The sequence below is a fragment of the Pleurodeles waltl genome, chromosome 10 (genome assembly GCF_031143425.1).
Source record: "Pleurodeles waltl isolate 20211129_DDA chromosome 10, aPleWal1.hap1.20221129, whole genome shotgun sequence".
Taxonomy (NCBI): Eukaryota; Metazoa; Chordata; class Amphibia; order Caudata; family Salamandridae; genus Pleurodeles; species Pleurodeles waltl.
Genome location: NC_090449.1, coordinates 110561725 through 111428195, shown reverse-complemented (window position 1 = coordinate 111428195; position 866471 = coordinate 110561725). Strand labels below are relative to the sequence as shown.

At 45.1% G+C, this 866471-nt stretch overlaps 1 protein-coding gene and 1 pseudogene across 1 annotated transcript; one reads left to right on the top strand and one right to left on the bottom strand.

The window, feature by feature from the left end:
• Positions 1-3068: 3068 nt before the first annotated feature.
• INTS1 (integrator complex subunit 1) lies at positions 3069-497805 on the top strand. The gene is made up of 48 exons (XM_069209905.1): positions 3069-3174; positions 6977-7083; positions 10259-10549; positions 16187-16383; positions 41594-41731; positions 42218-42377; positions 49102-49207; positions 60514-60700; positions 62558-62703; positions 64088-64229; positions 65251-65427; positions 90051-90159; positions 102948-103068; positions 104659-104736; positions 106947-107104; positions 107319-107415; positions 131680-131771; positions 132905-132965; positions 139481-139678; positions 151165-151294; positions 154216-154395; positions 154635-154784; positions 154942-155112; positions 185532-185636; positions 186225-186392; positions 198562-198673; positions 222859-223017; positions 225951-226097; positions 238778-238876; positions 262515-262639; positions 267310-267564; positions 281671-281830; positions 282623-282763; positions 313428-313608; positions 313835-313958; positions 366873-366979; positions 374557-374644; positions 378832-379058; positions 400782-400905; positions 401740-401873; positions 402242-402434; positions 426311-426438; positions 440102-440214; positions 440737-440850; positions 454704-454774; positions 481977-482068; positions 485129-485238; positions 497160-497805. The coding sequence occupies exons 2-48, from the start codon at positions 7026-7028 to the stop codon at positions 497273-497275; spliced, it is 6540 nt and encodes a 2179-aa protein (XP_069066006.1). The 5' UTR covers positions 3069-3174; positions 6977-7025; the 3' UTR covers positions 497276-497805.
• Positions 497806-564062: 66257 nt separating this feature from the next.
• On the bottom strand, positions 564063-564625 carry LOC138260718 (NADH dehydrogenase [ubiquinone] 1 beta subcomplex subunit 9-like; annotated as a pseudogene).
• Positions 564626-866471: the final 301846 nt, after the last annotated feature.

Sequence of the window (866471 nt, the reverse complement as noted above, 5' to 3'; positions counted from 1 at the left end):
ATTCTATTGTGTAACATGTCCTATACACTGATCTACACACTTGTATGATTCACTGTCTCTGTATAAAGTGTGTAAAGAGCTCTGACTTCCAACTTTGGTACGAATGGCGCTGTAAAAGAAATTAAACACGTGAGTGAGGCTACGGGATGATAAGGGGGACCATTAGAGGGTGGCAGTGAGAGAATCTGTGGAGGAGGTAGTTTTGCGCGCCAGTCCTGGTTGAGTCACCTTAAAAAAAAAATTAGGGCCCTGGGAAATACACATGTGGGGACCGGACCCCCTGTTTGGAACAACATTACATTTATTACTCATTCTTAGATACATCAAGCCCTGGTGAGTGTGGAGGTCAAGACAGAGGGTGGGAGAGAGGCAGAGGGAATGATCAGTATTTACTGATTTTAAGAAATAGGGAGAGCTGAGGAAGAACGAGAGGGACGGAAGACAGCAGGGGGAAGTTACAGGGAGGGGGGGAGTGAGGACAAAGAAGTAGAGAGAGGTAAAGATATGCAATGTAGAGGGAGAGAGATGAAAGAAAAAGAGACAAGTGAGGTACAGAAAGCAGAGAGTGATGAGCTAGGATAGACAGAGAGGCAGAGAAATGCAGTAGAAAGGGAGGAAGAGTGGGGGTTGAGAGTACCCCGCTCATTTCACTATGGGCCTTCCTGGATGGTGCGGACCATGGGCAATTACTTACCTTGCCCATGCCTTAAAATGTCTCTGGGTGAGTTGAGAGCTACGCCAGTGCGTCAGACTACACCACAACGGACCCACACACTACTCCACTGAAACAATATATATTGTGGGGTAGAGAACCCCTCTGAACCCTCCTTGGGACACGTGTGTTCATTCGCTGCCTACTGGGCCCATTCCCTGCATGCCTATTTGCACATGTCTTTGCCCACATTTAACAATTTCCACCACATTCACGTAGAATGTTAGAATGGTGAGAACATGTTACTCTCAGACCATGCGTGGCTCGGCCCATAGGGCTCCTTCTAGCGCCAGAATACCCTCTGGGGTGAGTGGTGCACTATACAAATATAATAAATATGTTACAATTTCATATGAGTCAACTTGTGAGGAAAAACTCATTGTATTTGAGTTTTTTTTGTTTTTATGCTTCCACTCAAAATATGCCTTGTACATGAGTGAGTCAAAGGAATGGAATCCCCATCCATCATCTGCACGGCATGTTGTGTACTCAAGGCACTTAAAGCGTAAAATGTGTCTATTTACAAGCAATCTGATGAATATTTCTTATATATTCGCAACAGGATGTGCTCAAACACTCAAGACTACAACATATTTATTACATGCATGGAATGAGGTGAGGTGTCCTGATTTGTACTAGTACTATCGCAATACAAGATGTACCGAAAGTTAAAATTTGAATCAACCAATCTTTTAAAATAAGTATGCTCGTTAGTTTTCAGTCGATCATGCAGACCCTTGTTTGCCCCTGCTACCAGTGAGTGCTTATCAAACTGGAGCTTCGAGTTTAGATGAATCATTTTAAATAACCTATAATCACTTATATTTTGGGTCACAGCTTGTGCGATGTCACTGGAGTCAAAGGCTGTGTCATATAAGTGCAAAACGCAACAATACAGTACTGATCCCACTGCGACAGACCGGGGATCAAAGATACTGGCTGCTCTCTAGGCAGACCACAGGATCAGTGAGGTGACCTCAGGTGAACATTACACAGATGGTTTGTCAGAGTGAAAATCGGCGTCTTAAAAGATACAGACAGCACCCAGTGCGTGAAATGAGCCCTGAAGGAAGAAACATGGATAAAAAGAAATTTAGATAGAAGGTAAATCTTACTCAATTGATAAAGATAGCCCAGGACAATCAGAAACTTGTTTTGTGACCTGCTGCAGAAACACCTCAACTTGTAACCTGCCCAGTAGTTAGTGAAAACAAGTAGAATTCGCATTTTCCATTATTAACTCTTAAAGGTCTTTGATGTGTTTTAAAGTGCGTCTCCTGTCACAAAAGAAAAAGTTTTAGTGCACCTATGTTATCCCTAGCCTTAGTCTGTACAGCATGACACCTTTCACTGAGATGTCAATGCACACTGTTTAGACAATGAATATCACACATACTCGTTGTTTCAAAATACACTTTCTGGGGATTAGGGTTTATTTTGAACTTGGTGCCTCACTCTCCTAAACACCTCATCCTGCTCTGACAACTTGAGCCAGAGAAGTCTTAGGCCACAATGCTACACAAGGATCTGTGGTGCATTTCATGCTCCATAGACTGACATGCCTTGCAATGTGGAAATAACCCTCACAGTATAATTACATTTTTTAATAGAATGATTTGTGCTGCATGCAGGCCTTCCATTTTATAAGCGTTATAGGTTTATTCTCAAACTGATAGCCCTAGCCCACACCTCACTTTTTCTCATTGTAAATTATGTTCCCATTGTTCGTATGGTCACCGTGCAACAAACGTCTTCAGTACAATGTTGTTAGAAAAGAGATGTAGGTTGGATAACATGACCTCTTCAAGAGCCTGTGAAATGAAGCTATAGTTACATGGACATGGCTGATTTACTTACCTTGCGATAAAACGTCACTCGGTGTCACACCCAAGACACTGAAAAGCCACACAAAATCACCCTGAAAACATAGAAATGTCACACTTAATTAGAACGAAAACATTGCAGGTGTGCGTCAATGACGTGTCAACCTAGACTACTGAGAGCGATCAGCAGTGCAGTCGTTGCAATGAAGCAGGTCCTCCGTTAGACTCTGGTTCGAACTATAAAAGTGGAAGTTGTAGTATGCCGGTTGTAGCGGCACAGGACGACGCCTAGGCTCAAACATACGGTCAGGCCGGTGGAAAGCCGGGGCTTCGCACTCGCAGCCAAAACAGGCAGCCTCGTATGTAACGTAGTTGGGTCACGCGGGGGCATGGCAGTGCTCGTCATAACCCTCTGGCTTCAAGAAACGAGACCGGGGCGTGTCTTAAAGGGAGGTGCTTCCTGGACGTCACCGAGAACAGCAAATCGTCTTTCTTCTTTTTGCCTACCTCCCTTTCGTCACTTTCTAATGAAATCAGTAGTCAATTGGCAAGAATGTGTAGTAATGGAGTTTCCGCTTCCGGGTTATGATGTGCAGACATGGAGTGAATGGGAATGTTATAATAAGTTGTTTTGAAGTGGTGAGTACGTATATTTGCGGATATTTCTTGGTGCCGTGGTCTTCAGCGGCAGGAAGGCTCGGAGGGCAGCGTGCTTTGTATGGGGTTCCACAGACGACTCATACAAAAGTAAAACATTGAATATGGGATGTCATGCTTATCTTTGTATTTTAATGTACCACAGGCGTGCGTGCAGTTTGCCAGCGCTAGTGTGGATATTGGTCTGAGTTTCCCATGCAGACAATCTATTTATATGACATATTATAACTTACAGCTCTCTCATTGAATATGCGACATTGGGAACTACATGGATCTTAAAATACGTCTCTGTTTGAGCATGTTGGGCTGATCTTAGCACGCAGCTCTCCCTTTAGGTGTGGCATAGGCGTTATTCATTAATATATGGGAGAAATCCCAACACGCAGCCCCCCCCCCTTCAGGAGTAAGTCTGAAGTGTCCATGCAATAATTGCGTGGGGCAGATATATCTATGCATATGTGTGATGATACCCTTGCCACCTTTGTGTGTAGTGAGCAATCCTTCAGCATATAGCCTTCCACATGCCCTCCGTTCCGTGAGAGTGGCTTAATGAGTTGTCAAACTGTTGTGTGCTGGAGGTCATGTGTTCCAGGTATGGTAAGGGCGACTTAATTCTTCCATAGGTAAAATTAGTACCATTGTCTAATAAGTAACGATAAGATGTGTTAATTACAGCGCTTAGCAATGGCAGAAGTGCCATTTGTAGCACTATTTAAAAAAGGGACTTCATCCTAGTCTTTTTTATTTGTATTGTAGTGCAGCATTTATATACCAATCTGTACTTATTTGTGGGCACTGAAGCGCTGCCCTACGTCAGCAGCAAACAAAGCTGTTTAGGGTGTATGGCTGGAAGGTAGTCGTCTTTGTTTTTTGATCCTTGGTGGGAAGTGTTGCCATGTCGTACTTGATGACCATTGTGGTGCGGTTATCGTGTTACGGGACACACGACTTAGCAGTGTGGTGGATGAGGAGATATGGCAGACAGATAAACAATTTGTGCCTTTTAGTAAGCTGACGGCTTTGAGCAGCTCTGCGCGCCCCTTTATAGTGTTTCTTATGAATTGGTTACTCCACTTGGTTGTCCGACCTGATATTTGCTTAAGGTTTTTTGCTCCTAAGTAGGCGTGGATAGAGAGAAGTGGTAGGTGGAGGAAATATACTGGAGTAGGCTTTGTAACCATCATCCCATATCTGAAAGTAAAGAGCGGTCATAGCGTCCAGACACAGTGGTAGACTAGATGAGTCCTCAGATTGACCAGCTGTATGCAATTAATCTCTTTAGTTATTCCATGCCTGATCAATCGGTGATGAGTGGTTTATTGACTGCTACAGTACTGTTGATAGGCAAGAACCCGTAGGAAATATGTTTTATGTCAGTGTAAGAGGATTAAGCTACAGTTGGCTGCTGATCTCCGGGTATCAGTGTAGGCCAGAACGATTATTTATAAATTGACATTGCAGTAAAATATAGGTAAGGCCTTGATAGATTACCTAGATATACAAAATAGTGTGCTGTCGGGTTTGGTCCATATGTGTGCTGAAAATTGTAGATTGTACTCAGAGGCGCGATTTTCTTTCAAAGTTCTATCCCAGGGTTGTAGGATGATGTAGTTATCTTGGAAATTGCCAAGTTTCGAACTGTGTTCTCAACTGTACAGTGTCCTGAATGGTTCAAATCTTGGCTCAAAACGAGTTCCAGATTTTAGCAGCTTGTACTGGAAAAAGCAATGCCTTCTATGGATCTCTTTTGGTAAAGTGGTGTGATAATCCATGATGCAAACTAGGAGCAAAGTTTCCTGTTTTATTTGTATTGCCTGAATTTACCTTGTTGGTCCTTTTCCATGGGAGGCTTTATGGACAAAGCAGTGTACCTTGAACATTGCCCTTCTAGCTGTAGGTAGCCAGTGGTGTGACTGTAGTGCTGGAGTCATGCGTTATCTTGGGTAAAGGAGGGAAATGAGTCTTGCTGTAGCTCTTTGGATTAGTTGTATTACACGTATGATGGATTTGGGTGCACCAAGATATAGGCTGTTGGCATAGTCAAGCTTGGAGATTATGAGCAGGCCCACTTGAATCTTGCGATGAAGTTGCAGCAGCGTTTTTCGCATAACTATAGAATTGCTGCATTTCCACATACTCCATCATCTGCATATTTTTTCAAAAAAAGTTTCTAGTTCAAAGGGTTCAAAAGTTACTAAATCACAGCGACACTTGTTGGCTCATAGTGGAAGGCCCTTTGCAAAGGTTGACTGGTCACTTTTCTCTTGCTTTTTTCTAAATGTGTGTGTTAAACTGCTACTAATGAGAGGGAGCCTATGTCCAGACAGTGTTAACAAGTGTAAACATGACAAAATAGTGAAGCAATTCACAAAACTTGCCACATTATGCCACATAATTTGCCTTTTCGGGCCGCATTATTTGGTCAACCTTGCTGCATAATTTGGCCCTCTCCTGCTGCATAATTCCAGTGGACCTGATTATGAGTACAAGGATAGGTTGTAGTTTTTGTTGTTATCCAATGCATGAGAAGATACAATGCAGGGTTTTGGTTGTGTTAAAGACACTGTTTGTGAGGTTGTCGCCATGTGGTATCAAGGGTGGGTCTGAATCCATGGTTACCCCTATGTTTCTGACTTCTCTTGATGTTGTTGGAGGGGCCTTGAGGTCCCTTGGACAGTGTGGAGGTAGGGTGGTATTATTTCCATTTTCTGCAGAAAATGATACATGTCTTTGTGAAGTTGAGCTTTAGATGGTTATTCTTCATCTATGTGTTTATGCCACAGAGGCAGTCCTCAAGCCTAGAGTTGATGAAATCTTACGGGCTATCCATTTTTAGACTGATTTATGTGTTATCTTCTTATTTGTAACAGGTGGGGTGTACTGATTTAATCAGGTTTGGTGGTGGGGGCAGAAGGGGTTGGGTAGATGTTGAATAATAGATGGGATATGATGGACCACTGATGGATCTCTTCTGTAGGGTCTTGTAGTGGAATAATGTGACTTTGTCTTTTTCATCTCTTGATAGTCTCCACTTGTGTAGTAGTATGTTGAGTTGTGTTCTTATTCCTTTGATGTCATTGATGTCAACGTCGTAACAAGGATTTTAAAATTCGACACAGCTCAACAGATTGTATTTGCAGTCTCCAGTTATTTAGTTTATAAGTGGGATACAGACAAAAGAGGGCTGCTCTGCTGTCGCCCTACTAGGCCATGGGATACAAATGCATTATACGTTTGTCTCCAGCAATCAGACCTGATTTTATGAATTCCCTGTTGCCTTTTGATTATGGTTGGGGGGTTATTAGCTCTTGTTCAAAAAGTAAGATTTTTTATCATTTTGGATGACACTTTCCTTCTTGCTGCTATTCTTATGTTCTTTTACTTGCTTTTTATAGTGTTCGTTTTAACAGTGTTTAACTGTTATTGTATTGATGTACTATATTTAATGTGCTTTTATTGCAATGGCTGTAATAAAGTCTGATGATGATGTTGTCCATGATTTTACTTTGGAACCCAGTTATTAGGGCATGTCAGTGAGCTCATTCCATACCGTGGCATTGGGTTGACACTTTAGTAATCTGCTATAATGAAGATTTCATTTTCTATGGCACAATTTGTAAAGTACTTTGTATTGGTATTTTGGGTCTCAACTTTTCAACTCATACTTGTCCTCTTCACCTCAAGCCACCCTACGACAAGCCATGCGCTAATTCCCCATCACACTTGAACTCTGTATCAATGTGTTTTATGCTGATTATTGGTTTCATTTATTTCTGTTCTTTAGACAACCATCTAGCAATTAACACACTGAATGTCAGAAGAGTTTCATCAAAATGAATCGTCCTAAACCTACCACGGTGCGAAGACCAAGTGCTGCTGCCAAACCTTCTGGTAAGTGGGATGTATTGCTTCCAGTTAAATAAATTTGTCTTTGGCTGAAAATGAGTCCTTTGCACCCTGTTTTTTTTTAAATATAAATGCATGCTGGTGTGTTGTGTTGACATGTTTGATAGTTTATTAATAACTGAATGATATATAGATTTATGGGTCTGTTTTGGCCCCAGGTAGAATTGTGCAGGTTGGTGCTTTTTGTGAGATAGTGTCTTATCCTTCATACAAAACTAGGTACAAAAAATGAATTGGCAAAACCATGCTATTTTTTTCTCCCGAAAAGATTGGGGAGAGAGTATTTCAAGGAGTGAGAGTGCCCGGAAAAAATACAAAATGTTATCGAATGCAAAAGTGTTTGTTAGAATTGTAAAATATTCAACCTTTCACACATTGAGAAGACACATTTTTGGAGCAAACTGTGTAAAGGTATTGTATGTCTGTGTACTATGATTTCCTGCTGGTTCTTTCAAGATTAATAGTATTTCGAAAGTCAATGGAAACATCTTGCCCTTTTTGACTTGTCACCCACGCTTTTTGCCTGTTGATTGATGCAGTTTTGACTGAAAGTGCACTGGATTTCTGCTAACCAGGTCTCCAGTACCAGATCTCTTTCTCTAAAACTGTGCAATTGTTCCTCAATTGGCAATCCATTTGCCCCGTAAGTCCCTAGCAAATGGTACCCCTAGGATCTAGTGTAAGGGCACCAGAGAGGGTCCCTAAGTGCTGCAGCATGTAATGTTCTACCCTCAGGGACCCCTCATCGAGAACTTGCCGACTGCCATTGCAGGCTGTATGTCTTGGTACAGCTAAAAGTGAAAACAAGACATGGCACACAGCCCGTGTGGTATGTCCCCTAACACTGTGTGCAACATATGGAAGTCACCCCTACAGCAGGCCTCACAGATCTAAGGCAGGGTGCAATATATTACATGTAAGGACATATCTGCTCGAGCAGATATGCTCCTGCCATGGCTTTGTCGATTCTTAGACATAGTGAGTGCACAGGGAAGTCATTTTAAATACATGTGATGGACACTGGCGGGAGGCTGATATTATTTCCATTGCATTCCAATATGAGTTCCCCAGCTACATGATGGCTTCACTGAAAAAATGGATGTTTGGTATCAAATATCTCATATTAGTAAACCCTCACTGATGCCAGTGATGTATTTATTAATACATGCACCCAGAGGGCACCTTAGAGGTGCCCCCTGAAAACCTGCCAACTACTAGTGTGCGGACTGACTAGTTTTAGCCAGTCTGCTACCACCAGACATGAGAGCCTTTGTCCACTGGCAGTCAGAAAAAAAACCTGTTGTGGGAGAGGTGTTTACACACCCCATCCACAGGATGACCTGTGAATCTGCATTCCAAGGCAGGGGGTTTCAGAGAAATACACCACCCTTGTTATGCAGATTTGGCTTCATTCAAAGGAGAGATGCCAACACCCCTGCTCAGGGCCCATTTGGCTCCTGGACAGGTGGGAAATTTAGTATGAAGAAGGGTGTATCCACCCTTCAGCTCAGGACCCACCCCTAAGGTGAGCTGCTTGATGTGGGCACAGCATTTTGAGTCATGGCATCTTGGTTTTGGCAGAATTAGGAACTCTGGGACAGTGTTATGCACACTTCCCACAGGAAGTGGTCATATAAGGGGTGTAGTGACCCAGGGCTAAGTAGCCCATTGGCTACTACCATACACTCCCCTAAATGCCTCTAAATTCAGTATTTAGGGGTGCCCCTGGCACCAGGAAAACAGATTCCTGCTGACCAATAAAGGAGGACACTCAGAAGCAGCGAAAGCAAAGACTGAGAAAGAAGCACCTGACTTGGCTTCAGACCTGCCGGCCTGATTGCTGTTCCTGCCAATTTATGCCAAAGCTGACTCGTCCTGCAAGCTGTTGTGCCTCCAAAAGCCTGGAAGGACCGCCTTCCTTCAAGAAAGACACTGGAACTCCTGTGGAGCTGCTTCCCTGCATCTTGCAGGCACCCCAAGAAAACTGTGAGGATATCACTGAAAATCTGACACCTGAAAGCACCACTGCACCCCTGCCGTCTAACCCGAGTTGAAGTTGTCCAACGCTACCAACCTGGTCTCCCAGCTCTCCAGAGACATTGCTCGCCTTGGAGTTGACCACTGTGGACTCGCCAACGTCGCCTGCAACTCCTGCCTGCAGGCCCCCTCAACAGCGAGTGTTCCCGATAGAGAAAGCCAGATGCACCATGACACCTCTGCACCCATCACCCCTGGCTCAAAGAGAGGAGGACCTAAAGTGACCCCACATCCCTGAACATCGCAAGATTGGAACCCACTTGTTGGTTCACCCCCAGTGGACTCCCTGTCCAAACCAGCAGCTTCTTTTCAATCTGTGCTGCAGGCCCACAAGTAGCATTTGGTTTACAGGCCGTGGGCACAGAGGGTGCACTATACTAGGGACTTAATAGTAAATCAAATATGCCAATTATGGATAAACCAATCAGCAATCCAATTTAGACAGGGAGCACTTGCAGTTTAGCACTTTAGCACTGGTCAGCAGTGGTAAATTGGCCAGAGTCCTAAAGCCAGCAAATATGAAATTCAGCACAGGATCAAAAACAGGAGGTCAGAAGCAAAAAGACGGGGGAAAACATGCCAAGAGCTGACAGGTCTAACACAAGCGTACCTGGTCATGGTTTGCATGCAAAACACCTACATGTTATCTGTTTATTTTATATTTTTTTAGTATTTTCTGAAGATTTGCATTCCAATATCCAGAGCACATTACCACATTCTTGCCACCTCGAGATGACTGTTCAATAGTTGTGTTAATTGACAATATCTTTGTGATGTTTTCTCAGATGAGGTATTTTGAATCTTTGTGTGAACATACTGCTCCACCCTCATGGATGCCGAAAACACGGCTTAGTGTGTTACTGACAGCTGCGTGTTGCTTCTTGTTGTGTGCAAATGTGTGTTTACATACCTGGTGTTTCTGCATTTGCTTCATGCAGATATTGAAAATGTGTATTCTGTCTACTCTTGTTTTAATATGCTTTGTCCATTTTTTCACGGTGAATGACTTATCTTTTAACAAGATTAATTAGTAGTGCCTTGTTATTACTTAGTGCACTTTGTAAGCAGCATAATAGGCTGCCTCCACTGTCTCAGTCTTTGATTGTTCATTCCTTTTTCATAGGCCACCCCCCACCTGGGGACTTTATTGCTTTGGGCTCCAAGGGCCAGACCAATGAGCCTAAAGCTCCTGCAGCTATTCTGAAACCCACTCCGACAGGTTTATCATCAGAGCGTAAACGTGAAGCTACTACGGCTCTAGCAAGTACCTCTGCACTGACTGGACTCACCAAGCGACCCAAGCTTTCATCTACACCTCCATTAAGTGCTCTCGGGCGACTAGCGGAAGCTGCTGTTGCAGAGAAACGGGCCATTTCTCCCTCTATAAAAGAACCATCTGTGATCCCGATTGAAGGTAAGGAGTCCCCTCAGATTCTGCGAAAGAAAAACCTTATGATAGCGATGGTACTCCTGGATGGTCTAACATACTTGTTATTTACAGGCTTGCTCATTTCATAGCTTGTTCCTTTCTTTGTTCTTTTATTTATTTAATGTTCCAGTTTTTAAGAGTAGTAAATTGAAGATTTGAGATATTGAATTTGTTGAATTTAAATAGTCTTTCCCAGGAAAAATCATAGCCAGAAATTGACAAGTTTCATCATAGACTACAGCCAAATACATCACTTATTTGCATAACACATATTATAAACCATGTTTGAAATAATAAGGAAACTGCTATTTTGACTCATTTGTAAATTGAAAGAAAATTTAACTTAATTCTAGCTTTTTGGACCCAATCATACTTTCTATGAACATTTCATGAGAGAAAACCATTTTCTCCTTGAGATCCAGAATCAAAATGGTGAAATGTTTTTGCACATAGTCACGTTTCCTAAATTTAGAGTAATATTACTGTTAAAGTATTTTGTTTGTGGGTTGGAGTTTTTATGAGCTTTTTCTTCATTTAAAAAATTTTTTTTTTGGGTTGTTGCGAGTCTCAGAAATTGTCACTTGTCCCAGTGTGTTTCAGAAGAAAGTTCTTGTTGCACTCACTTATATTAAGTACGTCAAATAGGATAAAAAAAGGGCTTGTCTCTTCATCAGAACGGAGCAGCACAATAACTACTCTTTTAGCTTTTCACTTAAAACAGTAATGTGAAAAAACATATTGTCTCACAAAAATTATGTATTATACCAAAAATTTCAAGGAGAGCCTGTTTATAGTGGCAGTATTACAGAGGTGAGAGAGATTCCAACTATTATTAAAAATAAGATGTACTTAGGACCTTGATACTTTGAGGAATCTCACCAAGAGAGGAAATCTCTTAGGGCAACAGAACACAATTTATATGTTTATTCGTCTGGCAAGCACATTATCAGGAGGTTATGCTGTACCTAAGAAGGGTGGAACTGCCCTTACTGGGGCCTATTAGAAGAGCCAGGTTTTTTTAGTTTCTTGCAGAATTCTGTGATGGAGCTGGTGGCTCTGATGTAGAATGAAAGGTTGTTTCAGGCTTTGGGATCAGGTAGGAAAAGCCACAGCCCCTGGCTCTGGCTCAGGTCCAGTGACTGCAGCGGAGGTGAGCAAGGAGGAGGTTAGCAGACCAGAGGATGCTGGTTGGTGTGTTGAGCTGGATACAGCAGCTGAGGTTTCTGGGCCTTGCTTGTGTAGTACCTTGTAGGTGGGTGGGAGGAGCTTGAAGAGGGCACATTTATGGATCGGAAACCAGTGGAGGTCCTTGAGGTGTCTGGAAATTTGAAAACGAAGGGGAAGTTTGAGAGCGAGTTTGGCTGCTGTATTCTGTATGACTTGTAAGTCTGTTGGTGAGTGATGATGCTGACGAAAAGGGCATTTCTGTAGTCGAGTATTCTGGTGATCGAGACTTGTGTGACGGAGTTTTCGGTTTCCAGCCTTGGCCATCTGTGGACTTTTTTGACGAGCTTTAGGGTGTGGAAGCAGCTGAAAGCAACTGTACCAATCTGGTTGGGTATTGAGATTAAACTGTTGACCACAATTCCTATGTTCTTGGCTGAGTTGAACAGGGTTGACCCTGGTCCAAGATCTGAGGGCCACTAGGTGGAGGACCAGATAGAGATGTTTTTTCCTAATAGATCCACTCCCGTATTGTTTGTGTTGAGATTCAGGCAATTGGGTTTCATCCAGTTTGTGACTTTGAACATGCAGATGCTAAAGTTTGCCTGTGTGTTCAACGTGTTTTCTTAGAGGGAAAGGATGTGCTGGGTGTGGTCACCGTAAAAGATGATGCTGAACCTGTGAGTGCAGATGATGAGAAGGGTCATGCAGATGGTAAATAGCATAGGGCTGATTGAGGAGCATTGTGGGACGCTGGAGATCTGGTTATAGGGAATGGAGAAGTATGCTGTTAAGATGACCATTTTGGTCCATCCTGAGAGAAAGGAGCTGATCAATCGGAGTGGTAATCTGAGGATTCCGGTTTCATGGAGACATTGGGCATGTATGGGGAGGGAGAAAATCTTCAAATTATTGCACAGGCCTCAAGGCGATTTTCGAGACTAATCTAATAAATACCTTTGCCAACTTAAAGCCTAACCATTTCTCAGGCCTAATCTAAGACACCAGATCCATTTTGTTCCTTATTGCAGTAACCTATGAAAGCTCTCAGGAACTCAAGTCCGTAGCTAGCCCCATATTTGGACAGAACACCTGAAAAGACTTGTACCTGACCCTGCAAATACTTAAAGGTGTCTCCGGACATCCAAAACTGCTGTGCAGGGATGTTTGGGGCAAGCATTTTACCACATATCTGGTCCAGGCCATTGGAGTGTCCTTGTCTTCCTGTGTCCTGATAAGGCTGTTACTGGTACAGGCCAAAACGTGTCGACACCCCCAGAAGGAGTCCAACAAAAGTGAATTTATTTAGAATACTTTTAGCCAGGAAAATAGTAGGCCTTTTGGCCTAGGCTCATTTGCTTAGGATGGACTACCTTTAGGTGGACTTTACAACCATAGGACTGATCACAAAAACCTCAATAATAACTTTGGAAGTCGCAAAGAACTTCGCGCATTGCGGATTGTATTTGGATGTTAGGTGTTTCTTTGTTCATGAACCTTATATGTCATGAGCTTTGGTGGTGGTGTTTTAGCATACCTATGAATTCAAAAATTATTGTGCTGAATCAATGCATGTCCAGTGACAAGTAAGGGTGTCATTGTTGAAAAGTAATTACTGAATCTATCCCCCTTTTGTCCACATTTTGAGCTCATGTCTCTCAGACTTAAGCAGGATATACTTCAATTTTTACCATAGAGGCTCATTCCTGGCTGGACAAAGCGGTGATAGAGTCCCTGAGATGGAAAGAGAGAGAGTGGTACTTCTCATATTACTCGGTGCCCAAAAAGGACTATGAGCTTAGACCGATTTTGGACCTTTGTTTCTTTTGACACCTTTCTTCAGAGAGCTAAATTTAGGATGCTGACTGTGGCCCATGTCCTTTCAGTCTTGGATCCTGGGGATTCATGGTGTCCTTGGACCTTTAAGATGCACACTTTTGTGTACTCATGCTCTAGCCCCGTATGTAGTTTCTGTATTTCCTAGTCAGAAAGGTCAGTATTCATTTCACCTTCAGCTTCACCGCAGCCCCTAGGATGATTACGAAAGTTATGGCGGTGTTTGTGGACAATATACACTGATTGGGAGTGCATATATTCCAATACCTCGACAACTGGCTGCTGGAGGTGAGTCTGTCATGGACCACCTGCAAACAACCATCTTGCTGCTTTTGTCCTGGGTTTTAGTGAGCTGAAATCCCTGTTGAGACTTGTGCAGATGATTCCCTTTATAGTGCAGTTCTGGGCACAGTGGCATTCAAAGTCTTTCCACTCCTGCAGCCGGTCTGGGACATTCCCAATATAATCCAGATTTTTCCAGGCTCAATCTTGGGTTGCAGTCTGGATGGTTCTGAGGCATCTTCATCTCCTGGCCTCATTTATCCTTCTGGCGCCTCATGACCACTGACACATGGGTTCTACAGTGGAACCTCTGCCTTCAGTGGGCTCGACACTGATGGTGCCTCTCGGATAACATATGTATGTCTGACATGGAGGTCAACTGGTTTGAGGTGGAGATCAGAGGCTTCAAGTTCGTAGCTGCGTGCCATATGGCTGGCTCCTAAGGCTTTTTTTTTTTACTTCACCCAGAAATGCCCTGTGCTTTCTGATGGACAACATGGCTACCCACCATGACAACGTGACCACCATGTGATACTTCTATAAACTGTGAGGTGTGGGTTAGGAGTGCTGCGCCAGGAAGCACTCAAAATGTGTTTCCTTGGGGGCTCTTGCTGACTTCAGCCATCTAGAAGATTCCTTGAAATCAGTGGTGGAGGTAGTGAGAAGACACACCCTAGCCAACCACAAGTTGTGGCTGCACCTGGAGGGTGGTTCAAGGCGTCTTCGTCTAGTGGGACTTACTTTGGGTGCATCTTTCTGCTATCACCGAGATCACTCAACTGTAAGGTCTTTTGGGCTTTAGAGTTTCCACCTCAAAACTCCCTGGGATCCTCAGGCACTATCTCAAAGGAAGCCTTGAGGACTCCCTGAGGATTCCTTTCTCATTTATGTGTTCCTACCTGTGCCTCTTCTTCCAAGAGTTCTGAAGAAGATGAGGAGAGACTGGGCTAAGATCATTCTGATTACGGGGCACAGAGAGTATGGTACCCTGAGGAGCTGACCCTGAGCATTTGCCCGCCTCTCTTCCTACCCCTGGGGGAGGACTAACTGTCCCAGCATTAGAATCAAGGGTCTTCATTCTAATATCTACAATCTACACCTCCATGCATGGAGACTGAATAAAACCAGCTGAGTGATATTTGACCTACCCATGTACGTGGTGGACATAATTTGGAGATAAGCAGCCTGAAGATTAAGTCATTCTTCTCTGGTCATTGGGCAAGGTTGTGGCCTGGTGCAAGGACAGTCTGGTCGCTCTGTTGCAGCCTAAACTTTCATATACAGTTCTATTTTGTCCTGACTTTGGGCAGCAAGGCTTTTCTGTCGATACTATAAAAGGTTATTAGACAGCCCTCTCAGCCTTTCCATCCCTCAACCGAAGTTATGAGTTGTGATAACGTTTTTGAAAGAGCTTAAATATTTTTAGTGCTGCACTATTTATGCCAAGGTGGGCTTTAACATGATTCTCAGGTTCTGACTCTCTTAATGTGCATGCCTTTCCAGCAAATGCACACCTGTTCATTGAGGATCCCGGCTCTTCCTCATTGTGGTTACTTCTTTGAAAAAAAAGCAAAAACTAGGATGAAAAAGTGAAATGATATATTCAAAAAGCTATGGGAGAGGGATAGATATTAAAAAGTAACTAGCATGGTTTTTAAGAGACAAAAAAGTTAGCACTGAGATAGAGGTGCAAACTTGAATTCAGGATCAATGGAGTATGATCATACAATTGTATGATAATATGGTTGCCGTAAGTTCCAGCTCGTGAGGAACTTCAGTGCTACTTAGAGTGCAGAATAAGGCACTCTGCCACCCTTCAAAAAAGGATAATACTGGAGACCACGGTAGAGCTGAATAGAACAAGAGCAAGTAAGGAGCCCTGTAATGAAAATAAGTCTGATGAACCAACCCTCCAGGTCTGTACAGTTCGAAACAGAAGTTCATCGAAATCGTGTGATGTGTATCCTCATTTATCAATATACCTCCTCCTTAGAGTTGATCCTTGCTTTGTACTAACTTGGAGGAAAAATCTGTTCATGTGTAACAATAGAACTCAAATGTAGTTGCCTTCTGTTGATTTGTATGTGACGTGGGATACATTTGTTTAAAGACATTGGCAAAAACGTACCATAACACTTCTCAGCCAACATAAGAGTATGTCAAATATATTCATTTGTAGTTCATGGCCATTTGAGGGACTTTGATTACAGATAGATTATTGTTTCTTTCACATCTTCATCAGTGACATGAAAGGCTGTTTGGAAGGGCATTGATGATAAGCATACACCCTTCTTTTAGCTGTATGCTTACAGACACTTCATACCCTTTACCCTTCTCCAGTTAACCCTGCTACTCTTCTGGAAGAGATTGAAGCTGCTGAGGCAGAAGGAAATGATGATCGAATCGAGGGAGTGCTGTGTGGTGCTGTGAAGCAGCTGAAGCTGAACCGAGCCAAACCAGACCCCATCTGTTACCTGAGTCTAATGTTTCTGGCAAAAATCAAACCAAACATATTTGCAACAGAAGGAGTCATAGAGGTCAGTAATCCTCAATTTTCCAAAAACCATGCAGATGCTTGTGCTTATTTACTATCACGATTGTTTCTCAAATAACTACACAAATGCTATTCCACTTCTTTTTGAAACAGAATTATACACAATGTCACACTTATTAAAAACAAGTTATGCATAACCGTCTGCTTTGATACTTTAGAACCACTGCAACATCTAGAGAAATGCTCAGCATTACAATTAACTGTACAAGTGCTGACCATATTTCCAATTTACTTCAATATTTATATCTAATCTGATTGCACTTATTTGCTATTGATCACTGTGTTTTCCTGTCAGAAGTAACTTAATTGTGGAGCAAAGACACAAACATACCACTTTTGTGTGGCTCTTTGTGCTCACACAGTAAATAGGTTATGTTAAACTAGGAAAAATCTGTGCAATATATTTCAGTTTATTATCTCTTTATTGCTGTTGTATATTGATGATGTAACTGTTCTATGGGAAATGGGACAAGAGGGAAAGTTAGTGAGGGGGAATTATTGTGGTCTTGAAGATCTTTATTTCCTCTGAAAACAGTAAATATGAAATTAACATGGCCATTGATCTTAAATACAATCTTTCAGATTTATTCCTCTTGAATAATGGCTGCACAGTGTCAAAAATGTTGCTTGCAGTTCTGGAACACTCATATCAATCATAAGATTTGGTAGTGCAGGCTCAGATAGTGAGTACAAAGTACAGGTTAAACAAACAGCTCCTCTGGGGCAAAAAAAACACTACTTTTGGAGCGGGATCTTTTTAACGTAGAGAGGGAATATTCAAAGAATAACATTTCCCATTTGAAAAGACTATTTAAAAATCTTTGAGTAAATAGACTGATGCTTTCAGATTATTCTTGCAGAGGTTTTGAGGTCCTGTGTCAATGTCCCGGGGAGTCGCTGTCTTTTGCCAGTGGTCTCCAAGGGCCTTAGGCACTACTGAATTCCACTTTAGAGACTAAGGGCCTGATTTAGATCCTGGCAGAGGGAATACTCAATCACAAAAGTGATGGATATCTCGTCTGCCTAAATCTAAATACCATAGAAAACAATGGTATTTAGATTTCAGTGGATGGAATATCCGTCACTGTTGTAACGGAGTAACCCCTCCCCTGAGATCTAATTTAGCCATTGATGGGCCAACTGCAATATTTAGAGATCCCCGCTTGCCTGGTGGGAATCATACTTCTGTGAAGGGAGCCACCACCATCACACTTTCTTTCACAGCAGTGAGTTTTGTCACCCGCCCACCATCTTTAAAGTGCCTGTAGGGCAAACAGTTTTTGTTTCAAGAAACACGTTCCTTAAGTGGGGAAAGACAAACACCAGTGACCCCAATACTCAGGTAGCTTGTCTCCTGAATTGTGGGACCAAGAATAACTTTCCATGCATTGCATGGTTAACATGGGCATTGAAAACGATTGTCCAAATAGGGTAGGAGAATAGTCACTTTGACTCAGCAGTCCTTTGTCGGACAACCCACTGGGTCAAGGCTTCCCACCAGCGAGGACCTGACGGCAGGTAACCAGCATTTTTTCCAAATAGATTATTTCACTCATGGGATGAAACCATTTTACGTCATTCCTTCTGCTCCTCCAAACCGTTAATAGTATTTGATCTAATAATCCCAAACAAACTTGATGTACTGCAGTAGTTCTTTGTTGCAGGTAATTGAAGTAAGCAACTAAAATAGTAGCAGGCATCATACCGTTTTTAATACGCTTACACAGTAGTACACTATAATATATAGTACATGGGTGACCTATGGAAAGTGGTATTCTATATAATGCAGATTGCAAGTTCTCTGCAATCCCCAGTCCAACGTGAGTCTGTACTAGTTACTTTGGTGTTTGCTATTCTTATACAGTGAAACCAAAAGTGCCAGAAAGAATGTGCCAAATCTATGAAGTAGTCTACAAAGTGTTTTCCATATTTCCTAGTTTTTCACTTTATCTAACTGCAAGCACAGAAAACTAACTGGGAACGGCCTACGGTTGCTGAGAATCTGGCAAACATTGTGAAAATCCAAACCATGTTATTTAGCCATCTGTTAACCTACCTCTCATAAGTATACTCGGATTCCATACTGACTGAAAAATAATAATTTCTGTATAGCCAAAGAACTGGTTCTGGAATCTGTGGTTCTACTGCCCAGTTATAAAGGCTGCATGGAATCCGCTTGTTGGTAAGGAGGGCATGGGGTACAGTCTAGAGGTAGAAAAACGACAACTCCAAATGGTTTCCATGGTCATTGTTGAAGCCTGGTGTCTGTTGGTGCCTCAGATGAAAATAGCAGCCACATTATATCCTCCAAGGTATGTCTTATTTTACAGACACATTTCTCAGATACTAGTGAGCACAGTTGAAATTTTCAAGTAGGAATGTGTCCTTAAAGTCCTTGCCCATTTTGCACGCCTGGTTTCTTTGGTTTGGTTCTGGTCAGATGAACTTCAGGGTTTTTGTGGCTCCCATTTTTCTCACTTCTGTGAGAAGGCATCGATCCATATTTCTTTTCATTGAAGCTTGCTTTTGTGTGCCTTTTCAGGGACCAACTTTTGACTACGCACCGGACAGTACAATGTCTTCTTCCTACAGGCATGGCCCCATCAGCAGGACTGCTTCTAGAGTCCAAATACTTTGCTATACCCTTGAGTAGGCACCCACCAATTTCTTTTTTCGGTTAGACATCTTTCTTAGCTGATGTAGACAAGCATCTTTAGACACAAGATGAATGTCTTGAAGCATCACTTTACATCCAGTTCAAGGGAGCATGGGCCGGAAAGCAGAGCAAATCAAAAGTTTTTTTGCTAAGTGAAAACCCATACCTCTAGTTAATCCTAGCAGGACAGATATTCTGATGTTGTTTCCAAGAAACAGGGGCTGGCGAAATGTGGACAAAGTATTGCGTACTTGCATAGATTCAGTGTAAACCTCTGAATATTGTCCCTGTCCCTAGAAAGCAACAGGATGTTTATTAGAAAGAGCTTCCAAATGTGCAAAGCCTGGTTTGTATGGCTGATTGGTCCTCAAGCAGAGTATCAGCTTGGTAGTGTATAAATATGATTTAATTCAGCCTTATCAGGCATGCTGCAGAGGGAAATCTGTATCTAAGATGTCACAAAAACAAGACCTCCTTGATAGAAATCTCCATCTTGCGCTGCAATTATTCTCTTAACAAATGGTGTCCTAAAGATGTAATACACAACATAAAGTGTCTACGCTCTACCACATACATGCTAGTTCAAGTGAAGGAACCCAGATATATGGTGCAGAGCAGTTTATTACAAAGAGAGTAGGTAGAATTCTCTTTTGGGGGTTTTGGTACAAAAGCATGCCTGTTCTCAACATTCTCCCCATAGCCTGGTGGGCATAGGTTAGAGAAGGCTGGTCTTGAAACAGTCTTAATTTTTACTTTGATCCTATAATTATTGCAGTGATATAGAATATTTAAGTAAGGATATCAGGCTTACGTAGCTTGCCAACAAAATAAGGAACAAAAAAAAGGGCTCCTCTAAGTCGGTTTTTAAAATGGAACACATTTGCTGCAAAGTTTGGACCTGTATACAATACTTATTGTATAAGCTAATGGCTAAACCATTGTTTCCTGTTAACAAATTCACAGTGCATGAAGAATTGCACAGAGTTAAATGTCCAGACATCAGGACTGAATAACAAGACACTGTCAACACCACTTTGCACACAGAGGACACCAACAATACAGCTTACTTCATTACAGAGGTTTCCATACAAGGAGCCCTCAGGATAATCTCTTCTTTAGTCACTTCCTTCAATTCAGAAAGAAATACACTGGAGTACTACTTTACAAATTCTTATATCCTCATCCACAAACCTAAAGAAGAAAGGTTATCACAGATGCGACTCAAAATGATGAGAAAAAGAGCATTATTGGAGAGAAAACTGAGGGCTGCCACTTAACCCAAAGTTTGCATTTCCACTTTCATACATAGCACTAAAGATTTCAAGAACATTCTTAACAAAAGTTGGTGTATGCTGCATACTCTGTATTGCCCATTAGAAGAAAAAAAACATTCTGCTGGGTGAAAACAGAAGCTTTCATGATAAATTAATAAGAGCACACCTCTTGAGCAACAAAGATGACTCTAAAGATATTTCATGTATCTGGAACCACAAGAGCCCTCAGACACTTCACATGTGGCAATGTCATCTGCTGTGATCAATGAGTTACAGGTGAAAAATTTACCTGGCAACATACTATGATCAGGCATCACAGTTTTTAGAATTGAAACACCAGAAATATTTTCTGTGACCGTATTTACCGTTGTCAAAAATTATTCCAGGGAAGTGAATCAAGAGATCAAGGAAAAAGAATTGGGTAGCACAAGTAGAGAAATGAATATACATCTTTAAGGGCACTAAAACTAATAGAAACATATTTGGTATACATAAGTTGTCATGGCAACTCCTGTGAAGTCACGTTGCCTTAGAGCCTGAGAGGGAAGAAAGGCCAGTGAAAATCACTGAGCTGTAAGAATCCATCAAGTAACCAGCTAGTTAAGACGGCGCAACTGTCTGATGCCTAAGGAATTCATCGCAGGTATGACCTTCTGAAAATGATCAAGAGTGAAAAACTGTTCGTTTTTTTTACTATGAAACGAAGAGTGCATATCCCTCTTCGTTTCCCCCCCCCCCCCCCCAAACAAAACTCTTAGGCTTCTACAGAAGACTTAGATCTTCTAAATTACTTAATTGAGCTGCTGAGATCACCATTCATAAACAATCTCCAGACATCCCATGAAGGTCAGTACTCAGAAATACATCTCGTCTTCGTAGTTATTTTAAATGTGTTCCCTTTGGTGACAGATATTTTAATTTCCTTGTTTCAAAAATGATGCAAATCAAAAGCAACCCCCCCCCTCTCCTTGAACAACAAATGTGAGCCTACACAACCAAAAGCGGTTTTGACTATCTCACACACACACACACTTATTTCCTTACTGTTAGAAATGGGGTCTCTTGTTTACAGTCAGTTTGCACCTTGTCCAAGTAGGAACCCTCACTCTAGTCAGGGTAAAGGAGTCGCACTTTTAAGATAACCCCTGCTCATCTCCTTGGCAGCTTGGCACGAGCAGTCAGGCTTATCTTGGGGGCAATGCGTTAAGTATTAGTATCCAGCACAGTAACATAGTGAAAACACTACAAATGGACATTGCACCAGTTTAGAAAAATAGCCAATATTTATCCAAGTAAAACAAGACCAAACAACAAAAATCCAACATAATCAAGCAAAGATATGAATTTTCAAAGATTAAATCCGAATGAAAGCACTTAGAAACACAGTAGCTCCAACTGGTGATATCATGGCATTGTGACTGAGTTGTTCCCAAAAGTCTGACGCCACTCGCGAGGGAGTGCAGCACAGGAGGTGAGGCAGCTGTTCCTTACTGCTACGCAGGGGGAGGTGAGGCGTCAGTTCCTTATGGAGCAACAGAGATGAGGCAGCGTTGGCGGAGAGGTGTCTGTTTCCTGCAATTCGGCAGGGTCGATGAATCCAGCGGTTCAAGACATAATGAGGCAAAATTGCGGTGTCGTGGTCATACCATGGGACCACATGCTCTGCGGCAGAGTCGGGTATCCCTGTTGTTGGTGACTTGGCACTCAGGCCTCATGATGATGGAATTCCAGAGGCGCTGGGTTGGCATCTGGGCTGCGTTGTCAGTCACAGTTGTCGCACTTCAGCGGGGACCATGGCTTTGGGTGCGGGCAGCGGTGCGGAGTCGTGCAACAGCTCCAGTTCTGGAGTGTTCCGGAGTTGGTGTGCTTGGATCATCTTGTTTTCATGCCAGACTTCACTCCCAAGGGCCCAGGAACAGGTGTGGGTACCTCTTAGTAAGCCAAGGCCCTCAGCCAGAGAAGCCAGGGGCTGGCAGGTGAAGTCTTTGATGTCCTTTCTTAACAGGAGGCCTTCTCAGTCCAAGCCCTTGGAGAAACTTCACAATCAGGATACACAGCAAAGTCCAGTCTTTGTCCTCTCCAAAGCAGAGGCAGCAACTGCATACCAACACAGCAAAGCACACAAGCAAAAAGGGGCAGTGCTCCTCCTCAGCTGTTCTCCTTAGCCAAGTTTCCTATAGATCCAGAAGTGTTCTAAAACAGTGGTTCCCAACCTTTTGACTCCTGAGGACCTCCATTGAATCACCTCTGGAAGCCTGGGACCCCCAAACAATGTGTACAATTTAAATTTCAAACATTAAAACAGTAATTCACAAAAAATACACAAACAAGTACACACCAAACAAATACTCGAATTACTAATGATCTACTTATTTTATGTTGAAAACTTATGCAGAAATCAAAACAATTTAATGAGAATTTTGCTGCTGCATCTTGGTGACTGACTTTTCATTATTTGGTTTTATTTAGGAAAGCTGACTCCTCAGGTCAGATTCTACATTTCCCAAGCGATTTCTGTTTTTATGTTTTTTAGGTATATAAGATCTGAGAAAGCTTTTTCACATAAATATGTAGTGGGGAAAGGAAGTAAAACCATAAGGACCTCTCAAGTTTCCATAGCCTATCTGTCTCATGTAATTCATTTGTTTCATAGCACCTCGCATACCAGTGTAGGGTTTTGGAGCACTTTTCCAGTGACTACAAGGTGTAGAATTCACATGTCATTCACAATGGTAGGCCTTTTCTAAGAGTGCTTGGTCTGGAGAAGCACAAACTCAGGATTCCGAACATAACACAGTGGTTAGCGTTGACTTTAATAAGAATGTATTTGTACGCAAGCAAACTTTTTTGTTTTTTAGCAGCATAAGGATAATGAAAGGCAGAAAAAAAAAAAAACTTTCTAATTTGTGCCATGCAGTTTGCACACAACTCTTTGATGACAATTCATAGCTCACTGTGCTAGAATACAATTGTAACTTATGAACTGCACAATAACAAAATAATCTCTGTGACAGATGCAGTAACCCACTGTGCTATGCACATAAAATAATTTTCTTTGCATGAGACACATTCTCTGCATCAGGAACATTAACCATCTGCCTACCTTAGAAACTGTCACTCGACAAAACTCCCATCTCTCTCCAGCAGGTACATTAATCACCAAAGCTATCTTGAAGCTTTTATTTTCACCCGAAAGTTGCTTGTTGTACAAGGAACTTTGAAGTGCTTTTACAACTGCTGCACAGATAAAAACACGCACGTGTTTCTGTCAGGCCCCAGCTGAAGAAGTATCTTTCTGTCATCCCAGGCCTGCGGACCCCCTGGGAATGTGTCACGGACCCATGGGGGTCCGAGGACCACAGTTTGTGAAACACTGTTCAAAAAGTCTGGAGTTTTGGGTCCAATACCTTTACTTATTTTGTCTCATTTCTGCCTTTGATGTAGGCAAGCTTCAAAGTCTTTGTAGTGCACAAAACCCTGCATTTCCAGCCTTGGTCCCAGACCTATTTAGATGCAAGTGTCAGCCCCTCCCATCACCTAGCCTAGAAAGGCCCATCAGCATATGAAGGGCACTCCTCAGCTTCCTTTGTTTGACTGCCTAGAGTGAATTTACAACCAGCCCAACCCAGACGTGTATTACACAACCGGGCAGAGGCACAGAATGGTTAAGCAAGAAAATGCCCACTTTCTAAAAGTGCCATTTTCAAACAAGCAATTTAAAAACAACCCTCCTTAAAAGATGTATTTTTAAATTGTCAGATCAGAGACCCCAAACCTCCATGTCTATATCTGCTTCCAATGGGAAATTACACTTAAAAGATATTTCAAGGCAATCTGCATGTTAACCAATGGGAGAGATAGGCCTTGCAATAGTGAAAAACACATTTTTGGCAGTATTTCACTATTGGGACATATAAAACTCACTAGTACATGTCCTACCTTTTAAATACACTGCACCCTGCCCACGAGGCTACCCTGGGCCTACTTTAGGGGTGCCTTACCTGTACTAAAATGGAAGGTTTAGGCCTGGCAAGTGGGTGGACTTGCCAGGTCGTCATGGCAGTTTAAAACTGCACACACAGACACTACAATCAGGTCTGAGACATGTTTACAAAGCTACACATGTGGGTGGCACAATCAGTGCTGCAGGCTCACGAGTAGCACTTGATTTATAGTCCCTGTGCACGTATGGTGCATATACTAGGAACGTACTCATAAATCACATATGCCAATCATGAATAACCAATCATAATCACAATTTATGCAAGGATCACTTGCACTTTAGCACTGATCAGCAGTGGTGAAGTGTCCAGAGTACCAAAACCAGCAAAACGTAATCCAGCACACAGTCAAAAATACAGGAAGCAGAGGCAAAAAGACATGATGAAACCCTGCAAAAAGGGCCATTTCAAACACTTACCTAATAAGTGTGTTTTTATATATTTATGTTTCCTTATTTGGGCGCCATCAACCCTTCAACCCCCAACTGTTTCTTGTGTGCCTAGATTCTTTAAACAATCCCACAGGGTCAAAAGGTGTCAAAACTTCAAGTTGAGGGTCTCTCATCTAAGGAACATTAGCCATGTCCAATTCGGGAAGGATAAGTACAAATAAGAAAAGCCACCCTACCTACCTTATTCTTTTCCTCTCATTTCCCAGAAGGCACAGAGGATAACAATGAAATAGGGAATTTGGTTTCCCTCCTACTTTTATCAAAAATGAACTGACAGCCAAAACCCTTAGTTACAATTAAACCGATGTGTATCGTTGCTGTAGTATTTTATTAACCTTGATTTTTTTTCTCCAATGTATAAACCATTTAAGTTTTCACAAATGCTACCCACAGTGATGGATAAAATAATACTTTTATAAAAATGTAAATTTGTTTATGCCATCCACTGAAATCTTTCACCTTAATGTTACAGGTTGATGTAAATCACAGATAATACACAGTTGAATGCTTTAATTTGCGTGAACAGAACTGAGCGGTTAGGTTGTTTTGTGACAGATTTCTCTATCAAAATTAGACCATATAAAGGGCTTTCTGTTTTTTAGCTGCCTGTTGTCGAAGACCTATTGTCTCTTTTACTATAAAATATCTACATATTGTGATCTTTGGATCAAACCCTTGGTCTTTCTTGGGTGCCTTTCTTGTCTGTCTCATTTTACTGCCTGTTTGTTTTCCTCCCTTTTCTTTATTTGTTCCACCACAAGAATGTTATTTCTTTACTGTGTTCTGATTGAATGACTTTTGTCTGTTCATTGCTTGCATCCAGAGACGTACTTTTTTAGGTCGAGTGTAAGCGTACAGTCTCTGGTATACTTTTAGTATGCATACTTCTGTGTGTGTAAAGCCTCTTTGTGGCTTGTTTTGTGCTATGAAAGTTTAGGTAAACACACTGGAAAGGATTGCATCTCTAGGGTATCACAGCCAATCTGTAGGAATGAGGCAAAAACACTCCCAAGATTATAGCCTTGTTGGGTCCTCTCCCCTGCAGTGACAGTCCTGAGAGGGTTGCTGTGGCACCTGGCATACATCCGGTACACTCCAAACCAAAACATATAGGTAAAAGACCCTGCCATTTACAGCACCAGTAGCTGTAACTCTCACAAATGCAAGACTTATTGCTTTGCAAATGCTTGCTTTCTTTTTCTTCTAACACTTCATGGGAGGGAAGGTGTTTTCTTACTCTCTCCCTCATGTGTGCGCCCTTTCCAGCTCACTCTGTCAGTTTTGCTCCTGTTCCTACCCACAGCTATTCCATTGCCTCCCCTTTTAATTTCTAAGAACCCCTGTTCCTCTATTGGATCCCATCTCCAGCTGCGGCCATTTCTTGGCAGAATTGACTTCCTTCCCCTAGCCACTCCTCCCCGGAAATTCTCTGATAAGGCCCCAACTACTTTAAAAACCATGACTGAGTCAGCAGTTTCATCCCAGGAGCTTAAAATGGACCCTTAACAAAACCTTAACTTGGCCCAACTTAAGGCCTTCTGCCAAGCACAGGAAAGTGTAGGGATAGACTCCTGACACTGACTGGAACAGATGCTGAGTCCTATGACCGCATGAAGGATACCCTGATTGAGAGCTTTGTACTCACCACTGAGGAGTACAGGATCAGGTTCAGGGAGACTAGAAAAACTTCTAGTCAATTCTGGTTAGATTTTGTTGACCTCTCAGTCAAAACACTAAGTGGCTGGTTGAAAGGGAATCGGGTGGAAGACTATGAAGGGCTTTATGATCTTAATCAAGGATCATTCATCTCACCTTTGCTTTTCAACATCTACCTGATATGATTACCAGAACCGATCAATGATTTTCAACTCACATGCTACAACTATGCAGATGACACACAAATACTACTTAAATTGGAATGCCACAAATACATTGAAAACTCCCAAATCTTCAGTTGCATCAGAGCCGTTGATCAGTGAATGACTTGGAGCCATCTTAAACTAAATGCCTCCAAAACGGAAATACTCATATGTGGTGACTGGAAAAATTATGACCCACTGTGCGCCTGGCCTGACAATCTCGGACCACCTCCTCAATTATCCAAGGAAGTTTAAAACCTTGGAATTACCATGGACTCCAAGTTAACAATGAATGCCCAAGTGGACATATTAGCACACACAAGCTTCATCACCTTAAAGACTCTGTGATACATCTTCCCCCACCTCAGATTTCCACACAAGGTGCAGGCTACTACTACTATCTCTCTCCAAACTGGATTATGCCAATGGCCTCTACCATGGATCATCTCTATCTATTATGAAAAAACGACAACGTATTCAGAACTCTGCTGCCAGGCAACTATTACATGTAAAGCCACAAGCCCACATCTCCCCTTCCTTGAGAGCACTACACTGATTACCCATTTCCAGAAGATCCACCTTCAAGCTGCTTTGTATCTCCCACAAAGCTGCACATGGAACAGGGCTGCTTTTTATCAGAAACAAAATAACCAAATACATTCAACAAAGAAACTGCCGCTCAAGTTTGGCACCCCACCTCAGTACACCACCATACAAGAAAAAGACTATAGGTGGTACATCCTTCTACGTTCAAGCAGCCAAACTATGGAATTCATTACCCCCTAATTTAAGATCCTTGGATAACTATTTGTCTTCAGAAGATTACTCAAGAGTTGGCTCTTTCCTTCATAACCACCATATTCAAACAGCAGTGGACTGCATATGCCTGTGTTGATAAACATTTTTAATCTCATTGTGTATATTCTAGCTATGTATAGTTCTTTAGGAAATATGGAAATATGTATTGCTACGATGTCATAACAATAAATTACACACATGCTCTTTAAACCTGTAACAAATGTATATTTACTCTCAATTAAATATGCGTGTGTGTATGTATGTGTATATACATATATGTATGTGTGTATATATATATATATATATAAATATGTATATGCGTGTTGCATGCATTTGTGTGTGTATATGCATATATATGTGTGTCATTCTATGCTTAACATGTTCATAGGTCATTTCATAGCTCCTAGAAACGTTTTTATATTAGATACTTATGAATCCCTGCTCTTGTTTCTATTTCACACTGATCAAATGTTTTATTATCATAAGCATTTCCCTATTCAAAAATTGAGGAAATAAATGTTAGAAAAGTACACTCATTAATTAACTTCAAATATTACAAATCTTGAAAGTCTGTGTTTATACAACACTACCTTTCTTCTCATATTGGTATACCCATTAATATATTCCTTGAACATATATTCCTTTACTATGTATTTACATATATATATATTTATTTATTACTCTAGTCCTACTGTATTAGAGAAACAATAAAAATAAATAACATAAAATCTATAAATACAATTCAAATTATAAATAGGTAAATTAAATTAAAAAATATAATAATGAACAAGTAAATTAAATACAAATAATGATTAAAAAGTGTGTGTGTGTATATATATATATATCTATCTAAAATTATAAAAATGTACTCTCTTGTAAACTTTACTTTGTCTACCTATCACCATATGTCATATCTCTATCAATCTATCCTCCATCCCCACTCTGACTCATCCCAGACCCATTCTACTACATTCATCTCCAAAATAATCCTGCCTAAACTCTAACCTCCTCTTCCACATCTAGCTCACCCAAACATCGGTTTACTACCATGACCTCCCAAACAACCCTACTAAATTCTCCCCCATTTAACTCACCTTTGATTCATCCAAAACCCCTTCTGCTACTGTGCTCTCCCTAACCCTTTCCACAGACTCTTCCCTTCTCTATCTCTCCGTTAGTCATCCCAAGCTTCATCCTATTACTATAAACTCCCTGTTAACTCTTCTGGATTCTTCACTCCTCTATCCCTCCATTACTCTAGACAATCCAACTAACAAACTCACATATCCTCTGCTCAAATTAATTCATAATAACCCTAAAACTGTACTCCAATTTCCCTATACTAATCCACCACTAATTCCTCTTGGGTTCTGGAGTAGCGCGCTACTCGCCGAAAAACACTTCGCCTCATCAGGGGTAGTAAGTGCTATATAAATACTATTACAATACAATATTACAATTATGAAGAGCATCTTTTAAGTAAATGTGTTTCTGAAATTTGTTATCAGTACCTGGTAGACCTAGATCAGTTTCTACCCAAGGATTGGGAAAGAAGGCAGACCACAAGGTCAAGACTAGGGTACCCAAAACAACTCATGGGGGGTGGCCAAAAGAAAGGGATTGCTAAGCTTCCCCCAAAGGAAAGATGGTGACCAGTCTAAAGAGAAAATCAAAGATTCTTCCAAAGGCTCCCAAAAACCTGTTTAGGAGGGTGGGCCCGAGACAAAACACAGACAAAGAGTGGGTATCAGGGTAAAATTTTAGATGCCAAGAGGGCTTGGTCCTTCCATTGCAAGTCCGATTGTCACTGAACTGCAGACCCTGTCTGCCCCAAAAAGAATCCCCCTAGTGCACCTGCAGCTCCTGCTGTAGTGGTAAGTCTCCATATAGGTTCCCAGGTGGACCCTGACCATATTAGAGAGCTCACAGAAGCAACATTGGTCTCCTGAGGGTGGGGTGGATGTAGCAGCCCTCTCTGCCTGGCCCAGTGATCTAGACAAGTACAGACAACAGCCTCATAGTAATGGTATCAGAGTTGAAGCACTGAGGTATCCGGTGCAAGCGTCATCATGGTGACTGAAAAACTGATATCCCCAGAACAGTATCTGACTGGTGACTCTTTCAAAAGTCATCACTGCTGACAACCAAGCTAAGGTCCATCCCATGACAATGGTGTCCTTAGAATGGGGAGGGGTCTGGCCAGAAGAAGGTGGTGGTATCCTCTGCAATTCCCTTAGCCTGCCTGCTAGGAAATTATCTGAATTCCTCAGCATGGACTGAGGTCGAAAGAAATACCCATGTAGCTATCCTGTGTGCAAAGCCCATGGTGAAAAGGAGTGCTGGGGCCTGAAATAATGGCTCGGCTTTCCAAGAGAAAAGGCAGGAAGCCTGGTAAGCTAGCTTCTGAGCAGCCCCAAACTCAGGTCCCTTCTCCTTAGGGAGAAGACCTCTCAGCCCCTGAGAGAACTGAGCCCCTTGAACTTGGGCTTTACAAGGGAGAGATCCCCGGCCCAGGGGGACCCAGTAGGGAAGAGCTGTGCCAGGGACCGAAGACCTGTTCCACCCTTGAGGGCCTGAGACAGCAAGCTGCTGACCAGGAAAAGGGAGATGTCAGTGGCTCCCACAGAACCTATTCAGGAGGAGGAACTTCTATATACTGAAGCCGGAGACATCATACCTGGTGGCATTAGGAGAGTGGTGGTGCATCAGATGTATAGAGAGTTCCTATTCACTTGGCTCATGACACACCCTTAGCTGGGCATCGTGGCCAGACCAAAACTTGGAGTAGGTCGGTACCTCACTTCTGGTGGCTAGATATGTCCCAGAAGGTGGAGTTTTGTAGCTCCTGTGTCACCTTTCGAGCCAGTGGCAAGACAGGTGGCCACCCAAAGGCCCCCTTAATTCGACTTCCAGTGGTTGCAGTTCTTTGTAGTTCCATTTGAGAGGGTTGGGGTTGACATTGTTGCTCCCCTCTGACCCTCCAACAGCACCAGGGAACAGATTTATACTGGTGGTAGTGGATCATGCCATCAGGTACCCTGAAGCTATACCCCGTGGGACTACCACTGCTCCTGCAGTTGCTTGGGCCCTACTCAGTAGTTTTTCTAGAGTGGGCTTTCCTAAATAGATGGTATCAGAAAGAGGTAGTAACTACATTTCTGCACACCCAAAGGCAATATAAAACGAATGTGGAGTGACATAAGTTCACTATCCCCTGTCACCCACTTTGAAATGGTTTAGTCGGGAGATTCAACAAAACCATGAAAGGCATGTTTGCAGGTCTAACTGAAAAACTCAAAATGGGATTGAATATCCTGTTACCATGCTTGCTTTTTGCCTACAGAGAAGTGCCAGAGAAGGAAGTAGGTTTTTCTCCCTTTGGTCATCCTGTAAGGGGACCACTGTGTCTAGTTTGGGAAGGCCAGGAGAGACCTCTCAAAGAGCCCTAAGAAGACATTGTGGACTATGTGCATTGCCTGCGTTTTAGAATGGCTGAGTACATGGAAAAAGCATCCAAAACCAATAAGGCAGGCCAAGAGCTCCAGAAGCTCTGGTTTGACCAAAAGGCTGCCATGGTAGAGTTCCAACCAGGGTAGAAGATGTTAGCACTTGAGCCTGTGGTTTCCAGGGCACTCCAGGACAAATGGAGTGGCCCTTACCCTATCCTTGAAAATAAGCGTGAGGTAACCTATCTGGTTGGCCCAGGTACTCATCAGGAACCCTCTTAGGGTTATCCATGTGAACCTCCTTAAGCTCTTCAATAACAGGGCTGATGTGGCCATCCTAACAATCACTGCTGAGTATCAGGAAGAAGAGAGTGACCCTCTCCCTGACCTCCTCTTCCACAGCCCTAAAGATGGGTCACCTGAAGGAGTGGCCTTTGCAGACACCCTCACTGCTCAGCAGCAAGCTGACTGCAGGCAAGTGCGTAGCAGTATGCTGGGCTCTTTTCACTCACTGCTAGTCAGACTAGCTGGTGTGTCCGTGATGTGGACACTGGTGACCACATGCCTGTGAAAAGCAAAATATACTGACAGTCTGACCAAGTGAAGGATAGCATCAGAGCTGAAGTAAGGAAGATGCTGAATTTAAAGGTAATTGAGCCCTCTGACATTTCCTTGGCCAGCCCAGTGGTCTTGGCCTCCAAACCTTATTCCAAGGGAGGTAAACGAGAGCTGAAGTTTTCTGTGCACTACAGAGGTCTCAATGCTGTCACTAAGACAGATGTACACCCTATTCCAAGAGCAGACAAACTGATTGACAGGGTAGGGGCAGCCAACTTTCTCATTACGTTTGATTTGACATCAGGGTACGAACAGATTGGTCTGACCCCTGGAGCAAAAGAAAGATCTGCATTCTCGACTGCAGATGAACTTTAGCAGTTAACTGTTATGCCATTTCGTTTAAAGAATGCCCCTGCCACCTTCCAAAGGTTGGTGAACAAAGTCCTTGCTCGGTTGGAGGCTTTTAGTGCAGCATATGTTGATGATATTGCTGTCTTTAGTTCCACTTGGCAAGATCAGCTTATCCGCCTTGGCAAGGTTCTTAAAGTTCTTCGAACTGCAGGCATCACTGCAAAAGTTAGCAAGTTCCAGATGGGGAAGGGCAAGATTGTATACGTGGGTCACCTGGTAGGAGGAGGCCAAGTTTAACCACTACAACCCAAGATTCAAGACCATTCTGGACTGAGAAGCTCCAACCACCAGACCCAAGTCAGGGCATTCCTTGGATTGACTGGGTACTGCAGGAGGTTCGTGAAGGGGCATGGTAACATTGTGGCAACTTTCACAGAATTGACTTCCAAAAAGATGCCAAAGAAAGTAAACTGGACAGTGAGCTGTCAAAAGGCTTTTTACACTGAAAGAAGCAGTGTGCTCCGCACCAATTCTTAAAGCTTCTGATTATTCTAAGCAGTTCATAGTGCAGACAAATGCATCAGAACTTGAGATAGGAGCGATCCTATTCCAGACCAATGAAGATGGCCATGACCAACCTGATGCTTTCATTAGCATGAGGTTACTCCTCGGAGAGCAGCTTTGGAGTGCCATTGAGAGAGAAGCCTTTGGTGTTGTTTGGTCCCTGAAGAAGTTGAGACCATACCTGTTTGGTTCTCACTTTCTTGTTCAAACTGGCCACAGGCCTCTCGGATGGCTGATGCACCTGAAAGGTGAAACCCTCAAACTGTTGAAATGGTCATCTCCCTACAGGGAATGGACTTTATAGTGGAACACAAACCTTGGACTGACCACACCAATGAAGATGGCCTTTCCCAAGAGAGCATTCAGTGTCTAAGTGGAAAAATCTGGAAAGGTTAACCTCATTCTCTTTTATTTGAGGGTATAGGAAAGTGCCCTTTTGACATTGTCACACCACCTTTAACCTGGTAATTGATGCAGTTTTGACTGAAAGTGCACGGCGGTCCTGCTAAACAGGTGGACAGTGCCAAATCTCTTTTTCCTGAAACTGTGCACTTGTTCCTGAATTGGCAATTCTTTTGGCCCACCCTTTAAGTCCCCAATAAATGGTACCATCGTTACCTAGGGCATGGGTACCAAAAAGGGTCCCCAAGGGCTGCAGCATGTATTGTGCCACCCTCGGGCCCCTCATCTAGCACATGCAGACCGCCATTGCAGGCTGCGTGTCTTGCTCCAGCTAAAAATGAAAACACAACATGGCACACAGCCTGTGTGCCATGACCCCTAACACTGTGTGCAATATATGTAAGTCACCCCTACAGCATGCCTTACAGCCCTAAGGCAGGGTGCATTCTATTACATGTGAGGGTATATCTACAAGAGCAGATATGCCCCTGCTATGACCTTGTCAATACTTAGACATAATGACTGAATAGGGAAGCTAATTTAACTAAATGTGCTGGACACTGGTCAATATGAGTTCCCCAGTTACTTGATGGTTTCATTGAAAATAGGGATGTTTGGTATCAAACATCTCATGTTAATAAACCCTCACTGATGCCAGTGATGGATTCATTAATACATGCCCCTTAGAGGTTCCCTTTGAAAACCTACCTACTACCAGTATGCGGACTGACTAGTTTTAGCCAGCCTCCCACCACCACCAGACATGATTCTGACCCCCTAGGTTTAGAACATTTGCTCTTGGGCAGTCAGAAACGAAGCCTGCTCTTGGTGAGATGTATGCACACTCCACCCAACATGATGACCTGTGAATCTGCATTCCAAGGCAGGGGGCTTCAAAGTAGCCCACCGCCCTTGGTATTCAGGTCTAGCTTCACTCACAGGAAAGAAGCTGACCCCCACCTCCGCCACAGTGCCATTTGGCACTGGGACAGGTGGGAACTTTCATATTCAGAGATTTGTGTCCACCCCTCAGGTCAGTCCCACCCCTAAAGTGAGCTGTCTGATGTAGACACCACATTATGAAATCTTCTGTCTTGGTATTGGCACAAGTAGAAACTCTGGGACAGGGTTATGCCCACTTCCCACAGGAAGTGGTCATGTACGCGTCATAGTGACGCCAGGGGTAAGTAGTCCATTGGCTACTACCCTACATTGCCCTAAACGCCCCTAAATTCAGTATTTAGGTGGGCCCCTGGCACAAGGATATCAGCTTCCTGCTGAGTACGAAGAAGGACACTCAAGAGCTGCAAAAGCAAAGCCTGAGGAAAAAGCACCTGACTTGGCCCCGCTTTGCCGGTCTGTCTGTCTGTTCCTGACGATTTACCCCAAATTCGACTCGTCCTGCAAGCTGCTGTGCCTCCAAAAGCCTGGCTAGACTGCCTGCCTTCAACCAAAGATCCAGCCTCCCTGCATCTTGCAGGAACCCCAAGAGAATTATAAAGACTTTCGGCAACTGAGAACCCCACACCTGAAAGCTCCACTTCACCCATGCCGCCTAATATGAGATGAAGTGGGCCAACGATGCCAACACGGCCCCAGGCCCTCCACAGACGTAGCCCACCTTGGATTTGCCCACTATGGACTCACCACCTGCAGCCTCTGCCCACAGGCCTCCACAACCACGAGTGCTCCCGGTGGAGAAAACCCGACACCTCAGGACACCTCTGCATTGTTGCCCCAGGTTCATGGAGTAGAGGATCGAAGGTGTCCCTCCGCCCTCGAGCATCTTAAGACTTGAACCCACCTGTTAGTTCTCCTAGACTGGACCTCCTGTCCAAGCTTGCAGGCTCTTTCAAACTGAACAGATTCCCATTGACTAACATTGGGCACCCAACGCCGTACTACACCTCTGCACCCGCCTGCAGCCTCTGCCCACAGGCCTCCTCAACCACGAGTGCTCCTGGTGGAGAAAACCCAATGCCTCAGGACACCTCTGCATTGTTGCCCCAGGTACATGGAGTAGAGGATCGAAGGTGTCCCTCCGCCCTCGAGCATCTTAAGACTTGAACCCACCTGTTAGTTCTCCTAGACTGGACCCCCCGTCCAAACCTGCAGGCTCTTTCCAGCTGAACAGATTCCCATTGACTAACATTTGGCACCCAACGCCGCACTACACCTCTGCACCCGATCGCTCCTGTGCCACCTGTTGAGATTTGTTGGTGTGGTCCAATACTTACCCAATACTTACTTTAAGTCCAGGAGATTGGTGTCCCGTAAGTCTCTTTACCTGTTTGCCGTATTTGTTTTACCTCCATAGGATAGCATTGCAACTTCCAAAAATTGCACTGTCAACTTTTCACAACTGTAAAGATTTTTCTTGCAAAACGTACATACCTGATCGTATTGATTCAAGTGCCTAAACATATATAAAGATACTTGTTATGTTTGTAAATTGGTGTGCACCTTGATTCGTGTGTCTCATTTATTCCATGTGTGTGTATTTGCAGATGTCTAACACTCCTCTATGATAAACCTAAGGCTGCTCAACCACACTTCCCCCTAAAAGAGCACCTTGGGATTTCTAGAGCAAGCCCCTGCCCATTATTAAGGAAACCCATGGACTCCTTGCGTGATGCATCTAATTTTGATATCATCTAAAGAAGTAGCTTCCTACACCAGGGATACAAAAAGCTGCTAGAGGCTTTTCTTGCAACTGCGCTGCTGACCATTGGCAGCTTGCCCCTGCTGTCGGCCTCTTGCTTACACCCTTAATGTGCCTCTGCTGATGTCCTGGGGTGCACTAGAAGTGCCCTGGGACTTGAAGAACATAGTACCGGATTTACATTTTGGCAAAGTATTCTCTATCGGCCTGGCGGAGGACTTGATGTTGTCAAGGCCAAGGCTATTCTGTGTGACAAATTTATAAATGACCTCCAAATTAGCAGTTATTTCTAAAGCTTAAGCAGGAGCTGTAGTCACATTGGTTCTTATAAATGCTTATTTAAGTTTGGCTCACAGCTTCATCCGACAAACTTAATTTTGTTCTATTTTCAAGAAGAAAATCCTGAAAGGGAATTTTATTTTTTAAAACCAATTAAAATTGCTTCCCTAACCATTGGAGTTCTCTCCCATGGGAAGCTGGGTATCTATGTATTGTACCAAATTAGGGGTAGACAATGCAGATATTCCAGACAAACCTTATTGGCTTACGGGGCTTACATTATTAATCTCAAATGCTCTTTTTGTGGTAGTGTGGGTGAGACATTTAGGCTTATCAAGTGGGTAATGTTAAGCATTTGTTGAACACACAGTCAATAAATGACACACATTCAAGAAGAAACTTGAGACCAATTTCGAAAAATAACATCGATTTTTATATTAATATAGACAACAAGATCTTCAAGATCAGGTAAGTACTTTTTGAGTTATCAATATTCAAGAATACAGAAAATACAGCTGTCAGATTTGAGGCATGAGCCACGAATGTGGCAATGGTATTCTGTAGGGGAAACATACACTGCATAGGGTCACTTGCAAAAGACTTAGAGGATTGATCTTCAGGACTTAAGACAAGAAGGGGCCAAGGTTCCTAGAACCACCAGGCGTTTAGGTTACCTACCCTGGTGTGTCCGAGTGCAGAGTTGCTGGTCGCAAGGGTAGCCTCAGGGGAGAAAACCGTAATAGAAAAAGACTGCAAGTCGGAGCTGGGGAGGGTCTCTGGCTCAAGGGCACTCTGTCTGTAGGCTTGGACTCTGGGTGTGGGCCTCGAGTGCAGAGGTGTTTTGTCCGGCAGCCTGCTTAAGTTATAGGCTCTCTTGTTAGGTCAACTTACATATGGGGACAAAACAGGAAAACAACGCAACTCTTGGCGGTGTTGGTGTCCAGTCTGGACAAAAACAAGCCATGGCGCTTGCAACTGGTGGCAGTACCCGAGTATTGGTGCAGTGTGGCTCTGGGTTGGCTAACCGTCTCAAAGACTGGCCATCAGGATCCTCTTTCTGGCGAGTTGCTCCCCTTAGTGGACCCCATGGCCCGCAAAATGGGGGACTGGAGCGGTCCTGGTTGTTGCCTGCTGGTGCAGGGAAGTAGCTCCTCCACTCCAAGGGAGTCGCTGGTGGGGTGGCAAAGTGCTGGTAGACCTCCAAGGCTTTGGGAGGATTTACAGCTGCAGGACGAGTTTGGTCAATTTTTGGGACAAGAGCAGGATTTGGCTGCAAAATCCACAGTAGTCCACAGTTCTTGTGCTGGTCGGCTTTTCTTTGTTGTTGTTCTTCTTGTAGTCCGACAAATGTAAGTTCTTGGTGTCAGGAAGCCATGGTAAAACTGAATTGAAGAGTATTAAGGGGAGTGTAGGATAATAGCCTATGGGCTACTACCCTTGGGGTGCCTACACCCTCTAGATGACCATTTTCTAGGGAGAGTGGGTATTTTCCTGACCCAGAGTTTCTAGTTGCATCAAAATCAAGATGGTGAAACCCTTCTTTCGCGGAGCACATCAGGTAGCCCACCTTAGGGTGTGACTAGCCTGGATGGGCAACACGCTTACTGAATAACTAAAGTCCTGTCTGTCCTGGTGCCAAATAGGCCTCGGGGCAGGAGGTGGCATTCTACACGAGGAAGCCGGGGTTGCATGTCAAAGGTGGCAGGGGCTTTGAAGCCCCTGGTCTTGATATGCAGATTCACTAGCCATCCTGCTGGTGGAACTGATAACACCTTCTCTGGAGCACACTTTGTTCCCTTCACCCTGGGAGCATTGGCTCTCAGTTGCAGGGTGTCAGAAACTTGTCTGTGATGGCAGGTTGGTCGAGAGCAGTCAGCCAGCACATTAAAACACTAGTAGGTTTCATGGGGCACCTCTAAAATGCTATTTGAGTGCATGTCATAATAAATCCAATACTGGCATCAGTATGGATTTATTAAGATGAGGTGCCCAGTACATATAGCTAAGGTGGCTTCTCTTTTCACTTGTACCAGCTAGTAATTGAACTAAACAGTACAGGGGCATATCTGCTCATGCCTTCACATATAACATAATGCACCCTGTCTTAGGATATAAGGCCTGTTATAGGGGTGACTTGCATATATTATGTGTAGTGACTTGGTCATGGCACACAGTGAGTGTGCCATGTTGTATTTTCACACATGGTTTGCACCGTCACGCAACCTACGATGGGAGTCTACATGCAGTTTGTATGGGGTGGTCCCTTAGGGTGAAATAATACATGCTGCATCCCTTAGGGACCTTCTTTAGTACCCATGTCCTAGGTACCAGGGGAACCATTTACTAGGGACTTATTGTGGTGCTAAAGTGTGTGCCAGTTGTACACAATTAGACAATTTTATCTTGTTTTTAGGGAACGAGCAGTGGGGCTGGGACCTGATTAGCAGGTATCCAGTGCACATTAGTCGTAAAACACTAATGGCAAAATGTGGTGGTGACCATGACAAAAAGGGGCAGTTTCCTATTGCAGTATTGAGTACTTTCCACTGACCCTTACATGTAGGGTTTTTTCTACTTTTTCCTGGTGGTGATGGGCAGTGAAACTGACCTGGATGTCCACCCATCTAAATTAGATGGGCAGACATAAACGCCAGCCTCGGATGTCCCTTACTCCTTCGGGCTGTTGGAGGGGTGTAATCATGGGGGAAATAGAGTAATCTCCGCCTCGTTACACCAGTGGGCCGCCTGCATATAATTCTGGCAGGTGGACGATTATCTTGGCAGTAAGGATACTCCATCGCCGCTGCGATGAGTATCCTTACCACCAAGATTTAAATTTGGATGTAAGTCAGAAGGTAAAATCTTTGACCAGGGTGAACTTGGTTGGTGTATATGATTCTCGCTCCTTTGCAGCCAGCCTCAAAATGCCCCTAGTTCCCAGTTTATCTTGACCATTGACTATCATTGCCACTTTATGCTTTTTGATGCTATTGCTACTCACAATTTTAAAATTCATGATCTGGTTCCCCTTATTGGAGTTTTGTCACTATAGTGTCATTTTTTTAATTGAATTTTATTTTATTTTTCAAACTCGATTTGGGATTTTTATTGCTTTGCATTACACTTTTGTTATTGTTCTGGCCGCGCATAAAAGTTACACATTGCCAATAAGTTAAGCCTGTGTTCTCTATGCCATTGCTGCTAGGATTTTGCGCTCAGGTGTAGTTAATTACCTTTGTGGTTCACCCTGACAAGGGTAGTGATTATTCCTGTAGGTGTATTCCTCACCAATTCAGTCTCCCAGTGCATCTCATATGTCCATCCACGCTCTAGATTTATTGAGTGTCTTATAAATTAATGAAACAAAACGATTCATTCCCACACAGTGTTGGAAGCTGGTTCTTTATATAGTATATCAAAATGAGATATACTGTGAAAAGAGTCCAGAGGTTCCCTTGCTAGTGGACAGGGGCTTGCACTAGCAATCCCAAGGTGCTGGGGGGATCACGCTGGCACTGTTGGCCCACTTCAGCTCTGGCTAGGAGGCATGGGTGCAGTAGTGCTGTCCAGCATCAGGTTTTGGCTTTACGGGGCCCTCTGTGTATCTTGGGGTGCCTGAAAATGCAGGGAAGTAGCTTTGCTGCTCCATGGGAGTTCCTGGTTCTTGGCTGAAGGCTGGCAGTACTCCCAGGCTTTTGGAAGCACAAGCCGCTGCAGGACGAGGCATTTTTTACAAGATGGTCGAAGTCAACAGGCAGGCTGGAAGGGTTGGTGCAGAACCCGTCACTGGCCTTTAGTTCTTACTTTTGCGCCTCTTTGCTTCTTCAGTTATGCAGGATTTGATTTTCTAGCGCCAGATGCTCCCCTAAATACAGAATTTATGGGTGTTTTGGGGAGTGTAGGTGAGTAACCATTGAGCTACTTACCCCTGGGGTCACTACACCCCCTATATGACCACTTCCTTTGGGAAGTGTACATAACCCTGCCCCAGAGTTCGTAGTTCTGCCATCTCTTACATGGCAGACTTTGAAATTTCGTGTCCACATCAGGCAGCTCACCTTAGGGGTGGAAGTGACTGAGGGGTGAACACTCTTCTCTGGCTACTAATTTTCCCACCTGTCCAGGTGCCAAATGGGCACTTGGAAAGGGGGGAGTCGGCATCCCTTCTGAGGGAAGACACATCTGCTTAACAAGGGTGTGGGCTCTTCGAAGCCTCCCGCCTTGGAATGCAGATTTGCAGGTCTTCCTGTTGCAAGGGGTTTGTTAACACCACTGCCAAATCAAGCTTAGTTTCTGACCGCCCGAGAGCGGAGGCTCTCACCCTTCGGGGTCAGAAACATTTCTGTTGGTGGCAGGCTAGTTTAGACTAGTCGGACAGCATACCAGCAGTAGGTAGATTTTTCAGAGGGCACCTCTAAGGTACTATTGGGGTGCAGGTATTAATCCTTCACTGAAATCAGTGAGTGTTTATTAATTCAAGATGTTTGATACCAAACATCCCTAGTTTCAGTGAAGCCCTCATGTAGCTAGGGAACTTGCATTGACCAGTGTCCAGCACATATACTTGAAATGGCTTCATTCATCACATACTTTGTCTAAGAATTGACAAAGACATAGCAGGGGCATATCTGCTGTTGCAGATGTGACCACACGTAATATGATGCACCATTCCTCAGGACTGGAACATCTGCTGTAGGGGTAACATACAGATATTGCATGCAGTGTTAGTGGGAATGGCAGATAGGTTGTGTGACATGTTGTGTGATCAGTTTTATCTGCACCAAGACACACAGCCTGCCATAGCAGTCTCCAAGAGATAGGTGAGGTGTCCCTGAAGGTTGCACAATACATACTGCAGTCCTTGGGTACCCTCATTGTACCCCTGCTTTAAGTACCTGGGGTACCATTTACTAGGGACTTACAGGGGTACCAGAAATATTGCCAATTGTGGAACAATTATACAGTTTTAGGGAAAGAGATAGGCCACTCGGGACTTGGATAGCAGGAACCCAGTGCACTTTTAGTCAAAATTGCATCATGTGGCAGGCAAAATGTGGGGGTGGCCAAGTCAAAAAGGGGCACTTTCCTACACACAGGTGTATTTCAAACTTGTCTAGAGAATATCTTTTTTATTGCCATTTGTTTCTTAGGTAATCACCTATCTCTAGGTCCTATTTGACTGTAACCCCAACTTATCTGTCTTTTGTGAGGCGAAATGCCTCATACACTGTCAAACTTTAATCTTTAATACCAAAATTCAGCCCTCCAATTAGTGAAAATTTCTTCCTGTTGTCCTGGAATGACACGGGGGTAGTGCACATGGGTGAGGTGAAATGGGTAGACCATTGGCTTGTTTTTAGGGCCATATCATCCAGAGTTTTCAGAACTGTTTTCATGATTTCATTTTTTACAAAGATTACTGGGTCTGTTTGACTTGTTCAGTTACATAAAGTCTTCTTGGTTCAGTGAACTACTTGCTCATTGCAGGAAGGCTTGAGATTAAAGGAGGCAGGCCATGTTTGATGAAGTAGGAAAATGGGACAGTTTGCTTGGTCAAGCCCTAAGATCTCTTTCCCTTTATGCAAACACCTGATATACAACTAACCACTATCCTTCTATTTGTTGTTCTTACCTCTTTTCATTAAAAGCCACAGTTGTTGTAAAACTGTGAGATTTTAATAAAGATGTTTGTTCATCTAATGTTTGTCAGGTTATTAGATCAAAGTACCCTTAAATGCAAAAGATTGAAAATGGAGTCAAAATATATTTTGATCTGTTAAACCCTAAAAAGAATACCAGATGAGGGCATGCAGGACTTCCATTTATTCTCTTGTTATTGCTAAGTCTCGATGCTGAGAGTGCTGTGAACAATATCCACTTTTTTTTTGCAGGCACTTTGCAGCCTCCTTCGTAGAGATGCGTCCATTAATTTCAAGGCAAAGGGGAACAGTCTTGTGTCAGTGCTGGCTTGCAATCTATTGATGGCTGCGTATGAAGAGGATGAGAACTGGCCTGAGATTTTTGTGAAGGTAAACGTGAACACTCAAAATGCAGGAACAGTCTGTCAGTGTGAGAGTATAAAGAGCAAATGGCAGAACAGTTAATTTGATAACAATGAATGTATATTTTTTCTTTACTTTCTTTTTGTATTTCCCGTTTTGGTCCTTGAAAATTTGCAATGCTTTTCTTGCTTTTTCTTTTCATATGTTTTCTGACTACCCTTTTGGTAAATTGCCTTTTCTTTTCATCTCCCATTTACAAAATGTATTTCTTCTGCTCTATGGTTCTTGCATCTTTTAATTTTTCACATACTTTACTGCACCTGTATATGTTGTCTGTTTTTTCATTTCCTTCTTCTGTTCTTCATTCCTCACCTTTGCAGCTTTCACTGTATTTCCACGTCTTTAGTATTTCTACTTGAGTTGTATTTCTCTTTTACTCTTTCGCTGCGATTATTGTTTCCATTATTCAATTGGGTTTGGTCATTTGTGACTGATATCTTCTTTGCTTTGTAGGTGTACATAGAAGATTCACTAGGGGAGCGGATTTGGGTGGATAGTCCGCAGTGTAAAACATTTGTGGACAATATCCAGACAGCATTTGGCACAAAGATGCCTCCTAAAACTATGCTTTTACCAGGAGATACTGGACGCATTGGAGGCGATCTCAGTGCAGGTACCACTGCTCATTGTATGTGTTCTTGTGTGCTTTTTCTTTTTATGGTCTTCAGGTGTGTTCATAATGCAGACATTTGGAGAGTAAAATAGAAGAAATGCGGACAACAGAGGAGAAATACATCACCCCATCTGAGATTAAGCTATTCCACTACAACAGAAATAGTCAGTGATTGCAAGATCTTACAGCAGCGGAAGACTAATGTTCTAACATTATACCCAGAGGTCATCAACACAATTAGCAAAAATGTCAGACACATTTGTTTTCGGGCAGGGGGAAGAAACTGGTAGCAACACTAGTGACCTAGTTAATGGGAATGCTAGCTCATGCTAATGCAAGTTTCTGTGTTTCATTCCTTGTAGACTTTTTACCCATGATATTCAATCTACGATGGGGGTCAGACTTCTTAGTGCATCCTTTCACGCATGTCATCCAGCGGACTTTCATAAGTCATGTGAAGAAGTTCCTTGGACAACATCTGTTTTTTATTTTAAGTACACAGCTTTTATATGAAGAAAATTACTTTGACACATAAAGAATTACTTGGTTGTTAAGCAGGGATGTTTGCAACTCTTTGCAATTCCATAGCTTTGCTCAATAGAAGAGAACAACCTCCTTATTGACAACCTGCACATGAACGACTGATTTAGACTTTGCTGTGGCTAGTATGGATATGATGTATTTAAAGTATTTTGCACTGTTGTAGTGGCATGTTTCCGAGATAAATTTGAGAAGAAATCTGTGACAGAAATTTCACCATTTCCAGGCACATAGAGGCATTTCAGTTATGATATTTGGGCTTTGGGGCTATGCCCCTAAAAATGAGGTTACCTTGTCAGTACCTGCATATTTCTGCTTAACGTGCTGTCATGCATGTTATGGTGACGTGACATTGGTGAAAGACCACCCTGCTTTCTTTGATGGTCTTTCAAAGTGCAAACATCACCAGATTTGGTGATGGACCCTTGATGATGATCTGCTACCTGTACTCACAGCTTTAACACTCTAGAAGGATCTGGTCAATAATGGTTTTGTAACTTTGCAGAGGAAAGCTTGTTTTGTTTTTATTGTAGGACACTATATTTACACAATGCAGACAGTTTACATTTAGTGTGTATAGGACGATGGCTTTTCTACATAGTGTGCCAAAACAAAACATTTGTGGTAGTGTGGTCTAGCAGCCCTAAGCTTATTAGAGGGGATTGTTGGGCTTTTGTTGTACACAGACAATAATTAAGACAAACTCAATAAGGAAATCCATACCAGTTTGTAAAAATAGCACCGATTTTTACATTAATTTAGACACCAAAATCTTCGGGATCGGGTAAGTGCTTGGGTAAGGTAGAGATTTTCAGAAACATAGAAAATTCAACTGTCAGATTTGAGGCATGAGCCTTTAACGCGGTAATGTTATCCTATAGGAGAAACATACACTGCATTGACCCACTTGCAAAAGACTTAGAGGACTGTTATTCTGGACTTAAGGTAAGTAGGGGCCAAGGTCCAAGAAATCACCAACAGTTCACGTTTACCTGCCCTAGTGTGCCTGGGTGCAGAGGTGATTTCAGCCGTGGTAGCCTTCAATGCTACACGCTAAAGCCAATGGGGAAAAGTAACTGTAAGGAAAGGCTGCAAATGGGAACTGAGGGACTAGTCCAGCAGAACCCAAAAGGGGTCTTGGCTCTTGAGGGTCTCATGACCATGGAGAGGGACTCGGGCTGGGGGGGCTTGGGTGCATAGGTGTTTTGTCCGGCGGGTCGGTGAGTCTGAGGCTTTCATTGTTCTCGGTGCACCTGCAAAGGAAACACAGCAAGACGACTTCTTATGGGGAGCTTGCCTCTTTCGAAGTCCCTCAACGTGCAGTTAAGTTTTGGCAGCTGTAGTGTTCGGACTGAAAACAAACGCGCCTTGGTGCTTTCAACAGGCTCTGGTACCCCGGGTTTTGGTGCAGAGGGCCTCCGAGGTGGATCAGCTTCTCGAAGACTGGATGGATCAATGGGGCTGACCACCTGGACACTCATGGACCTCCTGCTGGGCTGTGTCGGTGAACCAGGTGGTCAGCAGATCGTTGGACCGGGCTGTGCAGTCGGTGCCGGCAGGCTAAAGGGAAGTGGCTCCTCCAGTTCACGGGAGATGCTGGCTGGTTGGTGAAGTGCTGGCTGTCCTCCAAGGCTCTGGGAGGATGCACAGCTGCAGGACGAGTCGGGTCTTTGCCATTGTCAAGACCAAAGCAGGTAGGCAGGGGTTGGCGCCAAGTCCAGAGCTAGTTCATAGTTCTTGCGTTTTCGGCTCTTCTTTGTCCTTCTTTTCCTTGTAGTCTGGTGAATTTGAGTTCCTGTGTGTTGGGGGGGGGGGGGGGGGGGGGGAAGGGGTCACTGACATACTACATTTAGGGTTGTTAAGGGCAGTGAAGAGTAGTAGCCAATAGACTGCTTACTTCTGGGTTCACTACACCCCCTATACCACCACTTCCTGTGGAGATTGGGCATAACCCTGTCCCAGAGTTTCTTATGGAAGATGGTGGAACCCATCTTTCGTGGAACACATCTGGCAGCCCACTTAAGGGGTGTGACTAGCCTGGAGGTGCAACACGCCTACTGCATAGCTAATTTCCCAACTGTCCTGGTGCGAAATGGGCATCAGCGCACGGAGTGGCATTCTTCAGGTGTGGAAGATGCCTGGGTCACATCAAAGACGGCAGCGACTTAGAAGGCTCTGACCTTGATATGAAGATTCACTAGCCATCCTGCTGGAGGAGGTGATAACACCTTCGCAGCAGGCATTGTTTTCTGAGCTCCGAGAGCGCTGACTCTCACCTGCAGGGGGTCAAAAACATGTCTGTTGTGGCAAGCTGGTAGATAAGTCAGCCAGCACACTAAAAGACTAGTTGGTTTCAGGGGGCACCTCTAAGGTGCCCTCTGGGTACATTTCATAATAAATCTAGTACTGGCATCACTATGGATTTATTAAGAGGAGGTGTTTGATACCAAACACCATAGGTTTCAGTGAAGCCAATATGTAGCTGGGTGTAACTCGTAATGACCAGTGCCCAGTATATATCTTAAGATGGTCTCCCTGCTCACTTTCAGTATCTAGTATTGAAACTAGACATCTCCAAGACATACCTGCTCATGCAGAGATGTCCTCACATAAAATATAATGCACCCGCCCTTAGGGTTCTAAGGCCTGCAATAGGGATGACTTACATATATTCTGTGCAGTGATTGTGGCATGGCACACAGTGAATGTGCCAAGTCCTGTTTTCACACATGGTTTTCACCATCTCACAAGGGTGCTAAAGTGTTCCAAATTATAACACAATTAGACCATTTGACCTTCTTTTGAGGGAAAGAGCGCTGGCACTGGGGCTAGGTTAGCAGGGTCCCACCGCACATCAGTCGAAAAACTTCAGTACCAGTGGCAAAAAGTGGGGCTGACCATGTGAAAAAGGGGACTTTCCTACTTTGTTCTTGAGCGATGTAAAGGTCTTTAGTGAAACTATACAGTAAACGTTGTTTATACAGAGAAGCAGTGTAGGAAGCTGGCTTTCTAAATGGCACACCAAAATGGAGTATATTGTGCAAAGAGTCACAGGGTTCCCTTACCAGTAGAGAGGGGCTTGCTCTAGCAATCCCAAAGTGCTCTTTTAGGGGGTAGTGTGGTTGAGCAGCCTTAGGTTTCTTAGAGAGGAGTGTTAGTCATCTGCAAATACACACACAGTCAGTAAATGAGACACACAACTCAATAAGGAGATCCACACCAATTTAGAAAAATAACAAGTATGTTGGGTGGGCTGTGTACGGGGCAAGGTCCAAGCCCACACCAACAGGTCACACCGGGTGGCACTGTGGCGGCAGGGTGCAGAGGTGCAGTACAGCGTCAGGTGCCCAATGTTAGTCAGTGGAGATTGGTCCAGTTAAAAAGAAGCTGCAGATTTGGACATGGCGTTCAGTCGAAGAGAATCAGCAGGTGGATTCAAGTCTTGAGATGCTTAGAGATGTGGGGACACTTTAGGGCCGCTTCTTCACCGGTCAGGGCAACGGGTGCAGAGGTGTCCTGAGGCATCAGCTTTTCTCCACAGTGAGCTCTCTCGTTTGAGGTTGCCTTCGGGCAGAGACTACAGGTGCCGTCAGGAAGTCCACAGTGGGCAAGTCCAAGGTGGGCTCTGTCTCTGGAGGCCTGAGGAACCATGATGGCACCGTTCTCCCACTTCAACTCAGGCTAGGTGGAACGGGTGCAGTGGTGTTTTCTGGGGTCTGTTTTTTGCAGTCTGGAGTCCTCTTAAGTCTTTTGGGGTGCCTGCTGCTACACGGGAGTCCCTGGCTCTTCTTTAAAGGCAGGCAGTCCTCCCAGGCTTTTGGAGGCACAGCAGCTTGCAGGACGAGTCGACTTTGGCGCAAAAAGGCAGGAACAGCAGACAGCCCTGCAGGGCTGGGGCCAAGTCAGATGCTTCTTCCTTAGTCTTTGCTTTTGCGTCTCTTGGGTGTCCTTCTTCTTTGTAGGTCAGCAGGAAGCTGATTTGCTGATGACAGGGGCTCCCCTAAATACAGAATTTATGTTCATTTAGGAGAGTGTAGGGTAGTAGCCAGTGGGCTACCTACCCCTGGGGTCACTACACCCCCTATATGAGCTCTTCCTGTGGGAAGTGGGCATAACTCTGTCCCAGAGTTCCTTAGTCTGCCAACACCAAGATGACAGATTTCTAAATGTTTTGTCCACATGAGGCAGTTTCACATTAGGGGTGGGACTGACTTGAGGGATGGACACACCTCTCTGAATCCTAAATTTCCTGTCTGTCCCGGTGCCAAATGGGCCCTGGGGCAGGAGGGGGTCTGCATCTCTCCTTTGAGGGAAGGCAGATCTGCATACCAAAGGCGGTGGACTTCTTTCAAGCCCCCTGCCTTGGATTGCAGATTTGCAGGTCATCCTGTTGGCTGGGGTGTGTAAATACCTCTCCCAGAGCAGGCTTTGTCTCTGACCGCCTGAGAGCAAAGGCTCTCACCCTTTGGGGTCAGAAGCATGTCTGGAGGTGGCAGGTTGGCTAAAACTATTCAGTCCTCACACGGTTAGTGGGCAGGTTTTCAGGGAGCACCTCTAAGGTGCCCTCTAGGTTCATGTATCAATAAATCCATCACTGGAATTAGTGAGGGTTTAGTAATATGAGATGTTTGATACCAAACATCAATTTTTTCAGTGAAGCCATAGAACTCAAATTGACCAGTGTCTAGCACACGTACTTAAAATGGCTTCCCTGTTCACTCACTATGTATAAGAATCGACGACGACATAGCAGGGGCATATCAGCTTTTGCAGTAATGCCCTCACATGTAAGGTAATGCACCTTGCCTTTAGGGCTGAAAGGCCTGCTCTTGTGGTGGCTTACATAGATTGCATGCAGTGTTAACGGACAGGGCACACTGTGTGCTGTGTCGTGTTTTAATTTTTAGCTGCACCAAGACAGGCAGCCTGAAGTGACAGTCTACATGTACTAGGTAAGGGGTCCTTTAGTGTGGCAAAATACATGCTGCAGCCCTTGGGGACCCTCTTTGGTACCCATGCCCTAGGTACCAGGGATACCGTTTACTAGGGAATTAGAGGGAGGACAAAGGTATTACCAACTGGGGAAGAATTGCACAGTTTTAGGGAAAGAGATTTGGCACTGGGTACCTTGGTTCCAGGAACCCAGTGCACCTTCAGTCAAAATTGCATCCGATACCAGGCAGAAAGTGGGGGTGACCATGTCAAAAAGCGACACTTTCCTAAAAGCAGCCAGTTGAATGGTCTATCACATCCAGTTTGCTGTTTTATGGGATTTCATGAATTGTTTGATTTTATTAGTTGGTAATTCCAACTTTTGAACGGAAATCACCCAGAGACATTATCTAGAAATATTTATTTTTGCCTGAGGCACATTAGTTTAGCCATGGGTTAGGTAAAATAGTTTATGGTTTGAGGTGCTTCACAAAAATCCTTAGGAGTTGACATGAAAATCTTTGGAAACCGTTGATATGTATGCGTTCTCCAATTGTTACGTCTGAGGATAGTCCTCAGGCAAACAAACTGCAGAAGCACATGAAAATATTTTCTGGCGGTGTGGCATCCTATTTGTCTTGGTATACAAATCCTTCCCCTCGACCCATATATATTATTTGCCTACTCACTCCATGCCCAAGCTGTATGTACAAAACGTTGGCATGAAAAACCATTACGAAGTTTTTGTGACTAACCATAATCAGAACTTTTTGATGGATCCTCTCACCTCCCTGTTGCTCATCCAGTGAGAAAACCCATATTTCCAATTTAACTGAAAAATTATCGTGGGCTGTGAAAAATCCACCATACTTGCTGATTTTCCATAGTCATTAGATGCATTTGTAAACATTGATGTATGTAGATCCAGATTCTGTAAATCGGGATCTACCATTTGCATTCTCAAAAAACACTAATCACGCACCAAGGCTCAACATGGGTTTGCAAAAAGCTTGTGTATTGGTCACAAACAGAAGTTACTGCACAGACTCTGGAACATTTGTAATGTGACCATAGGGTACTGCTGAAGATTAGAGTTAAAACTGAACTTTGAAGGGATTGCCTGATGGTTCACTGTTTGCACCCACTCTTTTTATACAAGGGAAACATGATTACTGATAGGAATCAACTTTCAGCCCAAGACCTTGCTTTGCAACCCTTGGACTTGTAATGTGCTCTTCTGGTTTCATTACAGGGAACAGCCCACACCCCTCGATGGCTGAAGACGAAGATTGCCAAACAGAGCTTCTAATAGCAGAGGAGAAAATGAGTCCAGATCAAGAAGGCCAGCTCATGCCACGGTATATTCTTGTATTTAATCTGACACACTGAAACGCCAAGGTAGCACACATACTCTGTTGATATAGAGTGTCTGATTATGAATTCCACATTGTTAATGACTGAATATGAATCTGCCTTCGGTTGCCACTTGGTGCTTTGGGTAGTACAAATTAAAACATATGATAGAATAAGAAGATGGCCCACTGTTCCAACAATGTAATGTCTTTAAATCGTCTGCAGTGGCTAGATCCAAAGACCTGTGCAATGGGAAATAGATGATACATTTCACTGGAAAACTATGGCTTTAATGAATGAAAGATTCTGCAAAAGAATGTTTGTGATTAACATTTCATTTCTATTCATTGTTGATTTCCAAAATGTTTTAGTGACCACTGTACCAAAAAGTAAAAAGTCGTTCCCCTTAAACTAACACTTTGGTTTCCTTTTCAGTACAAAGACTCTGGTTTGTAAAAATCATGTGAACTTCTTTGATATTCATCTATACGTGCAATATCTCTGCCTGTGCTGGAATCTGGGAATGGCTTAGCCCCATCCTTGAGCCCACAGTGCACTGTATTGTCCGCTATCTCTAGTTCATTTTTGTTCTATGGACCAACTGCCTCTCTAAATCCCATCTAAACCCTTCCCTCCACTTTCTGCTCTCCACACTTGCTCCTCACAAGCATCTATTGCCACTACCAACATCCTACAGTTGAATAAAACATAATTCACAACATAACAAATATAATTTAACCCAATGGGAATGCCCTTTTCCCCACTAACACTACCAACTAAAAACCTAATTGATCAAGCATACCCTTGTGTTTCATTCATTGGCAGGCCAAAACGTATCACGCTTGAGCAGGTAGCCATCATCCTTACTCACATTCTTATTTTAACAAGAGTATCGACAACTCAGTCCCAATGTAGCATACAAAAGTGTGTATATATAAGAAACTGATGAACAGGGGAGCACATTAGAAACCGCCACTCAACGTGGTTGGTCTTGAGTGTGTCCTCTTCATCGGTTTCCTTTACAGAGCTGTGCCATTTTTTGGGGGATGGCATGCTTCAGGGGAATGATTGTTGGGAGGATTTATTTCTCACTACCACTGAAGCATAAGTCTACTCCCAGTGAGGCATCGGTTGTGTCTAGGCTGATTTCCAATCACATGCTCTGTCATACTCCTCATCTTGTCTTGCATCTTTTTGAAGCTTGGAAAGGTGGGCGACTCAACACTGATAAGGTTTTCACACTACAAGCAACATTTGTAACATAAAGTGACAGTTTTGATGGCCACTTCATCAAAGTGCTGGACCAGTGAAGGTCAGGCTGTATATTCAAACAAGTGCTACTCATTTTCTGACATAATAATGTCCCTTTTCGAACACAACAAAAAAGGGCAATGTTGGGGTCATTAAGGCGTGATAGCGAATTAGATGAAATATGACTAATAGGATAGGCACTCTTCTAACTGTAAAGATTACTAAATGCATTTTTGTTCACTCTTGAAAGTTTTAACTGAAATGGTCCTGCAATTGTGCTTCCAATATTATTATATACACCACTTGTAAAAAACCTGCTATCTATGCGGTTTACAAGTGTAGGGGTACACTATGCAGATAGTACATCGACCCTTACTGGTTTACAGAGGTTAAGGTAATAACCCTAGATGCTCTCTTTTGTGGTAGTGTTGGTGATAGTTTAGGCTTATTAGAGGGTAGTGCTAAGCATTTGTTGAACACACAGATTCAATAAATGACACACACACTCAAGAAGAAACTCTAGACCAATTTGAGAAAAACAGTACAAATGTTTATATTCATTTAGGCACCAAGATCTACAAGATCAGGTGAGTACTTTTCAAGTTAGCAATTTTAATAAATGCAGAATATACAACTGTCCGATCCGAGGCATAAACCTTGAATGCAGTAATGTTATCCTATGGGGAAAACATACACTGCATAGGATCACTTGCAATTGACTTACAGGACTATTCTTCTTGACTTAAGGTAAGTAGGGCCAAGGTCTCTAGAACCACCAGTAGTTTTGGGGTACATGCCCTGGTGGGTCCGGGTGCAGCAGAGCTCCTAGCAATGGTAGCATTGGACGCTATTTGTTGAAGGCAATAGGAGAAGTACCCGGAAGAAAAGAGCTGCAAGTGAGAACTGGGTGACCAGTCTGCCTGAACCCAAAGGAGGGGATCCCAATCCTTTAGGATCTCACCTCCGCAGAGACACCGGCGGTTTCAGTGGCCCCAGGCTGGGGGTCTCAGATGCATAGGTGTTTTATATAGCAGGTTGGCGAGTTTGAGACTCTCACTGTGCTTGGGGGACCTGCAGAAGATGGGAACGAAACACACCGGAACGACATCTGGTCTGGAGCTGGCCTCTGTTGAAGTTCCTCGCGTGCAGGTAAGTTTTTACAGCAGTGGTGTTCTGGCTGAACACAAACATGCTTGGTACTTGTGACTGGTGGTGGTACTCTGGGTATTGGGGCAGAAAGGGTCCAGGCAGCCTCAGCTTCTTGAAGACTGGATGGATTGACAGGGTTGCACCCTTGGACACTCGGATCCTCCTTCTGGCGAGATGCTTCCTTGGTGGACCTGATGGTTGGTACAATGGAGAACCGGACAGTTGTGGTTGGTGCCTGCTACTGCAGGGAAGTGGCTCCTCCAATCCATGGGAGATGGTGGCTGGTTGGCGAAGTGCTGGCATGCCTCTGAGGCTTGGAGGATACACAGCTCTTTACAGTTGTTGCGACTGGAGCAGGTAGGCGCGGTGTAGCACCAAAATCCATACCAAGTCCTTTTTTCTTTCATTGGTCGGCTCTTCTTTGTCCTTTTTAGTCAGTCAAATCTGAGTTGCTAGTGCCAGGGGGCTAGCTTAATACTCATTCCGGAGGGGGGGGGGGGTATGCATTGTTCCTGCCCTCCTGAGTGCATGGGCGTCAGAAATGCATCTGTGGTGGCAGGCTGGACGAAACCAGTTAGCCAGCACACTAGAGAATTAGGAAGGTTTCAGGGGGCATCTCTAATGTGCCCTCTGCATGCATGCCATAATAAATCCAGTACTGGCATCAATACAGATTTATTCAGAAAAGAGTTTGATACTAAACACCATAGGTTCTGTGAAGCAATTATGTAGCTGGTTAACTGTTTTTGACCAGTATCCGGTACATACCTTAAGATGGATACCTTCTCAAATGTAATATCTAGCAATAGTACTAGACATTACAGGAGCAAATCTGCTCATACAGTTATGAAGCTATAATGCACCCTTCCTTAAAGCTTCAAGGCCTGCTGTAGGAGTGACTTGCATATAGCCAATGCAGCTTCTTTAGCATGGCATTCGCGAGTGTGCCATGACTTATTTTAAAACATGGTTTGCACCATGTCATGCAGCCTGCAGTGTCAATCTGTGTTTAATATGTGTGTTTGTCTCTTAGGGTGCAATAAGGTATACCTCTCTAATGTCCATGGCAATTGGGTTACAATTACACAATACTTAGTGTTAGGGGAAGAGCACTGGCACTGAGATCTGGTTAGCAGGAAAAACAAGCTTCTAACAACTAAAAAGGGGGCAAAAAGTGCGGGAGGGCATCTGCAAAAAGAAGGCCAGTTTCCTACTTAGACAAAAAATTGCCTGCTCTTAATCTTTGTAAGAAACAATTGGGAGGAGATCTAAGATTCTGAATCTTTTACAGTCTGTAGGACACTAGTAGAAATGTAATGGTCTTAATGATATGGTAATTTGAAGTCTGCTGTAAGCATTTTTGACTGACTTAGAGTGAAAAGTTTGGTTCTAATTGTTGCAGCATTGGGTGGATCAACAGAATATTTGATAAGCATCAGCTATTGAGAGAAAAAAAGACTTGGAGAGGGTTGTTAGTTACGTTGCGTGAACAGAAAGTGGGTTGATGTCTATTTTGTCCCAGCGTGTTTCTTAAGTGTTGGAGGAGCTGACGCAAAGAGGTGGGGTAATGTATTTGGTATGGTGTTGAAATTTAGAAACGGGTTGGATGATGAAAAGACATCGGGCAGAATAGCTTCTCATGTCCATCATAGGCATCATAGGAAGAATGCGTAAAAAGTGATGTCATGCTGATATTTGACTCCAGGTAATCTCTGCTTGCTGGATCCTGGCATGATTGAACAGTGCGGTAGACTTTGTGGGCAGGAAGAGATGATCTTACTGATATTATGGTGATACCAGAAGTTAAGGAACTCTTTGAAGGCAGTCCTTGTGAGTACAGGAGAAAAGATAGCGGAGTCTATTCCTGGTGACCACTTTTTTCTATGTGTTTTTAAAAAAAAACTTTTCTCAAGGTTCCACTTTCATAGCAGACATTATACATTTCTTTATGGTCAACACTCAAAGTGCATCTGCGAGCTGGCAGCCAAACTCTATATCAACAAGCACAAGAAACTTGGTTGGTCCCACTCTTAAGTTGTGAGTGTGCTCCCTGTCCCGTTCACATCATTCAGTTGAATCCAAATCAGATGTAAGGGATAAACCAAAGAAAAAGAACAAACATAGGAAAAAAAGCTCTTTGAAGTCCAGAGGCTCCTGCTCCAGGGTCACATAGTCTGCATTCAAGGAACCCGGCTTTGGACCTCAAGTCAAATCCAATACACCCTAAGTTGCTCCAGCCATCAAAAATCCACAGGAAATTGCAGAATTTAAAGACACCGTGCTGCAGCTGTTTGATGATTCTGGGCCTTCTGAAGTGCCTTTGGGCTCCATGGATGGCCTTGAGTTGGACACTGATGGGCTTCTCTGTTTAGTTCTCTATCTATGCTGGCTCCTGCCTCAGCAGCCCCTGTGACTGACCCAGCTCCAGTGATGATTCCATGGCCAGCTTTCCCTGTTTAGCATTATACTATCATCAGCGGCTAACCTCAGGTTGCCGAAAACTTTGTGCCATTCCCTCGCCTCTAAAGCAATACTTCTGAGGGTGCAGACTCAGTTCAGGCCACAATGCTGGACAAGACCTTGAGCAAGTTTAACTAGTAGTAATGATGATGATAAAGAGGCAGGTCTCTTTCTTCTCATTAGTCAGATTCTGTCTTATTTATTGTCTGACATAATGCTAGTCACTTTACATTTCAGGCTCCAGAAGAAGAAAGTGCTTCATTTCCAGTGGTGGTTCTTAGGGCTGCAGAAGTCCTGGAATTACCTCTCCCTCCAGGCAAAACAGGGCCTAGCGTGATAATGGAGGTTTTGTTGCCTGAGCCTTTGACTTATTAACTCTTGCTGCCCATTACCAAGACCCTGACTGATCCAATTACAGTGCTGTGGGCAGAAACCATTCGACCTTGCCTGTGAGTCCGTGTAATGTGCGAAAAGCCCACCCTGCGTCAGGTGACCCAAAATTCTTGACCCACATCCAACCTCTGAGAGCCTCATAGTTTAGGCTTCCATTAGCAAAGTTGATCTGAGGTCCTTCTCTATTTCCCCATCTTTCACAGAACAAAAAAATAGATGTTCTGACCAAGAACTTTTCTCATCAACCAGCCTGGCATTATGCTTCCTGAATGTGGTTTTCTTCCTGGTTCGTTGCACCTTTGTCCTTTGGGACATTGCATATTAAGGTTTTACCTGCATTGCATGAGTATTACATCTACCTTTACAATACAAGGTGGTCAAGATACTACAAAGTGCATATTAATGGCTGGTCTTGAGTCAGCCTGGATGCACTCCACTAGATTTTCAGGAGACATTCAAGTCTCCCTTACGGGCATGCCATTTGATGCCTCAGTCTTTGGTGAGAAAGCAAATGCTGCTCTTGAGCATTTTAAATGCAGCAGAGCTAATGCTCACTAGCTTGGGAATGCTCTCCCCTGCTTGTCAGGTTCACAAGCAGTTCACGGAGTTCAGAGGTTATTCAAGAGGTCACTCGCATTGTCAGACACTTTTTGCAGCCTGTCCAGAAGCCAGTGCAAACATTTTCTAGGGGCAGGGGCTGTAGCAGGGGCCTGGTCATTAGCAGTAGTCCTCCTCTTCCTCTAGCCCCACACATCGTCACCAACTCCAGAACTTTTTAACTTCCTCTCCAAAGACAATTTGGGACCAGTGGAAAGTCGATCCAGCATAACCTTCCTTTCCAACAGTAGATTACACTGGACAGGGAATCATTCAGATTGTTTAACTTGGTTATGCCCTTTCCATTTTGGACAGTCCCCGTAAGTTCCCCCCAGCATTCACTCAGAGGTCAGTAGTTCTTGCTGCTATCCTCTCCAGGGAGGTGCTGTTCTTTCTCACTAATGGTGCAATCAAAGTTGTCCCCAAGATGTTGGATTTGGTTGAAGAAGGATGGGAGCCTTAGATTGATCTTTGAGCTCAGGATGCTTACATCATTCCTCAAAAAGGAAAAGTTGAAAATCATGACTCTCAAGCAGGTTCAGCTGAACAAGGACTCCTACTTTCACATTCTAATCCTGATAGTCCCACATAAACTATTTCTGCTTTTCAGTTTGCCGGCCAGCCTTTATGACTGATAGCCCCTCAAATTTTCCGATGGTTATGTTGATGACTATTCCCTGTCTTCTCAGATTGGGAGATGCATGTATATCTCCATACATCAATAACTTAGTGTTGAAGGCAGGTTCACCTTATCCTGTCTCGGACCACATTCAGACAAAGGTGTTGTTTCTGTCTAATCTGGGGTTTTCCATCAATCCTAGTTTAAACCTTTCAGTTCCCTTAATTGTCCCATTCTGGATACTGTTGCTCTGAAGGCTTTTACTTTTCCTCAGTCGTTCTGGGACATTTATGGTATCATCTCCGTATTTCTTCTGAGAGTTACTGTCCCAGCCTTGAAAGTTCTGAAACTGTTTGGTCTTCTAACATCCTTCTGGTGTCCCATGCTCGTTGGCACATGCAGGACTTTATTTAAATCTGTGGCTGTGGTAGGCCCAGCATTGGGATCATCAGTCTATCAAAATCTGCATCTCCTCGGCGATGAAGTGGCATAAGACTGCAGTGGTGGATGATGGATGCTAGCCTGATTAATGTACATTTTTTCTCACCATGTCATCTGGACGTCACAGTGGTAACTGATGCACCTATATAAGTGGGAAGGTCACCTCTTCTAATGGAACATCATCATCACAGAACTCATTTGAAGCTGACAGACAACATGACCACTGTGTGATACAGCAAAAAGAAGGGCTGAGTGGGGTCTCGTGCCCTATGTATGGCTATGGTGATGGCTGGCTCTTCACTGGATCACCCTGATAGTCCTTCATCTGAGGAGATGAGCAGCAGGTTTCTTTGTACTGATCACAAGTGTCTGCACCCAGTGAGGCGCACCCTTGGTAGACTTATTCACTATTAATGAAACCACTCAATGTCTGGCCTTCAGTGCTTAAGGAGGTATTCCTAGTTGTATGCTCTGATTTGCGCTCTCAGGGCAGCAATTTGTGCCTTTCAAAATTGCTACTTTTCAACTAGTCCTAAAAATACTTGGGGAATTTATAACTGTACCCAAATATTCCAGGACGGGAGTTGGAATACTAAATAAGCCTCCTGGACTATATAGGGAAAAGTTGCTTTTTCCCCAAATATTCTAGGTCTGCAGTTCAAATAGTAATTTTGAACTTCCAGGTTGCCATGCCCATAGTTCAAGACAAGAAACACAAACAAGTCCCTTGCTTGTCTCTAGATGACTCATTCTGCCTTCGGTGGCACTCCGGCTTAAATGTATTCTCATCTCTTCTGCTGATCTCAGTTGAGGGGCGGGGAACAGGGTGGAGTGGGAAATGAAAGTAAGGCAGGGCAGAATGTAGCCGGTTCAAATAGTCCTGAATTAGGTCAGAATGGCCTTGTACCTTGAACTGCTGATCATGGGCATCTGCCTTCCATTTAATCTTCCTCTTCAAGAGGATCTATTGTCCCAACAGCAGGCCATGGTGCGCCACCCAAACTTCCACAATCCACATCTGCGTGCGTGTAAATAAAGAGGAAACAATTGAAAGAGTATGACTTGTTTCCATCGGAAGTAGTGGATATTGTGGCATCCACCTCCCTTATACCAGCTTAGTTTATTCAGATTGTTAGGCCAGATATATCACCTGGTGTGAGTAGAAACAAGTTGATTCACTCCAGCTTTAACTCCTAGGGGTTCAAGGCTTTCCTTTAATTACAATTAAAGGCTACTTATAGAACCTTTCAGCCTTCCTTTGTTTACGTCATCAACTTTCGTTGTTCAGGTCACCCATTGTTATGCTTTTTTGTAATAAGACTCTTTCCTCCAGCTCTCTTTATCAAGCTGCAGTGGGGCATTTATTGTTTCTGATGTTATTATTGTGTATTTCCTTTCAGCCTCTTCAAGCCTGTATTCTATGTTTGGTGACTTTGGAGGCTATGTTCTAATAGCACTCACTTTGGCATGTCACGTCATCTAATTGCAAGCATTGTGAATTCAGCCATTGTATATTGGTTTCTTTCTTTACAAGCTGGTTCTTAGCACACACGCATGAATGATGTCAACCATTCATTTGGTGCAGTTGATGACGTTACACATATTCGTCTCTCTGCCACTTCCCCTCCAAGGAGAAGGAAGGGCTACACCTGTTGAGTCCTTGATGGCCTCTTAGATTCTGCATTGATAGGACTAAAAATAGGACCCATGCCTAAAGACCATGCCTGCAATTTTGGCATCACCCTCAACAGCAAACTCTCCATGAAACATCAGGTCAACGTCGTCTCCTCAGCATGCTTCCACGCTCTCCGCATGCTCCGCAAGATGTTCAAGTGGCTCCCCATCAACACCAGGAAGACAGTGATGCAGGCCCTCATCACCAGCCGACTGGACTGCGGTAATACGCTGTATGCAGACATCACCACCGAACTCATGCAAGGACTCCAGACAATCCAGAATGCGGCCGCCAGACTGATCCTCAACCTGCCCAAGAGAACCCACATCTCCCAGCATCTGAAGGACCTCCACTGGCTCCCGATCCAGAAGAGATGCCAATTCAAACTCCTGACCCATGCCTACAAGGCCCTACACCACCAGGGACCTGCCTACTTGAACCACAGCCTGCTTTTTCCACCGACCGCCAAGGAACCTCCGCTCCTCACACCACACTCTCACACAGATACCTTGCATACGCCGAAGCTGCTCTGGAGAACGCGCCTTCTCCCATCTCGCCACCAAAGCCTGGAACTCCCTCCCCTTCCACCTTCGAACCGTACCCTCACTGACCCATTTCAGGAAGGGGCTCAAGACCCCTTCGATTAATACCTGCTGCAAGAACATAAATACCCCTCTCGGGTTACAAGCCGCGCTGTACCAGTACGACCTGATTGATTGAAGGAGTGTTCAGGTCAGACTTTAGGACCAAAATCATCTACATGAGGATTAAATAAAATTGAATTTTCAAGTATGCCCTTTGAGGCCCCATTGGACCAATCATCGTTCTCCTTCATAAACTCGCTCAGAAGAGGAATACCTTCTATTTTGAAATGATAGAGGATACATCCATTGGATTCTTGAATGTTCATCACCAGTCTGAAATCATGACCTTTCTTTTGAATGATATTGAAGCAAAACCCTCTGAGGTGTGGAGTAGAACAGATAGTTCCTTGGAACTGTGACGATTGCATTGATAAAGTCTTTCTCTTATAGGGAACAATTCAGAGGCTGGGTGGAGATTTTTGTGTTAGAATTTTGTAAAACTCAAAAGTGGAATTGTTTCCAGAACTCTAGCATCTTCTGTCAGTATGTGACAAACCATCAAACTCCGTCCCTCGGTATTATATGTGAAAGGGAATGATATTTACCTTAGAAGGCCGGGGTTGAATTGAAGTTTGCAGGACCTCCGCCACATGGGATCAGTTCTTAACAGGAGGGATTGGCGACTGTCTGCGGAAATGGTGCATATACCATTGCCAAGTAGCCTATGGCTGTTTGAGCCCAAATAGCTAGATAATTATGATCGATACTCAAGCCATCATCTTTTGCTTGGTAAGTCAAGTCTAGGATTTTTGCCAGAGGTTCTGACAGGTCTAATAACTTGTCTTTACAGTTCCTCCATGACTTGTCATTTCCCTTTTTGTGGTCCTTTGTAAATTTTTTCTTGAAGGTGAGCCTGTTCTGATCTATGCTTAGGGTGTCCGCCACTTTACCTTTTAACAATGTTCTTGGACATTCAGACCTAAGCCTACTGAATCCTTCCTTGTCAAAAGTCTTCCTGGGGTGGGGTTGGGAACAGAACCCATTCCACTGACTTTGGGTTCACATTGTCTTATGGACTAAATGATGATATGTGAGCTTAATCTTCGAGGAGCTGTGTGAGCTGATTATTTCTATCCATCCAAGGTGCTCGCTTGCCTTTGCTGCTTCGGCTGTCAGTTTTCTGGACTTTTTGGAGTCCGATAGCTGTGAATTTTCTGAATTGGTGTCAGAGTCAGCTTTGCCCAATGAACTGTGCGACCCGGTGCAAGAGTCATTTTTGCCTCCTGAATTATTGTGAACTCGGTGTTTCTAGTTACTGAGCTCCAAGAAGTAAAGTCAGTGGTACTCCAGAAATTGGCTTTTAGTTTGTGAACGGCATCAGAATGTGCCCATCACCTTTTTGCACCTTTGCCCTGAGGCTCCTTCAGAAAGGAGGGGTCACTCAGGTTTTCATCACCTACATTGGGGGGTAGGGTGGGAGCACATATTTGTTCACCTGCCAAGTGAAAGTCTGAAAGGTGCAAAGGGTGGAAGATAAAGGTAGTTGTGCCAGTAATGTGAACGATTGAAACAGAAGGCCCGCAGCACTATTGTGATTTTCAGAGGCCAAGTCTTGAGGGCACAATATGAGTTTACAGAAATAATGCCATCAAACAATATAAGATAATATGCAATATACCCTTAAAGTAGAGCAAGTAAAGAAGATATTTATCTTGGCTGTGGATCAGTAAAGGAAGAGGCTGTCAGTATGGGTTTGAGCCTATTGGAACTCAGCAGGTTTGTGATTGGTGGATGGTTTATACTTCTTTTTCCTCATGATTAATGGAATTTGTAGTTAATCAATATTGTTTTTTTAGCTTCTGTGGACTTTTCTTTAAAGAAAGAGAACATAACCTTAGCATCCTACTCTGACATAGAATCTATGGTTGATTAGGGTATCCACCAGAAAGTTTTTCAATAGGTAAGTAGCTTATTCATTTGTAGTCTTCTCGGCTCTGAAAACTTTTAATTTATGTATCACTGGAGAAGGTTAAATCAGATTGATTTTAAACAATCCATTTGTTTTACATAAAGACATAATGTCTGCACAGTTTAGAATGATGGATTCCCACATTTGTGAATACGGTCTGGTTGACTTTTTAGATATGAGGATCTGGCAGAGAGTGTGGAGGAGTATGTGGTAGACATGCTGCGAGATCAACTCAACCGCCGACAGCCCATGGATAATGTGTCCCGGAATCTCCTTCGTCTTCTAACTGCAGCCTGTGGGTACAAAGAAGGGAGGATGATGGCTGTTCAGCGACTTGAGATGTGGCTTCAAAACCCAAAGGTCAGAGACATAACAGAATTCTTATATCAAACAAATTACCTTTTTTTGATTCAATGCAAATGGTCAACAAGATGTCTCTTGCTCCAGTCAGGGACTGCCTTTCTTTTTGAATTGATCTATCTCTGTTGGCTTTTTTTTTTTTTTCTAACTTATTGTGGTCATTTCACTACAACATTTTCCGCACTGTTATTTCCTCTTAGTATGGCTGAATAATATTGTTCCCTTTATCAAATATGGTGACAGAATAATAAATGGTCAGTGGGAGAACTTGAAGTTCCAGAAGCACTTGATACATTTTTTGGTGTAAAAATAAGCAGATGTGTCCTAGTTTACCTGGTTGAAATGCTTGTACTACTGATGTAGTTGTTTGGTATGCACTAGGTACTGTAATTACATTATTGTAATGTGCACAATAGTTAAATGCTTCTGCTTGGCTCTAGGTACAGGACAAGCTAATGAGTTCAGCTCGTGCCCCCATCATGTTTTGTTTTACGTGGGAAGGGATTTACTTCTGGGTCGAGTCATATAGGCTTCCTCTTTCCACAAGGCAGTTTTGTTTGTGTTGTGTGGCGGTCTGCTGGCCTTCTTACATAGAGTGTTGAACAACAAGAACTGTATTTCTCCAAGAACATGCCTGCCTATAGTAAAGCATTAAATAATTTACTTGATCAGTGTGGCACAAAATTTCAGTGGTTCTTCACTTTAACGTAATTTGCTTACTTCCTGCAAGGGAGTCTTCAGAAAAACATGACTACTCTTTATTCTTTTAATGTGTATGATGATGCAATTTCCATTTTTGTTTTCTGCCATTTATAATTAAATGTGTTTTTATATGGTGGTTGATACTTTTACCTCAAACGGATTTATTGACCTTTGCCAGGATTTGAATTTCTGAACTGACAGTCACTCGCAAATATCAGCAAAGAGTGTGTAACTCACGTAACTGTGGGGCTGGGTTAGCAACAATCTATAATGAGTAATGTATGTAAAAGTGCTTGACAGTTCTTTAACTGCACTGGTTTTTATAGATTGGCTCACTTTGACCTTCACCTATCATGCAGTCAGTGGACGAAGCCAGGTGTAGTTTTAAAATGACTGCAGTTTTGTTCATGCTGTAGAATTATCCTCCACAGAGCCTCAGTTAAATACTTGCTGAGGTGAGAGCAGATACTCCTCTGTTTAAGTTGTCTGTGAGCACCACCAATGTCAGAATCTTGCCTGACCCTTCCACTGTTGATATGAAATAAAAAAAACACTTACACAATTGATCCTGTCGGAACTATCACTACAGATTAATTTCCCAAAACCCATTTCAACACACAGATTGGATATCTCCATGTAGTCATGCTTGATTTGCCTGTGTGCTTTGGGAGTATTTGAATGATCATAACCTACTTTAACCAAGACTATTTTACAAGAAATGGGAAGGCTCAAATATTTTACTGGTGGGCCTATAGTGTAGTAGGCTCCTGGTAATTTTCATGGCAGTGTAACTGGGGTGCTTGCACCAGAATCCTGATATTAGATTCCTCCAGGTTCCCAGATCACTCACACATTTAATACTATGTAGGCAGTGTTTGAACTGTTTGTGTAATGTTTTACTTAACGTATGAAAAGTGAGAAAAATAATCCTGGTCTTCAGCCTAGTACGTTTAATGTACATCTGAGTTTCACAAAGGACTTTGCTTCACCTTTCTATCTTAAATGTGTACCGAGAAAAATGTAAGGGGTTATCCATTGAACCTTTGTTTTCAAAGGATGTCGTTGTTCTCCTCAAGGTCTGCAACCTTGTCCGATTTATCAACCACAGACCTTGTCTATACCATGGCTTAATTCTGTGTCAATATTTTACTGCAGCTTACAAGGCCTGCCCAGGACCTGCTAATGTCTGTCTGCATGAACTGCAACACACATGGCTCAGAAGACATTGAAGTTATTTCCAACTTGATCAAAATTCGATTGAAGCCAAAAGTGCTCCTCAACCATTATATGCTTTGTGTCAGGTAAGCGCCTGAAGAACTGGATACAATCAGTTTGTGAAAAGATGCCCAGAAGATGGGGCTTTATGCTAGTGATTTACATAAAATGGGGAAGTGTGTGTAACAGGCAGTCTGTGCATGCTGCGGCACATTTGCATCCACATTGTTGGGCTTAACAAATTTTTTGACTTTTTGAAAATGTGAAAATAATAAATTAACAAACATGAAGAGACTTAATACTAAAAAAAAGTTGTGTGAGAGATGTACCTGATTATATTGCATATTGAAGTATGCACATACTGTGAAGCAGTACAATATCACAAAAGTACTTGCATATATCACTGTATCACCTGTCCATTGAGAGAAGCAAGACCGCTTTTGTGGTACATGCTTGGATGGAGGGAATTGGGGACGAAAGATTAAATAAATAGGAGCAGTTGTCTGCCTAACATAAATTAACATATCTGTGCCCATACCTGGCTTGGCAGATGTAACAGTGGCTATTAACAATGCCGTATACCTTTAGGCCACTTCTAAGAGTACTTTAAACACCATTCACTAATATGTATTCATGTTTTGTCTTTTTCTGACCAGAAAACACATTTAAATATTGCTTCCTTGACCATTGTATGTAAAGTCTAAAGAACGATCACCCACTATGCTGTCCCTTTGATTGAGACAAGGGAGATTTATATTTACTGCTTTTGCAGATTCTCCTGTAAGATACTCCATCTTGGCATTTAGTGGATCCTATTGTTAATGTGGCAAAGTTTTTGAGAAACCTGTAATCCTTTTTTTCTAATCTTGCTTTGTATCCTGATTCTGTCTCAAGCATGGATATGTATGATCTGCTGTAACCTATATCACTCCCTTATTCTCCTGTAGAGTTCTGTAATATGCTGTGATACCTTTAAGAGGGTTTTTGTAGTGTAGGCTGAATTTGGCAACCAGTTGGCCACTCACTTTGTCCTATTTTTCTGTGCATTTTTTAAGATTGCTCCAAGTAATTCTGTTTCACCTTGTCGATTTAGGTGACCCTACCCTGGTTTATGAAATAAGGCCTTAATCCCTTTAATGGTTTTGCCTGATAGATATATGTGAACACACCTATTTCTCATGTACTTTTTCGATGTACCATTTTTGGTTTACATCAAAAAGATATGACTTTGGTAGTCCTTATGCTGACAAAAATAAGTCATTTATAATTTTTGCCTTTAGCGGATCCTACTGCACTTTGACTAGTCTGATGCCAATGTGTTTATACTTTTCGTGATGAACAGTTTAAATGTTCTGTGAGTGAAATGGATATGCCTTGTGAGGACTGATGCCTGGGTAAGATTAGATTAGTAAGTTGCAATGAACTCCACCATGTTGTTCCTATTGTTTAAATGATGGTCTTTATTTTTAGGGAATTGCTGAATGCGCATCGTGATAACCTCGGTACAATGGTGAAATTTGTGATTTTCAATGAACTTTCTAATGCCAGGAATCCCAACAATATGCAGATTCTGTATACCGTGTTACAACACAGCTCGGAGCTGGCACCAAAGGTACCATAAATCTCAGACTTCTTAAACATGTGATGAACTTTTTGCATCTTCAGCGCTACTACTCTTCAACAGTGTAACACCCAATGAACTAGAAATTCGAAGTAAAGAAACAAAAAGAAAATAGCTACCTGCGTTGTTTTAGGGGAGCCAATCCTACAATAATTTTATGCTGTAAATCTAAAGTCACCTTTTTGATCAGCACAGTATACCTATGTACATTAGGACATTAAATATTTAACTGTCCCTCAGTCAGATAAGAGGCCTCTATAACGGTGCTCAGTTTGAAGTACACAGTCTCAAGATGAGCATTTTTATAAACTATGCAGATTTATAACAATGGGGTTTAAAAACACCTCAGTGACATTCATATGAAGATTAGTAAGCATATCTTTTACTTTGGAAAGTAGATCCTGTGACCAGGAGCCATGAAGTGGTGCTAAGATTAGATGAACATCCATGACTTACCTAAAGTGTCCTGTTAGTTTGTTTACCCTTTATTTTTCAAGTTCCCTTTTGAGGGTCTCTCCGTCGGAGCAGGTGCTCAAGCAGATATGAATACATTTTCCCTTGTGCCTGGTTATCTCCGTTCCCTAATTACCATCTTTTGATAATTGTTTTTCACAATACAGAAACTCTTCATTGTGTGTTTTTTTTTTTTTTTTTTTTTTTTTTTTAATTGTTATTTAATTAAGGTTTTTTCCTCCAAAAAGTACAACGGACCTCAAACATATTGACCTATTGCTCATCCACTACAAATATTACCAGTCAGTTATCTGTTTGACTAACTGTGGTGATGTGATGCAAAGATTGTGCACATGTTGCCAAACCTTTTAGTTGTCTCCTTGATTGATTGGCCTATTCTCTGACTTGACAGTTATTTGTTTAAGTAACGTGCCATCTGGCATATCTTTGCTTCTGAATACTCTTCAATGAGGCCTCCATTCCCTTCTTAGAATCAAATATCAAATTCTGCCTGATAATCACTTTGGTCATGTTTTTAAATCATTGTTCTTCTTTTCAGTTCCTGGCGATGGTGTTTCAAGATTTGCTGACAAATAAGGAGGATTACCTGAGGGCATCCCGAGCATTGCTTCGTGAGATAATCAAACAGACCAAACATGAAATCAACTTCCAGGCTTTCTGTCTTGGGCTCATGCAGGAGAGGAAAGAGTCACCGTTCACAGACATGGAATTCAAGGTAAGAGCGTTGAAGGGCTGATGCGTGTTCCTTCCTATCTCTGCTTCTTTAACATGCATGGAGTCGTGCCACCTTTCACTACAAAGGGTTGACTCCTCTTGTATGTTTTTTTTACCCTTACCTTGTTCTAGTCAGTATTGTGTTTTTTAAAATCATGCTCCACACTTCAGGGTCTTTAGTATCCTTAAAGATAATCGTCTTACACTTCCAGAGTTTAAGCTTTGGGCTAATTTTATGCTTGTTAAAAAACATGAAGGCTCAAGTTATAAAGACCACAAGGGCAACTAAGAAGAGAACAGCTAGAAGAATGATTGATAAAATCATTGAATAAAGCTTAGTCTCTGACTGTAAGTTATTCAGATCTTCTCCATGCACATGACAAAATATAAGTCTAAAGATGATGGTAGATCGCTAAACGTTAAGAAACCCCATCTCTGGGGTGCACTGAATACCAACCTGAGGCAGTCAACTGTTCCATTTGAGTATGTATACAACATCTAAGGTAAGTTAGATGGGAGTTCAGCTTAAATTATCAATGCCCTCCCCTTCCCTCAAGAGGCAGGGATGCAAAACACTAAATTGAGACAGATTATTATGTAAAATTGAGAACTGAGATATCAGTGGGGGGGATAGCTGCCACACACATGTAACCAAGCCACATGGGCAAACAGAAATGATGGAGATTAATATATTCCCAGGAAACCCATGAGTGAGAGTATGTCACTTTGAAGGATGTGCATTCAACTCACAGTATAGTTAATGTGATTTGAACTCAGGATCACTGCATATTGGATCTAGGTTATTGTTAAAATAAAAACATGCTTAATGTTTTTTTTTAATTCTTGGATCAAAATGTGTGGTTGAGGTGAAGGTTGATTCTGACAATTAGGATTTCTCCACCCATCTTTAATTTATTTTTTGTATGGATGTTCTCCCCACCATGTAAACGGTGTATGTGTTTTTTATTTCGAATGAATCATATATCTCACTTTCCCAGCTACTTTCCAACATGAATTTTTGGAATTTACAGTCAGTTTTTATGGATGTTGAAAGAAGTGCAGTTGCCAGCAATTTTGGGTGTGAACCTGTTCTAGAATCAATTGATGTGGATTGTTTTGCTCCAAGTGGCTGGGTCCAGAAACAATTAAAAATCAGCAAAGTATTTTGTTTTGGCGTTTACAATCAGCTGAGTCAGTATGATGTTGAGCCTAAGCCCACAGTTCCCCAGATCACAGACACCATCTACAAATCTTTTCTCCCTATATAATAGTTGTGCGGTGGTATTAATAGCCTTTTGACTTTTTGGGGTGTTTAATATTTTTGTTTTTATTTTGCTGCACTTAATCTCTTTCTTTACCGATGAGGTAGAAGGATCATGTGTAAATGTAGAAACTTTCAAGCTGTAAAAGTTTGAAGCTGCAAACTATTATTACAGGTAAGTAATTTATTTTGCTGTATGAACCTGTTCCTAATTCATACGCAGGGTATAGATTATTTAAGTGTATTAGCTTTTTGTGGGGAAGAGAGAGAAATATTGATGGTAGCAAACAAATTATTTTTTACTGACTCCCTTGAGTTCCTCTTTTTAATTGTATGTCCGCACGATATCATTCGGCGACTGTGCGTACTGATGACCATTTTTGTACAAGTCATTAATTGAAAGGAACATCACTATTACATTCTTCCTGTTTGTTGTATATATTATCTGGCTGCTGTCTCTTTCTATGGAATCCTGTCTGATGAGTAGAAACCAGGACGGGCACGTCCTTGTTTAACTTCATGTCCAGGAGTTTTGTGAAAATGTTCATATTTGTGATCAGCAGGCTTGTTGGTCTGTGCGGACCACCCTCCATTGTATTGTTAACAAGATTTAGTAAATTTGAAATAGTAGCTTCCACATGTCTGATGCAATTTTGACCGAAGTGCTTTGGGTTCTTGTTATCTAGGTCCCCAGTGCCAGATCTCTTTCCCTAAAACTGTGCAATTATTCCCCAAATGACAATACCTTTAGCACCCCTGTAAACCCCTAGTCAGTGCTACTCCTGGTACCTGGGGCTTGGGGTACTAAAGAAGTTTCCTACGGGCTGCAGCATGTATTGTACCATCCTAAGGGACGCCCCAGCACTCTCATGCCAACTGCCATTGCAGGCTGTGTGACATGCTGCAGAGAAAAGTTAAAACACAACATGGCACACCTCCTGTGTACCATGCTTACAGACACTGCATGCAGTATAGGTAAGTCACCTCTACCGCAAGCCTTATAGCCCTAAGGCAGGGTGCCCTATGCAACATCTGTGGACATAACAGAGCAGATATGCCCTGTGATGTCTAAATCGATTTTTAGAAATTGCAAATAAACCGGGGAAGCCCTTTTAAGTACATGTGATGGACACTGGTCATTACAAGTTCCCCAACTTTATGACGGCTTCACTGGAACCAGAGATGATTCATATCAAACATCCCATATTCTTAAGCCCACACTGATTCCAGTGATGGATTCATTAATACATGCACCCAAAGGGCACCATAGAGGTGCCCCCTGAAAGCCTACCAAATACTAGTGTGCTGGCTGTCCTGTGCTTACCAGCCTGCCACCACAGATGAATTTCTGACCCCCTGAAGGTGAGAAAATATGCTCTCTGAGGTCAGAAACAAGCCTGCTCTGGGTAGAGGTGTTACCACCTCCTCCAAGCAGAATGACTAGTTATCAGCATGTCAAGGCAGGAAACTTCAAAGGCCTCTGCTGCCTTTGTTATAAGTCTCTGGCTTCCCCAGTCAGTGGAGACGACACTCCTCTGCCCCGGGCCTATTTTGGAACCTGGAGAGGTGGAAAAATAGAATAAGCTAGTCAGGAGGGTTATTTCTTATCAGACTAGTTACACCCCTAAGGAGGGGTATCTGACACAAAACTTTGAATTCCACCATCTTGTTTTTTTTGGTGGAATTGGACTTACTGGGTCAGGATTATGCCCACTCCCCACAGGCAGTGTTCATATAGGGGGTGCACTCACCTAAAATTAGACATCCCATTGGCTACGACCTGTCACTCCCCTTAATGCCCCTAAGTTGAATATTTAGGTGGCACATCTGAAGTCAGGAACTCAGATTTCACGGATCCAGAAGAAGAGGACAAAGAAGAGCCATGAGATGGTGAGAACAGAAGACTTGCTGTGGGCTTTTGGCACCAAATCCTACCTGCCCCAGTCTCGACAAAGTGACTAGTCCTGCAGCTGAGCACCTGCCAAGAACACCGGTATGATGCCAGCCCTTTGCAAATTGCTAGCAATCTCCCTTGGACTAGAGGTGCTACTCCCCTACAGTCCGCAGGCACAGAAGAAGCAGAGGCCGGCCTAATGCCGCAGTCACCTAGGAAGAGGTAACTGTGCCCCAGAAGGTGGGACTTGTCGACCCATTTAGTGTGAAGACACCAGGACCAACTAGAGCTGCACAGCACCAGTACTCCGGGTACCGGACCCCCTGCACCAGTCCATGTGAGTCCAGGTGTACTCCCACTGCACCAAGCATCCGTTGAGGGACATCAGCACCCGAGAGAACCACTTCCAGAGTGGCCCAGCTGTCCTGCTTTTGCATCCTGAACTGGTGAGATCAAGAACCTTTAATGCATCCAGCCCAGCCGACCCATTTACGCTGCACTCAAGCACCCCAGCCAGAGCACCAGAGAACTGACTGCTTTCGTGCTCCCAGGACCCTTGCAACCCGAGCCTCCCACTGGGAGCTCCTGGACTTGTCCCCAAGCCCCCCTCTGCAGCCTGTTTCCAAGTGGTTCCCCCTTCTTTCCAACTACGTAGATTGCAAAGGTACCTACCTGACCACCACCTCTGCACCTGGAAGCCCCAGGGCAAGCAATGTGTAACTGCAGGTGGTACTTTGGAACTTGGCCCCATATGACCCTAAGTCCAACAGGAGACCCCCAGAAACCATTAGTAAATAACAATATGCTTTTGCTCCCTTTGGAAAGCACTTCTGTGTAAAGACGCATCTAAGTGAACATTTTACTTACCTCTAAAAATCAATATTTTAAAAAGTACTTACTTGATAACAAAGTTCTTGGTATCACAATTTGTTAGAACGTAGCCTCTTTCTAGCATGGTTACCCCCATTTTTGGCCTGTGTGTCGGTGTTTGTCAGTGTGTTTTTACTGTCTCACTGGGATCCTTCTAGTCAGGACCCCAGTGCTCATAGTTTGTGGCCTACATGTCAGTATGTTTTACTGTTGTGCCAGTATGCTTGCCTGTGTCCTGCTAATCAGAACTCCAGTGCTTATGCTCCCTCTGATTCCAAATTTGTACTTCCATACTGGTAACTCAGTATTCCACTCCAAATTTGCATACTGGACCCCCTTATAAGTCCCTAGTATAAGGTACCTAGGTACCAAGGGCATTGGGGTTCCAGGAGATCCTTATGGGCTGCAGCATTTCTTTTGCCACCCATAAGGAGCTCATACAAACACTTCTGTATCATGTACCATTGCAGCCTGAGTGAAATAGTGCATGCACTATTTCACAGCCATTTTCACTGCACCAAGTAACTTATAAATCACGTATATGCTTAACCGCTAGTTCCTGAAGACTAGGTGCAAAGTTACTGTGTGTAAGGGCACCCCTGCACTAGTTAAGGTGCCCCCACGCTGTCCAGGACCAATTTCCCAGACTTGGTGAGTGTGGGGAACACCATTATAAGCGTGCACTACATATATGTCAATACATATATGTAGCTTCACAATGGTAACCCCGAATATGGCCATGTGAGGTCTCTAGAATTGAGAAATTGTACCCCCAATCCGATTCTGGCATTGGGGGACCAGTTCCATTGACCCTGGGGCTTCAGCATGGACCCCCATAACTGCCAAACCAGCTCTCTGAAATTTCCACTGCAGCCCCAGCTGCTGCCACCTCACAGACAGGCTTCTGCCCTCCTGGGGCTTGAGCAGTTCAATCCCAGGAAGGCAGAAAAATGCATTTTCTTTAGACGAGAGGAGTTGGGCCCTCTCCCTTTGGAAATAGGTGTTACAGGCATGGGAGGAGTATCCTCCCAGAGCCTCTGCAAATGCTTTGAAGGGCACAGATGGTGTCCTCCTTGCACAAGCCAGTCTCCACAGGTTCAGGGACCCCCAGTCTCTGCTCTGGTGCGAAACTGGACAAAGGAAAGGGGAGTGACCACTCCCCAGTCAATCACCAACCCAGTGGTGGTGCCCAGAGCTCCTCCAGAGTGTCCCTGATGTTAGCCATCTTGGATTCCAAGGTGTTGGTACTGGCCAGTGCCAGCAGGTGATGTCAGAGACCCCTCCTGATAGGTGCTTACCTGGTTAGGTGATCAGTCCCCCTCTCAGGGCTATTTAGGGTGAATATGTGACAGAACAACTAGGTGCTAACCAACTATAGCCTAAACCACTACTGCTAAACAACTAAAAAGTCTCTACAACTAAGTACTGAACAACTACTGTCTAAACAACAATTGTTCCTGAAAAACAATTGCCTGAACAACTAATAAATATATATGTTCGATGGCATGTGTAGCTGCAGATGCACATGCTTTGCACTGTTCCTGCCATCTAGTGTTGGGCTCGGAGTGTTACAAGTTGTTTTTCTTCGAAGAAGTCTTTTCAAGTCATGGGACCGAGTGACTCCTCCCTTTCGGCTCCATTGCGCTTGGGCGTCGACTCCGTCTTAGATTGTTTTCTTTCCGCCATCGGGTTCGAACGTGTTCCTCTTCGCTCCGTATTTCGAATCGGGAAACTTAGAAAATAATCGAAAATTCGTCTGTATTGTTTACGTTCGGTACTGGTTTAGTTTTATCGTATCGGCACCAAGATCAAGACTGCTTCGGTGGCCCTTCGGGGCTTCCGATCTTCACCAAGGCCTGGTCGGCCCGACCACACCCGTCGTCGAACACTAATGGACCAGACCCCCTTCCGTTTCTGTCCTAAGTGTCACGCCAAGTATCCTTATACAGACCAGCACAGGGTCTGTAACCTGTGTTTGTCGCCCGAACGCAGAGAGGATACTTGTGAAGCTTGCCGAGCGTTTCGATCCAGGAAGACCTTAAGAGATCGACGCGCAAGACGACTACAGATGGCGTCGAAGCCGAAACAACATCTCGACGCAGAGGAAGAAGAGATGAGAATTTTCATCCAAGAATCGGACTCAGACGAATCCGACGGTGATCGACCTTCGACGGCGCGGCAAACAGTGAGTACACCTGCCCCGTCCAACACCCAGGGTCACACCAAAAAACTAAAGGCCACGGGGACCCCACTGCCAGAATGCCATGGCTCAACCCACAGAAAAGAAGGTGACCAAGTAACATCGGCACCGAAAAAGGCCAAAGATTTGCCGAAGACTTCCGACTCCGGTCGAGAATCCTGCACCGAAAAAAGTCAGCATCGAGTAATCGAGTCGGACAAGCCTCAAAAGAGCTTATCGGAACCGAAAAATACAATTTCGATGGGAATTTCGGTACCGAAAAAAACGGCTTCGGAGCCGAATCGTTCTTCCTACACTGAAGAGCAAGGGCTTTCTCTGCAGCTCAAAGAAAGGCACAGATTTGAGCAGGAACTGGATTTAGAAGAACATGACCAAACACAGCAAAGATTACAAATCCAGAAGGACACAAGGAAGATACAAACCATCCCTCCACTCAAGTCAAAAAGAAAACTGGCTTTTCAAGAGACTGAGATGCAACCAAAAGCCAAAGTGGTTAGAGACAAGTCACCACCACCACATTTCTCACCACAAACATCCCCACTGCAATCACCACAATTATCCCCAGTGGGTACACCGATGCCGCAGTCACCCACACACATCAAGATGATGCGGATCCCTGGGATCTATACGACCCACCTATGTCGGACAACAGCCCAGAGTGTTATCCAACCAAGCCTTCACCACCAGAGGATAGTACAGCATACACGCAGGTACTGGCCAGAGGAGCTACGTTCCACAACGTAACAATGCACTCGGAACCGGTGGAGGATGACTTCCTGTTCAACACTCTGGCATCCACGCATGCATCCTACCAGAGTTTACCAATGTTACCATGCATGCTTAAACACGACAACAGGTCTTCCAAGAACCTGTAAAAGGGAGAGCCATCACGCCAAGGGTCAAAAAGAAATATAAACAGCCCCTGTCAGACCCAGTTTTTATTACTCAACAGCTCCCTCCGGACTCAGTGGTTGTGGGGGCTGCAAGAAAAAGGGCAAATTCATAATAATCAGGGGATGCGCCACCCCTGATAAGGAGAGTCGAAAATTTGACGCAGCAGGGAAAAGAGTGGCATCGCAAGCAGCCAATCAGTGGCAAATTGACAACTTCCAGGCCCTACTTGCCCGCTACGACAGGACGCACTGGGACGAAATGCAAGACATCATCCAGCATTTGCCCAAAGAACACCAAAAACGTGCCCAACAAGTGGTCGAAGAAGGACAGGCCATATCAAATAACCAAATCCGGTCTGCCTTAGACTCTGCTGATACAGCAGCACGGACTGTCAACACAGCAGTAACTATCCGAAGGCATGCATGGCTGCGAAGTTCTGGATTTAAGCCAGAAATACAACAGGCGGTATTTAATATGCAGTTTAATCAACATCAGCTATTTGGGCCGGAAGTGGATACTGCAATCGAGAAAATGAAAAAAGACACGGACACGGCCAAAGCCATGGGAGCGCTCTACTCCTCACAATACAGAGGAACATTTAGGAAACCACAGTTTCAGGGGTGGGGGGGTTTATACAACAGCCATCAAACCATCCACCTCCAAAACAAAACCCACCTACCAATCTCAGTACCAGAGAGGGGGGTTTTGTGGTTCCTACAGATGACCATTCCCAAGAGGAAGCGGGAAATTCCAGCCCTCCAAGCCAAGCCCTAGCAAACAGTGACTTCAATATCACACTTCCCCAACACTTATCACCGGTGGGGGGAGGCTAACCAAATACAAACACAATTGGACACACATTACCACAGACACGTGGGTCCTATCAATTATCCCACATGGTTATTGCATAGAATTCACAACATTCCCTCCAGATGTTCCACCAAAACCGCACAAATTGTCTCCACAACACTTAGACCTATTACAAATAGAGGTCCAAGCACTGCTACAAAAACAAGCCATAGAGCTAGTACCCTATCACCAGAAAGGGACAGGCGTTTACTCCCTGTATTTCCTTATCCCAAAAAAAGACAAAACGTTAAGGCCTATCTTAGACCTCAGAACACTGAATCTCTTCATCAAATCAGATCATTTCCACATGGTAACACTTCAGGACGTAGTTCCCTTACTAAAACAAGGGGAATACATGACAACACTGGATACATCTCAAGGATGCATATTTTCACATACCCATCCATCCATCTCACAGGAAATACCTCAGGTTTGTAATACAAGGCAAACATTACCAATTCAAAGTGTTGCCGTTCGGAATAACAACAGCCCCCAGGGTATTTACAAAATGCTTAGGCTGTAGTAGCAGCTCATATAAGAAGACATCACATGCACGTATTCCCATATCTGGACGATTGGCTAATAAAAGCCAACACTCACCAACAATGTCACGTTCACACGCAATACGTAATAGATACTCTACACAAACTAGGGTTTTCTGTCAATTACCAAAAATCTTGTTTACAACCATCCCAAATACAACAATATTTGGGAGCAGCACTCAACACACAAAAAGCAACTGCCACTCCAAGTCCACAAAGGGTGAAGTTGTTTCAAAATATAAAATCAAGCATGCAACCAAACCAACAATACACGGTCAGGTTTGTGATGAAACTATTAGGCATGATGTCCTCATGCATAGCTATTGTCCCAAACGCAAGGCTACACATGCGGCCCTTACAACAGTGCCTAGCAAAACAATGGACGCAAGCACAGGGCCAACTCCAAGATCTAGTGTTGATAGACCGCCAAACACACTCTTCGCTTCAGTGGTGGAACCAGGAAAATGTAAACAAAGGGCGGCCTTTCCAAGACCCAGTGCCTCACACCATTCTCACAACAGACGCATCCATGATTGGGTGGGGAGCACACACCAACAATCACAACATACAAGGTCAGTGGGACAATCAGCAAAAACAACTTCACATAAATCACTTAGAACTGTTAGCAGTCTTTCTAGCAATAAAGGCCTTTCAACCCCTTCTAGCCCACAAACACATTCTTGTCAAAATAGACAATATGACAACAATGTATTATCTAAACAAACAGGGGGACACACACTCGTCACAGCTGTGTCTCTTAGCACAAAAAATTGGCATTGGGCAATTCACAACAACATTCGCCTGATAGCACAATATATACCAGGCATTCACAATCAGTTAGCCGACAATCTCAGTCGAGATCACCAACAAACTCACAAGTGGGAAATACATCCCCAGATCCTACAATATCACTTCCACCACTGGGGGACACCAAACATAGATCTGTTTGCAACAAAAGAAAACACAAAATGCCAAAACTTCGCGTCCAGATACCCACACCCTCAGTCCAAGGGCAATGCTCTATGGATCAGTTGGTCAGGGATATTTGCTTACGCTTTTCCCCCTCTTCGCTCATTCCTTATCTGGTCAACAAACTGAGTCAACACAAACTCAAATTAATACTTCTAGCACCAACTTGGGCACGCCAACCCTGGTACACAACACTGTTGGACCTATCTGTGGTACCCCACATCAAACTACCAAACAGACCAGATCTGTTAACTCAACACAACCAACATATCAGACACCCGAATCCAGCATCGCTCAACCTAGCAATCTGGCTCCTGAAGTCTTAGAATTTGGATACCTAAACCTTTCCAAAGAGTGTATGGAGGTCATTAAACAAGCAAGAAAACCCACAACAAGACATTGTTACGCTAACAAATGGAAAAGGTTAGTCTGCTATTGCCAGGCAAATTAAATTATGACATTAAATGCCTCCACACAAAACATTGTAAGTTATTTACTACACTTACAAAAGTCGAATCTGGCCTTCTCGTCCATTAAAATACATCTCACTTCAGTACCTGCTTATCTGCAGATTAAACATTCATAATCACTTTTTAGAATCCCAGTTATTAAAGCCTTTATGGAAGGACTAAAAAGAATCATACCCCCAAGGACACCACCAGTACCTTCGTGAAATCTTAATATTGTATTAACACGACTCATGGGCCCACCATTTGAACCCATGCATTCTTGTCAAATACAATTTTTAACTTGGAAAGTAGCTTTTCTAATAGCTATCACTTCACTTCGAAGAGTTATCGAAATACAGGTCAAGAACAATTTATACAAATACATAAACATCAAGTGGTTCTCAGGACAAATCCACAATTCTTACCAAAAGTCATATCACCGTTTCATCTAAACCAAACGGTGGAACTCCCAGTCTTTTTTCCACAGCCAGACTCAGTAGCAGAAAGGGCATTGCATACATTAGACATAAAAAGAGCACTAATGTATTACATTGACAGAACAAAACAATTTCGTAAAACAAAACAATTGTTTGTAGCTTTCCAAAAACCACATGCAGGTAACCCTATATCCAAACAAGGCACTGCCAGATGAATAGTTAAATGCATTCAGACTTGCTACCTTAAAGCTAAAAGAGATTTACCCGTTACTCCAAGGGCACACTCCACTAGAAAGAAAGGCGCCACAATGGCTTTTCTTGGTAATATACCAATGACAGAAATTTGTAAAGCAGCCACCTAGTCTACGCCCCATACATTTACTAAGCATTACTGTGTAGATGTGTTAGCGACAAAACAAGCCACAGTAGGACAGGCTGTACTAAGAACATTATTTCAGACAACTTCAGCTCCTACAGGCTAACCACCACTTTTGGGGAGATCACTGCTTTGTAGTCTATGCACAGCATGTGTATCTGCAGCTACACATGCCATTGAACGGAAAATGTCACTTACCCAGTGTACATCTGTTCGTGGCATGTTGCGCTGCAGATTGACATGCGCCCTCCCACCTCCCCGAGAGCCTGTAACAGTTTTAGTTGCATAAAAATTGTAAATATGTAAATAATTTTGACTTTACTAAATACTATGTACATACACATCTACGCCATTGCATGGGCACCTCTAGTATCCTTACTTTAACAACTCCTACCTCACCCTCTGCGGGGAAAACAATCTAAGATTGAGTCGACGCCCATGCGCAATGGAGCCGAAAGGGAGGAGTCACTCGGTCCCGTGACTCGAAAAGACTTCTTCAAAGAAAAACAACTTGTAACACTCCGAGCCCAACACTAGATGGCAGGAACAGTGCACAGCATGTGAATCTGCAGCGCAACATACCACGGACAGATGTACACTGGGTAAGTGACATTTTCTATATATTCTAAACAACTAATAAACCATAAAAACAAAAAGAAAACCTTACCTTGAAATTAGTTGTTCAGGCAATTGTTATTCAGGCACAATTGTTGTTTAGACAGTAGTTGTTCAGTACTTAGTTGTAAAGACTTTTTATTTGTTTAGCAGTAGTGGTTCAGGAAAGTAGTGGTTCAGGCAAGTAGTGGTTTAGACCTAGTTGTTCAGGATGTTTCCCCTTTAGGGTCTCTCCTGTGGGTGTTTCCTCAGATTTCGTTTTGCAAGATTCCAGCAGGACTCCTCTGCAACCTCTTCTTCAACTTCTGCCATCCGATCAACTGCAGAACTGCTCCAGGAACTCTACAACTGCAACAAAGTATTCAAGTAGGCTACTGCAACTCAGTAACTCCAGCTCCTGCCAGCAATTGCAACAGTTTCCAGGTTGTGCACACTCTGAGGACTGCCTGTCTTCATCCTGCACTAGAAGGACCAAAGGGATCTCCCGTGGAGTGACGAAGTCACATCCTTGCTTCAGCAGGCACCTCTCTGCAGCGACAACCAGTACTCTGGGACTCCTCTCCTGTCAACGAGCATGATCCCTGGAACACAGGTGGTGGACCGAATTGATCCTGACTGTCCAAAGATCCAGCTGTCCAAGTGTGGTGGAGGTAAGGGCTTGCCTTCCTTAGCCAGACAGTACTCCTGTGCACTGCATTTTTTGCAGCTCCTAACGCTTCTGTGCGCTTCTCCAAGAAATGCTTCGTGCACAGCGTAGCCCAGGTCCCCAGGACTCTATCCTGCAACGCTCAGCTTCCTGAGTTGTTCTCCGGCAGCATGGGATCCCTTTGTGTAGTGCTGCGATGATCACGGTTTGCAGCTCCTTTGTCCCTGTGTCGTGGGACTCCTGTGGGTGTTGCCTGGTCATTTGAGGACTCTCTGAAGTGCTGAGAGCCCCCCGTCTCCTCAGTCCGAGTTGAGACCCTCCAGGTCTCTCCCGGGTTCAGGTAGCACCTTTTCCCGCCAACCGCGACATTTGCGTGAACCAAGGCTTGTTGGCGGAATCCAACAACGAAAAACAGCCTGCATTCTTCTACTCGACGTGGGACATCTCTTGCACCAAACAGGAACCCGCAGCTGTCTTCTTTGGTGCATCTCTGACTTTTTCTTCCAACTGGAGAATCCACTTTTGCACCTTCATCCAGGTTAGCAGGGGCTCCTGTTCTTCCTGGACTATGCAGCTGTTCGAGGACTTGGTCTCCTCTCTCCACATGTCTTCAGGTCCAGGAATCCATCGTTGGTGTCTTGCAGTCTTGCTTGGTTTTTGCATAATTCTTTATCATGACTTCTAGTGTGTTCTGAGGAAACTTGCTGCACTTTACTCCTGTTTTCCTGAGCTCTAGGGTGGGGTACTTTACTTACCTTTGGTGTTTTCTTCTACTCCCAGTGCCCCTCTACACACTTCATCTGCCTAGGTGGGGAACAGACTTTCGCATTCCACTATTTTAGTATATGGTTTGTGTTGCCCCTAAGCCTATTCTAGCCTATGGTGATTTTCACTATTTGCACACTTTTATGACTGTGTACTTACCTGATTTTGGTTACTAGTGTATATTGTATGTGTATTACTTACCTCCTAAGGGAGCATAGCCTCTAAGATATTTTTGGCATTGTGTCACTAAAATAAAGTACCTTTATTTTTGGTAACACTGAGCATTGTCTTTTCCTGTTAAGTACTGTGTGACTACAGTGGTATTGCAAGAGCTTAGTATGTCTCCAGGTTCAGCCTTGGCTGCTCTGCCTACAGCTACCTCTAGACTGCCTGGCTTCTAGACACTGACTGCATTACACTAATAAGGGATAACTGGACCTGGTATAAAGTGTAAGTACCATAGATCCCCAGTACAAACCAGGCCAGCCTCCTACACAATTTACATATTATTATTAATGTTATTTTTCTAAATTGGTGTCTGATTTATTCTTTGAGTGTGTGTCTGATGTATTGCCTGCATACGTACAACAAATGCTTTGCACTACCCTTTGATAAGTCTGAACTACTTTCCAACGTTACCACAAAAGAGAGCATTTAGTGTCATCATTTGTGCCTCTGTAAACCAATGAGGGGTGGCCTGGACTCTTTACACAGTGTACCTCGTTTTGGTCCACTATATCAAGAGCCAGCATCCTAAAATAAAGACCACTCTCATCTAGCGGAGTTGTAGCCACTGAGTTGTAGCCAAAGATTTCTCATCTTTTGAATATTCCCCAGGTGTCAATCAATCAATCAATCAATCAATCAATCATTTCATTTGTAAAGCGCACTATGTACCCGTCAGGGTTTCGAGGCGCTGGGGGGGGGGGGGAGGGGGGTGAGCTGTTAGTGGTCGAAGAGCCAGGTCTTGAGGAGTCTCCTGAAGGTGAGGAGGTCCTGGGTCTGGCGTAGTGAGGTGGGGAGAGAGTTCCAGGTCTTGGCGGCGAGGAAGGAGAAGGATCTGCCGCCGGAGGTCTTGCGCTGGATCCTGGGGACGATGGCGAGGGCGAGATTGGCTGTCAGGTGTCAGGCTGGATGCAAAATATTTAACAATACCTCTGCCTGCTGGTGGGTGACTCCATGTGGCTCAGCACTGATCCCGCTCAACTACAGAAATGGCATAATTTTTTTTATTTAAACACAACTTTATTGCTTTATTTTGGTATAAAAGACAATGAAAGTTACTAACACTGTCCCCCACGTAGGAGAGATTCACATATCCACTCAAGTCACTGGTTCAATAATTATAACACGATTTACATGTAACAGACATTCCTGTATAGGGAGTTGGCAATATAAGAACGAACCACTGCTTTGTCAGTGGTGTGTGTAATATTCATTTATCATAAACCACAATCCAAAGATCGAAACCTTCCCTCCCCATTTTAAACTTGACATCACCCCTTTATCATATATCCTGTTTCATCATACATATCATTACTCATAGTATTATGCAGTATTATTCTCAGAGCCCAGAGGTGTGTTAACGTAAAGGCAAAGATAATATTAAATCAGGTAGCCTCTATCACACCTCTTAGCTTTCATTTCCAGCCATGTTGTGAGGTGTAACGAAACCAGCATTATAAATGAGAAAGAAAATTACAATAGTGTGGTGCATTCCGGGGCGCTGCTCGGTTAATTAATCAGTTACCACTAGTTTCTTGGGCCTTAAAGGATTCCATTAATGCATTCCATTCCATTGCTATTGGTTTGTTCCATAACCCTCTGTATTTCTCTTGAGGTAAAGCTTTGCTTTCTGCCAGACCCCCATCTATCCACCTCCTCCCTCAATTGGGATACAGAAGGTGCTAATTAGGATTTCCATCGCCTAGTCTGGAACCATTTAGCCAGTAAAAGTGCAAAATCTGTAAATCTCGCAATCACTTTAGTTCCTTTGGGTCGGGGATATAGTCCCAGAATGCAATTTTCAAACAGCTGCAATGTGTCCCTCTCAGTTAGGTCTGTCAGTGTAGTATGAATCTGCGCCTATTAGGGAGATAACACAGGGCAGGCCCACAACATATGAAACAAATTAGCATCCTGGGCATGACATCGGGGACATGTGAGTGAAGCAGCAGGGAACATTGCATGGAGCCGATGTGGTGTGAGTTAAGCTCAGTGGAATGTAGAGAACTGTATAACTTTTGGCTGCATGTAAGTCCAGCTGCAAGACATATGCTCTACTGTTGCTTTCTCTAAGAGACCCATGTTACTTCATGTGGGTTAGCTCCGGGAAGACTGTTTGTTGAGCACCCACAGTCGTTCCTATAGAAGTCCCTCGTGCAACTACCTTGAATGCCTCCCACTCAGCTAACAGTGAGGAGACTGTGTTAGTGTTTTCGGCAAAGTAAATATCTATTGTTTTAGCCAGGGTGTCACAAAATGCTCCATCTTCTAACAGCCGTGGGTGTAGACGCCATGTGGGTATGGAGGATGGCACACGGCTCACTATAGCGTTATCTCCGAAATATTATGATCAGATAAGGTTTTTCTAAGGTATGTTGCATGGGTAATAATGTGTTTGAAGTGAGGTGGTGCAGAGGAATTGATCTAGTTGTACATGTAGGGCATGTGGGTGGGAGAAGAATGAGTATTCACCCATGCTCTCATTGCGGCTGTGCCAGACATCCAAAAGTGTCCATCCCTGCATCCAGCACTGCAGGGCCTTGGCTTGTCGGATTGGGTCTGTGCTCAGTAAAGGGGGGGTATGAACTGTCTTACTCCGCATTGAGTATTGCATTAAAATCCCCACTCAGGTTCCAGGGATAGTGCGTCCAGTCTTCTGAGACCATGGACAGGTGTGCTAGAAATACATCCTGCTCCATTTTCGTGGTGTATGTCCTCCCCAGTACCACAGGTATGCCATCTAGTGTGCCTTGTAGTCTTGTATATCAGCCTCCATTTCTTGCGTAATTTGAGGGCCTATGAGGTAGTAATATGTGCTTGTTGGCGGTGGAATTGAGCAAGTACCCTGTGGTGTTCATGTATGGATCCCATACCCCGGACGTTCCAGGTGATTATATTATAATGGCATGCATCAGACATAATCGCCTAAAATGTGTAAGCATGAGAAACAACCTATGTGGTTTCAAGTAGCAGCATTATAAGCATATACCATACGGGTCGATTACAGGCCATTACAGGCAGACAGTTCCCATGCTTAGAGTACTTACAGCATCTTCATCCTAGCAGGTCATTGGCTGTGGGGTTATGGGTACAGTGCCATTCTACCCTCTGATTCAGAGTGGAAAGTGCTGTGCAAAGTGGAGCCTGCACTGGAAGGTGGTTGGTTTATCTCCTAATAGAGGTTGCCAAAAGAAGTGCCGCTTTTTGACTCTCTAAAGCTTGCTTCGGCGTTAGGATCACATTGCACCGCTCTGCATTGTCCTCATTGTCGCTTCCGTGGTGGTTATTGTGTCTTAGGTGGGAGGGACAACAAGGGTCCAAGTCTACAAGTGTTTCGGAAGCTGTGCTCCACCAGTTCCACGCGGCCTGAGGAGAGTTGAAGAAATTGCCTCTCTGTGCTTGAAACATCAGTGCGTAGGATAGGCCCACTGAGGGCAACTGTCTTTACACCGTCTGGAAGGAGATATCTGGCGTTGGACAAAGATTGTTTAATCTGGTAACAGTGATATGTGAGCATTGTCTAACAGGGTGGGTGCCTTTTCTCTGGCATTGTGAAGGAGAGTATCACAATCGTTTTAGTTCAGAATCAGGACTGCCACCTGTCGTGCCGGCGTTTCAGTAGGTGATCTTTTTGCAGGGACCCAGTGTGCCCTCTCCACCGCAGACGGGTCAGAAAGACCGGTCAGTGCCACTGTGTTCCGCAGCCAGTCTTCCACATATTGAGAATCATTAGGGCCTTCATTTCCTTCCGGCATTCCGATTACCCTAACATTGTTTTGGCATGCTCACCCCTCCTCCTCATCATCTTCTACATAGTCCTGTAAGATGTTGACTTGGCGCAGAAGTTGTGCGACTCTGGTGGTGCATTCTGATTGCTGGGCATGAGAGGAGCGAGGGTGGCCTCATTGCTTTCGACTATCCGCCTACTTTTTGTGGTCATCTCTGAGGAGGCTAAGGTCAGTAGTAATGGTCCACAGGTGTTGTTCAATAGCCACTCTGGACTCGCGTATTTCCTTCAAGATAGCATTCAGTTTATCCTGTGGGGAACCAGCAATCGTAGGAGATATGCACCCCTCCATCTCAAGTATGGAGGAGCCATCTGAATGTATCGATTGGGATCCATCATGTTCATGAGTTTTGACGGTTTTGCCCCTTGTGCCGTGAGGATATAATGTTCTCAGTTATAAGTTGCTGTAAAATGTGAATGGCAGTCATCGACTGGTATGACCCCTACAGTTTGATTAATTGCAGCAGAGGCGCCGGCATGTGGTGGCACTCAGCATAGAGTAGAGAATGCAAGCTTTTCCATTCACCTATGTACCAGGGGAGGGGATGCAAGAGTGTTTTCAAGACGTCTCTGATTAGGTCCATCCATTATTATTATAATCATAATCAGTATTTCACCACATAAGGGGAGCTCCAGTAGTCAGGTCACCTCCCACAGTGGGTAAGTATCCTGGTGGGGATATTCCTCAATTATATACTTACAGGAGCAAGATGTGAATCAGTCTTCCCAGGGGTGGCATAGGAGGAGTTGGCCTGTGAGTGAAGAAGCATCAGAGCCTAAGGACTACAGTCCCTTCAAGTGGAAACATCATCTAGTCTATTGCCAAGCGTTCAGAGGGTGGGTGGGGGGGGCCCAGATTCACCTCACAGCCTCAGCAGGGGTCAACTCGCAACCTGCGCTGCAGCGAGGCTCTCAAGGCAGGCTCAAACAGGATCGCTGTGCTGCCTGAGGCACTCCCAAGTCATGCCTGTGGCGTGCAGGCCTATTGTAGGTTCCGCTCACCCGAAGGCCAGCTTGTAGGTATGCAAACGTTGTCGACACACTCACCTCAGATCTACATCCAGCCACGTCGAGTTTTTTGGCCTGGCTGCCCTCGGGGAGCTACACCAGGCCCTGCAACAGGTTCTATCAGGCTCCGGAGTGCCTCACTCTGCCTCATCATCTCAACTCATGGGATCTCTCCTGCAGACCCTCTGTGGACACTTTCGGCTGGACTGCCCAGGATCACCGCGGCCTCTTTGGTGGGACGCTTACGAAGGAAGCGTAAGACTTCACACTCTGCACCCGATGCCCTCGGCTCGAGTTCAGGAGAACCAACACCGCAGAGAGGACTCCCAGGCAACTACGACGGTGTGGGTACCCTGAGTCGACCTCCCTGCACCCCCACAGCGACACCTGCAGAGAGGATCCAGAGGCTCCCCCTGACCGCGACTGCCTGGTAACAAAGGATCCGACGCCTGGACCAAGCACTGCACCTGCAGCCCCCAGGACCGAGAGGAGCACCTACCAGTGCAGGAGTGACCAGCAGGTGGCCATCATCCTAGCCCAGTCGGTGGCTGGCACGAGAAGCCCCCCTGTGCCCTGCCTGCATCGTCTAAGTGACCCCCGGGTCCCACCATTGCTTTCAATAGCAAACCAGATGCCTACTTTGCCCACTGCACCCGACCGCCCCTGTGCCGCTGAAGGTGTGTTTTGTGGGCTTGTGTGTCCCCCCCCCCCCCAGTGCTCTACAAAACCCCCCTGGTCTGCTCCCCGAGGACACAGGTACTTACCTGCTAGCAGACTGGAACCGGAGCACCCCTGTTCTCCGTAGGCGCCTATGTTTTTTGGGCCCTCCTATGACCTATGCACCTGACCGGCCCTGTGTTGCTAGTGCTGTGGCTTTGGGGTAGCCTTGAACCCTAACGGTGGGCTGCCTGTGCCCAGGAGACTGACTGTGTAAGTGCTTACCTGAGAAAACTAACCAAACTTACCTCTCCCAGGAACTGTTGATTTTTACAGTGTCCACTTTCAAAATAGCTTATTGCCATTTTAACCAAAACTGTGTGTATTACTTTTTAAAATCAAAGTTCTATACTTACCTGTGTGAAGTACCTTGCATTTTATGTACTTACCTCAAATTTGGAATCTTGTGGTTCTAAAATAAATTAAGAAAATATATTTTTCTATATAAAACCTATTGGCCTGGAGTTAAGTCTTTGAGTGTGTGTTCTTCATTTACTGCCTGTGTGTGTACAACAAATGCATAACACTACCCTCTGATAAGCCTACAACTCGACCACACTACCACAAAATAGAGCATTAACATTATCTAATTTTGCCACTGTCAACCTCTAAGGGGAACCCTTGGACTCTGTGCACACTATCTCTCACTTTGAGGTAGTATTTACAGAGCCAACTTCCTACAGAATCCTACACCAATTTATAAAAATAGGTTGTGTTTTCATGACTTTATAGATACCAAAATGAAAAAGATCCACCAGTGGGTTCTGGAGATATAGATTCTGCAAAGAACAATAAATCAGGGCTTTTCAAACAACCGTGATCAATCACTGGCAAATTCAACAAATTTGACGCTTAGAAAGCTTTTCAACAAAAAGTTACTTCAAGGATGGAAGCAGCTGTTTAGAAATACATTGGGTGACCAGTTCTGGTGGGCAACCAGTAAGTGGACAAACAAGGCGCAAAGGAACGGTTACCATTGCAAGAAAAGCAGTCTGCAGTGCATTTCCAGGGTTAGTGGCCAGTTGTGACAATTATGGAGTGGTCCTGACGCTAGAGATACAGGATGCTGAAGATGCACAAGGATGATGAAGATGCTGTGCAGTTTACGGGGTCTTCCTGGGGCTACTCCGTGGTCCGTTTTCTTAGTGAGGCAACTTTGAAAACAGGAGTCCCATCGGGTTCGACAAAAGTCCATTTGCCACTGGACTACTGGTTGCCTGGCACAATCAAATCAGTGATATCCTTCCTTTGACTATAACACTACTATTATCATTTGTGCCTCTGGAAATTCAAGCAGCTGCTCCCATCTATATGGAGTCTTGTTAGCTCACAGGAATTCAGCGATTCGGTGTAAGGCCTGTCTCTTCTGAGATACAGCTGGTAGATCTTGGTAACGCAAGATTCTGTGACTTCTCAAAAAGTAATGCCTTCTCTCTATCACCATATATGTCTGAGTGCTGCTTTGTAGGTTCTGCCCAGTTCTGAGACCTACACTCCCAGAAGAACTGAAAATGCTTCTGAATTTAGTCTCTAATATCTTCTTCAATCCATTCTGATGCCACACAATGCATTGTGTCTCTTCTTGAGCAATTGTCCAGGCCTCAATACTTCTCATGTACAATAATGTTTTTCTTTTACCTTTGAGGAATATCCCCTTAATTTGTAGAAGTTCCTGCTCTTTTGGCATGTTGTCAATTGACCTTTCAGCAAGTAATTTCAGGCACCTGGTCCCCACCTCCTTCCTTCCCACCATCAATTCTCTCTTAAGGTTGGCACATGGTGAAGAGAATTTGTCTTTCACGTCCTGGAAGAGAGCATCCATAAAGTTTTTTGTGACTTAACTCCCCTCCGATTTCATGCTTTATGAAGATAGCCTTTTCACCTCTCCACAAATTTCCCACCTCTCTGCCTTATTTATGGATTCTCCTTTGGATTATCTAGGTCGGATTACCATATCTTTGACAGAGTTCTTGACTGATTGTCTGGCTGGTCATGCTTCATGGGCATTCCCCTTCATCTACAAGTTACAAGGATTTTTTTTTTTTTTACAGCTTCCATCACTCTTTTGTTGAGAGGTTTTGTCCACATAGTAGCTCCTAAAACCCCCTCTTTTTGCACCAAAGGCAAACTCTCTCTCTCCTTAGCACTCTTGCCTATTTTTCAGCGGGCATCAAACACTTCTGAAGGTGTTTCAGGCCCTCCCAGTCCAGGGTAAACCATGCTGGGTATTTCACTGGACCAACTCGCCCCCCCCCCCCCCCCCCCACCTGATGTTTGGCTAGTCCCCGTAAGTAACTACTACCTGAGCATTTTGCATCTGAACGTCCTACCACCTCTTACTGGTGCCTTGCAAGCCCCTTCTTTGCTGGGAATTCAGTACAGCTCACCTCTTTGGGCCCTGCTTTCGCTCTTTTCTCCCATTTCAGCCAGCAGGTTTTAGCAATATGGTAGTTGCTGTGAGAAAGTGCCTCTTTTGACATGGTTAGCCCTGTAATTTTTGCCTGGAAAATGATGTGGTTTTGATTGTAGTGCACAGGGTCCCTGCCAACCAGGTCCCCTGTGCCAGTGCTTCTTCCCTAAAACTGTACCACCATTGGCACAACCTCAGACCCCTTTGTAAGTCCCTAGTAAATGGTACCTTTGGTACCTTGGGCATGGGGAATGAAGAAGGCCCCCTATCGACCACTCATCAAGGCAATGCCACCGCAGCTGGCATCCATTGGTGCAGGGACAAACAACCAAATGACCAAGTCGACATGACACACTGCCTGTGTGCCATGTCCAGCAGCACTGCCTAAAGAACTCGCGTTCCCCAGCACTATGATGGCTTCACTGAACCCAGGAGGGTTTGGCACCAAACAATTCTTCTCAATAAACCCACACTGATGGCGTTTTGGATTTATTACAATATGCCCTCAGAGGGCACCTTAGAGGTGTCCCCTGAAAAACCTTCCAACCCTGGTGTGGACTAGCCTGCCACAACAAGACATGTTTCTGGACCCATGGAGTGAGAGCCTTTGCACTCTGAGGCCAGAAACAAGCCCCCCCCAGAAAGGCACAGTGCTCTAGGGGGCCCTTCAAAGGTCTGCAATGCAACCCCAGCCTCTTCTGCTAGCAGCAGATGGCCGCCCCAGGTTCAAACCTCCACTTTTGGCGGGAGAACTGGCAGGAATACCAAGTGAGAATAAGAGGTGTGCCCACCTTTGCCTATGCCACCCCTCACGTGCTGGAGGCATAGTGAAGCACATTTTTGTGTCCCACCATCTTGAACAAGGTAGGGCTTACCCAATCAGGGCTAGGACTATGCCCCTTACCCACATGAGGGTGGCGTAATACTGGGTGTAGATACTTCAGGTAAGGTACCTATTGGTGCCTATCTGTTACTTCCCTATAACACCCCTAAATCTAGTATTTAGGTGGCTACCCCAGACCCTGAAACTAGATTCCTGACAACCTAAGAAGAACCAGACACTACAGAATTGCCCCAGCTGAGAAGACTGTAGATACCAACTGACTTGGCCCCAGCTCTACCGGCCTGTCTGCAGCCCTTGACGAAAATGCTTCCAAAAAAACGACCTGTCCTGCAGCCCAGCGTCCTCCAAAGCTTTGGGATGACTGCCTGCCTTTGGTAAAGACAAAGATCTCCCGTGAACAGTGCACCTGTCCAAAAAAGAAAAACTTTAAAGAATAAGGACTCTGCCCTGAGGAACCACGAGTCCCTTCCGAGTCCACGTTTGCACCCGACGCTCACAGCCTGAGTCCAGGTGACCCCACTGGTCCTGTTAAGGTTCCCCAGTGATTCTGAGTGAGAGTCTGCCATAGGCTGACCCCTGCCGTCCTTGACGCCAAAGGACAACCCTGCACCTGGAGCCCCTGGGCCTTGGGAAGATGGACTGACATTGTCCCTACATCCGCCAGCATCAGAATTTACCTGGGCAGCTGTGGGTTTTCTTCACTGAATCTCCTGGCACCAGCCTACAGCCTTTTTCCAAAGTGGATCTCCTCCTTTGAGTTGTATTGGGCACCCAACGCTGTGTTGGCACTCTGCACCCGGCCGCCCCTGTGCCGCTTAGGGTGTAAGTTTTGTGCTGCCTTGTGCCCCCCGTGCTCATCATAACCCCAGGAGATCGAGCTTTGATGCCTTACTACTTACCTGTGAGCAGTGCAACTTCGTTCACCCAAGTCTCCATTGGGCACCCGACTCCGAGTTTGACCACTGCACCTGGCCGCCCCTGTGCCGCTGAGGGTGCACTCTTCGTACTAATTTGAATCTTGCCTGGTGTTGGCCTAAACCCCAACGACTGGGTTTGTAAGTTGTGTACTTACCTGTAAAAACTACATTCTTGCTTTCCTTCCATAGTTTAACATTGCTGAACTGAAAATTGTACTCTGATTGATTTTTGAAACTGAATAGCATTTCTCGGAATGTTTTTTATCTTCAAATGTTTACGAGTTTCTGTGTCTTAAAATAAATCTCAAGAGAAGCTTATTTTCATAAAATTGGTGTGGATCTCCTTTTTGAGTTCTGAGTCATTTAATAATCACTGTGTGTGTGTAACTACTGTCTTGCTCTCCTATTGATTAGGCCTAAGGCTGCTCAACCACACTACCACAAATAGAGAACTTGGGTTTACATTGAGCCCTGTACACTTCTGGGGGAATCTCTGGACTCTTTGTACTATACGACCACTTAGTGGTATATCATATAAGGAGCCAGCATCCTACAGTTGCCAAGGATTGCAGCATGTTACCCTGATGCAGTCTAGTGTTTGTGGTTAAAAGTCACCTGAAACTAATGCTTGTAAGTTCAAAATTGCGAAGTCTAGTAAGGAAGATACAACTCACACCATCTTTTTCCTGACCACCTGCAGTGCCAGCTGATGTTTATTAGGCCATATATTGTAATTTCCTTGTCTTTATTCAGTATATACATGTAATTGGGCAATTGAAGATTATCTCTATGGATGTATTCATCCAAAAACATCCTTACATAGGGATACACTTGAAAGTAAAACTCCTGTGTGGTCCCTGGGACGAGAATTAAACTGTCAAATCTTAACAAATTAATTAAATCTTTTGTGTTAATTTCCCGTTTAAAGTTGCACATATATTTCTTGTTAGTTTATCTGAAATTTGTTCTGAATCTTGTTTTAACAATATAGTAATTGATCTTTTGTTAGCTTTTGTCTTTCAAGACGTAACAACTAATTGAAAAATTAATTGAATGTCTCTTTCAACGACTGGTGGTACTCCGTCTGTTATAATTATAGACTAGACACAGCATGTTTTACCTCAGTATCACTAAACAAAAGAAAGTTAAAGGGATAGACTGTTACCACATTTCTTAACGTTTCTAGCATATACTCAAACAGATGTTTGAAATTTGACTATAAACTTCTGTAGATGAAATTATTGTTGTTTTCTTATGTTTTTCATAACAGTTTTGTACGGCATTTTCATTGCCAAAATTAGGTGGTCTACTGTACTTTTATTTTGTATATTGTAGAAACCAATACAGTTCCCCTCACTCCCCGTCTTTCTCTTCTGCATTTCTTCTCCTAACTTTTAGTATTACTGAGCTTATACCCAAATAACCTTCTGTTTCAAATGCTATTTCACTTTTTTTAAAGTCAAGTGTGCCCAGCGTAATTTCATTTCATCTCTTATTTTGCTTATTTTATTATCTTAATTTAATTATCACTTATTTTTCTTTTAAATCTCAATTTTGTTCAATAAGAGATTACAAACTTAAACGCCGACAAACCTTGTGTCCTTGCTCTGTAATACAATAGAATATTTGCTCCATTTCCTATTCCTTTGCCCTCTCTATAAATCAATTAACTTCACATGGCTTAAACCTATATTGAAGAATTGTAATATTATAATTTTGTGATGCAATGACAATCTGCTGGGGTACCAGAATAAAGAGTAATTATTGAAAAGGTCTACAGAGCTCATCTCATTAGAAATAATGCCTTTAATGTACTGTGCACTTGAAATCATTGTTCAGTATTAGTATTCTAATATTTTCAGATCCAGTTTTTAGTTTTCTTTGAAAGTGTAATTGAATTCACGGCTGGACCTGGGACTACATCACTAACCAACTAGCTTTAATTCTAGGAACGCTTTGTAGTCCACATAACAGACCTGCTTGCGGTTTCAATGATGCTGGGGATCACTGCACAGGTGAAGGAGGCTGGTGTTGCATGGGATAAAGGAGAGAAAAAAAGTAAGTTTGTTTTATGTACTTGAAGCACAAAGACAGTTCTGCTTGGGAGATAGGTAGGTTATAAGAGGAATTCAGTTTCATGAGGCACTGAGTAGGTAGAGCAGTTTATTCTATAAAAATTCAATTGCGGATCGTAATCAGAAGTAAACAAACTTTCAAATTGATTCAACTCGCAAGTATCTTTTCTAAATGCAGATGTGAGTTTTTAGCAGGAGTACTGCTAATTTTGAGGCGTACAACAGCTCTTTTTTTGATGTGACCAAAATATAAAGCAGTCATCATGCAATCTTGTTATTAAAGGTTTAGGCCGGTATGTTTCATTGATGAAGATATATATATATATAGATATATATATATATATATTTTTTTTTTTGCAACAGCCATTTGGTTAACATATGATGTATGTATTCAGAGGTTAGTTTTGATGAAGGTTTAAAGTTTGTGAGAAAGTCGAAGACACCCAGTTCACTGTTTTCTCTGACAGATTGTGCCCAGGATCCATTGTTTAAGCAAGTTTAAAATGGAAGTGTCTTAAAAAGTATAAGAAAGCAGTTGAGAGGGTAATGATTAAACTAATGTTTTTTTTTTTCCATTGTGTCTTGTTTTTCACTGTATATAATATCCAGTAATTGTAGGAAGCCGGCTCTCTAAATTGTGCACTAAAATGAAGTACACTGTGCAGGGAGTCCAGTGCATTTCCAAAGGCTTGCAGAGGCAAAAATAGATAGGTCTACTGCTCTATTTGTGTTAGTGTGGGCGAGCAGTTAGGCTTATCAGGGAGTCGTGTTAGCATTTGTTGTACTCACAGAGGCAATAAATGAGAGACACACTCAAAGAATAAATCTTAGAACAATTTACAAAAATAACAGTTGCTTTTATATATGCTTTGAACCATAGAACTTTGTTACAAGGTAAGCAGTTTTTAAATTAAAAATACTTTTCAGTTTAAAAATAAAATCGAAAGTGCAATTATCAGAATCTTCAATGTTAACCTATGGGAGGAAAACAAGAATGCAGTTTTGCAGGTAAGTACTTGACTTTCAAATCCATTCTTCAGGGTTTTAGGTCAACACCAGGCAAGGGTCAAATCGGTATCAGGAGTGCACCCACAGGGGCGGCCGGGGGCAGAGGTCAAATTCAGAGTCGGTTGCCCAGTGTTAACCAATGGAGACTGGGGGTGACTGATCATGCACTGCTCACAAGTAAGTAAAAGCGGTGTTGGAGGTTGGTCTCCTGGGGTTGAGGTAAGCACTGGGTGGGGTGCCACAAGGCAGCACCAAATTTATACTCCCAGCGGTACAGGGGCGGCCAGGTGCAGAGTGCCAACACAGCTTTGGGCGCCCAGTGTTAACTAATGCAGATGGGGGTAACCAATGACGCGCTGTTCACAGGTGAGTAAAGCGGGGTTAGTGGTCGATCTCCTGGAGTTGAGGCAAGTTAAAGGATGGGCCATAAGGAAGCACCAAACTTACACCCTTAGCAGCACAGGGGTGGCCAGGTTCAGAGGAGGAGATCAGTTTCAGGAAACAGGCTACAGACTCTGGCCAGGTGAGGAAAGCCCACAGCTGCCCAGATAAGTAGAGATGCCAGGGGTCGTAGGGACACTGACAGTCCAGCTCCCCAAGGTCCAGGGGCTCCGGGTGCACAGGTTTCTTTTGGCATTGGAAACAGCTTACTGGGCAGGTCACAGGCAGGGGGAGTCCCCGGATTGAGGCTGCAGGCATCCCTTGGGAGTCCGGCAGGGGTCAGCCCACGGTGGACTCTTGACTAGAAGCTCTGGGGAACCTTCACAGGACCAGTGGGCGACTTGGACGCTGGCCGTGGGCCTCGAGTGCAGAGGTGGATCCAGAGGCGGTTTCGCAGTTCCTCAGGCAGACTTTTCCTTTAACGTTGGTTTTTTTGGACTGGTCCACTGACCACAGGAGTTTTTGGTCTTTATCGAAGGCGGGCAGTCCTCCCAAGACTTTGGAGTTCACTGGGCTGCTGGACAAGTCATTCCTTTGGTGCACGTTCTTTGAGGGCTGCAGACAGGCCAGTAGGGCTGGAGCCAAGTCAGTTGGTGTGACTTCTGTGGTGTTCAGCTCTTCTTAGATCAACAGGAGTTCTAGGGTTCAGGGGTGCCAGCTAAATACTGAATTTAGAGGTGTTACAGGGATGCCAGATGGTAGTCAATGGGGCTACTCACCTTTAGGGTGACTACACACTTCTTATGACCACTTCCTTTGAAACGTGGGCATAACCCTAACTCTTTAGGCCCAATTCCTTCCAAACAAGATTGAGGAATTTAAAAAGTAGTGTCCACTTGAGCTTGTCCACCTTAGGAATGGGACTGGCATGTTATGGGCACTCCTAATTTAACAATTTGTCTGCCAGTCCTGCCACCAAAGGTTGGGTTAGGAACTGAGGGGTCAGCCTTCTCTATCATTTGGAGAGGCCTCTACCATTTGGAGAGGCCTGAGACGCATTTCAAAGTCTGTAAGGCCTTTGAAGCCCCCCCGACTGGAATGCCCATCCTGCCTGAGAGAGGAGTTCCCAACTCTGCCAAGAGCAGGCCTTTGTTCTGAGCCCTCAAGTGCATTGGCTCTCACCTCAGAGGGCCAAAACTCTGTCTAAGGTGACAGCTCTGTTTTTGATCCGTCAATGCCCACGCTAGGAGTTGCTAGGTTTTCAGTGGGCACCTCTAAGACCACCTCTGAGTGCATGTATTAATAAATCCATCATTGGATTCAATGAGGGTTTATTAAAATGAGATGTTTGATACCAACCACCCCTATTTTCAGTGAAGCCATCATGTAGCAGGGGATCTTGTAATGACCAGTGTCCAGCACATGTACTTAGAATGGCTTCCAAGTTCACTTACTATGTATGAGAATCGACAAAAATATAGCAGGGGCATATCTGCTCATTTAGGTATGCCCTCAAGTAATATAATGCACCCTGCCTTTACGGCTGGAAGGCCTGCTAGAGGGGTGACTTGCATATATTGCATGTAGTGTAAAGGGGACAGGGCACACAGGCTGTGTGCCATTTTGTGCTTTAATTTTAGTTCTGCACCAAGACACACAGCCTGCAAAAGCAGCACTGTGTGCACTTAGTTAGAGGGTCTCTGAGGGTGGCACAATTTGAGCTGTAGCCCTCTTGGGCGGGGCCTTCCTTTAGTACCTCATGCCCCAGATAACAGGGGTACCCTTTACAAAGGACATACCATGGTAGCTAAAGGACCATGTCAGAAGAGGCATTTGTTTTGTGTTGTGGATATCAGAAACTAATTTTGAATCAAAATCATTACTTTCTGTGATACTAGCTCTATTCAGCGCATCAATACTTTTGTTGTTAGGTTTTTGTCTTGCCATATTTAGTTTGTTGCACACTATTGCCATAGATCTGTAACGGAGCTAAAACCCACTCTCTGTTTAATGTATAGCAAAGAAAATTGCTGAGAAGGAGAAATATTTTTTAAGTTAATGTGGACATTTAAGCAGTTAGAATGTGCGAGTTAAAAGGTAATTAGAAAGAACAAATTTACTAATGATACATAAATATTAGCCATCCTATTCAATAGCAGGTAGGTTCATAGTAAGCATGCACAAATGAGCTGTGTGCCAGAAGAATCAAAAGGTTAAATCTGAGAAGGCATGCCGGAAGTTGACAGCCATGTTTTCTTACGTAAAGGCTGTTGTTGCTTTATTCTGTTTGGCAAGCATCTTCTGTGAATTTGTCAGAAATTGAGAAATGTCTGCACCAAGACAAGGGGCTGGTGCATGGTGATACCAAGATTTAGTATTTACTGATGTCAAGGTTTAACAAAGTCCCATCCTTGTACATAGGGGTTTTGTATGTATGTTAAATTTTTCTAGATTTTAGGGGATCTTTGAGGTGAACATAATGAAATAGGCCTGTCGCAGGAGATCAGCAGAGAAAGGTTTCAGTTCGCTTTTTTGTGGGTGGGATATAACTGCACATGTAAGGATTCAGTCTGTGATTTTGAATATTATGTACACCAGAGGTAGGGACAGGTGAGGTTTGACTAGTAGCACATTTTGCAAGCAGGCAGTATCTGATAGAGACTTATATCTGCAGATTCCTTATCTTTGAATTCCCTAGGCGTCAGACTGGATCCAGAAACTTTTGCATGAGCAGTACCCCCTGTTCGCCTGCGGGTGGCTTCATTCAGTTCCATGCACCATCGTTGGTGCCGGTAGTGATGTCGTGGTCACCTGTATAGGTGCCACTCAGGTGCACAGACGTCTGTTCTTTTCTTTCCGTGCCGGTTAGCGCTGATCTGGTGAAGAGCTACCCCCCTGTCTCCTTTTGACAGGATTTATTTTTGGTATTCTGTCAAATATTTTTGGAGAAGTGTGTCGACATGTCCTCCAGGAAGTCAAATTACAAGCCATGTAGCAACCTGTCACCGCACCATGTGGGTAACAGACCTGCACTTGGTGTGTTTGTGGTTTCTCAAGCATGACCACAATTCAAAGTCTTGCTTGGACTGCTAGGCCATGGTCCCTAATGGTCCCTAATGCTGTTTGCGGCCCAGCACTCGACGCCAGCTAGTGAGACTCCTATAAGGTCTTGTTCCCGATCAAAAAGAAAGTCACTGGACTGCTGCAGGAGCCCCAAGTTCTCTTTGTCCCACTCGAGGTCCTCGGGTCACTCTGGGAAGAGGCACAAGAAGAAAAAGAGGTCTGAACTGACTTCTGCTTTGCCTGGTCTGTGGGCCACGTGATGAGTGAGTAACATTCACGTTCCAGGCACAGCTGCGGAGCCCTTGCCAGGTCTGACTCAGAGCCTCCCCCTGTTTACGGGAGCCGGAGCGACCCCTGCTCAGTTGAAAGATGTCTGCGAGGCCATGTGCCTCGTATTTGAGCTGATCGATGCCTCCTGAACGCTGACAGACCCGCGGGGTCGGAGAAGGTCCCATCAGGTTCTGCGCCAATGGCTCCGGACTGGACACCTCACCAGATTCCTTACAGCCACCCATGCTTCCCCGTTCTGCGGACAGATTTTGAGTTGTAAGTTTAATCCCTTTCAGGGCCCTAGTTTGGACACATATTTGTCAGTTCACTTCATAGCTTTGCGCTCCTGGCGTGGACAGTCGTGAAAAATAACAGACATCCGTGCTCATAGTTGGCACCTTTATAGGTGGCCGCGATGTCACTTCTGGTGCAGACATGTGAAACCGAGTGAGGCCATCTTACAGTGTGCAGGGGTTCTGCTCACACAAAAGTTTCCGGATTCAGTCTGATGCCTGGTATGTTCAAAAGTAAGGAATCTGCAGCTAGATATAGTATCTACCAAACAATGTGTTATTATTGTAAGTAACTTGTTCTTTAGGACTGGTAATGCTTGACCATCCATTCCTTCTTCTGAGTCTAAGGAACAAGTGACATTCTTCATTACCAACTAGCCCTTTGCTTGATTGTCTAAATCATGTTCACTGCACATCAGTGCACAGCAGGAGGGGGAGTTGTTGGGTGGATGCAGCACATGTGAACACACATCTTGCATGCACCAAGGCACCCTGAGAGTGCACAGGGAAAGGAATTGGTAAGAGTGGCCTAAGCGAGGTGCCCAGTTATAGGGTATTCTGGGCTGTTAAAAGATGAATGATGGCTTCTCAGGCAAGAGAAAGTACAATGGGAGACCCCAGTGCTTTAGTAAACCATTGCCTGCTACTGTTTGAATGTTTTAGGTGCACTGTATTTTAGGATCACTATTGAGAAGAGAAGGGATTACAGGGAAGCACAGTGATTTGTGTTTGGGAGTGGGCAGAGGAATCATGAGCATGGTGCTCAAAATTGAAAGGGAGGGTGGATCAATTGCTGGGTGAGCAAGCTAGGGAGTCTTGTGGTTATGAGAAAGGCCCTACTCTACATAATGGAATGGTGCAAGTGTCTTCAAAGGAATCATATCTTATCCAATTCGACTAAGTCGTACTGGTTGGCCTGCATCTGATTGTTCTAGGCATTGTTGGTAGGGAGGGATTTGGAAACTGGCACTGATGAAAAAAGTAAGGTTACCCCCCCATGCAAGAAGGTATTCTGAAATGGGGTTTCCCAAGTGCCATGATAACACTGCTGGAAAGAATGGTACTCCAAATACTGAAAGACTAGTAATTAGCAATCTCACATCACCAGGTGGATAATGTAGAACGATTGACAATGGCTAGTTGTTAGCAAATTTGGCAGACACAAAACAAGCAGTTCTGTAGACATGTCTATAGCAATCAGGTTCTCTTAGGTACCCACTGCCCCAAGTCTTCCTGTACACAGACATTTCCAACTGGGCAGGATCTCTTGATTTTGTTTTGGTTGATAAGTATTATTATTGTTATTAGTATTATTATCCATTTAATTATGATGATTATTATTACCCTCATTCTTCAGTTGTGTCCGGTTGGAATCTAACAGCTGGCAATTGTATTGAATGTGAGTGACTGTTTCCAATGTACATTCACAGTGTTGCATCACCATCATCAGACCCATTCAAGTCAATTATATTATTACAGGCAACTGGAAGTGTACAGTATAGTAGTGAGGCAATAGCCAGAGCTGTCATTTAGCACTGGATGTTGCAGTTACTGGCAGATCATATCTCTTTTGAGAACTAAATAGAGCCGGAATGGACTCCATGTAGCTCTGGGCCTGAAAGGGGTGGAAGCCAGTTCGCAGCAAGCAGAAGTTTGTGGACTTATGCAGTTAAACGTGATTCCCATTAGCCTGCCAAATAGGATCAATTCTCAGATTTGTGGTGTGACATTCACTTCAGAGTTGCGGATGTAAAGGGTGATGTAGCCCACTTACAGTGATTTGGGCAGTGGTCTGGCTGTATAAATAAGTCCTCTTTTAGTATGGTGTTGTCGAAATCTCGCAGCAGTGGGTTCCATTGTATTGGCAAATAAAAGTGGAGATGGTGCTGTCATTTTTCCTTACCAGCTGAAAAGGAGGAGGGGATGTCACTTTTTAATTGGACCCTGTTGATCGGTTGGTGTACAACACTGTTATCCACTGTCCAACACCATAACTGAACCCAAGATGTGTAAGAATAAGGAGATTTCAACTCTAAAGAACTGAAAATGGTCCCTATAAGGGTTTCCTGGTGCAAAGGGTGTGCCCCTGTCTTTTTCGTCTCCTCGTACATGTCCAGTAGCTGTGGGTCTAATGTATATGTGTGTGCATATTCTTTACATAGCTGCACTGTTAGCCCATCGCTGGCAAGGGCTCTGTCGCTGGGTAAGCAATGGATGACCTGTATCACCTTTTCAAAAGAAGTCCAATTTAATCATGAAATTCAAGTATATCCTCAGGTGAAGCTGTAAAGGTCAGTGTAGTAACTAGTGACGTATATGTTATAATATGCTATATCATTGTCTCCCATAAGTTCAGTGTTGCAGGTATTGGCCCAGTGTTTCCGCAACTTCCTCACTAGCATCCCAGCTTCCATAGTCCCTTCTGTGTATATCTGGTCCATAGTTTCCATACTTAGTGTGTCTCGTTGTATTCTGCAAGTTTTTTTTTTTTTTTTACTAATCTCAGCAGTAATTGGGAGACCCTATTAGTATCTGGTCAAAAGAGTGCAGATGTGTGTCATAAGGTCATTTAGTTATTTACTTACCATTTTAAGTATAGATTGTTTTGAAATGCAAGCCTCCCCATATCACAACTTTTACGGCTTCCCAGAGCAACCTAGTCGAAGACACAGAGTCAGAATTATGGAGGAAATATTCCTGGAATTCAAGATCAAATCTCTTCCCTGAGCACCTGGGTCTCATGAGCATGGCGTGTGGTAGGTGCCAAGAGAAGGTGCACCTATGCAGTCCCGGAAAGCAAGCTCGAGGAGCATCGGAGCATGGTCCCAGAGGTTTCTCGGAATGTGTTCAGTCTGTGTTGTCCAGACACTCATATCTCTTGTGACCAGACAGTAGTCTATCCCGGACCTAGTGTTGTTACAGGAGGTATTGCTCTTTGAGGTGGTTGTGAGCTGAGTACTCCAAACATCTATCAAGTAACTGCCTTTCATTATTGTGTGCTATTGTCTGGCTGCTAATTAATGGGAACAGCTACTGAGGTTTGGTTGGTTGACTCTCGGTGAGACATCTAGAGTATTTTATTATTATTATATATATATATATATATATATTTTAAAGTTTCAGCAACAGACAAAACATACATGATACAGAACAAAAGACACTCTCCAAAAAGTCAACAATGTACTTACAGTTGGGAACATCACAAGAGCATTTCAGCTTGCAACAACGTTTAAATACATACTTCTGTTCCTTGTCACTTTATCATTCAGTTTCAGTGTCTGACACAAGGCAGAGGTACAGTATACCTAAAAAGGGGAAATCACATTTGGTGGGTGGGAGAAAAAGCAAGAAAGAACAAGGGCACCCACATTAACAAACATGTGAAGCAAAAGCAATGTTGATCTATTTATGTCACATGTATGTAACTACGGTAGTGTCGCTTACATCTGCAGTGGATTTTGTTGTGTGTACTGACCCTTGCACAAGTGTAGCAGTTTTGTGCATTTGTAAGTAGCTGAGCAGGGGAGCCCAGATATTTGGGGTCTGTGACTTCAGTGGCATCATATCCCAGTACAATTGAAGCTGTTCCTGGTAATGTGCTTTGTCTTTCAGCCAATCAGATTTGCAAGGGAGTACCCTATGACCCCATCTCATGGCTATCCTATGCTTGGCCACTAGGAGCATTATGTTAACAGGTTTTCGGACCCTCCGTCAGGACATTCTTCATAAACCCCAAAAGGGCGATCAAAGGCATGCATGGAATCGCAGCACCAGTGACCGCATCCATTCCCATGCCGATGCAAAAAGTCAGCGTTTTCGTCGGAGCTTTGCAGACAGCAGGAATCATGACGGATTCCCATGCGGTACAGCTGAACCAGTGTGTAATAAACCTGGTGTAAAAACTTGAAATCAATCAGTCGAAGTCAGAAGTTCGCACTGCAGTAGTTCCAGCTATCATCCAATAAAGTGCACCCAGATCACATTCCCACAGCAACCGTGAGCCAGGGCGAGTTGCAGAAACTGTGGACTGCGTAATCTTGTATAGTCTAATGCCCCGTCGGTGTGATGTCTAGGAGGTGTAAAGCTTTTCCAAAGCCTGAAACACTGGCAGCGCTGTCAGGAAATCAACGTGCTGGGTTCGGAGCGCAGCCCGAATGTGAAAATAAGTGAGCTTACAAAGCGGGGTATTTAAAGTTCCCTGTAACACTGGGTCGGGAGTAACAAATTGGATATCCGGGTACAGGGCTCCCATAGTGGTTAGCTGTATTTCCTGTAGTCATAAACGAGTGCCAGCCTCGATAGTTATGGGGATCATGGACTGATCCAGAAGTGGCATGGAAGTTACATAGAGAATAGCCACTCCTGTTCTGAGACATAGGTCGTGCCGTGCCGTGCCAGTATAGTGCATGCAACCATATCTAGTCTAGCCTGTGGCCTCCGTGGAGGTAAATAGAGGGCTTTCGACAGTTGGCAGGGCCATAGCAAGTCATGCTCCGGGGGCGGTGTAAGGTAAGAACCGTATTAGGTGTATCCTGGAGTGTGCAAACTGCGCCTGGGTACAGTCGTCGTACGTGTATGGGACCACGAGCCCACACTGCTCGAAGGGTAATGTGAGTAATTCCCCTGACCCTCGCTGCTCTCTGCCTGCCCACACGCGGGAGATCAATATTGAGCGTAATCTCCTCCTAAAGCACCTAGTAAGTGGTATCGGGAGATTAGTAAATAAATGAAGACATTTTGGGAGGACCACCATCTTAGTGATGGCGAGGCAGCTAGTGATCGATAGTGGCAGAGAACTCCAGCAGTTCACTTTGTCCTCCAACCACGAAATCGCCCATCCGTAATTGGATCCCCACAGGTCGTCTGACCCTCTACATAGCCAGATCTTTAAGTAGGGCATCTGGAGTTAAGTTAAAATCACCACTGCAAATAATCATCTTTGGATCTAGCACTATGGCTTTCGTTCACGGAAGAAGTCTGGAGTGTCAGTGTTGGTCACATACACACAAATAATGGGTCTAGTATTACCTTTGCATAATGACTTAGTGCCCTTCCAGTTCGGTTTCCCTGCAAGGTAGGCCAGTGGGTGCCTATTTGAATTACTGGAGCAACACCCCTAGATACAGGAGAGTAAAGTTCCACATTGGCCTCTGCTATCCAAAGCACATGCACTCTGAACTGTGAAGTCAGTGAGGTGAATCTTCTGGAGGAGACTTTTCAATTTGGTGATGTTTTAAATATGCAATACGTGGCGAGTTCTTTCCCCCAAGTATTCCAAGAAATGAATCTTAAGAGATGACTTCTATCTGGATGCAGCTGATTAGCCTTGCATCGGTTTTCAAGGGTGTAGTTGTGATCTCCCACAGTTTGCTTATGTGGCTTGGGAGGTACATTTAATTGCCCAATGGTTTAATTTACATAAGAAGATGATTGATCTGGAGTGCTGGTCAATGACAGTGAGGCAGTTTGGACTGTCAATTCAAATTATGGGACCTTAAGAAGTGGTGAGCCCCCAATACAAGATTTCTCATCTGTCAGTGTCACTGAGGTGGCCAGAGGGCACCCAGCTCAAGCGGGCCCCTCACTCATGCAGCAGGCAGGTAGAGGACACTGCAGCTAGACTTATCCGAGCCAAGCCCAAAAGCCATCGACCTGCACTCTTAGATGAGCCAGTCGTTCAGGCAGTCCATTTTATCAAGCGACACAGCACAGCCCACAGAGTGCAGAAAGAGAGTCTTCACAGCTCTCCCCGCCAGAGATCCAATGCCCACAGCAGAGCCCAAGAGCAGCAAAACATTTCCTTGCTTCCTCCCAGTGATGGGCCCATGCCATGGGTGAAGGCTAGAGTCTTCACTTGACTTCCAGGCCAATATCCCTCAGGTGCTTGCTTCTGGGCACACCAACCTGCAGCTTCAATGCACATATGTCTGCTGCTTCAGGCACAAGTTGTCGGCATCAACCGCAGGCCACATTCTCTAGCAGTGCCAGGTGTATCGCAGTCCCGTTATGCAGAGAGCTTCAAACTCTTAATATGGAAGTGAAGAGGGGGAGAGACATCTCTCTCCTCTTCCGGGGACAGTAAGAGGCCAACACATCACTTTTAAGGCGCCAGTTGGCTTGTAGGGAGCAGGATTGGTGCAGAAATGTGTTTCCTGCGGGCAAAGCCTCAATTAGTGGTATCCATGTTGCAGTACGGCTCTCTGGCGCCCCTTCTGGTGGACATTTCACTCTTTTTCCTACTTCATAATCGACATGCTGGTTAGAATGTGCTTTTAATAAGTACATCTTGTTTGTTTTTTGTCATTCTATGAAGTTATGTTCCTCCCACTGGGGCAGCTCTAATGGATTAGTGCAACTAATTCAGTGAAGTCTCTAAAACCTGATGGTGAAAACATCCAGTGCAACTCTAGATCACGTTTGAAGAATAGCTATATATTTATTTTACTTCTCTCTTTTGGTATATTTGGTTGAATGTTGAGCAATAGCCCACCATATAGGGCCAGATGTAGCAACTTTGCAAATTGCGACTTGCAATTTGCGAGTCCGAGCGACTCGCAAATTGCAGCTCACAATTTGCAATGCAGAACGGTGTCTCAGACACCGTCTGCGAGTCGCTATGGGGTCGCAAAGACCCACCTCATTAATATTAATGAGGTGGGTCGCAAATTGCGGCCCCATAGTGACTATGGGCACTCACGGATATGGAGGCCTGCTGTAGTCAGCAGACCTCCATGTTCGTGACTGCTTTTAAATAAAGCAGTTTTTTTTTTTCAAGTGTAGCCCGTTTTCCTTAAAGGAAAACGAGCTGCACTTAAAAAAAAAAACGAAACCTTTTGTTTCGGAATTTTTTCAGTGCAGGTAGTGGTCCCTTGGACCACTACCTGCCCTGAAAAAATAATTTGGGGTCTAGTCACAAAGGGGGAAGGGGTCCCATGGGGACCCCTTCCCGTTTGCGAGTGGGTTACCATCCACTTCAAGTGGATGGTAACTGCGTGGTCGCAAATGGAGTTGCATACCACTCCGACTCGCAAATAGGAAGGGAACACCCCTTCCTATTTGCGACTCTGAAATGCATTTTGCAAGTCGGTCCCGACTCGCAAAATGCATTTCTGCATAGCAAACTCAGGTTTGCGACTCACAAACGGCGATTTTCGCCGTTTGCGACTCGCTAACCGTTTGCTACATCTGGCCCTTAAAGTGGTGGCTTCTGGCAGTAAGGAAACATGTCTCACCACTCCCTTGCTTGTGTTTTGTTATTGCTTCAAGAGTAAGAAGCACACTGGAGCTTCCTTCAGAGAGGGTCGACGGTTGTGGCCAGCAAGGATTCTGCTGCAGCGGGTGTGGCATCGTCAATACTTATATTGCTGCTTCAGTTGGGGAATGATGTGCAAATGGCCTTGATTTGTAAATGGAAAGGAATCCTACAAAATGAAAGGGCTGGTACCCAGGGAATTGATAGTGTGGGATGCCTGACAGTTGGTCATTCTGAGGTGAGAGAGATCACCTTAAATTGGCAGCAACAGAAACTGGCTGGTGATGGCCTGAAGCAGCAGCATTTATACCACCGTTATCATGAGCTTGGTGCTATAAGCCTGGTGAGACATATTGTGGAAACCACCCTAAGAATCCATAAATTGAGGTGAGTAAATTATTAGAAAAGCACCATCGATAGTCACAGAGCAGTGTACTCTGACTACCCTCCATCCAGTGAAAACTATTGTAAAATGTTAAGCAAATCTGTTTTTCTTAATTTCAGATTTGGAGGTTTTGCGCTCGTTCCAGAACCAGATAGCTGCAATTCAGCGAGATGCTGTGTGGTGGCTGCACACCGTTGTGCCATCCATCAGCAAACTGCCCCCTAAGGAGTTTGTGCACTGGTAAGGCTCTCGCCTCATTGAAGAGACAATCCTCTTTTAATAACTAGCTAATTGCCTATGGATGTTTAGAGTATTACAGGTATCTTCTTCCTCTTGCCCAAGTGTAATTGCTAGTGGTTAAGACTTACTGATAATGTCTTTAATACTGGTGATGTGAAAAGCAAAGCAATGAATTTCTTCATGCAATCCGTGATAACTTAGAAATATTTTGCTCCTCCTTTTCTGTTACCTTTTCTGTCCCCTTTTCTGTACAATGTGTTCTTTGTACTCCCCCTTCTACCAGCCTTGCAATGTTCCCTCGTTCCTACACTTGCTTTGTGTCTTCCAGTAGTGCTCCTTTTTCTAGTTGCTTGATTTCACTTTATTTGATCTCTGCTTCATCCTTGATGGTTGCTTACATGGCAGCTCAGCCTTGATGCCTGCGTACTTACCTTATTTACTCACTAGAGCTCTGCTCCACGTTGTCCGTGCTGTGATCCAACTTTCTAATTATTGGTTCTGTTTTAGCTTTACCAGTCACATGTTGCCTTCTCTCTATTTCAGAAATGTACTAAGTATTGTTATGTTATCTTAGTTTGCATTTTTAAAGTACCACTTGCATCACTGAGTCACTTCAAAGATCTAGGGCCAGTGTGAAGTATTCATATTTATTGGGCAGACAAGTCACAGTAGCGTACAAAGCAAATGGAATGTGAATGGTGCATGTTTTATTTTGTTCATGTAGGTGGATCTAACACAGACAAACAAAATATAAACACTGAGGGAGTGAAGCTGCCTGCCTGTTCTCCCTATGCATTCTGATAAATGTAGACCACAATAGTTGTTCTTAAATTGAGCAAATGTTTGCCTCCCACCGTTGGCAGAAAAAGCCCTGGATGTTCTTGGACACACATTTTATTTTAAATATCCAGTCCTCAGATAGGGCCAATTTGTTAGTTTGGGGCAGTTGCCAAGTTCCTTTCAGTAACTCTATTTCTGTATCACTTAAAGATCTCAGATGCAAACCCAGGGTTCATCAACCTAACATCCTTTAGGAAATGTAAATAGTAGCAGAGGGGAACACAATAGCCTACCTGTACCAGTCCTTCTAATGTATTCTGGTAGAGTGAGTCCTTAATTTTTTCCATACTTCCAATTAATCACATTTTTGCCACAGATTGTGGACACTGCAAGTGCTGGATGTCTTTGCTAGTTGTCACTCAGCGACAAAGAGCATTTTGCTTTGTGTTGATGCTAGAGTATATTTTTCTGGTATACTGCCACTTATATCTTTTTAAGTGCGTCATTTGGGTCATGGTGAAGAAGAGGTTGGTGATCTCTAGAGATATTGCAAATGGTGCCTGACTTGATTCATTGTGCTTTAATGGTACTAATTACTACATTGTGAAATGCTATGGTAGATAGGGTTTTCAAATCTGTTTTACTTCTGGGTTAGCAAATGCACCATATAGGTGTACCAGATTCATTTTCTCATGTGTCCTCTTTTATTTTGTTACATTTGTCATTGAAATAACTTTTTCCATGGAGGAGTTCTGATGTGCATTAGTTAGTCTGGTCTTTCATAACAATGTTCTACATTTTTCTCCACAGCCTTCACAAAGTATTGTTTACAGAACAACCAGAAACATACTACAAATGGGACAACTGGCCTCCTGAGAGTGACCGCAAGTAAGAACACTGTGCCTTGTTTGAAATTTTTTGTGACTAACCATTGCACTTAAATTAATTTGTCAACTGGGAGTCATTGGACATTGATCACTTCAAGGGTAGATTATTACACTCTTTTTGCTATGAAGACATTAGCAAGTTCTCTCATCTTCTGTTTCTGAACATTATTTGTGTGTGTATTTCTACTTTAGCCCAGGCCTCTTTCTATATACTTTGGCTTCTTGTTTTTGTTTTCCAGACAGATGAACAGTATTAAGGTTGAATATTTCTTGGTTTGATTTAAAATCCCATCTCATATGTAGACTTAAAACTGGATATAGACCTTACTGCTTTGCTGATAACAGAGAAAAACAGTTAGACACATTGCACAAAAGTGCTTCAAGTACTTCAGCTTAGATTTAGTGGGGGGAACATTTTTCATGATGGAGAACTGGATAGCTAATGATGTTTCAGTGCTCTACTAAGTATTTGCTTACAGGGATTTGACTAGTAAACAACTCTCCCAAAAAAGAGGTAAACACCCAATATATGCTGTTTGTTCTATTTCTGGAATTAATAGCTTTTCAAAAATGGTTGTTTTAGTGGGTTTTCTAGCCAGGTTTGGTGCGAGTGGTTGCAGCACAGAAATGAGTGCATTGTCTTCACCAAGCCACAGGTGAGCTTTCCATCCTTCAGGAATTCAATGTAATTTAAATATTGCTTGTATTGAGGTTTGAACTGCACAAGTTCAAATCTACATCTGCACTAGACAGTTTAATTAAGCTCTTCATAAGATGGTGCAGAAGTATTTATGTTTAAAGAGTGTTGGTGTTTTCTGGTCCACATGTGAATTTGTTATTCTCTGTCACCACATTCACGTCATGTACCACAATACATTATACCCAAAGTACTCAGTCAGTCTTGCGTTTGAGCAAAATTGTGGTGTGCCAATTGACAACATTCAATACCCCCCCACCATACTCCCAGGCTGTGACCACAATTAAGTATTTGTTTATTCTCCAGTCTTTCAGGTGCCCTTACGAGTGAAGTTTGGGAAGGACAACCTATCCTTTTATGTTCTAGTGTCATTAGTAGTTGGAATGAGACTAGAAATTCGAAAAAAAGAATGTCTGCCCACTGGTGTTGTGTTTAGGACCTCTGCCTCTGAGAACCGTGGTAAAGCAACCCACCATGTGCAACACAGAGAACCCTGAGATGATTCCTGCTGACCATGTGCATCTGCTCCTCAAATCCAGCTGTATATGTCGAGAGTGTACACACTACCTGAAACTCACATTCTTGTACACAGACTTGTAAGTAAAACAAGGCTGTGCCCTCATGTATGCTGGTGCAGTTTTAAACTAAAACATAGCCCATGTGCCCTGTGCACAGTTGCACACCCTCTCAGTGAAAAACAAATCTATGCAGTAACAGAGCAAAAATTGTGAAACACGAGAACCATATCACATGCCTCAAAGAACAAACCTGGCCCAAGCTGAACAGACTGGGTACTGGCTTAACAGTAACACAGTACTTTTTCTTCAATCCTGACACCAGGCAGCCTCATCTATAGAGCAGCTTAGGACATTCATGCCTCTTGACAAGCACCAAAATGCAGAGCCTTCTCAGCAAAACTCAGGGTAGAGACAACTTATTCTCAAATTGTAGTGGGCATAATTTTTTCCCTTCCTGTGTAGGGCACCTCTCTTCAGAATCATGTAGTGGCAACATCAACGTTTATCATTGTAATGAAACACCTTTCTATAACACTGCCGCTGCCGCTGCTGCTGCTGCTGCTAAGAGGTCTGAATGTGTAATGCAGCCATAGCAGCGTCTTCTGTTCATGCCTTCATATAGTTCATATATTTTGGGACACCTCGTTTTTCTCTGCTCATCTCCAGTTTCATAGGTTGCAGCTGATGACCATAGCACAAAGCACATAAAACTGCATATCCTTATTAAGTAAGCCTGACAGGGCAGTAACTATGCTTCTATGCTGCTGGTATTTGCCCAACCCCCCACAAGGAACTCAAATATTCTTAGCTCAGTCCCAAGTTGTCTTCCTATCCTACTGAACACTGTATAAAAAACCTTTCATGTGCATTGATTCTTATTTTTTATGTGAAATTGACATGTGAGTGTAATATGTTGTATTAAAGCCATCCTGTTTTACAGGTTTGAAAGCAAATATCTTTGTTACACACTAATCTCTGGTAATTGTACATTTCCAGCTTCTTTCTTCGCCTTTGTTCAGAAGTGCCTCTCCTTGAAGACACACTCATGCGTATACTTGTGATTGGTCTCTCACGGGACCTTCCTCTTGGTCCTGCTGATGCCATGGAGCTGGCAGACCACCTGGTGAAACGAGCAGCAGCCGTACAGTCTGATGGTAACCTACTCATATCCAAAGGAAAGCCACACGTGTGATAGTCATCTTACACTTTTCACAGTCATATTTCCAACATTGAACAGACTGTAACTTTGACACACACTATTAGCATTTTCTGAAGGGTGTAGTTGTCAAAATTGTATGCTGCGAGATTGCCTTGCATGATGGATATTTGTAACCTCCTTTTTGTTGTTTTTATTATTTCTTTTTTTAGATCTGCGTGTCTTGAAGGTGGAGAGGATTCAACTGCTAGATGCAGTTTTAAATCTTTGCACCTACCACCATCCGGAAAACATACAGTTGCCTCCAGGGTAAGTCACAAAGTGAAATCAGCAAGTCTACTTGACTTTGGGAGCCATTGGGTTACAGAAACATAGAAAAGACCACACATACGGAAGTCACTGCCTCAGTTTTTAGTATATTTGACTTTAAATGAAAACTAGGTGTTTGGAATTTCTAATCTTGATTATCACATTGATCAAGATAAGATGGTAGCAAAATGTTCCAGCGGACAGGAGCTAGCATATCTGTCCATTTTTACATTCATAACTTCTGCAGTCTCCTCACCTAGTCATATGTCCTTGTGTTTTTCTCAGGATTTGAATTTGTCTCAAATTCCTGCCAGTTTCCTGACATTAGACTCTGGTTAGAGTGACCATTTAAATACCTGGAGACTTCAAAATTCATGGTTGAAATTTTAATGTCTGTCTTGATATACACATTCCTCAATTAGTTTCATGGGACTGTTAAATATCCCAGATCAAGTGTTGTTGGCAGGTGTCAAATAAATATAGCTCTTTCAATCCTACTAATTGTTAGTGGTAAAGGTCAGTAGAGCTCTGACAAGGATGAAGTAGAGTCCAGAAAGAATACATAACTGGTGAGGTTGCTGTGAAGTGACTGTCGTACTCCCAAGTGCAGTGCAATGGTCTGTCTGTTCTTCCTGCTTGATTTGATAATGATTTCAAAGTAGATTTTGATTGAGACCACTGGATGAAGATGGAAGAATTTCATATTATTTCACTTCATCACTGAACATGTATGTTTGTATTGGTTTCCTGGACAACACACATTTAGAATGTGTGATATTAAAAGGTTTGTAAAACTAGACCACTAAAGATGACTTCATCTGTACATTGCCTAGAGGAAAGGCACCAAGGAACTCATGTAACTTCAGTGAGTAGTCTGGCAACATGACATGTTATGTTACAAGTACAAGTGGAGTACTTTTCTTTACAGTGTTTCTTTACTAAAGCAAATGCCCCAAAATTAAAATAGGCATCCTTGCATGCACTGGTTGCTAATAGTTTGATGTCATTGTTTGATTGTACTGATGTGACTTTGGGTTGATGTTTAGAACTCTGTACAGCACATAAAATGTAGTTTAAAAAAATAATATATATATATATATATATATATATATATGTTCGATGGCATGTGTAGCTGCAGATACACATGCTATGCACAGTCCGCCGTCTGGTGTTGGGCTCGGAGTGTTACAAGTTGTTTTTCTTCGAAGAAGTCTTTTCGAGTCACGAGACCGAGGGACTCCTCCCCATTCGATTCCATTGCGCATGGGCGTCGACTCCATCTTAGATTGTTTTTTTTCCGCCATCGGGTTCGGACGTGTTCCTTTTCGCTCCGTGTTTCCGGTCGGAAAGTTAGTTAGAATCTCGGAAAAAAACGTCGGTATTGTTGCGTTCGGTATCGGGTTAGTTAGAACAAATCGACACCGAATTTTGAAGAGCTCCGGTGGCCCTTCTGGGTAATTTCGATCCCCCGTCGGGGCCTGGTCGGCCCGACCGCGTGCGACTTCAAGACTGATGGAACGGACCCCGTTCCGCTTCTGTCCAAAATGCCATAACAGATATCCGTATACGGATCAGCATCTGGTCTGTAACTTGTGCTTGTCCCCCGAGCACAAGGAGGGTACGTGTGAAGCCTGTCGAGCGTTTCGGTCGAGGAAGACGCTGAGAGACCGAAGAGCCAGGAGATTACAAATGGCATCCACGCCGACGGGTCAACAACGGTTCGAGGAGGAAGAAGAAACTTTCTCCATCCACGAGTCGGATTCGGAAGAACTCGACGCCGAAGAAACAACAACCGTGAGTAAGACGTCGAAAATAAGGACTCACGAAAAGTCCACAAAAGCCCAGGGGACGCCACCGCCAACAGGCCATGGCTCAACCCAAAGACTAGGTGACCGATCCAAGGCACCAAAAAAGGGCATGCTGGTGTCGAAGTCATCCGACTCCGGTCGTGATACCGCCACTCAGCAACCTCGGAGCCGAGAAAGCGGCTCCGAGAAAATTCGGCACAGAGACAGCGGCACCGAAGAGATTCGGCACCGAGACACCGCTCCGAAACATCCAACCTCGGAGCCGAAAACCAGTTCCTATACAGAGGAACAAGGGTTAACCACCCAATTACACAGATTTGGAGAACAGCTTCAAGCTGGAGAGCCTGACTACACTCAAAGAAGGCTTCATATTCATGAGGATACAGGGAAGATAACCACTCTTCCCCCAATCAAGGTTAAAAGGAAGCTTGCTTTTCAACAAGGGGACAAGCAACCACAGGCAAAGGTGGCAAAGAAAACAACCCCGCCACCTTCTCCACCACCATCACCACATGCATCACCAGAGGCAACTCCACCACTAATGCACTCACCAGCTCATACCACAATAAGTCAGGATGATCCCGATGCATGGGACCTCTACGATGCTCCAGTGTCTGACAATAGCCCAGACTCTTATCCTACAAAACCGTCACCACCTGAGGACAGTACATCCTATACACAGGTGGTCGCAAGGGCAGCCGAGTTTCACAATGTCTCCTTACATTCGGAACCCATTGAGGATGACTTTCTCTTTAACACCCTATCCTCCACCCATAGCCAGTATCAAAGCCTTCCTATGCTCCCAGGAATGCTAAAACATTCAAAGCAAATATTTCAGGATCCAGTTAAAGGCAGAGCCATAACTCCAAGGGTGGAGAAAAAATATAAGCCACCGCCCACGGATCCAATATATATTACAACACAACTAACACCAGACTCGGTAGTTGTGGGGGCAGCTCGTAAGAGAGCCAACTCTCATACCTCAGACGACGCACCTCCTCCAGACAAGGAGAGCCGCAAATTTGATGCTGCGGGAAAAAGGGTTGCAGCACAAGCAGCAAATCAGTGGCGTATTGCCAATTCACAAGCACTTTTGGCAAGATACGACAGGGCTCATTGGGATGAAATGCAACATTTCATCGAACATTTACCCAAGGAGTTCCAAAAAAGAGCGCAACAGGTGGTGGAAGAGGGACAAAGTATCTCAAATAATCCGATACGGTCTTCCATGGATGCAGCAGATACAGCTGCAAGGACAATAAACACTGCAGTCACAATACGAAGACACGCATGGCTGCGCACTTCGGGGTTCAAACCGGAAATCCAGCAGGCTGTGCTCAATATGCCGTTTAATGAACAGCAATTGTTTGGGCCGGAGGTAGACACTGCCATCGAAAAACTCAAGAAGGACACCGATACAGCCAAAGCCATGGGCGCACTCTACTCCCCACAGAGCAGAGGCACATTTCGGAAAACACCTTTTAGGAGAGGGTTTCGAGGTCAACCCACAGAAACCACAACCTCACAAACAAGGCCTACCTACCAGGGTCAATATCAGAGGGGAGGTTTTCGGGGGCAATTTAGAGGGGGCCAATTCCCAAAAAATTGAGGGAAATTCCAAGGCCCCAAAACCCCTCAAAATAAGCAGTGACTCACAAGTCACACACCCCCTTCACATAACACCTGTGGGGGGAAGACTAAGCCAATTTTACAAACTTTGGGAGGAAATAACAACAGACACTTGGGTCTTAGCAATTATCCAGCATGGTTATTGCATAGAATTTCGCCAATTCCCTCCAAACATCCCACCGAAAACACACACTATGTCAAAACAACATATAGATCTTCTAGGACTAGAAGTTCAAGCATTGTTACAAAAGGACGCAATAGAATTAGTACCAATTCAACAAAAAAACACAGGAGTTTACTCACTGTACTTTCTAATACCCAAAAAGGACAAAACTCTGAGACCAATACTAGATCTCAGAACACTAAATACCTACATAAAATCAGACCACTTTCACATGGTCACGTTACAAGACGTAATCCCACTGCTCAAACAGCAAGACTACATGACAACATTAGATCTAAAAGATGCGTACTTCCATATACCAATACATCCTTCACACAGGAAATACCTAAGGTTCGTATTCCAAGGAATACATTACCAATTCAAAGTGTTGCCATTCGGAATAACAACTGCGCCAAGAGTTTTTACAAAATGCCTGGCAGTAGTAGCTGCACATATCAGAAGGCAGCAAATACATGTGTTCCCGTACTTAGACGACTGGTTAATCAAAACCAACACGCTAAAACAGTGTTCACAGCACACAAAATATGTCATACAAACCCTTCACAGGCTAGGTTTCTCCATCAACTACGCGAAGTCACACCTTTTGACGTGTCAAACGCAGCAATACTTAGGAGCGACAATCAACACAGCAAAAGGGATTGCCACTCCAAGTCCACAACGGGTTCAAACATTTCACAAACTAATACAGACCATGTATCCAACACAAAAGATACAAGTCAGAATGGTAATGAAACTACTAGGCATGATGTCTTCATGCATAGCCATTGTCCCAAACGCAAGATTGCACATGCGGCCCTTACAACAGTGCCTAGCATCACAATGGTCACAAGCACAGGGTCAACTTCTAGATCTGGTGTTGATAGACCGCCAAACCTACATCTCGCTTCTATGGTGGAACAGTACAAACTTAAACCGAGGGCGGCCTTTCCAAGACCCAGTGCCACAATACGTCATAACAACAGATGCTTCCATGACAGGGTGGGGAGCACACCTCAATCAACACAGCATCCAAGGACAATGGGACATACATCAGAGACAGTTTCACATAAATCACTTGGAAATGTTAGCAGTATTTCTAGCGCTAAAAGCATTTCAACCCATAATAACCCCAAAATACATTCTTGTCAAAACAGACAACATGACAACAATGTATTATCTAAACAAACAAGGAGGGACACACTCGACACAGTTGTGCCTCCTCACACAAAAAATATGGCATTGGGCGATTCACAACCACATTCGCCTAATAGCACAATTTATTCCAGGGATTCAGAACCAGTTGGCAGACAATCTCTCTCGAGATCACCAACAAACCCACGAATGGGAAATTCACCCCCAAATACTAAACAATTACTTTCAGATTTGGGGGACACCTCAAATAGATCTATTTGCAACAAAGGAAAACTCAAAATGCCAAAACTTCGCATCCAGGTACCCACAAGATCAATCCCAAGGCAATGCTCTATGGATGAACTGGTCAGGGATCTTTGCATACGCTTTTCCCCCTCTCCCTCTCCTTCCATATGTAGTGTAAGGAAATGCCTCCTTGGCATGGTTACCCCCTGACTTTTTGCCTTTGCTGATGCTATGTTTTGAATTGAAAGTGTGCTGAGGCCTGCTAACCAGGCCCCAGCACCAGTGTTCTTTCCCTAACCTGTACTTTTGTATCCACAATTGGCACACCCTGGCATCCAGGTAAGTCCCTTGTAACTGGTACCTCTGGTACCAAGAGCCCTGATGCCAGGGAAGGCCTCTAAGGGCTGCAGCATGTCTTATGCCACCCTGGAGACCCCTCACTCAGCACAGACACACTGCTTACCAGCTTGTGTGTGCTAGTGAGAACAAAATGAGTAAGTCGACATGGCACTCCCCTCAGGGTGCCATGCCAGCCTCTCACTGCCTATGCAGTATAGGTAAGACACCCCTCTAGCAGGCCTTACAGCCCTAAGGCAGGGTGCACTATACCATAGGTGAGGGCACCAGTGCATGAGCACTGTGCCCCTACAGTGTCTAAGCCAAACCTTAGACATTGTAAGTGCAGGGTAGCCATAAGAGTATATGGTCTGGGAGTCTGTCAAACACGAACTCCACAGCACCATAATGGCTACACTGAAAACTGGGAAGTTTGGTATCAAACTTCTCAGCACAATAAATGCACACTGATGCCAGTGTACATTTTATTGTAAAATACACCCCAGAGGGCACCTTAGAGGTGCCCCCTGAAACCTTAACCGACTATCTGTGTAGGCTGACTGGTTCCAGCAGCCTGCCACAACCGAGACATGTTGCTGGCCCCATGGGGAGAGTGCCTTTGTCACTCTGAGGCCAGTAACAAAGCCTGCACTGGGTGGAGATGCTAACACCTCCCCCAGGCAGGAGCTGTCACACCTGGCGGTGAGCCTCAAAGGCTCACCCCTTTGTGCCAGCACCGCAGGACACTCCAGCTAGTGGAGTTGCCCGCCCCCTCCGGCCACGGCCACCACTTTTGGCGGCAAGGCCGGAGAAAATAATGAGAAAAACAAGGAGGAGTCACTGACCAGTCAGGACAGCCCCTAAGGTGTCCTCAGCTGAAGTGACTCTAACTTTTAGAAATCCTCCATCTTGCAGATGGAGGATTCCCCCAATAGGATTAGGGATGTGACCCCCTCCCCTTGGGAGGAGGCACAAAGAGGGTGTACTCACCCTCAGGGCTAGTAGCCATTGGCTACTAAACCCCCAGACCTAAACGCGCCCTTAAATTTAGTATTTAAGGGCTTCCCTGAACCTAAGAATTCAGATTCCTGAAACTACAAGAAGAAGAGGACTGCTGAGCTGAAAAACCCCTGCAGAGGAAGAACAGAAGACACCAACTGCTTTGGCCCCAGACTCACCGGCCTGTCTCCTGCCTTCCAAAGAAACCTGCTCCAGCGACGCTTTCCAAGGGACCAGCGACCTCTGAATCCTCTGAGGACTGCCCTGCTTCACGAAAGACAAGAAACTCCAGAGGACAGCGGCACTGCTCCAAAAGAACTGCAACTTTGTTTCAAGGAGCAGATTTAAAGACCCCTGCAACTCCCCGCAAGAAGCGTGAGACTTGCAACACTGCACCCGGCGACCCCGACTCGACTGGTGGAGAACCAACACCTCAGGGAGGACCCTCCGGCGACTCCGAGACCGTGAGTAACCAAAGTTGTCCCCCCTGAGCCCCCACAGCGACGCCTGCAGAGGGAATCCCGAGGCTCCCCCTGACCGCGACTGCCTGAACTCCATTTCCCGACGGCTGGAAAAGACCCTGCACCCGCAGCCTCCAGCACCTAAAGGAACGGAACTCCTGTGCAGGAGTGACCCCAGGAGGCCCTCTCCCTTGCCCAGGTGGTGGCTACCCCGAGGAGCCCCCCCCTTGCCTGCCTGCAACGCTGAAGAGATCCCTTGATCTCTCATTGAAAACCATTGTAAACCCGACGCATGTTTGCACACTGCACCCGGCCGCCCCCGTGCTGCTGAGGGTGTACATTTTGTGCTGACTTGTGTCCCCCCCCGGTGCCCTACAAAACCCCCCTGGTCTGCCCTCCGAAGACGCGGGTACTTACCTGCTGGCAGGCTGGAACCAGGGCACCCCCTTCTCTCCATTGAAGCCTATGTGTTTTGGGCACCTCTTTGACCTCTGCACCTGACCGGCCCTGAGCTGCTGGTGTGATAACTTTGGGGTTGCTCTAAACCCCCAACGGTGGGCTACCTTGGACCAAAAACTGAAACCTGTAAGTGACTTACTTACCTGTGCAACCTAACAATACTTTACCTCACCCTGGAACTGTGAAAATTGCACTGTGTCCACTTTTAAAACAGCTTTTGTGTTTTATGTAAAAAGTATATATGCTACTGTAATTATTCAAAGTTCCTAAAGTACTTACCTGCAATACCTTTCAAATGAGATATTACATGTAGAATTTGAACCTGTGGTTCTTAAAATAAACTAAGAAAATATATTTTTCTATAACAAAACCTATTGGCTGGATTTGTCTCTGAGTGTGTGTTCCTCATTTATTGCCTGTGTGTATGTACAACAAATGCTTAACACTACTCCTTGGATAAGCCTACTGCTCGACCACACTACCACAAAATAGAGCATTAGTATTATCTCTTTTTGCCACTATCTTACCTCTAAGGGGAACCCTTGGACTCTGTGCATGCTATTCCTTACTTTGAAATAGCACATACAGAGCCAACTTCCTACATTGGTGGATCAGCGGTGGGGTACAAGACTTTGCATTTGCTGGACTACTCAGCCAATACCTGATCACACGACAAATTCCAAAAATTGTCATTAGAAATAGATTTTTTGCAATTTGAATTTTTTTTCTAAATTCTTTAAAGTCCTGCTAGGGCCTTGTGTTAGTCCCTGTTAGCATTTCTTTTAGAGTTTAAAAGTTTGGTAAAAGTTTGAATTAGATTCTAGAACTAGTTTTAGTTTCTTAAAAAGTATTCCAACTTTTAGAAGCATAATGTCTAGTACAGATGTGAATGTGGTGGAACTCGACACCACACCTTACCTCCATCTCCAGATGAGAGAACTAAGGTCACTCTGTAAACTAAAGAAAATAACAATGGGCTCCAGACCTTCCAAACTACAGCTCCAGGAGCTGTTGGCAGAGTTTGAAAGAGCCAACCCCTCTGTGGATGGCAACACAGAGGATGAGGATAGTGACTTGGAGGATGATTCCCCCCTACCAGTCCTATCTAGGGAGGACAGGGCCTCTCAAGCCCTGACTCCACAAATAATAGTCAGAGATGCTGGTTCCCTCACAGGAGGGACCAACCTCTCTGAAATCACTGAGGATAACTCCAGTGAAGAGGACATCCAGTTAGCCAGGATGGCCAAAAGATTGGCTTTGGAAAGACAGATCCTAGCCATAGAAAGGGAAAGACAAGAGATGGGCCTAGGACCCATCAATGGTGGCAGCAACATAAATAGGGTCAGAGATTCTCCTGACATGTTGAAAATCCCTAAAGGGATTGTAACTAAATATGAAGATAGTGATGACATCACCAAATGGTTCACAGCTTTTGAGAGGGCTTGTGTAACCAGAAAAGTGAACAAATCTCACTGGGGTGCTCTCCTTTGGGAAATGTTCACAGGAAAGTGTAGGGATAGACTCCTCACACTCTCTGGAAAAGATGCAGAATCTTATGACCTCATGAAGGGTACCCTGATTGAGGGCTTTGGATTCTCCACTGAGGAGTATAGGATTAGATTCAGGGGGGCTCAAAAATCCTCGAGCCAGACCTGGGTTGACTTTGTAGACTACTCAGTAAAAACACTAGATGGTTGGATTCAAGGCAGTGGTGTAAGTAATTATGATGGGCTGTACAATTTATTTGTGAAAGAACACCTATTAAGTAATTGTTTCAATGATAAACTGCATTAGCATCTGGTAGACCTAGGACCAATTTCTCCCCAAGAATTGGGAAAGAAGGCGGACCATTGGGTCAAGACTAGGGTGTCCAAAACTTCCACAGGGGGTGACCAAAAGAAAGGGGTCACAAAACCTCCCCAGGGGAAGGGTGGTGAGACAGCCAAAAACAAAAATAGTAAAGAGTCTTCTACAGGCCCCCAAAAACCTGCACAGGAGGGTGGGCCCAGAGCCTCTTCACAAAACAATTCTGGGTACAAGGGTAAAAACTTTGATCCCAAAAAGGCCTGGTGTCGTAGCTGTAGTCAGTCTGGACACCAAACTGGAGACAAGGCCTGTCCCAAGAAAAATACCACTTCAAACTCCACTCCAGCTAACACTGGAATGGCTAGTCTCCAAGTGGGATCAACAGTGTGCCCAGAGCAAATCAGGTGTCACACTGAAGCTACATTAGTCTCTGAGGGTGGGGTGGATTTAGCCACACTGGCTGCCTGGCCCCCTAACATGCAAAAATACAGGCAGCAACTCTTAATTAATGGGACAAGTGTAGAGGGCCTGAGGGATACAGGTGCCAGTGTCACTATGGTGACAGAGAAGCTGGTTTCCCCTGGCCAATACCTGACTGGACAAACCTATCCAGTCACCAACGCTGACAATCAGACTAAAGTACATCCCATGGCTATGGTAACTTTAGAGTGGGGAGGGGTCAATGGCCTGAAACAGGTGGTGGTCTCCTCAAATATCCCAGTAGACTGTTTGCTTGGAAATGACCTGGAGTCCTCAGCATGGGCTGAGGTAGAACTGAAAACCCATGCAGCCATGCTGGGTATCCCTGAACTGGTGTGTGTCAAGACAAGGGCACAGTGCAAGGCACGGGGTGAAAAAGTAGAGCTGGAGTCTGGAAGAAAGGTCCAGCCTACCAAGAGAAAAGGAAAGTCAGCTGGGAAACCAGCTGCAACACAACAAGAAAAAGAGAACCTCTCTTCTCAGGAAGAAGTTCTGCCCTCTGAGGGAACTGAGCCTATGGAGCTGGAACCTTATCAGGTTGAGCTCTTGGGCCCAGGGGGACCCTCAAGGGAAGAGTTGTGTAAGGGACAAGAAACCTGTCCCTCTCTTGAAGGCCTTAGGCAGCAAGCTGCTGAAGAGTCCAAAGGCAAGAAAAATGGAACACATAGGGTCTATTGGGAAGATGGACTCCTGTACACTGAGGCAAGAGATCCCAAACCTGGTGCCACTAGGAGAGTGGTAGTGCCTCAGGGTTTCAGAGAGTTTATTCTGACCTTAGCCCATGATATTCCCCTTGCTGGGCATTTGGGACAAACCAAGACGTGGGAGAGGTTAGTCAACCACTTCTACTGGCCCAATATGTCCCAGAAGGTTAAGGAGTTTTGCCTCTCCTGCCCCACCTGTCAAGCCAGTGGTAAGACAGGTGGGCATCCAAAGGCCCCCCTCATTCCACTTCCAGTGGTGGGGGTCCCCTTTGAAAGAGTGGGTGTGGACATAGTGGGTCCACTGGAACCTCCCACAGCCTCAGGAAACATGTACATCCTAGTAGTAGTGGATCATGCTACTAGGTATCCTGAAGCTGTTCCCCTTAGGTCGACTACTGCCCCTGCAGTAGCCAAGGCCCTCATTGGTATCTTTACCAGAGTGGGTTTCCCTAAGGAGGTGGTGTCTGACAGAGGTACCAACTTCATGTCAGCATACCTAAAACACATGTGGAATGAGTGTGGAGTGACTTATAAGTTCACTACACCATATCATCCACAAACTAATGGCCTTTTTGAGAGATTCAACAATACATTAAAGGGCATGATCATGGGGCTCCCAGAAAAACTCAAAAGGAGATGGGATGTCCTCTTGCCATGTCTGCTTTTCGCTTACAGAGAGGTGCCTCAGAAGGGAGTAGGGTTCTCACCCTTTGAACTTCTGTTTGGCCACCCTGTAAGGGGACCACTTGCTCTTCTTAAAGAAGGCCGGGAGAGACCTCTTCATGAGCCTAAACAAGACATAGTGGACTATGTACTTGGCCTTCGCTCAAGAATGGCAGAGTACATGGAAAAGGCAAGTAAAAACCTTGAGGCCAGCCAACAGCTCCAGAAGTTTTGGTATGACCAAAAGGCTGCAATGGTTGAATTCCAACCAGGGCAGAAAGTTTGGGTTTTGGAGCCTGTGGCTCCCAGGGCACTTCAGGACAGATGGAGTGGCCCTTACCCAATCCTGGAAAAGAAGAGTCAGGTCACCTACCTGGTGGACCTAGGCACAAGCAGGAGCCCCAAGAGGGTGATCCATGTAAACCGCCTAAAACTCTTCCATGATAGGGCTGATGTAAATCTGTTGATGGTAACAGATGAGGACCAGGAAGCTGAGAGTGAGCCTCTCCCTGATCTCCTCTCATCAGACCCTAAAGATGGCTCAGTGGATGGAGTGATCTATTCAGACACCCTCTCTGGCCAACAGCAGTCTGACTGTAGGAAGGTCCTGCAACAGTTTGCTGAGCTCTTTTCCCTAACCCCTGGTCAGACACACCTGTGTACCCATGATGTGGACACAGGAGACAGCATGCCTGTCAAAAACAAAATATTCAGACAGTCTGATCAAGTTAAGGAAAGCATCAAGGTGGAAGTCCACAAGATGCTGGAATTGGGAGTAATTGAGCACTCTGACAGCCCCTGGGCTAGCCCAGTGGTCTTAGTCCCCAAACCTCACACCAAAGATGGAAAGAGAGAAATGAGGTTTTGTGTGGACTACAGAGGTCTTAATTCTGTCACCAAGACAGATGCCCATCCCATTCCTAGAGCTGATGAGCTGATAGACAAATTAGGGGCTGCCAAATTCTTAAGTACCTTTGACTTAACAGCAGGGTACTGGCAAATCAAGATGGCCCCTGGAGCAAAAGAAAAGACAGCATTCTCCACACCTGATGGGCATTATCAGTTCACTGTTATGCCCTTTGGTTTAAAGAATGCCCCTGCCACCTTCCAAAGGTTGGTGAATCAAGTCCTTGCTGGGTTGGAATCCTTTAGTGCAGCTTATCTTGATATTGCTGTCTTCAGCTCCACCTGGCAGGATCACCTGGTCCACCTGAAGAAGGTTTTGAAGGCTCTGCAATCTGCTGGCCTCTCTATCAAGGCATCCAAATGCCAGATAGGGCAGGGAACTGTGGTTTACTTGGGACACCTTGTAGGTGGAGGCCAAGTTCAGCCACTCCAACCCAAGATCCAGACTATTCTGGACTGGGTAGCTCCAAAAACCCAGACTCAAGTCAGGGCATTCCTTGGCTTGACTGGGTACTATAGGAGGTTTGTGAAGGGATATGGATCCATTGTGACAGCCCTCACAGAACTCACCTCCAAGAAAATGCCCAAGAAAGTAAACTGGACTGTAGAATGCCAACAGGCCTTTGACACCCTGAAACAAGCTATGTGCACAGCACCAGTTCTAAAAGCTCCAGATTACTCCAAGCAATTCATTGTGCAAACAGATGCCTCTGAACATGGGATAGGGGCAGTTTTGTCCCAAACAAATGATGATGGCCTTGACCAGCCTGTTGCTTTCATTAGCAGGAGGTTACTCCCCAGGGAGCAGCGTTGGAGTGCCATTGAGAGGGAGGCCTTTGCTGTGGTTTGGTCCCTGAAAAAGCTGAGACCATACCTCTTTGGTACTCACTTTGTAGTTCAAACCGACCACAGACCTCTCAGATGGCTGATGCAAATGAAAGGTGAAAATCCAAAACTGTTGAGGTGGTCCATCTCCCTACAGGGAATGGACTTTATAGTGGAACACAGACCTGGGACTGCCCATGCCAATGCAGATGGCCTTTCCAGGTTCTTTCACTTAGAAAATGAAGACTCTCTTGGGAAAGGTTAGTCTCATCCTCTTTCGTTTGGGGGGGGGGGTTGTGTAAGGAAATGCCTCCTTGACATGGTTACCCCCTGACTTTTTGCCTTTGCTGATGCTATGTTTTGAATTGAAAGTGTGCTGAGGCCTGCTAACCAGGCGCCAGCACCAGTGTTCTTTCCCTAACCTGTACTTTTGTATCCACAATTGGCACACCCTGGCATCCAGGTAAGTCCCTTGTAACTGGTACCTCTGGTACCAAGGGCCCTGATGCCAGGGAAGGTCTCTAAGGGCTGCAGCATGTCTTATGCCACCCTGGAGACCCCTCACTCAGCACAGACACACTGCTTACCAGCTTGTGTGTGCTAGTGAGAACAAAATGAGTAAGTCGACATGGCACTCCCCTCAGGGTGCCATGCCAGCCTCTCACTGCCTATGCAGTATAGGTAAGACACCCCTCTAGCAGGCCTTACAGCCCTAAGGCAGGGTGCACTATACCATAGGTGAGAGCACCAGTGCATGAGCACTGTGCCCCTACAGTGTCTAAGCCAAACCTTAGACATTGTAAGTGCAGGGTAGCCATAAGAGTATATGGTCTGGGAGTCTGTCAAACACGAACTCCACAGCACCATAATGGCTACACTGAAAACTGGGAAGTTTGGTATCAAACTTCTCAGCACAATAAATGCACACTGATGCCAGTGTACATTTTATTGTAAAATACACCCCAGAGGGCACCTTAGAGGTGCCCCCTGAAACCTTAACCGACTATCTGTGTAGGCTGACTGGTTCCAGCAGCCTGCCACAACCGAGACATGTTGCTGGCCCCATGGGGAGAGTGCCTTTGTCACTCTGAGGCCAGTAACAAAGCCTGCACTGGGTGGAGATGCTAACACCTCCCCCAGGCAGGAGCTGTCACACCTGGCGGTGAGCCTCAAAGGCTCACCCCTTTGTGCCAGCACCGCAGGACACTCCAGCTAGTGGAGTTGCCCGCCCCCTCCGGCCACGGCCCCCACTTTTGGCGGCAAGGCCGGAGAAAATAATGAGAAAAACAAGGAGGAGTCACTGACCAGTCAGGACAGCCCCTAAGGTGTCCTGAGCTGAAGTGACTCTAACTTTTAGAAATCCTCCATCTTGCAGATGGAGGATTCCCCCAATAGGATTAGGGATGTGACCCCCTCCCCTTGGGAGGAGGCACAAAGAGGGTGTACTCACCCTCAGGGCTAGTAGCCATTGGCTACTAACCCCCCAGACCTAAACACGCCCTTAAATTTAGTATTTAAGGGCTTCCCTGAACCTAAGAATTCAGATTCCTGAAACTACAAGAAGAAGAGGACTGCTGAGCTGAAAAACGCCCTGCAGAGGAAGAACAGAAGACACCAACTGCTTTGGCCCCAGACTCACCGGCCTGTCTCCTGCCTTCCAAAGAAACCTGCTCCAGCGACGCTTTCCAAGGGACCAGCGACCTCTGAATCCTCTGAGGACTGCCCTGCTTCACGAAAGACAAGAAACTCCCGAGGACAGCGGCACTGCTCCAAAAGAACTGCAACTTTGGTTCAAGGAGCAGATTTAAAGACCCCTGCAACTCCCCGCAAGAAGCATGAGACTTGCAACACTGCACCAGGCGACCCCGACTCGACTGGTGGAGAACCAACACCTCAGGGAGGACCCTCCGGCGACTCCGAGACCGTGAGTAACCAAAGTTGTCCCCCCTGAGCACCCACAGCGACGCCTGCAGAGGGAATCCCGAGGCTCCCCCTGACCGCGACTGCCTGAACTCCATTTCCCGACGGCTGGAAAAGACCCTGCACCCGCAGCCCCCAGCACCTAAAGGAACGGAACTCCAGTGCAGGAGTGACCCCCAGGAGGCCCTCTCCCTTGCCCAGGTGGTGGCTACCCCGAGGAGCCCCCCCCCCTTGCCTGCCTGCAACGCTGAAGAGATCCCTTGATCTCTCATTGAAAACCATTGTAAACCTGACGCGTGTTTGCACACTGCACCCGGCCGCCCCCGCGCTGCTGAGGGTGTACTTTTTGTGCTGACTTGTGTCCCCCTTGGTGCCCTACAAAACCCCCCTGGTCTGCCCTCCGAAGACGCGGGTACTTACCTGCTGGCAGACTGGAACCAGGGCACCCCCTTCTCTCCATTGAAGCCTATGTGTTTTGGGCACCTCTTTGACCTCTGCACCTGACTGGCCCTGAGCTGCTGGTGTGGTGACTTTGGGGTTGCTCTGAACCCCCAACGGTGGGCTACCTTGGACTCCAATTTGAACCCAGTAGGTGGTTTACTTACCTGCAAGAACTATCAATAACTTACCTCCCCTAGGAACTATGAAAATTGCACAGTGTCCACTTTTAAAATAGCTATATGTGTTTTATGTAAAAAGTATATATGCTATTGTGATTATTCAAAGTTCCTAAAGTACTTACCTGCAATACCTTTCAAATGAGATATTACATGTAGAATTTGAACCTGTGGTTCTTAAAATAAACTAAGAAAATATATTTTTCTATACAAAAACCTATTGGCCTGGAATTGTCTCTGAGTGTGTGTTCCTCATTTATTGCCTGTGTGTATGTACAACAAATGCTTAACACTACTCCTTTGATAAGCCTACTGCTCGACCACACTACATACTATTCCTTACTTTGAAATAGTGCCTACAGAGCCAACTTCCTATATATATATATATATATATATATATGTTCGGTGGCATGTGTAGCTGCAGATACACATGCTGTGCACATCCCGCCATCTGGTGTTGGGCTCGGAGTGTTACAAGTTGTTTTTCTTCGAAGAAGTCTTTTTGAGTCACGAGATCGAGGGACTCCTCCCATTTCGGCTCCATTGCGCATGGGCTTCGACTCCATCTTAGATTGTTTTTTTTCCGCCATCGGGTTCGGACGTGTTCCTTTTCGCTCCATGTTTCGGGTCGGAAAGTTAGTTAGAATCTCTGAAAAATCGTCTGTATTGTTTGCGTTCGGTATCGGGTTAGTCATAACAGATCGACATCGACTTTTGAAGAGCTCCGGTGACCCTTCGGGGTTTTTTCGATCCTCCCGTCGGGGCCTGGTCGGCCCGGCCACGTGTCTCTTCAAGGCTGATGGAACGGACCCCATTCCGCTTCTGCCCAAAATGCCATAACAAGTATCCATATACAGATCAGCATCTGGTCTGTAACTTGTGTCTGTCAACAGAGCACAAGGAGGATACCTGTGAAGCCTGTCGAGAGTTTCGGTCGAGGAAGACATTAAGAGACTGAAGAGCAAGAAGACTGCAGATGGCGTTGGCGCCGACAGGACAAGGGCGTTTCCAGGAGGAAGAAGAAAGCTTTTCCATCCATGAATCGGACTCGGACGAGCTCGATCCCGAAGAAACGCCGAAAACCGTGAGTAAGACGTCGAAACATAAAACTCACGAGAAGACAACAAAAGCCCAGGGGACGCCACCGCCAACATGCCATGGCTTAACCCGAAAAATAGGTGACTGATCATCGGCACCGAAAAAGGGCACGCTGGTGGCGAAGTCATCCGACTCCGGTCGAGATACCGCCACACAGCAATCTCGGGCTCGAGATAGTGGCTCCGAGCAGGTTCGGCACCGAGACAGCGGCACCGAAATAAGTCGGCACCGAGAGACCACGACGCCGAAAACAAAAAAGGTTTCGTCGGAACCGAAAAAAGTAGCCGAAAAGGTTTCGATACAGAAACATCCGGCTTCGGAACCGAAATCAAGTTCCTACACAGAGGAACAAGGACTGTCCTCACAAATGAAAAAACATACATTTGGACAGGAATTAGAGGCAATGGAGCCGGACTACACCCAAAGACGGCTCCACATCAAAAAAGAAACGGGAAAGATCAGCACTCTCCCTCCTATTAGGATGAAACGCAAACTTGCCTTCCAGGAGAAAGACAAGCAGCCACAGGCAAAGGTGGCTAAACAAGTAACCCCGCCACCATCTCCACAATGCTCTCCGCAACCATCACCGGTAGCCACTCCATCTATGATGCAATCCCCGACCCACACAGGGATGAGTCAAGATGACCCTGACGCATGGGACCTTTATGATGCACCAGTGTCAGATAATAGTCCTGACTGTTATCCAGCTAGACCGTCGCCACCAGAAGATAGTACAGCCTACGCACAAGTGGTGTTGAGGGCAGCGGCATTTCATAATGTCAGCCTACATACAGAGCCCATTGAAGACGACTTCCTATTTAATACATTGTCGTCCACACACAGCCAGTACCAGAGTCTTCCCATGCTACCTGGGATGCTCAAACACTCCTAACAAGTGTTTCAGGAGCCTGTAAAAGGAAGGACCATTACTCCAAGAGTGGAGAAAAAATATAAACCGCCACCAACAGACCCCGTGTACATCACACAACAGCTAACACCGGACTCAGTTGTGGTAGGGGCAGCTCGCAAAAGAGCAAACTCACATACTTCAGGAGATGCACCACCTCCAGATAAGGAAAGTCGCAAATTTGACGCAGCAGGCAAAAGGGTGGCGGCACAGGCAGAAAACCAGTGGCGTATTGCAAATTCACAGGCTTTGTTGGCCAGATATGATAGGGCTCATTGGGACGAAATGCAAGTTCCACAAAAGAGCACAGCAAGTAGTTGAAGAAGGACAGAGTATCTCCAACAATCAGATACGGTCAACTATGGATGCTGCAGGCACAGCTGCTAGAACTGTCAACACAGCAGTGACAATAAGGAGACATGCATGGCTGCGTACATCAGGATTTAAACCAGAAATACAGCAAGCTGTGCTCAATATGTCATTTAACGGACAGCAGTTGTTTGGGCCGGAGGTGGACACTGCTATCGAAAAACTTAAGAAGGACACTGACACGGCCAAAGCCATGGGCGCACTCTACTCCCCACAGAGCAGAGGAACATTTAGAAAAACACAGTTTCGAGGGCAAAGCACAGAACCCACAACCTCACAAACAAGGCCCACTTATCAGAGCCAATATCTGCGTGGAAGTTTTCGGGGACAATATAGAGGGGGACAGTTCCAAAAAAATTGAGGAAAGTTCCAAAGTCCCAAAACTCCTCAAAATAAGCAGTGACTTACAAGTCACACATCCCCAACACATAACACCTGTGGGGGGGAGACTAAGCAAGTTTTACAAACATTGAGAGGAAATAACAACAGATACTTGGGTCCTGGCAATTATCCAGCATGGTTATTGCATAGAATTTCTCAAATTCCCTCCAAACGTCCCACCGAAAACACACAATGGGGGTTATTCTAACTTTGGAGGAGGTGTTAATCCGTCCCAAAAGTGACGGAAAAGTGACGGATTTACCACCAGCCGTATTACGAGTCCATTATATCCTATGGAACTCGTAATACGGCTGGTGGTATATCCGTCACTTTACCGTCCCTTTTGGGACGGATTAACACTCCTCCAAAGTTAGAATAACCCCCAATATGTCAAAACAACATATAGATCTTCTAGGACTAGAAATTCAGGCGTTGCTACAAAAAGAAGCTATAGAATTAGTACCAAACCAACAGAAAGGAACAGGAGTTTACTCTCTGTACTTTCTCATACCCAAAAAAGACAAGAGTCTTAGACCTATATTAGATCTCAGAACATTAAATACCTACATCAAATCAGATCACTTTCACATGGTGACATTACAAGACGTAATCCCACTGCTCAAACAACAAGACTACATGACAACACTAGACCTAAAGGATGCATATTTCCATATACCGATACATCCTTCACACAGAAAGTACTTAAGGTTTGTATTCCAGGGGGTACACTACCAATTCAAGGTGTTGCCGTTCGGAATAACAACTGCGCCAAGAGTTTTTACAAAATGCCTAGCAGTCGTAGCTGCACATATCAGAAGGCAGCAAATACATGTGTTCCCGTACCTAGACGATTGGTTAATCAAAACAAACACGCTAGAACGGTGTTCACAACACACAAAGTATGTCATAGAAACCCTCCACAAACTAGGTTTCTCAATCAACTACACAAAGTCACACCTTCTGCCGTGTCAAACACAGCAATACTTAGGGGCGACAATCAACACAGCAAAAGGGATTGCCACGCCAAACCCACAAAGGGTTCAGGCATTTCACAATGTAATACAGGCCATGCATCCAAATCAAAAAATACAAGTCAAAAAAGTAATGAAACTCCTAGGCATGATGTCTTCATGCATAGCCATTGTCCCAAACGCAAGGTTGCACATGCGGCCCTTACAACAGTGCCTAGCATCACAGTGGTCACAGGCACAGGGTCAAATTCTAGATCTGGTGTTGGTAGACCGCCAAACATACACCTCGCTTCAATGGTGGAACAGTATAAATTTAAACCAGGGGCGGCCTTTCCAAAACCCAGTGCCACAATACGTAATAATAACAGATGCCTCCATGATAGGGTGGGGAGCACACCTCAATCAGTACAGCATCCAAGGAGAATGGGACACTCACCAAAAACACTTTCACATAAATAACTTAGAACTATTGGCAGTATTTCTAGCGCTGAAAGCATTTCAACCCATAATAAGCTACAAACACATCCTTGTCAAAACAGACAACATGACAACGATGTATTACCTAAACAAACAGGGAGGCACACACTCAACACAGTTGTGTCTCCTGGCACAGAAAATATGGCATTGGGCGATTCACAACCACATTCGCCTAATAGCACAATTTATTCCAGGAATTCAGAACCAGCTAGCGGACAATCTTTCTCGGGATCACCAACAGATCCACGAATGGGAGATTCACCCCCAAATACTGAATACTTACTTCCAAAGTTGGGGAACGCCACAAATAGATCTATTTGCAACAAAGGAAAACGCAAAATGCCAAAACTTTGCATCCAGGTACCCACAAGATCAGTCTCAGGGCAATGCGTTATGGATGAGTTGGTCAGGGATATTTGCGTACGCTTTTCCCCCTCTCCCACTCCTTCCATATCTAGTAAACAAGCTGAGTCAAAACAAACTCATGCTAATAGCACCAACATGGGCAAGGCAACCTTGGTACACAACACTACTAGACCTCTCAGTAGTGCCTCATGTCAAGCTACCAAACATACCAGATCTGTTAACTCAACACAAACAACAGATCAGGCACCCAAATCCAGCATCGCTGAATCTAGCAATCTGGCTCCTGAAGTCCTAGAGTTCGGACATTTAGATCTTACACAGGAATGTATGGAGGTCATAAAACAAGCTAGGAAACCTACCACTAGACATTGCTATGCAAATAAGTGGAAAAGATTTGTATATTACTGCCACAACAATCAAATTCAACCCTTACACGCATCTGCCAAAGACATCGTAGGATACTTACTACATTTGCAAAAATCAAAGCTAGCTTTCTCTTCCATTAAAATACATCTTACAGCAATTTCAGCTTACCTGCAAATTACGCACTCAACTTCTCTATTTAGAATACCAGTCATAAAAGCATTTATGGAACGTCTAAAGAGAATTATACCACCAAGAACACCACCAGTTCCTTCATGGAACCTTAACATTGTCTTAACACGACTCATGGGTCCACCTTTTGAGCCCATGCACTCTTGTGAAATGCAATACTTAACATGGAAAGTTGCATTTTTAATTGCCATCACATCTTTAAGAAGAGTAAGTGAGATTCAAGCATTTACCATACAAGAACCATTTATTCAGATACACAAGCATAAAGTAGTTCTACGAACAAATCCTAAATTTTTACCAAAAGTCATATCACCGTTCCACTTAAATCAAACTGTAGAATTACCAGTGTTCTTCCCACAGCCAGACTCTGTAGCGGAAAGAGCACTACATACATTGGACATCAAAAGAGCGTTAATGTACTACATTGACAGAGCAAAACTAATTCGCAAAACAATTATTTATTGCTTTCCAAAAACCTCATACAGGAAATCCAATTTCTAAGCAAGGCATTGCTAGATGGATAGTTAAGTGCATTCAAACCTGTTATCTTAAAGCTAAAAGAGAACTGCATATTACACCAAGGGCACACTCAACTAGAAAAAAAGGTGCTACCATGGCCTTTCTAGGAAATATTCCAATGACAGAAATATGTAAGGCAGCTACATGGTCTACGCCGCATACATTTACCAAACACTACTGTGTAGACGTGCTAACAACACAGCAAGCCACAGTAGGCCAAGCAGTACTACGAACATTGTTCCAGACAACTTCAACTCCTACAGGCTGAACCACCGCTTTTGGGGAGATAACTGCTTACTAGTCTATGCACAGCATGTGTATCTGCAGCTACACATGCCACCGAACGGAAAATGTCACTTACCCAGTGTACATCTGTTCGTGGCATTAGTCGCTGCAGATTCACATGCGCCCACCCGCCTCCCCGGGAGCCTGTAGCCGTTTAGAAGTTGATCTCTATACATCTGTATATTTGTTAATATATATATTACTTTAAACTACATTATGTACATACGTATTCACTCCATTGCGTGGGCACTATTACTAGCATATACAACCTCACCCTCTGCGGGGGAAAACAATCTAAGATGGAGTCGACGCCCATGCGCAATGGAGCCGAAATGGGAGGAGACCCTCAATCTCGTGACTCGAAAAGACTTCTTCAAAGAAAAACAACTTGTAACACTCCGAGCCCAACACATATATATATATATATATATATATATATATATATATATATATATATATATATATATATATATATATATATGGTGTAACTTAGTTGGCCACTAATTGTAGGTAACCACAGTTAATATGTAAGGCTACTTTCCAAGTAGACAATCATTCCTGAAATGTACACAGTCTTGAGTTTAGTTATGGCTCTGAATGTATCAGGTTAATTCTTCTAGGAGGCAGACTCAAAGGCATGCCACATTTGAGGCCAGAATTATAGGGATGAAGCTGAAGCAGTCTGTGTGAGGAAATGGGGGTAGATTACATGGTGTGGTTGATCATCCCCACGGTTTAATACACTTACCAACCCCTTTAGGACCCTTAGGTTTTGTCTGTCAAACTCTCAGCCAAATCCTGGGTCGTTGTGGCACTGAGCAGCAAGGCTTACACAGAATGTATTTTTATTCAAATTTAGACACTAGAACAAATAAGATCCACCAGAGGGTTCTGGAGATATAGATTTTATAAACAATATCAAATCAAAAAATTTTACTTAACGGCAGACAAGCCTGGGAAAGTCAGTTATTTGTACATTTGGATACCTTTTGAGAGAAAACATGGATAAATGTGAATGTGGTCAGATCTAAATACACTGGGGGACCAACTCCAGCAGGGAGCTAGTCAGGGAGACCAGCAAGGTCCCACAGAACAGTTACTTTCACAGAAGAAGCAGTCCTCTAGCACTTCAGGCATTTTACCTGCCTTGCAGTGGATTCCTACGGAGTGGTCCTGATGAAAGGGATTAAGGATGCTGAAGATGCTCCCAGGATCCTGTGGATGAAATGTAGTTGACAGAGCTCATCCTGCAGAGATTCCCCAATCCAGAAAGAGGGTGAGGGGGTCTTGGTTGCAGCGTCAACATCCCATGAGGTTCTCTCCAGTCTGGCCTGATTCCAATGGGCTACCAGTTGCCTGATGTTGCGGTCACAGGCCAATCCTTTTGAGTCGATAACATGCCTTCTGAGGGTACCAGAAACTCTCCGACAGCGCTCCAGGGATCAGCGAACTTGGGTGTAAGTGTATACTTCTGGTCTTGGTCCTTGGAGCTGCACGGTGGTGATAGCGACTTGAAGACTTTGGGCTTCTAACCTGACCCAGCAGTCTTCTTCAGCTGTTTTGTCCCTATGCTGCGAATAGGAGGCAAGTCGGCTGGCCCTTGGAATCTCTTGGCTTGACTGGGCTCTTGAGCAAGCTTCTTCCTAAACAGAACACAGCAGGCACAATCCCTCTCTTTGATAGCCAGCAGGTGCAGTCTTCAATGGATCAGTCTCTCTTTGCTGGTCCCTCTGTGCACAGGGTAATAATTCTTCTGTGCCAGGGGTGCCCTTTTTCTCTTTAGACAATATCCTTAGGTTAGGATGCGGTTGGTTGCAAATGGGCTACCAGGTTCCCTCCCTCCTGATGACCACTTCCTGGGAAGTGTGGCATCTGGCTACTCCAGGATGCACCATTCTGCACACTCCCATCAAGGCAAGACCACTCTCTCGACACTCAGAGCGCCTTAGCCCACCCCGTAGGTGTGGCTACGGGCCCCTGGAAAAACTGGTTTGACAACTGGCTTCTCCTGTCCACCTAAACAATAAAGCACCCCTCTTCTAAGTGCTACCCATTTGCCCTTCAAAGGTGGCTTCTCCTTTGAGGTTTGTCTTTTGGACTAACACCCGTGTGGCTTCCTGCAGGTGGGTGGTAACACCTCTCTCCTATGCAGGCCCCCTATTGTGTCCTTTCCTAGGACTCGTTAGCATGTCCCTCCAGGACAGCAGAAAGCTGTATGCAGAACAAGCCCTGTGTACATAGGTAAATAGGCACTGGAAACCTTGGGCAACTAAAGTGGCAACATCTGAAGTTACTTTTCCCACCAGTGACATTAAATTTGATGTAACCATTAAATAGGATTTAATACACCAATTCTTTTGCTACCAAACAGTACCAACCTTTAGGCGTCTCATTCAGAAGTTGGCAGGGCTGGGATGGTAGCCAGTAATTATTTACTTGCGAAAGGGGCTACCAGCCTTTCCACAGCAAAAACGAAAATCTTGTGTTTTTTTTTTCTTCTGCTAGAACATGTAAAAGTGCATGTTCCACTTTTTAACATACAGTGCCCTTCCTTAGGGCTTGTTAGGCCTGCCACAGGAGTGCGTTAAAAAGGGAGGCTTTGCGATTACTGTAAATGGCAAAGTTGAATTATCAGTTTATAACTGCCTTTCCAGAATGCACTGACAGATTGGGAGCCATCAATTACCTTGTCTCACTAAGGGTGGCACATGTGCTGCAGCCCCAGGGGCTTGGCTGCCCCTGATACCATACACTTGGGACTTACAAGGAACTTAGGCTGTGTCAATCGGGGACAAGCCAATTGAACATGCACCAATAAAAGGGTCAGAGCACATGCACTGTATCCTGTTTATCAGGGCTCAGGGTATTTCAGAGCCATTACATTAGTACCTAGTAGTCAAAATGGGGTCAAAAGTAAGGGTTAACCTGCAAAAAGCCTATTTCCTTACAGTGTATCAATCAGTATTATTAGAATGGTGTTGCTGCTGATGGCAGTTTTTTTGTTATTATTTTCTTAGATTGTAAAGTGAGGCAAGGTGGTCTTCCTTAGTAATTGACCGTTATGCATACTAAGCTCTGTGCTATTTGCCTCCACTGACATCACACTTAAGTTTCACAAAAAACATTTATTTTGCATATGGGACGACCCCCATTTTTAAACATGTGCTTTATATTCTTTTTTAGGTACCAGCCTCCTAACCTAGCAATCTCAACTCTTTACTGGAAGGCCTGGCCTTTGCTGTTAGTAGTGGCTGCTTTTAACCCAGAGAACATTGGTAAGTCTGTATGTAGATGCAATATTTTTTGTGTACTTTACATTTGTGAATAATAAGCCTTGCATAAAGTCAAATTTGATATTTCTTATTTATTTAATTGACAACCGTGTTTTATGTTCTTTGTGAAATATTGTCACTTTTGCTAGCTAACGTATTCTCTTTTCTTCAAGGTAAATAAAACGAGGGCTTGTATGATTTGTTTTAACATTTAAAAAAAAAAATTCATTCTGTGTAACAAACGTGTAAATTGCTTTGAATCAAATGCAAGCAGGTAAAATGTTGAAATAATTTCTTACTAGGCAAAGCTTTCAGTCATTAGTACACAACAGTAGCAGTGTATACAAATGAACGCATGAGGCAGAATGCAAACCTTTGCAATGATTCCACTTATGTCTGATTTTCTCAATAATTGTAGCATTGTCTTGGGTTTGCCATACTCTTCCAAATAGCTTAATGTGCTTCTCTGTATCTGTCTATCTATCATGTATATATTCATATATACGTAGCTAGAACTGGCAAAATGTTTTGTCACCTTTTAAAAGACTTGTTCTGTGCCTACTTTGAAAGAAATATAGTGATGACAATGGACTCTTGACAGAATGGTGCATTTTTTACAGTTTACATGTTCATGCCAAAATCAAGATATCTTGGTTGAAACATTTTTTTTTTACAAATGTGAAGGGCAGTTCTCAAACTAAACACCTAACATGTAGAACAAACTTCCTTTAATTCTTTATTCCAATATAACTTATTTAGTTCTGTAAAGATTATCATACCAGTTTGGTTGTAGTGTGGAAGAGTTTCTGGGTTTGTGACTACTGCATCAGAAAGCAGTTGATTCTGTGGACCTTTCTGCTTAAGAGTACTTGCTCATTAAATAATTTCTGGTTAAATTAAATGTGTATAATCTCTTACAAAAGGCTAATTTATATGAGACCGCAGAATCATTATTACTATAATCTAGCCACGACCAACTTTCAATTTTGCATTCATGGAGACTGGAGATGCCTTGACTCTCCATGCCTGCACACTCACAGCTCCAATGGATGTGCGTAATGTGTCACAGAGATAACCTTTTAAAAGTTTACATTCACTTTCGTCTAATTTCTGGCTTTGTAATCTTTCTGTTGCAGGTTTGACTGCATGGGAAGAATACCCAACTCTCAAAATGATCATGGAGATGGTGATGACCAAGTGCGTATTATCATTTTTTTGTTTTTATGTTTTCCTATTGAACTGTTTCTTCTTTTCGTTCTGCGGGGAGAGCATTAATATACAAGTATCCACAACAGCACATCACATTCCCACTACTGGAAAGTATTGTTATAAAAACTGCTTTATCAGTACCCAAGTTAATAGGTTTCAGTTCACTAACCTGTAGTTACTAAATTTATCTGAATTCACAAGCTGAACTTACTGTGTGAAGGCGTTATCAGTTGTGAACGATCAGGGTAATATACACAGCATTATGTGTGAGATTTTCCCACTTACCCTGATGCAATGGGATAGGAAGTTTATTAGCAGGCAGTGGTCCCACAGACTACCGCCTGCTCTTAAAAACTGAAAAGAAAACTTTTCATTTTTCTTTTTGGAAAACGGGCCTCAAAACAAACATTTGCAATGCAATGGGTCTCTCATTGGCTTGAGTTAGCGCTATTAGCATTGTAAATTCCTAAGTTTACTTTTCTTGCCACCTAAATTGAAAATGAAGAGTAAAACAGTTGACATAAGTGAGCCAATTCAAAGCACCATGGCTGCCATCAGCATGAACGCGAAGGAGAGACACAAAAAGAAAAAGATGTTCGATCGCAGTCAAACGTATCGGCAATCGAGCAATTATCCATGTAACAGGGGCAGTCTCCAGGGCGGCAACAAAACCGCCCCAAGGAGGGACAAACATGAAGCATTTACCAATGATAACAAAGGATTTTTGAAAGGCAAGCCCACTAACGAGTGAAAGTGATGACTGTGTGATAGGCGTGGTTAAAAGCCCACAATTCCTACAACAGGTCAAAGCACTTGCACGCTCGACCTAAAAAAGATTGCTTTAGACATGGTGGTCTGTTGACCTGAGCATGCCACCATCCCTGTGATTTCCAAGGGGTCGCTAACCGAGATCTTCCACAATAATATTTATGAGGTACGTCTATTTGCAACCCACTGGGAATCACAAAATTTGTAAAACACACATTTGTACATCAGTGTTTAAGATTACCAAATAGTGAATTGCACAAGTTCACTATTTGGTAATCGCAAACACTTAACTTCGTACATCTTTCCCTTAGTGCATGATCAGAGACTGTTTTCATACCACTTCTTCAGGCTTGTGCATGCCCACTCCCATGTGCTTGTGCATAAGTCATCTGCACAGTTTTGCACCTATGCTAGTTCCCTTTATTCCACCCTGCACTGTGCACTAGAACCTGAATCACTCATGCTAAGTGACTTCCTTCATGCAGCCATGTTCCTGTCATTTACAAGAATTGTTTGCTGTTTGTTTGGCAAACCGTATGCAGCAACTCTTTAACTTTAAGTCACTCTTTTTTGCATCACCAACTGTTTACAGCACCTGATCAGCATTACCTCTGTGATTTTTATGTTATTAATTCAAAGCATAGCTGTCATCTGTGCACTGGTATTAGTGCTAGGGCCTTCAGTAACAGCCTGGCTTGCATGCAGATTAGTGAGCTACCATCATGCTCTAAAAATGAACTTCATCACTTGAATGAAGAGTCAAAGGTGTGTATATTGGCACAGCTGTGGGACCAAGAATGCTCGGCCAGCAAGCTTCTCAACTATACGCACCCTTACATCCCTAAGGGCCAAAACCCTTACTTGCCCAGTTTAAATAGTTCAGGTTGTCAGGGGAAGGTGAAAGTAACATGTGGTACAACCATTTTCTACCCCATCACCTCTCCAGTACCTCGTTTTCTGTTTCAATCAAAATTAGGTTGGCAAGGTCCAGGAAACCATTGCCATATGTTCAGGGTCCTTTTGTGTCCAAACCCTCTTTTACTTGTGGAATTTCTTTGGAATTTTGGTTAGAGTCCCACTGAATTTCTATGTGTATTGATCGCGAAGTTCCTTTTCACTGTGGGATTGAGTCAATCACATTTTGAGTGCTGTGCTATTGACTTTGTGCACGGAGAGGTCAGTTACATCTCTCTGCTTAAATGCCAAGGGCCTCAGTCCATTCTAACTGTTTTGGAGGTGGGGTGTTGCATCTTGTAGTAGAACCTAGTTCCTCATGTAGCCATCTTCTGTCACAGTCTGATATGGCCTCTCTAGTGTCTGCCTTAACATCATCTTCTCTGAACTCTCCTTGTTCCTGTTTGGTGTTGGTGGCAGGGGCTGGTCATAATGGAAATATCAGTCAGTGAGTGAGCCTCTTCATGCGAGGAAGCAGAGAAGTTCTTGCTCCCAAGTGCTCAGACACACTCGCACTCCCCAGTGCACAAGTGGCACAGAAAGAAGAAAATGCACTGAGAGGTGATTGGTGCAGCTGTGTCTGATCTATAGGTCTGCTGCCAGAAGCACACTTGGGAGTTTCTTTTAACATCAGGGCTGCACTGGCAGAGGACTTAGTATCAGAGTCCCCAGCACAATCCCAGACTTTGGTCTTACAGTGTCCGAGTACCAGCAGTCCTTCTCCTTACTACTCCTATGATTACAATGTCCATGTTGGCTAACCTCCCGCCTCCACAAAATGGACTTATACCTCTGAGGTAGCCCTTCTTATCAGGAGCAGCAGAATCTAGAGTTCAAATGTCACGCTTCGATTACCACTGACCCAAGTCAAAGGTTGTTATGGTACTGACGTCTGCCTTTGGTTCAGGCTCATTTTTAGAAATCTTGAGTTCAAAGCGGATACCCACAGAGATTTTAACCATACATCTCACAGTCTCTCTGATCACCAGCGTGCTAGCCCTTCCCAGCAAAATTCACTCATCCTGTTACATATGTTTCAGTGTTATTTCATTGCAGCTTCATGGTGCACTATAATTTACCACAGAATGACAGTTGAGATGTGCAGGACTTCAGTGGAACCAACTTAGAGGCTTCCACTATATAAAAGTACACACAACACTTGGGCCACTGCTAGAGACCTAAAGGACTTGCACCTGGCCAGTTGGTATTACATGGTGCTAGCCACGGCCATCAAGGCTGTGTCCTTAGAGGCATTTGTGCCTGTGTGGAGAAAAAAACTATGTTTGCACTGGTGGCAGCATTGGGGCCTTCATAAAAGCAGCTCTCATCATCAAGTCCTGAGCCATCAAGAAGATTGAGCCAGTCTTAACAAGTCACACACCGGACCAATTAACTCAATTTCTCTATACAGTAAATATTGGTCAGTCATAATCAATCTCTTCTTTGTCCTTAAGAACCCCCTGCTCAGTGTGTTGTGATGATACACCCCACCTGAACATTGGGTTCAATATCTCCAATAGGTTGTGCGCTAAACTCTCTGGAGATGGTGCTTGACTCAGCAATAAACTTCATTGAAAAGCAGGAGGCTCAAATGGGCTGCAGTGTCTTCTCAGAAGTGTGACCGGTAAGGCACAAATAGTTCACTTTAAATCCATATCTCAACAGCACCCAGGCATTCAAACACCTGACAAATTCACCTAAATCACATAGGTCCAGAGTTTTTGGGTCACTGGCACCCGTTTTCCTCTCAGAACAAATTCACAATCCCTTGAGCAAGGAAAATCATATGATGTGAGTAGAGAAAATACTGTAAGTATTTCAAATTTGTGTAGGCTCTCTATGCGTGGAGCTCTCCTCCAACGCCTTGTTAATCTGGTTTTTGGGTTGTAGTGATATAGGAATGGTTCTATGTTGTGTCAGCTGGCTATATTGGACGTTGATATTTATTTATTTATTGGCCTTTCTTATAGTACCGTTTCCTTGTAGGAAACTGGGTTTTGGTTACAGTAGCCCACCTCACTTTTTGCCTGGTTATTAATGCAACTTTGACTAAAGTGCACTGGGTTTCTGCTAACCAGGTCCCCACTGCCAGTTTTTCTTCCCCAAAACAAGACACCTGGTCACTTGATCCCAAGTGGCAAGCCTTTAGCACCTCGTAAGATCTGAGTAAATAGTGACTCTGTTACTTCGAGCAGGGGTACTAAAGAGGGTCCCCAAAGAACGGCAGCACAGCTTGAGCCACTCGAAGGGACCCAGCACCAAATTTACATAGATAGCCACTGTGAACTGCGTGAAAGCCCCAAGAAGTGAAAACACAACATTGTACACACTTGTGTGCCATGTCTCCTAACACTGCCTGTTATATCATGTGTGATAGCATATCTGCATGAGCAAATATGCCCCTACTATGTCTTTGTCGATTCTTAGACATAGTAAGTGAACAGGGAAGCCATTTTAAGTACATGTGCTCGATACTGTCAATACGAGTTCCCAAGCTACATGATGGCTTCACCTTAGAGGTGCCCCCTTAAACTCTGCCAGCTACTAGTGTACTGGCCAACTAGTCATAGCCAGCCTGCCATCAACAGACATGCTTTTGACCCCCAGGGGCGAGAACCTTTGCTCTTGGGTGGTCAGGAACAAAGCCTTCTCTGGCACAGGTGTTACACACCCCTCCCAACAGGATGACCTGCAAATCTGAATTCCAAGGCAGGAGCATACTGCTTTTGGTATGCCTATCTGGCTGTCCTTAGAGGAGATGCCGACCCCCTCTCCCCTGCCCCAGATCCCATTTGGACAAACTTAGCTATGCAGGAGCGGTGTTGCACTTTCAGGCTGGACACACCTCTAGGGTGACCAGCCTGAAATGAACAGTCTTAAGAATTCCACCATCTTATGTGTGGTGGAATTAGGAATACTTGGACAGGGTGATGCCCACTCATTTAGTGGGCGTAGGTACCCCAATGGGTCTGTAGCCCATCGGCTATCACCTTTCACTCCCCTTAATGCCCCCAAAATGTATTATTTAGGGCACCCACTGATTCCAGGACCTCAGATCTTCAGTTGACACAAAGAAGGAGTGGACAAGAATCCTGCTGACCCGAGAACCGAGGAGCACAATGGACTTGGCGCCAACCATGCCAGCTGTACCCGACCCTTATGGAGCAACTGACCTGTCCTGCTGATTCAGCCTCAAAGAAATCGGGCTGCCAGTGCTTCGCAAATTGCCAAGAAGAACTTCCTTGGAGCAGAGGAGCTGCTTCCCTGCATTGGTAAGCAACAAAGAAGAACCCAGGTCTGCCAAAACCTGACACCGGACACCACCACTTCATCCGAGCATCCAAGCCCGAGCTGAAGTGGACCAATGGTGTAAGCATGGTTCCCAGGCCGTCCAGAGATGAAGTCCATCTTGAGTTCGCCCACTGTGGACTTCTCAAAGGCGCTTACAGCTTTTTTCTGGAGGCCTTCCTCAACCGAGTCCGCCTCTTGTGATGTAGACCTGACAGTCCACAGCATCTCTGCACCCAGCCACCCCAGACAGAAACAGAGAATCACTGGTTTCCCTATGTCCCTGAGCCTTGTGAGACCTGCATGCACTTGTTGGTTCAGTCGGACTGGACCCCCAGTTCAAGCCTGTAGCCTGTTTCTTTGGGCCCCATCCACCTCGATCTGTGACAGATACCTCTGCACCTGGCTGCCCCGGATGGAGGAGAAGAGGACCACTGGTGTCCCTACATCCCTGAGCATCGCAAGAACTGAATCCCCTAGGTGGTGGTTTCCTAGAGTGGACTTTCAGTCCCTACCGGCAGTATCTTTTTGACTGGACCAATCCCCCTTGACTTGACTGGGACACCTGATGCCTTAACACAACTCTGCACCTGGACGCCCAAGAGCCTCCCAAGATGACCCCGTTGGTATGGCCTTGGATCTTGCCCCATACTCACCTTAAGTCCTGGAAAACAGTCCTGTAAGTTTCTGTGGAGTACCTGTTTGCCATGCATGTTTTCTCTCCCTTAGGGTAACATGGTATCTACAAAAAAATGCATGTCCAGTTTTGAAAATTGTAAAAATTTATCTTGAATAGTACTCTCCTGATCTTGATGATCTTTGTATCTAAATTTATATAAAAGTATGTGTTATTTTCATAAATTGCTGTTGGATTTCTTTATTGAGTGTGTCTCACTTACTGCTTATGTGTTTGTAGTACATGCTTAGCAATACCCTTGGATATGCCTAACTGCTCCCCCACACCACCACAAAAGAGAGTATTTGGGGTGTTGTTTGTGCCTCTGTAATTCCTTTGGGGTTTGCATGAACAACACAGTGTGCCTCTTTTTGGTCAACTATATAAAGAGCCAGCTTCCTACATGAAGTTGCTTTGTAGTGCCTATAAGAGCAGATTTAGAAAGGAGTAGAGAACAGTTAGTCTTAGAAAAGCCATGTGTATCAACTCTGGAATGAAACAACTTTGTGATGGAATATGGCAGGGACAGGGAAGAATGGGAGCAAATGTTTAATCCGCTATTTTGCTCATTCATGTGTTTTGGTGCTTTTGGCCCCACTTTGTGGTGGATCATGCAGTGTGTTTGCTAATGTTATTGGTCTGGGTTTCTATATTGTGGCTTTTCTTCAAAACATTTCCCTGTACTATTTTCTTTTTTTTGTTTCATCCCTCGCAGAAACTCCTTGACCTGGTTTCATTGACTGTCTTGCATTTGATGTATGGGTTTTCAATATCTCGCTTGGTAATTTGGATTTTTTTTATTTTTCTTCCCATTCAGTAATTTCTCTTATCCTCCCTGCACCGTAACTGATGAAGAGACCAGAACTGAGCTCATTAATCGTGAACTTCAGATCTCCCAACGTGAGAAGCAGGAGATTTTGGCATTTGAGAGTCATTTAGCCGCTGCTTCAACAAAGCAGACAATTACTGAGAGCAACAGTCTGTTACTGTCCCAGCTAACCAGCCTGGACCCACAGTAAGTGCTCCCAATATTACTGCTGCTATCAATGAATGAGAATTGAGCGGAATTTGAGAGAATAAAATGGCCTTTCTCAAGGAGCATACTTTCACTGCTAACTAAATTGTGAAAAGTGCTGACTAGGTTTATCAGTAAAGGTAAAGATGCAGGGTTGACTGCTCAGATCACATCAACTATGATCATTATTCATATCATGTCGAGAGATTCTGCATCGTAACATCCTCACTGAGAATCATAAACACAGAATATTCCCATGCATCTGCCGGGATCCTGGAACACTTTGTCTTCAGATCTTGAGAAAATTACCTTTAGTAGAAGGTAATACCTCATTTGTCAACTTTTAGAGTTACCTCCAAAAAAGAATGACAGCCCTGCTCTTTTGACTAATATTGTATGTCTTCAGAGTCATTTAAACAAAGTAAAAATACCACATTTTTGCAGCACCTGACTACCGACCATGAATTTAAACAGAAACAGAGTTTTAAAGTACCTGAGGAGACAAAATGAAGCAAAAAAGATGCCTGTCAGGTCAAGAGATTCAGTGAGTGTAAGAGAAAAATAACCTGTTACTTAAAGGAGCCAGAAGCTTCCCTTCCCAACATGCACTGTACTGGCAGTGTGCCCCACATCCTCAGTTCTTCATGAATGGCAGTACAATGTGTATAAGAAGGAAACAAATTTATCAAATGCATTGACAACCGAGGAGAAGGGAGGGCTGTTTATGACTTCAGTGAGGATACCTACAGATACAGAAGTAGGAATATAAGTAAGTAACTTTTCCTTCTGCATTGTAGGATCCTCACTGATGTCATAAACACAGAACAGAATAGCAAGCGGGTTGTCAATACAATGTGATATGAAAACTGATATTGATCTTGGGTGTAGAAAAAACGTAGACATGAGGCAATAATGAATCGCACTAATTAAACAGATTTGTCAGAGTGGCCTGGACTAGCAAGGATTCTGCTCTTGAGTCGATTCTAAATCATGGGTCTCTAAACCATAGCCTGCGGGTCACATCTGGCCCTCTACAAGATTTCATCCAGCTCGCTGCAACATTAACATTAAAAGGATATCTATTTAGATATATATTCATCTATTAATAATAGGGATATGCAATTCCTTTGGACGCCTGTAGGTGGCAGCACAGCCTCTTGAATATTATAAATAATATAATAATAATATGTATTTTATATTATTATATCTATTATTTATACATTCATATGTCACTATTATATATTCTATATAATTTATATATTATTTATGATATGCACATTATATTATTATTTATATTGTATTTATTATATATTTATATATCATTATATTTAAAATAATTATCTCTGTTTAAGTAGGCATTGTTTCTTTGTAACTGACATTTCTCTTTTGTTCTACATCATATCCTGTTGATTACAAAAAAGATCCAAGTAAACCTTACTCCTGCATTAAAATTGTATTCATTCATTTATAAAACGGACTTTAAGCATGTGAATATTTGTTAAATATACGATGTGGCCCTCGTACTCAAAAGTTTGGAAACCCGGATCTAAACAGTAGTGTTTAGTAAAATTGCGAAACAATTTGCATATGGCTGCTTTACAAATCCCTCACTTCGAACATTTCTAATCCAGGCGATAGAAGTAGCCTTACTATGTGTAGAATGTGCGCTAGGTTCACCAGGAAGAGGTTTGTTAATTAACTGATAGCAATAGGATAGTCAAGAAACAATCCACCAGGCTATGGTTTGTTTTGATAAAGCCACACCAGTTCTCAGAGGTAAATAATTTATGAACAACTGATTTGTTTTGCAAATTTATTTAGAAATGGCCTGAATTCCTATTGTTTAGATTTCTTGGGTACCTAAAAATATCTTGAATAGGTAGCTTTTCCTCTTTGCTAACAAGGAACAGGTCCTATTTCACATTTTTGAAATAAGGGTTGAACCTCCTTTTTTATTGGCAGTAATTGATGTATGTGTTGATTTTGGTGGCAGTGTATGAGGGGGACGTTTGAACTGAATAGTTTCCATTTGGAATAATTCCTAGTACCCATTTGTCTGTGATTATGAGCTTCCACTCTGATAAATGATGAGACACTCCCTCCTGTCGGAGTACGATACAGAAGAGAGGGAGTATGATCCTCACTGTTTTGAGGTTGGTCTTGTCTTGGTGGAGAACTGCTGGTGGGTTAGATGTTGCTATTGTTGCCCTCAGCCTTGACAAATCCTAGACTGGAATTGGTGCCAACAAACATCAAGTACACAGAATGTGTGGAGAAAAATATTTTGATGCTGAAGAATCCTAGTCCCGCAGTGCCTCATAGGGAAAGCCACTTGCAACTGGCAGGTTTATTAGACTCATTGGAGAGAAGAGTGCCTTCAATGCTAAAAGACAAACCATCTGCAGTTGAAGGACCTAAAATGAACAAGCTAACAGAAGAATTATTAAGTCCCCAAAGTCCCATTGCCAACTATATTGCCCTTATAACGGGTGATACAATATGTTTGGTGTTATGAATGTTCAAGAGACCATGGGTAGGGCCCCAATCCCAGAGAAGATAAAACGAGGGGTATTGGAAGGGGGAAATAATAATTGATTGTATGGTGGAAAATGTCCTTGGTTGGACCTGTATTGTAAGCCATGTTAAGGTTTGAACAGGGAACTAGTCAAAACGAGTTACCCAGCTACATAATGACTTCACTGAATTCTATGGTGTTTGGTATTAAACACCTCATATTCAGAAACCCACACTGATTCCAGTGATGGATTTAATAATGCAGTCACCCAGAGGGTACCTTTGAGGATCACCCTGAAACTTTACTAGTCCTCTATTATGCTGGCTGGTCTCAACTGCCTGCCACCACAAATGCATTTTCGACCCCTTGCAGGTGCGAGCCCACTGTCTCTGGAGGTCAGGATCAATGCCTCCTCTGGCAGGAAGTGTTACGCACCTCCTCTGGCAGGAAGGCTAGTAAATCAGCATATCAAGGCCAGAGGATTCAAAACCTCATCCGTCTTTGATATGCAACCCCGGCTCCCCCCAGACCTGAGGCCCAGTTGGCACCAGGACAGATGGGAAAATAGATATGCTGGGAGGGTTGGTGGACTACAATGGGCTGCCGGATGTGACTCACAAAAGAGAGTTCCACCATCTTGAAACTAAGAAGTGCTCATATAGGGGGCACAGTGACCCCATGGGCAAGCCCATTGGCAACTACCCTTCACGCCCCTAAATGCCACTAAATTCAGTATTTAGATAGCCCCCGGACACCAGGAACTCACATTCCTCTGCCTGAAGGAGAAAGAAGGACAAAGAAGAGCCCATAGTTTGAAAATGGAGCGTTTGAAGGACACAAAGAGGTTATGCTCCAGGGGAGGGACCAACACAAGACAAACAAGGCAAGCCATTGAATAAGATGCCAGCAAATGAGAGTGACACTAAAGACAAACAATGGGTGGGCTTTGAGCTCACTTTAAGTTCTTGCCTAGCTGACAGTATTTTTTTTTTTTTCAACCAGAAAGCTGTGCAGTCTTTTAGGCTCGACCTAATAATATTTTTCATGCATCAGCTGTGCAACCTATCAGAAGCAGGATAGACTAGAAATGGGACAGGACATGGACAATAATAGGGTGAAAAAGCCATCAAATAAGGAGGATGGAACAGAGACATACAGTAAAGTCATTGAATCACGAACAAGGGTGACCCAAACCTACTCTGTCTTCTGTTGTACACAATCTAAAACTTGTAAAGTGAGACCTAAAAAAAAAACCCTGACTAATTAAACAATTAATGAAGCACACACACAAAATGGCCCTTGTTTTGTACGTATTTGAAACCACATAGTCTGAGCAAGAGGAACCCAGGGTTATCGCAACTGAAGAATAATGCTGAAAGAAATTCACTATGATTTGATGAGGCAGAGTTAAAAGCATCGCCAATTCAATGCTCTACTCGACAGGCACACACAACAGCATTGGGAAGAAATAGGGGAGCTAATGAAGCACCTCTCTGAGCGAAACAGAAAGAGAGCGACACAGCTGGTGGACAGTGGCAAGAATATTGCAAATACTTGTCTAAAATTGGCCCTGGGTGTAGCAGATGCATCAAGCCGCCAACTAATGATGGAAATTACCCTAAAACGCCACTTGTAGGTTAGAATTTAAGGTTTGAAACCGGAGGTCAAAGCTAATATCATAAACACCCCGTTCACTGGACAGCAGTTATCTGGTAACTCTCTGGATGAATGTTTGAATCAGTTAAAGAGAGACGATGAAACTGCAAAATCTATGGGAGATTTTCAACTTCCTAGAGGCTCCTTCCCTACAAGAAGACTATTTTCTAGGGGTAGTTTTCAAACCGGGAGTATCCACCACAGTTTTCAAGGGAGCATACAAACAGCATCATCACAACCAAGTTGGCAGTACCACCATCAAGGGAGGCATTCCTTGAAGGGAAGATTTAGAACCAGAGGACAGACAACAAGAGGATAAGCCCTTGCAAGCAAGTGACTGCACTGCAGCACCAAACAAGGCTTTAAAGATTCAAAACTACAAAATGCAAAGTTACGTCCCACTTTACTAGTCAGTGGAAGGTTAAAACTTTTCCTCCAGGAGTGGAGGAAAATCGAACTAATAAAATACTCACCAGCAAAGGGGCCAAAGAAAAAGATAAATTCAAAGCAGGAGACAATTCGACTTTTCAAAGAGATCGAAGAGTTACTAACCAAGCAAGATACAGACCCATTACCAAAGCAAGAAATCAACAGGGGAAATTACTCAACATATTTCCTAATCCCCAAAGTAGATGGGTCAGTAAGACCAGTTTTTGACCTCAAATACTTCAACAAATTCATAAAAACTCAGTAGTTCAAAATGACAACTTTGCAAGAAGTTATTCTTCAACTTCAGGAAGAGCACTACATGGCAGCTATAAACTTAAAGGATGCATACTTGCACATACTAATGAATGCAAAACACAAGCAGTATTTAAGATTTGTAGTAGGGGAAAAACACTACCAATTCAAAGTAGCCTTTGGAATAAGATCAGCACCAAGAATGTTCATAAACTGCCTAGCGGTGGTAGCAGCACACATCAGAAGGGGAGGGATACACATGTATCTGTACTTGGCGAAACGCAATCTTACCAAAAACGTAAGGAGGACATTGTAAGGGTGATAAAAACGCTACATTTTCTAGGTTTTTCATTGAATTTAGAGAACTTATCTCCCGAACTAGAACAGGAGAAGTTGTTCTTAGAAGCAAAATTGAACTCCATTCAAGGGAAAGCATTCCCTAGTGAGAAAAAGACGCAGTCTATTTTGGAGGAAACACTCTGTTATCAGAAGGAGCAGGCTGTGACCGTGAGGATTGTGGAGAAGTTGTTAGGAAAGATGGCATCATGCATTCCTTTAGTCTCATATGTGGGACTACACATGAGACCAATCCAGGAATGGCTTCACAATGAATAGTCTTAAGTGTTGGGGAGTTGGGAGGATCTAGTGGAACTGATGCAGAAGGTTCAGGAGGAAATAGCGTGGTTCAGCAGGGAAAACATTACTCGGGTAAGGCTGTTTCTGCAACCAGCTCCTACAATAATTATAACTAAGGATGCATCACATATGGCATGGGGAGCTCACATGGGCTTGCTAAAAATAAGAGGGATCTGGAACAATTAGGATGCAGTACAACGCCTAAATTGGCTGGAATTAAAGACTGTTTTTCTTGCCATGAAGTATTTCAGAAACATTCATAGAAAGACAATCTTAATTCAAACAGACAACATGATTACAATGTTTTACATCAACAAAAAGGGAGGAACTCAAATCCCTGTCTTTCTCAAACCTAGCTCAATAGCTCTGGAATAGGGCAATTCAAAGAACAGGGATTCAAGCGATTCATCTATCAAGGAAGGAAAATTACGTGGCAGACAAACTAAACAGACAGGCCTCATGCTCACACAAGTGGAAGCTAAACCAAAGACTGGTCCAAGACATTTTCAAAAGATAGAGAACATGCCAAAACTTTAAATCTAGACAACTACACCCTCAATCTCAAGGAAATGCCCTTTCGATAAACTGGTTAGGGACATTTGCATACACCTTTCCATCAGTTCCAGTGTTACACAGAGTGATCAACAAATGCAAATGGAGCCACATGACACTGATTCTAATAGCGTCTCAATGGGCAAAACAGTCATGGTACTCCGAGATAGTACAATTGGCTGAGGGAAATGTTCATCCACTTCCAAGAAGACAGGCTCTGCTGTCAATGGAAAACAGAAAAGTACTACATCCAGAGCCAGAATGTTTCAAATTAACGTCACGGCTCCTGAAGAGTTCAAATTCGGCAGCAGGTGAGGCTGCCAGAAGATACAATGTCCGTATTATGAGAGGCTAGAAAACCAATAACAAGAAATGTTAAAGGGCAAAATGGAAAAGAGTTTCACTTTGGTGTGTGTGACATAAAGTAAACAAAAGGATCACAAGAGAAAAGGCAATTTTGAAATACTTAACTAAGCTCTTACAAGTGGAGCTTACTTATGCTTCTTTGAGAGTTCAGCAGAAGGGTAAAAGTTTTTTTCACAGCACCAGTGGTGAAATGATTTCTAGCAGGAGCAAAAAGCAACTACTTGGAACCTAAATTTAGTACTTACACAACTCAGGAAAAATACATTTGAACCATTACACAAAGCAAGTTTGTAAATGTTAACATTAAAAACTGCTTTTTTAGTAGCTATTACATCCTTACGCATGGTCAGTAAGTTACAGGCATTCACTATTCAAAAACCTTATTCTCAAATTCACAGAGACAGAATTGTCATGAGAACAGATCCACATTTTATACCAGAAGTGATTTCAACGTTTCATATTAACCAATCTATTCAAGTTCTCAGTTTCTTTCAAAATCCAAAAGACAAAGCAGAAAAAAATCTACACACATTAGATGCAAGATGTTGCAACATATGTTACATTGAAGGACAAAACCCTTTAGAAAAACTCAACAATTGTTTGTAGCCTTCGCAAAAAAACTATCTGGGAAAAGCAGTGACGAAGAACACTATTGCAAGATGGATTGCGCAATTGATTCAATTATGCCACTCCAGTGCAGGGGAGGCATTACATTGGGCACCGGGAGCGCACTCAACACGGAAGAAGGACGCTACTATTGCCTTTATGTGAAATACTCCTTTACAAGAAATATATATGGTAGAAACTTGGGCTTCAGTGCACACCTTTACAAAACATTACTACATTGATATACAAATGAACAAGGAAGCTCAGGTGGTACAAAGGGAGTAAAGGCATTTGTTTATAAATCAATACCCAGCTTTATCCCAACCACTACAGTAGTACAAACTGCTTTAAAATCAAGGCATAGCATGTGAAACCAGAAAAGATTCACGTTGCAAAACGCAAAGTTTCTTACCTGTATGTGTAGTTTTGCAACTTGACAATTTTCTGGGTTCACAAGAGACCCACCCACCTCCACCAAAAAGATGTGGGATAGAAATGAAAGAAAAAAAAAAAAAAAGAATCTGAAGATGGTGAATTGGGAAGGAGACATCAACAGGAATCACCAAATGGAGGTTCAATCAACGCCCACCAACAAAGAAAAGTAGAAAAAGATGAACTAAAAAATGTGGGAAAATAGTAGAAAATCCAGACCCTCCCACTAGATGGTGGATTAATGCACAACATGTGAATCCAGAAAATCTTCAAGTTGCAAAACTACACTTTATGTAAGAAACGTTACTTTCTCACAAGGCTACCCTTTCCACTTTGTCTCTTCCTGTGGGTTTGTCCCTCAGTCAACCCCAGGATACCGCTCTCTATCGTATACTAAGATGGGGCAAGCTGCCTTCTCTAGGGAGGATCCCTGGGTACACCCCTGGGATGGACTCTTCATTATGAGACACTCTTCCTGAAAAACCAGTTCTGCTACAGGTTTTCCCCTGTGGAGGAGATGCCAGCTTGTCTGCCTACACAAAGCAGTGGATGTAGGAGGCTGGCCTGGTTTTGTACTGGGTACCAAAGGTACTTACACCTTATACCAGGTCCAATTATCCCTTATTAGTGAAATGTAGGCAGTGTCTAGAAGCCAGGCTGTCTACAGGCAGCTGTAGCTGAGCAGCCAAGGTTTATCTAGGAGACATGCAAAGCTCTTGCAATATCACTGTAGTCACACAGTACTCGCACACATGAAGGAATATACTCAGTGTTACAAAAATAAAGGTACTTTATTTTTAGTGACACAATGCCAAAAATACCTTAGAGACTATACTGCTTTAAGAGGCAAGTAATATACACAGTATATACACTAATATGCAGTAATAGCTGTAAAAACAGTTAGAAAACAGGGCAAATAGTGAAAATCACAATAGGTTGCAATGGGCCTAGGAGGAACACAAACCATATACTAAAATAGTGGAATGCGAAAGTCTGTTTCCCACCTAGGCAAGAGTAGTGTGTAGCGGGGCGCTGTGAGTGTAAGGATATACCAAAGGTAAGTAATAGAGCCCAGGATAACAGGAGAAAATCACAGTAAGTTTCCTAGAACACACAAGAAGTCGTGATAGAAGATTATGCAAGAACCAGAAGAGACTGGAAGACACCAATGATGGATTCCTGGACCTGAAGACCTGTGGAAGAAGGTGACCAAGTCCAAGAAGCACTGAAGAGTTCAGGGAGAACAGGAGCCCCTGCTAACCTGGATGAAGGTGCAAAAGACAAACCACTGGTGAAAAGACAAAGTCAGTTATGCACCCAAGAAGACAGATGCGGGTCTCTGGTTGGTGCAGAGGATGTCCCACACTGGATAGATGATTACAGTCTGGTTTGCGTCACTGGATTCGGCCAACAAGCCTTTGCACACGCAAAGCTCGCTGTTAGCGGAAAATGGTGCTGCCTGGGACCAGGAGGGACCTGGTGGCCTCTACCAAGGAGGGCGAGACAGAGGGGGGCTCACAGCAACTCAGAGAGCCCTCAGAAGACCAGGCAGCGCACACACGAGTCCCACAGCACGGGGAGAAAGAAGGTGCAAATGGAGGCCCGCGCAGTACGACACAAGGGATCCCACACTGCCGGAGAACCACTCAGGAAACTGCGCGTTGCAGGAAGAAGTGCTGGGAGCCAAATCTGTGCTGTGCACGAAGAACTTTGTGGAAGGTCGCACACAGGCCTTGGCAACTGCAAATCACATGGTGCACAGGGGTACTGTCTTGCGTGGGGAGGCAAGCTCTTACCTCCACCAAAGTTGGACAGCGGGACCTTGGGACCGTCGGGACAATTTCAGTCCACCACCCGTGTTGCTGTATCCACGCACTTTGTCAGGAGTGGGGACCCACACCACCGGACGTCATTGCAGAGGGGTGCCTGCTGAAGCAGCGAAGTGACTCCTTCACTTCTAGGGAGACTCCTTCGGTTCTTCTGGTGCAGGCTGAAGACAGGCAGTCCACGGAGGATGCACAACCTGGAAACAGTTGTAGTTGCTGGTAGAAGCTGAAGATACAATGTTGCAGAATTCTTCCTTGCTTCTTTGTTGCAGTTTGTAGAGTTCGTGGAGGGTTCAGCTGAAGTTCCGTTAGTAGAAGATGAAGTAAAGGATGCATAGGATTCCTGTTGGAGTCTTGCAATCTGAATCTGAGGAAACACCCAGAGGAGAGACCCTAAATAGCCTTGAAAGAGGGAGTGGTCAGCTACACAGGTAAGCACAGATCAGGGGAGGGCTCTGACGTCACCTACTGACCCTGGCCACTCAGATGCTCCCAGAGTGTGCCACCACCTTGGAATCCAAGATGGCAAAACCCAGGGACACTCTGGAGGAGATCTGGGCACCACTCCTGGGGGGGGTGATGGACAGGGCGGGAGTGACTCCCCTTTCCTTTGTCCAGTTTTGCACCAGAGTAGGGACTGGGGGTCTCTGAACCGGTGTAGACTGGGTTATGAAAGGAGGGCACCATCTGTGCCCTTCAAAGCATTTCCAGAGGCTCTGGGAGGCTACCCCTCCCATGCCTGTAACACCTATTTCCAAAGGGAGAGGGTGCAACACCCTTCTCCCAAAGGAAATGATTTGTTCTGCCTTCCTGAGCTTGAGCTGCTCAAGAAGCAGGAGGGCAGTAACCTGTCTGTGAGGTGGCAGCAGCTGGGACTGCCTGGAAAACCTCAGAAGGCTGTTATGGCAGTACTGGGGGTCCACTTTGGAGCCTCCAGAGTGCATGGAATTGTAAAACCAATACTAGAATCAGTTTTGGAGTACAATTCCCAGATGTTAGGCATCTTACATGGCCATATTCGGAGTTACCATTGTGAAGCTGGCCATAGTTATTGACCTATGTTGAGTGCACGTGTAAAATAGCATCCCTGCACTCACGAAGTCCAGGAAAATGGTCCTGGACAACGTGGGGACACCTCTGCTAGTGCAGGGGTGCCCACACACAGAGGTACTTTGCACCCAGCCTTCAGGTTTGGAAGGCCTGACCTATAGGTGACTTATAAGTGACCCGTTGTAGGCTGTAATGGCAGCCCTGCAAAAGCATTTGCATGGGCTCCCTATGGGTGGCAAAAGTAATGCTGCAGCCCATAGGGATCCCCTGGAACCCCAATGCCCTGAGTACCTAATTACCGTATACTAGGGACTTATAAGGGGTCACCAGTATGCCAATTTGGGATGAAATACTGGGTTACCAGTATGTAGTGACAGATTTGGGAAAAGAGAGAGCATAAGCACTGGGGTCCTGGTTAGCAGGAACCCAGTGACACAGTCAAACACACTGACAAACAGACCAAAGTGGGGGTAACCATGCTAGAAAGAGGCTACATTCTCACAGTAGAGAGACAAGGGTGTTATCAGCATTTGCTTCACTGAGGTGACGGACTTTTTGAAGTGGGCCATTTGTGGCCTCCACTTAGTAGTCTTCCTGCTGGAGTAGGTCACACGTCCTCACTTTAGCAGTTCTGTTTAACACTTCATATCAGGTGAGGCAGCCTGTTCTTTTGAGTGACATCTGCTGCAGATAAACAGGAAAAGATTCTGAAGACTTGGCCAACAAAGTGGTGACTACCTAAAGTCACTGTCTGTTAAAGGTTAACTTAAATCCGATCCCAGCAATGAATTGGGCATATTAAAACAATTAATTTAATACCTTGGAGTAATTTCTATGGTGGTCCCAAATGGAACTTAGCACTTAACACAGAAGTGCTTTGTTCGCTAAATAAATTCTAGAATGTTCTGTTGTGACAATTTGTAAATAAAATATGATGGTATGTTTGAACCTTAACAAATGTAAATTTGACCGGACACCAAAAAAGTGCAACAAAATTGAAAGGACAGACCTTGTATTTTTTATGCCTTGTACTTCTTTGTTTAGAAGCAAATATTAAGCACCTTGCATCTACTTGCCATGCTTTGATCCTGCTAATAAATTGGGATTTGTTTACATGTCTGGTATTGCTGGTTTGTCTTTGTAACTTTAAATTTTCTGTATTTTAGGGGGCCTCCTCGCAAACCTCCACCTGCAGTGCTAGAGCAGATTAAGACTCTCAATCAGACACTGAAATTAGGGCATCTCCTTTGTCGAAGCCGAAATCCAGACTTCCTGCTTAACATTATCCAGCGGCAGGTGGGTTGCCTTGTGAATGTGGTCCTCTGCCTACTTTCAGGGATTTGTATCCATAAGGAATCCATATCCCTACATCAGTTGAATCCTGTTATCCAAACATGAGACATAATCCATAAAAAGAACAGCGTGTTGCCTAATTTCTCTGTCACAGAATTTGACGTTAAGCCTCTTGAGGTGAGGTCCTACCCTAGGGTTACTTCTGTTTGTCAGGCCAAACGCCGGTCTCAAAGTACAGGACAGTTGCGCATGGAAGAGTGTTTGTAAATGTGCAATGTTGTAAAAGCCTTTCTTACTCACATAAGCTGTGTTGTTATTGTAATGAATCATTGTTAGTAGGGGGCATCAAAGGGGAGTACCCCCTCCTAATTGTGATTTGCAAGGGCATGTGTCAATGGTTTGTAAGCGCAAGCATTGATTAGGGGGAAAAAAAACAGCACCCAAGATGGGGAGTTATCTGATTGGCAATTGGAAACCTGTTACCAAGGAACAGTATCCCCTTAGAGAATCATGTAGAGCTACTACAAAAAAAAAGTTTGCGGTGTGGGAAAGCAGTTGAAGGGGTAACAGTCTGCTGTCTCAGGCCTGCCACCATCTCTGTGTTCATTGCCATTTGCAAAGGATCACACATTGTGATCTGCCTAATTAATATTTATTAGGTAGTTTATTTTGTGACTTGCAACGAATGTGCAATTTGTGAGGTGTCCTATTTATATGTATGTCACATTGCAAATTGCATGCCCATCTGCAAACTCTTTGGGATGCAAACTTCACATCTGTTTTGAAATGATGGCTTACTACATTGGTTCTAAGGATCCAAGAAGCGGATGTATGAAAAATAACTAAGAAAAAAAAAAAACACTTTCACATTTTTAACCTACAAAAGTTTCATACCCCAAAACTTTAGCATTTCTTTTTGATATATGTTTAAAGCACTAACACAGTCTTCTTTTACAGGATTGTTGCCATATTATTCCTGTGTAAATACCTTAAAATATGTATTCACTTGGGTGCTTAACACATAAACAAACTTCCTGGAACTTGAGATAATTGAAGAGGCTTTAACTGTAGCTTAAGAGCGAAAATAATGGTATCCCTACAGTAGCATTACATCTTGACTTACAAAACAGATTTGTACATGCCCCTCTCTTCACCCAAATTAATTACATGCCATTTGCAATGCAAGAAGAAATAAAAAGAAGGGAGAGTTGTTTGCATTAGATCTCTCAAGGGACCGCAAACGAACCAAATCAATCTAAGCTACTGTTTCTTGAACTGTCTTTTCACAAAGCTTTATTTTTGTACATATCTAAATGACGCACATATCCTCAGCACTGGTTTACTCAAATATCTTGCATGTGGGCCTCTGCCAGTTTTATTTAAAATGCTCATGTAAGTCTAAAGTTAGGCATCAAGAACTGTGACGAGTATTCGCATTCAGTCATACAAACCACGTCTGGCACCAGGTTTAGACGTTTTTGCATAGCAAGGATTGTCCTTAATGTACCTGGTTTAATTTGCAGAGTATTTTGAGAAAAATGTCCCACAAAGGTAAAAAGATGTTTTCTCTGGTCATTTTCGGAGTAGTATTTCATTACCTCAATTACTGACTTTCTAAGCCACACCCTGCAGGTTTGCTGTTTGTCCCACAGTGGGTCCTTTAGTCAAAACTTGCTTTCTCATGATACAGTTTTTTACTTTAGTTTGATAGCAGGATGGGCATGTCGTTTTCCTGAAGTGGAGAAGCTGTGGGTTCCTGGCCTTAGGAACTATCTCCTTGGTGTTCTCTGACCCACTCCACAGCCAAGTGTCTTAGGATGCCCACTAGGAGAAACATATCTTATTGGCTCTGGGTTGAAAAGAGCCTGCCTCTGTGGTCGTACTGGATCCTTAACTTGTGATCTTCTGGTATGCGTTTGTCCCTTGATCTTCCAGTATGCGTTTGTCCCTTGATCTTCCTTGGCCTTAATTTGGAAACTGTTAGGTCTCTCGATTAGTGCTAAGTATCCTAACAGCAATACGTTGGCAGCAGGTAATTGCTGAGTATTTGCATTTTATACTAAAACCACTACTCCATGATTTCATCCATCTACACATCTCATTTGATGCTAGTCGGAGTTTATTGTGCCCCTGCTCCCACAAGCAATACTAATGTTCAAAATAACCAGGTTTTTGAGAGGTTATTCTTTGTAATGTGACAATATAGAGAATACTTTTCTGCTGTTCGGAAAATTCCACAAACATTTTTTAAGCTCTTTTGTTTTTTTAGTAGGAAAGTAGTCTTTGAGCTTCGTAAGATTTCCACCCTATAGGCCTTATAATCTCTGTAGAAATGAGTGATTTATATAATGACCTCCTCTGACAGATGTCATTTGGATACTTTATTACAAATGTTGTTGCTGTTTCGATGTCAAAACAACATCTGTGCCAGTTTTTACATCAGCGGGAGGAATCAAGTAGTGGTAACCTGTGCAAAGGCATAGTGACTTCTTCATTCTGAGGTTTTAATTTCTGGTTTATTGTCAAAGTTACAAAACTGCAGAATACAATGAAAGTAGAAATCTACTAATACAATTTTCAAGTAGAAAAATGCTCTTGGGATATAGATGTGTACATGCAAGCAGTTTAGTTTGTGCACAGGCAGTGAGCAAGCAATTAAAATGCATATCCCTGCAGCACATTAAAATCCTTTTAAGGAGGAGACAAAGTAGGTTGCTAGATTCTGGATTTTCACTTCTGCATGTCATACGATTTGCTTTTAAAATGATTAAAAGATGTTAAATTTAGAGATGCAAGATTGGACATGGAAGAATAGTGAAAACATCACAGAACTATGCATAGTGGACATAATTCATAGAACGGATTTTTCTCTTATGAATTACTGTGTGTTTACTGTCTGCAAATGAACTCCTCTTCTCCTTTAGGCCTCGTCCCAGTCTATGCCCTGGCTGGCGGACTTGGTACAGTCTAGTGAGGGGTCCTTGGATGTGCTGCCTGTACAGTGCCTGTGTGAATTTTTGCTGCATGATGCTGCAGATGAATCTGCTTCTGGTGAGGAAGAAGAAGAAGGAGAAAGTAAAGAGCAACGTGCCAGGAAACGACAGGTGAGTAAGGATGGAACTTGCAGTTTCCTTATTAGCTCAAGAATTGTTTGGTCTCTTAGTTGCAAGAAGGCAACGCATAAGTGTCTGGAGAATTGACCATCTTCTTCTTGCAGTTCTCTGCAGTGGATCGGCTCACTGAGGGTAGAAAATTGAAGTGTTTATCCTCCCAGTTATGATAGTGACTCTATAATATCAAATGCACCCAGTTTAATTTGACAGAATTAAATGTTTCCTTTCAGAGACAGCAAAAACAGCGGCAGCTTCTAGGACGCCTTCAGGACCTCCTTCTGGGACCAAAAGCAGATGAGCAAACAACATGTGAGGTGCTGGACTACTTTTTGCGCCGTCTCAGCTCATCACAAGTGTCTGCACGTATTCTTGCTATGAAGGTAATAATGACTCCTGTCTAAGGCATTATCTGTCACATCATAGATTTATGGAATTGTAAACTTTGTTTTTCTTTTAGACTTTCACTTTCTAGGAATACTGTGAGGTTATGGAGTGGTCCTACTTTATTTAAAAGGTGAATTTTTCTTTTTATTGCAGGGTTTGTGCTTAGTCCTTTCAGAAGGCGGTGGGGAGGAGAAGGAACAGCCCATGGAAGAAGACTCTGAAGATGTAGAGCTGCTACAGGCTTACCAGTGGCTGCTAAAAGACTTGCCTAGACTTCCCTTGTTCAACAGTGTCAGAGGAACTACTGCTATGGCTTTGCAGCAGGTAAAAATTCCAAACACCCTTACCCTGAAAGGGGAAGGGGATGTGCATGTGTGTGTGATGGTGTGTGTGATGGTGTGTGTGTATGTTTATGAGACAGAGCCATGAGGTCGTTTAATATTGTTGTATCACCTTTGAAGACTCTAGGTTTATACACTTGAATAACAGCTTCATGTGCACAATGATTGTGATGTCTGAGAATGAGCAGTGCTTTAATGGCTAAAGTGCAATTAAACAGGGGTTCATCCAAACACTGTTTGAATATCGGTTCTGGTAAGCATTTAATCAGTGGGTCACTTGTTGGTGTTTCTAGATTAGTTTTCAGAGGTCACATGACCATGTTCACTACTAATATTGGAAGACTTTACATTTCATTAGTGTCAATTTATACATTTTACAAGGCTCTTTGTACACCAAGGATGTGGATTTGGCAATTTAGAATGTTTAACTTGGGGAAATGGATGGGGTAGAGAGATGACTTGTAAGTGTCGGAGCCAGTCTATAACATACTCTGCCTAGTAATGGATGCTCTGGAGAACAGTTTCCCGTTCCTCATTGTTGTCTCTAATATGAATAGTGCGAGTAAGAGATCTCTATAACCCTGAACTTTTTGCACTGTTACTTACTAGACCACAAGTTATCATCTGCAAACTCAGAGGCAACAGATGTATATAATACTGTGAGTAGGGTCAGATTTCCCTTGTCCTCGATTACAGCAAATCATCCCGCTAACCGATCAGCTCTTAATCATCCCAAACAAGTGGGTCTTAACATTTAACAGGAAGGTAAGATGGGCACAGCATATTAAACAGAAGGAAGAAAACAAGAAGGGTAGTATTGTAAGTATAAACAGCCCTTTACCTGTCATTCAGAAGATGTACTTGGAAAATGCTAACCTGCAAAAGGGCACCAGTCAAAAAAGAAATTAGAGAATTGTCCTACATGTTTGGCAAGCACTTGTTTTGCAACATAAAATCTGTTCTAGTTTCACATGTTTGCACATTTCTGCCATCTAGTGGTTGGACCTGGGCTTGTCTTTGTGTGCCTAAAACAGTTTATTTAGTCTGTGGGTGGGAGAAAACATAGGCTGAGCCCCTGTATGATGTCAGTCGTACACAATGCTGATGCGTGTACCCACCATGTTAGATTATCTTTTTACACTGCTGGATACTGAGAGCCCCAGACTTTTTTTGACAAAGGTCACCAAGAATTCCTCGAACGCCAACAGAAAGTAGTTGAGGGAAGAATTGAGATCGGCACTCAACACATAAGAGAGGTTTTTAGGGATTTATTGGTGGATCAACATTGGAGAATGACAATTAATTAAGGTGGGATCCCTGGGCCTCCTTGTGATCAATTTAGAGTATGAGCAATCTCTTTAAGTTTTGCCTGAACTGCCATCAAACGTTCGCTCTGAATGGCAAACATCCACTCTGTATGCTCTGTCTCCCTCAAGACCACAATGTGTTCTATTCTTTTAGTTTGAGACAAAAACTGTGATTCACAGCGGGAAAGATTCTTCAAGCTCATTTGGTAAATACAGACACAGCGATCTTATCAGAGATGGAAAAGCAGAGGAGTGGTTCTCAGGCGATAGAGGAGATAGATGTGTTCGTCCAACGACAACATACAGATGCAGGAGGCTCATGTTGAACATTAAGATGTTGAGCTTGAAGCATATGAGGTCAAAATATGACACCACAGAGAACCTTAGCCCCATGCCTGTGGAAGCACATGATTTGCCAAAGGAAAAAACATTCAAACATATATGCCCAAGCCACCAATGCACAGGTCTTGGAGCACAGAGTCATGCAAAAGAAACAAGCAGTCGAATGAGCACAAGCATCCTACCGGCAGAGAAAAACTCACCGGTAGGCAAACACCACAAGACGATACCTCAAGTTCTGAGGACGATAGAGCATGGAAAGGGGAGGAGGGACCAGCAGCCTCAAAGGAAAAGTTCCATGAGAAACCTAAGGCATCTCATGCCATGGATGTTGAGAGAAAGAAGAGGGCATTGCAGGCAGAGGTAGAGAATTTAATAAAGAAAAAGCAGGTTTTTAGGAACCTGTGACACCTCTGATGAAAGCAAGACCATTAGGGGGGTTACGAAGCCTACACAGGATCTTGTCTCAACACAACAGGGGGAACGCTTTAGGCAGGTCACAACACGGACATATGGGATGAAGAGTTTATTTTTACCGCGGGCCCAGAGGAATTGGGGCATGGAGAAAGCTGGCTTTCTTAGTGGTGAACTAAAAAGAAGTACACTGTGCAGAGTGTCCAGTGGATCCCTGTAGGAGGCTGGCCTGGCTTGTAGTGGGTACCAGAGGTACTTGCACCTTGTGCCAGGTCCAGTTATCCTGTATTATTGTAGAAGAGGTGTTTCTAGCATCTTAGACTGATAGAAAGTAGCTATGGCAATGCAGCTTAGGCTGAACTAGGAGACATGCAAAGCTCCTACTATACCACTGGTGTCATATGCACAATATCATAAGAAAACACAATACACAGAGTTACTAAAAATAAAGGTACTTTGTTTTTATGACAATATGCCAAAAGTATCTCAGTGAGTACCCTCAGTATGAGGAAAAGTTATATACACAAGATATATGTACACAAACCAAAATTAGGTAAGTAATAGCAAGAAAAGTAATGCAAACAGTGTAGAATCACAATAGGTTGCAATAGGAGCACATAGGTATAGGGGCAACACAAACCTTATACTCCAAAAGTGGAATGCGAACCACGAATGGACCCCAGACCTATGTGAGCTTGTAGAGGGTCGCTGGGACTGTAAGAAAACAGTGAGGGTTAGAAAAATAGCCCACCCCAAGACCCTGAAAAGTAGGTGTAAAGTGCACCTACTACCCCCAGAGAGCACCGAAGTCGTGATAGGGGGATTCTGCAGGAAGAACAAACACCAGCAATGCAACAACACTGGATTTCCGGACCTGAGTACCTGTAAGACAAGGGGACCAAGTCCAATAGTCGTAGCAGTGTTGAGAGTGGGCAGGAGCCCAGGAAATGCCAGCTGAGGGTGCAAGGAAGCTGCCAATGGTTGGAAGAAGCTTGGAGTTCTGCAAGAAAGAAGAGGACTAGGAACTTCTCCTTTGGAAGACGGATGTCCCACGTCACGATGAAGCTTGCAGAGGTGTTCCCACGCAGAAAGACCGCAAAAAAGCCTTGCTAGCTGCAAGGGTCGCGGTAGAGGTTTTTGGGTGCTGCGGTGGCCCAGGAGGGACCAGGATGTCGCCACTTGGAGGAGGAGACAGAGGGGGCGCCCAACAACTCAGGGAGCCCTCACAGAAGCAGGCAGCACCCGCAGAAGTACCCTAACAGGCACTTGGAAGAAGAGTGAACCGGAGTCCACGCGAAGTCACAAAAGGGAGTCCCACGACGCCAGAGGACAACTCAGAAGGTTGTGCACTGCAGGAAGGAGTGCCGGGTACCCAGGCTTGGCTGTGCATGAAGGAAATACTGGAAGAGTGCACAGGAGCCGGAGCAGCTGCAAATCACGCAGTACACAGCAATGCAGTCTAGCGAGGTGAGGCAAGGACTTACCTCCACCAAACCTGGACTGAAGAGTCACTGGACTGTGGGAGTCACTTGGACAGAGTTGCTGAGTTCCAGGGACCACGCTCGTCAGGATGAGAGGGGACCCAGAGGACCAGTGTTGCAGTCTTTTGGTGCCTGCGTTAGCAGGGGGAAGATTCCGTCGACCCACGGGAGATTTCTTTGGAGCTTCTGGTGCAGGGTGAAGGCAGGCAACCCCCAGAGCATGCACCACCTGGAAACAGTCGAGAAAGACGGCAGGATTAGGCGCTACAATGTTGCTAGTAGTCGTCTTGCTACTTTGTTGCGGTTTTGCAGGTGTCCTGATCAGTCAGCGGTCGATCCTTTGGTAGAAGGTGAAGAGGGAGATGCAGAGGAACTCTGATGAGCTCTTGCATTCGTTATCTAAAGAATTCCCCAAAGCAGAGACTCTAAATAGCCAGAAAAGGAGGTTTGGCTACCAAGGAAGGAGGATTGACTACCAAGAGAGGTAAGAGCCTACCAGGAGCCTCTGACGTCATCTGCTGGCACTGGCCACTCAGAGCAGTCCAGTGTGCCCACAACACCTCTGTTTCCAAGATGGCAGAGGTCTGGGAAACACTGGAGGAGCTCTGGGCACCTCCCCTAGGAGGTACTGGTCAGGGGAGTAGTCACTCCCCTTTCCTTTGTCCAGTTTCATGCCAGAGCAGGGCTGGGGGATCCCTGAACCGGTGTAGACTGGCTTATGCAGAGATGGGCACCATCTGTGCCCATCAAAGCATTTCCGGAGGCTGGGGGAGGCTACTCCTCCCCAGCCCTTCACACCTATTTCGAAAGGGAGAAGGTGGAACACCCTCTCTCAGAGGAAATCCTTTGTTCTGCCTTCCTGGGCCAGGGCTGCCTGGACCCCAGGAGGGCAGAAACCTGTCTGAGGGGTTGGCAGCAGCAGCAGTTGCAGTGGAGACCCCGGAAAGGCAGTTTGGCAGTACCTGGGTACTGTGCTAGAGACCCGGGGGATCATGGAGTTGCCCCCCCAACACCAGAATGGTACTGGGGTGACAATTCCATGATCTTAATCATGTTACATGGCCATGTTCAGAGTAACCATTGTGACGCTATACATTGGTAGTGACCTATGTATAGTGCACGCGTGTAATGGTGTCCCCACACTCACAAAGTCCAGGGAATTTGCCCTGAACGATGTTGGGACATCACACACTAAGTAACTTTGCACCCAACCTTCACCAGGTGAAGGTTAGACATATAGGTGACTTATAAGTTACTTAAGTGCATTGGTAAATGGCTGTGAAATAACGTGGACGTTATTTCACTCAGGCTGCACTGGCAGGCCTGTGTAAGAATTGTCAGATCTCCCTATGGGTGGCAAAAGAAATGCTGCAGCCCATAGGGATCTCCTGGGTACCTCAGTACCATATACAAGGGAATTATACGGGTGTACTAGTATGCCAGTGTTATTTGGTAAATTTAGTCACTAGCCTGTTAGTGACAAATTTGGAAAGCAGAGAGAGCATAACCACTGAGGTTCTGGTTAGCAGAGCCTCAGTGAGACAGTTAGGCACCACACAGGGAACACATATAGGCCACAAACCTATGAGCACTGGGGTCCTGGCTAGCAGGATCCCAGTGACACATAACAAACATACTTACAACATAGGGTTTTCATTATGAGCACTGGGCCTTGGCTAGCAGAATCCCAGTGAGACAGTGAAAACATCCTGACATATACTCACAAACAGGCCAAAAGTGGGGGTAATAAGGCTAGAAAGAGGCTACTTTCCTACAATCCCCAATTGGTTTGCAGAGACAAAAGTAGCTAGGACTAATGCTCTGTTTTGTGGTAGTGTTGGGGGAGGGTTAGTTAAACTTATAAGAGGGTAGTGCTAAGCATTTGTTGTATTAACAGGGGCAATTAATGAGACACACACTGAAAGAATAAATCCAAGACCAAATTAGAAAAAGAACACTTCTTTGTATATATGTTTCAAACCCAAGAACTTCGTAATCCAGTAAGCACTTTTTCAAGCATAAATAATGTTCAAATTAAAAAATCAACACAGTGCAAACCTATGGAGGAAAACAATGTTCAGCAAACACAGGGTTAACAACGACTTATGAGGTGAATCTTATAGAGTTAAGGTAAGTAGTGGGTACCGATCAGAACCACACCAGAAGGTCACTCCGGTCAGCACTGGAGCGGCCGGGTGCAGGGGTGCAGTACGCCGTTCAGTGCCCAATGGTTTTCAATGTGAGTTGGACCTTGGGGCAAACAAGCGGGTAGGTTGTAGGCTTGGGGTGCTCCGGGTCATAGGTGCACCTTTGGTCCTTTTCTCTGGGGCTGACAGATCCAGGGGTGTCATTAGGCATTGGGTTTCTCCGTCCGAGAGCTCTCGCGGTCTGGGGGTCCTGTGTTTTGAGGCTGCAGGCGTCCCATGGGAAGACCCAGTTTGGACTCAAGCTCAGGGGAGCTGTGGGACATCGTTGGGACAAGTGACCTACCTCAGATGGGGGTCAGGGGCGAAGGATGCAGTGGTTTCTGGAAGTGTCTGGTTTTCTCTCACTACAAGGCAGTGGGAGAGGGGCCCTACGTGTTGAGGCTGCAGCCAACTTGGGGAAGGTCAACTTGGGTGAAACCTAAGTGGACTCGGACTCTAGACAGCTGGCTCCATTGGTTGGCTTCACCTCGGGTTGCAGATGTCTGGTGCAGAGGTCACTTAGGGTGTTGGGTCTTTGGTGTTCCTGGAGGCTCCAGTGTTCTTTCTTGAGACTTTCTTGCAGAGCATATCCACTGCTCATGAGAGTCTTGAGTCTTTATGGAAGGCAGGCGTTCTTCCTGGGTTTCTTGGAGGCGGAGCTGCAGGATGTCATTTTTTCAGGCAGAGTCCTTTGAGGTCAGCAGGCAGGCCGTTAGCTGCTTCTTCTTTTCCTCTTCTGCAGGTTTGACTCTTGTTTGTCCTTTGCTTTTTAGGTCGTCAGGATCTGAGTTCTAGAGTTCAGGGGTGCCACCTAAATAATACATTTAGGGATGTTACAGGGAGTGTTGGGTGATAGCCAATGGACTAACCACCTTTAGGGTTATTACAGCCTTCTTATGACCACTTACACAGGGAAGTGGGCATAACCCTAAACCTAGTGGCTTAATTCCTTCCAAACAAGATGGAAGAATTTAAAAAGTAGTGCCCACTTCTGCCAGCCCACCTTAGGGGTGGGACTGGCATTAAGCGGGCACAACACCTAATCTGACTAATTTTTCTGCCTGTGCTGCCACCAAAAGAGGGGTCAGAACAGGGGGTCGATCATCTCCACCATCTGGAGAGACCTGGGTTGCATTACAAAGGAGGCTAGGCCTTTGAATCTTCCCACCCTGGAATATTCATCCTGCCTAGATGAGGTGATAACCCTGCCCAGTGCAGGCTTTTGTCATGGCCCTCGAGAACGCTGGCTCTCACCTTGGGGCAGCCCGAAACGTATCTATTGTGGCTGAACTGGCCAGGGCTAGTAGCTAGTAGGTTTTCAAGGGGCACCTGTAAGGTGCCCTCTGGGTGTAGATTTTAATAAATCCCTCACTGGCATCAGTGAGAGTTTATTATTCTGAGATGTTTGATACCAAACCTCCCTATATTAAGAGAAGCCATCATGTAGGTGGGAAACTCTTAGTAAACATTGTCCAGCACATGCATTTAAAATGGCTTCCCTGGTCACTTACTATGTCTGAGAATCGACAAAGACATAGCAAGAGCATATCTAATTGTGCAGATATGCCCTCACATGTAATATAATGCACCCTGCCTTAGGGCTGTCAGGCCTACTATAGAGGTGGCTTACAGTGTTTAGGGGACATGGCTCACAGGCTGTGTGCCGTGTTTTGTTTTCACTTTTGCAATGGCAGCCTGTCGTGCCCTTGGTGAGGGGTTCCTTATGGTGGCACAAATCGTGCTGCTCCCTTAGGGACCCTGCCTAGTACCTCAGGTTCTAGGCACAAAGGATACCATTTACTAGGGATTTACAGTGGGTGCTAATGGTTTTGCCAATTGGGAAAAATGACTGCGCAGTTTTGGGGGAAAGAGACCTGACAGTCGGACCTGGATGGCAGAAACCTAGTGCTCTTTCAGTTGAAATTCCCCAAGTAACCACGCAAAAAGTGGAGGAGTGACCATGTTAAAAGAGGCACTTTCCTATTTTCACAGTTCCTAGGGGAGGTAAGTAATTGTTAGTTCTTGCAGGTAAGTAAACCACCTACGAGGTTCAAGTTTGGGTCCAAGGTAGCCCACCGTTGGGGGTTCAGAGCAAACCCAAAGCTACCACACCAGCAGCTCAGGGCCGGTCAGGTGCAGAGTTCACAGTGGTGCCCAAAACGCATAGGCTTCAATGGAGAAGGGGTGCCCCGGTTCCAGTCTGCCAGCAGGTAAGTACCCGCGCCTTCGGAGGGCAGACCAGGGGGGTTTTGTAGGGCACCGGGGGGGGACACAAGTTAGCACAGAAAGTACACCCTCAGCAGCACGAGGGCGGCCGGGTGCAGTGTGCAAACACACGTCGGGTTTTCAATTGGAATCAATGGGAGACCAAGGGGTCTCTTCAGCGATGCAGGCAGGCAAGGGGGGGGGCTCCTCGGGGTAGCCACCACATGGGCAAGGGAGAGGGCCTCCTGGGGGTGCCTCCTACACTGGAGTTCCGATCTTTCAGGTCCTGGGTGCTGCGGGTGCAGAGTCTTTTCCAGGCGTCGGGATCTGGGAGTCAGGCAGTCGCGGTCAGGGGGAGCCTCAGGATTCCCTCTGCAGGCGTCGCTGTGGGGGTTCAGGGGGGGCAACTCTGGCTACTCACAGTCTCGTAGTCGCCGGGGAGTCCTCCCTGAAGTGTTTGTTCTCCACAAGTCGAGCCGGGGGCGTTGGGTGCAGAGTTGCAAGTCTCACGCTTCTGGCAGGACCCGCAGTTGTCTTTAAGTTGCTTCTTTGGAACAAAGTTGCAGTCTTGGGTGAACAGAGCCGCTGTCCTCGGGAGTTTCTTGGTCCTTCTAGAGCAGGGCAGTCCTCTGAGGATTCAGAGGTCGCTGGTCCTGGGGAAAGCGTCGCTGGAGCAGTTTCTTCAGAAGGGGGGGAGACAGGCCGGTAGAGCTGGGGCCAAAGCAGTTGGTGTCTCCGTCTTCTCTGCAGGTTTTTTCAGCTCAGCAGTCCTCTTCTTCTTAGGTTGCAGGAATCTGAGTTCCTAGGTTCAGGGGAGCCCCTAAATACAGAATTTAGGGGTGTTTAGGTCAGGGAGGGCAGTAGCCAATGGCTACTAGCCCTGAGGGTGGCTACACCCTCTTTGTGCCTCCTCCCAAGGGGAGGGGGTCACATTCCTATCCCTATTGGGGGGGATCCTCCATCAGCAAGATGGTGGATTCCTAAAAGTCAGAGTCACTTCAGCTCAGGTTGCCTTAGGGGCTGTCCTGACTGGCCAGTGACTCCTCCTTGTTTTTCTCATTATCTCCTCCGGCCTTGCCGCCAAAAGTGGGGCAGTGGCCGGAGGGGGTGGGCAACTCCACTAGCTGGAATGCCCTGAGGCGCTGTAACAAAGGGGGTGAGCCTTTGAGGCTCACCGCCAGGTGTTACAGCTCCTGCGAGGGGGAGGTGATAAGCATCTCCACCCAGTGCATGCTTTGTTACTAGCCACAGAGTGACAAAGGCACTCTCCCCATGTGGCCAGCAACATGTCTCGAGTGTGGCAGGCTGCTAAAACCAGTCAGCCTACACAGGTAGTTGGTTAAGGTTTCAGGGGGCACCTCTAAGGTGCCCTCTGGGGTGTATTTTACAATAAAATGTACACTGGCATCAGTGTGCATTTATTGTGCTGAGAAGTTTGATACCAAACTTCCCAGTTTTCAGTGTAGCCATTATGGTGCTGTGGAGTTCGTGTTTCACAGACTCCCAGACCATATACTCTTATGGCTACCCTGCACTTATAATTTCTAAGGTTTGGCTTAGACACTGTAGGGGCACAGTGCTCATGCACTGGTGCCCTCACCTATGGTATAGTGCACCCTGCCTTAGGGCTGTAAGGCCTGCTAGAGGGGTGACTTATCTATACTGCATAGGCAGTGTGAGGTTGGCATGGACCCTGAGGGGAGTGCTGTGTCGACTTACTCGTTTTGTCCTCACCAGCACACACAAGCTGGCAAGCAGTGTGTCAGTGCTGAGTGAGGGGTCCCCAGGGTGGCATAAGATATGCTGCAGCCCTTAGAGACCTTCCCTGGCATCAGGGCCCTTGGTACCAGGGGTACCAGTTACAAGGGACTTACCTGGATGCCAGGGTGTGCCAATTGTGTAAACAAAAGTACAGGTTAGGGAAAGAACACTGGTGCTGGGGCCTGGTTAGCAGGCCTCAGCACACTTTCAAATCAAAACATAGCATCAGCAAAGGCAAAAAGTCAGGGGGTAACCATGCCAAGGAGGCATTTCCTTACAACCCACAAGAAGAAATGTTGTGGGAAGACATTGAGGCAGACTCTCCTCAGGAGAGAGAGATAGAATCTTAACCTTCGAGGTTCTCCCCACAGAAAATATCTCCACTTACCATGCAGTTATGATGAAGGCAGCAGATGCCTTCAGAGTGGAGATGGAAGCGGAGAAAGAAGAAACATGTTTTCTACTGGAAAAAGTAAGTCTGGCATAAAAAATAGAATCAGTACCTCCCCATGCTCCCCAGCATTGTACAGTAAGGTAAGGTGTTTTTGTAAAGCCGTTGACAGTTAAAGCATAGAAAAGACATACAGACCTTCCTTTTAAAACGCTAAATGTATCCAGGGGCATATCGAGCCAGACTTCCTTAATGTATCCACAGCGAGGAAGAGGACTCTGTCCCCAGCATTCCTGGGGCCTCTGACAGATAAGAATGTAAACGATTGGAGGCTGCTGGAAGAAAAAGAGAGAGAGTCTCTTCTACTCAATGATGGAGTGCTAACACAAATATTAAACCAGCTTTCCCACCAATAAGGTGACTACATGGAAGACTGCATCTTGCATCTCCCAAATGAGTACCGCAAAATGGCTAAAAGCATAATTGAGGGAGGAAAGAATATTGCAAACTCCTGCCTGAAGTCAACCTTAGATGCTGAGAACACACAGGACAACTGGCTATGGGACAGTCATAAGAAAGCATGCATTGTTGCGTATGTCCAGTTTTAAACCTGACATGCAGTCCAGTATTACAAGGCGCAAACTCTTTGGGCCAGTGGTGGTTCAGACGCTGGAAGGGATGAAAAAGACAAATGAGACTGCAAAGGCAATGGGAGACCTTCAGATTTACAGTTCTGCATTCAGAAGAGGAAACCAAATCCCCCCCAAGCACCCAGAGAAGAGTGGACAGGGGTATTTGGCACATATGGTCAAAAACAACCAGGCAACTAGTCGATTCCCCGGTCATGCATAGTGGCAGTAGCAACAACCTTAAGACCCTTTTTAAGGCAGAGGTAAATCAAGAGGCAGAAGTTCCAAAGGAGCTACCTACAGTTCCTCCAGGTGGCTAGAACATCTGTTCTCCCACGCACAACACACCAGTATGGGGGGAATAAAAGACTGCCTAAAAGATTGGGAAGCTATTTCCACAGGCAAGTGGATTGTTAATATTATTTGTCACAGTTACTGCAGTTACTGCATAGACTTTTTACAGAAGTTACCAACAAGGCCACCAAAACATAAACATTGCAAGAAGGACCAATTGGATGTCCTGAAAAAAGAAGTCCAAGAACTGTTGCCAAAGAGTGCAATTGAGAAGCTGTGCAAGAGGAAAGAAACACAGGTGTATACTCCTTTTACTTCCTACTGCCGAAACAAGACTTGACCATGCATGCAGTCTGTTCTAGATCTGTGCCCTTTAAACGTACAAAAGACAAAAAAAATTCAGATGACATTGCAAGATAATATTCCTTTACTGTAGGGAACTGGGCTTCTTTGCAACTCCCCACACCCCCTCCCTTTTGGAACTACTAGATGCTAGTATTAAATTCTAATATTCAGACCTCTGTGCTGTGCTCTTTCCTCAAACGCACAGTATGTCTAATTGTTTGCAACTGGCTCTGGACTTTAGCACCCCTGTATGTCCCTAGTAAATGTTACCTTGGTTCCTAGGGCATGGATACTAAAGGCCCCTAAAGCCTGCATCATATTTTATGCCACTGTAAGGGACCCACACACAAATTTCACACAGCCTGCCATTGCAGACTGCGTGTCAGAGTGCAAACTATGAGTGAAAACACGACATGGCTAGCTTATTGTGTGCCAAGCCAAAGTCACTGCAGGCATTTTATGAAAGACACCCCCACAGCAGGCCTTAAGAGCCCTAAGACAGGGTATATTATAATACATGTGATAATACATAACACATGTATAATACATGTGTTAACACATCTACATGAACAGACAAGCCCCTATGATGTCTAGTTCTATTGGAAGACATTGCAAGTGACTGGGCAGCCATCTTAAAGCATGTACTGGACACTGGTCAGCATGAGTGTCCCAGGAACATGATAGTTGCATGGGAAATAATGGTGTTTGTAATCAAAAGCCTTGACCTAATAAATCCATACTGGTGCTAGTATTGGATTTATTATGACATGCACTCAAAATGCCCCTAAAACCTACTAGTCCTCTGGTGTGCTGGCTGACTGGTATTGACCAGCCTGCCACCACAGACAAATATCTGACCCCCTGGAGGTGAGAGCCTCTGCTCTCAAAGGTCAGAAACAATGCCTGATCTGGCACGAGGTGTTATAACCTCTGCTAACAGGATGGCTAGTAAATTTTCATACCAAGGTCAAGTCCCTGCTGCCTTTGGTATTTGACCCCCAACTTCCCCCAGACCTGGGAGAGGCAACACCCTGCCCTGAGGCCCATTTGATCCCCAGACAGGTAGGAAGATTAGCTATACAGAAGGCTTGTTGCGGTGCCAGGCTGGACACACCTCTAGGGTTACCAGCCTGAAGTGAACACGAAGTTAGGAATTCCACCATCTTGTGTGTGGTGGAATTTGGAATTCTGGGATAGGGTGGTGCCCACTCCCCAAAGGAAGTGGTCATCTAGGGGGTATAGTGACCCCAGCTGTAAGTATCCCATTGGGTACTACCCTTCACTCTCTTAATGCCCCTAAATTAAGTATTTAGGAGACGCCCTGATACCAGGACTTCAGATTTTGATGGAGAAAAGAACAAAGAAAAGTGCTGACCTGAGAACAGAGGAGCAGCGACTGAATTGACGCCAACCCTGCCAGCCTGACTGCTTCCCCTGACAATCATGGAAGAAACCCAGAGGGCTGCCACTACTGCTCTGCAGCCGCAGGCACCAAAGAAGCAAGGTCTGGTTCACCATTCTGCCGCCTACCAGGACTACTGAAGCAGCAGCCACCCAGAAAGAGATCACTGTGCTCCTACAGAAACATGTGTCTAGGGATATATAGCACTAGCTGCACCCAGTAAGGTGAAAGACCACAGACTACAAGTGAACTAAGCACGAATTGGTACTGCATTTACCATAAAGCAATGGGGCAAACTGCGTGCTGGAGTGTGAGTCAGTGGGCTCCCAACTGATTGCTGTCTTCTAATAAGGCTAAATCTTCATCCATACTACCACAAAATAGAGCTTTATGTCTATTAGTTTAACCCCTATTAGTCAGAAAGGGATCCCTTGGACTATCTGTATTCTGTTCCCTTACATTGGTACACTACATAGATAGCCAACTTCCTACATTTACTAGAGTAGAGGGGCTTCATAGCAACCATAGATATCAAGAACACTTACTTCAACATCCCCATTCACACCACACACATGCAGTACCTAAAGCCTAAAGTTTATAATTACCAATTCAAAGTCCTACATTTCAGAATAAAGACTGAGCCAAGGGTCTTTAATATCACGCTGGTGTTTGTAGTGGCACACCTCCGAAGACAGGCTGTACAGCTGTACCCCTAACTGAACAATTGGCTAGTGAAAGCAAACACCTGATAACATGACAAAGTAGCATCACTGCTAGACATACTAGGGTTGACAGTAAATTAGGAGTGTAAAGAAATGGCTCCCTGTTGCAGTTACCCCCCACTTTTTCCCTGATACTGATGCTGACTTGACTGAGAAGTGTGCTGGGACCCTGCTAACCAGGCCCCAGCACCAGTGTTCTTTCACCTAAAATGTACTTTTGATTCCACAATTGGCACACCCTGGCACCCAGGTAAGTCCCTTGTAACTGGTACCCCTGGTACCAAGGGCCCTGATGCCAGGGAAGGTCTCTAAGGGCTGCAGCATATCTTATGCCACCCTGGGGACCCCTCACTCAGCACAGACACACTGCTTGCCAGCTTGTGTGTGCTGATGAGAACAAAACGAGTAAGTCGACATGGCACTCCCCTCAGGGTGCCATGCCAACCTCACACTGCCTATGCAGTATAGATAAGTCACCCCTCTAGTAGGCCTTACAGCCCTAAGGCAGGGGGCACTATACCATAGGTGAGGGCACCAGTGCATGAGCACTCTGCCCCTACAGTGTCTAAGCAAAACCTTAGACATTGTAAGTGCAGGGTAGCCATAAGAGTATATGGTCTGGGAGTCTGTCAAAAACGAACTCCACAGCTCCATAATGGCTACACTGAATACTGGGAAGTTTAGTATCAAACTTCTCAGAATAATAAACCCACACTGATGCCAGTGTTGGATTTATTAAAAAATGCACACAGAGAGCATCTTAGAGATGCCCCCTGTATTTTACCCAATTGTTCAGTGCAGGACTGACTGGTCTGTGCCAGCCTGCTGCTGAGAGACGAGTTTCTGACCTCATGCGGTGAGAGCCTTTGTGCCCTCTGAGGACAGAAACAAAGCCTGCTCTGGGTGGAGGTGCTTCACACCTCCCCCCTGCAGGAACTGTAACACCTAGCAGTGAGCTTCAAAGGCTCAAGCTTCGTGTTACAATGCCCCAGGGCACTCCAGCTAGTGGAGATGCCCGCCTCCTGGACCCAGCCCCCACTTTTGGCGGCAAGTCCAGGAGAGATAATGAGAAAAACAAGGAGGAGTCACTGGCCAGTCAGGACAGCCCCTAAGGTGTCCTGAGCTGAGGTGACTCTGACTTTTAGAAATCCTCCATCTTGTAGAAGGAGGATTCCCCCAATAGGGATAGGAATGTGACCCCCTCCCCTTGGGAGGAGGCACAAAGAGGGTGTACCCACCCTCAGGGCTAGTAGCCATTGGCTACTAACCCCCCAGACCTAAACACGCCCTTAAATTTAGTATTTAAGGGCTTCCCTGAACCTAAGAATTTAGATTCCTGAAACTACAAGAAGAAGAAGACGACTGCTGAGCTGAAAAACCCCTGCAGAGGAAGAACAGAAGACACCAACTGCTTTGGCCCCAGTCCTACCGGCCTGTCTCCTGCCTTCCAAAGAAACCTGCTCCAGCGACACATTCCAAAGGACCAGCGACCTCTGAATCCTCAGAGGACTGCCCTGCTTCAAGAAAGACAAGAAACTCCCGAGGACAGCGGCCCTGCTCCAAAAGACTGCAACTTTGTTTCAAAGGAGCAGATTTAAAGACCCCTGCAACTCCCCGCAAGAAGCGTGAGACTTGCAACACTGCACCCGGCGACCCCGACTCGACTGGTGGAGAACCAACACCTCAGGGAGGACCCTCCGGCGACTCCAAGACCGTGAGTAACCAAAGTGTCCCCCCTGAGCCCCCACAGCGACGCCTGCAGAGGGAATCCCGAGGCTCCCCCTGACCGCGACTGCCTGAACTCCATTTCCCGACGGCTGGAAAAGACCCTGCACCCGCAGCCCCCAGCACCTAAAGGAACGGAACTCCTGTGCAGGAGTGACCCCCAGGAGGCCCTCTCCCTTGCCCAGGTGGTGGCTACCCCGAGGAGCCCCCCCCCTTGCCTGCCTGCGACGCTGAAGAGATCCCTTGATCTCTCATTGAAAACCCGACGCGTGTTTGCACACTGCACCCAGCCGCCCCCGCGCTGCTGAGGGTGTACGTTTTGTGCTGACTTGTGTCCCCCCCGGTGCCCTACAAAACCCCCCTGGTCTGCCCTCCGAAGACGCGGGTACTTACCTGCTGGCAGACCGGAACCGGGGCACCCCCTTCTCTCCATTGAAGCCTATGTGTTTTGGGCACCTCTTTGACCTCTGCACCTGACCAGCCCTGAGCTGCTGGTGTGGTAACTTTGGGGTTGCTCTGAACCCCCAACGGTGGGCTACCTTGGACCTAAACCTGAGACTTGTAAGTGATTTACTTACCTGACAAAACTAACAAAAACTTACCTCCCCCAGGAACTGTGAAAATTGCACTGTGTCCACTTTTAAAACAGCTTATTGTGTTTTATGTAAAAAGTATACATGCTAATGTAATGATTCAAAGTTCCTAAAGTACTTATCTGCAATACCTTTCAAATGAGATATTACATGTAGAATTTGAACCTGTGGTTCTTAAAATAAACTAAGAAAATATATTTTTCTATAACAAAACCTATTGGCTGGATTTGTCTCTGAGTGTGTGTTCCTCATTTATTGCCTGGGTGTATGTACAACAAATGCTTAACACTACTCCTTTGATAAGCCTACTGCTCGACCACACTACCACAAAATAGAGCATTAGTATTATCTCTTTTTGCCACTATCTTACCTCTAAGGGGAACCTTTGGACTCTGTGCATACTATTCCTTGCTTTGAAATAGTGCATACAGAGCCAACTTCCTACATTGGTGGATCAGCGGTGGGGTACAAGACTTTGCATTTGCTGGACTTCTCAGCCAATACCTGTTCACACGACAAATTCCAAAAATTGTCATTAGAAATTGATTTTGCAATTTGAACTATTTTTCTAAATTCTTAAAAGTCCTGCTAGGACCTTGTGTTAGTCCCTGTTAGCATTTCCTTTTAGAGTTTAAACGTTTTGTGAAAGTTTGAATTAGAACCTAGAACTAGTTTTAGATTCTTAAAAAGTATTCCAACTTTTAGAAGCATAATGTCTAGTACAGAGATGAATGTGATGGAACTCAATACTACCCCTTACCTCCATCTTAAGATGAGGGAGCTAAGGTCACTCTGTAAAATAAAGAAAATAACAATGGGCCCCAGACCTTCCAAACTACAGCTCCAGGAGCTTTTGGCAGAGTTTGAAAAGGCCAACCCCTCTGAGGATGGCAACACAGAGGATGAAGATAGTGACTTGGAGGAAAATTCCCCCCTACCAGTCCTAACTAGGGAGAACAGGGCCTCTCAAGCCCTGACTCCAAACATAATAGTCAGAAATGCTGTGTCCCTCACAGGAAAGACCAACTTCTCTGAAAACACTGGGGAGAGCCCCAGTGAAGAGGACATCCAATTAGCCAGGATGGCCAAGAGATTGGCTCTGGAAAGACAGATCCTAACCATAGAAAGGGAAAGAAAAGAGATGGGCCTAGGACCCATCAATGGTGGCAGCAATATAACTAGGGTCAGAGATTCTCCTGACATGTTGAAAATCCCAAAAGGGATTGTAACTAAATATGAAGATGGTGATGACATCACCAAATGGTTCACAGCTTTTGAGAGGGCTTGTGTAACCAGAAAAGTTAACAGATCTCACTGGGGTGCTCTCCTTTGGGAAATGTTCACTGGAAAGTGTAGGGATAGACTCCTCACACTCTCTGGAAAAGATGCAGAATCTTATGACCTCATGAAGGGAACCCTGATTGAGGGCTTTGGATTCTCCACTGAGGAGTATAGGATTAGATTCAGGGGGGCTCAAAAATCCTCAAGCCAGACCTGGGTTGATTTTGTAGACTACTCAGTGAAAACACTGGATGGTTGGGTAACTGGAAATGAAGTGCATGACTATGTTGGGCTTTATAATTTGTTTATGAAAGAACACATTTTAAGTAACTGCTTCAATTAAAAGTTGCATCAGTATCTGGTAGACCTAGGACCAATTTCTCCCCAAGAATTGGGAAAGAAGGCGGACCATTGGGTCAAGACTAGGGTAACCAAAACTTCCACTGGGGGTGACCAAAAGAAAGGGGTTACAAAACCTCCTCAGGAGAAAGTGGGTGACACTAGAAACAAAGAAAAAGAGTCCTCTGTAGGCCCCCAAAAACCAGACCAGGTGGGTGGGCCCCGAGACACAACCCAAAACAAAGGTGGGTACCAGGGTAAGAACTGGGATGCCACTAAGGCATGGTGCCATAACTGTAGACAGACAGGGCACCACACCAAGGACACTTCTTGTCCCAAAAACAAACCCCCTAGCAAAATCCCAGGGGTGACCAGGGTAGCCATTGGGGATGACTCCTCAGATGAGGAGGTCTTCATAGCCTTCAACTGGAAAAAGGGCCCAACAGGTGAGTTGGAGATTCCAGAGGGAAGTGGACACTTCCACCACCTACTGGTGAATGGAATCCCAGCCACTGCCCTGAGAGACACTTGTGCCAGTCACACTATTGTGCATGACAGGCTGGTGTTCTCAAACCAGTACATCCCAGGTGAGACTGCCTGAGTAAGAGTTAGCCCAGACAGGGTCACTGATAGGCCTGTGGCTTTTGTGCCCATAGAAGTGGGTGGGACTTTTAGCTGGAGAAGGGTGGTAGTCAGTACAGACCTCCCCCTTGATTGTCTCCTTGGAAATGACTACCCAGAGGTTAGTCAGAGCCCAAGAGAGGAACTGATCCAGTGCCAGTCCTCTCCCAAGGATTCTGGAGTTCCTGCCTCTGCAGTAAATGCAAGTAGGCCCCAGAAGAAAAAGAAAAGGAAACAGAGTAGGAAAGGTGGACAACCTTTAGCCAAGGTTCCAGCAAGCCAAGGAGATTCTGCTCCAGTAGGGGAGAACTCCAAAAGTGGCTCTGATAAAGTCCAACCTGACCCACAAGAAGTCCTGGCTAGTCAGGCAACTGTTAAGTCTGAGTGGGTGGCCCCTCAGCTAACAGAAGAAAGAGTGGAAGAAGGGTGTTTACTACAAGATGTGGTAACCCCCCACTGTAATACAGCAGACAGGCACCCCGAACCCAAAGAAGCCTGTAACTTAGCCCCTTCCCTTGTAGGTGAAGAGCTAAAGGTGTGGTTCTGGGCACTGACAGCTGTCAGTGGCCTCTGCTGGGTGTTAGCCTTTATGGCTGCACTATCCTTGGCATGGTGGTCAGACCCCATGCCAAATAGCAAGTTAGGCCCCCTGACCCTGTTGGTCATGGTGGGGTTACTCCAGCTCTGGGTAACCTCTTTGGGTAAGCTAGGGGTGACCCTGGCTAAGATAAGATTAGCAGAGGTGGATACCTCTAACCCCAAAATAGAGAGAATGGGTGAAGACATTAAAAGCACAGACAAAAGGCAGTTCAGATTAGGTCCTATCACTGTGGAAGTGGGTCAGTTCCCCAGAGAGAATGACCTGGACAGGAGGATGTAAGGCAGAGTAGGCCCTGCAACAAACCAGCCTATTTCCTCTACTCTTCCTCGCCTGACAGACTAGGAAGACTCTCCCAGCTTTGGCTGAGTCTCCTGGCCTGTGGGCTGGGGGGGGCTTGTGTAAAGAAATGGCTCCCTGTTGCAGTTACCCCCCACCTTTTGCCTGATACTGATGCTGACTTGACTGAGAAGTGTGCTGTGACCCTGCTAACCAGGCCCCAGCACCAGTTTTCTTTCACCTAAAATGTACTTTTGATTCCACAATTGGCACACCCTGGCACCCAGGTAAGTCCCTTGTAACTGGTACCCCTGGTACTAAGGGCCCTGATGCCAGGGAAGGTCTCTAAGGGCTGCAGCATACCTTATGCCACCCTGGGGACCCCTCACTCAGCCCCTCACTCAGCACAGACACACTGCTTGCCAGCTTGTGTGTGCTGATGAGAACAAAACAAGTAAGTCGACATGGCACTCCCCTCAGGGTGCCATGCCAACCTCACACTGCCTATGCAGTATAGATAAGTCACCCCTCTAGTAGGCCTTACAGCCCTAAGGCAGGGGGCACTATACCATAGGTGAGGGCACCAGTGCATGAGCACTCTGCCCCTACAGTGTCTAAGCAAAACCTTAGACATTGTAAGTGCAGGGTAGCCATAAGAGTATATGGTCTGGGAGTCTGTCAAAAACGAACTCCACAGCTCCATAATGGCTACACTGAATACTGGGAAGTTTAGTATCAAACTTCTCAGAATAATAAACCCACACTGATGCCAGTGTTGGATTTATTAAAAAATGCACACAGAGAGCATCTTAGAGATGCCCCCTGTATTTTACCCAATTGTTCAGTGCAGGACTGACTGGTCTGTGCCAGCCTGCTGCTGAGAGACGAGTTTCTGACCTCATGCGGTGAGAGCCTTTGTGCCCTCTGAGGACAGAAACAAAGCCTGCTCTGGGTGGAGGTGCTTCACACCTCCCCCCTGCAGGAACTGTAACACCTAGCAGTGAGCTTCAAAGGCTCAAGCTTCGTGTTACAATGCCCCAGGGCACTCCAGCTAGTGGAGATGCCCGCCTCCTGGACCCAGCCCCCACTTTTGGCGGCAAGTCCAGGAGAGATAATGAGAAAAACAAGGAGGAGTCACTGGCCAGTCAGGACAGCCCCTAAGGTGTCCTGAGCTGAGGTGACTCTGACTTTTAGAAATCCTCCATCTTGTAGAAGGAGGATTCCCCCAATAGGGATAGGAATGTGACCCCCTCCCCTTGGGAGGAGGCACAAAGAGGGTGTACCCACCCTCAGGGCTAGTAGCCATTGGCTACTAACCCCCCAGACCTAAACACGCCCTTAAATTTAGTATTTAAGGGCTTCCCTGAACCTAAGAATTTAGATTCCTGAAACTACAAGAAGAAGAAGACTGCTGAGCTGAAAAACCCCTGCAGAGGAAGAACAGAAGACACCAACTGCTTTGGCCCCAGTCCTACCGGCCTGTCTCCTGCCTTCCAAAGAAACCTGCTCCAGCGACGCATTCCAAAGGACCAGCGACCTCTGAATCCTCAGAGGACTGCCCTGCTTCAAGAAAGACAAGAAACTCCCGAGGACAGCGGCCCTGCTCCAAAAGACTGCAACTTTGTTTCAAAGGAGCAGATTTAAAGACCCCTGCAACTCCCCGCAAGAAGCGTGAGACTTGCAACACTGCACCCGGCGACCCCGACTCGACTGGTGGAGAACCAACACCTCAGGGAGGACCCTCCGGCGACTCCAAGACCGTGAGTAACCAAAGTGTCCCCCCCTGAGCCCCCACAGCGACGCCTGCAGAGGGAATCCCGAGGCTCCCCCTGACCGCGACTGCCTGAACTCCATTTCCCGACGGCTGGAAAAGACCCTGCACCCGCAGCCCCCAGCACCTAAAGGAACGGAACTCCTGTGCAGGAGTGACCCCCAGGAGGCCCTCTCCCTTGCCCAGGTGGTGGCTACCCCGAGGAGCCCCCCCCCCCTTGCCTGCCTGCGACGCTGAAGAGATCCCTTGATCTCTCATTGAAAACCATTGAAAACCCGACGCGTGTTTGCACACTGCACCCAGCCGCCCCCGCGCTGCTGAGGGTGTACTTTTTGTGCTGACTTGTGTCCCCCCCGGTGCCCTACAAAACCCCCCTGGTCTGCCCTCCGAAGACGCGGGTACTTACCTGCTGGCAGACCGGAACCGGGGCACCCCCTTCTCTCCATTGAAGCCTATGTGTTTTGGGCACCTCTTTGACCTCTGCACCTGACCAGCCCTGAGCTGCTGGTGTGGTAACTTTGGGGTTGCTCTGAACCCCCAACGGTGGGCTACCTTGGACCTAAACCTGAGACTTGTAAGTGATTTACTTACCTGACAAAACTAACAAAAACTTACCTCCCCCAGGAACTGTGAAAATTGCACTGTCCACTTTTAAAACAGCTTATTGTGTTTTATGTAAAAAGTATACATGCTAATGTAATGATTCAAAGTTCCTAAAGTACTTATCTGCAATACCTTTCAAATGAGATATTACATGTAGAATTTGAACCTGTGGTTCTTAAAATAAACTAAGAAAATATATTTTTCTATAACAAAACCTATTGGCTGGATTTGTCTCTGAGTGTGTGTTCCTCATTTATTGCCTGGGTGTATGTACAACAAATGCTTAACACTACTCCTTTGATAAGCCTACTGCTCGACCACACTACCACAAAATAGAGCATTAGTATTATCTCTTTTTGCCACTATCTTACCTCTAAGGGGAACCCTTGGACTCTGTGCATACTATTCCTTGCTTTGAAATAGTGCATACAGAGCCAACTTCCTACATTGGTGGATCAGCGGTGGGGTACAAGACTTTGCATTTGCTGGACTTCTCAGCCAATACCTGTTCACACGACAAATTCCAAAAATTGTCATTAGAAATTGATTTTGCAATTTGAACTATTTTTCTAAATTCTTAAAAGTCCTGCTAGGACCTTGTGTTAGTCCCTGTTAGCATTTCCTTTTAGAGTTTAAACGTTTTGTGAAAGTTTGAATTAGAACCTAGAACTAGTTTTAGATTCTTAAAAAGTATTCCAACTTTTAGAAGCATAATGTCTAGTACAGAGATGAATGTGATGGAACTCAACACTACCCCTTACCTCCATCTTAAGATGAGGGAGCTAAGGTCACTCTGTAAAATAAAGAAAATAACAATGGGCCCCAGACCTTCCAAACTACAGCTCCAGGAGCTTTTGGCAGAGTTTGAAAAGGCCAACCCCTCTGAGGATGGCAACACAGAGGATGAAGATAGTGACTTGGAGGAAAATTCCCCCCTACCAGTCCTAACTAGGGAGAACAGGGCCTCTCAAGCCCTGACTCCAAACATAATAGTCAGAAATGCTGTGTCCCTCACAGGAAAGACCAACTTCTCTGAAAACACTGGGGAGAGCCCCAGTGAAGAGGACATCCAATTAGCCAGGATGGCCAAGAGATTGGCTCTGGAAAGACAGATCCTAACCATAGAAAGGGAAAGAAAAGAGATGGGCCTAGGACCCATCAATGGTGGCAGCAATATAACTAGGGTCAGAGATTCTCCTGACATGTTGAAAATCCCAAAAGGGATTGTAACTAAATATGAAGATGGTGATGACATCACCAAATGGTTCACAGCTTTTGAGAGGGCTTGTGTAACCAGAAAAGTTAACAGATCTCACTGGGGTGCTCTCCTTTGGGAAATGTTCACTGGAAAGTGTAGGGATAGACTCCTCACACTCTCTGGAAAAGATGCAGAATCTTATGACCTCATGAAGGGAACCCTGATTGAGGGCTTTGGATTCTCCACTGAGGAGTATAGGATTAGATTCAGGGGGGCTAAAAAATCCTCGAGCCAGACCTGGGTTGATTTTGTAGACTACTCAGTGAAAACACTGGATGGTTGGGTAACTGGAAATGAAGTGCATGACTATGTTGGGCTTTATAATTTGTTTATGAAAGAACACATTTTAAGTAACTGCTTCAATTAAAAGTTGCATCAGTATCTGGTAGACCTAGGACCAATTTCTCCCCAAGAATTGGGAAAGAAGGCGGACCATTGGGTCAAGACTAGGGTAACCAAAACTTCCACTGGGGGTGACCAAAAGAAAGGGGTTACAAAACCTCCTCAGGAGAAAGTGGGTGACACTAGAAACAAAGAAAAAGAGTCCTCTGTAGGCCCCCAAAAACCAGACCAGGTGGGTGGGCCCCGAGACACAACCCAAAACAAAGGTGGGTACCAGGGTAAGAACTGGGATGCCACTAAGGCATGGTGCCATAACTGTAGACAGACAGGGCACCACACCAAGGACACTTCTTGTCCCAAAAACAAACCCCCTAGCAAAATCCCAGGGGTGACCAGGGTAGCCATTGGGGATGACTCCTCAGATGAGGAGGTCTTCATAGCCTTCAACTGGAAAAAGGGCCCAACAGGTGAGTTGGAGATTCCAGAGGGAAGTGGACACTTCCACCACCTACTGGTGAATGGAATCCCAGCCACTGCCCTGAGAGACACTTGTGCCAGTCACACTATTGTGCATGACAGGCTGGTGTTCTCAAACCAGTACATCCCAGGTGAGACTGCCTGAGTAAGAGTTAGCCCAGACAGGGTCACTGATAGGCCTGTGGCTTTTGTGCCCATAGAAGTGGGTGGGACTTTTAGCTGGAGAAGGGTGGTAGTCAGTACAGACCTCCCCCTTGATTGTCTCCTTGGAAATGACTACCCAGAGGTTAGTCAGAGCCCAAGAGAGGAACTGATCCAGTGCCAGTCCTCTCCCAAGGATTCTGGAGTTCCTGCCTCTGCAGTAAATGCAAGTAGGCCCCAGAAGAAAAAGAAAAGGAAACAGAGTAGGAAAGGTGGACAACCTTTAGCCAAGGTTCCAGCAAGCCAAGGAGATTCTGCTCCAGTAGGGGAGAACTCCAAAAGTGGCTCTGATAAAGTCCAACCTGACCCACAAGAAGTCCTGGCTAGTCAGGCAACTGTTAAGTCTGAGTGGGTGGCCCCTCAGCTAACAGAAGAAAGAGTGGAAGAAGGGTGTTTACTACAAGATGTGGTAACCCCCCACTGTAATACAGCAGACAGGCACCCCGAACCCAAAGAAGCCTGTAACTTAGCCCCTTCCCTTGTAGGTGAAGAGCTAAAGGTGTGGTTCTGGGCACTGACAGCTGTCAGTGGCCTCTGCTGGGTGTTAGCCTTTATGGCTGCACTATCCTTGGCATGGTGGTCAGACCCCATGCCAAATAGCAAGTTAGGCCCCCTGACCCTGTTGGTCATGGTGGGGTTACTCCAGCTCTGGGTAACCTCTTTGGGTAAGCTAGGGGTGACCCTGGCTAAGATAAGATTAGCAGAGGTGGATACCTCTAACCCCAAAATAGAGAGAATGGGTGAAGACATTAAAAGCACAGACAAAAGGCAGTTCAGATTAGGTCCTATCACTGTGGAAGTGGGTCAGTTCCCCAGAGAGAATGACCTGGACAGGAGGATGTAAGGCAGAGTAGGCCCTGCAACAAACCAGCCTATTTCCTCTACTCTTCCTCGCCTGACAGACTAGGAAGACTCTCCCAGCTTTGGCTGAGTCTCCTGGCCTGTGGGCTGGGGGGGGCTTGTGTAAAGAAATGGCTCCCTGTTGCAGTTACCCCCCACCTTTTGCCTGATACTGATGCTGACTTGACTGAGAAGTGTGCTGTGACCCTGCTAACCAGGCCCCAGCACCAGTTTTCTTTCACCTAAAATGTACTTTTGATTCCACAATTGGCACACCCTGGCACCCAGGTAAGTCCCTTGTAACTGGTACCCCTGGTACTAAGGGCCCTGATGCCAGGGAAGGTCTCTAAGGGCTGCAGCATACCTTATGCCACCCTGGGGACCCCTCACTCAGCCCCTCACTCAGCACAGACACACTGCTTGCCAGCTTGTGTGTGCTGATGAGAACAAAACAAGTAAGTCGACATGGCACTCCCCTCAGGGTGCCATGCCAACCTCACACTGCCTATGCAGTATAGATAAGTCACCCCTCTAGTAGGCCTTACAGCCCTAAGGCAGGGGGCACTATACCATAGGTGAGGGCACCAGTGCATGAGCACTCTGCCCCTACAGTGTCTAAGCAAAACCTTAGACATTGTAAGTGCAGGGTAGCCATAAGAGTATATGGTCTGGGAGTCTGTCAAAAACGAACTCCACAGCTCCATAATGGCTACACTGAATACTGGGAAGTTTAGTATCAAACTTCTCAGAATAATAAACCCACACTGATGCCAGTGTTGGATTTATTAAAAAATGCACACAGAGAGCATCTTAGAGATGCCCCCTGTATTTTACCCAATTGTTCAGTGCAGGACTGACTGGTCTGTGCCAGCCTGCTGCTGAGAGACGAGTTTCTGACCTCATGCGGTGAGAGCCTTTGTGCCCTCTGAGGACAGAAACAAAGCCTGCTCTGGGTGGAGGTGCTTCACACCTCCCCCCTGCAGGAACTGTAACACCTAGCAGTGAGCTTCAAAGGCTCAAGCTTCGTGTTACAATGCCCCAGGGCACTCCAGCTAGTGGAGATGCCCGCCTCCTGGACCCAGCCCCCACTTTTGGCGGCAAGTCCAGGAGAGATAATGAGAAAAACAAGGAGGAGTCACTGGCCAGTCAGGACAGCCCCTAAGGTGTCCTGAGCTGAGGTGACTCTGACTTTTAGAAATCCTCCATCTTGTAGAAGGAGGATTCCCCCAATAGGGATAGGAATGTGACCCCCTCCCCTTGGGAGGAGGCACAAAGAGGGTGTACCCACCCTCAGGGCTAGTAGCCATTGGCTACTAACCCCCCAGACCTAAACACGCCCTTAAATTTAGTATTTAAGGGCTTCCCTGAACCTAAGAATTTAGATTCCTGAAACTACAAGAAGAAGAAGACTGCTGAGCTGAAAAACCCCTGCAGAGGAAGAACAGAAGACACCAACTGCTTTGGCCCCAGTCCTACCGGCCTGTCTCCTGCCTTCCAAAGAAACCTGCTCCAGCGACGCATTCCAAAGGACCAGCGACCTCTGAATCCTCAGAGGACTGCCCTGCTTCAAGAAAGACAAGAAACTCCCGAGGACAGCGGCCCTGCTCCAAAAGACTGCAACTTTGTTTCAAAGGAGCAGATTTAAAGACCCCTGCAACTCCCCGCAAGAAGCGTGAGACTTGCAACACTGCACCCGGCGACCCCGACTCGACTGGTGGAGAACCAACACCTCAGGGAGGACCCTCCGGCGACTCCAAGACCGTGAGTAACCAAAGTGTCCCCCCCTGAGCCCCCACAGCGACGCCTGCAGAGGGAATCCCGAGGCTCCCCCTGACCGCGACTGCCTGAACTCCATTTCCCGACGGCTGGAAAAGACCCTGCACCCGCAGCCCCCAGCACCTAAAGGAACGGAACTCCTGTGCAGGAGTGACCCCCAGGAGGCCCTCTCCCTTGCCCAGGTGGTGGCTACCCCGAGGAGCCCCCCCCTTGCCTGCCTGCGACGCTGAAGAGATCCCTTGATCTCTCATTGAAAACCATTGAAAACCCGACGCGTGTTTGCACACTGCACCCAGCCGCCCCCGCGCTGCTGAGGGTGTACTTTTTGTGCTGACTTGTGTCCCCCCCGGTGCCCTACAAAACCCCCCTGGTCTGCCCTCCGAAGACGCGGGTACTTACCTGCTGGCAGACCGGAACCGGGGCACCCCCTTCTCTCCATTGAAGCCTATGTGTTTTGGGCACCTCTTTGACCTCTGCACCTGACCAGCCCTGAGCTGCTGGTGTGGTAACTTTGGGGTTGCTCTGAACCCCCAACGGTGGGCTACCTTGGACCTAAACCTGAGACTTGTAAGTGATTTACTTACCTGACAAAACTAACAAAAACTTACCTCCCCCAGGAACTGTGAAAATTGCACTGTGTCCACTTTTAAAACAGCTTATTGTGTTTTATGTAAAAAGTATACATGCTAATGTAATGATTCAAAGTTCCTAAAGTACTTATCTGCAATACCTTTCAAATGAGATATTACATGTAGAATTTGAACCTGTGGTTCTTAAAATAAACTAAGAAAATATATTTTTCTATAACAAAACCTATTGGCTGGATTTGTCTCTGAGTGTGTGTTCCTCATTTATTGCCTGGGTGTATGTACAACAAATGCTTAACACTACTCCTTTGATAAGCCTACTGCTCGACCACACTACCACAAAATAGAGCATTAGTATTATCTCTTTTTGCCACTATCTTACCTCTAAGGGGAACCCTTGGACTCTGTGCATACTATTCCTTGCTTTGAAATAGCGCATACAGAGCCAACTTCCTACAAGGAGAAACTATCTTCTGCCCCAGAAACAAGAAAAACATTCCTGGGGAAGAACTTGACACCCACTACACAGAGGGTGCTGGCCATGCTAGCTCGAATTCACCTTTACCAGCAGGGGCGGCCCCTCCATGAGATCGGATGAGCGTTGCCCCAGAGCTGAAAATAAAATGGTAATAAACTTTCTGTATTACCATTTTATTTTTCAGCACCCTGTCCTAAACGGAGTGTCAGGACGGGGCGGGAAAACGTCTTCTGCTGAGTGACAGCAGCAGGGAGCTTTGCACTTCTTTAAAGTGCGCATGTCCCTTTGGCAAGCCGTCTTGTGATGGCCAGCCAGACATGCGCACTTTAAACACCTCTAACCCAGCTGTTTTAAGACAGCCAGGTTAGAGAAGGCACAGGCCTCCAGCACCGCTTGCACCAATCCCAACGCTGCTTTCATGCTGCTTACCAGCACAAAACCAGCGTCAGAATTTGCTAGCATTGCTTCCTGATCCCGGCACCGGAGCCACAACGAGGACGCCGTTACAGACAGGGAGACCTGTTGCATCAGGTGCGGTCTAAAAAATTATTATTTTTTTTTAAATATTATTGTATTCTCCCCCTCCCTCCTGACGTAAATACAAACCAGCCCCCACTATCTACCAGATGTCAGTCTCTGAAGCTGAGGACAGTAATGAAACTCGTAGGAAAGATGGATTCTGCATCCACCTCATTTCCAGTATGAGACTGCCCATGAGACCAGTACAGGAGTGATTAAACAATTAAGAGGCCCGTGGAACAGGCACTTGAGAGGATCATCTAGTGTTTGTAAAAGACAAGGTCAGAAAGGGGCTGATGTGGTGGAACATAGTGAATATGCTCAAAGTGAGACACGCCACAGCACTAGTGTCACAAACCATCAACCCCAAAGGTGCCTCACTTCTTCTAGGTTTAGGGAGGTTGCACTTGGACGTGTTAAAGATAAGGTAGATGTGTTCACAACAAGATATGCCCAGACCCGTCAACTGTCTAGAAGTGAAGACAATTTTCCTAGCATTGAAGGCCTTCCAAGGCCAGCTGTAGGGGAAAACTGTACAAATAACAGCACAACAGCAATGTCTTACATGGGTGGACAGTACCACACCCACTGTCACAGTTGGCCCAAGAAATTTGGAAATGCGCCATTTCAAGAGACATTTAATTAGTAGAAAATCACATCCCAAGAATGGAAAACATACAAGCCAGTGGGCTAAGCAGGCAAATAAGTTAAACACAACTGGGATGACAAGCAGTCTCTAGTAGACACACTATTCCACTTATGGGAAAAAACCAAGATAGATTTCTTCGCAATACCATAAAATGTAAAATAGCAGTACTTTGCATCCAAACACTTAAATCCTCAGTTGCTAGGAAGTGCCCTGTCAATAAGCTGGTTCGGGGTATTTGCTTACACTTCCCCACCTGTACCCCTAATCTCAACTGTTCAAGAAAAATTCTGAATCTCCAATATGACCATGATCTTCATTGATCCAAGGTGTCCTCCGAAGCCATGGTTCTCAACACCAGTATGTAAAAATACCCCTGCACCGGGAGATTGTAACTATGCAACAAGGGGAGGTGGTTCACCCAAATCCTGGGGAAATGCAGTTGGCAGCATGGTTCCTGAAGTCACTGGGTTTGAACACCTAAATCTACATACAGGATATATTACGTATAATCAGATAAGCATAGATACCAACTATTAGCAAATGCTATGCTTTATGTGGGAGAGATGCATAACATGGGGCCAAGCCAAACAAAAAATGCATCATATACTGCATAAGGACACGGTCATAGTCCAACACATAACACATGTCACAGAATGTAGGAAGCAAGATACAAGCACTAGTGGTGCATGAACCTTTCATTCCCATACACCGGGTAAGATATAACGAGGACACAACCAAAATTCTTACCAGAGGCCATCTCCCCTTTTTACATAAGCCAGGCTATCACTGTAGTGGCTTTCTCTCAAAAACCTTTCAAAAAGAGCCCTACATACATTGGATGTCACGAGAACAATCATGTACTACATGCAAACAACACACAGCATCAGGAACACACAACAGTTCTTCAAGGAGTATTCCCCTTATGGTCTATGGGCAGCTGTACCTAAGAAACTATTGCTAGATGGATTGCACAGCATATTGTGCTGCATTAGACACAAACAAACCAAGAGCATTTTCCACTAGGAAAAATGTGGCAACTGTGGTATTTATAGCCAACATCTCTGCAGGAAATATGCAAGGCAACCAACCACATGGGCCTTAGGGCATACTTTCACAGAGTTTACTGTATTGACTTGCAATCACACTAAGAGGTTGAAATTCGACAAGATGTACTTAGAAACATTTTTATTTTTACTCTCTCTTCTACCCACCATACAGGCAGGTAATAAAGCAATTTAATCTTTGCAAAACATGTGAATCTTAAAAAGAGTTAATGCTGCAAAAGATTACAGTTGCTTACCGGTAATTATGATTTTACAAACTGAAACTCTTCTAGGTTCACCATTGACCCTTCCACCTTTCAATTGCAGAAGGTTAGTGGAAGGTTAAACCAAAAAAATGCCAGAATAATCCAATATGGTGGGTATGCGCATTTTGGGATGATGGTCGACTTTTTACATGGGCTCGTCTGTGTCGAGTCTTACCTTCAAGCGAACGGTTTTAAGAAAACAAACACTTCCGGATCCAACCTCTAGATGGTGGAATTGGTCAAAGCATGGGAATCTCGTGTGCAGTTCGAGTAATGGGAATGAGTCAAGCAATGGAGATGAGATACAGGTCTTATTAACTGGTTTGGGGAATCAAGCTGTCAAAGTGATAAATCATATTCAACGATAGCAAGGAGATATGGCATAGCAGCTACAGGTGCCAACATTGGAACTGGGGAACCGGTGTAAAACTCGACCTTGACGCAACATCTTCTGATTCTGAGTAAATCGCTTACTCTCCCCGAGATTACAAAAATGTGAAACTAGTTTGGTTCTTCTGGACAGCAATCGATGCAAAATTTCCACTATATAAATCTAAAAAAAAATCAGGACGGTATTTGAAGCTGATGCTGCTATTTAGTAATAATGCAACTATGTTTGCAACTAATTGTACACCTTTCAATTGTGATAGCTTTTTCATTTGTTTTTTATTTTATTACAGGCCATTCACATGGAGACTGATCCTCAAACCATCAGTGCATATCTGATCTACCTTTCACAGCATGCTCCAGTGGAAGATCAGGGTCAGCATAATGACCTCACCCTGGTGAGCACAATGACTTGAAAACTTGTCCAGCCACCATTTTATTTTCTTGTTAACTACAAAGTATTTTAAGCATTGATTTTCAAAGAGTGCTACAAAAGACGTTACACAGATTAAACACTATGTAGATCCACAGATAGTGCTAAATATTGTTTCTTCCGGGACCATATTCAGTCACTCATTGCAGTTTGCAAAATTGTTACAGTCCCTATTGATTACTGTAATTATTCAGAGCTCATTCTTAGAAATTTCCTTTCGACAATATCAGGAATGATCCAGTCAGTGCTTCGGTAATTGTATTTCGACTGTCCTTGGAAATCCCCATAAAGTTGTTTGATGGTTGAGGATACAGCGCACTCAAAAAAACACATTTTCAATTAGATGAACTTTAAATTGTCCTATTCTCTGTTCATTCCGGTTGTTAAACAAAACCCATTCTTTCCACACACACACATACACTATTAGATACATATCACCCACACACAAGTGTTGTGTTTGTTGAGAGAGTTTTCTTAAAATTAAAGGCACAAAATAAAGGATTGCAGAGCACATCTACCTCATCATGAGCCTGTGTTTATTTCTTTGCTGCAGGATGTGGCCAGATTAATAGTAGAACGATCGACTATCATGAATCACCTCTTCTCCAAGTTATCCTTCTGTCCTGAATCTGATGCTGTGCTAGTTTCCCTGCTGTCCATCTTCTCACGATATGTTAGACGTATGCGCAAGAGTAAGGAAGGTGATGAAGTTTACAGCTGGGTACGTATGACGGCTCTTGCATCCTTGAATCCTGGCATGTTTCCTGTTTTTGTATTTAAAAAAGAAGTCTGTTTTTTCTGAGGGTTCCTTCCCCTGAAATGGGATTGGTACCCTCTAATCCATGCCCAGATACACTAATGATTGTAAAAAGGACATTTATTGACCAGTTTCCAAACTTTTGAAGAGTTTATAACCACAGAACCATCATCACATGCCTAATCTTGTGTACTTCATCATGAAGCAAGATTAACCCTCAGGCTCGATTTGCATACAATATTCTAGAAAGTCAAATGCCCATATTGGAAGACTCCACAAGATAGATATTAAGTTGAGGTTGTTCAGGTTGACCTGAAGAATAATCTGTCTGTCGATGAAGAGAAAGTCAGGCCTGCAGGAAGTCTGATGGGAGGTAGTTGGATTAGATTCCGGTGCCATACTTGTTTTGCCTTCAGGAGAGCTATTAAGGCCATTGTTGTCCCTGAAATTCTGTAGTGTGCAACTGATCTGCGGTATGGGATGTATGGATTACAAGAATGGCTTGCACCAATTTTTCCAAAGTACATAGCCCAGGGAAGTTGAATGTGGGTACCTGGACTTGTGAAGCTGGAGTTGCGTGTCAGTCCTACTATGCAATAGGATTTGCCAACAATTCCCATCAAACTTCAGAAAGCTGGTGAGTGACCTCTGCTGACAGCTCCCACTCGTGATCTCCTGTGAAGTACCTGTTTAAATTTTTGGGTGAAGCGCCCAGTCCAAGTCTTATACCTCCCTCAACAACACCACCAGACATTTTGCCTCCCAGATCGGATCCTGAGCCCTATTCCTATGTGCTTGGTCTCAGGAGGAATGGGACAGGTCCAGCCTTATGACCAAGTGTTGGAAAGTGGACTATTAGTAAAGGCAAGTAGCTACCTACACTCAGTAAAAGGCCACAATCTCATATAAGGTCCAGTCAAGGTCTCAGTAAATGAATCCTTGCTCAACCCAATGGTAGCTATGCCCACGAGCAGTTAGGCTTAACTTAGGAGACAAGTGTGTAAGGTATTTAATGTCACCAAATCAGTAAATAAATAAAACACAATACGCAATTAAAATCCAACCAAAATTTTGAAAAATAGGAAATGTTTTTATCCTTAAAATGACCAAAGCAACAAACATCCATCGTAGGGAACTGGAGATATGATTTTTTTATAGATTAAATGTAAAGATGTGCTTTCTAGTGAGTAAAAGAAAAAAGTGCCAACTGCGGACATCTGGTCGTGCTTGACCGGGGCAAAGTCCAAGATTGAGGCTGTCTGAGATGGAGCCCAAGTCCGATACATTGAGCGGGAGGTCTCTGTCAAAATTTCATCTCCAGGCTTAGTCTTTTGTCTGGAGCTTTTCCTCTCATCATCAAGCGAGGCTCCTCTTCAGGCTGGCTTGTGATGCCGTGTCGTCGACTTGGCTCAGTGAGAGGTCCCAGTCAACTCCTGGAAGTCTCGTAGACGGGGAAAAGCTCTGGAGCTTCAGGCCGTTTCGCGGTTCGACTCTTGTTGATGGGTCAGTCACTTTGTGGCGCTTTTTTTACAAAGTTGGTCCAAACTTCTGGATCTTTTTCCAGAAGTCCTTTTTAGGGTCCTGCAGTGTCCACAAACTTGGTCCAAAGTTTCAGGAGCTCTAAGTTGCTCCTTGGGAGTTGAGACTAAAATGACCAGAATGCATCTAGTCAGAATCCTCCAAAGTCCACTGGACGCTGGTCAGCTGGGCTTTTATTGAAGGACTTGATGCAGATGGCTCTTGGTAGCTCCTTTGTACCTGTTGCTTACAGAGAGTCCACTCCTGGATCTTGAGAGTCCTTTTTGTGGTGAAGCCTAGAATTTGCTGCTTGTGCGGTTCTCCAGGTGCAGGCCAGGGGTTTAACAGAGAAGTCCTTCTTCTAATTTTCTTCCAGCAGGGAATGAAGTTGCTGGGCAGTTCTTCCATATTTATCCATGCTCCTAGGTTGGCAAGCAGGGGGGCTCCTATGGCTAATGGGGTGCGGGTTGACACCCTCTAGGGTGACCACTTCTGTGAAGTTTGGCAAAAATCTATCCCAGAAAACACTGTTCCTTAAAAATCCAAGCTGGCGAAAATCTCTCCTGGGAGGTTAGATGTGGCTGAGCACACCCATTGCAGCCCGTTTCCTAATCTAATTACTGGGGCTCCCCATCTGGTTGCAGGTGCAGGAAATGGGGGAGGTCTGGTTTCTGCCCAAATGGCTTTCCCTCCTTTGAAGACCAGTTTGATCACCCGACCCCCTTCTTGCTCTGCCATCTACTACAGCAGTTGGTCACCCACCAGATTCTTCCATTGTTTCAGCCCAGGTCTCTTTACACCTCAATAAGGTAGTTTGGCTCAGGCTGCCAGAGGCTGACCAATGAGGAAAGGCTACTACAGGGATGATTTAGGTAATTTTTAGAAAGAGTTCTAAAACTCTCTCCCTGTAATATTTATAATTAATGTAGCATTGGCAAGTTGTTGGAATCATTCTAATTGTTAATTTGATATTGCATGGGACCTATTTAGAGCTTTCCTATCAGAAATAAGACTTTATTTTTTTAAAATAAAGCCTTCCAATGTCGGCCTATGGAGCTAATGTACTACAATGGGGAAAAACGAAATTGGCAGTTTTTTCCCTCACCTTGGCTTATAAAACATTTTATGATGTCTCTACTTATATTTATACTGCACCCAACCCTTGGGGCACCTGGGGCAGATCTTAGGGGTGCCTTGTAAGTAAAAGAAAGGCAGTTTAAGACTCTGGTAGTACTTTTAATGCCAAAGTCGAATTTGGGAATCATTTTATTTTACAAGCAACCAGCAAGGCTGGCCTGCCTTTAAAATGACACCAGACACCACAGCAGTGCACCATGGGTGCCTTAACTCCACTGGTGTCCCTAAACCTACATGCCCTACCATATACCAGGGACATATTGGTAGGTTGTCAGAGCCGATTATAATTACGCCTAATTTGGATATACCTTTTAAACAGGCCCTGGGTCTGGTTACCAGAGCCCAGGGTACAGTCAGAGTGAGTAACCACCAGTATCAGTCAAAAAATGGGGGTGATCGTGGCCAAGGGGATGACTTACTCACACCAAGAAATGAACGTGGTGCAACCACTGGCCTAGAAACTTCCCAGATGCTTTCTTCCCCTACCATGGTTACGCAGGAGGGATCGTCTTTCTTAATGGTGGAGCGCAGGGCTGTGGAGGTCTGTGACCTTCAGTCGCCCTCGACGGTGGTCACGTCTAATTTCTCGACAAAGGTGCCTCAAACGGAAGTCTCCCTATCTGAACCACTCCTCCAATTTAATGATGCCCTTCTGGGTACCTGGCCCAATACGGAGGCTCCTGTAAATAGGACCATCACCAGTCTCCACTGCCCCCACCTCAGGGGGACCCGAGTTTCCTCACACAACACCACCACCCCTGAGAGTTTGGTGGTCCAGGCTTCTACCTCCCATGTCACCCATGGGGCGTCCCCTACTGCTCCACCGGATGGGGAATCCAATAGGCCGGAGACACTTGGAAAGAAGATGTTTTCTTTTGCCAGTTTAGCATTGTAGTCTGTGAACACTGTATGCCTGTTGGGCCGCTACTGTCATGCTCTGTGGAATATGGTTGTGCAAGTGCTTCCTACTGTCCCGGAGGAGGCCCAGACTGTACTCTCCCAAGCAGTAGTAGACAGGAGAGATGCTTCAAAGTTCAAAATCATATGTGGACTTGACACAGCTGACTCGCTAGGCAGAGCTGTTTCCTCGACGGTTACCCTTACGCACCATGCCTGGCTATGCACTACTGGCTTTCTGTCTTTTTTGATGGACGTGACCTTTGAAAGCTCCCATCTCTTTGGTGACAAAGCAGACTCAGTGCTTGAAAGGTTTAAGGACAGTCAGACTATGGCATGGTCCTAGGGGTTTTCTTCCACCTCACGCCATCGTCGGTCTGCTTTTCGCCCTTTTGGGGCTACGGGAGGGGCTCTCAACTGTTCCAGCTTCCTCTGAGCCACCGTGCTATGCATGCTTCCCAGCCCCGTACAGCCAAGGCACAGTATCTACAAGCCACATGGATCAGGCAGCTAGAGGTCGAGTCAGTCCACCAGCCCTTCTACAGCTGCAGCCTTCAAACCATCGTAATCTGCCCTTATACCATCACAGACACTCAGTTGGTGGCAGATCAGCCTGTCTTGAGGTGGTGGCACGGAGAAGAGTAGTCAGGATGGGGAGGGAGTAACTCTTTTGCACCAACTGCAAAACCCACCTGTCTGATCTTATGGACTGCTACTGGGCCAAGTGATGATGGATCTGTATGTTAGGGCTGGAGGGCAATAGCCAATGGCAACTGACCCTGTAGGTGGTTTACTTACCTACAAAAACTAACAAATACTTACCTCCCCTAGGAACTGTGAAAATTGCACTGTCTAGTTTTAAAATAGCTATATGTGATTTATTTGAAAAGTATATATGCTATTGTGATTATTCAAAGTTCCTAAAGTACTTACCTGCAATACCTTTCAATTGAAGTATTACATGTAAAATTTGAACCTGTGGTTCTTAAAATAAACTAAGAAAATATATTTTTCTATACAAAAACCTATTGGCCTGGAATTGTCTCTGAGTGTGTGTTCCTCATTTATTGCCTGTGTGTGTACAACAAATGCTTAACACTACTCCTTTGATAAGCCTACTGCTCGACCACACTACCACAAAATAGAGCATTAGTATTATCTCTTTTTGCCACTGTCTTACCTCTAAGGGGAACCCTTGGACTCTGTGCATACTATTCCTTACTTTGAAATAGTGCATACAGAGCCAACTTCCTACAGTTTTTATATAGAAAAATATTATTTTCTTAATTTATTTTAGAACCACAAGATTCAATTTGCAGGTAAGTACATTAAATGTAAGGTACTTTGCATAGGTATAGTTAGAACTTTGAACCAAAACTGTAATGTACACAGTTTTTCATAAAATGGCAATAAGCTATTTTAAAAGTGGGCACTGCAAAATTCAACAGTTCCTTGGGGAGGTAAGTACAGTTTGATTAATACGGTAAGTAAAGCGCTTACAAGTTCAGTCTTCGGGGCATAGGTACCTCACCGTTGGGTGTTCAGGTCAACCCCAAACACCCAGCACCAGCAACACAGGGCTGGTCAGGTGCAGAGGTCAAATAGGAGCCAAAATAACATGGGTGCCTATGGAGACAGGGGGTGTTCCGGTGTCCTGGCAGGTAAGTACTCACGTCCTCGGGGGGGGCAGACCAGGGCAGTTTATTAGAGCACTGGGGGGCCCCAAGTAGGCACACAAAACACACTCTCAGCGGCACAGGGGTGGCCGAGTGCAGTGGGCAAACATGGCGTCTGGTTTGCAATAGGATTCAATGGATGGACCCGGGGGTTTCTCAGGCGTTGCATGCAGGGCACAGGGGGGCTTCTCGGGCCAGCCAGCGACTGGGCAATGGAGAGGGCCACCTGCGGGTCACTGCTGCACCGGTGGTCGGTTTCTCACGGACCAGGGGGCTGCAGGTTTAGTACTTCTCCAGGCATTGGATATCTTCGTCGCGGGCAGTCGCGGTCAGGGGGTCCTCGGGATTCCCACTGCAGGCGTTGTCGTGGGGGTGCAGAGAGGTTAGCCCAGGGTGGACACATCGTCAGAGTTGCCTGGGGATCCTCTGGGTCATTGGTTTCTCTGGACACGGGCCAAGGGCGTCGGGTGCAGAGTGGTGGGGACTCACGCTTCTGGAGTGAGGTGAGAGTCCCTTTAAAGATGGTTTCTTCTTTCTTTGGTTGGACAGGTCCGCTGTCCACTGGATTTCTTGATCCTTTGTAGTTGCAGGGCAGTCCTCTGAGTCGGCATAGGTTGCTAGGCCCACAGGATGCGTCACTGGTGCAGGTTCTCTGAAGTTGGAGACAGGCTGGTAGAACTGGGGCCAAAGCAGTTGTCATCTTCCTCCTTCTCTGCGGGGTTTTTTCAGCTAGGCAGTCCTTCTTTGTAGGTCGTGAGGAATCTGATTTCCTGGGTTTAGGGTCGCCCCTAAATACTTAATTTAGGGGTATGTTAGGGCTGGAGGGCAGTAGCCAATGGCAACTGTCCCTGAGGGTGGCTACACCCTCCTTGTGCCTCGTCCCTTTTTGGGGGGGGGGGGGGGCACATCCCTATTCCTGTTGGGCTAAAGCCTCCAAAACAAGATGGAGGAATTTCAAAGGAGGGGGTCACTTCAGCCCTGGTCACCTTAGGGGTGGACCTGGCAGAGGGGGTGACTCCTCCTTGTTTTCCTCATTATTTCCCCGGACTTGCTGGCAAAAGTGGAGGCTGTGTCCTGGGGGCGGGCACCTCCACTAGCCGGAGTGCCCTGGAGTGCTGTAAGCTCAGGCTTGAGCCTTTGAGGCTCGCTGCCATCTGTTACAGTTCCTGCAGGGGGAGATGTCAAGCACCTCCACCCAGGACAGGCTTTGTTCCTGGTCACAGAGTGCACAAAGGCACTCAATCCCCATGTGGCCAGAAACGTGTCTGGGAGTGGCATGCTGGCAAAGACTGGTCAGCCTAGCACTAACAGTTGGGCTGGCATGCAGGGGCATCTCTAAGATGCCCTCTGTGTGCATTTTTCAATAAATGACACACTGGCATCAGTGTGGGTTTATTGTGCTGAGAAGTTTAATATCAAACTTCTCAGTATTCATTGTAGCCATTATGGAACTGTGGAGTTTGTGTTTGACCAACTCCCAGACCATATACTCATTATGGCTACCCTGCACTTACAATGTCTAGGAATTGACTTAGACACTGTAAGGGGATCGTGCTCATGCAGCTATGCCCTCACCTGTGGTATAGTGCACCCTGCCTTAGGGCTGTAAGGCCTTCTAGAGGGGAGACTTACCAATGCCATAGGCAGTGGATTGTGGGCATGGCACTCTGAGGGGAGTGCCATGTCGACTTAGTCTTTTTCTCCCTATTAGCACACACAAGTTGTGAGACAGTGTGCATGTGCTGAGTGAGGAGTCCCCAGGGTGGCATAATACGTGCTGCAGCCCATAGAAACCTCCATTGGCCACAGGGCCCTTGGTTCCCAGGGTACCTTTTAGAAGGGACTTAACTGTGTGCCAGGGCTGTCCCAATTGTGGAAACAAAGGTACAGTTTTAGGGAAAGAACACTGGTGCTGGGGCCTGGGTAGCAGGATCCCAGCACACTTTCAAGTCAAAGCTAGCATCAACAAAATACAAAAAGTGAGAGGGGTAACCATGTCAACAGTGACATTTTCCTACATCACCTTATAGGTGCCCCCCTGAAAACCTGCTAGCCACCAGTGTGCAGACGGAGTAGCTTTAGCCAGCCTGCCACCACCAGACATGATTCTCAGCTCCAAGAGTTGAGAGCCTTTGCTCTCGGGTGGCCAGAAACAAAGCCTAGTCTAGGAGAGGTGTTTACCCACTCCACCTAACAGGATGACCTGCAAATCTGCTTTCCAAGGCAGGAGGCTTCAAAGAAGCGCACAGCCCTTGGTATGCAGATCTGGCTTCACGCAAAGGAGAGATGCCTTAACCACTTGCTGCAGGTCCCATTTGATACCTGGACAGGTGGGAAATTTAGTATTCAGAAAGGTGTGTCCGCCCCTCAGGTCAATTCCACCCCTGAGATGCACTGCCTGATTGGATGCAACATTTCGAAATCTGCCATCTTGGTGTTGGCAAATTTAGGAACCCTGAGACAGGGTTATGCCCACTTACCACAGGAAGTGGTCATATGGGGGGGGTTATGACCCCAGAGATAAGTAGCCCATTGGCCACATCCCTTCTCTACCCAAATTACCCATACATTCAGTATTTAGGGGAGCCCCTGGCACTAGGAAATCAGATTCCTGCTGACCAACAAAGGACACTCAAGCTGCAAAAGCAAAGCCCGAGGAAGAAGCACCTGACTTGGCCCCAGCTCTGCCGACCTGTCTGCTGTTCCTGCCGATTTGTGCCAAAGTTGACTTGTCCTGCAAGCTGCTGTGCCTCCAAAAGCCTGGGAGGACTGCCTTCCTTAAAAAATGACCCATTATCTCCCATGAAGCAGTGGAGCGGCTTCCTTGTATCTTGCAGGCACCCCAAGAGACCTGAGAGGATCCATGATCACAAAAACCAGACACCGGAAAGCACCACGGCTCCCCTGCCCCCTAGCCGAGCTAAAGTGGGCCAACTGTGCTAAAGTGGGCCTCCAGAGCTAAAGCCCACCTTGGACTTGCCCACTGTGGCCTCAGCGACGCCACCTGCAGCCCCTGCCCGCAGGTCCCGTCAACCATGAGTGCTCCATGTGAAGAAAACCTGACGCCTCAGGAAACCTCTGCACCCATGGCCCCTGGCCCGTGGCGAAAAGGACCGAAGGTGTCCCTCCATGCCCAGTCATCTCAAGACCTGAACCCACCTGTTGATTCTCCTCAACTGGACTCCTCATCCACAGCCTCTTTTCAGCCGGACCAATCCCTATTGACTGTCATTGGGCACCCGTGCCGTACTACACCTCTGCACCCGGCCGCCCTGTGTGACCTGTTTGTTGTGGTCCTGACCCTTGCCCAATACTTTCTTCATGCCCTGTAAATTGGCGCCATAAGTCGCTGTACTATGCCTATTTTACCTATTTGTTTTTCCTCCATAGGATAATATTGCAGGTTCCAAAAATTGCAGTGTCAAATTTTCAAAACTGGAAAGATTTTTTTTGCAAAACGTACTTACTGTTATCGTATTGATTCTGGTGTCTAAATATATATATAAAGATATATTTTTTTTAAAAAAAAATTGTGTGTGTATTTGCCATTGTCTAACATTCCTCTTTGATAAGCCTAAGGCTGCTCAACTACACTACCCCTTAAGAGAGAACATTGGGTTTGCCAGAGCAAGCACCTGTCCACAGGTAAGGGAACCCCTCTACTCTTTGTGTGATATCTCTCCTTTTCATATTTCATATAAAGAGCCAGCTTCCTACACTGGGGTCAAATATAAAAGTGGCTAAGTCACTCCTGACTCCCTCTCAGATGCTCCCTTTCATTGGAGCTGTTCTGGACATGGTACCGTTTCAGGCTTATCCTCCTGAGCGGCGAGTCCAGAATGTTCAGGTAATGGTACCAATATTTCTGCCTCTCTCCTGGATTTCAGGGAGAATGACTCTGAGGCTGCCTAGACTTATGACCTCCTGCATCCTGCTGGTGACATATACGGGCTCTGCAGTGGGATCTGAAGTTCCAACGGGCACAGCATAAAGGAAATCTCTCCTATGTAGTCCAAATCTCAGAGGGAATTGCGAAAGATCTGCAGTGGTGGTTGATGATCCGCAATTGGGTCAGCAGCACACCCCTCCCCCATCTCCAATCAGATCTCACAGTTGTGACAGATGAGTCACTGCTGGGATGGGGTGGCCATCTGGGAGAGGTGGAGATCAGAGGATTCTGGTCCCTGGCGGAATCCGGACTCCACATCGATCTGCTGGACTCATGGGCGATCTGTCTAACATTGAATGCCTTCCTACCTTCTATCAGGGAAAGGCTTGTTTAGGTGTTCGTGGACAACACCACCGCCATGTGATAATGCAACAAACATGGCAGGGTGGTGTTGTGGATCCTTTGTCAAGAGGCCCTGTGTCTCTGGACATGGCTGGAAAATCAGGGCATTTTCCTGGTGGTTCAACTACTGGCGGGTTCTCTGAACATCAGGGCAGATGCATTTAGCAGCAGATGCTTAGTGGATCACAAATGGCTTCTCTTTCTTGAGGTTGCTCAAAGTCTCTTTCAGCCGTGGGGAGAGCTGTGGATAGATCTGTTTGCCTCTACCAAAGAGATGCAATGTCAACGCTTATGGGCACTGGAGTTTCCAAGGCGGCTGTTGCTCGGTGATGCTTTTCATCTAGAGTGGAGCTCAGGCCCACTGTATGTCTTTCAGCCCACACCAGTCCTGCCCAGAATTCTCAATAAGATCAAGAATGTCCAGGCCCAAGTCATCTTTGAGGCTCCTGATTGGGCATGGAGAGTCTGGTGTCCCGAGCTACTGAGCATTGCAATCGATCCTCTAGTCAGGCTGTCGCTTCGGGAGGATCTTCTGTCGCAGCAGCAGGGAAATGTTATCCACCTGAACCTGTCCAGTTTCCGCCTTCTTGCTTGGAGCTTGAGAGGCAACAGTTGACAGCTTTTGACCTTCCTCCCGAAGACTGTGATGTTATCTTGGCAGTCAGACGTTCCTCCACCAAGATGTTATACACCTGCTGTTGGAAGAAATACGTGGCTTTGTATTATGGCAGAAATATTGATCCCCTTTGTACTCCTCTTTCTCAAGTTATTTTATTCATTTTCTCTCCTGCTCAACTGGGCTCTGCTCTGGGTACTCTTAAAGGTTATCTTTCTACTATCTCTGCATTCCTCAGATTATCTGATCAGTCATCTCTTTTCAAATCTTCTATTGTCCATAAATTTGTGAAAGGTTTAGTTCAACTTTTTTCCCCTTCTCCTTTTATCATGCCTCAGTGGGACTCAAATCTAGTGATTACATCCTTAATGTGTGCACCCTTTGAGCGGCTTCACAATTGTCCCTTGTGGTTAGTAACCATCAAAGCAACTTTTCTCGTAGCTATAACATCTGCCCAACAAGTTAGTGAGCTACAGGCCTTATTATCTTAACGTCCCTATTTGTCCATCCATCCTGACAAAGTAGTGCTTTGCACATGGACCTCCTTTCTTCCAAAGGTGGTCACGCCTTTTCGTGTAGGTCAAATCATCACCTTCCCTACTTTATTCACTCCCCCTCGCCCTTCCAAGGATGAGGAGTGCCTTCTTCACCTGGACCCCAAATCAGCGTTGTTGTACTACTGTGACTGCACACAGGAATTTCGGGTAGAAGATCAAGTTGTTGTGGGGTATGTCGGAGCTAAAAAGGGTGAGCTTTCCAAATGGCTCATACTTTGCATTAAAATCTGCTACACATTGGCCAAGAAACAACCCCCTGAGGGCCTGTGCTCTCATTCCACTAGAGCCAAGGCTGCGACCATCGCGTTAGCACACGGAGTTCCTGTTGTGGATATCTGCCAAGCAGCAACTTGGGACTCCCTGCACATGTTTACTAAACAGTAAGGTCCGTCATAATGGACATTTTGCCTGTTCGGTCCTGCAGTACTTTGTTATCAGACCCACCTCCGGGGATAGTATTGCTTGGGTATCTATTCTAAGATATGGACTTTGCAGCTTAATAGTATCTATTAGATGAAGTAGTTACTTACCTTTCGTAACGCCTTACCTAGTAGAGACTATATCTACCTACAGATTCCTTACTGACTCACCAATCCTTCCTGCTGTGTGAATGGATTTCCAGGGGCAGAGCTATTCCCTTTCAGGGTCCTAGTTATCCACGCCAGTGGTCACTGTACTTCATGGCTCTGCGCTTCTGGTGTGGAAAGGCATTAAAAGAAACTGACGTATGTGCGCCTGGGTGGTGCCTTTATAGGAGCTGCAGACGTCACTACCTGTGCCGCTGCTGATGCACGCTGAGCTGAACACCACCACATACCTGCATGCAGGGGTACTGCGCACGAAAAATCATACTGATCCAGTCTGACACCTGGGACAATTGTAACTTAAGGAATCTGCGGCTAGATATTCTCTACAGGATAGCACATTACCAACGGTAAGTAACTTGTTTTTTAATGCAAATAACCACAAATTATCCTTGATGTCAGAGTTTTCCAATTGCCAATAATTTGATTTCTGCTTAAAATGTAAAGAAGCCTCAAATGGCAAATATTTACCAGCTGATGCCTTTGTGGCAGAATAATCCCCCAAAATAGTCTTCCCCGGCATGTTTCTTACATTTTGTTTTTTTATAATGTTGATATATCCTTTTGCCAAGATTTTTGGTAGTCTAATTTGCACCTGTCTTCTAGTAATGTATCCCACTTCTGTCTGGGTTAGTTAAGGCTCAGTTAAATTTTTTTTGAGTCCTACATTTTTCTCTGAGAAGAGGTGGATAGAGTTTCATAATCTATATGTGTGTTTATCTTATTATGGTAATAAATCAATTTTCTGATCTTCATTATGATGTTTGCTAGCATGGAGCACTTTTAGGAAAAACCAACATTTCTGATAGTTATGATATTCTTGTTTCATATCTTATTTGTTATTATCTTGTTTGCAGTCAGAGTCTCAGGATCAGGTGTTCCTTCGCTGGACCACTGGCGAAGCAGCCACCATGCACATCCTGGTGGTACATGCCATGGTCATTCTGCTTACACTTGGACCACCTCAAGGTAAGTGGCACTTTTAGATTGGATATTATGAGGGCATATCTTTCTAAAAAAAAAAAACATTTTCCAAGCCCATTTCAATGTGTGTCCAATGCTGAAAGCAAACGGGCCAATAGCTGTGTGCCCTGCACAAGTATTAGGTCCTCAGTCCCCCCTCACTAGACGCGCAGAAGCGCGCACACACACACACACACGCACGCACACACACACACCGCAGTAATTTACAGATACAATACAATACAAATATAAATAAGGCTGGTGGAACTACCTATAATATTACATTTGACTCCCTAAAGGGTCATGCGTTGCATATGAAACAATTACCCATTTATTTAAGAGGTCTCGAAGGGCTCAAAAAGCCCCATTGATCCTTTTTGATTTCACACTTTTTGTTCATAGTTTGCACACCTATGAAGAAATGTAGTTCTTCTCATGTGGGAATTCCCCCTTATCGGAGAGACAGCCCTTGTATCTCCTCCTCGGCTACTCCCCCGATTGCCAGGTACATTATCTAATCACCTACAGATGCATTGTCCAACCTCGCCCCCCAGTTGTTCCTCCACCTTCCCTTCTACTTCCAGTTTTGGCAACCAGTATACATTTTGCTTTCATACTCAAGTCTCACGTGCGATTATCACAATGACAGTTTCCACCAACAGTTGACGGTGCTAGAACAGGGTGCGCAGCGACTGCTAATGATTAATGTACCAATAATTATATCCTTGTCTCTGTCACGTTCACAGATTGTACTGTGTTCAAATGTAATGCCAATGCAAAATGCAAAACCCAATAAAGAGATTTGGAAAAAAATTAAGAAGTGTAGTTGCCCCCCTTCCTACCTTAAAAGCAGATTAACTAACTGTTGAACACATTGTGTCACAGCTTTACAGATTGAAGAACTGTATAACATTTGTGTGACTACTAAAAAAAGATGTAACAGGAAATCCAAATCTCCTTTAGCTTGGGACTTTGATATCGTAACAAAACATGATTACTACTTTTTCCTCTATTACAAACATAATGCTTTCTGGTGATGAGATCTGGCTTCCATTTACTTGTGCTTATTGTAGGAAGCTGACTGTTTATGTAGTATACCAAAAAGAGGTATGCTGTGTAAAGAGTCAAGTATTCCTTATGAGTATACAGGGCTTGCTTTTACAATCCCAAGGTACTCTTTTTGTTGTAGGATGGTCGAGCAACCTTAGGCTTATCAGAGGGGATGGTTAGACATTTGTTGCATACAAAGTTAATAAATGATACATAACTTCAAGACGGAGATATACACCAAATCTGATAGAGACTTCTAATTGCAGATTCCTTACCTTAGAATTTTCCCCAGGTGTCAGACTGGATCAGGAGATTTTTTCTTCAAGCAGTACTCTTGCGCGTCGGTAGGTGGCGTCCGTCGAGTCCACGGGTGTCATTGGCATCGTAGTCGCAGTGATGACGTCGGGAGTAGTACCTAGACGCCGCCTCAGCGCAGTGACATTGATTCTTTCTGTGCCACACGCTGATCCAGAGAGAGCTACCCTGGTCTGTTTTTGACCAAGTTCAACCAGTTTTTTTTTAGTTTTCCGGTGCGTTGAGACGTCCCTGAAGACGCCGCCATCGGCCCACCCCGAACGACCCTAAATTCCTGTCCCAATACCCCACGCCTGAGAGTCTTGTCATGCAGGCTTCATCTTCCTCAGGTGCATCCCATTCCCTTCCCTTCCACACCCCCTCAGTCTTCTCCTTACTTACTTGTCTTTCTTGTTGCCATCACTTCTGCTCGCAGAGTGAGTGAGCTTCAAGCTCTTTCTTCCAAGCCTCAGTTCTTGTCTGTGCACCCTGACAAAGTGGTGTTGATGAACACTAAGCCTTCCTTCCTTCCCAAGGTTACTTCGCCTTTTCATGTAGGCCAGTCCTTTACCTTACCTACTTTTTACGCTCCTCCACATCCTTCCCATGAGGAGGAGAGACCCCACCGTCTGGACCCAAAAAGGGATTGGCGTTCTATCTAAATCATACTAAAGATTTCCGGGTGGACGATCAACTCTTTGGCGGGTATGTGGGTGCGAAGAAAGGTAAGGCAGTGCAAAAACATACCATCTCTTTGATGGGTACATCTGTGCATCAAGATGTGCTATGCTTTGGCCAAGAAGCAACCACATGTGGGCTTGCAAGCTCATTCCACCTGAGCAACTGCTGCTTCCACTGCGTTAGCATGCGGAGTTCCTGTCCTGGATATCTGCCAGGCAGTTACATGGGCATCCCTGCACACGTTTGCTAAACATTACTGCCCGGACAGTCCGGTCCATCGGGATGGCTACTTTGGTCATTCGGTCCTGCAGGACTTTCTAGTATGATCTTGGTTCGCAGCCCACCTCGGAGGATGGCATTGCTTGGGTATCTATTCTAAAGTAAGGAATATGCAACTAGAAGTCTCTATCAGATGTTCAAGTTACTTACCTTTGGTAACAAAACATCTGGTAGAGACATATTCTCTACCAGATATTTTGTTACCGAAGGTAAGTAATTTGTCTTTAGAAAAATAACACATTTTTATATATTTTCTAACTCCAAGAACTTTATAATGGGTAAATACTTTTAAGGGTTATCACTTTGTTAGTCAAACTAAAATACCCTTAAACTGTGGGCTTCAAGAGGTAATGTTATACTATGGGCAATAAACAAATACTGCATAGGGTCACTTAGCAATGACTTACAGGGCTGTTCTCCTGCAACACAGATTTTCGGAATCAGGTAAGTACTTTTCGAGATATTAATTTTTATAGGTTTCAAAAGTTCATGCAGTGCAGTATTTGGAGCGGTAATGTTATCCTATGGGGGAGAAATATATACTGCATAGGGGTACTTAGTAGCGACATACAGGACCAATCTTTTGGATTTAAGGTGAGTGTGGGGCAAGGCCCAAGGCAGCACCAACAGGTCACCTCAGGTGGCACTGGGGCGTCCAGGTGCAGAAGTGCGTTTCGGCGTCGGGTGCCCTGTTCACTTTACTGGGAAACTCCTGTGGAAAAAAGGCTGCAAGCAGGGACTGGGGGGCCTGTCCGGCTGAACCCAAAGGGGAGCTCAGGTCTTGAATGTCTTGGGCATGCCGGTACACCGTCAGTCCACTCCAACCCGGGCTGGGGGTCTTCTTGTAGGAAGCTGGCTATTTATATAGTGGACCAAAAAGAGGTACACTGTGTACAGAGGCCAGCTAAACCCCAAAGGAATTACAAAGGTACAAATGACACCCCAAATGCTCTCTTTTGTGGTAGTGTGGGCGAACAGTTACACATATCAGCGGCTAGTGCTAAACATGTATTGCACACACTAAGACAGTAAGGCCCTCATTTGGACCTCGCCGGTCTTTTTCCAAGACCACCGAGGTACCGCCGGGCCGAAGTCCGCCAGTGCAGGCTGTCTTCCGCCCAGCGTATTATGACTGCTGGCAGCCCTCTGCCCTTTATCGGACGGAAAGCCGCCAGCAGCCATACTGGCGGTCGGCGGTGAAGTGGAGGCTGCTCCACCGCCATGTCATCAGAACACCGTCCACCAAATCACAACCCAGGATTCGGCATGGTGGTGGGGAGCTGGCAGCAGAGCAGCCCCCATGGATCCCGTTCCCTCCCGGAGGATCACCGGACAAGGTAAGGTGATCGTCCATTAGGGGAGGGGGTGTTGTGTACGTGCATAATGGTGTGCGTGCGTGTCTGTGTGTGTGTAGTGGGGGTGTGTGAGTGCATGTATGCATGGGGGGGGTGTTGTATGTATGGGAAATGTATGCGTATATGTCTGTGTGCATGTGTGCGTGAATGTGTAGTAGTTGTGTGAGCGTTGGTGGGGGGGGTGTGTGAATGTTTTTGTGGGGGGGGCGGGTGGGGAGGGGGTCCTGCTACCTTTGGGAGGTGGTAGGAGGGGTCGTGGGTTTTGAGGGAGGACTCTGGGGAGACCCCTATCAGTGCCAGGGAAAGAATTGGGACTTAAGGTGAGTATGGGGCAAGGTCCAAGGACACACCAGCAGGCCACCTCGGGAGGCTCTGGTGCGTCCTATTCACTTTAATGTGGAACATTCTGGTCAGAAAGTTTGCAAGATGGCACTGGGAAGCCAGTCGGGGGAACCCACGGGGTATGACGCTGAAGATCCTCGGGCACCTATGGGACACCTTTAGTCCACTTCTGCTGGGGCTGTGGGGTTCAGGTGCAGTGTTTTTTTTTGGCGTCGCATTTGGTGCTGTAGTTACTCACATTAGAGGGTGCCTGCAGCAGAAAGAGGCTGCAGGCGGCGACTGGACATCCAGTCTTGGCAAACCCAAAGAGTGGGCTTTGCCTTAGAGGGTCTCGGGGCCTCGTTGGCACAGTCGCCTCCCTTGGACTTGGGCTGTGTGGCGTGGGTGCAAGGGCACATTGAGGTGTTGGGTGGAGGAGGTCTTTGTCTTGGGTTTCTGCTGAAGAGGGGCGATCAGGGCGTTGGGCCACTCACTATGTGGGTCCCATTGTTCCTGAAGTCCCTTGAGGAGCAGGTCAGTTTTCCTTGGTGTTGGTGCCCTGTCTGGACACAGCAAGCCTTGGTCGCTGCAAGGGGTCCAGTACCCCGGGTATTGGTGTTGCTTCTTTTGGTGCCTGTGCCTGTGGCTACAGGGAAGTAGCTCCTCAACTCCAAGGGAGATTCTTTGGCAATTGGAAAGCATTGCCAGCTCTCCTAGTTTCTTGGAGTCTACACAGTTGCTCCTCGAGGCAGTGCACCACACCACCTGCATATCTAATTTCCCACCTGTCCTGGTGCCCTATGGGCCTCAGGGCAGGGGGCTGCCACTCCCAGATCTGGGGGATGCTGGGGTCAAATATCAAAAGCAACAGGGACTGGCCTTGGTATGCAGATTTATTAGCCATCCCTTTGGCGGAGGGGACAACGCCTTCTGGCAGAGCAGGCATTGTTTCTGACCTTCGAGAGCAGAGGCTGTCACATCCAGGGGTTCAGAAACATGTGGTAGTAGGGGTGTGTGGCTGAAACGCCTTTGCAAGCGGCAATGAACTGCTGAGCTCTAACCTGCCTACATTCTTAAGTCAGTGCCGGCTCGGAGGCCCCCAAAACATAGTTCTAATATGCCACAGGCATAGAGAGGCTGCCGGTAGCCTGATTACGCCCAGGGAGGTGGCTAAACGTTTTGTAAAATTCCAGCACAGGCCCAGACCACCATGCACAGCATAGTGCCCAGACTCTCTGCTGATGGGACACAGCCAAACAGCAGCTCTACCAGCACCAGAGATGCACGACTAGGGCAGAACCATCCGGGACCCCCTCGCTCGAGAGCGAAGCCGGAGTCGAGCTCCCATGGGAACCGGAGGACGAGGGAAGCACGAGAACCGCAGAGAACTCTTCCTTAACACCAGCTGATCCGCAGCTTCGCCCTGGAGCAGGGCGACCAGTGAGAGGAGGTCGGAACAGCTTGCACTGTGCAATTGAGCTACACTGAGCTAGTGCTGAAGAATAGCATTGACCCTCTCAGCAAACGGACTGTGTCTGATGAAGCACGGAGCGGTGAGGAGGAAGGTTTGGGGAACAAGGGCGGCCCGACCGTGCGCCTGCATCAGTGGCTGGAAGAAGGGGGGAAGGACCCAGAACTGGAGGTGAGAAGATTGGTCCCCATACTGCCTCTCCTACCTCCTCATGAGGACTGAGAGCACAGCGGGCAGCGAGGACGAGAGGTCGCCGCTGAGTAACCGGGGTTGATCATTACTCCCAAACACCAGTTGAGGAGGGCAGGGGGGGCCCCAGCAACAGAACAGTGATCAAACAGGACTTTCCACTGACCATACGAGGTGGGAAAGAGTCATAAGCAGCTCCCACACTGTACAACAATGGAGCAGCTGCCTTAGCACAATACAATACCCACACCACAATCCCGAGGCACAAATGGTCACTAACTAGGGCAGCTGACTAGAACGCGACAGCTGCCGGCACCATCATACTCAATCCCTAGCTAGTGCAGTCTAGCTGCATTACTCAACATCCAAGAGGAGGTCAGGCGGACACAATGGCGGAGTGGATGACAAACTGTAATATAGCAGATACCGAAGGCTGCCCAAACGGTGAGGATTAACCTGCATGCGGCCTGCTATAGGAGACTGTGAGGAGACTCAAGAGTACCCAACCAAATTAGAGGTGTGCCAGTACCTGTTCTGAATTTACTCCTCAAATTGGACCCAACCAAGTGCGTCTACTAGCAACCTTTCTGGAGCTGTAACATGGACAAACATCGGACGGCCCTCACTCCCCACATTGGGGCCCTGAGTTGCTGACCCAGACCCACACAATGGGTGTGTGCCCCCGGACTCAGACGCTAGCAAATTGCGGAGTAGACTGGGGTGTGGGGCCCCCCCTCACAGCGTTAGAAGGACCCCACACATGACCGCCTTATTGAGGAGGAGGGCAAGACAGGACTGGGGTGCAGAGAGATAAATCCCCACCCAGCTTCATCATTGCTACTGGATAAACCCTGGCAGCTCACGTGAGGTGCAACTGGTGAAACCACGACTAACAGGGGGTAATCAAAGCACAGCTGCAACGGATGCTTGACAGACCGACTGAGGTGCTCTAGAACCCATAATAACACAATGGGAAAGGCAACAACAACAAAAAAGATCTGACCGCTGGCACCATACAGCTGGAGGGGGTGTCATCTGGCAAGCTGGGAGAAGAGAGGGCTCCGCCCATGCAGGGTACATAGGTGAGCCCCACACTAAAAGATAGCTTGCAGGTTAACACCTTCTCCACAGAAGCATTAGAAGCCAAAAATAGATTCCTTAGGAGCGGACTTGAGTCTCCGTAGGGATGATCACCGACACCTCACAGAGAGGGTCACCGCAACAGAACCATTAGTGGATGACATTCCCAATAAAGTATCAGAAATGCAAGCCTGCATCACAGAGGTAAAGGCCAAAGCTCGTACACTGGAAACAAGGGAGGAGGACGGTGAAAATAGGTCATGCTGGAACAATGTACGAATCATAGGAGTGCTGGAAAGGGCAGAGGGAGATGATATGGTGGCTTTTTTGGAATGTTGGATACAAGAAGAGATAGTACCGTCGGGGTTGTCCCCATTTTTCATCTTCGAGCGAGCACACAGAGTACTTGCTTGGTAAACCACCCCCCCCCCCCACCCCCGGCAAATCGTTGCCTCTCTGCTGCACTATAGAGAAAAGTACCATATCCTCGCGCAGGCCAGAGTCAAGAACTCCTTAATGCTTGGGAACAGTACAATTATACTTTTCCCAGATTTCACCAGGTAAGTGCAAAGGCAATGCTTTTCCAGCACGACTGAGAGTTCTTCCACAGCCTAAAAGAAGTCTGGAACTGGCTGGACACTCACCCAGATGCTAATTCTGGCCAGAATCCACTGGGGAGAGAAACACAACGGCGTACATAAAAAAGAGCCTGCCGAGTCTCAGACCTGGGGCCCCCACCGAAGAGGAAATCCAGATAGTACGACGGGAAGCGAGGGAGGAGGTGGCCGCACTGGGCAGGAAAGAGTCACATCCCCCCAATCACCCAGCGTAGAGGCGGCTGTGAACACCAATTCGTCCCTGGAAGATAACAATGGAGACTCGGACTCCCATTTACCACATTACCCCCAGAACAGCTGATGAGTGAATTTGACACAACATGCAGCAGTACACAGGGGCTGCAGATCCAGCCCCCTTCAAGCATGAATAGCGGCACGGAGCAACGGCCTGCTACATGGGGGTCTAAGCCACGAACCGCAGACCAGAGAGCCCATTATACACGCGGAATTAGTAGGCGGGATGGGGCAGCAACAATGTGGAGCTTGACTCTAATAAATAGTTGGGGAGGTAGTTAGTAGGGGCTCCCACGGATGACTGTGGAGTACACACAGGTTTGGATGAAAGGGTTGGACTGCTTGTCCTGGGGCTTGGGAATTGGGTAATTTGTTATCTAGTTGTTGTTAGGGATGGGTTATACTGTGCCTTGGAAGCTTGGAAGACCCTGACTGACCTGGTCGGAGAGGTTCACCAATGAAGGCCTGTGGATTGCTTCCCCGACACAGTACCACAATGTCCATGTGTTCTCCTTTTGAACCTCTACACAATTGTCCTTTCAGGCTTCTAATATTAAAAACAGCCTTCCTCGCTGCCATTACATCTACCTGCAGGTTGCACGAGCTGCAGGCATTGTCATCTATGCCATCCTACCTTTCCATCTATACTGACAAAGTGGTGCTCCGCACATAGGCCTCCTTTGTTTTGAAAGTGGTTACTCCCGTTCATGTAGGCCAATCCATCACCTTGTCTACTTTTTACACATTCCCACATCCTTCTAAGGAAGAGGAGAGACTCTACTGCCTGGACCCAAAAACTGTGTTGGCGTACTACCTTGATCGTACCTAAGAGTTCAGGTTGGATGATCAACTCTTTGTTGAGTATGTGAGTGCAAAGAAAGGTCAAGCAGTGCAGAACAGAATCATCTCTAGAAGGGTCATTCTCTGCATTAAAATGTGCTAAGCATTGGCCAAAAAGCAACCTCCTGAGGGTGTGCACGTTCACTCTACCAGAGCAACAGCTGTAACCACTGCATTAGCACATGGAGTTCCAGTCCTGGACATCTGTCAGGCAACAAGGTGGGCCTTCTTGCACACATTCACTAAACACTACTGCATGGATAGTCAGTTCTGAAGGGATGGGTACTTTGCCCATTCAGTCCTGCAGGTCTTCCTAGTATGATCATGGTTTGCACACCCTCCTCCAGGGATGGTATTGCTTGGGTATCTATTCTAGGGTAAGGAATATGCAACTAGAAGTCTCCATCAGATAAACAAGTTACTTACCTTTGGTAATGCCTTATCTGGTAGACACATATTCTAGTTGCAGATTCTTAACCAGCCCACCCATCGTCCCTGATCTGCGAACTGATTTCTAAGTACAGGGACTTCCCCTTCAAGGCCCTAGTTTTGACGCATCAGTGGTTAGTGTCCTTCATGGATCTACGCTTCTGACATGGAAAATCGTGTAAAGAAACTGATGTCAGCACACCAGGGTGGCACCTGGCTAGGTACTGCAACGTCATAACTGACGCACACGATGCTGGCAACGAACACGGGGCCGACCGATGCCACCTAACAGCTCGCAGCGTTAAAATCTCTGGATCCAGGCTGACGCCTGGGGGAAATTCTAAGGTAAGGAAACTGCAACTAGAATATGTCTTTACCAGATAAGGTGTTACCAAAGGTAAGTAATGTGTTCAACAAGTATATAAAGAAAAAGAGCTTTCCTATGATCATGTTGCAGGAAATGTTGCCATTCTTGAAGAAGGGAGACTTTCTCAGTTCAATAGTCTTGGAGGATGCATATTTCAATATACCAATTAAGAAAAATCACAGGAAGCATCTCTGGTTTATGGTTTCAAACAACATTACCAGTTCAAAGGCCTATCCTTTGGGCTGAGGTCGGCCCTAAAAATCTTCTCAAAATGTATGACTCCGTGGCAGAATTTATAAGAAGGAAAGAGGGCATGATATATCTATATCTGGACGATTGGTTGGTAAAAGCTGCCACACAGAGCAGAAACAATGACATTACAGTTTTAGCTGGAAGATTCTTATGTTTCTGGGACTTACTATTAACATCAAGAAGTCAGAGATGGAACCTAAGCAAGATTTGGTGTATTTAGGAACAAGATTGGAGACAGAAAAGTGTATGTTGTACCTGCCACAGGAAAGAGAAAAGAAATTGGTAAGTCATATGAGAACATTGACAAGGAAAAAGAAAGTGACAGTAAGGCTAATAAAAGCAGTGTTGGGAACAGTGTGATTGTGTATGCTATTGATACCCCAATGCAGACTGAGTGTAAGGAAATGCCTCCTTGGCATGGTTACCCCCTGACTTTTTGCCTTTGCTGATGCTATGTTTTGATTTGAAAGTGTGCTGAGGCCTGCTAACCAGGCCCCAGCACCAGTGTTCTTTCCCTAAACCTGTACTTTTGTTTTACACAATTGGTACACCCTAGCATCCAGGTAAGTCCCTTGTAACTGGTACACTTGGTACCAAGGGCCCTGATGCCAGGGAAGGTCTCTAAGGGCTGCAGCATATCTTATGCCACCCTGGGGACCCCTCACTCAGCACAGACACACTGCTTGCCAGCTTGTGTGTGCTGGTGAGAACAAAACGAGTAAGTCGACATGGCACTCCCCTCAGGGTGCCATGCCAACCTCACACTGCCTATGCAGTATTGATAAGTCACCCCTCTAGCAGGCCTTACAGCCCTAAGGCAGGGTGCACTATACCATAGGTGAGGGCACCAGTACATGAGCACTGTGCCCCTACAGTGTCTAAGCAAAACCTTAGACATTGTAAGTGCAGGGTAGCCATAAGAGTATATGGTCTGGGAGTCTGTCAAACACGAACTCCACAGCACCATAATGGCTACACTGAAAACTGGGAAGTTTGGTATCAAACTTCTCAGCACAATAAATGCACACTGATGCCAGTGTACATTTTATTGTAAAATACACCCCAGAGGGCACCTTAGAGGTGCCCCCTGAAACTTTAACCAACTACCTGTGTAGGCTGACTGGTTCTAGCAGCCAGCCACACTCGAGACATGTTGCTGGCCCCATGGGGAGAGTGCCTTTGTCACTCTGAGGCCAGTAACAAAGCCTGCACTGGGTGGAGATGCTAACACCTCCCCCAGGCAGGAGCTGTAACACCTGGTGGTGAGCCTCAAAGGCTCACCCCCTTTGTTCCAGCACCGCAGGGCACTCCAGCTAGTGGAGTTGCCCGCCCCCTCCGGCCACGGCCCCACTTTTGGCGGCAAGGCCGGAGGAAATAATGAGAAAAACAAGGAGGAGTCACTGGCCAGTCAGGACAGCCCCTAAGGTGTCCTGAGCTGAAGTGACTCTAACTTTTAGAAATCCTCCATCTTGCAGATGGAGGATTCCCCCAATAGGGATAGGAATGTGACCCCTTCCCCTTGGGAGGAGGCACAAAGAGGGTGTACCCACCCTCGGGGCTAGTAGCCATTGGCTACTAACCCCCCAGACCTAAACACGCCCTTAAATTTAGTATTTAAGGGCTTCCCTGAACCTAAGAATTTAGATTCCTGCAACTTACAAGAAGAAGAGGACTGCTGAGCTGAAAACCCCTGCAGAAGAAGAAAGAAGACACCAACTGCTTTGGCCCCAGTCCTACCGGCCTGTCTCCTGCCTTCCAAAGAAACCTGCTCCAGCGACGCTTTCCCCAGGACCAGCGACCTCTGAATCCTCAGAGGACTGCCCTGCTTCAAGAAAGACTAGAAACTCCCGAGGACAGCGGATCTGTTCCAAAAAGACTGCAACTTTGTTACAGAGGAGCAGATTTAAAGACCCCTGCAATCCCCGCAAGAAGCGTGAGACCTGCAACACTGCACCCGGTGACCCCGACTCGACTGGTGGAGAACCAACACCTCAGGGAGGACCCTCCGGCGACTCCAAGACCGTGAGTAACCAAAGTTGTCCCCCCTGAGCCCCCACAGCGACGCCTGCAGAGGGAATCCTGAGGCTCCCCCTGACCGCGACTGCCTGACTCTAACATCCCGACGGCTGGAAAAGACCCTGCACCCGCAGCCCCCAGCACCTGAAGGATCGGAACTCCAGTGCAGGAGTGACCCCCAGGAGGCCCTCTCCCTTGCCCAGGTGGTGGCTACCCCGAGGAGCCCTCCCCTTGCCTGCCTGCACCGCTGAAGAGACCCCTTGGTCTCTCATTGAAAACCATTGAAAACCCGACGCGTGTTTGCACACTGCACCCGGCCGCCCCCGCGCTGCTGAGAGTGTACTTTTTGTGCTGACTTGTGTCCCCCCCTGTGCCCTACAAAACCCCCCTGGTCTGCCCTCCGAAGACGCGGGTACTTACCTGCTGGCAGACTGGAACCGGGGCACCCCCTTCTCTCCATTGAAGCCTATGCGTTTTGGGCACCACTTTGAACTCTGCACCTGACCGGTCCTGAGCTGCTGGTGTGGTGACTTTGGGGTTGCTCTGAACCCCCAGCGGTGGGCTACCTTGGACCCAAATCTGAACCCTGTAGGTGGGTTACTTACCTGCAAAAACTAACAATACTTTACCTCCCCCAGGAACTGTGAAAATTGCAGTGTCCACTTTTAAAACAGCTATTTGTGTTTTATGTGATAAGTATATATGCTACTGTAATTATTCAAAGTTCCTAAAGTACTTACCTGCAATACCTTTCAAATGAGATATTACATGTAGAATTTGAACCTGTGGTTCCTAAAATGAACTAAGAAAATATATTTTTCTATAACAAAAACCTATTGGCCTGGAATTGTTTCTGAGTGTGTGTTCCTCATTTATTGCCTGTGTGTATGTACAACAAATGCTTAACACTACTCCTTTGATAAGCCTACTGCTCGACCACACTACCACAAAATAGAGCATTAGTATTATCTCTTTTTGCCACTATCTTACCTCTAAGGGGAACCCTTGGACTCTGTGCATACTATTCCTTACTTTGAAATAGTGCATACAGAGCCAACTTCCTACATTGGTGGCAGCGGTGGGATACAAGACTTTGCATTTGCTGGACTACTCAGCCAATACCTGATCACACGACAAATTCCAAAAATTGTCATTAGAAATTGATTTTTGCAATTCAAACTATTTATCTAAATTCTTAAAAGTCCTGCTAGGGCCTTGTGTTAGTCCCTGTTTAGCATTTCCTTTTAGAGTTTAAAAGTTTTGTGAAAGTTTGAATTAGAACCTAGAACTAGTTTTAGATTCTTAAAAAGTATTCCAACTTTTAGAAGCATAATATCTAGTACAGAGATGAATGTGGTGGAACTCGACACCACCCCTTACCTCCATCTTAAGATGAGGGAGCTAAGGTCACTCTGTAAAATAAAGAAAATAACAATGGGCCCCAGACCTTCCAAACTACAGCTCCTGGAGCTTTTGGCAGAGTTTGAAAAGGCCAACCCCTCTGAGGATGGCAACACAGAGGATGAAGATAGTGACTTGGAGGAAAATTCCCCCCTACCAGTCCTAACTAGGGAGGACAGGGCTTCTCAAGCCCTGTCTCCAAACATAATAGTCAGAGATGCTGGTTCCCTCACAGGAGGGACCAACCTCTCTGAAATCACTGAGGATAACTCCAGTGAAGAGGACATCCAGCTAGCCAGGATGGCCAAAAGATTGGCTTTGGAAAGACAGATCCTAGCCATAGAAAGGGAAAGACAAGAGATGGGCCTAGGACCCATCAATGGTGGCAGCAACATAACTAGGGTCAGAGATTCCCCTGACATGTTGAAAATCCCTAAAGGGATTGTAACTAAATATGAAGATGGTGATGACATCACCAAATGGTTCACAGCTTTTGAGAGGGCTTGTGTAACCAGAAAAGTGAACAAATCTCACTGGGGTGCTCTCCTTTGGGAAATGTTCACTGGAAAGTGTAGGGATAGACTCCTCACACTCTCTGGAAAAGATGCAGAATCTTATGACCTCATGAAGGGTACCCTGATTGAGGGCTTTGGATTCTCCACTGAGGAGTATAGGATTAGATTCAGGGGGGCTCAAAAATCCTCGAGCCAGACCTGGGTTGACTTTGTAGACTACTCAGTAAAAACACTAGATGGTTGGATTCAAGGCAGTGGTGTAAGTAATTACGATGGGCTGTACAATTTATTTGTGAAAGAACACCTATTAAGTAATTGTTTCAATGATAAACTGCATCAGCATCTGGTAGACCTAGGACCAATTTCTCCCCAAGAATTGGGAAAGAAGGCGGACCATTGGGTCAAGACTAGGGTGTCCAAGACTTCCACAGGGGGTGACCAAAAGAAAGGGGTCACAAAACCTCCCCAGGGGAAGGGTGGTGAGACAACCAAAAACAAAAATAGTAAAGAGTTTTCTACAGGCCCCCAAAAACCTGCACAGGAGGGTGGGCCCAGAGCCTCTTCACAAAACAATTTTGGGTACAAGGGTAAAAACTTTGATCCCAAGAAGGCCTGGTGTTGCAGCTGTAATCAGCCTGGACACCAAACTGGAGACAAGGCCTGTCCCAAGAAAACAACCACTTCTAACTCCACTCCAGCTAACACTGGAATGGCTAGTCTCCAAGTGGGATCAACAGTGTGCCCAGAGCAAATCAGGTGTCACACTGAAGCTACATTAGTCTCTGAGGGTGGGGTGGATTTAGCCACACTGGCTGCCTGGCCTCCTAACATGCAAAAATACAGACAGCAGCTCTTAATTAATTGGACAAGTGTAGAAGGCCTGAGGGATACAGGTGCCAGTGTCACTATCGTGACAGAGAAACTGGTTTCCCCTGGTCAATACCTGGCTGGACAAACTTATCCAGTCACCAACGCTGACAATCAGACTAAAGTACATCCCATGGCTATGGTAACTTTAGAGTGGGGAGAGGTCAATGGCCTGAAACAGGTGGTGGTCTCCTCAAATATCCCAGTAGACTGTTTGCTTGGAAATGACCTGGAGTCCTCAGCATGGGCTGAGGTAGAACTGAAAACCCATGCAGCCATGCTGGGTATCCCTGAACTGGTGTGTGTCAAGACAAGGGCACAGTGCAAGGCTCAGGGTGAAAAAGTAGAGCTGGGGTCTGGAAAAAGGGCCCAGCCTACCAAGAGAAAAGGAAAGCCAGCTGGGAAACCAGCTGCAACACAACAACAAAAAGAGAACCTCTCTTCTCAGGAAGAAGTTCTGCCCTCTGAGGGAACTGAGCCTATGGAGTTAGAACTTTATCAGGTTGAACTCTTAGGCCCAGGGGGACCCTCAAGGGAGCAGTTGTGTAAGGGGCAAGAAACCTGTCCCTCTCTTGAAGGCCTTAGGCAGCAAGCTGCTGAAGAGTCCAATGGCAAGAAAACTGGAACACATAGGGTCTATTGGGAAGATGGACTCCTGTACACTGAGGCAAGAGATCCCAAACCTGGTGCCACTAGGAGAGTGGTAGTGCCTCAGGCGTTCAGAGAGTTCATACTGACCTTAGCCCATGATATTCCCCTTGCTGGGCATTTGGGACAAACCAAGACGTGGGAGAGACTAGTCAACCACTTCTACTGGCCCAACATGTCCCAGAAAGTTAAGGAGTTTTGTGTCTCCTGTACCACCTGTCAAGCCAGTGGTAAGACAGGTGGACATCCAAAGGCCCCCCTCATTCCACTTCCAGTGGTGGGGGCCCCCTTTGAAAGAGTGGGTGTGGACATAGTGGGTTCACTTGAACCTCCCACAGCCTCAGGAAATATGTACATCCTAGTAGTAGTGGATCATGCTACTAGATATCCTGAAGCTATTCCCCTTAGGTCGACTACTGCCCCTGCAGTAGCCAAGGCCCTCATTGGTATCTTTACCAGAGTGGGCTTCCCTAAGGAGGTGGTGTCTGACAGAGGTACCAACTTCATGTCAGCGTACCTGAAACACATGTGGAATGAGTGTGGAGTGACTTATAAATTCACTACACCCTATAATCCACAAACTAATGGCCTTGTTGAGAGATTCAACAAGACATTAAAGGGCATGATCATGGGGCTCCCAGAAAAACTCAAAAGGAGATGGGATGTCCTCCTGCCATGTCTGCTTTTCGCTTACAGAGAGGTGCCTCAGAAGGGAGTAGGGTTCTCACCCTTTGAACTTCTGTTTGGCCACCCTGTAAGGGGACCACTAGCTCTTGTGAAAGAAGGCTGGGAGAGACCTCTTCATGAGCCTAAACAAGACATAGTGGACTATGTACTTGGCCTTCGCTCAAGGATGGCAGAGTACATGGAAAAGGCAAGTAAAAACCTTGAGGCCAGCCAACAGCTCCAGAAGTTTTGGTATGACCAAAAGGCTGCACTGGTTGAATTTCAACCAGGGCAGAAAGTCTGGGTTTTGGAGCCTGTGGCTCCCAGGGCACTCCAGGACAGATGGAGTGGCCCTTACCCAGTGCTAGAGAAGAAGAGTCAGGTCACCTACCTGGTGGACCTGGGCACCAGCAGGAGCCCCAAGAGGGTGATCCATGTGAACCGCCTTAAGCTCTTCCATGACAGGGCTGATGTAAATCTGTTAATGGTAACAGATGAGGATCAGGAAGCTGAGAGTGAGCCTCTCCCTGATCTTCTGTCATCAGACCCTAATGATGGCTCAGTAGATGGAGTGATCTATTCAGACACCCTCTCTGGCCAACAGCAAGCTGACTGTAGGAAGGTCCTGCAACAGTTTGCTGAGCTCTTTTCCCTAACCCCTGGTCAGACACACCTGTGTACCTATGATGTGGACACAGGAGACAGCATGCCTGTCAAAAACAAAATATTCAGACAGTCTGATCAAGTTAAGGAAAGCACCAAGGTGGAAGTCCACAAGATGCTGGAATTGGGAGTAATTGAGCACTCTGACAGCCCCTGGGCTAGCCCAGTGGTCTTAGTCCCCAAACCTCACACTAAAGATGGAAAGAGAGAGATGAGGTTTTGTGTGGACTACAGAGGACTTAATTCTGTCACCAAGACAGATGCCCATCCCATTCCTAGAGCTGATGAACTGATAGACAAATTAGGTGCTGCCAAATTCTTAAGTACCTTTGACTTAACAGCAGGGTACTGGCAAATCAAAATGGCACCTGGAGCAAAAGAAAAGACAGCATTCTCCACACCTGATGGGCATTATCAGTTCACTGTTATGCCCTTTGGTTTAAAGAATGTCCCTGCCACCTTCCAAAGGTTGGTGAATCAAGTCCTTGCTGGCTTGGAGTCCTTTAGTGCAGCTTATCTTGACGATATTGCTGTCTTTAGCTCCAACTGGCAGGATCACCTGGTCCACCTGAAGAAGGTTTTGAAGGCTCTGCAATCTGCAGGCCTCTCTATCAAGGCATCCAAATGCCAGATAGGGCAGGGAACTGTGGTTTACTTGGGAAACCTTGTAGGTGGAGGCCAAGTTCAGCCACTCCAGCCTAAGATCCAGACTATTCTGGACTGGGCAGCTCCAAAAACCCAGACTCAAGTCAGGGCATTCCTTGGCTTGACTGGGTACTATAGGAGGTTTTGAAGGGATATGGATCCATTGTGATAGCCCTCACAGAACTCACCTCCAAGAAAATGCCCAAGAAGGTAAACTGGACTGTAGAATGCCAACAGGCCTTTGACACCCTGAAACAAGCAATGTGCACAGCACCAGTTCTGAAAGCTCCAGATTACTCCAAGCAGTTCATTGTGCAGACAGATGCCTCTGAACATGGGATAGGGGCAGTTTTGTCCCAAACAAATGATGATGGCCTTGACCAGCCTGTTGCTTTCATTAGCAGGAGGTTACTCCCCAGGGAGCAGCGTTGGAGTGCCATTGAGAGGGAGGCCTTTGCTGTGGTTTGGTCCTTGAAGAAGCTGAGACCATACCTCTTTGGTACTCACTTTGTAGTTCAAACCGACCACAGACCTCTCAGATGGCTGATGCAAATGAAAGGTGAAAATCCAAAACTGTTGAGGTGGTCCATCTCCCTACAGGGAATGGACTTTATAGTGGAACACAGACCTGGGACTGCCCATGCCAATGCAGATGGCCTTTCAGGTTCTTCCACTTAGAAAATGAAGACTCTCTTGGGAAAGGTTAGTCTCATCCTCTTTCGTTTGGGGGGAGGTTGTGTAAGGCAATGCCTCCTTGGCATGGTTACCCCCTGACTTTTTGCCTTTGCTGATGCTATGTTTTGATTTGAAAGTGTGCTGAGGCCTGCTAACCAGGCCCCAGCACCAGTGTTCTTTCCCTAAACCTGTACTTTTGTTTTACACAATTGGTACACCCTGGCATCCAGGTAAGTCCCTTGTAACTGGTACCCCTGGTACCAAGGGCCCTGATGCCAGGGAAGGTCTCTAAGGGCTGCAGCATATCTTATGCCACCCTGGGGACCCCTCACTCAGCACAGACACACTGCTTGCCAGCTTGTGTGTGCTGGTGAGAACAAAACGAGTAAGTCGACATGGCACTCCCCTCAGGGTGCCATGCCAACCTCACACAGCCTATGCAGTATAGATAAGTCACCCCTCTAGCAGGCCTTACAGCCCTAAGGCAGGGTGCACTATACCATAGGTGAGGGCACCAGTGCATGAGCACTGTGCCCCTACAGTGTCTAAGCAAAACCTTAGACATTGTAAGTGCAGGGTAGCCATAAGAGTATATGGTCTGGGAGTCTGTCAAACACGAACTCCACAGCACCATAATGGCTACACTGAAAACTGGGAAGTTTGGTATCAAACTTCTCAGCACAATAAATGCACACTGATGCCAGTGTACATTTTATTGTAAAATACACCCCAGAGGGCACCTTAGAGGTGCCCCCTGAAACTTTAACCAACTACCTGTGTAGGCTGACTGGTTCTAGCAGCCAGCCACACTCCAGACATGTTGCTGGCCCCATGGGGAGAGTGCCTTTGTCACTCTGAGGCCAGTAACAAAGCCTGCACTGGGTGGAGATGCTAACACCTCCCCCAGGCAGGAGCTGTAACACCTGGCGGTGAGCCTCAAAGGCTCACCCCCTTTGTTCCAGCACCGCAGGGCACTCCAGCTAGTGGAGTTGCCCGCCCCCTCCGTCCACGGCCCCACTTTTGGCGGCAAGGCCGGAGGAAATAATGAGAAAAACAAGGAGGAGTCACTGGCCAGTCAGGACAGCCCCTAAGGTGTCCTGAGCTGAAGTGACTCTAAATTTTTGAAATCCTCCATCTTGCAGATGGAGGATTCCCCCAATAGGGATAGGAATGTGACCCCCTTGGGAGGAGGCACAAAGAGGGTGTATCCACCCTCAGGGCTAGTAGCCATTGGCTACTAACCCCCCAGACCTAAACACGCCCTTAAATTTAGTATTTAAGGGCTTCCCTGAACCTAAGAATTTAGATTCCTGCAACTTACAAGAAGAAGAGGACTGCTGAGCTGAAAACCCCTGCAGAAGAAGAAAGAAGACACCAACTGCTTTGGCCCCAGTCCTACCGGCCTGTCTCCTGCCTTCCAAAGAAACCTGCTCCAGCGACGCTTTCCCCAGGACCAGCGACCTCTGAATCCTCAGAGGACTGCCCTGCTTCAAGAAAGACTAGAAACTCCAGAGGACAGAGGATCTGTTCCAAAAAGACTGCAACTTTGTTACAGAGGAGCAGATTTAAAGACCCCTGCAATCCCCGCAAGAAGCGTGAGACTTGCAACACTGCACCCGGCGACCCCGACTCGACTGGTGGAGAACCAACACCTCAGGGAGGACCCTCCGGCGACTCCAAGACCGTGAGTAACCAAAGTTGTCCCCCCTGAGCCCCCACAGCGACGCCTGCAGAGGGAATCCAGAGGCTCCCCCTGACCGCGACTGCCTGACTCTAACATCCCGACGGCTGGAAAAGACCCTGCACCCGCAGCCCCCAGCACCTGAAGGATCGGAACTCCAGTGCAGGAGTGACCCCCAGGAGGCCCTCTCCCTTGCCCAGGTGGTGGCTACCCAGAGGAGCCCCCCCCTTGCCTGCCTGCACCGCTGAAGAGACCCCTTGGTCTCTCATTGAAAACCATTGAAAACCCGACGCGTGTTTGCACACTGCACCCGGCCACCCCCGCGCTGCTGAGGGTGTACTTTTTGTGCTGACTTGTGTGTCCCCCGGTGCCCTACAAAACCCCCCTGGTCTGCCCTCCGAAGACGCGGGTACTTACCTGCTGGCAGACTGGAACCGGGGCACCCCCTTCTCTCCATTGAAGCCTATGCGTTTTGGGCACCACTTTGAACTCTGCACCTGACCGGCCCTGAGCTGCTGGTGTGGTGACTTTGGGGTTGCTATGAACCCCCAACGGTGGGCTACCTTGGACCCAAATCTGAACCCTGTAGGTGGGTTACTTACCTGCAAAAACTAACAATACTTTACCTCCCCCAGGAACTGTGAAAATTGCACTGTGTCCACTTTTAAAACAGCTATTTGTGTTTTATGTGAAAAGTATATATGCTACTGTAATTATTCAAAGTTCCTAAAGTACTTACCTGCAATACCTTTCAAATGAGATATTACATGTAGAATTTGAACCTGTGGTTCTTAAAATAAACTAAGAAAATATATTTTTCTATAACAAAAACCTATTGGCCTGGAATTGTTTCTGAGTGTGTGTTCCTCATTTATTGCCTGTGTGTATGTACAACAAATGCTTAACACTACTCCTTTGATAAGCCTACTGCTCGACCACACTACCACAAAATAGAGCATTAGTATTATCTCTTTTTGCCACTATCTTACCTCTAAGGGGAACCCTTGGACTCTGTGCATACTATTCCTTACTTTGAAATAGTGCATACAGAGCCAACTTCCTACACTGAGCATGAAAGTTCTTCTGGAGGAGTTGACCAGAAACTAGCGACAAAAAGGTGGCGATTGGGGCGACATGGTTGCTGTTACCCAAAACATGAAGGAGGCGCTTCAGTGGTGGATGAGGAGCAGCAATATTCTCAAAGGACACACATTACAGAAAATGAGACCACTGAGATTTCTGACTGCGGATACCTCAATGATTGGTTGGGGAGCACATGTAGCAAACAAAGTGGTTCATGGAACATAGTCCAAGGAGGAACGAGGATTACACATCAGCTTGCTGGAGCTTAGAGCTGTGCAATTGGCATAAGCAGCTTTTCAGCAACTAGTGATACAGTCTTGTGATGGTGAGAGCGGACAAAACAATATCAGTGTAATGCATACAAAATCAAGGAGGAATGAAATTGTTGATGCTATCAAAGGAAGCACAGAAGCTGTGGGAATGGGCCATTGCCAACAAAGTGTCACTGATGGCAGAGCATGTGCTTGGGGTAGTCAACAAACAAGCAGATCAACTGTACAGGCGGAACTGTAATGCTCACAAATGAGAGATAGACACAAAATAACTAAGAGAGGTGTTCTAGAGATGGGTAAAACCAGTTTGGGATATGTTCGCAAAGAATCAAAAGAGCAATTACAGGAGGTTTGTGAGCAAGTGGTATGGTCCATGATCTCCGGGCAGTGCATCCACAATCAGTTGGAAAGGGAAAATCATTTATGCATTTCCTCCAATACCATTGATAGCAAGAGTTTTGTGCAAAATCAAAAAGGAAAGTTGCACTGTGGTTCGTGTGGCAGCAGCGTGGCCTCAACATTAGCAGTGTCTCTAAGCAAGCCGGTACGGTTCAGAGTGAATGCCAATATCCTGCCCGAGGACAAGGGATAAGTATTCCATCCCAATCCAGACTCATTACACTTGAAGGGTTGACTCATCAAGACGTAGAATTTGGTCACCTTGATTTGTCGGAAGATTGTAGAAAGATACTGAAAAAAACAAGGGCATGTTCGACAGTGAAAACATATGATTTGAAGTGTTTGTGTATTGTACATGTCCAAGACATTGGAACATGAGTTAGGCCCAAAATGGGTAGGAGCACTTGAATTTTGGCCTTATCTATTGCATTTAGCAAAGTCTGGCTTAAGGTATGGCTCAGTGAAGGTTCATCTGGCACATTATCTCTGACATTTTCTTAGGAGACTGAATACAATTTCATTATATTCTCAGAGGATAATCAAATAATTTATGAGAGGTGTGTTTAGAGAATTTCCTCCAAGTCTAAAATTGGTACCTGAGTGGGAGCTTAATAAAGTATTAGCATGATTGCTGAAAGCACTGTTTGAGCTAGTTCACACAGCATCATTAAAACATTTAACATGGAAAACTGTTTTTCTTTAGGCAGTGACGTCAGCAAGAAAAATAGGGGGAAAAAGGTGTTAAGTTGCAAAGAACCATATCTAAAGTTCACAAAAAATAATGTGATACTTCTGACAAATCCTAAGTTTATACGTAAAGTTGCAACTATTTTTCATTTAAGACACAAGATAATGTTACCAACTTTTTTTGATAAGCATGTATCAGTAGCACTCATTGGATATAAAAAGATGACTGGTATTTTATTTACAAGCTACAATAGACATAAGACAAGATGAACAGTTGTTTGTTGCATACAGTTTAGGAAACAAAGGAAAAGAAGTATCTAAGCAGCCAATAGCAAGGTGGGTTGTGACATGGATAACTGCAACTCATATGTTAATGAACAGACCACTTACAAGGAAAGTTAGGGCACATTGTAGAAGAGCAATGGCAGCATCAACAGCTTTCTTTGCAGGAATATCCCCGGAAGACGTTTGTATAGCGGCAGCTTGGAAAACAACTCTTGCTTGTGCAAGGCATTATTGTGTTGATTTGGAAGCAAACAATGAAGCATCAGTAGGACAAGCAGTCTTACGAAATTTATGTGCGTAAGGTAAGCCTAGGTGAAAGGTAGAACTCGTTTTTTGGGTTATTTATCCATCACACTATGCAAATGGGAAGGTTGTCAATTGTGAACTATGTTAATCTGTCATTCTAGCGTGTGATTCTATGCAAAAATACACTGCTGGAAAAGGAAATAAGTTACTTCCCTGTAACTCCTGTTCTCCAGGATTGGTATATGTCATAGATTCACATGAGACCCTCACTCTTCCCTTTAAACAAGGATATCAAGTGTCACGAAATAAAATGGTAGGAACTGTGGTTCTGAAAATCTGACAGTTGAAAGGTTCAGTAGGAGATCCGCTAGAGGCAGAGCATTATAATTGGCTGACGTTTGGGTCATAAAAAGACGATGATAGGTTACAAAAGATGCCTATAGGTTTAATATGGTATATTGCAGGTTGAGTGTGGACTGCTGTTAAAAAAGACTGGGTTCCAGTCTGAGGGTGGGGAATTATTCTAGCATTTGAATATATGAAAGATACAATGCTGGAGAACCGGGGTTACAGGTAAATAATGTATTTCCCAATTGCTGAAAGATTCATACATGATGAGAATTAGATTTTTTGAGCTGATAAATAGTCAAAGGTTTCTGTAAAATCATATAGTGATATGGAGCATTATGAGCATGGGCTAGATTCTCAAAGTAGATACATTAGTTAACATGGAACCAATTTAAAAAACTCAGAAGAGGTAGAGCCTGCATAGATTAAGGAGCTGTCACTAATTGAGATGTTTGAGTCTGGATCAACTGAATTCTGTGCACCAAAGTAGAGGGAGTTGTTATAGTCAAGTATGGTACAAACAATCTCAGAAATGGTATATCTTTTGCCATCCTCGTTATGAACAGGTGCGATTTTTCCTAAGTAATTTTAAGTAGTAAGAGCAGTTTGACATTAGAATAGATACCCGACTAAACATTTACGAATCTGCAACTATTTTTATTCCTAGATAATTTAAAAAAACTTCCACTGTGAGTGGGAGAGGACCTAATTAAATTTGCCAGTTATTATCAATCTGTATAGGTCTTGTCGCCAAGTAACCAATCAAACTTTGTTCTTCTCTGTGGTAAATTTGTGGCATTTCATGCAGAGCTTAAAATATACCCTGGATGCTAGGACACCACTCAGTCATTCGTAATACATGTTTAAGTAAGCTTCTTTAGAATGGATGAGTTCAGTCAATGGCTGCACATAAAAATGAAACTGATGGAATGATAGTGCTGAGCTCCAAAGAACACCTTTACTCAGTGGGACATTTGAAGGGGTCAATGGAGAAAAAGAACAGCTAGGAAATTCTCCAGAAGAAAAGGCATGAACAAAGACAAGGTTGTATCAGCAGCCTCTTCTGCCTTCAGTCAACCCAGCAGGGTGTCTTGGTTGATGGCATCTGAAACCGCAAGAGGTCTTGTATTATCAATGTGCTAATACTGCTGCCATCCTCCAAGAACGTGAGGTCATCGAGTATAGGCTGCATCACTGGCCAGGGTGAAAACCTGCTTGGATGTTGCTCAGAATGTTAGAAGCTTGCATATGAGCAATTAACTGTTTGGCTGCATGATTTTCCATCCAGCAGTTAGAAGAGGTATAATGAGAGAATTGTTCATAATTAACTCAGCCTTAGGTTTCTTTACAATAGGAATGACTAAAGCCAGTTTAAGTGTGATACTTTACTCAGTGGAGAAATGAATTGCTAATCTTGCTGGATTGAGACTGCAACTGTGAAGCTGTTTTAAAACAGATATTGGACACGGATCTGTGGCATCCCCAGATTTCAAATCAATCAAAACTGTGTGAAAGCCATCTTCTAAAAAGGGATTCAGAAAAAAGATTTTGGGATTATATGGATCATAATATCTGATGTAATTACCTTTAGATCTAGACTGAGAACTGTGTTTTTTTTTTAATGTTTCTCTGCAGATGATACTGATTTCTACGCCCTGTTGGACATCTGGTTCCCCGATAAGAAGCCACTTCCCACTGCTTTCCTGGTTGACACTTCTGAAGAGGCTCTTCTTCTCCCTGATTGGCTGAAGCTGCGCATGATCCGTTCTGAGGTCCCACGTCTAGTGGATGCTGGTATGTGACATTTTGGACTAGCATGTGAAATACAGAACACAGAGAAAAAGTTAAATGAATCATGGGCTAAAACCTGATGATTGTATGAAGAGACATCATAGACTTATTTTTTGGTTAAGTTTCTGATAATGATGGGTTTGCATTTCTTCTGCAAAATATGCCAGGCCTACTTGAATGTTATGCTGTTTTCTGTGGAAGGTTTAACAAGAGGTAGTGCTAGTAATATTTGGGTCTGGTTATGTGTGTATGTAAGAATCTGGCTGTTTGTATAGTATACCAAAAAGAGGTATGCTGTGTGAAGAGTCCTGGTATCCCCTTAGAAGTGGACAGAGCTCTCTTTAAAAATCCCAAGTGCTCTATTTCTGGTAGGGTTGTCAAGCAGCTTAGGCTAATCAAAGGGGAGTGTTAGATATTTGATGTGTTTACACAATCAATAAATGGAACACACACTCAATAAGGAGATCCACACCAATTTAGAAAACTAACACATATTCTTATGTATTTTTTAACACCAAGAACTTCTTTATTGGGTAGGTACTTTTTAAGTTAGTAGTTTTGAAGTATACAGCAAATACACTTGCATTGACTTTAATGTGGTAATGTTATCTTAATGGAAAAGAAGCATATACTGCATGCAGGCAACATCTTACAGGACTGTACTTCTGGAGTTAAGGTAAGTATGGGGCAAGGTCCAAGTCGCCTCCAAACGATCACTTCAGGATGCACTGAGGGCGTCCAGGGTCAGAGATGCTTCACTGCGTCAAGTGTCCCATTGAATTTAATGGGCAACAGTGCTTGGGAAAAGAGTCTAAAGAGGAGGGGAATGGGGGGGGGACTGGGTGACCAGTCTGGCTGAACCCAACTGGCATCTCAAGACTCGAGGGTTTTGGGCACACAGGGCCACCGTCGGTCCACATCAACTTAAGCTGGGTGGGGGGGGAGGGGGTATGTGCAGCAGTGCTTTGTCAGGCTGGGTCACGTCGTGAAGACTCCCCACAGTTATTGGTTCCTGCACAAAAATGGCTGCAGGCACGGCGACTGGGTGGGTGGGGGGATTTGGGGGGGGAACCACTCTAGCCAAACCAAAGGGGAAGTTTAGCTATGGAGGGTCTCAGGACCTCGTTGTCACAGTTGGCCCACTTTGACCTGGGCTGGGAGCTCAGGAACAGTGATCCTTTTTGGTGTTGGGTTTTCCACAGTCTGAGGCTCTCACAGTACTTTGTGGGCGCCTGCAGGTTGCAGGAGACTAGCTATGATACTCCACGGGAGATGCTGCTGGTTCCTTGAAAAGCTGGCAGTCCTCCCAGGCTTTTGGAGGCATAGCAGCTGCAGGTAGAGTTGACATTGGCGCAGTTGTCGAGGATGCAGGTAGGCTGGCAAGGTTTGGGGCCAAGTCAGTTGCTTCTCCTCAGTTCTTGGTTTTCGCAGCTCTTTGGTGTCCTTAAGTCAGTAGAATCTGATTTCCTGGGGTCAGGGGGACACCAGAATACAGAATTTAGGGATTTTAAGGGGAGAGAAGGGTAGTAGCAAATGGGCTCCTTACCCTTGGGGGTCACTACACCCCCTATATGACAACTTCCTGTGTGAAGTATGCATAACCCTGTCCCAGAGTGCCTTATTCCACCACACACAAGATGGTGGGATTCCTTTTTTCATGTTCAATTCAGGTAGCTCACCCTAGGGGTGTGACTAGCCTGGGAGTGTAACACTTCTCCTGACTATAATTTCCCACCTGTCCTGGTGACAAATGGGCCTCAGGGCAGGGGGCGGCATCTTCCAGGACTAGGGGAAGCTGGGGTAGCATATCCAAGGTAGCAGGGACTTTGATGTCCCCGGTCTTGGTATGCTAAATAACTAGCTATCTAGCTGGAGGGGGTGTGAACACTTTCCTCTGGAGCAGGCATTGTTTCTGGTCTCCAAGAGTGTGGTCTCTCACTTGCAGGGGGTCTGTAACCTGTCTGTGGTGGCAGGCTGGAGTACTATTCAGCCAGCACACTAGAGGGACTAGCAGGTTTTAGGGAGTACCTCTAAGTTCCCCTCTAGGTGCATTTATTACAAAATCCATCACTGGAATCAGTATGGGTTTATTGATGCCAGTTGTTTGATACCACACACCTTGGGTTTCAGTGAAGCCATTATGTAGCTGAGAAACTTGTTTTGACAAGTGCCCAGTACATACCTTTAGATGGCTTCCCAGTTCACTTGTAATGTCTAAGAATTGACGTAGACACCACAGGGGCATATCTGCACATGCAGGTATGTCCACACATGTAGCATAATGCACCCTCCCTTAGGGCTCCAAGTCTTGCTGTAGGGGTGACTTACATATAGCCCATGCAGTGTCTTTAGCATGGCAAACTGACGTATACCATGTCATGATTTCAGACATATTTTGCTCCATGTCACACTGCCTGTCATTGTAGTCGGTGTGTAATTTTGTGTGTGGGTTCCTTAGGGTCAGATAAGACATGCTTCAGCTCTTAGGGGACCCTCTTTAGTACCCATGCCATAGGTACCAGGGAATACCATTTACTAGGGACATACAGGGGTGCTAATTTCCGTGCCAGTTGACTGATGTACTTAAGTCACCAGTGTATTAAAAGATTACAGAATGACATCAGAAGGCCTACATAAGTAGGTGACATACAATAATACACATACATGTATTTAGTAAAGGGTGTAACAAGTTGCTGCAGATGTACCTAAACAACAAGCTGAGGATATCCATAATCAACAAAGTGCCCAAGTGTGTGCAATTCAGAAATGATGAGAGTGCAGAAACAAAATTAAGTGCACATTTTGCTGAATAAATTATGCTTTGAGGTGCTGTATTCATCAGGTAGGATGTTCGTGCACATATGAAAAATATGTTTGCAGTGAGCACTGGACTCGGGTGTAGATATTGATGTATGACTGAATTTGCCTTGTTCTAGCATTGCAGGATCTGGAGCCCCAGCAGCTTTTGCTGTTTGTCCAATCGTTTGGGATCCCAGTGTCTAGCATGAGTAAACTGCTGCAGTATCTTGATCAGGCTGTGTCCCACGACCCCCAAACCTTGGAACAGAACATCATGGACAAAAGTAAGAACACTACAAGGGGATGTGCATTCTTTTACCTCTGGTTTGTGAAGCTTACAGGTGTTATACTTATAATTGGATTTGACAGTGGTTAGCAGTCATTTGTTTCTAGTTTCTCTCACTGTCATTCTTTACTCTGAGACAATTTTGCTTTGTTCAGGTGTGCTTGATATAGAGATCCAGTGTATGTTTTTTTAAGTTTAAATCTGTTTTATTAGTTTTAAAGGGGGGGGGGACTACAAAACCACTCATCTACATCCACTGGCCGGTGAAGAACAAATAAAGCATGAAAAGGAAAGGTAAAGGGTATAGGTATGGGAAGTGGGGAGGTGGTGCTAGGAAGAGGCAGAGGTAAGAGGTGGTCAGCCTACTTGTCTAAGCTGGATGTCTCCACTAACGATAAGGAAAGGTACATTTGAGGGCAGAAGGAACAGATGGATGTTTTCACCTTCAAATGCTCAGTCAGTTGGGTGTTCTGCTGTGGTGAGGTGGAGTATGCACAAGTAGACAAGACAGGTTAATTCCCTGAATTTTTCTGAGAGGTATCGAAGACAGGGTTCCCACTTCTTATGAAACTGGGGCAACTTGCATTCGATTGTGTCTGTCAGCTTTTCCATGCCTAAGAGGTCTCAAAGTTTATGAAGTCAATCTAAATGTATAGGTATTTTAGCAGTTCCCCAGCACGCTAGCAAGATCTGTTTGGCTGCACAGAGAGCCAGGGTAATGGCACAGCCATTTGCGGATTTCAAAGGATAAGTGAAGTATTAGGAAGGCCCAGTAAGTTATAACTCGGAAATCTGGGGAGTTCCTTGTTGTATATTTGGTCAGTGGCTGTTAGGTTTTCTGTCCAAAATTGGTGGAGCTTGGGACAGCACCAAAGGAGATGAATTGGGGTTCCTGTTTGTCCACACCACCTCCAACAATGTAAATTCCCATCCCGCTGCCCTAATCACGCTGGAGTGTAGTACCAATTGTGCAGCAACTTGAGAAGTGTTTCCTTGCCAGTGGCGCTACGGGCCAAGGTATGAGCCATCTTCTGGATGTCTGCCTATTCTCTAGGTGTAAAGGGGTGCTTGCATTCTTGTTCCCAACTGAGTTGTGCCTTTGATTCGAAAGGGCTCTTTGCCGTTTAAAAAAAAGTATAGATATCAGAGAGTATGTGTTCATTTGTCTGTCTAGTGATGAGCCATTGTTCAAACTGTAATAGGGGGCGGCTAACATGTAGATGAATGTTAGGCTATGTAAACCAGTGTTGGATTGCAACATATTGCAATTATACTGAAGTGGGTAGGCCATATTCCTATTGTAATTGAGTAAGTGGCATGAGCCCTGTTTGATCAAATAAGTTGCCTTTACGCTTTCGGTTGTCTTGTTGCCATTAAAAATATGTGTTTCCCTGATAAGCCGGGGGAAAATCAGGATTCCCGATGATGGGAGTTTGGGGAGAGATTGAAGTGGAGACCCGCTTTGATGATTGTTCCTTATCCCAGGCACCCATATAGGCTCTAAGAACTGGTGAGATGTATACTCCAGGGGGTCTGTGAGATTTGGGCAATCAGGGCACTTTCCAGATATGGATGCCTGCAGCGGCTTGATCAATAAAACACCAGTGCTTTTCAGACTATGGCCTAGCCCATTCCACCAAGTAGCGCAACTGTGCCGTCTGGTAATATTGGGTAAGATGAGGGATTCCCAGGTCTCCCTTAGCCGAGGAAAGATAAGCCTGCTGTTTGGTTATGCAGGCCTTCTTACCTGCCTAACTGTATTTGTCAAGGAGGCGTTAAGGACTGTGGTGGTGGTGGTGGTGACAGAGTTTGCATAATGTATAGGATTTTAGGGAACAGCGTAATTTTAACCATTGCAAGGTGCCCCAGCCACAAGAGGGTGTAACGCCTCCATGTGAGTAAAGTGGATTGAGTGTTTGTGAGAAGGGTTTTGTAGTTAGGCTCAGCCATCTGTACCAGATTGCAGCAAATTTGGAGGCCTAAATATGTCACCGCCTGTGAGGCCCAAGAGAAGGGGATGAGGTACGTGAGTTGATCAGGTTTGGGACCTGTGAATTAAGTATTTTCGATTTCTGTAAATTAACCTTAGCCTCTAATTCAGTTACTAGTGGAGGCAATGATTGAAGGGATGTGTCAGGGCCACCATTACATCGATTGTGTAGAACACAAGTTTGTGGTCCTTCTTCCCCATTGCAATGCCATTCATCGCAGGGTTTTTGCCGACATGTTCGGCGAAAGGTCCATATATAGGGCAAAGAAAAGTGGTGATAGTGAGCATCCCTTTTGTGTACCCCTGCACCGGGGCATGTGTTGCTGCACTAGATCCATCTTCAAAACCGCTGCCCAAGGCCCACTTTACGAATTACCAGTTGCAAGTATAGCGCGCACCTGGTCAAACACCTTATTGGTGTCAACTGACAGCAAAAGCGCAGGTATTCAGGAGCTTTGAGTTTATCTACTAAGTGACAAATGTGTTTAGTGCTGTCACCGCAACCTCGGTCTGGGATAAAGCCTGTTTGATCTGAGTCCACATATTCTGCATATGCGTTTCTAGTATTGAAGTAAAAATTTTAGCATCCACGTTCAATAATAATATAGGGTGGTATGAGGAGCACTGTTTGGGATCATTGCCCCGTTCAGGTATAACTGTGATGGTGGCTAGTTTCATGGTGTCTGTGAGCAAGCCTGTTACTGAATGAACTGTATAGAGGATTGAGGGTGGGGGCCTACGAGGGTGTAGAAAGCTTGTAAAACTCAAGAGGTGTAGCCATCCTACCCTGGTGCTTTGCCAATATGCAGAGGTGAGGTTGCCGCTATCACCTCCTCTATTTGGATATCACAATCTAGAACAACGGTGTCTTGTTATGTAATTTGGTCCAAGGGAGCTTGATGTAAATAAGAGGAGGCATCGTCCAAAGTGTAGAGCATGATATAGAAGTGCTCAAAGGCATGTGCTATATGGTCTTGGAAAAGGTTGACACCCTGTGATCCCTCAAGTTCAAACACCTGTGTTTGACAGCCTGGGCACTGAGAGGTTGGGCCAGGAAGCATCCTGCTTTATTACTCCCTGTGGGGAAACGTCTGGGACAACGACTCCGGAACAACAGTTACGTTGTTAGCGCAAGCGGAACCACGCTTGCAATAACAACAACGCCCTTTTTCTCTTCCTTAACCATGCATGTGCTGAACAACGCACATGCTAAGGGAGAGTGCATCAGAGGACGCGGTCATGTAAGTGGGGCTGGGGCAGGGTAGGGGGGTTGTTTTTAGAAGGGGTTGGGGCGACCGGAGCAGTTAGTTTTTTAGGGGTGGGGTGGGGAAATCAGAGTAGTTCTGTTTTTAGGGGTGGGGTGGAGGATCGGGGTAGTATTGTTTTGAGTGATAGTGGTTGGGTACTTTTGTTTTTGGGTGTGGGGTAGTTTAGTTTTTGGGGGTGGGAGATCAGGGGGGTCGGGGTAGTTTAGTTTTTGGAGTGGGTGCGGGGAATCTGGGTAGGTTGGTTTTTGTGGGGTGGGGGGGATCGGGGTAGTTTGTTTTTTGCGGGTGGGGGTCGGGGTAGTTTGGTTTTTGTGGTTGGAGTAGTTTGGTTTTTGGGGGTGGGAGGTCAGGGGGGTCAGGGTAGTTTGGTTTTTGGGGGTGGGGGTGAGGAATCAGGGTAGTTTTGTTTTTGAGTGTGGGGGGATTGGGTAGTTTTTGTTTTTGGGGGCAGGGGTGGGGGCATCGGGTGGTTTTGTTTTTGGGGGTGGAGGGATCGGGGTAGTTTTTTTTTTTTTGGGGGTGGAGGGATCGGGGTAGTTTGTTTTTTGGGGGTGGGAGATTAGGGTAGTTTGTTTTTTGGCGGTGGGAGTAGTTTTGTTTTTAGGGGTGTGGTGGGTCGGTTGTTTTTAGGGCTGGTGGAGGAGGCCAGAGAAGGGTTTAGGGCTCAGGGTGGGTGGGAGGTATCTGGGGTAGTTTTGTTTTACGGGTGGGCGGTCGGGTAGTTTTACTGTTAGAGGTGGGGTACTTCTGGGCCTTAGGGCAGGTGGAGGGGTTGCATGCTAGAACCACGCATGCTGTTCCCACACATGCCTTTAGTAGGCATGCTTTTACAATGAAAAATCGTTGTAAAGGCATACGTGGTAACAATGCGATTGATGTTCCGACCGCGTTGTTCAGGCATGCGGGTTCTAGCATTCGTCGTTCCATCATATGTTCCTCCCTGTGTAGTATTTCTGCTTGGTATGGAGAAGGGCAAATTCTGCTCTATCCATATAAAATGCTTTAAGCTGCTTGAACTCAGTCAGTGTTGAGTTGACAACGTACTTTATGGGAGCCCGTCCGTTTGTGGGCCTCCTTCAGTTCCCCACCTGGTCCTCCAACTTACATTGTTTTTCTTGTCTATCTCAATTGCTATAAATCAACCCCAAAGCACAGAGTGTTCCATAGTAGCGCCACAAGCATGCCTGGGCCACCATTGGTTTCTGAAAAATTTGTGATTGCCTTCTTTATTCCAGTGACAGTGGGTTCATGAGCTAGAAGTTTATGGTTGAGACCCCAGGTGCACTGGTGTGGGGTGAAGCTAGGCAGGTGCAATTGAGGAGTGGTCTGATAGGGTGGCTGATTCTATGTCAGCTGCTGTGGTGAACATTAAAAAGCATGGGTCATGAGAAAATAATCATTCCTCGCCTGTGTCTGATGTGCTGTGGAAAAATGACGTAATCTTTCTCTTTGGGGTGGTGGCCATGCCAGGCATCAGTTAGTCCATATTCATTCAATTGTTGATGACCCTGTGCTGTAAGAGCTTCTGCCTGACCCAGCCGGTTGCGGGAATCTGCAGAAATCGATCTAGATTAGTATCGGGGACCAGGTTATAATCCCCCACAATTATAAACTCAGTGTCAATGGCGGCCATTGCTTGTCCCACTGCGTCTCTAATAAAGGATTCCTGGTGTTCATTCGGGGCATAGGGGTTGGCCAGTGTAAATGTGAATGTCTTCACTGCGATTCGAATTGAAAGGAGCCTGCCAGGAATTTCTGATTGGGTCTGAATCCCCCTACCTGGGAAGTGGGTTATAGGATGGCTACCTCCACTTTTCCTCTTGGTGTCGGAGTAGAAGTATTGACGATCATACCATTGGGATCTCAATCTTCTCCAATCCGCTGAAACTTTTTGAAGCAATCACCCCAGTCACAGATCTGTGTTAAATCCATTGTTCTTTTGCTCACCATGCCACCATAGTTTGGTCCCCGCCATATGCAAATCAGTCTCGACCCTGTTCCCCATGGGAACAGTCTAGCCTGAACTGCGAGGCCTGGTCCGCACTGGACTGGAAACAAGCATTCTAGGAACAGTTTCGGGGTATTATCCCTCATCAGCCTTCCAGGCTGGCTTGAATCCAGTGGCACAGTGAGCAAGGAACACATGTCAGGGGATACCCTTGCCACTTAGGGCGAACATAGCCACACAACAAGATGATGGACGGAGTGCTGAAAGTTTTCAAACACTCAACCCTAGTCACAGATCTCGCATTAAGGCCCCTAACATTGTAACTTATTATTTTAACCATCTATAATGTCCTGGAGCTAAAATCACATGGAAGACCCACATATTGTACCATCTATCATCAAGTTATATATAGGGGGTGCTCATGGCTGTAGCGTGGAGGTATACCTGTGAAAGGAGCCTTGATTAGGAAAAGGAGGAAGGAAGGGGGAAGGGACCGGGCTAAGAGGAACATCATTAAAGATAACTTTCACGATTCCATTCTGGGATTGCCAATGATTGAATGAACAGGTTGCTTGCCGTACTTGCCAGGTATAACTCTGCATCATTCTGAGCGGTGGGGGACCTCGCTGCAGCAGATCATCGCTTTTAGGGAACTGGGGTTCATTGAAGTTGCTGTGGTCATCGGAGACATCTAGTCCAATAGTTGCTTTAGGTGAAGCCCATGATTTGTGTGGTGCGTGGACAATGTTTGTTAGTAATTTTTGAGGTCCAAAGGGGCTTCTTGGGTATGGATTGGCGGAGAAAGGCTGTCCTCTCCTTGCGGCTCGCCAGCACAGTAGGTCGGGTTGTACCCTTCGTCTTTGGTCTTGTGGAGCACCTCGGAGCCTGTGATGGGTGAGATGGAGCTTGCAGTGAAGAGGTGTAAGCCTCGGAGTTTGAGGGGTTCCCGGCGTCCAGCAGGTCTGCTGAGTCTTCCGGGGTGCGTATGATCCGAGTTTCATTATTCTAAATGAAGATAAGACGAAAGGGGTGCCCCAACAATATCTGATTCCCTACTCCTGCAGCAATGCTGTTACCTACCTTAGAATAAGTCTATACTGTAGGATGATGGAGGAAATTTCCTGAAACAGCCATACCTTAGTTCCCTCAAATTGAATAGTGTTGTGGTCCCGTACAGCTAGCATAATGGCTTTCTTCTGCTTGTAGTAGTATAAGCAGGACAGGATGTCCTGAGGTAGGCCTGGAGATTTAGCGAGTCGACTAGCTCTGTGAGTGCTGTCAAATATGATGTCTTGGGATCTGAGTCGAGGAAACACGTGGTGAAAAAGCTGGCGAATGTAGTCTTCCAGATTGCCAGTGACTGCATGAAGAGGGACTCCTTTAATTCTGATATTGACCCTTATTGAGTGGTTTTTGAGGTGTTCCAGTTGAAGGCACATTTCAGTGTTCCTAACGTGTAGTTCCTGCAACTCACCCCAATAGGTGTCCAGTTCTTCCTTGTGGGCGTCACCAGTCTGTTTAAGGGCATCCACTGTCTGGCCCAGTTCCCCCCATGTCACGCTTAATGTCTTTGATGTCAGTTGCCATTTCTTGTTTGAGGGCCGCAATGTTAGGACGTATGGTACCAAATAGCGCTTCTAAGAATACATACTTCTCAGTTTCTTGACCCAGACTTCCATTAAACCACAGGGAGAGAGCAGCATTCAGAGGCACAATATTGTAGCCCCAGGTGTGTAGTGCTAGTTTGACAGCATACAGGAGCAGTATTCAGGTCAGCAGAAGCATGTGAGCCGGAGGGCTGAGTAATGCAGTGTTGCTGTAGATGTCGAGGAAGTATCTGCGGCCTACCTGTGGGTGTATTGCTATGTGCGGCTCAGACTGTGCCAGGGAGCAGCAGTAGTAGCTTTTCGCTGCAAGGGATGGCTAAGAAATGTGTCTCTGTGACATTCAAAGTTTTGCAGGCATTGGAGGAGGCACCCCATCACCCCGGTGAATTGCCACCTAGGACGCACCAGTCCTCTGTCATGTGCGCAGGTGGCTTGTCCCAGTCGCGCCACCCGCAAGATATGATTAGGTTTGAGAGCTGCTCCTTAAGGTTAATAAAGCGGCCGCTCTGATCCATCAGTGAGTGGCCACTACTACCTCCCGTTCTCCCACCCTGTCTCACCTCTCCTGGTACCCAGAAAGTGCCCTCTCAATAGCTGTTTTGTGCGACTGGTCCGAGATGTTACGAGTCGCCGCTGCAACAGTGGAGACGTACCGCGCAGTCTAGTGGGTCCTGGACGGGTGCTGTTACTATCTAGATCCCAGCGGACACCATCTTAGGAGGCGAAGTCTGGTGCCGGAGGTAGCCCGTCGTTGATGCTCATCAGTCGGTGGTCAGGGTGAAATTATGAGATCGCCTCTGGTGTTGGCATAAGTTTCACGCTGTTACGGTGAGAGAGCTCTTTTCATCTTAAGTGAGGCACTCTCTGGATAATTTAATATTTTAATAATCATTTTTGATTTCATCAGAGTAAGACGTTTAATGGTGTCACATTCTATAATTTGACATACAGTGACTTGACCCTAAGGAAGAGGTCCATTTTCATGTGTCTTTACTTCACTGTTTCTGTGATTTTGGTAATGTGATGCCAGTGACAAAGGTAACTGGTGAATCTTTCCTTTGATTAAAAACTAGTCAGCTGAAAAGGAGATGTGTAGAATTGCAACACTTGCCAGGCCTTAGGGCCTCGTTTACCCTTTGGAAAGCCAGCTACTGTAAAGCTAGGACAGCTGATGCACCTCTTCCACCATCCCAGTCAAACCCAGCTTGCGAAACACATTTCTTAGTATACAGTGGTTGCCAATTTGGAGAAGGGCTGTGTGGTGACAGGCTCTGCCTCCAATGCTAGCAGGATGAACTTGACATCCTAAATCACTGTGGTTGATTTGGTGAGTCCTGCACAGAACCAATGGTGGTGAGAACTGTGACAGAGGGGTTGCACCAGCAGTCGTATTTAAACTTGCCAAGAGTATTTTGCATGAATTTTTCAGTTGGAAGAGTCACTGGTTGATCCAACGTCTGGAAGATGCATACCACTTGGCTGTAATTAAAGAGGGGGGAGCAAGAGGATGGTGGGTAGAGTGCCCTCTTCGTCTCTCTTGGAATCTGATGTTTTGTGGAACTCATAGACCATGAAATTCTAAATATGGCTTAACCGTTTAGATATGTATCTTAAGCAAGAAATATGTCTACCCAAGAGTGTAGTGCTCATACTTATACAATTGCATCATCCTTCACTATTTAAAGTTGTGGACGAAGTAGTTAATTGAAAATGTATGAAAAACTCAAAATATATGCGTAATCTTTTTAGGAAAAAGGTGGTGATGCTAAGAAAAGACAATAAGCATTAGAACATTGGACTGTTGGGAGCTCCATTCAAGACAATGGAGTGCTCAGGGCTTCTAATGGCTGGTAAAAGCCCGGAACTCCAACATTCCAATGTTAGTCTCACAGCAACAGCTGTGAGCAAAGGCCTCACGGAACTTGAGGGGATCCCAGTCTCGTCGGGCTCCCTGAGGCCTTTGTTTTTATTTTTTCGAGCATTCTGTCCTCTATTGGCAGAATGTTCTTGTAAGGAAATGCCTCCTTGGCATGGTTGCCCCCTGACTTTTTGCCTTTGCTGATGCTATGTTTACAATTGAAAGTGTGCTGAGGCCTGCTAACCAGGCCCCAGCACCAGTGTTCTTTCCCTAACCTGTACTTTTGTATCCACAATTGGCAGACCCTGGCATCCAGATAAGTCCCTTGTAACTGGTACTTCTAGTACCAAGGGCCCTGATGCCAAGGAAGGTCTCTAAGGGCTGCAGCATGTCTTATGCCACCCTGGAGACCTCTCACTCAGCACAGACACCCTGCTTGCCAGCTTGTGTGTGCTAGTGAGGACAAAACGAGTAAGTCGACATGGCACTCCCCTCAGGGTGCCATGCCAGCCTCTCACTGCCTATGCAGTATAGGTAAGACACCCCTCTAGCAGGCCTTACAGCCCTAAGGCAGGGTGCACTATACCATAGGTGAGGGTACCAGTGCATGAGCATGGTACCCCTACAGTGTCTAAACAAAACCTTAGACATTGTAAGTGCAGGGTAGCCATAAGAGTATATGGTCTGGGGGTTTGTCAAACACGAACTCCACAGCACCATAATGGCTACACTGAAAACTGGGAAGTTTGGTATCAAACTTCTCAGCACAATAAATGCACACTGATGCCAGTGTACATTTTATTGTCAAATACACCCCAGAGGGCACCTTAGAGGTGCCCCCTGAAACTTAACCGACTATCTGTGTAGGCTGACTAGTTTTAGCAGCCTGCCACAAACCGAGACATGTTGCTGGCCCCATGGGGAGAGTGCCTTTGTCACTCTGAGGCCAGTAACAAAGCCTGCACTGGGTGGAGATGCTAACACCTCCCCCAGGCAGGAATTGTCACACCTGGCGGTGAGCCTCAAAGGCTCACCTCCTTTGTGCCAACCCAGCAGGACACTCCAGCTAGTGGAGTTGCCCGCCCCCTCCGGCCAGGCCCCACTTTTGGCGGCAAGGCCGGAGAAAATAATGAGAAAAACAAGGAGGAGTCACTGGCCAGTCAGGACAGCCCCTAAGGTGTCCTGAGCTGAAGTGACTCTAACTTTTAGAAATCCTCCATCTTGCAGATGGAGGATTCCCCCAATAGGGTTAGGATTGTGACCCCCTCCCCTTGGGAGGAGGCACAAAGAGGGTGTACCCACCCTCAGGGCTAGTAGCCATTGGCTACTAACCCCCCAGACCTAAACACGCCCTTAAATTTAGTATTTAAGGGCTACCCTGAACCCTAGAAAATTAGATTCCTGCAACTACAAGAAGAAGGACTGCCTAGCTGAAAACCCCTGCAGAGGAAGACCAGAAGACGACAACTGCCTTGGCTCCAGAAACTCACCGGCCTGTCTCCTGCCTTCCAAAGATCCTGCTCCAGCGACGCCTTCCAAAGGGACCAGCGACCTCGACATCCTCTGAGGACTGCCCCTGCTTCGAAAAGACAAGAAACTCCCGAGGACAGCGGACCTGCTCCGAGAAAAGCTGCACTTTGTTTCCAGCAGCTTTAAAGAACCCTGCAAGCTCCCCGCAAGAAGCGTGAGACTTGCAACACTGCACCCGGCGACCCCGACTTGGCTGGTGGCGATCCAACACCTCAGGAGGGACCCCAGGACTACTCTGATACTGTGAGTACCAAAACCTGTCCCCCCTGAGCCCCCACAGCGCCGCCTGCAGAGGGAATCCCGAGGCTTCCCCTGACCGCAACTCTTTGAACCTAAAGTCCCGACGCCTAGGAGAGACCCTGCACCCGCAGCCCCCAGGACCTGAAGGACCGGACTTTCACTGGAGAAGTGACCCCCAGGAGTCCCTCTCCCTTACCCAAGTGGAGGTTTCCCCGAGGAATCCCCCCCTTGCCTGCCTGCAGCGCTGAAGAGATCCCGAGATCTCTCATAGACTAACATTGCGAACCCAACGCCTGTTCCTACACTGCACCCGGCCGCCCCCGCGCTGCTGAGGGTGAAATTTCTGTGTGGACTTGTGTCCCCCCCGGTGCCCTACAAAACCCCCCTGGTCTGCCCTCCGAAGACGCGGGTACTTACCTGCAAGCAGACCGGAACCGGGGCACCCCCTTCTCTCCATTCTAGCCTATGTGTTTTGGGCACCACTTTGAACTCTGCACCTGACCGGCCCTGAGCTGCTGGTGTGGTGACTTTGGGGTTGCTCTGAACCCCCAACGGTGGGCTACCTTGGACCAAGAACTGAACCCTGTAAGTGTCTTACTTACCTGGTAAAACTAACAAAAACTTACCTCCCCCAGGAACTGTGAAAATTGCACTGTGTCCACTTTTAAAACAGCTATTTATCAATAACTTGTAAAGTATACATGCAATTTTTATGATTTGAAGTTCCTGAAGTACTTACCTGCAATACCTTTCGAATGAGATATTACATGTAGAATTTGAACCTGTTGTTCTTAAAATAAACTAAGAAAAGATATTTTTCTATATAAAAACCTATTGGCTGGATTTGTCTCTGAGTGTGTGTACCTCATTTATTGTCTATGTGTATGTACAACAAATGCTTAACACTACTCCTTGGATAAGCCTACTGCTCGACCACACTACCACAAAATAGAGCATTAGTATTATCTCTTTTTGCCACTATCTTACCTCTAAGGGGAACCCTTGGACTCTGTGCATGCTATTCCTTACTTTGAAATAGCACATACAGAGCCAACTTCCTACAGTTCTAATAGCCTTATAGCCCGACGTAACGGGGCTATACCTACCATTAAAGGCCCACTCCCTTGTTAAAGGTCCTCACGTTCGGCTCTGGCCTTTAACCCTGGAGCGCGCTCCTAATGGTCGGTATAGCCCAGCCATGGTGGGCTATAAGGCTATAATGGGCACCTTTCCTTCACCATAGATGATTAAAAGAGACTTAGGGGGTCATTCTAACATTGGCGGGCGGCGGAGGCCGCCCGCCAATGTTCCCCCTCCAAAATACCGCTCCGCGGTTGCAAGACCGCTGAGGGTATTTTGGGATTTGCCCTGGGCTGGCGGGCGGCCGCCAAAAGGCCGCCCGCCAGCCCAGGGCAAATCAACCTTCCCACTAGGACGCCGGCTCAGAATTGAGCCGGCGGAGTGGGAAGGTGCGACGGGTGCTGTTGCACCCGTCGCGTATTTCAGTGTCTGCAAAGCAGACACTGAAATACTAAGTGGGGCCCTCTCACGGGGGCCCCTGCAGTGCCCATGCCCTTGGCATGGGCACTGCAGGGGCCCCCAGGGGCCCCGCGGCACCCCCTACCGCCATCCTGTTCCTGGCGGGTCAGGATGGCGGTAGGGGGTGTCAGAATCCCCATGGCGGCGGAGCGCGCTCCGCCGCCATGGAGGATTCCCCCGAGCAGCGGAAAGTCGGCGGGAGACCGCCGACTTTCCGTTTCTGACCGCGGCTGAACCGCCGCGATCAGAATGCTCGAGGGAGCACCGCCAGCCTGTTGGCGGTGCTCCCGTGGTCGGTGACCCTGGCGGTCACCGGCCGCCAGGGTCAGAATGACCCCCTTAGTGTTTCTCAGGAGTTGTGAATTGTGGTTTTCATTATGTAATAGTGACATGAATTAACTGTAAAGCAGTTTGACTTTCATTTTTACTTCTGTCTGTTCTTTAGTGTGATGGGTAGCATTTAATTAGCAGTATGCTAAATCTTGATTTACCACAAATTCAGATTTTATCTTTCTATTTTTCTATTTCTGTATTATTTTGGTATCCTCATTATTATTGAATTGTGGGTTTTTGTTACCTCTTTTTCAGTATGTGTTGCCGTCCCTTTACCTCTCTGTTTCTTACTTGTCACATGTTGACTATAATGATAATTTTTCAGAGGTTTTCTTTGTCTAATTTTTGGGTTTGCTTCTTTGCAGACTACATGGCCCATCTTGTCGAAGTTCAGCATGAGAGAGGAGCCTCTGGAGGCCAAACCTTCCATACCTTGCTCACCGCAACAATTCAAACAAGAAGAGGTATCTCCCTTAAATGTTTAATAGAAATTCAGACACAGTAGATAACGAACTGTTGAAATAAGATATTTCCCCTTTAGTAGCTTGTTCAGACTTATATTAGGATTACTAGGCATGCTTGCTGTTTTTTGTTTAGGGAGTCTATTCTATTAACAGTGGTCTTCAGTTTCTTCCTCTCTATCCCTGAGTACATCTTGCATTCCTTTCAGTGAGTAAGTGTTTCTGTGTTATTTTTATAAATTGGTGTAAGATTCTGTTCGATGGCATGTGTAGCTGCAGATACACATGCTGTGCACATCCCGCCATCTGGTGTTGGGCTCGGAGTGTTACAAGTTGTTTTTCTTCGAAGAAGTCTTTTCGAGTCACGAGACCGAGGGACTCCTCCCATTTCGACTCCATTGCGCATGGGCGTCGACTCCATCTTAGATTGTTTTTTTTCCGCCATCGGGTTCGGACGTGTTCCTTTTCGCTCCGTGTTTCGGGTCGTAAAGTTAGTTAGAGTCTCGGAAAAATCGTCGGTATTGTTTGCGTTCGGTATCGGGTTAGTTACAACAGATCGACACTGAATTGAGAAGAGCTCCGGTGGCCCGTCGGGGTTTTTCGATTCCCGTCGGGGCCTGGTCGGCCCGGCCACGTGTCTCTTCAAGGCTGATGGAACGGACCCCATTCCGCTTCTGTCCAAAATGCCATAACAAGTATCCATATACAGATCAACACCTGGTCTGTAACTTGTGTTTGTCACCAGAACACAGGGAGGATACTTGTGAGGCCTGTCGAGCGTTTCGGTCGAGGAAGACACTCAGGGACCGAAGAGCAAGAAGACTGCAAATGGCGTCGCGCCGACAGGACAAGGGTGTTTCGAGGAGGAGGAAGAAACATTCTCCATCCAGGATTCGGACTCGGAGGAGGTCGATCCCGAAGAAACGCCGAAAACCGTGAGTAAGACGTCGAAACAAAAAACTCACGAAAAGACTGCCAAAGCCCAGGGGACGCCACCGCCAACAGGCCATGGCTTAACCCGAAAAGTAGGTGACCGTCCATCGGCACCGAAAAAGGGCGAGCTGGTGTCGAAGTCATCCGACTCCGGTCGAGATACAGGCACGCAGCAATCTCGGGCCCGAGAGAGTGGCTCGGAAAAGATTCGCACCGAGACAGCGGCACCGAAATTGGTCGGCACCGAGAGGGCACTACGCCGAAACGCAAAAAGATTTTGTCGGAGCCGAAAAAAGCAGCAGAAAAGGTTTCGGTGCCGAAACATCCGGCATCCGAACCGAAAATTAGTTCCTATTCAGAGGAACAAGGACTGTTCTCTCAAATGAAGACACACAGATTTGAAGAAGAATTACAGACAATAGAGCCAGATCACATGCAAAGGCGGCTCTTTATTCAGAAAGATACAGGGAAGATCAGCACTCTTCCCCCAATCAGAATGAAACGAAAACTTGCCTTCCAAGACAAGGACAAGGCCAAACAGCCACAAGCAAAAGTGGCTAAACAAATAACACCACCACCATCCCCACATCACTCTCCACAACTATCACCGGTAGCCACTCCACCAATGATGCAATCCCCAACACATACGGGGATGAGTCAAGATGACCCTGACGCATGGGACCTTTACGACGCACCAGTGTCAGACAATAGTCCTCAATGCTATCCAGCAAGACCCTCGCCACCTGAGGATAGTACAGGCTACATTCAAGTGGTATCAAGGGCAGCAGCATTTCACAATGTCAGCCTTCACTCAGAACCCATTGAAGATGACTTCCTTTTTAATACACTGTCGTCTACGCACAGTCAATATCAAAGTCTGCCAATGTTGCCCGGAATGCTAAAACACTCCAAACAGGTGTTTGAAGAGCCTGTCAAAGGGAGAGCCATTACTCTAAAAGTAGATAAAAAATATAAACCGCCACCAACAGACCCAGTGTACATCACACAACAGCTATCACCAGACTCTGTTGTAGTTGGAGCAGCGCGCAAAAGAGCCAACTCTCATACTTCAGGAGACGCGCCCCCTCCAGATAAAGAGAGTAGAAAATTCGACGCGGCAGGCAAAAGGGTGGCGGCACAGGCAGCAAACCAGTGGCGTATTGCAAATTCGCAAGCTTTGCTAGCCAGATATGATAGGGCCCATTGGGACGAGATGCAACACCTTATTGAACACTTGCCAAAGGAGTTTCAAAAAAGAGCGCAGCAAGTGGTCGAAGAGGGACAAAATATCTCCAATAATCAAATTCGATCAGCAATGGATGCTGCAGACACAGCTGCTAGAACTGTCAACACAGCAGTAACGATAAGGAGGCATGCATGGCTGCGTACATCAGGATTTAAACCAGAGATACAGCAAGTTGTGCTGAATATGCCATTCAACGGACAGCAGTTGTTTGGGCCGGAGGTGGACACTGCAATTGAAAAACTTAAAAAAGACACTGACACGGCCAAAGCCATGGGCGCGCTCTACTCCCCGCAGAGCAGAGGCACATTTCGAAAAACACAATTTCGAGGGGGGTTTCGAGGGCAAACCACAGAAGCCACAACCTCACAAACAAAGCCCACTTACCAGAGCCAGTATCAGCGGGGAGGTTTTCGGGGACAATATAGAGGAGGACAGTTTCAAAGAAACAGAGGAAAGTTCCAAAGTCCCAAAACTCCTCAAAACAAACAGTGACTTCAAGGTCACAAATCCCCAACACATAACACCTGTGGGGGGGAGACTAAACAAGTTTTACACACATTGGGAGGAAATAACAACAGACACTTGGGTCTTAGCAATTATCCAGCATGGTTATTGCATAGAATTTCTCAAATTCCCTCCAAACGTCCCACCGAAAACACACAATATGTCAAAACAACATATAGATCTTCTAGGACTAGAAGTTCAGGCATTGCTACAGAAAGAAGCAATAGAATTAGTACCAAAAGATCAATTAAACACAGGAGTTTACTCACTGTACTTCCTGATACCCAAAAAGGACAAGAGCCTGAGACCGATACTAGATCTCAGAACATTAAATACCTACATCAAATCAGACCATTTTCACATGGTTACTCTACAAGACTTAATCCCACTGCTCAAACAACAAGACTACATGACAACACTAGACCTAAAGGATGCATATTTCCATATACCAATACATCCTTCACACAGAAAGTACCTAAGGTTTGTATTCCAAGGGATACATTACCAATTCAAAGTGTTGCCATTCGGAATAACAACTGCGCCAAGGGTTTTTACAAAATGCCTGGCAGTAGTAGCTGCACATATCAGAAGGCAGCAAATACATGTGTTCCCATACCTAGACGATTGGTTAATCAAAACCAATACGCTAAAACGGTGTTCACAACACACAAAATATGTCATACAAACCCTACACAAACTAGGTTTCTCAATCAACTACGCAAAGTCACACCTGCAGCCGTGCCAAACACAGCAATACATGGGAGCAACAATCAACACAGCAAATGGGATTGCTACTCCAAGTCCATAAAGAGTACAAACATTTCACAATGTAATACAAGCCTTGTATCCAAAACAAAAAGTACAAGTCAAAATAATACTGAAACTACTAGGCATGATGTCCTCATGCATAGCCATTGTCCCAAATGCAAGGTTACACATGCAGCCCTTACAACAGTGCCTAGCATCACAATGGTCACAAGCACAGGGTCAGCTTTTAGATCTGGTGTTGATAGACCGCCAAACATACATCTCGCTTCAATGGTGGAACAGTATAAATTTAAACCAAGGGCGGCCTTTCCAAGACCCAGTGCCACAATACGTGATAACAACAGATGCTTCCATGACAGGGTGGGGAGCACACCTCAATCATCACAGCATCCAAGGACAATGGAACATACAGCAAAAACAGTTACACATAAATCACCTAGAACTTTTAGCGGTATTTCTAGCGCTGAAAGCATTTCAACCCATGATAATCCACAAATACATTCTTGTCAAAACAGACAACATGACAACAATGTACTACCTAAACAAACAAGGAGGGACAACACAGAAAATATGGCATTGGGCGATTCACAACCACATTCGCCTAATAGCACAATTTATTCCAGGAATTCAGAATCAGTTAGCAGACAATCTCTCACGGGATCACCAACAGATCCACGAATGGGAGATTCACCCCCAAATACTGAACACTTACTTCCAAATTTGGGGAACACCACAAATAGATCTATTTGCAACAAAGGAAAACTCAAAATGCCAAAACTTCGCATCCAGGTACCCACAACATCAGTCTCAGGGCAATGCGCTATGGATGAACTGGTCAGGGATATTTGCTTACGCTTTTCCCCCTCTCCCACTCCTTCCATATCTAGTAAACAAGTTGAGTCAAAACAAACTCAAACTCATACTAATAGCACCAACATGGGCAAGGCAACCTTGGTACACCACACTACTAGACCTGTCAGTAGTACCTCATGTCAAACTACCAAACAGACCAGATCTGTTAACACAACACAAACAACAGATCAGGCATCCAAATCCAGCATCGCTGAATCTAGCAATTTGGCTCCTGAAATCCTAGAATTCGGACACTTACACCTCACACAAGAATGTATGGAGGTCCTAAAACAGGCTAGAAAGCCTACCACTAGACACTGCTATGCAAATAAATGGAAAAGATTTGTCTATTACTGCCATAATAATCAAATTCAACCCTTACACGCATCTACAAAAGATATAGTAGGATACTTACTACATCTGCAAAAAGCAAAACTAGCTTTCTCTTCCATAAAAATACATCTTGCTGCAATTTCAGCTTACCTGCAAATTACGCACTCAACTTCATTATTTAGGATACCAGTCATAAAAGCGTTTATGGAAGGCCTAAAGAGAATTATACCACCAAGAACGCCACCAGTTCCTTCATGGAACCTCAACATTGTCTTAACACGACTCATGGGCCCACCTTTTGAGCCCATGCACTCTTGTGAAATGCAATACTTAACATGGAAAGTTGCATTTTTAATTGCCATCACATCTCTAAGAAGAGTGAGTGAAATTCAAGCGTTTACCATTCAAGAACCATTTATTCAAATACACAAAAATAAAGTTGTTCTACGAACAAATCCCAAATTTTTACCAAAAGTAATCTCACCGTTCCACTTGAATCAAACGGTAGAATTACCAGTGTTCTTCCCACAGCCAGATTCTGTAGCTGAAAGAGCACTACATACATTAGACATCAAAAGAGCACTAAGGTACTACATTGACAGAACAAAACTAATTCGAAAGACAAAACAACTATTTATTGCCTTTCAAAAACCTCATACAGGAAATCCAATTTCAAAACAAGGCATTGCTAGATGGATAGTTAGGTGCATTCAAACCTGCTATCTTAAAGCTAAAAGAGAACTGCCTATTACACCAAAGGCACACTCAACCAGAAAGAAAGGTGCTACCATGGCCTTTCTAGGAAATATTCCAATGAACGAAATATGTAAGGCAGCGACATGGTCTACGCCTCATACATTTACCAAGCACTACTGTGTAGATGTGCTAACTGCACAACAAGCAACAGTAGGTCAAGCTGTACTAAGAACATTATTCCAAACTACTTCAACTCCTACAGGCTGAACCACCGCTTTTGGGGAGATAACTGCTTACTAGTCTATGCACAGCATGTGTATCTGCAGCTACACATGCCATCGAACGGAAAATGTCACTTACCCAGTGTACATCTGTTTGTGGCATTAGTCGCTGCAGATTCACATGCGCCCACCCGCCTCCCCGGGAGCCTGTAGCCGTTTAGAAGTAGATCTTAAACATTTGTACATTTGTAAATAGATTACTTGAAACTTTATTATGTACATACGCATTCACTCCATTACCTGGGCACTATTACTAGCATACACAACTCCTACCTCACCCTCTGCGGGGAAAATAATCTAAGATGGAGTCGACGCCCATGCGCAATGGAGTCGAAATGGGAGGAGTCCCTCGGTCTCGTGACTCGAAAAGACTTCTTCGAAGAAAAACAACTTGTAACACTCCGAGCCCAACACCAGATGGCGGGATGTGCACAGCATGTGAATCTGCAGCGACTAATGCCACGAACAGATGTACACTGGGTAAGTGACATTTTCCTTATTGAATGTGTCTCACTTACTTCCTTTGTGTGTGCAATAGTTGCCTAGCACTACCCTCTGATACCACTAACTGCTCACCCACACTACCACACAAGCGAGCACTTGGGGTGTAATTTGTGCCTCTGTAATTCCTCTGGGATTTGTCTTGACTCTTTGCACAGCGTACCTCTTTTTGGCCTACTATATAAAGAGCCAACTTCCTACAGCAGGGACCTACAGGACTGTTCTTGTGGAGTTAAGGTAAATATGAGGCAAGGTCCAAAACAGCAACAACGGGTCACGTCAGGAAGCACTGAGGCCTCCGGGTGCAGAGGTGATTTTCAGCCTCAGGTGCCCTAATGTTATCCTATAGGAAAGAAACAGACACTGTGTGCGGGTGTAGGAAAGTACCCACGTTTTGTCATATTACCCCCACTTTTTGCCTGCTATCAGTATGCTTTGACTGTTTTCAATGGGATCCTGCTAACCAGGGCCCCAGTGATTGTGTTTTCTCCCTCAAGATGTGGTTGCCTAGGACTTTTCACACCCCACAATTGGCATGCTGGTGCCCCCATATAACTCCCTAGTATATGTTACTTAGGTACCCAGGGCATTGTTGCACCAGGGGTTCTCCATGGGCTGCAGCTTGTATTGTGCCACCCATGGGAGCCCATGCATAATGTGTCTGCAGGGCTACCATTGCAGCCTGAGTGAAAGGGTGCATGCATCCTTTCACCACAGGTCACTGCAAGTCACCCCTATGGTAGGCCCTTATAGCCCAGAAGGAAGGGTGCAGGTCCCTGTGTGTGAGGGCACCCCTGCATGAGCAGAGGGTACCCCCACAAGCTCCAGCTCCATTACACTGGACTTAGTAAGTGCGGGGAAGCCATTGGACACAGGTCACTACTTGTGTCCAGCAACATAATGCAGCATATCCTGAGGGCTGTTGGAGCACCCGTTTTGGGGGGCGCGGTTAGCGGTCTAGTTGCTCTGCCTCTCCTGATTGGGGGGGATAAATGAGGGCAGTAACACGGGCGCGCCGCTGGCGCGCCGAAGGCAAGCCCCTCTGCGGCCGTCTGCGCCAGAACGGGCCGGAGGGCCAGGGACCTAACACCCTGCTCTAGAAGGAACAGGTACACCATCTCTGAACTTAAAAATCTCGCGGGCCCCCGGTGCACGCACACACTTATCCCAGACATCTCCTATGCTTGGAGGTGTGCACAGTGTAACTGGACGGCGCCCACACCACTTATGGTGAAAAAACAGAGCATTCGGGGAGCCCGGGAAGAAGGAGGTAACTACTCAGATTATTCTCCAGGTGGCGGCACAAGGGACTTTAAAGGTGTGGGCTCCTTTGCCCTCATTAATGCCAGATCCCTCCCCAAACACAAATTTGAAATCAATGAACTCATCTCCACCCTCAACATAGACTGTCTTTTCTTAACAGAAACTTGGGCGAGGCCAGATTCGGATCCTGACTTCATTGAGGCAGCTCCCATCAGCTTCTCTTTTCATAGGGTAGACAGGAACACGGGTAGAGGAGGAGGTCTGGCTATTATCTGCAGGTCTGATTTCACCTGCGTTTGGAACAACATGAGCTGTATGTCAGAGATCTGTGAAACCATGGCCTTTAAACTACTCTACGGCAATTCCCTGGTCTCCGAGGGTTTGCTAATTTATCGGCCCCCTCACTAAGTTCCTCTCTACATGGACCTCCCTGTTGAAACCCCTTATTATGGCCCCTAAAGCAATCATGCTAGGAGATTTTAATATTCACTTTGATGATACGAGCGATCCACTGGTTACTGAATTTCTCAACCTTATGGCGGCTTTGGACTGAGTCCTAAAGGACGGGTTGGCCACTCATAGAGCTGGCCATACCCTTGATGGAATCTTCACCGGTCCTGAGGAGGAATTTAATCTCTCAACGACCCCGTTAAAATGGACTGACCACTCGCTCTTGACGTTTAAATTCCTGGTCAGACAGCCACCTCCAACACCTATTCCCCCGGGAAAGCGATTATGACCATGGAAAAGTATCAAAGCAGAACCTTTGGAAACAGCACCAATACAGAGCTGGAACCATCCAAAGGCATCACCTCTGCCATCGCTTGCCAGGTTCAATCAGGGCATCGCGCTGGCAATGGATTCATTAGCGCCGGCGAGGGTCTCTGCTCCACGCACTATGAAAAAACCCAGTCAACCATGGTTTTCTCGGGATCTCAAAATCTTACAGAGACAATACCGTCAGAAGGAGCGTCTCTGGAAACTGAATCCTAGGGAAAATGAGAGAGCCGATCTAAAATCTGCCCTAAACACTTACAAAGAAGCTTGTCAGATTGCCAAATTGGACTATTTTACACTGAAAATCAGGGAGGCAGCGAACTCTTCCAGAGAGCTTTTTAGGACCATTAATGCTCTTACTACTCCCTTAGGCACATCTAAAGTAGAGAACTCCCAAGATTTCTGCAACAAAATAGCCAAATTCTTTGAAAGTAAAATTCTTAACATCTATTCCAGCTTCATCTCAGACAAGGATCAGGTGAACTCTTCTCCCTGGACAGCTTTGCCTTTGCCCCCTCTGATGGCACCCAATGGGGCTCCAGATAAGCCTTATTCACTTTCCAGGTTTAAAATGCCATCTCAAGAGGTCATTTGCAAGCTGCTTCTGGAATGCAAATCAGGTTCTCCACTGGACCCCTGCCCTCCCGTCATCCTTCAGTTAGCACCGAAGTTGGTGGCATCCATGCTGGCCCCCATCTTTCAGGAGGTCCTCATGACTGGTCTGTACCCTAAGGCTTGGAAAGAAACCATTATTATTCCCCTAAAAAAGAAGGCAACGGGTAAACCTGATGATCTGACTAACCTACGCCCAATAGCCCTGCTCCCTTATGCAGCCAAAATCCTGGAAAAATACATTTATAAAGAACTGGTTGATTTCCTGCTAGCATCAGGGGGCCTAGACAGCTCGCAACATGGCTTTCGGAAATCCCATAGCACTGAATCAGCTCTCATTGCATCATCCAATACCATACGCAGGTTGGTTGATGAGGGGCAGGGGTCTTCCTGGTTCTACTGGACCTGTCGGCTGCATTTGATACTATCGCCCCCACACATCCTGTTAGAACGCTTACATCAGGCAGGCATTAAAGATCAAGCTCTCAAGCTGATTGAGTCCTTTCTATCAGACAGATGGGCCACAGTCAGCAGTGGTGATTTTAGATCCGCTGCCTACTTCCTGCTGTGCGGGGTCCCTCAGGGCTCATCTCTCAGCCCAACGCTATTCAATGTGTATGTGGCACCACTGGCAGAGCTTATCCGCTCTTTCAGTTTTATCCCAACTTCCTATGCAGACGACACTCAGATTATCATCCCTATTAACAAAGACATGGAGGAAGTGGCGACCCGCTTTAATGCCTGCATGATAGCTGTGAATAGCTGGATGAAGGCCAATTGGCTAAAACTGAACTGCGAAAAAACAGAGATCCTGTGCTTTGGGGTCAAGAGGGAATACTGGTCTTCCATTTGGTGGCCCAATGAGTGTGGCACTCTCCCCGTGCCAGGGTCTACCTCCAGGAACTTAGGGTTGCTGTTCGATGATCAATTATCCTTTAAACCCCAGGTTAATCAGATAATCAAAACCTGCATGTGGACTCTGAAGAAATTAAAAAAAGTTTTTCCTTTTATTCCACAATCCTGTAAAATTACTGCTACTCTAGCTCTAGTCATTTCCAGATTGGATTACGGGAATGCGCTTCTGCTCAACCTGGATAAAGTATCGCTAAATAGGCTGCAGGTAATGCAGAACACTGCGGCTAGGCTTCTATTGAAACTCCCCCGCGCGGCCTCCGCCAAGAAGTGCCTGAAAAACCTACACTGGCTTCCGGTGGCCCAACGGATCTCATTCAAGGCCCTCTGCATTACTCACAAGGCCGTCCATGGGATTGGGCCTAAGGTACTGACCACTAAGCTGCAATGGTACAGACCTAAAAGGCTGCTACGATCTGTGTGAGAAAGTAGCCTCTTTCTAGCCTTGTTACCCCCACTTTTGGCCTGTTTGTGAGTGTATGTCAGGGTGTTTTCACTGTCTCACTGGTATCCTGCTAACCAGGGCCCAGTGCTCATAGTGAAAACCCTATGTTTTCAGTATGTTTGTTATGTGTCACTGGGACCCTGCTAGTCAGGACCCCAGTGCTCATAAGTTTGTGACCTATAGGTATGTGTTCCCTGTGTTATGACTAACTGTCTCACTGAGGCTCTGCTAATCAGAACCTCAGTGGTTATGCTCTCTCATTTCTTTCAAATTGTCACTAACAGGCTAGTGACCAATTTTACCAATTTACATTGGCATACTGGAACACCCTTATAATTCCCTAGTATATGGTACTGAGGTACCCAGGGTATTGGGGTTCCAGGAGATCCCTATGGGCTGCAGCATTTCTTTTGCCACCCATAGGGAGCTCTGACAATTCTTACACAGGCCTGCCACTGCAGCCTGAGTGAAATAACGTCCACGTTATTTCACAGCCATTTTACACTGCACTTAAGTAACTTATAAGTCACCTATATGTCTAACCTTTACCTGGTAAAGGTTGGGTGCTAAGTTACTTAGTGTGTGGGCACCCTGGCACTAGCCAAGGTGCCCCCACATTGTTCAGGGCCAATTCCCCGGACTTTGTGAGTGCGGGGACACCATTACATGCGTGCACTACATATAGGTCACTACCTATATGTAGCTTCACAATGGTAACTCCGAATATGGCCATGTAACATGTCTAAGATCATGGAATTGCCCCCTCTATGCCATCCTGGCATTGTTGGTGCAATCCCATGATCCCACGGGTCTCTAGCACAGACCCTGGCACTGCCAAACTGCCTTTCCCGGGGTTTCACTGCAGCTGCTGCTGCTGCCAACCCCTCAGATAGGTTTCTGCCCTCCTGGGGTCCAGCCAGGCTTGGCCCAGGATGGCAAAACAAAGGACTTCCTCTGAGAGAGGGTGTTACACCCTCTCCCTTTGGAAAATGGTGTGAAGGCAGGGGAGGAGTAGCCTCCCCCAGCCTCTGGAAATGCTTTCATGGGCACACATGGTGCCCATTTCTGCATAAGCCAGTCTACACCGGTTCAGGGACCCCTCAGCCCTGCTCTGGCGCGAAACTGGACAAAGGAAAGGGGAGTGACCACTCCCCTGACCTGCACCTCCCCTGGGAGGTGCCCAGAGCTCCTCCAGTGTGCTCCAGACCTCTGCCATCTTGGAAACAGAGGTGCTGCTGGCACACTGGACTGCTCTGAGTGGCCAGTGCCAGCAGGTGACATCCGAGACTCCTTCTGATAGGCTCCTTCAGGTGTTGCTAGCCTATCCTCTCTCCTAGGTAGCCAAACCCTCTTTTCTGGCTATTTAGGGTCTCTGTCTTTGGGGATTCCTTAGATAACGAATGCAAGAGCTCATCCGAGTTCCTCTGCATCTCTCTCTTCACCTTCTGCCAAGGAATCGACTGCTGACCGCGCTGGAAGCCTGCAAAACTGCAACAAAGTAGCAAAGACGACTACTGCAACTCTGTAACGCTGATCCTGCCGCCTTCTCGACTGTTTTCCTGGTGGTGCATGCTGTGGGGGTAGTCTGCCTCCTCTCTGCACTAGAAGCTCCGAAGAAATCTCCTGTGGGTCGACGGAATCGTCCCCCTGCAACCGCAGGCACCAAAGAACTGCATCACCGGTACCCTGGGTCTCCTCTCAGCACGACGAGCGAGGTCCCTTGAATCCAGCAACTCTGTCCAAGTGACTCCCACAGTCCAGTGACTCTTCAGTCCAAGTTTGGTGGAGGTAAGTCCTTGCCTCCCCACGCCAGACTGCATTGCTGGGAACCGCGACTTTTGCAGCTACTCCGGCCTCCGTGCACTTCCGGCGGAAATCCTTTGTGCACAGTCCAGCCTGGGTCCACGGCACTCTAACCTGCATTGCACGACCTCCTAAGTTGTCCTCCGGCGGCGTGGGACTCCTTTGTGCAACTTCGGGTGAGCACCGTTTCACTCCACTTCATAGTGCCTGTTCCGGCACTTCTGCGGGTGCTGCCTGCTTCTGAGAGGGCTCCTTGTCTTGCTCGACGCCCCCTCTGTCCCCAGACGCAATTGGCGACATCCTGGTCCCTCCTGGGTCACAGCAGCATCCAAAAACCCTAACCGCACGATTTGCAGCTAGCAAGGCTTGTTGGCGGTCTTTCTTCAGGAAAACACTTCTGCACGACTCTCCACGTCGTGAGGGATCCGTCCTCCAAAGGGGAAGTTCCTAGCCCTTGTCGTTCCTGCAGAACCTTCAGCTTCTACTGTCCAGTAGCAGCTTCTTTGCATCCACAGCTGGCATTTCCTGGGCATCTGCCCATCTCCGACTTGCTTGTGACTTTTGGACTTGGTCCCCTTGTTCCACAGGTACCCTCGACTGGAAATCCATCGTTGTTGCATTGCTGGTTTGTGTCTTTCCTGCAGAATTCCCCTATCAGGACTTCTATGTCCTTTGGAGAACTTTAGTGCACTTTGCACTCACTTTTCAGGGTCTTGGGGTGGGCTATTTTTCTAACCCTTACTATTTTCTAATAGTCCCAGCGACCCTCTACAAGGTCACATAGGTTTGGGGTCCATTCGTGGTTCGCATTCCACTTTTGGAGTATATGGTTTGTGTTGCCCCTATCCCTATGTGTCCCCATTGCATCCTATTGTAACTATACATTGTTTGCACTGTTTTCTAATACTATTACTGCATATTTTGGTATTGTGTACATATATCTTGTGTATATTTGCTATCCTCATACTGAGGGTACTCACTGAGATACTTTTGGCATATTGTCATAAAAATAAAGTACCTTTATTTTTAGTATATCTGTGTATTGTGTTTTCTTATGATATTGTGCATATGACACTAGTGGTACTGTAGGAGCTTCACTCGTCTCCTAGTTCAGCCTAAGCTGCTCTGCTAAGCTACCATTATCTATCAGCCTAAGCTGCTAGACACCCTATACACTAATAAGGGATAACTGGGCCTGGTGCAAGGTGTAAGTACCCCTTGGTATTCACTACAAGCCAGTCCAGCCTCCTACATTGGTTGTGCAGTGGTGGGATAAGTGCTCTGTAACTACTTACCACTTTTGTCATTGTACTTTTCATAAGAGAAAAATATACAAAACAAGTTCAGTGTATGTACACCTAACCAAAAAGTTTTGCATTTCTTTTCTCACTTCTTTTCTAAAGTGCTGAAAAGTACTTCTAAACTTTCAAAAAGTTCTTAAAAAGTTTTTTTTTTCCTGTCTTTCTAAAAGTTCTGACAAACTTTTGTTCCTTTTTCTGTCACTAAAACACTTTCTAAAATGTCTGGCACAGGCCAAACTGTTGATCTGTCCAAACTTGCTTATGATCACCTTAGCTGGAAAGGAGCAAGGAGTCTCTGCATAGAAAGAGGTTTAAGTGTAGGTAAGAATCCCCCCAGAGAACTGTTGGTTAACATGCTTATAGAACAGGATAAGGCCAGAGGTGCCCCATCTGTTGAAAAAGTAGCTAATGGTTCCCAATCTGATCCAGGGACTCCCCTAGAAAAAGATTCAGGAAAGAAACTTCCTAGCCTGCCCATTACAAGACAGCCTAGCATAGTTGGTACTGAGGTAGAGTCACACCATACTGATAGTGTTGTCTCACATCAGGGCAAGAGTGTTGCTTCACATAGTAGAAGTGATGTTTCTGTTAACCAAGCTGTTAGGATGCCCTCTGTAAGGGATGGTTCTCCTTCTGTACATTCTCCAGACCTCTGCCATCTTGGAAACAGAGGTGCTGCAGGCACACTGGACTGCTCTGAGTGGCCAGTGCCAGCAGGTGACGTCAGAGACTCCTTCTGATAGGCTCCTTCAGGTGTTGCTAGCCTATCCTCTCTCCTAGGTAGCCAAACCCTCTTTTCTGGCTATTTAGGGTCTCTGTCTTTGGGGATTCCTTAGATAACGAATGCAAGAGCTCATCCGAGTTCCTCTGCATCTCTCTCTTCACCTTCTGCCAAGGAATCGACTGCTGACCACGCTGGAAGCCTGCAAAACTGCAACAAAGTAGCAAAGACGACTACTGCGACTCTGTAACGCTGATCCTGCCGCCTTCTCGACTGTTTTCCTGGTGGTGCATGCTGTGGGGGTAGTCTGCCTCCTCTCTGCACTAGAAGCTCCGAAGAAATCTCCTGTGGGTAGACGGAATCGTCCCCCTGCAACCGCAGGCACCAAAGAACTGCATCACCGTTACCCTGGGTCTCCTCTCAGCACGACGAGCGAGGTCCCTTGAATCCAGCAACTCTGTCCAAGTGACTCCCACAGTCCAGTGACTCTTCAGTCCAAGATTGGTGGAGGTAAGTCCTTGCCTCCCCACGCCAGACTGCATTGCTGGCAACCGTGACTTTTGCAGCTACTCCGGCCTCCGTGCACCTCCGGCGGAAATCCTTTGTGCACAGTCCAGCCTGGGTCCACGGCCCTCTAACCTGCATTGCACGACCTCCTAAGTTGTCCTCCGGCGGCGTGGGACTCCTTTGTGCAACTTCGGGTGAGCACCGTTTCACTCCACTTCGTAGTGCCTGTTCCGGCACTTCTGCGGGTGCTGCCTGCTTCTGAGAGGGCTCCTTGTCTTGCTCGACGCCCCCTCTGTCCCCAGACGCAATTGGCGACATCCTGGTCCCTCCTGGGCCACAGCAGCATCCAAAAACCCTAACCGCACGATTTGCAGCTAGCAAGGCTTGTTGGCGGTCTTTCTTCAGGAAAACACTTCTGCACGACTCTCCACGGCGTGAGGGATCCGTCCTCCAAAGGGGAAGTTCCTAGCCCTTGTCGTTCCTGCAGAACCTTCAGCTTCTACTGTCCAGCAGCAGCTTCTTTGCATCCACAGCTGGCATTTCCTGGGCATCTGCCCATCTCCGACTTGCTTGTGACTTTTGGACTTGGTCCCCTTATTCCACAGGTACCCTCGACTGGAAATCCATCGTTGTTGCATTGCTGGTTTGTATCTTTCCTGCAGAATTCCCCTATCACGACTTCTATGTCCTTTGGGGAACTTTAGTGCACTTTGTACTCACTTTTCAGGGTCTTGGGGTGGGCTATTTTTCTAACCCTTACTATTTTCTAATAGTCCCAGCGACCCTCTACAAGGTCACATAGGTTTGGGGTCCATTCGTGGTTCGCATTCCACTTTTGGAGTATATGGTTTGTGTTGCCCCTATCCCTATGTGTCCCCATTGCATCCTATTGTAACTATACATTGTTTGCACTGTTTTCTAATACTATTACTGCATATTTTGGTATTGTGTACATATATCTTGTGTATATTTGCTATCCTCATACTGAGGGTACTCACTGAGATACTTTTGGCATATTGTCATAAAAATAAAGTACCTTTATTTTTAGTATATCTGTGTATTGTGTTTTCTTATGATATTGTGCATATGACACTAGTGGTACTGTAGGAGCTTCACTCGTCTCCTAGTTCAGCCTAAGCTGCTCTGCTAAGCTACCATTATCTATCAGCCTAAGCTGCTAGACACCCTATACACTAATAAGGGATAACTGGGCCTGGTGCAAGGTTTAAGTACCCCTTGGTACTCACTACAAGCCAGTCCAGCCTCCTACAATCTGCCACTGCCTATCGAATTCAAATTCCCCATACCAAGAAGGTGAAGTGGGGCGACAGAGCTTTCACTATCGCAGCTGCTAAAGTCTGGAACTCACTTCCACTGGAATTAAGGCAAGAACACAATTATCTGACATTTAAAAGACTGGTCAAGACCTGGCTCTTCACACGATAAGATCCAGAGCCTCCCTTCTAGTGGACATAGCCTCTCTCAGTTAGCGCTTCGATGCCCTTGGGCCGGAACGCGCTTTATAAATACTCAATACATACATACATACATATTGGTAACTCCGAACCTGGGCCTGTTTATTATCAAACATATCGGAATCATACCCCAATACGGTTGTATGATGGAACCATGCATGCTGGAACCAATCATGCCTTAACAACATGGTCGGAGCCACAACTGCGTTGTTTCCACGTATGCCTTTACCACGCATGCATTTACAACAAGTTTTCGTTGTAAAAGCATGCCTAGTAAAGGCATGGGTGGAAACAACATGCAAAACGGCATGCTTGGTTCTATCATACAACCCCCCACCCACCCTGAGGCCCAAAAACTACTCCCACCCCTAATACCTAAACTACCCCGACACCCCATCCGCCCTGAGCCCGAAAAAGAAAAATATCCCCACCCCTACCAATCCCCTCTAAACTAAAGTACCCCACCCGCCCTAAACCTAAAATAACTACCCCCGACACCCCGTCCCAACCTGAGCCCTAAAACAAAAGCAAAAAACTACTCTGACCCCACCCCTAAAAACTAAACTACCCTGACACCCCCACCTGCCCTGAGCCCTAAAACCTTCCCCCTAATAAGTAAACTACCCCAAACCCTCCACCCACCCACCCTAAACACAAAAAAACGATCTCAACCTCCCACCCCCTAAAAACTAAATTACCCTGAATGAGCAGTAAACAAAAAATCACAACCCCTGCCCCTAAAGATTCATATACTCCGCGTCCATAGATCATGGGGTGGAAACTCCTTCACTATCAAGGCTGCCCATCTTTGCAATGCCTAACCTCTTGAGCTTCGCCATGAACCTTCTGAATCTCTTTTTTAGGAAGAGATTGAAAACCATCCTCTTTAGCCACTAGTCTGCCTTTTCATGTTTTTTTTTTTTCTGGATCTTCCTGTACCTTTAGCGATGGGAGGCCCTAGGGTAGCTACGCGCTTTATAAATGCATAAAACTAAACTAAAAGTTAAAGTACCCCGACACGGACCACCCACCCTAAGTCCCAAATCCACTCCATCACTAAAAACTACCCACCAACCCTGCCTTAACCCCACTTACCTCACCACGTCCTCTCCCTCCTCTTCTCTCCTCCCTCCATTCCTTAAGCCTCCCCCACCCCTTTAAAAATAAACTAACCCTAAATAAAAAAAATACCCAAAACCCCCCACTCCCGCCCCTAAAAAACAAATAGCCCGACCCCCCCACCGTAAGCCCTTAAAAAAATAGAAAAAAACCCTACTCCAACCCCTTAAAAAAAAAAAATAGCCCTCTCCCACCCACCCGATCCCTTAATCCACCCCCAGCCCTGCCCCAGCCCCACTTACCTCACCTCGTCCTCTGTGTCCTCTCCCGAACAAAGCATGACTTTTTCTGTGCCTTAACCATGCATATGCAAAGTTCATTGCTTGGTTAAGGCACAGACAAATCGTGCGTTGTTAAGGCAAGCGTGGTTACTTTTGTGTGGGAAATGTCCACATTGTTTACAATGTGCGGTTGAGGATGTTTCCCCCCTAATACTGTTCCAAGTATTGGTTATATGACTCCATGCACTCCTTGGAGGACCTCCAGCCTTTCTTCTGCCAGACAGGTTTCTGCCCTCCTGCTGCTTGGCCAGCTCAGACCGAAAAAGGCAGAATAAAGGATTTCCTGTGGGAGAGGGAGGTAACACCCTCTCCCTTAGAAATAGGTGTGAGAAGGCTTGGGAGGGGTAGACTCCCCAAGCCCACCTGTATACTTTGAAGGGCACATTTGGTGCTCACCTTGCATAAACAGGTTTGCACCAGTCCAGGGACTCTCGGTCTCTACTCTGGTGCAGAACCGGACAAAGGAAAGGGGAGTGACCACTCCCCTGTCCATCACACCCCGGGGTATCCGGGTGCAGAGGTATGTTACAGGGTCAGGTGTCCCATTCACTTCAATGGAGATCAGTCTGGTCAGAAAGAGGCTGCGGAGGGCTTGACCCTCTAGATCCTCGGGCACGTAGGGACACCGTTGATCCACTTTTTCTCGGGTTGTGGGGCTCGAGTTCAGTGGTGTCGGGTTCCAGTGCAAGGGATACTCATGGGTGGAGGGAGCTGGCAGAAAAAGGCTGGAGGTGGCGTTGGAAAGTCCACTGTGGCAAACCCAAGGTGTATTTCGGCTAAGGAGGGCCAGGGGAACACGTTGGCACCGTTGGCTCACTTCAACTCGAGCTGGGGACACAGATGCAGTGGTGCAGTCCAGTATCGGGTTTTGGCAGTTCAGAGTCCTTGCTAGTTGTCTGGTGTCTGCAGGGTGCAGGGAAGCAGCTTCGCTACTCCACTGGAGACCCTGGATACTTCTCAAAGTACTGGCAGTGCTCCCAGGCTTTTGGAAGCAGAACAGCTGCAGGACAAGTCGTCTTTGGCACAATTGTTGAGGTCTCTTCGAGCCCTTCTTCTGTGGTTCAGCGAATCTGTTTTTCTTGTGCCAAGGGCACCCCTAAATTTTTAATTTAAGGGACGTTAAGGGAGTGTAGGGTAGTAGCGAATGGGCTTCTTACCCTTTGGGGTGGCAAATGGGCCCTGGGCCAGCAAGATCAGTATCTCCTCTGAGGGAAGCCAGATCTGCATACCAAGGGTTGTGTGCTATATGAAGCTCTTTACCTTGAAATGTAGATTTGCCAGTCATCCTATTGGGAGGGGTGTGTTCACATCCCTGCCAGAGCAGGCTTTGTTTCTGACCACCAGAGAGTGGAGGCTATCACTGTTGGGGGCCAGAAACATGTCTGTTGCTGTCAAGCTGGATAGAACTAGTCTGCCAGCGCACCAGCAGTTGGATAGGTTTTTCAGGAGGCACCTCTGTGGTCCCCTCCCGCTGCATGTATTAATAAAGTCCATCATTCGAATCAGTGAGAGATTATTAATGTGAGATGTTTTATACCAAATATCCCTCATTTAAGTGAAGCTATCACGTAGCTGGGTAACTCGTATTGGCCAGTGTCCAGCATATGTACTTTAAACGGATTCCCTGTATTTAACAATCGACAAAGACATAGCAGGGGCATCTCTTCTCTTGCAGATATGACCACACATGCAATATGATGCACCCTGCTTTAGGACAGTAAGCCCTGCTGTAGGGGTGTCTGACATACATTGCATGCAGTGTTAGTGGGCATGTGATGGAAGCTAGCTCTTTATAGTATATATCAAAGTGAGATATACCCTGCAAAGAGTCCAGGAGTTCCCTTACTAGTTGATAAGGGCTTGCTCTAGCAGTTCAAGGGTGCTCTTTTAGGGGTAGTGTGTTGAGCAGCCTTAGGGTTATCAGAGAGGACTGTTTGACATCTGCAAATAAACACACCGTCAATAAATGAGACACATGACTCAAGAAGAGGATCCATGCCAATTTACAAAAATAACAAGTATCTTTATATATGTTTAGGCACCAGAATCAATATAATTAGGTAAGTATGTTTTGCAAGAAAAATCTTTACAGTTTTGAGGAGTCTACATAGTACAGTTTTTGGATGCTGCAGTGTTGTCCCCTAAAGAGAAAAACAAGTACTGCATTCAGGTATAGTACAGCGACTTACAGGACCAATCTCCTGGACGTAAGTATTCGGCAAGGGTGAGGACCACACCCACAGGTGACACCAGGCAGCACTGAGGCGGTCAGGTGTAGTACGAAGTCGGGTGCGAAGTGTTAGTCAATAGCCATCGGTCCGGTTGAAAAGAGGCTGCAAACTTAGACAGGGAGTCCAAACCAGCAGGTGGGTTCAAGTCTTGAGATGCTAGGGGACGGGGGCACACCATCAGTCCTCTTCTCCACAGGCAAAGGGCAACAGATGCGGAGGTGTCCTGAGGCATCTGATTTTCTCCACCAGGAGCTCTTGTGGTTGAGGGGGGGCCTGCGGGCTGCAGGTGGCATGGTGAGTCCACAGTTCGCAAGTTCACGGTGGGCTTTGTCTCTAGAATGCTGGGGGACCATGTTGGCAACGTTGATCCACTTAACTCAAGCTAAGGCGGCTTTCAAGTGTCTGGTTTTTGTGGTTCCAAGTCCTCTCATGTCCCTGGGGTGCCTGCAAGATGCAGGGACGTAGTTCCTCTGCTCCACAGGAGTTTCTGGGTCACCCCATGCGCCTGTTCCATTTACATCAACGGATGCTACCAAGGCTGGAGAAGAATTTACAGCCCACTGTGTCATTTGTCTCTCTTTTAGAATCCACCACAGTCTTGACTGAGGTTGCGCCTCTACCGGCCAACAGCCAGTCGCTAAGATTCTGACAGTTTGTCCTTACCATGCACTAGGGCTCACACTTTGTACATCCTTTCAGTACTGACTTGGACAATGACAGTTGTGATAAAGGAGATGATTTTATACCGGTGTGATGAAGGTCACTGGTAAGAAGACCTCTAAGATGACAGTGATCTGGATACTTCTCAAGATACCATTGTTGTATCCCACCCTAGTCCTGCGGTGGAGGAAAATGCTTTATTCGCATTAATTATGCAGAGGGTGGCGAAGGCTTAGACCTAGAGCTCCCCACTGAAGACTAATGTTTTAATTGAGGTACTTCTGCCAGGTTAAGCCCTCACAAAGCATATACTGTCATTCAACAAGACCCTTAGAGGCACCCTTTTCAGCATTTATCCAAAACCATGTTCAGATCCACTGTTTAACAGGCAGTTGCTCATCGCAGTTGTGCTGCACCTAGTGACCCTGCCTTTTCTTAAAACAAACACTGACACTAGAGTTTAGTGGTACAGGTGTCCTCCAGTATATTAAATGCTTTTCCTTCCACTCTGCTTGATCATGAGTCAAAACAGAGACATTTGGCAAAGGAATTGTCTCCGCTATGAGCCTTGTCCTGTGGTCAGTAAAAATCCACCTATCTTCTTTGCCGCTAGTTCAATCACCATTGAGATACAGTTACTCAAGTTTTACCGGCTATTCTGGGCGACCTTTGGGCATCCCTCAATCAAGTTATCCAGAATAATTCTGATGCAGTGAAATTCGTAATACGTTCTGGCTTGGAAACAACTGACTTCTTGGGCTGAGCAATGGGCACCAGTGTGGCACTTCAATGTCATGCCTGGATGAGGTCCTTGGGCTTCTCTTGGGATGTCTAATCATCCTTGATGAACATGCTGTTTGATAGCTCTCAACTGTGGCTAAAAAACAGACTCAGCCTTGAAATGGTTTAAGAAGAGAACAGGCCACCACATGTTTTTTTAATCTTTCTGCCCACACCAGACAGTTGGCTTGTCTATGGCTATCGTCGGGTTTTTCTGTTTTGCCAATGCCAGGCCCTTCCACCAACCAAGCAGGCCATTCAACCTTTTCGTGTCACACTCTGCAGCTTTTAGAGACTGAGCCCAGGGCAGCAAGGATAATGTGCAGTTCAGTCCCCACCCCTCCAGCAAATCTGCTGTTGTGGGTCTTTACCGGCACACAGCCACCCTGATGGAGGCAGGATTCAATATTACCTCCAGGGGTGGTAGTCTGTCACCCCGGGCAGAAGTGGGTCCTCCAAATTGTCCATTGGCGCTGCGACTTCCCATTTCTTTCTACCTCGCTGCACATTTGAAGGCCATCAGGGCAGCTCACTGAGCACCTTCTGTCCAATTTGTTGCAGGAAGTGCAGGCTGTGATGGGGCAGTAGAGACAGTTCTGACCTAGAAAGTAGGAATTGGGTGATACTACCACTACTTCCTTGTACCGAAGAACGTTGAAGGGCTTTGTCCTAATTTAGATTTTTACCCTCAATGCTTTCCAGGAAAATGGCAAATTCTAGGTGCTCTTGCTCGTCCAGGTCTTGTCTGCCTTAATCACTGTTGCCTGGATCGTGCAGTTTGACTTGTAGGACGTTTATTCCCATATCCTTGTCCTGCAAACCCACAGACACCTCCTGCAGTTTGTAGGAAGCTGGCTCTTTATATAGTATACCAAACAGAGGTATGCTGTGTAAAGAGTTTAGGTATCCCCTTAGTGGTTGGGCAGGGCTTTCTTTAAAAATTCCAAATGCTCTATTTGTGGTAGAGTGGTCAAGCAGCTTAGGCTAACCAAAGGGGGGGTTAAACATTTGCTGTGCAGACACAATCAATAAATGAAGCCTATACACCCGATAAGGAGATCTACATCAATTTAGATAAATAACAAATCTTTATACATTTTTAACACCAAGAACTTTGTTATTTGGTAAGTACTTTTTAAGTTAGCAGTTTTGAAGTACACAGCAAATAAACTTGTATTGAGTTTAATGTAATTTTATCCTATGGGAAAAGAAGCATATACTGCATACTGATATTTGGCAACAACTTACAGGACTGTTCTTCTGCAGTTAAAGTAAGTTTGGGGCAAGGTCCAGGGCAGCACCAACAGGTCACCTCGGTCGGCTCTGGGGCATTTGAGTGCAGAGGTGCTTTTCAGCATCCAGTGCTTTAATGTTATCCTATGGGAAAGAAACATATACTGCGTACGGGTACTTGACAATGACTTACAGGACTGTTCTTCTAAAGTTAAGGTAAGCAGGGGACAAGGTCCAAGGCAGTACTAACAGGTGACTTGGGAAGGCACTGAGCCGTTTGGATGCCGGGGTGCTTTACAGCATCGGCTGTCCCTTGCACTTTAATGGGAAATGGTCCTGGGGAGAAGAGGCTGCAATGGGGACTGGTTGACCAGTCCGTCTGAACCGAAATGGGGGGCTCAGGTCTCATTGGTCTTGGGCACACAGGGCTACCATTGGTCCACAGCAGCTTGGGCTAGGGAGTGCGAGAGCAGTGGTGCTTTGTCTTGCAGGGTTGCAACATGAAGATGCCTTGAGGTTCTTGACTCCTGCATAAAAGAGGCTGCAGGCAGCGACTGGAGGGTCTTAGTACCTCGTTGGCCCACTTTGACTCTGACTGGAGGGCTCGAGTGGAGTGGTGCATTTTGGTGTCTGGTTTTCCATGGTCCAGGGCTCTCAGCGTTCTTCTTGGGTACCTGCAGGGGAGTGGCTCCACCTCTCCACAGGAGATGCTAGTGATTCCTTGAAGTTCAGGCACTCCTTCCAAGCTTTTGTAGGCAGAGCAGCTGTAGGACGAGTTGACTTTGGGGCAATTGTCGAACACAGCAGGCAGGCCAGCAGGGTTGGGGCCAAGTCAGTAGCTTCTCCTACGTTTTTGTTTTCAGAGCTCTTCCGTGCCCTTCTACTTCTTAGGTCGGTAGTATCTGAGTTCCTGGTGTCAGGGGGCACATCAGTATTGAATTTAGGGGTGATAAGGGAAGTGAAGCCAATAGGCTACTTACCCTTGGGATTACTACACCCCCCTCTATGATCACTTCCTGTGTGAAGTGGGCTTAATCCAGTCCCGCAGTGCCTAATTTTACCACCCACACGATGATGGAATTCCTACTTTTGTGTCCCAGCCTCATACATGGGGAATATTGACAAGGTGAGGAATCTGCAATTTGATAGAGCATACACCAAAAAGATAGTAGTTACAGAAGGTAAGAAACTTGTTCATCAGATTACACAGTCTTTTGGACTTGTTGGATAATGTCCTTTGATTATTCCTTCTCTTCTGCTCTGTGTCTTACTTCATTTTATCTTTTCAGAAAACAAAACATATGTATTTTATTGCAAAGGTGGTAGATCAGACTAGCTAATTGTTTAGTTAAGGATGTGAACCTATGGAATTGCTAATCACCTAAAGATAATTGCTTATCTTCACAGACAGCATTGATTCTCTGAGGCCAAAAGTAAGCTCGGAAGCCCCTCAAGGTCCAGGGAGGATACGCGCTCTCACTCAAATTCCTGTTCTTGGCCCAGAGGATGACCTGGCTGGGATGCTCCTTCAGGTAAAAAAATGAAATCTGAAACCATGGATTGCATCACATCTTTGGGCAATACGTGCTGTTCTGCTTTATAGAGCAATAATGCAATTTAAAAATACCATATCTCTAGTTCTTCATGTCTGCTTCCTTTCAAATTCCCTGTTTCTAGGGAATTTGCATCCCTGCAGACAACATATTGTGCTTGTGTGTGACATAGTCATGTGTTCTTATAAGTATCTGAGCTTCAACGTGTGAGTATGTGTGTTACTTGTCTTTGACATTCTAGGAGTGTTCAGGGATATGCTTGTGGGAACTGCTTTCTCTTACTGTGAATTTATGCTTGTTTAGGAGCAAGTGTTTTGTGTGTATAGCTTACCACAGAGGACACTGTCAGATCAGTCAAATGGATATAGCTTGATTGCCCGGTTTAAGTCTGATTATAGTATCATAACACTTTTAAACACTGACGAGCCTAGTTCTTTCCCTGGATTTTTACTATTGTTTTCAAGAATGTGTTTCTGATGACTGGCTTATCTTTGGGATTTTGCAAAGTACATTCACAAAGAACCCCTCCACGCAACACTTTATTTATTTGATTGATTGCTAAAGTGCCTGTGTAGTGGTATAAAGTCACTTCATACTACTGCATCTTTCCGAGTCAAAAGTGTTTAAATCTGACATCTCATCCTAGTAATTAGTTGCCATCGATCAAAGAAAGTGGTGGTTAATGAGGTGTATGTTCAATGTCTGCTGCCATGGAGACAAGTAGTCCTTCTTTGGGTCCTGTCCTCTAGACATAGGATTGGTAGTTGTCCCTGAGGCAACGAGCAGTGACAAAAGTTCCAAAGACGTGCACCAAGATATCTGATAGGCCATCCAACATGAGTCTATTTTGCGAAATTGGGCTGAACTATAAGGTTTGCTTTGCTTGTTCTGAGTTTGCAGTTGGACATGTTGGGTGGAGTCAGGTGTTAAACATAGATGAGCCTGTTTTGAAGGTTGTGAAAAGTAGTTTGAACTTGATCCTCCGGACTACCAGTAACCAGCAGAGTTCCATTATGGCTGGGTGATGGGATGAGATCTCTCCAGACCAAGGCAAAGTTTAGCTGCTTGGTTTTACATTATCTGAAGTTTAAAGATGACCTTGCTATACTTACCTCTGTAGACCGTGTTGCAAAAACACAGTTAAGATGAGTCCAGGTCCATAGTGAGTCTGAACCCATTTCTGCAATTCCATGTGATTGAAGGGACACCTGGTCTGTTTTGTCCACAAAAGCAAAAACGTCCGTCAAAATACCACAAAGTATCATGTCTCTGCAAACGTACATGCAGAAAATACATTTTTCCAGGTCGGTGTAATTATCTTATCATGCACAGCATATTTTCCATCTACATTATGAAAATAAGATGTATCAGTACCCTTAAAAAAAAAAAGATAATTGGTGGATGCTGTGTCCAGTTTCCCTCTTGTGGATAAGAGACTGGCATAGATTTAATGCTTCAAAATAATTGTTTCTTTGAAATAGAAGGCTTGTTCAACATGTTGCCAAGTTTGCCTCAATGTCTAAGAGACATAAAGTCTTCTTAACTTTCTGCTCTGATGAACAATGTGGTCTCTGTGGTCCCCAGGAGAATGGCCACTGTCAGAGAGAGCTTCAGGTGTGGCTCCCAGTGCAGTTGATGACATTTCAAATGTAACCTAAGGTCTGCATCGATGCTTAATTCTGCCAACAGACTGGCCCTTTTCACTTAGTAATGATGGAACCATTGTTAGGTTGAGCGCGCAAGTGTTTTTACCTGTTTGAAGTATTGTGGGCTTTTAACCACGCCTATCTAACGTTCATCACTTTAATTTGTTCCTGGGCTTGCTTTTTAAAAATCACTTGATGTCATTGATAAATGCTCTATGTTTGTCACACCTTGCAAACTGTCGCTGTTACATGGATTATTGCACCATTACCCATATACGTCAGCGTGGGCGGACTATTTTTTTCTTTTGTCTCTCCCCTTTGCGCTTCATGCCGGCCATGGCGCTCACAGTGCGAACAGGCACAACAGAGTGAACTCGATCAGCAGTATTGAAGCGCTGGTCACATTGGTCACACTTGCCTAATCAGAGTCAATTCTTTTGGCTCTCCCCTTAAAACTTTTGAAATTTATAAAGGCTTTACGTAAAACAGAAATCCTCAAAGCAAAAGCGGCTCTCCTGGCACAGGGGGAGAGCTGATACTACAATATTCACTGCACTCGGGAAACTCACAGCATAATGCTTTGCAGGGCATTGCATTTACAAAACAGTTTTGCTCATAACTTAGCCCGTGGTGGTCCTACGACAATGGGACCAACACACAAACATCCAGCATGATGCACTTTTTCTGTCTAGGTCACCTCTGTCCCCACATTAGGTTAGTCTGGACTGCAATATAATAACCCCTCCCACCATTCACTGTCTTCTTAAGCGCTTTCATGGCTGGAACCTTTGTTTTACTGCTGGGAATAGCTTGTGTTTTAAGGGCCTTGTTTGTAATATTAATGCTGTAGGCCTGCTACTCCTGAAAATGTATAATGCACTACAACCTCTACAGGCTAAATTGATGATTACACTGCATTACGTTCTGCTGTTTTTGTTTTTGTGTGGTTATGCCCTATAGGGGCTTACTGCATAGGTACATGACAATGTTTCTTACAAATGCTGTTTTCATTGTGGTGTCCTCTGGGGTCTGTTCTAAGCATTACAGCCATATCAACATACTGAAATATTTGTGGCACGAAAACTTGCCCCATAATGCTTTGCAGGGCATCACTTTTACAAAACATTTTTGCTCATAACTCAGCCTGTGCTGGTCCTGGGACAGTGGGACCACCTTCAAAACATTGACAACAATGTGCTTTTTCTGTCTACATCATCTTTGGATCCCTATGCTGTGTTACTGGGGACTCCAAAATAATAACCCCTCCCATCATTCATTATCTTTTTAAGGTTTCTCATTTCTGGAACTTTTGTTTTATGTCTGGGAAAAGTTATGTTTTATGGGTCTTGTTTGTAATATAATTGCAATAGACCTGCTAGCCTTGAAAATGTGTAATGCATTATGCCCTCTATGGGTTACATATATGGTTACACTGCATTACTTTCTCCCATTCTTTTTTCATGTGGTTATGCTCTCCAAGGGCTAACTGCATGGTTACATGGCCATGTTTCTTCTAAGTGCTATTTTTATTGTGGTGTCCATTAGGAGCTGTTTTAAGCATTGAAGTCAACATACCATATTTGTGGCACAAAAACTCGCCCCATAAGGCTTTGCACAGCATTACCTTTACAAAACATTTTTGCTCATAACTCAGTCTGTGGTGGTCCTAGGACAGTGGGACCACCTTCAAAATGCTCTTTGCGTCTACATCATCTCTGGGTCCCCACACTGGGCTCCCACACTGGGCTAGTGGGGACGCCAAAATAATAACCCCTCTCACCATTTACTGTCTTTTAAGCTTTCTCATGGCTAGAACTTTAGTTTTACAGCTGGGAGAAATTTTGTTTTAAATGCCTTGTTTGTAATATCATTGCAATAGGCCTGCTAGCCCTAAAAACGCCCTCTAGGGGTTAGGTATATAGTTACTCTGCATTATATTCTCCTGTTTTGTGCATGGGGTTATGCCCTTTAGGAGTTAACAATATGTTGACATGACCTGTAGCTTACAAGTGATATTTTTATTATGGTGCCCTCGAGTGGCTGTTTTGCACATTTTAGTCTAATGCCGAAAGTGTATTTCTGATAAAGGTTTTTATGATAATTGTATAAGTTTAAATAATCTCTCCTTATTACAATTATGACCATGATCCAGGCCAACTTAACATCTTCATTACACTATGACTGTTTGAATACTCTTTAAATGTTTGGATGACTCTTCTAGTTCATTTCCCCTCTGTGGCTGTCTTGTGTCTTTTTTGTGGGAATTGTGTTAGCCCAGCCAGCAACTCTGATGGTGGGGTGGTGAAAGTGATATCCTATTGGAATTAGCATGGCAGATTTACATTAGGTTGCTAAATGACAGCATTTTCATTTTTTTGCTGCACATAGATGAAGAAGGTTAATGGAAGTGCTTTAGTTATATGCAGGGCCACTGGAATTGTATGGCAGGGTTGACAAATTTATCTGGCAACATAAGTCCAGTTATGAATTTACAAGGCCAATAGCTCTAACACAAGCAAATGTGAGACATATTGCATTGCAAATGCATGTTAGAATGGGTGTATTTAACTCATGGTTCTTAACAGTACATTGAAAACTCAGCATTATTGCTCCTCAAGAACTGTGAGGTTCAGAATGCTGCAGTACTCTAACTTCCCTCTCTTCCCATTACTGCACCTGAATTTACTCAAACAAGGTATTTGTAGTAAGTGTAGTCTGCACAAGGTCCATTTGTTGATCCTCTGAAGTTTCTCAAGTAGTCCTGTTAGCAGTTTGTCTCTGGATGTATGCAGTCATGCTCAGTCCTTTCTTTTCATTGACTAATTGCATGCCATGATTAAAGTATCTGGAGGAATCCACGTAATGCATATTGGCCCACATGACTAAGCATTGGTGAAGGGAATCATGGTCTTGAAGCTGATGGACTTGAAGTCCTTTAAGTAGCAAGAGACAGGCTATGCTGTACAGCAGTTGAGGAACGTTTTTATGTGTTTCTTCTTTTAGCTCTTCACTTTGAAACCAGATCCTCGGTGGCAGAACACAAATCCACGGCCAATTTCCCTGGCAATGCAGCAGGCTCTTGGACAGGAGCTGGCGCGAATCCGGCATGGAAACACACAAGTGACCGGTGTTGCAGTTCGTCTTCTCCAGGCTCTGGCAGCGTTATTGAATTCACAGCACAGCGCAGCATTGGTCTTGTCCATGCATCGTAATCACTTTATATCCTGTCCACTAATGCGACAGCTATACCAGTATCAGGTGAGGAATCTTGCTTGAGGGGAGTATGTGGGTAGAAATACTTCTAACTCTTCCTCAGGCATATTGTTGTCAAAGAAGAACTAAGTTTGAACCACAGTGCCTACTGTATACTATTTGGAATTCAGGAGTCAATGAATTCTTATTTTTGTTTTGGATTTGAAAATAAATAGTTTCACAGATTTTTAGGTGCATATTTGCATTTGTAAGAATATAAAATCTGTTGCTGCTGCTTCAGTGACTAGTACAAGTAGAACCACTACAACAATGGGCAGTGCTACTATAATGCAACTATAGCTACTTAGTCTATTGGCAATAGTTTTACTACAATGAGAATTCATACTGTCTGCTCTGAACAATTCTATCGCTTTTACACCTTCTTTCCTCGAAGGCAAAGTGAGACTTATGTAATATGTGCCCTTCTTTAAATGCATTATTGTTCCTACCTGGGATATGGAGCGTTCTCAATTTTTTTCCTAAACAGTTATTTTTGAACATTGTTTTAGATGATAAGATATTTGATTTCGAAAGTGGGCATTTTTATTCCAACTGCAGGCTTCAGCCTCATACTTGACGGAGACAAATAAATAGAAAATTACCAGTGATATTATTTCCTTCCATACTACAGTTTATTTGTGCTTTGTCTTAGCCAAATGTATAGAAAAGTAAATGATCGTAGCAATAGGTTGTAGGTACACATGCTTTGCATACTTCTACTATCTATTACTGGGTTCAGCCATTACAAGTTCCTTTTCTTCTAAGAAGCTTCATGTCACAAGATGTGGTGTGACTCCACCCTTAGCACTCTATTGTGCATTGGCACTGGCTCCACTCTTAAATTATATTCCGCCATCAGGTTTGGACGTGGTCTGTAGAGGTTCCAAGGTCGACAGGCTTTCAGTGTCTTCCTCAAAACGAATTGGCAGTCTATGACACACGAGGCAGGAGAAAAATCTTTCTGGTCCACTGTAGAAAAATTTCCTCAGGACCGTATTACTCTGTCCAGTTGGTTTTCGGCATTGGTGCCTCAGTCGAGACGTTCTTCTCTTGGACTTAGTGGGGGACTAAGAGTCTGTGGGTAAATTAGGGCTACTGGATTGACCGCCCTTCAACTATTTTCCAAAGTTCATTGCCAAGTATACTTGGACCGACTACAGTGGCCTTTGTCTTGCTATGGGAGCATCCTTCACTTAAATCCTAGTGCATTAATCCACTAGGGAGACAGCAACATCACCACAGAGAACTCTGGCCAAATCCTTGAATAAACCAAGTAACTTAACACTAATTTCTTACAACATAGCAGGGTTTATGAGCAAAATGACACAAGAAGCCTGAGGGGATTATATTGGCATTGAGGGTATTATCATGTCCCAAGAAACATGGGAAATAGAGCCTTCACACAAGCAAGGTTTTAAAACTTTTTTGCTCCGGCTTGCAGGCCTCTGGCTGGTAGGCCATTGAGTGGACTTGCCATATAGTTTAGTATTTCCTTGGGTTGCCTGTGAGACATCTAATGATAGATTCTCCCAATTTACTTGGTATAGAGGTTTTTATACGGGAGAGGGACAAATTGTTTTTGTACAATGTTAATAATAGAAGTAAAACAAGGGCATCTAGGTCCCCACTACTAACATTAATGGGAGACAGTAATATCAGGATTGGTAAAGAGGCCACTTTTATTGTAGGTGGTGTTTTCAGTCTAAGCTTTGAGCCCTCAGTTCTTTTAAGGGACATTGCTAACCAAGACCAATCATGGGGCATTCCATCACCCTAGACCCTTGTATACCATCCCTGACCAAGGTGCCCTTACAAACGATATACCTCTGCTTGTGTTGTCACTTGAGAGCATGTAATGGCTGAACAACCTCTGATTAAGTGAGGTGTCCTACCTTTAGAAGGAAAACCTATCAAATTCATATCGACTTTATACTTCTAGACTTGAACTCTTTGGACAACCTTCTAGACATGGAAGACTTTCAATGGTTTGAGAGTGACCGTTTCCCTTTGCACCTAGCCGGGTCTGGTGGCTTAATGGACTAATGCGTCCACTGTAGGGGCCTATGTTTGACCTCATGGTCACGGGTTCAAATCCTGGCGGGTCCACTCAGCCTTTCATCCAATTTCTGAGGTCGATAAAATGAGTAACATTGAATTGGGTAACAATAAACATCTGTTATTCAGCGCCAAGAGGCCTATAGGTGAACGTGCGCTTTACAAAAAATAATAATAATACAGACCTTACTCTTCAAGGTCATTCAGACTATTGAGGTCCGCACTGGCAACTTCCTTGCAGGGATGTATCCATTACCAACAATCGGAAGAGTGTAAGGTGGAAATATGTTGCAAAAATGTTCTATATTGCCCAATTATATAATTGTTTGGATCCAGCTTTGTGTGTTTTTGCTGACCCTGATTCTACATCTCTGAAAGATATGTACTCCCATACTAAACGTTTTGAGGCTTGGAAAAACTATATAAGGATATCCTGAAATTATGTAGCTTTGTGCACATGATTGGCCATGGTGCAATAAAAAAAAAACATGATGAGCCCTGGAATAATATTCTCCCCCAGGATTGGACCAGCCATTTTCAAGCTCTTTATAGCAACAATACTACTGGCTCCCTTACTGCTACAGTGCTGGTACCTGAAAAGGTTGGTCATAATGCTTTAGTGATATCCTCTCTGTTTGAGCAGTAACTAGACAATGATATAGGTTGTGTTTTCTCCTTGTTGGAAACTAAACTTGCCATTAGTTCACAGAAAGCAGGCAAAGCCCCTGGGGCCGCATAAGATCTCTGTGGATCTTTTCACATCAGAGCCCACTGTTAGGGCTCCCCACCTAAATTGTTTTGCTAAAGCCATTATGGCAGGTGCCCAAATCCCTCCTATCTGGAAAGGAGCAGAGATAGTTTCTATGTGGGAAGCTGGTTATCTATGTGGTGTACCAATGTAAGGCGACACTATGCAGATAGTCCAGCCGACCGTTATTGGTTTACAGGGGATAAAATAATAATCTCAAATGCTTTCTTTTGTGGTTGGTGGGTGAGCAGTTTAGACTTATCAAAAGGAATTTCTAAGCATTTGTTGAAGACACGGAGTCAATAAATGAGACACACTCAAAGTATATTTATTTTTCAAGAATATTTCAACACCAGAAAAAACTTCAAAGTAGGTAAGTACTCTTGCACTGTATCGTTTTTTTTTCAACTAAGTAACAAGTTTACTCAAATGCGCTTTTACGTGTCAAAGGCTTTCATTTGGCAAATTACATTTATTATTTACGGGTCTTTGCAGTCAGATCCCGGAGGGTCCCCTTGAGGTTATAGGGTTCTAGGGGGGCAAGGTCGCTAGTATCACCAGCAATACAGTTTTACCTGCCTTGGGTCATCTGGGTGCAGAGGTGTTGGATGGGACAGGTGGTTTGAGCTGCGCACGGTTGGCAAAGAGGGAGGTCACCTGGAAACAGGCAGCACAGGAGGACTTGGGGACAAGTCTCGGAGCTCCCATCGGGGACTCTGGTGGTGGGGGTCCTGGGAGCAGGGAAACACCATTGATTGTCGTGGACCTGGGACTGGGAGCTCGGGTGCAGGGGGTTTGGCTGTCGGATACTCCTGTGGCAAAGGTGCCCATGGTTCTTGGTTGGATATGAAATGGGTACAAAACCGGGCAGCTGGTCCCCTCTCGGGGATGGCATCTGCGATGCTGATGTCCCTCGACAGCTGGTCTCTAGTTGCAGCGTTGGAGTCTTGAGTAGACTCAAACAAGCGATGGTTGCTACAAGGGGTCCGGTACCCAGGGTATTGGTGCAGAACAGCTCTGCTGGGCCCTAGCATCTTCTCACTTGGTGCGGACATGGGTCTAACCTCCTGGAGCACGGTGACCTCCTCCTGGGTGGCAGCTGCGTCGGTGGACCCGGTGGTCAGCAGCATGGTGAGCTGGACATTGCGATTGTTGTCTGCAGTCTGCAGGAAAGTGGCTCCTGTACTTCAAGGGAGATGCTGAAGGCTTGATGAGGTGCTGGAATCCCTCCGAGGCTTTTGGAGGGTGCACAGCTGCAGGACAGTTCGGGTTGTCGCGATTGTCTGGACAGGAGCAGGTAGGCTGGCAGGGGTTTGGCACCTAAGTCCCACAGCTTTCCACACTTCTGCTACTTCAGCTTTTCTTTGTGCTCTTCTTTTTTCAGTCAGTCAAATCTTTTCCTCTAGTGTCAGGGGGCCACCTGAAAACTTATATTAGGGGTGTTTAGGGTAGTAGCCAATGGGCTACTTACCCCTAGAGTGACTGCACCCCCTATAAGACCACTTGCTGTGGGGAGTGGGCATAACCCTGTCTCAGAATTCCTAGTTCCACCAAAAACAAGATGGTGGAACCATTCTTTCGTGGAGCACATCAGGCTGCCCACCTTAGGGGTGTGACTAGCCCGGTAGTGCAACATGCCCTCCTGCTTAGCTAATTTCCTGCTTGTCCTGGTACCAGATGGGCCTCAGGATAGGGTGTTGCAACTCCCAGGTCTGGGGGAATCCATGGTTGCATATGAAAGACAGCAGGGACTTTGAAGTCCCTGGCCTTGGTATGCAGATTCACTAGCCATCCTGCTAGAGGAGGTGATATCACCTCACTCCTGAGCAGGCATTGTGTCTGGCCTTTGAGACCACAGTTTCTCACTTCTAGGGAATCAGAAACATGTCTGTGGTGGCAGGCTGGTTGATACCAGTCAGCCAGCACACTAGAAGACTAGTAGGTTTCGGGGGCACCTCTAAGGTGCCCTCTGGGTGCATGTCATACTGGCCTCAGTCTGGATTTATTAAGATGAGGTATTTGATACCAAAAGGCATAGGTTTCAGTGAAGCCATTATGAAGCTGGGTAACTTGTAATGATGAGTGTCCAGTACATACCTTAAGATGGCTGCCCTGTTCATTTACAATAGCTAGCAATAGAACAAGACAACACAGGGCCACATCTGCTCATGCAGACGTGCCCTCACATGTATTATAATTAATTCTGACTTATGGCTCTTAAGGCCTCCGGTAGAGGTATCTTACATATAAAGCATGCAGTGACCTTAGCTGGCATGTCTGTGCCATTGTAGGAAACTGGCAATTGTTGCAGTTACCAACCCCCCCGGCCCACACCACACACATACTTTTTGTCTTACATTGATGCTGACTTGACTGAGAGTGTGCTGGGATCCCGCTAACCAGACCCCAGCACCATTGTTCTTTCCCTAAAAATGTACCATTGTTTCCACAATTGGCACACCAGATAAGTCCCTTGTAAAAAGGTACCAGTGGTACCAAGGGCCCTGTGACGAGGGAGGGTCCCTAAAGGCTGCAGCATGTGTTGTGCCACCCTAAGGGACCCCTCACCTAACACATGCACACTGCCATAGCAGATTGTGTGTATTGGTTGTTGGGGAGAAAAATGCAAAATCGATATGGCATTCCCCTCAGGGTGCCATGCCCACAAAACACTGCTTGTGGCATAGGTAAGTCACCCCTCTAACAGGCCTTACAGCCCTAAGGCAGGGTGCACTATACCACAGGTGAGGGCATAGCTGCATGAGCAATATGCCCCTACAGTGTCTAAGTCCATTCTTAGACATTGTAAGTGCAGTGTGGCCTTATTAAGTATATGGTCTGTGAGTTTGTCAAAACGAACTCCACAGTTCCAAAATGACTACACTGAATACTGGGAAGTTTGGTATCAAACTTCTCAGCACAATAAACCCCCACTGATGCCAGTGTGGGATTTATTAAAAAATGCACACAGAGGGCATCTTAGAGATGCCCCCTGTATTTTACCCAATCCTCTACTGTAAGACTGACTGGTCTGTGCCAGCCTGCTATTAGCAGACGAGTTTCTGACCCCTTTGTGCCCTATAAGGCCAGAAACGAAGCCTGCTCTGGATGGAGGTGCTTCACAGCTCACCATCTACAGGAACTGTAACACCTGGAGGTGAGCCTCAAAGGCTCAGGTCTCGGGTTACAGTGGCCCAGGGCACTCCAGCTAGTGGAGATGCCTGCCCCCCAGACAAGCTCCTACTTTGGTCGGCCAGTTCAGCGGGAAACTTAAGAAAAACAAGGCGTAGAGTGACCACTTCAGCTAGGACCACCCCTAAGGTGTCCAGAGCTGAAGTGACCCCCTCCCTGCAGAATCTTCCATCTTGGTTTGGGGACAGGGACCAATAGGGATAGGAATGTGCCCCCCTCCCCAAAGGGAGTGAACACAAGGAGGGTGTAGCCACCATCAGGGACAGTAGCCATTGGCTTCTACCCTCTGACCCCTGTAACGCCGCTAAATCTTGTATTTAATGGCTTCCCTGAACCCAACTCACCATATTCCTGGCGACCTACAAGAAGAAGAAGGACTGCTAAGCTGAAACCCCCAGCAGAAAAGAAGGAAGACAACTGCTTTGGCCCTAGCCCTACCGGCCTGCCTCCTGCTTCAAAGAACCTGCAAAACGACCATTGACGCATCCAGCAGGACCAGCGACCTCTGACAACTCCAGAGGACTGCCCTGCACCAATACGGACCAAGAACACCTGAGAATAGCGGCTCTGTCTAAAGAAAACCTACAACCCAGGAATCTCACCTCTCTCCGGATGCGTGAGTCTTGACCTCTGTGCACCCAACGCCCACGGCCCGTGTCCAGGTGGTCTTTTTGGCAAGAGTGGGTCCCCAGGCGATTGCTAGCAAGTGCCCTCCCTGGGTTGACCCCTCCACGATGACACCTGCAGAGGGAATCCCGAGGACCCCCCTGACCGTGAGCTCCGGACGAAGATACCCGCCGCCTAAAGGACACACTGCACCCGCAGCCCCCAGGCCTTGAAGAAACCGACCACCTGTGCCTCATTGTTATGCAGGCGGCCCTCTTTCTTGTCCGATCGGTGGTGTGCCCGAGACAACCTCCTCGACCCTGACTGCTGCCTCTGAGTGACCCTTTTGGTCTCCCGATCGACCTGCATTGGAAACACGATGTCCTGTTTGCACCCTGAACCCGGCCGCCCCTGTGCCGCTGAGGGTGTGTGTTTGGTGCCTTTTTGTGGCCCCTCTAGTGCTCTTCTAATCCCTCTTGGTCTGCCTTCCGAGTTGTGGGTACTTTACAGGCTGGCTGACCGGATTCCGAGTACCCCTTGTCTCCATAGGAGCCGTCCTTAATATGGTTCCTCTTTGACCTCTGCACCTGACTTGTCCCGTGTTGCTGGTGGTGGGTATTTGGGGTTAACTTGAACCCCCAGCGACGGACTATCTTCACCCTGGAGATAAGAACTTTAAGTTGTGTACTTACCTGCAAAACTGTACTATCTTTTCTTCCCCCAGGAACTGTTGAAAATTGCAGTGCCCACTTTTAAAATAGCTTTTTGCCATTTTAAGAAAAACTGTATACATTGTTGATTCTATTCAAAATCCTCATCATATATATGCAAAGTAACTTTCATTTTATGCACTTACCTGCAAACTGAATCTTGTGGTTCTAGAAATGAATTAACAAAGCATATTTTTCTATATAAAATTCTATTGGTCTGGAGTTAGGTCATTGAATATGTGTTTCTTCTATTGCTTGTGTGTGTACAACAAATACGTAACACTAATCTCTGATAAGCCTAACTGCTTGACCACAAATAGAGCATTAGCATTATCTATTTTAGCCTCTGTCAAGCCTCTGGGGAACCCCTGGACTGATCTCATTTTGATTTAATATATACAGGGCCAGCTTCCTACAGCCATGTTGTGTTTTCACTCATGGCTTGCTCCATGACATGCAGTCGGCAGTGGCAGGTTGTGTGCAATTTGTATGGGGTCCCTTAGGGTGGCAAAAAACATGCTGCTGCCCTTAGTACCCACACTCTAGTTACCAGGGATACTGTTTACTAGGGGCTCATAGAGGTACTAAAAAGTGCACCTATGGTACGCAATTAGACCTTTTACCTTGTTTTAGGGAAAGAGCACTGACACTGGGGACATGGTAAGCAGGAACCCAGGGCACCTTCAGTCGAGAAACCTCAGTACCAGTGGCAAAATATGAAGGTGACATCAAAAAATAAAATAGAATGATGGACGGCATGCTGAAACTTTTCAAACACTCACCCCCAGTCACAGAAATGGGTTTAATCCATTGTTCCTTTGCTCACCATGCCACCCCAGTTTGGACCCAGCCATGGGCAAATCAGTCTTGACCCTGTTCCCAATAGGAACAGCTCAGCCCGAACTGCCAGGCCAGGTCCTCCCTGGACAGGAAACAGTCATCCTGTGACCGGTTTCAGAGTATTGCCTGTCTTCAGCCAGGCTAGCTTGAATCCAGTGTCGTAGCGAGCAAGGGGCCCACTTCTTGGCATAACCTTGCCACTCAGGGCGCATATGGCAATATCACAAAACAAAATAAAATGATGGACGGAGTGTTGAAACTTTTCAAACACTCACCCCAGTCACAGATCTGGGTTTAATCGTTATTTTGCTTGACACGTCACCCCAGTTTGGACCCAGCCATATGAAAATCAGTCTCGACCCTGTTCCCCATGGAAACAGTCGACCCCGAACTGCCAGGCCTGGTCCTCCCATCAACCTTTTGTGTTAAAATAAAAAGTGGAGGTGACCATGTCAAAAGGGGCACTATCCTACAATATATCTAAGAAGATCCTTACGTCCAACTCTACAACCTATTAACCAATAAGCCTAAATGACGCAGCCCAAAAACATTTTTTTAGGCACATTTTAGATTGCCTTTTAGAGTGGATCAAAGGCAAAAAAAAAAATCTCTCCCAGCTTCAAGCAGGGTTGTGCTCTAAGATGAGCATAGTGGACCAAGTCTTTAGAGTTCAGCTTATGAGATGGAAAGTGGTTGACATTAACAGGGGTAGCCTCTACGTGGCAATTAGCGACCTAAAGGAGGCATTTAATATGGTCCCCAGAAGAAAGCTCTGGTGTACCCTAAGCAATTTAGGGCTCCCGGGCCCCCTTCTGCATATCATAGTGCGTCTTCACACTGACAGCTACACCGAAATCATATAGGGAGTTAATGGAGAAACAACTAATTGAATAAAAATTGCCAATGGGATTCGGCAAGGGTGTGCATTGGCCCCAACACGGTTCTTTCTTGTTATAAATTATTGTGTAGACTTTCTACAGGACTGTGAAAATGACTCCCCAGTTTTAGGTGTCATGAAAACGCCAGGCTTAATTTTTGCCAATAAAACCTTGCTAATGTCTAAAACACCAAAAGGAATAGAAATCCTCCTAGCTAGGTTTAAACTTTTTTGCCTAGCTATTAACACCAGCAAAACAAATGTTATGGACATTCATTTCCCTAGGCACTTCATAGGGGTCATAGGATTCGAGGGTGAGGATCTCGAAAGACTTTGACTACCTGGGAATTTGCCTATCTAGTTGTAATTCTTGGGCTAGCCAGATTGTAAAGAGCACGCTTGTATTGAGCCATAGGGCAGCTGCTATCATGAGATGTGCAAGGAATACCGCCTTTTATCCTGTTTCCCCTCTTCTAGAAGTCTGGAGAGCTCAAGAAGTGGTGGCTGTGATATATGGGGCAGAGTTATAGGGCCATAGTAGTATTAATCCACTGGGGGTTGCAGAAAATATGTTTTTTGAGTGTGACACATACATTTCTTCAAAGCACCCCGCTGGTTTATAAGCTAGATTTTGGCATGCAATCCGTGACCTTGAAAGTAAGACTTAAACCAATGTACTGGTTGAGAATATGGTTGACCACTGAGATGAAACCCTACAGGATATGCCTTGATGACATTTTGGACAACCAGAGGGGACCGGAGAGGCTATCATGGCTAAAATATATAAAGCAGGCTTTAGCTTCATTGGCTTATACAGAGTTTTGGAACAATCCAGCCTCCATTGCCTTTTCATCTATAAGAACTGTGAAATCTCCTTTTGGCAGGAAGTGGAGAGGAAATTGATCCATCATACAAACCTTAAGCTCGGTAGCTGATAGATTTCTGGAGATAATGCCAATCTCTTTGTTTGAATCTAATAAGGATGATATTGACCTGTCCATAACAAAAGACCCTTTACATAAGATTTAGGCTAGGTGCCATCCCGGTGGCAACCTTCACTGCCAAGTGGAAAGTCCCAATTTCAGGTAACAAGTTTTGCCTAGTGTGTAGCGAAACTGAAGAACACCTTTTATTCTTCTACCTGAAGTATTCCAGGCAGGGCAAACTTTGGATTGCACCTCCTGGGAATTTGTAAACCGACTGTTGATACGTCCCTCAAAGTTCTCTTGAGCTTGGCACTAGTCCAGTCACCAGTGGGCTGCGAGTAACCCGGTACTGCAATTTCAGCTTTTTTCTTCTTTTGGCAGTAACTTGCCTTTTGGATGACCTAGCTGTTTTCCGATGACTCTCCTGGGCCTAGCAAACCCGCGGTCAACTTTGGAGTATTGGGCCTTGCTCTCTTAGGATGCATGGCAGAGAAGAGTGCCCATTCAGGAACCTGGGCTACCAACTCGCCCCAGCAGACTTCTTCAGCTGTTGTGGCTCTGTGATGCGAACAGGAGGTCAGCAAATTAAACCCTTGGTCTCTTTTGCTTCAGCTGGGCTCAAGAATCGACTTCTACGTGAGCAGAACGAAGCGAGCACTGTCCCTCCTCCTTTGCTAGTGACCAGATTCAGCTGGTGCAGTCCACGTCAGTGCAGCCACTCTTCACCAGGTCCTTCTTTGGTCCTCTATTCCAGTCCAACGAGATCTGAGTTCTGGGTGCCAGGGATGCCTTCTTTATTCCCAGAAAGTGCCCTTAAAGGAGGTAGCAGTCACACCCATAGAAAAAAATTTAGGCACCTGGTTGCCCCTGACTATCCCCGTTGCCAGCTGGGCTTCCTACACATTAGGACAGCCCCTCCCAAGTATGCTTGTTACTTGCCCTCCAAATGCAGCTTCCCCTTTGAATCTCTCCTTTTGGGTCATCATCCTGTATGGCTTTCTGCTTGGAGGAGGTAGTGCCTCCTCCAGTGGCAGGCCTCTACTGTTGACTTTCCAAGGAGTCATTCCCGTCTCCCCAAGTCTGTAGCCAGCCTCAGCAATTATCAACTGGAAAACTAGGTAGCAGAGTTACAACTTTTTAAAAGTTGCATGTAGCAACAAATTACATTATTTTCGACTTGGGCATTAAGGCCCTCATTACAAACTCGGCGGGAAATCCCGCTGAGTTCAGTTCTGGCGGTCGAAACAACAACCACCAGCACGTTGAAGAACCCGGCGAGCAAATAAACAACATTCCGCTGGGCCGGCGGGCTGAAACAGTGTTTCCGCCGGCCGGCCCAGTTGAATAGCCGTCGGCAATGTAGCAGTGTGGCGGGTGCAGCAGCACCCACCGCGCATAACGCAGTGACATGCACGACAGGGCTGTGCACGGGGGCCCCTGCACTGCCCATGCCAAGTGCATGGGCCCCCAGGGGGGACCCGGGGCACCCATTCCACCAGCCTTTCCCTGGCAGCCTAAACTGCCAGGGAAAGGTTGGGGGAAAACAGGTTCATTATCGCTGCCCTGTCGGATAAGGAACTCCGCCATCGTCAGGCTGCCTGGTGGCGAAGTTCCACCTGTGGTGGTCTCGCCATGTACATTAAATGGCGGTTCGGACCGCCATGCCGGTGGCGGTAATTTCCACCACCGCCACCATGGCTGTCTGGACCGCCATGTTCATAATGAGGGCTTAAGTCTGTCTTAATGTTACAATTTGTTTGATAGCTTGAAGTACCACTTTTGTTGTCTTATTTAAAAGTTAGCACAGTTGAATTGTCAACGTATAACTACTTGCAAACAGGGCTATCAATCTTTCCTACAGTGAAATCGACAGTTGAGGGTTTTTACTGCTAGAACATGATAAACACATGTTTTACTCTACTAATATGCTGCACCCTGGTTTAGGACTCAATAGGCCTGTTGTAGGGGTGACTTAAACATGTTAGAAAGGGATTGTGGGCTTTGCCATTGCTTTGAATGGCAATGTTGAGTTAGCAGTATAAACTGCCCTTTTAGTCTACAGTGACATGCTGGAAGCCATGTTTTACCGTATCCCATACAGAGTGGCACACGTAGTGCTGCAATCTCTGAGTGGACACTCTAACAATCAGCCCGTCGGTACCCCCTCTACCATATACTAGGGTCTTAAAAGTAAGTTAGGCTATTCCAATTTGGTATAAGTCAGTTAGCTATGTACCTTTGAAAGGGCCAGAGCACATGCACTGAGTCCTGACTAGCAGGGCTCAGGGCATTTCAGAGCCATTACACTAGTGCCTAGTAATCAAAATAGGGTTAAAAGTGGGGGTGAAACCTGCAAAAAGCTTGTTTCCTCACACTAAACAAGTAGACCTATCTAAAGTTTCTGTTCAGGATATAGTTTAATACCTTTTCCACCTTCACTAGGCAGTTCTAGAATACAACTCTTATTTGCCATCACTTCGCAGCAGTTTCACTCTTCTGCATTTCGGTAGTAAAGGCACTCATGGAGGGCTCAAGAGGTTTATACGTTCAAGCCACCACCTGCACCTACTTGGAACCTTGATGACTTATGTGGCCTCCTTTTCAATCACTTCACTTGTACTTCGCGGTTCAGATCATGGAAAGTTGCTTTCCTGCTAACCCTATCTTCCCTTAGACAAATTGGTGAAATGCAACCTCTTACGATCACAGAGACATTTATAAAAGTTCACAGTGACAGAATGGTTCTTAAGTAAATCCCCCCTGGTTTTTACCTAAAGTGATATCACATTTAATCTCACCAAGAGTATTGCGAGATCCGTTTTCTTTCCACAACCAATTACTTTTACAGAGAGAGCTTTACATACCCTAAATATTAACAGGGCAGTCATGTATTACATTAATAGGACTCAGCCTTTTTGTGCGACCAATCAACTTTTTGAACCTTTACTAAATCTTGTAAAGGACAACCTATCTTTACAACATGTATTGCATAGTGGATTTTGTTGAATGTTTTCAGTGTGTATACAAAGACAAAACATGTACACTCTACACACAAGAAGGGTGTCAGTATGGTTTTCCGAGGTAGCATTCTGCAAGCAGTTATCTGCAAAGCTACTACTTGGGCAACACCACACACATTAACAAAACATTATTGTGTCAATGTCTTAGCTTGTCAACAAGCTAAGGTTGGCCAGGCAATATTAAGGACATTGTTTCAAACATTCACATTATCTGCCTCTTAGCCACTACAAGGAGGAAACTGCTTTACAGTTGATGCAAACAACTCAACTGCATCTACAGCCACACAATCTACAAATGGAAAATGGTACTTAATCTGTAAGCATCTGTTTGTAACTTGTACTGCATTAGAATCACATGCACCTACCCTCCTCCCCGGAAATGGGTAGTCATGGCCGGTTTCTTACAATGCATATATATTTCAGTTTTAATACATACTGCAGGACACATACCTACTACTTTCAGCCATCCACTTTCACCTTTTACCTGCTGAGAGTAGAACTATCTAAGGGTGGAGTTGATGTCTGTTTCTTCGAAGAGAAGCAAGTTGTAATGTCTGAGCCCAACACTAGATGGCAGGGGTATGCAAAACATGTAGATCTACAATACCAACAGTACAAAAGCTACAAATAGATACCTACACAGTAAGTAACATTTTCCTTTTTTGTAATAGCTAGATCTGCAATTAATGGAGAAGCTTGTGGAAAGTGATTTTAGAACATTTAAGTACTTTTTCAGTTGGGAGAGAGGTGTATACTGCTTGGAAGAACATAACATTTATTGATGAGTAAGCGAAGTTGTGCTGTTCGCCACATTTAAAAAAATATCTCTGGAACTGCTGCTTTTGATATTGTGCTCACATGTTTTATCATCACACAACCTTTGTTTTCAGATTAGAATAGGACATGACAGCCACTTGTGTTTTATAAAATCAATACTAAGTAAAACTCTGTACTAAACCATTTGTTCAGCATCGAGTGTTTGCCTTTTGAAAAATACTTACCACCATTTTACTTAAGGCATAACCTTACACCATGCATTTTACTAACCTTTTACCAACCTTTTACCAGATCAAGGGCCGGTTTCTTTTTTCCGGCTGTGTAATTCACAACATGTATGTTTATTTTGACTTCCTTACAGCTTTGCGTACCACAGGATACTGCCTTCTCTTCACTATTCTTCAAGGTTCTCATGCAAATGCTTCACTGGTTGGAAAACCCAGCTGTTGAAGAAGGGCCACTCCGTGGCCAAATTAAGTCCTTTGCTGCGCATTACTCTTCGAAGCACAGGATAACTGATGGTATGGAACTGAAGTGAGGGTGGGCGTGGTTCTAGCCCTAACTATGGATTTGAATCTTAATTTGATGTTTGCTTTCTTATTTGATATTTTTCATTGTTCACGTTGCAGTTTTGTTTGCTTTTACTCAGCACAGTACTTCAAAGTAATTGATTTCCTGTCAACGCCTACCTTTTGAGTCTTTAGTTGAACCTTCTTTAGTGAGAGTTTGAGATTTGGAAAATCCTTTTCCACAAAAAGATCTGTAATTATGAATCCCATGTTTTTGTTATTCAGTGCTTTCTTATTTCACTTTTCACTTTGCTTTAACTAGAAAGTGCTCATTGGTGAAGTACTAGTCAGTACACTGATTTTATAAAATCTTTGTATTGTATATTGATGTCAAACTTTGGAGAATTCAGGGGTAAAACATAAATGATCTTTCTTATGTGCTGCATAATATAAGTTTCCAGTGCTTGAGGTCCATTTCCTGCTACATTTTACATTCGTGTTGCACATTTGAAATCCAGGCCCATCTTCCTCTGTGTGCTTTACATTTTGGAAGGTCTCTAAATTTGTTCTTGGGGGCACTGAGTAGGTGATCATGAGGGATGTCTCTATATTTGTTCGTTTATGTTGTCCCACCTGTTTTACCTTTATTGTGATTTTAACCATTAGCTTCGGACATACTATCAGTACTGTTGTAATACTGAGAATGCCAGCAACAATAAGTATATTTGTGTTCTTGGGTGGGCGTATGGGTCGATAGCTCCTGTTCCTCCTAGTCATTCAAATGATTCTCTTGTTTTTTTGTAGTTCGTGCTGGGTTCATGCACCTGGCAGAGATATTGGCATTTCATCGTGAACCTGAATTGATCAATTCCAATGTGCAAACCCTTGCCACTACACTTAAATCCGGCGAGAAGTGCAACGTAGAACCAGAACTCATTAGCAAAGGTATGTTGTGTGTCCTGGAGACAACTGTTGTTTATAAGTAGCATATATTGGAGTGTTAAGAAGTATTAGAGGCCCTTGTCAGAAGTCAGCATAGAGGAACAGCATACTCCCTATTTGGTTTTGTAGATTTGCACACTGCTTAGCAGAATTAACAATTTCTGATAGTATTATTATTACGTGACTATGAAAGGCATATTAATTTCAACATTTCCTCCTAGTCTGTAAAATCGATGTACTACTATCAATGTAACTAGAAAAAACACATACCCAAATTTTACCTTGTGGGCTTTACCACTTACCCCAGAGGATGTTACTACACAGTAAAGTAACATGCAGGGCCTTTTTTGGTATTTTACCCCACTGTACTTTACCACAATGTAATAGTTTTTTTAAATGACATATCTATAAGGCTGCTAACAAGAAGAAGAAGCTTTATTCGGTATGAAAAGAATTCATCCATTACAACAGATAATCACCAAAACATTGTAAAAATACCAATAAAAACCATGTATAATAAACGTACCCATCGTAAAAACACATGTACATATAAATACATATATATATATATATATATATATATCGAAATAAAAAACAGAAGAAAATTAAAACCTCAATTCATAAAAGCTGAAAGAGATAAATGAAATCATTCTAAAAATTCTAAATTTTTGCGCCAAGTAGTAGCTCCCTTCAGGAATGAGCCCAGGCCCTTCCATACCAGTACATCTGAGGCCATTTGCAGCCACATGAAAGCAGGACGGTATTGCACAAAACCCTTAGGCCTAAGGAGCGGTAGTAAAAATCGGGTTCTAAATGGAGCATAGAAGACACAGAACAGTGTAAAATGGATCAAAGTCTGATGGGATACCCCATCACAGGGGCAGGGTCTAATACACTTCTCCCCATACTGACCTAGGGGGAAGCACAAATTGCTTCTAATGATCCCCAGGCGAAATCGTGTTATGAGAGACCTTTCCCTCACATCCTTGATTTCTAAAAGATATTGCTCAGGACCCACCCACATCTTTAGCATAGTAAATTCCCTGATCGATTTTTTCCTTAGGACCTCCCCCTCCCTCTTGGTCTCCTGGATTCTCTGATAGTTATCCTTAACCCATTTTTTATCATAGCTAGTTAGGTCTTCGGGATAATCAAACAATTCAGGCCGCCCCAGGTCATGAGCCATCTTCCTTATGTGCGACAACCAGGGGATATGTTTTACATGGTCGCAGGCCAAACAATCCCTTAGGATATCCCTATTAAGAGAGGCATGTTCGTTACTCCAAACTGAAATCCATAACAAAAGGGGAGCCAGCTGGGTAGTGTCCTGTACATACTCAAGGTCCAGTTCCAGGTGGAGGCAAAATCCAGGAATATTTTGACCAACACCCAGAAGCCTTCTACAGAAACAATTTTCTTCCACCATAAGGGCTCGGGTATCCCTACACCCCCAAAGTGCTGAACCATACAGAAGGACAGGTAGGCATTTCCGCCTAAAGATTTCAAGCAGGGGTTTGATCGGTTTGCTACCTACCCTAGCCGCGAAGTCAAAGGTTGCACCAACTGTTGCATGAAAAAGCACAATCCTTCTGGCAATACAGGGTTTCCAAGAACCTTTCTCATCAAAGATGACCCCTAAGTATGGGAACTCGTGGACTCTGCTAATAACTTGATCCTCCACCCTTAGCTCCCCAACCCTGCTCATAGGTTTACCACAAACCATAAAGTGCGACTTCTTAAAATTGACCTCCATCCCCAGTGCTGACATAAAGATGACATAAGCTCTAACTAATTCTCGGAGACCATTCATCGTGCGGGCCATAAGGACCGCGTCATCCGCATACGTCAGCACAGGGATATCAATACCCTTCACCTTCGGGACATCCCTACAGTATTCCATCAGAAAATCTGTAAGTCCATTAGTATATAAAAGGAACATGGTAGGGGCCAAGACACACCCCTGGCGCACACCCCTTGAAAGCTTGAATGCCTCCGAACGTTCCCCATTTGGGCCCACCCTCACATTTGCCACTGTCCCTGAATGGAGATACCGGAGAAGCTCTACAATAATAGGGTCCAACCCTAACTGAATTAGCCTCTCCCATAATAAAGACCGGTTCACTTTATCAAAAGCACAGCTGAGATCCATAAAAGCAAGATAAAGGGTACCTTTTCTGGCCTGTGTGTATTTGTTGATTATCATCAGTAAATTGAGACACTGTTCTTGCGTACCAAGACCTTCCCTGAAGCCATACTGTTCCCGACATAAAATATAATTTCCTATCATCCAGGCCTCCAGACGCCCTAGGATGATCTGCCCCAGAATCTTCACAGAGGCATCCAGCAGTGAAATAGGGCGATAGGACTTAGGATCATTGCGATCACCCTTTTTAAACACTGGGACTATGCATGCCAATCTCCAAGAGGCAGGGATGCCCACAGTTACGGCTGCATTGAGAACATTTAGGAGAATGGGTGCCCATAACTGAGGGTTAGCTTTATACAAATCCATCGGGATCGAGTCCGGGCCCGGAGCTTTATTATGCACACAGCTCTGTAACGCATCAATAACCTCCTGTAGTGAGAATCTGATTGCTAGGTTAGGAGCCACATCATACACACTCTCCTGTGTATTACTTAGGGGGGTACCCTCAAATATATTACAGAAATGAGTTACCCAGGCCTCCGGGGCTATATTACATCCAAGGCCCTCGGAGGTTTCTGTTTCAAGGGAACCACTATTCACCACCTTCCAAAACAGGCCGGGGTCTTTCAAAGCTGTAGCGTGCTCTAACTCTTCCCAAACTTTATCTTTATATTTTAGCTTGCTATCCCTCAGGGTCCTTTTATACCTTGTTCTCGCTACTTTTACGAGAACCCAATCTCTAGGGTGGGTCTTGGTAGCCATCTTTAGATTTGCCCTAGCATCATAGCAGGCTTTGTCGTACCAGCCACATTTACGTTTATTAGGGTGGTTACCTATTACAAAAAGACAGTCTCTGACTGCTGCATATACTACTGTTATCGCATCTATAACAGTCATGGGATTTGGCGCTTCTGTCAGGAGTATTTCCATAAATAGATGTAGGTTGTTCCTCACCACCCTTCCCAGAACTTTTTGGTGGTCTACTTGCTTCCACCCAAGCTGCCTACCCTGGTCCTTTGTCACCACCGTTACAGGCCTGCCTCGTCCCAATAGGCGACACACCCCCGGGAGTTTAAAGGACAATATAAGGGGATTATGATCGCTAAAGCATTCGCCTAACACTTTACCTCCCATCACCAAGTTTCTCATAGGAGGGGACACAAAAATATAGTCAATGGTGGATCCAGACCCTCTTCCGACATAGGTTGGAAGTTGGTGAGTGCCTACTGCTTCAATGTCATAGAAATTCAAGAGGCCCATCTCCCCGAGTTCCTTTAATAGGTCTCTGCCTCTGGAGTCCTGCGGACCCAGCGCTGAATAGACCTCGCAGTCACGGATGAAGGGATTAAACACAGTATTGGACCGGCCCAGCTTGGCATTAAAGTCCCCAGAGATGATGGCACGAAATTCCAATCCCACCTTCTCCATTCTAAATTGCATAATCTTAAGACTGGAGAACAGGGCCCCAATTTGGCACCCCATATCCCACACAGCATTATAAAAGTTGACCAATAATACATTAAAATGATTGGAAAAGAGTACCCATACCAGCAATATACCTTGATGGTTACAGTTAATTTGGAAAGCACCCACTATCTTAGAGAGGCGGATTAGAGTAACCAGGCCACCTTTCGAGCGACCACCAAGAGACTGTACGGCTGGAATTGCATTTCTGTCATACCCATCCCACACAGCCAGTCCCGTCGACCAAGTTTCCTGAAGCATGATAACATCATAGTTAGCCACACACCCAACCCATGCTTGATCAGATAGCTTGGTGTCATAGCCAGCAATATTCCATGAGTTAAGATTACACTGTGGGGGTACCTCTTCTTGTATAGCCAGTGCCTTAGCGCATTGTCAATCCACCCCTTCCAGGGATAGGTTGCTGTTGGTTTTTCTACTATGTGCCTGCAGGCTGAATTGACCCAGGGGGGGATTCCTACCAGATCCAGAAGAGACTCCAGTACATGCTCGCATGTGATCATAAAAATAGGCCAAGGGAACCATCCCTATAGCACCTGCACTAGGGGCAGGAGAGCGATGGCTAGAGAGAAGTCTTTTAGTCAAGGCAGGATATCTGATATTTATAATAATACAGTCGCCCTTCCCCGTCTTGTTTTTAGGACCAACCTACCCAATTCTTCTGGCAAACAGGATATCCTTAAAGTCCTTACATGAAAAGTCACAATTTTTACTCAGCCAATGTCCAACCTTATTTATGAGTTGGTTTGTAGACTCAGTTGCCCCATAAACAAGAGCAGGCACATTCGTCAGCACTACCACGTAAGGGGCACATGCAGGGGGGAGATCCAAGCAGGCCGGGGAAGGCCTGGCCGTTGGCTGGTTCAAATTGTCCTTTCCAGACAGCAATTGGCCACCCCAGCTGCCACAGAGTCCGTATCTGGCTGCCTATTACAGCTAGACATATAGACTGGCCTCTCTGGCCTCAATGAAGGTGTTGGTACAGTCAAAGCAGTTTCAGCACAGGCTCCCTGTCCCTCATTATTGACCGGTTTCACCAAAAGGTGCGATGATTTTTCCATGGACCCCAAGAGTCCTGCGGCTACCTCTGGGAAGGGCAACTCCTTACTGGCACAGGAATGCCTCATCAAGGCCCCACTTCTACCAACACCCTGGCTTCCATGACCTCCTCGCGCACAAATCAGGGATACTGTTTTTTCTATGGCAGACAATTTCGCTGCTAACAAAGAAAAAAGGAATTTAAGGGTGTGGGAAAGTAGCCTCTGTCTAGCTTGGTTAACTCCACTTTTTGCCTGTTTGTCAGTGTGTTTGACTGTATTCACTGGGATCTTGCTAACCAGGACTCCAGTGATTATGCTCTGTCATTGTAAACTTGGTTGCTGGAACATTGTTCACCCCACATTGGCATACTCGTGCCCCCATTTAAGTCCCTAGTATATGGTACCTAGGTACCCAGGGCATTGGGGTACCAGGGGATCCCTATGGGCTGAAGAATGTATTATACCACCCATATGGAGCCCATGCTAATTGTGCTGCAGGCCTGCCATTGCAGCTCTTGAGAAAAATGGTGCATGCACCCTTTTTCACTAGAGGTCACTGCACCAGGTCACTGTAAGTCACCCCTATGGCAGGCCCTCCTAGCCCAGAAGGCAACGTGCGCAAGTACCTGTGTGTGAGGGCACCCTGCTCTACCAAAGGTGCCTTCATGAACTCCAGCTCAATTTTCCTGGTCTTCGTGAGTGTAAGATCGCCATTTTATGCTTGTACTGGACTTAGTCACTACCTATGTCCAGCTACATAATAGTAACTCCGTACCTTAGGCATATTTGGTATCAAACATGTAGGAATCATAGCCCAATACTGTTGGAAGTATTAGAAGTATACTTCCATGTACTCTGGGGGCTCCTTAAAGGACCCCCAGTATTGCTACCACCAGTCTTACAAGGCTTTCCAGGCAGCCCAGCTGCTGCCACCCACCAGATGGGTTTCTGCCCTCCTGCTGCTTTATCAGAGAAAGCCCAGGAAGGCAGAACAAAAGATTTCCTTTGGGAGAGGGAGGTAACACCCTCGCCATTTGGAAATAGGTGTGACTGGCTTGTGAGAGATAGCCTCCCCAAGCCACTGGTTTGCTTTGGAGGGCACATTTGGTGCCCTCCATGCATAAACCAGCCCGCAACAGTTCAGGAACCCCCTGTCCCTGCTCTGGCGCGAAACTGGACAATGGAAAGGGGAGTGACTACCCCCCTGTCCATCACCCTCCAGGGGTGGTGCTCAGAGCTCTTCCAGAGGGTCCCTGGGTTCTGCGATCTTGTTTCCAACGTAGGCAGGGACCTCTGAGAGCATCTGAATGCCCATGCCAAGCAGGTGATGTCAGAGCCCCTCCTGATAGGTGCTTACCTGGTTAGGTGACCAGTCCCCCTTTCATGGCTTTTTAGGGTCTCTCTCTTGGGTGGGTCTTCAGATTTGGCTTGCAAGACTACAGCAGAAATCCTATGCAACCTCCACTTTGACTTCTGGCAACTGGAACTGCAACTGGAATGAAGAAGATTCTTTTGCAACTTTGTTTCCACAGCTCCTTCCAGCCTTACAACATTTCCCCCCAGAATAAAGCAATTCTTCAGCCTGCACAAGTAGAAGGAATCTCCCTTGGAGTGAAGGAGTCACTCCCCTGCAACCGCAGGCACCTACAGCAAGCGACGACCGGCTGCGTGGATCTCCCCTTATCTTGAGCTGCGTGGCTTCTGCATCACAGGCGGTGGTCCGGAGTAGTCCTCTTGGTCCTCTCTGCCAGCTGTCTAACTTTATTGGAGGTAAGCCTTTGCCTTCCCACACAGGACAGTACCCCCATACACCGCGTCTCTTGTAGCTGCCAACGCTTATTTGCATCTCCCCCAAGGGATCTTCATACGAAGTATAGCTCCAGCACTCCTTCCTGCAAAGCACAGCCTTCTGCCTGGTTCTCCAGCGGCGTGGGATTCTCTTTTGTAGCGCTTCCTGGGCTTCTTCTGCGACTCCTGTGTCCCCGTCCTGTGGGTCTCCTGTGGGTGCTGCCTCTGCTCCTGATGCTGAGGGTCCCCTATAATTCCCCCTTCTGGGTTGAGTCCTCCTGGGCCTTGCTGGTCCCCGGCAGCACCACTTTTCCACTAACGAGTTTGCCTTTGCCAAGGCTTGTTGGTAGAATTCCTGCACCGACACCCATCTGCAACCTTCCTTCCAGGGTGGGACATCTTCTGCATCCATCAGGAACTCTTCTCCGGCTCAAGGGCTGCAGTGCTGACCTGTTCTTCATCACCGTCGACCAACTAATGCAACCACAGCTGGGTGGGTAGTAGCTCTTTCTCGTCCTGGACTCCACTGTGACTCTTGGACTTGGTCCCCTCCCTCCACAGGTCTTCTTTCTTCAGGAATCCACTGCTTGTTTATCTTGCAGTCTTCTCTGGGTGTCTTCTTTTTCTCCTTTTCCTCCTTTTGGGTGGGTTGGGGAAAATACAGTGATTTACTCCTGTTTTCCTGATTGCTTGGGGGGGGGGTGTTGTGTTACTTACCTCTGTGGTTTTCTAGTACCTCCAGCTCCCCTCTACACTTTCCACTTACCTGGGTGGAAGGTACTAGGTTTGCATTCCATTTTTTGTTTTGTATAAATGGTTTGGGCTCCCCCTAGGGTCACTATTGGTTATTGCAGTTTGCACTGTTTTCCATTCTAACCTTTTCTATGCCTATTTCTGATTGCTAGTGTATATATTTAGTGTATTACTTACCTCCTATTGGAGGGTTGCCCTTCTAATATTTTGTGGTATTGTGTCTAAAAATAAAGTACCTTTATTTTTGTACAACTGAGTGTTTTCCTTCATGTGTGTGAGTGCTGTGTGACTATAGTGGTACTGCATGAGCTTTGCATGACTCCTAGATAAGCCTTGGCTGCTCATCCACAGCTGCCTCTAGAGAGCCTGGCTTCTGGACACTGTCTACACTTCACTAAGAGGGGATACCTGGACCTGGTTTAAGGCGTAAATACCTTAGTTCTCTTCCAGGGGATCCTCATCAATAGTCATAAACATTGAATATTCCCGCCCTTGTGCGGGGACCCCGGAGCATATATAAAATATATACACATTATACATGTGTAACAAACAGTCATGCAGGCTATCATGTTAAAAACAGGCTAAAATGCTTTATTTCTATGAAGTTTTTTTTTTTTTTTAAATACTACAATAGAGCATAAATAAGTACCCAAGCTCCTAAAACTAGGCTTGGGGAAGTAAGCAGTAGCAAACTCTAGTGAAAAAATAGAGAAAACTGCATTGAAAAACAATGAAGCATTCTTAGCCAATAGGCTGCATGTAGGTTAACACAGGAGAACCATAAAAACTTTGGCACTGTGCCTTTAAGACCCTGAGCACCTCCAGTATCCCACCATGCCTCAGGGGTGAAGGAAAGGTGACAGTTGGTTCACAGTTAGGTCAGTTCTTTTTTCCGGCTTCTTCTGAGAGGATCCTGGAGCATTGAGCTCTCAGTTTTTCTGAGTTTTCCTCAGAAAAATTCTTTAAAAAAGCGTTTTTTCACTTTTCACTCGACAAGTAACATCTTTGTCTGAGCTAGGAAGGTTTTTTCTGACAGAAAAATGCCTTCTCTTTTTGTCAAATGCCCTGCTTGTGGGAAGAAGAAGGCCCAGTCAGATCCCCACTCTCTGTGCATAGTGTGCCTGCCTCAGAGTCACTGCCCTGACACTTGTAAGTACTGTAAGAACATGTCTAGGAGGACTCTGAAAGACAGAGAGAAGATCCGACTTCATGGGCTTCAGGAGAGGAAAAGAACATCGTCCTCCTCACTCCCCAGGCATCCAGAAGGCCATTCTCAGGAGAGAATGGCCCGGTCGACGTCGACAGGTAGGAAAATACCTGTTTGTTCACCGTCGACGTCGTCGCTACCACCGTCCCACCGGCATAGATCGCCGTCGACGGCGACGCACCCGACGTCGAAGGGAACGGCGTCGAGGGAACATCAGAGCAGGGGCAGGTCTCCGTCGACGGCAGCCCGCCGATCGACGTCGAGCCACCGCCGGCATGCCCGGTCGCCGCCAAAGGCTGTGCGCCCCCCGACGTCAGGACACACGACGTCGAGATCTCCACGACGGCACGAGAAACATCCGCCGTCAACCTCCCATCGCTCCACGTCGAGGCACACGACGGCGAGCAGGTCGAGGTCCAAGGAACGCCGTTCGACGTCAAGGCACTCAACGTCGAGGCAATCAACGTCGAGGCAGGACCAACCGACTGGGCGTCCTTCGACGTCGAAACAGCCATCGACGTCGACGCAGGTTTTACCTGTCCAACAGGGAGCAGAACATCGCCCCTCGCCAGACAAGGCTCAGTCTCCAGTGGTCTCCATACCGAGCGACTCTTCTCGGTCAAGAGCATCTCCTGGGCATGTCTCGCCCATCAACCTATCTCCGAGATGGCTGGAGAGCCTCAACAGACCAGCGGCCTCCCCAGATTCGCAATATTCGCGAATGTATTCACCCACTGCCTCCCCGCCAAGAACGCCATCGCCGACAGCCGGGGCAGAACGGGCTCGTTCAGCTCCTCGACAGCCGACCGCGAGGCCTAGGCGCTCGGCTACAGCGTCCCGCAGCAGATCTCGCTCTCAACGGAGATCCAGGTTGCGCTCAAGAAGATCACCCTCTTGGTCTTCATCAGGTTCTTCTGTCGGGCGTTACTCACCTACTCTTACAGATTCACCACCTGCTAGAGTCTCACCAGTGGATGACATAACCACTTTCAACGAGGTGTTGCTAAGAGGAGCGCAGAAACTCAATATAGAGGTTCCAGAACCGTCTACCTCCTCATCAATCATCTTTGAGACGCTACAACAGAGATCAGCGTCGAAAAAGTTGCTGCCTCTAGTGCCTGGTTTGTTGCAGCCGACCATGGACACTTTTCTGGCCCCAGCCTCGCTTAAGTCTGCCCCGGCTCGGATTCTTAAAAAGTACAAGGCTCCAGAGCAAGACCCTTTATTCCTTAGGAAGGATCCGCCACCAGACTCAGTGATCATAGCTGCCGCCCGAAAGACCCACTCGGTGGCATCTTCATCCACGGTACCCCCGGATAAAGAGAGCAGGCATTTAGACTCTCTGGGAAGAAAGATGTGCGGGACAGCGGCTTCAGCAATGAAGGTCTCTAGTGCGTCTGCGCTCCTGGGCAGGTACGATCGTTCTCTGTGGGATTCCCTCAGTAGATTTACAGAAAAACTGCCCAGAGAAGACAGGCAAGATTTCCAAGACATTCTACAGGAAGGATGCCTGGTATCTAACCAAGTTATCAGCGCGGCAGCGGATGGGGCGGATTTGGCGGCTCATGGGTACGCACATGGTATCTGTGCGAGGAGATCTTCCTGGCTGAGGCTCACTGGCTTGAAACAGGAGGCATAACAACGTATCCTGAATCTCCCATTTGCCGGGAATTCTCTATTCGGTGCCCATGCAGACGAAGAGATGGCCCGCATGAAGACCGACGTGGATACCATGAAGGCGGTAGGCCTCGAAAGAAGGAAAGATTTCAGGCGGAGGTACAGACCGTACGATAGACGCCCTTTCCAACAGAGGGTTCAAACCCCTCATTGGTCGCAAAGGTCTCAGCAACGACAGGGACGCCCTCTGTTTCAGCGAAGAAACACAAGGGAGCGAGGGTCAAGTAGACCTCAACAGTCCACTCCAAAAGCACCCACTAAGCAATGAAGTCTCGCTTCTCTCGACACTGTACACCACTCCGGTGGGGGGAAGTATTATTGCTCATCTTCACGAGTGGCACTCTATCACAAGAGACAAATGGGTGCTCAATATTGTCGAACATGGCTATTCTCTCCTTTTCAAGCAGCCTCCACCACACTTGCCACCAACCAAACACAATCCGGCTCATCTCACCTTGCTACGCAAGGAGGCTCTCGCCCTCCTAAGAAAGAATGCCATAGAAAGGGTTCCACCTGCCCACAGAGGAAAGGGGGTCTACTCCCGTTACTTTCTAGTAGCAAAGAAGGGTCAAGAGGGCGTTTTCAGGCCAATCCTGGATCTAAGACTGCTGAACAAATACATAAGAAAGCAGAAGTTCAGAATGCTAGCGCTTCACCAAATTTTCCCTCAACTGCATCAGGGAGACTGGATGTGCTCCATCGACCTGCAGGATGCGTATTTCCACATCCCAATAGCTCCAAAGCATCGAAAATTCCTGCGCTTTCGAGTAGCGTTACAGCATTACCAGTTCAGGGTTCTACCCTTTGGCCTGAAATCTGCTCCAAGAGTTTTCTCGAAATGTATGGCAGTGGTGGCGGCGCATCTACGAAGACAAAAGGATATACATATATCCATACCTAGACGACTGGCTACTAAAGGCTTCTTCTCCGGAGCAGGCGAGAAGCCATCGGGACATTGTACTAGGAGTTTGCGAAGCTCTAGGTCTTCAGGTCAATTACCAGAAGTCAACCTTGACTCCAACGCAGAGTCTTCACTACCTAGGAGCTATCATAAACACAGAACTACAAAAAGTGTATCCTTCGGAGGAACGACTGTCCTCAATAAACATGAAGTGCCAGGACCTGTTGAGAGCCAGCGCGCCTACGGCACATCAGGTGACATCACTACTGGGCTCCATGGCATCGTGCATCTTTATTGTCCCAAATGCCAGACTCCACATGAGACCCCTTCAAGAGGCATTGGAGGCCAATTGGAGCCAAAGAACAGGTCGCTGGGAAGACACAATGCGGCTACCGGAGGTAGCACTGCAGTCATTGAGATGGTGGATGCACAGACCTCACCTGTCAGTGGGCGCTCCGTTTCACCAGGTACTTCCATCCGACACTCTGGTAACGGATGCGTCTCTTCAGGGATGGGGGGCTCATCTGGGTCCTTTTCAAGCGCAGGGTCTGTGGTCAGACAAGGAGAAGCAGTACCACATCAATCTGCTAGAACTCAGAGCGGTCCATCTGGCTCTCAAGTCTTTCACACCGCTAATTCAGGGGAAAACTCTATTGATACAGACGGACAATACAACCACGATGTATTACTTGAACAAACAAGGGGGAACGAGATCCCTACCCCTTTCACGAGAGTCCCAAGCGATATGGCATTGGCTCCTGGCCAGAGGAATGTCAATCACAGCAGTTCACCTGCCAGGTCAGCAGAACGTAGAAGCAGACTTTCTAAGCAGACACCTGGAGGACGTTCACGACTGGGTCCTGCACGACGAAGTCGCAGAATACATCTTCGCGCAATGGGGTCGGCCTCAACTGGACCTCTTCGCAGACGATGTAAACAGGAAATGCCCAGACTTCGCATCCAGGTTCTACCGTCCAGGATCTCGAGGGAATGCCCTGTTGATCGACTGGTCAGGGACATTTCTTTACGCTTTTCCTCCGATTCCCCTCATTCCGGCAGTGATCAGCAAACTTTACGGATCCAGGACCAGAATGATTCTTATAGCGCCACAATGGCCTCGACAATTCTGGTACACGGATCTCCTCAACCTGTCGGAAAAACCTCACAGGAGGCTGCCGTGCAGACCGGATCTTCTGAGCAGAATTTAGGGCAGGATTCTGCATCCCAACCTACCCTCTCTGAGCTTAACAGCATGGCTCCTGAATTCCTGCAGTATGGGCACCTAGGACTCTCGCAGGAGTGCATGAACATCTTGAAAGAGTCCAAACGGCCTTCCACGCGGCGTTCCTACGCTTTTAAGTGGAAGAGATTCTACATATGGTGCTGTCAGCAAGGCCATAATCCCATACGGGCGCAGGAGGACGTCATACTGTCCTATTTGCTTCACCTAGCGAAATCCGGTCTGCAGGTATCATCTATTAAGGTACATTTGTCTGCGATTACTGCCTATCGCAAGTCACCTTCTCAGGAATCCTTCTTTACGAAACCTGTAGTCAAGGATTTCTTAGAAGGTTTGAAGAAAGTTTTTCCGCCAATTCGGAGGCCTTCTCCTCCGTGGGAACTGAACATAGTCCTAGCAAAACTTATGGGCCCTCCTTTCGAGCCTATCCATAAGGCCTCCTTACAACACCTTACGTGGAAAACGGCTTTTCTGGTGGCCATTACTTCAGCGAGGAGGGTCAGTGAGATCCAGGCCTTGTCTGCAAAAGAACCGTACACGGTTTTTCATGACAATAGAGTAGTTCTACGAACTCACCCATCTTTCCTTCCGAAGGTGGTGTCAGAATTCCATATTAATCAGACCATAACTTTACCGACGTTCTTTCCCAATCCGGAAACTCCGGCTGAGAAAGCATTGCACTCATTAGACTTGAAAAGAGTGCTGAAATTTTATCTGGACAAGACAAAATCGATTAGACACTCTAACCGCTTGTTTGTGAACTATGGTCATTTAAGGACAGGAGAAGCAGCATCTAAGCGAACAATATCAAGATGGATAGTCTCTTGTATTGTTAATACTTACCAGCTAGCTAATAGACAATTGCTAGCGCGGCCTAGAGCGCATTCCACAAGGGGAAAAGCGGCTACTGCTGCTCTCCTTAACAATGTTCCTATATCTGAGATTTGTAAGGCTGCTACATGGAAGTCTGTCCATACTTTTACAAGACATTATTGTTTAGACTCAGATGCAAGAGCGGATGCCCAAGTGGGGCAGGCCTCTCTAAGGAATTTATTTGCGTAAGACATGTCTATTCCTGCACTTCTATCGGACAGTCCGCTGGGTTTAGGGATGGGCTTGCTAATCTATTCAATGTTTATGACTATTGATGAGGATCCCCTGGAAGAGAAGGATAAGTTACTTACCTGTAAATCCTAGTTCTCTTCCAGGGGTATCCTCATCAAAGTCATAAACAACCCACCCTCCTCCCCGGACACACGTCTACTGGAAGTGCAGGACAGACAGTATTTTGATTCAATTATACAAATTGTCACCGTAAAAAGAACTGACCTAACTGTGAACCAACTGTCACCTTTCCTTCACCCCTGAGGCATGGTGGGATACTGGAGGTGCTCAGGGTCTTAAAGGCACAGTGCCAAAGTTTTTATGGTTCTCCTGTGTTAACCTACATGCAGCCTATTGGCTAAGAATGCTTCATTGTTTTTCAATGCAGTTTTCTCTATTTTTTCACTAGAGTTTGCTACTGCTTACTTCCCCAAGCCTAGTTTTAGGAGCTTGGGTACTTATTTATGCTCTATTGTAGTATTTAAAAAAAAAAAAAAAAAAAAAAAAAAAACTTCATAGAAATAAAGCATTTTAGCCTGTTTTTAACATGATAGCCTGCATGACTGTTCGTTAAACATGTATAATGTGTATATATTTTATATATGCTCCGGGGTCCCCGCACAAGGGCGGGAATATTCAATGTTTATGACTTTGATGAGGATTCCCCTGGAAGAGAACTAGGATTTACAGGTAAGTAACTTATCCGTACCCACCACACACCAGGCCAGCTTCCTACAATGGGTTAAGGGATGGGTAAGATTAATGGAAGGTAGAGGTAAAGACGAGTAACGAGTTAGGGTTCAGGAAAGGGTTTAAGTAAGGTGGAAAAGGGTATTCGAGGCATGTGTGGCTGTAGATACACATGCTTAGCATAATCCTGTAACCTTGTGTTGGACTCAGATGTGTGCAAGTTGTCTTTCATCAAAGAAAGTCTTTCGAGTCACGAGGTAGTGTGACTCCTCTAGCTGGTAATATGCATGGTCATCGACTCCATTGTTAGATTGTTTTTTCCGTCATTGGGTTCATGAGTGTGCTCCTCTGATCCAGTTCTACACCATTGTCTTATACTTTTCTCAGTGATACTTATTCTCTGTCTGTATTGTTTCCATCTTGGTCCTTTCTCTATTTTTTTGTGTTCGTTCAACATTAATATCAATGTGGCAACTTGCGTCAACCACGGCCTTTTCAATTCTATCCTCGGTGTCATACCAAGGGTCTGGCGATGTTTTTGGTCCAAAAAGACTCTTTGTGATCGTCGAGCTCGATGCCTCATAATGTCCTGCAGGAGTGTGGAGGGAACACCATACATCTTCGTACCCAAGGACCTTCAAGAGGAGGCACAGGCGTCAGCAGCAGATAAAAATATCTTCTCCCCAGCCAAAATCTCCAGTTTCAAGTTAGAATTGCAGGATTTCACTCCAAGTCAACAAGCTGTGAGTACTATGCCCCCTCCACCTAGACCCTATCACTTCAGTCCACTTCAAAGGGTTGAGTACCCACACCAGACAGACCTAAAGCCACAGTTGAGCCACCACTGCCTGCGGGCCATGGTCAGCACTTGACCGTCTGTCTTGGGATATGCCCAGTCTCACGTCTGAGGCAAAAAAAACTACCCAGGCCGCTTGCTCCCAAGTCGATCCCTCCTGCCTCAGAGCTGAGCCGACCACCATAGCTGAAACCCTTTCTGTCAGAACACCACTCGATTTTGGTGCCGAAAACAGCTGCTTCGGAACTGGAAATAACTGCACTGAAACCCTTGGCGTCAGAGCTGAAAACATTTCCATCCACCAAAGTAGCCCACCTGTGGAATCTGTTCTTCAGTGCTTATAGGGTGAAATTGACGTAAGGCAAAAGCACATTATAATCCACCCTGATAAAGGACTCATAATTGCTAGACCTCCACATACCGGTGCCCAGCCATCCAAAAGACAGCTGTCTTTCGAAGAAGCTTTGGATGTCCCAGCTCCACCAAAGCACAGAAAAAAAGCAGACAAGGCCACCTACCCGGTGTACATCAGCTCCCCACTAACACTGGCTACACACCACACACACTCATCACCTGCTTCACCTGTTGCCCCTATACCCTGTTCACCAATATTCACTACATCCTTACACAGTGGGTGTGATGACTGGGATTATTTCACTCTCCCACAACATCATGATCCCAGGGACACATGATGCCAAACCATCTACTGATAAAGAACATGATCTGTATCCTGCAAAACCCTTTCCCCGGGATGATACCACAGCCTATCACAACCTAATAGGTAGGGCAGCCACCTTTCATAAGGTGCAATTGCACACAGAGCCCACAGAGGATTTCTTTTTAGCCAAGACCCTGTCCTGTACGCAACGTTTGCATAATACCTACCTATGCTCAAAGGTATGTTATGACACACCACTGACATTTTCAACAACCTTGTTAAGTCTAGAATAATAACACCAGAGGTTGATAAAAATATTAGGCATCACCTAATGGCCCTGTCTACATCAGGTGACAGCATCCACCTGACTCCTTAGTTGTTGCAGTAGCTCGCAAAAGGGCATCTGATGAGGCACCCCCACCAGATAAAGAGAGTAAGAAAATTAATTCAGCTGGAAAGAGGGTGCCTTCCCAATCCGCCACTCACTGACGGATGGGCACTTAAGTCGACCTCTTTTCCAGATATGACATGGCTCACTGGAATGAGATGGAGGACATTTCCAGCATCTCCCAGAGGAACATAAAAACCAGTACGTACCCATTTGCCTCTCAATGTAAACTTACCTCCATCACCACCATCTGCAGCACCCTGGGTGCTGCCAATGCTGCAGCTAGAGGGATAAATTATTGCGTCCTCTTAAGACAGCACGCTTGGCACCAGGTCTCAGCGTTTGAATCCGAAGTCCAGCAGAACCTCTTGGCCCTCCCATTTCATGGAGAACATCTTTTTGGGTCCTCAAGTTGACACCCTCCTTGAGAGGCTCAAAAAGGATAATGAGACAGCTAAGCTATAGGAGCCTTACAAACAAACTCCTTTTGCACCTCCTCTTACTGTGGAGGTTCAAAGACCACCTCCTGTGAGTCTTCCACTTCATACCAACGTCCTCAAGCATAAACCACCTTGCTTAAGGGATACTACAGAGGCTCCTGCAAGGGCAAAAACTGTAACGGCAGAGGCAAAGGCGGATTTACAAAGCCATCCACCACAACCACAAAATCAGGATGTCCAATGGCTGTAGATACACATGCTCTGCACTCTCCTGCCATCTAGTGTTGGGTCCTGAGTTGTACACGTTGTTTTTCTTCAAAGGTCTTTTGAGTCACAAGATCGAGTGACTCCTCTCGGTTATATTTCTCATGGGCATTGACTCCATTGTTAGATTGTTTTCCCTACACTGTGAGGTTCAGACATGTGTGCCTCCTCTCCATGCTTTGACTGTTTGGTACACTTCTTCAGTTCTTATCCTCCTTGATAGTATTGTTTTTGATTGTGCTTTTCCACTTCTACGCTTCTCACAAAAATCATCGGTTCTGTCTTCTTTGACCGACCACCCTTCAGGGCACTGCTCGTTCGGGTCTACCGTTCAGCGTGTCACAAGCCCCAATGAAAAAGCTTTTTTGGTGATGGAATTCACACCCTTCATATTATGCCCATGTTGTCACACGAAATATCAGTACACTGATCAACACCTCATTTGCAATATGTGCCTTTCATCCAACCACAAAGACCCCGACTGTAATGTTTACAAGTCGTTCCAATCAAAGAAGACCCTTTGAGACCACAAGGATTGCCGACTCGAAATGTTGCAGAGTGCCTTGGACAACAATCCCATCTTCTTCGGCTAGGAACTTAGCCTTCTCCATTGAAGATAGTTCTTGCTCTGATGTCAAGGTGAATTTGGTGATGCAGCAAATATCATCCACCCAGTGTAGGAGTTCTTTGGCCCCTGCTCCAATACCCAAGCCCACCTAAAAATCTGTAGCTTCCCCACTCCCACTATCGGAGGCTGCCAGACCATCACTGCCTTCAGGCAATGGTTGATTCTTAGACTGGTTCTGCTGCCCCACCCTCTGGCCTGGTGTTGAAGATCACTACAAAGGCCAAGCCTTCAGCATCGACTCCACCTCCTCGGACTGAGAGCATGTTTTGGCATCAACCAGACTCTCAGTGCCGATCCCGGCAGCTGACTCATTCTTCTTCGGCGCTGATGAAGCCTCACCCTTCCAAACCAAAGCTCTTGGTATCGAAACCTTCAGAGCTGAAAGACTAAAGACCATCTTTGGCTTCTGTTTCCCCTTTTAAGCCCATTCTCCAAAAAGTGGACATTCTCCAGAGGAAGATACAGATTCAAGTGTGGACTGGCTGAATCATTGCTACCCCTTCCTCTTCTCCACCTTTAAAAAGAAAGCTGACCTTTGAGGAGGCACTGGACCTTCCCATTCCTCCCAGGAAGAAAACTATGGGCAGGGCCACCAGCCCTGCCTGCCATCCTCCTCCTACACCACCTCCCCATGCATCGCCACCACCTTCATCCCCCCCTCATTCTCCTCCACCATTCTCACCTTCACATGACCCACTGGATACCTCACCTTAGTGGTTTCCACAGTCAGACACCAAAGGGTGGGGGTGTGGGTTGGGGTGGGCCATCAGGTGGTCCTGACCCTTGGAACATAAATGATATAGATCCCACCAAACGACCCAGATTAATACTCTGCTTGTCCCTTCCCTCCAGGTCATTGCTAAAGCAGCAGCCTTTCATAATGTCAAACTTCACGAAAAATCCCTGCAACATGATTTTCTTTTCGACACAGTAGCCTCTACACACAGGGACACCCAGTTTTTGCTCATGCTACCAGTCGTGATGAGGCATGCTGAGGATATCTTTAAAGATCCCGTCAGCGCTAAGGGCGTCACCCCTAGGGTAGACAAGAAATCTAAAGCAGCATCACAGATCACTTATTCATTCTGAGTCAAGTACCACCTGACTCCATTGTTGGAACCACTGCTCCAAAGAGAGCTAACAGTTAGGCTACTGGTGACACCCCACCTCCTAAAAAGAAAATTAAATAAATACATGCTGCTGGGAAGAGGGTTGCTGCGCAGGCTGCTAAACACTGATGTATCACCAATTCTCAGGCCCTGTTGGTCCATTATGATAGAGCCTATTGGGAGGAGGTGTATGAAATTTTACAGTACCTCCCGAAAAACATAGGAAGAAAGGCCAGTAAATTGATACAAAGGGGCAGGCCATCACCAACAATTCCATTTGTTGTGCCCTCAGATACTGCAGCTAGACAAATCAATACTAGTGTCTGTCTTAGGAGACATGCCTGGTTGAGGTGTTCAGGATTTTAACAGGAGGTCCAGCAGGCAGTTCCAAATATGCACTTTGACAGGTAGATTCTGCCCTACACAAAATGAAGAGGGACGCAGACATGGCCAAAGCAATGGGAGCATCGCAAACTTTGCAAGCATTGCTCCTTTCGTTGCCCAAGCTACAGGGGTACATATAAGTCCACCTCTCAACAAAAATAACCCCAGACCTCTTACACCAAGAGTTATTATAGAGGCTTCTTCAGGGGAAATAACAACAAGGGTAGCGTCTAGGGTGCCTCCACACACGGAGCAACACCCACTGCAAAACAGTGACTACCCAATACCAACCCCCCTCCCTCTAACCACACAACACCTGTCGGGGGCAGACTTCAGTTTTTTCACCCAGCTTAGAATACCATCACCACAGACAAATGCGTTCAAGCCATTAGCTAACATGGCTATCGTCTGGAGCTCATTACCACCCTGCCCAGCATTCCCCATTGCACTCACAGGAAAGTCAGACATTTCTTAAGCAGGAAGTCCAAGCCCTACTTTTCAAATGGCCCATAAAACCCATTTCCCTTCAACATCAAGGCTCGGGGTATACTCCCTACACTTCCTAATCCCCAAATCTCAAGCCTCTAAACAAGTACATCCCATCAGAACACTTCCATATGTTCACCTAACAGGATGTCATTCTGCTTCTTAAACAAGGGGACTTTATGACAACACTACACCTAAAGGACACCTATTTCGACATACCGATACATCCTGCTCACTGCAGATACTTAAGGTTGGTCTTAGCAGGCAAACATTATCCATTCAAAGTTCTTCCATTTGAGGCGACTACTGCACCTCAGGTTATTCACAAAATGCCTGGCAGTGGTTGCAGCACATCTGCAAAGACAAAGTGTTCATGTAGTTCCCTACTTGGACGATTGGCTCATCAAAGCAAGCAGACATCAGCAGTGCCAACAACACACTCAAATGACAGTCGATCTACATCACAGCTTAAGGTTTACTGTCAACATCCCCAAGTCTCACCTCTAACCTCAACCAAGTTCAGCCTTAATTGGGAGCAATCTAAAACACGGTTAGGATTAGCCTACCAATCCTGCTCGAATACAGATGTTTGACAACTTTGCCCCAGTTCCAGACAAACCAGACACAGAGTGATAATGGTTATGCATCTGCAAGGAATGATGGCTTCCTGCTTTGCCATAGTTCCCCTTTCAAGAATACACATGCGTCCTCTGCTGCAGTGTCTAGCTCATCAGTGGTCTCAGTCACAGGGTCAACTGGAAGATCTAGTGTTGCCAGACCGCCACACTCACCATTCTCTGTTTCGGTGGAACACCAATAAAATGCGTTTCACCACAGACTCATCACAGATGGTTTGGGGTGCTCACCTACAAGATTTAACAGTACAAGGTCGTTGGTATGCCAGACAACTATCACTCCTGTCTCAGACCATATTGAAGTGAGCTCTTCACCACAACATTCACCTGTTGGCGTTATACCTTACGGAAACAGACAATGATTTTGCAGACCTGCTCAGCAGGATGCAGCAACAGGTCCACGAATGTGAACTCCACTCATAATTCCTCTTACCACACCTCAAAAAGGAGGGGTTTCCTCAGATCAATCTTTTCGCCTTAGCAGAAAATGCAAAATGCCCAAACTTTGCCTCCAGGTACCCACATTCACTATCCAAGTGCAACACACTATGGATGAGTTGGTCAGGGATGTTTGCCTACGCTTTTACACCTTTCCCTCTCCTACCATTTCTGGATTGGAAGCTCAGGCAAACTTTTCTCAACATGATCCTCGTATCTCCCACTTGGGCATGTCAGTCTTGGTTCACAACACTGCTAGATCTCTCAGTGGTTCCACACCAGAAGCGCCCCATCAGGCCGGATCTTCTCACTCAGAATCAAGGACAAATCAGACACCCAGATCCCAAAACTCTCAACTTGGCAAGTTGGTTTCTGATGTCACAGAGTTTGGATACCTTAACTTACCAACAGAATGTATTGAAATTCTCAAGGAAGGAGGTAAATCACAACTAGAGCCTTTTATGCAGCAAAATGGATGATCCTATCCAAGTCACGGTGCAAGACATTGTCTGCTATTTGCTTCACTTAGAGAAAGCTAATTTAATTTGCATTTTCAAACGATTACACCAGGCTCCTAATGGCTGGCTACCTCTAACATTGACAGCATCTCTCACTATTCAAAATTCCAGTAATCAAAGCATTCATGGAAGAACTCCAATGCATTATTCCCCCTCAGGTTCCTCCAGCTCCCTCCTGGAACCTTCATATTGTTCTCACCAGACTCATGGGTCATCCATTTGAACCCTTACACACATGTCCTCTTCAGTTTCATTGGTGGCAAGTAGCTTTCTTAGTTACCGTGAATTCACTCGGGCGTGTTAGTGAGCTCCAAGCTTTAACCTTAGAAGAACCTTTCTTCCAAATACATAGTAACAAAGTGATTTTTCATACTAATCTTAAATTCCTACCTAATGTAGTTTCACAATTTCACCTCAATCAATCCATTGAGCTCCCAGTTTTCAGTTGCGGAAAGAGCTCTTCATACTCTAAATGTAGAAAGAGGACTCATGTTCTACATAGATAGAACTAAAACTTTCAGAAAAAATAAACAAATTTCTGTAGCCTTTGCTCCACCTCATAAAGACAACCCAATATCCAAATCAGGCATAGCCAGATGGATAGTCAAATGCAAGCAAACTCACTATCTTAAGGACAAAAGAGGTTACTTATTTCTCCCAGAGCACAGTCCACTCATAAATAGGGAGCAACTATGGCTTCTGATGGAATCATCCCCATAGCTGGCATTTGTAAAGCAACTACGTGGTCTACACCACACACCTTCACCAAGCACTACTGTGTAGATGCTTTAGCACGCCAACAAGCCAGTATAGGACAGGCAGTGCTACGTACCCTTTTTCTAGACTACTGTAACTCCAACAGGCTAGCTACCACTTCTAAGGTAGGGACTGCTTTACAATCCGTGCAGACCATGTGTATCTTCAGCCACACATGCCATCAAACTGATTATGTTACTTAGCCTGTAAGCATCTTTTTGTGGCATATATTGCTGTAGATTCACATGCACCCGCCCTCCTCCCTGGACACCTGTGGCTGTTGCAGCTACATTGTACAATTACATTTAACATGGTCATCACATTTCTTACACATACTTTACACTCCTTTCTCACTTGTCTGCAAGAAAACAATCTAATGATGGAGTCAGTGGAGTCAATGCTCATGCACACGGTCAAATGTCTCAATGTAGTAGCTGCCCACCTGCGAAGGCAAAACATACATGTCTTTCCATATCTAGGTGACTGGCTCATCAAAAGCCAAGTCGTCAAAAGTGCGCTTTCAACACACTTTAGTCACTATAAACCTATTTCACCAACTAGACTCTACTATAAGCGCCGTAAAGTCCCACCTCTAACCCCTTTAGATCCTACCTTACCTAGGAGGACTTGTCAACTCAGAACTGAGAATAGTCAACAGTACTTTTGCACGTTGCAGTTTCCAAAGCGGCTCTTGCTTGGAGACTCATTCCCCCTAGAGTTGAACTCTGGACTCCTGTACGCCTTCCTGTCCTGTCTAGAGTTCTGAAGAAAATCAGGACCGACTGGGCCCATTAATCCTATTGGCTCCGGATTGTACACAGAGAGTGCAGTATCCAGAATTTCTGCCTTGAGCATTTGTCCTCAGTTAAGGCTGCCCTTCAGGGAGAAGCTCCTGTTGCAGCAGCAGGGAAGAGTCCAGCACATGCTCCACCTCCATATTTGGAGATTGAGCAGTGGCAATTAATTGACTGACCTTCCCCATGAGGTTGTAGATGTCATTCTGGCAGTCTGGCCTCCTTCAATCAAGTCTATACATGCCTGCCGTTGGGGCAAGTTGGTGGCCTGATACACTACCCAGCAGATATACCCACTGCATGCCGAACTGCTCTTGGTGTTATTGTTCGTGTTGGCCCTAGGCCAGCAAAGTCGTACTGTGGGCAAAGACCCAACACCAGTAGGTTTGAACCAGCTCACAGACCGGCCAGCTAGGAGGTGCTGGTTGGGCTTCTATTCTAAGGTGAGGAATCTGTGGTTAGAACTATCCATCAGAAGAAAAGGTTATGTACCTTCAATTTTGTCTTTTCTGTTGGATTCTCTATCTATCTGGAGATTCCTCCACGCCCAGCCCCTACCTCCCCTTCTGTGATGTGGGCACTTTTATCTAAAAAGATCCCAAACTAGAAATCTGCATACTGGTATGTTGAATCTGCTGATAGACTCTGCGCCTGAGGGCTCAGAAGAGTTCATGGCCGGAGCTTAAATGATGCTGCGCTCTTGTCGGATAACGTTGACATGGAGTTGCACAATGCCACCTGCCATGCGCAGGGGCACTGCCTTGAATATTCTGATCCAATCTGCCACCTGAGGATATTCACAAGGTGAGGAATCTGTGGTTAGGTAGAGTATCCCCCAGAAAGAGCATTACCGAAGGTAAGTAACTTGTACTTTTATACGCAGACTGCAGAAGAGAGACACCCATTATCACTTCTCTCAGTGACACCTATTTGGTTAACCTTCCCTTCTCACTTTTTCATGCATTCTTCTGGATTGCACACATCCCAGTGGAGGGGGGGGATGAGCTTGTTTTATGTTCTATTCACAAATAGCAATGAGGGTACCAAGGTGGCAGGTAAAGTTTACTTATATATTCCATATCCCTTCTTGAGAATAGTCACTGAGGTAACAAAAAATCCTCCAATCTCAATAAAGGACACGTGAATGAAAGGATCTGTACATTATCTGGTAATTCAGAACTAACTGCTTGTTATTACAACAGACTCTAGATAGCATAGGTGGCCCTCTACTCTGTAAAAATACTGCAGAACATCTGGCCTTTGAGGCAGCTATTAATCTTGCACCATTATCTTTATTTTTCATACTGAAACATGTATTAAAATTGAGGTAGCATGCAAGTCTGTTTAGATTATTGGTCACACAGACAACCATTGCCTTGCTCTTCTGCAACCCTACATTTGGGTATGCTGATCCACTCTGTGAACTCTGTGAACGCACCTGTCCGAAAAACAGGTGTAAGAATGTTAAACACCCATGAGAATAATATACCAAGCTGAGATATGGATTTGTCCCCCACAGTTGAACTCAAAGCCAGATATGCACTTATAGAAGTTTTTAATGATTTATGGGACTCTCTTCCCTCATCATAAAAGAAGTAAAATAAAGTTTATCTCTCCGAATAATCATAGAACGGTTCTCCATACATCCAGAACAGAACTCCTTGCAGTTCTACCTATACAGCCATACACAGACGTGATACATTTTCCAAGGCAAGGGATTCCTGCAGTATAATTATAGTTAATTTTGTGTGAGGGTTAACCCAGACAGATGACTGCTAATTTTATATATTATTTTTTTTGTCAAACCTTTTTTTTTTTTTTTTTTTTTTAGTTTTAACAGGCATGTCAAGAAAAATAATAATCAATCATAGAGGTTCCGTAAATACGCTTCTGTGAAAGGCAGTGCTAGTACAGAAAACAGATACTGCAGCTAGATACAGTAACTTAATGCCTGAGAAACAACATTCTGACTCTGAATGCAATGTCGTATAACATCATGCTTAATAACATACCGGATTTCACCCTCCCCCACCACCCTCCCTACTTCCCCCATAAACAACTGACTTTCAACTCTGGGAATGAGTGTACGCTGCAAAAAGCTGACATTGAGGTGTCATGAGAGGTGCAGTGGTGACGAGTTAGCATGAGCTGTATGAGAAGAGGCAGGGGCGAGCATGGGGGTCCCTCCTTAAATCTGAAAGAGGTGAAGAGCTGTTGTGCTCGTTGGGCAGGCTGTAAGAGGGAGACCCACAGAGAGGAACCAGACAAGTAGGCCCCACTTTTATTCAAAGGTCTTGTGTGTGTCTGTCAGTACGTCTGCCAATCTTTCCATTTTCCAGTTGGCGCTAAGGCAGTATTAGCCGCCCCAAGATACAGCCATAAGATGGCGAGGTCACTCGTGGTTTGATGTTTAAGGGTTTCATCCCTTAGGTCCAAAAGGGTGAAGCCCATTGTGGTAGGGATCGGGTATCCCAAAACCGTTTTGATTTGTGCAAGAATTTCGGTCCAGAAGGGTTTGATAGTAGTATGTGTAAAATAAGCCACATCCCCTCCAACACTGGTCTGAAGTATCGGGATATATCAATTTCAATTTCGTAGGGTACAAGTACCAGTCATATAGTAGTTTATAGTGTGCTCCCCTCATTCCACCTGAATGATTATATCTAGTAATAAATCTGGTTGTATTAATATCGTTCTGAGGGTGGGAGGCTAAAGTTTTGTTTGCAGTTTTCAAAGTCCTGACCAGTCCTCCAGAGATCAAAGGCACCTGGCTTAAACACTGGCAGAAAGGCTGGATTCAAGTGGATGGGGGTGTAGGGATAAGGGAAGGTCGTCCAATGTTGGGTTGGAATTATGAGATCCCATACTTAGAGTGGTTCTCTCAAAGGAGTGCTAAGATGTGCATTAAGAGGGCTATCCGTCTTCGGTTTCCACAGTGCATACCATATTTAGCAGCCTGTTACAGCCCTATCCGTATGTAGCCAGTGCATATCAGCAGCTGTTGCTGACCATTATGGGATCACTCGTAGTTGAGCTGCCCTATAATACAATAGAAACCCACCTGCCTGTTTTGGGAGCCTAAGCGTCTTACAGGGAAAGCGCGCTCTACGCCCTTGCCAGATGAAGGATATGAGAAGAGAGCAGAGTGATGAAAAAAAGTCGCGGGGAAGGTTTATAGGAAGTCCCTGAAAAAAGATCTAGAACGCAGGGCAGGATTGTCATCTTAATTGCATTGAGCCTGCCAAGCCAAGAGAGGTAGAGAAATGCCCAGCGTTTAAGATCTATTTCCAATAGTTTGAGAAGAGAAGGGAAGTTGGAGCTATAAAGATCAGTAATCTTAGAGATAATCTTAATTCCCAGGCAGAGTAGGTGTCTTTTAGCCAAAGTGAAAGGAACTGATTCTGTCAATTGACTCATTGCAGATGAGGGACGTGTCCGGTTTAAGAGAAATGATTTATGGAGGTTTACTCGATAGCCAGAGATGGTTTCATATCGAGTTAGCTCACGTTGTAGGACTTCGAGAGAGGAATGGGGAGCAGTGAGTGATAATAAAATATTGTCTGCAAAAAGCGAGATCTTAGAACCTCATTTCCAAAAGGAATCCCCTGGATGTCAGGCGTTGTCCTAATCTTAGTAGCAAATGGATCTATAAGCAGAGCAAATTAAAGCAGGGACAACAGAGAGCCCTGAAGTGTGCCCCTTGCTAACTGAAAGAAAATAGATCCTACTCCATTGACTATTACTCGTGAAAGAGGGGAGGCATTGTTAGCTTGAATCATCTTTATAAATTGTCTGTTGAACACAGCGCTTTGCAAGGTGTGGGAAAGAAAAGACCATTCCATTTGGTCAAAGGCCTTTTCAGCATCTAGCGCCCAGGACGCCGGGATCTTCTTTCTAGTGACCTTCTCAACTAGGTGGATGATTCTGCTCAAGTTATCATGTGTTTGTCACCCTTTTATAAATCCTGGCTGGTCAGGAATGATAAAATTGAGTAAGATAGCTTCCAGTCGAGTTGCTAGTATTTTCTAATACAGTTTCGCATCAAGATTCAGTTACTGAATAGGCCTGTATGAAGCACATCGGTGTGGGTCCTTTCCGTGTGTGGAGATTATCGTGATTAAGGCTTCACTCATAGATGGTGGGATTTTGCAAACAATATTATACAATTAAAGAGCTGTGTTATATGTGGACTTTTGTCAGAGCTGAAGGTCTTGTAAAATTGGTCAGTTAGTCCATCAAGGCTGGGGGATTTATGCATTTTAAGAGCAGGTATTGCTAAACAGACTTCTTCTGTAAAAGGGCTGCTCAAGTCAAAACACCTGAGGTAGCTGCATGTCTTCTAGAGACTTAGTTTGTAGTGAATTATCAGTAGCGACAGATGTATGAAGCTTCATATAAAAGTCGTGAAAGGTTTTAGCTTTATTCTGTTCAGTGGTTATCTGGACTCCCAGGTCATTGATCAAGGAGCCAAAGTACTCTTTGTTGTGTTTGAGACGAAGTAGTCATGCAAAGCGGGTGCTCTCTTTGTTTCCCCGAAAATATATAGTGTATTGCAATAGAAGTAAAGTGTGTTCTGCTCTATTAGTGTAAATAGCATTTAGTTTTCTTCCACCTTAGGGCCATAACCTTTCTCTGAAATGTAAATGTGGGATTGTCCTTATGTTTCTGCCCAGCAGTCTTACGTTCTGTCTCAAGAGTCAGCCGCTCCCGGGTCTTTTGTTTGGAAAGCGCCATTATTCTAGAAACAAATTTTTCTCTGATTACTGCCTTTAAGGCATCCCAATTGCTAGAGGGATCCGTGTCTTGTGGGGCATGGAGTTGGAAGTATTCTTTTATGCTTGCACAAAGCTCATCATGCATGAGATGGTCCCTTGTAAGAGAGTTCAGGAAAAACCATCGCCGAATATTAGGCGTACGGGTAGCCTAATCCAAGACCAGCTCTAAAGGCGCATGATCTGAAATGGACATGGGGTGAATTGTGGTTGATAACTTAAGACTTTCCAAAGTGTGACTTACGAAAATAGGACCAATTCTCAAATAGGAACGATGGGAATGAGAGAAGAAGTCCTGAAGCGTTCTCCACCCATCAATAAGGCCCAGTGAATGGAGTGAATATCTAATGGGTTTGGGAAAGTTATGTCTGGTTCACCAATGTGGCGAGTTGCTGTTTAGACTAAACTAAACCGAAGTCCCCCATAAGAAGAATGTCTCCTTCTGCAAATTCACTCAAGAGGGAAAGAAGGGATCTGGAGGAAGGGGGTCTGCAGTGTACTGGGGGCATATAGCGCCAACGGTGCACATTCCACCAAGCAAGTCCCCTTTAACCAACAGTATCCTGCCCTCCTTATCTGTCTTTTTTCCTTTATATTGAAATTTCAAGGAGGAGTGGAAAAGGAGTGTCACTCCATTGTGCTTCGTCTGAGCTGAGGAGAGGTACACCATGGGAAAGGACTTGTGAGCTAGCCAATGGTCCTCCCTACGTTTAAGATGTGTTTCTTGGATGGCGACTACGTCAAGTCACCTGTCTAAAAGGTATTCCCACAATTTGTGGCAGTTAGCTGGTGAATTGAGACCTTTTATGTTCCAAGTTAATGTTGTTTACACCATATTTAAGGCTGTACAAACTCGGGGAGAGCAAATCAAGACTGCTTCCCCTCTTGACAGCACCCTCGCCCCACAGATCCTCCTCTCACCTCCTCCCCCTCTCACCTACTCTCCCTCTCTCACATAAGACTCCCTCATTCCCAGGATTCCAAGTATTAAGCAACTAACAATGGAAAAAATCAGTGGGGATAAGAACCCCCCAACCATTTGAAAACCATTGGTACCTCTGCGTGTAATCTTGATTGGTTGATTCTGTGTCCACATTTGCATTCATTTTTCAGAAGCTAATGAGTATGTCGATGCATCACTCCCCCACCCTCTCAAGAGTCTCATGCTCCCCAACGGGAGTGCCCACCTGGGCCCAGTTGAGAAGAAGGTCAAAGAAGAAGAAAAGGAGCAAGCACAGACCTCCTCCTGCATTGCCATGTGTGAGAAGGGATCAAGTAAAACCGGACCATGGCAGGAGAGTGGCGCAGGGTCAAGAAACAGGCTTCTCTAATGAACCCTCCTGAGTTCTTCAGCAAGGAGTTCCTTTCTTGCCTGAGCATTTGATTCGTCTTTGTGCCAGCCATTGGCTATTCTTGGCACCAAACACTCCAGGCCATATGCCGTCGTCGAGAGCATCATTGGACTGAGCCAAAGATGGCAGGGAACCTCCAAAACCTCTGCTGCGTCTTCGACTGTAGTAAAGTGAGTGGCATTTCAATAACTGAAGGTCAATCCAAAGGGAGAAGTCCATCTCTAACGAATATGTTCTTTATGTAGCTTCTCAGTCACTGTTGTCTACGCACCAGGGTGGCAGGTGCTATGACCTGATAAAGGGTGCATGTGGCCCCCTGAAAGTTGACCTCCTCCCAACTGCCCTTGATGCCTGGAAAATTGCTTATTTTACTTTGAAAGAGTTAAATTCTGCCAGGACATGTCTTGGGCGTTTCCTCCCACCCGGTGACCTTGAGCTGACCCGATTAAGCTTGACCTCTCCTGCGTCATTGCCCAACAGTTCGGAAAATAGCCTTGCAACAAAAGCTTCTAGGTCAGGCCCTTCCACTTCCTCCTCCAGATTACGGATGTGAATGTTCTTGCTGCGTGATCGATTCTCTAAATCTTCACATTTTAACTTTGTTGCATGGAGGTGATTCTTCGTGGTATTGGCTGCCGTCACTGCTTGGACCATCTGTTGTTCTAGAGCCTGACATTTCGACTTGAGGTCTAGCATGCACGTTCCTACAGAGTCGACATCCTGCTGTAATTGCGATAATTTACTGTTAAGATTGTGCGCAATGTAGCCAGGGAGGCTGCAAAATCCATTTTGAGTTCTTCTTTCAAATCTCTCTTAAAGTCACAAAATGATTCAAGAAGATCTATTTTCGTGAACGCCATGTTGTTATTCGCAGAAAGACTCACTGGCGAGTGCTGGGTTTCCATCGGCTGGAATTAGCTGGATACTCTGTTCAATTGGGCTTTTTTAGGCGGCATAGAGGGGGCCGCAAGAGACTCCCATGGAGATCAATCCTGACCAGGTACGTCAAAGCCAGGCCCCACCAAAGTCTGCCTCACTGCTCACATTTGACTGCCCACAATCTTTAGGAAGGCACTTAAAGGGTCTTGCCGCTGCTAACATACCTCTTGGTATGGCTCCAAGGGTGGGTGTCCCTCGCCGTAGTCCTATGCCACCATCTAAAGTGTCCTAGCATATGCTGGCAGATCTGTGTTAAAGCCTCGTGTCATAGCCCTATTCAAGTTCAAAAGTTTGGTGGCAAATAAGTGTTCATTCAGCCGCTTCATGGGCCCTCTGCTTGCTTGTAAGCTACCACGAGGCTGTTGTTGCGGCAACAAATTAAGTAGGGAAGGTTAATTGGGCCGGCAGCAGCATGCAGACCTGGCCTCACCAGAAAACATCTAGGAGCTCGCCTGGATCCTGCTCGACCACAATCTTGAGGTCAAGCAAAGAAGTCAGGTCGATCGGTGTCGAGGAGGATGAGGGACATTAGACCTTGGGGGCACCCGGGGCACATAGTGCGTTCACTCCTCACCCTTTTATGCCAGTTCAGGGGGTGCAGTGTCCCCACGTGCCGCATCCCCAAAGTCCAATGGAGCGGGAGGGCACCAGGCACTCACAGGCCTCGGCATCAGGCCACACCTGACCAGTGCAGTGGGGGGTGCCCACACGGAGGCCTCCAGGGCGACTCCAGATCAGACTTTCCAAAGTCTCGCCCGATCAACACTCCGTGCCACTCACCGCCTCAGCCCACCTCATTTAGACGTCGCTCTGAGCCACTGCTGCTCCTCTTGACCGCGGCCTTGAAGAGATTGTTAGGACTGTTGGGCGCTATATAACAGAGTTTGGGACAACGGGAGCCCCCGTCTGGTCACTCACATGTCTCTACTGGGTCATCCCTGCGCTCCCCCATCAACCGGGTGTGGAAGGGCAGCTCCCACCATTCTCAAAATAGGGAAATGCTGTGGAGCCCCTCCAGATCACTGCTGGGAGGGCATGAAGGTTGGCTCTGCCCCTACTTTTATATTGTAATGGATTAAAAAAACACAGTATCCTGTCTTTAAATAGACATCTGTTTACTTGATATGATCAGCAGAAATGTGTCCTTTTGAAATAAGTGTTCTGGGATAACACAAATGGGTATCACTCTTCTTTGTGTATGAATTAAGTTATCAGTTCATTTGACTGTGGCACATGCTGAAGATGTGTGTTTTCTTTTTTATTAGTTTGTTTCCTTTAGTTCTACAGGGGTTGATTGAAGCAAAGTCGCCTTACCTGGAGGAGCTGCTGACTGTCCTACTCTCGATCACCATAGAGACTGCTTCTAGGTTCCCTGCTTCTGGCCCGGTTGCAGTAGTTAGTTCTTTACTGCTTCAGGAAAAAGAGGAGTGCAAGGTGAAGAAGGAAAATGATAGTGCTTGGTAAGTCGTGAGAGGTTTGACACAGCTGCGTAAATGCAATGTAGTAGGTGTGTGCTTAAGCACTTAACATAGGATAGTAGGGATCCAATTGAGCACTTGGAAGGGACTGCTAAATGTATTGTCTTTGAGTAGTCTTATAGGGCTATAGGGGTAGTGGGTATTTTAATACAAGACTTCTCTACTTGCTTTTGCCTTTATGAAGTTGACTCTTGCTTTCACTTTCCAGTATTGATGCAACCCTAACAGGCCATTCTTCTGGTCTCCTAATTGACTGGTTGGACTTGCTAGATCCTGAGGTGATCGGAATCTCTCCAGACATTCAACAAAGATTATTATTCTCCTTGAACAAGGTACAGTTTGCTGACCATCTACTACTTTCAGTGGAACCAATGAATGCTTGACCATTTCTGATTTAATGTGAACATCAAGTATTGTGTGGAGGACATTATTTTCTGCACCCTTACAATCTTGTGTGCAAATCCACCCAAATGTTTTCCATATCATTGAGGTGTGCTTAGCTGAGTGAAATGTAACAACTTTCCTTTCCTAAATCTTTGCTGTCTTTTCAGTGAGAAGTGTTCACAGTTGGAAGTACCAGCAGTACTTCTATATAAATCAAAATATATGTGTTACATACATTTTGAAATATACAAGTATTCATATTGTTTTCTGGTCTCCTCCGTAATGGTTCTGTAATTTATTCTCATGCTGAACTGGTCTCTGCCATTAGTCGTGATGTGATAGCTGACTGGGTTTCTTTTCCACATGAACACTGAGGTAGCATACAAACAGTTATCTACATGATCACCTGACCACCACAGATTGTACAGTTGGGCAAAACCAAACACATAAAATACAGGAAAAATGAAGACAATAGCTTGTTGACTTGTGTGCTACTTGTGGAGGGAATCAGAATCGTAGGCACAGTGTGTGGTATTTGATGCCATCTGAATTTCCAAGAGCTGCGCATCTATCAGGAGAAATCACAACCTGTGATGTTTGGTTTCAGTGAAGCTTAAGGCAAGCTGGAGCTTGTGGACTTGCTTCATCTTTTGAATGCTTTTCCTCAACTCTTTTAATTGAACTTATTGTAAAAATATTGACAAATATACTTACAAGTAAAAGTATTCACTTGATTGACTTTGAATGATTTTCTAATATGTTTAATTTAACATCATGCATAAACAGACTCCTAAAAATGTGTGCCTGCCCTGGAACCCAGTTTCCAGGTTGCAGATGTTTTTCTTAGCACCACCAACTTTAATATCAACCCAACAACCTCTCCTGCCTCCACCTCCTGTAGCAACACCAGCTTCTCCAAAGCTTGATGCTCCTGTACTGGAGCATAAAGAAGGCAACAAAGGAGAAATGGAAAAGCTTGATTGTGCACGTCATGTTGAGTGGCAGGAGAATGTGGCCTCTTTTCAAGAGGAAAAGTATACCACCTATACCCAATTCACCTATTTATTTATTTAAGGGTTTTCCTATAATTCAGTCTATTACCCAACAAGGGGTATCAAAACCCCATTGCAAACAAAAATAGATATTACGTAACCGTTCTTATATGAGCCACATAGAGGCATATATTGCAGTACAGTGTATAATATATATTGGCATGTAAGTTAATATTATTCCAGGAGGTCCTTAAGCCACACAGTTTTGGGGACAATGAAGATCTTTTTGTTTCATTGTACATTAGTAGGAAATTGGTGTGCAATCTATTCCAAGTGTATGGGTGGGTTTGGCTGTTATTAGCCTGGGTTATTCTAGTGGGACCCCGAGGTTAGTAAGTCTTAGCCTGTGTTTGTTTCAGATTTAGTGTAACAAATCATCATACCAATGACATTCTGTTGTGTAAGTTGAAACTAAGTTAGTATTGTTAATCTATATTCACTCAGTTGTTGAGTTATACTTAAATATAGGGGTCATCTATTTCGTCTTGGTTTGCGTTTATCGGCTGAGTAAGCTGCTAGGAGAAGGTAGCTGGCTGTTGTGGGGAAATTGTTGGAAGAGTCGCCTTTTCATCTTCTCTTTGAAGGTTTTCAGAGAGGGATTGTTTCTGATAGAAGGGGGAATGTTGTTCCAGAGCCTGGGAACACATCCATAGAGTTTGGGAGTTATTTTTCTTTTGCAGGGAGGTATTCCAAATAGGAAATTGTTGGAGCTCTGCAGCAGGCGTTATTCCGAGATCATCCGTTTCTCAGTCAGTTAGATCAGCGTCTCTTTTATGAAAGGCTTTTTTGAATAATACAAGTCAGTTTCAGGATATGTCTGGCTTCAGTTGATAACCAACTTAGTGAAATTAGGATGGGTCTATTATCGTGAGTGAATTAAGTCTAGTGAAGGGTTCTTTCAGGTGCATAATATGGAATTTAGTGATCCCAATTAGAAGCACATTTCTGGTATCCTAGTCTTGATTGGATGGGATATTGAACTACCTATATGATGTTTTAAGGAGTAAAAGTGTTTTACTTTTCAAAAGTATTTTGATTTGAGCATGTGCTGCTGTGGTGCTGTTGTTTGTGTGTGCTTGGAGGTGGAGGTTTTGGCTTGGTAAAATCCAAATGATTTTGTGCAGTCTGCAATCGATAGTTGTCAGTTTAGAACTTAACTGACTTTTTGAACTGGTGTAGTGCTATTGGGGGGGTGAGATCAGTAAGAATTCTGTCTTTTGTATATTCAAGTTTAGACGATGCCAGAACATCCAAGATTCTCTTTCCACTAGTTTCAGGGTGAAGCACTCTATGTCCATGGGTGAGGATACCTTTTGGTACAGCTGTGTGTAGTCTGCGTAGAAATGGTATGAGAGTTTGGATTTGAAAGGAGAGACAGCCCAGAGGTTCGAGGTAGAAGTTGAAAAGAATGGGAGAGAGGACAAAGCGTTTTGAGAACTCCAAATGGAAGTGGCATGTTTTAGATGTGAAGTTGAGCACCTACCAGAAGACATTGTCTTGTTCCACTTGCTAGTGCAGAGAGCCTCCAAAAGGTTTGGCTTAACCATGGTGACCAAAGAGGGGGGTCCTGTACTATTAGTGGGAGCAGACCCCCCAACCAGCCAAAGCAGTCTCTCTTCTTGAGTATTTATGGGAAGCATGGAATCACCTAATACCTGCCTCACTTGACATCCTGACTCAGTAATTTCAGCTCCTGCCCACCACAGCTCAGACTTTGTAACACAGTGGTTAAGGATTGAGTGCAGAGTTGCACTTCACTAAGAGAGAGAGGATGAAAGTAACAAATTTCTTTTGCAGCACAGGGTGGTACATAGATTTGCATTCTTACATCATAACTGCATTCTTACATCATAACTGCGAGCAACATAAATTGTATAGGCTCCTCTATATGTACATTTATCATTTATTATCCAGTACTCCCAGCCCCTGGCAATCTGAATTCACTTGCACATCTTAATCTGTGAAAGATACCGACTCTGTAAAACAGTTGAGTCATTGTTCTGCCTATAATCAGATAGACACAATAGAGAGTGCATTGTGTTTTCTGCAAATAAATATCACTTCAAAAGAAGGGGGAAGCTGGCAAGGTCCTCAAGCTCCTGTTGAAGCCATTACCTTTTAGTACTAGAAGAAAGTACAAGCAGCATGCTCCTTAGTTTGCCATGTCCTCCCCGTACCTACATCCCAGTGGATTTTTAGTCACTGCTCTCACCTTTACTTCACATAAGATATAAATTATGGGAAGTGAGATTCTGCAGTTCCCCCTACAGTCTCAGGCCTTGGGTTTTATCGGTACTGGCTTCTAGTACTTTTTGTTCTTCACCCGTAGACAGTTTAATAATGCATAATAGGCAGATATTCTGCAAATGTTCTCCCCTCCTTGGTGTTTTTTAAAGCCCTCACCCTTAATGCCAATTACTAATGACTTGGATGTATTTTCATCCATGGTCTCTTGCTACCATGGGACTTGGCATAGTAACATCTTCCATTCTGGCTTCTTCTCACATTGCATTGCCAAGGGTCGACTACCAAGAGGCAGTGGTTTCTGTTTCCAAATGTTCTCCTTGACATGGACCCGGATGGTGATTTAAATACACAACAAGCATCAAATTTAAAAAAAACACTCTCCTTCCTAAAAATGAGGTTACCTAATCTAGTGAACTTGTTCATTTGTCTGTTAAGTCTATTTCTCCACACGAAATCTCATGTAGTGAAATAAGTTCCGAAAGCCCAGTGCTTTGAAATCTGCCCTCCAACTTCATATGGCATGATATAAACATCTCTAATAACTTACTATAGATGAAAGCCAGCTATAAGGCTTTTATGTCCAAGTTTCTCTAAAACTAATACGGGGCAGCCCAGAAAGAGTCCATCTCTTTTCTATGAACCTTGAGTCTTTTGCTAGTGGTGTTCATCAGTGGCACTGCCTTCCTTCATGTGCACAGAAATAAAATAATTGAAGTGGCCTTGCAAGATCTCTCAGTCCAGTTGCCTGTCCTGTGGTAGGCAAATGGTAAGGCTATCAAGGCCAAATTCAGGCTGCACTTGTGGCATGTGCTACATTGCTTCCAAATGATTCCAACAAGGTAATAAATTCATAGTCTTCATCGTCGAGATGTGTGAGCTTAAAAATAATGATGATCAAAGACCTTGCACCCTTAGCATAGGCCCAGCCATAAAGATCCTGACATGAATTAAGTCTTTGGTCGTGAAACAGGAACTTTGGTAATCATAATAAAGTAGTATTTGGATGGTATATTGCTGGTTGACAGCAGAAGTGATTTGTTCCCTACTTTACTAAGAGGATGATTTTATCCTTTTCTAGGCATACAAGACCTTTACCTAGCACCAGATGATGTTTTCAAGTGCTACTTATGTTACGTTATGCATTAGTGTAGTGGATTTCTAATATTTGCAAGGTCTCTAAGCAGTTTCTGAATCTGACTAAGTAGAAGTCGTCTGTTAGTAGAGGCCTTTTTTGCAGATTCACTCCCATTGTTTTTGTCCCTTTTTTTGGCTCTATTTAGTGCTGCTTTAAAAACTCTGAACACTGGGCGCTGAGTCCCAGCTCCCAATGTATCTGTTCTGACTCCTAAAGTATATGTGCAATTGGCTCATACCTGACCAACATATTTAATTTACCTGTAAGTCCCCATAAATGGTACTCTGTGTGCCCATCGTCTCTTAGTTAAATGTCACTAGTGAACTGTAGCACTGAGTGTCCACCACTACAGTGACAAAGTGAAAACATGCTCTGGGCATGCTACTGCAGCCTAGGATGGCAGTTATAAAACTACAAATTCGAGCTGGCAAAATAAACCCTTATCAGGCTGAAACTTGGCTTTTTAGTACTTACAACTTACCCCTTAAGTAAGCCTTGAATGCCCATGGGTAGGGTGCATTGAATTTTAAAATATGGGGCATGTGTATTTACGTTTTGCATGTCCTGACAAGGAAAAATCTCCAAAGTCGTTTTTTACTGTGACAATGCTGACTCTCCCATGGAAAAGCACATATATTTACATGATATCACTTTATAATGTATAATTTCAGTTTGTCAATTACTAAAACCAGTGTTCAACTACTCAAATTAATAATAATTTTAAATCCAAACTGATAGTAATGTCGGCTTTAAAATTACTATTTTGAAAATGCCACTTTTAAAGAGTTGACATTTTCTTCATAATTGTTCTAGTAGCCCTTTCATAGATAATAACCCAACTGCCCCTGGCAGCCTGCCAGGTGGTATGAAATCCTCTCAGGAAAAGAAATAAAAGAACCTTGACTGGAGGAGGTGTGACCTCCTACTGACATATGGGGGAGGTTGTGCCACAGGCAGGTGTAATATATACTTATTCCCAATATTCTTGTAATCTTTTTCCTCTTGTTGGGAATCTTACCTTCACTATGCAATCAGATGAGCAATTGTGTATCTGGATGATAAAGTTACACTCGGTCTTCCAGCATAACAAGATGGCTGCCTAGACGCGTCCCGGGAAGGCTCCCGTCCCGAGCCCGATAATCCGACAATATCCTGCAGGCCTCGGCCCCCGCAAATGACTGAAAGCACATAGAGGGAGCGGAGCCGATACTGCCACCCTCCTGGAACGTAGCAGGGCCCCCGCACTGCACCCGATCCGCTGATTGGGGTCTCCCGGCAGAGGAGGCCGGGGCCTGGTCGAAGACAGAGAGGCAGGGCTGAGGTAGGACAGGCGTGCCCGGCCTGAGCTTACCCCCGGAGGCCGCTCACAGAAGCTGTAGGAGAGGAAAAGGCAGCGAAGAGAGACAGCCCCGTGTAGAAGGTGCAGGGGCATCATCTGAGTCCGGTGCAAGACTGGAGTGGTGAGCTTGGAAGGGCTGGACCGGCCACGCTCTGAGGCCTGGATTTCCCCCGGGGATCAGCAGAGCAAACGCGGAGGGAGGAGACAATGGCACGGCGGGGCAGCCCCCTGACTGAGTAGTGCTGCAATGGGAGCATCCTCTGAATCAGGAGCTGGAGAGGGACGTTGATCCTGGGAGCGCAGGGCCTGCTGCGCTGCAAGACCCGGATGTGATTTACCAGACTTGTGAGTGGTGACAGAAATCACACTAGGCCCCTGCAGGCCTGGTGCAGGATGATGGCTCCTGGCCTGGCTCCCCCTAACTACAGAAGAGGAAGAAGAGGCAACAATGGATGCTCTCCTGTGGCGACAGTAAAACAGCAGGGGCATATTTGGGCCATGGCGTTGTGAAGAGATGGTGAGCTTAGGGGGTGCTGGTGTGGATGCTATCTGAGGCCCTGAGGTCGCCACGGGTGCTGCAGAAGGCTACCAGGAGGATGCACTTAGCGGACCCCCATGTGCCTTCTGAATGAACTGGTAACGGCGACAAGGGCAGACAGCCCCCTGAGTTGGCGGGGTTGCTGGAGGGGTGACCTCCGGCTCGAGACTGTGGTGCACCAGGGAGCCTGGGATGTGAGAGCTGAAGTGAGCCGGACCCGGGGGGTTCCCGCGGGTGACGTGGGGAGGATGGCGGCCAGGGGGGTGTGGCAGACCCCATACGCCACTTGAAACAGAGCCGTCTTGCGCACGGCCGTACCGGGCCATAAAATTGGGATGAACGACGTGAGGAGATCACGCCGTAATAATCTCCGCCTTGAGGGATTTCCGGAGCAGGCAGAGGGGCCCTCCACAGAACTTTTTCTAGAAGAATGGCTGGTTAGTGCCCTCCAGCCCGCGCGCCTTTCAAAGTTCTTCACGATAAAGAGGGCGCATAGAGCCTTGGGACCGATTCCAAAATCTGGCGCACCACCGCAAGCAATTATAGCACACCTGCTCAACTATAGGGACAGAGACTTAATCCTTCAACATGTGCGTGCTGGAAGCCCCCCTAATTATGAGGGTAGGCCCATCCTTTTTTTCCCGGATTACACGAGAAAAGTGCAAGAACTGCGGAGAGACTACCTTGGGGTTGAAAGAAAGCTACGCGACAATAACATCAAGTACAGTCTCCTTTTTCCGGCCAAACTGAGAATACAGTATGGAAAAGCAACACATTTTTTCAAGACTCCACTGGAGGCGTTGGACTGGATGGAAACCTAAGGCTTGTCGCAGGGAGAACACGATCCTAGACCCCGGGGACCTGCAGTCAGCCGACTGCTCGAAAAGGAATTGTCAGATCGGGAACAAGAACTGGAGACGCTGGGATCTGGGCCTCCTGAAGCTCCAGAGCTCAGAATGGAATGGGAGCACTTGCGGGGGAGGCTCTGAATGTTGGCTCCAGCTTGAGAAACATGATAGAATAGCGGCCCGGTGGCGATGGTACCTAGAAGGGGATAAGGCAGGGAAGATGCTAGCTCATCTAATCAAGGCCGAGAAATCACTTGAGCCCATACTATGTATACAAGACCGACTGGGCTAGGAGGTATATACTCAGCAGGCCATAAACAACGTCTTTACGGATCACCTCTGGAGAGTTTGTACCCAACCTCCCACTAACACTGACGAGAGAGATAGACAGACCTACATGTGGTCATTGCCCTTGCATCTCTCACAGACTCGGATCGAGACAGTCTTAGGAGCCCGATTGGCAAACCTGAAATCTTGGAGGCCATAACAGCACTGAAGTCAGCCAAAGCACCTGTGAGTGATGGTATACCATCAGAGTTTTATAAGGCATTCCCGGGGTGTTGGCGGGGAGACTGACAAGTGTATCTCGAAGCATACAAAACGGGACATCTCCCCCTGTCCATGACCAAAGCTCTTATAGCACTCATACCCAAACCAAGCAAGGACCGGTTGGACACAGGTTCCTACCGACCCCTATCAATGCTCAACATAGACAACAATTCCTTCAGTATGCCAAAAGATCCACCACGGCACGCCAACTCTGGCCTATATTCCCAAGTGCTCCGGCCCCAACCTCTACAGTGACCACTCTCCCAGACATGGCAGGGGGGAGACGCTTTATAACCAATATATATATCAGGCACTGCGCGCCGACAGACAACAAAAGCCACTGAGAATTCAACAAGTATGGCAACGTTACAGTCCGGAACAAATTTCTCCCCAAGACTGGAAAAAAAATCACAAGGGTGTTTGTGGGGTGGCCACTTCGGCCAGATTCAAACAAATCCAATATAACTTTATACATATGACATATTTTTCCCCTCAGCACCGTAGCCAAATATACCCCTCTGTAGCAGACTTTGTCCACATGGTCTGGTACTGCAGGAAAATATTGGCGTTCTGGACACAGATCCTTGAACATTTAAAAGCGGTGACGGGTTGGGACGTCTCCATGACTGTCAATGAATGTTTACTGGGGCTCCTACCATTTAATCCCAAAAGAAAAATCTCTAGAAGATACACAATGTTCGATGGCATCTGTCGCTGTAGATACGCATGTTCTGCAATAGCTCGCCATCTGGTGTTGGGCCGGAGTGTTACAAGTTGTTTTTCTTCGAAGAAGTCTTTCGAGTCACGGGACCGAGTGACTCCTCCTTTTGTCTCCATTGCGCATGGGCGTCGACTCCATCTTCGATTGTTTTTTTTCCGCCATCGGGTTCGGACGTGTTCCTGTCGCTCCGAGTTTCGGAACGGAAAAAATTAGTTAATTTCGGAAGATTTTCGTCGGTATTGTTGCGTTCGGGATCGGCGTACTTAGATTCCACACCGCATCGAAGATCGAAGAGCTCCGGTGCCCTTCGGGGTAGTTTTTCGATCCTCCGTCGGGGCCTGGTCGGCCCGACCGCGTGCTGAAGAACGCCGATGGAACGGACCCCGTTCCGTTTCTGCCCCAAATGCCACAATAAATACCCCTACACAGACCAACACTTGGTCTGCAACCTGTGCCTGTCACCTGAGCACAGCGAAGACACCTGCGAGGCCTGTCGTGCGTTCCGGTCCCGAAAAACACTCCGAGACCGTCGAGCCAGAAGACTTCAAATGGCGTCCGCACCGACAGCCCAACGGGAGTTCGAGGAACAAGAAGAGGAAGGTTCCTTCTCGATCCAAGACTCAGACTCCGAAGGATTCGACGATACACAAACCGTGAGTAAGACGTCGAAAACCACACAAAGAAACATTTACAAGGCCCAGGGGACGCCACTGCCACCAGGCCATGGCTCGACCCATAAATTCGGTGACCGACCTTCGGCACCGAAAAAGGCCCAAACAGTGCCGAGATCGTCCGACTCCGGTCGAGACACAGGCACGCAGCCTTCTCGGGACCGAGAAAGTGCTGGAGACAAGCCTCGACACCGAGATGCCGGTGTCGACACGGCTCGACGCCGAGACAGCGGCACCGAAACAGATCGACGCCGAGAGGTTTCGGCCCCGAAAAGGAAAAAAGTCACCTCGGAGCCGAAAAAACACGCAGACAAAGTTTCGATGCCGAAACAAACTGCAAGCGACCCAGCTTCAGGCTCTTATACAGAAGAGCACTCGCTAACCTCCCAAATGCAAAAGCATAGGTTTGAGGAAGAGCTACAAGCAACTGATGTGGACCATACGCAAAAGCGTATCTTCATTCAGCAGGGGACAGGAAAAATAAGCACCCTTCCCCCCATTAGGAGAAAGAGAAGGTTGGAGTTCCAGACGGAACAAGCACCACAACCAAAAGTGGTGAAAAGAGTTACACCACCACCCTCTCCTCCGCCCGTAATTAACGTTTCACCAGCACAAACGCCATCACACTCCCCAGCTCACACCACCATGAGCCAGGGTGACCAAGATCAGGACGCATGGGACCTATACGACGCCCCAGTGTCAGATAACAGCCCGGAGGCATACCCTACAAAACCATCTCCACCAGAAGACAGCACCGCGTACTCTCAGGTGGTGGCTAGAGCAGCACAATTTCACAACGTAAGCCTCCACTCAGAACAGGTCGAGGATGATTTCTTGTTCAACACACTCTCCTCCACCCACAGCTCATACCAAAGCCTGCCTATGCTCCCTGGTATGCTCCGGCACGCAAAAGACATATTTAAGGACCCAGTCAAAAGTAGGGCAATCACACCAAGGGTGGAAAAAAAGTATAAGCCGCCTCCTACGGACCCGGTTTTCATCACAACACAGCTGCCACCAGACTCTGTTGTTGTAGGAGCAGCTAGGAAAAGGGCCAACTCTCACACATCTGGAGATGCACCACCCCCAGATAAAGAAAGCCGCAAGTTCGATGCAGCTGGTAAGAGAGTCGCAGCACAAGCTGCAAACCAGTGGCGCATCGCGAACTCCCAGGCACTACTTGCGCGCTATGACAGAGCCCACTGGGACGAGATGCAACATCTCATCGAACATCTGCCCAAAGACTTCCAAAATAGGGCAAAACAAGTGGTTGAGGAGGGACAGGCCATCTCCAACAACCAGATACGTTCCTCCATGGACGCTGCAGATACAGCTGCACGGACAATTAATACATCTGTAACTATCAGAAGGCATGCATGGCTCCGAACGTCTGGATTTAAACCAGAGATTCAACAAGCAGTTCTCAATATGCCTTTTAATCAAAAAGAACTGTTCGGTCCAGAAGTGGACACAGCGATTGAGAAACTCAAAAAAGATACGGACACTGCCAAAGCCATGGGCGCACTCTACTCCCCGCAGAGCAGAGGGAATTACAGCACATTCCGTAAAACGCCCTTTCGAGGGGGGTTTCGGGGTCAAAGCACACAAGCCAGCACCTCACAAGCGACACCGTCCACTTACCAGGGACAGTATAGAGGAGGTTTTCGGGGACAATATAGAGGAGGGCAATTCCCTAGAAATAGAGGGAGATTTCAAAGCCCCAAAACCCCTACTACTAAACAATGACTCACATGTCACTCACCCCCTCCACACAACACCAGTGGGGGGAAGAATAGGTCATTATTACAAAGCATGGGAGGAAATCACTACAGACACTTGGGTTCTAGCAATTATCCAACATGGTTATTGCATAGAATTTCTACAATTCCCTCCAAACATACCACCAAAAGCACAAAATTTAACAACACACCATTCCAATCTCCTGGAGATAGAAGTGCAGGCACTATTGCAAAAGAATGCAATCGAAATAGTGCCAAACACACAAATAAACACAGGAGTTTACTCACTGTACTTTCTGATACCAAAGAAGGACAAAACGCTGAGACCAATCCTAGACCTCAGAGTAGTGAACACTTTCATCAAATCAGACCACTTCCACATGGTCACACTACAAGAAGTATTGCCATTGCTAAAACTGCACGACTACATGGCAACTTTAGACCTCAAGGATGCTTATTTCCATATACCAATACACCCATCGCACAGGAAATACCTAAGGTTTGTATTCAAAGGAATACATTACCAATTCAAGGTACTGCCTTTCGGATTAACAACCGCACCAAGAGTCTTTACCAAATGTCTAGCAGTAGTCGCAGCACACATAAGAAGGCAGCAAATACATGTGTTCCCATATCTAGACGACTGGCTAATCAAGGCCCATTCGTTCATACAGTGCTCAAATCACACAAATCAGATCATACAAACCCTCTTCAAACTCGGGTTCACCGTCAATTTCACAAAATCCAAAATTCTGCCACGCAAGGTACAACAATACCTGGGAGCCATAATAGACACATCAAAAGGAGTAGCCACTCCAAGTCCACAAAGAATTCAAAATTTCAACACCATCATACAACGCATGTATCCAACACAAAAGATACAGGCAAAGATGGTATTACAACTCCTAGGCATGATGTCATCATGCATAGCCATTGTCCCAAACGCAAGACTGCACATGAGGCCATTACAACAATGCCTAGCATCACAGTGGTCTCAAGCACAGGGTCACCTTCTAGATCTGGTGTTAATAGACCGCCAAACTTACCTCTCGCTTCTGTGGTGGAACAACATAAATTTAAACAAGGGGCGGCCTTTCCAAGACCCAGTGCCACAATACGTAATAACAACAGATGCTTCCATGACAGGGTGGGGAGCACACCTCGATCAACACAGCATACAAGGACAATGGAACGTACATCAAACAAAACTGCATATCAATCACCTAGAACTTCTAGCAGTTTTTCAAGCACTAAAAGCTTTCCAACCAATAATAGTTCACAAATACATTCTCGTCAAAACAGACAACATGACAACAATGTATTATCTAAACAAGCAGGGAGGGACGCACTCCACGCAGTTAAGCCTGCTAGCACAAAAAATTTGGCATTGGGCAATTCACAACCAAATTCGCCTAATTGCACAGTTTATACCAGGGATACAAAATCAACTCGCAGACAATCTCTCTCGAGATCACCAACAAGTCCACGAATGGGAAATTCACCCCCAAATTCTGAACACTTATTTCAAACTCTGGGGAACACCTCAGATAGACTTGTTTGCGACAAGGGAGAACGCAAAATGCCAAAACTTCGCATCCAGGTACCCACACAAACAATCCCAAGGCAATGCCCTATGGATGAACTGGTCAGGGATATTTGCTTACGCTTTTCCTCCTCTCCCTCTCCTTCCTTACCTGGTAAACAAACTCAGTCAAAGCAAACTCAAACTCATATTGATAGCACCAACTTGGGCAAGGCAACCCTGGTACACAACGCTGCTAGACCTATCAGTGGTACCCTGCATCAAATTGCCCAACAGGCCAGATCTGTTGACACAGTACAACCAAAAGATCAGACACCCAGATCCAGCATCGCTGAATCTAGCAATCTGGCTCCTGAAATCCTAGAATTCGGGCACTTACAACTTACCCAAGAATGTATGGAAGTCATAAAACAAGCAAGAAGGCCATCCACCAGGCACTGCTATGCAAGTAAATGGAAGAGGTTTGTTTGCTACTGCCATATTAATCAAATACAACCATTACACACAACTCCAGAACATGTAGTGGGTTACTTGCTTCACTTACAAAAATCTAACCTAGCTTTCTCTTCCATTAAGATTCACCTTGCAGCAATATCTGCATACCTGCAGACTACCTATTCAACTTCCCTATACAGAGTACCAGTCATTAAAGCATTCATGGAGGGCCTTAGGAGAATTATACCACCAAGAACACTACCTGTTCCTTCATGGAACCTAAATGTTGTCCTAACTAGACTTATGGGTCCACCTTTTGAACCCATGCACTCCTGCGACATACAGTTCCTAACCTGGAAGGTGGCATTTCTCATCGCCATTACTTCCCTGAGAAGAGTAAGCGAGATTCAGGCGTTCACTATACAGGAACCTTTTATACAACTACACAAAAATAAAGTCGTCCTAAGGACCAATCCTAAATTTTTGCCAAAGGTTATTTCACCGTTCCATCTAAATCAAACAGTGGAACTTCCAGTGTTCTTTCCACAGCCAGATACCGTAGCTGAAAGGGCACTACATACATTAGATGTCAAAAGAGCATTGATGTATTACATTGACAGAACAAAGAACATCAGAAAGACTAAACAACTCTTTATTGCATTTCAAAAACCTCATGCAGGAAACCCAATTTCAAAACAAGGTATAGCCAGATGGATAGTTAAATGCATCCAAATCTGCTACCTTAAAGCTAAACGACAGCTGCCCATTACACCAAGGGCACACTCAACCAGAAAGAAAGGTGCTACCATGGCCTTTCTAGGAAACATCCCAATGCAAGAAATATGTAAGGCAGCCACATGGTCTACGCCTCACACATTCACCAAGCACTACTGTGTAGACGTGTTATCCGCACAACAAGCCACAGTAGGTCAAGCCGTATTAAGGACATTATTTCAAACTACTTCCACTCCTACAGGCTAATCCACCGCTTTTGGGGAAATAACTGCTTACTAGTCTATGCAGAACATGCGTATCTACAGCGACAGATGCCATCGAACTGAAAATGTCACTTACCCAGTGTACATCTGTTCGTGGCATCAGTCGCAGTAGATTCGCATGTGCCCACCCGCCTCCCCGGGAGCCTGTAGCAGTTTGGAAGTTACCTTCAATTATTTATATATGTATCATCTCAACCTTAAATAGGTGCATACTTAGTCACTCCATTGCATGGGCACTATTACTACAATTCAACTCCTACCTCACCCTCTGCGGGGAAAAACAATCGAAGATGGAGTCGACGCCCATGCGCAATGGAGACAAAAGGAGGAGTCACTCGGTCCCGTGACTCGAAAGACTTCTTCGAAGAAAAACAACTTGTAACACTCCGGCCCAACACCAGATGGCGAGCTATTGCAGAACATGCGAATCTACTGCGACTGATGCCACGAACAGATGTACACTGGGTAAGTGACATTTTCATTTAGGATTAGTGGTGGCTAAGAGCTGAATTGTCATACGATGTATTAGCCCTCACCCCCGACACCACGTGAATGGAGATATGACTTACTGAAATGGGCAGGGGCCGAAGAATCACACATGAAAAAAACCAGGAGGGATGCAAGGGCGGGGGAGGCCCTGATGGCGTGGGAGCCATGACCCAAACATTAATACAAATAGACCCACAGGGGTCTACAAGAGGCCCTGTTTAAAGTTTGGGAGGGTCTTTTCGACCACGAACAGCTCTTATGGTAATGTCTCTTTCACCACAAAAAGTACCATATGTGTATGTGGACCAAGAATTACGTGACTGACATTGTACACAATACCGGTAGAGGTGGATAAAGTCCGGGGATATCGCATGACACTCTGAGCCTGACTAGTACTGGTGGTTCTGAGTTTAATGGTTTGTTTAATGTTGAGGTAATAATAAGCGAGTTTGACCAACATAGACAAATATCACTGAACATAGTGGGAGAGTAACTACAAATGTTATCAATACTCCAACGGTCTCTCTGCTGTATATCTGTCTACTGCTCAGATTATGTTGTAAATGAATACTGGCTTTCTAACAATAAAGAAATACGTAAAAAAAAAAAAAAATTACACTCAGGGGGAATCAGTTACTGCTAGTTTCAGGTTCTCTCTTTTTGCCCACACTTACCCGCCATGAAGATGTCATTTACTGTTTTACTTGGGAACTGGAGAGGTTGCTTAAAAACTAAAGGGCCTGATTTAGAACTCGGCGGATGGGTTACTCCATCACAACGGGGATGGATATCACATTCGCCAAAATCTAAATCCCACTCTATCCTAAATAATTTATATTTCAGCAGACAGCATATTCATTACCATTGTGATGGAGTAACCTGACAGCCGAGTTCTAAATCAGGTCCTTAGTTGATTTTTTTTTTTGGTTCATCTGTTTGTTTTTCAGTTTAAGAGACACAGTTACAACAGTGGTAAGCAAGCAAAATCTGCTGACAAGTTGCTTATTGAAAAGTATTTGGATCATAAGATAGTGCAGAATGATGCACACATGAACAACTACAGTTGTAGAAATGGAATATGGCCTACCCTCAAGCTGATAGTGACAAAAGCAACTTTATCTTACAGAGAGGGGAACACACATTTCCATTGTGATGATAACTTCATTGTTAAGTGGGTCAAAGAACAACACACAACCTGTTAACCCGTCCCCCTTTTCCACTCAACAGCCGATTTCTACTTGGAATGTTAATGCCCCAGAAAAGAGCAGGATATGTTATTAATTCACACGGTAAATAAAAATATGTACTGAGGATAACCACTTGGGTGAGGAACAACAAATTAAAACAACATATTTGCTGCTTTGCAATCTTAAGAGTATATTGCCCTTTACTTTCCCACTCTCCATAACATGGGTGAATCCGGAGTGGGCTGGGATACCTTCTGGAAATCCCCCAGCATGGCATCCCAGTTAGACGCTCTTGGGTATTTACCGAGTCCCAGGGTGTCCTCCCTGTGCAGGGCAACCCTATCCGCCCTGGCCCATCTTCTCAGAGAAGGCGTCCATGCGTAAGGGTTGGAGGCTCATGTGATGTCTATCTCCTGGTGATGAAGCGTTTGGCTGTTAAAAGTCCAAGGTCTAAAAAGCAGGACCTGGATCTGTTTCTTATCCCTACGCTAAAAACCCAGGAGGCACACCTCCATGTGTGAGGTATAGGGTGGTATGTACAGGGAGAGAGGCGAGAAACTACACCCTACCAATATAGATAGAGAGATGGGGAGGCTCATGGCATATGGAGTAGGTTTGCGTCAAAGAACAAGGACAAGCTGCGTTCGTGCAATTAAAATAATGGTTAATTTTGCACCTTGTGAGGTAGCCCTCTGGACAATATAACATTTGATAAGCCAATAAAGTGGGTGTTGTGGTAAATCTGCATCGGACCCTCCAGCAAGGCAACCCCCTCTTTATCTCAGCATAAGCGGGCAAGGTCTTCCTCCTAGTGACGACAAAGGGGAACAAGTGACATTGCAGCATGCTTGCGGAGGGAGCCAGAGTATCAGTGGATCAGACATTTATCTGGTCACATCTTATGGAGGTAGTAGGAAAGTACCCTCTTTCTTGGCATGGTTACCCCTATTTTCTGCCTTTTGTCAGTCTTTTTGACTGTGTTGACGGGGATCCTGCTAACCAGGACCCCAGTGATTATGCTCTCTCCCTTCTAAGTTGGTAACAGTACCTTTTTCTCCCCACATTTGGCATACAGGTGCCCCCATGTAAGTCCCTAGTATATGGTACACAGGTACCCAGGGCATTGGGTATCAGGGGGGCAACATGTATTATGCCACCCATGGGGAGCCCATGCGGAGTGTTCTGCAGGCTTGCTGTTGCAGCCTGCGTGAAAGCCCACCATAGGTCACTGCACCAGGTCACTATAGGTCACCCCAATGGCAGGCCCTCCTAGCGCAGAAGGCAGGGTGCAAGTACCTGTGTGAGGGCACCCCTGCACTAGCAGAGGTGCCCCCACAAACTTCAGTGCCATTTTCATGGACTTTGTGAGGGCGTGGATGCCATTTTATGCGTGTACTGGACATAGTCATTACCTATGTCAAGCTACAAAATGGTAACTCCGCACCCAGGCATGTTTGGTATCAAACGTGTCAGAATCATACCCCAATACCGTTGCCAGTATTGGAAGTATGATTCCATGCACTCTGGAGGCTCCTTAGAGGACCCCCAGCATTGCTACCACCAGCCTTCTAGGGTTTTCCGGGCAGCCCAGGTTGCTGCCACCCCTCAGACAGGTTTCTGCCCTCCAGCTACTTGATATGATCAAGCTCAAGAAGGCAGAACAAATGATTTAATTTGGGAAAGAGAGGTAACACCCTCTCCCTTTGGAAATAGGTGTGATCGGTTTGGGAGGGGTAGCCTCCCCAAGCCACTGGTATCCTTTGAAGGGCACATTTGGTGCCCTCCATGCATAAACCAGTCCACACCGGTCCAGAGACCCCCAGTTCCTGCCCTGGCACGAAACTGGACAATGGAAGGGGGAGTGACCACTCCCCTGTCCATCACCACCCCAGGGGTGGTGCCCAGAGCTCCTCCAGAATGTCCCTGGGTTCTGCCATCTTGAATCAAAGGTTGGCAGGGACCTCTGGGAGCATAAGAGTGGCCATGCCAGGCAGATGACGTCAGAGCCCACTCCTGAAAGGTGGTCACCTGGCTAGGTCACCAGTCCCCCTTTTTAGGGCTATTTAGGGTCTCTCTCTTGCGTGAGTCCTCAGATTTGATGTGCAAGACTCCAGCAGGACTCCTTTGCAACATTTGCTTCGACTTCTGCCCACTGGACTTCACAGGGACCTCCAATCTGCAGGTACAGCGACGATTCTACTCTGCAACATTGTTTCTCTGGCTTCTTCTAGCAACAGCAACATTTCCCCGGCTGTGCATCCTCTGAGGGCGTCAAGTCTTCAGGTTGCACCAAGAAACAAGAAGGAATCTCCCTTGGAGTGAAGGAGTCATTCCCCTGCTTCCGAAGGCACCTACTGCAATGACAACCAGTTGCGTGGACCTCCTCTCAATCTGAGCTGCATGAATCCTGCATCACGGGTGGTGGTCTGGAGTAGTCGTCTTGGTCCTCTCTGCCAGCTGTCGAACTTTGGTGGAGGTAAGCCCTTGCCTTCCCACGTAGGACAGTACGTCTGTGCACTGCGTCTCTTGCAGCTGCCAAGGCTTGTTGCCATCTCCTCCAAGGGATCTTCAGGCTACATGTAGCTCCAGCTGCCAGCACTCCTTCCTGTGACGCATAGCCCTCTGTGTGGTTCTCCTGCGGCGTGGGATCCCTTTCTGCAGTGCCGCGTGGGCTGCTTCTGTGACTTCTGTGTCCCCGTCTTGTGGGACTCCTGTGGGTGCTGCCCCTGCTCCTGTGGGCTCCCTGTATCGCTGAAGGTCTCCTCTGATTCCCCTTCCTGGTTGAGTCCTCCTGGGCCTTGCTGGTCCCCGGCAGCACCCCTTTTCCACTAAGCGCAAATTTGCCTTTACCAAGGCTTGTTGGTGGAATTCCTGCACCGACCCCTCGTCTGCAATCTTCATTCCAGCGTGGGACACCTTCTGCATCCCTCAGGAACTCTTCTCCGGCTCCACGGCTGCAGTGCTGACCTGATCTTCATCACCGTGGACCAACTCCTGCAAGTACAGCTGGGTGGGTAGTAGCTCCTTCTCCTCCTGGACTGCACTGTGACTCTTGAACTTGGTCCCCTCTCCCCACAGGCCTTCCTCTCCAGGAATCCACCACTGGTTTCTTGCAGTCTTGTCTGGGTGTCTTATTTTCTTCCTTTTTTTCCTTTTGGGTGGTTTGGTGAAATTCCAGTGACTTACTCTTGCTTTCATGGTCGCTGGCGGGCAGTGTGTGACTTACCGTTGTGGTTTTCTAGCACTCCCTTCTACACATTCCACTTACCTAGGTGGGAGTCCTGTGTTCGCATTCAGTTTTTTTTAGTATATGGTTTTGGGTACCCCTAGAGCCACTATTGGTTATTTGCATTAGCACTGTTTTCTAACCTGTTCTATGCCTTTTACTGTTCATTAGTATATGTAATTTGTGTATTACTTACCAACTATTGGAGGGTTGCCTTTCTGGTACTTTGTTGTATTGTGTGACCAAAAATAAAGTACCTTTATTTTTCTACAACTGAGTGTTTTCTTTCATTTGTGTAAGTGCTGTGACTACAGTGGTTTTCCATGAGCTTTGCATGTCTCCTAGATAAGCCTTGGCTGCTCACCCACAGCTGCCTCTAGGGAGCCTGGCTTCTAGACACTGCCTACACTTCATTAAGAGGGGAAACCTGGACCTGGTATAAGGTGTAAGTACCTTGGGTACCCACCACACATCAGGCTAGCTTCCTACAGAGATATTGCATGGTGTGATGTGTGTGATGTTCTTGTGTCATGTCAACCCACTTGTTTCGTAGTGCCACAATCAAGGGGTTGTAGAGTAGGAAGTGTCCCGGGGCAAACCGTCTTCTGTGATCAGTGAGTTGAACGAGAGAAGGGTCCTGTCACTCTAAAGGTCTCCTAAAGTCTGTATGCTGGCAGTGCGCCAGTCAGTCGAGTTCCAACTAGGAGGTGTTGCCTCGTCCCTTGGGTGCACCAAGCAGGGCCATTGCTGGGGCGTAAGGAGTTAAGGAGCATGTAAGAAAGAGACTATGACGGAAGCAGCAATTGGCCACCTGTAGGAGAATGGGGTCTAGAATTCGTGGTTTGGAGCAAGGATGGAGCAGATGGAGAGTATTAGTGAGGGTCCTGGCCAACCATTGAAATTGGCGTGCAAGGTAGTAGTATTCAAAATTTGGGACTGCTAGGCCCCCCTGGTCTATTGGCAAAGTTTTGAGAGTGCTGTCCTACAGTGAGATTCATTCCATATGTAGTCTCTGAGTGACCGCTCAAACGAGTGTAGAAAGCAAAGGTTGGTAAAATAATACAGGAGTCAAGGTAGTGACACCATTTTAAGGAGGGCCCGCCACCACCAAAAGTAGTGTACGCCAGAAGGCCAATTGAGACTTAAGAGATGTGATGGTGCAAATGAGGATGCCATCAAAAAGGTCAAGGGACGAATGAAATATCCGTATACCAAATACCCAGATATCAAAACATAGTAGGTTGCCGAGGTATTTGGGTTATGCTGAGGACAAGGTCTGGGTTGGGCATCGTGCAGTGCTCTAAATGAAAATATAAAAGTGCAGGTACTCACTTCGCTAGTGTCTGCTTGCTCCTGAGAAGTGCTGGTACTCTCCCATTAAATCTGTTGCAGCAGTGTTGAAGCGTGCGGGTTCTCACCCCTTCAATCTACAGAAGTGCAGATACTCAGTACCAGATAGTACCTGCCCCTTTAAAGCACTGGCATCATGGATATAAAAGGTAATAGGCATGACTTTGACCAATTGATTCTCAGGCCAGATAAGGTAGAGTAAAGACTAAGGCGGTCATTTTGAACATGGCGGTCCAGACCGACGCCAGCATGGAGGTCCAGACTGCCATATTATGTTTATGACTTGACCGCCATAGGCGTAACTCCGCCACCGCCAGGCAGCCTGGCGTTGGCAGAGTTACAAATCTGACAGGGCAGCAGTGCAAGTAGTGCTGCCCGCCGGATAATGTACCTGTTTCCCCCCAGACTTTCCCTGGCGGTTTACCCTGCCAGGCAGAGGCTGGCGGAATGGATGCCTAGGGACCCCCGTGCACAGCCCCGTCACGCATGTCACTGACCGATTTATGGGCAGTGATATGCACGATGGGTGCTGCTGCATCCGCCACACTGCTACATTGCCACCGGCTCCATGTGGAGCCAGGGTCAATGTACAGGCCCCGCATGCAGCTGTTTCTTTCCCGCCGGCCCAGTGGAATGTTAGTAATGTGGCTGGCGGGGTCTTCATTGCGCTAACGGTCTTTTGTAGACCACCAGGGCCAGTGCCAGAGGCTGTACTGCTAGGGCAAAAAGTAATGGGGAAAGCAGGAATCACTGACCAGTGTCCCTGTGTATCTGTATGGGGTCTAAGATAAAAGGGCCTATTTTGACCCTGGCTACTGGTAAGACATATAATAGCACCAGACAAATAAAATGGTGCCTGTAGGAAGTTGGCTCTTTATTTGTTGTACCAAATGAGGTATACTGTGCAAACAGTCCAAGTGTTTCCTTATGAGTGGACAGGGCCTTGCTCTAGGAATCCCAAGGTGCTCTTTTAAGGGGTAGTGTGGCTGAGCAGCCTTAGGCTTATCAGAGAGAAGTGTTAGACATTTACCATAGGCACATAGTCAATAAATGAGACGTACAACTCAACAAGGAGATCCACACCAATTTGCAAAAATAACCAGTATCTTTATATATGTTTAGGCACCAGAATCATTACCATCAGTTAAGTACATTTTACAATAGAAGTTATCACAGTTTTGAAAAGTCGACACTTAATGCAATTTTCTGAAGCTGCAATATTACCCTATGCGAGGGAAAACATTTACAGCAAACAGGTACTCCACAGTAGTTTACAGAACAAGTCTTCCAGACTTAAGGTTGAGTACAGAGAAGTGTCCTAGGCCGCACCAACAGATCACCTCAGATGGCACTGGGGTGGCCAGATGCAGTGGTTTAGTTCAGCGTCTGGTGCTCTGTTGAAGTCAATCGGGATCGATCTGGAAGAAAGCTGCTGCAGGTAGGGAAGGAGGGGACCAGTCCAGGTTAACCAGCAAGGGGGTTCGGTTCTTGCAATGTTGGAGGACATGGGGACACCTTTAGCCCTCTTCTCCTTGGTCCGGGGTGGCCGGGTGCAGAGGTATCTTGGACCGTCAGGTTTCTGTTCCCGGATGGTGGTCACATTAGAGGCGGCCTGCAGAAAGAGCCTGCAGGCGGGTACTGGTGGTCCAGTCCGACCAAAACCAACAAGTGGGCTCAGTTCTCACCAGGTTCAGGGATATAGGGAGACATTTGGTCCTATTTTCGTCGGTCCCGGCACCCGTGTGTAGAGGTGCAGTGGACCGTTGGGCTTCTGTCACAGTGGGCAGTTGCGGTAGAAGGGGGCCTACAGAAAGATGTTGCAGTAGTTGGTGTGAAGATCACAGTGGGAAGACCCACAATGAGATTTATCTCTGGAAGGTCTGGGAACCACACTGGCACCGCTTGCCACTTAAACTCAGACTAGGGGGCATGGGTACAGAGTGGCTGTCCGGTTTTGGGTTTTGTCAGTCCTGAGTCCTCTCAGAGTTTTTACAGTGGCTTCAAGATGTAGGGAAGCAGCTCCACTACTCCGCAGGAGTGTCAGGCTTCTGGAGTGAAGCCTGCAGACATTCCGAACTTTTGAAGGCACAAGCAGCTGCAGGACGAGGCGTCTTTGTCTCAATGGTCGAAGTCAGTAGGCAGGCTGCCAGGTTTGGAGCTGAGTCTGTCACTTGTCTTCAGTTCTTGCTTTTGCATCCCTGAAGGTGTTAGGGGAGTGTAGGATAGTAGCCAATGGGTTACTTACCCCTGTTTTCACTACACCCACTATATGATGACCTACTGGCAGTGGGCATTACCCTGTCCCAGAGTTCTGCCATCACCAACATCAGGTACCAAGATCAGACAGGTCACCTTAGGGGTGAAACTGACCTGAGCATGGACATGCCCTTCTTACTATTCATTTTCTCACCTCTCCAGATGCCAAATTATCCCTGGATCAGGAGGTTTGACATCTGCTCTTCTGAGAGAAGCCAGATCTGTATATCAAAGGCGGTGATGGGAGGAGTCATCCTGTTGGGAGGGGATGTGTTAGCATCTTTGCCAGTGAAGGCTTTGTTCCTGACCACTCAGAAATGTTTGTTGGCAGCAGGCTTTCTAAAACTAGTTGGCCAGTACACCAGAAGTTGGTAGGTTTTTCAAGGGGCACATCTAAGATGCCCTCTGGGTGCGTGCATTAATAAATCTATCACTGGAATCAGTGAGGGTTTAATAATACGAAATGTTTGATACCAAACATTCCTAGTTCCAGTGGAGCTATTACGTAGCTGGGGGAACTCATATTGACCAATGTCCAGCATATGTACTTAGAATGTCTTTCCTGATCACTTACTATGTTTGAGAATCGACAGACATAACAGGGGCGTGTCTGCTCTGGCAGATATGTCCACATATGCAGTATAATGCACCCTGCCTTAGGGATGGAATGCCTGCTGTAGAGGGTGACATAAATATAATGCATGCAGTGTTAGTAGGCATGGCATACAGGTTGTGTGCCATGTTGAACTTTCACTTCTAGGTGCACCAAGGCACACAGCCAGTCTGCATGAGCTAGATGAGGGGCTCCTGAGGATGCATAATGCATGCTGCAACACTTAGGGACCTTCCTTGGTGCCCATGCCCTAGGTATCTGGTGTACCATTTATTAGGGACTTACAGGGGTGTTGCCAAATGGGAAACAAGTGTACAGTTTTAGGGGAGGAGATCTGTCACTGGGGACCTGGTTAGCAGGAACCCAGGACACTTTGCCGGTCACAATTGCATTGAATACCAGGCAAAAAGGGGGGGGGTGACCATGTCAAAAGGGGCACTTTCCTAAACAGCCCCCCTGTTAGACTTGGCATCCCTAGTGTGGTCTTACCCCAGACATTTTGCCTTTACCCCCTGTTTTGTTGCTGTAACTTTTTCTTGGCCTTGGGACTCTGAGCACTTTACCACTGATAACCAGTGCTAAAGTTTATGTGCTTCTCTCCTAATCATGGTAGCATTGGTGTATCCACAGTTGGCATATTTCATTTGCATGTAAGGCCCTTGTAAAGTGGTATACCATATACCCAGGGTGTGTAAATTAAATACTACTAGTGGGCCTGCAGCACTGATTGTGCACCCGCCTGAGTCGCTCTGTAAACATGTTTCGGGCCTGCCACTGCAGAGCCTGTGTGTGCAGTCTCAATGCCACCTCAACTTGGCATTCCCAACCTCTTGCCAAGCCTTAAACTCCCCTTTTTGTGTATATCAGTCACCCGTAAGGTTAGGCCCTAGGTAGCCAATTGGGCAGGCTGCCATGTAAGTCAAAGGCAAAAACTCCCAAAGTAATTTTTCATTACTGTGAGGCCTGCCCTTCTCATAGGCCAGCATTAGGAATGCCTTAAAATGCTTTCAAGCTGTAATTCTTAATCGGAGAGGAGTAGCTGAAACATGTTTAGTATCATTGTAATGGGAATGATAAATCCTCAGTTCGATGGCGTGTGTGGCGGTAGATACAAATGCTCTGAATGCTCCTGCCATCTATTGTTAGGTCCGGTGTGTTGCAAGTTGTTTTTCTTCGAAAACTCATTTTCGCGTCACAGGATTGGGTGACTCCTCCTTCTCGGTGATACTGCGCATGGGCATCAACTTCTTTGTTAGATTGCTTTCTCTCCGTTGTTGGGTTGGGACATTTCTGTCTTCGCTCCGTCTTTCGAGTCGCTATGGTTCGAAACCTTTCCTTCCGTCTTCTCTTTATTGATGGTATTGTTTCTTGATTGCGTATTCCCATTTTTGCGTTCATCTCCTCTCGGTCCGGGCACCAGCCGCGGACCCTGAGAGGTACCTTACCCATTTCAGGCCTGCCTCACCCCCGCCACTGAAAAGTACGCTGAGCTGAGGGAACGCATGCCGTTTTGCTTCTGTCCTCGGTGCCACTGAAGAGCTCATCAGTTGGAAATGGTGCCCAGGAGTCTAGGCGACATCCCGGACATCTTTGGGAAGGAACATGCCCAGAAGGAGCCCGGAACAAGAGGAGGCCTTCTCCATTTAGAACTCTGACTCTGATGTCCAGTCCGACATCAAAAGCCACAAGGTAACATCTGCATAACCTGTGAATACCGTGGTCCTCCTGGCCACCACAAGCCTTTTAAAAAGCCCCTTCTAGAGATCACTGGTCTGCCACTGCCACCAGGCCATGGTTTGATCTGAAAAACTGTTTCGGCTGCTCCGGCTCCAAAAATAGCCAAGACCAAAACACCATATTCGACCACCGACACCTCAGTCTTAGACACTTTGGTCTGAACTTTGGCTCCGAGTACTTTGAGCGCCACCTCGGTGCTGAGCAAAGTGCACCGACCAAAAACTTTGGTGCCGAATACCACAGAGACCAGATCTTCAGAGCAGAAGGACTCTGGACAGTCTTCAGCTATGCCTTCACCTGTGAAACCCATTTTAGCGACCATGGACACTCAACAGCAGCACCTCCAGTCGCAGGAGGGTGCAGGACGATTCTTGGACGAGTCTCCATGAGTCTTTGGACACTTCTCGCCCCTTCAAAGAAGTTTAACAAGGACAATTGTTCCTCCACACCTACCAAGCCTTCTCCACCTTTTCTTCCTCCACCTTCTTTACCTCCTCAACCCCCTACTTCTCCTCCACCTCCCACCCCTCCTCATTCACCTCCCTCGCCTACTGCAGGAGACTTTACACCTCAGGGATCCCCTGTATACACTGGGGAAGATTTGGGTGGGACACAGCAAGACCCAGATTCATGGGACACGTACAACACTTATTCCATGTTTACCAATGACCCAGATTTGTACCCCGCATGATCCTCCCCATCAGAGGATATCAACAGGTAGTACATTTAGCCACCTTCCATAATGTTGAGCTGCATAGGGACCCAGTTGAACATGACTTCCTGTTTGATACTTTTACACCCACACATGGGGATATACATTATCTGATAGAGACATCTAGCTGCAGATTCCTTAAATTAGATTCTTCCCCAGGCGCCAGCCTGGATTCAGGAACTTTTTTCCCCTTAGTACATCTGGGCGTCTGCAGAGGGCGTTGTGTGACTCCATAATGACGTTGTCCGCCGGATGTGACATGAGCGGAGTCAACATGCTGATACCAGTTCCTTCTTTTCCGCGCTTGCAGCATGGGTCCGGAGACTATTATTCTGGCCATTTCAGCCTCCTTTGAAGTTTTCGGCTTCTTGAGAAACGGAGTGCTATGTCGTCAGGATTTAAACTCTGTGGGTCCTTTGGACGGCAGATGTTGGCTACGGATTACCATTCATTGTGCATGTGGTGCCTGGGTGAGCACCATGACACTGAGGACTCTGCCCCTGTCAGCAACTTCAGTCGAAGGCTGTTTGCAAGCGTAGGATGAAACTTGTGGTGGTGCGGATGGTAGAGTCTAGGTCTTCCTGTCGTAGGAAATCTCCCGCTCATTGAGCCATTCAAGAAGTCATTCTTGTGGACGCCGTTCTCCTTCGATGTCCACTGGTAAGTTCCATAAATGGTCAAGGCCTCTGCATTTACTGTACTCACCGCACTCAACCTCCCGTCATTCCTTGGCTGAGTAGACGCGGTCAGGGTTTGCTCAGCATCTTCCTCCCTAACTGGGAGATGGGGCAACTCTAAACCAGATACATGCATATTATTCTTCCTGCATGCTATCTTTGGTCGGCTGGCTTCCTCTGGAGCACCTGTTGGCCCCCAGGAAGTGCACAGTGCCTTGGCTGTGGCCACGCTGGTGGGTTCGCCCTCTGCTTGAGTTAGGCCTGCAAGGTCCTCTGACGTGCCTACTGCAGGGCCGGTGCACAGTCTTTCGGGGTTCTCACCTTTGGTGCAGACATCCGATCAGCCGACTCCGACTCCGACGACTACGCTGACTGCACCGCTTGAAGTCGATTCCCTCTCTCCATCTTATGTTGATGATGACGTTGCGGTTTCGCCTTCTCGACGCCGGTCGATGTTGGGTATGGTGCCAGTCCTTCCTCTGCAAGACTCCATTCCTGTTGCTCCTGCTACAGAGGGGTGGTGGTGAGGCAGTTTTGAAGATGGGACCTCATAGAGAGGATGGCTGGTTATCTGTTCTGGCTACTGCTAGCGGCTTGGATTGTTCTCCGGCCTTGGGCGTTCTGTCCCCTCTAGGCCTTGCTATGGAAGCAAGTTCCTCCTTTGTGGATATGCTAAAGAGGATTGTGGACGTGTTGGGTCTTACCCTTTTACTTAATGGAGTTGGCTTCAGATCCTTTAATTGATATACTCCACCATAGTCAGACCAGGGTGGAGCCGGTGTTTCCTTATAGCGAGGAATTACATGAAATCTTGTTGAGTGCTGGTTCTAAGCCTGCTTCTGGGCCTCCGGTTAACCAGGATATCTCCCACAAGGACCGTCCTGCCCTGGGTGGTCCGACTTGTTTGATCAGACATCCTACTCCTTCAAGTTTTGTGGCACAGGCCGCTTTACATTTCCCTGATATGGAGTCAATTCCCCATGCTCCTTCTGATAGAGAGTTTAAAGATCTAGATGTCTGTGGCAGGCATATTCTTCCTCCACAAGTTATGCTCTACGTTCTGTGAACACATCTTGTGTTATTGGACATTCCTCTCATTCCACAAGTGACTCTTTAGCGAATAGCTTGCCATTGTTTCCAGACGAGATCAGGTGTATTCTTACTCCTATAATTCAGGACGGACGGAATGCAGCTCACTTGATCATTCGCTGTGGCTCAGATTCCACTGACTCTGTGGGTCAAGCAATGGCTTCCTCAGTTGCTCTCCGTCACTGTGCCTGGTTACGCTCCTCAGGGTTTTCACTGCCAATACAATCTTCATTACTGGACATGCCATTTGATGGTGCTGATTTGTTTGGTGCACAGGCGGACTTTGCCTTGAGACATTTTCGAGATAGTAGGGGTGGAGCTAGGAGTTAACCTAGTTTCTCTCTCCACCCTTTGGCTTTCTAATCATTACTGTGATGTTTTCAATTATACCATTATGCTTCATTGGGATGATGCTGGATGTTCCTCCTTCCCAGGTGCTGAGTTTCCTTAGCTTGTTGATTTCATGCCTGCTGTTAAGGCTTCTTTCTTATCTTTATTACTTGACGTAAAGTAATGATTTCTGCTTTATGCTTAATGTTGCTCAATTAGAGGTTATAATTTCTAACACACCTGACATAAGATGTTATTGGTTGCTTCACTCTGAAGACAAGCTTATACCTTGTATATATCATACTTTAAGTGGAGTATTCACATCCTCTGCTAGTATGCTTAAGAATAGTTCTACCTGTTTTTTTTTCCTTAATGGTTATTTTTCACCCATTTATCCTAGGGCATGCAGTTAGTTTTTCTAACCTTGGCATTTATACCACTTTGATATTAACCCTTATAGGGAACTGGAGACATTACCAGCTCTTGGTTTTCTTTAACACCAGGAGTATTTGTTTGTGCGTCCCCTTGCACTGTCAAATCGGTTAGCTGTGGTGGTACCTTTTGACAAGTACATTTCTCTTTTTCATATGCTATCACTCTTTTTTCAACATTTGCAGACCTTCCTTGTTCTAGTCCTACTGCTTCGGTGTAGACTTTTCTGTAGTGTGGAGGAGTCCCCTGTGGCCTAATAGTTAAGGTCACAGATTCTCACATTGGAAGTTGGGGGCTCTACACCAAGTGTGTCCATAATCATGTCCCATTTTCTGTTCTTTGTACATTTTCATTTCTCCCTTGTCTTCGGTCAGTCCTTCATACGTTTTCATAGAGCTGTATCGCTGAACAATTCTGCTTAGTCTGTTGTATATACTTCTCGTTTTGAGCTCTCTCTGAGTTCTTTTACATTTGTTGCACTGGCATGCAATACTTCCTTCCTTTTGGAAACATTTTGCCCCCTCTCAAGGGTGCTTCTTTTTCTCCATGAGGATGTTATATCTGTCAGAATCAGAAATAAGATCTGTTGTATGATACACTCTTTAAAATTGAACTGGTTCTTTTCAATAATACAAAAACACTTTTTAATCACAGAGAAAGTGAGAGCGAGAGAGGGAATCCATATATATGTGTATGCAAGTTTACATAAATGCATATATACTTTGTATTAAATAGGTGTTGGTTCTTCCTTCCTATGTCAGTATCTTGATGATGCTTTTATTTGCTACATTCCTATATGTTATGTATTTCAATGCCAGTGATTAGTCTTGTTCTCTTCGTTGGGGGACAGCTGTCTGTCTTCTTGCTCGGGCTATTCTATTATCTTTGCCTTTTGATGTACATCTGATTGGGACATACTTTCCATGGTGCAAGGTTCTGCTCCTTCATCCGCTACGCTGTTTTGTGTTCCAACAGCATAGACCTTGACTTACTGTCTACGTTTAGAAATGGATAAATGTATATCCGCTACTTTTTTTCTGCTACTATCATGAGAACTCTGGTAGTCTTTCTTATCCATGTTTTCTTGTCTTTATATTCTTGATGATGTGGTCATTCCACAGTCTTGCTGAATTGTTTGCACATAGGGTTTCATGCCTTTTAAGGTGCGTGTAGCTTATCTTAAGGAATTTCTTTTTGCCTTTACCACTTATTGCTTATGTTTACATGGCTTTTTCATCCCATTTTTTCTTTATGGTTCCTGACTCTTATTTAGTGTTTCCTCTTTGGAGTCCTTGGTTGTGCAATATGTTAAGTCTCACCTATCTTCTTCTGACGGGGTCAGTCTTTTCTCATTTTCTTTGTACCAATTCCTTTCCTAATGAGGATGTTCTTCCTCATAGGATTTTTTTTTGAGTACTTAGCCTTTTACTCCAGTACTAAATCAGCTTTCCTTCTGGATGATACTGTGACCTCCTCCCCCCTCATTTGGTTTTGGATCCTTCTGTACCTAGGAAGTAAGGAAAAAGAGAGTCTGGTAACAAGCTATTATTGTTGATGTCAAAACATAATTTTTACTAAGGCAACAACGTCATAGCTAAACATTATCATAAGGAGAATCAGGTTATGTAAATTACTTGTCCTCATATCAAGCATCCAACTACTGCATGACAAAAGTAGAAGCCAAACAGAAGATTGAAAAAAAACAATAAAGTACTTAGACCTTACAGATAACCTTTTCCTTGAAGAAAAGAAATCTACATTCCAGTAACAGTCTGGTAGGGAAAAATAGTCTTTCTAAAACCTTGGGTGGGAATAATCCTCGCCTCCGTGTCCTTAATAGAATAAAAATGTTCCTTCACGTTTATTAGGAAATTTTACATTCTATGTCAGGACTGGAGGCAAGGATTATGCCTGTTCAAAGCTTATCCACCAGCAAAGACGCCATGTCGAGCACTGATTTGAAATAAAACTGCTTGAACATGGAATCTGAAGACCAATCCACTACATTAATTATGTCCTCTAGCCGAGCTGCCAAATGAAAAGCCTTAGAGGCCATCGCTCCTCTGACTGAGTGAGTGGCAAATAGTGAGATAGCAAGTTCCGCTTCCTGCATTACCCAGCTGATCTATCTGGCAATGTTGGGAGATGAGACTGCCTTATAGGTTTTTCTTAAGGAGATTAATAGTTGCCTTTCTCCCAGAGGGCGGAATTCTTCTGTCATATCCTCGTAGCTTTAATACAACAAACCACACACAGTTTTGGGAATCTGTGAAAAGCATGGTATCAAACCACTTAGGAATTTGTTTTTGTTCACCTAGAAACATGGAATGTCACACCGTCCGGGGTGAACAACCGGCCTGAGAGGTCCAGAGCCCTCACGTCTGACACTCAATGACATGATGCTATGCATAGGAGCATGGCCAATTCCACCGACAGTTCTTTATATGAAAAAAATGTGTTTCGTTGCTAGGCAAGAAAAAGATTGAGGACTAAATTGACATCTCAAAGAGCAGGATATCTAGGCTCTGTAGGCAATGTCAAGCGCATTCTTCTTGTTTGCTTGCACACCCAAGGGATGTTCCCCTACCAGAGAACACCCCAAGGGTAAAAGGACCAGCTGATATAGCAGACCTATAAGAGTTTATGGTCCTGTAAGCCGAACCTTGAGAAGCTAAGGTTGCCACAAATTCAAGATGGGGACCACCTCGCACCCCATGGGATCTTGGTTGTTTTGAACACACTAATGTACCCATTGAAACCACACTGATTTGTAACGTTTATTGGTGCCGTGCCAATATTCTCTCATCTTCTGTCTGTGGGATTCTCCAGTGTTGCCTGAAATCCGCCAGGGCAGGAGTGGCATCCGATCTAGGAGTGCCAGTGGGTGACACTTGCCCAGGGGACCGTGCAGGATTTCAGGAGCGCAGGAGTAAAAGGATTGGAGAATCCCAAGAAAGTTCCAGAGGAACTGGAAACCAAACGTGCAACCTCCAGCAACGTAAGATCAGAACCACCTTGGCTTTCGGTCGACGGACATGCGCAATAGTCTTGTGATCATTGTGAAAGGGGGAAACGCATATCCCTGTTCCTTTGACCAATCCTGTAGAAATGCATTTGTCGCTATTGGCAGAGGGTTGGGCCTCCAGCTGAGGTACCGGGAAGTTGATGGTCCAACCTAGGTGCAAATAGGTCTATTGAGAAGGGGCTCCATAGGGTCTTTAGGCGTCTGAAAATCAACAGGTTCAGATGCCAAAGACTCGTGTCTGATCACTGTCTGGAATACCAATCTGCTACTGAATTGGAAATGCCAGGTAGATATTCCGCTGTAACAGAGATGTTCCTGGCCAGACAGAACTCAGAGAGATCTTTGGCCAAGTCTGCCAATGCTTTCGACTTGGCACCCCCCAATTTGTTGATATATCTGACTGTAGAGCAACTGTCCATCTTCAGTGCAACAGATCCGGTCCTTCGTCCAACACTTTATCGCAGAAGACCCCGCGATGAGCTCTAGGCAGTTGATGTGTATCTATTGCTCCTCTCCAGACCACTTTCTGCTTGACCAGGAGTCTTCACAGTGTGCTCCCCCATCCGGGCTTGCTGGCGTCTGACTCGATCACCAAGTCAGGGTTGGACCCAAAGATGGTTCTGCCATTCCAGGCCTCCATGTGTGTCAACCACCACCTCATCTCATCTACCAGCTCGCCCGAGAGAGGAACCTTTCCGAGTATTGCAAGCCCCTGCACCAATGAGAGGCCTTTAGGCGTTGCAAGGCCCTGCAATGAAGAGGGCCTGGAAAGATCGCCTGAATGTAGGAGGGCAGGGACTCCTGTGATTTGAGATCCTCCAGTATTGGAGAGGGGCGCCAAGTGCGGGACAGGCCTGCTTCGTCTGGCAAATCGCCATCGTTCTGATCCGACAACAGAGGCACTTCTATGGTACCTTGGGGATTGTCCCCGAGGGTTCAGGTCTGATAAAGGCTTTTTTGAGGGATTCAAACACTCTCAGGTCCAAAGGCTTATCACCTTAACACTTTTGCGGCAGACGTTGCAAGGGTGGGTTCTTCTGGTGTGGGGGTAGGTTCCATTATACTGCTTAGGGGTAGAGGGCAAGCACAGGCAAGCTCAATGAGGTGGCGCTCTAAGGGTTCTATTGCCACTGCTACTGCCTGGTGTATGGAGGCGTCAGCCGCCTGGCAAAATTCATCATCAATGGGGAGCACCTATAGGACTCCTCCTTGGAATACTCATCCGCCATTGCAGCTAACAATGGTAAGTATTGGCTTTAACCTGGCTGACTACAGAGAGAAGACAGGCCAGGGGCGCAGAAAAAAACTCTCTGAGGTGCCCAAGGTAGATATGGAGCAAGGCCAAGAAGCAGGTTTATTTAGCGCAAAGCGCTATGTGGGTCTCTGCCCTGGGCCCATACACCCTATTATATCTGAAGGGTATACAAGCGAAGCACCTGGGTTGGGCCCCAAGGCAGCACAGAAGCACGAGGAGTAATTGAAGTACTCATGCGCTCGGCGGGCGTCAAGCTGCCTAATCAAGAAAATGACACTTGGTACCGTTATAATACAGACCCACTAATAGCGGACGTCAGGCTTCCAGGTGGCTCGGGGATTGAAGCTCTTGGCTGCGGGATGATTCTCATCAGTTTCAAAACAGAGAGCACACCCATGCGATCATGCACCCCTAGTGGTAGGACTGCCGTACCATGCTCTCGCTGTCCCAAGTCTTCACTCTGCCATGACAGGAGCCCCGAGCATGATCCTGCAGTCGGAAAAGGGACTGTGCAGAGCCCACTAAAGGGCAGAAAAAACACACCAAATCAACAGCATTGAGAGAGGAGAGAAAAACGTCTACCTAGCTGCTTGGAAGCCGGCAAGAAAGAGGATGTTACGCGGAGAGCAACACGGATTATGATGGACTGTGCTTTGTTGCTTGGATGTTGAAATTGTAGTTCTTTCCCCCAGGCTCCTGGGAAAGGTAGTTTGTTATTGTTAAAGTTGAGGCTGCTGGAATGAAATAAAGGAAGAAAGCAAGGCATAATCCTCGCCACTGGTCCTGACGTAGAATTGGCACAAGGTGTCTTTATATCAACACACTGTTTCCATTGCCAGTTGTATTGTGGCTCCACATTCTGAGCGTGGAAAACGGTTGCTTAAGAAACTGGTACCAGCGCTGGAGTTATAGAGTCTGTTGACGTCACATTCAGCGGAAGAAGTCATCACGGAGTCACATGACACCCTCTGCCGACGCCCAACATATTAAGGGAATTTTTTTTTCCAGATCCAGACTGGCAACCGGGGAAGATTCTAAGTTAAGGAGTCTGTGGCTAGATCCTGTCTCTACCAGATACATTGTTACAGAAGATAAGTAACTTGTTCTTTTCCTCATGCTCCCTCGCATGCTTCATCATGCAGACAACATTTTTAAAGAGCCTATCAGCTCTAGGAATATCACCCCTAGAGTAGATAAGAAATATGTCTGCTCCCACTGACACACTATATATTAGGTCCCTCCAGACCTCATAGTGGCCACCACTGCATGGAAAAGGGTCAATAGTCAGGCCACAGGTGACTCTCCTCCTCTAGATAAAGAGAGTAAAAAGCTGGGTGCTGCCAGCAAAAGGTTGGCTGCCCAGTCAGCTAATCATTGGAGTATAGCCAATTCACAGACCTTGCTAGCAAAATATGACCGGAATCACTGGGATGAGATGGAGCTCCTCCAATTTCTCCCAGATGAGCACTGCAAAAGAGGACAGCAGTTTGTTGCAGTGGTGCAAACAATCACAAATAAATCCATCCACGGTGCCCTAGATGCTGCAGAAACAACTGACTGTGGTATTAACACTAGTGTGTTAATAAGGAGACATGCATGGCTTCAATGCTCTGGGTTCAAACCAGAGGTCCAGCAGTCGGTGCTCAATATGCCCTTCGACAAGGAGCACCTTTTTGGCCCTCAAGTGGACTCCACACATGATAAGCTAAAAAAAGATACAACACTACAAAATCCATGGGTGCTCTTCAGTCCCACTCACAAAGGGGCTATTTTTATTGCCCCACATTTAGAGGTGGATACAAATCTACAACCCGAGAGGCATCTACTTCCCAACCCAGACAGCCTTCAGCCTCATATTCTAAGTATTTCTTCAGGGGACCTGTAGAAGCAGTAACAACTGAGCCAGAGGAAAGAGCACCGCCCCCTCAGGCTCGACCTCCAATGCAAAGCAGTGACTACCTCAGTCTTCCCCCTGCCCACTCCACACCTGTCGGGGGAAAACTTCAACATTTTCATCTAGAATGGGTCAACATCACAATGGGTCCTTTCCGTTATCCAACATGGTTATTATCTGGAGCTCATTACCACTCCTCCAAACATTACCCCTCGCACTCACAGACTATCCCAAGAGTATCTTACACTTCTCGAACAAGAAATTCAGTCTCCTCTTCTTAAAGGAGTCATTGAGCCTGGCCCTGTATAACAACAGGGATCAGGACTATATTCCGTGTACTTTCTCATTCCCAATGAAGGCTTTCTCAGACCTATTCTGGACCTCAGACTAATAAACCACTACATTCTATCACAACACTTTCAGATGGTTACTCTTCAAGAAGTTACTCCACTTCTACATCAAGGCGACTTTATGATGGCCCTAGATCTAAAGGACACCTTTTTCCATATCCCCATCCACCCTGCACACCGAAAATGCTTAATATTTGTGGTTGCAGGCAAACATTACCAGTTCAGAGTCCTGCCTTTCAGAGTCATGACTGTTCCCAGAGTCTTCACAAAGTGCTTAGCAGTAGTCACCACACATCTCTGAAGACAAACATACATGTGTTCCCTTATCGAGATGAATGGCTCATCAAAGCCAGCACACTCCAATAGTGCCAAATATTACACTGGGCTGACAGTGCACCTGCTTCACACACTGGGATTAACAATCAACTTTGTCAAATCCCATCCTCAACCTCTTCAGATATAGCCCTATCTAGGATCTGTTCTCAGTGCAGAGTTGGGACTAGCATACCCCAACCCATCCTGTGTTCAGAGCTTTCAGTCTCTTCTCCCCCCGTTTCAGGAGAATCACACATACACAGTCAGCACTTATGGCGTCCTGCATTGCCATTATTCCCCATGCCAGACTCCACATGCTTTCCCTACAGCATGTCTGTCACACCAGTGGTCTCAGTCACAGGGTCACCAGGAGGATCTAGTGTTGTTAGACCGCATACTCACTGATCTCTACAATGGTGGAATACCACCAACTTGTTTAAAGGCCTGTCTTTTCTGCACTTGTGCCTCAGGTCATTCTGACCACAGACACATCACTGGCGAGTTGGGGCGCTTACCTTCAAGACCTCACAGAACAAGGCTTCTGGGATCACAGTCACTAATCCAATTACCTCAAGCTTCAGGCAGTCTTTCTGGCCCTGAAAGCATTTCTTCATCGTCTGTCTCACAAGGTTTTCTTAGTCTGCACAGACAACATGACAGCCATGTATTATTTACAGAAATGGTGAGACAGAGTTGTCCCAGTTGCCACAGCTCTCTCAGACAATATGGAAGTGGGCTTTCCACCACGACGTTCACTTGGTAGCAGAGTATCTCCCAGGAACGGACAATGACTGTGCAGACCTGCTCAGCAGGATGCAGCAACAAGTCCATAAATGGGAACCCTTACCCGTAAGTCCTTGAAAGATACATCTTAAGGTGTGGAACTCCTCAGATAGACCGTTTTGCCACAGCAGAAAACATAAAGTGCCCAAGCTTCGCCTCTAGGTATCCTCACCCTCTATCCAAGGGCAACACTCAATAGATAAACTGGTCAGGGATATTTGCTTACGCTTTCCCACCTCTCCCTCTCATTCCAATGCTGGCTCGGAAGAGCAGATAGACATCTCTCACCAAGATCCTGGTAGCTCCCACTTGGGCGCGCAGCCATGGTTCACCACATTTCTTGACCTCTCAGTAGTTCCCCACAAGAAGCTCCCCAACTGGCTGGGTCTTCTCACTCAGAATCAAGTAGAGATCCCACATCCAAACAACAAGTCACTTAACCTTGCGATATGACTCTTGAAGTCATAGAGTTTGGTTACTTAGGATTGCCTATAGAATTTATGGACATTGTCAGGGAAGCTCGTAGACCCACCACAGTGCATGTTATGCTTAAAAATGGAGACATTTTGTATGTTACTGCCAACCCAAAAGTATTAATCCCATTAAAGCTACTGTCCAAGACATCATTTGTTATTTGCTACACGTACAGAAAGCAAATTTAGCTTACACTTCCATTTGTTTACATCTCACAGCTAAAGCTGCAAATCTGCAGAACAGACAACATACTTCCTTGTTCAGAATCCCATTCATTAAAGATTTCATGGAAGGCCTTAAAGGGTTAGTCCACCTATAGTGCCTCCTGCATCATCCTGGAACCGCAAGACTGTGCTTACCAGGCTCATGGGCAGTCTTTTTGAGCCACTTCATTCATGTCCTCTTCAGTATCTTTCTCGGAAAGTGGCATTCTTAGTCACCATCTCAGTACTCAGACATGTTCGGAGCTCCAAGGCCCTAACCTTGGAAAAACCATTCCTCCAGATTCATAGAGACAAGATATTCCTTTGCACAAACTCAAAGTTTCTTCCTAAAGTGATTTCCCAATTTGAATATTTACCAATCCATTGAACCACCAGTCTTTTTTCCACAGCCTGATTCATTTGCGGAAAGAGCTTTACAGACTTTAAATGTTAAACTAGCACTTACGTTTTACATTGACAGAACCAAAGATTTTATAAAAACTAAACAGGTCTTTGTAGCTTTTTCACTACCTCATAAAGGCAGTCCAAAATCCAAAAACAGCATAGCTAGATGGATAGTGAAGTGTATACAAATGTGCTATGCTAAAGCAAAAAGACAGTTACCTGTTACTCCTAGAGCACATTCTACTAAGAGAAAAGTAACTACTATGGTTTCGTTAAAAACATAACTATAGCTGGCATTTGTAAGGAAGCTACATAGTCTACATCCCATATATTTACAAAGCGTCATTGTGTGGGCGTACTAGCATGTCGGCAAGCCAGTTTAGGTCAAGCTGTAAGACAAACTTTTCCAGTCTATTGCAACTCCCACAGGCTAGCCACTGGTTTTATGAAGGGATTCCTTTACAGTCTATACAGAGCATGTGTATCTACAGCCACATATGCCATTGAACGAAAAATGTTTCTTAACCAGTAAGCATCTGTTCATGGCATGTAGTGCTGTAGATTCACGTGTGCCCTGCCTCCTCCCTGGACGCCTGTGGCCGTTTCAGTTACTTTATACATGTATATGTTTGTACATATGTAGTTACATTAGCATGGACATCTTTTTCTATACTTCCCCTACACTCCTTTTTCTCACTCACCTACGGAAAAACAACCTAACAAAGGAGTCGAAGCCCATGCGCAGTATCATCAAGAAGGAGGAGTCACTCGATCCCGTGACTCAGAAATGCTTGTTCGAAGAAAAACAACTCACAACACTCCAGACCCAGCACTAGATGGCAGGAGTATGCAGAGCATGTGAATCTACAGCACGACATGCTTCGAACAGATGCTTACTGGGTAGGTAACATTTTCCTTATTGGTAAAGGGGGATTTATCATGACTATTTTAGAAATGTCACTTTTAGAAAGTGGGCATTTCTCTGTTCTCGTGTCCAATACACGTCTGGCCTGGGCTCTGTGACACACTTGTGCATTCCCTTCAGGCACCAATAGCACAGGATACTCAACTGCATCTGTATTCATCTACATACTGAGATGTCTACTGGGATGGAGGTTGGGAACGTCTCCCACTTATATTTCAAAGGGTAGTGGCCAGAGCCCCCACAAAGAGGGCTGATTACCTCCCACTGATAGTCTGGGGCTGAAAGGGGGACCTGTGCGCTTTAGAGAAACCTTTTGAAGTCATCCTGCACATCAAAGGCCCTTTTTGATATAAGTACTGGGTCTCCGACCCCCCTAAATTTAGTACACTCTGGACCTGGAAGAATCTACACTGGAGTAAAGGCTGTTGTGCTGAAGGATTGCCGCATTGCTGTGCCTGACAGTTTCAAGGAAGTGCTGCCCTGCTTTGCTGAGCTGCCCTGCTGACCTCTGCTTTGTTGCCCTCGCCCCTGCAGACCAAAGTACCAAGAACCTCCACTACATTCAGGGTAACACCAAGGGCTTGTTGGCTTGCCCCCTGTTCTGTGCATGGTCGCAGGGACCTCAAAGACCTTGCTTCCTTCATCTTATTTCATCCCGCGAGAGAGCCGTCCTGCAGAGTAAGCACTGTTTGCCCGGAGAATATTGGGCCGTCTTGCACCATCACCGAGTCCACGCAGCAGGCACCCGTAACTCTGCAGACCATCGGAGTCGGGGAAAACTCTCCAGAGTCATTTTCTCTCATCGAAGCATGTGGCGCAGCCACGCGCTTTCATCCAGCCTCTGACAGCAGGCGCCTGTGACTCTACGGCCCGTCAGAGCCAGAGACGACTTTCCCTTGGTTATTTGCTCTTCTTGCCACACTCTTCACCCGGAAAGGAGTCCCAGGTAATGCAAGCACCCTTCCCCGACAACACCGGCATCATAGTAGGTACAGGGAGCCCGGAACCAACTATCTACAGAAAGGAGTCATTGCTAACTTACTGTTGTGCCCTGTGACCCAAGAGGTCTCTGCCGCACTAAGATTCCTCGAAGCTGCAGCACTAAGATTGCCGCACTAAGATTCCTTGAAGCTGCAGTCCCGGCCACTCTCCGGAGAAGAACACAGCTGGAATAACTACCATACTCCCTCTGAAAGAAACACATTCACATCGCTGGATTCTTAACATTGTGCTGAGCCTCCTATTTTGCTCAAAGCACTGCTTTAATGCCTTTAGAAAGTGTATATCTCAGAACTTACTGACTGGATTTTTATTGTTTTGGTCTTGCACAGATAAAGAATCTTTATTTTTCATAGACCTGTGTGGAATATTTTTGTGATTTCATGCCACTGTTGGATTTACCAATACATGCACCCAGAAGGCACTTTAGAGGTGCCCGCTGAAACCCCTACCAGCCTGTGGTGTGCTCGCTGACTAGTTTCTGTAAGCTTGCCACCCAAAACATCATTCTAAAACCCTAGGGTGAGAGCCCTCTGCTCTCAGGAGATCCAGAACAAAAACCTGCCCGGAAAGAGGGTGTTAAACCCCCTTCTACAAGATGACCTGATGATTAGCCTTCCTAAGGCGGCAAGTATTAAAGGGGTGCTGCCTTTGAACTGCGAGTCTGGCTCCCCTCACAGGAGGGAAAGCATCCCCCTAACCCCACTCTTTCATCCCTCCTCCCGTAAAGAGACAATTTGGCATCTGACCATGTGGGAAAATTAGCTAGTCAAGTAGGCATGACACACCCAGGCTAGTACCACCCCTAAGGTGGGCTACTACAAGGGGGACACAATTTTTCAGAAGTAGCCTTGGTGATGGCATGCTTAGGAATTCTGGGACCGTGTTATTCCCACTTCCCCACTTCCCACAGCAAGTGGTCGTATAGTGGGGTGTAGTGACCCCAACCCTACATACTCCTAGTGCACCAGAGAGGCAGATCCCTGCTGACCTGAAGAAGCACAAAAGGCTAAAACTGAAGATCTGTGATGGACTCCGCGCCAACCCTGCCAGCCTGCCTGTGGACTTAGACAATTACGAGAATAACACCTCATTCTCCCGCTGCTGAAACTTCCAAAAGTGCGGGAAGACTGCCAGCCTTCACCCCAGCACAAGGAAGTCCGGCAGAGTTGCGAAGATGTTCCTCTGTATCCTTTGTGGGCACCCAAGAACCGCTGAAGAGGACTCCAAACTGCCAAAATCATGCTGGACAGCACCACTGTACCGAGCCCCCAGCCCGTGGTGAAGTGGGCTAACGGTGCCAACTTGGCCCCCAGCCTCTCCAGAAAACAATTCCTCTGTAGGAAAGCATGGACCCTTTTGGCATTGTTAGCCCCCACTTTTTACCTGGTTTCTGATATGGCTTCCGCTGTTAGTGCACTGGGTCCCTGCTAATCAGGTCCCCAGTGCCAGATTTCTTTTCCCCAAAACTGCACAGTTTTGCACAATTGGCACCAACTTTAGCATTCACTGTAAGTCCCTAGTAAATGGTACCCCTGGTACCTAGGACCTGGGGTGCAAAGGAAGGTCCCTGAGGGCTGCAGCGGCAGTTGTGCCATCCTGGGACTCCTCACCAAACCCACACAGTGCTGCCATTACAGACTGCATCAATTGGTGCAGGCTAAACTGAAAACACGACCTGTCACACTCATGTGTGCCAGGTCTCCTATCACTCCATGTGCCAGGTGTAAGTCACCTAAAGCAGGGTGCACCAGGGCACATGTGAGAGCATATGTGCACAAGCAGATATGCCCCTTCTATGTCTCTGTCCATTCTGAGACATAGTAAGTGAACAAGGATGCTATTATAAATGCATGTACTGTACACTAGTCCTTAGGAGTTCCCCAGCTACATGACGACTTCTCTGAACCCTGGGATGTTTGGTATCATACAGCTCAGAATAATAAACCCTCACTGAATCCAGATACGGATTAATTAATAAATGCACACAAAAGGTACCTTAAAGGTATTCCCTGAAAACCTACTAGTGTGATGACTGACTGGCCCTGACAAGTTCAGCCACCCCAGACGCATTTCTGGCACTCCAAGGTGAGAGACCGCTCTCTCAAGGGCTTGAGACAAAAGCATACACTGGGTGGAGGTGTTACCATCTCACCCAGGCGAGATGGACATTCCCGGGTGAGGAGCTTCAAAGGCCTAAGCACCTTTGTAATGTGACCCAGGTCTCTCCAGATGGTGGAGATGACAGATCCCCCTGTCCTGACGCAACTTTGACTGTAGCACAGATGGGAAAATTAGGCAGATTAGGTGTGTCCCCTTCATGCCAGTCCCACCCATAAGGTGGACAAGCCAAAGTCAACACTACTTTTTAAATTCCTCCATCTTGTTTGGAAGGAATAAGGCCACTAGGATAAGTATTATGCTCACTTCCTAGCGAAAGTGGTCATAAGAAGGGTGTAGTAACCCTAAAGGTGGGCAGCCTATTGTCTGCCTCCTGGCACTCCCTATAATGCCTATAAATTGATTATTTAGGTGGCACGGCTGAGCCCTAGAACTCAGATCCGGACGACCTAAGAAGACGAGCACAAAGAAGAGTTGCACCCACAGAAGAGGAAAAGAGCCAATTTTCCCAATAGCAATGGACCCGCTCTGCAACAAAAACTTCAAGGAAAGGACTTTGCAGCTGCTGGAAACCCAGAGACCAGACACCTGAAGTGACCACTGTACCCAACGTCCACGACCCGAGATGAAGCCAACCAACGGTGTTAACGCGGTTCCCCAGCTGCTCAGAGACTGAGTCCATTGTGGTCTCACCCAGGACAGCAGCAGCCCCTGCTCCCGGCGCGTTGTGATGAGAGAAAACCTGTCACCTCCAGCAACCACTGCATCCGTCACCCCTGACCCCCTCTGAGGTGTCACCCCTGACCCCCTCTGAGGTGGGTCGCTGGTGTCAACTACGTCCCCCAGCTCCAAAGAGCTGGAGTCCCCCCAGGGTCCACCCCTACTGGACTCTCCAACAATGCCTGCAGCCTCAACACACAGGACCCCCTGACCACGAGTGCTCCCGGATGAGAAAACCTGACACCTAAGGACACTCCTGTATCCATCTGGACTCTGGAGAAAAGGACCAAATGTGCACATACATCCTGAGCACCCCAAGGCTACCACCTACCAGCTTGTTGTCCCTGACTGGCTTCCTAGCCAGAGTCTGCAGCCTGTTTGTCACAAGGTCCAATTTCCATGTAGAACCATTAGGCACCTGATGCCTTACTGCACCCCTGCACCCGGCCGCCCTTGTGCTGCCCGGTGTGACCTGTTGGTTTGGTTCTGATCAGTGCACAGTACTTACCATTGCTGCCTACGCTCGACCTCATAAGTCATAGTTAACCCTGTGTTTTCTGAAATTGTTTTCCTCCACATGATCACATTGAGAGAACTCTAGGAGATTTCTGAAACTGCAAAGTATGCTTAAATTATGATTGATTACGAAGTTCTTGGGTTTGCAACATATGAAAAGAATTGTTATTTTTCTCAATTGGTCTCCAATTTGTTCTTTGAGTGTGTCTCATGTATTTCCTCTGAGTACAGCACATGATTAGCCCTACCCTCTCATGAGCCTAACTGCTCGCCCACAGTACAACAAAATAGAGCATTAGTCCTAGCTACTTTGCCTCTGCAAACCATTTCTACATCCACTGGGCTGTCTGCACTGTATACATCTTTTTAGCACACCTTTTTAGCACAACATATGGAGAGCTTCCTACACCTACTGTGACCCTCACACCAACTCCTACAGCCTCTTGGTGCAGGCCCCCCTAAGCTGTAACCACCTCTAGTGACGTCAACCCCAACGGTCCACTGCACCCAGACAGCAGGACCAAGGAGAAGAGGAAAACTGGTGTCTCTACCTCCGCCAGCCTTTTGAGACTTCAGCCCACTTGTTGGTGCACCCGGTCTGATTCCCCAGTCCACGAGTGCAGACAGTTTTGTGGGGCCCCCTCCACTTTGACCACCACCAGTGACAGACACATGACAGTCCAGGAACCCTCTGCACCTGGATGTCCCGGACTGAGGAAAAGAGGCCTACTGGTGTCCCTACATCCTGAGCATCCCAAGATCTGAGCCCACTCGGTGGCTTACCTAGATAGGATGCCCTGACCTAGCCTGCAGCCTTTTCACAGTGACCTATCTCCATAGGAATGCATTAGGCACCTGGTGCTGTTTTGCACCATGCACCCGGCCACCCCTGTGCCGCTGAGGGTGTACTGCGGGTGCGGCCTTGGACTTGCCGACTACTCACTTTGACTCTAGGAGATTGGTCTTGTAAGTCGCTGTACTCTACCGGTTTAAAAAACTTGTTTTCCTCCCTTAGCATAACATTGCAGAACTCAGAAATTGCACTGTATCCACTTTTTAAAGTGAAAACTGCCACAATGGTACCATACCCCTTCATAAACCTCCTGTAGTACCCAGTCATGCCAAAGAATGTCATGACTTGTGTCTGGGTGGTTGGTGCTACCCAGTCCACAATTGTCTGGATCTTGGGATGTTGGGAATGGACTTGGCCTCCACCTACAAGATGGCCCAGTGTTTTGCTTTCACTAATGACCGAGCTGACAGAAATCTCTGGAATGCACCTCTCAGTTCAAAGAAGACATTTATTATTATTTCACCACGAGGTTCCTAAAAAAGGAGTTTAGTAGATTGAAAGCACAGGTTTAAAAATAGTCACAGCAATGAAAGGAAAATATAACAAAATGATTCTCAACTGCAATGTACACAGCAAATATATGTAGTTATGATTATGCAAAGCAAAGAATAAAGTAAAAATTCATCACCGTAGGGCCTGCCAAGCTCTTCAGCTTTCTCATGCCAGCAAGAAGATGACCCCGTTCAACTGCGAGAAAGAGATCTCCACCCTCACAGGACAAATATGTCAGGCATTTGACGTCCAATCCTGACCTAGGTCTTGGAAATTTCACTGCTACTGAGCAGGGCCACCTTTTTATATCTTAAAGAACCCGAGAAGGGGTTTCTGGAAAAACCACTCCCATAAAAAAAGAAATATTTAAACATGCTGGCTAATGTAGGTCAGAGTTGAAAGAAACAGGTTGGACCTGGCCAGTCTTCCAAATTGTCTCTCTCAAGGCCAAACCGTTCCCTGCTTGCACTAAAAAACATCAGTCTGGTACATTCTTATCGTGCTAACTGCCTACCTCCTCCATAATATGTCCTAGCTCTTCGGTGAGAAAGAATACGAAAACAAGCACAGTTTACAATGTGGAATATTACTAGCACGTTTATCATGGCAGTGTCTAACACTATGATGAAGTCATTAGGCAGCTAAACTGAATACAACATGTTGTCTACAATTGATGAACACTGAACAACTAATCCAGGTGCAAAGTTGTGCAACTCAAAGTCAATGGTCAAAAACACATATTTCACTACACCCAGGTATACAGTACAAACTTGCCCTGCCATATCTGGCACTTGCTTTCCAATGTGGATCAGGTGATCCTGCCAAGTGGAGCTAAAGACAGCAATATCATCAAGATATGCTGCACTAAAAGCCTCCAATCCAGCAAGGACTTTGTTCACCGACATTTGGAAGGTGGCAGAGGCATTCTTTAAACCAAAATGGCATAACAGTAAATTGGTAATGTCCATCTGGGGTCGAGAATGCTGATCTTTCTTTTGCTCCAGGGGTCAGACCAATCTGTCAGTACCCTGATGTTATATCAAAAGTACTGAGAAATCTCTGTGCCCATAACCTGTCAAACAGTTCATCTTCCGTTGGGATAGGGTGTGCATTTGTCTTTGTGACAGCATTGAGACCTCTATAGTTCACTCAAAAACTCAGCTCTGGTTTACCTCCCTTGGAATGAGGTTTGGGACTAAGGCCACTGGGCTGGACTAGGGGCTATCAGAGGGCTCCATCACCCCTAACTCCAACATCTAGCTTACTTCAGGTCTGATGCTTTCCTTCACTTGGTCAGACTGTCTCTATATTTTGCTTTTGACAGGCATGTTGTCACCTGTGTCCACATCATGGACATACCAGTTAGTCTGACCAGGGATGAGGGAAAAGAGCTCAGCATACTGCTCCACTAATTGCCTGCAGTCAGCTTGCTGTTAGGCAGAGAGGTTGTCTCAAAAGACCACTCTATCAAGTGACCTATCTTTGGGGATGTGGGAGACAAGGTCAGGGAGAGGCTCGCTCTCTTCAGCATGGCCACATCAACCCTGTCATGGAAAGGTTTTAGGCAGTTCACATGGACTAACCTGTGAGGGTTCCTGGGAGTGCCTAGGTCAACCAGACAGGTGACCTCACCCTTCTTTTCAAGGATAGTGTAAGGGCCACTCCATTTGTCCTGGAGTGCCCTTGGAGCCACAAGTCCAGTACCCACACTTTCTGCCCTGGTTGGTACTCCACCGGTGCAGCCGGTGGTCATACTAGAGCTCCTGCCTGGCCTCAAGGATTTTGGATGCTCTCTCCATGTATTCACCCATCCTTGAACATAGGCCAAGTACGTAGTCCATAATGTCTTGTTTAGGCTCTTTGAGAGCTGTCTTCCGGCCCTTCCTTCACTAGAAACAATGGTCCTCTGACAGAATGACCAAACAGAAGTTCAGTGGTGGAAAAACCTACTCCCTTCTGTGGCACTTCTCTTTAGGTGAAATGCAGGCAAGGCAACAGGAAATCCCATCCTTATGAGTTTTTTAATGAGTCCTGCAATCATGCCTTTCAACGATTTGTTGAATCCCTCAACTAAACCTTTGGTTTGTAAATGATATGGGGTGGTAAGCTATTAGGTCTCCCCACATTCATTCCACATGGCCTTAAGATAACCAGACATGAAGTTACTTCATCTGTCTGACACCACCTCCTCAGGAAAACCCACTGTTGTAAGCACACTCAAGAGGGCCATGGCAACTGCAGGAGTAGTGGCAGTTCTACGGGCAATTGCTTCAGGGTACCTTGTGGCATGATCCACTACCACCAGTATAAATCTGTTCCCTGATGCTATTGGCAGGTCCATGGTGCCAACAGCATCGACACCCCCCTTTGAAAGGGAACCCCAATCACTGGGAGTGGAATGAAGTGGGCCCTTCGTTAGCCACCTGTCTTGCCACTGGCTTGACAGGTAACATAGGAGCTGCAAACCTCCTTCACTTTCTGGGACATACCTGGTCAGTAAAAGTGAGGAACTAGCCTATGCGAGGACGTTTTGATCTGGCCAGGATACCCAGCTACGGGGATGTCGTGCTAGGGTGAGTAGGAACTCTCTTTACTTCTTAGGCACTACATCTCTCCTAGTGGCACCATCCCTTTTCCTGGTCAGCATCTTGCTGTCTCAGCATCTCGAGTGGGACAGATCATCTGTCCCTGGCACAACTCTTCCCTAGAGGGTCCCCCTGGGCTCAGGAGCTCTGCCTTCTAAGGCTGAAGTTCCTGGGGCTCAGTTCCCTCAATGGATAGCAGGTCTTCTCCCTGAAGAGAGGGGACTTGAGCTTGTGACTGATAGAAACTGGCTGATCAGAGTTCTTGCCTTTTCTCTTGGAGGGCTGAGCCATTATTTCAGGCTCCAGCACCTCCTTTTCACCATGGGCTTTGCTATGTGCTCATGTTTTTACACACATCCACTTAGGGTTACCCAGCATTGCTGTATTGGTCTTTCGTTTGACCTCAGCCCAAGCTGAGGACCCCAGATAATTTCCCAGTAGACAGGCCACAGGAATTGCAGAGGATATCACCACTTTCTTTTAGGCCATAACCCCTCACAATTCTAAGGATACCATTGCCATGGGATGTACCTTAGCTTAGTTGTCAGCATTGATGATTGTGAAGGTCTTTCCAGCCAGATACTGTTCTGGGGGTATTAGTTGTTCAGTCAACATAGTGACATTTGCACTTGTATCCCTCAGTGCTTCAACTATGATCCCATTTATATGAGGCTGTTTTCTGTATTTCTCTAGGTTACTGGGCCAGGCATCCATAGCAGCTGCATCCACCACACCATCAGAAACTAAATTTGCTTCTGTGTGCTCTCTGACATGGGCCGGGCACACCTGGGTTTCCATCTGGAGACTTAACATTGCAGCAGAAGCTGCAGGTGCAATGGGGAGATTTTTTGGGGGACATGCAGGGTTTCCTGTTCGGTGCCCATTGGCTTTGCAATTAAAGCATCAAGCCTTCTCAGGATCCCAGTTTTACCCTGGTACCCACCTTTGCTCTGCCTCTTGTCCACCCTCTTGAACAGGCTTTAGAAGACTTTGGGGGTCATTCTGACCCCAGCGGGCGGCGGTCGCCGCCCGCCTGGAGGGAGCCGCCAGAAGACCGTACCGCGGTCGAAAGACCGCGGCGGTCATTCTGGGTTTCCCACTGGGCTGGCGGGCGACCGCCAAAAGGCCGCCCGCCAGCCCAGTGGGAAACAGCCTTCCCACAAGGACGGCGGCTCAGGATTGAGCCGGCGGAGTGGGAAGGTGCGACGGGTACAGTGGCACCCGTCGCGTATTTCAGTGTCTGCAAAGCAGACACTGAAATACAAGATGGGGCCCTCTTACGGGGGCCCCTGCAGTGCCCATGCCATTGGCATGGGCACTGCAGGGGCCCCCAGGAGCCCCACGACACCCCATACCGCCATCCTGTTCCTGGCGGGCGAACCGCCAGGAACAGGATGGCGGTATGGGGTGTCAGAATCCCCATGGGCAGCGGAAAGTCGGCGGTACACCGCCGGCTTTCCGCTTCTGGCCGCGGCTGTACCGCCGCGGTCAGAATGCCCGGCGGAGCACCGCCAGCCTGTTGGCGGTGCTACCGCCAACCTCCGCCATGGCGGTAATTACCGCCAGGGTCAGAATGACCCCCTTTGTTTTTATCTTTATACTGCTCACTGTCCTTCCCTTGGGGGACGAGGTGGGCTTAACAACCCCTTTCTTTTGGTCCTCCCCACCATTAGTTGTCTTTGATAGGCTAGTCTTGACCCAGTAGTCTGCCTTCTTACACAGTTCTTGGGGAGAAATTGGAGCTAGGTCTACCAGGTACTGATGCAGTTTTGCAGGAACACAGTTACTTAGCAGATGCTTTTTCATAATAAGATTATAAATCCCATCGTAGACTTGCTTCTGGGTTCTCTTATAATCAGCCACCCAGTGTTTTGAATGAGTAGTCATCAACATCTACCCAGGACTGATTAGAGGTTTTCCTCATCTCCCTGAATCTGATCCTGCACTCCTCAGTCTTGATTCCAAAGCGCTCAATCAGGGTCTTCTTTATGCGGTCATCAGACTCGGCGTCTGTTCCAGTCAGTGTCAGGAGCCTATCCCTACACTTCCCTGAAACCAGCTCCCAGAGTAAAGAGCCCCAATACCTCAGATTGTGTTTCCTCATGGTGCAGACCCTCGCAAATGCTGTGAACCATTTGGTGATTTCATCACCTTTTGAATAATTGGGGACAATCCCTTTGGGGATCTTAGGGTCAAAAGCTTCTTCTTTGCTGCCACCAGAAATGTGTCATAGGCCCATCTCATCTCTCTCCTTTTCTATTGCTAAAAGTTTAGCCTCTAATTCTATCCTCTTTGCTAGCTACTGAAGATCAGCATCTTCACTATCTACATAATCTGAGGTACTATCAGAAGTGCTCCCATTGGTGTTACTGTCAATAGGACTGTTGATGGAATCATCATCCTCTTCAACATCCTCTTCCCCTTTCTCATCATGGGTTTCTTTCCCTGCCATGGCTTTATCATTTTCTGTAAGCAACTCTTGCAGATTGGCTTTAGTGGGTTTAGGCCCCATGGGAAGATTGCATGCTTGGCAGAGGACTTTTAGTTTGACAAACTTAAGGTTTTTGTTGTGGCCCATGTAGAGCTCCTGGGATTGATTCAGCTGCCTCAGTCATGGTTTTTAAATAAGTTGGGATCTTATTAGAATCTCAAAAGCAATCTAAGTCTACTTCTAACAGGCCTAATTAACTAAAGTATTTTTTATAAATTCTAAACTGGGAGACTTAACACAAGGACCTAACAGTTTATTTTAAACAATTTAGAAAAATCGAAAATTGGACAAAATGTTTCTGACTAAAGACAATTTTGGATTCCTTCATGGAATCACTTATTAACCAAGTGGCACAGCAAATGTCAAGTCTTGTATCCCACCTCTGCACCACAAATGTAGAAAGTTGGCTCTTTATATGGTATTCCAAAATGAGTTATGCCATGCAGAGAGTCCAGGGATTCCCTAGTGAGTGGACAGGGGCTAGCTCTAGCAATCCCAAGGTGCGCTTTTAGGGGGTAGTGTGGTCGAGCAGCCTAAGGCTTATCAAAGAGGAGTGTTAGACATTTAGCATAGCCACACAGTCAATAAATGAGACATAACTCAATACGGAGATCCATATCAATTTACAAAAATAACCAGTATCTTTATATATGCTTGGGCACCAGAATAATTTCGAACAGGTAAATACGTTTATGCAATAGAAATTATCACAGTTTTGAGAATTCTACATAGTGCAACTTTCTATAGTGGCAATGTTACCCTATTGGAGAGAAAACATTTACCGCAAACAGGTACTCCACAGCAACTTACAGGACCAATCTTCCAGACTTAAAGTGGGTACAGGGCAGTGTCCTGGCCACACCAACAGCTCACCTTCGTGCAGCTGGGTGGAGTGGTGAAGTTCAGCGTTGGGTGCTCCGTTGAAGTTAATTGGGATCGGTCTGGTTAGAAAGCTGCTGCAGGTAGGGACTGGGGGACCATTCCGGGTGAACCAGCAATGGGGATCAGTTTTTGCAGTGCTCAAGGACGCTGGATATAAGTGGTCCTCTTCTCCTCGGTCCGGGGCAGTCAGGTGCAGAGTTTGTCTTGGACCATCAGGTTTCTGTCACCGGTGGCAGTCATGGTAGAGGGGGCCTGCAGAAAGAGGTTGCAGCTTGGACTGGAGGTCCAGTCTGACCAAACCAACAAGTGGGCTCAGGTCTTATGAGGCTCGGGACGTACGACACCTTTGGTCATCTCCTCCTCATTCCGGTGCGGCTGGGTGCAGAAGTGCAGTGGACCATCAGGTTTCTGTCACCGGAGGCAGTTGTGGTATAAAGGGGCCTGCAGAAAGATGTTGCAGTAGTTGGTGTAAAGGTCACAGTGGGAAGACCCATGATGGACTTTGCCTCTGGAGGGACCGGAGAGCATGCTGGCACCGTTGGCTTACTTCAGCTTGGGCTAGGGGGCACGGGTGCAATGGTGATGTCTGGCATTGGGTTTGGGCGGTCCAGAGTTGTCTCAGTGTTTCTCGGGGTACCTGCAAGATGCAGGGAAGCAGTTCTGCTACTCCACAGGAGTTCCTGGTCCTGGGATGAAGGCTGGCAGACCTTCTGGGCTCTTGGAGGCAGAAGCAGCTGGAGGATGAGGTGTCTTTGTCACAGTTGTTGAAATCAGCAGGCATGCTGTTAGGGTTGACAGTGAGTTAGTCACTGGTCTTCATTTCTTGCTTTAGTGGTCTGGAGTGACCTCCTCCTTTAGGTCAGCTGGATCGGATTTTCTGGTGCTAAGGGCTCCCCTAAATACTAAATTTAGGGGCCTTAGGTGAGTGTATGGTAGTAGCCAATGAGCTACTTACCCCCTGGGGCACTCCGCCCCCTTCATGACAAATTCTTGTGGGAAGTGGGCATAACCCTGTCCCAGAGTTCCTAGTTCTATCATCACCAAGATGGCAGGCTTTTACATTTCGTGTCCACATCAGACAGCTCACCTTAGGGGTGGAACTGACCTGAGGGGTGGACACACCCTTCTGAATACTAATTTTCCCACCTGTCCAGTTGCAAAATTGGGCTGTGGGTCAGAGGATGTTAGCATCTTCTCCTCTGAAGGAAACCAGATCTGCATACCAAGGGTGGTGAGCTCTTTAAATCCCCCTACCTTGGAATGCAGATTTGCAGGTCATGTTGTTGCTAGGGTTGTGTTAACACCCCTGCCAGAGCAGGCTTTGTTCCAGACTGCCCAAGAGCAGAGGCTCTCAACCTTGGGGGTCAGAAACGTGTTGGCAAAAACTAGTCGGCCAGTACACCAGTGGTCGGTAGGTTTTTCAGGAGGCACCTCTAAGATGCCCTCTGGGTGCATGCATTAATAAATCCATCACTGGATTTATTAATATGAGCTGTTGGATACCAAACATCCCTCATTCCAGTAGAGCCATGTAGCTGGGGAACTCTTATTGATCAGTGTTCAGCACATGTAATTAAAATGGCTCCCCTGATCACTTACTATGTCTGAGAATTGACAAAGATATAGCAGGGGCACATCTGCTCTTTACGGCAGATATGTTTTCACGTGTAATATAATGCACCCTGCCTTAGGGCTGGAAGGCCCACTGTAGGGGTGACTTACATGCTTTGCATGCAGAGTTAGTGGGCATGGTACACAGGCTGTGTGCCATGTTGTGTTTCCACTTTTAGCTGTATCAAGAAATGCAGTTTTGTTAGACGTCCTGGCCGAGTTGTATTAGTGGCTAGGGTCCTGATAGCTTCCTGTATTTCAAGTAGGGTTATGGGTTCATCAAATTCCTCCGTTGATCAGCAGTGATGCTGAGTAAAGAAAGAAAAGAGGTGATTTCATGATGGTGGCGCATGTGGCTGATTGAGACAATGTGGTATATTGGTTGTTTCTGTTCGTCATGAATGTATAGGAAGCTTTTAGCGGTGAATGCAGTGTCATCAAAGGTTGTCAAGGTTATCCTTGTCGTATTAACCATGCCAAAAGGGAGCCAGAGTGGTCTGCTGAGCTATGGGTTCTTGCGGAGTGAGCTGCGTAACTAAGGCTACACAGTCATTTTAGCAATGAAGCATGTTCATGCTGTACTTCTGCCAGGAGACGGACGCATGATGGGCTGTTTACAGCCTGGGTCTCATGTTCTAAAAGTTGGTACTCAATATGTGATAAGTCCTTATCGAGTTGTTTGCACATGCCCCCTCGTGATCACTTTAAAAGTGTCCCAAACCATCATTTTGGTGGTGGCTGTGTCTGTATCAGGCGCAAAATAATCCCCTATGGCAGTGTGAAGGAGGAGCGAAAGGATAGGTCCTTAAGTGCAGCAGTCTGCAGAATGCCAAGTGGGGGGGATGGGGTAGGGGCATGTGTTCCATTCAAGTTGCAAGCATTGAGGATTGTGGGCGGAGTGGGTACCGCCTAAGTAATCAGTGAGAATGACTTATGGTAATAATTTGGACGTGCTGACTAAATGATCAGTCCCGACTTGGAGTGGGTGAAGAGAGGAGAAAAAAAGAATACACCCTAGTGTGTGTGGTGCGTTGACCCCAAATGTCAATTAGTTGCCAATGATACATCCAGTCGCCTAGAGTTTGGGCATTAGCGATGGTGACTGTGCGGCGCAATGGAGGGGAAAAAGCAATCTAGCATTGTGTCCAGGACATAATTGCAATCACCCACAGAAGCCATGGAAGTATGATCCAGCAGGATGAAGTCCCAAATAGACTGTGAAAAAACATAGCTTGGTCTGAGTTAGGAGTGTATATGTTTCCCAGAAGGATATACCCTGAACAAAGATTTGATCACTCTCTTTCTATCCAGCCACTTTCTAGCAGGGTACAGGTTAGCTTGGAACTGGCAAAAATCATGAACTAGGGTTGACACTTACCATAAATGTAATTTCATCCTTCCTAAGGGCAGTCCTTCCTTTCAACCATGTTTATTTTAAGGAAAATGCAATACTGAATCTTGAACTGAACTGAGACGGCGACACCTTTTTATCTTGTGTATTTGCCACAAATATATTCCCAATTCTTTCTTTTTCTGTTGGAATGGTTGTTGTGCCTATGATTTTTAACTAATTCACGAACCATTCACTTGTCATTGTTTAACAACTTTTGAATATTACAGTATTATTTCATTAAGAATATAATTTGCTTGTCTTGCATGTAAAAAATATCTCCTTTTTTAAGTCATTGCACAGAATTAAAATGGAGAATCAAGATGTTATTCAAAACATGCCACTATTTGTGGCAAAGTTAAAAAAAATAATGCAGCATAATCATTAATTTACTGAAGAATACTTCTCATAATTACCATTGAGCTGATTGTACGCAAACTAACCTACATAAATTAAAATGGCTGAAATTAAGGAACACCTACTCTAATACCGTTTGTATACGCCATAGCTTTTATTCTCTATGGTGATTTATTTGTATACCACTGGTCTTAGTTGTGAAATGGTACACTAGAAGAGGAGGTTTTAGTTATTTAGGACTGCGTCTAAAGTTTCCCTTGATAATGTTCTTAATGACGTCTCACACTCTTCTTTTGTTTCAAGGTGCTTTCTTTTCGCCCTTATCTGCTGACGGTCTTGACTCACCAATCCAATTGGACAACGCTGCACCGATGCATCAGTATTTTGCTCAGCAAGCAGAGAGAACTCAGGTACGTACGTTCTTTCAGTTGGCAAGAAAAAGCAGTCTTTTTCTTCTTTTTATTGAACACTGCCAAATAATATTTTCCGTTTGGCATCCATTGTCAATTGAATATTTCTAGGACGCTAGGTTCTGGTTGCAGTACCCATCCACATTTTGCCTTTGTTTTTGATGCAACTTTGACTGAAGTGCACTGGGTTCCTGCTAAACAGGTCCCCGGTGCCAAAATTCCTTCCCCAAAACAAGACACCTGGTCACTTGATCCCAAAGTGACCAAGCCCGTTAGCACTTCTATCAGTCTCTAATAAATGGTACCACTGATACCGAGGGCATGGGTACTGAAGAGGGGGTGCTAAGTGCTGCAGCACAACTTCTGCCACTCTAAGGGAGCCAGCACCAAACTCATGCAGACTGCCATTGAGGCTGCGCAACAAGGTGCTCCGTAAAATTTAAAACACAACATGGCACATACTTGTGTGCCATGTTTCTTAAAACACTGCATGTAATATTTGTAAGTCACCCCTATGCAGGCCTTACAGCCCTAAGGAAGGGTGCATTATACTGCATGTGAGGACATATCTGCACAAGCTGATGTTGCCTTACTATACCTTTGTCGATTCTTAGACATAGTAATTGAACAGAGAAGCTATTTTAAATGCGTGTGCTGGACACTGGTCAATACGAGTTCCCCAGCTACACGAAGGCTCGACTGAAACTAGGGATGTTTGGTGCCAAACATCTCATATTAATAAACCCTCACTGATGTCAGTGATGGATGTATTAATACATGCACCTAGAGGGCACCTTAGAGGTGCTCCCTGAAAAAACGTACCCCTCGCAATAGGATGACCTGCATTCCAAGCAGGGAGCTTCAAAGAAGTCCACTGCCTTTAGTGTGCAGATCTGGCCTTTCTCAGAGAAAGATGCCAACCTCCTGCCCCAGGGATCATCTGGCACCTGGACAAGTGGGGAAATTATCCGTGCAGGAGGTGTCACATTTCCAGACAGGGAACACCCCTAGGGTGACCGGCCTGAAGTGGACACGACTTAGGAAATTCTGCCATCTTGCTGATCTTCGCTGGACACAAAAGGAGTGGACAGCAAGCCTGGTGAAACAGAGGAACGCAACTGACTTGGCGCCAACCCTGTTGGCCTGCCTGCTGCATCCGACCCTCGAGGAGCAACTGATCTGTCCTGCTGCAGCAGCCTAGAAGAATCTGGGAAAGCTGCAGTGCTTTGCAAATCGCCAGGAAGAACTCCCTTGAAGTAGAGGAGCTGCTCCCCTCCTTCTGCATGCACCCAAGCAACACCAGTGAGGACCAGGACCGCCAGAAACCTGACGACAGACAGCATCATTGCACCCGAGTCAGCTAGCCCATGTTGAACTGGGCCAGCAATGTTAGCGAGGTCCCCAGGCCCTCCAGAAACGAAGCCCACCTTGAGTGCACCACAACATTGTCTTCACCCTGTTTCTGCAGACCCCTGCAACCGCAAGTGACCAGGAGACTACGACCTGATGCCTCAGGACACATCTACACCCATCCGCCCCAGCCCGAGAAGAAGGCAGCCAAGGGTGTCCCCACATCTCCCAGTCTCGTGAGACCTGCGCCCACTTGTTCAGTTTGGTCGGACTGGACCCCGAGTCCATGCCTGCAGACTGTTTCTGCAGGACCCCTGCAACCGTGAGGAGCTCCAGCACTGGACCCAATGCCAGAAGACACCACTGCACTAGTGCCCGAGGAGGAGTGGACCGACGGTGTCCCTAGGTAGCAGAGGACCTCAATGATCGAGCCCCTCGTGGGTTTCCCTGGACTGACTTTCCCATCCACACCTGCAGCAACGTTGTGATCGGACGGTTCCCCATTTAAGTGAATGGGACACCCAACGCAGTAGCATACCTCTGCACCCAGAAGCACTGGAGCCTCCAGAGGTGACCTGTTGGTGTGGCCTTGGGCCTTGCCCAATGCTTACCTTAAATACAGGAAATTGATCCTGTAAGTCGCTGTTCTATACCTGTATGCAGTGCTTGTTTTTCCTCCCTAGGATAACATTAGCACATCTGAAAATTGTACTGTCAACTTTTAAAAACTGTAAAAATCTATATCTCAAAAAAGACTCATCTGATTCATATGCTCTTGGTATCAAAGTTTATATAAAAGTATGTGTTATTCTTATAAATTAATGACGGATTTCTTTATTGAGTGTGTGTCTCACTTACTGCATGAATGTGTGCCTTACAAGCTTAGCACTGCCTTATGATATGTCTAACTACTCAACCACACTACCCAATAGGAGAGCTTTGGGATGTCATTTGTGCCTCTGTGATACCTCTGGGGACTGCTTGAACTCTTTGCACAGTGTACCTCCTTTTGGTCCATTATATAAAGAGCCAGCTTCCTACAATATTCATTTAATGGGTATTGGATGCTTCCACCAGCGCAAGCAGGATTAATGCGAAGTTTCTTCCAAAGATCGTGACACCTTTTCTCATCAGACTATCATCCTTCTGGTATTCTTCGATCCACCTCTCCCATCCAATATGGAAGACAGTCACCATTGCTTGGACTCTAAGATAGCCCTGAGCTTATATATTGATTGAATAAAGGAACATCAGGTGATGAGCAACTCTTTGTACGGTTTGCAGGAACACGAGGGTAAGGTGATGCAGAAGAGAATAATTTCAAGATGGATAGACGTTTGCATAAAAATCTGCTGCTCACTGGCTAGGAATTGGCCTCCAGAGAGTTTTAGTGCTCACTCCACCAGAGCCAAGACTGTCGCCCCTTCCCTAGCGCATGGAGTGACTTTCTTGGACATCTCTCAGGCTGCGACATGGGTGTCAATCTAAACGTTAATGAAGCATTACTATCTTGGTAGCCAGATCTGATGAAAGGGGCACTTTGCCCTTTTGGTCCTGCAGGACATTTTTGTCTGAACTTTTCCACAGACCCACCAGCTGGGGAGATACTGCTTTGATATCAGTCCACAAGTTGAAGAATCTACGGTTAGAATCCTGCGACAGAAGAATAAGTTGTATTCCTTTGGTAATGCTCTTTCTGGTCAAACCACGGACTCCTCACTTGCCTTCTCGCTTCCCCATTATCTCTTCTTTCCTTCTAAAAATGTCACATTTAGAGGTCTAGATAAAGAGTTAAAAGAATATTAATATGAATAAGAATAATAAGAATGTAATTTAAATAATAATTTACTTACCTTTGGTAACATTCTTTTTTGTGGATGCTCTGTCTAACTGCAGATTTCTCACTTTCCATGCATCAGACTATATCTGGAGATTTTTCAGCTATTCCATAGCATACCAGTTAGTGGTGTCATGCGGCTCAGAGTTGCGTCGGCCACACCCCAGAAGTGATTTTGAGACAACATGTTAATGCCTCTCCTGCTTGTCAGTGTCAGTTTCTTTTTGACAGCTGTCAATGCCATCGGAAATGGAGCTTATTCTTTATGTACTTAATCTGAATGGAGATGGTGTTATAATATAGGTCTGCTTTAGTTGTCAAACCATTCACTGTCAAGGAGGAAATCTTTGCAACAGTTTAGGAAACGGAAAGTTAAAATGCATAAATCATTCTTTTTTTTTATCTGTAAACTGAAACTCATGGAAATAATGCCACTCTCTGACCCAGTGGAGCTGGACTCCAATCCATTAGTCTTGTTCACCATTGGGATCAGTCCCTTTCCCGGCAGATCTCCAAATAAAAAAGGTAATTCATCCCACTTCATTTTCCATTTCTAAAATTCCTAAATATCGCTCCCATGTTTTGGGGGACCATCGTGCCTAGAGTAGCTGCTGCTGTGCTTACAATCCCTAGAGGGGGACCTTTCTGCTCCCTGGCAATGAAATAATTAAGCCAGTGTCTGGCCAGCGGAACCTATTTCGGCACCTTTGAGGAACTGGTTGACAGCTTTTGTCCGGAACTTTTCGGTTATGGTGCATTCTACGGTGCCAGTCTTTACTTTGCTTAAGGAACTGTTCAGAACAGATACTGTGGCTGTTGCCTTTCCTGATCAGTACAGGATAAGGAGACAAAGACGAGGATGACAAAGCTGCCCAACTCTTGCCTCTAGCTAATTCGGACATGGCAATGGTGAAACCTTTGAATGCTTTTGTAGTTGAAGGATCTCCCATGGGCAACTTTTCAGTCCTGGAAAAATTAGTTATTCCAGCCTTTTTATCCAAGCTGAGAAAAAATGCCTTTCCACAGGTTCCTTCATAGTAGACATTTAGAAGCAAAACGGGTGTAGTACTATTGCGGGAGAGAGGCTGTCAGGATTCCTGTTTAAATTGAGAGAGATTACCTAGGACTAGTTAAGATCATCTGTTTTTGGAAATGACTCCAATTCTTCAGTAGTTTCCACAGATCATGTCTTCCATTACGTAACCTCACACAAACATCTCAAATGGGGATTTGGCCTTCTCAAACAGTTTTACATAGAGCCTGACCCTTGGAAAGAGCAAAATACAGTTACTCCTGCTGCTTCCTGTTGCCAAAGAAAGAGTATGACCTGTGTGTCCAGTCTAGATCTGTGTTTTTGAACTGTTTGCTCAGAAAATAAAATCAGTTACTACACTGGCTTATGTGTTGCAGGGATTGGAGAACCAGGATTTGTTGGTGTTTTTGGAGCACAGGAGCTCTATATCACAATATCACAGAGTATCTGAGATTTGCGATAGCAGGAGGAAAACTTTTCTATCTAAGTTTCTCCAGCTTACCTTTCTCTTAGCATAGTTTGCGCCTGTGGGTGTGTGCAGTGTGTAATCCTGTTTTTTTCATCTGTCTGCCATGTTCATAGCCTCACGCAGGGTACTCCTTCCAACTATCTGTGCTCAGCTTTTGAAAATGTTTCTAAGACAGTGCCTCTTTTCATATGATCACACCCCACAAAGTCTGGGCTCATGCTCCTGGTTTGTAAACTCTGTAGTGCACTGGGCACTGCTGCTTAGGCCCTAGTGCATGTGCTTTGACCCCTCAAAGTATGCTTTTAATTGACTGATACCTAATTGGCATATTTAACTTACCTATACGTCCATAGTATATGGTACAAAAAGCACCTAGGGCGAATAAGTTAAATGTCACTTGTGGACTGCTGCATTGTGCCACCACTACATTGACAAAGTGAAAACATGACACTCGACATGGCAAAATAAACCCTTCTGCCAAGTCGGAACCTTCCCCTTGGGAAGACTTTGGTTGGTAGCCCACCTTGCAGGGAGCTAAATGTTAAAACAAATGGCATGTTCTTTTTGTGGTCGTCATGTCCTCACAGTGAAACATAAGAGCCTTTCACTTTAGTAAGGCTTGTAGACCTATTGGCCAAGGGAGTTTTACTTAGCACTGTTTAACTGATGACTCCCATTTGGGACCACCAAAGATAGTACTTCGAGGTATCAAATTAATTGTTACATTAAACCCATTGGTGAAGTTTGATTTAAGATAACTTTTAATGAGGAGACTTTAAAAAGTCACCATTTTGTTACCCGAAACTCTTGTACCCTTTCCTAAAAATTGGCAGTGGTTGTCCCCTGGGACAACATGCTACCCTCCACGAGGAAGTGTGAAGTGCTCCCAGGAACAGGAAACAAAGATAAATGTTAGTGGAAGGAGGTCTGAGCTTCCACAGCAGGGTGACTACTCGGCAGTGGCCACGAATGGCATGCCTTCAAAGAGGCTAGCGCCTCAGGGAAGCAAATGCTGGTCTCACCTGTGCCTCCCCACCCCTTTTTCTCAGACGATAGGCTCTCACCTCCTCAAGAGGTGGAAAACCTGTTGCAGACCAGTATTTCTAGAGGAGTCGCTCACTATACTGGGTACACCTTAGGGTGTGCCCAGAGCTCCTCCAGGGGAAGAAGTCCGGAGCCATCTTGGATTCAGGCAAAGAAGGGTACTCTTGGATTGTTTGTAGTAAAACCACCATGAAGTGATATAAAGTGTGAAGGGTTGCCCCTCCTCCCACAAACTAGTGAGTCCTCTCCTCCCACAAATACAAAGATGCATAAAAGTAGCATCATAGGCACTCAGTCATCAGATCACTACTGGGTTGGAAAGAAGACAGAGACTGCCCTGCTGTTCTCTGGACCCAGCAAAGAGAGGCTGTGCCAAAGACTGGACTGCACCTGCTGCACCCAAAGGACCCACAAAGAGGATTGTGCCGTCTGTGCCCACTCATGCAACAGAGCTCCGCTTGTGCCAGGATGGAAGAAGTGGCTCCTAGGGTTAGGTGGCTAGACTCATGTTCAGCTTCAGGGCCACCAAAAAGGCAAAGAAACATGCACTCGTCAGGAGCCCAGCTGCCTAGGAACTCCTGCCCACCGCTGAACGACAAAGTGCCCACTGGGAGACCAAGATCCGATCCATCTGGACTGCCCCCAAGCTTGTGGGACTCATAGCCAAAGTGGACTCTGGTCCCTCAAAGAAAAGGATTTACTTATCTGCAAAGCACCACTGCGATCGCTGTTACTGGGAGATAATTAGTGCAATTGTAGCTGGACTTGCGCTGGATATCTCTCATTCATTGTACATGGTTGGTCATAGAGCCCTCAAACACACAAAAAGTGATGGTAGAAATACTTGTAATATGTCTAACTACTGCCAATCGTCAGGGTAGTATTCCTACCCATTGATGGTTTACCCACCATACCACCTAAGTTTGGACCCAATCATATGCAACTCAATCTTGACCCTAACAAAACAGGAACAGTCCAGCCCAAACTGCCTGGCCAGGTCCTTCCTGAACCAGGACACAAGCACCTAAGACCGGTTTCATGCTTCCTAGGGATGTTTATTTGAGGCAGCTCGAGTCATGGGGCTGGTGACAACCAGTGGTTTGTGGACCCCAGGTTGGCCCCAGCAAAACTCACTACATCTCTTCATCATCCTCAGCTTCGTGCATCAGGACCACCTCCTGGCTGTAAAAGTGCACAGAGGACCCCAAGACTACTGACAGATATGGGTATCTGTCCCCGTGGACCTGAGTGGTCACTGTGACTGTTACCCCCTCACATATCCCCCCCCCCCCCATTGCAGCAATTTTGAGAGCAATCTTTGTTGCCTACCTCCTGATTCCCCATCACCCTCAAACCCTCCCCACTTACTGGAAAGTATTGTTTTTTTGTTAATGCTTTTTACAATTGTTAGACGGTTGAATCCACTTTCATTGTGTTGGTTTTTGGAATTCAGAAACATTTAATGAAAGAAACAATGCATGCGCTTATGACACATTTATGGAGCTCCTTCGTGTTTTATTGGGTCACACTTGGCCAGACTTACATTCAGCCCCAAAACAACTCCTCGTACCTCTAAAGGGGTGGAATTGTTGAAAATTGTTGAGATCCATTATGGTACACAAGGCTATTTCTAGACAAGAAATTTGTGATAACATAGTAACAAAGAGTATACGTCATTCTTTTGACAGAATTAGAATTGGGAAAGGTTTCTAAATCGATCCCCAGAAATATGCTTCTTCTGTGCTACAGAAAATGGACTGGAAGTATATCTGTATCTAAAAGTGTGCTTAGATAACTTTGCTCTCCTCTTCATTCATTTGTAATATCCTTTTATTGCTTATCAGGTTTGATCCATCCGCCTCTCTGGATTTCTTGTGGGCCTGTATCCACATTCCTCGCATTTGGCAAGGCAGGGATCAGCGAACACCTCAGGTAAATGAATATATTTATTTGCAGATTTAAAGGAGGAGCAGCTCGGAACTGTCAGTAGTGCGTGCTTGCAGAATGTGCAGTTGTAGGTCACATGCTGTGCACACTCCTGCCATATAGTGTTGTGCACGGATGTTACAAGATGTTACTTTTGACAAAGAGGCCTGAGTTTCGAGGAGACTCATGATTCCTCCCCTGAAAACCATACTATCTCTATAGCATTATCTTGAACTTCCAGGGCAGCACCTGCTCTAGAACCCATTTTTGCAAGGCTGGAGGGCAACTGCATGCACCACAGCTGTTTCATAAGCCGCTGAAGTGGTAGTTTGCAATGTGGAAAAGTTATTACAATTTTTTTTTTTTTTTTTTAAATACAACCAAGACATAGACTCCACCTTGGATTGTGTTTTTTCCTCTATTCGGTTTGGATATCCATTCAAGTGTTCCTGTACCATTGTTCTACAAAACATCAAGGTGCCGAAATGCCAATTTCCAACACACAAGAAATGTGTGAGACTTGAGGACAGAATAATGATGCCAGGAGACATTTCAACACATTTGAATCTGAAGTCTACAAATTATTAGTAACCTCATTTTAATTTGTGGGAGCAGTGTAAGTGCATCAAACAGAATGTAGTACGAAAGATGAGTGGACTCAATTGAATTTAGAAATGTTGTAACATTCTTATTAACATTTTCATTTTTTATATTTATACATGATTTAAATACAATATCATCATTTGTGTATTTGTTTGATTAATGCTTCTTTCTATAGTGTTGTGTATTGTTTTCCGGTTCACATCTTTGAAAATGTCTAGGTCGTAGTCCTTGGTGTCCAGTAATGACTCAGTGGGGGTCACTGGATTCCAACAATGATTTAGTGAAGGTCCCCAGATAGCCCAGATCCCCCTCCAAAATGACCTCTACGATCTGTATCACCCAATTTCTGGAAGCTCAGCCTCAAGTGGCAAACTGAGTGTCCGAGACACTTTGCGCTCCAGAGACCAAACCTCAATGCCAACACACCCATCCTTGAGAGTGTAGGAAAGTACCATCTTGCCTGGCATGTTACCCCCATATTTCACTGTATATATGTTGTTTTAGTCTATGTGTCACTGGGACCCTGCCAGGCAGGGCACCAGTGCTCATAAGTGTGCCCTGTATGTGTTCCCTGTGTGATGACTAACTGTCTCACTGAGGCTCTGCTAACCAGAACCTCAGTGGTTATGCTCTCTCTGCTTTCCAAATTGTCACTAACAGGCTAGTGACCAATTTCACCAATTCACATTGTAATACTGGAACACCCTTATAATTCCCTTGTATATGGTACTGAGGTATCCAGGGTATTGGGGTTCCAGGAGATCTCTATGGGCTGCAGCATTTCTTTTGCCACCCATAGGGAGATCTGACAATTCTTACCCAGGCCTGCCAGTGCAGCCTGAGTGAAATAACGTCCACGTTATTTCACAGCCATTTACCACTGCACTTAAGTAACTTATAAGTCACCTATATGTCTAACCTTTACCTGGTGAAGGTTGGGTGCAAAGTTACTTAGTGTGTGGGCACCCTGGCACTAGCCAAGATGCCCCCACATTGTTCAGGGCAAATTCCCCGGACTTTGTGAGTGCGGGGACACCATTACACGCGTGCACTATACATAGGTCACTACCTATGTATAGCATCACAATGGTAACTCCGAACATGTAACATGTCTAAGATCATGGAATTGTCACCCCAATGCCATTCTGGCATTGGGGAGACAATTCCATGATCCCCCGGGTCTCTAGCACAGAACCCGGGTACTGCCAAACTGCCTTTCCGGGATCTCCACTCAGCTGCTGCTGCTGCTGCCAACCCCTCAGACAGGTATCTGCCCTCCTGGGGTCCGGGCAGCCCTGGCCCAGGAAGGCAGAACAGAGGATTTCCTCTGAGAGAGGGTGTGACACCCTCTCCCTTTGGAAATAGGTGTGATGGCTGAGGAGGAGTAGCCTCCCCCAGCCTCTGGAAATGCTTTGATGGGCACAGATGCTGCCCATCTCTGCATAAGCCAGTCTACACCAGTTTAGGGATCCCCCAGCCCTGCTCTGGCGCAAAACTGGACAAAAGAAAGGGGAGTGACCACTCCCCTGACCTGCACCTCCCCTGGGAGGTGCCCAGAGCTCCTCCAGTGTGCCCCAGACCTCTGCCATCTTGGAAACAGAGGTGTTGCTGACACACTGGACTGCTCTGAGTGGCCAGTGCCATTAGGTGACGTCAGAGACTCCTTCTGATAGGCTCTTACCTTTCTTACTAGCCTATCCTCCTTCCTAGGTAGCCAAACCTCCTTTTCTGGCTATGTAGGGTATCTGCTTTGGGGAATTCTTCAGATACCGAATGCAAGAGCTCACCAGAGTTCCTCTGCATCTCCCTCTTAACCTTCTGCCAAAGGATCGACCGCTGACTGCTCAGGACGCCTGCAAAACCGCGACAAAGTAGCAAAGACGATTACTGCAACCTTGTATCGCTTCATCCTGCCAGCTTTCTCGACTGTTTCCTGGTGGTGCATGCTCTGGGGGTAGCCTGCCTCCTTCTTGCACCAGGAGCTCTGAAGAAATCTCCCGTGGGTCGACGGAATCTTCCCCCTGCAATCGCAGGCAACAAAAGACTGCATCACCGGTCCTCTGGGTCCCCCCTCAGCACGACGAGCGTGGTCCCTGGAACTCAGCAACTCTGTCCAAGTGACTCCCACAGTCTAGTGACTCTTCAGTCCAAGTTTGGTGGAGGTAAGTCCTTGCTTTCCCAAGCTAGACTGCATTGCTGGGTACCGCGTGATTTGCAGCTGCTCCGGCTCCTGTGCACTCTTCCAGGATTTCCTGCGTGCACAGCCAAGCCTGGGTCCCAGTCACTCTAACCTGCAGCGCACAACCTTCTAAGTTGTCCTCCGGCGTCGTGGGACTCCCTTTTCTGACTTTGGGTGGACTCCGGTTCACTCCTCTTCTAAGTGCCTGATCCGGTACTTCTGCGGGTGTTTCCTGCTTCTGTGAGGGCTCCCTGACTTGCTGGGTGCCCCCTCTGTCTCCTCATCCAAGTGGCGACATCCTGGTCCCTCCTGGGCCACAGCAGCATCCAAAAACCCTAACCGCGACCCTTAAAGCTAGCAAGGCTTGTTTGCGGTCTTTCTGCGTGGGAACACCTCTTCAAGCTTCTTCAGAACGTGGGACATCCATCCTCCAAAGGGGAAGTTCCTAGTCCTCTTCGTTCTTGCGTTCTTGAAGCAGACCTCAAAGCCAGCCACATCATCAACTCTGACCGAGCCCTCTCTTCAAGAATACAAAGGCAAGCAATGCTGATGTACATCAGTAGAGAATTAATATAGACCTTATCTTGGGCCACATACTTACATAGCCGCCTCCAACTGGCCAACCACATGCAAAGACATGTGTCTTACTTTTCAAGATGCAAGTTCAGGGGAGTTTCAGGCTTACCCTATCCTGAAGAAAAGAAAAATCCAAGGCTGCCCATACCATCCAGTGACCTCCTCGTATGTGATCTAACAGTTAGATGTTTATTAATCTATGCCTTGCTACATACATTTGTCGTCTCTGCCAGAACACAAACAATGTACTGCTTTACATCTATCCACCTACTTACTCTTATCCATAGGCGATAAACACAATCTAAGGTGGAGTTTGTGTCCTGGAGCATGGTGTGTTTCGGGAAAGGTATCAAATCCCCTCAAAGCCAAAACCTCTTCTTTGTAGAAAAGCAACTTTCAATATTCACATTAAAGGGCAGGAGTGTATGCAGCAATTGAATCTACAGCACTACAGGCTTCAATATGATTGTTACTGATAAGTAACTTTGCAGGTACTGAAAACTTGGAAGTATAGCACACCTGTGAGTGAGTCTAGATGGCAGCCTTTCTGGCATCCTTTGAGTATTCACTCAGAATCTGACCATCATAACTCTTCCACCACCTGAATCTCAATATAACATAATCTCTTTGTAGCACGTTGTGGCATTCCCACCGTCATTCTCTTGTCCCCAAACTGCTAGAAGTGGAGATAAATTAACCCAGTCCAACTAAAAGTATGAAGCGCTTTTTGCAAAGTGGAATAAGGTATCCCATTATGTTTTGTCATGACTAGGAAATTATGATGTAGATCCCTCTGAAATTGTGATTAGTTTGAAATGTGACTATCATTTTGCAGAAACGGCGCGATGAATTTGTGCTGCAACTAAAACCAACAGAATTGGTCTGCCTGGTGGAATTGATCCTGACAGAGTCTGAAATCAGAAGTCAGAGTTCAGAAGAGGATGCAAGTTCTCTTATCCAGTCACGGTTGCCTTTATTGCTCAACTGCTGCCATGGAGAAATTGAAAATATCAAGAAAGTTATGGAGTACCTCATTGGTTGCATTCGAAAGTGGGGAAATAGGTGAGGCTAGAGATGTTATCAACAGTTTGACTGAAACCTGATTCTCTGTAAGCATTTCAGAGTAAAAATGTATTTTTCGATATCAGATCTTTTTGATAATTGTACAGTTGCCACCTTTCTGACATCAGGTCACACAGCCCTTCAACAATTATGGTTTGACATTCTCCTTACTTCATGAAATAGGCTAACAGTGGCCACAGTGTCTGTGCTGCCATTACTTTGGCAGCCTTACATCAGGACTTATTAGTTTGCGGTTATTACATCAGGAGTCATTACATCGGTTTGTGAGTTGTCTGGCCTTTACATCAGCAGTCTTTTACACCTCTGGTAAGTCATTAAATTATTGTTTAAATGTGTATATATATGTTCGATGGCATGTGTAGCTGCAGATACACATGCTGTGCACATCCCGCCATCTAGTGTTGGGCTCGGAGAGTTCTTCGAAGAAGTCTTTTCGAGTCACGAGATCGAGGGACTCCTCCCCTTTCGGCTCCAATGCGCATGGACGTCGACTCCATTTTAGATTGTTTTCTTTCCGCCATCGGGTTCGGACGTGTTCCTCTTCGCTCCGTGTTTCGGTTCGGAAAGTTAGTTAAATCTCGGAAAATTCGACGGTATTGTTTGTGTTCGGTATCTGGTTAGATAACGCAGATCGACACCGAATTTTGTAGAGCTCCGGTGGCCCTTTGGGGTTTCGATTCCCCGGCGGGGCCTGGTCGGCCCGACCACGTGCGTCTTCAAGGCTAATGGAACGGACCCCATTCCGCTTCTGCCCCGAATGCCACAACAAGTATCCTTACACAGATCAGCATTTGGTCTGTAATTTGTGTTTGTCTCCCGAACACAAAGAGGATACCTGCGAGGCCTGTCAGGCGTTTCGGTCGAGGAAGACTCTAAGGGACCGGAGAGGAAGAAGACTTCAAATGGCGTCGGCGCTGTCAGGACACCAAGACTTGGAGGAAGAAGAAACCTTCTCCATTGCTGACTCTGACTCAGATGAGGCGGAAACCGAACAGACGCCGAAAACCGTGAGTAAAACACCCGTGGCCAAGACTCACGGAAAATACATTAAAGCCCAGGGGACGCCACTGCCAACAGGCTTAACCCGAAAATTAGGTGACCGTCCATCGGCACCGAAAAAGGGCACACATGTGTCGAAGTCATCCGACTCCAGTCGAGATACCGGCACAGAACAGACTCGACACCGGGTCAGAGCAATCTCGACATCGAGATACCGAGATATCGGAACACCGAAAGCCAAAAAAGTGTCTTCGGAACCGAAAAAGACGGTTGAAAAGGTTTCGATACCGAAACATCCGGCTTCGGAGCCGAAACCAAGTTCCTACACTGAGGAACAAGGCCTGTCCTCACAAATGCAAGGACACAAATTCGGACAGGAGCTAGAAGCAGGGGAGCCAGATTACACACAGAGAAGGCTCCACATTCAAAAGGAGACAGAGAAAATCAGAACTCTCCCTCCAATCCGAATGAAAAGGAAACTTGCTTTCCAAGAAAAAGACAAGCAACCACAGGCAAAGGTGGCAAAACAAGTAACTCCGCCACCATCACCACATCGCTCACCACAACCATCACCAATGGCTACCCCACCGATGATGCAGTCTCCAACGCACACAGGGATGAGCCAAGATGATCCTGATGCATGGGATCTTTATGATGTGCCTGTCTCAGACAACAGTCCTGACAGTTATCCAGCAAGACCATCACCACCTGAAGACAGTACTGCTTACACACAGGTGGTGTCCAGAGCAGCCGCTTTTCACAGTGTCACCCTGCACTCAGAACCAATTGAAGATGACTTTTTGTTTAATACTCTGTCGTCCCCACATAGTCAGTACCAGAGTCTTCCTATGTTACCAGGAATGTTAAAACACGCAAAGCAAGTATTTCAAGATCCTGTGAAAGGCAGGGCCATCACTCCTAGGGTATAGAAAAAGTACAAACCTCCCCAACAGACCCTGTGTACATCACGCAGCAATTGACACCGGACTCAGTGGTAGTAGGTGCAGCTCGCAAAAGGGCGATCTCACACACCTCAGGAGATGCACCACCACCGACAAGGAAAGTCGCAAGTTCGACGCAGCAGGGAAAAGAGTCGCGGCACAAGCAGCCAACCAATGGCGCATTGCCAATTCACAGGCCTTGCTATCGAGATATGATAGAGCTCATTGGGACGAAATGCAACACTTCATAGAACATCTACCCAAAGAGTTCCAAAAGCGTGCACAACAGGTGGTGAAAGAGGGCCAAAGTATCTCTAATAACCAGATACGTTCGGCAATGGATGCAGCAGACACAGCTGAAAGGACTGTAAATACGGCGGTCACCATACGGAGACACGCATGGCTACGCACCTCAGGATTCAAGCCCGAAATTCAACAGGGGGTGCTTAATATGCCTTTTAACGGACAGCAGTTGTTTAGGCCGGAGGTGGACACTGCTATCGAGAAACTTAAAAAGGACACAGATACGGCCAAGGCCATGGGCGCGCTCTACTCCCCACAGGGCAGAGGCACATTTCGGAAAACACCATTTAGAGGGGGGTTTCGGGGACAAAGCACAGAACCCTCAACCTCACAAACCAGACCCACATACCAGAGCCAGTTTCAGAGAGGAAGTTTTCGGGGACAATACAGAGGTGGACAGTTCCCTAAAACTAGGGGAAAGTTCCAAAGTCCCAAGACCAATCAAAATAAACAGTGGCTTCAGTGTCACAAATCCCCAACACATGACATCAGTGGGGGGGAGACTAACAGAGTTTTACCAACACTGGGAAGAAATAACAACAGACACGTGGGTTCTAGCCATTATCCAACATGCTTATTGCATAGAATTCCTACAATTTCCACCAAATGTGCCACCCAGAACACACAACATGTCCAAACAACACATGGATCTATTACAGCTGGAGGTCCAAGCGTTGTTGCAAAAAGATGCAATAGAACTAGTACCCAATCATCAGAAAGGAACGGGTGTTTACTCCGTGTACTTTCTCATACCCAAAAAAGACAAAACTCTAAGACCCATCTTAGATCTCAGAACACTAAGGCCCTCATTCCAACCCTGGCGGTCTATGACCGCCAGGGTGGAGGGCAACGGAAGTACCGCCAACAGGCTGGCGGTGCTTCCAGGGCCATTTTGACCGCGGCGGTAAAGCCGTGGTCAGAAAAGGGGATCCGGCGGTTTCCTGCCGGATTTCCCCTGGCCCGGAGAATGCCATGGGGATTCCGACCCCCTTCCCGCCAGCCTGTTTCTGGCGGTTTACACCGCCAGAACCAGGATGGCGGGAACGGGTGTCGTGGGGCCCCCTAACAGGGCCCCATTAAGATTTTCACTGTCTGCTTTGCAGACAGTGAAAATTGCGACGGGTGCTACTGCACCCGTCGCACCCCTGCAACTCCGCCGGCTCCATTCGGAGCCGGCTTCATTGCTGCAGGGTCTTTCCCGCTGGGCCGGCGGGCGCCCTTTTGGCGATCGCCCGCCGGCCCAGCGGGAAAGTCGAAATGACCTCCGCGGTCTTTTGACCGCGGTGCGGTCTTTCGACTGGGTTACTTTGGCGGGCGGCCTCTGCCGCCCGCCAAAGTTAGAATGACCCCCTAAATCTTTACATCAAATCAGATCACTTTCACATGGTGACACTTCAAGACGTAATCCCCTTGCTCAAACAACAAGACTACATGACAACATTAGACCTCAAGAATGCCTATTTCCATATACCCATACATCCTTCCCACAGAAAATACTTAAGGTTTGTAATCCAAGGGGTACATTACCAGTTCAAAGTGTTGCCATTTGGGATAACAACAGCGCCACGAGTCTTTACAAAATGCCTGCAGCCCATATCAGAAGACAGCAAATACATGTGTTCCCGTATCTGGACGATTGGTTAATCAAAACCAATGCGCTAGAACGGTGTTCTCAACACACAAAATACGTTATAGAAACCCTTCACAAGCGAGGTTCTCACTCAACTACCAAAAATCACACATACAGCCGTGTCAAATACAACAGTACTAAGGAGCAACAATCAACACAAAAAAAGGGATTGCCACTCCAAGTCCACAAAGAGTACAGGCATTCCAAAACGTAATACAGGCCATGCACCCAAACCAAAGGTTCCAGGTAAAATTAGTGATGAAACTACTAGGCATGATGTCCTCATGCATAGCCATTGTCCCAAACGCAAGACTACACATGAGGCCCTTACAACAGTGCCTAGCATCACAATAGTCACAAGCACAGGGTCAACTAAAAGGTCCAGTGTTGATAGACCGCCAAACATACACCTCGCTTCAATGGTGGAATACTATAAATTTAAACCAAGGGCGGCCTTTCCAAGACCCAGTGCCTCAATACGTGATCACAACAGATGCCTCCATGGTAGGGTGGGGAGCACACCTCAACCAACACAGCATCCAGAGACAATGGGACACTCAACAGAAACAACTTCATATAAATCACTTAGAACTACTAGCAGTATTTCTAGCATTGAAAGCATTTCAACCACTAATAACCCACAGACACATTCTTGTCAAAACAGACAACATGACAACAATGTATTATCTGAACAAACAGGGAGGGACACACTCGACACAATTGTGTCTCTTAGCTCAAAAGATATGGCATTGGGCGATTCACAACCACATTTGCCTAATAGCGCAATTCATACCAGGAATTCAAAACCAGTTAGCCGACAATCTCTCTCGGGATCACCAACAGATCCACGAATGGGAAATTCATCCCCAGATACTACAAACTTACTTCCAAAGATGGGGAACACCGCAAATAGACCTATTCGTAACAAAAGAAAACGCAAAATGCCAAAACTTCGCATCCAGGTACCCACAGCCTCATTCTCAAGGCAATGCGCTATGGATGAGTTGGTCAGGGATATTTGCATACGCTTTTCCCCCTCTCCCACTCCTTCCGTATCTAGTACACAAACTGAGTCAAAACAAACTCAAACTAACACTGATAGCACCAACTTGGGCACGACAACCTTGGTACACAACACTACTAGACCTGTCAGTAGTGCCTCATATCAAACTGCCAAACAGACCAGATCTGTTAACTCAACACAAACAGATCAGACACCCGAATCCAGCATCACTAAATCTAGCGATTTGGCTCCTGAAATCTTAGAATTCGGACATCTAGACCTTACACAAGAATGCATGGAGGTCATAAAACAGGCTAGCAAACCAACCACAAGACATTGCTACGCAAATAATTGGAAAAGGTTTGTTTATTACTGCCATAATAATCAAATCCAACCATTACACGCATCTGCAAAAAACATTGTAAGCTACCTACTACACTTACAAAAGTCCAAGTTAGCTTTTTCATCCATTAAAATACATCTCACAGCAATTTCGGCTTATCTGCAAATAACACATTCAACTTCATTATTCAGAATCCCAGTCATAAAAGCTTTTATGCAGGGTCTGAAAAGGATTATCCCACCAAGAACACTACCAGTTCCTTTGTGGAACCTCAACATCGTATTAACACGACTCATGGGCCACCATTTGAACCCATGCACTCATGTGAGATACAGTACTTAACGTGGAAAGTAGCCTTTCTAATAGCTATCACATCTCTCAGAAGAGTAAGTGAAATACAAGCCTTTACCATACAAGAACCCTTCATACAGATACACAAACATAAAGTAGTTCTACGCACAAATCCTAAATTCTTACCTAAAGTCATATCACCGTTCCACTTAAATCAAACAGTGGAACTCCCAGTGTTCTTCCCAGAACCAGATTCTGTAGCTGAGAGAGCATTACATACATTAGACATCAAAAGGGCACTAATGTACTACATTGATAGAACCAAACAAATTCGCAAAACAATTGTTTGTTGCTTTCCAAAAACCTCATACAGGGAATCCAATATCCAAACAAGTCATTGCCAGATGGATAGTTAAATGTATTCAAACCTGTTATATAAAAGCAAACAGAGAACTGCCTATTACACCAAAGGCACACTCCACTAGAAAGAAGGGTGCCACCATGGCCTTTCTAGGAAACATACCAATGACTGAAATCTGTAAGGCAGCCACAGGGTCTACGCCTCATACATTTACCAAGCATTACTGCGTGGATGTGTTAACAACACAGCAAGCCACAGTAGGACAAGCAGTATTAAGGACATTATTTCAAACAACTTCAACTCCTACAGGCTAAACCACCACTTTTGGGGAGATAACTGCTTACTAGTCTATGCACAGCATGTGTATCTGCAGCTACACATGCCATCGAACGGAAAATGTCACTTACCCAGTGTACATCTGTTCGTGGCATGAGACGGTGCAGATTCACATGCTCCCTTCCACCTCCCCCGGAGCCTGTAGCAGTTTTAAGTTGACAAAAAATTTAACTTGTACATTTGTAAATTTGTAAATATATCACTTTCTGATGGATACAACTACCTGTGGATTCCTCACCTAATGAATACTCCCATGGCGCCAGCATTCGACGGAAATCTTCTTACTAGTCTCTGCACGTCGACGAGGACGTCACTCTAGCCCACGCGACGCCGTCTGACGTCATACAGGCAATAAGAGGTCCTCGCCGACGTGCCGATGACAGTTCCCTTTTTTCCGTGCATTCGAAACGGTTATCTTCGAGGGAGCTACTGTTACCTTCGTGGTTACAGTGTATTGTCTGCTGCGTAGTCTTCTCTGCGGTAATAATGTCTCAGAGGAAGTCGGGTTTCAAGCCCTGTCGAGAGTGTGGGGGCAAGATGTCAGTTACAGATCCTCACTCCGACTGTCTATGTTGTTTGAGCTCCGACCACGACGTCTCGACTTGCGATTCATGTCAACACATGAATCCGAAGGCCCTCAAAGAGCGTGAGGCCAAGTTATTCATGGCAAAGTCAAAGAAGAAGGAGAAACATCATAAGAAGTCTTCTTCGCCAAGGTCTCACCGGCGTCATCGAGACTCCCGGCGCCGTAGAGACTCACGACGTCATTCCAGCAAGGAGTCTCGTTCGAGGTCACCTTCGGCTCGGCGTCGGAGGACTTGGGAGGTCAGCCCCACGGTCACGCCGCATCCATCGACGCCGTTGCCCTCTCCGGCGTCACCGACTTCGCCTGGTCAGGCGTCGGTGATTGAGGTGGTGCAGCCTCTTGTGTTTTCTCCGGCGTCGCAGACGTCGAGGCCGGCGTCGGGGTCGCCCTCGATCCAGGCACCCCAGTATCCGGCTTTTCCCACTCCTGGAGCCGATAGTACCGCATTTCTTAATGCGATGTATACCATCTTTCAGCAGATGGCTCCAGGAGCTGCTCCGGCTGGTCCTTCGGGGCCCTTGGCCTTTTCGTTGGGTGATCCTGCGCCTCTTCGGCCGGCACCCTTTATGCCCTTTCTCCCTTTTGGGAATGTGGGCTCGGCGCCGGTGCCGGCGTCGATGGCCGCTCCGGTGGCTTCGGATGTTTCGGCCCCGGAGGTTGCCCTTCCGTCGAAGTCAGGATTTTGCCCTGTGACTCCGGTTGGTCCATCGGCTCCAAGACCTCGTCCTCCGGCTCCTACCTCGGCGCCGAAGCTGCCTGTTGCGCCGGACGCGGCGTCAGACGCTTCTGGAGATCGGCGCCGTTCTTCGACGTCGGCGGAGGCCATGTCGACTCCGCGTATCGAGGAGAGACTTCATTCGAGGAGGCGTGCTCTCTCTCTTTTAGAAGAGCAGGAGTACCAGCGAGTCTTAGAGGAGGGAGAGATTGAGGACTCTGGAGACGGACTACATGGTCTGGATACAGCCAGTGGGTTGGACACTTCCCCTGAGTGGGACCTTTCGTCTCCAGGGGAATATACGGAGGAGGCTGCTTCCTTTCATGCTGTGGTGAGGAAGGCAGCGAGCTTTTTGGACCTGCCTTTGCCGGTGGCAGAGGCGAAGCAGAATTTGCTGACAGAGGTATTGCATCCGGCCTCTGCTGCAGCTGAGCCTCTCTTGCCATTTAATGAGGCTTTGCTGGATCCGGTGTTGGAGGTGTGGAAGAAGCCGGTGTCTTCCTCGGCCGTTCATAGGGCTGTGGCCAGGAGGTATCGAGCTGCACCATCTGACCCTGGCTTTCTCTCTAGACACCCTACGCCGGAGAGCTTGGTGGTGCAAGCCTCCTGTTCCTCAAAGTCAGCGCCTGGTTCCTTCCCGACGGTGCCTGGAGACAGAGACTCCAAGAAACTGGATGCGCAGTCCAAGAAAATATTTTCGTCATGCAGTTTGGCGTTGAAGGCCACCAACGCAACGTGCATTCTGGGGAGGTACATCCATGCTCTGATGGATGATATTTCGTCTTCATTTACGGAGCTCCCCCAGGGTCTCTTGGATGTGGTCTCGGACGCCCAGGCTGCCGCGACCCAGATTATCCAGTCTGGGCTGGACACGACCGACTCGGTGGCCAGGGCGATGGGCACGGCTGTGGTGGCAAGAAGACAGGCCTGGCTCCGAAACTCAGGGTTTTCTGCGGATGTGCAGTCGACCCTGCTGGACCTCCCGTTTGATGGGGACAGACTGTTTGGAGCCAAGGCAGATTCGGCCTTGGAACGATTTAAGGAGAGCAGAGCCACAGCCAAATCGTTAGGACTGCAAGCTCCTTCTTCCTCTGCCTCTTCTAGATTTTTCAGGAGGTTTCGGGGATTTGGGCGTGGCTATTCTTCCTCTTCCTTTCGGGGGAGGTTCCAGCAACCCGCCTCTTCCCTCCCCTATAGGTCATTTAGAGGGAGGGGGAGGGGTGGGGCCCGTACCAGAGGAGCCTCTCAACAGCACTCTGCCTCTTCCTCGTCCTCTGGAGGGGTGCAGCAGGGGAAGCAGCCTTAGGCTTCCACCGTTTCCCACTCACTCCTCTCCTGTAGGGGGAAGATTACAGCATTTTCTCCACAAGTGGAAGTCTATCACATTGGACACTTGGGTTCTCGGCATTGTGGGGAAAGGCTACGCCCTTCCCTTTCGGGAGTTCCCGCCCCTCATCCCGCCCCGCCCATCTTATTGTTCAGAAGAACACCTCCTGTTGCTAGAACAGGAGGTTCAAGTCCTCCTTTCAAAGGGCGCGGTAGAGTTGGTCCCAGAGCAGGAAAAGGGTCGAGGTTGTTACTCAAGATACTTCCTGATTCCCAAAAAGGATGGTCAGTTGAGACCAATCCTGGATCTGAGGATCTTGAATTGGTTCCTCAAACAGGAAAAGTTCAAGATGCTGACCCTAGCACAGGTGCTTTTGGCGTTGAACAAGGAAGATTGGATGGTGTCTGTCGACTTGCAGGATGCTTACTTTCATATCCTCATACTCAAGTCGCACAGGAAGTATCTCCGGTTTGTGGTAGGGTCGCAGCACTATCAGTTTGCGGTCCTCCCGTTTGGTCTTACTTCAGCACCTCGAGTCTTCACAAAGGTGATGTCAGTGGTTGCGGCGGAGCTCAGAAGGAAGGGGATAGCAGTATTCCCTTACTTGGACGACTGGTTGATCAAAGCCAAGTCCCCGGAGCTTGTGTCGCATCATCTGCAGTCAACAACCCAGTTGTTGTTCGACCTGGGCTTTTCGGTGAAAGTGCCCAAATCTCACCTGGAGCCCTCTCAGCGCCTCCTGTTCATAGGGGCAGTACTGGATACAACATTGAGTCGAGCCTTTCCTCCGCCTCAGCGGATTCAAGATATTCAGGAATTGGTTCCAATGTTTCGAAATGGAGCGGTAGTTCCAGTCCTCAAGGTCCTTCGTCTGCTCGCCTCCTGCATTCTGTTGGTCACGCATGCTCGCTGGCACATGAGGGCTCTTCAGTGGTGCCTCCGAAGGCAGTGGTCTCAACACAAGGGAGATTTAGAAGGTACTGTCAAGATCTCCAGAGATGCTGCTGTGGAATTGAAGTGGTGGATTGCGGGCAACAATCTTTCACAGGGAAAGCCGTTCGCGCAGTCGCCACCAGTGGCCACGGTCATAACGGATGCTTCCACCCTAGGATGGGGAGCTCATCTGGGGGATCTGGAGATCAAAGGGCTTTGGTCTCCAGAGGAACAGGTGTTTTATATCAATCTGTTGGAGTTACGGGCTGTACGTCTGGCTCTCAAGGCCTTCCTCCCATCCCTTCGTGGTCAGTCGGTGCAGGTCCTGACGGACAATACTACCACGATGTGGTACATAAACAAACAGGGAGGAGTAGGGTCGTACCTTCTCTGCAGAGAAGCTCTTCGGCTATGGTCCTGGGCAAAGGACCATCAGATTTGCGTGGTGGCAAATCATCTGGCCGGGGTCTTGAATGTACGTGCGGACAGTCTCAGTCGCCAATTCTCGGCAGACCACGAGTGGCGTCTCCATCCAGATCAGGTCTGTCTAATCTTCCAGATATGGGGGTTTCCTCGGATAGATCTGTTTGCCACTCTAGAGAACGCGCATTGCCCGTTATTCTGCAGCCTCCAGTATCCGATGCAGGGAGCGTTGGGGGACGCGTTTCAGATAACCTGGTGCGACCAGTTGCTTTACGCGTTTCCCCCCATACCCTTGATTCCTCGAGTGTTGAGGAAAATTCGCCAAGACCGGGCCCAAGTCATCTTAATAGCTCCGGATTGGCCAAGGAGGGTATGGTACTCCGACCTTCTCCAACTCTCACTGTGCCCTCCGCTCCGTCTCCCTCTCAGGGCAGACCTCCTCTCGCAGTCGCAGGGGCAGGTTTTACACCTCAACCTCCAGAGTCTGCACCTACATGCTTGGAGATTGAACGGGGCAACCTGAGTTCCTTCTCTCTCCCGCCTGATGTAGTGGATGTTATCTTAGCGGCCAGGCGACACTCCACTAAATCTATCTACGCTAATAGGTGGTCTAAATTTGTTATGTGGTGTGGAGAGAGACAGATTGATCCCTTACATGCTCATCTTTCACATGTTTTGTCTTTTGCACTGTCTCTAGCGCAGAAAGGTTGTGCAGTGGCTACCATTAAGGGTTATTTGTCGGCCTTGTCAGCCTTCATTTGTCTTCCAGACCAACCATCGTTATTTAAATCCCCTATTGTTCTCAGATTCTTGAAAGGTCTTCTGAATCAATATCCTCCAAAACCATTCGTTATGCCTCAATGGGATTTGTCCTTGGTCCTGACTTTCCTTATGGGGTCTCCTTTTGAGCCTATGCATTCTTGCCCCTTAAGGTATTTGGTTATTAAAACAGTATTCCTAGTAGCTATAACATCTGCAAGGAGAGTGAGTGAGTTGCAGGCCTTATCGGTTAAACCCCCTTATATAACGTTTTATGGGGATAAGGTGGTGTTGAGGACCAAGGCTGCTTTCCTTCCGAAGGTTGTTTCACCCTTCCATTTGGCTCAGACAATCACTTTGTCCACGTTTTATCCTCCGCCTCATCCTTCAAAGGAGGAAGAAAGGCTACATCGCCTGGACCCAAAAAGGGCGTTGAGCTTCTATATCGACAGAATGAAGGATATCAGGCTGGAGGATCAGCTGTTTGTCGGATACGTGGGCAAGAGGAGAGGAAAGGCAGTCCACAAGAGAACACTCTCCAGGTGGGTTGTTCTTTGCATTAAAATCTGTTACTCTTTGGCAAAGAAGGATCCGCCTGAGGGCATTAGAGCTCACTCCACCAGAGCTAAGTCGGCCTCTTCGGCCTTGGCCAGGGGTGTTCCTGTGGTCGACATCTGCAAGGCCGCAACTTGGTCGTCCCTTCACACTTTTGTGAAACATTACTGTTTGGACTCTGAGGTCAGAAGGGACGGTCATTTTGCACAGTCAGTGCTGCAGGATTTCTTGGTTTGACCATTTAGGCACCCACCGCCGGGCGTGGTACTGCTTTGGGACTCTATTCATTAGGTGAGGAATCCACAGGTAGTTGTATCCATCAGAAGAACGAGTTACTTACCTTCGGTAACGACTTTTCTGGTGGATACATTAGCTACCTGTGGATTCCTCACGGTCCCACCCGCCTCCCCGTTGCCTTTTTGGTCTCTCCAAGCAATCCTTGAGTGTGCTCCTTTTGGTCTTCAAAGTTGCAATACATTTTGCATATATGATATTTGTATATATGTGTATATTTATATATAAATCTATATATATTGTGTATATACGTGATTCGTATGTATAAATATATTTATTTGTTTTTAAAAAAAACAAAAAAAAAAAGAAGGTTATATTAAATCTACAGCTATTTTATTGCAATGTTGTGTGATTTACAATATTAAGAGATGTTGCTTTGCTCTTTCATTACATTGGGTTATTATTATTATTCTCATACATGTAAAAAATGTTGGTACTGTCATCGGCACGCAGCGAGGACCTCTTATTTGCCTGTATGACGTCAGACGGCGTCGCGTGGGCTAGAGTGACGTCCTCGTCGACGTGCAGAGACTAGTAAGAAGATTTCCGTCTAATGCTGGCGCCATGGGAGTATTCATTAGGTGAGGAATCCACAGGTAGCTAATGTATCCACCAGAAAAGTCGTTACCGAAGGTAAGTAACTCGTTCTTTAGTCACATTATGTACATAAATACTTACTCCATTGCATGGGCACTATTACTATATACACAACTCCTACCTCACCCTCTGCGGGGAAAACAATCTAAAATGGAGTCGACGCCCATGCGCAATGGAGCCGAAAGGGGAGGAGTCCCTCGATCTCGTGACTCGAAAAGACTTCTTTGAAGAAAAACAACTTGTAACACTCCGAGCCCAACACTAGATGGCGGGATGTGCACAACATGTGAATCTGCAGCGTCTCATACCACGAACAGATGTACACTGGGTAAGTGACATTTTCCATATATATGTGTGTGTGTATATATATATATATATATATATATATATGTATATATATTTTTTTGCTATATGTATATATCAGAGATTAATGATTTAAATTAAATTGAATTTTTTTTTTAAGGTTAAACAGAAATTGAACAGTTGAATAGTAAAACGTAATTAAATTAAAATTAATTTTGAAGTTGATTAGAAAATTGATGTTAATAAGAAAAAAATTAAATTAAAGTTATACATTTATTTTAAAAAAATAAAGTTATTAATACATTTTTCATAGAGACTTCTAGCCATAGATTTGTCATCTTTTTGAAACTTTTTTGCACTCCCTTTGGCCGCCATCAGGTAGCGCTGTACAGCTCTCCAGGGATGCCATTCTGCTCTAGAAATGAAATGCATAACCTAGTGTCAGTCCGTTTCTTCCCACCCCACTAGAAACGGAGCCCCCGTCATGCCTCTCAAAGGCATTTACTTTAATATTTTTTCAGTGTTCAAGGGATTGTCTTCTCCAAAAACGACAGCTTTCAACCCCTGTAAGAACTGTTGCAAACAATTATCTGTGACATATCCTCAACAGGTGTGACTGTGATGTCTGGGGTTGGGTCAGAACTCCAAGGCCTGCAATGAATGCATGTTCATGAGCCCGAAGGCCATCAGGGACTGTAAGTCCAAGCCCTACATCACCAAGCACAAAAATACTACTCACCAGGACCGCTCCCAGTGTCCAAAGTTTAGTCCCGCTCCCGGAGTCGATGAATCCACTCCAGAGGCTGGTCTGTCTCTTGGTCTGAATCATCAGGTAAGTCGAAAAAGAAGCATGAGAAACCAAAGCAGGATCCTGTTCCCAAGTGCCACTCACATATTCCTGAACGGGGGCAGCACCACACCTCTCGATCTTGCTACCGAAGTCAGCCGAGTTCAAAGTTGATCCTGCAGCTGGTTCCAGCACAACCTGAGATTTCAGAGCCAACAGCCACAGCAGATTGAAGAGTTCAGTGTGTAAAAAAAATGCCCCTTTTGGCATAGTTACCCCACCCACACATTTTTTGCCTTATATCTGATGCTGACTTGACTGAGTGTGTGCTGCTACCTGCTAACCTAAACTGTACCATTGCTTTCACAGTTGGAACACCCCTGGCACCGCCATGTCCCTTGTAAAAGGTACCAGTGCTACCAAGGGCCCTGTGGCCAGGGAGCATCTCTAAGGGCTGCAGCATGCATTGTGCCACCCTAAGGGACCTTTCACCAAACACATGCACACTGCCATTGCAGATTGTGTGTATTGGTGGGGAGAAAAAGGTAAAGTCGACATGGCATCCCTCTCTGGGTGCCATGCCACAAACCACTACCTGTGGCATAGGTATGCCATCCCTCTAGCAGGCCTTACAGCCCTAGTGCAGGGTGCACTATACCACAGGTGAGGGCATAGCCGCATGAGCAAAATGCCCCTACAGTATCTACGTCCATTCTTAGACATTGTAAGTGCAGTGTGGCATATTGAGTACATAGGCTGGGAGTTGTCATTACAAACTCCCCAGCTCCATGATGGCTTCACTGAAGGTTGGGAAGTTTGGTATCAAACATCTCAGCTCAATAAACCCACACTGATGCCAGTGTTGGATTTACTGAACAATGCACACAGAGATCATCTTAGAGAATGCCCCCTGTATTTCACCCAACCCTCTATTGTGAGGCTGACCGTTCTGTGCCAACCTGCCACAAACAAGACAAGTTTCTGACCCCATGGGGTGAGAACCTTTGTACTCTCTGGGGTCGGAGGCAAAGCCTTCTAGGATGGAGGTGCTTCACCTGACACCCCCCCCCACCTTTTGCAGGAACTGCAACTCTTGGTGGCGAGCCTCATAGGCCCCTGCTTTTTGTTACATTGCCCCCCTCCCCCGGACCAGGCCCCACACAAGGAGGAGTTACCATCTCAGCTGGGACCACCCCTAGGGTGCCCAGAGCTGAGGTGACCCCATCCTTGCATTATCCTCTGTCTTGTTTTGGAGGAGGCTAGCCAGTAGGGTTAGGAATGTGTCCCTCTCCCCAGAGGGATTGGGCACAGGAAGGATGTAGCCACCCTTGAGGACAGTAGCCATTGGCCTCTGCCCTCTGACCCCTGTAACACTCCTAAATCTAGTATTTAGGGGCACACCTGAACCTTGCTCTTGAGATTCCTGGTGACCTGAAAAGAAGAAGAACTGAAGAGTTGCACCAGGAGAGAAGACTGCAGACGAAAATTGACTTGACCCCAGCCCTACCGGCCTGTCTGCAGCTTCAAGACTCCTGCTACAAGACGACAACGACATCCTGCAGGACCAGCGGCCTCTACAGGACCATTGACCTCTTCAAACTCCCATAGGACTGCCTGCCTACCCAAGGACCAAGATCGCCCAAGGACAGTGTCCCTATCCACAAAGAAACCTCCAAAAAGGACTCTTGAGCTGCCCCGTGTCTGCAAGTCTTACCTACTCTGCACCTGACACCCACAGCCGGTGTCCAGGTTGCCCACCACTTAAGAGAAGGTTCCCATGCGATTCCGACTTCAAGTCCACCCTGGGTTGACCCCTCCTGACCAACACAACAATGCCTGCAGCCTAAATCCATAGAAACCCCTTGGCCGCAACCAGCACCAGTAAAGATTTCCCAACGCTTAAAGGAACCCCTGCACCCGCAGCCCCCTGACCTTGGGGAACCAAGCAACATCCAGTGAGTTCTCTACTTACCTGTCCAGCCACTGGTTTTCTTCAGCTTACTCCCTGGAACTAGCCTGCAGCATATGTGTAACCCTCTCATTGAAAAGCATTAGGCTCCCAAAGCTGTTTTTGCACCCTGCACCTGGTTGCCCCGGTGCTGCTGATGGGGTGTGTTTGGTGCTGACCTGTAGCCCCCCGGTGCTAATCTGACCCCCCAAGGTCTGTACCCTGAAGTCGCAGGTACTTACCTGCAAGCTGTTTCTTTCCAATTTCCCCCTAGTCTCAATAGAATTCCATTGTGCGCCCAACATGAACTTTGACCTCTGTACCCAGCTGGCCCTGTGTTGCTGGGGGTGCGCTCTTGATGTCTTCCTAAACTTTACCCTGTGGACACCTACACCCCCAAAGACTGGGATCATAAATCACATACCTACCTACCTACCTACCTTCAAATTGTGTTGTTACTTTTTCTCCCGTAGGAGTGCATTGCTCTCTGTGAGAAATTGCACTGTCTACTTTTGAAATTGAAAAGTATTACTTACCTGTAAACTGTTTTACCTGTGAATTCTAAACAAAGTGCATTTAATACGTGAAACTGATACATTCTTGAAACTATACTTACAACAAAGATCCTTTTGGTTCTAGAAATAAAATAACAAAGTATATTTCTGATACATAAAACATTGGCCTGGAATTAGCCATTGAGTATGTGCCTCATTTCTTGACTGTTTGTGTACAACAAACGCTTAGCACTACCCTCTAATAAGCCTAACTGCTCGCCACACTACCACAAAATAGAGCATTAGCATTATCTACTTTAGCCTCTTTAAAGCCTCTGGGTATCAACTGGACTCTGTGCACACTATACATTACTTTGGTATTGTATATATAGAGCCAAATTCCTACACCGTGCAGCCATGCTCAGGCTCTTCGGATCCTTACCGATTCCATCTGATGTTCCTTGGACCGCCAATAAGCCATCCATCTGCAGTACCACCAAGTGGCTTCGCAGTCCGCACCATTAGGCCCTCCAGGCCCATCTTACCTCTGGCCCCAGATCCTACCCTGTTCCACCACCATGACCTCCGCTGGTCCTGTGCACTTCAACAATGATGCGGACTCCATTGGTGTTGGATGAGGAGGTCCAAGTGTTCTCCGATGCCAAGTCAGTACTTGTCCAACCTTGACAAGACGTTACACTCAATTCCATCTGAAGCACCATTTCCTAGTTTATGAGTTTATTGAGTCCTACCAATATGATAACTGGTACAAGGACCTACAGGAGGCTAGTGGTCTTGATATCTCCCTGAAAACTGGTCTCCTCTTTCCCCCTGGACAAGTCAGAGGAATCCACTTTTGTGCCATTTGGGTAGCTGAAGTCCTTGACCTCCAGTTGCCCACTTTAGAAGTTAAAAGCAATGTCTTTACAGAAGTCCTCCAACTGTGGCAAACATCTTCTGGGCCTCTTTTTCGTTTAAGGAGGACGTGACAGATACCTTATTGAGAGTTTGGACAAAATCTCTTCAGGCCCTTCAGGCAACTGACAAATTGCCAGGCACTATTGCCCAGCTCTATTCGAATCTGCTTTACTTTTGCAGCACTTTTGCTCGAAAGCCTGGTGCTACAAACCTACACGAGCTGCTCTAATCCCAACACATTTCCTACCTCCCCGTAGACAGGGAATCTGTGGGTCGAGACGTTTGACAAACTTGTATTTTTTTTCCACCAGTCTGGCCCTCCAATATGTTAACACCAGCTGTTTGTTTGGCTGTTACACCCACACCATTTGGGATTCAGTGGCACAAGTCCTGCCTGATTTACCCGAAGACCTTTGACATGTCCTCGCTCAGGGGACTCAAGACTGCTGGGATGCGGCCAAGTTTATGTTTCATTGTGCCTTGGACACCACCAGTTCCACAGGGTGGGCCAGAGGCACCAGTGTTGCCATGTGTCACCATGTGTGGCTGCAATTGACTGGGTTCTCAGGCGATGTCCAGTCCTCCCTAATGGACATGCCCTTTGATGGGAACTTTCCTGTTGGAGAACAAGGCTGATTCCATTTCAGACCATTTAAGAAGTGCAGAGCTACCACATGTTCTCTGGGCTTTTCCGCTCCATCTCGCCAACTGCAATAGTTACACCACTCCTTTCGTGACTTTGGCCAAGGTGCCCCCTACTGCCATCCTGCCCACCGTCCACAAAGCACATCAGTTTTGCGATCGAGGCCAAAGTGCCCACTGTGGCCAAGGGCAATGCGCCTCTCAGTTTACTGGTCCGTCCTGCAGACCCATCTTACAAACCTCTATAGCCTGCCCAAACAGGAGCACAGCCACCCTGGGGAAGGCAGAATCAACTGATTCTGCACGAATTGGCAGGCAATAACTTCGGACAAGTAGGTTCTAAAAATTGTATGCTGGGGATATGCCTTACCCTTCCTTTCTTCCCCATTGCACCTTCCACCATCCCCACATCAAGTGAGTGTGTGGCAATCTCTCTCTTTTGTGGCAAGAACTGCAAACCTTTTTGGCCAAAGGGACTAACGAGAGGATGCCTGCACCAGAAGTAGCTCGTTGTTGCTATTCCCTCTACTTTATGGTACCCAAGAAGTATGGAAGCCTCAGGCCTGTTTTAGACCTGCGCCCTCTCAACATCTTTCTCTGGAAAGAGAAATTCAAAATGCTCACAGACAATAGTGCTGCAGTATGGGTTTGTGACTAAAAGGGCAGGTGGGGCCACGGGCCCCTGCACCCAGTGGCCTTTTGTTTGTGGAACTTCCTGAACTGCCAAGGAGTTTTCTTGATGCTAATCCACCCGACAGGATCTTTGTGTGCCAGGGTAGACAAGCTCAGCCATTGGTGCTTACCATATCAAACGTGGTAATTGCATCCAGAGGTGGCACAAGGTCTTGTCTACGAATAGGGAGAAACTTGGTTTGATATGTTTGCCACCGTCGAGAGTGCACAATGTCAGCACTTCTGCAATTTGAAGTTTCAAAGGCGTCTCTCGCTCTGAGATGTGTTCTGACTCGAGTGGAATTCTGTACTCCTGAATGCTTTCCTGCCGAGACCTCTCATGTCCTGAATTTTCATGAAGATCAGGACCGACTGCGCCCAAGTCATCTAGTGGCTCCGGATTGGACACAGAGAGTATGATATTGAGAACTCCTGGGCTTGAGCATATGTCCTCCGATCAAGCTGCCCCTCAGGGAGGACCTACTGTTGCAGCAACAGGGTAGGATTCTGCACCTGGGCCTTCACAATCTCCACCTTCATGCTTAGAGATTGAGCAACAGCTGACAACCTTCGACTTTCCTCCAGAAGTAGTTGAGGTCTTCGTGGCAGCCAGGCATCCCTTGACGAAATGCTATAAGCTTGTCATTGGGCGGATTTGTGGTTTGGTGCAGCACACGCCAGATTGACCTCCCTCGGGCCAAGTTAACTGATGTTTTGTTGTTTGTTTTGTCCCTTGCTGACAAGACTTTCTTTTTTTGTCGGCATGGCTAAATGTTATATTTTAGTCCTTTTGGTCTTTCTGCAGTTGCCAGATTAGCCTCCCTTACTTACGTCCGCTGTTGTGATGAAATTTTCACATGGGCTACAACATATGTTTCTCCCATCTCCTTTTGTGATGAACCAATGGGAACTTTATATGGTCCTCACTTATTTAATATGCACTCAACTTGAGCCACTTCACAGCTTCCCCTTGCGGTTCCTTACTATCAAGACACTGTTTCTCATTGCCATCACCTCGACACGGCAGGTGAGTGAGCTTTAGGCTCTGTGTTAATCTACCATACACCATCACCTCCCCAGACAAACTGGTTCAAAAGACTTTGGTATCTTTTCTGCCAAAAGTTGTGACACCATTCCACGTTTGCCACACCATCACGTTTCTGGCATCCTATGCTCCACCTTTCATCTCTAAGGAGGAATAGAGACTCCATGACTTGGAAAGCCTGTGCTTCTTCATAGATCGTATCGAAACGCCTGGTGGACAATAAGCTCTTTGTGAGATTTGCTGCAGCGAAAGAGGCAAGGCCGTGCAGAAGAGAACCACCTTCTGCTGGAACATTCTCTGCATTACCATATGATACATATTGGCTACAAAATATTTTCCGGGAGGTCTGTGGGCTCATTCTACCTAGGCCAAGGCTGCTAACCCCTACGTTGCATATGGAGTCCCTTTTGTAGACTTTTGGCAGGTGGCTGTGGGTGTCTCTCCATACATTCAGAAAGCATAATTGCCTGGACAGTCAGGTTCGCCATGAAGGGCATTTTGCCCACTTGGTTCTGTATTTTCGGATTTGAGCACATTCAAAGACCTGCCTCCAAATATGTACGGCATCAGTATCTATTCAGAAAGTGGGGAATCTGTGACTAGAAGTCTCTATTATAAGAACAAGTTACTTACCTTCGGTAACGCTTTTTCTGGTAGGGACTCTTTCTGGCCACAGACTCCTCACTGACCCTTCAATCCTCCCCGTTCTATGATTGTGGTTTCTATTAAAAAGATCCCAGGTCTAAGAATCTGCACACTGATCATGACCAATTTGATCTTGGGACTCTGTGTCTGTGCCGCAGACAGCCTCAAACCTGACGTCCGAGCACAGGGTGGCATTGATATTGGATCTGCAAATCATTTCCAGAGAGGATTGACTTTGGTGCGGAACTGCTCGGAGCTACCAGCTGGAGCGCTGAGGTACTGCTGAAATGTTTTCTGGATCCAGTCAGGAACCTAGGTATTAATCTGTTGGTGTGGGAACTGCAGCTTAATAAAGTCTCTACTAGAAAGATCATTACCGAACTTAAAAAAGGTAATTTGTAAAGATAATTAGTTTTAAAATGTATTAAATATTTACACCTTTATATGTTTATTTTTAAGTTGGGATACAAATATATTGTACATATACTTACCTCCTGAAAACCATTGAAAGTAATTATTAAGGGACAAAGGGAGGGTTTACCCTCCCCTATAAACCATAGAGAGAGACCCATAAATATACATAAGTAATGTCAAATTTAAAATTACGCTTTAAGAATTTTTTTTTAAATAATTTAGCTAATAATCTTAAAATAAGCTAATATGGAATTTGTAAATGGATATAAAAGTATATTAAAATAATGTAATTAAAAGGTATAACAACTTTTAACCTTTAAAACTAACTTATACACACATGTGTACTATTATAGTAAACATACTTTTCTCCAATAATGCGAAGTAAAAACACTCCTTAAGTAATTACAGAAATGTAATGGCTCCCTGCATAATGGCTTGCAAAGTAACACCGGAGATTCCAAAGCAAGCACGCTGAAGAAAATCCTTTTGAGGCACATTCAGGCTCACAAGAAGAATCTGAAGTAGTGCAGAAACCTTGCTGATAATTGTCAGGAACAGGATGTTGGGGTCATATCAGAAAATGTGAGCAGTTTAGATGAGCCTGCCATTGTTGAAATACCCAATTAGAACCTTTCAATTGTAGTTCACTAGGCAGCTCATTAACTTGTGCTCAGCATGTGCTGAAAAGGGTATGGTTTGTTAATGTTTTTACCTTCAAAATCAAGACCAACAGAAACCTTGTGGTGATCTGTTTTCTGGGACCTACCCTTTCAGTGCTCAAACTAAATCTTTGAAGACAGAAGCTGAGAATAGCCAGAGAGTGGGCATTATAAGTTTCAAGAACATTAGGCCAAATTATTTCTTAATATTTAGAGTGTCCTTAAGATAAGCTTCATATCCACAGATTCAAACTCCAGCAATTGATAAGAAACTTTGCTTCCTTCAAGGTTTATAAAACAAGTCATCTCAAGCTAGGTGAAATAATTGATCTTAATATCTGATTAACTTCTCTCTCCCAATATGTGAGCTCCGCTTACACAATGTGAACTACAAATGCATGAGGAAGCAGATATATATATTTTTTTATAACTTGTAAACTATTTTTAATAAGTTTACCATTGACATTTTAATTACCACTTATCTCTATTTAAGGACCCTGCACTTAATATTATTTTCTCTGTTTTTGAGGGGTTTTTCTAAGAATGAAAAATTGTTTGATTTTTTTTTTTCTTTTTATTTGGTTGCACCAGTGGTGCTCTTATAGTTGAACGTTTCTTGGACAGAGAAGGCTTAAAGGCCTATAGTAAGATATACATTACATACCTTTCCACTTCTAATACTGATTCTAGTAAAATAACAAGTCACTTCTTGTTTGATAAAGATTATTTTTTAGTATTCACCATGTTTTTTCCTGACACTATGGTTTTCTCCCTTTCAGCTCTATGGGGAAACACTGCCGTAACTTTCTCTTGCAACTTTATCTGCAAGTGCCTGATCTTATTGTACCTGTGCCAGAAATCCTCCTGACCAGTGAGGGTGCCACTGAGAGCAGTACCTGCAAGGTGAGCACTGCTATCTGTTTATGGAAAGGAGTAAAATGCTTTGTAATACTGGAAGGTGCTCATAGCTTTTGATTTACAAAGTAATTTCTTATATTTAGCTCTGATTACTTTCCCATTATCATTTTAAGATTTTTCTTTTTTTCACAAGTTTAAATGTGCCCTACGAGGCCTTTTTAGGCCTATATTAAGGTTTTTCCTTTTTTCACATGTTAAGATGTGCCACAAGAGGTCTTTTTGGTCCTACAAAGGTTTTCCACTTTCCATTATCCATTAACAAGCCTGTACTCTTTTCAAAATTTTCTGGGACTTTTCCCTTTCTCTCGCTTATTACCTGCTTACCGGATTTTTCAACTAATTGCCACAGACTTACCTCTTAGTTGATGTGATGTGTCTCAAACATCAAGGGCAGCAGCGCCTGTTTCTTCTTGTGGTTGGACTTAAAAGGCCTAAGAGTAAGAAACGGTCTGACGCTCCCTGGTCTCCGATAGACTTGAGAGGATAGTCTTATCATGGCAGGTCTTGTGAACAGTCCTTTAGTAGCCCAGCTGCACGTCTTCTATTACCCAAACTCTTTTTTGGCATCTGTGTTGTTACAGCAGTATTTCCTAAAATATCAAGTACAGGAATAACAGATTACCTCTGTAATTGACCACTGCATTTGACTAATGGCCTGATTATTGTTCTGTTCTGTTCAGATTGTTGTGTTTCATAGAGAGTAAGTATAATTATTTATTTTGAAAGAAACTCTGGGGGATGTAAGCAGTCATAAGAGTTATTTTAATTCATTTATTTACTTTCTGCTACTTTGTGTGCTTTCTCTTATTCCGCCTGTAGCTGGATGCTCTTGTTCACAGATTTATCACCCTCCTTGCTGACACCAGTGACTCAAAAGTAACTGAGAATCGTATGTCAGACGCTAACATGGCATGCAGGAAGCTTGCAGTGGCTCACCCCATCCTTCTGCTGAGGTAGGCAGTTTTCCTGCTTATGTATTTCACCCAGAGACATCTAGACCAATCTGCTACCACAATATATCTTTGTTTCTGAGACAGAACTTCTGACTGGAAGATTGGCAAATTAAGTGACATAGTTTCTGTAAAATACAAGTTGCTGTAGCTTCTCATTTGTCCTCTTACTCGAGTTTGCAATCCTTTGTACTGACAATATAGCTACAGTGTATTAGTGGGCCATAGAAGAATATTTTTTATGTGATAACAATTGACATTTTTTCTTGCAGAGTTTTGTACAACATGGTCGCTGTTACTTCGCTTTTCTCTTCCTAAAATAGTTTTGTGCGAAACATGTATCAAAGTGTAAATATGATGTTTCCCTGCAGACACCTACCAATGATCGCTGCCCTTTTACATGGAAGAGTACACCTCAATTTTCCGGATTTCAGACAGCAAAACCATCTAGCCTTCTTTATACATGTTCTGGGTATCCTAGAGCTACTGCAGCCACAGGTATTCAATGCTGAACACCAGCAACCTCTGTGGGATTGTCTTCTCTCCATCATCGGCCTTCTACAGGTAAGGAGCCTTCACATTTGCTGGCTGATGGATATCAAATTTTTGTTTAGGAATGGGTTACTCACCCATTTCTAGTAAACTTTTGCTTGTAACTATTGTGTTATTAGCTTTCTTTGAACATGAATATATTTAAAGGAGCATTGGTCCTCACTCCCCTAGGCCCTGGATGATAGTAGGCCACTAGAGGTCAAGCGCCAGGCTCTCACCTTCAGTAGAACCGGCATCTAGTAGAATGTGCAGCCGACAACTGATTACCTACCAGTACCAGAACCTCATGAGACAGCCTAAGCACTAACAGGACACTTAGCTCCAAGAGACAGTGGTTAGTTTTTGGAGCAATGGGTATGTTTTAGTCTACGTCCCTGTGTTATCTTCCACCACACCTTGGAGCAGTGCATGCACGACCACAACTCCTGTTAAGTGTCGTTCAAATTGCCCCACCTATACTTTAGGGGTGACTGTTCAAAACCGGTGCACACTCAACTGCCGGCTAAATTGGCCTTGAAGGGGCAAGCTGCAATAATGTAAGACTTCAACACAAGGAGTTGGACTGCTTAAACCAGGAGGGACCGCATTCCCTAATCAGTTATCCGCCGAGACATGAAGGATGGCTTATGGCTGGATCCCTAGTAGACAAATACAAGACAGAATGCAAAACTTGGTTCAGCTGTAATCCTTCCCACTCATCTTCACCACAAGAGGAATGGAGAGTGCTTGTTCTGGCCACAGGTAGACCATATGCTAGAAAATTTGAAAAAGGATACAGCCAAGGCCATGGAAGGGTCTCCAGACAACTAGCCAGAGAGGCACCTTTCAATAATGTGCTGGTTCCAGGACAACCTCCCCAAACTCAAGCTTTTACCAGAACCAGCAGCATCAAGGTTACCACCCCAACACTCCTACAGGTTACAGAAGAGGCAGGGGTAAAGGTGGAACAACAATAGAGAGAGATAGGCAAGGGAGGTTCTGGCCAGGGGGCCTATACCCCCAGCACAAAGCACTGACTCCTTATGGCTCTCAACCTACCAAACAATACCTGTTGGGGAAAGATTTCAGGATTTCCTGCTGCACTGGCTTCAGCTTACTTCAGCCATGTATTCTTACCGTGGCCCAACAAATTTACTACCTGCAACGTAATTTGTACCCTTTCAACATACTGCCTCACACCTCACCAGGGATCACATTTTCCTTCTAGAGGAACAGGCCTGAGCCCTCCTGCAGAAAGGAACCATCAAACTTATTCCTGTACAACACTAAGGGCAGTGGAGTTTCTCCCTTTACTTTCTTATCCACAATAAGGATGGGTCGCGTGGACCAATCTTTGTCTCAGGCTTGCCAACCGATATATCTTGTCGGAACATTTTGGACATGGTTAGCCGGCAGGACATCATGCCCATGCTGCAGCAAGATGACTTTATGGCAGAATTGGATCTAAAGGATGCATTTTCCATACCCTCATCCCACTGATACTACCTTTATTTCCTGGTAAGTGGCTGTTATTATAAATTTAAACTCTTTCCTTTCGAAGTAACTGCCACCCCAAGGATCTTAACGAAATGCCTAGCATTGATCGCAGCACATCTAGGATGAGGGGACATTGATGTATTTGCCTTGTAAGATGATTGGCTGATCAACAGCTTGAGCAAGCCTCAGTGCCTTGCCCATGCACAAACTACTATATATCTCCTACACACCTTTGGCTTTACCATCAACATTACCAAGTCGCACCTGGTCCCCCTCCAGTTACAACCCTTTCCAGGGTCAATTCTGAATTTAGAAACGGGCAGGACCAACCTCAGCCAACAAGGAGTCATGTCTTTAGCAGGTTGTCCCTCTTTTTCAGCCAAATCTTCATCTTATAGTCATAGCTGTAATGCACCTTGCCTTACATGAAGGCCACTTTCACGGCCATAGTGGCCCATGCCAAAGTGCACATGTGCCCGCTTCATCAGTGCCTTACAGCCCAATGGTCCCAACTGGAGGGTCACATAGACGATGTAGTGTTCACCGCTATCAGCAGTGGTGGAACATCAACAATCTTTTGCAGTACCGGCCTTTCAAAGACCCTTTACCGCAGGTCACCATCACCACAGATGTATAAGAAGCAGGGTGGAGGACACTTCCCAACCTCACAGCAGAACAAACCCAGTGGTCCCTTCAGGCAGGGTTACTACATCAACGGCATCAAACTCCTAGCAATCCAGCTAGCCCTCAAAGCCTTCCTTCCATAAATAAAGCCAAAGTTATCTTAATCCGAATAAAGAGTATGATAGAAAAGTAGTTATTTGCAAAGGCAAGGTGGCACCCATCGTGTCCGTCTCTCCCTTCTAGCTCAAACAATTTGACTTTGGTCCCTCCGCAGCCCCTTGATAGCAGAGTACCAGCAAGTCACACCAGAAGTCCACAATTTGGGAACAGCTACTTTAGACATTGGGGAACTCCACAGATAGATTTGTTTGCTGAACCAGAAAATGCAAAATGCCCAAGCTTTGCCTCCAGGTTTCCACACTCAGTTCATGGACAACACACTATGGATAAACTGGTCAGGGATACATGCTTCCGCTTTTCCGCCTCTGCCGCTCCTTGCTCTAGCATTGTGCAAGATGTGACAAACACCACAAACGCTCATACTCATAGCCACGACCTGGGGCAGACAGCCCTGGTACTTGGCTATACTTGAAACTTCCATCATCCCCCATCAGAAGCTCTCAACCAGGCCAAACCTTCTCACCTGAAAGCAGGGTAAAATCTAACATTCATACACGACAGCTGAACAATTTGGCACCTAAGATCCTAGAGTTCTGCTACCTATGCCTCCCACAGGAATGCATGGACAGCCTCAAGGATGCACACAGGCCAACTATATGAGTTTCTATGTGGCAAAATGGAACAGGTTTGACCTTAACTGTATCACTCAGTACATAGACCTGTTAAAACATGCAGTCCAGTCCATTACATTACATTTGACCTCCTTGATCTAAAACATTCTGGGTTAGCATACCCTTTCGTTAAACTTCACTTTGCAGTATTAGCTGCTTACATGCAAAATAGAGTACACTCTTCCATGTTCATTGTACCAATCATCAAGGCTTTAGTGGAAGACCTCAATAAAGTCATCCCACCAAGGATGCCTCCAGGCCCTGAGTGGAATCTTACTATAGCCCTCACCAGATTCATGGGTTCCCTTTTTGAGCCAATACATTCCTGCCTCCTCCAGTACCTGTCCTGGAAGGTTGCATTCCTTAGGGCTAAAAGCTCATTAGTGAACTGGAAGCATTTACAATACAGGAAACCTGCATTCAGGTCTTTAGCTAGAGGGGATGACTACAGACCAACCTAAAGCTTTTGCCTATGGTGATTTCCCCTTTTTGTCTCAAAAAGACCGTAGATTTCCTTGTCTGCTTTCCAAAACAAGAATCGGTGCATAGAAAACTCTTCACAATTTAGACACCAAGATATCACTCATGTACTAAATTGATAAGACTAAACACATATGTAAGGTAGATACCCAGAAAGGCCAGCCTATTTCAAAGGCAGGAATTGCCAGAGAGTCAAGTGCAGCCACACTTGATACCTTGAAGCAAAGTGAACTCCCTTTGTACCTCCCAGGGCACACTCTACAAGAAAGAAGGCCACCACAATGGCCTTGCCTTGGGACCACCCTCCTCCCCAGATATGTGTGAACCAGGTTGCAGTTATCTTTTCTTTCTATACCTATTTATTTTATAGAGCACATCTTCATCACTTTCTTCTGCCTCTCCACAGTGCTGTCACCCACTGAGTGAAAAACAGTCTAACATCCAGTTAGTGCCCCAGCACAATACCAGTGTAAGTCACCATATACCTCGTGACTCACAGCCCAGCACTAGATGACATACGAATGCAGAGCATGTGGATCTACAGCATCACACGCTACAAACACATGGTTACATTTTCTTTTACTGCCGCGGCTGGGAAGCACCAATTAAAACAAAATTTCTTCTAATAACATATTTTTTGTCTTTATAAATGGGTTCCTGACTAGTTGAAAGATGCCAGTCAAAAACTCTTTAAAAAATAAATAAATAAATAAAATACACACAACCTCTTGAAGACCTTTGGGTGGAGCTCACTGCACTTGCCAATCATAAGGGTTGTAGTGAGGAGGGGCCCAATGATGCGGCATGCCACCTTGGTAGGGTGAGGCCCTTTGTTGTTTTTAGGAAAAGTCCCTGAACATAACATCCTAGACCTGAGAATTCCTTTAAAACAGAACTTGTTTCAAAATTACATTAATTAAGTGTGGACAGTGGTCAAACAAGGGCCATCACAAGTGGAATGCTTTGTCCATGATTGTCAGACTCAGTGTGCCTCTCTTAGGGGGAAGGAATTTTTATAATCTGTTGATAGTCTTCTGAATGGCTGAAAACTTAGTTGTTGGGCTCAAACTGGATTATAAAAAGTTCTGTAAAGAATTGAATTTATTTAGTCCTTGTATAATGCTTTGTTGTAGCGCTGTAATATTGTGGTTACCAAAAGGGTATAAATATGCTTAAGCTAAGAAATAAATGATTACACAGTGAACTCCCTACAGCTGAGAGGACAGGTGGAATGCCAACTATAAATGAGTGAATTGAATGGATAGATCACTTGTAAAGCTTAGGAATACCAGCACTACAATAAATAGGAGGAGGCACAGTGAGGTTATGTGAGCGTTGATTAAGACGATCTAAACGACAGGTTTTCAATTGTTTTTAAGCAGATTTCTTTGTGAATGCCATGTAAAGTAAAAGGGAGATTATTTAACAGTTTCGCAGCCAAAAGGGCATAAACTGATCCCAGGACTTGATCCCAGGACTTGTTAACTGTCATGCATGTGACGATCCCGAAATCCCAGATAGGATGATAATGTTTTAAAATTCATCCAGATATCTGGAACCAGTACCATTGAAAGCATGGTAAGCGGGGGCATAGTTTGGGGAGGGAAGAGGGTGTTTGGGTTGTGACACCCCCTAATATATTCTTGTAAAAGTAGTTGGATCTGGGTGCCCAGAGTTGGTTCTGCTAGGTATATGTTCATTTTTCTTGTCATCCTGATTTCACTAGGAGATTTTAATTTTTTGGGTTCGGAACTCAAATATATTTAGGCCCAGTTTTACAAAGATTTTGCATTGGGTGTGCATCATTGTTTTTGACACAGCCCTGACATAAAATCCTTTTTTATATTTACACACCTCACAAATGTTGACTACCATGGCTCTGGAAGAAAATGTAACGCAAGGCAATGCATTGCGCTGCCATGCATTACTTTGTGGCAGGTAGGCATTCTTAATTATTCATCCATGAATTTTGATGCAAACCCCATAGTCACAAAGAGTTGCAAACATGGGTTTGCAGCAGAAAAGTGCACCTACCTAAGGCTTGTGTAATGAGGAGAAATATCTTTAGTTCTCTTTGTTTCCTCTTTAAATGTGTGCTGCATTCTGCAGCACACATACAAAGAGAAAAGGCCTCTGCAAGGATCGACCCTAATGCAGACATGCTTGCACTGTGGCTCAAGTGTGTCTGCATTGGGGGTAGGAAGCTCAAAGTGTACCTCATAGAGAGAGCAAAACTACAGCATTTGTTTAAAGATATGGTGCAGTTCCTCTCTCTTCAGATGATGCAGCAACTTTCATTGCTGTACTGCATTGTGCCACTTCTTTCTAAATAGTCCCCCTAGTGACCTGATTGATTATCATACAATTATCAGATCTGCACCAATAGAAGTACAACTTGAATGGATGCACATGTATTACTTTTTGGACTTCACAAACATTGAAAGTAATATTTTTGGAAAGCTTTGTCCATTTCAGGTTTCCAGTCATGCGAATGGCAATCAAATACCCAAAGGGTAATGGGATGAATGCTTGCAAATAGTCTTACCACTGGCAATCCCTCTGAGTAGCATTCTTAACCATTGTTTTTAGTCCACTTTGTCACTCTAGACAGAAGGCCTGATTTAGGATTGAACAGACGGAGTAAAAGCAGACAGAGTGGTGGAGGACTTTACTGCCTTTACTTTGCCTTCCAAATTTAGAGATGTCTACCAACCGGGCTGACATCTCTACTATACTTCAGTAGGAACTGCCAACATGGTGGTTCCTGTCAGTGTAGGAAAAGTATAACAGACGACTCCGTCAAACATGACTGATGGCTGTCAATCTTTTCCAAAGCTATTATTTTTCAAAAACAAAGTCCGTAAGCAGGAGTAGTGCCCCCTTCCCCACCCACCCATTTTCACCCCTGGTGTGGGGTAAATTTTCTTTTTTTATCATCCTTGCCCAACAGGTACACCTGGCAATGAAGGACAGGAAGGGGGTAAAAAGCCATCTGAATGTGTGCTCTAAATCTGGCAGATATACGGATGGCTTCCTTCTGATGTCACCTACTCCGCCGGTCATCGGAGAAAGTCTTATACGAACAGTAAATTGTACTTTATGAGCGTACAACTTGTGGTTTGCCCAACTTAAAATCGGGCAGGTGGTCCTTGATTTTGACGGAAAGGGTACTCCATCCCCTTTGCAACAGAGTACCAGTTCGCAAAGCACTAAATCAGCCTCTAATGCAGTTCAGTACTGACTTTCCTCCTCATGGGAACACTCCAGCTTTCTGAACCTCAGTCATCTCACACATTCACCCTCTGGCCCAATGCTTTTTTAGTTGGGAAATTTGAGGATCACACCCCTGAAACTCAAAGATGAAACCACCCCTCTGTACATAGGGACTAACTTTTTAAATTGAGTGCTCGTAATCTCCGGATGCCATTGTAGAGAACTGAGATGTGCCGTTATATGTTGATGAAGTGCTGTCTTCAAAATCATACTGGCTGCTGTAGGTATGTACATAATGCCTACTCCTGTGCTGCAAGCTAGAACCAACAATGCACATTGAGGCTGTCTCAGACAAGTATTTGCTATCTGTATAGGATCCTCGCTTCTGTACTCTGTATGCCCCATTGTACAGGCACAATAATTCTTCATTCACAAGCAATTATGGCTGTGACAGCAGCTTAGTTAGGAGTGTGCTTTTTCTTCTTTTGTTTCAAAGTCTGCCTCCTATCTCAGCTTATTGGTTTGTCTGTACTGATGCTCAAGGTCACGGTTACAAGATGATGAATATACAATTTGATCAGTGAACATGGCAAGTCTTCTTTAACTCAGACTGAGACTTAATATTTCAGTGGATTGAGTCTGGACGTGGAACTGTGGTGAGCCGCCTTCTGCAACTCAACACTAGGGCACCGAGAGTCTTGTTAATATGTTTCCTGCCTAGAATGTCAATGTCACCGTTGCAAATTCAGAAGCATCTTTAATCTGGGTCAATGGAGTGGCAAAGGTGCACATGAAAGAAACTTGTGCAATTATCTTGTCACTTGGGTCTAGAAAGATTCTTCCAGCGTGTCAAGTTAAGAACGCCACAGTTCGGGCAGATGAAATGGCATTGGCTGATGAAGTAACATGACCTTCTACAGGACGTTCCAGTTCTGCTAGATGCCACCTCAACAACGTCAACAGATTGACAGGAATAAAGATGAATGACTCTTGGTGCATTGAAGATTGATGACATGTGGAATCTAGCAGATGTTTCCCATGGCAGTGCTGTGAATGAATGCAAAGCTTTAAGTAGTCTTCCTACGCAGATGAGAAATAAGTCATCCTCTTTCCTTGGGTTCTTGGTTTATTTCTCTAATAGCACCTGCATGTATCAATAAAGAACACTCATTGCCATGGATTACTTCAGAGTTGGCAAATGGCCATTTTTCCCTAGGGAACAGTCCACTTCAAAAGTGGAGCAGTACAGCTTCAGCTGCTTTTTCACTTCCATTATACTTTCACTTCTGCAAACATTTTCAGCAAACCGTTTCCACTATATTACGATGGAGTTTCTGCTGCAGAGTAACACTTGTGACAGACTTGTTACCCGATCAGTGTTTAGGAATCCTGTTCCCTTCTGGGAGATCATTAAAACTTGCAGAGATTTGCACTTCAGGAAGGCTTTTGTTCTCACAGGGAGTGCTATGCTCTCCATTCTACCTCCGAATCACTAAACTGGAAGACATTTTGTCTCGAGCATAGTTTACAGACATTTGCGAATTTATGCAAGTAAGTTCATCAATTTGGAGACATCCTCCAAAAAGCAGTGTAAATAGTTCATATTTCATTCACTGTGCCCGGTGAATGACCTTGTATCATTTCTTTTGTCTAACAATATTATGTTAGGGAAAACGTATTTTTAATGTCTGTTATATCAGCTCAGGGCTTTACCAACTTGTCGGCTCTTCTGACTTGGAATTCCTGTGCTGGTTTCTCAAATGTTAAAGTGGCTCTCATACCATACCACTCATTTAGGGCAAAGATGGTTTCTGAATTCAGTTAAAATCAAAAATTTTCTCTTTTTCTCTTTCCTAATTCATACAAATTCTGGAGAACTCTTCTGACTTGTGATATTTGCAGAGCACTATAGGTCTAGATGAACACATCTCAGAATGTTTTATCATCCAGAAATGTGTTTGTTTATTGGCAGCCAACCTGTTCTTGTCAAGGATGAGGTTAAAACGTCCCTCTTTGTTCCGGGTTAAAGCACCAGATTAGGTATATCTGTACTTTCTAAGCCACCTGCAAGGCCTGCTGTCCTTTTGAAGTACTATTGATAATTCACCCACAGATGAAACACTAGCGTCTACTTCAAATCTAAAGTTATTGGTTATTTTCTTTGGTCAAATGGAGATATTTTCATCTTCTTCCTTGAACACTCAATTGGATATCATTTACATTTTTGAGTAGAAAGGCAGAGTCAGATCTTATTTCTCTCTCTTGTACTATGAGGGCAGGTGAGTCAATGTATAGCTGTGAAGGAAATTGTTTATAGTTCCAACTTAATGTGTCTTCCACATCTTGTCCTATTTGTATGTAAACTTTGCAGACTTGGGAGGGGCAGAATTGCCTGCAAACAAAATGAAGAAAAAAGCCAGAGTAAGTTGATGTGTCTGCGCAGCCCTGTCTGTGCTGTTGTCTGCCCCAACCTTCTTTTCCCCACTACCTTTTTCAAATTAATGGTGGTTTGGATTAACCTTACCATCCTTCTCTACTGAAATCACAGTACAATTTACATTAGTACAGAGGTTTGCTCCATCCTGATAGCTTCCTCTTCCATGTTTCTGTTCCATTCTTATGTGGCATTGTTCAGTTTTAATGCGCTTCATGCAGTGGCCATTTTACAATATGCATTTATTACTCACTATCTATGGTGTCTCGCTCAACATCATGCGTCACAATCCCTAATACATTCTGTCAGCAACTGTCTGAGGCCGAATGTAGCCTATCCACTTCAACAGTGGTTTACTATCTTTGGGATTTGCTTTTCAACCAGGATCCACACCAATGTAGACCAGAAGCATAAGAGGATTAAGTATTGTTTCTGATTAATACTTTTAACCACAGACTCCTTATTAGCTGAATATCCCTTGGCAGAAGACCAAATCCACATTTGTTCCACTTATTTGTTTCCAGGTTGCAGAATTGGACTCCATAGCAGCTTCCTACTACCTCCAGCAGTGACAATACTGTGCAAAATGTAGGCACCACACCTGCGCGCACCCTTACCAATTCCTTTCTTTCTCTGCACCTCAACGCAGATCTGGGTTTCCACTTCAAATTCTGCCATTTCCTAACCCCCAGAAATTCAACAGAATTTAACATTGTGCCCGGGAAATGGTTCCCTCCAAGACTACAGGCTTTAAGCCATGCTGCAAATGACAGACCAGACTCAGTCCTTGATCTGCACAATCTTTCTACGTTGCGAAAGTGTCTAGGTTCTCATCATGACTTGAAGTTGTGTATCAAAGGCTGTTTCATGCACCCAGAGACAGTTAAGAACAGGTAGCGAAACTCTGTTGAAGAACATAACAAGAATTTGTAACACCAATAGGTTTAGTGTTGGCTGTTAGCCATTTTGGCCATGTCAATTCTTATTATGTTTTTCCACAGTTTTCATAAAACTTAATTGTTGAGGGAGCTGCTGGACCCTAATCAATATGAAAAAAGTGGCCCATAGCAATGTTTTTATTCTCAAAAGGCACACATTGCCAAAGTAGTCCCTGTCAAGTAGGAAGCTACTTTGTGTGTGGATGTGAACCTTGTGAAAGAGTCACTCAGTGACAACAGCCAATGACTGAAGTGGGCTGACTGTCTGCCCCATACTCTATGCTCTAGTGGGCAGAAGGAAAATGTGAATAACAAATCAACATACCAGTGGATGAAGGGGTCTAACTGAATGCCACTCCAAGTGTTTTATATAACATTTTAATAAATTAAAAAGGTTTTGACCAATGCTTGTCCATTTCAGCGGGCCGATTACAATCAAAACAATGTTCCCACTCCAGCAAATAAGCCTGCTCCTGTGCCAAGACCCTATCTCTCAACAAGTCATTTGGTAAGCATACGTCATGGTTGCGCCATAAGTGCAAGCAGGCCAAGCAGTTCTTGCCCCCGCTCCCAACCATACCCATGCTGGAGAAAAGCCTTGCGGTTAACACTCCAAAGGTCTGATGCAGGTGTTATCCAACGTAGAACCCATCCAAGGCTCGCCCCAGCATGTGCCATTTACCACATTGTTTCCCACCCCACATCAGATAAAGACTTTCATACCAGCCAAGCTGTAGATTTTTAAGGTGTTGCCGGCCTTCTTTCAAGGACTTTCGTGCTTCATGTAGTCGTGGGATCCCCAGATGAACTTCCATCATTGTACCTTCCCATGACTAGCCTCACTGACCTTTTTCTTGCCTCCCTGCTGGCTGTGACCCATGCTTTTGCTCTGGAGGACACGTTAACGCCAGCTGCAGCACCACCCACTCTGGATCTGGCCCTGATGCCATTTCTAATTCAGATCAGAATTCGGCCTTCTCTAAACCAGTATTTTGCGTTGTCCAGAGCACAACCTCCTTCCTTGGATGATCCTCAGCTTCTTCCTGAAAGCCAGTTCTTCTGGAGGACCTTTTTGGCTCCGATTCAGATGTTGTTCAAATGTTCCACCTGATGATCATGATGACTACAATGAGGTTGGAGACAACCTGCTCCCCCTGACCACACTGATGCTGGACCATATGTGGATTTATAAAATACCAGTGGCTTTAACACTTCTCCACCAGGATATCCCACTGACGAGTGTGCCTTTATTGTGGTTGCTGACAGCAGAGTGGCAGAAGTATGAGATCTGCACCTTCTGATGGATACTTCTAACAACAGATTCCTCACCGTTGGAATATTATTCTGATGCTAAACTGGCTCCAGAAGTTCCTACAGCAATATGCCTTAGCCTCGTTCCACCCTGTAAGTGACAGAGCAAAGCTCCATACTAGCACCACCCCTGCACCGCAACATCGGTTCTTTTCTTTCTGCACCTCCAAATGTTGTTTTGGGGCTTCACTTCCTTTTTTCTTGGTTTGACGAGTTCTTCAAAATGAATTCCAGTATGCAAAGGAGTGATGTCCCCACCTAAAATAATAAACCGTACCGTGACTGTTGCAAACAGATGTTGGTGACAGATCTGCATGAGTTTCACCTCTGGTGTTTCGGCTTGTCATGACTCCAAGCCATATGAGGAATGTGCTGTCATGCACCTGAAGGTGATTCGGGATGGGATGTGAAGTGAAGCTGTACGTTGCTGAGCATCGAAAGAAACCAAGCAGGTCCTGCTCCAGGTTGAAGGTGCGTACCTGTTCCATGGGACAATGCTGTGACAAGTCCTCTTCGCGGTTGAGATCATCCAGTAAGTTGAAGTTCAAACTGAATTGGAAGCATAAGTAGGCAAAACAGCACTCAACCACATCCAGCCATTCTCCATCTAAGAAGAAGTTGCAAGAGTGTCAAAGTGCCACTCAGTCTCACTCCCAATCAATGAGCCAATCCCACGGTTGATCCTGATGCACACTTGGTTTTCCTAGGCCTTTGATGACTTCGCAGCAGTTCGAGGCTTTTAGGGAGGCCATTCTTTGTACTTATGACCCTCTGGTGCATCTTCAGATCTTAAGAATCTGCATGGGCCTCCAGTCAGTATCCCAACTGAAGGTCATTGGATCCCTCCATGGCACCGTCTGAGCCCCAAGTCTGGTGCTGACTTCCATTCTTGCTCCAAGACTGTGCCCACCCTAATGTTACCCAAGGAGGATCCTCTACCGACTCCGGTGTCCAACCCCGAGCCAAATCTGTCTCTACTCAGACGGAGATTGCCTTTTGACTCCTCTATGATGCACTTTTTTTCTGTATGGTCTGATTCAGACAAAACCCCACTACCACAGAGCCGTCCTTAGTTGTTCCACCAGTCTTTCAGTTCTGACTCTGACAGGAGTAAGCCATCACAAGGAGATGACAGTAATGATGATGGGTACGATATACCCCCACATTATGAAGGTCGACGATCTAAACATGGATTGGCAGGTGGCAGGTAAGCTAGATACTTTCCCCTGATACAGGGTTGATTGTGCAACGGCAACACAAGAGAGTGCTTCCACTGCTGTAGTCATTAGACATGTTACTGAGGCTCTGAATCTGCAACTAACTTCTGTTGAATGTTAAAAACAAATGTAGTTACTGAGGTTCTACAGCCTGGTCCAGCTTCTTCTGAGCCCTTACTGCTCTCATAGGTACTTGGTCTAAACTGCCCTGAGTGATTACCAATGGTTGAGATTAATCCAAGCATCCCATCCATCACTTTTTTGTGTACCTTACTTTCTATTTTGCCTGTCCCGCAATTCCACAGATGTTATCTATAGTGCAAGGTTGGCCTAGAGTTTGCTGTGCCCTCCTTTGGCCTTACAGTGATAACTCTGATGGCCACACTTTTTCAGAGGTTGGGGATGTCCGTTTTTCTCTACCTTGACAACTGGCTGTTGAAGACCAGCTCAAGACAGTCAGCCGTGGACCACTTCCAGATGATGGCGAACCTCCTAACATTGTTGGGAATCTAGATAAGCAAGCCAAAGTCGAACCTCCCTCCCTCACAGAGACATCCTTTTATAGGTGCTGTGCAGGGCCTTTCATCTCCTGCAAGGAGTCTTGGGCATTTAGGCTATGGTCCTGATGTTTCAGCCTCGGTTTTAGATATTGGTGAGAGCAGCTATGTTGCCCTTAGGCTTATCCACTTCACTAAGTTGCATATGCAGCTCTGCAGTAGTGCCTGAAGTCTCAGTAGGCCAAGCGCGAAGGAAACCTGTTGCATGTCTTGCTTGTTTTTGGAAGAGACTACAGAAGATCTGCAGAGGTGGCTGCTCAACAGCAATTTGCTACTCCCTGTCCCCACCTAGATCTGACAGTGGTGATGGATGCATCACTGCTGAGTTGGGGAGGTTATCTGGAAGAGATAGAGATCAGAATACTCTGGTCTCCAGCATAAACACACTCCACATCAATCTGTTGAAACTGTGGGACGTTCGCCTGGCACTACAGACCTTCCTGCTATCCATTAAAAGAAAGGCTAGCACAGTTTCTCATGGACAACACAACTGCCATGTTGTACTGCACTGAGCAGTGCAGAATAAGGCCCTGTGTTGTGTGCTTAGAGCTACTGAATCTCTGGAGTTGAATAGAGTGTCATGGCATCTCCTTGATCCTGAACCACTTGACGACATTTATTGCATCACAAAAGGAGGTTAAACCCCTAGATGATGCAGGGTATCTTCCAAAAGTGGGGAGAACCGTGGCTGGATGTGTTCACCACAATCAAACGCATGTGCATTGTAGTTACCGAGAATGCTTTCCCAGGGAGATATATTTATAATAGAGTGGACTCCTGTGTCCTCCTAATGGCTCTGGGTTGGGCCAGGAGAGTGTGGTACCCAAAATGTCTAGGCTTGAGCATTTGTCCCCATTCAGGGTACTTCTTTGGAGGACCTTCTGTTGTAGCAGCAGGTCAGGGTTCTGCAACCAAACCTGCTCGGCCTACACCTCAATGACTGGAGATTGAGTTGCAGCAGTTAACTGCATTAGATCTGCCACCTAAGATTGTGGATGTCATCCCTACCACCCAGTGTCCCTCTACTATGTCTTTCTTTGCAAGGTGTTGGCATATGTTTATGAACTAGTCTGGCACCGGCTACACACACCACTTACTAGCCAAACTGTTGGATGTTTTATTGTTTGTTTTGTGTTCTTCCCAGCAAGGCTTTACAGTGGGCACTATTAAAGGTTATTTGCCTGCCCTCTCGGCCTTTTTGTGGGTGCCAAACCAACTGCCACAGTGGGATCTCAATTTGGTCTGGGCGTTCCTCATGTGCACTCCTTTCAAACCACTGCAGAAAGGCTTATTTCCTCTTCTGACTCTCAGAACTTCCTCATTGCCATCACCTTAACTCACCGCATGAGTGCATTCCAGTCTTTAACGATGCAGCTGCCCTACACCACCTTTATTCCCCAAACAAACTGGTGTTGAGGTCGAGGTCAGTCTTATTTACAAAGTTGTGACACCTTTTTACATTGGGCACTCCATCACCCTTCCAACATTCTGTGCTCCACGTCACCCCTTGAGAGGGGAGGGAAGACTCAATTGACTGGACCACAATAGAACCTTAAGCTTTTGCCTCAATAGTACTAAAGACCATCTGGTTGACGATTAGCTCTTTGTGAGGTTCTCTTAATGGAAAGAAAGGCAAGGCAGTGCAGAAAATGACTTTGTCAAGGTCTGTAGTCCTGTAGGATGGACAAGACGCTGCAAAATGTTTTGTGGGCCAGCCTTGATACAGCAGACTGTCGGCTATGCTAAGTGCACCTGTGTTGTGTTCAGATATTGTGCCTAAATGTGTTACTTTTATTTTATGGTGACGACCAGTCATCTCTCATGGACATGCCTTTGTTGGTCCCAGGCGTTTTGGGTAAAGGGCTGTCTCTGCTCTAGTGCTTTAAAACAGCTGCATTAAAGCCTGCTCGTTAGGTTTACTTTTCATGTGGCTATTGTGCAGTCCCACAGATGCTACCTCTGTGGGCCATTCGGAATATGGTAGTATTCCCATCCTCAGAGTGAGTCAAGCTCATTAGGGATAGGTTTCTGAGGCTTGTAGGACTTCTGGCCTGTCAGCACATGATGGCTGTAGGAAAATGCCACTGTTGGCATGGTTACTCCCTAACCTTTTACCTTTTGTTGATGCCAGCTTTGATTAAATGTGTCCTGGGACCCTGCTAACCAGGCCCCAGCACCAGTGTTCTTAACCTAAAACTGTACCTTTGTCGCCACAATTGGCACAGCCCTGGCACACAGATCAGTCCCTTGAAAAAGGTACCCCTGGTACCAAGGGTCCTGTGGCCAGGGAAGGTCTATAAGGGCTGCAGCATGTATTATGCCACCCTGGGAGGCCCTCACTCAGCACATGCACAGACTGCCTCACAGCTTGTGTGCCCTGGTGGTGACAAAAAGACTAAGTCGACATGGCACTCCCCTCAGGGTGCCATGCCCACAACCCACTGCCTGTTTCATAGGTAATTCACTATACCACAGGTGAGGGCATAGCTGCATAAGCACTATGCCCCTACAGCGTCTAAGCCAATTCTTAGACATAGTAAGTGCGGGGTAGCCATAAAGTGTATATGGTCTGGGAGTTTGTCAAACACAAACTCCACAGTTCCATAATGGCTACACTAAATACTGGGAAGTTTGGTATCAAACTTCTCAGCACAATAAATTCACACTGATGCCAGTGTGAGATTTATTGAGAAATGTACTCAGAGGGCATCTTAGAGTTGCCCCCTGCATGCCAGCCCAACTGCTAGTGCTAGGCTGACCGGTCGCTGCCAGCCTGCCACTTCCAGACTAGTTTCTGGCCACATGGGGTGAGTGCCTTTGTGCACTCTGTGACCAGGAACAAAGCCTGTCCTGGGTGGAGGTGCTTCACACCTCCCCTTGCAGGAACTGTAACACCTGGCGGTGAGTCTCAAAAGCGCAAGCATGGTGTTACAACGCTCCAGGGCACTCCAGCTAGTGGAGCTGCCCCCCCTCCCCCCCAGACACAGCCCCCAAGTCCAGAGGAGATAATGAGAAAAACAAGGAGGAGTCACCCTCCAGCCAGGACAACTCCTAAGATGTTCAGAGCTGAGGTGACCCCTTCCTTAAAAAATCCTCTAACGTGTCATGGAGGATTTAGCCCAACAGGATTTGGGATGTGCCCCCCCCTCCCCAAAGGGAGGAGGCACAAGCAGGGTGTAGCCATCCTCAGGGACAGTAGCCATTGGCTACTGCCCCCTAGCCCTAAACACCCTTAAAATCTAGTATTTAGGGGTGACCCGGAACCCAGGATATCAGATTCCTAACAACCCAACAAGAAGGACTGCTGACCTGAAAACCCTGCAGAGAAGGAGACGACAACTGCTTTGGCCCCAGCAATACCAGCCTGTCTCCAGATTCAGAGAACCTGCAACAGCGATGCATCCTGCAGGCCAAGCGACCTCTGCCGACTCAGAGGACTGCCCTGCAACTCCAAAGACGAAGAGACTCCCGTGGACAGCGGCTTTGTCCAATGCAAGAAGAAGAAACCATCTTTAAAGGGACTCTCACCTCACTCCTGAAGCGTGAGTCCTCAGCACTCTGCACCCGACGCCCCCGGCCTGTGTCCAGAGAAACCAACACCGCAGAGAGGACCCTCAGGCGACTCCAACGATGTGTCCACTCTTAGCCGACCTTCCTGCACTCCCACGACGACGCCTGCAGAGAGAATCCAGAGGACCCTCCTGACCGTGACTGCCTGGTAACAAAGAACCCGATGCCTGGAAGAAGCACTGCACCCGCAGCCCAAAGGCCAGAGAGGAACCAACTACCGGTGCAGTAGTGACCAGCAGACGGCCCTCACCTTTGCCCAGTTGGTGGCTGGCCCGAGAAGCCCCCCAGTGCCCTGCCTGCATCGTCAGAGTGACCCCCAGGTGCCTCCATTGATTCCAATGCAAAACCAGTCGCCTTGTTTGCACACTGCACCCGGCCCCCCCTGTGCCGCTGAGGGTGTATTTTGTGTGCCTGTTTGGGACCCCCATAGCCTCCCCCACCCCCCCCAGTGCTCTACAAAACCCCCCTGGTCTGCTCCCCGAAAACGCAGGTACTTACCTGCTAGCAGACTGGAACCAGAGCATCTCTAGTATCCATAGGTGCCTATGTTATTTGGGCCCCTCTTTGATCTCTGCACCTGACCGGCCCTGTGCTGCTGGTGCTGGGTGTTTGGGGTTGACTTGAACCCCCCAACGGTGGGCTGCCTATACCCTGGAGACTGAACTTGTAAGTGCTTTACTTACCTCCCCCAGGAACTGTTGAATTTTGCAGTGTCCACTTTTAAAATAGCTTATTGCCATTGTATGCCAAACTGTGTACATTACTGTTTTGATTCAAAGTTCTATCTATACATATGCAAAGTACCTTACATTTAATGTACTTACCTGCAATTTGACTCTTGTGGTTCGAAAATAATATTTTTCTATATAAAAAAAACCCTAGACCTGGACTTAAGTCATTGAGCGTGTGTTCTCATTTATTGCCTGTGTGTGTACAACAAATGCTTAACACTACCCTCTGATAAGCCTAACTGCTCGACCACACTACCACAGATAGAGCATTAGTATTATCTATTGTTGCCTCTGTCAAGCCTCTTGGGGAACCCCTGGACTCTGTGCACACTATCTCTCACTTTGAGATAGTATATGTAGAGCCAGCTTCCTACATGGACCTTGCAGTAAAAGCTCTGTCTTCAGTGGGCACAGTACGGAGGCTGCCTCTTGGACAGAATCTATTACGAAAGAGTCAGCCTATGACCTTCAGTGGTTGCAGGCAGACACCAACCTGTCATTCTACTGAGTGTTCTCCCTTCCCACACTAGAGTTCACAGTAGTGAAAGGTGCCTCTGTCTTCATGATGCCAGTAATCTAAACACTTCGCCAGTTGTTGGTCTGTCTTCACCTAACACTATGACTACTGAGGAGTCTGCCTCCTTTGCGACAGTGATTCAGAGAGTGGCAGAGGTGGTAGACCTTACCTTGCTTAATGCAGAGCTCAAAACCAACATGCTTGAAGAGGACCTCAACTACGCATAATCCAGCCAGAAGCCTCTACTCCACTTCAGTGATGCTCTGGCTGATATTCTGGTGGGTACCTGTGCCAAACCAGGATTTTGCTTATCAGTCAGTAAACAAGTGGTGAGGCAGCACAAGCCTGCTCCTAGAGATCCAGATTTACTTCTGCTCTCACTTCAGAGTTTGTGGTGCTGCAGGTCTCTTCCAGCCACCTGAACCCTAATTCTTTCCCAATCAACCCACCTAAGAGGAAATCTAAAAGGAAGATGACATTCACAAAACAGTTGTTCTCCTCCGCCAGCCTCGCCCTCCACTCGATCAACACAACATATCTTCTTCATATAATTGCAAGTTTTATGAAACAGAGTGGTGGACATCTTCAGAGCTGTCCCAGAGGAACGCCATCCGACTTTTCAGAAGTTTATTTTGGATGGGTATGGCACTGTAAAATACTCAGTTAGACTAGGTCCGAACACTGTTGACTACCTGGTAGAGCAGTTGGCACCAGTGTGATGCTTAGGTGCCACACCTATGTTTGCTTCATGGACTTCTCATCCAATGTCAAGCAATCCCTAATGGACATACCTATCAACAGCTCTAGCCTATTTGGAACAAAGGTGGACTTAGCACCTGAAAGATTCAAGGAGAGTAAGGCCACTGCCCACTCTCTTGGCTTAGATCTGACAGCTCAGCAGTTCCCCCAACAGGAGTGCAACTTTTGAGACTTTAGAAAGGGTTACCAGAGAGAAAGAGACAATATGCGCCACAGCAGCTACAGTCTTCCCACCATTTTCGAGGTTGTGGACTAGGCCACCAGCGTCCAAATTCCCATGGGCAGCAAGCTACCCAAATGAAAAGGGCTCTGATGCTTCCGGGCCTCTTGGCCTTCTCCGTCTTTCTCATGGACTATGGCAGCTGACATTTGCCAGGTCTGCAGTGGGATCTAAAGTCTCAGGTGTCTCAGCACCAAGTGGATCTATCAGAGTATAAATTGGTCCTCTGGACTACATCAATCCTAATTTAGCTTGTATGCGGACCAAATCAGGAATTATCTAAAACATGGCCAACTTTTCACCAGTTTCTCATCTCCAGGTGGTTTGGGGTGCGTAAGGAGATCTACTATGGGCTAATGAGGAAACAGCCCCCAAGAAGCTTGCACGCTCGTTTCACCAGAGTGAAGGCTGCTAGCACTGCCCTGGAATGCACCTTTCCAGTTCAGTACATTTGTCAGGCTGCAACGTGGGCGTTTCTCCATGCATTGATAAAGCTTTACTGCCTGTATATTCAGGTTTCTCAGGACAGGCACGTCCACTGATCTGTCCTGCAAGAATTTCTGGTCTGAGCCATTCCACACACCCACCAACAGGGGCAGTAGACTTCTTTTATATTTAAGATGAGGAATATGCAGTTACAAATCTCTGTCAGAACAACAAGTTAACTGCAGATTACACACCAATCTAGCCTCCTCCGTGTTCTGGGAAGTGGACTGTTATAGTCCATTAATAAAATCCTAATCTGAAATTCTGCTTAATGTTGTATTCTGATTTCAGTGGCTCTTCATAACACTGGCGCAGAACAGAAATAAATTGACGTTAGCATGGAGGTGGTACAGATCTAGTGGCCTCAACGTCAGGAGCCGATGCAGAGGTTCATAATGACACCTGTCAATGTGCGAATTAATTGCTACAAAAGTTTCAGGATACAGTCTGACTCATGGAGAAATTCCCAATGTGAGGAATCTGCCGGTACATAGTCTCTATCAGATAAGGAAGTAACTTATTAGTCCGCCTTTTTGCATTTAACTCAATCAACCTTTGATTTTCAAGTCAGCAGTTTATTAGGTTTCTGAATGGACTGTCGTGCATGTTCCCATAGATGCCTTTTCATTATTCCCGTATGGGACCTTAACTTGGTTCTTTTGTTTCTAATGTACACATGGCTAGATCCTGTGCACAGTAGTTCTGTGTGAATGCTTACACTCAAGATAGTGTTTCATATAAAAATTAAATCTGCACCATAGCATCAGCTAAGTTCAGATGGATCCTCTATACTCTACCTTCTTCCCTGACAAAGAAGTGTTGAGAACTCGTGCTTCAATTATGCTGAAAGCTGTATCCTCCTCCCACCTGAGTAAGGGCCTCATTATGAGTTTCCGCCCATTTCTGCCCACCAAACTCGTTCCTCCATCAGGGCGCCTGTGCGGTCTGGACACCGCTGGCCCCATTAAGAGTTCACCGCAGGGCCGGCGGGTGGAAACAGCGTTTCTGCCCGCCGGCCCTTCTGTGAACAGGGCCTTAACATTGACACCGGCTCCTAATGGCCGTAATTAGGGCAGTGGAATGGGCAGTGCAGGCCCCCCCCACCGATGCCCCCATTCCGCTAGCCTTTCCATGGCGGTGTAACTGCTATGGAAAGGCTGGCAGTATGGGGACTCGTAATTGCCAGGGCAGCACTACTTGCAGCCCTGCCTTGGCGGATTATAACCTCTGGGACCGCCAGGCGGTTCCGCCGTGGTTATAATGTGGCGGTCCGACCGCCACCGTGAGTCTGCCGGTCTGAAGACCGCCAGCCTCATAATGAGGCCCTAAGTCTGGTACCCCTTTTTCTTTCTGCCTCATGCCTCTAAGACAGTAGAGAGGATTCCTCAGTTAGACTTGGAGAGCTCTCAGTTTACACATCAAGTGTACCTGAAAGTACTGGGTTGATCACAATTTTTTTGTGGGGTTTGCCGGTGCTAAGGGAAGCATAGTAGAAAGGAGCCCTGTTCAGGCAGATCATCCTGTGCATAAACAAATGCAGCACCCTAGTCAAGATGGAACCTATGGGCTGCTCTGGGAAAGTCTATGCATATTTTCACAAAGCACTGCTGCCTCAATAGTCCAGTACACAGAAAGAGCTGTTTTACCTATTTGATACTGCAGGACTTGTTGATATGAGACTGCTCCTTAGACCCTACACTTTTTGGAAGGTACTGCATGGGTACCTATTCAAAAGTCGAGGAATCTAGAAAAACAAGTTACTTTCCCTCTCTAATGCTCTTTCTAGTGAATAATAACCGAAGACTCTGCACTACCCTCACTCCTCACTATTATGTGCAGTGAACTATAAAAATATAAATTATCCCAAGTTAGATTTGACACACAGTTATCTCGAGTATGATCTGTTTCTGGGGACGTAGACGAATTCAAGATTAACTAACAGCGCGCATGAGCAGCGCTGTCGTAGTTCGACTCTTGCTTTAGGCAAGACTGCTGATTTAGGGACAACAGTACATTTGTTTGTAGGCGACTAGGCCATATCTACAAGTCACAACTGTCGGCCCAACCCTCCCGGCTCACAAGCAGTACCTCACCAAAAACCCACACAGTAGAAGGTGATTTGTGGCAGCCTTTACACATGGACTCAAGAATGCAACATCTCAGGGGTCGTGCTTAAATGGAGATTACCCTTTTCTCACTCACATGAGCAACATGTCTTGTTCACACACAGGCAATGAAAGAGATGCAGTGAAATTTTACCTAGGTTTTATTAACAAGACTGCAATCTACTGTAAATTGCATGGACTGCAATGATTAGGATAATGAACTATGCAAGAAACAGAATTCTAGAAACAAGAGTCATGAATACAAAGACCTTCACCATCTTGCATTAATATAGTATGTGCAGAAGGTGTGAAATAAACCCTAATACCCTAGCATGATTAACCTGATCTCTAACCTAAAGAGAGCTAGGTGTGTTAAACCTAATCTGCCAGTACCATGTCCATGATAAGAGCCCCCCCAATCCTCATTACTTCGGAACGAGGTCTCAGACTCTGTGGTGACATGAAGGCTGGGTCTGCATCAAGACAATGTGTAGCATAGATAGCGTCATTGGCATCTCGTCGGAATCCCTCTGATAATCGTGTCTGTGTGAGATGTAGTTATACAGATCTTGTTGGCCCCCTGACGCAGGTATGTTCCCAAACAATAGATAAGAAGGCATGCTTGGGGCGGCAATTATATAAACAATTCCCTGAAAATGTAGATTGTTACTGTCACACGAAAGTGGGAAAGAACATGATGTGAATATCTACCTATCTCATTTATCTTTGATGCTGATAGTCACGCCTTTTTAGAGTGGCACTGATAAAGTGAAACTAAAATATCTTCCTAATTCTAAACATAGCAGCAATCTTGAAAGAAATAATTAAATAAATGTGCTGAAACAGAGCTAACTAAGTAGGTTAAAAGTCACTAGGTGACGGGGCACAGGCCTGCAAGCGAGAAGGCTCAGCAATACTCCTGATTCCCATAAAACTAAATAGAATCCACTATAGCACTTTTATGCAGCTCTCCACGGTCACTTTCAGAGGTGTTGCTACGCTGTCATGGAGTCAAGTGATGCCAACTACCAGCATAGGCATGCAATTGCTTGAAGATTTCTGAATCCATCCTTGGGCCTAGGGATAGTCAAAAGGTGAGGAATCTGCAGTTAAATTGAGTAGATACCCGAAAGAGCATTACCAAACTCAAGTAACTTGCTCTGTTGCCTGCCACACACTCACATAATTGGGTTTGAGAATGTGGGGCAGCGTCACTCGAGAAATGGGCTGAAAAGGATCACAGACACAAAATGCCCAACTCTGGATGGGGAATAAATTTGAGGATCTAACAACATTGACAGCCTTTAAGATATGAGAGGCTACAGGCATATCTAAATTGGGGGATGTTTGGGGAAAGAATGGATTCAAAACCTATGAATAGCGAGTGTAAAGTAGAGAAATTCCAAGCTTTCAGATACTTACAGCTTAAACATGTCCTATGCCAATATGTACCAGGCAGTGTAGGTATACCGGAACAAACACCTTTGAAAAGATTATTACTGGAACTTTACATGGCGAAGAAAGCAATCTCCTCAGTTCAGAGAACATTAATAAATAAACACAGCCAGACAGCCTCTTTGAGAGGTTGTTGGTAGACATACCTAGGTAAAACAGAAGACTCTATATCGGATTAAGTGTTCACACACACCTGGGAATTGTCAATGGAATTGGTATTCGGGTTGGCCAAGGGATGGTGTTGTGTAGGATATATTTATGTTTTTTTGTTTTGGAAAAAAAAACATCACCAAAGGGAATATTTGCTTGTCAGCAGAAACAAAAAAAAACAAATCAGGGGCAATGTCATAAACATCCTCCGGTCCCAAGCGTGAGCTTAGAAGGTGTACATTTATTGGATTTGCTATCTTCATTGTCCTGAAAATCTCTGAATTAGTCCATGAGCTGTACACGGTACAGCTTAGAAACATTGAGTGGCAATCGTTTCTGTGTTTCTTACTGTGTGATTTACACAGCTCAATTTTAACAGAAATAGGTTTATGAACCTATTGTGAGTTTGCACACTGATGTATAACATGCTCATGATCCTGTCCCGGATGACCAATTCCTAGTGTCTCCATATCAAAATGAAGTTTGGAACAATGGTGCCGAAACAAGGTTTGATACGTGGGATCGTTACCTGTACAAATCACTGTGAACGCATTTAATGACACATTGAACTGTGCTCCAAATTATTGTAATAAATGAATGTTAACTACGGTACATGATTTGAGGATATACTAAAGGCTACTTGTAGACCCTATAAGTATGGTTGAGTGTGACATCATTGAAATGCGTCATTTGTTTTGTGCTTGATGTATTACTTAAAATAATTTCAATAATATATAATGTACAAATTGTGAGCAGCATATTTGCATCCCCCAATTTTCAGTGATGTATGTCAAATAGGAAGTCGTTGATATCCAACATTATTTTTATATTTTTCTTCTGTGTTCTGCTCCTAGGCACACAAAAAATCATCCCGTTTCCTGGCATTTTTCATCAGCAAGTTTGTGCAATTTATTCACAAGTATATCACATGCGATGCACAAGCAGCTGTAGCTTTCCTGCAAAAGCACTCTGACCCTCTGCAGTAAGTGGCTTTCATCTCAACTTCTTTGAGTTTTTACTACTTGTGCTTCTGATACCTGACTGGGAATTCATTTATGCTTGTACCAGGTTCAATGTGCAGGTAGATTGTAGTTGCATTTGTGGTTCTTGACTGATCCAAGACTTGTACAATTTGCCTCCTATGTAAATAAATGAAGCCTTTTAATCTCAAGTTGAATAACAGTTCTGATAATAAGCTGTCACAGTTTGACAAACGTGGCACTTTTTGAAACCTTTAGCAGCTGGTGAATATCACTGGGCATCTGTTATTTCTCTTTTGCTTATGATTTCTTACCTTTCTTAACCTGAACGTAAAATGTACTTAATAGTAATTCCATGTGCCTACAAGGGAAGTTATAAAGCACTTACTACCAGCCTCAGACGTGCAAGCAATTTTAACCTACTTGTGACAGATGGCTTAATTACACACTACATATCCTGATTACACAGTGTGAGGCGTACAGCGGTATACCTGTATTGACACGTAGTCAGAGGAACAAATGGGTATGTGTTTAACTAGGACACAAACTTAGCCTTCAAACTCAATTGTTTAGAAGGTCACGGACCCTCAGGAAGAAGATGATTGTTGGTAGGTGAAAATGAGAATTTGCAAGGTGTGTGCTGCAATCAGTGGGGTGTGCGTATAAGAGTTTTCAGTCATGAGCAAACAAGTCAACCAGTACCAGCACTCAGATTTTTTACTGACTGAAGTTGTTACCAAGATGGCTCAGGTGGTATGGCATGGGTCCTTAAAGAATGACATTCAGTTGACTGTGGAGCACTCACCCAGTCTGATCTGGAAAGGTGAATGGCACATGTTGGAGAAATGCTAAAATTGTAAATGATGCCACTTCCAAATGCTGTGGTTGCTGATACCAAGGTTCCTTAGACTTGATTCCACTTCATCCAGCTTTGTTCCAGCATCCTACACATAATGGTTCTCCGAGCTTTAAGTGGGATGCAAAAAGTGATGCATGACCTATGTAAGGATGTACCTTAAATATGTAAACTAAATTTCTGAACTTCCCATAGAGTGCCACCAAATCAATTAATGGTTTTCACTCTGAGCTTTCTGTTATTGCCTCCAGATACATAACCCACATACACCTAAAACCAAACAGCACTATTTGCTCTGTCAGTGGTTGTTAGCTGTTTAAGATAAATGGGTTACACCAATTATGTTGTTGTAAATAATTAATACTGACAGTGTTTCAATTCTGAAACTGTGAGACTGTGAATTAAACATTACTAAGACATGTGGATGGGTAGTGGTCTTCACAGTTTATCAAACACTCCTGTTATGTTCACTCCCTTAGGCATGTACACTCTTTTTCTGTCCACATCTAGTCCATCTGCATATCTTATATCTCATTTCTTTCCTCTTTATCACCCTCCTTTTACCTTCTCCTGAATACATTTCCTTGCATCTCCTTCACTTCACCACCTTCAAACTGAACACAGCACTACAAACCCACTCACCTGTAAGCAGCATTTACCATCACCTTGTCAATATTTTGACAACTCTGTACCTCCGTCATACACTTTTGCACAGAATCACAATTGCATCTGAAATATGTGACCATTGGTTTGTGCACTCAGCAAAAAGGACAAGAATTGAGCTCTCAATCGTGACTGTTTGAAAAAGCACACTTAGCGGCAACTAGTTCATAGTATGCACTTTACAAGAGTAATATGCCTCAAAAAACAAAGTCAGAAACACAACATCCTGGAAATACCAACCACGTTTAGGAATGTAAACATTAGTAGGACGTGAAATATTAACAGATACATGCCAAGTGACCAGATTCAGACGGGAGACTCTCAGTTCTAAAAGCCCAAATGGCTTTATTTTAGCTGCCCCGCCTAAATGTAATTTGGTTTTAGTCTTGGTAGAAAAAATAAATTTCCACAGATCGTTTTGACTTTCTCCGTCTTCCTTCGTTTGAAATTTTGACATGTATGTAAACAATTACTAAATCTCTGAAAAGGATTACATAAACACCTTTCACATTATTTGGTCAGAAATTGATCAGTGTTATTTGCCAGTATAGCCAAGGACATGAGTATAGGGCTAGATGGGGACTCATTTCAATGTCCATTTTTTATTACTACTGGGTCTAAGACCTGAGGGTCTCAGCTTACCTAAAGCCCTCCTGGCTCTTTATCTTATTCCTGAGGTTATTTTTCCTGCCTGATTCCCCCCCCCGTCTCTTTTTTCTTTCCTCCTCTCTTTTTTGCCTTTTTTTCTCTTCCAACCATCTACAAATTATGCACCCTTTCAGAGGACCACACATGGGAGATCAACAGAGACGTTTTTGTAAGATTTGTGCAGCATTGCAAAGATTTGTTTTTGCATCTGTAAACAATGTAGGCAGGGTGTTCTCTACCATAGAACCAGAGGCAGTGTTCCTCCTCCTCTTCCTCATCATCATCCTCCTCCTCCATCATCCATCATCATCCTTCTCCTCCATCATCCATCATCATCCATCCATCATCCTCCATCCATCATCCTCCTCCTTCCCCATCCTCCTCCATCATCATCATCATTCTCCTCCTCCATCATCATAATCATCCTCTCATCCATCGTCATCATTATTTATCATCATCCGCATCCGTCATCCTCCTCCTCATCCATCCTCCTCCTCGTCCATCCTCCTCCTCGTCCATCCTCCTCCTCGTCCTCGTCCATCCTCCTCCTCCTCCACTCATCATCTATCATCCTCCTCCTTGTCCATCATCATCATCCTCCTCCTCCTTCTCCTCGTCCATCATCATCATCCTCCTCCTCCACATCCATCCTCCTCCTCCTCCCCATCCATCCTCCTCCTCCTCCCCATCCATCAACCTCCTCCTCCTCATCCATCAACCTCCTCCTCCTCCATCATCCTCCTCCATCATCCATCATCCTCCTCCATCATCCATCATCCTCCTCCATCATCCATCCTCCTCCATCATCCATCCATCCTCCTCCATCATCCATCCATCCTCCTCATCCATCCATCCATCCTCCTCATCCATCCTCCTCCTCCATCATCCATCCTCCTCCTCCATCATCCATCATCCTCCTCCTCCATCATCCATCATCCTCCTCCTCCATCATCCATCCTCCTCATTCATCACCCTCATCCTCCATCACCCTCATCATCATCAGCCTCCTCCTCATCCATCCTCCTCCATTTCCATCATCTTCCTCCTCCTCCATCATAATCCTCCTCCTCCATCATCCATCCTCCTCCTCCATCATCCATCCTACTCTTCATCCATCATCCATCCTCCTCCATCATCCATCCTCCTTCTCCATCATCCATCCTCCTTCTCCATCATCCATCCTCCTTCTCCATCATCCATCCTCATCCTCCATCACCCTCATCATCATCATCCTCATCCACCTCCATCGTCCTCCTCATCCATCATCCTCATCCATCATCCTCTTCCTCCATTGTCGTCCTCCTCATCCATCATCCTCATCCATCCTCCTCATCCATCCTCCTCCTCATCAACCATCATCCTCCATCATTATAGATCATCCTCATTCATCATCCTCCTCATCCATCATCATCATCCTCCTCCGTCATCATCATCATTATCCTCCTCCATCATCCTCCTCTTTCTCATCCATCATCCTCCTCCTGCATCATCCTCCTCCTGCATCATCATCCTCACCCATCATCATCCGCCACCTCCTTCATCCTTCTCCATCCTCCTCCTCACCCATCATCTGCATCCACCATCATTCATCCTCCTCATCATCCTCATCCTCATCCATCATCTTCATCCATCATCATCCATCCTCCTCATCTATTATCATCTTCCTCCATCATACATCATTATCCTCCTCCATCATCCTCCCCCTCACCCTCCATCAATCATCCTCCTCCATCAATCATCCTCCTCCATCAATCATCCTCCTCCATCAATCATCCTCCTCCATCAATCATCCTCCTCCATCAACCATCCTCCTCCATCATTCTCCTCCTCCATCATCCTCCTCCTCCATCATCCTCCTCCATCCTTCTCCTCCTCCTCCTCATACAGTATGATGAACTGGTTCTTCAACATTGTGCACAGTTTCCACTGTAGCAAGAACTATGACTGAACTGAAACTATTTTTTATTGTATACCTTAGAATGACAGATAAGGGTATGAGGTAAAAGGACCTGCCAATTAATGAACCGGTTACGTGTCATAATTGATTGGCTACATAGACTACAAGCATTAGTAAAAATTCAATAGGTCTGGCTTGCATGTTTAGTCTTCACTAAAAAAGAAAAATCATTTTAAAGCCTTTGTAGCGAAAATGTAACTGTTTTCTGTCTACACTGCATTTGTGAGAGGTGATGCAATGTGTGATGATTTGGTGCACTTTTCAGACGTTAAGTAGTCCCTCATACATTGCAATGCAAGCATTCTCTGGGAGGTGGAATGATACACAAAACTGCCACTAACTTTCAATGAGACAGATTTACTCTTCCTGTGGATGTAGGCAGAGCTTCCTCATGCATATTGTAAACAATTGGTAACAATAAATCTTGCTGACTGCTTTGTGACAATCTTAAAATTTTAAGTGCTAATTCGTTAGAGTCCTCTGCCCTCTTCTTAAAACTGATTTTAGTAGCCTTGATCTATTCTATTGGCCTGATTTGCAGAACAGTTTGTATAATTCTGCCATTGATTGGCCTGGTTTGGAACAGTGCCTTTCTTCAGCTGGATGAAAAAAGTGGCAGTTGACCAAAGTAGTGAATTAATTGGGATGTCGAGCCGAAAACCCTTGCCACCATCTTCAAAATGTGTTTTTATGTGCAGTATGGTTTGAATGAATTTATGAGATATGAGGAACACATCTTCAAATGAATATATTTCACCTTAAAGACTACAGGGAGCAGTCTTAAGGACTAAAGTACAGTCCATCTAAAAGGGGTTGAGAACTAAAGAGTACATAGGTCTCCATCCTGGCCCCTTGAGTAAGGAGAGTAAATGTGACAGCACTGAATTTCTAATCAGTTTTCGGGTTGTACACAACATCTCTTAGGGGAAAACTCTATGCTAAAAACTCCAGCCTTTGTCATCGAAAATGTAAATCGAGATTTGGATGTTGTGTAAGGTTAATTTTCAAGGAAATTGTTGAAAGAGCTTCTGTTCTTCAAAATGATCCGAAAGGGATCAAAATGAACGGGAACCAAGGTCCTGACTGGGAACCTAAAGTAGTCCAGTCAAAAAGGCTAAAATTGTAGACTCAGGTTCTGTAACCCAACCTCCAGAGCATTCACCTTCATACTTGAAGTTTGAGAGGGTCAACTTTAGCTCTTTCGTTTTCCCTGTGGAAGTTGCAGACGTCATCTTCTACATCAGTCCATTCCAAGCACCCTGCAACAACCTCTCAAATATCTCAGAACATAAGGTTGTCAAGATCTACAACTTTTTCGACCCACAGCATACCGATAATTACTGCCAGCAGGACACCTCCCCCATCGCTAAACAGCAGCTAAGCAACTGGAAGCCCCTCTCGAATGAAGACACCACCACTCTGATGAATACCAGACCCTCTCCCCCACTTCCTATACAAACTTGGAAGAGCCATCCTCTTTCCCTCGCTCACCGCTGTCAACTCCTTAATAACCAACACTACCTGGCCATCTTGCTGGAAAAATGCATAAGTCAACAGCCGACTCCAACACCCTCAGAAGCTACAGGCCCATCTCGCTCCTGCCTCTTCCAGGTAAAGTCATGGAGAAAGCCATTCATACCCAACTCACAGACCACTTAAAACTCCATCAACTCCTAGACAGCTCTCTATGAGGCTTTTGCACCAGTCGCAGCATAGAAACTGCACTCATTGTGGCCACCAGGGAGATCAGAAGCATCATCGGCCGAGGAGAAACAACTGCACTCATCCTCCTTGACCTCTCCGCAGCTTTCAATACAATCTTCCACAACTCACTCATCAGAAAGAAGGATTCAGCACTTTGATATCTGTAGATTGACCTTGAAGTGGATATTCTCCTTCCTCACAGAGAGAACACAAGTTAGACTTCTCCACTAGACTTCATAACACAAGAAACCTATCTGCAGAGTCGCTCAAGGATCGTTGCACTGCCCAACTCTCTTAAACATCTACATGATGCCCCTCACGTACATTGTCAGAGCCCACAGCATCAACATAGTATCCTACGCCAAAGATACACAGCTCATCATCTCCCTTACTGACCCAACCAGCACTACCAAAATAAAATTTGCTAGCAGCATATGAGCAAGGTCGCTGCTTGGATGAAAAACAACTTTCTCCAGCTCAACACAGACAAAACTCAAGTCCTTATCGTCAGCAACACCCAGTCCCCCTGGGATGCCTCTTGGTGGACCTCTGAACTTGGCCCCCCACCAACCCCTACTGACCATGTCATCCTGGACACCATCCTCTCCATAAGCAGACTAATCAGCTCCATCGCCTGTAGGAAAGTGCCCCTTTTTGACATGGCCACCACCACTTTTTGCCTGGTATTCAATGCAATTTTGACTGAAAGTGCACTGGTTTCCTACTAACCAGGTCCCCAGTGCCAAATCTTTTTCCCTAAAACTGTGTCATTGTTCCCCAATTGGCAATACTTGTGCCCCCGTAAGTCCCTAGTAAATGGTTTCCTGGGCATGGGCACCAAAAAGGGTCCCCAAGGGTTGCAGCACATATTGTCACCCGCAGGGACCCTTCACCTAGCACATGCAGACTGCCATTGAAGGCTGTTTGTCTCGGTGCAGCTAAAAGTGAAAACATGACATGGCATACTGCCTGTGTGCCATGTCGTGCCATGTCCATTAACACTGCATGCAATATATATGCAAGTCACCCTTACAGCCCTAAGGCAGGGTGCATTATACAACATGTAAGGCGACATGTCCACGAGCTATGCCTTTGTCGGATCTTAGATATAGTGAGTGAACAGGGAAGCCATTTTAAGTACTTGTGCTGGACACTGGTCAAGATGAGTTCCCCAGTTACGTGATGGCTTCACTTAAAATAGGGATGTTTGGTATCAAACATCTTGTATTAATAAACCCTCATTGATGCCAGTGATGGATGTTTTAATACATGCACCCATAGGGCACCGTAGAGGTTCTCCCTTAAAAGCCTACCAATTACCAGTGTGCAAACTGACCAGTTTTAGCCAGCCTGCCACTGCCAGACAAGAGTCTGAGCCCTAAAGGTGAGAGCCTTTGCTCTTGGGCGGTCAGAAACAAAGCCTGCTCTGAAGAGGTGTTTACGCACCCTACCCATCCTGTTGGATGTCCTACAAATCTGCATTCAAAGGCAGGGGGCTTTAAAGAAGCCCACCACCCTTGGTATGCAGATCTGGTTGCACTCATCAGAAGGATGCTGACCCTCAGCCCAGGGGCCCATTTGGCACCTAGGCAGGTGGCACATTTAGTATTCAGAGTGGTCTGCCTGATGTGAACACAACATTTAGAAATCTGCCATCTTGGTGTTGGCAGGTTTAGGAACTCTCGGACAGAGTTATGCCCACTTGCCACAGGAAAGTGTAGGACGTGTAGTGACCCCAGGGGTAATTAGCTAATTGGCTGCTAACCTACCCTCCCTCAAACCACCCCTATATTCAGTATTTAGTTGAGCCCCTGGCACCAGGAAACCTGATTCCTGCCGACCTATGAAGAAGGACACTCAGGAGCTGTTAAAGTGAAGCCTGAGGAAGACGCACCTGACCTGACCCCAGACCTGCTGACATGTCCTCTGTTCCCACAGAAAGTTAACTCATTCTGCAAGCTGCTGTGCTTCCAAAAGCCTGGGAGGACTGCCTGCTTTCATCAAACACCCAGGAACTCCCTGGAGCAGCGGAGCTGCTTCCCTGCAACTTTCATGCACCCCAAGAGAGCTGCAAAGACTTTGGACCACAGAAAATCTGACACCTGAAAGCACCACTGCATCTGTGCTGCCTTCCTCGAGTTGAAGAGGACCAACGGTGCTAAAGTGGTCCCTCAGCCCTCCATAGACAAAGCCCACCTTAGTCTTGCCCACTATGGACTTACCAACTCTGCCTGCAGCCTCTCCCTACAGGCCCCCTCAACCACGAGTGCAGCCGGTGGAGAAATCCTGATGCCTCAGTACACCTCTGCACTCGACACCCCTGGCCCATGTAGAAGAGTACCTAAAGTGTCACTACATCCCTGAGCATCTCAAGACTTGAACCCATCTGTTGGTTCTTCCTGACTGGACTCCCTGTCCAGACCTCCAGCCTCTTTTCAACCGAACTGATCACCACCCGACGTCGTACTACACCTCTGCACCCTGCCGCCCCAGTGCCTCCCTTTTTGACCTGTTGGTGTGTTTCTAACTTTTCCCAATACTTATTTTAAGTCTAGGAGATTGGCCCCGTAAGTTGCTGTACTATACCTGAATGCAGTACTTGTTTCTCTCTCCATAGGATAACATTGCAGCTTTTCAGAAATGTCACTGTCGACTTTAAAAACTGTAAAGAATTTTCTTGCAAAACATACATAGCTGATCGTATTGATTATGGTGCCAAAACATATATAAAGATACTTGTTATTTTTGTAAATTGGTGTGGATCTCCTTCTTGAGTCATGTGTCTCATTTATTGAGTGTGAGTGTATTTGCAAATGTCTAACACTCCTCGCTGAGAAGCCTAAGGCTGTCCCCTAAAAAGAGCACCTTGGGATTGCTAGAGCAAGCTCCTGTCCACTAGTAAGGGAACCCCTGTACTCTTTGCACAATGTATATAATTTTGATATATCATATAAAGAGCCAGCTTTCTACATCGCTTTATCATTCCACATTCTGCGAATGCTGCACAAGATTTTCAAGTGGATCCCACTTAACACCAGATGAACAGTCAGTCAAACACTTGTCACAAGTAGACTTGACTATGGAAACTCCCTGTACTTCGAAATCCCAGCCCCTGTTTTACACCAACTCTAAACCACCCAGAACACAGCTGCCAAAGACATCCTGAACAATCCGTGAAATAACGTAATTTCTCCGCACCTCAATAATCTCCACTGGCCACCAGTCCAGGAAAGATGCAAGTTCAAACTACTCACCCCCACCTGCAAAGCACCCCACAACACCGGTTGATGGTACTTTAACCACCGCCTCAACTTCTATCAACCCACCAGACACCTTCGATCTGTGTCCCGGGCAGGAGCACATCTCCCCTGCATTCAGAAGGCTAGAAGTGGAGGATGCTCCTTCTCATACCTCGCAGCCAAGACCTAGAAAGAACTCCTGCAACACCTCAGAACCTCCCCCTACTTTAGGGACTACTGAAGGAACCTCAAGATAAAACAGACATGAACTCCTAAGGCCTGCCCTACTCAGTTCTTGATACCACCACAGGTGATTAGCCACACAGTACAAATCGACATAACATAAGAGGACATCGTCCATCCACCAATTCTATTTTTCTGGGCATTGGTCCCCTTTTGTTATTTTGTGCACAGAGGAGGAAATTGATTTTTTTAAGGCTCATCTTTGAGATGTCTTTCAGATCTCTTGCCCATCTCACTGTCCTTAGCCTGATAATACTTTGCAGTGGATACAGTTACAGGCAACCTTCCAGCCTTCCTTTGTTTACCTGACCTACCATTTTTTATGTCATGTCATTATGAGGTTCCCTTAGCAGATGTACATGTTTCAGCCTTCATCCTTAATAGTACAATAATGGCACTTCAACTTGTTGGTCATCTTTTTGACAATCAAAACCGCTTTTCAGATTGCCAGTATTTCTTTTCAGCGTGTGAGCAAGCAGCAGAGTTTGTGTCCATCCTCCATTTACTACTTGTTTCCATACAAACGTGGTTTATAAACTAAAGCCTCATGTCTCCAAACACTGGTGACCCCGTTCCTCATAGGTCAGGCTATCACCCTCCTTGCATTTTGCCAGCCTCTTCTTCCAACCAAGGAGGAGGAAAGGCTCTTTTTTTTGGATTCTTGCAGTGTTATGAGCTTCTACGTAGACAGGCCCCTGGAAAACGTCATTAATGGTCATTTTTTATTAGTTATGGGGTTGCAAAGAAGGACAGGGCCATTCAGGATAGAACATAATTCAGGTATATTATGCTGTGTGTTAAGATTTCCGATGCTTCTACCAAGAAAGAGCATTCCAAGGGCATCAGGACTCTTTCAAGAGATTGAAAGTTGCCTTGTTATTTCTGTCCAGGGTGCTCCTATTGTGGACTTTTGCTGGGCTTTGTAGGTATGGGCTTGTGAAGGTATAAGCTTCAGTCCACACCTTCACAAGACATTACTGCCATGGTTTTGAAGTCTGCAGGGATGGTCACATTCCCAAATCCAGTCTGCAGAACTTCTTGGTCTAACCATTTCTGCAGGGAGTACTGTTCTGGATGGATTCAAGAGGTAAGTAATCTGCAGGTAAAAGTCCATCAGAAGGACAAGGTAGTTGCATTCAGTTACAGTCTCTTTGGTGGTTATTTTGTCAAGCAACAGATTGTTTACCCATCCCACTGCTATCCTTTCCTAAGGAATAATTTTCAGTCAAATAATAAGATCTCCCATCTAAGTTGGGTGCACAGCATGAGTTGCAAATGTAGTCGACTTCATCGTCGCCTCTGAGTGTTGAGACAGATGAGAAACTTATGTCAGTACGCCAGGGTGGCTTTTTTATGGTTCCGGGAATGTCATGTCTGATCCCAGGTCAAGAGAAGGTTGCACACCACTTACCTGCACTTGACAGTTTTCAGCATTTCGGGATGCAGTCTGGTGCTTGGAAGATATTTAAGAGGGAGAAATCCACCATAAAGATAGTTACTTAAATTAAGTAATTTGTTCTCCAACAGCGTGTACTGAGGAGGCCTTGGTCTGGTCCCCTCCTCTTTAGGTCGAGCGTGCAAACGCTTTTTGACCTGTTGTTATCTATCTGGGCTTTTAACCACTCGTTCTTGGGCTTGCCTTTCAAAAATCCTTTTATGTCATGAGTAAATGTTTTACGTTTGTCCTGCCTTGGGGGGATTTGTTACCGCCTTGCTGATTGACCCTGTTACATCGTTTATTGCACGATTGCCGATATACTTCAGTGTGGGTGAACTATATTTTTCTTTTGTCTCTCCCCTTCGTGCTCCATGACTGCCATGGCGCTCACAGCACAGATCAGCAGGGCAAACTCAATCTGTGGGATTGAAGCGCTGATCACATTGTTCACACTCTTTACCTAATCACAGTCATTTCATTTGGCTCTCCCCTTTGCATGCCACAGCTTTCACAAAAACACTTGTAATTGATTAATGCTGTATGTAAACAACACAGAAATCCTCAAAGCAGCTCTCCCGACACAGCAGTGCGGCGGATACTACAGTATTCACTGCACTTGGGAAATCTCGCCTCATAATGCTTTGCAAGCATTCTTTTACAAAACAGTTTTGCCTACAACTCAGCCCGTGGTGGTTCTAGGACAATGGGACCACCACCAAAACGTTCAGTATGATGCACCCTTCCTATTTTAGGTTATCTCTAGGTCCCCACACTAGGTTAGTGGGGACCCCAAAATAATAACCCCTCACACCATGCAGTCTTTTTAATCACCCTCGTGGCTGGAACCTTTGTTTTACAACTGAGAGTAGTTTGTGGTTTAAGGTCCATGTTTGTAATAATATTGGAGCAGGCCTGCTAGACCTGAAAATGTGTAATGCTCTACGCCCTCTAGGGGCTAAATCTATGGTTGCATTACTTTCTGCCATTCTGTTTTCATGAGGTAATGCTCTCTAGGGGCTAACTATATGGTTACATGACCATGTTTCTTACAAATGCTACTTTTATTGTGATGTCCTCTAGGGGCTGTTCTGAGCATTACAGTTTATTACTGAAAGTTTATTTCTCTTAAAGGTTTTTATTGGGTTAATATGATAATTGTATATGTTTTATTAAACTCTCCTTATTGTAAATACGACCATGATTCAGGCCAACTTAACATCCCTATTGCACTATGACTGTTTAGACACTCATGATATGTTTGGGTGATCGTTGTAGTTTATTTCTCTCTTTACTCCATGGCTGTCTTGTGTCCTTTTTTTGGGAATTGTGTTAGCCAGTCCGCATCTCTGATGGTGGGAATGGTGAAAGTGGTATTCTATTGGAAATAGCATGGCAGATTTAAATTGGGAAGCTAAATCACAACAGTTTCATTTTTGGCTGAAGATAAAGGAAGTAGGTAAATGGAAGTGCTTTAATAATATCCACGCCACTGAAACTATGTGGCAGGAAAAGACCAAATTATGAGAGAGGTTTGACAAATTTATGTGACAAGAAAAGTCTAATTATGAATTTCAACGCCAATACCTCTAACTCAAGCAAATGCGAGACCCATTGCATTGCAACTGCTTGTTTAGATTACAACCACATTAAATCATACAAAATCTGTTGAAAAACAGTGAAGAGCCCATTACAATTAACACCAAGTATTGGAAAATGTTAAGGTGAGAAGGAAAATGCTTCGATTTCCGAGGAAATCATCTGGACATTTAGAAAAGAAAGTAGGATGATTGGTAAGAATATTTTTTTGTCGAACAATCTATTTATTTATATATGTAGGTGTTTTTACAGCAACATGCTGCTTATCATCCACTGTTGAGTGCCTTGCTGGCAGTTAAATAGGGAACAATTCAAATTACTCTATGCAGTGTGTGAGGCTAATATTGGCAATGTCATTATTAGAAGAGCCACTGTGTCAGATTAACCGAGCTGATATCAGAGCAACCACAGACCCTATGTTAGTGTCAACTTTTTCCTATCACCTAATACTGTGGGCTGAAAAGTAGTCTCAGATGCCCAACTTAAATGAGTTTTCCAACATGGAGACAAAGGCAGATCTGAATGCCTCTTAACATGATTTTGTAAATAAACCTCTAACTCCATTTTCTGGTTCCTATAGGCACTACCAGCCGTTAGCTGGGAATTGCATGGTTGTAATGGAATAATTGAACTGTCCAGCTTAGAAACATACCAAAGAAAATCCTTTACCCTGTTGTCTAAGCATTTTAAGAATGATGGCTAATGATGAGCCATTAAATTTACTCATAATAATTCTGGTGCTTTTTAGATGAGCGTCGGAACTTATTTTTTATATATCACTCACTTGCCCTCTACGCCAACTTTCAAATCTACATATTCATTCCTTCCGGATAGACATGAGCACAGTATTCAAAGTTTATTATAAAAAGGTGACTGGTATGCTAAGAGTACTGGAGCTACACCAGATGGGTTAATTTGTAAACTTCAAAGTGTTTGACACTAAATTGCTAGTTTGTAGTCCAGCAGATGTTGACTAGAATATCCAGACCGAGTGTTGCTTTGCAAGAATGATAAACAACTCATTCTTGAATGTTCTCCATATCTGACATTTATTTTGAAGACCTGGTTATCCTGAAGAAATTAGAAGTGGAGAGGAGCTGAAAATATTTACACCATATAGGTGCTTTTTGTACACTGTTCAAAACGCTAAAAGTACCTCATTCATTGTGAACACAAACTTAGTCATTTGTGATATAAACATCGGTTTTGCACTGATCCTACTCCTCGTGCCTAGATATTGGTTCTATTTTCTGAGCTTTCATACGCATGTCCTCTGATAAGCAGATAATATATCCTTTTGTGGTTCCTTTTCTTTTTTCAGTGGTCTTTCTTCAGAGAACAGTGATCTGGTGATGCTGAAGTCCTTATTGGCTGGATTGAGCCTGCCAAGTAAGACTGGCGGTTTGGAAAGGACTTCAGAAGAAGAGAAAGAAGGTGAGCCTATGGGTTGTTAACCCCTTCATAAACAGGTAATTGTGTTCCAGCTAACTTCAAAAGGCTAATTAATGGGTCTTGTGTACACTGGTATGGTAGCCACATCATATCTGCAAAGTAGAAAGTTTTTGAGATTTGCAAATTTGTTCACTGGTATGTAGTGTAAAACATCAAGAGCCTGATGTAGGCAGTTGTGCAGCAGTGTTGCAGTTTTATTATTTTATCCCTAAATACAAACTATTGTGTGGATCTTCAGAGAATTGTCATTTAACCAAGGTGGGTTGGATTTCTTCTTCTTTTTCCATAACCATTTCAGGGCATCCACCAAACGTAGTATCTTTTACCAACCCAAAATTTATTAAAATGATTTTACCTTTAAAATTTGGGTCAGATTTTGATGTAGAAAGTGCCTGAGTGAAACTGAGTAATCACATAGAATCATTTGTCTCTACATAGTTGTCTGCTTGTTGGGTATTTTCAGAAAGTACTTGCATCTGATTATCATTTTTTTGTACTTTACAGATGAGGCTACTCCAGGGTCTTTGCCTCTAGTCAGTCTGTCCGTGTTCACTCCTCTAACAGCTGCAGAAATGGCTCCATATCTAAAGAGGATATCCAGGAGCCAGACTCTAGAAGGTAAATTGTTACCAGAGAATATACTATAGTATGAGAAAGCTGATTGTTGGAGACAAGCTGCAGTGTTTTTTGCGGTTCTGCCTCACAGTTCTGTGGTGTTACTGTCCATAGTAAGATGACTTTATGAATGCTTTAATATTTACCAGCAGTAAAGCAATAATGTATACCATCCACTATTTTTAGGAAACATACGAAGAATAGCACACATTCTTTCATTGTATCTATTTCTGAAACTCATGCAGTTAAGCAGATACTTTACTTTAGGTGGTGACTTTTTTTTAACACTTGTTAAGAAATATTTAGCCTGTTGACCTCATTAGGCAGAGATCACTTTTGTGTCCAACTGACCGTAAGAATCTCTTGTTGCTATGTTTGTAAAATTGATAGCTTGTACTAAAGTTGGGCTGGCAGATCTCATCTAGTATCCCCCTTTACTACAAAAGCCTTGAATCTGACATTTTGGAGTGATTATGGCCTGTAATAATTGCCTTTCCTGCCGAGTGCTTGAACTTTTGTTCATGTAGGCCTCCCTTATGACTGTTTGATACAATAAAAAAGCAAAATAACAGAGGGCAGGCAACTCTCTAAACAACAGCAGTTAATTTGAAAGAGAGCTGAGTGACTGTTTTTTTTTATGTCACTGTTAACTAAGTGTTCCATTTCAATCATAGTATTATCGCTAACCAGTCATCTCAAATTGCTTTGTTCGTCAATGAAGGGAAAGCCTGCTTTTAAACCCAGGCTTTCAGATTTTGAAACTTCTGTTTTCAGACATTTGTTGGTGCTTTCTCTGGCCAGTGCTCTGATTTGGATCAATTCTGCTTATTGATATTTTAGTTTAAAGAGAGAAAAAAGAATACAGCCATGTGCCTACAATCTTACAGGCCCAGCAGCAATAATAGCGCTCATAACACGTGCAGCGTATTTGAAGCCTTCCTCAGAGGGTCGGCATTGTAACCAATGAAACATGAGCATTACATAAGTAGTAACAATCAACATAAAAATGTGGTATAAAATTGGTCCATTCCCCATAATGTCCATGTCAAAGTACTCCTAATAGTCTTCTCCCCTAAATTTGTGAGCCAACTTGCTCGATCCCCTTCCCCCCCTCAGTAGTTGGGCGAGTAGCATTAAGTATACTGTAGTTGAGGAGCTCAATGGTCCCTTAGCAGGCGTAGGATTTTTAAATATGTAGGGCATGTGATTTTGTTGAATTCTGTGGACAAAATTTGTGTAAAGGGTGCCCATAATGTGGAAACTTCTGCTGATTGTTGTTGCACTGCGAGGAATAGTATGTCCATCCCCAGAAGAACCCTTAGTTTATGTAGCCATGAGGTGTAATTTGGGGTTCTGCCTGTGCCCCATTATGCTAACATCGTTTGGTGGGCAGCATTAAGGGCGAGAGCAGTGATCGTAGAGGGATGGCGAGGGGCTTGGATATACCCAGAATGGTATATATTGGCAGTCTAATGATCATTGTGTGGAATGCTCTGCCAGTTTCATCTGGGATGCTACTCCAATATAGTTTCAGTTTGGGACAGTGCCATAGCAGGTGTATTAGGGTGCCAGTACTGCCGCAACCTCTCAAGCAAAGCTCAGGTTTAGTGGGGTTCCATGTATGGATTCTCGTGGGTGTGTAGTACCAATAAGTTATTTTATAGGCTGTTTCAGTACCCGACATACTATGAGCTGTGTGGTAGATCCTGCACTGTATTTCTCCCCGTTCCTCTTCTGTTAGATCTCTCCCCAATTTGGCCTCTGATCTTTTTTGCTCCTTGTTTTGGGGTATTTGTGTGGCGACCATAAGGTGTGTGTAAAGCTCGGAGATCAGCCGTTTATTGTCTCTTTTAAGTGTTAGCCATTTCTCAAATGCTGTGAGCGGTCTCGCTACTAGGGGCTTAACTATCGGTTGGAGCACCCAGTGTCTGCCCTGATAGTATGTCATTCTATCTGCCTCCGTAAACCTATAATCGTCTTTTAGGCGGTCAAAGGGTATAATGCCGTCTGGGTCAAATAGGCTCCCCACCCTCTTGCAACCCCCTGAATACCATCTTTGAAAACGCTCTGTAATCAGGCCAGGGGCATAAACTGGATTGGCACAAATCAGTGTCATAGGGGAGGGGAGGGGAAGGGAAGGATGTCAGGCCATTCTTAACCACCACGAGTCCCAGACCCGGAATGTTGTGCTAGTGACAGGAGGAGTATAATCCTATAGCCCTGTGTCTGCGTGGCAGCCAGGGTTCCTTCCAAATATGTGACCCTGCAACTGCTTGATCCATGAAACACCAGTGTTTCTCAGTGTATGGGCGGCTCCATTCTAGTATAAACTGCGGTTGGGCAGCTTGGTAGCCCCCCTTTGATCTGAGTGAGATACAGGGTTCGGCGAGGTATGCGCGCAGGTTTCTGCTCCCAGATAAATATAAATATCACTGATTGCAATGACGCCAGGGTTTTAGTTGTTGGGGTGAGAGGGATTGTTTGAAATAGATAAAGGATTGTCATTTTTATTGCTGCTATTCTAACTAACCATGAGAGTTTGTGTTTGCTCCAGATTTCCAGGCCCTTCAGTACGGCTTTGGAGAGGGCGGCATAGTTCCTTTTAACCGTTGTAGTCATGTTTGAGAGTTCAATGTTAAGGGAGGACCAAACATAGGAGAGCTTTGAGCAAAGCTCGGCTTCATGTGTGGGGAACTGAAAGGTTCAGAATTTGCGATTTTTGTATGTTCACCTTGAAACCCGAGGCACATCAAAACTCCTGCAGGGCGTCAGTCAAGGCTGGTAGTGAAACCATGGGATCCAACAGTGCTAAGATCACATCATCTGAGTAGAGGCTAATGAGGCGGCAATCGCCCCCAAATTGAATGCTAGTTAAGAGGGGATTTGCCCGTATTCTCTGTGGCAGAGGTTCCATGTAGAGGGCAAAGAGGAGTGGGGACAGTGGGCAGCCTTTTTTCATTCCTAGCTGAATCGGAAAAGGCAGAGACAGCGTACCACTGACCCGGACAGCCGCCTGGGGCTCCTTATACACGCATTTTATCCATTTCAGAAGTGTCGGGCCAAAGTGTTCCAAAACCTTGAATAGGTAGGGCCAGTGCACTCTATTGAAGCCTTCTCCACTTGTATAGTGAGTAGTAGAGCCTCTCTTTGCGATCTGTGCATTTTGTCTGTGAGGTGTAAAAGCCATTTTGTGTTATCACCCCATTGTTGATGTGGTATAAAACCTGCTTGGTCAACTAGCCCAGGCAATATAGGGGTTGAGACGATGCGCCAAGATGCCAGTGAACAGCTTGGCGTCTATGTTTAGGAATGAGATATGGGCAGATAGGAGCCACACTCCTCCGGATTCTTGCCTGTTTTGGGAATTACAGTGATGGTCGCATTCAGCATACTGGCAGTGAGGGAATTGGTCTCCGAGAAGGAATTTAATAGTTTCCTGAGTATCAGGGGCCAGTTCAGAGCAAAACGTTTTGTAAAAAAGAGGGGTGTAGCCATCTGGGCCTGGCGATTTCTCTATCTTGAGGCGGGAGATAGCCGATATCACTTCCTATGTTTGAATTGGTTTGTCAAGGTGAATTTCATCGTTGAATGGTAGAGGGGTAAGTGTACAGTTGTCTAGGTATATAGAGGGATCTGTATTGATGGAGGTGTCTGCTGCGTATAACATCGGTAGAATTCAGAGAACGCCATCGCGATTTGTGGATCTTTGCGTGCTTTTCCCATAGAGGGGGAGTGCACCATCTTAAATAGTGTTAGTCTGGAGTTGCGTTCCGAATTTGTGGGCTTTAGCCCCAGCCCTACCAGCCTGTCTCATGACTCAAAGAAAACTGCAACAGCTACGCATCCGACAGGGACCAGCTACCTTTTCCAATTTCAAGAAGGAAGATTTCTAGAGTCCCCCAATAGGATTAGGGATGTGCCCCCCTCCCCTCAGGGAGGAGGCACAAAGAGGGTGTAGCCACCCTCCAGGCCAGTGGCCATTGGCACATCCCTAATCCTATTGGGGGACTCCTCCAATCTCAAGAAGGAGGATTTCTAAAGGCAGGGGTCACCTCAGCTCAGGACACCTTAGGGGCTGTCCTGACTGGTGGGTGACTCCTCCTTGTTTTTCTCATTATCTCCTCCAGCCTTGCCACCAAAAGTGGGGCAGTGGCCAGAGGGGCGGGCATCTCCACTAGTGGGATGCCCTGGGGTGCTGTAACAAAAGGGGTGAGCCTTTAAGGCTCACCGCCATGTGTTACAGTTCCTGCAGGGGGACGTGAGAAGCACCTCCACCCAGTACAGGCTTTGTTCCTGGCCACAGAGTGACAAAGGCACTCTTCCCCCATGGGGCCAGCAACTCATCTGGTTGTGGCATTCTGGCAGAAACTGGTCAGCCTAGCACTAGGAGTCGGACTGGTATTTAGGGGGCATCTCTAAGATGCCCTCTGGGTGCATTTTACAATAAATTCCACACTGGCATCAGTGTGCATTCATTGTGCTGAGAAGTTTGATACTAAACTTCACAGATTTCAGTGTAGCCATTATGAAACTGTGGGGTTTGTGTTTGACCATATACTCTTTATGTCTACCCTGCACTTACAATGTCTAAGGTTTTGCTTAGGCACTGAAGGGGAATAGTGATCATGCACATATGCCCTCACCTGTGGTATAGTGCACACTGCCTTAGGGCTGTAAGGCCTGCTAGAGGGGTGACTTACCTATGCCACAGGCAGTGTGAGGTTGGCATGGCACTCTGAGGGGAGTGCCATGTCCACTTAGTCATTTTCTCCCCACCAGCACACACAAGCTGTGAGGCAGTGTGCATGTGCTGAGTGAGGGGTCCCCAGGATGGCATAAGACATGCTGCAGCCCTTAGAGACCTTCCCTGGCAAATCAAATCAAATCAAATCATTAACATTTATAAAGCGCGCTACTCACCCGTGCGGGTCTCAAGGCGCTAGGGGGGAAAGGGGGGGTTATCGCTGCTCGAACAGCCAAGTCTTTAGGAGTCTCCGGAAAGCGGAGTGGTCCTGGGTGGTCCTGAGGCTGGTGGGGAGGGAGTTCCAGGTCTTGGCCGCCAGGAAGGAGAAAGATCTCCCACCCGCCGTGGAGCGGCGGGTGCGAGGGACGGCAGCAAGTGCGAGGCCAGCGGAGCGGAGGGGGCGGGTGGGGACGTAGAAGCTGAGGCGTCTGTTGAGGTATTCCGGTCCCTTGTTGTGGAGGGCTTTGTGTGCGTGGGTGAGAAGACGGAAGGTGATCCTTTTGCTGACTGGGAGCCAATGCAGGTGTCTCAGGTGTGCGGAGATGTGGCTGTTGCGGGGTACGTCGAGGATGAGGCGGGCCGAGGCGTTTTGGATGCGTTGCAGGCGGTTTTGGAGTTTGGCGGTGGTCCCGGCGTAGACGGTGTTGCCGTGGTCCAGGCGACTCGTGACAAGGGCGTGGGTCACGGTTTTTCTGGTGTCGGCGGGGATCCAGCGGAAGATCTTGCGGAGCATGCGGAGAGTGAGGAAGCAGGCGGAGGACACGGCGTTGACTTGCTTGGTCATGGTGAGAAGAGGGTCCAAGATGAAGCCGAGGTTGCGGGCGTGGTCTGCGGGGGTCGGTGCGGTGCCGAGGGCCGTGGGCCACCAGGAGTCGTCCCAGGCGGACGGGGTGTTGCCGAGGATGAGGACTTCCGTTTTTTCAGAGTTCAGCTTTAGGCGGCTGAGCCTCATCCAATCTGCGACGTCCTTCATACCCTCTTGTAGGTTGGTCTTGGCGCTGGCGGGGTCCTTGGTAAGGGAGAGTACAAGTTGGGTGTCGTCGGCGTAGGAGGTGATGATGATGTCGTGCTTGCGTACGATGTCGGCGAGGGGGCTCATGTAGACATTGAAGAGTGTCGGGCTGAGCGATGAGCCTTGAGGTACGCCGCAGATGATCTTGGTGGGTTCTGAGCGAAACGGAGGGAGGTAAACTCTTTGGGAGCGGTTAGCGAGGAAGGAGGCGATCCAGTCCAGGGCCTGGCCTTGGATCCCGGTGGAGCGTAGGCGGGTGATTAGGGTGCGGTGACAGACGGTGTCAAAGGCAGCCGAGAGGTCGAGGAGAATGAGGGCGACTGTTTCACCGTTGTCCATCAGGGTTCTGATGTCGTCTGTGACTGAGATGAGGGCGGTTTCCGTGCTGTGGTTGGTTCGGAATCCGGTTTGTGAAGGGTCGAGCAGGTTGTTGTCTTCCAGGAAGGTGGTCAGCTGTTTGTTGACGGTCTTTTCTATTACCTTGGCTGGGAAAGGTAGAAGAGAGATGGGGCGGAAGTTTTTCAGGTCGCTTGGGTCAGCCGTAGGTTTCTTTAGTAGGGCGTTGACTTCAGCGTGCTTCCAGCATTCGGGGAAGGTAGCAGAAGAAAAAGAAGAGTTGATGACGGTCTGGAGGTGCGGGGCGATGATGTCGTCGGCTTTGTTAAAGATGAAGTGCGGGCAGGGGTCCGAAGGGGCGCCGGAGTGGATAGAGTTCATGATGGATTTGGTTTCTTCCGTGTTGATGTGGGTCCAGTTGTTGAGGGTGATGTCCGGGGAAGCGGGTTCAGTGGTGTATGGTTGGGTCTGGTGTCCGAAGCTGTCGTGGAGGTCGCTGATCTTGCGATGGAAGAAAGTGGCGAGGGATTCGCACAAATCCTGTGAGGGCGTGACGGCGTTGGCGCTGGCGCTGGGGTTGGAGAACTCTTTGACGATGCTGAAGAGTTCTCTGCTGTTGTGGCTGTTTTTGTCTAGTCTGTCGGTGAAAAAGTTCCTTTTGGCAGTGCGGATCAGGTGGTGGTGTTCGCGTGTAGCGTTCTTGAGGGCGGTCATGTTGTCAGCGGTGTGGTCCTTGCGCCAGGCCTTCTCAAGGGCACGACAAGTTTTCTTTGATTCTTTGAGGGTGTCAGAGAACCAGAGAGGTTTTTTGGTGTTGGTCTGTCGATGCGTGCGTTTGAGGGGAGCAAGGTTGTCAGCGCAGTTGGAGATCCAGTTTGTGAGGTTGAGAGCTGCGTCGTTGGGGTCGGTGGTGAGGGTGGGTTGGTTGGCGGCGAGAGCGGAGAAGAGTTGCTCTTCAGGGATCTTGTTCCACTGTCGACGAGGGATGGGTTGAGTGCGGAGGTGGGAGGTCTCGCGTCGGAATGTGAAGTGGACGCAGCTGTGGTCGGTCCAGTGTAGGGCAGAGGTGTGGCTGAAGAAGACGTGTTTGCTGGCGGAGAAGATAGAAGATGGCATCAGGGCCCTTGGTACAATGGGTATTTACAAGAGACTTATCTGAGTGCCAGGGCTGTGCCAATTGTGGAAGCAAAGGTACAGTTTAGGGAAAGAACACTGGTGCTGGGGCCTGGTTAGCAGGGTCCCAGCACACTATCAATCATAACTGGCGTCAGAAAAATGCAAAAAGTCAGGGGTTAACCATGCCAAGGAGGCATTTCCTTACACTCCCTACATAATATTTATGTTGGAGCTGTACAATAGCGTATTCATCACGGTCCCAATCCAGTTATCTCAGTTGGAGACGTGTTTTCTTTGGCTCCTTCCAGACCCTTGGAGCTCGCATGTGTTTATGGGTCACTCCAAATCAGCCACCTTCTGCTCAAGCAGCATTCTTCATTCTCTCCAGGCCTTGTTTTCCTTTACTGATAAAGAGATTACCTCCCCCTCACACCACTGCCTTGAGGGCTTCCCATATTGTTGCTATGGAGGTGTGCCTGTCGTCGTTGTGGCTAAGATAGTCTTTAATTGTGTGTCTCAAGGACTCCACAGTGTCTTGTGTCTGTAGTATAGTATCCCGAAATCTCCAGCTGGGGGCTCAAGAGTGGTTCATATCGATTTGGGTTGTTAAAGGGATGGGCACATGATCTGAAAGAGCGCAAGACTCACTGGCAGTCACTTAAATTCCGGCTCGGAAAGCCGAAGAGGCCTGGAAGTAGTCTATGCACGTGTAGGTTTTTGTTGCTGCAGAGTAAAAGGTATAGTCTCAGCAGTTTGAGTTTGCGGTCCTCCATATATCTGCCGGGTCACAGTCCACGAGCCAATGAAGCCCTGCCAAGGAGAAATAGCCTGTCTGCCCTTGCCTGTGTCCTGAGCAATCTAAGCCGTTGTTCATGACTAAGTTAAAGTCATCTCCCACAAGGATTGCAGTGTCAGGGGTGGTCAACGTTGGAGAGAGGGCTTGTGTTATGAATGCCTCTTGGTGTGTGTTAGGAGCGTAGATAGTGGCTATTGTGAAATGGAATGATTCTAGCCGCACTCTGTAGGCTAAGTATATACCTTTTATCTCATGTACCTGGGAATGTTTTAGCAACCAGGATGGGCACCCCCTGTGTTTTGTGGAGGCCGAGGACCAGTATTGTTGAGGGAACCGTTTAGAGCGCATTCGGTAAATATCTTGGGTAGCAGATGTGTTTCTTGTAGTAAGCATAAGTGACTCTCTGATCGCTCGAGGAGAGAGAAGATCGCCAGTCGTTTCTTGGGATTATTGAGGCCTCTAACATTGAGGCTCAGACATTTAAGTGTCAGGTGTGTTGATGGGAAGGGGAGGGTCTTGATATCTGTAAGTCATGAGTGGCAAGAAGCTGGGAGAAGTACTATGTAGGGTGCCTATGTTGGAGTTTTCAGACATTTGCTTCTTATTGCATCGCATGAGATAGGCAAATACCATCATTAGCAGTGTGGCACAACAGGTGCTTAACCTAACAAATAACCAAGTCCTCAATGCAGAATAGACTATAAATGGGGCTTAGAGCAAAGTTCAGAGGCGTTATGTGGGGCATGGGTAAGCCCTCTATGGGTTCCGCCACCCTGGGCCCTGTGTCGTAGCTCATGGGGCCAGAGCCCCGAGGGTGGCTAATTGGTTTTTCTCGCATGTGGTTAGTGACGATCAATGACTATGTTTTGGTGCCAGCGGTGATGCTATCCAGGACAGCCCGTCTCTCATGTGCTCTTTCTGCTGAAGATGGCCTTAGGGGTCTCCATCGTCATTCCTTTCGCTTCCATCCGGTTCAGCCCTCAGGGGGGCCCTCCCCTGAAACTCTCGCCTCCGAGGGGTCTTCTGCCATGTTAAGTATTCGTCGGGCCTCTTTAAGTGTTCTCACATGTCGTGTCTGGTCGGCCCAGTGGAATACGAGTCTGAAGGGGTGTCCCCAACTATATGAGATGGAATGGGACCAGAGGTGATCTGTGATGGGTTTAAACTCCCTGCGTCGTTGCAGTGTAAGCAGGGAAAGATCCTGGTATAATAGCAAAGTGTGACCCCTAAAGTGAATCTGGGGTTGATTTTTCGCTCTTTGGAGGATGTCTTCCTTGGTCATGAAGTTGTGGATACAGGTCAGAATGTCCGGGGGACGAGACACGGTCCCTCCATTGTGGACTGCTCTAAGTACCTGGTCTAGTAAGATCTCCTGTTTATCCACTGGACCCAGAAGTAATCGGAACAAAGCTGTTTTGTAATCTCTGATATCATCTTCAGCCCCATTGGGGCTCCACAAATTTGTATGTTATGGCAGCGGGAGCGGTTTTCCAAGTCCTCAGTCATGATCTGTAGTTGCTCCTGGTGTTCCCGTAAACGAAGGAGCTCTTGTTGGAGTTGTTCGACATCTTCTCCTCTAGTAATCTCATAGCCTTCCAGGCCTGACACCCGGTCCCCAATGAGGTAAGGTCGGTGCAAAGCTTGTGCAGTTCCTGTGACATCCATCTTTAGGGAGTTGAACAAGGAGGTAAGGAGTCCCCACGTGACTGTTGCCATCTCGTTGTCGTCCACACCCCGTTGTCTGCGATCATCTGTGGTTGTGGGGAAGTATCCATGTGTTTGTTCAGTGCTGGTGTGGATCTGGTCAGCATCTCTCGGACTGACTGATATTTTTTAGTCTTTGATGAGGCCATCTTCTCTTGTTGCTACGGGGTAGGCTGTCTGGCTGGCAAGGCCAGATACAGCCCAGGGGGGTTCCCACCTCCTGCTGCTACTCCAAATCAGAGGCCCTGTTCGCCCAGGGGCCCTCATTCAGATGCTCCGGGGTGAGGGGAGGTTGGGGGGGCAAATCTGTAAGTGCTATATTCCTCAGGCTGTGGTCACCTAGGCCTCGCCCAAGTTGATCACCCCCGCGGCCCGGTCTCTGCCGCCGATGCCTTCAGCCCATGCGACTCCCACACCGGGCCTCGGTGCAGCTCACGTCTGTTCTTTCCCCTGGGATATCCTGGCCTCAGCACACTAGTGTGGTTTTTTGGGGGCGCACTCGGGCCTCCAGTCATCTCAGGCCTTCCTGCTTGTGTGGGGCCAGCCGCCCATCTCACGGACACCTCCCGGGACCTATGCCCTGGGTTTCATCTCTTTTTGATGGTCCGGAGGCCCTAGCACCGCAGCTGCTGGACCAGGCTCCTCCACCGGCTCACGTCGTGGCCCGACCAACGCCGCTGATCAAGCGCCCCAGGTCGAGGCACGCGCAGCTCTCACCTCTGGGTCCCAGCGCAGCCACTCCTCTGTCTGGGCACTCAGGAGCCCCTCCGCTCGTCAGCGCTCCTCCGCGGCAAAACCAAGCCTACGCCGTCCTTGAGCCCCTGGGCCCTCTCGTTGGTGCCCGTCAGGTCGATGGCTTCTTCGCGGGCCCGCTCATCAGATTTGTCGCTCCCTGCCTGCCCCCTCTTTTGGGTTAATGGTTCCGACTGTCCGGCGGTGGCTGCAGGGAGTCTCCGGGCTACTATGTATTTTTTCCCAGGCCCGGGCGGCGGAGGTCCCAGCAGCGCATCCCAGTACTCTGATTTGAAAGGATATTTAATTAATTTTAGGTGCTTCTTGTAGTGATAAACATGTTCTCTTCAGACAATTCTAGAGCACTTTGGTACTTTGATTAATTAATTTGTTTTATTTGGTATAGAAATAGCGTCAATATATACACAATTGCATTTAAAATCTAGCATAAATACATCAAGAAGTCAGCAAGCAGATTTAGTTCAGTTGAAGTATATACCTAAATATTAAGAGACCTATTATACCATCATAAAGATCTCAATCATATCGCACAAAAGTGTGCGACATAAATAAACCAAGAATTAAAGATTAAAACAGTACTTGAATTGAAGAAGGTGTTGGATCTCCATATAGATCTTTATCGCATTTCACATTTTAGGAACTTGCTGACTCAAAAATTGCAACTAGAGAAGAGAGCAACTGTAAAATGAAGAAAAAGGCTCTACAGTTGCTAAAATTGAAATCCTTCCACAATTGATTAAGATGCATATAAGTGTGTAACTATCTCATTATTCAGTAGTACATATAGTAACATACAGTGATTTCATATCATCCTAGAGAAGGGTTTGCCTCCGTGAAAGTTAAGCGAGTCTAATTGCAGACCTGCACAAACCATGTAGTGTGAGCGGTGGGTGACAACAATGAGAAATTGCTATATCTTTGGGTATAGTATGGCAGTGTTTTGAGGTATGGCCCTCTCTAGCTTTCTTAGATCATTGTGTTCTTCGTGGTAATCCTTCAGCCATTACCTTCGAGCATTTAGACATTAGGTATATCCTCATGTCTGGATTTGTGGAGCTGAATAAAGAGTTGGGAGGATTTACAGTTTTTTGTTATTGTTGAAACACTACCAGAACACAGTACTGTCCTCCAGATAAGTTAATTTTAACACTGTTCTTTTGGGTACAGTTTCTGAAAGTTGAATTAGCTAGATGTGTGTCTTGGCGGACTTAAACGGCTTGGGAGAGTCTGATGAACTTGCCTGTCTGTGACGAGGACCCTTTTCCACTCATTGCAGTATAAATGTGCAGATAATGCGAGCCCGCTGTGGGTATGAATAAATTCCTCTTGAAGTTTTCCACTGAAGCTACAGTAAAATCACCTAGTTCTACATTTTTATTCAGTTATGGGTGCATCCATTCACATTTTTTTGCTATCTCTCCAGATGCTTTCGTTGCGACTAATCCTTCAATATCCTCCTTAGAAAGGAACAAATAAGAACTTGCACATATTTCTTTCATCATCCATTACTCAGGACTCCAAGATGCAAAACCAGCTCATAAGTGGAGATTTTAGTTCTGTGTCTTGACCCACTTTAGGGGCCAGATTCTCATTGACAGCAGATTGGATGGGGACCCTGGTGTCATTGGTTTGGGTGCAAGGCTTCATCCAGTTTCCCTTCTTCCTTCATTTTGCGTAAAGCCTTGTTCCTAAGAACCAGACACAAGTATGAGAACCAATTTGATAAACCTAAGAGCATATTTAAGCGAGCTCGTGGGCGATCTATGGGGCTTCACTAGAAGTACAAGCGACTCAGTCATTAGTTAAACAGAGCAGAGTGGTCCTTTATGTCCCTGAGTATCTTGTATTGTACATCAGCAACAAGAGCTGAAAATGCCCTAGTTCGTGAATGGTGCTACCGCTCCATTGCCCTTCAGTTTACTTCTTCCATTGTTTATGGTGCATGTGACGTATATAAAGACGTGATGCTTGATATACCTTTCAGTGCAGACAAGATATTTAGCACTAAAGTCGGTGATACACCAAAGAAACTCTAAAAACTAATACAATCCCTAAGTGCTGTGGTTATTCTGCTACATGGAAACAGTTTGTTTTGTTCGTCAGTATAGAATGATGCCTCTCAAATTTTTGCAGGCATGTAATATATGTGGTTGGTGGACAAGTGAAGATAACTTCTCACCATCTGGCAGCTCAGGCATCTACTGCCTGAGTGAGATATATTTGATTCCGAATAAAAGCACAAGTCACAATAGCTGCTGAAATTTGTCCCAGATGGGAAGATGCCAATCCTGGACCCAATTGGTTTTGCTGCTAAGAAAGCGAAAAGCTGCCATTGCAAGAGCTTTCTCCTAGGTTGGTTTGACATAGTGGGTCAGAACTCTCTTATCCATTGCATCTGCAAGCTGTGGGGATTTAGAGGGACACCTCTCTCTCTCTCTCTCTCTCTCTCTTTCACATGTATGTGTGCACACACACATCCTCCCCCCGCCCCCCCAGACCCTCTCTTTATGCGTACCCCAAGTCCATTTTAGGACATAAGAAAGGAAGTACATAACAGGAAAAAGAGTTCAGAGAGAAAGTATTTTGTATTCATTTGAATTTACTTTTATTTGTCTAGTGCAAACAAATTGTTAGGACTTTTCAAGACCAATCTAACAACAACCATAAAGCAAGCAGGCGATAACAGACACAACAGATACATCCAACAACAGCATAAACAACATGAAATATATTTAACAGTTATTTCTTTTAAAGTGTAAGGTAATGTTTTTCATACCCATCTTAAAGCCAGCAAATATAAAATGAGCTCACTGAAAAACTCTAAAGATTTGAAAGCGAGGAGAGAATTGGAGTCATAGGTGAGGCAATTAAAAAATTCATATTTTCAGATTTAATGAAGAGAACTGAGGGTACACAAAGGGCGGGATGGACACGGACTGTTTTTGAGGATTTGTGTAGATGGCAGAAATGTGTGTCAGGTGAAAGATATGAGGGCAGGACATTTATAGATGCCATCTGGAGATTTGAAATGAGTAAGGATGATGGCCAATGAGCACAGATCAGAAAAAAAAAACTCACAGAGAAGTAGCAAATATCAGTGTGCCTGTTGTCTGTTTATCCAGAAGCCAATAGAATAAACACATTCGTAAATGCTTGACCCTTGACCACAACAGAGTATTGAAATGGATGATTATGGGTACCTCTATCTCCTTCATTCATATTCACATTCTACTTGTCCATCTAGCCTCTGAGGTGTTGAGGATGTGTTTGAAGATAAAGGTTTGAGTGAGGCTGGGTAGAATCAAGTTTTGGATTCTGGGAGGTTATTATTTTGAGTTTCTATATTATGTAGCTATTGTGACCTCACCTGCTTAAAGGACTGTTTTTTTTCTCAGACATCTTACAGATTCTTGGTGATATCGATGAAATGTCGAAACGTAGACCCGAGATTCTCAACTTCTTTGCTGTGAGTATGTAACATTCTTGAACAGGTCAAGGGTTTACTGCTGCTTCTGGTTGGGTGTTGGATTTTGTGAAAAGAACAGAAACAGTTCCCTGAAATGTAACTTCCTGTACAGTGAATTGTCCATAGTGCCAATCTTAGCCTTCACCGTTTTGTGTTTACGTGCCTTTAATAAGTTCCTGTAAAATTAAGAATGGATGATGTGTGCCATTTCATGATTTTTTTATCTGCATACTTTCTGTTTCTAGAAGGCCTCTTAAAATCTTGCTCCTAGTGTGGGCAATATGAACAAGGGGATCTGGATTTCGTTTAGACTGTTGGTTCACAGGTTGCTACTGTTCAAAGATATATTGATACCTCTGCTCCAGAGAACTTGTAAAGAAATTCTGAGCCCATAACAGTCAAAGTCTGTAAGTTGTTTAACAAAACAATAAAGTAAGTCAGTGTAATGTGTGGCTGAGCAGCAAGGGGGTTCTCTAGCACCTTGTGAACATGTAAGCTATGTAAACCAGGATAGAAGTCAAATTCAAATATTTTCATGCAGAGGTTTTCAATGAACATTATGTGACAGAAGTCATGGAATAATGTAAAAGCAACCTTCAACTGTTACAAAAACGTTACCGTTCAGCACTAAGCAAGCTATTCAAGAATGTCTCACCTATCCTTTGGACCTCAAGCTAATGAACTGTTATATACTACCTGACCATATCAAGATGATCATCCTCTAGGATTTAATTCTGCTGCTTTGCACAGAAGATCACATGGTGACCATTGATCTCAAAGATGCCTATTTTCACATCCCCATCCATTCGGTGCACCATCTTTGCCTCAGATTCAGGGAAGTGGACAACAGTACTAACTCAAACTGTTGCCCTTCAGAGTTACTACTGCATCATTGGCAAATAATAAGAGCAGCCACAAATACTGCTGAGCACACACTGCACAGTCATGTTGCTTTGCCGCAAGCTAGATTTCACAGTAAAAACATAAAGGTCGCATCTTTACAACCTTTTTTAGGTAGTGGTGTTAAACGTGGCAACAGGCAACCAGGAGAGAGTGATTGCATTTCAGAGCCTTATTTTCTTTAACAGACATGATGTCCTTTAACAGAAAGAACAATTGTTAAATTGTTGGGGGATGAAGGTGTTGTGCCTTGCTAGACTGCTGCAGTCTTGACTGCATGTGTTCATTATAGAAGGTTTTATCTAGGCAGTTGTCACACGTAATGGGTCAGTGGGAAGATCTAATATTGATAGAGCTCAGGGTTCAGCACAATCGCAAATGGTGGAACGGCAAGAATATGTTAAAGGGCAGATTGTATGTCATCCCACAAGTGTATGTCACCATCACCACAAACAACTCACTCATATGATGAGGAGTACTTCTTGGTAAACTTGACTGTTCAGGGCACCTGAATGCAGCAGCAGGAGAAAATGCCTACCAATTTTGTGGTGTTGACAGAAGTACAATTAGGCATTTTACATGCAACAACAGAGCTATGGTGACAATAAGCAACATATCTGTGATGGATATCATCCAAAAACAAGGAGGCACTCATTTGGTTCAGCTGTCAGCATTGTCCCCATCGATAAGGCCAATGGGCATTACACCTTGCTCCTCGCAGAGCATCTGCCAAGGGTGGACTGTGACATTATGGACTTATTAAACAGTGTGCATCAACCAGTGCACAAGTAGGAGATGAACCCCAAGTACTGCATTAGCACTTTCGTAAATGGGGGATGCCCATAATTGATCTCTTCGCTACCAAAGGAAATTCAAAATGCCCCTTTGCATCTCGGTATTCACAATCACGTCCATCAGCAATACACTATGGATGAACTGGTCAGGGATATTTGCCCCTACAGTTCCTTCATTTCCTCTGATCCCTTGTGTAGAGATGAAGTTTAGACAAACGTCTATGACATTCATTTCATTGGTCCGAGGTGTGCATGCAGCTATGGCACTTAGTTCTACTGGAAATGTCTCATCAATCCATGAATGAAGTTGCCCTTGAGTGCAGACCTACTACATCAATGTCAGAATTAGCTGACAGATCCAAATCTCAAGATAATGAATCTTGAGAACGTGAGGTTTTGTTATCTGCAACTTCCAAAGGAATGAATGCTCATTTTGCGTGAAGCTCCCAGGCCTACTGCACTAGTTTGGCGTGCTGTAAAATGGAAATGATTTGTACATTACTGCCTGGGTAAGCATACACAACCACTGCGTGCATTGGTTCAGGAGATTATCTGCTACTTATTACATTTCCAAAAATTAGGATTGCTATACACATCTATTAGGCTTCATTTGGCAGCAATAGCTACTTACATGTAAAAACGACAACTTAGATGTTTAAGATCCTACTGCAGAAGACTTATGAGATCTCATTTAAGCCATGAATCACATGGTAGATGCAATATCTGTCATGGAACGTAGCATTCCTAGGTGCACTCACCTCCTGCAGACTTAGTAAGCTACATGCCTTAATGTGACATGCCTTAATGATGGCGGGGGCTATCATCCATGTTTATAAAGAATAGGTTGTCGCAAGGATGACATTACCTTTCCTGCCAAAGGTAGTCTCTGCCTTCCTTGACAGTCAGACCATTGACTTATTTCCTTTCTGTACTCTCAAACAATGGCGGAAAGAGTATTTCACACACAAGATGTAAAGAGGGGTCTAATATATCATATTGATCCTACCAAATCCATTCTAAAAGCCAAACAACTTTTTGTTGCATTTACCAAACCACACTTAACAAATCGAATCTTCAAGTCAGAGGTGGGGGTCTTTGTCTTGGTGCATTGTGGGTTTCTGGGAAAGATCACAAAGGCACCTTGATACTGAAACTTAATACTTCAAAGCAAAACAACTTGGTGCATCCATCCCAACACTAGATGGCAGGAGTTTGCAGAGCATGTGAATTTACAGAACTACAACCTTCAACCAGATAGTTACAGGCTAAGTAACATTTCCCTTGTTTATTTATGAATCCCTGTATTTTCAATTATACCACACAACTCATTTCACCGCCATTCAACCGGCAACGACTCTGGAACATTTATGTCTTCATTGATACATGCTATTCGGAAAGGGGTGAATAGAGACAGAAGGTTAGTTTTAGTGACTTAGTTCTTCCTTTCAGATACCATATTTTAGAAAAAAACTGATGAAAATAGAATCATGTTATAGCAGCAGGATACTTCCACATGCACTGTAAGTTCTGAGGTCTGGTGGATCCCAGTGCAATCTAGTATGTTCCTCTGCTTATAGGCTTACTTGCCAGTCAATGCACTACAAGTCTTTTACCTTTGTACATACATACATGGTCAACAATAAGAGCAAAAGAAACCTTCTGGCTCTTAGAAGGGAAGTCTCCTTCTCTCCTCCTAGAAAAGTCTTCACTTGACAGTATATGCTTTGTGACTGTAGAAATTAGCCACACTGTCCGTCATGCAAGTGATTTTTAGGGTAACAGAGTATGAAATGTCTAATTGATGGTGACCTTACCCACCAGCCAAGAGAGCATGACAAGCACTATACAGTGTAAGTCATATTGTTGAATATTTTCCAGTGGGGAAACAGTGATTTTTCCCTACCGGGGGGATGAAAATCAGGTCCAAGTGCAGACTGTACACAAACTAAATAATATTGTTGCAGGGCCTATTTGCCCTCCACTTCCCAGAACAAGCATAGCTTCTGAAAATTCAGTTGCCTGTTAAAAGAAAGATAAACGTTTCAAAAGAGAATGTATTGGTCTTCAGTAAAGCAGTAGGCACAGCATGCCACTGGCCAAACAGCTTTATTGTTCATTGGCACTGCTTCAAAGGAGCACATTTAGAACTGTGCTGTAAACATTATTCAGCTCTTCGTGTCACAACATATGCAGTGGCATTTACACATGTGCATGGAGCAGGTTATAGACAACTTTCAGCCGCGCCTTTTCCTCTACACATCTGGCAGAAAATATTCATATCAAAGTTGCTATAACAAAGTAATGTTTTTAACATTAGAAAAAAGTAAATAAAAAAGTGAGAAGTTGAAAGCATTGAGTTTCTCTGAGCATCTACACATAATACTGGTAAGAAAGAAGGACCTATTTGTCTATGATTCTCTTTCCCCCACGTTTTTTGGACTGATGTTGCTGGTTTTGTGACTGTAATACACTGGGCTCTGCTATCCAGAGCTCAGTACATTTGCTGTGACCCCCAAAGTAGGTGTACAATTGACTAACACCTAATTGGCTTTTTTAACCTACCTATAATAGAATATGATAATAGAAGAATATGATACTGGGTTATCCAGTGCTAGTAAGTTAAATGTCACTAGTGGACCGCAACATATACTTGTTCCGCCAGTGCAGTGACCATGAGAAAACATGACTCTGTTCATGCAATTGCAGCCTAATTCAGCAGGGTAAAAACTGGGTTCAAACCTTCATTTTAATATTAATAAGCTATGGCTAGGAAAGGCGTTGGTAGCCCACCAGATAGGGTACTTCATATTAAAAAAGAAGGGCATGTTTCATTTGTATTTAACATTCTCTGACAGTGAAAACATGAAATTATCTTGTATACTGTAGCAAGGCCAATGGTTCCAATGACTAACATGGAGTTTTACTAGCCACCATGCTAATTGCTAACTTCCATTTTGGACTGCCAAAGATATTAAGTCAAGGTATCAAAAAAAGCATGACATTAAACCGACTCATTACAGAGATTGGGTTTAAGGTAACTTTGTGACTTTGGAAAGTCCCCACTTTGTTGCCAAAACATCTGTTAGCCTTTCCTGTCTATCTGCAGCATTTGTCAATATAGAGATCATACCGCCCCCTCCCTTCTTGGAAGTATGAAAAAGGAACAAAGAGAATTGCTTGTGGGAAAAGGTGTGACCTTCTCCAGCTGGATGACTACTGGACAGTGGCAACAGATGGCCAAGTTTCAAAGAGACGACCACCTTAGTGAAGCAGATGGCAATCACACTTTCACCTGCTCACTGTTTAGTGTAGGCAGATAGGCTGGCATCTCCTCAAGAAGAGAAGAAAATGTTGTACAAACAGTTTTTCAGGAGGAACAGCTCACTCGGCTTGGTACATCCCTAGGGTGTGCCTAAAGCTCTCTCCCAGAGAGGAAGGGTCCAGAGACCTTGTATTTGGGTGGAGAAGGGTATGCTGGGATTGTTTGGTGGCTAAAACCCCTGCAAGTCACGTAAAGTGGCAAGGGTTGTCTTGTGGAAACTACTGCCCTATTGGTTATTGAGTCTTCCCCTCCCACAAACAAGATGATGTCATAAACGTGGCACCCCAGACCCACAGTCCTCAAATCACTGCTGGACTAGAAAGAAGACAGAGAGGCGAATGCCCTGCTGCTCTGTGTACCTCACAAAGAGAGGCTGCACTGAAGACTAGACTGCAGCTTTTGGACCCAAGTGACCTGTTGCGAGGACTGTCTGATGTGCTCACCTGTGGGAAAGAGCTCCACTGGTGCCAGGATAGAAGAATTGACTCCAAGGGCTACTGGACTAGCTTACTGATCAGCATCAGGGACACACCTGAGGATCCAGTTGCCCAGAAATACTTGCTTGCTCCTTGACTCCAAAGTGCCTGCTGGGGGACAGAGTTGTGACCTACCCAAGGTGTCCCCAAGATCATTGGGCCCGTGGCCAAAGTCTAGTTGGACTCTCGTCCCCCCTGAAGATAGACACACTTACCTAAAAGCAACCACTAAAGACCTCTGGAACCTGAAGACCAGTTGACCATTGGTAACTAACAGCCACATGTATCAGGTTTTGCAACTTGAATCTTTTCTGGGTTCACATGCTGTGCTTGAATCCGCCATCTAGTGGTTGGTTCCGGAATTTTCCACTATTTCACTATTTTTGGGTCCTTCCTATCGTTCTCTTTTTTGTTTATTGTTGGGTGTCCCTTTGTGAAGTTGTCATGCTTCTTCCGGATGTTCCCACCTTTGGAAGCCATCCTCAGATTATTTTTCTGTCACTGGGTCTGGATGCTTGCAGAGAGGTCTCCAACATGAGGAAATCTTTCTAAAAACTTTCTGAAGATTTAATCGAGAAGATCATTGAAATTTCGAAACACCATTGAGAAGGAGTGACCAAAGGAGAAATCAAGAAAAAAGTTTGAATTTTATTTGACGGATCGCTGAGAATGCCAGTTCAGGGGGGCCCCTGTTGAGAGTAATGAAAATAACATTGTTCCAGTTTTGCAAAAATTGTCACCACAAGTACACCCAGAAGGACAAACACCTGTTTTACAACCTCTGTCTTCCAGTCAGCCACCAAAGTGAGTGCTGCAACGTCTGCTCAGTGCCTGTGCCGAAACCCTTGAGGGTAAGAGCAAAGCATTCTAGGTCCAAAGTCTACACCATCCCTGAGAGATCTTGGTCTTTCGAGTGATGACAAAGAGAATGAGGGGGCAGAAGGAGAAACATCAGAGGGTGACCGGGAGATCATTGATGTCGATGAACAGGCTACAAAGAAGACCTGAAAACCTGAGGTATGAGATACTTCGGCCTCTACAAAAATGCACTAGTCGAAAAAAAAACAGACTCACGGACACACAAGGGGGAGCCTCAGCATCGAAACACTCACCACCTGCAGGCACGCCCCATGGCAAGGAGTCTCACAGATCCTTCGAGGCTGACTCCAGTGGAGATAGAACTCAGAAAAAACCCTGTTCATCGAAGGACGTTTGGGGAAAAAAAGCATCAATGTTGAAATTGCACCAGTCAAGAGCCGAACATTGAAGATCGACAACTGATTTGTCATCAAAAGAAACGTTGACTCCAACCCCAAAGAACAGGATGTAATTTCGAAAGAAAAGGAAGTGACTTGAGGCCTAAATGTATCAAATCAATGACAGACTGATGAGATTTAGGATCCCACAGAACACTTTGATGCCGATAGAGATATCAGAGACCAAAGTCGAAGAAATAAAGCCACCATTCACACCTGAGTCTCAAGAGGAGGAGAAAGGCCTCTTTTATGAAGAGTAAAAAGATCAAACGGGTGCATCAGGCTACAGAGAAAGGTGAATACATCAAAACGCAATTGGAAGGCATAGAAACAAACTCTCATGAAGAGAAAGTAGAATCTTACCTATACAAGCCCTCACCTCCAGATGATATTGGGATGTACAATCGGGTAATAAAAAACACAGCTGACAGATTGAATTTACAGCTCCCGGAGGATAAACCATAGGTTCGATGGCATCTGTCGCTGTAGATACGCATGTTCTGCAATAGCTCGCCATCTGGTGTTGGGCCGGAGTGTTACAAGTTGTTTTTCTTCGAAGAAGTCTTTCGAGTCACGGGACCGAGTGACTCCTCCTTTTGTCTCCATTGCGCATGGGCGTCGACTCTATCCTCGATTGTTTTTTTTCCGCCATCGGGTTCGGACGTGTTCCTGTCGCTCCGAGTTTCGGAACGGAAAATTAGCTAATTTCGGAAGATTTTCGTCGGTATTGTTGCGTTCGGGATCGGCGTACTTACATTCAACACCGCATCGAAGATCGAAGAGCTCCGGTGCCCTTCGGGGTAGTTTTTTCGATCCTCCGTCGGGGCCTGGTCGGCCCGACCGCGTGCTGAAGAACGCCGATGGAACGGACCCCGTTTCGTTTCTGCCCCAAATGCCACAATAAATACCCCTACACAGACCAACACTTGGTCTGCAACCTGTGCCTGTCACCTGAGCACAGCGAAGACACCTGCGAGGCCTGTCGTGCGTTCCGGTCCCGAAAAACACTCCGAGACCGTCGAGCCAGAAGACTTCAGATGGCGTCCGCACCGACAGCCCAACGGGAGTTCGAGAAACAGGAAGAGGAAGGTACCTTCTCGATCCAAGACTCCGACTCCGAAGGATTCGACGATACACAAACCGTGAGTAAGACGTCGAAAACCACACAGAGAAACATTTACAAGGCCCAGGGGACGCCACTGCCACCAGGCCATGGCTCGACCCATAAATTCGGTGACCGACCATCGGCACCGAAAAAGGCCCAAACAGTGCCGAGATCGTCCGACTCCGGTCGAGACACCGGCACGCAGCCTTCTCGGGACCGAGAAAGTGCTGGAGACAAGCCTCGACACCGTGATGCCGGTGTGGACACGGCTCGACGCCGAGACAGCGGCACAGAAACAGATCGACGCCGAGAGGTTTCGGCCCCGAAAAGGAAAAAAGTCACCTCGGAGCCGAAAAAACACGCAGACAAAGTTTCGATGCCGAAACAAACTGCAAGCGACCCAGCTTCAGGCTCTTATACAGAAGAGCACTCGCTAACCTCCCAAATGCAGAAGCATAGGTTTGAGGAAGAGCTACAAGCAACTGATGTGGACCATACGCAAAAGCGTATCTTCATTCAGCAGGGGACAGGAAAAATAAGCACCCTTCCCCCCATTAGGAGAAAGAGGAGGTTGGAGTTCCAGACGGAACAAACACCACAACCAAAAGTGGTGAAAAGAGTTACACCACCACCCTCACCTCCGCCCGTGATTGACGTTTCACCAGCACAAACTCCATCACACTCCCCAGCTCACACCACCATGAGCCAGGGTGACCAAGATCAGGACGCATGGGACCTATACGACGCCCCAGTGTCAGATAACAGTCCGGAGGCATACCCTGCGAAGCCATCTCCACCAGAAGACAGCACCGCGTACTCTCAAGTGGTGGCTAGAGCAGCACAATTTCACCACGTAAGCCTCCACTCAGAACAGGTCGAGGATGATTTCTTATTCAACACACTCTCCTCCACCCACAGCTCATACCAAAGCCTGCCTATGCTCCCTGGTATGCTCCGCCACGCAAAAGACATCTTTAAGGAGCCGGTTAAAAGTAGGGCAATCACACCAAGGGTAGAAAAAAAGTATAAGCCGCCTCCTACGGACCCGGTTTTCATCACTACACAGCTGCCACCAGACTCTGTCGTTGTAGGAGCAGCTAGGAAAAGGGCCAACTCTCACACATCTGGAGATGCACCACCCCCAGATAAAGAAAGCCGCAAGTTTGATGCAGCTGGTAAAAGACTCGCAGCACAAGCTGCAAACCAGTGGCGCATCGCGAACTCCCAGGCACTACTTGCGCGCTATGACAGAGCCCACTGGGACGAGATGCAACATCTCATTGAACATCTGCCCAAGGACTTACAAAATAGGGCAAAACAAGTGGTTGAGGAGGGACAGGCCATCTCCAACAACCAGATCCGCTCCTCCATGGACGCTGCAGATACAGCTGCACGGACAATTAATACATCTGTAACTATCAGAAGGCATGCATGGCTCCGAACGTCTGGATTTAAACCAGAGATTCAACAAGCAGTTCTCAATATGCCTTTTAATGAAAAAGAACTGTTCGGTCCAGAAGTGGACACAGCGATTGAGAAACTCAAAAAAGATACGGACACTGCCAAAGCCATGGGCGCACTCTACTCCCCGCAGAGCAGAGGGAATTACAGCTCATTCCGTAAAACGCCCTTTCGAGGGGGGTTTCGGGGTCAAAGCACACAAGCCAGCACCTCACAAGCCACACCGTCCAGTTACCAAGGACAGTATAGAGGAGGTTTTCGGGGACAATATAGAGGAGGGCAATTCCCTAGAAATAGAGGAAGATTCCAAAGCCCCAAAACCCCTACTACTAAACAGTGACTCACATGTCACTCACCCCCTCCACACAACACCAGTGGGGGGACGAATAGGTCATTATTACAGAGCATGGGAGAAAATCACTACAGACACTTGGGTTCTAGCAATTATCCAACATGGTTATTGCATAGAATTTCTACAGTTCCCTCCAAACATACCACCAAAAGCACAAAATTTAACAACACACCATTCCAATCTCCTGGAGATAGAAGTGCAGGCACTACTGCAAAAGAATGCAATCGAATTAGTGCCAAACACACAAATAAACACAGGAGTTTACTCACTGTACTTTCTGATACCAAAGAAGGACAAAACACTGAGACCAATCCTAGACCTCAGAGTAGTGAACACTTTCATCAAATCAGACCACTTCCACATGGTCACACTACAAGAAGTATTGCCATTGCTAAAGCTGCACGACTACATGGCAACTTTAGACCTCAAGGATGCTTATTTCCATATACCAATACACCCATCGCACAGGAAATACCTAAGGTTTGTATTCAAAGGAATACATTACCAATTCAAGGTACTGCCTTTCGGATTAACAACCGCACCAAGAGTCTTTACCAAATGTCTAGCGGTAGTCGCAGCACACATAAGAAGGCAGCAGATACATGTGTTCCCATATCTAGACGACTGGCTAATCAAGGCCCATTCGCTAATAGAGTGCTCAAATCACACAAATCATATCATACAAACCCTCTTCAAACTAGGGTTCACCGTCAATTTCACAAAATCCAAAATTCTGCCACGCAAGGTACAACAATACCTGGGAGCCATAATAGACACATCAAAAGGAGTAGCCACTCCAAGTCCACAAAGAATTCAAAATTTCAACACCATCATACAACGCATGTATCCAACACAAAAGATACAAGCAAAGATGGTATTACAACTCCTAGGCATGATGTCATCATGCATAGCCATTGTCCCAAACGCAAGACTGCACATGAGGCCCTTACAACAATGCCTAGCATCACAGTGGTCTCAAGCACAGGGTCACCTTCTAGATCTGGTGTTAATAGACCGCCAAACTTACCTCTCGCTTCTGTGGTGGAACAACATAAATTTAAACAAGGGGCGGCCTTTCCAAGACCCAGTGCCACAATACGTAATAACAACAGATGCTTCCATGACAGGGTGGGGAGCACACCTCGATCAACACAGCATACAAGGACAATGGAACGTACATCAAACAAAACTGCATATCAATCACCTAGAACTTCTAGCAGTTTTTCAAGCACTAAAAGCTTTCCAACCAATAATAGTTCACAAATACATTCTCGTCAAAACAGACAACATGACAACAATGTATTATCTAAACAAGCAGGGGGGGACGCACTCCACGCAGTTAAGCCTGCTAGCACAAAAAATTTGGCATTGGGCAATTCACAACCAAATTCGCCTAATTGCACAGTTTATACCAGGGATACAAAATCAACTCGCAGACAATCTCTCTCGAGATCACCAACAGGTCCACGAATGGGAAATTCACCCCCAAATTCTGAACACTTATTTCAAACTCTGGGGAACACCTCAGATAGACTTGTTTGCGACAAGGGAGAACGCAAAATGCCAAAACTTCGCATCCAGATACCCACACAAACAATCCCAAGGCAATGCCCTATGGATGAACTGGTCAGGGATATTTGCTTACGCTTTTCCTCCTCTCCCTCTCCTTCCTTACCTGGTAAACAAACTCAGTCAAAGAAAACTCAAACTCATATTGATAGCACCAACTTGGGCAAGGCAACCCTGGTACACAACGCTGCTAGACCTATCAGTGGTACCCTGCATCAAATTGCCCAACAGGCCAGATCTGTTGACACAGCACAACCAAAAGATCAGACACCCAGATCCAGCATCGCTGAATCTAGCAATCTAGCTCCTGAAATCCTAGAATTCGGGCACTTACAACTTACCCAAGAATGTATGGAAGTCATAAAACAAGCCAGAAGGCCATCCACCAGGCACTGCTATGCAAGTAAATGGAAGAGGTTTGTTTGCTACTGCCATATTAATCAAATACAACCATTACACACAACTCCAGAACAGGTAGTGGGTTACTTGCTTCACTTACAAAAATCTAACCTAGCTTTCTCTTCCATTAAGATTCACCTTGCAGCAATATCTGCATACCTGCAAACTACCTATTCAACTTCCCTATATAGGATACCAGTCATTAAAGCATTCATGGAGGGCCTTAGGAGAATTATACCACCAAGAACACCACCTGTTCCTTCATGGAACCTAAATGTTGTCCTAACTAGACTTATGGGTCCACCTTTTGAACCCATGCACTCCTGCGACATACAGTTCCTAACCTGGAAGGTGGCATTTCTCATCGCCATTACTTCCCTAAGAAGAGTAAGCGAGATTCAGGCGTTTACTATACAGGAACCTTTTATACAACTACACAAAAATAAAGTCGTCCTAAGAACCAATCCTAAATTTTTGCCAAAGGTTATTTCACCGTTCCATCTAAATCAAACAGTGGAACTTCCAGTGTTCTTTCCACAGCCAGATACCGTAGCTGAAAGGGCACTACATACATTAGATGTCAAAAGAGCATTAATGTATTACATTGACAGAACAAAAAACATCAGAAAGACTAAACAACTCTTTATTGCATTTCAAAAACCTCACGCAGGAAACCCAATTTCAAAACAAGGTATAGCCAGATGGATAGTTAAATGCATCCAAATCTGCTACCTTAAAGCTAAACGACAGCTGCCCATTACACCAAGGGCACACTCAACCAGAAAGAAAGGTGCTACCATGGCCTTTCTAGGAAACATCCCAATGCAAGAAATATGTAAGGCAGCCACATGGTCTACGCCTCACACATTCACCAAGCACTACTGTGTAGACGTGTTATCCGCACAACAAGCCACCGTAGGTCAAGCCGTATTAAGGACATTATTTCAGACTACTTCCACTCCTACAGGCTGATCCACCGCTTTTGGGGAAATAACTGCTTACTAGTCTATGCAGAACATGCGTATCTACAGCGACAGATGCCATCGAACTGAAAATGTCACTTACCCAGTGTACATCTGTTCGTGGCGTCAGTCGCAGTAGATTCGCATGTGCCCACCCGCCTCCCCGGGAGCCTGTAGCAGTTTGGAAGTTACCTTCAATTATTTATATATGTATCATCTCAACCTTAAATAGGTGCATACTTAGTCACTCCATTGCATGGGCACTATTACTACAATTCAACTCCTACCTCACCCTCTGCGGGGAAAAACAATCGAGGATAGAGTCGACGCCCATGCGCAATGGAGACAAAAGGAGGAGTCACTCGGTCCCGTGACTCGAAAGACTTCTTCGAAGAAAAACAACTTGTAACACTCCGGCCCAACACCAGATGGCGAGCTATTGCAGAACATGCGAATCTACTGCGACTGACGCCACGAACAGATGTACACTGGGTAAGTGACATTTTCATTATGCTTCCTATTCGAAACACAGCTGCCCAGTCAGGTAAGGAACCTAACTATGCGCTCAAGCATCCTGGTCCCCAGGGTAAGGAAGCTTTTAGAGAGCCAGAACTTTTAGAGCAGTGACTCCAAGGGCTGTATTCCTCCAAGCATCCTGCTTCTATTAAAGGCATTTTCCCAGCAGACTTCATATTCACATCAAAAGCCAGAAAGAGGGGCAACATCCCCTCCATCTTGGGAGGCCCCCTCCTGAAAAGGAAAGTAAGAAAATGAAACTCATGTGATGCAGACCTGAGTGTAGTGCAGCAAACCAGTGGCGTATTGTAAACTCTAATGCACTACTCAATAGACACGCTCATCAAGATTGGGAGGAGATGAGTGGACATATGAAATACCTCCCTGAGCAGTATAAGAAGAGGGCAGCGCATCTTGTGAAAAGTGGCAAAAACATTGCCAACACTTGTTTAAAATCTGCTCTGGTTCGACATATACATCAAGCTGCCAAATGATGATGGGCATCACACTGAGGCTTCACTCATGGTGGTTACGTTTTTACTTGGATACAAAGGCCTGTTGAGACAGGCAGGGTTTCCATCCTGCATTACATTCTGTGTCACTGAAGGAAATGCAACCCTATCTTAAGTGGAACCTAATGCACAGGATTAGACGATTCTGGCTCCCGTTACTGCAGGGGCTGCTATCGCTCAGTGTATTATGAGCAAGATGGTATGGGTCCTTGGCGAGTTGTAATTTTTGTGAGAATGGTATCCAAGATCCGAACCATGTTCTTTTTTTTTTTTTTTGCCTGGCTTTGTTGTTGTATCTTCGGAAATGGTTACGCCCAATCTGCCTCCAACTCTCCCTACCCTCTGTATCAGAAGAATTACAGGCCTTTTGTCCCGCCACACACATTGTTTTGCTACAGACTTTTTATACTGTTTTAAGTGTTTAATTGTATTCATTACATTATTTAACTTAACTGGTTAGAATTGGAGTCGGTGTACTGTTTGGTTGGTTATAGGTCATACATTTTAGGGTTTTCTTTTTGTATTTATATAATGTTTTATGTGAATCTCCATGTGAGTTCTGTATCATAAATAAATGAATTGAATTGGTTGAAAATTTCAGGATTCATGCAGAAAGTCCAAGCTAACATCATAAACACTCCATTATACAGATAACAGTTGTTTGTAAACTCGGTGGACGAAAGTCTCAACCATTTGAAAAAAGACAATGAAACAGCGAAGTCTATGGGCGCTCTGCAGTTTCGGGGCGCAATGCGAAGGGCTATGTTCTCTGCATGAAGCCCAGTCTCCAGAGGAAGCTTCCAGGACGGATGTTTACACCAAGGATCCCAGAGCAGCATCCGAACTGCCACAAAACAGCAAAGCAGCCAGCATCAGCAACAAGTTAGCAATTCCTTTAGAAGAAGAGCCATAGGGAGGGGATAGCCAAGCAGAGGAGGCTCAACCCCCTCAAGTAATTGACTTCACAACAACTATTACTCTTTCACAAACACCGTCAGCGAAAAATAAAAAACAATCGGTCAGATTTCAAACACAGCACACTAGTCAGTGAAAGATTAAAAACAAATTCTCCAGGAGTAGAGGATGATAACTTCAGACAAATATATTTAAATAATTCATTTGAGAAATTGCATAGAACTAATCAAATTCCAGTCGACAAGGGGACAAAAGAAATTGGTCCACTCCAAAGAGGAAACAGCTCAACTCCTCAAAGAGATCAAGGAGTTGCTAGACAAGCAAGCATAGAACAAGTCCCAATCCAAGAAATCAACAAGGGAAATTACTGAACATATTTCCTAATACCAAAGGTAGACGGATCAGTGATTTCAATTCTAGACCTCAGGTTCTTCAACAATTTATAAAAACTCAAATTAAAAATGCCAACTGTACAGGAAGTCATACAACAGTTGCAAAAAGGAGATTACATGGCAACAATAAACTTGAAGGATACCTGTGGAAGCTGGCCCTTTATGTGGTATTTGAATACCATGTAAAGTCCCAGGGGTTCCCACTGAGTGGACATTGCTTCCTATGCAATCCCAAAGTTGTCTATTCATGGGGTAGTGTGGTTGAGCAGCCTTAGGCTTAACACAGAGGAGTGCAAGACATCTACAGATACACACATCAATAAATGAGGCACCTGACTCAAGAAGGAGATCCACATCAATTTATAAAAATAGCCAGTATCTTTATATATGTTTAGATATCAAAGAAAAATAGTTTAGGTAAGTATGTTTTTAAATAAGAATTCTTTTCACCTTAAAAAGTTGACACAGTGCGATTTCTAAGTTCTCCAATGTTATCTTATGGGATGGAAAATAAGTTCTGTAAACAGGTAGAGTACAGCGATTTACAAGACCAATCCCCAGGAGTTAAGATGAGTAGTGGGCAAGGTCCAAGGCAGCACCACCAGTACACTCAGCGGCATGGTATGGCCGGGTGCAGAGTGCAAAACAGTGTTGGATGCCCAATGTGTTACTATGGAGATCAGTCACTGTGAAAAGAAGCTGGAGGCTTTTGCCAGGAGGCCAGTCAAGCTAAACCAACAGCGGGCTTAGGCCTCCGAATGCTCGGGCATAGGTAGACACCTTTGGTCCTTTTCTGCACAGCTATAGGGCAAAGGGGGCAGAGATGTCCTTGGATGTCAGGTTTTCTTTACCAATGTGTTTGTGGGGGGTTTGGGGAAAGGAGGAGAAGGAGATTGCTTGCAGAGGGTGCAGGCATCGTCAGGGAGTCCAGGAGGGGTGAAAACATGATGGACTCAGACTCTGAGGGTTAGGGAACCTTGTTGACACAGCTGCCACTTCAAATCGGGGTGGAGATGGCTAGTACAGTGATGACTTCAGGTGTCAGGTTTTGGTGGTTCTGGATGCTTCAATCTCTTCTCATGGAGTTGGCTGGAAAACAGGTTTGCTGTTCACAGGAGGTCTTGAGTTTTTTTTCGAAGGCAGAGGCAGTCTTCCCAGGGTTCTGGAATCACAGCTGCAGGAGAGTCGACTTTGGTGCAGATTTTCTATGAGGGATCCAGACAGGCCAGCAGGGTTGGTACCAGGTCAGTTGCTTCTTTTCTCCTTTTCTGCTTTTGCAGTTCTTTGGTGTCATTGGTCTTCTTAGGTCGTCAGGATCTGCTTCTCTGGTGCCATGGGCTCCCCTAAATACTGAATTTAGGGATATTAGGAGTGTAACCAATGGGCTACTAACCCTTGGAGTCAATACGCCCACCATATGACCACTTCCTATGGCAAGTGGGTATATCCCTGTCCCAGAATTCCTAGGTATGACATCACAAAGATGGCTACCTCGGAAATTCATGTTCACCTTGCAGTAGCCCACCTTAGAAGAGGTACTAGCCTGAAGGTGGCACGCCTACCTGATTAGCTAATTTTCCCGATTATTTAGGTGCAAAGTGGGCACTGGAAAGGGGGCTGGCTTCCTCTCCTGTGACGGAAGCCAGATTTGCATTTCAAAGGCGGCAGCCCTTTGAGGCTTGCCGCCTTAGGAAGGCTAATCAGCAGGTCATCCTGTGGGAATGGGTTGTTACACCTTCTTCCAAGACAGGCTTTTGATCTGGGCCTCAAGATAGCAGGAGGTCCTCACTCTAGAAGGTCGGAAGAGTGTCTCGGTGGCAGGCTGGCAGAACCCAGTCAAGCACACCAGAGGCTGGTGGGTTTCCAAGGGAAACTTCTAAGGTGCCCTATGGCTGCATGTATTGATAAATCCATAACTGGAATCAGTGTGGGCTTATCAATATGATATGTTTGATACCAAATATCCCTATCTTCAATGAAACCATCATGTAGCTGGGGAACTTGTATTGACCAGTGTCCAGCACAAGCATTTTAAAATGGCTTCCCTGGTCACTTACTATGTCTGAGATTTGACAAAGACAAAGCAGGGGCATATCTGCTCTTGAGTTAAACATTTTAAAACTGTTTTGTCCCTTTGTGATTTCCTTTACTGTTCCCTTCTTTACACACCAAAGTGAAAAAAAACTTCCATTTTGCCATATAACATTTTCTGTTATTGGCTTTCTTGCCTTGCTTAATACTGCCAATGTCTTTTCTGGTAAATTAAATGTCCAAATTCTGTCTTCAGAAGCCATGGCCTTAGATTCAAAGAATCTGGCTCTGGGTGTAATACCCTTCCTTTTTTCATTGGCAACAGATCCTGGTGTTTTGGTAGCTTTTGAAAGTTTCCTTGAGCTGGTTGCATTCTTTCTGAAAAACCGGTATGTCTTGCCCACTGTTGTGCAATTAAATATTAGGGTTATGTGACTTCTCTTGCATTTTGTGATCCCCTTGTGCAACAGTGCAATTGGGGAAAAGTGTATACAAATGTCCCTGGCCAGTTTATCAAACATGCATTCCCCAGGGACAGGTGGTGTGGCTATCTGGATGTGAAGCTTTGGCATTTTGCATTCTGTACTATTGCAAGCAGATCTAATATTGATGTACCTCATTTCTGAAAGGCCCTTTCTACTACTCTGAGTGACATCCTATGGGCATGTCTGCTCAGTATGTCTGCTTTAACATTGTTCTTTCCTGGTAGCTGTATCGCTTGGATCACCAGGTTACTTTGAATTGCTCATTTTCAGAGTTGCCAAGCTAATCCTTTTAGAGGCGGGGATTGAGTCCCTCCCTGTTTGTTGAAGCAAAACATTGTGGTTGTATTGTCTGAATCAATATTATCTTCCCCTAAAGATGTTTTTGGGAAGCTTTCAGGGCTATAAAGACTGTCTTCATATCTAGGATGTTGATAAGTTGTACCACATCCTATTACTTCCAGATTCCTTGTACTTTGAGTGATCCCATGTGTGCTCCCCATTCCATATGAGAAGCGTCTATGGTTATTGTTACTGAAGGAGTTGGCTGTGTAAATGGTCTCCCTTGTGTAATGTGTTCCCTCTTCCACCTTGCAATTTTCTCCTGTATCTTCTGCGTGACAACCGCTAGATCTTCCCAACTCCCTGATGCCTGTGACCATTGAAGCCACTCTTGAATTGGTTTCATGTGGAGTCGCTCATATGGGATTAAAGGAATGCATGATGTCATCTTTCCTAATAGTTTCCCCACTGTCCTTATTGTCAGAGCTTGCCCCTTGCGGAAGTGGAGAGTCTCTCCCATTAGGGTTTGCATGCTCTTCTTGTTGGCGAACGCTTTCCCTTTAATTGAGTTTATCCTTGCTCGAAGAAAATCTTTTCTTGTTCTGGCTCTGGAGAGGACTTTTCTGTGTTCAAAGAGAAACCTACATTGTACAGTATCTTCATTACTATTTGAATGTCCTGTTTCCATTTTTTTGTAGGGGTTTGCTCTTACTAACCAATTGTCAAGGTATGGATACTTATGTATTCCCTTCCTTCTCAAGTGTCCTGCCACTGCTGTCAGACACTTTGTGAACACTCTTGGTACTAATTTTATCCCGAATGCTAGCAAAGTGAATTGATAATGTGTTCTGTTCCCTACAAACATTAGGTATTTATTGTGCCTTGTGTTCATTGGAATGTGCAAGCAGGCATTGTAGGGATCTGTTTTTGTTGCAGTACCCCCCACACTTTTTGCCTGGTTTTTGATGCAGCTTTGAATTAAGTGCATTAGGTCCCTGCCAACCAGGTCCTTAGTGTCAGTGTTTTTTCTCCCTAAATTGTACAACTGTTTCCCTAATTGGCCAATCCTATAGCACCCTCTGTAATTTCCTAGTAAATGGTACGTGTGGTATCTAGGGCCTAAGGTGCTAAATAGGGTCCCTAAGGGCTACAGCACGAGGTTTGTGCCATCTTAAGGGACCCCTCACCAAGCACATGACAGACTACAATTGCAGGCTGTATGTCTTGGTGCAGACAAAAGTGAAAACATGACATGGCACACAGCCTGTGTCTCACATAAGCATCCTTAAAGTTCATCTAGCAGCAGTGGTGGCCAACACAAGAGGACATATGGGAAGAAGTGTTTTGCATGTCGCAGTAGTAAGAAGATTCTTAGAGGAAGCAAAAATAATAGCACCATCAAGAAAGATACCAGTAATCACATGGAACCTGAATATGGTATTCATTCAGCTCATGAAAAACTCTTACAGATGCTAACCTTAAAAAAATGCTTTTTAGTGGCTATTATTTCGCTATACAAAGTGAGTGAGATGCAAGCACTCACTATACCAGAACCTTACTTTCAAATTCACAAGGAAAGAATTGTCTTGAGAACAGATACACAATTCATACCAAAAGTCGTTTCACATCAAAGTATACAAATCCCAAGTTTCTTCCAAAATCTAAAAACACACGCTGAAAGGACTTTGCCTACAATAGACCCAAGGTGTGGCAATATGTACTACATCAAAAAAAACAAAGCCAATCACAAAGACTGAAAAACTACTTGTATCTTTTGCAAATAGTTTCTTAGAAAGACCAGTAACTAAGAACAAAATCACAAGATGGATTGTGCAGTCAATTCAGTGGTGCCGCACTTATGCGGGAGAAGCCTTGACAGTGTTACCTAGACCACATTCCATACGGAAAAAAGGAGCAACCATTGCTTTTTTGGCAAATATACCATTACGTGAAATCTGCAGGGCAGCAACATGGTCATCAGTACACACGTTTACAAAAAATTACTGTATTGTCATACAAATGAACAAAGAAGCTCAAGTAGGGCAAGGGGTCCTACAAAATCAGTGTAAAGCATGTGAATCCAGAGAAGATTCACACTGCAAAATGTAAAGTTTCTTACCTGTAGATGTAGTTTTGCAGCTTGAAGAATTTTTTGGATTCACAGGCGACCACCCACCTAAACCAAGAAGGTGGGAGGAGAAAGCATAAAAAAAAACACAAAAAAGAATCTGAAGATGGCTATCAAAGTTGGGAACATCTGGAGGAAGCAGGACAATGTCACAAAGGGACACCAAATGGATGTTCCCTCGACTCCCACCAACAAACAAAAAAACAGAAAGAGTGGAAGGACTAAGAAGCAGTGGAAAATTCCAGACCCAACCACTAGATGATGGAATAATGCACAGCATGTGAATCCCAAAACTTCTTTAAGCTGCAAAACTGCACCTACAGGTAAGAAACTTTTTGTGTTTTCCCCAGTTGCAAATGTGCAGATTCAGCCAGCTTGCTGCCACAAAAAAGCATTTTGGGATGTATCAAACCCAAACTGCAATTCAGTAGCGTGTTACAAAATCGCAATTTCGGTTTGCGACCAAATACTGATTGATATTTCGAAGTGGCATCCCTTCCAAATACCATACCAAAACGGTATTTACTAATGTATTGCAAACTAATTTCATTTGCAAAACATTAATAATTTGCCAACTACCAAAGTGTAGTGGTAATTGGAATGGGTCCCATTGAGACCTCTTTCCATTTGTGAATGTAAAAATACAATTTAAGGGAAAGCAGCATGGGACCACTGTCTTCTCAATCAAACAAAAGAAAGAAAAAACCTAAATTTTTAAACTCATCCTGTTTTTCTTTAAGGAAAACGGGTGCAATTAAAAAAATAATAACAATAAATAAAAAAGACTGCTATATTGGAAAACAGTTACATACTTTATGGTCTGCTGACCTCAGCAGGCCACCATCCCTGTTATGGTGTTTATACCTAGGGGTCTCAAATTATGACCCACCTCAATAATATTCATGAGGTAGGTCAATTTGCGACCCACTAGGAATTGCTACATGAAACTCTTAGTTTCATACATTAGGAATAGTGAATTCCTATCTCCACCTGTAATCGATTTACTCCCCTTGCCACATTAGATCAGCAGGACTGACTATGTCCGTCGGGAGACCAGACAGCAACTGGGAGTATTCCCTTGTCTCTTGTCGCTGCTGCTGGGTTGAATCTGGTTGCTCTCCCTGCAGGGACATCTTACCCTTCTACAGATGAAAAGAAGAACATTTCTCTTAAATTAATGGCTAGACAAAGGACAGATCTCCATCTACTCTCGTGGAATGTGGCAGGGGTGAAGTCACAGCTGATTGACGAGGATTGGATTTTCCTTATAGGAAAATATGATATTTGCTTGTTCCAAGAAACATGGGCTGTGAGTCAGGTTTTTGTAAGTGGATTTACCACCTATAGTGTAGAGGCCATCCACCTAGGAAACCGAGGTGGGCGATTGGGGGGTGGTCTCATGATTTTGGTTAGCAATAACATTGCTTGCGTGCAGGAACCACTTAAGGTAGACTTGCCCAATTTAATGGCATCAGGCTGATGTTCCCTAGGGGCATGACACTGACCATACTGAATGTATATGCTCGCTCTATGCCAGCGACAAGCGAGTCCCCAGTCCTAGGCATGTTAGATAGCTTAGTGAAGATTTACAAACAGGACTCCAGAATAATAGTGGCTGGAGACGCTAACACCTGGTTGAAACCTTGTAATGCCCTTAAATTGGTGACTAAGGAAGAGGATGAATATTGGGGTGTCCCACAATTGGTATGCAACTCGCAGAGTCATCTTTACTAAGACCGCCTTACAAGTAGTCGCACTAACGGTAGCGCATGGGCTCCGAACCTGCAATGGGAGAACCTGCTCAGACCAGAATAGAGCGTCTACAATTAGAAGAGGATGCCAGAGGAGTGTCAGCGATTATGTGCTGGTGGATGTCTGGTTGCGGCTGGACCTTAGTTATATGGAGGTGCTGAGTACTACAGATAGTGATCATAATCCCCTGGCTACCTCTCTAGAGGGGGATCAACTTTTTAGGGCATCTAGCATGGAACAAGCAGCACTGCCAGAACCTAGTGCAACAAACAATAGTCGCAGAGTAGCGTGGCTTAGAGTTGTGGCCAACCAAGATAAGTACGCAGAGATCTATCGATTATTTGTTCATCATATGTCAGAACTCGAAGGTATGATTGTTGATCCTGGTTTTATCTTAGGATCTCATATTCTGCTTTTTGACAAACATAAATATATTTTTGTTAGGGACTGCTGGGGCAGACGCCCATTTCTTTGAAAAATCCCTAGATGGTTCAGTCAGGACTGCAGGTTGGCCAAATGCTCCCTACTGTCAGCGATATGGAAATGTATTAGGGCAGACATTAAATGTGCCCGTGCTAGACTTCAAAAGGGAACTCAAAGAGGCAAAGAAAAAATGGGGTGAGGACAAATGGCAAGACCTACTCCAGTCCCTGATAGAGAGATATAATTACATCTTTTGACACTAATAGCAGAAGAGACCAGAGAACATGATAAAGGTGCTCTCACTCTCACTGGATAAGTGGGAGGACTATTTTGGTGCCTTATATTCTGTAAGACATAACGATGAGCAGTCCTTGGAAGATGAGGTAGGGGCGAGGCCCATCGGCACACCTAGCTTCGTACCTGAAGCTTGTGCCCTACCGTTTTTCAATATGGAGGAAACTCTGGTAGCAATAGGCAGCTTCAAATGCCTAAAAGCCCCTGGCCCGGACTGTATTCCAGGGGACTTACTCAAGATGGAACCTAGACCCTGGGCCTGGTACATAAATACCCTATTGAATGTAATAGCCAGAGGCGGCAAGATTCCGGACACTTGGAAGGGGGCTGAAATTATCTCAGTATTTAAATAAGGAGACGCAAGTAATCCAGCTTATTATCGTCCCATTGTGTTACTGGATAATCTTTAAAACATTTTTTGGAAGACAAGTGCTTGGCAAACTATTGATGTGGGCAGCTACAAAAGGAGGATTCTCGGCCCTGCAGGCAGGTTTCCAGCCTAAGATCAGCACTATTGACCAGGTATTTAGGTTTTTGGTTCTATATTGGGAACAGGTTCTCCTAAGACAGCAGAAGTTATGTGTGACTTTTGTTGATCTACGAGCTCCCTTTGATTTGATCCCAAGTGCTAATCTCTGGAGAGTCTTGAGGAAGATAGGTATGAGTGATCTCATAGACATTTTGGTCACATTGCACACAGGAAACTACACTCAGGCACGCTGGGGTGGGTGGGGGTGGTGGGCGGGGAGGTGGTGCAGGGGTATGGATAACTGACGTCCAGAATACCTATTTGTAGTGGTGTGTGCCAGGGCTGTGTACTGGCCCCCATGATCTTTTCTTTTCACATGAATGATGTTGGCGAGTACCTAGGGTAATGTGTCAACGACTCCCCTAACATAAATGGAGGGAAAATCCCAATTCGTGGATTACCTGCTGTTAATTTCCAAATCCCCATTGGGGCTCCAAAATTTGTTGACAAGACTTCGGTCATTCTGCGATGAAAGAGGATTGAAGATAAACTGTGCAAATACTAAACTTATGGTCTGGGCAAGTGCCCTGCAAGAGCGAATAGTGTTAATGTGGGCAAGGAAAACCTTGAAAGGGTGTTGTGTTTTGATTATTTAGTCATCACTATGTTAGACAAGTTTAAGTGGGATCCTCAAATTTTAAAGAGCTGTTTGATGTTGTTGCGTAGGTCTAATGCCATATTGCGTTTTTTCAGAGCGACCACTACTTGTTCTGTTTCACCTGCTCTTGAGGCTTACCGCGCTAAGGCCCTTTCTGCCGCTACCAATGGCGCCCAAAATATGGCTTAGACTAAAACACATAGCTTAAAGTTGCTGAAAATATTTTGTTTTAGGGCATTAGTGGCTGTCCCAATAAGTACACCATTCACTCCCTTGTGCTACGATTTGGGTATCAGTGGAGTGTCGACCTCATGCAGCTCAAACCCCTCCACTACTGGGTTTGCATTTGGTCTACCCCTCAATTGGCCACGTACCATGTTTGTTTAGGCAATCTACTAAGACTGGATTCTGACTTAAAAGTTCAAGGGCTGAGTTTTATTTACACCTGGTGTAGGAAGCTGAAGCTTGAGGCTCTTTGGGAGGATTCTGACCAAATTCGCAAATTAGATAAACAGGTCTTAAACAAGGCATTTTGGCACTACATTCGGGAGCATCAACAAATAAGGGCTAATCAGGCCCATCTGACTGAAATATCTTTGGGGGTCAGACCTGTACCGAGGTTTGAAGACTTTTTAGATAATTTAACTCCCCCACAAGCAAAAAGCCTTTACTTGCGCTTTAGATATGGCTGCTTACCGCTGAATGCTTCTTGCGCAAAAGGGGAACTCTTGCCTCTTGTCCTGCTTGCAATTCTGTGCTTGAGACAGTGAATCATATCATTTTTGTTTGCCCAGTGTATCGTGACATAAGGCGTTGCTGGCTCATGCCAATTTGTTTATCTTTGGGGATTAGGGATTATCAGGTGGTGATACACAGTTCATTCAGTAAGCCACTTTCTTCTTAGTGTCTGGTACAAGCGAGCTAAGATACTTAACCAGACAGCACAAGAGTAGTTAACTATAACCAAAAGAGGGGCCTGGTAAGGTAATATTATTAGCTTTATTTTTTAGTAGGAATTTGTGTCCTCTATTAATTGTGTGAATGTATCCTAGTGGCTATCGTGATTAGAGAATGGGGCAGGACAAGAACTAAGAGCCCTTAAAGCTACTATTATCTGGTCGGTACTTAATCTTGACATTTTATATAGATAAGAGTGATTATACTGGCAGTGATGTTGAGAACGAGTGTACTTTGCAGAGTCACTAGACGATTGTCAGTCCCTTCCTTACAAATTGCATTGTAATTAGCAATTATTTATATATGTTCACTGATTATACGGGGAACTATGGAGGAATTGAGTGCTCTCTGTAGGGACCCTAGATTAGAGATTATTCAGATAGGCCCATCACTTTTATTAAATTTTAATGTATTGGAAGTTGTAATAATGTCTTAAATTTGTATGTGCTTTTATGGCCTCACAAGCTGGAATAAAGAACATAGACTTAGATTATTGATCACTTGACTAATACTCACAGTCATAGTGTCACGTGAATTAAACTGTTTGTTGATGGCCCTTACTTAATATTATAATAATATATGCTGCCTGCGTTAATTTATTGTTTCAGTTAAGGCCTGAAAGGTGACGGAGAATCAGATAAACAATGTGTATCACCCCAGATAATTTCGAAAGTTGTGTCTTATTTCTGTTTTGATGTGCAGTATACTTACACCAGACTAATTTCCTTAGAGTGTTATTTGAATTTTACTTGCTTGCTGCTACATGTCACTTTTTCCATTTTCAAGCTGCTTTATGTTGTTTTAACCGATTTACTGAATATAGGGCCAGATGTAGCAAAGATTTTTACCCATTGATTTTATACGCAAGCAACTTGTTTGATCATTTTGCATTATACTTTTTATATGATTAATCTAACAGCCAGCTATGGCTTTTTATGTGCTTTTATGGCCAAGTGCCAAAATAAAGATATTTGGCTGATTTCCGAATTGTGATTTGCAGAAAATCGCAATTAGGTAAAAGTTACTTCTAATATTCTCAAATCTGGCCATAAACCTGCATTGAACACCCAAGCACCGTTGGAGATCTAAACTAGAGGTGACCTGTAATCCTCATGGATACAAGGGTGGCTCCAGGAACACTCATAGCATCTCTCCACCATCACAGTATCCTCGGCTACCTGCATCCCCAGCACCGGGACAACTTCTTAGCTGGACCACATTAAAGAAGAAAAAGACCATGAGGACACTTAGGTCCCAGAAAACCGTTACCTGTCATTTCCAGCAGTTCTGAGTGGTCCCTGTTTTTGGCACCTGAATCGTTGTGGCCTCCCTAAGCAAAGACAAGTAGCCATTCCAGCCAAGTGGCTACTAACTGTTAAACTGCTTAAACCAAATTATTGCACTTTTACAAAAGATTAGAGGAGTGTAAAACCAGCCTGAGATGAGAGTGGGTCAGCTTGGGAGTTTGTTCCTTCCAGCAGGCCACCATCTCCTCTCTTAACCCAGTCAACACTACCCTAAACATTCAGCTGATCAAATTTGTTAGGCTAGCCGCTAGGAGGCTCACCTGCCCAAGAGTTTGGCTGCGGGGGCCTGGCCCTCACTTCTAGCACACCCATAGCTGCTTCTTGCTCTCAAACGAAGCTATTTCCACATGGAGAATTACTGCTGTGTTCACCTCTGACGGGGCTTTTGTTCGCTTACTAACATGTCCCCTTTTTTTGTTATCGAATGCTATGATACTGCTTCTGTCATTTGATGAACTTCTGCCACTACCAGGATCTTGCACTTTGTCAAAGAACTGCTGCTCCCCCTGGGCCGTGTACTAGCCCTTTGCAGCGACCTCAAATAAAATTTTAATCCAAGGCCAATTTTAACTGCTCGCCAAGCAGTATCATTGTCATGTCACTTGTCAATTTAATCTATCTGTATATTTTTTTATTGTTTCTTAGGCTGGTGTATTTATTCTGGCACAGTGGTTCCCTTGCATCAAAGCAAAATCTTTGTGTTCCTGTGTGCAACGGCGTTTTAAACTTTTTGTGTTTCCTTTTAAAGATGTAATGGTTTGAAATAAACCAAACAATGAAGATAATACCCACAAAAGAATTTAATTACCTTTGAAAAAATCATGTCTCCAGTTCCAGTTTCCCCATGATAGATTTTTTTTTTTTTTGTTTTGTTTTTTTTTAAGATAAAAACACGCTCTATGTTTATAAACTGTTGTTGGATTTTTGTGTTGTGTTTCTTACTTACCTGTTCTTTTGGTACTTCTAAATGCTTTACACCTGTTCCTTTGATTAAACCTGACAGCTGTGTGCCACAGCTACCCAAGTCTGACCTAGGTGTTTCATTAAAGAATCCTAGCTGGACCGTATAAGACTGTGTCATTATTACATGATGAGGTCTCCTAACCAGCCACATAAAAATGAATCCCCTTTCCTAAAATACCCCACTCTGTCTTGCTGTCTTTTTGTTTTTGTAACAAGTTACCATTTTAGAATCTATGCACAAACTGCTTAATTCTCAAGGATTTAAAGCAGATTTGGCAAATTTTAGCAAATATCTGCATACCAGTGCTTCTGATTGTGTCTGAATGTACGAAATACCTCAAGAGTTTGAGAATGTCATTCACCAGCCTGACATTATATAACTTTGGAAAATCGCAATGTTCACTCTGCAATGGTTACTCATTTACACTTGCCCAACCTTGCTTCCATGTATGTATTATCAACATTATTTGCCTCTGATTTTTGACATACACTGGCATCTTATAGCGCATCTTTGTATCCAAACAGACTGATCTCCAGAGATTAATGAGTTCTTCAGAGGAGTCCTGTCGGAATTTGGCATTCAGTCTGGCTCTCCGCTCAATACAGAACAATCCCAGGTGAGAAAAAATTGAGTCAGTTGAATAGGGAGGATGTAAGTTGCTTATCTCTCCAAAGTGGTCATTGGACTGACACTATTATTTACTTTTGTACTGTCAGTTTCCCCTGGCTGTCATCTCATTCCATTCCTAATGTTTCTGCTTTTCCCAGTTTGTCTGCCTTATCACTAAGGATAAGTATACACATGCTGCATATGTATGCTCACGCTTCCTCAATTGCTTAATTAATAGACTGAATATATTCCTTTGTTCTGGAAGAGCATACATGAACATTCCAGTTCCCTCTTTCCTTTGGCTTTGGCCTGTAATTTATTTCACTACCGTAGTTCTGTCACAGTGCACCGTTCTTCTGTCCAATGGAACTGGACAGGTTCCCTGATTTTATATCACCCGCCACTGTGGATATGAACTGCATGAATATAATTAAAATTCCAGATCCCTGTTGTCATGAGTGCAAAATACAAACTCTATCCTGTTATTAAGAAGCTGAAAATTAATATTTCTTCCTTTTCTGATGGGAGAAGGTCCTTCATTAGCAATGATTGACATGTAAAGTAGTATTCCGATGGCCCACCATCAACCTTTAACCCTCCACCTACAGTCTACCAGTACAGCCGAGGAGCCTGACAAAGTACTTTGGCAGGAAGGGAGGTAAAGCATGAGTTTGTCTGTGTTTGGGAGCATTCAGGTGTGTGAATGGAAGTGTGTGTACGAAGAACAACCTGGAAGGCACCAGAGGATTAACTCAGAGGACAGGTGTTTAGGCTGTGTCCTGAACTGTTGGAAAAAGGGTAAGACTTATAGTTGTGGAGAGAGTCTTGTCTTCTTGTTCTTTCTGTTGCATACTTCTTACCACAGAGTTGTCACCTTTACAATATTTCTCAGGCGTGAGATAGGCCCTGAAAATGTTTTATAGCAGTGCACTGGTGCCCTGCTAGGGGGCACTGTGTGGTACAATGTAAGCTTCTTTCTTTACCTGTGAGTGACAGAGTGGAGCAGCATACACGCGCCATCCCTGGGCGCCAAGGTCAGTTTCTTTCTGCATCTTCGAACTTGGATCTGGAACTCTACTTCCTCTTTCACCAGTCTTGATATGACTATCAAAATGAATCCAGATATGCAAGGGAATGATGTCCCTACCTAAAATTACAGGCTTCGAAACATGTTGCAACTGCAGAAAGCAGCGGTCAGTAACAGAACTGCATGTGGTATTTCTTTGAAGTTTGGGCTCGGTGCACAAGTCTATACTGTGCAGTGATTACATTCTCATTCAACCAAAGGCGACCCAAGACAGTGAATCGAAACTGCTTGACGCCGAACCCAGAAAGAATTCACAGACCTCCTATATGTCCCGTTCCATGACGAGGATGCTGGCCCACTGCCTATGCCATGTTCACAGTCAAAGTCACAACCAAAGAGAAAACATAACAAGGCAAAGCAGAACTCAACGTTATCTCGCCCCTCTCTATCCATTGAGAAGTTGCAAGGGCATCAAGATGCCCACCAAGTACTACTGATGATAGATTGAGGAACCAGTTTTGCAACTGATTCTCAATGCGATCCGAGTTCCCCAGGCCACTGACGATGCCCCAGCTGCTCAACTCCTTTAAGGAGGCTATGCTGCCTATTTTTGGCACTCTTGTGACTCTCTGGTGTACCTTTGTGTCCCAATGATCTGCCAGGGTCTCCAGTCAGTTTACCGCCATTATTCCATCCTTGGCACCATCTGAGACCACACAGCTTATCTTTGGTTGCGCCCAACTCCAGAGCTGACTTCCACTCCAGCACCTGCCCTGGTCCCACTTTCATTGATGCTGGTAATGACGTTGTCCGATGGGGATCCGGTGCCGACTCTGAACTCTGACCACAAGCAGATTCCATCCAAGCCCAACCAAGGTCGCATTCCAACTCCACTATGTCCTAACTGGTTGCCTTACAACCTGATTATGGCAATATTCCTTCCCTCCCGTGGAGCCTTGTTCAGAGATTTCATCATCTTTTTGGTTCTGCTCCGCTTACCACCTCTCAGAGAAGACTTTGATGATGATGGATGGTGGATTTACAGGAGGCCAGTGAGCTTGATACTTCCCCTTATAAAGGGTTGATTTTCCCTTTTGGCCGCCAGCGGTAGAGAGGGCTTCCTTTGCTGTGGTAATTTGACATGCTACTGAGCTTGTGGACCCACAACTGCGTACTGTTGAAGTTAGACAAACGTCCTCACAGAAGTCCTGCAACTTGAGCTAACTTCCTCAAAACCCATGCTCCATTCAACAAAGTCCACTCTCCCTCTTATGCACACTTGGTCCAAGCCTTGCTCTTGTCCACTGGGGAAGAGGTGGGTGGACATGCACCACAGACCAATGCTCGGCGACACTGACTTTCCTTGCATGCCATCTTACTCTGGAGAGGTTTATGTACCAAGCTCCACAATTCATTCTCCATAACCTCGCTCTCTGCCCCCTGTACAGATAGTTGAAAAGGACTGAATTGTTCAGAAAGTGAATGTTCCTTTTGGCCAGCCTAGCCTTGAGGGTAGGTCAAGACAGTGTTCCTGCTATTAAGAATTTAGGGCCTTATTGCCTCAGACCATTCAAGATGCAGTCAAATTTGTGATTTGTGCTACCATGGATGCAACTGATTGCTAATTAAGAATATATCCAATGTGTAATGTTTACTCCAGTGAGCCAAAGATCAACATAGGCTGACATACAAGATTTTATCTGGTTACACTACTGAGCTGTTAATTCTGGGCCTTTTTCTAACATTAGGTGAACAAAGATTTGATTGAAACCTATGTTAAGGCATTTGCAATACAAAGAGGAAACAATGCTTGCCTATGTTCGAACAAGGAGTAAAGGACAACTGGAGTACTTGTCTGCCTGGTCTCCCTTTGCCAATGTACAATGTAGCAGCATTGCCATATTTTTCTGTAAATCCTTTCACTAACAATTTGTTGCAAACATGATCTTCATTTATTTACACTGAAACATATTTGCTTTAAGCACCATCTGCCCAATGGGTTTATATGTAGCCTCAGTGTTGTTTGTTTTGTTTCTGCAGCATCGCCGCAGACTACCTTCCCACCTATATGTACTGTCTTGGAAGTCGGGATTTCGAAGTAGTACAGACAGCACTGAGGAACCTACCCGAGTACACCCTCCTCTGCCAAGGTAAGAACTATTTTGCATCCTGTTGTGAAATATATTAAGCACTGGCTGGCATGAATTTATCTATAAAAAAGATGAGTTTTGGGGGTGAACCAGGAGATCTTTTTAGACTCTTCCCCAGCCTCTAAGGATGCTGCATGAATTTTTATTAATTTGCTGCATAGTCTGGTCTTAAATTGTTTCCCTAATTTTGCAAGCTGTTAGTTCCATCTGACTGATTTATTATGTAATTTGAGGCTATCTAGTTCTGCCTTCTGTATTGCAGTTTAATATTTTAATACACCTTCAATGTTTCTTAATTACTAATCTCAATCCTTTTCAAATAAGCCTTGACACTTCAGAATTGATTTATTAATTGATTGCTATTTAAAATGCTGTTTTAAAATCTATCCTTGGTTTAGGAACACATTTCCTCATTTGTTCTTCAGGACAACACTGTCCACGATACTGCGTAGAGACTTTATCTCGATCTTGTCTGATTACTTCAGAGAAGAAAAGAAAATACCCCTCCACCCCCCCCCAATGACATACGTAATAAAGGAAGGAAGAAAATTCTGTTAAATCTAAAGTTCAAATCCAAAATATTTGTCAAACTAAATTGTGGTTTCAAAATTGTGGGGTTATATCTTCTATGCAGAAAATTTCTGGGATAATTTCCCTCCTCTTTCTGGATGCCACCTCTTGAGACACGTAAAGTGTTATTTCTTATTCCCCAAAAGTGTGGCTATCTGCAACCTCTCCCAGATTTGAGGATGCCAAACTCTTGTTTGTGACCGGGCATGTTCAAGTTGATGTCCTAGTAATTGACTGTTGATTTTGTCCTTAGGCTAGCAGGACGCCTACTTCAACATTCCAATCCTGCGTTCTCAAAGGAGCTTCCAGTGCTTTGTGGTGGAATAAAGATCTTTCCTTTGAGCTGACATCAGCTTCTGTGTTTTTAACCAAGGTGATGATGGTCATAGCAGCCCACCTCAAGGTCTAGAGTACATATCTTTCTGTACTTCTGTGACTGTTGTTGAAGGACAATTCACTCTACTTGGTCTCCATTCACCTGATGCAGACAGTGGATCTCCTCCACCATCTTGGCCTTTTCATCAGTACCAAGAAATTGCAGCTGCAACCAGCCATATTCCTATAGGGTGGTTGTTGATTTGGACATCAGCAGAATCTTTTCCCTTGCCAGATGTCCCAGGTCATCTTGTGCTATGATTCAGCTATTTCATCCACTGGTAACTTTCTGTGTTGGCAGACCTTTGGCTTCTGCAGCTGGTCATCTCCTGTAGTTTTCTTTTTTTCCTTACGAGATGGAGGATGAGGTTGTTGGCTTGGAGCCTGTGGCACTAATCACTTCAAAAACTAATTGAATTTTTTTAATAGTATGTCTGTTTCTGATGGATACTTCTGACAGCAGAATCCTCACCTTAGAATACTCTCTTGGTGCCTGACTCGATCTGGAAACTGTATCAAGCAATCCTCCTTTGTGCAACAAGGTGGATGCACAAGCCCTTTACTTTCTTCCTTTATTTCTGCCCCTTTCAATTCCGATTAGGATCGCTGCTCCCAATTTTGATGTCTTCTTACGACTTCCAAACATAATGCATTGTGTCCTCTTCTAAAACCAACAAAGGTTTCAAACCTTACAGTCACTGTTGAAAGCAGATGTCTGTTACGGACCCATACAGCAAATGTCTCAGAGTTGTGCGACAAACATGCCCTATGCACCCAAAGGCAATCTGGTACTGAGAAACAAAGCTATATGTCACTGTACATAAGTAGATCTTGCTTCCAAGGCTGTTCCCGCAAGAGGTCTACCTACATTAAGTCCAAATCGAAGATCAAGCTCAAAAAAGAAAAGCAGGACTTAACCACATCCCACCACCCTATATGAAGAAAAGTTGCAAGAGTGTCATGTCATGCGGTCTCCCTCTAGGTCCCTTGTTGTGAATTTGATTCCCCAACTGATTCCGGTGTGGCCTGAGTTTCCTGGGCCATTGGCAATGCCTCAGCAGATTGATGCCTTTGGGGGGGGCCATACTGAAGATTTTGGCTCACTTCTGACACACTCTGTCGTGCTTTTGGGCCCCAAGGAACTCAGGTGGAAACCCAACCCCATATCAGTCTGTTGAAGCTGTGGGCCATTTGTCTGGTGTTCAAGGCCTTCCTGCCATCCTTCAACTGCACCAACCCCTTCAAGAGGGGTTGGTGCAGGTTATCTTGGACAACAGCATTGCTGAGAAAGTTTACTGATCCATCCTTGTGTCTGGGGAGTAAACTTGCGAAAGAATACAAATTTGCTAGCTGTCATGACATGAATTTGGAATGCTATTAAGGACATGAAGGCGAGGATTATGCTTCTTTTTCTTTACTGAGATAAACAGCAGCCATAGATAATTTAATGGAATTACAATAGAGAATTACAACTCCCATTAATCCCTACAGGCACAACATTCCCTTATCCACTTCTAACTGTCCTTATCTGCCCTCAAAACTGAGAGACACCACCTTGCTGCCTCTGTCTTTTTTCAGCTCTGCAGTCAAGAAAAGTGTTCCCAGCTTATTTACTTTCTGATGCGCTGCTTTTCCTTGCCATGTATGCATAGCTTTATATGAATTTTTATAATATATGATTTTGACATTTTGAGATCTATTGTGATTCTAACGGGACTGTTTATGTACGATCTTTTGTGGCTTGTATTTCATCACTCTTCCCTCATTAATAGAGGGGAGTTACCACTCACAGTGACACCACTTCCAAGTGTGACTGCAAGTGGCAACACACCTTGGTTCCCCCTCTATTTGCCAAAACAGTCTCCATTCCCAGACAGAGCAGATACTTACCGTTCTCTTGCTCCTGCTGGGGCTCTAGATAAGTCTGCTCAGCTTGTGATCAACAAACCTTTGGCAGGAGCCCTTAACCCCATCACAAAGTAACCTCAGCAATATGGCAAATGTTGGGAGTATTATCAACCGCCTCGTTCCAACTCTTGGCAAGAACCGGTGATAGATACCAGAAGCAGGAAGACAAATCCAGTTCCTGGCTGAATGCTGAAGGGCTTACAAGACTATCCCAAACTACTGATCATGGCTCCTCTACAGCACCTAATCTACCCAACTAATTCTCAAATCTGTAAGTTCCTACAACAGGGATAGATAAAGACGGTAATAAATCGAACCAGGCCAACCAAGACAAGGCCTCCCGATGCAAAAGGCAAGCAGATCCTGCGAACTTGTGGGAGTGGGTTCTAGCTCCCTCTGTGAGGGAATATCTGCAGGCCAGAGTGTGAAAGAACTTTGACAAGGAGGTGCAAAACAGGTTGCGACCAGAATGCTAGGGCAGAGTTGCTGGCACCCCCGAAATAGGCTCCTGCATGCTCATTTTTTCTTTTTTTAAATACGTGAAAGACCCACAGAAGGGTATAGACCGAGCTTGACGACCTTACCTAGACAAGTTGCTGGATGTGACAGAGTCCTTACCTAAAATTCTGGAGTTGACATTAGAGGCCAAAGAAACAGGGCAGCCAGTTGACCTGAATACACTTGTAGGCATGTCTCAACACGCAGTACATCTGTTAGGTAGCGATAACTGTGCTATCTCAACGAAACAATGCAAATCTTCATGTATGCACATTGACTCTAAATTAGTTGATCTCGCCTCAGCTGAGATAAGGCCCATGTGCTGAAAGCCCTTTATTTCGCGACATTTTTGTCAAAGATATCCCCAAATTTGTTAGAGCCTTTACTGCCTTGATTAAGGCTCAAACAACTTTGAGGAAGTTCATTCACCCCCACCTTTTTGGGAGGGCTGACTACAATTTCAGGGGCCCCCAAAGAGGTTACACCTACTGCAAAGCTTGGCTAGACCATTCCAGGGGCAGAGCCTTCTTCCCATCAAGGTTGTCCTACCAACTGGGAATATTTTCAAGGGGTAGATACACAGGCAACTTCTAGCCCTCAGCCAATTTTAGTTATGAAGGTACAACTTAATCCTTTATCTCAAGTAATCTTGTGGGGCAGAGTTAATTCATTCACAACTGGGGCAAATTCACCCAGGATCCTTTGGTGTTAGAAATATCCAAGGATTCAAGTTGGAATTCTATCAAACTCCATATGAAGGGTGTGTTCTCGCCCATCTGTCTTTTTACATACAAGGTGCAACCTTTATTGACTCAGAAATGCAAGTGTTACTACATAAACAAGCTATAGCACCTGCTATTCCTCATCACAGACATTTTTGCAGTACCATCTTTTTGGTTTAGAAGAAAGGTGGGGTCCACAAATTAGTCTTAATCTGAGGGACTTCAACCGTTGAATTGTTTGCAGAAACTTCAATAGGGTGGGTATCCATCTCTTTTGAGGGACTTACTGCAACAAGGCAAATGGATGGTTCGATTGGATATCAAAGAAGCCTATCTGACAAGCCCCATATAGATGTTTCTTGCAATTCATGAGACCAAAGATATGAATTCTTAGTTCTATGTTTCAGTCTCTTTTCAGTACCTTGGAGTTCCACCAAGGTAATAAATTCACCTAGGTAATTAGGCTGAGATAGAAAGTTATTGCTTCATCATATATCTAGACAATTTATGTTTCTGGCAGGAAGTCCTTCTTCATCACCTGAATTGGGCAATTCAAATGTTACAGGAGCTCGGATTCATAATAAGCAGGAATAAATCTGTTCTTCCTTATCAGGCTCTGGAATTTCTGAACACTCAGCAACAACACAACTGCAATTACCAAGCACACAAATTCAAAACAGGGGCTGAAGGCTGCACTGAAAAATGGTTTCTCTGAGATTGATTGCAGGAATAAGGAAGTCCTGGCCTCTTTAATTCAGGCAACATTACCAGGTCTTCTTCATTTCAGAGCTTTGCTGCAGACGTTCCAGAGATTGCCAAATATTTCTGATGTTTCTTCCTGGAGAACAGGATATCAGTCATTGGAGAGTACATAACGAAACCAATGTTACTGTTTGTCAGTAAAGAAAGAGAAACATGATCGGAAGACACAGACTCAGAAGTTAGAGTACCCACTAGAAAGTGTGTTACCGAAAATTTGCTATGATTTAAGCTGCATTACCAATTCCAATAAAGCTAAGGCACTTGTGTGGCTTTGTCCAGTGGTGTTCCCTCTATATGTTTGCAACCATTACTACCTAGATTCTGGAAAGGGGCAGTGGCCATTTTGCTGAGTCGGTCTTGTGTAGTTTGTTTTGGTATAGGGTAACTGTAAGGAAATGCCTCCTTGGCATGGTTACGCCCTGACTTTTTGCCTTTGCTGATGCTAAGTTTTGATTTGAAAGTGTGCTGAGGCCTGCTAACCAGGCCCAGCACCAGTGTTCTTTCCCTAAACCTGTACTTTTGTTTTCACAATTGGCACACCCTGGCATCCAGGTAAGTCCCTTGTAACTGGTACCCCTGGTACCAAGGGCCCTGCTGCCAGGGAAGGTCTCTAAGGGCTGCAGCATGTCTTATGCCACCCTGGGGACCCCTCACTCAGCACAGACACACTGCTTGCCAGCTTGTGTGTGCTGGTGAGGACAAAACGAGTAAGTCGACATGGCACTCCCCTCAGGGTGCCATGCCAACCTCACACTGCCTATGCAGTATAGATAAGTCACCCCTCTAGCAGGCCTTACAGCCCTAAGGCAGGGTGCACTATACCATAGGCGAGGGCACAAGTGCATGAGCAGTGTGCCCCTACAGTGTCTAAGCAAAACCTTAGACATTGTAAGTGCAGGGTAGCCATAAGTATATGGGCTGGGAGTCTGTCATGCACGAACTCCACAGCACCATAATGGCTACACTTAAAACTGTGAAGTTTGGTATCAAACTTCTCAGCACAATAAATGCACACTGATGCCAGTGTACATTTTATTGTAACATACACCCCAGAGGGCACCTTAGAGGTGCCCCCTGAAACCTTAACCAACTACCCGTGTAGGCTGACTGGTTTTAGCAGCCTGCCACACTCGAGACATGTTGCTGGCCACATGGGGAGAGTGCCTTTGTCACTCTGTGGCTAGTAACAAAGCCTGTACTGGGTGGAGATGCTTATCACCTCCCCCTTGCTGGAACTGTAACACCTGGCGGTGAGCCTCAAAGGCTCACCCCCTTTGTTACAGCACCCCAGGGCATTCCAGCTAGTGGAGTTGCCCGCCCCCTTCGGCCACGGCCCCACTTTTGGCGGCAAGGCCGGAGGGGATAATGAGAAAAACAAGGAGGAGTCACTGGCCAGTCAGGACAGCCCCTAAGGCAACCTGAGCTGAGGTGACTCTGACTTTTAGAAATCCTCCATCTTGCAGATGGAGGATTCCCCCAATAGGGATAGGAATGTGAACCCCTCCCCTTGGGAGGAGGCACAAAGAAGGTGTAGCCACCCTCAGGGCTAGTAGCCATTGGCTACTGCCCTCCCAGACCTAAACACACCCCTAAATTCTGTATTTAGGGGCTCCCCAGAACCTAGGAACTCAGATTCCTGCAACCTAAGAAGAAGAGGACTGCTAAGCTGAAAAACCTGGCAGAGAAGACGGAGACACCAACTGCTTTGGCCCCAGCTCTACCGGCCTGTCTCCCCCCCTTCTGAAGACACTGCTCCAGCGACGCTTTCCCCAGGGACCAGCGACCTCTGAATCCTCAGAGGACTGCCCTGCTCTAAAAGGACCAAGAACTCCTGAGGACAGCGGCTCTGTTCACCCAAGACTGCAACTTTAAAACAACTGCGTTTCCCGCCGGAAGCGTGAGACTCGCTACTCTGCACCCGACGCCCCAGGCTCGACTTGTGGAGAACAAACACTTCAGGGAGGACTCCCCGGCGACTGCGAGACCGTGAGTAGCCGGATGTGCCCCCCCTGAACCCCACAGCGACGCCTGCAGAGGGAATCCCGAGGCTCCCCCTGACCGCGACTGCCTGCTTTCCAGATCCCGACGCCTGGTAAAGACTCTGCACCCGCAGCCCCCAGGACCTGAAAGATCGGAACTCCAGTGCAGGAGTGACCCCCAGGAGGCCCTCTGCCTTGCCCAGGTGGTGGCTACCCCGAGGAGCCCCCCACCCCCCATACCCCCCCTTGCTTGCCTGCATCGCTGAAGAGACCCCTTGGTCTCCCATTGATTCCTATTGGAAACCCGACGCATGTTTACACACTGCACCTGGCCGCCCCCGTGCTGCTGAGGGTGTACTTTCTGTGCTTACTTACACCGCCCCCGGTGCCCTACAAAACCCCCCTGGTCTGCCCTCTGAAGACGCGGGTACTTACCTGCTGGCAGACTGGAACCGTGGCACCCCTTCTCCATTGAAGCCTATGCGTTTTGGGCACCACTTTGACCTCTGCACCTGACCGGCCCTGAGCTGCTGGTGTGGTAACTTTGGGGTTGCTCTGAACCCCCAACGGTGGGCTACCTTGGACCCAAACTTGAACCCCGTAGGTGGTTTACTTACCTGCAAAAACTAACAAACTCTTACTCCCCCCAGGAACTGTTGAAAATTGCACTGTCTAGCTTTAAAATAGCTATATGTGATTTATGTGAAAAGTGTATATGCTATTTTGCTAATTCAAAGTTCCTAAAGTACCTACCTGCAATACCTTTCATTTAAAGTATTACATGTAAATCTTGAACCTGTGGTTCTTAAAATAAACTAAGAAAAGATATTTTTCTATACAAAAACCTATTGGCCTGGAATTGTCTCGGAGTGTGTGTTCCCCATTTATTGCTTGTGTGTGTACAACAAATGCTTAACACTACTCCTTTGATAAGCCTTCTGCTCGACCACACTACCACAAAATAGAGCATTAGTATTATCTCTTTTTGCCACTATCTTACCTCTAAAGGGAACCCTTGGACTCTGTGCATACTATTCCTTACTTTGAAATAGTGCATACAGAGCCAACTTCCTACAGTAACGCTCCTCAGTCTGACCACCTATGTTGGCATTACATGGTGAAGAATCTGCAGAAAGAAGTATCCATCAGAAGAACAAGTTAATTACCTTTTGTAACACTCTTTCTATTAGATACTCTATTTGTTTACAGATTCCTACCTGCCCTTCTCCCCGTGCAGAAGAGTGGCATCACTGTTAGTTTCCTTGGTATTTTGGGTGCACTGGTATTTTGGTAACCTGCTCTTGTTCAATCTTTTAGCTCCTTCTCTTACGTTTGCCACCTGCACCTGAGGGTCCAGAAAGAAATTCACAGAAGTCATGCCAGAGCGCATTGAAGTAACATAACTAGGCCTATATTTTTGTCCAGAAGCAGTGTGAAGTTAAGGCATGAAACTAAATATCAAAATTAGCTAAACCTTCCCACCCCACTTTCTTTGCTACATTCAAACCTTGGTCTCCAGATTATACAGGTGCTCCTTAAAGTCATACACTCAACTCCTATCATTTAAGCAACCAGACTAGGCTGGCAGACAGTCCTCCATAAAGACTACTCCTCCTTGAGCATGACCAAGTACTCCGTGAATCTATATTGACATTTCTACATTTTAATATCCACTGCGATGGTTACTGGTCCAGCTGGACATTGAAGAGTTCTAAGCTACTGCTGCACAACCTCTGTTGAAAATGTAATTTGCTAATTGTACTCTGTACCCTATCCTGTGGTCCTGCCCAGCCTTGCCTGGCTATTTGATGACTGTGTTGTCACAGCTACTTCACTTCTCTTTTACTCCACCCTTTCCCCATTTGGAAATTCTCTGTGATATATCGGACATTCAGGATTTGACAGCACACAAGCACCGCTGGCTGGGAAGTTCCTTGCAGTACCCAAAATCTGCATTCCCTGCCATAGGTGGCAGTCGTCTTCCTTGAAGTGCACTGAGTGGCTCATCAAACTTCGCAGGTTGGCCAGCCATGAGTCTGTAACCTAAAGGTCAAATGACCAACTGGATACTTTCAACAGCATTTGGGGTGATTTTTTTTATTTTTATTATCCGACACCCCGCTGACCCATTTTCACCCCTCCCTTCATTATGTGCTATCCCAACTGTTGCACACCCACGCATCCCGATGGGTGCCCGTACAACTGGTGCCTGGCATGGTGTAATTCCCTCACCCATCATTTGACCTCCTGTATTGGCCGTTCCCTCTCATTGAACCCCCTGATTGACTCCACCCCTTTCTCTTTTCTTAGGGAATACTGTTGGGGGATACTGTTTTTGGGTAGTAATGGCTGATTTGCGATGCTACCCATTGTTCTTTTTCAACACTGTTATCCCCGTTTTTCTTTTCTGTACACTTCTCTTATATTTGAAACTTTAATAATTTTGCAAAATAAATTGAAAAAAGAACGAGCATCACTAGAATTCTGCTGAAACTTTCATCTGGTACAGTGTAGGAGGATGCCCCTTTATGTGGTATGTGAATACCATGGAAAGGGTCCAGTGGTTCCCCCAGCGAGTGGACAAGCTTGCCATGCATTCTCAAAGTGCTCTATTTAGGGGTAATGTGGTTGAGCTGCCTTAGGCTTAGCACAGAGGAGTGCACTACATTTACAAATATACACAATAGTCAATAAATGAGACACAAAGGAGATTCCCACCGATTTATAACAATAGCAAGTATCTTTATATATGTTTAGGCATCAGAGAAAAATCGTTCAAGTAAGTGAGTTTTTAAATCGGAATTCTTTTCACTTTAAAAAGTGGACAGAATGCAATTATGAGTTCTGCAATGTCATCCTATGGGTGGAAAAACAAGTTCTGCAAATAGGTAGAGTTCAGCGACTTACAAGACCAATCTCCAGGAGTTAAGGTGAGTACTGGGCAAAGTCCAAGGCTGTACCAGAAGTACACTTTCAGTGGCACAGGGGCGGTTGAGTGCCGAATGCAGTAAAGAGTCAGGTTCCCATTGCGTTCCAATGGAGATCGGTCACTGGGAAAAGATGCTGCAGGCTCTGGCCAAGAGGCCAGTCCGCCTGAACAAACAGCAGGGCTCAGGCCTCAAGATGCTCTGGCACAGATAGGCACCTTTGGTCCTCTTCCCCATGGCTCAAGAGTGGTCGCGTGAAGGGGGGTTGCTTTCAGAGGCTGCAGGCGTCATGGGGGACTCCATGGAGGGTGAGACCATGATGGACTGGAACTCTGGAGGGCTAAGGAACCTTGTTGACACCGGTGACCCACTTCAACTCAAGTCTGAAACGGCGGGTGCAGTGGTGACTTCAGGTGTCGAGTTTTGGTGGTTCCAGAGATTTTAGAGTCCCTTCTTTTGGAGTTTGCGGTAGAGCAGGTCCGCTGTTCATGAGAGGTCTTGAGTCTTTTTCGAAGGCAGTCAGTCCTCCTGGGTTTCATATTTCGACGAGGGATACAGACAGGCCAGCAGGGTTGGTACCAGGTCAGGTGCTTCTTTTCTTCATTTCTGCTTTTGTGGCTTTTCGGTGTCCTTGGTCTTCTTAGGTCATCAGGATCAGCTTCTCTGGTTCCAGGAGCACCCCTAAATACTAAATTTAGGGATGCATAGGGTAGTAGCCAATGGGCTTCTGACCCTTGGTGTCACTTCCTGTGGGAAGTGGGCATAATCCTGTCCCAGAATTCCTAGTTATGTCAGCACAAAGATGGCTACCTCTGAAATTTCGTGTCTACCTCACAGTGCCCACCTTACGGGTGGTACTAGCCTCGAGGGGGCAAGCCTTCCTGACTAACTAATTTTCCCGCCTTGGGCTCTGGACATGTTTTTGGCTTCCTCTCCTGTGAGGGGAGCCAGATTCGCATTTAAAAGGCGGCAGCCCTTTGAGGATTGCAGTCTTAGGCTAATTGGCAGTTCATCTTGTTGGAGGGGGTGTTTTCACCCTGTTCCTGAATAGGCTTTTGTTCTGGGCCTCCTGAGAGCAGAAGGCTCTCACCCTATGGAACCAGAACCATGTCTTGAATGGCAGGCTGACAGGAACCAGTCAGCAAGCACACCAGAGGCTGGTAGGCTTCAGGGGGTACCTCTAAGGTGCCCTCTGGGTGCATGTATTGGTAGATCCAACACTGGCAACAATGTGGCTTCACCAATACGAGATGTTTGAAACCGAACATCCCTATCTTCAGTGAAGCTAACTTGTAGCTGGGGGAATTTGTATTGACCATTGCCCAGCAAGTGCATTTAAAATGGCTTCTCTGGCCACTTAAAGTAATAATTGACATAGATGAGGCATATCTGCTTTCGCAGGTATGCACTCACATGTAATATAATACACCCTGTCTTAGGGTCGTAAGGCCTGGTGTAGGAGTGACTTGCATATTTTGCATGCAGTGTTAGGGGGCATGGTACACAGGCTGTGTGCCATGTTGTGTTTTCACTTTTGTCTGTACCACCACACACAGCCTCCAATGGCAGCCTGTCTTGTGCTTGGGGAGGGATCACTTAGACTGGCACAATTCATGCTGCAGCCCCTCTTTAATACCTCAGGCCATAGCTACCAGGGGTTCAGAAAGTGTAAGAAGTCGGTACTCACAGACCTTTTATTCAGTAGGTACAGCTGCAACAACCTCTCACGTCACATCAGAGGCTCCTCATCGCTTCTTGAGTTCCCTACAAAAACTGAAGACCTGGCTGTAATACTAAGTTTACTAACAGCATCTCAGAGTTCAGTTCAGAGATTTTCTGAAGTTGGCTGAAAATCTTTTTAGACCAAATTGACCATCAAGTGAGGGGCATTTGCAAAGATTGAGAGACATAATAGGCTCACTTAGGTTGAACCGTGTTTTTAACTTGCCAATAAAATCACATTGAAATAGATTTTGAGCTATGGGTTGGAAGGTGAAGAGGTCTGTTTGTCACTTTGAAGTCTCAACACCATTCTTGATTAACGCAGATGTTCTGTATAGTGCCCTTGTTTCTGCTTAGATGGCATGCTAAGTTTGTAAAACCCTGTTTGCTTTTTATGATAAGAACATAATATATCAAGATCCTGTAAACCACGGCCTTACTGTCTTTTCTCATTACAGAACATGCGGCAGTGTTGCTGCACAGAGCCTTTCTGGTTGGAATGTATGGACAGGTGGATACTAGCTCACAGATTTCCGAAACCCTGAAGGTCCTTCACATGGAAGCCTTGACGTGATCGCAGTAGTGTTAGACGTTCCTGGACTTAATCCTTGCAAATGAGCAGGATTTTATTGTGAACATTTGATTTGCCAGCGGAAAGGATTACATGGACAAGTTGCACCTCGTGTAATATTATGTCAGACGGAATGGAAAGGAAGTAAAATCAACTGTGGCACTTTTAGGACTTGAAGCGGAACTATGAGATATCAGAATCATCCTGGCTTCTGGCAAAGCAGTTGGCAAGTACAGACAACTGCATTTGCATTCTTCATGTCTGTAATCCAGGATACTATTGTGAAAGTTCAGCCTGTAAGTGGAAAGAAAGACGATAGTGAGAACTGGTAGGAGTTTGGTTTCTGTACACATTTACATTCTGTTTGTTATGCTTTGGCTCGGGCCCTGCACACACATCACATCCTTGTCGCCCATTGAATGGAAATACCTGCATGGTAGAGCATGCAGTGGTCCTTCATTAAAGTATTGTACATTTCTCTGTGTTTGGAGGTAGGCCATTTTATGTAAATTAAATATTTCTTTTGCAGATTGCCTTTTTGTTTCATTACATGTTTGTCAGCATTTAATTTATCACAACTTCCACTGCACTACACCAGTTTATTACAACTACCCCAGCACTGCATAAAACATTCCTAACTGCGATGCACTATTCCATTCCAAAATTGAATAGTTGTGAGTGGTGTGGTGTTTTTATTTCTGGAAACTATTTGCTGGAGGGAATTTTCTCAGCAATGTTATATGGCTTCTTAGTTGTCACAGCAGACATCTGCACTTATAGGGGCCTCTCATGCATCATTAACAGCCTCAAAGTAAAGATTAAGAGAGGCGGGATCCAGTAGTTAGCTAATCGCCAAAATGTATGCGTCCTGCCCTCTTTGCTGGACAGCACTCTACAAGCACTTACCAGCCTTCTAGCAGGCACTCTGATCAAATTCATGCCCTTGACGATGTCAGTGCCATCTTTAACAAGAACTGGTATGTATGGAACCCCTGATCTGCTGCTGGATCTGCACGGTTGTCAGCTTGGGCTGATTCTCTGGGCTTAATGATGTAAGTGTGCTAAAACCTTCTACGCCAGTCCCCATGGTTCCTTTTCCTGTCTGGATTGTTTTTCTCCCATTATCAGATGTTTATGAGGTGGTAGGGAGCCACATCTTTTCCTCCGCTTATGTGATCTCTCACTAGTGGAACTGAGGGTTTACTGCCCAGGGTCTAAACTGCACAATATGTGGCACCTCAGTGCCTGGTGGCTCACTGATAAAACCTTTGCACCTTTCCTGTGGAGAGAGATGGAGTTGTACTGAAGATTACATTTAGACTCAGTCTCACTTTAAGTTTTTATGGTAGGCATTTAAGACATTCATTAGAGAAACAGCCATATCTTATGTCAAGCAAGAAAAGGGAAATTGTTGTATTGACTCGCTACTTCGGAGGTGGCTGGAAGACTGGTTCCCACAGTATGCACAGAGAGAGAGTAGCAGGCTGCCAATTCTCTAAGGATCTTAAACAGATTTGTTGATTATTATTGCATGATATACTTGGCGAGCCATCCACTGGAGGTTGAAGCAGCAAACCTTTTAATCCTGGACCTTTCCATCAGGGCCCTTGGTGAGTCAGGCCAGGAAGATCTTCAGCTCCCTCTGTTGCCTGGGGAACTCTCTGAAGCAAAAGATGGGAGGAAGTTAGATAAGACTCAAGGTCCAAACAGGCCCTCACGGGAACTCTTCAAACATTTTCTTCACTTCTGCTCCTCCCCACTGGGTGGCTCTGTTCAAAGGATATCCAGACAGGAGAGTCTCCATGGCGGTACAATACCAGTATTGCTAAAGCCTTGTAGACCTCCACACAGATACTCTTCCTACAGGCTGGTCTTCGTCTTTACACAAAGAAAACATTCTAGCGAAAGTGCTGCAAACTGTCTGATCAAGTCTGGTTTCCCTGTTCCACCTGCATCAAAATGGCTTTATGCCTGGATGTAACACCGTGGCATGATCACACCAGCACAGTTGGCACTGGACTGTGCCTATGAATTTTCGGGTCCATGCACCCTGGGGGATTTTACAATGGCATGATTCCACTAGCTGGAACTCTGTGCAAAGGTCGACACAAGATTAAATGTGGCCCTCATTTTGTTTTTATATATTAGAGCCATCTAAACTGACCCATGGGTTCAAGTGATTAGAGGCATTCGTCCTTGAAAGCAATCCTCGATAGAAATGCATCATCCCTCTGTTTGCATCAGTGATGGAGGCACTGGCCGAGGGGATCTGACAAGACAGCTTATTACAGGGCTTTCACTGGGAGATGGAAATAGGATTGATTGTGTGTCTATGTGGATGATAGGCTTTATTTCCTCCACTATCCCTGTTGAACTGGATATTGTCCATGAAAATGCTGAACCTTTATTAGGATAAATCCATTCTCTATTCAGTGCTGGGCAGGTCTTGGGCCGCAGATCCAGCCAGTTAGTTCCATATACCTTGTTATTCATGTCTCAATGAACCCTCAATGCCACTGGGACCTCAACATGCTCCCATTATTAGACGCACTTAAGTGAGACCTATGGGGTTGTGGCTCTCTCCCTCTATCTTGGGCAGAACAGCTGGGGGGTAGCTTGGCCAATAAGATTGGGGGAGGTGGGGTTGGGCGCTTCAGATTTTCCAACCGTCATCCTGGGATATCCTCTTAAAACACATAATCCGAGAAGGACATAAGTGGGGATTAGGGGCAGTGGAAAGAGAAAGGAGGGTGAATTGTTAGGGGAACTTAAAACAAATTTTTTCAAACTAATCAACATTTTTAAGGACTTCAAAACAGAGACAAGAGAAGGAGAGGGTGTGTGTATTTTTGTCAGTGTGGGCATGTAAAACTCCCAGGTGGAATCCAACAGGCACTTCATCATACCTGCCTGAGAGCCCTTGTACCCAACTACTTACTACAGAATAAATTTTTTAGGGGGGATGTAGCACCCCAAATCCCTCTCGGAAGCTATGCCCCTGCAGAGCAGCACTACAAAATGATTGCATTGCGGAGGAAGCCTTCTACACTCCTAGGCTAGCCATATGAAATCCCAGCTACTTTCTTCCTTGCAGTGCACTCTCTACTTTGCAACTTTCCGTGAACCGGTAAAAAATATATGGTGTCCTTCGCTAAATGTGTGCAGCTGGAGAAGGGCGTACCAGATGTGCAACTTTAATACTTGAAGTAATAACCCAGAATAGAGGCAGGAGCTGGATTAATTGGGAACTGCTGCTGTGTAAGGTCTCCTCTCCACCATGAAAATCACGTTACAAGCTTCACATGAAGTCCCACAACAGGTTGGTTGGTTGGAAGGGCTGGCTAAAGAAACTCCTCTTCAGCAAGGTAATTGTATGGCCAACTCGTCATGAGCTTTAGGACATGTGACTGCATCTGACTTTCCAAATTGGGTTATATCTGGGAGGGAGGTCACATGAAATTGTTCTAGTGCCTGTACGTTTTTCATGGAAGTCAACCTTCCTGGCAGCAGTCACCTCTAATTGTAGAGTTAGTGAGATACACACTGTACAGTCACAAGAACCATGCACAGTGTTTCATAAAAACCGAGTGGTCATGTTGACCCTTTAGGTCTTTAACCAAATGCATTAACTTAAATACCACTATTTGTGAAATAGCTGCACATTTGTACTGGGATTCATTCAGATGGAAGGTATCTTGCATAGCCTTATCTTATCAGAAGGTTAACAGACGCCTCCCTCTGAAACCAAAGGCCAATTTCACAAGAGAAAAGATTGCTACCTCAGCTTTAAAATGAAATGTCCCCATATCTGGCGTATGCCAAGTGGCAACCTGAATGTCTAGTCACATATTTTTTAGACAGCACTATCTGGACTCTGACTCCAAGGCAGACATTGAAGTGGTGCGATCTGTTTGGATACATCATCTGTAAGGGTTACCATCCTGTTAGTCTTTATGCCAGTTTCTGATGGGCTAGTCAGTGTTGACAGATAATGGTTATCCCACAATGGTGGAAGAAACGTTTGTGGTTATGGTTCTCATCTTGAGAATCGTAGTTGAAGTCATACCTATCTCCTGATCCTTCCCAGGACCTGCCATCAGAATAATATGTTATTGAAGATCGAAATTGTGTGATTCCATCAAAGAGAACTAAAGTAACAGCCAATCAAGCACATTGTGTAGTCTTCAGGCTACTGGCTACCTTAAGAGTATAGCATGCCTTTCTTGGGGATTTAAAGGATGCTGCCTTTTTGTTATCTGCATTTCCAATGCTTTCCTTCTTTCACAAGGGTTGATTCAGTGCCCTAATTTCACCCGTGTAGCACTCACAACATTTATGATTTGTACTGGCTTTCTTTAAATAAAAACCCACTAAATAATGGCAGCGTAATCTGTACATAGGCATTTGGTTTTTTTATGTATTTCCAATGGATACAGTTTACCGCAGATTCAGTTTGTAAACCTGTATCCATTTGTCTGAATGTATCCACAAAAATGTCTGGGGGCTCTGTGTCACCAGTATCAGCTGGAATTTCCCCGGTGTACCTAGAGTTTCATTTCTACCTTATCTCAGGTAATCTGTACCTGGAGTCCACTACTGCCTGTCCCGTCCTTTCAGTCCCCGTTCACTCTCTCTGCTACCTGCAGTCCGTGGCCTTAGCACCACACCGTGCTGCCCTACACACTACGCCTCAAAGACATCAGGATCATAACTAGAAATCGGAAATAATGGTCAGAGTAGGCAGGTGTTACCAAAACTTATGAAGTGTTGCTAAGCTTCGAGAGTCAGAATGTAGAAAATATACAAAGAAAGTAAAGAGGAAGTGGTGATGATGGTATAGCATCAAATTGGCAAGACAGCTGAAAGCGCTAGGAGAAGGTATTAACTCTGCCTTGAATGCGCCGTTGGTAGGAAGAGCTCACACCAGGTTTCCAGCATAGAGGAATCACTGGACTTTCAGGAGGCATCCAAGCTTACTGACTAAAACATTCCTCTGGACAGGCCAATACTTTTGGATTAATACAGCAGAACACTTTTTTAAAGATTAAACATAATGGCTACCACAAGAGTACTGAGTCTGATGGGTCCTGTCAAAAAAAATCCATCAACACCTCAGGTAATTTTGAGACAACAAACTCGGCCTCCCTAACAATTGTACTTACCTAGTCCGTATTGACAGAGCTGTCCTGTCTACTTTGCTTAGACTGCTTTTAAAGGCCACGTCTCCAGATAGTATTGTCTGGAGCTTGCCCTTTACAATCACTGTATTGCACAATTTAAGGTTTTCTAATACAAAACATATACCGTCACAAAGACCCCAATTCTGGAAACCTACTCAAAAATATAACATAACCTTGCTTCAAAGGTACTAAGGCATTTCCCACTGGAATATGGTGCTCAGTTTGGATAACATGCAGTTTCTATTAAAACACGTTCATTGTTAAGGGATAGGACAAACAAGAAACCGACCAAAGGGTTAAGTGTCGTACTGCAGTAACAAGAAGCAGGTGAGCTGAGAAATCTAACATGCTCATGTTTGTTATCCTAGTGTGATATTAACTATAGATCTCTAGTCTTGAGAAGTGTATTATACGTATGCACCTCTTGTCTGTTTTGTGATCTTGAGTGGTGATGTAACACCTCTAAACTTTAATCTCTGGGTTCATTCAGTGTGTATACAGACTGATACACATGGGGTACACGAAGGGAGGGGAAAAAGTTTGTGGGAAATGTTAATTTTACACCGAGACATCCAAAAACAAAATTAATGAAGCACTTAGGCATCTAGCATGCTGATACAATCACAGTCATGTTCTACTCCCTAGCATGGAGCAACATGTGACGGTGCTTTATTCAAAGGAAGACCTGGCTTCTTCATGAGAACGTAGGTATTAAGTTGGGTATATATTTATAACCTGATGTAATAGATTGTGTTCTCACTCAGGATGCTTTGAGGATTGTAGGCAACAACCTGTGCGCTAATGTCTGCTCTTTCCTTTTCATGCCACCAGACCTGGACCTGGTGCTCTCCTCGTGTTTCTTGGAGATGTTTTTCCTCTAAATGTTTCTGGTGTGCAGTCGCTATCACCCCTAAACCTACAGGATTCAAGCCCTGCAGGAACTGTTGCAAACAAATGTCGGTGACAAGTCCACGCCTAGAGTGCCTTTAGTTTCTAGGCTTGGGCAACAATTCAAGGAGTGACTCTAGGTTGATTAACTCGAAGGCCATCCGAGAGCCCAAGCCCAAAAAGACTCCTTGTCTGAACTCTTCTAAGCCACAGTCTGCATCTAAAGTTTTGCCTTGGTCCTGTTCTTGCTTCTGGAGCCGTCATAGCCCCTCAAGAGGTCGATCCTCACCACGGTCAAAATCATCACGTAAGTATAAACAGAAGCACCAGAAATCAAAGCCCGGATTCTGCTCCCTTGCGCCATTTGCATTCACCTGAGCAGACTAAGGGTGATGCCACAGATCTCGATCTCGTTCCCAAATTTGTCTAACTTTGGAGCCACTCAGCAGTTTGTTCTGGCACAATCCATTTTTCCAGGGCCTTCAGCCATGCCACAATAGATGGAAGAGATCCTCGCAGCCATACTCCGTCTCTCCGGATCCTTACTGATTCCCTCTGGTGCATCTTTGTGCCTCAAGGAGCAGAGCGGCCTTCTATCTGGAGGGCCAGTTGGACTCTAAGAGCCCATCTTGTCTCAACTGCCACTTCCGACCCTGCCTCCGGTGCCACAACCTATACCAGTCCCGGGCTCTTTGACGCTGATGTTGACTCCATCGACATCAGAGGAGGAAGTCCAAATTGTTCTTTCCGACACTGGTCCAACGTTGATTGACATTATGCCAGCTTCCAACCCGGACCCCTCTACCCCCACTTGATTTGCCACCATCAAAAGGGAAACAATACACTTTACATTCCCTTTGTGGGACAATGACTTTGACCCAGGTGGTGAGTTTACTCAATCCTTCCAGGATGACAATAGGTACGAGGACCTACAGGAAGCCAATACCTTCCCTGAAACATGTCTCCTCTCACCCCCTGGAACTGCCAATGAGGAATCTTCTTCCTCTGCCACGGTGATACATAGGGTGGCTGAAGTCCTTGACTTCCATGTTCCCACCATAGAGGTTAAGGCCGATGTCTAGACATAGGTCCTCCAACCGGGAAGCAAATATCATTTGAGTCTCTTCCTCTGTTTAACGAGGCACTGATGGATACCTTATTGGTGGATTGGGCCAAACCTTGCTCCAGCACCCCCAATCAATCGACAAATAGCAAGGTGCTATTGCCCTATTCCAAGTGACCTTGCTTTTTTTTCGTGACACCCTTTGCCTGACAGCTTGGTTGTTCACGCTTCAACAAGTCACTTGAATCCTAACAACCATCCTACCATTCCCACAGACAGGGAATCTAAGCAGGTGAAATGTTTATCAAACGTGTGTCATCGTCTACCAGTCTGGTCGTCAGGTCTGTTAACTCCACCTGCTTAATAGGCTGTTACTCCCAGGCCCTTAGGGATTCGGTGGAACAAGTCCTCCCTGGAATACCCAAAGACCTCAGGCCTGTTCTTGCTTAGGCCAGTCAAGACGGCCGGGATGCAGCCAACTTCACAATTCATTGTAGCTTGGAGCCCACCTCATACATTGGGCCGGGACATAGGCACCTCTGTTTCCAACCGCCATCATGCGTGTCTGTTATCGACTGTTTTCTAGGAGATGTTCTCCCTGATGAACATGCCCTTCAATGGGACTCACCTGTTCGGGCACAAGTCTGAGTCATTTTTAAAGAATCATAAGGAGAGCAGGGCTGCTGCACGCTCTTTCGGCCTTTCTGTCCCTCAACTGCAACATTTCCACCACACCTTTTGAAGCTTTGGCTGCAGTGCCCCCTACTCCCTCGCTGTCTAACTTTCACAGGTAACCCAGCACATTTGCTGTCAAGGTCATGGAGCAAGGACCAAAGGACAAGGTCAACAAGCCGCTTGATATGCTGCGCCACCGCCACCCCATTTGCAATGCTTCTTTAGATTGGCAATACAGGAGCATAGCCACCTGGTGGAAAGCAGACTCCACCAATTCTACCCGGACTGGCAAGCAGTAACTTCATACTGTTGAGTTCTACAGATTGTATACAAGGGCTATGCCTTACCCTTCCTTTCTTCTCTGCTGCACCTTCCACTGCCCGAACCCCCAGCAACTGACGGACGACCAATTTTTTGCAGCAAGAAGTCAAACTCTTTTGGCCAAAAGTGATCTTGAGACAGAGCCTGTGCCAGAAGTAGGTTGTGGTTGCTATTCCTGCTACTTTCTTGTGCCGATGAAAAATTGAGGCATGTAGCCCATTTTAGACCTGTGCCCTTTGTCTTTCTTTGGAAGGATAAATAAAAATGCTCATGGTGACCTAGATCTTGCTGCCCTCGACCCTGGAGACTGAATGGCAGCATTTGGTTCTGCAGGACGCCGATTCCCATATACCTGTCCTGCTAGCCAACCGGCATTACCGGAGGTTCTTGGTTGGTCTGGAGCATTTTCAGTTTGCTGTGCTCCCCTTTGGTCTCCCAAGTGCCCCTCGGGTATTCATGAAAGCGATGGCAGTGGTAGCAGCATATCTTCGGAGATCGGGGTGCCTGTCTTCCCCTACTTTGATGACTGACTGTTGAAGAAGGGCTTATCCCATGCAGCTGTCAACCTCCACCGGACTACGGCACATCTTCTGTCTTCCATGGGATTAACTATCAACGTGCCAGAAGTCACACCTGACTCCTTCTCAGATGCTCCCCTTCATCAGAGCCATCCGAGCATGGTTGGGTTTTGTGAGTTTTCCCTAGGAAAGGAAGTCCAGGACATGCAGGCTATGATTCCAATCTTTGATCCTCGATCCTGGATTTCAATGAGGTCAACATTTATGGCCATGTTCAGATGTCCGAGGAGACATGCAATGGTAGTTTCTGGACTGCAACTGGGCTTTCAGCAGACCCCTCTGCCTTCCGTACCCACAGCTGACAGTGGTGACCAATGTGTCTCTTCTGAGCTGTGGCAGCCTCCTGGGAGAGCTGGAGAGCAGAGGTTTCTGGTGGAGTCCCAGATCAATATTAAACTTCTGGAACTGAGTGCCATCCACTTAGTACTGGAAGCCTTCCATCCATCCATCAAAGGGAGACTAGTTCAGGTGCTCACGGACCACACCACCAGTACTGGAGCAAACAGGGTGGGTGGGGTTACGGACTGTGTGCCAGTAGGCCTTGCTCCACTGGAAGTGGCGGGACCTCCATGGAATCACCCTGGTGGTGTACCACCTGGCAAGACCGTTGAATGGTAGAGCAAGCAAGCTCAGCCTCCAGAGCCTTCCGGATCACGAGTGGTTGTTAAAGTCAAAGATGGTGAAAGGTCTCTTCCACGAATCAGGAGATCCTTGGCTATATTTGTTCACCACCACCAAGAATGCACAATGTCAGCACTTCTGTGAGTTGGAGTTTCCAAGATACCTTTTGCTTGGAAACCTATTCCTCCTCACACGGAATTTGGTACTCCTGTATGCCTTTCTGCCAATACCACTCCTGCCCTGAGTTCTCAAGAAGATCAGGAATGACCAGGCCCAAGTCATCCTAGTGGCTCTGTATTGGGCATGGAGAGTTTAGTATACAGAGCTCCTGGAATTGAACATCTGTCCTCTGATAAGGCTGTCCCGCTGGGAGGACCTCCTGTTTCAGCAGTAGGGCAGAGCTCCATAACCAAGCTTTTGCAATCTCCACTTTCATGCTCGGAGATTGAGCTGTGACTACTGTACACTTTTGACCTTCCTCCAGAGATGGTGGACATCTTTGCAGCCAGGCACCTCCGATGAAAACAGTATATGCCTGTCTTTGGTGCAGAACACTCCAGATTGATCCTCTTCAGGCCAAATTATCTGTTTTTTTTTGTCTCTAGCCCCACAAGATTTTGCTGTGGGCATGGTTAAAGGCTACCTTTTGGCCTTTTTGCAGTTGCTAGATCAGCCCTCCTCATTTAAGCATCTTTTCTGCCAAACATTGTGATTCCATTCCACATCTATCAAACCATCACACTGCCAGCATTCTTTGTACTTTATCACCCCTTTGTCCTTTAAGGAGGAGGAGAGAGACTATCTTTGGACCCCAAGAGACCACTGAGAGTATACATAGATCGTACCAGTGAACACCAGGTGGACGATCAACTCTTTGTGGGATTCGCTGGTGCAGAAACCGCCCAGCGCCAACAAATGTTGTGCCGATTGTACTACTGAAAAGTTTCTAGTCTGGTGCCTGGGGAATATTCAAAAGGTGATGAATCTGCAGCTAGACAGTGTCTCTACCTGAAAGAGCGTTAGCAAAGGAAAGTAACTTGTTCAATTAGCCCCCCCACACCACATTGTTTAACACTCAAATATCTGCTTTAAATAGCGTTTTGAAACTGAGCTGTTTTCCTCCAAACAGCTTACAAATTCAGAAAATATACAGATTTTCATCTCCAATGCACATTCTCAATTTTGGTATACATATATTCAACCAAGAAAAAGTGTCTAATTTAGTAGAGTGGTCTGCACACAGGAGAGCTACTTACATGAAGCTGTAGAGCAGCGAGTAGCTTAGAACCTATTCGTTGGAGAAGCCTGGTCTTGATGGCCCATAAAGCACTGTAGAAAAAATGCCATGCTAGTACCACCCTATCAGGTGCCAATGTTGTGCCAATGAATTGTTAGCTTGTACCCTAAGGTTTTGTAGAATCCAGATAGGAGGTAGTTTACTCTCAGTTGTTGAAACTGAATGGTGGTTTGCCTTTCAGATAAATAAATATTACTTCAGATTCCTCCTGGGTTCCTTACTGGATCTGGTAACCTAAAATGGCTCTCCTAAACCAGTAGGCTGTGACTCTGTCTCGAATTTGACTCATTTCCAGAAGCTTTGCAAGCACCACCTGGCACATTGACATTTGTTCTTTTTTTTGCACGCCCTTCAAAAGTGATCTGAAATGCTCTCCTTGGATTTACTGCATTTACAGTGGCAGTTATTGATCCTAGGCTCCTGATTGCATCTACAGACGTTTTGCCTGATCACAGTTTGCCTTCCTATTTCTCTGGTGAGTGCCCAGATGTCTTCAATGGACGCAAAGGTCAATGGATAGCTCTGTGGGCGGGGCCTACATCTGTCAGGCACCGCTCACACTTGATGGTCAAGAACCTTTATGGGTGACTCCATTCCAGACTAAGGCCATGGAGTTATTCTCTGACTTGGATTTGCCTAGTTGGGTGAAGGTCCAGTGCTGGAGACCAGCTCAGTTCCTTTTCTGTTCCTGGTGCTGCCCAGCCTCTCAAGCCTTCCAGGCTCCTGGCGCTGGCCCATTCACACAGGGAGTTTCACCTTCCTCCAGTCTCATCTTGTGCACCTCCCAACCCCAAGGTCACTGTGGGTCATTTGACCTCTTTCCCTCTTGTGGTTTCTACCTTGGTGACCATCATACTCATTAGTTTTGTCAAACTCTGTTTAACCTCGACCGTTCTGTTGCCGGAATCCTTGTTGGCTTCCTTGTCCTTAGCGCTGGGGCTGCTGATGGTACAGCCCTCAAAACTACCTCCTGTTTCCCCATTTCTTGGTGCAGGGAGACCTCTCTGACGGGTGCCCACCCTTTGGTAAAGGTGTGTGTAGATAAGTGAGACCCCCCCCACTAGGGTGGACTGCCCGGGTTCCAGGGCTCTGGGTTTTTGTAGGTACTAGGTACAGGCTTCTAGGTATTGCTGATTATGTTGTCGCTTTATGATAAACTGTTGAGGAAGGGTAGGCTGTGTCTGCTTCTTACTCTGGCAGGGGGTTTCAGTGAGAATTTCATCTTTCCAGTGCTGTGATCTGAGTCGAAGTTTGAGGAATTGTGTTTCAACCACCCTGTGGACGATGTCCTATCCTTCCATTCCACCTGGTGTAAGATGGTTTCAATCTTGGAATTACTCCTGCTGTAGTGGAGGTGAAGACCACCTTGTTGACAACGATCCTGCAACCTAGTTGCCCTTTCTTGGGGCACTCATGGATCCTGCTATGGTCGTATAGAGTAGGCCTGCCTCATTTCCTGCTGTTAGTGCTCCTATCGCTCAACGTTATCTACTGACTGAGGATGGGCTGGTCTGTTTGTCCTATGCACCAACATTGCTGATTTTAAGAGGATTTCCTCTCTAGCCCCCGGGCTGAGCGTCCCTCTGACTGAGGAGTGGCTTTGTGTTGATGTGTTGGAGAAGAAAACATTCTTGTTGAGGCCCTTTCCTTCATTCTTGTAATGCTATGTGCTTAATGGATTGTTACTCTCATGCCCTTTAGGAAATAGTGGAGATGGTGGTTCCACTCCATCTAGAACATGTTAATAACCCCTTTGCAGGGGGGGTGCATTAATGTTTCGACATCACCACACAGCTTCTCCGGACTGTTACTGATTTGGAGGACTCTGTCACCAGGTCTGTGGGATCATCTGTATACCTGAGTCACTTTGCTGGTTTATACCACTCCGGCATTCCCGGGAGATGTAGGATGCATTACTGGATTCACGCTTCCATGGTTCTCACCTCTGGTGCACTGGTTTTTCTCAGGAAACTGAGATGGGAGGAAGAGGAACCTCTATTCTCGGGGATGATCCCTGCTAAGTGTCGACTTCCTGAACAGAGGGTTTCTGAAGGTGCTCGAGGGCCAACTATTACAGGGGACACTGGTGTGAGGGGGAAGCTTGGTCCAATTCAAATATTTCATTCCCACGTTAGTATTTCCACCCAGGTTTATTTTTGCATTTCACGTACTGAGTTCCTTTGGTGGTGTGCTGCGTTGCATTTCGGGTTGTCCCTCTGCTGCCTTCCGCGAGCATAACTGTTTGTCCTCAGCTCTTGGCCTCCAGTTGCCGTTAAGGCGTATCATGTCATCGCTCTTTGCATTTCATCCTCGTGCCTCACATTGCTATAATAGTGGAGTGACTAACTTTCCCATCTGTAAAGAAATGGCTCCCTGTTGCAGTTACGCCCCACTTTTTGCCTGATGCTGACTTGACTGAGAAGTGTGCTGGGACCCTGCTAACCAGGCCCCAGCACCAGTGTCCTTTCACCTAAAATGTACCATTGTTTCCACAATTGGCACACCCTGGCATCCAGGTAAGTCCCTTGTAACTGGTACCCCTGGTACCAAGGGCCCTGATGCCAGGGAAGGTCTCTAAGGGCTGCAGCATATCTTATGCCACCCTGGGGACCCCTCACTCAGCACAGACACACTGCTTGCCAGCTTGTGAGTGCTAGTGGGGATAAAATGACTAAGTCAACATGGCACTCCCCTCAGGGTGCCATGCCAACCTCACACTGCCTATGGCATAGGTAAGTCACCCCTCTAGCAGGCCTTACAGCCCTAAGGCAGGGTGCACTATACCACAGGTGAGGGAATAGGTGCATGAGCACTATGCCCCTACACTGTCTAAGCAAAACCTTAGACATTGTAAGTGCAGGGTAGCCATAAGAATATATGGTCTGGGAGTTTGTCAAAAACGAACTCCACAGCTCCATAATGGCTACACTGAATACTGGGAAGTTTGGTATCAAACTTCTCAGAATAATAAACCCACACTGATGCCAGTGTTGGATTTATTAAAAAATGCACACAGAGGGCATCTTAGAGATGCCCCCTGTATTTTACCCAATTGTTCAGTGCAGGACTGACTGGTCTGTGCCAGCCTGCTGCTGAGAGATGAGTTTCTGACCCCATGTGGTGAGGGCCTTTGTGCTCTCTGAGGACAGAGACAAAAGCCTACTCTGGGTGGAGGTGCTTCACACCTCCCCCCTGCAGGAACTGTAACACCTAGCAGTGAGCCTCAAAGGCTCAGGCTTCGTGTTACAATGCCCCAGGGCACTCCAGCTAGTGGAGATGCCCGCCCCCTGGACACAGCCCCCACTTTTGGCGGCAAGTCCAGGAGAGATAATGAGAAAAACAAGGAGTTGTCACTGGCCAGTCAGGTCAGCCCCTAAGGTGTCCTGAGCTGAGGTGACTCTGACTTTTAGAAATCCTCCATCTTGCAAATGGAGGATTCCCCCAATAGGAATAGGGATGTGCCCCCCTCCCCTCAGGGAGGAGGCACAAAGAGGGTGTAGCAACGCTAAAGGACAGTAGCCATAGGCTACTGCCCTCCCAGACCTAAACACACCCCTAAATTCAGTATTAAGGGGCTCCCCAGAACCTAGGTACTCAGATTCCTGCAACCTAAGAAGAAGAGGACTGCTAAGCTGAAAAACCCTGCAGAGAAGATGGAGACACCTACTGCTTTGGCCCCAGCTCTACCGGCCTGTCTCCCCACTTCTAAAGACACTGCTCCAGCGACGCTCTCCCCAGGGACCAGCGACCTCTGAATCCTCAGAGGACTGCCCTGCATCTAAAAGGACCAAGAACTCCCTAGGACAGCTGCTCTGTTCACCCATGACTGCAACTTTGTAACAAAGGAGCAACTTTAAAACAACTTGCGTTTCCCACCGGAAGCGTGAGACTTGACACTCTGCACCCGACGCCCCCGGCTCGACTTGTGGAGAACAATCACTTCAGGGAGGACTCCCCGGCGACTGCGAGACCGTGAGTAGCCAGAGTTGCCCCCCCTGAGACCCCACAGCGACGCCTGCAGAGGGAATCCCAAGGCTCCCCCTGACCGCGACTGCCTGCTTCTTAGAACCCGACGCCTGGTAGGAACACTGCACCCGCAGCCCCCAGGACCTGAAGGATCCGAACTCCAGTGCAGGAGTGACCCCCAGGAGGCCCTCTCCCTTGCCCAGGTGGTGGCTACCCCGAGGACCCTTGCCTGCCTGCATCGCTGAAGAGACCCCTTGGTCTCCCATTGATTTCAATTACAAACCCGACGCTTGTTTGCACACTGCACCCGGCCGCCCCCATGCCGCTGAGGGTGTACTTTCTGTGTGGACTTGTGTCCCCCCCCGGTGCCCTACAAAACCCCCCTGGTCTGCCCTCCTAAGACGCGGGTACTTACCTGCTGGCAGACTGGAACCAGGGCACCCCCTTCTCCATTGAAGCCTATGCGTTTTGGGCACCACTTTGACCTCTGCACCTGACCGGCCCTGAGCTGCTGGTGTGGTAACTTTGGGGTTGCTCTGAACCCCCAACGGTGGGCTACCTTGGACCCAAACTTGAACCCCGTAGGTGGTTTACTTACCTGCAAAAACTAACAAACTCTTACTCCCCCTAGGAACTGTTGAAAATTGCACTGTCTACTTTTAAAATAGCTATATGTGATTTATGTGAAAAGTGTATATGCTATTTTGCTAATTCAAAGTTCCTAAAGTACCTACCTGCAATACCTTTCATTTGAAGTATTACATGTAAATATTGAACCTGTAGTTCTTAAAATAAACTAAGAAAAGATATTTTTCTATACAAAAACCTATTGGCCTGGAATTGTCTTTGAGTGTGTGTTCCTCATTTATTGCTTGTGTATGTACAACAAATGCTTAACACTACTCCTTTGATAAGCCTACTGCTCGACCACACTACCACAAAATAGAGCATTAGTATTATCTCTTTTTGCCACTATCTTACCTCTAAGGGGAACACTTGGACTCTGTGCATACTATTCCTTACTTTGAAATAGTGCATACAGAGCCAACTTCCTACACCATCTGTCACAACAGTCGCCGCATGGTTCTCTGTCTTTATACACTATGCTTTGTTCTGTTTTCCAATGATGTTGGGAACTACATTTTTTGACTCAGTCTTGAGAAAGTCCTGGAGGACAAAACACCTGTCGGCTGCCTTTACTTGCTTTGGATTCTGTCACTCCACCATCTCTGGAATAAATTCATACAGTGATCATATCTGGTCGAATATACCAATTGGGCTGTAATTGTTCATTCTTTCAGTAAGCTCTGGTGTTTAGTATGTATATAGCTGTTTACCCTGTTGGCTTTGTTCATTTCAATCCATGACAGTTGCATTCGCTGTTCTGGATGCATGCAATTGGTCTGTTTTTGGTACCCTATAGGATCTGGTTTTGGGCCGGGTGTGGCAATAGTTGAGATTCATGCCATCTGGGTTTGTTGGTTGCGCACCAGACGGCTGTTTGCCCAGGGTGTACATGGTTCTGGTCCCGTTTGGCGTTGGGCTGGTGGTCGGCGGCCCCTTTTCTTTCAGTGTTCTTTTTTTGGTCCTCCACGTTGTGCTAGCATCTCTTCTAATTTCTTCACCATTTTGAATGTACTGGCTGGAGTTCCCTTGGATGGTACGGCATCCTTGCATTCTTTTTGCTGGGATTGCTGATACCCGCTGCCTCGCTGCTGCGGGGCACTGCATTAAGTTGTGAATGTGTCTTCGCTGTGGCCTCCTTTCTTTCATACCAGGACAACAGTCTGTCTGAGATTCCTAGTTCCTTTCCTTCAAGTATCTGTGTTTTTTTTTCAGTAATGGGGTGTGCTTAGTGCCCCTTTTCCCACTTTTCTCACCCATTCGTTGAACTGAGCTTCCAGTTTATTCATCCTGCACCTTTTTTTGGGAAGGCGATCTGCTGGTGCTGTCTCTTTGTTGGAGTCATTCTTGTAAAATGGGTTCTTGTGGTCGAAATATGTGTCCTGTTGGGGCGCCAGAAGGCAATGTTCCTTGCAGAGTTTATGTTGTCAATCTCTGTTTATGCGGCCTCTGCCAGTGTAGCCCTCGTGTGTTACCAGTGGTAGGTGCTGGACTGTGGATAGTGTGATTCCTCACCACGGGTGTTTCCCATGTAGCAAGTTGTCATTTTACCTGCAAACCATGTTGATGGTTGGGTTCTCCTACCTACCCCCCTGCTTGCTCTTGCAAGGGTGTTTGGTGGGTTCACTCATAGCGGAGTGGACATGCAGGTCGTCCTTGCGATCTATTATTCTGTGTGTGGGTCTTCTGTTCTGTTCTTACTGAACACAGATACTTGGTCATGGCCACTTGGCCATTCTGGCAGGTTTCTGTGTCCTGTGAGGCTGACTGTCCCTTGGTCGTGAACATGTGTCCGACTGCCTGTGAGGTCTACCAGGGCGAGCCTTTCTGTTAGCTTTGTGTTTAGCACTACCCCAGTTTTGCTGTCCTTTAGCTCTGGTGGCATCTAACTCCTGAGTTCAGTCACAGACGGTTTTGTGCCTCTAGCTGGAGATGTAAGAGATGGTATCCTTCCTCTCAGGGCCTTTTGCCTGAATGAGCCCGTTGTGAACCTCTTAGTACCACTGTTTGGGGTTTCTTCTACTGGTGCAGTAGTTTCCTACTGGTATTACGTTCCATTGTCTCTTAACTTCTCCTTGACGGCTAATACCCGGAGTCCACAGTTGTTTCTGCTCTTAGTGTTTCCACCTACCTTTTGGATGCAGTTGCTGGTCTGATGTAGCAGGCCTCTGCTCTAACCTATGCACAGTCTCCCTCCAGAGAGGTTTGGGGTGTGTTTACCATACTCTTTGGCATAATTTGTCTTCACTACTTCTCAGGAAACGAGGACAGGAACTGATGTCAGCCTGACAGGAGGTGACTTGTACGGCTTCATGACATCACTGGGGAGCTGGAGTCGAGACGGAGCCACATTGCCACTGGCTGGTGAAGGAGTGCACTTTCAAGATTCGAGGTCCAGCCTGCCATCTAGGAGGGTTTATTAGGCGAGGAATCTTCAGGTAGACGTAGTATTCACCAGAAAGATGGCAACCGAAAGTTACACTCATGTCATTGTGGTCTGCTTAGATTGTGTTTTTGTATTTCATAAATAAATTCAAGGGGGGGGGAGGGGGAAGCTCTGTCTTTATTTATTTTTTTTTTTTTATACAAAGACAAATGTCCCTAATGTGCGGGGAGATTTATTCCCTGTGTTTTAGGAACATGTTTTTCATTTTCCTGCCTGGTTGTGCTGCCCTTGCATGGTGGACCTGGGCTGTAGAGGAGACCGTCAGGAGTTGTGACCCCCATTGGGCAAGCCTTTAGACATGTACACAACTGCGGTCCTCTTGTGGGCGGGCTGCTGGTCAATGATTTCCAATGATGGAGCCAGATATTAAATAACATGAGGTAACTTCGAATTTGGCGAAGGGGAGCTCTGCGAATTTCCAGGTGCCCTGTTATGTCATCAAACTCCAAATGACCTCCTTAGTAAAGTTTAGCAAGTCTTTAATTGCCGCGCTAATTAGGGAGCATTATGTCTAAACATTCAACTGTAGCAGTTTCCATTGCTGGGAAGGTTAACTGGTTACACCAGACATTGCGCCAGGGTGTTTAAACCCTGTGCCATAACATAACCGCTCCCTCCATCACGATAACCTACATTGAACCACAGACCTTGAGAAATCAAAGAAAGTCCGTCAAAGAGCTGTGGAAGTTGCATCGGGTGGACAAAAACATGGAGCATAACATACATTGTGGAATTTAAAATGTCTTATTATTTAAAACACCTGGCAAAAACCTACCAGTTTTGAGGGCAATAACTGAAAGTTGTTTCTTGTGTTTGCCTCTTTACTGACTAGTCTGTGTGCAGTGGGTTTCCCACGATGCAACCTATCTTACGTAAAATAAACAAGTAAAATATGTCGCCCGCTGATGATGAACAATGACTAGTTTTAGGACTGATAGGCACCTGCGTACTAGCTAGCCCTACCTGTCCGGCCCTGCTGCCCTCGTGGGGAGTCACGTCTTCACTTTCCCTCTAGCACGCATGACGTGCCCTAGACTGGCCCGAAGAGCGTCTCCTGCTCGCTTCGGTTACACACCTTCCTTTGAAGTATGATTTCTTCCACCCCAGACAGTCTCTACCTGTGAGATTCACCTACAAGGTTTTCCACGTCGCCAATGACCTGGAACTAAACTGGATAGCACAGGATTGGAAGATGATATTACATATGGAGGGAGACCATGGAAAGGCCTTGAAGCTCCTCGGTAACTTGAGAAGCTCGGACTGCGAGATCCAGGAACAGTCTCGAAGACACGCTGGTTTTATGTTTGTCAAGCGAAGCCTCGAACTGTTGCTATGCGCTTGTTTCTGTGCATCTTCGTGTCAGTCAGTGGCGCAACATAAAATAAGAAGGGGGCCTACAGAATGTGAAAAAGGGGCCCCGAAGACTTCCATGTCTCACAGATATGAATTTGTCTTGGGCGGCATGGGGCCTCCCTGAAGGTTAAGGGCACCCCTGTGCCGCAGGGGCCTGCGTTACGACCCTGCTTCGTGCACATGGGCTGTCATAAAAGGAAACCTTCAATACGAGATCCAATTCACAAAGATTTTTGTTGATGCGAAAAATCAGGAAAATGAAACATAATTTTCAAAACTTGTTTATACCACCTGAACTGCGGAGACCCTCTCCTTGCCTTACCGGATTACTGCCCTGGCACAAGTCTAGTGGAGGGGTTTCGCTGTGTCCTTTTGTATTCCTATCTCCTCATTCCCCCATTCCTAGTCCAGGGGTTCCTGGCCCCACCGTGTGCCTCGTCTCAAGTAACAGTTTTAGCTGGCTCTCCAGCCTCGTGTTTTCCATCAATGCATAAGTAAACTGTATACACTGATTCCTATAAAGGGGCCCTTGGTCAGCCCTCTTCATCCTTTGGTCTATTCAACTGTCATTCGCATTTTGCTACCAGTGCAGGTTTTATTGCTGGTGGGGCCTGGTACGACAAATCTTTCTACCCAAACGAACCCTTTTTAGCAACATTCAAAACAAAAAAGTAGGGGGAAAAAACCTAACCTATATTATGCAGTTTGCCTACAGCTCTGTGATGACAGTTCATGAGTCACTGTTCAATTATTAGGTCTGTAACTTATGAACTGCAAGTCAATCAATCAAAAAAATGTATAGAGTGCGCTACTCACCCGTGAGGGTCTCAAGGCGCTGGTGGAGGGGGGTGGGAGGGGTGGATTACTGTTCGAACAGCCACGCCTTGAGGTTTTTTCTGAAGAGCAGTAGGTTCTGAGTCTTGCAGAGGTTGGTGGGGAGGGAGTTCCAGGCCTTGGGGGAGAGGTAGGAGAAGGATCTGCCTCCGGTGGTGGCGCGTTGGATGCAGGGGACTGTGGCGAGTGCGAGGTCGGCAAAGCGGAGGTGGCGAGTGGGACTGTGGAAGTTCACTCTCTCGTTGAGGTAGGTGGTCCAGTGTTGTGGAGGGATTTGTGTGCGTGGATGAGGATTTTGAAGATGATCCTCTTGTCGATCGGAAGCCAGTGAAGGGATCTGAGGTGTGAGGAGATGTGTTCATGGCGTGGGAGGTCCAGGATGAGGTGGGCGGCTGCGTTCTGGATCCTCTGGAGTTTGCGTTTGAGCTTGAGTGTGGTGCCGGCATAGAGGGCGTTACTGTAGTCTAGCCTGCTGCTGATGAGTGCATGGGTGACGGTCTTTCTGGTCTCTATGGGAATCCATTTGAAGGTTTTTCGCAATATGCGGAGTGTGTTGAAACAGGAGGAGGTGATGGCGTTGATTTGCTGGGTCATGGAGAGGGAGGGTCCAGGATGAAGCAGAGGTTACATGTGTGGTTTGAGGGTGTTGGAGGGGAGCCTAGGGCAGTGGACCACCAGGAGTCGTCCCATATGGTTTTGTTGGGGCCGAAGATGATGATTTTGGTTTTGTTGGAGTTGAGCTTTAGGTGGTTTGCTGTCATTCATGTGGCGGTGTCAAGGAGTACAGTGTGGAGGTTGGTTTTGGCAGTAGTAGGGTGAGGGAGATGAGCTGGGTATCGTCTGCGTAGGATATGATGGTAATTCTGTGTGGTCAGAGGATGTTGGCGAGCGGGATCATGTAAGTGTTGAAAAGGGTAGGGCTGAGGGAGGACCCTTGGGGGACTCCGCAGATGATTTTGGTGGCTGTGGAATGGAAGGGAGGGAGGCAGACTTTCTGGGTTCTTTCGGTGAGGAAGGAGGTCAGCCAGTCTTGGGCCTTGTGTCGAATACCTGAGTTGTGGAGGCGTGTGCAGAGTGTTTGATGGCAGACCGTGTCGAAGGCAGTGGAGAGATCCAGGAGGATGAGTGCGATGGTCTCGCCCTTGTCGACCCTGGTTCTGATGTCGTCAGTACATGCGATGAGGGCGGTCTCAGTGCTGTGGTTCTTGCGGAACCCAGACTGGGAGGTGTCGAGTGTGTTGCTTTCCTCTAGGAAGTGAGACAGGCGGGTGTTCACTGGTTTCTCAGCAACCTTGGCAGGGAAGGGGAGGAGTGAAATTGGGCGGTAGTTGGTGAGGTCATCAGGGTCTGCTTTGGGCTTTTTCAGGAGTACGGGGACTTCTGCGTGATTCCAGGGGTCTGGGAAGGTGGTGGTGTCGAAGGAGCTGTTGATTATGTTGTGAAGCTTGGGAGCAATGGTTGGGCTGGCTTTTTTGTAAATGCAGTGGGGGTAGGGGTCCGAGGGGGAGCCTGAGTGGATGGAATTCATAGTTTTTTCAGTTTCTTCATCGTTGGTAGGGGCCCAGGTGAGTAGTAGGTTGGGGGGGTGTGTTTGCTGATCGAGTCGGTGTGTGGAGGGTGCATGTGGTGTGAAGCTGTTGTGTATGTCTAATATTTTGCGGTGGAAATGGTTGGAGAGGGAGTCGCAGAGGAGTTGTGTGTGCGTGGGGTCGATGTTGCTGGCTTTGGGTTTGGAGAGCTCTTTGATGATGGTAAAGAGTTCCTTGCTGTTGTATGAGTTACTGTCTATGCATTCCTTGTAGTATGCTCTTTTGGTGGTGCGTATGAGTTGGTGGTGTTTGCGAATGGTGGTTTTGAGGGTGGAGAAGTTGGTGGTTGAGGGTTCCTGTCGCCAAGCTTTCTCTGTTTTGCGGCATTCACGCTTGGAGACTTGGAGTTCAGTGGTAAACCAGGGGGTGTTCTTGATGTCGCGGGTGGTGATGTTTCTTCTGAGAGGGGCGAGTGAGTCTGCGCAGGTTGTGATCCATTGTGTGAGGTTATGGGCAGCAATGTTGGGGTCGTTGGTGTGGAGGGGGCAACAAAGGGACCTCTCTGACAAAAGCAGTAACCCACTGAGCAATCCACATAAAGTACAGTCTGTAATCTCCATGGTACGCGTTCTTTGCAGCAGCTACATTAACCCTCTGGGCTACTTTGTGAGGAGTCAAACTACCACTAATCAAAACTCAGATCCCTCTCCAGCTGCAATAATAATCTCCAAGGTTAACTTGACATTTGTATTGCTGCCTGAAAACTGATGGATACACAATGAACTCTGCAGCAGGTACTATTAAAACCATGTTATTTCTAAACACAGCGCCCCCAGAGGTCAGCACCAGGTGCGGCTGCACCAGTCGCCCCGCACCAGTCGCCCCGCCAAAGCCGGCTAGGGCTGCCATCCATCACAGCTTACAGCATGGGGGAGTAGGCCAGCCTCCTTCATCTACTGGCAGTCTTGAATTTTTTGTGACAGCATTTTTGGATGGTCATAAGTAAACCTGAAGAAATAGGATGTGTATTTCGGTACCAGGAATGGTTTAAATGGGATGCTGGGCCACTCCTTTATTTCTCTATTGTTTCCAATTTGGCAACATGAAAAACTGACATGGTAAAGCTGCTGTGGGTCATTCAGATGACACCAACAACCTAAAGTGGTTCGGGGTAAATTTCAGGCTATAATACTAATAAAGCGGCGAAGGTTAAAGCATTTGATTGAGAGATCTGTAGGCAATCTCAAGTCAAAAACCTGACTCATCAAAAAGTAGCCCATAGAATGAAGCTGTGTGCTACTGACCATCGATAGGTCAGAAATGACTATGTGATCGCTCAGTACGTTAATGTCCTTTTTGCAGAGATCTTGTAGGTTGCAATTTACAATCTTGGTAAAATAGGTCAGTATTTTGTGTGCCCATTCAAAAATTATTGTTGCATATACAACAATATTTATCATGAAAAGACAGTTAAAGGTCTTGCATGGGTCAGTGAACACAAATCAAAAAAAGTTATGGAATTAACTAGTTATAGTGTGCAGTGCACAATTCATACGATAACTCGTGGACCTGCCATGTTCTCCTCTCTGTAGGCAACCATTTGTTTTCACATGCCAGCCGTGGAGGGGTTTACTGAGCATGGCTGGGGGCATGAGTTATGGCTTTGTGCGTTGCACGCTTTGGTCATATCACGTCCCTGCTTAGTTTTCTTCCCTCTCTTCTTGAAGACATCCTGTACTGTCTCTGCTTCACTATGATTTATAAATGTGGCCTATATCCAGCCATACTTTTACTACAAGTGGTAACTGGGCACACAGTTAAAACCACTCGTACGTGTAGGATCTTTGGCATGGCCAACGTGTTTTTTTTTCTGTATCTCTTCATGGCAATTTCATCAGGGCCAGGGGACCAATATATCGCTTATAATGCAGCACAAACCGCCTGTGCACTAGGTGAAAGCCCATGAACGTCAATTCACCGAAAGGCCAGGGGTAGCGGAAGTGACATCAGACGCCATTGTTTTACACTCACACTCTCTTTTTTTTTTTTACTTACCTCAGCGGCCAGAGAGGGTTATATTATAGCTAATTGTACTCTGCTTTTATTACACTAATAGTGAATAATATAATGTCATTTACTATGTGTGTAATAGAAAAAACGTCAAAGAACAAAGAGAATGGATCCCCGACCGATGTCCGTAAGGACCAGGTGCCCCATGTTTCTGGCACTGGTTTTGCCATCTCTGAGGCCTCGGGTCACAAATGCAGCGCTAGGGGTCGCAATGACGGCCCCTGCCGGCCCCTAAACGACGTCCGCAATGCGTTAGCCTATCCCTCTGAGCGATTCAGGTGTGAGATAGCTCTGCTGCTTGTTCAGAACAGATGTAGCTCTAATGTGTATTTCACTAATTTAAAATAAGTCCAAGAAAAATAGAGGATTATTATGAACATATTTATTACATTTAAGAAGAAATTGAGAGCAGTTAGTATATTTCAACTAGGGGTCTGTTGCCACATTTTAAATTCCAGTGTTATTCAGTTTATATAAAATATACCATAAAGGTTTTTAAAAAAAATAGGAAAAGTCACATTGCACTTTCAAACTGCAGGAACAGATATTGGAGAATTCATTGAAATACTGAACGTGGGACAGCCATCCAATTCCTCAGACTGGAATTCGTAATTACTGGTACAACTCTTTCAACATTAGCAGTGCCTTGGCAAATGGAATTAAAGTAACCTGGGGGAATCTATAACTGATGGATGCGTGATTCCCTCTCAATTATGTATTTTCTTAGTGGGAATGGGAATAATCATGTAAATTGGTGTTCCCACTCTGATTCCCCCAGCTTTTCCCCAAACACAGGTTCCTCATCCACATTTGGAAGGTTTTATTTGGTGAAATGCAAAGGTGTGATTGTAGAGCTGTGGGTTTACCTGTGAAACTTGTTATCCCAATTTCGCCACTACCTCCTGTTACCAGGAGAAGCTTTCCTCCCACCTCGGAAAGAGGTCCTTCGAGGGACAAGAAAACTGGCAATTTCAAGCGCTAATATCATTGGTTACCAAGAATGGTAATTACTTTTCACAGTAGCATCCTCGTCCATCCTATGAACCCCAACCCTTTACACTCACAATAAAAGTGACATTTCACCCTCCCCTCCTGTATACCTGCCCTGACAGTCATCATCATCATCGTCATTTTGTTTATGTACACGATGGGGACTGCCAGGACATTTCAGATTCAGCCTGTGCCCCTCTCTGTCCTCCAATAACGCCCCCCCCCCAGCATTTACATGAGTATAAGTGGTTTGAGAAATCGTACTACGTCGTTTACCATACTTTAAAGTAAGTATGTCCAACAGAAAAACAAGGAGAAGTCTGTGGTAGTGACAAACCAACCAAAAATAACATGCATAAGCAGATATAAAAGGTCACCCTTTGCAAGGGTTCAGCTGGTACATCCAGCTGGGCGCTCTCAAAGTTACGTCCCCAGGATTTCTTACCTGTACACATGTATCACCTGTTACGTTGAACTTTTAGGATCTGTTTAAAAATATTTTTTCTTTGTGAAGCGCCACGGACTCATTTTAAAATGCTCGGGAATGCGCTCCAGTGGTTCCCAACCTTTTGACTTCTGTGGACCCCTCCTTTATCATTACTGGAACCCGGGGACCCCCATTGAATCTTTATTGGTATCCGGGGACCCCCCAATTAGTCATTACTGAAAGCCGGGGACCGAATTTGTTAGTATTATATCATTCTCTAAACAGTTGCGGACCCCCTGAGGAGGCTTCGCGGACCCCCAGGGGTCCCCGGACCACAGGTTGGGAACCACTGCGTTATACAATAAATAAACACAAAGAGCCGATGACAGATGGCAGTAACCAACAATAACCACTAGATTAACCACTAACCTTCGGTTCCGGAGTAGCGTACTACACGCTGTAAAGCGCTTCTACGCCTCGTCAAGGGTAGCAAGCCCTACATAATTCCAATTTCTCTCTCATACACAAACATTCTGGTGTATCTCTGAAATCGGCCATAATGAGCCGCTCCTGTGGTTTGTCCGACTCTTACAGCCAAGGCGTCTGACTTTTTGTTTTTTTTGTAATCGGCCAAATCCCAGCAAAGTCGGAAGGCTGATAATATCAGACGCACTAATGGAGGCCGAGAGCGCCATGTGCGGCCTCTACTGGCGGGAAAGCACTCCGTCATTGTCCGCTCGCAGGCACGTGCGCTGTACCTAATGCCGAGCAGATACCTGCGAAGCTTTTAGTGCAGACAATGCAGTATCAGTCGCAGGCTTACCCCACGTCTGTCCCCTCCGGGCTAATGTGGGCGGGATTTGCCCCCTCATTGTGCTGCTAATACCCCCTTTGTGTACAGTGGGAGGTAATTTGTCTGGTGAGTTGCTCCGATTTGTAGCTGCGCCCTTCTGACTGACTGGTGGGAATCATGTTGGATTAGCGATGGCTGGTGCTGAGGTAAACAGAGATGAAAGCCTCTCGTAAAGAGCTTTGGCGGGAACAGAGTGGGTGAGTGTGCCCCTGACAGCGCCAGGGCGCGCGTCGCGTGCCACACACGCGGTTCGACCTCTGCACAACTCCGGCGGGCTTGGTGCCCAAGGATGGGCTCCAGAACCCGCCAGCAAGGAATGTATTTCACGCCGATGGGAACGTAATGCAGTGGATGATATTTTAGTTACCTGCGGATTGCTGCATTTCACTTTCAGTGGTTTCTATATTAAATGGGAGGCTTCCAGAGATTTCTATGTGCTCTATTCTATTTTGTACATCTTATGCTGTCTAGCAATACTTTTTTATTAACTTTACTGATTTATACCGTGTTATCCTGGGCAGTTTACTAATCCTCTAGTCAATAAACAGCAATATTTAAGTAGAATGGTGACCTTTTAAAGCACATCCATTCCATCAGCATTCAGCATTTGAACAGGCAAAATAGATTCGCTCAGGTGGATTTTTGCATTTAACTTGAGATTGTATTGTTTGCAGCACTTATATAGCGCTTACTACCATATGTGGGGCGTTGAAGTCCTTGCTTACATCATTAGCATGCGACACAACGGTAGGGTATGTGTTTGGAAGGATTTTGTTTTTGTTTTAATTCGAAGTGAGCAGTGTTTCCATGTCGCGCGTGATGACCAACGAGGTGTGGTGGTCATGGTATGGGACGCAGCGCGAAGCAGTGTGTTTAGTGGTGTACGGTTTTCAGTGTGCTGTCAGCTTTGAACAGCTCTGCAGGTCCCTTTATGATATTTCATATGATATAGTCTGGTTAGCTGGTTACTGCACTGGGTTGTCCTGTCTGAGATTCTGTGTATAGTTCTGGTCCTGCCCTGGCATGGTGGGAGGGAGAGAGACCAGGAGAGATCTGTAGGGAGGGCTGTTTTTATTATCATCATCCCATATCTGAGTGTCTGTATGGAATGTAAATAAATGGTCTGTGTGTAATGATATTTCGACCTGCAGTGAATGGACTATAATAAAGTCCCCCAAAACAATCCAGTAATGTGTGACAGATCTCTTCAGTTATTCCTTGCCTGTTTGTTTGGTGATGTTTGGATTTTTGGTTGTACAGTGATGGAGATGGACAACCTTCATAGCAGATATGTTTATGTGAATTTAAGAGGTGTAAGTTACAGTTTGTTTCTGACCTCTGGATATTATGATTTTAGTATTGTGGGCCATAGCAGTTACATGTGTAAGTACATAACTATATAATGTTGTGGCGATCTGTAGGTCAGTCTTTTTTTGCTTACCTGCATAATGAAAGCAGTTTGCTGGTTGAGGATGTCACTGGTTTCCGGGCTTTGTTGCCTGTCTGCAGGTGGTGCATTTTTTTAGGACATTGGTTCGCTACCTGTTGTTCGAGGACCCCTGGGGTTCCGCAAAGCCTCTTCAGTGGGTCTGTGACTGCTTAGAAAATTAAACAATATTAACAGATTAGGTCCCCTGCTTTCAATAATGACTCCGTAGGGGGTCCCCAGATTCAAATAATGAATCAGTGGGGGTCCACAGAAGTCAAAAGGTTGAGAGCCGCTGATTCAGGAAATAGCCATGTATTCAACTGTCTTAGAAAGTGTACATTCTCCTGAGTGCTTCTAATGCTGGCTAGTAATGAGTTCCAGAATTTGGCAGCTTGTACTAAGAAAGCAGTGCCTCATATGGATTTCTTATGGTAAGGTAGTACGATGATAAGTGGTGCAAGCCTGCAGCATAGTTATTTGTTTGGATTCTATTGTTTGAATTTATATTGTAGGTATAGCGGTCCTTCAGTCCTTTTTCTTGGGAGGCCCTGTGGACAGTTAGAGATCCTTGAACATTGCCCTTCTAGCTATAGTTAGCCAGTGTAGTGATTGCAGGACTGGGGTCACGAGTTTCCTTGGGTGAAGGTGAAGAAGAAGCCTTGGGGCATCATCTTGGATGGGTTATATTTTACGTGTAATGATTGCGGGTGTGCTAAGGTATAGGCTGTTCTCGTAGTCAAGGTTGGAGATTATGAAGGTGAGAATGGCTTGCAGTTTATGTTATTATGCTAGGTATGGGACGATGCGTTGTGGTGTTTTCACTGAGTAGAAGGAACTCTTTGAGATGTTAGCATGAAGTATCACTGATAAGTTTGAATCCATGGTTACTCATAGGTTTCTAAGTTCTCTTGATGTTTTGGGGAGGTTTCAAGTTCCTTTAGGTGTATGGCAGTAGGCTGGTAGTTTTACCATTGTCCGCTTGTCATAATTGCTGTCTTGTGGTGTTAAGCTTTGAATGCTTCATACTCTGTGTGTATAGGGCTTTAAACAAGTCATCAAGTTTTGAATTGTATAGGTCTTCGGGCTATCCATTTTTTAAAGTGATTTTTGGTCATATGCATAGTTGTAACAGATGAGGTTGTAGGATTTAATTAGATTTGGTGATCGGGGTTAGGTAGATGTTGAACAATAGAGGGATATGATGGGCCCCATATGAACGCCATAGTGTTGTTTGTGAGGAGGTGATGTAAAAGGGGCTAGGTAGACTCCACTTTGTCTGTCTGTGAGATAAGAAGCAATCCATTTTAAAAGCATTTTCACAGATTCTGACATTGTGGAGTCTTTGCAGTAGGGTGTATTGGTGGACAGTGTCATATGTAGCTGATAAATCCGGTAGTAATGCAGCAGCTACTCTATTTTGGTCCACTGTGAGTTTTAGATCATCCCAGATGGATTTAATGGCTAACCATGTGCCTTTGCCTGTTCTGAAACCAGACTGTTAGTCCAGATTAAGCCATAATGTTCAGTAAAATGAGAGAGTTGAGTAAACACTGCTGTCTCTCAAAAACTCCTAAGAATTGTCCATTTGATATGGGGCTGTAATTTGCTAGATTGGATGGGATGAAGTTTTTCCGTTTGAGATGAGGTGTGATGTAGGAAGTTTTGAGCTCAACTTTGAATGAACTTTGTTCCAGGGACTTGTTGAGTAGGTATCTGGCTTTCCTGCACAGGTTGAGCGAAGGATATCTTTAAAGATTCTTGGCGGTCCTTGATCTGATGGCGATCCTGATAGTCTGGCTGTAAAGATAATATTGAGGAAATCTTTTTGTGACAGTGTGTTCAAAGTATGCATTATTGGATGGTTATTACTGTCTATTTCTGTGGTGGTTAGGTCACACATTGTTGTGATATTGTCCTTTGGTCACCTTAAAGTTTTTTTCAATCTTTGTAATTTTTTAGATCAATTCATTGGAGATTGTGTCACAGATGTCTTGTGATTGGGGTGTTTCTGTTTTTAGGCACTCTGGATTGCAGAATTCTGTTAGAATTAGGTCCAAATAATTAGTTCTTTGGAAGGGCAGTTTACTTCAGTTATGTGTGTGGAGTAGTGGTGTCATTTAGTGGTTTTGATAGCTCTGTTTTAGGCTCTGCTATAGTGCTGTAGCCTGCTTTTGCCTGTTTCATCTCTTGATTGTTTCTATTTGTGTTCTAGTATGTTGAGTTGTGTTTCCATTCTTTCTATGTTGTCATTAACCCAGGTTGTTTTCTTTTAGTGTCAACTCTGGATGTGGTTTTTCTTGATATCTTTTTGTTCAGTGCAGTGGAGATTCATTTGTAGAAGATGTGTATGTCTTTCAGCTGCATGTTTATTGGGGTTTACAAGGTGGGTGTTGAGTTGCTGGATGTCTAGTTTTTCCATTGTCTGCATAATCGTTTGTTGTTGGTGTTTTTTTTTGTCTTTGAAGTGTTATGTTTCACAAGCGCTTTTCACTATCATCTATTTCGACGATGGTCTTTGAACCATGCAGGGAATAGAATTGCCAGGCTATGGAGAACACCATCTTGAGGTTAGCTTGCTCAAACAAGTTCACCCACAAGGCTAAACAGGTTTATGAGCCCAATCCTGGCTGCCTTTTGATAGCTTGCCTCAAACTGCAATGCCATCAGTAGCTTATGCAATAACTAGTTAATTCAACAATGAACTGAAGCAATAAAGGTCTTAGAAGAACCAAAGCAAGTTAGTCTTAACTAGGCCTGGGTGGAATTATTAATTCCTCTGGCAGAATTTGAGGAATTACTAATAAATTTCATCACTCTGCAGGTGAAATTAATCGGCAGTGTTTAGTATTTAAGCAGGGCTTAAACAGGGAGCAGTTCCTTCATGTTTAAAAACCACTGCAGGTTTACGTTTAAACTGCAGTGGTTTTTGAACAAAGAGAGGCTGCTCCTTCTTCTGGCACTGTTTAGTAACCACTGAATACACTCAAGGGGTTCCTTGTAAGGGTGCAGAAGGGCATGTACTAAAGTGCATAACCCTGGGTGCCCTTACATACTCTGCAGTGATCACTGCAGACTATGTAAGGGCACCAATGGGTGTGCACTGCAGTGCATTTGGCAGCATTATTTCTTACAGCAAAATGCATCCTCACATCCATTGTAGGACGCACAGGTGCATTTTGTGCTACGAAAATAGAGCTAAATACCCACTCTGTCCCATCGCAGAGTTATGCATAATGTCCTAGAATTTTATTGTAATTCAGCAGAGTTCCTCTGAATCAGTTCCACCAATTCTGCCCACCCCTAGTCTTAACATCAAAAATTGAATATGAAAAATGCTACAAAATTAAGATATTGGATAAAGGTTTCAAAAGTTACTAAGAAAACAAAAAAATAGACCAGATAGGCAGCAGCATCCTCTATTACATAAACTTTACTGTAAATAACAGTATTTTGCTCTTGCACACATGCACATTTGCATAAAAAGTGCCTAGCACTTCAGTGCCAGGGCTGGTAGACAAATCCATGCTTTAATTTCATCTATCATTTCATGCTTTTATTTATTTTTGTGATGTGCCATTTTCTTACTGTTAGAAATGGGGTATTTGGTTGGCAGTCAGATTACCCCACCTGTCCAAGCAAGGACCCTCACTCTAGTCAGGGTAAAAGAGAATCACCCTCGGCTAACCCCTGCTTACCCCCTTGGTAGCTTGGCACGAGCAGTAGGCTTAACTTCAGAGTGCTAGGTGTAAAGTATTTGTGCCAACACACACAGTAACTTAATGAAAACAATACAAAATGACACAACACAGGTTTAAAAAAAATAGGAAATATTTATCTAAACAAAACAAGACCAAAACAACAAAAATCCACAATACACAAGTCAAGTTATCAATTAAAAAGCAAAAAGAGTCTCCACGTAGTTTTAAACACACACTAACACTGTTAGGGTGAAAATGTACCTTGTGTGCATCAAAAATAACCCCGCTCGGGCGAGTGTGCTTCAAAAAGGGCTTGCGATGTGTTGATTTCACTCACGAGCGAGACCATGTGTCGTTTCTTCTTTCGTCAGGTCGCGGGCGTCGTTTCTTCTCTCTGCAGGAGAGCGATGCGTCAATCCGGTCAGCACTCTTGGGTCCGGGCAGGCCTTGCGTTGTTTTTTACACGCCTAGCGGTGTTTGAGTTGGAAATCCAGCCGCCTGATCCGAAAACCATTCAGCGCAGGATGCGATCTCACCAGCCTCCGTCAGCGATGCTGTGCGTCGTTTCTCTGGCCCCAGGTGTCGATCTTCGGGTCACGCTGCAGACGAGCATCGATTTTCAGCCGCGAAGCCGGCGGCGCGTCAATTTTTCAGCCGCAGATCGGAGTCACACCGATCTTTTCTCCGCACTGCATTCTGTGTGTGGATTTCGTCCTCTTAGGCTGCCAGCTTCTCCTTTTAGGGTCCTAGGAACTGGATGGGCACCACTTGGCAGAGTAGGAGTCTCTCCAGAGATTCCAGGTGCTGGCAGAGAGAAGTATTTGCTGTCCCTGAGACTTCAAACAACAGGAGGCAAGCTCTAAATCAAGCCCTTGGAGATCTACACAAGATGGAAGACACACAAAGTCCATTCTTTGCCCTCTTACTCTGGCAGAAGCAGCAACTGCAGGATAGCTCCACAACGCACAGTCACAGGCAGCTCTTCTCTTCTCCCTCAGCTCTTCAGCTCTTCTCCAGGCAGAAGTTCCTCTTGGTTTCCAGGAGTGTTCTAAAGTCTGTGGTTTTGGGTGCCCTTCTTTTACCCAATTTCTCCTTTGAAGTAGGCCTACTTCAAAGCAAAGTCTCTCTTGAATGTGAAATCCTGCCTTGCCCAGGCCAGGCCCCAGACACTCACCAGGGGGTTGGAGACTGCATTGCATCAGGGCTGGCACAGCCCTTTCAGGTGTGAGTGACCACTCCTCCCCTCCCTCCCTCCTAGCACAGATGGCTCATCAGGATATGTAGGCTACACCCCAGCTCTCTTTGTGTCACTGTCTAGTGTGAGGTGCAACCAGCCCAACTGTCAAACTGACCCAGACAGGGAATCCACAAACAGGCAGAGTCACAGAGTTGGTATAAGCAAGAAAATGCTCACTTTCTAAAAGTGCCATTTTCAAACGCACAATCTTAAAATCAACTTTACTAAAAGATGGATTTTTAAATTGTGAGCTCAGAGGCTCCAAACTCCACATGTCCATCCGCTCCCAAAGGGAATCTACACTTTAATCATATTTAAAGGTAGCCCCAGTGTTAATCTATGAGAGCGACAGGCCTTGCAACAGTGAAAAACGAACTTAGCAATATTTCACTGTCAGGACATATAAAACACATTATTGTATGTCCTACCTTAACCATACACTGCACCCTGCCCTTGGGGCTACGTAGGGCATACTTTAGGGGTGCCTTACATGTAAGAAAAGGGAAGGTTTAGGCCTGGCAAGTGGGTACACTTGCCAAGTCGAATTTGCAGTTAAAACTGTACACACAGACACTGCAGTGGCAGGTCTGAGACATGATTACAGAGCTACTTATGACGGTGGCACAACCAGTGCTGCAGGCCTACTAGTAGCATTTGATTTACAGGCCCTACTAGGGACTTACTAATGAATCAAATATGCCAATCATGGATGAACCAATTACAAACACATTTTGTAAAGGAGCACTTGCACTTTAGCAATGGTTAGCAGTGGTAAAGTGCCCAGAGTAACATAAACAGAGTCCTGCACACATCAACAACCTGGGAAACAGAGACAAAAAGTTAAGGGAGACCACGCCAAGGATGAAAAGTTTAACACTTACTGTTTTTGGCAAACATAATCATGCCATTCTTAGACGACATCAACTTGACTTTTTTTTACCTTTGCAATTTTAGTGTCTATTGCGTATGTTACAGGCTACCCAAGGCTAGCCTACGGCTTTGCCAGTGCTTGTTCAGTTTTGTATCAAAGCCATAATGTGCCTTTTGTAGCATCTTCTCCAGGCTGGGTACCCGCCAATCACTGCGCCACACACAGCGCTATAAATCACACGTCTTTATTCCTCTGTGTGTACCTATGAACTCCCAACATTCTAAACCAAGCTTTCATTACCTTCTATTCTAGCAATTATGTCGCAATGCTACGTAGTCCATTCGGAGCCAAAAGGGTTCTGTTACATTACATATCCCCCTCTGTTAAATTAAAAATTACAATTCTTTTACAAAATCAGTAGACATACACATATATATAAAACATGTACAACTATATCTCTTCAATCAATCTTCTTGGTGCTTTGATCGTTTGACCCGATCTGGTTACTGGAATCTGTCATCTTCAGTGTCAGAAGTTGCTAACAATGGTAAAGAAGTAGTAGCAGTAACTACATTTTCAGTGTCAGTCTTCCTTTCACCATTTCGAGTTGAAAACCGATGGCTCACACTCCTAAAGTGAGAAGAGCCTCTGGTAACAGACTTCCCAGGGTGCTGGTCAGTCATCATGTGGCCCGTGGTAGGAACCACTTGGAAAGGTTCAGCATCATAGGGAGCATCACATTTTCTTTTGCGCATCTGTGGGGTGATCACTAAATCTCCACTTCTAAATGAGATGTCTTTTGCATGTCGTTTCTTGCCGGCGTAAACTTTAATTTTCTGCTTGTTAATCAAGTCTCTTGTATGAATCATGTTCTCACTTTTTTCTCACTTGTTGTTCCATTGAGATAACTTAGTTGTTATTGCTCTCCCAAACAAAGTCGTAGGACTTTTGCACGTGGTCAGGTTGGGTGCTGAACAATAATCTCGTAGAGTAGAATTTAGTACTGTTATCAAACAGCTTCTCAAGAGTTGCACGCTGCGCTGCTTTCTTTAGCATACTCATAAAAGGCTCAACAAGTCCATTGGCCTGCAGCCATAAAGGTGTACTCGCTTGACGCTCTATGATCAGATACTCCAGGAACTCTTTGAACTCTTTACTGTTAAAGGGTGTGCCGTTGTCAGACTTCACAATGGCTGGAATGCCCCATGTTGCAAAAATGCCATCAAGCTTTTTAATGACTCGTTCATGATTCGTAGATGAGAGATCTTCAACCAACGGGAAACGTGAGTATTCATCTACAATCACCTTTAGATGATGTCCATTATCAAGTGCACCAAAGAAGTCGATGGCTATTCTCTCTCATGCATTCTTAGGGAGTTTTGACATGTTTAGAGTATGTTGAGTAACAGTGTTAGAAAGACAGTTGCATATATGACAGACCATAAGTTCCTTTTCAACTTGTTAATCTAAGTATAGGAACCAAACCTGGTCTCATGGAGTTCATTTTGTGGTGACGATACCACGTTGTTTTCTTGAGCCACTTCAATTACTTTTTGGCACAGACTCTCTGGAATCAGGATTTTCAATCCTTGCATTATAACTCTTTCCTGAGTAATGGACAACTCATCCTTTACATTTTTGTATTTTTGATATTCACCATCAAGTGTGTCAGTTGTGTGACTGATGTGTAATTATGTCTTTTAACTTCAGAAGGTCACTATCATGGCTCTTTGCAGTTATAATCTGGGCTAATGAGATAGTACCTGGTGTATTTAACTTGACAATAAAATTAATGTAAGCTTCCGCCATCTTGAATGGAGTACTATGACCTTGTAGAGGCACTCTCGAAAAGTAGTCTGCAGGATTCTGATCCTTTCCTGGATAATGCACAATTGTGTAATTGTATTCTTGCAATTGGAGCCCCCATCGTTCAATGTGACGAGGATCTTAGCTTTTGGATGTTTAAAGTTGGTCAGTAATGCTTGATGATCAGTTACCAGCATAAAAGGCTTTCCACACAACAATACATGGCAATGTTCACAAGCCCATACCAGAGACAAACTTTCTTTCTCAGGTTGTGAGTAAGCACATTCTGTTTGGGATTTTAGTTTTATCTTGTTGAACTCGCACATGTCTGCATTCAAAGTCAATCCTGCATCACTGGGTAAATGACATACTTGTGTGAGAGCTCTATCATGCTCTGACAAATTGCTGATGAAGGGAGACTGGAGCAGGACCCAATGGACTTTGTACAATGGCAGGGGCTATGGACGATAGGTAAGTGGCACACACACACTGTCTCATAGCCCTATGTGTACCCCTGCACTACACACTACACAACACACCACATTCACACAATAGCCCATTGCCATTCCAGCACAACACAACCCGTACATGCCAAAAATACACATTGACCTACATACGTTCCACAACATACACACACCAATGACACTGCACCCACACACAACAAAACCACAACATCCAACACAACTTCACACCCACCTACACATACACTCACACACAAGCACAGCTACACACCTCACGACAATGTCCTCCACACAACAACAACACTCATTTGAGTGTGTCACACGGCAACACAACATAGACAACAACATCAGTCTCAAATGCAGGTGACACACATACAGACACAACTGCACTACCCATTCCTCCCTCCACTTCAATCAGCCTATTCACACACACACATATACACATGCAGACTCACATACACATAGCACAAACCTACCCGTACAGGTACCTTGCAGTGCATCCACATTGACAAAGGCCAGTGTAAGTGTACCACCATTGTGAACCCAGCATTCATTTTGCAATGAATGGTGACACCACAATGACAGTTGTGTATGTGTGCAATATACGTGTTGTGGTACTGTGTCCCCAGCCATGTGTGACACCATTGCGTACCCCACATATGCATTTTCAAAGTAATTTAACATAATTGCTGTGACCTGTATATACCTGCAGTGGTCCCGACCTCCATTGCAGTGCTCACCCAACATACCCTGGCAATGCCGCATCCTTACGTTTGAGTCCGGCAATGGAGGGGTTGTGTTTTCTCCGTGGGTCAGTGGCAGCAGTGTCAGCAGGTGTTGTTCAGTTAAAGACTGGAGTGGAATGGGGAAAAAGGTGAGTTTTCACCCCTTCTACCCCCCATCTGCCAACTCCGACATGGAGGTCGGTCCACTACTTTTTTCTTGGCGGTAAGGCACATTGGAATCTGCACAACGAGAAAGGTGGCTGGGGTCCTGCCGGCATCCAATTTTCCCTCTCCTGCTGTTGACACGGGCATTTTTTCTTGGCGGAGACTGCGATTCGAATGCTGGCTTTCATCTATGGGACTGCCAACATCTAAATATGGCGAGCGAATGGGTTTTCAGTCAGAAAGTCGATGCCGGGACCATTACCACCGAGATCTAATCAGGCCCCAAATCTTTTGTATCAAAGCAAACCACCATGTGTAGAAAAAACTGTAATGTACTTGCAACTTCCTTCAAGTTTCAACTTACGATAACCTTTCTTTAAATCAAGGCGAGAAAAGACCTTTGCACCATTCAATTGCATTATCGTGTCAGCAATGTGTGGACCTGGATGTTGTTCTCGTTCAATTGCCTTGTGAGGCATGTCAACACAGAGGCATACAGCTCCTTCACTGTCCTTTTTGGGCACTACTACAATGGGAGAAGCCCATGGTGTTGGACCAGTGGGACACTCAATAATAACATGCTTAAGTATTGATTCATGTTCTTTTTCAACAGCTTCTTGTAAGTGGAAAGCAATCTGTCTGAGCAACATGACGGATATCCTCATTAATGTGCAGTTTTACATTCATAGTCTTAAGCTTTCCTAAACCATGAAACAATGAAGGGAATTGACTTACTATTTTGAGATAATGTTGTAATTCACATATATCAGCAGCCCTGTCAAAACTGAGTAAACAGGCACTTGATGCTATACTTTGAAGCACATGGATCAGTGCTTGTACCTTTGTTTTCTTATGTTTCACTACAGCTAAAAAATGAATCTTGACTCTTTATGGGCATCGATGCAGCCCAAGTATACACTTTGGTTTTTGATGGCGTAAGCCAGAGTAATAGAGATAGATCATTGTATTTCTGTTCAGGCATTATGTTTATCAATGTACTACTGTCAATAATGAAATGTACCACCATTTATTGTCAAAATGTATTCCTTGGTCAGTGTTTGTATGATTTTGCTGCTTTGGCATGTCAACTTTTCTTTGACTGACATTTTTTTTCAAATGCGACCAGTCTAACATGCGCACATTTCTCTGTGGTACGAGGGGAGGAACCAAAATCAAAACCCTAGCCTACTACAGCAATCTTTTGTTAGAAACTTGGTTTCTGGTTGTCAGAGTATGCACCCTGTACAAGCATGAACCGCAACCCTAGTCAGGGTAAGTCAGATACACACTAAATGATTACCTGTGCTCGGCTTCTAGTATCTAATCAGTAACTAATCTAAAGATGCTATGTGTGTAAAGTATTTGTGCAACACAACACACAGTAATACAATGAAAACACCATAAAAAGACTCGACGCCCTGTTAGAAAAATAGACAATAATTCTATCAATAAATAAATCAATTCTATAAATAAATCAAAATCAATCATTATTCTATAAATCAATCAATCTGTAAATAAAGCAAAACTACAAAAATCCAATAAGTAGTAGTCGAGTTATGAATTTTTCAAGAATAAAAAGAGTTCTAGTGCTTAGAAGCAATAAGTGCCAATGAGGGTTATCTGGTCAAGCTGGACCAGGGCAAGTCAACAGTTCAAGTCGACCACGATGGAGCACAGGCTGGGGACAAAAGCCAGGCAAGCCTGGAGAACAGAGTACCTTGATCCTGGTCACAAAAGCCAGATGTGAGGGGCAGAAGAATAATGTGTTGAGTGATGCATTGGTGTCAGGCCCGGAGTTGAGGAAATGTCGATTATTTTCATGCAGTGGTGGTGATGTCTCAGTTTTGAAGATGAATCGTAGAGATGCTTTTGTTCAGAAGTGCAATGTGCTGGGTTTCGCCACGCAGTTGAGGGGATGCATTGATCTCTCCAAGATGCTGCGATGGCGATGCGCGGTTCTGAGCGTTGGGATCTCAAGGCATTGCAGTAGTTCAGAAAGCGATGTGCCGGTTCTACTTCCACAACAGGGTCGATGTGCTGGTTCTGCTTCAAACACACTGGAGATGCATCAGTTTTCCTGGTGCTTGTATCTGGGTCCACTTCAAGCGAACCAGGCACAGAAGCATGGGTAGAAACTTTGATATCCTTGAGTCTCAAGTAACAGGAGGAAAGCCCTTGGAGATCACTTCAGTGGCACGGCAGAGTCCAGCTGTCCCTCAGCAGGGTTAGAGAACAGCAGACAGTAAGGCAGCACAGCAGAAAAGCAGTCCTCCCAGATCAGCAGTCCAGCAGAAAAGCAGTCCTCCCAGATCAGCAGTCCAGCAGAGTAACAGTCCTTAATGCAAAACAGCAGTTCTTCTGACAGAGTCCAGTTGTAGGTCCATAAGCATCTGATTTGATGGGGTAAGACCCCAAGTACTTATACCCAAAAGTGCCTTTGAAGTGCGGGTGACTTCAAAGAAGGGTCTTTGAAGTGTACAAGTATCCTTTTTTTCCCTCAGCCTTGGCTCCAGACTATCTGTGGGGAGTAATCAGCCCATTGTGTAGGGTCAGGTCATTAATTATTCAGATGTGAGTGTCAGCCACTCCCTCCCTTCCTTCCTGCCCAGGAAGAGCCATCAGAATGCAGATGAATGCAGATGGGCACTCAGACATACCCAACCTTCCTGTGTTTGTGGCTGTCTAGAGGGAATGCACAAAGTGTAGCTGTCACCCACCCCAGACATGTATTGGAGACCGGCTGCTGGCACACACAGCTGCAAGAGTAGAGATTTGTCCACTTGCTAAAAGTGGCTTTTTTAAAATAGTAATGTTAAATCCAACTTTACCAGTAAAGGGGATTTATCGTTCCCATTCCAATGATATGATGACATAGCTACTCTTTCTCAATCAGGAATTACCACTTAAAAGTGCAATAAGAAACTCCCCAGGTTAACCAATGAGAGGAGTAGGACTCACAGTAGAGAACAACAAATTTGTGATTTTTTTACAACCAGGATACATAAAACTTAAAAGTACATGTCCTACTTAGTTACATAGCGCCCTGCCCTATGGGCTACCTAGGGCCTACCTTAGGAGTGACTTATATGTAATAAAAGGGAAGTTTAAGGCTTGGTATGAGGCTTTAAATACCAAGTCGAAGTGGCAGTAAAACTGCACACACATGTCCTGCAGTGGCATGTTTAAAGGACTACTTGTTTGGGTGGCACAAGCAGTGCTGCAGGCCCTCTAGCAACATTTAATTACAGGGACTGGGTATAAGGGATACCCCTTTACAAGACACTTCCAAGTAAGTTAAATATGTAATTTGTGTATACACCAATTACCATGTTTAGGGGAGAAGCGCATGCACTTTAGGTCTGGTCAGCAGTGGCAAAGTGCTCAAAGTTCTAAGGCCAACAAAAGAAAGGAACAAAACCTGGAGATAAGCAGGCAAAATGTTTGGGGGAAGACCACCCTAAGGATGACAGATCTAATATCTATCATAATCCATGCAACATCTGTCTACAGCAAAAGTCTTCAAACTTTTCGATGCAAGACCCACCCGTCAAAATGTTTTAGGGCTAAAAGGACCCCTCCTGACAAAACTTTCTAAAACCTGGTACTCCTCATTATTGACAACCATAAACGCACCCACAGCAAATCATTTTTACAGTGGGAAAATAATGTTAAACAGTGTTTAGCAAACCAAATGTTAGTAGGTAACTGTGGTTCGATGTGGTTCGATGTGAGAGGCTTACCACACAGCTCAAACAAGAAGTCTACAAAAAGAATGACCCCAAAATGCACAATGGTACTTTTTTCTCCACAAACAAAACACAACGTGGCAAAACGTATTTAGATGACAACACCATCCTGAACTAATGTGATGAGTGTGCCCGTTTTTCTCCAGAGAGATGGTCAATCTGTGGTTGCATCTCATTAATACCAATTTAACACCAAAATATAGCAATAAGCAACAGAAAGGTGACCAGACCTGCTTTGCGGAGGACCTTCTACTAACTTTGAAACCGTTTGAGCTATGCAATTTTTTTTGTTTTTGTTAAAATCATCAGATAATGCAGCAGATGATGGATTATGTGGCAAATTTGTAATTATGTGAAAATCGCCCACAATCATATAATTCCAGTGACCCTGGGTGTAATGTCTGTAATGCATGGGCTGCAACTTTAGTGCATGGCTTTCAAGAAGAACCATACTATATTTCATGGGATGCTGACGGCTTGGCTTTTACAACTACATGGAACTGGGAGTTGCTGAATATCATTCATCATAATTAAAACATACTATTTACAGTCATTAATGATGAACTGTAAGGTCAAAGTAGAATGCTTTTTTTAATTGTAGGGGAGGAAGTGGTCCCTTAATCTTCTTTCAAGCTTTTTCTAAAAAGGTTTCTATTTTAACCCCTTCTGTGCCGCGGACGTAGTGGTTACATCCTGCGGCACAGTGCTGCTGTGCCGAGGACGTAACCACTACGTCCTCGGCACACAGCCCAGAGGGAGCGCTCTCGCTCCCTCTGTGGGGTTCCCCCCCCACCCCCCCAAGTCAGGGATGGAAGGGGAAGCCCTCCCCCCCCCCCCCCCCCTGTGACGTCAGCGCGCGAGTGCGCGCTGATTAGTCACAGGGTCTCCCCCATCGCGCTGGAAGCAGAGCTTCCAGCGCGATTGAAAAAGAAATGCTTTTGCATTTCTTTTTCAATCCCATGGGGGAGGCCCCGAGAGGCTTCAAAGGGAAGGAAATGTATTTCCTTCCCTTTGAAGTCTCTCACAGGTTTCAAAAGCTGGATTGCTTGCAATCCGGCTTTTGAAACCCCACTAGACACCAGGGATTTTTTTTTCTTTCTTGAAATTGGCAAAAGGGAGCGACCCCTTGGGCAAGGGTCGCTCCCAGGGGGGCATTTTTTTAGGAAGGCCTTTTCTGCCCCCCCTGGGGGCAGATTGGCCTATTATTAGGCCGATCTGCCCCCAGGGGGGGCAGAAACCTCTAGGCACCAGGGACCATTTTTTTTTTTTTTCTTTTTTTTGTGATGAATTCTTTTTTTTTAGGTGGGGAGCGATCCCTTAGGCAAGGGTCGCTCCCCTACGGGGCAATATATATTTAGGCCATTTCTGCCCCCCTTGGGGGCAGATTGGCCTATTTTGATAAGGCCAATCTGCCCCCAAGGGGGGCAGAAACCATTAGACACCAGGGAGTTTGTTTTTGCGCGCAAATGTCACGCAACAAAGCGACCCCTTTGGCAAGGGTCGCTCCCAGGGGGGGCAATTTTTTAGGAAGGCCTTTTCTGCCCCCCCTGGGGGCAGATCGGCCTATTATTAGGCCGATCTGCCCCCAGGGGGGGAAGAAACCTCTAGGCGCCAGGGCAATTTTTTTTTTTGTGTTTTTTTTTTTTTTTCTTTTTTTTTTTTTTAGAGATGGGGAGCGACCCATCAGGCAAGGGTCGCTCCCCTGGGGGGCAAATTGTATTTAGACCATTTCTGCCCCCCTGGGGGCAGATTGGCCGATTTTAGGTCAATCTGCCCCCAAGGGGGCAGAAACCACTAGGCACCGGGGATTTGTTTTTTGGCGCCAATGTCACGCAGGGGGAGCGACCCCGTAGGCAAGGGTCGCTCCCGGGGGGGCGGTGGGGGGGCAAATTTATTTTAGGCCATTTCTGCCCCCCCGGGGGACAGATCGGCCTATTATTAGGCCGAACTGCCCCCGGGGGGGGGCAGAACACTCTAGGCGCCAGGGCAATTTTTTTTTTGTGGTTTTTTTTTTTGTTGTTTCTTTTTTTAGAGATGGGGAGCGACCCATCAGGCAAGGGTCGCTCCCCTGGGGGGGCAAATTGTATTTAGACCATTTCTGCCCCCCTGGGGGCAGATTGGCCAATTTTAGGTCAATCTGCCCCCAAGGGGGCAGAAACCACAAGGCACCGGGGATTTGTTTTTTGGCGCCAATGTCACGCAGGGGGAGCGACCCCGTAGGCAAGGGTCGCTCCGGGGGGGGGGGGGGGTGCCGGTTGGGGGGGCAAATTTATTTTAGGCCATTTCTGCCCCCCCGGGGGACAGATCGGCCTATTTTTAGGCCGAACTGCCCCCGGGGGGGGGCAGAACACTCTAGGCGCCAGGGCAATTTTTTTTTTGTGTTTTTTTTTTTTTGTTGTTTCTTTTTTTAGAGATGGGGAGCGACCCATCAGGCAAGGGTCGCTCCCCTGGGGGGGCAAATTGTATTTAGACCATTTCTGCCCCCCTGGGGGCAGATTGGCCAATTTTAGGTCAATCTGCCCCCTAGGGGGCAGAAACCACTAGGCACCGGGGATTTGTTTTTTGGCGCCAATGTCACGCAGGGGGAGCGACCCCGTAGGCAAGGGTCGCTCCGGGGGGGGGGGGTGTGGGGGTTGGGGGGGCAAATTTATTTTAGGCCATTTCGGCCCCCCCGGGGGACAGATCGGCCTATTATTAGGCCGAACTGCCCCCGGGGGGGGCAGAACACTCTAGGCGCCAGGGCAATTTTTTTTTTTGTGTTTTTTTTTTTTGTTGTTTCTTTTTTTAGAGATGGGGAGCGACCCATCAGGCAAGGGTCGCTCCCCTGGGGGGGCAAATTGTATTTAGACCATTTCTGCCCCCCTGGGGGCAGATTGGCCAATTTTGGGTCAATCTGCCCCCAAGGGGGCAGAAACCACAAGGCACCGGGGATTTGTTTTTTGGCGCCAATGTCACGCAGGGGGAGCGACCCCGTAGGCAAGGGTCGCTCCCGGGGGGGGGGTGTGGGGGTTGGGGGGCAAATTTATTTTAGGCCATTTCTGCCCCCCCGGGGGACAGATCGGCCTATTTTTAGGCCGAACTGCCCCCGGGGGGGGGCAGAACACTCTAGGCGCCAGGGCAATTTTTTTTTTGTGTTTTTTTTTTTTGTTGTTTCTTTTTTTAGAGATGGGGAGCGACCCATCAGGCAAGGGTCGCTCCCCTGGGGGGGCAAATTGTATTTAGACCATTTCTGCCCCCCTGGGGGCAGATTGGCCAATTTTAGGTCAATCTGCCCCCTAGGGGGCAGAAACCACTAGGCACCGGGGATTTGTTTTTTGGCGCCAATGTCACGCAGGGGGAGCGACCCCGTAGGCAAGGGTCGCTCCGGGGGGGGGGGGGTGTGGGGGTTGGGGGGGCAAATTTATTTTAGGCCATTTCGGCCCCCCCGGGGGACAGATCGGCCTATTATTAGGCCGAACTGCCCCCGGGGGGGGCAGAACACTCTAGGCGCCAGGGCAATTTTTTTTTTTGTGTTTTTTTTTTTTGTTGTTTCTTTTTTTAGAGATGGGGAGCGACCCATCAGGCAAGGGTCGCTCCCCTGGGGGGGCAAATTGTATTTAGACCATTTCTGCCCCCCTGGGGGCAGATTGGCCAATTTTGGGTCAATCTGCCCCCAAGGGGGCAGAAACCACAAGGCACCGGGGATTTGTTTTTTGGCGCCAATGTCACGCAGGGGGAGCGACCCCGTAGGCAAGGGTCGCTCCCGGGGGGGGGGGTGTGGGGGTTGGGGGGCAAATTTATTTTAGGCCATTTCTGCCCCCCCGGGGGACAGATCGGCCTATTTTTAGGCCGAACTGCCCCCGGGGGGGGGGCAGAACACTCTAGGCGCCAGGGCAATTTTTTTTTTGTGTTTTTTTTTTTTGTTGTTTCTTTTTTTAGAGATGGGGAGCGACCCATCAGGCAAGGGTCGCTCCCCTGGGGGGGCAAATTGTATTTAGACAATTTCTGCCCCCCTGGGGGCAGATTGGCCAATTTTAGGTCAATCTGCCCCCTAGGGGGCAGAAACCACTAGGCACCGGGGATTTGTTTTTTGGCGCCAATGTCACGCAGGGGGAGCGACCCCGTAGGCAAGGGTCGCTCCCGGGGGGGGGTGGAGGTTGGGGGGGCAAATTTATTTTAGGCCATTTCTGCCCCCCCGGGGGACAGATCGGCCTATTATTAGGCCGAACTGCCCCCGGGGGGGGGGGGGCAGAACACTCTAGGCACCAGGGCAATTTTTTTTTTGTGTGTTTTTTTTTTTGTTGTTTCTTTTTTTAGAGATGGGGAGCGACCCATCAGGCAAGGGTCGCTCCCCTGGGGGGGCAAATTGTATTTAGACCATTTCTGCCCCCCTGGGGGCAGATTGGCCAATTTTAGGTCAATCTGCCCCCAAGGGGGCAGAAACCACTAGGCACCGGGGATTTGTTTTTTGGCGCCAATGTCACGCAGGGGGAGCGACCCCGTAGGCAAGGGTCGCTCCCGGGGGGGGGGATGGGGGTTGGGGGGGCAAATTTATTTTAGGCCATTTCTGCCCCCCGGGGGACAGATCGGCCTATTATTAGGCCGAACTGCCCCTGGGGGGGGGGGGGGGGCAGAACACTGTAGGCACCAGGGCAATTTTTTTTTTGTGTTTTTTTTTTTTTGTTGTTTCTTTTTTTAGAGATGGGGAGCGACCCATCAGGCAAGGGTCGCTCCCCTGGGGGGGCAAATTGTATTTAGACCATTTCTGCCCCCCTGGGGGCAGATTGGCAAATTTTAGGTCAATCTGCCCCCAAGGGGGCAGAAACCACTAGGCACCGGGGATTTGTTTTTTGGCGCCAATGTCACGCAGGGGGAGCGACCCCGTAGGCAAGGGTCGCTCCCGGGGGGGTGGTGGGGGTTGGGGGGGCAAATTTATTTTAGGCCATTTCTGCCCCCCCGGGGGACAGATCGGCCTATTATTAGGGGGGGGGGGGGGGCAGAAACCTCTAGGCGCCAGGGGAATTTTTCTTTTTTTTTTTCTTTGTTTTTTTTTTTTAGAGATGGGGAGCGACCCATCAGGCAAAAGTCGCTCCCCTGGGGGACAAATTGTATTTAGGCCATTTTTGCCCCCCTTGGGGGCAGATTGGCTGAGTTTAGGTCAACCTGCCCCCAAGGGGGCAGAAACCACTAGGCACCGGGGATTTGTTTTTTGGTGCCAATGTCACGCAGGGGGAGCGACCCCGTAGGCAAGGGTCGCTCCCGGCGGGGGAGGGTGGGGGTTGGGGGGGCAAATTTATTTTAGGGCATTTCTGCCCCCCCCCCCCCTGGGGCCGGCTGAGCTACAGGCCAAACACCACAGGTAGGCACCTTGCAAAAAACACCTCTGTTTTCTGTGAAAAAATATGTTGTGTCCACGTTGTGTTTTGGGCCATTTCCTTTTGTGGGCGCTAGGCCTACCCACAGAAGTGATGTACCATTTTTATCGAGAGACTTAGGGGAACGCTGGGTGGAAGGAAATTTGTGGCTCCTCTCAGATTCCAGAACTTTCTGTCACCGAAATGAGAGGAAAAAGTGTTTTTTGGGCCAAATTTTGATGTTTGCAAAGGATTCTGGGTAACATAACCTGGTCAGAGCCCCGCAAGTCACCCCATCTTGGATTCCCCTGGGTTTCTAGTTTTCAAAAATGCACTGGTTTGCTAGGTTTCCTCAGGTGTCGGCGGAGGTACAGGCCAAAATCCACAGGTAGGCACTGCTTTTTATAAAAAAATGTGATGTGTCCACGTTGTGTTTTGGGCCCTTTCCTTTCGTGGGCGCTAGTCCTACCCACACAAGTGAGGTATCATTTTTATCGGGAGACTTGGGGGAACGCTGGGTAGAAGGAAATTTGTGGCTCCTCTCAGATTCCAGAACTTTCTGCCACAGAAATGTGAGTAACGTGTATTTTTAGCCAAATTTTGAGGTTTGCAAAGGATTCTGGGTAACAGAACCTGGTCCGAGCCCCGCAAGTCACCCCTCCTTGGATTCCCCTAGGTCTCTAGTTTTCAGAAATGCACAGGTTTGGTAGGTTTCCCTAGGTGCCGGCTCAGCTAGAGGCCAAAATCTACAGGTAGGCACTTCGCAAAAAACACCTCTGTTTTTTTCCAAAATTTAGGATGTGTCCACGTTGCGCTTTGGGGTGTTTCCTGTCGCCGGCGCTAGGCCTACCCACGCAAGTGAGGTATCATTTTTATCGGGAGACTTGGGGGAACGCTGGGTGGAAGGAAATTTGTAGCTCCTCTCAGATTCCAGAACTTTCTGCCACAGAAATGTGAGGGACATGTGTTTTTTTAGCCAAATTTTGAGGTTTGCAAAGGATTCTGGGTAACAGAACCTGGTCCGAGCCCCGCAAGTCACCCCTCCTTGGATTCCCCTAGGTCTCTAGTTTTCAGAAATGCACAGGTTTGGTAGGTTTCCCTAGGTGCCGGCTGAGCTAGAGGCCAAAATCTACAGGTAGGCACTTCGCAAAAAACACCTTTTTTTTTTTTTCAAAATTTAGGATGTGTCCACGTTGTGTTTTGGGGCATATCCTGTCGCGGGCGCTAGGCCTACCCACGCAAGTGAGGTATCATTTTTATCGGGAGACTTGGGGGAACGCTGGGTAGAAGGAAATTTGTGGCTCCTCTCAGATTCCAGAACTTTCTGCCACAGAAATGTGAGTAACATGTGTATTTTTAGCCAAATTGAGGTTTGCAAAGGATTCTGGGTAACAGAACCTGGTCCGAGCCCCGCAAGTCACCCCTCCTTGGATTCCCCTAGGTCTCTAGTTTTCAGAAATGCACAGGTTTGGTAGGTTTCCCTAGGTGCCGGCTGAGCTAGAGGCCAAAATCTACAGGTAGGCACTTTGCAAAAAACACCTCTGTTTTTTTCCAAAATTTAGGATGTGTCCACGTTGCGCTTTGGGGTGTTTCCTGTCGCGGGCGCTAGGCCTACCCACGCAAGTGAGGTATCATTTTTATCGGGAGACTTGGGGGAACGCTGGGTGGAAGGAAATTTGTAGCTCCTCTCAGATTCCAGAACTTTCTGCCACAGAAATGTGAGGGACATGTGTTTTTTTAGCCAAATTTTGAGGTTTGCAAAGGATTCTGGGTAACAGAACCTGGTCCGAGCCACACAAGTCACCCCTCCTTGGATTCCCCTAGGTCTCTAGTTTTCAGAAATGTACAGGTTTGGTAGGTTTCCCTAGGTTGCGGCTGAGCTAGAGGCCAAAATCTACAGGTAGGCACTTCGCAAAAAACACCTCTGTTTTTTTCCAAAATTTAGGATGTGTCCACGTTGCGCTTTGGGGTGTTTCCTGTCGCCGGCGTTAGGCCTACCCACGCAAGTGAGGTATCATTTTTATCGGGAGACTTGGGGGAACGCTGGGTGGAAGGAAATTTGTAGCTCCTCTCAGATTCCAGAACTTTCTGCCACAGAAATATGAGGGACATGTGTTTTTTTAGCCAAATTTTGAGGTTTGCAAAGGATTCTGGGTAACAGAACCTGGTCCGAGCCCCGCAAGTCACCCCTCCTTGGATTCCCCTAGGTCTCTAGTTTTCAGAAATGTACAGGTTTGGTAGGTTTCCCTAGGTGCCGGCTGAGCTAGAGGCCAAAATCTACAGGTAGGCACTTCGCAAAAAACACCTTTTTTTTTTTTTCAAAATTTAGGATGTGTCCACGTTGCGCTTTGGGGTGTTTCCTGTCGCCGGCGCTAGGCCTACCCACGCAAGTGAGGTATCATTTTTATCGGGAGACTTGGGGGAACGCTGGGTAGAAGGAAATTTGTGGCTCCTCTCAGATTCCAGAACTTTCTGCCACAGAAATGTGAGTAACATGTGTATTTTTAGCCAAATTGAGGTTTGCAAAGGATTCTGGGTAACAGAACCTGGTCCGAGCCCCGCAAGTCACCCCTCCTTGGATTCCCCTAGGTCTCTAGTTTTCAGAAATGCACAGGTTTGGTAGGTTTCCCTAGGTGCCGGCTGAGCTAGAGGCCAAAATCTACAGGTAGGCACTTTGCAAAAAACACCTCTGTTTTTTTCCAAAATTTAGGATGTGTCCACGTTGCGCTTTGGGGTGTTTCCTGTCGCGGGCGCTAGGCCTACCCACGCAAGTGAGGTATCATTTTTATCGGGAGACTTGGGGGAACGCTGAGTGGAAGGAAATTTGTAGCTCCTCTCAGATTCCAGAACTTTCTGCCACAGAAATGTGAGGGACATGTGTTTTTTTAGCCAAATTTTGAGGTTTGTAAAGGATTCTGGGTAACAGAACCTGGTCCGAGCCACACAAGTCACCCCTCCTTGGATTCCCCTAGGTCTCTAGTTTTCAGAAATGTACAGGTTTGGTAGGTTTCCCTAGGTTGCGGCTGAGCTAGAGGCCAAAATCTCCAGGTAGTCACTTTGCTAAAAACAGCTCTGTTTTCTGTGATGTGTCCACGTTGTGTTTTGGGGCATATCCTGTCGCGGGCGCTAGGCCTACCCACACAAGTGAGGTATCATTTTTATCGGGAGACGTGGGGGAACGCTGGGTGGAAGGAAATTTGTGGCTCCTCTCAGATTCCAGAACTTTCTGCCACAGAAATGTGAGGAACATGTGTTTTTTTAGCCAAATTTTGAGATTTGCAAAGGATTCTGGGTAACAGAACCTGGTCCAAGCCCTGCAAGTCACCCCTCCTTGGATTCCCCTAGGTCTCTAGTTTTCAGAAATGCACAGGTTTGGTAGGTTTCCCTAGGTGGCGGCTGAGCTAGAGGCCAAAATCTACAGGTAGTCACTTTGCTAAAAACAGCTCTGTTTTCTGTGATATGTCCACGTTGTGTTTTGGGGCATATCCTGTCGCGGGCGCTAGGCCTACCCACACAAGTGAGGTATCATTTTTATCGGGAGACGTGGGGGAACGCTGGGTGGAAGGAAATTTGTGGCTCCTCTCAGATTCCAGAACTTTCTGCCACAGAAATGTGAGGAACATGTGTTTTTTTAGCCAAATTTTGAGGTTTGCAAAGGATTCTGGGTAACAGAACCTGGTCCGAGCCACACAAGTCACCCCTCCTTGGATTCCCCTAGGTCTCTAGTTTTCAGAAATGTACAGGTTTGGTAGGTTTCCCTAGGTGCCGGCTGAGCTAGAGGCCAAAATCTACAGGTAGTCACTTTGCTAAAAACAGCTCTGTTTTCTGTGATATGTCCACGTTGTGTTTTGGGGCATATCCTGTCGCGGGCGCTAGGCCTACCCACACAAGTGAGGTATCATTTTTATCGGGAGACGTGGGGGAACGCTGGGTGGAAGGAAATTTGTGGCTCCTCTCAGATTCCAGAACTTTCTGCCACAGAAATGTGAGGAACATGTGTTTTTTTAGCCAAATTTTGAGATTTGCAAAGGATTCTGGGTAACAGAACCTGGTCCGAGCCCCGCAAGTCACCCCTCCTTGGATTCCCCTAGGTCCCTAGTTTTCAGAAATGCACAGGTTTGGTAGGTTTCCCTAGGTGGCGGCTGAGCTAGAGGCCAAAATCTACAGGTAGTCACTTTGCTAAAAACAGCTCTGTTTTCTGTGATATGTCCACGTTGTGTTTTGGGGCATATCCTGTCGCGGGCGCTAGGCCTACCCACACAAGTGAGGTATCATTTTTATCGGGAGACATGGGGGAACGCTGGGTGGAAGGAAATTTGTGGCTCCTCTCAGATTCCAGAACTTTCTGCCACAGAAATGTGAGGAACATGTGTTTTTTTAGCCAAATTTTGAGGTTTGCAAAGGATTCTGGGTAACAGAACCTGGTCCGAGCCCCGCAAGTCACCCTTCCTTGGATTCCCCTAGGTCTCTAGTTTTCAGAAATGCACAGGTTTCGTAGGTTTCCCTAGGTGGCGGCTGAGCTAGAGGCCAAAATCTACAGGTAGTCACTTTGCTAAAAACAGCTCTGTTTTCTGTGATATGTCCACGTTATGTTTTGGGGCATATCCTGTCGCGGGCGCTAGGCCTACCCACACAAGTGAGGTATCATTTTTATCGGGAGACGTGGGGGAACGCTGGGTGGAAGGAAATTTGTGGCTCCTCTCAGATTCCAGAACTTTCTGCCACAGAAATGTGAGGAACATGTGTTTTTTTAGCCAAATTTTGAGATTTGCAAAGGATTCTGGGTAACAGAACCTGGTCCGAGCCCCGCAAGTCACCCCTCCTTGGATTCCCCTAGGTCTCTAGTTTTCAGAAATGTACAGGTTTGGTAGGTTTCCCTAGGTGCCGGCTGAGCTAGAGGCCAAAATCTACAGGTAGTCACTTTGCTAAAAACAGCTCTGTTTTCTGTGATATGTCCACGTTGTGTTTTGGGGCATATCCTGTCGCGGGCGCTAGGCCTACCCACACAAGTGAGGTATCATTTTTATCGGGAGACGTGGGGGAACGCTGGGTGGAAGGAAATTTGTGGCTCCTCTCAGATTCCAGAACTTTCTGCCACAGAAATGTGAGGAACATGTGTTTTTTTAGCCAAATTTTGAGGTTTGCAAAGGATTCTGGGTAACAGAACCTGGTCCGAGCCCCGCAAGTCACCCCTCCTTGGATTCCCCTAGGTCTCTAGTTTTCAGAAATGCACAGGTTTGGTAGGTTTCCCTAGGTGGCGGCTGAGCTAGAGGCCAAAATCTACAGGTAGTCACTTTGCTAAAAACAGCTCTGTTTTCTGTGATATGTCCACGTTGTGTTTTGGGGCATATCCTGTCGCGGGCGCTAGGCCTACCCACACAAGTGAGGTATCATTTTTATCGGGAGACATGGGGGAACGCTGGGTGGAAGGAAATTTGTGGCTCCTCTCAGATTCCAGAACTTTCTGCCACAGAAATGTGAGGAACATGTGTTTTTTTAGCCAAATTTTGAGATTTGCAAAGGATTCTGGGTAACAGAACCTGGTCCGAGCCCCGCAAGTCACCCCTCCTTGGATTCCCCTAGGTCTCTAGTTTTCAGAAATGCACAGGTTTGGTAGGTTTCCCTAGGTGGCGGCTGAGCTAGAGGCCAAAATCTACAGGTAGTCACTTTGCTAAAAACAGCTCTGTTTTCTGTGATATGTCCACGTTGTGTTTTGGGGCATATCCTGTCGCGGGCGCTAGGCCTACCCACACAAGTGAGGTATCATTTTTATCGGGAGACATGGGGGAACGCTGGGTGGAAGGAAATTTGTGGCTCCTCTCAGATTCCAGAACTTTCTGCCACAGAAATGTGAGGAACATGTGTTTTTTTAGCCAAATTTTGAGGTTTGCAAAGGATTCTGGGTAACAGAACCTGGTCCGAGCCCCGCAAGTCACCCCTCCTTGGATTCCCCTAGGTCTCTAGTTTTCAGAAATGCACAGGTTTGGTAGGTTTCCCTAGGTGGCGGCTGAGCTAGAGGCCAAAATTTACAGGTAGTCACTTTGCTAAAAACAGCTCTGTTTTCTGTGATATGTCCACGTTGTGTTTTGGGGCATATCCTGTCGCGGGCGCTAGGCCTACCCACACAAGTGAGGTATCATTTTTATCGGGAGACGTGGGGGAACGCTGGGTGGAAGGAAATTTGTGGCTCCTCTCAGATTCCAGAACTTTCTGCCACAGAAATGTGAGGAACATGTGTTTTTTTAGCGAAATTTTGAGGTTTGCAAAGGATTCTGGGTAACAGAACCTGGTCCGAGCCCCGCAAGTCACCCCTCCTTGGATTCCCGTAGGTCTCTAGTTTTCAGAAATGCACAGGTTTGGTAGGTTTCCCTAGGTGGCGGCTGAGCTAGAGGCCAAAATCTACAGGTAGTCACTTTGCTAAAAACAGCTCTGTTTTCTGTGATATGTCCACGTTGTGTTTTGGGGTATATCCTGTCGCGGGCGCTAGGCCTACCCACACAAGTGAGGTATCATTTTTATCGGGAGACGTGGGGGAACGCTGGGTGGAAGGAAATTTGTGGCTCCTCTCAGATTCCAGAACTTTCTGCCACAGAAATGTGAGGAACATGTGTTTTTTTAGCCAAATTTTGAGGTTTGCAAAGGATTCTGGGTAACAGAACCTGGTCCGAGCCACACAAGTCACCCCTCCTTGGATTCCCCTAGGTCTCTAGTTTTCAGAAATGCACAGGTTTGGTAGGTTTCCCTAGGTGGCGGCTGAGCTAGAGGCCAAAATCTACAGGTAGTCACTTTGCTAAAAACAGCTCTGTTTTCTGTGATGTGTCCATGTTGTGTTTTGGGGCATATCCTGTCGCGGGTGCTAGGCCTACCCACACAAGTGAGGTACCATTTTTATCGGGAGACTTGGGGGAACATAGATTAGCAAAACAAGTACTATTGCCCCTTGTCTTTCTCTACATTTTTTCCTTCCAAATATAGGAGTGTGTGTAAAAAAGACATCTATTTGAGAAATTCCCTGTAATTCACGTGCTACTATGGTCACCCCGGAATTCAGAGATGTGCAAATAACCACTGCTCCTCAACACCTTATCTTGTGCCCTTTTTGGAAATGCAAAGGTTTTCTTGATAGCAATTTTTTACTCCTTATATTTCAGCAAATGAATTGCTGTATACCCGGTATAGAATGAAAACGCACTGCAGGGTGCAGCTCATTTATTGGCTCTGGGTTCCTCGGGTTCTTGATGAACCTACAAGCCCTATATATCCCCGCAACCAGAGGAGTCCAGCAGACGTAACGGTATATTGCTTTCGATAATCTGACATTGCAGGGAAAAGTTACAGAGTAAAACGTAGAGAAAAATTGATGGTTTTTTCACCTCAATTTCAATATTTTTCTTTTTCAGCTGTTATTTTCTGTAGGAAACCCTTGTAGGATCTACACAAATGACCCCTTGCTGAATTCAGAATTTTGTCTACTTTTCAGAAATGTTTAGGCTTCTGGGATCCAGCATTGGTTTCATGACCATTCCTGTCACTGACTGGAAGGAGGCTGAAAGCACAAAAAATTGCACAAATGGGGTATGCCCCAGTAAAATGCCAAAATTGTGTTGAAAAATTGGGTTTTCTGATTCAAGTCTGCCTGTTCCTGAAAGCTGGGAAGCTGCTGAGTTTAGCACCGCAAACCCTTTGTTGATGCCATTTTCAGGGGAAAAACCACAAGCCTTCTTCTGCAGCCACTTTTTCCAATTTTTTTGAAAAAAACGAAATTTTCACTGTATTTTGGCCAATTTCTTGGCCTCCTTCAAGGGAACCCACAAAGTCTGGGTACCTCTAGAATCCCTAGGATGTTGGAAAAAAAGGACGCAAATTTGGCTTGGTTAGCTTATGTGGACAAAAAGTTATGAGGGCCTAAGCGCGAACTGCCCCAAATAGGCAAAAAAAGGCCCGGCACAGGAGGGCGAAAAGGCCTGGCAGCGAAGGGGTTAAACTAAATGAAAACAAACTTCTAGTTTAGCAAAAACTGACCCCTGGTTATATTAGTGTGCTGCTGTTGTTGACTTCAGTTTTTAGTTCTTTCACCGCCGGATAGCTACAAATAAAATAATGGGCTACTTAAATGTAAAATGAATAAAAAAGTTGTTACTCTTTGGGAAATGCACTATAGTACATTATGGAGTTAATGCACTGCAGAGGTCTGTGTGTAACCAGAGAGCCACATAATTAAATCTAGGTTAGTGCAGTGGAGAATAGTGACTTGAGTGTTTTTAGTGTTACGAGGCGCAGCCTGTGACAGAATGCTCTGTGACTATGTAAGTCATAATTTTATATTTGCATTACACAGTGTATAAAATATACTACTACAAAATGTGCAAAACGTTTTACCATAAAATGGTGCTTCCAAAAGATAGATTTTAGTAACACTCAGATGGTGCGTAATACAATTTTCTTTTAAATAACTGTCCCTTCAACACCATCTCAGGGGTAGTAAACGCTATGCAAATACAATTACAATTAAAAGCATGCATTTCACAGCTCAATTATTAACTCTTTTTACTACCACTCAAAAAGAATAAATCTTTGTCATCACAAAGCTTCCACTGATTCGATCAATTATAACCAGTATGGCTCCCATGCATCCTTTACATTTGAAGATTAACTTGTAGGGCATATTTGCATTTCTTTCAGGTAAAGCAGGCACTGTACAAAAACGCTTGTTTAGATGTCTGCCCCTCCCTCGGTTTCACTTAACAGGAGACTCACTGAATGACATTTCAGCTGAAGCCACTCTTTTTCCAAAATGAAGGCATTTGGGATTTGAGGCAGAAGTGAGGCTGCGAAATGCCCGCCTCCTTCCGATTACTTGGCCTCCCGGGGGTCATGACCCACAGATTAAAGATCTCTGGTCTACAGGCTTTAATATTGCGTACTAACAATCCACGCTTATAGGCCTATTGGCTTTAACATAACATATGCTTTTCACAATAAATAAGCCACTGCATTTGTCATAATTTATCATAATAAGTGTGTCAGACATATGGCATCTAACACAAAGAACCAATCAGACATATAGCCTTTATTACTAACCAACTCGGGCCTACTATATTCCACATAAGTTTTCCGACAAGGCAACTATCGGTACACAATCACAAAATTACAAATATGTCCAAAATAATGTTTGTCAACGCAATATACAAGCCAACTTCCTTTGTCATGATGTTTCATAATAATAAACAGATCAGGCCAATAGCCTTGAATAACAGCTTATTACCATAGCCAGGTCACTCATGCTGTATTATGCTATGATTTCTCATAAGGCAAAAAGTGCAATACTAGCACTCTTGCTTTATGGAAGCATACAACTTAGGTCCAATCTACAACTGTTCTCAGGAAAATCAACATTTTAACAGAAGCACAGCCCCTCTCTAATTAATGCTTTCTGAAGCTCCTTTTCTGTTGCTCTGATAAGGACTGGCACTATGAAGCCAGACCTATTGACCTAGTGTGAATATAGGAGACCTTTACATGCCGGACTGGTCTGCTTCCGCGTGTGCTATTGGCTGTATAGCTAGATGTCCCATTTTGTCTGCGTTCTGTGATGTCAATAGTGTTAAATGCTGAACATTATTACTTATTGTAATACACTTGGGATAAAGGGTCATGTGATGCCATTTCCTGTGATGTCCTCGGAGAGGGTCAAAGGATATGTGATGTTGCCTCGATTTTAGTGAAACGAAGCTAACGTGGTCCAGACACTTGTTTCCTGCAAAATTTATCGTTACATTTTTCAACTAAGGGAAGAATAGAATCCAATGAAACAACAAGATCTAAATAATTCATCTGAAAAAACATGCTGACCCCTTGTTCTCTCGCTTCTCACTACATTATTTAAAATCCAATATAGATAATTTATAAAAACTACATGGATTTTGCCTACAAAGCAAACAGCCTGTGGCCTGTTTGTGGTGGTAGACATTGCCTGTTTAATTACTGCTAAATCCCAAGCCTTATATCGAAAACGCAGATATCCTATTTTTTATCTAGAGTTAAAGGCCTGCTTCTGTGAGCTGCATAATAGAGTGTTCTATATTCAAAAGAGAAATAGGCCTATATGTTCACAAATAATTTGAAATCGACAATGCCCAAAGCCCAAATGGTGATGTCCCAGGACAAATCACGGACACTATTGACAAAGGGGGTCTTACGTCTGTACCTATAAAAGTACTCCTGGACTTGAGTGATGATTTATGACTTTTCCCTTATCACTACATTTTCAGTAGTACTCCTGGAAAGCTGCACCAGTCACAAGTTTGCATGTGTAGTGCTGGGAATTACATTTTCTCCGAGTTGCTATTTTCCCCAGTGTATAAATGTGTCATGGGCAAATGCCACCTTATACTCAACTAACTAACTTTCAGAGAATAGCTCAGACAAAAGGAGCAAAAACGCTAGCAACCCTTTCATTCGCTAAACAGCTTTTGTAATTCCGTTTATTGACCTACCTTTCACATTGTCTGCTGCTAAGAGGCATTGTGACCTCACAACTCATTGGTAATAACTTACTATAGGAGTATAGTAATGTCACTTTGCCTTTACAGGGGACTAGTGGTTTTACAACTTCACTATAAGAATATAAAAGTAGGGACATGTATTAATACAGCTATTACACACCTATTGTGTATACAGAGAGATGGGTTACTGTAAGTAACAGGGATGTTTTTCCACTGAGGGATTCTGATTAACGTTAAATAGACAACAAGAGAGAAGTTTAAGTCGCCTATGATGTCACTCACAGCCCCACAGTGAAAAACAGGTCTGTTAGTCACTGTTACCCTCTTCAATTATTATTATTGTTTCTATTGCTTATGCAAGTCATCTCACCCTGCTTACAACAGGGGTTGAAAGCAGGGGTAGAAGAGTCAAGGGTGTGGGCACACACAGCAGGGCTTCGTCTGCCTTAGCTCCCTGTCTGCTGTCACACCTGTAATGCCAACCATCACCACCACCCACTATCATCCCTCCAAAAAAGAAAATATCTGCATCCTGCTATCAGCATTAAAAGGCTGCCATTCGCCACCCTCTAGTCAATCCACTCCTCTCCTCCTAAATTTATCATAATGATACCTGGTCTCCTGCCACGCACCCACACCGCCTTCTATGCATTCCCTCCCACTCCCCACATATAGATGTTCTCGCTGCTCTCCGTGAGGGAAGAGAGGCAGTGTTGCACTGACAAGCTCTCAGGGTGGCCTTGAATTCCTTTATGGCGCTGAACTTTTGTTTCCTGCTGTTACTACTGCACAATAATTAATAACTAGATTTAGAATGTGATAGTCATACTCTGGGCCTGCTTTAGGGCGGTGCGATCGGTGCGGCCACACTGGGTGCTGGCCTGCATGGGGTTGGGGGGGGTAGGGGAGGGGGCAGTGGCGCTGACCTCGGTGGGGCGCAGGATTTAGCAATAACTTACGAAACTTGCAATTTAAAAGCTGGTACTGGAAAGTTCCTTGTGCGTCCAGCATTCAGGAAGCAATTAAAATGTAAAGATATCTCTTGTGAATAATGTTCCTGCTAGAGAGAGAGCTGGGAGTTTTGTCTAGTGGCAGGTTTGACTCGCCATAAAGTAGTGCAGAATGTTAATATGCCTGCTGCAAAGAGCAGAACTATATTTTATGTGGATAGCTGAATGGATTTGTAAATCCAGCCTTAACAAGCGCTTTAAAGTAAATGAATGTATGTGAAAGGGGGCTATGATTTGCCGGGTGGTAGTGAGGAAATCCAAGGAGGTGGTCATGGGGTGGGGAGCGTCAAAAAAGAGTGTCGCACAGGGAGCCACCAGTGCTAAAGCCGGCCCAGTTCACACTAGTAACTCTCTCTGAGAGCCATACTTAAAGTGCAGTGACATAGCAAAACTTAAAGGGGCACCCTGCAAAGTACCTATAGGGGACCCCCTTCCCCCTGGACACAGTCAGGGGCCTGCAGCCCGTGCACAGTGTACTGTGCTGAGCACGCCCCGCACCACGGGGTCCTTTGTTATGCCCCTGTTAAAGTGATGCATGCATACCTGCCAACTCGTCAAGTATTGTGGCAATAATCTGTATTCAGACATTGTTTCATAGCCAAGTACACAGTAAGCATACAGGGCATGTATACCAATCATTAAATTGGAACAGTGAATGTGCAAGTCACAACATGCCTGGTGCTGAAGGATAGAAAAAGAGGAATGCTTAAAAGTCATCCTCCTGGTATGTGCCAGTTGACGGCTACGTTGAGGAAACTCTATAGATGTATGTACTTCTCACAGACCCAGTTAAACTATGTCACATATCTATAAGCTTCACTGCTGAGCACAAATGGGATTTCTGGAATTCTGGTGTTTCCAGGTAAGGAGATTGTTTGCTGTAAAGGAGGGAACTGATTTGATGGCTGCACAGGTTGCCATAAACCAGACATGAATGTGCCCATGATGTTATTTTAGGCACAACTCCCTGAAAATGCCTGCACACAGCCAAGTGGCCCGTTACACAAAACGGCACCCATTACACAAATATTATTTGTCCCAGCTTGAACAACAAGGAACCTATCAAACGATGCTTGTGCATGCACATGTGCTTAGAAGGTTTCATTTGTGGGTGATCCGAGCATGAGGCTGTTCTCCCAGTGGGAGAAAAACATAGAAACATATCCCTGTTTAAGGCATAAGGCTATGACGAAATTTTAGCAAACAGAGGGCCTGATTTAGATCTTGGAGGTGTTACTGCCAAGTTGCATCAACGGCGGTCCTGAAAAGACCATCAAGCCAACTGTGTTCCTCCACTGTATTTAGATGTTACAGTTCTGCAAGTGGATTGAATGGCGACGGATTGCTGATGGAGATTGACGACGGCGGAACCCACTTCACTTCGTACAATGGCAGGGGCTATGGAAGAGAGGTAAATGACACACACACACACACACTCTGACCCTTAGCCATATGTATACCCTGAACTACATAACACAGCATATTTACAAAATAACACATTACCATGCCAACATAACACAACCCGTACATGCCGTAAACACACATTGACATACATTCATAACACAACATACACGAACCATTGACACTGCACCCACACACGACAAACACAACTACACACTCACCTTCACAGACACATTTGCACAACTACACACATCACGACAACATCCACCACACAAAATCCACACACACCTGAATCTGTCATACAGCAGACAACATCGGGCTGACATGCAAATGACACACATACAGACATGACCACATCACCCACTCCAGCTCCCTTCATCTCAACCAGCCAATTGCATCGCACACACACACACACACACACTTACTGAATCACACAGACAACTCATAGTACAACATGACAGGTACAGATCCCCTGGTAATGTACACACATGAACACAGTTGACAGGTGTGAATGTACCATCCTTGTGGTGCCAACATTAATTTGCCAATGAATACTAGCTCCATAATGACATTCGTGTATGTGTGCGATATGTGTAGTGTACCAATGTGTCCCCATCCGTGTCAAACCCACTTGTGTCCCCAACATATTCATGTCACAGTGATTAAAAAAATTACTGTGACACGTATATGTCTGCAGTGGCCCAGACCGCCAGTGCAGTGCCCAACCAATGTACCCTGGAAATGTGACGTCCCAGCCTTTGAGTCCAGCGACGGAGGTCGTGTTTTCTTCATGGGTCAGTGGCAGCAGCGATGGCAGGTGTTGCCCAGTCATGTCCAGTTGAAGAGGGGGTTGAAATTGAGAGAAAAGGTAAGTTTTCACCCCCCAATCCACCAACTCAAACACGGAGGACGGACCACTACTTTTTTCATGGTGGTAAGGCACATCCAAATCTGCATGGCGTGAAGAGTGTCTGGGGTTCTGCCATCAGCCACTTTTCCTGACAGGGGTCCAAATGCGGGCTTTCATCTATGGGACCGCTAACCTCTAAATACATCTGGCAGATAATTGCAGTGGTGGACGGTTTCAGTCGAAAAGTCGACAGCAGGACCGTTACGCCAAGATCTTAACCAGATCCAGAATATTTTGTTCCCTATATTCACAAAACAAGTTATAATAAAACTTGTAATAAAGATTAAATGGATGACTGCTATTTGAGTTCATGCAGGAATATACTGGAAAGGTAGATCAAACATAATTTTCACTGTAGATGATAACGACTTACAATGGGTGTGAGTCCAGAATACTGATTAATCATAATATTGTGACCAGATATTGAGGACCAAAATATTGACAGGTAAGCATGTATAGACTTTGCATAACTAACTCCTCCCTCTGTGTGTGTGTGTGTGTGTGTGTGTGTGTATATATATATATATATATATATATATCACTCGTACGGCGTGGTCACTCTGCACCTGAATGCCGGTGTTGCACGATGCTGACGCTCGCCACCGCGTCTATATAACAACACTCTCCTCCTTCTTCAAAGAAGATCTGCACTGCAAGGTGAATAAATGAATAATGTTTATTTGACAATTTCCACAGGAACGCGTTTCGGCATCTCTGCATGATCCTTTGTCAGGATCAGGAGTCATGACTCCATCGGAAAATAAATGTCCAAAGAGCTTGAGCTTTGTTTTGTGAAATTCACACTTTTCAGCACGTAAGGTGAGGCCTGTGTCTGTACGTAATTGACACACTTGTTTGAGGGCTTTATCATGCTCCATCCATGTTGCACCAAATACCAGTATGTCGTCACTGCAATTGAAGGCATGTGTCACAGGCTGAATAATCCTACATAGAACATCATGGAATATTTCTTCAGCAGACGTCACTCCAAAGCTTAATCTTTTGTATCTATCTAAATAGACCAACATGAGTCACAAAAGTGGTAATGTACCTGCAGTTCTCTTCCAGGTCAAGCTGATAGAATCCCTTGTTCAGGTCAAGATGGGAAAACACTTTGGCTCCATTCAACTGCATGACCATATCCACAGTGTGCAGACCAGGATGTCTCTTCACTCGATCGCTTTGTTGGCTTGGCGCATATCCACGCAGATGCGCACTGCACCTCCACTATCCTTTTTTAGCACTACCACGATGAGTGATACCCATAGTGTGAGACCAGTAGAGCGCTCAATATTGTCATATTTCAGCAGAGTTTCTAGCTCCTACTCGACTGCTTCTTGTAGGTCAAATGCTATCCTGTGGTATCACTGTGCAACAGGCCTGATGTTTTCATTAAGTTGCACCTTCATTGTTTTGAGCCTTCCTAGACCATGAAACAGTCAAGGGAACTGACTCACAATTTCAAGTTGTATATTAAGTTGTTATTTATGGGTGTCAACAGCAGTTGTAAAGCTAAGTAGGCATGCACTAGATGGAGTACCTTGAAGAAAAGTGAATTGGGGCCTGCACAGATGTCTTCTTATGTCGGAGGGTTGCTATGTATGATCCTTGACTCCGCATTGGTTTGGAAACAGCTTATGAATACACCTTCAAACTTGATGCCTTGTGTCATAGTACAGGCGCTATACTCTGAAAATGTTCAACTGGCTTGAAGTTGATCGATGCACCACTATCAATTACAAAAGTGACCGAGCAGCCATTGACTTTCAGTTTCATTTTGGGGCTCTGTCTTATGAGTTCTTTTCTCATCACTTGCTTCTTTCAGAGCATCTATGAAATCTTCAAAAGTCTCGATCCTTGTGGTCCATCTGGCACCAAGATTCTGCTTTCTTAAAGATGTCAAATAGTGGCAGAGGTTTAAAAAATGCAGCAGCACCCTACTCCATATCTCTTGCGGCAGCTATGGGGAAGCCTTCTCTATCTTGAAGACTTTTTGAGTTGCATTGAAGGCCACCCGCTACCACCTTCCCTTTGTCTTCGGAGTCTTCTCTGGGGACCAACAACCTGGTGAGCACAACCCCTGTGTTCACCTCCGAGTCACTTCCCTACTCCTCGCCAGTTGTCGTGTCCTTCCCAGCCCGGTAGTATGTGTCAGGGAGGCCAGATCCTCGGGGTCTGCGCACGTTCCCAACATGTCCACCGCAAGACAGCTCCAAACTCAGATAGAAATATCACAGAGCCTAAGAGAGTCCAAGTGGGGAAAAGGGGATTAGGTAGGGAACAGCTGGGAAGGAGACCTGTAGGAAGCAAAAAGGTTAACCAACACAATATCAGAATATAATCACATTGACTTTCACTAAACTATGGTTCTAAGCATTGTCTTACTGTAACCATGGATAAACTAAGAAGTGACTTTAACTAGACCTCAAGAACTCTGGGTACCTGGAACAAATCAAGAATGATTAATGCAGTGTTTCATATGAGCTTTTCATAAAATGTCCCATAATGTCTGGAAATACACAAACCTTCTACAATACTTGTTTTTAGAACAAACACTGCTTTTTTAACATGAGGACAAAACAATCTGAAAACATTCCCTGGAAAAACAATTGGAATTGTACTAGGGACTTAATATGCACAAAGACCGTCACATTTTGAATTTATCATCTTCACAGGAAATCCATAGGCTCAGGATAAATGTGTGTACTTTAACAAACATTAGACATTAAAGTTTTTATTTGCCATGAAATGACCGTGCAAACTGTTGCCAATCTGAACACCAAGTTTTACATGCGGGAAATGAATCGCGCACACTGCCAATTCTAACAAGAATATGTAAATGCCATGAAATGACCGAGTAGGCCTTTGCCGATCTGAACACCGAGTTTTACATGCAGGAAATGAATTGCGCACACTGCCGATTCTAACAAGAATATGTAAATGCCATGAAATGACCGTGTAGGCCTTTGTCGATCTGAACACCAAGCTTTACATGTGGGAAATGAATCGTGCACACTGCCGATTCTAACAAGAATATGTAAATGCCATGAAATGACCGTGCAGGCCTTTGCCGAACAGGCGGTAAATGAATCGCGCACACTGCCGATTCTAACAAGAATATGCAAATGCCAGGAAATGATCGCACAAGCCTTTGCCGATCTGAACGCCAAGATTTACATGCGGTAAATGAATCGCGCTCACTGCCAGTTCTAACAAGAATATGCAAATGCCATGAAATGATCGCGCAAGTCATTGCCGATCTGAACACCAAGATTTACATCAGAGCAATGATTTGTGTACTCCCAAAGTTTCACGAGTAGGCCCAAAAATTCAAGAGACTTTTTAGAACGGGGTCAGGGGCCCAGCCCGACCTCCTTCTTACCACCCTGCTCAAGGATCACCAAGATAATGCGGGGCAGGCCTGGAACGTCAAGGTAGGCCTCCGGAACAGGAGCTCAGGAAATTGCTGCTGCTCTGCACCGGGAGCCTTGAATAGTGAGCACGTGGAGCTGGGCTGACTCCCTTATATAGAGTCTGGCCCATCCCACAAACCACACCCAGTCATGCTGCAGAGAAAGCTTCTAGAAGGTCCTAGAAAGGGACCACACCCTAACACACTCAGTCAGACTGCAGCAATACCTTACAAATGAACAGTTATTGCAAACATCATTAATAGTGTTTTTCAAGGTTAAAGTCTGCAATGCAAAAGGTTAGCAAACTGCATAAAAACACAATGCATGAATTATTCTTTTGCATAAAGGCTGGGTTTTTGCATTTTTGTCGCCCGTAGAGCACGCACTGTCCTGATGTTGCCAGTACTCCCCTCTCCCAAACGCGCTCTAGGGCCTGGTTTGTCTGGGTTGAGCAATGAAAACGTCTCACTAGTCGTGGAGCATGGACATCAGATGCGGAGACCCATGAGTTACTTTCAAGACCGTAACCTTTCCAAGAAATAAGGTACAACAGGTTACGACCTCTAAGTTTCGAATCCAACACCTGTTTAACTTCGTATTCCATTTCCCCCTGTACTAGAACTGGAGCTGGTTGGGAGCGTACCTTCTGGACTGCTTTTTTCAGGAGGGAAGTATGGAACACCGGATGAATACGCAGTGACCGGGGCAACTGCAGTTTATAGGTCACTGGATTAATTTGCTGGAGGACAGTGTAAGGACCTATGAATTTGGGATTAAACATATGCTTTTTCTTGAAGTCTGTATGTCTTGTAGAAAGCCATACTTTATCACCTGGTTGATACTGAGGTCCTTCACAATGTTTCTTGTCATAATGCTTTTTGTATTTTTGATTAGCTTTTTCTAAATGCTGTTGAATCAGTTTCTGGATTTGGTGGAGGTGTTGAATTGTTTCCGACACAGCTGGTGTAAGAGAACTTTCTTGAGGAATCGTGATAGGCAAAGTATCAGGATGATAGCCAAATAAGCCAAAAAAGGGCGTGACACCAGTGGAGGTGTGAAACGAGTTATTGTAGGCTAGTTCAGCTAACCAGAGCATTGATGTACAGGAATGAAGTGCTTTCTAAGCATAAGCACGCAGATATTGCTTCAATGTCTGATTCAGTCTCTCAGTTTGGCCATCTGTTTGAGGATGGCAGCTAGTAGATAGTGTGGATGTGACTTGAAATGTTTTGCACCACGTTTTCCAGACGTTGGAGGCAATTTGCGATCCTTGGTCGGAGAGAATCATTTTTGGCAGCCCGTGATTACGGACCACTCTATTCAGTAGGATGGTTGCCAGTTCACTGGAGGTGAGCAATTTCTTACAGGCAATGAAATGTCCATATTTTGTGAGACTATCTACCACCACAAGGATTACTGAGTGCTGGTGAACCACTGGTAGTCCTGTAATGAAATCTAAAGACGTGTTCCCAAGGTCGATGTGGAGTTGGTAGCGGATGCAACAAACCTTTCGGTTTTGAATGACTTGTCTTGATGCGAGCACAGACTTTGCAGTTATTTACCATTGTTTTGACATCTTTTGTCTTAGTAGGCCACCAAAAGTAGCGTTGGATTAATTCAAGAGTTTTAGGAGTACCTGGGTGACCTGCCGTAGGTATAACATGCAACCAATGAAATGCTAACTTGCGAAGCTTGGTAGTGGGCACAAACAAACAAGCGCCATGGAAAGGTAGTCCTTGCTTAATTGATCTTTTGGGATCTGCTTGAGCCCATGCCTGCCATTTCTCATTGGTGAAGGAATTACAGATGTCTTCAAAGAAGTCTTCAGTTTTTATGATGCATAGGACTTTGTCTGGAGCAATGATAGCTCTGGAAGGTTGGATTGTAGGCAACGTGGTAGAGTCTTGGCGGGACAAGGCGCCTGCTTTGCGATTGTTTTTACCAGGACGAAAAGTTACCACAAAATCGAATTTGGCAAAAAACAGCATCCAGCGTAATTGCCGAGGAGTCAAAAGTCTAGCTGAACTCATGAACTGGAGATTGCGATGATCAGTATATACTGTGATAGTGTACTTGGCACCCAACAAATGATGTCTCCACTCTTTAAAGGCGTCATGGATCGCTAAAAGCTCTTTTTCAGCAATGACATAGTTCTGTTCGGCTTCATTCAGTTTTTGAGACATGTAGGCTACAGGATGAAGTTGGCCAGTGTCTTTACTTTGTTGTGACAAGACTGCACCAATTGCCACATCTGAGGCATCGGCTTCAACTATGAATGGACGTTCCACATCAGGGTGAGTCAAGACTGGGGCAGTGAAAAAAGCTTCTTTCAAAGTTGAAGAGGCTTGGTCAGCTTCTGGAGACCATACAAATTTTTCTTTCTTTCTCAATAACTTGGTGATTGGCGCTACTGTTTGAGAGAAATGTTTTAAAGACCTGCGATAAAAGTTTGCAAACCCCGGGAAACATTGTACATCTCGAACAGTCTTTGGAGTGGGCCAATCAGATACAGCTTGTACTTTCTTTTCTGCCATGACCATACCTTGAGGGGTAAGGATAACCCCTAAAACCTCAACTGTGGTAACATGAAACTCACACTTGGTTAGTTTGCAATATAAATGATGCTTTCGGAGAGCTGTGAGAATTTTCTTGACATGTTGTACATGTTCGGTTTCATTGTCAGAGTAGATCAAAATGTCATCGATATAGACTATTGCAAATATGTTGAGATACTCTCTAAGAACGTCACTCAAGAAAAATTGAAATGCTGCTGGAGCACTGCACAGGCCAAAAGGCATGACGGTGTATTCAAAGAGACCATATCTTGTCTTGAACGCAGTTTTCCATTCGTCGCCTTCTCTCATTCTGACTAAATGGTAGGGACCTCGTAGATCAAGCTTAGTGTAAATTTTTGCTTTTTTTACTTGATCCAACAAGACAGGAATCAGGTGCAAGGGGTATTTGTTCGTGATTGTGACCTTGTTCAAACCCCTATAGTCAATACAAGTTGGAAGGTCCCCATTCGCCTTAGAAACAAAAAACAAAGGAGAGGCTGCAAGAGACTTAGAAGGGCGGATGAAGCCACTCTCTAAGAATTGATCTAGGTACTTTCGTAATTGCTGATTTTCATGTTCTGACAAGGCGTATACCCGACAGCTAGGGAGTATCGCACCTGGAGTTAGATCAATTTGGCAGTCGTAAGGTCTATGAGGAGGCAAGGTTTCTGCTTCTTTTTCATCCAACACATCTTCATTGGACGAATACTGCCTGGGCAACTTTACTTCTTTCTCCGCTGCAGTAGCTATGTAAGAGTTGCAATTTTTGGCGACTTGAGACGTCTGGAGGCATTTTTTATTACATAGGGCGGAAGACAACACGACTTTCCGTTCTGCCCAGTTAATCTCAGGGTAGTGATGAGTTAACCATGGTAAGCCAAGGATAATTCCATACTGAGGAGCATGGATCACATCAAAGATGAGCTTCTCTTCATGTTTGGTTCTTTGATTTCCCCCATCACAGATCACCAACAAGGGGACAGTCTGAAGAGTTACTGGGCCTCCAGTCAAGAGTCTGGAGTCTTCTTCTCGGTGCATGGGATCCCCATAGAAAACAGCAGTCTATTTAAGGGTGGATTGTTATCACTTTGTAAGAAAGCCTGCAGATAAGGGCTTTCTTACATGGTATCTCACACATTCCAGTAGTAGGCAAGGGTTTTGGTCTTGGCTCCCCCCTGTAACAAACCATGGATATTGAAGATTTGCTCTGTGACAATCCTTCTTTTGTTTTCTTAAAAGAAAAAGTACTGTGCTTAGCTAACTGTGATTTGATATATATATAAAATCACAGTTGGCTAAGCATATATATTATATGTATACACACTTACATTTTTATGACTGTGTGCCTAATGTTTGGCTTGTGGGAAAGATTATGCTCAAAACAGTAATCTTTGAGTTATGGTTATGGTGACAAGTTGTAGGCTACATTGGTGCACTGGGAAATGCTATGTCCAATGCTATAAGTCTGATTGGCTTATAATGAAAAGTCATGACAAAGTCTGTAGGCCTAGATTATACATTGTGCAAAGAATTTGGGAAAGACAGTAGGCCTTAAACAGTGGATTTTAATCACATTATGTTACAGGCTATTGTGTTAAGCATAATTTCACAGAGTACCATAGCAAGCAAGGGTTTTGGGATTGGCCACCCATGCTGACAAAACTGTGATGTTGTCACTGTGATTATTCTTTTTTTTTTTTTTGTGGCTGATGTATTTTATTCAAATTTGTATTTATTTAACAATAATGAACAGAGCACCCTCCACAAAAGCGGTGATATTTATACCCCTTTTCAGGACATGTCCTGAGCATCTAGCCTCAAGGTCAGTGCCCCTCCTAACCAGGACGTTCACGAGATCTGGTGACATACTCCCACCAGAAAGGTGGCAGATCACCCTCTTTGCGTGCTGGTGGCAAAGACTCAGTCTCGGGACCAGAGGATGTAGTTTCAGCTTGAATCTGAGCAACCTCCTTAGTCCAGCTCACTGCCCGCAGCTTCTTCCATGCTTCCCTTTTGGCAAAATAGTCAGGATATTGTGCCTTCTCAGAAGGATGCAAGTAATCTAAGGCCCACTCTTGAACCTTGTAGCAGTCGTAGCGTTCATAGGTGGTTCCTCCTGGAGAATCAGGAAAGATATAGGGCCGAGTGTGCTGTTTATCCCAAAATTCAAATTCACCGTCCATTAAAAGCTTAGTAGCTTTCACCATGTCCTTTTCATTCTTGTTCTCCTCAAAGGAGACAGGCTTGAAACCGATACTCATCTCTGAACACGACCCATGACTCCAGGTGGCGGAGAGTTTTCTTGTACAACCGCAGCACCTTCTGCTGGTGCGTGAGGTAGGCGAAGGACATGAGAGCTTCCTAGCTGCAGGCCGCACCCACCGTGATGATTCTTGTTAGACCTCATTGAGAGGGGTTGAATATTGGCTTGCAAATTGTAGTTTTTAAATATTTGCAATTTTATAACTGTATGCATGATGGTTGCCAGTTTGTGCACCTTGTTAGGCCTGTGTTTTTAGGTTGCCGAGACAAAAGTCTAGTGACTCTATTAGTTAATTGGGAAAAGTTATGCCAGATTTTATAGGTTTGATCTGTTTATCGGGAAACAATACACAAAGCCAGTAAACTTGACTTATATAATGTGAAAAGCATGAATTAAAATTAATGGGCATTTAAGGATGAATTGTTATTACACTGTGCTAAAGCCTATAAGCAGGTGTTTTGTTACAAGGAATCTCTCAGATACCGTAGTAGGCAAGAGTCCTCTTGTTGGTGGTCCAACTGAACAAACCAGGGGATAGAAGATTTGGACTAACATAATCCGTAGGAGGCTCTTTCAGGTGGCATTTTATATTGTTTTGACAACTTTAATTATATACATGTTAGTAATTTTACTACGGTTTACCTGATGGTTGTGTTTTGGGAAAGTGTATGACCAGCACAGTAGGTCTCAGTTAGTTCTGGTGAAAAGCCAATGATAAAGGTTTTAGGCCTAGTAGTTTATTATGATAAATTACCATAAAGGCTGTAGTCCTGGCGGATTTATTGTGAAAAACATATGTAAAGTCAGTAGGCATTTAAGGGTGGATTGCTATCACTCTGTATTGAAGCATACAGGTAGGTATTTTGTTATATGGAATCCCACAGAATACCATAATAGGCAATGGTTTTCATGGGGTTACCCCCATCAGACAAACCACGGGTATAGAAGATTTGCACTCTGAGGACCTTAGTTAGATCCTCATAGAAGGAATAGTATTTTGTTTAGCCAACTGTCATTTTGTATATCTTTGTAATGTTTTGACTGTATGCCTGATGGATGCCTTGTGAGATGGCTTAAGCTCAATACTATGTTGACAAGCCAATGATAAAGGCTATAGGCCTGATTGGTTAAGTAGGAAAGGGTGTTTCTGATGCCATGTGTCTGATCTATTTAGTAGGAAAAGTTACAACAAAGATGGTAGGCCTAATTTACAAAGTATGTAATACATACGCTAAAGCCAAGATGCCTTATAGGGTGTATTTTTTTTTTGCATCATGTTAAAACCCGCAGTTAGGTACTTTGCTACATACATTCTCAGATTACCTTTGTAGGGAATGATTTTTATGTTGGTTTCCCCGTTGACAAACTCTAATGGTAGATGATTTGCACTGTAATAATTATTTCCAAAATCTCTCCTGAAGGCCTAAGAGGCTCAGCTGTCTGCCGGGATGTTGTTATGCACGGCAAATCATGAGAAATACATGTCTGAGAATGATTAACACTATGCTTCAATCCTTTCAGCGTACTGCATGAAATAATGGTTCAGTGCACATCAGTCATTGGCTCTCTTGTTGTGTGAATGACAATATTTTTTTAACAAATGCAGCAGCAAGCTTTGGCAAAGCCAAAAACTTGGGTAATACAATTGCAAGGTGAGATTTATTAATTAAATTGGTTTCTAATATAGTTTTGCTTTTTTGTAACACTCCAAATAATAGGTGCGATACACTACAAACAACCTTGGTGATGTTAATTTGCTCCTGGCAGAGCTCTCAAGATCCCAAGGTCTATCTGTAAGTAGCTTGTCAAGTCTAAAGGCCTGATTCAGAAAGGTAAAAATACATGTTTATTTACTCATGCCTATATGTACTTCTATACCTAGATGTAACTCTCCACGTTTTTGCTATTCCCTATTTCTAAGTCAAGGTTTACACCTAGGTGTACACGTATAAGACTTCTCTCCCTCTAATGAGGGGGTGGGTGAGTCTCCTACAATGGTATTCATGGCAATAAAGTTACTAGAAGTAACTTTACAATGGTATTTTATCTCCCACCTAATTGACAGACGTCTGCCATGGGGGTGACAACCTCAGCCAGAGAGCTCTCCCTATGGTAAAATATAAAGAAATGTAAAAAGTTAATTTGTAATTTTGTTTTTTAAATAAATACAAATATGTTCTTATTATTCATATACATATAAAATATTTAAAACTATGTATTATTAGCCTGGGACTCCTCAATTAAAATGTGTATTAAATAACACATATTAATTATAATACTTAAATAGATAAATATTATTGGTGGAATACTACTTTAAAAATATACCCACCTCCACTAACATTTTTTTTTATTTACTATTTTGTAAACTTGTTTATCGGTTATATTATTAATTAGCTTAAAACATATTCATTTTAATGTTTTTTAATTAATAACTGCATCTCATTTTAATTACTTAAGATACCTATGTGTTCATAATTTTAAATCCAAACAATGCCCTTTCAGGCTTAGAGTGCCACGTAAATTATGCAAAAAAGAAGAAGGGAACCCTGGGAACTGCCCAGGGTACTCTTGTTTTTTTATGTGTTGAAATTATTTAATTCATTTAACAGTTTTTATTGGGTGTTATTTTTCTTCCTTGCATCCATTGCTTTATATGGGAGTGTACTGCAGTGCCTGGGGTTCTCCATGTATGTTTCTTCACGAACTTCTTGTCTGGGCTGGAGTACATGCACACCTGTTCTGACACCTCTTGGTTTGTAGTAACTTTAGAAGTGCATTTTGTGTATGGTGATTGTCTTAATTTTCTGTGTGTGTGTGTGTGTTTGTGTGTTTTGTGTATTAGCATGTCCCTCCCAAACCTCTCCTTAAATTTCCCTAAACCCTCCCATTTAGTAACAACTTCTTTGAGAACAGCCTCAATACTAGCATTGATGTGACTATACCATCACACATTTGGGTGAGTCACTTCACTAAGGGTTTGAGAACAATATATCAGTGCCAGAACTTCCATCTTCTGATCTACAAAAATGTGCTCGCCAGGGCTGGGGGCGCCTACATCTTGCCTTCATGGACTTCAGTTCGGCATTCAACAATGTTGACAGAGGCAAGTTATGGAGGAGGATGTTGGTGAAGAGCGCTAATCCTGAGATTGTGCACTTGCTCTTCCAACTCCATTAGGATTTAGAGGGTTGCACCAGATATGGTTCAAAAGGCAAATGCAGCCCCCTCCATTAGGTTCAGTTGGGAAATCAGACAAGGCTGCGTTTTGGCAACTATTTTATTTAGTCTTTATATCAATTACCTTGACTCATATCTGCTAGGAGCAGAGATAGATCCACCAAGGGTGGGAGCTAAGCATCTACCAGCACTTATGTGTGCATGTGACTGCATCATAATGTCCAGAACTGGGTTGGGCCTTCAAAAGTTGCTAGACAGATTCGTCATGTTTATGGATCAATTGGGGCTGTCCACAAACAAAACAAAGGCCCATATTTATACTTTTTTAATGCTGCATTTGCGTAATTTTACTACGCAAAAGCGGCGCAAGCTTCCAAAATACAATTGTATTTTGTAAGTTTGTGCTGCTTTTGCGTCAAAAAACGATGCAAATGCGGCGCTAAAAAAACTATAAATACGGGCCAAAATCTTTTACTATGGTTTGTGGTAGACCGTCAAGCAAGCTGAGTCTGCTCTATACCAGTGACACCAAATTGCAGTGTGTTTCATCCTTAATGCACCTGGGGATCCCATTTGATAAGACCATAACTGGGCTCATCACCCCCTGGAGGTGATAGTTAAAATCTATAAGGCTAGATATATCTCGGTCACTTCTTATGGTGCAGGTATCTGGGGGGGTCTGAGATCCTGCAAAGCTGCAGACCCACAAAAGTCATTTTCTGCGCAGATTGCTTTGACTTCCCAGGAGTGCACCTGCTTCAATATGCCATGATGAATTAAGCTTACAATAGTTAGGGGACTCCATAAAGACAGCACCAGCTCTGCTTGTCGATCTGGTCTAGACCCCAGGCGTCAATCAACCAAACGGCGATTGCCAATTGTTTGAATCCAGCCAAACCCTATAACACTAAGTGGCTGTCCTGTGTAAAGGCCCAATTGTATTCAATTGGACAGCTAGATCTTTTTGATAACCCATAGAACCTTAAGTGGTCAGCAGGAATTTCTGTTAGAATGACTTACTGGCTCTCCAGGCATGGAAAAGAGCAGAAGGAATGTGGAGGCCTACACACCGTTAGTACAACCATTTGTATGAAGCTATATTTACTAATTTTTCCGAGTTATCAGAGGGACTATTTGGTAAGATTTCTCCTCAATATGGCCCACGTACTGATATCCTATCCTTCTGAGGTCTATTGCAACAAAGATCTCATGCCCTGCCCTTGCGACTCAGGATCTACTCAGTCACACTTTTTTTGCGACTTATACAGGCAGTCGTGGCTCGCTGCACGCTGAAGGGGTGGGGCAGTGCACGGGGGGATAAACATTAAATAAAAACAAAATGTAAAAACGTACCTGCCTTGCCGCGACGCCACTGCTCCTTCTTGCTGGTCACTGGAGGCAGGCACAGACGCCAAGCCTGCCCTGCGACCAATCCTGATGCTGCTCAGAGCAGCGCTAGGATAGGCTGGGAGCGCCCACCCAGGGTGCTGCCAGGCAGACTTGGAGCGTGTGCCTGGTCTCTCCAGCCCAGCAACACAGTGCCAGGATTGAGAGAGCCCTGTGCTCATGTCTGTTTGGCTGGTCTGAGACAGCCGGCCAAACTTACATGCGCACTGAGGGGGAGCGATGTGCATTGCCCCTCAGTGCTCGTCGCAGCCCGTGGCCCCGCTGTTTTACAAGAAAACAGTAACAAACACAGTTTATTATCATTTTCCTTTAAAGGTTTTGCAGCTGGTGCTGCTGCTGGCGGGTGGGCGATGCTCCTTCGCCATAGGGGAGGAGACGCCGCTGTATACAGGGCCTCAAGGAAGAGCATCCTAATTCCTCTACTTAGAATTCGTAACATCAGTCCATGCAGACCAGCCTTACATTACCCACAACGGTTCCCATCTGATGCAATATTTATTACGGCTGCAGGAAGGCTGCTCAAACTGTTGGGCAAGTAACCGTAGTCCGATGTAAACAGATTTGCACCCATAGAAGGCATTTTCCCAGCACGGTCTGTGCGTCTGATGTAGAGGCCTTCAGTAGGATCTAATAATTATGTTTGGCTTTTTACATCATCACCTCCTGTACCCTCTTGTTTATCTTAAGCAATCAGAGGGATGCTCCTCTTCCTTGTCCCGAGAGGGCTGCAGGGGAGAGTATTACTGGGGGGCTCACACTACCTACTATGCACAAACCACCTCACAAATTGAAAATATAATAGTCTGACGCTGCCAGCGGCATCCGCTTTTCCACACTTTGCATAGGTTTTATCGCACGTGGCTTATTGGATTCGTCCGCTGTGGGCGGACCTATTGGGAAGTTTATACTGTCCATAAAATATCAGCTATTTTATGAAACATATGACCGTCCGATGCTGCTAGCGGCAACTGCTTTCTGCGTATTTTGCACTAGTCTTATTGCTGCTCGCATTTGCTTTCTGTGTATTTTGCACATGGTTTATTGGTGAATTGTTTTTGATGTGTAGAACTGCTGACCATGATGTTATGACATGGAGACTTTATTATTTGGAGATTGTAGGTAGGGTTTATTAATGAATGTATTTACAGTGAACTGTGTGTATTCTTGGTTCTTAACTGAGTAAAGATTCTTTTGACTCTGACTTGGCAGTAACTATTCCCATTTTCTAGCCACTTCCTTTGTCCCTTCGAAACTTACTTCCAAAACGTAGACCCAATGGTCTGGAGATGTCCACCATTGTGGCAGAGATCTCCATACAGACAAGATAGGAAGCAGGGGTATGGGAACTGGAGCACGTACAAAATACCCACTATAAAATAAAGTTTGTGAATCGGGCCCAAGGCAATGCTTTATTTGTAAAATAAGAAGTGCCGTGCCCAAAGCGTTGCCCACAGCCTGTGGCTGGAGTTATCAAATGTCAGAGCACGAATAGCAAGGGTGCACAGTCCTGCATCCATCTTGGGCCTCTTTAATTCACTTCCAGGCACCCCCTGCCCCGTTATCTCACTCTTACATGTGTCTGCTTTCTCCCTTGATTATGGATTTTGTAGTATTTCTTTTCCTCCGTCTGTTCGTTTTTGTTTGTTTTCCCTCTGTTACCTTCAGGAAAGGTCTGATGGGGAGAAATAAGTGCTGTCCTCAAAATTAAGTGCAGGTGCCCTCCACCGCCAACCACCGTTCAAGTTAAGCACTGACCCTAGGCTAGGTAAATCCTGATTTTATACTGTGACTAAAACGAACTACAAGACCCAGAATGCAAAGTTAAAACCTGGACTGGATGAGCGAAACCTGGACGCTCTCCCGCTTGTCTGTTTTACACCATATTATTACATATTTAGGATGACCAGATTTTGAACAAAAATACGGGATATTTCGCAAAAATAGAAGGACCGCAACTTTATATCGTCCAAAGGGCACAGAATGACAGCGGTCCTTCAACTAGTAACACAGGCAAAGAGTTACTAAGGAAATAAAATGCAGTGCAATTGTTTTAATCACAATATCTTATCTTCTCATTAAATTGGTTTCTGATAACAGTTGCTAACTAGCGTTTGGAACACACAAAAGCTGCCTCTACCTGTTTTTAGTCGACCTTCTCTGAAAACCGAGACCCGAACCAAGTGAGCTGAAATATACCGGGACAATAGTTAAAAAAAAAAATCGGGACACCTCGTCACGCAATACATATTGTAAATACCCCGAAATGTCCCAGCTTCTGTGCTACTGAATCACAGCACAAAAACAAAATATTGCTATATTTTAAGCGCTTTAGTCCTCGCAAGATCTAAGGGGAGCGCTATATAAACACCAGTTCAACACAGTTTTGCTAGAGATGAACTGGGAACAGCCAGAGTTAAAAGTATCCGCTGTCTCCGAAAAGGACTGTGGGCAGAGGCAATATTGAGACAAATGGGGGTGTCTGTTTACAAACTGATTTATCGAAGTGTTATTTAACGCGCTCATCTCCTCTGCATACGGAGGTGGCTCCGTTGGGGAGCGTTGGGGGTCCTCTGGATAGGTGAAGCGTTTGGAAGCGCTTTGTAAATTAACAGCTGTCAAGCGCTGCTGCCTAATTGAGCGCAGACAGTGCAGGGGGGACCTGTTAGCTGCAGCAGGGCCGTCTGTCTCTTCAGTAATCTGCAGTTAATTGGAGAAGGAGTCGCTGTAATAACCTGTCAGACGGGGTGTTTATGGGTGGGTTCTAGCAACAGACAGCTAGGTGATTTGGTTAATGCACGCAGGTGAGTGGAGGTAATTAAATTACCTGCTGCCTGTGAGTGACTTGGCGTCTCACTGTTTACATTCCGTTCCAGAAAGGAGACTCCTTTGCCTTTTGTGAAAGTGATCCTGCTTCCCAAGCCTGGCAGGTGAGTTCCAGTCTACTTACTGCAAGGAACTCACCACAGGGGACTCCATCGAGCCGGGCCGAGTTACCACAGAAACAGCCTTGGAAGGCGAGGAGAACATGGGATAAACTACTCCTGCCATACATTGTGAGGATATTGAACGTCACTGAGGAAATCCTTAACCATATAGTGGGTCAGGCACAAGGCCTAGTTCCTTTATAGGGCCATGGTACTCTGAGGTGACTGGCATTATCCTTTTAACTTGATGAAGAGGGTACTTTATTCCTTATAATACCTAAACCATCACCCTTCCCATAAACTTCTCAAATCCTTGGCTTCTGGATCTTTCATATGAAAGTGATAGCATGGTTGCAGACTTGAAAAACAAAAGCAGAATCTGTTTGAAATTTAACATACCAGAGAGCATTTAGTAATTTGCTGCAATAAAGATATTAGTATCAGTTTACTGTAAGTCAGATAAAAAATTTAGTGGTCAGAATGTGTAAAAACGCGATTCCATCTTCTAATACCTTATGCAAAATTAATCATCACCGCCAGACAATCTTTGTCTTTTTTAGCTAATGGTGCTTTGCTTGCTGGGATTTGTAGGTGTAGACGTGGATTACTGGAGACACCCACATCCTTAGACGGCAATTCTGGGTAGGGGATAGTGTGCAACGTATATTCAGGGCATACAAAACATTCTCAACATTGTCATATCATTTACTTAGTGTCTTGATCAGGTTATATATGGGAATATAACATGAGAAATACCTACTTATCCTCTGAGATTTCCCTACATATCTGAAATTTCTTCACAGTGGTTCCCAACCGGTTATGTTGCACTAACACCCTGGTCTACAGGAACATAGTCTAATGTATAGTCAAGTGCTTTCTCGTATAATGTGCATCCTTCTCTTCATCCTCGCCATAGAGGCTCAGTGTCTATCACAGTGTGATGATCTATCTTAATAATTCCTACTCTTCCTGGTTTTTTGATTGAGGCACCTCGCACCTGCCCAGTAGTAACCCAAAGGTATCTCACACCTGATCCAGGGTTTTCAGATTCTGTCAGAGATGTAGTCTGCAGTTTGGTACAATGAGTTTCCTGGCATAGGAAAAAAGCACAACAGGCTGAAAGGAAACTGCACAGAATCTACTTGTTGGTGTGGGCAAAGTTCTCAGGTTTCCCAGGTCCATCCTGGAGCACCTCATGCAGTCCAGCTGTTTTATTTGCAATTTTGGGATCTGTACTTCTGTTGATCCCATTATTACATTGGGGCTGCGGGTCCCAGATTTCAAATTCAAAGACAATTTTGAAATGTATGAGCTTCACACACATGGACCAGGAAGCTTGAGAACTCCATTCCTCTTCTGTCCCCTAACGGCCCCACTCGTGTCAGGTGGTGCTTTTATCGTATTCCAGGAAAATAGTTGTACCAACTTGCAGACTACATTTCAAACAGAGCCCTAATGTAAGCCTGGAGGTCTGTGGATTGCTTACGCACACTGGTGGGTAGCCCTGTCTCTGGTAACCCCTATTTCATCAATCACTTACTACCTTAAACAATATTATTGGATCTGGGTTATCCAATCCATCACCACCTCCTGCACCTTGTTCTTTGTGAAGAGGGTCTGGGACTGCCATGGCCATGTGGAATCTTGGTACCAGTTGTCTGGACCTAACTTTGAGTTACACTGTCCAGCTCATGGACAGAATACCAATCTCTGATGATTGGAGAACTGGCTACGGTAACTACTAGAGATGTAATTTTCCCTAGTGGCAGAGAAGATGAAGGCCCATCTCAACTATGTGAAATGAGTAGTTGTTTCAGATTATCATTGTTATTTGAAGTGGGAGGAATGAGGTGTTATATGTGTAAATGAGGTTAGGTTGGCAGACTCACCTCTTGAAAGTCTTGCTGTGTGCTGCCATTAATCTAATGTAGGTACTTTTGAGAGCTGTGCATTGGTGGCATAACAAAGTGATTTGGAGGCTGAAAGGTTCAGAGCCAACGGCTGGAAAGATGAAGCTGTACTACTGTTGAGATTGGAACACAATGTGACACATGGATGTGAAACCTGTCCCTGTGTGCTTGAACATGCCATCAAAGGTTTCCAATGATTGAAATAGAGTGTGTAATATTAGGGGGGGGGTGTTATGTGCCCCTAGGAGATTCACCTCAAGTGGAGGATGAAACTCAATTAAATTTAGAAGATTCCACTAGTAATAGTTCTTCTTCTCATGCACTGAGAGAAGAGAGAGGCGGCAATGATGAGGAAGGTAGGACAAGGAAATTGGACAGGTTAGGTAGCAGAATGCCCCCAGATCAAAACTTGCAACGTTTCCTTACAGCTATCTATCTCAGTAGACCATGGAGAGATCTTGCGGTTGGTGTAGAGGCCATTGCTATAACTGACCTAAAGTGCAAGTTGCTGAAGATGTTGGATAAAGGGTCATAAAACATCATGATCGAGAAATATCATAAATATTATAGTTTCTACGTAGCCTTACCATTTCTCCCTCAGGAGTAGATGTTATTTGTGATCTAGGATTTGCACTATTGACATGTAGAATTGAGTTGCGAGTTCTGGGTTTGAGATAGATCTTGAATGCTATTTTCTCATCATTCGCGTATACCGCCTACACTGGATTTTTTGCTGTTGTAGGTGAATCTGACCACCCCTAAGAGAGGTTAGTATACAATGGAGAAACTTTCAAGCCAATTACCATTCCTTTTCCTGGTGACGTTACCCCTTGTGTAAGAATATGTTATTATCCAAAGTCAAGGAAATAATATCCACAAGCATGGTTGTGTGTGCATATGGATTGGCATGCCTATTTGATGGAAAATAGCTAACTGCAGATAGGCCATCAGATTAGGCATATAGATGTATAACGAGCAGGCATCAGGTGTCACAAAACTCAAGTATGGTTACCATTGTATATCGCTAAGTTTATTTAGCAAATATTTAGGGACATATTTACAAGCCCCTAGCTCCACCGGAGCGCCACTTTTAGTGACACTCCAGTGGCACTGTGCGCTGCGCCATATTTACAAAGCCGCGCTAAGCCACTTTTGTGCCTTAACTCCGCCTTGTAAATATGTGCCCCTCTAAAGCAGGTTTTTGAGGCAGAGGGTGGTGCAATGGGTATTGCTGTGGGCGTTCCACTGCAACACCCATTGCTTTTGATGCTGCCCCAGATTTTACAAGGAATCGTAAATCTGAGGCAGCGTCAAAAACCTAATGCCACCCCAGGGGTGGCGTTAGCATGGCACAACAAGGAGAAATACTTTTCTTTCTCCTCGTTTTTGCTAAAGCTTAAGACCAAAGGCCATTAATGACTGTTTATTTGCAGGAAGGTGTTCCTTCCTGCACATAAACAATCATTCAGTAATGAAGATTTGCTACTTCTATGTGTGCTGCATTCTGCAGCACACATAGAAGTGCCAAATCGTCATTGTAGATTGTTTATGTGCAGGAAGGGGCACCTTCCTGCACATGAACAATCATTCCCTTCAACGCAGACACGCTTGCACTATGGTGCAAGGATGTCGGCTTTAGCAGCTAAATTTAAGGCCATCGCTAGGGGAAACACAGGGCTGTGCGGTAGTTTTGTAAATATGCCGCATCCCTGTGTTTCAGAACTGATGCAGCATAGCGATGCCAATTTTGATGCAGCGCCGTGCCAGTTCCATGTAAATATGTCCCTCGGTGTCTTGATCTATGATGTTAAGTTGTGTACCAGTGGATAAGGGAACACATCTATGCATTCAGAAATGTGTTCTGTTGATTAAGTTATATCTTAGATTATTGGTCTACCTGGAGGAAAGCCACCCGGTTTATGCATTTTAGGTAAACTGTATACACATGGTGATGCTGGAAACGGTTTCAAGAGGTGTCTGAATTCTAAATCAAAGATCTTACAAAGTTGCCTTTTGGCACTCTGACCACTTAATGACCAATTAGGACACCACTACATTATGTAACCTACCTCTTAGCTCTCAGAGTCTCAGCACTTTAGACTTGGCCCTGCCAGCCTTATATTTTCCAAAGTCTTCAGGATTCTATACCTGTCTAAAATTGATTTCTTACAAATAATTAAACTGTAATCAGTTTGGCAGACTTTTCATTGCTATACTTTGTTGAATTATAGTCATGATAATGTCCAGTTTGGAGAAACACATGTTGGCTGTTTGTCATTTTCACATGTAACATTGTGTTACCACCTGTACAATTAGTGCAGCATTTGAGGATGATTGAATGTGCTTATAGACTTCATTACAAGCCGTAGACAGACTCTTGACTAACTTATGTCATTACTCTTGAACTTTTTGGAATGTGCTCCAACCTTCCTTATATATTGCACCACTGTGGACCCCCAACTATTGTTGGGTCCATATACAACACCTCAGGTAGCAGGGTGGTTTTTGTGTTGTCAGAGCACCATATATCTATTCAACAAAATAAGTTTCTTTAATATACTTGCTGATTTCTCATACTGTAACATAACTTGGGGATGTGCAACTATACCTACTCACTGATACCATTGTAATACTAAGGAGTTGGAGGTGAAACTGGCGCAAGAGTTATGTTAGCAAAACAACAGGCGATCCTGAAAACATATAGCTATTTTGTCTCAGAAGGTAGGGAAACGGGGGTGATGGTCCCAGGCAGCACTAAGCTAGAACCCTGGCATATCAAACAATTATTTTATGACAGAGGCAATTCAGGCTGTGATTATGAATCCAACACCTTTGCAACCCCCTGTTTACACCGGGTTAGAAATTCTGAGTTATGAGTAAGTAGTTACCAGAAGCAATGGAGTCTGTACCATTTGATCAATTTTGCCAGTTTCATCTTGCTGCATTTCAACAGGAGAAAAGTGGAAGGTATGCTCTGTGACATGTGGAATTTGCAGTGGTAAGCACTAAATGCCTCATGTTATTCCCCCATAAAACGTAACATAGGTGCAATTTATTGCACCCAATAAATTCCACACCCAATGAGTCTGATTTTATTGGGTGCAATAAATAACACTTATCTCTTGGGGCATTCATAACTGGGAAGACGTTGCCTTTTAGTCCATAGATCAAAGCCTATGGAACATAGAAATAGTATGGACAAACAGAGATAAAAGGGAATATCCCCACAGTAACGATCCAGAGAAATTTAGGCAATCTCAAAATATTACTTGTATATTTATCAATAGTGGTGTCAAACCAGGATGATCAGGAAACCTTCACCAGAATGGATTTGCTGAATCTGGGGGGAGGAGGAAAGAGAAGAGTTGTAAATCTCACTCCCTAATGAGGGGGTAATACATGATATTCCCCAGGAGAAAAAAATCAGTAGAGTTGGCATTTCAGACATCTTTTCCCAATAGGAGTATACAGACGGATCTTAAAGCTCAATCCGGCAAACTTCTATAACAATTTCTTTTGTAAGCAAGGTGATCACTACAATAGGGGAGAGACAAAGGCATTGCTGATTCCTAAACAGGAAATGGATACCCAAAGATGCAACTCCCATCATCTCAGTGTCAATATAAAACTAGGTCTTTAACCCTTTTAAAACATACTGGGCAAAGAGCCAATAACTCACTCCTTGATTTAATCATCATTTATGGAAAGAAGGCAAACATTTCTTAATGAACATAGAGTAATGAGTGGGTTCTTGTCAGCCAAGATACAAGGGTCCCCACTGAATTCTTAACACCAATGTGAAGAAGTTGTATGACCTCCTAGAACTGGAATTTCTGCAATGAAGCTTAATTAAATGGGATTCAGCGCTAACCTATGTCCAGAGGATACTGGCCAACTGAACCTCTCAACAGGCTAGGAAAACAATGAACTGGAATAGGACTCTGACCTTTCCGAGAGAATAGAAATAGAGAGGGTGCCCTCACCAGAGGCCCCAGTGATTCTCAGGCTTATTTATGGTTTCTGATTAGCACAAAGGCTGTGTCTCAATTAATTAATTAAGATGGGGAAGCTATCTCATCATGGGAATAAATACGCTGTATTCACAGATGGCAGTGATGATGTGTTTGTGAAAATAGCACCAGAGCAGCTCTTCCAGAGATATTTTAAACATTTAAAGCGTTAAAATCTAATTTTAAAATGAGCCACACTAAATCTAAAGTGCTCCAACGCTCAATATCTCAGAGTTAAAATAATTGACCAGTGGTTAAAAGCTAGCATTAACGAGGAAGCACATTTTTGAATATCTAGGGCAACATTTTTCGAACTGGTCGTCGGGACTCACTATTGGGTCAAAAGTAGATTTTTGGTGGTTCGCAGACTCCTGTTCTATATGTAAGTAATATTTAAAATGATTGGCCCTGTTTGTGCACCCGTGCAAAGGTGCTTAACAATGTCCGTAACTCCACTTTTAAAACAACCCCTTGCATGTATTCCCAATGCTAGGCTCTGGGTGAAGTTTCAAGTATTTCTTGCTGCTGTGTGTGTTTTTTTTAGTTCACAAAGCCATTTCAACTGACTATGTGGGCTCTATACACAGTCATACACAATCCTACCACTTGTGTATGACATTCACTCATAAATTGGAGAATATGACTGTGGACTGATAGCAGGAGCTGCTGACTTTGGATCTGGGGAACCAAGTCCTGGTTTTGGATCAACATTCTTTGATTCTGGGCAAATCATTTATGGCCTGATTTAGAACTCGGAGGATGGGTTACTCCGTCTCAACGGTAACGGTTATCCTGTACACCAAAATCTTAATCCCATCTTAATCGGATGTAGATTTCGGCGGACAAGATATTCGTCACCGTTGTGATGGAGTCACCCGTCCACCAAGGCCTACATCAGGCCCTTAATCTCTTGTGTGTATAATAAAATGAATGTAATCACAATTACTTGCTCATGTAAACTGCTCCAATACCCTGGGCCATGTTTGCGCACTCTCTCTCTCTGTATATATATATATATATGTCACTGAGAAAACAAAGGTTACAGGGATGCTATAGTTAGGCTCCCATTTCACACTTACAAAACCAAAGAAATTCATCAGTTATAGTTGCCTGAGCTAACTATAACTTGCACTCACTTAATGCACTGCTTATGACCTCACATATTATATCACTCATGACATGGTCAGTGATATCACTGTTGACATCACAGATGACATCTCAAATATATGGCCCCGCATTACATTTGCACAATTGCCCCTGGGAGGTGGCGGCCGACGCATAGAAAATCGGAATACCCTCAGAAACCGGCCCACACCAAGGCTTGTAAAAAAAACATGCATGGGAGCCTGCGCTTGGTTTTTAAAAAAAAATGCCCTGAATTGTCACAAATTTGTGGGAATTTTTTTTTTTACTGTATTTTTGCTCTGGGGGGATAACTCTGGGACCCCAGCACCAGAGCTAAGGAGTCAGGGTGACTCTACTCTGGCCACTTGTCTTCCTGGTTTGAAGTGTTGGCAGCCAATTAGAGCTCTGCAGCTTTGTGCTCGAGCTCTAATATTTGTGAAGTCTTTGCAACCACAGATATACAAATTTGGATTTCGTATAATTTCTCCTAAACTATTGGATGGATTTACACCAAATAACCAAAAGTACAATCTGCATACCGAAAGCTAGCTTTCTGCCAAATTTGCTGTAAAGGTGTAATTGTGTCCAGTGGTTCGAGCTGACGGCGTGTTTAAAAATTAGTGGAAATGAAATGGGAAATGCATGTTTTTTTGACTCTGCCTTTTTCTTGACCTATCACCTCGAATCCTTCCTTGCGCAACAAAAATTACTGGGGCACATTATTTGGAACATTTTCTTAAAATTCATCAAACGTTGCGAAAGATATAGGCAAGACAAAAAAACCTTTTTCTGTGGAAACATGGTCCTAACTGTAACTACCTACTGGCAACCGCCAGTAGGATATGTGTATATATATATATATATATATATATTTGTAAAATACCCACTGGTGGTCACTAGTGGGTAGTTATAGTTAGGTCTGCTTTTCCATAGACAGAGTGTTTTTGGTTTGCTAATAACTTTGGTGCCATTTAATGAATCTTTACAAAACTTGCAAAAATAAAAAATGTTCAACCACCTCAGCTCGTTCCTGGACAGTTTTGGGGTGATCCATCAACTGGGGGCAAGAAAAAAGGGAGGGGTACCAAAAGGTACAACCTACATGCATTTTCCATAGACTTGAATTACACCAAATTCATCAGGAAGCTAGATCTTGGTTTAACTCCGTTCAATAGTTTTTGAGAATTTAAGGATCAAAAATAATTGTATAGCTGGACGGTTGGGCTCGTGAGCCTCTAGTGAGAGCGCATATTCAAAAATGAAGTACTCTGATTGGCCAAGAGACCTGTTTTTCCTGTGAACCTTCATGCTTGTGGGAGTGAGAGGCTCCTGTGAGTCTTAAGACAGTGAGCAATCTAATTGGCTAGCTGTTGGAAAGTTAAAAATGAAATGGCAGCCGTTACCGTCTACTGTGAAATATTTGAGGTGTTGTAGAAATGAAGTAAAAAAGCTGTATAAGGGGGCCACAGAAGGGCATGCTGTTCCCCCTAAAAGTGCATGCTGTCCTTCCAGATTTAGAGAGGAGGTGCCTAAGGGACAAATACTGTGAAGATTATAAATGCATATTGTTTTAAAAAATTTGTACAACCCTCTCAGGACTCTTGCAGGATCGTGAATAGTAAAAATGAGTAGATGACTTCACAATAAACTTTAATAGTAAGACGGGTTATTGTGGTGCTTGTTTTTGAGAGATAGTGTGCAAGATATAAGTACTGTAATGAGTAGATGGTTAATTCTTACTTAAAAAAATATTACGACCTCGCGAGCATCTTGCATGGAAAATGACTAGGTCTTCCGTGAGGTGTTTTATGATCCCATGAGAGTCTCACAAGATCGTACGGGGAGAAGAAAAAAAAATGGCCAATGTTCGCCCAGTAATTACCAATGTTATTACATGATTAAAGAAATGCTGTTATGTGACTGGGTGCAGAACCAGAGGTAGCTCAGTTGGTAATTGGTGCTTTGGAAGAGAAGGAAGTCTGTTTGAGGTGTGATTAGCAGAAGTGAATTTATGTGGAGGTGAAAGAGACTGGTGTCTTAATCTGTATTAAAAAAGCACTTCAAGTTCAGGTATTTAATAATATATTTTATAAACTTGTTGTAAAGTGTCAGTAAGTGTAATAATGTTGGTAAAGTTATTCTGCACCATGTTTACAGAGTGAAAAGCATTTTGGGGAGGTGTAGATGTGTTAATATAGCTTTTGAGAGGTACACATGATGTAGAGCGATGTGAACAATGTTTGGAAAGTGTGTTAAAAGATGAAGTGTTTAACTTGTATATACTTGTAAATAAAGGAAGTACTGTTTCTTAAATTACAAAACAAAAAATTTAATACTACAAGCTCCAGTGTTCTTATCATCCTCATTGCATATGTAATTTAGTCCTATGAGATGTATGAGTGGTATTTCACTGTTTCTAGAGTGAAAATCAGTGGTAAGTGTTAGCAAAGGTGTGTTAAGATGATTGTGTTACTTTAGAAACTGTTATGGCATTTATTTATGGCATGCTATAATTTACTTACAAAAATATGGAAATAGACTGGTTGAGGGTATGGTGCACTAGATATAAATATGTGACTGTGGGTGGAAATGTAGTATTCCTTTTATCAAACCTACCTTAAGACACCCCTCACCTTGGTAAGATATGTTAGCGGACAGGTCACTTCCTTTTAAAACATCACTGCATATCAGGTTTGCTCTAAGGCGAGGTCTCAGCACAGAGACCACTGCTTCACTACTCTGTACTGCACATCCTTGTCCTAGAGATTGGTGTTAGTGCAGAAGACAATAATTTACTACATACTACTGTATATGTCTGTCATGCTGGTTATAGCTACGAGTGGACAGGAAAAAACATTCACACACACTAATATATGAGACTATTTCCCTGGGGAGAGGTCTCAGTGGGGAGGCTTGTATTTATTATACCTAACTATAGAATAGTGAGGACTTACATGTAAAGTGAGTACCTTCCCCACCCTACTCTGCATATTACTGAGCCTGGGGAGAGGTGTGAATGAAGAGGCAGTATTTCTTTACACTCTACTCCACACACTGGTCACCTTCATGCAAGACCTCAGTGGAGAGGGCAGTTTCTTCCTATAGTATAGTGTTGGGGATTATACTGGATAAGTATTGTAATGAAGGAAAATGTAAATTCTTCCTGTAAAGTAATTTTATGTGAGAGTCTCGCAGGATTATATAGAAAAAGAGGGTAGCAACAATCTGGTGCATATAAATTATACATATTTCAACAGGATATGTTCGGTTAAAATGCAAATTCCATTATAAAAGTACACTTTCATGAGATTCTCACAAGTGTAAAGCAGAAAATACTGTCCCCCAGCAGAGGACGCAGAGGACTGTGCACCTGGCTTTCGTGCAAGGTTGGTGAGATTCACCCATGCGAACGCATGAGAGCATCATGACTTCAAGAGTTTCTCTCGAAACTCGTCAATTAAAAAAAAAGGGTAACAAAGTACAAACAACATAGATAATGAAAGTATAGGATAGCTTTGAAAAGGGCTTTTTACGTAATATTTTTTAACAACTGCATTTTTTAAACATTTTTTACTTTATTGTGTTTTTGTTTTTAAAGGGAATGCAAAAACAAAAGATGCGAGTAAAAAAAAAATTCTCCTTCAAAACAAAGTGGAGAAAAAAATCAAGGATTTGAAAAAAAAAAACTACTGCTTAGGTGGGCATTTCCTGGGCAGCCCTGCTTGCCTCAAAGATTTGTTTGCATATGTTGCAAAATAGGGCTTTGTTCAAATAAGCATGGTTGTTATCTGCTTGAATATTGAGTACTGGGTAGGCATAGTATCACCAGAATGAAAAGATGTGGACGCCCCAGATCAGTGATGTCATCAACAATGTCATTAGAGATGTCATCAGTGATTTCATAAATGATGTGATAGAACATGTCATTAATTATGTCATATGTGAGGACAGTGCATGGCGGGGGCGCAAGTTATAGTTAGTGCTGCTAAGTATAACTACGTGGCCCCCCCCACAATCGTATTATTTAGCTTTGGGGAGGTGGCAGTCCCCAGGGTGCGCCCCCCTGCATTTTTCATTCTGATCGCCCCAGGGAGGTGGCGGGCCCTGGGGTTAATAGAAGCCATAGGAGGGCGGGCCCCATGTGCCCTCCTTTATTAAAGCTCCCAATACCCCCTACCTGGCCCACACCAGAGCTAATTAAAAGAAAGGGTAGGAAACCACTGTTTTTTTTTTTTAAGATGTCGGAAAAATCCACAGATTTGGATCCATGTATTTTTCAGATGTTTTAAAAAAAAATGGTTCTTAGTCCTGGCAGGGTCCCTCTGGGAGCCTAGAACCAGAGCTAAGGGGTCAGGGTGTCCATACCCTGGCCCCTTTTCTTTCTATTTACTTTATTTTCTGGAACTCGGCTGAAGCCGAGTCCCAATATGGCTGCCAACCCTTCCTGCTGGAAGTGTTGGCAGCCAATCAGATATCAGCATTGGACAGTTGGATCCGGGGAGGATCTGTGTCCTTATATATCTATAACTTTTAAACTCTCATTTCCACAAAACTACTTGAAGGGATTTGCACCAAATCACAAAAAGTGTGCTTTCTGGACAAAGACCTAGCTTTCTGCCAAATTTGGTGTAATTCCGTTCAGCTGTTTGGCTGTAGTCGTGTTAACAATTTTGAAAAATCCCATTGACATTAAATGGGGAAAATGTTTTGGGACCCTCCCCCTTTTTCTCAGCCCCCGCTTGATGTATCACCCCGAAAATTTCCATAATACAGCTGAACTAACCAAAGTGTAACTTTTAAAAATGTTGTGAAGATTTGTCAAGCGGCGCCAAAGTTATTGGCAAAACAAAAAACACTCTATGGGAAAAATAGTCCTAACTATAACTATAACTATCTACTGGTGAGTGCCATATTTTCACTGAAAAAACAAAGGTTACAGGGATGTTAAAGTTAGGAACTAGAATTTAAAAATGTTTTAGAAATTCACAAAAAAAAAACAATGGTTTGAGGAAAGTTATAGTTTGGTTCAGATTTGACACACACAAAACAATATATATATATATATACACATATGTCATTCACACCAAAACATGCTCCTGCTGTGGCGCCTCCGGCCTGTGCGGGGGTGGAGCTTCGGGACGGCAAAGCACACCAGCAGTAAGTGTGGTGCGAAACAAATGAAGAAAGGCACTCATACCAGACACCATTGCTGTGAAAGGTTTACTCCAACATCATGATGCGTTTCTGCTGGCAAGTGGCCTTGCTCACATAACATGATACAGACTTAGCGGTGTGTTTAAAAAGTAATGCATAAGACATCAAAAAAGGATAGGCAATTGCAAAACCCACAGAGAGTGCATGATTAAAGGACGCCATGTTGTCATGGACCATGGACAAGTATTAATACATAGACCTGCTTCTAAACAGTAATCTGAACAATACTTACACAATGTAGATGTAATAATATGATAAATACAGTATAAGATGTCAGCGAGGCCAGAATTCTGTGAATGATAATTACATTACTGGTGAATAATGGAGTCAAAAACAAAAAGTCCCATATACATACATTATCAAAGGAGACAGTATTATGTTTGCTAGACTGTACAGATGTAACATGCAACAAAAATCAGGTACATGCATTTTTGCAGCACACTACCACAGCATTCAATATGCAAACTCCCGCCCCCTGGTCCCATATGTGGAACCCAGTCAGATAAAGGCAACAGAACCGGGCAAATGTAAAAGGATAAATGGTATGTGCACAGCGTGGTGGGGCTTACAGTCAAAAAAGGGCAGAAAAGAAAACCAAAGCAGTCAATTTAACTCTCAACCTCAAGTCAATTAGTAAATAACAAACCCAGATATAGGGTAGTCTCCAAGAATAACCATGGCGGTCAGAAAGATAGCAGGCAAATAGAGCCCAAGTGGGCAACAATCACACAAATAATGATAGCAAACAATGTGTAAATTACATCATGGAGATAAATACAAACAGAAATATGTCAACTGTGACATGGCCATAAAAAGAATGGTTTTCGTATGAAACATTGAAGCCCAAGTGGGTAAAAAATACAAATCCGTAAAATACTGTGATGTGCTCAACATAAGATCCCATCCTAAACCTGGTCCACCGCCAAATGTCTACAACTATACTCCATGATCAGAGATAGCAACATTCAAATATCAAAAAAGTCAAAACCAAACAAAGAAAAATTGTAAAGCTATCTTTGTTGTACTCTGAACACTACCATGGCGAGAAAAAAAAAAGGGTAGGGGAACCAGTTCGGCTGTCTCCTGAGATTATATTTGAGAACCCTTTCCTTTCTTCGTACAATAAAATACGAAACATTACATAATTAATGTAGAAGCATGTTCCCATCAAGGAACAAAATTCACCTAGAAGAAAAGCAGCAACAAAGGCACCTATATTACCATTAGTCCTCATACAAATATGCATTCGTTAATATTGATAAAAACAATGTCAATGTACGCCATGATATGTGTAGGCAGAACAACAAACTCGCATTGCTGTTGTCTCTTTCACCCAATGTGACCTACTCATCAACCCAGAGTCAGAAATATGTGGTCAGGCAAGCCCTGCTACCTAGGCCTGAAGCAACTGATTGACAGATCACAGGGGTGAGGGTGACACAGAGACCGTAGACAAACAGGTGGACAGGAAAAACCCTGATCGATTCCTCAGATAGGCAGTGACACCACCATGGTTTTAGGAGATTGGCCCCCAGAAAAACACATTTGGCTTAAGGGGTACGCGTTTCCAAAACACCATAAATGTTAGATGCCACATGGCGTTAGGAACACAGCCAATCAGAACACAACACGCAGTGATCACACGCTCCCCATGCCGGACTTCTGGACATTTTACCTACTGGCCCGCATTATGACCATGCAAGGTCGAGACCCACCTACGCACTTTATCAGAAGGTCAGATTTATGACTCAATGACCAGGCCCAGCCATTTCACCAAAAAATGCATAGAATTGTTTTATGACACTTCAAGAAATGTATACAATTTCATTCAGAGCCCATGTACTTTGAGACATCATCAGACGCCAACTCTGTACTGCTCTCTCAACCATTACGTTTAATTAAAAGAACTATTCATGTTTTGCCAAGCGCCTCTTGTCTTTCATTTCTTTAAGCTAAATCCACATTCTAGCAAAATTTTGGTGAGCCACCCAGGAGAGATTGTTTCTTTGAACCCTACTGCAGCTGAAAGAAGAGGATCCCGTCCGTACAGATTCATATCTGCACAACAAAAGAGGTGAGCAGATGATGCATTTGATTGAAAGTTCTACTGAATCCGTGGGGCAGAGATCCATCCTGAAGACGCCGTAAGATGCTACACCTGATCCTTAGTCCCATCATTTGGCGGATGGCAAGCTAGGAAGAAGCGTAAAAATGTAACCTGAGCTCCCTGCCACTGACACAAATCTGACATATTACACATTTCTTGTATCCGAACTGAGTAGTCACAAGGCAGCTTCGGGAGCGATCCAGTGGAGGTCACCTTTTTTCAATAGTCGGCACATGGCTAGGAAAAGTCAAAGTGTTGTTTAGACGCTTGGACCACTGGGCGTAACACAGATGGTACACTTGACCCTTGGGTGTGATACAGGGTACCGATTGGACCGCTGGGTGTAACACAGACTGTACGCTTGACCCCTGGGTGTGATACAGGAAACCGCTTGGACCAATGGGCATAACACAGATAGTGCGCTTGACCCCTGAGTGTGATATAGGGGTGAGGCCTCACTGCTTGGACCACTGGGTATGACACAGACAGTACACATAGGCTGTGGGGGTGATACAGGGGCAACACCTCAATCTTATTTTTTAGTGTAAAAGGGATTTCTCAATGCCATTGGTTTCTTAACACAGGTGGAAACTCAAAGAAGTGAGAGGTGTTTTTCGTTTGGACAGCTGGGTGTGACACAGATGGTACGCATGGCCCCTGGGTATGATATAGGGTTTAATTCGGATGTTAGGGAAATATTTGGATTCTTGGAGATTAGGTGTAGATTGTGCTTGGCTGAGGATGGCCTGTAGTTGTCAAGCTGTACCCTCTTTTTCGTGTAAATTGTTGCTGTCTTTGTCCCTGAGGCGATAGTGAGAGACTATTGGGCTCACTTGGTCCAGAGTACTGCGCAGAACCTCCCCTTGCCATCGGGCGGGCTAAGAGGTGTTTTTTTGGACAAAGTCATCATTTGTTTTTCTTTTGTCACTTTTTTCTCTCTTCTCTTTTTTTTCCATTGTGTTTTTTAATTGATGCATTGTTGATGTTGTGGTGCTGATGACCTATTGCAAATATATTTCATGTTGAAATGCTATCTCTCGCTAAGTGATTAAATGTGCGTATGAAGAAGTTGCTATCTTTCTCTCACAAATCGGTATTCCATATCTGCCATTCTGCTGCTAAAAAATGGTTCATAATGTTTTGAATTAACCATTGCACTTTCTTTCAGATTGTGACACTTCCTATGTGCTGTTTTATGTATTGTGTAAAGTTTGTTTGCTGCATCTCTGTGTAAAGTATAGCTCATAGCTAAGTAATTGCCGGCATAATCCTGTGTTCATATTTCCCCACGATCAGAGCAGAATTTAGGAATATTTAAAACTCAAGAAAGTTAGAACTATACTAGTCCCTTAAAAAAAAAAGGTTCACAACCAATCATGGAGTTCACATTAACCCACATGCAAATTAGATTTCCCACGCAGTTTAAAAGGCTAGATAAATTTTGCTGTGAATGTCACACACATACTAAGGCACATGCGTTCCTCTGGCCAACGAGGGGAACATTCGACACCAACATAAGAGAACACATGAGGACAAACATTCAGACCAAATTTGTAGGACGAAAGAAGGCTAAAAGAGAGGCACTGTTAAAACTATGGGCCATCTTCCAGGTGGCCCAACCTGTAACCACTCAGAACCAACAAGCAAGTTTTCCCTTTCCATGCGTAGGTATGGAGGTGCTCTCTCTGGTACCTGCTATCCCAGCTGTTCCTGCACTAGGCTACACCAATCCGCCGGTTATGGGGCCCACAGGGCCCCACAACTAGCCAATGAGCTGCTAGATCTAGATCTAGGGCTGGGGGCTGCAAGACTGGCAGGCCCAGATGATTCCAGCCCCAACCCAGGTCGGCGCTATAGTTCCCCTAAGTTTGACACCCCGTCCATCACGTTCAGTCATTCGAACCCCAGCAGCGCAGGGAGCACACTCTCCAACCCATCCAGTAGAGTGCTCTCAGGTGACTGGGGGGCTCATAGCAGTCCTGGAGAGTGGCACCAGTGGGGCGGAGGAAAAAGTTCACAGCCTTAAAGGGTCCAACGTTGAGGGGTGAGCCACAGGGTACACTCCTCCAAGGTGTGACAATGCAAGTGAGCTTGAGGGTATGTTCCCACCATGGAGAACCACACACAGCACTGACCAAAGGAAGCTGCCCAGGTGGGAGTTAGAAGAAAGGCGCAGGTGGAGGAGAGAGAGAGAGCGGTCACCTGGGAAGCGCAAGGGGAGAACAGAACAGCACACCCTTCCCTGGAGGAGAGCGGAGCTAGGTCCTAGGCTCCATGCAAAGAGGAGTCTTAAGTAAAACTGAAGCGAAACAAGAAGGGAGGCCCGACCCCCACCTGATCATCAGCATAGGAGAGTGGCCGACCAAGAAATAAAAGATCAGAGAAGTCCAGCCCAAACCCAATTAGGGCATAGGAGAAGCACAAATGACTTTATGCATGCACAAGGAGAGCAGCAATGAAGACGTCCACTGCTCCCTCCAAACACACTGGTCAGATAAGCTGACCCCTAGAGAGATAGTGTCTAGAAAAGAAGGCAAGGCCACTGCATGACCATTTTGCCACCTCCCGGCCCGATGGACCACAATGGAGGGTCAATATGATAGACCCTGGCCAGAAGAGGGATCCTTCGAACCAGAGGACATGGCCATCGCGGAAGACTGCATCTGGCAAGGAGGGGAGATCCTAAATGGAACTTCTCCTACATGCAGAACTGCCTGAGAAGATGGGAGCGCTACATTGAGGAAAAACCAGCAAAGCTGCTCTAAGCCAAAATATGCCTGTTGTTACAAAAAGGCACGTCAGGGAGCATCTATGTACCATGGTTGCCGTTGGAAAAAAAAGGGGACCAAACTGCCCTCATTGATGGGGGTGTAGGGGGAGGGGCACGAAAATAGATCTTATGTTTTGAGAAAAACACAGTGGGAATAAACCTAGCAACAGGCGATGTCAAGAGTCTGCTCAGCACCCTCATCGGAGAGCAGGTTAACATGGTGTTTTCCTGAATCCCCATCCCAGCAGTCACGCTGACTAACACAGAGCATGATGGGGTTGCATTCAATTCATTCAATTCATTCAGACATCAGATATGGACTGCCCAGAGGGAAATGTTCCCTGCCTACCCAGACGTAGGAGGATTGATGGTGGAGCCCATGAAGCCTGTGGAAACCATGACTGACTTTCTAGACAAAATGAGGGAACGATGGGGACAAGAGACAGGACAGCCAAAGACCGAAACATGCCCCCAGGTTGCATTCTTTTACAACATCCTCAAAAAGGGGCTGCCCACTAAAATACAGAGTGGACGGGACAGAATAGTAGGATTAGACACCAAACCGTGGTGAGAAATACAGGCCCTCATGTTACAGTATTACAGAAAGAAGCAGGAAAAGGACAGCGAAAAGCAGGAGCAAGACCAAAGAGACACTGCTAAGCTGGTCCAACATATATTAAAACAGACTGCCCTTGAGGGAGCTGCGCTGGCTGCATTTGTGCAAATGGCACCAGTCTTGAAAGGAGCTCCGCCTCAGAACCCCAGAATGTTTCTACCCAGTCCTAATGGTAGAGGAAAGAGTGCTACAATTGCCACAGAATGGGCCACATGGCTGACCGATGCTGTCTAAATACATATCACGAGCCATCCTCAAAACCAAGCCCAGGTCAACCCAAATGCATCCTACATTCAGCTACAGGGAAATAAGGCAGCCACCACACCACTACAACAGGGACCAGATGGTTTGCCAAACACATGGCAACAGCAACAGCAGACAGGGAACCCAGCTCAGCAATAACCAGGGCCACAACCATGGTAAGGAGAGGTCACTGTCTGGGAGGGCAATGCCTTTATACAATCACAAAATCCAAATACGCAGTTAGTCCGAAACCCTCTGTAAGTTTACATTCACATAATAACCCCTTCAAAACTTATTTCAAAAATAAAGACTAGCGACAACATTAGATGGAAACTCATGCCTTTGCATTCAGGAAAAACACAGGGCTTCTGTACGTTTTGTCGAATGGGAATCCGCACTAGAGTCTTCCGTTCAGATGCCTGCAGGTACCTAAGCCCCACTCTGCTGCTGGTCCTCCGGGGTGGGGCTGGTTGCTCATGCCCCAGGGGGAGAGCAGTCTGACAAAGGGGCAGGAGGCCTCCCTACTTAGCTCATAAAAGCAAGCACCCAGGTCCCCTCATCCAAGTCCAATCAGGACGGGCTCCAAATTGAAAGGACCCCATTCTTCAACAACAGACCTCCAGCTAATGGAGGACCCTTTTCAATTCCAAAATGAAGTGATGTTCCAGTGCCAGAAGCCAGGTTTTCCACACACTTGGGATAATGATGTCCCCATAAAATTCCAAAGTCCAGATTACGGAGCAACAACATGGCACCAGGGGCCTGATTTATGAAAAGTTTGCACTGCGTTACCGTCATTTTGTGACGCAAAAGTGACGCAAACTTACAAAATACAATTATAGTTTGTAAATTTGTGCTGCCTTTATTTTAAAAGAATTACGCTAACACGGCGCAAACGTTTCATAAATCAGGCCCCAAGTCAGTAGGGAAATTTACTAGAGAAATCAGCCATCCCAGTTCATCACCCATATCGGACAAATCTCGACAAGACCTTGATGCGCACATGACTCCCATAGTAAGCAAATGCTCTGCTTCCTCCTCTTCCCAAAAAGGCTTCCATATGTTCAAAGACACCAAAACAGCAAGAGTAACATGTCACTGGGTAGAAGTTCCTGGTCCCAGCTGGGGCGGCAGACCCAAACAACCTGGATCCAAGGGAGAGGGGTACCGGAAGGGAAAGAGATCCCGTAAACGACCGTTACAGCCCCATACAAGGTGCATGGATATACTCACTGCCACGTCTCACATAAGGTCTCCCACACACCGTCTGAGGAAGCAATAGGCCTGAACCCAGTCATTGCCACAACAGAATCACATGGGGGCCATGGAGCACCTCTCCGACCCCCTTTGGTATATTACAATTAAAAAATGCATTACATGAAGATCTAGAGAGGTGCCCAACGACCCACAAAAAGAAGCCCAAAAGGTAGCCTAAAATGAAAATTCTAGAAAAAAGGGTGTAGCAAAGATTCCTGACTCCAGTAGGGAGAACCTCATTGCACGCGACGTGCAGAGACTGGAGGGGCATATACGTGTCCTCAGAGCACGTTGCAATCACCAGCAACCACAAAATTGCAACATGCCCCCTTCCTTTCACATCGTTCCATGCATGTGTAGGTTAAAAGGTTCCATCTTATCGGTAAAGGATACACACACACACACACTCACAGGTTAGGGAAAATAGTTGGGAAAAAGGAATAATCCCACAAAGATCACCCCATATAAAAACTTTCCTCTGTCACGGCTAAAGGAGAGGAACAAATGGCCTGCAAAATAAAACTCAGGCGATCCATAACTAAACCAATCACTGGTTCCTTAAAAATAGTTTCCCAAATTGGAACCACCTTCAAAATAAATGTAAAGAATATATGTAAAACAGAAAGGCACAGTAATTTCCCACGACTATACAATGATGTATGTTTTCTAAAGGTATCCTACAACCCACAGCTCTTATCTAGCAGATCTCCGATTGAACTACAAGTGCACTACCTTTGCAGTGGCCCGCCACATCTTCAGCAGCAACTTCCAGAGCCCCAACAAGACCCATGTGTGCAAGACAAAGACCACAGACTGTTTTAGACTGTTTGTTACGGACATTCTTCTTTGAACTTTTTGTCCAAGAGCACAGACCCCCTCCCGGTACCACAGCACTTTTGCAAGAACAGAGACACCCCCGACCACCAGAAGACCACAGATGTTTGCCCAAGAAGCCATCCTGAGACCTGCAAAATTCCAAAAGTTATGTATTTTTGTAACATTGTATACCCTCTGTTTGATGTGGGTGTGGCCACATCCATCCATAGCAAGGAATCTGTCTAGTCACATGGAGCCTACTTCGATATTTCTACAGCGCTTACGTAAGGGCCTTTCCCACATCACTTACAATTACACTGAAACTGAAACTAATGTTAGTATTCCACATGCACTACACAGCGCACTCTTTCACGACACATGGTATCAGCACATGACCACCGTAGGACCCAGACATCAGCCAGACTGTGCTGTGTCTGTTTTCTGATACCGCCTGCTACAGGCATTGGCACAGATAGGATGTATTTATCCCCAGAGATAGCCCCTGAGAAAGCAAAATGTTTCTTCTATCTGTACCTATGTAGGATTAGAGCTAAGTTACAATCTAGTAAAGTGGAACCCCTTAGGGTGGTAGTAAACATCACTCAATATGAGACCAATCCTACTGCCCTGTATCTTTACACCGAGCCTAGCAATATTCAAACCGAGCTAGGGAGGATGTACAGGCGAGGCACTGTAGGGAAACTGGTTGGCCTTAGACTTTCCAGAAAATAGTTTTTGGGAGGTACCAAAACCACCGTACCATTGCACAAACACGTCCGCTCCCACCTCTGTCTGTGGTCCGAGGGAGGCCCTTAGTGTGTCTGGGGCAGTCTTCTTTAGTAACTAATGGACCCCAGACATGAAGTTCCTGTGTAGGGCCATCCACCTCAATGATATACAGGAAAAAGAATGTCATAAGGGGTGATTGACTACTGGCATAGATACCCCTGTCAGGAAATCTGGGGTGCTGAGATAGATAGGTACACATGTTTAGAAGGGAAGGGAAAACCCCTAATTGTACAGAAACTTACACTGTATTCCTTGTGTTTCAGAGGCAAAGGGATGATCCCTATCAGCATGAATGAAAATTGTGAAGTAATACTGCACGTACCAGAAATGCACTGGGGCACCTCTGCAATGATGGACTTCTACTGGCAGTGTGGAGAATTTTCCTGCGCTCAGCTCGTCCCCAGATGGCGTGGCCTCGGCTCCCTCATGACCATACACACCCCAACCTGGTCATCCCTGGAGAAGACCTGTCCGAGTTATTCCACAGAAGAAAACAACTCTGCTGCATCAGGCACGAGGAAAAAGAACTGTCAATTATTTTGGCTGGGCTCAGTACAAGGACATCCCAGATGAATTTAGGCTATTTACTGGCACTCAAGTAAACGCAGAAAGGTCCATACCCTTCTTTACCCTACAGTCAAAAGAAAACGCCTGCTGGTTTCAAATAACATGGGAGATGCCAAAAATGATCAACGATACTGAGCTCGGCCTAAACACTATCAAGGAAGAATTAAGAGCCATCCACCTCACGGTGAAGCAACACCAAAATGTGTTGGATTTGATGACCGCAATGGAGGGTGGGGTGTGTGCCAAGATCGGCACATCCTGTTGTGCATTTATCCCCAGTTATCACCTAAATAATGGGACACTAACTTTGCCATCCAAGCACTGCATTGTCTGCAAGCCAATATGAAGAAAGAGGGGGGTGCCCCTGAGCAGGACTAATTATTTGATTGGTTATCCTTGTGCCCCCCCCATTGCACAAGTTTCTCCTCCATAGTTTTACCACAAATATTGCATTGATATTACCAGTGATGTTATCAAAGAGGTCATGAGTTTTGCAACATGTGGGGTAATTAGCAATGCATGGCAAAGGGCGCAAGTTATAGTTATCTTAGGGCACAAGTAATACTTACTTGAAATAACTCTATAACTGCTGAATTTCTATGGTTTTGTGCTTTTAAAATGTGAGCCTAACTATAATGTCCCTGTAACCTTTATTTTTTTAATTGATTTCCTAGCTACCCTTGTTTTTTTCAGTGAATTTCTATGTTTTTTTTTAACGTAACGTAATTTTAATCCTTTGGACATGCATGGCGAGATTGTCCGCAGGGCTTGGCCTGTGGCCAACCCCCTATAACCACCCAACCCCACGCCACACATGGCCTTCACCCGTGTACGGCGTGGGTTGGCTGCAGGGCCTCCCCTTCGGCCAGGCCCTTCAGCCAACCCCTATAACCACCATACCCTGTGCCACACACAGCCTTTGGTCTTGCGCGGAGGGAGTTGGCCGTAGGGCCTGGCCTGTTGACAGGCCATGCGGCCAACCCCCTATACCCACTAACACTGCATCACGCATGGCTTTCGGCTGTGAATGGTTGGGGTTGGCCACAGGGCCTATGGCCAGGCCCTGCACCCACCCTCCTATATCCACCCAACCCCGCTCCACTTAGGATGAGAAATGTTCTGACAAATTAAACAAAAAATGTACTCGACAAGTACAAAGAGTGTAATCACCTTTCTGTATGCTCCTTAAATATTTGAAATTGAAAATAATTTAAAGCTGAGAAATGACAACTGACACACCTAGACTGAAACCCTCATCCTTCTGTGTGAGGGTTTGAGAGCTTAAACACAGGCCACAGGTGACTCCTTACTATGCTTTGTCCAGACATCTCTATGATGTTCAATCCAAAGATGGTGATGGTAAAAAGACATTAATGTTCCGCCACTAGGAATGTTTAACATTAAAAACACAAGTAAATAAACAGACACACTGCCATGAGATACCTGAATTTGAACACTCAATCTACTGAGTGACAGTCCAAGAGCTTTACCAATAGGCCAGAGGTAACTCTGTTCTGCTGTGCATTAAAACTTAACTATAACATTGCAACCAAACATGTTAATAGAGTGATGCTTTGAAGTCATTGTATGGAGAGACTATTGAAATAACAATCTCTCTCTCTCTCTTCCATCCCATTATCGGATGGAAGAGAGAGATAGAGCGAGGGAAAGTGACAGGACCGCAGAGGAGTCTCAAAGCCTTCATGGTCCCAACTGGTTCTCATCTCCTATGGGAGCCGGCATGCTCCTTAAAGCAGGGAGCTGCTTTAAATAGCAGCCCCCTGCTTGCGGGAGCAATTTTTTTTATCTAGTCCCTTGCATGTCTTTTTGTGTGCAGGGACAGAGATGAAATCTCTGCTTTGAGCAAGCAGGAGCTGTTTGACAGCTCCTGTTGCTGAAAGTGGAGTTAAGTTTGCTTTTGCTTGGCGGGAGCTTCCAACTCCCACCAAGCAAAATAAAACAGCTACCTAACGAAGGGTGAGCACCTCAGGAGGTAGCAGGAGCTGGTCCTATAGGGTGGTGGTCCTCAGTTCCATGTATGGCTCCGTGAGGGGTGCCGCGTGGCCGCCCTCCATTTCAATATTGCCCTAGGGAGGATCCTTGTGCTGATATCCTGTGTGCTTGCTGGGTGCTTGTGTGCAGTGTATGTATAGCACTTATATGGTAGTAAAACTGTGTGTGAGTGGGCATGTATAGCCCACGCTGTGAGAACTGGTTTGGTCATCCATAGTATGGGTAAACACTGTCAGTTGCAGACAAACACTATCCTTGTGAGGACCGGTCCCTGTAGTATTTTTAGGTAGTGTCGAGCGAGTGCATCAGAAAACTAAAAGTGCAGTTATATTTTCCTCGGTCCGCTTTATAACCATTCCCTTTATCAACGCAGGCGTGGAGTTAGAATAGTAAATACACACTTCATTACGGTCAATGGCCAATCCTCAAAATTATAAGTATGTCATGTTGCATGTGTGTGTGTGAGCATCAGTACTTGTGCCAGTGTGATCCAATTTAGAAGCCCTTGGTTTAGTACTGCACAAGATGTAGGATGAGGTTATCTTCCTCAGACACTGGAAGTGTATTACCTGCATTCTAGAGGCTTGTGGGTGGAGATTGAGACAATAACTTGAAGAGGATGGAGACGGCTACCTTTAGAAATTCAATGAGGACCTTGCTAGCAAAGGGCTGCTAATTAGTTTTTCCTGAGCACTGCTATTTAGCAGGGGGCGAGACTGGAGTTCTTGTTGAAGGTGGGGAAGTTTTCAAGGCAAGCCCTGGCCTTTTGTCTGTCTCTGAATACTACTTCGGAAAGACTGATAACAGCCAGGTTCAGAGCTCTCATACTTCATTGGGCCCCCTGTTTTGGATACTCATGCTTGGAGCTAGCACCATTGCTAACCTCTGTGAGACAGCACTTTGCACAAAAGCTGTGTCCGGAGTGCAGCATGAAAATGACATATGAAAGATATCCAGTGCAACCCGTTTCTGAAACCTCAAACTGTGAAGCTGCATCCATAGTCTGGTAAATGTGTATAAACGTGGGATACAAACCATTGCACTTTGTTCCAAAAAAGTGAGTGCTCATCAGAGTACTCTGAGAGCAGCAGTATAATCAGAGCTGGTGTCTGCTTGAGAGCCAGTCTCCCAGAGGCGAGAGGACATCAACTGAAGCCTGCACTTTCTGCTGAAGGAGCTGATGATCTGCATGAAGTGCCTAGAAGCTTACCTGTGGAGACATGAAAGGTTTGTCCCTAGCCCTGTCCAAGAGGAAAACCCCAGCATGTTCCCGGTATGAGAAGGGCACAGAGAAAGCTTTCAGAGAACGAACCCAGGAGTGACCCATGTCAGGAAGGGCCTCCACCCACCAAACTCTCTGTGCAGGTTCCATGTAATGTGCATTGAAGACTGTACTTGGATCAACTACTTATGCCACCCAGAAAAGTGCCGCAGGATGAGAAACTGATGCTGTAGCTGTCAACGAGGTAAGAAAGGAGGTGAACGAGAATCCTAAATTATCCCTAAGACCACAACTACAAGAGAACACATTGCAAGATTGGCTGAGAGGCCACAGTTCCCACGCCAGAATATCACTGGAGCCAGCCAGAAGGACTACCAATGGTAAGACCAGGCATTGCTGCCTAGGTCTATCTCACCGATTCACTTCTGAGACTATTGTCCCAAGCGAGGCTTCCCATGCACACAAGCAGAGTCTCTGCAATGAGGGGGGAAGCCGGCGCACTTCCACTGCACTTTATGAACTGCAGCAGAAGCCAGTAGGTAAAAAAAAAAAGCCTGGCCTGCACAAAGAACCAAAGACTGAAAGTGTGCAGAGAGATCTTCTGCAATTCCTAAGGTTTTTTTGCAAAGAATGAGTAAAGAGACTTTGAATTAAAGTTGCACGATTTACCAGTGAGAGAACTTAAACTAACTCCATCCATGCATAATTGCTGCACAAAAGCATAGTATGTTAGGGACTATAACTCACGCCCCCCCCCCATGCACAGGTATGTGATCAATAATTTTACTGCAGATGGTACAGTGACTTTATCAATGATGTTATCAAAGATGTCATGAGTGCTGTAATTGTGGGGTAATTAGAAGTGCACAGCGAGGGCGCGAGTTGTAATTACCTTAGGGCATGAATTATAGTTACTTGAGGGAACTCTAACTATAAGTGGTGAATTTCTATGGTTTCGTATGTTTAAAATGTGAGCCTAACTATAACAGCCCTGTAACCTTTGGATTTTTAAGTGAATTTCCATTTTTTTTAAATTCCATTTCCTAACTATAACATCCCTGTAACCTTTATTTGTTTCATTGAATTTCTATGTTTTTTTAAATGTATAGTAATTTTAATTATTACACCTTAATCCAACCACTGCCGCACACGGCCTTAGGCCGTTCGCGGCAGCGACCTTGCATAATGCACGGAGGTTTCCTGCAAGACCTGGCCCGGCAGCCAGACCCTGGGGCAAACCCTCCAAACCATGCTGTAAACAGCACTTTGGTCATGCGCAACAGAAGTTGTCTGCAGCCTCTCTGGGTGTCAGAATAGGTGTGAAAGGGTGTATCTGGGTGTGAGAGTGGCTGTGAGAGTAACCGTCTGGGTGCGAGAGTGCATACATCAGTGTTTTATTGGGTGTGTCGGTTGGTGCACGGGTCTCTAAGTGGGTGCATGAGGTTGTGAGTGGGTCTGTGAGTGGGTGTGTAACTGTCTGAGTGGGTCTGTGAGTAGGTACATGAGGGTTTGACTGGGGCTGTGTCTGTGTGCACGAGGGTCTAAGTGGGTGTGTGAGTGTCTGAGTGGGTCCGTCAGTGGATGTGTAAGGGTCTAGGTGCATGTGTGACTGGGAGAAAAAGATTGAAAGAGAGAGCGAGAGAGAGAAAAAGACTGAGAGGGAGAGAGAGAGAATTTATTTTAGGTTTTGATGTATGATCTACTTAGAATTAGATATTTCTATACAATTTAAAATAATAAATGTATCTGTAACTTTTTAAAATTGAAATAATTTGTAATTTAAAAAAAGAAAAAAAGAAATGCGAGTCCACCTGGGATCAAACCCTGATTGCTCCGTATGAAGGTCTACCAACCTTCACACTGAGCTATTGCCTTTTTTTTAGCCCTATATGGGCTTTCTGGGACCGCGAGGGAGCCCTCAAGGGCTCTCCCACAGTCCCTATGAATGTATTTGTTTATTTTTCTTTTATTTTTTTTTCAAATAAATATTTTTTAAATAAGAAGCCCTTACGGGGCTACCTGGCACTGCGGGGGGAAGCCTTAAGGCTTCCCTCGCAATGCCATTGCTTCAGCAAGCACAGAGCTGCTTTGACAGCATCTCTGTGCTTGCTGAAGCATTTCTTCTCTGTCCCCTGCATGAGTGCAGAGGACGGAGATAAAAGCTTTGGATTTTGACAGAGGGACCTGCCTTACAGGTCCCGCTGTCAAAACCCAAAGTGTTTGCTGTGGCTTGGCTACAGCTACAGCCAAGCCACAGCAAACAGCTTTGTCCCGGGGGTGGGCACCCTGGGATATAGCAGGAGCTGGCCCCGGGGGATAGTGGTCCTCAGGGCCATCAGTGGCTCCATGAGGGAGGCTGTGCAGCCCCCCCTCCAACAAGGGCATAGACCCGAGGGGGTGGTGGTCCCTGGGGCTTGAGGGTCCCTAAGGGACTACCTTTTAAAAATAAAAGTATTTGCCCTGGGGGGTGGTGGTCCCCAGGGCAGCGGTGAGGCATGTGGTCACCCGCAAATCAATAACATTTCACCCTGGGGAGGTGGTGGTCCCCAGGGCAGCGGGGGGGGCACACGCCTGCATATAAATTTTAAGCGACGGAGAGGTGGCAGTCCCTGGGACAGCGGGAGGGGGCCAGGAGGCCCCTCCTGCATATTATAATACAGCCCTGGGGAGGTGGTGGTCCTCAGGGCAGCGGGAGGGGGGCCAGGAGGCTCCCTCCACATTTACAAATAGATGCCTCCGGGACTTGGCCCACGCATGGGCTTAGTTAAAACCAAGCGTGGGAGCCCCGCCTTGTTTTTGTTAAAAAAGGTTATCACGGATTTGCCACTACATTGCGAACTCGCTGTAATTTTTTTTTTTTTATGCTTGTTTAGCCATGGAGAGTCCCTTTGGGACACCACCACCATAGCTAAGGGGTCAGGGTGTCCGCACTCTGGCCCCTTTTCTTTATTTTTTACTTTTTTTGAGGACTCTGCTTCAGCCGGGTCCCAAGATGGCTGACAAGACTTCAATGACTTCTGTTGTTGAAGTGTTATCAGTCAATCAGATCTCTGCACGAGATCAGAATGGGTCGAGAATCCTTCGCGTCCCTAGATATACAAATTTGGATTTTTTTAATTTCTCTAAATCTACTGAACGGAATAACACCAAAACAAAAAAAGGTCGCTGTCTGGACCAGGACCTACCTTTCTGCCAGATTTGTTGTAATTCCGTCCAGTAGTTTTTGTGCTATTGCTGTTCAAAATCCCTATAGAAAAAAGAATGGGGAAAATGTGTCTTGGGAACCCCCCCCACACTTTTTCTCGCCCAGCCTGGACCGATCACCCTGAAACTTTTCAGACAGCAGCTGGCGAGACTGGCAACGTTTTTGGAAAAGTTTTATGATGATTTGTCAAGCAGCGCCAAAGATATAGTCAAGTAAAAAAGTGCTTTTTATATAGAAACTAGGTCCTAATTATAACTACCTAGGTAATATATATATAGGCCTGAATTTTGAAAAGACTGAAAGGAATTCGCTGTGAGTTGCTGAATTTCGATTTTCCTAAATTAACCTGGTGGGAGTGCGCTTTCACAGAGAGGACGCTTTTGTTTAAAATAAATCACCGGCTGGTCCAGCCGGGAAAGCAGCACCACTGTGTTCTGAGCAGGTCGGTGTGACTAAAATGGATTGTCACACTTCGAGCAGCAGGTTGGAATATATGCAGCTAATTTGAAAATTCACGTCGAATTCGCCTACTAAGGAATTGTATTCTTTTCATGATTTTGTCTGGCTCCAGCAACCCACTTTGGGTGTAACTACAAATGCGCAGGACTACCGTAACCAGCATGCACTTGGGCTGGTACTTGAATATATTAATCAGGTGCTTGCAATTGAATTTGCTGAACGAGCCAGGTATGTGGTCTTTAAAAGGAATGAGAGTCTGGAACACATCCAGCAATGGCTGCACCTACGAGGGTGATATATTTTTTAGTTTCTCTGCTGATGAGGGGATCAACCCTGAAACACGTGTCCAGAGATGTTTTTTTCGATATAGGCCTGAATTTTGAAAAGACTGAAAGGAATTCGCTGTGAGTTGCTGAATTTCGATTTTCCTAAATTTACCTGGTGGGAGTGCGCTTTCACAGAGAGGACGCTTTTGTTTAAAATATATATATATATATATATAATTTATTTATTTCTTTTTTTTCTTTTTTTTTCAGAGGACGTGGAAGCAAATTGCAGCAGGCTCCTCCACCCTAAGAAACTGTTTTCGCACTATTTCTCTTTCATTTTTTGTATTTATCGATCTATAGCCTTCCCGGGATCGATAAATGAAAAAAATGGCACCTGCATTAGTTTGTGGGCCCACATGTGTAATGATGCATCTGCCCACCTAAACAATTACGCGGCTCCTCTGGCCTCATCATAGTGACTTTTTTTGCTTTTTTAAATTTCAATTTAGCATCTTATCTATGCACTACAGCATTCCATGAGGCACTGGCTAAGACAATAGGTCCCAATACACCTATTGGCTTTGCCAATGTTTGTATGTTCTTTATACCTATATCTTGTGTGTGCTTGGCTGTTGTATGCTCATGTCTTGACCCATAGCCACTCACTGTTTTCTTTAGGATTGCCGTACGTCTGGCAGGTTAAAGGTCTGGCTAAAGGTCTGGTAGGTTGGGCTTTTTGGTTTTATCTCTGTATGGAAATTCTAGTATCTGCGCAGGAATTTTGTGGTGGGTGTTCGACTATGTTCACTCTAGAGAAATTCTTTCTACTCCAAATTTGCACTTCATGGAACTCTGTCAGAGATTATGACTCAGTATACATATGATGTGTTACAAATCACTTGCAGGGGGCTCACTTAAAGTCCTGTAGCTAATCCAGAGGAAATACCACAGTTGAGAGGGCTGATGTTATCTCAAGATATAAGGTTTTCGGCCCATAAACGAGACATAGCCATTATTAGTAATGTTGCAGTATTTTTCCTGTGCTGGTGGCACCACTTTTGCACCTGAGTAATCTAACATTACCAATGTGTGTATTTTCCACAAAGTGGTGACTGTGTGTGTCTGTTCCTACCATGGTGTATATTTCCCTGCCCATGAGTCTCTCAAGGCCAAGACCATCAACTATCGCACATGTGTAACTTACAAATAAGAGAACATGCAAGCATAGCCGAATCACACCATATGCAAGGGCCACCTTTGCATGCAAAACTAACTTTGAGGGTCACCGGGGAGTTTTGCATACAGGTTTTTTTTTTTCGTTCGTCTGATTTACCAAAGAAAAAGTTCTGTGGATCGAGCCCAGAATGTATGCATCTGGATTCGTCTAAGGCTAAGGTTGCAGGCATACATCTGTCTGCAAGAGAGAACTGCATTTATCTGTACACACTGTTCTTATTATCTCTCTTCGGGTGCGGAGTACGGCCCCAGGGGGAACAGATATCCTTTATTCTTCAAACCGATCAACTTCCGAAATGTATAACTCCTAACACAAAAGATTCAAACAGCTTAACCTTAGGGGAGTCGGGGGACTGAAATAAGGTCCGTGCTAACCGCAAAAGATGAGCTATAACGCTGTCAGTTTCATTTTCCTATTACTATCTTTTTCCAAATGTCAGTTTCGCCTTGTTCAGATTATGCTTTGGAAAAATCTTCTTGGGGTGGATTTTAGATTAATTTTCCATTCCTGCTTTCCCGTTTGATTTGTTTACAATTGAAAATTATTATATATTTTCAGTTTTCTTAATTCACAAAGCAAGTGGGTATCTGTCTTTAGACTTAAACCGCACTGAAATATCAGTTGTAATAAACTATGTGTGTGCGCCTGTTATTTGTCAGAAGGCACTGTGTGTTTCTGTAGCCCATGTTTCTGCGCTGGAAGCAGAAATAAAAACGCAGTACTGAAAATAGATAAAGGATGGAGCCAGGGGAAAGGAAGCAATCTATTTGGCTTGCAGCATTTATATGCAGCAAGTGGGGTATTAACCTGTATTAACCTGTTGCCTTCCAGTGTGTAGGCGTACCCTTGTGGATGTTGTCGGGACGAAAACATTTTTTTAAATGACTCTGTACCCACATTCTTAAAAATGTAGGGGCATATTTATACTCTGCTTGCGCCGAATGTGCGTTAAAAATTTTGATGCACATTCGGCGCAAACCCTGCCCCATATGTAAACTATAACGCCCGACCCCGTGGATGTCAAAAAACCTCCGTGTGCGTCATTTTTTGGATGCAGGAAACCGCCTTGCGTTAATGACATGCAAGGTAGGCGTTCCCGTCCAAAAAATGACTTTAAGGCCTGTGCGCCTTATTTATACTCCTGTGTCATTTTGTTGCACAGGAGGGGGCGGGCCTTAAAAAACAGCGCACAGCCTGATGTGCGCTGTTTTTTAACGCCTGGGCGAGGGCAGGCGTTAAGGGACCTGTGGGTTCACTTCCATGGTCTCAGACCATGGAAGCAGTCCAGAGGTGCCCTTCTCTGCCCCCAGGGACACCCCCTGCCACCCTCGTCCACCCTAGGAGGACACCCATAGATGGGGGGACCCATCCCAGGTAAATACAGGTAAGTTGAGGTAAGTATTATTTTTTTCTTTTTTAAAGTGGCATGGGGGGGGCTAATTTGGGCCCCCCTACATGCCACTGTGCCCAATGGCCATTGGGCAAGGGGGCATGACTCCAGTCTTTGATAAGACAGGAGTCATTTCAATGGTGGTTGTGCATCAAAAAATGGCGCAAGTCCGGTTTGAGCCATAATTTTTTACTCTAACCTGACTTGCACCATTTTTTGATGCACAACCCCCATTTTCCCCTACGCTGGCGCTGCCTGGTTTGAGTCTTTTTTTTTTTTACTCTGACCAGCCCGCAGCGCCGGCTAACGTCAATCCTTAAATAAGGCGCCAGCATGGCGCGTAGGAATGGCGTTAGCCGGCGGTAAATGTTTTGATGCTAACTAGCGCCGGCGCTGGTTTGTGTCAAAAAGTATAAATATGGGTCATAGTGTCTAATAATTGTTTCCATGGTGCAATATCAGTTTACGCTTTTGGGTCATTACGGACGTCTCTTAAACGTAGTTCTTCTGCCAGCGTCCATTCCAATATATCTTTTTTCCATAGCATATAGTCAGGACCCATTGCCTGCTTCCAATAAATCACCATCCTTCTGTATGCTAGGGTACTGAATGTGTACTGATTCGTTTCACCTTTGGGATTTCATGTAATCACAATATACATTGATCTTGTCTTTGTCTATCCTGGAACCTCCTACTTCTTGTACATCTTTCCCAAACCACAGTAACTACTGACCATGTCCACGCCATGTGCGTGAAGTCTGCACCTCACACATAATACCTAAGGTAGTTTGGGCCTGCTCCAGTGTACACTTCGCTGATGATCATGGGTGTTGTATAAAATTTGTGGAGATATGAGTGACTGGAAACCTTCTGAGTAGACTCCAATATCCGTTTCCTTTCTGAGTCAGTCAGCATCACTAACTCATTTACTCGTAGTATCTGTTTTGTGCCTTACACACTGTGCTGTTAGTAGTTTCCCCCTATTGTCAATGTTTTCACTGCAAACTATCATTCTTCTTTTGCAAGAAATAAGGTCAGAAATTAAAGATTTGATGCACTCCAAGTGGCAGCAAAACTGTACGACAGCCTCTCGTAGAAATCGGAGGAAAGATTTCTTCATAAATGTTATCAACAAGCTCAGAAGCCTGTTGGAGGAATGTTGCTGCCCATAAGGTAATCACTACATTACAGTTTGCAGATTTGGAAATATTAGTGTTCAGTCAATCCTGTTACAGTTAAAAGGTTCAGAAAAGGTTGTTGCCACTATCTATTCATCAGACAGTAATGATTTCTAAAAATGTGGAAAACTCTATTGAGTCTACTGAAGTGTTGCATATATCGGTGAAGTGGTCGTCAAAGGCATAAGAAATGGGCAACCTATGGCTCTGAGGGGCAATGTGACTAATGCAAGCATCGGATGAAAGTTTTGTGGCGGATCAGAATTAGCTGTAAATGGTGTCAAAATACTTGCAGATGCCAATAATCCAACCTGCTCATGTGGTATCATTGACCATTTGCAAGAGTTTGATGAGACTGGAAGTCAGCGAGAGAGAATGTTCAAGATCAGAGTATAGATGACAAAAAGAGTAACACACATTTCAGGTCCCTCCTTTCTATTGTTTTATTGCTTATGACAAAAAGAAGAAGAATCCCCCTACTTTGATGCCATACTTATATTGGGCTGTCATTGAGGTATTAGAATCCAATGTGGTGGATTTGTCACTATGCTCTATGAAGATTAAAGTTTACACTTCTAAAAAAACAGTCAATTTATTTTGAGAGAGAGGTCATAGATAAATGTGTTTCCTGTTCGCTGGGTTGTAACTGTGTGTGATCAAAAATTGTGATATCTAGAAAATTTTGAGGAGATGATAGGGCTCAAATGTGACCACCACCCTATGGCTTCCAATGAATTGATTTGAGTTTCTGGCTGTGGGGACCCAAAACGTGCACTGGAAGATTAATATTGAATAATTGCTGGGGCATTAAATGGTCCCATTTAAACATTTCAAAATAATGCCTGTCTTAGAAAGTTAAATTCTATAAGGGTATCACAAGTACTGTGACCTGCTGTCCCAACCTCAGTGTACTCTAGGGACATCACAGAAGACAGCCCATGGAGATATGGTGATGTCATTAGAGATTATTAGTGAGCATCGAAATTTGGATTATTTAAAGATGTTCAAATTAATTAATCACTATCGTGTCAGATAGATGCTGTTCGTCTCCAAGAGCAATTGTGATTTGAATTAAAAACGCAAATCTTTGAGGCTTTGTGTTGACCAAATCACATGAAGTCTCAAACCGTGGGATAAAAATAAGAGTAGGATTTTATGTTTGAATGTGGGTCATCGGCCAAAGCTTCAATGTCACAATAAAAGTGGCCAGATAACAATATTTTATCTAGGAAGCAGATAACAATATTTTATCTGACTCACAACAATTGTTTTTTCTTTAGATGGGTACTCAACTTTGAAGGTAGCTACATCTTTTTAAAAGTCTTGACAGAAAGGTTACCCCTGAGATAGTTTTATTTTTCTCACATAGTCACACAAATTCCAGAAACTGTCTTGGTGAAAGTTGGTAAAGTATCACAACTTTGCTTCACTTCACATGAGTGGAAGTGAAACTCATCTGATTCAACTGCAGGCTGGGTTTCCTGATGCTACCTGTCCACGATGGGACATTCAGTAACAAGAAATCTCTGACAGCCCAGCAACAACTCCTGCCCACAAAGATATAGAGGGAGGGAGCAAAGAAAAAGCCAAATCCTGACGTGACCGGCACGGGTTGTTTTTCCAATGCATAAGGCTTATCATGGCCACCACTGATCTCTCCAGTGCTAATTGACTGCAGGTAGAGATCCATGACCACCATCAGTTCGTTTAATGCTTCAACCGTATTTATATGTTCGATGGCATGTGTAGCTGCAGATACACATGCTGTGCACAGTCCGCCGTCTGGTGTTGGGCTCGGAGTGTTACAAGTTGTTTTTCTTCAAAGAAGTCTTTCGAGTCACGAGACCGAGGGACTCCTCCCACTTCGATTCCATTGCGCATGGGTGTCGACTCCATGTTAGATTGTTTTTTTTTCCGCCATCGGGTTCGGACGTGTTCCTTTTCGCTCCGTGTTTCGGGTCGGAAAGTTAGTTAGAATCTCAGAAAAAAACGTCGGTATTGTTTGCGTTTGGTATCGGGTTAGTTAGAACAAATCGACACCGAATTTTGAAGAGCTCCGGTGGCCCTTCGGGGTTTTTTCGATCCCCCGTCGGGGCCTGGTCGGCCCGGCCACATGCGACTTCAAGGCTCATGGAACGGACCCCATTCCGCTTCTGCCCAAAATGCCATCACAAGTATCCGTATACGGATCACCATCTGGTCTGTAACTTGTGCTTGTCCCCCGAGCACAAGGAGGATACTTGTGAAGCCTGTCGAGCGTTTCGGTCGAGGAAGACGCTGAGAGACCGAAGAGCCAGGAGACTACAAATGGCGTCTACGCCGACAGGTCAAGATCGTTTCGAGGAGGAAGAAGAAGCTTTCTCCGTCCACGAGTCGGATTCGGAAGAACTCGACGCCGAAGAAACAACCAAAATCGTGAGTAAGACGTCGAAAATCAAGACTCACGAGAAGTCTACAAAAGCCCAGGGGACGCCACCGCCAACAGGCCATGGCTTAATCCGAAAAATAGGTGACCCATCCAAGGCACCGAAAAAGGGCATGCTGGTGTCGAAGTCATCCGACTCCGGTCGAGATACCGCCACACAGCAACCTCGGAGCCGAGACAGCGGCTCCGAGAAACTTCGGCACAGAGACAGCGGCACCGAAGAATTTCGGCACCGAGACACCACGCCGAAAACAAAGAAGGTTTCTTCGGAGCCTAAAAAGACTTCCGAAAAGGTTTCGGTTCCGAAACAGCCAGCCTCAGAGCCGAAAACTAGTTCCTATACAGAGGAACAAGGATTAACCTCCCAATTACACAGATTTGGAGAGGAGCTTCAAGCTGTAGAGCCTGAATACACGCAAAGAAGGCTTCATATTCATGAGGACACAGGGAAGATAACCACTCTTCCCCCAATCAAAATAAAAAGGAAACTTGCCTTTCAACAAAAGGACAAGCAACCACAAGCAAAGGTGGCAAGGAAAACAACCCCACCACCGTCTCCACCACCATCAATACATGCATCACCAGCAACAACTCCACCACTGATGCACTCACCAGCTCATACCACAATGAGTCAGGATGATCCCGATGCATGGGACCTCTACGATGCTCCAGTGTCTGACAATAGCCCAGACTCTTATCCTACAAAACCGTCACCACCTGAGGACAGTACATCCTATACACAGGTGGTCGCAAGGGCAGCCGAGTTTCACAATGTCTCCTTACATTCGGAACCACTTGAGGATGACTTTCTCTTTAACACCCTATCCTCCACCCATAGCCAGTATCAATGCCTTCCCATGCTCCCAGGAATGCTAAGACATTCAAAACAAATTTTTCAGGATCCAGTTAAAGGCAGAGCCATAACTCCAAGGGTGGAGAAAAAATATAAGCCACCGCCCACAGATCCAATATATATTACAACACAACTAACACCAGACTCAGTAGTTGTGGGGGCAGCTCGTAAGAGAGCCAACTCTCATACCTCAGGCGACGCACCACCTCCAGACAAGGAGAGCCGCAAATTTGATGCTGCGGGAAAAAGGGTTGCAGCACAAGCAGCAAATCAGTGGCGTATTGCCAATTCACAAGCACTTTTGGCAAGATACGACAGGGCTCATTGGGATGAAATGCAACATTTCATCGAACACTTACCCAAGGAGTTCCAAAAAAGAGCGCAACAGGTGGTGGAAGAGGGACAAAGTATCTCAAATAATCAGATACGGTCTTCCATGGATGCGGCAGATACAGCTGCAAGGACAATAAACACTGCAGTCACAATACGAAGGCACGCATGGCTGCGCACTTCTGGGTTCAAACCGGAAATCCAGCAGGCTGTGCTCAATATGCCGTTTAATGAACAGCAATTGTTTGGGCCGGAGGTAGACACTGCCATCGAAAAACTCAAAAAGGACACCGATACAGCCAAAGCCATGGGCGCACTCTACTCCCCGCAGAGCAGAGGCACATTTTGGAAAACACCTTTTAGGGGAGGGTTTCGAGGTCAACCCACAGAAACCACAACCTCACAAACAAGGCCTACCAACCACGGTCAATATCAAAGGGGAGGTTTTCGGGGGCAATTTAGAGGGGGCCAATTCCCAAAAAATAGAGGAAAATTCCAAGGCCCCAAAACCCCTCAAAATAAGCAGTGACTCACAAGTCACACACCCCCATCACATAACATCTGTGGGGGGAAGACTAAGCCAATTTTACAAACTTTAGGAGGAAATAACAACAGACACTTGGGTCTTAGCAATTATCCAGCATGGTTATTGCATAGAATTTCGCCAATTCCCTCCAAACGTCCCACCGAAAACACACAATATGTCAAAACAACATATAGATCTTCTAGGACTAGAAGTTCAAGCATTGCTACAAAAGGACGCAATAGAATTAGTACCAATTCAACAAAAAAACACAGGAGTTTACTCACTGTACTTTCTAATACCCAAAAAGGACAAAACTCTGAGACCAATACTAGATCTCAGAACACTAAATACCTACATAAAATCAGACCACTTTCACATGGTCACGTTACAAGACGTAATCCCACTGCTCAAACAGCAAGACTACATGACAACATTAGATCTAAAAGATGCGTATTTCCATATACCAATACATCCTTCACACAGGAAATACCTAAGGTTCGTATTCCAAGGAATACATTGCCAATTCAAAGTGTTGCCATTCGGAATAACAACTGCGCCAAGAGTTTTTACAAAATGCCTGGCAGTATTAGCTGCACATATCAGAAGGCAGCAAATACATGCGTTCCCGTACTTAGACGACTGGTTAATCAAAACCAACACGCTAAAACAGTGTTCACAGCACACAAAATATGTCATACAAACCTTTCACAGGCTAGGTTTCTCCATCAACTACGCGAAGTCACACCTTTTGCCGTGTCAAACGCAGCAATACTTAGGAGCGACAATCAACACAGCAAAAGGGATTGCCACTCCAAGTCCACAACGGGTTCAAACATTTCACAAAGTAATACAGGCCATGTATCCAACACAAAAGATACAAGTCAGAATGGTAATGAAACTACTAGGCATGATGTCTTCATGCATAGCCATTGTCCCAAACGCAAGATTGCACATGCGGCCTGTAGGAAAGTACCATCTTGCCTGGCATGTTACCCCCATTTTTCACTGTATATATGTTGTTTTAGTTGTATGTGTCACTGGGACCCTGGTAACCCAGGGCCCCAGTGCTCATAAGTGTGCCTGAATGTGTTACCTGTGTAGTGACTAACTGTCTCACTGAGGCTCTGCTAATCAGAACCTCAGTGGTTATGCTCTCTCATTTCTTTCCAAATTGTCACTAACAGGCTAGTGACCATTTTTACCAATTTACATTGGCTTACTGGAACACCCTTATAATTCCCTAGTATATGGTACTGAGGTACCCAGGGTATTGGGGTTCCAGGAGATCCCTATGGGCTGCAGCATTTCTTTTGCCACCCATAGGGAGCTCTGACAAATCTTACACAGGCCTGCCACTGCAGCCTGAGTGAAATAACGTCCACGTTATTTCACAGCCATTTTACACTCCACTTAAGTAACTTATAAGTCACCTATATGTCTAACCTTTACCTGGTAAAGGTTAGGTGCAAAGTTACTTAGTGTGAGGGCACCCTGGCACTAGCCAAGGTGCCCCCACATTGTTCAGAGCCAATTCCCTGAACTTTGTGAGTGCGGGGACACCATTACACGCGTGCACTACATATAGGTCACTACCTATATGTAGCTTCACAATGGTAACTCCGAATATGGCCATGTAACATGTCTATGATCATGGAATTGCCCCCTCTATGCCATCCTGGCATAGTTGGCACAATCCCATGATCCCAGTGGTCTGTACCACAGACCCTGGTACTGCCAAACTGCCCTTCCTGGGGTTTCACTGCTGCTGCTGCCAACCCCTCAGACAGGCAGCTGCCCTCCTGGGGTCCAGCCAGGCCTGGCCCAGGATGGCAGAACAAAGAACTTCCTCTGAGAGAGGGTGTGACACCCTCTCCCTTTGGAAAATGGTGTGAAGGCAGGGGAGGAGTAGCCTCCCCCAGCCTCTGGAAATGCTTTGTTGGGCACAGATGTGCCCAGTTCTGCATAAGCCAGTCTACACCGGTTCAGGGACCCCTTAGCCCCTGCTCTGGCGCGAAACTGGACAAAGGAAAGGGGAGTGACCACTCCCCTGACCTGCACCTCCCCTGGGAGGTGTCCAGAGCTCCTCCAGTGTGCTCCAGACCTCTGCCATCTTGGAAACAGAGGTGCTGCTGGCACACTGGACTGCTCTGAGTGGCCAGTGCCACCAGGTGACGTCAGAGACTCCTTGTGATAGGCTCCTTCAGGTGTTGCTAGCCTATCCTCTCTCCTAGGTAGCCAAACCCTCTTTTCTGGCTATTTAGGGTCTCTGTCTCTGGGGAAACTGCAGATAACGAATGCAAGAGCTCATCCGAGTTCCTCTGCATCTCTCTCTTCACCTTCTGATAAGGAAACGACTGCTGACCGCGCTGGAAGCCTGCAAACCTGCAACATAGTAGCAAAGACGACTACTGCAACTCTGTAACGCTGATCCTGCCGCCTTCTCGACTGTTTTCCTGCTTGTGCATGCTGTGGGGGTAGCCTGCCTCCTCTCTGCACCAGAAGCTCCGAAGAAATCTCCCGTGGGTCGACGGAATCTTCCCCCTGCAACCGCAGGCACCAAAAAGCTGCATTACCGGTCCCTTGGGTCTCCTCTCAGCACGACGAGCGAGGTCCCTCGAATCCAGCAACTCTGTCCAAGTGACCCCCACAGTCCAGTGACTCTTCAGCCCAAGTTTGGTGGAGGTAAGTCCTTGCCTCACCTCGCTGGGCTGCATTGCTGGGAACCGCGACTTTGCAGCTACTCCGGCCCCTGTGCACTTCCGGCGGAAATCCTTTGTGCACAGCCAAGCCTGGGTCCACGGCACTCTAACCTGCATTGCACGACTTTCTAAGTTGGTCTCCGGCGACGTGGGACTCCTTTGTGCAACTTCGGCGAGCACCGTTTCACGCATCCTCGTAGTGCCTGTTTCTGGCACTTCTCCGGGTGCTACCTGCTTCAGTGAGGGCTCTTTGTCTTGCTCGACGTCCCCTCTCGCTTCAGGTCCATTTTGCGACCTCCTGGTCCCTCCTGGGTCCCAGCAGCGTCCAAAAACGCCAAACACACGATTTGCAGCTAGCAAGGCTTGTTGGCGTTCTTTCAGCGGGAAAACACTTCTGCACGACTCTCCACGGCGAGAGGGATCCGTCCACCAAAGGGGAAGTCTCTAGCCCTTTTCGTTCCTGCAGAAACCTCAGCTTCTTCTATCCAGTCGAAGCTTCTTTGCACCCGCAGCTGGCATTTCCTGGGCATCTGCCCATCTCCGACTTGCTTGTGACTTTTGGACTTGGTCCCCTTGTTCCACAGGTACCCTAGATTGGAAATCCACAGTTGTTGCATTGCTGGTTTGTGTCTTTCCTGCATTATTCCTCTAACACGACTACTTTGTCCTTAGGGGAACTTTAGTGCACTTTGCACTCACTTTTCAGGGTCTTGGGGAGGGTTATTTTTCTAACTCTCACTATTTTCTAATAGTCCCAGCGACCCTCTACACGGTCACATAGGTTTGGGGTCCATTCGTGGTTCGCATTCCACTTTTGGAGTATATGGTTTGTGTTGCCCCTATCCCTATGTTTCCCCATTGCATCCTATTGTAACTATACATTGTTTGCACTGTTTTCTAAGACTATACTGCATATTTTTGCTATTGTGTATATATATCTTGTGTATATTTCCTATCCTCTCACTGAGGGTACACTCTAAGATACTTTGGCATATTGTCATAAAAATAAAGTACCTTTATTTTTAGTATAACTGTATATTGTGTTTTCTTATGATATTGTGCATATGACACTAGGTGGTACTGTAGTAGCTTCACACGTCTCCTAGTTCAGCCTAAGCTGCTCTGCTAAGCTACCATTATCTATCAGCCTAAGCTGCTAGACACCCTATACACTAATAAGGGATAACTGGGCCTGGTGCAAGGTGCAAGTACCCCTTGGTACTCACTACAAGCCAGTCCAGCCTCCTACATTGGTTGTGCAGTGGTGGGATAAGTGCTTGAGACTGCTTACCACTCTTGTCATTGTACTTTTCATAAGAGAAAAATATACAAAACAAGGTCAGTGTATATACACATAGCCAAAAAGTTTTGCATTTCCTCTTTTCACTCTTTTCTAAGTGCTGAAAAGTACTTCTAAACTTTCAAAAAGTTCTTAAAAGTTTAAAAAGTTTTTTTCTGTCTTTCCAAAAAGTTCTGAAAAGTTTTTTCTCTTTTTCTATCACTTTAACTCTCTCTAAAAAATGTCTGGCACAGGCCAAAGTGTTGATCTGTCCAAACTTGCATATGACAACCTTAGCTGGAAAAGAGCAAGGAGTCTCTGTATAGAGAGAGGTTTGAGTGTAGGGAAAAATCCTTCCTTGGAACTGTTACTTAACATGCTTAGAGAACAGGATAAGGCCATAGGTGCCCCATCTGTTGAAAAAGTACCTAATAGTTCCCAATCTGATTCAGGGACTCCCCCAGGAAAAGATTCAGGAAAGAAACTTCCTAGCCTGCCCATTACTAGACAATCTAGCATAGATGGTAATGATGATGAGCCACACCAAATAAATAGTGTTGTCTCACATCATAGCAAAAGCATTTATTCTCACCATACTGGTAGTAATGTTTCTGTAAACCAAGCTGTTAGGGTGGCTTCTGTAAGGGACAGGTCTCCTTCTGTTCATTCCCATCATAGCTCTGTTTCTAGAAATGTCCCTCCCACCAACCCTGATGACAGAATGTTAGAGAGGGAACTCAATAAGTTGAGGGTGGAACAAACCAGACTGAAGCTTAAAAAGCAACAGCTGGATTTGGATAGACAGTCTTTTGAATTAGAGAAGGAAAGACAGAAGTTGGGTTTAGATACCCATGGTGGCAGCAGCAGTATTCCCCATAGTCATCCTGCAAAAGAGCATGATTCCAGGAATCTGCACAAGATAGTTCCCCCTTATAAGGAGGGGGATGACATTAACAAGTGGTTTGCTGCACTTGAGAGGGCCTGTGTTGTACAGGATGTCCCTCAAAGGCAGTGGGCTGCTATCCTATGGCTATCATTTAGTGGAAAAGGTAGGGATAGGCTCCTTACTGTGAAAGAAAATGATGCTAATAATTTCCAAGTTCTTAAGAATGCACTCCTGGATGGTTATGGCTTAACCACTGAACAGTACAGGATAAAGTTCAGAGAGACCAAAAAGGAGTCTTCACAAGACTGGGTTGATTTCATTGACCAGGCAGTGAAGGCCTTGGAGGGGTGGTTACATGGCAGTAAAGTTACTGATTATGACAGCCTGTATAACTTGATCCTGAGAGAGCATATTCTTAATAATTGTGTGTCTGATTTGTTGCACCAGTACTTGGTGGACTCTGATCTGACCTCTCCCCAAGAATTGGGAAAGAAGGCAGACAAATGGGTCAGAACAAGAGTGAACAGAAAAGTTCATACAGGGGGTGACAAAGATGGCAACAAAAAGAAGGATGGTAAGTCTTCTGACAAGGGTGGGGACAAATCTAAAAATGAGTCTTCATCAGGCCCACAAAAACACTCTGGTGGGGGTGATGGGTCCAAATCCTCCTTTAATCAGAACAAGGAAAAGAAACCATGGTGCTATTTATGTAAAATAAAAGGCCATTGGACAACAGATCCCAGTTGTCCAAAGAAAGGCACCACTGCTCCTACCACTACAACCCCTACTGCTACACCTAGTGTCCCTACTAATAGCAGTGGTGGTGGGAGCAAACCTACTAATAGCCAATCCAAGGGAGTAGCTGGGCTCACTTTTGGTAACTTAGTTGGGGTTGGTCTGATTAGGGAGACCACAGAGGCTACTTTAGTCTCTGAAGGGGCTATTGATTTAGCCACTTTGGTTGCTTGCCCCCATAACTTGGAGAAGTACAAGCAACTAACCCTAATAAATGGTGTTGAGGTCCAGGCCTACAGGGACACAGGTGCCAGTGTCACAATGGTGATTGAGAAACTGGTGCACCCTGAACAACACATACTTGGACACCAGTACCAAGTAACCGATGCTCACAACATAACACAAAGCCACCCCATGGCTGTTGTAAATCTCAACTGGGGGGGGGTAACTGGTCCAAAGAAAGTTGTGGTAGCTTCAGATTTACCTGTAGACTGTCTATTAGGGAATGATTTGGAGACATCAGCTTGGTCAGATGTGGAGTTGGAGGCCCATGCAGCAATGCTGGGCATCCCAGGGCATATTTTTGCTTTGACAAGGGCTCAGGCCAAAAAGCAAAAAGGACAGGGAAGCTTGGATCCTGGAACAATGGACCAAGTGCTCCCTAAAGCTAGGGCTAGTAGAAGCAAACCACTTCCTACTATCCCTCCCTCTACAGTGGATTCTACTTCTGAGGAAGAAGAATTCCCTCCCTGTGCAGAACCTACACCAGAGGAGCTGGAAGCAGACACTGCTGAGCTTTTGGGTGAAGGGGGGCCTGCCAGAGAGGAGCTGAGTGTGGCACAGCAAACCTGTCCCACATTAGAGGGTCTCAGACAGCAAGCTGTCAAACAGGCTAATGGGGATGTCAGTGACTCTCACAGAGTTTACTGGGAGGACAACCTCTTGTACACTGAGCATAGGGATCCTAAACCTGGAGCTGCCAGGAGATTAGTGATTCCTCAGGAGTACAGAAAGTTCCTCCTAACACTGGCACATGACATTCCCCTAGCTGGGCACCTGGGTCAAATGAAAACTTGGGACAGATTGGTTCCATTGTTTCATTGGCCTAGGATGTCTGAGGACACAAAGGAATTTTGTAAGTCCTGTGAAACCTGTCAAGCCAGTGGCAAGACAGGTGGCACTCCAAAGGCACCCCTTATCCCACTGCCTGTGGTTGGGGTTCCCTTTGAAAGGGTAGGGGTTGACATAGTTGGCCCCCTTGACCCTCCTACTGCTTCAGGCAATAGGTTTATCTTGGTGGTAGTGGACCATGCCACAAGATACCCTAAGGCAATTCCTTTAAGGACCACTACAGCTCCTGCAGTGGCAAAGGCCCTCCTGGGAATATTTTCCAGGGTGGGCTTCCCAAAGGAAGTAGTATCAGACAGAGGAAGCAATTTCATGTCTGCATACTTAAAGGCCATGTGGAAGGAGTGTGGTGTAACGTACAAGTTCACAACACCCTATCATCCACAAACAAATGGACTGGTGGAGAGATTTAATAAAGCTCTCAAAGGCATGATTTTGGTTCAGTACCAACCAGGGCAGAAAGTGTGGGTCTTGGAGCCTGTGGCCCCAAGAGCACTCCAAGATAAATGGAGTGGACCCCACACAATTGTTGAAAAGAAGGGTGAAGTCACCTACTTGGTTGACTTAGGCACTGCCAGGAGTCCCCTTAGGGTGCTCCATGTCAACCGCCTGAAACCCTACTATGACAGGGCTGATCTCACCCTGCTCATGGCAACTGATGAGGGACAGGAAGAAGACAGTGATCCTCTACCTGATCTCTTCTCTTCCACAGAACAAGATGCTCTTGTGGAAGGTGTAGTTTTGGCAGATTGTCTTACTGCTGAGCAGAAAGACCATTGCATAAATCTCCTAGGACAATTTTCAGAACTCTTCTCTACTGTGCCAAGCACCACTTCTTGGTGTGAGCACACTATAGATACTGGAGACAGTTTACCTGTCAAAAGTAAGATCTATAGGCAGCCTGACCATGTCAGGGACTGCATAAAGCAAGAAGTTCAGAAAATGTTGGAACTAGGAGTGGTTGAGCACTCTGACAGTCCATGGGCTTCCCCTGTGATACTGGTACCAAAACCCAATTCTAAAGATGGAAAGAAGGAAATGCGGTTTTGTGTAGACTATAGAGGCCTCAACTTGGTAACCAAAACTGATGCTCACCCTATACCCAGGGCAGATGAGCTTATAGATACACTGGCATCTGCCAAGTATCTAAGCACTTTTGATTTGACTGCAGGGTATTGGCAGATCAAATTATCAGAAGATGCTAAATCTAAGACTGCATTTTCTACCATTGGAGGACATTACCAGTTTACTGTAATGCCTTTTGGTTTGAAAAATGCACCTGCCACTTTTCAGAGGTTGGTGAACACAGTCCTGCAAGGGCTGGAAGCTTTCAGTGCAGCATATTTGGACGATATAGCTGTCTTTAGCTCCAGCTGGGATGATCACCTGGTCCACCTATGGAAAGTTTTGGAGGCCGTGCAAAAGGCAGGCCTCACTATCAAGGCTTCAAAGTGCCAGATAGGGCAGGGTAAGGTGGTTTATCTGGGACACCTTGTTGGTGGGGAACAGATTGCACCACTTCAGGGGAAAATCCAAACAATTATTGATTGGGTTCCCCCTACCACTCAGACTCAGGTGAGAGCCTTCCTAGGCCTCACTGGGTACTACAGGAGGTTCATTAAGAACTATGGCTCCATTGCAGCCCCTCTTAATGACCTCACATCCAAGAAAATGCCTAAAAAGGTATTATGGACAGCAAACTGTCAGAAAGCTTTTGAGGAGCTGAAGCAGGCCATGTGCTCTGCACCTGTCCTGAAAAGCCCTTGTTACTCTAAAAAATTCTATGTCCAAACTGATGCATCTGAATTAGGAGTAGGGGCAGTCCTATCACAACTTAATTCTGAGGGCCAGGATCAACCTGTTGCTTTTATTAGTAGGAGTTTGACCCCTAGAGAAAAGCGTTGGTCTGCCATTGAGAGGGAGGCCTTTGCTGTGGTCTGGGCTCTGAAGAAGTTGAGGCCATACCTGTTTGGCACTCACTTCATTGTTCAGACAGACCACAAACCTCTACTTTGGCTAAAACAAATGAAAGGTGAAAATCCTAAATTGTTGAGGTGGTCCATATCCCTACAGGGAATGGACTATACAGTGGAACATAGACCTGGGAGTAGCCACTCCAATGCAGATGGACTCTCCAGATATTTCCACTTAGACAATGAAGACTCATCAGGTCATGGCTAGTCTTATTGTCCTTCGTTTGGGGGGGGGTTGTGTAGGAAAGTACCATCTTGCCTGGCATGTTACCCCCATTTTTCACTGTATATATGTTGTTTTAGTTGTATGTGTCACTGGGACCCTGGTAACCCAAGGCCCCAGTGCTCATAAGTGTGCCTGAATGTGTTACCTGTGTAGTGACTAACTGTCTCACTGAGGCTCTGCTAATCAGAACCTCAGTGGTTATGCTCTCTCATTTCTTTCCAAATTGTCACTAACAGGCTAGTGACCATTTTTACCAATTTACATTGGCTTACTGGAACACCCTTATAATTCCCTAGTATATGGTACTGAGGTACCCAGGGTATTGGGGTTCCAGGAGATCCCTATGGGCTGCAGCATTTCTTTTGCCACCCATAGGGAGCTCTGACAAATCTTACACAGGCCTGCCACTGCAGCCTGAGTGAAATAACGTCCACGTTATTTCACAGCCATTTTACACTGCACTTAAGTAACTTATAAGTCACCTATATGTCTAACCTTTACCTGGTAAAGGTTAGGTGCAAAGTTACTTAGTGTGAGGGCACCCTGGCACTAGCCAAGGTGCCCCCACATTGTTCAGAGCCAATTCCCTGAACTTTGTGAGTGCGGGGACACCATTACACGCGTGCACTACATATAGGTCACTACCTATATGTAGCTTCACAATGGTAACTCCGAATATGGCCATGTAACATGTCTATGATCATGGAATTGCCCCCTCTATGCCATCCTGGCATAGTTGGCACAATCCCATGATCCCAGTGGTCTGTAGCACAGACCCTGGTACTGCCAAACTGCCCTTCCTGGGGTTTCACTGCAGCTGCTGCTGCTGCCAACCCCTCAGACAGGCAGCTGCCCTCCTGGGGTCCAGCCAGGCCTGGCCCAGGATGGCAGAACAAAGAACTTCCTCTGAGAGAGGGTGTGACACCCTCTCCCTTTGGAAAATGGTGTGAAGGCAGGGGAGGAGTAGCCTCCCCCAGCCTCTGGAAATGCTTTGTTGGGCACAGATGTGCCCAATTCTGCATAAGCCAGTCTACACCGGTTCAGGGACCCCTTAGCCCCTGCTCTGGCGCGAAACTGGACAAAGGAAAGGGGAGTGACCACTCCCCTGACCTGCACCTCCCCTGGGAGGTGTCCAGAGCTCCTCCAGTGTGCTCCAGACCTCTGCCATCTTGGAAACAGAGGTGCTGCTGGCACACTGGACTGCTCTGAGTGGCCAGTGCCACCAGGTGACGTCAGAGACTCCTTGTGATAGGCTCCTTCAGGTGTTGCTAGCCTATCCTCTCTCCTAGGTAGCCAAACCCTCTTTTCTGGCTATTTAGGGTCTCTGTCTCTGGGGAAACTGCAGATAACGAATGCAAGAGCTCATCCGAGTTCCTCTGCATCTCTCTCTTCACCTTCTGATAAGGAAACGACTGCTGACCGCGCTGGAAGCCTGCAAACCTGCAACATAGTAGCAAAGACGACTACTGCAACTCTGTAACGCTGATCCTGCCGCCTTCTTGACTGTTTTCCTGCTTGTGCATGCTGTGGGGGTAGCCTGCCTCCTCTCTGCACCAGAAGCTCCGAAGAAATCTCCCGTGGGTCGACGGAATCTTCCCCCTGCAACCGCAGGCACCAAAAAGCTGCATTACCGGTCCCTTGGGTCTCCTCTCAGCACGACGAGCGAGGTCCCTCGAATCCAGCGACTCTGTCCAAGTGACCCCCACAGTCCAGTGACTCTTCAGCCCAAGTTTGGTGGAGGTAAGTCCTTGCCTCACCTCGCTGGGCTGCATTGCTGGGAACCGCGACTTTGCAGCTACTCCGGCCCCTGTGCACTTCCGGCGGAAATCCTTTGTGCACAGCCAAGCCTGGGTCCACGGCACTCTAACCTGCATTGCACGACTTTCTAAGTTGGTCTCCGGCGACGTGGGACTCCTTTGTGCAACTTCGGCGAGCACCGTTTCACGCATCCTCGTAGTGCCTGTTTCTGGCACTTCTCTGGGTGCTACCTGCTTCAGTGAGGGCTCTTTGTCTTGTTCGACGTCCCCTCTCTCTTCAGGTCCAATTTGCGACCTCCTGGTCCCTCCTGGGCCCCAGCAGCGTCCAAAAACGCACGATTTGCAGCTAGCAAGGCTTGTTGGCGTTCTTTCAGCGGGAAAACACTTCTGCACGACTCTCCACGGCGAGAGGGATCCGTCCACCAAAGGGGAAGTCTCTAGCCCTTTTCGTTCCTGCAAAAACCTCAGCTTCTTCTGTCCAGTCGAAGCTTCTTTGCACCCGCAGCTGGCATTTCCTGGGCATCTGCCCATCTCCGACTTGCTTGTGACTTTTGGACTTGGTCCCCTTGTTCCACAGGTACCCTAGATTGGAAATCCACAGTTGTTGCATTGCTGGTTTGTGTCTTTCCTGCATTATTCCTCTAACACGACTACTTTGTCCTTAGGGGAACTTTAGTGCACTTTGCACTCACTTTTCAGGGTCTTGGGGAGGGTTATTTTTCTAACTCTCACTATTTTCTAATAGTCCCAGCGACCCTCTACAAGGTCACATAGGTTTGGGGTCCATTCGTGGTTCGCATTCCACTTTTGGAGTATATGGTTTGTGTTGCCCCTATCCCTATGTTTCCCCATTGCATCCTATTGTAACTATACATTGTTTGCACTGTTTTCTAAGACTATACTGCATATTTTTGCTATTGTGTATATATATCTTGTGTATATTTCCTATCCTCTCACTGAGGGTACACTCTAAGATACTTTGGCATATTGTCATAAAAATAAAGTACCTTTATTTTTAGTATAACTGTGTATTGTGTTTTCTTATGATATTGTGCATATGACACTAGGTGGTACTGTAGTAGCTTCACACGTCTCCTAGTTCAGCCTAAGCTGCTCTGCTAAGCTACCATTATCTATCAGCCTAAGCTGCTAGACACCCTATACACTAATAAGGGATAACTGGGCCTGGTGCAAGGTGCAAGTACCCCTTGGTACTCACTACAAGCCAGTCCAGCCTCCTACACGGCCCTTACAACAGTGCCTAGCATCACAATGGTCACAAGCACAGGGTCAACTTCTAGATCTGGTGTTGATAGACCGCCAAACATACATCTCGCTTCCATGGTGGAACAGTACAAATTTAAACCGAGGGCGGCCTTTCCAAGACCCAGTGCCACAATACGTCATAACAACAGATGCTTCCATGACAGGGTGGGGAGCACACCTCAATCAACACAGCATCCAAGGACAATGGGACATACATCAGAGATAGTTTCACATAAATCACTTGGAAATGTTAGCAGTATTTCTAGCGCTGAAAGCATTTCAACCCATAATAACCCAAAAATACATTCTTGTCAAAACAGACAACATGACAACAATGTATTATCTAAACAAACAAGGAGGGACACACTCGACACAGTTGTGCCTCCTAACACAGAAAATATGGCATTGGGCGATTCACAACCACATTCGCCTAATAGCACAATTTATTCCAGGGATTCAGAACCAGTTGGCAGACAATCTCTCTCGAGATCACCAACAAACCCACGAATGGGAAATTCACCCCCAAATACTAAACAATTACTTTCAAATTTGGGGAACACCTCAAACAGATCTATTTGCAACAAAGGAAAACTCAAAATGCCAAAACTTCGCATCCAGGTACCCACAAGATCAATCCCAAGGCAATGCTCTATGGATGAACTGGTCAGGGATCTTTGCATACGCTTTTCCCCCTCTCCCTCTCATTCCATATGTAGTAAACAGGTTGAGTCAAAACAAACTCAAACTCATACTAATAGCACCAACATGGGCGAGGCAACCTTGGTACACGACACTACTAGACCTGTCAGTAGTACCTCATGTCAAACTACCCAACAAACCGGATCTGTTAACACAACACAAACAACAGATCAGACATCCAAATCCAGCATCTTTGAATCTAGCAATTTGGCTCCTGAAATCCTAGAATTCGGACACTTGCACCTCACACAAGAATGTATGGAGGTCATAAAACAAGCTAGGAAACCTACCACTAGACACTGCTACGCAAACAAGTGGAAAAGATTTGTGTATTACTGCCATAATAATCAAATTCAGCCATTACACGCATCTCCAAAAGATATAGTAGGATATTTACTACATTTGCAAAAATCAAATCTAGCTTTCTCTTCCATAAAAATACATCTCACCGCAATATCAGCTTACCTACAAATTACTCATTCAACTTCACTATTTAGAATACCAGTCATTAAAGCGTTTATGGAAGGCTTAAAGAGAATCATACCACCAAGAACACCACCTGTTCCTTCATGGAACCTCAACATTGTCTTAACAAGACTCATGGGTCCACCTTTCGAGCCCATGCATTCTTGTGAAATGCAATACTTAACGTGGAAAGTTGCATTTTTGATTGCCATCACATCTCTAAGAAGAGTGAGCGAGATTCAAGCATTTACCATACAAGAACCATTTATTCAGATACATAAAAATAAAGTTGTTCTAAGAACAAATCCTACATTTTTAACAAAGGTTATCTCACCGTTCCACTTAAATCAAACAGTAGAATTACCAGTGTTCTTCCCACAACCAGATTCTGTAGCTGAAAGAGCACTACATACATTAGACATGAAAAGAGCACTAATGTACTACATTGACAGAACGAAACTAATTAGAAAAACAAAACAACTATTTATTGCCTTTCAAAAACCTCATACAGGAAATCCAATTTCAAAACAAGGCATTGCTAGGTGGATAGTTAAGTGTATTCAAACCTGTTATCTTAAAGCAAAGAGAGAGCTGCCTATTACACCAAAGGCACACTCAACCAGAAAGAAAGGGGCTACCATGGCCTTTCTAGGAAATATTCCAATGAACGAAATATGTAAGGCAGCAACATGGTCTACGCCTCATACATTTACCAAGCACTACTGTGTAGATGTGTTAACTGCACAACAAGCCACAGTAGGTCAGGCTGTACTAAGAACATTATTTCAAACTACTTCAACTCCTACAGGCTGAACCACCGCTTTTGGGGAGATAACTGCTTACTAGTCGGTGCACAGCATGTGTATCTGCAACTACACATGCCATCGAACGGAAAATGTCACTTACCCAGTGTACATCTGTTCGTGGCATGAGTCGCTGCAGATTCACATGCGCCCACCCGCCTCCCCGGGAGCCTGTAGCCGTTTAGAAGTAGATCTTGAACATTTGTACATTTGTACATATATTACTTTAACCTTTATTATGTACATACGTATTCATTCCATTGCATGGGCACTATTACTAACATACACAACTCCTACCTCACCCTCTGCGGGGAAAACAATCTAACATGGAGTCGACGCCCATGCGCAATGGAATCGAAGTGGGAGGAGTCCCTCGGTCTCGTGACTCGAAAAGACTTCTTCGAAGAAAAACAACTTGTAACAATCCGAGCCCAACACCAGACGGCGGACTGTGCACAGCATGTGAATCTGCAGCGACTCATGCCACGAACAGATGTACACTGGGTAAGTGACATTTTCCATACATTTCGCACATCCAAAGCCTTGACAAAATCTTGAAGACGAAACACGTGTTGGCTGTTTTGCTGTATGGACTTTTTTGTTACATGTGGTCATCTGATTGTAACTCTGACCATTTATTATCATCTGGCTGTTCTGAATACATGGACTTACTGTACAACATAGTCTTAGTGATTGAGACTCTGACTACCCACTTGCATCTATAATAAATTCCTATACATCATCTTTCCTGACCGGACATCTACTCAATTCCTGAACATTATCTGGATCTACAATACGGGTGTGCCCTGGCCACTCTTCTCTTGATATATAGCTGTGGATTTGTGAAGGTAAGGTACTGCACAACAGTTGAGTGCCGCCAAGAGCAATGGACAGCTCAGGGCAGCTTGAATGTGGGAGGAGTAGCTATGTTGTGCAGCAGCAGATGTGACAAGGTCACTTGCAGAGCAGGTATAGACAGTTCTTGCACAAAACTCCTTAGGTAGCAGAGGCATGTATTCCTGGAACAGGTGGTGGTTCATCTGCTGCCTTGCATGGTCCTTGCTGCAGAAGGAAGAGCTTCTGTTGCAGCAAAGTTGGCAAAGGATTTAAGAAAAATTGAAACGTGACTTGTCTTACTTTGCAACTCCCCACACCCCTAATTTACCCCTCAGTAATTTCTATGTGAACTCAGGGATACGCTTTTGTATTTGGAAGCTCCCAGTGGATCACTGGTACCACCATTTTGTGGAAAATCATCCTGTCCTCCCTAGCCAATCCCTTGGAGTTTGACCCAGCTTAGAAGACCATGAACTGATCCTTAGCAATCTTTTAACATGTAACATTTATATGGCCCTGATCAACCATGAATTGCAGGATGTGTGTCAACTATTCAAAGTCTATTGAAACTTCTAAGCCACCCACAAACAAAATACAACAATCCTTGCCATGACAAAGAAAATTCTTCCTTTTAGCTCCATTCAGATATGCCCAGGCCACTGTGGTGCCTCAGTGCCATCCGGCGGTTCTGCTGTGAGATTTGGAAATGTTCCCTGGAGAACAGCATGCACCTTAGACCCAAGCAGTACCTGGTTGCTGTGATATTGGCAGGTTTCATTGGAATGAAACGCCTTAGCCATCCTGGACAAGGTACCTTTTACTGTAGCATCCCATAGTCTTGTTACACTTACCACCAATAGCTATTCAGAATACGTCCAATGGAAATCTTGCACCAGGTTGCCTCTGATTGTGTGCTTGAAGCCACCACAAAAGAAAAAATGTGGCCAAGAGCGACCACGTCTTTTCTTACTTTCCCAACTTCCCCTGTAAAATGAAATTTAAATTCTATTTACTTTTCACCATTACTGCAGCTCTAAATGTTTAAAACACACTGTTTGTCATTAATTTCCCAAATGGCTTGTAAAGTTATTTTAAATTAGTGGCAAGTTAAATTAAAACTTCACATATGAAGTTGGGCGGAATTAGGAAACACCACACTTTATGAAGCAGATGAGGTTTCCTAACTACACATGAGGTAAGGTTTATCCTTTACGGCCTTCCATGTGTGATGTTTCCTGACGAAAAATGTCCCAGGTAGGGCATCCTCAGGTAAAAAAAGGTTGATTGTCTGGGCTGGACAACCAGCACCTCGGGTAAGAGATGCTTTGACCTGAGGCTTGTTAATTTGTTTAGGAAAATAACTTAACAAGCTTTACATTTCACAAAGCATGAATAGGTTAAAAAATACACAAAGTTGAGAGTCAGCTGACTTTACATCTTTACACCCCTCTACCTTAAATTCCACCTAACTGATAGGAGTTAAAGTTGGATTGTGGAAAGTTATTCCAGTGTGCCTTTGTATGTACCTTAAAAAACTCCACATATTCCTTCAAAATAAAATCACGCAGATAATTTAAAAAAGCACCAAAAAAGCATTGTGCCTTTGAAAACCTTGCATACTGTACCTTTTTCCTTAGAAAATGTTTTAAAATGCACCTATAGTGCACAGTTTTAATGTTGATCATAGCTAAGAGCCATGCCCCCCTAAAAGTATACTTCTGGGAAGGACCTTCTTGTGAAATAGTGAGCACTTTTCGTGTACCTACAGGCAGACAAACTTTCCAAATGTGGAATGCAAATCTAAGCTAAACTCTGTAGGGGATTTACTACTTTCCTGGTTAACTTCAGATATGGCCTCTATAACCTGTGCAACATGAAAACACTTTTTCCAAGGACAGATCTCCAGCAGGACGAATGGCTGCAGGGTGGTAGAGACAGTATAAGGGGGGAAAAAGGCAGTAGGTGGCATGAGACTGATTAGAGATAATCCAAAATTCACAGGCCTGGTGAAGGAAGAGATCACAAATTGTCCGACCAGCACCCTAAGTACCTCTTCCAGCCCTGGATCCTGCTTTTACATTCTGATACTAGCAGTTTACAAATACAAATTGTATAATTCAAATATGAGCATCACAGCTGGATAGCTCAACCGGTTAAGGTACCAATGCAGAGACAGGTTAAAATTAGGGCTTCCGGCTGTATATGATTTTTTTTTTTACATTTCTGCCTGTATTTCTCTGTTATTTTTTGGCAATTTACCCACATTTATTTTGCATTTTGAGATTAAATTAAGTAAAGTGGTATGTTTCCACATTTACTTAACTAATTAACATGCCTGTTGTGTTTTTCAAAATCAAGCAGCCAAATATAACATAACACTACACCCATAGATAAATATTAACACTATACTACAAATATATGTTAACATATGCCTCTATTTAAGGACCTCTAATCCTGTTTTCACCTCTCCATGCTATCTATCTTCTCAGCTGTTGGCCTTCTAGTCAGGAAAGACAGACTTGAGTGTTGCATACAATAAGTCCAATGTTCTGTTTGTTCCCACTTTTAAAAATAAATATAGACAGGAAACACATTTGGCCTCATTACAAGGCTAGCAGTCTTAAGGCCGCCATCCTCGCGATGGCGGTCGGACCGCCACAGACAGGGTGGTGCGACTGCCCCATAATGACCCTGGCGGAGCTGCCATGGTCCAACCGCTGACACCGCCAGGCTGCAGCCAGCTTACAGCCTGGCGGTCCTGGCGGTTGTAATCCGCCGGGCCAGTGCTGTAAACAGCGCTGCCCTGGGAATTACGAATCCCCATCTGCCAGCCTTCTCATGGCGGTTAACACCACCATGGAAAGGCTGGAGGAATGAAGGCATCAGAGGGCCCCAGGGGTCCCCTGCACTGTGCAGGCACTTGGCATGGGCAGTGCAGGGGGCCCCATGCACAGCCCCACCGCGCATTTCACTGCCCGACGCACCAGAACATTGTCACCGGCTCAATTATGAGCAGGAATCAATGTTGTGGTGAGTATTCTGCTGGGCCAGCAGGCAAAAAGCTAGTTTCGCCAGCTGGCCCAGTGGAAAACTCCCAAAAAGGTAGGCAAAAGACCTCCAATACTGGTAGTCTTTTGCCTGTAGTGGCTTCTGTGGTCCTGTAGAAGGACTGCTGAAGTCGTAATGAGGCGCATTGTTTTTTGTCTGTAAAAATCAGCAAAAACAGATAACCAGGAACCCTAGTTCAAATGCAGCTATTGAGCACTCAGACTTTCATCCTCCAGAAGTCGATAAACCAGTACCATTGAGTTGGGCCACATTGACAACTATCTTAAGTACAAAGGAACAATTTTGATATACAATAAAGATTGAAACCTGGGGGCCTCTGTAAACACATGTCTTTCCTATTTAAAGCACTGTGTTTTGCCTGTTAAAAATGCATTTTTTAAAATTTAATTTCACTTCTGGCGTCTTGAAACAGGGTTTTTACAAGACTTCAAGAAAAAAAGACTGTTTCCTGTGAAAAACGTCAGGCACAACCTACTGTTACCTTTGGCTCTGATGTTTACAAAAAAACTGTTAGACTTGTTTGAATTGTCACATAGTTCAGAGCCCAGACATGGGTACCCAAAGGGAAGGCAAATCGAAGTTTGTCTGATGTATGTATTATATATGGCATTTCTACAGTGCGATCCTAGACAAAAGGCAGTGGAGCACTGAACATGGTCAAGACAGGCATAAAATCAAGAAGCGATAAGAGAGGATGCTGGGCTGTATATTGGGTTAATGCATTGTGATGTAGTGTTTTTTTAAGAGGTGAGTCTTCAACTCTCCCCTAAACCAGGCATCGTTGGAGCCGGCACGGACGGTACTGAGATGTTGTTACAGATCCTATGTGCATGGATGGAAAAGGTCTGCTGCAGACCTGCCGACCCACACGATGCCACCGTGTGTCACACGTCTCCCTTCACACGATCACCTGGTGAAGAGCCGAAATCGCGCAGTGGCAGGCAATGCGAGCTGGATACCACTTCACAAGGGGCTTTCCAGCTCATCTTTGCAGGCTGTAATCAGCCGATGTCCATTAAGGGTGTGAAACACCCCAGGACATCGTCGGCACCCTCAGTCATCCTTTTTTTTGGACAGGGTATGGGGAGATTTCTGGAGGACCTGAGTACCTCTTAACGTGCTCTCTACATGGGGTCTCGCCCTCCAAGCCAATGCCCCCTCTTCTTCACATGGCGAAATGTAGTTGTAGGTTGGCAGGTCTGCTGCTGTCGTGTGCTTTGGCACACTTCTCAGTAGCAGTCTAATGGCGTCCTGGTGCATGTGTGCTGAAATCCATGGAGATGGTGAATTTGTCTCCCAGGTAAGTGTGAGTTAAATGTTGCAGGGATTCCAAAATGTCTCTCCACCAGTGCTTAATTTGTGCTTGATGTTTTCGGTGCGGAGAACCAGCACTTATTTTTGAGGGCCTGGCACTTAATCTCTGCCTCTTAATTTCTGCCTCAAGCGTTTACTGTGAACAAAAGACACAAATGAGAAAGACGGAGGAAGAGAAAAACGAAAAAGTGTCACAATAGGGAAAAGCAGAAAGCTGCAAGAGTGAGCGGATGGGCAGGGAGTGGCTGTAATTCGATTGAAGAGGCCTGATAACGTCTTTAGGATTACGGCAGTCCAGTGAGAAAGGCGGAAAAGTGGGTTCTTCAGCGGTCTGCTCACTTCTACATTATGAAGCTTCAAGTCTCCTGCAGTGCTGCAGCTTTTTTAATCCCTCCCAATGTTATGAAAAAATTGTGAGATTTTTTTCTCCAAAAAAGGTCCCTTTTCACGTTTAAAAAGAACATGTTGCACAATGTGTACTGTTTTGGGCTGCTATAGCATGTTTTTTATTGGAATTTTTTTCATTTTTATTTTATTAATTGGTCTGTTTTCATGTTGATGTTCACGCTTTTCCATGTTTGAGTACATTTGGAAAAATCAACCTATGAGAGGGCCTCTTAGCTTTTTTTTTGTTTTTAATTTTCCTGACCTATAGTGGAATAACTGATATATTCATAACTCTTGCACGCCCATTAAACAGCCACATTTTGTACTTTTCTCAAACAAAAATGTCTGGACCAAAATTCACAAAGCATGAAAATGACACAAAAGGGAAATTCCAACGTGCCTTTCAAATTTGGTGCATTCTCCTTCTGTTTTGAGTATTTATTTGAAAGTTTCCCTTTCAGAATTCCCATTCAAAAAAACTTTTGGAACCCTTTTTATAACGAATAACCTTCCCTTAAACTACATCAAATGTAGCATTACCAATGTGTCCTCCCATATTTTAGTAACTAACATTAGACAAAAACAGAAAGACTAGCATGCAAACACAAACATTCTGATTTCCTTAAAAACCTTGAGCAAAATCACTAGAAGAAAAGGAAGCATGCCAAGCGCCCCTAGACACACACACACACACACACTTACCAGCATCACTAATAAAAACATAGAACATTATTAGGTAATTGTTGTACACTTTGCTACAATATATAATAAAAAAGACAAATAGCCATTTTTGAAAATGTATGCTCTTTATAAGACTATCCCGTTTTCTATTTCCTGTACCCCCTTCATTTTCTCAGTTCTGTGTTAGAGAGTGTTTGCTCTGTTTTTGTGACTGTGTGCAAAAAAACAAACCGAAATTAGAGTGCAGTAGAACATTCATATCACCAGAAGGCACCAATTACTCAGATACCATTGTTGCTGTGATGTTTCATATTGTGTTATTGTAGATGATGAATACAGTGCAGTTTCCTTGTCATAAACAGTGAGAGAGTATCATTCAACTCAATTAGTTTTTAAATTAGTATTCCTGATGTCATTGTTCTCAGTTATGTTCCTTTAACCCTGGAGAGAACCCAGCAGTTCAGATTAATTTCCCAATACTGTTTCAATTAATATATTCACCATTTCTTCCGATGAGACTAGCCTTAATTTTGAAAAATGGAATGCTTGCCAGCGAAAGTATATGCAACATATTAAACTGAATATTTCGAACAATAACTTTGAATGCCAGCAAAGCCTTTTGTTAACTATTTAAGGGAATTTCGAGAGTTTATATGAATTTCTGTTTGTCTCAGGGGAGACTAAATCAACACAAAAGACTAACCTATATATACCTAAATCAAAACAAATTATTGCACTAATGTATTTACATTGGATTAGCCATATCCTTCCTCCAATAATGTTTCAGGCATCTGCATTCTTAAAATAATTCCCTATTGTGTAACATATTGCCATGCAATTTATGATAACTCTTAAGCCCAAATTTACTAACATTTTGCTTTGTGGTTGTGCCACATTTTTGGCGTTGCAATGATGCAAAATGTTAGTTGGTATCTAAGCCACACAAGGGGCAACTTTTGTTGCCTTGCGTGGGTTGATAAAGACAATGTAACGGAATGCAGCCCCTTGCTCAGTGTTGCGTTGCGCTGGGAGGCGTTCTATAAGTGGAGCATGGGTACCCTCACGCATCCAACCATGGATTTTTGGCGCATGCACAGGTTTACTAAAGTTTGTAAACCTGGGAATGTGTCAAAATGCTACGCCTTCCCCAGTGAAGCGTATAGAGAAGAAATATCTTTAGTTCTCCTCCTTAATTACTCTTTCTATAAGTGATGCATTCTATATCACGCACAGGGGGGAAATTGCCTTACAAGATTGTTTTTGTACAGGTAGGTATCCCTTCCTGCACAAGAACAATCCTGCCCATAACACAGGCTACCGTAAACACAGTGCAGCAACTTTGCTTGCTGCTCTGCGTTGTGTGAACTTTTGTTAAATATGCCCTATGTGCCTGTCAGAATGCACTAACCTGAATTCCAAATTCAACAGGAGCAATGAACTGTGCTGCACTTTCCGTATCCACGATGAAAAAGGCACAATAAGGTTTGAATGGTTTGGAGTAGACCTGTGGAAAGGGAATAGATTAGGCTGAAGAAACAGAGACAGTAATGGTGTAGCAAAGGCCCCCAAAGGCCCCGCGGTTCAGGGGGCCGCGAGCTCCAAGGGTCCCCCTGAGCATAGTGCCCTCCTCAGCATAGTACCCTGACCTGAGAGCTCCTGAGTGAGTTTGGAGAGGGGCCCTTCATGTACTTTGCAGGGTGGGGGGGGGGGGGTCCTCAAGTTTTGTTAAACCACTGAGACAGTAGATCTCACCACCACTGCAATTTTGCACTCTGCTGGTTATTGTTGTCTGATTAAATCATAGCACATATCTCAAATTAGATTGATATATATCTTGAATGTTTTTTTCTCTGAGTAGGCTTCCCAAAACCTTGCTATAATAAATTTTAATCATCCAGAATATCTCTATGCCTCTAACTCTCTGAGATATTGGTGAGCCACTGACATTCTTAGAACTGAAATATAAATAATATATTGATAACTGATTTCACTTGTTTTTTTGCATAACCTCACTCCCTTTTTGATCAAGGCGACTAACTCCCTTCTGTTTTTGAGTACGTTTTCTAAAACTTACAGGAAGGGAGGGTTTAAGTGCCGAGAAGGAAGGCCAGAATGGAAGTAGATGTAACCATGATGAGTAGCTCAAAATAGGGGATGGAGGGGAGAGTGATACAATTACACATATATAAGAAGGACAACTTAAGGGGATGAGTTTTCGAAGTTAAGCTTTGAGGAAGTCATGCTTTTCTTCCATTGGAGAGTGGTCCACACCAGCGAGGCTTCAAGTTCAAATCTCATACCTCTGTGATGTTGCTTGGGAGATCTGGGAGCAAAGGGCAGTGAGTAGTTTATCAGCCATGGTTGTCTGGACTTGTGTAGCTTCAGATTCATGCTTGAAGTAAGGATAGCCCACTCTTTTGGAGAGCATTGTCCTGAATGGGTAAAGTGTGAGAAATATGATCTCTAAAAACACAGGGGCGTAGCTTGTTCAGTAATATCGGGGGTTGTCGGCTTCAGATTTTCGACAATCAGGCTGGCATATCATGTTTAAAAACATTATACCACAAGCGGGGTGCATGGGAGGGGGCCGAAGGGGCAGTGAAAAGTGAGAGGAATGTGGAGTGGTAGGGGTACTAAGGGAGGGCAAACACAATATTTTGTAAAATTACCAATATTTTTTGCGACTTTAAAAACAGAAGGAGAGTGTGGGAGCGTTTTTGTCTCAATTAGTGTAAAAATTCCTGGTGAAATCCGGCAGACATCTCTCCATACCCGACTGAAGGCGTCTTTACCCAACTATTTATCAGAAAATTCATTTATTAGGGGGGTGTAGCACACCCCCACCCCTGAAGCTACGCCCCTGCTAAAATATTATTGTAGAAATGAAAGATGAGCAACCGAGAGCACTATAGCGATAAGTTCAATTTTATTTACATCTGTAAAAGCCCACACTTCCGTCACCAGCTCCATCTAACCCCCATTTAAAACATTCCATAACTCAACATCCTAATTCCAAGACGGACTAGCACAGACAACTAAGTGTATACAAAACATGACTACTGTACAACAGTTGTTCTTTGAAGAGTGCGAAGACCAGCCTAGAAACGCCAGCACACAGTGCTCGTTGCAGTGTGATGAAGTAGTGCGAACTGTGCTATGGTCAGTGCTCTACCTGGGCCTGAGTAATGGCACTTTTTTTATTTTGAGAGGGAGAGTACATGCACTTGTCAATAAAAACGTAACACTTTTAATTGGAGAGTACCGGCACTTCTCAGAAACAAGCAGGTACTCTGGTACAGAGCACTGGCTAGGGTCATTGACAAACTGGAAGGTTTACTTCAAAGCCCAGCTAGCATCTCTAGCATCACTCCGCATGCATTGGAGGGGAAGGGGACACCTTGTTATTGCTGAATGGCTCCTCACTTTGGCATCTCATATTCATTCACTGTCCGTTGTGTTTTCGGGCTGCCCCAGCCGACGTGAAAGGCTTCGGTAACTTGCAAAATGGCGTCAGTGGACCTAGAGCTGTCTGCCCGTCTGACTGATCTCTGCTCTGCGCCGAGGACTGCGATGTGAAGCCATCGCTCGGGTCGAGACAGCTTTTCCGGGTCAGTGGCACGGATGCATTAGAGTGAATATTTACTCGGAAACTCTACCCCGGCTTCTGCTCACACTTGTCCTTAATTGACTGAAGAGCCCCTTTGAAGTGAAGGAGCGGTGTCTGGCGGCTGACGGCAGGTGATGGGGAGCCGGGCTCAGGCCCGATAGCTGGGAGTCAGTCAGGTATTAGTGGAACAGGACACCTCAGGGCTGTCCCTGCCTCACCTGACGTGTCCCTCCTCGCGCGCGCTGATTTAGTCTCGTGCTTCACCTGCGACCAAGCAACACCGGCCAGCACCGGGCCAGAGAATAAAGCAATGCCTTATTGCGGGTCCAGGCATCCAAGAACCAGCCAATAGGCAGGCGCCCACTGATACAGCTCAGCTGAACTGAAACGGACAGAGAACAGGAGAATTCAGCACTTTGGGGGAGAGGGCCAAAAGGAAGAGGTAAGATTTTAATGACCACAGCATGACATGCAACAAATGTTATATGTTACATTCTGCTGTGTCTCCCCACCTGTTGCAGTGTAGTGTGTTACGATCAGGGCCACTGGAATTATGAGATTTTGCGGCTGCGAAATTTCCGCATAGGTTATTATGGATTTTGTATTTGCCATGTAATCCATCACCGGCTGCATAACCTGCACATTGTAACTAAACAAAAAAGTATTTCTAGCTCAAACAGATAAATAGTTCCTGGAAGTGCTGTGGCTCGTGTTGCAGCGCACTGAAAGGCCTTTGCAAAAGTTGACCAGACCCTTTTTTGTTGCTTGTTGTATATTTTGGTGTTAAACTTGTATTAAGGAGGTGAAGCATTCGCCCAGACAGTGTTAACAATGGGTAATAAAAATGACAAAATAAGGAACTAATTCGCATTGTGCCGTATCTTTTGCCTTTCCTTGCCACATACTTTGGCCCTCCATGATGCATAATTTGGTCTTCTTCTGCCGCATAATTCCAGTGGCCCTAGTTTTTAATGGTTTATTTTATCTATGATATTGTTATGTTACTCCTCCTCTCCTGCACTTCAAAAAGGAACATAAAGAACATCTTGTTCTATTTCCCCATTCTTAATTAACCTGCGGCACCTCATAGATTCTCCAGGCTAACTGGGAGGAAATCCACATCACTATGGACATGACGTTTAATCGTCCACTCTTCTCTATCGTATGTGTGTATACCCTTGCTCTCATAGCTAGCATCACACTAAAGAGGTTCTGATACACAGGAGCCATGCAATGTTATATTCCAATGGTAGGATATAATGTGATGTAAAATTTGCTATGTCGTGAAACTGTCATGTTTTGTTTTTCCGTTATCTTATGTTTTGACGTAATATTTTGAGTTATTTATAGGGTGCTTTTGCTGTCTCATGGCCACCTCAGTTATTTCTAACATCGCATCAAGTATACGAGAGAACATCTGCTTCATTCTTATGTCATGGCATTATGTGTCACTGTTTTATGTGACGATGTATGGTGGAATATTACACATTCTGTTATGATTTTATGTTACAGTGTCAAGTTGTGAAGTTTCCTGTGTTTTGTCAGCATGGTCTTGATCTTATGTGCCATTTTGCTTCTTCAGTTCCCCGGTGGTGTCTTCTCTTTTTGAGGGGACGAGGGAGAAGCAAGCACCGCTGAGTGCGGTTGCATTTGTGTTAATAGTTTGCCTCCGGTGTTGCATTTGCAGCATTCCAGGTTTGATAGTTTGCTGCTGCTGTTTCATTTGCAGTACCCCACAGTTGACAATTTGCAGCCAGTGTTGCTTTTGCAGCCCCGCAGCGTTGATCATTTGCACCCTGTGTTGCATTTTGAGGACTGCAGCATTGAGATTTTGCATCCGGGGTTGCATTTGCAGAACCCCAGCGTTGAAAGTTTGCACCCCGTGTTGCTTTTGCAGCAGTGCAGCATTGATAGTTTGTACCAGTTGTGGCATTTTCAGCACCACAGCGTTGATAGTTTGCACCCTTTGTTCATTTCCAGCACCACAACATTGATAGTTTGCACACAGTGTTGCATTTGCAGTACTGCAGTGTTGATTGTTTGCACCTGTTACTGCATTTCCAGCACCCCAGCATTGATAGTCTGCAGCAGCTGGTGCATTTGAAGCACTGCAGCATCGATAGTTTGCACCCAGTGTTGCATTTGCAGCACCCCACGTTTTATAGTTTGCACCTGGTGTTGCATTTGCAGCACCCCAGCGTTCATAGTTTGCTCCCGGTGTTGCATTTGCAGCAGTCCAGTTTTGATGGTTTGCTCCCGGTCTTGCATTTCCAGCACTGCAGCATTGTTAGTTTGCACCCAGCATTTCATTTGCAGCACTGCAGCGTTGATTGTTTTCATCCAGTGTTGCATTTGCAGCACCACAGAGTAGATAGTTTTCACCCAGTGTTGCATTTCCAGCACAGCAGCATTGATAGTTTGCACCCGGTTTTGCATTTGCAGCACCCCAGCGTTGATAGTTTTCACTCAGTGTTGCCTTTGCAGCACTGCAGCTTTGATAGTTTTCACCTGGTGTTGCATTTGCAGCACCCCAGCACTGGTAGTTTGCACTCAATGTTGCATGTGCAGCACTGCAGAATTAATCGTTTGTACCTGGTGTTGCATTTGCAGCACCCCAGCATAGATAGTTTGCACCCATTGTTCATTTGTAGCACTGCAGCGGTGAAAGTTTTTATCCAGTATTGTATTTGCAGCACCTCAGCATTGACAGTTTTCACAGGTGTTGCATTTGTAGCACTGCAGCATTGATAGTTTGCATCCGGTGTTGCATTAGCAGCACCCCAGTATTGGTAGTTTGCACCCAATGTTGCATGTGCAGCACTGCAGAATTGATAGTTTGTACCTGGCGTTGCATTTGCAGCACCCCAGCATTGATAGTTTGCACCCATTGTTCATTTGCAGTGCCACAATGTTGATAGTTTGCACCCAGTGTTGCATTTGTAGCACTGCAGTATTGAACGTTTTTATCCGGTGTTGCATTTGCAGCTCCCGAGCATTAACAGTTTTCACAGGTGTTGCATTTGCAGCACTGCAGCGTTGATAGTTTTCACCTGATGTTGCATTTGCATCACCCCAGCATTGGTAGTTTGCACCCAATGTTGCATGTGCAGCTCCGCAGCTTTGATAGTCCGCACCCTGTGTTGCATTTGCAGCACCGCAGCATGGATCGTTTTCACCCGCTGTTGCATTTGCAGCACTGCAGCGTTTATGGTTTGTACTCGATTTTGCATTTGCAGCTCCCCAGTTTTGATAGTGTGCACCCAGCGTTGCACATGCAGCACCCCAGTGTTGATAGTCTGCAGCCGGTGTTGTATTTGCAGCATTTCATTGTTGATAGTTTTCACCCCAGTGTTGCATTTGCAGCACTGAAGTGTTGATTGTTTGCACATTGGGATGCATTTACAGCACCAAAGCGTTGATAATTTGCAACTGGTGTTGCATAGATAGTTCGTCGTCGGTACCAAGCAGGGTGCGCAGTTGCTACGGCTGCCTGAGCAGTCAACAAAGGACGTGCTACTTTTACTCTGTTGCAATTAAGAGAACGGGCTTTGTGGAATGATGTGCCTCTCATTTTAAAACGCTAAAGTTCTGCTCTAAGTTTAGCAATTTTTTTGAAGAGACAGATATTGTGTAATTTTTCTGTGAAACACTGAATGTGTTGCACATATTTTTCTAAGAATGTCATGTTTTTTTATCATGTATATCACAGCTAGATGACAGGAGGGTAACACAGGCACCTGCAGCCTCTGACGAGCGGGGAGCAACTCTTCAGGGTGCTCAGTGTTTTAAGGGGGAGCTTTCAACCCAACGCCAGAGAATACATATGATATAGGGGACACTCGGCGGCCCCTCTTCACATTCTGTAGGGGGTCCCATCATTTTGTGTTCCACTACTGCTAGATGCGGGATTATTCTGTACGAGAAACCGTGTGATAAATACCATTATTAGGTTCTTCAGAGCATCTGCCTTGCCATGAATTCACACCAGACACCTCCTGGTTCAGGGACATCTTAAGGATTTTGGGCCCTGGACCAAACGCATTTTGAGGGCCCCTGTGTGCAACAGCTTTGAATTTATGATCCAATTTCATCTCTTTAATATCCTCTTTAGCCAGGTCACTGACAGTGCAAAGGTTCATATTCTAAATATGTTTACATCCAATATTCAGGAGTACTGAGGTGTGTTTTCCATACTAGCATTACTGTAAATAAGCTCTCTGATTCTCTACCATTTCTCATATGTGAGGTCCTGTTTTGATATAAAAGAAACTTTTTTATGGATGTTCCATGAAACATAAACACATCATTTGTCTGCAACATGTTTGTAATAGACTCTCACACGTCACCCACCTTAAGAATACATTTAAGGAAAATGGTATTTAAAACAATCTTTTAAAGAATTATTCATGGTCATTTGGGGCAAGACTCTCTGCGGAGTGAGCAGGCTGTACCAGGGTGCCCACTGAAAGGTTGGGGCCTGGGCTATAGCCCACTTTGCCCATGCCTTAAAACGTCTCTGACCTAGTACATAGATAGAGAGTGCAGCCACCTTGAGATTACTAAAAGGATGAGTTACACTGGACTGATAAACATGTGGGAAAAGTCATGCCAGTGAAAATACCCTTTGTACTGGGCGCTACTGGTGTTCAGCACCCGATTTACAGATCATGCTTAAAATGCAGACTGGTGCATTGAAACGGTAATTGCGCCTCTTTTGAGTGTGCTAATACCGTTAGTGCTGCGGTTTGCCCTTCAAATACCATTATTCAACCTTGTAATAGTTGGTCATGCAAACACAGGAGCAAGCCAAGTTGGCACCCAACTTCTACTACCAGCTAGTATAACACAGCTTGCACTAAATTTTACACTTGTACATAGTTCTCAAGAACTTGATACATTTCCAACGCTTGGAGGTTGGACCACTTGAACCAGCACACCAATACATCGTCAGAATTCTGGTCAGTAAGAAACATAGGGGCATATTTATTAAACAGTCATGCAGTGCAGAAAGTCATCTTGCTGAGTTGTGCCGAGGAATAGTGAAAGAGCAGGAATGCACCGTACTTAACAATGTATGGTGCATTCCTGTCTTTTCCCTGTGCTGGCGCACCATGCGCTGCCTAGCTCCAACGCAGGCACCTGCATTAGAAGCAGATTTTTTTTTTGCAGGAACGGGCACGTTCCTGCACAAAAAGAATCCCGAGAGGCATTTTCCTCTTTCTAGGTGTGCTGCAAGATGTGCCACGCATGGAAAGAGGAACTAACACAGAGAAATTAAGCTATTACTCCTTCTTACACCTCACCTGGGGAGGCGTAGGTTTTTGATGCATTCCCAGGTCTGTCAGTAATGGCAAATCTGTGAATGCGCCAAAATCCATGGGCGGATGAATGGAACACTCTTGCTCCATCCATGGAACTCCTTCCCAGGGCAGAGTAGCGCAAGGCAGTGATTTGCGCTGTGTTACATTACTCTAGATTTATCAAGCCAGGCGAAGGCACACAAGGTGGCCTTGCATATCTTTATAAATCTAACTTAAGAGTTGTGTCGCACTTGTGCCCCATTTTGTGGTGCAAGGGTGACGTAAGTCTTTAATAAATATGCCCCATGCTATCTCCCAGCATTGCTGCACTACTAAAATGTTTGTGTTGTAGGCGGTTAGGAAATGTCTGTCTTCACTCATAGTAGACCTTGTAGTAGGTGATGGTAACTCTTGCTACGCTTAGCGCTATGAAACTGCTGTAATTGGCACTATGTATACAGAAGCAGATATTTACTCAGTAATCCATAAGCGCTTTAGGCCTAGCAAGGTTTATGGAAAACGATATAGAAACAACCATATACTATAATATAAAAACAAGTTATAATTTTATTAGTTTCCGTTGCTAGATATTTTCTCAATCACATCCTATTGCCTCTACCCTTTTCTCTTCTCTCTGTATCTCTGTTTTGTAATTCCTTTCGTTCACCCTGTCTCATACCCTCTTTACAGTTCTAGCTCTCCTTATTCTGCTTCAGGTCTGTACTTGCTCTGTATCGACCTGTTCTATGCTTTGCTGCTCTCCTTAATACTGTCTGAGGCTTTTAATCGTCTTTCCCCTTATTGTCTCTAGTGCTTTCTACCACCCTTCATTGGTATCCATCATTCTCTCCTATGCTAGTCTCGGGTCTTCTGTTATCTAACCTTCCATGCTCTTCTTTCTGTCCCACCCGAAAGTGCTTAACGTCCCCATATTTCATTGTCAGCATTTGATAAGCCCCAGCCAGTCTCTGGTTTTGAAGTCTTTCTCCTCTCCCAGCCTCTAATACACCCCATTTACCTGTCTTATATCTTTAATTATCCTCCCTTTATCAGTTTCAGGCCAGTGGTCACCCTACTTTTCCCTCTGTTTCCTCTACTCGCCCACCAGGTTCAAGTCCCAATCCTTATTTTTATTTCTTTTAAACCTCCTTGTCTCACAAATCTAAGCTTCTGTTCTCTCCCTTTCGTAGGCATTTAATTATCCAATCAAGCACCCAGACGTCTCCTCTCTATCTCTCAACAATAAATACTATATATATATTCCCCTGTCTCAGGAATCAAAACTTTTCCTTTCTCCCAACTTCATATATGTACATTTTTTCCTCTCTTCCTGCCTCTGGTGTCTGAGCTACTAATTTCTTTCTGTCCCTGATATTTAATCTTCGCCGTTCTCCTGCCTCAAGTAGCTCTTCTCCCCTTTTATCAGGTACAGAAGGGTCTCTTTTCCCCGTCTCTGACATATAATCTTCTCTCTTCTCCGAGTTTCATGTACCTAATCTTCTCTTTCTTTCCTGTCTCTGCTACGCAGGCTTCTCTTCTCACCCTGTTTCAACAATCTAATCTCTTCTCTCCAGGACCTTGTATCTAAAGTTATATTTTCTTCCCAGTATCTAACCTTCTCCACTACGTAAGCTTCTCCTTTTGCCTTGTCTGGGGTAGGTAAGCCTCTACCCTCTCTCACCTCCCATGCATCTAAGCTCCTCTTTTTCCTGAGACATGTGTCTCTTCCTGTTTCATATGCCTAAGCTTCTTTTTCCTCCCTGCCTAAGGCATATAGGCTTCTCATTTCTCCATTCTTGTCTCTTCCTGTCACAGGTATCTAAGCTGGTATAGTCACCAAGTCCCAGGTGTCTATTCTTCTCTATTCTCTTTTGTCAGGTCTCGGGTGTATTAGCCTCTCTTCTCTTCCCCTCATGTATCTGAGCTTCTTCTTTTTCCTGTTTCAGGCATCTAAGGTGCTTCTCTCTCCATGGTTCTGGTACCTGCACTTCTAATGTATCTTGGTCTCTTTTATTTATTTTTTGGTCTCCTGTATCTAGTCTTCCCTTTTCTACCTGTCAAAGATATCTCCTCTTTTTATTTCTCCCTGTTCCTGGTATTAATTCCTCAATTTTCTTGTCATGTGTATCTAATAGCCTCTTTTCTTCCTGTCTCTGGCAGGTGCCTAAGCTTTTGTCCCTCTATCAGCTATATAGGATTGCTTTTTGTTTCTCTGTCTCAATGTTTTCCTTTCTCCCTCCCAGCACCATCCACTCCTTTTCGTCCCCTCTCTGGTAGCTGGTATGTGGTGCCCTGCCACCCATAGTTCCACATGATGTCATGTAACACCTATGCACGTGGTGTTTTGTTTGGTCATCTACCATCAGCTGGACCCTTACTGGCGCCTGAATACACCTGCTTTCCCTGCCTGTACATGCTCAGTATCTAATAAGCTCACATCTGACTCTCCCTGGTATCTGCACGTTCTTGCCTCCAAATGACTACAGAACAATGGCGATGCAAAGTTTTTCTGGCTTTCTTTTTTGCTTGAGATTTCATCAGGTCCATCTAACCAACTGACTTGGTTTGGTGTTGCGTATTTATGAGTTCTAGTTTGCATGGTGCTGTTTGTCTGCTTGCCTGGAAGAGAAGTGTAGTTTTGTTTTAACAATGTGTTTAGAATGTTTGCTTCTTTTTTTTTTTCAGGGGTGGTAAGAGATTTTTGTGAACTATGTTGTTCTTGATTTGTCAGGGTATGAGGGATTCAGTTCATAGCTTTCTCATATACATACATACATATTATTATTATTATATATATATAAATATTTATATAATAATAATAATAAATATGTATATATATATATATATATTACATATATATATATATATATAAATGCACAGACACTTGTACATACTTCATATTATTATGAACAACAGTAATGAAGAATTGTATTGGAATATGAATTGGACTGAGATTTTACAATAAAAGAAGATTTTGAAACACAGGACGGATTGGTCTGAAACTCATATGACTTTCTACGGTTCGATTGACCTGAGTGCTTTGGTTGTAATGTTTCAATGCTTCATATTATATACATAGAATTGTACATGCTTCTTCTATATCTACTAATCCCTCATCTCACTACTCTGAGTCTCAGTGTGTACCAAATGACTGCTGCAAAATCTTCATTCTAAGCTTTTAATTTCTTCACTCTTTGAGTGTATAAGCTTCTTTTAAATTCTCCTCTCAGTGTCTCGGATATGCTAGATTCTATTTTCTACCAATCTTAAATATTTAATTTTTTATTTTCTTACTTTTGCAGGTGTCCAATCATATCAGCTCTCTGTGGCTCAGGTATGCAAAATCATCTTTTCATGCAGCTCCGTTATCTCGGATTTTGTTTTCTACTGTTAGCAATGTAAATGTCCCTGCCTGTCTTGGGTATCTAATATTCCCTTTTCATCCAGTCCTAGGTGGCTATGATTTTCTCTTTTCACTATCTCATGTATCTAAGATTTCATTTTCTTCCCAAATCAAGTATGTGAAGCTCTGGTATCAAAGCATCTAGTTTATCCTCGTCATATTTCTGATCCTTCCCTTTTCGCCTGGGTTCATGTAGCTAAGTGCTTCTTCTCTTGCTACATTTCGTATCCTAGCTTCTCTTTCCCCATTTTACCCAAGTTTTAGGCATACATATTCCCTTGCTTCCTGACATAAGTATTTAAGATCTCCATGTTCCTTTTCGTAAGTATTTAAAAAGTTATCTTCTTTCCTTAGGGATCCAAGTTTCTCCTTTCTCTCTTTTTGAGGAATCTTACCTTTTTTAAAGTATCCAAGCATCTCTATTCCTACTTTCACACTGCTTTCTCTCCTTGCTTCGAGTATGTTTGCCTGTGTTTTCTCACTGATGCCTACTTCTAAGCTCATTGTAGGTTTGTAAACATTTTCCCTTGCACTGTATGTCTGCTCTCATTCTTAGGTCTGTAACTCTGTGGTCTCCACCTTTCCTGGGCCTCCCTTGTGTAAACCAGTCTGTCTATTTGAACTCTACAATCTCCCTGCCTGACTTCTCAAACATAAGTCTCCCCCTACCTCATAAGTGTGCTCATCTATATCATCTCTCTTGGAAATTCTTTTCTCTTATTCCCTAGTCACTTCGGAATGGAGGCCCCAGTGTTTTCACATAACTCTCAGGGAGATTCTTTGTTTTCCTGTGCACCACCATCATGGCTTAGATCGCACTATATATACATATATATGTATATACATATATATAGCACGGCAGACTCCATCCAGACAAGGACCATGTTCAACAGAAATTCAATCCTTTATTGAAGTGAATATTGAATTAAAGGACACTCGAATTGCAAAAATTGTTACAAATACACTGGCAACGCGTTTCGGCTTCACACCGTCCACTAGGCCTAAAACCAACATAGCAGTGGTAATATTTATTTGTGATTCCTTTCTCTAATTCGATGGCCCTTGGAGCACTAGAATTGTGACCCAGTATAAAATGCAAATTTTCATATTCTTCATTTTCCTCATTTTGCAACGCTATTTTGTTATTGTTCATTCAAAGCCACTGGATATTTTACAGAACCACCTATTTTAAAGTGCCTAATTTCCAGACATTATCTATTTACAAGAGATCACTTTTCTTTTTCATGACAATTTGTTTTACTACTGAGTTGATGACATAATTAAGAAAAACATCATCCCTCACATTGTCATATGCTCTTCACATATTATACTGGGGCCATATTTAATTTGCAAATGCGTAATCATCAAATACCCACACATGTAGATTTACATAGTATAATCTCCACACGTTGTGGTATTCAACTTACCTTCCAGCATAGTTACCTTTTCATTCTTATCCTTGCATAACCACTCATTGTAATGGAACACTATAATTATATATATTGCACATAATAGGAATTTCTCATTTTTTGGTATACTGAATGGTTAATGCAGATAATGGGAGCCCCCATCCTTAGCATCATTATATAATCTACATACTCTATGTTCAAGCCACATTTAAAGTGCTAATGCAAATACCTGGGTACTCATCAAAATTCAAAGTGTCAATGTGCAATTCTCAAATCTTTCTATATATCTCCAAGAGCCATTCCTTTTCATATTACTTTATTGCATAATGTACATGTATTGCACAACAATCCTAGAAAATTATGTAGATCCCATAAAAATAAATTAGGTGGAATTTCATTCTCTTTAAGGATGTTTAAAGTGCAACAGAGAAAGTGCTAAGTGCTATTATAAATACAATAAATTCCTACTAACACCTTAAAAAACCCTCAATCACAATGTGCCCAAAATCCTACAGTGCATAATAGTACAAAATATGATATACGTTAATCCCATATTCACATAAAGTGCATATCAATAAAGGTGCATATAATTTTAAAAAGAGAAAGAAAGGGGAGGGGATTATATTTTTTTACAGTATTCTAGTCCTCAGTCACAGATGCACATATAGTTTCACATCAGTATTATGGCCCATGGTGATTCAGTGCCCAATGCTATTATTAACTGTGGTTCTTGTTTCCTCAATTCTCTTTCTGGATCACCACCTCTGGGATGGGCCTACACATACTTGATCCCATAAGATCAAAATGTATCCAGGGATCGATCATGATACTTCTCGGATTGGCAAGCCATTGGGTAGTTCTTAACCCCATTTACAATAGCTCTCATATGTTGGAGAATCCTGATATTCAATTTATTTATGGTGCTCCCCCAAATATAACTTGTTACAACCACATTTCAGGACATATGCCACATGATCCGTGTTGCAAGTTATTCTGTCATTGATTGGTATTATTTGCCCCCCAAAAGTCCAATAATCCTTGCTGTCAGTCCATCTGTAGATGTTTTACAAGAACTACATTTTATAAAGCCTTTCATGTTTGTTGATAACCAGTTGTGTTTTCCAGAATTGAAGTGGCTAGTAGTTAAACTGTCCCCCAATGATCTTGCTCTATTTGAAGTTACTTTTGGACCCATGTTCACAATATTTTTAAAATGCTAATCTTTTTTAGGACATGTCAATTCTTTTGTAGGATCCTATTTATGCTGGGATGTGCCGGGTTGAACTCCAAAAACAATCTCTTCACTTCATAACCTACTCTGTTTTCATCCATGGTTTGGGAATATAAAAGTTGTTCTCTAGTTTTTCCAATGGCTCTCCTCTTTTCATCCTCTTGTATATTTTTTGGATTTCTTCTTGCTCTGAATTGCTCAATCATATTACATAGCTTATCTTTGAACAATTCCTCCTTTGAGCATATTTTTCTAGCTCTCAACATTTGTCTCTAAGGGATGCTCCACTTGAGAGCATCCGGATGACCACTATTAGCATGTATTAAGAAGTTAGTGGCTGTGGGTTTTCTATGAATTGTCATGATTAATACATTGCTCACCACATCTAACTCCACATCAAGGCATTCATAATGAGTTCAACTCTCTGTACTTGTCAATTTTAGATTCAGATCTTTGCGATTCAACTTTTTCAGATAATCATCTAGCTCAGTTTCATTCCCTTCCCACAGGATAAACAAATGATCTGTGAACCGAGTTTAAAGGGCAACATTTTGGATGAATTCTTCATTCTCCTCGGCCCAGGCTACCCCTTTCTCCCACCACCCCATGCATACATTAGCGTAGGTGGGGGGCAAAAGATGTACCCATTGTCATGCTCTGTTGTAGTAAATAATATTTACCATCGAAGATGAAAACATTGTGGATAAGGCAATACCTCAGCATTTCCAATAGTATCCATTTGTGGTCTAACCACTCTATTGGGTGTTCTCTTAGGAAATATTTACACACTTTGATCCCTGGTGGTATATAAAGATGTGACATCAAGTGTGACCATTATGTAGTCCTGTTTCAATGGGATATGATTTAATTTCTTTAAAAAAACAGTAGAATCTTTTAAATATGATGACTACATACCTGTAAGAACAGATCCACATAGCATGAGCTAATTTTCCACAGGGGTCCTATAGAACTTACAATTGGTCTTCCCAGGAGATTTTGTGTGTTGTTATGTATTTTGGGGAGGAGATAGAAAGTCGCTATTCTTGCATGTTCCACTTTGAGATATTGGTATTCCTCCCACTCTAAAAGATTAATTTCATGTCGTGATTTCAATTTTAAATGATATTCCTTTTCTAAATCCTTCATAGGATTCCCATGGAGGCAAGCATAGTGAACCGTGTTGTTTAATTGTTTTCTGACCTCAGCTAAATACATCTTCTGGTCCATCAGGACAATGTTACCTCCCTTGTCTGGTGGTTTGATGATCAATGTAGGACTATTTTTAAACTCATAAATGGCCTTCCAGTCTTTCATTGAAAAGTTATTGTTTCTTTTTGAGTTGCTCCTCTATTTCTTACGTAATTCATTTAAATCCCCCACAACCAATTACTGGAAAAGATCTATTCAATTCCCTGGGGAATGGGGGGGATAGCTGAGGGCAGCATCTGTTATTTGGCTTTAGGCCACTCCCTATTTGAGGATCTGTTTCAAGTCCCATATCAATAAAGACATTCTTTTGCGGAGGTGGATTCCAGAGGGTCTTGGTCTCCCACATCTCTGTAAATAACAATTCCCACCTACTTCAATGAGGTTTTCCATACTTGGTGTAGTGCCACCTGTATCTTCTGAAGCCAAATCATAAATAGTGACCAAATCAGGAATATCAGATATTTTAAACGTTGAGGGTTTCAACCTTGTTGACATTTTCATTGTAGTATTCTTCACTTTCATGTGATGGTATTTATGAAGTTTTAATTTCCTGACTGCAATTGTCCATGCTTTACAAGAACTACATTTTATAAAGCCTTTGATGTTCATTGATAACCAGTTGTGCTTTCCAGAATTAAAGTGGCTAGTAGTAAAATGTCCCCCAGTGATCTCGCTCTCTTTGAAGTTACTTTTGGATCCATGTTCATGTATATAGACACACACATATAGGGAAAAAAAATCTTCAGTTAGGCGCACTACAAACAAAGAAGATTGCCCTTCCAGTGCTCCCAAACCAGTAGTCTTGCAGTGGGTGGACCGCCCGCTTAATGTTTCTGATTGCAAAGGCTCTGGGGCTATGATGTCAGAAACCAGGCTGTTACCCAACTCTGTATGACACACAGAAACTGCAGAACAGCCATTTAATTATTTTTGGCAGATGCCCTGACCTCTAAATCCCTAAACGAGACCCTCCATCTTTAATTAATTTCAAGTTGCTAAAATGGGTGCTATTGAGTTGGGCAGTAGTTACATCTGTTTTGATTGTGTTCAGATCCAAAAGTAGAGTTTAAAAATTGTACAGGCACACGGTATCATTAATATTAGCAGTAGTAGTGTTAGTATTGTTTATTATTATTATTATTGGTGGTGTTGTTGTTTTTATTATTATTATTCAAAGTTCTGTTACAATTATCACCTTCCCTCTTTTCTCCCTAGTATTTATCCATTGTACCTTTCTTCTTTTGTCCTTGTGTAAAGATCCAACATTCTCTTTGTTCTCTTGCAGGTGCAGCTCCCTAATGTCCCAGGAGAGGATGTTCACTACAGGACACCTCCTGGCTACTGGCCATCTCTACAGCCCAACAGTCCCCTTCCATTTTGGTCCAAGTCTCTACATGACGGGCCCGCTGTTCCGATATCAGCTCATCCAGTCTTGCGCACCTCCAGAAACCTGCAAGCAGGCTCTGCTGCTGGCCAGTGAAGCCGGGGGCTTAGGAGGGAGCCGAAACGTCATCACAGGTACGTATTGTCAGCCATCATCTCCCTTTCTTCCAGAGCTGAGCAAGCAGGCAGTCTGCTGCACTGGCAGGCAAGAAGGGATTGCAAGTGGGGAAGATAGTAATGAAATATTTACATATGGTAAATCAAAACATCAAGTGGGAGGGATGGTAATGAGATATTTACTATACATGGTAAATAAAAACATCACTAGTGAGATTTTCTATGTATGATAAATCTGTCCTATTTTAGAATTTCACTGGGAAAATGGGGCATAACTTGTGGAGTGCTGCAGTGCTTAACCCAGTGAATTCTCCATGCATTGGCATTTACTAGGAATTTTCTCCACAGTAAATTTTGGCAGGTTTGACCTGGTCTGAGATTCTGTGTCATCTGTGGTGATCAGACCAGTGTTATTTTCAAATATCATTAGCGCCCTATGGATTGATGGGACTTGCTTAACCACACCTCTGCCTTCCTCAGCCACCTTTTTCTCACTCTACGGATTGAGGGCATTGGCTCAGCCAGACCTCAGTCTTACTCAAGCGTCATTAATGCCTGCTATGGAATGATGAGATTGGCTCAGCTAGATTTCTAGGTCTCTAAAACCGTGTTAGCAGATTCTATGGAGCAATTAGATTATCTTAGTTAGATTGCTGTTTTTCTCATGATGAGATTTGCTCAGCTGGCTCTCTGTCTTGTTCACTCATCATCATCAGCCGCCTTTAAGGACTGAAGTCCTTGGGCTTAGAAGAAGAGCATTAACTACTGCTGTCAGGCTTCATTCTAAACCTCCTATAGTGAGTGAAGTAAGTTGCAAGCAATGTAATTGTGTGTGCGTTTACGTGTGCAGGAGAGGTTGTGGGGTGGGTTTTAGTTGGCTTATTAGTAGCTTTAAATAGTCGCTATAAGGGGCACTAACCTTAGCTTCAATGTAGAGAGTTGGGCAACTAATCAGGTTCCTCAGCATGCAGTCCATAACTATTGGAAACAACTGCTTTGCAATGTCTATCAGAATATGCGGAACATGCAGGACACCAAAAGCATAGGTTGTGAGCATAGAAGAATATATTGAGGAAGAAAGACAGAAGAGGATACGGGATTTAGAGAAGTATGTGGGTGACTAGGCTAGCCATATCCCACTAACATTATTGACCTTGAAGCATGTCAGTAAAGCTGGATAGTGCCCCTTATACTTTATGTGTGGCCTCAATGTTGTCGTAGCTCTAGAGAGCAAATCGGGACCACAAATGGATACTACTGAGCAGTTTCATGGCCAATAAGATTACAGTGAAGACTGGTCCAGGGATGTTTCAGAATATATAAGAAATCATTTTTGGATGAGACTGGCTAAAGCTCCACATAACGATTTTCATCCTCTTGTGGAACACCACTAAGAAATCGATCAGATTCTGAGGGTGAAAAATTGTTGAGCTTTGATCACTGTGTGTACTGTGTACGTAATGTAATTAAATGTAATGTGTAATCAAGGAATCATAGCAATTATTTACCTCTCTGGATGCCCATTAATCCATGTCAAAGGTCTGGAAGTTACCTTTTTCCACTTGAGGTGGGCTAAAAATGTTCCATTATTGAATTTCTTTGTTATGTTTTTATATACATTTCCTTCACTTCAGTCTTCAGTTTCCCTGATATTTCTATGCATCTTCTCTGAAATGGCTTGAACAAGCAGCCAGAGGTGTCTGTGTGACTGTTTCTGCACGAACAATCAGTCACATATAAAAGACAAGAGGCCCTTTTATCACATCTAATGAACTGTGCTCACAACATCCCTTGCCTTTCTCGGTATTGGCATATTCACATTCCCGAAAGTGTACTGGATTTTTCCATTACATCTTTGGTTTTGTAAAAGGACACTTATTCTCTAGTGGTGGGAGATTATTATGTGATGTCTAGGACTTAATTCAACTTCGATGAAGTTTTCAGAAAAAAAACTTGTATTTAGGTGGCTTCTGCGACTGATGTCCAATTCATTTTCATCTCTCTCCTACAGACTGATGTTAGCTGTCTGTTGTTGAAGACCTATAGTAGACAATACCAATACATACAGCTGGTTTTTGGTCAGCCCTTTGCTTACCATTGATTGGCTTTTTTGTCACAACCATTTCTTGCTTCTTATGCAATGGCTTTCCTTCCTCTTGTGTTTGACCCTTCTCTGGAGCATAGCTTCTTTACCATCCTTTTGATTGGATGACTTGTATCCTTTCACTGCTCACATTAAGGCAACTACTTTTTTCATTTGCACTTAGCACTCCATAGACGTGCATGACTTTCCTTGCTTTCTTTCTCATATAAGAATACCCACAATGTGCTCCCTTTGTTACTCACCTCTTCACTCCAACTCATCCATACCTTTCTTCATGCCTACCTGTCTGGCTTTTACAATGCATTTTCCAACCCTTACCTCCACCCTAAGCTCCTCTGCAACATCCCAAGCCCCTTCCTGTCCCACTTCGCCTTTCCTTTTTAATGCAGAACAGCAGCAGCAAAAAGCATTGGCAAAGACAACAGGATTGCATTGGCAAAGAGAAAAGACGAGACCTGTTGGCTTTGTCAATGCATGTTTGTTGTTGCATAGAAGTACCTTGATTGAGCCCTATTAGGAAATTGCATAATCTTCCCATCACAAGCCTCTGTGAAAAGAATACCTTTCTGTGCCTGACACTGTAGTGTACATTGGTGTACAGTGATACGTTTTATTCATGTTAATGTTCAGTTGTGTTAGAATGGGAGCCACCTGTTCTTCACAATAGTTTCTTGGATATTCTGCCATTCTAGTCATTTTTTATAGTCAAGATTATTTTATTGATTTTATTACAAGAACCAAACATAACATACAATCCAGGTCATAGAGAGGATTGTAAAGCATTACAGACATTGAGAGAAACCATAAGTCCCACCACCTGCCCTATATCTTCGCAGTTTTTTTAGGACAGCTTGCGCTACATATATAGGTTCTTCCATTTTTCCCACACCAGTCCATGGCTATTTCCCATTCAGCAATAGTCTGTGGGTTCCTTGAGTTCCAGTGTTTTGCTATATCCCGTTTAGCCAGGAGCATGTCTATCCCCACCAATGTCTGTGTACCCCTGGGTCCCCCCAAGTTCTCCAGAAGTCCTAGCAGGGCAGTTTGGGTCATAAAGTCCATAGGGTGCATCAGGACCCTTGATAGCTGGGTGAAAAGCTCTTGCCAATATTTGGGAATGATGGGGCATTTCCAGTCAATTCCCTTCCTCTTCTGAGCACCAGAAACATTCCAGCATGGCTTGTTGACCTGCTCACCACAGTCTTTTAGGTGTAAGGGAAGTAACATGCAAATAGTTATTTGAACGAGGCAAAACCCGGAGGACATGGTCAGCATCTGGAGGGGGCGCACTGGAGCATCCCTCCAGTCTTTCTCCTTCTGAGGCCCCGCCCACATGGCCCGTTGCTCCTTTAAACTTCTAAAGGGGTCAAGGTAGTTCATAAGCTGGGATTTATATATACAGGATATCTCACCTGTTCCTATTGGGCCCATGAGGCTGTTGGCTTCCATGAGGTTGTATTTAGGGACTTCCTCTAGAGAGTCCCCATAAAGCAAGAGGGCTGAAGATATTTAATGAACTGAGTTTTGTGGAGGTCATATTCTTGTGGAAGTCAAAGAAGGACCTAATTTACTAACCTTGGCTTTCATCCCGAAGCCACAAGATACCAATGAGGTCCCATTTACCCATTTGTAGAGCTCGGGAAGCGGGTGCAATGAAGTAGCCATCTGCTGTGTTATATGGATGACTCCAGTCAGCAGAAGCTTTGGAGCACTTATAGGGGATCCTGCAGGCCCATCATTTTATAGAGGGCCACCAAACCCAGTAAATTCAATAGAAGAACGGACCAGCTAGTTAGATCATGCTTCACGTGGAGAGTCAGGGGGCCAAGATTTAGTGCGAAGTGAGATTGGGTTCAAGTGCGACGTGGATCCCTAGTTATTTGAAACCCAGTCCACAGACTAGAAGTTGCATCAGCCACTACGTTTCTCCCATGGCTTATTCAGGGGCAAGAGTAAGGACTTGGACCAGTTCACCTGCAGACTTGCCACATCTCCCTGGAGCTCAAGCATGTGCACTTGGCACACCCACAGTACATGAAGGGCGAGGGAAGAAGAGCATGTCATCAGCATAGAGGGTGATCCCGTCTTCCACTGCAATCCCCCAGTCAAACCTCCACACTTGTGCATCGTATCTGACCCAGATTGCCAGTGGCTCAACGGACAGGGCAAAAAAAGAGGCCTCACTGCCTTGTACCTTGACTTATTGGTTATCGAAGAGAAAAAGTGCTGTTCACTCGCTCTTGGGCCAGTGGGTGGTCATAAAGGATTTGAGCGTACGATGTGAACTCATTTGAATAATAACCCCTGCAGAAAATCCCAATCCAGGGAATAAAATGTTTCTCAAAGTCAATGAGTAGCAATGCTGCTTTATAGCTGAGATGGTGCATGTGTGCTAGGACTACCTGTACTCTGCAGACACAATGTTGTGTACTACAGTGTGGCATAAAGTCGCATTGTTCTGGGTAAACTAATTGGCGAAGTATTCGGAGAAGCCTATTTGCCAGGACCTTGGCATATAGCTGCATCTCCCTGTAGATTAGTGAGATTGGGTGATAGGAGGCTCAACGGTCCGGTGGTTGGCGTGGCTTAAAAAGGGCCACCAATTCTAGGTCACCAGGATGGCAACCCCACTCTATGGCCTTGTAGAGTTCAAGGAGATATCGATCCGGCCTTGTGGCTCTACCAGAGTTAACGTGCTGTCCGGCCTCCTCAACCTCGGCCTGTTTGCGCAGTTGCCATGGATCTGGTCGCTCCACTGGGATCAATGTTTGCAATGGCTGGTCATTGGTAAGTGGGAGGGTATCGGGTGGCTGTTCGCATAGTGCATAATGAGACTGTTACTAGCCCGCGAAGACTGATGTAATTTCCGTCGGCATCAATACCTGATGGCCCCTGTGGGCTGTAACACTAGGTATAAGCCAAGAGGCCTATTCCTTAGTTACTATCCGGTTAAAAGCTACCCAGATTTGTCCCCTCATTTGCATACCTGTCTGAAGGGTGCAGTCCAGCACTGGAATGTCTCCTCAAAGCAGAGTTGTTGGAGGGAGGCCAAGTTAACATCCAGCAGACACTGTAATTGTTCACTGCGGGAAAGGTGGCCCATTTACTCTGAATATAATATTTTAGCCTCCAGTTTCCTGGATTGAGAGTGTTCTCCTCTTCTCCATTATCTTTACACTTCAGATAGGACTGGGCAATGTCCCGCGTTGTGGCCTTCCCGGCAGCCCATACAGCGCTGGAGAATTCCACTGAGTTCGTATTTATGGATAGGTATGCCTTTAGTTCATCCATTATGAATTGGGTATGTTGTATGTCAACCAGATGCTAGGTGATAAGTCGCAAAATCGGGCAGCCACCCTGCTCCTGTGTGCCAAAGCGATCACCACCAGTATGTTATTTTAGATACCCCGCAGTAACATATACGCCACAGATATCTGCAGAATATCAGCTGCAGGGAGCAAAACTAAATCTATGTAGGACATGGGTGTGGAAGCCATGGACAAATGTGTGTATGCGTGGGTCTGGGGGTTTCATGTCCGTAATAGAGAACCAGGCCCTCTGCCATTCCGTTAACCTCTTTCTATCCTTTGTGCCCATCCCCCTGGCGCAGGTGAAGTCATGGTGTCATAGCAAATTGTATCATTAAAGCTTACTCCTAATACTGTCACCCCCTTGGGAGAAGTTACACACTAGTGTCTGCAGGTCTCCAAGTGTGGAGTTGGCTGGCAATGGTGAAATATAGTCAGAGACCAGGTTGAAATGACAGTCCTCTAGGGAACCTTGAATGACCACCCTGCCAAGTTGATCACACTGTGTGCTGGAGACAGACAGAGGGAAATGTCTGTGTAGGAGGATAACCAAACCATGGAGCATGATATACCCTTTTGTACCTGCCCTGTGCAAAGTCCATTAAATGAGTTTCCTCGAGCTTAACAACTGCAGGAGCAGGACGTTTCACGAATCTCACAGCTTCCCCTCGTATAATACTTGAGTTAAGCCCACTGACATTCCATGGCATGGTCGTGAGTTTGTCCATTTTAAATACCAATGTAGATCAGAAAGTGGTGGAATCTCACAGGGCCTGGTGGTAGGTGGCAATGACAGCCGAAGATGAATTGTGTTTGCAAAAGGATCTTGGTTAAGATCCCCAGAAATGTTCTGAATGCACAAAAGCACAATGCACACTATATAAGAGAAACATAAATCAACTAAACATTAACAGTAAACAATTCCCTTCTCAAAAACCCACCCACACTTCCACCCCAAAAGCATCTGTCACCCTACCCTAAACCAGAACTTACGATATAGGCATAAAGTTTTCCCAAACCCTCCTGGTTTGTTTTCATGACCGGACCCCAATATACTCAAATACCTTTTAAAAGGATACATTGTTGATGGCTGGAGATTATTTAAGAGATGTTGTGACCAATCAGACTCCTCGGTCTGTCAGGCTTTTCTCTGTCATCTCAGTATTTTGAGCTAATAGAGATTCCTCCCCCCGTGTCCTGACCCAGGGTCCGTCTGCCTCCTGCATCCCTGGTCTGAACAAGAGAAGTCCAGTATTCCTCTGGGTGAGGCACGCTTCTTATGTAACTCTGTCCATCATCCAGGGTTTAGCCGGGCGACCCTGTCGCCAGTAGTTTCTTCTTGGGTTTGGATATGATTATAGTCTGGGAAGATCATGATGCAAAAAATGTAAATAACAACTCTGCTTTCAGCCGTGCCCCTTTATGGATTGCATCCTTGTCTCCGTTGTTCAGCAGCTTGGCGATCATAAGGAGCGGGAGGGCACCTGGAGGGGGTTTGAAAGCACTGATTGTTTCTCCGTGCTCTGTATTCTGCATCCTCTGCCCTGTTTGCCAGGCCTTTGATGTCACAGGTAGCTGAGGGACCATAGATTGGAATTTCCAGACTGTACCTTCCAGCTTGGATCTTCATCCCTCAGTCTCTGAGATGCAGTCTCTGACATTGAGGATATCTTGGTAGAGTATGGTAACTTTGGTACCTACTTGCCCTATCTCCCATTGGACAGTGTGCATTATCTATTTTGGACTGTGCATTCGATTGGGCCTGTCCTAGCCCCTCCTTTCGATCTCAGAGTAACACCTGTAGGGCAATAGCCCCTTATTGTGGGTGTAGATGGAAGATGATGTACAGTTGTGAGTCGAGCTCATATCTGATGAGAGAGCACCGTGCCCTTCACCCAGCCACTCAAGCCACCAATCATGGGGTTAGTGCATGGCCCACCCAGACCCACCCACACTGCAGCCCTGAGGAGCCGTGAGTAGCTTGTACAATCCAGTTTCGATATGTCAAAGATCGGGAGGTGACCTATTTCCAGTGTCGACTCACAGGTTCGTTCTGGCCCAGACTTGGCACTGGAGTAGAAGCTATGTGGGCTGTGGGAGCCATCAGGGCCTTGCCGACGCACACATTGGGCCCCGCTCGAACAGCCTGGGACCCTACAAGGACTGCAAGTGAGCAGGGTCGGCCCACAAGGGCGCTGAGACAGTCGGGCCCGGTAGGAAGCTATGCATGCCCAGGGAATCAGTGCACTCGTCTTCCTCAGGCTGGGCTGTGTTGGTCGATGATTTCCTTCGAACTGCCATCTGTGAAAGTGGCCGATAATCGGACTCCTCCAGCTAGCGGTTGGGCAAAGGTTCACCAGCCCCCTTGCCTCCGTGTTGTAGACAGAAAGTCCGATTACATGCTGAGATATATTCCTCTTTTATTTAATAATCGGGTAAATACAATATCAACACCGTCCGTCCTGCTCTACCTCCTAGCCTAACTGACCGCCCTTGCATACAATCACGCGTACATTCTAATTCTATCCCTTGACATTCTAAGTTCTACTTACTATCTAATACAACATCTCCTTTTTTTTTTCTACACAAAATTAAATACAAAAAATAAAAAATTCATTATTAATAAATAAAATAAATAACATAATATAAATATACTTTCTTATAAATATACGTTCTTATACATTTCAACATTAAAGATATAATTAACATAAATACTAATAGGAGTACTTATTTGGTATATGCACTTTTCTCCTTGTTCTAATACATTACAAACTCGGATAACTTATTTGGTAACATGCACTTTGCTTCTAGTTCTCACATTTACATCAGTTACATTGGATAATTCTTTAGACAACTCTTCCTGAGTAACTCCTCTCTGACACCTTTCTGAATCTTGCATTTCATTAACACATGCATTGCTGTCATTACTTAAACTACTACTCTCTTCTACAATTGGATTTTCCATTAGTAATGTCTCCAAAGTCGAAATAATCTTGTGCTTCCACATAAAGGTTTTCTGAATTTCCTCCATTTTTCCATAATCTCTCTTGATGTGGTTTTAATAACACCACAGCATTTTTACTCCACCACCCCTTATCTTTCAAGAATACAGAACCATTAGAAACTTTCACAACTTGTACAGGTGACGTATACACTGACTCTCCTTTAAGTACTTTATAAGGTTTTTTAACCAGTACCCAATCACCAACATTGAATACTTTCGATTTTACCCTATTTATCCTATCATACTAATTTTTAGTTTTGACTTGTTTGTCAACAATTTTTTGTTTAACGTGAAGATCATTGTCATCAACAGTCTTGACTGTATTAGAAATACTCACAATCTTGCCAAACTTAGGAGTAAGTAACGTTTTCTCTTTTCTACCTCTCATCAAAAAGAAAGGTGAAAATCCAGTTGTGGAATTTGCAGTACTATTGTACATATGCACCTTATCCTGTAGAAAAGCATACACATCCAATTTTGATGCTGTTGCTAATTGAATACCCACTTTCATGAATCTATTCATACGTTCTACTTGACCATTTGATGAAGGACTGTAAAGAGGAGTTGTTTCTTGTTGTATACCATGATAGTTCAACAACCTACACATTTTCTGTGAGGTCAATTGTGTACCATTGTCAGATACCAAAATTCTGGGTGAACCTTCAATTGCAAATATTTTTTTTTAAAACTCAATAACAGTATCAGTACTGATATACTTTATAAATTCCCAATTAATCCATTTAGAATAATAATTCGTGACTACAATTAAATAACGCATATCAGCACCAAGTAAACTAAATGGGCCTGAAATATCCATAGCTATTTTCTCCCATGGTGCATCAGGTATCGAAACAGACAGATTGCACTTCTTTTTTACTCACTTTCCAATGTTTGTCAGATTTAATACATTCCACACAGTTATCCAAATACATATTAACATCATTGTCAAGTCCAGGCCACCAATAATATGATCTTAAAGCTTTCTTTGTGACAGTAGAACCTGGATGTCCCTTATGAGCTAATTCAATCAATCTTTTCTTTAAAATATGCTGTGGAACGTACAAATCATGTCTCATTAAAATCCCACCTTCAATACTCAGTTCATCAGCTACTTGTGAAAAATTCTTCAAAACATTATCTAAATTTCTGGCCACCCCTCAATAACATATTTAATGACTTGCTGCAATATCAAATCACCTTCACAAGCATTATCCCAGTCCTCAGCAGAAATCACACCATTACAATGTTCCACTGCATCCAAATAAGCCACAACACACTCATCGTCTAAAATCTTACTATCATCATCACTTTCCAAAGGTAACCTGGATAAACAATCTGCACCTTTGTTCAAACCACCGGAAATGTGTTTTATCACAAAATTATATTCTTGCAATTTTGATATCAGTCTGATTAACCTAGAAGATGCCTTTGTATTACTCCTTCCATCCATCTTGTACACCAGTGGCTTATGATTTGTAACTAACTCAAACTCATTACCCCAAAGATATGTTTTCAACTTCTCCACAGCCCATACGCAAGCCAAAGCTTCTCTTTCAATTGTGCTGTAAAAACATTCTGATTTTCGAAGCATTCTAGAAACAAAAGCTACAGTACACTCCTTTTCTGATACTATTTGAGTAAACACAGCACCAATACCGTTAGCACTTGCATCAATAGTAACTCTGTTACGCCCTTAGGTGTCATAGGGCTGCAACTCTGGTGCCTTTAATATGGCATTTTCGTGTTTTCAAATGCAGATTATTGTTCATTTGTCCTTATCAATTTCACCTTCCTTCTCAATAGCTTTCCAAGAGGTTCAACCAAGCTAGCATAATCCACAATAACCCTAGAGTAGTACTCACTCAAACCAAGAAAAGACTTAAGGGTATCTCTATCTTTAGGTTCAGGAACTTCACGAATTGCCCTTAGTAAGTCTTCTTTTGGTTTTATTCCTTCAGCTGATAAATTGTGCCCCAAATATTCTATTTCTGTACACAAGAATTTACATTTTGATTTGCTAACTGTCATCCCTCTTTCTTTTAAAGTGCTCAACACAGTATTTAAGATAACATTGTGTTCAAAGGTTGTTTTCGCATGAACTAAAATATCATCTTGACATTTTTCAACACCTTCCATATCTTTAAATAAATAGAAAATCCATAAGCTTTTAAAATACACTTGCAGCTGATGCAAGGCCAAAGGGTAAGCGTAAGTACTTATACGCTCCAAATGGTGTTACAAACGTAGTATAATCTTTAGATGATTCAGATAACTTGACTTGATGATATGCTGACTTAAGATCAATCAATGAAAAATATCTTGATCCATTAGTGGCTTCTAAAATCTCTTGATTTTGGGTAAAGGATGACAATCCACTACAATATTCTTGTTCAAAGACCTCAAGTCAGCAGACAATCTTATATCACCAGATTTTTTTTTTGTAACTACAATAGCCGATACCCATTCAGAAGAATCTGTGCGTTCAATAACCCCTTCCTCACACAGTTTCTTTAGCAGAACTCTCAACTTACTTCTAACTGAAAGGGGAACAGGTCGAACTTTTTGAATGACAGGAATGGCTGTTACTTTCAACTTAATCTCATGTTCAAAGCCTTTTACACATCCAATGTGATTCACAGACACTTAAGAATTATCAGCAAAAAGCATATCAATATCCTCTACGCTATTCACTTCTGAACACGGTATGTCTCCTAGAATTATTGGATTTGGTGATCCTGGTTATAGAATTATTCCTAGTTTACCTAAATCTTGCCAACAAATAATATTCCTGCCATTCTCAGCGAAAATATGTTTAGTATTTATACTGCCATTTTTAAATTTCAAAGAATCACAAAAAGATCCTACCATGTTTATATCAAACTCTCCAAAAGCCTTTGGATTTACATCACTTTTTTCCAACATCATATTTTCCCAAATATTTTCAAAATCATTCTTATCTAAAATAGTGATAGGAGAACCTGAATCTGCCATGTCTTTCAATTCTTTCCCCCCTATGCTAACTTAACCAAGTGGTGCTTTAAAACTGTTTGATACACTTTTGCAACAATCATCATCAATAGTTAACACTATATTTGCACACATTTCTTCATCAAAGTCATCCACTGTATTAATTCTAATATGGTTACCTTCTTTTATGCTCTTACAAGCAACAGCAAAATTACCAATTTTTTTTTACATTTGGCACATTTTTTCCTCATGGCAGGACATTTGGAATTGTTACTCAGATGTGATCTAGATCCACATCTATAATATTGTACATTTTTCCTTCCACTGTACTTGTTATCCTTTTCCTTGTTCACCAATTTAGACTTGTGATCCTGTACCATATACACATCAGTTTTAGAAAAACTTTCAGATGTCAAAGCCTTGGTGGATATTAATGATCTTTCAATTCCTTTGGCTATGTCAATGACTTCCTGTAACGTTGGAATTCTGCATGCAAGTAATCTTTCTTGAATCTTTTTGTAATAACATTGGAATACAAATTGATCACAAATATAGACGTCTGTCATCTCATTAAATTCACATGTAGACGCTAAAATTCTCAAGGAAGCAATATATTCCTCAATAGTTTCATCCTCCAATTGCTTTCGCTTGAAAAAACTATGCCGCTCGACCTTTACGTTTGGTTCTTCAGTGAATTGTTTATCCATACCTTTAACTGCCTCTTTATACTCATTCAGTAGGATGAATTGGCCAGGAGGTGATTCAAATTCTGGTAGATTATCAAAACTCTCTTGACCAGTATTGCCTAATAGTCCAAACATCAATGCTTTCTTCCGCTCAGGATCAAACTTTTTACCATTGATAGCCACAAAATAATTTTCAAATGCTCTGTGCCAACTCTTCCATTTCATTACAGTCTTGCCGGGATTATTTAAGAACAGTGCCGGTTGATTTATAATGTTACTATGAGTCATGTTATTAATTCTAAGAAATTATATATATATATATATATATATATATATATATATATATATATATATATATATATATATACATATATATATATATATTTTTTTTTAAATTATATTTAACAGCTTCTTAACTTGCACTTCATGTATGTTTTGAAATCCTCCAGCAAAAGTTAATTTCAATAAAAAAAAATAACATGCAGTTAAAATGGTTGTCGTGTCTTTCCTGTAGTGGTGGGAGATTTGTTTTCCAAGATCGACCCGTAAAATGGCCGCCGTTGATATCTGGTTTCACAAGGAAATTGCCCTCACTTTTCCATACATGCCCAATTGAAAATGCCCGCTCCGCGCGTTAAATGTTTCATTAGGAAGTAGAAGTAGCAGCAACCAATAAGTTCTGTATTTAAAGGAGGTTGGGCACAGTGAATAACACACACGCTTAAGGTAGCACTTGGCAACAGTTACTAGGAAACAGAAAAGCTTCCTAGATCAACGGCATGGAGGCTTGAGGAAGTGGACGATAATGTATGATCCGAAGAAAACTGTGCGGTGCACAGAGAAGTACAAAGAACAATCACAGTACCTTCATGAGGACAAATGTGAAAATCAATCGCTGAATTGTCCGGTCCTCCGTCCTTCCATCTTCAAACACGACAGCTTGGTGAAAGGTATCGATGAGCCCCTAGCACGCTCGTCGCCAACTTATTGTAGACAGAAAGTCCGATTACATGCTGAGATATATTCCACTTTTATTTAATAATCAGGTAAATACAATAGGGCTCATCAACACCGTCCGTCTTGCTCTGCCTCCTAGCCTAACTGACCGCCCTCGCAAACAATCACGCGTACATTCTATTTCTATCCCTTGACATTCTAAGTTCTACTTACTATCTAATACAACACTCCGCTATGTCAGGTGTCACTGAAGACCTCCCCGCCGGCTTGGCTTCTGTCTACCAAATTTCAGAGGCCCAGTCTCTGGCCACGAGAATCTACTGGGTGAGGGCAAATGTTTGTCGGGCTAAGCCCTCCATGGCCGGCATCCACCACTCCGAGGGGGGATCACAGCCAGAGCTCCACGTATCATGGGACAAGTATCGCAGCAACCATCTTGCCACTGCCTCACGGGCTTGACATCAGGGGTGCGAGAGGCTTCATCACAGGCTCAGGACTCGCAAACTGCTAGGTCCTGGCCTCCATCATTCCTCCACACAGCTGCCCCAGCCTATTGACCACGGATGTCAACCAGCTACCAGCAATTTTTACATCACAGATAGGTATAGTCTCTGAGGCTTGCAGCAAGCACTGGTGAAGTGTTGGTTGGCTGTCACAATAAATTCCCAGCTGAGCGACTACACTTGATATGGAGCCATCAGGGATGTGGAGGCAGAGAAGCCATCTTTAAGAGTTTGATGTAACAATGTTCCTAGGGGTAATGCTTCACTTAATTCCGAGTGGCCTCTAGTAGATTTGTCCCCCTGCTCTTCTGCACACTGCATTCCTGGCAGTTCCTGTGACTCTCCACTCTAATACAAAGTGCAAACTTGGTGATCCATTTTAATGCCACACTTTCTCTGTCAGGAGCTGTCAGTGCTGATATTTCTGTGACTCAAGAAAAATTACTAGCTGTAGTCCAAATGCTGTCCATAAATTGTCACATGCAACAGCATTTATTTGATGCGTTATTTGTTTTCATTTGGTGAGTGGCCATTGATTGAATCACAATTGACCAAACATATAAACAATGCATGTGGAGCACTGCTTAATTTGAGCCGGTACAGGGCACCAGCACTTATTATCGAGGGCCTGCACTTATTTTTCTGCATCAAGCAATTTACTGCGAGCAAAACACACATATGGAAAAGACGGAAGACGAGAAAAATTAACAAGTGTCACAAAATGAGAAAGCAGAAAGCTGCAAGAGTGAGCTGAATGGGCAGGGAGTGGCTGTAAATGGATTTAAGAGGCCAGAGATGGCTTTAGGTTTAGGGTGTCTCAGTATTCCGTGTTCTCACATTTAATTGCAGCAGCCGCTTGTTTCAGAGGAGAGCTTTGGGCACCGGCACATTTTTATTTACAAATTAAGCACTGATGTGGAGCCTACTAACACTTGTTTCGAACTGTGTCATTGGTGTGTCCGGTAGTATTTGACGGGGAGAATATTAATAATTCGTGCTCTAAGTGATACCCAAGACAAAGACTTGGAATACCCTACCTCATGTGGATGATTACTTTTTATACACCACTGAATGTGACTGTGCATTCTGACCATTATTGCTGGTTCAGCTATCTCTGCAAAATTTACTACGTTAATGGTCTTTTATGCTTCATACTAGCTCCTGTATACTTAGACATAAGTTTTCTATCACACATACTACCCTGGATGCTATGACTATTTTCCTTGATAAAGCCGTAGAAAAAGTTGTAACACGTGTTGGAAAGCTTCATATGCCAGTTTATTTGTTTTGCCAATTGCTATTCAATGGACTTTACATCACGGCATGAAAATATGTTTAAAAACCATTACATTCTATCTACTATGTTTTCTTGAGTGCTGCCCCAGCCTTTACCTTACAAGTGACTTGCTGGTTACTTGGTGCACCGGATAATATTGGCTGCAGTAAAATACCTTATTCTATCATTACTGGTAACAGGGCGATCATTTGGGTTAAGCACCTGTTTTTTCATTTTACTCAGAGTATAGCAATGTTGTTTTTTCTCTCACTTATGTGGCTGTTATAGTAAAAGTAGATGGTGTGGATCAACCTATTATGCAAGGCTAATGACTGTCATAACTGCTGCTGTTGTGTCTTCCATGTCTGGATATGGATATCTGTACCTATAAAAATTAGCACTGCCACTCTAGAAAAGCCCTTGCTGTTCGGGGCCTGCCATCTGTTTGTGGTCCTCATCACCAAGGCTGGACTGGGGAACCAAAAGCGGCCCTGGAAAAAATGCTCCAACCTCCAGCCCGTGCTCCCTTCCTCTCCTCACTCTCTGTTTCTAACAATCCATTCTCTTTCTCCTTCTGGAATCTCTCTTTTCCCTCTTTGATTTTCCTCTCCATTTCCTTCCCTCCAGCTCTCTCTTTCGGAGCTGGAGGAAGTAGCTAAGGCACCAATTGTGGCCCTGGGCTTTCAACACTGGCCTCCAGTGTTTCCAGCCCACCCGGAAATGCCGGAAATGATGGAATAAAAGGCCGGTCCTGGGGCCCAGTCTTAGTCTGAAAATGTGCTGTGTCTCACCAGAAGTGTGAATAACATCCTTTCTGGGCCACCATTGCCTGAGCTGCCTGTCCTTCACATGCGTCAGGGAGGTTTACACCACTACTGTACATATGCCTTTTAAGTGTGTACTGATAGGTGCAGTAGTCCTCACTTTGCGCTACCTGTTATTCATGCACAGCTTGTACAGCTGCTCGCTATGTTGTACTTGTTGTGTGTATTGGAAGCTGTTATTGCTGCTGGCAGTGCTGTATATGTTCTGTGTGCAGGAAGCTTGCAGTACTGACATCTGTACTGTAGGCTGTGGGCCCCAGGCCGTTTGCCTTCAGTATCAAAACCCATCCCCCATACAAGCACCGGGTTCACAGTTGAGGCTTTAGTTTGTAGAATGAGCCATCTCAGTACCATTGTCCGCCCCCTTAACAAAACAGGTAATGTGGCCCTTAAGTAGGCTGACCAGACGTCCCGGATTTCCCCGGACAGTCCCGGTTTTTAGAGGACTGCCCGGTGTCCCAACGCTTCTCTTAATTTTAAAAAAATGTCCCGGTTTTTGGGAAAAGGTAAGATTGTCTAGTAAAGCATAAATTCAAGGTATGCTCTCCTTTAACAGACACCTAGAAAGTATGCAATAATTAAAGTAATTTATCTGTTAGTGTCAGGCAACACAGTTCCCTGTCTGCTCCCAGCAGAGAGAACAGGAGTGGGGGGCAGAGAGAGGTGGGTGGGGGCGGGTTAGGGGTGCAGGTTGGGAGGCCAAGCCATAGCTAATTTATATGTATAGCCTTGTAAATGTGCGTGTGTATATATATATATATTTATATATATATATATATATATATAATAATCCTCAACAGATGGAACAATATCCACCCGGCGGCTGCACCAATCCCTTAATCAAATCCCGATCGTAGGGACGAAGTAAAGTTCAACAGTTCAGAGTAGAGTTGTATCGAATTTATTCCATATAATGGTTTCACAGTTTCCTGCAACGAGTGTCAACGCGTTTGGGCAAACGCCTTCTGCTGGACAAACTCGGCCATAAAACCGGCAACATATATATGAGTTAAACTCCATCATTTGTTTTCATTACATTCTAGTGTGACCTAATGCAGCGGCCATCTTTAAACATGCAAAAGACTTAAGTAGATCAGCACATAAATACACAGTTTTAACTCTACAATATTGGCATGAACTGCTTTCGGTAATCTGGACATTGAACCATCATGTATCCCGCACATGTTTCATTAATTCAAAATAAGTGCCAGTAATGTGATAGAAAATTAACTGATGGTTCTAAGTCTCATTAATATATTTATACCTAATATGCAACAAAGTCCTTGCATGTGAATCTATCATCATTATCTCAATGTCATAAAAATTAACATTTTAAAAAGGCTTATATTATTGCACTTTTTAGACCACTGTCATCAATTTCTCATAATCAACGATTTTCAATCTGATTTACCAAATATTTATAAGAGTTACTCTTCAATATTGTTTTTTGTATATATATTTTAAATAGTTTAAATATTTTAAATACTGTAAAGTGTTATAAATTATTGATAAATACAGTCATAGCAGCAGAATAGTTAAAATCCTATAGTTAAATGCTAAAATGACATCCATTATTGTTGCAATTTTACAATAAATGAAATCATAATCGTTGTTTAATTCATGATCTAAAACCAATCATAAAGTGTCAAGTGCAAAAAATATATACAGATAATCATGATATGTCGCTACACCGTGCTGGGAATTTTTTCTTCAGTATGGCCTTTATTTTTTATAACCTCATGTACTTTGGCCCATATATGTGGTCATTTTGTTCTTTAAATCCTAGATTTACCTTTACCCTTCAAAATGTCTGAAATTACTGACCTAAGAAAGATAAATGTATTTTGTAAGACTGATCTACTCTATTTCGATCTTTATTACAGGATTATAATTATGCACGTATTAAAGATAAGAAGGCCACTGGATAAAGTGCAAAGTGCTAATTGGACAAAACCACTTCTATATTAAATTATGTGTCTATCACAGGTGAAAAACAGTGATGGAAACTTATATCTATGCATCTACTCTCCTATAATTTTAAAGGGAAGAAAAAATCTAAATCAAACAATCAAAAGGTCAAAAGACCGAAAAACCAATCGAGGACAGACATATAGTCTCATAAATTCTTCAAAACCACATAAAACATTAAAATCACCCCTTATAAACGACGATTATGGAAATTATATTGTGTACAGAGTCCAATTCTCAGACCATGCCACCTCTTTCTCCCACCAGCCCATATATAAATTGGCATATGTGGGAGCGAAAGAGGCCCCCATAGCCGTCCCTTGTTTTTGCTAAAAACAGTCATTATCAAATAGGAACAGGTTATGGGTCAAACAAAATTGCAGCTTAGATAAAAGCATGTCTGTGTGTTCAAGGAATTCAATGGGTCGTGTTTGTAAAAAATATCTAAATGCTTGTATCCCATATTGATGTTTAATGGAGGTGTACAGAGAGGCCACATCCATGGTGACCATTAGATAATCTCTGTGCCACGGAATATTGTGTATCTTAGCCAGGAAATCGTTGGTGTCACGTAGATAAGATGGTAGTTCAGTGACAAAGGTGCACAGGAACAGGTCTAAATATCGCGAAGTATTTTCCAGCAAGGACTGGTTCATACTAACTATAGGTCTGCCTGGTGGATGTGATTTATTCTTATGGATTTTGGGCAAAAAGTAAAACATGGAATTTTAGGATAATCAATTTTCAAATATACAAACTCATCATAATCAATAAGTTGTTAGATGTGCCATTCTTTAAGCATCTCATGATAAGTCAATTGATATTGAGTTATAGGATTAATCCGCAACTTGTCATAATGATCTACATTAGTCAATAGTCGATAAGCTTCTTTGGTGTAATCTTGTATGTCCATGATGACGATGTTAACGCCCTTATCAGAGGGCTTGATGATAATAGACGTATTGGTTCTCAGTACATTCAGGTCTTTCCAATCTTGTTGTGTAAAATTAGATCTGTTTGTAGTTTTCGATGGAACTTTCATGCAAAATTTATCAATATCCCCAATTACCAGCTCATGAAATGTATCAATCAAATTTCCGCTAGGTAGTGGAGGATTAAATTTGCTCGACGATTTTAAATGACTGGTGTTATGAAGATTAGTAGTAAACCCCATCTCATTGACCATAGAGGTGTTGATGTTAGTATTATCATTTGCCGAGCATCTAGATCCGTTGCTTTCCTTGGCTAAATCATTAATGGCAATCCATTCTGTACGGAGCCCTGCTGTTCCCAATTTCTACAGAAAGTATTTTATCCTTATTGGAGAAGTGTTTAATTAATCGTAATTTGCGAACAGATTTATAGAGCTCAATCCGTGTACTGACATAGTCCCATTGGACATTAGGACAGAAGCTAAGTCCTAAATCAAGAATGCGTATTTGATTGTCTGTTAGGATGCTATGGGAGATGTTAACAACCGTACTCAAGTGGTTCAAACTATTGGAGGAATAAGAATTCAATCCTATTCCTTGTACTGATTGCTTCTTCCTCTTGCCCCGCCTCGTCTTCCGCCTCCTCAGCCTAGTCTGCGGTTTTGGCCAGGGGGTGGCGTAACCATTTGCATAAGATGCATTTCTCCCTGAAAATCCAATTTGTTACGTGGTGCCTCATCCGCAGAGGAGCCTATCTCAGAACTGTCGTCAGCGGAAGTATGATGTATGGCAACTTCTACTCCACTCTTTGACACATCCTTTGTTCTTAAACTGTCGTATTTACGAGCAAACGTGTAAATTCTTCCATGTTCATAATCCAGTTTGTCTCTATTGAAATAGTGTGCCTTATGTGATTTGATTTCTTCTTCCTTATTCTTAATTTGTTCTTCCATTTTGGCTAACTGATTAGAGACTTCTTGTTGATTAACTGTTTTCTCTAGATCTTTAGTCAATTGTTCAATCTTGATAATTTGTTATCCATTCGTCTTTTCGCCTGGGTGATTAAAGTTCCCATGAGTTTGGTTGAACAATCAGCTGTTTGGGTTCTCCACTCCTCCAGCAAGTCCGGATCCATATCGCCTAAGGTGGGCAATATTAAAATGTGAAGGCCCCTTGGCGCCCTGCCGCTTTCAATGTATTTGGTCAACTATGTCATTTCCCACCATTTTTTAAGTTCCGAAATGCGTCCTTTCTCTAGCTGATTAATAATGCTGGAGGTAGTGTGAACCTGAGCCCCTGGAGGTCCATTACTGGCCCTAGTGTTGTCAAATAATTCTGCTGCTGCTTGTTCCCACAGCCTTCTCCGCTCAGCCATGGTTACGATGAATACAGGAGCAGCCCGGGTTTTACGACCAAAGACAACGTTCTATTTATAGCCGCTGAGTGGTTGAAAAACCAAGAAGAGTAAAAAAGTCTAATGAGCAGGACGCTGTGTGTATAAACACCAATAGTGGACTAGATACTCTCTGTACTTGTTGATCAGTTTTTACAAATGGATTCTGTAATTATAACAATGTAACAAGGGAAAGCCGTACTTCAAACACTGACATTTAGGGGGTGATTCTGAGCTTGGCGGGCGGCGGGAGCCGCCCGCCATGCGGGAACCGCCAGAAGACCGTACCGCGGTCAAAAGACCGCGGCGGTCATTCTGGGTTTCCCACTGGGCTGGCGGGCGACCGCCAAAAGGCCGCCCGCCAGCCCAGCGGGAAACACCCTTCCACGAGGAAGCCGGCTCCGAATGGAGCCGGCGGAGTGGAAGGGGTGCGACGGGTGCAGTAGCACCCGTCGCGAATTTCAGTGTCTGCTAAGCAGACACTGAAATTCTAAGTGGGGCCCTCTTACGGGGGCCCCTGCAGTGCCCATGCGATTAGCATGGGCACTGCAGGGGCCCCACGACACCCCATACCGCCATCCTGTTCCTGGCGGCCGAAACCGCCAGGAACAGGATGGCGGTATGGGGGTCGGAATCCCCATGGCGGCGCAGCAAGCTGCACCGCCATGGAGGATTCCCCTGGGCAGCGGAAAGCCGGCGGGAGACCGCCGACTTTCCGTTTCTGGCCGCGGCTGTACCGCCGCGGTCAGAATGCCCAAAGGAGCACCGCCAGCCTGTTGGCGGTGCTCCCGCGGACCACGGCCCTGGCGATTTTTACCGCCAGGGTCAGAATGACCACCTTCGTCTTTTAGTTATTTCCGGGCCGTGTGCCAATTCTGAATAAGATGTTTAGAAAAAGATATTATGTAGCCGAAATGGGAGGCGCCATGAAGCCTCTAGCCTGCGGGCGTCCTCCAACCCCTCAGAAGAAAGCAACACTCCTACCGTGTCAAAACGGCTAACTCCACATCCAAGTAAAGACGGCACGGTGCTGCATGTAAGCCACGTCTCGAGTCTCTCCAGTTAACAATGCCACGCGCACTCCAAACAGCGTGCCAGCCGTATTGTGTACCGGAGACCACGTACTAAATAATCCTCAACAGATGGAACAATATCCACCCGGCGGCTGCACCAATCCCTTAATCAAATCCCGATCCTAGGGACGAAGTAAAGTTCAACAGTTCAGAGTAGAGTTGTATCGAATTTATTCCATATAATGGTTTCACAGTTTCATGCAACGAGTGTCAATGCGTTTCGGCAACCGCCTTCTGCTGGACAAACTCGGCCATAAAACCGGCAACATATATATGAGTTAAACTCCATCATTTGTTTTTATTACATTCTAGTGTGACCTAATGCAGCGGCCATCTTTAAACATGCAAAAGACTTAAGTAGATCAGCACATAAATACACAGTTTTAACTCTACAATATTGGCATGAACTGCTTTCGGTAATCTGGACATTGAACCATCATGTATCCCGCACATGTTTCATTAATTCAAAATAAGTGCCAGTAATGTGATAGAAAATTAACTGATGGTTCTAAGTCTCATTAATATATTTATACCTAATATGCAACAAAGTCCTTGCATGTGAATCTATCATCATTATCTCAATGTCATATCAAAATTAACATTTTAAAAGGCTTATATTATTGCACTTTTTAGACCACTGTCATCAATTTCTCATAATCAACGATTTTCAATCTGATTTACCAAATATTTATAAGAGTTATTCTTCAATATTGTTTTTTGTATCAATAGTTTAAATATTTTAAATACTGTAAAGTGTTATAAATTATTGATAAATACAATCCTAGCAGCAGAATAGTTCAAATCCTATAGTTAAATGCTAAAATGACATCCATTATTGTTGCAATTTTACAATAAATGAAATCATATTCGTTGTTTAATTCATGATCTAAAACCAATCATAAAGTGTCAAGTGAAAAAAATATATACAGATAATCACGATATGTCGCTACACCGTGCTGGGAATTTTTTCTTCTGTATGGCCTTTATTTTTTATAACCTCATGTACTTTGGCCCATATATGTGGTCATGTTGTTCTTTAAGTCCTAGATTTACCTTTACCCTTCAAAATTTCTGAAATTACTGACCTAAGAAAGATACATTTATTTTGTAAGACTGATCTACTCTATTTCGATCTTTATTACAGGATTATAATTTATGCACGTATTAAAGATCAGAAGGCCACTGGATAAAGTGCTAATTGGACAAAACCACTTCTATATTAAATGATGCGCCTATCACAGGTGAAAAACAGTGATGGAAACTTATATCTATGCATCTACTCTCCTATAAATTTAAAGGGAAGAAAAAATCAAAATAAAAAAATCAAACAATCAAAAGGTCAAAAGACTGAAAGACCAATCGAGGACAGGCATATATTCTCATAAATTCTTCAAAACCACATAAAACATTAAAATCACCCCTTATAAATGGCGATTATGGAAATTATATTGTGTACAGAGTCCAAAAGAGGCAAACTTATATACCACTTTAGACCCAGCTCCTAATATTTCATGAATGGAATATATATCCTATACTTTATCCTAAATGGACATGTAATTCCGCTTCAAGATTGTGCCCCCAGGGAGATTCTGAACCAAGTAGTAAAATCATCTTAGATTCCATTTGTCTGAGCTCGGATGTTCTATCGCCGGCCCTAGGGTTGTTTTTAATGGATTTGATACCATAGAATATTAATGTACTGGAATCCCCTTTATGTATATCCCAAAAATGTTTGGCCAAGGGATATGTTCTGTCTTGATTTTTAATGGCTCTAAAATGTTGTAAGAATCTGACTTTTAGCTTGTGGATGGTACTACCAATGTATTTTTTATGACATGCACATTCAACAACATAAACCACAAATTCAGTATCACACGTGATACGATTCTTGATGTCACAATGGCGACCATCAAAAGTTTTGTATCTGTTAGTGTCAGGCAACACAGTTCCCTGTCTGCTCCCAGCAGAGAGAACAGGAGTGGGGGGCAGAGAGAGGTGGGTGGGGGCGGGTTAGGGGTGCAGGTTGGGAGGCCAAGCCATCGCTAATTTATATGTATAGCCTTGTAAATGTGCGTGTGTTTATATATATATATATATATATATATATATATATATATATATATATATATATATATATATGGATAGGCACACATTCACAAAGTTACGCAAAAAAATGGGACATGCCAGATATAAAAGTGAGAGTAAAGTCTTTAGTCCTTCTTTTATGTCTGAACTGTCCCGGTTTTTGCTTCTCAAAATCTGGTCACCCTTCCCTTAAGGCTCTCGTGCAGCGGCTGCCCCCCTCTTCTGCCTGCTGGAACGGTTGCTGACTCTGGTCATGTGTGTTGTAATTTTGGATAGATGCTGTGGAAGGAGCATGTGTTGAGCGGGGGACATGTATCCGCCTGCTGCCCATGATGTATCTGTGTTAGAGATGCCTGCTCTGTGACTGCCCGGATCTCAACTGGTCCTTGTGTGAGACAAGCATGCCCAGCAACTGCCTATTCTGTACTTGTTTGATGTGTGCTGGAAGCGTGTATTGCTGCTTCCTGTGTTGTTACAGTTGTGTGTGTGCATGGGAAGCTTGTCCTGTTGCTGTCAGTGTTGTACTGCAGTATTCCCTGGTCCCTTTGCTGCCTGCTCCCTAAACTCTCCTCCAAAGATGGAGGCTCAGCAGCTGGGCCTCTCCCTCTCCCACTGCCTTACCTATGTAAGGTGACCTTTGATGTGACGCTGCCTAGCTGCATCCATTTGACGTGCTCTTGAAGCTTGCATTGGCTGTACCTGTGTTTTACCAATGTGCTGTGTGCAGGAGGGAGGCTTGGCTGCAGCTTTCCAGCCTGTGCTTATGCTGTGTGTCAGGGAAGCTGTGCTTGTCCTGCCTTGCTGCATCTGTTCTATGTATTTACACACAGTGATTTGTGCCCGGCTCATGCAATCATTAATGCTCTGCTACATTCACTATCAATCATACAATGGTCCCTGGTCTGGCATATCTGACAAAAAAAGTTAAGCGCTAATAAAAATAAAAAGAAGAACGCCGACTTCGAGAATTAAGGCGTGAACCAGTTGATTAATTTCTGGTTCTGACCTATTTTATCTATATACATTTGGAGTCCATGAAACATAATCCATAAAGACGGTGGATGTTAAGGAAAGTATCTATATATATATCAGTGTGGATGTTGTGTACTGGCTTTCTTGGAGGTCTGAATGAACAAGTTTGGGGAGTATAACATTTAGTCCTGAGGAAGGTGGTGAAAAAGGTCTGGAAGTCCACTGAAACGCGTCGACGCTTTACCTTTACTGGACCTACTGAAGGAGGCTTTTATCGAATAAAGAGTATTGATAATTATTGATAGGCCGATTCCTATCAATATTGGGACAGTTCCATTTTATAGACGATTGTATATGTCTTTTGTTTGTCTCCCTTTTATTGTATTTTACTTGATGTTGATTTTATGTTATTGATGTTTTATACTTATGTGTTGGTTTTACCATTGTATGATCTAGGATCTTGCTTGGAATTTCATTAAATATTTATCTTTGATTTTAAGCTGATCAATAGAGGGATTCATTGTTTGTGTGAGTGAGTTGTGACTGGATTAGTCTTCCTGGTGGGGATCTTTTTATAAATATCTGACATATACTACATTCTATGTTAGGTGATCCATTCCTTGGTCTATGCTACATTCTACATGGAAGGGTATGTGGCCTGCACCGTTTCCTTTTTGCAGCATTTAGTTGTCTGTATTCGTCTACATGCAGCAATCTATGCTCACCTACTTTCTGTATTCTCCATGCATGGTTATGTGTCCTTCCATGTGTGATACTCAATTTTTAGGTCCTGGCTAGAGATAGCTTTAGCTGTCTGTTGGCCAGACCTGGTATTTCCGATACATTACACATACATAGAGTGGGAACTGGGTCAGCATCTTGCTCACGATTGGATGGCTTTCTTGTTGAACTTATATCTCTGTTCTTGATTCGATGTATTTCCTCAATATTCTTATGTTTGTCCAGCCCAGGAGCATTTCGGCATTGCAGTATTCTGACTGGAGGATTTGTGTCCTTCCACTGCTTACATGGGGGGGGGGGTGTCTCTTTTATTGTCGCTTAGCACTAATTCAGGGTGCATGTTTTTTCTTCTGCTCTCCTCCTGTTTTTCTTGACTTTAGAAGTGCTCTGTTTCCCCACCACGATCCCCAAAGCGCCCTACCTCAGTCCCATCTCCTGCCTCACGTTCAATGTAAACTTTTTTTTACATTTTATTTTCAGCACTTTGTCAGAGTGCATGTGTTTCCATGCTTTCTCTGCCTGTTTTCCTTCTCTCCTCTGCAACTCTTTGTCCCATTCTGCTACCAGTCTCCGTCCCATTCCTTGTGTTCACTGTAAATATTTAGTATTAATATTAATGCTATTATTATTAAATTAGTACTATGATTATGACCATTATCCCCATCATCATCATATCCTCTCATCTTCTCATCCTCTCCCATCTCATCATTATCTCATCATCATTACGAGCTCCAGACAGCTGTAAAGTGCTGGCAGGCCACTTACATTTCTTTTTTGCTTCATTCACTATCTCCTTTTTTTTTTTTGCGTTTTATTCCACAATCTCCCTTTTTTTTAACATAAAAATGACTTCCTGCATCACAACACATACGCATGCACACTTTGCAAGACAAGTGTGAAAACACATGTGGTCAGCACCAGCCACCTTGGAATGGATTTTTTTTTATCTTCAGAGGGCCGTTTTTCGACTTCAGTGGGTCCGTTTTTTAACTTTATTTCAAATGTTCTACTTGGGCCGAAAAAACTATTTCTACTCCAAGCCTTGCCTAGGTCGGCCTTTGCTTCTCTTGCATACAGGCTCTCAGGCTTCCAATTGGTGGTGAGCAGCGTGTTACAGAAACCATAATATAAAATAATACGCATGTGAGCAATTGGCAAAATGCATTGTCAAAGCCAATGGCTTGGCTGAGACGAGACCTCATGCATTTGTAAATGCTTACATTTAGAGCTTTATACCAATATTTTAAATGTTTCAGAGAACACCCACTTGTGCCAGGAAAGGAAATGAATGTACTGAGAGGTGAGGTGTTTGCTCAGGATTACATGGTGTGGAGAAGGCAGTAGGCAGAAAATGAAGGTTCCATAGATTTGAAATTTGCTGCGAGTTGGCACTGTCACGAACAGTATGCCCATAAACATCTTAAAGAGAAAATTAGATAAATGTATACAAGTTTACTGAAGTAACATCCTGTTAAACTGTAATATCAATAAATGGCTGATTTGCTAAAGACATACAAAACAGAATAATATAACCTGCCTTGTTCTCTAACATAGCCACTCTTCGCACTTTTTCGCTACCCAGACCACAAGGTCCAATCCCCACTTCCCAATAGGGCATCCTGTACTTTTCCCCTCCACTCCATGCCTTCACGGTGCAACCAAAAAGCTTTCCACCATGCCATAATCCAGACTAATGGTGGTTGTTTGGGTTTATGTAACAGGGCGGTTAAAAACTGTTTTAACCTGTTTAGAATTGGTCTCACATTTATCAGATAAGGGACACAGGACATTGTGATGTCAAGTGATGTGGCCAGGATCATGCAAATTTGTGAAGTGAGTAATCCAGGATTGAAACTTCGATTGACCCAATTCCCATGATCGGATTCAGCCAACAGGCTACGTTTCCTCCCACATGTAAGTTCCTAAGGGAATCTGGCGTTTTGCAATGGCAAAATCAGGGGATTTATTTATTTATTAATTAATGTATTTATTTTATTAAGTACACCACTGCCCACCAAGGATTCTTGACACTAAGAATTCAGAAAAACAATCAATCAGAAAAAATAATATCTTCATTGTGTAAAATTATAGTTTTCTCTTAAACCTCCTGAATCCTAAGAGATTAATAAAGGTCTTTTATTCAACAAAACTGAAATTCCACAAAATGGCTGCTGGCACAACTAAGGCTCTGCCCCCCATTTCTCATCTGGCAACCCTGTGAACCATGAACATGTCCTTGCCCACGATACAGTTGGTACATAATACCCCATGTGTAAACAAGCACTAAAAGCCCAATTATGAGGCTGGCAGCCTTCAGTCCACCAGCCCCGCAGTGCTGGTCAGGACCTCCGCTTTTGGGCAGTCTGACCTCCACATAAAGACCCTGGTAGTCTGACTGCCAGGGTTTTGCCAGCACCGCCAGGATCCATGATCCCGATGGCCTAGAGGATTACAACCTTATTCTCTGCCAGCCTTTTCATGGCGGGAACACCGCCATGAAAAGGCTGAAGGAGAATAGGTGCGGTCCCCCCTGCCCACCACCATCACACTGTTCACTGTGTGCCTCGCAGATAGTGTACATTGCAAGGGTGCTGGTGCACCCTGTGGACTTCAGCATTGCCGCCGGCTCGATTACGGCGGGCAGAAACCGAAGTTTCCGCCTGCCAGCCAAGTGGGAAACTCCTAATAGGTCCGGTAGGGTGGTCGCCATGAAGGCGGCGTGCACCGTGTCGGGAGTTTGGTGGACGGGCTTTCCCATCCACTGAACTCGAAACGAGGCCCTAAATGTCTCTAGATTTACTGGCCTGTCTTGTGGCATTAGAAGGGTTGTTATTCAAGGAGCATTCAGTATTTTCATGCTATAACCTTTATTTCTCTCTCGTTGCAGGGTTGAGCTCCCTGTGCCTAGGAAAACATAGAACAGCAAGTGAACAGAAATAAATGGAAATCTTGTGCGATAAAACCTTTCAATAGGAAATTGCAAAGTGTTCTCCAGTGCATGCATATTATACATGCCCGCATTTACACAGTGCCATAAACGAAGGGGCACATTAATAATAACCAGCAATAAGACAAAAAGTTATTTCCCAGACATGTTTTTTTCACCCCCACCCTTTTGACATTCCAGCAAAACAATTTTCTTTCACTTTAATATAAATCATTTTTCAATTTAGGCTCCAAGGTTTAAACCAGTGCGGCGGCCCCAGCACCGCGCACACAATATTATGTTCATGAAATATTGATACCGTGGACTTTTGAAATTAAAATAAAATGAATGGTACAGTTCCTAAGACATTAACATATGTTTGTTCAAGGCAAAGCTCGCTCCACAAATAATGGGTGTCAGGAGGGCGATGGATTGCTCTGGGAGTGGTGGAAGGGTCGTGAGTGAGCGGCAAGGTGTTGAGTCAGGGAAGGGATTTGTTACTTTAAGTAGGGGCCTGAGTATGTGGGAGGAGTCAGGGAAGGTTAGGGTTCGCGAGCATATTTTCAGGTAATTATAGAAGAGACATACCTTGGAAAGGGGTGAAGTATGTGTCAAATTGCCACATTTTAAAATATAATTGAAGTGATTATCCGACACATTATGAAATAGACAATTAACACCAATTTTAGGCCTGAAGGATTGCTAGCCTCATGTTTTATATATATATATTTAAATGCGCGCGTGCGACGCACACACACAAGCTTTCGGTCAGCCATCTTCATTCATTGGTCTGGTAAACTGCCATTCATTACCATTTTGCTTCGACCCACCACAGCATGGAACAATGGGGCAGCTAACTTCATCTACTGGTTTGCTTGCAGAGTGAGACGTGGCATTTTGCTGGGTCACGTTTGTATAGCCACCTTTAAAGAAGTGCACTTCAGTGCCAAAGCAAATGTGTATGAGCTGCTGGGCCACTCCTTTATTTTTGTAATTTTTTTATTTTTCCAAAATTCTTTTCCTTATTGCGTATTTGCCAAAGAAAAATGCACACTGGCAAACCCAGACCTTTTGGAATTCCCAATTATTTTTGAGAATTGGGTCCAAAAGATCTTAGCAAGGTAATGTATCTACTGCCGTTTTTAAATACACGATAATATCTTTCTTCATTTTCATGTTATTGTGAAATAAATATTAGCAGACCCAGCACCTCCCACATTCACAAACCACATAATGACGTTTTTCACCAGTGTATCAGGTACAAAAATGCCACCATGGAGAATAATTTATAAAGTGTTCCTCGCTGAAACGTTCCGAGAGGAGACATTAATTAACTTTGACTTCTACGACTGTTTACATGCAATCCATTCTCTTGCAGTGGTACAGGCCAGGGTGGGTGACAAGTTGTGATGTGCTGCCAGTTTGGATGGAGGTCAAGTTGGTGGTACCTCGCGCTGATGATGAGTTTTCAGATTCAGGGTCCCAAAACCGTTCTGATATCATTTGTCTTGTGGAGAATTAATTATCCCATCTGATGCTCTGTCTTTTTGCAGAGTTTCATATCCATGCTGAAGCACATTTCCCCGTTGTGCTTGATTTTAGAAGCAGTCGCCATGGATGACACCTGGTTGCACTGCTGACAGCCGATGTGTTATTGTCAATGTAGCTTCATGGGAATTTGGTGCTCATGTATGTGCCTGTGGTTCATATCAGTGTCTTCAGCAGAATGTCATAGGCATGCAGGATTGTTGAAGAATTTGCAAGGGAAGCTTGTTTGCTTGTGAATAATATCAGATAATGGTGTGTGGTTTGTTGTGTTGGGAAAGTGCATCCCAGATGCTAAGTGGTTGAGTTTGCTGTACACCTTGTTTTGTACCTTTGCTTGCCAAGCGGAATCACAGGTGTACGTAGGGACTCATGCAATGAATATATATTTGGGACTTGCATTGGTGGTGTGACAGCTAGATGTGCAGTTCCATGGTGGACCCGCTTGAAGCAGAAGTGTCTGCGATGGGCCAAATTGGAAAGTAGATGGGCTGAGTGAGCATGGTCCTCTTGATGGAGGAGACTGCAGGGCATGGTAATATTTCTGATTGGTTGAAATAAGGTTCCTTATTTGCCTTGTCCTTTCTCCATGCATTATCCAGTGTCACATTCGGGCTGCATAATATGTGTCACTGCAGCTACGGTTAGTGCCACCCAGGTAGTATTTTTGTATGGACTATGACACCTTGTTTGGTGCGAAACATGTTATTTTCTCTGTGCACCATAGTGTTGCACTGCTGAAGGTGAAGCAGTTATACTCAATGTCAAATACTGAAGCATGCTACAGGAGGTCTGTGGGAGTGAGTCCTGAGCGGAGATGCCTTTAGTCCAGGCGACTAATTATATGAGTAGAGAAACCTATTTTATGTGACTGTTAGCTCCTCATGTTGCTTCTTTGAAAGTTCAGCAACATCTGCAGCAGGAGACAGGTTGACAGTTTCTTAGACAGGTTGAGTAGCCGCAGTTCAATCACCGGCAGGGTGGGAGTGGCACACCAAGGCCTTTGTGAGTGGCAGCCCACTGTAGGACAGGGCCTTTGAGGCTGATCTGGGAAAGAGTTCAGTGTGATGTAAGGTTGCAGTGATCCTTTCTGGGTGACTCTAAAGTGGGAGCAAACAGAATCTGCAAAAAAAATAGCATGACAACTGTTGGATATCGTACATGTCTAAGTATATGACTGGCTCGTGCAAGATGGCAGCCTGCGGGTGGGTTATGGTGAAGGTGGGCAGTGCAATGAGTTATGCTAATGCAAGAAGGCCCCCTTGCACTTCCCTGCTAGCCTCTGAGTAAAGTGTGGCCGACTGAGTGGTGGAAAGTGTCTTTATTGCGTAGGTTTGGGGCTAGGGATCAGTGCAGCGTAAGACATAAGCGGACGCTTTGACTCCAGACCACAATAAACAGACTCCTCTTGTTCCTCTTGTTCTTCCCCAGTACATGCTGAGGATCTTGAAATGTGCTGCAAGTGTGGATAACAGCGGTCCGGAGACAATGCCCGCTCAAACTTGAACCATCTTGATAACTATACCAGCTCCTTCAGGAAGTGGTGGATAGGTAGAATGCTAGGTGACAGGGGAAGAAAGTTACAGCTGCACTGATGTTGTGGGTTGGGAACATCCGCAGGGCAAAGAAGTACTCTGTGATGAGATATGGCGCTCTTAGGGAGGGTAGAACTGGGCTGCCTACTTAGCAACTTATTACTAGTGCTACATTCATAAGTAAATCTGTACTTCCCTATATACACTTACCTTTAGATATTTTCTCCCTTGATATTCTTTTATTATATCTATTCTTTTTAATTTGCAGTTGGAAATACATTTCCCACCTGTCTCTCCCACCCCCAAGTGAGAAGTTTGCTCTAACGTGAAGATGTTTAACAGTTCAATACAGTACATGAATCCCGTGGATTTCTAGATACATGTCTATCTCATGTCATCTCCAGCATATGTCCTTCGAGTCATCTTTCTGTCAACCCATCATTTTGTACCTCTGTATCCTCACCCATTTCCTGTTGTAAGCGTACCTCCGCAATGTCCCACACACCATTCTGCCTCCTTGTCCTGACCCAGTGTGAACCAATCTATGTCTCACCCCACTTTCAGCCCACAACGATTTCCCAAATTCCCATAGCCACTGTTTGCATGTAGGCAATCAAGCCATCATCCATCGTACAGCAATGCATTCCTTTGCCACTGCCAATCTCAGTTCCAGTATTTTTTCTGCATGTTTTGTGTGTTTGGCTGGTTTCACCAAACCCAATAGGTAGAGTTGTATTGTTACAACCAGCGTGAGACCTGTAAACTCTGCCAGTGATACTATCACATCTTGCCAATATCCACTCACCCCGGGGCATTCCCACCACATGTGTATGTAGTTTCCTATCGATCGCTTGCATTTTGGACAGTGTTCTCCCTTCGAGTGCTCTATTCCATACATCCAATGTGGTGTGACACAATCTCTGTGCATGCATTTATAATATATGAACTTTAATCTCGCATTGAGTGTCACCCTCCTACACTTACTCAGTATAGACTTCCAGATGTGGTCCGGTATACCATCACCTATGTCATTCTCCCATTGCAACTTCAATGTATCTATACATGATGCTGTCTGTAGTAACAACAATGCCTGTAATTGTGTATCTATAGGCCTTCTCCCCCCCTATCTGGCAAAGCCTGGTTTAGTATGGGAATGTCTGGCTGTTGAGAGAACCCCACCCATACTTTATGAATCGCTGCTACAAAACCTGCATAGGCTAGAAAGCGGCCCCTGCCATTTCCCATCTGTTGCAAAAGGTTGCATACCCTATTAGACGGCCCTCTTCATGGGCATGCCATCAATCTTCCCCACCACTCCAACATATCAGCGGTCTGCTGCTTTTAGACTCAGTGTCTACTCGCAAGGGGACACTAGCGTCCACCCACAATAGTACTCCATGCGCTGAGGAGCTGAAACTGGAATACCACACTCTACCGCCCCATTTTGCATGCAATTTCTCTTGTTCCTGCGGCAGCAAGAGAGTCTCTTGAAGCATCAATATTTTTTCTCGTTATTTGCATATATTGAACCCTATCCGCTGTCGCTTGACGGGATTATGGATCCCTTTTACATTCCAGGACAAAATTGTTACCCCTATGTGCCTGTGTTGTACCTCCATCTGTGCCCGTGTACTGTCTTAGCCAGCAAATCAGCATGTCTACAATTGTGTGCACTCTCTCCTTGAGTTAAAAATGTGAACATCCCTCCGCCCCTCCTGCATAGCCTACCCCAACCTGGCCATCACACATGACACATTTAACTTCTAACCCTCCCGCCGTTAAAAAAAAAAAAAAAACTTGCATTTTGTAGTTTTATAAAACAACTCCATAACGCAAGCATGGACATGGCATATTCATAATATAACTGCTTTTTTTATGCAATCACAAGCGTATCAAACACAATAGTTACTACAGAAGCATGGGCCAGACCAACAAAGCAATCCGCCATCATTTAACAGGTGATCATTCAATATTTACATTTCCCACGGGCATAGGGCCAGGGTAACAGATTGCTAGCATCTGACTCCCGTGTGCCAGAGTCTTATCCATGTTTCGTGTGTACTAAAAGTGTCCATCATCGCCCCCCATGCCAATAAGTCTCCTGCTGCTTATCATTGGTGCGAGAAGGTCGCATGTGCTGTTCCTCAGCCACCCGCCACTCCAAAACATCTTGTATCCACAGGCCTCACTAGGGACCCACGTCCCCATCCATCCCATTGCTACCCTACATTTGGCCAGTAATAACTCCAGTTGCAGGAATTTATATGCGATCCTATGGCCTTTGGGATGCCTAATTCGTACCAGTAAGGATGCAGCTGGACTGTGCGGTATATCAGTTCCAACCGTATCTGCAATGCGGGGTATTCAAAGACTCCTCTACACGACCACGTCAGGTAAACAAATGTGGCTCACTTCACTCCACATCGGGGACACCTCGCCCCCTTGTCGGGGTCAATCCGGTTACGTTTATCCAGTGTTCTATCTGTGTGGTGCAAGAAGTTAAAAATGAAGTAATTTGGACCTGTTATTACAGGAGGCTGATTTTACTAACTCACAGGCGTGTTCCCAGACTGAGTCCGTAAGGGGTATACCAATGTCCGTCTCTCAAGCCGCCCTCGCTCAATATACCTGTTTTATCTGGTCTGCTCCTAGGGCCCTGTAAAACAGGAAGATCAGTTGCCTCCTCTCCCACCACAGCAGACCTCCTAGTGTTTGTGATGATGAAGGAGCCTCAGGGTGTGTGTAACAGAGCTAATTCGCAGTGTTGTCTAATTTTGCATAGTGCAAAAATTGGCCGCAATCTACTCCAAATGTATTCTGTGCATCCGGGAATGTAAGAAAGAGAACTCCCAGGTATAGGTCACCCATGAGAAGGCAGCCTCCCTCCTTCCAACGTTCCATGGACATGTCTGCTCAATAGAGTGAAAGGCCTCCAGCTCCCAGAGGGGCAGTTCCCTGTCAAAGGGGGCTTTATGGATCACTGACTCCCATACCTGTGCAGTGTGTATAATCAAGTATGGTGGTGGGGTGTTCCCTCCTGTATTGATAAATATGGTAGCGTGTCCCCTCCCGTAGATCCCTGTAGAAGCCTTTTTCCCCAATAATCCTTCACTGTGAGCCATCGGGCTGCATTTTGGAAGTGTGCTGCAGATATCAATGCATATCCAGGAGTGCCAAGTCTCTTCCTCCATATCGCTCTTTAGAACCTTGAGTGCAACTCTACTGTTTTCCCCTGCCCAAAGTAAGGTTATTAGCAAACTGTCCAGGTTTTTGAAGAACTGCACTCCTAGCGGAAACAGGGTATTCTGTATAATGTAAAGGCACCTGGGGAGGAAAACCATCTTAGCCACAGCTGCACGACACATAAGCGATCAAATTAGTAAGTCCCCGTATTAACCTGTCAGCATTCATCTGTGGGTGCTCCTCCTGCGTCCTAGTGACCATAAAACCCAGATTGCGGAAATTGTCTTTCTCTCACCAAATCCCCAGTGGTGGTAAGTGTTTCTGGGGTATCCCCGATAGTCGCCCCACAGGCAACTGTAAGGATTTCCGGAGATTAATTTATAGCCCCAATACGTGACCAAAGGCCTCAAGATGCTCCAGTAACACATGGACCGACTCAGTGAGCATATGGAGGTAGGTCAAGGCATCATCTGCGTAGAGTGAGATGAAGTGGGTATTCCCATGCACTGGTATGCTCCAGGCTTCCAGTTCTTTCTGTAGCATTATGGCTGTGGGTTCCATTACCAAAGCAGATAGCAGAGGCGATGGAGGACAGCCCTGATGGGTGCCACGCTCCATCGACCAAGCTGTAGACCTGTCAACCCGCACTCTGTCTTGGGCAGTGGGTCCTGTGTATAAAAGGCAGGCCCATTTTTGAAAGGCCGGTCGAATCTCCATCTCTCGAAGGACCTTCTTGAGGTCGCCCCACTGTACCGTATCAAATGCTTTCTTGATGTCTATGGGCATCAGCACTAGATCTTGATCCGAATGTTCCGTCTCATGGACAACATGGGTGAGGCACCCTAGACTGAATGTAGTACCACAGGAGGGCATCACCCCACACTGATCCTCTGGACCAAGTGGTGGATTACATCTTGCAGGCACACTGCCAATATTTTACATAGGATTTTAACCTCAGTATTAATAATGGTGATGGGTCTATAAGAGGAGGGATCTTCCGGATCCCCTCCTAGTTTTGGCAGAAGATTAATAATACCATCACACATAGCTGGAGGCAGGACACCAAGTTTGTTCGCTTCCATGACGACCTGTACTAGTTTCTCACCCAGGATCGTCGATGACATTTGATAAAATTAGCCAGATGCCTTTGCCTTCATAAGGTCACGGTTTGCCACCTTCCGCTCTTCCAACATAAGAGCCATGTCAAGAGCCTGAGCATCATCATATGAGAGATGCAGCAGAGTCGCATTCATAAAGAACCTTTTCAGCCAAGTCCGTCACCCCATCCTTCTTATATACTGTGTGGAAGTGAGATTCCCGAGTTTTTAATATGGCCGTATTTTGTGTCAGGATAGTACCATGCACGTCAAACATCCACACAATAGGTGGGATATCTTGCTCTCGCCTCAGAACCCATGCCAGCCGCCTGCGGGACTTGTCCCCTTCCCTCTCCAGTCTCTGTCAATAGGAGGTGAGGGTATATTTTTTCAACAAAGCCCATAGACCCTGCAAAGCCTTTTGGGTTTGTAATACTACCGTCCTAGTAGTAGCCAGCATTGCCTCATCTCTACGTAGGGTAGCCAGTCTCAATTCCTGTCTACTGATGTCCATAAGTTGTCTTTTTACACCACATGTCCTCCTGATACAGGCACCACATATAACCGCCTAAAGTGCTTCCCATTCAGTTATCCTGGAGCTAGGTGATCGCCAGTTACCATCTATATACTCTTGGAGGGTTTCCTGGCAAGAAGTGTCTGTTAACATATCCAGTGGTGTACACCACTTTCTACTGGCTGTCGCATCTGTCCCCCAGTTCAAGCAAAGCAATACTGGGTTATGGCCCAACATATATCTGCCCAGGTGTTCATATTCCTGTATAACCCCAACATCGGGACCTGTAAAAAGGATCCGATCTAGACAGCTGTAGGTATGGTGTGTCAGTGAATGACATGTGTATTCCCGTGCCCGGGAGTGCAACATCCTCCAACCATCTAACAACCCCAGGTTTCCCATGACTAGCGTCAATGTCTCAGCCATTCCAGGCTTAGTGCCCTGCGTTGGCGGGAGTCTATCCCACTGCCATCCAACACACAATTGAAATCACCAGCCCAGACAATAGGGCACCCTAGGCTACCCTCCAATAGTCCCTGCATAGTGGGGTAAAATTGTTTACAGTCAACATCAGGGGTTTACCATTGAGCATGCCCTGTAGAAGGAATATATCAGCCTTCGATATCTGCCTCACTGTAGGTCTGACAGAAGGGGACCCGTGGGGCTATTCATATCGCCACCCCCTTGGCATACGAGGAATAGGTTCACAGAATACAAATGCCTACACCATTTTTTAGCCAATGTTTGCATTTCCGTGCCCACCTGGTTGGGGTCCTGGAGGCAAACTATTTGAATTTTATGGCGTCGGAGGTATGGTGGATATAATAGCGTTTCGTATAATAATCACACAGACCCCGGACATTACAAGTGAGTAGATGTATCTCTTCAAACATGGCTACGTTTCACCCCCAACTAAGCAGTGGTCTGAATCCCCATTGATGGATTGTGAAAAGAGTGCGATTGCTCCATTGAAGAAGTGGTTGAGATGTGTACCATGCAATGCAATAACAATTATTAGCAGAAATAAAAAATATAAGAAGCAATAATATCCAACACCCCCCCACCCCGAATAAACAGTAAAAGACAAAATGACAACAGTACTTCCCATCCATTGCTCTCAAAGCTGCCAGGACTTGCAGCCTAAACCAACCCCTCCCCAACTTTTCCTACCACTAATATGGAAACAGCTCCTGCTACCCCATCAATTCTCATATTTTCAGTTTGGCAACAGCGGCAACATTCTCGAAAGGTTGTTAAACTCCAACCCATTGGTGCTTGATATTTGTTTCTTCCCCAACTAAAAAGGATGTAGGAAAAAAAAAACAGATGTGGCACTAGTAAGGGCAGCCCGAAGGGCTTACACCCCCAGATCAAGGATACTCCCTAACCCCCTCACATTAATAAGTAGTAGCGTCAATTGTTGGCGGTATCATGGAGATGTGCTCTATATTGTCCTGTTATGGCAAGAATTCCAGGGAGGTTCGCACCAGGGTGCTGTCATCCTGCACCAAAATAAGCCCACTGTCCTGGTCATCCAGCTCCTCAGCATTACTTTCTTGTGACCCCACATGAACCCACCAGTTCTAGGTATTTGCTCTCCTGCCAGGGTCGAGTTGTAGTCTTCTGTGACTTTTATCTTGTCTCTGAGGATTTTGTCCCATACTTCTAGCCATTACTTGACCTCTTCTGGCGAGTCAAAAAAAGTGAGATTTACCCCCCCAAAAGCATGCAGTGGTAGGCTGGATAGAGCAGCATATATTTAAGGCCCATTGAGCTCAATTTGTGTTTGACTTCCAAGAATCCCTTTCGAGTATCCTGTACTTTACGTGTATAGTCTGGGTAGATTGAAATTTTGTGATTTTCAAAGCACGGGGTTTCTGCCTCCTGTGCAGCATGCAGTATACTGTCCCTATCCTTATAGTTGAGAACACAGGCTATAATGGCCCTGGGGGGGACCCCCGATATGGGAGGTGCCACCAATGCCCGATGCGCTCCTTCAGTAGCAAGGAATCACGAAAGGTCTATGGGACGTTGAATTTCCTGGATCCATCGCTCCACAAACTGTTCTATGTGTGTCCCCGCACGCGCTCCGGGAATCCCAGTAGGCGAAGATTGTTCCTCCAAGATCTTCCTTATATGTCTTTTGCATGGGACTCCAGGGTTTTGGTGGTTGTTACAACTATGGCTAATTGTTGTGTTAAGGCCGTCACCTCTGACTGCAGGTTGAAGAGGATTCTCTGTGCCATCTGGACTCTATATCTACGAAAACAGTTCTCGGTTACTGGGAACGCCGTGAGATGATTTGACCACGGTTTCTTTATTCCCGTATATTATACTGGCACTTTTGAATAAAGACTACGTATAAGGAATCCTGCACTATTAGCTTTAATCTGAGAAACAAATCTGTTCATCAAACGAGCCCTGATGAAGTCCGTGAGAGTGATCTCTCATTGGACGAAACACGTGTTGGCTGTGGTGGCTAATTGTATATGAATTTCAAGGACATTTTTCAATTATTATAATGAACTATTTGCTTCAAGAAATAAATTTATCCTGAACCATTGTTGGCGTGATTGCCTTTCCATACTGAAGATCTGATACATCACCAACTTCGAAATCTATTTTCGTGAGTGCCCTGACAGCTGCCTGTTGTCTTTTGCATGGGACTCCAGGGTTTTGGTGGTTGTTACAACTATGGCTAATTGTTGCGTTAAGGCCGTCACCTCTGACTGCAGGTTGAAGAGGATTCTCTGTGCCATCTGGACTCTATAAGACACCTTCCTAAGGTCATTACAGGGAAGACCCACCTCCAGGGCCACAGTTTCGATCTCCCCCCCCCCCATGGCAACTTTGGAGACCTGTATTGGCACCATAAGTTCTGCTTGTGAGGGTTCACCGACATGGGGGGTCAAATCTCCTCTGGGACCAATCTAATGTCCAGGTCGTTGGCTCGTGATGGACTGTGTAGCATACTGGTCCATAGTGTTCCCCTGGGGGGCTTCGGTGAGCCTGGACTTACCCAAGAGAGGGGCCGGGAGGGGGTCACCCCCTAGATCACCAATGGGGGACACCTGTGTACTACACAGCCGCGGGGAAGTGACTGCTCCTCCCCTGCAACAGCTGTACCTCCTAGGCAGCCAATCCCCAGGGACCTCCACTAGAAATTCACCACCACTCTAAGATCCAGGAGACGGGGCTAAGTCCAGAGGGCAGGCACTCAACAACCCCTGACCCCCCAAGCATCCAAGTACTTGTATGATCCATGATGCCTTGAGGGACTTCAGACTTTAGGGATAGCTGAGCTTCCATTGGCCCCCAATGAGTCGTTCCCCCCACAACCAGAAGTGTCTCCCTCGACCACAAAGAGCAATCTCACCTTCCATTAGGGCAGCTGGAATGGGTCAACTGGAAAAGTCCATGCGGGAGGGCACCATGACACTCACTCAGTATCTATGATGGCGGAGGGGATGTAGTATCTTGTTGTTCAAAACAGTCAGCTAGGGTACAACACTTTTCAACAGGAGGTTGGGTGTTCCTCGGGAATGGGTGGCCCTTTCCACACCTCGAGCCTCCTCATCCCTAGTTCAGACGCTGATGGCAGCTCCCCAGGGCCCAGCATACACCCGACTCCTCTCAGTAACCATGGGAGCCTCGCAACCCCCGCAGAGCATCACAAACAGAGGAGCTTGTGCACCATGGTCATGATCTGACTCCCTCATAGATAGTAATAACTGTGCATCCACCGCTAGCTCTCCAGCCTCCTCTGCCCCCAGTGGCACGCAGCTTTCTGTGCAGAGACACAGGATTTTAGGCCCTGGTTGTCCACTCCACCCAGGCCGTGGCCGTTGCCTCTTTATGGGCTGAGGCTCACAGGAACCGGAAGGCAGGAGGAGGAGATGCACCTGGGCCGTCAACCCGACCTCCTCTCAGGTAGCAGCCCCCTCAGGTTCAGGAACCTCACCTGGCGGGGTCCACAGCTGCACACGGCCCATCTCCAGCCATCCTGATTTGTCACACCGCTTTTGAAAGCAGCTCTCCTGAATCCGGTGCTGTCCCTGTCATGCCAGGGCCAGACCGCAGGTCAACCCCACAGTCTGTGGCCATCACAGGGCCCACATGGCTCGTGTCGGATGGTACTCCAATGGCCCTCCGCCATCGGCCAGGAGTCAGGCCCAGGAGAAGCCACGTGGGCACCCGGAGCCATCTCCCTTCTCCGCTCTAGACAGCCCCCAGCTCCCAAAAAGGGTCTCCGTAGGGTGCAGCTGAAGAAGGACGATAGTCCCCTGCAGTTAGGGTAACTCGGCGGGGCACGTAGCAGCAGGATAAAGTGGGATGAGTTAGGGAGGAACCAGATCTGTCTAGGAACATGTCCTGGCAGCCATGTTGCTTGGCCATGCTCCCTGACCCTCCCTCCTTAACATCAAGAAACATTGTCCTCGTTATAGCACGTCCCCTAGGTTCCTGGGGAAGAGGCAACCCAGGGACAGCATAGCCGCTGGAACACGCACATAGTAAGGAGCATTACTTAAATGCTAAAGTTTCACTCCCCGGACGATAGTATGCTCAGTCAACTGTGATGTACCCCCCTTGGTTGCAACAATACTTCTGTCTTTGGCTTCCTCCACCCATCACCAGAACTGCATAATTCAGCATAAAGCAAATTTCCCATGACACAACTAGTAGCTCTCATTGAATCATATATCACATTTCCCAATCAGCCTATTTATGACTTTCCAGAAACTGCATGGCTTCTTTAGCTTGTTTGAAAAAGTGACCTTTCTCCTGTAAGTCTACTCTGAACTGTGCTGGTGGTAGTAGGGCGTAAGCCCAACCTTTTTCTCTTAGTTTCCTCTTCACTTCCGCAAATGTTCTGCATCTTTTTTGGACTCGATAGTCCGGATAGAAGGAAGAACGGTTCCCATTGATTTCAGTCTTTCCCTGTTGTCATGCTGCTGCCAATATACTCACCTTTTCCTTGTATCATCGTTTAGAGGTACCCTATTAGTGGGTGGTTCAAACCATGTTGTACGGCTGTCTGCAGCTGTTGCTGTAGGTATGAGCAATGGTGTCCGGTACCTTGACGAATCTTTGAGTACAGGATGGCACCCCGCCAGACATACATGATTCCTGAACCACCCAATAATAGGGTACTTCCAAACAAGAAGTCATTTCTAGTTCAGGTGAAAGCAGTAGGTGCACAGCTGTGCATGGAGCATAGTTGTAGACAAGCAGGGACCTTTTGACAGCCCTGATGAAGGCCAAAGACCGGTATGGGCTCTTGGCGAGGGCCGAGACATGTTGGCATACTGAAAGATTTCATGGGACACTAATTCTCTAAAAAAAAAAATACCTTCTGTCTTTACTTGTACCCTTGGTACCCTAGAATAAAAGGAAACTCATTTGGGTATACTGGGAGTTATTTTTAACAGTCTCTTCTCTTTCTGGACCCCTGCTTCTATCCAGTAACATACTTTATTTAAGAACTCCCAATTCTGGTTTAGTCCACCCTGGTGGTATCATCCTACCAGGGTGTGGATAAGCGCCGACGATGAAGTATGCCACTGTTAGTGGGTGATGCATCTATTCCAATTCTCTTTAAATACCTGAGGTAGACTTTAATAGTGGTTTCTATCTTTTGTTCCCTTTCTTTCCAAACCTAGCTACCATTTTGTGTTTATTAATTTTGTGTGGGAGAATGCAACTATTTCTCTGTGTGAAAGAGTGTCCGTTTCCTGCCAGTGTAAGGATGCTGCTACTTCTGACATGGGGAACGCTGATGCTCAGATAAGGTTCTTCTCTGACTTCAGGTAACAAGAGGACCCAACGTTCTTGTTCAAGTACCAGGAGTTATTGCCATCACTACCTCTGGTCCTTGTGAATAGGCAAGGTAATGGTTCCATTATATAATTGAATGAAGCAGAGCTTGTATGGCCTTTGCAATCTGGCTATGCCAAGTCAACTTGCCATTTTGCTGCAACAGTTGGGCAACTACAACTGGTACCACTCCAGAACACCCAAATAGAAAGTTCTCTTCTAATCAGCCAATTACTGTAGCAATCAGATCCCAGTCCATCAAAAACCCAACTCAACCACAAGTGCATTGCCATCAGTCAATTTTCCACCTTAAACAGTGAAAAGATCAGGGACCACACTAACAGCACCAATAAAGCATGCATTGTTCCTCTCACTCTCCGTGCAACACAGGACAGTGACTCTCCCTCTTCTGCAACTAGCACATTGGACGTGGCAGGAAGGTCCAACTTGGCATCTTTTCTAGTTAGTTTCTACAGCCCCCAGCTAAAACTTCCCATACAGTTGCACAGATTACAAAGAGCTCAGGCTTATTCAGCCATCATTTTCTACAAGAACACTGCACTGGCTCCTACGAAATATGTTGTTTTATAGAGCATATTATTCTACCACAAACTCATCAACTCATTTTCATCTGCCCCTTCTGATTTAATAAACACATTACCCTTTGGAGGCCTGTTATCCGGTATCTGAGTCATAAAGTCTCATTTTATTTTTTTAAAGGAACATCATCAACAATGAGTAGCATTTTATGCAGTATGAAGAGCAATAGGGAATGTTTTCACACATTTCTATATCAGTACTGCTGACTCAGCCCATCTTCTACCCCCCCCCATTACATCGGCCACCTCTTGGATACAAGATCATCTGTTGTGACAGGCCCCACAAACTTGGAGGAGGCCTCCCAATCATCCACAAGTGCATCATCTCCTGCACCACCTATACTGATGATCCTACTGTGCTCACTGAACATCCCCACTTCCAACTACAGATAAGCCACTCCATGACCATCACAGGCAAGGAGCCTCCTTACTGACTTCATCACCCCCATAGCCAGCAGATCCAAAGACATTCTCCTACTCGGCGACCTCAATATTCACCTCAACAACCCCAGGGACTGAAACACCACTGATCTCCTAGAAAACCTAAACAGCATTGGCCTCATGCAGCTTGTACAGGACCAGATCCATAGTGCCAGACACACACTTGACCCTATCTTCAAGTCCAACAACAAGATCAAACTCAGCCACCTCTCCTCACTCACATGGATAGACCACTCTATCATTCACTTCTACATCAGCACCCCCATCCTAATGTACCCAAGTCGACCATGAAACTCAGCTGCAACTGGAGCAACATAACGGAATCAGACTGGACACAAACCCTCAGATCAAACCATCCAACCCTCACTGGCAACCTTTTGAAAGACCTACACACATTTGACAACTGGATCACAGACTAGGCCAATAACCTGCCCCGTGAAAAAATTCAGACACTCAATAACTTGCGCTTAATCATGCTAGTACACCGAGGACCTCACAGACTCTAAACACCACTGGAAGCTGCTGGAAAGAAGAAGGAGGACCAGCCGAGATAACACTTCCAGACACCTACAAGTCTGCCCCCAGAAGATACCACGCACAGATCAAAGAAGCACGAAAAGTGTCCCTTCTGATCAGACTTGAATCCTGTTGGAACAGAGACAGAGAACTCTTCAACATCATCAAAGAATTCACCAACCAAATGGCTGTCACAAACACCATCACCCCCTCACAAATCATTCGTGACAACCTCTCAGACATCTTCCACAACAAAATCCTCAAGATCTACTTCAACTTTGCACCCTAGCCCACCATTGGTGAGCTCACCAAGCAACCTCTCTCCTCTACCTGGAGCATACACCTCGTAACAAGCTGGAGTCCACTCACCAGAGGGGACACCACCTTAATCATGCAGTCCATTCACTCAAGATTCCCCTCAGACTCCTGCCCACACCACAGTACAACCTGGGAAACATAATGAATCATTACCAACCTCACTACCATCTTCAACTCCTCCATCCTCAGCAGACACTTCCCATACAGATGGAAACACACTGAGGTCACTGCTCTGCTCAAGAAACCCTCTGCCAATCCCAAGGATTTCAGCAATTACAGACCCATCTCGGTCAATCCCTTCCCAGCTTAAGTCCTGGTGACAGAGATCAACAAGCAGCTCTCTGCCCATCTTTAAGGGCACCACCTCCTGGACTGCACCAGTCAGTTTAGCACCACAACCACTTCACAAAGACCTCCCTCCTAGCAGCAATAGACGACATTCACCTAATCATGGATAGAGGAGAAACTGCTGCACTTATCATGCTCAACCTCTCAGCAGTGTTTGACGCCACTTTCTACAGATCCCTCATTGCCAGACTTCAGGAATTAGGAGCCCAAGGTCTCACACTCAGTTGGATCTCCTCTGCAACACAACACAATGGTACAGATGCTCCACTTTTACCTCTGATTCCAAGAAGCTCATATTTAGTGTCTCCCTGGCTACTCCCTTAGCCCAACACTGTTCAACGTTTACATGGCACCTCTTGCCCGCATCATAAGAACCCACAACATCAACATCAACATCGCCTCCTACGGTGATAGCACTCAGCTCATCCTCTCCCTCGCCCACAAGAACAAGACCAGGAACAATTCCACCGCCTGCATGACCGACAGCACAAACTGAATGTGAGAGAACTACCTCAACCTCAACATGGATAAAACAGAGGACCTAATCCCCGGAAATAAGAACTTCCCCTTGGACTCCGGCTGGTGGCCATCCAACTTGGGTCCTACCCCAAACCCCACAGACCATGCCAGGAACCGCAGCATCTTCATAGATGACAAGATCTCAATGAGAAAACAAGTCAATGCCATGATATCATCTTCAGAAGGCTTTGCAAAATCTTCAAATGACTCCCTATGCACACCAGATGCACCGTCATCCAAGACTTTATCAGCAGCAGTCTCAACCAAGCCAATACACTAGGTGTTGGCATCTCCAGCTACGTCACTGAAAGACATCCCCAGAAAAGCACAAATTCAACCTCCTCATCCATGCCTACAAAGCCCTCCACAACACAGGACCAGCCTACCTCCATGACCATTTCCAACTCTACCAACCTTCCAGACACCTACGCCCCACTTCTCTCTGCCTCACAAGAATCCCTTGCATTCGCAGCAGCAAGACTTCAATGCAGCCAAAAGCTGGAACAAACTCCTTTCATATATCCAGACCACCACTCCTCTCCTCAACTTCCACAAGAAGCTGAAGGCCTGGATGTTCTAGGAGCGCCTCCAGACCTACTCTTCAGCTCTGGCACCTGGATACACTGACTGTGATAAGCTGCACCCTACAAATTCCCATAACATAACATAACATAACATACTGGTGATGCCACTACTGTTTGTGGTGTTACACACTTTAGTATTACTATTAGTACGCCCATATGTACTGCAGCTTTAAGTACCAGTACTAATAAGAGAATTAGTGGTTCTACTACTATGACATGCTACTATTACATGCAGTTACATTATATAGCAACAGTGCCATTATTACAGTGCTGTGTTTTCCCAGTCAGGGTGCCATTTGCTGCACATTTCGGGCACCATCAGTTGATTACGTCGGCTGTCTCTTAGTATGTGATTTTGTAAGGTTTGTTCACAGATTACTGATGGTTAGTTTAGAAGTGACTTGTGTTGGTTAATGTGAAAGTAACATGAGTTTCATCTTGAAAGAGCTTGGTAGTGGCTCTAGGTCAGTGGTTCCTAACCTTTTGATTTCTGTGGACCCCCACTTAATCATTACTCGAAAACGAGGGCCCCCACTGAATCATTTTTCAAATCCAGTGCCCCCCAGCCCCGAAGTCTTTTCTGGAAGCAGATGACCATGGCCTAAGCATTTCAGATGATTTGAACGGCAAAACAATACATCAGGACTAGCCATCGTCCATACTATTTTCTGTTTGAAGCACTTGCATTCCTGGATACTAACTTAATTTTTAGACTCCAATTTCAAATTCCTTCACATTTACAGAACGTTTTTAACATTTTCAATTGTACATTTCTTCTTTATTTCTATACAATCTATAAATTTGTTAAAAATATTTAATTTTCTAAGCAGTTATGGACCCCAGGGATCTCCATACCACAGGGTAAGAACCACTGCTCTAGGTGAATGGGTGTGCCAAAGTTCTCTCCATTTTACCCTTGGATTTGGCAGTCTGTTTTCCATGTGCTTTCTATATGTGCGTCATGTCCAGACAAGCATTAATGATGCAATGTTGTGCTCCTTAATGTGTGGCAGATACTAGTTTTATTTGAGTGTTTCTCAACAGTATCCTGTTGTGGTTTAAAACCAGCAGCAGCCGCTGCAAATCTCAAGGGGAGGGGTGGGGAATGGACAGGAGATAGGGGGATAAATAAAAAAAAAAAAGAAAATACAAATGTACCTTTTTACCGTCATCGCCACCTCCTGCTGCGTTGCTCTTCTGGTCTTCATGTGGTGTTCTACCAAATGCTGGGACAGCAGCATAGGCTCCCCAGCAATCCCGGCGCTGCTTACATGCTAAACATAGCATTTAAGCAGCGTCAGGATTGGTCTGAGTGGCTTGGACTGCCGCTCAGACACAAGCCTGGGGTCTGTGCTGTTTCTCCATCCCGGCTGTGTATACACTGCAGGGCTGTAGAAACCTAAGTGCGCATGTCTGTTTGGACGGCCTCAGACAGCGGGTGAAACACGCATGCGCACTATCCCCTCTCCCCCCACCTCCCACAGCCCAGTCCCACCCCACACTAAACACACTGGGACTGAGCCAGCAGATGAAAGATAAAACAATAATTAAATATCGTTTTATCTTTCAACTCCTGGCTTAGCCAGGGGGGTGATGCCCCTTCGCCATTGCGAATGAGCCACCCCTGTTTAAAGCAGTGCTGTTAGTTTGGCAACAGCTTGGCAACTTCATGACTTTTGGTGATGTTTTGTGCTCCTGGAGGTGCAAGTGTACTATCTACTCTGTGCTTTCTGAGGAGCATAGAATACTACTGCTAGTATTGCTTCTACTACGACTAATTCTAATGTTATTACTACTGTGGGTGCCACTGCAACCCTGCTGCTCCTACAACTAGCGATTCTACTACTAAATGTACTGCTGCAAGTACTATGTGCTATCTGAGGAGCATAGGATACTACTGCTAGTAATACTTCTTGAACTGCTACCATAACTAACTATAGTGGGTGCTGTAGTTGCTGATAGTGTTACTACTGTGCAAACTCTCCATTCATGACGGAAGTCTAGAACTGACTTCCTTGAGTACTGTCGGACCGAGGGCTGTCTATCTTTCCATGACTGATTTCTAGAGCCGATCTCTCCAATGTCGCCTTACCTCGCTTTCTATGTTTTATTTCATGAGCTGATGCTCTTCAGCACTGTCTTTCTTGAGTTTGTCTGTCTTTCCATCTCTGACCTCTAGAGCTGATTCTCTTCAGCACTTTCTTACCTGTTGTTTCTTTTTTTCTTAACTGATTAGTACAGATAATTCAATTAAGCAATATCTAGTACCTTTAGTAACTTCTCTTTCGAGGACTGATTTCTAGAGCTGATGCTCTGCTGCACTCTTACTTCTGATCGCCTCTCCTTCTTTCCCATGACTGATTTCTTGCACTGATTCTCTCCAACACTTTTATCTGTGACACCTCTCTTTTGACCACTGGTTTCTGAGCTTGTTCCCTCAACACTCAATTGGATTACAGCATTTCTGGAGCACTTTCCTACCTCAGGTCTCTTCTCTTTCGATGACTGATTCCTAGAGCTCAGTCGTGTCAGAGCTGTCCTCCCAGTGGCCGCCTTTCTTTCTATGGCTTATTTGCAGAACTGTTTCTCCCTAGATGAAGGCCGCCCATTGAAGCAGCGCAGAGCCCGGGCTAACTACAGCAGCTGGCAGCTCGAGGAGCTGGAGAAGGTGTTTGAGACCACCCACTATCCTGACATCTTTATGAGGGAGGCACTGGCCCTCCGCCTCGATCTCATTGAAGCAAGAGTCCAGGTAAAGAAAGTAAAGTTGTAAAGTAGGATATGTGCAACTTCTGCTTAGACTTCTCTGTAATTTACAAGTATTTGAATTTGCACAGATATTTCATTCAAACCTGTGCTTAAATTATATATGTTGTAGCACCCGTGCTTAACTGCACGGAGATAAGCAGTTTCTGACTATTTTCTTAAACCTACACATGAATTTTGTAGTAACCACGGAACTCTGTATGACTTGCTGTGTCCTTTATTTTTAAGAACTCGTCTTCCACAACAGTACTAACTCCCAACTTCCAGCTCCTCTAACAGTTTTCTCTAGGATTACACCATCCCCACATTCTCAGGTACATCATCAAGAATGCTCATACAATTATTTTCCTGCAAGCACATCTCTACACATCTTCCGCCTAACATATCTTAATAATTTTACCAAACTTATAAACTCAGAAAGATATACATATTTTTTTTTTAGAAAATATGGTAGTAAAACTGGACTATAAAAATACTGAATCATATATATACAATACAATATTCACTACTCATTCTCTGCCATTTTAACTTTGAACAGATTTCATATACTCCACTCCTTACCGTATCCAATTTAACAACAGAATTTGTTACCTTGGTTATCCTCTGTGGTTGAAGAAACTTGCTCTCACCTTTCTTCACATGACCAAATCTTCTTACTGCCACCCAGTCTCCACTTTTCATGTACATGTTCTTCACTCCCTTTCTACTATTGTAACTCATATTGTTCTGTTTCTGTAAATTTGTCACCCTCGCTTTCATGCCTTCATGATCGACCCATACTTGTTTCTTCTCATGCAACCACAAAGGAGATTCCTTTGTTGCCGGCTCTCTCCCTTTAAGGGCAATAAAAGAAAACACCCCTGTCATCTAATGAGGTGTTATTCAATGTGCCCATATCATCTTGTTCAACTCCTCTCTCAACATCAGCCGGTTTGTCAAAGAAATGTGAATGTTCTTCATAATTATTCGATTTACTCTCTCTACCAAACCATTTGCTTGTGGCCGAAATATTGCCACTCTGTCATGTCTGATCCTTAAACTAGTAAGAAAATCTGTCATAGCTGCAGAAACTAACTGCACTCCATTATCCGTAACTAGGACTTTTGTTATTCCTTCTTCCAAAAATACTTCCCTTAAGAACTCTATAACATTGCTAGTTGTTATTTGTCCCACAGTCCTGACTACAAACCACTTACTATGACAATCGACCAGAACCATGGGAAAACAATTTATTCTACCTAGTCTATCCATGGGACCCAGAAAATCCAAAGCCAACTTTTCCCATGGTCCTGCAGGAAATTGCATGCACCCCAAAGGCAGTTGTCTGACAACTTTGACTTTATCACTAGTGCCACACGCTTGACAAATTATTGACTATTGTTTCTACATCCTGGTCCATTCCAGGCCACCAATAGAATTGTTGCAACCTCCTCTTCATCAAACTCCTTCCTAGATGTCCTTCATGCACAATTCTTACTAACCTTGCCCTCTATGCCAAAGGAGGAACAATCCTATTGTGCCTCATAATCTTCTCACCCTGAATACTCAACTCATCCTTCACTTCCAAATACTGCCTCAAATTTCCATGTAAGGCAGCCATCTCTTGCCAAGAACCACTTATACATTTCTTCAGTTCTTCATACTCCTCGTCTATAACAATTGCATTGTTCCATTCTTATTGCACTAGGCTAATTCTTCATCAACGGAAAATGTCTCTGATTCCATCACACATGTGAGTAAAATTTCTTCTGGAATTTAGTCCACAGGCATGAATGACAAAAAATCAGCCACTACATTCCCTTTCCTCTTACATCTTCCACAACAAAATTGAAATCAATAAACATTATCAGCTGTCTAGAAATACGAGGTAATACACTCCCTTCTAAACCCCGACCACATTTGAAAATTAGCAATAATGGTTTATGGTCGGTTCGAAGCACAAGAAGGTAATCCCCACAGGTAATACATAAAGTGGTTTATACCCCAGCAACAAGCTAGTGCTTCCTTCTCAATGGCAGATTACGATCGTTAAGCCCCCTGTAACCGTTGAGATGCAAATCCAGTAATTCTCTCCTCATTATCCACCATTTGAATGAGCACCCCCCACCAAGACCCACACCACTGGCATCCGTCATCACAACAGTTTTTCTATTAACATCAAAGTGCCCCAATGTTGGAGCATGAGTAATCAACTGTTTTATCTTAGCAAATGCAAGTTCACATTCTGCTCCCCATTCGAACATTGCACCTTTCTTTAACATCACTCTCATAGGTTCTACAACGTCAGCAAAATTATGTACAATTTTAGAACACTACTCTGCCAGACCCCAAAATGATCTTAATTGGTCTTTGGTGCACGGTTGTGGAGCATCAATAATTGCTCTTACTATGCTCTTCTTGAGTTTTATTCCTTTAGCAGATATCTCATGTCCCAACTAGTTTACTCGTTCTTTTCTTAATTGACATTTTCTTTTTTCATGGTCAGCCTATGATCTGCAATTGTTTTCAGTACTCTTTCCAATAACTCCTCATGTTCTCTCAAGGATTTTCCCATTACTATTATGTCGTCATGAAAACATAATACGTTGTCTATTCCTTGAAAAACTTTCTGCATTATTCGCTGAAATACAGCCGAGGCTGATGCCAATCCAAAAGGGCATTCTACAATAACGTTACTCCCCCAAAGGTCTGACAAAAGAAGTTAAAGGACGAGATTCAGGATGCAAGTTGACCTGATGATATGCTGCTGACATGTCCAACACACTGAATACCTTTCCCCCACTCATCATACTCAACTTCTCTGCAATATTAGGCAAGGGTTGTCTGTCCACCCAAATGTTTTTATTGAGATCCCTCTAATCTATACACAAACAAATCTTGTTTCCCTTGTTTGAGGCCACGACTATTGGCACCAACCACTTAGATGACTCTATTGGCTCTATTATTTTCTCCTCTGATAACGTGTTAAGTTCTTGCTGAAGTGGTTCTCTCATTAGGAATGGCACAGGTCTCACTTTATGTGTGAGGGGTATAGCACTTTTCTTTAGAATTATTCGGTGTGTAAACTTTTTTAAGTTACCCAATCTATCCTTAAATACTTTTGGAGACCTACCCATTAGTTTTTCACACCATTCTATATCTGTGTCTTGATTTTCCAAGTAACTCTCATTCGTTGATTCTACAACCATAATCAGTTATTTGGCATTGGGATCAAGCACAATATTAAAATCTTTCTGATGATGCCACCCTTAGAGATTTGATCTATTGCATTCCTGTAATGTCAATTCTCTTTCCACCATATCCAACTGCTTTTACATCAGCATCAGCATTTTGTAAATCTCCAATCTGTGTTTTAAAAACACTTTCATAGATCTCTTTAGTTATTAAAGTAAACAGACTTCCTGAATCCACCAATACTTTCACGTAGGTGTTTCCCAGTATTATATTACAATGAAGCTTCTCTAGTTTATCTGAACTTTCTCCTTTCAGCTTCCTGCCACTCATACTATCATCGTTCTGCTGAATCGATTTCTCTATGTCACTTATAGTTAATATTATCCACTCATATCTTCTATTGTCTTGACATTGTTGTTTTGCATCTTCCCCTTCCACCTACAAACTTTTGCCAGATGACCCTTCCTTCCGCAAGATCTGCATGTCATGGTTCATGCCCCATACACTGTACTTGAAGCGATGTGTCCTGGACAACCACATCTGTAACATGTAACACTTCTCCTCTCAACAAATTTTTCATCTTCATTTCCAATAACTTTTACTTGTTTTTTGGATTTAATTTCCTTTACTTCCACTGTAGTTTCTTTCTCCGAATGTGTTATATAGTTCTTACCCATCTCTATTTCTTTCATCCACACATCAGTATGCTCCATACTCCTTGCTATCTGTATGGATTCTTCTAGAGAAGGATCAATAGATAATAATCTTTCCTTCACTTTCCTGTTGTTTGTACAACGCACTATTTGATAACGTATTAAAGAATCTCTCAAATCTCAGAAGTCACTGCTAACCCTCTTAGGGCTGCAACATAAGTCATTATATCTTCATTATGTCCTTGTGTATGAGAAAAAAATGTATGTCATTCAAATGCTGTGCTTACTTTAGGTGTGAAGTGTTTTTCCAACATCTTTAGTGACATCTCATATACGTTTATGGGTTGTCCTTCCCCCATCCCCAGTGATATCTAGGGTAGATCGTCGTATATTCTTCTTCTTTCTGTGCCTAAATGGTGTAACAAAATCGCTTATTTTCTTACTGGACGATATTTGTCTCTACCTATAGCTAACATATATGTAAAAAAATGTTTTTCCATTTTTTCCAAGCACTTGTTGGCTCTCCAGGTAAAGATAAAAAAAATCAGTGGTGATGATTACTTTGTTCAGCCATACCTGTAAAAAAACTAAATATAACAAACTACCACAAAATACTAAAATAATAAGTTAAATTAATAAGCTAAAATAATTATCTAAAATAGTTATCTAAAATAATTAATTAACATAAGCAAGAAAAATTATTTCCCAATATGACGCTGCTTCCAGAGTCTTTCTTTTACTTGTTTCAAGCTCCATTAGCATTCATTGTTCATTTACAGTAGTGTTCTATAAGCAAGTAGTCCTCTTTCTGTCTCCATGTAAGAGTAGTCCCTTTTATATTACTGTTACTGTTCATATGACCGTGGTTGCACTTCAACATCCGACATAGATGCAAGGAACTCTCTCAGCCTGGAAGCCTTCACAGACCCAACAAGGTACCGGAAAGCGCACTACATTGCACGTTTTGCTTGTCATGTTATTTTAATGCACGCGTCTTTCACTGCCGTCTTGTCAACACACTGCACACGTTATTGTAGAACGTGTGTAGCAGGTTGTTAAGCGTGTGTACTGCGCGCAGTAGTAACACTGAATTGCGAGGTGGCGCGGTGATATTTTCACAAATCAATATCACCTGCTATTGTAAAAACAAATGACCCAATCACATTTAAAGCCACAATTTTAAGAGTCAATCACTGCAAATCCAGCACAGCGAGTCCAAATATGAACCCGGTTACATTTAAAAGCCACAATTTTAAGAGTCAATATTCTCAGCCATTAAAGAAAAATATATAGCTGAGTTGTAACTGTTCATCGACTCCAAGTCGAAGATTGATATATAGTTATAGGATCGATAGAACTTACAGTTTCCTTCTGTTTCTTCCTTCCTTTTTTTCTTTCTTTTTATGTATTCCAGTTGGTACCTCCTAACTAGACCAGGGGGTTGGGAGTTACTCATATGCTCTCTGCCCCTGCGCAGAGTCCATCGTCACCAAATTTTGTAGTAACCACACAATTCTGTATGACTTGCTGTGTTCTTTATTTTTAAGAAAACTTCTTCCACAACAGTGGTAACTCCCAGCTTCCAGCTCCACTAACAGCGTTCTCTAGAATTCCACCATCCCCACATTCTCAGTTACATCATCAAGAATGCTCATACAATTCTTCTCTTGCAAGCACTCACTGTACACCTTCCATGCACCAGGAACCTGTATTTTTAGAAAATAAAATAGTGAATTCACAAATTATTTTGTTGACATTTCTTTAGCCCAACATATATCATTTCGATTATATAGCACCCCTTCCTAACATATTCTACAAAACCTGCACACATTGTTGTACACCCCTGTCCTGTCTGCAGTACTCATGCGTGGTTCATCTGTGCTTAGTTTAGGTGTTCAGTAAGCAGAAACGCAGATTTAGGCCCTTTACTTGCCATTCTGTTGCTATCAATGGAACTTTTTGAAGAAGAATATATATATATATATATGTACCTCCTCTGTTTATATAGAATTGTTAAAAACACTTTGAGTATTTCAAATGGATCACTGAATGTGGCAATAGAAAGAAATAGCTGTTTAGCTGTTGTTGCAATCACAATACTTCAGTTATCAAGCTCAAATCATTGTTATGAACCAGACTAGCTTTGAGATCGGAGTTGGAATGAATATTTAATGAATATTTAGGATTTAATTTAAATTCATCCAGATGTAATTCCTGCCTTCCCCCACCCACTTGTCTTGGCATGCAACCCGATATATTTAATATATTATTTTTTTATTATATTTTATATATATTTAATATTTTCCATTGAACATTTCAATTTATAATGTATGCTCTGACAATTGTTTTCTATATATAGTTTACTCACAAAAACATGCTTTTGTGTGAAAGAAATGTATATATTTGTTATAATGACATTTGAGTCAAGAATAAAATAATTTTCTGATGCAGTGGCGGATTATGGTTACCCTTGTGGATTACCACTAATGTGGATTGATGTACATCCCTATAACTGTTTCCCGTTGTGTCCATGAATCTGGTCTCCTGTACACTGTTGTGGTAACAGTTTCTTATGCTTTAAGTAGGTTTCTCTCTAGGCCCCAGTTGTTTGTCACCTGCCACATTTTGATAATGAGGCTAGGTCAGGTTCAGGGGCATTTTTGTAGTCTCACTACAGACTGCTCCAGCCGTCTGTTGCAGATAGCATTGTATAAAATACTCCACAGATTCGCCTCTGCCCATTATTAGATGGCTTTCTTGTCAATCTCTGTTCCCTGCTTCTTATTGGTTGCTATCCTTCCTATTCTCTGTTTGTCCCACCCATACAGCAGACCTTTTTAACCCTTGTTTTTGATTGGCTATGGTGTAGCCTCCAGCTGCCTATGTCATGAAACTATTTATTGTGTTATGTTTATCATCATTAGTTCTTTCGCACATCTTGTTTGCTAGAACAAACTCACATGCTTTAATTGTATCCAAACCAACCCCCCATTTGTCCTCTTCTGCCTTCCCTCTAAATGCTTCTCAATGACGTGCTGGACCCCACATGGTGGCCTTGGTGATGCCCCAGATGCCCCAAACTGCCTTCCATCCACATGTGCCTTGGCAGCATGCCAGGTACTGGAAGGCAGCCTTTGCGATGCCCTGGATTTCTCCTACCACTTTTCATGCCAATGCTTCTCTGTGATGTGCAAGCCATCAAATGGCAGCCTTGGTGATGCCGTGGATGTTGCCCCTCACATGGTGGTAGCTGCTACTGGCTATACTTGTGGAAGCTTTTAATCTCCACCAGCATTAGTAAAGTCGATAGTGATGTCCAGTCCTTCTAAAAGTATAGATAACAAAACATTATTTTCTATACTTTCAAGATGGCCACCACATTGCCATATGTGGTGCGTTATGCTAGCAGTGCACATGATGACATAATGCATGTTGGGTTACACACCTTGGCAGCCATCTTGAAAGTGTAAAAAGTATAATTTTAACCAGGGCATTGGCAAAGGTGATTGCGTGGCTCGTTCAAAATTGTCTAAATAGACTGATTGGCTTTGCTAATGCTTGTTACTTTAATGTTTATTTTAGGTGATATCTTCAGTCCTTTCCAGTGTCAGTTTCAAACTAGTAAACATCTAATGTCACACAAATTAGTCATCTACTGGATGTATTATGATCACTTTTCTACAGCACTGTTTCCTCCTAACAAGATATGTTTATGTAGTACATTAGTGATAAAAATATGATTTGCTTATTTATTGCTCTAGGTTTGGTTCCAGAATCGTCGAGCAAAGATGAGACGGCAGATGAAAGTGCAGCACATGAGGCCTGGAGGTAGAACTATCAGTGATGATTCTTCTGAGAGGAAGTCTAACATATTTGAGGAAGCTGAACGGTCAGACATTAACACTGGGATTGTAACCATTGAAGGACCGACCACCGGAGAACATGGACACCCTGTCTCCCTGGGTAGCAAGGGATCAGAGAGTACACTGGAAGATGAGGTTATGTGTGCGGTGGATTACCGATCGCACAGTATTGCGACTCTACGAGCCAAAGCTCGTGAGCGTGAAGAGGAGATACAAAGTTCTGCAGCTCTGAGCCGGACTGACTCACACTCACCAACTGGATCAGACATAGTAGAGAAAAATGATAGCCTGGGCAGAGTCTGACTGATTGAACTCCTCTTCTCCATAGTAAACCAGATGTTTGAAAGCAAGAGGCCAGCTTCTGAACCTGAACCAGTGTTGCAAGGAATCTTTTATTGTGACTTTCAGATAAGGCTGGTAAGAATCCACCAGGAACGTTTGCATCGATTCTGTTACTGTTCTTCATTTCCAATGCGATGTTCACTCTATTATAGTAGGTGCAAGAAAATTCACTTGTGCATGATGATAGATGAAAACATTGTTAAATATTTGGACCACATTGTGCCAAGACCCTAGTGCCTTTCAATGGCAAATTGTATCTCAGTTCCTCAATAGATGGCATCGTGTAAATTTATACTTAGGCTAAGGATGAAATTGAGTACACCAAGCTCCCTGCCAGGATTTGGGCAAGGTGCCAAGTTTCTGTCCTGGCTTTTGCCACATACGTTTGAGAACTAAATTTATTTTTGAGGATTCTCTTAGTAGCTATGGGCGAGCCATTTGGACCTTTTTCATAGGCATTTTCTCCTCTGTGGTACATTATCATCTTTGTTTTAGGAGTCGCTTGATGCATGAGTCAGAATTTGAAGGTGTACACAAAAGCCAATTTTAAGTACAATAATTTATCTCATAAAGCACAACCCCTAATATTGTGTTTCATGTTTCTACTTCGAACTAATGGCCTCATTTACTAGGAAATGGTGCAGCTCGATACAGCAAGCAATTTTGCTGCACTGAGGTACGTCATTTCCAGAATGCAGGGATGTGCCATATTTACAAGAATACGGTGCATCCCTGTGTTCTCCCCTGTGCTGGCGCTAAATTAGCACCAACCAGGCACCCTTGTACCATGCCTGTTTTGCAGGGAACAATTGTTTATGTACAGGAAGGTGTCCCTTCCTGCACATAAACAATCAATAATTTTGATTTATTACTTCTATGTGTGCTGCGTTCTGCAGCGCACATAGAAGTAGCAAATCGTCATTATTTAATGATAGTTTATGTGCAGGAAGGAACACAGCCCCAGGAGCATTGCTGAAAGTGGAGCTTCAGTGGCGCTAGGGGCTTATAAATGAGCCTCTAAGACTAAAGTACAAGGTTGATTGAATTGACTGTGTGAACTGATGTGGAAGGCAAGCGAGCCAAAGTGGGCTCCCAAAAATGCACGAACGTTATCCATTTATACACAACCACACCGACGTGCCATTCAAGCCACCTCAATAAATGAATATATTAGTACAATAAGCATTAGCATATTCGCAACGAGCCTAAATATAGCAGTGTCAATGCACTAAAGGTGGATCACATATGTCATGCAACTTTTATAATTTATGATTCTAGACTGCTGGGTTCCCAATTTAGTAATCAATGATGGATATGGTCAAAGTTGCTTTAACATCTTCGACTGTCTCTCCTTAGCTTCCAGGGTTTGATTTTCTGTTGAGGCCATCTTTGAATATCGACTTGAGATTTTCTCCAATTGCCTCTACCTACACACACCGCATTTCATTATGGGATCAACTGATATGCGATCTTCTCCAAACATGCTGATTTGCAATCAGTTGATTTGTAAAATGACAAAAACTGTCATCAATCAAACAGATATCCAGAGAACAGAGAAATTTGTAATGGCCACAACTGACTTACAGCTGTCAAGTGTCGCGGTCTAGCATCTTTGAGTAATAAATCTATTTTCACTTATTGGTGAGTGATTGTTATTCCATTTTCTGAAAATTGGAGGCATGAAGTGGACAAGTGGGAATCTTTTTCTTTAGGAACTCCATATAGTGATAAATTGTTGTGGCGGAGATTACCATGATTGGAAGACATTGTTTGAACAGAGGTCCCTCACTCAAGCAAGCTAAGCCACACGTATAATTCTGAAAATTACGTTTTGTGATCTTCTGAGTAGCACCAGCGATCTCCTAACCTGCTCAGTGGCCAAGGTACTTGCAGGTACTGAAGACCTGATCCAGTGGAATTAACTCTCTCACTAACTGGGGACCCATTAAAAGACCTGACTACTCATCTCTGGCAGCCCTGGGTTTGGAACCTTGCTTTCAGCAGACTGGGGTATCAGTCCTCTGTTCACACAGTCCCAGGAGACAGAACTTGCCGATCAGCAAGTGCATCCCCCACAGATGCTTCTGCAATTAATTTCACCACCAATCACTTAAACCTCACCCTTCCTGGTGGCAGCGGTTTCTGACCTACTTAATTCTCATGGACAAAAACTCTTACATCTTACATACCAGGAAGGCACGGAAGCACAGCTGAGCTACAGAGTCTATGAGTTGCCTGTGGGTCCAACTTGGAGAATATCTGACTGGAAAACTGGACTATTTTGCACACGGGGATGCATTTTGCACTTAAAAAATTGCTCAAAATTAAGCATGATGCGTACAATAATCACTCATGTTCAGTTCGTGTGTGTTGTTTCTGTGCTCCAGACTTAGGCTTTCTACCTTAATGAGATCTCAGTGACACAACGTTGTGTAATGGCATAATCTTGGGCACTTCATGTAATGCAAAATCCTGGAAGTTTTACAAAAGTGCACCAATTTAAATAAACTTTTACCCTGGCTTAGTATAGGGCTGAATACCCAAATGTCTTAATCTATAAAAAACATTTTTTATTTTTTTATTTGCTTCTTTCATAAAAATACAGTTTGGCATTTGGTTTTTCCCTGTTTGAGTTGCAATATTCTCTGTGTTCCAAGTTCTAAGTCATGTGTCGTCTGCATAAAAAATACATTTGGTGTTGATTTTGGTCTGTGTCCCATCCGCATTGAGTAACCTAGCTTGCTTGTATGTATGAAAATCTATTTACTTTTTCATTCACGCAGATGTGCTATTTTTATCTAACAGACTTGTGTTTTTTGTTGACGGTTGAATAAAATGGACGACTGTGAACATAATTTGATTGTGTACCCTGGCGCGATTATAGTGAGGACCCAGTTGTCTGTGAATAAATCTTCCCAGGCCTGATGTGGTTGCAGCATCTCCTCCCACCTGGCCAGAACTGCATAGGAACTGCTGCATACTCGGTTCAGATATGGATTTTTAGACTGAAGAGCACAGTAAACCCCACCAGAACTCCCCCTTGTTTGTTAGTTTTGTAATAATGATTGTGATCATCAGATCTGTCCTTTCGGAGGGTTGATTGCAATAACTAGTGGTGCACCATTCATTGGGGTTATGAAATATGATCGCGAACATCCTCATATTTGTGAGACTGGTGTTTACAAGACACTACATGGATGATGACTGCACAGCAACACAGGCAGCACATGCCCCCTGTCTTCCTCGCCATCTCTCATTGACCTGCCTGGTGGGAGTATAGAAGCTCTGTCACCAGAGTAGGCACCTGGAGGTTTCACATGGCCAGCTGCAGGGCCCGCAGTGCATTGTGAGAACAGGGAAGGGGTGATTTCACCAGAAGCCTCTCTCTAGGGTTACCTGGGTTAGTAGATATTTGAACTCCGTACAATGCAATGAACCTCATATGAAGTTCTTGTTGCCCAGCTGCCAGTATGTGGAGATCCCCTTCAGTTTAGTGGCCACTTTCTTCAAGTTACACCTGCTACAGCCCTAGTGCTAATGCTTTCAGAAAGTGGAGCTGAGGGCTGCCTAGTTCCTCTTGGCTGGGGAGAGGCCCTGATAAAGCTTTGGTGACCTTCCCTGCTGCTGTTGTTGACCTTGACTGCCTGGAAGCCACCAACCAACCCAAGTAGTTTAGAGACAAAAAACAGTGTCTAAGGGCCACATGTAGCAACCCTTTTGCGAGTCGCAAACGGCGATTTTCGCCGTTTGCAACTCGCAAACGTGGGTTTGCAATGCACAAATGCATATTGCGAGTCGTTACCGACTCGCAATATGCATTTGCGACTCGCAAATAGGAAGGGGTGTTCCCTTCCTATTTGCGAGTCGGAGTGGTATGCAACTCCATTTGCGACCGCGTACGCGGTAGCAAATGGAGTCGCAGTTACCATCCACTTGAAGTGGATGGTAACCCACTCGCAAACGGGAAGGGGTCCCCATGGGACCCCTTCCCCTTTGTGACTGGACCCCATATTAATTTTTCAGGGCAGGGAGTGGTCCAAGGGACCACTCCCTGCCCTGAAAAATCCGAAACTAAAGGTTTCGGATTTTTTTGAAATGCAGCTCATTTTCCTGTGAGGAAAACGGGCTGCACTTCAAAAAAAAAAAATGCTTTATTTAAAAGGCAGGTCGCTAACATGGAGGCCTGCTGACGTCAGCAGGCCTCCATGTTAGCGAGTGCCTATACTCGCAATGGGGCCGCAATTTGCGACCCACCTCATGAATATTCATGAGGTGGGTCATTGCGACCCCATTGCGAGTTGCAGTCGGTGTCTCAGACACCGTACTGCATAGCAATTTGCGACTTGCAAATTGCGAGTCGCAGGGACTCGCAATTTGCAAGTCGCAAATTGCTTTTTTTGTACATCTGGCCCTAGAAGCCCTCTCTACCCAGCTCCAGAGAAGGAAGGAAGGTTTCATCAAGATTCTATCATTAGACATATAGCTGAGCTGCGAGGTGACTGCGCTTGAAGAGCACCCATACTCCCTGAACCATCTTTTGTTTTTTTAAATACTCCACACAAGTGGCGACTGCCACTTAACACGTGGAGGAGAGGTGGGTGGGAATAATTTTTTATTTAAAGCATATCTTCAGGGGAGAAGCGTTTGTCTCCCCTCTGTCCTCTTCCTGGCTGCACACAGGCTTCCAGCCAATCATGAAGCTGCTGTCACCAGCATGACAGCAGCGTTGTGATTGGTTTGTGCGGCCTGCTTCGCCGCTCAGACTGGGAGTGGGAGCCTGGGCATGCTCTTCCTTCAGCTGTGCAATACAGCCAGGTAGAGAACATGTAAGGTGTGCAGGTATGTTTGGCCAGCCCAACACAGCCGGCCAAACAGACATGCACACTTTGTACAGCAAAAGCCCTCCTCCAGCCCAGTCCTACCACTATCTCCCAGGAAAAAAATTATAATAACATGGCACTATTAATATTTTATTTTTCCTTTCCCCCACAATCCAGTGGGACAACACTCCTCTGCCTTAGCAGAGGGGCCACCCCTGCTCCACACTGTATGTGGTTTGCCCCTGCGCTATCCACATCAAAAAGGGCCTGAGTGTGCAACTTGTCCAGCAGGGTTGACACACATTGTCAAATGGATCACAATAATCCTAAACCAGGAAACTGGTTCACCTTTCACAACTTTTTATTCTACTTCCCCATGTTTCGAGCCACTTTGGATTTTAATTACAAAGTTACTATTGCATTGTTTTTCATTGCCCTGGGTTTGTCTTTGTTTCAGCCAGTTTGCAGTGTTTACAATCGTTAGAAGTTTGAACTGAAATGTTTCCAGGCTTGTAACAAAGTAACAAGTTTAGGCAAGGGAATATCAAGTAAGCCATTCGTTGGTAATGTTCTCCAAACTCCAAGATTAAATAATGTAATAACTGTGATTGGAACATGAATGCTCTCATTACTCATCTGTAATCTAAAACAATATTTTAACCTAGAAAGCTAGAATCATGAAATGGACATATGATTTGTAAAATGTAAAATGGACATATGATTTGCAGTAATTATTTTCCAACGGGATGCATTCTTTGACAACTGGCGTCTTAATTCATATTATGGTGAAAGGAAACTGCATTAATCGGTGCAATATAATATCTAACAATATCAAGGCTAAGGAAAAGTCTCGGAATTCAAAATAATCTAAAACGCATTTTGAACTGTGAAAGGTTGGTTGTTCTCAATCAGGAAGATTTGAGAAGGGCATCCTTACTATTTCACATTGTGCGCGTGATATGATGCACCTGCTGACACCACTAGAAACCAGCAGAGGGCGGTATGATCTTAAAAAAAAAAAAAAAAAATAGACTACAGTTCGTGGTGCCTTCACCGAAAACTGTGACAAAGCTGTCAAAGCAGGAGCCGATCTACGTAAATAAGTAATCTTTAGACTCTGAAATGGCGCGCACGTCCCGCACTTCTTGTGTTAAGAAAATCTTCAGAGCCCCCCTGAATGCCAGGCATATATTCTCATAAAGGTTGTATAAAATTGCCTGCTCTTGCCATTTTTAGCAATTCATACATCGGAGATATGTTCAGTTATCCTTTTTTTAAATTGCATCTAATAAATACAGCATTGCAAAAATGCTAGTGTCAGTCTGGACTCCCACACAATGTAAGAGGATGAATCCGAAATATAAGGAGAGATTTAGCCATCATTGCTCGCGGACCGGTAAGTGGTGTGATGTTTAACACACCTAAAAAAAAGAAGACTCTGAACTGGAACTAATCGACTGTGATAAACACCACACAATTACTAGTTTTTGGTGAATAACATGAGGATTTTGGTAACTATGGCACCAAAATCCACATGTAACGTTTGGATGTGTATTAGTAGTAACCATGCATATCGCAATTAACTGGGCTGCTCTAATGAGGGATTTTGAGGGTTATTTGGAACTCTCAACCAACCCCTCCCCCCCCAAAAAAAAACGTTGACACCTACTTCTAGGCGGGACATAAGCGAAAAAAGATTCTAATGATGGCCCATCAGAAAATGACTCACCGATACTCTTTCTTTCACTAAAAACTTTTTTAAGTACGGTTTTTGTCGATGTTTCAGCCCCACACCCCTGAGAACAATTCAGACCCCACCCAGGGGGCCATTTCCCTAGGTCAACGACTGGTCGCATGGATTGATCCCACTAATCCCGGTGCAGTATGCACCAACATTTAGACTGAATAATCGAGGTGAAATGTTTTGGCGCTGGTCATATGGTGCAAATTTCAGGTTTACCCTTGTATGGTACTGAGAGTAAAAAAAAGTCCATGTAAAATTGCATCACTACCACTGCAATCTGTTAGATTGGCTTTATAGGATCTGAATAAGGCCTAATGAGAAGGCAGACATATGGGTATTTTACATATGCTATGGAAACACAATGCAGCACACCAGTCTTAAAAACAGTGCACACATGCGTAATATATTTATTTACTAGGCCTATTATGATGGTCTATGATTGTAGGAACTATCGCAGGTGGACCAATGAACAGTCTGAGCGGTTAAGGGCCAGATGTACGAAGCATTTTGCCTGACGCAAACTGCGAAATTCGCAGTTTGCGCCATGCAAAACGCTTTGCGATGCACAATCCCATTTTGCGAGTTGGTTCCGACTCGCAAAATGGGAATGCGACTCGCAAATATGAAGGAGTTCCTTTCCTATTTGCGATTCGCACCGCGATGCAGAATTGCTTTGTGACCGCGAACACGGTCGCAAAGCAATTCGCTGTTAGCACCCATGTCAAGTGGGTGCTAACTCATTCGCAAAAGGGAAGGGGTCTCCATGGGACCCCTTCCCCTTTGTGAATGTCGCCATAAATGTTTTTTCAGAGCAGGCAGTGGTCCAATTGACCACTGCCTACTCTGAAAAAACGAAACCAAATGGTTTCATTTTTTCTTTTGTATTGCAACTCGTTTTCCTTTAAGGAAAACGGGCTGCAATACAAAAAAAAACTACTTTATTAAAAAAGCAGTCACAGACATGGAGGTCTGCTGTCTCCAGCAGGCCACCATCCCCGTGAGTGCAGGGAATCGCAAGGGGGTCGCAAATTGCGACCCACCTTATTAATATTAATGAGGTGGGTCTTTGCGACCCCCTTGCGATTCTCAGAAGGTGTCTGAGACACCATTCTGCATATGATTTTGCGACTCAGAAATTGCGAGTCACACCGACTCGCGATTTCCGATTCGCAAAATCATTTCTTACTACATCTGGCCCTAAGTGTCTTGTGAATGGTATACGGTGATGCTCCGTGGCGTCACATGCTTGATGGCTGGCAGGATCGGGCAAAGCTCGGGTTGTCCTAGACCTGTCCGAGGTTTTCTCATACAGCACTCAAAAAATCTACTGAACTTCTCGCCTCTTCTGATTATTTGCTGCTGCTTTATAACTAAAGCTTACAGGTTTTAATTACTTTTACACATAAGTTATAGTTGGAAAACAATCTGCACTTTTCACGATATTTAAAAAAACTGAAACATTCAGAAAGTAGTTCATGCTTTGAGTGGCTCGCCATGCTGTCACTCAAGGCCGCCAGGCCAATATATGTTGGACTGACAGGAAAATAGGAGGCACGTGACTCATATTACGCTAACTGCTTCCGGGCCAGATCCACCTGGCGCTCACTAAGGCTGCTGGCCGCAGACCTTAACATCTACATCTAACCCCATTTTAGTGAAGTAACCCTCATTCTCTTTTTGTAGTAAGCACCACATCCCACCATAGATTTAAATCAATCATTTTGCAATTGAATTCTTCCTCGGGTAGGTATAGCTTCATCAGAAGCTTTACTTTGTGCGGTCATTAAAGAAAACAAATGCATGCAATTTAGCTGCATGGCACAACATTAGCGCATTAGCAATGTACACGTGCAGGTATAATCATATGTATCAGCAAAATACCCATTATCCATACAAGTGAGCCCAGCAGGTGTGCTCTACATTGTTTGTACAATAAAGACTCTACTACTTGTGTATGTCAATGTCAAGAATGCACATTTATGTATTTACATATGGGCATTTGTATAACACCTTTAATTCTCAGTTACAGGTGCCAAGTTGCGCAAAGTCTGCAAAGTGCCCACATGAAATGTAGCTCGACTTCAACAAGGCTTATGAATAAGTCTAAGATACGCAACCAAACTGCTCAGCGCTAAATGTTTTCAGAATATAATAAAAGAAACAATAATTCCTAAAAAATGTATCAGATGATTTAAAGCTATTTTAAATAATTTTGTTGCAATGGAAGAACTCAAAATTATAAGAGATGTTCCCTGGAATTTGACTTGAAATCATTAAAAACCTTAAAGTTGTTGAATTAAACTTTAAGAACCTCGAAGACTACAGAAAGTGCTGTCCTTTCCTACAAACCTCTCCCTATCAGTCACCATTCTCGCCCTCTATGTCTCGCTGATTTGACTCTGTCCACCAATTTAGATTTTTCATTTGTACATTGCCATAATTAGAAATACGTAGATCTGAAAGAATGTAATGGCTAATTCGAACGTATTGCAATTTTTCTCATTCGTCCTGTGTTAACCACAGCAGTACTCGACTTCCAAACACTAGTTGCATATGTTGGTAATTATATTGGCTACTGTTGTGTAGCACTATGTTTATGTGTAAGTAAGAGCCATACAACATTACAGTGTCTCCAAAATATTAACAAAAGGCCTGAGTGCAAACCATTTCAGTGGAATACTGCCTACTTTGTGTCCATACGTATTCAATAAATAAACATACATACAAAACGTCTGTCATTCCTGATGGGGCCAGTAATCCTGTTAGCAGCCCCACCTGCAGCTCTCATGTTTTCCCTGGTTATTGTGGCTGTTGACTACATCTAAAATCTGTGGGGTGGGGGTAACTGCAGGTGAGAATGAGGACTAACTGGAAAAAGTTGATCCCGAATTACTGATTCTCCATCGATTCTTCTTTCCAATGCAGAATCTCAGAATTTAACTCAGGATCCCAATTAATTTCACCCTTGAGTTTACTGGATCCCTAGTATCATTAACCTTAGGGGTTTGAAATTAACAGCCTCATATTTAGGGGGGTCGTAATGAGGCTTAATGTACTTCAGCAAATCAATGTTTTTTTCTCATTTTAAGTTTAAGATGTAGATGGGAGACCTGTTCAGCGTCTACGAAGGCTGCTGGGGTAAAGAGATGTTTTCTGCTTGATACCCGAAACTGGGCTTCATGTTTGTATGTCATAAGGTGTCTACTGATACGACAATAGAGGTTGATCAGAGTTACCACTGACCACAGTCATGCTGTGCAACAGCAAATTTATTTCCGACTATTTAAAGAGCCGCAAGGAGTGTATGCATACCAAAACAACTGACAAAGCTAAAGAGATCACCAGGGGTAAATCCTTCTGTGGTGGGACAGTCAGAGTGAAGAAATCACTCTTTAATCGCTACTGTTCTTTTGTAACACCATAACCTTAAAATTCCTATTACAAAATGGTTGTTGACTGACAACGGTTCGGGCTGTAGTCGTGTTCAAAATTGCATGGGGAAAATGTGTTTTGGGGCTCCCATCCTTTTTCTCAGCCCATGCTTCACGGATCACCCCAAAACTTTCAAGACAGCAGCGAAGTGGCCAGAAAACTTCTTTTGAAAATTTCATGAAGAAGATTCATCAAATAGCGCCTAAGCTATTAGCAAAGCGAAAAATGCTTCATCTATGGGATTTAGGTCATAAATATAAATATATATCTAGTGGCAAGCAACCTTGCTTTCAATCGAAATGCAACTCCTTACTAACATCTGGGATGGAAGAACAAAAACCTTTGTTCACTGCAAAATGCTGGGCTCAAGAGTTTGGCAGAAGGGCTGGACACGTGGTGTGTAGGCATGTGGTCTGCGGTGTAGCATTTACTTTGTGAGGGTTGCAGCAGCATGACTCTGTACCACGAGGAAGGCATCCAGCAGGGAAGGAAGTGTGCAATGACTCACCTATTTCAGACCCACGTAAGAGCGGTAACCCCGGTGGTCATACTGTGAGCAGGGAATGACTGAGCATTGTTATGTTCCACTAACACAGCAGCTGCTAACAGAAATATCAGTTATCCTTCATCAAGAAGGATTTCCTCCCTTCAGTTGAGAAAAAACAAAAACACCATCATCATCGGTGGGGAGAATCTGTATTAATAGTGTCAGACATCACCCAGTGGCTCTTTCTTTCATGGAGTCTGAACTCGAGTGACTCCAGAGGAAACCAAGTCAGTACTGATAAAATTTAGCTTGCTATGCTCACTTAATCCAAGTGTACATGCAGGCTTGTTTAGAGGTCAGCGCAGTACTAACAAGCATTCACAGAGCCAGTAGTCCTGGCTTGCTTTTAAGTTCTGACTAAACCATGAAAAAAACCTGCTGTTTCTAAAAGAATGGAAACAAAATAATGTTAACAATGCTTTCTGTCTACAATGCATCTACCAGACAAAGATTTTAATATACTTTTGAGATGTAAAATATACCCTCATGCATTGTAATGCAAACACTTAATTGAATTTGGAATGATACAACAAACCACCAATTGCAAGAATAATCCTCGGGTGGGACCAAAGCCCAATTCTATGTATATTGTAAAGACCTGATAGCAATACTTACCTGTTTTAAGGGGGAATGTGGAGGAAAAAACAGTTTTTTTCCAGTCCTACATCTCTCACCATCACCAACAAGAGGCGTTCTATAATGTCACTTTGTATGATGATGTTGGCTTGGTTTTTCGGATGTAATCCCACATTATTCACCTGATGGCCCCTTTAAGATAGCAGAGCACAATGATGGTGGACCAGATAACTGAAGGGATTTAAAGACTAAAGACTTCATTTGTACTTGGAGGGAGGCTCACTGTCTACCAGGGGGGTGCAGGTAATAACCACTGCTGTCCAGACCACCCCCTGCCACTATGGTGGCTCCTCTGAAGGAATTTAAAGTTGCTGAGTGTCTGTCAAGATTTATGCAGCAACTCAGCAAACGTTTTGCTGTACAAAAACACATTTCCAAAGTAGGAATCTATTTTTGTAAAATGAAAAACTAATGATCTATACACCTGTCAGTCCTGAACAGAAAAAAGTAAATTGGACCATTTGATTTAAATAAGATGGATGATCTGTGTACTTAGAAAAAAGGCCCCACGTCTGTCGATCTGTTGGTCTAAGGTTTCTGTCACCAGATCTAGCAGGAGCGTCGCAGGCAGAAACATGACCGTTCACCTAACTCTAATTAGATAGGGCAGATGTCAGTTTGCAGACAGGGCACTCCACCATATTTGTGCCAGAGTACACTATCCACCAAACTGTAAATGAGGGTTCCAAGAAAAGTAATTATTCCAGTAAGGATCCTGTACCCCAGTCATCTCATTCCCATATAGATGACTATACTAACCATGTTTGTGGCACTGAAGAGTGGAGGAGGCAACCAGCAAACATGAAATCCAGTCGTGGTCTAGCAATGGTCTTGCATAGTTATATATCAAGAGTGACTTAGGCCTAAAGGTACCAGTAATGATCTAGTATGTGGTCTTCACATGGAAGGCTACTTTTAAAACTGCAGCAGAGGACAGTGTCTCAGAAAGGCCACAGGTACGGCCTTGGCCACAACCACCTGAGCGTTGATTCAGAAAAGGAGCAGAACCTTCTAAATGTTATAATTGTTACAACCAAGTGTGCCAAGGAGACGTTGGCTGACTGTTGGGATCAGGGTTTCCTAAAGTAATAACGTTTGTTGCAAGATCAAAAATCTTTTGTGTTGTCTAGGTAAAATCTGAGTCTCTTTGAGATTTCCACTGGCTTGAGGCCATATTATAGACAAATTCTGTGGCTACCATTTGGTATGAAGGTTACATCCTAAACAATATCTGTTATAATGACATCTCAGCTTTGTCTAGTTTGCTAATTCTGCAAGCAGCGAAAACAACCAAAATTTGGTGTCTTTTGGTTTTAGCCACAGAATGCTGTGAGTTACACACATGGGCCCTCATTACGAGGCTGGCGGTCATAAGACCGCCAGCCTCGCTGTGGCTGTCTAACCGCCGCGGACCCGGCGGTAAAGGCCACCACATAAGTTGTGGGGTTTGGCAGAAGCCAAACCACCACAATGCCATCCTGGCCCGCTGGTGCAGTTGCACTGACGCGGCTGGCGTGAGCACCTCTAGCCTGACGGCAAGCCTTAGTCTGCCAGCTGGATCACGAGTCTGCAGATTGCCAGGATTTCCGTGTTGGTCACCCCGCCACGAAAACACTAGTGGTAACGCACCCGGCGATAGGAATCCCCATTCCTGTCGCTGGCACACACATGCACACATGTCCCCACACCTCCATACACCCCCCCACCGACCACACACTTATGACCCCCACCTCTCCACACACTTCCAAACACTCCACAACCGTACACATCCATCAAACACCCACACCTGCACTCACACCAACATACACACACCCCCACTCACACATAGGCACTCCCTTCAATATTCACACACTCCCCCCTCCGAATACGCACACTTGCACACATGCACCCCCACTCACTCACAGGCTTGCACACATGCACCCACATTTGCACACATACATGCACACACTACACACATGCACCCATCACTTCCCCCCATTCGGACGATCACCTACCTTCTCTGTCGAGGAGGTCATCTGGGAGGGAATGGGTCCTGGTAGTTTTGCACCGCCATCACCACCACATCAGCAAGACTCTGCCAAGCTGTATTACGGCTCATAATAAGGCGGGCAGAGTCTTGCTGCCGTGGCGGTGCTGGTGATGCAACTGCCTATTCAGAGTCAGACTTTCTTCAATGACTTCTAATATGGTGGTATGTTGGCTGCAGCGGCTTTGGCGGTCTTACAATAAGACCGCTAAAGCTGTAATAAGGGCCATGGTGTGGTCTTATGGTTGGGTAGGAGGCGACAAACCTAGAAGAATATCAAAATGTTTCCTGGCAGTTTTGTACTGTAACTAAAAATGCAGATTTGTAGCATCCTTATAGTGGTCTAATTGTGCATGGAAGACTTAACTTGAAGAGCTGACTTGGGCCAAATACGAACGAAATTCAAAAATATTGCCCATCGGAAATTTAGATGGGTGCCCCTTCCTTACAATTAAAAAACAGAAGTGAAGAACGTTTACGTTTTGTGTATGTTTGAAGACTATGGGCCTGATTCTAACTTTGGAGGACGGTGTTAAACCGTCCCAAAAGTGGCGGATATACCACCTACCGTATTACGAGTCCATTATATCCTATGGAACTCGTAATACGGTAGGTGGTATATCCGCCACTTTTGGGACGGTTTAACACCGTCCTCCAAAGTTAGAATCAGGCCCTATATATATAAAATACGTTATGAGGTTGTGATGAATAAACCCAAGTTATAAAGATCTTGCTCCTTCTACTGCTTCTACATTTAACAGGCATTGCCAATCAAATAGGTGTGGCCTTGGCAATCTTGCATTTTTGAAAATGTGCTCAATATGGTAAACATCCGCAATATGCTAACAAAATGACAAAAATATAAAATTAAAGAAGTGGCCCAGTAGCCCTGGCACACCAGCACTTGGACCTAAAGTGCACTTTTTTCTGGTAGCACATACAGTCAGGCAAAATGCTGACAGTGTAAGACAGCCTCTGAATGAACTGGACTGACCCGTTGCCACATGCTATATGCTGTGGTGGGTGGAAGCAAAATATGAATGAAACTTGACAGACCAGTAGGTAAAGAGAGCTGACAGCCCCCGTACAATTGTATATTTGTATTTTCAGCATGATTATTTAGGGGAAAAAAGAGGATGGGTAAACACCCAAAACTATCTCTAGGCCAGACTTAAAATGAGCACAAAATTATTTTATGCCTGTTTATACTGCTGCTCTGATACAGACGAGAACAATTAGCACTATCACCAGCTAGCAAAATCTGTAAAATGCTGTAATAAATAGCAAGTGGACAAGGGTGCTAAAACTATTCACACGTGTTATTAAAATGATCAAAATCAACCCTAAAAGTGGATGAACACCCATTGCAAATATTTTTTTGCCACACACTGTTTTTTGTGCCTGGTTATTATTCCAGCCTATAAATGTTGTCCTGTATCTGACATGATGGGCATCTCTTTGCTGATGAATGAATTCTCTACGGTTAAAATCACTTTCCCAGCTTTTCTCCAAACTGGATTCCAGCTTAATTTGAGGGTGTATAGATTGATCTCATCTCACCTTATAAGGAATGGACTTGGAGACTGACAGTTATAAGTTCTAGCTCCCCACTGCCACATGATGTGGATAGCTTCCTTTGTCACACTTAAGTCTAAGTTTGCCATAGAAAAAATCCATGACATATCAGCTATTCTTATAGCATCGGGGGCCTGGAATAGTCTGTATTGTCACACTTGCACGAGTCTGATGGATAGAAGTTGCTTTGGTACTAACATTGTTAGCGCTTACTGGGGCAGTGGGTGGTGCTTGCAACAGTGGCCTCATGACAAAGGCCCTCAAACTTGTTATTTTATAAATCAAACAGTGAAAGTCACCTAAACCCTTATTCCAGTAATTTCCACCTCGAATCCGTTTTTTGTGCAGGTAGAATCATCTTACGTTTTCAAAACACTTTGTGGTTCGGCAATAAACAAATAGGCTGATGCTGCAACCGAATGCCACCTTTGCACACAGATTGGCCAGGTTTCCAGAAGAGACTGCTCCCTGCACAGGACTGTTGCGGGCAGGAGCTCGAGCTAATCACTGGGTAAACAGCAAGCTCTGAACAGGAAGCCTCTCGGATTTATTGTTTTTCATTAATTTTTGTTTTTCCTTATTTTGTTCCTGTGTTTTTCTCCAGCTGATTTTTAGTTGTTGAGTTTTAGAAGCACCTCTCTCCCAGCTGGATGCTGGAGTTATATTTTGTCCTTCCTGTAATTATCTGGCACGGAGTGTAATCCGACGCCACGTTCGGCCGCACTCGGCTCCAAATTGGGCCGCTTAGTTGAAGCCAAAGCCTCGACGAATGAAAGGCGGAGATTACAGACTCGAACTGCTGCAACTCTCCGCAACAATTAAGGATTTAATTAAAGTACAATATGATAGTTATTGCTGGCTAATTAAGATGGAATAATTGATAACTGTCTTATTAGCATTGAATAATCATGCGCACAACTGATAACATAAAAGTATAAATCACTCATTTTGTGATGAAAGCATCTTAATTCAAAGAAACAATAAAATGTACCCCACGGAGTTTCAAAAACGTCCTTCAGCTGGATAAACCCTCCTTGATTAAGGCCTTCTACTTACTGCTTCTTGATGAGGCACCAAAGACGACGTTTCTCTCTCTTCCTGGAAGGTCATATGTTTAAGGACAAGCGAGGGGAGGGACTACAAAAGCGCTCCAGTTTGAAGGTAAGGGAGGTCACAGGGTGTACAGTTTTTTTTTTTACCCCAATAACACTGTTGTGATGAAGGGAAATGAGTCAGTCTCTGCAGTTAAATTGATGGCTTCCCCTTTCGGGGCATTTTTGTGCAATAAGAGTACATCTGTGAAGAGCGCTGTTGCGCCACCTAGCGTGATGCCTATTAGACTGCGGTCGCTGCTGCATTATCCATGGGTCATGGATCCATACAGGGCTAGGTGAGCTGTTCAACTATGGTACATATTTAACGAACAATAGATTGCACACCGTAGCTTCACTGGGGGGTCGCCGCAAGTGATATGTCCAGCAAGATGGGACTGAAGTAGGGTTGGCAAGTGAGGATGATGTGTGGACCATAGACTAGTGGCAAGAGTTTCTGTTAAAGTGCACCAACTCAACTGGGAAGCAGTCCTGTCCTCCACATTGGAGCTCTGATGCAATACTATAAGATAATAAGATGGGGTGAAGTGTGCAGATGTGATGAAGAAGGACCAGAACAGCTGGTGAACATTTAAAGTTTTAGAGAATAAATAGTTGACTTGAAATTCACAGCGAGGGCAAGTGAGCATCACTTGGCCAGCAGGGATCTAGGAAGGGAGCTCTTCGTCAAAGCACATTTTGAAGGGATATAATCACAGAAAAAACAGAGGGGCATAGTTACAATGCCTCTGCGGCACAATAACGCTGAGGGAGCATCACATTTTTGGTGCTCCGGCGGTACAGTGTGTCTGCACACATTTACAAAGCCACGTAAAGCCACCTTGCATGCCTTTTCATGGGCTGAAAAAATGGCGCAAAGAAATCTAAAAGATTTCTTTGCATCATTTATTTTGGCACTTTTAACGCCTGCTCAGAGCAGGTATTTAAAGGAAGCACACCACTGATTGCAATCGGCCTCAATGGGCTTTGCAGGATTAGCGTCAAATCTTTTTATGATAATTCTGCGAAGCTCCGAACTAGCATAAAAAGTTATGATTCTAGTCCACTAAAAACCGCCATGGTGCTCTGTAGCTTAGATAAGGCGCAAACATGGTGGCGTTAAGGGGCACAAGAAAAGTGGCGCTGCACTCTGTGCAGCGCCACTTTTCTTAAATATACCCCTTGATGTGCTCATCACACATTGTAAGTTTATTGAATTTAATGATAAATAAGCCATGCGCCTCACAATCATTGATGGTTGTTTGTCAGAATTGTTCAGAAGATGCATGGTGCAAAAGACACTCAATCTAGAAAAGGTAGTGATGGCTGCCAGAGCCAAGGAGCAAGCAGATCAGCAAGTCACCAACATTGGAAACAGGAACCACAAAAAAGTGAGTTGGCACTCATCATGAAGAGTAAACACAAACACCAAGCAGATTCTTATAAGTCGACATCTTCTAAGCAAGAAAGACTGTTTTTCTGATGTGGGGTTTCATTTCCACATGAAAGCAAATGTCCAGCCATTGGACAGATGTTCAAAGGTTGTGGAAAAGAGAACCACTTCAGGGCAGTTTTTAAAACAAAAGGGAATTCAAGTAGCTCATGGTGAGATGACAAAATGGACCCCACAAGATTCCAGAAGCACTCTTGCCATGCCCACAAATACAAAAAAGCAACCTCAACTGTGACAGATAGAAACTAAACAAAGTTAATCCTCATCTACTGTAGTTTATTGTGCAAGGATCACTCAACATCATCACCAAGCGAAGAGAGTGAATGTGCAATGATCATGTCCAAAAAAGAGAGACATGCACATATGGGCCTTGGTGCGTGTAAAGAGGACAAACAAATGACAAAAAAAGTGAACTAATGAAACAAAAGAACTCTTATGGATATTGCCCCAAAATCAAACTAAAAATCTGTGGCTGTCCCATAACCTTTGTAATTGACCACAGTGCATCGATCAACATCATGCCAGTTGACAAATATAACAGTTCATCAGCTGTACTGCGACTCGCGGCATCCAATATGAAGGTGTACACCTAGGCTGCTTCAAAACCATTGCAGAGTTAAGGACTGTTCATGGCAACCTTGCAGCAGGCCCCAGTCCATGTTCTTCAAGGTACACCATCCAGTGCATGCCTACTTAGTTTTGCAACCACTGCTCACATAGGACTGATAGCTATTAATAACAACCTAAATACACAATCTGAAATTGTGAGTCAGTTCCTGTCCCTTTTTCATGGTCTAGGAAGGCTCAAAACAATGAGGGTGCAAATCCAAATTAATGATGACATCCAGCCTGATGCACGGCGACATCGCAGAATAGCAATTAATCTACAAGAAGAGGTGGAGAAGGAACTGGTCCCATACCAAGGGTGTCGCCCATAGTGGTGGTGCCAAAAAAGGACAGCAGAGGTGCAGTGTGCATCTGCATGGATATGCGCCAAGCCAACAAAGCAATCAAGAAAGAGAGACATCCAGGTCCGCTCATTGCAGATAAGATCATGCAGTTGAACTGAGCCAAAGTTCTTTCCTATCTTGACCTGAACAAAGGATACCATCAATATGAACTGGAAGAAAACGGCAGGTACCATGATCCCTCACTGACCTTCACTGACTATGATACTGTGTATGGCATATGCATATGTCATAAACATTGACCATTGTCGGCCATGAACATTGAATATTGTGTAGCGTTATGCACAGTCTGGTCATTATGGGAAGTGATGGCATGAACATTGAACACTGTGTGGCATTATGCACAGTCTGGGCAGTATGTGTAATACATAGCCTCTAAGCAATGAGTGCATGCCACGTAGACAAGTCCTGTGTGTTCATCTATGGGGGATTAAAGCCCATCTTATGCACTGCTCGTATGCCCAGTACTTAAGTTCAGTTACCATTGTAGGCTTCCTGCTATCTGTCCTGAAATGGCAAGATGCTGCGAGATTGCCAGATCACAGGCGCCATCTTGAGTGTGGTGCTGCCATAAATACTGGCCGCACCCAACGCCAACTGCTCAGAATTGTGGACCATCAGTGGAGTCGGAGTGTTGCTGAGGAGTCTCCAGTGTGCAGGGAACTAGCAATGAGATAGTGCCTGTTAGATGAGTCACGATAAGATATCCTGGTGCATGCCTGGATCAGCGTTGCTGTTGAAACTAGACACTGCTTCCCAAGAGCAGACATGTGCATGTAGTGTTTAGTGTTTAAACATATAAAATAAGACTTGGGTGTTTGTTCCTAGTGTCAAATGAGCTTGAGTGTAAATAGACTTGATGAAGCACACCTATGCTGAATCACAAACAAATGGCATAATCAAGATCCAAGGTGTGAAGACTGTTGCTAAATGCTGTCAAGAACATTACTGATAGATGCCTCCAGTCTGCAAACAAGAGGGCTGAGACTACAGCACCTCTGAAAACCCAAAGCCAACGTTATATGGTATTAAGGGTCCTGATGAAATTTATTGTCACTCTGCAAACAAGAGTGGTGAAACTATAGCAGCCTGAGAAACCCAAAACCGAGGGTCTTGCATCTGTCACAGATTAAAAACCATGCAGAAAAGGAACTGCAAGCTACATATCTCAGTACTGGATCAATAAACCCACCAAAGTTTCATAGAACTTCTGGGTTAACAGTATTGGGACTATAAGTAGTCAAAGGCAACTACATCTGAGAATACCGCAGACATCACATAAACCATATAGCATATGTGTTAAACTTTTCGCTCCACAGGTCTCCCTCCCCGCAATACCCTCCCTAAAATCCCTTCTCCTCATCTGGCCACTCTGACCTTCTGTTGTTAATCTTTCAGAATCTGCGCCGTTAGAAGGTGGGCATATTGAGGGTAATGCTCCAGAGGAACCATTAACCCTGTCACAATACCACTTTTTCAACTCATGTTGGTTTTTTTCAGATACAAAAGATTGAGCTTTGATGTGTCATCTGCTGCAGAAATATTCCACAATTTATATGTAGAATTATTCAGCCTGTTACACATGGCTTCAGTTAAGGTCATGATATACTTGTGTCTGGAACAATGCGGAAGGAACATGATAAGGCTCTCAAGCAAGTCTGTCAGTTACAAGCAGATACAAGTCTCACATTAAATGCTGAAAAGTGTGAATTTCATAAAAGAAATGAAGTTCTTTGAGCACGTATTTTCTGATGGAGAAATGACTCAAAATCCTGATAAGGTGTGAGCACTGCCAGCCACCAGTCCCCCACAAGATGTCAGCATAGTATGATCCTTTTTGGGCAGGGCCAGCTATTGTTCCAGGTACATTTGTGACTTTGCCACAGTGAGTGCCCCATTGTGAGATCTGACAAAATGAAATGTCCGGTTCTGATGGTCCTCTGAATATGACAGCAGCTTCAAAAGCATAAAGTGTGAATTGAAAATGCTACGAAGATGGGTTACTTTGATCTGAAACTGCACACTGAGATCACTTTTGATGCAAGCCTGGTGGGGCTGTGAGCACTCCTTGCTCAGCATAAAGGACATCAAAGTGGGAAAGTCGAAGCTTGTCTGACACAGAACTTGCCTGTTCCAGTTGGAAAATGAGAGTCTAGCTGTAGTAAGGCCTGTGAGAATTTTCATGTGTTTTTGTATGGAAAGCATTTCACGATCGTCACACACCAGCAAGCACTGTTCACCATTTTTGGAAATCCAAAAGCCAAGATGACCCCTCACCTTTAAAAGTGGGAATTTAGGGGCATATTTATACTCTGTTTGCGCCGGAATTGCATCGTTTTTTTTTACGCAAATCCGACGCAAAGCTAACTCCATATTTATACTTTGGCGTTCGACCCGTCTAGCACCAAAGATCTTGGAGTTTGCGTCATTTTTTAGCGTGGACACCTACCTTGCGTTAATGATATGCAAGGTAGGCATTCCCGTCTAAAAAATGACTCCAAGGCATGTGCGCCTTATTTAAACTCCCGTGCAAAAATGACGCACGGGAGTGGGCAGGTAAAAAAAAATGACGTCCAGCTGCTTTTGCGTCATGTTTTAACGCCTGGTCAGGGCAGGCGTTAAGGGACCTGTGGGCTCGGAAGGAGCGCCAGAGGTGCCCTCCCATGCCCCCAGGGACACCCCCTGCCACCCTTACCCACCCCAGGAGGATGCCCAAGGATGGAGGGACCCATCCCAGGGAACTTAAGGTAAGTTCAGGTAAGTATTTTATTTTACATTTTTTTGTGGCATAGGGGGGCCTGATTTGTGCCCCCCTACATGCCACTATGCACAATGACCATGCCCAGGGGACATAAGTCCCCTGGGCATGGCCATTGGGCAAGGGGTCATGACTCCTGTCTGTGCTAAGACATGAGTCATTTCAATGGGGGTTGGGAGTAAAAAAAAATGGCGCAAATCGGGTTGAGGCCAATATTTTGCCTCAGACCTGACTTGCCCCATTTTTTGACGCCCAAGCTCCATTTTCCCCTACGCCGGCGCAGCCTGGTGTGGGTCATTTTTTTGACGCACACCAGTCAGCTGCGCCGGCTAACGTCATTCCATAAATAAGGCGCCCGCATGACGCTTTGGAATGGCGTTAGCCGGCGTTAAAAGTTTTGACGCACAACTGCGTTGGCGCAGTTGTGCGTCAAAAAGTATAAATATGGCCCTTAGTTTTACAAGAGTATGTTTATACAATAGGGCACAAGCCAGGCAAGAATCAAAACCCTGCAGACTATTTCTCAAGAATACTGCTACAGCATCACAGCTCAATGTCAAAAATGGGCATGTGTGGCAAAGAGTGGCCGTAGACTTTGTTGAGCCTCTGGCAAACGGACAACATCTTATGGGGATCATTGACGAGAACTGCTGTTTTCGTCTGGTGGAAAACGTCATGAACATCTCATGACAAGGTTATTGAGCGGCTGGACGACAAATTTACAGTGTGAGGCATACCGGACACTCTCAAGCCTGACAGTGGTCTGCCATTCAACAGCAAGGAGTTTAGGGAGTTTCCAACTAAACTCAATGTCAAGGATCAGAAAAGTACACCCTTGCGGCCTCAGGCCTACGGTGTAGTGGAATGGTTTATGGGTACCGTAAAATGAGTGATCCAACTCAAATCAATGGAGAGAATTGAGCTGAGTCAGGCATTGTGTTAAGTCCTCCGTGCCTCTTGGTCGACCCTTCACTTTACCACTAGTGAGAGTCCTGTCACTGCGTGACAGGGATAGAGCAGGAATGTGCCATATTTAAGGCAATACAGCGTATTCCTGTCCTTTCCCTGCACTGTCGCACAATTGGCTATCTAGCCCTAAGGCACACACCTTTACACAATTGGCTATCTAGCCCTAAGGCACACACCTTTACACCATGGTGGAAGGGTGCCTACATTGAATTATCCCCTGAGGGCCTTTTTCTCTTTTTATGTTTGCTGCAGTTTGCAGCACACATAGAAAGTGGAAAAATGAGGAGAAATAAAGAAATTTCTTCTCTGTACGTCTCACCTGGGGAGGCATAGGTTTTTGGCGCATTCCCAGGAATCCGTACAAACAGCATGGTAACACTCACCAACACCCATGTAAATGCCTCCCTGGTTCAGAGTAATGCAATGCAGTCATTTATGCTGTGTTACATAACTCGGGATTTATGAAGCCACAATGGGCCAGGCAAGGCAGCCTTGCGTGGCTCATAAAACTAACTTATAATTTGCGTCGCTTTTACACCATGTTGTGTGGTGCAAGAGTGATGCAAAGAGGCTCAAAACTATGGCCCTCATTCTGACCCTGGCGGTCTTTGACCGCCAGGGCGGAGGACCGCGGGAGCACCGCCGACAAGCCGGCGGTGCTTCAATGGGGATTCCGACCGCGGCGGTAAAGCCGCGGTCGGACCGGCACCACTGGCGGGGTCCCGCCAGTGTACCGCGGCCCCATCGAATCCTCCGCGGCGGCGCAGCTTGCTGCACCGCCGCGGGGATTCTGACCCCCCCTACCGCCATCCAGATCCCGGCGGTCGGACCGCCGAGATCCGGATGGCGGTAGGGGGGTCGCGGGGCCCCTGGGGGCCCCTGCAGTGCCCATGCCACTGGCATGGGCATTGCAGGGGCCCCCGTAAGAGGGCCCCTACATGTATTTCACTGTCTGCTGCGCAGACAGTGAAATACGCGACGGGTGCAACTGCACCCGTCGCACAGCTTCCACTCCGCCGGCTCGATTCCGAGCCGGCTTCATCGTGGAAGCCTCTTTCCCGCTGGGCTGGCTGGCGGTCTGAAGGAGACCGCCCGCCAGCCCAGCGGGAAAGTCAGAATTACCGCCGCGGTCTTTCGACCGCGGAACGGTAACCTGACGGCGGGACTTTGGCGGGCGGCCTCCGCCGCCCGCCAAGGTCAGAATGAGGGCCTATGTCCCCTAGTCTATTAACATATAATAAAACAAAATAGGAGCCATCACACAACCCAGTCTAACTTTGTGATTCAGGGTAAAGAACCCTGTTCACTTCCCCCTTTGCCGTATTTTACGGTGGAGGAGATATCAGAGTGGAGATCCCAAGAAACTCAATTAAGAAGGGTCCATGCCCATGTCACAAAGTAGGCGCCGTAGCTCGGCTCTATTTACATGATCAAAAGCCAAGCTTAAGTCCATGAAAGACAAGAATAATGACCCTTCTTTTTTGGCAACCGTGTACTTGCAAATCACTGCATGGAGATTAAGGTGCTGTTCATTAGTTCCTATTCCAGGTTGGAAGCCACTCATGTTTTGGGAACTGGCACTTATTTTCCCTCATCAAATTTTGATCCTGAACAGGACAGGGAAATACATATAACCGGTAAAGAAGGTGGAAGAGAATGGCAGACAAAGCTTGAAAAAGGGAGAAAGCAGGGACCTACAAGAGTGAAACAAAGAGACCAGGGATTCCTGGTGGTGGACAAAAGAGGCATGAGGTAGAATCAAGACTACACAACCTTGGTATTCGGCAGGCTGATATTCAATAACAGCGGTGGCTGGCCTCTGAGAAAAATGTTGGGCCCAGCCACTTAATCGTGACAAATTAAGTACTTTCAGTGGGTAGGTTTGCACCCGCTCCAGTCTGTAGATTTGAAATAGCTGGACTCATGTGCCCTGAGACTCGGGGAAACAAAAAATAGATTTAGATCATGTTATGTCACCCTGTATATTACAGGAGGTTAAGGAGAGAGGAAAAAAGTTGTTAAACCAACTATCCTTATGGTTGTCTGATGAAAAGACTGCAACAGACCATAATGATAGCCTTTTGTGGATGCAGCTGGGAAACAACCCCACTCATAATTTTGATTTCACAGTTCTCATCGCCAGAAAGGGATCTGTTCCAATAAAGAGTTAAATTGCCATGGTATCAGCACCATCTTTGTGGGTCATCTGTCCTGATCCTAATCAAGAGAGCAACAATCTTTCTTTGGCCCTTGTTAAGGAGTAAAAGATTTCAGGGAATAGTACCACTTTCCAGTCAGTCCAAACACAAGAAGTGAATTCAGTATGTTCTCTTGCCCAAACAGTACAAAATGAAACCATTAGACTCCAGCAGCTAGTTACACAATATAAATGGAATTAACTGGCCTGGTGATCCTGGAGTATTTATAATATGTCTTAAACACCTAACTCCTTGTCAGCTCCACATACAGTGAGCTCTGCTAGTGGCTCCCTCCCCTCTTAGAATACTGACTGACAAGGCTGCCAACTACCTATTGAAGGGGAAAGAGACCCCTGACCAATGGACAGAGAGGGTGTGGGTCAGGAACATCAAAGCCAGAATATCGACAGGTCACAATTTCTGAAGTGCAGAGGGCCGCCATTTCAGAGATTTTTGAACCATAGGTTGAAAATATGTACGTTTTGAGGCAGCCATCAGCATTCAACTCTGGCAGTGGGAAAAAAAGGGTACACTCTAGGGGTGGGCGAAGAATTCCGCGCCGCCGGAGGGGTTCGTGGAGTTTTACCCACTCCGCGTGGAGTTCCGAAAAACAACCGCTAAGTGAAGCGGAGCAGAGTTTTTTCTCTCGCTTGCGCTTGCCAACGTTAAGTTGGTGAGCGAGAGAAATCGCTACTTGGGCGAGCATGAGCGAGATTTCTGAATGTGAGTGCTCACAGGAAGCCACGACTCGTCGCAATGAGAAAGCTGCCGCTCGCGTTAAAGAAGCTGCCACTCAGGTAGAAAATCTACTCAAGCGCCAGAAAGACATTAGCACCCTCTGGTGCTCCATGTGATGCAGTTTGCGCTGATTTTACAGCACGGGAGAAACTCCTGGCACTGAAAATCAGCGCGAACCGTGCAACTTACTCAAGCTCTGCCACTCGCAGAACTCTGCGTAGCGCTGTGGAGTTTTTTTGGCACTTCGCAGATTTCCGCATAGCAGAAGTCCGCCCAGGCCTAGTTTATGCTTGTAACTGCAATGGTCCACAACTCTCAACTTGATGAAGCATCCACAAAAGTTATAGCTACTCTCCCTGTGCTGCTAAGTTGAATTTAAGTAAAATAGGGAATTTACACAATGTTGAAAATACCCAGCGGAAAAATGTCTGTTAGGGCATGTGTGTGATGCTGTCTGTCGAGTGGGCGATGACTATCAGAAATGTTTCTTCCAAGCTCTCTGTAATGTGCAGGCTCAACATTTAGTTAAATTAACCACTCCCATCCACACAACAACACTGTGCACTAGTGACAGGCAGCACCACACATTTCATATAATTTGTAAAATAACAAGTGCTGGTGCCCAAACCTTTTTCCTCTGAAGCCCATGGCAGGCAATGCTAAATAATGGTGTGGCCGAATACTAAGGCTGTCTAGTCTTGAATCCATCTCATGCCTCTTCAATCCAGCACCCTACACTATACCTGTTGTTTTATCTCACTTTTGAACGTACTTTGCAGCCCTGCTTTCTCCATTTGTCACAGTTTTTTCATCATTCTCTTCCTGTTTTTCCCCCTTTTCTGTCTTTCTCTCTCTCTTTTGCTATAGATAAGTCTAATTATGGAGAAATATGTTCCAGCCCACGATAATAAGTACTGTTGGGCCCCACCTACAACCACTGACTCACATTAAGCACTGTTTCGTATATCAGAACGCATAGATACAAACGCCTGACCACAAACTCAGAGTTGACTATCCAACTAATGGGCTACTTGGGCACCAAACATATAATCAACATATTCGTGGGCTCACATGCCAGGGAACAGAGCCGAGCAGATCACCTCTTTTTAGGTCTCGTCTAGAGAGTGTATGCACTGTCTCTTCGGGCTATTGTAATCTAACAGTGGTCCTAGAGTCCGCCTGTTGCTCACGATTTGTTGGCTTGCGTGGCACTCGTCTCCACAGCCTTGTAATTGGTCATTGCAGGCCTAACATAATTTTCCTTCCTGTCTGTGGAACAGGGACCAAGCACTGATTGATCACTGCTCTTGACATGCTCTTGATCTGATTGAGGTACTTATTTTTACCTTCTAGAGCCCTGCAAAAGGGTGTATCATGGGCAAAAACGTGCACAGCAGGACAAACACAATTGCAAAGCTTAATTTTGTATAATTAATTTGTTTCTTTTATTTTGCCAAGTCTTCTTTTCTCACTTTGAACTCATTTTTTGTTTTTGTTCGTGCACGCGAATATCTTGTTCTAAATATTGCAAAGCAACATTGTTTCTTATGTGTAATTTTCCAAATTATGCTTTAACTCATAATCGTGCAGTACAGCCCACTCCACTCCAATCAACCCAACTCCCATCCATACCAATCCATCCCACCTCACCCACACAAATCCACCCAACTCAATCCAGTTCACACAGCTCAATCCAATCCAGCCCAGACCAATCCAATCCATCCCACTCCAATCCAAACAACTCACCACAATCCAATCCAGTCAGCCACACTCAAATCCTCCTAACCCACCCCACTAAAATCAGCACCATCTGCAACCACTCCAATCCAAAATAATCTGCACCACTCCAATCCAACCAGTCTGCCCTACTCCAATCCAAAACAGTCTGCCCCAATTCAATCTGCCTCACACAACCCAAAACAATCCTCCACTCCAATTTAAAGCAATGTTGCATTCCCATCTGCCCTGCTCCAGTCAATCTGTCCCACTACATTCCAAAACATCTACCCCACTCCCATCTGCCCCACTCCAATCCAAAACAATCCGCCACACTCTAATCTGCCACACTCCAATCCAAAACATTCTGCCCCACTCCAGTATAAAAAATCTACCCCACTTCAGCCTGCCCCACTCAATCCAAAACAATCTTTACCACTCCAATCCAAAACAAACTGCCCCACTCCAATCCAAAACAATCTGCTGTACTCTAATCAAAACAATCTTTACTACTCCAAGCCAAAACAATCTGCCCCACACCAATCTGCCCCACTCCAGTCCTAAACAATCTGCCCCACTCCAACCTGTTTCACTCCAATCGGCCGCTCTCCAATCTAAAACAATCTGCCCCACTCAAATCTGCCCTAAACCAATTCAAAACAATCTGCCACACTCCAAACCAAAACAATCTGCCTCTCTCCAATCTGTCCACACCTAATCTGCTCCGCTCCAATACAAAACAATCTGCCACACTACATTCTAAAACAATCTGAGCAACTCCAGTCAAAAGAATTGGCACCACACCAGTCCGAATCTATCTTCCCCACTCCAATCCAAAACAATCTGCCCCGCTCCAATCCAAAACAATCTGGCCCACTCCAAGCTATCCCACTCCAATCTGCCCCATGCCAATCCAAAGCAATCTGCCCCACTCTAATTTAAAACAATCTGCCCAACTCCAATATAAAACAACCTACCCTAATCTAATCTGACCCAATGCAATTCAAAACAATCTGCCCCACTACAATCTAAAACAATCTGCTCCACTCCAATCAAAAGAATCTTCACCACACCAGTCCAAATCTATCTGCCCCACTCCAATCCAAAACAATCTGCCCCCCTCCAATCCAGAACAATCCGCCCCACTCTAATTCAAAACAGTCTTCCCCGCTCCAATTTGTCCCACTCCAATCTGACCCATGCCAATCCAAAGCAATCTGCCCCACTTTAATTTAAAACAATTTGCCCCACTCCAATATAAAACAATCTACTCTACTCTCATCTGCCCCACTTCAGTCTGCCCTACTGCAATCCAAAACAATCTGCCCCACTTCAATCCAACACATTCTGACCCACCCAATCCTAAACAATCTGCCCTACTTCAGTCAAAACAATCTGCACCACTCTAATCCAAAACAATCTGCCCCTCTCCAATCCATAACAATCTGTTGGACTCCAATCTGCCCCACTCCAAACCAAAACAATATGCCCCACTCCAATCCAAAACAATCCACCCACTCCAATCTTCCGCACTCCATTCCAGGACAATCTGCCCCACTCCAATTCAAAACACACCGCCCCACTCCAATTCAAAGCAATCTGCCCTACTCCAATCCGCCCCTCTCCAATCTGCCCGACTCCAATCCAAAACAATCTGCCCAACTCCAGTCCGATCCACTCTACTCTGACACACTCAAATCCAAGACAAGGATCCCCACTCCAATCTGCCCCACTCCAATCTACCCCATTCCATTCTCCCCCACCAATCCACCCCAATCCATCACGCTCTAATGCAGTCCAACACAACTCACCCAAATCAAGTCTGCCCCACTGTACCCAAATCCACTTCACTACTATCCAATCCACCACAATCTACCCCACTCCCAATCCAAAACAATCTACTCCATTCCAGTCAGCCACACTCCAATCCAAAACAATCTTCCCCACTCAGTCCAAAACAAACTGTCCCACTCCAATTTTCCCCACTCCAATCCAAGACAGTCTGTCCCACTTCAATCTGCTCCACTCAAATCGGCCATATTCCAATCTAGAACAATCTACCCCACTCCAATCTGCCATACTGCAACCCAAAGCAATCTGCTCTAGTCTAATCCAAAGCAATCTGCCCATCTCCATTCTGCCACCTTCAATCCAAAACAAGCTACCCACTCCAATCTGCCTCACTGCAATCCAATCCACCTCCTCCAATCCAATCCATCCCATTTCATCCCACATCACCCCACTCCAATCTACCACAATCCATCCTCTCAAATCCAATCCAGCCCAATCCAATCTATACCACTCCAATGCAATCCACCGCACATCAGTTCAATACACTCACCCCTCCCTACCCCAATCCAATCCACCCCATTCCAATTCAATCCACCCCACTCCTGCCCAATCCTCCACACTCCATTCTAATCCACCTCACACCAATCCAACCCACCCCACTCCAATCTACTTCACTCCAGTCCAATTCACTCTATTCCAATCCAACCCACCCCATTCTAAACCAACCCACCCCACTTCTGTCCAATCTACTGCAACTCAATCCACCCACCCCACTCCAGTTTATCCCAATTCAATCCAATTCACATTAATCCACCCCACTCCAGTCCAATCCAGTTTACCTTAATCCATCCCACTACAATCAACCTCACACCAAACTATCTTAATCCAACCCATCCTAGTCCAATCCACCCCACTAAAGCCCACACCACTCCAGAAGGTCCATCCCATTCCAAAAAGTCCACCCCACTCCAACCCAATCCACTCCACTCCAATTACCCCACAACAATCCAATTCATCCCCCTCCTATCCAACCCACTCCAGTACGATCCACCACATCCCACCTCATGCAATCCAGTACATTCAGATCCAGTCCACCTCACTTAAATTCAATCCACGCAACCCCACTCTAATCCAACCCACCCCACTCTAGTCCAATCCACCCCATCAAATCCACTCCACTGAATCGAATTTACTTCACCCCAACTCCAATTCACCGCACTCTAGTCCACCTCACGCCAATCCAACCCCTGCACTCCAGTCACCCCACTCCACTCCAATCTACCCCACTCAACTCTAATCCATTCTATTCCAATCCGCTCCACCCTACCCCAAACCAATCCACCCCACCCCACCCCAGTTCAATGCACACCTCTCCAATCCAATCCTCCCCGCTTCAGTCCAATCCACCCCACTTCACTCCAATCCACACTACACCACTCTAGTCCAATCAACCCCACCCCACTTCAGTCCAATCCACCCCACTCCAATCCAATAAATCCAATCCGCCCACTCCAATAAATTCAATCTACCCCACCTTAGTTCAATCAAATCCACCCCACTCCACTCCAATTCACCGCACTCCAAACCGCCCCACTCCAATCCAGTTCACCGCATCGTATCCCACCCCAGTCCTATCACTCCAATTTAGTCCATCCACCCCAAGCTAATCTAATCCACCCCACTCCAATCTACCCAAATCCATTCCACCTCACCTCATTTGAATGCACCACTATCCAATCCACCCCAGTCCACTCAATCCACCATACTCTACTATTTCAATACACTCCATCTACTCCAATCCAAACTACCCCATTATCTCAATCCACTCCAACCCACTCCACCCTATTCCACCCCACTCTACTTCAGTCTACATCACTCCACTCCATGACACAGCGCTCTATGACACTTTCTGCCACTGAACCACTGAACTATGCTCCCCTCTACTCAACTCTACAACACTCTACTCCCCCTACTCCAATCTAGGACACTACTACAACAAATCCACTCTACAACACTACTCTCCCACTCCCCTCTATGACACTCCATGCCACTAATTTTAGCCATGTTGAACAGCAGCCACACTGGTGTACAAAATGGCAAAAACACATTGCCAAGCCAATAACTCTATTGGCTTTGCCAATCCTTGTTTGAATTTGCTGTGTCTACAGTTCATACACATAACTCAGAATTTCTCCCAGTTAATGTATTAGTTTCAGATAGCATGTCAGGAACAGAGAGAAGCAAGCACTTGTGCTGTCTGAATTTCATCCCTTAGCACAGGGAAATTCTGTATTATATATAAGAACTTTGGACAACTTCAATGCATAAAAACAGGTGCTCTGCTCTCTGCTGGGTCCGTGTAGGTCTTCATGATATGGTCCAAGGTTTCTCCACAACCTACCTAACACAACCACACATCTGTCAGGCAATGCGCAGATGCAGTTCCTGACAAGATTTGTGAATGACGTTGTACAGCTTCCCCCTGGTCTGAGCTAGCAATATCACAGCCAGCAATGTCCGAAACATTCACATAACAGTAGCAAATTCCTTACTCTTCTGCACCCTATGTCCACAAACATATTCAGACTGTTCTGTGTTAGAAAACCATTTGGACAGTAACACCGAAGAGCAGTGACGGCTCGTGGGTGGGAAATGGGACGGGGTGGCGCGTAGTAGGGAGGACCAACAAAAAAAAAATATATTATTAAAAAAAAAAAATTAAACTTACCTTACCCGCCAACCCGATCCGCTTTGGTCCTCCCCTCCACTGCAGGCACAGGCTCCGAGCCTGTGCTGCATCCAATCCTAACCATGCTTTTATGCTGCTGGAGCATGCGGAGGAGCAGCCCCTGCCAAAGGGTACTATGATGGGCTGCTCTAGGCTTAGTGCAGAACCGACCACCTGTTTTTAGCGCTTGCAGTATGTAGAGTGAATTAATGTAACCCTTGTCTCTCCGCATTAGTGCATTATTTTACACAGAATAGATCAGAAACAAAAAGAGGTAAAAAACTCTTCACAGTTTCCAAGCTGTACTGCCTGAAAATCAAGCCATAACTCGGAGAAATATTGGGTTAAAATAATTAATTTTAACCACTGATGGGTGCTTATATTGTAACAGTGCTGGGTCCAAAGTCTTGCTTAAAATCTGCGGCAGAATAATAGAATGTTGTGATGCAAATACCAAAGCTGCCTAGTTTTGATTCGCCTTGTGCTTCTTTCATTCACCACCAGGCAGTTCCTGGCCATCTATTTTACTCGCGGGGCTCATCTACACCCTTGCTTTCTCACTTTGTCACTGTTTTCTGTCTTTCTGTTCCATCTTCTGAGTTTTTCTCTCTCTTGCACATAGTCAAAGTTGGATGTGGAAAAGTAAATGCTGATTCCCCCCAAAAAGTGGTGATTGGCCTCACCTGCAACCACTTCTCAAATTGTTCAGGCTCATACAAACAGGTGCCGGGCCCAGCTCGGAACCAGAACAGCCCATCAAGAAGGCTGTGCTACAGTCAGCGCCGCAATGACATAATAATCAACCAGGCACTGGATATGTGCCAAACAACAAAAACAGTCACAACATTTCTAATGTATCCATTTGGATTCAATTGCATCATAAGGGAATGCTAGCGCAGGTGCATTAATAAAAATTATTAATGAGTGTTTATGTATTCTGAATAATACGATTTTGCAGAAAATATAATAATGTAGAAAAATAATGCACGCATTTGAAAATGTGATTATGAAGAGTGGCCGCCAATGTTCACAAAGTGTAATTACTAGTAGATTACTATTGTGAAATGTTGAATATATGTTTGACTAATGTACTAATATGTCATATTAAGGGTTCTGCGTTATGGCCTAGCTTTATTAATTGTAGGCCTTAACTTAGCAAAGGTCTTGTCCTACTTGCCAGGCCTCATGTCAAAGTTGTATTTCTTAACGTTTATTAAATGGCTGTCCTAGAGAATTAAACTGTGATTTTTTCATTTTTCATTGTTTAAATGTGCTCGTAGCTGAGAATCTTTCCCATGAGAACCGACTGCTAGAAGATGCTGTTCTTGCTAATGTAACATTTTGTGTGTATTGCGTGTGAGACTGACTTTCTCAGGAGGAGAACAATGGAGATACTGACTGGAGTAGAAACTGCAACAATATTGTTATCTGACAAGACGGATGATGAGGACATTGCAGGACAACCAATCAACAACATGTGAACGGAATAATAGTATAATTTGTAGATTTGGAGTTATAGTGTAAATATGCAATTAACTGACCAACAGGGATTTGAGACATAGTTTTAGTAGTTTAAATTTAACAGAACTGCACTGAGAAAAACGCAGCATTCTACATTTGCTATAGTTCATTCTTGCCCATATTGCTCCCTGAGAAGAGACGTGCTTAACTTTACTGCTTAAAGACTTTGCGTTTTCTAAACGTTAATGCTGAATCCTGATGCCTTGCTGATCGACTGATGTCCTGAGGACAAAGACAGACTCTGCTTGCTGATCCACATTGACAATAGGTATTATGAATTAGACTGTTGATTATCATGCATATTTGTTTTTTCCTTTCTAGGTACCAACTGCACTGTTTTGATAGAGCCATAGTTAGATGTTTTTCCAAATTTATGTTACTAAATTGTTTTGCATGAAGCCCAACATGCTGATGCTAATCTGATGTTAGTTAAGGATCCTCACTAATGAAATTATGCTAATAGGGAATAATTCTTGATGAATTTCTCTGCTGAATTCGAATGTATGTAATCGCTTTGACGCAGTTGACTTTGTTATTAATTTGCAACATAACCTTAGAATGTGTTGTAGTTCAAGCTTTGATTAGATTACTTTTCTTCCGCCGCTTTGGACAGCCAGTATTGCTTCTGTAGTTGTTTCATTTGATTTTGAGATTAATCAACATGACGTTAGCATTGTTAATATAGGGAAATAAATATTCTAACTTTTACTAAAAGATGTGGTTATTCATGACTGAAAGGTCATGGTGTGTGACAATTACTGACTCTATTGAATATTATTGTTATTGGTTGTTGTTGATTATTGATATTGTGTATTGGTTATTGATTAATGATTTGCATGTACTGGAGTTATGGTGGGAACATCTTCATTGTGAGTCAAAAGGTTCATCGACCTATTTGCGTCTCCTTGTAAGTTTACTTATTAAGGTCAGACGCGCTAACAGAAATGGTAACAGAGGTAAATGGTTAGTCTCCTAAAGAGCTTATCATAGACGCCCAGTACAGGATAACAGGTGTTAAAAGTGTTGGTAAAGAGAGGTGAAGGTTTGTCTCCTTAAGAGCCCATGATAGATGCCCAAAGATAGTAACAGAGATGAAGGTTCATTATTATTGAGATTTGGATTTTGTTTTTCAAGGATGCTTATTGGAGAGAAAATCTTTCTTTAAGTCCAGAAATGAGTTTCCCAGAATTCTGGATCCTGCTAATGGTTGTTTGAGGATGTTCTTCGCGTTCTAGTGACAGTGTGAATGAGATAGGTTGCGCTTGCACATCTTATGCAAATCGCAGGTGAATTGTGAGGTTTGTGATGGTTTATGGAGTTTGCAAACTCCAAATGAAGTTGTAGAAGGAGTGTGTGTACTCCGCAGTGTGGGAGTAAAGAAGTAATCGAACTTCACATGTGTGTGGCGCGTTGTGCTCAAACATTGTCCACGTAGTTGTTGATGTACGGATCCTGCGTGGTCTAAGACTCCGGAGTATAGTGAAAAGTGTATGAGACACTTGGTTTTATGTTGTAATCTGTCTGGTTTAGTAGGTTGATGGGGCGTGGTCAACAAGTCAGAGTGTGAGTCGAAGTGAGTGAAAGAAAATTTTGGCAAGTCCTATGTGCACCAGGACAGACCCACTAATCAGTTGAGAATAAAATTTGCGGGTCGAATTTTGCTTGCGAATCTGTAAGACTGAGAAAGAAGGAGTAGCTGTAAGTGCAGGAAGAGCCGTCAGTGAAACATCCGTAAGGTTTCTGAAGCGATTGTGTTACCTTTCCTGTAGTAAACCAACAGATTTGTTTTTTGATTAGTGCTCGCAAATTTTGCATTAGTTTTTGTGAATCGAAGTTTGGGAGGACAATCCGCAAGACTTTGTCAGCCGCAGTACGTGTGAGTGTGACATCACTGGAGCCACGCTGGGATAGGTCGGTTAGTGAGAAGGGTCGCGCACAGATTTGCAGCCGTCCGTGAAAGGCAATTGGTTGAGAAAGTAGGTGAAAGGAATCTTGGGATTAAAAGTCACTTCCTGATTTGATTTTGAATAGCAAAAAGGTAAAAAAGATGACATTTTCAAAGCTTTAAAGAGTTGCCTTAAGGGGAGATGCGTATATTACAACGAGTATAGGTGAGGCTACACCGCCAGAAGGTACACCAGCTTATATTGTAATGGGAGAGAAGGGTGTCGCACCATGTCTTTGGCTAAAGCAATGGTGCAAATTGACAGAGAAGGATGGGAACTTAGCATTTCCTACATATGGGCCGTTCAATTTTAGGGTTTTGGAGCATTTAAGGATGGTGCTATATGAATCAAAGCCCCTTCCGAGACCAGCACAGTTTGAGGAATTAGCGATTTGGGAGCTAGTAGCCAGACAGCAACAGCAACAGAAATTTGAGAGGAGGATGAGAAAGGCAGAAAAAACTTTAGCAAAGGCCAGGTGGGACAGTGATCAGAGAGTTTGGAGGATGGAGACTTTGCATGGAATTAAGTTGTTTCCGGCAATTACTCAGAACAATGAGAAGGAAGGAAGGAAAGCTACCAGAAAGACTAACAGAACCGTCTGAAAGTAGGGAGGCTAGAAGGCATTCAACAGTTATTGAGAAATCGCCACCACCATATACAGCACATCAGAGTGGTCCAAGTACCAGTGCTGATCAAACAGCTCCAACACAGGTTAATGGGACAATGAGTCCGATGCAGGTTAATGCTAGCATCACACAGAATGCGATGCAGAGCGGTCTCAAAATGCCTACTACTCCTGTAGTGCAAAATCAGATGCAACCGCCACAGGTTCAGAGAATTTATCCTGGTGTGCCCATTATGGAAACGACTTCGAGCTTAATGGTGCCTATGGAACAGGATTTCCCGAGACTATGTTGGTTCAGACTGAACCAACTCCACTTTTACTGCCCCAAGTGCAGCTGCAGGTAATGCCAAGATTTACTTCAGTAACAGGGACACAGACAGATATGACTCCGATGATAAATAAGAACATGGGAGTTACTCTCCCACAGAGCGTAAGTGCCACACCAACCCCAGATGCTATATCTCTACCTATTTCTGTTGGTCCAGACGTACCCTTATTTGCACAGAAGCAGCCTACTGTAGGTGAACATGGAGCAACGCCCCAGAGTATGACAAGGGGAGGACATAATGAAAATGTTCAGATAGTCTCTCCTATGGGACAGACTTTTGACTGATCAAGACCATTGTTAGACCTTAGTCCATTTGTAGCACTTCCAGATACTATGGCATAGTCAAATGTTGGTCAGAGTTTGAAATTATTGACACCGCAGACCCCGAATGTAGTTGCGCAGCAGCTGCCACCAGGCCAAGCAAGTAACATTTTGCTGCAGGTATTGACAGCTCAGCAGTTGACTGAATGGTTTGACGAGCTGAATACCCCACAAAGTGCTCCTAAGGGAGAGTGTTTGAATTGTGCCAGGGTAAGAATGGAAGCGGGTGAACTCATTGAGGGAACTATGGGAGTGAACAGGTTAGAATCCTACACAGAGGCAGAATTCAGACATTTGTGCCAGAAGATTACGAGGGAAGTGAGAAATGTGCATCAGAAACTAGCAGACTTGGCAGAGAAGTACGGCATAGAAATAGAGAAAACGAAACATTTGAAAAGGAGTTACAGACTAGATTTTGAGGCTAAAGATTCTGAACGCATGAGATCTGCTGGAATGAAGGCACACCTTAAGGAATTGCTTCAAAGTGCTCAGACCTGGGGAGCATTAGACAAATGCGAAGGCAGATGGGTAAAGAAAAGAGACAAAAGAAAAAGGCATTCTGTGGAGCTGACTGTAAATGTGCAACAGGATAAAGATCCAGTGAAGATTTTACCAATGAGAGAGATTTCAAGGGGAAATTTTGTTTGTGTCCTGTGGAGCAGAGGTGACATTCTATCGCTTACAAATGATTATCCAAAATTGAGAGAAAAGCCAGTAGAGTGGTATCAGCAGACAGGCAGGTTTGTGATTGCCGAGTGCCTGTGGGAAGACTTGAACACATTACTGGAGATAGTGGTTCCAGCTGATCTGTGGATCGAGTGTAAGAGGAGTGTAGACTGGCGAACAAGTGAACCGGAGATATACAAGAATACAGGTGCACCATTTCCTGAGGTAAGGAAATATTACTATAAGGTGATTGAGGTTTTGAAAACGAGAATTTTGCCCAAGAATATTGATTGCCAGAGGATTGACAGGACAGCTCAGGAGGCAAGGGAGTCGATACATGCGTATTATGAGAGATTGTTGCAGGCGTTCAAGGATTACAGTGGTACAGAAACAATTGAGGCAAAAGACATGTTCCATTTTGTGTTCGGATTTGTGGAAGGATTGAGACCTGAAATTAGCCAGATGAGTAAGGGTCATTTGATTTGCTGGAACACTGAATTGAGAGAGAGTCTGTGCAAGGCTCCAGCGATGGGTATGCCTGATTATACAAAACCTTTCACATTGTTTTGTCATGAGTGTGATGCATATTCTTTGTTTGTCTTGACACAGGTTTATGGAGGTGTAAACCGCCCTGTAGCACATTTTTCAGCAACTTTGGACTCAGTTGCAGCAGCCTTACCTGGTTGTTTCCGTGCAGTTGCAGCAGTTGGTCAGAGCCTTACACAGTGTGAGAGCATTGTGATGGGACATCCTCTGACTGTAATGGTCCCTCACTCTATTGAGATTGTACTGACAAGGACGAAAACCCAATATTTGACTGGCGCGAGGTCGACCAGATATGAAACGAGTACTCTAGGGTCACCAAATGTGTCATTGAAAAGATGTACAGTGCTGAACCCGGCAACGTTACTTTCGAAATAGAGCAAGTGGAATATGTTGAGCATGATTGTCTTGAAGTAAGGGGATCCTTAATCATGTTTAACTCAATATTACGAAGACGTTTACAAATCTGCGACAGAAGTTGCAAAAGGGTGCATAATCAGACCTAGAAAAATCTCCCAGTGGCATTTAGTAGCGCCTCGATATGTAAGACTTGAATGTTAGCTCTCAGGTGGCATTAGTGACCTCCCAAACTATTTTGAATTTTATTTCAATCTGCTTAAGAGTTCAGGAGGCTGGATTTTAAAACCGCGAGGGCGCAAGTTCATTATGTGGTGATCTGTATTCGCTAAATTTATGACAATGAAAAAAAGCAAACCAGAGTGGAAGTGTCTCGAACGCTTGAATTATTCTTGCCACGCGCGCACCTTCCATCACGAGCGATATGAGTGGTTTGATTTATTTATAATTACTGTAAATTACTTTTGCAGTTAAGGCAAGGATCACCGTGAGCCTTTGCGCTGAAAATCACCGAAGCACATGATTAACCCGGTGACAGTCGCTGCATGGTAATGGGTGCGCAACATGTAGATTCGGTAGGCCTGTCACTTTAAATAAACTGCGGCCGGAGCGCAGCCCAGAGCGGCCTGCCTCCGTGAGGTAAGTGAATTCACACGGCGGTGCATCTTTACATTTCTAGCAATCTCGGTGAAAATTTGCCCCCGGGTCCTGGGCGCATCTCATAGCGGCGCGTTCAGTTAGGATACAGATTAATAGAGAATTCGGGTAATGCCCAGATGTCAATTTAGAGAAGTATTTGCAATATTTCCCGCTTCGCGGTGGTACTAATGCCTTATAACAAAGGACGCTCCTCCACACAGAAGGGAAGCTTTGTAGAGGTGTGTGCCCAATTTCATCATTAATTGCCGCGTCCTAATGTTCACAAAATGTAGCAATTATTGACTGGTAAAGGGTGTAAAAAATATGGATTCATCTTACTTGACGCTGCTAAATAATTCACAATGAATAATTAAGCTGTCGAATAGAAGAAATATCACTTTACTTATCCTTAGATCTCTAGCTCTCTCTCTACATATATAAATATGTATGCGAACACGCTGGCTTTGCAACAGTACTTTATCTAATACAATATATATTTGGAATGGGGAGCCCTAGTGGCAGGATCTTGGCCTTAGTTAATGTTAGTTAATGTTTGCTTCGAGATAAGCCGGTTTCATTATCCCTCCTTGATTTCGTGGCACCTGCACACGTCACAGATTGATCCAAAAGGGTATGCGCGCATTTAGGCCCATATTTTAGCGCCGCATTCGCGTCATTTTTTTTTTGACGCAAAAGTGGCGCAAACTTACAAAATACAATTGTATTGTGTAAGTTCGCTTCACTTTGCGTCAAAAAATGACGCGATTGCGGCGCTAAAAAAGTATAAATATGGGCCTTACCGTATTTATACTTTTTTTGCGCCGCATTTGCGTCGTTTTGTGACGCAAAAACGGCGCAAACTTGCAAAACACCATTGTATTTTGTAGGTTTGCGCCGTTTTGCGTCAAAAAGCGGCGCAAATGCGGCGCTAAAAAAAGTATAAATACGGGATGTGCCATTTTAGAATGTTCAAAGTGCATTGAGAGGCAGAGTGTATCGATTCTTAATTAAGATGCTCTTTTGGTATTTTACATATATCCATAAACCTTAACAATACTCCAAGTTATGCGTCTTCACCCTCTTGATATATCTTTTATGAGCGCCATTTAGAGGGAAGCTTTGGAGGCTGCATGGGTTTTCTCTGCACCACAGACTGCACCCTTCCTCAATGACTAAGTTGGCGTCTGTGCCCATAGCCTTGGCCAGGCCTGGGAGAAAGGGATAGTTGCTGCACCACGGACAAAGAATATTTTTTAATCTGGCCTGGGCCAGGTGGTGAGGTGATGATTGAAAGTCTTCGTGCTCTGTGGGAGAAGGATTCCTGTGAGAGTAGCAGGTGGACTTGTACAACGGTGCGGTGTAAATACCAGCTCTAAAGTGCACTGAGTGTGGGGCAAAAGTGAGGGAATTTCTCTGCTCAAGAAAATCAAACGAAGAGAACGAGGCCTAAGTGTGCAGACTAGAAGTGTGTGGTTCATCCTCAATGTTGCTTAGATCGGAGGTCCTGCCATCCGTGCATCAATGGGCTACATTGTGTTAGGTAATTGGGAAAGAACGGTCCCTTACAATCACTCTATAATTATTGGCCACCGATGACATTACCTAGGGACCATTTTAGGGTGGCTCACTGCGAGTGGTTTCTTCAGCTAAAAAAACAGCACTGTTTTAAGCATGAATTGTCTCTGGCCTAGAGGCACAATAAATACTCCTCAGGGCCGGAGCCTGGCACCAACCCCCAAGAGCAATTCATGACCTCTGCTGTAGCAACAGACCTTTGTCCTTTGACATGGTGATAGCGAGAAACATGAACCCATCGAGTGACGCTGCTTTGAATTATCAGGATACCGGATGCATTATCTTTAATAGAGCCGGTCATTCTAATATTAGCCAGATTGAGTTACTGATCATTCATCCAGCCAAATAGGAGGCCTTGTCACTTCTCCCACCTCCTGTAAATTTGCAGAACATGGCTGCAACACCGTGAATGCTGTAGGTCTAGCTTGACATGCAGTGCTCTTCAGCGGGGGCTATATTTACCCTATAGCAGCATCTCGCGCCACACCTTCTGCCGGCTCATATTCATAAGGTGAGTCAGAAAGGACGGACAGGTGTGAGAGCTTGGAGCCAGGCGTTGCTGTTTTAAAGGGAGTGCCCGGTGTTTTCGAGCAAAGCTCACATGATATGATTCTCAGAGTCTGTGATCGGGTTATGTTTCACTTTCAGTTGTATTAATGAATCATCATCTACTGCAGAATGCGGAGAGTCCTGTGACACAGTTGTCTTGACAAAGGGTATATTGTATTTAATTCAAAACAATTGTTTGTCAGTGTTAGTATTTAATTATGTATAAAGGCGTCTGAGAATGCTTTGTTTGTATATATATATATATATATATATATATATATATATATATATATATATGACCTAATGGCGGTTGCCACTAGGTAGTTAAGACCTAGTTTCTATAGAAAACGAGTTTTTTGATTTGCTAATAACTTTGGCACCGTTTCATGAATCTTCAAGAAATTTTCCAAGAAATACGACGCTCACTTCAGCATCTGTCTGGAAGGTTTCAGGGTGATCTGTCAATCAGGAAAAAAGTTTAAGGGGGGGGGGGTGAAACACATTTTCCCCATTCATTTTTCCATAGGGATTTTGAACAGTGATAGCGCCCAAAACACTGAACAGAATTACACCAAATTTCGCAGAAACGTTGCTCTTGCTTCAGTGAGCGCTCTTTTTTGTTATTTGGTATAAATCCATTTAGTAGTTTTAGAGAAATTAAAGAAAATCCAAATTTGTATATATAGGGATGCACATGATTCGCGACCCCTCCTGATCTCGTGCTGAGATCTGATTGGCTGCCAAGACTTAAACAAGGAAGTGTTGGCAGCCATAAAAAATATATATACAAAAAAAAGGAAAAGGGGCCAGGGTAGGGACACCCTGACTCCTTAGCTCTGGTGCTGGGGTCCCAGAGGGACCCCTCCCCCAGACCAAAAAAGCAAAAAAAAAGAAAATAATTCAGGTAGAGTTGTGGCAGATCTGCTGAAATTAAAAAAACAAAAAGCGAAAGCAGGCTCCTGCGCTTCTTTAAATGGAACCACTGGGTGGGCCATGTTCCGGGGGTATTTATATTTTGAATTCGGGGTTCCCTCTGGCTCCCCAAGCCCCGGAGGCCACCACCTCCCTGGAGCTAATGCTTTTGAAAATGTAGGGCACATATCCAAGAGGCCAGCTCTATCCCCCTGCAGCCTTGGGGAACGCCATCTCCCCAGGCGTATATTCAAATCAAATGCAGGGGGTTGTGCGCCCCCCTGCAGCCCTAGGGATCACCACCTTCCAGAGGCTCTAATTAAATTAAATGTGGGGGGGCCACTAGGCACACCCACAACCCCGGGGAAAACCACCTCCCCGGGGCACATATTCAAATAAAATACATGGGGGCCGCACAGCCTCCCTGCAGCCGCAGGGACCAATATCTGCCTGGGGCTAAATGCAGAGTAGTAGAGGGGCTGCGTGGTCCCCCCCGAGGAGCCACAGTAGGCCCTAGGGACCGGCACCTCCCAGGGCTGGCTCCTGCAATGTCCCAGAGTGCCTACTGCCGTGGCTTGGCGGCAGCTTTGAATGATGTCGTCAAGAAACAGCAGACACTCTGCTTGGATAAAGTGAAAGCTGCCAAACAGCTCTCGCTTCATGCGAGCAGAGGTTTCCTCTGTCACCCTGCCCGTGGCGAGGCAGGCAGGGAGACAGCAATGCCGACTCCCACAGGAGGTGGGGAGCTGCCCGGGACCACAGGGGCCTTCAGGCCCGCTGCCCCCAAAAAATTAATAATTAAGCCAGGACTCAGGGGATGGGTTCTCTGGGGCCGAGATCAGCCATGGGAAGGCATGCAGCTCTGTGTCTGTAACTTTGCCAATACGATTGTTCCTGGAGCCAACAACACAACACGTATTTGGAATTTTGTGAACAGGCTCGTCTGGCCTTTTCAACTAGTCATCAGATCACAAAAGTAGTGATCTAATTATCGACTTGGGTGGTGGTGGTGGCTGAGTGCTAAGGGGTGGGGGTGTTCCCCTTACGGAATATGTGGTCTCACACACATTATAGTGTCATGCTTCATCATTTGACCACTTATCCCCACCTAGGTAGGATGATACCACCTGGGCAGACTCAACCTGGTCGTTAAAGGAACTCTGCAGCAGTGCTCAAATGACATCTTTCTGGATAAAGAGGGGATCCAGTTGAGTGAGAATATAAGCAAAAAGTTACTAACAAATAACTGGTGTATCCTAACCCTTTAATGACAGTGTCTGCTGGCAAGATTAAAAGCAATTGGGACACTCTTGAATATAATGGTTCAAGGTGTCATCTAAGTCTATATGATCAACATGTTTCTGTCCTCTCCTATAGCCAAACTGGTCTGGGGAATTTGTCAGGGCCTAGGATCCCTCCTATATATGGGGGTGGCTGGCTAAGCTGGAAAGTGAGCAAAATCATTAAAATGCACACTGGGCCTACCTGAGGAAAAACTCAGGCCCGTATTTATACTTTTTTTGCGCCGCATTTGCGTCGTTTTTTGACGCAAAAACGGCGCAAACTTGCAAAATACCATTGTATTTTGTAGGTTTGCGCCGTTTTGCGTCAAAAAGCAGCGCAAATGCGGCGCTAAAAAAAGTATAAATACGGGCCTCAGTTAAGGAAGGACCTATAAGGGAAGGGCAATTAGCCCCCGGTCTGGGAAAGGAAGGAGTGTTGACCCTTGTAGTCACACTTACTCCAAAGGTGGCAATCCGTTTTGCAACATAAACAGGTCCCTGTCCCAGCCGCTTGCAAGCAGAGTAAGTGTGACTACAAGGGGCAACCCCCCCCTTTCTTTCCCAGACCAGTGTCTAATTGGGTTGTGTTGTTGATTCTTGTGCCAGGGAGGTAGCATGGGGATGAGACACTCCAAGATCTCTCTTTGTGTGAAATACGTAATTGTTCCGCAAGCCTCTTTATCAGATAATTTTCAACCTGGATCTGGAGTTCTACCTTGAAAATTATTATCTTTTAAAAAAAAAAAAATTGGAGACAGAGTGGAGAGCCTCAAGGCTCAGAGTGAGGAGCCGCAAGGCCCCGTGGTCCCATCCCTCTCCCATATCCTGCAGGAGCCGGAATTCCTCCGGCAAGCTTCAAATAGCAGCTCCCTGCTTGCAGGAGGAATGGTTTCCTCTCTTCCCTGCATGCAAATTTGCATGCCGGGAAATTCTGAAAACTGGTTTCAGTAAGCAGGAGCTACCTTGGGAGTTGGAAGCTGGCCCTGGGTGGCAGTCCACAGGCACATCTATGGCTCCACCAGGAGGGCAATGCCCCCCCATCATCTGATTTTAGCCTCGGGAGGAGGTAGTCCCTGGGGCCGGGGGTCCGTGATGGACCCCTACAGTAAGTTATTTGAGTCCTGGGAAGGTGATGGTCCACAGGGCGTGGGGCTGTGCAACCCAACCAATTGACCATATTGATTGCCCCGAGGAGGGGGTGATACCTGGGAGCACCGGGGTCCCTGCAGCCCATCCATTTGCTATATTGATTGCCCTGAGGAGGTGGTGGTCCCTAGGATGCGGGGAGGCCGTGCGGCCCCCTGCATACATAATAGTTGATTGCCCAGGGAGGTGGCGGTCCCTGGGGCTGCTGGGGGGGGGCGTGTGGGCCCCCCACATATTATTGTATGTACAGTGTAATGGCATAAAGTAGAGTGGCACTGAGCAAAGGTTTGTACAGTGGAGTGGCATAGAGTGTAATAATGTACTTTGGAGTAGCATACAGTGGAGTGGGGTATAATAGATTAGTGTAGCCTGGATTGGCATACAGTGCTGTGGAGCAGAGTGTAATAACATACAGTGAAGTGCTGTGCATTGGAGTAGGGTCCAATTGAATAGCGTAGAATGAAGTGGCATAGAGTGCAGTGCCATACACTGGAGAGGCGTAGAGTGGAGTAGAGTACAGTGGAGCTGCACACAGTGGAATAGCCTAGAGTGGAGTGGCTTACAGTGGAATGGCGTAGCATGAAATAGCATATACTGGAATAGTGTGTAGCGGAGTGGCAGACAGTGGAGTGATGTACACTTAAGAGGCGTAGGGTGGAGTTGCATAGAGTGGACTGCCATAGAGTGGAGTTGTGTACAGTGTAATGAATCGAGTGGCATGGCATAGAGCATAGCGTTGTACAGTGGAGCAGCGTAGAGTGTAACAATATGTAGTGGAATAGTGTACAGTGGCGTATAATGGAGTGGTTTACACTGGAGTGGTGGACAGTTGTATGACGCAGAGGGTGATAGGATAAAGTGGAATGGCGAACATTGGAGTACAGTCCAATTGGATAGTATAGAACAAAGTGGGGCAGAGTGCAGCGCCATTCAGTGGAGTGGGGTAGAGTGCAGTACCGTAGAGAGGAGTGGAATACAATGGAACAGCATACAGTAGTGTGTTGTAGAGTGAAGGGGCATTCATTGGAATAAAGTAGAGTGGAGTGGCATACAGTACAATAGTGTAGAGTGGAATAGCATATAGTGAAGGAGCAGTGTACAATGGAGTGACATAGGGGGTCATTCTGACCTCGGCGGTAAAAGGCGCTTACCGCCGGTCATAAGACCGCCATAACACCGCCGCCAAAGGGCCCCTGTCACTAGCCTGGACCACGAACAGCCTACCACCTCCGCCGGCGCTAGTGGACAGGAAGCCCCACACAACGACAGGCCACCAGAACCCCACCTCCTGCTGAAGAACAACCACCCCGCAAGCGGAACCTGAGATCACACAAGAAGACAGAGTAGGATTGCAAGACCCCCGCCAGCATAAGATACCCCCTGATGTCATCCCACTGTCCCACATTGTCACCCTGTCCAAACTTGAACTGCCCCTGCTCCATCCTTCCACAGGCATATGGACAATGCACCTGTGAAACTGAGAACTGGACTCTGCCATGGACATTACTCCACCCCCACCCATCACCGTTTTACTATCATGTACCTATATGTAGCACTTGAAATAAATCACTTATTGCACTCACAATAACAGGAGTCTGCTTGTATTCTTAACAAATGTATTAGACATAACGGTGCAAAAATGTTCAGTTACATTGTGATGACAACATACCAATGACAACAAGCTGTAGTCCATGAGCAAACAAAGCAGAAGTCACGCAGTTGGTCAAACAGCTCTGAAAAGTGAAGGGAAAGTCACAATTCAGTTAAAAGGAAATGGGGGGAAACACAGAAAGTAGAGACGCAGGAGGCCTGAAGTAAATGTAAAATGGCGTGGGTGAATCTTACCTGTGTGCTACTGAAAATACTGTTGTATAACTGTATCCCTGTTGTCCGTGTCGTCCTCTTCGTCTTCCTCCTCTTCACTCTCCACAGCTGCTACAACACCACCATCTGGACCATCCTCCTGCAGGAAAGGCACCTGGCGTCGCAATGCAAGATTGTGAAGCATACAGCAGGCCACGATGATATGGCACACCTTCTTTGGTGAGTACATGAGGGATCCACCTGTCATATGCAGGCACCTAAACCTGGCCTTCAGGACCCCGAAGGTCCTTTCTATGATCCTCCTAATTCGCCCATGGGCCTCATTGTACCGTTCCTCTGCCCTGGTCCGGGGATTCCTCACTGGGGTCAATAGCCACGACAGGTTGGGGTAACCAGAGTCACCTAATAACCACACACGGTGTCTCTGTAGCTGTTCCATCACATAGGGGATGCTGCTATTTCGCATAACATACGCGTCATGCACTGACCCAGGGAACTTGGCATTTACATGGGAGATGCACTGGTCTGCCAAACAGACCACCTGGACATTCATCGAATGATAACTTTTTCTGTTTCTGTACACCTGCTCACTGCCTTTGGGGGGTACCAAAGCCACATGGGTCCCATCAGTGGCACCAATGATGTTGGGGATATGTCCAAGGGCATAGAAATCACCCTTCACTGTAGCCAAATCATCCTCCTCAGGGAAAACAATGTAGCTCCGCATGTATTTCATCAGGGCAGACAACACTCTGGACAAAACCTTAGAAAACATAGGCTGAGACATCCCTGATAACATGGCCACTGTTGTTTGAAAAGACCCACTTGCCAAAAAATGGAGTACGGACAGAACCTGCACCAGAGGGGGAATCCCTGTGGGTTGGCGGATGGGGGACATCAGGTCTGGCTCCAGCTGGGCACACAGTTCCTGTATAGTGGCTCTGTCAAGTCTGTAACGAAGTATAATATGTCGTTCTTCCATTGTCGACAGGTCCACCAGCGGTCGGTACACAGGAGGATTCATCCTTCTCCTCGTAAGTCCCAGCGATCGGTGCCTAGGAAGGACAACATGGAGTACAGAGTGAAGCAAGCCACAGGTTCGTTCACACAGCTTGCACAGTAAATGAATCGCAATGCAGTGAAAGGCGTGTATGAGTGGCAATGCACGGCCTAGGCCTGTGTGACGCAGTAGAAATTAAGCCATGTGGGCCTTTGAAATGGCGGCTGCCTGACCTGTGAAGTGTGACAATGGGATGTGAGGTCACTGCGCTGGAGTGGCACACCGTGGCGGTAGGCGGTCGAAGACCGTGGTGCGAAGCCGCATTGGTTAACATTGAACCCTATGGGTATCAGGAGCCAATGACGATGTGCGCCGGCGGTCGCGGTACGCACCGCCGCGGGCGTGACCGCCATTTTCTATCTGCTTAATCACTCGAGACCTGATCATCCACAGGAGAGGACCTATACTGCAAGTGCTGCTGTGACCTCGGTCTGGGAGATACTATGGCTGCTGCGACTGGGGAAAGGGCCCCTGCCTTCACTTCAGAAGAGTTGGAGAAACTTGTTGATGGGGTCCTCCCCCAGTATGCGCTACTCTACGGTCCTCCAGACCAACAGGTGAGTACACTGGGTGCACGTTGAATGGGCTATGCCTGTGTTGAGTGGGGTGGATGTAAGATGGTGGGGAGGGGAGCGAATGAGGAGTGCAACGCACGACAGATGAGAGCATGTGCCACATGGCAAGGTTGGGGAGGGGGGGCCACTCACATCTACCATGCAGAAAAGTGATGATATTTCCTTTCTCACCCTGTACATGTCACATAGGTCAGCGCCCATCAGAAGATCGAGATTTGGCGTGCCATCGCCAAGGACGTCCGGGCCCTGGGGGTCCACAACAGACGGGGCACCCACTGCCGAAAGAGGTGGGAGGACATCCGCCGCGGGACCAGGAAGACCGCCGAGTCTCTGCTGGGGATGGCCTCCCAACGTAGGAGGGGTGCCAGTCGTACCTTGACCCCCCTGATGTCCCGGATCCTGGCGGTGGCCTACCCCGATTTAGATGGGCGCTTGAGGACATCACAGCAGACACAAGGGGGTGAGTATCAGCACATTCTGCTATCTTTACGTGCAGTGGAGGTGTCTGGGTTGGGGAAGAGGGCTGTGGGTGACTTTAGGCCAGGGCGCTTTCTGTAGGCTAGTCCCCTCCTTTAGGCATGGCCCTGTGCCCCCGCCCCCACCTCTGTAGGGTGCCAAGTACAGCTATCCATGGTCCTGCATCAGCCATGTGTGCATTGGTTGTCCATAGATCTGTAGGCCTAGTCACAAGTACTGAGTAGTGTACCCCGATTGCGCGGCGTAGTGCAGGGGCCTTCTGTGTCTGTCCTCTCCGACAACGGTGTTGCCAATGCATGCACTCAACCCGTCTTTATTTCTCCCCCCACCCATTTTCTTTATCTTCCTGTGCATGTGTGCATTAGCATCATCAGGCGGAGGAGAATTGGCATCGGAGCACGAGGGAGCTGCAACTCACATGGCCCCGGAGGGCCATGCTACAGACACTGAGTTCACCAGTGATACGGAGGGCGAGGGGAGCTCCACAACGGGGACCTGTGGAGACGTCAGCGACACCGACACGTCCTCGGAAGGGAGCTCCCTTGCGGTGGCGGCAACATCCGTGCTCACCGCCACAACAGGTACAGCCGCCACCCAGCGCACCAGCCCCGCCCTCCCAGCAGCCCCTCAGCCTTCGCTCCGTGCCCGCTCGCCCAGGAAGGCGGGCATCTCCTTCGCCCCACGCACATCAGGCCCTGCCCCAGTTACCCCTGCTGCCCTCAGTGAGGAGGTCATTGACCTCCTCCAAACCATCATTGTTGGGCAGTCTACCCTCTTGAATGCCATCCAGGGTGTAGAAAGGGAGGTGCATCGGAGCAATGCATACCTGGAGGGCATTCATTCGGGTCAGGCTGCCCATCAACAATCGTTCAATGTTCTGGCCTCAGCACTGACGGCAGCCATTGTCCCTGTTTCCAGCCTCCCTCTACTAGCTGCCTCCACACAGTCCCAGTCTCCTGTTCCTCAGCCTATCCCATCCACACCATCTGACCAGCCTGCACACACCTCAACACCCAAGGGCAGCTCATCCAGACATAAGCACCACAGATCCCACAAGCATTCACCCAAGCAACATCCAGATGCAGACATGCCAACAGTCACTACCACCTCTGTGTCCCCCTCCTCCTCGTCTCCCTCCTCCCTCCCTGTGACGTCTCCACTCACACCTGCATGCACACCACCATCAGCCAGTACTTCCATCACCAGCACACCCTCCAGTACAGTCCGCACACCTGTAGTCACCACCCCCACTGCCATTTACACGTCCCCTGTGTCCTCTCCCAGTGTGTCTGTCACCCCCTCTTCCAAACCACACAAATGCAGGCAGCCACCCACCCAACAGCCATCCACCTCACGACAGCCTCCGTCACAAGCACCTGCACCCAAAGACAGCACACTTGACTCTCCTACAACCACATCCTCTTCCTCCACTCCCATTCCCACTGCACCTACCCTTCCCATTGCTCCTAAAAAAAAATTCCTCTCAAAACTTGACCTCTTTCCATCACCTGACCCACCCCCTCCATCTGGTAAGAGTCCTAAGAGCACCTCAGCCACCACCAGCCCTGCATCAAGTGTGACCATTGTGCACGGGTATTGGAGTCCACCTTTTCCTAGTGCAGATACATCGGCCAGCAGCAAGGGGACAGCCAGCCCACCCCCTGGGAAGAGAACCCGAAAAACAAAGGGCCGGCGCGAGAAGGCTGCCACCAAGGAGCGTAGTCGTGGCCCGTCACCTGCCACAACATCAAGGGGAGGCAAGGGCCAGAGAGCTTCATCGAAGGAGGGCAAGGGCAGCAGGGCGGAGAAGTCAGCCAGCAGGCGCGCGGACCAGGAGGGCCCCACCAGCCCCATACCGGGTGTGACGGAGGACATCCACGGGCCCAGGACTCCATCACAGGAGGGGCCAGCAACCGCACGGTTGGAGGGCGACTAAGCGGGGAGTCCTGGCCAGGTCTGGCTCCCTTGAAAGACAGGACAAGCACCGCTGAACAGGGCCCCGCCGTGAAGAGCACCGCTGAACAGGGCCCCGCCAAGACAGGCACCGCTGAACAGGGCCCCGCCGTGAAGAGCACCGCTGAACAGGGCCCCGCCGTGAAGAGCACCGCTGAACAGGGCCCGCCGTGAAGAGCACCGCTGAACAGGGCACCGCCGTGAAGAGCACCGCTGAACAGGGCACCGCCAAGACAGGCACCGCTGAACAGGGCCCCGCCAAGACAGGCACCGCTGAACAGGGCCCCGCCGTGAAGAGCACCGCTGAACAGGGCCCCGCCAAGACAGGCACCGCTGAACAGGGCCCCGCCGTGAAGAGCACCGCTGAACAGGGCCCCGCCGTGAAGAGCACCGCTCCGCTGGGCCCTTCCTGTCAAGCACCGCTCTGCTGGGCCCCGCCGTGAAGAGCACCGCTCCGCTGGGCCCTTCCTGTCAAGCACCGCTCCGCTGGGCCCCGCCGTCTCAAGCACCGCTCCGCTGGGCCCTTCCTGTCAAGCACCGCTCCGCTGGGCCCCGCCGTCTCAAGCACCGCTCCGCTGGGCCCTTCCTGTCAAGCACCGCTCCGCTGGGCCCCGCCGTCTCAAGCACCGCTCCGCTGGGCCCTTCCTGTCAAGCACCGCTCCGCTGGGCCCTTCCTGTCAAGCACCGCCCTGCTGGGCCCCGCCGTCTCAAGCACCGCTCCGCTGGGCCCTTCCTCTCAAGCACCGCTCCGCTGGGCCCTTCCTGTCAAGCACCGCTCCGCTGGGCCCCGCCATCTCAAGCACCGCTCCGCTGGGCCCTTCCTGTCAAGCACCGCTGGCCCATTGACAGTGCCGGTTCTGTGTCGAGCAGGTGTTCACACTGCACTCTGGGCACCCTGCCTTCTCCAATACCAGTGGAGTCGGTTATCCATCTGATGGACTGTGGCTTTGCGCTCCCCAGGATGGTACAGTGGTCAACCCACCCACTTTTATCGACTTGAGAGACTGTGGCTTTGCACTCCCCAGGATGGTAGAGTGGGCAACCCACCCACTGTAGAGACTTGAGAGACTGTGGCTTTGCACTCCCCAGGATGGTAGAGTGGGCAACCCACCCACTGTAGAGACTTGAGAGACTGTGGCCTTGCACTCCCCAGGATGGTAGAGTGGGCAACCCACCCACTGTAGAGACTTGAGAGACTGTGGCTTTGCACTCCCCAGGATGGTAGAGTGGGCAACCCACCCACTGTAGAGACTTGAGAGACTGTGGCTTTGCACTCCCCAGGATGGTACAGTGGGCATGGATGCCCCTTGTGGATCTGGCGTCGTGGACTCCTGTGGCTGAGGTGCCCCCCCTTCCCTTCCCCCTGAGGTGCCTGTAGTTTTATCATCTGATGCCCCAGCAGTGTTCTCTCCAACGGTATCTGGTCTCCTGTGTGGGCTTTGCCCATGTGTTTGTGGACATTGGCCCACAGACTGTGGAACTTTAACAAAATGAGCTGGACTTATTGCCTATGTATTTAGATTTGGCACTGTTCATTTTTATTTTTTTATTTTCATATAGATAATTTTCCATGACTTCAATGAACCTATTTTATACATAAATTTTATTTATCATTTTCATTATGTCTTTGCATTTTTCCGGGGGGTTTGGGGGGTGTCACTCTGAGTTGTTGCTCTGCATTGGTGTGTAGATAGTTGGGGGGGGGCAGTGGGGGGAGTGGTTGTGTCGCGTATGTGTGTGCCCGTAACCTTTTCTCCTCCCCCCTCCCCTGTGTCGTAGGTGCAGTACTCACCGTTGTCGTCTGCGCCGGCGTTCGTACTCGTGGTAGATGAGCAGGTAGACAATAGCTGGTAGGATGTTTAATTCGGGTTCCATGCTGTCCTCCGTCCTCGTGGAGTGCGTAGAGGTAAGCGTTTTCCCGTTCGTAGTCTGTTTCCGCTGTGTTTTTATCGGCGGGGCTCCCGCCCCGGAAAAGGTGGTGGATTGGTGAGTTGTGATAGGGTGGGCGGTACATTGTCTGCCGCCTGCCTGTTGGCGGTGACCGCCGCGCTGTTTGTCTGTCCCGCCGTGGCGGTCGGAGTGTTAAAGTGGCGGGTTGTGTTAGCGGTTCCCGCCAGGGTCAGAATTCCATTTTTTTTACCGCCTGACTGTTGGCGGGTTGGCCGCCGCTTTATCACCGACCGCCAGGGTTGGAATCACCCCCACAGACTGGAGTGGCGCTTTCTTTCTTTTTTCCAGATTTACCAATCAACACAGGGCTACACATGGTGGGCTTGCGTTTCTTTGTAAATCTGACTTAAGCGTGGCATTTTCCATGAACAGCATGAGGGACGCAAGGGTACCGCAATCCAATAATACAGTGCCATGATGTGTTGTGATATTTTTGCAGTATACTGTGGTACATGGCGATGACAAGGCAGTATATAATTCGTATGGCTCTTTTTTAGAATGAAAAATAGCCATATTATCTTTTACCACACTTTGAGTGTGTTTAATGTTAGGGCCTTAGATTTAGGTAATTAGTAGGTCCCTTTATTAGAGTGGTAATAGGTAGGGAAATTCATTTTTTTGTGTATATTTTTAAATAAGTTTACGGCCATGTAACATGGTAGTTTCACAAAATGTAATGATATTCCCTGCAAGTACATTGGTGAGAAGTTTAAATGTGTAATAATTAAAACAAATACTTACCCCACTTAACTGAAGTACCAGAAAATCATCATCTCTGAACCATAATGTATAATCCTGACAAATTTCATGTAAATCCATTCAGTAATTTTTGTGCTACGTCAAATACAGCAATTAATGAAAAATGCTTTGGTGGAAAAACACATTCTGGGACCCCCTTTTATCTTTGAACCCCTTTAAGGATTCACCACCAAATTTTACACATCCCAAAATGTTGAAAATGTTCTAGGTCTGGAAAGTTTTGTGGTGATTCGTCAAAAGTGTGGACATTTTTTAGGGATGTAATATCCAAGGAATTCCCATTTTTGGGAACAGTAACTATGACTACAGAGTGGTAATCAGATTTAATGTAATTTCTTTCTCTCTATTGTATTTGTTTGATACTTGTTTATTGTTTTACATAATCATGTGACCATAAATATGTCTTGTTCATGTAGTAATCTGGAACCTTTACATATGCAGTCTAGTTTATTTTTTGGTCTTCTTTGCTTCTTTGTGTAGGATTATGCCACACAAGAAGCCCGAAATGAATGAAAACCAATCATTGTTTTTATATAAATTAAGGTCATTATTTTTTTCCTAATTGCCAATTATCATGTCTTCTATATAGTAGGTTGTATAATTCACTGCAAGTTCGCATTTCCATCTTATTGCACAAGACTACATACAGAAGATGTTTTATGTTTGCCTTGTTGGGCACAGTTTTATTTTGTGCGTCAGAGAGCATGGAAAGAAAACTTATGTAGATTAAGATGTATTTGTTTATAGGTTTTTACTAGCATGTGAACATAAATGGGTCTTTCAGTTGTTCATGTATTAAATCTGAATCTTTACATATGCAATCCAGTTTATTCTTTTGGGTCCCTTGCTACTTTTTGTAGGCCAAAGTAACTGAATGGCAATCATTGTTAGTGTTATAAAAATGTAGATTATTATTTTTCACCTAGGGGACAATTATCATGTCCTCCAAATAGTAATTTGTGTCAGACTTCTAGGACAATTTTCATTGCATTACACAGGAGTGCATAAAAATGTTTTTTTGTTCACTTTTTGGGCCAGTTTTTTTTTGTAAGCAAGAGAACATGCAAAGAAAACTTATGTAAAATTAAGATATATTGTTCATACATACTTTGGTCCTCTTTGACAAATCTATATGTAACTTTCCAAAACAACAGTTCATCCACCTCATTCCTTTCTGGAAAGGTTTGGTGTGATCCATCAAGAGGGGGCCAAAAATCAACAGGGGTCCCAAAACGTAAAATCTCCATGCATTTTCCATAGACTTCTTTAGGCAGCGCTACAGCCTAACTATAACGTCCCTGTAACCTTTGTTTTTTTAAGTGAATTTCTATATCTTTTTTAATTCGATTTCCTAAATACAACATCCTTATAACCTTTGTTTTTTTTACAGTAAATTTCTATTTTTATTAGCATAAAGTAATTCTTATTACTACACGTTAATTAAATCATGGCTGTGCATGGCCTTTGGCCGCACACAGCAGTGGTTGGCTGCAGGGCCTGCCTGCACCAATGCCTACCACGGTCTTCAGCCAGTTGGCCCCTTATAACCACCCGACCCAGTGCCACACGACATGCAAGTGCCAAGGACCACCACCTCCCTGGGACTAAATATTAAATTAATGTGGGGGGCCTGGCCCCTCCAGCAGCCCTGGGGACCACCACTTCCCCTGGGGTGATATAAAATAATGAAGGCAGTCCTTCAACCCGAGTCAGAGCAAACACTTTGCTTCCAGCAGGCGAGAGCTGTCAAAGTGCTCTTGCCTGCTGGAAGTGAAGGTTTCAACTCTTTCCTGCCCGCAGAGGTGTGGGCAAGGAAAGAGAAGAGATGAAACAATTGCTCTCACACACAAGGAGCTGCATGTTTAGCACCTCCCTGTGTGTGAGAGCAATGCGGGCTCCAACAGGAGGCGGGGAACTGGCTGGGACTTTGGGGGCCTTGAGGCTGTCCCTTCAGTCCCAATTGTGCACACTGGGTACCTGGGACACCCAGGTGACATGGCTGGGCCCCAGGGGATGAGGTCCCCAGGGTCAAATTTGGTGGAGGAGGGTTCCCCACACCCTCCCTCCCCCATTGAAGTGTGGTGGGCCAGGGTTTGGGGTCCCATGGGCCAAAATCAGATAGGGAGGGGGGCACCACCGCCCCCCGTCCCCCATTGAATTGTCCATACACGGATCACCGTATTAATTTGCAAACATCTTCCCAAACTTCACCGGGATGATGGACAACTTCGCAAAGGTCCCCACTGTGCGTTTGCTGCTGATTTTGGTGGCGCATTCCTGATGCCAGGGAATATGAGTACATTGCTAACAAACAAAGAAGCACGTATAGCCAAGAGGAAGGACCTTGGTTTGGTGGGGAGTTACGTCTTTGCAGTGTTGTTAGCCTCTCTATAGGAGGATTCATGTTATCACAGAATTCTGGAGAAAAACACACGAGGACCAATCACATTGCCAAATACACACAAGGTTGCTGGAGACATTCCCATGTGGTCCAGGTGTAGCATACACACTGGACATTTACCCACCAAGAAGAACGTTGCAGTATGGATGAAGGACAACTGCTTAAAACTGAACACAGACAAGGCAGAAGTTCTCATCTTTGGGAAAAACATCACCCTTTGGGATGACTCGTGGTTGCCGTCAGATCTTGGTCCTACCCCGACGCGAAAAGACCACACCAGCAACCTCCGCATCACCCTAGACAACAAGCTCTCCATGAGACGTCAGGTCAACTCCATCGCCTCAGCTTGCTTCCACACACTACGCATACTCCGAAAAGTTGTCAAGAGGCTCCCCATCAAAACAAAAAAGACAGTCACTCATGCCCTCATCACCAGCTGTCCTGACTATGGCGACACACTTTATGCAGGCACCACCACCGAACTCATGCAAAAACTCCAATCAATACACAACACGACCGCCAGAATGATTCCCGACCTGCCCAAGAGAACCCACATTTCCCAGCACCTGAAAGACCTCCACTGGCTCCCGGTCCAGAAGGGATGCCACTGCAAGCACCTCACCCATGCCTACAAAGCCCTCCACAACCAGGGACCCGCCTACCTGAACCAAAGTCTGAAATTCTACTACCCCCTTAGGAACCTCCACTCCGCAGCCTGGCCCTCGCACAGATCCCCCACATTTGCTGCTGCCGTGCTGGAGGGCGCTTCTTCTCCCACCTTGCCTCCAAGGCCTGGTACACCCTTCCCCTTCCCCCTCCCCTCGACCTCCATACCTCCCCTTTGCTGACCAATTTCAGGAAAGGGCTCAAGACCTGGCTTTTTGAGTGAAGAACTGCTGATAGCACCTGGATACCTGCATGGGTGACAAACCGTGCTTTATAAATACTTGATTGATTGATTGAAGGTAGCACTTACAAACTAACCAGTAGAAAGTACTCCAGTTGGGTAGACATTTTGTGTAAAACTGTGGACTCTTGTTGGATAAACAAGCAGGTTAGCTTCCTGTTTTGGCCATGATGCTCATTTCACATAACTTAAACCTCGGCAGGAACACTTACAAATATAAACGTAGCAGGTGCCCTCATTGAAGCTCCACTTCTGGAAGGACAAATGATCCTAACTCCTGGGCTTGGCGAAGGCAAAGCAAGTGTGTTTACTCAATGATTCCATATTGAAAAACAATCTGAAATCTTTGTGGAGGTGAATGCATCTTTGATCTATTGGAGCGCAATTTGTATGTGACTGTGACGAGCTAGGTTTTTCTTGTCCTCTCCTGGTGAAAGCAGAGTCCATGATTCTCCCTTTAAATTGCTATGAGTATGCCAATGGGTAAATCACCTGGAAGCGCCGCCCGCTTGGCCCTGCACCATTCATCTTAGTAGTATGCAAATGTCTTCCCGCCTTTTGCCAGGATGATGGATAGCTTACCAAAGTATGTTTCCCTCTGATTTTGGTAGCGTGTTCTTCATGTCAAGGAATATGAGGATATCCCACACCACACAAAGAAGCACTTAGGTCATATAGCCAAGGGGAAAGACCCTGGTTTGGTGGAGATTTACGTCTTTGTACTCATGTTGGCCTCTCTATAGGAGGATTCATGTTATCATAGAATTCTGGAGAAAGAAGCAAGAGAAACAATCACAATGCCAAACACACACAAGGTCACTGGAGACATTTCCTTGTGGTCCATTACACAGCTGTAGTGTATAAAACACAGTAGACATTTACCCAACAAGGTAGTACTTACTAACTAACCAGTAGAAAGTACATCAGTTGGGCAGACCTTTTGTGCAAAACTGTCGACTCTTGTCAGGCAGGTGCAGTTCCTTTGTGGCTCAGTCATTCATGCAGCTACTGACACAGACACTCCCACTCACCGATGCACTCAGAGACTCATGTACTCACTCACAGACTCACTCAGACACTCAGGCACCCACTCATAATCCCACTTAGACACTCATGCACCCACTCACAGACCCATTCAGACATTCACACCCCCACTCACAATCCCTCTCAGACATTCATGGACCCACTCACAGACCCACTCGAGGTCATGCACCCACTTATGGACCCAATTGGAAACTCATGCACTCACTCACAGACGCACTCAGAGACTCAATAACCCACTCACAGACCTACTGAGACTGTCACGCACCCACTCACACACCATCTTAGATGCTCATACACCCACTCACAGACCCACTCAGAAACTCTCACACCCACTCACAGACCTGCTGAGACACTTGTGCACTCACTTACACACTCACTTAAAAAAAAAAAAAAGTTTACAGGGATGTTATAGTTAGGAAATAACATTTAAAAAAAACCTTAGAAATTCACTGAAAAAAACAAAGGTTACAGGGATGTTATGGTTAGTAAATAGAATTTTAAAAAAACTAGAAATTCACTAATAAAAACAAAGGTTACAGGGACTTTATACCTAGGCTCATATTTCACATAAAAAAACAGTGAAATTTCAGCAGTTATCCATCAGGGATGTTAACAGTGACGTCACTGACCATGTCATGAGTGATGTAATACGTGAGGTCATAAGCAGTGCATTGCGTGGGTGTAAGTTATAATTAGCTCAGTAACTATAACTGCTGAATTTCACTGGTTTTGTACAAGTAAAATGTGACGCTGACTATAATGTGCCTGTATCCTTTTTTTCAGTGAATATATATATATATATATATATATATATATATATATATATACACACATAACTCAGGACAACATTTCCATAGGAATTAAAGTTTAAAATGTACGTGTGTGTATATATATATATATATATATATATATATCACTCTGTGGAGGATCCACAGATGTAGCAGACCAAAAGATATGATCTAAACAAAATGTACTAGCGGAGCACAACAATTTCTTTCTTTCTTTCTTTCTTTTTATCTAAAGTATTGATAATCAAAAAGTCAAATATGACTATATAATTAGTAAATTGTGATAGACTGTCCACAATCCATATACATTCATATATTATAAACCTCAAGAAATGTAGGTTCTCATAATTTTATATAATGAAAATATTTATTTCAAAAATTGGTGACAATAATAAATAACATACAACACTAAACCCCTACAGTAGACAACCAATCAACATAAAAGACATAATGTAAATAGATACAATAAAAGTCCATAATCTAACAGAGTCATAAACTATGAGTCAAAGGAGCGGATGATATTTTGTCGAATCCACATGTAACATCAGCCGACACGTGTTTCGTCCACACATTGGACTTCTTCAAGGCTGATAAATCATCATTCAAAAATATTACATTAATAATTTAAAAATGCAAAATCTGAAAAACAACTCCAAAGACTAAAGAAAGGATCACAGTTAGTCAACCTGCACCAAAAGTGTGTCGGAAATAGAAAATGTGCCATGGAGAACCTACACCAAATTAGTCTTTGAGATTAATAAAATGATATAGTAAGTATGAGTGATAGGGATGAAATTTGATATGAATGTGAAGATGAGTCACTATTTTTAAGTATAAAAGAGAGAGACCTATGTAACCCCCAAAAAGAGTTTTGAAGGGAAAGTACCTTAATCTCTCCATTTACCACTTGTATCTCTAAATGATATTCAAATCTCTAAACGACAGAGAAAAAGCGGAAGAGATCCAATCATCAACTGTCAAAATGTAGACCATATGTGTTACCTATATTAAAAATCTGGTACCCCACTAACCTTTGGTATTGTCCACACTAAGCTTGTTCATTGTACAAAAAAAAAAAAACGCAACTGATTTTCATTTTTTTGATAATATAATTTTAGTTCATCAGCTTATAGTTGGTCCTACAAATAAATGAAAAGAACATGTATGCACATATTAGTAGCTGATACAGGCCATGTTATGGCCTTTATTTATCATATCCTTCTTATCAAAGGAACCGTAAACCAATCTAAGCAAAATATCTAAACCGTCACGATAACATGAAACCTGGTTCCCTACAAAGTACAATTTAACTCCATATAGATACATCACGTCACAAATGAAACTAACCTCTATATGTTGTTCAGAGTGCTTGGCCATAACAATGTCAGGCCACAAATAGAAATCACATAAGAAAATGTATCGCCGATATTAAATGAAGTCATGATATGAGAGAGAATATTCAAACCTGAATCAATATCAAAGGTATAATAAAGTCAGAAAACCATATCCAAAAGAATATGTCTTGTCCATGATAGTATAAAACAGGAATGTCCCACATAACTATGTGGCCAATGAGTAATGAAAATCAATGGGGCATCCCCAAGGCAAGCTAGCCGTAACACCTTCAAAACTAACCTGTATCCTCGTAACGTCCACATAATAGCAATTCGCGTCCTGTGTTGCTTCATTGCAATACCAACGAAGGTGTGTGCATTGAAGAGAGCACGGATGTCTTCTTAAATCTGGTATCTTAAAGATATGATCTGACCTCTTTGGCTGCCACCACATCAACAGCGATGTGGCAGCAACATTCTAGGACTTGGGGACTCAGTCCCCTGTCCTGAAAAAAGGTTACAAAAACATGTAGGGTGGCATGGTAGGGATACTCTGCCCCCCAAGTCCTTGTGGGTGGGTCCCAAAGGGACACCCTCCTTGGTCCCAAAAATTGAAACTTTTTTAGCGATACTGCAGATTCAAAGAGGATTTTTGGTAAGACAAAAAAAATAATAATGGTGGTCTCTCACCCTTTCCTATTGAAATTCCACCAGGGGAAGACCAGGGCTCGAAACATTGGCACCCTAATAATGTATGGGGAGGTGGTATGGGCCGTCTCTTCAAGCTTTCCCCAGGCCAGGAGACCCCATCCCCAGGTCCACTTTATTGTTAATTGAGAGGGGACACTCGGCCCCTCTCCCTGAGCCATTCTTAGACCACAGGGAACCCAATCCCCTGGGGCTGAAACATTTTTGTAAATTGAGAAGAAGCATGAGGCCCACTCCCCGGGCCATTGAAAAGCCTTGGGGACCCAGCTCCCAAGGGCCAAAGTATTTTTGAAATTGAGTAGGGATGTGTGAGATACCCCTTCTCCAGTCATCTTATGGCCCCAGAGACTTTATCCCCAGGGCCTTATGGCAGCAGTGTCCCAGGGACCCCATCCCCCAGGACACTGCTGTTCCGTACGAAGGAGAGTGCGGGAAGGTAATGTAAACTTTATTCCTTGCTGCACTTTCCCAAACAGGGAACACAAGTTTGTTCCCGCCTGCCTGGAGCAGAGGAAAAAGGTGTTCCATCCAGGGGGAGGAAATAAATGGAGCTGGCTCCCGCCAGCACTCATGATAATTGTTGGCAGGGCAGCTGGCAGGGTGCAAAGGGGCCTTGGGAATTCCTCCATGGACACCCACAACTTTCATGTTGTGGGTGCCCTGGATGGCCCCTGGGCAGGCACTGAAAAATATTAGCCAGCTCCCGCCGGCACCCAAAATGGGTGCTGGCTGGGGAGCTGGCATGGGTTGCATTGTCCTTGGGGCTCCTCTGGTAGCCCCCAACTTTATAAAAAAAAAGTGTGGGTTCCCTGGGTGATACTGGGACATCCAAAATAATAGAAACAAAGAAAGAATAATTAATGAGTTGCAGGAGCCACTCATTTATCATACACTGTTCCGGCCAAGATATTTTTAGCCATATTGTTTGATGCTGTCGGAGTTTCTATAAGGGTCAGCGGCACCACTAAGCATTTTTGTTTGTTTTGGAGGGCTACAGGGAGTACAACAGGCCCCCAGCAACACCGAAAAACACTGTAAGTCTCCTGGGTAGTTGGAGCCATACTACATGAGGAGTTACCATATTGTTTTAAAGCACTCAGAGCTGGAGTTGTATCTCTATAGATGGAGTGCAGAAACCCCTTGTAGTTGGTTAAATGGTTGCATTTTGTGGCCTGAAAATGCTAAAAAAGATTCAAAGACGTATTCTTTTTTAAATGCTCTATTGAAAATAATATTTTACAATCAATAGTATTAAACATTGCAATGTGCACATTTATCAAATATGCCTTTGATTGTAGTTACTGTTGACTTTTGACAAAGTCCATAGGTCTGATTTATATATGTTGATGTACTGACCATTTGATAAAGCCTATAGGCCCACTGCTTATTATATTTTGGTGTTCTGACCCTTCGTCAAAACCAATAGGTCTGCATTACTTAAAATGACACCCTTTCTATTATGACATGAGATAGTCAGCTGTGCATACTTAACCCCATGGTGCGTCCTGCATTTTTTGGGGTTGGGCATTGAGTGTTGTTGGGTGAGGGGCTGGCGATAGGCCCTACTCTCAACCCCCCACTAGGCATGGCTAAAGGACATGTGCAGCAAGGGTTTGGGCAACTGTGTGGGGTTCAAGGCCCATAAGTGCTAAGGTGCAGATCCTGGCCACAGACCCAGCTCTTTGCTACCCCAGTGAAATAACAGAGATGGACATCTTTCTTCATGTTAGAAAAACACAGAAAGTTACAGAAAATAAGAAAGGGTATAGTGAAGTTATAGTTAGGAATTGTAATAATATCTTACTTTACAATAAAACACCTCAAAATTCACTGAAAACAAACAATGTTTAAGGCACAATATAGTTAGGTGAAAATGTCAGTTAAACTTGCTGTTTTAAATGAACAATGCCACTGAAATTAACCAGTTACATTTATCTCAGGTAACTATAACTTATACCCTAAAGTAAATATAACGTACACCCTCTTGCACTGCTAATTACTTCACTCATTACATCAATCATGACATGTTCTTTGACATCATTGATCACATGACTGCAACATTTTAAATGACATCATTGATGACAACACTGTGCATGGTAGGAGTGCGAGATCTTTCTGAAGTTCCTTGTTGTTTCCCACATAGGTGCAGTGCAACTGTTTTTTTTTTCTTGTTAGGGCACAGTATTTACAAAAGGCCTTTTAAAAGTGGCAATAGCCTGGTGTTCTTTATTCAGTCATGATTACCGCTTTGCATGCTTTGTGGTATGGGGACCATCTATATGGATTACCTTGTGCAGGCTCTCATTGCATTCTATTGCAATAAACCACTGAAGCATCAACCTTCAATTTGGCTGTAGTAAGTGTTATTTAGGTGTCACTTTTACTCTGCTAATATTGTTTCATAGATCTGGCCAGTTAAACTCTACTGCATTGTTTTATTTTATGGAAAGACCCAGGCGCGGCCCGTCCTTTAGGGCGGGGGGCCCCGCCCCCCACCTTTTGCCCCTCATGAAGAGTGTCTGTCAGGCTGAACAAAGGTCTGCCTGACAGACACTCTTCATTTTCAGCTCAGACAGCCAGGAGTGAGACATGCGCGATTTGCACAGACTCCTAGCTGCCTGAGCTGAACTTTGCTGAGCTGATTTTTCTTCATTTGACGTTCAAAGAGCATATAGGCTATGAGAAAATATCCATCTCTGCAAAGCTCTTCTACATTTAAAGCTATTATAGTTCTTTTTTTCTGTACACATGAAAATCCTTGTGATAGCAAAGCAACAGAAGCTAATTCTTGGGTCTGGTCACAAATTCTATATCTCAAGATGTTTCAAGGGCTACTACTAGCTGAAGTAAGGAATTCCTGGATCTTCAGCTTCAATGAATAACTTAGAATGCTTGTTATGGCTTAATCCATCCTTGTTACTTTAAAATCACTTACAAAGATAAAGCTATCACTTTTGATCATCAAACAAAGTGTGTGACTTTATTAGTTTCCATAAGGAAAAGGCCATGGATGTTGCTAAACCTGATTTGGTGGTCCTTATTTATGTTATATTGTTTATTTTTTATTCATGTTCTCTTATCAATTCTTGATGTGCTTTCCCATGTTGTCAATAGGTGTACACTCATCATGTTACTTCTATTTTAAGTCTGCAGTACCATCTACCACCCTTGTAAAAGTTGCCTTTTTTGTGCCTTATGTCTGACTTTCATGTTCTTGTGATTTTCATAACTATTATGTTTAACTCTACCTTGGTATATCGATATCATTGTTTTTGTCTCTACCTAATTCTTTTTTCCATGCGGCTGGCTTTGGGGTTTGACTGGTTGTCGATTTTCGTGGCTCACTACTCTTTTTTTTTTGTTGCCAACTCTATTGTTATTGTTAAAGGTTTCGTTATGGTTGTGGTCTTCTTTTTTAACCTTAAACTACGTTCTTTTTTTAATCTGTAAGGTTTTTTTTTAGACACCCTAGTCCTATCCCTGTTATGTAATCTCTTTTCCATCTGTTCTCATACTCTGATTTCCTCTCTGGCCATTGTTATGTAATGATTAAGCCATAACGATTTTATTCATTTTTCTCTAACTTTTGTCTGCTTATGTGTGATTATGTGGAACGTTAAAGGCCTTTGTAATCCCATTAAATGACATAATTATTAAACATTGTTCAAAATGAAAATGCCAAATTGCTTTACTTCAGGAAACACATTTGACAGATAAAGAGGTGCACTTGTTAAAACTTGTGTATATTACGATACGTAACAAAATGGTGTTGTGTCATTGTGCTGTTTCACAAACATCTAGACTTAGAAGTTTTAAAACAAGAAATTGATGATAATGCCAGATGGTTATTTCTAGATCTAAAGATGAATAATGTCCCCTTTTCCATTTTTAATGTATATGGCATAAATGGCATTATTGTTAATTTTTGGGTAAGTACTCAATTCAAATTAAGGATAATTTCTAATTCTAACCTTCTTATGGGATGTGATTGTAATACATTTATGGACAAATCTATTGATCGAAATACAAATTCCAAATGTATTCCCAAAAATATGCAAAAAAGGTTTTCAGAAAACATTACTTATAGAGGATAAATGCTTGGAGGCTATGTAACAGCAATATTTCAGAATAAACTCTTTTCTTCTGGTCATCAACCCAGATCTAGAATAGACTATTTATTCTTAAGTAAAAACATGACTCAATCCCTTATACATTTGGAAATAGATACCATTTTAATATGAACACATCCCAGTGCTGGTGGACTTAGATCTCCTATCAGCATCTTCTGACTGTTAAAGATGGAGAGTTAATGATTTCTTATTGCAAGATTACATGTTTACTGATAAAGGTGTTACGTTTGCTTCAGAATTCTTTGACATCAAAATTACTATGGGCTTTAAATGAAATATTATTTGGGATTCATTCAAAGCCAGTGCTAGAGTTTTCATTATCAACTATGTTGCTGTTAAAACAAAACGAGCTACTAAAGAGTCATTGTGGCTTTTAAAGTCTATTTAAAGTTTAGGGTATGAAGATTTCTCTTCCAGTCATAAAAATAGTCTTGCTCGACTTGGTTAGGCGAAATTGGAATTTAACAAGAAATCTACTGGTGAGGTCTGTGGAACACTCATAAAGATTAATGCCCATGGGTGTGGAATTTAAAAATTATCTACTTGTCCATGGGACAGGTTGCCTCATCACCTACTTGTCCTGTAAATAAACCTACATGTCCCTTTGGAGTCATGTGTTGCAGCATCAAATTAGGGCAGCAATCTCATTATATAAGAGCTCTGATAATAGTCTCTTTGAGTATGCCAGGGCTAATACTATAATAGGGCTTGAGTACGGGCAATTTCCTTATTTTTCTACCCATCTGCAGATCTACATAGTGAGGGTGGAGGAATCAGTAAGCTATTGTTTCTGGGCTGGAATTCCCTTTTAATTCTGTGCAAACCTACTAACTTGCATGTTTTAAGTGTTTTCACCAGCATTTCTCTAATCTTTTCCCATACTGAGAAAGATTGTAAACTTACTCCTGAAAAGGGCAGAAGTAAAACTTCTTCCAGGGTTGAGAAAAAAGTGGTTAGATGGAAAGTGAACTTGTAAATGCTAAACAGATTTTCACATGAGCACATCTACATATGCATATTTGCTTGTGCTAAAATACAGTTCACATATTTTCTAGGAGTATGATTTCCGGGTCTACTTCTGTCTATTCTTGTAAATTTGTGAGTTCATGAAATACGTAAATCTGCAGTAATGTAAAGACATATGGGTTCACTTTTGTGACTTTCTTTAAGAATTAGGCCCCTAACTTAGACTTGCGTTAACCAATACTTTTTTGTTTTTAATAAAATTCTATATTTTTCTCTATCCGGTTGGATTCACTGTGACTTATAGCATGCTTCTATTTCACAAGCAGCACATTGCCACACAAAGTAGTGCCAGAAACTACTGTGGCAATGTGTGCTTTTTGAGACCAAAAAATAATTTAGCTTTTTGCCAATATTTGTTACAATGGTGAGGGCCTGGCAGCTCCCACAGCAAAATATTTTTTTACAAAAACCATGTCAAAACAAGACATGAATTGACAAAACCAAAAGACTGACCACTCATGTCTTACCTATTGGCTTTACCAATGCATGTTTATTTTCATGTTTCCCATAACCTCATCGAAGCTGGTTAGTGTTTTCCATTTTAAATATTTTTGGAAACACTAGCATGCATCAACACATTTTACTAAATGATGCTTCTAAGAAATGGTACCGAAACTTTCACACTAGTTTAGCAAAACATTTTTTCCCAGTTGCATTTTATTCTGAAAGAAAATAATTACCAATCTTGCTTTCAAGCTTGTGCAAGTATTTGCATGTAATCAGAGAGCATTCTGGGAGCATTATACATAGCCTCATATTCTTAAATTTTGCAAACATGTGTGCACATTTGTTTTTTTTTACTAAAACCACTGTCAAGTAGTGCAGTCAGAGCTTCCACTTTCATTTAGAGCTCTCACCTTAAAAAAAAAGGTTTTGCATTAATTAACCATAAATACAAGTTCAAACAGCATTACATACAGGCATTAATATTATCTCAACTGCAGACAGTTCCCTTGTCTCTAAAATGGCAGCCAAAGGGTTTGTGCTGCAGAGGATTGGGGCTACTGGTCCCAAGGGCAGAATAAAAATGAAAACTTGTTGTCCTTTACCCCCAAACAATATGTACTGGGCTTCGGGCTATAGGAATTCCACAACCCTGATGCTGAATATTTTGAAGGACATAATAAAGCTGGCAAAGTGCTAGCTAGTTATTTTAAAATGAAGAGAGAAAGGTTCAAAATGACCGCCATTACTAATTTTCAGGGTAATAAAACTTACAATGACTCTGATGTTCTGAATTGTTTTGTGGAGTTTTAAACACCAAAGTATAATCCATCACAGTATATGATTGACAACTTTTTTGATACAATACCTAAAAAAACACAGCAACTGGACTTATCTTCATTAGAAGCAGATATTGTCACTGATTTATTAAAATGCTATTTTTAGTCTCCCTAAAGACAAAGCACATGGGCCGGAAGTTTTTTGTTGAGTTCTATTCTTATTTTTCTAAGATTCCTATTTCTAAATTATTGTTGTTCTTTCAAAACTTTAATTGTGAAGATAAAGGTCAAAGTTCCTTTCTAAAGGCCATGTGTTGCTTGATACCCGAAAAAGATAAGGATCTATTGATTGCTAAAACTTTGGACCTAGTTCATTGGTACTGACTGCAAGATTTTTGCCACAAATATTAGCTATGCATATTAAATGATTTATCTCTTCTTTGGTGGTACACAAACAATCTGATTTTGTTTCTAATAGATATAATACTGACAATTCTATGTTTTTTTCCAATATACTTCATGGTACATCAAGAATATCATTCAGTTGCTACAATCAAATTAGATGCTGAAAAAGCTTGTGAATGAGTAAGCTGGGAATTTATGTTTAAAGCTATGTAGTTACATGGTTTTGGGCCCAAACTCTAAAACAATATATCACTTTATTATATAGTTCCCCTAAAACACCTGTCTTCATTAATGGCATACAATCTTCATATTTTAAACTTAGAAGAGGTACAAGGCACTTTATTTTAATATGGGAATGTTTTCTTGGAAAGATGTATACTGTACTAATTTTAGTGGACACAAATTTAAAGAAGCGGAAGTCAAGTTTACTGCTTATGTAGATTACATTTTATTATTTAATGTGTCTAACCCTAATACTTTCCATCTTGGCCTTTTTTTAATTCATATTCACTAGTTCCTGGTTACAGGTTAAATATTGATAAGTCTGGAGGAATGTCACTTAATAAATACTGTTTACTGTTCTAAAGATATGTTTTAAAGCATTTGTTTCAGCAGGAAATCGATGAAAATAAAAAGCTTAGGTATTTTCAATTCAAACGCTATAAAAGAAACTTGATGTTAATTTTCAGGAAATTAAAATTAGAATTGGTGTGCTCACAGAGCTTTCTTGGTGAGGTATATTTAACACCATTAAAACTATGCCTTTATGTTCTGTTAATTTTGTTTTATCAATGATCCCAGTCAAACGTCTATAAATTGTTTTCATAGCCTTAAGCGGTTGTTTAATCAAATTTTTGTTGAATGCCAAAATGGCTCAGATTTCTTTGGACAAAGTACTGCGATCCAAACAAAATGATGTAAACTTCCCGAATTATAGGAAATACCATTCAGCATTGACACTTAAACAACTTTGTCCATTTTTGACTGGCAGACGTCCAAAATGTCTAAATACCTGCCCTAGTTAGAACATACTTTATTTCTGCCCTTTTACTTTTTAGGAGCTTTCATATATATTATTGAAACCTTCCTCTCATTGTTCTTCTGTTACTGAATATTCTGCATTTTTAGCAAGATCCCCTTTACAACATTCACTGAGAAAATTAGATATTTTCAAATCGTTTCCTATTTGGTACAATGCAAATATTACATTTAATAACTCTCTGGGGTATTGGTTAACCAAAACATGAGAGCTTGCTCTGGGGTCTTTGAGGCGCTGCTACATACTCTGTCTAACCTCAGAGGGGAACATTCCCCATTCCTATGGTATTAGTGCTCAGAAGCACACAGAATGCAGGACAGGAACTAGCAAATGGAGGTGGAGTGTTAGACAGCGCAAACTGGGCTGAGCAGCAATCGCAGATGCTGCCGCTGCTGTTACAATTGTGGAGAAGGTCTCTATTACTTTCCAGCCAGGGTCATTTCCTGGTGGCTTGTTTGCTCTTTATCTAACATATATCAGACCCCAGAGCTGCCATATCCAGCCTGTTATAATGAGTGGTAGTCGCGTATGGATAAAAAATGGATAAAAACACTTAAAATAAGAAAGTGCCTTTTACTGACCAGTAGGATAGAGCAATTGTGAGAGGATTTTCGGGGGTTGTCGATCCCTCTTAAAATAATAAGGCCCATATTTATACTTTTTTAGCGCTGCATTTGCGTCATTTAACTTGCAAATTTACAAAATATAATTGTCTTTTGTAAGTTTGTGCCGCTTTACGTAAAAAAATGATGCAAACACAGCGCCAAAAATGTATAAATATGGGCCCTAGAGTCCAACAAACTCTGTCAGCTGGCGGCTGTTCAAATGTAGCCTCAATCAGAGGGTTCAAACAACAGAATCCCTAATTATAACCCTGCTGAAATGCACTCCTTGTGAGGACGGAATGAGAGCACTGCAAAAGGGACTGGGATTTGTTCCAAATGTTATCCATAATCTATCTATCTTCAAGTTGGAATGTTCTGAAATGATGCGAAAAATTAGATTCTGCCAATATTTTGGTAACCAACAGATGGAAGCTTGACTACTTTCAATGGATTTACACCGCCATTCTGATCTCAAGGCCCCCTATAGTCCCATTACTCCAGAGGCAAGGACTTTTGAGAATAAAGTTGTGACGTTATTAAAGACACTCAACTAACGTCAGTATCAATCTTTTCAAACCTTTCTTTGGGTATAAGACACGCCCCATAGAACCTCAAGTATAATAGTGATCAGTAGTGATAAATAGTGATCAAGCCAGCCAATGACCCTACTACATCTCCAAACTATGTTAAAAAGTACTCTCCTATATTTTGTAACTTTTGATTTGTTTGAGCTGGAATTTGTTTTGTTCAGCTGTGAAAATCATGCAGCAGACGCTGAATTGTGTTGCAAATGCGGCAAATCTATAATTATGCGGTAAATGCTGCAGCCACAATATCGCGTATTTCCAGTTGCCTTGTCCACAATCAGTTGCATTAAATGGAGAAAAAAAATGCCGGAACCAACCCCTGGGCATTGCTTTATTGCTTTACACAATTGCAGTATTTTGAGGAGCTGCCATCATTCATTAGTTTTCTTTTGTATGGCCGGTGATCATTCTCTTTCAAAGAAATGTGTAGTATTGTAATGAAACACAAAACCATCGCACAGGCGGACCAGGAGCAACACTCGCTTCGTCAACACCGGGTAGACACGATGCTATCGCTCATCACATGAAAGATACAGAAATCCATTATTCACGCCGTCACTCATGAATAATACAAGGCAGGAGTATTCTGTTACCCTACAAAAGAGGTGACTTGAGAAGGAGCTTCGAAATGTAACACATGGGTATTATACAGCTCTGTTATTTGTACTCAGTGAAAATACCTACATTAGTTATCAAATTACTGAGTACAATTATTGCAGAAAACAAAGTATCGGGGGAAGGGATTTTCTTCGAGATACACATGGGAATGTCTCACAAATGGGGCGCATTGTCCCCTCTGGCTCCCGAGCACCTTCAGCGAGCTGAGCCGGGTGGGACAGTTCACCCTATTACGGTCAATCTGCTCTTCCCAGTGAATTCACACCTGCACTGAGAACAGCGCCTCACTGAAAGGAAAATGATTCTTAGAAATGATGAGGTGGCAGAACCATCCCCACATTGAAGGAGAGCAGAGATCCCCCTACTGGCAGGTCCAGTGAGGGGATGCCTGGGGTGAGTCGGTGAACCCTACACCTTCAAGAAGGGCACTCTTTTATGACACAAAGAGGCATATTTGCAAGCCCCTAGCTCCCCCATGTGCCAAATTAGTGTTCTTTTTTTGTATGCTAATGTGCCGTTAAGGAGGCATTTTTGCCGCGCCCTGTTCACAAAGTGGCCCAATGCATGCACAGCGCCACTTTGCACCCCCTCGCGCCACATTATGCATGCATCAGGCATAATGTATGCATGGGGGGGCGTTCCGGTGCAGGGACATTTACAACAGGTGTAAAAAATGAATTTTTGGATTAATTTTTAATACCTGCTTAAAGCAGGAGTTAAAAAGATGCACCCATAGTAACCTATGGGCCTCTTTTCACTTTGCTGCACTAGTGTCAACATTTTTGACGCTAGTGCAGCAAAGCGCCACAATAGTGTAAAAAATGTTGACGATATTGGCCTAACGGCCACCATGGTATGCCGTATAGTAAATACAGCGCAACCATTGTGTTGTTAGGTGGCGGTAGGGGCACACAAGAAAAGAGGCACATCGGGACCTATGAGCCACTTTCTTGTAAATATGCCCAAATGACTGAGCACCACCTCTTTGCTGCACCCCGCTGACGGCTCGCTGTCTCTGCATCCACATTTTTATTTTGGCACAGGGAAAAAGTCAAGGGATTCACTCATTTAATTAGAGGCACACTGCCGTGCAGATGAAACCAGGCCCCTTTCGGATCATGCAGGTGCTAAATGTGGACAGGCATGATCTATGTTACAGTAAAGACCACACATGGATCTGTGGACCCTTCTGCCATATCCAAGTCCCTAATTAGGTGCAAATTTCGTTAGACAAACCTGTAGTGCCCCTAAGAAACTTCGTATAATGCAGCCCCTAGCATCTTTTTCCAGCTGTTTGCTTCTAAATATTGCTGTTGCCTACTTTGGACCCAGTGTAGGAGTTTGCAGGAGGTATTTTGGACATTGAAGTTTTGGGAATAGTATCATTCATATCTCATGATATATTTTATATAATTATCTTGACGTTGTGATGAATAATTGGCAAAAAGATTATTTTTGACAGCTATTACTGCAAAACTTCATCAAAATTAAAAGATTGCCAGTAACACTGGAGGCATTCCTGAGAATGTCGGGGAGGCACTGCTTAATTTGAGCAGGAGGTTACAAGTATGGGGCACATTGACACAAATTTTTAGGAACAGATACACATTTTCCCTCATCGGACAACAAGAGGGAGAAAAACACTCAGGGATATATTTACGGCAAGGCAGCGATGAGTCAGAAAAAGTTACTCTGCGGTACGACATTTTAAAACGCCATAGATACGCTGTATTTCAGGCACGGCGCACCATGTCGGAAGGCCCCAAGGCACCCCAGAAACTGACACATTTGTGGGAAGGATGGCACAATGCATCTGCTCACACAGTGATGCACAACTGATTTTGAGCTTACGTAAAAGCACAACTTCAGCAATGCGTCACCCAACAGAGGTGATGCGTGGGTTCTGACTGATGTTACTGGCCTTCTTTGTGGGAACTAATGTAATGGAGTGTGAAATGGAGGAATTCACACCTTGGACACAATTCCATTGGTCCTGGATCAATAACAGACAAGTATGAAGTATGGCTATGTGTTACATTACAGTGGGCCTAGTGTGCACCTGTATACCTAAGTATGTGTGACATATTGATTGAAACGTTCATGTGAGCGGATACAAGTAATTGAAGTAATGTAAAGTGACATTTCCTGTGTTACCTACATTATGTGTGCACTTACCTTTTGTTTGTAGTAGGCTTGGCTGGATGCGGGGACCATTTCCTATACAGATATGTAGCAGTCCTGGCCTGTTCCTTACATACAGTACACAGCATCACATTAAATTGCTGCATTGGATGATAATTTACTAGAAGCCATGGTCCCAGGTTTCTCAAGGGGTCTGACAACATGATTGCTACATGTGTAGGCCTACTAATAGTTGAGGGGATGTTATTTAATTACTAATTCCATTGTTTTAAGTGACTTCTGCTGGTCAGATTCCTATCATTAATAAGTTCCTATGCCTGGGTTACCAATGTGTAGGAATTTTAAAGCATTTCAGGCTCCATGGGCAGCATGCCGACGATGCGTCACATATTTCAAGACCCGTAAAGATCACTGCATCAGCTGTACGTTAGAATTTATGAGGGAACACCAGTCTTGCATATTTTAAGATCTGCGTGGCATAGCTGGTTCTGGAGCAGGTATTTTCAGATGCAGGCATGGAAAATCTGACTGTGCCACCGGTGGGTAAAAAAAATGACTCAACTGTGGCGCAAGCCACTCATAAATATGCCCCTCAAAAGGGAAAGAAGGAGGAGGAAAAAGATGGAAAAATGTCACAAAGAGAAACAACAGCAGGAATGAGGTAAAGTGCAGGGAGTGTCTAGTAGTTGATTAAAGAGGCCTGAGGTGGAGTCAAGATTGCGCAGCCTTAGGGCCTGATTACGACCTTGGTGGATGGGATACTCTGTCACAAACATGACGGATATCCCATCCACCGTATTACAAGTTCCATTATATCCTATGGAACTTGTAAAATGGCGGGCGAGATATCCGTCACGTTTGTGATGGGGTATCGCATCCACCAAGGTCGTAATCAGGCCCTGTGTATTTGGGGGGCTGACATTTAGTAGTGCTGGCTGGGGCAAGCTAAGTGGAGCTTTGGGTGCTGACAATCATTGATTTACAAATAAAGCACTGCCGGGAAGTGTGCAGCACTATATAATTTATTAATTCTATCCCAAATGAATTGAAGTGTTAAAAAAAAATTGAAGCAAAAATTGTTTAAGAGAAAGTATTAAGGGGAAAAAAAAAAAACAGATACGTGAAGGGTGTGCTCTTTTCAATCAAGGGAAATACCAAGTTTTTCATATTTATGTGTGTGGTACTGCCAGCATATCAAAGTATAAAAAGATGAAAAGAAGAAAAAGTGTCTTGAAAAACCATTATTCGCTACAGAGCATTTCGAGCATGATAACTGTGAGCTGCCTTCTCCTCTGGAGATTGCACCTCTATGTTGACAGCCATCTTTGGCCCATCCCAGTATTAGTGCTATATCTTGTACGTGAAGCTTCCAGACTATCAAGAATACTGCAGCTCCTACTCTCTGCAGAGTAAGGAAGTGTATTACTTCTTCCATCTTCTTTAGGCACGTGGACCGACATTTCCAAAGGATAGCATCAGTTTGCTTACCATAAGTAGTGCTAAACTGCCTTAGTTGCATTTAAGGAGTGAGCTCTGAAAATGTAGTAATAAGGGCCCTACACAGGTTGCCAATCATATGTGTAATGCAGATAATGAGGTCCTCTAGTGAATTATGCAGCAAAAGGTTTTACAACCAAAGCAGATATCGTCACACAAAGGGCCATTCTGAACCGGAACCCTACTCGTTGGAGTTGTTGGTGCATGATTATGAAGTAAGATTGGATTAGAAACAAGCTCTTTTCTTGTCTGTGGACGGCCCTTTTTAGGGGCGAGCACAAAGTGCTCCGTCCTCTGTAGCAATTTCTCTTTGGGCTTCCAACCACACCCATGTCACGTCAGTCACTTTTATTGGTTCGTGGACTTGCCTTTTTAGAATCCGCTTGCTTTCATTTGTGAAAGGTATGCATACGTAATGACTTTTCCGGTGTTTAGCCCACCTACACAGCACCAGTAAACTACTAAAAACATACGAGGCTCAATGTTTTCAGCATGGTTTCCGAACTACTTTATCCGTTTATTTTCCAGGCAGCGCGACCGCGCTGGGGTTTACATAGCGCAATCGCACTCGGCTTTTCCATTTTCAATGTCAGCACGATCGCACTGCATTTTACATAGTGCGATCGCGCTGCCTTTTTTTTCATTTAATTTGTGTGGCAAGAAAAGTCCGGTTAGGAGTTTATAACTCTAACTCGAGCAAATGCGAGATCCGTTGCATTGAAAGTGCTTGTTAAGTACTGCTGTTCCGTATACATGTTGATCTATGGTTGTAAATCTCACTTTCTAGAAGTCAAGCCAATTCTTTAATACTCTACTTCATGCAATCTGCTGACTGTGGTGTGCTTTTTATGCTTCACATCAGGAGACAAAAGTGTTGATTTACTAATGTTTTCCAGATCTAAGTCTAGATACTCAAAAACGGCAACTTGCAATTATGCATTGCACACCAAGATTCACGGAACCAGGATATGAGGAAATCTATAAAAAGGGGCCCAATTTAAAGTTTGGTAGACAGGAAACTCAACCATGAACGTGGTGGAGTACGCTGTCTGCCAAACTGATTGTCCACCTGCTCAATTTTGAGTTGGGCGTACCTTCATGTTTCTGACACTGCCCCAATGGCTCTGCTGTTGGAAACCCTACACTGATGGCCCGAAGGAGTTGGGGTGTTGCTGTAAGTGCATTAGACTGTCCACCCTATGTACAGCAAATGGTTTGGTGCTTTGTTTCAGTTCACTACTACCTTGGAAACCTGGCAGTTCTCACCTGAAAAAAACATTTAAACTCCAGGGTGCTTGCTTTGGCAGTTTGTTTTTGAAAAAACAAAAAGGTTTTCTGAGTGGTTCCGTAAAACATGGTGGCTGTTCTGTAACCTTTCAGTGCCCTCAGTGAAACCCCCATAGTGGGGCTCTTTTGTAGGCACTGAGACCTCTGTTGGGCCAGAGGAGATGTCAAAATATGGTGGTCTGGTCAAGTTGGTGCAGATAAAGATCCACCTCACCCTGACAGAGGGCAGGTTGCTGACCATCCTCTTAATCAGACCATAAGCCATTACGTTAAGGGCAAAGGGCTACATTCTGATGCCTGTGCAAACAAGAGGTAGAGTAAAGGTATTACACCAAGGAGAGTGCATCAGTGTAGAATTGACATGAAGGCAAAGCGCCACACAGAACAAAACTAAATAGAAGAAAAATAAAAACCCAGTTTGCTGCCGCTTTAGTGATATGAGGGTTGCTGATGCATATAATAGTTTCTGTTTGCAAAACAAAGTTATAATTTAATATTTCCTACTTGACAAATGAGAAGCAATTTAAGGATATGTGACATGGTATATGGTATGATATGATGCACAATATATAATTTGTTACAAAATGATAGCTGTGTGATGGTACGTTATGTTATGAGGATGTTATGAGGATATATATATATATATATATGTATATATATATATATATATATTTTACCTAGTGGCAGTCGCCACTAGGTAGTTATAGTTAGGACCATGTTTCCATTGAAAAAGCGTTTTTTGACTTGCCTTTGTCTTTGGCACTGTTTAATGAATCTTCACAAAGTTTTTCCAAAAAAGTGTCAGGGTGATTCTTGTTGTGCACAGAAAGTTTCAGGGTGATCTACCAAGAGTGGGCAGAGAAATGGGGGGGGGGTTGAAAAAAGTTGTATTTCCCATGTTAATTACCATAGGACCTTTAGACACGTCTACAACCTGAACTGATGGTCGGAAGTACACCAAATTTGGCAGAAAGCAAGCTTTCGGTATACAGATCAAACTTTCTTTTTAATTGGTATAAATACGTAAATTTGTATATCTCTGGCCGCGATGACTTCACAAATGTTTTGCAAAGTTAGTGAATTTTTCATGAATTCGCGTGTGAAAAGAAGCGTTGCAATTGGCTGATCGCAACCTGACTAGAAAGTTGCGGCTACTATTTTATTTTACGGGACACAGTCCTCAGGAGTGAAAATACAAATTAAAAGTGGCATAAGGGGTCAGGGTGAATGTACCCTGACCCCAGAGGTGTGATATAGGTGTGTGTGTTTTAGGGTCAAATTATGGGTTTAAAATTATTTTGCGTCACCATGTGCAATATTTGCAAATATCGAAAATTTGAAAGAAAAACAGACTTACTCATGCACTAATTCATTCACTAATACATGCACTAAGAGACTCATGCGCCCACTCACACACCCAATCAGACACTCATGCACCCTCTCAGACTCACACACCCATTTTCAGACCCACTCAAACACTCACGTACCCACTCAGAATCCACTGACAGAGACAGGCCCTGTGGCCAACCTGTGCTGTCTATGGCCAGAAGACGTGTGTGGCGTGGGGTTAGGTGGTTATAAGGGCTTGGCTGACAGGCCTTGCAACCAACCCCTGCGCGCAGCCAAACCGTGCGTGGAGGCGGTTGGAATATGAAAAAAATATATATATACGTGTATGTATATATATGTGTATATATATATATTGAGCAAAGCAAGCAAGCTCAATTTACAGATGTGGGGTCCCCATAGTCTTGAAATATTGAACACATTAACCCCTTTGCTGCCGGGACTTTTCTCCTCAGGTGCTAGGCCTTTTTTGGGCTGTTTGGGGCAGTTCGTGCTTAGGCCCTCATAACTTTTTGTCTGCATAAGCTACCCATGCCAAATTTGCACCATTTTTCCCAACATCCTAGGGATTCTAGAGGTACCCAGATTTTGTGGGTTCCCCTAAAGGATACCAAGAAATTTGCCAAAATACAGTGAAAAGTTTGTTAAAAAAAAAAAAATGGGAAAAAGGGCTGCAGAATAAGGCTTATGGTTTTTCCTTGAAAATGGCATCAACAAAGGGTTTGCGGTGCTTAAAACACCAGCTTCTCAATTTTCTGGAACAGGCAGACTTGAATCAGAAAACCTAATTTTTCAACACAATTTTGCCATTTTACTGGGACATACCCTTTTTTCTATTTTTTGTGCTTTCAGCCTCCTTCTAGTTAGTGACAGAAATAGGTGTGAGACCAGTGCTAGATACCAGAATGCTAACCATTTCTGATAAGTAGACAAAATTCTGAATTCAGCAAGGGGTAATTTGTGTAGATCCTAACAGGTTTTCCTACAGAAAATAACAGCTGAATAAAAAAGAAATTGAAATTGAGGTAAAAAACAGCAATTTTCTCAACGTTTTTCTCTGTAACTTTTTCCTGCAATGTCAGATTTTTGAAAGCGATATACTGTTACGTCTGCTGGACTCTTATGGTTGTGGGGATATATATGGCTTGTAGGTTCATCAAGAACCTTAGGTACCCAGAGCCAATAAATGAGCTGCACCATGCAATGCGTTTTCATTCTATCCCGGATATACAGCAATTCATTTGCTGAAATATAAAGAGTGAAAAATAGGTCTCAAGAAAACCTTTGTATTTCCAAAATGGGCACAAGATAAGGCATTGAGAAGCAGTGGTTATTTGCACATCTCTGAATTCCGGGGTGCCCATACTAGCATGTGAATTACAGGGCATTTCTCAAATAGATGTCTTTTTTATACACTGTCCTACATTTGGAAGGAAAAAATGTAGAGAAAGACAGGGGGCAATAACACTTGTTTTGCTAGTCTGTGTTCCCCCAAGTCTCCTGATAAAAGTGGTACCTCACTTGTGTGGGTAGGCCTAATGCTTCGGCAGGGAACACAACATGGACACATCACATTTTTACAATTAAATCTGACGTTTTTTTTGCAAAGTGCCTAACTGTGGATTTTGGCCTCTAGCTCAGCCGGCACCTAGGAAAACCTAACAAACCTGTGCATTTTTTAAAACTAGATAACTAGGGGAATCCAGGATGGGGTGACTTGTGGGGCTCTCGCCCGGTCCTGTTACGCAGAATCCTTTGCAATCCTCAAAATTTGGCCAACAATCGATGACAGAAAGTTAAGGAATCTGAGAGGAGCAACAAATTTCCTCCTCCCAGCGTTCCCCCAAGTATCCCGATAAAAATGGTGCCTGACTTGTGGATAGGCCTAGTGCCCGCGACAGGAAATGCTCCAAAACACAACGTGGACGCATGACATTTTCCCAAAGAAATCAGAGCTGTTTTTTGCAAAGTGCCTAGCTGTGTATTTTGGCCCCTAGCTCAGCCGGAACCTAGGGAAACCTACCAAACCTGTGCATTTTTTTTAAATTAGATACCTAGAGGAATCCAAGATGGGGTGACTTGTGGGGCTCTCACCAAGTTCTGTTACCAAGAATCCTCTGCAAACCTCAAAATGTGGCAAAAAAACACTTTTTCCTCACATTTCGGTGACAGAAAGTTCTGGAATCTGAGAGGAGCCACAAAGTTCCTTCTACCCAGCATTCCCCCAAGTCTCCTGATAAAAATGGTACCTCACTTGTGTGGATGGCCCAGGTGTCTGCAACAGAAAAAGACCCAAAACCTGTTGAGATTGAGGGGATAGCACTACAAGTTGATAAACACATATTTTTATTTTATACATCTTTAGGCTGACTCTGCTTTGGGGACCCACACAAGTGAGGTATCATTTTCCTTGGGAGACTGAGGGGAATGCTGGGTGGTAGGAAATTTGTGCCGAAGTAGTGATCCTACAAAGAAAAATGAGGAAAATATGCTTTTTAAGCAACTTTTGAGGTTTGCAGAGGTGTCTGGGTAAGAAAATGTTAGGGGATCCTCGCAAGCCACACTTCCCTGGACTCCTTGGGGTGTCTAGTTTAAAAACATTTATGGGTTTGGTAGGTTTCCCTAGATGCAGGCCACACCTGGAACTAAAACTGTAGGTGCCCCCCCAAACACAGGTAGTTTTGTAATAGATCATTTTGATGTGTCCACGTACTTCTAGCGTGTTACGGGTGTGCAGCGACGCCTGATTACAGCGGAGCAGGTTTTGTCATTTTGACCACACATACTAGTTGGATTTGGCACAAGGGTGAGTGATGGTTCAGTAGATCAAATTTTATTAACAAGAGATTTCACAAAAATGAAATGCACTGTTAATAAAAGAAAGGCCAAAAAACTGAATCAATGACTTACAGCTCGTGAGCTGTAACGCCATGCAAAGGCACCAACCGCTTTACAGTCCATTCACACACCTTTCATACATGACATGCACAAGACCATTCTTGCTGCCAGCCACGGGCCCAGCACATTACAACACTCGCATCGACACATCACTTTCATACGCCCACATGCCTGATACAGCAATCACACCAGCTGATGGGAGTGTGTGGAATGGCGTTTGGCTGGCACCGCCAGTCAAGTGCCACTCCACGCACACTGCCAGCCAAGCGCCATTCCACACACACCGCCAGCCAAGCGCCATTCCACTCACACCGCCAGCCAAGGACAACTCCACACACACACCGCCAGCCAAGCCCAACTCCACACACACCGCCAGCCAAGCGCCACTCCACACACACCGGCAGCCAAGCACCACTCCAAGCACACTGTCAGCCAAGCGCCACTCCACGCACACTGCCAGCCAAGCGCCACTCCTCGCACACTACCAGCCAAGCGCCACTCCATGCACACTGCCATCACTTTTGTTTTGTTTTTAAACAACAAAGAAACCACTAACTAATTATAAGTACAAAACTACAAACACAAAAGCTCTAACTGAATACATGACACTAATTCCAACTGAACATATGAAAAAATAAAATGGCAGTTTACGTTCACGGTAGTCCCCAGTAATTCTTCTGTGTGTGGTAACTCCTGAAACAGCCTGCCACACACGTCCAGGCTTTGAAGGACAGTCTGGGCAGTACATCCGGCTTTCCCTCCGGATACCTCTTTGGGCACAAACTCTACATTTTTCAGCAGGAAAGTCTTTTTTGGGAGTGGGAGGAATCTGATCAGGAAAGTGGCAATTTTTCAATCTAGCCACATCCTCCACAACTGCTACTCTAGGAACTCTTGCATGATACACCATAACAAGGTTCTCTATCACAAATTTCATCCTTGACTCAGGAACAATCCTTAAACACAATAAAAGCATTAAAAGTTGCAAGATTGAACAAATGGACGGCCAACTTTTTATACTACACGTAAGACTTATGAACAGCAGTGTAGGGTTCCAACCTCTGATCTACTCCACCCATGTGCTTATTGTAATCTAAAATGCACACAGGTTTACGCACTTCAGCAACTTAACCCCAAACAGCCACAGGTGAAGTACTCTCATCATGGATGGTAGTTAGCATGTACACATCCCTCCTGTCTACAAATTTCAGAGCTAGCAGCTTCTCATTCCGCAAGGCACTGCACTGTCCCCTCTCAAGTGTTTTACAGACAAGCTCCCTTGGATAGCCTTTCCGGTTGCCACAAGCAACAGTGTCCACTCTGAACACCTCCTTGAACAACTGAACTCCAGTGTAGAAGTTATCTACATACAATTGGTGTCCTTTGTTAAACAGTTGTCTATCAAGTTCCCACACAATTTTCTCACTAACTCCAAAAGTGAGCAGACAACCAGGGGGGTCAATTCTGGAATCCCTACCAGTGTAGACTCGGAAATTATAAACATATCCTGTACTACTTTCAGACAGCATTTACAATTTAATTCCATACCGTGCCCTATTGCTGGGAATGTACTGCCTAAAAACCAAAAGACCCTTGAACAGGACCATAGACTCGTTCCACACTTATTTCTTTGCTTGGCACATAGACCTCTGAAAAGCAATCTACAAAATGATCTAGGACAGGCCTAATCTTAAAAATCTCTTCCAAATGTGTGGGAATCCAATTGGTAGCTCTAGGCTGAGGCCTACGGGCAGCGTTGTCCCTCAAATACTGCTCCGAATGCAAATTAGTCTGCTCAACAATGTCTTCCAAAAATACATTGTCCATAAACAACTCAAAGAAATTGACAGGCAAAATGTTTTCTGTATTTGCTCTACACCCTGGGAGACTAGTAAAGGCAGGCAACTGTGGTTGCTCCATGTTTGGGGCAACCCAGGTGTTAGGTCTTCCAATGGGAAGCCTTTCAGCCACTGGCTGCTGCACCATTGGCACATTGATATCCTCCTTGAAAACAGGCCCTTCATCTGCACTGAGAGTGGCTTCCTCATCAGAAGACTCCTCTAGGACAAAAATCTCACTGCCAGAATCTCTCTCTTCCTCCTCTGCCTCAAATGCAGAGCCCTTATCATAATCATGGTCAGAAGACGACTCAAAAAGCATACCAACAGCCTGCGGCTAGCCATGATCCTTTCTAAGAAGTGTAACGTGACAAATGTGCCAACAACAACCATCTCTGTCTAAAATAAGTAATAAACAAAGTGTGCCTTTATTACAAAGAGTTATATACTCAAAAACTATAGCACTCACTTGCGTGAAAAAGATAGACTCACCAGCAACTAACTTGCACAGACTCAGCAATCACCAATGATATCCCACAAAAAAAAAAATAGAAAAGCTTTTAGACATAGGACAACACAAATATTGTGCACAAATCTGAGGAAAATTTCACACGCAATCCTACATTTAGTACAACACCTTCAAACATGTAATTCCTGCATGTCAACAATACTCCTTTGCCACTGCCAAAATGAGCCACAACAAAAGAAGCAAAAGCTTTGCACTAGAACAAAAACGAGAAATAAACGGTTAAAATCACAAATGCAAAGACTTCGCCAGTTGAGAAACACCACACCACCAAACAGTTAAAAAAATTCCCTGGTGCCTAGGGGGTCTCCAGGGCAGATGGGCCTAAACAAAAAACTAGGCCGATCTGCCCCCAAGGGGGGGCAGGACTGCCCAAAAGTGTTTCTCGCCCTTTGGGGGGGGCGACCCTTGCTCAAGGGGCCACCCCTACACAAAAAAAAACAACAACAGCACATCCCTGGTGCCATCGTGGCTTCTACCCCCCCCCCCCCCGGGGGCAGATCGGCTTAAAAATAATATGCCGGCAGAAATAGTGTAAAATATTATGCCCCCTTGGAGGAGCGGCCCTTACCCAAGAGGTCGCCCCCATACACACACACAAAGAAAATCCCTGGTGCCTATTAGATTCTGCCCCCCTTGGGGGCAGATGGGGCAAAAAACAAATCGGATCTGCCCCCAAGGGGCAGAACTGCCTAAAAGTGTTTCTCCCCCTTTGGGGGGCAACCCTTGCCCAAGGGGCCACCCCCCACCGCACAAAAAAAACAAATAGCGACACATCCCTGGTGCCATTGTGGCTTCTACCACCCCTGGGGGTGGATCGGCTGAAAAATAATGAGCTGATCTGCCCCCGGGGGGGGGGGGGGGCAGAAACGGCATAGAAGATTATGCCCCCTTGGGGGAGCAGCCGTTGCCCAAGGGGCCGCCCCCCCACACTAAAAACTCACGCACACACAAACAAAATCCTGGTGCCTAGTGGGCATTCCTGCTACCCCATTGCATCACGATGGGGCAGCAGGAATGCTAAAAGAGGCATTGAGGGAAAGGAAAACCCTTTCTTTTTCCCCCGATGCCTCTTCTGAAGCAAACCCACCCCCCTGCCCCCCTGGCCGGAGGAGAAACTTACCTTCTCTTCCCATGACGCGCTGGAAGCAAATGGCTTCCAGTGCGTTGGTCGGCCCCTAATGATGTCAGTGCGCGATTGCGCACTGATGTCAGTATATGGGGGAAGGAGTGGAGGGAGTGGAAGGGGAAGCGATTCCCCTTCCAGCCCTGCCCAGGGGGTGGGGGTGGTAGGGAGGCCCTTGGGGGGAGCGCCTGCGCTTTCCCTGAGGGAAATGCAGGACATAACTGTTACATCCTGGGCACCCGAACAGTGCTGCCCAAGATGTAACCATTACGTCCCAGGCATCCGAACGGTTATAAAATGCTCCATATCTTACCTCATTAATATGTTCAACAGTTACTATAATGTGCAAATTATACAGCACAACTTCATTGGCCCCTTTAGAGTGTGTGCTTCCCAGTGTTTTGCACTGATGCAGCTTCAACTTTGGAAGAAAATACTTTAACTAGTCTTCGAGAAGCATGCATAGCTGCTGGTTGCAATCAGTCATATAGAAATATGCGCAGAGAAGTCTTCAAGCAGGATGACAAAAGTGGGGGTTCTTAAAAGGGAATATGTAAAATAAATTTCTATGATTCTGATAATCTGCCACCCGACTGGTATTTTGGTTTCTCTCTGAGATGTTACTGCATCCAGAAAAATGATATACACCTAAAACCTGCCAGTACTATTGACTTTGTCAATGGTTGCTAGCTGCGTGACATAAACATAAACAACAATTATTTGTTATAAATAATTAACAGTGGAAATGTTTCAATTCTGAAATTGTGAGACTGAGAATTACATATTATTGAGGTCTGTGGAAGGTGTATTGGCCTACAGCAGTGGTCTTCAAACTTTTTTATGCCGTGCCCCCCCAGTTGAAAAATAAATATCATTGGGCCCCCCCTCAGAATTTTTCACAATTATTTTAGAAAGATGGCAATGTTTAAACATGTCTAAACCTATTCAAACATTGCAGTTAAGTACTGTTACCTTTTTAAAACTGCAATAACATGCTTCTGCTTAAAACAAAGGCATGTTATCTGTATAATATTTCTTTTGGCCAGAGTTTGGTGCCCCCCTGGGATCACTTAAGGCCCCCCAAGGGGGGCCCGCCCCCCAGTTTGAAGACCTCTGGCCTACAGTTATGTGCTTTATGTTAAATATGTATGTTCTTTTTCTCTGCACATCTCGTCCATCTGCACATGTTTAAACTCATCTCTTTCCTCTTCAACACCCTCTTTTCACTCAACCCAAATGTACTTCCTAGCATCTCCCTCAGTTTACCATCCCCAAACATACAATTAACTCACTCACATTTAAGCACTTTATTTTCGTTACTTTTGCTTTGTAAATAATTTGACATCTGTGTACCCCCTTCATGCACATTTAGAAAGAATTTAAAATGTAACTAGAATACATGACCATTGTTCTATGTGCTCTGCAGAGAGGTCAACCCATTGACAGGCACTTTGTTTTGCCTTAAGCCTTAGTGGCAGAGCTCTCAATCAAAGCCCCTGGTAAACTTGTGACACAGCACAAAGTATGCACTATACTATAGTAACAAGATGCACGAAAACACTACAGAAACACAATGTGATGAAACACCTAACACTCTTGGGGAATGCAAGATTAAGTAAAAACTAAATTACTGGCATGCATTACCTTAAAGTTTATAACATTCAGTATTCTTAAATCAATCCATGTTTTGGCATTAATGTTAAGGGCATGAAGATAGGGCCAGTTTTAACATCATACACCGTGTAACGGTCTTTACTATAACCACATATTTCTCCCTTTGCACTTGACTCATATATTTGGATCAACTTCGCAAAGGAACATAAACCCTGCTCGTCATTTGGATCAATTTCACTGGGAACAAATACAGTAGCACCACTTCTAAAGGGGCCAGGGACCTGTAGCCAGTGCTTGGAGTGTCACATTAAAGGAGGTTAGTGTGACCAGGGATCTCAGAACAATTTACTTATCACAAGATTAGCATTATAACACTTTACCATTACAGAAGACAAGACTCCAAAACATTTGTGATTGCATTTGAGTCCTACCATGTGACGAATGGGAAGGAGTGGGATCTACTCCTGTGAATGATGGACATCTGGCATTACAGAGGGATGCAGGTTCCAATGCCCATAACTGTGAGGCTGACAGTGCCACTGGCCTACAGTGGATACCACTGTAGAATACAATGGCAATGAAGGGGTTTAGAATCGTAAGCGTCACATTGCAGAAAGTTGATTTACTTCCTGGCTTCTGTCTCTTGCTTCAGAGGGAGGCGGGGCAGGCAGCCTGGGACAGACAGCCCAGACTTAAATACATGGTGTTGTTTAGAGATAAATTGATATCTCTAAATAAATTGATCTATTTATGATTTGTTTGTGGTAAATATGTATAAACTTCAGAGAGGCGCAGCCCCAGAGACCTGATGGACAAACCGCCAATGGCCAAAATTGAACACGCTCATCAATTTCTCCTTTACCAAGTGGGGTGACTGTAAGCTTTATGTTAGCTAATGTCAAATAAAATATACACAAAAAAACGTTGATATCCCATTTTTTAAGTGAGTCTCAAACCAGTTTCGTCCTGCCGACTCTCCAATTTCACTGTGTTACCAGAACATGGTTGCATGTTAGATTATCAAGTGAAAAGATTGTGAAGTTAAGAATATACAGATAAGCATGGCGTTAATATTCTTAAATCCACATCCCTATACCTTGAAGATATAGAATATCAAGGTACATATATGCGCAGTTACGTACAGTAAACCTACACTTACTTACGTAAACTCATCTTCATGTTGTTTTTATGCTTGATATTTAGGCCATGATATTCTTCCCACAATCTCCTAGAAACCTCCTGAATATCAAAGACGCTCGTGCTGCCCTTTCTGCTTAAAGCACCTTGTAAAGAAAAGGGACAAGAAGCTGTTCTGTTGAGAGTGTCCCACTTAAAATGTGGGTACATTCTTAATTGTGTGAACATTCTGTGGAACCCTGGCCCAGCCATGACCACCCAAGACGATGTTTCACTAGGAAGTAATTACAAATTATAAAAGTATTTGGCAGCTGTTCTATGGTTACGAGTATCTATTTTCAGGTGTATTCTGGGAGACAGTCCTTTTAATTTATGGCGTGAAAATAAAAGCATCGTCCAGTGCCCACTTAGTTTCAACTGTGTTTCCCTTGGACTAGGCACAGAACACTTTGAAAAGTGTGACCTCACAGCAGCATGCTCAGTCATGTGAAATGCAACCTGCTGCTGCAAACTTGAAACTTCCTCGGCTTTAAGGCTGAGTAACCCTGCAGCTATCGCCTTCCACAAGATGCAGGTGTTAATTGCATTCAATTACAATTCATCGATGGCTAATTGCTCTCCCGGGTCCCTAGAACTGGCTGCATAGAAGGATGGCTATATATATGTACAGACGAGGAAATATTCTTGGACGAGAGCAGCAGTAGATAGTTGGGCACTTTGACATTGTGTTGTTAATTACAGGGATGTGTTAATGCACAGTTGCGGTGCACTTTGTGTGCTTGGTCCTCGGTTGCCTGCCCTCCCCCACATGTGTGACTGATTATCATGAACTTAATGTCTGTGTACCATTTGTTTGCAAAATTAAAAATCCTAATTTAATCGTACTATGAATTAGGTCTAATTGAGAGTTCAAGGTAGCTTAACTGGAATCAACTACGATACACGACACACATATGATGTTACAGAAGCGCAAATTAATAGACATCTGTTGAAGTTGGCTTCAACTGGATGAGAGATACTGGATTTGCGCCGGGTGGAGAGAATGACATGGCTTTAGATTCACGTTTCTCTATGCAATTTCTTCTTCCTGGGAGAGGAGACAAAGGTTAAAAGCAGGTTGTGAGTGGAATGACTGTATCTAAGTCTGGACTGGTGAATACATTGACTGCAACGTTGGAGGGGATGCCAGGACTCACAAGCTCCCCAGAGCAGCTCCTGCCGTCAGCCCTGACAGAATCCACCAGAAGATGTAAAGCTTTATTATGGGACATGTCCCTAAAGTTAGCCTGCCCAGCTTCAAGGCTGAAGGAATGTTAACCAGGGCACATCTGCGTGTGTTGGAATGTTAATCAGGGCACATCTGCGTGTGTTGGCATGTTAATCAGGGCACATCTGCGTGTGTTGGAATGTTAATCAGGGCACACCTGCGTGTGTTGATGCCATGGTGCATGAACACAACTGCTGGATTACGATCGAGACAACAGCAGCAGAAAGCATAGGACCATCACTCTGGCCTAGATTGGACACGCAATCCTACTTCCTGTCCCAAGAGATGGACAGGAAGTGACGGGGAGAGAAAGGACAGTTTAATGCGGGTCCCCCATACAGACAGCATGGCTAAAGAAAGCTCCCCCAGAGGAAAAGGTGCAGCTGCAAAGCCTCTTTGGAGTCTATTATCAGCTGCGCCTTTGATATGAAGATGTGCTGGCATGAGACTTTATCCTTCTGGAGCTGCAGACAAAAGGAAATGGAGTGGGAGGTGGACTCCCCTCTATTCTTACGATTCACCTGTTTTGACTGTACTTGCATCTGATATTGTCACAAATGGAGAAACAAGTATTTGACACGTGTAATAAAAAATAACTCTTCCTCTTTGTAGGCTGGTCTGTACTAAAGTACTAGGTACCTATTATAAAAACAAATCTATCAACAATGTTGCAGGGATTTAGCTGTACAAAGCAGTGCCCAATTAACAGTGTTTCAACTGCCACAAACCACATGCATCACACTGCAGTACAGAAGAGGAGTGGCATTCAGAAACAATGCCAGAGCAACAAAAATTGCAAAACAAAAGATGGAACAAGGGTGTGACAGAAACCCTTTTTCGAAGATCTGGCACCAGATCACAGACACAAAATATTGGTAAAAAAAACCTCGTTGACAAAAATATTGTTTCGAACATATCGTTTCCCACAATATCCTGTTCTTATTCTTATAATGGTAAGTACAAAATTATCGGCAAAAAATATTTCTGAGACATCCGAAAATAAACAATGTGTTGTTTCCTTAATAAACATATATACCGTTTAAAGTAGTAAATCTTGGATATTATATTATGTAGAATTACTATAATGCATATTAAACATATTCTACTAATATTTCATATATACTTATATAAGCACACACAGATATCTGTGTGTGTGTTTATATATGTACCTATATAAGTATATAATGTAACACAATTATTAAAAATAAATATATATTTAGGAAGGTACACACATTTAAAAAAATCAAAAATTTAAACAATTCAGTTCCAAAAAACATTAAATAAATTAGCCAATAAATAAAATGTAAAAACGAAATTAAAACTCAACAAAACATATTTACTAAAAATACTATGAACATTAACCAAAAATAAAAATGCAAGAAATAATATAAAATATGAAATATTGACAAATAATACTGCAAAATATATTTAACCAATATAAGAAGAAGTATTAAAGTCTGGGAATTATAGGTATACTATCCCCACTCAAGTTTATGCAGCAGTAGGGAAAGAAAGTGTCAGAGTATGGAGAAGTTACATTTACTATTTCTGCTCCTGGCAGTGCAGCAGTGGGGAAAGAATTGAACTTAGGAGGGGTTAGATTTACCATTTGCTCTCCAAACAGTTCAATAGTAGGAGAAGTGTTGGACTTCGGAGGGGTTAGATTTACTATTCCCGCCCCAAACAATGCAACATTAGAGAAAGTGTTGGACTTCAGAGAGGTTAAATTTACTACTCCAGTCTAAGAACAGTCGGGAAAACATTGGAGTTTGGAGGGGTTAGATTTACTATTGCTACTCCAGTCAGTACAACAGTAGGAAAAGTATTTCACTTAAAATGCATTACACATACGAATAACTGTATTATTATAGACAAATATAAAACTCGTGTTATAAACATTATGAATTGGTGTTAATATATATATGTACTAAAAATAAAAACAAATATACAAAAAAAGAAAAAAATCAAATTACATGTAATAAATTCAGCTTCTCTGACAACCATAAATAAGATAAAATCTTTAATAATTGATTTAATTTCAATTATTAATAACAAATATCATAGAACAAACTTCCACAAACACGTACCATGAAATAATCTAAAAATGTTAAACTACACATACATTTAAAAAAAAGAATTATGAATTATTAAAGTACAGATAATTATCAGTTATTATAAAAAACTATATATTTATTTTCTTCCCAAGTCATCAAAAAAAGTAAAACACAGTATTTAAAAATGCTTGGGCAATACACATATAAATACTGAATTCCATAGAAAAATAAACTAAACAGTAGAACAATTACACACTTATTAATAACTTAATTTACATAGTTAGTAATGAAATAACAAATAATGTAAAAAACTTACTAAATTACATTATTTTCCTTTTATATAACTTCCTACCCTATACCCCTACAAACGTAGCAGCTGACATAAAATATAACTATGATAAATCAGTATTAAACAATTTAATGTATTAATAAGCATTAAATAATTAATTAACAATTAATATTTAATCATAAAATTATTAGGCCCATATTTATACTTTTTTAGCGCCGCATTTGCTTCATTTTCTGAAACAAAATCAGCGCAAACTTACAAAAACGACGCAAATGCAGCGCTAAAAAAGTATAAATATGGGCCCTATTACTTAACTTCCAACCCTGTACCTCTACAAATCGATCAGCCTGCACCAAATTATAAGTAAAATAAATCAGTACTAAACAATTTACATAATTAATAAACATTTAAATAATGATTTAACAATTAATAGTTAATTGATTATTGCTTAATTTCCCACCCTATCCCCCTACAAACCAACAACCTGCAACCCTAAATTATAACTCAAAATAAATCAGTATTAAACAGTTTACATAATTAATAAACAACTACATAATTATAATGAACAATGTATTGTCAATTATTACCTAATTTACACCACACCCTAACCCCTACAACCCCACCACATGTAGCTATATATTTATTACTTTACTCCTACTGTACAAGAAAAAAAAAACACTCTCTGCAATGCACTGGTCTGTCTCACCCTAGACCTCTCTCAATCCATCCCCTATTTCCACTCTCTGACTCATCCCAAACCACATATTACTACAATGAACTCCCTAATACCTTTCTACAGACTCTTCTCTCCTCCATCTCTCCTTTTTTCATCCCAAACCTCATCTTACTACTATGATCTCTCAACTAACACTTACTGGATTCTTCCCTCTTCTACCCCTCCATTATTCTATTCCACACAACTAACAGACTGACCTATCTGCCACTCTAATTAACTCAAATTCTACTATACCAATCCACCATTAATCCTTTTGGTTCCAGAGCAGCATGCCACGCGCCCAAAAGTGTGATGTCGCCTCATAAGAGGTAGTAAGCACTATACAAATACAAGTACAACTACAGCACCCTGCTCAGACAATAAAAATCACCATTAATAATGAATACAAAAATCTAAATATTAAAAATTTAAAATTATATTTTATAAAATGAGTAAAAATTATACAAATAATAGTAGCACATAAAAATAAACCTTTCCCTATATTTTACTATGGGAAGATCTCTGCCTTGGTGATGGAGACCTCCGTTCATGGGAAAAGTTAAACATAGTATCTTTACACTTCTAAATTGGGGACACATGTGAGTATACACTTTACAAACGCTAATGGTGAATAGCCAAAAGCAATAAAGTTAATTAAAAAAGTAAGGGTAAACACACCCGTGTAGATTTACTCATGTTTAAGTTTACATTTGTGAATAGCTCCTTATAGATGGATGATATAATGCTCCTGTTAGCAAGTTCTCACAGAATCATTCCATTTAGCCTAAGCAAGAAAATAAGGGAGGCACTTGAATAACATGAAAGTATGGATATATAAAGAAAACATTAAGTTTGAAGCCATTGTGTTCCAAATATTGAACATTACAAACTCCCAAATCACATGGTGAGCATCACAGAATATTGATTAAGTCCTTCCAAATTTCAGTGGGCAAGAATATTCTCATAACTGTATCTAGCAATGAGATATCTCCATTGATGTACATCTTGGCATCTTGGCATTCTCTTCTTATGTCTTTCTGAGATGACACAAACCCAAGCTTTGTGTTATCCTTCAAAAAGAGAAAAATCAGAGTTTCTGGTCTCCTGTATGCAATAATATAATGTGTATTTGTAAACATAACATTTACCCAATTGGCTAACCTGGCAATGTATAACACATGTTTATCGTTACCAAACTCAGTGGTTCTCGGTTAGAAATTAGGTGGGTGTGAGCCTTTCTCAAGCAACAGCCACAATCCTAGTCAGGATGAACCACAAAAAGTCACTAAATTAACCTGTGCTTAACCCTCTGGTAGCTTGGCCTAACAACTGTCAGCCAGAACTTAAAGGCAATGTGCAAAGTGTTTATGCCACAGCAATAAATTGAAAACACAACACAAGAAAAAACCCATACCAATTTAGAAAAATATAGTACATTTTAATAAATAAATTGAGACCAAAACAACAAGCATCCAATCAGTAGAACCAGAGATATGCAATTGTAAACGTTTCAGGTAAGTATAGTGCTTCAAAGTACAAAGCTCCACTCGCGGTCTTCTGATCGTGCTAGACCAGGAGAAAGTAAGAAGCTCAGAACAACCCTGAAGGAGCGTGGGCCACGTACAGGGACCAGGTTAATCCCACTGAAAGAATCAAAGTCCAGCAGGAAGAATCCAGTTTGCGGTAGAGGAGGCTGCAATGAACATAGAAAGCGTTGCAGAAGGTTGCCGTTGCAGTGTGAAGAGCAAGCTGAGCATTGCGGAAAGTTGTCACTGTAGTGAAAATATCCTGTCAGGTGTCGCAGGTGGTTGTTGGGTTTTAAATTACAATTCTCTGGAGACTAAACATGGCATTTCAACCTGTTCCCAAGCAAAGGTTATCACTAATTAAATATAATATGGTAACCCAATGTTCTCCTGTGGGAGAGGGAGCTAGCAGTAGTGAAAACAAATTTAAGAGTTTTTCACTATCAGGACATGAAAAACCTAAAAATACATGTCCAACATTTAAATGCAATGCACCCTGTCCTATAAGCTGTCTAGGGCTGACCCTAGAGGGAACATATATTTATTAAAAGGGAAGGTTTAGGCCTGGCAAAATGTTTATCCTACCAGGCGGAAATGGTACTTTTAAACTGCACACAGGCTGCAATGGCAGTCCTGAGACATGTTTAACAAGGCTATTTATTTGGGAGCACAATATGTGCTGCAGGCCGACTAGTAGCATTCAATTTGCAAGCACCTAGGTACATTTAGTACCACTTTATTATGGACCTTTTAGTAAATTAAATGTGCCAAATGAATCTAAGCCAATTTTACCTGGTTTACGGGATAATGTACAAGCACTTAAGCACTAGTTTGCAGCCAACGAGTGGCCAACAAAAATGAATTTCAGCAAAACAGGAGGGGAGAACGCAACAGGTTTGGGCAAAATCCACACCAAGAGTGTCAGGTCTAACATTCTCATTTTATCGACCATGGAGGGATGAAAGGCTGAGGGGACCTGCAGGGTTTGAACCAGTGACATGACATTAACACAGATCTCTGGAATGGATGTCTTAGTTTACTGAGCCACTAGACTCACATTCCTTACAATATGTGTTGTCTTCCAGTGATGCCTTGCCCATTCTCACCTAAGTGGCTGTCTTGAACACAATACAGATGTTGAAAATGGTGGCAGAGATTAGCACTTTCCTTGGTCTGTCAAACTCTTATGTGTGAATATGGAAATGTGTTAGAAAGAACTCAAATGGGGCAGTTTCAGATATTTGGCTTCGCTCCTTTTGGACCCCTGCATGCAAGCTGTGAAAGTATTATAGGTCTTGATTTTATAAGTGATTTCACTGTTGAGATGTGTCCTCTGTGGTGCTGGAGAGTGTGTGTCCCCAACCCAAGTTCATCATCACAAGCTCAAGAGATTGTTGACCCTTGCTTCAGTACATACAAATATGCTTTGGACTTTTTGTGACGTAAATTGTTATCCAAAGCGGGGATCAATGGTCTGGAACAGCATAACATGTCCACCATCCTAGACATGACTGCATGGTGCTGTCAGACCATCCCGTCATAGGCTGGTATCAGGAACTAGAGGGTAGATGCAAGACAGCCTTTTTACTTGTCTCTGCCGGGGAAAGTCACCTCGTGGACACTCCTGACCTTTTTTAATTAGTATGCCAGCCCCATGCAACTGGATCCTTCAATCCATGTGGGACATGGAAGATACGTATGTATTCGCTACTTTGGTGTGTAGAACACTGGAATTAATCTTGTTTCTCACATCAAACTGGTTCTAAGATGGAGAATGAAGGGAGCTCAGGCAGCAATGTGAATTCCAGGGCTCCTCGAGGAGATTTCAGAGTTGCTTTGCAGTGTGTCAGACTTTTTGGTGTGGAGAAGAGGAGACAGGGAACCCCTACAAAGCTTAGGGAGTTTCCCCTGCCATTTACTGTCCCATTGCAAATGAAAAGACCACCCCACAAGTTTAAAGATAGTAAAATGGGCCAGCCACCTTCTCTTTTTTGGCCTTGTTTCAGGTCTTTCCCAACAGCAGACTCCCAATTCTACCCCATATTCCTGCAGACTCATGAGAACAAAGGTTTTGGCTGGAACAGACGGGGTGGAATAAGCAAAAGGCAAAAATTGTCTGAAGTGATCTCAGAGCTGGCTGCTAATATACATACATTGTGTCTGCAACTTTAGTGTATTGATGGGACAGAAACATTGAATCAGGTTATGAAGCCTTCTGAACCAGGATCTGGGGTCGCCATTCCAGAAGTGATAGAAAACTCTGCACTACAGTGTTGGGTATTTACTACCAACACCTTTGGCAAGTTTGGGACCAGAAATCTTGCGCTCTCTACCTAGTAGCATGCCAGTAGTGGACAGCGCGACTCTACTTCAAGGTAGAGAGCTAACCAACCATTCATGAGAAGGACTGGAGGCGTACCTGCATAAGGAAGACACTGCTCAGGAGAAAAGGCATGCAAAGTGGATGAGATGTGATGCACTGAAGCCCCATGCTGTGACAAAGGAAAGGAACTGCCTCACTCTGCTAGATGGCAAGGCCAAGAAACCTTGAAGTTTCCCCACAGTGTGAGCTGAAGAATATGCACCCAGATTTGTATGGTGCTGTGGAACTTGACAGTATGTGAGTGTAGCACAAGTGACCAAAAGGTATCAGGGTGGTAAAGAATTCTGTACACATTCACCATTCTCTACTGAAGACCACCAGTGCTGAAAAAGGTACTACAATCAGGCATGAAGTGCCCCCCTCCTTGGAGGGAACTTCAACCAATGCTGCAACTGGAGTGAACACCTTGATTGTTTGGGTATCTCATTTTTGATTAGGGCCTTGGAAGCATCTAAGTCGTAAGACCCAGTTGACCACTAGCAATTTGACCCCTGTGCAACCTCCTTAAAGATAGTACTGGCACTGATTCTAATTTAACAATATTAAACTGACCCATTAGCCACAGACCACAACCATGTCAGTTTTGTTGGGTCAGAGTCATTTCGATCCCTACACAGTGGGCTATACTCAGCATGCCTAACCCAGACCCGCCAAACACCAAATATCATAAAACAGAAAGCAGTCTGCAATGGGAAATCTAATGGAGGGGGGGGCAGGTGGTGGAATCCTTTCCTTAAAAGAGGGAGCATAAGCAAGCACCTGCAACTGCCAGAACAGCCTCTCCCACAGACACCAAGGTGGATTCCAGAGGCTGTTTCTGCTTTGCACTAGGATTACCTCGGAGACTTCTCCCACAGGAACAGCACAGGCTGTCTCCCAGAAACTATTGAAATATTACTTGAGTAGAGAGTAATAGTTAATCTCCTCTTATATATACACAGAGTATAGTGCTGGGTCACTAATAACTATCTTATAAGACAATGCCCTTGCTTGACACGGATTTATTAATTACTGTTGGATATTTATTGGGTCCACACATCATTCCTCAGTAAGCCTTGGACTGCTTAACTTCACTACCCTGAGGGTCAAGCGCTAAAGGGATGCACTTAGTGTTCAGTGTTGGGCTCAATAGTAGGGTTAACCATCAATACACCAGTGATAATTGTCTTTGATTGATAGTTTCACACACCAAGAGAGAGGGGTAAATGTCCCTGACCTCCGTAAGTCTTCCCACTTGGAACTATTCTTACACAACATAGTACGAGGCCCCAGTAACAGCTGGACACTACTGTCCATGTCATCTGATGACCTACGGTATTATATAAATAACAAGAGGATTATTTTTCATAATTAGTTTTCACCTCCTTCAACTTCTTTGTTTCTTGCTTTGGTGAGCTTGCCCTTCACAATTTCTCCCAACCATTCCTGCTCATGCTCTCTGCCTTTATTCTATCAGAAATACTCCCAATTCCACCAATTCCAGTCCCTGTCTCCAGCTTCCTCTGGCACCAGTCCTCGCCTGCTTGGTTCACCCAAACACTGGAATGTGATTCATTATGTGCATTCAACACTATGAACATGATTCAATTCATACGTAGATTTTAAGAGAACTTGCTTCAATAGCACAGCATTAGAGGGGTCCAGGCTCACCTGACTAGACACCCAGAATGAAAGCTTATGTGGTGGGTAGGTAGACGGGTCCAGATCATAGAGGGCCTTGTAAGCTTGGACAAGGAGCTTGAAGTCCATTATCTTCTCGATAGGGAGCAAGTGGAGGTCTCTTAGGTGATTGGAGATATGTTTGTGGCGGGGGATGTCCAGGATGAGTCTGGCGGAGATGGTTTGGATGTGCTGTAAATTCTTGAGGATCTTCTGGGTGGTACTGGCGTAGAGGGCATTGCCATAGTCGAGCCTGCTGGTAACCAGGACATGGGTTACGGTTTTGCAGCAGTCCTTTGGGATTCATTTGTAGATCTTCCAGAGAAGTCAGAGTGTGTGAAAGCAGGAAGATGTGACTGAGTTGATTTGGTGGGTCATGGTAAGCGATGAGTCCAGAATGACAGCGAGGTTGCATGCATGGTTTGTTTGGCTGGGGTTGTGTCGAGGGTCATTGCCCACCAGGAGTCTTCCCAGGCGGATGTGGATGGTCCCATAATGAGGATCTCAGTCTTGGCAGAGTTGAGCTTGAGGCAGCTGTCCTTCATCCAGGCGGCGACGGCTTCCATCCTTTTGTGGAAATTCTTTTTGGCAGTAGTGGGGTTTTCGGTCAGTGAGAAGATCAGCTGGGTATCGTCGGCATAGGAGATGATGTTTAGTCTATGGTCCCTGACGATGGATGTGAGAGGCACCATGTAGATGTTGAATAGTGTGGGGCTCAGGGAGGAGCCGTGTGGAACTCCACAGCTGATCTCCATAGGTTCTGACAGGTAAGGCGGGGGTCTGGCTCTCTGTGTTCAGCCAGACAGGAAGGAGCGAATCCATTGTAGGGCTTTTCCGGTGATACCGGCTGTGTGGAGCCTGGAGCAGAGGGTGAGGTGTGAGACCATGTTGAAGGTGGCCGATAGGTCAAGTAGGATGAAGGCTGATGTATGGCCAGGGTCGAGGAGTAAGCGGATGTCATCTGTGGCGGCGAGGAGGACAGTGTCCATGATGTGATTGCTCCTGAAGCCTGATTGGGAAGTGTCCAGGATGTTGTTGTCCTCGATGTGCTTACTGAGCTGACACTTGATGGCCTTTTCGATGACCTTGGGTGTGATAGGCAATAGAGAGATGGGGCGGTAATTCTTGACTTTGGTGTCCCTTTGGCGTGCCAGCGGTGCATCCCCTGCGCGTGTCTGCTGTGCATCCGCCATTAAGAAGGGGAGGGGTGGTAGGGTGGTCCCATGAGCTGGGAGGCAGTAGGTCCGGGAAGCGCTTCAGAGGGAGCGAGGGTGGTGGGGCCGCAGGGGCAACAGTGGCATGGGAAAACACGGGGAGAATGATAGGAGAGAGAAAGAGACAAGAAAGAAAGAAAATGACAGAAAAATTTGCAGAAGTAAAACGTAGAAGTAAAAAGCAGAAGTAAAGAGAGACAGCAAGATACTTACAGGCAGATGGCCTCTAGGCACCAAGGATGAGGCTCAGGTGGGAGCCTGCTCATGGACGTGTGCCTCGAACTGAGAGTCAGACAGGTACTCAGTTTGCTCGCAGCAGAGGCAGCAGCAAACAGGTGGAGCTGCACAGAGGAGGGCGAACAGACGCTGACCCCGAGGGTGAGTGTTTGAAAAGTTTCATTACTCCGACCATCATTCTTCTGTGCTATTAAAGTCATAATATGGCAACACAAACTTCCCTTACTGCGAAAATGACATTACACATATATATTTCACGTCTCTGCAAAAAATATCATAACCTAAAGTGAGGGCAGATTAAAAAAAAATTCAGACCATGCAGTCTGGAAAAACCGTATAAACACGGATAAAGTGCATACAACTGTATTCCTCTCCAGAACAAATCAGCTGATCCCACAGCAGCAACTAGCATATAAATAAGGTGAGTATAAGATCGAAAGGGCATCGTGCAAGAAGTAAACACCAATTCAAGTTGTAAGTAGTGCTGGTATTAAAAAATTGCACTGGCATTCCTTAACCCAAGCCAGACAATTGAAATAGACAACATTTAGAGCAATAAATTGAAGGATTGCGTAATTTCATGCCAGTTTGCCTAAACCTATATTCAAAAATATCAGTTGTCCATTGCAGAACATTACGACCGTGCATTACCAGAGATAAAGTGCATCATATTCTTTGCTATTGACATACATTACTAATGGTTCCCCGACTGCTGTACTAGCACCGATGCGCATGGCATATGCCTCCTTGAATGCCGAGGTGCTCCTAACCTTCTCAAGCCGGCCTTTAACCGTAGGAACCTTAGTAGACCTCAGTATTGAACGATCAAGAACCGGGCAACGGATAAGGCAGTGGGTAAGACATATTGTACATATACATTAAGTTTCTGGGTGGCAGGGGATACAGGGAATACAACCATTAAGACCTCAGGCATAATCATGATATGTAAACATTCACTAGGGATGACAAATACATCCTGCCAGAAACCGACCACTTTGGGGCACAAAATAATGTGGAGCCAGTCCCAGTCCCTTTTATCCTGCTGTAAAGATCTAAAACACTGGTTTAAGATGTTCAGAAACATTTTATGTATAGGAAGTGGGATATAATAGGCCATCCACCTCTGGATGAACCCAAATATTCAGCTCAAAGGGATTTATATTCCGCTTTAGAAATATGCTCCCATTCACCATAGGACACCTGGGACCCAACAACCTCTGCAAGTTTATTCGGATGATCTATTATCAACGGTGAATAAGACGTTGTCCTTAGAGCCCTGTACCAATTACCAATCCCCAGCAATGTAGTTCAAACTAGCAACAGAGCAAGCCCTGGGTGGATTAATTCATCTCTTGAAAATTACTAGTGAGGAATCCCGAAATCTGCAAAAAGATATACCAAAATCGATGGCATCCTGTTCCCAGATAGTTGCATTTCTTCCCAGGTTAATGGCTGATTTCCTATAAGAAAGTCACCTAATGCTGCATAACCACGCGAGTTTGAAAATATCTAAGCCGAACATTTCATAGTTCTGTAGCCGAACAAACTTATGACAGGACAGCACTTGTTTTTCTCGAAAAACAACCTTTTAACACAGCATCAGTGTTGACTAACACCTTATATGTTGTCCATTTCAGCATCCTGGCCATCTTGAGGACCATAGAAAGGTCGATATCTGAGACTTGGGCCATTTTTGATAGTAAGAGATTGTCTAGCCAACAAGAGTCTTTCCCCTCTACTAACCCTGCCACCTGATATTAAGAGAAAAAATCAGGCGGGCCGAGTACTCCTTGATCATTATCTAGTTGCAAGGTGGAATATTTTACTTGCTAGGCCCTACCATTCCACTTAAATCTGATAATAAGGACGTCTAACTCCTTAAAAAAACTCTTATTAATTTTCATAGGGAGATTTGAGAAAAGAAAAAGAAAGAAAGGTATGATAGAGATCTTAATTAATGACACTCTTCCAATTAATGTCAGTGGGAAAATCATCCATCTTATCAGCAGGGTTTTAACTTTATCTAGCATGGCTTTATAATTAAGAAGAAACGCGTCTTAGTACTGATTTGTTATCCTCCTGGATACCAGACCAGAAGATGTCTATTATAGTGGTTCTGTAGATTAGAAGGCAGCACTGTTGACGAAGCATGAAATAAAAGAGACTCTGGTTTCCCAGGGTTGATCTGGTATCCTCCTACCTTTGTGTATTCCTCAATTAACTCAATTGCACACTCACTATTAGCCCTGCCTGCTTTTAGGTAAAGAACCATTTAATCAGCAAAGAGCTTGATCTTGGGCATACCTTCGATTGGGAGTGTATGGAGACAGCAATATAGACTTTTGTTGCCAAGGGCTCAATAAAAAGAGCAAAGAGGATGGGTGACGTAGGGCACCCCTGACTGGTGCTTCTATTCACCTTGACTGCCCCAATATCCTTGGTGTTAGTTATGAGTCATGCCTCCGTGCCCTAGTATAGGTTACAGATCATGTTGACCACTGAGTCTCGAAATCCAAACCTGGTGAAAATGAAAAACAGGGCGTCCCAGTTCCCAGTGCCGGCGGCCACAGCTGGGCCCATGCCCAGCACCATCAGAATGTGCACTATCGGCCTCAGCTCCATGTGGATTCGAGACAAATACCATTGCACAGTTTCCACTGGGATGACCGGCGGAAACCTTGGGGCTGCTGGATAGACCTCCTGCTCCGTGGTGGTCTCCTCACTGCAAGAATGGCAGTTGGATTGGCTGACTGCTCGACTCGTAATGAGCCCTTCAGACTCTAAGAAGAAATCAAGTTAAGATGTAGAATTGAATTGGCGGGAGAAACATGTACATTGCATCTCATGTGGACGATCCGTCCACCAAGGATCAACCAAATTATAATCCTGCTTAATTGCGGCAAGAAAGGAGGCAGTTTTAAGTTTAAACTGCCTTTTTGACTTGTTGGAAGTATCCAATCTCAGATCTTGAATAAAATTAAAATTGCCTCCGAAAATCAGGGGCCCTACAGCCACCATAACTAGATTATAGAGATCTCTCAAAGAAAAAATGTCATCAGGAATTGGGCATTTATAGCTAACTAAATTGAATGGAGTAGATTGGGTCCGCACCTTTAGCTGATCCATGTGCCTTGTTTATCCCAAAAAACTTCCTTAATCTCACAACCTAGGGATCTTGCTAGGTATATTGCTACTCCACGCATACACACCCGGCAGATGCAAAATATGCTTGTGAATATTTCTTAAGGATCTTATGGTTATTGTCCTTGAGGTGTGTCTCTTACAAAAAGATAATTTCACGATTAAGTGAAGACAACCATTTTATTAAGGCCCATACTTCTGCTTATTTAAGACTCCACTGGCATTAGATGAGATTATTCCAATATTGCAAACCATTTAAACAGTAGTCATATTGAAATAGCCTGGACCCTCATTCCAATGTGTTAATTGAAAAAGATTGCCTGCCACAAAAAAGTGTAAAAAAGAAACTATAAAGCAAAAACTATCTTAATGATAACCAAATTGTTCACTAACTGATGAAACTGGCCCTTTTTATTCACATTTGCAAGCCCTGTCCCTCCCCTTTCCCACTGCAACCCGTCCATAGTCAGCATGCAAGACTCAAACACATACACAGTGATCAGCTCACTCTGAAAGGGGAAATTGCCCACCTTACTCTCTGGCACCATTGGAGTTTGTCAATAGGTGCCGTGTAACTACACCCAGCTATGTTCCAGGAAATGGAGCCCCTCTCCCAAAAAGGGCCCAAACTAAGCACAAAAGAAGACAGGGTATCCCTTCAGCTTTGAGTATTTCATACGTTTTTCAAAAGTGTCTGCACCTTTTCAACTGTTGTGCATAAGTGAAAGCTGTTTTTGAACAAAACCTTAAGTTTAGACTGCTGTACTATCAAAGCTTGTGCTCCCGCTGCTTTAAATTGACCCGGAAGTCCTACAGATTCTCTCCACCTGCGTGCAGCTGCTGCAGACATGTCTGAAAAGATGCAGACCTGGCTTTTGTCTGTCAGCACGAATGATTTATTTTGAATAGCCAATGACGAAATACATGCTTTTAAGCAATAGTTTGCAAAGTTGACAATGATTGTACAAGGATATTTAGAATTCAAGGGACACTGAGCAAGAACCTGATGAGCTTGCATTATGGAAAGATCAGCCAGGGTATCCTCAAGAATGTGGGATTTAATCAGGAATTCCATTAATTGGATAGTGTTCTGGAGACCCCCTGAGTTCTCAACACCTTCCGGTATTCCATTAAAATGGAGATTGGATCTTGCATGATTTTCCATCTCATCAATTTTGTTTTGAGTATCAGGTAGCTTCCTTTGTTGTGAGTTTGTCTTTATTCGTAACCGGGGAATGGTTCTCCAAGTCAGATATTCTATGCTCCATTTCTTGCAGACAAGTATCTGAAATACAATTTCTTTGATTTTACTCAAACGTTGGTGAAAGGAGGCAACTTCCTGAGCCTCTGCTAACTACAGTTCACAGATCTCTGACAAAATAGTCTCTAAGAGAGATTCCACCAAGGGTGGCTGCACTGATGAAGTAGAGTTTTTGGTGCTACTGCTTTGAGAAGTACTGGTGTCAAGTTACAGCAGATACTGATCCCCAATTCAGAAGAAACCTCAGGAAGCGAAGGCCAACTTTGCACATCAGTTGAAAATACTAGCTGAGGCTGATTCAGCAGTATATAAAGGCAGATGGAAGGATCCTTAGTTGAAGGATGAATCGACCAATAATCTTGGGTATCGGTACTTTCCTCCCCAGAGCAGGATGTTGCCACAGGTAGTATGCTTGGGAGAGCCTTAGAAATCTCTGGAATTTGTCCTCCACCTTTCATATGCTTTGAAAACAGGTGGTATTCTTTCAGCCCCTTATGATTTTTAGAAAAATTGTCTGGATCATGGTTAGGAAGATATGAATTTCCTTGGCCTTTGTTGGCTGCCCATTCTGATGAACTTGCAGTAAATGAGGTAGCCATAACAATAGTACCGCCCTGCGGAGCCCCCATGATCTGCTGCTATGTGTATCGCCAGGGCCCTTCCCTCCCATCATGCCAGAATTCCTCACTGGGTCCGCATTTATGCCGCAAACGGCAAAAACGCCATGAAATCAACTGTCAGCAAAAGCGCTGTGGCCCATTTGAATAATTAAGGGGACTTCAAGACGTCTGTGCGTTGGTGTAATAACTTGCAGTGAGGGGCTTTCAGGAGACCTTGGAGATTTTGCTGATATTTCCTATTTGAGAGCTGGCTTTTCTGTAAACATGTGCCCCAGGGAGCTGAATGAAGTCTGGATACTGCTGGGATTCCCTGTCTGCTGCTCACAGCTTGAGCCTGGAGACCAGTGGATTTGCATCTTTGATTTTTCGGATTCCATCTGCATGCCATGATAAGGTAGCATAATCCCCAGGTTTTTCACTGTGGTAACTGCAGCACTCTGCAGCGGGGAGACGGGGTGAAGCCTGCCCCATTACCCAGTCGAGGGTCACTGGATGGGCTCCTATATACTTTTCCAATTATCTGCTTACCTTGCTTCTGAAGGGTTGACATTGTAACTCTCCACTGGTGTAATGGTCGCACATGCTAGAAGGCCCCAATCTGACTATGTAGCAGCTACACCATCGAGGGGCTAATACTAAATCCTTTTGAGCAATGCCTTTACCCTTCAAGTCGAAGTGTTGTGTTGGCTCGTTTCAGCCATCTGCACCTTTGTTCAGGTTCTGCCACCCTTAATAAATTCTACCATTGAATACCAGTGACTGTGACATGATTATCTTTGTTTGCTGAACCTGAACAGTCTCACAAAACTTATAAAATCCTCTTCTCACAAGAATGTTTATTTTCCTCACTCAATCTTCCTCTCTCAAACTTGACTAAGCACACTTCTTTCATTTGTTCTTTGTTACATCTCTTCTTAGCACCCTTCTACTAAACATTCCAAACTCTTCAAAATGGATGTAGCTTAGAGGTGACCCTTTTGCCTCTCATCATTTCAAAGTATGACTAACCAATACCTGTATGCAGCATGGTTTTCTGTGACCAAAGTAACTCCCTGACGTCCAACCTCAACTAACTCCAGAGGTCAAGTGTATAGTCACATCTCATTCTTGGTGGAGGCAATATGCAAATCTAAAAAGGCAATAAGTAAAAGCTCCAGATGGCTATGAATGAAACCATAGTGCCCAATTGTTTGTTCAAGTAAAGACTGCCTTACTAAAAAAAAAGGGGCATATGGTGATGCGTACCCAACAAATAGCTCAACAGTGTTGACTGCAAAGTCAACTGGCAAAATAATCCTTATCCGTGAAACTCACTCATCTTGAATTGTGGTAAGTCCCTTTTGACTGCATGTTAACAAGCACAGTGACTATGAGCCAATTTGTTATTCACTGGTACATATAGATATGTTATGGTATGTTGTGTTATGATATGCACTATCACCCAGATATCCTGGCTCTCAGCATATGTGAGTTTAGCCACATATAGGGCCAAGTAGAGCTGATACAAAAGTCAGGTCTTCAGCTTCCTGAGGAATTTAAGAAGTGAGGAAGAGACACTTATTTGTAGCGGCAGGTCGTTCCATGCTTTACGAATGATGTAGGAGAAAGCTTGTCCACCGGATCTGGTATTCCATATGACTGAGATGTATGCAAGTCGTAGTCCAGATGAGTGACGGTTTCTGGAAGCTTTGTGAAAGCAGACGCGATTGTTGGGGTATGTTGGGCCAGTGTTAAGTAGTGCCTTGAAAATGTGGGTGAGGTGTTTGAATTATACTCGTTTGTAAATAAGGAGCCAATGGTACTCCTTCAGAGGTGGTATAATTCGGGTGTGTTGTGAGAGGTTTCAAGCGATTCTGCTGCCATGTTCTAAATGGTCCTCAGCCTTTTGGTGAGTGTTTTTTGTTGATTCGACATAGAGGGTGCTACTGTAGTCTAGCTTACTTGTGACCTGGGCATGCATGATGGTTTTCCAGTTGCTGATTAGTAGCCATTTAAAAATCTTCCACAGCATCTTGAGTGTATATAAGCATGAGGCAGTGACGGCATTGACTTGGGCAGTCATGTCAAGTTTGCTGTTGAGGTTCTTAGCTTAGATGGTGGGTGTCGGTCCCAGCTCGGCCACCAGGTGGAGTCCCTCAGTGATGTGCTCTCACAGAAGGACACAATTTCGGTCTTGACAGTGTTCAGATTTAAGTAAGCTGGTCCCCATCCAAAGGGCGATTTCAGTGATGCAGGTACTGAACTAGATCCGGGTAGTGGGTGTCTTGTCCTTGAGACAGAGAATGAGATGCGTGTCAGCAGCGCATGAGAGGACGTTGATGTTGTGAGAGCAGATGATGCTGGCTAGAGGTACATTGACACATTATCATATTTTATTTTTTATAGCCTCCCTGATAAATTTGTAACATTGTACTACGGTGAACCTGGTAGTTTGGATGCGTGTGTCCCTTAACTCCTGCTATAGAGGACTTTCTCAGTTTTTTATATTTCAAATATAGACAGGTGGTCATTAAGTCTAGATGAGGCCCCTTGACCTGCACCTTGTTTAGTCGAAACGTCAATTTAATAATACTGGGACTACTTTCTGAAACAATACACTAATGCCTGAATAGTAGAGGATAAGACAGTTTTAATTTTTCAGTAAAGAGTTTTAATTATGGGATCCGCATCACCTGTTACAGAGGAAGGCGCAGTCTGTACTATTTCTACTTTTTGACTATTCACGTCATTATGTTGGATTTAAATACAACAATTGATGGGTTGCAAAACAGTGGGTCCTGTTTTTACTTTTTTTTTATTTGATTGCCCCAGGAATGTTTAATCTATGCAATTAATATGTTTAAGGATTTTTCTAATTTATGTATATCATATGCTAATCTATGTATACAATACGTTGAAAGTCTGAAGAAGTAATCTCTCGGTGCGCTTTACTTTGAATAAATCTCATGGAACTGATGTCCATGTGGTTTAAAGGCAGCCCTGCCAGCATGTACAAAGGGCATAACTCCCTCGATGGCAGCCTAATGCAAACATGCAAAAGGTCAGGCTTCCGGATCCCTGCCAATAAATTATGCAGTGTCCATATATATGTAGCTAGCTTTCAGCTGCGAGGTCCGCGTTTTATAGGCACACTGAATGTCACTGTTTAATAGTCTGTCTTCAAACTGCGCTCGACTGTTTGATCAAACTGTTTATGGTCTAAGCACATTTTATTGCCATGTTGCTAACGATTTATGTAATGTCTTGAATCACAGGGCACTACTTGCTTAATTCCCTGGACCGATGCTCAGGACTAGCAGCAATTTCTAGGAAGCATTGACAGACCCAGCGATTTAGCCTGGCATGATTTCTGCTGTGTGGAGTTTTGTGGTACTAAGGTTAATCCATATACAACATGGCGATAGGTTTCCAAATACATTCCTCCGGTCCTTGATATGTAAAGATTCCTCTTATTCTATAGAGCATTATACATAATGGCCCTCATTACAACATTGGCGGTAAAAGCCGCTTATCGCCGTGCAGAAGACCGCCAACACACCGCCGCGGCCGCGGAATTCCGCCTCAGCTATTTTGACCCACATTTCGGAATCTGCCAAAATTCAGACACCCACACAAGTCCGCAACACCAAAGGTCAGTGATAAACTGGCAAAAACAAAACCTCCACAGTCACGCCAACAGAAATACGCCCACACTATCACGACACACGAATCCACGCAGTGGTCTTTCAACCGCGGTATTCCATTGGCGGTACACTTCGCCGCGCTCGAAATACACACACTTTTACAAAACACAGCCACATTGGACAATTCAAAATACACACACCTGATACACATATACACACCACTCCCACACGCCCATTACAATATAAAACACACACCCACATCACCCACAAACCCCTACTACCAAAAATTCAGAAAGAAGGCCAGAGAGAGACAGCACCAGCAAGAACAACAGCATCCACAGGCACACAACACCATCACCCACAGAACTTCCATGCACCTCACACAACACACCACTACATATCAGCACACTTATCACCACACACTTCACCCCACACATCACCTACAACACCCCATGGCACGGCAAAGACACCCCAGGTTCTCGGAGGAGGAGCTCAGGGTCATGGTGGAGGAAATCGTCCGGGTAGAGCCACAGCTATTCGGATCACAGGTGCAGCACACCTCAATTGCAAGGAAGATGGAGCTATGGTGAAGAATAGTGGACAGGGTCAACGCAGTGGGACAGCACCCAAGAAATCAGGAGGACATCAGGAAGAGGTGGAACGACCTACGGGGGAAGGTGCGTTCCGTGGTCTCAAGACACCACCTGGCGGTTCAGCGGACTGGCGGCGGATCCCCACCTCCTCCCCCACAACTAACAACATGGAAGGAGCAGGTCTTGGCGATTCTGCATCCTGAGGGCCTCGCAGGAGTAGGTGGAGGAATGGACTCTGGTAAGACAAATCTTAACTATTACATCCCCCACCCTACCTGCATGCCATCACATACCCCCACCCTCACCCCTAGCACTCCAACTCCTCACATATGTCCCAACATCACAAACCACCCATCCCAACATCAAGCCCTGCATGCAACAACAAAGCATGGACACCCATCACGAAAGCATGCCCACTGCACATACCCATACAATCCCCTAAACCATCATCACACAAGGTCCCACACAGGAATGCAAGCACTGGGGTACACGGTCACCCACCCATTGCACACCATAACACACATGGATGTAATAACCATCCTTTTATACCCCTGCAGGACCCCTACCCAACATCACCGGACAGGAGGGTCCACACATGTCCCCACCACCCACAGAAGAGGCCCACAGTGATGACAGCACCTCTGTCCAACTGGATCTAGATGACCAGCCCGGCCCATTCCCCTCACCCAGTCACAGGCCACCACAGACCTTCCCCCCTCTGGAAACACCAGCACAGCACCGACCCAGTGGGCCCATACCTCCGTCCCCAGGACACGTCAATCAGCTGTGTGTCCACCACTACAGGGAACCCAGGCTAACCCACCACCCCAACAACAACAGGGACCTGGGGGCAGTGGTAGTGGGCAAACGGTCCAGGGGATGGAGGCCCAGGAACACAGGGGAACTGGGAGGGCTGCTGTGTGACGGGGGCGGACAGGCCAAGGGAACCCACTCTCCACGAGACCCTCTCCTCCATCATGGGAGACTACCACCACTCCCAGGAGACAATGGCAACGGTACTGGCCAAGTTTCAGGAGACCCAGCGCCTGCAGGAGGAACAGTATATGGGCTTCAGGGAGGAACTCAGAACCATCCGCTCTACCCTGGGCACCATCGTAGGGGTGCTGAAGGAACTTGTCAACACCAGGAGGGACACTGTGGCACTACAAGGGGCCCCTGACACTAGCATGGACGATGAACTGCCCACCACCTCCGCTGGCGCTAGTGGGGAGGACGCCCCACCACAGGACCACCACACCAGCACCCCAACCCCTGCAGAGGGAGAACCACCCCGCAAAAGGTCCCTGAGATCCAGGAACAAGACAGAGCATGATGCCAAGACCCCCGCCAAGAAATGAGACCACCCTGATTGTCATCCTACTGTCCCACTTTGTCACCCTGTCCATACTTAAACTGCCCCAGCTCCACTTCCTATGTCCATGTGGGCAATGCACCTGTGAGACTAATAGACTGGACTCTGCCATGGACATTCCTCCGCCATCACCCCTCACCATTTTACTACCCCCTCCAATATTGAGCACTTAAATAAACACACTTAAAGCACAAAACAATCTGGAGTCTGTCTGTGCTTTCGAAATAGTGTATTAGCAATTACAGTGACAAAATGCTCTTTCAATTGTAATGTCAACATACCTATGTCACACAGCTCTAGTCCATGAGGAATCTAAGCAGATGTCACACAGTGGGACCCACATCTGTGAAATCGTAAGGGAAAGTGACAACTCAGTGACCATACACTGGGTGAAAACGACAGACAGTAGAGAGGTAGTAGTGTTAAAGTACATGTAGTAGGCAGGTCTGTACTCTTACCTGCGTCTCACTGGAAATATTGCTGGATCACTGAGTCCCTGTTGTTCATGACTTCTTCCTCTGCTTCCTCGTCTTCACTGTCCACAGGCTCCACAGCTGCCACAACAACGCCATCTGGACCATCCTCCTGCAGAAAAGGCACCTGTCGTCGCAAAGCCAAGTTGTGAAGCATACAGCAGGCCACGATGATCTGGCACACCTTCTCTGGTGAGTAGAATAGGGATCCACCTGTCATAAGGAGGCACCGGAATCTGGTCTTCAGGAGGCCGAAGGTCCGCTCGATCACCCTCCTAGTTCGCCCAGGGGCCTCATTGTAGCATTCCTCTGCCCTTGTCCTGGGATTCCTCACTGGGGTCAGTAGCCATGACAGGTTGGGGTAACCAGAGTCACCTGCAAATGGCGAGGGACAACTGTTAGACACGCACTAACCTGGAGGGATATCCCCAGACCCAGACAACCATTCCCACTGTCTTGCTTCCAGGTGCTCACCTAATAGCCACACACGGTGCCTCTGGAGTTGGGCCATCACATAAGGGATGCTGCTATTCTGCAGGATGTAGGCGTCATGCACTGAGCCAGGGAACATGGCATTCAGATGGGAGATGTACTGGTCTGCCAAACATACCATCTGTACATTCATCGAATGATAACTATTCCGGTTTCTGTACACCTGTTCACTCCTGTGGAGGGGGGGGCAAAGCCACATGGGTCCCATCAATGGCACCTACGATGTTGGGGATGTGTCCCAGGGCATAGAAATCACCTTTCACTGTAGGCAAATCCTCCACCTGAGGAAAAACGATGTAGCTCCGCACGTGTTTCAGAAGGGCAGACAACACTGTGGACAATACGTTGGACATCCCTGATGCTATGGCCACTGTTGTTTGAAAAGACCCACTTGCAAGGAAATGGAGCACTGACAGCACCTGCACTTGAGGGGGAATTCCTGTGGGATGGGGGATTGCTGACATCAGGTCTGGCTCCAACTGGGTACACAGTTCCTGGATTGTGGCACGGTCAGGTCTGTATGTGATAATCACATGTCACTCCTCCATTGTCGACAGGCCCACCAACGGTCGGTACCCCGGAGGATGCCGCCATCTCCTCACATGTCCCAGCGGACGGTGCCTATGGAGGACAACAGCGAGCACAGAGTCAAACAACTCAGAGGTACGTACCCACAGTTTACACAGAACACCATTCATACACAAAAGGTGGCCTGTATGTGTGTTGAGTCTAGGCCTAGGTATGGGTGACGCAGTTGAAAATGAAGCCATGTGGGCCCTGAAATGGCGGCTGTCTGACCTCTAAAGTGGGACATTGGATGTGAGGTAACTGCGCTGGCGTTGTACACCGTTGCGGTAGGCGGTCGAAGACCGCAGCGCAATGCTGCATTGGTTAACATTGGACCCTATGGGTCCCAGGAGAGAATGACGATGTACGCCGGCGGTGACAGTACGCACCGCCGCGGACGTGACCACCATTTTCTATCTGTTCAATCACTCGATACCTGATCTTCGACAGGAGAGCACCTACACTGCAAGTGCTGCTGTGACCCTGGTCTGGAAGAGACAATGGCTCGAGTGTCTGGGGAAAGGGCCCCTGCCTTCACATCGGCGGAGTTGGAGAAACTCGTGGATGGGGTCCTCCCCCAGTACATGCTACTCTACGGTCCTCCAGACAAACAGGTAAGTACACAGGGAGCATGTTGTATGGGCTATGCCTGTGTGGAGAGGGCTGGATGTAAGAAGGAAGGGGGGAGAGTGCTACGTGCAGGAAAGACGGTGAATGCATGTGCCACATGGCAAGGGTATGGATAGGGGCCAATCAGTTTGACGGTGCAGTTGGTAATAACTTTTCTTTTTCCCCTGTACATTTCATGTAGGTCAGCGCCCACCAGAAAAAAGATATTTGGCGTGCCATCGCCAAGGACGTCCGGACCCTGGGTGTCTACCAGAGACGGAGCACCCACTGGCGGAAAAGATGGGAGGACATTCGCAGCTGGAGCAAGAAGACGGCGGAGGCTCAGCTGGGGATGGCCTCCCAACGTGGGAGGGGTGCCCATCGCACCATGACCCCCGATGTTCAGGATCCTGGTGGTGGCCTACCCGGAGTTGGATGGGCGCTTGAGGGCATCACAGCAGCCACAAGGGGGTGAGTACACTCTCATTCTGCTGACTTTGCACGCAGTGGAGGTGTCAGGGTGGGGGAGGTGGGCTGTGGATTTCCCTAGGCCAGGGCGAGTTCCGTAGGCAAGGCCCCTCATAAGGCAGGCCATGTGGCACCCCACCCCACCTCTGTAGAGTGACAACTACACCTAGTCATGTCCCTGTGTCATCTATGTGTGCAGATGTCGTCCATAGCCTTGTAGGCCATTTCCCAAGAATTGAACAGTGGAGCCCAAGAGCGCGCCGTAGTGCAGGGGGCTTCTGTGTCTGTCGTGTCTGCTAACGGTAGCAGTAATGCATGCACTCAACATGTCTTTCTTCTGTCGTCCCCCCCCTTTTTGTGGTCTCCCTGTTCTTGTGTGCATTAGCATCATCAGGCGGAGGAGCAGTGGCACCGGAGCACCAGGGGGCTGCATCCCACATGGCCATGGATGACCACACTACGGAATCGGACTTCACCAGTGGGACGGAGGGCGAGGGGAGCTCCACGGCAGGGACAGGAGCTGACACCAGTGACACGGACTCGTCCTCTGATGGGAGCTCCCTTGTGGTGGATGCAACATCTGTGGCACCCCCATGTACAGGTACAGACGCCACCCCCCCTTCCAGCGCCGCCCTCCCAGCAGCCCCTCATCCTTCGCCCAGGGCGCCCCGGGAGGGTGGGCATCACCTTCACCCCAGGCACCTCAGGCCCTGCCCCAGTCACCCCTGCTGCCCTCAGTGAGGAGGCCATTGACCTCCTCAGGTCCCTCACTGTTGGGCAGTCTACGATTTTGAATGCCATCCAGGGTGTAGAAAAGCAGTTGCAACAAACAAATGCATTACTGGAGGGCATTCATTCTGGTCAGGCGGCCTTTCAGCGAGCTTTTCAGACTCTGGCCTCAGCACTGATGGCAGCCATTGTCCCTATGTCTAGCCTCCCCCCTCCAACTTCCTCCACCCCGACCCAATCCCCTGTACCTCAGCCTATCCCAAGCACACCTACAGACGAGCATGCACACACCTCAACACACAAGGGAAGCTCAGGCAAACATAAGCACCACACATCCCACAGGCACTCACGCAAGCATCACACAAATGCAGACACACCAACATCCACTGCCTCCACTGTGTCCCCCTCCTCCTCGTCTCCCTCCTCCCTCCCAGTCTCGTCTACACTCACACCTGCATGCACTACCTCTACAGCCACTACGTCCCTCTCCAGCACACCCACCACCACACCCCGCTCACGTGCAGTCACCACCCCCACTACCATTCACACGTCCCCTGTGTCCTCTCCTAGTGTCTGTGACGCCCTCTCCGAAGATACACAAATGCAGGCACACACCCACCCAACAGCCACCCACCTCACGACAGCCTCCAGCACATGCACCTTCACCCAAAGTCACCAAACGTACACCTCCTACAACCACCACCTCTTCCTCCACTCCCAAACCCCCTCCAGCTACCCGTCCCAGTGTGTCCAAAAAACTTTTCCTGTCCAACCTTGACCTCTTTCCCACACCTCCCCCACCCCGTCCGTCTCATAGGTCCCGAACTAGCACCTCAGCCACAACATCTCCTGGACCAGTGGTGCCTGTAGTCACCGGAATCTGGAGTGCACGGCCACCAGGGCAGCCAGTGTGACACGGAGCCACAGCACAGACAGTCCCCCACCTGTGAAGCATCAGAAATTGGCCAGTGCCCGGCGGGAGAGGGGGAAGACTCTAGGTACCAAAGCCGCTCCCAGGGGTCCCGGTGGGAGTGTGGAGTCAGCTGTGACACCTTCCAATGTGGGGAAGGGCCACAAGAAACCCGGCAAGTCTGGGAAGAGCAGCACGGCGGAGAAGACCGCCATCATCCCCGCTGCCCAGGAGGCCACCTCCAGCACAAGCCCAGCTGCCCAGGACAGGACCGCCAGCACAAGCCCACCCGCCCAGGAGGGGCCCGTCAGCACAAGCCCCGCTGGGCGATAAAGGACTGCCAGCAAAAGCCCCGCTGGGCCATAAAGGACCGCCAGAAAAAAGCCCCGCTGGGCCATGAAGGACCACCAGCAAAAGCCCTGGTGGGCCATGAAGGACCGCCAGCAGCTGAGTCCCTGCAATGGAGACCCCCGCCTCAAGCACCGCTGAACAGGGCACCGCCATCTCAGCACCGCTGCACAGGGCACCGCCATCTCACGCACCACTGCATAGGGCACCGCCATCTCAAGCACCGCTGAACAGGGCAGCGCCGTCTCAAGCACTGCTGAACAGGGCACCGCCATCTCAAGCACCGCTGAACAGGGCACCGCCATCTCAAGCACCGCTGCACAGGGCACCGCCATCTCAAGCACCGCTGAACAGGGCACCGCCGTCTCAAGCACCGCTGAACAGGGCACCGCCATCTCAAACACCGCTGAACAGGGCACCGCTGTCGCAAGCACCGCTGACCCATGAGCGGCAAGGGCACTGACGCAACTGAGTCCGTCATGGGGTGAATGATGCACTCTGTACACAAAGCCCCCTCCAGAACCAGTGGAGACTGTCATCCACTACCTCTGTCCTTAGCAGGATGAAGCACTCTGGGCACCATGCCCCCTCCAGAACCAGTGGAGACTGTCATCCACTACCTCTGTCCTTAGCAGGATGAAGCACTCTGGGCACCATGCCCCCTCCAGAACCAGTGGAGACTGTCATCCACTACCTCTGTCCTTAGCAGGATGAAGCACTCTGGGCACCATGCCCCCTCCAGAACCAGTGAAGACTGTTATCCACTTGAGATACTGTGGCTTTGCACTCCTCAGGATATGGCAGTGGGCAACCCACCCACTGTAGAGACTTGAGAGACTGTGGCTTTGCACTCCCCAGGATATGGCAGTGGGCAACTCACCCACTGTAGAGACTTGTGAGACTGTGGCTTTGCACTCCCCAGGATATGGCAGTGGGCAACCCACCCACTGTAGAGACTTGAGAGACTGTGGCTTTGCACTCCCCAGGATTGGACAGTGGGCAAACCACCCACTGTAGAGACTTGTGAGACTGTGGCTTTGCACTCCCCAGGATATGGCAGTGGGCAACCCACCCACTGTAGAGACTTGAGGGACTGTGGCTTTGCACTCCCCAGGATGGAACAGTGGGCATGTGCCCCCCTTGTGGATTTGGCGTTGTGCACTCAAGCGGCTGAGGTGCCCCCCCTTTCCCTCCCCCTGAGGTGCCTGTTTAGTTGCTCTCTGATGCCCCTGCAGTGTTCTCTCCGTCATGGTCGGGGATCTTGTGGGGGCCTCGCCCATACCGTGTGGTCCCAGTGTTCCACGGACTTTCTTAGAGCACTACCTGGACTACTATGCTTGGTATATATTTTGTACATGGTGTGTATATATATATCTGCCTACTTGCTTTTAATATATTACAATGGTTACACTAATTTTTTATTGTCTTTGCATTCTTCCAGGGGGTTTGGGGGTGTAACTGTGATGTATTGATTTGCATTAGTGTGTTTGTTGTAGTGGGTGAGGGTGGGGGTGTTGCATGTGTATGTCCCTGTTTTTTCCCTTCCCCCTCCCCTGTGTCGTAGGTGCAGTACTCACTGTAGTCTTTGCCGCCGGCGTTCGTGCTCCTGGTAGAGGAGCAGGAAGAATTTGGAGTTCTGGATCCATGGTGTCCTCGTTCCTCGTGGGGTGTGTAGAGGTGAGCGTTTTTCCTTCGGGATTCCTGTTTCCGCCATGTTTTTATCCGTGGTGAATCCGCCCCGGAAAAGGTGGCGAATTGGCCTGTCTTAATAGTGTGGGCGGTACATTGTCTCCCGCTTGTCTGTTGGAGTGTTAAAGTGGCTGTCTTTGTTGGCGGTTTCCGCCACGGTCATAATTGCAATTTTTTTACCGCCGGCCTCTTGGCGGTCTTACCACTGACCGCCAGGGAAGTAATGACCACCAATGTGCTCTTTCTATGGTTTAGCCTTATGCCATGTAAGTGTTCCCGCTACAAACATTTTGGGCTAGTTCATGGTTAGTCCTTCCTCTATTTCAGTGGCAATGAGAGAGGCAACAGAAATGCTACTTTCCATATCAGCAATGGACACTGGCGACCTTGCTCTTCTGCTGTTTCTATGATTTGAGTTGAACATCAAAGCTCAGGTTATTTGCGAATTTCTTATGCTTACAGGGGACAGGGCCAAGCAACAAGACAAAGAGAACACTTTTGGGAGAACAGTTGTACCCTTTAGTGATCTGGAGAACCACCTCAGGATGGCTTCCTGGGAGATTACTGGGCACACTTTGAGATACAGTGTAAATGCAACCACATCTTTATAACTCTGCCCTTCTGGTCTTATGATTGCACTACACATTTAAATACTGTCTATAGGGTGAGGTGTAGATCAGAAAAGGAGCTCGACTCTCAAGGGGAATGAAGTGTTGATCAAAAAAGGAGCTCGACTCTCAAGGGGAATGAAGTGTTGAAAGAAGACAGTGACAAGGAAGCTTAAAAGTAAAATGATCTGATAAATATCTTAAATGCACAAACACATCATAATATTTGTTCTAATGTTCTTGGTATAAGTCAATTCGACATGTTACTTTTTCCTACCTAGATCCCACATTTTAGGAGGGATTTAGCCTGTCGTAGTTCTGAACTGCTGTGTGAATCCAACATAAATCAAGAAATACCAACATTGCCAATGATCTAACCCAGATGCAAAGTTGTGGAGCAAAAGTGCTTACTTGGGTTGTGAGCCTGCTACCCAACCATCTCTCCACTCCAACCCACAATGCAGTGCATGCACACAAGCAGGATCTACCATTTGCTTCAATTGTTCTAACATTTGCAATCTCTATCAAACTCTATCTTTGACTGAGCTACTATCTCCCTCTGCCTCCCTTCATGTTTCGTCAGATCTATTTAAGGTCCACTCTTTCGATTTCTAAATACTGTCTGAAAGCAAAGGAAGACTTGGTAAGCAATGAATATTTGTTATTTGGGTTCTAAGCAACCAAAAGAGTGTAATAGCCTTAAAGATGCAGTGGTTGCCAACAAGGAAAAATGACGATTGGTTTTGGAGGCCTCATACCAGGTAAATCTTTAATTGGATCAAAATATTGTTCACTGGTACAAATTGGTAGTCAAACAAAGGATTTGATCTGGTACGTAAATATCCACTGAATAACCCCAGACATTGTGTTTAGTGCTTAATTACTGTCAGAGGGTGCAAGGTGTGGGCACCAATGCTCATTTTTGGAAATCAGGACTCATTTTTTAGGTTTCGCCAAGACAGTGCATCCACTTTCTTGGCAAGACATGTTGTTTACATACAGTGGGCTTATAGCCCACCCATAGCTTACCATTTGTTAGCTTCAGCGTCGCTATCATTTCCTTCGTCTGTGTTTGTCATGGCATATGGGCACCATGTCCTCTTCTTCTGTTTGGCCCTTCTCTGGAGCATGGATAATTGTATTCATCTACTGCACCCATTTTTGGGGATAATTTTTTCTTTGTGTTCAATCACTCCATATGAATGCTTGTGTTTTCAGTTCATCTCCCATATCCCCGTCCATGTAACTACTGGTCCCTTCCACCTGTCCTTCATGTTGCTTCTTTTCCGTCCGGGCCCCCTAGCCTGTGCTCTACAGCACTGCACTCTATGCCACTGCACTGTATCCTGTTCAACTGCACTCTATGCCACTGCTCTCTATGCAGTAGCATTCTACTCTGTACAACTGTACTCTATACCACTGCACTCTATGCATTGCACTCTACACCACTAAAATCAATGACACTGCATTCTACTCTACACCACTGCACTCTACGCCACGGCACTCCATGCCACTCTACTGTACTCTCTGCCACTGCACTCTAACCACTGCACTGTATGCCACTGCACTCCACACCACTCTAATCCACTCTGCACCATTCTAATTAATTCCAATACACTCTATGCCATTCTGCTCTACTCTGCACCACGCTACCCTATGCCACTGCCTTCTACACCGCTACACTCTGCGCCACTGCGCTCTGTGTCAATGCACTCTATGGCCCCACGCTCTATGCCACTGCACTCTTCTATGCACCACTCTACTCCACGGCACTCTGCTCTGCACCACTCTACTCTATGCCACTGTACTTTCCACCACTGCACTCAACACCATTCTACTCTACTTTGCATTACTGCACTCTGTGCCACTACACTCTATGCCACTGCACTCTATGCCAATGAACTTTAGGGCACTCTACTCTACACCACTGCACGCCATGAAACTGCATCTGCACTCTATGAAACTGCATTGTATGCCACTGCACTCTACGCCGTTCTACTGGGCACTATTCTACTCTACGCTACTGAGTTCTACATCACTTTACTCTGCACCACTCTAAATCCCTGCACTCTATGCCACTGAACTCAACGCCATTCTAATCTGCACCAGCCTCCTCAAGCTACTGCACTCTACACTATTCTACTCTGCACCACTCTGCTCTATGGCACTCTAGGCTGCTTTGCACGACTCTTCTCTATGTCACCACTGCACTCTGTGCCACTAAACTCAAAGCCATTGAACTCTACACCACTCTACTCTTTTCTGCACCACTTTACTCCACTGCAATCTACCCTAGTGCACTACACAACCACTGCAAGGCACTGCATTAATTGCCACTCTATTCTATGCACTCTACTCTGCACCACTCTAATCTTCATTCCTTTAGAACCTCTCTCTTTCCTTGTTGTACTGCAGCAACAGGTCTCTTCTTCATGCTTTATAAACATAATTTAATTAATTCAATCTACGCTACTGCACTCTACGCCGCTGCACTCTACGCCCGTCCACTCTATACACTGCCACTCTACCCCACTCCATACCACACAATGCCACTCTCCTCTATGTCAGTGCGATGTAATGTAATATAAGGTGGATTTGTAGAGCACAGCATGTAATCTGTGAGGGTATCCAGGCACTGCCACTATAAGCTACACCATTCTACTCTATCCCCCACTCTACCCCACTTCAGTCTACCCCACTTCACTCTATGCCACACTACTCTACGCCACTCTATTCTGTCACTCTACTCTACACCACTCTAAGCCACTCTACTCCACACCACTCTACGCCATGTCACTCCACTCTGCGCCACTCCACGCCACTCTATTCTACCCCACTCTACACTATGCCAATGCACTCTAAGCCACTGCACTCTACACCACTCTACTCCAAGCTTGTCCACTCCGGTTTACTCCATGCCACTCCACTCTACTCTACGTCACTCAACTCTATGCCACTCCACGCTGCTGTATAACATGGCTAAAAGACAATGGCAAGCCAATAGCCCTCGCATAGATTAAACCTATTGGCTTTGCCAATGCTTGTCGTCATTAGACTTCGAGTTAGATCATAACAGAGACAGGCAGGAAAGAGAAAAAGCAGGAGGAGAAAGATAGAAAAAGAGTGACAAAGGGAGAGAGCTGCTGGATGGAGATAAAGAAAGAGGAATTATAGGGCGCTGCAAGAAAGATTCCTAAGGTAGAATCAAGACAAGGAAGCCTCTAGATTTGGCTAGCCAGGCCTTTCGTGAGCACAGGTGGGTGGCGTCTCAAAGCAGACACTGTTTATGCCTAAGCTGGTGTTTACATACAGAGCAGACTATGGAACACAGCATACTAATTCAGAGTCTTTCCTGCTGTATGGAAAATAATTACAGTAGCTTTTCTGATGTTCCATTTATTTACTTTTTCAGATTCTGGTGTCTTCTGCATGATGATTTTTAAGACTTGTTCATCATTTGCTTATTTATTTTTTGAGTTTACTGTTTTTCACATTTTCCATGCTCTATAATGCCAGACAGTAAGTCACCTTGTACCCGTGTGAAATAGTCATATTTGTACCACTTTTAATAGCATAATGTTCAAAGTTCTAGTTGCTAAGGCTTTCAGAGTCCTATTTTGTCCCTGTTTGGCGTTTTCAGTTTTCGGTACTTGTAAACCAGTCTTGAAACATTATAAAATCTTGGGCTGCATAAATTAGCAGCATAAAACATTGAAAATCATGCTGGATGTGAACGCAAATACAGGAATAATGTGACCCCACTGGAGCATATTTTGCAAATAGTGTGCCAGAAGTCGGCACAGTGCAAAATGTTTCAATATTTCTGCAACAGCTATGAGTAATTAGAAGGAGAATACATTCTCTGTCTACAGAATCTGGCAAGATACGCATTACTATCTGGAATTATCAATAAAATAAAAGGCTACAAAAGAATATAAAACGGGGTTGGGAGAATGGAATGTTCTCTCAAAGGTCAAAAGCGCTCACATGGCTACCTTCAATGCCTTCTCTTGTTCTCCATTACCAAATGCTGCAGGGACAGATCTTGCTGGCTTGGAGCAGGTGGGAGAAAAGGAAAGGTCAAGTCCAATGTGAATTGTAGACAAGCTAACACAAAGAGCCAATTATAGGGTAGCTCGGTCCCACAGCACACTCCGCGTCCATAAACAGCATGAGAATCACTAGGCCCACGCGGAAGTACCCAGACCAGGAACTGAAATGACAGCTTGTTCTCGATTTCCTGCCCGCGTGCCACTGTGTTTTTTTCAAGTCATGCAGATAGTTTTGCCTGACTGGTGATTGGAGGTGGCATGTGCTCCACGAATCTTTTCGACAACCTCAATTGCAGGCAACTATGGTAGACGGCTAAGATGTGCTGTATTACGCATTTAGCACTGTGCCTCGTGAAAATAACCTACCAATAGAATTACCACATCCAGACCATTACAGAAAGTATTTCCAGTCCAGGACTTTTGTGTGATGTCCCAATCAATTCTGGATGTTGTAGTCTTGTTTTATTTTCACTGAACTAATCAGACTGATGTAGCTGAAATCAATGGTTTGTTGGTGAAAAGCTGGAGACTGGAGACAGTGTCCGAAATGACCAGACGTGAGGGGGTTACTCTACCTGAAGGTCCCCACAGGGCTAGGCAATGTCTCTCCTTAATACATATATATGCCTAATATGTGGCATCTACCATTTCTTACAGAGCCTTGTTATATCCTGTGTGTTTCCACTCTTTGTATATCTGGGGTGGTGTCCGGAATGCTGAGAGTTATGATGCAATAGAATGTTGGTGTGTAGTCTGCAGTAGAGGCTGGGAGATAAAGATATTGGGAGGGAGGTTGGAGCCCTGACAGGGCCCACCTGCTATAACCTAAGAACCTAACATAGAATAAAGGATTTACCCCTCTACCTGAATTGTTCCAAGCTCTTGTGTGAATACCCTGTCTTCCATATACAAGAAGTCTGTCATAAGCACATACATACTACACAAATGTGTAACTGGGATTCTCCCAAAGAACAATAAAGAACTTCCAATCTCCCACTCAAACTTGGTAAGAACAACTAGCAAGAAAATGATTACAAGATATTTTTACATCAATCTTAACAGCAAATTCCACCATTTTGTATCTCACTAGTGCAGTGACAGAAGGCAACCAACCGGGGCAAATTAGGCTTGACCTCCCCCAACCCCAAAAGGACCGAACAGCCCTCACCTCTAGGTAGCTTTGAATAGTAAGACAGGAAACTTTAGACATATTTCTGTCTTGTTACTTCTCATCCCTGAGGTGCACCTTGAGGTCCTTTGGCACAGTGGACAGAGCACCTGCTTTGGGCATAACTTTCAACTCACATAGACAGTAAAACAGTGATAGATATAAGAGCTTGAAATAGTCTTAACCACTAGGATCTGCTCTGGATAGCAATATGTTTGGTTTTATTTAGCTTTGCTGTACAGTTACAGAAGGGCACCAATCGTAATCAAATACAATTTGTCTTAGGACCCAAAAGGAGTGGGCCTAAATTATCCTCTCTCCAACAATTCCCCTTTATAACAAAAACGTGTCATATTGAAGTACTGGTAAGGACATTTCGTAAGCCTGTGGATAGTGTCAAACATGTGACTTACTTTCTAATTTTTAGATTTCTGGGGACCATCAAGGTTTGTGGTCTATTGTCAGTCATCACATTACATCTGTGCTGCTACAGTCTACTGAATGATCAGGAAAGAAGCTCTAGAAAAGGCTTCAAAAATACTCTTCTTTGGCTAGAAGGCACCCTATATGCCCTAGCCTGGAAAAACTTAGGAGGAGGCGCAATTTTAAACTCTTATACTGGTATCTAAGACCATTCTAGGGACTTCTCTCTGAGATGATCTAATTTGCAGTAATTGGATACTAAGTAGTCAAATATATGCGTGATTAAAAAAGACTTCGGTACTCTTTAGTGCACATCTTGAAAAAAAAACTCCCTGTTAACATTCCATGTTTCCCACGTTTTGTGCAACTTTAGATTTTCCTTCTTCTCCAAGACATACCAATTAAGCGCCCCTTTACTCATCACCTGCAAGCAAATATCACTTGACACCACACACAAGCCATCACTGGAAAAAACATGAAACATTACGTTTTTAATGCATACTCAGTAGGCTGGCACACAGGTGAAACAGCAGACCCCATCACCATGCTCAAACTAGATGCACTCTTCATCCCTGAAACCTGATCCACGCCATCTCCACACACCTGCACAACATCTTCGTTGCCAAGGTGTCAGCATTCACCTCACCAGTGAAGACCTGCTCAAATGGCTCTATTCCAGACACTGGACCCCAGAAAACAGTTTGGGCCCTTACTTGAAAATGCGCGATTATGGTCAAATCACCCCATTTTCCCGTGCCAGAAAATATGTACTACGTGCAGAATGATAGCCAATTAGGAAGTTGCATTATGAGGTTTAAAATTCGTTGGAATAGGTGGGCGGATGCGCTCTGAATTTCTTCGAGAGCGTGAACAACATGCATTCTTTGCTCTGCAATATGATGCATTAATTTATCATTGTGTCTGATGATTTTGATGCTCATGCAAATATGAGGATTATTAAATAGGTACTGTTATGCTATAGGCAACTAGCGAGAGCGGTGCAACGGTGCAACTGAGGAGTGTCTAATTTTGTTCATTGTTTCCCTTGCAGAATATTTTAATTGTTTGCTGTTTAATCATTTGTATGTTTGAAATCGATTAAGTGGGGTCTGACGATGATAATAGTAATGCAAGAATACAAGCCTAATGGAAGAATAGAGGTCTGTATTTCTTCAACTGTATTAGTCAAATGCTCCCACACTCTCTCTAAATCAAATCAGTAAGAATTATGCGCCGAGTATTCCAATTGCCGGGATGTATTTCCAGTGGCTGAGATTAATTCAAGTATTTCATCAATCACATTTTTGTATGCAGAAGTTTGAGCGGCCACTGCACCCTATTTATGGCTGTTTTACTCCAAAAAGGGAAATAAGGGACCATTTACCGTGTTAACTTTAGGGTTTTGGTTGATGGGTGTTGGTTGACCGCCAAATAAGGTGGACAGAGCTAAGGGAGCTTCTGGACCCCGTGATCACCCATCTGAATCATCGGGGTTTGAAGATCCCTAACCACATGCGCATACGCAGCAGAGTCTGGCAGAACCCGGAGGAGCATCCCCCTGAAGAATTGGCTTTAGAGTTGTGGCCTAGAGCCCAGGAGCTACTATCCCGAGATTACTTGCACTCAGTGGCGGTTGCCCAAGGGCGATCCCCTTTCCAATTCACTGCCCTGCCATTGGAGGCAAGTGGCGAGAGATACCCACCCTTGCTTGGATGCTCTTGTGCGATCTGGGGAGGGAATGCTTTGCCTGCATAGTTTGCATGTACAGCAGTGGCATCAAGGATGGTGGTGCCTCTTTGCAGATTGAGACCTAGCCCTCTCCTTGCTCTTCTACCCAGCTGGGGGCAGACAAACACTTGCTGGGCTTTGCTGTGGCTCCTGTTCTGGGTGCTGCCACTCGGCAAGGGAAAGGTTGTGTCCAAAACAACAGTATCAGTGATGCAGTGCATCCCCCCATCCCTCTGTTGTACACATACTGGGGGCTCTGGTACCGGTTGCCCTGCTCTAGGCAGCAGTGCTCTTTGAGGTGAGGTCGGCAGAGATGGAGATACTGCATAGTTGCCCAGCCCAATAGGCAGTAGGATGGCCTGAGCAACCACCACAGGAGCATCAGGGGTGGCCTCTCGTGGTCCACAGTAGAGCTGACGCCATGATGTGCCACTCATGGCAGAGGCCCGGCACTCGTGGGGAGTCTGCACACTCGGGGTGGAATCTCTGCAATAAAAATTCTCATTGCTCAGATTCTGCCCCGAATGTGGTGACTCCCCCACGACTGTGGGGTCTCCGACACAAGTGCGGGGACCCTTTGTGAATCAGGTCCAAGGTGTTTAGACTTTGAGTTATAGTGCCAGGTCGTATTCCAAACACAAAAGCCCACTTTATTTATATTTTAAAGATTGGTAAAAAAACGTAATAGCTCACTTTCAAGCAAGATCAAAAACAAGACTCTTGATTCTCAGTAGTAGACTATATTGGATGTGAGTTGTTGCCAAATCCTTTTTAGGGTCGAGCCTGCATTGCATGCGCTCACGCATGCATATCGCAGCGAGACGCTTCAGTTATTAGAAAAGGGCTAGGAGCCCTGTCGACGTCACGTCAGTGTGTTTGATTGGTTCGGGGGCTTGCCTAGTAAAATCTGCTTGCTTTCATTAGTGGAAGGCATGCACACGTCATGCCTTTTCCGGTGGTTAACCCTCCTCGAGCGCAGCGACCAAGTACAGAAAACATGCGAGGCTCGCTGTTTTCTGTCGGATCGTGGACTACTTTTTCTCTATTTTCCTAGCGCGATTTCGCTTGGCAGAAGTCGAGCGCTTTACACAGTTAATTTAACTTTTTCGGTTACGTACATAAAAGCACTTTTGCCGATAGATGAAAAGTCGGTTTAGGAGTTTACAACGCGATCAGCTCTAACATGAGCAAACGCGAGACCCGTTGCATTGCAAATGCTTGTTAAGTTCTTGCAGCCATGTTTGGATTTTGTGCCCTCTGCTCTGGTTTTAGAGCAAATTGATCATTTGGCATCAAAATGTGTCGATTTCTTTCCTTTAAAACAAGCCATGCTTCTAATTTCCATAGAGACTGGAAAACAGATGGGATGAATTAGACCACTGTGGACAGTCTACCATAATGGGCAGAGACCGCGGCTTCCGCTATCCTTTGCAAAGACTATCCTCCCTATTTACAGATCCCCGCCTCCCTGGTGGGGATCACTGTGCTATGAGAGGAGCCACCGCTGCAACGCCTCCCATCACAACATTGAAGGTGTATCTAGTGGTCTCCATGTTGAAAGCACTCTCTGGACAAACTTTGTTTAATTGAAAAATGAAATTGCTAATGTAGGAGCTTCTTTTCTTAGTAGATAATGCACATGGCTTGATGCTCGGTTTTCTACCCCCACATGCTGGCTCGTCTACATTTTCCCCATCATTCAGGGTACATCAGTGGTGGTAGTCCTGTCTGCAATAGTGTGGAAGGGCTGTCACTCTGACCCGGCAGACTTTAGGCAGATGGACTTCAAGCTCAGAGATTGCCAGTGGCTGAATCAATGGAGGCTCTGCTGGTGGAAACCTGGTGCTTCCCCTGCTCCATCGAAATCTAAAGAAGGCTCCAAGTGTGAACTCACTGAGGATATTTCTATGTTCTATACAGTGGCTCATTTCCAATGAACTCTTGTATAGAAAATGATTGCTTCTCCTATTTGAGGGCGAAGTCACAGATGATGAGATATGTTTATTTAGCCCCATTGTGGAAATAATTCAGAGATATGCCGGTGGTTTTTCCCATGCCCTCTGCAATGCTGAAAAACAGAACCTGTTCCTCTCAAACAGATTTTCTTGTGTGGAGATGCAATGCTTGCCTGGGTGGTGAGGACCTGGTGATACTGTTGGACCTGAAGCTCTATTTAGGGTTGCTGGTCGTCCACCATTTTCAGTGGTGCCTCTTCTGTGACAGACCTCCACCCTAACGATGTAAAAGAAAGGTGGTTTTTCATTGAACAACAAAACTGCCCCATATGTGCAAAAACAACCAACCTAACATTTATTTCGAGCTTCTAGTATGTTTTTGCATGATTAATAATTGTGAACCGAAAATGAGGAATAATAATCCAAGACGTATTTCTGTCTTTTATTCATTTTGGCACGCTGGCTTATATAACAAAATATCAACAGTACACAGTAGTGAGAAATATTCAAACTCCACTACTAAAAAATTAGAGCAGTGGCTCCCAACCTGTGGTCTGGGGAACACCGGGGGTCCGCGAAGCCTCCTCAGGGGGTCTGTGATTGCTTAGAAAATTAAATAATATTAACAGATTCCCAGTTCCAATAATGATTCAGTGGGGGTCCCCAGATTCCAGTAATGAGATCATGGGGGTCCACAGAAGTCAAAAGGTTGGGAACCACTGAATTAGAGTAATAACATGAAGGGGCACAATGTGTTCATATCGTTTTTTGCACTAGAGTCTAAAGGGCCCCGTCGTTCTTTTCGAACAAGAGATTCGATATTTTCTTGTGCACCAGGGTTTCATAAAAATAAATAGTGTTAGGTGTTCACCCAAAAGCACACTTTTGCACCAATACACTTCATGCACATTATCTTTTATTCCTCTGTTGATTTTTTTTTGTTTTGTAGGCCAAGTTCAACAGCTAGGGATCATCCATGAGAAGAAAACTGAAGTGTGAAACGAATGAAAGAGGATCCTTTCAAAGCAACCTGATTAGTGACTGGTGGTGACCTAATATGGCTAACAAATAATTTAGCTGTGGAATAATCGCTTTAAGTAAATGAAAGCACCTGTGTGTATTCTAAGATATTTGCTTCGAAGAGGTATTAATTTAAGTGGCCGAAGGCGATTACAGTATTTACTCAATCACAATTTCCATTTAATTTCAGTACTCACTGGCTGCAAAATAGGCCTAAAACCCAGAATCCGCAGTGGATTGTCACTAAAACATTCAATTTGGTATTCCGGGTTTGAAAAATAAGAGAATTAAAAAACATTAAATTATATGTGTTATTTCTATTTCATTGCTTCCGTGAACATCGGGCCCTATTTAGAAAGGTGTATCGGCGTGTTACACAAGTAACTAGGAAATTCCGATTTAAAGAAACACAATTTCATTGCGGAAATCTACTTTCTGCCTACGTAGAGCCCAGTTTCAAGTAGGTTGAAAAGGGAAAGCTATGCACTTCACCAGGGAAATGCTCGCCGGGGTGAGTATTTACCAGTACGAGGCAAAGACCTATTTCAGGCTTTTTACTTGGAAATGAGGTAGAGCTTGTGGAATTGGTATTTAAAGCAGTAAAATATGCATCTTTTGCATTTTTGCAGGCTTTATCCCCAATAAATGCTGTTAGGTTTGGCCTGCCAAAATCTGACAGTGTGACTGGGATAGGGGGGTGATCATTTTGTCATAACTCAGGGGCTTAGGTGAGAAACACTTTTATTATGCATATGGCCTATGTTCTATCTTCATGGACCTAATATTGAGATGTATGATTATGCCTATGGTTTCTATTTTAATTTTTGTCTAAGTTTTTCTACAGGAAAATCAATTTAAAAAAAGCCTTACAAAATTATGGCACAACTCAAAATTCTGGTACTCACACAAACACCTTTTTGTATAGGGAACAGAATTTAAGTTTAAGACCAGACTCATAACCAGAGTCTTTGCCAGAGCGATAAGGGGGACGGGAAACTCCCTCCACAACTTTCCACATTGTAAAATATTTCTGAACGGAGAAATAAACCTGATTTTAAAAAATGGAAAGAGCATTAAATTTAAAATAGTGGATGGTATGCCTGTGGACAATACACTTGGCACAGGTAAATAGGTAGGAGACTTCTTTCTAAAAATTTAAGAGAGGCGGAAAATTCTTTGAATAAGTAATCCAGAGGAATCTTCTAAAAATAAAATTAGAGGTGAATGTTGCAGAACCATAGATTTAGTTTAATGCTTCTACATTTACACTTAATCATATCAACATAACTCCAAATATTTATGTAAATTACGCATTGCACCTGTCCCATTCTAAATTCAAATAAAACTGAATATTCACATAATTATCACTCATCAAGAACCAGGCTGCAGAAGTAAACTTTCAGCAACGACCTGTAGGAGCCACTCACCGCTCAGAATGGATCACAGACATAATTCCTGAGCCAACAATATGCAACGAAAGTACTGTGTCAGAAATATCAATACCAAAAATATAATTTTCCTATTCTTATAATGATAAGTAGAAAAATATCGAACAAAAATTGTTTCACACGTTCGTTATAAACAAACAAAAATATTGTTTCTTAATACATATATATTAATATATATATATTGTTTAAAGTAGTGAATTTTTTCTTTTTAAATCTGTTTATTAAGTAATTTCACACAACAATCCGGATATCCGTCCGGGTACAACATCACTACTTGTGACAGTACATCAACATGGATTAACACACTTAATATAAGCAGAATAACTGTTATCAAATATCTGAAAATGAAAAGAAAAGAGAAGAAATATAGGATCAGACAAAGTGATATAGGACTGCTCGTGAGGGAACCGATGAGGGAGCGGGGGTGGAGCGAAGGGGGGGAAGGTGGGTGGTGAGGGGGGGCAGCCAAATTGGGGGGGAGGGCCAGGGGGACCCAGAAAAGGCTCGGTCACAGCGGCCGGCGAGGCGGGTGAGATCCTATATGCTCATGTTGAATGTAGGCTCAGCTCCGTGAACAGGTCCGGGGGGGGTACATGTTTGTGTTGGTTACTCTGGATCCCATCACACGGAGTGTAGGGACAATTCTGCGTGATACTGTGGCAGCAACTTAAACGTTTCCAGCCTCTGCCTCATAAGCCCCATATTTACCGCCACTTACAAGTGCGTGCCATGTGAGGACAAAGTTGCTGCGACTTCAAGGTGGACGAGTATCATCTTTGTTCTCCAGCTGAATTATAAGGGAATCCCATGTGTCCGCCCCCTTGACAATCACCCGTCTATCTCGGAGGAAGTGCAGTACCTGCGCCTCTGCTCTAGCCCAGTGCAACAGTTTGTTTGATCAGCGGTGAGTGTCTGGCACGCTCGGTGCCTTCCACTGCCTCACCAAGAGGCATTTAAATAATACAAACACCAAATCTACGCACTGGTGCACCTGCTTTCCCCCTCTGCGTCTCGAGCGGATCCCCAGTAAACAGGATTTGGGTGTAGGGGATAGTGATTGTCCCAACCATTAAGCCGTCAGTGAGGTAATGTCCTGCCATGCGCACAACACCAGGGGACAATCCCACGTCATATGAAAGAAAGTGGCATCCGGATCCCCACATCTTGGGCATTCCGGGTTAACTTGTGGGACCATACGTTTGAGCCGGTGTGGGGATAAGTAAGTTTGGTGTAAATAATTGAATTGCGTGTAACGGAATCAAGAGTTACGTGGGACTTCGTGTGTCAAGGTGAGTGCTGTGTTCCATGCTCACTGTGCCATTGGCACGGACAGAACCGCCTGTGTCTGTGCCTCCTCGGGACAAGCCAGCAGTATTTTAAATATCCAGGATATGTTAAACTGTGTGCCCGCACCAGTTAGTAATTCATGTAAAATAGGGGCTGTCGGTGGTTCATATTCCCCGCTTCTCCATGTGTCACGTACTAGCTGGTGTAACGCGCCGTATGCTATGAATCAACCCTGTCCCCGATCGCGAGCGCTTGCATATGACAGGAAGTGTCCCTCCTAAAAAATGACTCCTATTGTTTGTATGCCTTTCGTGGGCCAAATAGCCAATCTGTGTCATCCAGCTACCCTCCCTATGTCCGGGATGGCTAGCAGGGGAATCCTATCTGAATATGACAGGGCCTGATTACATAACGGCGCCAGTTCCACCGAGCCGCGTTCATCAGAATATTACGCAGAGGCGGTGGTCCATCCTGATCTAGAAGCCATCGCAGCACATTAGTGTGACCAGGGAGGCATTCACCATCCGAGCCTCTGAGCCGAGGGGGTCCTTCAGCCAGCGCAAGATCCAGTGTATCTGCGCTGCAGCATAATACAGCTCGTAGTGCCCGGCACCCAGTCCACCCTGCACCAGTGGCAAGTAAATCTTGGTTAGCGCCATCCGTCGACGTCCATTGCCCCACACCAGGTCGGTCAGCAGGCTGGACAGGGACCCAAAGAAAGCCCAAGGAAGTGGCAGTGGCAGGGCAGAGAAATGATATAATAACCATGGGAGGATAATCATCTTTGCGATCACCACTCTCTCCAATGGGGACAGCGGGAGTGAACACCAGAAAGGCAAGGAGCCTCTGATGGACCTGGTCGCTCGACCCAGATTCCCCTCTCTAAGGTCTGTAATGCCATGGTATATATGTATCCCTAGGTATTTGGAAGTAGTATAGCACCATGGCAAAGCATAAGTCAAGGCCGTGGTTCGCTGAGGCCGGCACCGAACGCAACGGGAATAAACAGGACTTCGTCCAGTTCACCCACAGACCAGATAGGTCTCCAAATGAATCCAGCAGACTCAGTAAATCCGGGAGGGATTCAGAGTAATTACGTAAATATATTAGTGCGTCGTCTGCATATAGGGAGACGATCCGATACTCGCCCCCATCCAATATGCCCCAATTTGGAGCCATGCTCCGCAGCTGCGCTGCCAATGGTTCAGTTGCCAATGCAAACAGTATCGGTGATAGAGGGCAGCCCTGTCTCATGCCCCTGCAACGGTAAACCTGTCTGAGATGACCCCGCCTGTCTTAACTCTTGCTTTCGGGTCAGAGTATAATACAATTATCCAACGCATAAATATATTGCCGAAACCCATGCGTCTCAATGCCTCCATTAGAATGGCCAGCCTAGTGTATCAAATGCCTTTTCTATATCCAAAGATACCGCTGTCCGTCTGTAGTATAGCTCCGGGGTCTCCGCCATGAGCCTCAGTAGGCACCGAATATTAATGAAGATGTTGCAGCCAGGTATAAAACCTGATTGGTCCGAGTGAACCAGAGATGACATTAGCGGGAGAAGGTGGTCCGCCAGCACTTTCCCCAATAATTTACAATCTGAATTCAGCAGTGATAAGGGACGATACAACCGGACATCTAGTGGATCACGACCCTTCTTAGGGAGGACCACTATCACCGCCTCAATTTGTGACTCCGGGAGCCGACCTCCACTAAAAGCCTCCTTTAACATTTCCAGATATAGTTTGAGCGTCTGTGCGGAAAAAGCCTGGTAGTACTCAGCTGGCAAGCTATCACTACCAGGAGCTTTGTTGTGGGCTAGTTGGCGCAGAGCCTGCTGAATCTCTTCCATTTCTATAGGTTTCTCCAGATCCAGCACCTGTAGAGCAGTGAGGCGGGTCAAGTGAAGCGCCTCAAAAAAGTCCTCCAATTGCCCTGGAGATGGAGGGGGACGTGCCATGTACAGAGCACTATAATATTGTTTGAAAGCCTCATTAATTTCTTATTGTGTATTAATTATGACCCTGGATGCTAATCGGATGGCACCTAAGGGGGTATGCTGTTGGTCACCTCTTATTAGCCAGGCTAATAGCCTGCTAGAGCAGTCCCCCTCAGAATGCATCCGAGCTACATAGTGACAGTAGTCAAACTGTCTCAAGCACAAATCAACCTCAGCCCAGTTCCCTCGCAACTCACCCAATTTCCCCTGATCCACCACGCCCGATGCCACCCCTCATTCCGCCTCACGTAGCTCCACCTCAGTCTTTTGTAAATCGCGTGCTAATGTGCATCGTACCCCCCTGCCATTGACACACATAAACCCCTTACCAACACTTTGTGCGCATCCCACTCAACTGCCCGTGAGGACGCCGTCTTCTCATTTAGTTTAAAGTAGGTATCAATATGCTCCGCTAGTTCTGTGCGAAACGGGGGATCAAATAGTAGATTCGGTTGTAGGCGCCAGGAGGGGACACGTGTGGGCATTCAACCCCCTCTGAAGAGAGGCACTCAAAGGGCAGTTATCAGATATAGGTTTTGCTAAGTATGAAGCCCCAGTAAAATTATGAGCCAGCCCGTAAGAACTGAGGAGTAAATCTATTCGGGTGTGTCTCCGGGAGCAATTCATATCAACACCCCCCTCGCAAATGTTGATGTCTTAGTGCCATATACCAACCCGGACCACTTCCTGCTAAGACTACTCAAGTCTCCTGCTGTGAGGTGCGTCTCCTGCAATATAGCTATATGTATCTTATGGCGTTTAAGGTATGCATATATCCGGCAGCTCTTAGAGGCACCAGTCATGCCCCGCACATTCCATGTTAAAATATTATATATAGTCATAACGGCTTGAGTGTAAAAGAACGCAGCACTGCATGCACCGCCGTGTAACAGTTCCGGAGTGGAAGTCTCTCATTTGTCCCCATCCCCCACCCTTCCCACTCCCCAGCAACCCCCACCCAGCGAGCATGAAAAGAATCTGTGATTGTAAAAGGAATAAGGAAAAAGAGAAAACGTACAGAACCCAAAACAACCAATAACGTTTTGGCACAACCGGTTCCATCAAGGACACTTGTCCAAACTAGTTCCTTTCGGAGACCCATACGGGTGTGGGGAGGCGCAGTTGAGGAAGATGTGTGGATCACGACTCGCAGCCCATTTCAGATGTTCTGTTTTCCTGCGCGGTCTCTGGCGCTCCGCCGCCCACGCGGAGCCTCACGACCAGATCGAGTGCAGGTGATGCGGCCGTTTAGGCCCACATTTATGTTCCAGAACACGTGCCCCCCAGGGCCGGGATCCCCGGCCAGCGAACGCAAAGGCAGGCATGCGCCAGTCCTTGTGCACCCCATGTCACTCCACTATTCCGTGCAGTTCCCAGCTGAATCACACCATGATTACAGTTGTATGTAACTTTAAATATAGTCAGCTGCGCAAGGTGTAAGTTCCGGGCCGAATATCAACGGAGATGAGGGAGGGCTGGAGCGACTCTGTGGCGAACTTGAGTCAGTGGTTCTCACCTCTTGTCGAGTCGAGGTTTGCGCCTTCACAAACATATTGGCCTCTTTCAGGGCTTGTGCTTGGCCATCTGCCGCTTGCGAACTTGATGGGCGTGCCACAGCCACAGCCCCCGCTCCAACCCTTTTTTTCCTACGGGGGGTGAGCCAACCCCACCTCCCGGTGTCCTCCTTTGTTGGGTTCACCAGGCCCTTGGCATGCTGCCATGTTCAGGCATCCTCCGGGGTCGGGAAGATGAGGGTCCTCTCCCCGTCCACCACTCGGAGTCGAGCCGGAAACAAAAGTGAGTAAGTGATGTCTTTGTCGCGCACCAGTTGTTTCACTTTCGTAAACGAGGCTCGTTTACGCTGTACCTCCTCAGTGTATTCTAGATAGGCCGTAATAACTGTGTTCTCCATTCGGCTGGAGCTTTAAGTTCTGAAGCATTGAAGGATCTGGTCCCTGTTGCGATAGTTGAGGAAGCGTGCAATTAGCGGTCGGAGAGGAGCCCTCGGATGCGTCGGCCAGCCGGGTATCCGGTGAGCCCGCTCTACCACCAGCGATGAGGGCGCATTATGCATCAACACTGTGTCTTTCAGCCATCTTTCCAAAAACACTTCAGCATTAGGTGTCTCTACCCTTTCCGGGAAGCCCAGAAAACTGACTTTGTTCCTCTGCGAACAGCCTTCTGCGCCTTCTGCCCTGCGCTGCAGTTGGGAGATCTCGGCCTCCATTCATTGTATTTGGGCTTTCATTTCGATGTCAGGTTGGGCTATACTAATCGAAGATTCAGTAAGGGTGACTCCACCAGTTTACGATGGTCCGCTCTGAGGAGGTTTACTTCCAACGCCACTGAGTCAATTTCCCCTCCCAACGAAGGTTTAGTGTCCAACACCGCCTGCAGTAGTTTGTCGAACTGTGCTGAGTGAGTGCGCAATGTTTCAGACACCCGATGTAGGGCGCCGGTCTGGTCGTCCGTGACCCCCGCCGGAGGTGGGGTATCCCCCTCGGCACTGAGCTGCGCCTTAGATGATTTTGGCTTAACCATGATCGCAAGGGGTGTCAGTCGTTGGCAAATCCGCACGCCGCCCCAATTCCATGCTGAAGTTCAGCCCCTTGTCGGGCACTGCGACAAGCAATGTGCTAGCGTGCGATCTTATACCAGGTCAAGCCTCACCGTATCAGGCCGTCCTAGGATGATCCCAAGATCTTCTCCTCCTGTGTCCAGCTCAGGCTGCTTTGACAGACGGCCCTCTGTATTGAATGATGTCGAGGAGGGCTGTGACAAGAGCGCTATGTGACTGATAAGCACCTGGACGTTGAGAAGGAGTGATTATGCTCTCAGCCAGCCGTGTAGCCTCATATGCGGGGCCTTAATATCTCACTCTGCGCAGCGCCTGTGTCGTACTCACAGAGATGACCATGGACCAACCACACTATGCTGTGGGCACAGTATCAAATCGGGGGGGTGAGGTCCTTTCACTGTGCACCATTGCTGTTCCTGTGCTTTTGCCTGGGGGGATGTACATCCAGGATTACCCAGAGAGGGCTCCTTCGCTGCCAATCGTGTTGGTGCTCCGACCGAGCACTCGAGTGTCTGGCCTGCCCAGCCATCCGTCGTGCTCCAGGTGGGCACCCCCTCTACAAGGGCCGCCCACTGCCTGGCGATTCAGCAATGCGGCGCTGCAATCTCTCTGCAGACGCTCCGCAGACGGCTCGACACTCGGCATGCCTGTAGTGCGTTCTACCAACAGGGCGTGGCCTCTATGCGTGCTCGGGGTCGGCCGGCCCGATCTCCAGTTGGCAGCACTAACCCCACAGTACTCACAGGTGGGAGCCTCCTCAGTACTCACGATGACGCGGCCCGATCAGAGCCTGGTCAGCGTCATCGTTTCTGCCCTACAGGCGGCAGCCTCCTCTGCTCGGCGGTGTCTCGCCGCTGTGTAAGAGGTTGCGTGGAGGGCTGCGCAGATCCGCAGAACCGGCCGATGAATCCGCTCCCTCCTGCAGGCGATCCTCCTTCTTCTGATCGTCTGCGTGCCCCCCCTCCATCATGGGGGGAACACCGCGCGCTTCCATTGGGCGCCGGGACCCCAGAGAGCTGGATAATTGCCGAATAGTTGACGGGCTGCGAGCGGAGCTCTCTACGAAGCATTCGCTCCGGCAGCCATCTTGGCCACGCCCCCTTGTTTAAAGTAGTGATTCTTAAACATTTTAATATAGACCATTAATACAATGTTAGTTAAATAAATCTCACTAATATTTAATATTAAACAGCGGTGGGAGCCACATATCTAAAGGGGAGCGGTGGATTTGGGGGGGCGTAGAAAAATAAAAACTTACCTTGTCAAAGCCGCTGCCTGCCACGTTGCTCCTCTTCGGTGATCCTGACCTCACCACTGTGCCAAGAAATAAAAATGCAGCTGATCACCCTGTTGACCCATCACGTGGAAGTTGAGAGAAACAGGGGGTCCCAAAACACAATTCCCTCATTCATTTTTCCATAGGAAAATTGAACAGCAATACCACGGAAATAACTGAATGAAAATACACCAAATGGATCTCGGTCCAAAAAGTTTACTTTTAGTGATTTGGTGTAAATCCGTTAAGTAGTTTTTGAGAAATTAAGGACCATAATTTATTTACGTATCACACCGTGGAGGATCAGTGGATCCAACAGACCAAAAGATAAGATCTGATTGGCTGCCACCATATCAACAAAGATGTGGAGGCAGCCATTTTAAGACGTGGGGATTCAGTCCCATGCCTTGAAAAAAGGTTCTAAAAACATATTACGGGGCAACCAAGATAAATCTATTTTTTGGGAATATGCCTGCTGACTTTTGGCAAGGATTTTGGCCAGAAGATGCCTCCTCTTTGGGACCTCAGAATGATGTAGTTGTAAATCTAGGAATTAAATCTGATAACAATCTATTGTTTCAAACCCAAATCAAAGCACTGATAAGCTCCTGTTTTGGAATCATGAAGTCATTAAATAGATTCCTCCCCTTCTGTCCTTTCAAACAAAATGGTGGTACAGGCCTTAATAAACTCTATTCTAGACTATGGTAGTACCCAATACCTGGGACTACTGGAGCAGCTACTGGACAGGCTCCAAGTGGCCCAAAATGCAGCAGTCCGCCTTCTGTTAAATGTGCCAGCTAGAACACAGATCTACTCTTACTTACAGACACTGTATTGGCTGCCCATTAGGAAGAGAATCAAATTCATAGCTCTTGTCTTGGTCCAGGATGTTCTGTACCAAACGGGTGCCTCTTATCTAAAAGCCAGATTTGAATTTTACAATCCTACTCAAAATATGAGATCTACTAAATACATTTGTGGCAGTAGTCCCTAGAATCCAGCGTGCAAGAGCAGGTGGAAAGTCTTTCACCTATCTGGGCTCAGCCTCATGAAATCAACTACCGCTGGAGCTGTGTGCAGTGAGGGATAAAGTGGCATTCAGGAAAAAACTGAAGGCATGGTTTTTTGAGCTGGAATAACGTGTGCTATCTTTATCTCTGTGAACTTTGCTGCTTCACGTCAGAACATCCCATGGAGTAGCTGTGCATGTTCTAAATTGCCTTCATCATCATCAGGGTACAGATACCCTGCCCTACCTAGGCCTGGTAGGTGAGTTCTAAAGGAACCCCCACCTGGGCTAAAAAAGTATTTTTTTGTAGGAGTACTGCAGTAGGTTTTGAGAAATTAAGGTTCAAAAACTTTGTATATCTGGACCGTTGAGCTAAAATTTAAAAATTTAAACCTTCTGATAGGTTGAGTGGGCTTTTTCAGAATGAGCCCTCTGACTGGATAGCCACCACATGAAATATTGCAGCGGCCATTACAGGACTAGAGGACTTAGGCCCTCATTACGAACATGGCGGTTTGGCCTGCCATTCCGGCATTGGCGGCTGAAGCTGCCAGCCGGCATGGTGGGCCAAACCGCCATATTCATGCAGGCTCCTGGCAGCAGGCAGCCTGGTGGTGAGTTGAAACACTATCCGCAAGGGTAGCTGCGCTACCCTGCGGATAATGTTTCCATTTCCGCCAGCCTTTTCCTGGCGGGACATCCCGCCAGGGAAAGGCTGGCGGAGGGGGTGCTTTGGGGCACCCCTGGGGGCCCCTGCACTGCCCATGCATTTGCATGGGCAGTGCAGGGGTCCGGTGCAGAGCCCCGTCGCGCAGGTAACTGCCCGATTTTCGGGCAGTTTTCTGCGCGACGGGTGCAACTGCACCTGCCGCTTAGAGGCATTGACGGCGTCTCCATGTGGAGCCGTCGTCAATGTCCCGGCCGGGCCTTTCTGTGAGCCGGCAGGCGGAAACAATGTTTCTGTCCTCCGGCCCACAGAAATGTTCATAATTTGGCCGGCGGGGTCCGGGGTCGCTGGAGGTCAGTGTTTTGACCGCCAGCATGAACACGGCGGTTGTTACCGCCTTGTTCATAATGACCCCCTTAGTCCCCTGTCCCAAAAAGGTTTTAAAAATAGAACACAAGGGGTCAGGGTAAGCATACCCTGCCCACCCAGCCCTTGTAGGGGGTCCAAGAGGGGCTACCCCAGGGCTAAAAGTTAATCAATATTTTTTTGCCGCAATTCTGTGGTTCGCCTGGAGAATCATGGTTTGAAAACAAAACAAAATGGCGGCCTTTATTTTGGTAAATATACGACCACTGGGCAGGCCAGGGCCCAGGAGTCAAAGCATATTATTTATTTTAATTTTACATTAAAATGTGGAGGGAGGCTTGCGTGTGGCCACCAATCCCTGAGCTGATTTCGGCCCCTGGAACCTCGTCCCTAGGGACCCAGTGCACTTTTTGAAGATGATTGGGGCAAGGGCCCCTCTCCCTAAGACGATTTCCCCCCAGGGACCCTGTCCCAAGGGTCTTGCACAATTTCAAAAGGGGAGAGATGTGTCCACATGCCTTTAAGAGGCTGTGGGGACCCCATCCACTGGGGCCATTTGAAACATTCGAAAAATTAGGGAATGGTGACAGCGGCCCTCCTCATTGGGATTCTAAGAGGTCCGGGGACCAAGTCTTCTGGGACCATTTGGAACACTAGACTTAGGGCTGTGCAGAGCCCATCTCCCTGTGTCATAGATTGGCCCTGGTGACCCCTTCTCCTGTGACCACATCTAAGCAGTGTCTCAAGTAACCCATCCAATGGGACACTGGTGTTTTCTGCCCACACTCTTCTGGGCAGAAACCACATCTATGCTCCCACCCGGGCAGGAGGAATTAAATCAGCTGCTCACGCTCGGGTGGCGACAAAGGAGGATGGTGCAGGCTCCCTCAGCACCAGAGTGGGTGCTGGCTGGGAGCTTAGCAGTGGTCATTGGGATATGGTGCCCATCCTGCCACCTCCAATGAAGTGAGCACTGTGGGTGCACCCAATAAATTGAATTACTGGCTCCCGAGAGGATAACAAAGAGGGGCTATGGGGCTCTGGGGCTCCCATTGTGGCCCACAATGAAGCTTGAATTGTGGGTGCCTGAGTAGGCACCTAGGCACCCACTGATAAAAAAAATTGCTGCCTCCCATTGGCACTGGTATGGTTGTTGGTGGGGCGTCATCAGGGACTTTGGGGCTCCCCTGCACACTCCAACATTCAAACATGGTGTGGGTGCCTCAGTTGGGCACTGGGGCACCCTGAAAAGAATTGAAATGTACATTAAAAAAAAGAAAATAATAATAAATGAGTTTCACAAGTTGCTGCATCATCATTCACACCTCCTTGCTCCATAATCAGGGCCGGACTGGGAACCCAAAGCAGCCCTGGCAATTTTTGACAAACCACCGGGTCAGGGGAAGTGTTTCGCAACTGAGAAACACTGCTGCTTTTGTTACTGGGGCCGATATTGCAGTACTGCTGCAAACTGACCTCCAGTAACAAAAACCAGCCCCCACACTTCCAGCCTCCCAGGGAAACATCCGATGCCCACTACGGCCAATCTGTCCCTGCCCATAATGCCCGCTCAGAGCTTTTTAAATATATTTTCTAAACCTGGTGGTGTCCTCCTAGAAGGGGCATGGACACCACGGACACCACCAAGTATGTTTTTTAATGTTGTGCGGGTCTGCAGGGTGTGCTGCAGCCCCAAGCAAAATTATAACAAATGCAGTAAGCCTCCTGGGTCATTAAATCCATGACTCCGGGCGAGTGTACCATATTTTTTAAGCACCCGGAGCTGATGATGTATACTCTTCATCTGAAGTGCAGGGACCTCTTATGGTGGGTCCTAGGGTTGCAGTTTGTCGTCTGAAGAAAGTTCAAAGAAAGAGTCAGACATGCCATTAGTTTTTAACAAAAAAAAGTCAATCAATTTTACATATGGTAATAAAATAGTATTTATGTTAAAAAAAAAACTAAAATTCACTGAAAAAACAAAGGCTAAAGTGACTTTATATTTGGGTATGAAAATATCTTACTTTGCATGAAAAAAATCCTTAGAAATGCACTGAAAAAGCAAAGGTTAAAGAGATGTTATATTCATGTGAAAATGTAAGTTAAAACATAATTTAAACAGAAAAACACTGAGATTCACCAGTTATAGGTATCTCAAGTAACTCTAACTTATTCTGTACAGTAACCATAACTTGTGTCCTCACAATGCACTGGTCACTCATGACATGTTCTATGACATCAGTATTCAAATTTCTGAAACACCTGAAATGACATCATTGATGACAACACTGTGCATGGCAGGGATGTGAGTTATAGTTACTTTAGGGCATGAGTGATAGTTCCTTGAGATAACTATATTGGTGAATTTCAGTATTTTTTTCGCTTAAAATGGTATTTCAACTGACATTTAAACCCAACTATAATGTCCCTTTAACCTTTGTTTTTTTCAGTGAAAAAAAATAATAATAATAAATATATATATATATATATATATATATATATATATATATATATATATATATATATATATATACACATATAGTCAACTTTCTAGGTGAAACCCACAAACGCTTCTATTCGCATCTAAAGACGGAGGAGAATAACTATTTTCGGAAATACAATGTTACATTTTGCCACATACGTGTTTTCAACAAGTAGTTTGTCGGATTTCAGAAAATATTTTATTTCTGAAAGCTTTGATAGTTCAGCTAATGCTTGCACGCAGCGGCATTCCTAAAAAAACAAACGGACTTCCTGCTAGCTTTTAGTCAAATATGCAAATTCACATTTTGCATCGGAGAGAAGTTGACTGAACAAACTTTTGCATGTCCTGTCTCGAGGCAGTGAGTCATCCAAGGTGGCAGGGAGCGGCTGCATATCTTCCCCCAGCAGATGGCTAGCTTGGAGCTGGCCTGGCCGGCGCATGTCTACACGGCCTTGACAGCGCCTACAGATAACAGGCACGGCTTCTTCTGGCTATCTCTTGTTTAACTTAAGGCAGCTTCACTCCTCCAGGCCACGCCCATTTCTATCCGTACTTCAGCCACAAAAAGCAATAACAATGATGGATTCCTTTCGGACGCGGTTTATGTGGGTTCATTCTGCGAAGACGATATGGTTTTCACCTGCTAGGGCTGTACCAAGTGCTCAGTCCAGGGATTTAGCTTCACAGTGGCTGTTGCTGACAGCCTGGCACCGCAATGTCTCAGAATGAGAGGCCTGTGCCCATCTGATCGGGATAGTATAGCATGACTCTGTCAGAGTGTCGCACCAGGGGCACAATCAGGACACAGGGGGTCACCCTGAACTTCGAAGAGATTCCAGCTCATGTGCGGCGCTTTCGTGTGTTGTGACTCTCCAGCCGATGGGATGGCATCAGCCTTTATGTAGCGCTTACTACTCCTAACAAAGCACTGAATGGCCTTGTGGAAGGCCGCGCGCTACTCACTGGCATACCTACACTAGATTATTTGACATGTTCGACACATTGCAATTTGTCATACCGATTACCAAGGTCGTCATGGGGTTAGGAAATCATTCAGTTTGTTATATATATTAGTTACAAAATGACATGCAGTTTGATATATGCAGTTGCTACAAACTTTGGCACAATTCAGTCATTCAATCAGGTCAAGGACCAGGCTAGTGGCAACATAGTACACCCGTTCTTCGTCCATATGCCCCCCTCATCTCACCGTGATTTGGCACCTGCAGCTTGGTAGATGTTTGCCCTCTCTGCCCAGGGTTGTATGTCAGAATATCCATACATTATATTACATTACAATCTTATCAAATGCAAGATACCGACAAGCACTGTTTCGATAAGGTACATATATGTAGGTAATCGGAGTTTGACTCTTCTTTTTTATTTACGTTTTTATTGACTTACAATACGTAGAACAAAGAATCAGTTTCCTCAATAAAATCTCTAGATACTCTGCGGACTTTCTGTAATGGTCAACAGCCAGTAGGCAGTATTTTATCCCCACTCCCAAGGCTTCTTGACATAGCATATCCAATGATGCACTACATTTCAGCCTGAATTTCTCTGTATTGCTGCCAGGGTTGCAAAAATGTTCACCCATTTTCTGAGACATCCTCTGCCCTCATGTACGTGCTTCTTGGCTGCCATGCACCCGTCAATGTATTCCCTCCAGTTCTGAATGCATCTCTCGCCCCCATCCTCAGGCTGGATTCCATTTTGCAACCATCAATCCTTAAACCACAAGCAGGTAAATATATTTGGTGGGGCTCCTTCCCTTAGATATTGAGTATAAGTATTTAGGCCGGGTCGTTGATCTGTAACCCTATTAGAGTCTTAAGACAGTCCTTTACTTCATCCCAATACTGCTTCATTCCTACACAGGACCACAGTATGTATGTAAAGCTCCATTTCCTACCACATCCTCTCCCGCATTATGCTATAGGTACTTTCGTCCTATGTCGAAGTGCAGGTTTGGTGTAGCACAACCTGTGTAGAATGTGCTGTTGAACCAGCATGAACCTTGACCTTATCGATACTCCTTAAGGGGCTCCCAGCGCTTCCTCTTCTTTGTCCTCCTAAAATTGTAGTTTGACTATTCTTAACCCCACCTTGAAGATATACATATTGCCAAAGTACATATTTGTGGAGTTAAGTATATTATTTCAATACTTATTTATATAGACTTACCGTGTCAATATTTTGGCTGTAAATATTTTTGCACATGGTATTTGATACTTGATATTCTGGTACTAAAAGTGTTCCAGACCTGGCAACAACACTGCATGGCGTCATGCTGGTGATCCCTGTGGGCTGTCTACATGGGACGAGCCAGAGAGCTGCCTTTGGAGCTATGAACTCAAACTGTCCTCATGGGCGTCATGCTATATACAATATTGTGAAGGGTCTGGCAATGTCAGCTCACATGTTCACATTTGATGACGCTTTCCCCTAACAATGCCCCTTCTACACTGATACAAACATTAGGAATCGCTTTCCCCAGTTTTCTTGTATGTCTTGGATCTGTTGACATATATCTCCTGTTGCCCTCAGGAGAAGGATTCCATGCTTCTTCCTGGTCTATCCTTTATAAATTAATCTTTTAAACTATTGACTTTTTGTTGCCATGAACCTGACTAATTACTGTATTTTGTGTCCATAATTTCGAACCCCGGTAACCCAGACTCAGCTTTACAGCTATTTCTTTTTCAGTTTTACATAGCGTGAACACAACCTGAATGTATTGGAGCGCTTTACTTGAGTATCAGCTATATTAGACAAGGACACATTCATTTTTATATTTTTTAGACACTAGGAGATTAAGGGCCTGGTTCAGAGTCTGGCAGATGGGGGCACTCCTTCACAAACGTGACAGATATCCCGTCCACTGTATTATGACCTACATAGGCTATAATGGAATCGTGATGCAGCAGATGGGATATCCGTCACGTTTGTGATGGAGTAACCTCCTCTGCCAAATTGTACATCAGACCCAAAGGAAGTGGGCAGATGCCAGAAGTAGAACTTGGTTCCCCAGTTACAAAGTCGGCAGCTCTGGCCGTTATGCCACCTCCTTTCCCGATTGACAAATGTGGTGTTCTTGAGGTCATGAGTTTGAGTCGTAGCAGGGAAGTCTCAGTCCTCCGCCCTTCTGAGGTTCTAAATTGAGTATCATAAATTTTGGAAGACTAACATCTGTTATTTACATTGCTTAGATTACTTACCTCTGTTTAAAATGCAAGTTATTACTTTAAAATATATAGTTGTCAGATCTTAGCCTGTCTGGTACGGGTGGCAGTGGCACATTGTAACTCCCTTAATGAGCAGTACACTTTAAAGTTATCTCCTGTTTGGGGAGGTGATATTGTATGTGTGTTACAGTTTGACAACCATCAAAATCACATGGCTCTGAGTAAAGACCTCTATAATTCTTGATGCGGTTCTTCCCTCTAAATTCCAAGGCCAAGCTGCGATTCTTTCTCACCCTGGGGTGGGACTCGCTTCGGAGCCTGAAGTCAGCACAAGCTGAATTTGAGAAAGCTTACAGGACCATTAGTGAACTGAAAAGAAGAAAGCAATGGAAGACTGCTGGGATTTACTTGATATGACCTGATTTTGGTGCGGTCGTAAGGGGTACTGGGTCAGTGCCTACGTGTGTGCCCAAATGGATGTGTGTTGGTAGTGTCATCTTAGGAATTTTGGGGATCATGGGCAAAACGTATTTTGGGTGCCCCTGTATGGAACAAATTTGACCTATTTTTTACCCATATATTTTTGATCCAATTGCTCACTTTGCCCTTGCCTTTCATCTCTCTCTGTGTTGGTATGGGTGGGTGTGTGTTTGTGTGTAAACCCGAGAGGTGCAAGAGGATCGCAATACAGGACAGACAAGTGGGGGACCCAGAGTGCCAGGGACCAGCCTGTCTCTGTGTGAGATTCAGTATATGTGTGGGAATTGTGTTTGTAAATGTGCCCATGTTTATCACTCACAGTGTCAATAACCATCTTAGCGGCCACTAAGAGCCCTCCCCGCATCCATATTTCAGGCCACCCACTGCATCATCTGGTGAACTACTTTCTCTGACTCCGGGTTCTCTTAAGAATTTAATTAGAATTGATTTATACCATGCATGTGCTCTTCTGGGCTGAGTAATCTAAAAAATACTGCCCCTAGACTGCATCCATCCAGAAACTTTAGATGCAGCTCTTTTTTGATGATCTGTCACTTGAAATTCATTCAAGCTCATGATACATGGAATCTGAACAGGTTCCTGTTCAAGGAATACTCTCTAGTGCTTTGAGTGGAAAAAAATGATGGGGGTTCTAAAAGGAAAGTGACCAAGAATCAGGGTGCACCCGAAGACATTTAGAGAAAAAAATGGGGGAACAGACAAACCAGTGTAGACCTCGCCTCCTTCAGAGCCGTATCCGCCACCCACCACCGAAACATTAAGAACGCAAGGAAGGACGCACTCCGGTATCGCATCAACTCCTCCACACACAACACTAATGAACTCTTCTTAGTCATCAACAAGTTCACTAATGCCCTCTCTGAAGCCACCAGCACCCCCCGTCACAGGACCTCTGCAACAAACTCACCACCTTCTTCCACTGCACGATCCAGGACATCTACGAGAGCTTCCTCCCCGAACCTGCGACCGACCCCCTCCCAGAACCCATCCAGACCATCCACAGCTGGTCCATTCTCACCACAGAGGAAACAGAAAGCTTCATGAACAGCACCCACTCTGGAGCCCCCACGGGCACCTGCCCGTACCACATATACATCAGAGCCAGCACGTCCATTGCGCGAGCTCCAAAATAGGTTGAACTGCTCCATCACCACTGGCACCTTTCCTTAGGACTGGAAACACGTCAAGGTATACACTCTCCTGAAGGAACCCTCGGCCGACCTATCAGAACAAAATAATTTCTGGCCCATCTCGCTGCTACCATACCCCGCCAAGATACTGGAGAAAGCAATCAACACTAGGCTACGGAATTTCATCGAGGCCAACAACTCCCTGGAAAGCTCCTAGTCTGGATTCCACAGCAACCACAGCAGAGAGACAGCCCTTCTGGCAGCCACCAATGACATCCGATTGCTGCTAGGCCATGGCCTCATTGCAGCGCTCATACTCCTCGACCTCTCAGCTGCTTTCGACACGGTCATCACAGCACCCTACGCACCAGACTCCACAACATAGGAATCCACAGAAAAGCCCTGGAACTGACCCACTCCTTCCTCTCTGGGAGGACTCAGAGGGTCAGACTCCCACACATCCTGACCCACAGGAGTCAACTGCGGAGTCCCCCAAGGATCCTCACTGAGTCCCACGCTGTTCAACGTATACGTGGTACCTCTTGCAGCCATCGTCAGAAGCCATGGAATGAAGATTGTGTCATATGCCAATGACACACAACTAATCATCTCCCTCACTGAAGACCCAGACCCAGCCAAAAGTAACTGCCACTCAAGAATGGAACCCATCGCCACCTGGATGAGAGAAAGCTGTCCCAACCTCAACTCCGACAAGACGGAGCTCATCATCTTCGGGAACGCCACGTCAGATGGGACAGCTCCTGGTGGCCCACATCCCTTGGTGCCTCCCCCTGCTCCTACTGAGCATTCCTGCAAATTAGGCATCATCCTTGACTTCACCCTATCGATGACCCACCAGGTAAACTCAGTCGCCTCTCCTGCTAGCACACACTCCGCAAACTTCGGAAAATCTTCAGATCGATCCCAGCAGACTGACGCAGGACAGTCACCCACGCCCTACTCACAACCAAGCTTGACTATGGTAACGCACTCTACGCCGGCACCTCAATGAGAAACATGAAGAAGCTACATCCAGAATGCCGCTGCCAGACTCATACTGAACCTCCCATGCCGAGAACGTATCTCCCAACACCTGAGGACCCTCCACTGGTTCCTAGTCGAGAAACAAATCACCTTCAAGATACTCACCCACCTGTACAAGGCCATACACAATGCAGGACCAGTTCACCTGAACCACTGTGTCTCCTTCCACACCCCCGGCAGATCCCTCTGCTCCGCCCAGCTGGCCCTGGCCATGATCCCTCACATTCGGAAAACCACTGCCGAAGGACAATCCTTCACCTACATTGCAGCAAAGAGCTAGAACAACCTCCCCCTACAACCCAGACAAAGCTCATTGCTCACCATCTTCAGAAAGAACCTTAAGACGTGGCTCTTCGGATGAAATGAGGCCCCTTCCCTCCCCCACCCATCACCTTGAGACCCTCACGGGTGAGTAGCCGCGCTTTACAAAAACTGATTGATTGATTGATTGACCAAAGAAACATATGTAGGAAGCCTCCACAAGAGGTGTGGCTTATGTAACTAAGGACATAACCTATAGCATTTGCAACAGAATTCGGCAATTTGTAAATCCATACATATATTATTACTGGACAAAGAATAACCAAATTAGCAAACAACAAGATATGTACTTAACAGTTTATATAGCACCATTAACCTATGGCAGAAGCAATAAATCTTGATGGGGTCAATTTAAAAGTAAGCAGGGCCTCAACTGCTTCTATCGCTACCCTTGAAGAGACAAGTGTACAAGTGGTGTAACTAAGTCAATCCATTTGGTATGTGATAGTAGCTTTGGCCTGGGGACACGAATGGTAAACAACAGTATTCACTGTGTTGCTTTGCCACTTGTGAAAAAGGAATATTTTGGTGATGTTGCATTGCAGATCTGGCGCTTGTCAGAACGGTAGGTATAGTTTGTTTGCCTTCATCAAGAGAAGGATTAAAATATAGGCTCTATGTTAATTTTTTGCATTGCCATGGGAGCCAACAGACCCAAACACTTAGAACACTGCTCATGGCCCACTCCTGAGAGTAGAGCTACCAAACCATTGGCCTTTCACCGCAATGTAAATAATTCAAGCAGTACTTGATCTGTAAAAGAATGACTGTATAATTGTTGGAGCCCAAACTTTGTTCAGAAGTCTGTCGTCTGCACTATCAGAGGTGGGGGGCCGGAATACCAAGTCTGGATAGTTTTGATTTAACTGCATGTCTCTTTAATGCACACCAGCCACTCCCTGCCTCTTTACACCATCACTCTTGCAGATTCTTTTTTATCTTCGTTTCTCCCCTTTTCACAGGTTTTCTCTATTTATCTTCCTTCTTCTTTCCCCCTTTTGTGTTTCATCTCTCTTGCCATGGATCAAAGTTTGTTGAGGAAAAAAAGTGCAAGTCACAAAAAACATAGGTGACAGTGATCCAACCTCCCCACCACCAGCTCACAATAAGCACTGAATTTAAGCTTTTTTAATTATAATGTTAGAACTGGGGAATATTTAATTGGATGATCCAGTATTGCCTGGTTAGCCAGTGATGGAAGTCTCATGTTACATTCTGGATTCTCACTTGCTCTTTGTCAATGTGTTTCATTCATTATGCTGCTGGTGTATTTTGGTATGTTATTCTGGCAGAGTACGTCTGACCTCTAATTGCACTTGCCAGTCTGTTTTTAGGAATGCAGGGACAGTTCAAGTCTGTTGGAAATGGCCCTTTTTGCAGGGTTATCCCCAAACGTTTTGCCTTCTTCATCCTATTTTTTCAGGTCTGGTTTTGCTGGTTTATTGTCCCTGCGCACTTTACCACTGCTAATCGGTGCTAAAGTGCATGTGCTCCCTAGGTAAATTGTACTGTTGATTGGTTTATCCATGATTGGCATACTTGATTTACTGATAAGTCCCTAGTAAAGTGCGCCAGAGGTGCCTAAGGCCTGTAAATCAAATGCTCCTAGTGGGCCTGCAGCACTGATTTTGTCACCCACAAAAGTAGCCCTGTAAACATGGCTCATATCTGCCACTGCAGTGGCTGTGTGTGCAGTTTTAAACTGCCAATTCGACCTGGCAAGTGTACCCACTTGCCAGGCCCAAACCTTCCCTTTTGGTACATGTAAGGCACCCCTAAGGTAGGCCCCCGGTAGCCCCGTGGGCAGGGTACAGTGTATTTAAAAGGTAGGACATGTACTGTTGTGTTTTACATGTCCTAACAGTGAAATACTGCCCAATTCGGTTTTCACTGTTGCAAGGCCTATCTCCCTCATAGGTTAACATGGGGGCTGCCTTTAAATAACTTTAAAGCGCAGATTCCATTTGAAGGCAGATGGAAATTTGGAGTTTAGGGTCTCTGAACTCACAATTTTAAAATATATCTTTTAGTGAAGTTGTTTTTTGGATTGTGAGTTTGAAAATGGCACTTTTAGAAAGCAGACATTTTCTTGCTTAAAGTATTCTGTGACTCTGCCTGTTTGTGGATTCCCCGTTTGACCGTTGGGCTGTTCACACCTCTCGTCTAGACAGTGACACAAAGGGAGCTGGAGTGTAGCCTGTATATCTTGATGAACCATCTGAGCTAGAGGGGAGGGAGGAGTGGTTGCTTGCACCTGAAAGGACCGTGCCTGCCCTCACACAATGCAGTCTTCAACCCCCTGGTGTGTCTGGGGCCCAGCCTGGACAAGGAAGGATCTTGCACACACTTGTGACTTTGCTTTGAAGTTTGCCAACTTCAAAGGCAGAAAGAGGAATGAGAAGAGGACCCAAACCCCCAGACTTTTAGAATATTTCTGGAATCAATAGGAAGAGCTGAAGAGTTGGAGGAGGAGTACTGTCCCTTTGCTATGTTGCTTTCCTGGGTCAGCCTGCAGTTGCTGCTTCTACCTTATGGAGGACAAAGACTAAACTTTGCTGTATATCCTGCTTGTGAAGTTTCTCCAAGGGCTTGGAGTAGAGCTTGCCTCCTGTTGGAAGTCTCAGGGATATCAAAGACTTCAGTTTTCTCTTCCTACAGCACTGGGAACTGTGTGTGTTGTGCTGTTCAAGGACAAAAACCACTGCGACGCCGTCAATGACGCTGCTGGCCTGCACCGAGACCTGTTGAGGCCGCACAGAGCCGCACTGCCCCGCTTCACACCGCTACCCTGGTCTCACCGACACAGTCATCGGACGACTTCACCGAGCCGCAGCTCGCACCACGAGCTGTGGGCCCCGCACTCTGGCATCGTCTCCTCACACCGCAACCTCAGCATCCCCGATGACACCGTTCCTGCTGACACCAGCTCCGCTACCTGCACCATCACCAGTGGACACCGCTCGTGAGGTACACAAAGCACCCTCCCGCACCGCAGCCCTGATCCACCGAACCCAGCACAATCGACTCCACTGTAGCCTGTGGACACCACTCGTGAGGGTCACAAAGCACCGTCCCATCTGGCACCGCTGGCTTGGGCCTTCCGACGACAGCGCTTCAGCAATGACGACGCCACTGCCTGCACTGTGACCTGGTGACACCGCATGTCACACTGCCCCGCTTCACACTGCAGCCCTGGTCTCATTGATGCTGCTGGACGCCGTCACCGAGCTGCTGCTTGCACTGTGACCTGTGGGCCCGCACATCGCAACATCCCACTTCGCACCACAGCCCCAACGCCATCCGCTCCAGCACTCCTGATTTCATCAGCCTGGTGTGCTGCAACGCGCGTGACTTCAGGGGCCCAACGACCCCGTACCGACTCTGGAACCCTCACCGCAACACCAGTGATGCCGTTCTCTGGAGCTCACCGCGAGGATCACGACGCCCTGCAATTCCAAAGGTACTGATTGCGGGTCTCCCCGACACCGTACCTGGCCCTTGGCGCCACGGCCAGCCTGAACTGTTGGTTTTGTTGATGACGATGTCGGGTTAGCCCCAGGTGGAGCTATTGACTTCAAGGAACTGTATTTTTGAGTAAATCTTGCAAAATTCATGTCTTTAACACTGTATGTTGGATTTTTATCGTTTTGGTCTTGTTTTACACAGATAAATATTGGGTATTTTTCTAAAACTAGTGTGGTGTCCTTTTGTAGTGTTGTAACTTATTACTGTGTGTTATGTGCAAATGCTTTACACATTTCTTCTGAGATAAGCCTGACTGTTCGTGCCAAGCTACCAAGGGGGTGAGCAGGGGTTATCTGAGTGGGTATCTCTCTTATCCTGACTAGAGTGAGGGTACCTACTTGGACAGGGTGCAAACTGAATGCCAACTAGAGATCCCATTTCTAACAAAGTCTCATTGTAGTCATGAGCATGTGTCCGATTGAAGACCTATTTACTCACAAAAGGTTTCAATGTTTCCCCAAGAAGTGGAAAGTTAATATATTTCATATTATGAAACTTCCTCAGCAATTGTTATTATGGAGCCCTTCTAATGGGCCCCATGGGTCCTCTTGTTCCTTCTAGGTTTATTACATTGAATATTTTATTTAGTTTTGCTTTTATTTTTCTGCCCATGCACTGAGATGGGGACATTTCCCTTTTACAATGAAATTCTTCCATTGTAAGGGCTAAGTTTTGGCTGGCTTTCCCTCTCTGGGTTGGGGGATTGTAGACAGTTTGTATTGTCCGTTCTTTTGTTTTTACTTCTGATGGTTTCATTGGATGATTCCTGGTTCACCCTTGTCCAGTACACTTTGGCACATGCCTGCCATTCTAGATGTTTGGGCAGTGGGGGCTGGTGGCCTACCTAACCCAGGGGTTCTGGCCTGCACTCAGCCATGCCAATCAGATGGCCCTGCTAAGTTTGGTCTCATGAAGGTATTCTCAAATAAACTCTGGGACCCCAGATTCACCAATGAGTAGTGCTCTTACAAATAGTTGTTATAAAGCACTCAGAACCTCCTTATGCATCAGTAGTAGGATGATACCAATAAGCAGCTGATAAGAATCAGCTGAACCAGAACAGTGAGCCCCAACAATTCTATATTACAAAAAAGAGAGAGCCTTCTCTTCTTCTCCTGTAAGGATTTAATCATTTTCACAACTATTTGAGGCTCGACGAAGTTCAGGTTTGGGGTGCTAGTACACATATAGTGGCCTTTTTAGGTTTGGTCATGCTTCTCAATGAGTTTCCGGAAGCCATTCCCTTCCAATCATTTGCTTTTAGTATACTTCTTCCTGCACCTGTTCCATCCTTGGTGTGTTTTTTTTTCCTCATACCAGGTAAGAGTGCAGTCCTGTGAGTTTCATGCCACTTCTGGCACCCCATGACCTAAACATTGATCTTTATAGACCTCTTTTGACCTTGTTATCTAGTGGGCATTTACCAGTTCCACCCTACAGTATTTCTCATTGTCTTTCTGTATTGACTAAAGTTTGAGTAATTCTTGATTCTATGTTACTGTTATATTCTCCTGAATTTTCAAATGGTCACACAGCTATTCTTTCCTCCAGCCTGACGTTTTTCCTACACTTAAAAGCTCTGTTCTGTCCGTTTGGTAGGTTTGAGTTGGAGTCTGGATATGTGCACTATACTTTGTGAGCCTCAATTGGTTTGTTTCTTGTCTCCAATTGTCGGTCTGAGTTTGGGTGGCATTACCTATGGGATGTTCATTACATATTTGAGCACTGTGATCTCCTAAGCATTTCTGTTTCTCCATTTACATAATTTCAGGGACAAGTGGGGAGCAGAGACCCTCCCCTGTGACAAGTCGTTGAATCATGGCTTTTGGGTGTCACTGTCTGTTGGCTTTGTAAAACAAATCACATTCGATTTATTTCAACATTCATTTCTGCTCTTAGGTTTTTCCATTTTTTCAGCATCCCTGTGGTTGGGTTTTTCTGCTTTTGTACATCATTACAGTGTTTTAGATAAGACCAAGTGGAAATGCCTTGATTACTTACTGGTAATATTCATTACTCTGATACCTAGTATTCCTTGTCATAGTCCAAGATAACCACCCTTTCTGCCGAGATGGTTTCGACCACAAGTCTGTGTTTGGTATTTCAGGAAGTGTGATAGTTGGAATCCCAATATGACTTCCACGGAGGAGATGGAGCCTACGTTAGGGGCTTGACATAATAATTTGTTTTTAGTCTATTTTGGTCCTAAGGTAGGTCATCCACATCGCTTTAAGGAGGCAAACTTCACAATGTGAAGATGTGGCTGAGGAGTTGATCAAGTGTTCATACAGGCATAACAGGTGTATTCCTAGAGTGCACCAAACACCTTCAGGGGATATCTGGGCACTCTGGACTGATAACAAATGTTTACAGGTAACCTACTCAACGGGACTTATCTTAAGGATTCCTGGATATCATAAACTGTGCGCTTGTAAGGACTTGACCCTATGACCACTGGGTGAAACATACATTCCTGTAGTGGATACATCAGTTCACTGAGCCATCAGACCAAATGCCAAGGTATTACTCTCAAAGCTTACTGTCAATATTTCGGAGTTTAGAATTATTCATAAGCCTAAAAACCGTATCCGCGGCTGTAAACGGAGACAGTACTTTGTGATTGAATGTAGGAAAATGTATTACTAACTGCAAAGTGAAATATTTCTTTATGCTGCCTTGAAATACATTGCCTTTCATATGGTTTACTAAACCAGGGGTTTATGTAAATGGACAGGAGTTATAACCTATATGTAGTGTTACCTGGCAATCCTCTTAAACTAAGGCATTTATCTTTATACTAGAAAACAACCTCACGGCTCTGATTCTCCATCATTGACACTGTTATACAAATAATTTTCTTCAAAAAATAATTGATCAAAATCCCCTTAATGATACTAGGTGTAGAGTAAATCAGCCTTGCCTTGGTGGAGGAATGCTGGCGTGACCTGGACAAAACGGAAATTCCATTATTACATCATTTGTTTGAGTGCATGTAACAGTTTCCTTTGATCTGTGGAAAGGAAAGGTAACACTCCATTAAGCCGAAGAATAGATGTCATGCTTTGTCCCTTTCCTCTTCCATTTGGCCAGACTGAGTAAAGTTTCAAGTTGTCATGTGAGCGCTGCTCGCAGACAGAAGAAATCTCTACATTAACTGGCGTGAGGAACTTGTGTTTACTAAAAATGTAAATTACATTGATTTTTTAGAAACACTATATAAAGGTGTAGAGCAATGTTCAACTGCATACATTCCTTTCTGTAACACATTTTGGGCACGTTTTATATTTAGTGAAAGATATTTTAATATAAATGATTTGTTATGTTTACCTTATTTCTTTTACCGTGAACATGCTTTTTAATAAACTGTGGGCCATATTTATACTTTTTGACGCAAAACTTCGCTAACGCAGTTTTGCGTCAAAAAAATTAGCGCCGGCTAACGCCATTCTGAAGCACCATGCGGGCGCCGTATTTATTGAATGACGTTAGCCGGCGTTAGCTGCCGTCGCTGTCTGGTGTGCGTTAAAAAAAATTACGTACACCAGGCAGCGCCGGCGTAGGGGAAAATGGAGCTTGGGCGCCAAAAAATGGGGCAAGTCAGGCTGAGGCAAAATTTGCGCCGCAACCCGATTTGCGCCATTTTTTTTTTACTCCCAACCCCCATTGACATGACTCCTGTCTTAGCAAAGACAGGAGTCATGCCCCCTTGCCCAATGGCCATGCCCAGGGGACTTCTGTCCCCTGGGCATGGTCATTGGGCATAGTGGCATGTAGGGGGGCACAAATCAGGCCCCCCTATGCCACAAAAAAAAATAATAATAATACTTACCTGAACTTACCTTAATGTCCCTGGGATGGGTCCCTCCAGCCTTGGGTGTCCTCCTGGGGTGGGCAAGGGTGACATGGGGTGTCCCTGGGGGCATGGGAGGGCACCTCTGGGCTCCTTCCGAGCCCACAGGTCCCTTAACGCCTGCCTTTTCCAGGCGCTACAAAACGGCGCAAAAGCGGCCGTACGTCATTTTTTTTGACCCGCCCACTCCCGGGCATGAATTTTGCCTGGGAGTGTAAATACGGCGCACATGCCTCGGAGTAAATTTTTTAGACTGGAACGCCTACCTTGCATATAATTAACGCAAAGTAGGTGTCCACGCTAAAAAATGACGCAAACTCCATGGACTTTGGCGCTAGACGCGTCTAACGCCAAAGTATAAATATGGAGTTAGTTTTGCGTCTGAATTGCGTCAAAAAAAACGACGCAATTCCGGCGCAAACGGAGTATAAATATGCCCCTGTGTATGCAGAAGTGTGAATTATTTACTATATTGTACAGTATGTTTGGAAATTGTTTGGAGGTTTCTTATAACTTTGTTATAAGCCTCTGCATTGCTAGGTTCCAGAATATCGGCAAAATGGTGCATCACAAAAACATTGCTTCCTACATATCTTCCACAGAAATATGGTTCCATTCAAGCTAATCATAAAAAATTCACATCCAAAGTGGTGAGATTTTTGTAAGAGATATTTAACACCCAATATTGATGCAAGACGATATTTCAGCAAACAATATCTTGCATACAAGCTCCCCAAGCATCATGTACAGACGTATGCATCTAAGGATTACATCTAAGCATTAACATGGCAGTCTGGCTGCCACCCTGCCCTATGGCTGGAGAGAACAGACTTAATTGATGCAAGGAAAGAGAAGTACAGCATTACTGATGTTGAGAAGTGTTAAGCAAACTTACAAACTGGCAAGGAAGCATCATTAGAGGCCTCAAGAGAGGTAATCCTGCCAGATAGGTAGCCCCAACTGAAGGGGATTTCTCTACACTCATGCCTACATAATCCACTAACGGTCTAGAGAGGGCCTATTATATTAATTGGGTACAAGAATATGTTCTGTGCCAGGCACACCATCAATCAATCAATCAATCAATCAGTATTTATAGAGCACGACTACTCACCCGTGAGGGTCTCAAGACGCTGGGGGGACAGGGAGGGGCCTCATCCGAAGAGCCACATCTTGAGGTTCTTCCTGAAGATGGTGAGCGACAGGCTTTGTCTGAGGTGCAGGGGAGGTTGTTCCAGCTCTTCGCTGCAGTGTAGGTAAAAGATCGTCCTCCGGCGGTGGTTTTGTGGATACGAGGGACAGTGGCCAAGGCCATCTGGGCGGAGCGGAGGGATCTGGTGGGGGTGTGGAAGGAGACATGGTGGTTCAGGTAGGCGGGTCCTGCATTGTGTATGGCTTTGTACGTGTGAGTGATAAGCTTGAAGGTGATTTGCTTCTCGACCGGTAGCCAGTGGAGGGTCCTCAGGTGTTGGGAGATGTGTTCTCAGCAAGGGAGGTCCAGAATGAGTCTGGCGGCAGCCACCTTAAAGTTGGGTGCACCTGGCAATGAACATGACTGTACACTACATTAAAAAGTGCTGTCCCAATAGCTCAACAGTGAAAGGCAGGCCAATGGTTTCAAACAGATGGTCCATCTTGCACTGCTGTTGAGTGGTCTAATTTTAAAAAGTGAACAAACACCCCACCTGCAGGCAGGTGCAGTGACCGACTGCACCAGTCTGTGAGGATTCATGGAACCTCCATGCCCCTTGCCAACCAGCTCCCTGAGGAGCGCACCAACTATCAGTCACCTCCTTTGTGACGGAGTTAGTGTGCCTCCAGCTACAATGTCAGCTTTTGATCCCACATCAGTATTACAGGATCAAGGCAAAGGTGTTCTCTCATTTGACTAGGGCGGCCCCATGCATATAAGAGAATGCCATTTTGAGATCACATGGATACAAATTATGGCCTGTCTAATATAACAGAAGTGGTCACACAAACATTCATAATTTCTCATACTGTCTAGATTTCCACTGGGTGCACCTAATGATGGTTAGCTGCAGCACCAGACAAACATATTTGTGCCAGGAGCTTTCTCTATAAGACTACCCTTGGTGTTTTTTACAAGGTGCACATACTACAAGGCAAAGCAAACACAAAGGAAAAAATATTAACCTGCAGTGCATGGCACTCACTTTCTGATAAGTATACTGACACCATTACTACCCAATGTCAATCACCATCTGCGGACTGCAGTGTGCACTGCTGCAGGTGCCAGCATGTGACCTGTCACTGCAAATTCACAGACATTCCCTAAGTATATAAGGCCTTGAGATATCTGTCATATAAGAGGACTTATCCCCACAACAGATGCATCCATGTACATGTAGTTCCACCAAAAAGGCTCTTGCTGATACCCAGTACCATATCCTAGCACATATATTTGGTAGAGTAATGCACACAGAAAACGAATGGAACCACAGAGTTGTAAGAGGGATGAGCGACTGCACCATGTCCTCTGCAAAGTTGCCACAAGTGTGTGTATGGTAAACATACGAACATCAACAAAGTTAAAATCTGTGTCTCAAAAGCGTGGAGACGAATTCTCAGATGGGAGTGCAATTACCAATCTGGTTAATAATACATATGTTGAAATCAGTAAGTGATAAGGAGCGCCCTATGTTCCCAGAGATGTATTGAGACATTAGAGCACAACCACTCCTTGCCCCCCCGGCTCCTTTAAACAAGAAGTTGAGCCCTGGGATTGTCTGTGAAGTGAATACATTAGACTATACCTGAAGAATGTATTACAATATTATCCTCAATGCTTTGCCACATTTCCTCTGCAGCATCATCCTTCAAGTGTACTGTGAGAACAAACACAAGGTAAGCTTGCTCCGGAAGAGTAGCAGATGTGTGGCCTGTGTTGTCTGGTGTACATAAGAGGAACAGTTCCAACCTTTCAAGAAATCATACAGTTGTCGCAGGAACCACAGACGCAAGAGACTACTTTGAGCTACTTCGAGAATTGCCAAATATCTCACCTTAAGACCTTAGGTTTTTCCTGGGTATAGAGGATGAACAGTCACGACATACTCCTCAGTGTTCATTGTGGTACAGAACATTTGGATTAGACTGTATATATGTTTAAAATAGATGTGGGGAACTATGGAAGTTCAGGTGAACCGCAATTTCCTGTTAATAATGGTCTGTGGATACTCTGAATCTTTTCTTATGCTTAGTTATCTCTATGTTTGTTTCTGGTGCAGGTTTACAATTCTATGAGGGGTAATGATATTATCCAAAGAGGATGGACCTGTTAAGGTAACCGGAGGCATCCTGTCAAGGATGCTGAATGTCAGTAGTCCTGCTGGACCTCTGAGTCTTTACCTGTTATTATTTGCAATTTTGATCATATAAAATCTCCAATGATCGTACTAGGTCTTTAAACCCTATGCTGATAATATTGCTCTCTTCTTTCCAGCTGGTTCAGTCAATATTTGGGATTTGTTACAGAGCATCCAGAATAATAATGATGATTGTGGGTGTATGAAGAATAACAAAAAGGAGGATAAGTACAGTTACTCCAAGTTGGAGTAAGCGGCAAAAACATCCCATTAAAACTTCAACGGAGATTGTCACCACTGATCTGTTTCTCTTCATTCTCCATATGCCTGGGGTTCACGGATGGTAACTTTATCCATGGTCGAATAGCATATGCACTGGTACTTTTATGTGGAATATGGCAGCAAAGCGATGTGTCATGCTTGCTGCCTTGACATATCATGAACTCTGATATCTGTTCATCTAATAATCACCAATATTCTGGTCATACATGGCTAAATGGCAGAACATGAAGGAGCCATGCATGATGCTCCCAGGGTAATGTGCCTCTAAGTCTGTGATCATGTATCCCACATTGCACACTAGTTGGGTGTTGAGGGTGTGTTTGCTGCTGTGGTTCCTGAAAATGGACTCTTTTACAGGGGAAGCATGTCAACATGTGAGAACCAATCCTGTGGGCTTCATCCACACCCATAAAAAAACAACCTTTGTATCCTGAAACGTTGCCGGTGTACAGGCAATGACAATATGTGCTTAGATTCATTATGTCAAATAATTTAAAGGTTGAGCTTGACACAGTTTGGAATAAATCTCCATCCAGGTAAATTATTGGATCCCAAGATCAACTATTGCACACAAGACTTGCATTGTGTTTGGATTACATGACAGCTTGATGTTTGTCTGCTGGGAACAGGCTGAAGCGCATCAATCATGTCTAATATCACTTGGTTAGAAGGGTATAACTTTTATAAAGTTCCTTTTTGCGTTAGCCACAGGCAGTAACTATTGGTCTACATAGTCTGTCCTGTTTCCTCTTTTTCTGTTGTGGTCCACAGACTGTCACTCATCACATCATGGCTTAGAGAGCAGCCACTGTGAAAGGTAGTGTTGCATTGTGGGTGTCAATTTGTAATTTGCGTTTTTGTTTACAAAACGCTCTTACTTTATGGTAATTAGTAGCATATTTCATCTCTTTCCACAGTTGGAGATTCGCTATTTCCATTTGCTAATGACTTATTTCTTAAATATTAGCTGGGCTGTGCTATTTTGAGGATTTCTGTCGTTATTGGTATATTCAGCTATGCTGTATTTTCTTTCGCCAGTTAGTAACTGATGAGCAATTTGTCAATGCTTCGTGCATCAGGCCTATATTTCATGTACTACAATGATCTTGATTTATAAGGAAAGTTGACTTTTCTTTGATATAAAAATAAGTACAGAATGCTCAAACATTTCTTGTTTATATAGGTCATAACATTTTTTCAACCACATAGTTTTTCGATGTGGGCATGAAGGCGCAAGTGGTTTGAAATTCATAGAACGTCAAAGGTAATCCTGGTAGTTGCGCTATATAAATTTAGTTAATAGACCTGAGTGCAGGCTCTGTGGTAGCAATGCGGGTATTGATCAGAAGTCTGCCGTGCCTGTCATTCTGAGAATACCATGAGATATGTAGACAGACAAGCAAGTACTACTGCAATGCATTATAAAAATAAAATCTGAATTTGAAGAGCTTGTCTTACTTCTCCAGACATTTTGTTCACTTGATCAGCTACATTTTATTACTGGTGCTATATTCAAATGGATCTTTAACAATAACTGTTTTATTGTTTGGTTCTAGAATGGTTTTAGTCCATAAATGTCTAAGCGAGCGATGTATTGGTGGCTCTTACATGGTACAGTCTTCCGTTCTGATGTTGTTAGTACTGTTGCTAGTTTGAATGCATGCAATAACAAGTGCTTGAATGAATACACCTGTGAAGCATTACTGTGCAAACTCAGGGTCCGATTCACAAAGGTAACTTACATGTAGCAAAGTTAGGTGTGCGGAGTCTCCACACTTGCAGGAATGTCTCTGCACGCGGACAGAAATCTCCACATGATGTCTCCTCAGTTACCTTTGTGAATCAGGCCCTACATCCGTCAAGATCCTTCCTGGGTTCATGGTCAATTCAGAAGAAGTAGAATGGATTTTTTCCTTAAAGCGGGTGGTTGACCTTAGTGCGAACATTGCCCGGGGATTCGTTCCTGAACCACAGAGAAATACCTTGTTCTGCCTCCACTGGGGCTGCAGCATTTTTGTGGGATTAGAACCAGGGTCTGATCATTTGAGGGCACAGGGTGACCAGTAATGTACTGCTGTGTTATCTAACCCAAGGTAAATATTCTGGTTGTGTGTGTTTGTGTGTGTGTCTAAATCCATACCATGTAAACCAGGCTGGTGAAACTGTGACATCACAGGAGAATATTCAGATGAGTTAGAGATAGACTCCTGAGATGTCTGACTTGATTGAGGCATTTTGGAGATGTAAGCATCGGCTGAAGAAATATTAGGTTGTGGATGGCTGAGTAGCAACTAAGCATGTGAAATAAGTGCTACCGGAACAAAAACCTAATTAAAAGAAGGATACTATGCCTCTACAGGGAATTTTGTATCCCCTGTGATGAAAGTATGGCAAAATAAATGTGGACGCCAATGGGCATCGAGCTCCACTGATTGGCCAACGGGACTGAGGATCCAGACCCCTGACCCTGCATTCTAGGCTTCATTAGACTCACCATGGAACAACATAGTTGTTGAAATACATGAACACATACTTCTAAACTACTAAAAATAGCTATCTGTATACTTTCCAGCATTCTAAATGTCTCTTTTGAAACATTTCTTTTGTATTTTGACATCATCAAACAAGTTCTACAATCTGATCACCCGCATTACTCACCAACAACTAACATAGAGAGCAAAAAACCCAGCATTTTATATTTCTCATCTGTGTCATCACAGAAAAGGACCAGTCATGTGAAGGTCGGTAAAACCTGGTTTAAATGAAGCAGTGTTTGCCAAAGTGATAAACTGCACTCTATACAAGACAAAAAGCAACTCAAGGCCACTTTCAGCCCGATTGTGGGCATATTTATCAAATTGTGGTACAATGCAGCACAGCAAGTCACCCTGCTATGCTGTGCTGAGTCATAGGAAAAAGAAAGGAATGCACCGTATTTAAGGCAATACAGCGCATCCCTGGCCTTTCCCCAGCGCTGGTGCACAATGGACTGCCTAGCGCCCATGCAGGCACCCCTGCACCATGGTGCAAGGGTGCCTACGATGCATGCAGGATTGTTTGTGTGCAGGAAGGGGCACCTTCCTGCACAAAAACAGTCCCGAGAGGCTTTCTGCAGCACACACAGAAGCAAGAAAAAACAAGGAGAAATAAAACTATTTCTCCGTGTTATGCCTCTCATGGGTAGGTGTAGATTTTTGGTTCATTCACAGGTCTGACCCTTCTGGTAAATCTGGGGATGTGTCAAATTCCATGGATTTTTCATGGGAATGCCCACATAACACCAATGGGAATGTCTTCCTGGTGCAGAGTAATGCCACGCAGTGATTCGAGCTGCATTACAAGACTCGAGATTTATGAAACCAATGAGTGCCTTGGAAGGTGGCTTTGCTTGGCTTCATAAATCTCACTTTAGGTTTGCGCTGCGCATACACCACATTGCATAGTTTGAATGTGATGTAAACTGTGTAATTATTATGTCCAAATAGACTCCAGTAATACCTTGCTTACTAAGAAAGAAATACCAGCAGGTTCAGCTGAGCCATGTGCTCTATAGGAGTCCTGGACAGTTGTTGGGAGGCAGGAGAGAACTTCACACAGTCGGTAAAGATTGTGTGCCTTTATATTTTTGTGCATCATTCACAAAGTGAAAAATATAGTTTTACTCTTGATTACACACATATAAAATTATATTGTGGTATTGCCTCTCAAGAGAACTTCTACTGACATTTAGAAAAGTGCTTTTATTTAGTTTTTTTAACAAGCCCTCAATGTCTAGCCAATTTTTTTTAAAGAATGCTTTTCATGCATGTTTCGCTGTTCATTATTTCTGCAGCGCTTCGTCAGGCAGAGTCATGTCTGTTTATCTCCATTGACATAGCTATTTATGTTCTTGATGAAACTTTACAAAACTATCACAATAATGCAATATTTCAAGGATCTTCCGCTAGCTCACTGCCCTGTTCATTCATATTTGTTTGCTGTTGTTCATGTATCTTGGTTGTTAGTGGGCAGAATCAGTACTCATGTAGAGGGATAGTGTTTAGGTGCTAAGGCAATCTGTACTTTCTAGTCTGTTCTATGAGAAGATTTCCTATATAAACCCTTGATTTTAAGGATGAGCCAGAAGACTTTCCCGCTCTATTAAGGATGTTGCCTGTTCCTCTGTTGATTTTGCTGCCCACTTGGGATTAGAATATTTTAGATTTTGCACTACTCTGCAACATTCTATTTGCTGCTTCATGGCAAAGACTTTATGCTGGCTTAGCTTTATAAACCTTTTGAATCTTGTAATAAATCTTTTCAATTTATTCTTCTGATCTAGAACTCAATTGTTAGGTGGATTCCTTACTTAATTAAGCATATTTTTCATGTGTTGGGAGGTGCCATACCTCAGGGATACATTACCTCATGATATGGAGGTTTAATTCCATCTCCGATTCATCATCCTGTGGGTGTTCTGTTGAGATAAAGATCTGGGGTGTAAACTCTTCAGGGTTCCACGTGCCCACAAAGTTGACATAGGAATGAGTTTAGGGTGCATAGAACTCGGGAATAGTTTTACTGCCACACAACATGTCCTATGGCTTGGAAGTGCATTTCTATGCTACAAAACTAAGAATAGGTTCCTGGGACTTCGAACTGCCTCGAAAATATATTTGCCCATAGTGGTGAAGAATGTGGTTATGAGGCACGATGCACAGCAGAGCTGTCCTGAAAACACAAAGACTGGGTAATCAAGAAAAGAAAAGAAAATCTTCATCTTTAATGACTCTATGACAAACAGGTAGGAAGGAAGCATGACTGGATAATCAAAAAGAGCTGGTAAGAAGATATTTGCAAAGCAGTGGAACCAATAAGACTTGTATTAATTAGTGAGGACAGAAACATTATTTTTTCACTCATGTACAGAGTGGCTGAGGATTTTTTCAACGAATGTGCAGGAGTGTTCAAATTTGAATGGGAGACCAATTACGGAGCAGCATGTTGTTAATCTGATCCAATGTTGTCTGATGCCTCTTGCTACTAGGGAACTCTGAAAGTGGTAGGGCACAATCACCCACCCTGAAGTGCTCTCGGTCATCAAGCCTGGCTTCCTCTAGGAATGTCAAGCTGGGTCCTGGGCTCTTCCTGGAGTAAATTATAAAAAAATAAAAGGCAAAATACAATACACCATTTATAAATGGAGTTCATAAAACTCCAAAGATTCAGAAGAGGCTGTAATTAAAATTTCAATTGTTTGATGGCAAACCAGCTAAGCATTGCCTTACCTTGGAATGTTGGATGTTTACTCTTACCAACAAAAACTTTGGAAATGGCAACAATTTAATGCCTTTCATGAGCAAAGTTTCTTTAACAGATAGCTACAGAGATATAGGTTTTGCAGGTGGTTCAATAATATGGGATATTGTTACACATGGCCTATCATATTTCAAAATGTCTATGATTTTTTCTTCACCTCTAAATATTACTTCCCTTGATTTTTCCATCCTACCCCATCATAGTAGATTCTTTGTATGTTATGACTGAAAACCTATGAGTAAGGGGCAGGATGGATAAAAACAAAAGTTATGCAAATCTTTAAATCACATGCTGTGGACAGCAGAGCTAGACAAATCCTAAAAGCTCATGCAGCAACCCTACCACTCAATTTACAGAGACTTAACATGAGCAGAAATAAGACACTACATCAACTTTACAGGCTCAAATCAGAAAGTGGTAGCAATAATTGGGGGAGAAGTGTGGCACAATGGTTAGAGAGGCAGTCCCTGATGCAGAGATCTAGCCCGGGACCAGGGTTCAATTCCCGCTTCGGCGGTTCTTGGGCTCAATTTCCCTGGACAGGAGATTTCTCGCCTCGGTGCCTAATCTAATTCATGGGTCTCACTCTACAACTCTGGGCAATAGCTTGCTTAATCTCCACAACGTCCCCAACAGCGCTGGGATGCCTGGCTTCACCTTGGGGGCTGTCCAGGAGTGGGCACCTCACAGGGAAAAGCCAGGAGGGGTTCCACACTGGTATGCGTTCAGCACCTCGATACCTCAGGGTCAGAGTACGCTTTACAAGTACGAATTTACATTTACATTACATTACATTTACATTTACAATAATGTTGAAAAATACTTAGGGCCTCATTGCAAGTCTGGCGGTCCGTGGACCGCCAGGCTCGCGGTGGTGCTCGTACCGCTGCCACATTATGACCGTGGCAGAGCTGGCACAGTCTGACTGCTGGCGCCGCCAGCCGACGGCCTGGTGGTGCCAGTGGTCTCAATCCAGATTACGACCCGCGTTTTAGCCAGCCTTTGCATAGCAGTCCCACTGCCATGCAAGGGGTGGCAGAAAGGGGGGCCGGAGGGCCCTGCACTGCCATGCACTTAGCACTGAATCATGGGCAGTGAAAAGCGCGACAGGTGCTGTCGCACCCGATGCATCACACCCGCTGGGCTGGCGGGAGGATATGGTGTTTCTGCCCACTGGCCCAGAAGGAAACTCATATGCGGTCATCTTGAAGCAGGACTTTGGCGGGCAGCAAAATGAGGGCATTGATATAGATGATGAAATACCTATACACAAGTCAGAAGATAACAACCATTACAGTATATTTCCTCTGAAACCAATGAAGCAAGAGCAAGAATAAGTGTCCTGAATCCAGCATGAATTATTTATCATGCCAATAACTTATTTTAAAATCATTCAGAAATGCAATCATTATGTTCCCAAACATGAGTGGCCATTTGCTGTGCTGAAATCGCAGAAAGATTGCTGTCAAATATAGACTCATTCTAGATGAATAAGCTCAATACCAGCTTTATATTTTTATTAAACAGCTGTTTGGATTCTAGCCATAAGATTTCGATCAATTTCTTTATTGCAGTATCCGTAGTCAGAAATTAAAATGCAAATATACAGATAAGAAAAAAGGCATATAAAGACATAGTTCAAACAGATTAAACCACTGCAAATATGACATATATTTATAGTGATTACATTGAGTTCTAAACAATAAAATGCTATTGTGACCGGGCCGCCCCGGGCAACAGCGGGGAACCGGCAGAAACGGAACCGCTACGGCCGCGTTCCCAGGTTCCCCTGGAAACGCGTCCGCAACGAGGCCAGCGTCCTGAGGTTGCCTCGGCAACCTCCGGTGACGAGGAGGCTCCGGATTGGCCACCAGGCGGCCAAAAGACGGAAGCTCCGGTCGAGAGAGAGAGAGCCAGAAAGGAAGAGAGGAAGGAGAACGACGGCGGCGACGGCGAACCTAAGGAGGAAGAGAGAGACGGCGACAAGGACATCGGAGGAGGACCCCAGTGGCCTGGAAGCGGCGGAACCCGAACCCAGAGGAACAGCGCCCGACCGGAAGCAGGGGAGACCAGCCCAGACCGACGAGAGGACCTCCACAGAGCCAGCCACGACCCTGGAGGGTCGTGGCTCTACAAGGTACGGTCCTTCTGGACAAACCGAGGGGCACAATAAAAGGGGAGAAACGCTGGGGAAGGGAGGGAGGCAGGGTGAGGGGAGGGAGGAGAGAAGGGCACTTTAGAGAGCACCGGGAGAGCACAAAAGGGTAAAGTACGGAATATACACAAGCCCTGAAGTCCTCACTGGCACCTATATCACACATAAAACCCCCCCCCCCTCCTTAAACCTTTTCCCCAGTAAAACATATAAGTAGAAGACGTGGTATAAGGCGTCCGTTCCACTCACCAGCGGTATGTGTTCCCTTTTTCTTGTATGTCACATCCGGGACCTGATGAGGACGATCCGGTACGCCACCTAGAGAAAAGGAAGAAAAGGGACACAGATAAGAAGGAAGATATTCACCACTCCAGAGAAGAAACTGGCGCTAAACGTCGTACTGACTTTTCATCAGTTCTTATTTCAAATTACTAATAAATACTTACCTCAAAAACCCAAATTTACCTCTCCTGAGTGTCTATACTGTGGGGACTGTCTACAGTGGTGTCAGAAGTGGGATCTTGTTTCTAATCCCTCTCCATAAAACAGTCCAGACAGTATACACAATGAGTGAGAGTCCATCGTTAGAGACCGTGATTAAGCAACTAGCGGAAGGGCAAAGACACTTACAACTAGTATGGGAGGCCCAACAGAGAGAGGCCAAAGAAGACCGAGAAACCTTACAATCTGCTCTGAAGAGCCAGGCGACCATACTGGCGAACAACCAGTTAGTCCATGAAAGTGCGATGAAAAAACTAACGGAGACTATCGCCGCTAGTAAGGTACATCCGAATGTACCTAGTTCCGTATTACAGAAGTATCAGGAGGGAGAGGATCCGGAATCCTTTTTCACCAACTTTGAACGGGTAGCCTCCTCCGCCCTATGGCCAGAAGATAAATGGGGACAATATGTGGCCCCCCTGCTCACCGGTCTCTTACAATCAGCATATCAAGCCGCTAACCCAGGTGGTGTCAACCCCTATCAAGACATAAAAACAAGTATACTAGAAAGGGTGGGTCACGACACAGAATATTACAGGATGAGATTTCGTAAAGTTAAATGGGGCACCAACGAAGATCCTAGAACCTTTTATTTTCGTGTGAAGGATCTAGCATTAAAATGGTTAGGCCATATTGGAGATAGTCGGGAGGAAGTCATCAAAACCATTATACTGGAACAATATCTAGATGGTCTACCTCCATCCACAAAACACTGGATAAGACAACACCCAAAAGTGGATACTGAGACGGCCATCGATCTGGCCTGTGCTTTTCATCGATCCACCGATGTCAGAAACTGTCCCACGCGAAGTATCATTAAACCAGTTCTACCGACCCCAAAGACATTTGTAAAAAGTCCACCCGACTATCTAGTACCACGTAGGATTCCTGAAGGCCCGCCTACCATGGGACCCCAATGTTATAGTTGTGGCGAATGGGGACACATCGCACGTATGTGTCCCCAGAAACAAAAAATGGGAGAACCAATGGAGATAGGGATGACAAGGCGAAGGGTGTTATGTACTGGGAAGGGCGCCCTAAAATTTAAAATGATGATACAAGTGGACGGGAAAAGTGTATATGCCCTGGTTGACTCCGGCTGCAGCCAATCAGTAATTAGGAAAGACTTGATAAATAATGATATAGAAGAGAAACAATGGGTATCTATATGTTGCATACACGGGGACAAGGCCCAGTATCCTATACAGGTACTCCAGATCAGGTGGGGACCCTATCAGGACTTCCTCCCAGTGGGGATAATGCCCCGGTTAATCGAGGAATGTATCATTGGGACAGACTACATCCACTTCCAAGAACTATTAGACTACGTCAGAGATAGCAAACAAACTAAGGATTGGTGGGGAGAGGCACCTTTTTCAGAGAGTGATATTGAGTGTCCGCTATATCGTAGAAAGTTGTCACGAAGAGAGAAACGACAGGGAAAAGGGGACTATCGGAAGACGAAAGGTGACAACACCTATGGAGAGATAGTGGCAGAAATTCATGAAGTTCCTAGTACTTTTGTCCAACAACAGAGAGAGGACCCCTCCCTTACCAATGCCTGGAGGTCGGCAGTAACAGAGGAGACAGAAGAGGTGGGTCCCTACTTTATAGTGCAAAAAAACTTATTATATCGGGTTACTACCACACGACGGGGAGAACGTAAACGCCAACTTCTGGTACCTACCCACTATCGGGAACATGTTCTTACACTAGCTCATAATCACCCAGGGGGAGGACACTTTGGGAGAGAAAACACCGAGGAATATTTGCTCAGAAGGTTTTATTGGCCTGGAGTGTACGCCCACATACGTAGGTATTGCGCCCAATGTCCCCGTTGTCAGTTAACCGAACCTAGTCGGCCTAGGATGGCGCCTCTCCTACCCCTTCCCATCATCGATATCCCGTTCAAAAGAATAGGGATGGATCTAGTGGGACCTTTGATTCCTTCGTCAAAAGGACACACCTACATCTTAGTCATTGTAGATTATGCTACACGATACCCAGAGGCCATTCCCCTGACTAGTATGACAACCAAGACAGTGGCCCAAGCTATGATTAACGTATTTTCTCGTCTTGGGTTTCCACATGAAATCCTCACGGACCAGGGGACCCCTTTTATGTCCACCTTAATGAAACAAGTGTGTAAAACATTGGCGATAGCTCAGATCAGAACCTCCGTTTACCATCCTCAAACGGACGGATTAGTCGAAAGATATAATCGAACCATTAAAACCCTGCTGAGAAAGACTATCAATGAGACAGGGAAGGATTGGGATCAAAAGTTACCCCTAGTGTTGTACGCCATACGGACACATGAGCAAGCATCCACGGGGCATAGCCCCTTTGAGTTGGTCTTCGGACGCCAACCTCGTTCCCTTTTAGACATGGCGGTAGAATCCTGGGAGGCCGAGGCTGAGGAAGCAGGGACTCCTTTGTTAGAATATGCGAAAAAATTGAGGAACCACCTACACAGCTTATGGACCGACGTACACGCAAACTTGGAACAGGCCCAACAAACACAAAAGTCCTATTATGACAAAGGAAGTAAACTACGGGTTTTCCAACCCGAGGACCAGGTCCTAATAATGAGACCCACCTCCGACCATAAACTCCTGGCCAAATGGCAGGGCCCATATCGAGTAATCAAAGCAGTTTCC

Coding starts and splice junctions, on each gene's coding strand:
- INTS1 (XM_069209905.1), top strand. CDS start 7,026: ATGAATCGTCCTAAACCTACCACGGTGCGAAGACCAAGTGCTGCTGCC. Junction 104,737..106,946: donor CCTCCTGAGAGTGACCGCAA/GTAAGAACACTG, acceptor GTACATTTCCAG/CTTCTTTCTTCGCCTTTGTT. Junction 107,105..107,318: donor AGCAGCCGTACAGTCTGATG/GTAACCTACTCA, acceptor TTCTTTTTTTAG/ATCTGCGTGTCTTGAAGGTG.